Here is a 1,153,433-nt window from a genome sequence, read left to right as displayed (position 1 = left end):
AATCTTGGAAGAAAAATAGGCCATGGATCCACACCTCACTCTCCCAGGTTAGCTTAGGTGTTCCTGAAAGAAGCAATATTAAGTTTGTGGAGTCAGATTAATTCCTGACTATTCTGCGGCCCAGTTTCCCATTGAAGCTGGATAAACAGTCACTCCCAGTAAGGGAATCACTACTCCAGCTAGCAAAGCAGCATGGTGAGTTGGGTTCTTTCCATGGCTGACGTTTTGCCTTGTTGGAGAAAGTCTTGGGATTATAGAGGGTCAGAATTGGAGGAATCCTTAGAGATCATCTTAATCAACTCTCTATTTTACAGATGAAGGGGCTGGAGGTCCTGAAAGAGGAAGTTCCCTTCCCAGGGCTACTGAATGAGTGGCAGAGCTGTGGCCAGCCGCTTCCTGACTTTCAATCCGCCCCTTTGGTCTAGTGCCAGGCTGAAAGGGAAGGAGAAAGTTTTTTTCCATGGAAGCAGAGCATAGTGAGTATGTCTATGTTTGTGGTTTAAGCAGCACATGAACGTTGCCTTCAACAATTCTCTTATAATCCTTCTGAGAGCATTTAAGAAAAAAAAATCTCCTATTATAGTAGTAAGGTAAATTCTTTGTTTCTCCTCCCTTTCTAATAGAGAAACAGGCCTCAGGCTAAGTTTTCAACTGGAAACAAATGTGGATAGGATTTTTAAACATTGAATGACATTCATTATATTTGTTTTTACTCCTGTTTATTAAGTGAAATGTGTTACAATTTCATTTTCTAAGTATTATTTGAACTACATTAGTACATACATATTGAGTAAATTATATTTATATATCACTGACAATGAGTGGGTATTGCAATAATTGTCAAGGGAGGAAGTGAATGACTTAACTTGGGGAACTTGCTCTGGCTGCAGCCTCTCAGGTCCGTGTTGATGTGTGAGACCCACCCCAGCACCTCCACCTCTGGGATCTGTGTGACTTTACTGCTTTGAGGTAAAATGTTCCTCAAAATGGCAAAAAACACTTAGGCGTATAGGATTCCCATCTGCATTGCCAGATGGGAAACTTCTGAGATTGTCCCTTTGTCTCCAAGGTGGAACCTGCTTCACCAGTAGAGCTGGTGATCCCTTCATGCACTCCTGCTAAGCTAACAAAAACATTAATTCTCAAATCCAGTAGAACATTATCTATCAAGCAGTTGACTTGGGCCCCAGGGAGCCCTCCTCTCACTTCTCTCTCTCTCTCTCTCACTCTCTTCCTCTTCCCCTTCTGCAGCAATGGCTCCATTGGAGCAAGTTGGCCCCAGGCTCTGAAGATGGCTCCATGGCCTCACCTCAGGTGCTAAGAAGAGCTTGGTTGCTGAGCAAAGGAGCAACACCCCATGATGGGCAGAGCTTCACATCCTAGTAGGCTTGCTGGGTGGATCCCAGTAGGGGTGCATGCGGGAGTCTATCTCTGCCTCCCCTCCTCTCACTGAATTAAAAAAAAAGTGTTAAATAGTCTCTGGTTAGCTACTTACTTTGTCAGACCATACAGTAATAGTATAAAATACAATTATAAGAATATATATATTTTAAAGATTTTATTTATTTATTTATTTATTTATTTATTTATTTATTTATTTATTTACAGAGACAGAGGGACAGATAGGGACAGATAGACAGGAACAGGGAGAGATGAGAAGCATCAATCATCAGTTTTTTGTTGCAACACCTTAGTTGTTCATTGATTGCTTTCTCATATGTGCCTTGACTGCGGGCCTTCAACAAACGTAGTAACCCCTTGCTTGAGCCGGCGACCTTGGGTCCAAGCTGGTGAGCTTTGCTCAAACCAGATGAGTTCACGCTCAAGCTGGCGACTCGGGGTCTCGAACCTGGGTCCTCCGCTCTATCCACTGTGCCACCGCCTGGTCAGGCATAAGAATATATCTTTATCTCCAGGAAGTCTTCTTTTTTCAGATCCTCAGCTGAGCTTCTCCCATTGTAATGGAAGGGTTTACCTAGTCGTTATTCATTAATAGTTGCACACCTGAGTTTTGGAGCGACAGGGTAGGGATGACAGTAGGAGTCAAGGCTGGCAGAAACATTTTGTGATGACCAAGATGATTGACCACAGATTTTGCAAGCTGTGAATCCAATTAAGTTGCAAAACTCAAGTAGATGTTGACCCTGCAGCTAACCAGCCCCACTCAAAGGGGCCTGGGGAAGGAGTTCCTCTGATGTGTATTTGATTCTAATCATTCATCACAAGTCTTTTTTCAACTGCCACAGTCTTAGGCCTGTTTCATGGATGTTAAGCACTAGAGGCTCTCAGTGCCTAGGGTCTGGGAAGTTTTCAGGGGTCTACAATATTTGGGACTGAGGGGAAAAAATCTTGGCTCCAATACTTGAAAAGGCAACTGAAAAATCAAATTTAACATATTTACTTTACCACAGTAACATAAAGTAGATTTATTTATTTATTTATTTATTTATTTATTTATTTATTTATTTATGGGCTACCTTGTGAATTTGCATGTCTTCCTTGCTGGGGACCATGCTAATCTTCTCTGTATCGTTCTGATTTTGTACATGTCCTGCTGAAGTGAGGAAGATTTTATTTAGTTTGAAATCTGGCACGTATGAGAAATTTATTACTTTGCAAAACAATCTTAGGTTAAATTTTCTTATTTTACAGGAATTCCCATGTACCACAATTGCAGAAGGAACAGTGTCAATCATAAATTTCTCTAGTCAAATCACTTCAGAAGACTTATTGAAATAATTTCAGATACATTTCTGTGAAAATAATATTGAGTAAAAAATATTTATTTTATATATTCAGTGTGGTAATGTTAGTCAATTTGATGAAAGATTAAAGTGCCTAGTATGGTCTGGTGGTATCAAACATAGCCCTAGACATAATGTACTCCACACTACTTAAGGGTAAGGTTAACACAGGGCTCTGCAACAGCAACAGAAGGAAAAGAATAGTACTGACTACCATTTATGAACATATAATATGTGCTTGGCACAGTGCTAGTTAATAGCTACCATTTAAAAAAAGTGCTTATTGTATGCCAAGGCATTATACTTTATATACAATTTGATATACAAAACAATATTATGTGTTCCATGTCATTATCCCCATTTTACAGAAAAAGAATATGAGGCTTAGAGAGGTTAAGGTCACAGATTTAGTAAGCGGCAGGGACAGGACTGAAAATGAGGTAGGTCTGACTCCAAAATTATATTATCCTCTTTGCCACACTGCTTTCCTGTTTATTAACAGTTATCTTATAGGCTGGGAATTACCTTCTGACCAAATTCTATGCTAATGTACATGTTTTGCTCACTTCAACTTTAGTTCTGTTTTTTTTCCTCTTCCCTGAGAGCCCTCCCTCAAATACTATCTATCCTTCAGAGCTCAGCTGTACCATATTATCTTAATCATATGTATGAGCCTTCCTGTACAACTTGACCTCAGGCTAATAATCCCTCTGGAACATTATTAACTCTTGGTGCCACTCATTTGGGTACCTTGTTTTGTTATTTTACTCTTTTTTTTTTTTCAGAGACAGAGACAGAGAGTCAGAGAGAGGGATAGACAGGGACAGACAGACAGGAACGGAGAGATGAGAAGCATCAATCATTACTTTTTTGTTGCGTGTTGCAACACCTTAATTGTTCATTGATTGCTTTCTCATATGTGCCTTGACTGTGGGCCTTCAGCAGACTGAGTAACCCCTTGCTCGAGCCAGCGACCTTGGGCTCAAGCTGGTGAGCTTTTGCTCAAACCAGATGAGCCCTTGCTCAAGCTGGCGACCTCGGGGTCTCGAACCTGGGTCTTCCGCAACCCAGTCCAACGCTCTATCCACTGCACCACCGCCCTGTCAGGCTGTTATTTTACTCTTACATGAGTATCCAGCCTTCTCATCTAGATAAGAAATTTATGGTTCAGGAGTCTGATTTATCGCCATAGTGCTAGCACACTATAGCTCACAGGGACTCTCAGTGACCATGTGTTAAACTCAATTGCCACTCTAGCCTTCTCAGTCATCACATCATTAACACAAAGAACTTCAGTGTGATAATGTCTAAAATGCCTCCTGGTTTTAACTCTCTATGAAACAAGAAGAAACATCAAAGTGCTGGTAGCCAGATTAGAATGTCAAAAGAGGTCCTATAGGAAGACCCTGAAGGTAGCTCAAAAGAAGGGCAGTATATAATAGGCAATGATCCCTAAAGACCAATTTTTTTTAGGAGGGGTGGGTGAGGGTACACAGAATTCTGTCTGGGCTGCTGGCCTGAAGGTACAGAAGCACCACGAGGTAGTCTTTGAACTACAAGTGCCTCCCCTGAGGTAGTCTTTGAACTACAAGTGCCTCCCCTAGTATGGTTGTCAGGCTTCATCCACCCTGCGTACGGGCTCCCGGTGGTGAGAGACACTGTTTAGGAAAGGGGATTGATTCTGCAGGTGCGGGGCTGCTGCAGGAGGGGCGCAGGCCACTACAAATGACCAGAAGTGGCTAAGGGGAAGATGAGGTGTACATTTTTTTAAACCTCAGCTTGGATCCTGGATAAGATTGTCCAGCATGGTTTCTGGCCCCTCAGTAGAGGGCAGAGTTTTTGTTGGAGGACAGGTTCAGCTGTGGCCGCTGAGCTGAAAGCTACGCTGCTCTGATAAGGTACTCATGACAGGGTGTGAGAAGAACTGTTACTGGTGCTGTTTTCTGTAGGCGCCAAGGCTGAGCCAAGCTGGGATGTGAAAGCCTTGAAGTAAAATTCACCCAGAGAAAGACAGAATGAAGGTACAACATTGGCTTCAGGAGACAGGTGGCTGCTGATAGTATTGTTTCTTTGGCCATAACATGGAAGATTTTCTGCTAACTTTCTGCCAAATGGCTCACATCTCCATGATGGACCACGTGGGGCCAGGACAGGTGACCTGAAGGAGCACTTACTCCTAACAATGGATTACCCTGACATCCCTGTGTTTGACTAGCTCTGGCTGTGAAACATTATTGCAATGCTAATTCAAAAATGAGACCAAGTTTGTGAATACTTAGCTCCCCAGTTAACTCTGTGAGTATATAGAGCAATATCCCCGTGAGAGAGAGAGGAGGTGAATAAAGAGAATAGTGCAAACAGAATAAAAGTCCCATAGGAAGCTGGGTAGACGAGCTTAGGCTGGCAAGGCCCAGAGGGGAAAACGGATGAGAGGACTGCAGGGCAATGTCCTGATCTTGGGTAGCTCTGGAGAACCGTAATGCTACCTTGTCCTAGTTTCTCTGAATGTCCTCCTTGGTCTGTTTGTTGGGATCCTGGGTCTTGGAAATGAGGCAACATCTACGTCAGAAGAGCTGTCTTGGTCTCGGATTGAGGTAGGAGCTTTGTCAGAAGCTTCCACAGGAAATCTCTCCAAGAGCGATTCTCCCCCAGGAGGGGTGCCTGGCTCTGAAGGCCCACGGCTAGGAGATATCCTGGAATCTGATTGCTGAATTCTGAGCCTCAGAGCTCTATCACTTCAGTTACCATACTCCTTCTGGGAAGTTTCATTCTGTTGCCAGGTCCATTTTTCTTTATGGTGTAGTGCTTTGAAGCCTTCTCAGGGAGCCCAGTCCCACTGTGATCTCGCCTCAATGGGTGGACTATCTCCCCTTATTCTTAAATGTAGGATCTGTCCTCAAGGAAAAGATGTAATCTTTACCCCGACCAGAGGTGAGGCATATGACTCTCCTCACATAGGTTTTATGGGCTTTAACTCATTACAAGCCTGCATGCAACATTCAGACTTCCCAGGAATGACAACAACCATAATAAAAACAATCATAGCTAACATTTATTAAGGTTCTATGTTTTAGTTGCTATTCCAAGTGCTCTATGTGTATTTTCTCATTTTTTTAAAGTATGTGAAGGACTTTCTTACTGCCCTGGCCCCATGATAATCTTATTTTCTTCACCCAATTTTTGAAGAGAAATACTGGTCAGAGACGTACCCATAGAGAGAAAGTCAAGAGAAACCTTATTAGGGTCTGATCAGGTGGTGGCGCAGTGGATAGAGCATCAGACTGGGATGTGGAGGACCCAGGTTCGAGACTCCGAGGTCGCTAGCTTGAACATGGGCTCATCTGCTTTTGGACCCAAGTCGCTGGCTTGAGCAAAGGGTTACTCGGTCTGCTGTAGCCCCATGGTCAAGGCACATGTGAGAGGGCAGTCAATGAACAACTAAGGTGTCGCAACGAAAAACTGATGATTGATGCTTCTCATCTCTCTCCATTCCTGTCTGTCTTATCCCTCTCTCTGACTCTCTCTGTCTCTGTTAAAAAAAAAAAAAAAAGCCTGACCAGGCGGTGGTGCAGTGGATAGAGCTCAGACTGGGATGTGGAGGACCCAGGTTCGAGACTCCGAGGTTGCCAGCTTGAGCGCGGGCTCATTTGCTTTTGAGCAAAGCTCACCAGCTTGGACCTAAGATCGCAGGCTCGAGCAAGGGGTCACTCGGTCTGCTGAAGGCCCGTGGTCAAGGCACATATAAGAAAGGAATCAGTGAACAACTAAGGTGTCACATTGCGCAGTGAAAAACTAATGATTGATGCTTCTCATCTCTCCGTTCCTGTCTGTTTGTCCCGCTCTCTGACTCTCTGTCTTTGTAAAAAAAAAAAAAAAAAAAAAAAGAAAAACCTCATTAGGGCTGGTATACTCCTGCTCTAGGCTGCTGAAGACAGATGTGTGCTCAGAGGACATAAAGCCACAAGATAAATTCCTCTTAATTTTACTAAAAGTGTTTTTGAGGGAGAAGGAGTAAAGCATTATTTTTATGTAAAATAAGACTGTGTGATGGAATATTTTGAAAAATTCAAGTTGCATTTTTTTTTCTTTTTTTACAATTTAAAATGTTTTTGTCTTTTTGTCTGACCTTGCCTTACTTTATCTACTCTTGGCTAGGAACTTTTTTGGCAAGGGAAGTGAGGAAGAGTTTGGTTTTCTTAAATTTTTTGTTCTCCTGTCACAGAAGTCAGGCCTACTTCATCCATCACAGGTTTGGCCACTTAACATTTGACACTGGAGTAATAAATATAAATGATAACACCTCTCAACTTTTCCTACATGCCAGCCATTGTACTAAGTGCTTCTTCTTCTTCTTCTTCTTCTTTTTTTTGTATTTTTCCTAAGTTAGAAGTGGGGAGGCAGTCAGACAGACTCCTGCATGTGCCGGACAAGGATCCACTCGACATACCCACCAGGGGGCAATGCTCTGCCCATCTGGGGCATTGTTCCATTGTGGCTGGTCCCCAAACATTTTACACAGGGGGCCAGTTCACTGTCCCTCAGACAGTTGGAGGGCCGCCACATACAGTGCTCCTCTCACTGACCACCAATAAAAGAGGTGCCCCTTCTGGAAGTGTGGCGGGGGGGGCGGATAAATGGCTTCAGAGGGCTGCATGCGGCCTGCGGGCCGTAGTTTGAGGATGCCTAAGAGCCATTCTAGTGCCTGAGGCAGAGGCCATGGAGCCGTCCTCAGCGCCAGGGCCAACTTAGCTCCTATGGAGCCTTGGCTGCGGAAGAGGAAGAGAGAGATAGAGAGGAAGGAGAGGGGGAAGGGTGGAGAAGCAAATGGGCGCTTCTCCTGCATGTCCTGACCAGGAATTGAACCCAGGACTTCCACACGCCAGGCCGACACTCTACCGCTGGGCCAACCGGCCAGGACCTAAATGCTTTATAATTATTGTCACATTTAATTTACATAATATTCCTATGAAGTAGGTTACCTTTATATACAAGAGGAAATTCCCATCTCCCTAAGTCAAAAGGACTTTCCATCATGGTGTGTATTTTCATTATGGGCAGAAATCTTTCCTTACCTCTCCTCTTGTGAACTGTGGACTTCCTACGCAGCCTCATTAGCAATACTTTCACATGCCACTGTGGCCTCAAAGACTGCACAGGTAAACACCCTGGTAAGAGCTATTACGGCTCTTTCTAGCTCTTCATGGTGAAATAGGGGTAGGAGGAATGCTTTAAAAGACTGAGGGTCTGGCCTGACTGGTGGTTTAGTGAACAGAGTGTCAAACTGGGACCCAGGAGGGTCGCCAGCTTGAGCACGGGTTCACCAGCTTGAAATCAGGGTTGCTGGCTTAAGCGTGGGATCGTAGACATGACCCTATGGTCACTGGCTTGAGCCCAAAGGTGGCTAGTTTGAAGGCCAAGGTTGCTAGCTTGAGCAAGGGGTTACTCACTCTGCAGTAGCCTCCCCATCAAGGCACATATGAGAAAGTAATCAATGAACAAGCAATCAACGAACAACTAAGATGCTGCAATGAAGAATTGATGCTTTTCATCTCTCTCCCTTCCAGTTTGACTGTCCCTATCTGTCCCTCTCTCTTTCTCTGTCTCTGTCAAAAAAAAAAGAAAAGCCTGACCGGGTGGTGGCGCAGTGGATAGAGTGTTGGACTGGGACGCGGAGGACCCAGGTTCGAGACCCCCGAGGTTGCCAGCTTGAGCACGGGCTCATCTGGTTTGAGCAAAGCTCACTAGCTTGGACCCAAGGTCTCTGGCTTGAGCAAGAGGTTGTTCGGTCTGCTGAAGGCCCACGGTCAAGGCACATATGAGAAAGCAATCAATGAACAACTAAGGTGTCGCAATAAAAAAACTGATGATTGATGCTTCTCATCTCTCTCTGTTCCTGTCTGTCTATCCCTCTCTCTGACTCTGTAAAAAAAAAAAAAAAGTACTGAGGATCTGAAGTCTTTGAAGCTCTACTGGAGGCCCATGTGTGCGAGAACATAGGAGAAATGTGATGAAATGGGCCAAGTCTCTTGCAGGGAGAAGGCATCCTGGATGTTGCTGCTACTGGTATGTTTTTTGCTGCCATAGCTCTAGGGTTACCCCCTAGAACCATAGAAACCATGAAGAGGGCCAACAATCAAAGTGAGGAGAAGGATCTTGTATCTCAAGGGCATTTCCTCTTCCTATATCCTGCCCTTAAGATTAGGACCCTTCCCACACTGTCTCAGTTGGCCCCCTTCATAGTGTCTATGGTTCATTTACTTCAAAGTGTGGAGACATTGGGAAACCAGTGTCAAGTAGAAAAGTCTCCTGCCTAATCTACTTCAGTCTCACTCCTAGGAAAACAAAGTCATTCTAGCCCTAGTTCTTAGGTTAATTTCTTTACTGGATTTCATTTCTGCTCCTTAGGGCCAGGTGAAATAATTCTTCAAAGTTTCTACAGAAGGTTGGGCAATTCTTCCTTAGACACCATCTTTCCCTCTTCAAGCTCCCATCTTCAGAAACAGAAATGTCTTATAACTAATTGGTCTTCTCTTCCTATTTTTCAGTTTTCAAGTAGTAATGCATCATGTTCAGCCAACCTTAGTGTTTGGCTCAAACCTGTTATTCATTTTGGACCTCAGCTTTGACCTTTGTAAGACTGAATACCCAAATACCTATTTCAACATTATTCCTGGCATCCCTAAACTTGGCTGTGATCAGGATCATGTGAAGGAATGAGTGACTGTCAAACCTAATCAGTTAAAGCACTGGTGGTGAGAACAAAGCAGGTCATTTCAATTTATTATTAATATCTAAACAGTAATTTTCAAATAGTGGTAAATATTCTGGATGAAAGTTGGAGTGAGATTTTCCTTATAAACTTTTTGAATGTTGAAATTCTATCACTCAGTTTAAGTAAAAAAATATATATTATTTTAAGGAAAATACTGTAGGCCTGACCTCTGGTGGCGCAGTGGGTCAAGCATCAATCTGGAACTCTGAGATTGCCTGTTCAAAACCCTGGGCTTTCCTGGTCAAGGCACATATGGGAGTTGATGCTTCCTGTTCCTCCCCTCATCTCCTCTCTCTCTCTCTCTCTCTCTCTCTCTGTTCTCTAAAATGAATAAATAAATAAAAATAATTAAAGAAGAAAAAATGGCCCTGGCTGGTTAGCTCAGTGGTAGAGCGACAACCTGGCATGTGGAAGTCCCAGGTTCGATTCTCAGTCAGGGCACACAGAAGTGCCCATCTGCTTCTCCACCCTTCCCCCTCCTTTCCTCTCTATCTCTCTCTTACCCTCTCACAGCCAAGGGTCCATTGGAGCAAAGTTGGCCCCGGCGCTGAGGATGGCTCTATGGCCTCTGCCTCAGGAGCTAGAATGGCTCCAGCTGCAATGGAGCAACGGTCCTGATGGGCAGAGCATCGCCCTCTGGTGGGCATGCCGGGTGGATTTTGGTTGGTCGGGCACATGTGAGAGTCTGTCTGACTGCCTCCCCGCTACTAACTTCAGGGGGGGGGGGGAAGAAAAGAAAAATACTATAATAAATTAATGGTTATGAAAAGTATACATAAAACAAAATTTTTCACATAGTTAAAAATTAGAAAAATTAGTTGAAATATAAATAATAAGAGAGAGAATATTAGCTGGATAAATTATTGAAGAATCTTATGTGCTTTTTGAGCCAAAGTATTTATAACAACTTAATAAATAGTATAAGTACTTTTTTTAAAAAACTTTTTTATTTATTCATTTCAGAGAGGCGGGGGTGGGTGGGTTCATGGAGAGAGAGAGAAGGGGCAGGAGAAGGAAGCATCCACTCCCATATGTGCCTTGACCAGGCAAGCCCAGGGTTTCAAACCAGCAACCTCAGTGTTCCAGGTTGACACTTTATCCACTGTGCCACCACAGGTCAGGCCTAGTACAAGTACTTTTTTTTTTTTTTTTTAAATTATTTTTATTTATTTATTCATTTGAGAGAGAGAGAGAGAGAGAGAGAGAGAGAGAGAGAGAAGGGGGGAGGAGCAGGAAGCAGCTTTGACTCCCATATGTGCCTTGACCGGGCAAGCCCAAGGTTTTGAACCGGCAACCTCAGCATTCCAGGTCGATGCTTTATCCACTGTGCCACCACAGGTCAGGCCCAGTACAAGTACTTTTTAATTTAACTAACAGTGTAAGGCAGAACAATAAAAATTAGATTATATCATAATTCTATATATAATTTCACTTTCATTATATTATAATCTTTGTAGAATTGATTGCTACATTAACATTTATCATGTTAAATAAAATAATCATTAAAACTATACATTTTATGAGGATTTTTTTTATTGAGGTATAATTTACATACAGTGAGTACACAAATCTTAAGTGTATAGCTTAATGCATGTTCACAAAGTAAACCTATCCAGACCAGGGAAGAACCTCTCCAGCTTACCTCTTACACTTTCCCAGTGGTTACCCTCCAAGGTGATTTTTACCTCTGTCACCACAGATTACTTTTTAATTATGTTTAATTTTTAGTTATTTAATACTGTTTGGATCAGAAGCCTTTTTTTGTGACAGAGACACAGAGAGAGACAGAGAGAGGGACTGATAGGGACAGATAGGAACAGAGAGACAGGAAGAGAGATGAGAAACATCAATGTTTTGTGACACCTTAGTTGTTCATTGATTGCTTTCCCATATGTGCCTTGACTGAGGGGCTCCAGCAACACAAGTAACCCCTTGCTCAAGCCAGCGACCTTGAGCTCAAGCCAGCAACCTTGGCTCAAGCCAGTGACCTTGAGGTCATGTCTATGATCACATGCTCAAGCCAGCGAATCTGCTCTCAAGCCGGTGACCTCAAGGTTTCAAACCTGGGTCCTCTGCGTCCCAGTCCTATACTGTAGCCACTGTGCCACCGCCTGGCTAGGCGGATCAGGAGTCTTTGAAGAAAAAACTTACTTGGGAATTCTCATTTTGTGAGGATGCATTAAAGATATGTGTGTGTGTGTGTGTGTGTGTGTGTGTGTGTGTGTGTGTGTGTATTTAGCAAGTGAGAGAGAGGGGACAGACAGGAAGGGAGAGAGATAAGAAGCATCAACTCATAGTTGAAACAACTTAGTTGTTCATTGATTGATTTCTCATATGTGCCTTGACTGGGAGTCTACAGCAGAGCAAGTGACCCCTTGCTCAAGCCAGAAAACTTGGGCTCAAGCCAGAGACCTTTAGGCTTAAGCCAGCCACCATGGGGTTATATCTATGATCCCATGCTCAAACCAGCAACCTCGTGCTCAAGGTGGTGAGCCTGTGCTCAAGCCCAGTGACCTCGAGGTTTTGAATCTGGGTCCTCAGTGTTCCAGGTCAACACTTTATCTACGCACCACCACCTGGTCAGGCTAAAGGTATAATTTTAACAAATTTAATATTTTGTGAGCAGGATGTCTTCAAAACCATCATATCCATAGAGAAAATTATCAATGAAAAGTATATAAAGAGATGTAAAAAAATAAGAAAGTGAAGAGAAAAATCAGCTACCCCCAACTATCTTGTACCTCAGCTGAAAAACTATTTGGAATGATAAATGCATAGTATAGTGACCACAGAATATATAGATTTTATACTCAGCCATTTGGCCACAATGTTTCTTTCATGTACTTCTTCTTTCAAGCCTCTGTGATGTATTTAGTCCATTTCTACTTTAAGACTTATCAACTTATTGGCCCTGTACTCTGCTTCAATTGTTTAAAGTTCTTTTCTTCTTTCTTTTGATCATCTCTTCCACCTTCTCTCCTCATCATCTCAAACCACCTAGCCCACCTAACAAGACTCTGCATATAGACTTGTCCTGTAGCTGACTCATGAACATTGTACCAGCAGAAGAAAGCACTGAAGGAGAACTGAGTGCAGTATTAATCTTGGTCTGCGTGTTTGCCAAAGGCAGATACAACTGAACAAGGATATTTCTATTACTATTACCACAGCTACCACTGGTTATCATTACTGAATGCATACCAGTGCCTGAGGCTGACTAAGGCTTCATAAATGTCATTTCTAAATATCCCTGTAATCCTGTTGGGTAGGTGATATTACTCCCATTTTGCTATGTGGAAACACAGCTACAGAGAGGTTCAGTAGTTGGCTCGAGGCCACACAGCCATGAATGGCTGAGCCAAGATTTATACCCAGTTGTATCTGGCTCCAAACCTTCCTCTAACTGGCAAGAAGTAAAGGAGCACTAGAATGGTTAGGAGGGATGATAGAGAGTAGACTCCCCAGCTGAGGAGGGAGGGAAGGTCTAACAACTTAGCTGGGTGTCAAAAGAGGACGGGCAGGACAGGTACGGCTGTGGTGCCATTTGTCTGGGATTGAGATAAAGGGAGAGAGAAGGGGCGGGTAATGGTCAGAACTGCAGGCAATGCCCGAGAGGCTATTAGGACCAGGCAACATAGGGCCATTGCTTCTCCAGCTCTGCTCACTAGAGAGGGAGAAATGGTGTCTGCAGCCCAGGGGGACAGGGAGGTGACATTTCCAGACCTCAACCCCAATGGCCTGGGCTGACAGCCAGAGTAGAGAGCCAGGGAAGCACCGAGGCAGGAGAGATGATTATCAGGAGGAAGGAAGCTCTGGCAGGTTCCACCAGCCTGATTGTGACAAGCAGGCTCTGGGCCACGGAAGTCGCTTGAGGTCAAGGGAAATGTGACTTGGAGCAGAGGGATGAAGCTGGGGTACTCCCCTTACCCTATGCCTTCAGGCCAAGGGGATCTAGCTAGACAGGCCCAGGGCCCAGGTTGGAAAAGCAGTGGGCTGGGGAAGGGGGAGGACAGTTAGAGAAGCAGAGAGAGAAAGAATAGAGCTCCCTGGAGCATCTCATAGTCTCTTGGCTCAAGAGGTAATGACCTTCATTGCAGTCAATGCAGAGTAACTGGCTCTTCACTGCTCTCAGGGTTCCGTTCTTCGTGGGTGAACTCTTACCTAGTCCACCTATTGTCCCTGTAGGAGTCTCTCTCTCTCTCTTTCTTTCTTCTCCACCCCCCCCCCCCCACGATGGTCAAGTAGAAAGTGTGCTGTATGTAGAGGAAGAAGACTTTGGTTCAAGTCCAGGTGCTGATACTAACCAATTTCTCAAGCTTTTCAATTAATTAAGCTTTCTGAAATCTCAATTTCCTCATCCCTGAAGAAGGCAAAGTCATCAAGTCTATCTCACAAGGGGCTCGTGTGGCTATACTATGAAAAGCATGAAATGCCATGAGTGGTACTTCTTTGTTTCCACTGAAGCCACCTCACTACCTGTCAGAGTAGGGGAAGATTTCTAGTGTAGGAACAGGAACAGCTCTGCCCCTAAACCTCATACCCCCCTCTCATCTTTCCTCCTCTTGTCACGCGGCCATGATAAGATGGGGCGCAGGGAAGATGTGCAAGGCACAGGCCCGGAACCTTCACCCTTGAACTGGCTCAGCCACTCTCTTGGGGATAAGTTTCTGGGAAAATAGCAACAACAACAACAACAAATAAAAGACCATCTCTTCTGGAGCTTAGCCCACTGAGGCATAGACCTCAACTGCCCCTCAGCCTCTCAGAAAAGCCTGAGCTAAGAAGTGCCCCAAGAAATGAAGGGAGGAGAACCCTCTAGGCATAGGAGAAGCAGCACAGGGGTCTGGCGAGGAAATGAAAGCACAGCCCAAGAGTGAGGAAGGCTGGAAACCTAAAGGACTTTGTCCAAGTGCACGGGAACCAGGTGGAATTTTCCAGAGTCCTCTTTCTGGGGAGGGTCACAGGCTATGATGTAAGAAGCGTGCAGTTTCTTCTCTTTGTACCTGCAGTCTGGGTACCTCCCTGAGGTGAGCTCACACGTGGTCAAGGACACAGGCCCTTTGCTCTGGTGGCAGTTTTCATGGCCGTTCTTGCAGGCTATGCTGGGGGCCTGGCAGGTGGTGGCCACGCTGGAGAAGGATTCATGCAGGAAGGTGTTGAGGCCTTTGCAGTGTTTTGTGTGCTGGTTGATGTGGCCCATTGTCCTTCTGCATCCCTGGGGGCTGGGCTGCACGTGCTGAGTTTCAAACCACTGAGCTGAGGTCATGTGTTTGGGCTTGGCACTGACTAGGTCCTCGGCCACCCACAGCCCCAGCAGCAGAGGCAGCAGCAGAGGGCAGAATCCTGCTCTGGCTGGTGCCATCTCTCTTGTGGGGAACAGTCAGAATGGAGGGTTGAGGTCGCTGGGGACAGAGAGCAGGTGGTATTTAGTTGAGAAATAAGCCTTCCTATCCCTGCTCCTTTTAGCTAATCACCATCTCCCTCCTCCTTCTCACTCTGGGTCTCATTCCTACTTCCGTCTTTGTGCCACACCTACTGTGAGCCAGCCCCGGACCCTATGCTCCCATCTCCTTCATCTTGTAACCCTTATCTCCCTTCATCTAGCCCTTCTCGCCTCCCAGTTTTTGTTCTATCTTCTCTCTCTCAAGTCCTGTCTTGTTTGGGTCCTTATATGCTTATCCCTTTCTGTCTCATCCTCTCCATCACCGCATCCCCACCTCCTCTGTATCCCCATTTTGTGCCTCTAGCCCCCAGCATCACTTTTCTCTGGCCCCCATGTGTGTCCCCATTCCCTCCACATTGAGTCCCTCTTTTGTCCATCTTATCGTTCACTCATGTGTACTTTACCCTTGTCAGGACCCATCCCCTTTCTATTCAATCTCTTCATCCCTGTCCCGTTGCCAGCCTCACCTGTTCACTGGGTCTTTGTTCTGTCGCTCCCGCTCTGTGGACTGAAGATGCACCTCCCACTGCTGGGCCTCAGCTGGCTCAGGGCCTCTGCTCACCGCCGGGCTCCTTAAGAGCTGGCCTGGGCTCTGTTGCTTCTATTTGGGGGCAGGCTGGGGAGCAGTCCTGCATCAGGAAGTGAATCAGGTGCATGCTTCTCTGCTTACTTGTCCCTAATAAGCCAATAGGTATGGAGCTAATGTACATGCCTTAACTTGTCTGACAGTGAGGAAGCTTGAATCCTCACTCAAAGGCTAGATTTGGCCCTTGGCCACATGATTTTAATGATTCTAATAAAGCACCTGACCCAAGTGTCAACCCAAAAAGAATTTCAGGGAGAGTTATCATTTATCTCCTCCTATATACACTGGTACATGATTCTGGGAACAACCAATCACTGTGGTGTTAAAAATTGCTTTTTCTGCCCTGGCCGGTTGGCTCAGTGGTAGAGCATCGGCCTGACGTGCAGGAGTCACGGGTTCGATTCCCGGCCAGGACACACAGGAGAAGCGCCCATCTGCTTCTCCACCCCTCCCCCTCTCCTTCCTCTCTGTCTCTCTCTTCCCCTCTCGCAGCCAGGGCTCCACTGGAGCAAAGTTGGCCCGGGCGCTGAGGATGGCTCTGTGGCCTCTGCCTCAGGTGCTAGAATGGCTCTGATTGTGGCAGAGCGACGTCCCAAGATAGGCAGAGCATCGCCCCCTGGTGGGCATGCCGGGTGGATCCCGGTCAGGCGCATGTGAGAGTCTGTCTGACTGCCTCCGCGTTTCCAGCTTTGGAAAAATACAAAAAACCCAAAAACCAAAACAAACAAACAAAAAAATTGCTTTTTCTCTGGCCTTAGATACAGATAGAATAGCCTAGAAAGTTGCTCTGTATGGGTTTCTGTCATCAGGATTTGCTGCTTGTGTTTCAGAGGAGATAGAGAACACAGGGAAGTGGATGAATCATCACAGACACGATGCCCAGCACCACCCCAACCCAGCTGTTCCACAATGACCCCATTCCTCTGGGTCCCTGTAGAGCCAATGGCCGCTGCCGTGGCCATGCAGGTTCTCATTGGATTGGGGCAGACAGTAAAGGAACTGTGGAGCCAGAAAATGGTGGACCATTCCGTTTATTAAAGTCTGCTTACAGCAGACAAGCAAACAGGCAGGGAAGACCACTTCCCTCTCACTCAGGGCTCCCAAAGCCCCAACTCATTCTCTGGACTCTCCCAGACTCACATACCCCACCAGCCTTAGCACCCTCTTTCTCTTTCTCTGCACCCTCTTGAGCAAAACAGGCTGGGGGTAAAAGCCCCTTCTCCAGCAAGCAATAGCAAACAGTGGCCCCTGCCAAGCAGGAAGGCAATTCGCAATGTGCAATCTGCCGCCCTGAGGGCAAGCACCTCAGCCTTCCACAGACTGTACACACAGGGCACTGCCTTAATACAAATGAGCAAACTTAAAAAACATTTGTTTACCCAACACAGCAGTCCCTCACTTCCAGGTGCTGAGCAAGGAAGGCCCTAGCTCTAAGTGAAGAAGGCATCCAACACCCCTCACCCTTCACTCTTCCTTTCCCTACTTTATTAAAATTCGTAAAATTTAAACTTGTCCTAATTTGAAAATGGTGGTGCCTTAAGCCTTCCTTTACTTTTTATGTCCCGTTGCTTGTGGTAGTGACATCTGTGTGGGAAACAGGTCAGCGCTGCTCTGGAGGCTCCGGTGAGCTTGGCGTGTGTCACGCAGGAGAACCGGGACACTGAGGCAGAGAACCGTCACCGCAGGTGGTGGGAAGACTCCGGTGAGCTTGGCGTGTGTCACGCAGGAGAACCGGGACACTGAGGCAGAGAACCGTCACCGCAGGTGGTGGGAAGACTCCGGTGAGCTTGGCGTGTGTCACGCAGGAGAACCGGGACACTGAGGCAGAGAACCGTCACCGCAGGTGGTGGGGAAGGCTCCAGTGAGCTTGGCGTGTGTCACGCAGGAGAACCGGGACACTGAGGCAGAGAACCGTCACCGCAGGTGGTGGGAAGACTCCAGTGAGCTTGGCGTGTGTCACGCAGGAGAACCGGGACACTGAGGCAGAGAACCGTCCCCGCAGGTGGTGGGGAAGGCTCCAGTGAGCTTGGCGTGTGTCACGCAGGAGAACCGGGACACTGAGGCAGAGAACCGTCCCCGCAGGTGGTGGGGAAAGCTCCAGTGAGCTTGGCGTGTGTCACGCAGGAGAACCGGGACACTGAGGCAGAGAACCGTCACCGCAGGTGGTGGGGAAGGCTTGGGAAACTGAGATGAACAGTATTTCTGCTTTTAGGAATGACCTGTAATGAGTAGGTGATCTCAGAATACTGGGTTCAGGTTCATTCATGTAGTCAACAGGTTTTTATTGAGCTCCTAGGATGTGCCATGTTGCTTGGAATTATATCAGCGAACAGGAGAGACAAAAATCTCTACCTTTGTGGAGCTTACATCTCATTCAGGGAAAGAACAGTAAAAAAAGATAGACTTTGCTCAAAATGGTAATTGCTAAGGAAAAAGAACAGGATGGAAGTTGGTAGGAGTGATTTTTATATAGGGTCACTGAAGCAGGTGACTCTGGGACAAAGACTTGAAGGTGAGAGGGTGACTTGCGCTTGCCTAGGGCAAAATGCTCCAAGTAGGGAGAACAGCACTGCAAAGGCCCAAAAGCAGCCAGATGTGTCCGGGTTGCTGGAGGGACAATCAGGAGTCCAGTGTGGCTGGAGTAGGTGAATGATGGCAGCAAACCTGAGAGACCCTTAGGACTGAGACTTCCGCTCTGTGCACTGTGAGGAGCCCTGGGAGGGTTCTAAGCAGAGGAGGAAAAGGCCTATCTGTTTCAAGATCCCCTGGCTACCGTAACCATAGAGAAGCCATGTAAAACATCTTGATGATAAGGGTTTGTATTCTGGTCCAGAAGTCAGGATTTCAAGTCAGTAAGATCTGGTGTTCCTTTTGGAAAGCGCCGCTGTGGGTGAGGAGGATCGATCTTCGGAAAGAAACGCGGTGTTAGAGATGGGAAACACCACTAGATGGCAACAGAGAGCCGGGAGCAAGTTCACACGGGCCTCTGGCTCCTTTGGTTCACCCTCAGAGAGGCCTTGGTTCTGGGCACAACATTCACTGCTTTGTCAGGGTGCCTGAATCTCTGTAGTTTGAACTTCTGGATAGAGAATTATGCCTCTGCTACTGTAGAAATGCAAATGTGTGGAGATAAAATCCATGATTTAAAGCAGACTGTGGCTAGAATGCAGATCAGCACAGGCTAGTCCAGCCCTCCCTGGAGGCTGGGGTTACAGGAAGGGATGCGAAGCCAAGAGCTCATTTGAATTCCTTGTCCAGACGCCTTCCCACTTCTCATTATTCTAGATTGAGATGTTTCCAAGCCATGGCTTGCACTGCCCTGTGTTCTTGTGTTTTTCTGTCATTTTAATTATCCTAGTTTGCTCTTCAACTCTATTATGCCGAGTTCTCCCGAAAGCTGAGTCTGTGTGAAAGTAAAATAAACACGCCGTACTGTCTCAGGTCAAAGGGGAGAGTAAAGGTTTAGGTTTGCGCACAAAATTTGAGGAGTTGAACCTACTACCAGCTGCACAATTCAAGCTAAAATCCTTACTTTGCCGCAATTATTTGAATAAGGCAGGTGATATTACTTATCCGCCTAAACCATTCAGCTTCCAAGAGCTGCTTCACTTTGCTCTTGGCAAAATAATTTTGCCATTTTTCCTTCTCTACATGTATGGGCCAAGAGGAAAAGATGGAGGAAGGGGGAGACAAGGTTAGGGAGAACAAAAGGAGTCAGGCATTAGGCCAACGGCTGGTCAGGGAGTCTGGCAGGAGGGTGAACAGAAAAATTTAGAGAAAGGCATGCAGAAGACAAAATGGTGGAGAGAAGATGGGAGGGAAGAAAGCTCCTCACACAGCAGCCTTTGTCCGAGATATGAGAGAGCCAGTCCCCCAGCCCTCTTCTCATTTGATCACCATAGTCACTGCTCTTGGCCTAACTTCTCCTCAGGTTGCTGGTATGTGTGTGCGTGTGTTGTGAAAACCCCAGCACTGCCAGGTGGACCTCTGCCTGTCTTCCCCACAGGACAACAGCTGCTGCTTCCTTTAGCCTGTGCTGAAAAGGGGTGAGGGGGGCTGGGAGAGAGGAAGGTTGGGCCTGGATAGGTGCCCGCCCTTCAGAGCTCAGCCTGTCTCTCTTCCGGGAATTCCACACACCCTCTGGATACCAACAGAAAGCTCGTAAGAGTTTCCCTTCGAACAGGAGCAGATCCGAGTTCTGTTATCTTAATTTTGTTGCTCTTAGCGTAAATAAAGGTAATGGGCTCAGTTGTGTAGGCAGGGAAAATGAAACAAACAGTAAGTTGGGGTCAGATGTGAAACTTGCCTTGGGTCTTTGAATTCGCATGACCTTTCCTGGAACAGCTGTGGGTCTGGAGGAGGCAGTACTGAAAGAAGGGTTGGAATCCTTGGCTCCCAGACCAGTGATTTTGTCAAGCCAGGATGTAAGAGAGGGGAACCCGACCTGGGCTTGAGATCTCCCTTATGAGAGGCCATTGTCTGCTCCCCATTTATCTACAGAATAAAATATAAATTCCTTAGCTCAGTATTCAACGTCTATCACAATGTGGTAAGCCTGTCTTTCCAACTTGATCTTTCTGACTTTTCTTTCTTCCACTGAGTGCCTCAACCCTAGCCAGGTTGGATTTCTCCTTTTTCAAATATATCTTTCATAGTTTTTTAAATCTCCACTTAACTAGTAATGGTTTTCTGAGACCCATCGCAAGGTTTCAGGATGACCCTTACCACTAAAAGTTGCTCTAATTTTCCCAATTCAGAGGGAGCTTTCTCATCTTTAAGTTCCTACAAATACTGTCTTTAAAGTGTATAATTTTCTGCATTGAATCTTTGGTTATTTCTTCATATGGATTTATTGTTTTCCTCCAATTTAGCCTGTCAGTTACCAGAAGACAAGGACCATCAGCTACACTTTTTTTGTGTCCTCCACAGGATACAGTATAAATATAATGCCTTCCAGACAAGTGACCTAAACTGATTCAGCTTCTGGGTTATCACTTTGCCCCTGAATGATCTCAGTCCCAGATGAGATCACGACGAATTCTTTTTTTTTTTTTTTTTTTGTACTTTTCTGAAGCTGGAAACGGGGAGAGACAGTCAGACAGACTCCCGCATGCGCCCGACAGAGATCCACCCTGCACGCCCACCAGGGCGACGCTCTGCCCACCAGGGGGCGATGCTCTGCCCCTCCAGGGCATCGCTCTGCCGCGACCAGAGCCACTCTAGCGCCTGGGGCAGAGGCCAAGGAGCCATCCCCAGCACCCGGGCTATCCTTGCTCCAATGGAGCCTTGGCTGCGGGAGGGGAAGAGAGAGACAGAGAGGAAGGAGGGGGGGGGGTGGAGAAGCAAATGGGCGCTTCTATGTGCCCTGGCCGGGAATCGAACCCGGGTCCCCCGCACGCCAGGCCGACGCTCTACCGCTGAGCCAACTGGCCAGGGCACGACGAATTTTTAATGTTGGGTAGCAGATTGAGCAACTGACAATGAAGCTCCTAAACACCAATCCTGAGGTTGAGGTGAAGCTACAACAGAAAGTTAAGATGACTGGAACAATCCTTTGGGTTCAAGAACAACCCAGGAACTGTCTATGACACAGTATACTGTTTGAGTTGGATGGGGCAAAAAGTGATGCCATTAAGATTGAGGTACACTCATTCTGGGAAAAGTCTTAGGAGTTCCCCTCAATCACAGGAAATTACCCTTGCACCTGTCACTCTAGCTAGTTGTCTAGAAATACTTACCCTTGGGGAGGGGAAGGGGGAGAGAAACGTGTAGGTAACTACATGCATAGGGTCACCTTTAAAAGAAAAAATAACTTAAAATTTGAAGTGGTGAACTATCAGTCCTCCATTTGCTGATAGAAAAACCAGTACCATTATAAGCAAAATCTAACAAATATATATTTAATATATATGGTGTAAGTCTGCACTTGTTAGGAAATCTGATTCTCTCATTGGACCAGATTTCTCAACCTCAGCACTATTTGTGTTTTAGTTTGGATGCTTCTCTGTTGTGGGAGCTGTCTTGTGCAATGTTGGCTTGTTAACAGCATCCCTGGTCTCTACTCACTAGACACCAGTAGTACCTCCCAGTTGTGAAAACCAAAAATGTCTCCAGACATGATCAAATTGTCCTCCACTGAGGACCACTGGATTAGACTTATGACCTTGAGCCAGCTGTTATCCCTCTCTAAAACTTAGTTTCTTCATCTCTAGGCCAAGTCCAGTGTAATATCTCAGGCTTAAGGAGCAAATGAAACCACAACAAAGATGTCAGAATAGAAGAAGCAATTCTATGGATCAACACCTCTAGGACAGGATTTTAAAGATCAGACCACTAGGATGGCAGTTTGAAAACCAAAGGCCCATCTCACACTCAGCACTTTTCCTGGCTCTGTGGCTCATACCTTTATGCTCATATGTATTTCTTATTGAATTATAAATTTAATCAACTGGAACTCTTACTTACCTTTATATTTCCCCTCAAATTTGTCACAGTGCTTTTCAGATGATATTTAATTATTATTTTAAAATATTTTAGAGTAGCTTGACCTGTGGTGGTGCAGTGGATAGGATGTAGATAGACCTGGGATGTTGAGGTTGCTGGTTTGAAGCCCTGAACTTGCCCAAAGTACAAATGAGAAGTAACTCCTATGAATTGATGCTTCCCACTCCAACCCCCATGACCCTCACCCCCACCATTTCTCTCTCTCTCTCTGTCCTCTAAAACAAAAATCAATAGCCTGACCAGGTGGTGGTGGAGTAGATAGAGTGTCAGCCTGGGACGTGGAGGACCATGGGCTCAAAACCCCTAGATCTCCAGCTTGAGTGCAGGCTCATCCAGCTTGAGTGTGGGAGCATAGATATGACCCCATAGCCACTGGCTTGAGCCCAAAGGTAGCTGGTTTGAGCAAGGGGGTCACTGGCTCGGTTGGACCCACCCCCCCTCGTCAGGGTACATATGAGAAAGCTATCAATGAACAACTAAGGTGCCACAACTATGAGTTGATGCTTCTCACCTTTCTCCCTTCCTGTCTGTCTGTTCCCCCCACCCCCACTTTTTCTCTCTCACTTGCTAAAAAAAATCAATAAGTAAAAATGTTTTAGAATAATCAACACAGGCTTTACTAATAATAGAAAGTTTTGTGAAGATGAATTTTAAGTCAGGCGTTAGACGGGGTTCTAGATTGGCAGACAGTTTTATCTGTCACTGGCAGAGCAGGGATTGGGGGCAGGTCATTTGGCTTATTTGGGGAATGAAAGAGGCTTTGCAGACATTCAGTCAACTGTAAGTTGGTGTAGAACCTAAGAGACCACCTCCAGTTTCCTATTTAAATACTGTTTAATGGTCAAAAGTCACCTCCGTGCTGAATATCTCATTCTATTCTTATAGCTTCATGAGGCAAGGAAGGTATTAATCCCATTGTATAAAAAAGGAAACGGTAACTCAGTAGGTTATCCAATATCAGCTCCTGAAGTCCTTCCTTTACGATGCGCTGTTCCATTTCTGTAATTGTGTGTGCAGAGGTGAGTAGTGGTGGTGGGTGGGTAGTGAATAAAGGAAAAGAAGACCAAGAGGCATGAGAGGCCCCTTTCTCTTCTCAAGGAAGTTGCAGACTTGAGCAAATAAAAAAGAGGTGGCATGCTTTGAGGTGGGGACCACACAGTATAACAAGCTTCCTCAAAACAAAGACTTGAGCCTGACCTGTGGTGGCGCAGTGTGGATAAAGCGTCAACCTGGAAACGCTGAGGTTGCCGGTTCAAAACCCTGGGCTTGCCTGGTCAAGGCACATGTGGGAGTTGATGCTTCCTGCTCCTCCCCCCTTCTCTCTCTCTCTCTCTCTCTCTCTCTCTTTCTCTCTCTCTCTCCCCTCTCTATAATGAATAAAATCTTAAAAAACAAAACAACAAAAAAAACCCCCAAAGACTTGAGTCAGCAGGCTCAGGTACCTCTGTTCATGGGCCGCGCCACTCAGTGTTGGCTTGTAGGCCAGCCTGAAGGGCACAGGTGAGCCACTTGCCTGTGTGGGCTACACCCTCACTTGCTTGGCTGTGCAAACTTCCCTAGAGAGGCCTTCCAAGCAGAGGCTTCTTACACGGGATCTCTGGCCTGAGGCTTCTTATGAGCTAGCTCAATGGAATTGACGGGGGCAAGAGCGTGAGGAGGAGACAACATGGACAAGGACTTGCAGGTGGGACGGGGGCCCAATGCGCAGGCAGGCACGGAGATGCTGTTGGAGACATGGAAAGTCTTACATCCTATGAGGGGTAGAGCCTTACTGGAGTTGGAGTACGAGGGGTAGAGCCTTACTGGAGTTGGAGTACGTGCGGTGTCCAGGAGGAGAAAGAGACTGAGAAGGAGAAGAAATAGGAATGGAAGAAACAGGCTTAGGAAAAGTTTAGATAAGATTTCCAGGGCTACGTGACTGAAGAACTCATGCTCTTTTTGAATGCTCAACATGTGCCAAGCACTGGGATAAAAGCTCTTGATATACATCTTAATGAATCTCAATGCTGCCATAGGTATAAAATATTATCCTCATTAACAGACAAAGAAACTAAAGTTTACAGTGTTTTAGTAAACTTAGATTGACAGTGCACAGCCTGTAAACAGCAAAATAGGATTCAATTTCTGGTCTGTTTTACTCAAAAGCCTTGCTACGTAGATTAGACACTGTCTCCCCATAGGTGGAGTGGAAGATCACTCTTTGATTTCTTGTATAGGCAACTGAGGAAGCTGAGAGAGGCAACACAGGAGAAGCAAGTTGTGGAAAGGACGGGTTCAATTTTAGACTGTAGTTTGTGCTGTCAGAAAAAGCAAGTTAGGGGTGCTATGAATGAGGAACAGCAGTTCTCTCTGCACCCCCCCCCCCAACTACGCATTGACCTTGGAGCACTCAGTGTTCTGCAGTCTGATTCCCTGAGCCCGCTCTCCAGGGAGACTAGGATAGGCTCTCTGGAGTGGAAGCCCACAACCTGGATCATATCCTGCAGGCAGACCAGGCTGAAGGGTCTGTGGAAGTCAAGGACTGTGTGGCTAGCAGGTTCTTTGCTTTTGATGAAGGAGCAGGTGTCCATGAAAAAGAGAATTAGGAGCCTGACCTTTCCTGAAATGACAATAGCAAGAATCTGACTCACTGGGCACACATGGCCCACCTCCTAAGTCCAAGCTATGCTGTCTAATCCAACCAGCAAGTTTGAGGCTTCAGGGTCAGCAAGAAAAAATTCCAGGTGTCCTTTGACTCCAAAAGGACCAGAGGTTACTGGTAAGGGAGTGGTGTGATTGTGTCATTGAGATTGTTGTTAAGTTGATGTGGGGATTGTGGGGGGCCCACACAGAGGTCTTTGATTCTAACTCTATCATGACTCTGAGGCTCTTGCATGTGTGTGGGCTCCCGTGGGTGGGGTGAGAGAGTGGCAGACACTCTGTGCTCAAAGCATCAACAATAAGCAGCACTGTGTTCCTCAGAAACATGACAGTACTTTTCTTCTCACCTTTCTGGAGGAGTTGGACCTATGGACATCAAAGAAAGCCCAAGAACTTAGGGACTTCTAGTAAGGAGGCTGGAACTCAGTGTTCTTATGACACCAGAAAGGAGAAAACCAGATCGCAATATTTCTTTCCTCCCACCCATCCAACCCCCTCAGCACAGGGTCTCCTCAAACTCAGGGGTCACTCCCTCCTGCCTGACTGGTCTTTATCCAGAAACCTTCCCAGCCTCTCTCACTTTTGGGCTGTCCTTGGCCTCAGTCAGTTAGAATCCCTGCCTGCTGTCCTATTCACCTTCCAGCTCCTGTTCTTCCTCCAGAGCCATTAAAGAATCATATCTCAGCCTGTTCCTTCTGTTGTTTCTGCATTTTTTAATTTTAATCTTTATTTTACCAGAAGTATTGACTGGGGCCAAGGATTGTCAAGAATAATTGCTCACCCAAGGACCAGCTGGACCTCTTATTCTGTAAGTGCTACAGGTAATGAACTGGGTAAGGCTGAGACAGTAGGTGGGAGGAATGGCTGAAGGTGGCTGACCAGCTGGGTGACCTTGGGTAAGTGTCTCCTCCCTCTGGGGCATGAGGTCTAAGGCTGAACGGTCTCTGACATACAGTTCAGGTCTTAGGGTATAGGGGAAGGCACACAGGGAGGCTGGGGGAATGCTGGTGACTCGGGGAAGGGGCAGAAGGCCTCCAACCTCCTTGACTCTACCAGCAGGAAGAATGGCACCAGCTGTGGCCTGGCTCCTGTTCCTCCAGCTTGTTCTAGGGCCAACTGTGGTGGTGGACACCATGCTGCAGGCTGCCATCAAGAACTTCCGCAACATACACATGGACTATCCCCAGGTTAACTACCCAGCTGGTTTTCAGGGCTACTGCAACGGTCTGGTGGCCTATGTACGGGCCAAAAAGAATAACTGGTATTGCCCAAAGAACCATTATGTGATACATGCCCCCTGGGAAGCCATTCTGAAGGCCTGCAAGACCTGTGAGAACTTCTGTGAGAATTACAATGAATACTGTACACTCACCCAGGACTCCTTTCCCATCACAACCTGCTCTCTGGTCACCAAAAAGCTGTCCACCAGCTGCCACTACAATGGCACCTTAACCAACCAAAGGCTTTACTTGCTCTGTTCCGGAAAGCGTGATGCTAAACCAATAGGTATCATTGACCTCTACTAAGGAAGGGAGGCTTTTCTTGTTAACCACCTCCTACTGCCACCACAGACCAGCCTGTTCCTGTTTCCAAAACCCTGATCCCTGAAGACTTTTTCCCTAATTTTGAAGGTAGGCAGGGTTCCCTCCCAAAAGAACAAGAAGGTAGAAAAAAATACCCAGAGCTCTGGTCATCCTTCAGAGTTCTACTGTCTTCTAGGTCCTTTCCAATTTGTTTACCTCTTCCTCTCCTACCACCCTCCCTCACCCACAGACAGTTTTACCCACCCAAGAAGATGACTGTGTCCAGTTGGCAGTGACTGTCCATCCACTGAGCCAGATACTCAATTCTGGATGAAGGGCCAGAGCCTCAACTTACACCATGGCAACAAGCACTCAGCTCAATGTTTCAACTCCCCCTCCCTACCACCCTTCTCTTTTCATTCTTCCCCATTTCCCTATGACTCTCTCCACTCCCTCACCCACACAATGGGTATCTCTAGCTATAGAAACCTCCCTGAGACCTTTAGGTTCATTTCAATCTCACTTCCTCAGAACCCACCTCAGTTCCCAGTCTGCTCCTCTCTATGAAATCATTTTCTTCATGTAACCTGTAACCTGTTCTTTCTTCCTTCCTTCTACCATGGAGCCCAGTGTCTCTTCCCCACACTCCCGGCCTCTTTTAGTCATCCTGTCTTTGCCAACCTCTTTTCCACAATTCTCACCTCGGCTCACAGGAGTTTCAAGTTATTTTCTCTGATTTATCCCCTCAAAGAGTTCTGCATCCTGTTACTTCCCAAAGTTCTTCCTGTTGTTCCCCAAACTCTAGAATCTGCTGCTGACAAGATGGGTGAGGTGGGTCTAGCTGAAGTCACAGAAGGTTTCAAAACCACATCTGAGTTATGTAAGATATAACCATTGATGAACCTAGTGCAGGGTACATGGAACCTCTCTGTACTATTCTTGCATCTTTCTGTGAACCTATAATCATTTAAAAATAAAAAAGATAAAAAACGTATCTGACTCAGTTCTGATTTCATTCCTTTTTCCTTAGTGCACTAGAACTCCTACTCTCAAAATCCCAGAGATCACCCACTTCCGGCCATCTTCCTGGGCTCCCCTTAGCTGTCAGTGGGATCTTCTGTGTCGTTTGAACCACGATGGAGGTGCGGTGGGGTAAAACTCACCTCCAGCTGAGTGTTGAAGCTGGATTCTCTCTTCCCTCAGCTCTAGAATAAACTTGTAATAAGAGTCAGGTAAGTAGGTCCTAGCTGGCTGCTATTTCTCTCCACAGCAGAACCTGGATTGCAGCAGATGAGCAAGGTGGAGGGATAGGGTCTGCTTGGTGGTATCTAGGTCATCCTATGTCAAATCAGGAATTGCTACTCCCCTTTGGCAGGTGGGCATGGTGAATACCAGTAGTGTGTGAATGCAAGAGCAAGTACTTTTGCCTCCACATCTGGTTCATCTCTTATCTCCAAATGTATTTCTCAACCCTGATCTCAGAAGCAGTTGTTGAGGAGAACGCTAACTCCTGGCTCAGAGGCATCAGACTAAATAGGGCAAAAGATGGAGAGCTGGAAATACTGACTCCTTGCGCTTTCTCTTATCTCCTCTTTCTCTACATCAATGGGTCCATCCATCCCTTACCCTGATTGAAGACAGATCTTCTTAGCTGCGGCACACACAGATGTTTATTGCTCCCTGAACTCCCTGGTGTTAAAGATGCAGGGACAAGGACTGGCAGGCTACTCCTGCCAGTTGAGGCTGGGAATGAGGCTACTCCCTAGTTGCCGTTCTTCTTATCATAGGTGCCAGCACCTTTGTAGCCACTCACATAGCCTGAGTTGTCGGTCATCTCTTCCCGTCCTGCAATGCCTTTGCCCTTGCCACTCTGGTCAAAGCGCTCCTTGTGGGTGCCAGTGTACTTGCTGGTGTCCGTCAGCCGACTCACCCCACCTACAGTTGTTGCTTTCTGCAAGCCAGAGGATGATGGGTGTGATCTCTCTCCTTTCCCCTCCACAGTTACACCCTCTTTCTAAAGATGGTCTTTGATTCTCCTAGGGCCCAGAGCTCCTGTTCTGCCCTGGAGTGGTGCTGCTTTCTCAGGGCCCAGATGTGGCTGTGAGCGGGAACTGTGGCAAGAGCCATCCACTTATATGGGAGGAGGAGTCTGGGTGTATGGGGATGAGTGGACTATGTGTGGAATTCTCTGCTTCTGGAGGAGTTATTTTGACAGACCTATAGCCACAAGACTTCAACCCCAGATCCAATAAACAGGGTTCTTCCTACTGGATAGCTCCTATTTGAAATGTAGAGTAGAAAGAGCTTTTAGTAGAGAGGGGAAAAATAGGGAACAGAGGGTGGGTAGAGGCAGAAAATCAAGGATTAGACCTTATAAAAGAGAAGGAAGAAGAATGGAGATCAGGTACCAAGTCTTCTGCACTCAATGTCCATTGGGCCCTAGTTGACTGGCTCAGATACTAAACATTTGAGAATGAGTCTAAATTTTGCTATTGAAATAGTTGTGTACCTTGGGCAGATCGTTTCCCTTCTCTTGGCCACAGTTTCCTCACCTCTGAAATGACCAGATGATCTCTGAAGTCTCTCCTAGTACCAACAGTGCCCCAGAGGCTGTCTGCCCTGTCTCCCTATAGCATCTCTAGTTGGCAGGCATTAGGGTCACTGGACGTAGAAAAGGAGATGGAGCAGCAGGGATTTAGAAAGTTATAAGGTCAAGTGTTAGGGATGAAGGATGTCACTCACAGTAACACCAGTGGTAGCTGGATCCTTGCCCTCCAGAAGTTTATAAACATTCTCCAGGGCTTCAACTGGGTTCTTCCCCTTGAATCGCTTCTGGCCCAGTTCCTTCATTGCTTCCTGGAACTGTTCAAATGTGATGGTTCGGGCATTCTTGGCCCTGGTCAGTCAGACAGAAATTCAGGAACTCTGCATTATGAACTCATCACGTGCAAAGGTCCAACTCTCCCCTTATTCAGGCTGGGCAACTGAGTGTCTTAAGGACAGATTACAGTAAGGTACCCAGTAAGTGCTCAGTAGACCCATTACAAATGTTCCATCACATAAACCCTTCCATCCATGTCTTACTATTTTGTTTGTTCTACTCATGACCCCTACTCCTATCTTTGGTCCCTTACTTGACTTTGCTGAACACGATGTCCACATCAGTGGATGTGACTGTCTTGCCATCCATGATGCCACAGTCTTTGCACAGCTTGGAGAAGTTCTTGTTGTTCATTTCAGTGCCACTGCTTGATGATTCTCCGAAAACGGCAAACAGATGGAATGTGTTTTCTGCTTCTGATGCCATGATCAACTAGAGGTAGGGGGAGGAGAGAGGGGAAGTGGAGATTGGGGGTTGGGAGTGAGGTTGATGGGGAAGGGAGGACTGAGGAGTATGAAAGATGGGGATTAAGATAAAATGTGAATCAACAACAAGAACAAACACCCTCCTTTCTGTTCCTGTCTCTCCTCTTTCCTACCTACTGTTCACAGCACCAGGGATACTAGTGTGGAGCCTACGTTCTGACACTCTTTGTACCTAAGAGTGCATAGATGGTGCCTGACCCTTCCCAGCCTTTGTGTGTGTGCATATGTGGGAGCCAGCTGGCAGGAGAGACTGTGTGGCAATGAGGAGACAGGGGAAGAGGGGAAAGCTTCTATGACCTCAGTAATTTTTATATGACATCACCTCCAGCCCCAGCAGTAGCCCTAGTCTTTGGGGGAGGGGTCTTTGGGTTTTCTTATCTTGGGCAATGCATTGAACAAGTTGCCAACCTTTTGATCTCTCCAGATGATCAAACTTTCCTCATCATTCCAGCACAACTTGACTCAGTCTTCTGGGTCCGGGTCAAATTGCCTTATACTCTACCCCTCAACAAAAGCCAAAGAGAGCCCAGGGAAGGGGTTAATAAAACAGATTGGCATTGTTGATAAAAACAATCCAGCCTGACCAGGTGGTGGCACAGTGGATAGAGCATCGGACTGGGATGCGGAGGACCTAGGTTCAAAACCCAGGGGTCGCCAGCTTGAGTGCGGGTTCATCTGGTTTGAGAAAAGCTCACCAGCTTGAGCCCAAGGTCGCTGGCTTGAGCAAGGGGTCACTTGATCTACTGTAGCCTCACAGTCAAGGCACATATGAGAAAGTGATCAATGAACAACTAAAGTGCTGCAACAAAGAATTGATGCTTCTCATCTCTCTTCCTTCCTGTATGTCTGTCCCTATCTATCCCTCTCTCTGACTCTGTCTTTGTCAAACAAACAAACAAACAAACAAACAAACAAAAACCAGTCCAACCTTGCCCTTCTTTCTAGTCTCCAGGCCCAGGCCAACATGGAGAATCTCATTGGGTTTAACAGACCAACCTCAGTAGGAACTTTGTGTCTTTGTTGGGCTCAATATTGTCTTGGAGTGTAACAGATCTGCGTGGGTCAGGGTGAAATAAGTCAATTTGAGGATGAATCTCAGACTTTGAAAATATTTTAGATAAATTTCTGTGCAAGTCAAAAATGTTTCTCAGGGATTTCTCTTTGGCCTTGTCTTTAGCCAGAAATCATATAAGTGGATAACTTTCAGGGATCTTAAAATAGAGAAACTAAGTTGGTGACTTCCCTCCCCTTCCTGTCTAATCAGTCACCAATTTCTATAAGTATTTTTGTTTTTATTTAAATATCCATTCCTTTTCATTCCTATTATTCCTGTACTTCTTGAAGTCCTTGTCATTTTCTATTTAGTAGATTCTCCTGGCTTTTAAATGATCACTATCCTAAATTGAATGTTTTATCCCAGGGGTCTCAAACTCGCGGCCCGCGGGCCGCATGCGGCCCGCCAAACAATTTTGTGCGGCCCGCAGACTAATCCACGAAGTTCAAAATATTTTGGGCCCTGACCGGTTGGCTCAGCAGTAGAGCGTCGGCCTGGTGTGCGGGGGATCCGGGTTCGATTCCCGGCCAGGGCACATAGGAGAAGCGCCCATTTGCTTCTCCACCCCCACCCCCTCCTTCCTCTCTGTCTCTCTCTTCCCCTCCCGCAGCCAAGGCTCCATTGGAGCAAGGATAGCCCGGGCGCTGGGGATGGCTCCTTGGCCTCTGCCCCAGGCGCTAGAGTGGCTCTGGTCTCAAAAAAAGTGACCCCGGCCCTGGCCGGTTGGCTCAGCGGTAGAGCGTTGGCCTGGTGTGCGGGGGACCCGGGTTCGATTCCCGGCCAGGGCACATAGGAGAAGCGCCCATTTGCTTCTCCACCCCTCCGCCACGCTTTCCTCTCTGTCTCTCTCTTCCCCTCCCGCTGCCAAGGCTCCATTGGAGCAAAGATGGCCCGGGCGCTGGGCATGGCTCTGTGGCCTCTGCCTCAGGCACTAGAGTGGCTCTGGTCGCAACATGGTGACGCCCAGGATGGGCAGAGCACCGCCCCCTGGTGGGCAGAGCGTCGCCCCTGGTGGGCGTGCCGGGTGGATCCCGGTCGGGCGCATGCGGGAGTCTGTCTGACTATCTCTCCCTGTTTCCAGCTTCAGAAAAATGAAAAAAAAAAAAAAAAAAAAAAAGAGTGACCCCCTGGAGGGGCGGAGCTTCGCCTCTGGTGGGCGTGCCGGGTGGATCCCGGTTGGGCGCATGCGGGAGTCTGTCTGACTGTCTCTCCTCATTTCCAGCTTTTATACAAAAAATATATATATATATTTTGGATAAAATTAAGTAAGCCTAGGGGCCTACTTGTATTTTTCATTTCTCTAGCATCCTAGCTAGATATTAGCTTAGTTAACAGCAGTTGTGATGCGAACTACAGTTTCTGGTCGTTTTGTGACACTGAGTAAACTGCATGTACGATTGTGCTTGTTGTACTGATTTTTTTTTTGTTTTCAACTGCAGTGAGAAAAGTGTTGCATAACAGTTGCCTTTTGTAGACCTAGTGCGGCCAGCCGAACGGCTGTGATCTTGCTCTGCGGCCCACATGCTGAGTTGAGTTTGAGACCCCTGTTTTATCCCAACTCACCCTATAATCTATCTCCCCCACAAAGCTATTTTTTATACTATACATTACTCCTACCCAAAGCATTCTATGGGTCTTTGGTGCCAAACTTTTCCCCCCTGTCATTCAAGGACTTTCACACTTGGCCTCAATCTACCTTACCAAACATCACTAACCTCTCATCATTATTCTTCATCTGAAGCCATAATGGCTTAATCACTACAGTATATGCTTGAGAGGGCTACCTCATAGTAGAAATAATATGGCTTTGGAATGGAATGAATCTGGGTGGGGACTAGAATCTTAGATATATTATTTACTAGCCGGTTGGCCTTGGGCAAGTCACTAAACATCTTTGAGCTTCAGTTTCCTCATCTGTACAGTGAGGACAATAATACTTACCCTATGGTATTGGGGGGATAATTTATGGAAAATACCTTGCACAAAGTAGCTATTATTCTATTCTTCAGAATAACTTGTGTGTTTCTGCCCTCAAACTTTCCCTTATGCTCTCTCTCTCTTACCCAAATACTCCACAGTTACAGTCTTCATAGAGTGCTTCACCCTAGGAATAAAACCCTTTTCCTTCTGGGTATTATACCAAGACAATGTTTCCTAGCTTGATGGGCTGCAGCCTCTTGGAATGAAGATTTCTAAATTATTGTAAGGGCCCCTGGAATCTATATGTACACAGAAGATTGTCAACTGAATAAATAATAAGCGTTGCACATGTAAGTATTACTATACACATAGATGTTGTGATTATCAGAATACTATATACAAACTTACTTGAAAGTATTGCTGAGTTCATGGTTCGTCTCCATCAGGGGATACTACAACCATCATGTAGGAATGGACATCTCTGATCTCCCATTTGAGAAGGATGGGACACAACTTGAACAATTAATCATATAGATATACACTTGAAAGATTTTATTTATTGATTTCTAGAGAGAGGGAAGGAAGAGAGAGAGAGACAGGGAGCAAGTGAGATTATAGTTGCTTCACTTTAGTTGTTCGTTGATTGCTTGTCGTATGTGCCTTTTTTTGAGATAGAGAGAGGGACTGAGAGGGACAGAAAGACAGGAAGGGAGAGAGATGAGAAGCATCAGTTCTTTGTTGTGACACCTTACTTCTTCATTGATTGCTTTCTCATATGTGCTGGGGGGCACAGCTCAAGCCAGTGACCTTGGGCTTCAAACTAGTGACCTCTGCACCATCACAGGTCAGGCTAATTTTACATATTTTTAAAACTTTTTCTGTCTATATACTGTCTGTCAACTATTCCATTATAAGCTTCTGGAGAGGGTATGCCTACACATTTCTTTGAATTCTATCTGCAGAGTTCTTGCACATAGCACACATACTTAAAGCTGTCACTTAGTTGAAGGTACAGTTTGAAAGCTGCTTCTGGTCCAAGAGAAGGAAGTTAGAGAGAGCGGTTATCCTTGTTGGGCCACCAGCACCAGGGCTGGGCTGGGACCTACTCTGACAGAGAGCAACCTTGTCTTAGGGCACAAGCAGCCTCATTTCTGTCTGTAGTCAAGTGAGACCCCTAGGCCTAGGAAGTAAACAGATCCCAGTGGAAATTTCCCACCTCCTGTCTGCCCCACGCCCCTGCGTAGGCCCCTTATCAGGTTCCCCCTGAGTCATCCTGACCCAGAGACTAATTTAGATGCTGGAACCTCCAGGTCTTTCCCTCCCCCACTCCAAGTAAGACTACTTTAGACACATAAGAGAAGGCAGCAAGCAAAAGTTCTCACTTTAGACTTTCTTTCTCCCCCAGTTCTAGGAGGGCTGGTGAGATCTCTCGTTTGTCCTATGCATCTTTCCCTACGATCCTAATTCCAGCAGGTTTTTCTTGTCCAGGGGAGTGTTAAACTGACATCCCGAGGGGAGAAGGAATAGGCGAGGAGCCAGGGTGCCCAGCTTCTGTGCCAGTTTCTGGGGAAATAGTTCTGAAGTAAGTGGGGGAAGGGAATAGAGGAAAACTTGGGTGCTTCAACTAGGGAATGTAGGGGGGTCCTTTAGACTTGGGCATGTTGAAAGCTGGGTTTTATTCTGACTAGTCCTCCTACTCTGGGTCACCTCCTCCCTCTTGGCCCCTCCTTTTTTCCAGTAGACCCTGCCAAGTGGGGATGAAAGGGGCATTGATGTTCCTTGGATGGAAGAGGGGTTGTGGGTGGTGAGGGGGGCTGTGGGGGGTGGTTCCAGGCAGGAGGGGGTAAGGCGATTTGGGGGTCTTGGGGGGGGGTAGTCTGTGCTGGTGTTGCACTTGGCAGCTTCAGTTCCATTGGCTATTGTTCCTAACTGGCCTGGCGCCCAGCCCCCTAAATGGCAACTCAGGAATCAGGCTGAAGGACAGGATGGGGTGGGGACCCTGGGAGGAGGGGAGCTAAAGAGGTGCAGGTGGGAAGAAATTCTATCAAGTTTCCTTTTGCCTAGGTAAACTTCGAATTCCCTTAACCACATAAGTATCTCATTCCAGGTGGTCTTCCTCTTAGGGGTACATACAGGGAGGGTGCATCTAAATGTAGGGAGGACTACCCGAGTGAGGAGTCTAGGACAGTTAACTCACCCAAACACTGAGAGAGATGCAGGAGACCCTGCGAAACAGTCGCCTGGCCATTGAGATTCAGCCGGCCCGAGCTCTGGGCCGGACTAGGAGGGGTTAGCGCCGAAGCCACAGGGTCTCTTGGGTCCCAGCCCGGGACACCGCGTCCTCCCCAAGCCCCCACTCCACCCCGCAGAGTTAACTCCACCCCCGTGCCTGTTTACCCAAGAGTCAGAGCGCCTGGGGGTCCCTTGCCCCTCCTCCGCCCCCCCTTGGGGCCTTGACCTGGGAGTCCCCGTTGGGCCACCCTCTTCCCCCCCTCTGGCGATCTCCCTCTATTTATAGCGGCCCCCCGCATTCCCCTCCCCCTCCGCCTTGTTTTCCAACTTCACAGGGAGCAGCGGGACAGCAGGCATCGGTACGCAGCAGGAAGAGGAGGTACCAGGACTCTGGGCGCCCTGGAGTTGGAACTCCAGCGCCCTCGACGCCCACCACCCTCAGGGCGCTGGCACACCTGCCTCTCCCAGCGGGCGAGACCCCCCGCCTCTTCAGCTGCGGTCCCCGCCCACCTCCTCCTTCCTCAACCAGGCTCTCTGTTTCCGGGCGGGCGGAGTCGGAATCGTGGGGTGTCAGCACCCTGGGTTCGTCTCCCCCTACCCGTCCCCACCACTGAGTCTGGGGGCGAAGGACAGAGCTACAGTGCAATAGGCAGATCCAGGTCACGGGTGAGGGCGGTGTTAAGGGCGGGAGTGGGGATCCCCCGCAGGACTAAGGGATTCCCGCACACCCCACAACCGCCCAGTTGCAGGGGGTTGTGTGGGGAGCTCAAGCGAAGCCCGGAAGCACCCACAGTTTGCTTTCCTTAGAGTTCCCCTACGGCCCCCAGCATTGCCCTTCCCGAGCCGCAAACAGCTTGGGGCGGGGTAAGGGAGGGTGTTTACTGGGGGTCTGGGGCGGATCTGCGGGGAGCTGTCGGCCCGTGGGCGGGCTGGGGCGGGCCGGGGGCGGGTCTGTGGGGAACCCGAGCCCAGGAGGGCTGGAGAGTCAAAGGCAAGTGAAGGTGGAAGCGGCCGCAGCGGCAGCAGGTAGGGGGAGGGGCAGGCGAGGGGCCGCAGGGCCTGGCTGGCATCTGCCGAGCCGGTGGGCGGCTTGATCTCTATTCCTGGGAGCCGACCGGTTGGGAGCACCGACGCACAAGGAGGGGGTGCTGGGCTGCTGCGCACAAAGGCGGAGGCTCGGCGAGCTGCAGGGCGTGTTTGGGACGTGCGCGAGGTTATGTCCAGGATCCAGGGCGCTCCGCGCCCGCCGTGCGAAGGTGTCGGTCCCCACGCGTACGGGCAGCGTAGGGACTCGAAGGGACAGGTCTCCGTGCTGGGCCGGGACAGTCCCATCCCTCCCATCCATCCTCCCAGCTGGCTCTCGGCTCTTTCGGGTTGTCCGTCGGGGGAGATTGGGAGGAGATTGTGGGGCTACCCTCCTCGCCTCTCTCCACTCCAGAACCCACATCGAGACTGGATGGAGGAGAGAAGCGAAGGCACGAAGCTTTTTAAGGGTTTATTATTATTATTATTAATGGCGGAGGGAAACAGTCACGCCCTGCTGTCACTTGACAGCTGTCAAAAATCTTGGGGATCCCCGAGTCCCCACTTCTAGTTTGCAAATAGGAAATTAAGGCCAGTAGTACTGATTGGGCCAAGGTCACACCGGTAGCGGCAGAATCGGGACTAGAATCCAGAGGTTCTGATACAAGAACCACACTCCTTCCTCCACATCAGCACTTCCTTCTCTCCTCCCCCTAGCCTGGACTGATACCTGCGCTCTCTGTTGCCCCACCGGCCTCTCCAGCCTGTATTGATTCTAGTTGAAACCTAGAGAAGACTTATTCACTGGACTCAGGGGTACAGATTGGGGAGGGTTAGTGACCTGGGGAGGGTTGGTGACCCAGGTAATCTAGGTCTTGGCTGAGGTTTTATATCCCTAAAAGACCCAGGGTCTGCCCGCCTCCCATGTCATTCACCTCATTGCCTTGTTTTCTCAGACCCAAAGCCAGGAGCAGTGAGAACCCTGACCCTTGACCCTACTGCATCCAGCCAATAGGAGCCCAGTAAGTGACCCCACCCCCAAGCTGCAGGCTCTTTACTGTGCTAGTCTGCAGGCTGCTTTGCTCCTCACCCACCCTACCAATATTGAATGTGTGTTCATTTATCCACAGTTGGGAGGAGGGAGAGGCTTGGGAGGAAGGGAGATATTGGGTCAGTTGGACACAGAAGTCCCTTGTCCCCCTTTTCTTTCCCTTTCCCCCTCTTTGCCATGTTACTTAGGTCATTTTTATCCCCCTTCCTTTTGAGCTGCTGACATTGGAGCTTTAGTTGAAGGTCACAGTCAGTTGTGAAGTTTCTCTACCTGTCCTCTAGTATCTGGTGTACCTAGTCTCCGAGCTACCAGTTTCACCCCTACCTAACGGGGAGTGTGGGGTGGCCCCTAAATATAGGCTGGGAAACCTGAGCTGTACTGCTGCCCCGCCCTGGTGTTCCCATCCAGGACAGGGGAGGGGGCCCGCAGGTACGGTGTTGAGGGGAGCAGTGGGGATGGCCTGTCAGAAGAGAAGTGCTGTCCTGGCTCCTCTTACACAGCCCTTCCCCTCAGTGGCCTAGACATAGGGCAGGAAAGGCTCTCTGAGTCCTGGAGCCCTTCTTCAGCCCTGTCCTGAGAGAGGGAGAAGGTGTTCCAGGAGCTGTGGGGGTATATAGAGGCAACCTCCCCAATCTCGCTGTTTCCTCACCCTGCCAGGCCACCATGGCGGAGCTGCAGGAGGTGCAGATCACGGAGGAGAAGCCGCTGTTGCCAGGGCAGATGCTCGAGGTGGCCAAGGTTATTAGCGACCCTCTGACGCCTAGGCCCAAATTCCAGACCTCCAAGCATCCCCTTCATCTGCTTTTCCAAATCCACAACCTCATCCTAATCCATGGATTCCTACTCTCTCCACCTCTCTCCATGTTCCTGTGCCCATACACCACAGTTGGGAGTCCAGGCCTCTGTCATGTCGCTATACTAATCTTAATCCTCTCCATGTTTCTCCTTGTCATCTCTTTCTGTCTTTGGTCTCTTCTCCTACTGCTCTTTATCTGTGTCTGTCTCTCCATCTATCCCTCCACTCTACATGGTTCTGTGTTTCTTTGTGGATCTGTCTGTCTGTGTCTTTCTCCAGGAGGCTGAGCTAGCTGCCCGAATCCTCCTGGACCAGGGACAGGTAACAGCTTGGGACAGTCCCAGGGTGGGAGGAGGGGCTCTCCTCTCCCCCAGGAGAGAGAGGCTGATCTACCTGGCTCTCCTCTCTGCTCCCTTTCCTTCTATTCTAGTCCTTGCCCATCCCCATCTCTCCCCTTCCCTTCCCTTCTCCTCCCCTCTCAGAGTTCCTTGATGCTCCCGTCTTTCATTATTCTTTTCTACCCTCAAAATCATCTCCACTGTCATATTTACCTAAATTAAATTCTTTCTGATCTTATTTCTAATACTTTGTTCGCTTCTCCTCTCTCTGCCCCTCCCCCATGTGAACTCCCTGACTTCTGTGGAGGCCTTTCTCCTGCCTCTTTTCCTCTCAGCTTAACTTTTACCTGATGGTGACCTGTTTTCCTGCAGACTCACTCTGTGGAGACACCTTATGGCTCTGTCAATTTTACTGTCTATGGCACCCCCAAACCCAAACGCCCAGCAATACTCACCTACCATGATGTGGGACTCAACTGTAAGGACCTTTACTTCTCCTCCCACTCCTTTCTGGAAAGAGGTTGGGGCAGCGAGGGAGGGTAAAACTCCAGTGTAAGGGGAAGGTCCTCATGGGTGGGAAGGGAGCCATGTGGTATGTCAAGAAGTTCTCTCCTACTCTGACTGTGGCATGAAAGTGGGTGGGGGTTCTGACTTGGGGACATTTTTCCCTGTCTGATTCTATTGTTGGGGTCATGGGGATTCTCTTTAGATAAATCTTGCTTCCAGCCACTGTTTCAGTTTGGGGACATGCAGGAAATTATTCAGAACTTCGTGCGAGTTCATGTGGATGCCCCCGGGATGGAAGAGGGGGCTCCTGTGTTCCCTTTGGGGTGAGAATTAGTTCCCTCCCTCCTCATCAGATTGTGAGGTACCAGGCAGGTGTAGGGATGCCTGGCCAGGGGAGGAGGAAAGGGAGGGCCGTGGTGATTCTGGGAGAGGATGACTAGGACACCCGAGGTGGGGGCAGTGGGGGCAGGTTGGTATTTTCCTTAGCATTCTTCTCTTCCCCAGATATCAGTACCCTTCTCTGGACCAGCTTGCGGACACGATCCCTTGCATCCTGCAGTACTTAAAGTGAGAGGCCTGGGGATCCCACCAAACCAGGTTTTCCTTTCCAGCACAAGGTGGCCCTTAGAACTCCTCTGTCCACCATGGTTCCTGGGCGCGTTTTGTTTTCTGGCCTAGATATAGTCTTCCTCCTCCGTGTTCTCAGCCTGATTTTTGAGAGGAAGAGGGATCGGTTTGAAAATTGATTTGAGTCAGCTGAGAAGACCTAATGGATGGAGGAAAGAAAAAGGAAGGGGCTATTTGAGGCTCTGCCTCGGGCTGAGGAAGGATCAGAAAGCTAGGCAGGAAGAGGAGGGGGGTGACATAATCCTTGAGGAACCAGATGGACCTGTCTCTGTTCCTCTGTTCCTCCCACTCCCCCTCCTGTACACACACACCTGGGAACGGGAAGCCCTGTGTGTAAGGGAGAGTGGGAGAAGGGTGAGAAAGCCAGGCGAGGCCTCCTTAGTATGCACTCTTGAGCTCTGTCCTTGGCTTGGCTTTTCCTGGATACCAGGGCCCTAGACAGCTCTGGTTCACATCTTTGTCTCTTTTTAACCGTATTCTTTCTGTTGTTCACTGAAGTTGTGTTTTGTTGTTATTGTTGTTTGTTTGTTTACATCTTGCTTCAAGTTCTCTCCTCAGTTCCTAGGTATTAAAATAGAACAAGTTGAACTAACTTCTGAAAATGGAAAATGGACAAAGAGCTACCTAAGAAAACAGTGTCTGGCTGGTTGGTGGATGGGTGTTTCTTTTCAAGACACTAGCTGTCCAAGAGGGAGCTGGAGAAAGACTTCAGGGACATAGCCTGTCAGTGTCAGTTTTTAGTTCCTTAGTAGGTCTTTTTCTGTCCATTGTGTCCATGACCTTAGGAAGGAGGGTAAGGAGTTTAGAGAGCCAAAGTTTGAACACCGTGTAGACATACATTTCACTTTCACAGTTTTTCCACAATAATTGGAGTTGGTGTTGGAGCTGGAGCCTACATCCTGTCGCGATATGCTGTAAGAATTAAAATCTCCCAGATGAGGGAAAGGCAGGTCCAAGGCCCATGGTTGGCTGTATAGTGTGTGTTTGGCAGGAGGATGTGATTCTGAGTGTGGGGAGGGAAGCCCCATGGAAGCCTGGGAGTGGGTAGAACTTAGTGGGGAGGGGATAGGCCATGCCCTGCCTCTGATTCTCCTTTCTTCTGCTGCCCTCAGCTTAACCACCAGGATACAGTTGAGGGTCTGGTCCTCATCAACATTGATCCCAATGCCAAGGGTTGGATGGACTGGGCAGCCCACAAGGTTTGGTGGGGTCTGTGTCCTGAGATCTAGGGTGGGGGTTCCCTTGCAGCCTGGATACTATTGAACTGTACTGGAACAGCTACAATAAGTGAGTGTGTGTTCGTGCATGTGTCTGTGCGTGTGTGCACGTGAGAGCAATTTAGAAGCAGTGACTGGGGCTGATAGGATAGGCTCTCCCAGTGTAACTGACTGGCCTGTGAAATACAAGGCGGCGGGGGGGGGGGGGCATAGAGCAGGAAAGAAGCTGCTCCTTGCTTGGCTCTCTTCTCCCCATAATATCTGCGCATTCTCACCTGCCCTTTCCTCATAGCTAACAGGCCTCACCTCTTCCATTCCGGAGATGATACTTGGACATCTTTTCAGCCAGGTAAGTGGCTGAAAAATGGAAGATGGAGGAAAAAGAGGGGACCAGCAGGGATTTGAATACTTGAGGTGATTCCCTTAGCTGGGACAGAATCTTGGAAGGGAAGAAGGCTTGTCTTTTTAAAAATTTTTATTGAATTGGTTAAGGTGACATTGATTAATAAAATTCCATAGGTTTCAGGTGTACAGCTCTATAATGTATCATCTGTATATTGTATTGTGTGTTCACCACCAAGAAGGTTTGCCTTTTATATCCAGTAACTCTTGGTTTTTCTTCCCAGCCCTAATTTTTCTCCCTCTTCTTTCCTTCAGGAAGAGCTGTCTGGAAATTCTGAGTTGGTACAAAAGTATAGAAATATCATTACACACGCACCCAACCTGGATAATATTGAACTGTACTGGAACAGCTACAACAAGTGAGTGTGTGTTTGTGTTTGCGTGTGTGTGCGCGCATGTGAGAGCAATTTAGAAGCAGTGCCTGGGGGCACCGGGGAGGCAAAGAGGAGAGGGAAGTCTGGAAAGCACACGGTGGGCAAGGAGGGCAGGATTTGGGGTGCAGCTGGGACAGCTGCAGAGTGGACCCAGTGGGAAGCCCTGTGAGGAGCTGTCTGTCCCCCTTCCTCCTGTTTACTTTCCTTGAAGATTTTTGTATGTCCAAAAGTAAGACGATGACCTGCCTTTCCCCTCCTCACTCCCCTCTGACCAGTGACCGGTGGTGGCGGGGGAGGGGAGGCACAGTGGCTCAAGGGGTCGTGCTGAGGCCTGCCTACCACCTTCTCCTTTGTTTCCTACTTTTAACCGCCAGTATTTGACTGTAGTGTTTGGGAGGAAGATAGCTTCCTTATGGGGAGATAGCTTCTATCTGGATGGATAGTATTGCCTGCCTAAAATTGCTACTCCTCTTTTAACCCCTCTCTAGCCGCCGAGACCTGAACTTTGAGCGTGGAGGTGATGTCACCCTCAAGTAAGACTTTAAGAGATACAGCTTTTTCTCTCTCCCTGGATCTTCCTTAGGTGCTTATATCCTTTAGAAGGGAGGGTCTTTTGCCAGGGGATTTTTTTGTTACCTCCCACCTCATCCCATTCAGCAAACTACCATCCACTAGGTCTTCTACCTTTGAATCCTCTTGGTGGGTCAGTGGGGTTCGGAAGGCTTTCTTTTTTGGAGCCAGACATTTCCCAGCTGCTCGTCCGGAAGAGTCGGGTGAGGGAGTGCCAGGGCCTCACCACCTCCTCCCTGACGCTGTGCCTCTAGGTGCCCCGTGATGCTGGTGGTAGGAGACCAAGCACCCCATGAAGATGCAGTGGTCAGTAGGCAATTTGGGGCTGGGTGAGGGAGGGTTGGAGTCCCAGGGGCATGGTTAGAGGAGTCTCTTGCTAAGAGGCAAGGTCCTTTTGGGACACAAAGAGCAACTTTGGTGCATAAGAGGTTGATTCCTTTTAAGAAGGAAATGGGTAGGGGCTGATAGGAAAGGAACTAGGACTGGGTCCTTGGGTCCCTTGGGTGGGAGGGGTCACAGGGAGTGTGACCTCACTCATTACTCCAGGTGGAATGCAATTCAAAACTGGACCCCACCCAGACTTCTTTCCTCAAGGTCAGTAACCCTACCCCACGCCCAGCCTGACTCCTGGCCCCCTGTCCGGAGCTGTATATCCTGAATCCTAGATTCAGCCTCTAGGCCTCCAGGGTCCTGCCTGGGAGCAAGTGGGGTGTGTGAAGTAAACAAACAATAAAACCCCTGAGGGCCTGGAGTGGGGAAGCAGGGAAGAGCCCCTTCTATCCCCGGCTGGCTCACTTTATTCATGGGCGCTTTGCTTTTTCTGCGTGGCTCTCTCCTGAATAGATGGCCGACTCGGGAGGTCAACCCCAGCTGACTCAGGTGAGTACCCCCTGCCACGTGGGGATGGGATATTAGTGTCACTGAACTATATACCCTTTGCCACACATCCTATCCCCCACCTGCCACAGCCCTGGGCTCCTGCTCAGCTCATAACCTTACCTCAGTGTCTCCCTCTCCTCATCTTACTTCCTCAGCCAGGCAAGCTGACCGAGGCCTTCAAGTACTTCCTGCAAGGCATGGGTTACAGTGAGTATGGGCTTGGAGGTTCTCATGAGGACAAGGGGTTGCTGCAAGGATGAGGATGGCCTCTGAGGGGAGGAACCATTCTAGGCTAATTCCTGGACTTACCACCATTTGCCAAATCAAACCCATTGACCCCCTGGCCCCATCTGTAACTTTCAGGCCCCACTCTGAGTTGCCAGCCTCTCTTCCCCACCTCCTCTCTGACCGCCTGCTTATCCTTCTGTCTCCACAGTGGCCTCATCCTGCATGACTCGCCTGTCTCGGTCCCGCACAGCCTCCCTGACCAGCGCAGCCTCCATTGATGGCAGCCGGTCCCGCTCTCGAACCCTGTCCCAGAGCAGCGAGTCTGGGACTCTGCCTTCAGGGCCCCCGGGGCACACTATGGAGGTCTCCTGTTGAGTGGCCCATGTTGCCCCGGTGTGGGACCCAGCCCTCACCTTCTGTAGCACTAACCTGGGAGGTGCACTGGGCACTGGGCCAGAGTGAGCAAGGGAAGATGGGCAGATCATGTGGGGAGATGACTTTGATCTTTGATTGCTATCCTAACCTTGACCTCTAACCTGTGATTCCCCTCAGCTCCTGGGAGAGCTGTCCTAGTATCTCTTAGGGACCCAGACCCCTAAATGATCCCTCTCCCTCATTCTGGTGTTAAGGCAGAGAGGGTACGTGTCCCCTCTCCCTAATCTAGGTGTCTATAGATGAGGGATAAGAGGTGGTTGTAGTTGTCCATGTGCCTCCCCTAGACTCTCCCTACACATCCCGTTGCAAGGGTAAGAGACTTGGTGCGGGGTCTCCATTCACCAAAGTGGGTATGGCTTCTCATTAACCCTTCAGATCTGTGAAGGATATGGGCCTAAAGGAATGTGTCAGGGGGGCTTGCGGTGAGTTAGTGGTCCTCAGGATGTGATGGAAATATCCAGTGTGTGAATGGAAGTCGGAGTGGGAGGTGGTAGGCGATGAACAAGTTTGAGGGAAGGTTGGAGCTGGGGCAACAGGAAGGGGCCTGGGGCCAGTGGCTGCACTAACTTTGGTAGCTGTCTAGACAGCGTGTGTCTAGAGTGGGAGGGGGAGGGGGCCAAGCTGGGACAGGGCTGCTTGGGTCTTAGGATAAGGGTGGGAAGGGCTACTTCGGGGCTCTGACCACAGCGTGTTACGTGTGGAGGGTGCTCTCCTGTCTCCTGCAACTTCTGCTGTAACAATAAACTGTAGAGGAATCTGAGCACCATTATTATTATTGTTGGTCTCAGTATGTCTGCATCCTGCCGTTTTCCTACCTTCTTCCTGCCCGACTCTCACATTCTCTTCTCCACATGACATAAACCATGGGAGGGGGCTTGTATAACAGACACTTCACAAATGTGACTTCATAGTCATTGGCTCCTATTCAATAGAATGGTATTGCCCTTGATACTGTTAGTCTCTTCACCTTTTGGGAGAGGGGCTACTTAGATCTTAGAAGAGTTCCTTATGACTTATTGAGAAATGCCATAGGATTTCAGAGATTTCACCAACATTATGCTCTTAAAAAACAAAGTACAGAAAGCCAACTGAAGTGTCCAAGGCCATCTCCATCCTGCAGGCCTCTGGGGGGGTCACCTAGATGCCAGTTTAGGTGGTTTGATACAATCAGCAGATCATACCTCATGCAGTTTCTGGAGGGGTTATTGGTTTACTCAGCTGATCCCAATCTGAAGACTCCTTCAGGGGAGTCAAAGCAACCAGGATTTCCTCTCAGGAATTCCTCCTCCCACATGAATCCAAAATTAGGAAGTTATGAGACTATATCTGTGGTTCTCTGAGAAGCTTCTCAGCAAGTATGAACAACCATCATTCAGACAATTTCAGATGTTTTGTGGGTGTTGCAGGCTGACTCTTGGGCTTTCGGGGCACTAACCATAGAAATGAGAAGGCACTCTATAGTATTGCTGGCCAGAGTACTGTGGATGGACTAGAGAAGGTCATTTGCTAGATTACTTCATGGAAGCCCACAGGCAGTTACACACCCTCCTCAGGACTGAGCTGAGGGCTGAGGCAGCTCACTGCCCCGTGCCCACACACCGGCACGGGAGTGGCGTGGGGCGTGCTCTTGATTCCTGGGCATCATCTCGTGGGACTGAGCCTGTTTTCCAGGGAGTAGGCCAGGACCAGAAGGTGAGGTGCTGGGTGACCACACACAGGGCAGGCAGCCGGTGCTTAAATGTCACACTGAAGGAAAGAAACTGCATAATTGGAATCATTGCCCCAACTAGCTCCCAGGTACACAAAACATGAGGAAAAGGCAAAGACTCCAATCAGCATCAGTCTTCTCTGGCAATAGCTGCTGCTGTGCGTTAGGGAGGGGGAGGCGGGTTTTCTCAGCATATTGAAGGCACAAATAACACTGTTGTGTTAGCAGGGTAATCTACAGGAGATAATCTCATTTCTGTGTAAAATGTGAGTGCATGTGTGTGCACCTCCCACGGGGCTGAGTGTGAAGTGGGTGATGACCGTGTGTGTCTCTCCTATAGACGTCCCTGCATAAGCCCAAGGGTTAGGAATAGGGAGAGATGCTCTCTGCTGGGGAGCAAGGGAGAGGGGTGTGCTGTCCTTGACTGACCTCTCTACGTGTTTGGTCCTACACATTCCAGGCAAGCCCATGGGGACGCAGTGCCCCCCTGTGGTTGTCATGGTTCTTTCTGACTTTCCCCAGTTCCCAGTTCCCGTCCTGAGCCTCCCATTGTTTGTGATTCTACACAGTAGATACAAAGGGAGGACCTGATACCAAGGCCAGGGGCTCCTGCCTATTCTCCATATCAGAGCTCCCAGGCTCACAGGAGCGATGGGTGACGTCATAGACGCTGAACCACAAATCCCTTAGCTTCTGTCTCTGCTTCAGCCTTAGGACTCCTGTTCTTCTCTTCCTCTCATTCTCAAGGAATGTGTTTCCCTGACTTTAGGGTCAGAAATCCAGGACAGCTAAGAGACAGTTCAATGGGAAGGAGCATAAAACTGAAGGATACAGTGATGAGAGCAGTGTGGTGTAAGCTTGAAAAGTGTGGAACTCATGAAGAGATATTAAAGGGTAATTCTCTGAAGGTACACAAACAGTGAAACTGTAGCAGGAGGGATGGATAAATATATGGCAAAAATAGAATGCATTATGTATTTGACATTTAACAAATCTAAAGATAGTAACTCAGGACAGAATTGAAATAAAAAGGAAATTATTGAAAACTGGTGTCTTTAAGCCTCCCCACAAATGGGCCTGGGGGAGTAATCAATGTCTTGACGCCTTTTGCTTCACCTTTGGTAGTGTTCCAAAGGTGAAGCAAATGTTCCTCCCTTGGGTCAGTGGGGGAGTGTGAAGGTATCTCGCTGGTTGGCACACTACATGTGCCAACCCCAGTGGTGGGATTCAAATAATGTAACAATTGGTTTTCTGCCCTAATGACCATTTTAAGTATAAAAAAATGATATACTGAAAGGTAGTATATTGTTTTATTTATTATTTGATACATTTAATACTTAAATAAGAATAAAAAAGGTATACAAAACTAGATTGTAAGAAAGAGTTTTAAATTATTAATAAAAAATATTAAATACCTGACAAAAAACAATAAAACTATTGTTTAAGATATTTCCATGTTGCTTCTTTTTCTTTTTCTTTTTTTTTAAATCTTTTTTTTTTTACAGAGGCAGAGATAGACAGGGACAGACAGACAGGAACGGAGAGAGATGAGAAGCATCAATCATCAGTTTCTCGTTGCGCGTTGCGACTTCTTAGTTGTTCATTGATTGCTTTCTCACATGTGCCTTGACCGTGGGCCTTCAGCAGACCAAGTAACCCCCTGCTGGAGCCAGCGACCTTGGGTCCAAGCTGGTGAGCTCTTTGCTCAAGCCAGATGAGCCGGCGCTCAAGCTGGCGACCTCGGGGTCTCGAACCTGGGTCCTTCCGCATCCCAGTCCGACGCTCTATCCACTGCACCACCACCTGGTCAGGCTCTTTTTTTTTTTTTCTTGTGGGAGAGACAGAGAGAGTCAAAGAGAGGGACAGATATGGACAGACAGAAAGGAAGAGAGATGAGAAACATCAATTCTTCATTGCGGTTCCTTAGTTGTTCATTGATTGATTTCTCATATGTGCCTTGACCTGGTGGGGGTGGGGGGCTACAGCAGACAGAGTGACCTCTTGCTCAAGCCAGCGACCTTGGGCTCAAGTTGGTGAGCTTTGCTCAAACCAGATGAGCCCGTGCTCAAGCTGGCGACCTCGGGGTCTCGAACCTGGGTCCTCCACATTCCAGTCCGAAGCTCTATCCACTGAGTCACTGCCTGCTCAGGCTCCATGTTGCTTCTTGATTGGTGTCCTCACTTGCAATTTTTTCACCTGTGGACGGAATGAACATTACTACTGATGCTTAGAATACGCTGTTGAGCAGATGAACATTAAAAAAGAGTAAGGAATGTAAAATTGTGATTTCCACATTGGGCAGCTGCCCTGGTGCCCACCTTAGAGAGAACCCTGATTACAAGTGCCATTTTAACAACCAGTTCATCAAATTCAACAAAAATTAGGTATTGGTTCTGCTGAACAGGTGCAAACCTGCTGAATCCCACCGCAGCATGTGTGGGGGTGGAGAATGAGGGGTGGGGAGGGGCATAAGGAGGAGATTTGAAAAGTGTTCTACATGATTTTCCTATGTATATTTCAATTAGCTTCTCCTCATTCTACATATCTTCCCTATGTTTATTAATTCTCATGATCCTAATTTTCTTCAGATTACAACGTACACAGGCTGAATCAAGCTGAATCAAGATTCACTTTTTTTTTTTTTTACAGAGACAGAGAGAGAGTCAGAGAGAGGGATAGATAGGGAGAGACAGACAGAAACGGAGAGAGATGAGAAGCATCAATCATCAGTTTTTTGTTGTTGTTGTTGTGGCACTTTAGTTGTTCATTGATTGCTTTCTCATATGTGCCTTCACGGTGGGGCTACAGCAGACCGAGTAACCCCTTGCTCAAGCCAGCAAGCTGCAACCTTGGGGTCTCGAACCTGGTTGTTCTACATCCCAGTCCAACGCTCTATCTACTGCGCCACCGCCTGGTCAGGCAAAGTTCACTCCTGATTCTGGCTTCTAGTCATTGGACCCCAGCTAACTCAGCTCTCCCTCCTATCCTGTGGTTCTCATGCCGGTTCTTATTCCATCCTTCCTTGTTTCCATCTCATTTAAAATCACATTCGTCTGATACCTTGTAGCTTTCTCTGGTTCCTTACTGGCAATTCATATCTTTTTTTTTCTTTTATATTTTTCTTAAGTTAGAAGCAGGGAGGCAGTCCGACAGACTCCTGCATGCACCCGACTGGAATCCACCTGGCATGCCCACCAGGAGGTGATGCTCTGTCCATCTGGGGTGTCACTCTGCTGTGGCTGGAGCCATTCTAGCACCTGAGGCAGAGGCCATGAAGCTGTCCTCAGCACCCGGGCCAACCTTGCTCCAGTGGAGCCTTGGCTGTGGGAGGGGAAGAGAGAGATAGAGAGAAGGGAGAGGGGGAGGGGTGGAGAAGCAGATGGGCACTTCTCCTGTGTGCCCTGGCCGGGAATTGAACCCAGGACTTCCACACGCAGGGCCCAATGCTCTACTGCTGAGCCAACTGCCGGCCAGGGCCAATTCATATCTTTTGAAAATAATCAAGGCCTTGGCCTGACCTGTGGTGGCGCAGTGGATAAAGCGGATAAAGTGTCAACCTGGAAATGCTGAGGGTGCTGGTTCAAAACCCTGGGCTTGCCTGGTCAAGGCACATATGGGAGTTGATGCTTCTTGCTCCTCCCCTTCCTCCCCCTCCCTCCCTCTCTCTTTCCCCTCTCTATAATAAATAAAATCTTTAAAAAAATTAAAAAAGAAAAGAAAAGAAAATAATCAAGGCCTTGGCAGTTGGCTCCCTGGATAGAATGCCAGCCCAGAGTATGGATGTCCCAAGTTCGATTCCTGGTCAGGGTATACAAGAGAAGTGACCATCTGTTTCCCTTTCCCTCTGTAAGGCAGTGGCTGCCGCCATGGCCATGCAGGTTCCCATTGGATTCCGGCAGACAGTAAAGGAACAGCGAAGCCAGAAAATGGTGGGTGTTGGATAAACAAGTTTGTTTAGGTTTGCTCAGAAAATGGTGGGTGTTGGATAAACAAGTTTGTTTAGGTTTGCTCGCTAGTATTTTGCATTGGCATTTTGCATTGGTGTGAGTCAGCACCATGCCATGTGTGTACAGTCTATGGAAGGCTGCAGGTGCTTGCCCTCAGGGCGGCAGATTGCAAATTGCTGATTGGGCCCCCTCACTGAGTCCAGAGAGAGAGAGAGGGAGAGAGAGAGAGAGAGAGAGAGAGAGAGAGAGAGAGAGAGAGAGAGAATATGGGAGTGCTGAGGGGCTTGGGAGCCCTGAGATTTCGCCAGTCTGTCTGGCTGGGGCGTGCTGAGGCTGGTGGGGGCCTGTGAGTCTGGGTGAGTCTGGAGAAAGAAAGGGAGGTGGTCTTCCCTGCCTGTTTGCTCATCTGCCCTTATGATATGAGACTTTAATAAGGGAATGGTCCGCTGTAAGGCCAGTGGCTGCCGCCATGGCCAGCAGGTTCAGACTGGATTTGGGCAGACGGTAAAGGAACTGTGGAGCTGGAAAATGGTGGGCAGAGGAGCAAACTGGCAGGAAAGACCACTTCCTTTTCTTTCTCCAGACTCTTCCGGACTCACAGCCCCCACCAGCCTCAGCAGGACTGCCAACCCCCTCAGCACTCCCCAGCGAAACAGGTCAGGTGGAAATATCCCTTCTCAGACAAACAATAGCAAACAATCTCTGCTTTCCACAGCAGCAGGCAGTCCACAATCTGCAATCTTCCGCTCTGAGGGGAAGGACGGCAGCCTTCTGTAGACCACACACATGGCGCTGCCCCGCACCAATGCAAAATACAAGCAAACAAACCTAAACACACTTGTTTCACACTTGAAACACATTGGTTTGCCCAACACCCTCCCTCTCCCCTTTGTCTATCTTCCTCTCCCTCTTCCTCTCCCACAGCCAGAGCTCAACTGATTGAGTGTTGCCCCAGGCCCTGAGGATAGCTCGGTTGGCTGATTTGAACATCAGCCCCAGACCAGGGTTGCCAGGTGGATCCCGGTCCCAGTTGGGGCGCATGCAGGAGTCTGTTTCACTATATTTCCTCCTCTCACTTATATATATAAAAAAGAAAAGAATCAAGATTGTTCCTCTTCCTGATCCTGATGCTGTCTTTATGGAGCCATTCTCTAGCTAGCTTTATTCCAGCTCTTGATATAACATTGTTTGAACTAAAGATGGTTCCTGTCCTGGTTGGTAAGGGTCTTGGGAAAGAGAAGTGGTTGTGGGAAGGAAAGAAAGCATTGATGGCTGAAAGTGAAGGGGGCTACAAGGGAATCTAAGGGCTCCCGGGTTGGGAGGAGGCAAAAGGTATGACTCACTCTGCTTGAATGCTCCTGACCTCTGCTCATTTACCTGAATGCTGATAGCATCAGTGACCCAGAAACACATGAAGAACCTGAAGCTAATGTACTTCTCCTCAAGTCGCCTTTCTATATAGTCTGTACCGGAAACAGCTCTCTATTGTCCATATAATTGTGTCCCCTCCAATTCATCCTTCTGAACGTCCACTTAAGTTGAAAGCTGCAGAGAATTGATGCTGGACATTTTCTGTGGCCCCTTCAGGTTTCTTTATGACCCGTGCTTCCCCAAGCTGATCTACAGGCAATGCACCAACAGACATTTCTGTCCTTTGGCTTTTGTTTGGGCATGGCCAGTACGATCCATGGCAGTGGACCCGTGAGTAGGAGAGTGAGAGTATTCCTCCGGCTTCCACCATGTGGAGTCCTGGCAGGGGGCTCGTGTTCCTCTACCAAAGGCCACAGCTCCTGGTGGTTGGCTCTCTCGAGTTTCTGACCACTGCTCCTTCTCTTCAGCCCAGGTACCAGCATTGCTGCCACTCAGCCCCAGGGAGTGGCACCATCATTTGCTGGTCTGTCTGTCCTAACACTGTGCACACCTTCTACACACTCCCTTTATTAAACTTGCCTCAATTATCCAATGTGCTCTCCGCTTTCTCCTGAGACCCTAATATAGAATACAGGAGATACAGGTAAGGTAAAGGTAGGGAAGGCAAGATAAAAAGAATAGAATTTATATAAGGTCTACCGGAAAGTTCTGTCCGTCTGTCCGTTCCTATCACAAGTTTTGACCCGTAAGCACGTTTATTTGGCGCATGTGTGCCTCTCTATTTTTATCACTTAATGTATACATACTGACGTAGCAAATTAACTAAAACAAAGTTGATTCACATTAGTCTTATGTGTGAAGCGATAGTGTACCCATGGCTACTGATAAAGTTCATTTACGCCACTGTAATTTTTATGAATTTCAATAAGGAAGAAATGCTACAGAAGCATGCCTGTCGCATCCACCATATTCCCTGGATTTAGCACCCTCCGACTATCACTTGTTTTTTGTCCTTACAACATTTTTTGAAGGGCAAAAAATTCAAAAATGAAAAAGATATGAAGCACTGGTTCAATTTTTCGCATCAAAAGATAAAACATTTTTCAAAAATGGGATATACAAATTGCACTCACACTGGCAAGAAATCATTAATAATAATGGCAATTATATTATTTAATAAAGTTTATTGACAGTAAGAAAAATTTATATTTTGTTTTATTCCAAAAACGGACAGAATTTTCCGGTAGACCTTATATATTCAGCTTTTCTTATCATCACAAAAACATGGGTTTGAAGCCCAGTTAGTTATGTGATCAAGTCATTTAACTTTGGAGCGCACTTCCCTGGACTTAGAAGGGGATAATATCTACCTGGCAGGGTTGGGAAGGTGCGATGGTGTATGTGGAAGCAACAGCACAGTGCCTGGCACATAGCAGATGCTCAGTGTGGAAACTCTATTATCCTGATCACATACGAGGCCCTGTTCCGAGTGTGTTACGTGCGTGTGCATTTAACACTGAATGGAAGCAGAATAGGACATGCTTCAGGGAAATTATTTCCTGTATCAGACATTTGTATTTAGCTTTGCCTTTAGCTTGGCTTCTCATGGATCCCTGGGTGTGTAAGTTGGGTTGGTGAGGGGGGTTATACATCGTAATTTGTGGGGAGGGGAATGGTAAGGACAGAAGATGGAAATGAAATGAGCCAAGAATGAAACTCAGAGGAGACCTTGCCCATGTTAGGGCCACTTGGGCTTCTACACTGACCGTATTCAGAGGGGCGAGCTGGTGAGGGTGCCTGAGCTTGCAGGGCACACCTTCTCTCTCCCTGTCTCGCCACCCAGTCTGACATATTCCTCCAGCTCACGGGTCAGGGCTGGGCAGCAGTCGTCCTGCTCCTCCTCCATTCCAGATAATCAGTTTTTGTACTTGTGCAGTTTTTAAGAGAAATTGTAGAGGTTACTCACCCGAAAGATGATGGTCCAGTGGGAGGCGGGGAGGGGCCAGAGGCATAGTGGCAGGCAGGGCAGGCAGAAGGAAAGCCAACGTGTCACAGCAGAGCCAAGTAATCACCCTTGGAATCTAGCTGGCATCTTTCTCTCTTTCCAAACACACTGCTTCTTAATCCCACAGCACGAGGCAGCTGGGAGGAGACAGAGGCTGTAAGAGCAATCCTGTCCCCAAGGCCACATGGGGCTCAGTGTGAAAAATAGAAACCAGATGGAAGTAGACTCCATTGAGCCTGATCTCAAGAGTCTGCTGGATGCCTGACCAGACGGTGGTGCAGTGGATAGGGCATTGGACTGGGATGCAGAGGACCCAGGTTCGAAACCCCGAGGTTTCTGGCTTGAGTGTGGGCTCATCTGATTTGAGCAAGGGTCAGCAGCTTGAGCCCAAGGTCGCTGGCTTGAGTAAGGGGTCACTTGTTCTGTTGTAGTCCCCCATCAAGGCACATATGAGAAAGCAATCAATGAACAACTAAGGTGCTGCAACGAAGAATTGATGCTTCTCATTTCCTTCCCTTTCTGTCTGTCTGTCTCTCTGTCACAAAAACAAAAAAAGAGTCTGTTGGACATGTAGGTGACCAATAATAGGTACTGGGAGTGGAGTGGGTGTGGTTAGTATAGGAAAAAAATCTAGATCCTCATGGTTTCCACTTATAAACCTCTTCTCTATATGCTGGAAACCGGCTCAGTACCTCAACACCTGGGGGTAAGGTGGAGTGTGTTGTTGGAATTTCAGCAATGCTCCCATGTCTGGGGAACGTGGCTGCAAATGACAAAACAGCTGGGGGCCCTGGTTCCAGAAGACTGCAGCCAGCACTCACCCTCCCACCCCTACTGCACTCGGCAGCTCTTAGGTAACCTGGGGAGATGAAGGGTAGATAACATGCCTGAAGAGGGAAGGTAAAATGGACGTTTTATTACCCACAGTAACAAAACTGGGACAAGGGTCCAATCTGGAGTGATGGTCTTCATATCAATTCCTAATGGAGGCACTCAATCTCAAACATCTTTTCTCAGTCCTGGATGAGCTGTGGGATCCCATGTAGGAAAAGTCAGGCTCTAGTTCATGAGGATGATGCCTAGTGAATCCCATGTAGTCTTGTGAAGAAATGTCTGAGGGCCAAAGCCATTTGGGAAGTGTCTCCTGGTGGTAGGGACATCATTCTAGATGGGTTCATCAGAAAAGTCATTAACCTCTCAGGCCCACAAGGCAATAAAGGCCATGAAGGCAAAACCAGCAGCTACACAGCCCCACTTGACCAGAGGGGCCTCAGGCCCAGCTAGCTCCCTGGGCAGAATTTCTAGGAAGGTGACATACAGGAAGGTGCCAGCTGCCACCCCCTCTAACACAGCCTGGGCTAAGCCTTGCCCCCCTGAAGAGGCTCCTCCAGCCACAGCCAGCCCGAGGGCTAGGCCCAGGGGGGACATAAGAGCTAATGACACTATGGAGAACACAGCCCATCGCGACCCAGTGCCTGTCTGCACCAGCCGCAGTCCTACACCAAACACGATGAGCCCCTTGTGAGCCAGGACAGCAAGACACAGCTGCACGGTGGCTGCTACTGTTGTCTGCAGCCCCACGGCCAGCCCTTCAAACACCGAGTGGAAGGAGAGCGAGAGCAAGAGGATGAGGGCTCGAAAGGGACTCGGCGAGGGAGAGGGTAGAGGTCCGTGGCTGTGGAGTCCAAGGGCGTGAGCCCCGCCCACTTCCTCCTCCTGCACTTTGGATCCTCCATCCGCTCCAGGGCAGCACTGCAGGGCCAACGACTCCAAGAGGAAGACAAGGAAGAAGCCCAGGGAGATGATGAGCTCTCCGTAGGGATAGTCTGTCTGGGAACAGAGAGAGGGGCTGTGGGACTGGAAAGGAAGGAGGAAGTGCAGAGGAGGCAGCAGGATGGGAGAATGGAGAGGATGTGGAATGTGGAACTAAAACGTTAAAAGGGGGAAGGGAAGAAGCCCGGGAGAGATGAGGACATGCAACACGAACACCAGAGGGACCAAGGGATGCAGTGTCAGTGGGGCTGAATATGGGAAAACGAAGAGCATGTCTGAGGGGCCAGCAGAAGAGGGAGAGAGTAGACAAGAGCTTTGCTGGGTTCCATAAACCCAAGGGATCGGTTGGCCCCCTCCTTTCCCTGTAGAGCCTGAGCTGAGGAGCACAGGGATTCTTGGGGTTCTTCACAGCATCTCCGCAAAGGGTCTGGCATGAGGAGTCTAGTCTCCTCATCCTGCAGATCAGGGAGGGAGATACTTACATGAGCTGAATTAGCAACACCAGAACAATTTCCCTCACTCGCTGTCCTATTCTAGGAAGAAAAAAGCAGAAATCAGATGGGAGATGGAGCAAGTCAGCTTCCTGTCCTGTCCCTTCAAATCCACTGCTCTCCTTAAAGCCCAGCATGACCTGCCATCCTTCCACACGAGCGTCATCTTTCCCATCGGCCCCCACGCGTCCTTGGCTCCATCACTTTCCCGCCTGTCTCCCCTTGGTTCTGCTCAGCATTCTGGCCCCAGCCCTGCAACCCAGCTGCTCACCTGCATCATGAACTTCTGGATCTCTGATTCGATTTCCTCCAGGGCTTCGGCAGTCATGTGCATGAACCCTGCTCCCAGGAAAACACCGGCAGAAACGCAGCCCAGAAGGCTGAGGACCCGGCGGTGGCGACCTACGAAAAGCAGGAGTTGCAATCCAGTGGGAAATGAGATTGACAAAGGTGACTAAAGAGCAACAGGCAGCACCCATCATCCAGGCTTGGGGTGGCAGGAGAATCAGAGCCGGTGTCAGGATAGGGTGACAGGTTGAAGTCACTCAGGTTATGGGACAAAGATGCGGAAGGGCAATACCTCCGGCCGCCTCGATCTGGAACCATTTGAAGCAGATGGGAATAAGGCCACACACCAGGGTGACGGCCAGCAGGGCAAACAGGCAGCCAATTTTTGCTCCTAGTAGTGGCTCCATCCGTGGGGTACAGGATAAGCAGAGGCCTCAGAACGGCAAATGGAGTTACAAGCTTTGGAGCAAGAGTGGAGCCTCAGGTGGTCAAAACTGCAGTCTCCACTCCCGAGCTTAAGGAGGCCGTTGGATCCTGTTTTGTGCTGCCTCTGCGCAGCCTTGCATAGCTAACTGGGGCCCGGCCCCAGCTTTCCACCTCCCCTGCATGGAGGCTCCTCCCCTGGCTCACACCGAAACCAGAAACTCCAGACTCCCTGCCAGGCACAGCCCTGTGCCGTCTTCTCCCTTCAGTTCCATGACTAATCCAAGGGCTGTGGATTTAGTTCATGCTTTGAAGGTCTAATCCCAAATGGGTCTCTGGTACATACTTCTCAGTTTTGTGTTGGGGACAATCTGGTCCTGCCTCACTCAAGACATGAGATCTAAGCCATCCATACCCTCTCCACCCCAACCCAAGTCTTATAGGTTGCTACCTGATACCTGAACTCACTTTCCCTTCCAGGGGATTTGGGGCCACGTAGGCGTAAGGAGGAGGGGGACGAGGGGCTGAGAAGCGAAGCTGCCACCACTCTGGGAACTAGTAGATGAGGGGATTCCCCTTTCCTGTAACCCCCCAAATAGCTCCAGGTATGGAAATGTCTACTGGGGCCTGAGATTTCTAGTATTCAACACTGATACTGCTGCCACTTCTGACGGTGCCTATTTTCTGATACGTATTGTGGGAGACTGAGAATTTCAATATAAAGAAAAATGCGCCCTGGCCAGTTGGCTCAGCAGTAGAGCGTCGGCCTGGCGTGCGGGGGACCCGGGTTCAATTCCCGGCCAGGGCACAGAGGAGAAGCGCCCATTTGCTTCTCCACCCTCCCCCCCTCCTTCCTCTCTGTCTCTCTCTTGCCCTCCCGCAGCCAAGGCTCCATTGGAGCCAAGTTGGCCCGGGCGCTGGGGATGGCTCCTTGGCCTCTGCCCCAGGCGCTAGAGTGGCTCTGGTCTCGGCAGAGCGACGCCCCGGAGGGGCAGAGCATCGCCCCCTGGTGGGCAGAGCATCGCCCCTGGTGGGCGTGCCGGGTGGATCCCAGTCGGGCGCATGCGGGAGTCTGATTGTCTCTCCCCGTTTCCAGCTTCAGAAAAATACAAAAAAAAAAAAAAAAAAAAAAGAAAAGAAAAATGCGCTAGCTCTGAAACAAAAACAGAAATGAACCAGGTGACCTGAAGGACCTACCTGGACATTTGGGGGTGGAGACGGAGAATTCAGTCCCAAAGGGATGAACTCTTCAGGGAAACTCATGAGACAAACTCTGGGGGAGCCGATGAGCCCTGAGCAAGATGAAAGGAAAGGAAGGAGGGAGAAGGAACACAGAGGCAGGCAGCTGCTGGTCCCCTGTTCAGGTGGCCTAACAACCCGGAGACCTGCCGAGCCAGTTCTCAGAGTGCTGAGGGCAGTTTCCCCACTACCCCAGATTACTTCCCTGGGACATCTGGTCTCTGGCAGAAGCAGCAGTACGCTCACAGGGGAGGGTGGCCGGGCTGGACGTCTGTGTGGGGCTCACTTTGTTACAGGATAAGCCGTGACAGCTGACCTCTATACCTTGTAAGAATCACAAGACCCATTCCCATTCTTTGAAAACTTTTAATTATTATTAAAAACTCTAACAAATGCAGATACACAGGGGTACCAGTGCTCCCATCCTGGATACCAGGTAGCTTTAGCCTTGGCAGGCACGATACAAGAAAACCCTTGTTACACATCCTTGTCAACTCTCAAGGGGGTCTTCAGCAGGGGATGGAGGAAGCTCAGATGGCGTGGTCACAGGTAAAAGATCTCCCCAGGAGCTGACACGGGCACAGCGATACAGATCCCTATGGAAAAGAGGTCAGTGTGGGCTGTAGGTTCTGCTCCTCCCACTAATTCTGGTCACCGCCTCTGTACCTGCCATGCCGGCGGGCTGTGATCACAGCATGCTGCGCACGCCCATCTGGACAGCACAGGTGACAATGCACATGGCGAGGCCGTTTAAGGACAGGCTGAGTGATCCGGGGCCAGCGATGAGCTTCCTCTGGAGACCCCCGGGCAAGGATCACCATCGAGAACTTTTCTTCCTTTGGCTTCTTGTTCTAAGATACAGACAAACTGTTTTTGGGAAAAGGATATGGGAAAAAATTTTGACCCCCATTCCTGCAGCCCTTTCATGTTCTACGTCAGGCACATTCAGGCCCTGCAATCTCCAGGCTACTCTGAATTTTCCAACTCCCCCCACCTCTGAGGCTTTTTCACCCTGCTTCCCCAAGCTCTCTCCTCCCTGCTGTGATATTCCCGGGTACATACCCAGCTGAAGGGGATGGGATGGTAAGCCTGGGAAAAGCTACAGGCCAGGGGCTTAGAGGCTGTCAACTGGGGACAGGGAAGTTCATGGGGACACTGTAAACACACATAAAAGGCATGAGGTAAGATAAAATAACAAAAGACCATAAAACTGTAAAACTGAGTGACAGGGTCAGGAAGACCTAGGGATAAGGGAGCATAGGGGCAGGGGGCTGGGAGAACAGGGGAATCACCACGAAATGGGATAGGGGCACAGAGCAGTGGAGGGTGGTTCAGCTTTGCCCTCTCACTTGTCCTGGCCACAGCTGAGCTCAGATCTCTGCATGCTGGGAAAAGGAGAATACTCACTGGGGCAAAGACAAAACCAGGTCGAGGATCTAGAGGTGACTTTTCCTTTCCCTGAAAGCAAAGAAAATTTAAAAAATTAAGTTGGTCCTGAAGCATCTATTCCCATAAGTCAATCTCTGCACTCACTCAATTGAGAACTCTTCTAACATTCGGTTCTGGTAATTATTAACTGTGTTTTTTGAGTTAAGCTGGCTGCTTCTCTAATACTACAAACAAAAAACTTTCTCTTTGCAGCGGGAAAAAGGCTGGAACTTGGCACATAGGATGGTGCTCTCCTTGTCAGCAACCTCCACTCTCAAAATATCCCACTCCAAGACCATTAAATTCGGGATTGTACACTGGCTTCTACAGTCCCAAAGAGAGACGGTTTTTGGCTCAGCCATGTCCGAGGTCAGGGGTTAGCAAACTCTTTTTTAAAGGCCCAGAGAGTAGGCAAAATCTGTTTTTGTCCCAACTACTCATCTCTGGCATTTTTAGTATGAAAGCAGCCATACACAACAGACACTCAGATAAGCCTGGCTCATACAAATACAGGTGGCAGGCCAGATTTGATCTGGAGGCCCTAGTTTGCCAGCCAGTTCCCTACATTACAATGGCTTTATATACCTACTAACCTGAGAGCCACCCTTACCTTTGCATGACTTTGTCTTTTCAGTTTTCAAGGGAGTACCAGTAACTGGTGACAGACAGATGGGGAGTGTAGGGGGCTGGTGAGAAAGAGAAAGAAACTTACCTTAAGGACCAGGTCCCTGGCTTCCATGAGAAGGCCGTGGCCAGCTTTTGTTCCATGCTCCACCAATATCTGGTGAGAAAAGGAAATGAGTGAGGGCCATGAATTATATAAAAGCACAAATGTCAGTAGCTCTGTAAAAGTATTCACAGATGGAATAGCAGTCTTAAAGGAAATGGCATTATATATAAGATGCAGATGGTGACCCTAAAAGAGGGACAAAAGAATCTATGCAGGAGAAAAAATGATTGAGAATGAAGACAAGCTCCAATGTAGAGAAGGAAAAGCATAAAAACCATGAAGCTGGGTTTGGTTTCTACACTATAAAGTGGGGCAGACCAGGAGCTTGCTCTCTCTTGGTTCCTGAGATTAGCATTAGAGAGGAGAGCAGAGAAAGGCCACATGGAGGAGGCCAGGAGAACTAACCAAGATGGTGGAGTGCTGAGAGAGAAGCCAGTTTGTGCAGTTTGTGCAGGGAGAAGGAAGGAGATGGGGAACAGAGGTGAATAAGTCTGGTGAGCTAGAAACCTTTGATTCTAGGAAACTCGGATAAGTCAGTAGCTTTGTGAGCACTGAATGAGTGGGTTTTAGAGCCCAGTGTGTGTTTTTACTTGCCCACCGGGTGCAAACTAGGATTAAAGATGATGGCCCACCACAAAAACACAAAACAAAAAACCATGAAGCTTCATTAAAACTTAAAAAAAGGGGGGGACTTCAACTCACCAGAAAATCACTTGTCTTGCGCCACAAGGTTTGGACTACTTCAGTGCGGTCAGCCTTGCTCGGCAGTTCACTTAGGGAAAAGGCTGATACCACCACATTGAACTGGACCTGAGGACCAAGACAGGGAACATGACAGACCTGCCATCTTCTCCTTTCAAGAGCACAATAAAGTTCTCTCTCCCTAAATTTCTTCTGCTGTCTTTCATCTTCTAACACTCAATGCTGGGTTGCAAAGCTGAGGCCAGGTTTTCCATCTTCCAAATTCCACATTTAGTAAATTCGGTACATTGCTACTTGCCTTGGGTGACACAGGTAGAAACTGTCTGATAAAGACACCTGGAATATATGGCTCCCCATTTTCTGAACCACCTGTAAAGGAAAGCAGAGGTGTGGCAACTGTGAGTGCATAGCAGCAATTTTCAACCAGTATGATGCAAAATTTCTTTTTTTTTTTAAAGTGAGAGGAGGGGAAATAGAGAGACAGACTCCTGCCTGTACCCCACCTGGGATCTACCCCGCAATCCCTGCCTGGGGCAGATGCTCAAATCAACTGAGCTATCCTCAGCACCCTGGGCCAACACATGGACCAATCGAGCTATCCTCAGCGCCCGGGGCAGATGCTCAAACCAATCAAGCCACCGGCTGTAAGAGAGAGAGAAAGAAGGGGGAGAGAAGCAGATGGTCGCTTCTCATGTGTGCCCTGACCAGGGATCGAACTCGGGATGCCCGTATGTCACACCCAATGTTCTATCCACTGAGCAAACCAGTCAGGGCCGATGCAAGAATTTTTTTTTTTTTACAGAGGCAGAGATAGACAGGGACAGAGAGAGATGAGAAGCATCAATCATTAGTTTTTCATTGCGCATTGCGACTTCTTAGTTGTTCATTGATTGCTTTCTCATATGTGCCTTGACTGTAGGCCTTCAGCAGACCGAGTAACCCCTTGCTGGAGCCAGCGACCTTGGGTCCAAGCTGGTGAGCTTTTTGCTCAAGCCAGATGAGCCCGCGCTCAAGCTGGTGACCTCGGGGTCTTGAATCTGGGTCCTTCTGCATCCCAGTCCGATGCTCTATCCACTGCGCCACCGCCTGGTCAGGCCCGATGCAAGAATTTTTAAACATGCAATATCTGACTATTTAGTCAGGGGCACTGACCTCTTTTACCTTAGAGTGTGAAATAAAAAATGGTAACAGCCAACACAAATATAGCTGTCTGGTGTAAATTAATCAAATTCATAACTTTTTTCTTTTGTTATATCAGCAAAAAATATATTTTTTAGTGTGCTGCAGAATTTTAGTAATTAGTTTATGTGTGTCATGAGATGAAAAAAGGTTGAAAATTGCTAGTGTATAGGTATACACTGAAGTGAAGTCCTGATAAGAAACATGGCCCTAAGCATAAAGAAAAATGCTAGGTGAGAGTGAGATGTACAGGGTAAACAAATGTTAAGAAGGACAGGGAGTACACTGAATAACCTGCCCTGTTAATCTTACTCAACCCATCCATGGTCTAGCAAAGGGCTCTACCACCCTCTGCTTGACTATAACATTGGAACAAGACCAGGGTCATCTTTAACTTTGTTTTTTTTTTTAATTTTATTTATTCATTTTTAGAGAGGAGAGAGAGAGGGAGAGAGAGAGAAGGGGGGAGGAGCTGGAAGCATCAACTCCCATATGTGCCTTGACCAGGCAAGACCAGGGTTTCAAACCAGCGACCTCAGCATTTCCAGGTCGATGCTTTATCCACTGAGCCACCACAGGTCAGGCCATCTTTAACTTTTAACTCTCCCCTTTGCTCTCAAATAAAACACCCTTTCTGGTATTCCTTTGCTTTCTTAACTCCTTCCACTGTGGAAAAGACCTTCCTTATACCTTGTCCTCACCTTTCAGTAGCTTTTCTGCCAAATTCAACATAGCAGCTGAACTGTCCACACACACATATTCACGTAGGCTCTGGCCCCAAATACTATGAGCAGCCCTAGGATGACAAAATATACCGATCTCATGACAAAGAATAATTTCTACAAGTGACCCCTCAATTCCAAACCCCACCCCTGGGAAAACAGGCTGTTATAGTAAAATGTTGGAAAAACAATGTTATTTTCTTATTTAATTTACAACTTATGCCTTACTAAATTTCTTTCCTTTTTATCTTTCTAAACATGGATCTTTTTAAAAATATTTATTTATTTTTATTGATTTTAGAGAGAGAGAAAGGAAGGGGAAGGGAGGGGGAGAGAAGGGGGGGAGAGAGAGAGAGAGAGAGAGAGAGAGAGAGAAATAGCGACTTGTTTTTCCATTTGTTTATACATTCGTTGGTTGATTCTTGTTATGTGCCTTGACCAGGGATCAAACTAGCCTTGGCGTATTAGGAGGACACTCTAACCAAGATACCTGGTCAGAACTAAACATGGGTCTTTTTTCATTTGACATTTAAATTCTGGCCCTAATTCATATGTTTTCTCATGCCTTGCCTATTCTGAGGAAAGAAACATTCTGATTCCCAACTTTCCCACTTTTCCTCTGGTTTTCCAGTGTCTTAACATTGGAGTGGTGTAAGCATGGCTCTCTAGAGCTAGAATGGTTAGAGAAAGATACTCACCAGGTGACAGAACCAGTACCTGAACCAAAGTCCATCAAGGTTTGTGGTTGGAACTCTGGAATTTGAGTCTGGATCTGAAAAAACACACAACGCCCCACAGTAGGGTAAGCAGACACGTATTTATGGTCTTGGTAAACATGAATAAGGAGACTGAGACAGAAGGTATGAGATGTGACTGTATTTTGAAATTCAAATATAAATATAATATGTTTTATATAACAGGAAGCTTCTAAAATAGTGATTCTAAACCTTTCCTGGGTCACAACATCCTTTCAAATGATAAAAAGAGCCTCTTAAAAAAATGCACATAAGGCCCTGGCCGGTTGGCTCAGCGGTAGAGCGTCGGCCTAGCGTGCGGAGGACCTGGGTTCGATTTCCGGCCAGGGCACACAGGAGAAGTGCCCATTTGCTTCTCCACCCCTCCGCCGCGCCTTCCTCTCTGTCTCTCTCTTCCCCTCCCGCAGCCAAGGCTCCATTGGAGCAAAAATGGCCCAGGCGCTGGGGATGGCTCTGTGGCCTCTGCCTCAGGCGCTAGAGTGGCTCTGGTCGCAACATGGCGACGCCCAGGATGGGCAGAGCATCGCCCCCTGGTGGGCAGAGCGTCGCCCCTGGTGGGCGTGCCGGGTGAATCCCGGTCGGGCGCATGCGGGAGTCTGTCTGACTATCTCTCCCTGTTTCCAGCTTCAGAAAAATGCAAAAAAAAAAAAAAAAAAATGCACATAAAACATCCCAAGAATTCTACTTCAGAAGAGTACTTGATGAATAAGGGAACTGAGGGGAAAGGGTTCAACTAAGAAGTTGTAGGACTTTCACCTCGTGGAATGCCCTGGAGACTGCTGCAAAGCCACCATCCAGTCTTGCTGCCATATACACCAGGCTCAGCCCCTCAGTGTAGCTGCCAGAAAAACCAGAGAGTCATTTCCACTGGGAAACAACCTCTATCCCATAGCTACCTCTAGATTTTTAGGAAATGAAATCTTTGGAAAGGGCTCTTCCAGGTCAGCACCTTCATTTCACAACACAGAAGACATCTGGGGAAGCCCTACAAACCAGGCTGCTTTTTAAAACATAAAATTGTGTAACTGTACTTGTCCAACTCTCCTTCAAAAGTCAAAGTTTCTTCTGCAGCCCCTCTAGTCTCTTACCTCAGTTGTTGCCAATGGTAGGTAGTTTTACGCAGGACACGCAGCACTGCTCCACGAAGTTTCTCCTCTGTCTGAGATAAGTCTGGGGTGAGAAAAAGGACTAGAAGTGAGAATCTAGGAAGAATAGCGCTCAAATTCAATGTCTGAATATACTGCTTGCCCACTCTTCCCCAGCTCCTACACGGGAAAAGCCTCAAAGCTTAAGAGAGAAGCCAAACTTAGAGATAAATTTCAGGTAAGAATAATAATGATCACCACTGCTAGAGGGTATCAGATAGTACTTTGTCTCTAACAGAAGTTTATTTAACTCAATCCATCCCATCCCACAGGTTTTGATCTGTATTAAAGGGAAGTGTAATATAGATTTAAAGGATAAGATAAGGACAGTATTTTGTGGATTTCCTCACTTCCTCAAAACTTAAGATTGTGATGTCTCCAATGTTCCTATAGGGATGAACAAGACTTGGAAATCTTAAGTCTCAGGACTGTGTTCAATTCACTACTATTCCATTTATTGAGTGTCTATTATAAGCCAGGTACTGTGCGAAACACAAGATGAATAAAAGGCATATCTGTAAAATGAAGGAGTTCACACTAACGAAAATAACGTGACAAAGTGTACTTATTCTTCTATCCCTGAAGAAGGTTTCAGCAATGCACAGGGAACCATACAAGGGCTTTCACTTGAATAAAAACTTAAATGGTCCTAATCCAATGGATTTGGAGGGAAAATACAAAGATCTAGATTTCAACAGGATACTAAAGCACTCACTGACCTTCACCAAAGCCCGGAGAGTAATCTTATTATTATTTTAATCTATCTTCTATTTCAATCTATCTTCTCTTAGTAAGGCTTCATTGTAAAAACTGCTCTGTTCAGAAAGTCAAATAAGAAATCGCGGTATCTACTTGAGAGACTAAAATTGTTTCTTGCTCTTTGTTTCTCACTGATAATTCGGCCTGATCTACTCTTTAATTATTCTTAAACCCTACCTGGGTTTTCCAGAAATTTTTTCTCAAGCTGTACAGCCCGTCTTTGCAGCTCCTCTGGCTCGATGGGTAAATGTCGGCTCCAGAGATAATTGGTCAATGCTTGCACCTGCTTCTCCACACTGGGCACTGAACTCTCTTTGGGCCAAAGATGAAAAACGGCATCAGTTGCATGCCGGCAGTTTCCGTTTCATCGAGAGCTTCCTTTTCCCACCGTTACTCACTGAGCAGCAGTAACTGCGCGGCGTCGGTCAGTGCTTGAGGCAGCCGCACGCGCGGCAGCCGCAGGATGCCGGGGTGCCGGCGATGGAGCCTCTTCCCCAGAAAGTCGGACTTGTTATCCACCTGGGACACGCCGGGCACAAGGGCAGCGAGAGCCTGCAAGCCGGGAAAGAAAAGCTACTTGCAGGCAGAAGGAAAGGTTGCGGGCGCGCGCTAAGGCACGGGCTGCGGAGAGCGCTCCCGTCGGGAGCGGAGCTGTTCCGGGGACCCCGAGTCTCTCCGAGAGCAGGGACGGTAGGCACTCACCCGGGACTGCGGTGCTACTCCAACGCCGCGGCGCCATCTGCCTAATGTCAACAGATACCTCTGGCCTCTGGTAGTCGCCATGACTCCGGCGGCGAACCGGAAACGGAAATGTAGGTGCCTATGACGCTCAGCCTTCCCGCAGCAAAATCTTGAGCCAAACAACGCAAGTGGCAGTATCAGCCAGTGAGGAGAACGAGAGCTTGCTAGTAGCCAATAAACAAATCTATATGTAAATTACCTTAGAAGGTAGGCGTATGTGGGTGGAACGTGGACCTCGGTTTCGACTAACCAGCCGGAAATGGATTGTCCTCGTTTGGGGTTTCCGGAATCCAGAGAACTGGCTCTAGGAACGTTTGGGGTCTCTAGGAAGGCGTGGTAGACTGACAGGCTGTTTTCTGCATATGTTAGCTGCCTGAGTTCTCTTGATTTTTTTTCTAGAGAACTCTGAACTCTTGGTCCCCAGCCCCCCATATTCCTGGGAGAATGTAGCAATGGGAAGATGAGATAGAAGCCAGATTTAGGCGACTAAAGAGAACAAAAATGAATAGTTAATAAATTTCATGGTTTTTTTTACATATTAGTTTCTTGTCATACTAGATCAGCCTCATTAGGTAAATAGCTAACACACAGATCATTATGTGCCAGACACTGTGGCAAGCACTTTTACATAATATTATCTTATTTAGTCCCCAGAATACTGTGAGATTCTGCTTTTAACCTCATTTGCAGCTGAGGAAACTCATACCCCACCCAAGATCACTTAGCTTGTGAGGTGACAACTATGTTTAAACCTAGGTAGTCTAAGTGTGAGCTTCATCTTTAAACATGCCCTACACATTGTTGGTGTTTGGAATTCAAGTTAACAAATTAAGGATGTAACCAAATAAGGTTCAAACTCTGGAGACAAAGTGCTGGTGCAAAAGAGAAGAGGTTTATTCGGGTGTCGTGGACTGGGAGAATGGTGAATGCCCATCTCAAAGACCATCCCAGTTTCCTGCTCAATCCTGTGGTTGTCATACGGATAGGGAGGGAAGAGTTCGTTTTTTTGGTGATGGTGGGTCTGTCCATTTATCTTTCTAGCTTTTAGCACACTGGACCCTGTTCATTGATCTTTCTAGCTTTTGACCCCCTTGTGCCACCTTGGCCAATAAGAAAGACTCTCCAGCAGTCCCTGACTGTCTACGGTAACTGAGTCAGCTTGGCTGTCATTGAAAATAATGATTTTATAAAATAGATAAAACTTCTGGAACAGTATATTTATTTTGTTTTATGCTTACCTTGAGAAAAGTTTTAGGACAATAAAATTTTGAGTAGGAAAGTCAAGCAAGCATAGAATAAGTCTGGGGTTGTTCTTGCTTCATCCTGTACTTTCAGTTTTTCATTTTTAAAATACCAACAGCCATTTAAGCTGGTCCAGGTATCCTTCAGTGAGTTAATAAATAAGGGTCTTTGGTTAGAGGAGCATGCATCTTTGTTTCAGCAACAGTGGTATATAGTTGTTAATATTTTGAATCGAAACAAAGAATAAGAATTTTCTTTATGGCCCACTGGATGTAAGCACAGGCTGCTCTTGGCTGGAGGCAACCAACCTGAGAGCTTGACCACCATGGGCCCTGGCCATCCTTGGAGGGCAGAGGGCATCAGAAACAACAAACAAGAAATGAGAACAAGTCCTCACCATGGTAACCACATGCACTTGAAACAGCTTAGCAGAAAAGGCCAACTCCACCGAGGACCTAATTTCAAACACAGTTTTCAGTTCTCAGTCTCTTATAGGGAAATACCAGAAATACTTAGCAATAAAAGAAAGGGTGATGGTGCATCTCTAAGATGGAAAACTATGCTGCCACTTTGTTACACTCTGGGAGAAAGTTTGTGGGAATGGGAAAACATTCCTTTATATTATCAAGCTGTATAACCAGTAAAAGTACTAGCAGAAAATTTGTAAATATGAAGAGACTTGATCTTTGGTTGCTCAGATTACAACTATTTTTTTTGTGAATTTTCTGGTTTTATAATATTATCATATTAAATATGTGTTACTTCTCTAATAAGAAAATAAATGAAAACGTTATTTAAAATGTTAACTCTTTGATTTAGACTTTCTGAGGTCCTTTCCAGACCCACAAGACCCCTATTCTTTGTAAAGTGGAGACCACACACTTGCCCAGAGTTTTGGATTCTTTCTCCAGGTAGGGGATACTGACAGAGAAATGTTTGGAACACTAGAGTTTGCTCAGAGATAATGCTTGAATGATTTATATAGGGTCAATCTACTTCTTTTTCTCAAGAACCTGTCAAAACAAATGCTTCACCTTATGTATGACAGAAATTTTCTCTTTGTTGTTTTTCAGAAGGCTGATTGGTAACCATACCATGCAAGGAACCTCTACTTTTGCTATAAGAATATTTTTCTCCAAAATGAATCATCATTGACTTCTCCCATATCTCCTGTTATTCTTTCTCATGAAGGTAAAGTTTGGTGTCAAAAAGAACATCTGAACTTAGTATGAGGACAGAGAGTATTAGTAAAAGCCTCAATTTTTAAGCTGTGGCAAAACATGAGGAAAAGGCAAAGAACTTCAACCAGCAGCAGCCTTGACTAACAATAGCTGCTGCTGTGCATTATGTAAGGGAAGGTGGGTCTTCTAAATACATTCATCTGTATAGATAACACTGTATGTGAAAAAGGTAAGCTTCAGAAAAGGGAGAGAAATATCATTTCTGGGTACATATGTCAATGTGTGTATGCACCTGCTATGGAGGTGATGACCATGTGTGTCTCTTTCTTATAAATGTCCCTACATAAGAAGCCCAAGAGTTAGGAAAAGGGAGAAATGCTCTCTTCTGGGAGCAAGGAACAGGGGTGTGCTGTTCTTGACTGACCTTTCTATTTTGTTGGTCCTAGACATTACAGGAAAACCCATGTTAATACAGTGGCCCCTGTGGTTGGCATGATTCTTCCTAACTTTCTCAAGTTTTCAGTTTCTTTCCTAAGACAATCACAGTCACCTTGCCCTAGCTAACTCAGCTCTCCCTCTTGTCCTGTGGTTCTCATGCCTGTTCTTATTTCATCCTTCTTTGTTTCCATCTCATTTAAAATCCAATTCGTCTTCCGCTCCCTTATGGCCCTTTCTTGCTTCTTACTGGGGATTCATATCCTTTGAAAATAATCAAGATCATTCCTCTTCCTGATTCTGATGATCTCTTTATGGGCCATTCTCTAGCTAGCTTTATTCCAGCTCTTGATATAACATTGTTTGAACTAAAGATGGTTCCTGTCCTGGTTGGTAAGGGTCTTGGGAAAGAGAAGTGGTTGTGGGAAGGAAAGAAAGCATTGATGGGTGAAAGTGAAGGGGGCTACAAGGGAATCTAAGGGCTCCCGGGTTGGGAGGAGGCAAAAGGTATGACTCACTCTGCTTGAATGCTCCTGACCTCTGCTCATTTACCTGAATGCTGATAGCATCAGTGACCCAGAAACACATGAAGAACCTGAAGCTAATGTACTTCTCCTCAAGTGGCCTTTCTATATAGTCTGTACCGGAAACAGCTCTCTATTGTCCATATAATTGTGTCCCCTCCAATTCATCCTTCTGAAGTCCTGGAAAAATCACTTAAGTTGAAAGCTGCAGAGAGTTGATGGTATGCTGGATGTTTTCTGTTTGAAAGAAGGGAAGCAGACAGTTTGTCCTAATGGCATTGCTGAAATTTAATTTTTTTGCATTCATTTCAGCAAAATCACTGTGTTGCTACAGTCTGTATTTTCACATAATTTATGTCCCCCAATAGCAATAAATGTCAAATTAGCCTGTTTTTCTTGTATCGCTGCAGTTATTAGTAGTTTTTTAAAAATGAATTTTAATTTGCTGATATTGCTGTTAAGGCCATAGCAACTAGTATTGTTAGTACAATTCTTAAAGTAATACAGGTATTTAGATTGGGAAATGAATTGTGACTTTTACATGTTATGTTCTAACACTATAATTGGGTTGAATATATTAAATTAAAATGATCACACTAAATAGTGTGTCTCATTCTAATTTTATCACATAAAGTGCTCTAACTTGTGTTGCAATTTTACCACTTTTTTGTGATAGAGACAGAGAGAGGGACAGACAGACAGGAAGTGAGAGAGATAAGCATCAGTTCTTTGTTGCAGCACCTTAATTGTTCATTGATTACTTTCTCATATGTGCTTTGACCAGGGGGCTACAGCAGAGTGAGTGACCCTTTGCTCAAGCTGGTGAGCCCAGGGTAGTGAGCCTGGGTCTTCTGCGTTCCACTTTGATGCTCTATTCACTGCGCCACCACCTGGTCAGGCCAGTTTCTGAAAGTAATATCTAGATACATAGAATATTATAGAAGATTAGTATTGAGCTTCACACATGTCTGAACCTACATTTATGCAAATTTAAGAGTAAAGAAATTGTTGCATATTGAAAAATGTGCTTCAGCTGCCATATACAACTTTGGGAATATTGTGTTAATTTGTGAGTATCTTCGTAACTATGCATTGGAACATGAAGGGAAAGAAGAAAATAGATGCTTGGCACCATGATACATCATAATATAAAAGTGCATTACAGTCATGTTTTCTGAGAGAAATAATTTGATAAGTTAGTCTTTTCTTTAACTATGTGCTTCTGCTGCCCAGATCCTTCTAATACTTGGAAGCAGTGTCTACCTGCTGGCCTGACAGAGGCGCCATCTACAAGCAGTTTTGTCACTTAGATGTAGTTATCTGTTAAGGATCTGGGCAAGAGATATGGAGACATGTTTCCCTTGATTTAGAGCCATGTCAGTCATGAAAGCTGCACTGGATCCCAAGTGATAGAGAATACTCTGTATTCTTTAATAAATATATTATTTTATATGTCTGTGTTAGTTACATGTGGGGATTTCTTAAATGTGAGGCCCAGAAAAGGGGCCCCTCTTTCCTGGGTCTGAGGGCAGTTCTGGCTGTATCTTCAGCACTTAGACAAAGTCAGGCAGTCATAGTAGTTCCTGCTAAGAATCTGATCAAATATATTTTGTGTGAATGGGACGAGTGCCTGAAAGAGCTATGGCTCTCTGGATGCTGTCTAGTTTGTGAAAATCTTTCAGGGCAGGAAAAGTTCAGAATTGTTGACCATGAAGAGACCAACATTTACAACTGTTCTTCAAACAAAACACAGATAAAATTTTAAGGTGTTTTTGTATGTACATAAGAAGGGTAGTTTCTCCTTAAGCCATGAAGGCTGGGTCTAGAGTTCAGATTGTAAAACCCTACTTCTTCAGACATCAAAGATAAATAGCTCTGGCCTAAAGGGGATTGGCAGTACATGTAGACTCTGAAATGAACTGCAGTACGCTTCAAAACCTGAGTAGTGAGTGAGACTGTGCCAAGCCAAATTATGTGGCATGAGATTATATCTATAAAATTTCCCAAATGTTATGTAGTATGTACTGTGAAAAGTCATTGTCACTGTGGTAAAACAATATGCATTCTTTACATAACTATACATCAGAGGAAATGAGGAAGCCCATACCAGAGAGGTAGTATAGGAATAGAGTAAGATTTCAGACCACCTTTCTTAGAGAAAAAAATTTTGTCCTTCAAATTTAAGTCACAACAACTTAACCAACTGACTGCAAAGCTGGCTACAAAGTTCTCAGTGTGGATGTGCTCCTGAACTATGCTTTGTATTCATTTGTATGCATTTGCCTCCTATTCCTGCTTTCCCTTTCTAGCTAAAGGTTTAAGGAAAGAAATTCTAGAGAACAGACTTGGAAAATTTCAAGAGATAAGAGAGAACGATCCTTTTTATAACCTTGCGCTTTTCCAGAAATTTTAGGAATCTGCTGAAACCTATCTGATATTTCTTATCTGTAGCTTCTACCAAGAATATATCATCTGTACTGTGGAGAATCTTAGGTGCCTTAAGCCTTGTAGCAAATTTAAGTTCTAAATTGCCTTCTGTGCTATATTGATATGGATTTACAGAATTTAGGGAAGAAATCTTCCATTTAACTACCTTCTTAGGGGGAGAAAGAAATTTGGCTGTAGTCTTGGCAAGCTGTCAGAAAATGATTACTGAGATATAAAGAGCCATGTCACAAGAGAGGGTTATAATTAGTGAAATGAACTGTGGGAGAATTACTTAACCTCACTGGTAAGAAAATACATGTTAAAATATTAAGACACAGTTTCTCCTAATAAAATAGCAACGGTACCTATACCCTATGCATAGCAGATGACATTGTAAGTAGATGCAAACTTTTTGGAGAGCAGTTTGCAATATGTCAAGAGCCAAAAGGATGTTTGTATCCTTTGACCCACTGTTCTCATTTTTTGTTATTCTATAAACATTTACAGAGTCCCTTCCATACGACAAGTAACATTCTAGGCAGAGACATCAGAGATTGATGTTATAAAATGTGCCCTTCAGGCCCTGGCCGGTTGGCTCAGTGATAGAGCATCAGCCTGGCGTGCAGGAGTCCCGGGTTCGATTCCAGGCCAGGGCACACAGGAGAAGCGCCCATCTGCTTCTCCACCCCTCCCCCTCTCCTTCCTCTCTGTTTCTCTCTTCCCCTCCCGCAGCCAAGGCTCCATTGGAGCAAAGTTGGCCCGGGCGCTGAGGATGGCTCTGTGGCCTCTGCCTCAGGCGCTAGAATGGCTCTGATTGCGGCAGAGCAACGCCACAAGATGGGCAGAGCATCGCCCCCTGGTGGGCATGCCGGGTGGATCCCAGTCGGGCGTATGCGGGAGTCTGTCTGACTGCCTCCCCGTTTCCAACTTCGGAAAAATACAAAAAAAAAAAAAATTAACAAAAAAATAAAATTGTGCCCTTCAGGAATTTACAGTCAGCTGGGGAAAAACATACCTATAATTAGATAATAATAATACAAAGTGAGAAAGACGTGAAATGGGGGGCTAACTGCAAGTCTAGGGAGTGTGTGGCAGGGGACAGGAAAGGTTTCCTCTAAGAGATGACACCAAATTGAATCTGAAGGGGTAAATAATAAATTTCCTAGAAGACCATGTGAGGACAGTGTCTTGAGCAGAGCCAGAACAAGACCTGGGGGTGACTGTCCATGGTTCACCAGGGCTAGATAATAGGCCTAGAGGGATTTCTGGGACTTATTTTACCATTCTACAGGATGATGTTAGAAAAATATTTCACACATTTAGTTTCTTTCCCTTGATTCTGGTTTTTATTTTCTGTCTAGAGGTAGAAGTCATCTCTTTTCTTTCCTGGGATAGACACTGGCAAATCAAGCTACCTTGGCCACACACTCTCATGTGGTAGCAACTGGCAGGCATGAGCTGTGTTCCCTGGGTTCCCTTATCACCATGCAGGAATCCATAACCCTGAGCCCCGAAGAAGAAGCAGAGCTCACTTCGTGGGTGGGGGAGACTGGCAGCTGGAGTCATAGGCACAGGACAGGCAGTCCCTGCACGATCCCTTCTCTTTCCCATGGCATCTTATCTCTTCATCCCCAGGGCACCTTGGTAGAGGGGAGAGTTAGATTATAGTACAGGAGGAAGTGCTAGGGGCATACTCTAATTGTCTCCGAGAGGACTTATTCCTGCTCACCAGCATTGCCAAGAGTGAAATGGGAGGATCCTTAGAAGAGTCAGATGAAATAAAAAAACATGACTGATAGTTTAGGAATTATAACCTACAGGAAAAGTTAAAAGAAAGGTCTTGAGAAAGGAAAAGTTTTGCAACACTAAGAAGAGTCAACATATAGTTGTTTTTTACATCCCATCTCTTCCAAAAGTAGAACAAACTGAATGGTTCACAACTGCATTGACCCCAATAGCACCAAAGGCATTCAGGTAAGAAGTGCATGTGAGAAAGCACTCTGAACCATGTAGACACTAGAGCAGGGTTCCGAGAGACTCCAGAGAGCTCTACAAATAGGAGAAACCCTATCACCACCCTGCCATGTTGCAAAGGGCTAGATGGATGCAAAGCCTACTTTAGGAACTTTCCCTTTACACGAGAAGCCCAATTTCACTCCATCAAGATTTACTTAGCATATGCTATGGACCCTGAATCATAAGCTAATATGTATCTTTTTACTTCAGATGACAGAAAATGATTCCTGTCTATGAGCTTGTGACAGATCAGAATGAGGTCAGAATCACAGAGGAAACCCTGAACCCAGGAGGGAAGAAGCTAGGTGGGCTGAGTAGTCAGGCTAAAAGAAAGACTGTGGTGAGCCCCAGGGGTGACTCAGGCTGTAGAGCATAAGGCTAGCGAGGCATTTGGAGAGTTGTTCCATAGTGTGGATTGTGGCAAGAAACCTTGAGACCAAAGCTCTAGTTCTGGTGGTGGAGGAGAAGAGTACTAGGGGGTCAGGGTGCTTCTCCATGGAAACTGGGAGGGCATGAGAGAGGCCATCCAAACAGCACCCATTCTTTCCCTCAGATCTCAGCTCTTGCTCTTCCTCTCCACTCCCCTACCCAAGACCACCTTAGCCCCTCTTTCCTTCCTTCCAGCCAACTTTCAGAAACCTCTTCCTCACTGGGAAACTGTGAATACTATTTCCCCCAGCCCTTTGATATAATGGCTTCAGGTTAGAGAACACCAGGGCTACTCATAGGAAGCAGGGCATGGGGAGAACAGTCAGGGTGGAGGCTGGGGTAGGACTTCTGCTTTCCACTTAGATTCTGTTCCTCTTTAGCTACTGCTCTTCTGGATAAAGGGAAACAACAGGGCTCTATCCCTATATGACCTGTAGCAAAATAGAGGTTTAGAGAGTGCAGACAATTATTTGGGGAGCCCAGGAGTTGAGGCTGCCTTCCATCTGCTTCTCTTCATCCTTCAGGCCATGCACGAGTCTAATTTCGCTAAGGGCCGGGTTCCTGCTTTGCAGTCTCTCCACACATTTCTTGAGGTCTATTTGAATGTCAACCCTCATCCCTCAGGCCCACCACATCCAGTTCTTCTCTACAGTTGGACACTATACTAGTGTACTCAAGGAGGAGGGACACTCAACACCTCTCCAACAGTGGAATCCCCAAGTTTAACTCTGTGGGATCCTCAGCCCAGGGCCCAGTAGAGGGGCCTCATGCATGGGATCGAGACTGTGAATGTGAGGAATCTCATTGGAGGGGTAGAGGTAGCTGTGGTGACTCTTCTGTGGTGCTGGGAGGAAGAGTGGGATGGCAAGAGAGGGTAAGGGCCCAAGTGAGGCCGTTATAAATTAGGTACAGTGAGTGGAAGGGGAAGATGGGGCTGATGGTTTCTTAGTGTAGAATAAAGCAAGTTTCTAGTGATGGGGGACTTTATTATTATTTTTATTTATTTATTTTAGTGTGTGTGTGAGAGAGAGAGAGACAGACAGACAGGGACAGCCAGACAGGAAGGGAGAGAGATGAGAAGTATCAACTTGTTGCAGCACCTGAGTTGTTCATCGATTGCTTTCTCACATGTGTCCTGACCAGGGAAGTGGGGCTCCAGCCAAGCCAGTGACCTCCTGCTTAAGCCAGCAACCTTGGGCTCAAGCCAGCAACCTTGGACTTCAGGCCAGCGAACTTTGGGCTCAAGCCAGCGACCATGGGGTCATGTCTATGATCTCGTGCTCAAACCGGCGAACTCAGGGTTTTGAACCTGTGTCCTTAGCCTCAGCCTCCCAGGTGGAGGCTCTATCCACTGAGCCACCCCGCCTGGTCAGGTGGTGGTGGGGACTTTATTTTTATGTAGAATTTGAAGGGCTTGCCATTATTCTAGGCTGCTTCTCACTTAGCTGTCTGACTTTGGGCAGGTTGTTGAAACTCTCTTAGAGTTATTTATCTTTTTATGAAATGGGATCGTAAAGACACTTGCCTTGCCTGACCAGGTGGTGGCGCAGAGGACAGAGCATCAGACTGGGATGCTGAGGACCCAGGTTCCAGACCCCAAGGTCACCAGCTTGAGCGTGGGCTCATCTGGTTTGAGCAAAGCTCACCAGCTTGGACCCAAGGTCGCCGGCTCGAGCAAGTGGTTACTTGGTCTGCTGAAGGCCCGCGGTCAGGGCACATATGAGAAAGCAATCAATGAACAACTAAGGTGTCGCAACAAAAAACTGATGATTGATGCTTCTCATCTCTCTCCGTTCCTGTCTGTCTGTCCCTATCTATCCCTCTCTCTGACACCCTCTCTCTGTCTCTTTACAAAAAAAAAAAAAAAAAAAAAGAGACACTTGCCTTAACTTACAATGCTGTGGTGAGAAAGAAAAAAAAGAGTTTTGTAATCCTTAAAGTACTTTACAAATGTATGTTATGGCATTTACTGAGGAGCAATCAAGTGATATCAAAGATCTTTTGCATAAGATGGAGTCTCCATACTAGACCTTAGAGGAGGTGGACGACAGGAGAGAGCCACTCTGTCTCCTCCATGCATAATTGCCCTTCCTGCCAGATGAGTGCAGGGCCCCTGCCAGCCACCTTGCCTGTTTTCCATCTTTTCCTTATTCCCTCTTTCACCTGGGGAATCTCTGCTAGGTGCGCAGAGCGTGGGATGGGAATAAGGGTAGCATCTACATCGGGGGACCCTGATTCCACACTACAGTGACGCTCTCTGGGTTTTGAAGCCAATTTGTTCACAAGCTGTTCTAATAAAGCTCCCGAATCCTGACCTGGCTGCAGCGACTTGGCCACTGCACCCACCTCTTCTCCCGCGGAGGCGCCGCCGCAGTAGACGGCAGAGGGCGCTATGCTGCTTGCTCCCGTGAGCTGAGAGGGCACCAGATCTTTCCTTCCCGGTTCTACTTAGCAAGGCTGACACGGGCTTTATCTTTAAAAAGCCTTTTTGAGCGCTAAGGAGAGCAAACTAGGAATAAGATCTAAATATCTCAAACAGATCACCTTCTAAAGCACAAGATTTTTATCCTTCGGCAGTGAACTGGTCCCTCAAGCTCTACCCTTAATCTCCCTGTTGCCTTAGGGATATTAACACTCTTTTCCAGTTTGTTCAAATCTTTTACTGCTGTAAACCAGCTGGAATGTATATCCTGGACCAAGATAGCAGCAATAGATTGGGCATATTGTGAAGCTCCTGCATGTGCGGAGCTGTGGGTTGGCAACACCAGATCTTCCGGACGCATATGTGTGTCACTGGCCCCAAGGAAGCCTGGGGGAGTATTATTTTTCAGAATACAACGTGACCAGCAGAATGTTTTCTTTGTAACATTTCCAGTACCATTTCTGCACATAGAAGTTAGCATTTGTTGGGCAGATAAAATGTATTATGCTCACTTTGTTAAAGATGATGCTGCCCACGTGGAGGTCGTTGCCCAGGTGATATTAATGTGTGTTGGGGATCGTTGTAGCCTGGGGCTTGGTTTTGGGATTAAGCCTTTCCCATCCTTTTTGATGTGGGATGGTACAATCCAATCATGCCTCAGAGAAGTGACTTAGAGACTTCCCTATTTTCTATATTGGATTAAAGGTTTGGATTTCTACACTATAAAATGGGGGCAGAACGAGAGCTTGCCCTCTTGGTTCCTGGGATGATTAGCATGAGAGAGCAGAGGGAGCAGAGCAGAGAGCAGATAGAGGCCATGTGGCCAGGAGAAGCAGCCAAGATGGTGGAGTGCTGAGTGAGATGCCAGTTTGTGCAGAGTTTGTATCTGGGATAAGGAAGGAGAAGGGGAACTGTTGGGCAGATAAAATGTATTATGCTCACTTTGTTAAAGAGGCCATCGCCCAGGTGATATTAATGTGTGTTGGAGATCGTTGTAACCTGGGGCTTGGTTTTGGGATTAAGCCTTTCCCACCCTTTTTGATGTAGGGCGGTACAATCCAATCATGCCTCAGAGAAGTGACTTTGTATTAGAGACTTCCCTGTTATGTATATTGGATTAAGGGTTTGGATTTCTACACTATAAAATGGGGGCAAAACGAGAGCTTGCCCTCTTGGTTCCTGAGATTAGCATGAGAGAGCAGAGAGAGTAGAGCCAGCAGCAGAAAAAGGCCACGTGGAGGAGGCCAGGAGAAGCAGCCAAGATGGTGGAGTGCTGAGTGAGATGCCAGTTTGTGTAGAGTTTGTATTTGGGATAAGGAAGGAGATGGGGAACTGAGGAGAATAAGTCTGGTGAGCTAGAAACCTTTGATTCTAGGAAACTCGGATAAGTCAGTGGCTTTGTGAGCACTGAGTGTGATTGGGTTTTGGAGCCCAGTGTGTATTTTTACTTGCCCGCCGGGTGCAAGGTAGGATTAAAGGCTATGGCCCATCAGTTTTTGGCTCCGCTGTTTCTTTACCGACTGTCCGAATCCAATGCGAACCTGCATGGGCTGGGCTGCTCTGATGGTGGCCCCGGCCCTGCCTGCTGGCTTTACATTTGGCGTAGTCGGCAGGATTCGATACAGATCGGCAAGGAGCCTTTGAGCGGTGGAGTAGAGGACTGGCTAGTGTTAGGGTTCCCCATGGCTGTCCTTTTGGGGATTGTAGGCTGGCTGACTTTTATAGCCATGTGTGAGGAAACTGAGAGCTCTGTGGAAGAGGTTGCCCGGGACCTGCAAACCGAGCAGTGGAAGGAGGTGGAGCAAACACAGGAGAAACCGATGCTGACCCTGGAGCTGGAGGAAATGCTGGAGGAGGAGGCCAACCAGGTGTTCGAGATTCGCCTGGAAATGGAGCAAATGCTGGAGGAGGATTCAGAGGTTCGTGAGTTGCAGCTTGCCCTGGATGTTGTGGAGAGCCAGCAGCGGCAGGAGGCCGCGGCTGAGGCTGAGGCTGAAGCTGAGGCCGGGTCCGGAGCTGCAAAGTCTGCGGAGCAGAAGGCGGTGGCAGCCTGGGGCTTGAGCCTGGCAGCAGGAGTTGGTGTTTTCAGTTCCTCTTTGGAGGATGAGAATTGGGCTGGAGTTGCAATTTGCAGTCTCCAGAAGATGGAAGCCCAGCTGGAAGGAGCACCTACTGCGGCCCCGGTAGGTCTGCGATTTTGGGACATAGGGCTGGACATGCTTTCCGGAGCAGAGATGGAAATGCTGACTGCCATTGCCACGTGCTCCTCTTTGGGACAGTGTAAGACCTGCGAGGACGGCAGGGATGAGGGGGGTGGCTGATGCCCTATGTGCGTGGACTGATTTCCTGGACTATGACCGGAGTGGGCATTGGCTCCTTTGTTGGATGGACTTACGGATTACGGATTTTGGACAATGTGAAATACCCCGATGGGGGTGGGGGGTGGCTTTGCTGGAAGCACTCCCCTGCCCCGGGAAGCTTTTCCCATGGCTAGAAAGAAGACCGAGGACATTTTGCGCTTTGGGCTAAGTGCTCAGAGACTGGTGAAATGTACCTTTGAAATTGTTGAAACTGTATGATTTTTGCTGTTGTAATCTGTGTAATGTTCTAATTTCCTTGCACAGGAATGCTGGTGATGTAAATTGTGGGTAGTAAAGTGAGCATAGGGGTGGATTGTTGGGCAGATAAAATGTATTATGCTCACTTTGTTAAAGAGGCCATCGCCCAGGTGATATTAATGTGTGTTGGAGATCATTGTAACCTGGGGCTTGGTTTTGGGATTAAGCCTTTCCCACCCTTTTTGATGTAGGGTGGTACAATCCAATCATGCCTCAGAGAAGTGACTTTGTATTAGAGACTTCCCTGTTATGTATATTGGATTAAGGGTTTGGATTTCTACACTATAAAATGGGGGCAAAACGAGAGCTTGCCCTCTTGGTTCCTGAGATTAGCATGAGAGAGCAGAGAGAGTAGAGCCAGCAGCAGAAAAAGGCCACGTGGAGGAGGCCAGGAGAAGCAGCCAAGATGGTGGAGTGCTGAGTGAGATGCCAGTTTGTGTAGAGTTTGTATTTGGGATAAGGAAGGAGATGGGGAACTGAGGAGAATAAGTCTGGTGAGCTAGAAACCTTTGATTCTAGGAAACTCGGATAAGTCAGTGACTTTGTGAGCACTGAGTGTGACTGGGCTTTGGAGCCCAGAGTGTATTTTTACTTGCCCGCCGGGTGCAAGCTAGATTAAAGGCTATGGCCCACCAGTTTTTGGCTCCGCTGTTTCTTTACCGACTGTCCGAATCCAATGTGAACCTGCATGGGCTGGGTTGCTGTGATAGTGGCCCCGGCCCTGCCTGCTGGCTTTTCAGGAACTGAGGAGAATAAGGCTGGTGAGCTAGAAACCTTTGATTCTAGGAAACTCGGATAAGTCAGTGGCTTTGTGAGCACTGAATGTGAGTGGGTTTTGGAGCCCAGTGTGTGTTTTTACTTGCCTGCCGGTTGCAAGCTAGAATTAAAGACTATGGCCCACCAGTTTGTGGCTCCGTCGTTTCTTTACCGACTGTCCGAATCCAATGCGAACCTGCATGGGCCAGGCTGCTGTGTTGGTGGCCATGGATACTGGCTTTACAGCATTATTGTTTCCAAATTCTGGTCTTTTACTACCGGAGAGAGTGAAAGTAATATCTGTTTATATGTGTTAGATCAGCGGTTCTCAACCTGTGGGCCGTGACCTGGCGGATTTCCGATGGCTTTAGGTGACCCCTGTGTTTTGGTCGTTTGACCCCCGCCGGGGTCGTGGCCCACAGGTTGAGACCGCTGTGTTAGATTGTTGTAAAGTACTGTACCTTACTTCCGCGGGTTTACGTAGAGACACCAAGTCTAGATGAATTTTGAAGGTTTTTTTTTTTTAATTAATTAATTAATTCATTTTTTAGAAAGGAGAGAGAGAGAAGGGGGGGGAGCAGGAAGCATCAACTCCCATATGTGCCTTGACCAGGCAAGCCCAGGGTTTCGAACAGGCGACCTCAGCATTTCCAGGTTGACGCTTTATCCACTGCGCCACCACAGGTCAGGCTGAAGGGTTTTATTAAAAGGAGATTTATTAATATGCTGGCTGCATATGACTAATATGGGGCATATCTGACCCAAATCATGCAGCCCCAAATGTATCTCAGAGGCTGGTAATATACTCTTTGACCACATACAGGTTGGTGGGGGCATGACAGCATGACACAATCATTAACAAGATTATAACATTTGTCTAGAGCAGGGGTCCCCAAACTACAGCCCACGGGCCACATGCGGCCCCCTGAGGTCATTTATCCGGCCCCCGCCACACTTCTGGAAGGGGCACCTCTTTCATTGGTGGTCAGCGTCCATATCCTGTGCTCCTGGAGTACTGTATGTAGCAGCATTGCTCACGAACAGTACTACTTCCGGTGACGCGGGATGCACGCGTCACGGCTCCGGAAGCGCGTCATATCACTTGTTACAGCTAGCAGTGACAAATATGGAACCGGACATTGACCATCTCATTAGCCAAAAGCAGGCCCATAGTTTCCATTGAAATACTGGTCAGTTTGTTGATTTAAATTTACTTGTTCTTTATTTTAAATATTGTATTTGTCCCCGTTTTGTTTTTTTACTTTAAAATAAGATATATGCAGTGTGCATAGGGATTTGTTCATAGTTTTTTTTTTTTTATAGTCTGGCCCTCCAACAGTCTTGAGGGACAGTGAACTGGCCCCCTGTGTAAAAAGTTTGGGGACCCCTGGTCTAGAGCAGGGGTAGTCAACCTTTTTATACCTACTGCCCACTTTTGTATCTCTGTTAGTAGTAAAATTTTCTAACCACCCACCAGTTCCACAGTAATGGTGATTTATAAAGTAGGGAAGTAACTTTACTTTATAAAATTTATAAAGCAGAGTTATAGCAAGTTAAAGCATATAATAATAAGCATTACTTACCAAGTACTTTATGTCGGATTTTCGCTAAGTTTGGCAGAATAAATCTTTATAAAACAACTCACTATAGTTAAATCTATCTTTTTATTTCTACTTTGGTTGCTCTGCTACCGCCCACCATGAAAACTGGAACACTCACGAGTGGGTGGTAGGGACCAGGTTGACTACCACTGATATAAAGAATTTAAAAAACGTTAAAACTTTCAAGGTAACACAGTGGGATGTCATTTTACATATCAAAATACATTCATCAACCTTTTAGTGTCTATCTCTCCTTCTTCGCCTAGAGATACACGTCAATCTCAGGATTGCAGGAAGGGACAGAGAGCTAAAATCAGTGTAGGGTGGTATGTAAATTTTGTCTATTATTGAAAGGGAAAGGAAGTTCTTCAGATAACCTTAATCCAGGGGTCCCCAAACTTTTTACACAGGGGGCCAGTTCACTGTCCCTCAGACCGTTGGAGGGCCGGACTATAAAAAAAACTATGAACAAATTCTTATGCACATTGCACATATCTTATTTTAAAGTAAAAAAACAAAACGGGAACAAATACAATATTTAAAATAAAGAACAAGTAAATTTAAATCAACAAACTGACCAATATTTCAATGGGAACTATGCTCCTCTCACTGACCACCAATGAAAGAGGTGCCCTTCCAGAAGTGCGGCGGGGGCCGGGTAAATGGCCTCAGGGGGCCGCATGTGGCCCGCGGGCCGTAGTTTGGGGACCCCTGCCTTAATCCTTTCAAAGAACTAAAACTGAATGACCCAGTTGTCCTTGTAAGTCAGGAGACTTTCATTATCCTTTTCCCTTCATTTTCCAAAGAAAGGACAAGACAGAAAGCCTGACTTTTCCTCTTTAAAATGGCATTGCCAATACTAAGTTTTACAGGTCTTTGGCACCTTACCACAAGATAAACTTGGATACAAGTAAGGACAGCTAATTTAGTTTAGAAAATTTTAGAACAAATTGTAAGCTCTCATTTTCAAGCAACTGGTATGGGGTAAGCACTTTAGCTAAATTGGCTCATTGACTCCTCACAACAGCTCACAAGGTAAATACTATTGTTTCCATTTTATAGATGAGCAAATGGAGGCCCACATAGTTAACAGATAAGAAATGTCTCCCTTAACAGCTGGATGTCTCCCTTATCCCCAGCTGCCCCTTAGAGGGAGCTGGGGTGCACAGGATGTTTAGGGTAAATCTTTTCCGTGTTGCCTCTTGTTTCTTCATCTCTAAAATAGGAACAATTGCCTGACCAGGCAGTGGTGCAGTGGATAGAGCGTCGGACTGGGATACGGAGAACCCAGGTTTGAGACCCCGAGCCCGCCAGCTTGAGCATGGGCTCATCTGGTTTGAGCAAAGCTCACCAGCTTGGACCCAAGGTCGCTGGTTTGAGCAAGGGGTCACTCGATCTGCTGTAGCCCCCCAATCAAGGCACATATGAGAAAGCAATCAATGAACAGCTAAGGTGTCCCAACGAAAAACTAATGATTGATGCTTCTCATCTGTCTCCATTCCTGTCTGTCTGTCCCTATCTATCCCTCTCTCTGACTGTCTCTGAAAATAAATAAATAAATAAAAAATAAAATAGGAACAATCATCCAGCATAACTTATCTGTATTATCAGGTTCATTTTCTAGGTATAATGTTATTTCCATAATAAAATATTGTAAATGTTGGAATTCATGGGAGTCCGAGAAGACCAGAGTAACAGACTTTATTGAAAGGAAGAAAGGAACCCTGCCGGGCACTTCTCCCGGGAAGAAGAGCACCAGTTACAGACTAGGGTGAATTATATAGTGTTTGGGAGAGCCTGAGGGGGTACTGAGGCAAAAGTCCTGGTATGTATGGAATGCTCCTCCTTGGGGGGCTTGCCAGCTTCTTGGAATTCCCCTCCCTCGGGGGCAATAGTTCAGTATGGGTGGGTGAGGTCTGACAGATAAGTGGAACATCAAGAGGGCAGTTTGGAATACACATAGCTATCATTTCTCAACTCTGTGGTTACATATAAAAGAAAGGCAGTTATTAATTTTATAATATACGGTGAGGGGTGATGAGGAAAAAGAGGAGAAAAAATTGGAAAATTATTGCTTTTTCTGGAGAGAACTCAAGAAAAGAACCTTGACAAGCCAAGTCCCTCATCCAGTTAAGGAGGTCGTCAATTTCCGTGCTGTAAGTTCTGAACCAGGCAATGTCCTTGAAAACCTGAGTGAGGAAGTAAAAAAATTTTGTGAGGTAATAATTGTGAATTTCTTGCTGCGAGTGCCCAGTGGACAGAGTGACATGGTGATACATGGTCTCTTGGATGAGCCTTATGAGACTTGCTGGTCTGGTTCCTCTCGAATGGGAGGACATGTGGAGAATTTTAGAGACAGGGAACCTGTTGGTGTAAGTCAGGGGTCCCCAAACTACAGCCCGCGGGCCACATGCGGCCCCCTGAGGCCATTTACCCGGCCCCCGCCGCACTTCTGGAAGGGCACCTCTTTCATTGGTGATCAGTGAGAGGAGCATAGTTCCCATTGAAATATTGGTCAGTTTGTTGATTTAAATTTACTTGTTCTTTATTTTAAATATTGTATTTGTTCCCGTTTTGTTTTTTTACTTTAAAATAAGATATGTGCAGTGTGCATAGGAATTTGTTCATAGTTTTTTTTATAGTCCGGCCATCCAACGGTCTGAGGGACAGTGAACTGGCCCCCTGTGTAAAAAGTTTGGGGACCCCTGGTGTAAGTTTTAGAAGGACTGAGTATGTATGGTTTAAAAAGAAGGGGGTTTGGAGAACATTCAGGAGGGAACTTCTCGGGCTGAGAGGCGGCTTCTTCCTGCTGTCATCCCTCCCTATTTGATATTTCCCTTGTGAAGTTCTCCTTGGAGTATTGGGGGATAGGAGTGTAGGAGCATTTGATTGTAGGTAATTCTAGATATTTCTCTCATCCGGGCCTGTATGAACTTGGTAAAGAAGGGGGCAAGTATTTGTAGATCAGGAATGCAGAGATAAGGAGGGTTGTATAGTGAGGGGTGAAAGCTCTTCCATGGTAAAGTTAGAAATATTCTTTCCTGGTAGCCCTGGAGAGAGCAGTTAGCTTGAGCTAAAAGAAATGTTTCATGTCTATTTGTAGGCTCTTCTTCAGCCAAGAAGACCCAGCGATCTTGTCCCCTTACTATGTGAAGGGTAAAAAGACTGAGAAGCATTAAGAGGTGAATGCTATTTATTCTCCTAGTTCTTCAGGGACATGGAAGAGCTTTAGGGTTAGGGGACCTGTAGGGGTTGAAAGATAGGATTTAGGAGGTTTGCTGATATAGGGTTTCACATTTTTCTGTTTTGCAAAGGCAGGTTTCAGAGTTGGTGTGTAGGGTTAGGTAGATTTTCCCGATTTTCTGATTGGTGAAGGTCTGCATGCAGTTCTGTAAGAAACTAGAGAACAAACATAAGAGGCAGGGTCTGAAAGTTAGAAAAATAAATAGGAGAGTGAGTGGACCAATGAAAGGCAATAGTCAAGACACCCAGTTTGTGTGAAACCACTGATTCCATGTTTACGAATTTGCTGGGCTTCAGAGAGAGAGAGAGAGAGAGAGAGAGAGAGAGAGAGTAGGAATAAGACAGGGCAGTGGCCAGTCCCTCTGCCCCTAGATCTACTTTTGTAGAGATTTCTAAAGCAACAAGAAGAGGGATTACCTGTACAGTTCGTTTGGTACATAGATTGATGGGTAGTGTACTGAGAACTGGAAGAGGCTCATGGGGTGGGATTAGGTTGATATTTGGGGTGAGATAGATTAAGGTACAGGTTTCTGTCCAATTAGTAGGGAGACACATATAAGTATTGGTCCCACACAAGTAGAAAGCCCCTGATTGGGTGAGGCAGATGGAGAGGTGAATAGAGAATAGAAGAACAAGGGCTCAGTTTTGTTTCTCTGTTTCTGAGCTCCAGATGGTCAGGGTGGAGGAAAGAGTCATCCTTAGCAACAGTGGGAGATGTCAGGATTACGGTGTGTGGACCTGTCCACGTGAAAGTCAGTTCTTGAGTGATGTAATGCTGGAAGCACCTCTTGGACAGTGTTTGAACAGTTTGCTGAGTGACCTGTAAATCCTGCAAGTACTTGGGGAAAGGGTGGTTATATTTCTATACTTTGCAGTTATAGTTTAAGTCCTAGTGACCACTGCTTCTAGCTGGAATTAGCAGCAAGTCCTAGCCTATAATAGGCATGGGGCATTGAGATAAGAGGAATAATGGAGATATTATACATTCAGTAAAGCAATAAAATCAGACTGTCAGTACCCACAGTAGAGATCTTTGAGGGATAAATAAAACTCAAATAAATATTCAAGCAAGGCATAGTAGATGGCCCTTGTGTTTACAAGAAATGAGATCAGCTTATCTGCTACTTGGAAGAAATAACTTAGGCTTGTGAACAATGTCCTTGGGTCTTCAGTGGCAATTACCAGAATGCTGGGCAAGGTCAGGTCACAGGTAGCTGGAGCAGGGCTAGAAGAGACTGAATCCTCCTTCTATGGAGCAAGGGGGTAGCTTACCTTCTCGTGTCCCTCTTTCCACAGCAATGATGTGTCCCTTGATGGGGCTGGGAAACCTGGCAGGCTTCAGTTCAATGACCTTTCTCTCCACTCTGGAGCAGGGCCCTGATGGAATCCTATGAAACCCGTTAGGGCGCTGGAGCCTTTAAGAGCGTATGCCAAAAGCTGGTATTTCCTGACTTCTTTTGGGCCTTATTTGCCTTTTCTGTTACTTCCTTGGCCATTATAGACCTTAAAAGCCATACTCAAAAGATCTCACTGAGGGGCTTGACTAAGAGCAAAATTGGAAATCCAGTGTTTAAAGAAGCCTATTATTTTTTTAATTATTTATTTATTATTTATTTATTCATCACAGAGATAGAGAGTGAGTCAGAGCGAGAGACAGACAGGGACAGACAGACAGGAACGGAGAGAGATGAGAAGCATCAATCACCAGTTTCTCATTGTGCTTGCAACACCTCAGTTTCCCATTGACCGCCCTCCCACACGTGCCCCGACCGTGGGCCTTCAGCAGACCGAGCAACCCCCTGCTGGACCCAGCAACCCTGGGCTCAAGCTGGTAGACTTTTGCTCAAACCAGATGAGCCCACGCTCAAGCTGGTGACCTCGGGGTCTTGAACCTGGGTCCTCTGCATCCCAGTCCGACGCTCCATCCACTGCACCACCACCTGGTCAGGCTAAAGAAGCCTATTAGACTGAGGAAAGAAAGGATATGATATGTGGTCTTAGGTGGTTGGAGACTGTGGAGGGTTTGAATTCAACTTAGGGTGAGATTTCAGGTGGTGGGGGTTAAGGAGATGCCTAGATAGACTAGGGACTGAGAATGAAGTTAAGCCTTAGCAGAGAAAACATGATATCCCTTTATGGTGAGGAAGTTAAGAAGGGTGGTGGTGTGTCTCCTTGAGGCAGGCAGGGAGGGGCTGCAGAGAAGTAGGTTATCTATATATTGTAAAAGAGTACTAGTTTTGAGATTGCATGCTGTTAAATCCTGAGCTAGTGTCTGCCCAAATAGGTGTGGGCCGTTTCTGATCCCCTGGGGTAAAATAGTCCATGTAAGTTGCTGGGCTGCATTAGTGTCTGGGTCAGTCTAAATAAAGGTAAATGCAAACAGAAAGTAAGAGTCAGGGTGTAAAGGAATGGTAAAGAAGGCATTTTTGAGGTTTAGGATTGTGAAGTGAGTGGTGTTTGAGGGAATGTGTGACAGTAACTTGTAGAGATTAGGGACTACTAGATGGAGGGAAATTATCGCCTCATTGATTAGATGTAAGTCTTGTACGAGGAGATAAACCCCTGAAGGTTTTCGAACAGGAAGGGTGGGGGTATTGCAGGGAGAGTCCATGGGGATGAGTAAACCTTGATTTAAGAGGTGGATAATTATTGGTTTAAAGCCTTAGAAACAGACACAGTTACACATTAAACAAAGACTTCAGATATACATTATGAATTAAGGAATTTAAATGAGCATGCTTTACTTGTTTTAATTCAAATTATACTAGAGATATTTTCTGACAAACAAAGAGACAAGATGGATTACTTACTCACATAGCTTAATATACAATTCTGCTTTTTAAATTTTTCGAGATGGCAGGGAGTTGCCAGCATAGAGGGGAGGAAGAGAGAAAGCAGACGGATGGACAGTGTGAGCAGCTGGATGGAAAGAAGGAAAGTCAGAATCTGCAGGAGGAGGAGGAGGAGGGTAAAGTACTGGTGTGGCACCACGTGGTCAGAGGAGTCAAAAAAGATTTAGAGCTTTGAGGAGAGGGGAGGGGACCAGGAGGAAAGAGGCACAGTCAGTTTGTAAGGAGTGAGGAGGGGTCGGAGAAGAGACAGGCACCGCAGCTGGAGCCACAGCTTCTAAGGAGGGGGGAGGGGATGAAGAACACAGTGGAGAAGGGAGGGGGCTCTTGGAGATAAGAGACTGGAGTGAAGAGATTTGCAGAGGGACCAGAGAGGGGTCCCGAGAAAGGGGTGCCCCCTGGGGTCAGGCAGGAGGGAGAGAGAGTTGGGAGTCTGTGGAGAAGGAGAGATTAGGAGCGAAGGTTTTAGGTGAGGTTTCTTTGGCCAAAAAATGGCCTGTGTGTAGAACAAGTGGCATAGAAATTAAGGACAGGAAAGAAGGTAGAAGAAAAGCCCGCACCTAAGGAATTTCTGATGCCCTCCCCGTCCAGTGGCAGAAATTGTCAAGATCTCTTAGGATATTGTAATCGAATGTCCCATTTTCAGGCCAATGGGAGTCATTGTCTAGTCTATATTGAGGCCATGCTGTGTTACAGAAGATTAATTTCTTCGGTTTGAGGTCTGAGAGACTGAGTTTGGTGAGGTTTTTTATGAGACATCCTAGAGGGGTCTGGGTGGAAGGCTTACCAGGCATCCCCAAACTACGGCCCATGGGCCGCATGTGGCCTCCTGAGGCCATTTATCCATGTCTCACTTCTGGAAGAGGCACCTCTTTCATTGGTGGTCAGTGAGAGGAGCACTGTATGTGGCGGCCCTCCAACGGTCTGAGGGACAGTGAACTGGCCCCCTGTGTAAAAATTTTGGGGACCCCTGGCTTAGACTCTTAAGAGCTATGGAGACAGGTGAGCAAGAGGGGGTGTCCCCACCTTTTGTTACTGTCCCAAGAGGAGAGAATCTCCATGTGGGGGAGTCATCCCTGATAGAGGTCGTCACTACCTGTCAGGGAGCTCCGAGGACAAGAAGTCTGAGAGAGAGGAGAGGTTTGGCTAGGCGCCTAGTCTTCCATGCAGTCCACTGAGACTGAAAGTCAAACCCCTCAAAATGTGAGGCATGTCAGTGGGTTTTTTAATTATTGTTTGTTTTAAAATAGTATTTAGAGTTGGTGATAAGCTTTCCTAATGGATTTTTACATAGAAATTTGGACTCCCACCTGACCAGCCAGCAGTGCAGTGGATAGAGCATTGACCCAAGAGGCTGAGGACCCAGATTCAAGACCCTGAAGTCGCTGGCTTGAGCTTGGGATCATAGACATGACCCCATGGTCGCTGGCTTGAAGTCCAAGGTCACTGGCTTGAGCAAGGGGTCACTGGCTCAAGGCACATACGAAAAGCAATCAGTGAACAACTAAAGTGCCACAACTATGAGTTGATGCTTCCCACTCTTACCTCTCTCCCTTTCTGTCTGTCTCTAAAAAAAAAAAGAAAAGAAATTTGGATTTCTGTCCTAAAGCCAGTAGCCACATTGAACTACCATTATCTCAATGTTAGAACTGAGCCTGAGGAGGTTTTCACTGACTCTATTCCTTCCTTCTGCCTCCTGCCTGTTTACCTGGTGATGCTACCAGCCTGACTCCTGTGGACATTTGTGTTATGACTCATCAAGCTTGTTAAGTGTCCTGAGGGAGGTCTAGATTATATCAATCCTTGACCATCCTTCTTCTTTAAATTGTGTTCAGAGTACATCCCCAAACACATTTTTTGATAGTTTCTACTATAGGTTCCATTTTCAAATTTTAAACTGCCCTTCATTATCTCCAAATTAAGTTCAAGTGACCCAATTGACAGGAGAAATCTTGCACTGAGGACCTCTTGATTTGAAACAGGAATCAATACAAATCCATGTTAATAAAATTACACTGAATTGTCAGCCTAATTTTGTCTTCAGTATCAAAAGACTGCATAATATGAACTGTTATTTTGTTAATTTAATTACCACATCAGCCACTGAATTATCAGCTAATTTCATTATGCCATTATTTGTAATCAAGGCACGTTGTTAGATATAGTCCCAGGGGAAGGTCTTCTGCATTGTGGTAAGAACAACTGTTGAGGACATTGGCCATAGGGTTGCATTTGCAATTTCTTTAGCCCCAGGGCACTCTTGCAGTATCTGCCCTTGACCTGTTAATAAGGCGATATTAACCGTCAATACCTTGCTTCACATGGATTTCCTAATACAGTAGCAATCTGTGGGAATGACATCACACACTGCTTGTTGGTACCAGTTAAATGATTGTTGTAACAACATGGTGCAGGTTAATTTACTTGAGATGAATGGAGGAAGCTACATAACCTGAGCTCAAATGACAATGGTATATTGGTCTCTCCCTAGTCTCTTAGGTCTGTCTTATTCTTGTATGGGGACTCCTAGATATCTCCTCTACAGGCCACTGAACAAGAGCAGATCTTTAATGCTTTGATCAAGTTTCTGGAATGAAATAAGGAAGTATAGGAAAGGCTGCAGTGATGCATTTGAGGTACTTGTTTTCTGAGGGATGCTCTGAACATATCACCCTGCCACTGGCACAGATGTGGAGGGTGGAGTGGGTCAGTGGTTGGGCCTCACTGAGGAGGGCTATTGCAGTGAGACTTTGCAGAGACTTCCTAGGGACCTCTTTTGCCAGCTTTTCATCATTCAAGAGGGAGTGGAAAGGAACTGCACTGTGTTACAGGCCTTTTTGTTTATGTTAGTCATTTTGGCCTCAAAAAGTTCCATGATCCCAATTTATTGTTGTGTATCACAAGTGCCTGTGAGCTTCCAGTCTTTGATTGGAGCTCAGGAGGACACAAATTGTCTTTATTCATAATTTTCATTTACAGTGCCTACAGGAGGGCCAGGCATATTATAAAACTTGGAATGTGTATATTGAATGAATGAATAGTTGAATATTGTTAGAGTCTCTTAAGAATAAACAAAGATGTATGAAATCAAATATACACAGCTAGAGTGTGAGGATCTGGTTAAAATGCATTCTGAGTTACTCCTATTTAATCATATAATGGCATAGGAAAAGCAATTTTAACAGTTTTTTTTATCATACCTTCAGACTTGTTATTTTCAGTCACTTTGTGGTTTCAAAATTTCTGGAGGTCTTTTTGGTTACTATGATTGAGGAGGGGCCTGTATTGTCATTTAGTGGGTAGGGGCCAGTTGCACTCAGTGTACAGCAACACTGTTAGGAAAATCCTGAATAAAGAAGGATTAGTGCATGTTCTACAACTTATGACTCTCCTCTTGGTTGTAGATGAGAAAATAGCTTATAATTGTTCTAGCCTTTAACTAATTCCTTTATATTTTTCATAATCTTAAAACAAAAACATTTGCTGGGAATGTAACTACCATGTGTATTGAGGAAAATTTTACTTCTTTCGAGGTCTTTGTAAGCTCGTTGATAGACTGGGGATGGACAGTGAGCTCAAGTTGCCAAACAGGGATTCGTCTGCTTCCTTTTCACCAAGTCCCACTTAGGTGGGCTTCAGAGGGGCCAGTCATTGGTCCCTATTTCTTAGGGACCCTTGCTAAAACTGAGACAGAAGGAATGAGATTTTTGTTTTAAAGATTTTATTTATTCACTTTAGAGAGGAAAGAGAGAGAGAGAGAGAGAGAGAGAGAGAGAGAGACAAGGAGAGAGGAGCCGGAAGTATCAACTCCAATATGTGCCTTGACCAGGCAAGCCCAGGGTTTTGAACTGGCAACTTTAGTGTTTCTAGGTTGACGCTTTATCCACTGCGCCACCATTGGTCAGGTTGAGCTTTTTAAATATTAAAAAACCTGGGCCCTGGCCAGTTGGTTCAGTGGTACAGTCTCAGCCCAGCATGTGGATGTTCCAGGTTCAATTCCTGGTGAAGGCACACAAGAGAAATGACCATCTGCTTCTTCATCTCTCCCCTTTCTCTCTCTCATACTCTCTCTCTTCCCCTCCTGCAGCCATGGCTAGTGTGAGTTGGCCCCAGGCACTGGGAATGGCTCCGTGGAGCCAGAGCATTGGCCCAGTCAGGTTGTGGGGTTGTGGGGTGGATACTGGTTGGGACGCATGCAGGAGTCTGTCTCTCTATCTCCCCTTCTCTCCTTGGAAAAAGAAGAAAAAAAATTTTTTTCAGTTACAGCTGACATATAGTATTATATTAGTTTCAGGTGTACAACATAGTAGAATCGGCTTTTTAACATAGTACTTTACTCATGGAATCAGAGCAAATGGAAATTAATGGTCACAGAATTCTTTCATCAACTCCATGAAAAATATGAGAAACTGTCCTAGCAAGCAATTAGAAACACTTCCACAATGATGAGAATACAGAGCTTGCTTGGTTTAGACTCTTTTGAACAGAATTAGATAATTATAACCAAATATTTGGCATTTAATTTTTCTACTATTCTTAGGTCTTTTATTCTTCTCTGAACACTTTTTCAAGTAGAATTTTTCAAGTTAAGGCTCAAGATAAATCTGTTTGCAAATGTATGAAATGTGTACAACTGTTGTGAGATGACTGATGTTAAGAAATACATGGATAAATATTAAAAGTGTTACTGTTATGTGTTTATTTTAATGTTAATGAATAATCAATGTAACAACTCTGTGGTTTCATGTGTATTATTGTTTAAAAAGCTATGTGAAAAAGTGAGTTGATAAAAAGGAAATATTAATAATGCAGATGGAATGGACCCATGGTGCAGGATGCCTGATGTCTGGGCAACCCTAAACAGTCAGGTTTACCAGGGTCTATACCTTACTTGTCTGGTTTCTCAATTTGAGCCGTTCCACTTATTTCCCAACAGCAGTTATTAGTGCTGATATTTTTAGTAGTTGGGGAATTTCCCTTTGATGCCTTTCTGAAGAATCTTTGACTTCTTAACTGTTAAGATATCTTCTGTGTCCAAAGCTAGAATGTTTTCCTGCATGGGGCATCATCCCTTACTCTATCACAGTTTCCTACTTGCCTCACATCCTTCCTTTAGCAGGGACAAGCTTGACTGTCCATTACAGTGTATGGGATTTAAAAAAAGACAGATAAAATTTTGACTCACAGTTCTGCTATTCACCATGTGACTTCAGGCAAATAGCTTGCCTTCTATTTCCTATCAGAAAAACAGCAAAATTCTTTACATTACACGGACAAGAAGTGTGATGGTGGGTCATGCCGAATCCTGAGCACAGGTGAAAAGGCTAAAAGTGCAGAGCATTACCAACTGGACGGCATTATCGTGAGGCTTAATCCAAAATGCCTTGTATGAAATAGGTGTACCAAAGAGGTGGTGAGTTCCTTGCTCATTTCCAACTCTTTGCATTTATTTCCCACGCTTCATAGGCGTAAAAGTTGTTAATTATGCTGAGATATTTTAGACTGAATAGCACCTATCAAAGCCTCCTCTTAGGTGTAATACTTTTTAGGCCTCTTGTATTTCTGTTCAACCAGAGGTCGGTGAACCTTATTGGAGATAACTAAGGACAGGGGATACTTCATTAATGTTTGCTGATTGATTGCTATTCCCTAGTGCATTAGCCAATTAATCAGTCTTCACTCCTAGATGGTCTCAGAGGCATAAGATCATCCATAGTAGTCTATGCTCATCTTTTCTCTCACTCAGTTGAAAAAACAGCTTTGAGGAATAAGGACTTGCATGTTACCTGCAATATGTTATATGTTTTTCTTGATAGTCTTGAAGTAACAACAGTAAGTATACATACTCTATTAGATTTCTCCAGAGAGAAACAATATATGTAAATAGATAAATAAATTTATTATAAGGAATTGGTTCATGCAATTTTGGAGGCTGGCAAATCCCAGGATTTCCATGGTAAGCTGGGGCCTCAGGAGAGCTAATGGTATAGTGCCAGTCTGAAGGCTAGCAGTTTTGAGACCCATGAAGAGTGGATACAGCGGATCCTCGGGTTACGACAGTCTCAACATATGACATTTCGAGTTTACGATGCTCTCTTCCATAAAAACTTTAGAAAATTGATATGTGAGTGTTAAAGTAGCTTTTGGAAGAGAAGTCATAAACCTTTCAAACTAGCCTGGAACAATTCTTTAAGAAGGTAGAGAGGCCTGCAACAGATCCTGTACCCTCTACATCAACTGCTTCAGAAGATAAAACACCTGCAGTACAGGTAGAATCATCCCCAGCATCTCCTGCATGCTCCTGAGGCAATCCTGATTCACCTGACCCAGTATCTCCAGCACCTTCTGCAGGTTCTCCTGCCTCTCCAGCTTCCTCCTCCCAATAGGTCACTCTCTTACATCTTGCAATGCCCCTTCCAGTGTGCAAGCCAGCCACAGAAATAAAGGTAAGGAATATTTTTTGTCACTTTTTGTTTCTATGGTACAGTGTACAGTACTGTATATTTACATCCTTTTCCTTTTTCTGTGGCTTAGTTGTTTTCCTTTTTCTGTGGCTTTTTATGTTCTGGATTATAATTTTATAACTGTGTTAGGATAGGTAAGTGACTTAGGCTAGGGAATGTTTTGACTTACACCAAAATTCGTGTTACATCATTGTCATAGGAATGGAACTGTGTTGTAACCTGGCCTAGGAGAAGACAGTCTTGTCTGGGAGAACTGAGAAAGAAGAAGGTCTGCATCTCAGTCATGATTTGTGTCCTGAAGGAGGGAATGAAGAGACAAAGAAAGGCATCTGTGTCTCACCTCCACTGATTTACTAGAGTCCTCCTCAGACCCCATGCCCTCAGTATGTTATATTCTTTCCCTTTTTCCATTGCTCCACATTCTGAAAGTACTCACCTGTTGAACTCTAGATTCTACCTGTACTGCAGGTGTTTTATCTTCTTAACCAATGATGAATAAAGTACTTCTTACCATTAATGTGACTTCTGGTGCTGCATGGTTTTGCTGATGGCTTTGTAGTCTGGTTGATACATGGTGAGGTTAAGCTTCATGCGGGCGTTGAGACTTCTATCCGTTAAACGTGATCGTAGGTTGGTCTTAACATTCTTTAGATGTGAGAAAGACTGCTCACATGCATACGTACAGCCAAACATTGTCAGTACAGCATTACTTACATGCTGCAGTATGTGGTATGTGACGGGAAGCGCATTCCAAGTTTTGACAATCAGCTGGTCCGCGGGTTGAAGTTTTTTCATTTCTCCCCACTTGTGTTTGCTCCCAACTCTGTTTGCTGTCGTGCAAGTCTTTCCAAATCTTCATTCAGTGACTTGAACTTATTCACCCACATGTCTGAGGACTTCAGGTCAGCAGCTTGCAACTCAAAATCTCTGACAGAGACACCGAGGATGTAACTCAGGTTGGCGCTGTCCACTGCACACTCGTGTGGATGCGTGATGAACTTAAAAAGATGAGTGCGCTCACGAAATTCTCCAAAGCGTGCTTTGAATGACTGCAAGAGATTGGATGTGAAGTTCGCTAGCTGCTGGAGATCAAGATGTTGAGCAGGGTCACTTGCTGTGCATGCATCTTTAAACTCTCCCAGTTTTTCGGCCTGACCTGTGGTGGTGCAGTGGATGAAGCATCGACCTGGAAATGCTGAGGTCGCCGGTTCGAAACCCTGGACTTGCCTGGTCAAGGCACATATGGGAGTTGATGCTTCCTGCTCCTCCCCCCTTCTCTCTCTCTCTCTCTCCTCTCTTTCCCTCTCTGTCTCTCTCTCTGTCCTCTCTAAAAATGACTAAAAAAAAAAAATTAAAGGCCTTGGCCGGTTGGCTCAGCGGTAGAGCCTTGGCCTGGCGTGCGGGGGACCCGGGTTTGATTCCCGGCCAGGGCACATGGGAGAGGTGCCCATTTGCTTCTCCACCCCCCCCTCCTTCCTCTCTGTCTCTCTCTTCCCCTCCCGCAGCCGAGGCTCCATTGGAGCAAGGATGGCCCGGGCGCTGGGGATGGCTCCTTGGCCTCTGCCCCAGGCGCTAGAGTGGCTCTGGTCTCGGCAGAGTGACGCCCTGGAGGGGCAGAGCATCGCCCCCTGGTGGGCGTGCCGGGTGGATCCAGGTCGGGCGCATGCGGGAGTCTGTCTGACTGTCTCCCCATTTCCAGCTTCGGAGAAATACAAAAAAATAAAAATAAAAAAAAAATTAAACTCTCCCAGTTTTTCAAAGTGTAGTAAACGACCTGTTTCAATGTCGCAAAGAAGAGTTGCAGCTTGTTTTCAAATGCAAACACTGCTTGTTGAAGGGATAAGACTGTATTTCCAATGCCTTGCATTTTCACATTGAGCTGGTTCAGATGTTCAGTCATGTCCACGAGATAGTAGAACTTCAGGAGCCACTCAGTGTTAGCTAACTCAGGATGCTCGACGTTTTTCATTTCAAGAAAAGTCCAGATTTCACTCAGACAAGCCGCGAAACAGGTGAGCACCTTCCCTCTTGACAACCAATACACATTGCTGTGCAGAAGCAGACCAGGACATTATTCCCAACTTCATCCAGCAGTGTTTTAAACTGGTGATCATTTAAAGCTTGGGCAACAATAAAGTTGACCACCCGAATGACCAGCGACATCACCTCTCCAAGCTGCTCGCCACACATCTGAGCACAAAGTGCTTCCTGATGTAGGATGCAGTGAAAACTTAGGATGGGTCTTTTTTCATGTTTACGAAGAAGCGCTATGAATCCTCTGTTTTTCCGCATCATGCACGGAGCACCATCAGTATACACTGAAATAAGTTTATCTATCGGTAAATTTTTTCCTTTAGGAACTCAGTGAAAGACTTGAATAAATCCTCCCTTCCTGTTGTCTCTTTTATAGGCAAAACAGCAAGACTTTCCTCACTAAGTGTGTCACCAACAGCATACCTTGCAATCACGCTGAACTGGGATAAATGGCTTACGTCTGTTGACTCATCCAAAGAGAGAGAAAAGAATAGTGCTGCATTTATGTCCTTCACTTGTGTTGCCTCAATTTGATTTGTCATCATGATGGTACGATCGTGAACAGTTCTTGCCAATAGAGGCATGTCTTTTATTTGTTTGATTATCTTGTCTTTATCCGAAAAGTCGTCAAAAAGTTCATTGGCAACATCAAACATGAATGTTTTGGCATACTCCCCATCTGTGAGTGGCTTTCCATTTCTCACAATTGCTAAAGCTAGCCGAATTCCAGTCACCTTGTTGGGTCCAAACACGGAGTTGCTGCTGACTAGCTTGCATAGTAGCTCTTGACATGCTTTCTTCCTGCTGTCCCCGCTGGATATTTCGATGCAAATGTAGTATGGAGTGTGTCAAAGTGCCACTTTATATTTGACCATTTCATTGATGCAATTTTATCATTGCATATTAGACACACTGCAGAACCTGCTCTCTCCACAAAGGTGAATTCCTCAGTCCATTCCTGCTGAAAAGTACGATACTCCTCATTTTTTTTTCTTTTAGCCATCTTCTTCGTCAAAAGGGTTTCTGCAATTAGCTAGCTGACTACTTGATTAAAAGGAGGAAAGTTGACCTCACAATGACCCATGCATGTTATGCATTATCCAATAAAAATTTGGTGTTGTCCTAGAGGACAGCTGTGATTGGCTCCAGCCACCCGCAACCATGAACATGAGCGGTAGGAAATGAATAGATTGTAATACATGAGAATGTTTTATATTTTTAACATTATTATTATTTTTTTATTAAAGATTTGTCTGCAAGCCAGATGCAGCCATCAAAAGAGCCACATCTGGCTCGTGAGCCATAGGTTCCTGACCCCTGTCCTAGGCCAAGCAGTTTGTAAATCTCCTTAATCAATTCCCCAGACTCCTCAGCTCCATTGGTAGGGATTATGGGTGTTCCTTGATTATGGAGCAGGATTTCCCCACCCTGATAGGGTTGATTCTCCATGCTCAGCAGCATTAGATACAGTTGATCACTCTCTCCTCCTCAATGAGGATGACTTGGGAATGATGTTTCTCATGACAGAACAAGGATAAAAGGCATCCTGAGATCAGTTCTGGTGCCCTCAAGGCAGATAGTCATGTCAAGCTGCATGTTGCTTTCCTCCCTCTTCCAGGATCACATAGGGCTCTTCTTCTCAGCTTCCTCCACAAGTTCTTCCTCTTCTCCTGGTATCTGGACTTTGGAGAATCCCATGGGTCAGTAACTTGTTTGTTTCTCTTAGTGATCTTACAGAGTCTCAAGGGTCTGCATGCCATTAATCTCTAATTCCCACATTTACCTCTTTAGCTCAGCTTTCTCTTCCAAACTTGAGACTTGTATAGACAACTGTTCACTTGACATCTTCACTAGATATCTAAAAGACACCTCAAATTTAACATGTCCCAAATGGAAATAATTACCTTCTCCCTTGCTCATCCCCTAAAACTGCTTCTTCATCAGCATTGCTCACTTCAGTTGAAGGTAATGTCATCCTTTTTGTTCTGAGATTAATAATGTTAGTGTTCTTAGTTCCTTTCTTTTTCTTTTGTCCCACTTTCTTTTCCTGTCTATTTTTTTTTTTGAGAGAGAGAGAGACAGGAAGGGAGAGATATGAGAAGCATCAACTCATAGTTGCATCACTCTAGTCACTTTAGTTGTTCATTGATTGCTTCTCATACATACCTTGATGGGCGTGGTGGGTGCTCAAGCTGAGTCAATGACCCCTTGCTCAAGCCAGCAGCCTTGGGCATAAGCCAGCAACATGATCCTGCATTCAAGGTAGCAACTTTGGAGTTTTAAACCCGAGACTTCAGCGTCCCACGTTGATGCTGTACCCACTGTGCCACCATCAGTCAAGCTTCTTTTTTTGTGTGTGACAGAGACAGAGAGAGTCAGTGAGAAGGACAGATTGGGACAGACAGACAGGAAGGGAGAGAGATGAGAAGCATCAATACTTTGTAGCGGCACCTTAGTTGTTCATTGATTGCTTTCTCATATGTGCCTTGACTGGGGGGCTACCGCAGAGCAAGTGACCCCTTGCTCGAGCCAGTGACTTTGGGCTCAAGCTGGTGAGCCTTGCTCAAACCAGATGAGCCGGTGCTCAAGTTGGCAACCTCGGGGTCTTGAATCTGGGTCCTCTGCATCCCAGTCGGACACTCTATCCACTGCGCCACCGCCACCGCCTGGTCAGGCTGTCAAGCTTCTTTTGTCCCACTTTCAACCTGTCAGTGAAGTCAGTTGTTTCTACCTTCAAAATACACCCAGCAGCCAGTTGTCTCACACTGCCTCCACTGCTACCACCTAGTTTGAAGGAGCATTCCTTCCTACCAGGATTACCATACAAGTCTTTGACCTGGACTCCCTACTTTTACCCTTGACCTCACACACAGCATGCTGAGGAATCCTTTCAAAATGTATCTCAGATCATATAATTCCACTTAGAACCCTCTAGTGCCTCTTCATTTCACTCTGAGTAAAAGTTAAAATCCTTACAAAAGACCTTATACACTTAAATCAGTGGTCCTCAACCTTTTTTGGGCCATGGACCGGTTTAATGTCAGAAAATATTTTCATGGACCGGACTTTAGGGTGGGATGGATAAATGTATCACGTGACCGAGACAAACATCAAGAGTGAGTCTTAGACGGATGTAACAGAGGGAATCTGGTCATTTAAAAAAAATAAAACATCATTCAGACTTAAATATAAATAAAACGGAAATAATGTAAGTTATTTATTCTTTCTCTGCGGACCAGTACCAAATGGCCCACGGACCGGTACCGGTCCACGGCCCGGGGGTTGGGGACCACTGACTTAAATGATCTGTCCTCTGATACTCTTATCTTTTGGAGCAAATTTTTTGCTATTTATTTTCCCTCTCACTCAGGCTTCTCTAGTATCCAGCCTTTTTGCTATTCCTGAAAGACACAGATGCATGCTTGCTTTAAGACCAGCCACCTAGCCTGACCAGGCAGTGGTGCAGTGGATAGAGTGTCAGACTGGGATGTGGAGGACCCAGGTTCGAGACCATGAGGTTGTCAGCTTGAGCACGGGTTCATCTGGTTTGAGCAAAGCTCACCAGCTTGAGCCCAAGGTTGCTGGCTTGACCAAGGGGTTACTCGGTCTGCTGTAGCCCCCTGGTCAAGGCACATATGAGATAGCAATCAATGAACAGCTAGGGAGCCACAACAAAGAATTGATGCTTCTCATCTCTCTCCTTTCCTGTCTGCCCCTATCTGTCCCTCTCTCTGACTCTCTCTGTCTCTGCCACACACACACACACAACCACACACACACACACACACACACACACACACACACACACATTTCCTCCTAGACATGCAAAGCTAACTACCATACCACCTTTAAGTCTTTGTTTAAATATCACCTTATCAAGGAGGCTTACTTGTTTACTTTAACTATCCTATTAAAAAATGCTACTGCCCTGGCCGGTTGGCTCAGCGGTAGAGCGTCGGCCTGGCGTGCGGGGGACCTGGGTTCGATTCCCGGCCAGGGCACATAGGAGAAGCGCCCATTTGCTTCTCCACCCCCACCCCCCTCCTTCCTCTCTGTCTCTCTCTTCCCCTCCCGCAGCCAAGGCTCCATTGGAGCAAAGATGGCCCGGGTGCTGGGGATGGCTCCTTGGCCTCTGCCCCAGGTGCTAGAGTGGCTCTGGTCGTGGCAGAGCGACGCCCCGGAGGGGCAGAGCATCGCCCCCTGGTGGGCAGAGCGTCGCCCCTGGTGGGCGTGCTGGGTGGATCCCGGTCGGGCACATGCGAGAGTCTGTCTGACTGTCTCTCCCCGTTTCCAGCTTCAGAAAAATACAAAAAAAAAAAAAAAAAAAATGCTACCTATAGTTTCACCCCATTCTCATCCTGCTCTATTTTTCCCATAGAACTTGTAAAGTCAATATACAAGGCCACCATCACAGCAGCCTGGCTCATGCAGGTTTGCATTGGATTTGGACAGTTGGTAAAGAAACAACGGAGCCAAAAACTGATGGGCCATCATCTTTAATCCTAGCTTGCACCCGGCGGGCAAGTAAAAACACACACTGGGCTCCAAAACCCACTCATTCAGTGCTCACAAAGTTACTGACTTATCCGAGTTTCCTAGAATCAAAGGTTTCTAGCTCACTAGACTTATTCATCTCTGTTCCCCATCTCCTTCCTTCTCCCTGCACAAACTCTGCACAAACTGGCTTCTCACTCAACATTCCGCCATCTTGGCTGCTTCTCCTGGCCTCCTCCACATGGCCTCTCTCTGCTCTCTGCTGTCTCCTCTAATGTTAATCTCAGGAACCAAGAGAGAGCAAGCTCCCAGTCTGCCCCCACTTTGTAGTGTAGAAACCAAAACCTTTAATCCAATATACAAAATAGGGAAGTCTCTAATACAAAGTCACTTATCTAGGGCATAATGGGATTGCACCACCCCACATCAAAAAGGGTGGGAAAGGCTTAATCCTAAAACCAAGCCCCAGGCTACAAGGATCCTGCTTGCCCACAGTCCACCCCCAACACACATTAAAATCACCTGGGCAACAAGCTTCCATGTGGGCAGTGCCATCTTTAACAAAGTGAGCATAATATATTTTATCTGCCCAACAGAGCTTATCACCAGAATGGTCTATAATTTGCATATTTATAATGTCTATTATCTGTTTGTTGCTCTTTCTCTTTTTTTTTTTCTCTGATGTCTCCCATATACCGTTAACAGTCCCTGGAACATAGATACTCAAGAAATGCTTGCTGAGTAAGTCTCCTCAAATCAAAGGCCTAATTGCCACTACACAAGATCCTGAGAAGTCAAGGTTACATTGATTTCAGCTCCAGGCCAGCCCTTAACAGCTGGTTGTTCTACTGACATCTCTACCCTGGTTTCCAGGGGGCCTAATAGGGGACTAGTATAGACTTCCCCTTATCCTGTATGGCAATGCTGGTGATCTAACCCTTCTTTATCTGTGGGAAATTTCAGTTCATTCTTCTAGTGCTTCCTTTCTGGAATCCGCACCCCTTGCTGACGCCAGTTAGCTACCTATCTCTCAGTCTCTCAGAGGGCCCTTTGGTGGCAAAGCAGAGCGGGAGTTAACCCCGTAAGTGACCCTAAATGGCCGCCATGTGTCAATGTTTCTTTCCGCCAGCAGAGGGCAGGAGCTGCCGCGGAATCCGTGCTGGGCTCTCGCTGGGCTTCTGCCTAGCCAGTTCCCCGTCCTCTCCAAACTCCTGCCTTCTTGTTGGCGGGGCGGGGGTGAGGATGGGGGTAGGGGGAAATAAGGGAAGAGTCGGTGCGAGCGTGCGCGCTGCTCCTGGGCTGGTGGGCCGCTATTCTGGAGAGCTGTGTTCCCACCTTGGGATATTAATCTCCGGAATTAGTGCTCACGGGCCGCTCTAATACAACTCCGGGGGCGCTGATCCTGAGCAGAGTGACCGGGCCCACAGTGGTATTTTTCCGTTCCGCAGGTCAAGGGCTCTGGGAGAGGGGTATGGAGGGCCTCCCGCTTTCTTCATTGCCACAATCCCCAGACTTGAGGGCACAGCCGAGAACGAGGTGGGGCACGGAGACGGGGCACAGGATCCGAGGCCATCCTGCTCTAGTTCTCAGCGGCCTGTAGGTGCCAGGGACCCCGCGGCCCGACAAAAACCAGAACTTGACTAGACTCCCGCATGCGCCCCGACTGGGATCCACCCGGAAAGCCCACTAGTGGGGATGTTCTGTCCATCTGGGTCTGCTCGGTTGCTCAGCAAGCAAGTTCTTAGCACCTGAGGTGGAGGCCATGGAGGCATGATTAGCACCGGATGGGGGGTGGGGAGCCACTTACTGCAATCAAGCCATGGCTGCAGAAGCTGAGTGGGGGAGGGGTGGAGAAGCAGATGTGTGCTTCTATGTGCCCTGACGGGGAATCAAATCCAAGACATCCACACCCAGGCTGACGCTCTACCACTGAGCCAACTCTCCAGGTCCGACCTCAATCTTTCAAAATCCTCTTTTAATCACCGAGGAAAACTGCAGGAAAATAAACAGGCTTCAAATAATGGACGCTTACTGTGTACTGTGAACTCTCATTAAGAAGAAGGGCAGGGGCCTGACCTGTGGAGGCGCAGTGGATAAAGCATCGACCTGGAAATGCTGAGGTCGCCGGTTCGAAACCCTGGGCTTGCCTGGTCAAGGCACATATGGGAGTTGATGCTTCCAGCTCCTCCCCACCTTCTCTCTCTGTCTCTCTGCTCTATCTCCTTCTCTCTCTCTCTCCCTTTCTCTCTCCTCTCTAAAATGAATAAAATAAATAAATAAATAAATGCCTGACTTCTGGTGGCGCAGTGGGATAAAGCATAAACCTGGAACACTGAGGTTGCCGGTTCGAAACCTTGGGCTTGCCTGGTCAAGGCACATATGGGAGTTGATGCTTCCTGCTCCTCCCCCTTCTCTCTCTCTCTCTCACTCCTCTCTCTCTAAAAATGAATAATAAATAAATAAATAAATAAATAAAATAAATAAAATAAGAAGGAGGGCAGGGCCAGGAAGGAGGTTATATCTGCAGCACTGCTTCTTGAAAGGCAGAAACCGCAGGCAGGGAGGTTAGTGTGTTCCAAAAGGAAGTTTATTTTAAAAACGCCTGGGTGCAGGCGGTCTGAGACCACAAAGGATGTCAGCCTCAATGGAGGGATGGGGCAGGGGTCATACGGATTTATCAAAGGGTCCTGGGCAAAGACAGCTGCAAGATAGCTTCTTCTGTTTGTGGTTGGGAGTGGTGCCACATTTCCTCAGAATTGCACCCTGATCCAATGGTCCCTATTAGCATCCAGCTGCAAGGGAGGTCTGAGGCAGATTATTGAGTAAGCAAATCCTTCTTCCTACTTCAGGCCTGCTTTGAGAAAGATGGCGGCTGAATACTCATTTTATTTATCACTTCTTAGCTGAGGTGTGAGGTTTTGAGATCAACTCTATGCCAAAACTCCAGGGTAGTTTTAAGTTTTATTTCATAACTTCATTGTTTGAACTTTCCATTACCAGGGACCCTTCCTTACTGTAAAGCCAGTAGCCACAGCCACCATCACAGCCGCCTGGCCCATGCAGGTTCGGATTTGATTTGGACAGACGATAATGAAACAACGGAGCCAAGAACTGGTGGGCCATTAGCTTTAATCCTAGCTTGCACCCGGTGGGCAAGTGTAAAGCCAGTAATCAGGGCCAGGGCCACTATCACAGCAGCCAGGCCCATGCAGGTTCGCATTGGATTCGGACAGTCGGTAGAGAAACAAAGGAGCCCAAATCTGATGGGCCATAGTCTTTAATCCTAGCTTGCACCCGGCGGGCAAGTAAAAATACACACTGGGCTCCAAAACCCACTCACATTCAGTGCTCACAAAGCCACTGACTTATCCGAGTTTCCTAGAATCAAAGGTTTCTAGCCCACCAGACTTATTCACCTCTGTTCCCCATCTCCTTCCTTATCCCAGATACAAACTCTACACAAACTGGCATCTCACTCAGTACTCCACCATCTTGGCTGCTTCTCCTGGCCTCCTCCACGTGGCCTTTCTCTGCTCTCCTCTGCTCTCTCTTCTAATCATCCCAGGAACCAAGAGGGCAAACGCCGGTTTTGCCCCCACTTTATACTGTAGCTTCACAACCTCTAATCCAATATACAAAGTAGGGAAGTCTCTAATACAAAGTCACCTCTGAGGCATGATTGGAATGTACCACCCTACATCAAAAAAGGGTGGGAAAGGCTTAATCCCCAAACCAAGCCCCAGGCTACAATTCTCAACAGCATTAATATCACCTGGGCGACGGCCTCTTTAACAAAGTGAGCATAATACATTTTATCTGCCCAACAGCAAGAAATACACACAGGGGGAAAACACCTCCCTTTCTATTCAGGGCTCCCAAAGCCACTGACTTATCCTAGTTTTCCTAGAATCAAAGGTTTGTACCTCACCAACCTTATTCACCTCTGTTCCCCATCTCCCAATCTCTGCACAAACTCTGCACAAACTGGCCTCTCTTTCAGCACTCCACCATCTTGGCTGCTTCTTCTCCTCTTCTCCATGGGCCTTTCCCTGTTCTCCTACAGCATCGGCTCCTTTGCCCATTTTATAGTGTAGAAATAAAAACCTTTAATCCAATATACAAACAAGGAAGTCACTGATACAAAGTCACTTAGGGTGGGAAAGGCTTAGTCTTAAAAACTAAGCCTTAGGCTATAACCACCCTGCCTGCTTACAGCCTGTCCCCACACCCAATGCAAACTATCAATATAAGCGAGCAAACATATACATTATATTTAAAAACTTATTTGACCAACACTTACTCAACTGAGAAAGGGTTACAGTGAGGTAGTCTAACTTCTTCCTTCATATGTATATACTCATGCTTTGTTCATGAAGATGGTAGACATAAATTCAGACATTAAGAGAGTAAGTCTAATAAAAAGGATCTCTTCCTCTGGTCCTTGCCTTTTAGACCCTGACTTTCTTTTCTAGGTGCAATAATTCAGTTGTTTTTTTTGTTTTTTTGTATTTTTCTGAAGCTGGAAACAGGGAGAGACAGTCAGACAGACTCCCGCATGCGCCCGACTGGGATCCACCGGACATGCCCACCAGGGGCGGATGCTCTGCCCACCAGGGGGCGATGCTCTGCCCCTCCGGGGCATTGCTCTGCCGCGACCAGAGCCACTCCAGCGCCTGGGGCAGAGGCCAAGGAGCCAACCCCAGCACCATGGCCATCTTTGCTCCAGTGGAGCCTTGGCTGCGGGAGGGGAAGAGAGAGACAGAGAGGAAGGAGGGGGGTGGGTGGAGAAGCAAATGGGCGCTTCTCCTATGTGCCCTGGCCGGGAATCGAACCCGGGTCCCCCGCACGCCAGGCTGACGCTCTACCGCTGAGCCAACCGGCCAGGGCCAATAATTCAGTTTTTTATATCATTTTATACTCTTTATATATCTGTATATTTTACACACATACAGTTATTGACACATATATAGATACATATGTTTATATCGTCTTCTTCCCTTTTCCCATCCCATCCCAATAGTAACATTTTATACACAATGTTCTACACTATTATCTACACCATTACCTCTTTCCCACTAACAATATATTTTGGACATATTCCACGCCAGTGGAAGAGTACCTCATTCTATTTAATAGCTGCATAGTTTTTGTTATAAGTACATCCCATCGTATTTTAACCAGTCCCGTATTCAGGATACTCTGTTTGTTTCCAAACTTTTACTGGTATACTGTTAGGCAGATAAATATATTATGCTCACTTTGTTAAAGATGGTGCTGCCCACGTAGAGACCCATCACCCAGGTGATATTAATGTGTGTTGGGGGTGGGCTGTGGGCAGGCAGAATCCTTGTAGCCTGGGGCTTGGTTTTGGGATTAAGCCTTTCCCACCCTTTTTGATGTGGGGTGGTACAATCCCATCATGTCTCTGATAAGTGACTTTGTATTAGAGACTTCCCTATATTGTATATTGGATTAAAGGTTTTGATTTCTACACTATAAAATGGGGGCAGAATGGGAGCTTGCTCTCTTGGTTCCTGAGATTAACATTAGAACAGAGAGAAGAGAGAGCAGAGAAAGGCCACGTGGAGGAGGCCAGGAGAAGCAGCCAAGATGGCGGAATGTTGAGTGAGAAGTCAGTTTGTGCAGAGTTTGTGCAGGGAGAAGGAAGGAGATGGGGAACAGAGGTGAATAAATCTGGTGAGCTAGAAACCTTTGATTCTAGGAAACTCGGTGTAAAGCCAGGAGCCATGGCCAGGGCTACCATCATGGCCGCCTTCTGGCCCATGCAGGTTCGCATTGGATTTGGACAGTTGGTAAAGAAACAGCGGAGCCACAAACTGGTGGGCCATAGTCTTTAATTCTAGCTTGCACCCGGCGGGCAAGTAAAAATACACACTAGGCTCCAAAACCCAGTCACATTCAGTGCTCACAAAGCTACTGACTTATCCGAGTTTCCTAGAATCAAAGGTTTCTAGCTCACCAGACTTATTCACCTCTGTTCCCCATCTCCTTCCTTATCCCAAATACAAACTCTACACAAACTGGCATCTCACTCAACACTCCACCATCTTGGCTGCTTCTCCTGGCCTCCTCCACGTGGCCTTTCTCTGCTCTCCTCTGCTCTCTCTTCTAATGATAATCTCAGGAACCAAGAGAGGGCAAGTCCCCGTTCTGCCCCTATTTTATAGTGTAGCTTCACAACCTCTAATCCAATATACAAAATAGGGAAGTCTCTAATACAAAGTCACGTTTCTGAGGCATGATTGGATTGTACCGCCCCACATCAAAAAGGGTGGGAAAGGCTTAATCCCAAAACCAAGCCCCAGGCTACAAGGATTCTCAACACACATTAATATCACCTGGGTGACGGCCTCCTCGTGGGCAACATAATCTTTTACAAAGTAAGCATAACACATTTTATCTGCCCAACACTCGGATAAGCCAGTAGCTTTGTGAGCACTGAATGTGAGTGGGTTTTGGAGCCCAGTGTGTGTTTTTACTTGCCCGCTGGGTGCAAGCTAGGATTAAAGATAATGATGGCCCATCAGTTTTTGACTCCATTGTTTCTTTACCGACTGTCCGAATTCAATGCGAACCTGCATGGGCCAGGCTGCTGTATTGGTAGCTACGGCCACTGGCTTTACATATATGTAAGGTATTTTTCCCCGCCAAGAAGGAAGGAAGGGGCCGAGCCACAAAGTGTGGAATAATAAAAGGCTTTATTGAGTACAGTGCACATCCTGCCCGACGAGGTTCCCTAGCCCCAGTTACAGAGGCTAGGCAAGTTGCAAGTGGTGACCCGTGTGGGAGATATTTAAAGGGTCCCTAGGGTGGTTGAGCTAATATGAGGTGGTGAAATCTCACTGGCTGGCAGACGGTTGCTTTTTTCCAAAGGGCTCTTGGGAAATTTCTTTTGGCGCTCGCTTGGTTATAGGCGGTCCTAGCCAAAGTTCCCGGGAGGGCCTGAGTTCCCTATTATCTACCAACCTTACAGTATAAACAAGCTGGAATTAATATACGGGAAGAAAGCAGCAACATCAAGCCCCGTGTATTTATCAGTAGTGTTTGTACCTTTGATAAGTCACTCCATGTACTTTCAGTCTTCCTAGGACCTGAGGTCTAAAGCTCTTGCAGGAGTGTGGGGTGGGAGGAGCTGTGGGTTGACAACAGAAAACTTTCTGGTCACCTGGTGTCACTGGACCTAATGAAGCCTGGGGAAAGTTTTCTTTGGCACTACTCATTTTCTTGTAATGAGAGCCTGGAATTCAGTATCAATTGGATCAAGCTTTATTCTTTTAATACTGGAGAGGGTTAAAATAATAACTTTTTATATATGGTGGAAAAACTAAGATGCCAGAATGGACAACTAACTTATTTTTATATTCATATTGAGCATGTTCTGGAGCAAATTAAAAATGTGTAAAACAATTTATTTAAATTGAATCATTTGACTCATACAGTAGTTTATCAGGCTAGTATGATTATCTGCATTTTATAGCTTATACTGAGGCCCAGATAGTGATGTAATAACAGGTAATAGCAGAACCTTGAGTGTTTTCCTCAAAGTTTGAGGGTCTCCTTCACTGTGTGCTGCTTCTCAGAGAGAGGCAGAATGCACAGTAGGTTTAAGGGAAGTTCTGTCAACCCAGGTTGCCTCTGATTCCCATCTCTAAGATGGGCATATCATCCAAGCTAAAATACCTACTTTATTGGTGTTGGGCAGATAAAATGTATTATGCTCACTTTGTTAAAGAGGCCATCGCCCAGGTGATATTAATGTGTGTTGGAGATCGTTGTAACCTGGGGTTTGGTTTTGGGATTAAGCCTTTCCCACCCTTTTTGCTGTAGGGCGGTACAATCCAATCATGCCTCAGAGAAGTGACTTTGTATTAGAGACTACCCTATTTTGTATATTGGATTAAAGGTTGTGAAGCTACACTATAAAATGGGGGCAGAACGGGACTTGACCTCTTGGTTCCTGAGGTTAGCATGAGAGAGCGGAGAGAGTAGAGCCAGCAGCTAAAGGAGGCCACGTGGAGGAGGCCAGGAGAAGCAGCCAAGATGGTGGAGTACTGAGTGAGATGCCAGTTTGTACAGAGTTTGTATCTGGGATAAGGAAGGAGATGGGGAACTGAGGGAAATAAGGCTGGTGAGCTAGAAACCTTTGATTCTAGGAAACTCGGATAAATCAGTAGCTTTGTGAGCACTGAATGTGACTGGGTTTTGGAGCCCAGTGTGTATTTTTACTTGCCCGCCGGGTGCAAGCTAGATTAAAGACTATGGCCCACCAGTTTTTGGCTCCATGGTTTCTTTACCGACTGTCCGAATCCAATGCGAACCTGCATGTGAATGGCCACGATGGCGGCTCCTGGCCTTACAATTGGGTGTTGGTCAAATAAGTTTGTAAATATGATATATATGTTCTCTTATAGTTTGCATTGAGTGTGGGGGACAGGCTGTAAGTGTAGCATCCACTGGGTATGAGAACAAACGTCGGAGACTTTCAGGAGTTAAGATGTTACTTTATTGGCCAGTTTAACCTGCACAGGGGTGAACTCCTGAGATGTCCGGAGACACCGTGCCCACAAGGAGCTGCAAACGGAAGCCGCGCCTGGAGCTTACAGCCAGGCCCTTATATATCCTAAGTGAGCAAGCATAGGACAGAAGCAGATGTGGCAGTTTAGCTATTGGCTAGGGAGGTCATATGCAATATAGCAACAGGGACCCGCATAGCAACAGGGGCCGGTTTTAGCTTAGTGGCGAATTTCAAACCTAAACTTCTGATAAGGGTCTCTGACCTTCTTTGTTCCCAGCCTCACAGGAGCCATATCAGCACTTACTGTTCCTGCAATAGTTACACTCTTTGGCAGCCCCAGTACTCCCTGAATCTAACATAAGCAGGCAGGGTACTTATAGCTTAAGGCCGCGATGGCGAAACATTTTATAAAAACCTCCGTTTGGTTGCTCCACTACCACCCACCATGAAAGCTGGAACGCCCACTAGTGGGTGGGAGGGACCAGGTTGACTAGCACTGCAAAAGTGGGCGGTTTTTATAAAAAGGTTTGCCATCATGGGCCTAAGGCTTAGTTTTTTTGTTTTTTGGGGTTTTTTTTGTATTTTTCTGAAGCTGGAAACGGGGAGAGACAGTCAGACAGACTCCCACATGCGCCCGACCGGGATCCACCCGGCACGCCCACCAGGGGCCACGCTCTGCCCAGCAGGGGGCGATGTGATGCCCCGGAGGGGCATCGCCCTGCCGTGACCAGAGCCACTCTAGCACCTGGGGCAGAGGCCAAGGAGCCATCCCCAGCACCCTGGCCATCTTTGCTCCAATGGAGCCTTGGCTGTGGGAGGGGAAGAGAGAGACAGAGAGGAAGGAGGGGGGGGTGGAGAAGCAAATGGGCGCTTCTCCTATGTGCCCTGGCCGGGAATCGAACCCGGGTCCCCCGCACGCCAGGCCGATGCTCTACCGCTGAGCCAACTGGCCAGGAGGCTTAGTTTTAAGACTAAGCCTTTCCCACCCTTTTAATACTAAGATCTTTTCAAAACTGAGCTTTTCCCCACCCTCTTGACTGTTGCATGATGTGGGGTGGTACACTCTTACTAGGAATCCCATTTATACCTCAGATAAGTGGCTTTGTATCAGATACTTCCTTATTTGTATATTGGATTAGAGGTTTTGATTTCTATACTATAAAATGGGGCAGAGGAGCCCATGCTGGAGGAGAGCAGAGAAAGGCCATGTGGAGGAGAGAAGAAGCAGCTAAAATGGCGGCATGCTGAAGGAGAAGCCAGTTTGTGCAGAGTTCTTGCAGAGAGAAGGAGATAGGGAACAGAGGTGAATAAGATTGGTAAGGTAGAAACCTTTGATTCTAGGAAACTTGGATACATCAGTGGCTTTGGGAGCCCTGAATGGAAAGGGAAGTGTTTTCCCACTGTGTGTACTTCTTGCCCATCAGGTGCAAGCTAGGATTAAAGCTAATGGCCTACCAATTCTTGGCTCCATTGTTTCATTACCGTCTGTCCAAATCAAATGCGAACCTGCATGGGCCAGGCGTCTGTGATGGTGGCCACAGCTATTGGCATTACATCGGGGTTTTTTATTCCCTAGGTAATAATGTTTCTTTAATAAAATGTATTTTTAGAATGTGAGGCCCTGGCTGATTGGCTCAGTGGTAGAGTGTTGGCCTGGCATATGTATGTCCTGGGTTTAATTCCCGGTCAGAGCACATAGGAGAAGCAACCACCTACTTCTCCACACTTCCCCCTCCCTCTTCTCTCTCTCTCTCTTCCGCTTTTGCAGCCATGGTTTGATTGGTTCAAACACATTAGCCCTGGGCACTGAGGATAGCTCCGTGGAGCCTCCCCATCTCAGGTACTAGAAATGGCTCTGTTGCAAGCAAGCAAACATGGCCTCAGATGGGTAGAGCATTGGCCCCAGCCGAGAGATTGCCAGGTGGATCCCAGTAGGGGCACATGTGATAGTCTGTCTTTCTCCCCTCCTCTCACTTGGAAAAAGAAAAAAAGAAAAGAAAAGAAAGAATGTGAGAGATGAACTAATCTCCATTCTAATGGTTCTCTACCTTTACATCCACAAGGATCCTTGTCATTCTCCCTTCATGTGGAAGCTGTTTATAAACACAAGTAATAAAATTATTTTCTGCCATTTTAATTGATTATATGATACTTCTGAGTACCTGAGTTTTACCATAGCACGAATGCTTGATGCTTGTTAACCTCCCCTTATTCTTTTTTTAAGAAAAATATTTATTTATTTATTTTTTCAGAGACAGAACGAGAGTCAGAGAGAGGGATAGATAGGGACAGACAGACAAGAATGAAGAGATATGAGAAGCATCAATCATCAGTTTTTCTTTGCGACACCTTAGTTGTTCATTGATTGCTTTCTCATATGTACCTTGACCGCGGGCCTTCAGCAGACCGAGTAACCCCTTGCTCAAGCCAGCAACCTTGGGTCCAAGCTGGTGAGCCTTGCTCAAACCAGATGAGCCCGTGCTCAAGCTGGCAACTTCCGGGTCTCGAACCTGGTTCTTCCACATCCCAGTCTGACACTCTATCCACTGCGCCACCACCTTCAGGCAATCATCTGTTTTTTGTTACAACACCTTAGTTGTTCATTGATTGCTTTTTCATATGTGCCTTGACCATGGGCCTTCAGCAGACCAAGTGACCCCTTGCTCAAGCCAACAACCTTGGATCCAAGCTGGTGAGCTTTTTGCTCACACCAGATGAGCCCATGCTCAAGCTGGTACTTTGGGGTCTTGAACCTGAGTCTTCCGCATCCCAGTCCAATGCTCTATGCACTGCGCCACCACCTGGTCAGGCAACCTCCCCTTATTCTTAATATATGTGTTCCTTTTGGATGTTTGCAATATTATGTAGTAGTAGACTACTTGTTCTCTAGTACAGCAGTTGTCAAAGTGTGGCCCAAGGACCCTGCTAGTCCCCAAAACCCTTTTGGTATGTCTGTGAGGTCTTAATCTATACAACTATATATCTATGAGAGGCTGAATTATCTTTATATAATTCAACAAAATAACATTATACAATAGATTGCATAGAAAAACAGCCATGAGAATCCAGCTATTTTTAAGCTAAGCTTTAAAGAAAATTTCAAAAATGTAAAACAATGCTATTCTTCATATTAATTTTTTATTTTGAGAAATTGGATTATTTTTTATAAAATATATCAATGCCAATATATGATGGGCTCATTATGTTATTTTTAATTTTTAAATCTATTAATGAGTAAATATTAAAAGTTTAGTGTTAAATTTATAATATAGTAAATATAAACAGATATAACCCCAAAAGCTCTTTGGAATTCTCATTAATTTTTTTTTTTTTCTTTTTGTATTCTTCTGAAGCAGGAAATGGGGATGCAGTCAGACGGACTCCCGCATGCGCCCGACCGGGATCCACCCAGCATGCCCACCAGGGGGCGATGCTCTGCCCATCTGGGGGGTCGCTCTTGTCGCGACCAGAGCCAATCTAGCGCCTGAGGCAGAGGCCATGGAGCCATCCCCAGTGCCCGGGCCATCTTTGCTCCAATGGAGCCTTGGCTGTGGGAGGGGAAGAGAGAGACAGCGAGGAAGGAGAGGGGAAAGGGTGGAGAAGCAGATGGGTGCTTCTCCTGTGTGCCCTGGCCGGGAATCGAACCCGGGACTTCCGCACGCCAGGCCGACACTCTACCACTGAGCCAACCGGCCAGGGCCTGGAATTCTCACTAATTTTTAAGATTGTTGTAAAGCTAGAAGCCAGGGCTACCATCACAGCAGCCTGGCCCATGCAGGTTCGCATTGGATTCGGACAGTCGGTAAAGAAACAACGGAGCCCAAAGCTGGTAGGCCATCATCTTTAATCCTAGCTTGCACCCGGCGGGCAAGTAAAAACACACACTAGGCTCCAAAACCCACTCACATTCAGTGCTCACAAAGCTACTGACTTATTCGAGTTTCCTAGAATCAAAGGTTTCTAGCTCACCAGACTTATTCACCTCTGTTCCCCATCTCCTTCCTTCTCCCTGCACAAACTCTGCACAAGCTGGCTTCTCACTCAACACTCCGCCATCTTGGCTGGTTCTCCAGGCCTCCTCCACGTGGCCTTTCTCTGCTCTCCTCTCTGCTCTGCTCTCTAATGCTAATCTCAGGAACCAAGAGCACAAGCTCCCGCTCTGCCCCCATTTTATAGTGTAGAAATCAAAACCTTTAATCCAATATACGAAATAGGGAAGTCTCTAATACAAAGTCACCCATCAGAGACATGATGGGATTGTACCACTCCACATCAAAAAGGGTAGGAAAGGCCCTGGCCGGTTGGCTCAGCGGTGGAGTGTCGGCCTGGTGTACGGGGGACCCGGGTTCGATTCCCGGCCAGGGCACATAGGAGAGGCGCCCATTTGCTTCTCCACCCCCCCTCCTTCCTCTCTGTCTCTCTCTTCCCCTCCCGCAGCCGAGGCTCCATTGGAGCGGGGATGGCCCGGGTGCTGGGGATGGCTCCTTGGCCTCTGCCCCAGGCGCTAGAGTGGCTCTGGTCATGGCAGGGCGACGCCCTGGAGGGGCAGAGCGTCGCCCCCTGGTGGGCAGAGCGTCGCCCCTGGTGGGCATGCCGGGTGGATCCCAGTCGGGCGCATGCGGGGGTCTGTCTGATTGTCTCCCCGTTTCCAGCTTCAGAATAAAAAAAAAAAAAAAAAAAAAAAGGGTGGGAAAGGCTTAATCCCAAAACCAAGCCCCAGGCTACAAGGATTCTGCCTGCCCACAGCCCACCCCCAACACACATTAATATCACCTGGGCAATGGCCTCCACGTGGGCAGGGTCATCTTTAACAAAGTGAGCATAATATATTTTATCTGCCCAACAATTGTCAAGGAGAATTAAGAGCAAAAAAGTTTGACTCCTCCTGCTCTAGACTATTGGGCATAAGCTTAGCGTGTTTGGAGGAGGTGAGGTACAGCTAGTGCTCAACTTACAACCACGATTGGTTCCGACAGACCGGTAGTAACACAATTTGGTCGTAAATTGAGTAGGCTATATGTACAGTACTGTGAAATGATGTTATAAAAATCTTTAAGTCATATTTTATCATAATTTTCTTTCATTATTGTACCGAGTCTGGGATCATGGTTGAAATGGTGCACGCGGAGATGGTAGCGCTGCCGGAAGCTGGTCCGCACGTCACATGCCCAGCTGGGCAACACTGTGCTTCCAAACACAGAGCAGTTGTGGCTAGAGATCGTGGTTGTAAAGTTGAATGGTCATAAATTGCATAGGTCATAAGTCAGTCAATACCTGTAGTCTCTCCCTCTATGCTACCTTGTTGTGAGAGGGATTATGGATAAGACTTTGTTGACAGACTTCAGTAGCTGAGTGTGGCTCCTTGCAGACAACCAGCAAGAGAATGGACCCTCAGTCATACAGCTGCAAGAAAATAAATTTTGCTGACAATGTGAATAAACTTGGTAATAAGCTCTTCCTTAATTGAGACTGTAAATGAGAAGATAGCCAGGCCAAAACCTTGACTGCAGCCTTGTGAGACCCCGAGCAAAGGACCCAGATGAGCTATCCCTGAATTCCTAGGCCACAAAAACTGTGAGGTGATAATTGTATGGAATTGTTGTTGTTGCAGATGGAACCATACAGACATTTATTTGCATTTGATATCACGGGTCTAGGGGTGTCCTCCTTGTGCTGACTCTGTAGTGCGCTGTCTGATGGAGCATGGCTATATGCTGTTTGAATTCCACCCTCCACCACCCAGAAGGCCACCCCTACTTGGACCCGGATCCACAGCAGACTCAGAAGGTCACAGGTACAGTCTCAGTGGCATCAGACATTGTTTGGCTGCTTTCCGAGGTGTCTCCTGGCCCTCGTGAGCAAGGGTCTGGATCTCTGTTAAGCAGCTACAGTCTCTGAACACTGGCTCAGGAGCACACGGCCTCAGCAGAAACACCTAGCCTCACCCATCTGGCTCCAGCCAGTTCCTCTGGGCCAACGTGACAAAGGGATCCCTGCCTTTTGTTTTTTCAAATTATCTACATCTAGTTTCAAAGGGTTCTAAAACTTCTTTGTGGCCCTGGCCGGTTGGCTCAGCAGTAGAGCGTTGGCCTGGCGTGCGGGGGATCTGGGTTCGATTCCCGGCCAGGGCACATAGGAGAAGCGCCCATTTGCTTCTCCACCCCCCCCCTCCTTCCTCTCTGTCTCTCTCTTCCCCTCCCGCAGCCAAGGCTCCACTGGAGCAAAGATGGCCCGGGCGCTGGGGATGGCTCCTTGGCCTCTGCCCCAGGTGCTAGAGTGGCTCTGGTCAAGGCAGAACAACGCCCCGGAGGGACAGAGCATCGCCCCCTGGTGGGCAGAGCATCGCCCCCTGGTGGGCGTGCCGGGTGGATCCTGGTCGGGCGCATGCGGGAGTCTGTCTGACTGTCTCTCCCTGTTTCCAGCTTCAGAAAAATACAAAAAAATAAAATAAAAATTAAAACTTCTTTGCTCCATCCAGACCTGAAAGCAAGAGCTGGTTTTTAAAAGTCAAATTCTTGTTGCATTTGGACAGAATGCATAAAGTGTCTGTGGGGCAAATAAGCTCGTAAAATTTGTAGGTTTTGAGTTTTCTCACTTTTATTGTTAAAAAATAGTGCTGGGCAGCCACAGGTGTGTGTTTTCCCTCAGAGCAGGGCAGTTGATTGCAAATTGCAGATTACATTCCTGCTTGGGAGGGGCCATTGTTTTACTGTTTTTTGGAGGAGGGATTCTTTGTGGGCCCAGGCAATTTTGCACCAGAGCAGAGAGAATGCAGAGTGCTGAAGAAGAAGCAAGTTTTTGCAGGAGAGAAGAAGGTGTGCAGGTGGGAAACTGGAGCTGCGGGGCTTTGCGAGCTCCACTGAAACTGGTGGGGCCTTGATTATAGGAGGAACGGAAGAAAATTCTCCTGGTTGTGGAACTAGAGAATGCATCAGGGCTTTGGGAGCCCTGAATGAAAGGGGAGTGTTTTCCCTATGTGTTTGCTCATTGGCTGGTGCAAGACTTTAATAAATGGAATGGTGTTGGTCAAATAAGTTTTTAAATATGATATATATGTTTGCTCGCTTATAGTTCTTATAGTTCGTATTGGGTGTGGTGGACAGGCTGTAAGCAGGCAGGGTCATTATAGCCTAAGGCTTAGTTTTAAGACTAAGCTTTTCCCTACACCAGGGGTCCCCAAACTTTTTACACAGGGGGCCAGTTCACTGTCCTTCAGACCGTTGGAAGGCCGGACTATAAAAAAAACTATGAACAAATCCCTGTGCACAATGCACATATCTTATTTTAAAGTAAAAAAACAAAACGGGAACAAATACAATATTTAAAATAAAGAACAAGTAAATTTAAATCAACAAACTGACCCGTATTTCAATGGGAACTATGCTCCTCTCACTGACCACCAATGAAAGAGGTACCCTTCCAGAAGTGCGGCAGGGGCCGTATAAATGGCCTCAGGGGGCCGCATGTGGCCCGCGGGCCGTAGTTTGGGGACCCCTGCCCTACACCCTTGACTGTTACATGATATAGGGTGGTGCACTCTCATGAGGAATCCCATTATGCCTCAGACAAGTGACTTTGTATCAGAGACTTCCTTGTTTGTATATTGGATTAAAAGTTTTGATTTCTACACTATAAAATGGGGGCAGACCGGGAGCTTGCTCTCTCTTGATTCCTGAGATTAGCATTAGGTTCCTGAGATTAGCATTAGAGGAGAGAGCAGAGAAAGGAGAGCAGATAAAGGCCACATGGAGGAGAGAAGTAGCCAAGATGGCAGAATGGTGAAAGAGAAGCCAGTTTGTGCAGAGTGTAAGGTATTTTTTCCTGCCAAGGAAGAAGGAAGGGGTGTAGCCACAAAGTGTGGAATAATAAAAGCTTTATTGAGTACAGAGCGCATCCCACCTGATGTTCCCTGGTTCCGGGGACAGAAGCCAGGGAAGTCGCATAGGGTGACCCGTGTGGGGATATTTAAAAGGTCTTGTCTAGGGTGGTTGAGTTGATTTGACGTGGTGAAATCTCACTGGCTAACGAACAGTTGCTCTTTTTCCAAGGACTCCTGGGAAATTTCTTTTGGCACGCATGGGTGTGGGCAGCTCTAGCCAAAGTTCCCAGGTCTGGGTTCCTCACATGATCTTCCTCCATTGCTGACCACCTTACATTCTGATCTTTTGTGTTAATTAGAGGCACCGCTTATTTGTCTGGCTACTCCCTGCTGATTAGGGGCATCATGGGGAGGGGAGATTGGAAGGTACTGGCTTTGAGGGGTATAAGGAGGAACATCTGTTCGGCCGTGAGTTGAGAAACTTCGCAGATGTGGTTCTGTAAGGATTTGAAAAAGAGGAGTAATAGGGGAATCTGCAGGGTCCAGCTTTTTGGTGAGCTAGAGATGGGTAGGACCCAGTAGTTCTGACTGTCAGTGGACCTGTATGAGGGCAAGCTTGAGGCAAAACTGCATGTCAGGAGTGGCATAAGAAGGGTGTAAGGTCGGTGGGCAATGGAGGAAGGTCACATGGGTTCCCTAGCTGGGAACTTTGGCTAGACCGCCCAAAGCCAAGCATGCCAAAAGAAACTTCCCAGGAGCCCTTTGGAAAAAAGCAACCATCTGCCAACCAGTGAGATTTCACCACGTCATATTAGCTCGACCACCCTAGGGACCCTTTAAATATCCCCCACACGGGTCACTACTTGCGACTTCCCTGGCCTCTGTCCCGGGGCTAGAAAACCTCGTCAGGTGGGAAGCGCTCTGTACTCAATAAAGCCTTTTATTATTCCGCACTTCATGGCTCTGACCCCCTTCCTTCTTTCTCGGCAGGGAAAAATACCTTACATTTTGGTGCCAAAACCTGGGAGGAGTTTGAAGTCTGCAAGGACTGCTCCTCTCCTCTTCCCCTCCGAGAAAAAACCAGGATCTCTGACCTTCCACCCACTTCAGCACACGGTGCGGTAAGTCCCCTGCCTCCAGCCACCCTTGAGTTCTTTCTGCCGAGACTCCCTGTTCAGAAGCCTTAGCTACATCAGGGAAGTCTTTTCCATTCCAAGTGCATGTACTCGTGGAGACTTCCCTAGCACATTCACTTTACCTTATCCATCCATGGCCAGAGCTTGAGTTTTGAGACACCGATACTCAATTCTGATCACTCTGAGGACTGAGGGCAGCCATGGGGGCACAGGAATCTCCCTCCCTAGAGCAGAAGCTGTTCTTCTCTGCTGTGGCCAGGCTACAGAACCCACTGAATTAGCCTCCTGAAGGGACTTTCAGTTTTAACACCCTCACCAATTTAATCCTGCCAAAAAAGCTGGGAGCTGGTTGGAGATCTCTTACATTCACGGCTTCTAATTATTCGCGCGCCCATCCTTAATCTCTGTGCCACCTGTTCCACCATGCAGGCCCTTTTTTTGGACAGAGAAACCTCACCTAAAACCTCCACTCCTGATCTTTCCTTTTCCGCAGACTCCCAACTCTCTCCCCCTCCTGCCTGACCCCCGGGGGCGCCCCTTTCTTGAGACTTCTCTCTGTCCCTCTGTGGACCTCTTTTGCTCGGGTCTCTTCCCTCCAAGAGCCCCCTCTACTCCCTTTGCAAAATCCTGTTTCTCATTCACCACTAACATTCTCTCTTTCTCCTCCCCTGCTGGCCAGGGGCCCCTCCCTCCCTCCCTCCTTCACAGTGTTCTTAAGTCCCTCCTCCATCAGGCCATTCTCTACCTACTATTGGCTCTTACACCGGTTTGCAGGACCCCAAGGCCCAACCCCAATTTTCTTGCAGGAAGTTCTGGCCCTGTCCTACCTTTGGCTCCAGCGTTTCTGGCAGGATCTGGGTGCTAGGCTCCCCAGGAGCCCCCCTCCTCTTATTTTCAACCCCCAAACCCCTATCCAGGACCTGTGAGCATGGCATTTCAAGTTTTTAATGGTCCCAACTAGTAGAAACAGGCCAAGGCTGTTCGCCAGGTCTGCATGCAGCAGAAGGTAATGCTCCAAACCCAGGCTCTGAGGTCAGCACAGCAACAGGGGCAAGGCACAGGAGGTTCCCCAACCCAAGTCCAAGCCGCAAAGAGAAATCCCACCAGCAGCTTGTTTTAAGTGTGGCAAGCAAGACCACTGGTCCCGGCAGGGCCCCTGCCCGCCCGTGGCTGCCCACTGAGCCCTGTCCTGACTGCAAGAAGTCCGGTCACAGGCAGAGCGATTGCCCCTTTGGGCAACAGGCTTTTCCTCAGCACCTCTATGTGGAGGACAAGCCGCCCAAATGGGAGGGCCAATCTAGCCAGGTGGGTACATCACTCAAACTCCTAGGACACGGCTTTGACTCGGAGAACCCAGGGTATGCTGCAACTAGTGGGTAAGTCCATCTCATTTCTTGTGGACACAGGAGCTGCCCTCTCTGTTTTGCCATCACACTCTGGACCTCTAGTTCCCTCACAGGTCTCGGTTATGGGAATGGATGGGATACCCCTTCTTTTCCTCTTTTTACGCCACTCCTGACATGCAGTTTTGCCTCAAGCTTGCCTCCATACAGGACCACTGGCAGTCAGAACCACTGGACTCCATCCATCTCCAGCTCACCAAAAGGTTGGACCCTACAAATCCCCCTATTACTCCTCTTTTTTTTTAATCCTTACAGGACCGCATCGCAAAGTTTCTCAACTCACAGCCACACAAATGTTCTTCCTGACACCCCTCAAAGCCACCACCGTCCGATCTCCCCCTCCACACGATGCTCCTAATTAGCAGGAAGTAGCCAGACGAGTAAATGGAGCCCCTATTCTATTTAACACAAAAGGTCAGAATGTAAGGTCAGTGGGCAATGGAGGAAGGTCACGTGGGTTCCCTAGCCGGAAACTTTGGTTAGGACCGCCCACAGCCAAGTGTGCCAAAAGAAACTTCCCAGGAGCCCTTTGGAAAAAAGTGACCATCTGCCAGCCAGTGAGATTTCACCACGTCATATTAGCTCGACCACCCTAGGGACCCTTTAAACATCCCCCACGTGGGTCACCACTTGCGACTTCCTTGGCCTCCATATTTCCTTGGGGCCAGGGAACCTCGGCGGGTGGGATGCACACTCTGTACTCAATAAAGCCTTTTATTATTCCACACTTTATGGCTCCGGCCCCTTCCTTCCTTCTCGTTGGGGAAAAATACCTTACAAAGGGGAAAGGCTAGGGGTCCCATCCACTCCCATAACCGAGACCTGTGAGGGAACTAGAGGTCCAGAGTGTGATGGCAAAATAGAGAAGACAGCTCCCATGTCCACAAGAAATGAGATGGACTTACCCATTCCTGCACCATTACCCATGGCTCAAATAGAGTGATGGGGGTCTCCAAGTCCGGGCCACATCAGCCATCATGAGGCCTAGGAGTTCGAACAATGGACCCACCTGGCTGGCTTGTCCTCCACGTAGAGGCACTGAGGATGAGCCTGCTGCCCAAAGAGGGCAATCACTCTGCCAGTGACCTGGCTGCTTGCAATTAGGGCAGGACTTAGTCGGTGGCCTCGGGCAGGATCACTGCTGGGACCAATGACCTTCCGTGTCACACTTAAAGCAAGCTGCTGGTGGTACTCCTCTTTGGTTTGGACTTGGGTTGGGCACTTCCTGTGCCTTGCCCTTCCTTGTTGCTCTGCTGGTCTCAGGGCTGCCACAAGAGTGCAATAAGTCCCCTGCCTCCAGCTTTGGAGTGTTACCTTCTGCTGCATGCGGGCCTGGTGAACAGCCTTGGCCTGTTTCTACTAATTGGGACCATTAAAAACTTTAAATGCCATGTTCACAGGTTTTGGATAGGGGTTTGGGGGTTGAGAATAAGAGGAGGGGGGCTCCTGGGGAGCCCAGCACCCAGATCCTGCCAGAAATACCGGAGCCAGAGGCAGGACAGAGCCAGGACTTCCTGTAAGAAGATTAGGGTTGGGTGTCCTGCAAACTGGTGTAAGGGCCAATGGCAGGCTGAGAATGGCCTGACAGGAGGGGCTTAAGAACACAGTGGAGAAAGAAGGGGCCCCTGGCCAGCAGGGGAGGAGAAAGAGAGACTGGTACTTTCAGGTGAATGAGAAACAGGATCCTGCAAAGGGAGGGGAGGGAGCTCTTGGAGGGAAGAGACCCAACAAAAGAGGTCCATAGAGGGACTAGAAAGGGGTCCTGAGAGAGAGCCACCCCCACGGGTCAGGCAGGAAGAGGAGAGAGTTAGGAGTCGGGTAAAAGGAAAGATAAAGAGTGGAGGGTTTAGGTGAGGTTTCTCTGGCCAAAAAGGACCTGCGTGGTAGAACAGGTGGCACAGAGATTTGGATGGGAGTGCGAATAACTAGAAGCCCTGAATGTAAGGGATCTCCAACCAGTTCCCAGTTCTTTCGGCGATAGTTAAATTGGTGAGGATGTTAAAACTGAAAGTCCCTTTAGGAGGCTACTTGGTTCGATTATCCAGTGGGCTCTGTGGCCTGGCCATAATGGAGAAGAAGAACAGTTTCTTCTTCTTTAGGGAAGGAGAGATTTTGGATAAGGCAACTCCAAGAGTGTTTTTGGATTAGGTTTAGATTCCTGTGCCCCCACAGCCATCCTCAGTTCTCGGAGTTGTCTGAGTTGAGAATTGGCATTCCACAACTCAAGCTCTGGCCACTGGATGGATAGGTAAAGTGGATGTGCTTGGGACATCTCTGTGGGCACACATATACTCAGAATGGAATGGAAAAGAGGTCCCTGGCACAGCTGCTGTTTCGGACAGGAAATCTTGGCAGAAAGAACTGAGGGGAGGCTGGAGGCAGGGGACTTACCGCACCACGCGCCAAAGTGGGTGGAAAGTCGGAAGTCCTGGTTCTTTCTTGGAGGGGACGGGGAGAGGAGCAGTCCTTGCAGACTTCAAACTCCTCCTGGGTTTCGGCACTAAATGGAAGGTACTTTTCCCCTCTGAGGAAGAAGGAAGGGGCGTAGCCACGGAGTGTGGAATAGTAAAAGCTTTATTGAGTACAGAGTGCATCCTGCCCAATGATGTTCCCTGGTCCCAGGGACAGAGGCCAGGGAAGTTGCATAGGGTGACCCATATGGGGGATATTTAAAGAGTCTCATCTAGGGTGGTTGAGTTGATTTGACGTGGTGAAATCTCACTGGCTGATGGACAGTCACTCTTTTTCCAAGTACTCCTGGGAAGTTTCTTTTGGCATGGGTGTGGGCAGCTCTAGCCAAAGTTCCTGGGTCTGGGTTCCTCACGTGACCTTCTCCCATTGCTGATCACCTTACAGAAAAAAATTAAAGCATTAAATTGTACAGATTACAAATCTGTTCTAAAATATACTTACATTAAATAAAACATGCATTTCTGTAAGAGATCTACAGTGAATAACAGCATTCTGGGAAGCTTCACAATGCTAAGGCAGGGCCACTGTTTGTGGGAGGAGCTTAGAGACAGCATCCAATCACAGTTTGTAGTGAGCTCTGACTCCCACCTGCCAAAGACACCCGTGGTCATTAGCATCCCTGTGTGGGGAGGTGACTTGGGGAAAGGGAAAAAGCAAGTTCTCCTTTAATTCTGAGTTCATTTTAACTTCTCAGGAACCTCCTCAGCCTATATACAGTACACATGTTACAGTACTCAGACAACTCAGAGCCCAAACACATTTTCTTGCTGTATTTATGTGGAACTCTTCATCTACTGTGATAAGGTGCCATAGAATTGTAAAACTTGGTATTGGTGATGCCATTTTGAAGAGGAAAAGTCAGGCTTTCTGTCCTGTCCTTTCTTTGGAAAATGGAAGGAAAAGGATATAGAAATCTTCTGACTTAGAAGGACAACTGGGTCATTTGGTTTTAGTTCTCTGAAAAGATTAAGGTTATCTGAAGAGCTTCCTTACCCTTTCAATAAGAGACAAAATTTATATATCCCCCTACACTGATTTTCGCTCTCCCTCCCTTCCTGGAATCCTAAAATTAATGTGTACCTCTAGGCAAAGGAGGAGAGATAGATACTAAAAGGTTTATGAATGTCTTTGATTGTATTACATTGAAAGTTTTAACGTTTTTTGTAAATTCCCTAGACCAGTGGTAGTCAACCTGGCCCCTAATGCCCACTAGTAGGTGTTCCAGTTTTCATGGTGGGCGGTAGCAGAGCAACCAAAGTAGAAATAAAAAGATAGATTTAACTATATGTAAAGCCAGAAGCCACAGACTGGGCCACCACAGCAGCCCGGCCCATGCAGGTTCGCATTGGATTCAGACAGTCGGTAAAGAAACAACGGAGCCACGAACTGGTGGGCCATAGTCTTTAATCCTAGCTTGCACCCGGCGGGCAAGTAAAAATACACACTGGGCTCCAAAACCCAATCACATTCAGTGCTCACAAAGCCACTGACTTATCCGAGTTTCCTAGAATCAAAGGTTTCTAGCTCACCAGCCTTATTCTCCTCAGTTCCCCATCTACCTCCTTATCCCAGATACAAACTCTGTACAAACTGGCATCTCACTCAGCACTCCGCCATCTTGGCTGCTTTTCCTGGCTTCCTCCACATGGCCTCCTTCCACTGCTGGCTCTACTCTCTCTGCTCTCTCATGCTAACGTCAGGAACCAAGAGCCAAGTCCCGTTCTGCCCCTATTTTATAGTGTAGCTTCACAACCTTTAATCCAATATACAAAATAGGGAAGTCTCTAATACAAAGTCACTTCTCTGAGGCATGATTGGATTGTACCGCCCCACATCAAAAAGGGTAGGAAAGGCTTAATCCCAAAACCAAGCCCCAGGCTACAAGGATTCTGCCTGCCTTTAGCCCACCCCAACACACATTAATATCACCTGGGCGACGGCCTCCTCGTGTTATCTTTAACAAAGTGAGCATAATACATTTTATCTGCCCAACACTATAGTACATTGTTTTATAAAGATTTATTCTGCCAAACTTAGCGAAAATCCGACATAAAGTACTTGGTAAGTAATTATTATTAAATGCTTTAACTTGCTGTAACTCTGCTTTATAAATTTTATAAAGTACAGTTACTTCCCTACTTTATAAATCACTATTACTGTGGAACTGGTGGGTGGTTAGAAAATTTACTACTAACAAAAGTGGGCAGTAGGTATAAAAAGGTTGACTACCCCTGCCCTAGACAAATGTTATAATCTTGTTAATGATTGTGTCATGATGTCATGCTCCCCACAACTTGTATGTGGTCAAAAGGTATATAACCAACTTCTGAGATGTATTTGGCATACAGAATTTGGGTCTGCAAAATGCCCCATGTCAGCCATATGTGGCCGGCATATTTAATAAATCTCCTCTTTCAATAAAACCCTTTAAAATTCATCTGGACTTGGTGTCTCTACGTAAACCCACTGAAATGAGGTACGGTACTTTACAGGATCTGGAGTACAGTACTTTACAACACTACAATGGGCAATTGTTGGGCGGATAAAATGTATTATGCTCACTTTGTTAAAGATGCCCTCGCCCAGGTGATATTAATGTGTGTTGGAGGCAGACAGGATCATTGTAGCCTGGGGCTCGGTTTTGGGATTAAGCCTCTCCCACCCATCTTGATGTTGGGTGGTACAATCCAATCATGCTTCAGAGAAGTGACTTTGTATTAGAGACTTCCCTATTTTGTATATTGGATTAAAGGTTGTGAAGCTACACTATAAAATGGGGGCAGAACGGGACTTGGTTGTTGGTTCCTGAGATTATCATTAGAGGAGAGAGTAGAGCCAGCAGCAGAAGGAGGCCACGTGGAGGAGGCCAGGAGAAGCAGCCAAGATGGCAGAGTGCTGAGTGAGATGCCAGTTTGTACAGAGTTTGTATCTGGGATAAGGAAGGAGATGGGGAACTGAGGAGAATAAGGCTGGTGAGCTAGAAACCTTTGATTCTAGGAAACTCGGATAAGTCAGTGGCTTTGTGAGCACTGAGTGTGACTGGGTTTTGGAGCCCAGTGTGTATTTTTACTTGCCCGCAGGGTGCAAGCTAGGATTAAAGGCTATGGCCCACCAGTTTTTGGCTCCATGGTTTCTTTACCGACTGTCCGAATCCAATGCGAACCTGCATGGGCCAGAAGGCTGCTTTGATGGTGGCCCTAGCCCTGCCTGCTGGCTTTACAGCAATCGTGAACAGGTTCCTTCACAGGACCTGTGACAGGACCTGGCAGAGCCAGTGTGCTGGTCAAATAAGTTTGTAAATATGATATATAAGTTTGCTGGCTTATAGCTTGCATTGAGTGTGGGGGACAGGCTGTAAACAGGCAGGGTGGTTATAGTCTAAGCCTTTCCCACCCTAAGTGACTTTGGATCAGAGACTTCCTTGTTTGTATATTGGATTAAAGGTTTTGATTTCTACACTATAAAATGGGGCAGCCTGACCAGGCGGTGGCACAGTGGTCATCGGACTGGGATGCAGAAGACCCAGGTTTGAGACCCCGAGGTTGCCACCTTGAGCGTGGGCTCATCTGGTTTGAGCAAAAGCTCACCAGCTTGGACCCAAGGTCACCCAAGGTCGCTGGCTCGAGCAAGGGGTTACTCGATCTGCTGAAGGTCCGCAGTCAAGGCACATATGAGAAAGCAAACAATGAACAACTAAGGTGTCACAACGAAAAACTGATGATTGATGCTTCTCATCTCTCTCCATTCCTGTCTATCTGTCCCTATCTATCCCTCTCTCTGACTCTCTCTCTGTCTCTGTAAAAAAAAAAAAAAAAAAAATTGGGGCAAAGGAGCCCATGCTAGAGAGCAGAGAAAAGGCCACGTGGAGGAGATGAGAAGCAACCAAGTAGGCAGAGTGCTGAAGAAGAAGCCAGTTTGTACAGAATTTGTGCAGAGAGAAGGAAATGGGGAACAGAGGTGAATAAGGCTGGTGAGGTAGGAGCCTTTGATTCTAGAAAACTTGGATGAGTCAGTGGCTTTGGGAGCCCTGAATGGAAAGGGAAGTGTTTTCCTACTGTGTGTATTTCTTGCCCACCGGGTGCAAGCTAGGATAAAGATGATGGCCCACCAGTTCTTGGCTTCGTTGTTTCATTACTGTTTGTCTGAATCAAATGTGAACCTGCATGGCCAGGTGGCTGTGATGGTGGCCATGGCTACTGGCCTTACACAGTGGCACTGAGGGAGCATGAGGACTGGAGTGGTGGCCCCCGGGGGCTGGAGATGACTCTCTAGTACAGTCCGTACCCACAGTCTCCCCTCCTATCACCGGCATACGGTAGCCTTCCACTTTATTTCAGAAATCCTCCTTGTCCCTCAAGCGAAGTTTTGCAGCCTCAGTAGTCAGTGGATTTTCAAAATTTTAAAATAAAGAGTTTAATCCCCAAACAACATCCTTTAATGCCCTCTCTACCGAGAGCCCAGCCAGAGCCCTGTATTGAATGTTCTCTCAGTAAACTCAGACATGCTATACTTCTCCCGTCTCTGTGATGTTGGAGTGTCAGATCCTGATCAAGCATTTCACTTTGGGAGGCACCATGTTTATGCATCAGGAACTTCCGTTTCGAACTGAAATTTTCCACCCTGGCAGTAACCCTCATCTGGAGTTACAGTTAGCTGAAAACAATGAGGCTTGTTTGGATCAGAAAAATACACTTTACATGTACAAGGTAAGTTAGCTTCAAGTTCAGCAGCCTGTCTGTCACAGACACCCACCGAGTGGAGTCAGAGGCTGTGGCCGACATCTGGGACCCTTTGAGACCGCTGTGCTGCTTCAGTTTGCTCGCCAGCATCAGCATTACTGCTACCTTTACCCATGCCATCTCTCAGGTGGGCACTGTGTAGAGGCGTGGATTGCAGCCGTTGAGCACGGATCTCAGGTTTACCCAGGGTGGGGCTCCCAATTCTGTTTATGAAGTAACTTCACAGGAAGGGGCAGTGGGAGTGGAAACAGTGAGGAACACCAGGGGGGCTGCAGCCCACAAGCTACCAGAGACAGCTATTGCTTAACCCCCACCTGGAATGATTGACAGAGTCAGAGAGAGAGAGACAGATAGGGACAGACAGGAAGGGAGAGAGATGAGAAACATCAATTTTTCATTGCGGTTCCTTAGTTGTTCATTGATTGATTTCTCACATGTGCCTTGATGGGGGGGGGGGGGCTATAGCAGACCGAGTAACCCCTTGCTCAAGCCAGTGACCTTGGACTCAAGCTGGTGAGCCTTGCTCAAACCAGATGAGCCCGTGCTCAAGCTGGCGACCTCACGTCCCAGTCCGACGCTCTATCCCCTGTGCCACCACCTGGTCAGGCCCAGTTACAGTTTTATTAACTTAAAATCATGTTTGTTTGATAACCAACTTATGGAAAAGAACATACATTTGCCATTTTTTAATGTTGCCTCACACATTTTTAAAATAAAAATTTTTGTATGATCATCCTCTGCATGGTCAGGATGCACGAGGACGTACATGAACATTTGTACTACTCAAAGGGTTAAGCAGATCCAGATCACAAAGCAGTGTTTGCTTTCCAGCCAAGTCCACTGCCACACACCCAGAATGAGCACATCAGTCCTGCCATATTGGCAGGGTCGCCTGATGACAGCTAAGATAAGTATCCATCACTTGGGGGTATAGCTGGAAGCACTTGGTATTTTTTTTTTTTTTGGTTTTGTTTTTTGTTTTTTGTTTTTGTATTTTTCTGAAGCTGGAAACGGGGAGAGACAGTCAGACAGACTCCCGCATGCACCCGACCGGGATCCACCCGGCACGCCCACCAGGGGGCGATGCTCTGCCCCTCCGGGGTGTCGCTCTGCCGCGAACAGAGCCACTCTAGCACCTGGGGCAGAGGCCAAGGAGCCATCCCCAGCGCCCGGGCCATCTTTGCTCCAATGGAGCCTTGGCTGTGGGAGGAGAAGAGAGAGACAGAGAGGAAGGAGGGGGTGGGGGGGTGGAGAAGCAAATGGGCGCTTCTCCTGTGTGCCCTGGCCGGGAATCGAACCCGGGTCCCCCGCACGCCAGGCCGACGCTCTACCGCTGAGCCAACCGGCCAAGGCCAGCACTTGGTGTTTATTGTCAAGCTAACTTGAGCACTTGGAGATAGGCAAGGTGAGCCAGCGGTGCCCAACACCATGGCCGGTGGGCTGGCAGCAGCAGGAGGGAGCCCCTCACAGAGGCACCGGGTCTGGGTGGCCTGTATATTGTTTTTTAAGCTAATAAGTTTGTGGTAATTTACTATGCAAAAATAAAAAGTTTAACACAATCTATGTCTCTTTATTCAAAAAAATGTATTCAGCATTTGCTTGGTGCCAGGTGTGTTCCTTTTTTATTTATTTTTTCTTCTTTTCCAAGTGAGAGGAGGGGAGATAGAGAGACAAACTCCCGCATGCACTTCGAGGCAGATCCACCCAGCAACCCAGCATCTGGGGCAGAAGCTCTGCCTATCTGGGGCCATGTTTCCAACCAAGCTATTCTCAACAGCTGACAGAGAGGCTCACAGAGCCATCCTCAGCACCAGGGCGAATGCACTGGAACTGAGTCATGGCTGTGGGAGAAGAGGGAGATAAGGCGGAGGAGGAGCGGTGGAGAAGCAGATGGTCACTTTTCCTGTGTGCCCTGACCTTGCCCTGACTGGGTTTCGAACCCCAGAACATCCATATGCCAGGGCAACACTCTACCACCGAGCCAACCTGCCAGGGCCACCAGGTGTGTTCTCGGCACAGGTGACATAGCAATGAAGCTGACACATTTACCCACATAGAGGGTCTTAGCCAAAACCTTCAACCATTTCTCCCTTCACTTAGGGGGAAAATATCTTAAGGACAGATAGGTCAGTTGTGTGCATTCAGGTGCTAATTAGGTGAAGTTAACCCAGGCCTATCCAAGGATATAGATGCTTGATTAGAAATCAGTGTAGCTGTAATTATCTATGGGCCCCAAAGCAAATGGTACCTCCATTTCCTCTCAGCTTGGAATAACCCCAGTACCTAGACATTACCAATTTTCATTATAGGTTTTTGAAGTCTGGGTCAGATAAAAGTAGGGTCCCAAGTACCACTCTGGGACAGGTTAGGTCAGAACCACCTGAAAAAATATTTGGAAATGCTGAATCCTGAGCTCCACATCCAGACATTCTGTGTCAGTATATCTGGAGTGGAGCCCATGAAAGCTGCTCAGGTGGCCCCGGCTGGGTGTCTCAGCGGATAGAATGTTGTCCTGGAGCACTGAGGTTGCAGGTTTGGTCCCTGGTCAGGGCACATACGAGAAGCAACCAATGAGTATAACACTAAATGTAACAACTAAGTGGAACAATGAGTTGATGCTTCTCTCTTTCTCCCTCCCTTCCCTCCTTTCCTCCCATCTTTCTCTCTCTCAAATCAATGAAAAAAAAATTTTTTAAAGCGCTTTTCAGGTGATTGTAATAGAAACTATTAAGTCATAGAAAGTTTTTCACATGTGGCATTCCACAAGCATGTTGTCAGAAAGGGCTATTCATGGGTTTCTTAATAATGTTTGAGCATATAACTTATTGTGAAAGAAGGTTTGGCTGTTGGTCCTCAGGGACTGTTCCGAAATATTCCAGTGAGACAGACTGAGTGACCTGAATGTGGGGGTCTATGTTTCACCACTCACCTATAACTTCTTTTTAAGATAAACAATGTTTGCCCTCTTGTCTTTCTACCAGAATAGATGCAGTTTAAAGAAAGAAGAAAAGGCTTTTCTGTTCCAGAGACATTTGATAAATTTGCACTTGAGTGACTGAGCTCTCCAGGTTCCCCACAAGTCCATTAACCTAGGTGGTCTCATCATCTCTGATTCCTTATTCTTAGGTATTCCTGAGATAATACTTAAGCTTTTTAAAAAGGTTTGTATTTATTGATTTTAGAGAGAGGAGAGAGAGAAAAAAGAGGGGAGCAAGTGGGAAGCATCAACTTGTAGTATGTGCCTTGACCAGGCAAGCCTGGAGTTTTAAACTGGCAACCATAGCATTCCAAGGCAATGCTTTATCCACTGTGCCACCACAGGTCAGGTAACACTGAAACTTTTGTACTAGTTTTTGATCTCACCCAAATGCAGCGTTAGTTATGAGAGTTAGCTCAAATAGCCTTCTACTGTAAAAGCATTTAAATTTACTGTGGAGTCTTAAAGCAATAATAACCTATGTATTTTCAATCGTTTAGTTTTAATTAATCATGTTTTTTCTTCTCTCAAACTCATGGATCTTATAAGAAAAAGCCAATTTAAATCATTGAACAGTTTACAAATATGTACTCAAACTTAACACACATATACACTTCTGTAATAACATAGACATCTACATAAAAAATTATTCCTTCCTTATATACTCAAAGAACTTTAAAGTATCTGGGCTGAAAGACCATTACAAGCCCATTATTTGTAGAAGAAGAACAGCATAGTGGGATGACCTTCCAAAATCCCATGGCCAAGTAGTAGAAAATCTGCACTTAATCTTACAGCTCCTTGTCCTGAGAATTCTATTTCTTTAGTTGAGGACAAGTCATAGCCCAATACCATAGTCATAAATATAGACATACACTGTGTTCTGTGAAATAATGTCATAAAATGATTCCTTGTAAGCAATTTGTCCAAGAAAATCAGTTTTTCATGTGTGTTCATTATGGCTCACTATCCAACTACTTGTGTAGGGTCTTTCTATAATGTCTGTTCTGCAAGATAAGAGAGGGAGATAAGAGACTCAGGTTTCACTTCTGCTGTGAGTATCCATAACTAAGGGAACAACCCTTTCAAAATGTTTGGGATTCTTAGTCATTGTTAGTTCTTCTGAAGCAGTAGGAGCCATCTTGACTTTATCTCTGCATTCCCAAGCCTCAGTGCTCTGAGGTTGTAATAGAAGCCTGATGTTTACAGAAGTGATGGTGTGATCTGTAGCTCTCTGTGAGTCTTAGTATATACAGTATTCCCTTCCTCCCTTTGGGCCACCAGTAAAACCACTGAGAAGCCAGATCAAGGCATAGAGATGAGAAACTTGTTGAACAGGCATTCGATTTAGGGCACTGTGCACCAGGAAATATGTATAATGATGGATTATTCTTATGGAAGAACTTGAAATATTTTTCTGGGTCCAACTTATAAAAGGTAAGATAAAATTTTACTCATTCAAACTCTAAATATTCATACTTTCAACTGTGGAGCTTTAAGTGATGATGTAAACATGAGAATAGAGAGGCTGGTTCAGTGGTAGAGCATTGGCCCAGCATGTGGAAGTCCTGGGTTTGATTTCCGTCAGGGCACACAGGAGAAGCAACCATCTGCTTCTCCACCCCTCCCCTCCCCCTCCCCCTTCTCTCTCTCTCTCTCTCTCTCTCTCTCTCTCTCTATCTCTCTCTCTTGCCCTCCTGCAACCATGGCTCAAATGGTTCAAGCAAGTTGGCCCTGGGAGCTGAGGATGGCTCCATGGCCTCGCCTCAGGTGCTAAAATAGTTTGGTTGCTGAGCAATGGAGCAGCAGCCCCAGATGGGTAGAGCATTCCCCAGTAGGGGCTTGCCAGGTAGATCCTGGTTCGGGTACATGTGGTAGTCTGTCTTACTACCTCCCCGCCTCTCACTTAATAAAAAACAAACAAAAAAACCCATGAGAATAGAGAACACACATACACAAAATAAGATATATGTATTAGTCAAGTCATCTTTTCCTTCCAGCTAGAAAAAGGAAGAGAGTTCTATGTCAAGGGATAAAAGGGAGTTTATGGTAGAGTTGAGAAGCACTTACAGAGAATACAGGAATCATACAGAAAAACAGTCACTAAAGGAGAGTGTAGAGCAGGGGTCCCCAAACTACAGCCCCCGGGCCACATGCGGCTCCCTGAGGCCATTTATCCAGCCCCTGCCATACTTCGGAAGGGGCACCTCTTTCATTGGTGGTCAGTGAGAGGAGCACATTGACCATCTCATTAGCCAAAAGCAGGCCCATAGTTCCTATTGAAATACAGGTCAGTTTGTTTATTTAAATTTACTTGTTCTTTATTTTAAATATTGTATTTGTTCCCATTTTGTTTTTTTAACTTTAAAATAAGATATGTGCAGTGTGCATAGGAATTTGTTCATAGTTTTTTTTTTATAGTCCAGCCCTCCAACGGTCTGAGGGACAGTGAACTGGCCCCTGTGTAAAAAGTTTGGGGACCCCTGGTGTAGAGCATCTTTCTTTAGGGAAATTTGGCTCCTTTTTTCCTCTATGGTTTCCACCACTATTTAGAGGATGTTGGTACTATTGATCTGTTAGGACTTTTAATAACCATGTTTCAATTCTTCTTAATCAAATGCAATATGATAAAAATGGAATTTAATAGGTATAGACAGAAAATTAATATATTTTAGGAATGTATATGCTATTAAAAGAATTAAATGAGGGTCAAGATCCTTTAGAGAAATCAGAAGGAGATAGAATCTGGATCAGAACTCCATCATAAGCTACATTCCATGTAAGGGGTGAGGAAACAATCATTTTTAGCACAGCAGCCAAATTCATCTCAGGTGACTCAATGTACTGTTTAAAAACACTTCATTTGATTCTCAATTAAAAAATCCTCTTTATCCAGGTCTCCTCAGCCTGGAAGGGTCTGAATCTCATCACCTCTTAATACTCAGAGTTATTAATGCTCTAATCCTACTAGACTTAACATTTATTTTTCCAACATGCAAAACCTGTGTCTGTCTTAAGGATTTTTATTTTTTATTTTTACAGAGTCAGAGAGAGAGGGATAGATAGGGACAGACAGATAGGAGTGGAGAGAGATGAGAAGCATCAATCATCAGTTTTTCATTGCGACACCTTAGTTGTTCATTGATTGCTTTCTCATATGTGCCTTGACTGCGGGCCTTCAGCAGACCGAGTGACCCCTTGCTCAAGCCTGAGACCTTAGGTCCAAGCTGGTGAGCTTTGCTCACACCAGATGAGCCCACGCTCAAGCTGGTGACCTCGGGGTCTCCAACCTGGGTCTTCTGCATCCCAGTCCGACGCTCTATCACTGCACCACCACCTGGTCAGGCTGTCTTAAGGATTTTGAATGTGCTTTTCTCTTTGCTGGGATGTTTCTCCTCCTAGTCACTGCATGACCAACTGCTTCTCATCTTCCTCAGATTTTGTTCCTTTTGACAGGTCTTGCCTGCCTATCTCTGCTGTCACTTCCATGACATATTCAAACAGTTTCCATCACATTGCTCTGTCTTATTTTTTTTCCTGACACTGTCACTATGAAAAATAACCTTATATTTTTAGTACTTAGCCCCAGGAAAATGTGACACCATGAGAGAAGAAACTGTCTTTGTTTACTTTGCATTATTAGCACCTATAATAGTGCCTGGAACACAAAACATGCTCAATAGATATGTCCTGGATGAATGTAGAAATGACTGGGAGAAGGGATGAAAATACAAAGTGAATGGAGCTTGAGAAAGGTGGGTAATTGATCACCCCTCTTCTGAGGTGTGAAAGATGCTGGTCCTAGACTGGAAAAAGTCATGTGAACCAGTGACTAAAGTGTCCGTATCCTTCATAGGATAATAATTCTATCATATCTTTGTTCTGTTCAATTACCTCCTTCTGTTGTTCTGTGTCTAAATGAAGAATGAACATACTTATGCCATGACTTATTTTACCTAAAGTCAATGGATTCTGTTGAGCATGGCAATTTTCCAAACCCAGGGTTCTTGTGCAATAGTTTTATTCAACAACACACCAGTAGGTACAAACCACCAATGGCTTCTTTGGAAAAATTCTCAAATGCTGTTGCCTATAGTATTAATAAGAGCAAGATGTAAGTCATTGTGGAGTCGTGCTTAGAATGGAAACACTATCTCTGAGGGGCTTGAAAAGGGAGATCAGGAATCCCAGTGACAAGAATAGAAGTACAGATTTGATGACATGCCTCCTCTGCTCTAGCCTGTTAGACATTCCAAAAACACCCCCCCGCAGCCCCCGTCACCCAAAGGATCACTTGAATGCTGATGCTGACAACAATATGCAAGGAACTTTTTCCTCATCCTTATTTATTTATTTATTTATTTATTTATTTATTTATTTATTTATTTATATTTTTCTGAAGTAAGAAACAGGGATGCAGAGAGATAGACTCCTGCATGCGCTTGACCGGGATCCACCTGGCATACCCACTAAGTGGCGATGCCCCATTGCAACCAGAGCCATTATAGTGCTTGAGGAGGAGGCCATGGAGCCATCCTCAGCACCCTGGTCAATTTTGCTCCAATGGAGCCTTGGCTGCGGGAGGGAAAGAGAGAGAAAGAAAGGAGAGGGGAAGGGTGGAGAAGCAGATGGGCGATTCTCCTGTGTACCCTGACCATGAATTGAACCTGGGACATCCCTTCCTCTTTCTCATTTATTCCTTGGTGCAGCCTTGTGATGGAAGCAGGGCAGAAAATCTCATTATCCAGCCTTTTTGTGTGTGGCTCTTTCCCCTAATCCTGGAGCTTGTGCCCCTTCCTGATCTCAGTGTGAATGAGACACTGATTCCCCATTGGGGACAGCAGTGAAGGCCAGAATGTACAAGAGTGATCTCCCTGTGATGATGAGACATCCTACCTTCATGCTTCCTCCCTGCCCTTCCATTACCACGTGACCAGCTGCCCCCTATTTCAGAACATATTGTAGAAACTGTCAGGAAAGACTCCACTTCTTATCCAAGCAGTACTAGAACCTGCCCACGTACAACAAGTGATTTCATTCCACACTAGACTCTCACCCTGGATCCACCACTAGTGTAACCATTAACACCAGTAGAACTGATACAATCATTTACAGAAAAATATCTCTGGGATTAAATTTTCTTTTTTGGTTTTATCACATATGGCACTTTTCTTTTGCTTCCTTTTCTTTTTTACAACAAAAAGTTTACACCTTTTATAACATTTATTATGCATTAGTCAGATAGAATCAGACTTCCCACTTACTCAACTGGGCCATTTACCTCTTGGGATAGAAATGTGTAGATCAGCCTGATGTACAGTGGATAAAGCATTGACCCAGGATGCTGAGGGCCTGGGTTTGAAGCCCCGAGGTTACTGGTGTGAGCACGGGCTCCGGCTTGAGCGCAGGCTCACAGGCATGAATGGGGGCGGAGGGGTTGCTGACTTGAGTGTGGGACTATTGACATCCATGTGGCCTCCTTGAGCCCAAGGTTGCTGGCTTGAGCAAGGGGGGTCACTGGCTGGGTGAGAGCCCCCCAGTCAAGGCACGTATGGGAAGCAATCGATGAGCAACTAAAGTGCCACCGCTATGAGTTGATGCTTCTTATCTCTCTCAAAAAAAATGTAAAGATCAGTTGAAGCTTTAGGTTTTCATCCTGAGGCAGAGAGAGAGAGAGAGAAAGAAAAAAGTCTGAGTCACTTTATTTCACAAGGAGCCCCTACACTCATGTTTCTCTATTTCCTTCAAACCTCATATTAGCGGCAGAAAAATATTATCTAGACCACATGCGTCAATATGACAGCGAAGGGGCACAAACAGACACACAGAGACTTGCAGGTGACTCTGCAAAGAAGTTTATTGTAGGTGCACAGAAGCTTCAGCTCAGTAGAGCTTCAAAGGGGGTTGTGGACTGGTGATGAGGATGGATGCTGACACCCAGGGTGGATGGTGGCATGAGACCATGGCTGTAACTGTGGGGCTTGAAGCAAAAGCTTGGCACAGAGTGCTAACCCAGAGCTTAGAGTCCATCAAAGTGAACCGGAACACCTGCGTCACAGGCAATAGTGTAGTTCCTCGGTACGAATACCTGCTGGTATTGGCACTGCATGTAAGGTAGTGAAGGTCCTGTGATGTTGCAGTAGGTGAGATTCACTGCAGCTGAGCTTCTATGACAATTTGTATCAATTCCATTCCTGCAGGTTATATTTGTGGTGTTACAAAGATTAGTTACAGCAGCTAACGAAGTTGTGTTGAGGAAAGTATTTTGGCGTTTGCACGGCTTCCGAAAATGGACATAATTGAGGCGGTTAATCACTCTCATTGCGATGGTGCATATATTGTTGGTCATATTCATGTGTTGAACTTCAAACCACTGAGCCCAATTTAGACCAGGAGGTGGGGCATGGACCGCAATCACTGTACCCAAGAGCCCGAGCAGCAGAAGGAGACAAAGCTGGGAATCCCGCTGTGTTGGAACCATGTGTCCTGTGAAAAGAGAAGAATCCTCTGCATCCCTGCCCGGTCGTGACACATCCCTCATTTCTCACCAGGCAGGGCTCCTTGCTGTAACTGAGGTTCTATTCCCTTTCCCGTTAGTCCCCCTCCGCCATTCTGTCTTGTGTCCTGGGGACTAACCTGAGCTCAGTCCTCCCACAGTTGCTGTCCCACCACTGAGACCTCCTGTCCCACCCCTAAGACCTCCTGTCCCACCCCTGAGACCTCCTGTCCCACCCCTGAGACCCTCCTGTCCCATCTCTGTGGCCCTCCTGTCCCACCCCTGAGACCTCCTGTCCCACCCCTGAGACCCTCCTGTCCCACCCCTGAGACCCTCCTGTCCCACCCCTGAGACCTCCTGTCCCACCCCTGAGACCCTCCTGTCCCATCCCTGAGACCCTCCTGTCCCATCTCTGTGGCCCTCCTGTCCCACCCCTGAGACCCTCCTGTCCCACCCCTGAGGCCCTCCTGTCCCACCCCTGAGACCCTCCTGTCCCACCCCTGAGACCCTCCTGTCCCATCTCTGTGGCCCTCCTGTCCCACCCCTGAGGCCCTCCTGTCCCACCCCTGAGACCTCCTGTCCCACCCCTGAGACCTCCTGTCCCACCCCTGAGACCCTCCTGTCCCATCTCTGTGGCCCTCCTGTCCCATCTCTGTGGCCCTCCTGTCCCACCCCTGAGACCCTCCTGTCCCACCCCTGAGACCTCCTGTCCCACCCCTGAGGCCCTCCTGTCCCACCCCTGAGACCCTCCTGTCCCATCTCTGTGGCCCTCCTGTCCCACCCCTGAGACCTCCTGTCCCACCCCTGAGGCCCTCCTGTCCCACCCCTGAGACCCTCCTGTCCCATCTCTGTGGCCCTCCTGTCCCACCCCTGAGGCCCTCCTGTCCCACCCCTGAGACCTCCTGTCCCACCCCTGAGACCCTCCTGTCCCATCTCTGTGGCCCTCCTGTCCCATCTCTGTGGCCCTCCTGTCCCACCCCTGAGACCTCCTGTCCCACCCCTGAGGCCCTCCTGTCCCACCCCTGAGACCCTCCTGTCCCATCTCTGTGGCCCTCCTGTCCCACCCCTGAGGCCCTCCTGTCCCACCCCTGAGACCTCCTGTCCCACCCCTGAGACCTCCTGTCCCACCCCTGAGACCCTCCTGTCCCATCTCTGTGGCCCTCCTGTCCCATCTCTGTGGCCCTCCTGTCCCACCCCTGAGACCTCCTGTCCCACCCCTGAGACCCTCCTGTCCCACCCCTGAGACCTCCTGTCCCACCCCTGAGGCCCTCCTGTCCCACCCCTGAGACCTCCTGTCCCACCCCTGAGACCCTCCTGTCCCACCCCTGAGACCTCCTGTCCCACCCCTGAGACCTCCTGTCCCATCTCTGTGGCCCTCCTGTCCCACCCCTGAGGCCCTCCTGTCCCACCCCTGAGACCCTCCTGTCCCACCCCTGAGACCTCCTGTCCCACCCCTGAGACCCTCCTGTCCCACCCCTGAGACCTCCTGTCCCACCCCTGAGACCTCCTGTCCCATCTCTGTGGCCCTCCTGTCCCACCCCTGAGACCCTCCTGTCCCACCCCTGAGACCTCCTGTCCCACCCCTGAGACCTCCTGTCCCATCTCTGTGGCCCTCTTGTCCCATCTCTGTGGCCTTCCTGTCCCACCCCTGAGACCCTCCTGTCCCATCTCTGTGGCCCTCCTGTCCCACCCCTGAGACCCTCCTGTCCCACCCCTGAGACTCTCCTGTCCCATCTCTGTGGCCCTCCTGTCCCACCCCTGAGGCCTTCCTGTCCCACCCCTGAGGCCCTCCTGTCCTATCCCTGGGGCCCTTCTGTCTTAGCCCAGGGGGCTCATAGTCTTACCCAGTCTCTGTCCTGTGGCCGCCATGAGAACAGATTCAGCTGGTCGTCCTGGGGTTCAGGCGCAGCTGGTCTCCCCTGGCTGGTGGACTGGATATATAGAGCAGCCCCTGTGGGTGGGGCCGGCAGTGAGAGGAGGGGTCTGAGTCAAAGACGTGAAGAAACCCAGAGTGGCACATGGCCCAGTTGTGCAATAATTCTCTTGTTTGATCCTTTGTCAATCTGCACATACCTCAGGACTGTTGGCTGCAGCTTCTATGGGACAACTCTAATTTCAGGTGTTCCTCTCAGGGCAGAACTCTGTTAGTAGATCTGGTGTCTGCTTATGAGAACCACCCACTGGTTGGAGAAGGGTCATAGATTTTATGACTGAACTTGGGCAGGCACTGAGGGACTGAGTACAGAAAGGAGGGTCTAGTTCTCAGAACAAATAGAGCTGATGTGGGGGTGCTGTCTGCGCAGGAGGAACCCAGGTCCTCTCAATGTGAGTGATCTCCCTGCTGTCTCTCAGCCAAACGTCTCCTTGCCTCCCTTCACTGCCTGAAGGCATATAGTAGCTTTTCACGTATCCTTGAGGTATTATTTCTTCTGTTTTCTTTGCATTGGATTCCCTTTCACTTGCTTTAACATTGGTTTGATATTTTTTGTTTTTGTTCATGTTCTATAAGTAGTATAACTTGAAAACCTCCAGGGGATATTCTTTCTGTAGATTCTGCCACAGAATAGACATGTGACTTTTTGTGTGTGTGATAGAGACAGGGAGAGGGACAGATGAAAGCAGACAGACAGGGAGAGAGATGAGAAGCATCAATTCTTTGTTGCGGCACCTTAGTTGTTCATTGATTGCTTTCTTTTTTTTTCAGAGACAGAGAGAGTCAGAGAGAGCAATAGATAGGGACAGACAGGAACGGAGAGAGATGAGAAGCATCAATTATTAGTTTTTCGTTGCGACACCTTAATTGTTCATTGATTGCTTTCTCATATGTGCCTTGACTGCAGGCCTTCAGCAGACTGAGTAACCCCTTGCTACAGGAGACCAAGTGACCCCTTGCTCAAGTCAGCGACTTTGGGTCCAAGTTGGTAAGCTTTTGCTCAAACCAGATGAGCCCACGCTCAAGCTGGTGACCTCGGGGTCTTGAACCTGGGTTTACCGCATCCCAGTCCAATGCTCTATCCACTGCGCCACCGCCTGGTCAGGCTGATTGCTTTCTCATATGTGCCTTGACCGGGGTCTACTGCAGACCTAGTGACCCCTTGCTCAAGCCAGTGACCTTGGGCTTCAAGCCAGTGATCATGGGGGTCATGTCTATAATCCCACGCTCAAGCTAGTGACCCCGTGCTCAAGCCGGTGACCTTGGGGTTTTGAACCTGGGTCCTCTGTGTCTCAGTCCGACACTCTAGCCACCGCCTGGTCAAGCGACATATGATGATGTTATTTAAAGATAACTGTGCAGAGAGGAATCAGATATCCCGGTGGGGCAGGCCTCATCCTAAGAGATGTTAAATTTCTGGTCCAACTTCTTGGATAGAAAACTAGGTTAGACCCGTAAATGGTATTATATAACCTTCCAACAAAAATAATTTACATCATTTATTACTACTTTTCTATATTCTTGTCATCTAGAAATGCAATAATTTTACTCTTGATGTCTTTATCTGAACATGAACACAGCAGTGACCTGGTCAGGACCCAGGGCAGAGTTAACAGCCCTGAGCCTTAAAATTCTCTTCTTGCTGAAATTCATTATCTTTTATCATGAAGCAATTTTTAAAAAATGTGTGCTTTGACCTGTGGTGGCACAGTGGATAAAGCGTCGACCTGGAATGCTGAGGTCGCCGGTTCGAAACCCTGGGCTTGCCCAGTCAAGGCACATATGGGAGTTGATGCTTCCTGCTCCTCCCCCACCCCTTCTCTAAAATGAATAAATAAAACCTTTTAAAAAAAAGAAAAGATAATTTTTTGCCTGACCAGGTGGTGGCGCAGTGGATAGAGCGTCGGACTGGGATGCGGAAGGACCCAGGTTTGAGACCCCAGGGTCGCCAGCTTGAGCGTGGGCTCATCTGGCTTGAGCAAAGAGCTCACCAGCTTAGACCCAAGGTCGCTGGCTCCAGCAGGGGGTTACTCGGTCTGCTGAAGGCCCGCGGTCAAGGCACATGTGAGAAAACAATCAATGAACAACTAAGAAGTCGCAATGCGCAACGAGAAACTGATAATTGATGCTTCTCATCTCTCTCCGTTCATGTCTGTCTGTCCCTGTCTATCTCTGCCTCTGTAAAAAAAAAAAAATGTGTGCTTTGTGGAAATCATTTTTATCAGTGATGAGGACATGAAACTGCATTAGATGTAGCAATACTTCTCTATGTTGCTGACAGCCACTTAGGGTAAAGACCTGTACTCCAGTGTCTATACTATAGGTAAAAGTATATACTGGCATCCATATTGGGAAAGAAGAAGTAAAGGTATCACTTTTTGAAGATGACATGATCCTGAATATAGAAATCTCCAAAGACTCCACCAAAAAACTTAGAAACAATAAACCAATATAGTGAAGTGACAGGATATAAAATCTATATACTAAAGTCTATTGCTTTCCTATATGCAAATGATGAAACTTCAGAAAATGAACTTAAAAAAACAATTTCTTTTACAATTGCAACAAAAAATAAATAAAATACTTAGGCATAGGCCCTGGCTGGTAGCTCAGTGGATAGAGCGTTGGCCAGGTATATGGACATCCTGGGTTCAATTCCCAGTCAGGACACACAGGAGAATAGGCCATCTATTCCTTCCCTCTGCTTCACCTCCTCTTCTTCCTCTTCCTCTCCCACAGCCAGTAGATTGAGTTGTTCAAGTCTGGCCCCAGGTGCTAAGAATGGCTCAGTTGGTCCAGGCCTCAACCTCAGGTGCTACAAATAGCTCGATACTTGAGCATAAGCCCCAGACAGAGATTGCTGAGTGGATCCTGGTCAGGGTGCATGCAGGAGTCTGCCTCACGATCTGCTCTCCTCTCACTTAAAAAAATATAAATATATATAGGAATAAATTTAAGAAAAGATGTGAAGGACTTATATACTAACAATTACAAAGCATTATTGAAAAAATTTAAAAAGACACAATTAAATAAAAAAATTCAATGTTCATGGATTGGAAGAATCAACATAGTTAAAATGGCCATATTACCCAACACAATATATAAATTTAATGCAATTCCCATCAAAATTCCAATGTCATTTTTTAATGGTTTGTATGGAACCATAAAAAAACCTGAATAGCCAAAGCAATCCTGAGAAAAAAGAATAAAGCTAGAGATATCTCACTATCTGACTTCAGAGCCATGATTATCAAAACAACATGGTATTGGCAGGAAAACAGACATACAGACCAATGGAACAGAATCTGAGAGCCCAGAAATAAAACTACATGTATATGGACAAATAATCTTTGACAAAGGAGCCAAAAACACACAATGCAGAAAAGACAGACTTCAATAAATGATGCTGGGGCCCTGGCTGGTTGACTCAGTGGTAGAGTGTTAGCCTGGTGTGTGGATGTCCTGGGTTCGATTCCTGGTCAGGGCACACAGGAGAAACATCTATTTGCTTCTCCACCTCTCCCCCTCTACTTCTCTCTCTCTCTCTAAAATGAATAAATAATATCTTTAAAAAAATAAAGTTAAAAACAAAATAAATAAATTATGCTGAGAAAATTTGAAAGCCACGTACAAAAGAATGAAACGACTACAGTTTGACCCTCTGCATAAAAATTAATTCAAAATGGATCAAAGACCTAGATATAAGATCTGAAACAATAAATTACATAGAAGGAAATACAGGTACTAGACTCATGAACCTTGGCCTAGAGAACAGTTTATGAATTTGACTCCAAAAGCAAGGGAGGTAAAGGCAAAAATAAATGAATGAGAATATATCAAACTAAAAAGCTTCTGCACAGCAAAAGAAACCTACAACAAAACAAAATGGCAGTCAACCAAATGGGAGATGACATTTGCAAACAACAGCTCTAATAAAGGGTTAATATCCAAAATGTATAAAGAATTTACAAAGCTCAGCAACAAACAAGTAAATACTCCAATTAAAAAATAGGGAGAGGACCTGACCTGTGGTGGCACAGTGGATAAAGCATCGACCTGCAATGCTGAGGTTGCTGGTTCAAAAACCCTGGGCTTGCCTGGTCAAGGCACATATGGGAGTTGATGCTTCCTGCTCCTCCCCCTTCTCTCTCTCTCTCTCTTCCTTTCCTAAAATGAATAAATAAAATCCTTTTAAAAAAATGGTAGAGGACCTGAACAGACGCTTCTCCCAAGAAGACATACAAATGGCCAACAGATACATGAAAAAATGCTCATCTTTACTAGCTATTAGAGAAATGCAAATCAAAACTACAATGAGATATCACCTCACACCTGTTAGATTGGCTGTTATCAACAAGACAGGTAATAACAAGTGTTGGAGAGGCTGTGGAGAAAAAGAAACCCTCATTTACTGCTGGTGGGAATGTAAACTAGTATAGCCATTTATGGAAGAAAGTATGGTGGTTCCTCAAAAAACTAAGAATAGAGCTACCATATGACCCAGCAATCTCTCTTCTGGGTATCTACCCAAAAAACTTTAAAACATTGGTTCATAAAGACATATGCATGCCCGTGTTCATTGCAGCATTGTTCACAGTGGCCAAGACATGGAAACGACCAAAGTGTCCTTCGATAGAGGTGCATATATACAATGGAATACTACTCAGCCATAAGAAATAATATATTGCCATTTACGACAACATAGATGGACCTTGAGAACTTTACATTGAGTGAAATAAGTAAATCAAACTATATAAAAAGAACTACATGATTTCACACATAAGTGGGATATAAAACAGACTCATGGACATAGATAAAATTGAAGTAGTTACCAGGAGAAAGGGGCTGTGGGGGAGGCAGGCAAAAGGGACATGTATATGGTGACGGAAAGTGATTTGACTTTGGGTGATGGGTACACCACACAATCATCGGTTCAAATGCTATAGCAGGGGTCCCCAAACTTTTTACACAGGGGGCCAGTTCACTGGCCCTCAGACCGTTGGAGGGCTGGACTAAAAAAACTATGAAAATCTCTATGCACACCACACACATCTTATTTTAAAGTAAAAAAACAAAACAGGAACAAATACAATATTTAAAATAAAGAACAAGTAAATTTTAATCAACAAACGTACCAACATTTCAATGGGAACTATGGGCTTGCTTTTGGCTAATCAGATAGTCAATGTCCAGTTCCATATTTGTCACTGCTAGCCGCAACAAATGATGCAAGTGTTCATCGGTTAGTCTAGATCGGGTTGGACATTTTAAATTTTTCATCCTAGAAAATGTCTGTTCGCAGACATAAGTGCTGCCAAAAATTGTTGACATTTTAAGAGCATGGTTCCTGATATTAGGATATGTCTCTGATGAGAGAGAGGCATAGAAATTAGGCAAGTTGTTTGACTTGAATGCGTCTTTCAGAGAGTCACGATTCTGCAGTTCAGCCAGTTCCATTTGGTAAATTAAATCCACATTTTCAATGTCAATAGAAAATGGGTTACGGAAAAGCTGAATGTCCTGTTCATGGAGATGAAGCTCTTTAAATCTAAATTGGAACTCCTTTTGCAACTTTTCCAGTGAATCCACACATACTTCTTTTGGGAATGCAATCAAGGCTTTTTCCGCTAACAGATTTTGAGTTAAGGGGAGATGGCAGAAATTTTCCTCCTTCACTTGTTTAATAAGAAGGCCTAATTTTACTTCAAATGCTTTTACAAGTGATTGCATATCACAGATGAGCTTCCCTTTTCCTTGAAGTTGCACATTGAAACTGTTGAGTAGCTCTGTTACATCTGTCAGAAAGGCAAGGTGCCATTTCCATTCTGCATCATTGAGCTCTGGTACTTCTTTGTTTTTTGAAAGCATAAAAGCTGTAATCTGTGGAAGTAAGTCTAGAAATGTCTCAAAACTCTCCCTCGACTCAGCCAATGGACTTCAGTGTAATACAGAACATCTTCATAGGCCACATTTAGCTCAGACAGAAATTCCTGAAATTGCCTGTGGTTTAGTGCATTAGTTCTAATGAAGTTAACACAACGTACCACAATTTTCATAACAGAGTCCCACTTCAGTGATTTACTACATAACGCTTGTTGGTGGATGAGGCAGTGTATGGCTATTGGATGAGAATGGTTAAGTTTGTCCATCTCTAGGTTAATGTGAGCAATTACTCCTTTCTTAGGCCCCACCATACTAGGCGCACCATCAGTTGTCACACTGGGTAGTTTAGCCCAGTCCAGCTCCAAATCCTTCACAGTTTGGGAAACCTTTTCATAGATATCCTCTCCCGTAGTTGTTCCTTTGATGCTTTGCAGTGCAGCAAGCTCTTCTGTGACTTCGAAATTGTCATTCATCCCACGAATAAAAATTAGAAGTTGTGCAGAATCACGAACATCATTGCTCTCGTCGAGTGCCAAGGAAAAATAAGAAAGTTTTCTTGTGGAGTTTTGCAAATGCTGATGCAAATTGTCCCCCATTTCTTCAATCCTTCGTGTTATTGTAGATCCTGAAAGACTAACTGTACTAAATAAGTCTGCCTTTTCTGGACACATCTCTTTGGCAACAGAAAGAAGGCACTCTTTAACAAATTCTCCCTCCACGAATGGTCTGCCAGCGCACGCTATTAGCTTGGCAACTTGAAAACTTGCTCGCAGTGATGAAATATTTAGCTGCTTCTGCTTCACAAAAGTATTTTGCTGAGTTGACAATGAATTTTTCAGTTTTAATACTTTATCTTTTCTCACATCTCCAACCAAACAATCATATTTATCTTTATGTTGAGTTTGATAGTGTCGACGCAAATTATACTCTTTGAACACAGACACTATATTCTGACATAGCAAACACACAGCTCTTTCCTTGTACTGCATGAAAAAGTAATCATAAGTCCACTGTTCTTTGAATATCCACTCTGATTCAATTTTTCTCTTTCTTGACGTCATTGTTTCCTAGGGATTCCAAATTGATAATAGTTAAATACCAATATATATATGCTCTCTGCCCCTCCATATATGTTCCATGCTCTCTGCCCTTCATGTAGGTCCAGGCCTCTGCCTCCCATGTAGGTCCAGGTTTCTGCCCACAATGTAGGTCCATGCCCTCTGCCCCCCCCCCATGTAGGTCTATGCCCTCTGCCCCCCATGTAGGTCCAGGTTTCTGCCCTCATGTAGATCCAGGTCTCTGCTTCCCATGTAGGTCCATGCCCTCTGCCCCTCATGTAGGTCCATGCCCTCTGCCCCCTATGTAGGTCCATGCCCTCTGTCCCCATATAGGTCCAGGTCTCTGCCCCCCCCATGTAGATCTAGGTCTCTGCCCCTCATGTAGGTCCAGTTCTCTGCCTCCCATGTAGGTCCAGGTCTCTGCCTCCCATGTAGGTCCAGGTCTCTGCCCCCCATGTAGATCCAGGTCTCTGCCTCCCATGTAGGTTCAGGTCTCTGCCCACAATGTAGGTCCATTTTTAAAATCCAATTAAAAAATAAATTAAAAATATACTTACCTAGCGCGGCAGCCGCCGCGCTGTGGACCCGTCGCCTCGGTCTTCAGTCTGTCAGGCCTAGATATGCACGTCGCGCTACAACGTTGCATCGTGATCATCTAGGTAGGACAATGAGCGCCCAGCGCAATACAGGAAAGAGAGTTTCTGTATAGCCGCGGGCGCATTATTTCAATTGTAAGCGTTGAAATGAATCAGGGAACCAGCTGAATCCCCGTAAGTGTGACGGGGGCCAGGTAAAAGGCCATCGCGGGCTGTCCCGCGGGCTGTCGCGGGCCGTAGTTTGGGGACCCCTGTGCTAGAGCAATGTTTACCTGAAACCTATGTACTCTTTTTTTTTTTTTTTTCATTTTTCTGAAGCTGGAAACAGGGAGAGACAGTCAGACAGACTCCCGCATGCACCCGACCAGGATCCACCCGGCACGCCCACCAGGGGCGAAGCTCTGCCCACCAGGGGGGGGATGCTCTGCCCATCCTGGGCGTCGCCATGTTGCAACCAGAGCCACTCTAGCGCCTGAGGCGGAGGCCACAGAGCCATCCCCAGCGCTCGGGCCATCTTTGCTCCAATGGAGCCTTGGCTGCGGGAGGGGAAGAGAGAGACAGAGAGGAAGGCGCGGCAGAGGGGTGGAGAAGCAAATGGGCGCTTCTCCTGTGTGCCCTGGCCGGGAATCGAACCCGGGTCCTCCGCACGCTAGGCCGACGCTCTACCGCTGAGCCAACCGGCCAGGGCCAACCTATGTACTCTTATTGATCAATATAACCCCATGAAATTTAATTATATAAATTAAAATTAAGTTAATAATTACAGAGGGGAAAAGCAAACTGTGGTCACAACAGGTTTCTCTGGTCAAAAACCTGTTCTGATCAGCATACTCAGTGTTATTTACAATACTGGATTTTAGATGTTAACTTTTCAAATTGGAATATCTCACATAGAAATTTGCATTTTAATCTTATTTTTTAAAATCAAGAAATGTTCATTGGTGCACTGAGTTTCCACTAACATGAAGGATCAATTAAAGCCGATTCAGCCTCTGCCTCTGTTGAAGGGGGCAATCGCTTAGGAGTCTCCACTGACCCTACTGGTCCATGGGTTTACGTCCTGTCTGTTCACTCGGTGGAGCCAGCCTGGCTTCCATAGACTATGTGTTTATGGCCTATCAGCCTTGTTACAAGTGTTCTGAGAAGCAAGCAACTCATACAACATCCTGTCCAGTTTCCAATCATGCTTTCCCTTAAAACTGTATTCAGAGCATGCCTTCTAAGATTTTTCTGAATGTTTCCTCTATAGCTTTCCTCTATACATTTTCAGCTGTTCTTTTTTGCCTTCAAGACTAATACAAATGATTTAGTTTGTTATTTAAGATCTTTCGAAGAGAGCTTCTTATTATAAAGCAGAAAAAAAATAAGCCCACGTTAATTAAAATACACTATACTTTCGGTGTTATTTGTCTTGAATAGACATAAGTAACTTTTCATAAACTCTGTTTTCTTTCTTGCTTGCTTGCTTTTTTGTATTAGCACAACCTCTCTTCTAGACCAATTTAGTGCACATTTCTGGACCTGATCCATATTTCTATTAATACTTAGAGGAATAGCTAGAATTACGCTCCAGTATTATTAAGTTACTTTTTGAGGTCTAGGATCAGTTTAAGATATTGTTCCAGGAAAAGACTTCTGCTTTTTTTGGTGAAAACCAGTGTTGAGAATATTGGCATGAGCGTTAATCAATATCTCTTTTAACAGGGGCCCATATACAAAAATGTGATGTTCGTTGCTTGCAGTTTCTTCAGCTTGGGGTACTCTTGCAATGCCTTCTTTTAACCTGCTGTTAGGGAGATGCTAATTGTTATCACCTTCCTGCACATGTCTTTCCTAATGCAGGAACTGTATGTGGAAATAATTCATATGCATTTTGGTACCGCTTGAAATACTCTCCTAATAACATGGTGCAGGTTAGTTGAATTGTAGTAAACAGAGTGAGATTTTTCTAAATCTAAGATCATAAGACATCTGATGTGATGTGCTGTGCCTGGTTTTTTGGAGTCAGCAAGGTGGCCCCAGCCCTATTTTCTTTTGCATGGGTCTTCTCTGAAGACCAGTGAACAAAAGCAGAACTTGACCTCTTTGATCAAGTTTCTGAAATGGCGTAGAAAAAGAATGAGCCTTTCTTCTTTTCCTTAATTATAAGATGTTTTCTCCTTCCCTGTAGAGAAAAAACTCAGGGAAAGAGAACTCAGATAGAATTTTGGACATTTTTATCTGGAGGAGGATGATACAAAATGTTTTCCACATTTGATCTTAGCCAAAAGGCTGAGAAGTGATGTGTTTTCCAAAAAAATTGGGAGGTTGCCTTCAATTGAAATTGACCTGATGCATATTAAGTACATGGAGGTATTAACTAAGATCTCAGGGCTCACAGGAAGTTAATTAATTACAGGTATGGGTTGGCATGTTTGTAAATACAATGGTTATATAAGTTTTGTAGTACAATGATGAAAAAATACAGATTTTGAATAGTCTTGTCCAATTTTAGTCCTGACCTTTGCTATAAGTTACTATTCCTCTCTGTGACTGTCTTCTAATCTGTAAAACTTTGATAACAATAATATAGACATAACAGTTTTGTAGGGGAAATTTAATATGGAATACAGGCACACATGTAAAATATGTTGCATAGAGCATTGTACAGGCTAAAAAACTGTCTTACTAAGGAATATTGATCCTATTCATCAAGTTGTCAGTATGATATTTAGTACTCTTCTATCCACTCTGTGGTGTTTGTGATGAGCTAGAAGATGCTTGTTTTCCTTACTCCCCAAGGTGAAGGCATTAAGCTAGAACTCAGGGTATCATCCTTATTTGACCAAGTCTGCTTAGATGGACAGCAAATTTTATTGGCAACTCCATATTTTTTAGAGAGCCTTACCCAAAATGAAAGAGAAGAGATCACCCTTTAACATCTTGCTTTACTCATGAAATCAGAGCAAATAGAAACATTATCACAAGAATTATATCTTTCATCAATCCAGTGGTAAATCTGAAGAAATGTCTTAGCAAACAATTAGAGCACTTTTGATATTTTGTCTCTCTTTTGTGTAGAATTTCATAAATATGGCCAAATCACTGACTTTGGGGTTCATTTTTTTCTACTGTCCTTGGGTCCTTTATTTTTTGTTAAAAACCATTTTTCTTTTTCTTTCCTTTTTTTTTTTTTTTTTTTCTTTTTCATTTTTCTGAAGCTGGAAACAGGGAGAGACAGTCAGACAGACTCCCGCATGCACCCAACCGGGATCCACCCGGCATGCCCACCATGGGGCGACGCTCTGCCCACCAGGGGGCGATGCTCTGCCCATCCTGGGCGTCGCCATGTTGTGACCAGAGCCACTCTAGCGCCTGGGGCAGAGGCCACAGAGCCATCCCCAGCGCCCGGGCCATCTTTGCTCCAATGGAGCCTTGGCTGCGGGAGGGGAAGAGAGAGACAGAGAGGAAAGTGCGGCGGAGGGGTGGAGAAGCAAATGGACGCTTCTCCTATGTGCCCTGGCCGGGAATCGAACCCGGGTCCTCCGCACGCTAGGCCGACGCTCTACCGCTGAGCCAACCGGCCAGGGCTAAAAACCATTTTTCAAAGTAATATTTTCAAGTTACAGCTCTAGATATAGCTATGAATAAATCATGAAATATATACAGTAGTTGGGACATGAGATGTTAGAGGGCACACAGATAAATATTTAAAAGAGTTCATTTTCTTGTGTTGTGTAATTTACACATTGGTCCATAATTTCATGTATATTTTTGCTTAGTACTAAGCTGCGTTAAAGCATGAATTGACAAAAATTGATGCTACTAATCAATAGTATAGGTGAAATGGAGCTGTGATCAAGGATGCCTGATGTCTAGAAAATTTTGAGATAAACATTTGGGTTGGCCTAGGTCTACATTTTATTTTTCTGAATTTATCAGTGTGCTAATCCACTTATTTCCCAATGCAGTTATTACTGCTGATGTTCTTAGTAAATTGTGCCTTTCCTTTGAAGGGATCCTTGGCCTCTTACATTGTGAACGTATGTTATTCCTTCAAAACTAGGATATTTTCTTGCATGGAGCATCATCCCTTACTCCATTTCAGTCTCCTAGTTGCTTCACACTTTCTCTTGAGAAGATCAAGTTTGGTCTCCTGTTAAAGTGCATGGGCTTCATAAAAAGAGACAAATCATAGTTTGACTCACTGTTCTGTTCTACTACTCGTCAACCACATGACCTCAAGCAAGGAACTTGCCTTTTTTTTTTTCTAGCAGGGAAACAGTAAAATTCTTTATGGTACAGACATAATACATCTGATGGTGGGTCACTCTGGATCTTGAGCACAGATATAATCTATATCATCTCTAGAAAAGTGGAGGAGAGGGTTACCTACAGGATCACATTGTTATAAGGCATAATATATATAAATGTCTAGAATGCAATATGTACAGCCATGTGGCATTGAGTTCCTTCATTTCCAGTGCTTAATGGAAAATTATAATGTAGAATATAAATAAAGAGCAAAGCCAAGGCATCTTGTGATATATAGCATCTATCAAACAAAGTTTTCTTTTGGGTATAGTAAGTGATAGGACTCCTGATTGACCAAAGGAAGGTGAAAAGAACAGACCTTATCAGAGATAGCCAAGAAGGAAACTATACACTGCATTGATGTTTGCTGATTCAGAGGTGTCTCTTAGTATACTTATTGTACTTGTCCTATAATCCAGATAGTTTCAGAGCCTTGAAATCTTCCAATAGTCTTCTGTGCTGACCTTTTCTCTTGCTCAATTGAATAACAATTCTGAGTGACAGGAATTATCATCTTCCTCACAGTAAAACCAGTTTAAAAATGGTTTGCATAGTCTTTAATTAATGATGCAATCTTTATATAAAAACAGTTTTGCCTGGCTTGTGGCGGTGCAGTGGATAGAGCACCAACCTGAAACACTTAGGTTGCTGGTTCAAAACCCTGGGCTTGCCAGGGTTTCTCTAGTTGAGAAATAGTCTAGGAAATGTGATATATCAAGCTCATTTTAAAAATTAATGATAACAGTGGGTGTTAAAAACACGTGTTCTTGGCCCTGGCCAGTTGGCTCAGCAGTAGAGCATTCTCCTGGCATGTGGAAGTCCTGGGTTTGATTCCCAGTCAGGGCACACAAAAGTGACCATCTGCTTCTCTTCCCTCCTTCTCTTTCTTTCTTCTCCTCCCACAGTCCTGGCTTGAATGTTGTGAGCAAGCTGGCTTCAGGTGCTGAGGATGGCTCCATGGCCTTGCCTCAGGCACTGAAATAGCTCAGTTGCTGAACAGTGGAACAAGCAGCTCCAGATGGGCAGAGCACCACCCTGTAGGAGACTTGCTGAGTGGATCCCCATCAGGGCACATGCAAGAGTCTGTCTCTCTGCCTCCCTACCTCCTCACCTGTCACTTAATTAAAAACAAAAACAAAAACATGTGTTCTTGCTCTGAGGGTTCTGTTAGTACTATGTGGTAATCCAAAAATAAGATGGATCAATCTGTAATCTATATAGATCTCTAAGAGAACTGTTGGGTTCTGGCAGTAAAATAGAAGGGAGGAAAAGAGGGGGAATAGGGATGGATGTGAAGAAGAAAAGAAGATGTGATGGTAGATGTAATGCAGTAAGTTGCTCAGATGAATACTTAGAGCATGAAGAGAGATGAATAAATGCAGAGAATGTAAAGTACTAAGATTTCTGGGGAATGACTAAGGGGAGAACACGATGTCAGCAAAAATAAATGCAGATGCTTACTCACTGGGTCTTCGTTTTCTCCTCTAGAATAGCGACAACTCAGGTATGGACCGTCTTCCTACTCATCACCCAGAGAAGACTGTCTTTTTAGACCCAAAAATTTGGACATCATTTCAATCAATTCCCCAAACTTCTCAGCTCTATCAATAGGAGTCATGGGGGTGGTCCTTGCTCTTGGAGTAAGATCCCCTACATCCTGACAGGATTAATTTTCCGTGCTCAACAGCATTTGGCAGAATTAATCACTCCATGATGCTTGATGAGAGTGATCTGGGATAAGCTGTTTTTGTGACAGAAACAGGGATGAAAAGCATCATGAGATCAGTCCCGGTGTCCTTAAAAGAGATAGTTGCGTCAAGGATATGTGTTGGCTCACAGCACACCACCATTCCCTGATTTTCCCCACTACATTACTGGTCTTTTAGTCTTCATCAGGTTTTCACCTTCTCCCTGGCCTCTTGATGTTAGAGATTTGCAAAGTTATTCTTTTACATCCAGTTTGTCAGTGAAGTCTGTTGTTTCTTCCTTTAAAATACATGCTCTATGCAAGAGCAGCCAGGGTAATCCTTTTAAAACTTAACTCGGATCATGCAACTCTACTCAACCTCCTCCAGAGTTTCTTCATTCTATTTTGAATAAAAGTTGAAATCTTTACAACAGCTCATGTGCTAGATCAGCTTCACAACAGGATCTTGCTTCCCAAACCCATGCTTAGAATAAATCCTCTACTATTCTCCCTTTAGGTGGTCTTCTCTAGTTCCCTGGCCTCTTTGCCATTCCTTGAAGACACCAGGCATATCCCCATTTTAGGGTCACCCCAGCCTCACCCCACCCATCTATGTGTATGCTAACGGCCTCACTCCCTCTAAGTCTTTGCTAACAAGTCATTTTTTAAGGATACCTATGTTGATTATTTTACTTAAAAATGTTACCCTTGCAAGAAAAAAATAAATTTCACTGCATGGATTTCTAAGAAAAAAATGTATAATCTTCTTTCTGCTACTTAAAGCCACTCAAACCCCCTTCACTCCAAGTACCTGGTCTTTCTGATGTCATAAGAACCTGAATATACAGTTAACCTGTGGTAAGCAATAAAAGATAGTTATGGCTTAATGAGCAGCTTATCTGAACTTGGATTATAAAAACAGAACCAGTTTTATATGCTTTTTTTTTTTTAATGCTCTTTTCTCTTTATCATAGCTCCACCATCAGACAGACATTCTTCATATATTTGTATTATGGCTATAGCAACTTTAGACCTGACATTTTTTTCAGGATTAAGTCCAGCAGAAAATACTACCTGCCTTCACCCCCTAATAGTCCTAGTAAATGTTTCTAATTGGGTCAAATGTTAATCTCAAAAGCAACCAATGTGTTCAGAGAAATGAGACACAAGCACTGCTCAGCTCATCATTGGAGCTGTGGCAGAGCCAGTCCGCTCAAACCACAGACTGGGGCAAAGAGAAAGGTTAGTTTTCCAAAGAAAACTGGAATATAGTTGAAGACTGACCCATCCCCGAACAATGAATATTCCCCACCCTGCTGTTTGTATTTGGACTCTTCTTCAGTGGGTCACAGCTCTCTGCACCACTTTACCCACTTTACACCTGCTATCCTTACCTTCTGTTACCAGCACTACTAGAGTGAATGTTCCTGAGAGTAAGGGGCTATTTCTTGGTTATCTTTTTGTCCCAATTCCAAGTTAAGAATAGAGCAGGCCCGGTGAGAATACAGACTGGCACAGCCACTGTGAAAAACAGTATGGAGATTCCTCAAAAAATTAAAAATGGATCTGCCTTTTGACCCAGCTATCCCATTTCTGGGAATATATCCTAAGAGTCCCAAGACACTGATTTGAAAGAAGAAATGCACCCCAATGTTTATTGCAGTGTTACTTACAATAGCCAAGATCTGGAAACAGCCCAAGTGTCCATCAGTGGATGAGTGGTTAAAAGGCTGTGGTGGCCCTGGCCAGTTGGCTCAGTGGTAGAGCATGGGCCTGGCGTGAGGAAGGCCTGGGTTTGATTCCTGGCCAGGGCACACAGGAGAAACGCCCATCTGCTTCTCCACCCCTCCCCCTCTCCTTCCTCTCTGTCTCTCTCTTCCCCTCCCGCAGCCAAGGCTCCATTGGAGCAAAGATGGCCTGGGCGCTGGGGATGGCTCCATGGCCTCTGCCTCAGGCACTAGACTGGCTCCGGTCTCAATAGAGCGATGCCCCGGATGGGCAGAGCATCGCCCCCTGGTGGGCGTGCCGGGTGGATCCCGGTCGGGCACATGCAGAGTCTGTCTGACTGCCTCCCCATTTCCAGCTTCGGAAAAATACAAAAAAAAGAAAAAAAAGGCTGTGGTAAATTCACACAACAGAATGCTATTCAGCTATAAAAAAGAAGGAAACTACCTTTTACAACAGCATGGATGGACCTGCATGGATGGACCTAAAGATTATTATGCTAAGTGAAATAAGTCACACAGAGAAAGACAAATATCGTATAATCTCACTTGCATGTAGAATCTAATGAACACAATAAGCTGAGGAACAAAATAGAAACAGAGGATAGCTGTCAGAGGGCAGGGGAAGAAGGTCCTGGAGGTAGAAAGAGACTTTGCATGGGGCATGGAGGGGCATGATGCAGTCAGTGTGTAGGGTGTCGTACTGCGTGGGACACTTGAAACCATGTTAACACAATAAACTAAAAAAAGAAAAAAAAGAACAAAACTGGCTCCCATAATGTGTGTTCTTGTGGTATTTTACAGTGTCCTCCAGAACAGATGTTCTTCTAGCGCTCAGCAGTCTTTGGTGAGCAGCCAAGACCCAATTAATATAGGTTTCCTAAGATGCATTCCTGAGAATATATCTTAAAGTTACACTTCTTTAGTCTATATTTCTAAATACAATATTAGGGTACTTTAAAAAAAAATAATGTTATTGTTATTTTTCAACGAGAAAATAAACTTTTAAGTATAATTATGTGGTTGACTATTTTTTCTCCTTGTAAAGGTACTGACACCAGTGTCAATCATTGATAAGGGCTAGTAAATTTTCCTGGGTTTAATTGATCCCATTTGAAAGGTTTTTGCTAGATCTCTCTTTCACTGTACTTTTCTATCTTTACTGCATCTATCCTTCTTCTGTCTGTGACAAAAATGAAAATCTATTCTTCTTCTGTCTGTGACAAAAATGAAAGTCAACAACACCACAGATATTTTCTACCTTCATGTTGAGTCACCATCTTTCTGTAAAAACATTATTGTGTTAAATTTGTGAAAATATATTTTAAGATAAACAAACATTTTATTTGATTTTATTTTTTACAGAGACAGAGAAAGTCAGAGAGAGGGATAGATAGGGACAGACAGACAGGAACAGAGAGAGATGAGAAGCATCAATCATCAGTTTTTTGTTGCGACACCTTAGCTGTTCATTGATTGCTTTCTCATATGTGCCCTGACCATGGGCCTTCAGCAGACCGAGTGACCCCTTGCTCGAGCCAGCGACCCTGGGTCCACACTGGTGAGCTTTTACTCAAACCAGATGAGCCTGCGCTCAAACTGGCGACCTCGGGGTCTCGAACCTGGGTCTTTCCTCATCCCAGTCCGATGCTCTATCCACTGCGCCACCACCTAGTCAGACGATAAGCAAACATTTTATATTAAACTAAATTTCTTCATGTAAAGTTTTATTGGTTAAGCCATGTATTGTCCAGTAACTGCCACCAATTACAACTGCCAATTTCTGGTAAGTGCTTTTTTCTCTTGGTCCTCCTCAGTGCACTAAGCTAGTCTCACACTAGAAATGTGCCTTTCTCGTTAATGTAAAGACAAAATTTTTTTTATGAAGAATAAATTTCTAAATCTCTTCTTGTCCTGAAAAGAAAATATTCCTGCCACATACCCTTTTCAGAAAATTAAGGTCAAATAAAAGATATTGGCCAGTATCAGAGCTCTGCTACTTGTGAGTAAAGAGATCCCATACATACAGCTTGGCCAAGTGGAACCCCAGAGGATTGGACACTTTAACCTGAATGGTCAGTTATAGAGGGTCATGAATACATGAAATTGTGAGATCTGTAAATATATATTAGCATATACTTGTCAGAACTGTTGTATGAATTAAACAAAAATAACGGAGCATAACCAAGTTCAAAGAGAGGTAGTTCTTCTTATCTTTGTCAATCATAAAGCAGCTAAAAGTTAAAAGATATGGATATCTAGGTGTTAGATCTTAACTCTAGTCAGCTTTTACTCTGTGGTCTAGTTAGACAAAAGGCCTATCTGCCCAGGAGACATAGCAAAACATATAGAGTCTACTCACTTTACAACTTGTTGATTGATATGTATACCACCCACCACCTTCATTAGCAGGTTCCCTCACCTAGTTGATTTTTGAGTTCTGGAAACTCACATGTACCAATTTCTTTCCTTGCCTTACTTTATTTAAATGGAGATACAAGTCTCAGGCAACGTTTCTTATAATGAGAACACTCTATTTTAATTGTGGAAACAAAACCAACGTGATCTTTACACAAAGGTGATTACTTTTTTCCTAAAGTCACTAAATACTGCTTTTAAGGAAAATTAGACTTCATAGGAATAACAATTTTCAAATGAAAACCCTATCTGCAAACAAAATATTTCTCCTTACCTGTACATATATAGACCAGTATGCACACACACATGTGCACATACAAAATCACACACGGACTCATCATACATATTGTAGCATGTACTTAGGCAGTGAAAGCCAGAGAATGACAGTTGAAAGTGATCTTTAATCTATACCCTTCACTTTAGAGATAAGGAAGAGAAGGAGGTGGTTTGGAAACTCTCAATAGCAAGCTGGGACAGGCACCAAACTGTAGAATTTTTTCTTCATATTTGTAATGATGTTGTAGCCGCTTTGTGATACTGATAAACAGTCTAGATGTGAAATGGTAAATATTAACTTAATTCTATTAGGTACTATGTTTAAGATCATAGACAGGCCTAAGAGTTTTCCATATGGCTTCTACCCAAAGGTCTGGGAAGAAAATAGCCATATTGTAATTTCCACAGGATTAGAGAAAGAAAGAAAACAGGTTCCATTTGTGCTAGGAATATCCACCAATGAGAGGGACACATCTGTCTTTGTGGATGTCATCTGCTCTGCAAATAATTTTCCCTGGGACTCCTAGGTAGTCCAAAAATGAGAATATTAGACCAAGAGGCAGAAACCTGACACCTTGTCATTACTCAGAAACCCTGAGTAGCAGATGGGAAGTTTCCTGGTGACAGGCCCTATATATGGAAGAGTTGGCAATCTTTATTGTGAGTGTGAGAAATAGGAGGAAACATGAATTCTACCCCCTTAGAATCGAAATGCTCGCTTCTCCCCCCACTTCTTCCTAGCATTTAAAATAAGTATGTATATTTAAGGAAGTGGAAACATTTTATAAGATGCAAGGCCTATAGAGCTGTTCATTCTTTTCCAAGCTAGCGCCTAATAGAAAAGGGTTGGCAATGACACCCACCTCCCTCACAGGCTGTGGTATCAGGTGCCTGGTAGATGCAAACACTTTAGAGCTGGAAGGTCTTAGGTGAACTGTTGTGTTCCAGTAAGAAGAAAGAATCAATTTGTGTTTGAAATAACCTTGTATGATTGAAGGGCGAGTGAGTAGAAGGTATCTCCTTTACTGACCAGTGCTTCTCTCTTCTCACCTCTTACCAAAGAAGGGGTGTGAGCTGGCAGGAGGATGTAGAAACAGTAGTTGCTCCAGTACAAGGAGAATAACTGTAGACAGGGGCAAGAGGGGATAGTTTGCGACATTAAGCATTTGGGCCAACAGTTCTTAGAAATGAATATCTTGCTGAAAGGGACCATAACCTGCTCTCTGAGACTGCCTTTCCTTGACCTGCTTTCACAGAAAACATGAATCTTATGTGACCCTCTTTCTCCTCTTCCTCGTCCTAAAGCAAACTGTCTTTACTCCAGGCCAGCCCTTCTCAACATGCCATATAGACAATGCCAGGTCATGGGACCCTAGAGGACACCCTTGATTGAAACGGTGATGTGATGATGAGGTGACCCTGGCTGATCTCAGGTTTCAACGTAGACAGAGCAAAACTTTTATTCAGGTTTTCCCACCATGACAGACTTCTATAGAATTCTACTTGTGCCCTGCACCAGCAGTCACTCCATTCACAAATGCTACAACAGTACTCACAATGTCAGAGTCACTGACTGCTTTGCCAGTGCAGGAACTCGACACCCTCACTGCCACTACCATACCAAGAACTCCGCCAGACTGATTTTTGTGGTCTGTGAAGAGGGGACATCTGTTCACCTGGGTGGCTAGGCCCCCTCCAGACCTGCCATAGGAGGCTGAGCTGCTTGCAATCTGTACCTTCTAATCTTTGATGTCTTGCCCATCTTCTTTGTAGATGCTTCTTTGCATAGGGATCCCTCGTTGTTCCCAGTCACTAGCTCCTGCTTCTCTCTCTCAGCCTCTTCTTCCAAGCTCAACTCTGCTGTCCACCCACACTGTTGTCACTGTGACCAGGTTTTATGGTTCAGGACATGATGTGAGTGGGGAAGTAAGGGTGGAGGGAGCCCACCTTAAGTCATCTACTCTGGAAAAGCCCTGCACCTACCGAGAGGCTACACAAGCCCGGGCTAGATGAGGAGATTTTCCCAGGAGTTGCTCTAATAATAGTTCCAGGTGGCACTGGCCCTGTGCAACCTCGAGTGTCCGGGTCCTTCGCTGCCAAAACTTTAGTTTCCTTCTCCCCAGTGGAATATTGTGGAGGGAATTAGGGACCACGGCAACAGAAAGGGAAATCTGCTTTCTTTATAGAAACAAACCCTGATTGCGGGGCAAAGCCCAGGAAAGAACCACTACTTGGAAGAGAGGTGTCCAATCTAGTAACTTCACATGGGCAGAGCCGTGAGTCTCCCTCTGTTCCCAGTGGCCACCGCATTGGCCCGCAGGGGGCGCTGTGCCACTTGAAACCCACAGACCAAGTGTAGACCAGAATTTCTTACCTTAAAATAGATGGAGATGAATGGAAGTTTCTTGGTTACTGACTGAGGGCTGTAGGGTAACAGGAGAATAAACAGAAAATTCAGCCAGCATTAATAGAGCCTTTCAGAGAATAGATTTCTGAGTTTACCCTAACCTTCATTCTCCTCTGCTCTTCAGTATTAACTTGCGTCCTTCAGATTTACACTCTAGAACTGCATTTTTTGGGGGGGGCCATCAGTGAGGGATGTCTTTAACCCTCTAAACTAAAACAAAGAACAAGTCCTCACCCAGGAATCACATGTTCTTGAAATAGCACTTCAAGAAAGGCCGCCAGTGAGGGCAAAATTTTAAACAGTTATATCTCTGAAATACTCAACAATGACTACACCATCTGGGATGCAAAACTCTGTTGCCAGTAGTATAAATTACACTTCAGGAGAAAGTTTCTGTGAATGGGAAAACACCTATTTTATATCACTAAGCAGAACATAAAACAATATGTATTATATTTTTTAGTTTTAAATATAATCAGAGAAAAACACAGGTTAGAAATTAGTAAATAAGAAGAGTGCTCGTCTAGTTGGTGAGAGTATAGCTACTTTTTTTAGATTTGTCATTTTTTCTAAATATCATGTTTCTGTATTGAATATATGTTCCTTATTTAGAAAATTTTTAAAAATTTTATTTAAAACATTGTCTTCTTAAAGCAGACATTCTGAGGTCCTTTCCAGCCCCACAAGATCCCCCTTCTTTTTTTTTGTTTTTTTGTTTTTTTTGTTTTTTTTGTTTTTACAGAGACAGAGAGTGAGTCAGAGAGAGGGATAGACAGAGACAGACAGACAGGAATGGATAGAGATGAGAAGCATCAATCATTAGTTTTTCATTGCGTGTTGCAACACCTTAGTTGTTCATTGATTGCTTTCTCATATGTGCCTTGACCGTGGGACTTCAGCAGACCGAGTAACCCCTTGCTGGAGCCAGCGACCTTGGGTTCAAGCTGGTGGGCTTTTGCTCAAACCAGATGAGCCCGCACTCAAACTGGTGACCTCGGGGTCTCGAACCTGGGTCTTCCACATCCCAGTCCGACGCTCTATCCACTGCGCCACTGCCTGGTCAGGCAAGACCCCTCCCCCCCCCCCTTCTTGACTAGAATTTTGGACTCCTCTTCCAGATACTAATAAATGAATATTTGGAATCCAAGGGTTTATTCAGAGAATTCTTGACTAATTTTATGGGGGTGTTAACCTAAAAATAAAAGGTTAAAATGAGAGGCAACATGCATTTATTTGAGATCCAAAAAATAGCTATTTTTATTTGTCCTGGATAGTACTTTTGTGATCTTTGTCTGTGTAAGTGAATCACCTAAGCCAGAAAAATCCTAAAAGCCATCAGATCTAATGACTTCTGAACCTCTTTTGCTGAAGAATACTCCTTTAGTAACAAAAGAAGACCTGGAAGACACTTTACTTGTCCTTTTAATATGACCTGTCATTCAAATGTCAATGCTTTTGGACATCTATGAACATCTATGACAAAAACCTAAAATTCAGAAAATAAGATAGAGTCATAAATTTAAAGGTTAAATACAATAGTAATTGATTTTTTAAAAATATTTCTTATTTATGTCTTATGTGAAAATAAATGCCCAGTTTATTGTATTTTTATTCCTCTGGGTTTAAATATCAAATCTATTACTTTCTAGCCTTTACTGTGCCAAGTTATTTAACTTCTCTGAGTTTGCTCATCCATAAAATAGGTATGGTAGGAGCATCTGTATCTTAGAGTTGTTACAAGTATTAAATAAAAAACTAAATTAGCCCTGGCCAGTTGGCTCAGCGGTAGAGCGTTAGCCCGGTGTGTGGAAGTCCTGGGTTCAATTCCTGGTAAGGGCACGCAGGAGAAGTGCCCATCTGCTTCTCCACCCTTCCCCTCTCCTTCCTCTCTGTCTCTCTCTTCCCCTCCCGCAGCCAAGGCTTCATTGGAGCAAAGTTGGCCCGGGTGCTGAGGACAGCTTCATGGCCATCCTCAGGCACTAGAATGGCTCTGGCGCAACTGAGCAACACCCCAGATGGGCAGAGCATCGCCCCCTGGTGGGCATACTGGGTGGATCCCAGTAGAGAGCATGCGGGAGTCTGTCTGACTGCCTCCCCGCTTCTAACTTCGGGGGGGGGGGGGAAGATAAATAAAAATAAAATAAAAAACTAAATTGCTACAGAGAACAATATAAATTTTGGTGTTCTATTTGATGTCTTCTTTTCTCTCATTGCCCTAAAACAATCAATCATCAAGTTCTGTAAATTTTATCTCTTTCATATCTTGAATTGTCTACTGCTTTGCTTTCTTACTACTTATTTCAGAGCACAATCATCTCCCTTAGGTTATTTACTGTAATTGCTTCTTTTCCTTCGCTGCTGTCTTTTCCAGTTCCACTAGCCTCAGACTCTAGCCGTGCAAGCCCTCCAGGGCTTTCAAGGCCCAATGAACCATGCCCTCCCTCATCTATAGATCTTAGAATTGCTGCTACATTTGCATGGAAAACTCTTCCCCTAAACATTATTTTACTCCTTCTCATTTTTTTGGCCCACACTCAGCTGTGACCCTGGTAAACATTTCTGCATCCCACAGTAACAGAGTAAAGCAAAGCACTCCCATTATATGTTCTTTAGCACAAGTAGTCTTTGACATGTAGCATTTTAATTGCTTGTTGACTTTTTATATCTCCCACTAGACAGCAAGGTCACAGAGGGCAGAAACGCTGTCTGATTCACTTCTGTATCTGAAGTGTCTAGCCCACCCCTACACTGAGCAATCATACTGTTATAAAGTAGTGTACCTTAATTCCACGGGTTACGTAGAGACACCAAGGCAGGATATGAAAGAATTTTTAGGAGGAGATTTATTAATAAGCTGGCTACATATGACTTACATGGGGGTATAGCTAACCCAAATTGTGTGTGTCCAAAATAGCCCTCCAAACTAGTTATATAGTCTTGATCACATATAGGTTGGGGGAAAAGGAGGGGGAGCATGATATAATAATCAATCATTAACAAGCTTACAACATTCGTCTATAGGATCTATAAAAAATATTCCTACATATTAAAACTTACAAGGTAACACAATAACGAAAAATATCATTTTACATATCAACACAGTACCGATAAATGTCGTTTTACATATCAAAATACATCCCCAAATCTTCTACTGTCTACCCCCCATCCCTTTGTCTAGAGGTACATACATCAATCACATGACTTCAGGATGGGAGGGGGCTCACATGATGTCAGAGGATAAGCATTTGTAAATTGCCCATTAAGGAGAAAGAAAGGGGAGGAAAGGGCTACTCAAATCTCTCTTCCCTCTCCCACATTTCTGGCTGGCTGTTTACCTTCTTCCTCACAGGCGTGGGGAAGGGAGGGGGTCCAAGTCTCCTTCCTCCTTCCATTCAAAACCTAGTACAAAAACCTCTCTATTTACAATATAACAGCCCTTCCTAAGCATGAATGCGATTGGCCATCTTGAGCTGGTGTAAAGCACACACAAGTATAAAAATCATATTTACAAAATCTCTCTGAACGCTTGGCCTAAATCACAAAATGCCTTTTAAGCCTCTTAGTAAAAGGGGGTTTCTTATTTCAGTACATAGTATGTCCTTGTCAGCCAGGAAGCTCCCACTTCCTTCTCCCTCCATTCTCCACAGAAAGGAGGTGGCAAGAAGCCCGATTCTTCCTTCTAAAATACTAGTTAATTTTTGCAATTCTTCTGCACTTTATCACAACACAGTTAATATAGCATGAGCAAAGTTACTTCTCATGAGATACTCACTATAATTCTAGCTCCATCTAATACTTATGCACTTGATTTTTTGCTCCCAAGGGCAAAAAGTTCATACCTGTGAAATTTTGTCTTTTTTTCCTTGTGGATGTAATCTACTGCTTCAGCCTGACAAGAGGTTTTTAAATCTTAATTCTATTAGCCATGCTATTTTCTCTCTCTGGCATCTGTCTGGCATGCTGTCTATTGTGATGAAAATTTGCATGTTCATCATTTGTAAATATGATGAACAGGACAAACCTGAGGAGGCAACTGCTGTCACAGTATTACAAAATCTGGTTTAACCAGTTTGTAAGGCAGTCATGTATTGAGATTTTATCAAATGCTTTGCTGACGTAAAGATGCAAAATATTCCCTGCATTTCTTTCTTTTTTATTTTACTTTCTTTTTCTGACTATTTTTACTTTTTTATTTATTTTTAATTTTTTAAAAGATTTTTATTTATTCCTTTCTAGAGAGAGAGAAAGAGGGAAGGAGCAGGAAGCATCAACTCTCATATGTGCCTTAACCAGACAAGCCCAGGGTTTCGAACCGGTGACCTCAATGTTCTAGGTCGATGCTTTATCAATTACATCACCACAGGTCAGGTTGACTATTTTTATTTTTAAATTGCAGATGACATACAATATTATATTAGTTTCAGGTGTACAACCCTGTAATTAGATGTTTATATAACTTAGGAAGTGATCATTTGATAAATTTAGTGCCCATGTCACACCATATATAATTAAAAATGTATTGACTATATTCCCTACACTATACTTTATATTCCCATGACTACTCTATAACTACCAACTTGTAGTTCTTTTTTTAGCAAGAGAGACAGTGACAGAGAGAAAGAGAGAGAGAGAGAGGCACATCAGAAGGGAGAGAGATAAGAAGCATCAACCTGTAATTTTATCACTTTAGTTGTTCATTGATTGCTTTCTCATATGTGCCTTCACCCAGGGGGCTCCAAATGAGCCAATGACTTCTTGCTCACACCAGCAACCCTGGGCTCAAACCAATGACCATGGGATCATGTTTATGATCCCACACTCAAGCCAGCAACTCGCGCTCAAACTGGTGAACTTGCAATAAAGTCAGCGACCTCTGGGTTTTTTATTTTATTTATTCATTTTAGAGAGGAGAGAGAGAGAACGGGGAAGGAGCTGGAAGCATCAACTCCCATATGTGCCTTGACCAGGCAAGCCCAGGGTTTCGAACCGGCGACCTCAGCATTTCCAGGTCGACGCTTTATCCACTGCGCCACCACAGGTCAGGACCTCTGGGTTTTGAGCCTGATTTCTCAGTGTCATCCCAGATTGATACTCTATCTACTGTGCCAATTTGTAGTTCTTAATCTCTTTATCTTTTTCACCCATCCTCCAGTACTCCTCTCATCTGCCAACCGTCAAAATGTTCTATGTCGCCTGACCAGCTGGAAAGCGGAATCATAGATATGATCCCAGGGTCACTAGCTTGAGGCCAAAGGTTGCTGGCTTGAGTAAGTCACTAGCTGGGCTTGAGCCCCCTGGCCAAGGCATGTAGGAAAAGCAATCAATGAGCAACTAAAGTGATGAAACTACAAGTTGATGCTTCTCAATTCTCTCTCCCTTTTTCTCTCTTTCTCTCTCTTTTGCTAAAAAAAGAAAGTTCTCTGTGTTAATGAATCTGTTTTTATTCTGCTTGTTCATTTATTTTGTTTTTTAGATTCCCTTAAAGTGAAATCATCTTGCATTTGTCTTTCTCTGACTTATTTCACTCAGCATAATATTCTCTAGGTCCATCTATGTTGTTGCAGATGGCAAGATTTTATTCTCTTTTTTTATGGCTGAATCATATTCTGTTGTATATATGCACCACTTCTTTATTCATTCATCTATTGATGGATACTTAGGTTGCTGCTGTATCATGACTATTGTAAATAATGCTGTGATAAACATGGATATATATGTTTTTTTCAATTTAGTGTTTTGGATTTCTTCAGACAAATACCCAAAAGTGGAATTGCTGGGTTATTCTTTGTCTCTTGTTATAGCTTTTGTTTTAAAGTCTATTTTGTCTGGTATAAGTATTGCTACCCAGCTTTTTTTTTTTTCTTCCATTTTTGTATTCATAAAGCATTTATTTCCGTTCCTTACTTATGTTCTGTGAGTGTATCTTTCAAACTGAAATGGGTCTCTTGTAGACAGTATACGTAAGGGCTCTGTTTTGTTATCCATTCAGTCACTGCATGTCTTTCAACTGAAGCATTTAATTTATTTGTATTTAAAGTAATTTTTGATAAATATGTATATATATTGCCATTTTATTATTCATATATATATATATATATTTTGTATTTTTCTGAAGCTAGAAACGGGGAGAGACAGTCAGACAGACTCCTGCATGCGCCTGACGGGGATCCACCCGGCACTCCCACCAGGGGGCGATGCTCTACCCCTCCAGGGCGTCGCTCTGCGGCGACCAGAGCCACTCTAGCGCCTGGGGCAGAGGCTAAGGAGCCATCCTCAGCGCCCGGGCCATCTTTGCTCCAATGGAGCCTCTGCTGCGGGAGGGGAAGAGAGAGACAGAGTGGAAGGAGAAGGGGAGGGGTGGAGAAGCAGATGGCCGTTTCTCCTGTGTGCCCTGGCCGGGAATCGAACCCGGGACCCCTGCACGCCAGGCCGACGCTCTACCACTGAGCCAACCGGCCAGGGCTTATTCATATATTTTTTAATCTTTTTTCTTCTTCTTAAAGAAGACCTTTTAACATTTTTTTGTAATACTGGTTTGGTGATGATAAACTCCTTTAACTTTTTCTTGTCTGAGAAACTTTTTTGTCTTTTGATTCTAAATGATAACTTTGCAGAGTAGAGTAATCTTAACTGTACTTCTTTGTTTTTTTATCACTTTGAATATTTTGTGCCAATACCTTCTAGTGTGCAAAGTTTCTGCTGAAAAATCAGCTGACAGTATTATGGGAGATCCCTTGTAGGTACCTAACTGCTATTCTCTTGCTGCTTTTAAGATTCTCTCTTAGTCTGTAATCTTTTGCATTTTAATTATGATGTATCTTATTGTGGGCCTCTTTGGATTCTTCTTGTTTGGGACCCTTTGTGCTTCCTGGACTTGTATGTCTATTTCCTTCATCAAGTTAAGGAAGTTTTTCATTATTATTTTTTCAAATAGCTTTTCAATTCCTTGCTTTTTCTTTTTTTTCCCTGGCATCCCCATGATGCGAATGTTGTTATTCTTAAAGATGTCCCGCCCTGGCCGGTTGGCTCAGCGGTAGAGCGTCGGCCTAGCGTGCGGAGGACCCGGGTTTGATTCCCAGCCAGGGCACATAGGAGAAGCGCCCATTTGCTTCTCCACCCCTCCGCCGCGCTTTCCTCTCTGTCTCTCTCTTCCCCTCCCGCAGCCAAGGCTCCATTGGAGCAAAGATGGCCCGGGCGTTGGGCATGGCTCTGTGGCCTCTGCCTCAGGCGCTAGAGTGGCTCTGGTCGCAATATGGCGAAGCCCAGGATGGGCAGAGCATCGCCCCCTGGTGGGCAGAGCACCGCCCCTGGTGGGCGTGCCGGGTGGATCCCGGTCGGGCGCATGCGGGAGTCTGTCTGACTGTCTCTCCCTGTTTCCAGCTTCAGAAAAATGGAAAAAAAAAAAAAAAAAAAAGTAAAGATGTCCCAAAGGCTTCTTATACTATCCTCATTTTTTTGGATTCTTTTTTCCTTTTGCTGTCTGATTGGGTGTTTTCTGCCTATCTTCTAAATTCCTGATTTGATCCTTTGCTTGATCAAATCTTTTGATTCTCCATATGTATTCTTCACTTCAGTTACTGTATTCTTCATCTCTGACTGGTTTCTTATTATGTTTTCTATGTCCATTTTATGTTTCCTATCTCCTGCTAAAATTCTTATTAAGTTTATTACACTTTCCCTAAGTCCATTGAGCATCCTTATAACCAGTGTTTTGAACTCTACATCTATTTTATTTAGTTCTTTTTTTTTTTTTTTTTTTTTCATTTTTCTGAAGCTGGAAACAGGGAGAGACAGTCAGACAGACTCCCGCATGCGCCCGACCGGGATCCACCCGGCACGCCCACCATGGGGCGACGCTCTGCCCACCAGGGGGTGATGCTCTGCCCATCCTGGGCGTCACCATGTTGCGACCAGAGCCACTCTAGCGCCTGAGGCAGAGGCCACAGAGCCATCCCCAGCGCCCGGGCCATCTTTGCTCCAGTGGAGCCTTGGCTGCGGGAGGGGAAGAGAGAGACAGAGAGGAAAGCACGGCGGAGGTGTGGAGAAGCAAATGGGCGCTTCTCCTGTGTGCCCTGGCCGGGAATCAAACCCGGGTCCTCCGCACGCTAGGCCGACGCTCTACCGCTGAGCCAACCGGCCAGGGCCTATTTAGTTCTTTTTATGGAATTTTTTTTTCATTTAGAACATGTTTCCTCCTCTGTATATTTCTATTATTAGATAGAGCTGCTACATCTCCTGGTCTTGGTAGAGTGGCTTATGTAATAGATGTTCGGTAGGGCCCAGTGGTGCAGCCTCCCCAGTCACTCAACTGGTTGCTTCAGGAACACTTCCCATGTTGTTGAGCCTTTATTGCTGTTGGCATGTCAATAGGAAGGATTTAGCCCTTGGCCAATCAGCTGTGAGGACTGGCCATGACCACTGCTGGCAAGGTGGTGACAGACAGCTTTTAGTCAAGTTTCTATCAGGGAATTGCACACCGTGGCCTACAACAATCTCTCTTAAAGTAAAGCCTTCTCCCCTCCTGCCCCGTCCTTGTCCCCAGCAGTCCATATCTAATGAATAGACAAAGAGGGGAGGGTATAAAGCCCTGGCCCCTTTACCTCAATTCAGTACAATTCTGAAAGGTCATTCTAACTTTAAAACTTCCTGTGAGATTGGCCTAGACCTTCATTGTGAATGCATCAAAATTTAGCTCCTCTTTTGTAGGAAAAGACCCTGCACAAATATAAATGGCAGTTAACTTCAGAGCAGGGGTTACTTGGAGACAAGAGATCTTGGAGTGTGTTAGCCATAACAGGAGACTGGCCTGGGGTTACTTGAATGCAAGTACGCAGGATTCTTGGAGGAATGCCTCCAAGAACCCGATGTCCTTTATGATTGATGAGCTCCGAGACTCTGACTCTTCTCGTGTCCTGTTCATGAAAGAAACAATAGACTTGCAGGGTTGGAGATGAAACGGATGGGAAAAAAGGCTTTTGTAGCTTTCTAGTTTTATCTGCTGAGCTGTGGCTTTTGGAACTCAATAAATATGCAGAGGCGCAGTTTCTCGGGGCTGATTCCGCCTAAGAGTCTCAGCCCTCTGCTACACTACTTTCATCTGATGTGTCATATTCCTTGTGAGTCCCGTAACACTCTTTTTGCTCAGTCATGCTTCCTTCACTCTCTATTATAGGTTTTTGTTTTCTGGTTGTTGTTTTTTTAGGGAGAAATTTTTATTTATTGTCAAGGACCAAGAAACAAGTCTGGAGATGCTCTATACAAGTGGTGATGAGCTAATAAGGAGTGAGGTGGAGAGAAGGCACAGTAGTGTGCAGCATTATTCTAAATGAGCTCTAGCTCTTCATTCTAACATTTGGACCAAGGAGAGACAGTCACCCTTTTTCACTAAGGCTGCAAAATAATAAAAATCTCACTCAATTTATCAGTTCCTATAGAGCAGGCTGAGCAAGAAGCTATTGTTTTAAGCTGATGCAAGAGGCCACTAATGGTCTGTGGGGAGCCCCCCATCGCAAGCACAGAATGAGCTTGTCACTCAAGTACAGTTGACCAATGTGGACCTATCCACAAATCATTCCCAAGACTCTTTGGCTTTATTCACTAGTCTGAATTTCTATAGCACTTTTTCTACATTCTTATTTTCTCTGAAGGCATCCTTTATCTTCCTTCCTGAAGGTATCAGTTCTCAATGGTATTTGTGGGCACTGAAATGTTTGCTGTCTCTCAGTATCACCCAGTACACACCTATTACTTGGGTATGGCTGGAGGCTGCCAGTTTGGAAAAAAAAAATAAATGGGTTGTCTTCACAGAGGTCCTGAGTTTAACCAAACCGCACAATTTCAGCCTATGCAAAAACCACAAATGAAATAAATGCAGTAGGGTTTGGTGTCAGTATCAGGCCAGGACCTCAGCTTAAGTGAGCACCTGCCTGCACTTCAGGTCACTGTGGACCAATCTACAGGTATTGATCCTAAGAGCACTTCTCAGTAAACTTCCTGAAAGCAAACCTTTATCTCGATCTCTTTGCCAGGGAACCTGACTTATGACACAAGCATACAAATGCAAATGTAGGTGAGTTTTTATTTCATTTTATAATTTTTTAAATAAATTTTAAATAGATTTTTATTTTAGAATGAGTACATGTAAAAAGTTGTAAATGCAGGGGTACTTGGGTTACGACAGTCTTGACATACAACATTTCGAGTTTATGATGCTCACCTTCATAAAAACTTAAAAATATTGAAACATGAGTGTTTTAGCTTATGCCATTAGTGTCATATTACCAACCATGTGGGTGAACTAGTTTGGTTGTGTGTGGTGGAAGATATTCAGTGTTCTTTCTCTGTGGCTTAATTGTGTTTTTATGTTCTAGATTATGATCTTACAGTTGTGTTATGATAGGTAAGTGACTTAGGCTAGGTTGTGTTTCAACTTACACCAAAATTTGGTTTACAGCACTGTCATAGGAACAGAGCTGTGTCGTAACTCGGGGACCCCTCGCCCCTGTGTTATGAATGTCTAACAATAGGGAATTTGTTGAGTGAATCATGCTACATCTATCAACGTAAAAAAACCTTCCAAACCTGTGAGGATTTTTGTGAGTTTATTTGAGCCAAACTGTCGACAATTGGCTGGGAAGCAAAGCCTCAACGAACTGAGAAAGTGCTCCAGAAAATGACAGTTTCATAACTTATTTTATACATCAGAATCAAAGGGGAAGATGTAAGGGGTGTTACATAAAATTGATTGGTGACAGATTAGGGAGGCGGGAGAAGGCAAAGCAGGGGAGTCTCTGGGAGTGGGTAAAAAGTAAAAGTGTATATGCTGAAACTTCTTTTACATGGACAGGAACAAGACAGTTAACAGTTAATGGTTCACAGAACAACAGTGAGGGATCTATTGGCTTCTGCTTTGGTAGAATGTCTGGCCGGATGGAAAAAAGAAGACAACCCTTACATTCCAAAGGGCATGTTATCTGGTTAATTATCATAGATGCAAAAGACAGCAGACAGGCTTGAGTAAAAGCAAGCATTGACCTTTGTTTAGAGAAAGTTCTTCCTTAGGACATGACTACCACTATGAACTGCTTTTAGTTAGAAAGGTTTGATTTAGATCATCCTTTGTTTACCTTAGTTCCCTGAATTCACAAGGCCAATTGTGTAGGCTTTCCCTGCTTGTCAGTTTCAGTTCATGGCCACAGCTTGATTTACTAAAACAATTTTTTTATTTTTGTCCACACATGTTATGGATCATAACATGAAATACTATAGAGCCATTCGAAATAATGTAGATATTTGTTGACTTGAAATAACTATTTAGGATGCATTCTTTGAATAAATTACTTTTGTTGAAATATAACATATATGCAGAAAAATAAATTTTAGTATATGACAATATACTCTGCCTGACCTGTGGTGGCGCAATGGATAAAGCGTCAACCTGGAACGCTGAGGTTGCCGGTTCAAAACCCTGGGCTTGCCTAGTCAAGGCACATATGGGAGTTGATGCTTCCTGCTCCTCCCTCCCCCTTCTCTCTCTCTCTCTCTCTCTCTCCTCTCTAAAAAATTAATAAAAGAAAAATTGAAAAAAAAGATTAAAAATAATAATAATAAAAGAAGAAAACTCTGGCTTGACCATGTGGTGGTGTAGTGGATAGAGCATCTATCCTGGGTTGCTGAGGACTCAGATTAGAAACCTCGAGGTCGCTGGCTTGAAGCCCAAGGTTGCTAGCTTGAGCAAGGGCTTGCTGGCTCAGCTGGAGGCCCCCTACCCTACCTCATCAAGGCACATATCATCAATGAGTTGATGCTTCTCATCTGTTGGGCAAATGACTTTGTAAAATTTGTATTTTTTGAGTTTGCTCACTTTTATTATTAAAAAATGGAGCTGGGCAGCCACATGTATGCTTGCCCTCATAGCAGGGCAGTTGATTGCAAGTTGCAATTACATTCCTGCTTGGGAGGGGCTATTGTTTTGCTAATGCTTGCTGGAGGAGGGGTCTTTGTAGGCCCAGCCAGTTTTGCAGTGAGAGAGGAGAGAATGCAGAGTGCTGATGAAGAAGCCAGTTGTGCAGAGAGAGAAGAAAGAGTGCAGATGGGGAACCAGAGCTGAGGAACTTTGTGAGCTCCGCTGAGACTAGTGGGGCCTTTGATTCTAGGAGGAACTGGAGAAGATTCTCCTGGTTGTGGAACCGGAGATTGTGTCAGGGCTTTGGGAGCCCTGAATGAAAGGCAAGTGTTTTTCCTGCCCATTTGTTCATTGGCCAGTGTGAGACTTTAAAAGGAATGGCCCATCATTTTTTGGCTGCACTGTTTCTTTACCATCTGTCCGAATTCAGTGAGAACCTACCTGCATGGCCACGATAGCGGTGGCCTCTGGCCTACATCATCTCTCTCCCTTTCTGCCTGTCTGTCTGTCTGTCTCTCCTGCTAAAAAAAAAAAAGGAAGGAACACTGGCAAAAATGTTTTAACTGAGCGTGACCTTAGACTTCATCTTTCTTCACTTTTTCATTTGGCAGAAAACAATAGTAAGGCTCAGAGAGCTCACATGGTTTGGCACAGTCACTGCATGATCTGCTGACCTTGGCCTTGTGGCCCAGCTGGTGGAGGGGGCTGGGTTGCCTGGCACTCACGCTTGTCCTCACATATGTGCATACAGACAGTAGGATACTCTCCTGCTTATATAAAATAACCGTAGCATTGCTAAGGTCTGCTTTTGTAGCTCCTCTATCAGAGTTAAAATGGTTAAAAATAAAGTAGAATTGAATTTAGGGCAAAACCAGAAAAGCCAAGAGGGATTAAGGATTAGCCTTTCTGAAGAAGTGAGACCTATATTCAGGGAGAGAAAACTTCTGCCAGATCAGAATCCAGTGAGAGAAGGCATTAGGACCGTTTAATCCAAAATTCAAAGCAGGTAAACCAGTGGGTCAGGAGATTAGACTTAGTGACTCAATAAAAGGTTCCACTTAAGTGATATGAGACTTCTCCTCTGAGCTGGAGAAGGCTGAACTGTCTTCACTCAGTATGTCTGCATAGAGTTCCCCATCCATGTGGTTCAATCTTGACAATATCTTCCAGCTTTGGGAAAAGAAGAAATGTTGTGCTCTGTGTAACAATCGTGATGATTAACACAAAGAGGAAAGCAGGAGATGGAAGATGTGAGACCCGAAAAATTTCTACACAAATAACTATTCTCAAGACCTTGCTTCCTTGGTGGACTCTAGGAAGGGAGGTGTTGGAATCCATGGGAGTCCGAAAAAGACCAGAGTAACAGGCTTTATTGAAAGGAAGAAAGGAAGAAAGGAACCCTGCCAGGCACTTCTCCGAGGAGAAGAGGGCCAGTTACAGACTAGGGGCGAATTATATAGTGTTTGGGAGAGCCTGAGGGGGTACAGAGTCAAAAGACCTGGTATGTTCCCTTTTACGGTTTTAGGATTTCAGCTTTCTGGAATGCTCCTTCTTGGGGCAGGTTGATCAGCTTTCTGAAATTCCTCTGTCTCAGGGGGATAGTCCAGTAAGGGCGAGGTCTGACAGATAAGCGGAACATCAAGAGAGCAGTTTGGAATTCCTGTATCTATCAGGAGGAAGAGTTAAAATCAGTGTAGGATATGTAAATATTGCCTCTTATTGAAAAGGAAAGGAAGTTCTTCAGATAACCTTTATTCTTTCAGAGAACTATAGTTAAACTAAATGACCCAGTTGTCCATGAAACCCATGAAGCGCCCACATCCATCTCCCTCCATTCTCTAAAGAAAGGAGGGGGCAAAAAAACACTGATTTTTTTCTCTTTAAAATGGCGTTGCCAATACTAAGTTTTACAGTTCTTTGGCACCTTATCACACTCCCAGTCACATTGAGGAACTTGCTATTTTTTTGATAGATAAAATGTCTACTCAGCCACCATCTTTCTTAAGAACAATGCAGGCCTGAAGGAGGAAGAAGGACTTGCTTACTCAGTAATCCAGCCCAGACTTCCCTTGCAGCTGGATGCAAATAAGGGACATTTGGATAAGAGTGCAATTTTGAGGAACTGAGGCACCACTCCCAACCACAAATAGAAGAAGTTATCTTGCAGCCGCTTTTGCCCGAGGCCCTTTGACGAATCCATATAAGGCCTGCCCCATCCCTCCCTCGGGGCTGACACCCTCTGCTGGTCTTGAAGCAGGAATCAGAGGACAAAAGAAGGCTCAGACAAGGAGGAAGTAGAATTTATTTAGCTGGCCGAGCAGCTTGACCCCAAAAGAGGCAACAAAACACGTGTTCCCCAAAGTTAGATTTCTTACATTTTATATACCTTTACAGCTTTAGCTTTCACGTGACAAATGCCTGATTTCTATGACTTCTTTTTGTTTGCAAGCCTATGTGACTTTTGTGTCTTAGGGAGGGGGAGGGGAGAGGAGGCGGAGGGGGGGGGGTCTGCCCTTGATAGTCATATTACTCATTCTTTTTTTTTTTTAAATGTTAATTCATTTTAATTTAGTTTTATATATGGTTTTTTTAAAAATTTTTTTATTTATTCATTTTAGAAAGGAGAGAGAGAGATGAGAGAGAGACAGAGAGAAGGGGGAGGAGCAGGAAACATCAACTCCCATATGTGCCTTGACCAGGCAAGCCCAGGGTTTTGAACCCGCGACCTCAGCATTTCCAGGTCGACACTTTATCCACTGCGCCAACACAGGTCGGGCATATTACTCATTCTTCTTGCTGGAGTTGCAAGTTCATTTCAAGGAACTGATAACAAGCAGGTCCACAGCAGTGGTTTGTTATTTTTCAAACTTTTCTATCTGCCCTTGCTCCCTCAGTCCTGAACACTGAGGTCAAAGCTAGAGTGTAAGACCCCAGACATTGCAGGCCCCTCTCTTCTTCATTCTTCTGGTTTCTCCTCCTTCAATCTCAGCCCACCTGCATCCAGGCCCTTTTGAAATAAGTTCTCCTTTTGGAACACACAAGATTCATGTTTTTAGTTCAGTCCACAGTTTCTGTTTTTCATTTTTAAACACACAGTTCTCTACCATGTGTGTCTACTTCTCTTTCTGGCCTTTTATTTATTTATTTTTGGTCTGAATTGCCCTTCCCCATTCCTAATTTTAAAAAACTATTTATCCTTGAAAGCCCTCCTCAAGGTAATCTTTGCTCTGAAACTTCTGATTTTTCCTACCCCACCCCTTTTCTCCCATTGTTTTCTGAAAACTCTGTCCTTGCCTGTACTGAGCTTTTATCAAAGTCTGGTTTATATTACAAATCTAGGGGCTGCTTCTGTTGAGAGAATTCTCAGACCTTGAATTAATTGCTTAGTTTTTCTCAGAAGAAGACAAAGCTGTGGCTCTGGTGGAGACTGCGAGTTCTAGGCCCCCAGATCCCCTCGGGTGTCCTGCCTTCCTCTCTTATTAGCTGTTTTCTTTCACACAGGATTCAATAATTGATGCCACTGTGATAAGCTATCAGAAGAGCTGGCACAAGTGGGTTACACTTAAATAAAGAAGGAAGTCATTGGTGCTTGCCCTACATGGGAAGGGCGGGGGACACTCTCTTAAAATGGGTGAAACCAAGGAGACCACTGAACAACCTAGGCTGAAAGATAATTAAGTCTTCTTATGTCAGACTCCTTGAGCAATAGCTGAATTCCTTTTAGGAAGACCCAGGGCTGGTACTTGGGGTGGGAGAGGACATAGGGAGAATGTACTCTGTCCTTGAGGCTGAGGAAAACTGATAGTGTTGGGAGGCTGGGGGGGGGGGGGAGATGGGGACTTCTCTGTGTGTTCTAGAGACCAGGTTATTGACTGCACCTGGTGGGTTCACACACAAGTCTGGGAAAGTGCAACCTGTACCTAGTTAGCCTCAAACAAGGGCTCATATGTTGGAACCCATTTCTTTCCCAGTTCACATCGCTGGATGTATAGGAGTGAAATAGGCTTGAAAAGAGAAATAAGAAGTCTTAAAAAATGGGAATCATCAACAGGAATGATAACACTGGGGAACAATTTTTTTTCTTTTTCTGTTACATGAGGTTTTAGAACTGTTTCTATATATTTCTGCATCGCTGATTCCAAATCTGAAATTCATTTTTTGGTGCATGCTCTAGTCTTTATGCAATTTTAATTTCTTTTTGTTACAGTTAATGGCATGTGTAAAGCCAGCAGGCAAGGCCAGGGCCACCATCACAGCCGCCCGGCCCATGCAGGTTCGCATTGGATTCGGACAGTCGGTAAAGAAACAGCGGAGCCAAAAACTGATGGGCCATAGCCTTTAATCCTACCTTGCACCCGGCGGGCAAGTAAAAACACACACTGGGCTCCAAAACCCAGTCACATTCAGTGCTCATAAAGCCACTGACTTATCCGAGTTTCCTAGAATCAAAGGTTTCTAGCTCACCAGCCTTCTTCTCCTCAGTTCCCCATCTGCTTCCTTATCCCAGATACAAACTCTACACAAACTGGCATCTCACTCAGCACTCCGCCATCTTGGCTGCTTTTCCTGGCCTCCTCCATGTGGCCGCCTTCCGCTGCTGGCTCTACTTTCTCTGCTCTCTCATGCTAATCTCAGGAACCAAGAGCCAAGTCCCATTCTGCCTCCATTTTATAGTGTAGAAATCCAAACCCTTAATCCAATATACATAATAGGGAAGTCTCTAATACAAAGTCACCCTCTGAGGCATGATAGGATCGTACTGCCCTACATCAAAAAGGGTAGGAAAGGCTTAATCCCAAAACCAAGCCCCAACACACATTAATATCACCTGAGCGACGGCCTCCTCCTGTTATCTTTAACAAAGTGAGCATAATACATTTTATCTGCCCAACAGCATGCATTGGTTTTTAAATTGAAGTTAAAAGGCAACGACTCTTGGATTGAACATAACCACAAGGCAATTAATGTTTTACAAACATCACTTTTACATAATTGTAGTTGTTTTTTGTTGGAATCCATGGGAGTCCGAAAAGACCAGAGTAACAGACTTTATTGAAAGGAAGAAAGGAACCCTGCTGGGCACTTCTCTGGGGAGAAGGGCACCAGTTACAGGCTAGGGGCAAATTTTATAGGGCTTGAAAGAGCCTGAGGGGGTACTGAGTCAAAAGTTCTGGTATGTTCCCTTTTACGGTTTTAGGATTTCAGCTTTCTGCAATGCTTCTTCTTGGGGCGGTTGACCAGCTTCCTGGAACTCTTCTGCCTCAGGGGTGATTATCCAGTAAGTAAGGGTGAGGTCAGGCAGCCAGGTGGGACAACAAAAGGGCAGTTGAAGTTTCTGGTAAATTCATATATCTATCATTTTTAAATGTAAAAAATTATTATCTGATAAAAACACTCTCTTATTTTGTTTTAAGATTGAATCATGGCTTCTTAGAGTAGGTGTAAATGTAAGAATAGTCCTGACACCTTCTGTTATATATGTGGCTGTTACACACTTCAACGTCAAAGGCACAATATTTCATCATTTGTGACACATGCATATATTGCCTATTTTCAAGTTCCCCTTGGCGATCAAGACAAGAATTGGGCTTCTCATATTGTGTGTCATAGTTGTGAGGAAATGCTTTGTGACTGGACAAAAGGAAAATGCAAAGAAATGCCTTTTGGTGTTCCCATGGTTTGGCGTGAACCTAAGGACCACAGCAGTGACTGTTATTTCTATCTGATCCATACAAAGGGCATCGGCAAGAAAAAATGGCATATGATCACATATCCTAATATTCCTTCAGCAATGCGACCTATCCCACACTCTGAGACACTCCCGGTTTCAGTTTTCAATGGTTTTATTTCTTCTAAGGACGAAGAAAGTGAACATGGTGATAAAATGTATTTTGATAAGATGCATGAAGAAATGGCTGTAGAATCTGAAGGGTCTTCTTCTGATGCCAAGCAGTCATTAACCCCTCAGCAGTTTAGCCAACCCAAATTGAATGACTTAGTAAGAATGACATAAAAATTGTTCTCAACTTTCTGAAGTATGAGGAGCATAACTGGATCAATCGCGTGGATCTTAAAATGGTAACTTTCCTGCTAGGACAACAGAGAGGTTTCATGAAGTATTCTTGCTTTCTGTGTTTGTGGGACAGCCGACCTCGGGAGAAACACTGGACACAGAAGGAGTGGCTGAAATGTGAAGCTCTGGAAGAAGGGATGCAAAATATTGTGAATGAACCTGTAGTTAATCGAGACAGGATCATTTTTCCCTCACTTCACATCAAACTTGGCTTAATGAAGCAGTTTGTTCAGGCTTTGAATAGAGAAAGTGAATGCTTTCAACATATTATTTCTGCTTTTCCTGTCTTTTCTTTTGAGAAGAGAAAACAGGTGTATTCGATAAACCTCAAATTTGAACCCTCATACGTGATGAAGAATTTGCCAGGAAGATGATTAGGGAAGAGAAAGCAGCATGGCAGTCTTTTGTGGCAGTTACAAAGAACTTCCTTGGCAACAAAAAAGCAGAAAACTAGGAACTTCTGGTTCAAAGGATGCTGTTGGCTTTCTGCGACATTGGATGTAACATGAGCGTGAGAGTGAAGAGTCAGGAAAATTGTGCATAACTTGGGAGAAGAGCAGATATGCTTCTTGAAAGAAAAGCAGGGGAGGCATCCTCCCCACCTCCCTTCTCCATGCACCCACCCTCCGCTCCCCACATAGCCTGTCTTTAAGAAGGCACTCTGAGACACACAGCCCACAGATACCCTGTAGTTCTAATCTTCCTGGGCTGCCTTTGACTCTAGGAGGATTTCAGAGATTAATTTCCAGGTATCTGTCAAGGGAAGAAAAATGTACTTCCCTTCACTTTCCCACCTGCACCTGGAATCAGGCCAGTCACTGATGTGACTTCATGGTGTCCTGTGGTCTAGGGAGACTGACTTGAACACTCAAGTTTATCCTCTTTCTACCCTCTTGTGCCTTTTCATCTGTACATGAATAATAAGCTTTATCTAGTGTCTCCTGTAAATCTGGCTTTCATCAGTTAATTCGCAGACCCCTAACAAGAACCTAAATGAGTAGGAAAAAATATCCTCTCAACACTACTCAAAATGATAAGAGTACTATCTAAGGACTAAGAGACAAACAAAATGTGAGTGGAGGGTGAGGTGGCGGGTGAAACAGAAACATAAAACTAAAAGCTCATGCCCTGCTATGGCTTCCGTAGCCCCACTTCTACTTTCAAATTCATACACATTAGCAAATAATGTTGACCTGACTAAAGATTTCTTGGGTATCAAGAGACAGAACAATTTTAAAATTTTATTTTAAGAAGTTCTGTTCTTCCTATCAAGTTCCCATTTTTTTCTTCTCTGCTCTTTTGCTTCCTTCCCCAGAATTTCAAAACTGCTTGCTATTTTAAAACTCAGATTTTTAGCAAAACCAAGGCCTGGCTGTTACTTGACTCCACTCCCTGTAAAAAGCAATTCAGAGGTCACCCACTGTTATTTAAACAGTTTCCTTTGGCAGGGATGGGGGTGGGGTGGGTGGGAGGGAGTGGGGGGTATGTGAGGAGTTGCAGAGAATCTGAACACCACTCCCTGTGAACTATCACTGATGTACCATTTATAAATGCCTTCTAAATATGACTTTAAGTGCTTTACATACCTTACCTTATTTTGTTCTCATAACAAATCTAAGAGGTACATATTATTATCCCCATTTTAGAAACCAGGAAACTGAGGAACAGGAAAATAAATCAAGTTCTGTAACTTGCCCAGCTCTTAAGGTCCTAAACTAGAATTTGGACTGAGACATCTAAATCCAGAGCATGGACAGCCTCGTCTTAAAGCCAAACAATTCGTTCCTCCAGTATGTCCCTGGTGCTTGGAGCTGCTGCCCCAGCATTGAAGTTAAGAGCCAGTGAGTCCATTAGCAAATTTAGGAAAATTATATTCAAGGGGAAGTAACTTAATGTTTTTGATGTTAAGGCAGTTACTGAAGAGACAGCTGAAACAGAAACAGACCCTTCACTTTGTGATGTGGGGTTTGCTAAACCTTTTCAGAATGATTTGAAAGGGATGATCCAGTGGACACAATAGGGGAGACTGTGGGAGTTCCAATTAACAATAAAACAGGTTTTGATGATGATGGTTCAGAATTTCATGAACATATGTTTCTGGATAAATATCTGGAGGTTTTTCCAAAATAAAGACCAGTCTGCCACTTCATGGAGCTGGTGACCTGTGGCTTTTCCAAAAACCTGTATCTGATTGTCAAACGGAAAGTGGAACAAACAGGACATTCTAAAACAAAGTGACATACAGGTCAATTTAAGACCATGGAAATGTTTATCTCAAGCTGTTGGAGACTGATATTATAACGAAACAAAATATTTTTGCTAGAAAAAATAAGAAATCTAGAACATGGAGGGAATTTTGATAGTTCTCACTTAAGCAATATCAAAATTTTTCACCCAGCAAAAGATCTCTTCTTAGGAGGGAATTCAGCTGATAAGACATATGATGTTCTCTATTGTTTCTCCAAAAAGGATTTGGGATTTGGTTTATCGTTAGTTTCTATTCTCAACTCTGATCTATAGGATGAGTGGTCACTGTAGATAAAAACTGTCACATACTCATCTCCGGAGTATTGAAATGACCAGAACTGGATGAGGTGATGTAGAGGCTTCCTTCTTATCTGTTCAGGCATCTCCCCCTCCTTCTCCAGAGCTGGGAAGCCTTCCAGCTAGAGACAGCTAGATACCTGGGGGAGGTAGAGGGAATCTCGGCCAAAGCCATTTCAGGACTTCTGGGGAGAGAGAGGACCTCCCTTTCTTCCCATCTCCCTTGATTACATGTTATGTGGCCTTTGCTAACCTCCAAGGGAAATGGCCTCCAGAGAGATAACAAAGACATGGTTGGAGGTTGAGCACCAGTGCCCTAGTGGTTTTCTCTGCTGCTTCTGTGAACCAGCAGACAGATGAGATTCACAGAGCAAGAAAATTTCCTACAGGCAAAGACTCTCTCTCCCCAGGAACTCTGAAAAGAGAGGAGACTGGGCAATTCCTCACTCCTTCCTCACAATGTCCTTGTTTTCCTCTGGTCTGAAACCAACATGCTCCTCCTACCTTTCTCATTGTAGAAACCAAGCCCCTTTGTAATCTACATAAGGTCCACTCCCCAGGGATTCAGTGACTGCAGACACAGTCTTCCACTTGCTCTCACCTGGAATCCAACCTAGCGACCAAGGTAAGCAGCCCAAGAGGTGGTCTCAGGAACTGCTTCTGCTCAAGGGTTGGAGAAGAGGGAGCTAGAGTGAGCAAGGCTAACACGGAGAAAGCTTGGACTAGCAAACATAGCTGGGGGCAGAGCTGGGATGGGGAGGGAGCACTTGAGCTTCAGAGAACCCATGGAACTGGAGAAAGAGCAGCCAAAGGTGGGGCGAGGCAAGCATCTGCCTTGGGAATACAATGGCATCTCTTTACGAGGCCAGTGTCAGGCGCTGGGTTCTTTCACTTGCATTGGAGGACAACAGGGCTCTGTCCACCATAATCCCTGATGTCATGGTAGTATCAGGGATACAATCTGGCCCTTGGTTTATTCAAAAAGATCTTCTGTTGAGCTACGAGAGCACTGAGTACAAACGTATTTTAGATTTAAAAAAAATCCAGTATTCAAAAATAGGACTGCAGGATTTTAGGTCACTTCAGAGAACACAACCCAGAGGGGAGGACTTCGTCTTTTTGACAAGTAGGGATCCAATGCTTTTGGAGAAGAGTATATTCAAATGTCTCATTACTTGGAAAATCTTGCAGGAAGAGGGATATCTTTCTGGCTGACCTGAATGGACATTGTAAGCCAGGGAGACCACAGGTGGGAGCTGGGGTCATCTTTCTAAAGATGCTTTTCCTCTTCTTTTCCTGGCTAGGTTCCTCCAGGGCACTGAGGCCACCATGGCTCAGGAGAAGTCCCTCATCCTGTTCCCACTGCTAGTCCTGGTGCTGTTGGTGCTGGGGTGGGTCCAGCCTTCCCTGGGTAAGGAATCACGGACCAAGAAGTTCCAGCGGCAGCACATGGACCCAGGTGGAAACGCCAGCGGCAACTCCATCTACTGCAACCAAATGATGAGGCGCCGGAAAATGACAGAGGGAAGGTGCAAGCCAGTGAACACCTTTGTGCATGAGCCTCTGGTAGATGTCCAGGCCATCTGTCTCCAGGGAAACATCACCTGCAAGAATGGGCAGCCCAACTGCCACAAAAGCAACTCGAGCATGAATATCACGGACTGTCGCCTGACGAATGGTTCCAAGTACCCCAATTGTCAATACAAGACCAGCTCGAAAGAGAGGCAGATCATTGTGGCCTGTGAGGGAAACCCGTATGTGCCGGTCCACTTCGATGGTTCCGTAGAAGTCTCCAATGAGACTAGAGCCACTAGTGAGAAGAGAAGTCCCACCTGATTGTGTCACCTGCCTCTCCCCTCAACTCAAGTTAAGGCTCCTATCCAACACAAACATGCTTCTCTGGCCTGACGCTTGCCCCTAAGTGGTATGGTGTGTGTGTGTGTGTGTGTGTGTGTGTGTGTGTGTGTGTGTGTGTGTGTGTGTGTGTGTATGTGTGTGTGTGTGTAAGTGGTATGGTGTGTGTGTGTGTAAGTAGTGGGTTGTGAGGTGGCCCCATGTTAACCACTTTACTGCTTCTTTAAATAAAACTCAGCTGCAACTACCTGGATATTCCTGAAGCTGTTTCCATTCAGGCTATTTGTTAATGTGCTAATTTCCCTGCCAGAGGGTGAGAACTGTAGATCTATTTAACTTTGGTGAACAGTGAATAGAATCATTAAATGCCTCCTCTTCTGACTCTTGGTTTTTAGAGATAATTCTTTTTCTAGTAGATTCCTTGATGCCAAGCATAACATTTTAAGTGTTGTGGAGGAAAGATTGTTGCATGCTGTGACCTGTGTCTCACTTGTGAGCTGGACTTAGACCAGAACAGAGATTGCTTCCCACAAACCCTGCGTAGAGACTCTCTGATCATAACTGATGTTCATTCAGACATAAATCAGGATGCTTCCCTTGCTTCCAGTGACTTGTTGTTTCCTGAAATGGGCCATTGTCCTGACCTTGTCAAACATGTGTAATAATTTCTATACCTGGTAGTATTCAGGTAACTGGTACCCCTGATTACCCTCCCACCCCACCCCGGTTACCCTATATAATTCTTTGGCACCTGTCAGGTGCCACGGGGATTCATTCTGTGTTGCAGGTACCCAAGGTGTGCCCTTAATGAATTCTGTTAATTACCAGACTGGAGTAACCAGACTCTTTCATTGGTCTTTCCCTGCCCTCTTCTTAGGAAGTAGGAGAAATGTCACTCTCAGGACATTTCCCTCGTCCACATGTACTAACAAGTGTGGGCTATTTTAGATAAAAGAGAACACAGGGGACTGGGTAGACTGACAGAAAGAGAATCTCAAACACTAAAATCTCTGACACAGAAAGAAGGACAGTATGACCTCAGGAAGACTGCTCAGCCTCAGGGCGGTGAGGAAGAGTATATAAAATTATGATCCTAAATTTTCTTTTCTTTTTGAGTGAGCTATTACTAGATCAGAAAAAAGGTCACCTCTTAAGTTGAAAAATTGGATCCTTCCATTTAGGAGCTAGAAGGCACTTTAGAAGGAAAATAAGTATATTTCAACATGTTTACAAACTTTAATTGCAAGTGTCTGCTTAGACTGCTGTAGAAGAACTAAACGGCGATGTAGTTGAACTGTAGCCTCTGGAAGGCGTCAGAGAAGAAAGAGTGCACATGCCACTCATTTGCCACCCCTGACCGAATGTAACCCCTGCTTTCTATAGAAGAGCAACCGGAATTTCAGAAAGGTGAAGCGGCTTGTTCGTGGCTGCTGCTGGTTTGTGGCACAGCTGGAAGTAGACCCCAGGTCTCCTGGCTTCCCAGTCATCCCTTCTGCCACTATAGTCTACTCGAGAAACAAACCCTCCAGTTTTCCTGCTTCCCTACATGCTGTGGAGCTGTGGCTCTCTCTTCCTCAGCTCACTGGTAGCTTTCACAGATTCCCAGAGTATCTAGCCTGTGAGTCTGTTCAGAGATTGGCAAACCTTCCTCACAGCCATTGAAAAGACTGGTTTCAACTTCCATCATCACTTAATCATTTCATTTGTCCCCCTGTTTACAGCAGCACCTGGCTCTAGACAAGGTCATAGGAAGAGAAAGACCCTACTGTTTTACCAGTTCTATCATTGTCTTTATATACTATATACATTCATAAATGTTGGAAGTAACTATTTTTCTTATGTAAAAAGCATTCATAACCTTGGAGCTTCTGTATGAGAGGAACGGCCTGCAGGTGAGAGCGACTAGATATCCCCGCATTTCTGGGGTAATGAGGATCTCATTCCTTAACAGCACTGAGGGTGCAGGAGGAAGGGGAAAAAAGAAAACTAAAGTCTCATTATGTTTCCTGAAGAGAGAATCTTTCCTAGGTTTATCTCACCTTTGTTCTCAATCTTGGATCTCATTTTTCCTCCTGCTAGCACTAACACTTCAGTGGAGCTTCTAAGAATGCTCACTTGTTTTTTTGTTTGTTTGTTTGTTTTCCAGTTTTTAGAGAGGAGAGAGAGAGAGGGAGAGAGAAAGGGAGGAGGAGCAGGAAGCATCAAGTCCCATATGTGCCTTGACCAGGCAAGTGCAGGGTTTTGAATGGGTGACCTCAGTGCTCCAGGTCGACGTTTTATCTACTGTGCCACCACAGGTTGGGCTAAAGGCATTTTGTGCTCATTTGGTGTTTTGCTGCATGTGTGTGTGCACATTCACCAGCTCTGGCTTCCTGCTCCTTGCTCTTTCTGGGCGTTAACCAGTGGTGGGACTCAAATAATTTAACAACCAGTTCTCTGCCCTCATGACAGTTTTAAGTATAAAAAAACGTTATGCTGAAAAGTAGTTTATTATTTCATGCATTTAATACTTAAATAAGAACAATAAAAGAAGTACATAAAAGTAGATTATGTTATAAGAGTTTTAAAATATTAGTAAAAATATTAGATAATACCTGACAAAAAACACAATAACACTGTTATTTAAGGTATTTCCATATTGCTTCTTTTTTTAAATTTTTTTCTTTTATTAATTTTTTTTTTTAGAGAGGAGAGAGAGAGAGAGAGAGAGAGAGAGAGAAGGGGGAGGGAGGAGTAGGAAGCATCAACTCCCATATATGCCTTGACCAGGCAAGCCCAGGGTTTTGAACGGGCGACCTCAGTGTTCCAGGTCGATGCTTTATCCACTGCGCCACCACAGGTCAGGCCATATTGCTTCTTGATTGGCATCCTCACTTGCAATATTGTTCATCTATGGACAGAATGAACATTACTATGGGCATTTAAAATATGCTGTTGCACAGATGAACGTTAAAAAAGTAAGGAATGTAAATTTGTGATTTCCACATTGGGCAGGTTGCCCACCTTAGAGAGAACCTTGCTTACAAGTGCCATTTTAACAACCAGTTTGCCAGACTCAACAAAAAATTAAGTATTGGTTCTACCAAATCAGTGCAAACCTGCTGAATTCCACCACTGGTGTTAACCTAAAAAATAAAAAGCATAACTGAGAAGCAATAAACATTTATTTAGGATCCAAAAGGATTGCAGTTCAGGGAAACTAATTAAAGCAGAAGCTCTGGCGGTTGGCTCAGCGGAGGAGTGTTGCCCCCTGTGGACGTCCTGGGCTTGATTCACAGTCCAGGCACACAGGAGAAGCGACCACCTGCTTCTCCACCCCTTCCCCTTTCGCTTCTCTCTCTTTCTCTCTTTCTTCCCCTCCTGCAGTCCTGACTCAATTGGAGCAAGTTGGCCCTGGGCACTGAGGATGGCTCAGGTGCTAAGAAGAGCTCAGTGAAGCAATGATCCAAATGGGCAGAGCATCACCCCATAGGGGGCTTGCCAGATGGATCCTGATGGGGACACATGCAGGAGTCTGTCTCTCCACCTCCCTTACCTTACTCTCACTTAATTAAAAAAAAATCAAGTAGAAACCCAAACAGTGTTCCCCCAATACAAGAGAGGGACTCAGGATTTTTATGAGAAAAATGAAGAAAGATGAGGTAAGTTGTATTAAAGAAGAGTTCAGCCTGACCAGGCGGTGGCGCAGTGGATAGAGCGTCAGGCTGGGATGAGGAAGGACCGAGGTTCGAGACCCCAAGGTCACCAGCCTGAGTGTGGGTTCAGCTGGTTTGAGCAAAGCTCACCAGCTTGGACCCAAGGTTGCTGGCTCAAGTAAAGGGTTACTCGGTCTGCTGTAGTCCCACAGTCAAGGCACAGATAAGAAAGCAATCAATGAACAACTAAGGTGTCACAACAAAAAACTGATGATTGATGCTTCTCATCTCTCTCCGTTCCTGTCTGTCTGTCCCTATCTATCCCTCTCTCTGACTCTCTCTCTGTCTCTGTAAAAAAAAAGAAGAGTTCAGTGGTGTTAGATGAGGTAGTGTTAGATTTGTACTTCATGCATTGGCTTGAGATTCAGCTAGAATTGTATTTAATTGATTGGTTAGCAATTTGATCATTGGCAAAGTCAAATTTCATCAGTCATGTAAATGGAATATTCTTGTTATTACTACCTTCTTCAAATGATGGTGGTTTGGTTCGATTTGTAAGATAAAGAAAAATAAGAGGTGCAAGGCAGTTACCCTGAAATGGCTACTTTGACTCTATTTTAATATGGCTCCACTCATGTTATCTTTCAAGTGGGTCATGGGATTTCTTGTGCCTCTGTCTGTGAAATTAAGTAATAAGTGACAACAGATGGTCCAGGTTCAGACTTGCACAGCCAGTGAACAGTGGGAATGAAAGTGGTTTGAATAGGAGGAGACTGGGAGAGGAAAGACAGTCCTGTCCTGGAGGGGTCAGGAACAGTCAACAAGAGAAACGGCCATATGGAGACAAATTAGAGGTCTCTGTTCTGTAGGGGAGACAATTGCTACCCCACAAACAAAGGAGTACTAGTCTCTCCTGATGTTAAGGGCAGAGTTAGACCTTGATCCTTGAGTTTGGCTAAGAAAGAATTCAGAGCCTAGAAGTCAAATAGAAGTGAAAGTTTATTTAGAAAGTCACAGAGGTAAAAGACCTGAGCCGGCTGGGCTACATGGACTCAGGAAATAAGTTACAGAGGTAAAAGAAGGGCTCTTGGAACTTAGGAGAAAGACCACAAAGACAACATGCGGAGGGAAGAAGAGGAGAGAGGGAAAAGTATGAATGTGATACAGAAAGAATTCCCCTGAAGCAGCGGTTCTCAAACTTTTTGAAGTTGAGGTGCATTTAAAATCCTACAAATGTCTGACCAGGCGGTGGTGCAGTGGATGGAGTGTTGGACTGGGATGTGGAAGGACCCAGGTTCAAGACCCCGAGGTCGCCCGATTGAGCGCAGGCTCATCTGGCTTGAGCAAAAGCTCACCAGCTTGGACCCAGGAATGCTGGCTCCTGCAAGGGGTTACTCAGTCTGCTGAAGGCCCGCGGTCAAGGCACATATGAGAAAGCAATCAATGAACAACTAAAAAGTCGCAACACGCAACGAAAAACTAATGATTGATGCTTCTCATCTGTCTCCATTTCCTGTCTGTCTGTCCCTGTCTACCCCTCTAACTCTCTCTGTCTCTGTAAAAAAATAATAATAATAAAATCCTACAAATAATTGTAGGCACACTATATACACATTTCTGAGAAATATGTTATAATAATTAAGTCAAATATTAAAGAAAAATATATAAAGTCCAAGCATGCTTTATGGTAATTAAATGAAATAAAATAAATATGACAAAACTAAATTTATTCTGACATTAAAAAACATTTTTATGTTACATTTTTTGAGCTATGCTTTTTAGAATTTGTAAAAAAGAGGGGTTAAAAAAATTTAAAAATGACAAAAAAGTTATCTTTTTATATATACAGATACATTCTTAGTAAGATGTATCTTCTTAGTAAGACCTCAGAAGGTCCTGGTGCAAATGTGTTAAGTTTTTCCATTCTTGTGTTTATGAGAAACATGAGCCTGATGTGTCCTAGTGATTTCTTCAGTGTTTGGGCATATATTTGAAAGGCAAACTCTCACTTCCTCATCAATACATTGAATACATTGAAGAATTCTTGTCTTTTTACTCTTTTTTTGTTGTTGTGGCAGAGAGAGTCAAAGAGAGGGACAGATAGGGAGAGACAGACCAGAAGGGAGAGAGATGAGAAACATCAATTCTTTGTTGTGGCTCCTTAGTTGTTAATTGATTGATTTCTCATATGTGCCTTGACTGGGGAGCTACAGCAGACTGAGTGACTCCTTGCTTGAGCCAGCAACCTTGGGCTCAAGCTGGTGAGCCTTGCGCAAACTAGATGAGCCCATGCTGAAACTGGCAACCTTGAGGTCTTGAACCTGGGTCCTCCACATCCCAGTCCGATGCTGTATCCACTGTGCCACTGCCTGGTCAGGCTTTTTTTACTCTTAATTGTACTGAGGGTAGAAAATCCTAATTCACATAAATAGGATGTTGAAAATTGTAGTAAAATGTTCAAAGCTTTTTAAGATATTGCCACATATTCTTCTTTTATAGAAATCTAGAAGGCTTCAAGAGACAATTCCTTATGTTTAATCATCAATCTATGATCAGTAGATATAGCTGCCAGTTCTTCTTCCTCTGTTAATGTTAAACCAAAATCACTTGAAGCTTCCATGAATAGGTTTCTAATCCAATCGTATTGTTCAGTGTTAAGTGATGGAAAATAGGACCCAATTTTTTTTCTAAACTTATTAAATGTTCAACTACTATTGGAAGTGTTTCATTTATGCAAGTGTTATTTACCAATGGAAACATTTCCAAATTACCTTCAACAGCTTTTCTTTTCCAAATCTGTAGTTTTCTCTGAAACGTTTTTATTTTGTCAGTGGATGTGAGAATATTTTCTTCTTTCCCTTGTGTGCTAGTATTCAAAATATTGAGCTGCTAAAATATATCAGCCAAATATTGTAACCTGGCAACCCAAAATTTGCATCAAAGGCGGTTACAAAAATGTAACTGTTTCATCTCTTCAAAAAATGCAAGAAGTTCTTGTTGTACCTTGTGTACACAGGTAAGTACTATACCCCTTGACAACCACCTCATCTCAGTGTGTACAAGCAGCTGTCTGTGTTGTGAATCCATATCGATAAAAAGCTTTTAGAATAAAAGCAATTTGACAGGTCTTGTTTTAATAAAGTTTACCATCTGAACAACGTGATCTAAAACTTCTCTTAATTTTTCTCCCAATGTTTTTGCCTTCAAGGCCTTCCTATGAAGAAAGCAGTGAGTTATGATAACCTCATTTTGTTTTTTTACAAAAGATGTAAGACCCTTAACACAGCCTACTATGGAAGGGGCGCCATCTGTACAAATGCTTACACATGACTTCTATGTTAACTGCTATTTATCAAGATAGTTATTCAAAATGTTAAAAAACAACTTCATCTTTTGTAGACACACCTAACTCTTTGCAAAAAAGAAACTAATTTACTCTTTGATCTTCATTAATAAAACAGACAAATGCTAGGAGTTGCGCTGTGTCGGTAATGTCTATTGACTCATCAACTTGCAATGCAAACTTTGAATACTGAAGCTTATTAGTGCATACATTTTTTGCAATATCAGAAGACATTTCTATAATATGCCTGTGAACTGTATCATTGGACAGAGGAATATTTTCATTGCTGCTTCATTTCCTAGCATTGTCATGGCCATTTTTTTGCATGCAGGCAAAATAAGTGACACACTTGAAGTATGAGCTTTCATATTTTTTGCTATTAGTTCTGATACTTGATAAGAAGCAATTTGAGCTTTATTAGAAATAGTCATTTATCTTTTAAAAGAATTTGCTGCTTTTGTTTGCTTTTCAAACAATCCCTTGAAAAAACTTACAGATTTATCTTGTAAATTAGAGTGTATAGTTTTAAAATGTTGACTCAATTCACTAGGAAGCAATGATTCATTTGCTATTTTACATCCACATACTAAACATAGTGGTAAAGGGTGATCTTCACTTCCGGTCCAAATAAAACCAAAGCTTAAATAACTTTCATTATATTTGTGAGTAGGCTGCGATTTTGCTTTCTTACTTGCACTTAATTTTTGCTCACTTCCACAATCGGATTTTTCAATATCATGCTTCTTTTTGAGAAATCTATCCATTTTATTTGGGTGTATTTATTTAAACATAATATAATGATGTGTTAATAATAAATATAATAATGATATGTTAACAAAAAGAGCAGCATTTCTGTAATGAAATGGTACAATAGAGTAACTATATTTATTTTTATATCTGGGCACATGCCGCAAACCAGTGCAGTTAGTAATTCCAGGTCGGGAGTGGAAACGGTGTGGAATTAAGAAAATATGCAGAATTAAGGAAATACGGGTCGGGAGGGACCTGTAATTGCTGCTGGCAAGAACAAAGCACGCTCAAAAATTGCATCTTGCTTTATTTATACAGTAGGGCAAAGTGAGGGCATTAGCAAATCTTAACTCTACACCAAACAAAGGATAGAAGAAACTTGCCTCCAGTCTTTCCGGAACATGGAGGGTAGTGTAAACAATCCAGCACCACAGCCTAACAGCCTTTTGCAACCTAATCCAGGCAAATGAGGTGGGGGGTTGGGCAGACTGTCAGATTAGAGCCAATTCCCCACATCTCTGTCCCCCAAAAATCTAAAGTCCAAAAACCCTGTTGGTTTTTTGGTCCCCAACAGGCACATATTTCCCTGGAATACAATAGAGTGCACCTGGAAATCTTACAGGGTGCACCAGTGCGCCCTGGCGGACACTTTGAGAACCACTGCCTTAAAGTAACAAGGAGTAGGGGGAGGCATGGGTATGCTCAAGAGAGGGAGAGCATGTGCTAAGTCTTTCATCTTAAAAGGTTATATTATGGTTCTGGCCAGGTGTTGGGCAAATAAGTTTGTAAAATCTGTATTTTCTGGTTTTGCTCACTTTTATTGTTAAAAATGGTGCTGCCCACGTGCGTGGCTGATTACCTTCATGCAAAAGGGGCTTGGTTATGCTAATGTGTGCTGGAGGGGGGACTTTTATGCTGAAAAGTTTTAAAAGGAGGAGCTAGGAGGCCATTTTGCAGAGGAGAGAGGCTACGCGGTTGTAGAGAGGCAGGGAGCAAGATGGCAGGGAGCTGAAGGGAAACAGAAGTGAATAAGGCTGGTGAGGCCTTTGATTCTAAGAAACACTGGAGAAAGTCAGTGGCTTTGGGAGCCCTGAATGGAAAGGGAAGTGTTTTCCCACTGTGTGTATTTTCTCACCCGCCAGTTGCGAGCTAGAATAAAGGATGGCCCACCAGTTCATGACTCCATTGTTTCATTACCGTCTATCTGAATCAAATGCAAACCTGCACGAGCCAGGCGGCTGTGAAGGCGGCCACGACTGCTAGACTTACACCAAGTAGCTCAGTTTGTTAGAATCTCATCTCAATATGCCAAAGTTGTAGGTTTGATCCCTAGTCAGGGCACATACAAGAAGCAATCAATAAAAGCATAAATAAGCGGCCTGACCAGGTGGTGGCATAGTAGATAGAGCATCAGACTGGGATGCGAAGGACTCAGGTTCAAGACCCCGAGGTCGCCAGCTTCTTGAGCGCAGCTTATCTGGTTTGAGCAAAGCTTACCAGCTTGAGCCCAAGGTCGCTGACTCGAGCAAGAGGTCACTCACTCTGCTGTAGCTCCCCAGTCAAGGCACACATGAGAGATTAATCAGTGAACAACTAAGGTGTTGCAACAAAGAATTGATGCTTCTCATCTCTCTCCCTTCCTGTCGGTCTGTACCTATCTGTCCCTCTCTCTGACGCTGTCTCTGTCACAAAAAAAAAAAAAAAAAGCATAAATAAGTGGAACAACAAATCCATGTTTATTTTATTTCTTCTCTCTCTCTCTCTGAAATCAATCAATCAATCAATAAATGAGTATATCTGTTTAAAAAAAAAACCTTTTTATTTGTTTTCTAAAGTTGGGGATTTTAGAGGAAGTCCCACATGAAGATTTAAATAGAATATTCAACAGCTTTCCAGGTGTGTTCTTTCAGGGTTATGTTGTCCACTGATTGGTCAGTGCTAGGGTAGGGGATTGTCAGTCATTTTATCTGGTACTGATGTCAGCCATGGTGTCACTTCATATGGTTTTTGTTTTATTTTTGCTTTTCTAGGCCTGGAGCTACAACACAACTGCAGCCTAGATATTATCTCTAGTTTCACCAGAACTCTTCTCTTGTCTCTGTGGTCAATAGACCCAAAGCTTTGTTCTCAAGATTATTTAATGTTAATCAGAACCTTATTATCCTGGGGGTTTAATGCTTAAGAGAGTGTTGTGCAAGAGCTTGTATGAAAGTCATATGAGACTATTCTCCAGTTCCCGTATTTCTCTTCTAAGGGGATCTAAATCATATGACTAATGATATAAAAGATTATAGGGTCTAAACCACATGACTAGTGACAAGCTAGGAGAGGAAAGGTCACTCTGGGGTAAGGTTCTAGCCTACAATCTTGTTTTCTCTACTTTTGCCCATTGCTAGGCACCTGGGACATTCTGTCCTGGTGACATTCTGTACCAGGCCTATCTTTCCTGGTATGCTCATGCCTGTATAACTGCCTACTCCATCACCAAGAGACTAACTATGCAGATTAACTTTAAAATGGAGGTACTAATATGTTAAGATGGTTATCTGCTTGAAGGCAAAAAAGACCATATCCAATAAAGAATAATGTTAATCTTCAGAAGATTCTTTAAATCAAACAAACTTCAATAATTTTGCTTTCTCAGTGGACAGATAAATGCATCTTAGTGTCCCAGTTAAGTGCCCTAACCAGAAATCGAGCCCAGGGCATCTGTGAGATGGAAGGGCATGAAAGGCTAAGTCAGTTTAAAAAGTAACAAAGTACAGTCATGCAGTTCCTTTATCAGCTTTCTGAAACAACTGGCAACAGAAGCAAGGAAAACAGGATATATAAGTAGTCAGGACAACCCGTCTGAACCTCTTCTTCACGCCCCCCCCCCCCCCTGTAAAACATGAGGTACAATTAGGTCTGCAGACAAAGGGATCAGGCACCTTTCATGTGAAAGCTGTGAAAGGTATATAAGACTCAAGAAAGCTAACTTTGGGGAGCTAGCGTCTTGGTGCCTATTTGGCCACACTGCTTCGCCGGCAAATAAATGCCCTTCCTCCAGCAAGTTGTCTGAGCATGTTTGTCCTCCGTGAGTCACTTCTTTTGTTCCTGAAACAGCTGTACACCACACCAGAGCTCTATCCACAGAGCCAACTGGCCAGGGCTAGATAAAACTTTTTAGTAATAATGTGTACATATTTAGACATAGTGTTCTAGATATCTTAGGTAATTTGAAACTTTAAAATTTTCTTGGCCAGATTGAATAATAGATGGTCATCAAATGTCTAGATTATTTATTGTTGACATGAAATACTGAAACATGGATTGCTAGATGTAGGGTCAATGCTGGACATGGCCTTTCCCCCTCCCCAGTCCCCAGTGCCATGGTCACAGATTCTGGCTTAAGTTATGGAAGAGAGGGTAACAAAACTGCAACCGAGGTTTTTAAGGAAAAAGTAACTGAGTCACCAGATATTGTCAAGGAGAAACAGCACAGAATGATGTATACACTTTCCCTTACCCCTGTGTCCCTGCTTGCTTACATGCCTACTTGCTTGCCTGTAGACAAAGAATTTTGCTTTAGCAATTGCTCAGGGCTTACAGCCTCCCTTAACAGGGTGCAGAGCTTTTGCTGACCTGCTACCATTGGTGTTGCCCCTGTAGGTAAGTAATAAAGGTTATGCCACTTCATTTGGTCCTCCTTGTGGTTTCTTTGGGATCTTGCAACAACATCAAATTGATTTTCTGGGTCTGGATCTCCTGTGTTACACTTGATAAATCTTTTTTTTTTTTTTTAATTTTTTAAGATTTTATTTATTCACTTTTAGAGAGAGAAGAGAGAGAGAGAAGGAAGAAGGAGCAGTAAGCATCAACTCCCATATGTGCCTTGACCAGGCAGGCCCAGGGTATTGAACCAGCAACCTCAGCGTTCCAGGTCAATGTTTTATCCACTGTGCCACCACAGGTCAGGCCACTTGATAAATCTTAAGTTGACCTATTTTGATTTCTTATTACAGAGAAACAAAAAGGTAAATTTGGAACTGTTAACTAATATGTTTTGCATTTTATTTTATTTTTATTATTTTGTGAGAGAGGGATAGACAGGAATAGAGAGATAGGAAGAGAGAGAGATGAGAAGCATCAATTCTTCATTGTGGCACCTTAGTTGTTCATTGATTCCTTTCTCATATGTGCCTTGATGAGATGGGGTGGGAGGGGGATCCAGCAGAATGAATGACCCCTTACTCAAACCAATGACCTTGGACTCAAGCCAGTGACCTTGGGTTTCAAGCCAGCAACCTTTGGGCTAAGCCAGCGACCATGGGGTCATGTCTATGATCCCACGCTCAAGCCGGCAACCCCATGCTCAAGCTGGTGAGCCTGTGCTCAATCTCGATGTGCCTGCACTCAAGCCAGCGACCTCAGGGTTTTGAACCTGGGTCCTCAGTATCCTGGGATGATGTTCTATCCACTGTTCCACTGCTTGGTCGGGCTGTTTTGTATTTTATTAAACAATTGTAAATGTATTTGTCAAAGAAGCTTATCTTCTAGAAGTTATAAAAGGTATTCATAAATTTGCCAATCTGGAGAATACTAATTACTTACTTTTTAGTTGTCACGAGAAATTGAAGTTTCTGGGGGTTAAGAACTCTAATTAAGATGTAAAGAACTGTATGTTTTTGGTTAAAAAAAAGCATAAAATATGGAGATATATTTGAAGAAAGGGGAAAAAATAGTTTTGTCTTAAGTTGGTTATTTTTGAATAAGAAAAGGTAAAGTAAAAGGGGCAAGGGGAGTTGTAGAATGTATTTATACATGAAAAGAAATCTTGGTTGTAAATTTTATGTATGATTAAGCAAAATAAAATTAAGTAAGTTGATTTAAATAGCAAAAGTAAGCTAATGCAGAATTAGAGTTTGATTTTTTCCCACTCTGTTAAATGAACAAAATTTTCCTGTATTTATTGTTCTTCTCCAGGTAAGACATAAAAATTTTTCTATCTACAAAGCAAAGATTCTATGTATTACAAAAATAGTTCTGTGTCATCTTTTCTTAATCAGGTCCTTGATTACTTAAGAAAAGAATCTTTTCAATCCTAAGAACTAAAGTTTTGCTAGCCTATATTTGATATTTTTTATTGTCACTTTGGGTAAATGAATAATTTAACATTGTTTTAGTGAAATATGATCTTTTTTGTCAAGTATGTTTGATAACCTTCTGAGAGTTTGAATTTTAGAAGGAGAGTTTTTATTTTTATTTTTGTTTTTATTTACAGAGACAGAGAGAGAGTCAGAGAGAGGGATAGATAGGGAGAGTCAAGAATGAAGAGAGATAAGAAGCATCAATCATCAGTTTTTCGTTGATTGCTTTCTCATATGTGCCTTGACCGTGGGCCTTCAGCAGACCGAGTAACCCCTTGCTTGAGCCAGCAACCCTGGGTCCAAGCTGGTGAGCTTTGCTCAAACCAGATGAGCCTGCGCTCAAGCTGGCGACCTTGGGTCTCTAACCTGGGTCCTCCGCATCCCAGACCAACACTCTATCCACTGCGCCACTGCCTGGTCAGGCAGAAGGAGACTTTTTGTTAATCTGGAAATGGCTTTGGGTTGTTCCAATGGACCCATGAAATACCTCAAGGATTTGTTTTCTCTCTCCTTAAGAAAAAATTTAAACTACTTAGGCCTATTTAATATGATTAAATTACTTGAGAAGCTTTGTCAAATAAAGAAATAATAACAATGTTTTATTTGTATACATGTATTCTTATTATTAAAATGGATGTTGAAGAGACATAAAAATCTCCAAAAGTCTACAATATTCTAATATAATTTTATTTGTAATTCTAATTGTTATTTTGCAATGTTATGTTACAGACAAGCAAAGTTCTTTGTCAATTACTACATTATAGTCAGATCTATATTCATTTTTGTCATTCATAGACAGTTGTGGGAGACGGCAAGTGGCAAAGCCCTTTGCAGTTTGAGGCTTAGCAAAAGACTAAGTTCTCCCCTCCCACCACCTCCATATTGGCTAAGAAGTTGAGTATTTGCACTCATCCCATCTCCCCACTTCACTTGCTTACTTAAGTTGCTAGAAGCAATTTACATGCCCTTTCTTTCACCCTTTGTTTGTTCTGATGTTGGTTGATTTCAGTTATGCAGGGAGGAGGGTTTATTCACTTGGGAGAATTCTTGGGTTGCCTTGGAGACGTGTGACTTTGTATTGGAGACTTCCTTATTTGCATATAGCTATATAATAAAGCAGGCTGGGGGCTCTTTGCTCTTTGCAAGCTATCTTCTGCATTGCAGGGAGTCCTCCGGAGCCCATCTTTTTTTTTTCTTAAGCCTATTTTCTTAATTTTACGCCATTCCCACTCAGGACCTGGAATTACTAGCCTCGCTGATTCGCCACAGACAGTTACTGTTTTACTCTAATGATTTCTCAAGTATTATATGCTTCATCTTGAGAAAGATCCATAAAAAGAACTCTGATTTATTTTAAAATAGACTTTCTGAGAAGAAATTTTCATATCATACTTTTAAGCTAGAGGAAGTTCCATGGAACTCTAAGTAATAACTGAATTCATAAAACGCTGGCAGAAGATCAGGATAAATAATTGATTATAGAATGAAAAGAACTGAGAAGGATTATAATTTTTATAACTTTTTATTTGAAATATTGCTAAACTTTATTTTTTATTTATTTTTATTTTTTGTATTTTTCTGAAGCTGGAAACAGGGAGGCAGTCAGACAGACTCCTGCATGCGCCCGACCGGGATCCACCCAGCACGCCCACCAGGGGGCGTTGCTCTGCCCATCCGGGGCGTTGCTATGTCGCGACCAGAGCCACTCTAGCACCTGGGGTAGAGGCCAAGGAGCCATCCCCAGCACCCGGGCCATCTTTTGCTCCAATGGAGCCTCGGCTACAGGAGGGGAAGAGAGAGACAGAGAGGAAGGAGAGGGGGAGGAGTGGAGAAGCAGATGGGTGCTTCTCCTGTGTGCCCTGGCCAGGAATCAAACTCGGGACCTCCGCACGCCTGGCTGACGCTCTACCACTGAGCAAACTGGCCAGGGCTTGAAATATTGCTAAACTTTAAACCATTTTTTTAAATTTTATTTTCCAGATATAAGGAAACTTGTTTTTCTTAGGGCAATTTGATAAAGTATACTTTTGTAAACAATATTGAAGCATTTACATATTTTTTCCCTATCTGATCCCTCTAGAATTTGAAAACTCTTAATGAACATTATTTTTATGGCAATATGATTATTTGCATAAATTCAATAAGAATCTTTTTATAAGATAATTCAACTAGAAACTGGTTTGATTAATTAAAACTTTGACTGGAATATCATATTTGAGAGAGACATACACAGAGTTGGATGTCACTCTAAAGCTTTAAGGAATTAAGGTTGACTTTGGAAGCCAATAAAATTCCATGCAAAACAGCCTGGTACCTTGCTTATATGATTCATGGTAGTCTTTCCAGGTTAGGAACAAAGGTTGCTTTCCTGGAAGATGGCAAAGAAAGAACCTCAACATTTTTGGGAACCTTGAACCTGAGGAATTGACCTAAATTTATAGATATTGCAGGCAAAGCTGGCAACTATGTGACTTACTTCTTAGCCCTGGGAGGCGAATCAAAGTCAATCTGGATATTCCTTATGAAATTCTAGCAAAGCAGATTTAAGACAGCATATATGTCAATTATTATTTTTGTGTTTAAGCAAACAATTTGACCAAATCTTTTAAAACTAGACTTATGTAGCCTGACCTGTGTGTGGTGGCTCAGTGGATAAAGTGTCAATCTGGAAATGCTGAGGTCACCAGTTTGAAACCCTGGGCTTGCCTGGTTAAGGCACATATGGGAGTTGATGCTTCCTGCTCCTCCTCCACTTCTCTCTCTCACCCCTCTATGAAATGAATAAAAATAAATAAATAAAACTCAACTTATGTAGTAAATATTCTTAATTTGACTATCTGAGAAAAATAAAGATGTTTCTGAGGAGAAAGATTATGTTTCAATAGGAACTATAATATAGTTATAAATATTAGATTCTAGTTGTTTTTAAAGTTTTATTTTACACTTGTGAACTGGATCCTGAATTTTTCTAGTTTTCTTAAATATTTGGTACAACCCTTCAAATTAATGTTTTATTTTTCTTTTTTCTTTTGGCATGGAATTATTGAGAAGTTAAACTTTTTTTTTAAACTAAGCCTTGGAAAATTTCAGCTAGACATTATATAAACTTGAGAAATCACCACAACAGCTCACACTTAAACAATCTCAGTGACTGGTGCTGTGTGTGTAAACTGTGCAGAATTTAGTTGACATCACTAGAGACATTCAAATTGCAGATCAGGATAATCTATCAGATAGTCACTGCTTGCCTTCATTTTAGCAAAATAAACTTTGAGCCTTACATCTAGAAATCTTTTTTTTTTTTTTTACAGAGGCAGAGATAGACAGGGACAGACAGACAGGAACGGAGAGAGAAGCATCAATCATTAGTTTTTCATTGCGCATTTTGACTTCTTAGTTGTTCATTGATTGCTTTCTCATATGTGCCTTGACCACAGGCCTTCAGCAGACCGAGCCAGCGACCTTGGGTCCAAGCTGGTGAGCTTTTTGCTCAACTCAGATGAGCTTGTGCTCAAGCTGGCGAGTGCGGGGTCTCAAACCTGGGTCTTCAGCATCCCAGTCCTACGCTCTATCCACTGCGCCACCACCTGGTCAGGCTAGAAATCTTCTTGACTGATAGCCTTACAGACCCAGAAACTGGTTAATAATTTGCTCTTATTAGCTTTCTTTTCTTGTTATATATCTAATTGCTTGCTTACACAATATAGGTCTCACTCTCAAAGCTCATCTGCCTCACTGTCTCCAGAAATGAGACTCAACAATTTAACTAAACAGACTTATTCTCAGGACTAAAGTAATCAAAATATGGTGCAACTTACCAATTTAGCTTCTAGAATATAAAACTTTATTATTTAAAATTTCAAAGATGTAAAAAATAATAATAAAAAAATAATAAAATTTCAAAGATGTGACCGAAGGGACCAACATTCTGCCATCCTGAAGCTTTCTTTTGGGATATTAACTTTAAGCTGTTTATTAAAAATAAGGTGAGCCCTGGCCAGTTGGCTCAGCGGTAGAGCGTTGGCCTGGCGTGCGGGGGACCCGGGTTCGATTCCTGGCCAGGGCACATAGGAGAAGTGCCCATTTGCTTCTCCACCTCCCACCCCCTCCTTCCTCTCTGTCTCTCTCTTCCCCTCCCGCAGCCAAGGCTCCATTGGAGCAAAAAAAAGATGGCCCAGGCGCTGGGGATGGCTCCTTGGCCTCTGCCCCAGGCATTAGAGTGGCTCTGGTTGCGGCAGAGCAACGCCCCGGAGGGGCAGAGCATCACCCCCTGGTGGGCAGAGCATTGCCCCTGGTGGGCATGCCGGGTGGATCCCGGTCGGGCGCATGCGGGAGTCTGTCTGACTGTCTCTCCCCTAATAAATGTTTCCAGCTAATAAAAAAAAAAATTTAAAAAAAAATAAGGTGACCAATCATCTTCTTTTAGGGAGGACAGTCCTTCTTTTGTAAATTCTGTCCTCCTTTGAAAAGTGTCCTCTTACATGTCTTCCTTTTTGATATTAAAAGACTAATCTGTAAATGTCCATATTCGATCGATGCAGAGTCAATCCATTGCGTGTGATGTGACGTATTTGTATTTGGCATGATGATTCGTCAAGAATCAGTACAGTGCAGCGAGATGCAATTATGAGACACATGCGCTCAGCACGGGAGATCTCGAGAGAGCACGTGATATACCGAGCATGCAAATGGCTTGGTGTACTTCTTACTAAAACACAACACTGCACATACGACATTGTAGACTCACGATTATTTTTTTCTCAGTGAATATTCAATCATAGACAGGTGAGCACAATTCATGTTTTATTAATTCATTATCTATTTAATAATTTCCAAATATGTATTATTTTATTTATAAGTATTTTCCCAAAATTCGAGTTTTAAAGTGGAAATCTAACCTCAAACCATATCTCTTAATAACACATTTTGATTAAATAGTTTCATAAAACAGACGTTTTTTAATTATAAAAATGATAAATACACCTGAATATCACTCCAAATTAGTGGTTTTGTTTGATATTTAGTTTTGTTAATTTAGCTTCTGGACAATTCGCCTACCATGATGTAATGTTTTCAGTTCCTAATGTGCTTGCATCGTTCATGTAGCTCTATATTTTATTTTTAATTTTAAACTTCATTTAAGGGATGGAAAAATAAAAAATAAAAAGAAAATGCCATTTCAATAATAAATTGAAAAAGGAATTTCCATTCCTCATATCAAAGAAAGATACCATTGTTTTCTGCAATATTTGCAGTAGATAATTTTGTATTGCAGTTGGGGGCAGCAATGAAAAAGAGTTGGCAGCAACGGAGGGAACATTTGCATTTCATACTATAATTCACAGTCAAAGGTTTTGTAGTATGGATTGTACAACTAACTGAACTATTGAGAAAGTTTCATAATGCAAAATTTTCATGTGCCAGGACAAAATTTGAGGCTATTTTGAAATCAGTATTTAAAAATTACTGTGACAAAATACTTACAGAGGACTTGGAAACTGCAGCATTTGTAACCATTTTATCTGATGCATCAAATCATAATGAAATTAAATTGTATCCAATAATAGTAAGATATTTTAATGTTACCAAGAACATCCAAGTAAAAATTTTAAATTTAGAATGCATTGAGAGCCAGACTTCTGAAATTTTGTCAAACCATCTATACCAGGGGTCAGGAACCTATGGCTCGTGAGCCAGATGTGACTCTTTTGATGGCTGCATCTGGCTCACAGACAAATCTTTAATTAAAAAAAAATAACATTAAAAATATAAAACATTCTCATGTATTACAATCCATTCATTTCCTACCGCTCATGTTCATGGTTGTGGGTGGCTAGAGCCAATCATAGCTGTCTTCCAGGGCAACACCAAATTTTTATTGGATAATGTGTAACGTACATGGGTCACTGTATGGCTCTCATGGAATTACATTTTAAAATATGTGGTGTTCATAGCTCTCTCAGCCAAAAAAGTTCCCGACCCCTGATCTATACAGAGTAATAAATGAAAACAATTTGAAATCCAAAGTTGTTGCACTAATGACTGATAATACAAATACAAATTTTGGTGGGCAAAGATGCAAAAGGGTGAATAATATGTATATAAAATTAGGAGAGTTATTCCAAAAGAAAATACTAGAAATAGGTTGTAATGCACATATTTTGTCAAATGCAATCAACACAGCATCATGTGCCATGCCAATTGATGTAGAAGTAATAATAACTACAATTTATTTGCATTTTAGTCATTTTACCATTCATGTTGTTACTTTAAAACAATTTTGTGAAGAAGCAAATGTTGAACACAAAAAACTTTTAGGATATTCTAAAGTTAGATGGCTTGCTCTAACACCTGCAATAGAGTATGTTCTACAATTATTTGAGCCTCTCCATTCATATTTTTTAAGTTTAGACAAATGTCCTAAAATCCTGGAATCATTTTTCAATAATAAAATATCTCAGATATTAATGTATTTTGTACATAATCAAGCATCTATTTTTCACAAAACGATTCAAAAGATTGAAGGTGAACACATTTCAGCTACAGAAGTTAGTCTTATTTTGAATGACTTTATCCTTCAATATAAATCTCGTTTTGAAGAAAATGTTCTTTCTTTAATTATAAAAAAAAATTGTCAGACTTAAAGGAATCAAATCCAGGCATAACAGAAAAGTTTATCAAAGAAGTGCAGAATTTTTACCAGACATATTTTCAATATATCGAAGAATGGTCTGAAACAAATGTTGTAAGGTAACAAAGGTTACAGAATTAATATTAATATTTTAGGGAGCTTAAAGAGCATTTTATTGATTTGGGCTGGGTGTACAGAGAGATTTTGTGGATGATCTCTGTACTTGTGTGATTAGCATAAAAGATGGCCAATGACATTGTGATATATATGCAAAGGGAAAGGAGGCTTGTATTCTCTGACACCTGTGGGGAAATGGGTCAATAGCTATCCAGGTGTAGGGAGAAAAAGATTAAATTAAACCTTTTTTTATACTAATTGACCATTTACAGGCATTTGTCCCCATGGAAACTACCTCTCCCCTCCTGAAAGCATGTAGTTAATGTATATACTTCTGGACAAAGAAATAGCAAATTAACACTAGAAATTATGGGAATATCTTTTAGTATGTAAAGTGACATTTTTGCCATTGTGTTGTCTTGTAAGTTTTAATGTAAAAGAGTCTTTTTATGAATCCTATAGACAGATGTTATAAACTTGCTAATGAATTGTGTCCCATCCCCCTCACTTCATCCTTTCTCCACACCTGTATAGGAGAAAACAAAAGGTATAGGCTTACACTGTGATATTAGGTTTTTTCCCTGCCCATGTATAATTAATGGTATATAACCAACCCCTAGAATATTAATGACACACGATTTGGAATTGGGGCCCCGTGTAAGATATATGCGGCTGGCATATTTAATAAACTTCCTCCTTTAATAAAACTTTTCAAAGCCTGATCTGTGGTGGCACAGTGGATAAAGCGTTGACCTGGAAATGCTGAGGTCACCGGTTTGAAACCCTGGGCTTGCCTGGTCAAGGCACATATGGGAGTTGATGCTTCCAGCTCCTCCCCCCTTCTGTCTCTCCCTTTCCTCTCTAAAATGAATTAAAAAAAAAACTTTTCAAAAACTTATTTGTACTATGTACCTCTACAAAAACCCACGGAACTATGGATTGGGTACTTTACAACACAAACACCACGAGAAATAACAGTTTTCAGTGGTGTTTTTTTTCTTCTTCACAAGCTTATTGGCCCTGGCCGGTTGGCTCAGCGGTAGAGCGTCGGCCTAGAGTGCGGAGGACCTGGGTTCGATTCCCGGCCAGGGCACACAGGAGAAGCACCCATTTGCTTCTCCACCCCTCCGCCGCGCCTTCCTCTCTGTCTCTCTCTTCCCCTCCCGCAGCCAAGGCTCCATTGGAGCAAAGATGGCCCGGGCGCTGGGGATGGCTCTGTGGCCTCTGCCTCAGGTGCTAGAGTGGCTCTGGTCGCAACATGGCGATGCCCAGGATGGGCAGAGCATCGCCCCTGGTGGGCGTGCCGGGTGGATCCCGGTCGGGTGCATGCGGGAGTCTGTCTGACTGTCTCTCCCTGTTTCTAGCTTCAGAAAAATGCAAAAAAAAAAAAAAAAAAAAAAAAAAAATTGTAAAAAAAAAACAAGCATATTGGACAGATATTGAATCTTGTCTTGACTTTTTTTTTGTCTTGACTTTTTATCTAAAGAAATGCCAGACATCAAAATAGACAATTGTCTCTTTGAAGAAATTAGAAGACTGAATGTATATTTTAATTCTGAATAATTAATACAATGGAAAAATGAACACATCGAAATTGATAAATGAGTGGAAGTATTCGGCCTTTTCAAAAATGAACATATTCCATGTGAAAATTTATTTATTCTTGTCCAATATACATTGTGCTGCCCTGGAACTAATGCAGCAGTTGAAAGAGTTTTTTCAATTGCAAATGACTTTTGAACACGTGAGAAATTGAGATTGAATGTTGATACTCTAGCTGCAGCACGTGCTGTAAAATTCAATATTAAAGATATTTCTTGTTCAGATATTTCCAATATATTGTTACAAGATGATACATTGACAAAAATATTCATTCATTTCTTACAGTTATTATTAAAAGTTAATAGGCATGTAAGCATAATTACAATATAAAATATTACAAATGTTTTTACTATGCATTTATCATATTATAGTGTATTATTGTTGCAATGAATAAAATGTTTCTTTTATTTATGATATTGTTTTCTTCAATTTACTTTTGTCCTCCTTTTCATTGTAAAAAAGTTGGTCACCTTATTAAAAAGCAAAAGACTCAGAAGGAGGCTTTGATTCTCCCACCCTTCCTGCCCAAGAGATTCATAAAGAGAAACCTGCTTCAGGAAGGGGATCTTACTATTTTTCTTAGCCTATTGGAACTAAGTGTGGTAAATAAGAGGGCTTAAGGCAGATGTTCTTTTTTTTTTTTTTTTTTTTTTTTTTTTACAGAGACAGAGAGTCAGAGAGAGGGATAGACAGGGACAGACACACAGGAACGGAGAGATGAGAAGCATCAATCATTAGTTTTTCGTTGCACATTGTGATACCTTAGTTGTTCATTGATTGCTTTCTCATATGTGCCTTGACCGCGAGCCTTCAGCAGACCAAGTAACCCCTTGCTCAAGCCAGCGACCTTGGGTCCAAGCTGGTAAGCTTTTGCTCAAATCAGATGAGCCCGCACTCAAGCTGGCGACCTCAGGGTCTCAAACCTGGGTCCTTGGCATCCCAGTCCGACGCTCTATCCACTGCGCCACCGCCTGGTCAGGCAAGGCAGATGATGTTCTTATCACTTAGGAATTTATAAGGCTTCCAGAAGCTTGTGCCAGAAATAGAGGTGAGGGACACAAACCAATATATAGATTTTCTTTTATCGCACAGGGATATAGTAATATTTTTCTAAAATGTCACAGGTGAATTTAATTTTAACTCTGAAACCAGAGTTGAGAACTACTGGAACATTAGCTGAATTTATGCGATGCTTTGCCTACTTTTTGGTTTAGTCTATAATGTCTGTCAGGTTATTTAAGCTGATTTAGGGACATAGTGCCTGACCAGGCAGTGGTGCAGTGGGTAGAGCATCGGCCTGGGATGCTAAGGACCAGGTTTAAAAGCATGAGCATGGGCTCATAACTTGAGTACAGGGTCATTGGCTTGAGTCTGGGATCATAGACATAACCCAAAAGTTGAGCAAGGGGTCAATGAGTTGGCTGGAGCCCTCTGGTCAAGGGACGTATCATATGAGACAGCAATCAATGAACAACTAAAGTGCCGCAACTATGAGTTGATGCTTCTCATGTCTCCTTTCCTGTCTGTTTGTCTCTTGCTTAAAAAAAAGATAAAAGAAAAAAAGAACAGGTTACTTGCTAGCTTCAGTTCCAAAGAATCAAGCTGATCTGGGAGATTTGCTGACTTTCAATCAGCTATCTGAACACGCTGAGCTGGCTTGCATGTGGCTCCCCTTAGCAAAAAACTCTCAACACCCTTCTTTCAATTCCTTTTTTCTATGTTTTGTTTATTACCCCTCTTTTTTCTTCCCCTGCGTGCACCAAAAAAGTAAGATGGGTGTTTGAGGACAGGAGACCCCCTGTTCTCCCGCTACTGACTCTTGAATAAACCTCTTTTTTCCTCATTAGCACTTATCTCTTGCTGTTGGTTTTTATGGTGACAGGCAGCCAGACATGTAGGTCATGTTTCAGTTTCATTATCAACATGGCAGGGCAAACTTTGTTTACCAAACATTTACTCTTTTCATTTTCCTCTGAATTACCTCCCACCCCTTTGAAGTTCCAGACCCCTATTCATTTCCTTAGCTCAGGATGGTATATAAGGCTCAATCCTCTGCCACATTTTAAGTCCTGTATTATTGTGAGGCTTCCATATGTATATATGTAATTAAAATTGTTTTCTCTTATTAATTTTTTTTTATTACAGAGGATTCTCAGCCAAGAACCTAGAGGAATAGAGAAAAAAATATTTTCCTTTCCTACACTTAGGGCCAAAATAGTTCTTGGGAAATGGGCAAATACAAGCTTAGATCTCTCTAGGCTGGCAGTGGTGTAAAAATGTTAGATCAGGCAGTTAGATAGTTAACAAAAGAGGAGAGAATGAATGGAACAGTCACTTTGAGAAGTGATCAGCATCATTTTGCAAAATGGAGCAAAATATGCTGCCTTGTTGAATAGGCAGAAAAGACAGCCATTACAGCCACCCTTGGGGGTGACTGGCATTGTTCTGCTGGATTAACGTGGTGGTGGTGGTGGGGGGGGGATGGTGGAGGGGAATTCCTTTTACTAAGTGCATGGGCAGTAGAAACCAAATGACAAAGCAGAACTATGAGGCAAGTACAGTAAGAGCGAAAATGGTGACCGTACAAGGTGAAGGGCACTAACCTGGCAAAGTCCGGGAAAGGATCGGATTGAGGAAAGGCACAGGCCCTGGAGACTTTGGATAGGGGAAGAGCACAAGCACAAGCCTGAGAAAAGTCAGGAAAGAGATTGGGTATTTGTTGGTCAAATAAGTTTGTAAATATGATATATATGTTTGCTCTCTTATAGTGTGCATTGGGTATGGGGGACAGGCTGTAAGCAGGCAGGGTAGTTTTAAGACTAAGCCTTCCCCACACCCTTGACTGTTGCATAATAGGAGGTGGTGCACTCTTATGAGGAATCCCATTATGCCTCAGATAAGTGACTTTGTATCAGAGACTTCCTTGTTTGTATATTGGATTAAAGATTTTGATTCCTACACTATCAAATGGGGCAGAGGAGCCCATACTGGAGAAGAGCAGAGAAAGGCCACGTGGAGGAGAGGAGAAGCAGTCAAGATGACGGAGTGCCTAAGGAGAAGCCAGTTTGTGCAGAATTTGTGCAGAGAGAAGGAGATGGGGAACAGAGATGAATAAGGCTGGTGAGGTAGAATCCTTTGATCCTAGGAAAACTTGGATAAGTCAGTGGCTTTGGGAACCCTGAATGGAAAGGGAAGTGTTTTCCCACTGTGTGTATTTCTTGCCCACCTGGTGCAAGCTAGGATTAAAGCTAATGGCCCACTAGTTCTTGGTTTCGTTGTTTCATTACCATCTGTCCAAATCAAATGCAAACCTGCATGGGCCAGGCGGCATGGCCGTGGCTACTGGCTTTACAGTATTCTGAAAGAAAGCCTGCTTTTTCCTCGAACTCATGGAAATATATGGAAACTAGACGAAGAACCTTGTGCATGTCCCCCGTTGGAGCACGCCCACGCCCCTCCTTCTCTTGGGCATGCACTTTCTGCCTTCTTTTCTCCTACACTCTAAGGGTCTCCATGAGACTTGCAACCAAAGGAGCAATGAGCAGCGGCAGAGGACTCTCCTTTTGCCTCTGTAACTTCCTTTTCTGAGTTTGCACAGCTGCTATCCTGTAGTCTGCCTGCTTTCTCTGCCTCTCTGAGAGTGTACTGTCACTTGTTAGTTTTTGCTGTAATAAATTTGCCACTATCACTAAACTCCTACATGAGTGTCCCAGAAATTCTTTTCCCATAACACTATAGAAGTGCCTATTTTCAGATTGTGCCTGGGCAGATCCACTTCAGTCCTGGTCTTCCTCTGGTAACAAAAAGTTTCTCAGACACTCATTAGAATGCAGTAGAAAGTGGTTTTATTGCTGTTAATGCAGTGCAACAAAGCTTGGCAGAAGTTCCAAAGTTAAAAATATGGAAGCAGGGACCTTTCTTTGCCCTCTTCCTTATTGCCTTCCTTTGAAATACACAGAGCTCCAAAGCAGAGAAAAATCTTATTTCTTTTTGTCCCAACTCTGGTCTGGTGTCTTTGGCACTCTAATTCTCCCAATGCCTTTTTTTATGGGAACTAGGGAAATCAACAAAAGAAAAGGCAGAAGATATTATAAGAGAGCCTGTACCAAGTGAGAGGAAAAGTGATGAAAACTTTAAACAATCTTATCGAAGTGTACGGGAACCAACGGATAGGGGGGGTCACCTCTCTGAGGAGGGTCACAGGCAATAATGAAGAGCTTGTACTGGGCAGCATCTTTGTAGGCACAGCGAGGATACGTCCCTCCAGTGCTATTGCAATGAGTCATTTTAATAGGCTTTGGGCTCTGATGGCAATTGTTCCAGCCATTCTTGCAGCGAATCGCAGGCGTCGTACAGGTAGTAGCCACGTTCTGAAAGGAGTCGTGCAGAAAGGTGTTTTGATCCTTACACTGCTGATTATAACTATTGACTCTACGCATTGCTATGTCGCACTGGAGAGGACTTATCTGTAAATGCTGAATTTTAAACCATTGAGCCTTGGTGAGACCCGGAGGCACAGCATAAAGTGGACACACTGGCCCCCATAGTCCCAGCACTAATAGGAAAAGAGAAAAGCGTTCCAGGAGATCCAGCACCATCTTTTTCTGTGTAGGAAGAGGGAAGACAAAGGTAAGTAGTAGAAACAATAAGAGCAAAATTATTATTTATAACCATTTAGATTTTTATTGTGCCTTTTACGTCTTTTCTTTCTTTCCTTTTGTTATTTTATTTTTTCCAGATTTTACTTAAGGATTTTACAGAGAAGAGCAGGGGAGCAAGAAGTATCAACTCATAGCTGCCTCACTTTAGCAGCTCATTGCTTGCTTGCCATATGTGCCTTGGCCAGGCAAGCCCAGGGTTTCGCACCAACAAACTCAGCCACCTCTGCCCTCCAGGTTGACCCTGTAACCACTGTGCCACCACAGGTCAGGTGCCTTTTAAGATTTCATAGCTCTTTATTCCTAATCATTTTCTCTCTCACTTGAGTCTTTTTATGATTATTAATTTATTGTGTTTACATAGATTCTAATGTCACCCGTGTTCCCCAGTACATTCCCCCTGTCTCCCTCCCCATAATGCCCCCCTACTCTCCAGGGTTTGCTTTTCTGCTCTCATCCCATCTGTAAATCCAGTAGCCAGGGCCACTATCAGAGCAGCCTGGCCCATGCAGGTTCGCATTGGATTCGGACAGTCGGTAAAGAAACAACAGAGCCAAGAACTGGTGGGCCATCATCTTTAATCCTAGCTTGCACCCGGCGGGCAAGTAAAAATACACACTGGGCTCCAAAACCCACTCACATTCAGTGCTCACAAAGCTACTGACTTATCCGAGTTTCCTAGAATCAAAGGTTTTCTGACCTGTGGTGGTGCAGTGGATAAAACGTCGACCTGGAAATGCTGAGGTCGCCGATTGAAACCCTGGGCTTTCCTGGTCAAGGCACATATGGGAGTTGATGCTCCCAGTTCTTCCTCCCGTGTCTCTTTCCTCTCTCTCCCTCTCTGTCTCTCTCTCTTCTCTAAAAAATGAATAAATAAAATAAATAAATAAATGTTAAAAAAAATGGTTTCTAGCTCACCAGATTTATTCACCTCTGTTCCCCATCTCCTTCCTTCTCCCTGCACAAACTCTGCACAAACTGGCTTCTCACTCAGTACTCCGCCATCTTGGCTGTTTCTCCTGGCCTCCTCCACATGGCCTCTTTCTGCTCTGCTCTCTAATGCTAATCTCAGGAACCGAGAGAGCAGGCTCCCGGTCTTCCCCACTTTATAGTGCAAAAATCAAAACCTTTAATTCAATATACAAAATAGGGAAGTCTCTGATACAAAGTCCACCTCACATCAAAAAGGGTGGGAAAGGCTTAGTCCTAACACCAAGCCCAGGCTACAAAAATCCTGCCTGCCCACAGCCCGCCCCCAACACACATTAATATCACTTGGGCGACGGGCTTCCACGTGGGCAGCACCATCTTTAACAAAGTGAGCATAATATATTTTATCTGCCCAACACCATCCTATCACCCTATCATCCCGCCTCTGTCTCTATTCTTTGTCTTGTACTCATATTTGATGGCCCCCATGCCAGAAACCTTGTCTCTACCCTCCATCTATTTGACTTGGACCTCCCAACCATCTTTACTGTTCTAGTCTCCCCAACCCTGAGGCTTCTCTTACCAGGTTTCCACACTGGGACTGCTGCTGAGAACAGAAGCCGTAGTTAGTCCCAGGCTCAGAGGCTTTGGGTAGTCTGTTTCTTCCTCAGGCACGCCAGAACTGCCTGCCTGTGGCAAGGGAAGCGTTCTGAGCCCTTAGGAAAGAGGAACAGTAGAGCTTGGAGGATAAACTTCTTGTGCAGTGTAGGTGAGATGCTTAGACCTTCAAAATTGCTGTTTAAAATAGTATCAATATCACTATTAGAGACAGGAAGAGTAAGCTTAAACAGTGTGACTCAATCTCACAGTTTTGGGGAACTGATCACTTCCTGATAAGGGTGGAGTGCTTTATCCTGATTTGACGCTTCAGTGTTTTTTTAAGTTATATGATTTCAGTTTTAAAGAGAAAATATACCAAAAATCTGATCTAATAGCTGCTACCTACTTGGTAATGCTGTGAATTCCAACAACAGACTTTAATAAATTATTCATTTGTTAGACTAGATACTGGGATACTCAAATTCAGAAGCTCATAATCTAATGAAAGATACAGGTAAACAGACAAATACCAATACATTTTACATTAATAAACATAAATAGCACTTACAGCACTGATGAAGGAAACAAGGAGGGAGTGTGAGGAGACAGTCAGAAGGGAGGTTCATGGGAAGGCACAATGCCTGAACTGAGTTTTGAGAATTAATTAAAAGTTGGGTGAAGAGGATGGTAAGGGCATCCCCAGGAGGAAACTCTGTGTAAAGAGACCCATACACATAAAGGAGAAGGAGAAGTTTAGGGTATTTGCCTGTAAGGCCGGTGCCATGGCCATGCAGGTTCACATGGGATTCGGGCAGACGGTAAAGGAGCTGTGGAGCCAGAAAGCTTTGGGCCATTCCTGTTTATTACAGTCTCGCAACTGCATACAAGCAAGCAGGCAGGGAAAACCGCTTTTCTCTCTCAGGGCTGACGAGCAAACAGGCTTGGGGAGGGGAACCCCTTCTCCAGCAAACAGTAGCAAAAAATGGCCCCTCTCAAAGGCAGCAGGCAATCTGCAACCTACAATCTGCCACCCTGAGGGCAAGCACCTGCAGCCTTACATAGACTGTACACTCATGGCGCTGCCCCGTGCGGAGTACAAGCAAGCAAACCTAACACACTTGTTTGCCCAACATTGCCTATTTGACTCTGTTCTTACCATTCCATTGGTGCTATAATATCCTTATTCAGAACCTCATTGTCTCATGGAGGTCTCACAGGACAGCCCCTACATGGACTCCCTACCCCTATCCTCTTTTCCTTCCAACCCATTTTACGTGTTACTTGAAGATTAGTATCCCTTAAGCATAAATATAATAGTGGAACACTCTTGCCTAATGCTTTTAATGGCTCCAATTATCTACAGGATAAAAAATGATATTTGTTTATAATAAAGTTGCAAGAGACAATGATAATTTACCAAAATCAATTGCTTTGTTATATGCAGTGAACAACTAGAATTTGAAATAATAATAAAAAGCGTTTACATTAGCACCAAATAAAAATAAAATTCTAAGGCATAAATCTAATAAAATATGTACAAGATGACTATGAGAAAAGCTATAAAATTCTGATAGAAGAAATCAAAATATATTGAAATAAATGAAGAGATGATTGTAAAATACTGTACTTTAATCTGTGGGTTACAAAGAGACACCAAGGCAGGTTACAGAAGAACTTTTTGAGGAGTTTATTAATTAGCTGGCTAGCTACATGGGGCACAATCCCAAATCATGTAGGGCCTCATACAGTTCTGAGCCTACTTATATACAAAATCAAGTACTGGTTGGGGTAGGTAAGGAGGGGCTGTGATCCCTTTGTCCAGAGTTATAAGTCACTCTTATGACTTTAGGATGAAAGGCTGAGTCAAGTATAGGAATTCTTGATTAAGGTACATAAACTGTTGTAAGGTACCAAAAAACTGCAAATTAAAATTGATATTCTAAGAAGAAAAGGTCAGGCTTTCCTGTCCTTTCCTTGGAAAATGGAGGAAAAGAAATGTAAAAGTTTCCTGACTTACAAGGACGACTAGGGTCATTTGGTCTTAAATTCTCTGAAAGGATTAAGGTTAACTAAGAAACTTCTTCCCTTTCAATAGGAGGCAGAATTTACATACCACCTTGCTTTGATTGTAGTTCCTCCCTTTCCTGGAATCTTTTTTTTTTTTTAATTTTTTTTAATTCATTTTAGAGAGGAGAGAGAAAGGGAGAGAGAGAGAGACAGAGAGGGAGAGAGAGAGAGAGACAGAGAGGGAGAGAGAGAGAGAGAGAGAGAGGAGAGAGAGACAGAGAGAGAAGGTGGGGAGGAGCTAGAAGCATCAACTCCCATATGTGCCTTGACCAGGCAAGCCCAGAGTTTTGAACCAGCAACCTCAGCATTTCCAGGTCGATGCTTTATCCACTGCGCCACTATAGGTCAGGCCCTTCCCTGGAATCTTGAGAGTAAAATACCTCTAGGATAGTGAGGGAAGAGGAACCCTGAAAGATTTGTAAATATCTTTGATTGTGTTACCTTGAAAGTCTTAATGTTTCTGTGTATCCCCTAGGGCAGGGGTAGTCAACCTTTTTATAGCTACCGCCCACTTTTGTATCTCTGTTAGTAGTAAAATTTTCTAACCGCCCACTGGTTCCACAGTAATGGTGATTTATAAAGTAGGGAAGTAACTTTACTTTATAAAATTTATAAAGCAGAGTTACAGCAAGTTAAAGCATATAATAATAATTACTTACCAAGTACTTTTTTTTTTTTTTTTTTTTTACAGAGACAGAGAGAGAGTCAGAGAGAGGGATAGACAGGGACAGACAGACAGGAATGAAGAGATAAGAAGCATCGGTCATTAGTTTTTCATTGCGCATTACAACACCTTAATTGTTCATTGATTGCTTTCTCATACGTGCCTTGACCATGGGCCTTCAGCAGACCGAGTAACCCCTTGCTAGAACCAGCGACCTTGGGCTCAAGCTGGTGAGATTTTGCTCAAACCAGATGAGCCCTTGCTCAAGCTGGAGACCTCGGGGTCTCGAACCCAGGTCTTCCACGTCCCAGTCTGATACTCTATCCACTGCGCCACCACCTGGTCAGGCACCTAGTACTTTATGTCGGATTTTTGCTAAGTTTGGCGGAATAAATCTTTATAAAACAACTTACTATAGTTAAATCTATCTTTTTATTTCTACTTTGGTTGCTCCACTACTGCCCACCATGAATGCTAGAACGCCCACTATTGGGCAGTAGGGACCAGGTTGAATACCAATGTTCTATTTTCTTTGCTCTGTAGGCAAGTGGCCCCATGCACCCTTTCAGAGAATTCTAGTAATTAGCTAAACTATGACTAGGTGACCTAGTTGTCCTTGTAAGCCAGGAAGCTCCTGCATCTTCTCTTTCCATTCTCTACAGAAAGGAGTAGTAAGGAGGCCTGACTTTTCCTTTTTAAAATACTAATTTTAACAATTTTTGCAATTTCTTGGCACCTTATCACAGGATATTTTATGTCTTTGCTGAAGGAAACTGGAATATGTCACCCTAAAATGTGGCTCTTTGACATAAAACTATTTTGTACTGAAGGCAATTAAGAATCAGTAAATGTAGAAAATTCCCCCCTCTACCTTCTTTTCAACTTAAGGACAGGAAATAATTATTTTACTGAAGACAGACTCTTTATTAGGCCAGAGAAGGCACCAGAGAAATCTGCAAACTAACCATTACTGTTACCATTTACTACCCATATACCTAACCCCTTTGTTTTGTCATTTCTTCACAAATTTATTGTTGTTTTTTGTTTATGTTTTTTTCTAAAAGGCATAAAAGTTTCTTGCTCATGTCACTTCTTTGGACTTTCATTAAGGGTCCCACATACATGTAAAATCTAAGAAATTTATACTTTTTTTCTATTGATTTTGTTGGGCAGATAAAATGTATTATGCTCACTTTGTTGAAGATGGCCCTGCCCACGTGGAGGCCGTTGCCCAGGTGATATTAATGTGTGTCTCTGTGGGCTGTGGGCAGGCAGAATTCTTGTAGCCTGGGGCTTGGTTTTGGGATTAGGCCTTTCCCACCCTTCTCGATGTGGGGTGGTACAATCCCATCATGTCTCTGATAAGTGACTTTGTATTAGAGACTTCCCTATTTTGTATATTGGATTAAAGGTTTTGATTTCTACACTATAAAATGGGGTCAGAACTGGAGCTTGTGCTCTTGGTTCCTGAGATTAGCATTAGAGAGCAGAGCAGAGAGAGGCCATGTGGAGTAGGCCAGGAGAAGCAGCCAAGATGGCGGAGTGTTGAGTGAGAAGCCAGTTTGTGCAGAGTTTGTGCAGGGAGAAGGAAGGAGATGGGGAACAGAGGTGAATAAGTCTGGTGAGCTAGAAACCTTTGATTCTAGGAAACTCGGATAAGTCAGTAGCTTTGTGAGCACTGAATGTGAGTGGGTTTTGGAGCCCAGTGTGTGTTTTTACTTGCCCGGTGGGTGCAAGCTAGGATTAAAGAAGATGGTCCATCAGTTTTTGGCTCCGTTGTTTCTTTACCGACTGTCCAAATCCAATGCGAACCTGCATGGGCCAGGCTGCTGTGATAGTGGCCCTGGCTACTGGCTTTACAGATTTGTTTTTGTCAGTTAAATTTTTAGAAACAGCCTGTGACCTAAAGAAAGTAAAAAAACACAAAAACAACATTCTTCTTATACAATTCATAAGAAGAATCTAAGTTTGATAGCATATAGGCTTTTAGCATAAATGATGCCATTTTGGGCCTTAAAAAAGAAATTGAACATAGGTTTAATACCTGATCAATTTGCAATTTTAACTTTTCCTATAAACATGATCCTAATCAACTCATATAGAATTTTCTGGTCAAGCCCCAGTAAGTTAGTCTGTCCAGCAGGTTCTCTATATCCCTCATAGAAAGAAGAGGCAATCTACATAATAAAACCCTTTCCCTTTTCTTCCCCCAAAGAAAAGATGTTCCAGCTCCAAATAATCCTTTCTTTTCTTTTTTAATAGCTTTCTTGCCCCACCTGTGTCCTATAAAACCTTCCATTTTATACAACCCCTCAGAGTACCCTTCTAGTTGTTAAATGGGTTGTTCCTCAATTCATGGATCACTTAATAAAGCCGATTAGGTTTTCAAATTTATTCAGTTGCATTTCACTTTTTAATAAATGGGAGGGATCATTATAAATTGGAGTGTACAAGCTTCTCAGTGGTCATGGAACTAAACTAGGATATAAACATAAGACAATAGCAACAAATGAAAATAAGTGTCATGTGGCTGAAATGTGTATGGTATATTCCTGGACTGTTAAGTGGCTAGGTAACACTGCTGTTGAAAGAAAAGTGAAGTGAATGATAGGAGATGAGGCTAGAGAGGTGGGCAGAAGTCAGATTATGGAGGAGATTATGTGCTGTACTAAAGAAAATTGATATTTCTTGTCAGAGGTGTATTTAAAGGCAGGCGCACCAGGCGCATGCCCTGGGCCCTGACTTCTGAAGGGATCCACAAAACCCCAACTTTACACACTTTTCTAATGTAAGGGGCCCAATATTTTATTCTGTGCCGAGGCCTCAACCGACCTTAATTTGTCTTTGTTTCTTGTAGGATATACATACAGTTTATATGGCAAAATCCATAATTTGGATGGCATAATCATGCTGGTGATCATGAAGATCATAAATGTTGCAGGTAGAGTTTATTCATTAGAGCTTTTGGTTGCAGGCAACCCAAACCAGTTTGAGCTAATGTAAGGGGGAAAATTGCAAATGGTGGTGGGAGTAGGGTGGTGTTGGTCAAATAAATTTGTGAATATGATGTATATGTTTTCTGGCTTGTAGTTTTCATTGGGGGTTGGGCGACGCCAAATATAGTGGTCTGTTGTTGGAAGCCGATCAACGGCTGCTGGTTGACAAAGTCACAGCAGAGAAGATCAGTGGCTGCTGGTTGACAAAGTCATAGCAAAGAAAAGGCGCAACAATACTTCCCCCTTTAACTTTTTGAATTAATTTGGCCTTTTATCCCCCCTTTTCTGAGTGTGTGTGCTATCATTTATGGCACATGTATAATAGTACCATGCTTTCCCTGTAGATTAATACTAATTTCTTTGGAAATGAGACAGAGGGTGTGAGTTCCATAGAAAAGCCTGTAAGCTCCTTGAACTGGGCTCATGGACATAAGAGGCTGGCTATGATATCCCTTGAAAAGGGTTAAGTTTGTAGGAGAATTCCTTCTTATTAATTATGTTAGAAAAAATAGATTGTGACTTATGAATAGGTAGGAAACAGTAACTATACACAGAAGCACCTTTCAGCCTTCACTTATTCCATTACTTTACCTCCCTAACCTTTTCATGTGGTACAGTAGAGAAACTTTCCTTTCTTCTTGCATACCTGACCTGCAGGTGGTGGAACACTCTGAGAAAAATAAAGTTAGAACTTAACTAGTGTATGAATATAGTAGACAAATAAAATTTGACTAGACAATAGACCCTTAGATAAAATAGAGTTATTAATCAGTACTGACTGTAAGGTCAGTGGATAATGGGGGATGGTCACATGGGGAACTCAGACCCGCGAACTTTGGCTAGGACTGCCCACAACCAAGCGCGCCAAAGGAGGCTTCACAGGAACCATTTAGAAAAAAGCGACTGTCTACCAGCCAGTGAGATTTCACCACGTCATGTTAGCTCGACTTCCCTAGAGGGAGCCCTTTAAATATCTCCCATGTGGTTTAATCCATGCAACTTCCCTGGCCTCCATCTTACCTCGGGGCCAGGGAACCTTGCCAGCGGGATGCGCGCTCTATACTCAATAAAGCCTTTTACTATACCTTATTTGGTGGCTCCCAGCCCTGTTACTTCCTTCTCGGTGGGGAAAAATACCTTACATTTTGGTGCCGAAACCCGGGATGAGTAGAAGTCCGCAAGGACTGCTCCTCTTCCTCATCCCCTCCGAGAAAGAACCAGGAGAAAGAACCAGGATCTCCGACCTTCCACCCACCCATTTCGGCGCACGGTGTAGTAAGTCCCCTGCCTCCAGCCTTCCTCTCAGTTTTTTCCTCCAAGACTACCTGTCCAAAACCGTAGCTATGTCAGGGAAGTCTTTTCCGTCCATCCGAGTGCGTGTGCTTGTCCCCAAGCACATCCACTTTACCTTTTCCGTCCATGGCCAGACCTTGAGTTTTTAGGATGCTAATACTCAATACTGACCACTCCGAGGACTGAGGGCGGCTGTGGGGGCACAAGAATCTCCCTCCCTAAAGAAGAAGAAAGGGAAAAATACCTTACACTGACCTTTTAGAAATTTGTGCCTGTTAAGCCTAATCCGGAGAGACTCGAAACATTGAAGACACGAACAAAATCCATCAATTCCACACCAAAGCTTTATTGTCTAGCTTGGCCAAGCTGCGGCAACTCTGACAGAAATCTGAGGGAGAGCGCGCCGGCCCTTTGTTCTACTTAGTTTTTATAGTTTTGCAAGCAGGAAGTATAGAAGCAAAAATTGCAATTAGGTGCCCTTTACCACTATTGGTTATAGTCATATGCCCTTTATCATGATAGGACCATGTTCAATTTGCAAGCCATACATCATTTTGGAGAAAACAAAATTTACAAGTCAACACAATGATAGAAAGATGTCTCTTTACATACTAAAAATCATTCCTATATTTTCTAATGTTTATCCGCCATCTCTTTGTCCAGAGTCACACACATTAACTATATGCATTCATATGGGAGAGGTAGTTTCCTTGGGGACAAATGCCCACAAACAGCTCATTACTATAAGAAAAGGTTTATTTTGGCTTTTCTCTTCCTGCACCTGGCTACCCATTCACCCCTTTCCCCACAGGTGTGGTGGAATGTCAGGGAATCCATGTTTTCCCTCCCTTTGCATTTACTATACAATGCCCAGGGTCATCCTGGTTTTATGCCAATCACACAGTACAGAGACTATTCTCACAATTTTTCTGCACACTTTAACTCAAATTAATAAAATGTTCTTTAAGCCTCTTAAAATATTAATATCGCCCTGGCCGGTTGGCTCAGCGGTAGAGCGTCGGCCTGGCGTGTGGGGGACCCGGGTTCGATTCCCGGCCAGGGCACATAGGAGAAGCACCCATTTGCTTCTCCACCCCCCACCCCCTCCTTCCTCTCTGTCTCTCTCTTCCCCTCCCGCAGCCAAGGCTCCATTGGAGCAAAGATGGCCCGGGTGCTGGGGATGGCTCCTTGGCCTCTGCCCCAGGCGCTAGAGTGGCTCTGGTCGCGGCAAAGCGACGCCCTGGAGGGGCAGAGCATCGCCCCCTGGTGGGCAGAGCATCGCCCCTGGTGGGCGTGCCGGGTGGATCCCGGTTGGGCGCATGCGGGAGTCTGTCTGACTGTCTCTCCCGTTTCCAGCTTCAGAAAAGAAGAAGAAGAAAAAAAAAATTAATATCGATTCTGTAGCTTTTGGTACTTTACAACACCTGCGGGTGAGGTGGTGCAATGGTTCCTCAGGGCTCCTCAGTACCAATATTGTTATTGCTGTTCAAGTTATTGTATAACTATACTTAGAATGACTTACCACCTGATTTATAGCTTATAGAAATGAATTAACTGTTGCCTAAAATATGTAACCATAGTGAAACAAAAACAATTATCAATCAATGTATTCTGAATACCATGTGATTGTAACTTAGTGTGTGTGTATAAAAATAAAGCTAGACTAGCCATTGGCAGAGATGCCTGGCAGTGAATGCTAAAAAAGAATTCGGCTCTCGCTCAATTAGCGCAGACGCTGTCTCTTCCTGTGGGACCCTGGATTCCACCCGGGACTGGACCCTAGCAATCTGTGAGGTTGCAGGCCGCCTTCCTGATTGGGAGGAGCCATTGTCTTGCTAATGTTTACTGGAAGGGAGATTCTGCCCCCTCCACGGAGAGGTGCGGGAGGATTTCTTTTTTCTCTCCTCCCCGATCCCTTGCCCTCCATGGGAAAAGCAGGTTTTCTGCTTTTCCCTTGGCTTTTCTTGTGGCTTGCCTGTCTTGGTGAGACACCAATAAACAGAATGACCCCCCCATCCTCTGATTCTTCAATTTCTTTACCATCTGCCCGAATTTAATGAGAACCTGCATGTGAATGGCCACGATGGTGGCGGCGGCCCTTGGCCTTACAGGTGGGGATTTATTGAAAGAATCGGGGAGAGATTACAATATGAAAAAATATAGCAGAAGGACTATCCTTTGTAAATAGCTGAACTCGATAAGCTGAGGTGAGCTGGAGATCAGGGCCAAATGGGCACAAATCCACTTCAAAAATTTTTTTTCTAAATACTGCATCACTACAGGTACTTGAAATTCAGGCTGTGAGATCAGTATAGGGGAGGAAAAGATCTTTATTGTCTGTCCTTCTAGGTTCTTAGCAAAGGCCTCTGTAACAAGAGGTAGATTAACAAGAAAAAAACAAACAGAAGTTATTAGCATGAATATCTCATACACACATAAGAAAAATTCAGAGATGAGTAACTTAGAAAAGAGGCTAGAATCTGGACTTACATATTATCTTCAGCTAAAACAAAGGAAGAGTGTAGGACAGGGTCGGGAAACTTTTTGGCTGAGAGAGCCATGAACACCACATTTTAAAATGTAATTCTGTGAGAGCCATACAACAACCTATGTACGTTATGCATTATCCAATAAAAATTTGGTATTGTCCCGGAGGACAGCTGTGATTGGCTCCAGCCACCTACAACCATGAACATGAGCAGTAGGAAATAAATGGATTGTAATACATGAGAATGTTTTATATTTTTAATGTTATTATTATTATTATTATTACTATTATTTTACAGAGACAGAGAGTCAGAGAGAGGGATAGACAGAGACAGACAGACAGGAATGGAGAGATGAGAAGCATCAATTATTAGTTTTTTGTGTGCATTGTGACACCTTAGTTGTTCATTGATTGCTTTCTCATGTGTCTTGACTGCGGGCCTTCAGCAGGCTGAGTAACCCCTTTCTTGAGCCAGCGACCTTGGGTCCAAGCTGGTGAGCTTTGCTCAAACCAGATGAGCCCATGCTCAAGCTGGCGAACTGGGGGTGTCAAACTTGGGTCCTCAGCATCCCAGTCTGATGCTCTATCCACTGCGCCACCACCTGGTCAGGCTATTTATTTATTTATTTATTTTTATTAAAGATTTGTCTGCAAGCCAGATGCAGCCATCAAAAGAGCCACATCTGGGGGGGGGGGGAAGAGCCATATCTGGCTCGCGAGCCATAGGTTCCCGACCCCTGCTTTATGCATTTAAAAACAAGGCCCTGGATGGTTGGCTCAGTGGTAGAGCGTTGGCCTGGCTTGTGGATGTTCCGGGTTCAATTCTCAGTCAGGGCACACAGGAAAAGTGCCTATCTGCTTCTCCACCCTTCCCTCTCTCACTTCTCTCTCTGTTCTCCTCCTCTCCTGCAACCATGGCTCAATTAGAGCGAGTTGGCCCCAGGTACTGAGGATAGCGCCATCGCCTCCATTTCAGGTGCTAAAAAATGACTATAGTTGCAACAGGACAAGGGCCCCAGATGGGCAGAACATTGTCTCCTAATGGGCTTGTTGGGTGGATCCCAGTCGAGGTTCATGCAGTAGTCTGTCTCTGCCTCCCCTCTTCTCACTAAAATAAAAAGAAAAAAATTAAGGAAGAGGTGGAAGAAAACAAGGCAGGCATTGGATTATAATGTGCCCTCTTGAGGGTGGTTAATGCTTATTTCAAAGGTAAATTTTTAAAAAAAAAGAAAGAGAAAAAGAACAGACAGGGCTTACTTAAGTGACTTTTTACTAAAATATTAATGCCTGCCTGACCTGTGGTGGCGCCGTGGATAAAGCGTCAACCTGGAAATGCTGAGGTTGCCGGTTCAAAATCCTGGACTTGCCTGGTCAAGGCACATATGAGAGTTGATGCTTCCAGCTCCTCCCCCCTTCTCTCTCTGTCTCTCCCTCTCCTCTCTAAAGATGAATAAAAAAAATAAATAAATAAAAACAACTAAAATATTAATGCCTGGGGGCCGACTGACCACTGTGACCTGCCCAGTTAGGAATTTATGATCAGATCACCCTATAAAGTTACATTACATAAACCCTTTTTTTCATCCACAAAAGCGTAATTTATATTCTGCTTTCAGAGTTTTTTCATTGTCTGCTGTTTCTTAAAATAATTCTTAGGCCAAGAGGCATACTTTAGGATGGTATATTTGGGTCTCCTACAAGAGTGTCCAGTTAGCTTAATTTGACTGTCATGACCATTACTTATCTTTGTAAAAGAGATTGGGAACCTTGATAGACAGCTTCACCAAACTGTACATGAAAAGGGGAAGGATAGTTCCCAAGAAAAGCAAATATGCAGCTATCCAAATGGGGCAAGTGGATATGAGAAAGCTCAAGCAACAACACAGGCTATTTATATTAAATACACTTACATCCATTTTCCTTCTATACTGTTTTGAGCCATTATCTTTTAATCCATAAATAAAAGGAACATTTAAAAGTTGGGTTTGTTTGTTTGTTTGTTTGTTTGTTTTTTAGTAAGGGAGAGCTAGGGAGAGACCAACAGATAGGAAGGGAGAGAGATAAGAAGCATCAACTTATAGTTGTGTCACTTTAGTTGCTCATTGATGGTTTCTGATATGTGCCTTGACTGGGGGCCTCCAGCAGAGTCATCAACCCCCTTGCTCAAGCCAGTGACTTTGGGATCATGTCTATGATCCCATGCTCAAGCTGGTGACTTTGTGCTCAAGCTGGTGAGCCTGCACTCAAGTTGGTGACCTTGGGGTTTTGAACCTGAGAGTCATCAGCATCCCTGGTTGATGCTCTATCTACTGTGCCACTAAGGGTCAGGAATTTTTTTTTTTTTTAGAGAGATACAGGAAGAAAGAAATAGAGGGGAAGGAAAGAGATGAGAAACATGAACTTGTAGTTGCTTCACTTTAGTTGTTTATTGATTGCATCTCATATGTGCCTTGATGGGGAGGGGGGGGCTCAAGCTAAGCTAGTGACTGCTTGCTTAAGCCAGCAACTTTGGGCTCAAGCCAGTGACCTTGGGCTTTGTGGGAGAAAACAGCTGTGTTAGGCTTGCTCACTGGTTTAGAGGCTGCAAGCACCTTGCATGATGAGTGCATCTATGTAAGGCTACAGGTGCTTCCCTTTGGGGGCGATTCTCTCAGATTGCTCTCCTGCCACTGCAAGGTTTGTGTTTCTTGATCCCTTGCCCTTCACTGCAAAAAGCAAATTTTCCTTTGTTTATTCACTTGCCTGCCTTTGTGAGCCTTCAATAAACGAGTAACGGCCCGACGTTGTCAGGCTCCACAGTTCCTCCACTGTCTGTCTGAATTCATTGTGAACCTGCATGGCTTCAACCACCAGCATTACATCTGGCACAGGGGGCAGGATTTGGAGCAGATCCGTATGGAGGCACTAACACCCTTCAAGGTTGCGGTAGAGGGGTGGTCATTGTTCTCCAGCATATGGCTCCCCATGGCTGTCTTTTTGGGGGCCATGGACTGAATGTTTTTTACAGCCCTGAGAAAAGAAACCAAGATCTCTGTGCAAGAGGCTTCTCAAGGTCAAAAGTTCTAGGATGAGCTACAGACCAATTGCCCACAATGACAGGAGTTGGAATGGTCATTGGAGAAAGAGTTGCAGATTTTAGAACTGCAGGTCAGGCTACAGGCCGAGAACCAGCAGCAGTGTGAACTGGAATGAGTGCTGGAGAAGGAGGCTGACTGGGTCTGAGAGCTGCAGTGTGAGATGCAGGCTGAGCACCAATGGTGCCTGGAACTGGAATGGTCTCTGGAGAAGGAATTACATGTTCCTGAGCTGCAGTTTTCTCTAGAAGCTAAACATTGGTAGCAATAGTTGTTGGAGAAACAACTGTGGGTTCAAGAGCTCGAGTTTCAACTTCAGGCTGAGAGCCAGCAGCCACAGGAGCCGAAATGGTCGCCAAGGAAGGAGCAACATCCATGTTGATGGAATGGTTCTGAGTTGGTGGGAGCAAGCATTTTCAACTCCTCTGAGGAGAAGGCTTGGGCTAAAACTGCCGTCTGCAGACTCAGAACCTGGTTGGTGGTCATCCAGGTGAAAACCCAGCAGCCAAGAGTGTCTCAAGGGCAGGTACTGTGAACCAGCACAGCTAGTGATTCTAGGTCCTGAGAGGGAGCAGCGTGGAATAAAGAAATAAACTTAGAAAAATGATGGTATTGGGAGGTCTCTTTGCAGCACAAAGGTAGCTTGAGAAAAGCATCTCCACCTCCATACCTGCTTTATTTATAAGGCAGAGTAAAGTCATTAGCAAATCAAAGAGATCATTAAAACAAGGCCACATTTCCAAGGCAACCCAAGAATTCTCCCAAGTGCAGAAAACCCTCCACCCTGCATAACATTTTTTTTTTGTATTTTTCCAAAGTTAGAAGTGAGGAAGCAGTCAGACAGACTCCCACAGCGTGCCCACCAGGGGATGATGCTCTGCCCATCTAGGGCGTTGCTTATTATGGCCAGAGCCATTCTAGCGCCTGAGGTGGAGGCCATGGAGCCATCATCTGCACCTGGGCCAACTTTGCTCCAATGGAGCCTTGGCTGCAGGAGGAACAGAGTGACAGAAAAGAAGGAGAGGGGGAAGGGTGGAGAAGCAGATGGGCTCTTCTCCTGAGTGCCCTGACCAGGAATCGAACCTGGGACTTCCACATGCTGAGCCAACATTCTACCACTGAGGCAACTGGCCAAGGCCTCTGCATAACATCTTAACTTTACAAAACAAAGGATAAAAAGAAAACTGCCTCCAGTCTCTCCAAGGGACATGGGGGATAGAATGAATAGAAACAATCCAACATCACAACATGGAGGTGTGGAGAAAAACCTAGCCTTTAGCAACTTAACCAAGCAGGTGAGGTGGGGAGCTGGGATGAGTGTAAATACTCAGCTTCATAGCCAATATGGAGGTGTGGGGGAAGTACTTAGCCTTTGGCTAAGCCTTAAACTGCAAGGCTTTGCCAACTTGCAGTCTCCCACAGACAGGCACAACCCTCACAGCAGGTAGTGGAGCACTCTGTGGTCTGGTGCCACAAACCAGCGCGGCTAGTAATTTTAGGTCCTGAGTCAGTATGCGTGGAATTAGAAAATAGGTTTAGAGATAAAGGATGGGCTTGGGAGGCCTCTGCAATGCTGATGGCAAGAACAGAGAGCGCTCCACACCTGCTTCTTACTTTATTTATAGGACAAAGTGGGTCATTAGCAAATCAAAGAGGTTTCTGATCACATTTTCAAGGCAAACCAAGAATTTTACCAAGTGCAGAAAACCCCCACCATACATAACATCTTAACTTCACAAAACAAAGGATAAAAGAAACTTGCTTCCAGTCTTTCTGGGGGGCATGGGAGGTAGGATGAGTATAAACAATCCAGCACCACAGCTTAACAGCCTTTAGCAGCTTCACAGAACAAGTGAGGTGGGGTGTTGGGCAGACTGTCAGCTTACTGCCAGTTCCCCACACCTCTGTCCCCAGAAATCTAAACTGCAAAGACCATATTGGCTTTCGGTCCCCAACAGTCTAGCCCTACACCCAGGCAGAGCTGATGGAGTTGGGGATGACATTTAGGCAGAAACCCGCTGAACCCCTGGCAGCCCATTTGCTGCAGTTGTGGGACATAGAGGTGGATGGCATCATATTCTATGCAACAGAGATCGAGAAATTGGCTGCCATTGCCACACACTCTTCCTTGAGGCAGCGTCTTCAGAACTGCCATGACAACCCAGGGAAGCATACCCTATTAGAATGGGTGATGGCTGGCATTCATACTGTCTGGCAGAATGCTGGGGACTTGCCAGGGTCAGTGAGTCAGTTGAAGTCTTATAGTGAGCTGCCCCAGGCCCTTCTGGAACTAGGTATGAAGAATGCTGCTTTCAACCCGAGGTCCTGTGGGCCAGATGAGGAAGTGTTTATGGCAGGGGTGAGGGACCTCATTCTCTGTAGCACCTCGTCAGCCCTTTTTAGGTTACTCGTGGCTATAGTAAGCCCCTATGTGGGGCAGTCCATCAACACAGTTACACAGATGGTAGCAGATTTGATGGAGCTGGAGGGAGCACGGAATCATAAAGCTGTGTGGGCTGCTGTCCATGCTGCTCCCCCAACTAACAAGAGAAACGGGCTTGTAAAGTTTACTCGAACACAGATGTGGGTAGATTTGATTGCGGCTGGGGCGCATAGGAAGAAATTAGATGGCAAGCCTAATAAAGTTCTTTTGGAGCTTTGGTGGCAGCTTAAACCAGAACAGAGGTTCCAGCCGCTGAGACAAAAGGCCCCAGCAGCTACCAATAAAACTTTTGGTGTGTGGGTAGCATGGTTACAAGATTATATGATGGAGAGAGCTGAAGGGTAAGAGGATCCCCAAGACCTGCTGTCCCAGTTTGAATAGGGAGAAGGCCGAGGGACCTGTCTAACAGGGATGGGTGGGGACTGGAGGCCTCAGGTGGAACTTTCAATCCACCAGTCCCCTTCTAATGTACAACAGGTGATGGCCTTGGTGGATACAGGTGCAGAATGTTCCCTTCTCTATGGGAACCTAGAGCGTTTGCCAGGACCTCAGTGGCCATCGACAGTTATGGAGGCCAAACTGTTTGAGTGAAGCCAATAACTATTCCATTGGGGATAGGAAGACTGCCTCCTAAGCCATACAAGGTATTATTTCTGAATATAGTTTGAGAGTAGTTGTCTTACAAGGACTGTGGTTGGAAACTACAGCTGGGGAATTCCACCTGCGGGTCCGGGTTGTGAAGGCAGTGTTGTGGGGACACACAACACACCCCTTGCAGTTACCCATTCCCCCTTGCAAGGGGGAATTACCTGATCCCTGGCATGTGACTAGCACAAAACAGTACTGCCTTCCAGGCAGTTATGAAGAAATTACAGGGATTCTTGACCTAGAAAAGGTGGGGATCATCCAGCCGGTGCATAGGCCTTACAACTCCCCAGTATGGCCTGTGTGCAAACCATATGGAAATGGAACCTGGCAAATGCCAGTAGATTACAGAGAATTTAATAAAGTTGTTCCCCCTTTGCATGCTGCTGTTCCCTTGATAGCTAATCTGATGGATTGGCTAAGCCATGAGTTAGGGACATACCACTTTGTGGCAGAATTGGCTAATGCATTTTTCTCTGTTGATATACCTGCAGAGAATTAAGACCAATTTGCCTTCACTTGGGAAGGGTGACAATAGAGCTTTACAGTATTATCACAGGGATATTTGCATAGCCCCACCTTGTGTCATGGGCTGGTAGCTGCTGACTTGGCTAACTGGAAACAACCAGAGGTGGTTTGTATGTACCATTATATCAGTGATGTAATGTTAACCAGTGACTCTATTCCAGAATTGGAACAAGCAGTCTCTACCCTGCTATCCTATTTGAAAGTGTGTGGGTGGGCAGTCAATGAGGCCAAATTACAAGGACCTGGGTTATCTGTTAAGTTCCTGGGGCTTGTCTGGTCGGGTAAGACAAAAGTTATCCAAGTGTTCCCCGTGCCCCCTACAGTAAAGCAGTTATAGGAATTCCTAGGTCTGTTGGGGCATTGGAGAGTATTTATACCCCATTTGGATCAGTTACTGTGCCCCTTATATAACCTTATTTGGAAGGAGGTTCTCTGGGATTGGACTGAGCAGGCATAAGGTGCATTTGCAGCAGCTAAGAGAGCTGTGAAGGTGGCACAGGCTTTGAGTGTGTTTGATCCTGCCAGGCCTGTGAGCTTGATGTCCATGTAACCTCTGAGGGGTTTGGGTGGGGCTTGTGGTAATGGACAGAGTTCCTACGGCAACATATTGGGTTTTGGTCCCAATTATGGAAAGATGCTGAAGTCTGTTACTCATCAGTGGAAAAACAGTTGGCAATGTGTATGCTGCCCTCCCAGCCACTGAGAGTATTATGACCACAACTCCAGTTATGGTCAAGACAATGTGCCCATTGCAGGATGGGTGAGAGGCTGGGCAACCAAACCACATAGTGGTACGGCCCAAACCTCCACCCTGGCCAAGTGGAGTGCCTACCTGCAACAATGCCGTGCTCTTAGCATCAGCCCATTGGCAGAGCTGCAGGAAGTCCTGGGTCTAGTCACCTATGTGACCTTAGAATCAGGTATAGCTGGGGTTCAGGAGGCAGAACCTGAAGTCAATCTTTACCAGAAGAAGTGGACCACCATCCCTGAGGATGAACCATAGGCCAACCTGCCAAGTGGATGGCCATAGCCTTCTATCTGGCTGTTGAGACTATTTGGATGGCAATATGCTCCTGCCTGCCCCAACAGCCCTCCTTAAAGGCCAATGGTTTCTTTTTGTTTTTTATTATTTTATTTATTGATTTTTAGAGAGAGGGGAGAGAGAGAGAGAGAAAGGGGAGGAGCAGGAAGCATCAACTCCCATATGTGCCTTGACCAGGCAAGCCCAGGGTTTCGAACCGGCAACCTCAGTATTCCAGGTCGATGCTTTATCCCACTGCGCCACCACAGGTCAGGCCAAGGCCAATGGTTTCAATGGACATGGCCTTGTACTGTGTAGGCCCCCTACCTATGTTGGGTGGCCTTGTTGGCACCATGGGGTAAGGGACTAAAAGTGGACCTCCAGTTAACTCCCTGGGCAACAGGTACCTGGCTGCATAAGATAGAAGTGATTTATTCCTTGAGTGCTCAGGGAGACAACATTACAAAAGGCACCTTTGCCTGACCAGGTGGTGGCGCAGTGGATAGAGCGTTGGACTGGGATGCGGAAGACCCAGGTTCGAGTCCCCGAGGTCGCCAGCTTGAGCGCGGGCTCATCTGGCTTGAGCAAAGAGCTCACCAGCTTGGACCCAAGGTCGCTGGCTCCAGCAGGGGGTTACTCGGTCTGCTGAGGGCCCACGGTCAAGGCACATGTGAGAAAGCAATCAATGAACAACTAAGAAGTCACAACGCGCAACGAGAAACTGATGATTGATGCTTCTCATCTCTCTCCGTTCCTATCTGTCTGTCCCTATCTATCTCTGCCTCTATAAAAAAACAACAACAAACAAACAGAAAAAACAAAGGGCACCTTTATAATTTCTTTATGCCAAGTAATGAGTTCTCCTATCTTATTACACATAGAACCAGCAGATCCTGGTGTATAGGCCAATAAGGTTTGGTATGCCCACCCAGGGTGGCCTTTGGTACCAGCTACTGTCCTGTCTGTGGACAAAACTCTGGCTTGTATTCTGCCAGAAGGGAAAGATTTGCCACTCCTGGTGCTGCTAACCACTCTCTTGTTTCACCCATAATTTGTATTTTGTAATTCTGTCGCAGTAGTCTGTACTGTTTATGTTTATGTAATGTACCTCACTTCTCACACAGATACTTGTTATGTGGATTGTGAGGTGAACCACCCTAAAGGGGTGGGATGTGGGGAAAACAGCTTCTGTTAGGCTTGCTCGCTGTTTTACCGGCTGCGAGCACTTTACCTGACGAGTGAGTCTATGTAAGGTTACGGGTGATTTCCCTCCGTGGTGATTCTCCCAGATCACTCTTCCGCCACTGCATGGTGTGGTTTTCCTGATCCCTTGCCCTTCACTGCAAAAGGCAGGTTTTCCTTTGTTTATTTGCTTACCTGTCTTTGTGAGCCTCCAATAAATGGATAATGGCCTGATGCTGTCCTGCTCCACAGTTCCTCTACTATCTGCCTGAATTCAATGTGAACTAGCATGGCCTCAACCACCAGCATTACAGGCGTCAAGCAAGTGACCTAGGGATCACGTCAATGGTCTTGCGCTCAAGCCAATGAGCCTGCGCTCTAGCTGGTGACCTCAGGGTTTTGAACATGGACCCTCAGTGTCCTTGGTGGATGCTCTATCCACTGTGCCACCACTTGTCAGGCAAAGCAATTTTAAAGAGTTTTTGAAATTTATGAAAACATACTGAAAGAGACCAGCATAGACCGTGCTAAATATAACTAACTGTAAGAGAGCAGAATGTCACCCCAATATGTGCTACATATTTTGAAGCAGCACTTATCAAGTAAGAAAAACAATCGTACTCACAATATATAAATTGATCATTGACAAAGAACTACTGGGTTAACACTAATCTCTTTTTATTATTTTTCTTAAGTGAAAAAGAGGAGGCAGAGAGACAGACTCCTGCATGTGCCCCAACTGGGATTCACCCAGCAAGCCCCCTACTGGGGGATGTTCTGCCCATCTGAGGCTGTTACTCTGTTGCTGGGCAACCAAGCTATTTTAGCACCTGAGGTGAGGTCCTGGAGCCATCCTCAGTGCCTGGGGCCAACTTTCTCCAAATGAGCCACAGCTGTGGTTGAGGGAAAGAGAGAGATAGAGAGAAGGGGGAGGGGTGGAAAAGCAGATGGTAGTTTCTCCTGTGTGCCCTGACTGGGAATTGAACCTGAGACATCCACACACAGGACCAGTGCTCTACCACTAAACCAACTGGCCAGGGCAGGTTAACACTAATCTCTTGTGAGTTTGATTGGTATAAGTCATCATTTCCCAGGTGTTTGCTTATCTCCAGGTACACTAAAAAAATGGAGAGCTGAGGAGCTAGCTGCCCTTGGAACATGGTGATCATGCTACATTCATTGGCTACTCATTAAGGCCTGAGTTCTAGGAAGGTGTTCAGTCACCTAATTGATAATGTGAATACTATGGCCTTTTCTCTAATTATTTCAATGCAGGATGCTGAAGACCACAAGGTATTGTACTTTAATGTTTGGTATTTCTACTCCCTATACCTGCCTTAGGCAAAATTATATGAAGTGAATATCTCTCTTACTCTGTATCTCTCTCCCTTATTTAGCAGACAGAATTCTAGTGAACTTGCTTGTGTCCTCAACACTTTCTTCTCCAATTTACTTCCTTTTTTCTCCAACAAAATTTAAGTCTCGGGTCTCATTTTTGAAAAGAGTTGCATTTTCAAGTTCTCCAACCCCATCCTATTTCTCTGCCAAGTGAAAATGATTATTATCAGATAAACTTAATTGTGCTAATATCTACAACATAATGTATTATTCCTCAGGAAATATAATGCCATGACCCAACTAAAATGCATTAGCCTCCTTAGATATATTCTCAACAAATGAGTTCAGCAAGAAACTGTAATTCTAAAGCTGATGGAGAAGGTTCTTTATAATCCTGAGAACTGATAGCTTTCATACAGATGACAGCCTATTGTATTTTTATATTAGAAATATTTATCTTCTGAAACCAGGAAGAAGAGATGATGTGATGTTGGTTTTATCAAAGTCAAAATTAAAGTAACAAGCCAAAGGATGGGAAAGGAAGAAAAGCAATGTTGACTGAGCACATACTATGGGCCAGGACCATACTACATGTTATACTCAATCAGCTTGCCCACACTCCCCAATCTGAGTAACATTCAGCATTCAACACAATCAATACCTCGGTCACAACTTTTCCCCAGCTTAGCACATAAACATTTACATTCTCACCATACACATAAGCATATTACACACATATAACACTCATCTTAAACCTACACACAGTACAAATCACATTCAAGCACACACACCTCTAAACTTATACCAATCACAACATGTACTCTGCACATATAAAGTAAAAATGTCACACACATTGGAATGATATAATTTACTTAGAAACAGAAAGATCATTCAGCTTGGGTAAGTATAAGGAGTCAATATCAGAAAAATTCTTATATTAGTCAAAAAGAGATGCCATGTGAGCTGAATCATATAAAAAACATGTAAGGCCAGTAGCCACGGCCACCATCACAGCTGCCTGGCCCATTGTAAAGGCAGTATCCACAGCCAGGGCCACCATCACAGCAGCCGCCTGGCCCATGCAGGTTCGCATTGGATTCGGACAGTCGGTAAAGAAACAACGGATCCAAGAAGTGATGGGCCTTCATCTTTAATCCTAGCTTGCACCCAGCGGGCAAGTAAAAACACACACTGGGCTCCAAAACCCAATCATATTCAGTGCTCACAAAGCTACTGATTTATCCAAGTTTCCTAGAATCAAAGGTTTCTAGCTCACCAGACTTATTCTCCCCAGTTCCCCATCTCCTTCCTTCTCCAGCGTCAAACTGCACAAACTGGCATCTCACTCAGCACTCCGCCATCTTGGCTGCTTCTCCTGGCCACATGGCCTCTTTCTGCTCTCTGTTCTGCTCTCTCCTCTAATGTCAGGAACCAAGAGGGCAAGCTCCCACTCCGTCCCCATTTTATAGTGTAGAAATCCAAACCCTTAATCCAATATACAAAATAGGGAAGTCTCTAATACAAAGTCACTTTCTGAGGCAAGATAGGATTGTACCATCCTACATCAAAAAGGGTGGGAAAGGCTTAATCCCAAAACCAAGCTCCAGGCTACAAGGATTCTGCCTGCCTTTAGCCCGCCCCCAACACATTAATATCACCTGGGCAATGGCCTCCACGTGGGCAGCGGAGCCATCTTTAACAAAGTGAGCATAATATATTTTATCTGCCCAACACCCATGCAGGCTCACATTGGATTCAGACAATCGGTAATGAAACAATGGAGCCAAGAACTGATGGGCCATCATCTTTAATCCTAGCTTGCACCCACCTGGCAAGTAAAACACACACTGGGCTCCAAAACCCAGTCATTCAGTGCTTGCAAAGCTACTGACTTATCCGAGTTTCCTAGAATCAAAGTTTCTAGCTCACCAGCCTTATTCACCTCTGTTCCCCATCTCCTTCCTTCTTCCTGCACAAACTCTGCACAAACTGGCTTCTCACTCATCACTCCACCATCTTGGCTGCTTCTCCTGGCCTCCTCCACATGGCCTTCTCTTCTCTCCTCTCTAATGTTAATCTCAGGAACCAAGAGAGAGCAAGCTCCCAATCTGCCCCACTTTATAGTGTAGAAATCAAAACCTTTAATCCAATATACAAATAAAGAAGTCTCTGATACAAAGTCACTTATCTGAGGCATAATGGGTGTAAAGCCAGAAGCCACGGCCAGGGCCACCATCAAAGCAGCCTTCTGGCCCATGCAGGTTCGCATTGGATTCGGACAGTCGGTAAAGAAACAATGGAGCCAAAAACTGGTGGGCCATAGTCTTTAATCCTAGCTTGCCCCTGGCGGGCAAGTAAAAACACACACTGGGCTCCAAAACCCACTCACATTCAGTGCTCACAAAGCTACTGATTTATCCGAGTTTCCTAGAATCAAAGGTTTCTAGCTCACCAGCCTTATTCTCCTCAGTTCCCCATCTCCTTCCTTCTCCAGCGTCAAACTGCACAAACTGGCATCTCACTCAGCACTCCGCCATCTTGGCTGCTTCTCCTGGCCACATGGCTTCTTTCTGCTCTCTCTGCTCTGCTCCCTCTGCTCTCTCATGCTAATCATCCCAGGAACCAAGAGCGCAAACTCTCATTCTGCCCCCATTTTATATTGTAGCTTCAGAACCTCTAATCAAATATACAAAACAGGGAAGTCTCTAATACAAAGTCACTTCTCTGAGGCATGATTGTATTGTACCACCCCACATCAAAAAGGGCGGGAAAGGCTTAATCCCAAAATCAAGCCCCAGGCTACATTGATCCTGTCTGCCCTCAACACACATTAATATCACCTGGGCAATGGCCTCCATGTGGGCAGCGCCGTCTTTAACAAAGTGAGCATAATATATTTTATCTGCCCAACAATGGGATTCCTCATGAGAGTGCACCACCCCACATCATGCAATCAGTCAAGGGAGTGGGGAAAAGCTTAGTCTTAAAACTAAGCCTTAGGCCATAACCACCCTGCCTGCTTATAGCCTGTCCCCACACCCAGTGCAAACTATAAGCGAGCAAACATATATATCATATTTACACTTATTTGACCAACAAAATAATATAGGAGAAAGCAGGTAAATGAGGACTGAAGGGTATTACGGGCAGAGAACCACATAAGCGAAGTTATGATATCAAGAAAACATGTGATACATAACCCTAAGTAGTAGGAAAATATTGACACAGACATGGAAAGCAGGGATTAGCTAGGTCTATTGATGTAGGCAGAGCCCACCACTTGGGGAACACTGTTATAAAGTACTGTACCCCAGATTCTGAAAGGCACCATACCTCACTTCATCAAGTCCACATAGAGACACCCAGTCCAGATAAATTTTGAAGAGTTTTATTAAAGGAGGAGATTTTAATATGCCAGCCACATATGGCTGACACGGGGCATCTGCAGGCCTAAATTGTGCAGCCCCCCAAATAGTTCAGATGCTGCTCATATACCATTGATCACATGTGGGCAGGGGAGAGCATGACATTATGGCACAACCATTAACAAGATTATAACATTTGTCTAGGGGATACACAGAAATATTAAGACTTTCAAGGTAACACAATCAAAGATATTTACAAATCTTTCAGGGTTCCTCTTCCCTCACTAGCCTAGAGGTATTTTACTCTCAAGATTCCAGGAAGGGAAGGAACTACAATCAATGCAAGGTGGTATGTAAATTCTGTCTCCTATTGAATGGGAAAAAGTTTCTTAGTTAACCTTAATCTTTCAGAGAACTTAAGACCAAATGACCCTAGTTGTCCTTGTAAGTCAGGAGACTTCTACATTCCTTTTCCTCCATTTTCCAAGGAAAGGACAGGAAAGCCTGACCTTTTCTTCCTAGAATATCAATATTAATTTGCAGCTTTTTGGTACCTTACAACATAACCACTTTACTAGAACCCGGAGATATAAGTAAACTTTCTAGTTGTTGATAACCTTTAACAATCGGATGTCTTCTATGCTATCAACAAACCCATTCGTGCCACAATGGAATTCAATGTAGCTGTAGCTCCTGTGCTCTTTGTAGTGCTTTTTGTTATTCCCTGGGTAGCACCTGAGTATTTTGAAAGGATAGTAGGCCCATATATATACATTTCTGTAGTGATCTCTCCAGTTCCTGATGCATATATGCTCAATTTTCTGCCATAAGGTATAGATGAAGATGTGGTAGTTCTTGTCTTTTGGAGCTTCTCTTTCCCTTATGAGATCATTGCATCTGTATTCACTGAATTCCAAGTTTGTGCTCAGGTGGTGCTGTTTCATAAATTCCCTCCAGGAAAGATTCCGGCTGTGGACAAGAAGCCCACATAAGGGGAACATCAGGAACAAGAGAGGACATAGGATCTTTAGAGAAGATGACATTTCAGTTACCAGGTTCACCTGTGGGTCCACGTGGAAAAGAGAGGAAAGCATTATTGCAGCAATGTCATAAGAGTTGAGCTCCACCTTAAATTTCCTTTGCTGCCATTGTGGACATTTAAGCCCAATTTTACCATTTGTTTTCAGACTATAAGATAATAAGTTTCATTAAACAATAAAATTTATAATAACTGATAATATGTTAGAGTCAGAGTGAGACAAGTACAAAATTGTAAAATAATAGATGATGTTTATTTTGAGAATTCCAAACAGTTCCTTTCTACCCTCTCTTCCACCCAAACCAGGTAGTACTCTACCTAGCAGTTTTACAGTCCAGATTGGTTCTCGTAAGAGAATGTGTCTGAAAGAGAATGATATTTTAAGTTTTATGTCTGTGAAGTAGAAAGGGTTATCACCTTTTAAGATGAGTTAAGACTTGGGAGACATTTTCTTTTTTTTTTTTTTCCTCCTGAAGCTGGAAACGGGGAGAGACAGTCAGACAGACTCCCGCATGCGCCCCACCGGGATCCACCCGGCACGATGCTCTGCCCACCAGGGGGCGATGCTCTGCCCCTCCGGGGGGTCGCTCTGCCGTGACCAGAGCCACTCTAGCGCCTGGGGCAGAGGCCAAGGAGCCATCCCCAGCGCCCGGGCCATCTTTGCTCCAATGGAGCCTGCGGAAGGGGAAGAGAGAGACAGAGAGGAAGGAGAGGGGGAGGAGTGGAGAAGCAGATGGGCGCTTCTCCTGTGTGCCCTGGCTGGGAATCGAACCCGGGTCCCCCGCATGCCAGGCCGACGCTCTACCGCTGAGCCAACTGGCCAGGGCCGGGAGACATTTTCCAAGTAGGGTGACTTTGTTGTTTGTTCCCTGAAATCCCAGGCTACAATTAAACCGATTCTGCAGATGGTGCTTATCTAATCTTGACTTCCTTATAACACTTCCTCAAAACCTGTTTGCCACATGTCATCACTCCTGACTTCCCACTTCCCTTCTCAGAGTCCATTTCCCTAATTATTATCATAATGTATGATCTTGATTTATCATTAAGAATATCATCATAAAGGAACATCAGTTTTGAAATATTGTTCTAACCAACCAAGTACAAAGTAGTCTTCACAAGAGCTATTCTGATCAAAATCAGGGCCTAGAGATATTTTAAAAAGCCTCCCTGGCTCTGTCCTCAGTTACCATGAGGAGTTACATGAAACTCTAACCTGATTCACAACTCTCTCAGAATTGGTGTCCTCAAATGAGCCTAGTAATAGCTCTCTTACAGACCTGGGAGATTTGTGTGAGAGCACTTTTGAGGGTCTCAAGTGCTTTTCAGGCACAGAGCAAGGAATAGGCACATTCTCATTTGTGGCACCCTATCTCTAACTCGCATAGCCTAAACAGGACGAGAAGACCAAGATTCAAGCTGCTTCAATATATTATTTTCGAAAAGATCAGGGAAGAAGAGGAGGGTGTATCAGTGAGATTAATGCTGAGTTGAATTCAGGTTTTTGCTTCTTATAACTTGGATCACTTTGCATTCTCAACTCTACCATCCAGAAGTTCAATCAAGCTCCTTCTGGTGTTCCTGGGCCTTTCTCCCTGTTGGTCAAATAAGTTTGCAAATATGTATATGTTTGCTCGTTTATAGTTTGCATTGGGTGTGAGGGACAGGCTGTAAGCAGGCAGGTCATTATAGCCTAAGGCTTAGTTTTAAGCCTAAACTTTTCCCCACACCCTTGACTGTTGCATGATAGGGAGTGGTGCACTCTCATGAGGAATCCCATTATGCCTCAGATAAGTGACTTTGTATCAGAGACTTCCTTGTTTGTATATTGGATTAAAGGTTTGGATTTCTACACTATAAAATGGGGCAGAGGAGCCCATGCTGGAGGAGAACAGAGAAAGGCCACATGGGGGAGAGGAGAAGCAGCCAAGATGGCAGAGTGCTGAAGGAGAAGTGAGTTTGTACAGAGAGAAGGAGATGGGGAACAGAGGTGAATAAGGCTGGTGAGGTACAAACCATTGATCCTAGGAAAACTCTAATAAGTCAGTGGCTTTGGGAGCCCTGAATGGAAAGGGAAGTGTTTTCCCACTGTGTGTATTTCTTGCCCGCCGGGTGCAAGCTAGGATTAAAGCTAATGGCCCACCAGTTCTTGGCTCCATTGTTTCATTACCGTCTGTCCAAATCAAATGCAAACCTGCACAGCCAGGCGGCTATGATGGTAGCCGTGGCTACTGGCTTTACACCACCCAACCATCTTCAGTACCAACTGAAAAGAAAACACAACCCTTCGAATTATAACTTATCCTATTCAGATTCAATACTCACGTCACTGGTCGTAGCGGGGATCAGTATGTGAATCTAAAGAGTGTGGAGTCTGTGCCTTTTCCTTTTTCTTAGAGCCAAGGTCTTCTAGCCCTGAAGAAAAAAAATAGATGTGGGAGGTGTGGTGTTCCAACTGACTGGCAGTGGTGGTGGTGAGGGAGTGGACAGCCTTACTCTGTGAATCTGTTTCTCTATCTTCTTATCTAGAACACTTGGGTTCACTCTGAGCATAGCCTAGAGCAAAGGTGTCATACATCAAAAGCAATCTTCTGGGTACAAAGGAATGGCTAGGCCCTGAGGGTAAGTGTTAGGAACAAAATTCAACCAAGTAAATTTGAAGATCCAATTGGCTTTTTTAAGCAATTCAGCAATTGAGCAGGAGCCATCATCTAGCAACTAGAAAGGCGCTTTGATGAGTTCTACAAAATGGAAGGTTTTTATAGACTGAAAAAAAGTGGGACTAAAAAGTTAAAAGTGTAGATTATTTTAAGCAAAGACACCTTCATTTAGGGGAAGGCAGGGGGGTTTATCAGGCAGATTAGTGCCGTACAGGAAATTCTGGATTGATTAGTTTAAAATTCCACCTCTGGAAGAGAATGAAACTGAAATTTGCTGAGTTATTAGGTTTTAGTTTGGTGACATAACTTAGCAAAAGTGACTCACAATTTTACTTATGATATTTCATGCTTATGATTTTTTTACTTTACAATGTTGTTAAAGCAATGTGCTTTCAGTAGACACTGGCTGGGCTAAGCTATAATGTTCAGTAGTGTTAGTTCAAAACAGTCCAAAATAGAGTCACTTTTGGTGACCATGTGAGATAATAAATGTATAAATTTGCTTGATTATGGTGATTATTTAACAATGCATATGTATATTGAATCAGGTTGCACACCTTAAATACAAACAATATATATCTGCCGTAATTCAAATGTTTTCAGTTTAGTTCTTTCTCTTACACACACACACTTCTCTTCTTTAGCGCTGGCATCTTCAAACATCTCTGTTGTAAAGCCAGTAGCCACAGACACCATCACTGCCACCTGGCCCATGCAGGTTCACATTGGATTCGGACAGTCGATAAAGAAACAATGGAGCCAAAAACTGGTGGGCCATTAGCTTTAATCCTAGCTTGCACCAGGTGGGCAAGAAATACACACAGTGGGAAAACACTTCCCTTTCCATTTAGGGTTCCCAAAGCCAGACTTATCCGAGTTTCCTAGAATCAAAGGTTTCTAGCTCACCAGCCTTATTCACCTCTGTTCCCCATCTCCTTCCTTCTTCCTGCACAAACTCTGCACAAACTGGCTTCTCACTCAACACTCCACCATCTTGGCTGCTTCTCCTGGCCTGCTCCACATGGCCTCTCTCTGCTCTGCTCTCTAATGCTAATCTCAGGAACCGAGAGAGCAAGCTCCCGGTCTGCCCCACTTTATAGTGCAAAAATCAAAACCTTTAATCCAATATACAAAATAGGGAAGTCTCTGATACAAAGTCCACCCCACATCAAAAAGAGTGGGAAAGGCTTAGTCCTAACACCAAGCCCCAGGCTACAAAAATCCTGCCTGCCCACAGCCCGCCCCCAACACACATTAATATCACCTGGGCGACAGGCTTCCACGTGGGCAACGCCATCTTTAACAAAGTGAGCATAATATATTTTATCTGCCCAACATCTGTTCCCCAATTTGTTTTGAAATATTCAAAGGAGAAGGGAGGGGTGTGAGAATGAACTTTATTGTGGTCATTGATCCAATAGGCTTTAGTCATGGACCAGAATTTATGAGGATTTTAAGGTGTTGCATATTTAGAAACCAGAGAAGAATTAAAAGAAGATAATGTAACCAGAAAACAAAGCTGGACTCAGGGTTACCCATCACCTCTTTTGCCAATTTAAAGAAAGAGAGCACTGAGTAGGTACAAGGTGTGTCTTTTGTCAGAGAAACCGGTAGCCCTGAGAAGGCAGGGAATTCTGTCCACAAAGCTGCCTTCACATTCTCCTGGGGCTGTAGGTTTTTATAGGGTTTGAGGGAAAAAGAAAAAAAGGTAAAAGTCCATGCAGTTAGTCATGTAACAATGTGCAAGAGATGGAGGTTCAATTGCAGGAACATCTCTTCTGCAAGTTCTTCTGATGTAGCACAGGCCTAATCAGTATAGTCCTAGCTGGTGTCCTTGGTAAATCTTTAAGGCAGAAGGGGCAGGAGTCTCCCAGGAACAGCTGGGACCTGGAGCCTCTGAACTGTCTGTAAAAAGACTCCCTGTTTTCTTAGGATACAAAGCAAAGATTTAAGATTGGTGAACTAAGTTTCTAATTAATTTATAGGCCTTGACTTTTCACAGTAAAGCCCGTGGCTAGGCTTTTATAAACAACTATTGTGATTTGAACTCCCTAATTGTCAAGTCCTTCCCCAATGTAAGCTTTTCCCAACATTCCTGCAAAGGTAAACTTTTTGCTACATTTCAAAGTAAAAACCAGAGAGCCATTAAGAGAGAATAGTGAGTAAATTAACTATTTATTAACCTTTACATAGCTCCTATTCATCACAACTAAAAGCTACTATTTTTTTTTTAATTCAGTGAGAGGAGGGGCAGCAGAGAGACAGACTCTGGCATGTGCCCTGACCGGGACCCACCTGGCAACCCCACTAAGGGGTGATGCCTTGCCCATCTAGGGCACTGCTCCATCGCTCAGCAACCAAGCTCTTCTTAGCACCTGAAGCATAAGCCATGAAGCCATCCTCAGTGCCTGGGGCCAACTTGCTCCAATTGAGCCATGGTTGTGGGGGTTGGGGGGAGGTGAGGAGTGGAGAAGCAGATAGTTGCTTCTCTTGTGTGCCTTGTCAGGGAATCAACTGGGACATCCACACACTGGGCTGACACTCTACCACTGAGTCAACTGGCCAGGGCCAAAAGCTACTATTACTAAAGCCAAATTTCTCACTTTTGGGCTCCCCTATCAATAGGAATAGGAGAAAGAAAATCACACACATAAGAACCATAACACAGTCTTCACAGATAACTGCAGTTTGAGTTTTTTTATTACAAGGAAAACATGAAAAATCTTTCAGTCAGGAAGAGTAAATGAGTCTTAATGATCTAGTTTATTGTTAATACTCTGACTTATTACAGTGATTCAAAAGTTTGGAAAGAGAGGAAGAAAATTCCTTGTATCATTTCTTGATCTTAGCAGACCCAAACATAACAAGGTTGCCAAATTATACTGCTAGAGCTCTCATTTTGTCAGTACGTATTTCCAAATTTTTAATGCTTCCCCTAACAACTGACTTTTGGAAATATCAAAAATGCAGTACTTTCAAAATACTTTTGTGATGAAATAGAAAAAAACCCTGGATCAGTTGCCAGCTGAAATGGATTTTTTGCTTCAGTTAACTTCACGTTCTTCAGCAAATCCCTTAACTCTGGGCTCCTACATATAACACGAGCCTCAGAGAGGTGCTGTGGTGTTAAAATGACATAACTGAGATAAAAGTACCTTGAAATACTTGAAATGCTATATGAAAACATATAATGATGAAATTCCAGCAGATAAGATCTGAGAGAGCTAAGCTGACCAGTATTATAAAAGGAAGAAGAGTTTACCAAAAAGTTTGTTACAAAAAAGCCCAGTCCCAATACAGGTTTATGCCTTCATTTCTCTTTGATGCATTTAATAGCATGGACTATATGGAGAAAAAGAAGTAGACATAAGCAGAGGGGACAGAGCCTGGGACAGCTCAAATGCATTACTCATTGCTGTTCAAGCAGTAAGTTAGATGTCAACCACAGGGCCACAAGACCCACAGGGTAGCAACTATCTGTCAAAGTGCACAGGCACTGGTGGGTTACCATCACAGGCAATGACAATAAGCCTAGTGCTGGCCATGGGCTGATATCTGCAGCTGGGGAACATGGAACTTCCTGTCTCCTTGCAGTCTGTGACACTCACTAAACCCTCATGGCAGTTCATCTGGCCATTCTTGCACCGGATAGTGGGGGCGCTGCAGATACTGCGAATGTTCCAGATGTTTTCATGGATGAAGGTGTTGAAGTACTTGCAATGATTTGCAGTCATCCTTCGTCTTTGCATCATCACATTGCAGTAGCTATTGCTGTTAACTGTCTTTATGGGGTCCACATGTTGCCGCAGGAATCGTTGGTACATGTGAGGCTGGCCATAGGAGGGCTGCACCAGCTCCAGACTCAGCAGGGTCAGCAGCAAGAGCCATGCAAGGGTCTTCTGGAGAGCCATCACTACCCCGGAGTTGCCTGGAGAAAAACCAAGGATCAGGAGAAAGGAAGGTAACAAATGGGAACCAGATTGAGAATGGTAAACTGATAGCTCCTCAACTCTATAGTCTACTCTTTCCTCCCCCCTCTTCTCTGCTCACAACTTTTCTCACTATTGCTTTCCCCACAGGGAAAAGTCAGCAAACACGATCTTCTCTGAAAGCAAGAGACTTTCTCTTTTATAGCGAGAAGAGCTGTTAGGCAGGGTAGACAGTTGTTAGGGCAGGAAAAAGGGAAGAGGGGGAAGTGGGGAAAATTGGGGGTTTATTTCACCCATTGAACGAGGAAGTCAGCTGTCCCGACACTGGACAAAACAAGATAACCAGATGTCCCAACAGTTACAAAAAAAACTACAAAGAGGAACCTTGAAACCCTGTCTTTTAGCCCTGATAACAGAGAAATAAAGCCTTGAAATTTACAGCAAAAAGTATATGTCCCCTAAGACAGTGGTCCCCAACCTTTTTTGGGCCACGGACCGGTTTAATGTCAGAAAATATTTTCACGGACCGGCCTTTAGGGTGGGATGGATAAATGCACAAAATAAAATTATGCGACTGGCGTAAAAACTGTGGTATTTTAAAATACAATTGTTGAACTTACGAGACAAGCATCAAGAGTGAGTCTTAGATGGATGTAACAGAGGGAATCTGGTCATTTAAAAAAAATAAAACATTGTTCAGACTTAAATATAAATAAAACAGAAATAATGTAAGTTATTTATTCTTTCTCTGCAGACCGTACCAAATGGCCCATGGACTGGTACCGGTCCACGGCCCAGGGGCTTGGGGACCACTGTCCTAAGACAGAGGTGGGATTTAGTCAGTTTGCACCAGTTCAGCAAAACTAATACCTAATTTTTGTTGAGTTCGGTAAACCAGTTGTTAAAATGGCACATGTAATCAGGGTTTTCTCTAAGGTGGGTGCCTGGGCAGCTGCCCGATGTGGAAATCACAAATTTCTATTCTTTACTCTTTTTTTTTTTTTTTTTTTTGTATTTTTCTGAAGCTGGAAACGGGGAGAGACAGTCAGACAGACTCCCGCATGCGCCTGACTGGGATCCACCACGCCCACCAGGGGCGACGCTCTGCCCCTCCGGGGCGTCGCTCTGTCGCGACCAGAGCCACTCCAGCGCCTGGGGCAGAGGCCAAGGAGCAAGGAGCCATCCCCAGCGCCTGGGCCATCCTTGCTCCAATGGAGCCTCGGCTGTGGGAGGGGAAGAGAGAGACAGAGAGGAAGGAGAGGGGGAGGGCTGGAGAAGCAGATGGGCACCTCTCCTGTGTGCCCTGGCCGGGAATCGAACCCGGGACCTCTGCACGCCAGGCCGACGCTCCACCACTGAGCCAACCGGCCAGGGTCTTTACTCTTTTTTTTAACGTTTATCTGTGCATCAGCGGATTCAAAGTGCCAGTAGTAATGTTCATTCTGTCCATAGGTAAAAAAATTTGACAGAACTATGCTTGTAATACTTATTTATTCATTTCATAAAAGTCATTATATTGTACTTTGATAAAATATTACATTTTAATTCCCTCATGTTTGTTACTTCAGTAAACTGAAATGTAAAAAAGAAAGGCTCTTAGCATAAGTAACTTTTAGCAGAACTTACTTTCTCTAAAACAAAGAGAAGAAACTTTCAGCAGAACTTACTTTTTCCTAAAAGACTCCCTAGAGGCTGATTTCCCAGGCTGTAGCCCTGGGATAGTTCCACAAGATTGCAGATGTTCTCAGAATGTTTCTCCCTGAATTAATCTTATAGATATATATTGGAAAAAAACTTGTTTCACTGCTTTGTTTTACTGCAATGCTTCCCCTCCTTCCTATTCCCCAACCAGTGAGTAATTTTTTCTTTCTTTCTTTCTTTCTTTCTTTCTTTCTTTCTTTCTTTCTTTCTTTCTTTCTTTCTTTCTTTCTTTCTTTCTTTCTTTCTTTTTTTACAGAGACAGAGAGAATCAGAGAGAGGGATAGACAGGAACAGACAGACAGAAACGGAGAGATGAGAAGCATCAATCATTAGTTTATCGTTGCGCATTGCGACACCTTAGTTGTTCATTGATTGCTTTCTCATATGTGCCTTGACCGTGGGCCTTCAGCAGACCAAGTAACCCCTTGCTCAAGCCAGCGACCTTGGGTCAAAGCTGGTGAGCTTTTGCTCAAACCAGATGAGCTCACGCCTGGCCAGACGTAATTTTGTCTTTAAAAGCTGACTTCAGATCAGGCGGTGGCGCAGTGGATAGAGCGTCAGACTGGGATGCGGAGGACCCAGGTTCAAGACTCCGAGGTTGCCAGCTTGAGCGCGGGGCTCATCTGGGTTGAGCAAAGCTCACCAGCTTGAGCCCAAGGTTGCTGGCTCCAGCAAGGGGTCACTTGGTCTGCTGAAGGCCCGTGGTTAAGGCACATATGAAAAAGCAATCAATAAACAAGTAAGGTGTCCCAACGAAAAACTAATGATTGATGCTTCTCATCTCTCTCTGTTCCCATCTGTCTGTCCCTAACTGACTCTTTCTCTGTCTCTGAAGAAAAAAAAAAAAAAAAAAAAAGCTGGCCTGACCTGTGGTGGCACAGTGGATCAAGCGTCGACCTGGAATGCTGAGGTCGCTGGTTCAAAACCCTGGGCTTGCCCTGTCAAGTCATATATGGGAGTTGATGCTTCCTGCTGCCCCCTTCTCTCTCTCTCTGTCTCTCTTCTCTAAAATTAATTAATTAATTAATTAATTAATTAAAAAAAAAAAAAAGCTGACTTCAAACTGCATTCAGGGCAACCATGACTTGAATGACTAGGTCTCCGTGCAGTTGCTGGCTTTGAATAAAAGACTCCTTTAAATTTGAACTTTGGTGCGAAGAATGTCTTATACTCTTGCTGGTTTCACTACAACAAAACAAACATATATAAGTAAAGAGGAAAAGTGCCAAACAACCAGGGGGTGAGATGTCATTTGTTTCAGCTTTGTGTTACACCCAAAATTCCCCCGAGATATTATGAATGTGCTGGTGTTCCCTAAATGGTGAAACCAGTAAGAATCTAGGACACAATGAACCAACAGAAGTATAGATTTCAAGGGTTATCTTCTGAAGCTGTGAAAGTATTGTATGCATGAAATAATAGACTTAATATCATTTTTTTATACTAAACAGTCATTAGGGCAGAGAACCAGTTGTTACATTATTTTAATGCCACCAATGGTCAGTGGGTGGCACAGGTTGTAAAAGACTTCACAACGAGTGGAATTTATTACTTTACAAGAGAGGAAGGGGGCCAGCACCTGGCCCTAGTGAGGTGGAAGGTTGGCTTTTATTGTATTTGTCTGTTTTGCAGTTTTCAAGCAAAGCAAGCAGTTTATGAAGCAAAGCTATACACTTGGCACAAGGCACAAGTGGGAAAATTGAGCTAGTCTGAGTGTCCCTCCTACTGAGGCTTTAGGAGTTATATACACTTAGCTTAAAGGTTTTGCTTTCCTATTAACAAGGCTAATAGACAGGGTTTCAAGTTTCCCTTCCCTGATATTGGGACTAACATACAGGATATCAAGGCTGTTTGAATATCTGGTGATTTTGTTTTGGTAGATAGATCTTAAAACTACAGACTTCCTCATTCAGTGGATGAGATGCCCCCCCCCCCATCCTTGTTCTGTTTTTCCTTCCTGATAACTAACTGTCCATCCTACCTAACATCCTCATTGTCATGCATCTATCCTTGATGCATCAACCAATAGTTCTTGGTAGTTGTCTGTCTTCTCTAGTTGCAGAAATCATTTTGTTGATACTTTTGGCAGTGAAAATGAAATATATGCTTTACAGAGTTAAAAAAATAAACAAAAACCTTCAGAGCCGCAACAAAGAAAGCCCTGCCCTATAGTTTCAGAACATTGCTTTGGTTGACAGTAAAGAAAGGAATCTAGATCTATCTCCCTCTAAAAATCTCTGCTTTTCCACATCTTTGGCCTCTCATTCCACTTCCAAAATATTCAGGATATTAAAGACATTTATGTTCAGAGTTGTTTCTCTCTGGCAAGAGTTTAATCAGGGGTGGAACAGAGTGAGAGTGGGAATCACTCACCAACACTAACTAGCTAGATGGCTGCCATCTGGCTGTCACTCTGGGATTGGCATGACTTCATGGACTGAAACTATTTGACCCTGGCAATGAGGGAGGAGGGCTGACTCACTGGAGCAGCAATTTTTAACCTTTTTCGTCTCATGGGACACATAAATTAATTACTAAAATTCTGCTGCACACACACATATATATATTTTTTTTCTTTTCTGATATGAACAAAAAAATAGGTATAACTTTGATTCATTCCCACTGGATGGCTATTGTGTTGGCTGTTGTCATTTTTTAAATTTGACAATCAAAGGCAAAAGAAGTCAGTGCCCCTGAATAAATAGTCAGGTATTGCATGTTTTTATTTATTTATTTATTTATTTATTTATTTATTTATTTATTTATTTATTTTTTGTACCCCTCTGAAGCTGGAACCGGGGAGAGACAGTCAGACAGACTCCCGCATGCGCCCGACCGGGATCCACCCGGCACGCCCACCAGGGGGTGATGCTCTGCCCCTCCAGGGCGTCGCTCCGCCGGGACCAGAGCCACTCCAGCGCCTGGGGCAGAGGCCAAGGAGCCATCCCCAGCGCCCGGGCCATCTCTGCTCCAATGGAGCCCTGGCTGCGGGAGGGGAAGAGAGAGACAGAGAGGAAGGAGAGGGGGAGGGGTGGAGAAGCAAATGGGCGCCTCTCCTATGTGCCCTGGCCGAAAATCGAACCCGGGTCCCCCGCACGCCAGGCCAACGCTCCACCGCTGAGCCAACCGGCAAGGGCCTATTGCATGTTTTTAAAATTCTTGCAGCGCCTGACCAGGTGGTGGCGCAGTGGATAGAGCATCGGACTGGGATGCAGAGGACGCAGGTTCGAGACCCCGAGGTCGCCAGCTTGAGGAAGGGCTCATCTGGTTTGAGCAAAATCCCACCAGCTTGAACCCAAGGTCGCTGGCTCCAGGAAGGGGTTATTCGGTCTGCTGAAGGCCCCTGGTCAAGGCACATATGAGAAAGCAATCGAACAACTAAGGTGTTGCAACGTGCAATGAAAAACTAAGATTGATGCTTCTCATCTCTCTCCGTTCCAGTCTGTCTGTCCCTGTCTATCCCTCTCTCTGATTCATTCCCTGTCTCTGTAAAAAAAAAAAAAAAAAAATTCTTGCAGCACACTGGTTGATAATTGCTTCACTAGAGCAAAGAAAAATCTCTGATTCAACAGGAATTGAGCAACAATTTCTTGAGAGTCGTACAGGCCCATTTTTACATATGCAGTCCACAGGCTGCCTCAGCTGAACTCCTAGTTTGATGTATATGGGTACTACTTAGTTTTCAAAGGTGCTGCTTCATAATGGCAGGTCACACTGAGTGACTAAAATGGCTGGTGAGAGACCTGCATAATAGCATTAAACATAACTTAATTCTTTTAAATGCTATCTCCTACATTCACAGCCACCTTTTGCTTGTGCATAGAAAGTTAGAAAGCTCCATGTCACATTCCAGTACCTACCGCTGAGATACGAGAAATAGAATTAGGAAGAGAGAGAAGTGAATGGTTGTGGGGGAAATAAGTAACAGGGAGAAATAATGCTTGATTTACTCCTCACCCGAAGGCTAACAGATAGAACTTCTGAAGGTGCACTTAGCACTTGGGTGCTGCATCACAGCAATATACTTTGGATTGTTTTCCTTATTTTTTTTCTCATCTTCCTTCTTTGTTTCCAAGATACGATTTAGAAAGATAACAAGACCTCAAGTATTCATAAAAGAGCAAACCCACGGCCTCAGCCACACTAGCCAAGTGATCTAACACGACATGCACAAATGTTTGTGAACAGAAGTCTAATGTAGACATCAACAGGTGTATCTCAAGATTCTAGCTACAACAGAAAATAAAATGGCACCCAAATCATCCCAACAAATACTTTTTAGTTAAAGCTTGCCCCAAAAGCTTTCTCCACTATGCCACATTGATTCTCCATAAGAACTTCTTTTACTACAGTGGTCCCAAAGACCTAGTTCTGCCACATCAACTGTATGATCTTGGGGAAATTACTTGACCTCTCTCAGCATATTTCCTCATAAGTAGGTGAGTATAATAATACCTACTTCTTAGGGATGCTATGAAGAATAAATGATAAAATCAATGTTAAGTGCTTATCACAATGCCTAGTACATGGTAAGTGCTCAGTAAATGTTGGCAATTATTTTATAATTTCCATTTTTTCCTGGTTCCCTTTGCTTCCTTCGATCTAGATAAAATAATGAATGATTACACCTTGTTGTGTATATTATTGCTCCCCTCCTCTTTATTTTGTAGAGTACCCGTACTTTTCAAAATTAGAAGGCTCTTTTTAAGTTGAAATATCTCAGCTGCTAGAATTTATGCTGTGTCCCTACAGAAAATTCTCCTCTTCATATTGAGTGGACTTTTCTTCCTTACATGTCACTATTCTTCAAAGGACTTGGCATGTTTCTTCTCTTTTCCTTGCAAAGTCAACAAGGCATAGCTGCCTGACCAGGCAGTGGAGCATTGGATAGAGTGTTGGCCTGGGACACTGAGGACCCAGGTTCAAAACCCCAAGGTTGCCAGTTGAGCCCAGGCTTGTCTAGGCTTGAGTGTGGGCTCACCAGCTTGAGGGTGGGGTTGCCGGCTTGAGCATGGGATCGTAGACATGACCCTATGGTCGCTGGTTTGAGCCCAAGGTTGCTGACTTGGGCAAGGTGTCACTGGCTCACCTGGAACTCCCAGGTCAAGGCACATATGAGAAGGCAATCAATGAACAACTAAGGTGCCACAAGAATGAGTTGATGCTTCTCATCTCCCTTCCTGTCTGTCTGTTTCTCTTTCTAAAAAAAAAAAACAAACAAAAATAAAGCATAGCTGACTAGGACTTAAATTCCTCAAGAGAGGTTTGAAAACCTTTTCCCCCTACTTTCTTAGAAATAATAGTGATTTCAATTTTGAAATAGGTTAACTCAAGGTGAACGATTCATGGCTGAGTGTGCACCAGTAACCTACTTCTTCATCTCTTCCTCCATAAATTTAAACCCTTTCAGTGAGGCTGAGCTCTCCCAGGTGGCACCTGGACACTGACCTATAACCTGGGAATTGAGGAAGCAGGGCTTTTGGCCCATTTTAGGGCATATAGGCAGAGAAGAGGCCATTGGGAATACTGTGACCACTAGTCATGTATTAACAGACAGCAAAACTAATGATTTGTAACTGTAATTTATTAACATTTACTTTCAAAATAAAATATCCAGGCACCTGTTGATAGAAATTAGGTAACAGGAAGTTAACCACTAAATCTGTGGCTTGATCAGTATATTTTATAAAGAGTGCTTGTTTACCTAAGTTTTTGTGTACTTAGAAACAAATCTAGTTGAAGAAGAATAAGGGATGAGCTTGGAATCCTTCCATAAATTCCAAAGACCTCACATCAGTTGATAAAGTAAAAGATTAAAGAGAAAATAATGTAAAGTAATTATATGTTTTATATTTATATAAAATAACCACAAGAATACCCTGGGAGCAGTCTATTCAAAGTGACTTAAAGTTACTGACTGCATAAGACAAGAAGTAGCTACCAGGAATAAATTTTAGTATTCATGCAGGAGTGTGTGTGTGTGTGTGTGTGTGTGTGTGTGTGTGTGTGAGAGAGAGAGAGAGAGAGAGAGAGAGAGAGAGAGAGAAAGTTTAATCTGTTGGCATTTAGTCCTAAACTTCATTCTTTGAAGTTTAATATTGTAAAAGTAATATTGGTTTATTTGACAGCAAGAAACAATTTGCCTTTCCTGAAAATTCTGCTTAGCAGCCATGAACCCTGGAATTTTACCAGCCCTTTCTGTAAGATGAATTTAACATCCTTACTTTCACAGAAAGGTAAAGTCCACCTCCCCACTGACTGAGAAGGAACTGATAGGGAAAAAGGCATTTGTATCCCATCAATCCTCTCAGGGGACTGTTGAGTAGAGAAAATGGGGAAAAATCAATAGGCCAAACATTGTTGAGAAGCCTTTGATTCCTAATAATTTCAGAGACATTTCTATTTATTAACATACTGTAAAACAGAAAACAAAAGACCCTGACAGCTCCTTTTCTGGGTGCCTGGCAATGAATGTTGCCACCATTGTTCTGGAATGTGTAGGGGAAATGCAAGGAATAGAGAGCAGAGCCAACGCTTGGCCAGTGGCCTGCTAGATATGGATGATGAAGGGATCCATTAAAGTGGACAGGCAAGCTATGTTCACCGGCAACACTGTCTCTGAACCCTGGTTTGGCTCTGTACCAGCAGGGAGACTGGCGGGACCCTCCTGTATGTTTGCAAGTGGTGACTTGGAAAGGAGAATTGCTTATTCTGAAAGTTTCTGTAAGGCTTTCCATTCTTTTCTTTACAAATGGCCTTGATTTCTTGGTGTCATGAATAAAGGTATTGATATCTTTGCAGGGTGAAGTCAGTCCTTGTCTTGCCATCATGGTTTCACAGTATCTGTTATCCTGGCCACTGGTTTGGCATTATAGAGCTGGGTCAGGAAGTGTCTGTACCTGTAGTCATTCTGAGCCAGGGTCTCAATAGGTTTGACCCAGCACGAAGACCAGAAATAGAGGACCCAAGCTCAACATTATTTCTTCCAACAAAGGCTCCTTGCCAAGGGCAAAAAGCAGTGTGGTGGGCAAATTAGGCTAAAAGGACAGGGACTTTTCTCTCTAACTGGGCATCCCTGAATCAGTTATTCTCAGTCACCTAATTATATCTTTTCTTTTCTCTTCCTCATTAAACTCACATTTCTTGTCAATCATTCCTTTGGAAAATCAATATAAGTTTCCTGAACACAACTCCCAGCCCCAACCATTCTTTCTTATTCTTATCCTTTTTTTTTTTTTAACAGAGACAGAGAGAGAGTCAGAGAGAGGGATAGTCAGGGACAGACAGACAGGAACGGAGAGAGATGAGAAGCATCAATCATTAGCTTTTTGTTGCGCTTTGCAACACCTTAGTTGTTCATTGATTGCTTTCTCATATGTGCCTTGACCACGGGCCTTCAGCAGACCGAGTAACCCCTTTTGCTCGAGCCAGCGACCTTGGGTCCAAGCTGGTGAGCTTCTGCTCAAACCAAATGAGCCCGCGCTCAAGCTGGCGAGCTCGGGGTCTCGAACCTGGGTCCTTCTGCATCCCAGTCCAATGCTCTATCTACTGCGCCACTGCCTAGTCAGGCTCTTTTTTTTTTTTTTTTTCCAGGCTCTTTCTTATCCTTTAAGACACATTGAGTCATAGCATTGCAATATTCATTCACGCTCTTTAATTCATTTATTAATTATTTTTGTTTGTTTGTTTGTTTTTTGGGGGGTTTTTTTTGGTGGCCCGTACAGGGATTTATTAATTAATTTAATGACAAAATTACATAAGTTCCTACTGGGTACCAGGCACTGTACTAGGTCCTGGGACACACAGACCATTAAGACTTGACTTGGTGGTGAGGAGTGTGAACACACAATATGGTGTATAGAAGATATGTTGTAGATTTGTGCACCTGAAACCTGTATAATTTTGTTAGCCACTGATTGCGGCAGAACGACGCCCCAAGATGGGCAGAGCATCGCCCCCTGGTGGGCATGCCGGGTGGATCCCGGTTGGGCGCATGCGGGAGTCTGTCTGACTGCCTCCCCGTTTCCAACTTCGGAAAAAAAATACAAAAACAAAACCAAAAAATTTTGTTAGCCAGTGTCACCCTATTAAATTCCATTAAAAAAAAAAAAGACACACCAAATGCTGACCTAAAAAGAGATGTAACATCCATGGGGAAAGAATAGGAACTCCAGTTAACTAAGATGAAACAGTAAGATAGGAAGAGAGAGCTATGAAGAAGAGTGACTCTTAAGGAACCCTGCGCCTAGGGAGACAGACCCAATTCCCCAAGAATTAGGTGGCTTGTGGCCGAGGGTGGAATTATGTACTACTTAGAAAAAACAGAGAGGAGCATGTTAGAATCGCTGTAATGCTTGGAAGTGGGTCTGGGGTCTTTTATAGAGGACTGGAGGAATAAGAATCCAAGCTTATATTTATGAGCTTCTCATATTGGGAACGATGTGGACTATTCTCAGAGAGAATTTTCTAGTTTCCCCTACGCAGGCTGTGACACAACCGGCAAATGCTGTTACTATGTGACAGAAAACAAACAGGCTAGACCAGGGGTGGGAACTTATGGCTCACGAGCCAGATGTGGCAGCTCTTTTGATGGCTGCATCTGGCTTGCAGACAAATCTTTAATAAAAAAAATAATAATGTTAAAAATATAAAACATTCTCATGTATTACAATCCATTCATTTCCTACCACTCATGTTCCTGGTTGTGGGTGGCTGGAGCCAATCACAGCTGTCCTCCGGGACAACACCCAATTTTTATTGGATATTGTGTAATGTACACAGGTCGTTGTATGGCTTTCACGGAATTATGTTTTAAAATATGTGGCGTTCATGGCTCTCTTGGCCAAAAAGGTTCCTGACCCCTGGCTAGACCTTTGGCCATTGTCGCTCAATGCAGCTCTAGGCATGGGGTGTCAGGCTGAGGGTGGGGGATGGGGCAGGGAGATAGCGCAAAGGAGAACCCTAGCTCAAGGGGGCAGCGCCTGCTGTGCCTTTCTGCGGGACCCACTGAAGAGACCGTGGACCTGCTCAAACATGCCAAAGGCCAGGATTTGTTTGATCAGCTCGTGTACCCCTGGGACCTCGTGGAAACAGATTACTTTGGCGTCCAGTTCCTTGACTCTGCCCAGGTCGCACAACGGCTGGATCATTCCAAACCCATAAAAAAGCAGATGAAAATTAGACCTGCTTATGCTTTGCACTTTCAAATTAAATACACTGTCACAAAAATTAGGGGATCAGGGAACACGCAGATATTCCAGTACTTTTCCAGCCTTTTCTATAGTGTATTTTCACCAATGAAATAAAAGTTGGTTTTGCATCTCATTCGCATAATCGAACAACCTTCTTTAGCTTGTCATTTGCTTGTTTAATAAAAAAAATCAAATGCTTTTTTTTGGTGCTTCATATTCATTTTGAAATATCCCTTAATTTTTATGAGCAGTGTATTATTCCTCAGAACTGAACAACCTTCTTGGAGGGTTTATAAGGTACCTGCTTTACAGCTCAGGCATGACATTCAGAAAACCTGAAATGCCCATATGAAATGGCTGTGGAATTGGTTACTCTCTGTCCACAAGTGAAGCTTGGGGAATGTCAGCTTCCAGAACACACGCCAGAGCTTATGTCTGAGTTTCAGTTCACTCTCAGACAGAAGCAATGGAATTTGATATTTTCCAGAAATGAAGAGTGTAGGGAAGAGCCCTGCCCAAGTAGGACTCTCCTGTCTGAGTGAAGCAGAGTGACTGGAAGTGTATGGTAGACATGCATGTTGTCAGGGGAAGAGATTGCTGTGAACATTCTCCTGGGCCCACCCAGACAGGCATATTAATCTTTGAAGGAGCTAATAAAATAGGCTTAGTCTTTTGGCCTAGAGCAGAGGTAGTCAACCTTTTTATACCTACCGCCCACTTTTGTATCTCTATTAGTAGTAAAATTTTCTAACCGCCCACCGGTTCCACAGTAATGGTGATTTATAAAGTAGGGAAGTAACTTTACTTTATAAAATTTATAAAGCAGAGTTACAGCAAGTAAAAGCATATAATAATAATTACTTACCAAGTACTTTATGTCGGATTTTCACTAAGTTTGGCAGAATAAATCTTGTAAAAAAACTTACTATAGTTAAATCTATCTTTTTATTTATACTTTGGTTGCTCCGCTACCACCCACCATGAAAGCTGGAACGCCCACTGGTGGGCTGTAGGGACCAAGTTGACTACCACTGGCCTAGAGTTACCAAAATGGATTTTAAAAAGCAAATTGACACAGGTGGTGGTGGAGGAGGATGTTCAGGGGCAGGAGCAGAAGCGCGCGTTTTATTCAGCTTGGACAGCACCAGGCAGGACCTGCAAGCACCTCTGGAAATTCGCAGTGTAGTGTCACGCAATCTTCCGACTGCAGACTCCAGGAAATAGCAAATCGAATAGATCAGACTTTATCAGGCTGGGGTTTCGCTTCAAATTCAGTAGGCAGACAGAATATCAAGCTACACATGGGGCCCTGTTGCCAAAAACCGGCACCTTTGAGAGGAAGCCTAGTAAACGCTATCCATACCAAGGACATTCAACATTCAAACCAAGCAAATCGGTGATAGCTCAGCTCTGCTCTAAAACAAATCCTGAAGTCCATAATTACCAGCCTCGGTATCATCCTAATATCCACTCTCTCCAGCCTGGGTGGCACCCTCATTCTCCGAATGTATGGCCATCCTTCCAGGATGACAGGCTATGTCGGAAAGCATCAGCTAGTGGAGATGACAACTATTTCGATTATGTCTACAACCCAAACCAGAAGAACTTAGGAGGAATGCAGAGTGTGATGTGTGGAGAAAAACTCATGACTGTGCTTTGAAAGATTAAAGACCTCACTTCCATTCACCACAGCTGCATTACATTCCATGAAAAGTGTCTTGGCATAGCCCTGGCTGGTTGGCTCAGTGGTAGAGCGTCGGCCTGGCGTGCAGGAGTCCCGGGTTCGATTCCCGGCCAGGGCACACAGAAGAAGCGCCCATCTGCTTCTCCACCCCTCCCCCTCTCCCCCCTCTCCTTCCTCTCTGTCTCTCTCTTCCCCTCCTGCAGCCAAGGCTCCATTGGAGCAAAGTTGGCCCGGGCGCCTCAGGCGCTAGAATGGCTCTGGGTGCGACAGAGCAACGCCCCAGATGGGCAGAGCATCGCCCCCTGGTGGGCATGCCGGGTGGATCCCGGTCGGGCACATGCGGGAGTCTGTCTGACTGCCTCCCCGTTTCCAACTTCAGAAAAATACAAAAAAAAAAAAAGTGTCTTGGCATTAGATAGACGTTTGTGAAAGTGTCTTTAAGGAGCAGTTCCAAAAGGAGTCTTCAGTGTCCGTGTAAATATTGGAAAATAGTCATGCTCACTAGTCACAACTTACTGTTGACTAAATTCTCAATAAAATGAAGGTAGGTAAAGGCTTAGGAATCACTTTGATATTCTGATTTTAAAAGTGGAGTAAATAATCTATGTTATTGTATTGCTCTGTACCCGGTATTTCTTTGTTATATAATAAAGGAGACCAAATAAAACCAGAGAAATGTGGGAAGATGGCTCTGCAGAGAGTACCAGTAATATGGTGGGGATGAAGATGGCTCTGCCATTGTGTGACTTTAGACAAGCCATCTCCCCTTCACTGGCTTCATTTTACTCATCTGAAAAGACTTGGTAGGACTGATTGTCAAGGTCCTTTCCAAATTTAAAATTCTATGTTTTATTAAAATTTAATATTTTAGGCTGAGGCTATAACATTCACGCTATCTCATAAGAAAACTGCAATATCCCCTTGTCTAACAGAGGTTACCCCATCCAGAAGCTAGATAATAACATATATAACTTGTTAGATGTTGTATGATGCAGAGAGCCTTTGAATTTCAGATCTTAAGACAGTTTAGCCACTTTGAATTTTAGAGATTTTACTAGTCATAAATTGCATAGCATCCATTTTAATAGGATTTGCTGCTCAAGTAAAAGAATAATTTTCTAATATCTTAATGATTGGTGCTGTTTTCAGAAGATATGATTATGGATACAAACTGTCAGAATTTGTAGACTTTGAGGGTTGGCTTTTACCCTAGATTTCACTCTTTTAAAAAGCAATATGTCATCTCAAATGCCTATGACTTAAATTAAAGCATATAAAGTTTTAAGAAAGTTGTGCTAAAGCATTCTGTAGACTAAGATAAGGTGGGTGTTGCATAGTCTTCTTGTAGAACCCAAAATTAATAGGTTGTCTTTTAGGGTAGAACTCACACAAAATTTTTATTTCCCCTCATTTCAAGCCAAGCATCAAACCTTGTTTCTTTCTCTCTCTCTCTCTCTCTCTCTCTTTTTAAATTTATTTATTTTTTTATTTTTCTGAAGTGAGAAGCAGAGAGGCAGAGAGACAGACTCCCACATGCTCCCGACTGGGATCCACCCAGCATGCCCACTAGGGGTCCATGCTCTGCCCAGCTGGGGCGTTGAAATCGGAGCCATTCTTGTGCCTTAGGCCATCCTCAGCGCCTGGGCCAACTTTGATCAAATGGAGCCTTAGTTGCCAGAGAGGAAGAGAGAGAGCGAAAGGAGAGGGAAAAGGGTGGAGAAGCAGATGGGCGCTTCTCCTGTGTGCCCTGGCCAGAAATCAAGCCCGGGACTTCCACACACCCAGGCCGACGCTCTACCAGTGAGCCATCCAGTCAGGGCACCTCATTTCTCTTAATAGATAAGCCCAAGATATTTTTCATTAGCTATGATATTTTTTGTTAGTATTTTTGTGAAATCAATTCCCATGCCATTTTTCTGTATGTAATTGTAATTTGGCCCATTTCAAGCTTTAAAAAATGTACTGACATTTCTTGACTTTTTTTTTTGCTAAAATTAGATTTTTTTAGTTTCTGCAGAAATCCAGAACAAGGAGGTCAGCTGCACGCCCTGCACAGTGGCGTTTATATCATGCACAACATTCCCCTAAGATATTTGTTTAATGGTATATTTCATTTTAGCAGATATGCTGATGCTCATTGTATGTGCTGTGTACAAATAAATGTGTTCCAAACTTTTTAAAAACAAACAAAATAGGCCTGACCTGTGGTAGCGCAGTGGATAAAGTGTCGACCTGAAAATGCTGAGGTCACTGGTTCGAAACCCTGGGCTTGCCTGGTCAAGGCACATATGGGAGTTGATGCTTCTAGCTCCTCCCCCTCCTCTCTCTCTGTCTCTCTCTCTCCCCCTCTCTCTCCTCTCTAAAAATGAATAAATAAATTTTTTTTTAAATTAAAAAAAAAAAATCTCCTTAGAACTTTTCATTGTCAAAGTCCTTATAATTTGCTGTAATGATTTCTTAACATCATCCTTAACAGAAGAAGAAGAAAAGGAAGAAGAGGATTGCTGCCATCATCTCAAGAACTTTTAGTCTAAACTGTAGAACTCACGCTTCCCAGTGGTAGTGTGTCAGACACTCAAACACACCCATAAAGTAAATATAATGCTTCTTCCTGGAGTATGATTTTAACTCAATGAAAGCTAATTAAAAATAGAATTAAGTATAGATAACAAAATAAAAAAAACACATTTCTTATGAACTTTAAAACTTTATGTCTTAAGAAATTTAAAGGTTTGAGAACTGAGAAATATTTGGCGCTTGCAGCAGATAGTTTCTGACTATACTTTTAGTTCTTTGGAGAAAATTTGAAAGAACATTAAGAGCCTTTAAATACTATCACATTATATATATTATATCAAATATATGTGAATGCTCCCACACCCAATGATAAAAATGACTTCACTCTAAATTTGAAACTGATTTTTATAATATTGTTTTTCAGTTTGTTTGTCTGTAAGTAAATAATTTACTTTATGTTTGGCTATGATTTTTTAGCAATCATCGCATATATTGAGAAGTTCTTAAAATGGCAGATACATTAGACCTGCAAGTTGACTGACTGGTGGTGGCACAGGAGATAAAATGTTGGAGGCTGAGGTCCCAGGTTTGAAACCCTGAGGTCGCTGGCTTGAGCATAGGATCATTGAAATGATCCCGTAGTCACTGGTTTGAGCCCAACGATTGCTGGCTTGAGCAAGAAGTCACTAGCTCAGCTTGAGCCCCCCAGTCAAGTCACATATGATAAGCAATCACTGAACAACTAAAACGACACAACTACTTCTCATCTCTCCCCCTTCTTCTCTCTCTTTCTCTCTTAAAAAAATTTTTTTTGACCTGCAAGTTATTCTTAAGTGTAATGTATTTTATATAAATCCTAAATTTAAAAACAAATGGTATATTTTCATAGATATTAAATTAACTATTAATTTTTAGTTTGTGTTTTTCTTGTTTGTAAGTCAATAAACTTTATTTTCATGTCAAATACTTGTATAGCCATTAAAGACACCACAGGTTCCTGCAATGAGCCTGTAGTATTACTGAACAGCCCCAGGATTATGACTGTGAATCTAAAAAGACCAGGAAATTCAGAGTTCTGATGGTTACATGGGAAGGCATGTGACAGAGTGAACAAAGTGAGCACTCTTTCTCATGACCATCTAGCATTGATCCATCTTGTCTGTTTCAAATTTGACATGCTGCTAAAGAATACCAAATCACACACTAAGAAAATTTTTGGTCATTCTACAATTCTGAGATAAATAACAGCTGAAAAAATTTTCCAATAAGAACATGCATTTTAATTTATAATAGGATCCAGTGAAAGCATGTTCTTGAGAGTTTAGCAAGAAAGTGGTACATGACCACAGAGGGAAGAGTCACTCCTACAAGAAAAGCACGTACTGTATTCATACATGGCCATGTACATGGAGCTGTTGGCCTGCCAAGCTTCCATTTGCCAAGCTCTTTACATTTATATTGTGCTTTTTAGTCTTCAGGATGTTTTCTCTTTCTAGTTTTTTAAAAGACCTCATCAAAGTTTTATTGATTTGGATTCAATTAGGTCTCTTGCTCTTCTTCAATGGACAAATATTGCCTTCTAATGTCAAAGGCAATTATAAAATCACAGGCTCCCAAGACAAAACAGGACCGTAGAGGTTACCATCATAGAGTCAACACCTCTCTGAGACCAGGATCTCAAAAGTTCAAAATCAGGAAGTAGACTCAGAGGCAGGAGTTGCCAAAAGAGCCATTAGGTGGCAGTGGTGGATAGAAATGTTGTCAAGGTCTTCCATGCTGTAGGAGACCCTGAGTCCATATAGGAGATACCAGTGCTGTACAGGTTGTGGGGATACTGTTGTTCACAGAAAAGAGTCTGGCTGGCAGGCCTGCCTACAGTCTATGCTTTAGATATTAAGACCAAAGACACCCCACTAGATACAAGCATCAGAACAAAAGTCATGAAGTTCAGGATATTGCACAAAAGTATATTGCAAAATAAAGTAATACCTCTTGTCAGTTTTTATGGGTGCCATTTTCAAGCCTTTATCCACGTACTCTTGGGCAAACAATTACCTGTTTACTTGTCAGTGTTTCCTGCTGGTGTATAAGCTGTAGGAGGGCAGAGCCCATATTATTCACCCTGAATCACAGTGCCTGCCTCACATTACACCAGGGGTCGGGAACCTTTTGGGCTGAGAGAGCCATGAATGCCACATATTTTAAAATGTAATTCCTTGAGAGCCATACAACAACCCATGTACATTACGCATTATCCAATAAAAATTTGGTGTTGTCCCGGAGGACAGCTGTGATTGGCTCCAGTCACCTGCAACCATGAACATGAGCGGTAGGAAATGAATGGATTGTAATACATGAGAATGTTTTATATTTTTTACGTTATTATTTTTTTATTAAAGATTTGTCTGCGAGCCAGATGCAGCCATCAAAAGAGCCACATCTGGCTCGCGAGCCATAGGTTCCCATGCATTAGACCCTTAATATTTTATTCATTCATTCATTTATTTTTTAGTGATAGACTTCATTTTCTTCTGTAGGTATAATTTGTTCATCTATAAAATGAGAGAGTTGCTAACTCTAACATCTGAAATTCCATGGTTCTCAATTAAGCATAAGAAAATCTCTTCCAGTTTTACTAGCAAAAGTCAAGTGTGATTACGGAGACAAGTTTGTATAAGTTTAGTTGGTGGCAGAAGGCATTGCATAAAAGAAATAGATGATAAGAAGACCTGTGACCCAGTTTCACAGATGTATATCGTTTCTTAAGGCTCAGTGTATGCCTGACCAAGCGGTGGCGCAGTGGCTGGGGCATCTAACTGGGATGCAGAGGACCCAGGTTCGAGACCCCGAGCTCGCCAGCTTGAGCGCGGGTTCATCTGGTTTGAGCAAAAAGCCCACCAGCTTGAACCCAAGGTCACTGGCCCCAGCAAAGGGTTACTCAGTCTGAAGGCCCACGGTCAAGGCACATATGAGAAAGCAATCAATGAACAACTAAGGTGTTGCAACACGCAATGAAAAACTAATGATTGATGCTTCTCATCTCTCCGTTCCTGTCTGTCCCTGTCTCTGACTCACTGTCTCTGTAAAAAAAAAAAAAAAAAAAGGCTCAGTGTATAAGCCAAACCCCACCTCTAGTTAAAGCACTGAACCGATGCTACACAGGGTCTTCACATCCTACAAATCCATTTGCTGGTTGGAGGTTGAAAGCCTCCCATCCCAGCCTGTAAAGGTAAAGGAGAATCTTTGTTTTTAATTTGCACATTCATTCTGTAACAACCCCTTTTAATTTTGCTCAGGTTTATTGTAATCTTGATCAAAGACATCCAGAATCCAAATCCCAGCCAGTATACACTGTGACCACCAGTATCTAACAACTGCTTCCCACTCACAACTTCCTCACTCAACTATTGAATCCTAAATTTCCCAAAAAGAGATAAATTAAATTTGGGAGAAAACAAGTATAAGAGATTATTAGTGGTACAGAAGTGAATCTGCCTAGACCAGGGATGCAGAGTATGACCTCCTGTGATCAAACTCATTCACACATACCCTTCCATATTCAAGCACATAACTGTCAGCCAGCTTTTTGTCACTGTAAAATTTGTTCTTATTATCTGTCTCAAAACAATCCTTTAGTCTTCACAAGAATTAATATTCTCTTCCTCTTTCCACAAGACAATGTTTTGTATTCAAGAGATCCACCTAATTTTATACAACAGGGAGTTAACTTGATAGTCTTTGATGAGTAATGATGGTTATAATTTCCATAAATGCAGTTTCATGCTTTTATATGTTTCAGGGCACTATCCCTCAAAGCAAAAGCATGACAGCCAATGCACAGTCCTCCCTTTATCTCTTTTCCTTCTTTCCTCCCTTCAATTTGCCAGTGTAACTTTTTTTGATTTTAGGATGTGTTACACTTGACTCTTAAAGAGCAATCAAACATTTTCAAGGAAAAAAATTAGTAGAGACGGTTAGAGGAAAACAGAGCTAAAAGCATGCCTTTGTTTCTTTCTTTGTTCTGCCACATTTAATGTCTGTGCTCAGATGCCCTTCAGCAAATGGCTTCCCCAAGTGTTTGGAGATTTTATCACCATTCAGGAATCCCTCCTGAACCTTCACTTGCTCCAGCTTTCACTAATTCCCCTTCATCCACATACAGGCTACCCCCAAATAAATGTTTTTATTTTACACTTTAGAATCTGATTCACTTCCCCGCCCTCCCCCCTTAATTCATTAGCTTGGGCACAGAGGCTTTAAAGGGGAAATAATGGTTTCATTAAAATGGCTAGATGGCTAGAAATAGTGTGTGTGTGTGTGTGTGTGTGTGTGTGTGTGTGTGTGTGTGTGTGTGTATAGATATAAACAAATAGAGCAATAGATTACCAGGGGTAAGAATCTTACAAAAATCTGGAAGTTTCCCTCCAACTGAAGATGACTTCCGCTGTTTGTTCCTGGAGATGGCTTCCAGCTGTGTGAACCCAGAGATCCTCTCTGGTTCTGATTATATAGTTTTCAAATGAACTGGGTAGGGAGACTAGTTCCAAAGATCCCTAACCCTGGCAGACACATGGAAAGCAAGGACACTGCTCTTAGACAAATAAAGAAGAGTCATTCACCTTTTCCCTGGGCACTACTGGGTTAAATATTAACCCACTGGGATGCATTAGAGATTTATTCTGGGAGGCAAAGTTTGATATTGATCAGCATGGCCCTTGGTCCCAAAGTTGCCCTTTTTCTGATGTCCGTGGTTCTTACTCTTGCCCATGACAGGACTGAAGTTTCATTGTTCACATCGTATGATCTGACTCTAGAAGGCATTGTTTCTGACCTGTGGGCCAACTCCAAGAACTGCTTTGAAAGAATCCTGCAGAGTAAGTGTGGTCTGTCAGCAGGATATCTTCCCCTGTACCTTCTTTTTACCCACAGAATTTGGTTTCATGAAAGGACACCATGCCAATAAGTAGGTTATTCCTTACATTTCCCAGAACCAGGAAAGAACTTCTAGAGATAGTTATGTGAGAGGTATTGGTATCCTGATCTCGACCTCCCAGCCTCTAACCTTCAGAAGTACCCTTGCATTATTTGCTGGGCTTCCCCTTACTTTATCCTCAGGTGCTCATAAGAGACTAACCCTGAACACTCAATTTTCTGTTCCTTGTAGCACCATTGTAAAACTGATTGTCTCCACTATCATTGCAACTCTCATAACTCTCATTGCATCACTCCTTTGATAGTTAATTGATCTCATTATCAAATTATAAACCCCTTGAGAAAAGAATAATTGTCTTGTTAATCTTTACAGTCTTAGTTTCTAAGACAGTGACTGACACTTAGGTCCCAAATTTTCTAGGAATGCATTGATCTCACTTTGGAGACCCCATGCAAACTTTCCTGGCTTCTTTGTTTGTTTTTTCCTTGTGACAAAGACAGCAAAGACAGAGAGAGAGAGAGAGATACAGATAGGAAGGGAGAGAGATGAGAAGCATCAATTATTCATTGCAGCACCTTAGCTGTTCATTGATTGCTTTCTTATATGTGCTTTGACTGGGGGACTACAGCGGACTGAGTGACCCTTTGAGCCTCTGCTCAAGCCAGAGGCCTTGAGCCCACGAGTGACCCTTTGCTAGAGGCTTTGAGCCCACTCTCAACCCAGCAAGTTCAGGGTTTCGAACCTGGGTCCTCTGTCCCAGTCCAATGCTCTACCCACTGCGCCACTGCCTATGCAGGCTCTTGGCTCCTCTTAAGGCTCACCAAAATATTTGGGTTTGGTAGTGGTTATCAAACAGGCAGGTAGAGTAGAAAGCTTTCTAAGGTTCCCAGGGAAGCTCTGCTTCTAGTGTATTGATAAGCCTTAAAACCCCACTGTTAGGCCCTGGCCGGTTGGCTCAGCGGTAGAGCGTCGGCCCCGCGTGCGGGGGACCCGGGTTCGATTCCCGGCCAGGGCACATAGGAGAGGCGCCCATTTGCTTCTTCCCCTCCCGCAGCCAAGGCTCCATTGGAGCAAAGATGGCCCGGACGCTGGGGATGGCTCCTTGGCCTCTGCCCCAGGCGCTAGAGTGGATCTGGTCTCGGCAGAGCGACGCCCCGGAGGGGTAGAGCACCCCCCCCCCGTGGGCGTGCCAGGTGGATCCTGGTCGGGCGCATGCGGGAGTCTGTCTGACTGTCCCTCCCCGTTTCTAGCTTCAGAAAAATACAAAACAAAAAAAACCCCACTGATAATACCTTCAATTTTGAGGTCTTGGTCCCCATTGCAATGCAATCTCTCCTAGAAAAGATTGACTCTTTAAACAGCTGTCAGTGAGTTACAAGTGCTTGGGCATGTGCTCTAGAGCCTTAAGGTTTTGGTTGGGCCTGAGGATTTAAGGAAGAAGAAAAATGGGTGAGGCAGGTTAGTAAAAAGCTAGAAAAATTCCCTGGCAAGTAAAATGAGGAAAACTGAGACAAAATAATTAAACAAAGGACTGAGCAATTAGTTGTTAACAGCCAGCTACAAAATCACAAGACCCTATTTCTAACCAAAGACAGTTAGGAACAGATGATTTACATCACTCCTCCCCAACCAGAGTGACTAGCTTAAACCACCCTAGTCAGGGAGATAGGTGATGGAGACCCAGCCAAACCCAAGAACAGATAAAGTCAAGGTAATAAATAACTAAAAACCCAATTAGAGCCAGACAAATCCAAGATAGGTATAAAGATGACCAGAGAATGATACCCAACCCCATTTTATACTCATTTTGCTACATCAGCATGTTAAAAACAACAACAAAAACCTAAAAAGCTGATGAAATTCTGACTGAGACCCCTAAAATTCCTGCCTACAGAAAACAGATAAACTCTTAGAACAAAGGAACCAGTGCCGACTCTCCCTGGAGCACAACCCTGCTACCCTTCCTCAGGCATGTGATTTTACTTTCTTTCTCCTAAACTCCTCGGGCCCTCTTCTTGCCTAATTTTTCAGTGAGCCAAAAGCAGCCTGGCCTTTGCTCATTTCTGTCACTGTGACTTTTACTTCTACGTTAATCTAGCAGCCCGCCTAGGGTCACTTCTATTGCTGCGACTTGTTCCTGGGCCTAGGCAGCCCAGCCGAGGCTGACTTCTGTTACTGTGATTTTGCTTCTTCTATTCCAAGCTTTAATAAACAAACTCTCATAATCACCTGGACTTGTATCTTGAATTCTTTCCTGCATGAAGTCAAGAACCCACACACCCCAGACTGTGCTGGGGCAGACCTGCCTTGGCCCAGTTCTAGTCCCTTTCTGGGGATATAGGCAGCAAGAAGAATTCAGAAAAGGACTAACTTGGCCCTGGCCAGTTGGCTCAGTGGTGGGGCGTCGGCCTGGCATGCGGGAGTCCCGAGTTCGATTCCTGGCCAGGGCACACAGGAGAAGCACCCATCTGCTTCTCCACCCCTCCCCTTCTCCTTCCTCTGTCTCTCTCTTCCCCTCCCGCAGCCAGGGCTCCATTGGAGCAGGGTTGGTCCGGGTGCTGGGGATGGCTCCATGGCCTCTGCCTCAGGCGCTAGAGTGGCCCTGGAGGGCAGAGCAACGCCCCAGATGGGCAGAGCATCGCCCCCTGGTGGGCATGCTGGGTGGATCCCGGTCAGGCACATGCGGAAGTCTGGCTGCCTCCCTGTTTCCAACTTCAGAGAGGTGCAAAAAAAAAGAAAGAGAAAAAAAAAAAGAAAAAAAAAACCAGAAGAGGACTAACTTTACTTGCTTTTCAGTTATATTGGGACACAGTCCTACCTGAGTTTTACTTTTCCCCATCTTCTCCTTTCTTCTCTGCATTTCCAACCAAATCCTATGCTAAAAGGAATAAAGTTGAGGGTAGTGAGATGAGGATCAAGAAAACTGCCTTTCCCTCAGTACCTGGTGCCTCAGGGTTACTGAACTCTCTGGAAAGGAAAGGAAAGGCATGTTTCAGTGCATTTGTTCTGCTGAACACCAAAATTCAATGTTTTTTTAGGAGCAAAGAGAAATAACAGGACATGGGGTCCATAGAGTGGGACCTCTACTGGAATCTAGCGGAGTAGCGTAATGCTCACTCACTTTTCTTTCTTGGGCAGATAGCTATTTGAGAGTGGTGCCTATTTTAAGTTAATAATATATACCCCTCCCCCTTTTTTTAATGAGAGGAAGGGAGATCGAGAGACAAGACTCCTGCATGTGCCTCAACTGGGATCCACCAGGCAACCCCTGTCTGGGCATGCTTGAATCAACTGAGGTATCCTCAGCCCCCGAGGCTGATGCTCCAACCATCTGAGCTATCCTCAGCAGCACAGCAAGGGGCCAGGACCAACGCTTGAACAATGGAGCCACTGGCTGCCAGAGGAGAAGAAAGAGAAGAGGGGAGGGAGGAAAAGAGAAGCAGGTTGTCGCTTCTTATGTGTGCACTGACCTGGGATTGAACCCGCGATAACGCTCTATCCACTGAGCCAACTGGCCGGGCATATAACTTTTTACAGAGATACTGAAGAAATGAGTTCTAAAAGCTATCAAACAGTCATTTATTAGGGAAGATGGTTGCCAGGCCTTGATAGACTCAGCAGTCTGGGAAGACTGAAGCAGCAGTCAATTCCCACAGCCTTTGGGAATCAAGACCACTTGATCAGTATGACCCTTCTCTGATAAATCACCTAACAACAGCGATAAGGTACTCCATTCCAATGTCATATACATATCTGAAACACCAGTTCAAACACCAACTCACACACAACAGATCAGCCTCTGATTTTAGAGTTATGCAGTGATTCTGGGGAGCAGCCTCCAGCCTCTGAACACAGCCACATTCCTTCTCTGCCTCTAGGACTTCACTGAACAACCTTGGGAGAATTCACAACCTGCCTACATGGTTGATGTAAGGCCAGTAGCCGCGGCCACCATCACAGCCGCCTGGCCCATTCAGGTTTGCATTAGATTCAAACAGACAGTAATGAAACAATGGGAGCCAAGAACTGGTGGGCCATTAGCTTTAATCCTAGCTTGCTCCCAGCGGGCAAGTAAAAACACACACTGGGCTCCAAAACCCACTCATTCAGTGCTCACAAAGCTACTGACTTATCCGAGTTTCCTAGAATCAAAGGTTTCTAGCTCACTAGACATATTCATCTCTGTTCCTCAATCTCCTTCCTTCTCCCTGCACAAACTCTGCACAAACTGGCTTTTTCCTCAGCACTCCACCATCTTGGCTGCTTCTCCTGGCCTCCTTCACATGGCCTTTCTCTGCTCTCCTCTCTAATGCTAATCTCAGGAACCGAGAGAGCAAGCTCCTGGTCTGCCCCACTTTATAGTGTAGAAATCCAAACCTTTAATCCAATATACGAACAAGGAAATCTCTGATACAAAGTCACTTATCTGAGGCATAATGGGATTCCTCATGAGAGTGCACCACCCCACATCATGCAGTCAAGGGTGTGGGGAAAAGCTTAGTCTTAAAACTAAGCCTTAGGCTATAATGACCTGACCTGCTTACAGCCTGTCCCCCACACCCAATACAAACCATAAGTGAGCAAACATATACATCATATTTACAAACTTAGTTGACCAACAGTTGACAATGCAAAGAGTCAGGTGATTTCATTCTAACTGTTTTTATTTTCAGTTTGGCACAATAAAGCTAAGATGAAACAGAAAATAAAGTTTTGGAGAAAGAAAAGTTTACAATTTTCTTAAAATAAATCTAAGTGCTTACCCATTTGAGTTTCAAAATACAAGAAATTAGTCTATGATTAATGATCATTATATTTTTGTCAGTAATTTAATAAGTGTGAAGCAATTGCCAATTGAAAAATATTCTTTTTTTTTTTTTCCAGAGAGAGAGAGAGGGATAGACAGGGACAGACAGACAGGAACGGAGAGAGATCAGAAGCATCAATCATTAGTTTTTCATTGCACGTTGCAACACCTTAGTTGTTCATTGATTGCTTTCTCATATGTGCCTTGACCGCGGGCCTTCAGCAGACTGAGTAACCCCTTGCTGGAGCCAGCAACCTTGGGTTCAAACTGGTGGGCTTTTTGCTCAAACCAGATGAGCCCGCGCTCAATCTGGCGACCTCAGGGTCTCAAACCTGGGTCCTCTGCATCCCAGTCCAATGGTCTATCCACTACGCCACCGCCTGTTCAGGCTGAAAAATATTCATATATTTAAATTTTTTATGACAGCTTGAACTTGAAAGTTACTCCCTTTTTTCTAAAATGTTTTTCTATGTCTCCTCTTCAAGTTAATAGTTTCCCTGCACATCGTAATGGGAAACTTGGATTCTCCTAAGGACTCTAGTGCTAGTGTACTTTCTCCTTTATACAGAGTACATATGTTTAATTCTGTCTTTAAGATTAATTATAGCCTGACCTGTGGTGGCACAGTGGAATGCTGAGGTGACCTGGAATGCTGAGGTCGCCAGTTCAAAACCCAGGGTTTGCCTAGTCAGGCATATGCAGAAAACAACTACTATGAGTTGATGCTTCCTGCTTCTCCCCTCCCCCTTCTCTCTCTCTCTCTCTTCTCTAAAAAAAAAAAAAGACTAATTATAAAATTGTGTGATAAAGGAAAGAAATTAATTTCTTTATAACAAAAATTTCTTTTGTTATAATTTCTTTATAACAAAACTTCTTACATAGTTTTGTTCTAGAGGCACAAGACTTATTTAGTAATAGAAATAATGGTTAAAAGAAGATGAAGCTCATGTGAAAAGAAGGATCATGTCTTCACTTCCAGGAAGGGGACACGGTATTGATAGAGGAAGAACGGGGACAAAGGTCTGCTGACACAGCTCAATTTCCAAAAAGGCAAAAATTAATCATTCACTTTTCAACAAACTCTCGGCTTTGAGCCCATTCTCTCTTTCCAAGGTATTTTCCAGGCATTTCTTCTGAGAATAACCGTTTAGAGATTGCTTTTTGCTCTAATACAGTAATATAACAAAAACTCCTAGAGAGGAGTTTTGCCAGCCTGCTTTGCTCTACTTTCTTAGCCATCTACTTTAATTTATGAATCACAATGGTAAATTCTTCCAACAATACTTAACAAACATCTCCCCTTTGCCTGCTTATAATCCGACATTTGCACTTTTGACAAGAGACAAATTGGCTAAATAGGCAGTGGCATGGTGGATAGAGCCTTGGACTGGGATGCAGAGGACCCAGATTCAAAACCCCAAGGTTGCTGGCTTGAGCACAGGCTCACCAGCTTGAGTGTGGGGTTACTGGCTTGAGCGTGGGATCATAGACATGACACCACTGGTCTCTGGCCTCTGGCTTGAGCCTAAGATTGCTGGCTTGAGCAAGGGGTCACTCATGCTGCTGTAGCCCCTTCAGCCCCCAGGGTCAAGGCACGTAAGAGAAAGCAGTCAATGAGTAACTAAGGCAGTGTTTCTCAAAGTGTGCACCAAGGCACACTGGTGTGTCCTAGAAGATTTCAAGGTTATTCCAGAGAAATATGTGCCTGTTGGGGACCAAAAAACCAACAGGGTTTTTGGAGTTTAGATTTTTGTGGGACAGAGGTGTGGGGAATTGGCTGTAAGCTGACAGTCTGCCCTACCCCCACCTCACTTGCCTGATTAGGTTGCCAAAGGCTGTTAAGCTGTGGTGCTGGATTATTTATACTACCCCCCATGTTCCCTGGAAAGACTGGAGGCAAGTTTCTTCTATCCTTTGTTTGGTGTAAAGTTAAGATGATATGTATGGTGGGGGTTTTCTGCACTCAACACAATTAAGAGTAAAAAGAGAGGAATTCTTCAATGTATTGATGAGGAAATGAGAGTTTGCCTTTCAAATATATGACCAAACATTGAAGAAATCGCTAGGACACATCAGGTTCATGTTTCTCATAAACACAAGAATGAAAAAACACATTTGTGCCAGGGCCTGCCGAATTTACTAAGTCTTACTAAGAATGTATTTATGTATATAAAAAAATAATTTTTTTGTTGTTTTTTAATTTTTCAACCCCTTTTTTACAAATTCAGAAAAGCATAACTCAAAAAATGTAACATAAAAATGTTTTTTATGTCAGAATAAATTTAATTTTGTTGTATTTATTTCATTTAATTACCATAAAAGCATGCTTGGACTTTATATTTTTTCTTTAATATTTGACTTAATTATTATAACATATTTCTCAGAAATTTGTATATAGTGCACCTATAATTATTTGTAGGATTTTAAATGCACCCCGACTTCAAAAAGTTTGAGAACCACTGAACTAAGGTAATGCAACAAAGAACTGATGCTCCACATCTCTCTCCCTCCCTGTCTTTCCCTAGCTGTCTCTCTGCTCTGTCACCAAAGCTATCCTGGAATTCCTATCCTCTTCGCCAAATGATAATTCTCCTCTTTCCTGGAGTACCTTCTTTTTTTATGAGTCCTGTTACAATACCTGGCCACTCCATGCAGTTGTAGAATAAGAAAAAGAGGGAACTCAGAGGCCATCTGTTCACTCCTCAATTACAGATGAGGAAACTGAAGAACAGAAAAAGAGAGCATTTGTGGCCCAAGGAATATATCTAGCATTCATAGGACTAGAAACTTTCCAATGCATCACAAAGCTTTCATATTCTGCACTAGTAATTTATAGAAAATCAAAGCTAATTTTAAAGGTGCCTGGGAAGTTACAGTGTAAGTAACTTGAATATTTTGAATACATTTTGAATATTTTCAAGATTTCCCAAAATAGGTTACCCCCTTTTACCTATAAAAAAAAAAGTTGCTTGAAATAAAGTGTAACATGCTTAGACAGCCAAGATGGTGATGGAGTAGGTGGACGCTACACTCACCCTCTCTGAAGACCAAACTGGAATTCTAACTAAATTATTAAGCAATCATCCTGATTAACTAACTGAGGACTAGCTGAGGAGGTTTTATAACCAAGGATTTACAGAAGAAGTCACATTGAAACTGGTAGGAAGGGTGGAGACACAAAAGGGCTGCCCCACTCCCATAGGCAGCGGCCAAAGTTCCGGAGAAATATCTCAGCTGCTGGTGTTCCCCCTGAGAAGTGTGGAGTCTAAACACCAAGCAGGGCTCCCCAGCCCAAAGCACCAGAGCTAGGAAGAGGTGTCCACACATCTGGCTGTGAAAAGCAACCGGGTTTCTATCCACCAGGTAGAGAGGGGAGTCTGCTAGAAACACAGGCATCCTCTTACAGGGCCAACACACAAAATTTCCTTCACATCCCCTCCCCACCTGGGTCCTATTTTTGATGGAGGGAAAGCAAAGCAGACTAGAGTTGTGTGAAGGTGAATTCACTAAAAAGGAAAAAAAAAGAAACAAAGTAACATAATTATCATTCTGCACTAACTAGTGAATAGCAGTGTAGTTAAGTAGTTCTTTGAATAACTGAGGCTGCTTCTGGGAAGTTGGCCACCTGTTGTTCAAATAATTATATCACTTGGGTTTCTAGAGATGACACTATGACTGGATTATTAAGAGAGGATCTTGGCTAATTTAAGATATCCACTATGTGCTGAAACTGTTTTTACTATCCTCAGGAAGCAAAGATGTCCTGTTATACCCATGTGTTGTTATCCTTTGATGTGTTGTTTCTGAGTAAGAAAGCTGAGGATTCCAGTGTTCCAGGAAGAAGGCTTAAAGAAGAGGCTGTTGGCAGTGTCTCCATGAATTTCAGAGCACTGGATCAGGGTGGGTTAAGGGTGAGGAGAGGGAGGTAAGCAAACAGAAAATGAAAACAACAGTTTCCAAATGTTGTTCCCACTTGCAAAAACTGAAAAAGGCCTGCTCCATGAATCTGGCGATAACCCAAGCAAAGAATTCTTAGTTTGAGAAGGCGCGGACCTCCCTTGAATTCTACGCCTTTGAATTCTTTTGCCCACTCTGTGACTCCCTTGAATTCTAGGCAATAGACATTCATGCTGCCATTGCTGTCCAGTCGCGGAAGATAAATATGGGGTGGGAATGTAGAGTCGCTGTGGGTCAAATAAGTTTGCAAATATGGTGTATATGTTTGCTTGCTTATAGTTTGCATTGGGTGTGAGGGACAGGCTGTAAGGAGGCAGGGTCCTTATAGCGTAAAGCTTAGTTTTAAAACTAAGCCTTTCCCACCCTCTTAAATCCTAAAATCTTCTCAACACTAAGCTTTTCCCCACACCCTTGATTGTTGCATGATGTGGGGTAGTACACTCTTATGAGGAATCCCATTTTTGCCTCAGATAAGTAACTTTGTATCAAAGACTTCCTTATTTGTATCTTGGCTTAAAGGTTTTGATTTCTACACTATAAAAAGAGACAGACCAGGGGCTTTCTCTCTCTTGGTTTCTGAAATTAGCATTGCAAGGAGAAGCAGCCAAGATGGCAGAATGCTGAAGGAGAAGCCAGTTTGTGCAGAGTTTGTGCAGAGAGAAGGAGATGGGGAACAGAGGTGAATAAGGCTGGTGAGGTAGAAACCTTTATTCTAGGCAACTCGGATGAATCAGTGGCTTTGGGAGCCCTGAATGGAAAGGGAAGTGTTTTCCCACTGTGTGTATTTCTTGCCCACCAGGTGTAAGCTTTACACCTTTAATAAAGGTAATGGCCCACCAGTTCTTGGCTTCCTTGTTTCATTACCTTCTGAACGAATCAAATGCAAACTTGCAAGGACCAGGCCTCTGTGATGGTGGTCATGGCTACTAGCCTTACAGCCGCTATTTTTACAAAAACTGCATTTTAATCTTCCTTCCCATTCCTCAATTTGGTCCTGCGAACTACTCCTGAAGGAGCCCCAGGTACACTGCCTCTGCGAAGCAGGGACTCCCCGGCCAAAGCGCCCCTGGTAACTGTGAGGACACCGAGGAAGAGAAGTGTGAACTTATCTTGGCCTTGGAACAAAGCTGTAGAAAAGGGCAGGAAAGTGGAAAGAGAAGTTTTTGTTTCTTACCGCTTCTTCTTCCTTTTTATGATGTTGAGGAGCTGGTAGAAAACGCAAGATGTTGTTTTGACTGCTGTTTTGGATCAGAGTCGGGTCAGAGTGATGAGGTTGTAGCGAGTAGGGGAGAGTCAGTGCGCGAGCCCTTGGGTACTTGGGACCGCACCCTGTTTCCCGGAGGCGGACCGACTCGGGAACAGGCGTCACATCAGAGCCCACCCCAGGCGGAGCGGGAGAGTCCCTGCCTCGCCCCGGAGCGACTCTAGAGATCTCAGTTCAAGACACAGCTTCAGCGAGGGTGCGGTCTGCTGGGACAGCTGAACACCGGGTACCCGCCCCTGCTCCCCAAAGCAAAGCAGGCCGCATGCCGCTGGCCGCTGCTCCCAGGAGCAAGGGAACCCTAGAGTCCAGAAAGGCAGGCAATTTTGTCCCTCACAGGTCATCAGCCCATATCGGCCTCGCGTTCCTTCATTGAACCTCTCTTTTGCAGAACAGTTTGGAACACGAGAAAAATCTGTATGGAATAGAACTTTTTTCAATAGTTCCTAAAGGAGAGAAAACAAATTATCAAAAGCTTTGGGCTCGTCCGGGATTTGAACCCGGGACCTCTCGCACCCAAAGCGAGAATCATACCCCTAGACCAACGAGCCACACAAATGTAGGTATGTCACTGTTTGTTCTGAGTTCATTTCTCCGCCAGGCTGCTCCAGAGTTCTGTTCCTAGTTGTGACTATTACGTTTTGCCTGGCTTAACCCCGCCCCCCCATCTCCATGAAGTCTCCTGTCTGACTCTGGAACTAGCCTCGCTTCTTCTCCCCAATCCACGTTCTGGACCCTTCCAGATGCCAGGTGGGGTGAGAGGCTTCAGACTTCAGGCCACATTTCCTAGTTCCTCCGAGTTTGGCCTGAAGGGGTGTAACCGCGAGCTGGAGTCTGGAGGAGCGCGGGTTGGAGCCCGTGAGCCCGGGCAGAACTCGATTGCAAGGGTGTAGGGTTCTCAGCCCCAGGACAGACGCGCGGGAACTGTATCTGTCGCGCTGTCCGCTTCGCGGGACCATAAAATCCTAGGACAGAACAGGCGCGTATCAAAATACCGGGAGCCGGAGCCGGTTGGTGGTGAGCCAGTCTGGAGAATGTTGGGACATTCCAGATCCCTCGCAGTTTCCCAGAATGAGAGTCAAGTTCTCCCCACCTTTGCTTAAATTGTTTTCTCGCTTTGGAACTCTCTCCTAGTTTCATCCTGATTCACGTCAAATCCTATTCCTCCTTCCTTCTCCGGCTCTAAATATGTATATAAACAGTTAAATAAATTCAAAGGTCCTCTTTCTGCATGGATGTGTGTATGTGGTGGAGTCATACACTCGGGCTGAAGGTCACATTTACGGGGATTGTTCTGCAAATTAATGCCCCGAAGGTCGCAGAGCACTTCCGTACATTATACAATATTCTATATCAACGAGTGGTCTTGAGTCTCTGACATTTAGTCCTCAAGCAGCAATCTAGGACACCCAGGAGCCGAAAGAAAGCACATCTAAAAGATAACTCAGAATCTTTCTAGTTGGCCAGTTTAATTAGTATATACTCTTTTTCTCACTACTTAACAATCACACCAGACAAGATACATTTTCTCAAGACCAATTTTTTCTTGGGAGCAGGGGAAGGTCCTCAGAAAACGACTTCAGAGCAGAGGCTAGCCCAAAATGGCAGCTTCTCCTTCGAGCCGGAATCGAACCAGCGACCTAAGGATAACTAGGTAGGAAGTTACTACAGTCCTCCGCTCTACCAGCTGAGCTATCGAAGGAAGCACAGAGATGTGTTTTCTAGAATTCCCTATTCAAGAAAGAGAGAAGCAGAGGAGGTACAAAATGGTCGTTTGGTTACCGGCAAGTGCACCTCGCAGAGTAACCACCTTATGCAAACGTCTTGCATCTACATGCAGTTTTGGGGACCCTTCTATAGCTGGATTCTCTTCGCTGAGGGGCTTCTAAACAGGGCCAACCCGTGCTCTTAACAGGGGCCGCTCGAACCCGTGCATCCCAAGGGTTGGGGGGGCCTGCTCGCCCCAGGGGCTGTTGTTTTCACCCAGCGCGCCGGCCGCAGGCGGCATGATGTGCGTCTAGAGTGGGCGCGGCCACCCGGGCATCGGAGTACTAGGGACTGAGGTGCTTGGACACAGAATTTTTAGCGTCTAACTCCGAGCCAGGGAGAGAGGCGCGGCCCTCCTCCTTTCCTTACGCCCTGCGCTCGCCTCCGACCCCCGGCGCGTGGGCACAGGCCAGTTGCTGCTCTTTTCTGCTCACACGTCCGCAGGCTCGGGGACGGAGAAGGTGTGGAATAGAGAATATATGGGTAAGCCCAGTGTTTCTGTGAGAACTGACTTTTGGTGAAGCGATTTTGAGGTTTTCCAAGCCACAATCTCTTTGAGTCAATAACAAATTTGGTGATCCAAGTCTGGACTTGAATTTCCCCAGCTGAGGTACTGAAGTGTTCGAAAACCCACTGAAACGTGAAATCTTGCCCAGCTGCCTGCCGAACGCTGACGGCTCCGGTCAGCGGGAGGACCTGGTTCTGGGCTCCAAGCCTGCCTGAGGCGGGTGTTGAGGGCTCGATCCCAATCTTTCTCCACGGCCGTCATCCCTGCTCGGGTTGGGCTACTCTCCAGGTTCTGGCCGCGCGTCCGCCCGGGCCGCAGCACTTCCCGCAGCTTGCCACAGACTCCGCCACAATCCAGGAAGCAAAGCGGCACTTGCGCACTGGCTCAGAAATCCGAGGGAGCACTTCGGTTCGGCGTTGTTCATTCCGGAGGTCTGGGCTGTGGCGAGAAGATACAAAGTGTGGAGTGTCTGAAGAAGGTAAAGTTATCGAAGGGAGGGTGTGGGGTGAATGGCGAGAAGAATTAAAAACAGTGGGATAGCCACTTGGAAGGCCCCAGCGAGATTTGAACTCGCGACCCCTGGTTTACAAGACCAGTGCTCTAACCCCTGAGCTATAGGGCCTCACGCTGCAAAAGTGTTGTTCTTTGTAGTAAAGAAAATTTTTAGACTGTACTTTTATTACAGTATCTGAGTGTTGGAAGTAAACAAATCCTGAACGGCATTTCAATGTTTCCCAATTATTGGAATGCAATCTGCAGACTCTTGATGGGAATGGCGCAATATGGGGGTCAGTGATAGAGACCGCCGCTATTTCAAGACTAGAAAAATATGCTCAACTCAACTGTAACAAAGCGCCTTTTTTTTTTTTTGTCTCCAGCGGCAGACTGTCAAAATTAAGAAGTAAAACCCCGCATAGAGGAAATCCTCCCACAGGTCTGTCAACTAAAACTGGGAAATCTGCACCGGTTTTCTATTTGACTCAGGACATCTACCGACCTGCAACCGCCCGACTTGAAGTTCCTCAGGTGTGGGGAACATTCTCGCAGTCGAGTCTCAGCACCAGAGCGGGCATTCGTTAACTCGCTACTTAATTCGTTCTTTTATTCAACAAATACCGAATCCCAATTTTGGGCTCGCCTCTGGACTAGGAGCAAGGCATCCAGATATGGTCTTTACGTTGAAATCACTGTCATAATTTTGTGGAATAAAGAAACTTTAGCCTTCATGAAAGAGTACAATAAAAAATATGTAGCTGTGCTAGATGTGAAGGGGTGGTGGAGACTGCCACGGTTGGCAAATTTACAGAGAGAGCCATCACAGATACAAGCCTACTGGAGGGGATGGGCTTGAGCAGCACTTTGAAGGGAAGTAAAGATACAAGTTTTCAGGCGTGATGATCTCTGGTAGAAGAAAAGTGAGGAGCAAAGTCTGAGATAAAGACTGAGATGTACAAGCAGTCAAGGCAGACCACTGCTGGGACAGATATCCAGTCTCCTGAAAGTGAGGAAAGGTAAGAAAACAGATTAGTAGAGACAGAGATATTTCTGGAATGAAGTTATGCCCTTTGAAATTTTAAAAATGAAAACTCACCAGGCATAGATATGCAGAATGAATGGAAGGGAAGAGAAACCAGAGTCAAGGGAACACTAGAGATTGGCCCTTATGCAAATGCTCAAAGCTACAAGAGAATAACAGTTATGGATTAGAAAGCGGAAAAAATGACTGAAAGAGATACAGGGAAGACATATTCTGCTGAAGTTAGATGTGAATAAAGAGGAAATAAGAGCAGAGGCAGATTAAGGTCGGTTGAGGCCCCAGGCGCAGAAGAAAATACTGGGCCCTTTAAAAAAAAAGAGACAGGGAAAATAAAAATACATGTTAATCATATTTTTAAATAAATAAAGAATATTATGTACTATTAATGTTAAAATTGCACATATGAAACCAAACTTAGTGTCATTAGAAAAAAGTGTAAAGTTGGGGTTTTGTGGGGGGCCCTTAAGAAGTCGAGGCTCAGGGCACGTGCACCTTGTACGCCAGGCCGGTAAATCCACCTCTGAATAAGAGACTATATAGAGGAAAGAGTCAGGGAAAACTCTCAAATATACCTTAAAGAAGGAAGATGATAGCTGCAGGAAAAAAATGTCTATAGGAGACAGCTATCTGGAAAGGGCAGAGGGGTGCTAGGATTCAGGTGGGCTGAATTTGAGGCGAGGATGGAGGAGTTTGTGGGAATTGTACAATATCTAGAATACAATGTATTATATTTTTTGCCGATCTGACAAAAAATAGGTATAATTTTTATTTATTCACACTGGACAGCTATTGTGTGTTGGAGCAAAGCCAAAGCACCAAGTGACTTTCTTTTCCCATCCCGAGGAAGTGAAGGTCAAGGCCAAGCACTCGTGACTGAAAGCACTCGCATTCAGGGAAGTCCGGAGGATGTGGGTGCTTGGCCCAACTGGACCTTTCTGCAGGTCAGGAATCAGACAGCAGATAGTGTGGTGTTATGTCTCAGAAAGGGCAAGAGAAATTTAATCAGTTTTGCAAAACTAAATAATAAAATTGTACACTGTATTCTGCTTGTTAGTTTCTTATGCAAGATGACATATTTCTGCTTGATAAATTGGATAACTGATCTCTCCAAGGCACCTCAATCCTGATGAGATTGGGGTCTTCCACTTGCAGTATTGTTGTTGCTGCCTCATTCCTTTGTGGCTCCTCTTCATGAAACCCTGAACATTAACAATTGTGTTGGCTGTTGTTTTTTTTATTTGACAATCTACGGGAAAAGAAGTCAGTGTCCCTTACTAAATAGTCAGGTATTACATATTTTAAAAATTCTTGCAACACTGGGTTTGAAAACCCCTGACATAGATCATCCATTGAATTAGAGGTGTTTTGTGCTCTTCTTTCTTTTTAATTGATTGATTTTAGAGAGAGAGAAAGGAGAGAGAGAGAGACAGAGAAGCATTCTATTTGTTGTTCCACTTAGGGGGTGTTCATTGGTGGTTTCCCCTCTGTGCCCTGATCTGCATCCAACTAGCAACCTTGGTGTTTCCAGACACTCTGATTGAGCTAACTGGCCAGGAACAAAAGTTATGTGGTTTTGCAGGAAGAACATTCAAAGGGAGAACAGCAGAGGCCTGGCATTTTGAATAACCCAGCTGCCCACAATTGTCATATGAATAGGTATCTAACATTTTAAAAATATTCTCCTTACATTTGGTAATTTCATATATTATAAGTAAGTCTCTTCTGGAAAATTTGCTTTCCCAACTGGTACCTGGGAGTAGGCATGTGATCTAAGTTCCACCAATCAAATGCATCCAGGGAAGATTTCAATTTAGAACTGCAAAAAAAAGGAGTAAATGGTCTTAAGGGAAATATCATGTTTTTCCAATGGTTAAGTGTTAGATTCTTGGGTATGGGATTTCTTAAATCTGTAAATTGTTGTCTTTCTTTAGTTTTGAAAAATTCTCAGCTATTATCTTTTCAAATATTGTTTTTACTCTACTTTTTTCTCCATTTATAAAACTATAATTAAACATATTAGACATTCACCATCTCTTCTCTATTTATAACCTCTCCTATATTTTCTGTCTTTTTGTCTTTCCATGTTGCATTCTGAATTACATGTTCTTACTCATAATCCATTAGTCAGATGTTAAATCTACCCACTGAGCCAACTGTAATTATAAATCGTAATTATTTTATTTAGAAAGTTAAATTTAACAGGATGACATTTATCAACAAGAATACATACATTTCAGGTAAACATCTCCATGGCATTTGCACAGTCAATTATGTTGTATACCCATCACCCAAAGTCAAATCATTTTCTGTCACCTTATATTTGTCCCTCTTTATGCCCTTCCCCCAGTCCCTTCTCCCTCCCCTCTCTCCACCTCTGTGGACAAGGACTGCCGAGGGTGAGGACAACGGAGACGCAAAGACCTGACTCCAGGGACCAGGTTCAGTGACGCAGATCCAATTTATTCAGGAAGTAAGCTAGCTTATATACACAGGTTCAGCCTATAGGGTGTTACAGCATGTCCTTCACAGCCAATGGCTGAAAAGGTCAGGGAGCTGCCTGGTTGGTGCCGAGTTACTTCCTTACAGCGGGCGAGCTCTGTCCTGGGTGTGCCTAGGAGGGTTTCAGGTGCTGGAGTGTTCTCACAGCATTGCATCAGCCACAGCTGCTAGGAATGCGCTCTGCACTCTACCTACATTTCCCCCTTCTCTTTTATTTATTTATTTATTTTAATTTTTTATTTTTTTTTTTTTAATTTTTCTGAAGTTGGAAACGGGGAGGCAGTCAGACAGACTCCTGCATGTGCCCGACTGGGATCCATCCAGCATGTCCACCAGGGGGCAATGCTCTGCCTATCTGGGGTGTTGCTCTGTTGCAACCAGGGCCATTCTAGCACCTGAGGTAGAGGCCATGGAGCCATCCTCAGCGCCCAGGCCAACTTTGCTCCAATGGAGCCTCGGCTGCTGGAGGGGAAGAGAGAGACAGAGAGGAAGGAGAGGGGGAGGGGTGGAGAAGCAGATGGGCGCTTCTCCTGTGTGCCCTGGCCGGGAATCAAACCCGGGACTCCTGCACACCAGGTCGATGCTCTACCACTGAGTCAACCGGCCAGGGCAATCCCCCTTCTCTTTTAATTAGGGCCAGTTGGACTTGATGAATGATAGTTTGCTGTTGTTGTCTCTACGGGCAGGATAATGCCAGGGTAGGGAAAAGCAACCCAGACGTGGGGGGTCTGCCCACGTCTGGGAGTTAGTGGTTATTATAGCACACATAAGCAGGAAGAGTACCAAGGCTTGGGGGCCCATCAGTGGCCATTCTCTGGTGTTGCTCCACTAAAGCCTTCATATCCCCTCCAGGTGATGGGGTGCACACATTGGCTGTGAGGTTTTCTTCTGGAGACTCTCCATCTCCTGGGTTGGGAGATTCATTGGAGGGGTCATCTTGGGACACCCGGACTGGCCTTCTGTTTTGTCCTGGGATTCAAACTGGCCAAGGGCTGTTCTCTGGAAAGACATAAGCATAACCTCTCCCTTGCGTTAGAAGGGAGTGTGGACCCTGCCACTGTGCCGTGGCTGGGTCCTTCCAGCATACCAACGGTAAAAGGGTTCGGGAGTGGCAACTTCTGCTTCTTCGGCTGGCAGAGCCGATGGTGCAGTTAGCAATTCGATTGGTTCCGTTTTTGCATGCTCAGCCGTGAGAGTGTTAAACTTGGAGGCTAAGCCATTTTCCTCCTCAGTGGAGAGGAGCGAATAGGGAGGTAGGGCCTCCTCAGGGAGAGGGGTAGCCTCGGCGGGAGATGGCTAGTAGGGCAGGAGTGAGACCGAGGGGGAAGGTTTGCCCTTTGTGTACTTCACTGAACAGATGCAAAGGAGAGCTCGGGCCCAAGTATCGGGGTCCCAAGGAGGTGTGTCCCGAAGCCAAGAGTTGAAACCTGAGAGGATTTCCCAGTAGGTACAAAGATCCTTTTCATTAATTTTAACTTGCCTACTCTGCAATAGGGCATGGAGGGCTCGAGCTTGCGGGGCTTGGGAGTGAGGGAGAAGGTTTCCTATTGCAGAGGGTCACTCACCCATCCCTTGGATGCCGGTTGGGTCCCTGTCCAGGTGCCAGTTGTGGACAAGGCCCACCCGGGGGTGACAACAACGGAGATGCAGAGACCCAACTCCAGAGACCAGGTTCAGTGACGCAGATCTGATTTATTCAGGAAGTAAGTTAGCTTATATACACAGGTTCAGCCTATAGGGTGTTACAGCATGTCCTTCACAGCCAATGGCTGAAAAGGTCAGGGAGCTGCCTGGTTGGTGCCGAGTTACTTCCTTACAGCGGGCGAGCTCCGTCCTGGGTGTGCCTAGGAGGGTTTCAGGTGCTGGAGTCTTCTCACAGCATTGCGTCAGCCACAACTGCTAGGAATGCGCTCTGTGCTCTACCTACACGCCTCCTCCCCATAACCACTGCACTTTTATCTATGTCCATGAGTCACAGTTTTATATTTCACCTATGTGTGAAATTATATAGTTTTTAGCTTTTTCTGATTTACTTATTTCACTCAGTATTATGTTCTCAAGATCCATTCATGTTGTCGTAAATGATACTATGTCATCATTTCTTTTTTCTTTTCTTTTTTTATTAATTTTTTACATTTATTGTGTTAACATGGATTCAAGTGTCCCACTCAATATAACACCCTCACCCCCAACCACATGCCCCCATTATACCCCATTTGTCCCTATTCCCCAACTCCCACCCCCCTTCCTTCTGGGATTTACTGTCCTGTTATCTGTATCTATGTGTTATGTATATATAGTTTCACTAATCCCTTCACCTTCTCTGATCCCAGCCCTCATCCCCCTTTCCTCTGATAGCTGTCCCTCTGCTCCCTGTGACCCCGCCTCAGCCTCTATTCCATTCCTCAGTTCACCTTGTTCATTTGATTTCACATATAAGGGAGATCATTGAAAGGTAAAAACCACGAGATGAACCAAAATAAAACATGAGGCTAGTGTGCTCCAAAAAGAAAATTTGTTTAAAAATCCTGGATGCAGGTGACCAGACAAACCAAGCTGTGTCAAGGACTAGGGAGGAAGGGAGCAGGATATATACTGGTTAGTTGGGGTCTTGGAAAAAGTGGCTGATGTCATTGCCCCTGTAAGTACAAGGTCATATTTTTCATACATGGATTGGAGTGGTGCCACAGCTTCTCCAAATTGTTTATCTTCTGGCTTGACTATCTAAAGCAGTGTTTCCCAACCTTTTTTGTGCCATGCCCCACCTTAACCTTTCTAAAATTTTTATGTCTCCCCCTATGTAACATACATAATTTTTAGCATTAAAAAATTGATTTGTTCACTTAATAAACATAAATGATAGGTTCTAGGAAGAAATCACTATGAAATTGTTAACAAAACACAGTAAGTAAAATTTCAAAACATATAATGAAAAACAGAAATTTAAATTCCAAATAATTTTAATACAGATTTTTCTATATTAATTTATTTTAATTTAGTGTGATCCTTGTGCTTGATGCTTGCTGCACAGAGATTTTATATTAGGTTCCAATTTGGTTAGCTTTAGTCTCAAGTCTCCACGTTGTGTTATATCCAGCCGATTTCTTTTTTTTTTACCAGTAAATCATTTACAGCACTAAATCCACATTCAGCTAAAAATGAAGATGGAAACGGTAGCAATAGTTTTCTTGCACATTTGGTTGAATTTGGGTATTTGATTTCTGTTTCCTCACAAAGCCATGCCATCGCTCCTTTGATATTAAATAAAGCTTTAACTGACTCATCATTTTGCAATTCTGCGAGTTCTTCTTGATACTGCATATTTGATATATCAGACAAATCCACTAACATTGGCTGCATTATCCATGTTGGGAAATCAATTTGTTTTAAATCAGAAAATCTTTCTTTTAAATCAGCCGATAGAATATTCAAATGATTGACAATAACAAGTAAAGCGGTATCAGTTACTTCACATTTTTGGAGCCAATGAAACTGTTTAAAGTTTTTGTTGTTAATGTTTCTGACATAACTCAATATTGGTAATGAAACCAAATATCTTTGCTTTTGCATCAACAAGAGTTTTATTTGTTCCTTGAAGTTGCTTATTTAATATATTTAGTTTTTCAAAGATATTGGCTAAATAACTCACAAATGCTTTACCATCTATTGTTAACAGATACTTCATTTCAGGTTTGTTGCTTAAAAAATCACTAAGAGTATCAAACAGTTCCATAAATCTTTTCAAACAGTTTCCTTTAGATAGCCATCTTACTTCAGTATGAAGTAAAAGTCTCACATGGTCTTCATTTTGTTCTTCACAAAATAGCTTGAAAAGACGCTCACATTTGGCACTAGCTTTAATAGCATTAACACACTTTATTACTGTATGTAATACTTCATTCAGAACAGGAGAGATGTTTTTAGCTACCAAGTTTTCCCTATGAATAACACAATGCACAAGAATCATTTCTGGATTCGCATCTTTCATCAATTTTAAGCAGCCATTTTTCTTGCCCATCATATTGGGAGCACCATCTGCAGCACAAGATGTTATATTTTTCATTGGTATATCATTGACATCTAAGTAGTTTTTTAGCTTATTATATATATCTTTGGAGGTAGTGGTGCTTTCTAATCTTTTACAGAACAACATTTCTTCAGCAAAATGTCCTTTATCAATATATCTTATGTAAGTTATCAATACTGCCTCACTGTCTCTCAAAGTTGATTCATCCATTTGCAAGGAGAATTTTCTTGTTTTCAGCTTTTCAATAAGTTGTTTTTCAATATCCTCACTCATTTCGTCTATTCTTCTGCTAACAGTATTGTCACTGAGTGGCATAGCTTTTACATCTTTGTCATCTTTTTCAAGAACCGTTTTAAGAAATGCTGATATTGACGGTTTTATTAAATTCTCTCCTATAGTGTGATTTTCTCCAGTTTTAGCGATGAATAAAGAAATTTGAAAAAAAAAAAGAAATTTGATAACTAGCCTCAAGAACACGATTATTAGTTGAAGTATGAGCAGTAAATAGAGACTTTAATGTTGTTCTTTTTTCAAAATTTTTCTTTAAAGTTTTAAAGTAACTCAAATCTGAATTAATATGAGCACTATGTTTCGCCTTCAAATGCGCCTCAAGACGACCTCGTTTCATTGATTCGTTGGTCAAGCATTGCTGGCATAAAAGACAAAAAGGAATCTACTCATCGTGAACAGCGGGTATGAACCCAAATTTTAAATATTCCTCCGAACTTTGACGAGTTTTTTTCTTGCTTGCACCACTCATTTTACTATGGGCTATAATAAAAATAAGATCAATTAAAAACTAATATTAAAATATGTGTTAAAATATATTCAATGTGACATAGAGTAAACGTATACTAAAAATTCATATTTATTTAAATGTATATAACACATTTACTACACTACCACTGCAAATCAAAAGGTATCTATATTTTTTCCACTTGACAAAATTTTCTGGAAAGTTATGCTTCTAAAATTAAAATTGTCGTGCATGCACTATTATAGCCCCAATAATATTTATAAAATATTATTGCTTTCTAGCCCCAGTGCAAGAAGTACTTAATAAAGAGTTTAATATTGACAAAAATAAAATCAAATACTTACCAATGATCTCTATACAATATATATATGTATATTTATTAAATCAACGAGCTTTTACAACAGTTTTGACTGACACTTATTTCAAATTAACACCAACTGAATGATGTGAAACACTACAGAAGTTGCGATGGGCCAATTAGGTGAGAATAACTGCGTTGTTTAGCGAGTTTTTAAAACATCCAGGGTTCCCCACGGCAGATGGCACGCTCCGCGGTGAACACAGGACGAACTTTACTTGACGACGCCAATCATCCAGTTGATATTTTGGTCTCATCAAATGAAATTATACTTAATAATTATTTACCGCAATTATTTAAGAATTGCATTTTTTGTTAAATTTGGCACCGATATCTAGCATTGCATTTAAATGGCCCGGGGCAAAAGAGTTAAAGTCATGTCGAGTCCATTTTCAAATTGTCCCCCTTAACTATCGAATTGCCCCCCTGTGGGGCATGGGCCCCACGTTGGGAAACACCGATCCTGGGTTAGTTTAAAACAGGAGTAGGCAACCTTTTTATACCTACTGCCCACTTTTGTATCTCTGTTAGTAGTAAAATTTTATAACCATCCACCGGTTCCACAGTAATGGTGATTTATAAAGTAGGGAAGTAACTTTTTTTCTTTTCTTTTTTTTTACAGAGACAGAGTCAGAGAGAGGGACAGACAGACAGGAATGGAGAGAGATGAGAAGTATCAATCTTCAGTTTTTCGTTGTGACACCTTAGTTGTTCATTGATTGCTTTCTCATATGTGCCTTGACCGTGGGGTTACAGCAGACCGAGTAACCCCTTGCTTGAGCTAGCGACCTCGGGTCCAAGCTGGTGAGCTTTTGCTCAAACCAGATGAGCCCGCGCTCAAACTGGCAACCTCAGGGTCTCGAACCTGGGTCCTCGGCATCCCAGTCTGATGCTCTATCCACTGTGCCACCACCTGGTCAGGTGGGATGTAACTTTACTTTATAAAATTTATAAAGCAGAGTTATAGCAAGTTAAAGCATATAATAATAATTACTTACCAAGTACTTTATGTCGGATTTTTGCTAAGTTTGGCAGAATAAATCTTTATAAAACAACTTACTATAGTTAAATCTATCTTTTTATTTATACTTTGGTTGCTCCACTACCACTAACCATGAAAGCTGGAACACCCACTAGTGGGCGGTAGGGACCAGGTTGACTACCACTAGTTTCAAAGGTTCCAGGCCTTCAGTCAAGCCAGTCCCCCCTCCTCCCACGTGCTGATCTATCAGAAGACAGCATCTTTGGGCCCATGGCTAGGCTTTTACAAACGACAATTGTGATTTAAACTCCTCTAATTGTCAGGTCCTTTCCCAATGTAAGCTTTCCCTGACATTCCTGCAAAGATAAACTTTTTGATATATTTCAAAGTGAAGGCCAGGAAGCCATTAAGTGAGAGAATAACAAGCCAATCAACTACAGCCTCACAGTGGGGGATGAGAATGTTCTATTTTGAGCCCAGATGAGAAGTTGGGTGAGGGGAATTTGAGTTTTAAAGGGGGGCTTCTGGATTTGAAGGCATCCTGAACCCAAACCTTATAATCATATGCTATTTTTCTTACTCTTCCTGGTTTATTTCACTTAGCATAATAATCTCCAGGTGCATCCATGCCATCACAAAAGGTAAGATTTCCTTCTTTTTCATGGCCAGATAGTATTCCATTGTGTATATGTATCACAGCTTTTTTGCTTAGTTTGTTTTTTAAAGATTAGAGAAGGGGGAAGAGCAGGAAGCATCAATTCCCATAAGTGCCTTGACCAGGCAAGCCCAGGGATTTGAACCAGCAACCTCAGCGTTCCAGGTCAATGCTTTACCCACTGCTCCACCACAGATCATGTATCACAGCTTTTTTATCTGCTCGTCAACATGCTGATGGACACTTGGGCTGTTTCCAGATCTTGGCTATTGTAAACAATGATGCAATAAACATGGAGGTGCATATCTTCTTTTGAATCAGTGTTTTGGGATTCTTAGGATATATTCCTAGGAGTAAGATAGCTGGGTTATAAAGCAGTTCCATTTTTAATTTTTTGAGGAAATGCCACATGATTTTCCACAGTGGCTGCACAAATCTGCATTCCTACCAGCAGTGCCTAAGGGTTCCCTTTTCTCCAGTACTTGTTTGTTGATTTGTTAATAAAAGCCATTCTGGCAGATGTGAGGTGATATCTCATTGTGGTTTTAATTTAGACTTCTCTAACAATTAGTGACATTGAGCATTTTTTCATATGCTTATTGGCCATGTGCATGTCCTCTTTGGAGAATTGTCTATTTAGTTCCTTTACCCATTTTTTTTCATTTTTTAATTGGATTGTTTACCTTCCTGGTGTTGAGTTTTAGAAGTTCTTTATAAATTTCGCTTATCTACCCCTTATTGGATATATCAGCAAATATGTTCTCCCATAGAGTAGGTTGTCTTTTTATTTTGTTAATAGTGTCTTTTACTGTGCAAAACCTTTTTAGTTTTATATAGTCTCTTTATTTTGTCCTTTATTTCAGTTGCCTGAGGAGATATATCAACAAAAATATTGCTATGAGAGATGTCTAGGAGTTGACCCTTATACACAAGCTCACAGGAACAGAAAATGCATACATAAACAGTGAACAGAGTGGTAGCTCTAGACAGCCCACTGCTGGTTGCAAATAACATCTGACATCAACCAGTACCTACCCTGCCCAAGAGAACCAGCATACACAGTAGTGAGTTGCAGACCACAACTAGACCCAGCTAGCAAGTGGCATGCCCAAAGGGGGAGCCCAGCAGGCACCAGAACCTACTGTAAATAACTATGCCCCAAGTGACAGCCACTACACAATGTCTAATACATGTGATCAAGGTTAACCCTTAGAGCCAGCCAGCCTGAAGGATTAAATCTACCCACAAAAAGACCAACAGCATTCAAGACTCACAGACAACAAGAGAATACATATAACCCTCAAGAAACATTCCTAGAGCAAGGAGCTCAGGTGGCCTTGAGGTTTGTACCACTAAGCTAACCTTCCTACTAAAGACATCACAACAAATTTAGGAGTTAGAACAGAGCTACCTAGTACACAGAATAAAATGGGCAGACAAAGAAATATACTCCAAATGAATCAACAAAAGAAATCCCCTGAAAAATAATTAAAAGAAAAGGAAGCAACAAAATTCTCAGACACAGTGTTTAAAACAATGGATATTAGGATACTCAAGGATCTTAGAGTAAGAATGGATAATATCAGTGAGAACTTAAACAAATAACTAGTAAGCATTAAAAAGTACATTGAAACCATAACAAAGAACCAGTCAGAAATTGTGAGTGTAATATCAAAAACGAAGACTGTACTAGAAGGAATCAACAGCAGGTTGGGTGAAACAGAGGATCAAATCAGCGATTTAGGGGACAAGATAATAGTGAGCACAGCAGCAGAGCATCAAAGAGAAAAGAGACTCAAGAAGGATGAGGAAACTCTAAGAGACCTCTGCAACATCAAGCAAAACCTCATGTGCATATCATAGGGGTTCCTGAAGGAGAAGAGAATGAACAAGGGATAGAGAGCCTGTTTAAAGAAATCATACCTGAAAACTTCCCTAATCTGGTGAAGGAAAAAGTCACACAAGTTCAAGAAGCACAGAGAGTCCCATTCAAGATAAACCCAAAGAGGCCTACACCAAGACACATTGTAATTAAAATGCCAAAGATAAAGACAAAGAAAGAATCCTAAAAGGTGCAAGAGAAAAGCAATTAATTACCTACAAAGGAGCCCCGATAAGGCTGTCATCTGACTTCTCATCAGAAACACTTCAGGACAGGCAAGAAATATTCAAAGTGATGCAAAATAAGAACCTACAACTAAGACTACTCTACCCAGCAAAGTGTTCATTTAAAATTGAAGGAGAAATAAAGAGCTACCCAGACAAACAAAGGCTCAAGGAGTTCATTACCACCAAACCAGTATTGCAAGAAATGTTAAAGAGCCTGCTATAAAAAGAAAAAAGAATTTTAAAAATCAAGAGAAAGAGGATTATAAGTTTAAAAAATAAAATGGCAATAAATAACTACATATCAATAGTAACCTTAAATGTAAGTGTAGCTGAATAGATAAGAAAACATGAACTGTATATATGCTGTCTACAAGAGACCTACCTCCGAACAAAAAATACACACAGACCAAAATTGAAGGGATGGAAATAGTATTCCATACAAATAGAAATTTAAAAAGGGTAGGGGGTAGGCCCTGGCCGGTTGGCTCAGCGGTAGAGCGTCGGCCTGGCGTGCGGGGGATGCGGGTTCAATTCCCGGCCAGGGCACAAAGGAGAAGCGCCCATTTGCTTCTCCACCCCCCCTTCTTCCTCTCTCTCTCTTCCCCTCCCGCAGCCAAGGCTCCATTGGAGCAAAGATGGCCCGGGCGCTGGGGATAGCTCCTTGGCCTTTGCCCCAGGCGCTAGAGTGGCTCTGGTCGCAGCATAGCGACGCCCCGGAGGGGCAGAGCATCGCCCCCTGGTGGGCAGAGCGTCGCCCCTGGTGGGTGTGCCGGGTGGATCACGGTCGGGTGCATGCGGGAGTCTGTCTGACTGTCTCTCCCCGTTTCCAGCTTCAGAAAAAAAAAATACAAAAAAAAAAGGGTAGGGGGTAGCAATACTTATATCTATCAAATAGTCTTTAAAATAAAGGATATAATAAGGAACAAAGAAGGTCACTACATAATGATAAAGGAAGCAATCCAACAAGAGGATATAATCATTGTAAATATTTATGCACCCAATATAAGATTACCTAAATATATAAAGCAGATTTTGATGAACATATAAAGAGAGAGATTGACATCAATACAATAATAGTAGGGGATTTTAACACCCCACTGACAATCATGGATAGATCCTTCAGACAAAAAAATCAACAAAGAAACAGCAGCCTTAAATGACACACCAGATCAACTTCCTTCTGCTTATAGCTGAAGGCAGCTTTATAAAAGGGCATAAGCTCCTTAAGATTTGCCTCCACTTTTCAGATAGTCCACCTCCTCTTGCAGCTACCAGGTCTTCCCAAGAGTCTTCTGTAGAAAGACTATATAGAATGGGCTCAGACTGTACTCATCCTACCAACCCCTCCATAGGTTGCAAGGTTGATAGGTTAGGGCAACTGAGGTTGAGAGGACAACATTACTGGGACCCCCTACTGAGAGGTTCTCTTGGTCAGGAAGAATTAATATTATTAAAAGTCCTTACTACTCAAAGTAATATACAGATTCCATACTATCCCTTCCAAAATTCCAATGTCATTTTTTACAAAAATAGAATAAAGAATTCTAAAATTTAAATGAAAGCACAAAAGACCCTGAATAGTTAAAGCAATTTTAAGAAATAAAAACAAATCAGGAGGAATCACACTCCCTGATTTTAAACTATGCTGCAAAACTATAATAATTAAGACAGTATGGCGTTGAAATACAGACAGACACAAATACCAAAAGAGCAGAATTAAGAGCCCAGAAATAAATTTTAAAAATATATACATGTAAGGAAGTAATTTATGACAAAGAAGCCAAGAATATATAATGGAGAAAGAACAATCTTTTGAATAAATGGTATTGGGAAAACTGGACAGCCACATGCAAAAGAATAAAAGTGGACCACACACAAAAATTAACTCAAAATGGATTAAAAACTTGAAGAACTAAAACCATAAAACTCCTAAAAAAAAAACAAACAACTAGGTGGTAAGCTTCTTGACATAAGTCCTGGTGATAATTTTTGAATCTGACACCAAAACAAAAGCTACAAAAACAACAAAAGCAAAAATCAACAAATGGGACTATATCAAACTAAAAAGCTTTTGCATAACAAAGAAAACTATCAACAAGATGAAAAGGCAACTGATTGAATGGGAGAATATATTTTCAAGTCATATACCTAATAAGGGGTTAATGTCCAAAAATATATAAAGAAAAAAACAAAACAAACAAACAACAACAAAAAAACAAAAATATAGGCCCTGGCCGGTTGGCTCAGTGGTAGAGCATCGGCCTGGCGTGTGGGAGTCCCAGGTTCGATTCCCGGCCAGGGTACACAGGAGAAGTGCCCATCTGCTTCTCCACCCTTCCCCCTCTTTTTCTTTCCTCTCTGTTTCTCTCTTCCCCTCCTGCAGCCAAGACTCCATTGGAGCAAAGTTGGCCCGGGCGCTGAGGATGGTTCCATAGCCTCTGCCTCAGGTGCTAGAATGGCTCTGGTTGCAACAGAACGACATCCCCAGATGGGCAGAGCATCGCCCCCTGGTGGGCGTGCCGGGTGGATCCCGGTTGGGCGCATGTGGGAGTCTGTCTGACTGCCTCCCCATTTCCAACTTCAGAAAAATACAAAAAAAATAAAAAAAATAAAAAAATATATACATATAAAGATAAAGAACTCAATAACAAACAGACTAACCATGAAATTAAAAATGGAACCCTGGCCAGTTTGCTCAGTGGATAGAGCGTCAGCCTGGTGTATGGATGTTCTGAGTTTGATTCTTGGTCAGGGCACACAGGAGAGGCAAAAATCTGCTTCTCTCCCATCTCTCTTCCCTTTCTCTCTCTCTACCTCTCCCACAGTCAGTGACTCAATTGGTTTGAGTGTTGGCCCCAGGCACTGAAGATGGCTTGGTTGGTCCAAGTACATCAGCCTTAGGTACTAAAAATAGCTTGGTTGATTTGAGCATCAGCCCCAGACAGGAGTTGATGGGTGGATCCCAGTTGGGGTGCATGTGGGAGTTTGCCTCACTATCTCCTCTCCTCTCATTTTAAAAAAAATGGGCAAAATCTGAACATTTGCCAATAGAAGACATACAGATGACAACATGTACATGAAAAGATAATCTATATCATTAATCACCTGGGAAATGCAAATGGAAATCCAAATGAGATATCACCTTATACCTGTTAGAATGACTGTTTTATTTTAAAAAGAGAGAGAGAACTAGCAAGTGTTGGTGAGGGTTTGGAGAAAGAGAACCCTTATGCACTGTTGTTGGGAGTTAAACTGGTGTGGCCACTGTGAAAAACAGTATGGGGATTTCTCAAAAATTTAAAACGAGAACTACTGTATGAGCTAGCAATTCTACTTCTGGCTACTTTCCTGAAGAAAACGAAAACGTAACTAAAATATATATACATCTATTTTTTATTGCAGAATTATTTAAATTGACCAAGATATAGAAACAATGTAAGTGTCCCTCAATGGATGAATGCATAAAGATGTGGCATATATATACACTGGAATATTATTCGGCCATAAAATCTTTCCATTTGTGACAATAAGAATAAAACTTAAGGGGTTTATGTTAAGTGAAATAAGTTAGAAATAGAAAGACGGCTAAAAAGATATTCTTTCTAATATGTAAAATCTAAAATAAAAAAACAAATAAATAAATAGTCTATCTCATAGATAAACAACAGATTACTGGTTACCAAAAGCAGGGGTTGGGGAGTGTGGGGAAAAATGGGTAAAGTGCTTTTGTTTATAGTTCAAATTTTTGAAAATAAAAATATTTTTTAAAAGTTTAATTGAGGCCTGACCAAGCAGTGGCACAGTAGATAGAGCATCAGATTGAGACACGGAGGACCCAGGTTTGAGACCCTAAGGTCGCCAGCTTGAGCCTGGACTCATCTGGTTTGAGCAAGGCTCACCAGTTTGAACCCAACGTCACTGGCTTGAGCAAAGGGTTACTTGGTCTGCTGTCAAGGCACATATAAGAAAGAAATCAATGAACAACTAAAGTGCCACAACAAAGAATTTATGCTTCTCATTTCTCTCCATTCCTGTCTGTCTGTCCCTATCTGTACCTCTCTGTGTCTCTGTCACAAAAAATAAATAAAAATAAATAAAATAAAAAACTTGCCTTAAAAAAATTTTAATTGAGGCCCTGGCTGGTTTCCTTAGTGGATAAAGTGTGGGCCCAGTGTATGGACATTCTGGGTTTGATTCCCAGTCAGGGCACACAAGAGAAATGACCATCTGCTTCTCTCCCCCTTCCTCTATCTCTTTTCTTCCTCTTCCCCTTCTATAGCCAGTGGCTCAATTGATTTGAGCATTGCCTGGGAACTGAGGATGGCTCGGTTGGTCCAAAGCATCAGCCTCAGGTGCTAAAAATAGCTCAGTTGATTGACCATCGGTCCCAGACAGTTGTTGCCTGGTGGATCTCAGTCAGAGTGCATGTGGGGGTTTGTCTCACTATTTTCCCTCCCCTCACTTAAAAAAAATCTTTTAATTGAAATATAAGGATTAAGGCTGTCCAGAAATAGATGAGATCAAAGTCAGGTGATTTTTAAAAATTACATAGCTATTTGTTCAACTGACATTAATTTGGAGGGGGGATGTGAGTTTATAATACATTCTAATAGATTTGATAATAAGAATACTCTAATTTTTGTATAAAAGAGAGCATATTAGAAGAAAATATTAATTTTCAAAATATAAAACATATTCACATGGCTCAAAAATAAAAATATAACAAGTTATAGATTTAAAGTCCTAGTCCTCTGTTCCATCCATTCTACAACCCTTTCCTAATTAACCATTTTTATTATTTCATTGTGAATCTTCCCAGTGATTTTTTAGTGTGTATATAGGTAAATGGCAAAATACTTATTTTCCCATGACTTTCTTATGACGTTGTGTGCCTTGTTTCTTGTTTTCAGGATAGCCTAGAAAACTTTCCTTTCTGTACATAGAGAGCAGAAGAAAAGTATTTAAAATAAGGAAAATAAGATTTGCTTGAAAAATCTGTTGAATGAATTGTAACATACTTGAATTATACTTTTGATTTAATCATTGTTTGATATCTCTTTAACTTCAGTATTCATCATTAATAAAAATTCTATTGTGGTAGAAATCACATCAAATATTTAATTATTGATTTGTAATTAAAACAAATTATAGGAAAATGTGGTATCTGGGAGTTGCTTCAAAGTAAGTGAGTGGGGTTACAGATCAAATTAGCTTGGTTATAAATTGGTAATTTATCAAACTATGCATTGATTATGCTGTGATTCATTATACTATTCTATTTTTATTCTATTTGAATTTTTTATAATAAAAAAGCCTCAGAAATATGTGGTGACAATAAGGTACCTATTAAAAGACTCGGAGGTTTTAGAAATACATGACTGCTTTAGTAAAATTGAATAAATTATCAGAATACATCCCTAAGGATGGCAATTCTAATTCCATAAAATTAACTAACCAGCCACTGGGGAATGACAAATATCATGTGGGCTACTCAGAGGCAAGAAATGTAAAACTATAATAAACTATTGACTCCAAGAGGAATCCAACCCGCTCAGCATAACCTGCTTTCTGATCCTGTAGAAGTGGTGGTAATACAGAAACACATACAAACACACAGAATCACAGTTCAAAATAAGGAAATGGGATTAAACTAATGCAGAGTGCAAAAGCCTTTTTCATTATGATAAATTCCTCAAAATGATCATTTTTTTTCTCATCCTTTTTATCCTTTTAATATTTTAAAAGGTTAAGTATATAACAGCATAGGAAAACAAGACAGGATGCCATTACCAAATCTTCATATAAAGGGGATTTCTAGGAGAAAAAATACCAGATAGAATTGAATTGAAAAAATCAGAAATACAGTGAAAATCGAAAATTCAAATAAGAGTTATCTACTCCATAATCCTTAATTAATACATTTTAACTGACATAATTTTGTACACTTTGAAAATATCTTACTGAATGACACAATTTGTTTCAAATACAGCTCTTACAATTACAAAATTACCAAATACGTGTTGGTTTTTTGCAACATGTATGTTTTGAAGGTAAATTTTATTTATTTATTTATTTATTTATTTATTTATTTATTTATTTATTTATTTATTTGAATTTTAGGGGAGTGACATTTGCTCATAAAACCATACAGGTTTCAAGTATACAACTCAACAAAACATTATCTTCGCACTGCATCATGCATTGTTGTCCGAAGCAAAGTCTCTTTCCCTCTCCATCTTCCCGCCTCCATCTAGCATCCACCAATGTAAACCCTGTACTTGAGTTTGCTACGTAGACACTCAATTATGAGTCAAACTTGATATATGCATAAAAATCTCATTTTTAACTGAATTTTTTGTCACTGCCATTTATACTTGTTAAACCAAATAATGTTATACTATTTACACATGTAAGAAGTTGATAAGTACAACAAAATATTGATGAATTTTCTCTATAAATGAGAAATTGAGAACTGTCTTAGGGGCAGATCAATAAATTTTGTCTTGTGTGGACAATAAGACAGTAGCTCTAAGTTCAATTCTTAGAGTGAATAGAAAATTCAAAGAAAGGCTCCCTCATTCAAACACTTGATTAAAACAGGAAAAAAGACTGTTGAATTTTTCCTGGAGTTCATCCAGATCAGGGGTAGTCAACATTTTTATACCTACCGCCCACTTTTGTATCTCTGTTAGTAGTAAAATTTTCTAACAGCCCACTGGTTCCACAGTAATGGTGATTTATAAAGTAGGGAAGTAACTTTACTTTATAAAATTTATAAAGCAGAGTTACAGCAAGTTAAAGCATATAATATAATTACTTACCAAGTACTTTATGTCGAATTTTCGCTAAGTTTGGCAGAATAAATCTTTATAAAACAACTTACTATAGTTAAATCTATCTTTTTATTTATACTTTGGTTGCTCCACTACCACCCACCATGAAAGCTGGAATGCCCACTAGTGGGCAGTAGGGACCAGGTTGACTACCACTGCTCCAGATGGTTTCCAATAAATGATGATATTCTTACTCAATCTCAAGACCAAGCAGCAGTGGAAACATTTAAAGATGTCCTCTTAGGCCCTGGCCGGTTGGCTCAGTGGTAGAGCGGTAGAGCGTCGGCCTGGCGTGCGGGGGACCTGGGTTCGATTCCTGGCCAGGGCACACAGGAGAAGCGCCCATTTGCTTCTCCACCCCCACCCCTCCTTCCTCTCTGTCTCTCTCTTCCCCTCCCGCAGCCAAGGCTCCATTGGAGCAAAGATGGCCCGGGCGCTGGGGATGGCTCCTTGGCCTTTGCCCCAGGCGCTAGAGTGGCTCTGGTCGCAGCAGAGCGACGCCCCGGAGGGGCAGAGCATCGCCCCTGGTGGGCATGCCGGGTGGATCTCGGTCGGGCGCATGCGAGAGTCTGTCTGACTGTCTCTCCCCGTTTCCAGCTTCAGAAAAATACAAAAAAAATAAAATAAAGATGTCCTCTTAAACGTGATTTTTCGAAGAATTTAATTTCCTTTTAAATTCAAGAATTTTATTATATGAATTAACACATTTTCTTTAAGGTATTCCAGAGTTGTCCCACTAATTCATTAGATAAAAAATTATCTGCTATATAGGGTTTTGCTTCTTTTTCTTTCTTTTCTGCATCTGTCTTCATTAGCCAATCACACGGCAAATTCTGACAGTATTTTCTGGAACTCGCTATCACAATTCATTTTTTTGTTCAAATGTTAAGACTTCACTAAACTACAAGATTTACATATGACAAGACATTTACATGCTCTTCATCCAGGTTTTTACACAATTTAAATTTTTTTCTCAAGTGTACTGATTTTTGGTAACGTTAACCAATTCTTAGCATTATCCAGAATTTTCTACATTTCTTCCTTCCAGCTTCTGACCCTAGAACCTCTCTAGAAGAAAACAGTATGTTCTAAAATGTTAGGTTTTTAAAGTATATATATATTTTAATATATATATATATAAAATATAAAATATATATATATTTTAAAAACTAACATATCATATAAGAGACCAAGCCTTACCTGAGGACACACTGGAAAGGACACCATCATTACAGATACCAAGAAATTTGCCTCAAGATGGACTTTTTTATTCCAAATATGAAGACAAAATATATCTTTTTTTTTTTTGTATTTTTCTGAAGTTGGAAACAGGGAGGCAGTCAGACAGACTCCCGCATGCGCCCGACTGGGATCCACCTGGCATGCCCACTCTGCCCATCTGGGGTGTTGCTCTGTTGTGTGTCCTCAGCGCCCGGGCCTACTTTGCTCCAATGGAGCATCAGCTGCGGGAGGGGAAGAAAGAGACAGAGAGGAAGGAGAGGAAGGAGAGGGGGAGGGGTGGAGAAGCAGATGGCCGCTTCTCCTGTGTGCCCTGGCCAGGAATCAAACCCGGGACTCCTGCATGCCAGGCTGACACTCTACCACTGAGCCAACCAGCCAGGGCCAATATTTCATTTTGATACATAAAGCTTTCATTTATTTTTAAAGTTCTGATTTTATTATCCAAAGTTATTTTTTTCTCTAAATATGAATTATCTTCCTAATTAGTTAAGAAGATATGATGACAGAAGATATCTTGGGTGATAGAGCACTCAATACATGTAGAAATCTGTTTCATCACAGTGATAGGGATTTGCTTCACCTCTTTCATATAGTGGAATGTACTATCCCTTTGTTTCCTTTCTCTTTCTTTGTTTAGATTATCTAATAATTTCATGAGGATGTGTAGAAAGTAAATTAAAATTTTTTTAGTTTATTGATTTTAGAGAGAGACAGACAGGAAGGGAGAGAAAGGAGGAGGAGAGAAATGAGAAGCATCAACTTGTAGTTACTACACTTGAGTTGTTTTTCTTTTTGTTTTTTTCTGTATGTTTCTGAAGTTAGAAGCAGGGAGGCAGTCAGACAGACTCCTGCATGTGCCTGACCAGGATTCACCCTGCTTGGCCACTACGGGGCAATGCTCCGCCCATCTGGAGCATCGCTCCGCTGCAGCCAGAGCCATTCTAGGGCCTGAGGCAGAGGCCATGGAGCCATTCTCAGTGCCCGGGCCAACCCTGCTCCAGTGGAGCCCTGGCTGTGAGAGGGGAAGAGAGAGACAGAGAAGGAGAGGGGAAGGGTGGAAAAGCAGATGGGTACCTCCCCTGTGTGCCCTGACCGGAAATTGAACCCAGGACTTCCACACGCCGGCTGATGTTCCACTGCTGAGCCAACCGGCCGGGGCCTACACTTAAGTTGTTTTTATTGATTGCTTCTCATGTGTGCCTTGACAGTGGGGCTCAAGCTAAGCCAGTGACCCCTTGCTCAAGTCAGTGACCTCGGGCCCTGTTAGGACAAACTTGTAAGTCCCTGCTATGTTAAATATCTTTTGTCAGTGTTTTTCCATACAGTTGCCTTAACTTCTATAGATGCATTATTCCTTTACTGTTGACATATATGATATCTCTGGGGCATGATCCTGTGGCTGGGGCCACAAATTGCCACTGCTAACAGGTATACTGTTGCTCAACCAGAGGCAATAAACCAACTGTAGAGAACAGACTATCCCACCCTGGGTGTGTGACAAACTAACTCACTATACCAGACTGGACCTGACCACCGACCCCATAAAAGATATCCCCACCCCTTGCTTGCTGCTGACACTTTTCTGGTCTCAGCCCATCTGCTGGCAGATGCTTTAATCAACTCTTTACTTAAAAATCTCTCTGACCTGACCAGGTGGTGGCACAGTGGATAGAGCGTCGGACCGGGAGGCAGAGGACCCAGATTCAAGACCCCAAGGTCGCCAGCCTGAGTGCGGGCTCATCTGGTTTGAGCAAAGCTCACCAGCTTGGACCCAAGGTCGCTGGCTCGAGCAAGGGGTTACTTGTTCTGCTGAAGGCCCGCAGTCAAGGCACATATGAGAAAGCAATCAATGAACAACTAAGGTCTTACAATGTAAAACTGATGATTGATGCTTCTCATCTCTCTCTGTTCCTGTCTGTCTATCCCTGTCTATCCCTCTCTCTGACTCTCTCTCTCTCTGTCCCTGTAAAAAAAAAAAAAAAATCTCTCCAGCCTGGTTCCTCTTGGCACCCGACCTAAAAGGCCCAAGACAGCAACCTTGGGCTTCAAGCCAGAGACCTTGGGATCATGTCCTTGATCCTGTGTTCAAGCCGGTGACCCTGTGCTCAATCTGTCAAGCCCACTAGCCCACACTGTAGCCTGTGACCTCGGGGTTTCCAACCAGGATCTCAATGTCCTGGGTCGATGCTCTATCTACTGTACCCTGCCGGTCAAGCAACTTAATAACATTTTCCTCAGTGCAATGGCAGGTAACTTTCCCACTCACCCACTCATGTCTTCCCTAATCCAGTTGCTGGCTTTGGCTCTCAACTACATTCATCATCTTTGACCTCAGCAATTGGTAAGAAGAAAACTTTAGCTGTGCTGGGATTTGAACCCATGCCCCCAAGGAGACTGGAGTTTTAATCTATCACCTTGGACATCTGGGCCATGCTAATGATCCCAGATATCTGTATGCATTTTTCCTTGCCTCTTTTTTCTGATGGTAACTACCTTCCTTTACATTTCCATTCTGTTCTATAGATTGTGCTCTAGAAGCCCTAACTTCAAACATCATCTAAATAGAAGTGGAGGAATAAGTGCAACAACAAGTTGATGTCTCTCTCTCTCTCAAAAAAATAACTAAATAAAAAATAAAGTCAGTTACTATCAGTAAAAATCCTATTGTATTGTGGTAGAAATCACATCCAATATTTATCAAAATATGTAAATAAAACAAGTTATAGAAAAGGATGATATCTGAAATTTAATTTAAAATAGAATGAGTAGAGGTATAGAACAAATTGGCTTTGGTATGAATTGTTAATTCATCAAACTATGATTTCATTATACTATGTTATTTTTAGTATATTTGAAATTTTTCATAATAAAGCCTCAGTATGTGGTGGTAATTAGGTATCTATTTAGACTCTAAGGTTTGAGGAATACATGATTGCTTCAGTAAAATTTAATGAATATCAGAATACTTCCCTAAAGATGGCAACTCCAGTTCACAAAAGTAACTAACCAGCCACTGGGGAATGACAAATACCATGTGGGCTACTCAGAGGCAGGAAATGTAAAACTATTATGAACTACTGACTCCAAGAGGAATTCAACCTGCTCAACAACAACCTGCTCTCTGATCCCAAAGGGGTTGGAGCAATACAGAAACACAGAGAAACACACAGGAGGATAAGTATATAACAACACAGGAAAACAAAACAGAGTGCCATTACCAAATATTTATATAAAAAAGAGCTTTTATTTACATAAAAGGAACTTCAAGGAGCATAAAATAGCAGATAGCTAATTTTTTGTTGAGTTTGATAAACCAGTTGTTAAAATGGCACTTATAATCAGGATTCTCTCTAAGGTGGGCGCCTGGAGAGCTGCCCAATGTGGAAATCACAAGTTTACATTCCTTACTCTTTTTTAACGTTCATCTGCGCAACAGCGTATTCTAAGTGCCCATAGTAATGTTCATTCCTCCGTTGGTGAAAAATATTTGACGGAACTATACATGTAATATTTACTTATTCATTTCATAAAACTCATTATACCTTTGATGAAATACTACATTTTAATTCCCTCACATTTGTTACTTCAGTAAACAAACATATAAGCAGTGGTTCTCAAAGTGTGTGCCAGGGTGCACTGGTGCACCCTAGAAGATTTCCAGGTGCGCCCTATGGTATTCCAGAGAAATATGTGCCTGTTAGGGACCAAATAACCAATAGGGTTTTTGGAGTTTAGATTTTTGGGGGACAGAGGTGTGGGGAATTGGCTGTAAGCTGACAGTTTGCCCAACCCCCCACTTCACTTGCCTGATTAGGTTGCAAAAGGCTGTTAAGCTGTGGTGCTGGATTGTTTACGCTACCCCCCATGTTCCTGGTAAAGACTGGAGGCAAGTTTCTTCTATCCTTTGTTTGGTGTAAAGTTAAGATGATATGTATGGTGGGGGTTTTGGATTGATGATTAAACATAAGGAATTGTCTCTTGAAGCCTTCTGGATTTCTATAAAAGAAGAATATGTGGCAATATCTAAAAAAGCTTTAAATATTTTACTACAATTTTTAAAATCCTATTTATGTGAATTAAGATTTTCTACCCTCAATACAATTAAGAGTAAAAAGAGAGGAATTCTTCAATGTATTGATGAGGAAATGAGAGTTTGCCTTTTAAATATATGCCCAAATATTGAAGAACTCTCTAGGACACATCAGGTTTATATTCCTCATAAACACAAGAATGAAAAAACTTAACACATTTGTGCCAAGATCTGCTGAATTTACTAAATCTTACTAAGAATGTATCTCTATATATAAAAAGACAGATATTTTTTGTCATTTTTTAAATTTTTAACCCTTCTTTTATGAATTCTAAAAAGTATAACTCAAAACATATAACATAAAAATGTTTTTAATGTCAGAGTAAATTTAATTTTGTAGTATTTATTTTGTTTAATTACCATATAAGCATGCTTGGACTTTATATATTTTTTCTTTAATATCTGACTTAATTATTATAACATTTTTCAGAAATTTGTATATAGTGCACCTACAATTATTTGTAGGATTTTAATTGTGCCCCGACTTCAAAATGTTTGATAACCACTGATATAATGTACAGAGAAAAAGTGCCCAACAACAAGGGGATGACAAGCTGTCCTTAGAAATATCTTAAATAACAGTTTTACTGTTTTTTTGTCAGATATTATTTAATATTTTTCGCTAATATTTTAAAACTTTCTTATAGTTTAATTTTGTGTACCTCTTTTATTGTTCTTATTTAAGTATCAAATGCATGAAATAATGAACTACTTTTTGGTATATCTTTTTTTTTATACTTAAAACAGTCATTAGGGCAGAGAACTGGTTGTTGTTTTTTTGTTTGTTTTTTTTGTTTGTTTGTTTCTGAAGCTGGAAACGGGAAGAGACAGTCAGACAGACTCCCGCATGAGCCCAACCGGGATCCATCTGGCACGCCCACCAGGGGCGATGCTCTGCCCACCAGGGGGTGATGCTCTGACCCTCTGGGGCGTTTCTCTGCCGCGACCAGAGCCACTCCAGCACCTGGGGCAGAGGCCAAGGAGCCATCCCCAGCGCCTGGGCCATCTTTGCTCCAATGGAGCCTTGGCTGCGGGAGGGGAAGAGAGAGACAGAGAGGAAGGAGGGGGGGGGAGAAGCAAAATGGGCGCTTCTCCTATGTGCCCTGGCCGGGAATCGAACCCGGGTCCCCCGCACGCCAGGCCGACGCTCTACCGCTGAACCAACTGGCCAGGGCCAAGAACTGGTTGTTCAATTATTTGAATCCCACCACTGCTGGTAACTTATTAGAAATGCAGGTCTGTTGAATTAAATCTTAACAAGGTCTTCCAATCCTCTGTGCTCAATTAGAGTATTGGAAAGTTCCTATCAGAATCTTACTGGATCAACAGAAGACTTGTACTGTATTGCAATGTAAACCTCTGTTCCTGGCTCCAGTAGGCAGCCATCAAGGTTTTGACCAAAGGCCCCTTTCTACATGTGTTATAAAAATTTGATTGAAAATTAAATACTAGTAAGTAATGCATTCCTTCTGATGGATGTATCAGATAGTCCTTTCAGCATTTATTGAGCCCCCACTTAAAAATTTGGCTCCCATATTATCTCATATGTTTTTGTCATTGATCATCACAGTAATTCAAAGTATTGTGATCTATTAATACTTAAAAATTTTCTAAAGGAAATATTCAATGAACATTTCCTGGTTCAATTCTTGGTCAGCTTCTCAATGAACACACAAAAATGTTTATAATGGATTTAGGCATTAAGTTTAGGTTAGTGGGGAACATCTGTCAAGAGACCTTTTGAGACTACAAAATAGAATCTTCTTTTGCCTCTACAAGATAACACACAACCAACTTTGCATCCACCAATTAAATGTGCATTCACCATTTGGTCATGCTTGGGGAGAAAATAAACAAGGTTGTTATCCCTGCTCATCGGGAGCTTGCAGTTGAGTAAAAGAAAATAATCTCCTTTTGTAATACACACAATATACAATAAGCCCAGAAGAATGAACACACACCCGTAAACATGCACAATATGGTTAAGGGGTAACACAAGTAGCAAATGATCAATACCAGAGTAAGTAAAACCTTATATCCCAAAGGTGGGAAATCTGTAGAAACTGAAGAAACTCAATTTGAGAAGGCACAAATTAGGCAAGTACAACATTTTTTTTTGGCTAAAGTTTTGCAAAACTATATTTCTTGATATTCTAAGTGAATAATTCATGTAACTTAGAAACTAGTCTGACTATCCATAGGTGTCTTTGAATATTGTTAAAACAAACAATTGATTGAACTCTGGAAATTGTGCCTACTCTTCTGAGATATAAATCCCTGACCTTTTAAGTTACTTTATAGTCAATGAAATTGAAAATTATGAGGTCTCCACCAAAGGAGATTAGGAAAGTCTCCTCTGTGAATAAAAGCTCCTTGAATAGTAAATAGTGTTCTTTCATGCAAATAGATAGAAGACCCTTATGAACTTCATACTTTCTTCTTGGGTTATTAGAAATTCAATCTTACCAGAAGCCTAGACAATCTATCCTGGAAAATTATTAGATTCCTCACACTATGAAAAATATTTAAGCTGAAAATAACCAAATGAATCTAATATGAGGAAACAAATTTAGAATGTGAGACTTCTTTTTTTGTTTGTTTGTTTTTGTTTTTGTTTTTTACAGAGACAGAGAGTGAGTCAGAGAGAGGGATGGATAGACAGGGACAGAGAGAGATGAGAAGCATCAATCATTAGTTTTTCATTGCGCGTTGCAACACCTCAGTTGTTCATTGATTGCTTTCTCATATGTGCCTTGACCGTGGGCCTTCAGCAGACCAGCAGACCGAGTAACCCCTTGCTGGAGCCAGCGACCTTGGGTTCAAGCTGGTGGGCTTTTGCTCAAACCAAATGAATTCGTGCTCAAGCTGGCGACCTCGGGGTCTCGAACCTGGGTCTTCTGTATCCAAGTCCGACGCTCTATCCATTGTGCCACTGCCTGGTCAGGCAGAATGTGAGACTTCTTATAAAGACAACTTCCATGAAAAAAGAAGGGCTAAGAAGAGGGAAATTTCCAGATTAAAAGAGACTTAAAAGACATTTTAAAAAATGCAATGAGAAACATTGTTTGAGGACTTCCGGTCAAGATGCTGCCATAGGTAAATGCAGTACTGAAATCCTCCCACAACCACAGCAAAATTACAACTAAACTACAGAACAACCATCATTTAGAGCAGGGGTCCCCAAACTTTTTACACAGGGGGCCAGTTCACTGTCCCTCAGACCGTTGGAGGGCTGGACTATAAAAAAAAACTATGAACAAATCCCTATGCACACTGCACATATCTTATTTTAAAGTAAAAAAACAAAACAGGAACAAATACAATATTTAAAATGAAGAACAAGTAAATTTAAATCAACAAACTGACCAGTATTTCAATGGGAACTATGGGCCTGCTTTTGGCTAATGAGATGGTCAATGTACTCCTCTCACTGACCACCAATGAAAGAGGTGCCCTTTCCGGAAGTGCGGCTGGGGCCGGATAAATGGCCTCAGGGGGCCGCATGTGGCCCGCGGGCCGTAGTTTGGGGACCCCTGATTTAGAGCCACCTGAAGTCTGGCTGAATGGAAGTCCTACAACTAAGGAATTAAAGAGAGAGTAATGGCGGGGTAGGAAGCGATACCGATAAATCTCCCCCAAAACTCAACAAGATCTTCAACCAGAAACAGAAAAACCTATACTTGGAGCCTCCAGATGCTTCGCAATACACCCAAAGGTATGGTCGAGTGAAAAATTGGCTAAATATATAACCAAACCCCGAAGGAAATACGGAGTAAAAATGCTCCGCCTTCCTCACTAACCTAAACAGGGCGGCTTTCTCTGGTAACTGTGAATATAGAAACTGAGGCGGGCAAAGGGGGTGAATAGATCCAGGCCGCGGCACAAACGGCCGAACCAGGCTGTGGCACGGAGATCCAAGCCGAGGAAAAACTGATCCTGTGGCAACCCGGGCAATACAAGCTAACACTCACACCAAACCCAAAGAAAGACAGACAAGCGGGGCGGCCATTTTACCCGGTCTCCTGGTCGGCGTGCGCGCAGTTAGTGGGTGAGAGATTTCTTCCTAGGCCCCGGGAGTGGATGCCCGTGTTGCCCCACGGAGAGGCAGGGTCAGAGGCCTTTCTGTGGGCCGAGGGCAGAGTCTCTGGGCAGCCCCAGCGCCCTGGGAAAGCCACGCACGGGAGGGAGTGAGAACTAATTCCAACGGTGGAGATTTTCCGTGCTGGAGGGGGTTTCACTCAGAGGGAAACACGGCCGGCCTCATATCCTGGTTTGCGCGCGCAGATAGTGAATGAGAGATTCCTCCGAGTACCTCGGCAGTGCGCGCCCGTGTTATCGCACAGAGGGGCAGAGTCAGGGGCCTTTGTGTGGGCCAAAGCGTAATCTCGGGCCGCCCCAGCACCTAGCAAAAGCCGCGCACGGGGACGGAGCGAGACTCAATTCCAAAGCTGCAACTTTTCCCTGCGGTTGGGGGTTTCACTCAGAGCGTGAGACTGCTGGCCGGATATCCTGGTCTGCGCGCGCAGCCAGTGAGTGAGAGTTTCCTCCAAGCGCCCCGGAAGTGGGCACCCGCCTGTGTTACCGGACAGAGTGGCAGACAGAGCCAGAGGTCTTTGAGTGGGCGGAAAGCCCGCCTGATTATGCTAGCAGCTCTGACTGACTGAGCCTTACCCAGAGCCCTGTGCTGAGTGGAAATAGAGTGGGGAGTTGCCAGCTCTTTGAGCCTCTTACTATCCAGGCAGAGGCAGCAGCAACCCCATAGCTGGATTATCAGGCTACTAATTGAGGAAGGAAAGACTAGGAGAAAGGCTCCAGGAACAGGGACTCTCTCACTGTCGGAGCCTATAAATGCTAATGAGCCTCGACTGCCAACGAGACTAAAGCACAATACATGACATTGCCATAGAGACTTATCAACTGCAAACCTCTACCTGAGCGTGCCAAAGGGGCAGAACCCGGGGTACAGAGTCACCGACCAGGAAGAGGGAGAGAAAAGAAAAAGCAAGAAGATAACCTCTCAAAATCAAGAATAATCTGCAGACTTTATAACCTATCCCATTTTATTATATTTGTTCATTTGTTTCTCTTATCTTCATTCTTGATACTTTTTTTCCTTCTCCAATTTGGCCGATTAACTCTCTGCCAGTCTTACTCTCTCCTCTCCTTGAACTACACTACCCATAAGTGTTACATCTCCCATTATCTTTTCTCTTCTCTTCCTTTCTCTCTATGAGGGTTGCACTCCAAAACCCTTAACTCTCTCTCTCTCTCTCTCTCTCCTTTCTTTTTTCTTCTTTTAGTGGTTCCCTCTTTTTTTTCTCTCTGTCTCTTTCTTTTCTCCCTCTATATTAGTTTCTTCCTTTCTCCTTTATATCTCCTCTCATTCAAACCTCAATAACAAACAAATTATCTTATCTGGGACTCAAACTTATGTTTGTGGCATTTTGGGGGATTTTTACTTCACCTTTTTAACTCATTAGCAGTGCTCCCATCCCTGGCTCTCCATTTTATCTAGTTCTTGTTCCACTAAATACAATAGTAATTTTTTAATTTGTCCCCCCATTTTTCCATTTTCCTCTTATTCCTCTAATCATAACTCTTAGACAACCAACACCTAAAAGCAAATCATTTTATTCTTGACCCAAATTTTTTTCCTTATTTGCTTTTTGTGGGTCCATACGCTCTTTTTCTTTCTTTTTCTTTTTCTTTTTTTTTTCATTTTTCTTTTTTCTTTCTTTCTTTTTTTTTTTTTTTGCCCCTTTATTACTTTTCCCCAATTCAGGCCCTCCATCACAGGCATTGTTTGTTATAATTCACAGTTCACCACAAGATTTTCTCAAGAAAGAGGGGAGGGGAGAGGAGAAGAAAAAAGGAGGGGGGGAATAATTTCCTTTTTTAAAAATTTTTATTTTATTTTATTTTTCTTTATTTCATTATTAATTTTTTTAAAAAAAATAATTCTTTTCGATTTTTTATTTTTTTATTATTTTTTTAACTTTTTATTCTTTATTAAATCTCATTAATACTATCAACAAAACCACCCTCAGATGCCATTAAGGAAGAGAAAATCGAATATCATGGATACAAAAGAAAGAGAGGTAACACAGCTAGATGAGGAAAAATCTATGGAGAAAAAATTTAATATATTGGAAACCTTGGAGCTAAATGACAGAGAATTCAAGATAGAAATCCTAAAAATCCTCCAAGATATACAAGAAAACACAGAAAGGCAATTTAGGGAGCTCAGAAAACAACTCAATGAACACAAAGAATATATGTCCAAGGAAATTGAAACTATAAAAACAAATCAAACAGAGATGAAAAACTCAATTCATGAGCTGAAAAACGAAGTAACAAGCTTAGCTAGTAGAACAGGTCAGATAGAAGAGAGGATTAGTGAAATAGAAGACAAGCAACTTGAGGCACAACAGAAAGAAGAGACTCAAAAATTAAAAAAAATGAGATAGCCCTACAAGAATTATCTGACTCCATCAAAAAGAATAACATAAGAATAATAGGTATATCAGAGGGAGAAGAGAGAGAAAATGGAATGGAGAACATACTCAAACAAATAATAGATGAGAACTTCCCAAGCCTGTGGAAAGAACTAAAGCCTCAAGTTCAAGAAGCAAACAGAACTCCGAGTTTTCTTAACCCCAACAAACCTACTCCAAGGCATATCATAATGAAATTGACACAAACCAACAGCAAAGAAAAAATTCTCAAGGCAGCCAGGGAAAAGAAGAATACAACATATAAAGGAAGGCCCATTAGATTATCAACAGATTTCTCAGCAGAAACTCTACAAGCTAGAAGAGAGTGGACCCCAATATTTAAAGTCCTGAAAGAGAGGAACTTTCAGCCATGAATACTATACCTATCAAAGCTATCCTTCAAATATGAAGGAGAAATAAAAACATTCACAGATTCAGAAAAGATGAGGGAATTTATCATCAGAAAACCCCCACTCCAGGAATTACTAAAGGGGGTTCTCCAATCAGATACAAAGAACAAAAAAAACAGAGCCACAAGTAAAAGCTCCAAGAAGAACACAATAAAACCAAATTTAAACTGTGACAACAACAAAAAGAAAGAGGGGGAGAAGATGGAGATTAACAGTAGCAAAGGACAATGGAGTGCAAAAGTATTCACAAAATAGTTCGCTACAATGAACAGGGTAGGGACCCTTTTCATTACTCAAAGGTAACCACCATTGAAAAAACCACCACAGAAGCACATGAGATAAAAAAGATAGCAACAGAGGAAAGATGTATGGAATACAACCAAATAAAAACAAAAGATAGAAAAACGAAAGAGAAGGATCAAACAAGACACAAAACTAACAGAAAGCAAGATATAAAATGGAAATAGGGAACTCACAAGTATCAATAATTACACTAAATGTAAACGGATTAAACTCACCAATAAAAAGGCACAGAGTAGCAGAATGGATTAAAAAAGAAAATCCAACTGTATGCTGCCTACAGGAAACTCATCTAAGTAACAAGGATAAAAACAAATTCAAAGTGAAAGGCTGGAAAACAATACTCCAAGCAAATAACATCCAAAAAAAGGCAGTGTAGCAATACTCATATCGGATAATGCTGACTACAAGACAGGAAAAGTGCTCAGAGACAAAAATGGCCATTTCATAATGGCCAAGGGGACACTGAATCAAGAAGACATAACAATTCTTAATATATATGCACCAAACCAAGGAGCACCAAAATATATAAGACAGCTACTTATTGACCTTAAAACAAAAACTGACAAAAACACAATCATACTTGGAGACCTCAATACACCGCTGATGGCTCTAGATCGGTCATCCAAACAGAGAATCAACAAAGACATAGTGGCCTTAAACAAAACACTAGAGCACCTGGATATGATAGACATCTACAGGACATTTCATCCCAAAGTGACTGAGTATACATTTTTCTCCAGTGTACATGGATCATTCTCAAGAATTGACCATATGTTGGGCCACAAAAACAACATCAGCAAATTCAGAAAAATCGAAGTTGTACCAAGCATATTTTCTGATCATAAAGCATTGAAACTAGAATTCAACTGCAAAAAAGAGGAAAAAAATCCCACAAAAATGTGGAAACTAAACAACATACTTTTAAAAAATGAATGGGTCAAAGAAGAAATAAGTGCAGAGATCAAAAGATATATACAGACTAATGAAAATGACAATACAACATATCAGAATCTATGGGATGCAGCAAAAGCAGTGATAAGAGGGAAGTTCATATCACTTCAGGCATATATGAACAAACAAGAGAGAGCCCAAATGAACCACTTAACTTCCCACCTTAAGGAACTAGAAGAAGAAGAACAAAGACAACCCAGAACCAGCTGAAGAAAGGAGATAATAAAAATCAGAGCAGAAATAAATGAATTAGAGAACAGAAAAACTATAGAAAAAATTAATAGAACAAGGAGCTGGTTCTTTGAAAAGATCAACAAAATTGACAAACCCTTGGCAAGACTTACCAAGGAAAAAAGAGAAAGAACTCATATAAATAAAATCCAAAATGAAAGAGGAGAAATCACCACGGACACTGTAGATATACAAAGAATTATTGTAGAATACTATGAAAAACTTTATGCCACTAAATTCAACAACCTAGAAGAAATGGATAAATTCCTAGAACAATACAACCTTCCTAGACTGAGTCAAGAAGAAGCAGAAAGCCTAAACAGACCTATCAGTAGAGAAGAAATAGAAAAAACCATCAAAAACCTCCCCCAAAATAAAAGTTCAGGCCCTGACGGCTATACAAGCGAATTTTATCAAACATTCAAAGAAGACTTGGTTCCTATTCTACTCAAAGTCTTCCAAAAAATTGAAGAAGAATCAATACTTCCAAACACATTTTATGAGGCCAACATAACCCTCATACCAAAACCAGGCAAGGATGGCACAAAAAAAGAAAACTACAGACCAATATCTCTAATGAATACAGATGCTAAAATACTAAACAAAATACTAGCAAATTGAATACAACAACATATTAAAAAAATAATACATCATGATCAAGTGGGATTCATCCCAGAATCTCAAGGATGGTTCAACATATGTAAAACGGTTAACGTAATACACCATATCAACAAAACAAAGAACAAAAACCACATGATCTTATCAATAGACGCAGAAAAGGCTTTCGATAAAATACAACACAATTTTATGTTTAAGACTCTCAACAAAATGGGTATAGAAGGAAAATATCTCAACATGATAAAGGCCATATATGATAAACCATCAGCTAACATCATATTAAATGGCACTAAACTGAAGGCTTTCCCCCTTAAATCAGGAACAAGACAGGGTTGTCCACTCTCTCCACTCTTATTTAATGTGGTACTAGAGGTTCTAGCCAGAGCAATCAGACAAGACAAAGAAATAAAAGGCATCCATATCGGAAAAGAAGAAGTAAAGGTATCACTTTTTGCAGATGATATGATCCTATACATCGAAAACCCCAAAGAATCCACAAAAAGACTACTAGAAACAATAAGCCAATACAGTAAGGTCGCAGGATACAAAATTAACATACAGAAGTCAATAGCCTTTCTATATGCCAACAATGAAACAACTGAGAAGGAACTCAAAAAAATAATCCCCTTCACGATTGCAACAAAAAAAATAAAATACTTAGGAATAAACATAACAAAGAATGTAAAGGACTTATATAATGAAAACTATAAACCATTGTTAAGGGAAATCGAAAAAGATATAATGAGATGGAAGAATATACCTTGTTCTTGGCTAGGAAGAATAAATATAATCAAGATGGCTATATTACCCAAAGCAATATACAAATTTAATGCAATTCCCATCAAACTTCCAATGACGTTTTTTAAAGAAATAGAGCAAAAAATCATCAGATTTATATGGAACTATAAAAAACCCCGAATAGCCAAAGCAATCCTAAAGAAAAAGAATGAAGCTGGGGGCATTACAATACCTGACTTCAAACTATATTATAGGGCCACGACAATCAAAACAGCATGGTATTGGCAGAAAAATAGACAATCAGACCAATGGAACAGAATAGAAAGTCCAGAAATAAAACCACATATATATAGTCAAATAATTTTTGATAAAGGGGCCAACAACACACAATGGAGAAAAGAAAGCCTCTTCAATAAATGGTGCTGGGAAAACTGGAAAGCTACATGCAAAAGAATGAAACTGGACTACAGTCTCTCCCCCTGTACAAAAATTAACTCAAAATGGATCAAAGATCTAAACATAAGACCTGAAACAATTAAGTACATAGAAGAAGACATAGGTACTCAACTCATGGACCTGGGTTTTAAAGAGCATTTTATGAATTTGCCTCCAAATGCAAGAGAAGTGAAGGCAAAAATTAATGAATGGGACTACATCAGACTAAGAAGTTTTTGCTCAGCAAGAGAAACTGATAACAAAATAAACAGAAAGCCAACTAAATGGGAAATGATATATTCAAACAACAGCTTAGATAAGGGCCTAATATCCAAAATATACAAAGAACTCATAAAACTCAACAACAAACAAACAAACAATCCAATAAAAAAATGGGAAGAGGATATGAATAGACACTTCTCCCAGGAAGAAATACAAATGGCCAACAGATATATGAAAAGATGCTCATCTTCTTTAGCTATTAGAGAAATGCAAATCAAAACGCCAATGAGATACCACCTCACACCTGTTCGATTAGCTGTTATTAGCAAGACAGGTAATAGCAAATGTTGGAGAGGCTGTGGAGAAAAAGGAACCCTCATACACTGTTGGTGGGAATGTAAAGTAGTACAACCATTATGGAAGAAAGTATGGTGGTTCCTCAAAAAACTGAAAATAGAACTACCTTATGACCCAGCAATCCCTCTACTGGGTATATATCCCCAAAACTCAGAAACATTGATACGTAAAGACACATGCAGCCCCATGTTTATTGCAGCATTGTTCACAGTGGCCAGGACATGGAAACAATCAAAAAGCCCATCAATAGATGACTGGATAAAGAAGATGTGGCACATATACACTATGGAATACTACTCAGCCATAAGAAATGATGACATCGGAACATTTACAGCAAAATGGTGGGATCTTGATAACATGATACGAAGCGAAATAAGTAAATCAGAAAAAACCAGAAACTGTATTATTCCATACGTAGGTGGGACATAATAGTGAAACTAAGAGACATTGATAAGAGTGTGGTGGTTACGGGGGGGAGGGGGGAATGGGAGAGGGAAAGGGGGTGGGGAGGGGCACAAAGAAAACAAGATAGAAGGTGACAGAGGACAATCTGACTTTGGGTGGTGGGTATGCAACGTAACTGAACGACAAGATAACCTGGACTTGTTATCTTTGAATATATGTATCCTGATTTATTGATGTCACCCCATTAAAAAATAAAATTATTAAAAAAAAAAAAAAAAGAAGCCACATTGAGACTGGTAGTAGGGATGAAAATGTAGAAAAGGCTTGTCCCACTCCCACATGTGGCATTTAAAATTGAGAGAGATATCTTGGCTGCGGAGATCCCCCTGAGGAGCAAGGAGTTCCAGCCCCACAGCAGGCTGCCGAGCCCAGGGTTCCAGTGCCAGGAAGAGAAGTCCAACTTTAGCAACCACCCCCACGTGACCAGTACTTGATTAGTAAATATTTCCTACTTAGAGCCAACCAAAGAAAGTCAAATATCCATCCCTAACCGATGACATAGGCTGCCTAGTTTCTTATTTGCCCTCTTATAGCTTCCTTAAGCCAATGGTCTCCAATTAGTTGAAGATTTTCCTTTTTTCCCACTCTAAAGCTATTCCACTCTTCTGTCTGCCTATGACTGGTTACCAAAAGTCAAGTGATCATGACCAACTCCCTTGTTATAGCAAGCTCTAAATAAATAACCATTTCCTATTCTCCTTTAGTTTGTATTAATTTATTTCCACATTACATGAAAATTTTGCAAAATAAAAAGTTGAGGGAAAATGACAGAATACAGACAAATATAAAAGCAATTGAAAATATTCCTAAGATCCCTTCTAGGGGTCAAGTTGTTCAAGAGAAGAGCTTCAAAAGGGTCATACCACACTGGAACATGCCTGTTTTTAATGTTGCTTACTGGGTCTAATAAATTTCAATTGACCTTTGAGCCACAAAGATTTGAACTGTGCTAGTCCACTTATACATAAAATTTTTTTCCAATAAATATTGTAAATGTATTTTTCCTTCCTTATGATTTTCTTAACAACTTTTTCTTTCCTCTAGCTTATTTTATTGTAAGAATACAGTATATAAATCATGCAGCATAAACTGTGTGTTAAATGACTGTTTATGTTATTTGGTAAGTTTTCTAGTGAATAGTAGGCTATCCGTAGTTAAGTTTTGTGGGAGTCAAAAGTTACACATGAATTTTTGACTGCATGGAGGTCTGCACCCTTAACCTCTGTGCTGTTCAAGGGTCTACTGTAGTGAAAAAGGGCTTTTGGAACTTCCAGGAGGCAGAGGTCAACCAAAGTGCCCTGTGGTAGTTTGTGGCTGGGACAATGAGAAAGATTGACATAACATCCTGGGATACGGGTCTGACAGAGGTGGAATGTCGGTAAGGTTTATTAGACTAAGGTTTATTTGACATAATAGAGGAGTAATGACGCAGCCTCAGAAGTCCAATCTTTGTCTCTGAGAGAAGAGACAAAAAATATTATACCCAGGATTTTTGCCCTGGCTTCAATTCTTAGAATTTTTCTTTTCAGCATTTAACAAGCTGTCTATGGTTAAAATAGAATAAATCAGTCCATATAGGGAATAGAAGTGGGCTTGCTGAATTGTGAAAGAGTAAGAGTAAGGATAAGGAAACAGATTCTAGAAAAAGGTAAGAGGAGCTAAGAATATAACCAGGGAATAACAAGAGAATAAGATAAACACCAAGGGAAGAGGGGATGAGAAAGCTGCTGGAGAGACAGTTTTTTACCACGTAGCAATTTTGCCTAAACCTGTCTCCCTGAAAGTAATAACAATAATAAAGATTATAATAATAATGATAATAACAAACCCTAATTTGCCAAACTAAGTCACTGCGACTCTGCAAGGTTAAATAACTGACTCAAGTATTCTAGCCACTACACTACATATTCAATGTCTACACACACCAACATAACATCACCTATGATTCAAAGTGATTCCACCTATAATTTGTTTTGATTAAATTTTCCTGTCCCAGAAAAAAAGCCAGGCAACTTGACACTTCCTCAAGAATTATGGTACCTGTCTGTAGGTCCAAAGAGATTACCAAGCTGATCACCTTGAAGATTTCCTCCAGTGAAATGCTTTGTGTAAACAAACGGGGTACAGAGATCCAATTCTACTGGCATGCAAGAGCAGTCAGTTAAAACAAAGTCTTATAGTTTTTTTTGGAGCTTGGAGGGTATTGCCTGGTATACAAAGAATGAAGAGTGAATACCAAGGGAGTATTGGGAAAGGCGGCTCTTGTCAAGCCATAAAAAATCCTGTTACATTCATTGCCCTGGGCACTTAGTTGTACATTTTCATCTCCCCTTATGACAACATTGTAAGGCTTCTCCATAGCCATGGCTTCTTTTGGCTCTTCTTCTAAACCAAAAATATCTGCTATGAGTGATTTACTTTGCTTATCAAAATAGAAAATTTCTCTTGCTTAAAACTATATAAGGTCAGTGGTCACATTTTATATTTATACAATATAAAAGTATTTGAAAATCTTGAGTGCAAGAGCAGGGGTGTGATCAGAGTGTCTGAATCTACTCAGCAGAATTGGTTCACTTTTTGGAGTTTCATGGATCTACTTTTTCCCAATGTTTTCATCTGTGGCTATATTTGCATTAAGAAACAGTTATAAGCCTGACCTGTGGTGGCACAGTGGATAAAGCGTCAACCTGGAAATGCTGAGGTCGCCGGTTCAAAACCCTGGGCTTGCCTGGTCAAGGCACATATGGGAGTTGATGCTTCCAGCTCCTCCCCACCTTCTCTCTCTGTCTCTCTCTCTCCCTCTCTCTCTCCTCTCTAAAATGAATAAATAAAATTAAAAAAAAAAAGAAATCTTAAGAAACAGTTATAAGATCTTCCTTATTTAAATAATTTTTTAGTTTTTGTTTATTACCTTATATAAACAAGATTTCTAAAAAGTAAAAACAAATCATTTTTAAAAAAATCAATATCTCAGACCAAAGATATATGTAAATATATATCTTAAGGAAGGATTAAACTCTTCCTCCCAAATACAACTTTTTCCTGCTTGTTACTATCCCTGGACCTTTGAGAGAGATGCATTAATTCCAAAAAAGCAAACTCATGGGTTTGGGCTCTGAATTTAGAAAGGACAAAATCATAGCAAATCTCTCCTCACCTCTTCCCCAGATTTTACCACCATATATTTTTTTAATTTCTCACGTGTCCATACCTTTGCACACTGTTCCCTCCATGGAACCGCCTCCCCACCTTCCAAAACAGTTCATGGAGGGGGTAGGATGGGGTGGGGTACTGGAGCACAGAAAGAGTTATATCTTGATTGAGGTGATATTTACATGAATGTATGCATTTGTCAAAATCCACTAAACTACATCACAATTTTTTCAGTTCAGTTAAATTTTTTATAATGGTAAGTAACAAGAAAAAGTCAATTCAGAAGAAAGACAACATGAGAAAGCCCTTTGGTCTCTCCACTTGAAGTTTCAATTTAAACAGCTATGACTCAACAAAGGATCCCCTACTCAATTCAAAGCATGTCTGAGAGATCCATGCATTGAAACCTCTAAAGGTGGGTAAGTGAAAACAAAATGGGGAGGCAAGAAGGGAGAAAGGCTCAGAGGAGCCACTGACACAGCCCTGCAGTCAGGAGCTCATGGTGGGGTTCAGCTCAGAGAGGGGAGAAATCCAGTTGTGGATGATGCTCCCTTCACTTAGGAAGAACAAGGAGATTTGGTGGGCATTCCTGCAGCAGTGAGCAGTATGAGCTGCAGCTGAGTTCAAAGACCTGGGAAAGACACAGCAAGGGGGCTCAGCTATGGTTGTCAGTTGTCGAATCATTGGCATTCCAAGCAGAGAAACAAAGCCATGGAGCCTCCCAGAACTTGCTTCCCTTTGCCCTTGGTGCCAGGTTTCAGAGCACATTATCTGAAAACTGGTACTACAGAATCACTTTTTCCCCTGAACAAAGGTTTTACTCTAAGACTTGGTCCCAGGGTCTGGTTGCAGGGGGAACCCTGTGAAGGTCTGAGGTTACCGTTACCAAAAAGGCAAAACAACAAAGAAGCTGGCCAGTTCCCCCTGTCCACCCCACCCCCACATATCTTGGTAGCAGTCTGCAGGGAAATAGCATTGGGATTTCACAGAGCTATAAAAACTTGTGATTCAGCACCATCCACTAAAAAATGAAAGGCCACTTGTTAATCTGCTAGAGAAGTGTCACTTATACATAGATGCCTAGACAGAGAAGGAATCCACCAAGTACCATGAATAACCAACTAGCAAGCCAGCTCAGAAAAAAATATCTAGAAAAGGAAGTTAAAGACATGGAAACTATGTGATATAAAGGACAGAGAAGTCAAGATTGTTGTTCTGAAAATAGTCAATAAGATGTGAGAAACTACAGACAGGCAATTTAATGCACTCAGAAAACAAATCAACAAATGAAACAAATACTTTACCAAAGATATTAAAACTTTAAAGTAGAACCAAACAGAAATTCTGGAGATGAAGAACTCAATAGAACAGATCAAGAATAAACTAGCAAGCATAGGACATAGAGCTGACATGATCAAGGAAAGGGTTAGTGTTATCTAAGATAGAAATCTAGAAATAATGCAGAGGAAAGAAGAGAGAGACTTGAGCATAAAACGATATGAAATAATTCTACAAGAACTATCTGACCCCATCAGAAAGAGCAATATAAGAATAATAAGCATACCGGAAGAAGAGGAGAAGGGAATGGAGACCACATTCATCAATAATTGATGAGAGCTGCCCAAACCTATGGAAGGAGCTAAAATATTGAATCCAAAAAGCAAACAGAACACCTAGTTACCCCAATCCAAAGAGGCCTTATCCAAGACACATTGTATTAAAATGTCAAGAATTAATGACAAAGAAAGAACTCTCAATGTAGCCATGGAAAAGGAGAAAGTAAACTATATAAGAAAGCCCATTAGGGTATCATGGACTTCTCAGTAGAAACTCTACCAGCCAAAAGAGAGTGGAACCAAATATTCAAACTACTGAGAGAGAGAAATTACCATCCAAGAATAATATATACTACAAAGTTATCCTTAAAATACGAAGGAGAAATAAAAACTTTTCAAGACATACAGAAGCTGAGGGAATTTATCACCAAAAGAGCTCCATTACAGGAATTACTCAAGGGGTTATTCTACCTGAAACAAAGAACAAAAATTCACAGAACTATGAGTAAGATCACTAACAAACTTACAATATAAACAGGGATAAATTGTGCCAATAAAAACATAAAAGGGGCCTGACCTGACGTGGCGCAGTGGATAAAGCGTTGACCTGGAAATGCTGAGGTCGCTGGTTGGAAACCCTGGGCTTGCCTGGTCAAGGCACATATGGGAGTTGATGCTTCCAGCTCCTCCCCCACTTCTCTCTCTCTCTGTTTCTTCTCTCCGTCTCTCCCTCTCCTCTCTAAAACATGAATAAAAAATAAAACAGAACAAAAAAACAAACAAAAACCCCCATTAAATCTCAATGGCATAAAAACATAAAAGGGTGCCTGAGCAGGTGGTGGCACAGTGGATAGAGCATCGGACTGGGATGCGGAAGGACCCAGGTTCGAGACCCAGAGGTTGCCAGGTTGAGCGCAGGCTCATCTGGTTTGAGCAAAAGCTCACCAGCTTGAACCCAAGGTTGCTGGCTTGAGCAAGGGGTTACTCAGTCTACTGAAGGCCCACGGTCAAGGCACATATGAGAGAGCAATCAATAAACAACTAAGGTGTCATAACAAAAAATTGATGATTGATGCTTCTCATCTCTCTCTGTTCCTGTCTGTCTGTCCCTATCTATCCCTCTCTCTGACTCTGTAATAAATAAATAAATAAGTAAAGAAATAAAATCTTAAAAAAGACATAGTAATTATAAAACAAACAAACAACAAAAAAACATAAAAGGGGAGAAGGTAATGACCTGAAGTTGCAAAGGACAATGGTGGTCAGATACATTCAAAAGAAAAAGGACCATTATATATGTGAAACTTTTTCTTCATATAAACCACAAAGAAACCTCAAACTAAAATATGTTTCTTGAAAAAAGAGGAAACAGAAGAAAGAAGTATAGAATACCACCAAACAAAAACAAGTGACAGAAACACAAAGAAAAAAATCAATGAAAACATAGAGCTACCAGAAAAAAAAAGATAAAATGACTATAAAAAATCCTCATACATCAAGAGTTACCCAAAATGTAAGTGAATTCACCAATAGAGAGGCACAGAGTTAATTTTTGGATCAAAAAATAAAACCCAATCATATGCTGCCTTCAGGAAACACAACTATGTTGTAAAGACAAGGTTAGATCCAAAGTGAAAGGTGGAAAATGATTCTACAGACAAATAACACCCACAGAAAAGCAGATGTAGCCATACTTACGTCTGGTAAAACACACTTAAAGATAACAAAGATATCAAGAGACAAAGATAGACATTTTAGGCCCTGGCCAGTTGGCTCAGCGGTAGAGCGTTGGCTTAGTGTGCGGAGGACCCGGGTTCGATTCCTGGCCAGGGCACACAGGAGAAGCGCCCACTCCCATTTGCTTCTCCACCCCTCCACCAAGCCTTCCTCTCTGTCTCTCTCTTCCCCTCCCGCAGCCAAGGCTCCATTGGAGCAAGGATGGCCCGGGTGCTGGGGATGGCCCTGTGCCCTCTGCCTCAGGCGCTAGAGTGGCTCTGGTCGCAAGATGGCGATGACCAGGATGGGCAGAGCATCGCCCCATGGTGGGCAGAGCCTCACCCCATGGTGGGCGTGCCGGGTGGATCCCGGTTGGGCGCATGCGGGAGTCTGTCTGACTGTCTCTCCCTGTTTCCAGCTTCAGAAAAATGCAAAAAAAAATAATAATAATAAATAAATAAAAAAACCCCACTGACTTGACCTTTAAAAAAAAAAAGATAGACATTTTATAGGGATAAAGGGAACACTATATTGAGAATACATAACACTTCTCAATATATGTGCACCCAATCAGAGAGCACCTAACTATATAAAGCAACTACTAACAGAACTAAAGGGAGAAACAGACAAAAACACAATCATAGTAGGGGTCATTAATACTCCAGTGACAGGCTAGCTAGATCATCCAAACAGAAAATCAATTAAAAAATATATAAATATATACGCCTTAAATAACACGTAAGACCAAATGGACATAATTGACATTTACAGAGCCTTTCATCCCAGAACATCAGATTATACATTCTTCTCCAAGGCACATGCAACATTCTCAAGGATAAGCTATATGATGAGTCATAAAACAATCTCAACAAATTCAAGAAAATTAAAATTATACCAAACATATTTTCTGACCACAATGCTTTGAAATTAGAAATCAATTGCAAAAAGAAAGTAAAGAAACCCACAAATATGTGCAGATTAAACAATATACTACTAAAAAATGTCTAGGTCAAAGAAGAAATAAAAGGAGAGATCAAAAGATATATAGAGACAAATGAGACTGACAATACAAAATATCAAAATTTCAGTATGCAGTGAAAGCAGAAATAAGAGAGAACTTTATATCATTACAGGCCTATTTCAAGAAACAAGAGAAATCCCAAGTGAATAACCTAACATTACATCTTACAGAACTAAAAAAATAAAAACAAAAGTAACCCAAATTCAAGGCAACAGAAGAAAAATAATAATTAACAGAGCAAAGCTGAATGAAATAGAAAACAAAAAAAAAACTATAGAAAAAGTTAACACAACAAAGATTGTGTTAACAATCTTTGTCACAATAAAATTGACAAACCCCTGGCTAGGCTCACTAAGGCAAAAAACAGAAAATATTCATACAAACAAAATTAGAAATGAAAGAGCAGAAGCTACCATAGACACCACAGAAATATAAAAGATCTACTAAAATACTATGAAAGATTATATGCTACCAAATTCAATAACTTAGAAAAAATAAGTAACTTTCTAGAAATATATAACCTTCTTAGAATGAATCATGAAGAATTGGAATATCTAAATAGACCAATAAACAGTGAGGAAATTGAAATAACTATCAAAAATCTCCCGAAAAATAAAAGTCTAAGACCAGATGGCTTTGCTAGTGAAGACTATCAAACATTCAAACATTCAAAGAATATTTTATATCAATCCTTCTCAAGCTTTTCCAAAAATTTGAAGAAGAGGCAATACTTTCTAACAAATTTTATGAGGCCCACAAAACCTGGTAAGTATAACACACACAAAAAAGAAAACTACAAACTAATATCTCTAATGAATACAGATGCAAAAATCCTAAGTAAAATACTAACAAATTAAATACAATAATACATTAAAAAAATAATGCATCACGATCAAGTGGGATTCATTCCAGGGGCACAAGGATGGTTCAACATATCCATATAGGTCAGTGTAATACACCACATCAACAAAACAAAGAATAAAACTTATATGATCTTATTAGTAGATGTAGAAAAAACATTTGCTAATATACAACATCCATTTATGATTAAAACACTCAATAAAATTGGTATAGAAAGAAAGTACCTCAATATAATAAAGGCCATATATGACAAACCCTCAGCCAATATATACTCAATGGTGAAAAACTGAAAACTTTTTTTCTAAAATCAGGAACAAGACAAGGATGCCCAATCTCTCCACCCTTATTTAACATAGTACGAGAAGTTCCAGCCGGAGCAATCAGGCAAGAGAAAGAAATAAAAAGCATCTATAATTGGAAAGGAAGAAGTAAAAGTATCACCTTTTGCAGATGACATGATTCTGTATATAGAAAAATGCCAAAGTTTCCACCAAAACATTATTAGAAACAATAAACAAATAAAGTTGGAAGAGATAAATCAATGTACAAAAACTCAGTGCTTTCTTATACACAAACAATGAAACAAACAAAAAAATTCCTTTTGCAATTGCAAACAAAAAAATAAAATACCTGGAAATAAACTTAACAAAGTATGTGAAGGGCCTATATACTGAAAACTACAAAGCATTATTGAAAGGTATTGAAAAAGACACAATGAAATGGAAAGATATTTGTGTTAATGGATTGGCAGAATCAACATAATTAAAATGGCCATATTACACAAAGCAATATGTGTATTTAAATGCAATCCCAATGAAAATCCCAGTGTCATTTTTTAAAGAAATAGAACAAAAAAAATCACCAGATTTGTATGGAATCACAAAAGACCCCGAATAGCCAAAGCAATTCTGAGAACAAAGAACAAAGCCAGAGGTATAACACTACCTGACTTCAGATTATACTATAGAACCACAATAATCAAAACAACATGGTATTGGCAAAAAAAACAGACATACAGACCAAAGGAACAGAATTGAGAGCCCAGAAATAAAATCACATGTATATGGGCAAATAATTTTTGACAAAGGAGCCAAAAATACACAATGGAGAAATGAAAGACTCTTCAATAAATGGTGCTGGGGAAATTGGAAAACCACATGCAAAGGAATAAAACTAGAGTACAGTTTGTCCCCATGTACAAATATTAATTCAAAATTGATCCTAGACCTAAATATAAGATCTGAAACAATAAATCACATAGAAGAAAACATAGGTACTAAATTTATGAATCATGGCCGTAGAGAACATTTTATAAATTTGATCCCAAAGGCAAGGGAAGTAAAGGCAAAAATAAATGAATGAGACTATATTAAACTAAAAAGCTTCTACACAGCAAAAGGAACCCACAGCAAAACAATAAGGCAACCAGCTGAATGGGAGATGATGTTGGCAAACAGTTCTAACAAGGTGTTAATATCCAAATATATAAATAACTCATACAACTTAACACAAAACAAACAACAATTCGATTAAAAAATTGGCAAAGGACCTGAACAGACACCTATCCTAAGATCACATACAAATGTTCAACAGATATATGAAAAATGTTCAACCTCACTAGCTATTAAGGAAACGCAAGTCAAAACAACAATGAAATACTACCTAATACCTGTTAGAATGACTATTATCAGCAAAACAGGTAATAACAAGTGTTGGAGAGGCTGCAGAGAAAGAGAAATCCTCATTCACTGGTGGTGGGAATGTAAATTAGCACAACCATTATGGAAGAAAGTATGGTGGTTCCTCAAAAAATTAAAAGTAGAGTTAGCATACAACCCAACAATCCCTCTTTTCGGTATCTACCCCAAAATTTGAAAACATTCATTTGCAAAGATATATACACCCTTATGATCATTGCAGAATTATTCACAGTGGCCAAGATGTGTAGACAACCAAGTGTCCATTGATAAAGGATTGGATAAAGAAGATGTGGTACTTATATACATACAGTGGAGTATTACTCAGCCATAAGAAATGATGAAATGTTGCTATTTGTGACAACATGGATGGACCTTGAGAATATTATGATAAGCAAAATAAGTCAGTCAGAAAAAGCTAAGAAACATGATTTCAGTCATATGTGAGATATAAAATTGAAACTTACAGCCAACAATATGGTCATTACCAGAGGGAAGAGGATAGAAAAGAGAGTCAAATATATGATGATGGAAGATAATTTGACTTTGGATGGTAGACACTTAAGAAAAGGAGAAAAAAAACCCTCACAATGGCAGAGACTCTGGCTGGAAATATATACATGACATGGAAGTAGCAAAGAGAAAGCAGACTCTGAAGCTACAATCAGACAAGTTAGATAAGCTAGAAGGGAATTCAGAAGAGGTAGTTATTCTAAAGTCCCCTTTAAGATATTAGGACTCCTTAATTTTATTATATAACTCCTGCAGGATGATTTTAAAGTCATCCTCTTCACTATTTTCCACTCTCAGCAGCGATTCCCATCTTCAAATGTAATTGAGAATCACAGAGCTATTAATAGAACTAATAAATTATATATTTATGAAGTACTTTATACTTTTTCTCATTCTAAACCCACATTTTTGTGAGATGTGTAAGATTTGTTTATGGTTGAGTGTGAAGTTGGAAAACCAGCAATTTGCCAAGGCCACAAGCCAGTAAACTGATTCTTCTTGGCTCCTGAATGTTTTGCTTGGGAGCGAGGTAAACAGAATATAAAGGACTATCCTGGGGACCCCTTTCTATGAAGCCAGTTTTCCTCACCCTCCATCAAGCTGTCGTAACAATATCTTCACCTAGGAATAGATTCAACTCATAACTTGAGAGGAAATCCTCACAATTTGAGTTCTAGTCTGTTCTTTCTGGGCCAATAGCTTCTTCCATCCCATAGTGCTCCTCCACATCTTCTGTCTCTACTAGTGTCAAGGTGCTGGGCTCACTGAAGGGTGCGATTTGGGAGGAGCACATGGGAAAATAGTGCATCCTTATCAGAGAATGCAATGATGACAATATCAAGTCTTATTAATGGCACTCTTTGCCCCACATATGGCAAGTTTCATACGTGCATTGTTTAATTTTTTTCCTTCCTTTAGTATAATAAATTAGATACTTGTATTCCTATTAAGCTGATGAAAGATTTCATTTTAAGGGAGGTTAAGTTCCTTGGCCACAGTCTTGAAGTTGGTATGGGTGTAGTAAGGTAATCCAAGGCTGACTTGCACTTAAATACTGTGTGTGTTGCACCAGGGTCTTCCCAATCTCAGCTGTTTCCCCTGGTGGCACCAGAATGTTCATCTCAATTCTATTCCCAGCTAACTCTTACTTCCTTATTAACGTTCCCTAGATCAAGAAAGCCTTGAAAGAGAAAAGAGAAAAGATTTTTATTTAAGTAACAAAGAAATCAAAGTGAAGGAGCTATATTCCCAGTAGTTACAGTGTCAGAAACTGGATCCAAAGCTTTGAGGGATGGGGTTTAACGCCTGTAGACTGTGAGAGAACCTCTACTGCCTTCTAATATTACTTCAGCGACTCAGACCTTCATATCATTGTGCAGTGTGATCAACCCCTGTGGTTCTCAACAGCCCCAGACTGAGGCAGATGTGGAACATGGGCTCCAAGCAGCGTTGCGCTCATCATCACCTTCCCCATATGCTCTGAAGTGGGCAGCTTAAGGGGTGTGATCAACTGGGTGGGTAGACAGGTAGACGGGCTTTCTTTGGAGTAAGAGTATTTGGGAGCAGACTAGCCAGAAGGATGTCAGGACTGGTGGCTGTGTGGTGGCAGAGCCCCCACTTGGTTTTGCACACTACAGAAGGAATTCTGGTAGCTCTTGGATTCTGGTAGCTTGTTCCTCACTGCTCCCTGGCCTCTAGCGATGGAGCAGGAAGCACTGTGGGGAGGATCAGTTTAGGGGACTTGACTGCTGTGTTTGCTATGGTGAGCAGACCTTGGCTGTATTCCTTCTGTGTCTGGCTCCACTGGCTTCATCAGGAACCCGCCTCAGGAAAGTTTCCAGTTTACCTAATATACCAAACATGCCTGGGATGACACCTAGAATTGGGTTGTGAAAAAGTCTTCATATCTTTACAAATCTGGGACCCTTAATGTAGTCCTCAGAGTCTATTGTTTTCACTCCCTTGCACCCTTAAATGGCCCTATGACCCAATTTTTCTTCTCTGAATTTGGGAGTTTTCGACTGTTTCTGGAAGAAATGGGCCATTTATTTTCTAGGTGATCCTCTTCATTGCTGTGTTATGTGAGAGTTAGTTACTCTAAGCTTTCCCACAAAGTCTCAGAAATCTGATATGCCAATGGCACCATTTTCTAGCACTGCCATTCATTTAACATTATTTAATATATATATTTGATTTTAGTTGGCCACAACATGTGTCATGGAGAAGCAATACTTTAGAGCTGTAGTGTCCAGTTTGGTAGCCACTTAGCTACACCACATGTGGCTATGGGGCACTTGAGCAAGACTGGTTAAAATTGGGGTGTGTTGTATGTGTAGTACAATATATACAATGGATTTTAAAGACAATAGATGAACAATATGTATCATTAATATATTTTAACATTGATTATGTGTTGAAATGATGGTATCTTGTATATATTGGCTTAAATAAAATGTGTATTTAAGATTTTTTAAAAGTCTATTCAAAGCATTATTTTCTATAACTTTTTCCTGATCACCACTTCTAACACAAACTGGCTTAGATACTCCTCCTCTGTACCCCCAAAACACTCTACAAATATTTCTGTCACAGAACTTAAGTTATTCCACTGTACATACACAACTATCGAATTTATTTGTCCGCTTCACCAGACTAGAAGCTAGAGGGCAAAGACCATAGCTTAGCCTTATTTCCTTAGCATCTACTGCACCTTTGGGGCACCTCCCGCACCACAAAAAGCGCCGCCATATTAAGTGAAAAAAGTGCAGTATAATCTTGCCCATCAAACACCCTCTATTATGTGCCTCTTATTTCTCAGGTGGGTCTTCATGTACCCAAATATCTGGAATTCTTATATCTGCATCATTTCTGGGAGCTAGGAGATACAGGAGGCAATGTCTAAGCATAGTATCAAGGTTAGGGATGAGAATAGAGTCTTGTATCAGCTTTGTTCAAAGCAGTCTTTTGAAGTATTGAGAAGACATGAAAGTATTTCTATTTTGTAAGAATATCATGGATCTGTGCTGGCATCAAGATTCCATTCGCAAAAAAAAAGAAAAAAAAAAAGATTCCATTCGCTTTATCAGGCTACTACTGAATGTATCTATAAGAGAAGATATAGAGATCCCTACTCAGGCAACGGCTCCATAGCTCAGGGGTTAGAGCACTGGTCTTGTAAACCAGGGGTCGCGAGTTCAAATCTCGCTGGGGCCTGTAGGTCCTGCTTTTTTTCCCTCCCCCTCGCTTGGATTCGCAGCTGTGCTCGGCAGATCTGTGTCCTGTATCTCACCGTCTGAAAAAATGTTCCCGCAGTGCGGACGTCCTTCCCCGCTGCTCTGAGGAGCCATCCGAGCCGCTGAGAAAAGACTTCCGGTTTGAAGCTGGTGTTTGCTGAGCAAAGAAGTACGCATTCCTACCAATAGGAGGCACTTCAGAAAACGCCTAGTGACGTGAATGAGCCTTGAGGCACAATTTAAATCCCTAAAAGCGGTGGCTCGTTGGTCTAGGGGTATGATTCTCGCTTAGGGTGCGAGAGGTCCCGGGTTCAAATCCCGGACGAGCCCTCCTTTTATGGCCTCTGATTTAAATTTTTTTGTTACTGTATTTTGTTCTTTCTACTCTGCTTGGAAAAGTTGCAACCAAAAGCTCCCCAGGGATGTGAAATAGCAAAGTATAGACAGCCACAAGTATCTTTAGAATTCTGCCTGACACTTTCACCCTGCGCCGCGCGGGCCGGCCGGCGGGGCAGGTCCGGGAGCAGACCGCTCAGTGCGTCCCGCTGTGAGATGGAGGCGGTGACAGCTCATCCCCTTCCCTGCCTTCCTCCACAGATCTGGATCAGCCAGATAAAACCGTGTACGGGAAGTTGCTTGGAAACTAATAGTACTAACCATAAGAAGCTGTTTTCTTTTCTAGGACGGAACTGGAAGCAGATGCATACTAACAATATCACCATTTTGAAAGTGTGTGATGTGTTGTTCTTCCTGTATGTGCTTGATGTCTTACAGTGCTCCAGACCGTTTTGTAATTGTACAGCTTACATCTCCAGGTTGGCCTGTGAGCTTCCCTTGTGGGCAGGCATTATGTTGTATTCATCTTTCTGAAAATCACAACAGAACAGTGCCAATAGCAAGTGCTCAAAACATGCTCTTTGGCTGAATGAAGAATAGCAAAGCAAATCTTACAGCTTTGCGATATTAAAGTCCTAGCACTTTTTTTTCCTCTGGAAAACCATGGGTTCGAAGGCATCATTGAGATCTTGCGATATGGGCATATTTAATTGAGAAAAACTTTGAATTATGAATTGCTCAAAAATATGAGAAGTCTCAAAAGAGCGCGTACCCCAGATTCTAATAGTTAGAGACAAAAGGTTAGGTGCGAAAAGAAGGGGTGGAGACTCAGTGCCTTGATGTGGCAGACCAAGTATGACCATCGCTGTGTTAAAAAGAGAGGAAAAAAGGAAAGTATGGCAGCGGTGGGATTCGAACCCACGCCCCCGAAGAGACTGGAGCCTTAATCCAGCGCCTTAGACCGCTCGGCCACGCTACCCGTCTTGCTGGATTGTTGGAGACAGACCCTGTACCACTTACACTCTTCATACATTTGTAGTTTTATCGGACTCATCGTTATTTCTTATTCCTGGTTTGTTTTTATCTTTTTATCGTTCAAGCCACAATGCTTGAAATCGGTGGAAAGCTGATACCGATTGCGTGGCCTCCCGAGACTGGGTAACCTTGCGGGCCCGGCACAAGCCTGTCGCTGGGAAGAGTCGGGGCCCTCTCCTGCTGCGGGCGGCCCCCTCGCAGGAAGCCACGCTACCAGTGCTTTTGGTACGCGAAGAATGCGGAGTCTGGGGTAGTCCCGGAAGAGAAGGGTAAAATTTCCAGGAGGTGACAATCTAAGACAGGGCCAGGAGGAGCCCCCAAACCCGTCAGTCTCGCGCAGAGGTTGGGAGAAGCCTCCGTACCCGGCCCCCGCTCTCCCGCCCGGCAAGGGCAAAGCCTTCGAGGAGACGCCCTCCCGGGAAGGCGCACCTGCTCCCCTCCCTACCGCCAAGGATCACCCCGCAGCTCGTGACTGTCTCTGATTCGATTTCCTCCCACCATTCCGGCAGAATCTTTGGCCCACTTGGAAGCGCAAAGGCGCAGAGAAATTATTCTTGTGGATCCTGAAATTTTTTCCCATAAATGATACGTAGTGTGGAGATATCGCTTTTCGGAATTTGGGTAAAGGAAAGTGCAGTGATTTATTCGTCCACAAGGCGGCACTCCGTGCCCATAGTTTTTTTAAAAAGCCCGTAACCAATTGTAGACGTGGCGAAAACTTTTTTACTGAAGTCTCAAACTTCAAGTTGTACTATATTTGGCTCGTTGGTCTAGGGGTATGATTCTCGCTTAGGGTGCGAGAGGTCCCGGGTTCAAATCCCGGACGAGCCCCACTTTTGCCTTCCAGGGAGTTGTCTTCCCACTCCTAATAAAACCATGTTTATTGGTGCTAAACACCATCACATTACCCACTCCCAATAAAATCACACTTATTTGTGTTAAAGACCATCACACTAAGCAAACACCTTTTTGTACCTAATACTGCTGTATGAACATCATTTTATAATCTACCATTTCAGATTTATACACTTAATCCTTAGACAAATGCTCTTTGTGTTATTAAATCAAGGATAAATATGCAGACGTTATTGCACATAATTTACATAGTATTTCTTCTACGAAATCATTATTTCTCAAATCAACCATCATTTCTCTTTTGCATTTTTTATTATCCAGGAACTGTTTATTCAGGACCTAGGGAGACGTATTTTATATCAATAGTTTCACATAATCTTCAGTTTTCCTCCACTGTAAGCATGGGAGTTGGGGGGTTGTGTGCCGGGACCTTCCTGATCAGCAAATGTGGCAGGTGTCTTGTCACATAAAGCCTGGACTTCCTCCCTCATTCAAGCCTAACATTCCAGGGCCCTAGCATGTGGGGGTGGGGGAGCGTATCAATTTGCTGTTCCACTCATCCATGCATTCACTGCTTGAGTCTTGTATGTGCCCTGACCAGGAATTGAATCCACAACAACCCTGGTGTGTCCAGAGGATGTTCCAACCAACCTTGCTGCCCAGCCAGGGCGTTTTGGTTATTTTATTTTATTGAAAAAGAGAACATTTCTAGGTGTAATTAGGTTTGGCCTGGGAGCTGCAGATGCTACCCAGTTTCTCCACAGGCCACAGCTGGAGACCATGTTTGTGTCCCAGTAACTATAGGCATCCTGTATCCTCAGAATCATCCCTTTCCAGCTGCTACTTCATCTTCCCTTGTTTGGTTCTGGGTCAAATCATGTGCCAAACTTTGTCTCTCCCAGTGAGCCTCCTTAGTTCTGCAAGCCACAGAAAATTCCAAAATAAAAGAGACAGCCCAGTGGTTCAGCCTGCTTTAATGAGAGGTGTGTGTAGATACCTGCACGGGAAGAGGTGCTTTCATTTGGGTCACACTCTTCACTCTTCCTCCCTCCCTGACTGTTGAGGGTATTCAGTGCTCACTCACATCCTGCTATTTCATTCAGATGTGCTCTGACTCACCTGATGAAGAAGGGCTAGAAACCACAGGTTTTTTTTTTCCCCCACCACATTCTTAGCACCTGATACTCATTAAAGAATTGTGTGAATTGCTTTTTTGTGTGTGACAGAGACAGAGAGATAGAGAGAGGAAGAGAGATGAGAAGCATCAATTCTTCCTTGGGGCACCTTAGTTGTTTCATTGATTGTTTTGTTGCCTATGCCTTAAGGGTGAGGGGGGTTATAGCAGAGCTAGTGATCCCTTGCTCACATCAGATCTTGGGTTCAAGCCAGCAACCTTTGGGCTCAAGCCAGCAACAATGGGGTCATGTCTATGATCCCACGCTTAAGCCAGTGACCCAGTGCTCAAGCCGGCAACCTCAGGGTTTTGAACTTCGGTCCTCTGCTGTTCCATTCCGATGCTTTATCCACTGTGCCACCGCCTGATCAGGTGGTTGTTTTAAATAAAAAATGTTATACAGGCTTTTTAGGAATATGTGACCCTGTGATAGTGGGGGAGATAGGGAGGATGAAGGTATTCTGGGTTTGAATAGAGGGCCCTTGCAATGTGGGGACTGTGTCATTCTCTGGGAAAGGCTGCGGGGGGGGGGGGGTCATGCCTTAAAAATATTCTGTGGCAACTCTCCCTTTGGACCACAGTATATTCCTATAAATGCTGTAAGAAAGCATTGAAAGGTTCTTCCAATTGGACATAAAGCAAGACACCATTAAACACTCAGGAGCTTTAAATTGGGCATCACTTGCTTGAGCACAGCTGCTTAAGTGCCAAACTGCTTCAGGCTTTTATGGCTTTGAGCAAATTCTGGTGTTTTGGGGTTACATTCTAGGGTTGCATATAATAGCCATCCTGTAAGAGTCTGTAAACTGATTTAATAAGCTGATGAGCAAAAGTCCACACTAGGGAGACAAGAGAGGAAAAGGAAAACTAAGGTTAAGGAAGGAAACTTCATAACCTCACTTGACCAGGTTTTGTGACTGAGGGATCATTGTGAACATAAGCCCTGAGAAAACATTGTTGATGGGTGGGGAGTATGCCTGGAGGATGATATGGAACGGGGTGAGAACCTCTGCTGGCCATACACATGCACGAATAGGCAAGCAGCTCTGCTCCCAGGAGCTGTGAGTGCACACTGCCCCCTTGTGGAAAAATAGGGAACTGTCATAGGGCTTATGTTTAAGGTTTTAACTGAGGGATTGCAGATTTAAAATAAATTTCTAGGGACCCTCCTTATTTTTTGCTGATATGTCTGTGCAAATGATATAGATGTGGAACTTATATAGATCGAGCTGATGGTGTTCATGGGATAGGCTGATTTAAGGACTTAAATAATAATTAGGTAATTCAATGTTTTTCTTTCCTTTCATTGATCTTTCTGATTTCATGTCCACAGAGTGTTATAGGGTCCCACAAAGTAACCCTTAAAAATAACTTTGGAGTTTTACAAAGAATAGCTCTTTGGTAATATGGTTAAAGAGCAATCTTTTAGGCCATTCACTTATGTATTATTCCATTCAATCCATATTTACTGAAAAAGTTATTGAGCAAACATTGGTTGAGCATTTATTACAACCCAGGGCCTGTGCTTAGAACAGATCTGGAGATCCAGACATGTGGTTTCTACCTTTTTTTTTTTTTTTTAACAGAGACAGAGAGAGTTAGAGAGAGGGACAGACAGACAGGAACAGAGAGAGATGAGAAGCATCAATCATCAGGTTTTCATTGCGACACCTTAGTTGTTCATTGATTGCTTTCTCATATGTGCCTTGACTGGGGGGTCACAGCAGACCGAGTAACCCCTTGCTCGAGCCAGCGATCTTGGGTCCAAGCTGGTGAGCTTTGCTCAAACCAGATGAGCCTGTGCTCAAGCTAGCGACCTCGGAGTCTCGAGCCTGGGTCCTCCGCATCCCAGTCTGACGTTCTATCCACTGCGCCACCACCTGGTCAGGCTCTACCCTTTTTTTGACAGAGAGAGAGAGAGTCAGAGAGAGGGACAGATAGGGACAAACAGACAGGAAGGGAGAGAGAAATGAGAAGCAGCAGTTCTTCACTGCGGCATCTTAGTTGTTCATTGATTGCTTTCTTATATGTGCCTTGACCTGGGGTCTACAGCAGAGTGACCCCTTGCTCAAACCAGCAACCTTGGGGTTTCTGACCTGGGTCCTCCGTGTTCCTGTCCAACGCTCCATTCACTGCGCCACTGCCTGGTCAGGCCAGATAGTTTTTTTAATCAAGAAATATATTAAATTTATGATGCTAGTGATAAGGGCCTCAAAGGAAAAGTTATGCAAACAAAACTCCCTCTGGGGGTTCTGGGAAGGCTTTCCTAAGGAAAGAAGTAACACTCAGAATTGTGCCAGGAAGAATGAGGAGAGGTGACTGGAGTAAGAAATATTTCCTAATGAGAGAAATAAATTTTAAAACCCTTCAGTTAGAAAGGAGCCTGATGAGGAGTGTACAGGGTGGGGTAAAAGTAGTTGTTTGTGTGGAAAAAAAAGACATGCAGGTTATGATTATTACAATAGCTTCATTAACTCTTGTGTTTTGCGTATTCACAACAGTAACTTACTTTTCCCACACCCTATGTATGGAGGGAGAGAAGGAGAGTGGTTTGAGGCTCTCTACGCAAGGCCTGGTAGGCAGAGGTAAGGACTATGGTCATTATTTTAAAACTTTTTATGAAAAGCTGCCTGACCAGGCGGTGGCACAGTGGATAGAGCATCGGACCGGGAAACGGAGAACCCAGGTTTGAAACCCCAAGGTTGCCAATTGCCTGCTTGAGCACGGGGTCTCTTGCTCTACTATATTCCCCACACACACACACACACACAATCAGGGCACACATGAGAAAGCAATCAATGAGCAACTAAGATGCTGCAACGAAGAGTTGATGTTTCTAATCTCTTGGCATTCATTCTAGTCTGTGACTCTCTCTGTCAAAAAAAAAAAATCTTACGAAAAGCCAACTACTAGGCCACTGTTCACTCTGTCCTTGCTGGGTACTTCTAAGAAAAAGGAGGGTATTGTTTTATTTTTAATGTATCTGGGTTCTTTAGGGCCTCTGTGATAATTTGGGGCTGGGGACAATCATTTATTCTCTTTCATGAGATTTTAGCTGTTTATCAGGGAAGCTGAAAGTGGCCCAGATGAACAGAGCCTGGGAGTGACACCAAAGATCTGAGTGTCCTTGGAGGTGCTGTAGGGGAAGGCTGGGTTAATGGTCCTTTTGAAAGGGGTCCAAAGGAAACTGGCCTGGGGACACATTTAAGAAGCCAGGTATGCTATGAGCAAAGCATTCTCAGAAGTGTAAATCTGAAGAGACAGTGAGTGGCCTCCCAAGTAGTTATTAAAAAGATATGCTTAGGGCAACCTCCCTTTAACCTGGCCTCCCCTGGGGTATTAGCAGGTGGCAGTCATTTCAGGGATACAAGTAAAGTTGCACACACTAAAAGAAATGGCTTGTTCTGCCTCCAAGGGAGAACAGGACTGCCTCTGTTCTCAGCCTGGGGCTGTAACTGCAAGACTGAGATTGATAGCCTCTGATCTGACTCTGAACCTGTTCTGCCCAAATCAGGGACAGCTTGTTCTTGGACATACACAGCTCTAGTCTGTCCGCCTCACCTGGACATAGAGAGAGGTGACATCATGGGAGGGCAGTGGGAAGAGTGCCCAGAAGCTTGTGAAGGTATTGCATGAATCTTGCTGTTAATATCTTGTCTAGTAAAAACTCTGCTGTTGCCACAAGTAGCCAACAAACCTTCCAGAGTAGGGGTTCTTCATGTCCCCTTTTCACCCCAATAGTAAGTGTTCTTGATTTAGGGAGCTGTTCTTTTGACCAGAATGCCAATTCCCTAGGCTACTTCACAGGGCTACTCCTCCACACTCCCAAACTGGAGCTCCAGCTCCCACCTTGCGCCCAGGACTCATTTTCCCATTTCTCACCCTGACCAGGCAGGAGGTGGAGGGGTGGCCCTCGTCTGCCCATGTGTCTGGGTGGGTGGGGGGAATAGGAGAGGCAGCCAGAGAACGTCATCTTAAGGGTCTAGCCATTGGGGCCACTTTAATTTAGCTCGGAACCTTAGTTTGGTGGCGTAGTGGATAGAGCATCAGACTGAGATGCAGAGGACCCAGGCTCACAAGGCCTGAGGTCGCTGGCTTGGGCACGGGCTCATCTGGTTTAAGCAAAGCTCACCAGCTTGGACCCAAGCTCACTGGCTTGAGCAAGGGGTCACTTGGTCCGCTGTAGCCTTACCCCCCCCCCCACATCAAGGCACATATCAGAAAGCAATCAATGAACAAGTAAGGCACCCCAGCTTAGAATTGATGCTTCTCATCTCTCTCTGTCACACACACAAATTAAGAACCTTAGTTTGTGACAGCAAAAAGTCCCATTCTTCCTTTCTCCTTCTCTGCCACCTCCATTTTAGAGATGAAGAAACTGAGCAGTGACACAGCTTTGTAAGGTCATACACTATGTGAAAATAGTTTGGAAGGGCTCTCTAGAGAAAAGGAGTAGGGAGGAAAAAACAGATTCCAACTCAGAAGTGCTTCCAACCTTTTGGTCTTAAGAGGGGGCTAAAAGTTGGCATCTGGGCAACAGAGAAGAAGGAAGAAACGGTTCGAGAATGGTGGAGGAGGAGAGCGCCTTCTGAGTTCAATGACCTTCCTGAATCCAAGGGATCCCAACTGCTGCACTGCCGATCATCCCTGCCTGGCCCCGCTCCAGCCCACAGATCTTCACTTCTCGTTCTTCCCCTGTAGGACCTGGAACCTCTCTCCCGGTGGAACCCAGATCACTCTGCTCATCTGAACAAAGTTTTTCAAGCTTTTGATTATGAAATGTTTTCCTTGAAGCCCACTCATGAACGTTTTCTAGAACACTGTTTGTCTGAAGGCCAGCAGGAAAAGTGCTGCTACTTGTCCTCCACTGTTTATTCTCCCTTTTTTTTGTTTGTAATTGGAAACCAGAATTTTAGCTAAGCACCTACCCATCAAAATAAACATTATATTTCTCAGTGTCCCTTGCAGTTGGTTGTGACTATGTGGCCAAATTACTGCCAGTGAGATGTAAGTGGAAATGATGTGTGAAACTTTAGGAGGTGTCCTTGCAGGGTAGTGTCTCGCGCTTTTTGCGCCTTTTTTCTCCCAGCTGGCTGGAGTGCAGATGAGGTGGCTGGCGCTAGCACGGCCTCTGGATTGTGACGTGGCTGTCACACGCTGAGATGGAAGTCAGACCCTTGAAGGGCCTGGCCAGTCCTGGACTGACTACCTCAGGCTTTCTTCTATGTGAGAAATAAAATTTCACCTTCTTTAGACTACTGTTATTTTGAGTTTTCTGCCTTTAGCTGCCATTTAGGAAATGCGTAACAAGTATTTTTTTAGACGTTTCTCTTTATACAATGAAAATGTTTATGCAGGATGGTTTGCAAATAGAAATTTATTAATTGGAAAACTCATCAACAATTAATTATGTTCTTATATTTTTGTGGCATTGTGCAACAGATATCCAAAACAGGGCAGTTTGAATTCTAAAAGGATATCCAGGATGAAAGTTTTTAGAAAATAAATAAAAATGTTTTGGTTGTTTATTTTCATGGTCTGGAATTATGGTTTTGTTGTATAGAGACACCTTTTTTTAAGCCTTTCCCAGAATTCTCTGCCCTTTCTAAACCATTTCACCCCAAAATGCTTTTCTTCTTATCAACTAGAAAGACATGGTTATAGAGAGAAGAGACTGTGTATCTGTCTCTCCAAAAGATAAATCATTTCAGGGTAAGAAGTGGTAAAAATGAAGTCTGTTTTCCCATTCTTATATCAAAGGACAAGGAGATAATAGAAACAAAAATGATTCCATTTTCTCAATACTTCAATCTTTCACTAAGCTCTCATCCACTAATTTCCCATGTAGATTTCCAATGTATACCATAGTTCAGCAGTTCCCAAATTTGGATGCATATTAGAATCACTGGAAGAACTTTAAATAATCCAAAACCCAGGTGACCCCCAATAGCAATGTCTCAAAGTGACATTTAAAAATGCCCAGGTGATTCTAATATTCAGCAGAGTTTGGGAACCATTGCCATGTTTTCCAGGGCTTTACCAAGACTAATGATAATGTCAGGGATTGTTCTGCCCTGTCCTGAACACCAGGGAGGAATAGATCTTACTGAAACTGGAGTTCAGGAGTTAAGCTTTGAGATGGTAAGACTCTTTTAAAATTTTTCCCCCTTGATTTGACAGAGAGAAAAACATCAACTCATTGTTTTACTTAGCTGTGCACTCATTGACTGCTTCTCATATGTGACCTTCACACCCCAGCAGAAGGCTCTATCCACTGAGCCACCCAGTAAGGACTGAGGAGGTGAGACTCTTGTTTGCTCTTGTCATCACCCATCTTCACCTGAACTGTTCTGCAGTTCATTTATTTATTAATGAAATGAAGATAATAGTTACTCCATAGGTTTGAGTGAGGACTGGCTGAAATTTTGGAAAATAGACAATGCTGCGTCTGGCACACATCAGGACTTTACTAAATGTCTTGTAAAGTTTACGCTTGTTTAATAAGGATATTTTCAGGATCTGTATTATCCAACTCTCCCTTTGAAGGTAACTTCTCTTCCTTCCCAATGGCACCCAAGTACATGCCTCTGCAGGCCCCTCCCTTTCTGCTCTTTCTGCTCCGGCCCTTCCCACACTCAACTGGCTCCCTACCAGTTATTGTCAGAGAACAGTGAGACACAAAGGATTTTCTCAGATCCATGATCCATATGCTACTTGTGAAAGCTACAGCGAAAACGAAAGGTAAGCGGAGCTCGCACCGAGCCAATTTGGATTGACAGGAGGATAATCGGGAAGAACAAATCAGAAGGCAGTGCTAAAAGCATGTGGAATTGGGTGAAATTAGAGTTGAGAAAACTATAGAGAGGAAGTCATCCTGCAGTAGGAATAAAACAATCAGGCGTGGGTACTTTTAAGCACCTCTGTCTGTTTAGCTCTGTATTAAGCACTCTGATGGGTTCAGGAGAACTAGGAGATTGGATCCCTGCTATCAGGGAGCTGGTGGAAGTAAAACAAGTGGGAATATTAGATAACAGTTCAATGCCTAACTCTGAGAGCTGAAATGATCAGAAATGGCTTTCTTGGAGAGCTGTACCTCCCGGTGGATCTTGCAGGGTATGCATGATTTTATGTAGCAGAGAGAAGGAAATAAAATATCCTCAAGGTGGGGGAGCAAAGTCGGGGGATGGCGCTGGATCTGGTTAGCCTCTACCATCCTCTGTCTCCTCTTACTCTATAGGAGTTCAAGCAAAAGATGTAAAGGGACTCTTACCCCTGATGATATTAATGGTGATAATTTTCCTGATGATTCTGTTCTGGGAAAACGAGCTGTATGAAGAAGTAGCGTCGTCAACCATAGAGCACTTGCATGTGGACTACCCTCAGAGTAACATTTCGGTAAGGTACTGCAACCACATGATCTTACAAAGAATGATCAAGGAACCTGACAACACCTGCAAAAAGGAGCATGTCTTCATCCATGAGAGGCCTCGAAAAATCAATAGTGTTTGCACTTCTCCCAAGAAGAAGGCTTGCCGAAACCATTCGAGCGTTCTGTGCTTCCAGAGTGAGACAAGGTTCAAAATGACAGTCTGTAAGCTCATTGGAGGTCTAAGGTATCCCACCTGCAGGTACCACATTTCCCCCACAGAGGGGTTTATTCTTGTCACTTGCAGTGACATAGGGCCAGTTACTATCCAGAGATATGTTGAATAGCTTGTGCCCAGAACCCGGGTCTGCGATCCTCTCTCCTCCCTCAGTGGCGCGGGTACCAGTTCTCCCAATGTACACCTGAACCGTGCACATGGGGTACAGCCTTGATGGGTAGCCACCAGTAGTTCACTTATTTTTCCAGTATTGCTGAGCTGGAATCTTCTTATTCTGCTTCAATAAAAAAACTCTACTGAATTAAACCATAAACTATGCGTGTGTTTTAATTTCTTATCCCTTTTCTTTGGGTCATTTGATGAGAGTGAAGAGTGAATCCTCTGCAGGAATGGGATTAGGATAAGGTGAGTGAGGCACTCACTTCACATGCAGATTTTAAGGGACACCTTCAAGTAATCTAGGTAAATTATATATATTATATATTATATATATATAATATATATATTTAATCTAAATTAATGCAAAAATCCCTGATAAACAAAATACTTAATCAAGACCCAATCTGACTGGGTTGAATTTAAGGGCAGGTGAGGTATGTGAGTTGTGCTGGTGCATGGTTGGAGCCTGTTATTTAAATTTTTGATATTTATTCATCAATGATTGTTCTGAATTAAACTTATTTTAAAATGTTGACTTAAAATATTACCTTGATTACTGGGATATTTTGTGTCTCCTTAAATTTTGTACCCAGAGTGAACGCCTCATTCATTTCACCTTAATACCAAATGTGGCCCTAATAGTAGGGGCATTGGAAATTGGAGTCATGTTTTAGGATTTTCTCTAACGATGGCACATATAACTTAAGCTACATCTGCTCCTGTTCAGCAGCCCTCCCTGGGGCTTGAAAGAAAGGAAAACAGAAATCAGGATCCTCACTGGTCAGAAACCATCTCCTTGAAGGACTGGAGAGAAATGGAGAGGGATTTCCTAGGGAGAAATTGAGACTCAAAGCTCAGCACATCTGTTTGCATCCCCAGAGGATACAGAAAGGACTTTGACTCAGACTACTAACTCTTTTCCTCTTTTAGTTCTTACAATTGAACTGGTTGTTTAGTTCTTTCATGTTTAGCTGTGGGCAGAGTTATCTTCAGAGTTAGAGGGCAAAGGAAGAGTTTCCTAATAATGGGAATTTGATGAAGTTCTGTTCCTCTGTGAGCCTTAGTTGTCTCCTCTGTAAAGTGAGAAGGTTGGAACTAGATAATCTTTGAGGTTCTTTGCAGGCCTATTACACCACTATTATACTCACTCGTAGTATGGAAACTAACCTTGTTGTAGGGGAGAGTTAGTACTGGGGAGTAGAAAAAATAAAGGGTATTTGGCAAGAAAGAGCCAGAGTATGGGAAAAACTAATTCTGAACCATGACATTTCAAAGCTGTGAGAGCCAGAAACTTACAGTGAGCTAGAGCAGGCTCCAACAATGCATAAGCTTCTGTTCTGATCTTCTCAGTTGAGAGACTTCAATTATTAGATTATTTATTTGTACTTCATTCAAGGTCAGATCAAAAGAGGAGGTACTCTTTTTTTTTAAATTTTTATTTATTTATTTTTTACAGAGACAGAGAGTGAGTCAGAGAGAGGGATAGATAGGGACATCTAGACAGCAATGGAGAGAGATGAGAAGCATCAATCATCAGTTTTTCATTGCACGTTGCAACATCTTAGTTGTTCATTGATTGCCCTCTCAAACGTGCCTTGACTGCAGGCCTTCAGCAGACTGAGTGACCCCTTGCTGGAGCCAGCAACCTTGGGTCCAAGCTGGTGAGCTTTGCTCAAACCAGATGAGCCCACGCTCAAGCTGGCGACCTTGGGGTCTCAAACCTGGGTCCTCCGCATCCCAGTCCGACGCTCCATCCACTGCGCCACCGCCTGGCCAGGCAAGGAGGGGGTACTCTTATGCCAGTTGTTAACCCTGTCTTTTGTAAGCACCATATTCTAACTCATTGATTAGATTATGGAGGAGGCAGGTGACAAGGGTAAGTAAAAGACACTTTACAACCTTGTAAGTGGGCAGGGCTTACTCCTCTGGGGACCCTCTCACAGCTGAGTTTCATTACCCATTTCTTGGTGGGAACCTCACTATCACAGTTTTCTTCATGGAAGTTTGGATGCTACCAAGGGAGCAGAGCCCTCGGCATCTGAAGATGCTGAGCGGGAACAGGTGGTTCCTTGGGTCCTAGTATATGACTTGTTGGGTCCTGGTAGCAGCTTCATTTCCTGGGCAAATCTTTCAAGTAGCTGAAATGTGTCCTTGAAGGCCCCCGTTTCTATGTTCTGAATTCTGATTCCATTTCCTCCTCCCCTCCCTAGACTTTATTGTTTCTTCCTTCCCAATGATTTTTCTTCCTTTCCTTATCTAACCTCCCTCTTACTAATTAAAAACAAAATCTTGCAGATAAATGCATTCCCACTGAACTATCAGTAAGTAATTGAGACTCTCCACTGGAAATTATCCTCAGAGTATTTTTATTCAACAGGGATCAAAGCCCAATTCAAGCGAATTGTGACACTTCAGACATTCGCAGTTTGGGTTTTTGTTGTTTTTTTTGTTTGTTTGTTTGTTTTTTAATGGGCACCTAGCAGTCCAAATCAAATCTAGGTAGCTGCAAATTCTTCCCAGTTCAGAAATATGTTACAGGAAAACTGAATCTCTGCATTGCTCTTTTTAATATTTTTCTCATTATTTTTCTGTTTTCCTATATCACCTCACTATTGATGTTGTTGATAGTTGATGTTTAGAGAACAGTCTAAATCCTTCTTCCCTCCTCCCTTTAACCTGCACCAAGTCTATGCTCAAGGTTCAAACATGACCACATCCATTTAATTCTTAATAATCTATTAATAATCAATCAACCCAATTATTAGGGCTTATATATTCTTTTTTTTTTTTTTTTTGTATTTTTCTGAAGCTGGAAATGGGGAGGGACAGTCAGACAGACTCCTGCATGCGCCCAACAGGGATCCATCCAGCATGCCCACCAGGGGGCGACGCTCTGCCCACCAGGGGGCGATGCTCTGCCCCTCCGGGGGGTCGCTCTGTTGCGACCAGAGCCACTCTAGCGCCTGGGGCAGAGGCCAAGGAGCCATCCCCAGCGCTCGGGCCATCTTTGCTCCAATGGAGCCTCCGCTGCAGGAGGGGAAGCGAGAGACAGAGAGGAAGGAGAGGGGGAGGGGTGGAGAAGCAGATGGGTGCTTCTCCTGTGTGCCCTGGCCGGGAATCGAACCAGGGACTTCTGCACGCCAGGCCGACGCTCTACCACTGAGCCAACCGGCCAGGGCCAGGGCTTATATATTCTTGGTACTGGACTTTGCCCTCATTTCACACACAAGACACTTTAAAATTAAATGTAATGGCCCTGGCCAGTTTGCTCAGAGGTAGAACATCAGCCTTGTATGTGGATGTCCTGGGTTCCATTCCCAGTCAGGGCACACATGAGAAGCAACCATCTGTTTCTCTACTCCTCTTTCCCCTCTTGTAGCCATGGTTCAATTGACTCGAGCACATAGGCCCTGGGAGCTGAGGATGGCTCTGTCCAGACTCTGCCTCAGATGCTAAAAGTAGCTCGGTTGCAAGCATGACCCCAAATAGGCAGATCATTGGCCCCAGACGGGGGTTGTTGGGTGGATCCCTGTTGGGATGCATGCGGGAGTCTGTCTCTCTATCTATACTCTTCTTCTCACTTGGAAAAGAAGAAAAAAAAATTAAATTAAATATAATAAAAAATACAAGTCCATGTGTACTAATGTCAATTGAGTAGTATAAGAAGTAGTGGTATGTAGCTCAGAGGAATGAGAAATAGATTGGTAAACTAAAGGAGTAAGAAAATATGTCAAAGAAAGAACGTGATCTGAAATGGGCTTTGAAGGATTTCAAGAGGCAGGCAAGAGTAGGCATTCAAGAAAGGAGCAAAAATAAAGAGACGAAATAGAGTGCATTCAAAAAGAATGTGTCACACTGATTTTATGAGAGCCAGTTTACATACCAGAATAATGGGAGATGAGCCTGTAGAAGCAGGCTGGGTTTAGATCAAGTAAAGCCTTGACTAAGTGGCCACACAGGATTTGATTACCTTGTATAGGCAATGAGGACTACTTGAAGGTTTCTGTAGCAGTGTCACTGCAAGTGGTATTTTAGAAAAGTAGTGTATTGAAGAAATTGGAAGGGCAAAGAGTGGTGATTAAGAAGTAAGTGAGTGTGAAAATGCAGGAGATACAAGTATAAGGGAAGGAGGCTCATAGAGGTGAGAGAAAAAGGAGAAAAAATGAGATCTTTCTAGAGCAAGAGAAAGAATTATCACCCTAAATAACCATTCTTTCTGGGATTCTCCCATCCAAGTACTAACCAGGCCCGACCCTGCTTAGCTTCCGAGATCAGACGAGATCGGTGGGATTCTCATTATGAATTTTCCAGTATTGGTCTCAAGTAAAGAATTTTCTACACTGGTCAAGCCATATTATGTTGTTAACAAACATTACTAAGAAATTAACGTATATACAGTTCTGTGTTTGATTCTGTATAGAATAAAAAGAAGCAGGAATTATGTTGCAGAATCAAGGAATTTTTAGCCTCAATAAGAGAGATAAGACTAACATCTATCAACTGACTTGAAAAATAAAAAAAGACCATATAAAATAAAGTGCAATATAATCTATGCTGTAGGGTTTCAAAGAAGGGGGGATCACCTTGGGTTAAAATATAAATAAATAGACTGGGAACATCTCACAGAAGAGGAAGTAGTTGGTGCTGCGCATGTCACTGGGAGTCTGAGAACCACATGGACACTTTGTTTAGTCCTCTGAGCATTCTTGGTTCCACATTGTCTCCTCCTTCCATCTCATACAATTCTACCTACCCTCTTTTTATCCCCTCCTTCCCTCAGTTAGGCTCAGTAGCAGAAACTCCCAGGAAACAAATACAATTTCACATCTTGCCTTGCAACAAGCTGAAAGCTTTCTCTACAGGAGCAACTTTGCTAAAGGAACTGGTAAAGACAGAGATCTCATGACTGAGAATTGGGGGGAAAAGAAATGGGAGAGGGTTGAAATAATATTGTGGGGGGGTTTTCAATATCTCACTACCATGCGCCAGGTATTGTGTGGGGCTGTAGGAGATATAGCAGTAGTGAGAGATGTGTTGAGTGAGATTCTTGTGGCCCATTTTGAAGATTATAGACCCTACCAATAAAATTACAGACAAGGAGAAAAGGAAGAGAAATACTGTAACTACTTGGTTCTGGATACTTTAAACATATTATGTAATTCTCACATTTTTTTTGTTTTTCATATGGGGAAACTGAGGTTAGTTAAATGAGGTACATTTTTGTTAGTGGATAAGCAGAAATTTGAATCTAGGTCTTCAGGCTCCACAACTGATGGTCTTTTCACATCATCACACTTCCCTTAACAGATGTAGGAGTCTTAAATTACATGGAGGGGTCAATCCTGAGGATAACTATCTTTAGGAAAATAGAGCTATCTCATTAATATTTTCTTTATTTTCAATCTTTTACTTTATTTTTATTTTTACTGCAGAAGAGATTAACCTGTATCCCAGATGGCGACCTTTCTGCTGCTACTTGGCCTGAGGTTGATTCTTGCAGGATCTTCAGGAAACAAAATGGAGACAATTAAAGAAGAATTTTCAGAGGAAAAGATGCAATATGATATGACAAAAACTGACCAAGAAAAACAGACCATTGAGGTATTAATAAACTTGACTCTGTTATGTAAAAATACCAGCCTTAGTATGTCCAAGGATGTTATGTCTACGTTATTGACATTCAGAAGATTACATTATAGTTTCCCCAAAGGAAACAGTCCAGGTAATGACAAAGAGAATTTCAATGACATGGTGATCTGGAGCAAAGTTTCAGAAGCTAATAGGTCATGCAAGTTGAGCCATAACTTCATTCTTGCCTCCACGGAAGTGATCCACAGGGTCCCCAAGGCTCCCAGCTGCCAGCATGGACAAAATCTTAGCATAAGTTGCTCCGAGAGCCCAGAACTGGAGACCACTATGGGCCAGCTCACTACAAGCAAACAATTTTCCAGGTGCCAATACCACAGTGTTGCCTCATTAAAGAAAATATTGGCAGTGCTAACAGGTCATTCTCTGATGAGCTGGTTAGTTAGTGGCTCTAAATTGTAAATCCCACAGAGCTGTGAGACTATAGTCTATCTGAAGAACATATTTATTATCATTATTGTTTATTGCCTTCTGTTATCCACTTCTACCCTTTTAGCACTATAGTAAACTCCTGATTATTTATACTAATTGTAAGAATAAAAAAATCCAAAATTGTAGGCCCTGACCTGTTTGCTCAGTGGTAGAGCATCAGCCCAGCATGTGGATGTTCCGGGTTCGATTCCAGGTCAGGATGCACAGGAGAGGCGCCCATCTGCTTCTCCAACCCTCCCTCTCTCGCTTCTCTCTCTTCTCCTCTCTCTCTTCTCTTCCCCTCCTGCAGCCAAGGCTCGATTAGAGAGAGTTGGCCCTGGGCACTGAGGATGGCTCTCTGAGCAGAAGTGGTACGTGCTACTTCTAGGTCAAGGTCTTATGACACTGTACTGGCCTCCTCTGTGATTTTTTTTTCTTCTCAACAGCTAGATTCCAAAAAATGGACACAAGTGTGACTCATCCTTATTAATGTAGATGATAATAATGTCCTAGGAAGAGCCTGAATAGCAAAAGGGAAGGATGCCACATGCTGCCTAACTGCGTGAAGCAGAGTTATCAAGCCAACCTGGACTGCTCATCTTGGGGCTGTTATATGGGAGAGAAATAAAGATGTCTATTTCAAATCAACTATACTTTGAGATTTAGTTCCATCAGGTTAGCTTTTCCATAACAACTGTAATAACTATAGGAGATATTATTAAATACAAATTCCTGGGCACTAATCCAGAAGATTTGGGTTCTACAGAAAAGAGAAGGGACTACAGTATGTGGGATGTTTAGAAGAGTGTTAAGTTTGCTGATGTGCACCGAAGTTTGAACATCACTAGATTAGGTGAACTAAAAGCTTTCTAGTTAGAGAACGTCCTGATTCTAATCCCAGTTAGGGGAGAAAGGGTGACTGCCAGTGTATTCAGAACTTTCAAAGATAGCATGAGAGAAAAATAAACCATTTTAACTCAAAGAACATCCACCTCTACACAGTGTCCCAAACTGCAAAGCAGAGTACCCCCAAACTCCCTAGCTACGAATAGATACATCTTGGAAGAAACACAGGGCATGTAAGCAGGAGTCAGGTTTCTTTTTAAAATAGTGGGTGAGAAGTTGGCAGTGTGTCACACATGAAATGCATCCTTTGTACTCCAGCAACCAGAGAACTGTCAGGTTTGGGATAAGATCACTATTTAAAATCTTTAAACCTTCATGATGAAGAAATGAAGCACAAAGACTTTAGGTAATGTACAAAGTCACACAAATGGTCCCCAGGAAGAAACAAGGACACTCTGATTCCATACGTAGTGGTCGGCGAACTCATTAGTCAACAGAGCCAAATATCAACAGTACAATGATTGAAACTTCTTTTGAGAGCCAAATTTTTAAAACTTAAACTGTATAGGTAGGTACATTCCTTATCAAGGTAGTGCCCGTACATGGTATTTTGTGGAAGAGCCACACTCAAGGGGCCAAAGAGCCACGTGTGGCTCACGAGCCACAGTTTGCCGTCCAGGGCATAGGCCATGCTTTTAGCCATTCATCTTTATTTGATAGGAAAAAGCAAACTGGCCCATATCTACACAGAAAGGTAATGGTGGAACACTCCTGAATAAACTCCATTGCCGGGGTCCAGCCCTGGGGGGGGGGATCCAGGGGTCCCCCAGGAAGAGACGGCGTCGGCGAAATCGAGTGAGAGAGCCAAATTCTTTTCTTTCTCTTTATCCTGTAGTTAGCATTTACTGCCAGGCATCTCCCCCCATGGCTGGTCTAACATTACTTTTTATGCATACACACTAAGTTACAATCACATGGTATTTTGAATACATCATTGTTTTAGTTTCACTATGGTTACATATTTCTAGATAACAGTTAATTCATATCTATAAGCTACAAGTCAGGTGGTAAGTTTTTCAAAGTACAGTTATACAATAACTTGAATAGTAATAACAATATCGGTACAATCTTCTAAAAGATTAGTACTAATTAATAACTCTGTTTTACTGTTGTTGTGAAGTCAAGGGCGCAGAAAGAGATAGCAGACAAAATCATCAAGGACTAGCAAAGGACCACCGCTTGTTCAGGCAAATAGCCTTGAGTTCATGTAGTGTCCTAATTCTATTTTTACAAGACTACAAAAGGCTTGCTATTTAAGAAACTAACATAGTATTAAGAGTAACTTTTACTTAAAGATACATAGAGTGCACCTGCAAGATAGCTAGTAGCAACATAATATCAGAAGGCATTGATTGCTATTGCTGCTATGAATCCCACCACATTCCTCTCCTTATTCCTGGAAAATACAAAACTCTCATGAGAATGTTTTACTGAGAAAAGCCCAGCAATTGCCTTCCGTGACAAAACAAGTCTTTTAACAAAACATTCTTTACTTGCCAGCTGCACTCCTATCCAAGGCCACGTAACAGGCCACTCCACTGCACTTTACCTAAGATTCTAATGTCTAGTTAAACTTTATTCATGTACTATATTCATACACTAGTTAAGTTCTAACTTTATTCTTTCTAACATGATTAATAAGAAGAAATTCTCCTACAAACTTAACCCTTTATGAGGGATATCATGGCTAGCCTCTTATGTTTTTGAGCCCAGTTCAAGGGGCTTACAGGCTTTTCTGTGGAACTTACACCTTCTGTCTCATTTCCAAAGAAATTACTACAAATCTACAGGGAAAGCACGGTACTATTATCCCTGTGCCATAAATAATAGCACACACCCAGAAAAGGGGGGAATATAAGGCCAGATTAATTCAAAAGATTAAAGGGGGAAGTATCGTTGTGCCTTTCCTTTGCGGTGACTTTGTCAACCCGCAGCTGTTGGTCTTCACTGCGGTGACTCTATCAACCAGTAGCCATCGATCTTCTTTTGCTGTGACTTTGTCAATCAGCAGCTGTGGATCTTCTCCTGCTGTGACCTAGTTAGCCAGCATTAGTGGATCGGCTCCCGACACTCCATCCCACAGCACTCTTCTGAGAATTGAATGGTAGCTGCCATTATTACTTTTATTATGATTAGATCAGTGCACTCTCTTAAGCACACAACTGGAGAGAAACATTTGCAGTATGTATGACTGACAAATGGTTGGCATCTTCAATATATAAAGAGATCTGTCAATTTACTAAGATAAAATGAACATACCTACAGAAAAGCAAGCAAGGAACTCAAACAGAAAATTAAAAGAAAAAATGGTCATTAAACATTTGGAAATTGTTTTCTTTTACTAAAGGTAATATAAATAAAAACAATGCAATGTCATTTTTTGCATGCTCAATTGGCAGAAATAAGATTAAAAAATAATAACATAGTGCTGGCAAAGGTCCAGGAAAGTAGACATTCTCATGCACTGCTCCTGGGAAAACAAACTGGTGAATTTGCTGTCTTTCTAGGGAACAGTTTGAACTAAGCCCCACTCTAGTTTTTAGATCCCTGCACATTTGGTTTCTTGACTTCACTGATGACTCTCTTCCCTCCTTTCATCCAGCCTTCAGATAAACTCAACTTCTTCAGTTTCAGCCCTGCTAGGTCTCTGAATTCAGGACCTCATAGGAAGACTTGAATAGGCCCTGGCACGTGTCTTTCACAGGGTCAAAGAGAAGGGCTGCAGGAGCTGGCAGAGCCCTGGGCAGGTGAGAGCTGCAGGCCATGTTGCTTGCCTGTGCTCTCAGTGCTGTCCCAGCTTAGGTTGTTCCAAGAACTCCATGTTCTTCATTATGGAAATGTGGCTGAGCTCTTGGACCCATCACAAGAAATACCCCTTCTGAGAGCTCTCCTGGGCACAGGAGTTAGGGGCAGTTAGAGGAGGAATTGGCAAGGGGGAGCAAAGTTGGGAGGATGGGCTCTCGGAACATGCCCACACAAGGAGTGACACCTGGTCCCTTCTATCACTATTTATTCCTTCTTCATCCAACTTCCATGTTCTCTTCTCTTGACCAGATTGTGCCCTCAATACACAGCCCCCTTCCGCACCTTGCATGGCTTCTGCTTTCTAACTTCCTTCCAGGTTTTGCACCATTTAACCTTATGTGTTCTTCTCTGTGTGTCTTGCATTTGAACTGACTGTTCAGGGATAAGGTGACAAGTTGGACAGATTTCTGGAGCCAAGCCACCCACGTAACTTTCACTGAAAGCTCAGTATTCCATCTGCCTTGGTTTCAGTCCTTGTGGGGCAACTTGTTTGTCCAGCACTAATGGAACACATGACACTGAGTTGCTCAGGTGGAAAGGACAAGAACGGCACGAATTGCTGGACTCACCCTGCATGCACATCAAGCCTTGTTGGGGGTTGCCTCTGAGCAGCTCCCTAGCCTACCAAATTCCTCCTTGTCTTCCTTTAGAAAATTCTGGATCTGCTCAGTTGTCTTTATGAAAATCATATTCATTGTAACCATTTTTAAGAAAAGGCAAAAATAATACCCTTTCTTACTATACAAGGTATTATATATACAGAACAATAATATAATATATTAGGAGAGAAAGATACCTCTGCCTGTGAAAGAACTAAAATCTCAAACTTGATAGGTGATCCATTAAAATAGCTAAAATTTGAATAGAAAAAGAAAAGAGAACTAAGAATGGGAAGAAACACATGAATAGGAGGAGTGAGTGGAAATATGGTTGATACCGCTATAATCACTCCAGCTTTCTTTTGACTAGCATTAGCATAGTATATAATTTCACATCCTTCACAGTTAGTTAAGCACTTTATGTCTTCATAAAAAGTGCATTTCTTGTAGACAGTGTGTTGCTGAGTTTTGTGTTCTTTAAATCCAGTCTGACTGTCACTAGCTTTTATTTGGTATGCTTAAACCGTTTACATTTAATGAAATTATCAATATGGTTAGTTTGGATCTAACATCGTTTTGTTTTGTTTTGTTTTGTTTTCTCTTATTCTTTGTTCTCTTTTTCTTATTTTTGGGGGACTTCATTTAGATTTATCAAAAAATTTTCATGATTCCATTTATCTCCTTTGTTGACTTTTTTTTTGAGAAAGAGAGAGAGAGAAAGAGAGAGAGGAACAGACAGGGATAGATAAAAAGGGAGAGAAGTGAGAAGCATTAACTCATAGCTGTGGCACTTAAGTTATTCATTGTTTGCTTTCTCATATGTGCCTTGACCGGGGTGCTCCAGCTGAGCCAGAGATCCTTTGCTCAAGCCAGCGACCTTGGGTTCAAGCCAGCAACCTTTGGGCTCAAGCTAGTGATCTTGAGGTCATGTCTATGATCCCACATTCAAGCCAGTGACCCTGCACTCAAGCTGGCAACCTCGGAGTTTCGAACATGAATCTTAAGCATCCCAGTCCAACGCTTTATTCACTGCACCAGTGCCTGGTCAAGCCTTTGTTGACTTTTTACTTGGATCTCCTTGTTTTGTTAATTCAGTAGTTGCATTGAATTTTTACTATATATCTTTAATTTAGCATATGTTCAACTGATGTATTGTTTCATTTATTAAGACCCTATGGTAATACACTTCCATTTCTCTCTTTTCAAATTTTATTTTATTGTTGCATTTTACTTTGAAATATGATATATATTCCATTATACATTGCTACTGTTTTTTAAATTTTAAATAAGTTAAATGGTAAGAAAAAAAAGAACATTTATTTGCCCATGTAGTTACTGTTTATAGTGTTCTTTGTTCCCTGATGTAGATCCAGATTTCCAACTCTTTAATTTTCCCCTTGCCTGTTTGATTTTTTGTACTGTAGGTTTGCTGGTGATTAATAATTTTATTTTATTTTTTTATTTTTATTTTTTAGTGAGAGGAGGGGAGATAGAGATACAGACACCCACATGTACCCTGACCAGAATTCACCCAGCAACCCCTGTCTGGGGCCAATACTTGAATCAATCGAGCTAACCTCAGCACCTGGGGCCGATGGAACCAGTCAAGCCACTGGTTGTGGGAAGAGAAGGGCGAGGGGGAGGGGGAAAGAAGCAGATGGTCACTTCTCATGTATGCCCTGACTGGGAATCAAACCTGGGATGTCCACATGCCAGGCCAATGTTCTATCCACTAAGTCAACCAGCCAGGGCCAGGTGATGAATACTTTAAACTTCATAATCTGAGAAAATTTATATTTTTCCTTAGTGTTTTAAAGACATTTTTGCCAGGTACAGAATTTCTACATTGACAGTTTTCTTACTTTGAGTATTTTAATGTTGTTTTCCCACTGTATTCTTACTTAAATTGTTTCAGATGAGAAATCTAATGTCACCCTTATCTTTGTTTCTCTGACCATAGCATGTCATTTTTCTAAGGCTGTATTACTGAACTGAAGGGGTCCATTTGGCCATGCACAGAAAAGCCCAATAAAACACAAATAGGAGTTTGCAGCCAAAAAAGTAAGGATTTATTAAGGAGATGTCACTATACCCAAAGTCACAGGTATCTCATGTGCAAAGACCTGACACCCTCATCCCCAGGGGATGGAGTATATAGGGAAAAATCATTAGTTATAGTGACTAATGGAGTTAGGGGTTATGGCCTCTACTGATTGGTTGGCATTAGGGTAGGGGGTAGGTGATTATTACATCTGATCCTAATGTCAGCCAGAGCATTGCCTCTACTGGTTGTACAAGGATGCAGTCAGTGAGGTCATTCAGGAGCTGAAACACAACTTAGGCATAGATGTTATTTTTAGTTTGACCAAAACTTTGTCTCTGTGGTCAACAGACCTGAGGCTTTGTTTCTAAGACTACTGGATACTGACCAGAACCTTATTGTCCTGAAAGCTTAATGATTAAGCAACAAAGAGGGAGGTGGGTGAGTCAGGGCACCAGGTGAGGTCAGTTTGATTCAAAGGGAAAAAAATCAAAATAAAAGTCCAAATTAAAGAAAATAAGGTTTCTGCAGTTATAGCTGCTTCTATGATTTTCTCTTCATTGTTATTTTTTTTCTTCCCAGTTTGATTATGATGTGTCTTGGTATAGTTTTCTTCATGTTTTTTTGTGTTTGGGATTTGTTGAATTTTTTTTGGATTTGTGAATTTATACTTTTCATCAGGTTTTGAAAGTTTTTGGTCATTATTACTTCCAATTTTTTCTTCATCCCCCTGCTTCTCTTCTTCAGAGACTCAAATTTGAGGTCACTTGAATTCATTCTACTGCTTACTGATGCTCTTTTCACATTTGTTTTCTTTTTATGTGTTTCATTCCTATTGTTTTCTATTTACTAATCTTTCTTCTGCAATATCTTATCTGCCATTAACCCCATTCAGTGTATTTTTCATCTCACACATTGTAGTTTTATCTTTAAAAGTTTGATTTAGTCTTTTTTTTCCTGTCGTCCATTAATCCACTTAACTTTTTGCACATAAAGAATACTGTCATAATAGTGGTATTAATGTCCTGCCTCCTTGCCTGTTCTGGGTCATTATTTTTTCTGGTAAATTTTAATTAGTTGGTTATTTTCTTCATTATACTTTGTGTTTTCCTGCTTCCTTTTATGCTTAGTAATTTTTGATTGGATGCCAAACATTGTGAATTTTACCTTGTTGCTTTACTTATTTATGGATATTTTTGCATTCCTATAAATCTTCTTGAAGTTTTTTCTAGAATACACATAAACTATTTGGAATCACATGGATCCTTAGGCAGGTTCAGAGCAGGAACAGTCTAGGACTAACTATTCCCCATTACTGAGGCAAGATCTTCCTAGTACTCTAACTGATGTCCATGAGTTTTTACTTTTTTCATCTGGCTTGAGGGAGGGGGTAGGCACTACTCCTTCTGTTCCTTTTAGATGGTTCTTCCTCTGCCTCAGGTGACTTTCTCCCACACATGTGATAAATGGTACTTTGCTGAATGCATGAGGGGAAACTCTTGCAGGTCTAGCTTTGCCTCAAGGTAGCTCTTTTCTTTCTGATACCTTTTCCTATGGACTCAAGTTTTCTTGGCCTCTTTATTTCCTCAATTTCAACTCCTCAACTCAGGAAGTTTCCAGGCTCTTCCTAAATTTGCTCTTCCTTCACTTTTGCTGAAATTTCTCTCAAGATAGCAAGCTGGGTGAATTGTAGGGCTCAGCTTGTTTGTTTACTATCTCTAAGAATCACTGTGTTTTGTTGCCTGATGATCTGTATCTTGAAAATAATTTTTCTAGCATTTTGTCACATGTTTTTTTTCTTCATTGTTTCATGTGGGAGGGTAAATCAGGTCCATGTTACCCATTCTTGACTGGAAAGTAGTATTAGTACTTTTATTTTCTCATTTTAAAATCAAGTCTAAAGTATTTTTATCTAAACAGGCTTTCTACAAATTTTTAGAGCTAAATGACCTCTTCTTACTTTTCTAGTGGGAAAGTAGATATATCACCTAGAGTCACACTCATGATAGCATATACAGTAAGTGATGCAAAAGCTAAAAAACAGAGGATGAGTGGAGATTTCATAGGAAATAGGAATACTTTGTTAAGTCATAAATTGGCAATTTGTTTTTATTGCTGTAGAATATTGGGAAAAAAGACAAGAATTTTTTATTTCTATAACACAAGAAATTGTCATACTTCTGGGTCTTGATAGCTCAAAAAGATGTTAATGGCTTTGTGTCAAATTTAAACATTTTCAGCTATCTGAAATATGAGGAAAAACGATACTCTGTTTGATATTAAGACAATTTATAACAGAAAGAGAAACTGTTGATGCCAAACAACACTCACATACAAGGAATTAAACTTTCTGTTTTAGTAGGATAAATTTAGATACTTTGATCTTTCTAATTGTGTCAGAAAGGTGGAACACACCTAAAATAACAAGTAAATTTTGCTGCCTCTCTTGACAGTTGTGATTTGGGCACATATGTTGGATTCAGAAAAAAATTTCACTATTTTTACTCCTGAGTTTGAGAAGCTATTTCACACTGCACACATCTTGAAATTATTTTTTTCAGAAAGTTGCTGGGTTTTGCAATTTATTTTTGTTGTCTCTTGCCATTAGAGATTATTGTGTTATTTTGTGTGTGTGTGTGTGTGTTGTTTTCTATGTATTTGTGTAATGAGTATGTAATTCAATCTATATGTGTAATCAAGTCTTTAAATAATTTCCTTTATGCCTGTGCTCTTGTTATGTTTAATAAAGACATCCCTTACTAACTACAAAATTATGAAAATATTCTAGCATATATATTTGTATCAATATTCTTAATGATGTTTTTAAAATATTACTTTGATCTCTAGTTTATTATACATTGAGGTGTGTGTGTGTGTGTGTGTGTGTGTGTGTGTGTGTGTGTTATGAACACTGAGATCTTTGTTATTTTTTTTCTTGAGATAAAGCCCGTTGTCTCACTGGATTTATTCTCTTTTTTCCAAGCAAAGTCTCCCCTAATGTGCTTCATACTTTTATATTCTTGCTATTCTTGATGTCTCAGAAGGACTAAATGTGAAATCAAACCAAACCAGTGGCCATATCCTGGTCTATATCTTCCAAACTCATATTGGCATTATAGGAAAAAAATATCAGGTATCAATATAACAAATCCTTTAAAAATTGTGTAGGATCATACAATAAAAAAGTAACACAGGGCATGAGTAAATATAAATTTGTCAAAAATATAATCAATTGTGAAGAGATTTCTGTAATCCAAGAGCTGGCTTGCTTGACTCTATTTTTGCAAAGTAATATGTTGAAATTACTCTACATTTGTGCTCTGAAGGTTGATTTTTCATTTATTGAGTAACATGTAGTTTGTATATACCTATTCTGTGTGCCTCTGTAAACTCAGATACTCCAGTCTGTACCATGGCCCTAAGGAGAAGAAATGTCTTTAATTGAGCAAAATATGTGAATTTCAAAGAACCCATTGATCCTCTTATGATCCACAAGGATCACATTTTTCCCAGATTTTCTCAATATGACACAAGTTTCAGTTTGGTTATGGGTATAAAGACCTGAAGCATAACTGTTGCTTTAAAATGTTTGTGAGAAGTATACATGAATCTGGTTAAAGTCTACATTTTTCTTGTACAATTTAACTAAGGGTTACTCTGAGACTTACTTACAAAGTAAGTCCAATTTTAAGACTGAGCTTTTTAACTTATCTGTACTCAACCACTCAAACTAAGAAACGGGCTGGTATAAAAATGTGGCATTGTAAGAAATCGATACTTAACATTGAAGACCATGTACGATCAGATCTTAAAAACCCATTTTAGGCCCTGCTGGCTCAGTAGATGGAGCGTTGGCCAGGCGTGTGGACATCTTGGGTTCCTTCCCAGATCAGGGCACACATGAGAAAGGACCATCTGCTTCTCTTCCCCTCCGTCTCCCCCTTCTCTCTCTTTCTCTCCTCCTTTAGCTAGTGGCTCTAGTGATTCAAGCATCACCGTGGGCACTAAGAATAGCTCAGCTGGTCCAAGTGTTGGCCTCAGACACTGAAGACAGCTTGGTTGATTCGAGCATTGGCCCCAGATGGGGTTGCCAGGTGGATCCTGGTGAGGGTGCATGCGGAAGTCTGTCTCCCTATCTCCCCTCCTCTCACTTAAAAAAAGAAAATTCTACTTTAAGTGATACTTCTTTAGAGCTACTTACTTTAAATTTTAAAAAAATGGGCACCTGGCCCTGGCCGATTGACACTCGGTAGTAGAGCATCAGCCTGGCTTGTGGATGTCTCGGGTTTAATTCTCAGTCAGGGCACACCGGAGAAGCGACCACTGCTTTGCCACCCCTCCCCTCGCCCTTCTCTCTCTCTCTCTCCCACTCTTCACTTCCCACAGCCATGGCTCAATTGGTTTGAGCACATCGGCCCAGGCATTGAGGATGGCTCCTGGAGCCTCCACCTCAGGTCTTAAAAATAGTTCTGTTGGAAGCATGGCCCCAGATGGGCAGATCACTGGCCCCAGATGGGGGTTGCAGGGTGGATTCCAGTCAGGGTGCATGCAGGAGTCTGTCTCTCTAGCTACCCTCCTCTCACTTGGAAAAGAAGACAAAGGAAGAAACAAAAGTAAGCACCTTCATAGATAACAATCAAAAAATAACCATTCAGAAATAACAATTTATTAAGCTTTGTGTTGGTACCCCTTCTCCTACCATGTTTTCTGCATTTCCATTAATTGGGTTCAAATTGTAGATATAGCTCAGTGTTTTGATTTTTCATTAGCCATTTGTAACGGACATTTGTTACTTTGTATTTGTTCTCCATTCCCTTTTTGTATTGTAGGAAACAACCCTTCAGTCAGCAACTGGAATTCTGCTGGGGTTTTAATTGTTTGATTTTGCCTTTACTTCACAAAGCTTAAGGTCAGCCAATCAGAGGATCCCACATGCTTAGATTTATTCATGTGATAGAAACAAGGCCAATCAGAAAAATTATTTCTCTTGGGTGAAAGTGGGGGAAGAAAGCACTTTCTATAAAGGTGAAAATGATTTTTTCTGCCACTGCATGAAGAGTCCCTGCATGAGAATGAGATAGTCTAGGAAGCAGAATAGAATAAAAGAGAAACAAAACAAGAGTCTAGTGAACGATTTAATTTCTTCACTTTTCTGTGCCTGTTGGACTTCTGCATTCTGTAAGTTAAATAGTTCTTCCTGCGTTTAGTGAATTTGTTTGATACTTTTGCCACTTGTAACCAGAGAGTCTTACCACTATAATATTTAAAACATTTCATATCTCTAAAATTTAATTCATTATATGTAAATTCTGGAAAATAATCTATTTTAAGAATATACAATTCTGTGAATATAGAATACTATCTTAAATATTAGCTCTTGTTGCAATGTAGTGTTTTTGTCATTTCTAGAAACTGATACCAGATTCAATTTACACTTTCCCATAATTTTTTGATATTTATATTTTCAAATTTTTGTCTCTATTAAGTAAAACTTGCTATCCATATTTGCATGCTTAGAATTCTAGTAATTAAAACTGGTGCTAAAAGTTTCAGTTATTTTATTTTATTTTATTTTATTTTATTTATTTATTTATTTTGTATTTTTCTGAAGCTGGAAACGGGGAGGCAGACAGACTCCCGCATGCGCCTGACCGGGATCCACCCGGCATGCCCACCAGGGGGCGATGCTCTGCCCATCCGGGGTGTCGCTCTGTTGTGACTAAAAGTTTCAGTTTTTTTAAAGCATTTTATTATTTTTGCCAAATGTTTTATTCTAATCAGAAATGCATGGTCGCCAGCACTGAAATTGTAAGGTTTTATAATTATTGCAAATTTGGGCCTTGGCCAGTTGGCTCAGTGGTAGAGCGTCGGCCTGGCGTGCAGGAGTCCTGGGTTCGATTCCCAGCCAGGGCACACAGGAGAAGCGCCCATCTGCTTCTCCACCCCTCCCCCTCTCCCCCCTCCCCCCTCCTTCCTCTCTGTCTCTCTCTTCCCCTCCCGCAGCCGAGGCTCCATTGGAGCAAAGATGGGCACTGGGGATGGCTCCTTGGCCGCCTCTGCCCCAGGCGCTAGAGTGGCTCTGGATGCAACAGAGCGATGCCCCAGAGGGGCAGAGCATCACCCCCTGGTGGGCATGCCGGGTGGATCCCGGTCGGGTGCATGCGCGAGTCTGTCTGACTGCCTTCCCGTTTCTAGCTTCGGAAAAAATGAAAAAATAAATAAAACATAATAATTACTGCGAATTTGAAAGATATAATTTTAGTTTTTTCCTTTTGTGATTGAGGCTATGTAATTATTATATATGATCATTGTTTATTAATGCTTCATTTTAAGATCTGTTAAAAATCCTGCTTTTGCTTTTTTATTTTTTTAGATTTTTAAAATTTATTTATTGATTTTACAGAGAGAAGTAGAGGAGTGAAAAGTATCAGCTCATAGTTGTTTCACTTTAGTTGTTCATTGTCTGCTTGTTGTATGTGTCTTCTCCAGGCAAACCCAGAGTTTTGAACCGACAACCTCAGTGTACCAGGTTGACGTTCTATACACTGTGCCACCACAGGCCAGGCACTTATTTTTTATTTTTTTATTTTTTTATTTTTTTTTGTATTTTTCTGAAGTTGGAAACAGGGAGGCAGTCTGACAGACTCCCACATGTGCTCGACCGGGACCCACCCGGCATGCCCACCAGGGGGCGATGCTCTGCCCATCTGGGGCATCGCTCTGTTGCAACCAGAGCCATTCTAGTGCCTGAGGCAGAGGCCACAGAGCCATCCCCAGCGCCCGGGCCATCTTTGCTCCAATGGAGCCTTGGCTGCGGGAGGGGAAGAGAGAGACAGAGAGGAAGGAGAGGGGGAGGGGGTGGAGAAGCAGATGGGCGCTTCTCCTGTGTGCCCTGGCCGGGAATTGAACCCAGGACTCCTGCATGCCAGGCCAACACTCTACCACTGAGCTAACCGGCCAGGGCCCACTTTTTCTTTTTAAAATGCAATTTACTTTAAAAACACCACTTAATAATCCCTCAGAAATACATATACATTCATGTACCTAAGGGGCCTATGGCTCATCTGATCTTTATCTTTTTTAATTGTAGTTAAATAAAGTACTGAGCTGGGACTCAGGATCTGCATCTTAGGAGGAGAGGCCCTCCCAGACTATGAAGTCTAAGCTGCTCTAACACTCCCAATCAAGTTAAAAAGCAGAGAGAAAAAATAGGATTTGAACAGGTATTTGTACATTCATATTCAAAACAGCATTATTCACAAAAGCCAGAAAGTGAGAATGACTCATCTCAATCTTTTACCAAAATCACTTACTGGAAGCATTTCTTTCCCCACTGTTTTGGGATTTTTTTAAATCAAAAAGCATATTTTTATGTACAGGGTGGAGCAAAAAATAGGTTTGCTGTTGTGAGTACAAGAAACACAGAGTTTATTCATGTATTATTATTTATTAATTATTGGATTACTTTTCATATGATTAACTGTAAACCCACTTTTGCCCCACCCTGGTAAACTAAGAAAGTGCTTTGCAAACTTTAGTGGGCTAAAAATCACCTTGTGAATTTGTTTGAAGTGCAAATTTCTGAACCCATTCACAGAGACTGTGATTAATGAGGTCTGAGGAAAAACCAAGGAGCCTGGATAAAGTACCAGCAAAAACTTAAGAAACATGGCATGAGCATGTTGCAACACTATCTTCTCAGTGTTCTCTGTCTTCCACTTCTCTATCCATCTATTTCACTAATCACCATTCCTAGACTCTGCCTCTGTGTTCTCAGTACTAAACTTTTGAACAGAGGAACAAATATAATTCTTCATTAGTTATCATGCTTTATAAAATGACCATAAGAAAAATATTATTAGTGCTTGAATAGATAAATCTATTCTAAAAACTAAATAGATCATTCAGAAACAGAATTATTTAATATATAAGGTAATTTTTAAATTAAAGGTGAGAGAATGAATTTTTTTTTTTTTTGTATTTTTCTGAAGTTAGAAATGGGGAGGCAGTCAGACAGACTCCTACATGCGCCTGACTGGGATCCACCCGGCACGCCCACCAGGGGGCAATGCTCTGCCCATCTGGGGGCGTCGCTCTGTTGCAACCAGAGCCATTCTAGCGCCTGAGGCAGAGGCCAAGAGCCATCTTTAGCGCCCGGGCCAACTTTGCTCCAATGGAGCCTTGGCTGTGGGAGGGGAAGAGAGAGACAGAGAGGAAGGAGAGGGGGAGGGGTGGAGAAGCAGATGGGCACTTCTCCTGTGTGCCCTGGCTGGGAATCGAACCAGGGACTCCTGCACACCAGGCCAACGCTCTACCAGGGCGAGAGAATGAATTTTATTCCCCCAAATAATTTGTAGTGGAATTATGTATAAACCACATAAAAAAAATCCACCTCTCACTATACTTCAAAATCAATTTCAGATGGATTAAAGATATATTTAAAAATCCATAAAAGGGATAAAATAGAGTGTAAGTGAAAATGCATATACTTTGGGGATGAAAAAATATTTTGAGAGACCTGAAATCACAACTTGAATTCATAAAGCATTAGGAAGTTGAGAATATACAAAATGAAGAGATGTCCTGGTAAGCCCAGGTGCATGTCCTCAATAGGTTACAGGACCACGAGGGCCTGAACTCTGCTGTCCTGTTCTCTCCAACCCAGATGTCACAAGGCTCCCGGTTCTACTAATAGAAATGTGTACTGAGCTCCCTGGACCATCATAATGGAATCACTCTTCTGAAGAGATTCCTTGGAGGAGACTAGTAAGATGTGAGGGCAGGGATGGAAGGGTCAGTGCCCCTTTTCACAGCACCATTTTTTTTTTTTTTTAAGATTTTATTTATTCATTATAGAGAGGGGAGAGAGAGAGAGAGAGAAGAGGGGAGGAGCAGAAAGCATCAACTCCCATATGTGCCTTGACCAGGCAAGCCCAGGGTTTTGAACCGGCAACCTCAGCGTTTCCAGGTTGACACTTCATCCACTGCGCCACCACAGGTCAGGCACAGCACCATTTTTTAAACCATTTTTTTTCCTGTCCCATCTTCAGATCTCCTATCTTCAATTTTCCTAGTCTTTCCACTTTCTTTTTTTTTTTTTGTATTTTTCTGAAGCTGGAAATGGGGAAAGACAGTCAGACAGACTCCCGCATGCGCCCGACTGGGATCCACCCAGCACGCCCACCAGGGGCTACGCTCTGCCCACCAGGGGGCAATGCTCTGCCCCTCCGGGGCGTCGCTCTGCCGCGACTAGAGCCACTCTAGCACCTGGGGCAGAGGCCAAGGAGCCATCCCCAGTGCCCGGGCCATCTTTGCTCCAATGGAGCCTTGGCTGCGGGAGGGGAAGAGAGAGACAGAGAGGAAGGAGGAGGTGGGGGTGGAGAAGCAAATGGGCGCTTCTCCTATGTGCCCTGCCCGGGAATCGAACCCGGGTCCCCCGCACTCCAGGCCGACGCTCTACTGCTGAGCCAACTGGCCAGGGCCTCTTTCCACTTTCTGATGTGTGCTCCCAACAACCTTTTTTTTAATTTTTAAAATATTTTATTTATTGATTTCAGAGAGAGGAGAGAGAGAGAGAAAGTAGGGGAGGAGTGGAAAGCATCAACTCATAGTTGCTTCTTGTCTGTGCCTTTCCTGGCAGGCCAACGCCGCGACCACAGTGACCCAGGAGCATGTTTCATCCACTGCACCATCACAGCTCAGGCCGATCTTCCTTTAATTCCACCATTCTCTGAGTTTTTCTACCCACTTATATACAGACTTGGCTCTATCCTGGAACCAGAGGCTCTTTGTCTTCATCTCCATGTAGGTTGGGGTCTCTGGGTTACCGGTATTGGAGAGTCACTCAGATTGCCTTAAGGGAGGACTTCTTTGTACCAAGTGCACAGTGGAATAAGAAACCCCAGGAAACTCCTACAACCACACAGCAAGGCTTCATGGCATGTGGGCCAGTTTATCACAGCACTCTAGTGGTATTAGCTACTTTGGTGGTCTCTCTGCTTCTGTTAGTCTCTTCTCATAGAGTTACAAAGACACCCTAGAAAAGGATGTACAGCCTGACCTGTGGTGGCACAGAGGATAAAGACTCAACCTGGAACGCTGAGGTCCCCGGTTTGAAGCCCTAGCCTTGTCTGGTCACAGGCACATACGAGAAGTAACTAAGAGGCAATGCTTCCCACCACTCCCCTCCTCCTCCCCCATCCCCAGGCCTATCGCTCTCTCTTTCTCTCTCCTCTCTCTAAACCTCAAAACAAAAATCTTTAAAGAAAAATGAAAATGGTATACAGTCTAGCTCAGGAAGGGAAACTAGACTGATGAAGAACAGCATTAAGAAAAAAAATGTTAAAATCAGACAGACTTGTGATCTGGGCCTGAACCAGGATTCTGCCAGGTCTAACATTCGATTTTTAAGCAAGCAACCACCCTTCACAAAGTGATGCTAATTATAGTAAAAAGAAAAATGCAATACTATATCATATTTATCATGAGGTTGTTTGGATGATGATGATGATGATGATACTGTGTGTATAGTTCTTAGCATAGTGCTTGGCACATACTAGCTAATTATGCTTGCCATTATTGTTTATTATTTTATTTTAGGGTGACCCCCAAAATTTATTTATCTCAGCTACTCACACTTGTTCTTCTCTCTTTCTATTTCAAGCTCCTGTTCTCTTAGGAAAGGTCAATATCCCGTGTCAGGTTCTCTCCAGCCCAGCTCTTGAAACATCCATTCTCGAAGTATAGACAATACAAGGACTGAAAGAGGTAAGGAGGTCACAAGCAAAGATGGGCTGGGAAGCCTGCTCTTCAGTACACTTGAGGTGCTTGCTTTACTCTGGGAAGAACGATTCCTTGGAGAATTAACAGTCTAATTTAGAATAGGAATGGAAAATGATTGCTAGGCCTAGGACTCCTCTATGAAAGATGACACTTTCCACTAAAAAGTAGACTGAGATCTGTGGTAGCGCAGTGGATAAAGTGTCGACCTGGAAATGCTGAGGTTGCTGGTTCGAAACCCTGGGCTTGCCTGGTCAAGGCACATATGGGAGTTGATGCTTCCAGGTCCTCCCCCTTCTCTCTCTTCTCTCTCCCTCTCTGTCTCTGTCTCTCTCTCCTCTCTAAAAATGAATAAATAAAATTAAAAAAACCAAACAAACGAACAAACAAAAAAGTAGACTGTGCCCTGATGTCTAGCAATTAGGCACGATTCCTAGGACACATGGTACTTCTTCTGTTTAGGCTCTTTTAAGGCAAATTTAAAATATATATATATATGTTAACATTTAATGTAATTATCAGGAAGCATAATAATAATGTGCCTCATCAATGTATACTAAATTAAATATTTTCATTTCTTTTTTAAGGAATATAATATTTTTAGAAAATGTAAGTCATCTACCTAGTTTCACATATTTGTGTAGCAAAGACACTTGCTCATACACATTTAAAGTATTGGGGAAATATGAGTGCAGCCTACTGTGATATGAATAGATTTAGAAATACACAGTGATGTAATGATTGAAATCTCTGATGATGGGGTTACCATAATTGCAAACAGGAAATAGGTACACAAGAATGAAGAGAGTTAAGGGATGCAGAAAACTGATCAGAGCAGAAACCATGGAGTCCACCTACGAGAAAAATAAGGGAGAAAGTAACAAAGGTATATGGTGTACCCCAGTGGAGAAGTTACTCTGAGTGGTAAGAGGAAACAGAGGAGACTGCAAAATGGACAGATCCATTCCAAGAGATGCGGTAGTGGTAAAGACAGGTCAGCACATGGGGTTCTCTGACTCTATGGACCTTGTTTGATCCCTTCTCCAAGGGCATCATCTGTAGTCAGAGGGGAGCAAGAGGAGAAGGTCCCAAGATGAAGAATTTGTTTTTGTAACAGTAAGATGTTAATAAGGGGAGGGTGAATCATTTATCTTTCTTTTCAGTGCAAGTTCTTAACTCCTAAAAAGGAAACTGATGCACATGTTCCCAGTGGAGGGAGCACGTGAGCCTTCTTTTTGCCTCTCTTCCTCTCTCCCTACTGCTGTCTTGATTTCCTTTTTTCTTCCTTCCCACCTTTTGTCTCTCTTTTGCTCTCTTCCTCATTCTTTTCTTATTTCCTTCTCTCCCTCCTTACTTTTATCTCTCTCCCTTTCTCCTTTTCTCAGAGGTGGATTTAGGTTGATTGAGGTCCCAGGCGCAGAAGAAAATATTGGGCCCCCTGTCATTAGAAAATAGTGTAAAGTTGGGGGGTTTGCAGGGCCCTTCAGAAGTCCGGGCCCACGGTGCGCGCCCAGCGCGCCCGCCATTAAATCCACCTCTGCCTTTTCTCTCCTTCCTTTCTCAGTCTAGACTGAACATAGGTCTAGTAAGATCAGTTTTTAGTCAATATTTCAGAAGTACTTAGATTCTGAGTCGTCAATTTGAAAATGACCCAAAGTCTTAGAGCTCACAAAAGCAATCGGTGGTGAAAACGGAGCCTGCACAGGAATAGAAGGGGCACAGTGTCACAGCAGAACATACCTCCATGTCTCTTGTATTCCCACAGGAACTATGCGAGCACTGCTCACCACACAGTCCCTGCCTCTGCTCCTCCTGCTGCTGCAGCCACTTCCATTGCAGATTCTAATGTTAGATGGATATTTTGGTTCAAGAGTTAATCTGTCAAAAGACTTTTTAGATTATTTGGATCTTTTGTATGGTACAGGGCCTACCAAACCACCTACGGAAAATACTTTCCTACAGAATGTCGTAGTTGATAAGGACATACCATTAAATTATTACGATTACTGTAATATACAAATGAAGTATAAAAAGATTCACAGCAGGTTTTTTAAGTGTAAGAAAGAACATTTTTTCCTCCGAGCACAATATTGGGATTTGAAAAGGACCTGTAACAGCGTGCTTGTGCCATGTAAGAACGGAGTTAAGAACTGTCATAAGGGCATGAAGTTAATGGAAGGAGTGTACTGTAATTTAACAAGTGGAGTTAGGATGCCAGAATGTGAGTATGATTCTTTTTACAAGGTAGGATATATCCTTCTCATTTGTAAATGGGAAGGTTTCATAGAACATTTTCCTCTTCAGTTAGAAGATATTTTGGATAAACCTGACAGGCGGTACGGTGGCCGTCATTAAGAAGATATCTTTTAACCACTCTTTTAGAAGAGTATTCTCTGAAAGGTTAGAGTGGGAGGATACACCCCTCTCCATGATGATTCTTATAGGTCAAAATTAAGAATGATAATTTTGATCCATTCATTTTAATCACGCAACTCCCTCTCTTTTTCTTCTAACACCATGCACAGGCACAGGGGCTAGGTTCAAAGACAGTGATCTGAGATGTAGTTTTAAACAGGACATGTGATTGAGCACATTTTGAATGTGTTATGAGGATGGATGCTTGTAGTAAAAGGATGATCACCATCAAGAGAAACAGAAAATGGTTGCCTGAAGTGTGCTTCAAAGTTGTACTCATGTGAATCTCTGCTTCAGTAGAAACAATAAAGTGCATTGACCTAGCAAGTGTCTCTGGTGTGGTTATGTGGAATTTCTGAGTTTGGAATTATATTTCTCTGTGACACAAGCTCTTAAAACCCCTTGAGAAATTGTGCAATTTGTCTTTCTAGCACTGTATTTGTAGATATTTTACTTGTTCTCTTCTTTCCATACAACACAATATTCATGAAGGTGTAGATTCTAATTGGAGACATCTCAGGATAAATACATAAATATTCAGAATAGAAAACTCCTCAAAATGCTTTTCAATTATTCAACTCTACTTTTGTGAATTCCCATAGCACTGATTGAGCTTAAACATCACTGTTCACAAAACTACAAACAATTCATCATCGTCTGACATAATCACATTTATTCACAATTCCTAGCTTTAGTTTCTGTAGGTTTGGCTTTATCCACTTCCAAAAAAAGGCTGGAGAGTCAGTATGATAAAAGAAATCTATCTGTCCAGTTTAGTAATAATGTCTCCTTTTGTCTATAAAACTTCTTGATGTCATTTTATAATTATTCCCGATAACTAACATACAACAAAATGGGATAAGGAGTAGTGATGGGGGGTGGTAGGGAGAGTATCCATTTCTCTTGTACATTTCTCTGCAATTCAATCTGCTCATCTTTTTACCATTTCCTATCCTTGCCTTCAGACTTAGAGCTGAAGTAAATAGGGGTCTAGGATTCATTCATTTATCAATAAGGATTTATTTAATGTTTATGTATGCCAGTCATTTTGGCAGCTATTGGACCCACAAATTGAAGCCTAGGTATCTGGTTATAGGTTAAGTTGTTACTAAAACCAGAATTCAAACAGATTCAGACATACATAGTTAACTGGTGAAGTTGTATTTGATAGGATTCTAGTTACATGAGGAGGATTGCTGAAGAGGAAGGTTTCTGCATGATAGAAAATGAAAACTGAGCAAAGAAGCAAGAATGGTGTTTTATTTCTATCTCTCCACCCCATACTCCACATACATATAACATGCACCTGGCCTTTTTGAACAGTGTTTAAACACTATGGAGAGAAAAGCTTTAAGTAGAATATTATTAAAGCTCTTTTGATGAGAGACTGAAGAACAAATAACATTGTGTTTGTGCTTAGGGGAATGAAGAGTAATACTGAGTGATAAATCTTTTTCTTTTCCAAAGAAAAACCACACAACTCTAAATCCTCCAACTACATGGTTTTGATGCTGTTAGAAGAAAGCTCATCTTGATATAGAAACCAAGTGTCATGGAGGCACTGGCAGCTATAACATCAATCAAGTTCCCTTAAGTGTCTCTGAGGGCAAAAGATACCATCAAGAAAGACTGGAATTGGCCTTGGCCAATGGCTCAGTGAATAGGGTATCAGCTCAGCATATGAATATCCTGGGTTCAATTCTCGGTCAGAACCCACAGGAAAAGTGACCATCTGCTTCTCTCTTCCTCTCTCTCCCCCTTCTCACCCTCTTCCCCTCCAGCAGCCAGTGGCTTGATTTGTTTGAGTGTCAGCCCCAGAACCTGTTGATAGCTCAGTTGTTTTGAGCATTGGCCCCAGAAGGTGTTGCCAGGTGGATCCTGGTCAGAGTGCATGCTGAAGTCTACCTTACTATCTCCCCTCCTCTCACAAAAAAAAAAAAAAAAAAAGACTGGAGTAGAAGAAAAACAAGACACTACTTGATACACATGACCTCCTATCCGAGAGTGTCTTGAGATTTCCCCTGGAGAATCCTTGATATGATAGATATGACATGAGTGAGATTTTAAAGCATCTGGAGGGTTACTGTGGTGCAGACACTACCTGTTGTCCCTCAATAAGTGTAATCCTTTTCTTTATCTGCAAGTTGCAATAAGAACCTGAAATTTTACCTGAGCACACAGCTACCCAAAATAAAAGAAATATATCCTAGGCTTTTGGTGTGGGTTTTTTTTCTTGTTGTTTTTTTAAATTAAAATTGACCGTGTGAATAATTTCTAGACAATGGGATGCCTATGGAAAATAAGTGAAATGAGTAAAACTTCTGGACATATTCTAGAAAGGAAGAGGAATCCCCTAACTTTTCCTTCTTTGGTTCCTAATGACTGGCATACAGACATGATGAAACTAAATCAGCTATCTTGGATCCTGTCATGGAAGCCATGTGCTAAGTTTGGCAGAGCAACAAATTAGAAAGAGCCCATATATCTAACCCCATGGAATACCCTACCAAACCTGAACTGATTATTTCTGAACTTTAGAAAAATAAATGTGGTGCACTCTCATGTTTATCACAGCATTATTCACAGTGACTAAGACATAGAAACAACCAAAATGTCCCTTGATAGAAAACTGGATAAAGAAGAAGTGGTACATATATACAATGGAATACTACTCAGTCATAAGAAATGGTGACATATTGCCATTTATGCAACATAGATGGACCTTGAGAACACTATACTAAGTGAAACAAGTAAATCAGAAAAAGCTAAAAACTATATAATTTCACACATAAGTAGGATATAAATCTGAGATTCATGGACATATATAAAATTGAAGTGGTTACCAGGGGGAGGTGGTTGGAGGAGAGGAGTAAAGAAGGACAAATACACAGTGATGGAAAATTATTTGACTTTGGATGATGAACATACAATGCAATCAACAGTTCAAATGCTGTAGAGGTGTTCATCTGAAACCTGTGTACTCTTATTGATCAACGTCACCCCATTAAATTTAATTTCTAAATAAAGAAAAGAAAAAGAAATGTAGGATAACCTCAAAGTAATGGCTCCATGTGAGATACCCTTGACCTCTCCCCTTGAAATTTCAACAAATTAAACAGCTATAATACAGTAAAGCAATCCCATCTGGGTTTGCAGGCTTACCTGAGAAGATCTATGCATCAAATGGACTAAGGATGGAAAGGGTGAAGGAGGGGGCAGAAGATCTGACACATTCCCAGTGGGGCTCCAGATAGGAGAGAAACCCAGATTGCCTAGGTTTTTATCTGTTGGGGCTGGAAAGAGAGGGGAAAACCCAAAGTGACTAGATTTTCTTCTGTCAGGTGGAGAGGAGAGATTGGTGAACAGTTGGAGAGGTACTGAATCAAAGTAGCAGCAGAGTGAGAGATCATTGCCAGTGTTCCCACAGTATTACAACAGCCCACACTCAATGCAGAGAAAGAAAAATATAAAGAGCAGCCCCCCAAACTCCCAGATCCTCCCTCCTCCCCTCATAGGGTACAGAGTGTGACAGAGACCTACCCCACAACTAATTCTACAGGATCACTCTTTCCACTAAGGAACAGAGGTTCTCTGTGTCTAGTTCCCTGATCTTTTGTGACATGGGAAGGAGCCCCTAGAGGCTTGAGATCACCATTGCTAAGGCCATAAAGCCCTCACAACACACTCCATGCATCATTGCAACTGCAGCCCCACCTCCATTATTGCAACAGCAACATCTCAATGGAGGTCAGCCCAGGGATTTCACATAGCTAAAAATTGTAATCCAGAACCACCTATTTGGAAAAAACAAACAAACCCATAAAAACTTCTCCCAAATTCAACATATTTTTTAAATGTTATTTTTAATTTTTTTATTTTTTTTGTGGGTGTTTTGTTTGTTTTTGATTATTGTTTTATCATTTTTGTTCTTTGGGTTTTTTTGGTGGTTTCTCTCATTTACTTTTTATTATTTTTATTTTTTGTAGTTGTTTTTTGTTTGATTTCTTAACAATACCACTTTCAAATACCATCAATCCAGAAAAAAAAATACCATAGAGCCTGACTGGTGGTGGCACAGTGGATAGAGTGTTGACCTAGGACAGTGAGGTACCAGGTTCAAAACCCCAAGATCCCTGGTTTGAGTACAGGCTCATTGGCTTGAGTACAGGCTCACTAGCTTGAGCACAGGGCCACCAGCTTGAGCATGGGATCATCAACATGATTCCACTGTCGCTGGCTTGAGCCCCACATTGCTGACTTGAGCCCAAGGTTGCTGGCTTGAGCAGGGGTCACTGGCTCAGCTAGAACTCCCCCCCCCCATTTTAGGCATATATGAGAAGTGAACAGTGAACAACTAAAAATGGCGCAACTACAGGTTGATGCTTCTCATCTCTCTCCCTTCCTGTTGCCCTCTCTCTCTCACTAAAAAACAAACAAACAACAAAACTAATTCCATGGCTACCCAAGGAAGAGACACAGTTCAGAAAGAAAATGAAAAAACTCCAGAAAGCAATCTCAATCACAGGGAAGGCTTTGAGTTAAATGACAGAGAATTCAAAATTGAAGTTCTGAAAATACTCAATGAGATGCAAGAAAATACTGATAGGCAAGTTAATAAGCTTAGAAAACAAATTAATGAATAAAACATGCACTTCACCAAAGAGATTAAAACTTTAAAAACAGAGATGAAGAATTTAATACATATTTAAAAAATAAGCTAGCAAGTTTAGCTAATAGAACAGGCCAGATAGAGGAGAGAATCAGTGTCATCAAAGACAAGCTACTAGAGATATTACAGAGAGAAGAAGAGAGAGACATTTTTTTAAAAAAAGGTAGAGCTCTATGATATTTGTCAGGCTCCATCAGAAAGAGCAATATAAGAGTAATGGATATATTTTAAAAAGGAGAGAAGGAGAGAGAATGGAGAGCCTATTCAAACAAACAATTGATGAGAACTTTCAAACCTATGGAAAGACTTAGACATTAAAATCCAAGAAGCAAACAGAACCTTTAGTTACCTCAACCCAAACAGGTCTTCTCCAAGACACATTGTAATAAAACTGTCAAAAATTAATGGCTAAAAATTGATCCTCAGGACAGTTAGGGGAAAGAAGAACATAAAATATAAAGGAAGGCCCATCAAGTCATCATCAAACTTCTCAGTAGAAACTCTACAAGCCAAAAGAGAGTGGACCCAAACATTCAAAGTACTGAAGGAGGGGAATTACCAGCCAAGAATACTATATGCATCAAAGTTATTCTTCAAATATGAAGTAGAGATAAAAACTTTTCCAGACATACAGAAACTTGGAGAATTTATCACCAGAAAACCTTCACTTCAGGAAATACTCAAGGGGGTTATTCTATCAGATACAAGGAACAAAACAAAACAAAAGTACAAGTAAAAACTCTAACAAGGTTACAATAAAAACAAGGATAACACTGGGAAACAAAATTTTCATTACATCCACAAAAACACTTGTTCTTACCTAATTTGAGTGTGCTGATCTCAAATCTGACATTAGTTTTTCTCTGTAAGCTACAATTTTTTTGCAATTCAAGATTTTAGGTTTTCATCTTATTGTAAAATTTTCAACATTTAGTTTAACATAATGAAGTAGAATGTCTTCTTGGGCATCATCTTTGTGAAAATATAATAATTTATATAATGCAGTAAATACACTAATACATTAAAAGATATGATTGCATCAGAATTTGTCTACAATTTCAAAATAGAACATATTAAAACACTTACTTTAATCATAAAATTTGCACAAAACTTATTTAAATTCTATTCAGGCAAAAATTTGTGTTTGTAGCTCTTGCATTTGTGTACTTTTTTTTTTTTACAGAGACAGAGAGAGGGATAGATAGGGATGGACATACAGACAGGAACAGAGAGATGAGAAGCATCAATCATTAGGGGTTTTTTTGTTGCGATACCTTAGTTGTTCATTGATTGCTTTCTCATATGTGCCTTGACTATGGGCTACAGCAGACCGAGTAACCCCTTGCTCAAACCAGTGACCTTGGGTCCAAGCTGGTGAGCTTTTGCTCAAACCAGGTGAGACCATGCTCAAGCTGGTGACCTCGGGGTCTTGAACTTGGGTCCTCCACATCCCAGTTCAATGCTCTATCCACTGCACCACTGCCTGGTCAGGCAGCATTTGTGTACTTGTTGAGGACAATCTCATTTGATGCTCCAGCAGTAGTCTGCTCGTCACTAACAGCTCCAAGATTTTCAGGAAACTAATCAAGGTGACTGTTCAGGAAGTGAATCTTAATGCTCATATAACATTTAATGTCACGGAAAGCCAACAGCATCCTTTGAACCAAAAATTCATAGTTTTCTGCTTTTTTGTTGCCAAGGATTTCTTTGTAACTGCCACAAAAGACTGCCATGCTGCTTTCTCCTCCTTATTCATCTTCCTGGCAAATTCTTCATCACGTATGAGGGTTCAAATTTGAGGTCCGTCAAATACACCTGCTTTTATCTTCTCGAAAGACAAGGCAGGAAAAGCAGAAATAATATGTTGAAAGCATTCACTTTCTCTATTCAAAGCCTGGACAAACTGCTTCATTAAGCCAAGTTTGATGTGAAGTGGAGGAAAAATGATCCTGTATCGATTAACTACAGGTCATTCACAATATTTTGCATCCCTACTTCCAGAGCTTCACGTTTCAGCCACTCCTTCTGTGTCCAGTGTTTCTCCCGAGTTTGGCTGTCCCACAAACACAGAAAGCAAGGATACTTCATGAAACCTCTCTGTTGTCCTAGCAGAAAATTTACCATTTTAAGATTCACAAAATTATCCAGCTATGCTTCTCATACTTCAGAAAGTCGAGGACAGTTTTTATGTCATTATAATTTTCTCATAGATGAGTTGAATAACCAATTAGAACCACTGAAAATAGGCAATATATGCATGTGTCACAAATGATGAAATATTGTGCCTTTGACATTGAAGTGTGTTACAGCCACATATATAACAGAAGATGTCAGGACTGTTCTTACATTTATGCCTACTCGAAGAAGCCATGATTCAATCTGAAAACAAAATAAGAGGGTGTTTTTATCAGATAATAATTTTTTACATTTAAAAACAACTACAATTATGTAAAAGTGATGTTTGTAAAACATTAATTGCCTTATGGTTATGTTCAATCCAAGAGTCATTGCCTTTTAACTCCAATTTAAAAACCAATGCATGCTATTAACTGTAACAAAAAGAAATTAAAATTGCATAAAAACTAGAGCATGCACCAAAAAACAGATTTCAGATTTGGAATCAGTGATGCAGAAATATATAGAAACAGTTCTAAAACCTCATGCAACAGAAAATGAAAAAAAATTGTTCCCCAGTAAATCAGTGACAACAGTACATTAATATAAAGAGTGAGACAATAAAGATTTACAGTAGCAAAGAGGATGCAGGGCAGAAGCACTCATAACACAAAGGACCTTTATATATATGAAAAGTTTTTTCTTAATAACCTAATGGTAACCAACCACAAAAGACCTGATATTGAAACACATAGTTTAAAAAAAGGAAACAGGAGGGAAAAGTATGGAACACCATCAAACAAAAACAACTGATAGAAACACAGAAGAGACGAATCAAACAAGACACAGAGCTACCAGAAGACAAAACATAAAATGGCTATAAGAAATCCTCAAGCATCAATAATTACCTTAAATGTAAATGAACAGAACTCATCAATAGGGAGGCACAGAGTAGCAAATTAGATTAAAAAGCAAAACACAACCATATGCTGCATTCAGGAGACACATCTAAACTGCACGGGCAAAAGTAGACCCAAAGTAAAAAGCTGATAAACAATTCTTTAAGAAAATAGTACCCAAAGAAAAGCAGGTATAGCCATACTAATATCTGACAATGTTGACCTCGAGACAACAAAGGTAACAAGAGGTAAAAATGGACATTTTATAATGATAAAAGGGACACTATATTAAGAAGACATAACACTTCTAGCCTGACCGGTGGTGATGCAGTAGATAAAGCATTGACCTGGAATGTTGAGGTCGCCAGTTCAAAACCCTGGGCTTGCCTGGTCAAGGCACATATAGGAGTTGATGCATCTTGCTCCTCCCCCTTCTCTCTCTCTAAAATGAATGCCTTAAAGCAGAAGAAAATGAAGAAGAAGAAGAAGAAGAAAAAGAAGAAGAAGAAGAAGAAGAAGAAGAAGAAGAAGAAGAAGAAGAAGAAGAAGAAGAAGAAGAAGAAGAAGACATAACACTTCTTAATGTATATGCACCAAATCAAGGAGCACTAAAATATATAAGACATTTTCTAACAGGAAAAAAAAAAAAGAAACAGACTAAAACACAATCATACTTAGAGATCTCAACACACCATTGATGGTTTTAGGTAGCTTATCCAAACAGAAAATCAATAAAGAAATATAGGCCATAAACCTTAGCTGGTTGGCTCAGTGGTAGAACATCAGCCCAGTGTGTGAGTGGCCTAGGTTAGATTCCTAGTCAGGGCACACAGGAGAAATACCCATCTTCTTCACCATCCCTCCCCCTCTTGCTTCTCTCTATATATCTATCTAAGCTATCCCTCTCTCTCTTCTCCTCCCCTCTTGCAGCTATAGCTCAATTGAGTGAGTTGGCCCTGGGTGCTGAGGATGGTACCATGGCCTCTGCCTCACGTACTAAGGGAAAAAAAGCTCCAGTTACAATGGAGCAAGGGCCCCAGATGGGCAGAGCATCACCCCTAGTGGGCTTGCCAGATGGGTCCTTGTTGGGGTGCATGCAGGAGTCTGTCTCTACCTCCCCTCCTCTCACTAAATATATATATTAAAAAAAGAAAAGGAATATAGGCCTTAAATGACACACTAGATCAAATGGACATAATAGACATTTATAAAACCTTTCATCCCAGAACATCAGATTATACATTTTTTTTCCAGTGTGTATAAAACATTCTCAAGGATAGACCACCTGTTTGTCACAAAATTAACTTCAACAAATTCAAGAAGACTGAAATTATACCAAGCATAGTCTATGACCATAAGGCTTTAAAATTAGATTACAACTGCAAAAAGGAAGTAAAGACACACACAAAAGTGTGGAATATTTTTAAAAATATTTTATTTATTGATTTTTACAGAGAGAGGATGTGGGGAGTGAGGAGCAAAAAGTAATTGTTTCACTCTAGCTGTTCACTGGTTGTTTGTCATATGTGCCTTTACTAGGCAAGTCCAGAACTTTGAACCACTACCTCAGAGTTCCAGGTCCACACTCTATCGAATGTATCTTCAAAGGCCAGGCATTATGTGGAAATTAAACAACATATTTCTGAAAAGTGACCGGGTCAAAGAAAAAATTATTTTTTTTAAAGAAGAAATTAGAGATCAAAAGATATGTACAGGCCCTGGCTAGTTGGCTCAGTGGTAGAGCATCGGCCTGGCGTAGAGGAGTCCCGGGTTCAATTCCTGGCCAGGGCACACAGGAGAAGTGCCCATCTGCTTCTCCACCCTCCCCCTCTCCTTCCTCTCTGTCTCTCTCTTCCCCTCCCGCAGCCGAGGCTCCATTGGAGCAAAGATGGCCCGGGTGCTGAGGATGGCTCTGTGGCCTCTGCCTCAGGCACTAGAATGGCTCTGGATGCAACAGAGTGATGCCCCAGAGGGGCAGAGCATCGCCCCCTGGTGGGCATGCCGGGTGGATCCTGGTCGGGCTCATGTGGGAGTCTGTCTGACTGCCTCCCCGTTTCCAGCTTCGGAAAAATGCAAAAAAGAAAAAAAAAAAGATATGTACAGACAAATAAGAATGACAACATGACATATTAAAACTTCTGAGATGCAGTGAAAGCAGTAATAAAAGGGAAGTTTATATTATTACAAGCTTATATCGAGAAACAGGAGAGATCCCAGGTAGAGATCCTAACATTAAATCTGAAAGAATTAGAAAAGAAGAACAAAGGCATCCCAAACCCCCCAGAAGATAGGGAATAGTAAAAATTAGAAAAGAACTAAATGAAATCGAGAACAAAAAAAAAAAAAAAGAAGAAGAAAAAGAAAAAACTATAGAAAAATTAATACAACAAAGAGTTGGTTGTTTGAAAAGATTAATAAAATTGACAAACTCCTGGCTAGTCTCACTAAGGAAAAAGGAGAAATGACTCATTTAAACAAAATCTGAAATGAAAGAGGAGAAATTACCACAGATATAGATATACAAAGAATCATACTAAAATACTATGAAAGATTATATACCACCAAATTTAACAATCTAGAAGAAATGTATAAATTCCTAGAACTATACAATTTTCCTAGTCTGAGTCACAAAGAAGTGGAAAATCTAAACAAACCTATAAGCAAAAAGGAAATAAAAACAACTACCAAAAACATCCCCCAAAATAAAAGTCCAGGACCAGATGGCTACACTAGTGAATTCTAACAAACATTCAAAAAAGATCTGGTACCTATCCTTCTCAAAGTCTTCCAAAAAATAAAAGAAGCAGCAATAGTCCCTAACACATTATATAAGGCCAACATAACCTTGATATCAAAGCCTGGCAAGAACAATACAAAAAAAGAAAACTACAGACCAATATATCTAATGAATACAGATGCAGAAACCCTAAACAAAATACTAGCAAATTGAATACAACAACACGTTAAAAAAATAATACATCACAATCAAGTGGGATTCCTTCCAGGAGCACAAAGATGGCTCAACATAACACAAATCAATCTGTGTATTATACCACATCATCAAAATAAAGGACAAAAATCATAGGATTCTTCAACAGATGCAGAAAAGGCATTTGCTAAGATACAAAATCCATCTGTTTCAAACATTCAATAAAATGAGTATAGAAGGAAAGTACCTGAACAAAATAAAGGCCATATATGACAAACTATCAGCCAATATATACTAAATGGTGAAAAAATGAAGGCTTTTCCTCTAAAATCAGGAACAAGACAAGGCCGCCCACTCTCGCCACTCTATTAGAAACAATAAGCAAATATAGTAAAGTTGCAGGGTATAAAATCAATATACAGAAGTCTACTGCTTTCCTATATACCAACAATGAAACTTCGGAAAATGAACTAAAAAAAGCAAAAACAAAAAAAAAACAAAAAAAAAACCCCAGTTACTTTTACAAATGCAACCAAAAAATTTAAATATCTAGGAATAAATTTAACAAAGGCTGTGAAGGACCAATATAGTGAAAACCACAAAGCATTATTGAAAAAAATCAAAAAGACACAATGAAATGGAAAAACATTCCATGTTCATGGACTGAAAGAATCAACATAGTTAAAATGGCCATATTACCCAAAGCAATATACAAATTTAATGCAATCTCTATTAAAACCCCAATGTCATTTTTTAAACAAATAGGACAAAAAAAAAATCACAAGTTCTATATGGAATCATAAAAAAATTCCAAAGAACCAAAGCAATCCTGATTAAAAAAAGAATGAAGTCAGAGGTATCACACTAACTAACTTCAAATTATACTACAGAGCCACAATAATCAAAACATCATGGTAGTGGTAGAAAATCAGACTTACAGACCAATGGGACAGAATTAAGAGCCCAGAAATAAAAGCATATATACATGGACAAATAATCTTTGATAAGAGAGCCAAAATCACATGATGAAGAAAAGAAAGCCTCTTAATAAATGGTGCTGGGTAAACTAGAAGGCCATATGCAAAATAATAAAGTTTGACTACACCTTGTCCCCACACAAAAAAATTAATTAAAAATAAATCAAAGACCTAAATATAAGATCTGAAACAATAAATTACATAGATGAAAACATAAGTACTAAACTTATGGACTCTGACTTCAGAAAATTTTTTATGAATTTGACCCCAAAGGTAAGGGAAGTAAAGGCAAAAATAAATAAATGGAAATATATTAAACTAAAAAGCTTCTACACAGCAAAAGAAACCAACAACAAAACAAAAGGCAGCCAACCAAGTGGGAGATATTATTCACAAACAGCAGCTCTGATAAGGCATTAATATCTAAAATACAGTGGTACCTCGACACACGAGTTTAATTCATTTCATAGCCAAGCTCATGACTCAATTTGCTCATGTATCAAATCAAATTTCCCCATTTAAATTAATGAGAATGCAATTAATCTGTTACGGCCCCCAAAAACCACACAAATTTTTTGTTTTATATGCTTTTGAATAAGAAAATGTACTTTATAAATAACAAATACATATATATATACATACACACACATAATAAGAGAGAATGTAAAGAAACTGGTTTATGAAGTGTATTTACCTTTAAGTTCAGTTCAAGATGCTGGCAGAGGGGGAGGAGATTGGCAAAGGAGGTTTTCATTTTGTGCACTATTGCTTAACATAACTTACTCTCTACATTTAATTTTAAATTTTAACTTACACACTATGTATAATATGTAACTTTATTGCTAAACTTAATTGCTATTTTTTTACTTTGCTTAATCATCATCATTTTCGACACTGACTTTTGGCCTTTTCACCACACTTGCCTCGCTTTCACTTAGAGGCCGGAAGTTTGTTTTTTCCTCCTTTTCAGAACGTTTGGCAGGCTATCTAGTGGAGGGTGGTGGAAGCTCGTGATTCAAATATCCGCTGGTGATTTAAAGCAAAAAATTCCGTGAGTGACTGCTCATCTCTCACATTGCTCGTGATTTAAAGTGCTTGTGTGTCAAGGCACCACTGTATATAAAGAACTCACACAGCTCATCAACAAACAAGCAAACAATCCAATAAAAAATGGGGAGAGGACCTGAACAGACACTTTTTGCATGAAGACATGCAAACAACAAATAGATATATGAAAACATGCTCATCTTCCCTAGAAATGTAAATCAAAACTACAGTGAGAATTCACCTCACATGTGTTAGATTGGCTGTTATCAACAAGACAGGTAATAACAAGTGTTGGAGAGGCTGTGGAGAAAAAGGTACCCTCATTTATTTACTGCTAGTAGGAATGTAAACTGGTACAGCCATTATGGAAGATAGTAATGTGGTTTCTCAAAAAATTAAGAATAGAATTACCATCTGACCCAGAAATCCCTTTACTGGGTACCTACCCAAAACTCGAAAACATTGGTACGCAAGGACACATGCACTCCCATGTTCATCACAGCATTATTCACGGTGGCCAAGACATGGAAACAACCAAAGTATCCCTCGATAGAGGACTGGATAAAGAAGTGGTATACTGTATATATACAATAGAATACTATTCAGCTATAAAAAATGAAGACATATTGCCATTTATGAGAACATGAATGAAACGTGAGAACATTATACTAAGTAAAATAAGTAAATCAGAAAAAGCTTAGACCTATGTGATTTTACACAAATGTGGGATATAAAACTGAGCCTCATTGACATAGATAAAAGTGAAGTGGTTACCAGGAGGAGGTGCACAGGAGGAGAGGAGTAAGGGGAGACAAGTATAAGGTGATGGAAAATGAGTAGACGTAGACTTTGGGTGGGCACACAACGCAACTAACAGTTCAAATGGTACAGAAATGTTCACCTGAAACCTATGTACTCTTATTGATCAACGTCACTCCATTAAATTTAATTTCTAAATTAAGAGAAAAATAAATGTGAGAGAAAAACAAGTACCTTTCTTGTTTCAGCCACTGAAGTTTCACTGTCAACCCAATTCTAATTAATACATACAGGAACGAGGGAAGAGAGCAAAATCATGTGAGGTGTAAGTTGTTACAATTAAAATGAGGCCATCAATAACCCCAAAATGATGAGGCTTGCGGAGATTTAGGTTGCCCAAGCATAGGCCAAGTGTAAATTTTAAGAATTACATGTAAAGATATAATTATAAAAACAGAAGCATCACAGCTAACACTGTTAGACAAATGGCTAACCTCTTCTAACTAACTACTGTCTTACCCCACTTTACCTCAAATGTTCTGGCAAAGGAGAACAACAAAAGAAAATGCTGGGATTAATAAAAACAACTCTTAGTGGGGAATTATAAATTGCGATGCATCACTGATTATTTATAAGCCTGGAGGACCACAGAAATTCTTTGGGCTTCATTAGTCTCAGATGATTCTTATCAATCTTGAGACTATTACAAGCAGAGGTGAGCCTCTTTGGCCAGTCATTAGGCTTTCTTAGCCCCAATCCAAGACCCAAACTGACATTCCTAATGCTCTGCATCCTCCTAGCCACCTCAAAATTGACTGTCACAAGTCACAAGACAGCTTTGTGAGGTACCCAAAGTGCAGTTAGTTAGTTATCTACTGCATTTATGAATTTAATAATAAAATATGCATCTGACCAGGCAGTGGATAGAGTGTCGGCCTGGGACACTGAAGACTCAGGTTCAAAAACCCCAAGGTTGGCCCTGGCCAGTTGGCTCAGTGGCAGAGCATCGGCCTGGTGTGTGGGAGTCCCGGGTTCGATTCCTGGCCAGGGCACACAGGAGAAGGGCCCATCTGCTTCTACACCCTTCCCCCTCTCCTTCCTCTCTCTCTTCCCCTCCCACAGCCGAGGCTCCATTGGAGCAAAGTTTGCCCGGCGCTGAGGATGGCTCTGGCCTCTGCCTCAGGCGCTAGAATGGCTCTGATTGCGGCAGAGCGATGCCCCAGATGGGCAGAGCATCGCTCCCTGGTGGGCATGCCGGGTAGATCCCGGTCGGGCGCATGGAGGAGTCTGTCTGACTGCCTCCCCATTTCCAACTTAAGAAAAATACAAAAAACAAACAAACAAAAAAAAAACCCCAAGGTTGCTAGCTTGAGAGTAGGCTCATCTGACTTGAGTGTGGACTGACCAGCTTGAATGCAGGGTTGCTGGCTTGAGCGTGGGATCATAGACATGACCCCATGGTGGCTGGCTTGAGCCCAAAGGGCACTGGCTTGAGCAAGGGGTCACTGGCTCTTCTGGAGCTGCCCCCTCCCCCTCAAGGCACATATGAGAAAGCAATCAATGAACAACTAAGGTGTCATAATGAAGAACTGATGCTTCTCATTACTCTCTCTCTCTCTCTCTCTCTCTCTCTCTCTCACTCACACACACACAGAAAATTACTACTACTACTACTAATAATAAAATATGCAAGTTAAATTTAAAAGCCAAAGAAAGAACTATGAGCTTAAATTTTAACCCAATTAATTCCCATTGTTAAAACCAAAATAAACTTCTTAATAGGTGTTCTGAAAAACCACCTGTTTCGAGTATATCAGAAAACTTGAATCAACCCTCAAACCTTCTGTTCCTTAATAGCCTGACTCTGTTGGCATACCTTTGGTTGCTCTCAGTGCTTAGGATACAGAAATATCTTGCTGCTGGATGGCCTGGAGCCGGGTCTGGTCCTTCTGTTTCTGGCTGAGAAATAGAGGAATAGAGTGATAACCTTACTGGGAGACCCCGGGGACACAGCTTGGGCATGATCAAAAGACAGAGTTGAGCCTGACCAGGTGGTGGCGCAGTGGATAGAGCATCGGACTGGGATGTGGAAGGACCCAGGTTTGAGACCCCGAGGTCGCCAGCTTGAGCGCGGGCTCATCTGGCTTGAGCAAAAAAGCTCACTAGCTTGGACCCAAGGTTGCTGGCTCCAGCAAGGGGTTACTCGGTCTGCTGAAGGCCCGCAGTCAAGGCACATATGAGAAAGCAATCAATGAACAACTAAGAAGTCGCAACACGCAATGAAAAACTAATGATTGATGCTTCTCATCTCTCTCCGTTCCTGTCTGTCTGTCCCTGTCTATCTCTGCCTCTGTAAAAAATAAATAAATAATTAAAAAAAAAAAAAAGAATGTCGTGATAAAGAAATAAAATTATTAAAAAAAAAAAAAAGACAGAGTTGACAGGTTAAAAGATAATAATTAAACGATAAGGAACGTTCTGACATGAGTAGTATATGCACACATTGGCCTCATTATTCAGGATATATCAGAGGTCAACTGGGTTCCCTAAGTGGGAACAGGTTTGATTTCCTTCTTATTTCAAACAGTAATGATAAATATCATAAAAGTAACATGTCCAGGTTTTAGTAGCCTGTAAAATAAGGCTAGCTTCCATTAAAAAAACAAATTTTAAAGACTTCAAATGCCCATGTCCCAAATCAGGAATGCAATTTCCCTTTAATGTTTTGGGTAACTTCTCAATTTACTGGGAATGTTGACTTTATGTCATCTCACTGGTATTTCACATCCTTCCCATTGCTCTCTCTGTCCAGGGGTCATGTCTACTGTCCTGTCAGAGGCACTGGTGATGCTGCTTCCAACATTGCCTCAGCTTCAGGGAAGAGAGCTCTGTTTCCCCTTTACTGTTAGATCCCAAGATACAGTATTCTTTGCTGAACTAGGCAGGTAAAAGCTGCAATTAGGTGAAAATGTCTTTGGAATTAAATTTTAAGAAAATTGGAATTTAAAAAATTCAAACAGTAATAAAATATGCAAAATTTAACATAGTTGTATAAACCCTTTTGTTTGTATTTGAGGATATTTCTGAAGGATAGAGTCCTACCAGGAAACTTCATGGATTACACGCATATTTGATTCATGACTGTCATAGAGATGTACATTTATATTTTGTAAGTTATAACTATTTTATACTTCGATTTTAATATATCTAAATTTTTTCTGGATCAAAGCAAAATTACATTTTAAAACCCAAGGTACACTGAAAATGTTTTCCCCCAAAGCTATATCAATATATACTCTCGCAGAGTTTCTCTAAGCTCTTCTAACATTGATATCAAATATATCATAGACTATTCTAATATTTAAAAAATCTAATTTTGTTTGTCGGGTTAGTAATGGGGGTTAAGCATCACAAATGTTTACTGGCTATTTATTCTTTTCTTCTGTGAATTTTCTATTCACATCTTCTGTCTATTTTTCCACTTGGTTGTTTATGTTTATTGATCTTAAGAGCACTTTTTTATATAATGAATATTAATCTTTCTTTTAGTCTATGCTGCAAATAGTTTTTTTTATTTAGATGTTTCTTTATAATTTTGTGTATCTTTCGTCTTAAAATTTATGCACTGAATTACAGCTGGAGGTTTGTACATCCTTTAACATTATAAATACCTTTTCCTATATTGTGATTTTTAAATCTCTTACATTTAAAATATTTAGGATGGGATAAACCTGAAGGGAAGGGGGGAGGGTGCTGTAGGGAGGGGGCAAGGGAAATGTTGAGGGGAATAGGGGGGAGGGAGGATGCATTCACGGTGACCCTAGAATCTATGTAAACATAATTAAATAAAAAAGTATATTTTCATGAAAAAAATATTTAATTAATGTGAAATATTTTTTGAAGATATAATGTAAAGTAGAAATCCAACTTCATTGACTTTTTTTCTTTTTTTTTTTTACAGGGACAGAGAGAGAGAGTCAGAGAGAGGGATAGATAGGGACAGACCGACAGGAACGGAGACAGATGAGAAACATCAATCATCAGTTTTTCGTTGCGACACCTTAGTTGTTCATTGATTACTTTCTCATATGTGCCTTGACCGCGGGCCTTCAGCAGACGGAGTAACCCCTTGCTCGAGCCAGCGACCTTGAGTCCAAGCTGGCAAGCTTTTTTGTTCAAACCATGCTCAAGCTGGAGACCTCAGGGTCTCAAACCTGGGTCCCTCCGCATCCCAGTCTGATGCTCTATCTACTGCGCCACCGCCTGGTCAGGCTCCACTGACTTTTAAAGCATAGTCCAATGTGTCTCTATGAGTTTGCAACTCCACTGTCTCAGATTCTGGCATGGTAGAATAGGTGGTTTCACAGCAATCTCTTGGTAAAATAATTGGAAGAGTTGAACAAAAAATGTTAGATTTATTTTTGTAGGTATCAGAGAATTTCAAGTTCGTGATGAATTGTGGGGCCAAGTTTCAAGAAAGGAGATACTGAGCTTGGTTTTTGGGATCACTGCCCCCCCAAAGGCAATGCCAATTTCAGAAGTGCCATATGGGAAGCTGAGATGAGCACCACTCAGATTCACAGGCCTGAGTACACAAAAACTAAAGTGTAAGACCCCAGAATGAGGAGACATCTGATAATATTTAAGACTTTCAGTTAGAATGCTCAGATATTCTAGAAGTAAGAATGAACCAAAACTAGACCTACCTTCACCTGGATTAAATGCCAGCCTCAAAGTGGATGAATAAGTTTAACTAGGATTGATAATGGTCCAAGCCCTATTTCTTGAAAAAAACAATATTTTTTTTCCTCAGAAAGGAAAATAACATCTTCCAGAGCCTCAAATAATCTTTACAATTTTTTATATATTATATTCAACATACAATGAAAAATAACCAATATACAAGAAGGCAAGTCATGATAGCAAACCCAAGAACAAGAGACTGAGAAAACGGATAATATCCACATAATTAAGAAAACTGAGTTAGTAGACATGGATTTTTATATTACTAATATGTCTAAATACCTAAAAATATGTCCCTACACAAATACAGTGTGGTAGTCTAGTTCTAGTACTATAAGATGGCCTCCAAGATGCCCCCTCTTGTTATATGTGCCCAACATTATGTCCTTGAATGTGGCAGGACTTGTAAATATGATGAGATAGTCACTTCATCATGTTATGGTTTATGGAACAGTTGACTTGAAGAAAGGGAGATTATGCCTGACTAGTGGTAGCGTAGTAGATAAACCCAGAATGCTGAGTTTGCTGATTTGAAGCCCTGAGGTAACTGGCTCTGAGCATGGGCTTGTCAGCTTGAGGTCACTGGCTTGATTAAGAAAATTGTCCACACGATCTAAAAGGTCACTGGCTTGAAAAGCCCAAGGTCACTGGCTTGAACAAAGGGACAGTGGCTCGACCCTGGTCAAGACACGTATGAGAAGCAATCAGCACAACTAAAGTGAATGCAACTATGAGTTGATGTTTCTCATCTCTCTCCCTTCCTCTCTCTCTCTCTAAAAAAAAGGTATAAGTGACGTCACGGAAATGGCGCCGTGAGCAGCGCGTCCGACAGATCTCCCCAAAATCTCAACAAATTTATCAACTAGAAACAGAAAAATTTATCCTCGGAGCATTCCGGAGTTCCACACACACACTGAAAGCGAAAGGACTGTTGCCGAGGAGGGATTACGCCTGTGGTGAGTCAACCCACATGTGCAGCTGCCCACCCACACTCGGGGAGCAGCAGCCTGGGCACTGGCGGCAGTTGGCGTGCCCTGAGAAACCGCGCGGGTGCGCCCCATGCCACGGTCCGGAGAGTCCCGGCCACCGGCGTGCACTGGGAAACCGCGTGCGCGCCCCATGACGCGGTCCGGAACCGCGCGGGCCCTGTGCCGCAGTCCGGGAGGGGCGCCAAGCCTGTCTTTCCTAGTCGGGAGATTCTCTCCGTGGGCGGGGCACCTCACCCAGCCATTCAAGCTAACAATCAAGCATTGGGGGAGGGGCGCGCAGGCAGCCTGAAATACTTTCTGGAGCACAGCTGCGGATCCAATCACTGAAATTAGCTTAACCCACAAAATCTGTGCACCCACGGGGCTCTAATTGATAAGATCTTTCCCAGTTCAGCGATCCAAGACAAGAGGCGTGATATTTTTCAGTGCCTTTCGCTAAAGGGGCGGGGGCAACTTCTGATTGACAGAGCCTCCATATTCAGGGATATACCTAACAAGAGGGACTTGGCAGATATTAAGATCTATACAGCAAGCAGCGAATAGTGCATCTTCTTCCCAGCCAAAACAGGCTACAAAGTGTGGAAAGCCTGGGTTGAGTGGCCCAACTGAATGGTAGGCGCTGAACAGTCACCTTGACAACAATTGACTCCCAGCCCCACCTGATTACACTGGAGGCTCTGACTGCCAGAGCCTTACCCAGAGCCTTGCGCTGAGTGAGGATAGAGTGGGGATTTCCCAGCTCTTTGAGCCTCTTACTCCCCAGACAGAAGCAGTGGCAGCCTCATAGCTGGATCACCAGGCTGCTAATTCAGGAAGGGGAGACTAGGAGAGAGACTCCAGGAAAGCAAACTCTCTCATTGTTGGACTCTGCAAACGCCAACAAGCCTTGACTACCAGCGAGACTAAAGCCAATTATATGACATTGCCATAGAATCCCATCAACTGCAAATCCCTACCTAAGTGTGACACAGGGGCAGAACCTGGGGTACAGAGTCACCGACCAAGAAGAGGGAGAGAAAAGAAAAAGGAAGAAGTTAACCTCTCAAAATCAAGAAAAATCCACAGACTTTATAACTTGTTCCACTAATTCTTTGTTGTTGTTGTTTCTTTCTTCTTTCTTATTGCCTTTATTATTATTTGTATTTCCTCCACCTCGGTCCTTTTATTCTCTGCCCATCTTATGCTACCCTTTTTTTGAACTACACTACCCATGAGTGTTACATTTTATTTCTTTTCTTCATCCTAACTCTCCTTTAGGGTTACACTCCAAAACCCTTAACTCTCACTCTCTCCCCTTTTGTTTTTGTTTTTGTTTTTTTTCCTTTCCTTTTTTTCTTCTTTCGTTTCTCTCTTTTTCTTATTTTTCCTTTCTATTCGTTTCTTCTTTTCTCCTTTTAGTTTTCCTCCCATTCAATCCTCATTCACGAACAAATTATTTAATTTGGGACTCAAGTTTTTTTGTGGTTTTTTTTTGTTCTTTTTTTTTCTGCTTTTGTTCTTGGTTTTCCTTTATTTGTTTGTTTTTGTGGCATTTGGGGTACTTTTTACGTTGCTTTTTAACTCACTAGCATTCCTCCCAACCCAAAGTCTCCATTGTATTTAGTCTTCGCTCCACTTAATACAACAGATTTTTACTTATTATTTTTTTTCTCCTTTTTTCTGTTTCCCTCTTATCCCTCTCATTATATCTCTTAGTCGACCATCACTTACAAGCAAATCATTTTATGCTTGTCTAAGATTTTCTCCTTTTTTTTTGCATTTAGTAGGTCCCTACTCCCTTTTTTGCCCCTTGAACTCTTCACCCCAAATTAGGCCCTCCATTATAGGCAGTTTTTGTTCCATTTAGCATAATATAATTCACAGGTCATCACGAGATTTCTCTAAGGAGGAGAGAGGAGGGGAAGAGAAGAAAAAAAAAAGGAGGAAATAATAAATTATTACTGTTTTCTTTTTGTGGGGTGTTTTCCTTTTTTTTTTTTTTTTAATTTTTATTCTTTATTAATTCTAATTAGTGCTATCAACAAGACCACCCTCAGATGCCAATAAGAAAAACGAAATCAAATATTATGGATACAAAAGATAGAGAGGTAACACAAATAGATGTGGAAAAATCTATGGAGAAAAGATTGAACATATTGGAAACCTTGGAGCTAAATGACAGAGAATTTAAAATAGAAATCTTAAAAATACTCAGAGATATACAAGAAAACACAGAAAGGCAATTTAGGGAGATCAGAAAACAACTCAACGATCACAAAGAATATATTACCAAGGAAATTGAAACTATAAAAACAAATCAAACAGAAATGAAAAACTTAATTCACGAGCTGAAAAACGAGGTAACAAGCTTAGCTAATAGAACAGCCCAGATAGAAGATAGGATTAGTGAAATAGAAGACAAGCAACTTGAGGCACAACAGAGAGAAGAAGAAAGAGACTCAAAAATAATAAAAAACAAGAAAGCCCTACAGGAATTGTCTGACTCCATCAGAAAGAATAACATAAGAATAATAGGTATATCAGAGGGAGAAGAGAAAGAAAATGGAATTGAGAATATACTCAAACAAATAATAGACAAGAACTTCCCAAGCCTGTGGAAAGAACTGAAGCCTCAAATTCAAGAAGCAAACAGAACACCGAGTTTTCTTAACCCCAACAAACCCACTCCAAGGCACATCATAATGAAGATGACACAAACCAATGACAAAGAAAAAATTCTCAAGGCAGCCAGGGAAAAGAAGAATACAACATATAAAGGAAGACCTATTAGATTATCATCAGATTTCTCAGCAGAAACTCTACAAGCTAGAAGAGAGTGGACCCCAATATTTAAAGCCCTGAAAGAGAGGAACTTTCAGCCAAGAATACTATACCCATCAAAACTATCCTTCAAGTACGAAGGAGATATAAAAACATTCACAAATACAGAAAAGATGAGAGAATTTATCATCAGAAAGCCCCCACTCCAGGAAATACTAAAGGGGGTTTTCCAACCAGATCCAAAGAACAAAAGAAAACAAAACCACAAGTAACAGCTCCACCAAGAAAACAATAAAACCAAATTTAACTGTGACAACAAAAGAAAAAAAAGGGGAGAAAAGATGAAGATTAACAGTAGCAAAGGACGATGAAGCACAGAAATACTCATAAGAAAGGGTACTACAATGAATATGGTAAGTACCCTTTTCATTACTTAATGGTAACCACCCTTGAAAAAACCACCACAAAAACACTTGACTTAAAAAAGGTAGCAACAGAGGAAAGAAGTATGGAATACAAACAAACAAAAACAAACGATAGAAAAACAAAAGACAAGAATCAAACAAGATACAAAACTAACAGAAAGCAATTTATAAAATGGCAATAAGGAACCCACAAGTGTCAATAATTACACTAAATGTAAATGGATTAAACTTACCAATAAAAAGACACAGAGTAGCAGAATGGATTAAAAAAGAAAATCCAACTGTATGCTGCCTACAAGAAACTCATCTAAGCAACAAGGATAAAAACAAATTCAAAGTGAAAGGCTGGAAAACAATACTCCAAGCAAACAACACCCCAAAAAAAGCAGGTGTAGCAATACTCATATCTGATAATGCTGACTACAAGACAGAAAAAGTACTCAGAGACAAAAATGGTCATTTCATAATGATTAAGGGGACACTGAATCAAGAAGACATAACAATCCTTAATATATATGCACCAAACCAAGGAGCACCAAAATATATAAGACAGCTACTTATTGACCTTAAAACAAAAACTGACAAAAATACAATCATACTTGGAGACCTCAATACACCGCTGACAGTTCTAGATCGGTCATCCAAACAGAGAATCAATAAAGATATAGTGGCCTTAAACGAAATACTAGAACAACTGGATATGATAGACATCTACAGAACACTTCATCCCAAAGCGACAGAGTATACATTTTTCTCTAGTGTACATGGAACATTCTCAAGAATTGACCATATGTTGGGCCACAAAGACAATATCAGCAAATTTAGAAAAATTGAAATTGTACCAAGCATATTCTCTGATCATAAAGCCTTGAAACTAGAATTCAACTGTAAAAAAGAGGGGGGAAAACCCACAAAATTTTGGAAACTAAACAACATACTTCTAAAAAATGAAGGGGTCAAAGAAGAAATAAGCGCAGAGATCAAAAGATATATACAGACAAATGAAAATGAAATTACGACATATCAGAATCTCTGGGATGCAGCAAAAGCAGTAATAAGAGGAAAGTTCATATCACTTCAGGCCTATATGAACAAACAAGAGAGAGCCGAAGTAAACCAATTAACTTCACACCTTAAGGAACTAGAAAAAGAAGAACAAAGACAACCCAAAACCAGCCGAAGAAAGGAGATAATAAAAATCAGAGCAGAAATAAACAAAATAGAGAACAGAAAAACTATAGAAAAAATCAATAAAACAAGGAGCTGGTTCTTTGAAAAGATCAACAAAATCGACAAACCCTTGGCAAGACTCACCAAGGAAAAAAGACACAAGGCTCAAATAAATAAAATCCAAAATGAAAGAGGAGAGATCACCACAGACATCATAGATATACAAAGAATTATTGTAGAATACCATGAAAAACTATATGCCACCAAATACAACAATCTAGAAGAAATGGATAAATTCCTAGAACAATACAACCTTCCTAAACTGAGTCATGAAGAAGCAGAAAGCCTAAACAGACCAATCAGCAGGGAGGAAATAGAAAAAACTATTAAAAACCTCCCCAAAAATAAAAGTCCAGGCCCAGACGGTTATACTAGTGAATTCTATCAAACATTCAAAGAAGACTTGGTTCCTATTCTACTCAAAGTCTTCCAAAAAATTGAAGAAGAAGCAATACTTCCAAACACATTTTATGAGGCCAACATAACCCTCATACCAAAACCTGGCAAGGATGGCACAAAGAAAGAAAACTACAGATCAATATCTCTAATGAATACAGATGCTAAAATACTAAACAAAATACTGGCAAATCGAATACAACAACATATTAAAAAAATAATACATCATGATCAAGTGGGATTCATCCCAGAATCTCAAGGATGGTTCAACATACGTAAAACGATTAACGTAATACACCATATCAACAAAACAAAGAACAAAAACCACATGATCTTATCAATAGACGCAGAAAAGGCTTTCGATAAAATACAACACAATTTTATGTTTAAGACTCTCAACAAAATGGGTATAGAAGGAAAATATCTCAACATGATAAAGGCCATATATGATAAACCATCAGCCAACATCATATTAAATGGCGTAAAACTGAGGACTTTCCACCTTAAATCAGGAACACGACAGGGTTGTCCACTCTCTCCACTCTTATTTAACGTGGTGCTAGAAGTTTTGGCCAGAGCAATCATACAAGACAAAGAAATAAAAGGCATCCATATCGGAAAAGAAGAAGTAAAGGTATCACTTTTTGCTGATGATATGATCCTATACATCGAAAACCCAAAGGACTCCACAAAAAGATTACTAGAAACAATAAACCAATACAATAAGGTCGCAGGGTACAAAATTAACATACAAAAGTCCATAGCCTTTCTATATGCCAACAATGAAATATTAGAAAACGAACTCAAAAAAATAATCCCCTTCACGATTGCAACAAAAAAAATAAAATACCTAGGAATAAACATAACAAAGAATGTAAAGGACCTATATAAAGAAAACTACAAGGCATTGCTAAGAGAAATAGAAAAAGACACAATGAGATGGAAAAATATTCCTTGTTCTTGGGTAGGAAGAATAAATATAATTAAAATGGCCATATTACCCAAAGTAATATATAAATTTAATGCAATTCCCATCAAAATTCCTATGCCATTTTTTAAAGAAATGGAACAAAAAATCATAAGATTTATATGGAACTATAAAAAACCCCGAATAGCCAAAGCAATCCTAAGGAAAAAGAATGAAGCTGGGGGCATTACAATACCTGACTTTAAACTATATTATAGGGCCACAATAATCAAAACTGCATGGTATTGGCAGAAAAATAGACACTCAGACCAATGGAACAGAATAGAAAGCCCAGAAATAAAACCACATATATATGGTCAAATAATCTTTGATAAAGGGGCCAACAACACAAAATGGAGAAAAGAAAACCTCTTCAACAAATGGTGTTGGGAAAACTGGAAAGCCACATGCAAAAGAATGAAACTCGACTACAGCCTGTCCCCGTGTACTAAAATTAATTCAAAATGGATCAAAGACCTAAATATAAGATCTGAAACAATAAAGTACATAGAAGAAGACATGGGTACTAAACTCATGGACCTGGATTTTAAAGAACATTTTATGAACTTGACTCCAATGGCAAGAGAAGTGAAGGCAAAGATAAATGAATGGGACTACATCAGAATAAAAAGTTTTTGCTCAGCAAGAGAAACTGATATCAAAATAAACAGACAGCCAACTAAATGGGAAATGATATTTTCAAACAACAGCTCAGATAAGGGCCTAATATCCAAAATTTACAAAGAACTCATAAAACTCAACAACAAACAAACAAACAATCCAATAAAAAAATGGGAAGAGGACATGAACAGACACTTCTCCCAGGAAGAAATACAAATGGCCAACAGATATATGAAAAGATGCTCAGCTTCATTAGTTATTAGAGAAATGCAAATCAAAACTACAATGAGATACCACCTCACCCCTGTTAGATTAGCTATTATCAACAAGACAGGTAATAGCAAATGTTGGAGAGGCTGTGGAGAAAAAGGAACCCTCATTCACTGTTAGTGGGAATGTAAAGTAGTACAACCATTATGGAGGAAAGTATGGTGGTTCCTCAAAAAACTGCAAATAGAACTACCTTATGACCCAGCAATCCCTCTACTGGGTATATACCCCAAAACCTCAGAATCATTGATACGTAAAGACACATGTAGCCCCATGTTCATTGCAGCACTGTTCACAGTGGCCAAGACATGGAAACAACCAAAAAGCCCTTCAATAGAAGACTGGATAAAGAAGATGTGGCACATATACACTATGGAATACTACTCAGCCATAAGAAATGATGACATCAGATCATTTACAGCAAAATGGTGGGATCTTGATAACATTATACGGAGTGAAATAAGTAAATCAGAAAAAAACAAGAACTACATGATTCCATACATTGGTGGAACATAAAAACGAGACTAAGAGACATGGACAAGAGAGCGGTGGTTACTAGGGGTGGGGGGAGGGAGGACGCAGGAGGGAAGGAGGGAGAGAGTTGGGGGGGGGGCACAGAGAAAACTAGATAGAGGGTGACGGAGGACAATCTGACTCTGGGTGAGGGGTATGCAACATAATTTAATGACAAGATAACCTAGACATGTTTTCTTTGAATATATGTACCCTGAATTATTAATGTCATCCCATTAACATTAATAAAAATTTATAAAAAAAAAAAAGGTATAAAGAAGTTTTTTTACCAATTTTCTCTAAGTCTGATATAAACTGGTATTTCTCAAAAGTGGCAGAAGCAGTAATGTGACTAGTCATTAAGCACTTGAAAAAATTTTCAATCTCACTGGTGATACAAGAATGTAAACTATTATGACAATGAGATATAACTACATATGCATCATAATTTGGAATTCTTCTTTCAGGAATTTACTCTAGAGAAACACACTAGAGGTGTGAAGGTGAAGGAAGATGCACAAAAAAGTTCATTAAAGCGTTATTTATGTGACTAATATTTGAAAACTTCAATGCCAATTTATAAAGGAAAAAACCTACTATACTTATAGACTACAAGAGTAAAAATCTACACATATTAGTGTCGATCATATCAATAACAATGTTGATTGTTAATTGCAAGCTGCCAAAAGATATGCATAGCATGAGATAACTTATGTACATTAAAAACAGAAATATTGCCTGACCAGGCGGTGGCGCAGTGGATAGAGCGTCGGACTGGGATGCAGAGGACCTAGGTTCGAGACCCTGTGGTCGCCAGCTTGAGAGCAGGCTCATTTGGTTTGAGCAAAAAGCCCACCAGCTTGAACCCAAGGTCGCTGGCTCCAGCAAGGGGTTACTCGGTCTGCTGAAGGCCCGCCCATGGTCAAGGCACATATAAGAAAGCAATCAATGAACAACTAAGGTGTTGCAACACGCAATGAAAAACTAATGATTGATGCTTCTCATCTCTCTCTGTCCCTGTCTATCCCTCTCTCTGACTCACTCTCTGTCTCTGTAAAAAAAACAAAAACAAAACCCAGAAATATTACACTATATGTATATATTGTTAATGATATATGCAGAGTTAATAAAAGCATGAAAGCATCCACAAGGAGAATAATCATCAACATCCCTTTAGGAGTTACTTCTGGGGAATGAGGAGAAAAAATATGGGGGAGTAACAACTATATCTGCATCCTCTTCTTTTTAAAAATAAATAAATAAAAAGATATAAACCAACTATGACTAAACATTAACATTTAAAATATTGATGGAGCCTGACCAGGCGGTGGCACAGTGGATAGAGCGTCAGATTGGGATGAGGAAGACCCAGGTTCGAGACCCCAAGGTCACCAGCTTGAGTACAGGCTCATTCTGCTTGAGCAAAAAGTTCACCAGCTTGGACCCAAGGTCGCTGCCTTGAGCAAGGAATTACTCGATCTGCTGAAGGCCTGTGGGTTACTCGGTCTGAGAAAGCAATCAATGAACAACTAAGGTGTTGCAACAAAAAACTGATGACTGATGCTTCTCATCTCTCTCCGTTCCTGTCTGTCTGTCTGTCCCTATCTATCCCTCTCTCTGACTCTCTCTGTTTCTGTAAAAAATAAATAAAAAAAAAATATTGATGGAAGTGTCTGGTTGTGTTTGACTTATTATTTAAAAATAAAGAAACTAAAAAGGCCTAATGATAGGGTTCTAAAATGTGGATGCTCTGGCCAGTGGCACAGTGAATAAAATGTTGGTCACTGGCTGGATCTTGGGGTCACCCGCTCCATCCCTTTCATCCTGAGGTCCCATACTGTTACAGCCCCAAGCCCCATAAGCCTCTGTGCTTAGGGCCTGGTCAAGAGATTGCTGGTTTGAACCCAGGTCAGGGCACGTATAGGAAGCAATCAATGGCACGACTAAGAGGAACAGTTCATGCTGCTTTTTCTCTCTCACACACTCTCTCTCTCTCTCCCCCCCCCCATCCCTGTTCCTCTCTCTCAAAACAATAAATTGTGGAGATGGTAATTTTTTGAAAGGAATTAAATGAAAAAAAGTTCTGATAACTTTGTTTATGAGATGAGCTTTGGAATAATTTAAAATAGTAACAGGAAAATAATTATGAGTCACCAACTTGTACCTATATGTTAATTTCTTTCCCTCTCAAAAGTTAATGGAAATATATTGTAACATCTGATGTTGGAATTCAACTGTTCCACAGAGATACATCATTTTTATTTTTATCACTTGAATAATGCATATTGTTGAAGAGTGAGAGTACTACTCAAAAATTAATCATTCCATTATCCAGGTGAATTATGGTTAACTTACTAGTATATAACTTTCCATATTTTATTCAGTAATATAGGTGCTGAAATACATACTTAAATGTATTAGGAAAGATTGAAAGGTGAGAAAGGGAAACACCTGGTTTACTGTTCTGATCACGAGACTAGTGCAGTGGTGCCATCTGGTGGCTTGCCTCACACATATTGTAAATTCTACATGGGGGGGGGTATTTTTGAGAAGTAAACACGTAAGAGGAAAAATCAGAACGATTATAAATTCAGCACCTTCCATTTGCCTAATATTATACACAAACACACATACACACATGCACAGTGTATACACACACACACATATATCTTTTAACAACACTGAATGATCTTTATTATAAAGAGAAACTTATTTGCCCAAGACTTTGAAATTAGTTCTATTTACAAAGTCCATTCAACTTGACATACTGAATTGTCCCCACATCTCTTTGAAGATTGCACTTACAAAACATGAAATGGAAGCAAACATCACAAAACAGATACTAGAGGATATCTTAATATCTAATAATTAGAGGTTAAGACCTTAAATTAGTAATTCTGAGTTATTTGCAGAGGTATTCCTTTAATGAAACAAAAGCCAGGATGCTCTGAAAAGTAACAATAAAAAGGAATAAACATTCGAAACTAAATATATAAATGTTATTGCAGGAATCGAAGGACAAAAGCGCCCAGACAACTTGATGAAGAAAGTAGGATTTATTTAGCTGGTGGAGCAGCGTGACCCCAAAAGAAGCAACCAACTTGTATTCCCCGAAGTTAGATTTTTTACATTTTATATACCTTTTATAGAATACAGGTTTTCATGCAAGGGGCTAGTGATCCAGGTATATGTCAGTCTCTTGACTCCATGAGGGGAGGGTAAGTTTCAAAGGGGGAAGGGGTTTCTGGACCACTGGTCTCAGCTAAGTACAAGTCCTGTGTCCCAGTAGAGGCCAAGCTCTATGTCATCAGGCATCCCTGATTCAACTTCCCCGTGCAGTGGGACACTCCTGTTTATCAGCAGGGCTGGCAGCCTCTTCGAGATTACTCTTGAGGTGGCTATGAGGATGCTACTGTTAAATGCCACTGGAGGAAAAACACGACCGACACACAAATTAGTTGCAATAATCACACAGGCAATTTATTACTCACAAATTCTTTTGGTATGCCTGGGTACAGCTTAAGGGGCCCCGTCGGCGTGCTCCTCTCAGCTGGCTTTGGTCAGAGCTCAGAGTGGAGTGGAGACCGTCCACATCAACGTTAGAATCTGGGCGACTACTGCAGCAGGGGGCCCCTCAGCTTTAGTACCCTTTCTGGACAACGCCTTCTAACAGGTGTCAATCTACAGGATTATCACCTCAAACCACCCTTTTGGGAGTTCCTCGCAGGGAACCCCCTTTATGTCAATCTACTGAAATGTTTACATTAAATCACTTTTTAAGATGTTCTTATTTTCATTAATTTACAGAGTTAATGTAAATAACACCAAGACACTTCTTATCTATGTATAACTTCACACACATACTAACTGGGTTCTGCTTGAAAGTCAGAGTCTGTTTATCACATTACAGAGTTATGGCACCAAGTTACTCCTTATCTATGTATAACTTCACACACATACTAACTGGGCTCTGCTTGTAAGTCAGAGTCTGTTTATCACATTACAGAGTTATGGCACTAAGCCACTATATTAATTCCTATCCAATTGGCATAACTTTACTTAATTTTAATAATTATTTTTAATATCCTTTTAATTACTTTTATATATCATCCATATCTTTATATTTCTATATATTTAATTACTATAACCTTATATTACTACAACATTCTACCCGCTTATAGCTTATAGCTTGCTGGGATCATTACAAAACTATTTTTTATTTCTTTTTAAACATATATTGCAAATAAAATTACACACCTTCAATCCAAATACAATCACAACAAACAGGCATATAAGTATTATTATTTCCTTAATTCCAGTCCATATAGATATAAAGGTATGAATACCTTGTTCAATATAATATACTGGATTTAATAAATTTCATGTTGGATAACAACTCAGGGTTGAAAATATAGATCCTATAGTCTCTATAAAAGTACATGGTTTACCCAGTCTTTTTGCATCATGGTCTAAGATGATGCTCCTACTGTCAGGTATCAGTCTCAGTTCCTTTATAATAATGTTCTGTTCTTGTCCAGCTTTTGAGATAAGTTTTTTGGTCTCATTATGGAGTACTTCAAGTTTTTTTAAGGTTTCTCCATAATCTTTTTTCCCGTTCATATGTTCTTCCTGTAGTTCACTGAACGTGGTTGTTGATAAATATTTCAATGTGCCGTGAATTGAATATGATGAGTATATGGTTTTTCCGTTAATTGTTACATTCATGGTGTCAGTGATTAGTTTGCAGGTGTCCATTGAGTTGTCTGCGATGTTATCCGTTGTCCAATTCCCTGAGTTCACAGTGTGGTCCCAGTAGGTCAGGTTGGTGTTGCAGTGTACAAAAGTGAAGTTTCCTAAATTATAAAATGTTTCCCTCGGGGTGGTTTCCACCACGGGTCAATCACAAAAGTTTATGTCTAGCTGCTGTGTGGTTAGTGCATTAGGAAATTTAAAAGTAGTCACAATAGCAGTAGCAGTAACAGCATTGTTATGATTGTTAGTATTATTAGAATTACACCCTAATATTACATTGACAACCAGGATGAACAAACTCATGATCATATTGGGTGATTTCATTCTGGTTTGGCCAGTTTCTAGGTTGTCTCCTATGCACTCTATATAGGTGTTCTACTATTTTGCTTTCCTACTGTTTTCTCCAGAATGTTTCATGGTCTAAAATGCAGAGAGTATTATTATTAATTTGAGAACAGCGGAATATCTATGTTTCATTGCTCAGGAAATTTCTATTGGCACACCAGGTTATATGTAGAATTATAATCGTATATGCTCATAAGAAGTACCAGGATCCAGATTAAGAATTTTACTAAATTACACATTCTCAGTCATTTGATGTAAGGTTATTTACTTTGATCTGTTGTTTTGTCCCTGTTTATTTACTGTCCACACAGTGTTGTATCCTGCGTTGCAGATTATTTCCTGTTGGGAAAGAGATGCATCTTTAGGGGACTTTACTATTATTATTTTATACGGTGGATTTTTCTTAATTTTAGGTATACTTCCCATTTTAATTTCTGCTTGTTCTAAATGGGGTTCAATCAGTTCTTCCAGGGGAGAACTTCTGTTTACTCTTGGTCTACTATTTAGGGAAAAGCATGCTTCGTAAAGAAGTGCTTGTACTGTTCACAGTGGCCAAGACATGGAAACAACCAAAAAGCCCTTCAATAGAAGACTGGATAAAGAAGATGTGGCACATATACACTATGGAATACTACTCAGCCATAAGAAATGATGACATCAGATCATTTACAGCAAAATGGTGGGATCTTGATAACATTATAAGGAGTGAAATAAGTAAATCAGAAAAAAACAAGAACTACATGATTCCATACATTGGTGGAACATAAAAATGAGACTAAGAGACATGGACAAGAGTGTGGTGGTTACCAGGGGTGGGGGGAGGGAGGACAGGGGGAGAGTTAGGGGGAGGGGGAGGGGCACAGAGAACTAGATAGAGGATGGCGAAGGACAATCTGACTTTGGGCGAGGGGTATGCAACATAATCTAATGACAAAATAACCTAGACATGTTTTCTTTGAATATATGTACCCTGATTTATTAATGTCATCCCATTACCATTAATAAAAATTTTAAAAATTTAAAAAAAAAAAAAAAAAAAAAAGAAGTGCTTGTAAATTGTTAAATTTTCTATCTATTAATAATGTATGACATTTGGCTTTTAATAATTCATTATGTCTCTCTATTATTCCTGATGCTGTTGGGTTATATGGCATATGAAAATTCTAATCTATATTATTTATAGCAGCAAAAGATTGTACTTGGCTGGCTATAAAATGGGTTCCTTGATCTGAATCTATAATTTTAAGAGTTCCAAAGAATGTTTTCCACATATTTAATGTCTTAATTGTAGTGGCTGCTGATGGGTGTTTTGCTGCCAAAGCGAACATTATTCCCGTATGTACATCAACCATCGTACATGCATACTTTTGTTGGAAAGGCCATGACTAGGGTCCAATAAAATCAATTTGGGCTTAAAAATTTGGTATCTGGGGTCTATTTAACCCTGGTGGCTCTGTTGTCTGGAATGTATATACATTTTTACAGGCTATGCATCTATTAATGCCTCTCTTTATGTCTTCTATTTTCGCCTTTAAATTTCCGGTTCTAAACCATTCTATCATTGCTATTTGTCCTGGATGTCCTACTTGGATATGAATTTCCTTTATAAACTCTGGTGAGAAATCTAAGTATTCCTCTTGTATTTTATATTTATCCCCTTCCCTTTTTAACTTTATTGTAGGTATTGGGGGTATTTTATATTCTCCTGTATCTTCATCTTTTTGTAACCTTAATTTTATCCCATATGTTTTTGTTGTATCCCTAATATTAATTTCTTCATTTACCTTAATTCCTCTTGCTAGCTTATCTACTATTTGGTTCCCTAGTGTGGTTTGAGAATTATCTATGGCATGAGCTGATATATGGGTTACATAGAGCTTAATGTGTGATGTCAATTCATCTAGTTTTTCCCAGTGTTCTCTGGACCAGAGGTCCCTTCCATTAATTTGCCAATTATTTTGTTTCCATTTTCCTGATCATTCTGTTATTCACTTATATACTGCCATTGAATCAGTAAAAACATATATTGTGGGTAGCCCCCTCTCCATAGCATATTCCACTGCCAGAGGACTCCTATTAGCTCTGCATGTTGAGCTGAGTCAGTCTTTCCTTCCCTCTTGAGCGCTGTATTTGTTGCCGGATTGAAAGCTGCTGCTCTCCATTTGGCCGAGTCACCGGCTACAGAGGCTGATCCGTCTGTAAACCAGGCATTTTTCAGTGAGGGGCTATATTTAGGCCCCACTGCCCCTAGATTCTCGGGCACCCTTTGGTTCTCGACAATCTGTCTTGGGGGATCTATCTCCAGTTTGGAGACCTCCTCTGTGAGAAGGGCTGGTTTGCCAGTGCTCGTTATTTCTCTAGAGTTTATGTACCATTTCCATGCCAGCACTTTCTCCTCAATTTGAGTATATGCCAATTCTTCGGCAGACATTTTAAGCCTTGCTTTGAGGAGTAGTAAGGATCTGGCTATTATTGGGTTTTGTCCTGTCCGTGGCTCTGTATGGAGGAGCGCTGCATATAATACCCATATATGTTTTTCATAGGGTGAATATTTATTGTGGCAGTATGAGAATCTTTGGGACCAGAAACCTACTGGTATTCTTTGTTTATCACATGGTCCTTTTTTATACAGGCCCCAACATCCATGAGTTCCAGTGAATATTTTATCTAATGTGATTGTGTCTCCTGGTTTTGGTGCTGCTAATTTTTGATGGTGCTCTAAATATTCTTTTAATTGTTCTAAGGCTTCTTGTTGCTCTTTCCCCCATGTAAAACTTATTGCTTTCCTAGTTACTTTATATATTGGCTCTGCTAATGCTGATAAATATGGGATATGATTTCTTCAGTATGCAAATAATCCCATTAATTGTTGGGCTTCCTTTTTATTGCTGGGGGCCTTAATGCTAAGTATTTTGTTTACTACCTTTTCTGGTATTTTCCTACCATCTGAGCTCCATTGAATTCCTAAAAATTTTACTTCTGTCCTTGGGTGTTGTATTTTTTCTGGATTTATTGTCCATCCTCCTCCTTTCAATTATTTTACTAATTTGTCTAAATCTTTCTGAAGATTTTCTTTGTTTTCACTATATATTATTATATCATCAATATATGTAATAATTTTGGATTGGTAATCCTTTGGATTTATGCTAGATGCCAATAAATTATGTGCAATTGCTGGTGAATTTTTGTATCCCTGTGGTAGTCTTTTACATTGATACTGCTTTCCTTGCACGTGAAGGTTGTAATTGGTCTAGAATTCTCATGAATGGGTATTGCAAAAAACATATCCGAGAGATCAATTGCTGCCATAAATTTTGGATTATCCTTTTGTAAAATGTTAATTACTTCTTGTGTATCAGGTAAGGTTCCATCTATACTAGGAGAATTTGTGTTGATATTTCTAGAGTCTATGGTAATTCCATTTGGCTTTTTTACTGGCCACACTGGACTATTATATATATGTGATCTTCCTGCCTCAATTATGCCTTCATCTATTAATTTATTTATGGCCTCTGTCACCTCTTGATGTCCACCTTTTAATGGGTATTGTGGGGTAAAAGAGGCTTTTAAAGGTTCTGGTAAAAATATGGGTTTTATTTGCAACTGTGCTAAATTTATTAGAAATTTATGTAATCTTGGTGTATATATTTTTAATTCTAATAAATATGGTAATATATTCATTCCTATAATATTTTGAAATTTTGGGTTTACATAAAAAGTTACTTCCTTTGTTAATCCTTTATAATATATAATTCCATCTCTTGCTGCTGCTATTAATGAATCTCCTGTTATTCCTTCAACTCCAATTAATCTTTTTGAATTATATATTCCCTTTAATGAGGAGACTTGGGAACCTGTATCTATGAGGAATTGTGTTTGAAATTTTTTACCACTATCTGGAAATTTTACTTCAAAGGTAATATAAGGTCTGTTATTTCCTGGTTTGTGTATAATTGTACTGCTAATTTCTTTGCCATTGCTTGTATTTGCCCCCTTGTTGTTCCTTGGGGGGCCATTCCAGTTTTTTGACTGTTTTTGCTGGAATGGGTTATTTATATTTTCATTTTGATCGGAGAAAGGATTATTCTTATTGTTTCTCCCATTTTGGTTTTGATTTCCCTGTTGTTCCCTAAATTTGAAAGGGTTATTTTGATTTTGTTGATTAAATGGATTATTTCTTTTCCAATAAGGGCCTTGATTTTTTAAATAGTTGGGGTTTCCCTGTTTTATAGGGCCCCTGTATGATGATTTAAAGTTATTATTTTTATTATTAATTCTCTTATATTGGAACCTATTTGTGGTTCTTCTCCCTAGGTTTGGCATGGTTGTGTAATATGTAAATTGATTTTTTCCATTTAAGTCCCCATGTAATTGTATCCTCTCTCTAATGTCCTCTGCTGTGGATGCTCCTTGTAACAAGTTTTGTAAAGGTATTTTATAATTTTCGGGGGCTCCATGTATAAGTGCTCTGATAATCCCTGATGTATTTTTATTTTCCCATGGGTTCTCTAAATCATCCTCATATATGCTTAGTAAATGTACTAGCTTTCTTAACTGTATCTTTAAATCTTCTATTTCTGTCCATCTAGCTGTTTTTGCTCCTGGTGTTAGGTCTATTGTAGGGTATGATGTTTTCCATGCTTCCCTAATTCAGTTCCATAATGATGTTATTCTATCCTTATTTTTGTCTATTAGTAATCCAAGTTGGTGTTTAATCTTTGGGTTTTCAATTGCATCTATAACTGCTTTTAATTCTTTTGTAGATAGGAGGGTTGTATGTCTTCCTTGTTCATAAATTTTTATCAGTCAATATACATTTGTATTATTTCCTTGAATTTATGTTTTTCTTAAATCTGCTAGCTCTGTTCTGGTGTATGGATTAAATTCAATAGTTTTCTCATTATTAGCATCTTCTTGTTTAATAGTTTTCTTTGTTGTTATTACTGGGTCTGCTTTGACTCTTGCTAATACTTTCCCTGGTAATTCCTTGCCTTTGTGTCTATCTGTATCTATTTGTTCGATGGTTTGGAGGAGAATTCCTGTAATTTCCTTTCCTTCTGCCCTCTCTATAATAGGGTTTAAGTTGTTTGGGTTTTTAAGGTCGCATGAGATATTTTCTGCGACTGGAACCTTAAACCTTTTCCTTAGGGAGTCCTCAGTCATCCTCCAAGGACTTTCTGAAGAGGTGTTATAGGAGTTCTTTTGTTTCTTAAAGATTTTTCTAAAGAAAGTTCTAATCTTTTTCATTTTCCTTCTCAATGCTAATTCCTACTCCGTATCTTCCAAATGGGTAAAACTTTTTTGGATTAGTATGTGGATATTTGAAACTAGTTTCTACTCTATACTTCCTCCAGCACTTTCTTAGGCCTTTAGTTAGTTTTAGCTTTAAGCAATATAATACATATTCATGAATTTGCTCCGGAGCTTATTTTGTAGATCCTCTTTTTAATATTTTTATAATTTGTGGGCTTTAGAACAGTTTTCTCAGAGTTGTCTATATAAGAGTGACAACCATCTGCTGAGTCCACCTTGGAATATTCACTCTCCTTAGTATAGGCCGGTCAGTATACACCCTTGACTAGGTCAGACCTGGAGATGGAAGAGATTTCCCTCAGCTTCCAGTGGACGGCCACTAAACCATATGAAGTTTATGAATATCCCTTCACTTCTGCCCTCTGGTTTTAAGCCAGAAATTTCCAGTTGACACCGCCTTTTTTTTTTTTTTTTAAGGCTGAGTGCTGACTATGCCAGTTGTCCCAGTAGAGCTCAAGCTCTATGTCGATCAGGCATCCCTGATTCGACTTCCCCGTGCAGTGGGACACTTCTGCTTATTAGCAGGGCTGGCAGCCTCTTTGAGACCACTCTTGAGGTGGCTATGAGGATGCTACTGTTAAATGCCACCGGAGGAAAGATACGACCGACACACAAATTAGTTGCAATAATCACACAGACAATTTATTACTCAAAAATCCTTCTGGCATGCCTGGGTACAGTTTAAGGGGGCCCCATCAGCGTGTTCCTCTTGGCTGGCTTTGGTCAGAGCTCAGAGCAGCGTGGAGACAGTCCACATCAACGTTGGAGTCTAGGCGACTACTGCAGCAGGGGGCCCCTCAGCTTTAGTACCCTTTCTGGCCAACACCTTCTAACAGGTGTCAATCTATAGGATTATCACCTCAAACCACCATTTTGGGAGTGCCTCGCAAGGAACCCTCTTTATGTCAATCTACTGAAATGTTTACATTAAATCACTTTTTAAGATGTTCTTATTTTCATTAATTTATATAGTTAATGTAAATAACACCAAGCCACTTCTTATCTATGTATAACTTCACACATACATACTAACTGGGCTCTGCTTGAAAGTCAGAGTCTGTTTATCACATTACAGAGTTATGGCACTAAGCCACTATATTAATTCCTATCCAATTGGCATAACTAGTTATTTTTAATATCCTTTTAATTACTTTTATATATCATCCATATTTTTATATTTCTATATATTTAATTACTACTATAACCTTATATTACTACAACATCCTGTTCTTCTTGCTTTGTTTTACAACCGGCTCCAGGCAACCTTTCAGAGAACTGTAGTTAACCTATAACTGGCTGACTCAGTTAGCCCTCCAGGTTCCTTTCCCTTGCATTCTTCTCTTCCTTCTCAGGGAAGGAGAGGCCTGACCTTCCTTCCTCAATGTCAGGGGGATCAAAAGAATTAGTACTAGTCTCAAAAAATAAAGTCAAAGAAATTTCTAAGAATTTAATTCTGAAATATGAGAAAAACATAAAAGAAAGAATAAGAATTATAGCAGATCAATTCAAGAGACCTGCTATTTGACTTATGGAGTTCCAGAAAGAAAAGAGAGAGGAAAGGAAAATTAAAAGTTTAATGAAGTAAATTTCCCAGACCTGAAAATTTGAGTGTCCTGATGAAACCTTATCATCACCACCAGCACTTCTCCCTCAGTACAGGAAACAATGACCTATACAAGTGCACATCAATGGGAAAATTGAGAAAACACATATAACAAGATCCTAATGTTGTAAGGTACCAAAAAGTTGAACATTAATATTGATATTCTGGGAAGAAAGGTCAGGCTTTTCTATCAGGCTTTCCTGTCCTGTTTCTCTTTTGGGGAGGGGAGGGAGAAGAATGTAATAGAAGTTTCTGGCTTGCAAGAACAATGGGTTATTTAGTTTTAAATCTAAAATAAAGGTTAACTGAGAAACTTCTTCTCTTTCATAAGAGGCAGAATTTACATACCGTCTTACATTGATTGTAGTTCTTCCCCCTTCCTGGAATCTTGAAAGTAAAATACCCCTAGGCTAGTGAGGGAAGATAAACCCTAAAATATTTGTAAACATCTTTGATTGTGTTACCTTGAGAGTCTTAATGTTTCTGTGTATCCCCTAAACAAATGTTGTCAGTTTGTGCCATAATGTCATGCTTATATACCCATGATCACACACACCCGTGTGTGATCATAGGTATATAAGTGGCCCCTGAACTATTTTTGGGAACTGCACAATTTGGGTCTGATGCCCTTGTGTCAGCCATATGTGGCTGGCATATTTAATAAATCTCCTCCTTTAATAAGACTCTTCAAAATTCATCTGGACTAGGTGTCTCTATGTGAACTCAATGAAATGAGGTACAGTGCCTATCAGAATCTAGGGTGCGGTACATTATAACATATGGGGGCTTGTCCGGGATCCAGTATTTCGCATCACCGGATAGAGACACCTTGAATCAGACAGACTCTCTGCTGAGCTACCCGGCCCCACTTGAATCTTGAGGAGAGGCATGCCACCGGATACTTTTCAGGGCTCCCGGTCTTCCTGTGGGGTCCGGACAGTTCTCTGGTAGACACCTCCTGGTTCCCAAAATCGACAATTAGGATAATTCGGCAGAGAAATCGGGGAGGTAGGTAAAGCAGCTCTTTTTGCTTTACTGAATTTTCTGGCTTTCCTCTGAATTCTTGCTTTCACTTTTCTGTGTGGGACTAGAAGTAGATAGTGTGGATTTGAGAGCTTTGCTGAGTTGTGACTCCAGAGATGTGGAACTCTGATGGAGTAGGTAGGGCCTTCAAAACTACTTTGCTGTTGCCCTGGCCGGTTGGCTCAGCGGTAAAGCGTCGGCCTGGCGTGTGGGGGACCTGGGTTCGATTCCTGGCCAGGGCACATGGGAGAAGTGCCCGTCTGCTTCTCCACCCCCACCCCCTCCTTCCTCTCTGTCTCTCTCTTCCCCTCCCACAGCCAAGGCTCCATTGGAGCAAAGATGGCCAGGGCGCTGGGGATGGCTTCTTGGTCTCTGCCCCAGGTGCTGGAGTGGCTCTGGTCACGGCAGAGCGATGCCCCGGAGGGGCAGAGCATCGCCCCTGGTGGGTAGAGCCTCGCCCCTGGTGGGCGTGCTGGGTGGATCCCAGTCAGGCGCATGCGGGAGTCTGTCTGACTGTCTCTCCCCGTTTCCAGCTTCAGAAAAGAAAAAAAAAAAACTACTTTGCTGTTTGTAACTAGTCTATAGTCTTTCTGTTTTGGGGTGCTGCAAAATAAATCAGATGTGGTCAGCATGTTTGCAGTATGCTCTCCAAGACTGAGACGTCGGTGGAGAGTTTCAGTTGGTCCTGCCCGGGTTTTGCTAGGTTATACTTCTGGTTATACTCTGGAAGGATGACTGGTGGGATTGGGTCCTAATTGAGGCTCTAGGGGATATCTGTTTCTCTCTGAGAGGTACTAGTGGAGACTTCATCCTGCCCAGGACTTCCAGAGCTATCTAGATGAGGCTCTCAGTAAAATGTCATTTAGTGGAAACAATTGTTTCTGGTCTGAGAGGAATGGGGATGGAATCAGTCCAGGATTAGTCTGTCTTATGCCTTCAGAGATATCAGTTTCTCTGTGAGAGGTACTAGTGGGATTGGGTCCTGCTTGAGGCTCTCGGGGATATCTGTTCATACTTTAGAAGGACACCGGTAGAGGCTGAGCTAGCCTGGATTGATTAATCTCGCCTCGGACTGCCAGAAACTTCTCTGTGTTTGCTGAGATCTCATCCTTTCTTTTCCTCACTTTTGTCTAAAATTCCTGAGTTTAAATCTAAAGTCCTTGCAGGGATGTGGCTTGTGTACACTTGAGAGGCCATGAGGGAGAGCCCTTTCCCCATCTAGGAAAGCTCACGTGTGTGTGTGTGTGTGTGTGTGTGTGTGTGTGTGTGTGTGTGTATAAGTCCTTTGTTTAATGTCTAAATGTGTCTGTTTTAAGGCCTGGCTTGGGTCTTTTGTATCAAAATTGGAAGCTTCTGACTCAAAAGCAATCTTAAGTGGTGAACTATTATTCTCTTTGTTCTCAAATTCTAGCTTTGGGGTGCCCTGTTAGATTTCTCCCCTGAAGGAAATTATTCTCTTCGGTTGGCTTCTTCCCCTTGTCTTGTGTAATAATTAATATCTCTATAGTCAAATACTCTTATTCCGGGTGCTAGCTAGTTATCTGTTCTAATCTTTCTTGTTAGTGCACTAATTCTTAGATTTTCCTGAAACAAGTTTCAGTTTTGTAATAGGTAACAGCAACAGGGACTTTTAATCTCTGGCTATTAAGAGCAGTTTGGAACATCATAACTAGGAATCCAGGCTTTCCCGATCAGTTTCCATACATTGATCAATGGCTAAATTTAACAATAAATCCACTTCAGTGGCTAAAAGCTTGCTCAATACAAAAAGAGCTGGCAAAAAAAAATAAAAATAAAAATAAAAAATAAACAAAAAAAAACAAAAAGAGCTGGCAAGCAAGCGATTTAAATGAAAGAAAAGAAAAAAAACTGAGCAAGGACAAGTGGTGTGTGGACCAAGGGGGTGGGGCTGTGGCCGAGGAGAGGCAAATGTAGGCATGGTCCCTCCCCCTCCCGCCATTCTCCGGTCTTTGCCATTGCGTTACACCCAAGTGGAAGGCAAACAGTAAACAGCAAACCAAGCACTAAGTGGTGCCCCCCCCCCGCCACTGCCTCCAGGCACATGGTTAGGCTAGGATTCAGCATGCTGGGGTGACCGGGAAAGGCAATAAAGTAAGGGTGAAGTAACTAAAAATATGGAATGGAAACTAGTTTCAAATATCCGCCTACTGACCAAAAGAAGTTTTGCCCATTTGGAAAATACAGAGTAGGAATAGTATTAAAAATTAGAACTTTGCTTTAGAAAATCTTAAAGGAAAGAAAAAAGATTTAGAAATTAACAAACCGTAGGTGTGGACCTTGCTAGTTAATTGGCAGTTTCTTAAATTAAATTGCAGCTCCAGAAGGAGTAATAAAATCATGATTGATAGAATTGTAGGGAATAGAATTATTAGAAATAAGCCCTCTGTGGGTTTGGGGATAGTGGCTTGTTGCCCTCCACTCGTGTAAAAATGAGGAAAATGTTCCAACACTCTCCCGCAGGCCAAGGGGCTGTTGGGTCCTCTACAAGTCTCTCAGTTATGTAGAATGCATGAAGTTCATAAGGGAGACCCACTGCATTAGTCATAATAGTAAAATTGTAAAAAAGGAATTTTCAAGGAATTGAGGGAAAAATTGGAAACCTAATATAGGCTAAAGCAACTCACTATTGGGAAAGTAATTTTGTAAAATTTGTATTTCAATTAGCTGCTCAAAGCAAGGCAGTTAGTTTGCAGGTAGCAGATTGATTCAAGTCCTGCTTGGGAGAAGCCTCATTATCTTGCTAAGAAGCTTGGCTGCAGGACAAACAGCAGAAAAAAAAGGTAGGCTAAAAGCAGCAGACTCCCCTTCCAGTTCTTGGAGTCTGCTTCCCCCTCAGGCATCCATCCTGCCCCTCATGATTGATTTACTAGTGTAAATTACTGTGGGTCAAAAGAAAGTTAATATCTCTTTGCCAGGTGGGTAGTTTGTACCAAGAATCCCTTAGTGTATAAAAAGTATTCTCCATGTTAAAATGTATATATTGTTTCCAAGGTTTTTTGTTAATTCTTTTATTTGCTGTTTTATAGCCCTGTGATGTTGAAATCTTAGTTTAAATATTAGAAATTGTTAATAGTGTCTTCTTATGTAATGTTTAGTTTATTATCATTTTGAAACAATATTGTTCAATGCTAAGTAATACAAGAAAAGGAGTCATATCCTGGAATTCCTGCAAATCTATTTTTATCATGCTTTTGTTAAAATTTCTTTGAATGCTAATGTACTGGATTATTCAGCAGCGAAGAGAATCTGGAATCTTAAAGGACATACCAAAACCTGTTTTTCTTTATTTAATCCAGCTAATAACACTGCTCTTGTCTTTTTCCAAAAGTTTATATAAACAGATAAGGACCCCCAAGACCTTCAGTGAGATCTTCTGAGTATGGCTTTTAAGGTCTATAATGACCAGAATAGTAACAGAAAAGACAAATAGAGCCCAAAAGAGATCAGGAAAATACCAGTTTTTGGCATACACCCTTAAAGGCTCAAGTTCCCTGAAGGGGCTTCATAGCATTCTATCAGGGCCCTGCTTCAAGAGTGGAAAGAAAGGTCATTGAGCTAAAGCCTTCCAGGTTTCTCAGCCCCACCAGGGGATGTGCCTTTGCTGTGAGAAAAGGGGACATGAGAAGGTAAGCTGTCCCCTTGCTCCATGGAGGGAGGGTTCAGTCTCTTCCAGCCCTAATCCAGCTACCTGTGACCTGATGTTGCCCAACCTGCTGGAACTTGCCACTGAAGGCTAAAAGGTGCCCAAGGCCATTGACCTCATCTCACATCACCATGAATGAGCCTAGAGTACTTCTTCCAAGTAGCAGGTAAATTGATCTCATTTTTTGTAAACATAAGGGCCATTTACTATGCCTTGCTTAATATTTGAGTTTTATTTATCCCTTGAAGATCTCTACTGTGGGTGTTGATAGTCTGATTTTTATTGCTTTATTTAATGTATAGTGTTGCCTTTATTCCTCTTGTCTCAATGCCCCCATGCCTATTTTAGGCTGGGACCTGCTCCTAATTCCAACTAGAAGCAGTGGTCATTAGGACTTGGACTCTAACTACAGAGTGTGGAATGTAACCACAACTTCAGTGCCTTATGGACTTTTCCTGAATATTTGTGACTCCTGGTCTTTGGGACATTTCTCAGACTAAAGGGAAAAATTGGGTTACATTTGTAAATAATATAAAGCAGCAATAGTGTCAACATAGACTTAGTGAAATTATGTTAACATGTTAAGAACATTTGTGACTATAAGAATTTTATTTTGAATCCTGTTACATTGGTTAGAACTTTATTTTTGTTAAATAATCTAGTAGGCTTTAGTCATTTAATTGTATTAGAACACTTGTTATAGTATTCATTAACATTAGCTATTTGAATTTTATTATTAATTGTATGTTTTTCCAGTCTGCCTCAAAATCAGAACATAATAATTCAAATGAATAGATGCCACCCAAAACCAGTGGGGTCTTGGGACCCTTATTTCCAAAGGTTTATTCAAAACCAATTAGAAAAAGATTTTGCGGCCCTGGCCGGTTAGCTCAGCGGTAGAGCATCGGCCTGGCATGCGGGGGACCCGGGTTCGATTCCCGGCCAGGGCACGTAGGAGAAGCGCCCATTTGCTTCTCCACCTCCACCCCCTCCTTCCTCTCTGTCTCTCTCTTCCCCTCCCGCAGCCAAGGCTCCATTGGAGAAAAGATGGCCCGGGCGCTGGGGATGGCTCCTTGGCCTCTGCCCCAGGCGCTAGAGTGGCTCTGGTCGCGGCACAGCGACGCCCCGGAGGGGCAGAGCATCGCCCCCTGGTGGGCAGAGCGTCGCCCCCTGGTGGGCGTGCCGGGTGGATCCCGGTCGGGCGCATGCGGGAGTCTGTCTGACTGTCTCTCCCCGTTTCCAGCTTCAGAAAAAAAAAAAATACAAAAAAAAAAAAAAAAAAAAAAAGAAAAAGATTTTGCAAATCAGGAAAGGAATAATTAGAAAAGCCAAACTTAGAATCTATTACAGAAGGCCTAACATCTGAATGTTCAGTTTATGCCCAAGTGAATACTAAGCAAAATAAGGAAATTATAGAAAAAAAAACAGAAAAAAAGGAATTTTCCCAAGTAAACATTTAAAATAGACTTTAATAAAATAATTGATAATTGTTAGGAAATTGCTATATAGAATTCTTCCCAGGTTTAGCTGGCCCATTCTAATGTTGGACTTACATTAGTATCCACAATCTCAAAGCTAATAAGAAAGAAACCCAATATTAATTAGAAGCTAATTTGAAGTTACATTGTGCCCACAGGCACCCAAAAGTTTCAGGGAAAACAAAATGCATGAATCAAATAGTAAAAGAAACATATCCACCCCTTCCCTAAGTACTTGCAGAATTTACAGGTTACACAGCAAACTGTTCAAAAGACTGTCCAAGAGGCACTTCCAACATTACCAAGAGATCCAGTACAGCAACCAAGGAATGACTCTCACGTGGACAGGTCCACACACCGTGATCCTGACAAGTCCCACTGCTGCTAAGGTAGAAAAATGGTGTGCTCTACTCCAACCACAAACCGGATGCAGGTTGGTCTACATATGGTGAATGTATGAAGAAACTCACTAAGGACTCCCTTTTTAATCAGACTTTGGGAAAAGGGAAACTAGAATAAAAAGAAAGTCAACTTAATCGTTACTAAAGGTTAAAGGTAAAATTGTTACTAAAGGTTAAAGGTAAAATCTATTTTGTCAGATATAAGTATTGCTATCCCAGCCTTTTTTTATTTTCATTTGCATGAAATACTTTTTTCTATCCCTTCACTTTTAGTCTGTGTGCATCTTTTGTTTTGAGGTGTGTCTCTTGTAGACAGCATATGTACAGGTCCTGTTTTCTTATCCATTCAGCTACCCTATGTCTTTTGATTGGAGCATTTAATCCATTTACATTTAAGGTTATTATTGATATGTAGTTGTTTATTGCCATTTTATTCCTTAAATGTACAATCCTCTTTTTCTCAAAAAGTTTTTTATTTTGCTCTTTTTATAGCAGGCCCCTTGACATTTCTTGCAGTACTGGTTTCGTTGTAATAAATTCCTTGAGGGTTTTTTTGGGTTGTCTTTTTTTTTGTCTGGGAAACTTTTTATTTCTCCTTCAATTTTAAATGATAGCCTTGCTGGATAAAGAAGTCTTGGATGTAGGTTCTTACTTTGCATCACTTTAAATATTTCTTGCCAATCCCTTCTGGCCTCATGTGTTTCTGCTAAGCAGTTGGATGTCATCCTTATCGGGGCTCCTCTGTGGGTAATTAACTGCTTTTCTCTTGCAGGTTTTAGTATTCTTTGTCTCTTAACTTTGACACTTTAACTATGATGTGTCTTGCTGTAGTCCTCCTCATTCTCTCTTTTTTTTTTTTTTTTTTAATTTTTTTTTTTATTATTTATTCATTTTAGAGAGGAGAGAGAGAGAGTCAGAGAGAGAGAGAGGAGAGACAGGGGGGAGGAGCTGGAAGCATCAACTCCCATATGTGCCTTGACCAGGTAAGCCCAGGGTTTCGAATGGGCGACCTCAGCATTTCCAGGTCAACGCTTTATCCACTGCGCCACTACAGGTCAGGCTCATTCTCTTTTTATATATAATCATACCACTCACAAGAAAGATGGATTTAGATCTCCTGGCCCTTAAATCAATGTTATTATCACTATACCATATAAACTTTTTGCAACTTATATAAAACTAATTGGTCTTTATAACAATTTACTTTTAGTGAAATAAAGGACAGGATGAATAAATGAGACTATATCAAACTAAAAAGCTTTTGCACATCAAAAGACAGCATGAACAAAATAAAAAGACAACCCACACAATGGGAGTATGTATTCCCCAATATGTCTGATAAGGGGTTAATAACCAAAATTTATAAAGAACTTTTAAAACCAGGAAGGTAAACAATCCAATTAAAAAATGGGCAAAAAACTGAATAGACATTTCTCCAGAGAGGACATACAGATGGCCAATAGGCATATGAAAAAATGTTTAACGTCACTAATTATCAGAGAAATGCAAATTAAAACTACAATGAGATACCACCTCACACCTATCAGACTGGTGCTCATCAACAAAACAAGACACAATAAGTGCTGGAGAGAGTGTGGAGAAAAGGCAACCCTCCTGCACTGCTGGTGGGAATGCAGACTTATACAGCCACTGTGGAGAACTGTATGGGGTTTCCTCAAAAAATTAAAAATTGAACTGCCTTTTGACCCAGCTATCCCACTTTTAGGAATATAACCTAAGAATACCAAATCACTGATTCAAAAGGAGAAATGCACCTCCATGTTTAGTGCAGCATTGTTTACAATAGCCAAGGTCTGGAAACAGCCCAAGTGTCCATCAGTGGATGAATGGATTAAAACGCAGTGGTACAAATACACAATAGAATACTACACAGCTATGAGTAAGAAGGAAATCTTACCTTTTGTGACAGTATGGATGGACCTGGAGATTATTATACTAAGTGAAATAAGCAAGGCAGAGAAAGAAAAATATCATATGATTTCACATGTATGTGGAATCTAATGAACAAAGTGAACTGAGGAACAGAATGGAGGCAAAAGTGGGGTCACAGAGATCAGAGGGACAGCAGTCAGAGGGAAGAGGGATGAGGGGATGGGATCAGAGAAGGGATCCCATATACATAACACTATATACATAACACGGGATATAGATAACAGGACAATCCTGGCTGAATGGCTCGCTTGGCTGGAACATTGTCTTGCAATGCAGAAGTGGCTAGTTCAGTCCTTGGCCGGGGAACATACAGAAACTGATCGATAACAGGACAGCAAATCCTAGGGGGAAGCGAGTTAGGAGGAGGGGGTAAAGGGGGTATAAAAAGGCACACAGGGGTGGGGGGTGAGGGAGTTATATTCAGTGAGACACTTGAATCCATGTAAACACAATAAATTTAAAATTAATAATTTTTTTTAAAAGGATGAAGGCATGTTAGCCAACGTTTAATAATGAGCCATTACAAAATAACAGTTTGATACGTATACATTGAGCACCTAGAATGTATAAGACATTCTGCTAATTTTTGTTCAGGATATTCCCCACTTACTGATAAACAAGAACTGAGAGTTTATTTACCCATGATCAGCTAGTAGACGTTAGAACTGGGATCTGAACGTAGCGAAGTTCCAGAATTCATGTGTTTAACCATTATACCACACTAACATTTTTAGACTCTACCCTGCCTGCTTACCTGAATTGAACTTCAACCTGAGCCCTTGGCTTTCAGCTCCTTGAAGATCTTCAACTAACATGAATTTTCCTTCTCTTCTTTGGAATATGCACATCTTTAAGAACTAGCATTCATCAGGCCATACCCTTGGTAAAGGTATTAATCCAGGAGGCTTAAAAGCAGAGGCAAAGATGGAGACACTTGAGCTAGTGATGCATTGAGGAGAAAACTTTCAGGAAATAGGAGAAGCAAGATAGGGTAGAAGAAAAACCTAAACAAAGATGTAATTTTAGCTTCAAGTCTTGCCTCAAACCTGACCCCACAGGAAGCTCTAAAATATGACAGACATAAAATTAAGGCAAGAGGTCCAGGTTCTTGTATCTGTATCAGACAGTCATTGGCTGTGGGCCACCCTTGAGGGAAAAACATAACCTCTTAATCATCGCCATCGAGGAAGCCCTCTCCAGCTAGAGAAGGCTTTCCAGAGAAGAGTGCACTGTGAGTTCTCAGCACATGACCAGCAACTGAGGGATGCCTACACCTCCCAGTAAAGGATACTGTGTTTATGCCTAACTACTTAACCTTTGGATATCCTTTCTTTCACCTGGGAAGTACATTTGCCTAACCTTGGTTTCCTAATGTAGTTGCTAGCTGTCTGTTGGCCTAACTTAGCCAGAACAGTGCTGAATTCTGGATCTAAGTATATCACCTTCCCTTTTCCTATCATCATTATCCCGTGTGGGTCTCATTTTTAGTAGTTGTGCTATAAGGACAGATAGCCCTGGTTTGAGTTTTTTTATTTTTTTAATGAATGGATACCCAGTAATTACCACACTGCCAACCTCATGTAAAAACACTCCCAGAATAAGTGCTGTTTTGCTCATTGCTTTTCTCATTGTCACCTATAAAAGTACTGAAAATCTCACTTATTTTTTGAAATTTTATATCCTGCCTGAACAGGCAGTAGTGCAATGGATAGAGCGTCAGTCTGGGATGCAAAGGACCCAGGTTGAAACCCTAAGGTTGCCAGCCTGAGTGTGGGTTCATCCGGCTTGAGTGCAGGGTCACCAGTTCGAGTTAAATTGAGCACAGGCTTGCTGGCTTGCGCATAGGATTGCTGGTTTGAGCGTGGCATCATAGACATGACCCCATGGTCATTGGCTTGAACTCAAAGATCACTGGCTTGAAGCCCAAGGTTGCTGGCTTGAGCCCAAGATCGCTGGCTTGAGCACAAACTCACCAGCTTGAGCATGGGTTTGCCAGCTTGAGCGTGGGATCACCAGTTTGAGCATGGGATCATCAGTTTGAGCATGGGATCATAGACATAACCCCATGGTTGCTGGCTTGAGCCCAAAGGTTGCTGGCTTGAAGCCTAAAGTTGATGGCTTGAGCCCAAGGTCACTGGCTTGAGCAACAGGTTACTTGCTCTGCTGTAGTCCCTCCCCACCCTGTCAAGGCACATAAGAGAAAGCAATCAACAAACAACTAAGGTGCCACAGCAAAGAACTGATGCTTTTCATCTCTCTCCCTTCCTGTCTGTCTGTCCCTGAATGTCCCTCTCTCTGTCTCTCTCACTTAAAAAAAAATTATATCCTTGTGTACAGGGATACACAGTAAATTTATAAAGATATAATTCCAAACACCAGTTTTGTGCTACTACTGGAGAGCTGACATTTTCTAATCGTGGGGCATCCCAGTGCCTCCAGAAATCCTGTATGAATAGGTAAGGCTGTCAGGCCTCAACGCGAGCATTCACGTTTCCTTCATATTCCCTTCTGCTTATCCTTAAAACCACCACTTTTCTCTTCCCCTATATTCTTCCCCTAAATCCAACTTTTACCTGGTTTCTGAATCATAATTCTAATTAAGAGCTAGCTCAACTGCTCCTGGAGGTGACATCTCTGTGATTTGAATCACTTTCTGGAGATTAACTGAAGCCAGTTTGCAAATGTGAAGAGGAAAAGCAGGCTTGTGTGTAGAATACAGGTACAGGGGCAGAAACAGCAAGAAATGACATGCTAAATCAAAGTATTGCTAAAAATAGCAACAACTCCGTCCTGTGGAGTCCCTTTTCATCCCACCGGAAGTGAGTCTCTGTCCAATTACATGGCTTTATCACCGTGAGAAGAAGGGATGAAGAAGGCTCAGCTTAGTCTACGCCAACTTCCCATAGCCAGTACCTTGAGGGATTTGAAGAGAGTTTGTGTCAAGGACATGATACATGAGACAGTACCTTGGATTTGGCTATAAGCAAAGGTGCTTCTAGGGTGAGTGTGGTCCTGGCCACATTGGAGGAGATGAGGGAGAGGGGTGTAGGGCCCTATCTATATAAACAATTTGATTTTTAAATATATTATAAAATTTGTGGGCCCAAGTGAAGTATAATGAGTTATCAAAGAAAAATTAGAATTATGGATAGAGAAAAGATACACGTTTTGTTTTTTGTCTAATCAGAACGCATGAAGATTCTGTATAATGTCCAGGCACCATCTCTTCCTGTTAAATCTAGAAACTATTTCTTCATGTTCTTTTGTTCTTTATTATCCAATGTATCATTCCTGGATAATTTTGTATCTGTCACCATAAGAAAAAGGTAGTACATGTCATGGCTTTTCAAAACCTGTCTGAACTGCAACATAGATCTTGCCCCTGCAGCTTCCAATGCCATTTACTCACTGCTGATATTTCATGACTCATGACACTGAATCATCTCCTATCTGCCTGTGAATACCAGTTTACAGTGACTCTCTCAAAGGTTACTTTGACTCAAAAAAGTTTACTTTGTTACTGTACATTGTTGATAATGACCACAAACACAAGTCTTACTTAACACTGTTGTCTCTTTGGGCTGCTAGAACAAAATACCACAGACAGGCATCTTATAACAACAGAAATTTACATCTCACATTTTTGGAAGCTAGATGTCACCATGGTCAGGTAGGGCCCTCTTCTGGGTTTGCTGACTACTCATAGTATCTTCAGATGACAGAAAAAGCTAGGGAGTTGTGAGGTATCTCTTTTATTAAAGCATTAATCCCATTTAGGAAGGCTGCATGACCTAATCCCCTCCCAAAGGCCCCACTTTCTAACACCATCACATTGGGCATTAGGATTCTTACATATGAATTTGGAGGGCAGGGGAAGGACACTCATTCAGACCACAGCACCCAGAGTCTGCAGGAAAGTGAGAATGATCATTCATTTTGTGGTCATGAGGAATTTGGCATTTGGAATTTTAGAGTGTAAACATAAAACAACACATCTTCCAATCATATCTTCTCCTGAACTCTTTAGGCTATAATCACTGCATTCCTAGGGTCTGACCTCTTTCATAACTGACCACACAACATTTCTCCCTTCCATACATTGCCACCAGCCAGGAGGCTAGGCAAGGGACCCATGGCCAGAGTGAAAGAGCGGTCCTGTTTATGCAATTAATGACTATCCTGCATCTTGCTTAGGTTAAGACCAACCCAAGAGAATATACCTATCACCCATCAACAGAGCCAAGAAAGGATATTGATCGGACATGCCCCACTGGTACTGCAGAACGATGGTCTCACAAGTCCTTAGAGGAGACAGGAGGAGCCACCGCATAGTTCCATGTGGTGTGGAGCCTACAAAGGAGTGTGGTAACCATCCTGGGTACCAGCAGTTGGGGGTTCACAAGAACAGGAACATGTGCTGCTATCCCTGCCACCATCAAGTGCTATGGACCAGGAGTAGCAGTAGGAACCTGAATGGGTGAAAGCCTCCCACATATATGCTCAAGTCTAAAGACTAGTAGTGACCACTGGTGACCCAGAGTCCTAAATTATCCTGCATACAGGATGTGTTTGAGTCACTCAAAATCAACATGTCAGCACTGTTCTGGTGACCTACTGTCATGTGATCCTACAAAAAAATACCACACCATCCAGGAGAAGCCATTCACTTACCAGGCCACCCTCCTGGAACCAGGGTCTGGCTTCAGGTCCTTAAGGATGACCTCACAGGTGCAACTCCCAGAACTCTTTGGGGACAGCTAGTTGGGGGAAATGAGACTCAAGCCCACAGGGGCCAGTCTAAGTTTAGGGTACCTAGCTCAGATGGCACTGTTTGTCCTAGGCAGTCCCAGGCACTAGAGGGTGACTTTCTACATAAAAGACAGTTCAAAGTCTAATCCCTGAGAGGATAGGCTCAGGGCAGGGGCCTTGTTCACAGTTCAGCAAAGATTGCAAGAATTCTACAAACCCTACATATGCAAATAATAGCCAATGTGCCTAAAACTGAACCCCATGCTAACAGTACTGCACTCTGTACCATAGTACAACCAGAAAGATGCTATCAGAATGCTAATTGCCCTCTATGGGTAGTGAGCCCAGCAACATCACCACCAGATAGAGTTGCCAATTCACTGAGCCTACTATGAGTCATTTGATCGCATATAACCCTCACAAAATCCCTATAAAATAAGCACTATTGTTATTTTGTTTCACAAATAAGGAACTTGAAGTTCTGAGAACCAAGAGTCATTATCCGTCATCACGATTGTTTGTAAGTGGCAGACTTTAATTTTTCTCTCAGGTCTATCTGGTTCCCAAGAACTGGTTCTTTTCTCCTACAGCATACCACATGAGATTAGTTGGTAATCTGAGTATAGATTATTTCATAATGTCACCTATCACCTACATTTCAATCTTTAAAGCGGGGCCCATAATAACTCTATTAGATGCACAAAGCTTAGAAAAGTCCAGAACAACTTTTTTTAGAAACACTAGTGCTAGAAACTGTTCATTTAATGATTAAGGAGGAAAAGGAGGAATTTCAAGGTGAAATAAATTCAGAAATGCGGAATATGTTTTCTGCTTCTTAGAGATTCACAAGGCATGTTAATATTAAAGATTGTGAGATGTGCAAAAAAGAAATAGACTTAACTCTGTTAACCCAGCATCTCTGTTAACCCAGCATCTCTGTTTATAGTCTTTGAAACACCAATTTACAAAAAACTGCCACAGTAACAGAAGCTCCAAGATCCTTGGGTTCACCTGATGTCCAGGTTCCAACCCAGATTAATCAAATCAATCTCTCTAAAAAAAACCTGGGATTATACTTATGGTATTTTTTTTAAGCTCCTCAAAGTGACTCTAATGAGTGGCACTTCCTGCCCAACAACACTGTTCTTAAGAAGTCATTGCCAGAACAGAAGAGTCAGAGATATAAAGGGAAATGTTGAATCAGAGAAGTCTGAGAAGCTACTAGAGTCAACACACTTAGGTGGTTGCCTGCCTGCAAGAACAGAAAGGATAAAGGAAACTAGGAAATGAGTGAGGAAAGTATTATAAAAGCCAGGTCAGAGTAAGCCAAACCGTTCCTTCCCTCCAGTCTCCCATTTATGTGTGTCCCTGACTCTTAAGTATGTTACAGTCTAGGAGGGTGAAGCAGAGAAAAACCTAAAGTGAAGATCAAGTCACACAGCAAATCCTTATAGCCCTTTTCTCAGAATCCCTCCTGTACCCATGCATGTCTAACTATTGATACATCATTTCTGATTGATTTAAATTCAGAGGAAATAGACTGAGGTATCCACTCAAATCCTCTATTTACTGGACCCCATAGCTTCCCCTTGCCTTGAGTAGATGCAAACCCTCTCTACTGAAATTATTCTTTCATCAACTTTCATTTTTTGTGTGTGTGTGGCAGAGACAGAGAGTCAGAGAGAAGGGCAGACAGGAAGGGAGAGAGACGAGAAACATCAATTCTTTGTTGCCGCTCCCTAGCTGTTCATTGATTGATCTCTCATATGTGCCTTGACCAGGGGGCTACAACAGATTGAGTGACCCCTTGCTCGAGCCAGCGACCTTGGGCTCAAACTGGTGAGTTTTGCTCAAACCAGATGAGCCCGCACTCAAGCTAGCAACCTTGGGGTCTCGAACCTGGGTCCTCCACATCCCAGTCCTACGCTCCATCCACTGCGCCACTGCCTGGTCAGGCTCATCAATTTTCTTGTTCTTTTTTTTTTGTATTGATATTTTTCCGAAGCTGGAAACCTGGAAACGGGGAGGCAGTCACACAGACTCCCGCATGCGCCCAACTGGGATCCACCCGGCATGCCCACCAGGGGGCAATGCTCTGCCCATCTTGGGGTGTCGCTCTGCCGCAATCAGAGCCATTTTAGTGCCTGAGGCAGAGGCCACAGAGCCCGGGCAAACTCTGCTCCAGTGGAGCCTTGGCTGTAGGAGGGGAAGAGAGAGACAGAGAGGAAGGAGAGGGGGAGGGGTGGAGAGGCAGATGGGCGCCTCTCCTGTGTGCCCTGGCCAGGAATCGAACCCGGGACTTCCGCACGCCAGGCCAATGCTCTACCTCTGAGCAAACCGGCCAGGGCCTATTTTCTTGTTCTTAAGAGTGAAAAAGCAGAAGAGGTGCTGAGTGAGAATGAGAGTCTGTCTGAACCCATTCATTCTACATCAGTTGAGCACCCAATATGAACACTATTGTACTGTCTGGACCAAATTTGGAAAAATGGCTCTCTCTTTTTCTTTTTTTTTTGGGGGGGGTTTTTTTTTTTTTTTTTTTTGTATTTTTCTGAAGCTGGAAACGGGGAGGCAGTCAGACAGGCTCCCGCACACGCCGGACCGGGATCCACCCCGCATGCCCACCAGGGGGCGATGCTCTGCCCATCCGGGGCGTTGCTCTGTTGCGACCAGAGCCACTCTAGCGCCTGGGGCAGAGGCCAAGGAGCCATCCCCAGCGCCTGGGCAAACTTTTGCTCCAATGGAGCCTTGGCTGCAGGAGGGGAAGAGAGAGACAGAGAAGAGGGAGAGGGGGAGGGGTGGAGAGGCAGATGGGCGCCTCTCCTGTGTGCCCTGGCCGGGAATCGAACCTGGGACTTCTGCACGCCAGGCCGACGCTCTACCACTGAGCCAACCGGCCAGGGCCTCTCTCTCATTTTCTACTCATCACTCTCTTTATCCACCTTCCCCCCAACCCCCTATGCCAGACTCTGACTACAGGACCAATATCTTCTTACCTGGCATTGCATAAGCAATCAGTGTTAGCTGACTGAATTTCTAAAAGTATTTAGAGAAATAACAGAGAGGACTTAAAAGAAGAGGAAATGGAGAATAGAAGCAAGAGAGAAAAAAAAGGAGCAAAGGGGAAAAAAGAGAAAATAGAGGTGGAATAAGAAGCAAAGCATAGAGGCAGGTACTAAAAGGATAGAGAAGTATCAAGAAAAAGAGAGCGATCTTTGCCCCAACACAAGTTCTGTCTTGATCTGCAGACCATATCACCTTACCAGCAGAACCCTAGATCCCCAAATCTAGGTCCTATATTCAGATTCAGGAAAATAAACCTATTCCAAGTGGTGTTTCAGATGCAGTCAGAGATGCAATTACTTCAATCTGCAGATGCAGCAGAGAAGTGCTGTGTGGAACATCCAGAAGGTTTATTACCCAGGGTGAGTAGCAGGGAAGGACAGGGGTAAAGGATGCATTAAATTCTCATAGTCACACCCAAAGGCAAACAGACCAGGGAACAGGCTAATGACTAGGACCACAGGAGGGCCTAGAGCAGTTCCTCACTAATCTCTTTCCAGGACATGAGATAGGATCTGAGAGAGGAAGAACTTGGAGAATCGAGATATTATTAACCCATTCTGCCGCTTCTAATCTCAGGAACAAAATGCAAGTTAGGGGAACCCCCAGGCAATGACAAACTCTGTTTTCTTGGGGGAATTATAAAAATTGGCCAGCTTCTCTCCCCAGAATCTCTTTTTTGCAGAATACCTAAGAGGAGGAAAACGGCATGAGAAAGAGAAAGTGTAAAGAGGAAGAGGAGAAGGTGAATCAAAAGAAGAGGATAAGTTGCTTCATTATCCAGATGTCACCTGGACCTTCATGTCCTTACAGGATATAATAATGAACTTTTCAAAAATGAAAGTTAAGTAATTGCAGTGAGGAGTGACTTGGCCTGGTTTGGATAACTTGCAAAATGTCAAATCAAAAGGACGGGAGCTTTTGTGACATTTGCCTCCCTGGAGCTCACAGGCAACGACGGGGCCCTTACAGACAGCTCTGACTGTCTCAAGCTCCTCGTGGATGAATGTGTACTGGTTAATGCAGGTGTGGTTGTGCTGCTTCATCTTGTGTGCCATCAAGGCATTGCACTCTCGGGCCATCAGGTCAAGCCTGGGATAGTCTTTGTTGTCCTGAGACAGAGCCTCAGCTCTGAGCATCTTGTTTCCTCCGACTTCATCTTCATTGAGGATGGTCTCCTCTGGCCAGCCGGGTTGCACCACTCCTTTGTGGCTAAGCAGCAGGGCGTCTGTTGTTCGGGTGCCCTCTCCCTCCTTAGTGGCCTCTGCCTTGTCCTGTGAATCCCTGGACCAAAATTCATCCAGCGATTGATCGTTCTCTTCCAGGACTGCCGTGGCCATCTGAAGCCCCAACCCCAGACCCATCCCCAGGCCCAGCAACAGCAGCAACAGCATGAAAAAGATTTGCACCAGAGTCAGCTTCATGTTGCCTGGAGGGAGAAGGGGAAAGGAAGGATTGATTTTTTGAGATGAAACTGGGCTCCAGTAGAGACCCTGGACTCCTTTGAACCCTCGCAGCATAACTTTTGGGGTCTCCTCTCCTTTCCCTATATTACCCTCCCCCATCAAGGCACCTCCTGTCACTCCCCACCACATTCTCTATTGCTGTGCAATAATGTGTGGATCCTGCAGAGCAGGAAGAACCAGAGGAAGCAGTTCTGAAATTGGTCCACATGTGGGGAAGGTTACATTAACTGACTCTTAAGCAGAAATTAGTCCCAAGTAACCTGAGAAACTGGTTGGGAAGACAAATAAGTACAGTGTCACACTTCCCTTGAGAGAAGTTTTTGTGATAGCCCTATTCTCAATAAAGGGCCAAAATTACCATAGGATACCACCTCTCTTATTTTTATCCCAAACTTATTTTTGCTCATTTAAGTCATTATTACTCTTTTGGTTACCCACTCTTCCCCAAAAAAGATTAAAGGGAACAGAAAAAGTACTATAGTCCGCTCTTGCTCCTAAGCCGAGGCAATGCAGGGAGGTAGGAGGTGAGGGAAAGGGGAGATGCTCAACTCCACATCTCACCCTGCTGAAATTACCTTGTCACCCCAGATCCCTTCTACTACTAAAGCTCTCTTAGCACTTGCATATTTTCTACTGATTAGTCTTGTGATTTTAGGGAGAATTGGAATAAGAATGAAACCTAAGAAAACAAAACAACTGACTTGCTGGGGTTCCTCTACTGATCAAGATGCTAATGAGACTTGAAGTGGGGGGGCGGATGTCTTTTTCCTTCTGGGCCAATCTCAGCCCCTTTCAAAGAGAACTTCCCTAGCAGGAAAAATTGCTCTAGACTATTGAATAGGTAGGACAATTATATCATACAGTATTTGAAAATCGTACTGTGATTATTTAAGAGAATATTTTTGTTCTTAAAAAATGAACCCTGAAATATTAAGGGACAAAGGGGCATGTTGTATACAAACTATTCTCAAACTCCAAATGATTCAAAATATAGATAATATGTATGTGTGTACATGTGTGTTTAGAAAGCAAATGATTTAAAAAAAAGTGGGGAAAAGTTTTTTACATAATGTATCTGAATTAAAAGTATCCAGGAATTTCTTGTATTATAATTATAACTTTAAAGTTGAAATTGTTTCAAAAAAAAATTTTTTTTTAAAGAGAAAGAATAGTCCATGATGCTCCCTGAGGCACCCAACACCACTGTGACTTACCTACACACTTAAGTAGCTTCAAAAACTTTTGTTTCCTCTTGTTTAACAAGTTCTTCTCTCCCAGGTTTCCTTCTCTCTGAGAAGTGTCCTGAATGTTGGTATTCAGAAAAATGATTATCACCTTGTGGTGCATGGGCTCTTAAACCCAGACTTATTCCTAAACACATCCCCTCCCACTCCTCCACCCAGCATTGAATAAACACACTCAGCCAGCCAATTCTCCTTCTTGCTCCCACAAACACTTTGAAGTAAGGCTATTTAGACATTGAGACAGGCCCAGACATTCAAGACAGGAAATGTCTCAAGCCTGCGAAGCTGAAGCTGCCGTTTGATTATGTAAATAAAGTGCTCCACTTCTGAGTTACACCCAGTTTTCTGAGATTCATAGCACACTAATCTTGCCCATGAGTTTCAAACCAAGTCATTTCCTTATATTCTCCATATGTTCTTCCTTTAACCTCTAGCTGTAGTTTTGGAATATCAAGATCTTTGGGCCTTATTTGGGTCATCTCATCAAAATGGCTATTTTGCTTTTCACAGTTTACAGCAGTTGAACATTTGGAGTATTTGAGTCGTCATGAATTTTTACACATTTTTCCCATGAAGCCTCTCCAAAGAGAAGCCTTTCCATTCTCCACTCTCACTTTCCAGCCCTTAGCCAACAACCACATTCCCATAAGAATACCCTGATTTTTCAAACCTAATAATTTAGCTCCAGATAAGGGAATATCCAAAGCGATACCATCTCTATCCGTCTCTGTGGCCTGGGTGGGCAAAACCAGGAAGGTTACAACGAGATAATATTTCTAAAAGCACTCTGGAAATCATTAAAGCACCATACAAACCCTCTCTAGACATAAACAAGCCCCTTATAGGAAGATGTTTTACTTTGCATTTCAAGCAGGAGTTTTCAAATGCTGATCTGGAAGCCTCTTTGGTAATCTGCAAAGTCTGCCAAGCTGATCTTTTACAATCAGTGCTGATATTGATCATTTACAACAATAATAATCACAACAACTATCAATACTGAGTAGTCGCTTCATGCAAGGCATTATTTCATTTTGCCTTCATAATTTGCTTGTGCTATTTCTCTTTGGCGCCAATTTTGCCCATTCATTCTGCTGAGGTCTATTTGCAAAATGAAGAGGGAATAAGGAATCCTCTACCGAACCCAGCAGCTGCCTAGAGTTATCAGGGATCACATATTCAACTACACTCATCACCTGCCTCTTTATAATTGTGACAGTTTTGTTCTTGTTAGGGACTGTTTGAAAGTAAGCCTTGATTAAATATAAGTAAAGATCTATGTGTGTGGTCCAAGTATAACCTTTAGACTGTGCAGGTTTTTATTTTTGATTTTTCCTCTTATGGCTACAGTTTCCTCATTTTCCAAATTTGAACACTACCTCTCAGTGATGGTGTGAATATTATATAAGATGCTGCATGTAAAAGGATAAAGGTATTAGTTAGTGTTGTTATTGTTACTGCTATTACCAAGCAAATACCAACATACCCACATTACTCTATCAATGTCATTTTTCTATTTAGAAATAACTCATACTAAGGACTGCAGCTACCAGTATTGCTCACTGTTTCTAGAATAAATCAAACAACATCCTAGAATCTCAGAGTGAGATTAAGGCTGAAAAAGACTGACATTTTATTTTACAAATAAAGAAAGTAACTCAAAGAGGTTAATGTCTCAGATGCTATAGACAAGTAATGGCAATTTTAATAGTAGAACTACTGACTTCTAATTAAGCAAAATTTATGATGATAAATTATAGGTAGATAATAGGTATATCGAGATAAAACAAATGCTCTGATTAAAAAACTGACAATGAATCCATTTAAGACTTAGATTCTAAGCATAAACACTATTTCTCATTGTATATTCATCTAAACTATAAACTTCCACTTGCAGTCAAGATGGAATAACAGCAACTAGAATTTGCCTGAAACTCCTATAAAAATGAACAAATTAGCCCTGCTTGGTTGGCTTAGTGGATAGAGCATTGGCTCAGCAAGCAGATGTCCCAGGTTCAATGCCCAGTCAGGGCACACATGAGAAGTAACCATCTGCTTCTCTCCCCTTTTCTCTTCCCCATCTTTCCCTCTTCTTCTCCCACAGCCAGTGGTTCCATTGGTTCCAGCGTTGCCAGCCCCAGGGCTGAGGATAGTTTGGTTAGTTTGAGCATCAGTCCCAGACAGGGGTTTGCCAGGTGGATCCCGGTTGGGGCACATGTGGGAGTCTGTCTCTCTAGCTCTCCTCTTGTCACTTAAAAGAAAAAGAAAAACAATTTTAAAGAAAAAATTATATGATACAACAGAGTTTCAAAACAAACAATGAAGGACAGTGATCACCAAGAGATGGGAAACAAACAAGATAGGCTTACTCCCTGGAGTTTCCAGGGCACGTGGCAAGAGGAGGGGAGCCCAGGCAGATGCTACCTGTCTCCCTAAGCTGAGGAGATAGGCTGGGACTCCAAGGATGACAATGTAATTAGAGTTCACAGGACAGAGCACAAGCAGGAACAAGACGGCAGAGGAAGAACTCCAGAGATCTCCAATGGAGTGATATCATTAAACATTTATCAGAAAACTCACATAAAATAAAATAAAAACCAAACAAACAGATAATACCAAACACTGACAAAGATGCAGAGAAACTGGATCGCTCATACATTACTATTGGGAATGTAAAATGGTATAGTCATCCTTGAAAATAATGTGGCAGATTCTTAAAATACTAAATACACACTTACAGATTTACAAGCCAGCAATCACACTCCTGGGTATTTTCCCCAGAGAAACAAAAATATATTTCCACACAAAACCTTGTACACAGATATTTTTATTTTTATTTTTATTTATTTATTTATTTTTTACAGAGACAGAGAGTGAGTCAGAGAGAGGGATAGACAGGGACAGACAGACAGGAACGGAGAGAGATGAGAAGCATCAATCATTAGTTTTTCATTGCGCGTTGCAACACCTTAGTTGTTCATTGATTGCTTTCTCATATGTGCCTTGACCGCGGGCCTTCAGAAGACGGAATAACCCCTTGCTGGAGCCAGCGACCTTGGGTTCAAGCTGGTGGGCTTTTGCTCAAACCAGATGAGCCTGCGTTCAAGCTGGCGACCTCGGGGTCTTGAACCTGGGTCCTCAGCATCCCAGTCCGATGCTCTATCCACTGCGCCACCGCCTGGTCAGGCTTGTACACAGATCTTAACAGCAGTTTATTTGCATCAGCCAAAAACTGGAAACAGCCTAAATATCCTTCCATACGAGAAGAGCTAAACAAACAGTGGTACTGATATACCATGGAATATTACTCAGCAATAAAGAGGAATAAACTATTGACACCCACAACAACCTGGATGGATTCCAAAGGCATTACTCTGAATGAAAAAAAAATCAAATGGTCATATACTATATGTAATTACATGACATGGAGAACATAGTGGTTGCTAGGACTTACGATGGTGGGGACAGGGATATAGATGTGACTGTCAAGAGGCACCACAAAGAAGATTTTTGTGATGATGAAAAGAGTTCTGTATCTTGACTGAAGTGGTGGTTACATGAATACACACATGAAATAAAATGATATAGAACTACATATACACACACGTTATTCTTGTTTCAATTTCTTAGTTTGATATTATAGGAGTTAGGTAAGATGTAATCACTATGAGAAACTGGGTGAAGAATACATGGGACCTCTGTGTAGTATCTTTGAAACTTTCTCTGAATCAATAATTATTTCAAAATAAAAAGTTTTGTAAGTTTTAATAACCATTACAGGAGTTCTGCCTAATAGCACAGCAAAACACTCAAGACCTTCGATAAGACTGTTATTGACATTTTGGTGTGTATCTTTGCAGTTTTCTCCCACACCACCCAGCCCTGTGTCAATGTTAAGTTCAACAGATCTACCAAAACTACAAGTTAATATGTCAAACGGCAGTTGAATAGAATGAATATAGGAGTCTGGAGTTCAGAAGAATCTGAGCTGCAGATACAAATTTTGGAAACATCAGGGTATGAAAGTCATGAGACAAAATGAAAGTGTCAAGAGAAGGCTGGTTTTTTTACTTTGTTTTATTTTTATAAGTGGAAAAATAATGGCTTGTTTATTGATAATCAAGATCAAATAGAGAGGAAAAACTGATAAGACAAGAGAGAACTGTTGGAGCAATGCTTTTAAGTGTTCAGACTCTAAAGATGGATTGCCTTGGTTTATGTGTGTAAATGTGTTATTTTATCTATGAATTACAGTTCAGGATAGTAAAGAGGACATGCAACATGTTTGCTGTAAAAGGTTGGATTTGGTATACATCACTAGTTTAAAAGAATTAGCAGTGGTCAGGGGTCTTGCTACACTGTGCAGCCAGGAATTTTCCTTCATTTTATAATTGCAGCTACTTCTGCCTGGTTACAGTTGACTGGCTATCAGCCCCAGCTCAGCCTTATGGCTCTCCAGTTATGAAGAGTTGCTTGTCGGGAGCCCATCCAACCTTGCTGTCTGACACAGTCGCAGCAGGAAAGACGCATTTGCACAGCATTTGCTTTTTGGGTTGTATCTGGGCATTTCCTTTGGCAATTCTTTCCTTATTAGGGTTATGTGCATTCACTATTGGGATGGGCCCACGGTATGATTCCAACAATACTGTACTTTCCCAGGCTACTCGAGACCCTGAGGTCAACCAGTCTGTGAATATGTCTCTCCAGAATTACTCCAAAAGTAACCACACGAATATCCCTCAGAGCACTCGAACCCCCTGCGTTCCTTTTCAGAAAATTTACCAGCAACTCCAAAGACAAGAGTTAGAGGCAATTATCAAGGCAATTGTACTTCCTACTGTCAAAGTTGTTCCCCTCAGGAGTTCCCTGAAGAAACCCAGCTAAAGAATATAATCCCCTTACCTAAGCCCATAGACACAGGAGGCTGGCTATGGTATCCCCCGAAAAGGGCTAGGTTTGTAGGGAAACTCCCTCCTAAAAATCATAGTATGAGAAAATAAGTTGTGACTTATGAATAGGTGGGAAACAGAGGCTAAACACAAAAGCACCTTTCAGCCTTTACCTAATTGATTGCTTAGCCCCGCTAGCCTTTTCATACTATAAAAGAATAGAAAAACTTTCCGTTCCTCTCATAGACCTGACCTTCAGGTAGTGGAATGCTCTGAGAAAAATAAAGTTAGAACTTAACTAGTAGATGAAAATAGTAGACAAACATAATTTTACTAGACAGTAGGCCATTAGGTAAAGCAGAGTTATTAATCAATAATGACCTTTAGAAGCTTAAGGATGATGCCAATATTGTTGTTGCTCCTCAAGGTATTGTATAACTATACTTAGAATGGCTTACCACCTGATTTACAGCTTAAAGAAATGTACTAACCTCTTCCTGGAATATTTATCCACATTAAAGCAAAAATAACTATTAGTGTATTCTGCATAACATGTGATAACTTAGTGTATAAAAATAAAGCTATACTAGCAATTGGCAGAGATGCCTGGCAGATGAATTAAAGAGTTTGGCTCTCTCATTCATTTCTCGCTGATGCCATCCGTTCCTTTGGAGACCCCTGGACCAGGACTCCAGCATTGGCTAGCATGGGAGACATGGAAACAAAAGAAGAAAAAGAATGCTGAACAATGTTTTACTAATAAGGAATCCAACTCTGCTACAAGTCCCAAATAAACCAATAGCTTTTTTCCCAGGGTTTTTGTCACTCAAATATCTATCATATACACAAAATTTCAAGCAGGGTCGGCCAGGGGAGGCATTTTTTTCAAAGATAGACATGTTTTTAGAGTTGACCCAATATCCAAACACTGACCTCCATTAAGATCCCAGAGTGCTCAGTTGTATACAGGGAATAGCATCAGTTTACCTTAACCCATCAAACACAAAGGGATCTAGCCTATTAAAGATATCTGGCAAACATCTTGCTAGTGAATGCTTCCTTATAATATTACATAGTGTGAGTCTCTTATAGAAATAGTTCTGAAGGTAATGCTACACTCAAGCATGGCCATCCAAGGGCATAAGTAGAAACAAACCTAACCCATGCTCTACTCATTTAGTTATGTAAACTGGCCCAGAGAAGCAGGTTTTCTTCCAGTCCATACTAATACTGGATGTTGTTTAGGCTTTCTAGAGAACTAAATATATGGCTTGACATTTTAGCTCCTTTTTATATAAATGACCTCATGTAACCTTTTCAAGTCTCCCCCCCAGGAAAGAGTAACTAGAATTATTTCTTCTGTTTTACCATAAAATCAAGGCCCTGAGATGTTAAGTGACTGGCCACTTAAGTAGTGGGAGGCAAAACAGGAATGGGACCCTGATCTATTGACTCATTTCCTTTTCTTACACTCTCTGCCTTGCCCTTGATAGCCTGTTCAGTTGAGATGATTTCCTCAATGATCTAGAGAACACTTGGTTAGCATTGATGCCCAAAATTATCTTGCGTATCTAAGATGGATCTTTTCAGTTATTATTAAGAATCATAATAATTCACATTTGTAAATAACAGTACACAAACCTGCTACAACCCACAGAATCCAACCCTTCTGACCTCTGCCAGATCTTTTACTGTTGTAATCTTTTAGCCCCTCTCTAATCACTCTAGTTCCCCTGATTTGGGTTCCTACTTGTTCAGACCCTGCATAGCCCTGAGTCCATCTGTTAGATGACCCTCTGGGGGAGTTATTACACTAGGTCTTGTTCTTTCTAACTGAATGATTTTGGCAGCTTCTGTAAAGTTGGAAGAGTTTTGTTAATAACATATTATCAATAAAAAAGACCACAACCATCCCACTCTTCAGGAACTTTCAGAACCAACAAAGTCTATAGAGAGAGCTACCCCAAACCACATCAATTTATGAATCCCTTTGCCAAGTTTTCTGTCTTTTCATAGCCTACACTCTGCTAGGAAAGTTGGATTGCATTCTCTATAAAAGTTATGCTCATCCATTTTTATGAATCAGTGTAACATTCACTGACTTCTTTGAAATAGGTTTAATAATTATCTTTAGAGACATTTTGTCTAAATCTAGTTTTAAAATGACTTTAGTAGTTGGTTTTGCATGCCAAAGAAAGAGCCAAATTCCCCTGTAAGGTGCATTATTCTTCTTGTGACACTTCATAACCTTTAACATTTGAAACTGATAAGAGAGCATAAAAGTTAGAAATTAGACTTGTTGATTATACTCAATAGGGGGCTAAATAAAAAATATTAAGTTAAAGAAATATGGCTATAAGGTAGAATATAGAATTTAAATAAGAAAATCCTCTACTCTGTATCCTGTTTTTAGTTTTTAAGAAGCAAGCAACTTGATTTAAGAGTTTCTGCTTCATGAATTTTTGACCCCTAACCCATAAACCTTGTAATTTCTGCTTTGTGTCTCTCGAAGGAATGTAGGGAGTTATTTTACAGATGAGCTCCCAAGAAAACAGGATACCAGGCTGCCGAAGATAAGATTGAGGGCCCCCGGTCTACCATTCCACTGACAGAATATCCTGGAGGACATTCCTGCACACCAGACCTCCCTGCTTCCTGCTCCCTGCTGCTGACTAACCAAAATTTAGTAGCAGATTATAAACCTCCCTAAAATATATATAATAGCTGAGCAACTGAGATTGTTAAAACAGGTTTTCGGATGTTAGTCTACTGTCTTCTTGGATTGCCGCAATTTGAAATAAAGGACACTCTTACTCCCACTCAGTCTCCATCTCTCATGAAATTGGCTGAAGGGCAACAGGCAATGCAATCCTGTCTTGTTCCAGTAACAAAACTTATCAGATACAAATAGACTCTGGGGATTTTAAGGCTACATGTAGTCACCTGTATGTAGTTTTTGTTTTACTCTGTTTGTCTGAAGGCTCTGATATAAATTACAGGCCAGAATTTGAGCCTTCAACAAAGAGAGGCAATCCCACCATCTCATGTAAAAAGATTATATTGGATAATATAATCTTTTATATTATAATATAATCTATAATATATACTATTCATGCTTTGAAGCATAGATTCTTACTTAAGTACAGGCTTTGGGTTAACATCACTTAGACAACTTGTATACCAAACCAGTGGACTAAGTCTAGATTTTCAGAATTTAAAAAATATATATATATATTTTTTTTTTTTCAGAATTCTTTTTAATCAAAAAGCAGATGTTTTCATGAAATTGCTAACTCAAGATCCAACAGAACAAGAATTAACTACATAGGACTATGTGAACTGAAAAAAAATTGTGGTTATTTGTTTGAAATATTGTTTTTCTTTTGTTTGTTTGTTTTTTGTATTTTTCCGAAGTTAGAAGAAGGGAGGCAGTCCCACAGACTCCCGCATACGTCTGACCAGGATCCACCCAGCGTGCCCACCAGGGGACATTGCTCTGCTGCAGCTGGGAGCCATCCTAGCGCCTGAGGCAGAGGCCATTGAACTGTGCTTAGTGCCAGGGCCAACTTTGCGCCAATGGAGCCTTGGCTGTGGGAGGAAAAGAGAGAGAAAGAAAGGAGCGGGGGAAGGGTGGAGAAGCAGATGGACGCATCTCCTGTGTGCCCTGAGCAGGGATTGAACCTGGGACTTACACACGCCAGGCCGATGCTCTACTGCTGGAATACTGGTTTTTTTTTTGTTTTTGTTTTTGTTTTGTTTTTTGTATTTTCCTGAAGCTGGAAATGGGGAGAGACAGTCAGACAGACTCCCGCATGTGCCCGACAGGGATCCACCCGGCACGCCCACCAGGGGGCGACGCTCTGCCCACCAGGGGACGATGCTCTGCCCCTCCGGGGAGTCGCTCTGTTGCGACCACAGCCACTCTAGCGCCTGGGGCAGAGGCCAAGGAGCCATCCCCAGCGCCCGGGCCATCTTTGCTCCAATGGAGCCTTGCTGCAGGAGGGGAAGAGAGAGACAGAGAGGAAGGAGAGGGGGGAGGGGTGGAGAAGCAGATGGGCGCTTCTCCTGTGTGCCCTGGCCGGGAATCGAACCCGGGACTTCTGCACGCCAGGCCGATGCTCTACCACTGAGCCAACTGGCCAGGGCTTGAAATATTGTTTTAATGTTAATGTTGTTTTGGATATATAAAGAAGGATTTTTTTTTCTTAAACTCTCTGTAATTCATAACAAATTACCGGGCTCTACTGTATTTTTTTTTTACCTGAAATAAAGATTTTCAAATGATATCAGAGTCTCAGTGACCCACACACCCAATCCAAGATCTCAGGGACTTTTACCATTGCAATATAGTTATTTGCATGGGTTTGGTAAGAATTTGTCTTCCTTTTACCAGAATATAATGGAAAAATCAGTTACGTAACCAAGGTTCCATTGCAATATAGTTATTTGCATGGGTTTGGTAAGAATTTGTCTACCTTTTACCAGAATATAATGGAAAAATCAGTTATGTAACCAAGGTTTTGTACAGAATGTCATTTTTGAGAATGATGCTCATTTAATCCATTTTAGTGAACCAATTCCTACAAAGTCCTCTCAAAAAAACTCGCCTAGGACCTGGCTTATGGTGTCCCAGCTTTGCATCAGGTGAGAGAGATCACTTCCTGGCAGGCCAGAAACTTTAAGAAATTATGGGGATTTAGAGAAGAAAGAAATTTACCCAAATTTATAGGTATTATAGGTGAAATTGGGTAGAAAGGCTTTGTTGCCTTGGTTTCTCTGTACTCAATATAGCAAATATCAGAGACTTTTAAAAGGCCAACCTGAGATTCCTTAAGGAAACTTACAGAAAGAAGTTAATTCTGTGACCTTGTCAATGAATGATACGTGGCTTTGGATTCACAAAGCAAACTTAAGGAGGCCTATATGGCAAATTAACTCTTGCTGCAACTATATAAATAATCAGGCCATGCCAACAGTATTGCTTTTTGATTTTTTTTTCTTTCCAGTTTCTGGCATAAAGTATATAATCAACATTATTTATTAGAAGAATAAATATCAGGCTATGAAATTGTATTTACACCTCGTTCTGACTGTGAAGCAGCGATTGGGAGCTAGGGAGGCAGGGTCAGGGGCTGAACACACTATCCTTGGTTTCCTCTGTTCAACTCCCAGCTTTGACTTTGGGGAGAGGCAGAATCCATTAAAAATAAACTCATAATTAGCTTTAAAAAATATTTTAGGCATAAGTGAATACATAAATAAAAATAATAAAATAGGGAGGAGATATAAACCAAAATGAGCAAAGTGTTGATTATAGTTGAAATCGGTGGGCACTTAAGAATTAATTATATGCTTTTCTACTTCAGTGTATGTTTGCAATTTTTCGTAAAAAAAGTTTTTTTAAATCTCCTTGAAAGGGAAGGAAATTACAAAAAGGAAGTTTGAGGGCTTTGGGGGAAGGATTTGAAGGATGAGTGAGTTCTGGTGGTTTTTCTATTTTTGAGGTTTTGCACCCAGGAGTTCAAACCACATTCTCACCTCCGTCTGCTTTCTTCTTCTGACTACCCAGTTCTGGAAAAGTTTTGCAAAACAGCAGATGTTTCAAGCAAGAGTGAGCCTAGTGAGAGAAGTGCACAAGTGGCACTGTTTCAGCCCTGGGTGATGGCTAGCCACACACTTGTCCTGATGCTGAGCGCACGTGGTCTGAGACTGGGCAGCAGCTAGCTAGCTATTGCTGCCGACCAAGGGGATGTGTATCGGGAGGATTCAACTAGACATAACTAATAAAGATTTATTCAAGGGTCTTGCAAACCAGAAACACAACTAGGAAAAATACCCAGAGTACTCTGAAGAAGAAAGAAAAGTTGAGGGTCTTCATAGTAAAAAGTACATTCTAGAAAAGAATCAACCCTGCATTCTTAGCCTCTGGGTTAGTCCAAGATTATAATCTTCCAGATGTCTAATGGTCTGGATATTAAATGTCAGGCAGTCTGGACATAAGAACATTCTTTTTTAAGTCTATCATGGGGTAATCCGAAAGCTATCTACAAGATATATATATAAATATAACTGGAGAATGCAAAAGTTTAAGTTCCCAGGCTAGTAAGAACAAGAGTAGAATTGTATTTTCATGCCTCAGCCTACTTAATTTTAGTAATTTAGTACCTTGGCTATAGTGACTCATTTTGTTTCTTCACTCTTTTCTGCCAGGAGTAGAATGGGAATGCAATTCTTTAAGGGCTGAGGAAGAGGCAGGAGAGGTATGTATGTATGTGGGGGGATCAGTGCTGGAGGCCAGGGGAGAGACACCAGGAAGGTGGGAAGCATTGCGTCCTCTATTTGTCATTCTCCACCCCCAACAGTGACTCGGGAATCCCAGAGCAAGTGGAGTCAGCCTGGCCCTGAAAGAGAGAAAGCAAAAGAGAGTGAATATTGCTCATTTGCATTAGACTACAAATAGGCATTCAGATTCTCTTCAGGGCCCCATGGCTGCACACAAGGCTAGTCTTATTGGTAAACAGGAGAAAAAATCACCTAAGGACTTGATTCTTGAGGGCTCTTTTCATTACGGTCCCCTCAAAAATCCCTCTTACTAGCTGTTCATACTGTGTATGTATGATTCCACCACTTGAAATACATTCCTTTAACATTTATTTTCTTTCCCTGACTTTTTTTTTTTTTAATGAAATTACCCCGTAAAGTGGTCTGGTTGTTTATTATTGGAGCAGCTCTTCACTTTGCTCAGTGACTGCGGCTCCTCCTTGGGTAACAGAAGCAAAGGGGGAGGAAGTGGCCTATATCTTCAGCATTGTGTGAAAGAAAACAGCCCAAATCAAGCAGACTGCTTGCAAATCCACCGATGGGAAAGCACCCTGCAAACAGCTGGCCACTAAAGCTGCCAGGAAAAGCTCACCCTCTACCGGCAGCGTGAAAAAAACCCAACTGCTACAGGCTGGGGACTATGCTCCAAGTCGTTACCGGAAGTTGACCAGCTTCTGATCCGGAAGCTGCCTTTCCTGATGTTGGTGAGGGAGATCACCCAGGATTTCAAGACTGAACTGAAGCTTCAGAGTGTCGCCATTGGTGTGCTGCATGCAGGAGGCTAGCGAAGCACACCTGGTGGGTTTATATGAAGATGCTAATCCATGTGTCATCCACGTTAAGAGAGTCACCATCATACCCAAAGACATTCAGTTGGCTCTCTGGATACAGAGAGAGCACTTAAGTGAAGGCAGTTTTTATGGTGTTTTGTAGTAAATTCTGTTAAATACATTGGTTTAATTTGTGACCTTTTTTGCAAGAAATTGTTTATAGTATGTTGCATTTACACTTAAGTCATTCTATCTTTCACTCAGAATGAATGCAAAAAGTGACTTCACAGACCTCAGTGATATGAGCACTGTTGTTCAGGAGTAACAGGTTGCTAATCTATAGAAGAGAAAGTTAAAGTTCTTGCTTCTCAGGTTTCTGTATGTTAATGACTTGTTAGGTAACTATTAAGGTACTAGAATTGATAAATGTGTACAGGAGCTTTTTGCAATAAAACTGGTTATGACTTTTTTTTTTTTTTGACAAAGACAGAGAGAGGGACAGACAGGAAGGGAGAGAGATGAGAAGCATCAATTCTTCATTGCAGCTCCTTAGTTGTTCATTGAGTGCTTTCTCACATGTGCCTTATGGGGAGGGGAGAAGCTCTGCAGAGCAAATGACCCCTTGTTCAAGCCAGCGACCTTGGGCTTCAAGCCAGCAACCATGGGGTCATGTCCATGATCCCACACTGAAGCCAGCATGACCACCACTCAAGCTGGTGAGCCCATGCTGAAGTTGACAACCTTGGGGTCTTGAACCTGGGTCCTCTATGTCCCAGTCTGATGCTCTGTCCACTGTACCACTGCCTGGTCAGGCAAAACTGGTTATGGCTTGATCCAAATGTTTAATACTTGGGGCTGTTAAGTCTGAACCATGCATCACTGTGATAGAATGTGGGCTTTTTTTTTTTAAGGGTGAAGATACTAGTCTTAACCACAGTGCAACCTAGTTTCCTAAAAAAAAAAAAAAAAAAAAAAAAAGAGGAAGAAGTAAACCTGAAAGTTATAGAATACACCCTGTGCCTTTATAAAAGCTATTTTATATATTGTTGTGTCAACATTTTCAAACTAAATGTTCTGTATTTACATGGGGGGAATCTTATTGTTAAGGTATATGTAATTTTGGGGTCCAGTTGCTTTTCTCCTAACTAGACTGCACTTGTTTTCATAGTAGCAAAATGCTGTATGAATTATACCTTGCATAAGTCCTCATTCTACCACACGTTAAGGGGATTTTATTTATAAGAACTCTAGAATATAATACAAGTTATTTACATCAGCATCATCTGATACTAATATTCTTAACTAGTTAGTGCAGCTTTTCTTGTGTTGTGGTTAGTTTCATGACTAGGTTGTTTTTCTTCCGTAAGAGAAAACAATAACCAAGTTCATTTCCTTGTGGAGTTTATTTACAGTAACCCTTAGAGTAGACTTGCTGTAGGGAAGGACACATAGCTCTAGCTTATTGAACCTCTGCCAGTTAAGATAGCCTCTAGTTAGGTTACATTTGGTACATGGTCTTGGGAAAATCACATTATAGAGATGGTCTTCCAAGTGGTTTTTTAATTTATCTTTCTATTGAAGTTTTTAGATCACTTATATATGTTCAAAATATATAATTAAATTTATAAATTAACTTGTTTAACCAAAAGAAAAAAAAAGAAAGAAAAAAGGAAATTACCCCCAAAAGCATTGACTCATTTAATTGGGCTTGTAATCATATCAACTTAGCATGATTTTCTATAGGCAAATCATTGCCTCTGGGAGATGAAAAGAAATTAAAAACTAACACTTAGTAAGTGCCAAGGAATTGTGTTAGGCATGGTATTTATATTATCTCATCTCACACTGTGAGGTAACTGATACTATATCCCCATCTTAGAAACATGGGAACAAAGTGGTAGCAACAGTCAGTAAAATATCCATAATCATACAGCTAGTAAATGACAGAGGCAGCATTTGAACTCGATCTGTCTGACTAAAACTGTGGTCTCGGAAGTTGCAGTGTAAACAGAAAAAACTATAAAGATAAGGAGATAGACTGTCAGGGGAGCCCGGGTTGGGGATTCCTGGCAAGCTTTGAGGTTCAGGATAGTACTAGACACGAGGAGTAAGAAGGAAAGAACACTGGCAAAGAAATGCCTCTGTGTGTGTGGGGGGGGGGGGGGTGCGGGGGAGTGTCTGCTGGAGTAAAGATGACCATTTGTGAAATGGCTGACAGATAACAAATAGTATTGTAATACAACTCTTTTAGAATGGCCATAACATACTGAAAGAGTGAACTTCATAGAGAAAAGACCAAACTTGCAAATAGTTGTAACTGTATGACATTTCAATATCATCAGGTAGTCCACAAACAACTGTTAGTGAAGCCACACACTTAATTCAATTATCAGACGCCTCTGAAGTAAAAAAAGAAAAATATGTACCAGAAAAACTGGTGGCTTTAATCTTGAATCACCAAGGACACTTCTTATTATTGAGTCTCTAAAAGCTACATTTTTAAAATACGGTGATTTCTCTTGCTTAGACTGAGACGAGGTAACGAAGACATTCAGAAAGGGTGTCAGGAGGTGGAGGCAGCACCATTACCCAAGCCACACTGGGTACGTCCTGTTCTCAACTCACAGGTCCACATATAATTTTGTCTGTCCATCTTGAATTCCAAGTTAAACTATAAACTTTCAATAAAGAGCTAGCTACATTAAAAAAATATGCAATTATAAATTAACTTGCCCTGTGCATTCTCTTCCTGACCTAACTGGGAAACCAAATGATGAAGAGATGTTTGCTTAGTGAGCAGGGCTGGTGAGTCATAGTCATTCAGGACAGGGTGTCAGTGGGGAAACACTTTTGACTCAGAATTAAGGACTGAGCCAGCATCTTACCCCTGAACAGTGGTGGTTTACAAGGAAGCAATTTTCAAAATTAGAATTTTCCTTTCTAATTTCTAAGCTTTTCAGTCTTTTTCTTAAAATATATTAGTATGCTTATTGGTTTATATTCTTTCATACTCCACCTGTTCCAAGATAGGATTAAAGAGAGCTTGTAAAACTATCTATGATAAATGATAACACAAATCACATTAAAGTAAGAGAAAACAGTCAGGGTACCATTGATTGATCGCATTTTAGTTGTGAGGATGTTAAAATCGCTGTACTTCCCTATGCCTGCATTTTGGTCCTCACTGCTAGAATCTGTGGGTTCTTACTGCCACCTTCACATACTCTGGTGAGAGATTAAGAGTTTGGGTGACTTGATTTTTACAAATGGTAGCTACTATTTATCAAATGCTGACCTGACCTGATTTAATTCTCAATACCAGAAATTTCAAGATTTTGAGAAAATTTTGTTATTATACTCATAAATCACCACAGTTTAATTTTCCCATTTGTATTAAGAATTAGACAACCAGGGTTGCCAAAATGGGTTAATATAATTCAAATAAATTTAGTTTTAGTTAGCATATTGTAATCTTAAGAGTAAATTTGTGGTTTTCCTTAAGATTTCTGAAACATTAAAATTATTCACACACCTCCATGTTCTCATTCTTACATCTAGGAACATTCTTGAAAGAATAGCCAACACTTGCCTCACACATAGATAGATAGGTAGGTAGATAGATAGATAGATAGATAGATAGATAGATAGATAGATAGATAGATAGAGCTTATGTAGAGAAAGTAGACATGGGTGCCCCTAAATATGCAAGTCATATATTTTCCTGAACAAAAATCATCCCATGGGAGAGGAAAGAGGCTTCCTTTCTCTTCATGAAACTGTGTCTGATGCTCTGGTCAGGTAATGCTAATAACAGTCAAGGCATCTAGCAGTCCAAGGAGAAGTATTTTTGTTTGTTTGTTTGTTTTGTTTTGTTCCCATGAGAAGCCCTTACAACCTGGAAGAGTCACCAGATGGACAAGCCAGTCCTATGGGCATGATGCTCCTAAAGGCAGGTTACAGAGCCCAGAAAAGGAACCACTCACCCAGGAGAAACTCTGCCTTTTCTGTACTTTGTTGAGATAAGAGACCAGGTTCCCTTGGGGCAGCAGACCCTAGTGCAGAAGTTAGCTTTTGGTGAAACACAAATAAGATGTATTAGCACACAGTAAGATTTGGTGAAGGAGTGAGGAAAGGAAGGAAGGAGAGCAAGAAGAAGGGAGGGTGGGATTCCCCAAAGCTCTAGCCGAGAGCCTGGAAGACAGCAGTTGAGATGAGCTCAGGGGAAAGGAAGAACCCTGAACTCTGAGAGATGCCCTTCTGACAGGCCTCCAGGTTCCCATGCTCTTGGCCAGTCCCTTATCCCTCTTCCCCTCTCGCAGCTAGTGGCTCTATTGGTTTGAGCGTTAGCCCTCGATACTGAGGATAGCTGGGTTGATCCAAGTGTTGGCCTTAGGCGCTTAGGATGGCTCAGTTGATTTGAGCATCGGCACCAGATGGGTGTTACTATATGGATCCAGGTTGGGGCACAGTGAGGAGATAAAAGAGCTTTTTATTTCTTCTTTATATTGTCCAGTTGGTCTATTTCAATATGTGTTGTTTTATAATCACATAAAGTTTTTCTTGTTATTGTTGTCCTGTTGTTTGTGTTTTTGTTTTGGGGTTGCTTTTTTTTTTTTTGCAAGAGGGGGAGAGAAAGAAAGAGAGAGGAAGAGAGATGAGAAGCATCAACCTATAGTTATGGCACTTTAACTGTTCATTGATTGCTACTCATATGTGTCTTGTGCCTTGACCCTGGGGCTCCAGCAGAGCCAGTGACCCCTTGCTCAAGCCAGCAACCTCTGAGTTTCAACATAGGACCTCAGAATCCTAGGTTGACGCTCTGCACTGTGCCACCACCAATCAGGCTAATCACATACGATTTAATCTAGTTTTAAGTGTGTGTGTGTGTGTGTGTGTGTGTGTGTGTGTGTGTGTGTGTGTGTGAAGTTTTAAATATATATATCGATTTAAAGGCTACAGCTGGGACACTTCTTTCTGCCCCTGTAGCCTCTCTCAGTGCAGCAAGCACAGCCCCAGCAAAGTAAGCTCCCCACAAACCACATTCTCAAGTGCTGTAATGTTATGTCACCAGCCCCATAACCCTCTCCCTGAAGAACACATAAACTACTGCACACACACAAAACATCTTCCCTCTAAACTGCCTCCCTGAACTAATGGCTTCTTTCACAATGACTGAACCTCTCTCTGTGCAAGGCTTCTTCCCACAAACCACTCCTGCCCCAAAGTTCCTGCATAACCCTTCCACCTTCCATCCTCTCTGCAGCACTGCCTCAGTCCCCTCCCCGGTGAATTCCTCCTGGTGTGCTGCTGCGGAGTTTTCAATTGCTGAACTACGCATTTCCTTCCTTGTCTGATAAAGTGCTGAATGTTTTCAATGTTGTCTGGGGTTAGTCACAGTTCCCTACTCTTCCTAATTTAGCCACCACCTCCCCATTCTCCACTCCTACTCCAAACTCCTCCCCTCTCAGCCTGCAGCTGGGCTGCAGAAATGGACATATTTAGATAGGTAAATATTGAAACATGGAAGTACAGTAAAGCATCCTACCTTCCTTCGTATAACTAAAGTGTTGGGGAACTGTACTACTGTTATTTGGGCTTTTTCAAACAAATTCAAATATTTCAAGAGACTTGATTTGAACAAAATTTTAGAGGTTGTAAGGTCAAAGATTTACCTTTATAACTTTGCCAAATATTCATCTAACCCTGCTTCAACACTTCAAGAACATAACTCAACAATTTCTTTCTTTGAGGAGCCCTTCAAATATTGAATGGCATCTGTCTTCCTGTTCTAGTCCTGACTCTCAAAGCTGCATAGCATAAATTTGGTTCTCCTTTTACATCAACAATTCTTTTAAAGTGTTAGAAGACAGTTCTTCACTACCTAGTACATCTTCAATGTGCCACCAACCTTAACAACCCCCAGACCTTTCATATTCAGCCTAAACATGTAATGTGTTTTGACACATTATCTACCCACATCATTTTCTGTAGAGTCAAAGATACGAAGACAAAAGTCCTGAATCTGAGTCCCAGCTTAGCCATTCCTTTGTTTTGTGTGATAGGGGAAAAATCACGTAATCATTCCCTATGCCTTTCCTTTTTATCTAAAAAATAAAAATGAGAATAATATTAATGATGCTCATTCAATAGTCTCTGTAAGTATCAAAACTAAAAAAGACAAAGAATGTAAATCTTTTGTAAACTGTCATACTTTATGTACATGTTACATGCTGTGGTTATTCACATGAAAGGTCCAGTGTCTTCCTCCCTCTCATCACAAATTAGGTCCTTCTCCACTTGGCTTTTTTGGTAAAATTTGGCCACCCACTTTACTAGTCAGCATCAATGGCTCTTTTGAAATGACAATGCCAGTGATTACTCCCAAGGGAATCAGTCTATTTATAATACAGCTTTTTTTCTTTTTTGCTTCAACATAATAGCTACAACTTTTCTCTGTACAAGCCATTCCTCCACACTGAATCAGCTTCATAATTGCTCAGAACTCCAAAGCATGGCCTGGAGACATATACAAGAATGTCTCAACGTGTGTAGCCTTTGGGGTCTCTAAGCTAGATTTGGCACTGAGGTTATGGAAAGAAAGAACTGTGTTCCCTCTAATATCTTTGAAGAGTATAGAACAGAGTCATTACCCCCTGCAGGGATCACCTTGCAGAGCAATTTCTCTATTTCCTCACACTGCTGCTTTCTTATGGACCAGTACCTAGTCAAAGCTAAACTCCCAATGTGGACTCATTTCCTTTTATTATCAAGGATCCATATCACATAGCACAGTTGTAACTGTACTATGAGCAAGTCATGGGGTAGTCTATCAATATCAATTAAATTTGTCCCATTTAACTTCCATCTTCTCTTCTCCCTCATATCATACCCAAATCCTAGTTTGTTCCTCACCATTTCAAAATATTTTCCATCAAAAAAATAAAAAGATGCCTGACCAGGCAGTGGTGCAGTGGATAGAGCATCGGACTGGGATGTGGAAGACCCAGGTTCGAGACCCCGAGGTCGCCAGCTTGAGCGAGGGCTCATCTGGTTTGAGCAAAAGCTCACCAGCTTGAGCCCAAGGTCGCTGGCTCGAGCAAGGGGTTAATTGGTCTGCTGTAGCCCCGTGGTCAAGGCACATATGAGAAAGCAATCAATGAACAACTAAGGAGTTGCAATACGCAACGAAAAACTAATTATTGATGCTTCTCATCTATCCGTTCCTGTCTGTCTGTCCCTGTCTATCCCTCTCTCTGACTCTCTCTCTGTCTCTGTAAAATAAATAAATAAAAATAAAAAGAGTCCCTTCCATTGAGCCCACACCTTAAATAGCAAAATTTCTCAAGGGGTTGTTTATACATGCTGTCTCTATCTCCTTATCTCTCATTTTCCTGGTGTTCGCTCCAATCAAAGTATAATCGCTGTTGTTCCACTGAAACTACTTGTCAAGGTCAACAGTGACCTTGACTACTCTTTTCACTTGCCCTCTAAGATATCCTACTTCTTGGTTTTTCTCTTAACCCATTAATGGATCATTCTCAAACCACTTTGCTGGATCCTTCTCTTCATCTTCATTTCTGTCCCTGGATGATATCATCCATATCAGTTGCTTTAATGCTATCAATAAACTACTGACCTCCAAATTTACATATCTAACTTATATCTCTTCTTTTTGATTCCAGACTCATTTTCCAACTGCATACTCCACACATCCACCTGAAGGTCTAGACTTTCCAAACTGAACAGCTGTACAAATAAAATTGGTTCTCCCTTAAGGGTCTCATCTCAGGAAATGCTAACTCCATTCACCTGATAGATCATCCCCAAAACTTTAAGAGATATTTTTGATTTATCTCTTTTTCTCATTCCTAACTTCTAAGTCATGTCTGCTGTACCTTCAAAATATCTCCAGCGGCCCTGGCCGGTTTGCTCAGTGGTAGAGCGTTGGCCTAGTGCTCAGGAGTCCCGGGTTCGATTCCCAGCCAGGGCACACAGGAGAAGCGCCCATCTGCTTCTCCACCCCTCCCCCTCTCTGTCTCTCTCTTCCCCTCCCGCAGCTAAGGCTCCATTGGAGCAAAGTTGGCCCAGGTGCTGAGAATGGCTCCTTGGCCTCTGCCTCAGGCACTAGAATGGCTCTGGTTGCAACAGAGCAACACCCCAGATGGGCAGAGCATCGACCCCTGATGGGCATGCCGGGTGGATCCCGGTCGGGCGCATGCGGGAGTCTGTCTGACTGCCTCCTCGTTTCCAGCTTCAGAAAAATACAAAAAAAAAAAAAAAAAAATCTCCAGCATCTGACCTCTTCGTACTACCTCCATCACCATCTCTGGTCCAAGCCAAAACCAACCTTCAGCCTGGTCTTCAGTGGTCTCCTCTTTTATCTCCCTACTTCCATTGTTGCCTCATACTGTTGATTTTCTACAAAGCACCAGTGAAGCTTGTTTTAAAGGTCAATCAGTTAAAAAAATTATTTCAATAGCCTCCTTTCATGCTCCAAATAAAAACCAAACTTCTACCATGACCTACAATACCTGACTACATCTCCAACCTTATCTCCCACCACTATTTCTGCTGTTCACTCTCCTCTGAGAATACGGTCTGCTTGTTCTTGCTAAGTTGCTAAGTTCCTTCTGAACCTGTATGCTAGCAGCAGTACCTTCTGCTTGAACACTCCTCCCTAATCACTGCATTGCTTACTTCCTTATTAATTCAGGCCTCTGTTCAAATACCAGCTCCTCAGGAGGGACTTCCCTGAGCCACCTTATATGAAATCATTCGTCCTTTATTACTTTCTTTTTAATAGCCTTACTGAGATATATTTTACATATCATAAAATTCACCTGTCTCCAGTATTCAGTTCAATATTTTTTAATACAGTAACTCTATTCGTGACCTGAACAGGTGGTAGCGCAGTGAATAGAGCATTGGCCTGGGATGCTGAGGACACAGGTTTGAAACCCCAAGGTTGCCGGCTTGAGCATGGGCTCATCTGGCTAGAGTGTGGGGTCGCCAGCTTGAGTGTGGGATCATAGACATGACCTCATTGTCTCACTGGTCTGAGCCCAAAGGTCATTGACTTGAAGCCCAAGGTTGCTGGCTTGAGCAAGGGGTCACTGGCTCAGCTGGAGCCCACTGGTGAAAGCACATATGAGAAAGTAATCAATGAACAACTAAAGCGCCGCAACAAAGAATAGATGCTTCTCATCTTTCTCCCTTTCTTTTTGTCTGTCCATCTCTCTCTCGCTAATAATAAAAAAGATAACCCTACTTACGGTTGCCACCATTACCATAAATCAATTTGGGAACATTTTTACCTCCAAATAAGATCCCTTTAATTAATGTAATATCCATTTACATTAATCTCCATTTCTACTCTGAGCCCCAGGAAACAACTACTCTGCTTTCTATCTCTGTAAGCTTGCCTTTTCTGGACATTTTGTACAAATAGACTATATGTTCTTTTGTGTTTTTTTATTATTTTATTTAGCATATTTTGGGAGTTCATCCATGACATAGTATATCTCAGTAGTGTTACCCTTTTCTGTTGACTAGTATTCCACTGTATGAATATACATTTGTCTAGTTGTTCACTACTTGTTTTGGGTTGGGCTATTATGAAGTGTTGCTGTGAAGATTTGTGTGTTAGTTTTTTGTGGATGTTTTTATTTCTCTTAGGTAACTACCTCGAAATAGAACTACTATTAATAATGTAGTAGTTTTATGCTTAACTCTTTGAGAAAGTGCTAAACTGTTTTCCAAAGTGGCTACATCATTTTACATTCCCACCAGCAATGTATGAGTGTTCTTGCTCCTCTGTGTCCTTGCCAACATTTTTAATGTCTGCCTTATCTATTATAGACATCCCAGTGAGTGTGAATCTCATTGTAGTTAACTTGCCTTTTCTTCCTCTATTACTTTCCATACCTTTATTTTTTCTTAACATTTATCATTATCTTACTATTTTAAGTGTCAATACTGGATACAGATTGATGACAGAATCTGACACAGAAACCACTTGAATAAATCAAACAGGCTTATCAAAAAAAAGCACAAAATAAACTCAGTTGACTCAGAGAGATGAACAAATTTTCCAATTCAGACAGAAGTACAAAACATCTTGACTCCAATACCTTCACCAGAGTGTACATCGTTATTGAAAACTCTAAATAAATGGGAGTCATATTAGCTTATGAAAATGTAACAATGTCTCTCAGTCCAGCCTAGTTGTACTCATAGCAAATATAAACATGCCCAGAATCCTTCCTCAGACAGAGGCACCCCATGTGTCTAAGGGTTACTCAATGCTCACTATCACTGGGTACAGTTAGCGACATTTCTAAGTCATCTCTTTCAGACTCTCCAGGTTAGTATATTCCAGTCTGAGAACATTTCTAAACCCAGTATTGTGGAAATAAAGACCAGTTTCATAGATCTTTGGGAGTCCTGCTGACAGGTCCTCAGGTCAGCCATAAAGCTATCCTGAAGTGAACAGTCAGTAGGTAGAAAATATTTTAGAAGGTGGGCAGCCATAAAGAATGGAAATTTTAGATAAAAGAAGACAAGAAACAAAGGAAAATTGGTAGCAAATATCCAGAATCACTCTGACCGTAATTCCAACTTTGTTTTTTTTTCCTTTTTAAATGAGTGGTTTCTATTCATTTGTGAGGGAGAAGGGAGAGTTGGCAGAGTAATAATCCAAGGAAACCTGATAACTTTCTCCTGTCCCCCCAAAATCAGACACACACATATTTTGCATTTCAGGGGCTTCACAAGATTCCTAATGTCCTATCTATGATGTCCAAAGTGAGAACCTTCCCACTTCCAAAACAAGCATATCAAAAACCACTACTGTACCAAATATCAACTTTATCCCCTAATGGAAATAAATTATTTTCATACTTTGACAGAGTTGATGGAATGCTAACAGTGGTGGTAGCTATATATTGTTATTTAAGGAGTGCACTGGGGATTAACATAATGAACTAGAATTAACCTTAGACAATCTTTGATGGTAAAAAAGAACATTTCATCGAACTAGAACAGCTCAGGCTACACATAAAGTAGTATTATATTCCTAATAATCCTTTACTATAAAATTGTAGCAGGAGCTCAGGTAGAAACAATTCAAAATAAAATAGGAAAAGGAAAGACTGAGGTTAAAATCAAATAGCTGACAAGCAAAATGGCCTAAAAAACACTAATAACAGGAGAAAAGTGAACAAGAAAAAAGAAAGACTGACAAGTGAGATAAAATAAGCTTCCTAAAATGGACAAACTCAGAATGAAAGTGAAAACCTGATGGAAGAATTAGGGTTCTTTGACCTAAATACAAAAGAACAAAGGCAGCAGACTAATCCCAAACAACATCAAATCTAATTTAGGCCAAAATTTAAAATCTGACAAAAAGATTAAAGACTGGAAATTTTTAATTTTTATTAAAATTCAAATTCACAATGACAGAAGCAGGCAGATAGTCGGTGTTTGTTCAAAGGGTGTCCCTTAAAAACAAAAAGTAATTATGAAGAGCAGAGGCCTATTTACAAAGAAAAGGGCCTATTTACTAAGCTAAGCCAATTTAAGCAGAAGGCTCAGCACAGAATGAATGGTTCCAGACTCCTCTTCTTGCTTTAAAGGGGCAGCAAGTAACATTATCTTTGTCTGTATTCCTATGAGTAATCAACAAACCAAGTGGGAAATGGCTAAAAAAAATTAAGAACATGTTCTTCCTTTGCTTCTATAAAATTTGAGATGACAAGACATGCATCCTTGAGAGCATGACTTAACTCATCAAAAGTCACACTAATTTATTGATGTGAAAAGATCTCCAGGATATATTGATAAAATAAAACAGCAAGTGCAAAACAGTACATATAACATACTAACTGCTGTGTATAATAATAACAGGAGAAAATAAGAATATGTATTTTATTTGTTCATATTTTTATAAATCTTGAAATAACACAAACTAATAAAAGTGGTTACCAGTGGAGGGGGGCAGAAAGGGCAGATGGAGGCCAAGATGAAGGTAAACCTTTTCACTGTGTACTTTTAACATTACTTAATCTTTTTTAACTAGGTAACTATATCATCTATTCCAAATTTTAATCTAAAAAATAGAAAGCTACTCTTTTGGCCTAAATGTATATTTTCATTTCTAAATTTCTCACTTTGCCTTTACACTTTATAATAGCATCTTTTAAATACTACAAAAGACCTCAACCCGATTAAAAACTAATTACTTGCCTGCCTGGTGGTGACACAGTGGATAGAGAGCATCAACCTGGGACACTGAGGTCCAAACCCCGAGATGGTGAGCTTGAGCACAGGCTCACCACTTTGAGGGCAGGGTCATCAACATGAGCACATGGTCACTGGCTTAAGCAAGGGGTCACTGGCTTGGCTGGAGCTCCCCTGTGGTCAAGGCACATATGAGAAAGCAATCAATGAACAACTAAAGTGCTACAACTAAAAGTTGATGCTTCTCATCTTTCCCTCTCTCTCTCTCTCTCATTTTGGGTGAAAGTAATTCTACCATCAAAATAAACCTTCCTGCTTCCAGGTAAGCTTCAATTCATGAAAATATTAGTGTGATTTTCATCTGTCAGTTCTAAGTTTAAAAGATTTCAGTGACTAGCCATCTTGCCTCAAGATGTAAGTTCTTCTCAGCCTGGAATCAGAACCCTAAACAATGTTATCCCTCTCTACCTTATCTCCCACTGCTCCCATTAATGATTCTTCAATTTAATCATTTTAATCTGTTAAATGATTAAACATTCCAGAATTCACCTACATGCAGTGCCTTCTGCCGATCCTCTTCACCTCTCTTTGCTGTAAGACCTAACTCAAGTCTCACCAATTTTTCCCTACTCCTTAACCCCACTGTTGGTTCTCCCCTCTGAATTCCTGTAGCACAAGCCATCATTGACACTTAACATGTGCTACTTTTCACATATTATTTAGCATTTCTTTTTCAAAAAGTTAGTCCTTCTTACCCATAGTTCAGTAGAGGAAGCCAACTCTAAACAATGACAATATAACATGAAAAGACAACAAGGCATAGAGGGCACAACGAATTCAAGCTTGGTTTTCCTTTTTTACATATCTATCCTGTTTCCTATCTAGATTGCAAGCACTTTGTCTTATTACCAATTCATAGGTTTTTAGGACAATGTTCTGTTCAAAGTATATGATTAATAAACACTGTTGTTGTTGATAAAGATGACCATGATAGGGTCAGGTCATCTTGATGACCCAACTTGATGGAGAGTGTCTGTTTTGACATCTGTCATGAGATGCAGGAAAAACAACCTATACTGCTCACAAAAATTAGGGGATATTTTATAGCTTCATATTCATTTTGAAATATCCCCTAACTTTTGTGAGCAGTATATTTTGTAGGCATCCTGCAGGGCCCTCTGGAGAATAGTCTGATTGCCAGTTTTTTCCAAGAACAATCCTTTAGTGACTCTCCAAGACCTCTCTCCCTTGACTTTGTGCTTTTATTCTCTTGCTCACCTAAACTGATACACTCAATTTGGGCTGGATTACTTGGCACTTTGAAATTGAAGACATTTAATAAAATGTGTAGCCATACTATGGAATATTATTTGGTTATAAAAAGGAAGTACTGATATTAATACATGCTACCACTTTGGATGAATTTTGAAAATGTTATGCTTAATGAAAGAGGCCAGTCATAAAAGTCTGTAAGATTCCATATATTATTCTATTCACATGAAAGTTCAAAATAGCTCAATCTATAAAAATAAGTAGATTAGTGGTTGCTTGGGCTACTGCAGTGGTTGGCAAACTGTGGCTCACGAGCCACATGCAGCTCTTTGGCCCCTTGAGTGTGGCTGTTCCACAAAATACCACGTGTGGCCACTACCTCGATAAGAAATGTACCTACCTATATAGTTTAAGGAAAAAATCTGGCTCTCAAAAGAAATTTCAGTCGTTGTACTGTTGATATCTGGCTCTGTTGACTAATGAGTTTGCCGACCACTGGGCTAGGGAGCTGGGGGTGCAGAATAATAGCTAAAAGGTACAAGATTTCCTTCAGAGGTGATAAAAGTTTTAAAATTGACTGTGATGGTAATTGCACTTATCTGTGAACATACTAAAAATCATTGCTCTATATACTTTAAAACGGTGAATTTTATTATATACGAATCCTCTCAGTAAAGCTGTTTTAAAATAGAAATTGAAGACACTTTGTGTTCATGTTCTTTCTCCTCAATACATATGCCCTCAAACCTAAAATTCTAGTGAATTAATTTTCAATGAATACTCATCACCTACAGCTACTTTCCTTGTCATACCTCTTAGCTTGTATTACAAAAAATGCACAATTTGGTTTCTGTTGTTTTGGGGTATATTTAATGCCCTAACCTAAATATAGTCTATACATTTAATGTATGTATATACACATAAAATAAGTCAGTCCTAGTTTTTGTACTGTTAGAACTAAGAAATTAGACTTTTTTAAAATTTTTTTTTAAATTTATTCATTTTAGAGAGGAGAGGGAGAGAGAGAGAGGAGAGACAGAGAGAGAGAAGGGGGGAGGAGCTGAAAGCACCAACTCCCATATGTGCCTTGACCAGGCAAGCCCAGGGTTTCGAACCGGTAACCTCAGCATTTCCAGGTCAATGCTTTATCCACTGCGCCACCACAGGTCAGGCCTAGACTTTTGAATTAGGACATTAAATGCATAATTTTCTTCTTGAGTCTAGTATTCTATCATGAAATACAACACCCTCTACTAAACCTAAAAATCTAGAAACACCCTTAAGTAGTCCACTCATTTCTTATATTTTTCAGGTGGCACCATTCTGGTTCCTGATGCATCTCACCAAGAGGAGGATCAGGAGTAAGAAAGTCAAGCATCAAATGCAGCTCTGACCTCCAAATACCTGTCTGCCCACGTCTCACTAGAATCCCTCATGTCCTTTGTTCTAGTCACACCTGTTTTGACAATGATCCACAAACATGCCTAGTACTTTTCCACTGCATATAATCTGTCTGTCCTTTGGGCTCTTACCATGTGACTTATACCTTTTCTATACATCTTATATTAACAGTTAATGATTTTACAAATGTATCTCTTAAGATTGCAGGGCACCCTTGAGGATGCTATGTTAAATGAAGTAAGTCAGAGGAAGACAAATACCATGATTTCACTTTTATGTGGAATCTAAAGAACAAAATTAATGAACAAACAAAACGGATATAGACTCATAAATACAGAGAACTACTGGTGCCAGAGAGGTGGAGTTGAGGGACTGGGTAAAAAAGGTAATGGAACTAAGAAGTACAAATTGGTAGATACAAAATAGTCACAAGACTGTAGAGTACAGCACAGGAAATATAACCAATAATATTGTAATAACTATGTATGGTTCCAGACAGATACTTGAATTATTGGGGGGACCACTTCGTCAACTCCATGGTTGTATGGCCACTGTGCAGTACACCTGAAACTAATATAAAATAGTGTTGGATGTCAACTGCACTTGAATAAAATTAAAAAAAAAAAAGATTGTCAGACACTTGAAGGCCATTTTAATATTAATTTAACATTATCTTATCTGAGGGTTAAATGGTGATACTCAATAACTTATTAAAAATAAATATCATGCCTGACCAGGTGGTGGCGCAGTGGATAGAGCCTCGGCCTGGGATGCAGAGGACCCAGGTTCAAGACCCCGAGGTCACCAGCTTGAGCGCGGGCTCATCTGGTTTGAGCAAAGCTCACCAGCTTGGACCCAAGGTTGCTGGCTTGGGCAAGGGGTTACTCGGTCTGCTGAAGGCCCGTGGTCATGGCACATATGAGAAAGCAATCAATGAACAACTAAGGTGTTGCAATGAAAAACTGATGATTGATGCTTCTCATCTCTCTTCATTCCTGCCTGTCTGTCCCTATCTGACTCTGTCTCTGTAAAAAATAATAATAATAATAATTATAAAAATAAATATCATATATCTTATTAGATGAACAAGTTATGGTTGTGTATATATCTCAAGGTCCTACAGTGCTTCCTCTACACCAGCTCTCTCAGAGACAAATAACAGATGCTAGCAGACTGCCTGAAGTTTCAGGTAGGATTTTAGAGCTGGGTGGAAGTTCAAGAACCATTGAAGAAAGAGTGAAAACAGGGCCACTCCAGAAACCTTTTTTTTTAAGTGACAGGAGGGGCAATAGTGACAGACTCCCATATGCACCCCAGCTGAGCTCTACTCTAACTAAATCCTGAATCAAAGGAGCTCTTTTTAGCACCTGAGGCTGATGCTTTGACAAACCGAGCCATCCTCAGAGCCTGGGGCCCATGCTGGAACCAATTAAGCCATTGGCTGTGGGAGGGGAAGAGGGAGAGGGGAATGGGAGGGAGAGAGAAGCAGATGGTTGCTTCTCCTGTGTACCCTGAACGAAAATTGAACCCAGGACATCTATACACTGGGCTGATGCTCTATCCACTGAGTCAACCAGAAAGCTTTTGATTTGTGCTGCGCTCAGCTAAGTGGATCAAAAAATCTAAAAAAATTATTTGGTAGTTTTCAAAAGCTTTTCATCCAAAATACTTCTTCCATATTAGACAACTAGTAATTGAAATGTCACCATCAGAGGTTCATCCAGCACTATCTTTTATCAAAAGGCACATAGGCCTGGGAGGGTAGTGTGGTTTTCAAACATGCCAGCCAGCTGAATGCAAGTTGATAAGCACAAACAGAGCAGTGAGCCAACAAAGGGCCATGCCTCCACGTTGCATCACAGGGAGATTCTGACAAAGCAAAAATCAAGAGAAAGACTAGAGTCCAGAATGGAAGCAATAGGGGGAAAGAAAGTACTCAAAGAGAAGAAGCTGCGTATGAGGCAACCTCATAGGTTGCCTGGGGCTGACAGAACTCTAATCAGCAGTGAAGTGGCTGGCAGCAGATAAAGGAGTATTTGCCACTGCATTGTCAGAATGCAGAAAAGAGTACAGTTGCTATTAATTATGAAAGAGCAGCAGTGGAGAGCAGGAAATCAAGAGGAAATATGATTAGGGTTTAACAAGGAACTGGCAACACTGTTAGAGAAGCAGAAATCAGTAAACTAATTCGGATATTTTTGAGTGTAGACAGGAAAACAATCAAAAGGCAAGAGAAAGAGGCAAAACTGGTCTGAGGGAAGTGGCCAATATCTGCCATAAGTTAGTCCTTATTTTCTAACATCTACTCTATTTTCATCATCTTGCATTTTTTCGTCCTTTCCTGAATTTTCATATCACATCATCTCAGTTCTTAGCTACTTGTCTGTGAAGTAGATAGTCACACAAGAGATGTGGTCTCACAACCTTTTATGCCAATCTTGGCCAGTGCCCTAGCTTTATCCTAAATTGCACAAAAATAAATTATCACATCTTTACCTTTATTCTCAAAGTATAATAATGAAAGTCCAAGAAGTATTAGGCTGGTCCTTCTGTGGTCTCCAGTACTTTGGGGAGGCAGAACTGAGTCCCCAGGAATGTGAGAGCTTCATCTTAAAAAGCTAGCAGTAGCTATTACTGTATCAAGTTCAGTGGCCCAAGTCAAATCCTGGGAACATTGATGGATATGTAGTAGGGTTTGACCTGGGCTTCAGTTCTTGGGAAATAATTGGAATAGAAACTGTTTTGAGAAGACAGTTGAGTAAAAGAAGATTAGGCACCAGAAGAATCTGGTAGGAGAATTAGGGAAAGTGAAGGATATGGATCTTCCTCTTTTTTCTGCTACTGCCTAAGGCCAGAGGCATGTCACCCCAGCAAGGGTCTAAAGTAGGTAGCAGCGACGAGGGTCTCGTAACAGAGAGGACAGACCACTCCAGGGCCGGTTAACTGGCATGGTCAGGTGGTGGAATGCTAGCCATAAGAATGGAGACAAACTGTTCCAATTTCTGCGCAGCTTGTTTCCCGGTGTTTATTACTTCCTCGTGGTTGGCCTTCTCAAGGCTTTCATAATCCAGGATGACCTTGTTAGTGATGAGGGAGAACCCAAAGACTCGAAGTCCACAGTGCCTTGCAACTATAACTTCTGGTACTGTGCTCATGCCTGATGGAGAGCAAGGAAAACCAAGTGTCAGGATCCTCAAGTGACTCTTCCTCACCCTTTAACTCATCTCTATTCATTAGCTCATTGATAATTTAACATCTCAAAAAACAACCAAAGAAGCAGCTAAATTAGTGTTGAGCTTAGGTTATACTGTATGGCTAAAAACAGTAGGGCTTCAGATGGCCTCACACATTTCTCATAAATATTACCACTGCAAAGCTTTATTTCTGTAACTATCTGTGGTAATTTTGAAGTCAGTCCTAATGATGCAGCTCCATCTTCCAGTTAAAGGTACAGTGGGTGGCTAAGACATTAGTTAGACTAATCTTCAGAAACAGTTGTCAAATCAAGGTAGGTCATTAGCACTACAGCTGTTAAAGCCCTTGATGCTGAGAGGGGAGGTCTGATGCTACAACACACCAAGCCTCACCACCTTAATATCTTTCTAGAAATCACTTTCTAGAAATTCAAACTTCCATAAGTCAGATCTTCTCTCAATCCACCATCACAGGTCTATAATCTTTTACTCCTTCCCATCTCTTCACGTCTATAGCCAAGTATCCCTTCTCACCAACAGCATCAGCACCCAGCTTCTGCAGCATACGACACTCTGCTACCGTCTCAAAGCTGGGGCCCAACACCATGACGTAGGTGCCTTCCTGGAGCTCTCTCTGCTCCCCCATCTGTTTCCAGGTACTGTGAGCTTTCTGCCTCATCTCCCGGTCATAGGCATCAGACATGGCAGGAAAGCGAACTCCAAACCTAAGGCACAGGTTGGATTATCTCAGATTAATGGAATATAATGAGCTCTCTCTTCACTTCTAGACAAGTCCTTAAAAACTCCCATCCATAAACAGAAGGAAAATAAGTACCTTTCATCATTGGGCCCGATGAGAGGGTTCTGACCACAGAGACCAGGTAGGTTGATGTGATCACGGATCAGCATGATATCTCCAACCTCAAACTTGGGGTTAAGCCCTCCGGCTGCATTGGTGACCACTAGAGTGTCCACACCCAGAAGTTGGAAAACCCTTATTGGTAACGTTACCTTAGAAACAAAAGATAAAAGATTAGAAACTTAAAATTTCACTAATACACTATGCAGATACACATGTATGAAAGGAGGGAACCAAAAATCCACCGGGCCCAGGTAGTTAGGCAATAAAGTGGGACAGAGAGCTCTCCCGCTTCTTCCAGACTGAACCAAACTTAGGCCTCCAGCTTACCTTCCAGAGTGGGTAGCCTTCATACATGTGGAACCTGCCCTGCATCATCACGCAGGCTCTGCCATTCAGGCTCCCAAACAACAGTCGACCAGCATGACCTGGCACTGAGTATAAAGAAAGGGAAATGAATGGGATGATGTTTTCATATAACATATATCCATTGGTCACTTGCTATAAGTCAACTCACTATGGTCAACATGTGAGGGAGGATATAATTAAGCAGAAGAAAATGTTATTATCTTCACTTTCAGGAACTTTGGTCTGATAGAGACAGAGATTAATCATAAACTTACAAAACTACGCATGAGTACATTCTAAGATTAGAGCTATAAAGGTAAGTATGTTCAATATGAACATATATCAAAGGAAGAATTTTTTTTTTAATTTCAAAAAATGAGAAAGTCATACTATCAGAAAATAAAAGTGATAAAAACAAAAAAGAATAAGTGGGTAATAATGAATGCAGTAATTATAGACTACTTTTCCAAAATTTCCAAAATTCTCAAAATATGTATTCCTATTTATTACCCTAACTAAACTATATGCAACCTCACCCCTGAAAGGAACTTCATGGTATATTCTGCTTCCTAAACTGAACAGGAGTAAGGGGCTGAGTTTGAACTCATACAAGTCTTCTCAATTAGGACCCACAAAACAGTCCTATGAGAATACATCACAGGAGCACACAGGGGCATGAGAGATAACACCTCACACAGATTATTACTATTTTCTTCATCTAGCATTTCTCTTCTAATGGACATTGCCAACTTTTCCTTTAAGGAATGGATGGTCTGGGAGAGAAAACAAAAGCAAGGGGAAGAGTTGAGAGATACTCAGAAACAGAAGTGTGTTTATTTGTTTTGAGAGGAGGGGAGATAGTGAGACAGACTCCCACATGCACCCTGACTAGGATCTACTTAGCAACCCCTATCTGGGGCTGATGCTCAAATCAACTGAGTTATTTTTAGTGCTTGAGGCCAACGTGCTGGGACCAATGGAGCTATCCTTAGCACCTAGGACAATGCTAGAACCAATTGAGCCACGGGCTGTGGAAGGGAAAGAGGGAGAAAAGAGGGAGAGGGAGAGGGAAAGAAGCAGATGGTCACTTCTCCAGTGTGCCCTGAACAGAAATCAAACCTAGGATGTCCATATGACAAGCCAACACTCTATCCACTGAGCCAACTGGCCAGGGCCTGAGAAGTTTATTTTTTATTGATTTTTTTAAAGTTCTTTTTGAGTTCTTTTTGTTGTTATTTTTTAGTGTGAGAGAATAGACAGAGACTGGAAGGGAGAAAGATGACAAGCATCAACTCATAGTTGTGGCACTTCAGTTGTTCATTGATTACTTTTCATATGTGCTCCAGCTGAGCCAGTGACCCCTTGCTCAAGTCAGCGACTTTGGGGTTTCAAACCTGGAACCTCAGCATTCCAGGTCAACACTCTATTCACTGAGCCACCACTAGTCATGTTTCTTTTTTTGTTTGTTTGTTTTTTATTGTTATTAGAGAGAGGAAGGGAGAGGAAGGGAAAGGAAGAGAGGGGGGAGGGAGAGGGCAAGAGAAAGAAACATCAATTTGTTGTTCCACTCACTTATGCATTATTAGTTGATTATTGAATGCTCCCTGGCTGGAGACTGAACTCCACAACCTTGTCACATCAGGACGATGTTCTAACCAACTGACTTACCCAGCCAGAGTGAGAAGTCTATTTTTTTAATCACCAGTAATAGAACAGAGGTGATAATTAGGAAAGCTCAAGTGGAATATAAATAATGTTTTAAAAAATTAACCCACTTATCACTTAGTGTTGTGCCCTTCTCATTGGTGGTAGGAGTGGCAGGTGGAGCCAATGTCAGTCACTGTTATCCCCCTTACAAAATTTTGCTCTTCTCAGTATTTCCTTCTCCAACCTCCATTTCCACCTCACTGCTCTGGTCTCCCACTCTTGCTAAAGGGCTTGAGAAATAACTGAAACATCTATTAAGTCATAACTCTCCAGGGAAAATACGAAGGAAAGTAGAAATCCGAAGAAGTATTAAATTAACCAAGTTAGTTATGTGAGAAATAAATAAACCAAACAAACTAATTTTTTCCTTTACTTGAAACTTGCCCCTATTTCACCGCGCCTTTTCTAAGCCTTACTTGTAGCTTTCCAGCTACTAGGATGCTGTCCTCAGGTCCCTCACAGCTCTGCTGTGCATAGGGGACATCTTCCTTTTTCCCCTTGCAAAGGGTCAGTGTGTTCCGAATTATTTGTAAATATGTTTGCAAGAGTATGGTATAGTCTGTGTGTTCATTTGTTGCTGTGCACTAGTATGTGCCTTATCCTAGAACTAAAGCTACAGGTGGGGAGACTAGAAATAGCAGGAGGGCAGTCCTGGCCGGTTGGTTCAGTGGTAGAACGTTGGCCTGGCATATGGAAGTCCCGGGTTTGATTCTAGGCCAGGGCACACAGGAGAAGCGGTCATCTGCTCCTCTCTCTTCCCCTCCTGCAGCCAAGGCTCCAGTGGAGCAAAAGTTGGCCCAGGTGCTGAGGATGGGGGCCTCGGCCTCAGGTGCTAGAGTGGCTCTGGTTGCAACGGAGCAACGCCCCAGATGGGCAGGGTACCGTCCCCTTGTGGGTTTGACGAGTAGATCCCGGTCAGGCACATGTGGGAGTCTGTCTCTCTGCCTCTCCGCTTCTCACTTCAGAAAATACAAAAAAAAAAAAAAAAAAAAAAGAAAAGAAAAAGAAAAAAAAAGAAATAGCAGGAGGGCATAGGACAGGGGAGGCTTGACTTTGTCATGGGAGATTACAGGTTTTTTCCATTTAAGCTGCAGAGTGATAGATATGAGCTAAGCATGTGAGTATGTGGTGACCATGGTGTATTTGGGAGAGGTGTTGTAGAGCTTTAAGAAACTCTGAGTCATTAAAAGATAAGAAATGTGTCATTATATATTACCACTGACCCACACATGGGAATTTCCTTCTAAAGTCATTCTGTTTCATGGTTTACTTTCCTCTCTTGCAACAGTTGTCTTTATAGTTCAGTGCTAGAGGAAACCAGGTCTGAGCACAGAAGCATTGCTCTCCCATCAGTATCCCTCAGTCCCATCCCTCTCTCCCCCTCGCCCATACCTGTACTTTGGGGAAAATTTGGTATATCACTGTAGTTAAAGATCTGGGTCTCAGTTAATTTATCAGCCAGACCTCCTAAGCCAGAACCACAGATCACTGCCACTTGGGGTCGGTGCTTGATTTGGGACAGAAGCCATTCTGCAGTGGTCCGATAATCTTCATATGTAAATCTAGGAAAAAGAAAAATCAAAGTGAGTTTTGCTCCTATAATGAGGGCATAAGCTGATTACCTTTACTGCAGAAAGGCTGGCAGGTATGTGGAGGTGACAGGGGACAGAGAAGCCAGCCAAAGAGCTGCCCAGAGCAGCAACTCCTCCCTTTCATGAAAGGCTACATTAACTCACCCACCTGTCTGCTCCCCTGAAAGTCTGATATGAAATTCAATTCATCCGGAGCCTGACAAAAGTTAATGTTTAAAAATAAAAGTTAATGTTTCCACCACCAGCACAACTCCAGTTTTACTACCTCTGTTAGTTTTAATAGCTCTCCTATGACAATGATTTAGAGGGGAAGGAACCACAGAGTCCACAGAAGTACAACTGAAATAATCAAATCAAGGAGGGTAAAGGGTTCCACCTATCTCATAGGCTTAGATTGAAAATTAATTAAAACTTTGTTACTAATAAGCTCCAAAGACCCATGACTCCATAAAGCATGGTTCAGCTTCACACTTTGTCATTCTCCCACTTTCCCCCCTGCTGTGTTCTCCTCCCTCCCCTCTCTTCACCAAGGTTCTTTGTCATTCAGAGACCTAAAGACACACACTTACCCAGAACCTGTACATTCCCCACCACCATTAAAAAAAAAAATCAACCTAGAAATTTTCTCAGAAATCCAGTCTAATTCTCACACCTATCTGGAAAGACCAAAGATTAAAGAAAAAAAAAGTCAAACTGAAGTGCAACAGAGCTGAACACAACTAACTGAGCCCTCTAGAGAACATTCTGTCCTTCCAAAGCAGAGCCTTTGAAAAAACCAAGATGACTACAATATAACAGGCTACCCTCAGGAAAGTAGCTGGGTAAGAGACAGGGGTGAGGGCAATAAAGCTGGGGCCACAGGATGATTGAGAAGAGAAGCAATAAAATGGTAAAAAGCTAATCAAATAGCATCCCCAAGAGATACAAAGGAAATGACCAAAGTAGAGAGAAGGGTTTTCAAAGGTATTAGGTGGAGGCAGCGGGCAGGGTCTGCTGCTCAGATCACTAAATAAGGATTTCCTTCTCTCTTTGGAGACTCCATTCTCAACTTAATTGAATTTCCAATTCGGAGGGAATGGATATGTTGCCGAGGGATATGAGCAATAGCTCTTCTGAAGGAGGAACTCCAGGTATGGACACAAAAAGTACCTTAGGGCTTTAGCTAGACTCTAGAACGGGAATCTGTGAAGAGCACATGAGGTAAAAGGACCTTTCCCATGCGTGGCGGCGGGGAGGGGGGGGGCAGTGCACGCCTTCCTCTACACTTACACCCCACATGCACACACACGCGCACATATACCGGCTTCCTTTCCTAGTAAACTACCCTGTACTAACCCGTCCCTTTCCTGCTGCGATGGCGCCACCACACCTCGATTTCCATGTGCGCCCTTGCCGGCGCCGGCTGCCCCGCTGCTGCCGCCTTGTTCCTGGCACCGGGCTTCGTGCCAGGCCCCTGCATCTCCGCGGCAGTCGCTCCCTCTCCCGGCCACTTCGGGGCACAGAGTCCCAGGTTTCCAGGTCTCAGTGACAGCCATTTCCCCTCCCCAGGGGCCTCCGGGGTTCACCGGGCCTGGTTCCCGCCTCACCGGCTCTCCATGTTCCGCCGACAGTCTCTCGAAGAGTCTATTCTTCGCCGGGTTCTGCTCCGCTGGACCGAACTGCTGTAGGCGGGTCAATCGCACAGTTAGTGCTCTGTAAGCCGGGAGCTGGCTTATATCCCCAGCTCCGGAGGACCCAGCCAATGGCAGCCAAGCACGAGGGCCGGCCCATCTCCATGGCTACACACCCTGATTCAATAGCCCAAGGCTGGGTTGTAAACCTCTTCCCAGTCCTGGACCCTTCTCTCGCGCCCCGCCCATCTCCAGCATTTCATCCCTGCACTTATTCCTGTCCGCAGAGCCTAGCTTTCCCGCAAGAAGGGAACCTGTGCGGGAAGAAGGCTAGAAGCCAGGAGGGGGAGCCCTACACTCTCCCACCCCCACCCATGTATCTGCAATCCCATTCCATATTGTGTGTGCAGCACACCGAGAGATTTAAAAAGAGAAAAATTTAAATCTTAGATCTTGCAACCCCAGAAGAAAATTAAGTGAGCCTGTGTCCGAGTGGCTTCCTGCACCAAGAAAGCTGGGTCAATCCTAGCAACATTGCTGACCTGGAGGTTACAGAATTTGGGAAAACATATTAGGGGTCTAAATCTAGGTCCAGATGGGGAGAATATAAAAGTTCTAGGAAGAATTCCTGGATCATGGACACAGACAAAGGCTAGGATGAGATAGGAAAACAGGCAATCCCTTGATTTACACAATACTGGATCCCAGCAATACACAATCCTAGAGAAGGACGACCCGTGTACATGTAACAAAACTACACAATATGACATCTTTGTAAGAATTCAGCTATTTTCTCTCTCCACTTTTACAGTTTTAACCAGTCTCACACAAAATCACAAACCAATGGCCCTTGCTTAGCTATTGAAATCTTCCACCTGCTTCCACTTACCTAAACTCTAATTGTTCCTGCTTGCCATTTTACCCATCACAATGGCCCAAGCCACAGTTTCCCAACCCTATTTCTATCTCATTCATGTAAGAAATATTATTGAGCATCAACTATGTGCCAGAACTGTTCTAGTGTTAGGGACATAAGTGTAAAGACAATATGTATAAAGAAAAAGGTAATATATCATATATGAGAACAGAGCCCAGTGCCAAATGAATACTTTTATTCTATCATTATTGCTATTATTTGTTTATTGTTATAATTACTATATTTATTCATTCAGTAATTTAAGCAACGATAACAGGCTGATCTAAAGTAAATCTTAGTGATCTTAGTAATAAGACTATGAACAATTGAAACATCAAAAACGTGATATTAAATGATGGATAAGATCAGTCATAAGTAAAAATCAGCCCAAGGAAATATTTATATAATTTGATTACTGAAAAGATTTTTTTAACACCCCATCCCCAAATCCAATCCAGACAAGATTAGAATGTAATTATATCTAAGAAAGTACAAACTTAATCGGTTCATTTTAATGGACTTTCTAAAGTTAATGTGTGTAAGCAAAAGGAGATGATCTATAATGTATCAATAAAAGGAAAATTTGAGAACAAGTCTCAATTTTCTGTAGTGTTTCAACAGCACCATATGGGGAAGAGTCTGCAGTATATATGATATAAACATTCTAGTCACCAAAAAAATGTACTGCTATTTGACAGGCAAGGACAGTTTACCAGACCCCACCTTAGCCAGGTGGCATAACCTTCAGAACTACACAACATACTTTATTCTAAATTCAAGTTCAGCAAATAACATTCTGCATGATCACTTGAACCCCCAATCTCTTTAATCTGAGATTTATCAATGGCCCAGCCTATGAGGGCCAGCCTATGAGGTTCCTCAAACCACATCTTTATCTTGGTCTATTCAACAAGAAGATCTAAGCTCTAGGTTGCATCAAACCCTACATTGGATCCTCTCTTGCCCTTAACCTTGGTTTGTTTACATTTCTTACTGCTTTCCTTGCAGGTTTTGACTTTTACATGCACAAATTTGGGTGGTGTGTGTTTGTGTACATCTGCTGCACTATGAACACTGGTATATATTAGATGCTTAATGATCAAAAATATAAAATGTCTATTATATCTTTTTAGGCTATGTTAACTTAAAAATAATAGGCCAGCCTGGCCTGTGTTGGCACAGTGGATCAAGCGTTGACCTGGAACGCTGAGGTCGCCGGTTCAAAACCCTGGGCTTGCCTGGTTAAGGCACATATGGGAGTTGACGCTTCCTGCTCCTCCCCCCTTCTCTCTCTCTCTTTCTCCTCCTCTCTCTCTTCTCTAAAATGAATAAATAAAAAAAATAATAATAGGCCAGAGTGAGAGGCAAGCAGGCACTTGAGATCCTAAGAATAGCTTTTCAGGAAGCACTGATTCAGTCAGAAACCCAAAAGGGGTATTTATGAGAAAGGGAAGGGGAACAAATAGGTAAACAGAAGGAACTTCTATAGGTTCAGATAAGCTAATACTATGATGTTATTTCTAAAGAGTGTTTTTTAGTCCTGTAGTCATACTATCTGCTCTCTTTTCATCTACAGAAACAGTTGTTTTGGATACAACAATGCTTTAGGTCCAGTCCAAAGGTTATTTTGCCCATTTTACAATTTCAAGGGTTTGAGGAGAAAGACATGCAAGGCAGTTGCTCTGTGCTGGCATTTCTGATTCATATGTGAAGTGGCTCCTTTTATATTATTTTTTACAACTATCTCAAGTGAAGATCCCATACTCTATTCCAGTGATTTTCAGCCTTTTTCATGGCACATATAAACTACTCAAATTCTGCAGCACACCAAAAAATATGTTATATTTTTTTGTCTCTGAAAAAAAAATTGTTATCATTTTGATTGATTCACACTGTGAATCAATCAATGACTAATGTTGTGTTGGCTGTTGTCATTTTTTAATTTAACAATCTAAGGGAAAAGAAGTCAGTGCACCCAACTAAATAGGTATTCCACGTTTTAAATTTTTTTGTGGCCCACCAGTGTGCCTCTTGCAGCACAGCAGTTGAAAATCGCTGTTCTATTCTTTTATGATCATCTCGATCTATTTTCAGCACCCCGGTCAGAGGTTCCCAAGTTTCTTAGTTTATAGCAATCTTAGTATCTCGGCAATATTTTTTATAGCACCCTTAGGTCAAAAGAAATAGCTAACAGTTTTGCTTTTTAAGTATTTGGTTCATAACAATTTAGTGACAACTAAAAATAAAAATATATACAGTTGAAAGAAAAATTTTTTTTCTCACATAGCCACAATTAATTTTTTTAAAGGAATTCAATTGCCTATTGGACACTGCAACATCTCAAACCTTGAAATCTTACCCTCATTTCCTGTTTTGTGCTGATTTTCACCAGTACTTTTTTTTTTATCAGAGGGATCTCCTAAAACCCAGTTTCGCAAAGATATTTTGAAATCAAAAGGAATGTAGCCCAATCTGATGTTCAAATTGTGTATTACCTCAAGCTGGTAGTGGCATGGTATACAAGAAATGTTGACTCTTGCTGTGTTTCCTGTAAAAAAATTTTAATATCCCATGGTGACTCTGTGAATTTGCACATTGCCACAGAGTTTGGGAAATTTGGCTTTAAATATTCCATGTCACCTCATTATCTTGAATCTGTTATAAATGAGTGAACTCTGTAAGTAAATAAACTGTGTATAAATTCTATATCCACCCCTTACTTTTCAGTGTGTAATCCAAGGCAAGTAAAAGTCTCACTATGCTTCAGTTTTCTTCCTGTGTAAAATGGGATAATAATACAGTATTTACTGGTGTTGCAAGGATTATATAAAATGCTTGTTACATGTTTAGATAATGTCTGGAAATACCATAAGCGCATAATAAATATTGGCCGTTACTCTTAGTCCCTATTATCTCTTTTTCTATTTGAGACCTACCTAATCATGAATTCAGGGGGAAAAAACAAAAACGAAACTAGAGGTACATCCAGCCCACAAACAGCAAATCTTTTTTTTTTTTTTTTTTTTTTACTTATTGATTTCAGCGAGAGAGGAAGGGAGAGGAAAAGAGGCAGGAACATCAAGCTATTCCTGTATGTGCCCTGACTAGGGATCAAACTGGTAACCTCTGCACCTCAGAACGATGCTCTAACCAACCAAGCTATCTGGCCAAGGCACTAACAGCAATACTAATCCTGCACTGTTTAAAACAGTAGATACTAGCCACATGTAACAATTTAAACTTAATAAAATAAATATGAAATAAAAATTAAAATTCAGCCTGACCAGTGGTGGGTGGTGCAGTGGATAGAGCTTCATCCTGGGATGCTGAGCACTCAGGTTTGAAACCTTGAAGTTATGGGCTTGAGCATGGACTCATCTGGCTTGAGTGTCAGCTAAGCAGCTTGAGTGCGGGGTCGCCAGCTTGAGCATAAGATCAAAGACATGATCCCATGGTTGCTGGTTTGAGCCCAAAGGTTGCTGACTTGAAGCCTAAGGTCACTGCCTTGAGCAAGGGGTCAGTGGCTCAGCTAGGGTCCCCAGTCAAGGCACTTATGAGAAGCAATCAATAAACAGTTAAAGTGACACAATTATGAGTTGATACTTCTCATCTCTCTCCCTTCCTGTCTGTCTCTCTCTCACTAAAAAATAATAATAAATAATAAAAAATAATAATTAAAATTTAGTCCTTAGTTATACTAACAACATTTTAACTGCTCCATAGCCACATGTGGCTAGTGGCTACCATATTGCATAGCATAGAAACATTTCTATCATCACAGAAAGGTCTACTGCTTAACCCTGCTCTTCTCTTTTCTAGTCACCCTACGCTGTATCCACATAAGTTTTCTTCTATACTTTCAGGGCTCCTGTAGTCAGGAATGAAACAAATCATCAAGGGGTAATTATAGCCCATTACTGCTTGATTACCCTTTCTTCTACTTATCACTCCTTTTAACTTCTGAGGAACTCCCATATCCAGACATATACTCAGTAACACACCCATCACCCACACTCAAGAGTAAGGAAACAAGAACAGAAGTGACATGTTCTAAAAAGAATGAAGAAAAAAAAAAAAGAAAAAGAAAAGAGAAAAGAAAGGGAAAAAAAAGAAAAAAGAAAAAAAAGAAGTGACATGTTCTAAGTCACTCAGCATTGCCCTATGGAGTGAAGAGATGTTTATAAGATAGTGATTCCCAATATCAACATTTACAGAAGCAGACTCGGCCATTCAGGATTCTCCAGGCAAAAAATCTTTTTTATTCCTGCTCTCCACTGAGATTTCTTATTTTTTTCTAGACAAGATAAATGTTCTCCTCTTTAAATTCCTACCGCACTACCACCAGGAATCTTTGACCCTCTATTTTCTCCAATTCCTAGAATTAAAATGTTATTTTATTTTAGAAACTTTTCCTGTTAAAGGATAACTTTTATTTCTCTTCTCTAAGAGTGTATTCTCTACCTTGCCTCACTCAGTGACAGGAACAGAATGGAGATAAAAAAAAAAAAGCTAACTTATCCTCAGTTACAAAGACATGGGCTCTCAGATAGGGAGGCCCAAAGGAAAGGGCAAAGCACGTGGCACAAGAAGTGCATGGGACACAAGGGAGCAAAGGCTCAGTGTAATAAACAGAAATTAACTCCTTGAAACTAGACCACACCCTACCCCACCCCATCCAACCCTTCCATACTATCCCTCATCTTAACTCAGTCTGTGTATTACCAAAAACATTTTTTGTCCTAGAAATGGAGTAAGGGACTGTATTGTTTTTACACAGGTGGTAAACTACCAATTTAGGAAAAGGAAAGAAGAAATAAGATATGTGGAAAAGAGAAATCAAATTGGGACACTGTGGGTCACATAAACCAGGCAGATGTTTCCTATCCCATTGTCTATCTATCCACAGTGTGGTGGTTACCATCTGGTTAAAAGCCTGGAGAGCCTGACCAGGCAGTGGCACAGTGAATAGAGCATAGGCCTGGGCTGCTGTGGACCCAGGTTCAAAACCCCAAGGTCGCTGGCTTGAGTGTTAGATCATAGACATGACCCCATGGTCACTGGCTTGAGCTCAAAAGGTCACTGACTTGAAGTCAAAGGTCACTGACTTGAGCAAGAGGTCACTGGCTTGGCTGGATCCCCCTGCCCCCTGCACCTTGGTCAAGGCACAGCTGAGAAAGCAATCAATGAGCAACTAAGGTGCCACAACTATGAGTTGATGCCTCTCATCTCTTTCCCTTCCTGTCTGGAATGCTGAGGTCACCAGTTCAAAATCCTGGGCTTGCCCTGCCCCTCCTCCAACACCATTCTCTCTCCCCCCACCCTCTAAAAATAAAAAATAAAAAATCAATCAATCAAATCTAAAAAAAAGGTAATTAAAGTTAAATGAGGTCATAAAGGGTCTTATCCAATATGACTGGCATCTTCAAAGACAACAGGGATGTGAGCACACTGAAAAGGTCATGTGAGGACAGAGGAGAAGGCAGCTAGAAGGCAACTATCTACATGCCAAGGAAAGATGCCTGTTGACCTTAACTTTAGGTTGCCAGAAGTGTGAGAAATATATTTCTGTTGTTTAAGACACCCAATCTGTGGTATTTTATTATGACATCCCTAGCAAACTAATACACTTCCATAGCCTGATTTTTCTCAATCTAAGTGAAATGACCCCATCTCATAACTAACATACCTAGTACCATGGGTAATATTGAAATAATTTACCTATATAATACAGGCACCAACCAATCAAAACCAATGCCAGCCATTAACTGATGCTAGCCACACTAGACAACCCAGACTGAATATTCACCCTACTTAGTACTACAGCTGACATGTAATTTACATCTTAAATTTACTTTAAAATGAGGATTGAGTTAATTAATGGAATGATAGTCATTTATCAAGAAAATTCTACATGCCAGGCATTAAGTATTAAAAGGGCTCCAGTCTAAATACCATGTGTTCACCACCTCTGTGCTTCTGTCCTTTTCAATCTGCCTAGCAAATGATGTGAACGCTAAAGCATTAAACATTATTCAGGAAACCTGGGCTTTTAGTTCTATTTCAATCTCTCTCTTAGCTTAAATGACTCTAGCTCATAGAGTCTCAGTTTCCATGTTTATAAAATAAAGATAGTCTTGCCTTCCCTGTCCACTTCATGGAACTCGAAATAAATAAATATGGATATGCAGTAAAAGTGTTTTATTAACTGTGAGCACATTACAGATATCATTACTTTTTTCATTTCTCTGCTAACTGACCTACTCAAGACAAAGCTCAAATCCAAGCCTGACCAGGCAGTGGCGCAGTAGATAGAGCATCAGACTGGGATGAGGAAGACACAGGTTCGAGACCCCGAGGTCGCCAGCTTGGGTGTGGGCTCATCTGGTTTGAGCAAAAGCTCACTGGCTTGAGCCCAAGGTCGCTGGCTCAAGCAAGGGGTTACTCAGTCTACTAAAGGCCCACAGCCAAGGCATATATGAGATAGCAATCAATGAAAAACTAAGGTGTTGCAACGTGCAACGAAAAACTAATGATTGATGCTTCTCATCTCTCCGTTCCTGTCTGGCCTCTTTCTGACTCTCTCTCTGTCTCTGTAAAAAAAAAAAACCAAACTCAAATCCAAGTTATTTATGCACAACGATATAATAAATTTTCATTGTATTTTTCAAAGGTATCTCTGGCTGCTCTGACTAGAAGTGATTTTCTTTAGCCCTAGACAGGTAGCTCAGTTGGTTAGAGCATTGTCCTGGTCAGGGTACATTTAAGACTCACCAATGAATGCATAAATAAGTAGAACAACAAATTGATGTTTCTTCCTTTATCTCTCTCTCTCTCTCCCTTTCTCTCTGTCTAAAATCAATTAATAAATTAAAACAAAAAATCACATCTAAGAAGTGATTTCTTCTTTCCCTGAATTTATATTATACTATTTAATTTATTTGTTATGAAGCACGTGTAACATCATGAATTTCTAGTATTGATTTTTTTCACGTAATAAAAGGTTAATTTTATATAGATAGATAGATAGATAGATATAGATAAAGATATTTTAGAGAGAGAGGAGAGACAGAGTGAGAGAAAGTGGGGTGGGGGGAAGCATCAACTTATAGTAGTTCTTTCTTGTATGTGCCTTGACGAGGCAAGTCCAGGGTTTTGAACTGGAGACCTCAGCATCCAGGTTGATGCTTTATCTACTGTGCAGCACAGGTCAGGCCAGTGTTTATATTTTATACTGTAAATTTTTATATACATTATTATGTCACCCTACCCAAAGTGCAAGTTTTTTAAAAATATTTTATTGATTTTAGAGAAAGGAAGAGGACGAGAGACGGAGAAGGAGAGAGAGAGAGAGAGAGAGAGAGGAATATAGATCTGTTCCTTTATGTGCCCTGACCAGGAATCAAACTGGCAACCTCTGCACTTCAGGACAATGCTCTAACCCAGGGGTAATCAACCTTTTTATACCTACCGCCCACTTTTGTATCTCTGTTAGTAGCAAAATTTTCTAACCACTCACCGGTTCCACAGTAATGGTGATTTATAAAGTAGGGAAGTAACTTTACTTTATAAAATTTATAAAGTAGAGTTACAGCAAGTTAAAGCATATAATAATAATTACTTACCAAGTACTTTATGTCGGATTTTCGCTAAGTTCGGCAGAATAAATCTTTATAAAACAACTTACTATAGTTAAATCTATCTTTTTATTTATACTTTGGTTGCTCCGCTATCACCCACCATGAAAACTGGAACACCCACCTGACCTGTGGTGGCGCAGTGGATAAAGTGTTGACCTGGAACACTGAGGTCGCCGGTTCAAAACCCTGGGCTTGCCTGGTCAAGGCACATATGGGAGTTGATGCTTCCTGCTCCTCCCTCCCCCTTCTCTCTCTCTCTCTCTCTCTCTCTCTCTCTCTCTCTCTCTCTCTCACTCTCTCTCTCACTCTCTCTCCTCTCTAAAAAATTCAGAAAAAAAGAAAAAAAAAACCAGAACACCCACTAGTGGGCGGTAGGGACCAGGTTGACTACCACTGCTCTAACCAACCAAACTATCCAGCTGGAGATGAGAATGCATATTTTTAAAGGAGTGCCTTTCACAAAAAGTAGATATTTAACAAATATTTGTCAATGTGTTGATTGCTGAAATTCTACCATTTATAGTAGGTTGAAAAACATAACCACAATATTTTGCGCTCCTCCTGCCAAGATTTGAAGTTCCTTTCCCCATAGCTTGAATCTGTGCTGACCTTGTGACATAGCATGACCACTAGAATGTGGTAGGAATAAAGGTCTAAAGATGCCTTTCATCTTCTCCTTTCATCCTCTTGGACCATTGTTCTAAGTACTATCGTGTTATAAAGAAGCCCAGACAAGGCAGCATGTAGAACTGACAGACATGTGAGTGAGGCCATCTTGGACCATTCAGTTTTTTCTGGTTACCTCTGACTGCATGATCATGAATGAGCCCAAGGGAGACCAGTAAAAGAACCATCCAGCCAACTTTCAGAATCATGAGGAAAAAAACACAGAGCTTTGTTTGGGTGTTGTTCAATTTGAAGAAAAAGATAATTGAGGGCATATTCCTCTTTCTTGCTGATAGGGGTTTTTTTCTACTTCTTTTATGGCCCTTCTCACAAATTATCTTGCTTTCCGGGCATGTATCTTCTGACTACTACCAGATTGTTATGGCCCTGGTGGTGAGACAGAATTTATTTATTTATTTATTTATTTATTTATTTATTTATTTATGACAGAAAGAGACAGAGAGAGGGACAGATAGGGACACACAGACAGAAAGAGAGAGAGATGAGAAGCATCAATTCTTTGTTGCAGCACCTTAGTTGTTCATTGATTGCTTTCTCATATGTGCTTTGATGGGGAGTTGGGGGGCTACAGCAGAGCAAATGAGCCCTTGCTCAAGCCAGTGACCTTGGGCTCAAGCCAGCGACCATGGAGTCATGTCTGTTATCTCATGCTCAAGCCAGTGACCCCGTGCTCAAGCTGGTGAGCCCACACTCAAGCTGGATGACCCTGCACTTAAGCTAGCAACCTTGGGGTTTTGTGCATGGGTCCTTTGCATCCCAGTCCGATGCTCTATCCACTGCGCCATCACCTGGTCAGGTGAGACAGAATTTATTGATCTTATATCTCTCATAAAGTACTGTACCCAGAACTGTAGGTAGTGAGTGATGAGTACATATTCAGAATAAGAAATGGCTCCTTTCAAGGGAATACTGCAACTCAAGTCCCAAAAGAATTCATTATATTATATAAATAAATATATTTTTTATTATAAGTCAGTTTCATCATGAGTGCACTTAGAGAGCCACTGAACTTCCCTTAACCTTGTCCCACACCTAAATGGGCAGAGGTGAGACTGACATTAAAAGAGATATGGCGTACAGGAGTCCCGGGTTCGATTCCCGGCCAGGGCACACAGGAGAAGCGCCCATCTGCTTCTCCACCCCTCCCCCTCTCCTTCCTCTCTGTCTCTCTCTTCCCCTCCTGCAGCCAAGGCTCCATTGGAGCAAAGATGGCCCGGGCACTGAGGATGGCTCTGTGGCCTCTGCCTCAGGAGCTAGATGGCTCTGGTTGTAACAGAGCAATGCCCCAGATGGGCAGAGCATCACCCCCTGGTGGGCGTGCCGGGTGGATCCCGGTCGGGCGCAAGCGGGAGTCTGTCTGACTGCCTCCCCGTTTCCAACTTCAGAAAAATACAAAAAAAAAAAAAAAAAAAAGAGAGAGAGAAAGAGATATAACAGGACATGTTCAGAGATATCTATCACCTTTCCTTCAGTGCCTCACCCATGTGTCAAAGAGAATACTATTTCTATTTGTTAACACTTATTTCTCCAGCCACATCCCTATATATCACCTATAAGAACTCAAACTACTTAAAAAGCTAAAATAAAATCATATTTTAATTTTGAGCATTGGAGAAAATGGAGAGTCAAAGATTCCTGTGTGCCAGAAACAGCAGAAAGAGCAGACTGGCCTGTTCCCTATATAGCTACAACTCCTTCCCCATTTTGTATCCTGAGGTCCCATAGTTCTTTAAGTCTCTGTAGAAACTCACTGGTAGATAGATACTTACTTCTAAGCAGAAGCTGATCTGGAGAAGCTGTGTCTAAAAATTAGAACCCAAATGAAATCTCCAGTCCCTATAATGGCAGCCATAATGGCTAGGACACCAACAGTACCTTTATTATTAAATATCTGGTGAGGGCTGCACTTTCCTCAATGTTAGGCTCAGTGGAAAGGCTTCTAGTTAAACTGATCATGGTCTTTAAAGTTGTTTTTCTCAATCCCTTGTTGCCTCTCAGGTTTAAGCCAGTCACAATTTGGGCTATGACACAGGAGCAGTGATGGGATTCAAGTAATTTAATCAATTCTCTACCCTAATGACCGTTTTAAGTATAAAAAAACAATATACCAAAAGGAAGTTTGTTATTTCATATATATTTTTTTTAGACAGAGAGAGAATCAGAGAGAGGGATACATAGGGACAGACAGACAGAAACGGAACGGAGAGAGATGAAAAGCATCAATCATCAGTTTTTCGCTGCGACACCTCAGTTGCTCATTGATTGCTTTTTCATATGTGCCTTGACCGCGGGCCTTCAGCAGACTGAGTAACCCCTTGCTTGAGCCAGCGACCTTGGGTCCAAGCTGGTGAGCTTTGCTCAAACCAGATGAGCCCGTGCTCAAGCTGGTGACCTCGGGGTCTTGAACCTGGGTCCTCCGCATCCCAGTCCAACACTCTATCCACTGCACCACCCCTGGTCAGGCTGTTATTTCATATATTTAATACTTAAATAAGACCAAAAGAGGTACACTAAACTAGATTATGAGTCTTAAAATATTAATGAAAATATTAAATAATACCTGAAAAAAACAATAAAACTGTTACTTAAGATATTTCCATATTGCTTCTTGACTGGTGTCCTTGCTTGCAATTTTTTTCACCTGTGGACAGAATGAATATTACTATGGGCACTTAGAATATTCTGTTGTGCAAATGAATGTTAAAAAAGAGTAAGGAATGTAAATTTTTTACTTCCACATTGGGTGGCTTGCCCAGGTGCCCACCTTAGAGAGGACTCTGATTACAAGTGCCATTTTAACAGCTGGTTTGCCAAACTCAACAAAAAATTAGGTATCAGTTCTGCCGACCCGGTGTGAACAGGCTGAATCCCACCACTGCATGAGGAGAAACCCATGTGTGGTTCAAGCTTCCATAAAATCCACACAAGGTTAGGAAAAAAGGCTGCTGGGACACTATCCCCAGAATTTGGTTCCAGAGGTTACTGATAGACTTTCAGAGTTCTGCTTTGGTTTCAAGAAAAAGCAGCCATTTCAGCATTATTCTCAGTCAAGGAAACCCTATATTTAATAGATCTGAGCTAAAATATTCTCTCATTCATAGTAATCAGTTGTTTCTCAAGCGCAGGGGCTGAAACTGTCTCCCTTTGACTTCCTGGTACTATCTTCTGCTGTGACAATGGGGCCCTTCCTATCCTTTACTAGTTTAACTAAAGGAAAATATTTGGCCTTGGTAAAGCATCGGCGGGGGTGTGTGGACATCCCCAGTTCAATTCCCAGTCAGGGCACACAGGAGAAGCGACCCTCTACTTCTCCACCCCTCCCCTCCCCTTCTCTCTCTCTCTCTCTCTCTCTCTCTGTTTCTCTCTCTCTCTTCCTCTCCCACAGCCATGGCTCAATAGGTTATAGGGTTGAGAGTATGGCCCCACATGGGCAGAGCATTGGCCCCAGACAGGGGTTGCTGGGTGATTCCTGGTTGTCGCACGTGCAGGAGTCTGTCTCTCTATCTCCCCTCCTCTCACTTGGAAAAAGAAGAAAACTAAATAAGTAAAATAAAGAAAATTACTTTAACACTATAAAAAAAGTTTCTCACTTTTGAATTCCAGAATAGAGTACTCACTTTGAACTGACATATAATACACTGCTCATAAAAATTAGGGTATCAGGGAATGTGCAGACACTCCAGTACTTTCAGCCTTTTGTCTCTAGTGCATTTTCACCAATGAAATAAAAGTTGGTTTTGCATTTCACTTGCATAATCAAACAACTTTCTTTGACTTGTCGTTTACTGATGTTCTTGTTTAATAAAAAAATGAAATCCTTTTTTATCGCTTCATATTCATTTTGAAATACCCCCTAATTTTTGTGAGCAGTATAAATAGGAAATCCTCCTAACTTAGAGGTTTAATTCACATTGATTGACTGCCCTGCTCCTCTCTGAAACACCCAACAAAGTTGAAACAACAAAGGAAAAAACAGTTCCCTTCCAGCTAAGGGGTGGGGTGGGAGGAGGAACCTACACATTCATCTCTGCATGGGTACCCATTTAGTAGGGTCTGAAAACTAGTCTTAGCTGCTGTTCAAGTTGAGTATGGACAGGAGATTGGGTAAGTGGCTTGGCTTTATGTTTAAATATCTGAGCTGCTTAAGATGTTATCCAATACTTGTGAGAGCAACCTCCTTTGCAGTCTTATAATTAGAGGCAAGATCGAGTTTTTGGAAACTCTCAAAACTGTCTCATTTGTTAAACAAGGTGATAAAAATATCCTTGGCTTGATAGGTGAATTCAATCACTTGTTCTTCCGTTTTTAGGATGGGTGTGGGTGTGTGTGTAACAAAAGTGAGTAAAACTTTGGGATTTCCTTGAAGTGGTAGAGATAGACTCATAAAAAGATAATCTCACAATTTAATTAGGGGTGGGGTAAGGGTGGGAGTCTGCAGACCAGCTTCCTGGAGAAGCCAGTCTTGTGTCCTGTTCCAAAAGTGACTCCAGCAAGAACGGCTGGTGTGATCATCTTAACGTTTTGTTCCATTTCTTCTTCTTTCCTTCTTTATTTATTTTAGAGAGAGGTGAGAGAGAGAGAGAGAGAGAGAAATGGGAAGCATCAAGTAGTAGTTGCTTCCTATATGTGCCTTGACCCGGCAAACCCAGGGTTTCCAACCCACGACATTAGTGTTCTAGGTGACGCTTTATCCACTGGGACACCACAGGTCAAGCTATTCCATTTCTCCTTGATACAGCTTTTCGCTGACTTTTTTACAGGTATGTATTTGGGTACAGTGTCTTAAATATCGTCTATCAATACTCCTTCAGCTACTCAGAACATCTCAAGTTCCTGCACTCTTACACCTCCAGTTCCCTGAGACACGCCCTCGGGTTCTGGCGCTAAATTCGGGCCAATAAAGTTGCGCCCCAAGGACCACAGGGGGGCGGGGGAGCCTCTAGCCAATGGGATGCCAATTATAACCTCAAAAAAAGGGGCAGAAAACTTTTTAATGGTGTCTTTGGACCAATGAAGAGCAAGAATTACACGCCCACTCTGGGCGCGTAACAGAGGACTCGCGACTTCCTGACACGTGACCAGTGAGCCAGCGCTGCGGGCCCCCCACCGTCTGGTCTGGAGGTAGCGCGATGGGCCATGCTTCCAATGGCTCGCAGAACCTCTCGTCACGTGCAGGTTTTGCAAGCCCAGCGGCCTTTCGGAAAGTCATGTGACAGATGACGTTATTGCGAGCTCCCCAATGGTAAAGAAGAGCTGCCTTCACAGGCCCAGGAATTGATTTCTCTCCACGAATGATAACATGGCGGAGGCGGGGATACCCTATGACGTGCTGCGGAGACAGACCAGGGCGGGGCAGGCCACTGGTTGCGGGGCGAGCAGGCGTGCGGCGCGCAGGCGCTCTGGGGACCCGGTAGCGGCGGTGACTGTGGTTGCGGCGGCGGGAGCCGGATCCTTGACCGAAGCTGAAGGCGGTGGTCGCGGCCATGGCGGCCGATGGAGAGCGATCCCCGCTGCTCTCCGAGCCCATCGACGGTGGCGCCGGCGGCAACGGATTAGCGGGGCCAGGCGGGAGTGGGGCTGGACCCGGAGGAGGCCTGACCCCCTCCGCACCACCGTACGGAGCCGGTAAACATGCCCCGCCCCAGGGTAAGCCCGGGCGGGCCCGAGGTGCTCCCGGGGGTACTCTGAGAGGTGGGAGGGGCGGGGCCGCGGGCGGAGGCGGGGCCCAAGCTCCAGGTGCGGAGCTGTTGTACCTGTGACAGGGTGAGGCTTCCTTTCCTCTTCAATTGCGACATGAGCCTGGAAGGAGGAAGCTGGTTGAAGCACGGATTGTAAGAAGCCATCCGAGTTTGGTCAGAAGAGTTGACGACCAGAAAGAGATCCCTGACCCGATGGAGCATCAGTGGGGGAGTCTGCAAGTGATGCCAGCCCTTTTTACCTTCCTTCCCAGCATTTCCCCCGTTCCCCGAAGGACACCCAGCCGTGTTGCCCGGGGAGGACCCACCCCCCTACTCACCCCTGACCAGCCCGGACAGTGGGAATGCCCCCATGATCACCTGCCGAGTCTGCCAGTCTCTCATCAACGTGGAAGGAAAGATGCATCAGCATGTAGTCAAATGTGGCGTCTGCAATGAAGCCACTGTGAGTTATACATATTTGTAAACGGACCCAATTTTCCTGGATCCTCTCTCTCCTTGATTCTACACCCTGACTTTCAGCCAAGTTCTCTCATAAAATCCAGGTTTCATTTCCAGGAGTCTCATACAACCATTTCCCCAGAAGCCACACACCAAAACTGTTTACCATCCTCCATCTTCATACCTATTGCCGATACTCAAGTCCAGTTTTCATTTGACAGTCTCATGTTCTATGCTTTTCTTTCATTTCTCTGACCTGGTTAAGACTTGTATCTGATCTCTCAGGAGGTGTTTTTGGAGGAAATGAAAGGGATTGGGATTAGAGGTTTGTTTACCATATCCCCATTATTCTCTAGCCAATCAAGAATGCACCCCCAGGGAAAAAATATGTTCGATGCCCCTGCAACTGTCTTCTTATCTGCAAAGTGACTTCCCAGCGGATTGCCTGCCCTCGACCCTACTGGTAAGAGGCAGAAGGTGGGGAAAATTGGAAAGCCCAGAACAGGTGAATGTTTGTAGAGAATGTCAAGGTGATAGAGCCTGCTGTTTTTTGTTTTTGTTTTTGTTTTGTTTTTACTGGGACAGAGAGAGAGTCAGAGAGAAGGATAGATAGGGACAGACAGACAGGAACGGAGAGAGATGAGAAGCATCAATCATCAGTTTTTCGTTGCGACACCTTAGTTGTTCATTGATTGCTTTCTCATATGTGCCTTGACCACAGGCCTTCAGACTGAGTAATCCCTTGCTCGAGCCAGCGACCTTGAGTCCAAGCTGGTGTGCTTTTGCTCAAACCAGATGAAGCTGCGCTCAAGTTGGCGACCTCGGGGTCTCAAACCTGGGTCCTTCCACATCTCAGTCCGACGCTCTATTCACTGTGCCACCGCCTGGTCAGGCGAGCCTGCTGTTTATTTAGAAAGAGAAAAGGCTAAGAACTATTGTGCTTCTAGAATGATATAGTCATCTTTCTCATCTCTCAATACAAAGATTGGAATGAAACAGTGTACTTTAAGAAGATGGAGAGTTTCAAGGACTGGGTCAGTTATCCTGAGATAAAAGGGAAATTAAAGCAGTGCTCTTCCTCAAGGATTCTCTGGGGTAGTGTTGGGAAGCAGAGTATGTTAAATGAACAGAGAAGTAGAGAAACTTAATGAGGCAGGGAGTAGGGGGCATGAAGGAGGGGTAGTGTAGGAGTCCTTAGAATTAAAAACTTTTTAAATATAGTCTTTTCCTTATACAGCAAAAGAATTATTAATCTGGGGCCTGTGCACCCAGGACCTCTGAGTCCAGAACCACAACCCATGGGTGTCAGGGTCATCTGTGGACATTGCAAGAATACTTTTCTGGTGAGGAGGGGTAGTGGGAAGGCTTGGGGGGGGGGGGGGACGGGAGGAATCATGACCCTATTTCTGATTTATGATAATGAATCCCAAACAGGCCTATACCAAAACAACCCATTATTACCCAACCTCCCCAGCCCCAGACTCTCACTGAAGATGACCCTCCTTGTACTATTAATTGGTTTCTACCTTTTTCTTTTTCCATAGTGGACAGAGTTCACAGACCGAACCTTGGCCCGTTGCCCTCACTGCAGGAAAGTGTAAGTGATTAGAAAGTGGCATCACTGAGCTGGTAATTGGGTGTGTAGAGTAAAAATTTCCAGGTCAGTCCGAGCATCCATTTCTCTTTGCCTCCCCAGATCATCTATTGGGCGCAGATATCCACGAAAGAGATGTATCTGCTGCTTTTTGCTTGGCTTACTCTTGGCAGTCACTGCCACTGGCCTTGCTGTGAGTAACTGTGATCCAACCCTTTTCAGTCTCCAGCCTCATTTCTATAGGCTAAGATTTGGGAGTGGCTAACCTAAGAAATAGGGGGAGAAACCAAGGACATTTTATTTTGATAACTGATAAAATCTTTATTGTTATTATAAGAGATAAAGAACAGCCATCTTCTTTATGCAGATAGGACAATGGAAAAGTGGCTTAAAGTAGGAGTTGCTGTTTAGGAAACCTGGTATAATTTTAAGACATTGTGAAAAACTGACAGATGTATGAGTCTGTTCTTGCCTGGGGGAAGAAACTGAACAGCCTTCAAGTAGGTCCTTGAAGGTGGCTGTAATGGACAGAGACTGAAGCTTGAGTTGTGTTACTGTTACTAGGGCTCTTAAGTGGAGAGAGATCATAGTAACCCTATCTTTCTTTTTTCTTTGTCAGTTTGGGACATGGAAACATGCACAGCGATATGGAGGCATCTATGCAGCCTGGGCGTTTATCATCCTGTTGGCTGTGCTGTGTTTGGGGCGGGCCCTCTATTGGGCCTGTATGAAGGTCAGCCACCCTATCCAGAACTTCTCTTGAGCCGCACGATGACCCACAGACTGTGCCTGGCCCCTCCCTTGGTGGGGACAGTGACACTACAAAGGGAGGCATGACCAAAGGCTCCCTGGGCTTCTAAGGAGCCAAGCAGCTGCCTTCCTTTTCCCTGGAAGGAACCAGGCCGTTAACCTCAGTTTGGAGGGGTAGGTAAGACCACTGCTGGCCATCTGCTTTCCTCCAAGGGTTGCTGTGTTTAGGGTGAAGTAGGTGAAATGTCCCTAAACCTGGGTCTTAAAAGACGGTTCTAACCTTGTCCTTCCTATATGCTCTCGGAGAGCCATTCCTGTCCCTTACACATTCCGGGGCAGGGTTGGGGTGGGTAGCCCTGGGGGTTCCCCTCCCTCTTGTGCACCATTAGGACCTTGCTGCTGTTATTGCACTTCACCAGGGACTGGCTCTGGCCTCAGTACCCTCAGTCTCCTCTCCCCCCCATTCCGTGTCCTATGGGGGTGGGGTCAGCCGCTGCTCTGTACAGAACCACAGGAACTGGTGTGTATATAACTATTTAATAGGGGATGTGTTCCCCTAGTCCTGTTTCCCTTAATTCTTCCTTACAACCTTACCCCCCAGTTGGTAGTATTTCACTGGGCTAAGTAGGGTTGCTGTGCTGGGGGAGCTTAGGGACTCATCCTGTGCTTGTAAATAAATAAGGTTATGACTGCTCTTTTCTAGTTGTTAATCTATGTATGAAAAAACGAGGAGGGGAACTTGTAGCTCCAGAGGGGCAGAATACAAAGACAGGCTGAAACTATGGCTCTTTATTTTCACATAGACAGTTCAAAGAAGTCATTAGTAGCTTTTGTTTAATGTGTAAAAAAGAGGAAGAAAAAAAACCCCACACACAAAAGAAGAAAAACAAAGCCCATCTGTCACTGGGAACCTGGTTGATGGATTTATATTTTTAGAAGGAAAATACAGTGCAGAATTCTCTAGAAAGCAAAGAAGTTTTAAAGCTAGTTTAGGGGGCGTATTTCCCAAGCTCAAAATGAGTGGGGGAGGTATCACAGTGCTAGGTAGAGGGTGATGGGACAGTGGTCACTGCCCAGGGCCTTGGAACGGATCTTGCTGTCACACAACGCAGGTAACAGAGACTGAGACACCAAAAAGTAATCAAGGCGCCAACCAACGTTTTTGGAACGAGCATTCATCATGTAGGTCCAAAAGGTGTAGGCATAGGCCGTATTGGGGTAAAGGTGCCGGAAACTGTCAGCCAGTGGCACAGCCTTCAGCAATTCCCCAAAGCCTTGCCGCTCTTGTGGTGTAAATCCAGCATTCTTTTTGTTTCCCTTGGGGTTGCGCAGGTCAATTTCTTCATGAGCCACATTGAGGTCTCCACATAGCACAAGGGGCTTGCGGGAAGCCAAGTCCTTCAGGAACTTGCGAAAGGCTTCATCCCAGCGCTGTCGGTATTCCAGGCGCACCAGACCTCGGCCTGCGTTAGGTACATAGGCTGTTACTAGCACAAATGCATCAAATTCAGCCACAATCACTCGGCCTTCCTGATCATGTTCTTCCTCACCTGCAGAAATGATGAAACAGCATAAATATTTATATAAGAGAAAGTAGAGAATAAAGGAATCAACAGCATAAATATTTATATAAGAAAAGAGAACGGCCCTGGCCGGTTGGCTCAGTGGTAGAGCGTCGGCCTGGTGTGCGGAAGTCCCGGGTTCGATTTTCGGCCAGGGCACACAGGAGAGGCACCCATCTGCTTCTCCACCCCTCCCCCTCTCCTTCCTCTCTGTCTCTCTCTTCCCCTCCCGCAGCCCAGGCTCCATTGGAGCAAAACATGGCCCGGGCGCTGGGGATGGCATCTTGGCCTCTGCCCCAGGCGCTAGAGTGGCTCTGGTCGCGATAGAGCAACGCCCCCTGGTGGACACATGCGGGAGTCTGTCTGACTGCCTCCCCGTTTCCAGCTTCAGAAAAATACAAAAAAAAAAAAAAAAAGTGAAAAGAGAAAGTAGAGAATAAAGGAATCAAGAATTAGGGCTGGAATGGGGTATTAGCAATTGGTTTGGAAGAGCTCCAGCATTAGGAATCAGGAGGGTCTCACCAATGCCATAGGAGACTTTGAGGGGGCACTGGCGAGAGAGTAGGCCCACGCCACTGTACCCTTCCTTGTCTGAAGGAGCGGACCAGTATTGATGGGATAGACCAGGCAGCTCTTGAAGTTCAGCTGGTAGTTTATTCTCTGAACACTTGGTCTCTTGCAAGCACAGGATATCTGGGGCTTCTTCCTTTACCCACTGAATGAAATGAAAGGTATAAAAAGTTAAGACCAATTCAGCAGACATGAAGAACCTATGCTAAATAATAGAGATACACAGAGCAACACAGTATTTTAACAATTGGGTAACTGTTAACTATTGGAAGGAAATAAGACCTGCAACCCTGAGGAGAATGTGTTTTTTCCTATAGGCAGTAGACAACTAAGATTCCCCCACCCCCACCCCCACAGGGACAGAGAGAGAGAGGGATACACAGGGACAGACAGGAACAGAGAGATGAGAAGCATCAATCATCAGTTTTTCGTTGCGACATCTTAGTTGTTCATTGATTGCTTTCTCATATGTGCCTTGACCGCGGGCTTTCAGCAGACTGAGTAACCCCTTGCTTGAGCCAGCGACCTTGGGTCCAAGCTGGTGAGCTTTTTGCTCAAGCAAGCCAGATGAGCCCGCCCTCAAGCTGGCAACCTCGGGGTCTTGAACCTGGGTCCTTCCGCATCCCAGTCCGATGCTCTATCCACTGTGCCACCGCCTGGTGAGGCCACAACTAAGATTTTTAAGCACTACTTTTTCTTAAACTACTGAATTAAATTTATTGGAGTGACATCTGTCAATAAGATGTTTCAAGTATACAATTTTATAATACATCATCTGCATATTACATTGCGTAAGCACTATTCAGAAATAGTATGCTGGAGATAAAAATGGAGTAAGTCCAGTAACAAGATCTTTTTCAACATGCTGGGGAAGAGATGAGGACATTAAACGTTCAAGACTGGCAATGGAATGGAAGGAATGGATATGCAGGAAAGTTTATATGACTTTCTGAAGCCCTTCCTTGTACCTCTCCCATAGGAAAACTATAAATAAGGGAAAAATAAAACCTGTGTTGGGGACTTAAGTAGGAAAAGGTGATTAAACCCCAAGATCATTCAATACTAAAGAATGTCTCTTCCCCTCCTTGAATTCGACTCACATCTAAACCTTTCTTCTTAATCCAGGCTCGAAGCCCATCCACATTCCAGGAGGAGATCTTGAGGGTGGCTGGTTTGCCACTGGATGAGGTTTTCTTATCTGGGGGGTCCTCATACAGGACAGAGCCCTCTCCTGTTGCCTCTTTTTCATTTTTCTTTGCTCCTGCTCCCGCTTTACTCTTCTTGGCCTCTGGTTCTATAAAATAATACAGAATGTTAAAAGTTGGTTGTATCCAAGTCTCATCCGGATTTAACTAGAGGCCCACTGAGAGCCTGCAGTTGCCGCGACTTCACAAACTGCAAAAATGTGTACAGTACTTCCCGTTTACCGAGGAAATTAGAAGAAACACCATCACAGCCTCTGGGGAGAAGGGCTCATTTCATTTTCTTACCAATCTTGGGCTCTTCCCCGTCTTCTGCCACCGCTCCCTTTTTCCCACGCTTCGGCATCACTATAAGGAACGCCCTCCTGCACCACGTTGCCGAGTGAACCAGTATTTTTACCGCGTTGCCTAGTGACGTAAATAAGTGGTGAAACCAGCTAAAGCTGGGGGAAAAAGAATCCTCTATTGTGCAGATCGTTATTATCTCTGAACCCCTTCCCGGCCTCCATGCGCCATAGGCCCTTTAGCCCGTCACCCACAACACTAGATCATTTCATAATGATCTATGTACCCTCCTCGCGAGATCTTCTCTCAGGCCGATCGGGGGCTTTAATTGAGGGTCCCGGCTTACGGTAGTGGATCAGACGTGCAGAGAAGGTCCTCTGATGGGCAGAAGAACAGCCACCTGGTATATGACCTGCTAGAGTCGCGGCCGGTTCCTCCTTACCCCAGCACAAAGGATGGAGCACGCTGCGCTCCCACGTGGGTAACTGGTGTCACGTGATTGAGGTCTCACCACTAGCGGAGGAGCGCGGATGATAAGTCATTCTGATACCACGTGACAGAGAAGCTTGGCTTTCCTTCCTCCGAAGTATCCAGGTGACTCAAGGCCCCAACCCTCCATTGTCGGACTGTTTGTTGTATGCCAGTTGCACGACTCCTTCTGCCACCGTGACTGAAGAGCCCAGCGCTGTTGAAAAGAGAAAAAAACCGGTGGGGAAGGCTGGGCTGGATCACCGGAGAGAGGCAAAGGAACGGATAGGAGTAGAAGGAGCGGATGCCCGCTCCGCGTCCCTGGCAGTTAGGAGGACAGGTTCTTAAAGGGGCCTTGACGGTTACCGTGACGACGGGGGTGGGCCGACGCGGGAGCGCCGGCCAGAGTTTTTGTTGCCTGTCAGGTTGCACTTGGCCACCTCGCACCTCTAAGCAAGTCTTCTTCCTCTGCACCTGGTAATCTCCGCTCAGCACAGACTGGTGAGGAATCCACAGCTGCAGTGGTAGCTAGGAGCCCTGCCCGCGTTTTCACCCAGCTTCGACCATGCCAGCGGTACTGGGTTTTGAAGGCAGCGCCAACAAGATCGGCGTGGGAGTGGTGCGGGATGGGAAGGTGCTGGCAAACCCGCGGCGGACTTACGTCACGCCCCCAGGCACTGGTGAGTAGGAAATTTAGTTTGCAGTGTGCTTCGCCGCCCCACGTTATCTTCTATCTTACTAAAACACAGCGAAGTGGGGCGTAGAGCGCATTGCCCCCTCAGAAAGTTTTTCATCAGAGTCTCAGATTATGTGACGTTTATTAACGTCACAAAGGTGATGAATAAGAGTCACAGACACCTAGACCTGGATCTTCAGGATTTGTTGAGCTTTTATTGAGCTTTCAGTCTTTTGTGTGCTAATCGTCAAGTCAGATTGCAGTTGGATACAAAAGTAGTTGCATACAAAAGTGGATGTGATGAGGACGTAAGCAGAACTTGACGGTATGATAAATAGTATAACATATAGTTGCAGTCAGCATATTCTAGAATGGGTGTAAAGACTCCCAGTTTAGCTGTCAGACTTGGTTGGCTTTGCAATATTAATATTCAATATATTTTTTGGACTTTAAATAGGAGTAATACCTGCATCTTGAATCTTGAGAATTAAAGTACCAATTATATTGCAGCTTTTTTTACAACTTTTTTTATATTACAACTTTTGATAAATGTTATTTGTAAGTTATGATGTTATATCAATACCTACCCTCCCCGAAAACACCTGAATGTGTGTGTGTGTGTGTGTGTGTGTGTGTGTGTGTATGCAGCTGACTTGCATATACCTGAAAAACCTCCCTGAACAGGTGATATTGTAACAGATTACTCAGAAATATATGTCTGTTTAGCACTCACTCTTCTAGGCATTTTGGTACCAGGAATGCAAAGATGAATAAAATAGCCAACGTTTTAGGATATTCTCCGTTAAACTGGGGAAACTACAGGTAATTATAAATGCTATAATTGTAACATATTAAATATGGTTCTAGATATTTTTGCCACAAACGTTTTCAATGTACAACTAATTAACCATAAGGCAGTTTCACCATAAAAGGTAAAATGGTTGACAGTTTGGTTTACATTTGGCAGACTTAATATATTTAAAGCTAGTTAATGGTTTGGTTTCAGTTCTTCAGTGAGAAAGTTGTCACAGGTACTTGCATTTTTGTAGTGAATAAGTCATATTCCTTATAATGGTCTCTACAGTAATGAGTAGATGTGGTAGTCTTAAAACAGTGGATGATAACAACCATGTATAAGCCAGATTGAATAGCTATGTGAAAACCAGATTGCAAATATATTAGAAAATATTTTTTATTTTATTTATTTTTTTAGTGAGAGAGAGACTGAGAGGCAGACAGGAAGGGAAAGAGAAGTATCAACTCATGGTTGTGACACTTTATTTATTGATTGCTTCTCATATGTGCCTTGGGGGGGTGTTGAAGGGATGGGGTGGGGATGGGGTCTCTGTGACCCCTTGCTCAAGCCACGGACCATGGGCCTAAGCCAGCCACCTTGGGCTTCAAGCCAGTGACCTTTTGGGCTCAAGCCAGTGACCATGGGGTCATGTCTATGATCCCATGCTTAAGCCAGTGACCCCACGCTCATTCAAACTAGTGACCTCAGTGGTTCAAACCTGGGACTTCAGTGTCCCCGGTGGACACTCTATCCACTGCACCACCACCTGGTCAGGCACTAAAAAATGGTAATATATCAGTTTGCAAATCCTTTGTGAGCAATCTTCACTCCCACCTATCAAAACTAAGTTTACAAGCAGTGGCTAATATAAAAGAGGCAGTTACTAATTCACAGCAGTCTTAACATAATTATTAATAATTACTGATTTCTTTAGTTGAAACTGATACCTTTCAAGGAACAATTATAGGATAAAAGAAAAACTGTGATGCCAAACAAGGAGATGAATGAAATCAACAAGCAAAAAATAAATTATAATACTATGAACAAAAGACTTAAAAACAATGCATTTTCTTTTTCACAATAAAGTTTTTAAATTTTTGTTATTTATGTTTCAATGGCCGTCTTTTATTTTTCATTTTTTTATCTTTTACTGTAAAAGATATTGCCTTAAGGCCAATTAGTTGTGCTGTGAAAATGCTTCTGGAAGAAATGTAGCAAAGATGTTATAGCAAACAGGCTCATGGTGAAATACTGGCCATACATAGCCCTGTCCTGGCAGCTCAGTTGGTTAGAGTGTCCTACTGATACACCAGGGTTGTGGGTTTAATCCCTGGTCAGGGCACTCGTAAGAATCAACCAATGAATGCATAAATAAGTGGCACAACAAATTAGCGTTTCTCTGTCTCTCTCTCTCTCTCTCTTCCTCCCCCCTTCCTCTTTCTAAAATATGTAAAAGAAAAAAAAAAGAAATTACTGTACATAGTTCAATACAGTATGTTAATTACATTGATGTAGCCTGACCAGGCGGTGGCGCAGTGGATAGAGCGTCAGACTGGAATGCAGAGGACCCAGGTTCGAGACCTCGAGGTTGCCAGCTTGAGCACGGGCTCATCTTGAGCAAAAAGCTTGAGCAAAAAGCTCACCCGCTTAGACCCAAGGTCTCTGGCTTGAGAGAGGAATTACTAGGTCTGCTGAAGGCCCACGGTCAAGGCACATATGAGAAAGCAATCAATGAACAACTAAGGTGTCGCAATGTGCAACAAAAAACTAATGATTGATGCTTCTCATCTCTCCGTTCCTGTCTGTCCCTGTCTATCCTCTCTGACTGTCTCTCTGTCTCTGTTAAAAAAAATAAATTAATTAAAAAAAAATTACATTGATGTAATCATGTACAGGTTTATAGATCTTCACAGAGAAGATCACCAAAGAGTGTAAAGTACATATTACTTGAATTGAGTCCTAAAGGCTGAGTAGAAGGTGGGTGTAAAGAAGGCCGTTTCTGAGAGGCGGTTCAGCCTAGCTGAACAGGCTGGAAGTAGTATAGAATAGGCTGAAAGACAGGATGCTTGAGAGTGAAAGGGACTCCTCCTACTACTAATTTGGATTTTCATCTACCTTTGTTACAGAAAAACCCTATGATCTCCGACTTGTGTTCCTCTCCTAGGATTTCTTCCAGGTGATACTGCCAGGCACCACCGAGCTGTTATCCTTGACCTGCTGCAAGAGGCACTAACAGAGGCTGGATTAACCTCCCAGGATATTGACTGCATTGCCTATACCAAAGGTATGGCTGGGTGAGTAGTGGCCAATGGAAGAATATACCTGGAGCTTAGCTATGTCAAAATGGCCTGCAGCTCACCTCTGCTACCATCACTACTCTGAACTTACCTCTCACATCCCCTGCCTCCTCCAGTCTGCTTTTCCCAGTCTCTAAAGGATTCTAACTCCTATTTCCATCTCCCTAGGCCCTGGCATGGGTGCCCCACTGGTTTCTGTGGCTGTTGTGGCTCGGACTTTGGCCCAGCTGTGGAATAAGCCATTGCTAGGCGTGAACCACTGTATCGGCCACATTGAGATGGGCCGCCTCATCACTGGAGCCACCAGCCCAACTGTGCTGTATGTCAGTGGAGGAAATACACAGGTATTTAGAATACTCCAGCATTTCTTCTTAATTTCTAAGGCACTGTGTAGCACCTTTCATACTCTACCTCAGAAGCAGGAACTGCAAGAACAAAGCTGGGCTCATTTGAACCTAAAATGTGACACATTAGAAAATCCATAACAAAGTTTGTAACATTGCAGATTTGGATAGGATAATCAGAACATGAAATGACTTTTATATATATGGTTATAAAAATAAGAATTTCCTTAGAAAAGGAATAAATGGTAAGGACTGAAGCCCTTAAGATAATTAAAGGATTTTCACTGTCATTATTTTAAAACTTATTTTTTATACGGATCTTAGCAATTAAAACTAGGCCTGACCAGGTAGTGGTGCAATGGATAGAGTGTTGGCCTGGAATGCTGAGGACCCAGGTTCAAAACCCCAAGGTTTCCTTGAGCACAGGCTCCTCTGGCTTGAGTGCGGGCTCACCAGCTTGAGTACGGGCTCACCAGCTTGAGCACAGGGTTGTCAACATGAGCGTGAGATCACAGACATGACCCCATGGTTGTTGGCTTGAGCCCAAAGGTCGCAGGCTTGAAGCTCAAGGTTGCTGGCTTGAGCAAGGGGTCATTAGTTCCACTGGAGCTCCCCCCCCATCAAGGCACATATGAGAATGCAATCAGTGAACAACTAAGGTGCAACTATGAGTTGATGCTTCTCATCTCCCTTCCTTCCTTCCTGTCTGTCTGTCTGTCTCTCTCTCTCTTTCTTTTTTTGTATTTTTCTTAAGTGAGAAGCGGGGAGGCAGAGAGACAGACTCCCACATGCACCCGACTAGGATCCACCCAGCAAGCCCACTAGGGGGCAATACTCTGCTCTTCTGGGGCTGTTGCTCTGTTGCAACCAGAGCCATTTTAGTGCCTGAGGCAAGGCCGTGGAGCCATCCTCAGCATCTGGGCCAACTTGCTCCAGTAGAGCCTTGGCTGTGGGAAGGGAAGAGAGAGATGGAAAGAAGGGAGAGGGGAGAGGATAGAGAAGCAGATGGTCGCTTCTCCTGTGTGCCCTGGCGGGGAATCAAACCTGGGTCATCTATAAGCTGGGCTTACGCTCTGCCACAGAGCCAACTGGACAGGGCCTGTCTCTCTCTTGCTAAAACAAACAAAAAAGACTTAAGGGGTACTACTACCCAATTTGTTTCTTTACACTGTTTACATGTTTTGTTTTGCGTTACTGGTAATAAAGCTATAGAAACTGTTACTCTAAGGGTATGAAAATATAAATTATTTTTAAAACATTTTATAAATGATAGGTGATATTTAAGTTTTAGGGGAAGCCACAGTTTAGGGTACCTTACAACTGGTTTTCAACTGCCAGTGCTGGTCCACCAGGAATTTTGTGCCATTCCACAAAAGTTAACCGCCCTGATATTGTATGAAGATTAATCATATGGACCAGCAGTTGAAAAACACTGACTTAACAATACCTTTTTAGATAACGATTAGAGAACTCTAGGCTTTTTTCCCATAGAACACTTGATGTAGTTACTGTCAGAAATAGTCATTGTTCCCAGCCTATGAAAGGGTTATGTTCTAAAACTTCATTGTGTGAAATAGTTATTAAAGATGAAGCACACATTCCCATGAAAACGATGTGGGAACTTTTACAGGTAGAGGGCATGCAGCTGGTTGAGGCCTGAAAGATGACATGCAAGGGTAGGGACTCGGGGTGTGGAGAGCAGCAATGGAGGATTACAAGAGTTGTGAGGAGCAGGAGCTGCAATCGAGGCTTCTCTTTTCCTCTTCCCTGCTTTGTTGTAAAAGATAGGGAAGTTGACTGGGTGGAGAGAAGTTGATGATCAAAGAAGAAAGGCAGGAATTTTTTCTCCCTTTTTGTCACCAGCCTTTTGACAGCAGAGTAAGATCTACATCGGAACAGAAAGAAATCCTGAGCAGCTCCCAGGGCAAAGGACTTCTGTGTTCCCTAGGAAACATTCACTGCCAGAAACATGGAACGTGTGTGTCAGTGGGTGATAAGTATTTTCTGTGCTTGAAGTTGGTCACGTAGGAAGAATGGACATAAGTTAATCATCAGGGCTGAATTGGGTTGGCCACTAGTCTGACCCAATGTGGAATTTTGAGTTTTTTACCTCTCTTTTCTCATATTTATAAGTAGTATTTCCTCTAAGCAGTAGTATTTCCTCTAAGGTCCTGGGAGCTGCTCAGGACCAGTATTCCCTGGTCCACACTGTCAAGACTGCTTTTAAGGGATGTGTCAGGAGCTTCCAAGCTAGACAAATGACAGTTTGCTTCTGCCCTCACCTAGACTGTCTTCTCTGTATTAGCAATCTGCTATGAGAATACTGAAGGCATAGCTGAGCTTCTTAGATAAGAGCTGTAAAAAATACCCACTCAGGGTTTGGCAAAGTACTTTTTCTCCATTTCTTGTTGGACACTCTAGTGGCCATGTTGATCCTCTGCTATATTCTTCTGCAAAGCCAAATACTCCTCTTTACAGACTTGAGGTTTCATGGACATCCTCATCACCCTTAGGTGATTGCATATGCAGAACATCGTTACCGCATCTTTGGGGAAACCATCGATATTGCTGTGGGTAATTGTCTGGATCGTTTTGCTCGAGTGCTGAAGGTAAGCCATTGGGCTGCAGAGAACATATGATTGGATGAGTTTTGGGGGAGCTGTGGAAATGGAGGGAGAAAGTAGTAAATTAGCTTCTTATGCTTCCTCAGTAGCTGACTTCATCTTTCTATCTGCTAGATTTCCAATGACCCGAGTCCAGGCTACAACATTGAACAGATGGCAAAGCAGTAAGGGGACATTAGGTGGAAGGAGGCTGATTGGTGGGGCTTCAGGGATTTTCCTTTATATGTATTAATGAGGTTTGGGAGGGGCTTTGGAGGGTGAGCAGCCAGTTGACTCCAAGCTGAGTGCTTCATATACTCACTTTGACCTAGAGGCAAGAAGCTAGTTGAGCTTCCGTACACTGTGAAGGGCATGGACGTCTCATTCTCAGGGATCCTGTCTTTCATTGAGGTGAGTGTGGGAGAGGTGAGGAGATGGGCACTTGAATACTTTCTAATGAAGCATGTCTGTTTTGCTCACCAGTGTATTACCTGCTATACAATACTGTATAGCACAGTACTGGCCTAGATTAGATGCTGAATGAATTAATTTAGCAAATATTTATTGACTATCTTCTGTGTATCAGGCATTGCTCTAGGCCAGCGGTTCTCAACCTGTGGGTCGTGACCCCGGCGGGGGTCCAACGACCAAAACACAGGGGTCGCCTAAAGCCATCGGAAAATACATATTTATTATACAATACATTTTTAAATAAAATATATATTTCCGATGGCTTTAGGCGACCCCTGTGTTTTGGTCGTTGGACCCCCGCCAAGGTCGCGACCCACAGGTTGAGAACCGCTGCTCTAGGCAGTAACAATATAGTATGGAGCAAAACAAAAATCCCTGCCTACTTGGAGCTTGCATCCTAACAAGGGGAGACAGATAAAGAAAATTTTTAAAAGAAAAAAGAAGAGAAAGTAAAATATAGAGTTAGATCATGGTAAGTGTAATGGAGAACAATTCAGCAGGGTAAGGGAGGGGCAGGGGGAGATGCCATGGCAGGTGTTCTTAATTACTGCATCTTGAAGGAATGTTCCACCTTCTATAATTTGGTGCCAGTGAAAGGCAAAGTGTGGTATGGGACATACTGGTCAGTTGAATTGTGGTGAAACATGGCGATTTTCTAAGTGCATTAATATTTGCTCTCATGGCATCTCCCAAACCACTATTTATTGTATTTTCTGTTTGTTTTCTACTTTAATTACAGGATGTAGCTCAACGGATGCTGGCCACAGGCGAATGTACTCCTGAGGATCTGTGTTTCTCCCTGCAGGTAATGGAGTAAAAAGCTGGGACAGAAAGTTGGGGCTGGAGTGCCATGAACCAGTGCAGCTAGTAATTCAGGTCCTGAATAGGAACGGCAAGGAATTAAGAAAATAGGCTTAGAGAAAAAGGATGGGCTCAGGAGGTCTCTTTGCTATGCAAGAGATAGCTTGCCAAAAGCAAAGCTCCATCCCCCAACCTGCTTTATTGATAGGGCAAAGTAAGGCCATTAGCAAATCAAAGAGATCAGTAAAGCAAAGTAACATTTCCAAGGCATCCCAAGAATTCTCCCAAGTGCAGAAAACCCCCACCATACATAACATCTTAATTTCACAAAACAAAGGATAGAAGACACTTGCCTCCAGTCTTTCTGAGGGACATGGGGGGTAGGATGAGTATAAACAATCCAGCAGCACAGCTTAACATGAAGGTGTGAAAAAGTAGCCTTTAGCAACTTCACAGAACAAGTGAGGTGAGGGGTTGGGCAGACTGTCAGCTCACTGCCAGTTCCCCACACCTCTGTCCCCCAAAAATCTAAACTGGAAGGACCCTGTTGGCTTTCAGTCCCCAACACTTCAGGAACTTTTATATAGTAGAACCAACTTGGGATTCCCTCTGATGTTTTCACCTTGTCTGTCCCACACAGGAAACTGTGTTTGCAATGCTGGTAGAGATCACAGAGCGAGCCATGGCACATTGTGGCTCCCAGGAGGCCCTTGTCGTGGGAGGTGTAGGGTGTATGTATCATTAGACTGTGCTCCTCTTTCCTATTCTTGGGCATGTGGGTCTTCCTCCTGATGGTTTAAATCAGTAAGGGTTTGGGGAAATTACAAGTTTCGTTTCTTATCCCATGCTTCCCAATCCTTGCCCCCTGGGACTGCTATTTCATTTTCCTAAGTAAATGCACACACAGTATACAGCTAGACTGGCGAAATGGCTAAACTAAGTTAACCCTACCCGCTCCCTGTGTAGGTAACATGCGGCTACAGGAAATGATGGAGACCATGTGCCAGGAACGTGGAGCCCGGCTTTTTGCCACAGATGAGAGGTAAAGGTCCTTTTCCTTTCTTGATTTTTTTTTTCCCAATTACTGTAGTTTTCTACCTTTAGATACCAAATTTCTTATCTCTTTTCCTTCCCAGATTCTGCATTGACAATGGAGCCATGATAGCCCAGGCTGGCTGGGAGATGTTTCGGGCTGGACACAGGACCCCCCTCAGTGATTCTGGGATCACACAGAGGTGAGTGCCCTTCGGGGTAGGTGTTGATAGGATTATATGGGGGTTAGGCAGAAATCAGCAGAGCAGAGCGTCCAGAATCATGAGGTTAGAGAAGAGTGGAAGAAGCTAAGAACAGCCATCCACAAAGTTTCTTCTATTTTTTCACAGGTATCGGACAGATGAAGTAGAAGTGACCTGGAGGGACTGACAAAGTTAACAGGATCAGAACAGATTGTGCCCTAAGTGGAATTCATTACCCCTGTCCTGACATGGGAGCCCTGGCCAGGCGATAAACGCCCCTTCCCAGCATTTGAACCTCAAGATGACTCAGCAATAAAATATTTTTGGTTTTGTACATTGGTATTGTTGTTCAGGAATAATAATAGAGACAGCACTGAATAAATTCCTGTTGGTAGGGTGAATGGATAAGGAGGCAGGGATCAGAGCAGCATCCTGGCTGACTGTGCAGGTAGTCTTGGGGGTTGCTGCTCTGGAGCTAAGGTTGAGGGAATATCTTAGGTACTTTTCTGGTATTTATTTTCCTCTTCTTTGACAAGTGAGAGGAGGGGAGATAGAGAGACAGACTCCCACATGTGCCCTGACGGATCCACCTGGCAACCCCCACCTGGGGATGATGTCTGCCCATTTGGGGCCATGCTCACAACCGAGCTATTTTCAACACCTGAGGTAGAGGCTCCACAGAGCCATCCTCAGCACAACACACTCAAACCAATCAAGCCATGGCTGCAGGAAGGAGAGAGAGAGAGAGAGAAGTGGGGAGGGGTGGAGAAGCAGATGGTTGCTGCTTCTGTGTACCCTGACCGAGAAACGAACCTGGCAGATTCACATGCCGGACTGATGCTCTGCCACTAAGTCAACCAGCCAGGGCTCTAATGTCCCCTTAATGATGGTGTTATTATAACTAATATTTTAGTATCAGGCCTTGTGCTAACTGCTTTACATTCATCATCTCATTTAAATTCTTGGAAGTAGGTGCTCAGTACTTCCTTCAAAGTAGTCTGGAGCCAGGTCTAATACATACTAATTTGTAACTAAGATAAAACTGTCACCCCTCCATGCACTTACTCCTACATGTACTTCTCTTGGCAGGCGGAAGGGGGGCCCTAGGTACACATTCCTCCCTACGACACCCACCAGAATTAATGTCATCCTGCCTTTTATCTTGTTTATGTCAATTACAGAGAAACCCCAAACTACCAAGTCACCTCTCATCTATTAGACTCTACAATAACCATTACTTTTACCCCCTTTTTTATCCCCATCTACCTTCCTCTTCCAACTCCTGGAATCCTAGTGCTCTTTTAATGTAATGGCAAGTCATTAGCAAAATTCCCTACATCCTCAACCTCTTCTCTGAATGTTCCCTTTACATTCCTGCTCTGGCCCTGGTTTGTCCTGAGGACTCCACTTTTCTTACCACCTCTAATGGTGGTGTTTCTTGGATCTGTTGTGCCACTGGGCCTAGAGGCAGTGCAGCTTCCCTCGTTTTCCCTTATGCCCTTTTTAGATCCTTCTCTCATCCCTAACACACTTCAGCTTTGAAACACAGGTCATTAGACTATATCATGCCAATACCACTCCTGTCATGAATCTTGATGATTTCGGTATCCATATGGAGTAACTTTCTTCTTTAAAAAAAAAATGTTTATTTTATTGATTTGAGAGAGAAACAGGAACATTGATCTATTCTTGTATGTGCCCTGACCAGGGATCAAACTGGCAACCTCTGCACTTTGGGATGATTGCTGTAACCAACAGGTATCTGGCCAGGGCATGTGGATTACTGTATTTCCCATGTATAAGACGCACTTTAATTTTTGGGGGCCCGAAATTTGAAAAAAAAAATGTACTACATAAAGTTATTGAACTCAAGTTTTATTCATCGTAAAATTCATACAACTACTCATCAGTGTCAAAACTCCCTTCCATTAGCTTGTCCTCATCTGTGTCTGAGGACAAATCACTAAACAATGAGAGCAAAAACAAGCGTGAAAAAGTAGGAGATGCAAGTAAAAATCTACAACCACTGTATAAAAAGGACCCAGTTTTTATATTTATTTATTATGTTTTTGACAGAGGGATAGATAGGGACAGACAGGAATGGAGAGAGATGAGAAGCATCAATCATTAGTTTTTTCGTTGCGCCACCTTAGTTGTTCAATGATTGCTTTCTCGTATGTGCCTTGACCATGCATGGGCCTTCAGCAGACCAAGTAACTCCTTGCTCGAGCCAGTGACCTTGGTACAAGCTGGTGAGCTTTTGCTCAAACCAGATGAGCCCGTGCTCAAGTTGGTGACCTTGGGGTCTCGAACCTGGGTCCTCTGCATCCCAGTTTGATGCTCTATCCACTGCGCCACCACCTGGTCAGGCAGGACCCAATTTTTAGACCCCAAGTTTTTAAAAAAATGGTGCGTCGCCCTGGCCGGTTGGCTCAGCGGTAGAGCGTCGGCCTAGCGAGCGGAGGACCCGGGTTCGATTCCCGGCCAGGGCACACAGGAGAAGCGCCCATTTGCTTCTCCACCCCTCCGCCGCACTTTCCTCTCTGTCTCTCTCTTCCCCTCCCGCAGCCAAGGCTCCATTGGAGCAAAGATGGCCCGGGCGCTGGGGATGGCTCTGTGGCCTCTGCCCCAGGCGCTAGAGTGGCTCTGGTCGCAATATGGCGATGCCCAGGATGGGCAGAGCATCGCCCCCTGGTGGGCAGAGCGTCGCCCCATGGTGGGCGTGCCGGGTGGATCCCGGTCGGGCGCATGCGGGAGTCTGTCTGACTGTCTCTCCCCATTTCCAGCTTCAGAAAAATGAAAAAAAACAAACAAACAAAAAAACAAAACAAAAAAAAAATGGTGCGTCATACATGGGGAAACACGGTAACTTTCTAATGCTTTGGTCTCTCAGTTCTTTGCTCCTTTGGTGATCTTGTCCTCCACTCTCACTTCTAGCTCTCTTCCTTGTTTTATTTCTCTGCAAAGCACTTACTACCTTCTAATCTAATAGTTTTACCTAGGATCATTATTTGTCTCCTTCCATTAGAATATAAAGTCTCAGGATGATCAGTTCATAAGGTAAATGTCTAATCACTATGTTGTACACCTGAAACTAATATTGTATGTCAACTGGAATTGAAAAATAACTTTTTAAAAAGAATATGAGGGCCTGACCTGTGGTGGCGCAGTGGACAAAGCGTCGACCTGGAAATGCTGAGGTTGCCGGTTCGAAACCCTGGGCTTGCCTGGTCAAAGCACACATGGGAGTTGATGCTTCCAGCTCCTCCCCCCCTGTCTCTCTCTCTCTCTCTCTCTCTCTCTCCCTCTCCTAAAATGAATAAATAAATAAATAAAAAAATTAAAAAAAAAAAAAAAAAAAAAGAATATGAGGCCCTGGCCGGTTAGCTCAGTGGTAGAGCGTCGGCCTGGCGTGCAGAAGTCCCGGGTTTGATTCCTGGCCAGGGCACACAGGAGAAGCGCCCATCTGCTTCTCCACCCCTCCCCCTCTCCTTCCTCTCTGTCTCTCTCTTCCCCTCCTGCAGGGAGGCTCCATTGGAGCAAAGATGGCCCCAGCGCTGGGGATGGCTCCTTGGCCTCTGCCCCAGGCGCTGGAGTGGCTCTAGTCGCAACAGAGCAGAGCGTCGCCCCCTGGTGGGCGTGCTGGGTGGATCCCGGTCAGGCACATGCGGGAGTCTGTCGGACTGTCTCTCCCCGTTTCCAGCTTCAGAAAAATACAAAAAAAAAAAAAAAAAAGAATATGAACTCCGTGAGAGGAGGGGATTTTTATTTTATTCATTGCCATGTTATCTCCCAGTACTTAGAGTGGCCATTCAATCAATATTTGCTGAGTGATGAATAGTTGATGGGGAAATAAACCAAAGAGATAATCAAAGGACTATAAAGTAAGATTTGGACCCAAAAATAAAAAATAAAAAAAAGTAATTGGGACTATATGAACTTTGGAAAATAGTAAGTTTTTTATTACAGGGGGTCCTCAGTTTACAACATAGTTCCATTTCTATGACAGTGACGTAACCAAATTTTGGTGTAAGTCAAAACACACCCTAGCCTAAATCATTTTGCTATCTAACACAGTTGTAAAATCATAATCTAGAACATAAAAACACAAGCCACAGAAAAAGGATAAGGACATAAATATACTGTATTGTACACTGTACTCTAGTAACAGAAAAAATGACCAAAAACTGAGTGTAAAAGAAATTCCTTACCTTTATTCCTGTGGTTGAGTTGCACACTGGAAGGGTCATTGCAAGGTGGGAGAGTGTGACCTATTGGGAGGAGGAAGCTGGAGAGGCAGGAGAACCTGCAGAAGGTGCTGGAGATACTGGGTCAGGTGAATCAGGATTGCCTAAGGAGCATGCAGGAGATGCTGGACATGATTCTACCTGTACTGCAGGTGTTTCATCTTGAGAAGTGGCTGATGTAGAGGGCACAGGATCTGTTGCAGGCCTCTCTACCTTCTTAAACGATTGTTCCAGGCTAGTCTAGAAGGTTAATGACTTCTAACCATACTAGTTTGCCCATGTAGTCCATAAGTACGATGCTAATAGTGTAGCTGAAACACTCATGTCTCAATTTTTTAAAATTTTTATGGGAGTGAGCATTGTAAACTTGAAATGTTGTATGCTGAAACTGTCATAACCCAAGGGTCCCTTGTACTTTCTAAATAGAAAGTAGTGATAAATACTCTTTCACTTATGAAGAATAGATTCATTGAAAATGCACCAAGACAGTGAGTTTTAAAATCATAAACTTTGGACTGGATGATAGAGTGGGATACAAATAGAAGATAAAGTTCTCTCCTTGAATGTAATTCAGAACAGGAATGACCTCTGCCTCTCTAGTGTTGGACAGTAAATTTTATAATTGGGAATCAAGTGTGTTATATTAATATTATGAGTAATATTATGAGGTGGAATGGATCTTGAAGGAACGACCTTTGGCATTGTAGTTGGGGTATTTTTACCTTGGCAAGCTTTGGGCTCTTGCTTGAGGCTTTCCAAGAATAGCCTCAAAGTTTCTGGAGCCAAGAGACTAAAATCGTGGCTTTGCGAGTCCTAAATTATAGGCTCCTCCTAGCTCACTCTTCTGAGTCTTTTACATGTCCTGCTGATTTACACAAATGAAGGCAGTAGGGGATGTCAGGCTCAGAGTGAGCAGCATCTCCAGCCTGGTCAGGGACAGGGCCCCAGGGCAGGCTGAGGGATTGCAGGTAGGCCCTTGTTATGGAAGGCAGTGTAAGGAATGGAACTGTTCCTCGGTTAATCTAGCCATTGGACTAGCCTACCCCTGGCATCTCTGCCCTGCAGTTTGTAATTTTCCCAAACTCACGTGACTGAGGGCAGCATCTTGAGGGAACACTGCCCTAGGACTTTGCGAAGACACATGTGCCACTTAGACTACATGGCTAGGAAGAACAAGCAGATGACAAAGTAAGTGCCATTGGCAGCCCCTACTCTGAGACATTTGCCCCACTTGCTGGCCCTGTTCCTATACACCTGCTTTTGGTCTGTCTACAGGTCCTGCTCCGAGATATGGCCTAAAGGAATAGGAGCATTGAGAAAAGTAGATCCAGGTCCAGCTTTGGTGGTGGCTTCTGCAACCGGTGTAAGGCCACCAAGTCTTCAAAAGCCTTCTGGCTGCAAAGGAAGGAAACCCCAGATTTAGCAAGGAGCAGAGAGTACATGTTGTCCCCTGAAATTTCTGTCCTTGGCATTTAGGGAACATAGGGCTTCTTCTGTTCAGTTTTCCTGAACTAAACTTACATTTCTACCAAACTGGAAACTGGAAACCCATTCAGATGTCAGTAGAGACCACAGCTGCTGTTTCCCCACAGCCAGTACTCCCACTACAGTCGTGTTTCATCAGGTTCTGGCTCCTCCTCCCTCTATCTCCCTTTATTGGCCAGAATAGTCATGAAAGTATAGCTTGTATGACATTTGCTCCTTTAGGTACTTAGTTATGAAGGAGGAAGGAAGACAGGAAGAGAACTGTGTGGGGGAGGGGGATTGGTTCTGACCACATCTCTTGAGGCTTGCCTTGTGAGCTCAGGTAGTAGTCACATGTTGGAAGCTAAACCTGAACCTTATGAGGAAGAAACATGACCTATGGCAAGACAAGAGAGGAACTGGACATTCTGCCTATATTTCCCAGTACCTTTTCCTATCCGTCCACCTGCAACAAGTGGTACTGGTACCCCCCGCCTCCCACACCTCCCCTTCCTGTCTCTTCTGCATTTTAGGCCAAGCCTTGGGTTTTCATGTCCTGCTTACTCCTCGTGTTTCTCAGGGGGACTACTCACTGCTGCTCAGGGGGACTACTCACAGGACATCAAACCCATTTTTTCTTGTGTGCCAGTAAAAGGAGATAGCACAGTCTTCCCTCTGATGATAGCAGATGGGAAGCCTCCTTGCCTGCCTTCTCTTGGATACAAGGGGCAAACTGTTACAGTCTCTGAGGTGGGAGGAGGGTATTGGATGTTTTGTACATGAAGAGTTTGTTCTCAAGTCCTCCCTTATCTTTATATCCCTATCCTCCCTTTCCTGTTCTTCCCTGGAACTTGCAGAAGAGTTGGGGGTTTTTAAGAAGCCATAGAGTCCCTACCTTCATCATTACTGAGCCAGTACGTGTCCTCTGTCCACCAGCCCTTCTTAGACTAGAATAGGGTTTGAGGCTGCATACAATCACCTCCAACTCCGTATCAGACTTTCTCTCTCCCAAAACAGAATGTTGCTATCCCGAAGAAATGTCATGTGACTTCTCTCATTCCCTGTGTTTACTTCACTGGTGCCTTGCTTTCCTCTTCCCCACTCCCCAACTCTTTCCCCCTAAATCAGGATATGTTGTAGAATTGGCCTCTTTCCCTTCTGAGAATCTATTCCTGTGGTTATCCAGAAACCTTGGATTTATTGGAAAAGGTAGAAGTATAACACAAAAGAATGTTATTTTGTGGCATCCTTCTCACCACACTCCAGCTCACCCTCACCTGCTATTTTGTATCCACATTCCTGCCACCAGAATTTAGAAGATAACTTGAAAGATTCCCCCCATGCCATAAGGTTTCAGAAGAACTCACCATAACAGGATCTTCAAAGCTAAGTTCATTTTTCTCACATTGTGCTGATTCTATTCAGTCTCAAGCTTTGGTAACTAAATAAGTACACCTACCTCCTTTGACAGCCAATTTCTATGCCTTTACACCTTATCCTTCTCTTAGGCCTATCCCTTTTTAACACACTTTGAGATTGATGTTAGATAACCAGGCTTAACCCCAGTGATGTCTTTAAGAAGCAGACATTTGAGTTGTAGTCAAAGTCTTTTACTGGGAAAAAAGAAGATTAAGAGCAAGAGCCAAGGAGAGGGGAGCTCCCCTACCTGAGGACACAGGTACTGCTGGGCAGCTGGAAGGAACAGGGATTCACCATTATTATATTTCCTCTTCCCCTGGTTCCTGACCATTACTAAGCCCACCTTCACGTCCCTACCCTTCCAACCTCCACTTACTATAAAATGCCAGCATAGCCCTCCACAGCATATGTCCGCACCTCCTGCTAATTTTGCTTATATTCCAAGACCCGCACTGGGCTTTAGCTGGCCAAACCTGTGACCTGAAAGGAGAGGCAATGAGAAAAGAAAGATATAGTATATTGGGCACAAGATGACAAGAAGTGACAGTTTGGCACGCTGACCTGCATGAGGCTCTGGGCCCCAGAATATAGCCAGGAATTAGGTATGACTGTATAGAATGAATGAATCTTCCAGACATTTAGCCAGTTGACATTATTCTCAGGACCTTCAATGGCTTGGGGCTCCAATGAGGGGGAGGCAGAAATGTAGTCTGTGACCATCCCTTGAAGCATCTTTCTACCTGACCCTCACTGTTCTCCAAGTCCTCTGAGCTCACTCGCTGACCTGTTGATCCCCTCACCGTTTTTCTTCCCTGTACTCAGTCCCCTCCCACTGAGAGTCCATTCCCCCTTTTCTTAGCAAGACACTTTTGTCCAGCCCCGGGGGGAATCCAGGGGTCCCACAGGAAGCGACGGCGTCAGCACAAAATGAGTGAGAGAGCCGAATTCTTTAGCATTCACTGCCAGGCATCTCCGCCAATGGCTAGTATAGCTTTATTTTTATACACACACACTAAGTTACAATCACATGGTATTCAGAATACATTGATTAATAATTGTTTTTGTTTCACTATGGTTACATATTCCTAGGTAATGGTTAGTACATTTCTATAAGCTATAAATCAGGTGGTAAGTCATTCTAAGTACCGTTATACAATAACTTGATTAGCAATAACAATATTGGCGCAAGCTTCTAAAAGGTCAGTATTGATTAATAACTCTATCTTACCTAAGGGTCTATTGTCCAGTCAAATTTTATTTGTCTACTATATTCATATACTAGTTAAGTTCTAACTTTATTCTTCTCAGAGTATTCCACCACCTGCAGGTCAGGTATGCAAGAAGAAAGGAAAGTTTCTCTACTGTACCACATGAAAAGGTTAGGAAGGTAAAGTAATGGATTAAGTGAAGGCTGAAAGGTGCTTTTGTGTATAGTTACTGTTTCCTATCTATTCATAAGTCACAATCTATTTTTTCTAACATGATTTATAGGAGGGAATTTTCCTACAGACTTAACCCTTTCCAGGAGATATCATAGCCAGTCTCCTATGTCTATGAGCCCAGGTAAAGGGGCTTTATAGGCTTTTCTGTGGAATTCACACCCTCTGTCTCATTTCCAGAGAAATTACTATAAATCTGCAGGGAAAGCACGGTACTATTATCCCTGTGCCATAAATGATAGCACACACACCCAGAAAAGGGAGGATAAAAAACCAAAGTAATTCAAAAAGTTAAAGGGGGAAGTATTGTTGCGCCTCTTCTTTCTGTGACTGTGTCAACCAGCAGTTGTTGATCTTCTTTGCTGTGACTGTGTCAACCAGCAGTTGTTGATCTTCTTTGCTGCGACTATGTCAACCAGCAGCTGTTGATCGGCTTCTGACACACATTCCCGCACATTATGAGACTCAAGTTCTTGGTGAAGGTCCCCACAAAATCCACCAGGGCTGGATGCTGACTAGGGGAGCCAGTTAGCACCAGGCACTATGGCCTGTGGAGAGAGAATGTTCAAAGCAGTGGTGAGCTCTTTCCCACCCACTGGAGAATTTTAGAGAAGATTCTAGAAAGAAAGCAAGAGTATTAGGCTTCTCCATGTCACAGAATGATGAAAGAAGTGGTTCCTGGGGCATCTCTTCTGCCATGGAGCACCCCTTCTGCAGAGGACCCTGCTTTCTCTACCCCACTAGAATTCTGTTCCTTTTCCTCCATTGCCCCTCCAAGATTTTAGAAAGCTAGTTTCCTTTTATATCTACAGTAGGGACTGAAAAACTAAAGTCTGAAAGAACCTGTCATATAATATAAAAAAAAAATAAAGTGGACCAGGTGGGAACTGACACAGTGGAGAGAACACCTGTTCATCCATGGGACAGCAGTGCCTTGGCTCCAGCTAAGTGCATCATGTGGGATGGAGGCCCAGGACTATCAGATATATATTGAATGTTGGCAATTAATTTATTTTTCATTGTAAATGCTGTACAATTTGAACAAAACTCATTTGCAGGCATGATCCAATTCAGAGGCTCAGTTTTCAACCTCTGCTCTAGAGACTTTCTCACTGGACATTCTTGACATGGTTACACATGTTGATGAGGTTCACTGAGTAGGACAGTGCCTGTGGTAGGTTCCTAAATGGACCACCCATCCTAGTTTACATCTGTGCAGAGGAAGGGGTAGCGCAGAGTGATCAGAAGTGCAGCCTCACTTGCCAGATAGGAGAGGAAATGAACATTTGTTGTTGGTAGTTCTGGGTCTCTTATGAGGGTCAGCCTCTTGTATCTTACTCTTTTACCCACCTGCCCACTCACTCACCAGGTTTCTTGTAGAATGGATAGAGCAGCAACAGAAGGATAAGCAACAGAGCAATGAGCACTGCCCACCAAGTAAGGACGAACATGATGAGCAGGCAGAGCAGACAGCCAGGCAGCAGAGCCAGGGACTGTACCAGGACAAGGAAGGGCGCCAGCCTGCAGAAGAGAGTGAATGCAGCCCTTCCTTTGGCCTCAGTACCACCCACTCATGAACCCCAAGGATGCTCCCCCAATTTTCCCAGGTCCTCCCAGCCCCGGACCTTACCCTAACACCTGCCCATACTAGCCAGATGACTGCCCAAGGGAGGCATGAAAATAGCCCAAGTTGACAAGGGCATAGGAACATAGGAAAAAATTGGAGATGATGGAAGCAGTGGTGTTCAGACCAGCTTTGGGAGAGGTGAAAGTTCAGGGGGTCATTTTCTGAACTCAAGTCATGAGATCGATGTTTGGAGAGTCAAGGGCACCATCTGGCTTTCTTCCCTATACTCGCTATTTCCTACTCCCCGCTCCACCTTCCACACACAACACCACCACCTCCACCACTGAGTTAGCAGATATTTCATCAACTTTTAATACTAGAGAGAGAAATGCTCTATCTGTTCTACAAGAAACAACTCAGAAGTAGGGCAGTGGGAGACATGGAGGGATGCTGATTAATGAAGCCCAGTGTGGGAGCTGGAGGTGGAGCACTCTCCAATAAGGATGAAACCGGCGGCAATGAGGATGGTGACAGATAGCCTTGCAGAGACTCGGTGGTCTGGCCATGGCCTTTCCCTAAAAAACCAACGACTGGGTCCAGTTTATCCTGGCACAGTCTCTATTCAGGAGGCATGGTGATCATCAGGGGAGGGTCCCAAGAAGAGGGAGAATGATAAGCTTCTTCCTCCTAAAGAGGCAGGAGTGGGTGGGGAGTACAGAGGGGGAGTTGAAGGAGCTTAGGGACCTTAACAGGAAGAAAGGATAGAAGGCATAGAATCTGGTGAGACCTCTGGGAATGTGCAATGGGAAAAACAGAAGATGATGGAAGAGCAATGCCTTCCCCATACTTTGCCTTGATTTATGAGCAGACTTTGAATTTTGCAATGTGAGCTTGAATCGTCTCTTAAACACCAGCCAGCCACGGTCTAATACCATCTAACTCCTGGTTGCTGAGGCTGAGCCCTCTTTTGCTCTTCCTTAAAATACTAGACTCTTGAGACGGCCCTGACTTACATTATCTTCTTTCTCCCACAAGCCTCTTGCTAAGGTACCACCTAACCTGGAAGGGCTGAAGCAAAGCAGGAAAGGGCAGAGGACAGGGTAGCCCCAAAGATGCCTGCAGTGCTAAATCAGGGAACTGGATGCACACACAATGCTCACGGCCTAAGAAGGGAAGGCAGAGGTAGAAATCAATGGATTTCAGAAGCAATGCATTCCATTCATATTTTCACCTAACTTTCCCAGAAGTTGTAGGACATAATACATTTTATCCCATCTTTAAAGATTTTACCTACCCACATGCATCCGCTGGATTAATTACTGGTTTCCCGCATCTATGCTATGCCCAGCAGTGAGCTAGGTAAGATACATCTTTCAAATCGTACCCTCTGATTCACTCACCTGGTGGTGATTTGAAAGCTCAGAGTCAGGACCCTTGCTTTCTACAACTGCTAAGACCTCAGTCATACTGGCACTCTGGGCCCAGGCAGCTCCCATTCTGCACATACATGTTAGTCCTACCTCGAGGCATACAGGAGCCTGGAAATGAAGTTGAGGACACACACTCCTTCATGGGGATGGAATCCCAGTCCATAGCAGGGATTAGGTAGCAGTGCTCTTTGGTACTGGTCTAGGTATCACCAGTGCGAAAAGGGTAAATGGAAGTGTGAATGCATGGGGGCAGGAAGGGAGGACCTTATTTGATAAACAGAGAACACCATACAATTAATTAATGAAATGAGTGAGGGGCAGAAATGATGAAGGAAGGTGGGGGGGCTACCTGCATCTAAACTACTCTGAATATGTTAATGAATGCTCTTCCTCTTTTCTTTTCTTTTTTATCTTTCTTTTTAAAGATTTTATTTATTGATTTTTTAGAGAGAGGTGAGAGAGAGAAGTGGGAGAGAAGCAGAAAGCATCAACTTCATAGTACCGTGTTTCCTCAAAAATAAGACAGTGTCTGCCTGACCAGGTGGTGGCGCAGTGGATAGAACGTCGGACTGGGATGTGGAAGGACCCAGGTTCGAGACCCCGAGGTCGCCAGCTTGAGCTCAGGCTCATCTGGTTTGAGCAAAAGCTCACCAGCTTGGACCCAAGGTTGCTGGCTCAAGCAAGGGGTTACTCAGTCTGCTGAAGACCCACGGTCAAGGCACATATGAGAAAGCAATCAATGAACAACTAAGGTGTCGCAACGAAAAACTGATGATTGATGCTTCTCATCTCTCCTCGTTCTGTCTATCCCTCTCTCTGACTCTCTCTCTGTCCCTGTAAAAAAAATAAAATAAGATAGTGTCTTATATTAATTTTTGCTCCTAAAGATGCACCAGGTCTTATTTTCAGGGGCTGTCTTATTTTTCCACGAACAAGAATTCACATTTACTGTTGAACAAAAAAATCAACATTTATTAATATACTGTAGTCATGTCATCACAAACATCAGCATAACCAGCCAAACTCTGAATTCTATCAAGAATTTCTTGTGACTCTATTTCTATGAACAACAATCTACCCTGTTTTCCTGAAAATAAGACAGTGTCTTATATTAATTTTTGCTCCTAAAGACAGGCTAGGTCTTATTTTCAAGGGAGGCCTTATATTTCTAAGCTTGAAAAGAAATTGCACTAGGTCTTATTTTCAGGGAAACAGGGTAGTTGTTTCCTGTATGTGCTTTGACCAGGCAAGCCCAGGGTTTCAAACCAGTGACCTCAGCGCTCCAGGTCCACACTTTATCTGCTGTGCCACCACAGGTCAGGCTGCTCTTTCTCTTTTCATGAGTTATGCCCTGGCAGCTCAGAGAGGCAGAAACGGGGGCACTGGGTTATTCTGCTTAGAAAGCAGGAGTGGAGAGCATACTAATGGTGGCAGAGATGCCCAGGTAGGAAAGTGTGGTCCACATGATGGCTGTAGCAGGGATAGCTGTAGCAGGGTCCTGGGAACAAAAGTTGAACAATTAGTAGATAGAAAGAGTGCTTCATGCCTAGACATTCTTCTCACCTTGAGGTCCCCAGAGATATTGGTCCCGGTGAATACCCCGTGACTGAAGAAAAGAGGAATATACCAAGGAAACTGCCTTCTGGACCATGGCACTATTTTCCAAGAAAATGCTTCCTACATAAAAGTACAGAGAGAAAAGATGGAGTTTTGAAGAGCATCTCCTGGTTTCCCTTCATTCAGCCAAAATTAGTGTCAGTAACTTAAGTGAGACTGGGAAAAATAAGGGAATTTTGCAAACTAGCTAGCCCGGGAACAGGCTAGCCCTAGGACTATGAGTGGTCTGATAGTCAATTTGCAAATGACATACAGAATCAGAAGTCAAAGGATCTTTTCTGAGGAGGTTTGGGCTAATGAGGTCCCCTGCTCTAAGGGTAGCTGATATTTTGAGGCATTCATTCCCTTTCATGAATTTCTCGTTTCTCAGTCATCTTCCCACTGTCTCACCTAGGTACCCGAAGAAACCAGTGGATTGTCTGCTGGGGTTTGTGGAGAGGAATATTTCAAACTTGTAGCTCATAAAAGAGAGAAGGGTCAGGAAGAAGATAATTTGGACCTGGAATACCATGGGTGACAAAAAAAACTAATAAAATAAAAAGAGAGAGAGAGAGAGAAATGAGAGTGGAAGGTAAAGAGTAATTACTACTCCACCTCCTCTCTCACTTTGTCTCATCTTCACTCTCCACTCCAATCCTCTAGTTTCTTTCCCACCAGCCTTTTCCATAAAACTGTGGCTAAATGGGACTCATTTCCTTCTTGTCTCAAATTACAAAGTGTCCCATTCTAGAGTGGTGAATCTCAAGACTGTAAATAGCTGGGAGCAAGAAACAGAATTTCTCATCTCATAGTTTTATCTAGGGCTCATCCCATCAGATCCTCAGAATGAGTCCTCTTTACTTTCTCCTAAAACAGTGGTTCTCAACCTTTCTAATGCCATGACCCCGCAATACAGTTCCTCATGTTGCGGTGACCCCAAACCAAAAAATAATTTTGGTGGCTACTTCATAACTGTAATTTTGCTACAGTTATGATTCGAAATGTAAATACCTGATATGCCTTATGTATTTTCCGATGGCTTTAGGCGACCCCGCTGGGGTCGCGACCCACAGGTTGAGAACCGCTGTCCTAGAAGAACTGACATTTGAATTTCTCCCAGCAAAACCATCTAGTTTCAGGTTTGGGTCCCTGGAAATCTGCTTTGTCAGCTACACAAACACACATCTTCCCATATTGGCCCCTCCCAGATTTGTCCAGCTCTCAGTCATCCCCTCGGCCTTCTCACCCCAACCTCAATTCCTGGCGCCTGCCTTAGACTCCCATTCCAGTTACCACATCCACCACTCACAACTCATTTTTGTAATCCACATTCTGCAGCTGCACCTCCATACTCCTTGAAGGGCAGAATACAAATATAAGGGGTTATGGAGACTTAACTGACCCATTTGATGCCTTCATCTGATTCTTTTGTTTGTTTTTAAGTAAGAGGTAGGGAGGCAGAGACAGATTCCCACATGCACCCCAACTGGGATCCTCCTGGCACACCCCTTATGGGGAGATGCTCTGCCCATCTGGGGCCATGGCTCTGTTGCTCAAAACTGAGCTATTTTAGCACCTGAGGATGGCCATGGAGCCATCCTCAGTGCTTGGGGCCAACTTGCTCAAATTGAGTCATGGCTGCAGGAGGGGAAGAGAGAAAGAGAAGGGGGAGGGGCGGAAAAACAGATGGTTGCTTCTGAGCGCCCTGACTGGGAATCGAACCCAGGGCATCCACACGCTGGGCCAACACTCTACCAGTGAGCAAACCGGCCAGGGCCCATCTGATTCTTGAAAGGAATCACCCAGAGTCACAAGTGTAAGCTGCGTGGTCAACTGGCTTAAGAAAAGGATCCACGAGGAGGGGGTGATGGGCAGTAGACAGAGCAGGTCCAAAGGGTGTACACAAGGCCCACTATGTGCAGAGCCATGGCTACATTGTTGATAACAAAGATGATCCTGACCCGGATGATGATCAGGTCCGGAACTCAAGATGTATGAGATAAGAAAGTATGTGCCACCTGATCAGGGGTCAGTCTGTCTCAGCAATTCCTTACAGGACTGGGGACCCTGAGAAAACTGAGTGGTAACAGACTCATTAGCCTTGACTTTGCCATTGGTGGAGATGGCTGAAATAGGCAGGTGATAATGACTGAAGCTGAGAGCAGGATAATGAACCATGTGAGCCCTGGGGTGGGAATAGGAATGGGACCCCTTTAGTTCACTCAGGTTGAGCCCTGGAATCCTTTCCTGCTGCCCAGCTGGGCACTGAGCTCACACCTGAGCAGTGATCCAAGGCAGCAACTAAGTAATGGTGCCCCGGATGCTCAGCATGCAGCAGATCTGGTGGAACAGCATGGTAAGGGAGGAACTGAGGTCACCCTCAGCTCCCATCTTCTTCTCACAGAGGTACCCTCGGAACTTTGGAGCAAAGTTCTCTCTCCCCTGCCTAGATCCTCAACCTTTGGGAATTCTGAGCTACCATGACTCCCATGATCTAGTGCAGTGGTCGTCAAACCTCAGCTCACAGGCCACAGGCGGCTCTTTTGGCAGCTTAGGAGTACCCTAATTAAGTTAATAACAATATACCTACCTATATAGTTTAAGTTTTAAAAAATTGGCTCTCAAAAGAAATTTCAATCGTTGTACTGTTGGTATTGGCTCTGATGACTAATGAGTTTGCCAACCACTGACCTAGTGGAAGTGCACTAGGGCCTTGCCAGGCTTGGCTTCTGAAATCTCCCATCATCTTGGGAGTGTGGCATGGTGTGGAGCTCCTCTACAGAGGGGGAAGCCAGACTAGCCCCTGACTGAGATAGCACAGATGAGGCTGAGATGCCTAGGCCCCTCCCCAGCCAGCACATCAGCATCCAGGAGGAAGGCTAGTGGTCCTGGAGGGTGCTGTGGGGGTGGGGGTGGGACATGTCAATCCCAAGGCTTTAATGGAGGATGATGGTCCAGAACAGAGGTTTTGTCCAGTTTTTCATCATTCACTGGGGGGTGGGGGGGTTGTCTCACAGTGGCAGAGCCATGCAGTCTCCGGGTCGCCACATTCCCAGAACCAGGGAGTTGGCATAGAACTCAGAATGGGGTCCAGTGTCTTTGTTCTTGGGGAGGTGGGGAAGTAGCAGAGACCAACCTTGGGTATGTTTTCACCAGCAGGTAGGGGCTCAAGGTGCTAGCTTCTTCTTGCTGGGAGGAGGTCATGAGATGTCTGAACTGGGGAAAGGGTTCAGAGGCTGGTCACAATTGCCCCTTTCTCCAGCCAGGACAACCACTGGCTGCCTTTTTCTGTTGAACCATTTTGGGGAGTACAGCCCCTGGTCGGTGGAGGCACCCAAGCATAAGTGGGCAGCAGGAACAGCTCTGAAAGCCAGAGAGGGTGCTGTGTGGAGCAACTCACCTTCCCACCTCTCGTCAGGTGACTCCAGGCAGCCTAAACCAGCATTTACCTTGGCCAGGGAGGCCAGCCCCAGGAGCCCTTGGCCTGTCCTACCTCCCCGGTAGAGGGGAGGGAAGAGTGATTGCTGCCCCCGTCTCTAAATTCCTTCTCCATAGGTTACCTGCCACTGCATGGATTTAGAGGCCCCAGCATGAGAAAGGGGTGTTGTCTTGGGCAGAGGGAGTAGCTGTTGATGCCCTGCCCCAAACGGCATTCTACGGAGTCCCTACCCCATCCAGGCTAGGGCTCTGTTCTCCCTAGCAGCAGCGATCAACCCCAGTTCCACACTCTCTGGTTGTGATCCCAACCATTAAGGTAAGAGTTAGGGTCCTTGATACTCTGAAGACACAGATTGGGTTTCCTCCTCTGACCACCTGCCCTTCCTCAGAAAGTGGAGGAAACCCTCTGCTAGGAATGGGTCACCTAGGGTAGTATCCCTGACACGGGCCCCTTCAACCTTCTCCACCCTCAACCGACCCAGCCAGGTTACATTTGCGTTTCAGATCAGTACCGGTGGCTCCAGGCCCCCAGCTTTATCGTGCACGGAAAAATCAAGAATCAAAGCCCAGGAATGACCCAAAATACGCCTCAATCCTCTCGCCCCACGTTTCCGCGGGTCTACGCAGTCCAGACTCTTGCCCGGCCCCTCCATCCCCGTCGGATGAAGGCGGCCTTTCCGTCTTGGCTCACTCCATGCGATCCCCGCATCCTCCTTGGCATCCGAATTTGCCTCGCTCAGCAGCAGGACATGACCTACAGGTGGCAGGGGGTGGGAGGACAGCTCGGGACGGGGCTCAGGGGGATTGGATGTCGGAGTTCGGGCACCGGGGCCCAGCCTGCCGGAGACCGCTATAATTAGCCGGTGCGGCTGTTGACGGGGATGCGGGGTGAGCTCCCTCTGCACCGGGCCCGGAGCAGAGCAAGCGCCAGTGAGAGGGCAAGCGGAACGCTGGTGTCTCAGGAGGGCGACGATCGGGACGGGGGCGAGAAGGGCGGGGTACGGTCCCGGGTACTCGATCCTGACACCGCTTTTGCTCTCTTCGCTGCCCGCGGGAACTCCTGGCTGCGCGGTGTTGCCCGGTAGCCTGAGCCTCGGCGCGCAGCGCAGGGCGCGGGGTGGGGGGCGGGGGAGGGCGGGGGAGGGGAGGGAAGGGGCGGCCGTTTGAGTGGTTTGAAGGTGGAATAGAGACTGATAGGTCGCCAGGCTGGAGGCAGGGGCTCCTCTGGCCTCTCAGGGCTCAGCGCTGACCTCTCCTCTGCGCCCTCTGCTTATCCGCAGCATGCCAGCGCGCTTGGGCCATGAGCGTCTCGGACTCCCGACATTGCCCCTCAGACCCGAGGCGCGTCTCCCTTCCCATCCAGAAGGACGACCTTGACTTGCCTTCGCCCGGCCTGAGAAACCCCTCCTGGCCTCGGACCCCGGACGACGATCCCGGTTTGCCCCCTTTTCCTCTGGAAGAGCCTGGCCCCAGGTCCATGGCCCCAGGGGACCTTCCTTCTCCAGCCGTGTCCCCAGAGGAAGGGGAAGATGACGACGAAGACGCGGCCGAGCCGGAGGCGCTGTGCTGCGAGGAGCACCCGAGCCAGTTTTTCGCGGAGGCACGGCGGCTGCGGGCGCAGAAGCTGTTGCTGGATGAAGAGGTGGCAGTCGGGGGGCGAGTGTATGGGGTGCATCGGGTGATCTTGTCCGCAGTTAGCAGCCTCTTTCGAGACAGGCTGCTGGGCGGCACTGGTTCACAACCCCCCTTCAGCCTCGACGTGGCCCCCGGGGCCTGGGAGGCCGTGCTGACCTTTGCCTATGAGGGAGTGCTGAGCCCCGCTCCGCTGGGGGATGTGCTTGTGGCCGCAGAGGCCCTGGGAGCGCCCCGGGTGAAGGCCGCGGCCCAGTGGAAACTCGAGAGGGCTGGAAGCGCCCAGGACGAAGAAAAACAGCCCAGCCAGGAAGAGGAGTTGAGAGAGAATTTGCGCAGCATTGAGCTCTTATACCAAGAGGGCGTCGGGTGTGACCTGGAGCTGGAAGCAGGCGGCTGCCGGCTGCGGGGTGAGGGTCTGTGGGGCATTCTTTACTGCAGGTGCAAATGCTAAAGGAATGGTGTGTGCAAGCAGCAGGTGGTTCGATCCCTACCATAGCGGTTTTGATCCCTGCTGCAGCCAAATTATCCCTGGGGGACCTTTGTGGCCTCTCCTGATTCACTGAGTGTGGGGCATGCGCAATTGAGTTGTTTTCCTAGGAGCGCTGACAAATTTAAACTGACTCTCCCGCTGTGGCTTTTTCTGGGCCCAGTGACAAGGAATTAGCAGTCAGCTGGCTGGAGCTAAGGTGCAGCCCATGGCATTAGTACAGCAGAAAGTGATTGACTCGAACAGGGATTAACCAAAGGCTCTCTTTAGCATCTTCTATTTAGAACACAAGAAAAGACAGAGGAACATGGAGGAAAAACTCAGTATGTCCTTCCACTTAAGTGTACTTGACAACATGGTTGACATGGTCCTACAGCTAATGCGCAAGGCCTGGTACTGTTTTGCCAGAATCTTAAGGCTACCAGGCCCTGGCACTTTGAAATTAACTCTGCTCATCACCAGGAAAGCTATAGAGGGTTGAGTAAATTGAGTTCAGATTCTACTAATGAGGTACTGGGTACCATGACTTGTTACATATGCCATTTCTTATCATTCTTATTGAAAACTAGTGAAGTAGGCACCATTATTCCTAGATGCAGGTAAAAAAACATTAAACTAAGAAATGTTAACTGGTGAAAACCAGGATACAAGCCTACATCACTAACCCTGTCTACTCTCATTAGCGCAAACATTATCTCTGCAGTTAAAGCAAAGGGCATATAGGAATTGGAAAATGAAGCTGGAATATTCATAAATATTTAAAATTAAAAGGGATTAGTTTAGAGATTATCTAGTTCAGTTCTTTTTTTTTTTTTTTTTTAATTTTATTTATTTATTTTTCTGTATTTTTCTGAAGCCGGAAACGGGGAGAGACAGTCAGACAGACTCCTGCATGCTCCCGACCGGGATCCACCCGGCACGCCCACCAGGGGGCGATGCTCTGCCCCTCTGGGGCGTCGCTCCTCCATGACCAGAGCCACTCTAGCGCCCGGGGCAGAGGCCAAGGAGCTATCCCCAGCGCCCGGGCCATCTTTGCCCCAGTGGAGCCTCGGCTGCGGGAGGGGAAGAGAGAGACAGAGAGGAAGGAGAGGGGGAGGGGTGGAGAAGCAGATGGGCGCCCCTCCTGTGTGCCCTGGCCTGGAATCGAACCCGGGACTTCCGCACGCCAGGCCGACGCTCCACCACTGAGCCAACCGGCCAGGGCTCTAGTTCAGTTCTTATACTTTACTGATAAAGAAATCAGACTTCAAGACATGTCCAAAGTCACATAGCTACTGCTCATTAGAGGAATGACTGGGACCCAAAGTGCTTCTGGGATTCCAGAAGGAAAACCATCCTGTCTCAGTCATTTTGTGGTACTATAACAAAAACAACAACAACAAAACACATAGGCTGGGTGGCTTAACAACATAAATTTATTTTCACAGTTCTGGAGGCTAGAATTCCAAGAATAGGATTCTAGTATGATCAGGTTCTGGTTAGGACCCTTTTCCTGGTTTGCAAAGAGCCACCTTCTCACTGTATTTTCACATGGCAGAGAGAGATGGAGAGGGAGAGAGGAGTTGCACTCTCCTATCTAATTACTTCCCAAAGGCCCCAGCTACAAATATCACATTGGTGATTAGGGCTTCAACATATGAATCTTTTGGGGGACACAAACATTCAGACCATAGCAGAACTCAAATGTGTTTATTATCATTTCTGATAATACTAAATGGAATAGAAGGAGGAGGAATATAAAATTTTATAGTTAGAACCTGACGCAGTGGTGACCCTAAAGTCCCAGGTTCAAAAGCCTGAAGTCCCTGTTTTGAGCATGGCTCATCTGGCTTGAGGGCAGGCTCACCAGCTTGAGCACGAGGTTGCTAGCTAACTTGAGCCCTTTGAACCCAAAGATTGCTGGCTTGAAGTTTAAGGTTACTGGCTTAAGGCCAAGGTCTCTGGCTTGAGCAAGGAAGGGTTCACTGGCTTGGCTGGAGCCCCCCCCCCCCGGCCCCATCAAGGCACATATGAAAAAGCAATCAATGAGCAACTAAAGTAACACAGCTACGAGTTGATGCTTCTCATCTCTCTTCTTGTAGCCTTCTCATTCTCCTTCTTTCTCTCTCTCTAAAAAAATTAAAATAAGGTCCTGGCCGGTTGGCTTAGTGGTAGAGCGTCGGCCTGGCATGCAGGAGTCCCGGGGTTTGATTCCCCGCAAGGGCACACAGGAGAAGCGCCCATCTGCTTCTCCACCCCTCCCCTTCTCCTTCCTCTCTGTCTCTCTCTTCCCCTCCTGCAGCCAAGGCTCCATTGGAGCAAAGTTGGCCCGGGCGCTGAGAATGGCTCTATGGCCTCTGCCTCAGGCGCTAGAATGGCTCTGGTTGCAACAGAGCAACGGCCCAGATGGGTGAAGCATTGCCCCCTGGTGGGCATGCCGGGTGGATCCTGGTCGGGCGCATGCGGGAGTCTGACTGCCTCCCCGTTTCCAACTTCAGAAGAATACAAAAAATAAATAAATAAAAATTAAATTAAATTAAATTAAATTTCATAGTTATACAATTTCCACTAGGGTTTGGAATTTAAACACTGTTTTCATTTCCCTAAAAGACATTCCAACTTAATGGTGGGAACCTATCACTTAACAGTCTAGAAACTAATGAGGAGTAAGAAGAGGAATACCAATGGTGGCTCAGAGCCACAGTTGGCTCTGAGCTAGAGGTTGATTGATGATGTGGAAGATGAGATGGTTTACCTGCTTTGAGGAAGGCAGATTTTCTCGAGCAATATATTCTTTTGAAAGCTGTATCTGATGTTTACCACTTGGGAAGCACAGAGCCACTACCTACTGCTTGAAAAGGCAACTGAAACCATATCACTATCATCTCTCTTTTGAGAGAGGTGAAGTTACCACACATGGTCAAAGCAGCCTGAGATTCACAAGCCTCACAGGGAGCTTGGCTATGTGTCGCCTCCCTAAGAGAACTTCTAGCAGCATTTCCCCCCTTTCGTTATGAAGCATTTCAAACACATAGCAAAGTAAAAAGAATATTAAGACAAACACCTAAACACCCATCACTCACAATTAACAATTAACATTTTAAATTTGAACATTTATAAATCTGTGACATTTTACTCATAAATACTTGGGTATGTTTCTTTCTTTTTTTTTTTTTTAGAGACAGAGAGTCAGGGAGAAGGATAGATAGGGACAGACAGGCAGGAATGGAGAGAGATGAGAAACATCAATCATTAGTTTTTCATTGCGACACCTTAGTTGTTCATTGATTGCTTTCTCATATTTGCCTTGACCGTGGGGCTACAGCAGACTGAGTAACCCCTTGCTCAAGCCAGCGACCTTGGGTCCAAGTTGGTGAGCTTTGCTCAAACCAGATGAGGCCACACTCAAGCTGGCGACCTCAGGGTCTCGAACCTGGGTCCTCCACATCCCAGTCTGATGCTCTATCCACTGCGCCACCTCCTGGTCAGGCTGGGTGTGTTTCTTTAAAAGAGAACATTTCCTCATACAACCATAATATTTTTATTAAATCTAACAGAATTGACAGTGATTCCTTAATATCTCCTAGTCCACATTGAAATTTTTTTCTTGTCCAAAATATGTCTTTAGAACTTGTCTGATCACCCCAGGAGCCAATCAAGCACACTGCTGCACTCAGATGTACATCTCTTAAGCTTCCTTTACTCTTGTTCAGTCCTTTTCTCCTCGTCCCCCTCTTTTTTATGACTTAACTAGTTGAAGAAAAAAGATGTTACCCTACAGAATGCTCCCTTTTCTAGGTTTAAAAGCTCTTTTTTTTTCCTTTTATTTTTATTGTGACAGAGACAGAGAGAGTCAGAGAGAGAGACAGATAGGGACAGACAGACAGGAATGGAGAAAGATGAGAAGCATCAATTCTTCCTTGTGGCACCTTAGTTATTCATTGATTACTTTCTCATATGTGCCTTGATGGGTGGGAGGGGGGCTACAGCAGACCAAGTGACGCCTTGCTCTATGCAGATGAGCCTGTGCTCAAGCTGGTGACCGCGGGGTCTCGAACCTGGGTCCTCGGCATCCCAGTCCGATGCTCTATCCACTGTGCCACCGCCTGGTCAGGCCCTTTTCTAGGTTTGTGTGCATTTTTCCCTCACAGTTTTGTTTAACTTGTTCCTTTTAGCTTTTCAATTTCCTGTACACTTGAATTTAGAGCTAAAGTCTTGATTAGTTCTGTTAGCTAAATATTTTGGTCAGCATTCTCTACAGGTGATGCTAAGCACCTCAAGTTGAGTTATGTTAGGAAGCAGATGAGATCTAGTTGTTTAACAGCATTTGTTAACACACTTCCAGCGTCATGAGGGCCATGTAGATAAGCAGGGAATCAATACACAAGTATGCTTATAGCAACCTGACATCAGTGGCAGTAGGTGGTGAAGATCTGCCCAGAGAGCCACTGCATGGAAATAAAAATAAATCACTTCTTTTCTCTAGAATTCAGTTTTCTTATCTAAAAGGGAGCAATTGAACTAGATGATTTTGAAGGTTTCTAGTTTAAAATCTCATGATTTTAAAAACTATACAAAGATGTGGAGTCGAGTGTGCAGAGGAAAGCTAGAACACATGGGAAATCTTAAACACTAAATTTTGGGCAAGAGGAGATAGCAGTCCCAGTAAGTTGGCTCATAACCATTCCTGAGTGTCATATCACTTTCTAAGTAAAATATGACTAACAGAATGGCTTATGTCAGTGGCTCTTAACATTGTAAAGGAAACAAATTATTCTGTGCACAGTATAGAGAGACCTATATAAGTTGCACACTGGTCTTTCAGTTTATTTTGTGCTCTCTTTTAGCAAATGCTGTCTATAGCATCTTCTCAATTTGATCCATCAAGACTATTTTTCTAACTGACCTGGATCAAAAAGACTAAAACAATGTTTATCAAAGTGTCTCCATGCCACTAACATGAGAGTCATGCAGAGTTCTTGTGAATGTTAAAATACAAAATCCAAGGAACTCCATTCAGACCTACTGACTCAGCATCTCCAGGGTCCCTGAAACCTACATATGAACAACCACCCCATGGCATTTTGATGCATACCACCACAGTTTGGCCTGTGGCCTTGGGTGGTTGGTCCAAAGTTGGGTCTGTGAGGTTGGGATAGTGTGTAGCAGTTTACAAAACTCTGGATACCCCTCTGCTTCTTCTCCCTCTTGCAGTGCACCGAGCAGCCCTGGCCTGTGGCAGTGAGTTCTTTGGGGCCATGCTACTGAGTGGGATGAAGGAATCCCAGGGCACAGAGGTGTCTCTGCACACCATCTCTGCCCAGGACCTGCAACTCCTCGTCTCTTTTGCCTACTCCGGGGTTGTGCGGGCAAGATGGCCAGGACTGCTGAGAGCTGCCCAGGCTGCCCTGCAGTACCAGAGCTCTTCCTGCCTGGATCTATGCCAGAGAGCCTTGGCAAGGGGCCTCAGCCCGGCCCGATGCCTGGCTCTCTTTCCCGTGGCTGAAGCCCCTGGACTGGAGAGGCTCTGGCGCAAAGCCCGTCACTACCTCCTCACCCACCTGCCCGCTGTGACTTTGTGCCCCACTTTCTCTTCTTTACCGGCTGCCTGCCTGGCTGAACTCCTGAATAGTGATGATCTACACATGCAGGAGGAGTTTGAGGCCTTTGTGGCTGCACGATGTTGGCTAGCTGCCAACCCTGAGACGCAGGAGTCAGAGGCCAAGGCCCTCCTTCAATGTGTCCGCTTTGGCCGCATGTCCACCCGGGAGCTTCGGAAAGTACAGGCAGTTGGGTTGCCTCCGCCCTTACCCCCAGAGTTGCTGCGTCAGTTGATAGTGGAGTCTGAGATTCCCGGTCGAGAGAGGCGGAGGGAGCCTGACCAGGCTTTGGTAGTGATTGGAGGGGACGGGCTCAGATCAGACATGGCCGCAAGACAGCCATCTCGAGGAGTGTGGTGGGCCCGGGCTTTCCGCTGCGGAATGGGACTGGTTCGAACTGTGGAGTGGGGGAGGCTGCCTGCCCTGCCTGCCCCGGGGCGCTTCCTGCACGGGGCTGCCAGCCTAACAGGAAGTGAACTCTACGTGTGTGGGGGACAGGATTACTACTGCCACGCCAATACCCTGGCTTCAACTCTCAGGTATGCACGCCCACCCCATTGAGAGTGGCAGACCCCAAGGTGGGCAGCTGAGGGGAATCGCTGGCCCAGCCAACCGTAGACTCCCAGAGTCACTCTTCCCATCTCTTGTCACACTGTGTCCAGGTGGGACCCCAGTCAAGAGGACTGGGAGGAGATGGCACCTTTGTTCCAGGCTCGGAGTTTTTTCCCTCTGGTGGCACTGGATGGACTACTTTATGCTTTGGGTGGACGAGCCAATGGTGTTGCTCTAAACTCTGTGGAGACCTATAACCCCCAGCTCAATGTCTGGAGGTGAGCAGGGAAAAGGGGGTTTCTAGGCATCAGGGAGAGACTAGGAGGCTTGGAGGAGAAGGAGAGTTGAGGATGATTGTTGCCTGATTATGTGCTCTGTTCTCCCATAGGCCAGCACCTGTACTTCCGGCACCACGCTTTGCCCACGCAGCTGCTATCTTGGAGGGTCGATTGTACATGAGTGGTGGCTACAATGGGACTGACGGATTCCTGGCCTCATTGCTGCACTATGACCCCAAACTTGAGAAGCCAGGGACATTTCTGAGCCCTATGAGGGTACCTCGAGCTGGGCATGTTATGGCTGCTCTGGGTGGGCGATTATATGTAGCAGGTGGGCTAGGTGAGACTGGGGACTTGCTGAGCTTTGAGGCCTATGAACCGAAGACTGATAGCTGGACTTACCTGGCACCCCTGCCCTCCCCTCACGTGGGAGCTGCAGGTGCTGTGCTCCAGGGAGAGTTCCTGGTGCTGGGGGGCTATAGCCATCTTACTTACGCCCTTTCCCACCTTATCCATTCTTACTGTCCGGGCCTGGGCCGATGGCTCTGCCTGGGAACTCTTCCAAGGCCTCGGGCTGAGATGCCTGCCTGCATCCTGACACTGCCCACTGTGCAGCATGTAGCTTCAGGTCCCACACAGCACCGAACCAAACCTGCTGGGTGAGGGGGAAGCAGCAGCGGTGGATGGGGGAGGAAGAGATAAGATGCATCATGAGAGAAGGACAGATGACGGAGGGAGAAAGAGAAGGCTTTATTCATGAGAGTATTTTATTCTAGTACAGTACTTTACAACTCATAAACTGCTTTTGAATACGTATATGATCTTCATGGAAGAAAAGGTAGCCCCAGAGTTCCTGGAGAAAGGGCGCTGAGGAAGGGGAGCTGCTGAATACCTAGGTAAGGAGAAGAGGCCCAGGAAGAACAATACAAAGTTCAGGGACCCTGAGACGATTCTTAGTGGGGAAAGTACATCCAAGCTGGAAGACAGTCAAGAAACTCCAGAAGCCAAGGTGTAGGGGCCATGAGAGAACAGCTGGAAAAACGATGACTCTGGCCCATGAAGTAAGGAGAAAAACAGGGACAGGCAATCCATGAATGAATCTGAGGAGTTGCGATGACAACTGTGATTTTGAAGCCCTTCCCTTTCCCAGGCTTTGCTCCTCTCTACTCCCCAAGCCCTGGGACACCTGAACCCTCTTGACAATATTCTTCCTCAGGTAACTGTAGGCCCAGTCTAGCGTTTCCTCAGCCCAGACACCACAGGCTGTCTCAAGAGCCTCTTGGTTTTCAGTCTGAGGCAGAAGTTCCCGTCTGGAGGGCACAGCACAGGGCCCGGAGGCCAGGGTGATAAGGTAGGAGTGTTGCGTGTGGGGAAGATGAGGAGGGCAAGGGCAAAGTGGGGAGGCGCATGGTGGAAAGGGGATGATGTGAGGTTTGAGGGAATGGGGTTCAAGAAGTCAGAAGCCTGACTGGCTTCTTTCCTTCCCTTTGGGGTGAATTGAGAGGTTAGGAGTGAAAAGAGAATAGGTGTGGTATGAGTTTTTGGGAGGACGTGCTAGGGAGAAGTCTGAGAGGCAGAGAAGACCCAGAAAATAGATTTTCCTCCTCTCTGTGCCTTTCCTCCAGAGTTTTTTGTTTTTTTTAAAAAATCCACTTCTCTTTTCCTTGGCCAGGGAACTTTGAATCAGATGCTTTCTCTTTCACTTCCTCCACCCTGCTCTTCCTTTCCCCTTTCTTTCTTTTCTCTCCTCCTTTCTCTCTTACAGTTATTAATTCCTTACTGTGTGCCAAGCACTATATGAGACGCCAAGGATACAAAGGTCAGAGAGCTCCTGACCAGCAGACAGACTTGGAAACAAATACAAGTTTCTCAGTAGACTTAGAAGTGTGAACACTATAGAGCGTCGGACTGGGATGCAGAGGACCCAGGTTCGAGACCCCGAGGTCACCAGCTCGAGCGTGGGCTCATCTGGTTTGAATCTGGTTTGAGCAAAAGTTCACCAGCTTGAGCCCAAGGTCACTGGCTCGGGCACAGGGTCACTCGGTCTGCTGAAGGCCCACAGTCAAGGCACATATGAGAAAGCAATCAGTGAACAACTAAGGTGTCGCACGTGCAACGAAAAACTGATGATTGATGCTTCTCATCTCTCTGTTCCTGTCTCTGTCCCTGTCTATCCCTCTCTCTAACTCTCTCTGTCCCTGTAAAAAATAAAAAATAAAAAAAAAAATAGAAGAAGTGTGAACACTGCCTCATACCTCTCATACATACTTAGCAGTATGAGAGCCCAGAGGATGGAGAAGTGAACTCTGCCCAGCGGAGGCCTCTTTGACAGAAGGCATCATCATCAGATGGATGCAGCTTGAACTGGTTCTTGAAGGCTGGTTCACCAGTCAGAGGAGGAAGGCATTCCTGTCAGAGAAGGAAGCAAGTGGGGAAGTCAGCAGTTTTGCAGGGGTTCTTCAGAGAATTCTGCTGCTGTGACCAGCCTACTCTTCTCTGGAGCCTGTCTGAAGACGATGGCTTTCACTTAATGATTGTATATTCCCTCCCTCCTCCACAACTTCCTTAAATCTTTTCTGTATGGTATTTCCATTTCTGACCTCTGAGCAGCTTGGCAAAGGAGGGCAAGGTTTTTGGGGTTTTTTCATAGATTAATCTTCTATTACCATTGTTTATTAAGATTCTCACACTCTTAAGGGTGAGATGAAGGAATCTCCCTTGTACCTTTCTTCATCCTGGCTGCAGAAGTACTTGAAAATGTTTTTTATTACATTTCATTATTTTATTATGTTTATATATAGATATATTTCTGTTTAGGAACATAGTTGAAAATGAGGAGGGGTACGTAAAGTATATAAAAGAAAAGAGAAGATAGACTGAAGAAGACAGGGAAGGAGGAAATTGAAAGAATTGACAAACTAATTTTTAAGCATTGAGTGTTAAAAAAAAGAATTAAGCCAACCTGGAATGTTGAGGTTGCCAATTTGAAACCCTGGGCTTGCCTGGTCAAGGCACATATGAGGAGTAGCTACTACAACAACTGGATGTTTCCTGCTCCTACCCCCTTCTCTCTCTCTCCCTCCCCTCTCTAAATAAATAAATAAATAAATAATAAAGAAAGAAAGAAGAAATTAATTAATTAATTGAGTCTTTAGGGTAAACTGTGAACACATTTTATTTTTTTATCATTTGTATGTAAAGACAGACTTAAATAAATGTTTCTCCATGGTTGAATTCTTGTGTGAGTTTTTTTATTATAAAAAGCATTTAAAATTCCCTGCAATTTTACTTTTATCCCTATCACACTACTGATAGCATCTTTACTCATTGTGACTGTGAGCTGCTTCTCACCAAATCGAGTGATCTAAGGCCAGTCTCATTCTCCTTCATCTTTTTGCAGAAATTGACTGGGTTGAAAATTGGCTTTTATTCTAAAACTTTCTTCTCCCCTGGCTCTCCTGATATAGCACACTCTCCTGAGCCTTCTCTTTTTTTCTCCAGCTGAAAGAGGTGATAGAAAGCCAAATCATAGTGTTAGAGAGGGCATGGATACGTCCCAGGTAGAGCTGACAGCCAAGGGTCCAAATGTATAGAGATGGGAGCAGTTAGTTGTAGAGATCTCTGGTTTTCATTATTTAAATTTTTTTTAATTTAATTAATTAATTTATTTATTTATTTTTACAGAAACAGAGAGAGAGAGAGTCAGAGAGAGGGATAGACAGGGACAGACAGACAGGAACGGAGAGAGATGAGAAGCATCAATCATTAGTTTTTCATTGCATGTTGTGATACCTTAGTTGTTCATTGATTGCTTTCTCATATGTGCCTTGACCGTGGGCCTTCAGCAGACTGAGTAACCCCTTGTTGGACCCAGCGACCTTGGGTTCAAGCTGGTAGGCTTTTGCTCAAACCAGTTGAGCCTGTGCTCAAGCTGGCGACCTCGGGGTCTTGAACCTGGGTCCTCTGCATCCCAGTCCGATGCTCTATCCACTGCGCCACCGCCTGGTCAGGCTGGTTTTCATTATTTAATTTTAAAAATGAGGGTGGCCCTGGCTGGGTCACTTAGTTGGTAGAGCTCCATTCCCAGATGCCAAGGTTGCAGGTTTGATCCCCACTCTGGGGACATCGAAGAATCAACCAATGAATGCATAATAAGTGGAACAGCCTGAACAGGCAGTGGCGCAGTGGATAGAGTGTTGGACTGGGATGCAGAAGACCCAGGTTCGAGACCCCGAGGTCGCCAGCTTGAGCACAGGCTCATCTGGTTTGGGCAAAGCCCACCAGCTTGGACCCAAGGTTGCTGGCTCAAGCAAGGGGTCACTTGGTCTGCTGAAGGCCTGCAGTCAAGGCACATATGAGAAAGCACTCAATGAACAACTAAGGTGTCACAACGAAAAACTGATGATTGATGCTTCTCATCTCACTCCGTTCCTGTCTGTCTGTCCCTATCTGTCCCTCTTTCTGACTCTCTCTCTCTGTCTCTGTAAAATAAATAAATAAATAAATAAAAAATAAGTGGGACAATAACTTTTTCTTTCTTTCTTTTTTTTTTTTTTTTTGTATTTTTCCGAAGTTGGAAACAGGGAGCCAGACAGACTCCTGCATGCGCCCGACCGGGATCCACCCGGCAGGCCCACCAGGGGGCGATGCTCTGCCCATCTGGGGCGTTGCTCTGTTGCAACCAGAGCCATTCTAGCGCCTGAGGCAGAGGCCACAGTGCCATCCCCAGCGCCCGGGCCATCTTTGCTCCAATGGAGCCTCGGCTGTGGGAGGGGAAGAGAGAGACAGAGAGGAAGGAGAGGGGGAGGGGTGGAGAAGCAGATGGGCGCTTCACCTGTGTGCCCTGGCCAGGAATCGAACCCGGGACTCCTGCACACCAGGCCGATGCTCTACCACTGAGCCAACCGGCCAGGGCCTCTCTCTCTTTCTTGTTCCCTCCCTTCCTTTCTCTATAAAATCAATAAAATAAAATAAATTTTTAATAAATAAAATTGAGGGTGGAGTGAGAAGAGAAGAGAAGAAGGTCTCTGATTTGAAAAAAAGACCCTGGTCAAGGGTCTACTCTTAAGTGAGAGGGACCTGATATAGGCCAGGTAACAGTTGGGACCCTAGCAAAGCAGACTAAGATTCAGGGTAGTATTTTGTTTTTATTTATTTACTTTATTTATTGATTTTTAGAGAGAAAGAGGAAGGGAGAGAGAAAAATATCAATTTGTTGTTCCATTTATTTATGCATTCATTAGTTGATTCTTGTATGTGCCACAACTGAGGATCAAACTCACAACCCTAGCACATTGGGATGATGCTCCAAACAGGTGAGCCACCTGGCCAGTGTAGTGTAGTATTTTGAACCCAGAAGGGAAGTACAGTGAGAATCAGGAATTGGGACAGAAACCATGCACACAGACTGGGAATTATGGTAATCCAGGGATTAGCCTACAGTTTTGGTGAGAATGTAGAGGCCCAGGATTCTTACCTTTGATAATTCAGATAATGAGCCAAGGTGTTTCAGATACTTCTCTTTTGGCCCCCTCACACTCTTCTTTTAACTTCTTCTGCAGGTAAAGGTAGACTTTCTGTTATTGCTCCTATCTTTCCAAGATTGTCCTAAGAACTAAATAGACTGGGTATGTAGGCTTATGTTTAGTACCAGTAAGTGTGTTGGACTATACGGATCCTCTGTCTCCTATGCCTAATTCTGGGTTTCCCAAGTTCTTCTTTTACCTTGCTTTATGTTCCTCTTCAGAAAGCTCACCTCTTCACTATCTCAAGCCTTAATGATTCATCTGGGGTCTAAGTCTGATTTTTTTCCGGTGGCCCTCACCTCCACCGTGAGTACCACTATCATCAGTTCAAATTCATCATGTTTGTTGGCACTATCATTTTTCTTTTTTTCCTAGACAGGAATCTTTGTAATCATCTTGAGTTTGTTCCCCCTTTATCTTTTTTCTTCCTTTGACTCATGTAATTCTGAACTACTGAAATAGAAATGTAACTTGTCTCTTCTCTGATTATTTTCCCTGTCAAATTCACTATATATTATGTCCTGAACACCTGAAAAATTCATAGCAGAAAAGGTGACTTTAAAAAGTCACATGAAAATCCTACTAACTGCAAAAACCAACCACCATTATTTACCTGGACAGACAGTCTGGGCTGTAGAAGCAATAATGTCCTATCAGAAGAGTGAAAAACTGCACAGAAAGATTGTTTAATAGAATCATGAACTGAAGAGATTTTGGAGATCATGTAATGTGAACCCTTCCTTACACAATGTAGGAAGCCAAGGCATGTGGCAGAGTCTGAAAAATGAAGAGGAAGGCTTTTCATGAGAGCAGTCTCCAGATGACATACCTGTAAATAAGGATCAAGAGACTGACGGGACAAACATCACAGTTTAGATCTACAGGCAGAACACTCATAATTACTCTTGCAGGACCACAGACTACATTCCAAATCCTGACAAACCCTTGAAATCAAAGAATCATAGATGCAAAAGTGTGAATTTGTCAAAACTCCTGGTAATACAACTATACAAAATATATATACATATATATACATATGCATATGTATGCATGAATACATGTATATGTCATTACTGGTGAGATTATAGAGTTCTTTTTCCTCTGAGAGCTAGATGTTCATATTATTATTATAACTTATTACTCAAGATATAATAATCTGTTTATCTGATTTGAATAATGAAAAGAAGTCAATATAGCTTGAAAGTGTGTACTGAATTAGAATCAATAAGTTGGATCCAGTCCCCAAACAATTGCTGTTTTGGTAATGGTGAATAAGTTTCTTAATTATTTTGAATACCAGTATATTAATCCATAAAATAGAGATAATACCTGTACTATAAACATCATGGTGTTATTATAGTCATAAGCCTCCCAGAGCTTGGGATAGTCCTGAGCACCTTTAGACACATTTGGAAAAGTGTGCTCCGGAAGTTCCTGGGCCACATCCTTCAGATCAGCAAGCTAGATGATGCCAAACAAGGTGCCTAGTGTGCTGTAGTGACAGGCTCCTGAGACCATGAGGGCCATGCAGAAGATTACAGGGTTTATCTCCAGCTACTCCAGCCTCACATTGCTCCTGCGATAGGGATGTGGGTTTGTCCAAATTCCAGCTGTCGCAGAAGCATTTAGGGAGCTAGAGGTCTTCTATCATATGTAGGAAAATGGCTGAAGATTAGATGCTGCCCTGAGACAAGTCTTTGGTGCAGACTTTGGAACAACAGGTTCTGTGGGGGCAGAACGCTGCCCCAGCAAGCACCGATAAGATTGTTTAAAGGAAACAGCTGATTCCTACATACCTGGAGGGTATTAATCATCCTTCTCTGCACCTGAACCCATTCCCTGCTAATTTAACCCAGGCTCTGTTAATTTGCTTGATGATTAAAGAAACGAATAAAAACGATGAGGCTGCAGAGATCTGAGCTCTCAGTCCTAAAGGCTGGGAGTCCCCTGTACCCATCTTTTCTCTATGTTGTGCCTTGTGTGCTTTTTCTTAGGTCTTGCAGCGCCTTCCTTTCATGCACACCCATTGCAGAGCTTGTCTCGGCATAATGATATAGCAGTTTGATTCATCACCATGGGCATCCAAGCCCTAATATATACTTTCTGAGCAAACTGTCACTAATGAAAGCCAATTCTCTCATAACAAAGTAAGAACTGCTTGTTTTAGGTTATAGCTAACGTTGTTGTTATTGTTGTTGTTTTAACCATATCCCTCCCTTTTTGTTTTTCATTTTATTTAGTTTTAAACCTTTTATTAAATTTATTGGGGTGATACTGGTTAATTAAATTATATAGGTTTCAGGAGTACAGTTTTTTAATATATCATCTGTATATTATGTTGATGTTCACCACCCTAAATAGAGCCTCCCTCCATCACCATTCATCCCTCCTTTATCCTCTTCTACCTCCCTTCACCTCTCAAGCTAACATTGTTTAAGTGCTTGCTGTGTGACAGTACGCTAAGTGCTTTATCTATATTATCTCATTTAAATGCCAGTACAACCTATAAAAATGGATGATATTATAGTCCCCATTTTACAGAAAAGAAAACTGAAGCTTAGAGAAATAAATTTAGTCACCCAAGGTCACACAATTTGTAAATGTTGCATGTATTTAAATTCAGTTAGAAGGACTTCAGAACCTCCTTTTCTTTTCTTTTCTTTTTTTTTTTTTCATGTTGCCACCTCTTCAGTATAGATCCAACTCCATGGAGTGGCAGCCTTAATTCATGAAATTCATACTTGGAAACTCATACAAGTAGGAGGAATTAAATACTATAAAGGGCTCTGGAGGGTTAGAGACATGTTCTTGAGGAGTCTTAACATCCAACTGCTATAACATTCCAGCTGTGAATTTCAGCGAAGCTCAGCAAGAGCAAGGGGTTCTTCCTTCCAATCGTTTGGTTTCTTTATTAGAATGTGTTGAGCCAGGGATTGTTATGAATATGATATATGAAGTGAAACTTTTCAAATGAAGGATCTTGACTGACCCCTTTACTATATCAGCATCATCTGATCTTTCTGCAGACTCACGACCAGTCTCTTGCTCCCTTCAGGGTTTATGAGATTATCTACCATATTTTCTTTTGCAGCCTAGCATTGCACAGCTCATCAATAGCAGAGCAGGATTTGAACACAGATCTATTAAACTCCAGAGTACATGCTTAACTGTATTATACCATCTCCACCCCCTTCTTAGATTACTCTAACATGGTGGCCAAGTTCCAGTCCTCCAGAGACTGTCCTAGTCCACATATTTTGTTTCATTATACTAGTCATTAGAATATTCCTCCAATCCACTATTTTGACAAACATAGTTTACTTTGAAATACCCTGTCTGCCCACAAGGCAACACTCAAAACCTATGTTATATCAGGTGTCCTGATTATATATTTTTAAAAAGATTTTATTTATTGATTTTACAGAGAGAGAGAGAGAGGACAGGGAATGAGAAGTATCAACTCATAGTTGCTTCACTTTAGTTGTTCATTGATTGATTGCTTCTCATATATGCCTTGACCAGGAAAGTCCAGGGCTTCAAACTGGAGATCTCAGCATTTCAGGTCAACACTCTATCCACTGTGCCACCACAGGCCAGGTCTGATCATATTTTTAGTATGATTACTTTTGTAACATAAACCTGTACTCCTCAGGCAGGACTTTTTTTCTAAGTCTTGTGAACCGTGGACATACTCTTTTAATGTGTTCATGAGAAAGGCCTCCAGGGCAATAGCTTATTTTAACAGCAGTCTTCTGTAGGCAATAATGCTAAAAAAAAAAAAAGTCAAAAGGAGCAGGTGCTACTGTGGCCAAGCTCCAGACTGGGAACCAAGAGACTTGTGTTCTAATCCTAGCTCTGTCTCTGACCAGCTGTTCAACCTGGGCAAGTCATTTGATCCTTTGGACTAACTTTCCAGTAAGAAATGAATGATCAACTAGTAAAGTGATAACACTATTTATTTCCAACTGCTAAAATGTGGCTAGTAAGCTATGGGCAGGATTCTTCAGGCTCTGGTTAGAGACTCTAGGATCACTAGATCACAGCACGGAACTCCTCTTCTCAGGCCCTCACAAGAGGCAGTGCCAAGAGATTTGATTGTAATATGAGTTCTAGTCCCTCCTCTATAAACCAGATAGTTTTACTTTCTCTTTATGAATTTGTCAAAAGCTAAAGTAACAATGCCAGCCCCCCATCACCTAGATGACTGCATAGGTCCTGCAGGTCCCTCAACAACCTCCAGAGTGTTCCTAAGAAAGGGAGTTTAGAGGGTAGGACTGGGTCCTGGACAGGTAGCTCAGCTGGTTAGAACATTATCCCAATACACCAAGATTGCAATCACTGGTCAGAGCACATACAAGAATCAACCAATGAATGCATAAATAAGTGGAACAACAAATTGATGTTTCATTCTTTTTCCCTTCCTCTCACTCTCTAAAATCAATAAATTTAGAAAAGAGAGAGAGAGAGAAAGGGTAGGGCTCTAATAATAAGGTTGGCTAGAGTGCCTGGCCAAAGTAACTTTTGCAGTTAATTTGGGTAATTTTGTATTGTGGCTACAAATCTAGAATGTTGCCACCGCAAATGGCCTCTGACCACTTTGTCTGTTCAAACACATGTTTGCTAATGTTCAAGGAGCAGGTTGCTGAAGTTACCTGTTGACTGAGTTTTAGACAGCAGGGGTTATTAAATGCAAATACTCTTCTGCAAATGTCCCAAAAGGGCATGGATGTTGAATTTAAATTTGTATGCAAAAGACAAAAGAATATATGGGAATAATATATTAAATGTGTTCATTGTCTTGTTTCAAGACCTTTTCCTAATACCTCTGAGACCAGATACTAGAACACAAAGGTGGGAGGGAGTACTGAACTTTATATATTACCGCAGGGTATCTTTGTACTTGTTGACCCTAGCCTGGGGCTGTACAACTATTTGGGAAATATGACTTCACTGCATATATTCTAGGGGATGGTTTGGTTGTTTATTAATTTGACAACACCAATTAATAAATATTTGTTGGATGAATGGTGAGGGAGTGTAACCAAGTCCATGGATACAAGTCTCCTTGTCTAGATATATTTGCCATATAGGTTGGCATCTATCTCGGCTAACCCACCTCCCAAAATGAGCAGTTCCACTACATGGAACCATTGCACAGGAACAATGTGTTAGGAATTAGGCCATTGAAAAGGTTTAACCCTTTGAGTAGTACGAATGTTTATGTACGTAGAGTATGATTGATTTTTTTAAAAAATGTGTAAGGCAACATTAAAAAAAGGCAAATGTATGTTCTTCTTGTTTCCATAATTTGGTTATCAAACAAACATGATTTTAAGTTAATAAACTGGAACTGGAACTAATTTCATTTTTTGAAAAAAAAACTCACTCTGGGGATCAGCAAGCACGAAAAAAAAACAACTCATTACTCAAAGGGTTAAGGAGAGTAGAATGACAACAATGTAATCTGATATAAACTAGCATTAAAGTTGCTGGTCTGGTGTGCCAATTATCTAATGCTGCATAACAAACTGCCCCAAAATTTAGTGACTTAAAATAACAACCATTTTACTATACATATTTCTCATGATCTTATGTGTCATTGGTTTCACTAAAATTTAGTCAGGGGTCAGCTAGATGATTCTTTCATTCAATGTTCATTGTTGGAAATTACTTGGTTATACTGAACAGGTGGATGGGCAGGTCTGAAGGGCCCAAGGCAGCTTTGTTCATGTGTCTGGTGCTCTGATGGGGATGGTTGGGAAGTTGAGCTCAGGCGAGACTGTTAACTGAAGCACCTGTACATGGTCTCTTCAGCATGGCAATCTAAGGGTAGTTGGACTTACTTGGTAGCTCCGGGCTCCCAGAGGGAGTATTTCAGAGTCCTGGATAACAGGTCTAAGATTTCTTTGATCTAGCCGCAGAAGTCCCAAGTTCTGCCACATATATTGCTGAAGCAAGTCACAAGAAATAAAATGTCAGATCCCCCCGCCTTTTTTTAAAGGTTGTTTCTTGATTTTAGAGAGACAGGGAGGGAGAGAGACAGAGAGACAGAAACATTGATTTGTTTCTGTATGTGTCCTGACTGGAGACTGAATCCACAACGTATAGGGATGATATTCCCACCAACGGAGCCACCTGGCCAAGATGACTTCACTTTTCAATACCTGGTAAAGGGATACTAGTCAGGATGGCTCACAGTGAGTGAACCGTACACCTTGAAGAAAGGTGAAGAGAGATGTTAGTAAATGGCAACAGAGACCAAGCACAGGGTTGCTTTGAGTCAGAGGAATCAGAAGGGAGAAGGTATTGAAGTTCATATAACCTGCTGATTGGCTTCTGGGGTTTTTAGATGGCCCAGAAGATGTCAAGTACAATGGAGTAAGTCCTTATTCATGTATCACAACTTGCACAATGCTTTGAAGTTAGCAGTGTTTAGACTGAACAAAAACATAACCTGTGAATTTAAAGGTAATTATTCACAAAGGATTAAAAAAACTCTGGTGGAACCAAAGGACTTTATATTCCCCAGACTCTCACTCTCCTCTCCACTTATCAGAAGTCCTGCCCTTCCCAGTTCAAAGTCTATCCCACCAGGAAGTTGCTCAAGGTCCTTCCTTCACATAACCCTGTAGTTTTTTTCCTTAGAGGAATACAGTACTTCTCATAACCCATTTTTTGTGACTTGTGCATATGTCTGTTTCCATGAGACCATGAAGACTCCAGAAGGAGGCATGTTTTATATATATATATATATATATATATATATATATATATACACACACACACACACACACACACACACACATTTAGTGCATGCACGCAAGAGAGAGAGAGAGAATGACAGGAAGGGAGGGATGAGAAACATCAGCTTATAGTTGCATTGCTTTAGTTGTTCATTGATTACTTCTCATAGGTGCTTGAGTGGGGGGTGGTCCAACTGAACCAGTGACCCCTTGCTCAAACCAGTGACCTTTAGGCTCAAGCCAGTGACTTTGGGATCATGCCGGAGCAGGATGAGCCCGCACTCAGGCCTGCCACCTCCACTGCACCCCCAATGGTCAGTTTCGCCTCCTTTTATTTCTATGTTCACTGTAAAGCCAATAGCCAGCTGGCCCGTGCAGGTTTGCATTTGATCTGGACAGACGGTAATGAAACAACAGAGCCAAGAACTGGTAGGCCATTATCTTTAATCCTAGCTCGCATCCGGCAAGCGAGTAAATACATACAGCAGGAAAACACTTCTCTTTCCATTCAGGGCTCCCAAAGCCACTGACTCATCCGAGTTTTCCTAGAATCAAAGGCCCCACCAGCCTTATTCACCTCTGTTCTCCATCTCCTTCTCTTTGCACAAATTGGCTTCTCCTTCAGCACTCTGCCATCTTGGCTACCTCTCCTCTGCAATGCTGATGGCACGAACCGAAAAAGAGAGGGCCCCTGGTCTGCTTTATTTATAGCAGGCATCCCCAAACTATGGCCCGCGGGCCGCATGCGGCCCCCTGAGGCCATTTATCCAGCCCGCGCTGTACTTCCGGAAGGGGCACTTCTTTCATTGGTGGTCAGTGAGAGGAACATAGTTCCCATTGAAATACTGGTCAGTTTGTTGATTTAAATTTAGTTGTTTATTTTAAATATTGTATTTGTTCCCGTTTTGTTTTTTTACTTTAAAATAAGATATGTGCAGTGTGCATAGGGATTTGTTCATAGTTTTTTTTATAGTCTGGCCCTCCAATGGTCTGAGGGACAGTGAACTGGCCCCCTGTGTAAAAAGTTTGGGGACCCCTGATTTATAGTGTAGAAAATTAAAGCCTTTAAGCCAATATACAAATAAAGAAGTCTCTGATACAAAGCCATTTATCTGAGGCATAAATGGGATTCCTCATAAGAGTGCACCACCCCCTATCATGCAACAGTCAAAGGTGTGGGGAAAAGCTTAGCTTTGAGGAAACCTTAGTATTAGAAGGAGGTTGAAAAGATTGAAGTGTAGAAAAGAAAGGCTCTTAACATGAATAATTTTTGGCAAAACTTACTTTCTCTAAAACAAAGAGACTTTTAGCAGAACGTACTTTTTCTGAAGAGTCCCTGTTCCTGGCCTTGAGGCTGGTTTCCCAGACTGTAGCCTTGGGCTAGCTTTGCAAAGTTGCAGACTGTTGGTCAAATAAGTTTTTAAATATGATGTATTCACAAAGTAACTTTTGGGTGACATGGGGGTGGGGGGGAAGTGTTGAGACAGGCAGCAAACGTGCCAACATCTTTTCAAGAAACAGTGGTCAAGATATAACAAGAGAAAGGTGAGGATATTTAGAAAAAGAGGGGGAGCTTGGTAGAGGGTGAAGCCTGAAGGACAGGAGAAAGGAGGGCCAGGAAGGGAAAAAAGGTGGAGGTTGACGGGAGGGACCAGATTTAGGTCCCAGAGCAGGCTCCCACCGCCAGCGAAAATCTGCCCTCCAGGCGGCTGCGCCGGGCTTTCGGCTCCGGCTCGCATCCGTCTCCGTGCAGCCCAGCCTATGCGCAGTTCCCTCTCCGGTCCCGCCCGGCACCTCCCCCACCCTATTCCTCCCACCCGCGGGGCGGAGAACCGGTCTCCTGCTTCCTGTTGCCGAGAACCGAGAAGCCCCGCGTCGCGCAGCCAGCTGCTCGGGTCGCGGGTGGCTGGCTCCGGGGAGGGTCCGAGCGCAGGTAGAAGCCGTCCTGGCCCGGGGTCTGGGGCGCTGGGCTGGACATCTAAAGCCGGTGGAGAGGGTTGAGCACGGCCCAGGCTCGCTTGGGGTGGACGCCGGTGGGGTGCGAATGCCGGGCAGCTCCGGGAAGACGTGGATGGGGGTGGAGGAGGAGTGTGTGTGTGTGAAGGGTGAGGCCAGCCAGGAAGGGGCAGGTCGTAGAATCAGAAGAGAAGAGGGAGGAAAAGATCAAGTGAGAATCAGTCTGTCACCTTATTACCCTGCTCTTTGCTCCTTGGAAGGAGAGAGTGGCTGCCACAAACAAGTTGGTACGTTTGTATTGATAGTAACAGGAACTGAGCTGTGCTCAGACAGGATAGAATATCATAGAGCCTATGTAAAAGTGAGATGGGCATTAATCAACAACGTCAACGAGACATACTGAGTGCAGGATAGTGTCTGAAGTATGACCCCCTTTGTGTAAAGCAAAGAAAAAAAGGTGGGTGGAGGAAGCATATACATATATTTGTATATGCCTAGAAAGTGTCTGAAACTATTCACATAAAATTTAGCAGTGGTTATGTATTGAATAGAATGAAACTAGAGATGGGGTGGGAGGCCGGGGACTTTTTCTTTTCATTTTGTAGTTTACAGCTGACTCTCGCTTTATAGACTCCAGGGTGCAAAAAATATTTAACTATTTTTCTGTTAATTCTTGTTTGGAGACTTCTAAAAACAGCTTGAGTTAATTCTGAGATTTCTCAATTCCTTGCCCTGGTGGCTTACATAGTGCAAAGATATGAGGGAATATACAAGCCATCAAGGCCATCATTCTTGATGTAATTTGCCCACACTGATGTCCAGTGAGCTATCCATTGCCCTTTCTGAGGCAGGATAGTAAGAAGCTAAGAAAATTCCTTGGGGAATGGAATGGGGCAGCTGAGACAAATAGCTGAACAAACTGCCCAAGCAATTTACAGCCAATACTGAAGTTCACTTTCCTAAAGATAACATACCAGTGCTTTTCAACCGCTAGTCCTCAGACCGGAGCTAGTCTGCCAGAAATTTTGTTCAGGTCCGGGTAGGCCTCAGTTGAATTTTAGCTCCAGGCTCGGAAAAGCAGCAAAACCAGGTGGGTGACAGCCAGGACTAGCTACAGTGACTAATGATCCCCTGCCTTGGGACTGACCAGTTAGTAAAGACCACAACCCTGCAAGGGCACACCTGGAAAAGCTGTTGAATATTTTATTGAAATCCTCCTCTTAACTCCCAGTCTTTAAAAACTCGCTAAACAAAGGACCCAGTGAGTTTTCTGTGAGCATGCCTGTGCCTTTCCCTTCTCCCTGCCCCTCTTCCTCTTCCTTTCCCTCTTCCTCCCCCAAAGGTGTGTATCCTCAAAACTCTGAAGGGTTCCCACTGAACCCTTCAGAGGTTTTGCAAACAGGGGAGCAGTGGGCTAATCCCCTGAACTTGTCTCCAAGGCCCCCTTTTCTCCATCTTCCCAGTGCAAGCTCATTTCCTTCCCATAAGGTTTCTAGTGAGCAAAGGCCGCCCACCTGTGCTCTCCTGTTGTTTCTTCTATCCTAAACCCTTCTTTGTTTCACTGCCCCCAGCTTTAATGAACTTACTCTCAAAATCACCTATAGACTTTTGTTGAGAAATTTTTCCTGCACAAAGTCAAGAACCCATAGACTACCAACTGGCCCTAGGCAAACCTGAAGGGCCAGGTCTCCTTTACAATAACACTTTCTGTCTTGGATTCAGTCCACTCAAATCTTGGTCGTATTTTAGATTCCTGTCTGTAAGCTCTAGCATTTAAGGATTAAGTGACTGACTTAACATATACCTAAAATACTAGGAGATAAACATTTTACATTCTGTCAAACAGAGGTGCTTAATTTGCAGTTCATGTGGATTCTAAGAGATCCATGGATGGGCTTCCTGAAAATTGAATATAAAATAATATATACTCATGAGTTTTTCTGAGCAAAAGCTCCATAGCTTTTACCAGATTGTCAAAAGTCTCTGAATCCCACTGACGATGGCATTGTAGAAACAGTGGTGAACAAGGCTAAAAGGGCCTTTGTTCTCAGGAACTTAAAATCTGATGGGATGAAAGATGAACAGGCAATTATAACAGAGGATGCATTCTATGATGGAGGAAGTACGGTGTTGTGAGAACTTAGGGCCACCTAAATTGAACTGGGGCTAGGTGTCAGCAAAGGTTTCTCAGAGGAACTGACTATTCAGTTGAGGCCTGAAGAGTGAGAGGAAAGTACAGTTTGACCTGGTAAAAAAAATAAAGGGGGTTGGGGAATGGGTTGGTCTTAGCAGAAGGAAGAGTGTTCCAGGCATCTGCCTGTGCAAAGATCTAGAGCAGGGGTCCCCAAACTACAGGCTGCATGCGGCCCCCTGAGGCCATTTATCCAGCCCCCCCCCCCCCGCCGCACTTCCGGAAGGGGCACCTCTTTCATTGGTGGTCAGTGAGAGGAGCACTGTATGTGAGGGTGCCGCAAAGTGCAGCGTCGCTCACGTACAGTACTACTTCTGGTGACGCGAGATGTACGCCTCATGGCTCCAGAAGCGCGTCATATCACTTGTTACGCCTAGCAGTGACAAATATGGAACCGGACACTGACCATCTCATTAGCCAAAAGCAGGCCCATAGTTCCCATTGAAATACTGTAAGCTCTTGAATTTAAGGTTTAAGTGACTGACTTAACATATACCTAAAATACTAGGAGATAAACATTGAAATACTTACTGGTCAGTTTGTTGATTTAAATTTACTTGTTCTTTATTTTAAATATTGTATTTGTTCCCATTTTGTTTTTTTACTTTAAAATAAGATATGTGCAGTGTGCATAGGGATTTGTTCATAGTTTTTTTTTATAGTCCGGCCCTCCAACGGTTTGAGGGACAGTGAACTGGCCCCCTGTGTAAAAAGTTTGGGAACCCCTGATCTAGAGCCAAGAGATACCTCGGTGATTGCATAAACTAAAAAGAGTTTGTATGGTAAGAACCTAGAGTTAGAAGGGAGTAGTGGTAAGAGATGAGGCTGGGAGATGATGTGTGTGATGTGGGGCATACAGAGGCGAACAAGACAAGAACCCTCAGGGAGTTCTATTCTAGTAAGGAGAAATGGTGAACAAGTAGGCAAATAAGCAAACAAGATAATTTTTTACCATGATAAAATAAACAAGGTGATGAAGTATACAGTGCCTGGGGTATGTATTGGGGAGCTCCTTTAGAAGATCTGCATACTGTGTGCCCCGTGGATTGCAGGGTTTCAACAAAGGTGGTGGCAGCAGGTAGAGTAGCAAGAACTGGATAGATTTGAGAAGCACTGAGGGAGTAGGATCAATAGGATTTGGTAGTTTACTGGGTGAAAATAACAGTAGATTCCATTTGTTCAACACTAAGAATTGTTCTCTAAGTGCTTAATTTTGTATATATTTTTTTCACTAATTCCTATAGCAACTCGGGGGTGAAGGAGACATTTATCTCAGTTTTGTAGATAAGGAAACTAAGGTACAGAGAGTGTTAGTAAGCCCAAGGTCCCCAAGTGGATTCATGATCCCATAAGGATTTAAACTCAAGTCTGTTCCACTCCAATCCCCTGTAAGCAGGGGTTGCAAAGGAGGGGGGATAAATTTGGAAAAGAGGTAGGAGTGGGAGAAAGATGATACATTTGGAATCTGTAGAGGGTTGTGTACCTTTCAGTCACCCAGGTGGAGATGTCCAACAGGCAAATGGGTAAATGAATGTGAAACTCAGATGAGCTCTATGTCAAGAAATAAATGTATGAATTTCCAGCATAGAAATGTTATTTGGAGCCACAGAGTAGGTGAGACCATGTTGGGAAAGCTTACAGAATGATTAGAATTCTAAGAAGTGTTAACATTCAAGGAATTACAGAGAAGCAGCCCCCAAGAAGGTGTGTCCACAGTTGTAAGAGGAGAGTAGCATCATGGAAACCAAAGGAAAAGAGTTTCAATGAGAGAGCGATCAACAGTGTACTGTACTTGAGAGATGAAGTAGGATAAGTTCCCAGGTGTGTCTGTTCTGTGTAAGAATTAGTTACCTAAGAGGACAGCTTTGCGGGAATAGTGGGGACAGAATCCCATTTAGTTGGTTAAAGAGTGAGTCGGAGGCAAGGAAGTTGGGGTGGTGAATGTAGACAGCTGAATCAAATTGTTTGTTTCTCTGGAGCTAAGAATCCGGAGTCTAGGTTACAAGTGTGATCCTTATACTAAGTAGGGATCACACCTAGAGCCCTGTGGGGCTCCTTTATCCCTTTCTGAGAAGATAGGTCCTTTATTTAAACAACAACAACAACAACACTTCTCTGCCTTTAAGCTTCTGCCTTACCTGTTTCTACTCTTCTCTCTTAGAATAATCCCTGGATACATCCTTATAATGAACCCAGACCTGGAAAAATAAATATTGGTCCTCTGCCTGCAGGTCACTGGCATTACCAGGAAGGCTATAGGAAAGATACACTCCCATGCAGCCAGGTGCCCATCACCTATCATTCTCTCTTTCTAGGGCATGCTGGTTGGGCTCCAGCCATGGAGAAACTTTATGGGCATGGGTCTGCCCACCCGGACATCCTCTCCTTGGAGATCCAGTGCCTAGCCACACTTCCTGACCTGAAGACCATGGAGAAACCACATGAACATGTGTCTTCCCACCTAGACATTCTGTCCTTGGAGAACCGGTGCCTGACCACACTTCCTGACCTGAAGACTATGGAGAAACCACTTGGGCATGTGTCTTCCCACCCAGACATTCTGTCCTTGGAGAACCGGTGCCTCACCACACTTCCTGACCTGAAGACCATGGAGAAACCACTTGGGCATGTGTCTTCCCACCCAGACATTCTGTCCTTGGAGAACCGGTGCCTGATCACACTTCCTGACCTGAAGACCATGGAGAAACCACATGGGCATGTGTCTTCCCACCCAGACATTCTCTCCTTGGAGAATAAATGCCTGGCTACACTTCCTGTTCTAAAGAGCACTATGTGTGTCAGCCCCTTGCTCCAGTGTATCCAGAAATCTCAGCCGGTGCAAGCTGACCTTTGCAGCGTGAACATCAGCAACCACCTGCTCTCTGAGCCTCCAACCTGGAGGGCTCAGTGTCTCTCTGAGGGACTAAGCCTTTTGACCTGCCCCAGGGCCCTGAAGTCCATCCCTGCTACCGAGAGACCTCAGGAAGCAGCTTTGGTAATAGCCCCAGGCACTTGTCTTGACAATTGCCATGTCTTTTGGATGCTCTAGTCCCTAGCGTTCAGTGCCACTGTGTCTTTCTGTGCTGCTCCGCGTCTGTGTACCTTATCTCCTCAAAGCCTCTTCCTGAGGCGCCCTTTACCCCAGGTGCTGTCTTCATCAGCATCATTACTCTAATTATATGCCTAGTTTAGACATTCTGGACAATAGGGCAAAAATAGGCTCTGTCCTTAGAAAACTTCTGCTCAGGAGCAGGGGGTCATCATGATGTTGCAGTAGCATAGTCCAAGTGCTTTTGAGATCTTATATCAGGCATGAGACGTATCTGCTATAACCTGGCCCAGGCCCCTGTATATGTATGTCCAAGCACATGTCCACTTGTACACATATATATGGTCACATTTAGTATTTCAGGTCAGTATCACTATACAAACACATTCCTCCATATAGCCTTGGGATTTGGATGGAGGGAAAGATTAATCTGAGCCCTATACTGTCTCTGCCAATTATAGGCCTGACCTTGGGCAAGACTTAACCTTTTGAAGCTTTAATTTTCTCACCTTTAAAATAAAGTCTATGAAAATCTACCTCACAGGGTCACTGTCAGGATTACAACTACTGCCATCTTACATTTATTTAGGGCTTTACAATTTATCAAGAGCCATACATTTGTTATCTCATTTAATCTTTATTTTTTTAAGTGAGAGAAAGGGAGATAAACTCCCCCATGTGTCCCAGTTGTGATCCACCCAGCAACCTCTATCTCGGACCGATGCTCAAATCAACCAAACTAGTCTCAGCACCTGAGGCTGATGCTCAGACCAACTGAGCTGTCCTCAGTGCCTGGGGCTGATGCTCAAGCCATTGGTTGTGAAAAGGGAAGAGAGAAAGAAGGGGTAGAGGGAAAGAAGAGAAGAAGATGGTCACTTCTCATGTGTGCCCTGGCCAGGGATTGATCCTGGGACGTCTGCACACTGTGCTGACGCTTTATCCACTGAGCCAACCGGCCAAGACCTCATTTGATCGTCTAACGGCCCCTTCAAGTAGGTGATAGGGAATGAGGAAGCTGAGGCTCAGAGGTTCAGCAGCCCAAGGTTGCTGGGTGATTGACCTGGAATGTGTCCTTTTTTCTGATTCTAAAATACTTTAATAACATCATAGAAGGTGTGTTGTAGGGGGTGTCCCAGGCTTCTAGGCTGTGACATCAATAAGGAGATGAAAACAGGGTGATCACGAAGCAACTGAGCAAAGGCTTTGAAGGTTGAGTCAGGAAAGGTGGTATGTGTGACAGAGAAATCTCTGTGTCACACAGGACAGATAGGTTCTGGCTGTGAAGAGAAAGTTTAGATGTGAAGGTAGATGTAGATACTTCCTATCCCTGGGAGTCGTCTTCAGATGTCTGTGTTTGAGGGACTGTGATTATTAACTGCCACTATTCCTAGGGTTGTTGGTCCTCTTTGGAAGAGAAAAAGCCAGAAGACAAGAAACGCACAGAGGCTCAAATGCCTTTTTATAGTCTAAGCTTGGCCGAGGAGGAGGAAATGGAGGAGCTGGCCTTGAAGCTCACTTCTGGGAACTCTGAGTCTTGGTCTGAGCCCACTGACAAGGTCCTTAAGGAAAAGAAGGTAAGAGTTCCGGAGTGGGGGAGAGAATGATGGTGATGGAGGGAAGGGTGTGAGGTGGGTGGCAGGAGTGGTGCCCAAAGGTTGAACCCGATGCTCTCCATAGATGGAAAGGGAGGGATGGGGCATCACCCAGTTCTTATTTCTCACTTCCTAATCCCCCTTTCTGACCTCTTGGTTGAACAAATGTCTTCCTGAATTTGGGGTCCATGCTCTTTGTCCTTGATTTTATGTTGGCCTGAGGGATACTTAAGTTGGTCCTTATTACCTCTTTCCTTCTTCCTTCCCTCTCTCATTCCCAGATGACTCTCATGAGCTTGTTGTGCTCCACTGTGGCATCAGATATAAGCAAGGAAGATGCAGCTCACTTTACCAATACCCTCCTGGAAGTCTGTAGTGAGCTTGCTCCCTTGGAGCCTGAGTTTATCTTCAAGGTATTGGTGTGTGAGAGAGTGGGAAGCTGGGAGCTGGAGAAAGTGCTTATGGTGTGTGAGGGAGATGGTGACCAGCTTGTGCTGTGGGTAGAAGAAGCTTCATCTAGGAGAGGAATATGATCCCTGGGTGAGTCTGTGGCCTAGTCCTGAGAGTTCTCTGAGGAGTGGGGACAGTGGGATTGGGAAGGAGAATACTAGGGTTCATTTGATTAGCAAGTACACAGTGTCTTGAGGGTCATACCAATAGAATGAAACATGATCTGGCTCTTAAGGAATTTATGGTATTGTTAGGTCAGCAAAACACTCCCTAATGTTATGTAAACGCAAATGGTGTAGTACAGGGGTCCCCAAACTACGGCCTGCGGGCCGCATGCGGCCCCCTGAGGCCATTTATCTGGCCCCGCTGCACTTCTTGAAGGAGCACCTCTTTTCATTGGTGGTCAGTGAGAGGAGCATAGTTCCCATTGAAATACTGGTCAGTTTGCTGATTTAAATTTACTTGTTCTTTATTTTAAACATTGTATAATATTTGTTCCTATTTTGTTTTTTTACTTTAAGATATGTGCAGTGTGCATAGGGATTTGTTCATAGTTTTTTTTAATAGTCCGGCCCTCCAATGGTCTGAGGGACAGTGAACTGGCCCCCTGTTTAAAAAGTTTGGGGACCCCTGGTGTAGTTGATAATGAAGGTTTCAGAAGCTGAAAAGAGGCGAGGAAATGTTTTCAATGAGACTTTAGAAAATGTTAATCAGCACTTTGAACCTGATTCCCTAGGGGTAAGTCTTTGATAGACATTGGTGGTGGTAGGTCTTCCAAAGAAGGAAAGAGCTTGGTTGACATGGGAGGTGATCAGAGGTCCAGGAGAAGGCCTGAGCTAAGGTGGGCATGGACTAGATTATGAAGGACTTATAATGCAAAGAGTCTTGAACTTTATATTTTATAGAAAATATGGAGGGCTCAGGAAAAGGTTTTATGCAGGTAGATTAGATACACAAATTAGTTTAGGGCATGAAGCTCTGGGAGAAGTGGCTGAGATGCTAATCTTGCTTACCCTTTGCTCTAGGCATCTCTGTATGCCAGGCAGCAGCTGAACGTCCGGAATATGGCCAACAAAGTCTTGGCAATTGGAGCCTTCTTGCCAGTCTGCCGCCCCCACCTGCGACGATATTTCTGTGCCATTATCCAGCTGCCATCTGATTGGATCCAAGTAGCTGAATTCTATCAGGTATGACACTCACTTCCCTGAACTTTGGCCTTGAATTGGGTCCCCCTCTTTTTGCTCATTGCATCTCTGGAGAAAGTTCTCAGACAGTTTGGACTCCCCTCTGAATCTTCAACCTTGGTTCCCAGGTAGGACAGTGTTTCCCTGTACCAGGCTGAGAACATGATTAAGAAGGGCTGGAGACTTCCAGTCAAGATCGCAACATAAGCACCAATGAACGGGATATTTGCCTCCTCCCTTGACCACATAAGAATTACAACTGAACTGCAGAACAACTATCATTTAGAACCTCTTGAAATCTGGCTGAGTGGCAGTCCTACAACTAGGGTATTAAAGTAGAAGCCACAGGCCCACGCCGGTTGGCTCAGCGGTAGAGCGTCGGCCTAGCGTGCGGAGGACCCGGGTTCGATTCCCGGCCAGGGCACACAGGAGAAGCGCCCATTTGCTTTTCCACCCCTCCGCCGCGCTTTCCTCTCTGTCTCTCTTCCCCTCCCGCAGCCAGGGCTCCATTGGAGCAAAGATGGCCCGGGCGCTGGGGATGGCTCTGTGGCCTCTGCCTCAGGCGCTAGAGTGGCTCTGGTCGCAACATGGCGACGCCCCGGAGGGGCAGAGCATCGCCCCCTGGTGGGCAGAGCATTGCCCCACGGTGGGCGTGCCGGGTGGATCCCGGCCGGGCGCATGCGGGAGTCTGTCTGACTGTCTCTCCCCGTTTCCAGCTTCAGAAAAATGAAAAAAAAAAAAATAAATAAAAAATAAAAAATGAAGTAGAAGCCACAGGGAGACTGGTAGGACTGGTGGAGACATGAAACAGGCTGGTCTCGCACTTAAATGTGTGGTGGATATCTTGGCTTTGGCGATCCCCCTGAGGAGCGAGCCCCACACCAGGCCCCAGGCCCCTCATTCCAGGGTTCCAGTGCCAGGCAGAGAAGTCCCCATAACCTCTGGCTGTAAAAACAAGCGGGGATTGAGGCTGAGGGAAACAGAGGGCTGCTGGAGTCCTAGGCAGCTCCTCTTAAAGGGCCTGCACATGGACTAACTCAGACTCACTTGCTCTAAGCTCCAACTCTGGGGAAGAAGCTCAAAATGCACAGGATTATATGGGGAGGAACTGAATTGCCTGGCATCAGAGCAAGAGCTGGGGGGCAGCTTTCTCCCAGGCAGAAGTGCTGGCAGATGTCATTGTTCCTTTGATGAGCCCTTCCCCTACAGAACCAGCAGGTGGGCGCTATATCTGAGACTCCATTAACCTGGCGAACAGTTTGCTCTGCCCTGGCGATTCCGTGAGTCCCCTCATAACCCAAATTTTAGGCCCACCAAAGCTGTTTCCAGTGGCTTTTCCATACAAATAGCCTTTCTTGGCTTATACTCCAGACTTTCCTAAAGGCTCTCAAACAAGCAGCACTTGGCCTCAGAGTGCCCCATACCACTAAGTGGCCCCGGCACTACCAGCAGCCAGCCTTAGTTTGCACTTGGCCTCACCTGGGCATCTTCAAGCCCAGCACAAATATCATAGTAGCCATTCGCAGATTGCTTTGTAGCTTGTGCTGGGAGGACCCAGGCAGAACACGGGGCAGCTGACCTTGGCCTGCACCTCCCAGGAGGCTTCAGAGCCAACACACCTAGTGGACAGCTTCAGACTACGTGGAAGCACCACCACCCAACCACCTCCATAAGCGACACACTCAGGGGTGGGCTCAGTGGGCTCTAAAGCCTCACTGAAGAAATTCCTGCTCTGTAGAATTTGGCCCTGCCTAGCTGATCTTCCACAGTGGTCAGAGGTCAATGGTTGGTGGTCATAATCAGTCCTAGTAGCTAATTGGCCTAGGGGTAAATTACTCAAGGTTCAACTACATGAGGAGGGTGTACACAACCCACATGGAGAGCACACCTCACATTTCCAGCTTGGGTGATAGGGGAGTCTGTGCCACTGGACCCTACAGAACACCTACTACATTAGGCCATTCTACCAAGCCTGGGAGATGTGGCAGCTCCACCCAATACATAGAAACAAATACAGAGAAGCTGCCAAAATGAGGAGACAAAGAGACATGTCCCAAATGAATAAAACAACAGAAGAAAACAAAACAAAATGGAGGCAAGCAATCTTCTAGATGCAGAGTTCAAAATGCTAGTTATAAGGGTGCTCAATAAACTTAGTGAGAACCTCAACAGTTTAAAAAAGGACCAGTCAAAAATGAAAGATACACGAACTGAAATGATGGATTTACAGGGAATCAACAGTAGAGTAGAAGAAGCTGAGAATCAAAACAGCAATTTGGAATATAGGGAAGCAAAAATGACCCAATCTGAACAGCAAAAGGAAAAAAGAATCCAAAAAAATAAGGATAGTGGAAGGAGCCCTTGGGACAGCTTGAGGCCTACCAACATTCGCATCATGGGGGTGGTAGAAGAAGAGAGAGCAAGAAACTGAAAATCAAAAAAAAAAAAAAAAAAAAAAGAAACTGAAAATCTATTTGAGAAAATAATGATGAAAAACTTACCTAACTTGTACAGGAAATAGACATACAAGCACAGGAAATGCAGAGAGTCCCAAACAAGATGAACCCGAAGAGGCCCATACCAAGACATTATAATTAAAAGGCCAACTATTAAAGACAAAGAGAATCTTAAGAGTAGCAAGAGAAAAGCAGTTAGTTACCTACAAGGAGGCTTCCGTAAGACTGTCTGCTGATTTCTCACAGACCCTTTGCAGGCCAGAAGAGATTAGCAAGAAATATTCAAAGTAATGAAAAATAAAGACTGACAGCCAAGATTACCCAGCAAAGCTGTCATTCAGAATCAAAGGACAGATAAGAACTACCTAGATAAGCCCTGGCCGGTTGGCTCAGTGGTAGAGCGTTGGCCTGGCGTGCTGAAGTCCCGGGTTCAATTCCTGGCCAGGGCACACAGGAGAGGCGCCCATCTGCTTCTCCACCCCTCCCCCTCTCCTTCCTCTCTGTCTCTCTCTTCCCCTCCCGCAGCCAAGGCTCCATTGGAGCAAAGGATGGCCCGGGCGCTGGGGATGGCTCCTTGGCCTCTGCCCCAGGTGCTAGAGTGGCTCTGGTCGTGACAGAGCTGACAGAGCGACGCCCCCTGGTGGGCGTGCCGGGTGGATCCCGGTCGGGCGCATGCGGGAATCTGTCTGACTGCCTCCCCGTTTCCAGCTTCAGGAAAAAAAAAAAAAAAAGAACTACCTAGATAAGGAAAAGCTAAAGGAGGCCCTAGTCAGGTGGTTGAGTGGATAAAGGATCATCCTAGCATGCCAAGGCTGTGGATTTGATCCCGGTCAGGGCCCGTGCAAGAAGCAATCAGGGAGTACACAACTAAGTGGAACAACAAAGTGGAATGCAAATTGATGCTTTTCACTGTCTCTCTCTTCCTTTCCTTCTCTCTCTGTCTCTCTCTCCCTCTTTTCCTCTCTCTCTGTCTCAAATCAATGGAAAAATAGCAAAAATAAATGAAAGAGCCTGACCTGTGGTGATGCAGTGGATAAAGCGTCGACCTTGAATGCTGATATTGCCAGTTTGGGACCCTGGGTTTGCCTGGTCAAGGCACATGGGAGTTGATGCTTCCTGCTCCTCCCTCCCTTCTCTCTCTCTCCTCTCTAAAATGAATAAAAGAAGTTTAAAAAAGAAAAAACTAAAGGATTTCATCACCACCAAACCAGTGTTATATGAAGTGTTAAAGAGTCTTCTTAAGAAAAAAGATAAAAAATATGAACAATAAAATGGCAATAGCCCAACCAGCCGGTGGCGCAGTGGATAGAGCGTCGGACTGGGATGTGGAAGGTCCCAGGTTTGAGACCCCGAGGTCCCCAGCTTGAGTGCGGACTCATATGGTTTAAGCAAAGCTCACCAGCTTGGACCCAAGGTCGCTGGCCCGAGCAAGGGGTTACTCGGTCTGCTGAAGGCCCATGGTTAAGGCACATATGAGAAAGCAATCAATGAACAACTAAGGTGTCACAGTGAAAAACTAATGATTGATGCTTCTCATCTCTCTCTGTTCCTGCCTGTCTGTCCCTACCTATCCCTCTCTCTGACTCTCTCTCTGTCTCTGTTTAAAAAAAAGGCAATAAATACGTATCTATCAATAATTGAATCTAAAAAAAACCCAGGTAGAATAGAAACAGACTCATAGATGAAGAGAACATTTTGACGGTTGCCAGATGGGAAGGGGGTTGGGGAGATGGGTAAAAAAGGTGAAGGGATTAAGAAGTACAAATTGGTTGTTAAAGAATAGTCATGGGGCCTGACCTGTAGTGGCGCAGTGGATAAAGCGTCGACCTGGAAATGCTGAAGTCGCCGGTTTGAAACCCTGGGCTTGCCTGGTCAAGGCACATATGGGAGTTGATGCTTCCAGCTCCTACCCCCTTCTCTCTCTCTGTCTCTCTCTCTCTCTGTCTCTTCCTCTCCTCTCTAATATGAATAAAAATTAAAAAAAAAAAAAAAAAAAAGAATAGTCATGGGGATGTAAAGTACAGCATAGGGAATATAATCAATACTATTCTAATAAGTACATATGGTATCAGATGGGTGCGATTTATCAGGATGATCTCTTAGTAAGTTATGTAATGTCTAATCAATGGGGTGTACACCTGAAACTAATACAGTAGTGTATGTAAACTATAATTGAAAATTTTTAAAATACCCTGTCGGAGTGGCTCAGCGGAAAAGTGTTGACCCAGCAGGCCAGAGGTTGTAGGTTCGACTCCTGGTCAGGACATGTACAAGAAGCAATCAGTGAGTCTATAACTAAATGGAACAAGTAAGTGAAACAATGAGCTGATGTTTAAAAAAAAATGATTTAAAATTTTTTAAAAAAGAGAGAAAAGGGCTAGACCACAGTTTGAGAAAAATTGGTCTTATTCTGGACCTTGTATTTATAGCGATGAAATCCAGACTCATAAAAGTCTGCTGACTGACCCAGCACCTCAGGAACTATAATTTTAAAGCTGGGGCTGAGAATTCGCTTCCTAGTCTCATTTAACTTTGCAAGGTGTCTTGTTTTGTTTTGGGGGTTTTGTTTGGGTCTCACTTCTGATAGTCACTTACCTCTCTGACAGAGCCTGGCTGAAGGAGAAGGGAACAAGCTGGTGCCACTGCCTGCCTGCCTGCGTGCTGCTATGACCGACAAGTTCACCCAGTTCGATGAGTACCAGCTGGCCAAGTACAACCCTCGGAAGCACCGAGCCAAGAGACGCCCCAATCGACCCCACCACCCTCTGGTCAGTCTCTGTCTCAACCCTGATTATTCACAGCCCAGGTCCTTTTTCTCTGGAAGGACAGAGGCATGCTGACTGTGGGGAAATCCCCCACTAAATAAGCATCTGGCATCTTTCTACCACCAGGAACAAAAAAAGTCAGAAAAATACAGAGTTGCTGGGTAGACCTCAAGAGAAGGCAGGGCTTGCCACGTTCCTGGCGGGCTTCCTAATTAATTGGTAGAGATGGGCCTTGGGGGCTATTGGAATGGACCTCTCCTGGGACAACCTACATTTCTCTTTTTAAAACTGCTTCTCCTGTCACTATAGAAGACAGAGCATCCATTTTCTGAGACGCAGCAATTTTTGCCAAGGTACCTTGAACCTCTTGAAAGGGAACAAAAGAAGGTGAGTGCCTTAGTCAGGAGTTCTATATGTGCGTGTGCAGTCTTTTCTCAAATGATATTTAGAAATGGAATTCCATTTGGTGTAGAAATATTAATAGTGGGTGTGATAGGCACATGCCAGTTTTCTGCCTGGGGGATTCTCAGCCGTGATTATGGGGTGAGGTTTTGAGAGCACCCCCACTTCATTCTTTTTGTTATTATACTATACTGATAGGTGGCATGTCCAGCTGGATAACTGAGTTAAAGACATGAAATATCTATCTTCTATAAGAAGTTTTAAAAGCAAACCCAACAATTTTTTTGCCTTAATAAGTCATTGCATTTAGTGGTTAAGAGCATAAAATCTGGATTCTGACCTGGGTTTGAATTCCACCACCACCAGCTCTTGTGGACTACCTGACTTTTGCTAGATGACTTACTGTCTCTTGCCTCAGTTTCCTCAGATATAAAATGGGAATAATAGTAGTACCTATTTCATTGGGTTTTTGTGAGGATTAAATCAGTTATTATGTTTCCAGTTCTTCTGACAACACCTGGCACTCAATGAGTGTGAGCTATCACTATCATCATCATTAAAATAGATTATTAGGGAAATGTAACCATTATAAGAAAACATAGTCTCGCCTGACCAGGCGGTGGCGCAGTGGATAGAGCGTCGGACTGGGATGCAGAGGACCCAGGTTCAAGACCCCAAGGTCGCCAGCTTAAGCACGGGCTCATCAGGTTTGAGCAAAAGCTCACCAGCTTGGACCCAAGGTCGCTGGCTTAGCAAGGGGTTACTGCGTCTGCTGAAGGCCCATGGTCAAGACACATATGAGAAAGCAATCAATGAACAACTAAGTTGTCACAACAAAAAACTGATGATTGATGTTTCTCATCTCTCTCCGTCCCTGTCTATCCCTCTCTTTGACTCTCTCTCTGTCTCTGTAAAAAAAAAAAGAAAAGAAAAGAGTCTCAGTTGGTCAGCTGATCTTTTCTCTTCATCTTATTACTGCATCCCAAATTTACCGTATTTCCCCATGTATAAGACACTCCATGTATAAGACACACCTTAATTTTGGGGCCTGAAATTTGAAAAAAAAATGTATTACATAAAGCTATTGAACTCAAGTTTTATTCATCATAAAAGTCATGCAACTCCATATCACTGTCAAAACTCCCATCCATTAGCTTGTCCTCATCTATATCTGATGCCGAATCTGTGTCTTCATATATTGCCTCGTCCTCAGTTCCATTTATGGCATTTGAAATGCCACAACCACTGTATAAGACGCATCGTTTTTAGACCCCAAATTTTTTGAAAAAGGGTGCATCTTATACATGGGGAAATACAGTAGATCTTTTATAAGAGAAGATTCTGAAAAGCAGCTTCTTTCTGTTTTTAACTCCTCACAGCAAGTATTGTTCTGATGCCTCCATTTTCCTGCTCCAAGTCTCAGTGATTTAAACAAGAACTGCTTTTCTCTTTCCTCCCTCTGAGAACAAAGGGTTGTCTGTTTATTCTATCCCGTCTTGCTTTTCACAAGCCATTCGCTCCATTTTACCATTGATAGTTCAGTCTTGTGTAAATAAAACATGGTAACCCCAAAATGCCACTCTCTTACACTCACTACAAGAGTTCTTGTTGCTAGATATTTTTACCCCCTATTCCTACTCTTTGCTTAAATCGACTCTGGAGAAAGAAATGATCTCATGGGTGTAGCATGGTTTTAGGTTCTGCTTCCTAAAGAAAGTGACCGTGGTCATAGATTAAATGACTCCTGGGGGGTTTGGGGATATTTCCACAGTTTGAGGCGACCTACAATGCAGTGCCAGAGAAAAAGGATCCACCAAGATTCACCCTGAAGAAGTTGGTACAGCGACTGCATATTCAGGAGCCTGTCCAGCATGTGCGTGCCCTGCTGGGCTGTAGGTGAGAATGTACATTCTATCGGGACAACCCCATAGCTTTTCAACATTCATGGCCCCATCCCTGTAGTTCTGACCCCAGCAACATCAGTTTGGGCAGCCATGGCCTGTAAACATGACTGACTAGCTTTGATTGGCTCACCTTTCCTTTCTCGAATTATTTTCAGCTGCTTTGAAATGATAAACTTTTTCTCCTCTGTTCCAGATACCCTTCTAACTTACAGGCCTTTTCTCGAAGTCGCCTCCCTGGGCCATGGGATTCTAGCAGAGCTGGGAAGCGGATGAAGCTGTCTCAGCCAGAGACCTGGGAGCGGGAGCTGAGCCTGCGGGGGAACAAAGCTTCCGTTTGGGAGCAACTCATCGGTACAGTGACCTTGACCCTCACACCCCCTACTGCTCTTCCCCATTTATGCCTCTCTGTATTGGACTAGATCAGGAGTAGTCAACCTTTTTATACCTACCGCCCACTTTTGTATCTCTGTTAGTAGTAAAATTTCCTAACTGCCCACCGGTTCCACAGTAATGGTGATTTATGAAGTAGGGAAGTAACTTTATAAAATTTACAAAGCAGAGTTATAACAAGTTAAAGCATATAATAATAATTACTTACCAAGTACTTTATGTTAGATTTTTGCTAAGTTTGGCAGAAAAAAACCTTTATAGAACAACTTACTATAGTTAAATCTATCTTTTTATTTATACTTTGGTTGCTCCGCTACCGCCCACCATGAAAGCTGGAACGCCCACTAGTGGGCTGTAGGGACCAGGTTGACTACCACTGGACTAGAGGATTTCCATGGCATGATGCAGTTATTCTGTTGCTTGGTAGTTGCATCATTGAAAATGATTGGACTTATAAGGCCTGCCAGTGACTACACCCGAGTGCATAATTGTTCCTGCTTTGAGTAACATTGACATCATTGGTAGAGCATTCATTATTCTAGATGTGGTTAGGTGATACACAGGTCTTTCAACATATGACAAAAGTGGAACCTTCCCTCTGATTTCACTTGTATCAATATCTGTGTAACTCATCCAAATAAGGTAGAACTTTCTGGCACATGGCATAGTGGACTCTCCATAGAAATTCATATTTAGGACATGAATGTTTTAGGTAACTTATCCATATTGATTTGAAAACTTCAAATCAGGAATGACCAAGTTAATCTCACTCTCTCTTTCTCTCTCTTTTTTAGTTCATTTTTAACTACAGAAGATTTTTTTCTATTCCATTTTGTTTTCTTTTACTTCTTTTATTTTTAAAATTTAAAATCAACTTCTTTTGAGAACTACCTATCTAGACTTTTTGTCTGCTTGAGTTTTGTAGATTTCACATTTTAGAGCTTTAGAAGCCCGAGTTGGCTTTACCTATTTCTCTGTGAACTGATGTTTGTTAGATTATACTCAGGGCAGCTTGAATTGCTCAGCTACTTAGTACTCCTTAGTACAACCATCTTTGTGGTTGTCACTGGTGGTGTACACATCAGAATCATGTGGGAATTAAAACACATGCACACATATGCCTGACAGCCTCTTCCCTCTTCATTAATATATATGTTAGCGAGAGAGAGAGGGAAAGAGACAGAGACAGGCAGGAAGGGAGAGAGATGAGAAGCGTCAGGGGCTCCAGCTGAGCCAGTGACCATGGGGTCATGTCTATGACCCAATGCTCAAGCCTGCAACCCCACACTCAAGCCGGATGAGCCTATCCTCAAGCAAGAGACCTCAGGATTTTTGGGTCCTCAGCATCCCACGTTGATGCTCTATTCACTGCGCCATTGCTTGGTCAGGTACCTCTTCTTCCATATTGATTCAGTTTTGGGTGGTGTAGAAAAAAGAGGCCTCGATCACAGCCAGTTTCTGTAGGTGTTTCCGGTATGCATCATCTCTACTTCCTCCCTCTGTCCCTGAAGATGAAAACTGTGTCATTATTCTTAGTTGAAACAAATGCCCATAGTCTAATCCACTGGTCTACAGAGACTTTTTTACTTTTGTCATGTATTGCAAAAAATATATGTTGTTATACATAGAACACATGCATATCTGTAAGGTGGGGCAAAAGTAGATTTATAGTTGTGAGTATATGAAAACAAAGTCCCTTATTTTTTATTTTTTTTAAGATTTTTATTTGTTGCTTTTACAGAAGGGGGGGGAATGAGAAGTGGTTGCTTCACTATAACTGTTCATTGGTTGCTTGTCATATGTGCCTTGACTAGGCAAGCCCAAAGTTTCAAAATGGCAACCTCGGCATTCCAGGTTGGCACTGTATTACTGCACTACCACAGGCCAGGCCAGATTTTATTCTTTTCTTTATTCTTTTTTTTTTCTTAAGTGAGAGGTGGGGAGGCAGAGACAGACTCCCGCATGCACCACGACCAGGATCCACCCGCCAGGCCCTCTACTGCGGTGATGCTCTACCCATTTGGAGCCACTGCTCCATTGCTCAGCAACCAGGCTATTTTAGCACTTGAGGTGAGGCCATGGAGCCATCCTCAGTGCCTGGGGCCAACTTTTGTTTGAACCATTCAAGCCCTGGCTGTGGGGCTAGGGGCAGTAGGGAGAGGGGTGGAGAAGCAGATGGGCGCTTCTCCTGTGTGCCCTGACCAGGAATTGAACCCAGGACTTCCACATGCTGGGCCAACACTCTACTGCTGAGCCAACCAGCCAGGGCCCAGAGTTTATTCTTTTATTATTATTTATTAATTTTTGTATTCCATACAAACAACTGTAAATCTACTTTTGCCCCTCCCTGTTTATAAAAATTTTGTACATATACTAGTAAATTAATATACTTTAAGAAATAAATAGCCCTGGCCGGGCACATAGGAGAAGCGCCCATTTGCTTCTCCACCCCCCCTCCCTCCTTCCTCTCTGTCTCTCTCTTCCCCTCCCGCAGCCAAGGCTCCATTGGAGCAAAGATGGCCCGGGCGCTGGGGATGGCTCCTTGGCCTTTGCCCCAGGCGCTAGAGTGGCTCTGGTCACGGCAGAGCGAGGTCCCGGAAGGGCAGAGCATCGCCCCCTCGTGGGCAGAGCGTGGCCCCTGGTGGGCGTGCCGGGTGGATCCCGGTCGGGCGCATGCGGGAGTCTGTCTGACTGTCTCTCCCCGTTTCCAGCTTCAGAAAAATACAAAAATAAAAAAAAATAAAAAAAAAATAAATATAACTATTTTAAATATAGGTATGAAAATAAAAAAAAATAAAAAATATATATAAACATAAAGTAATAGATAAGATATATATATATATCCCTCTCTTTGGAGACCACAGATTCATTTACTTATTAACAATTTTTTGGCCTGACCAGGTGGTAGTGCAGTGGATAGAGTGTCAGACTAGGATGTGGGGATACGGAGGACCCAGGTTAAAGACCCCAAGGTTGCCAGCTTGAGCGCCGGCTCATCTGGTTTGAGCAAGGCTCACCAGCTTGAGCCCAAGGTCGCTGGCTCGAGCAAGGGGTCATTCAGTCTGCTGTAGCCCCCCGGTCAAGGCACGTATAAGAAATCAATCAATGAACTACTAAGGAACCACAATGAAGAATTGATGTTTCTCATCTCTCTCCCCTCCTGTCTGTTTGTCCCTCTCTTTGACTCTCTCTGTCTCTGCCACAAACACAAAACAAAACAATTTTTTGGAATGAAATCAATGAATTTCTCAATCTATAGGTTAAATACTCAATTTTTTTCTAGTATTATAAATATGATATTGTACTTAAGTTCTTATCAAAATAATCTAGGCCCTGGCCGGTTGGCTCAGTGGTAGAGCATCGGCCTGGCGTGCAGGAGTCCCGGGTTCGATTCCAGGCCAGGGCACACAGGAGAGGCGCCCATCTGCTTCTCTACCCCTCTCCCTCTCCTTCCTCTCTGTCTCTCTCTTCCCCTCCCGCAGCCAAGGCTCCATTGGAGCAAAGTAGGCCCGGGTGCTGAGGATGGCTCTATAGCCTCTGCCTCAGGCGCTAGAATGGCTCTGGTTGCAACAGAGCAATGCCCCCAATGGGCAGAGCATCGCCCCCTGGTGGGCGTGCCGGGTGGATCCCGGTCGGGCGCATGCGGGAGTCTGTCTGACTGCCTCCCTGTTTCCAACTTCAGGAAAAAAAAACAAAAAAACAAAAAAAATAAAAACAAAATGATCTAGAAAACCATTTTCTTTAATAAAAAAGATTTAGTGATTTTAGAGAGAGAGAGAAAGAGAGAAGGAGAGAAGCAACAACTAGTAGTTGCTTCACTTTAGTTGTTCATTGATTGCTCTCATACATGCCTTGACTGGGCAAACCTGGGGTTTCAAACCATTGACCTCAGCATTCCAGGTTGATGCTCTATCCACTGCACCACCACAGATGAGACTAGAAAACCTTTCATACATAGCAACAGTTGCAAAAACTTATGCCCTTACAAAGGATACAATAGTTCCTTAGTCATCACACATCACTTAATCTGTGTATACAACCTCATTTTTCTATTCTGATAAAAGCTGTTGGTAAGTGCAGGCTTGTGCATGGGATGTGGATTTGGAGGCTGCCAGGCCTGGTCTCTAAAGTGGGAAAAATAGCACACCTCCCACTTATGTTAACCTTTATCTGAAAAACAGAAGGAATTTTCTTAACATTTACTGTGCTAGTCACTTAGTCCACATGGTATATGGTTATGTTACATGTGATAGTTGAGGTTTATTTAGGAAGAGCTGGAGTTCCCCAATATGAAGGCATTGTTGTTGCCCCTCACTCTTTTGGTTTCTGCATGTGATACCGCAGCTTACCTTTGAATCATACATGAGTTTAGAATTATTATTCATTATTAACCAAACTAACCCTCTAAAATTGACATATGTCCTAAAAAGGTTATTAAGAAACTAACTATAACTTGAAGATAATATTAACATCACAGGGACAAGTGAACAGTAAGAAAGTGACAAAGGTGGAATTCTTCTTCATTGCAAGTCTTTTTTACCTAAACATAAATGAAAAATAATGACTATTTAATTAGATCTTATAAGAAGTCTGCCAGAAAACTTAAAAAGTAATAAGAAGACTATTTGAACGAGGGATTTACACTATTATTAAAGATGACCCTTAAGTGTATATTGCACTACATGTATACAATTTATAAAGAACCAAATTTAGACTAAGAGGTTTTTCTTTTAGCCATCTAAAAAGTTTGGAAATCATTACTCTACATTAGAGAATATATGTTGCCAGTTGAGCCCAGTCCCAGGGTTGGAACCAACAGACAAAGTGATAACATAAGTTGCTTATTGAAACAGCCATCCTACAAACAGTGTTTTGTATAAATTTTGCTCCAAACTTCAGGCCAACCATGTGTTTTTTTTTCTTCCTGTGCAGACCTTTAAAATATTTTGGGTAGGATAGATCATATGTTAATATCTTATTTCCTCCATCCTGAATTTTCTACATGGTCTCTGAACTTCTGCTCTGGTCTCTGACCTCCCCCACTCACCCTTTGTTTGCTTTTCTCACCCTATGCCTGACCTTCTGCAGACAACGGGAAGCTTCCCTTCATGGCCATGCTTCGGAATCTGTGCAACTTGCTGCGGGTTGGAATCAGTGCCCACCACCATGAGCTTGTACTGCAGAGACTCCAGCAGGCGGTATTTGTGAGGGGCAGGGACTGGGTGGCCCAGCCGCTAGAGGTGGGTGTGGAGAAGCCACTACAACTTTGCAAACCAGGCTTTTCCTAGTGGCTGGGGGAGGTTGTGGCCACCAAGCCATTTCCATGTGAGCTGAAAACAGATACAGAGATACAGATAGATTGGGAGAGATAGGTCTAAGGGTTCATCAACCCTTTGAGATATAAGAGCTTTCCTTTTCATTTTCTGAGTCAATCAGTGATTTCAGAAATCACTGAAAGGAGGGGCTACTTCTGTGATTTAAGTGACTTTAGAGGAAGTCGGATATAAAACAACCTTCCTTTCTTTGTTTTTAAAACCTAATCTCATATTCTCACATAATGACTTTCTTCTTTTCTTTTAATCTTCTCTCCTTTTTTCTTTATCTCTTTTCTAATATTCATCTTGTCTTTCCTTACCTTCCCACAAATTTAGAGCGGTTATCTCAAGTTCCTGATCACTAAGGTTCCTAATGTCCACCCCTCCCACGTACTCACACCCCTCCCACATACACCCCTCTCATGTACTCACACCCCTCCCACATATACCCCTCTCATGTAATCACACCCCTCCCACATACACCCCTCTCATGTAATCACACCCCTCCCACATACACCCCTCTCATGTACTCACACCTCTCCCACGTACTCACACCCCTCCCACATACACCCCTCTCATGTACTCAGACCTCTCCCACGTACTCACACCCCTCCCACATATACCCCTCTCATGTACTCACACCCCTCCCACATACTCACACCCCTCCCACATACTCACACCTCTCCCACATACTCACACCTTTCCCATGTACTCACACGCCTCCCACATACACCCCTCCCATGTACTCACAACCCTCCCACATACACCCCTCCCACGTACATCCCTCTCATGTATTCACACCCCTCCCACGTACTCACACCCCTCCCACGTACTCACCCCTCCCACATACTCACACCTGTCCCACATACTCACACCCCTCCCACATACACCCCTCTCATGTACTCACACCCCTCCCACATACTACTCACACCCCTCCCACGTACTCACCCCTCCCACATACTCACACCTGTCCCACATACTCACACCCCTCCCACATACACCCCTCTCATGTACTCACACCCCTCCCACATACTCACACCTGTCCCACATACTCACACCCCTCCCACATACACCCCTCCCACATACACCCCTCTCATGTACTCACACCTGTCCCACGTACTCACACCCCTCCCACATACACCCCTCTCATGTACTCACACCCCTCCCACGTACTCACACCCCTCCCACATACATCCCTCTCATGTATTCACACCCCTCCCATGTACTCACACCTGTCCCACGTACTCACACCCCTCCCACATACATCCCTCTCATGTATTCACACCCCTCCCACGTACTCACACCTGTCCCACGTACTCATACCCCTCCCACATACACCCCTCATGTACTCACACCCCTCCCACATACACCCCTCATGTACTCACACCCCTCCCACGTATTCACCCCTCCCACGTACTCACACCTGTCCCATGTACTCACACCCCTCCCTTGCCTTTCAGAAGTCTGTGATTCACAGTCGGCAGTTCCCATTCAGATTCCTTAATGCCCATGATTCCATCAATGACCTTGAGGCTCAACTAAAAAATAAAGGTATTGTCTTTCTTCTTCCAACTCCTGTTTGTCTCTCGTGTCTGAGAATAGGTGAGGCAGCAGCACTGGTATTTTTCAGCCGCCTGCCTTCCAGTCACAGGGTGGGGAGAGGTCAGATGCTTGCCAGTCCCAAGGGCTGGGGCGCAGTACAGGTATTGATGGGAAGACAAGGTGAGAGAATAGAGACTGCCTGACTCAGATATTTACTTGTTGCCACACAGCATTGCCATTTCCTTCCAACACACAACTGATGAAGCGGATAATAATTAGATACTACTCAAAAAATGTCAGGAGGCATTACTATAAGACGCAACTTTGCAACCTAAATCGCCGGCAACTTCGGGCAGCAATGATGATGCCTGTATTGTATGAGCAGCTCAAGCGGGAGAAGCTGAAGATACACAGGACCAGGTGCGTGCGTGCGTGCGTGTGTGTGTGTGTGTGTATGTGTGTGTGTCTGGAAGCAAAGGGAGGGCAACTAAAGGTACCCTGACAAGGCTTGGAAGTCATCTGGAAATCCCAACTTTTATTCTGTAAAGATATGCTTGTCAGCCATCCCAATTCCTTAGACTTGCCTGTTTCCAATCTTTTGCACAGCAAACCTTGTCTTTACCATTGTCCTTTAGAGAGATCATGAAACAGAATTTATGTTTGGGCATCTGCTCTGTTCTTTGTGATTGTTTCATGGTTTCCATGGATTGCTCGAGTTCATGAAGCATTTCTTTTTCTCCTTGTGCATTCTAATGTCTTCTCTGCTTCTGTTCTGGTTCACGGTTTTCTTTCTTTTTATACCCTGTGATATCTCTTTGTTTTTCTTTTGTTTCTCTATCTGTCTCTGTATTTTCTGACCCATTCACTTTCATTTTCTTTTGACACATACATAGTTATCATCAAACAGGCTCAAGCATGGACATGAAACCTGTCCTTCCAGATGCTTCAACATCCTGTTCCAGCAACCTGTCCTTTGAGATGCTTCAACAGCATCTTCATTTGTTTTCATTCAAGGCAAAGGCAGGGATCATCTAACCTTCTGATAGAACTCAGTGGCCAGGAGTATCCTGAATCAGTGACCAGTGGAACTGATGCACACAGCTCATTAAGAATCAGCCTAGGGCCTGACCAGGCAGTGGTGCAGTGGATAGAGCGTCGGACTGGGATGCTGTGGACCCAGGTTCGAGAACCCGATGTCGCCAGCTTGAGTGCGGCCTCATCTGGTTTGAGCAAAGCTCACCAGCTTGGACCCAAGGTTGCTGGCTTGAGCAAGGGGTCACTTGGTCTGCTATAGTTCCCTGGTCAAGGCACATATGAGAAAGCAATCAATGAACAATTAAGGTGTCGCAATGAAAAACTAATGATTGATGCTTCTCATCTCTCTCCATTACTGTCTGTCTGCCCCTATCTATCCCTCTCTCTGACTCTCTCTGTCTCTGTAAAAAAAAAAAGAATCAGCCAAAGAATATATATAGAGTATATATGCCTTTGCTGGCCATTAGGTAGACACTAGCTACTTGTGGCTTTTAAGCACTTGAAATGTGGCTTGTTTGAACTAAGATGTGAGAACTGTATGAAAAAGGATGTAAAATATCTCATTCATAATTTTTGTATTAATTGCATGTTGAAATGAAAATATTTTTATATATTTGGTTAAATATAATATTAATTTCTTGTTTCTTTTTATGTTTTTAATGTGGTTACTAAAAATTTTAAATTACATGTGTAATTTTAACTTAACTTTATTAATTGTAACTTAACTTTATTGGCCAGTACTGGTAGAAACTATTGAATTCTATAGATTAAAATTTATTATGAAAATATTTAAACATGCACACAAGTAATGAGAATAGTATAATGGACTCCTACAACACTGATAGCCATATCCAATGATTATCTATGTTTTACCACACTGCCTTTCCTGATTCTTTCCCTTTTCTCTCTCCCATCCAAGTGCTAACCAGGCCCAACCCTGCCTGTCTTCCGAGATCAGACGATATCAGGGTGGTATGGCCATAGACCCTTTTCCTTTTCTTTGAAGATGTTTTCAAAAACAAATGTCAAATAATATGACATTTTATTCACCCCTCCATACTTCTCTTGTGTCTCCTAAAGCAGACATTTTCTTTTGTGTATGTGTTTTTTAAAGATTTTATTTATTGATTTTAGAAGAGAGAGAGGAAAGGGCAAGGAGTGGGAAGCATCAACTCGCATTAGCTGCTTCTCCTTTGTGCCTTGACCAGGCAAGTGCAGGGTTTTGAACCGGTGACCTTAGTGCTCCAGGTTGATGCTTTATCTACTGCGCCACCACAGGTTAGACCAGACATTTTCTTATATAAGTAGAATATCATTAATATACCTAACAAAACTGAAAAAAATTCCTTGGTATAATTATATTTGACCTAGTCCATATTAATGTTTTTCATTTGTCTCAAAAATATTATTTCACAGTTATATTCAAATCAGGAACCAAACGAGGCATACACATTACATTTGGCTATTAAGTCTCCGTGTGTGTGTGTGTGTGTGTGTGTGTGTGTGTGTGTGTGTGTCTTAAACAATAGAAATGTATTTCTTCACAGTTCTACAGGTTGGAAGTCCTGGCAGATTTGGTTTCTCCCAAGGCCTCTCTCCTTGGCTTGCAGGTGGCTGCCCTCTCCCTGTGTCCTCACATGGTCTTTTTTCTGTGCAAGGAAATTTCTGGTCTAAGTCTCTTAAATCTCTTTTAATCTTTTCAATGTTTTTATGCCATTGACTTGCTGTAGAAACTAGGTACAGGGGCCCCACAGAATGTCCCACATTCTAGATTTGTCTACTTCCTTATGATGTCATCTGACTTGTTCCTGTACTCTATGTACCTTGGCCATTCCCTCCAAAGGCTTGAATAATTCAGAATTCACTCTTTTTTCTTACAAGAATATTTCACAGGTGATCCTTTATCCACAGTGAGAAAGACCATCAGACTTTTTTTTACCTTCTAATAGGAGACGGGATCTGGGGGCACAAAACCTCTGGTGGACCTCAGTCATAGTGATACTAAGATTGATCCGTGCTTTTATATGATGATAGCCTGATTTCTTCACCATAAAGTTAATCTTTCATTAATTGATGATCTTTACCTGAACCACTTATTTCATTGTCAGTTGCAGATGGAGGTTTCTGTCATCACGCATATTTATTAGTTGGGATTCTAAAAAGAATTGCTCATCAATTAAATGTATTTAGTTACCCTGTAATATAGATTGTATTGGAAAGATAGAATGAATGCTCAGTTCTTTCCTCTTTAACTTCCAGTTTTCAGAGTAAGGAATATTTATTTGGGTTTTTTTGTTTGTTATTTTAGGGACAGATAGACAGGAAGGGGAGAGAGATGAGAAGCATCAATTCTTTTTATTTATTTATTTTTATTTTTTTCCTTTATTATTAATTTTAATGGGATGACATTGATTAATTAGGGTACATAGATTCAGAGAAAACATCTCCAGGTTATTTTGACATTTGATTATGTTGTATACCCATCACCCAAAGTCAAATTGTCTTCCGTCACCTTCTATCTGGTTTTCTTTATGCCCCTCCCCCTTCTCCCTTGTCCATGTCCCTGGGTCTCATTTTTATGTTCTACCTATGTATAGAATCATGTAGTTCTTAGTTTTTTCTGATTTACTTATTTCACTCAGTATAATGTTATCAAGGTCCATCCATGTTGTTGTAAATGATCCGATGTCATCATTTCTTATGGCTGAGTAATATTCCATAGTGTATATGTGCCACATCTTCTTTATCCAGTCATCTATTGACGAGCTTTTTGGTTGTTTCCATGTCCTGGCCACTGTGAACAATGCTGCAATGAATGTGCGGCTGCATGTGTCTTTACGTACCAATGTTTTTGAGTTTTGGGGGTATATACCCAGTAGAGGTATTGCTGGGTCATATGGTAGCTCTATTTTTAATTTTTTGAGAAACTACCATACTGTCTTCCATAATGGTTGTACTACTTTACATTCCCACCAACAGTGTATGAGGGTTCCTTTTTCTCCACAGCCTCTCCAACACTTGCTATATTACCTGTCTTGTTGATAATAGCTAATCTAACAGGTGTGAGGTGGTATCTCATTGTAGTTTTGATTTGTATGAGAAGCATCAATTCGTCATTGAAGCTCCTTAGTTGTTCATTAATTGCTTTCTCATATGTGCCTTGATGGGGAGGCGAGGAGCTACAGCAGAGTGAGTGACCCCTTGCTCAAGCCAGTGACCTTGAGCTCAAGCCAGCAACCTTGGGCTTCAAGTCAGTGACCTTTGGGCTCAAGGCAGCGACCATGGGGTCATGTCTGTGATCCTACGCTCAATCCTTTATTGAGCCCATGCTCAAGATGGTTAGCCCATGCTCAAGTTGACGACCTTTGGGTTTTGAACCTGGGTCCTCTGCGTCCCAGTCCAATGCTCTTTCCACTGCGCCACTGCCTGGTCAGGCTTTAAAATATAATTTAAAAATATGTAGCAGTGAAGGCTTGCCTCATGAAGCAAGTATAGATTGATGTGTTATGTGTAGCAAGTGATTTCAGAGAGTGGATCTACAGGTGACTTCTCTCCTGCCATGAGAGTGGATTAGGAGAGTCCTGTGGAATGCCAGCAAAGGGATGCTCTGTCCCAGTCTTCTCTACTGGCAGTGGAGGGGGGCTATGGAAGGTGGGGGGTGGGGAAGGCTCAGTACCTGAGTGGCAAGTTCCCATCCTCCCATGTGCCTTAAAGTGGCAAATAGAGAAGCCCCTGAGTCCTTCTGTCTGTGCCTTTCCTGCCTACAGACAGTGGAAATATGATGGTGAGATACTGGCTCGATATCGACAGGCCCTGGAGACAGCCGTGAACCTCTCCGTGAAGCACAGCCTGCCCCCGCTGCCAGGCCGCACCCTCTTGGTCTATCAGACAGATGCCCATGCAGACAAATTCTGTCCCAAGAGCAACCCACAAGGGGTAAAAAAAAAATGTAAAAAGTGGGTGGTTTATAGGAAGCTAGAGCTCGTAAGATACTCTGTTCGCAGACCTTGTTTTTGTAAGCAAGTGTGCAAAGCAAACAAGCAACTAAAATAAAAGACTGTACATATTTGCTTCCCAGTGTCAGACTTTGTCCCTAGAGACAATTACTAGAATGTGGTCTCAAGCCTGTTCGTGGATTATAACACTAACATTTCACATTTGACTGGTACATAATCTTCTCTAAATGTCTTCGACCAAAATATTCACTTTTACCTCCCTCCATCCACATGCAAAATCTGCAGGGGGATCCTGGCCTTTCTCCACCTCCCTCTCAGTAAGCATTTTCTGAGGGCTACTGAAGTGGACCCCTCCTACCTGGGCATATTGTCCCTTTCACCACGCAGTGGAGGTGTTTAGTCTTCAAGGCTGGATAGACAGGAGTGGATTTGAAAGTAGGGGAGCTTTATTTTCCCCTGATGCTTGTCCACTCAGCCTCCCCTGAATTATGTGTTGCTGTTGATCGGAATGATGATGGCGCGGGCGGAGCACGCGGACCTCTTGCCGTGTGGAAGAGGCGCTCTGAAGACTGCAGTGGTCAAGGCAGAAGATGGTATTCTGAAGACTGCAGTCGAGCTTCAGGCTCAGGTCCAGGTGAGTCACCCACCCCCACTGTGCAAAAATACAGCAGTGGACACAAGCCTGGGAACAGCCTGCGTAGTCAGGAAAAGCTTAGAAACGCACAGTTTTGAAGATTTCCCAAGCGAACTGTGGTGTTTGTTGTTTACTGATTATCTCCCAGGCAACAGCATTTTGTGATCCTTTTTCCTTCAGGAATTAGATGGAGAGTATGAATGGTCCCAGCGTACTTTTGGGAAGCACCTACTATCTCTGGCTGCCCAGAGAATTCCTGTGAGTACTGCCCAGTCCCTGAGAAACTCTCTCCTCCCCAACATTTTTCTCTACAACTGATGTATCTCATTCCTCAAAGCTGACTTTTCAAACTATATACAGTACCCAGATCAGCTCCTGGCTGGCTGCAACCCCCTAACCAGTGGTTTGCTGGTAAATGTTTAACAATCAGCAATTTGGGAAAATAAGTCTTGGTTAGTAGCATTTGCTAATTTCCGTGGTGTAAAGACTCCTTCCATGGCTGATTTCAAGCTGATTTCATGATGTCAGTGAACTCAGAGTTGGGGAGAGATACTAAGTATTACACTATTGTGTTCTCTTCCCACAATACAGATAAAGTACATGTTAGTAAGCTCAAGACTAGATAATGGTAAGATGTAGTAAAATAATTAGAAAGTGATAGTTTATTATTATTTTTAAAGATTTTACTTATTTTTTTTTATTTTTACTTTTTTTCTACTTATTGATTTTAGAGAGAGGAGATAGAGAAGGGGAGCTGGAGGAGCGGGAGGCTTCAACTTTATAGGAGTTGCTTCCCATATGTGCCTTGACGGGGCAAGCCCAGGGTTTCAAACTGGTGACCTCAGCATTCAGGTTGAGACTTTACTGTGTCAACCACAGGTCAGGTTACTTATTAGTTTTGTTTTTAATATAATTTATTTAATTGCAAATTTATATAATTTAATATTTAATAGTGACCATGTTTAACAACTGACTCACAAAATTCCAAAGTATCTGGCAGTCAGCTCTTAGCCTGAACAAGGCAGCTGCTGCACACCACTGGCCCCCACCCAACCTCCGCTTTCATGGCCCTCTAAGTCAGCATGTAATGGCTGCCTGGCGCGAAGGAGAGGCAGTTTCCTTCCTGCTCAGACTATTCCTAATTTCCCTAGTCCTCCAAGATCCCTTGATGTCCTGACCTCTGTAGCCTGTCCTCTGTTCCTTTGTTCCCTGGTCTCAGTCCCTTCTCTTTTATCTTGCAGGTAGACAGGGTCATCATCTTTGGTGAAGAGATGAATGAGCGACAGATAAATAAGGCCAAACAGCTTTTCTGGCAGCATGTGAATCCCAAGTGCCTCTTTGTTGGTGTTCTTCTAAGAGGAACATGTTACACGTAAGGAGTTCACATTCACTGCCCAGTGCCAGAAGGTAGTGATCCATATTTCATGTCTATCCTACTAAAGTTTGGTACCCTCCCACTCACCAGGCACCACCCCAGTTCTGCCTCTTATGTCTGTTGCACATCAGGCGCGAGAATCTTCTCTGAAGTTTTAAACCTAGTTCAAACCTTTTTTTTTTTTGTATTTTTCTGAAGCTGGAAATGGGGAGTGACAGTCAGACAGACTCCCGCATGCACCCGACTGGGATCCACCCGGCATGCCCACCAGGGGGCGACGCTCTGCCCACCAGGGGGCGATGCTCTGCCCCTCCAGGGCGTCGCTCTGTTGCGACCAGAGCCACTCCAGTGCCTGGGGCAGAGGCCAAGGAGCCATCCCCAGTGCCCGGGCCATCCTTGCTCCAGTGGAGCCTCGCTGTGGGAGGGGAAGAGAGAGACAGAGAGGAAGGAGAGGGGGAGGGGTGGAGAAGCAGATGGGTGCTTCTCCTGTGTGTCCTGGCCAGGAATCGAACCCGGGACCTCTGCACGCCAGGCCGACGCTCTACCACTGAGCCAACCGGCCAGGGCTCCTAGTTCAAACCCTTTGTGAGGGCCATGCTATGCCCAGCCTAGCACATAACCCTATTAAAAGTGCAGAGGTGAGGTATCTATCCAGTGACTGTGTTCCTGGTACTGTTTCTGATAGGTAATGGCTTCTTCTTCCTTTGCCAGATTACAAGACTCGAATCCCAATGATGTGACACTCTTGGGCTGTACTGACGGGATACTGAAGTGAGTACTGCATTGACATTGAAAGGATTGGGGGCTTGTTAGAGCATTTTCAAGAGAGAGCTGTAGTCTCTACTCCATTTACTTTTTTAAAAGAAGATAGTATTGTATTTCTGTTTTACAGCTATCTAGGCATAGCAGCACCACAGTGTTACAGAGACTCAGGCACCTTCTGTCTTATCGTTCCACCATTATCAAATACTCTGCATCCATCTCATGGTGCAAAATTACTGCTCCGGCTCCAGCCATCATTTTTGTATTACATTTAGTAGGAAAGAAGAATAAGGGACATGAGAGAGCACACTACGTGAACAATTCAAGAATTGGTCACATCACTTCTATTTGTTTCATTCTTTTTTTTTTTTTCTTCCTAGCAAGAAAGAAAGGGGGGCAGTGATAGACAAGGAAGGGAGAGAGATGAGAAGCATCAACTCATCTTGCAGCACCTTAGTTGTTCATTGATTGCTTTCCCATACATGCCTTGACTGGGTGGCTCCAGCCAAGACAGAGACCCCTTGCTCAAGCCAGAGAAGCTAGCAACCTTGAGCTTCAAGCTGGTGACCATGGGGTCATGTCTGTGATCCCGTGCTCAAGCTGGCAATGTTGGGTTTGAACCTGGCTCCTCAGTGTCCCAGGCTAACACTCTATCCACTGCGCCACTGCCTTGTCAGGCTCATTCTTGATCCACAGGAAATCCCATGCTTAAGTTATTTATTGATGCTAACTTTATAGAAATCTTTTTACTTTCTTTTTTCCTCCATGCTTAGCTTTCTCATTTTCATGTTTTCTTCCCTGCCTTTTCCTTTGGATGCTGCCCATTGCCCCAGTTGCTATTAGGAAGCCTCATGCACATTCCTCCTTCTTCAGGGAGCTTTCAAAGCTGGTATAGAGCTGATCTAGCCCCGACTGGGATGGCCTTCATTTTTATACCTTCGCCCAGCCCAGTTTCCCCTGGCCCAACAGAAAGCCTATGATAACCATGCATAACAAGAGCGTCTGGGACTTGGTTATTCTCTTTTCTTTCATTCTCGTGGTTCTGCACCCTTATTTATTTTGTTACATTCATTGCTTTTGGTTCTCTTCTTAAGGAGCTCCAGTTAACTGGGGGACTTAACCTCATAATATCTTTGCCCCTGGCCCCTGTAGAAGATCTTACTGATTCTGACTGGGGTATCCTGCTCTCATTTTTTTGGTCATTATTTATTTCAGGTTCATTGCAGAGCGTGGGGCCTCCCGTCTTCTAGAACATGTAGACCAAATGGACAAAATATTCAAGATTCCACCTCCTTCAGGAAAGACAGAGGCCCTGTCTCTCCGGCCACTGGAAGAGAATACACCCAGCCCCTTGTCTCCCATTTCCCAGGCTGGGTCAGTCTATGTTTCTCTGCCTTTGTGAATTGGGAGGGGCTGCCTTCAAAACCCGAAGAAACTCTGGTGACTGAAATTCTGGCTGTTGAGATGCTGCTTGCTCTGTTCTCTGAGGTCTGCTTCTGCTTTTCCAGGCAGGGGTTTCTCTAACAGGAAATTGTCAGACTGTGAGCATGCCCCTTTTTCTGTTGGGGAAACGGGGTCACAACGTGAGGCGGGCAGCATACAGCCAGGGTTCAGGAAGAGGGCTTGGGAGCATGGGCTCTGGTTTTCTCACCCTGGCTTTGCCAAATAGTAGCTTGAATCTTGGACTAGTTGCTTAATTTTTTAAGCTGTAGTTTCTTGACCAGTAAACTGGAGATAATGATTGTGCTTACCTCACAGTGTTGTCATGAGCCCTCCCTGGGCAGATAGTAAGTACATAACAATTATTATCTGATAAAGGAGAGGTGCATGAGAAATGGCAAGTAGGGTTTAATTTCGAGGGCTCTGCAGCTGGGACTAAGAGCAGCTTATTCTCTGGAGAGCTGCTGGACACCCCCTGCTGTCTATTGTTTCTGGCTCAAGCTCTGTGCTGAAGGGTGATCACAGCTGTGTCTGTGGAATTGAGTTGTGGGGCTGATCCCTAGACTGAGCCCAGACCTCTGTTTACCTCCAGTTGGCGCAGCATCCGGCTTTTTATTTCCTCCACTTTTCGGGACATGCACGGGGAGCGGGACCTGTTGCTCAGGTCTGTGCTACCAGCATTGCAGGCCCGAGCAGCCCCCCACCGGATTAACCTTCATGCCATCGACCTGCGCTGGGGCATCACTGAGGAGGAGACGCGTAGAAACAGGTGTGGGGACTACAGAGAAGAGCGGCGGGGAGAGGGCCTTGAGCCATGGAACAGAGGTGGGCAGCCTTGGGGCTGCAGGGATGCCTGAGGGCTGAGTGCTCCTTGGATGCTAACAAGAGCAGCCCTGCCTTCATGCTGTTCAGTTGTGGCCCAGGGCCCAGGCTCCCCATTTGTGCCTGGGCTCCCTAATGTGATACCCCATAACCATGCCTGCAGACAACTGGAAGTGTGCCTCGGGGAGGTGGAGAATTCGCAGCTGTTTGTGGGGATTCTGGGCTCCCGCTATGGCTATGTTCCCCCCACCTACAACCTTCCTGACCATCCTCACTTCCGCTGGGTAAGGCAGACACGGTGGAGCAGGGTCTGGGGAGGAAGCAAAGGCTGGGGCAGGAGTAGGAGAAGCCCTGGCTTGTCAAGATCCCTGGGATTATGCACAGACAGGTCCTTGAGACTTGAAGTGAAACATCAGAGGTTCTGTGAGTGGCCACGTCCTAGATGAGGGAATTCCTTTAAGAATTACCTCTGGCCTGGCCTGTGGTGGTGCAGTGGGTAAAGCACCTGGAATGCTGAGGTTGCCAGTTTGAAACCCTGGGCTTGCCCGGTCAAGGCACGTACAACAAGGAAGCAGTGAACAGCTAGAATGAAGCAACTACTTGTCACCCCCCTTCTCTCTGTAAAATCAATAAATAAAATCTTTAGGAAAAAAAAAAAGAATTACCTCTGGGTTGACCAAGGGCAGTGAAGTTAAGAGAGCAGGTCTGCTGACCAGGCAGTGGCACAGTGGATAGAGCATCGGACTGGGATGTGGAGGACCCAGGTTCGAGACCCCGAGGTCGCCAGCTTGAGTGCGGGCTCAACTGGTTTGAGCAAAGCTCACCGGCTTGGACCCAAGGTCGCTGGCTTGAGCAAGGGGTCACTCGGTCTGCTGAAGGCCCACAGCCAAGGCACATGTGAGAAAGCAATCAATGAACAACTAAGGTGTTGCAACAAAAAACTGATGATTGATGCTTCTCATCTCTCTGTTTCTGTCTGTTTGTCCCTATCTATCCCTCTCTCTGACTCTGTATCTGTAAAAGAAAAAAAATTTTCTTTCAATTAAAAAAATAAAAAGAGAGCAGGTCTGTTTAGGTTTTGCTATCAGACGGATCTGGGTTCTGATCACCGTTCAGTTATTGTGGGGCTTTGTGGGAAATAGCTTATCCTGATCTGGCCTAGTTCTTCCCTATCCTAAAGAGAAACAGTGACATCTACATTGCAGGGTTATTATGAGAATTAAAAATCTATTAAAAAAATACTCAATACATGACGGGCATTTAGTAAATGTTAAATGTTAGCTTATTTAGTGGGTGTGTGTCTGGAGGGAGGGAGAAACATGCCTGAGGGAAGGAGCTCCGGGGTCTTGGCGGGTGTCCAGGGAGGGGTTGGTGATGTAAAACTGAACTCGCCTGTGCTCTGCCCTCGCCCTCAGGCCCAGCAGTACCCTTTAGGCCGCTCTGTGACAGAGATGGAGGTGATGCAGTTCCTGAATCGGGGCCTGCGCCTGCAGCCCTCTGCCGGAGCACTCATCTACTTCCGGGAGTCTAGCTTCCTCAGGTACCTGCTTTGGCCTCCAGGCCTTGCTGACCTAGCAGAGGGGAACAGGGCCGAGAGGGCTTGCCTTTGCAGTACCAGATCAGCCTTGGAGCTGGAGTCGGGAGATCTCCACTAAAGGAGTTTCAGGGGACACGGCCAGGGCTGATGGTTGAGGGCGGGAAGGGGCTGGGGTCTGAGTCCAGCAGCACTCTTGGGGTTTCTTTGGTTATCAGCTCTGTACCAGATACCTGGAAACCTGACTTTATTCCTGAATCTGAAGAGGCTGTACATCGGATCTCAGAGCTGAAGAGCTACCTGAACAAGCAGGAAGGGATTTCCTGTCGCAGGTGAGCTGGAGGAGGAGAGAGCCCCTGCACAGAGAGATGTGAGGGGCCCAGGCCTCTAACTCTGCTTGTACTTTCTTTGCCCATAGATACACCTGTGAGTGGGGGGGTGTGGCAGCCGGCCAGCCCTATGTTGGGGGGCTGGAGGAGTTTGGGCAGTTGGTTCTGCAGGATGTGTGGAGTATGATCCAGAAGCTTTACCTACAGGTCAGCAGGAGAGCTGGTGGCCAGGGGAGTGGAGGGGGGGTAGGGAGGTCTGGACGTTCCTGGGTGGGAAGTAACTTTGTAGGAGCTTTGTGAGTCTTAGTGTTGGAGTCCTGTGGAGCTTGGAAACATAATCATGGCCCCATGTACCCTCAGCCTGGGGCCCAGCTGGAGCAGCCAGTGTCCATCCCAGATGACGACTTGGTCCAGGCCACCTTTCAGCAGCTGCAGGACCCACCGAATCCTGCCCGGCCTCGCCTGCTTCAGGACACAGTGAAGCAGCTTCTGCTGCACCGAGGGAGGCTGAGCCTGGTGACCGGGCAGTCGGGACAGGGCAAGACTGCTTTCCTGGTACAGAGTCTCAGGGGCTTGGGCAGGAGGGCGGGGTGGCTGTGTGGGCTAGGTGGGCTGAGGAGGTGGGGCCAGGAAGCGTGTGCATGGAAAATGTGACAGTTTTCTTTTCCCCTTCCCATACAGGCATCCCTTGTGTCAGCTTTGCAGGTTCCTGATGGGGCCAAATTACCCCCCTTAGTCTTTTTCCACTTCTCAGGGGCTCGGCCTGACCAGGGTCTCGCCCTCACCCTGCTTAGACGCCTCTGTGCCTATCTGCATAGGCACCTGCAAGAGCCAAGTGCCCTCCCCAGAACCTACCGGTGTGTATCTTCCCGTTCGTCCTTCATTGTGGGTGCCGCACGCTGCCATCCCCGTGTCTGCCTCTCTGGCTGACCCTGGTCCTTCTCCTCCACATACAGGGGCCTGGTGTGGGAGCTGCAGCAGAGGCTGCTGCCCAAGTCCACTCAGTCCTTACAGTCTGGCCAGACCCTGGTGCTGATCGTCGATGGGGCTGACAGATTGGTGGACCAGCATGGGCAGCTGATCTCAGACTGGATCCCAAAGAGCCTTCCCCCGGTGAGTGAGAAGGAGGTGGGGAGGATGCAGCAGAGAGGAAAGGGGCCTTCCCAACCTGTTCCCCTTTTTTTCCTTCTCCCTCCACAGCGGGTGCACCTGGTGCTGAGTGTGTCCAGTGACACGAGCCTGGGGGAGACCCTTGAGCAGAGCCAAGGTGCCCGTGTGGTGGCGCTAGGGCCTCTGGAGCCATCTGCCCGGGCCCAGCTGGTGAGAGAGGAGCTGGCTCGCTACGGGAAGCGACTGGAGGAGTCACCTTTTAACAACCAGGTTGGACTGAGGCCAGGGTTGGAGGGTGTGCGGTGAGCCTGGGAGCTGTGAGGACCAGGGTGCTGAGGCAGCCCGCTGGCCTGCACAGACCGGCTGCTTCATTTTCCCAGGAACTCTGTGCCAGGGGACGTTGTTAGTAAGATAACTGATTCCCCAGGCTTTTTGCCCAGCCGGGTGAGGGGAAGAGTGAAGTTGTGGTTATCCGGTTGGGCAGACTGAGCCTCAGGGGGTTCCCAGAAAAGAGGCTGGTTGTGCAAGAGAGAGCAGCACAGGGAGGGGATGGCTGTGCCCCCAGTGATGCTGTGGATCTGTCCACTGCTGGGGATTCTCAGGAAGAGCTACCTTGCAGAGGGCTTTGTGCTGACCTGGAGAGCAGGGGCGGGGGGCTGGCTGTGGGCAGTCTCTCTGGTACCCATGCTGAGTCCTCTGGGTCTCCGCAGATGCAGCTGCTGCTGGTGAAGCGAGGGTCAGCCCTGCCGCTGTACCTGCGCTTGGTCACCGATCACTTGAGGCTCTTCACGCTCTATGAGCAGGTTGGTTGAGGATGTAAACCCCAATCCTCATCTTCTAAGTCCTAATCCCACTTCCCATCTCCCGTCCCTTGGCTTCTCCCACCCTCATCTTGCCACATCTGTGATCACCCTTTCTCTAGCCTCACCTCACCCCCAACCCTGCTTTTCTCCCACTTGTAGTTTTTTTCCTTTTCATCCCTTCCCACAGTTTCTTCTGCTGCCCCGTCCCCTCCTCACAATCAAAGCTACCTTTCCGTCTCCCCCCACGTACTGAAGCCTGTCTCTCTCTCCTCCCAGGTGTCCGAGAGGCTCCGGACCCTGCCTGCCACTGTCCCCTTGCTGCTGCAGCACATCCTGGGCACCCTGGAGCAAGAGCATGGCCCCAATGTTGTTCCCCAAGCCTTGGCCACCCTTGAGGTCACACGTAGTGGTCAGTGCTTGGGGTGGATTGGGAGGCTGAGGACTCAGAGTTTGGATGACCTTGGTTCAGCTGGGGTCTCTGCAAGTAGTGCAGGAAGGGACTAGGTGTCCCGGGGATGGGTACTCTGAGGTTGGGTTAGGGCCTCAGAGAGCTTGCATTTTCAGGTCTGGCTGTGGACCAGCTGCATGGAGTGCTGAGTGCATGGCAGGTTCTCCCCAGAGGGACCAAGTCCTGGGAAGAAGCAGTGGCTGCTGGTAACAGTGGGGACCCCTACCCCATGGGCCTGTTTGCCTACCTCGTCCAGAGCTTGCGCAGGTATAGGCACCCCCAGATAACCTCCTGTGTCTTCCCATCTTTGAGCCAAGGCCCCATATGATCTTTTCATCACCTCACCCATGCTACACCAGGATGCTTACTCTCCTCTCTTCTCCTTCCTTCTCTCCCTCACACGATGACAGTTTGCTAGGGGAGGGCCCCCTGGAGCGGCCTGGTGCCCGGCTCTGCCTCCCTGACGGGCCCCTGAGGACAGCAGCTAAATGTCGATATAGGAAGAGGCTGGAGCTGGAGAGCACAGCACACGTCCTCATAGTAGGTAACTACAGCTTAAATTAGCCCGGGGCACTGAGTGTGGGGCCTGCATCTGAGGGCCAGGACCACCCATGGTGCTCCCTATGGGCTGGCTTCCTCACCTACCACTTTGGTGGGCAGACGGCTTTCTGCAGCCTGAGGGATGTAATCGTTGGGAGTGCTTCAGGGCTGAACTCATCTCAGGTCCTTTCCTCTGATCCATACCTGCAGCTCAGCTCTGGAAGACCTGTGACCCTGATGCCTCAGGCACCTTCCGAAGTTGCACTCCCGAGGCTCTGGAGGACCTGCCTTACCACCTGGTTAGTCCCCACATCCCACAGGGACCTTCTCCCAGGCAACTATTTTGACTGTTTTGTGACCCCTCTCTCCTCTGACCACCCCTGTCCCCACTGCTCTTGCTGCTCTCAGACTCCCTCCACTTTCCCCTTTTGGTTTTCCTGTCCTCCTCTTTCAGGTCCTTTGTCCCAGCTCCTAGACCTAGGTCCCAGCTGCACAGGCAGGTATCAGACTAGATTGCTCCTCCTCACCAGCCTCTTCACATCCCTAACGAAACCGCTCTGGCCCTCTCAGCTCCAGAGCGGGAACCGTGGCCTCCTTGCAAAGTTCCTCACCAGTCTCCATGTGGTAGCCGCACACCTGGAACTAGGTCTTATGTCTCGGCTTCTGGAAGCCCATACCCTCTATGGTGAGATGAGTCACTGGGTGGCTTCTTCTTTGGGTGTGTTTGTTGGGGCCTGCTCAGAGGAAGGTATAATGGAAAGAACAACCCAATTTCCATTCCAAGTGGGAAATGCCAAAAGGCTAAGCAAGTGAGTCTCAGGATGCCTTTTGCCTAGATCTCTTTGATTAGAGGTTCTCTAAGTTTATTTAGTGGACATAAGATTACCTGGAAAACTTGTTCACGTTGAAGAACTCTGGGTCCACAGATTCTGGGTGCCTAGGCCTGGAGTGGGGCCGAGATTTGTGCTTTTAACAGATGTTCCTGATGTGGGGCCAGAGAGAGAGTTACCATTGAGACTTACCATTTTAGATACACGTGTGATTGTATTTGGTGCTGGAGTTCATGGGGGCCCGCCCAGGCTGGCTCCCCAGTGACTATGCATCTCTTCCATAGCTTCCTCAGTCCCTGAAGAGGAACCAAAGCTTCCTGAGGCTGATGTTGCTGTATTTCACACCTTCCTGAAGCAGCAGGCGCCGGTCCTCAGTCAGTTTCCCCTGCTCCTGCCTCAGCAGGCAGCCAACCAGCCTCTGGACTCACCTGTTTGCCGCCAGGCCCCCCAGCTCTCCCAGCGATGGCACCTCCAGAGCATGTTACGATGGCTTAATAAACCCCACACCCTGGGGAGCCAGCAAAGGTATTAATCCCAGGCTCTGACCCTGGTAAGCCCACCAAAGAGCAAGCTGCAGCAACTTTCTGAAATGAAGATAAAGGAGAGATCAGATGGAGTCACTGTGCAGAGGGGGAATTCAGGCATAAAAATGCAGAAATGAATTCCTGTTTGCTTCCTTCCCCTCTTTCCTCATTTTCTCTCTTTCTTCCTGCTCTTTCTCTAGCTCCAGCGTGTCCCTGACAGTTTCCTCATCCCCCACAGCCGTGGCCTTCTCCCCCAGTGGGCAAAGAGCTGCTGTGGGCACTGCCAACGGGATGGTTTACCTGTTGGATCTGAAAACCTGGCAGGTATGACACTCAAGCTGGGGCAGTTCACCTTCAGAAAAGCCCTGCACTCCCAGCCTACCTGCTTTCACCCTGTTTGAGTCAGTAACTTTACTTTTCTCACATCAGATCGAAAGGGCTTGGTCAAACATCTGTCACAGCAAATACTTGCCACAGACTTTCCATGCAAGGCACTATTTTAAGCATTGCAAGGAACACAGGGCTGAGGACATTGTCTTTTCCTACTTAGTGGTTAGTTTTGTTGAAAGATAAGACATAGCAGTAAAAATGAACCAAAACATAGCCTTGTCTCATAGATCGGAGCTGACTGAGTTGAACAGTGACATGGGATTTAGGGCAGAAAGGCAGGGTTGAGGGAGGAGGAGCCCGAGCAAAGACATGAGGAAAGAAGGTTTCCTGTAAATTGCTGGGGACGACGCAGGAGAGGGTGCTTAAAGGTCGGAGAGGTGGTGTCTCATCTTTCTACCCATAGCATGCCTCCCATATATATGTGTGCATGTAACCCCATTCCCTACTCAGACCCATCAAAGTTTCCTGTGGTTTGGGGATACGTGTTGGATTTGGGAGGGGAAGACTGTGTGGCCGTACTTTGAGACTTACGTAGAACATGTAGACAGCCAGGGATTCCAGCCCTGCTTGCCAAGGCCTCCTTTTTGGTTGGGCCTTGGAGTGGCCAGACATGGGTGGGGGGCAAGGGAGTGTTCTGAGTGTGCTTCCCCACCCACTGTTTCAGGAGGAGAAGTCTGTGGTGAGTGGCTGTGATGGCGTCTCTTCCTGTTCGTTCCTCTCGGAAAGTGCCCTCTTTCTTTCTGCCTTTGATGGGCTCCTGGAGCTCTGGGACCTGCAGCATGGTTGTCGGTAAGGGGTCTCCCATGCCTCAGAGTGAGGGCCCTCCCTGTTTGAGGGAAGCCCAGGGGGCAGGGAATGAGGGAAAGCCTGTGGCCAGAGGGCCCTGGGGCCTGACTCTGTCTCTCTCGGCTAGGGTGCTCCAGACCAAGGCTCACCAGTACCAAATCACCGGCTGCTGCCTGAGCCCAGACCGCCGGCTGCTGGCCACTGTGTGCCTAGGGGGATGCCTAAAGGTAATGGCTGGGGCCTGTGCTGGTCAAAGCTGCCCAAAGTGCCAAGTCAGCCTGGGAGGTTGTTCCGTCAGCGTGGCAGAGATTGCTGACTGCTTGGCCCGGGGGGACTTTCCCTGCTGAGGCCAGGGGGCTGGACAGGGTGGTTCCTGGAGCTGTGGGACCGAGAAGCTCAGGTATCTGTCGTCAGCACCTGATTCCTCCCCTCTTACCCTCCAGCTGTGGGACACAGTCCGTGGGCAGCTGGCCTTCCAGCACACCTCTCCCCAGCCCGTGAATTGTGTTGCTTTTCACCCAGAGGGGCAGGTAATAGCTATAGGCAGCTGGGCAGGCAGCTTCAGCTTCTTCCAGGTGGACGGACTCCAAGTCACCAAGGTGAGAAGGTCCCATGTTGCCTGGGGGAGGAGCACAAAAGGGTGGGCGTGGAAGGGGGGAGTGATGGGTGTCCACGTTTTGTGGCACTTTGGGCTTTGTGGAGAGCAGGCCCTGACATTTCCATTCCTATCTCCTCGTGTAGGAGCTGGGAGGCCCAGGAGCCTCTGTCCGTACCTTGGCCTTCAATGTGCCTGGGCGGGTTGTGGCTGTAGGTCGGCTGGACAGGATGGTGGAGCTGTGGGCTTGGCAGGAGGGGGCACGGCTGGCTGCCTTCCCTGCCCACCATGGCTTCTTGACTGCTGCCCTTTTCCTGCATGCTGGGCAGCAGTTAGTGACAACCGGAGAGGATGGCAAGGTCAGGTTGCGAGGGCTGGTGGTGGGTTATGGGGTGGGGTGGCAAAGGCATGGAATATTTGGATGAGGGTGGGCATTTGCTGAGGGGATTGTGGAGGTAGTTTGGTTGGTGTTGAGTTTCAGGGATAAGGGTGTGGGTGTGTGTATAGGTTGCTCTGAGGAGAGGAACGCCCAGAAGGAGGACTTTAACAGGGTGGCTATAAGTCTAGGGTAGAAGTAGGGTATCTTTAAGCTCTTTATTGGCCCTCAGGTTCAGGTGTGGTCCGGGTCTCTGGGCCGGCCCCATGGGTGCCTAGGTTCCCTTTCTCTCTCGCCTGCCCTCTCCGTGGCTCTCAGCCCAGACGGTAATTGGGTGGCTGTTGGGTACCGAGCTGATGGCATCAGGATCTACAAAATATCTTCAGGTACAAAGGGAGAAATGATGGGGTGTTTGACCTTTGAAAGGAAGCCCCCTCTTCTCCCTGTTACAAGTGTCTTCTCCTGTTTTCTCTCACTCTCTAGGTTCCCAGGGGGCTCTGTGTCAAGCACTAGATGTGGCAGTGTCTGCACTGGCCTGGCTAAGCCCTAAGGTGTTGGTGAGCGGTGCAGAAGAGGGGTCCCTCCAGGGCTGGGCACTCAAGGAAAGCTCCCTTCAGTCCCTCTGGCTCCTGTCCAGATATCAGAAGCCCATACTGGGACTGGCCACCTCTCAGGAACTCTTGGCTTCTGCCTCAGGTACTGCTGGGTGGTGGCATGGTTGTGAATCATTGAAAATATACACAAAAAGGCTTTGGCCAGTGGCTTGGTGGTAGAGTGTCAGCCCGGTATATGGATGTTGGGGTTTGATTCCTGGTCATGGCACCCAGAGGAAGTGACCATCTGTTTCTCTCCACCTCCCTCTCTGCCTTTTCTCCCTCTTCCCCTCCCACAGCCCATGGTCTCAACTGGTTGAGCATGGCCCCAGGTGCTGATAGTTTGGTTGGTCTGAGTACCTCAGCCTCAGGTGTTAAAAATAGCTTGCTATTGGTCCCAGATGGGGTTGCCAGTTGGGGGTGCATGTGGGGGCGTCTGCCTATCTGCCTTTCTCTCACCTCTCACCTAAATATAAATAAATTAAAAAAAATAAGTACACGCAAAAAATGTTGATTATTCTTACAACTTTCAAAGTCTTTTAAATGCATTCATCTTGCACAGTCTAGACCAGGGGTCTCAAACTCGCGGGCCGCATGCGGCCCACCGAACAATTTTGTGCGGCCCGCAGACTAATCCACGAAGTTCAAATTATTTTGGATAAAATTAAGTAAGCCTAGGGGCCTACTTGTATTTTTCATTTCTCTAGCATCCTAGCTAGATATTAGCTTAGTTAACAGCAGTTGTGATGCGAACTACAGTTTCTGGTTGTTTTGTGACACTGAGTAAACTGCATGTACGATTGTGCTTGTTGTACTGATTTTTTTTTGTTTTCAACTGCAGTGAGAAAAGTGTTGCGTAACAGTTGCCTTTTATAGACCTAGTGCGGCCCGCCGAAGGGCTGTGATCTTGCTTTGCGGCCCACATGCTGAGTTGAGTTTGAGACCCCTGGTCTAGACTGTTTCTTTCTTGTTCTCTCCCTGATTCTGGGACCTCTTTGCAATTCCTATGATTCCTTGAGTTTCTTCCCAATGGGAGTCTTTGCTGTGTAAAGGGATAGGTTTCCCTCAGGAGGTGAGAGAGATGAGGTAAAAATGCAGTAGCCTCAGTCCTCTCGAGGTAGGAGGCTTGGTCCAGGTGACACTGGGCCCTGGGAAGAGGGCCTGGAGGTGAGGTAGGAGAGAAGCTGCCGAGCCAGTGCTGGCCTTGCCTGGTACCCTGTTCTGTGGACTCAAATGGTGACGACCCTTGTCCAGGGTCTCTCCCCAGCCTGTGACTCCCTGCTCCCCTCCCTTGGAGCTGGGCTCCCAGATGTCTCCCTCAGCCTCCAGGATTGCCTTTGTCTTTGGCCTCTGGGCCTGTCTCGCTTCCTCTTTCAGGGAATCTTCCTCTTTCCCTGTTTCCAATGCAGAGGACTTCACAGTGCGGCTCTGGCCAAGGCGGTTGCTGACACTGCCACAAAAGGCAGAAGACTTTCCCTGTGGCACTGAACTCCGGGGGCATAAGGGCCCTGTAAACTGCTGTAGCTTCAGCGCTGATGGAGGCAGCCTGGCCACGGGGGGCAGGGATCGGGTGAGCTGCAGAAGAATGCAACCCCTGGGTCCCCAGCTCCTCCAGTTTCTGGGTTCCTGTTGCTTCCTCGGGCCTTTTGCTTTGCCAAACCTATGCTGGATCGGCCCTCCCTTCCTTGATACTCACTCTTTCCTTGAAGTTTCTTGCCTGTAATGGCCCTGGTGTTCCTCCCTCCCCCCCATGGTCCTAACTCCTCCATCTTTGGGACCTATCTAGAATCTCCTCTGCTGGGATGTGAGGACACCCGCAGCCCCTGTCCTGACTTGCTCTTTCTCTGCTTGTCACCGTGACTGGGTCACTGGCTGTGCCTGGACCAAAGACAACCTACTGGTGAGTGAAGAATAGGAGTGGTACGAGCTCAGCAGGACTCCTGGGGGAGGGCAGTCCCCCCATCTGATCCTTTTCTGACACCCGTTTATAATTGCAATAGCTAACATTTATTGAGCAGTTAATATTAGACTAAGCTCTTTGCATCATTTAATCTTTACAATGCCTTCTAAAGTACTGTGGATATTAGTCTTACCTCTATTTCACAGACAAGGACTTTCAGCTCAGATAGATTAAGTAACATTTACAAGTTCTTGGAATGTAAGTAATAAAGCTGAGCCAGTGAACTTTCTGATTAGAAAGCTTATGCTCTTGACAAGAACACAAAACTGCCAAGGGCTTGTGAAGCCCCATCCCTGCATAAAGGGTACTACTATTATTTCTTTGTTCTAAGTTAAAAATTACGCACTTAAAGTATTACTAAGGTAATACTAGGCCTAGTATTCCAATGGAGTCTCCACGTTGTTCTCAAAAAGAGATGAAAAAAGAGTGAGAGCCTAACCAGGTGGTGGCACAGTGGGTAGAATGTCGAACTGGGATGCAGAGGACCCAGGTTCGAGACCCCAAGGTCACCAGCTTGAGCGCGGACTCATCTGGTTTGAGCAAAAGCCCACCAACTTGAACCCAAGGTCGCTGGCTCGAGCAAGGGGTTACTCGGTCTGCTGAAGGCCCGCCCATGGTCAAGGCACATGTGAGAAGGCAGTCAATGAACAACTAAGGTGTTGCAACACGCAATGAAAAACTAATGATTGATGCTTCTCATCTCTCTCCATTCCTGTCTGTCTGTCCCTGTCTATCCCTCTCTCTGACTCACTCTCTGTATTTGTAAAAAATAAATAAAATTTTTAAAAAAATGAGAGTAAGTTGACTAGACTTGTCATAGTTTGTCCTTCTGCCTTCTAGGCAGCCAGATCTTCCTTTGGCACTGTAGACAGTTGAATGATATATATGAGATATATATGTTTATATTTATCTATCTATCTATATATATATATATATATATTTTTTTTTTTTTTTTTTTTTTTTTTTTTACAGGGACAGAAAGAGAGTCAGAGAGAGGGATAGATAGGGACAGACAGGAACAGAGAGAAATGAGAAGCATCAATCATTAGTTTTTCGTTGTGGCACTTTATTGTACCAGTTTTTAGTTGTTCATTGATTGCTTTCTCATATATGCCTTGACCATAGGGCTACAGCAGACCGAGTAACCCCTTGCTCAAGCCAGCAACCTTGGGTCCAAGCTGGTGAGCTTTGCTCAAACCAGATGAGCCAGTGCTCAAGCTGGCGACCTCGGGGTCTTGAACCTGGGTCCTCCGCATCCCAGTCCAATGCTCTGTCCACTGTGCCACCGCCTGGTCAGGTTGGTATATTAATAGCAAGGACCCTAGCTACTATTTACTCAGTGCTCATTGTATACCAGGCAACTGTGCTAAATCTGTAGATATATTAGCCCTACGACAACCATGTTGGATAGGCACACTATCATTATCCTGGTTGAATGGATGAGAAACCTAAAGCTCAGAGAGATGAACTTGCCCCAGGTCACAACGTAATGAATGGTGGAGCTAGGATGTGAACCCAGGACAGCCCATGCTCTTAGGCAGAAGACATACTGCCCTTCCTTATAAGCATACAAAAATGCTGGAGGCATGCTGGAAATTTCACTGCTCTGACTTCTGACTCTGCAGATCTCCTGCTCCAGTGATGGCTCTGTAGGGCTGTGGGACCCAGTGTTGGGACGGCAGCTTGGTCAGTTCCTGGGTCATCAGAGTGCCGTGAGCGCCATTGTGGCCATGGTAAGAAGGCAATACAGAGTTCACCGGGGTCTCTTGGAAGGCCAAGGGTGCTTTGGGAGACTGGATGCACTGGGTATCTAATCCCAAAGGCAAAGAAATATAAGGAATGAGGTGCTTGGGCCTGGATTCGAGCAGGAGTAGGATGTTGAGGCTGAGGGTTGGTGTGCCAAGAGGGCAAGCATGAACACATAGCATCTTAGATTTCTTACCTCGTGGGAGGATTGCAGCCCTGAGGCTCCCAACTTTATGTCCCCAGTTCATTCTCCTCACTCTGTAACATTTTCTGAGCCCCTAATGCTCAGTGCACATCTCTGTAGTGGGAGTCCTACTTCCCATGTGTTGCTTAGTGTGACTCTGCTCTGGGGCAGGAGGAGCACGTGGTGTCTGTGGGCCGGGATGGAACCTTGAAAGTCTGGGACCATCAGGGCGTGGAGCTGACCAGCATCCGTGCTCACTCAGGACCAATCAGCCATTGTGCAGCTGCCCTGGAGCCCCGTGCAGGTGACGAGATGCCAGCTGCCTTCCCTTCCCTGCTGCCTCTTCCCTCTCCCCTGCTTCCCGCCTTCTTCTCACTCATTCTCTGTGACTTCTCAGCTGGCCAGCCTGGGTCAGAGCTTCTGGTAGTGACTGTTGGACTGGATGGGGTCACACGGCTGTGGCATCCACTCTTGGTGAGTCTGCTGAAAGGACCGGGGTGGGGGAGGTGGGAAAGGTATGGCGGGATAGCCCTCCCTGTGTCGGCCTTCTGTTGCTCCATCTCCATCCTTCATAGGTGTTTCAAACACACACCCTCCTGGGACACAGTGGCCCCGTCAATGCAGCCGCTGTTTCAGAGGCCTCAGGCCTCCTGCTGACCACCTCAGAGGATGGTTCTGTATGGCTCTGGCAGGTTCCAAAGGAAGCAGGTGAGTGGGGTGTGGAGAGAGGCAAAGGTATGAAAGAGGATTTTGTAACTGGGATCAGGAAGGTCAAGGGCAGCCTGATCGTCACCTTTTGTATCCCAGCAGTGGTCCAGCTCCTGGAAGGTTGGGGTGGCGAATTAGACTGAAGAGATAAAGTGGAGCCTGGCTGTAGAGGGCACAGTGCTAAAAATTTTGAGCAGAATAATTATCTGTATTTTAGAAAAAGAACTCAGGGGGTGGTATGGAGAGTGGATCATAGTAGAGAGATACTAAAGGTAGGAGACCACTTTTACAGCTGTTTCTGTAGTCAGGCCAGACACAGTGTGGGTCCTGACCTGGACAGCGGGCATGAGAAGGACACACACAGATTTAGGCATGTGTTATGTGTTGCAATCACTTCTCTCTTCTCCAGATGAGACAAATATGCCTAGGAGTCCTGCAGCCATCACTGCTGTGGCCTGGGCCCCAGATGGTTTTGTGGCAGTGTCTGGGAACCAGGCTGGGGAACTGACCCTATGGCGGGAAGCTGAGGCAGTGGCCACAGCACAGGTGAGTTAGGGCAACCTCGGATCCTTGTCTGTGTGAATTCTGCCCCGGCTGTGTACGTGCCCTGGCTGTGTATGTGCCCCGGCTGTGTATGTGCCCGGGTTGGAGGTTGCATAGATGCCTGCAGAGGAAAGAGGGTTACCCTGGTTTCTCAGAAATACTGAAATGAACTTGTTGTGTACGCCAGGCTCCGGGCTGCATCAGTGCTCTAATCTGGTACTTGGCAAACACTTTGGTGGTTGTCAGTGGTGATGAAAAAGTCAGCGAGTGGCAAGTGGAAGTGCAGAATGGTTCAACACCCGGAAACTGCAGGTGAAACGAAGCAGCTGGGTTAATGTGATAGGAACGGTAGTCTCCTTACGCCCAGGATTTTACTCTCATCACTGCACCTCTACTTCTGGGCTTGGTCAATAGGATGTTAGTTGTTAGGCAGAAAAAAATCCCTGGAAACTGTTTTCTGCTCCTTATCATCTTAATTTAAATAATAATTATCCAGTGCCGACTTTATGCTAAGCTCTGGGCCAGGCAGTGTGGACTTAATTTGTTAATTAAGAAAGCTTGGCCTGACCTGTGGTGGCGCAGTGGATAAAGCGTCGACCTGGAATGCTGAGGTCGCCAGTTCAAAACCCTGGGCTTGCCTGGTCAAGGCACATATGGGAGTTGATGCTTCCTGCTCCTCCCCCTGTTCTCTCTCTATCTCTCCCTCCCTCTCTCTCTCTCTCCCCCCTCTCTCTAATAAAAATGAATAAATAAAATCTAAAAAAAATAAATAAATAAAAAAAAGAAAGCTCACAGTAGCGGAGTGTGCATATAGATAAACTGTCAGCAATATTCAGAGTGATTAGTGCTACAATACAGATACATTTATAAAATTCGTAGGGCTGCAGAATTTGAGAAATGTATAGCTTATGAAAGAGTAGCTGTGTGAAGTTGGGCTTAAAGGATGAGTAGGGGTTTTCTGGACCAGTCAGGGAAGGGAATGGAGGTGCAGGACAAGGAAGTAGCCTTAGCAGAAGGCATGGGGGCTTGAGAGTGCATGGTGTGTTCTGAGTACATATAGCCAAGTCATTGGGCTCTTGGTGGAAGGTTGGGGTGGCGAATTAGACTGAAGAGATAAACTGGAGCCTGGCTGTAGAGGGCACAGTGCTAAAAATTTTGAGCAAAATAATTACCTGTATTTTAGAAAAAGAACTCGGGTGGTGGTATGGAGGGTGGATCGTAGTAGAGAGATACTAAAGGTAGGAGACCACTTTTACAGCTGTTGCTGTAGTCAGGCCAGACACAGTGTGGGTCCTGACCTGGACAGCGGGCATGAGAAGGACACACACAGATTTAGGCATGTGTTATGTGTTGCAAGTTAGATCCATGGTGCTTATCGATCAGATGGAGGTCAGGAGGAAATGAAAAGATAATAATGTTAGAGATTCCTAGTTTAAGCAAGTAAGGGGATACTGATAAAAGAAAAACAGAAGGAGGAATAGAATTTGTAGGGAAGATAATACATTTTGTTTTCTACTTGTGAGGGATTCATGGGGGACTGAGGAGCCTGAAGGAGGTGGACTAAAGTAGGAGCTTTCTCTGTCTACATGTCTTTTTTGAGCTACAGCCTCCGCCTGAACCGAGTTCTGCAGGAGGACTCGGGGTTCCTGACGGGTGTGAGCCTGGCCCCTGATGGTCACTCCCTCATTTTGGCCAAAGCGGATTTGGAGTTACTGCACTTGAAGCCGGGGGATGCTCCCTCTGTAATCTGGTAAGAGCTGGAATGCGGCTTCCTCGCAGGCTGGAGGAAGAGGGAAAGTGGGTTAGTGGTTTCCCTGAGTTTGGGTCTGACTAAGGACAAGCACTGGGGTCTAAGAGGTGTTCAGCCTCTTTCTTTCTTATAAACCAGGAAAAGCTATGGAGAACAACCTATAATGCTGTCCACCCACCAGGACTATGGTGTGTTTGCCCTGCAGCCAGTGGCCCCTGGACGTCTTTATGTCTTAGTAAGTCCTGTTTGGGTGCGTGTGAAAATAAAGATTTGTCCAGAATATTTTAAACCTTGGAGCCTTGATGGAGGATGTTTGAAAAGGAAAGACAATTAGTGTTCCAAAACCCCCTTCTCTTCCTTCGACTGGAGGAGTAGTACTTAAGAGCATTGTATATTGGGTTTCCCTCTAAGGTTTTATTGATACAAAAAAGGATTCTATTGTCTAAGAAAATCATGGGAGCCTGACTTGTGTAGTGGATGGAGCATCAACCTGGAATGCTGAGGTTGTCAGTTTGAAACCCCAGGCTTGCCCGGTCAGCACACATGGGAAGCAGCTGCTGCAAGTCGGTGCTTCATGCTCCTCCCCCTTTCTCTCTCTTGCCTCTAAAATCCGTAAACAAAATCATAAAAATATCCCGGGAAACCATAATCTGGGTGTTTTCTTAATTGCATCTTTTCGTCTCCCTTGTCTTCCCACCGTATTAGTGTCTGGAACGGTTGCAGACATGTCTCATAGGCATTATGCTGGGCGAAAGAAGCCAGACACAAAAGAGTACATATTACATGATTTCACTTAAGTTTAAGAACAAGCAAAACAAATTTATAGTGACTAAAGTCAGAATACTGTTAGCTCTGGGGATGGAAGTCTCTGGGAAGGGGCATAGGCAACTTTCCAGGGTGATGAAATGTTTTCCATCTTATCTGGGCGATGATTGTATGGATGTATACATGTGTAAAAATTTATCGAGATGCACATTTAAGATTTATGCATTTTACTGTATCTGGGTTACAATTAAAAAAGAAAAATCCTGCCTGACCAGGTAGTGGCACAGTGGATAGAGCATCAACCTGAGACACTGAGGACCTAGGTTCAAAACCCTGGGGTTGAGCCTGCTTGAGTGTGGGCTCATCCAGCTTGAGTGCGAGCTTACCATCTTGACCGCAGGGTTGCCAGTTTGAGCATGGGATCATCGACGTGACCCCATAGTCACTGGCTTGAATCCCAAGGTCTCTGGCTTGAGCCCAAGATTGCTGGCTTGAGCCCAGGGTCACTGGCTTGAGCAAGGGGTCACTGGCTCAGCTGGAGCCCCCTAGTCAAGGCACATATGTGAAAACAATCAATGAACAACTAAAAGTGCCACAACTACGAGTTGATGCTTCTCATCTCTCCCTTTTCTGTCTGTCCTTGTCGCTCTCTCATTTAAAAAAAAAAAAAAAAAAAAAGGAAAGCAGAATCCTGATCAGTCCAGAAGAGAAAGAGAAAACAGTTGCTTTAGTCAGGCAAGGTTGAGTGATACGAGCAGGCTAAACAAAATCTTATCTTTTCACAGAGGCAGAAGGAATCTGGAGTATTTGAAGAGTGCTTGGAATTTGATCTGAACTTAGAGAATCCTAGTGGGACTGTAATATCCATAACTCAGGCCACACCTGAATCTGGTGAGTGGTGATGGGAGAACCCAGAGGTCGCCCAGGGGAGGGTGGCGGATCCTACAAAGCCTGAGACCTAGTCTAACTCTGCCCTTGAAATTGCAGAGTCCTCCTTTCTGTGTGCCAGCTCTGATGGGATGCTGTGGAACCTAGCCAGCTGTACCCCTGAGGGAGAGTGGGCCACAGGTGACATCTGGCAGAAAACAGTAAAAACGCCTGAAACCCAAACTCCAGAAACAGATCCATCTACTGATAGTGATGTGTATATCTGGCCAACAAACCCACATCTAAAGTCACAGCAGCGTAGAAAGGTGAGTTTGAGGGAAGGTCACAATTGTAGGGGAAGAGGCTCTAGGTGTGACCCTGGTGCTTTCTCAGCTAAGGAAGGCCCACTGAGAACTCACTGTATACTTCCCCTTTCTCTCAGATCCACTCGGGCTCTGTCACAGCCCTCCACGTGCTGCAGGAACTGCTGGTGACAGCGTCAAAGGACAGAGATGTGAAGCTGTGGGAGAGACCCAGTATGCAACTGGTGAGTATGTACAAGGAGGACTGAAGGGCTGTCACGAGCGCAGACTTGAGATAAGGAAGTTCAAAAGATCAAAATTCTGTTTTCTACTGTCCTAACAATAATGTGTGACTAACCTGTTCTACATAGAAGGCATTAATGTGAGAGATAAACAAGTTGGTAAGGATGCCCTAGGCTTGTAGCCTTCATCTCCCTCGTTTTGTTCCCCTTGTAGCTGGGCCTGTTCCGGTGCGAAGGGGCCGTGACCTGCCTGGAACCTTGGCTGGGGCCTGACTCTGCCCTGCAGCTCGCAGTGGGAGACACACATGGCAACGTATACTTTCTGTCCTGGGAATGAAGACGCACTGCTCAGGGCAAAAATACCAACTGTGCTAGAGATGCAAGCCTGAAGAAACAGTGGCGACTTTCTTTTTATTTTCTTCTTTTTTTGAAACAATAAACATTTATTAAGCACTTTACTGTGTAGCAGGTACCTTCTGAATGTTTGGACTTAGCTGGGTTCAGATTTCTTCTCTGTCATTTAATAACTGTGACCTTGAGCAACTTACCTCACCTTTTTGTGCCAATGGCAACTTTCTTGATAAAATATAAAGTGTCAGGAAATCTCAAGTGCAGTCCTGTGTTCTTGTGTGGATTTGGACCAAGAGGAAAGAAAATGGATGTTTTGATGTTTCTTTTCTTATTTAACATTAATTTTTACTAGATCTGTAAGAAAGTGAACAAGATCTTTAGTAGATATTCTTTGATACCAGGCTTTAAAATTTTTGTGTCATTTGCTGGGCCCAGGATGCCACGGCTGCCTGGAGGAAGAGTGAAAGTGATGTTGGCCAGCACTTAGTTTAAATAGAGAACTGGAGACCTCTTACTTTGTCAAGAATGAGTAAGGGAACCCTGACTGTAGAGTGTGGTCTGGAAAAGCGACGGTTGCGGGTTTGATCCCCGGTCAGGGCACATAAATGTTTCTGTCTTTCTCTCTTTCCCCCTTCTCTCTCAAATAAATAAATAAAAATTAAAACGAATGAATAAGGAAAGGAAGAGTGAGTCAATAGTGCCCCCAGATAGGGCCCTTAGAGAGAATTGGGACAGAAAGGAAGACACTAGGTTCCTCTTAGAGAAGCAGCCCCATCTACTCAGAACTAACTGCCCAGATGAGCACTGAGCGCAGACGAGCTTTCACAACCTCTGACAGCCCCAGCAGCCACTGGCTTGCAAGCCTAAGTCATAGTAATTTGAATTCTTGGGCTAGATCACAAAACTGTACCTCTTTCAAATTAAAGTTCACAAAGGTTAAAACAAGTTGAAAGGTAGAAGGCTTTTACTTATGGACTTAACATGGACTGTGATCCTCTTAAGTGAAAGTTCAAGAACCTTCTTATTTTCCTGTAATTCTATCTTATGAGAGAGGAAATTACCTGAGGCCCTTTCTTTGTAAGGGTTAAAGAAAGGTTAAGTGTGTTCCGTGTCCAAAAATTCAAGTATTTGTGTGATAAGCCAGGGGTATTACAGGATGTTTTCCTATGTTGGTAGGGTTCTCAGAGAAATACCACTGCCCTCTGGTCTAGAAATGAGTTTTGAGGATTTGGGGAGCTGAGGGGATGAGTGTTCTTACTTTATCCTAATTCCAGATTTAAATGGAGAAGTCACTGAGGGACTTTACCTTATTTCTACCAATGCCTGATGATCTCCCCCATCCAGAGGATAAAGACATAAAGAACATCCTCAGCTGATGTCTTAATCATAGATGATGCTTCCATCCTTTCTCATGTACTTCATGCTAGGGCTCTAAATATACCTTCTAAAATACCTCCTTCACATATACCTTGTGACTAGGAGTCCAGGGTAAAGTCATTCGAAATTTGTAATTCATAATCTTACCCAGAAATGCCACAGAGAACCATGGCATGGCATCATCCTAAAAGTTGCTGTTTGGGTCTTTGGTTTTCTGCTCCCCTGAAAGCATGGGCCAAAGACAGGAAGAAGCCCTAGATGTCTGTCTTCCATGCTCTAAAAATTCTACAAGAACACCCCAGCTAGGGCTGGAGGAATGGGGATGGAGAAAATTAAGCCAAGGTTGACTTACTCAGTAGTCTCAGCCTTGTTGGCCATTTCACTTGAAGGGTTTTTTCTGCCTTATCATGGTGATAAAAAGTGAGGTCATAGTATAGTTGCTTGAGTGAAGATAAGAAAAGACTTGAATAAAATAAAAAGATTCTAGGTACAATTAAATGTGTACACAGGGAGATGAAGGGAAAATCAATTTGAGGTTTACATTAAATATCTTTTATTTATTGCCTGACCTGTGGTGGCGCAGTGGATAAAGCCTCGACCTGGAAATGCTGAGGTCGCCGGTTCAAAACCCTGGGCTTGCCCGGTTAAGGCACATATGGGAGTTGAAGCTTCCTGCTCCTCCCCCCTTCTCTCTCTCTCTCTCTCTCTCTCTCCTCTAAAAATGAATAAATAAAAAATAATAATAATTAAAAAAAATAAAAATCTCATTAATTAAAAAAAATATCTTTTATTTATTTATTTATTTATTCATTTATTCATTTATTTATTTTAGAGAGAGAAGGGAGAGAGAGACACACAGGAACATAGATCTGCACCTGTTCAATCCCTGACCAGGGATTGAACCAGCAACCTCTGCACTTCTGGGACAAAACTCTAACCAGCCAAGCTGTCTGGTCAGGGAACCATTAAATATCTTATGAGTTCTTATCATCAAACAGAATATCAGTATCTCCCAGTGCCTGGATGAGTTCCACAATTATAGCCTCTGGATTGTGGGATCATAGGACATTGGAATACTCTTGTTTCCCTAACCCATCCACAAAGCCATTTTTTACATGTGCCAATTTTTTTTTTTTTTTAGTATTTTATTTTTATTGATTATACAGGGTGGGGGGCGGAGAGTGAGAAGTGTCAACTCACAGTTGCCCCACTTCAGTTGTTCATTGCTTGCTTGTTGTACGTGCCTTCACCAGACAAGATCAGGGTTTCAAACTGGCAACCTCAGCATTCCAGGTTGATGCTTTATCCACTGTGCCACTACACGCCAGATGCCAAATTTTTATACATATGTATTTCTACATCTAGGTGCAATCTAGTTTTGAAATCTAGAACAAATCTATCCAAAGTTTGGTTTAGTGCCAGTCCACAAATTTTTAATCATTCATGATAAGAAAGTATAGAAGTTGAAAATAGCTATTTAAAAACTTGTAGGAATTTGAAAAGTAATCTTATATCTGACAAATTTAATTTTTAAAGGGATGTTTGTTTATTTTTTTTTCAGGGAGAGAGAGAAAGTCAGAGAGAGGGATAGATAGGGACAGACAGAAACAGAGAGAGATAAGAAGCATCAATCATCAGTTTTTTGTTGTGACACCTTAGTTGTTTACTGATTGCTCTCCCATATGTGCCTTGACCGTGGGCCTTCAGCAGACCAAGTAACCCCCTCTCGAGCCAGCGACCTTGGGTCCAAGCTGGTGAGTTTTTTGCTCAAGCCAGATGAACCTGTGCTCAAGCCGGCAACCTCAGGGTCTCGAACCTGGGTCCCCTGCATCCCAGTTCGATGCTCTATCCACTGCGCCACCACCTGGTCAGGCTGACAAATTTAATTTTTAAAAATGAGGCTTGGCCCTGGCCGGTTGGCTCAGTGGTAGCGTGTCGGCCTAGTGTGCAGGAGTCCCGGGTTTGATTCCCAGCCAGGGCACACAGGAGAGGCGCCCATCTGCTTCTCCACCCCTCCCCCTCTCCTTCCTCTCTGTCTCTCTCTTCTTCTCCCACAGCCAAGGCTCCATTGGAGCAAAAGATGGCCCGGGCGCTGGGGATGGCTCCTTGGCCTCTGCCCCAGGAGCTAGAGTGGCTCTGGTCGCGACAGAGCGACGACCTGGATGGGCAGAGCATCGCCCCCTGGTGGGCATGCCGGGTGGATCCTGGTCGGGCGCATGCGGGAGTCTGACTGACTGCCTCCCGGTTTCCAGCTTCAGGAAAAAAAAAAAAAATGAGGCTTGCCTGACTTGTGGTGGTGCAGTGGATAAAGCATCGACCTGGAATACTGAGGTCACAGGTTAGAAACCCTGGGCTTGCCCGGTCAAGGCTCCTACAAGAAGCAGCTGCTGCGAGTTGATGCTTCCTGCTCTTTCCTCTTCCCTTCCCGTCCTCTTTCTCTCTCTAAAATCAATCAATAAAATCTTTTTTAAAAATTGGGACTCATATATTGTATGATTTTTGTTTCATTTTCCTAGTGACTCGTTTTAATTATATTTTACAAAAGTACTGGTTGCTAACATCAGAAATAAAAACAAAACAACTGGTCTTTCAACACAGGTTTGAGAAGCAGTCCTCTAGAGATACTGGGTAACCAAGTGGCTGAAAGTATGGACTTGAGACAAAATGCCTGAATTTATGCTTCCCCTCCCCATCTGTAAAACAGGTATAATGATGGCACCTGTCGTGTGGATGGTGTGAGGATTGAATGAGTCAGATGTGTAAAACACTTAGAACAGAAGCTGACACACATGGTACATGTTCAGTAAGTGCTAGTCTGTTGTTTATCCAATAGTGCGTGTATCACCTTGTTATTCTCCCTCAAAAATGTGTTGGTTATTGGTATATATTTTTTTGGTCAGATGAATTCTAGATTCAATTATTCAGTTTTTAAAAGTTATATGTATATATACGTGTGTGTGTGTGTGTGTGTGTGTGTGTGTGTGTGTATGCATGCACATGTGCCCGGCCAAGGCACGCACAACTAAGTGGAACATGGAACAATGAGTCAATGCTTCTCTCTCTTTCTCTTCCTCCTCCTCACTTCCCCCCCCTTCCTCTCTCTCTCATTCAATGGAAAAATTATGTATATATGAAAGTGATATTCTTTCAGATACCTAATCAATCTTTGCCGGACAATAACCTCACTAGGATATGCTACGGTAACAATCCCAGAATCTTAAAATAGCAAAGTGACTTATTTTTCACTCATGCCATATTCCTAGTGAGGGTCAGGGGGCTGTGCTGCACTTTGCTTACAAGAGATCTGTGCTTCAATGACTGTAAAGACAAGAAAAAGGAAACGTGGCACCTACTCACACATACACATAAACACACACACACACACACACACATACACACACACATACACATACACAAAACCCCAAAAACTGACTCCAACTCTTCTATCTGGAAATAGTAAAGCATATCACATGGCCTTACTTGTGTCAAAGGGAAGTATCATACTACCTTGTATCCGGGAGAAGAATCAGAAACCAGATACAGTTGTACTCCCAAAGAGCCATGTTGATGCTTTTTCAGTAAAGTGGCTTTTATTTTTTTATTTTTCTTTTTATTTATTTATTTTTTGTGTGTGTATTTTTCCGAAGTTGGAAACAGGGAGGCAGTCAGACAGACTCCCGCATGCGCCCGACCAGGATCCACCCGGCATGCCCACCAGGGGGCAAGGCTCTGCCTATCTGCGGCGTTGCTCTGCCGCAATCAGAGCCATTCTAGTGCCTGAGGCAGAGGCCACAGAGCCATACTCAGCGCCCAGGCAAACTTTTGCTCCAATGGAGCCTTGGCTGTGGGAGGGGAAGAGAGAGACAGAGAGGAAGGAGAGGGGGAGGGGTGGAGAAGCAGATGGGAGCTTCTCCTGTGTGCCCTGGCCGGGAATCGAACCCGGGACTCCTGCACACCAGGCCGACACTCTACCACTGAGCCAACCGGCCAGGGCCTTTTTTTTTTTAATATTTTATTTACTCATTATAGAGAGGGGAGAGAGAGAGAGAGAGAGAGAGAGAGAGAGAGAGAGAGAGAGAAGGGGGAGAAGCAGGAAGCATCAACTCCCATATGTGCCCTGACCATGCAAGCCCAGGGTTTTGAACTGGCAACCTCAGTGTTTCCAGGTTGACGCTTTATCCACTGCGCCACCACAGGTGAGGCAATTTTTTTTTAATTATTTGATTTTTTTAGGGAGGGAGAGAGAAAGAGAGAAGCATCAACTTGTTCCAGGTAGTTGTGCACCCATTGATTGCTTCTCATACATGCCGTGACCCTCAGGGTAGAGCTGGCGACCTTGGTGCTCTGAGAAAAGGCTCTATCTACTGTGCCACCAGCTAGGGATAATCACTTAAGATTTTAAAAAGAGTTGCAAAGACAGTACAGAGTATTGTATACCCTACGCCCAGGTTCCTCAAATGTTAACATCTTACATAACCATGCTATCTTTATCAAAACTAAGAAATTAACATTGGTACTGTATTATTAACTACATACATGATTTGGATTTTCCATTTTCCCACTGTCTTTATTTTGTTCTAGGGCCCAATCTAGAATACCATATTGCATTTAATCAATATATCTCCCTAGTTTCCTCTGACAATTTTTAGTCTTTTAATAACCTTGACATTATTTTTTTGTGACAGAGACAGAGAGAGGGACAGATAGGGACAAACTGGAAGGAAGAGAGATGAAAAGCATCAATTCTTCATTGAGGCTCCTTAGTTGTTCATTGTTTGGTTTCTCATATGTGCCTTGACTGGGGGGCTACAGCAGAGCGAGTGACCCCTTGCTCATGCCAGTGACCTTGGACTCAACCAGCAACCTTGGGCTTCAAGTCAACGACTATGGGGGTCATGTCTATGATCCAATGCTCAAGCCAGCGACCGTGCTCAAGCCTGTGAGCCTGTGCTCAAGCCGGCAACCTCAGGATTTCAAACCTGGGTCTCTGTGTCCCAGGCCGATGCTCTATCCACTGCACCACCGCCTGATCAGGCTCTTGACACTTTTGAAGAGTGCTGGCCAGCTGTTTTGTAGAATGTCCCTCAGTTTGGCTTTGTATATTGTTTTCTCAATTCTGACTGAGAATATGGATTTAAGAGAAGAATACAAGAGATGTTGTGCTCTTCTTGTTACATCATACCAGAAGCACATGATATCAAAATGACTTGATATTAAACTTCATCACTTTTAAGTTTAAATTGATGTTTACCAGGTTTTTTTCCTTGTACATTTTCCATACTCTGTCAGTTAGAAGCAAATCACAAACTCCAGCCCACACTCAAGGGGAGAGGGACTAAACCTCCAGGAAGAAGAGGTATCAAATAATCTGTGGTCCTATGTTAAAATCACCACAGTAATCCATCAATTTTGAGGTAGGGTTTTTTGAGATTATGCAAACATCCTATTCCACTGACTAATTTTGGCATTTGTCCATCAAGCTTGACTGCAGCAATTATTGCTGTAGTTTTCTAATGATTTCCTATTTCTCTCAGTTTTTCTACATTAATCGAAATTCTTCTGAAAGGAATATTTACCTATTCCCTATTTTTAATTCTGTTGTCATTTGCTTATATTAATATAGACCCATAGATATTTACTTCACTCTTTGGGAGTCTCTTGAATTTTAATACTCAAACTTCATAGTATATATATTTCAATGCAACAGTTTTGGCCAATATATATACAGGCAGTCCCCAGTATACGAATAAAATCAGTTCTGTAGTTTTGTTCTTAAGTTGAACTTGTATGTAAGTTAGAACAGGTAAATTTACCTATTAAATGCAACTTAGATGCTTGTTTTAACATAGTACTTATTTTTACCTTTCTGTGCATATAACTACTTAAACATTTTCAAATCTAGGGAACCAATCTCGACCATAACCTGGGGACTGCCTGTATAGGAAAAAGATATATTTACATTACAAAAATTCAGTATAATTTTAGTACAGTATCATTCATTTATACCCCTTTAAGGTATACAATTCAGTGGTTTTTAGTATATTCCAATGTTATGCAACTATTACCGTTACTTCCAGAACATTTTCATCACCCCAACAAGGAACATTGCACCCATTAGCAGTTACTCCCCCTCATCCCTTCTGCAGCCACTAGCAATCACTAATCTACTTTTTGCCTCTGAATTTGCCTATTTTAGATCTTTTGTATAAATAGTCATACAGTATGTGGCCTTTGTGTGGTTTCTTTCATTTAGTATGTTTTCAAGGTTTATCCATGCTATAGCATATATTATTACTTGATTCCATCTTATGGCTGAATAATATTCTATTGAATAGATATACCACATATTTTCAATTCTTTTTTTAATTGAATTAATTGGGGTATACCACATTTTATTTATCCATTCGTTAATCTGGTTGTTTCCACTTTTTGGCTATTTTAAATAATATTGCTATCAACACTCATGTACAAACTTTTGTGTAGACATTTTTCAGTTCTCTTGGTTATGTACCTAGGAGTGGAATTGGTATGTCACTTGGTATTTAACTGTTTGAGGAACTGCCAAACTGTTCTCCAAAGCAGCTACACCATTTTACATTCTCATGTAATATGAAGGTTCTAGTTTCATTTACATCGTCACCAATACAATATTGTTGTTCTTTATTATCATAGTCCTGCTAGTTGGTGTCAAGTAGTATCTTATTGTGGTTTTTCTTTTTGAGAGAAAGAAAGAGAGAGAGGGACAGAGAGAGAGAGAGAGAGAGAGAGAGAGAGAGAAAGGAGGGAAGTGAGATGAGAAGCATCAACTCATAGTTGTGTCACCTCAGTTGTTCATTGATTGCTTTCTCATATATGCCTTGACTCGGGGCTCCAGCAGAGCCAGTGACCCTTTGCTCAAGCCAGTGACCTTGGGCTCTAGCCAGTGACCTTGAGGCTCAAGCCATTGAGCTTGAGTCTAAAACCAGCGACCTTGGGATCATGTTGATGATCCTGCACTCAAGCCAGTGACCCTGTACTCAACCTGGCAAGCCTGTGCTCAAGCCAGATGAGCCTACGCTCAAGCCCTTGATCTCACAGTCGGAACTAGGGACCTCAGTGTCCCAGGTCAATGCTCTATCCACTGTGCCACCATTAGTCAGGCCCATTGTGGTGTTTATTTGTTTTCCTAATGTCTAATGATGTTGAGCATCTTTTCATGTGCGTATTGGCATTTGTATTTCTTCTTTGGGGAAATGTCTATTCAAATACTTCACTTGGTTTTTATTTGTAATATTTGTCTTTATTATTGAAGTGTAAGAATTCTTTCTATAGTCTGGATCCTTATCAAATTATGATTTGCAGTATTTTCTCCCATTCTTAGGTCGTCTCTTCACTTTCTTGATAGTGTCCTGTGATGTACAAAAGTTTTAAATTATTATTTTTTTAATGTATTTCTTTTTTATTTTTTTATTTTTCTGAAGCTGGAAATGGGGAGAGACAGTCAGACAGACTCCCGCATGCACCCGACCGGGATCCACCTGGCACGCCCACCAGGGGCGACGCTCTGCCCACCAGGGGGCGATGCTCTGCCCCTCCGGGGGTCGCTCTGCCGCGACCGGAGCCACTCTAGCGCCTGGGGCAGAGGCCAAGGAGCCATCCCCAGCGCCCGGGCCATCTTTGCTCCAATGGAGCCTCGGCTGCGGGAGGGGAAGAGAGAGACAGAGAGGAGGGAGGGGGTGGGGGTGGAGAAGCAAATGGGCGCTTCTCCTATGTGCCCTGGCCGGGAAACGAACCCGGGTCCCCCGCACGCCAGGCCGACGCTCTACCGCTGAGCCAACCGGCCAGGGCCACAAAAGTTTTAAATTATGATGAAGACTAATTTGTCTATTATTTTCTCTGGTTGCTTGTGGTATTTGTATTGTTATCTCAGAGACTACTGCCTAATCCAAGGTAACAAAGATTTCCTTGTGTTTTCTATGATTTTATAGTTTTAGCTATTATATTTAGGTCTTTGATACATTTTTGGGCTAATTTTTGCATAGAATGTGAGGTACTATTCCATCCGATTACTTTGCCTGAGGATATCCAAGCACCATTTACTGAAAAGATTATTATTTTCTCTATTAATAGTCCTAGCATCCTTATTGAAAATCATTTAACCATAGATGCATGGGTATATCTCTGGACTTTCAATTTTATTGATCTATATGTCATTGGTAGTAAGATTGAAATCAGGAATGGTGAGTCCTCCAACCTTTTTTTTTTTGAGAGGAGAGGAGATAGAGACACAGACACAGATTACCACATGCACCCTGACCAAGATCCATCCAGCAACCCCTGTTGGAGGCCGATGCTAGAATCAACCAAGCTATCCTCAGCTCCTGGGGCCAACCCTCAAACCAACTGAGCCACTGGCTACAAGAGGGGAAGAGAGAGAAAAGAAAGAGAGGGTGGGGGAGAGAAGCAGATAGTCACTTCTCATGTGTTCTCTGACCAGGGATCGAACCTGTGATGTCTGAATGCCAAGCTATCACTTTATCCACTGAGCAAACCCAGGGCTACTTTGTTCTTTTTTTTTTTTTTTTTTTTTTTCTGAAGCTGGAAACGGGGAGAGACAGTCAGACAGACTCCCGCATGCGCCCGACCGGGATCCACCCGGCACGCCCACCAGGGGGCGATGCTCTGCCCCTCCAGGGCGTCACTCTGCCGCGACCAGAGCCACTCTAGCGCCTGGGGCAGAGGCCAAGGAGCCATCCCCAGCGCCCAGGCCATCTTTGCTCCAATGGAGCCTTGGCTGCGGGAGGGGAAGAGAGAGACAGAGAGGAAGGAGGGGGGGTGGAGAAGCAAATGGGCGCTTCTCCTATGTGCCCTGGCCGGGAATTGAACCCGGCTCCCCTGCACGCCAGGCCGACGCTCTACTGCTGAGCCAACTGGCCAGGGCCTTTGTTCTTTTTTAAGAGAAGATGTGAATTGGGAAAAAGGAACCAATTCAGCTTTTGCTGCCTCTACCATTCCTGTAATAATTCCAATTTGCAGAAAAACTGACTTACGTGGCAAAAAGAAATAACCTCAATTACTATTGCTTAATGTGCAGAGGCTATTCTTCTGTGAAAGAATGGGATCCCGTAGGGATTTGACAATATAAGGAATATAGTCAATAGTATTCTGTACAGTGTACACTTTGTACAGTGACAGATGGTTACTAGATTTATTATGGTGATAACTTTGTAAGGTATATAAATGTTGAATGACTATGTTGTACACCTGAAACTCATAATATATTGTATGTATATCAACTATACTTTAATTAAAAAAAAAGAAAAACAAACAACAAAAGAAACAAAAAAAACCCAGGATCCCGAGTAACCTGCATCTATCTAGCTGTAGGATACAAAGACCAATTATACTTTCTGTCTTGGAAATATCAATAGATATACAGTACTAACATCAGAAGAAATACTAGCTTGCAGAAGTAAAGCTCCAAGAAGCCAGTGGTAGACTTGTACTATTTTTATTACGTAAAATATGCAAAACTTCAAAGTACAACATTGCCTATTATCTTTCTTTCCTTTGTAGAAATCAGAGGTAGAATGAGTGGTAGAAGAAATAAACTCAGGAAACAAGTTACAGAGGTAAAAGAAGGGTCCTCAGAGCTTAGAGAAAGAGAGAGGCAAGGAGAAATGCGCCTTGTGGAGAAGAATGGGGGAGGTGTAGGGAAAAGGAGAGAGCATGCTCCCAGGAGGGAAGTGTGCCAACATTGCCTATTTTCTTGCTTGAAGATATCTCCTCTGGTTTGTTGAAGATTAACATTACCACAGTTGCAGAAAATTAAATCGAACCTTAAGAAGGTATCGCATACGGACCTGGTTGGGGTTATACACAATAAATTCATTGTAGTTGAGGGTATAACCCTCTGGATTCAGAATTCCTGTGTCATGTGCTGGTCCTAAGGGCACTACACTCCCATTCCTGCCAAAGAGAGGAAAGTTAGTCAACATCTGCCTCTGCTTCAGAAGTTGGAATAGAGGAAGTAGAATCCTATCTAGCCAAATGGAGTTTTCTGGACCTCCAAGCTCTGAGTACTTACAGGGTGATGAAGCTTGCAGGATTGGGAGCCATCTTGCCCAGCCCTTTGGTGCTGTGCTTGCCCTGAAGTAATGCTTCTGCCTCTGGATTGGCCTCTAGTAGCTCATTACACTGACCTAGAGCTACCTGCAAAGCGAAAGACCTTTGAATGCCCACATCCTACGAGAACCGACAGAAAACCCCATCAGTATTTTTTCCCCTCCAGCAGAAGAATCTAATGCAATGAAAATTGTATTTGGTTCCCCTCTCAAGTTCTCTGGTGGTCAAACTTTTCTTTGGAAAAATAGGAATAATAAACTAGAGATCATAGATGTGTTCCTGCCTTACCTCTGATAAGAGCAGTAGTCCAGTATCCTTTAGGCGAGAGGCAAAGCAGTAATTGGCACTCTTGGAAGACATGTCAGCAAAGTAGATTCCTTTTCCAAACTTAAATATATAGACAGCAAGGTCAGCTGCTTAACCAACTGTGTTAAAAGGGAGGCTCATACCACTGACCCTATGTTTCTATAATCATAATAGAGACCTTTTTCCATTCCCTCCCTCAGTTATTTTCCAGAGAAGCTAGAAGCATTGGTGAATCTCTGCTTTCTGGGGGGAAAGGATGGATACATTTAGGAATTTAAATAAGGAGGGATATAGTAAAAAGTGAGTTGGTTTAATACTTGGGAAGGGCACCACTAATCATAATCTAGGGAAAAGAAAAGAAAAAAAAGGACAGAAAAAATATTGTATCCTTTTCCCTTGTGTCTCCTTCTAGGGTTAAATTTCTACTCACCATGTAACCTGTGATGGGAGCTTCAGGTGGGGCAATTTGAAGCCCATGGCTCAGGATTCCTACCCAGTTACTCAGCCTGGAACCATGCCATAGCAGCATCCTAAGGAAAAGCCATCATTATTGTAGGCTCTGTCACTCTCCTGCTATTGGCTATAAGCATAAAACCAAGAGCTGTCTCTGCCATCCTTCTTTTGAGTTCCATAACTGTACTTCAGGCAAGAGAAAGTCTTCCCAAACCCGAAGCTAATCTGAGACCTGTTAGGAAGGTCCTCTCTGAAGGCTTCTTTCTCACCCTCCTTCTCTACTTCAAAAACATCCAGCAAGGTCATGGTATAGTCACTGTGTGTGGGAGCATGGGTAGACTGCAGATACTGGGAAATCACCTGTGAAAAAGAATAAAAGAAATGGCTAATGTGGACTTTATAAAAGACCAGGCTATGCTGACAAACTTTAGGGCCTCTGGTATAAACTGGCAGACCTTTCTGCTCCAAATGGTCTCACAAGGCAGTTAGAAAGAGCTCTATCTTACCAAATTTCTAATAAATAGAAATTCTGCCCTATATGAAAGTTTGCTCTTAACCAGAAACAGCCAGAGAACAGTGGTGGGGAAGGGTAGGTCTTAAAGGTATGAAAATAAATTATCCCTTTTCTTACTTTGAACTCATAACTGTTACAGTCTAAAGGACGCAAGGCACAATGTAGTTTTCTATAGTGCTGGTCCAGTGGATGTTCTGGGCTTTGCAGCTCAGTCTTCACCAGCTTAATGGCGATTTCAATGTCTCCCAAAGCCTGAAAAGATAAGATACAGAATCCATATGAGAAGAATTTGGGACAAGAGTTTTAATACTTCCCAATCCACACATCTCTCACCTCTAGTAGTTGTACTTTTTCTGACAGTTCTTTCTCTGTCCGGATTAATGGAGGAGTACAGAGTCTAAGGAAAGACATATACTCTATAATAAGTTTCTGATGTATGGCACATGACTAAAAATAACAAACTAAAGATAAGTCCTTTAGAAAAAATGTGTAAGAAACTGAGGTTTTGCCTGGCCTGTCGTGGTGCAGTGGATAAAGTGTCCACCTGGAATGCTGAGGTTACCAGTTCGAAACCTTGGTAACACTCTACCACTGAGCTTGCCCCAGTTAAGGCACATACAACAAACAATCAATGAACAACTAAAGTGAAACAACTATGAGTTGATACATCTCACTCTACCTACCCCTACCCTCCTCTGTCTGTAAAATCAATAAATAAAAATAAAAAAATAAAAAAACAACAACTAGGGTTTTCCTTCTGAGAGAGACAAGAGACAGAGAGAAGGTGAGAGGGAGAAAGAGACCTGTAAAGAGATTTCAACTTTCAAATATATGTAGAGAGATATGATGTATATGATGTATATTCTCTGAGTAGCATAAAACAAACTATACAGATTTTGACATTTGAGACTAGAGTTGAAATTATCTTTTATGGAATGCTTTTTTAATTTTCTTAAGTGAGGAGCAGGGAGGCAGAGTGACAGACTCCCACATGTGCCCCAAACAGGACCAGCAAGCCTCTTACTGAGGCGATGATCTGCTTATCTGGGCTGTTGCTCTGTGGCTCAGCAACTGAGCTATTTTAGTGCTGAAGAGAGGCCATGGAGCCATCCTCAATGCCTGGGGCCAATTTGCTCTAACTGAGCCATGGCTGTGGGAGGAGAATAGAGATAGAGATAGAGATAGATAGAGATAGATAGAGAGGAGGGAGAGGGGGAGGGTGGAGAAGCAGATGGTTGCTTTTCCTGTGTGCCAGGAATTGAACTGGGATAATCATATGCTGGGTCAACACTCTACCACTGAGCAAACCAGCCAGGGCTGGGATGCTTTTTAAAAAATAAGATATATTGCCATCAATAAGAAATAGTTTGGGTATAGTCCTGTCTAAAAGCAGAAGTAGGCCACTCAGGGCTATTTCTGGTTCACAGAGCTCTATTAAACAATAGAAGAAATAAACACAAAAATACAGAATCAATGAAGATAAATGAATTTACAAACCTAATATTTGAGTTCACTGAAATGGTGTTCGTGTGGTTATACTCACCTTAAAGAATAGGAAATAGGAGGTGATATACCTGAAGGTGTTTTACCTGTTGTAACCCAAGGACCCCCTGTAATGGCAGAGGCCTTACCCGAAGTCATGTGGGATCCTGGTGTAGAATTCATTGCATGCTTCTATGAGAGCTCGTCCTTGTTGGCCAGCCCGAATACAATCCTCAATCTTCTTAAGAGACTGGTAACCTGCCTTGATTTGTGCCACTGTCAGCTTCCCTACAGATCCAGCAAGAGATCAGACTCCATAACTAAAGTCCCATCCTGTAAACTGTATTTATGTCCTGGCCAACACAGACTCTCACCTTTTGACTTTCAAAATAGTCCCTCCTCCCTTTACATAAACCCTTACCCCAATCTCTTTTTCTTTATTAATATGAGCAAGCTTTTAATCATGATGGTGATGAACAATACCGTTAAAGGGACTAGGATTTATGAAGGCAGAATGTGAAACAGAATCTGAAGTCCTACCAAGTGGGGCTTTCTTGGTATCATATTTCATTTCTATCATCATCTCTTCCATGGCCTGAACATTGCAGATCAACTTTATCAGCTCCTGTACATGAAGATCTAGCTGTGACTCTGGTTTTAAGGAGGATTTAAGAGAGTCCTCTTTTTTTGTTTCCTCTTCACTCTATAGCCAAAAAATAAATAATACAATTTAAAAGAATCTATTTTAAGCTCCTCTACAATATTCTTGGCAGGTGAACATCATCAGCCTCTGCTTAAACACAGGCCTATGCATTATTACCCTAGTTAGAGTACTCAGTATGATTTCTACCTTCTCATCCTACTCTGCCTCCCACAGTTAAACACTCAGAATAAGCCTAACAGGTCTTTCTGATATAATATCAAGTATGTAAAGATAGCTACTATGTCCTAAATCTTCTCATCTTTAAAAGATTTCTCCAGAACAGTTTTCAACACCTTGGTTGTACTTTAGTTTGTCTAACTGTTTGTACTGTGGTATACTATAACCAGAAGTGAAGATAACTTTAAATATTGTTTTATCTACTTGACTATTTTTATTCTTCTCTTGATTTATAACATTAAACTTCTAGAAACAGGACCCAAGAGTTGATAAGAACTCAATAAATAACACAGACTAGAAAAACACATTCATCCTTATTCTACAGTCCCTTACAAATTACAAGGATGAGTGAAGGTTACTTCTGAGCAGAGGCAGATTTAACGGCGGGTGCACCAGGTGCACGCCCTGGGCCCTGACTTCTGAATGGCCCCACAAAACCCCAACTTAACTCTTTTTTCTAATGACACCAAGTTTGGTTTCATATGTGCAATTTTAACATTAATAGTACATAATATTTTTTACTTATTTAAAAATATGGTTACCATGTCTTTTTATTTTCCCTGTCTCTCTCTCTCTCTTTTTTTTAAGGGGCCCAATACTATTTTCTTCTGCACCCAGGGCCTCAACTGACCTTAATCTACCTCTGCTCCTGAGAGAACTGTAATCTTTTCTTAGGTAGGAAACAGTAAGACTTAAGAAACTCTGGCCTGGCATTCTGCTAGACTTCACCCTAGTTAAAAGGAAACAGTTTTTTCCCTAACTGTAGTCAGAGTTTACCTGAGTATTGGTTGTATAGTCCATTTGTAGCATATCATATTTTCCAGGCACCTTCTCAAACTTCTCACGATCCTCCCAATTGTTTTTTGTTTTATCAAGAAATCTGTAGAGTCCAAGATGGTGAGAAAATCTTACAAATAAGGTTCTACTGCTACAGATGGGCATACTATTATTTCCTTAGAACATCTCCAAACTTTATTTCCCACAACAGAGCTCTTTTACACATCTACTTTCTATAAATCCTGGATCCTAAATTAGGACCCTGAATAACAGTAAAGCTCTGGAGATAAAGAGAACAAACAAACAAACAAAGAATAGGAATAAAGGATACTTGGGCTTCCCAAGGCCCCAGAACACTAAAAAAGTCATTGGAGACTTAAGACAAAAGATCCGTATTCAATCCCTTTCTCTGAAAGAAATGTTTCTAGAGACTCCAGAAAGTTCTTAATCTATCCACAGTAAAAGTATTTTTTAAAGTCTAGCTGAATATTCTTATCCCACTTTCCCAAATTTCTTAAATTGTTGGTCATGTGCTAAATATATTAGATCTTCTGTTTCTGGTCAATTTCAAGGTTCCAGGTAATGTCATTACTACCTACGGATGCAGTTTGGTTTTCTAGTCACAGCATGTCATAGTGGAAAGACATTAACATTTAAGCCAAATTACATTTATAAAATTCTTAAAGAAGATACATCCAAAAAAAAAGAAGGGATATATATATATATATATAAACTTCTTAGCACTCACTTCTTCTGAAAGATTTCCTTGGCCTTGTTGAGGTCCCCTGAACAAGCCACCAAGCTGTGCTGCCCCATTTTCCCAACTGCAAAGTAAATGCCACATGTAAGATTGGTCCCTTAACCCAAGAAGAGTTCTCTAATAGTAACAAGCCAGCTCTTAAGGTCTCTGCTTAGCATCTAACAAATGGGCAGGAAAGGGAGAAGGATAAGGTAAAAAGACTTAGGGAATCTGTCTTGTTGCTATTGGTTACCTGCTAATTGCCATAGTCCATGAGCAGCACTAACAGACCAATCACAGAGAGAGTTATGTCAACAGGCTGCTCATAGTTTTTTCTAATAGAAAATTTCTATTGAAAATGCCTGCCATTCCCCAATTACAAAAAGCACAATTTGACTTTTAACCCTGTCCCAGGTTACAAAGTCTCCATTCCAGCTATTTAAACCCAGAGTATTGCTGGCCATTTACTAAGCTGCTTCTAGCTTTCTGAATGACAGCTCAGAAAATCCATAATAAAAGTTGTTACCTCGGCCCCATCTCATCCAAACACTGAAGTTCCTCTGGGCATCATCTTCTAAGAGCTGAATCAGATAGTACTTGTTGTTGTTGAACTGAAGATTGGTCTATGATGAGAGAGGCAAATATAAACATAGAAGAACAGAGGTTTGCAAATAGAAGCTGCATAAACCAATGACTCTTTTCTGTTCAGAAGTGCCTGTAACTGCCATAAGAAAAGAGCACAGGGCAAGGCAATCATTTTCCTATAAGAGTAAAGATTTATGGAAGTATTAGGGTTTCTACATTAAACTTTGGATTTCTAGGAATTAAAACTGGAGCCTGGAAGCTTCCTAAAACTTTCTACCCAACCTCAAATATCTTATATTGATCTACTCCGTTTTTCTGTTTCAGTTCCCTTCATAGGTGCTTCCTACACCATATGTGTTTCCAGCTCCCAATCCATTCCCAATAATTATTTATCAAATAAAAACCTTTTTTTTTTTTGAGAGACAAGAAGGGTGGCAGATGAGAAGCATCAACTCATAGTTGTGTCACTTTAGTTGTTCATTGATTGCTTCTCATACGTGCCTTGGCCAGGGTTCCTTGCTCAAGCCAGCAACCTTAGGATCATGTCAATGATCCCTCGCTCAAGCCAGTGAATTTGGGGTTTTGAACTTAGGACCTCAGTGTCCCAGGTCAACACACTATCCACTGTGGCACCACCAGTCAGGCCAAATGAAAACAATTTTGAAAGAGAGGAAGGGGAAGAGAATGAGGGGGAGGGGAAGTGGGAGAAGGAAGCGTCAACTTCTTCCATTTAGTTGTGCACTCATTGATTGCCTCTCCTACATGCCCTAACCAGGGCTCAAACTGGCAACCTTGGGGTGGAGCCGGCATCCTTGGGATCGAGGTATACTAGGTAGCTGTTAAAATTATACATGATGGTGTGATCTGTGATGATAAGTGGATAGTGTCAACCTGGCATGCTGATGGCCCCAGTTTAAGGTCGCCAGCCAGAGCATGTCTCATGGACGTTTGGTCCTGGCTTCACTGTGGGTGTGCCCGCTTGAGCCGGAGGTCACCAACTTGAGTGTAGGATCATTGACATGATACCAAGGTTTCTAGTTTGAGCCCAAAGGTCGCTGTCCTGGCAAGGGGTCACTGGCTTGGCTTGAGCTCCGCCCTTCTAATCAAGGCATGTATGAGAAGCAATCAATGAACAACTAAGGTGACACAACTATGAGTTGATGCTTTTCATCTCTCTCTCCTGCCCCTCTCCCTCCCTTCCTGTCTCTCTCTCTCTCTGCCTGTCTCTCTCACTCTCTAAAAAAAATTAAGAATGATGGATCAGTAAATTCCAATATGAAGATATATATTCAGGAGATATAGTTTAACCAAGCAAATATGTTATCCATTCAAAACAGCAAAATTAAACAAAGAGAAAAAATTAATTAACAAGAAAAAACTCATAAATTTAACATAAAAATTTAAAACTTCAATAAAGGCAAATAAAGAAAATCAAAAGGCAAATGAAATTTGTAAAACATATAAGAAATTTACATCATAGACCAGCGATTTTCAACCAGTGTGCTACAAGCATTTTTTTTTGTGTGTGTGTTTTTCTGAAGCTAGAAACGGGGAGAGACAGTCAGACAGACTCCCGCATGCGCCCGACCGGGATCTACCCGGCACGCCCACCAGGGAGCAACGCTCTGCCCACCAGGGGGCGATGCTCTGACCCTCCGGGGCTTCGCTCTGCAGCGACCAGAGCCACTCTAGCGCCTGGGGCAGAGGCCAAGGAGCCATCCCCAGCGCCCGGGGCCATCTTTGCTCCAATGGAGCCTTGGCTGCTGGAGGGGAAGAGAGAGACAGAGAGGAAGGAGAGGGGGAGGGGTGGAGAAGCAGATGGGCGCGTCTCCTGTGTGCCCTGGCCGGGAATCAACCCAGGACTTCTACACCCCAAGCCGACACTCTACCACTGAGCAACCGGCCACGGCCGCAAACTTTTTTTAAAACATGCAATACTGACTATTTAGTCAGAACTGATCTCTTTTCCCTTAGATTGTCTAATAAAAAAATAACAACCATCACAACAATAGCTGTCTGGTCTGAATGAATCAAAATTATACCCATTTATTTTGTCAGATTGGCAAAAAATACAGTTTTTGCTGTGTCACAGGATCTTAGTAATTAGATGAAAAAGGTTGAAAATAACTATTATAGATGAAAGTCTTATTCTCCATATTATATAAAGTTCTTGAAGCCAGTAAGAAAAAGTCTAGCAACCTGTCAAAAATGTGTAAAATTATATGAACAGAGACTTACATAGGTTCATTAAAAGACAAGAAATCTGCAAAAAGATCTGCTTCTTATTGAGGACTATCAGGTAGACTGTGGCTAGGGAGAATGTGGCTAATATAAGGGACTTCAGAATTAAAGATCTAGGTGGGCATTGGATACTGTCCTCAATAATTATCAAGAAGAGCCCTGGCCAGTTAGCTTAGTTGGTTATAGCACCATCCCAATATGCCAAGGTTGCAGTTTAATCCCCAGTCAGGGCATATATAAAAATCAACTAGTGAATGTGTAGATAAGTAGAACAACAAACCAATTTTTTCTCTCTCTTTCCCCCAACTTCCCCTCTCTCAAATCAGTAAATAAATTTTTTTTAAAGAATTAAGAAATTTCCGCCTGACCAAGCGGTGGCGCAGTAGATGGAGCATAGGACTGGGATGCGGAAGGACCCAGGTTTGAGACCCTGAGATCGCCAGCTTGAGCGTGGGCTCATCTGGTTTGAGCAAAAAGCTCATCAGCTTGGACCCAAGGTCACTGGCTAGAGCAAGGGGTTACTCGGTCTGCTGAAGGTCCACGGTCAAGGCACATATGAGAAAGAAATCAATGAACAACTAAGGTGTCGAAATGCGCAACGAAAAACTAATGATTGATGCTTCTCATCTCTCCGTTCCTGTCTATCTGTCCCTGTCTATCCTTCTCTCTGACTCTCTCTCTGTCTCTGTAAAAAAAAAAAAAAAGAATTAAGAAATTCCCATAAAAAGAATGGATTCTCCCCTTACCTGATTTAGCATGACATCATACACATCATTCCCTTCACAGTAGATATGGGCCTAGAGAGAAAAGAAAAAACTGACATTTGTATAGTCTTGAGATTTGTATAGTATGAGATTTTAAGTGAGGTTCTAAATTTTCTTATGCCTCAAGGCAGGCGTCCCCAAACTATGGCCCGTGGGCTGCATGCGGCCCCCTGAGGCCATTTATCCAGCCCCCGCTGCACTTCTGGAAGGGGCACCTCTTTCATTGGTGGTCAGTGAGAGGAGCATAGTTTTCATTGAAATACTGGTCAGTTTGTTGATTTAAATTTACTTGTTCTTTATTTTAAATATTGTATTTGTTCCCATTTTGTTTTTTTTACTTTAAAATAAGATATGTACAGTGTGCATAGGGATTTGTTCATAGTTTTTTTTATAGTCCGGCCCTCCAACGGTCTGAGGGAAAGTGAACTGGCCTCCTGTGTAAAAAGTTTGGGGACCCCTGCCTCAAGGGGTCATTCTCCAGCACTACCAATATCCATCTTTCAGTAAAAGAAATGAAAAGTATGTTTTATCACATCTAAAATGTTACCCCTATAATAAAACATGTTGCCTTTTGGGAATTATAGAAATACAAATGATTTAACTCACTTAACGAAAACCTGCTCTTTTGTATTCTTTAAATCCTTTTCCTATTCATCAGTACCTCATGCCATACCAGGGCATTTCTCATTTCTTCCTTGATAATGATATAATGATCTAATTGAGAAAGAGAATGAGGTATGGAAAGCTGATGATGACTCCAGAGTTAACCAAGTTAAAAACACCCCCATTATTGATCCCTAACCCCCCCACTCCCATCTCCTAGCCTTGCAAGAAATTATTCACTAGTAATACTTTGGCAAAGATTTGTAAAATAAACACTAGCAATGTTCCAGATGAGAATCTCAATTAACAACAGAACTGCTCTCAGAGAAATCAATGGATTCAGGAATCTCTCACCTTCCCCACCTTGGGAGTGCATTCCGGGTCCACAGGAGCTTTCCCCTTTAATAGCAAGGTCTTCACAGACTCTGAGGAAAGACATGTACTATGTCTACTTGTATGGGAGTCAAGCAGGTTAGAAAGAAACTTGTCATAATTAACTTTGCTCTTTCCAAGCAATCCTAATCGGACTAGACTTCACTGTTTCAAATCATGAAACTGAAGGTCCCAAGAAAATGGCATGCGGAAAAGATAGAAAGTTATTGTGCTTTCAAGAAAGGAAGAAATAAGAGTTGAAAGAACAAGATATCCTCTATCCTTACCCCTCCCAGAGACCTTCTTGCTGGCCCCTGTACTCTCTGGCCTACCACAATAGGCTGACCTTGTTTGTTTTCTGTTCCATCCTTATCAGTCTTTCCTCCAGTCACAGGCTCCTTTTTCACCACCTTCCTCTGGCATCTTCTAGTTTTCTTTGCAGGAGGAGGGTCTTCTGTAACTGTATTGTCAGTGTCATTTGATGCTATAGGAACTAAGGGCAAGAATGGGCAGACAAAAAAGCAAAACAAAAAATGAGGACACAGTGAATATAATCCTACTTTGAAAAAACACCTTTTCTTTAAAGAAATGGCTTAGGATGATTTTGTAAGTTTACAAAGAATTAATAACTCTTGATAACAGTTTAAGTAATTGCTTCCTAAATTGCTATTCTACCAAAAAATAAAAAAGTAAAAGGGAGCCACAGGGCTCTTGCCAGTTCACAGCCTGAGGCATGCGTCTCACAGCTTGCTTATCTATTGTTTACTTTTGTCCCCAAATCCCCAAATACCTAACATTAAACTACTTATGGTAGTAAGAGATAATAGTAGAGTGCTCTAGAGTCTGTGCAGAACTTAGAGCCCCACTCTGTATCTTTTAGCTGTGGAACCTAGCAGAAGTTTCATCTCAGTACCTCAGTTGCCCCAACTGTAAAATCCGCAGGATGACAATAATACCGAATCTGGCTCTGGCCGAGAAGTTCAGTTATTTAAAGCGTGGTCCCATACACGGAATGAATCAACCAATAAATACACGAATAAGTGAGACAACAAATTGATGTTTCTCTCTCTCTCCCTTCCTCTCTCTCAAGTCAATGAATAAAAATACCTGTAGGATGGACCTATGCATTTAAGAACATGTAACACAGTGAATGGAGACCTCATCGACTCTAGGACTTGTATTTTACTGTCTCTGAGACCCAGATGAATCTTACAATGGATGACATAGAAGCAATGTATCATGTTTAAACTGGAAAAGTTTTTTCTTTCCTAGTGACACATAAAATAATGATTAACCTTACAATTAAATTCTTTTAACTGGATGACATCAGATAGGTACAATAGGGCTGGCACTATGTTAGTTGTTACAGGTCCACAATTCTGTATTCAAAAAAGTTCTGAAAATCCAATTTCCAAAACTAGTTTGGCAGACCTGCAAGGGAGTGACCGAAGGGGTAGGGGCTAGAGTAGAGGGCCCCTTTCCTTTCCCGCCCCGCAGCGTTCCGCCCCCTAACAGCGAGCCCCCAACCTCGTGCCCGGGTGCTGCTAGTCCCCCGCCGCCGAGCCGCCATGGAGTCCGAACGTTGACGCTATCAACCCGTCATCAACCCTCGCCTAGGATTTGCTAGCAAGGTCCAAGAACGGCACGCCTCTTAATTTACATGTCGCTATGTCTTGTGGGAAGTCATCCTAAGTGTGAAAAGTCTATACTTATGGGAGCCTTATATACCAGCTAGAAAAGCGCTTTCCGCGTAGGGCGGAGGGAAGCTCAACGGTGGGGCTACGAGCTGAGTGTCTCATCACTCTACCCCTTGTCCCCTGGGAAGGTCTGAGACATGGGCCAATAGCGGCCCTAACAGGGCCCTCCCTGAGCTCGGGGAGGTGAGTTCCCAGAGAACGGGTCTCCGTGCGAGGGTAGACTAGGCAGGAGATGCCACGGACCTCTCCCTCCGGGGAGTGGCCTGGCGGATGCCTCCCTAGCCGGAGCTTGGAACAGACTCACGGCCGGCTAAGTGAGTTCAATGGCTGAGGTGAGGCACCCATCGTGGGGCCTCACAACCCAATTCAGACTACTCTCCCCCCGTCCTCCTTTTGCTGGACAGTGGTAGTTAAAGTGACTAAACTGACTACGAGTGAAGTTTGGGAAAAGCTATGAAACTAGGAAAAAGTATGCAAGGGGCAGGAAGCTAGAATGAATGGAATCAATTTGGGAACTCTTAAAGACAAAGAAACCTGTTCATCTGGATTTTAGAAAAGTACTTGGTGACATTAGGTCAGGGGTTCTTAAATGTTTGGGTGCCGCCGTGGAGGGTTGGGGCAGCGCACTTAACAACCATATTTCCGATTACCCATCATAGACTCTCTGAATCAAAAACAGACTGTTTTTAAACAAGAACACCAGAAAACGTTGATATTGGTGATTTTCAATATAAATAAATAGATGTAGCTGTGTATGTATGTTCATTACTTCAACAAACAATTATTGGACACCTTTCTGGGTCCTGAGGATAGAATAAGTCGAGTTAAGGACAGGGATTAATCAGGTAATTACACAAACGAAAGTAAAGCTGCACGCATCAAGTGCTATTAGGAGAAGCATAGATTAAGGGCAGTTTTAATGGGAGAGCAAATTGGGGAACTCATCGTTAAAGACATGACAGGGCTTGAGCTGTGTCAAAAGAATCAGTAAATGAAGAAGGGAGACAAGGGTGACTGGAACAATAAGAGCAGCAGAAAGTGTGTGTGTGAGGTGACCTGGGGAAGCAGCCAGTGCCCACAGTAGCCCATGCTTTCCAAGTCAAGGCTAGAAATTGTGCTCTCTCCTAGTATGGATGTGTGTGTGTGGACATGTGGTGGATTGACTAACATGCAAAAATAAAACCTGAAAACTCTTAGGCAGAAGATACACATAAATATCTTTTAGATCTTTTAGACCTTGAGGCAGAGAACAGGGAGAGAGGCAGAGAGAGGGATAGATAGGGACAAACAGGAAGGGATAGAGATGAGAAGCATCAATCATCGGTTTTTCGTTGTGACACCTTAGTTGTTCATTGATTGCTTTCTCATCTGTGCCTTGACTGAGGGCCTACAGCAGACCAAGTAAACCCTTGCTCGAGCCAGCAACCTTGGGTCCAAGCTGGTGAGCAGCATATCCTGATCTTTTTTTAATATATAAGGACACTGGCAATGTTGGAATAGGGTCCTCTTATTTGACTTATTGTACCTTAATTACTTCTTTAAAGGTACTACCTCCAAATACAGTCATATTGTGAGGTACATATGCATTTGTTGGGGGTCATAAATCAGGCCATAACACAGTTCCTAAGAGGCAGGGTCAAATTTGGGTAACTCCAAATTTTATTCTTACTAGGCCAAGGTATTCTTCAGTTTCACAACAGTAGTTACCATCACGCACACATTTAAAAAATTTTATTTTTTGTCTGGTCTGTGGTGCCGCAGTGGATAAAGCACCGACCTGGAATGCTGAGGTCGTCAGTTGGAAACCCTGAGCTTGCCTGGTCAAGACACATACTCGAGCAAGCAACAAGCGACTAAAGTGAGCAAATATGAGTTAATATTTCTCACTCTATCCCCTGACCCCTTCCTCTCTTTGTAAAATCAATAAATAAAATCTTTAAAAAAATAAAATAAAAATTTATTTTTAAGCCTGCTTACCCTCCCAGGAGCACACCACACCTTTCCCTGCCCCCTCCTCTTCCCCCATAGGCATCTCCTAAACTCTGAGGGTGCCCAGGAGACTTGTCATGAGGGGAACAATGGGCAGTGGCAACTCAACCCCGGCCAAGCCCTGAACCTGTCTCCAAGTCTCCCTATTCTCTGACTTGCCAGTGAGCCAGAACAGCCCTGCTTAGGCTCTTAGGCTCTCCTGTTGTTTTCCTCTATCCTAAACCCTTCCTTGTTTCACTGTGCCCAGTTTTAATGAACTTACTCTTTTTTTTTTTTATTATTATTTTTTTTTTACAGAGACAGAGAGTGAGTCAGAGAGAGGGATAGACAGGGACAGACAGGAATGGAGAGAGATGAGAAGCATCAATCATTAGTTTTTCATTGCACGTTGCAACACCTTAGTTGTTCATTGATTGCTTTCTCATATGTGCCTTAACCGCGGGCCTTCAGCAGACCGAGTAACCCCTTGCTTGAACCAGCGACCTTGGGTCCAAGCTGGTGAGCTTTTGCTCAAACCAGATGAGTCTGCACTCAAGCTGGCGACCTCGGGGTTTCGAACCTGGGTCCTTCTGCATCCCAGTCCGACGCTCCATCCACTGCGCCACCTCCTGGTCAGGCAATGAACTTACTCTTAAAATAAAAAATAAATAAGAAAGTTATTTTTTAGTTTTTTCTTTTTAATTATTTATTTTTCATGGTGATCAGAGTAAAAATTAGCAAAAAAAAAATTTTTTTTCTTGTGGAACAGAGAGAGTCAGAGAGAGGGACAGATAGGGACAGACAGACAGGAAGGGAGAGAGATGAGAAACATCAATTTTTCCTTGCAGCTCCTTAGTTGATCATTGATTGATTTCTATTATGTGCCTTGGCCGGGGGGCGGGGGAGGGGGCCACAGCAGACCGAGTGACCCCTTGCTCAAGCCAGCGACCTTGGGCTCAAGCTGTGAGCCTTGCTCAAACCAGATGAGCTTGCGCTCAAGCTGGCGACCCTGGGGTTTCGAACCTGGGTCCTCCACATCCCAGTTCGATGCTCTATCCACTGTGCCACCGCCTGGTAAGGCACAAAAAAAATATTTTTATTGATTTTTTTTGAGAGAGATTGATCTGTTGTTCCACTTATTTATGCATTCATTTACTCATTCTTCTTTTCTTTTTAGATTTTGTATTTATTGATTTTACAGAGGGGGAAGAGAGAGAGAGGAAGGCAGGGAAAGAGCAGGAAGCAACAACTCATAGTTGCTTCTTGTATATGCCTTGACCGGGTAAACTCACGGTTTCAAACCAATGACCTCAGCATTCCAGGTGGATGCTTTGTCCACTGTGCCACCACAGGTCAGGCTGCGTTCATTCCCATATGTGCCCTGACCAGAGATCGAACCCATAATCTTGGCATATTGAGTTGAAGCTCTAACCAACTGAACTACCTCGCCAGGGTGATATGACTTTTTTCATAGTCAGCTACAAAGTTAAGTATAACTGGAATAGTATTAAAACATATTATCGCCTGACCAGGCGGTGGCGCAATGAATAGAGCGTCGGGCTGGGATGCCGAAGGACCCAGGTTCGAGACCCCGAGGTTGCCAGCTTGAGCAAAGGTTCATCTGGTTTGAGCACTCACCAGCTTGGACCCAAGGTGGCTGGCTTGAGCAAGGGGTCACTCGGTCTCCTGAAGGCCTGGGGTCAAGACACATGAAAAATCAATCAATGAACAACTAAGGTGTTGCAATGCGCAATGAGAAACTAATGATTGATGCTTCTCATCTCTCTGTTCCTGTCTGTCCCTGTTTATCCTTCTCTCTGACTCTCTCTCTGTCTTTGTAAAAAAACCCCAAAAAACCTCAAAACATATTATCAGTTTCCAGAAGGAACTATTTAACAAATGTGTACTGATCGATAATTTTCTTAGGTTTTATTTCAACAAAGCAAGAAAACAAAATAACACATTTGACTATTCTTTAAAAAGAAAATGAAGGAATTTGAGACAAGGCCCAAAGGAAAGCTGCAGAGTGTTTAAAATTTGAATTAAATGTGCTTAACTTATAAAAAGATGTTTCAAAGTCATAAGAAAAGTCAAAACCTCTGTAGATAAGTGGACAAAAGATATGAATAAACAATTTGCATTTTGATAAGCAAGTACATGAAAAAAATGTTCAGGCGCACAGGGTGTAAAAATGCAAATTCACATTCCACAGGAAAACTGGCCTAATCTCTTTAATAAGTTATTGTTATAAGAAAAAAAAAAGGTTGGCACTGTTTTAGATGAAAAAAGCCTTCTGAGTCCTGGCTGGATAGCTTTGTTGGTTAGAGCATCGTCCCGAAGCGCAGAGGTTGCCGGTTCCATCCCAGTCTGGGCACATACAGGGACAGCTCAATGTTTCTGTCTGTCTCTCTTTCCCTGCCTCTCTCATTAAAAATAATAAATAAATAAATAAATAAATAAATAAGACTTTTGAGGCATAACAATAAAATGTGCTATTTGATATTTTAATACTGGTTTTTTAAACAAGCCAGAATAAAAGACATTTTGGGAGCAGCTGGGCATACATAGATATAGACTTAGTATTAGATGGTTTTTAAAAGTGATAATGGTATTGTAGTTAGAATTTTTTTAAAAATGTACTCTTGGCATGGCTGGGTAGTTCAGGTGGTTAGAACACTATCCTGATAAGCCAAGGTTGTAGGTTCGATTTCACCCATGAGGGTACATACAAGAATGAGCTGGTGAGTGCATGAATAAGTGGAAGAATAAATTTATATTAATCTCTCTTTGTCTCTGTCTGTCTGTCTCTCAAATCAATAAATTAAAAATAAATGTACTCCTAAAAATTGCATTCTATAGCCCTGGCGGGGTAGTTCATTTGGTTAGAGTGTCATCCCAGTGTCATCCCAAATACACCGAAGTTACAGGTTTGATCCCCAATGAGAGCACACACAAGAATCAACCAATAACTAAGTGGAACAACAAATCAACATCTGTCTGTCTGTCTGTCTCTCTCTCTTTCCCCTTCCTCTCTCAAATCAAATCCCTCTAGTATTTAAGGGTAAAATGTCAGTACAGTTGTCCCTCACCATATCATGGTTCACTTTTTGCAGTCTCACTGTGTCATGGATTTTTAAATGGTATATATCTAATTTTGTATCACAGATTTTTTACTATATCATGGAATTTTGCAGTATATAGGCATTTTTATGTATTTATTACTTTAATTATTTTTGCAGTAAAATACACAAAATAAGTGTTAATAACAGTGTGGGAAAGGTTTACAAGAATGTGGGGAGGGTTTATAAAGCCTTAAAATATATAAATAATAAAATAAACATAACTTCGCTACTTTGCGGATTTTCGCCTATCGCTGGAAGTTCTGGAACATAAACCCCCGTGATAGAGGAGGGATCACTGGGAATTTTCTTTTAAATGTCAGCCAAAATAATTGGATGAAACAATTATGGCAAAATATAGACAATTTTATAAAAAATGATTGATTTTAGAGAAAAAGGGGGAGAGAGAGATGTCGATCTGTTCCTGTATGTGCCCTGACTGAGGACCAAACCCTCCACCTTTGCCTTTTGGGTAACACTCAAACTAATTGAGTTATCCAGCCAGGGATAAACAGCCGTTAAATCTAGCTAATAGGCATATAAATATTCATTATATACTGGCTGAAACAACAAATAAATAGATATGAGTTATTTTCTTTATGTGGGTTCCACAAAGGCATAAAAATATTTTCTAGTAAAATTTCTGAAATCCTATAATACATAAAATAAAATGAGGAAGAATAGCAAGAGCAGAAGAAAAATAAGGAAGAGAGAGGAGGAAGAAGACAAAGGGGGTTAAGAAGAGATAAAAATTTAAACAATAGTATTTTGTTGACATAAGAAACAGCCAAACCTGTAGAGAATTTTTATGAGTTTATTGGAGGAAAACTGATGTCATGCCAGGGAGCAAAATCTCAGATGCTCTGGAAAATGACAGTTTTGCATCTTATTTTATACATTAGAATCAAAGGAGAAGACTTAAATAAGACGCATGCAATCCATTGGTGGCACATTAAGGGCATGGGGAAAAGTATAACAAGGACATGTCTAGGACTGGATAAAAGGCAAAATGGAGAAGCACATACTTCCTTTACATTAATGGGCACAGAATAGCTAATAATTAATATTTGCTGTACATAGAGATGATATGCAGGTAACAAGATAATGAGAAGTGCTGTGGCCCCGTGCTCTGGTGGTCTTGTGTCTGATGCCTGCAGTTGTGACTCTGAGGAGTAGGAAAAGAAAACTACTCTGATATTTCGAAGGTATGTTGTTCTAGACGCGCAATAACCATGGACGGAGCTCAAGGTAAAGACTGACCTTTGCTAAAGAAGCTATAAGTCTAGGATGTGACTACCTGCTATGACCTGCTCAGTTGAGAAACTCATCAGACTATCCTGTGTGGTTACTTTTGATCATTGAGCTCGTCAGTCCTGCCTGTGCTCCCCCCCCCCCCATTGAGTTTATCAGGTTTATTGTATAGCCCCTTTTTCTTTCACTATTTGTTGAGTGAAATGTAATTTTAATGTTGGCCTCATAATCATTATATTTGTATGTTTTTTAAGGAGCTTAAATCATTAGAAAAAAATCTGACAGTGGGTAGAGCATCAGACTGGGATGCAGAGGACCTAGTTTGGAACTCTGAGGTTGTTGGCTTGAGTGGAGGCTCGCGAGCTTGAGTAAGGGATCGCTGGCTTGAGCATAGGATCATAGACATGACCCCATGGTTGTTGGCTTGAGCCCAAAGGTTGCTGGTTTGAGCAAGGGGTCACTCACTCTGCTGTAGCCCCCCATCAAGGCACATATCAGAAAGCAAACGATGAACAACTGAGGTGCTGCAACAAAGAAATGTTGCTTATCTCTCTCCCTTCCTGTCTGTCTGTCTCTCTCTCTCGGTCTCTGTCACACACACACACACCCCTGATATTTTAAATTTGTGACTGTAATTAAATACTTAAAAATTTTGAGTATTTATAATTTATAAAGCACATTAAAACAAGGTAGCATTCCTATGAATATACCAGCATTACTCGTATTGCAGTGGCATCATAGATTTGTTCTACTTTTGGAAAGCAAAATAGCAGCCAAGTTTCAGGAGATCCCCACTGCCTGAAGAATGGGGAAGAAAGAAGAGAAGAAATATCAGCCTAGGTACTGATAGAATAAGGTGGGAAGGGGAAGAAATTATAGGTCCAGAGAAATAGGAAGGAGTTAGCCAAAAAGCTTGGTGAAGAAGGATTGTGATGAAAGCAAAGGGACCTAAAACTGATCCCAGGCACCACAAGGTCAGGGACTGTATGCAATGAGCTAAGCCCAAGGAAGAATGGAAGTGGGATAGAGATGAAGAGAAATATAAGTGCAGGACTGACATAGATGAACAGAGTCGATGTCACAGTAAAGTGATTAGAGAGAGGGATGAGAAGGGATTTCTGAAAGGGTGTTTTGAGAGGGGTAGTTTTGCTTTCTTTTTTTTGTTGTCATTGTTGACAATGGCACCATCAAGAATTAGGGATAATGATCTAAATCTGTGATATTCTATGATCTGTATGTCATTTGGACCTATAGATATACAATCAAAATGAATTCTTCCACAAATTCAGGATGTGTGTGAAGGGTGGGGAGATTGTTGTTTTCCAATACCTTACTAAGAACAGCCCTCTAATATCCCGTGAATTGTCCAAAAATATTTAGGCCTGTGGTTGAGGGAGAGGCAGCATGATTCCTGAATATATCCCAAAACACAGAATCTGTTTCACTCACTATCACATGGTGTGAATGACTGCATTAACTTATGGTGCTGGAACGGTTATTTGTTCAAGTAGATCATTGCATAGCTCAGCAAGGTTCTTTGAGGACAGATGATCCCACTTGTTTAGTGCTAAGCATGGCCAAAATTGTTTCATATAGAGCCACTCAAGGCTCCACATTTTTAATACCCCCTATAGCGGTGGTCTCCAACCTCCGGGCCCCGGACCGGTATCAGTCCGTGTGTCATTTGGTACCGGTCCGCAGAGAAAGAATAAATAACTTACATTATTTTTGTTTTATTTATATGTAAGTCTGAACGATGTTTTATTTTTTAAAAATGACCAGATTCCCTCTGTTACATCTGTCTAAGACTCACTCTTGACACTTGTCTCGTAAGTTCAACAATTATATTTAAAAATACCACAGTTTTTACGCCGGTCGCATAATTTCATTTCGTGCATTTATCCGTCCCACCCTAAAGGCCAGTCTGTGAAAATATTTTCTGACATTAAACCGGTCCGTGGCCCAAAAAAGGTTGGGACCACTGCCCTATAGGACTGTAGAGTCAGCTAATTTCAGCATTTGCAATCCAATCTTTCCTCCTTCTCCTCTCCAGGAATCCACTTTAAAGATTGAGCAACTTTTCCTTTTCAACCCTTAAAATACATAGCACCTGTGAATTTCAGCCTATATGTGTTATCTTGTTATTTTAAAGCTCTTTACTAAAGTAGTTTTTCCACAGTAATTTCAGAAAGCCCTACAATTATCCTTCTGGGATTCTAAAATGATCCACTGGCACCTCTCTCTGGAGAGAGAATTTTCTCTCTCCAGAAAGAAAAAAGTAGAAAATTATGGATGAGTATAAGTCTGTAACCACATGGAATTGAGGAACAAAAACTGATTTCCGTTGCTTTATTTGTATCCAGAAATAATTGTATGGTGCACAGATAAATAGAATAGTATTAGTAAACTCATGCAAACATTTATTTACTTTTTCATCTTCTCTAATCACAAGAATGGATAATGAACAAGACAGAAAGGATATGAATCGAGCACGTACTATGGGCTAGTAATTATTGATAGGCTCTTTTTATATATTTGTATATATGTTAGGGAAATAGTATAAATAAAAATCTGGAGATACATTTTTATGATCTCTCTTTTTTTTTTAATTTAATTTTTTTTTATTTATTCATTTTTAGAGAGGAGAGGGAGAGACAGAGAGAGAGAGAGAGAGAGAGAGAGGAGAGACAGAGAAAGAGAAGGGGGGGAGGAGCTGGAAGCATCAACTCCCATATGTGCCTTGACCAGGCAAGCCCAGGGTTTCAAACCGGCGACCTCAGCATTTCCAGGTCGACACTTTATCCACTGCGCCACCACAGGTCAGGCTGGAGATACATTTTTAAAGAAATATAAAGAGAGTTTATTCAGGCAACACTTTGCAAACTAGGAGATGTAGTCCTCAGTATGAACTAAACATACGTTCTAAAATGAAGGGGATAGGGCAGAGTTTATAAAGGCAAAGGTTGGAAGGAGCTGTTGATAAAAAAAAAAATGGGTTGCTAGGAAAAATGAGAACATAAACTTACATCATTTGTTTTCTGATTGGTGGAGGTAACTAGACTTTCAATGGTTGGCTGACTCAGTGATCATGCAAGTGGGATTGTGAGGTAAGAACAATGGGTAATACATAATTAAGCATTTATCAAGTCCTAGTTTCATCCAAGTCCTGTAGAATGAAAAGGCTGTGTTTCGTCACACAGTTCTAGTACAGGGAGTATTATTTAACAACGATGCAAGGAGTACAATTTATCAAAGAGTGCAATCAGCACAGGGGGTACTGCTGGCTCTGAAGGCAGTTCTGCAGCCCAGAAGGACAAAGTTATGCTCTGCAAGCAACTTCAGAGCTCAAGCTGCAAAAATCCAAATTTGGGCCACAATTTATGATATTAAAGTTCAATAGGCATGACTATCACCATGATACAGAGCAGAAATATGGGTTTCAGAGAGTTTAATACATTTCTTCCAGATTGTGCAGCCAGAAAGTATCCTGGAAATAATACAATTTATGTGAAACATATCCCAGAATATCCTTGTGCAGCACCTTGAAATAGAGATTTTCATTTGCTACTGAAAGGGAGAAAAATGTTTTCCTCAACCCCTGTAGGGTCCCTGGCTGAGCTTAAAAATTAAACTGACAAAGACAGATTAGCAGGAGAAAAGCACATTTTATTGATTTTTTTTTTACATGGACGTGGGGTATTTCACAAGAGAGTGAGACCCAAAGAAGTGACTAGAGCAGGAAGCTTTTATATCTTTTAGACAACAATAAATTTGTAAAGAATTGACAAGCCAAAGGGGTGTAAACTAGGGGTAGAAAGTAGTGAAAAAGTAAATAAAAATAAAAGTGCTAGTTTAACAAGGTTTGTTTATACATCTAAATTGTACTTCAAAGCCTCAGCCTTAAACCACCATCTTTTATACAATAAGCCTGTTAACTTGAATGGTACCCTCAAGATAAGTTTAATTTGAATAGATTTAGGTGTTTTAATGAAACCTTGCATAAATGAACTATGTTGAGGTCACAAAGGGTAGGAAATTATCCTGTAGGAATGAAAATTGTTTGCAGAAGGCCCATCTAAACAAGAATGTATTGAATTAACCTGTGTTTGTGCTAGATACATTGATTCAAAAGGAAACTGTTTAAAAAGTTCAATCTAAAACAGTGCAGGTAACACCATTGGTTCATTAAGAGATAAATTGGTGAAGGAGGGCCTTATGTTATTTCAGTACCTTTTAAGGTAGAGGAGGAGGGAATCTGCTTTTAATTCATTAGCCAATCGGGTTCTGAGGCCACTTCTTAAGGCCACTTCCTGTCTCTCCACATTCTCTCTCTTCAGTTGGTGGTGGGCTGGTAAGTGTGCACTTAATTTTGTCTCCGAATTGTTTTGAATTTCTCTTCCATTTGAGCCATGTATCCTGTTGGCAGGCCTTTATTTCAAGTCAGCATTAGATTGTGTGTGTGAGTCATAAGGCAATTAAGTTTGAATAATGGGAATTGGAGAAAGGCAGTGAAATTCACTGCCTGGTTTGTTTCCATGTGGGCTAATGCAGCACTGGGTCTGCCTTCCTTCCCCTGACCTGGTGACTTATGAACAATAAACTCTGCTTTCTACATGTGTTCCTGGAAAACATCTGGACTCATTTTACTTGATGGGAAAGGTATTGTTATTGGCCTAGTGCTATTTTGAATTAAATCTCCGGGTGAGAAGGTAAATCTTAGGAGGAGTTCAGACCAGTACATTTTAATTCTTCTGTGACTGCAGGTCCCAGGCCCTTACTGGGTTTGTGGGAGCTGCAGCAGATGTCTTTGCCCTGGTCTTTGCTCAGAGCCGTTCAGCTTTCTTAGACTACTAAACCGCAAACTGAAGTCAGATGATTTTAGTAAGCCCTAAGAGGGGCTCCCAATTTTAATGTTACTGTGGTGAGGGTGTATTTAAAGCTTAATATATAGGTAAAAAGATCAGTGGCCTTAGTTTAGTGCAAGCATAAGGCAAATTCCAGTGCCACAGCTTACTACTCCAGTGACCTTTGGTAGGTCAGTGAACTGTTTTGAGGCTTAGCTTTTGGGGATCAAAATATATGAGGGCCAGGCCTATTATATGGTGTATAATAAATGTTAGGTAGCTTTTATAAGTAAGAAATACATTCACTTGGTATATCATATTTTTTCTCATAGAAAGTTTTGCTTAGTGACCTTGAATGTAATTTCACCTGATTCCTATTTTTCTTTAATATAAATTAGTTTGAATAAAATATTTGTTTGTTATCCTTATGGGCATAAACTAGTATATGAAATGTAGTAATAGCTGGTTGTAGACATCCCATAATTTTTATCATTCTCAGGCTTTTAAAAATTAATGTTTTTGAATAAGTAATACATTCATGTGGTTCAAAATTCAAAAGGGATCAAAGTATATACAATGAAGTCTCCTAAGCCACCTGATTCCCCTTCCCAAGAGCAGTGTTAGCAGTTTCCTGTCTGTCTTTCCTGAGATATTTTATGCAGATATTAACTAATATATGTACTTAACCTCCTCTCTTCTATATGTATACTCTACCATGTTACCTTACCCCCCCCCCAAGATTTCTAAATGAGTATATAAAGAGCGACCATGTTCTTTACATTGGTTACATCATAATCTAATGTATGTACATAACCATAATTTATTTAATCTTTATTGTTGGACATTTAAGTAGTTTACAATCTTGTTATTTCCTCCAAAATTAATGATCTGTACATAAGTCAGCTGTCATGACATTTCAGTTGGGTTTTGATATATACTTGTTTATTAGGGCTCTCAAAATGCACTGCTTCCTGTTACTTATATTTATTCTGTGCATAGTCATTACTAGAAACCAACCAACATCATAGGTATCTCAATAAAGAATTTTCTGTTAAAAGCAACTCCATATTGATGGCTTTTATGTGACTACATCTTTGCCCACTTCAGTTTAGATCCTAATTTTGAGACAAAATGACAGCATTAACCAGAGAAACCACAGGGTCTTTGTATTCAGAAGGGCAGAAGGAGAATGCTTGCAGTGTTTACTTAGCAAAATGTATGCTGGATAGCTTTCTGAAATGCTCATTTTAGCATTAAGTTAGGAAAAACAAATGTTTTTTTTTCGGCTGTAAACATGCAAAATTAAAAGGAAGCCTATGGGGATTATTCCAAAGCTACTTTTAAAATCTTAGAAGGCTAAGATTCTTGTGAAATATTTAGTTTTCCAGTTAGAAAACTTTGCTGACTGGGAGAAAAATTAGTTTCTTTCCAATGGAAATATGCTTTTGTTGAGTAACTTAAAATAGAATACATTGGAGCCTTCACTATTAAGTAGGGAATGAAGGAAGGGGGAAAGTAAATTTATTTTCTTTTCTTTAATTTTTTTTTTAAGTGAAAGGAGGGGAAATATTGAGACAGACTCCTGCATGTGGCCCAACTGGGATCCACCCTGCAACCTCTGTCTGGGTCTAATGCTCAGATCAATGGAACCATTCTCAGCACAGGGGCTGTGGCTTGAACCAGTCGAGCCACTGGCTATGGGTGGGGAAGAAGAAGAGAAGGGGGAGACGGAGGAGAGAGAAGCAGATGGTCACTTCTCTTGTGTGCCCTGACCGTTGTGATGTCCATAGGCTGGGCCAATGCTCTATTCACTGAGCCAACTGGCCAGGGCCATAAATTCTTTCTTAAGAGATGCCAGGTTAATGAATGACTTTCCTGGCTTCAAGATTGTTATGGAAAGTGAAATTTTTAAGCAGAATATCTGCATTTATACTCATTCTACTGTTGAGCTTTGACTTAATAGAAACAAAATTAAACATTAAAGTATTATATTTTATCATTTAATCTTCACAACGATTATATGGGGTAGGCAGTATTTGTTCTCATTTTGCAGAAGGGAATCTGAGGCTTAGAGATGTTGCATAACTTGTCCAAGGTCACAACAAATATGTAGAGGACCCAGGATTTAAATCCAGTTCTGTCCAAGCAACTTAAATTCATTATCTTCACTACTAAGCAAAGTTGCCACCATTTAGTCTCTAAACCTGCTTGCATTATTTGTAAAATGGAGATGACATAGTACTTATAAAATGAGGTAATATATGAAAAGTGTTTTATATATTCTAAATAAGCAAAGCACGAAATAGATAAAATATCAAGTTAACAGAGTAGAAGGCTTTACTTCCTCTTGCAGCCTGATTTCAAGTTATTCCTTCATGCATTTTGATCCGAAGCCCTCAGGTTCTGTATTTTCATTTGCTCCAGCAGCAATAGGACTGGGTGAAACGGTGGTCTCTTGGGATGAACTACATGGTTAAGTCATGTTTCTGATCTCACCACTTTTATTTCATATATAGTCTGAGTGGATTCCTCTTGCACTGAGAGGTTAAAACAATCAATGTTGTTGGCTAAAATAGCTGATGGTAGGGAACAAAACTTGGGAGTCTGTTCTAACAGTAGCACCCTATGGAGCTATCTCTAAAAGAGAACTATGCCAATTAACCGATTTAGCATGTATTTCCTCTACAAAGTTTTGTATTTTCCTTTGCTTCAGGTTAAAGATGGAATCCAGTGAAGAAGAAAGACCTGGGTCTTCTGCACCCTGGGTGTCAGCCCAGAAGTGACACTGAAAGCCTCTATAACATCTGCTGCAGAACCCCCAAATAAAGAGGGCTTGGATTTGGACATTCTCAGTAAGAATGGTTACAGGCTGATGGGACAATCAAGGCTAGCACTTCAACTCCAGCCAAAATATGATGCCTTAAAGTTTTTTCTGTCACATGTAACTGTCTGTTCTATCTAGAAGAGATAGGAGGTCCTCTGAGTTGCTATTGTGTCCAAAATTGCTAGATACACTGGAGGCACTGAGTAAAATTGAATGGTAGTATAATAAAACAGAAGCATCAGTTGACTTTATTATTACTAATTTTTAGTTTGTATCAGCCCTTCATAAAGCATCTGTTCATATATATGAAATGAACCCTTTGGCCATAAGCACCAGTACTTTGAAGCACTTACTTCCCGTAGGGAGCAAAATGAGTAGGTCACTTATTGATTATGGGATATTCAGAAAATACTTTATACTAAGTACTCAGTAAATATGAAGTGGCCTTCACATGGTAGAATGACACTTGCTGAAGCATGACTAGAATCCTGCATGGCGCATCACAGTTTGGGAAAGCCATCTCATATTTAACATCAGGATTTATGTGCTAGGCTTTGTGCTAAGACCAAAGACCAGGCCCTTTGCAATCTGGGTTTTGTTTGTGAGATGAGACAAACAGAAATTGCACCTTTAAATTTATAAGTTTTTCCTGTAAGGTGTATTTGGATTACGGAGTTTTGAGTTAGACATTAAAACTCTAGGAACCTCTGACTTCATGTGTTGCTTCCTGTCTGCGTTCCCTAGTTAATCTCAAATGCTGCTGATCTGAAAACATTTTGCATAATTAAAGCATTCAAGTATAGGCCACAAAAGGAGTAAAATAACACTGATGATATCTCTGAGGTACCTAAAACACTGCAGTTTCTTTCCAGCCTACTGTATGCTGTTCTCATTACATTCTAATGCAAACCATCTTCTGAAGCTCTGCTTATTTCATGTAGGTAGTGGCATGATGAAGTGAAAATAGGGAGTTTTGACAGAACTGGATTTAAATTCTAGCTCTTAATGGCTAGTTGATGTTAAGAAATTTACTCTCCGAGACTCAAATTTTCATTTAAAACTATGTTGTAAAGTTTGAGTAAAACAATTTCTATTGTTTTATCAGCTTATTTTAATCATACATACCCTTAGCTTTTTCTTCATGGTCTTCCTTGTTCAATGATTCTTTACTTACATTACTTACTCTCTCTGCCTCTTATTTGGTACTTACCCTGGACATTGATTTTTGTGAGTTCCATGAACATTACTTTTCACAAGTCTTTTCAGCTAGATTGTATTTGAGGTTATGAATCTCCACATTGCTGCATGAAAAAGAACAGGATAAAAATATAGTTGTAATATATATTTTTAGTTAATAAGTTTTAAATGATCATTAAATGTAAGAAAAAAATTTTTTTAGAGAGCAATTAGATGAAGAATAGGGAAGAGTCTGCAAGTTGCCTTCAGTAATGAACTTTGTGTCCAGTCTGTTTCACCTGAAAGTTCAGGTTACAGTCAAGCTTTCGGAGAGAAAATGAAAGTTTCTTGTATTGCCATCTTGTGGCCAACTTGGGCTCCAAGTGATGCGAATTCAATTTTGCTATGTCAAGGGAAGGTTTTATTTATTTATTGGTTTTATTGATTTTTATTTATTTATTTATTATTATTATTTTTTACAGAGACAGAGAGAGATAGACAGGGACAGACAGGAACAAAGAGATGAGAAGCATCAATCATTAGTTTTTCGTTGTGCCTTGCGACACCTTAGTTCATTGATTGCTTTCTTATATGTGCCTTGACCGCGGGCCTTCAGCAGACCGAGTAACCCCTTGCTTGAGCCAGCGACCTTGGGTCCAAGCTGGTGAGCTTTGCTTAAACCAGATGAGCCTGCGCTCAAGCTGGCGCCCTCTGGGTCTCGAACCTGGGTCCTTCCGCATCCCAGTTCGACACTATCCACTGCGCCATCACCTGGTCAGGCGGTTTTTATTGATTTTTAGAGAAAGAATGAGAAAAGGAGAAAAAGCTGGGAGAAGTGGGAAGCATCAACTCATAGTAGTTGCTTCCTGTATGTACTTTGACCAAGCAAGCCAGGGATTTGAACTGGTGACCTCAGCATTCCAGGTCAGTGTTTCATCCACTGCACCACCATAGGTCAGGTAAGGGGAAGGTTTTTTTTTAGTTTATTGTGATAAAGTTTACCAGACTACCATTAGTAAAAGTTCAATATAATTAGTATTGGCTCAAATGAAATTGAAGCAAGCTTTGAAAAAACTTTTGGATTGCCTTCTTATTTATCTGAATCTTGGCTTCTCTCTTTCTCTCTCTCTCTTTCTGTTTTCTATTTTGTTTATGGGTTTTTGTGAATTTTGTGACAGTTTGCATGTGTTCTGCAGTCACACATACCTGTAAAGTTGAGGCTGGCAGTAACCCATGCCATTTTTGTCTCATCTCCCTGAATTTGTTCCTGTGGTTGCCAAGCTCTGCAGCCAACATGTGGCTCTTTTCTTTTGCATACCTGCATATTGTGAGACTGTTGACTGTTATATCTTTCAGAGGCTGGTTAGACTTATTGTACAGTTTTACTCAAACTTAAAAATTTATATAAAAAGCTGAGCTTGTGTAGAGGTTTTGTCCTAATAGGATACTGAGTTTGGGCATTTGATGATATTCCGCAAATAGATGGGTCTATTTATATTCCTGAATGGAGATTCAAATAAAGAATGAGCAGTTTTCTTTGATGTTAACTTTCCTTGAGGTTATATGGATGTGACTTGGTGTAGAGTAGGCTGGTATGCGTTCAAATCTTGCAACTGTAACCTGTGTATATTTATTAATTTTCCAGAGGTGATGCTAGGTAATTGATCCTATAGTTCAACTTCGTTCCTAGATAGAAGCTAGATTCATCTGCTATCAGAGGTAAGTGTGAAATAAAACCTTAATTTTTACCTTATTTGAATTTCCAATCATTAGCAAGTTTTGTGACTCAGTGTTCTTAGTGGCTGACATTTGGTAGTTGAAGAAGCCTTAGTTCTAACCTTAATTTGGTTTTCCTGGTTTAGGGACAAGGAGTGATGTGGTTTGCCCTTCACCAGTCATGTAGTTTGCCATGATGAAGTACATGTTAAGTCCGTGTTTCAGCTGATAATCCTGATTAAACACATGCTCTGAGCAGACTAAAGCTAGGGTAAACACCTAGAATTGAATCTGCTTCTTGGAATACTTTCTGGGATCTATCCTGTGATCCCAAGTAATTACTAAATCTTTTTTTTTTCTTCTTTTCCAAGTGAGAAGAGGGGAAGTAGAGAGACAGACTCCCACATGTACCCTGATGGGGCCCCACCTGGTATCCCCTGTCTGGGGTAGATGCTCTGCCCATCTGGGGCCTTGTTTGTAACAGATATTTTTAGCACCTGTGGTAGAGACTCCATGGAGCCATCCTTAGTGCCTAGGCTGATGTGCTCGAACCAATCAAGCCATGGCTGTGGGAGTGAAAGAGAGAGAGAGAGAGAGAGAGAGAGAGAGATAGGGGAAGGGGAGAGGTAGAAAAGCAGGTGGAGAAGCAGATGGTGGAGAAGCAGATGGTGTGCCCTGACTAGTAATTGAACCCAGGACATCTACATGCTTGGCTGATGCTCTACCACTGAGCCAACCGGCCAGGGCCGTAATTACTAAATCTTTACGAACTTGGTACTATAACATTATTATACTTTGATTTTTTGACCAAAAGACCTCTTTGAGAGAGAAACTATGGTCAAGAATCTTTGATTCAAATAGTACAGAAAAAGCATTGGCTACCTGGTATAATTCTATCAACCACTTGGCAGTTTTAAACTAATCACTATTTTACTAGTGTATTAAGGTTAAATCACTTTTGTCAAGATCACATCATGGAACACTATACAGTTACTTAAAAGTTATGATACAGGTTTACCTTTCTTGAAATGGATGGGTATTTATATTACATTAAGTTAAAAAGGAAGTTATAGAGCAACGCATATAATCCCTTTTCTGCTTAAACGTTTGAATATACTTATTTACTTGAGAAATCATCTGAAAGGATATATCCAAATACTAGGGATTATTGTCTTTAGAATTGGGTTCTTTGCGTGATCTTGTCAACTTGTATTTTCTGACTTTATTATGTTCATGTATATATAATTTTAAAAGTTTATTTTTAAGCAATCTGTATGGGACAGGCTTGTATTTTTTTACCTGTACCTGCATGTTTCAGCAGAGAATGGGGTAGAGATGAAGATGAAGAAATAAAAATAATTCAAAGTAACATCAGCATTTGCAGCATGTCCTTAGCTTTTGTCTATGTCTTTAGCAGAAATGAAATTTCAGGAGACCAAAACTAGATCTGAGTTTTTTTCTTAAAAACTTCTTGCCTGATCTGTGGTGGTGCAGTAGATGGAGCATCGACCTAGTAAGGTTGCCAGTTCAAAACCCCTGGCTTACCTGGTCAAGGTATGTATGGGTGTTGATGCTTCCTGCTTCTTCCTCCCTCCCTCTCTCTCTTTCCCCTCTCTAAAATGAATATAAAAAAATACAAAAAAAAAAAAAAAAAAAAAGAGAGAGAGAGAGAAAGAAACTGCTTTCCCAGCCTTGAAACTTTCAGATGCTATTAAATCCTGGATATGCAATAGATGATGACAACATTTTTCTTTTATGATAAGGCTTATGTTGAAATTGAGAGGCTTTGACATACATATAAATTTTTTTAAACTTTTTTTTTTTTTTACGGAGACAGAATGAGAGAGGGATAGATAGGGACAGACAGACAGGAATGGAGAGAGATGAGAAGCATCAATCATCAGTTTTTTGTTGTGACACCTTAGTTGTTCATTGATTGCTTTTTCATATGTGCCTTGACCGTGGGCCTTCAGCAGACCGGGTAACCCCTTGCTCGAGTCAGCGACCTTGGGTCCAAGCTGGTGAGCTTTGCTCAAACCAGATGAGTTTGCACTCAAGCTGGCGACCTCGGGGTGTCCAACCTGGGTCCTCCAACCTGGGTCCTCCGCATCCCAGTCCAACTCTCTATCCACTGCGCCACCGCCTGGTCAGGCATACATATAAATTTTTGAAAATTCAGCCTTGTGACATGGCTAATTCTGATAAGGTGCTACAAATTTAATTTTTTAAAAAGTCTATTAAAGATGTTGAGGTAGCATAGTACAGTAATATGGGTTTTGGAGCCAGACAGGGCTCAAACCCTTCCTGTGTCACTTAACCAGCTGTGTAATCTTGGCAAGTTTCTTAACATCTCAGAATCCTATGGTCTTTGCATCTTAGAAAATACTACTAGTATTTGACTCAAAGGAATAGTGCTTGACTTTGAAAATTACATTTGATAATAAATGTACGGGGCTTAGAACATTGTTAAACATATGGTAAATGCTCAATAGATGCTAGCTCTTTTATCAGTATCTATGTGTATTTTTATCATAGACTTTGCACTACCTGACAATCTCTTATATCTGCATAATAGGTTGTCAGAGAGTCATTTTATTGCTTATGTGCATCTTTCTTCCAATTGGCCTATCCCTCATTATCTTTTATCCTAAAGCCTAATTTAATTCTAGAGAATTCTAGAGTTAGGCAAAATATGGTAATAAGGACTATTGTGTATATCCCTACATAATTGGCCCAATAACATTTTCTTTAGTTCATTGTTTTGCCACTAATTTATTTATCATTTAATTTTGCATTTTGTCTAGCTGGACCAGTAGATATTTAATGGTTCTTTTAGTTCTTGACTGACTTTTTAAAAATTTAGATGTAATCATTTCTATAAAAGTTTCTTGATGTCTTTAATAAATATTTCTTAGACCATTTATTCAAATCTTGCTAAAATTGTTAGAGATGAACTTTGATGACTGTTCCTCTCACTGCTTGGAGCTTTAGGTAGTGAGATTTTAGTCCATCATATATCTAAGCTGACTTGTCTTCACTCAGAGCACCATGGGGATGGGTTGGCTGTCCATTGGTGCCTTCTGATTTTTGCGGAGTCAAACAATTACAAAGCAGGTTGTAATGTTAGATTAATAAAATTTACCTGTGGTTAAAAAAATCCTAAATTTTAAAACATGAGAATATAGTTTATAGAGAATCCTTTCATTGCAAAAGTGTTTGAATAGCACTGATCTAGGGCTGTGTAAGAAAGAGGTCTAGTGAATTACTGAAACATTCTATTTTGAAGTCATTCATGTTTAAATTTTAAATGGTTTACTCAGTTTTCTACTGATTGTTCACATATTCAGAGCTATGTTAAAAATACTCTTTCTTTGCAGTATGAAGGTATAGATGATTCTTCAAATTAAAGATGGAAGCTGACTTTGCTCAACAGATACGGTTTATAGAATCAATTTGAAAAATATAAGGCAGCAAACAAAGGAAAGAGTAAAATGCTTTCGTTTATCATTCTTAGATTCTTTGTGAGATTATAAGCCCCACAAAAGCTGGATAACTTCCTTATCTTTAACACTTGGTCTACAATAAATAGTCAAAAAATATTTGAAGTGAATTAAAACCTCCATTGATTTTATTATTTTTTTAACCCTTGGAAAATGGCATCTGTTTTAATGGAATTTCAGCAAAACATTTACATGGAATAACTGGAACTTAAATTTTGACGCTGATGTAAAACGTATATATAGGTGCATTAAACTATCTGGGCTTAATTAACCTACTTAAAACTCTTAATATCTGATTACAATGTTTTATTCTTTAGGAGGCAATAAAGAACGGCTATAAGACCTTAGCCAGTTGGCTCGGTGATAAAGTGTCAGCCCAGCATGTGGAAGTCCTGGTTTGATTCCCCGTCAAGGCACACAGGAGAGGTGACCATCTGCTTCTCGCCCTCCTCCTTTTTTTTCTTTCTTTCTCTCTTCTCCTCCTGCAGCCATGGCTGAATTGATTTGAGTGTGTAGGCCCAGGGTGCTGAGGATGGCTCAGTGAAGCCTCCACCCCAGGTGCTAAAAATAGCTCAGTTGCGAGTATGGCCCCAGATGGGGTTGCCACGTGGATTCCAGTCGGGGTGTATGTGGGAGTCTGTCTCTAAAAAGCTTTAAAAAGATAATAAATAAAAAGATGAGTCTCTATCTCGACCTTGATTGATTTTGGTGGTCTCAATCTTCAGGATCACTCTAGAGACAAGCCAGTGAAGAGTTTATGCTATGAGAGAACAGAACATGCACCATCAAGAAGCAGGTTAGTTCCTGGTATCCAAGACTACTACTGCAATGTTAAGACTTTGTAGTTCTCTCAGAGAGAGAGACCTAGTAACTCCTACAGGCTTTTAGCCAAATGGGTTGGAAATTGGAAACAAAAGGGTTTGGGGAACACTAGGTTTTGGGAATCTGGGATGATCCTAATGAAGTAGGAAGGGATACTTCAGAACAAAGGTAACTTGGTTAGGATCACAAAGTTAGCTACTTATGCCTGTGGAGTTCGAATGCTTTGTGTTTTGTAACTTTGAATGACATTGTATCCATTCATACTTGAATATTTCTACATTTGGCATAGTCAAATCCAGAAAAATGCACAAAAGGCTCAGAGAGCCAAAATAGATGTTAAAGATTACATGTTTTACACATGAACCTTCAATTTTTTTAAATCCAATTTGTACTGCTAGAATTAAGTTACCTCTCTAAATTCTCAGAAGATGGATATATTAGGAAATGTAGTCAAAGGCCAAAATTAACCTTTCTAATTACTCTGAACAAGTTGCAAATAGACAAAACAACAAAAAACCAACGAGTTAGAAAGTTAATTAGGATAGGTTTTTGTTCAAAGGAAGAAGGTTTAGTATTACAGAGTCACAACCCATAGAGGGTTTGCAGGGTTGGGATCCATTATGTTGCTGGTTCATTGGATTGTGTCTTACATACTGGAGTCACAGCATCTTGAAAGGTGGGTACACGAGACAGCATTGTCTTACATCTGAAGGACCCCTCAAGCCCTCCTCAGCTTAATTTCTAATATGAATGAATGACTCATTGAGCAAAAAAATCATAGTACATTAAAGAAAGTAACAGGTAACAACATTAGGGTTAAGTGGGCACGAACATTTAAACAATCACAAGCAGGTCCAGGAGAGAACACAAACACCTCAAAAAAGTTGTGGAGCCTGATCGTATTGTTTCATTTCAAGTGCTGTAATGAATGTTCATAGTGCGCTCTGGATCAAGGAGAGTTCTATTTTCTTTATATAGAGGATGTCTAAAAGCTGTTAAGATGTCCATTTCAAGGTGTATAAAAAATAAAATGGCAGAATCTACCTCAACACAAAGGTGATAGCTGTCCAGTTTACGGTATCAACATTTTTGTAATTTTTTAAAGTAAAAACGCCTGTGCTGCCCAGTCAGTACTCCCCAAGGTAAATAAACACCTGCGTGTACACAGGATGTTTTGTTGCTGTCCCAACTGGCCCCTCTGCTCTTATCCACAGGAGACATCACATGTTATCTCCATGTAAGCTAGGACGGTACTCTTGTGCCGGTGAGGGCAGTAAAGGGCACTCAGTGACAGTATCCGCGGGGCTCACAAGCAGGAAAAGTAGACCTGGCTCAATCGGATGCGTTTCCTTATAGGGCCTGAAACACGCCTGGTGAGTGCGGCTGCCCAAGTCTGGGGGCCACAGCACGCAAGTCCCAGCATCCTGAGCGGCTGGAACTCCCGCGCCCACCTCCCGGCATGCTCCGGGCAACTCTGCGCATGCGCGCTGACGTAGCGACGAGACGCAGCTAATCCTGGTGGGGCGGAGGCAACCGCGTTTTCCCGCGCTTTGCGCCTCAGATTAGGTACCTAATTAGAATTATTTTCTCTTTCTAACCCGCAGAAAGCAGACGGGGAATTTCAGAGTCATGTTTCTGTGAGTCTAAGTTTCAAGAATGTGCAACTTTTGATAACTTCTACAGCTCACTAAATTGGCTGTTTACCCCGTCTTGTGGAAAATTTGGAATTGGCTGCACTCTCGCTCTTCCTGAGAGAGCGGTGTCAGCTTCAAAACTGTTCCTTGCTCCCGTTTCCTTTTTGCCCATTATCCTGCTGGAGGTACAGTAGACCTCGTAGTCCTGGCTGCAAGTGCCACATATCTGTGGAGACGCACTCTGCGGGGACATTTGGGGTAAAGACTGGTGGGGTTCAGCTGGTCTGCACCAGTTCGGCAGAACCGACGCCTAATTTTTTGTTGAGATCGGCGAACCGGTTGTTAACATGGCACTTGTAGTCAGGGTTCTCTCTACGGTGGGCGCCTGGGCAGCCGCCCAATGTGGAAATCACAAATTGACATTCCTTACTCTTAATGTTCATCTGCGCAACAGCGTGTTTGTTCTAAGTGTCTGTAGGAATGCTCATTCCGTCCATAGGTGGACAAATTTGACAGAACTATGCTTGTAATATTTATTTCTTCATTTCATAAAACTTAGTATACCTTTGATGAAATATTACATTTTAATTCCCTCGTATCTTTTACTTCAGTAAACATAATGTAAAGAGGAAAAGTGCCCAACAACCAGGGGCTGACAAGCTATCATTGGAAGTTTCTTAAGTTTTGTTTTTTATCAAGTATTACTCAATATTTTTTGTTAATATTTTAAATTTTTTTCTTTTAACAATCTAGTTTTGTGTACTGTACCTCTTATTGTTCTTAGTTATTAAATGCATGAAATAATAAACTACCTTTCGATATATCTTTTTTTATACTTAAAACGGTCATTAGGGCAGAGAACTGGTTGTTAAATTACAATATTTGAATCCGACTACTGGGTAAAGATATCAGAGCATCCTTATGGGGCCCTATGACCAAGGCAACATTCTTTTTCCTTTTTTTAAAGTTCATTTTAATCATTCTTTCCATTTTATTAAATCTTTTTAAAATTTATTGATGTTAGGAATGAAGAGAGGAATATAGATCTGTTCCACTACAACATTCTTGACAGAATTTGTCAGTTAAGAAATGTGAACTTTTTTTTTGATGTCTATCTAATTGGTGTGTCACTATTATTTTTTACAATATGTTACTTATGTTTTTAAATTTTATTTTAGGCTCTAGTGAGTTTGCTCAGTGGATAGAGCATCTGCCCAGTGTGCAGACATCCCAGGTTCGATTCCTGGTCAGGGCACACAAGAGAACTACCATCTGCTTCTCTCCCCCTCCTTTTCCCCCTTCTCTCCCTCTTCTCCCGCAGCCAGTGGCTCCATTGGTCTGAGCGTCGACCCCAGATGGAGGTTGCCGGGTGGATCCTGGTTGAGGCATGTGGGAGTCAGTTTCTCTATCTCCCCGCTTCTCACTTAAAAAATTTTATTTTGAGAGTATGTTAATTAAAGTTGGGGACAGTGACAAGGAAGGGTTTAGGGTAGAAGGGTAGGTGGGGCTGCTTTGGCTCACTGGACAGTTAGAGGAAAGGGGGCCTTGGAGACAGGTGCAGAGGGTGAGGTGCCTGAGGTGCCACTGCCCATTGCTTCCTGGTTGCAAGTCTGTGGGGTCCCTTAGAGTTTAGGAGATGCACACCTGAGCGGGAAGAAGAGGGAAGGGAAAGGTGTGTGTCTGCTCCTGGGAGGGGCGTGCCCATGGCTTGTTTTAGTGTATCTAGGAGAATGCTGAGGTTTAAGTTAGTAAAATTTTTAAAAAATTGACTTTAATGAGAGGAAGGGAGAGAGAGAGAGAGAGAGAGAGGAACATAGATTGGTTCCTGTATGTGCTCTGACCAGGAATCAAACCAGCAACCTCTGCACTTTGGGATGATGCTCTACCCAACAGAGATATCCAGCCAGGGCAAGTTAGTAAAATTCCAATGCAAGTAGACACTATACGTACTGAAAAGTAACTGTCAAGAGTATATTTAGTTTTACAAATGTTTTAAATAGATGCATAGCATTAAATAGTGTTGATATTAGCAGGTGAATAGTTGATCTCGTGATAGAAAAAATCTGCTTTTTACAGATTCTCATGCTGCATAATGGTCAATTACTTGGATGTGTTAGGTTAGTTTCCATTTAACATTATTAGGTTACTACTACTCTGTAGATAAAGAATCTGAGAAATCAGCATATATGAAAAACCTTAAAATACTTTGCACTAAACAGCTTCAATTATCCCTGGCCAGGTAGCTCGATTGATACACCAAGGTTGTGGGTTTCTTTCTCGTTCAGGGCACATATAAGAATCATACAAGAATCAACCAATGAATGCACAAATAAGTGGAACAAATCTATGTTTTTCTCCCTCTCTGTTTCTCTCTCCCTTTCTTTCTCTAAAGCCAATTAAAAAAAAAAGAACAGCTGAAATCAGCTCTTGGACTTTTTATATCTACTAAGTGTGAGAAGTAATACTGAAATATTCTAGCAAACTGAATGGGTTAATAAATTTGGATTTGTGTTTAGGTATTGAGGAATGACAAAAAGTAGTAATTTAACTTTTTGTTTGTACTTTCCTAAACTTTTTCCCCCCATATATGTATTATTTTTGATTTTACTAAGATTTGGAACCACCTGTCTCTAACTTTTTTTTAATTATTATTTCAGAATCTGGGACCGCACTATATATTATGTCTTTGTGTGAAGACATGCTGCTTTGTAATTATAGGAAGTGTCGCATCAAGCTTTCCGGTTATGCGTGGGTCACTGCCTGCTCTCACATCTTCTGTGATCAGCATGGCAGCGGTGAGTTTAGTCGTTCACCAGCTATCTGCCCTGCCTGCAACAGTACCCTCTCTGGAAAGCTAGATATTGTTCGCACAGAACTCAGTCCATCAGAGGAATATAAAGCCATGGTACTAGCAGGACTTCGACCAGAGATTGTGTTGGACATTAGCTCCCGGGCACTGGCTTTCTGGACATACCAGGTTAGTGCTTCTGGTAGGTTCTTTGAAGAGTATGATTTGAGGCATATGGGGAAGTTTCTAATATTTTTTATTTACTTATGTTTGTATTTATTTTTATGAATGTATGGAAAACTTTATTTTTAATAAACTTTTTTTCAAAAGTAATGTTTATTGTTGAAAATACAAAAGAAAGAAAATTTAAAAACACTAATTTTATCACTCAGAAAAACAAACGTTAATATTTTGTGTATTACTCCTTTTTCTGTGTATAAATATATATTTTATATATAAATACATTTTTTCGCTTTTATAAAAATAGGATAATATGCCTGACCAGGCGGTGGCGCAGTGGGTAGAGCGTCGGACTGGGATGTGGATGACCCAGGTTTGAGACCCCAAGGTCGCCAGCTTGAGCGCAGGCTCATCTGGTTTGAGCAAAGCTCACCAGCTTGGACCCAAGGTCGCTGGCTCGAGCAAGGGGTTACTCAGTCTGCTGAAGGCCGGTGGTCAAGGCACATATGAGAAAGCAATCAATGAACAACTAAGGTCTCACAACGAAAAACTGATGATTGATGCTTCTCATCCTCTCCGTTCCTGTCTGTCCCTGTCTATCCCTCTTTCTGACTCTCTCTCTCTGCCTCTGTAAAAAAAAAGAAAAAAAAAAGGATTAATACCACATACACTGTTTTGTGGCTAATTGAAGTTGACAATTTATTATGCCTGTTATGAATATTTTATTAAATATTTAAAAGTAAATATTCTATAATCATAATTTTAATGGTTGTGTTGTCTCATAATTTATTTCCATGTTATCAGAAATGCTGTGATAAGCATTATTATATTTTTCTCATTGATTTGAGAGAGAAGAAGGGAAGGGGGAAGGGTGAGAGGGAGAAACATCAACTCATTGTTCCACTTAGTTATGCACCCATTGATCGCTTCTCACAGGTGCCTTGACCAGGGCTTAAACTGGTGACCTCAGGGTCAAGCCAGTCCCCTCAGGATCAAACCAGTGACCCTGGGCTCCAGTCAGGGACCTCAGCCTACTGGGAGGACACTTTACCCACTGCACCACTGGCTAGGGCTGTGATGAGCATTCTTAACATCAAATTCATGTCCTTAAAAATTTACTAAGACAATTCATTTTTTTTTTTTTTTTGTGACAGAGACAGAGAGAGGGACAGACAGACAGGAAGGGAGAGAGATGAGAAGCATCAATTCTTTGTTGCAGCTCCTTAGTCTCCTTGTAGTTCATTGATTGCTTTGTCATATGTGCCTTGATTGGGGCTGGGGGCTGCAGCAGAGCAAGTGACCCCCTGCTCAAGCCCGCAACCTTGGGCTTCAAGCCAGCGACCTTTGGGCTCCAGCCAGCGACCATAGGGTCATGTCTATGATTCCATGCTCAAGCCAGCATCCCTGCACTCAAGCTAGTGAGCGAGCGCCGGTGACCTTGGAGTTTTGAACCTGGGTCCTCTGCATCCCAGTCTGACGCTCTATCACTGTGCCACTGCCTGGTCAGGCTTAAGACTAAATTCTTGAAGGTGCATAAATACATTTCATAATTATTTTAATTGCAATATTTTAAAATGGCCCTCAAGGTAGGTCACATCAATTTATGTTCCCTTAAGATAAATACGAGGGTGCATGGTTCTCTACACTTTCTACTTATAAATTAGGTGTGGGTTAAATAGAATCTCCTGGTTCTTTAAATATGCATTTCTTGTATGACTTTTAGGTGGACACATTTTCTTGTATTTTCTCATTTATAAATTATCTTTCAGTTTGCTTATTTCAATTGCTAGATTTTTTCCTACTTTTGGTAAATATTCTCTTGATATATACGTATATTTAAGCATATATATTTATGAAATATATATGTTAATTCAGATGTTGCAAGAAATTTTGTTTTTTCACTTATCTTTTATTGATCTTCATTGATTTTTTTTGATATGCCGAAGTTGAAAATTTTTGTGTATTCTATGTAATCATAATTTTAATGATTGCATTGTATCATCATTCTTTGCATATTTTTTGAGTACCAGGAAATATTTATATTTCATGTACCTTTTTAGGTTCTGGGTATAAAATAATGAACAAAAAACATGAGCTTCAGTATGCTCAGTTTCATGGTGTTAAATATTTAAAAATAAGACACCAGACATTTATAATACATTTCCAATGCCTGCAATAATAAGGGAAGTACAAAATGCTGTGAGACCACATAGTGGGACAGATAAATTCAAAATGGTGAAAAATAAAAAAGAGTTCTCATATTTCACTTTCTGTCAATATTTAAAGGATAGTGAATCTAAAGATACGTAAAAATTGTTTTCTGTGTGTAGTATGTTACCTTTGTGTAATGAACTTAATGGCTTAAACAAATTTAGTAGCTTAAAACAACACACATTTATTAACCTAGTTTCTGTGGATCAAGAATTCAGGCTTGGACTTTGCTCAATATCTCACAAGCCTGCAATCAAGGTGTTGAGAGGCGATACAGTCTCTAAACCTTGATTCAGGAAGGATCTGTTCCAAGCTCATATGGTTGTTGGCAAGTTACTTCCTGGTGTACTATTAGAGGGCCTTGGTTATTCTTTTTATTTAGTGGTCTTTATTTTAAAAACAATTTTAGGTTCATATTAAAATTGAGAAGGTTCAGAGATTTCCTGGCCTACATGGACATATCACTATCATCCAAAGTTCATAGGTTACATTAGGGTTCTCTCTTTGTGTTATATATTCCATGAGTTTGGACAGTGTCGGGAGCCGATCCACTAATGCTGGCTAACTAGGTCACAGCAGAAGAAGATCCACAACTGCTGGCTGACAAAGTCACAGCAAAAGAAGATAGAGTCACCGCAGTAAGACCAACAGCTGCGGGTTGACAAAGTCACCGCAAGGAAAGGCACGATACTTCCCCCTTTAATCTTTTGAATTAATCTGGCCTTATATCCCCCCTTTTTCTGGGTGTGTGCTATTATTTGTGGCACAGGGATAATAGTACCGTACTTTCCCTGTAGATTTGTAGTAATTTCTTTGGAAATGAGACAGAAGGTGTAAGTTCCACAGAAAAGCCTGTAAGCCCCTTGATCTGGGCTCATAAACATAAGAGGCTAGCCATGATATCCCTCATAAAGGGTTAAGTTTGTAGGAGAATTTCTTATTAATCATGTTAGAAAGAATATAGTTAGAACTTAGCTAGTATATGAATATAGTAAATAAATAAAGTTTAACTAGACATTAGAATCTTAGGTAAAGAGTAGTGGAGTGGCCTGTTGCATGGCCTTGGATAGGAGTGCAGCTGGCTAGTAAAGAATGTTTTGTTAAAAGACTTGTTTTATCACTGAAGGCAGTTACTAGGTTTTCTCAGTAAAACATTCTCATGAGATTTTTGTATTTTCCAAGAATAGGAGAGGTATGTAGTGGGATTCATAGCAGCAATAGCAGCTAATGCCTTCTGATATTATGTTGCTACTAGCTATCTTGCAGGTGCACTCTATGTATCGTTAAGTAAAAATTACTCTTTATACTATGTCAGTTTCTTAATAGCAAGCCTTTTGTAGTCTTGTGAGAAAAGAATTAGGACACTACATGAACTCAAGGCTATTTGCCTGAGCAAGCGGTGGTCCTCTGCTGGTCCTTGATGATTTCGTCTGCTATCTCTTTCTGTGCCCTTGACTCACAACAAGAGTAAAATAGAGTTATTAATTAGTACTAATCTTTTAGAAGTTTGTACCAATATTACTATTGTATAACTGTACTTTAAATAACTTACCACCTGACTTGTAGCTTAGATATGAATTAACTGTTATCTAAAAATATGTAACCATAGTGAAACTAAAACAATAATGTATTCAAAAATACCATGTGATTGTAACTTAGTGTGTGTGCATAAAAAGTAATGTTAGACCAGACATTGAGAGAGATGCCTGGCAGTAAATGCTAACTAGAGAATAAAGAGAAAGAAAAGAATTCGGCTCTCTCACTCCATTTTCGCCGACGCCGTCTCCTCCTGTGGGACCCCTGGATCCCTCCCGGGGCTAGACCCCGGCAGGACAGATGTGTAATGACATGTATCTTACTATGATGGTACCATGTGGAGTAGTTTTACCACCCTAAAAATCCTCTGTGTACTACCTTTTCTTTCGTTATTACCCTCAACCACTATTCTATTTACTGTTTCTATAGTTTTGCCTTTTCCAAACTGCCATTATAATTGGAATCATATAGTTTGTAGCCTTTTCAAATTGGTTTCTTTCAGTTAGTAATATGCTTTTAAGTTTCCTATATGTTTTTTCATGGCATGATAGTTCAGTTCTTTTTAGTGTTAAATAACTTTCCATTACACCACCGTTTATTTATCCATTCATCTACATAAGGATACTTTGGTTGATTCTAAGTTTTGGTAATAGTGAATAAAGCTCTTATAAATATCTGTGTGCAGGACATGTTTTCTATTCCTTTGGATATAATAACAAGGAACATGATTACTGGATTGTATGGTAAGAGTAGGTTTAGTTTTATAAGAAACTGCCAAATTGTCTTCCAAAGTGGCTGTAGCATTTTGCATTTTTACCAGCAATGAAGGAGAATTCCTTGGGCTTCACATCCTTATCAGCATTTGGTGTTGTCAGTGTTCTGGATTTTGTCCATTCTAATAGGTGTGTAGTGGAATCTCACTGTTGTTTTAATTTGCATTTCCCTGATGACATATGATGTGTAGCATGTTTTCATTTTCTTATTTGCCATCTGTGCATCTTAATTGGGTTGTTTGTTTTCTTATTGTTTAGGTTTAAGAATTCTTTGGATAACAGGTTTTTGTTTTTTTTTTAACCTGATATATCTTTTGCAAATATTTTCTAATACTCTGTGGCTTGTCTTTTCATTCTTCTTAACATAGTCTTTCACAAAGTAAAAAATTTTTATTTTAATAAAGTCTAGCTTTTCAGTTCTTTCATAAATCGTGCCTTTGGTGTTATATATAAAAAGTCACTACTGAACCCAAGGTTATTTAAATTTTCTCTATGTTATCTTAGAGGAATTTTTTAGTTCTATGTTTTATATTCAGCTCTGTGATCCATTTTTTTCCTGTTTTTTTTTTCCAAATATTTTTTCTTTTTATTTTTTTCTGTATTTATTTATTGTGTGTGTGTGTGTGTGTGTGTGTGTGTGTGATCCATTTTGAGTTTATTTTGTGAAGGATGTAAAGTCTATAAGTAGTTTTATTGTGACCTCAGTATTTTGCTGGCTATCGCCCAGAGGCTGCTCTCAGTTGCTTGCCTTGTTGGCCTTCCAATCATGGCTGCATGCTTCCACAAAGCCAGCAAGAGAGAATGTGCTAGTAAGACAGGCCTTATATTCTAATGTACAGTACTCATGGTGGGACATCTTGTCATTCTTTTTTTCTATGTTTTAGTCCCGGGCTCCCCCATGCTCAAGGTAGTAATAAAAGTACCAAGAGGCAGGAATAATTGGGGGCTATCTTATCATTTGTTCTCTATACCATAGTTTACTTGAAACATAGGGTTATATTCCTTAAAAACTTTCAGACTACTACATATCACTTAAGGTTTGACAAATACTTTCTTCTTTTATTCGTGAAATTGCAGTGGTTTGAGAGTATTCCTCCAGATCTTTTTCTATGCATTTAGTGACATAATGTATTATTTTTTATAATAGTCATCCTATTGTACATCCTGATTGCTTAACTTGCTTTTAAATGTTAATAATACCCCAGGATAAGTATCTCTGTTTTCTTTTTGCATTTGTAGTAAGTTTTATAATACATAACTTTTGTATTCATTATCTTAAAAAATTTCTTTTTCCCTCTTTTATGACAGGTACATCAGGAACGTCTCTATCAAGAATACAAATTCAGCAAGGCTGAGGGTCATCTAAAACAGATGGAGAAGATACATACTCAGCAAATACAGAGCAAGGATGTAGAACTGACCTCTATGAAAGGGGAAGTCAACTCCATGAAGAAAGTGCTAGAAGAATACAAGAAAAAGTTTAGTGACATCTCTGAGAAACTTATGGAGCGAAATCGTCAGTATCAAAAGCTCCAAGGCCTCTATGATAGCCTTAGGTTACGAAACATCACTATTGCTAACCAAGAAGGTACTCTTGAGCCATCTATGATTTCACAAACTGGTATTTTTGGCTTCCCATTAGGTAAGGAAGGACATGTAATTATATAATAGCTGTTCTTCTTTTTTTTTAATTCATTTTTATTAGAGAGGGGAGAGAGAGAGAGAGGGAGAGATAGAGAGAGAACAGGGGGAGGAGCAGGAAGCATCAACTCCCATATGTGCCTTGACCAGGCAAGCCCAGGGTTTTGAACCAGCGACCTCAGCATTCCAGGTCAACGCTTTATCCACTGCGTCACCACAGGTCAGGACAATAGCTGTTCTTGAAATCAGTGATTTTTCACTTTGTGTTCTGCATGATTACAAGTAGTCAATGCAGACTCCAAAAGCTGAGTGGTGGTAGGCTCTGGATTCATCATCCATGTCTCAGTCTCTACATCATTGCTTTTATCCATTGTATTTGCTTATGTTTAAGGTACAGCTTCAATTTGAAAACAGTAAATCTTTTCAAAATAAAATTTTGCAAATTGCTACTTTATATGGAAATCTATTTAGTTGCAGTAATATTAGCTGCCATTTACTGAATCCTTGTGAAATGTTAGGCATTGTTATAATTCTCTATGTATTCATGTTATTTTAAAAACTTTATAAGGTAGGTATTATTATTATCCTTACTTTACAGATGGAAAAACTGAGGCACAGAAACTTTAAGTAAATTGGTCAGTCACAGAGCCCATATTCTTTTTTTTTTTTTCATTTTTCTGAAGCTGGAAACAGGGAGAGACAGTCAGACAGACTCCCGCATGCGCCCGACCGGGATCCACCCGGCACGCCCACCAGGGGGCGATGCTCTGCCCATCCTGGGCGTCGCCATGTTGCGACCAGAGCCACTCTAGCGCCTGGGGCAGAGGCCAAGGAGCCATCCCCAGCGCCCGGGCCATCTTTGCTCCAATGGAGCCTTGGCTGCGGGAGGGGAAGAGAGAGACAGAGAGGAAAGCGCGGCGGAGGGGTGGAGAAGCAAATGGGTGCTTCTCCTGTGTGCCCTGGCCGGGAATCGAACCCAGGTCCTCCGCACGCTAGGCCGACGCTCTACGGCTGAGCCAACCGGCCAGGGCCCGAGCCCATATTCTTAATCATTTGCTATATACACCAAGAAGGCCATGTTTCACCTTCTTTCACATGGTAATGCTGATTGTATAGTCCTTATGGGTTTTTGAGTTTTCTTTTGTTTAGTCATCCATTCATCAAATATTTATCAAACATGTTTCATGTGCCAGATTGCAAATAATCAGTCCTAGGCAATGAGGATATGAAGACTGCAGATAGGATTGGTGCCCCCTGGAAGTGCAGTCTAGAATGATACTAGCCCTTTTCTGCTTAAGTGCCTTGGCAGAGGCAGCGAATCAAATGTTAGTGTACATGGGCATTGTAGATGTTTTTAGTTTTTCCTTGTCTCTGTCCACATTTATTTTGATTTTTTTCATATTCACCAGTTCTTTCCTGTTCCTCTTTTTGTGCACACTTACCTTTTAATTTTTACCTCTTACTATCATTTTTGACTTGAATCACATATAGTCAGCATTCTCCTTTAGTTACATGGTCCCTTTAAAACTTATAGAAGTCCAGGGAGGATCCAGTGGAAGTTGTTAAATGCTTATTTAATCCGATCTATTGTCTGATTTTTCTTAAGGCTATTCCAATTGATCTCAGGTCATGAACATGTGCCTGTTTTTCATGGTTGTCATATTTTCTGGACTGTTTATGGCAATCTTTTAAAGAAATTTATTCCTAAAGGAGCTGGAACAAAATTTTTTTTTTATGTATGCACACACTTATATACTGCTCACAAGTATTAGGGGATATTCCAAAATGAATATGAAGCGATAAAATATCCCCTAATTTTTGTGAGCAGTATATCTATTCCTTTGGAGTAGATTATATAACCAATAAATAAAATTATGATATTGTAAATTCTAGCTCTACTGAAAACATTTCATTGTGTCAAATTACTTTTGGTGATGAGATCATGGCTATAGTTGGCAACTGCATTACAGAAGAAGGTACAGTCCATATGGTGGTCAGGGGACAGGGTTGGGGGCGATCATGGTCCTTTATCCAATAATAGGTTTACAGTCTATCCATCTTGTATGAGTTGAGTTCTATTAAATTATTTAGTGAATGGCCTTTGTCTTTTTGGTACTTAACAGAAGTAATTAGATGTTTACGGTTTTCCCTTTTTTTTCCTTCTAGGAAACAAATCCAAGTTCCCTTTGGACAGTCCACCAGTTCAAAATCGGGGTGGTGGAGATGGAGATGGAGATTTTCAGTTCAGACCATTTTTTGTGGGTTCTCCCACAGCACCGGAACCCAGCAACAACTTCTTTAACTTTGCATCTCCAAGTCGCGAATTAGAACAGCAGCAAGTCTCTAGCAGGGCCTTTAAAGTAAAAAGAATTTAATTCACATTTCAGAATGTTTCTGTTTACTTTTAATGTTTCCATTTAGCAAATAATCTTTTTTCTAGTTAGAGGTCACCAACTTTCCTGTGCTATCAAGTCTTTGAAGTTGTCTTCACATTTTCAGTTATAAGAAACTCAGTGGCAGTGAGGAGTGGTTTTAAGGGTCTGGCTTCTTTTTCTATTTCCATTATATAAAGCATGAGCATTTTATTGAACTCAATTTCATTGTGAACTATGGAGTTTTTTACAAATAGTGTTTTACACAATATTATTGTTTTGTAGATCACAATTTGTTTCTGTCTGGGTTATTTCTGACTGAGCTATGTGATTATACGTATGTATACAAGCACCTGACTTATGTCTACATTTTGCTTTGGGTTTTGATATTTATGCATATATGTATATGTGTGTTCCTTCATATTGATATTTTACTATATTTGTCACTATATTATATGAAGATTTTGGTCTCAGGAAATAAGGTGTGTCTGTAGTTTGTTATTTGGGTGTGTACATTTATTTCTATATAGATATTTGTTTATTTGCCCTTGTATTAACGTGTTTGGAGTGTTTGTGCTTATGTCAGTGAATGAGAGTACATCTTGATGTACATATGATCAGTCTTTATTTCTATTTAAGAATAGTTTACATTGATAAAGTTATTTTGTAAAGTTGATTTTTTGCTATTTATTTTAAAATAAAATTACTATTTTTACTGTTTTGCTGCTGTTTTCTTGAGTTTATTTCTATGCATGTACTTCTACTATATAAAACATGATTATATTATATTTATTTTGAGGTTATATTAATTAAAATACTTTTAAGGATTTATTCCATTTTCCTTTATTAAATAGTGAGCATTTAAAAAAATTCTTTTTTTTTCTGAAGAGAAATAGGGAGGCAGAGAAACAGACTCCCGCATGCACCCGACTGGGATCCACCCAGCATGCCCATTAGGGGGCGGTGCTCTGCCCATCTGGGACCTAGCTCCGTTGCAACCACAGCCATTCTAGTGCCAGAGGGGGAGGCCATAGAGCAGGGGTCCCCAAACTTTTTACACAGGGGGCCAGTTCACTGTCCCTCAGACCGTTGGAGGGCCGGACTATAAAAAAAACTATGAACAAATTCCTATGCACACTGCACATATCTTATTTTAAAGTAAAAAAACAAAATGGGAACAAATACAATATTTAAAATAAAGAACAAGTAAATTTAAATCAACAAACTGACCAATATTTCAATGGGAACTATGCTCCTCTCACCACCAATGAAAGAGGTACCCTTCCAGAAGTGCGGCAGGGGCCGGATAAATGGCCTCAGGGGGCCGCATGTGGCCCGCGGGCCGTAGTTTGGGGACCCCTGCCATAGAGCCATCCTCAGCACTGGGGCCAACTTTGCTCCAATGGAGCCTTGACTGCAGGAGGAGATGAGAGGTATGAGGGGGAAGAGTGGAGAAGCAGATGGGCATTTCTCCTGTGTACCCTGACCGGGAGTCGAACCTGGGACTTCCACATGTCAGGCTGACACTCTACCACTGAGCCAACCGATCAGGGCCAATAGTAAGCATTTTTGACATAACTTATTTAAAGTATAAATCCAGAAAAGAAATTTAAAGGACACTTTAAGTTTATGTCCTATTAGCAGTAAGACTTGAAATCATACTGATTGGGAGATAGACTGTGTTCTAATTATGGTATTTTTGGTCATGCAAGTTTGAGTTTGGTCATTTGGGATTTTGGTGCATTTGAGATCCTGTTCCCAGCATATGTTGTCAGTTTGGCTCAAATAAACTCTTATAAAAATTTAAAAAGGCCCTTGCCAGTTGGCTTAGCAGTAGAGCATCAGCCTGGTGTGTGGAAGTCCCGGGTTGAATTACTACTGGTCAGGGCACACAGGAGAAATGCCCATCTGCTTCTCCACCCTTACCCCTCCTCTCTATCTCTCTTCTGCAGCCAAGGCTCCATTGCAGCAAAGTTGCAAAGGCACTAAGGATAGCTCCAAGGCCTCTGCCTCAGGCACTAGAACGGCTCCAGCCACAACAGAGCAATGCCCCAGATGGGCAGAGCGCTGCCCCCTGGTGGGTATGTGCCAGGTGGATCCCAGTAGAGCATATGGTGGGAGTCTGCCTCCCTGCTTCTAACTTCATAAAAATACAAAAAAAAAAAAACCCACCAAAATAAAATAAAAAACCTTTCTAGGCTTTTGTTTTTATATCTGTAAAATGGGGATTGAATTAAATTATCCAGGAAAATTTGTAACATTTTTTTTTTTAAACAGAGAGAGAGAGGGACAGATAGGAACAGACAGGAAGGGAAAGAGATGAGAATCATCAGTTCTTTGTTGCAGCTCCTTAGTTGTTCATTGATTGCTTTCTGTAACTCAGGTTTTATGAGTGATTCTTATTAGTTTGGGAGGAATTACAATGGAGTTATCCCAAATGTTAAATCCCATTTTTTTAAGTAAAGTTACACTGAAATAAATTGAGAATATTTTATATTAGTCTTTGTAGAAGTGCATGTGAATACCCTTGCTTTACATAATTGAGTAGCAAGCAAGTAGTGTTTCCTTTAGGACTATAGCTTATACTATTTTCAAAGATATTTCATTTTATTTTTTATTTTATTAAATTTTAGTTGACATTGTTATAAAGTACCGCACCCCAGATTCTGAAAGGCACTGTACCTCATTTCATCAAGTTCACATAGAGACACCCAGTCCAGATGAATTTTGAAGAGTTTGAGAAAGATTTATTAAATATGCCGGCACATATGGCTGACATGGGGCATCTGCAGGCCCAAATTGTGCAGTCCCAAAAGTAGTTCAGGGGCTGTTTATATACCCTTGCTCACCCACGGGTGGGAGAGAGCATGACATCAAGGTACAAGCTGGCAACATTTGTTTAGGGGATACACAGAAACATTAAGACTTTCAAGGTAACACAATCAAAGATGTTTACAAATCTTTCAGGGTTCATCTTCCCTTACTAGCCTAGAGGTATTTTACCCTCAAGATTCCAGGAAGAGGAACTACAATCAATGCAAGGTGGTATGTAAATTCTGCCTCCCATTGAAAGAGAAGAAGTTTCTAGGTTAACCTTCATTTTAGATTTGAAACTGAATGACCCATTCTTGCAAGCCAGAAACTTCTACATTCTTCTCCTTCCCCTCCCTAAAGGAAGGACTAGACAGGAAAGCCTGATAGGAAAGCCTGACCTTTCCTCCCCGAATATCAATATCAATTTCCAGGTTTTTTTGGTACCTTACAACAGCATAAAATATTATATTAGTTTCAGATGTACCAATAGTGATTTGACACATATCTTACAATGTGCTTGTCATACCTAGTCTGGTAACTATCTGTTACCATGAAAAGTTATGACAGTATTATTATTGACTATATTCTCCTTCACCTTTTTACTTATCCCTCCAATCTCCTATCCCCAAATTAAAATTTTATCTGTGGACCCTGAAAAAGAAGATACCTACTAAGAAGAGCTCCTGGTGGCTAACTGGGTTCAAATTTAAAAAGACAGAGCTTATGTAGTGGAATAACCCATTGCATGGCCTTGGATGGGAACACAGCCAACAAGAAAAGAATGTTTTGCCAAGAAAATTGTTTTGTGACTTGAAGGCAGGTCACTGAAACAGGTCTATGTGATGGAAGGCAGTTGCTGGGCTTTTCTCAGTAAAACATTCTCATAAGATTTCTGTATTTTCCAAGGTTATCCCTTGAGATAAGGAGAGAAATGTTGTGGGAACCATAGAAGCAATAGCAATTAATGCCTTCTTTTTTTTTTTTGTATTTTTCTGAAGCTGGAAGTGGGGAGAGACAGTCAGACAGACTCCCGCATGCGCCCGACCGGGATCCACCTGGCACGCCCACCAGGAGGCGACGCTCTGCCCACCAGGGGGCGATGCTCTGCCCCTCCGGGGCGTCGCTCTGTTGCGACCAGAACCACTCTAGTGCCTGGGGCAGAGGCCAAAGAGCCATCCCCAGCACCCGGGCCATCTTTGCTCCAATGGAGCCTCGCTGCGGGAGAGGAAGAGAGAGACAGAGAGGAAAGAGAGGGGAAGGGGTGGAGAAGCAGATGGGCGCTTCTCCTGTGTGCCCTGGCCGGGAATCAAACCCGGGACTTCTGCACGCCAGGCCGACGCTCTACTACTGAGCCAACCGGCCAGGACAATTAATGCCTTCTGATATTATGTTGTTACTAAGCTATCTTGCAGGTGTACTCCATGTATCTTTAAGTAAAAGTTACACTTGGTGTTATGCCAATTTCTCAGTAAACAAGCTTTTTGAAATCTTGTGAATAAAATGAGGACACAGCATGAACTCCGGGCCATTTGCCTGAGCCAGCGGTGGTCCTTTGCTAGTTCTTGATGATTTCGTCTGCTGATGACTCTCTCTGCACCCCTGACTCACAACAACAAGCTTAACAGTTATTTCTACACAAGCTCCTCTCACTTCAGACAGAAGCCTGCACTGAAATACTAGCCTCCTCACTGAACTAGCTGCTTTCACTGTGTTTCTGCCAGATGGCCAGCCCTTATAAAGGAGTTCCTGAAATTTTATTTTAACCAATAGGACTCAGGATTTCCCCATTCTATTGGAGCTGTACAGCTATACCTATAAACTTCTTTACTGACTAATCAGAGTGGCTCCATTCTGACCAATCAGGACAGTGCCTTTTGGACCAATCAAACAGCAAGGATTTGGAATTGTTATTTGCATGAGGACAGACCAATTAGGGGCCAGAGACGGGACTTGCATCTATAAATCAGCTCCCCTTTGGCTCTAAAGCCTACTTTTCCTATCCAGGCCAGACTGAAGACTTCAGCTCTGGAAAATAGTTTGAGGAAATAATTTTATGTATAGTCATGATTTCTGCCTTGAACTTTTATTTCTTCCTTTAAGGTCACAGAGGCAGTCTGGAGTACAAGTAAGCTGTAATTAAAGCTAAAAAGTAAAGAGAAACTTTATTAGATGATTACATGCTGCTTTTTAAAAAGTTACTTATTATTGAAAAGTTTAATATATATTCACTTGGTACAAATTCTAAAGGAACAGAAAGGGCACCTGTCTTCCAGCCACTCAATTCCCCTTTCTGGAAATAGTTACTGCTGCCAGTGTCTTGTGTCTCTTTCAAAAACAGTGTACGTGGAAGTGATTTTTAAAAATTTACAAGGATGCTTCTTTTTGAGTAGCTAATACATGTACATGATAAAAGATTAAAAAAATGTACACAGTGAAAATTTTCTTTGCCCCCCAACACATCTCAGTTTCTCTCTGGAAACATTCATTGTTTCTTATGTATCCTGGATATATATAGTCTGTCAATAAGCATTATTAATGTATAATATACTATTAGTGTGTTAGTTATGGCTTTTATAATACCATCCTAAATGTAGTAGATTTATTAGGATGGTGTGTTCAAAATGATAAAATTCCTCATATATAAACAATAACAGTAAAGTTTGGAAAATATTCAGACAAGTTCCTTTACAGTTGTACTACATTTCCTTCAAATTTTAAACTTGTAACACAGGCATCCTTTTATTTGGGTGTTATAATCTTGGCATAATAAATAAGTAAGAAAATATGAGACAAAAATATACATGCAATTGATCTGAGAACACTTTATGTGCAGGATTTGGTAAATAGCAAATTTGTGAACTCAAAAGTGATTATAGAGCCTCTTTTTTGATCTTTAGGCATTGGGTTAAGTTGGTCTGGAGCTGTATACCCTTCCTTGAAAAATCAGCTCCTCCACTTAAGTTCAGGTAAGCCTCCAGTACCCTAGATGTCGCTGTGGTTCCATGATAAGGATAGTAGCTCTGAGTCTCTCGGGTTATGCAGTTGAGGGCGGAGTAGCCGAGCGAGTGGCCGGAAAACGATGGCTGATGAAGAAGAAGAAGTCCAACAGATCTTGGAGAAATTGCAGGTGAGGTCACTGGTTAAAGCCCGTAATGTGCTTTTGTTATCGGGAAGAAGCAGGGGGCCCAGTTTATGCGTATCTGCGAATTCCTTGGTGCCTGTTCTACCCTGCAGGTGTCCGTGTGGTTACTATAACAACTTCGGAAGGTGCAGCCGAAGCTTGCCAGGGAGCCTTCCGGCGTGGGAGAGGCGCAACCCCTGTGTGTTGAGCCCTCCTGCTGCTGACCTGACTTAATTTCAGCCTTCTATGGAAGAGGATTTGTTGCTCCTAACTTTATTAATGCACATTGTTATGAAGTTTCTTTCACCCCTCAATTCATCCATAACGAATAGTATACACATGTTTATGGCAGATCTTGAAGAGCTGTTACTACATGTTGTTTTGATCCCCATAAAGGTCGTTTCTTCCTTGCTTTGAAACTGGCAACAGTCTCAGTAATGATTTGCTCCACATGAATCCTGGTTTTCCCTTTAGGACTTAACATGTTTTTCCACCCCACACTGCACAATCCAGTTTGGGGTCTGATGCAGATTGGATAGACTCCACTCAGTCCCACAGATAGCTGCAGTTTTGATTAGGACTAATCTTTTGTACTCGGTAGGTAGGAGCTAACTCTTAGGCTTGGCTCTTTAACTTTCGTTTAATGACCTAAGATTTTTCCTAAATCTCAGACACTCAGTTCTTTGTGTTCTAAGACAGCCTGGAATTTAAACATTAGACCTGTGACAGGCTTGAAACTTGCTTAAAGGCTTCTAATGCAAAAGTTTGAATATTGGTGAGATTTTGGTTTTTTTGAGCAGATTAAAATAACACTTTTTAGAGTGTGAATTTTATTTCATTTCCAGTAGATTTGGATTAACTATTTCCTAGAGTGACTGGAGGAAACAAATTTTGTTAATGTGTATATGTACGTGTGTATGGTGTATAAATACACCATACACACGTACATATATATATGAAAACCTGAAATATATATACCAAATAGTGGTTATTTCAGAGGTTGTTGGGGGGTGATGAGCAATTTTTATTTTTAAAAGGATTTTAAATTAAGTGAGAGGGGGGATGCAGAGACAGACTTCCGTATGTGCCCCCTACCAGGTGATGCTCTGCCTATCTGGGCTGCTGCTCTGCTACCGAGCTATTTTAGCACCTGAGGCAAGGCCATGGAACCATCCTCACCTTGCTCGACCCATTTGAGCCATGGCTGTGGAAGAAGAAAGAGAGAGAGAGAGGGAGAGAGAAGGGGGAGAGGGGTAGAGAAGCAAATGGTTGCTTACCCTGTGTGCCCTGACTAGGAATCGAACCCGGGACTTCCACATGCCTGGCCAATGCTCTACCGCTGAGCCAACCAGCCTGGGACAAGGAATTTTTTATTTTGTATTTTATACATGTATGTATTTAAATTTAACAACATTATCTCTCTCTATATATATATTATATTTATATATATAGATATATATTATATAATATTATATGTAATATATGTAATACTATATGTAATACATATATATATATATGTCATGGAGATACAATATATATATCTCCATGAGAAAAAAGATTATTAAAAATCTCACCCCAGCAAAACACCAAAACCAAACAATGTCTTGCACGTTTACTTTAAAAACTAAAAATAAACAATAAGACCCTCTCTAAAATTACTAATTTGCAGTCATGCTGTTTGTAGGGAAAAAGGATATTGATTATGATTTTTGCTGAGAATGGTCTTTTCCTGGGCTCATTTTTGGTAGATGCAGTAGGCATCTAGGAAAGGATGCTTAGGTATCTTGGAATGAGTAGGGAAGGTGCAGGAATGGAACAGGGGAATGGAATAGAGGAGAGGAAAAGGATAGTGATGTCGCTATCCATGGGAATGGTGGCATGCTTTGATTTCATTCTTATATATATATATATTTTTTTACAGAGACAGAGTGAGTCAGAGAGAGGGATAGACAGGGACAGACAGACAGGAACAGAGAGATGAGAAGCATCAATGATCAATTTTTCGTTGCACATTGCGACACCTCAGCTGTTCATTGATTGCTTTCTCATATGTGCCTTGACCGCGAGCCTTCAGCAGACTGAGTAACCCCTTGCTCGAGCCAGCGACCTTGGGTTCTAGCTGGTGAGCTTTTGCTCACACCAGATGAGCCCTCACTCAAGCTGACGACCTCGGGGTCTCGAACGTGGGTCCTCGGCATCCCAGTCCGACGCTCTATCCACTGCGCCACCACCTGGTAGGCTCTTTTAGACATCTTGGTTCAGGAGTCTAATTAAGTGTATTTCTCAAAGTGCTTTTTACGTACTGTTTTTATTACAGTCATCTAGAGCAGTGGTCCCCAACCTTTTTTGGGCCACATACTGGTTTAAAGTCAGAAAATATTTTCACGGACTGGCCTTTAGGGTGGGACGGATAAATGTATCATGTGATTGAGACAAGCGTCAAGAGTGAGTCTTAGATGGATGTAACAGAAGGAATCTGGTCATTTTTAAAAAATAAAACATTCTTCAGACTTAAATATAAATAAAATGGAAATGTAAGTTATTTATTCTTTCTCTGTGGACCGGTACCAAATAGCCCACAGACCGGTACCAGTCCGCTGTCCAGGGGTTGAGGACCACTGATCTAGAGTGCTTGTTAAAATGCAGAATTTTGAGTTTTGCTAAAATAACCAAAATCAGAATACACAGGCCAGGTCCTAAAAATAATGCACACAGTAAAATTTGAAAAGGACTGCTGGAGTCTACTCTCTTTGTTCTGGGTAGGATTTTAAGTAAAGGATATAAGTATTTGTTAGTGACAGGGATGGTTTATTAATTCTCTCAATTAACATATTTAGTGAAAGCCTGTCACATCCTAAGCCCTTCTGCAGTGCTCAGGAATGGCTCTAAACTAAACACATTAAGCCTCTCCCACCATGGAGTTTTCATTACAATGGTGGTGACAACAGATAGTAAATTGGCCACATAATTTCAAATGATAAGCACTATGAAGGAACATAAGAGTATGATTTAATGGTGGATAGAAGAAGAAGGGGTCATTTAGTTTGGGTGGACAGGGAGAGCCTCTCTGAGATACTGGTATTTGAACTGAGATCTAAATGAAGATAGCAAATGAACCCTGCAAAGATCTAGGGAAGGAGTGTTCAGGCAGAGTGAGCAGCATGTGTAAAGACCCCAAAACGGGATTGAACTTGGTGAATTTGAGGACATGAATAAAAGCTAGTGTGTCTTGAGTTTTGTAGGAGGGAGAGTGGTAAGAGTGAAGCTTGTGGCAGGGTGAGTAGTGGAAGGTCAGGTCAATCTTCCAGTCTGTGGTGGGAGTTAGATTTTATTCTATCTACAATGGGCAACTATCTGTAAGTGTGTGATGTGCTGTACATTTTTGTGATATTATTCACTACAGTGAGGAGAATGGGAGAGAGCAGAAGCAAGATGACCAGATAAGTTACTGCAATAGTCCAGCCATGTAATGTTGCTGATTTAGTCCAGGATGGTCACATTAGGATGGAAACAGGTAGATGGATTTAGGATGTGCTTAACTAACTACTTAGTTAAGACTTGATGGAATGGTATTATGTATTTCTGGAGAGAACATTATTTAGAATGCAAGAGAGCCAAAGGTGATTTGACAAAAACAAAACTAAACAAATGAAAAACACAAGTATTTAACAAAACCAAAGCCTGCAAACATACCAGGGTTCTCAAGCTTAAATTGGTCTGTTTGTCATTGGAAAACAACTACTCTCACATGTTTATCAAGTTCATAGAGGTTATGGATTTTCAGATACTAACATAGAAAATATCAGGGATAAGAATGTGTTTGTTAGAAGTCCAGTTTTAAGGGTAAATTTCAAAGTTTTATACTTTGGGAACCAGTACCAGATAAGATTATCATAGTAACTTTTGTTTTGTCTCAAGTTGCAAAGTGTTTCTCCCCTTTTGACTGTGGTATGTGACATGCTTAGTCATATGGGAAACCCTGCTGGGAGAGAGAGCACTGTCATGGTACAGAGACTGGCACAGGACAACATGAGAGTGGACCTGGGACACTAGGCGTTTCTTACAATCTGTGGCATTTTGATAGGCCTGGCTGTCTGCCTCTCGTATTATTCCTAGGTGAGATAGAGAATCAGTATTTCTAGGCAAAGCGTAGGTGTGGCTAGTCATTGTCAACTTTTCTTTTCTGGTGTTCTCTCCACTTAATGATATCATCCTTACAATTTCTAGGAATTGGTGGATCAACTCTATTCATTTCGAGAGTGCTATTTCGAGACACATAGTATTGAGGATGCTGGGAGGAAGCAACAGGATGTGCAGGAGGAGATGGAGAAGACCCTGCAGCAGATGAAGGAAGTAGTGGGTATGAGTTCCAAAAGAGCATGCAAACTCCTGCCATCACTGACACGTGATAGAGCTTTCCTTGCTCTGTATATTCTTTGTATCCTACTGTATTTGTGGCTGCTACAGCATGCTACAACAGAGTATTTCTTCTAAGGGTCCTTTTTCAGGATGACAACTTTTCAGTACTCCGAACTAATTTTCCTCAAGTTCAGTTATAACAAATGCCATGAAATAAAAGACCATACTTGTTGCTTGAACTATTACAGTGATCTTCTTAACTGAATTTTCTGTCTCTAATATCTTTTTCTTCCAAATCAACTTATTTAATGACTGTGGCCATTATCTTTCTGAATCATTACTTCATGCAATTAATCGTATCCTTTTGTCTGCCTCTTCGCTCAAGAATCTTCAAAGATTGCTACTCTTGAGTGGTTGAAGCCTAAACCCCGTAATCTGGTATTACAGGCTCCACTTTTGGACTCTCTGTTTTTATACTTCTCTCTGACTGCATACTCATAGAGGAAGTTTTTGTTTCATTCATTGGGATCATGCATTCATTCTCTCACAAACGTGCCACATGTGTTCTGCTCCTGTCTGTTTACATCATTTCCTTACCTAGACGGTCTTGTGGGGTTTTTTTCTATTCACCCTTTAAGATCCACTCATTGTCCGTATATGCTCCTTTTCATTGTTTTAATTTTCCATTGATATGCTTTGTCCTCTCTTCTAGATTGTAAGCCAATCAAAGGTACGGATAATGCTTTCTTTGTTACCCCATTACATTACATAATAATATGGTTCTCTGCCTGTGGTAGGCTTTCAATAAGTGGTTTGTTCAAAAAGATTTTCCTCAAATATTTTATATCTAGAGCTGACAAGGGTTATTCCTTGAGAGATAGTGTCCTGATCTTATCTGGAAGACTGTTTGGGTTTTTCCACTTTCCTGCATGTATCTTTTCCTCTTTTCTCCTAGGTTCTGTCCAGGGCAAGGCACAGGTTCTGATGCTAACTGGGAAGGCTCTGAATGTGACTCCTGATTATAGCCCTAAGGCTGAGGAGCTTTTGTCAAAGGCTGTAAAGCTGGAGCCCAAGCTGGTGGAAGCCTGGAACCAGCTGGGGGAGGTGTACTGGAAGAAAGGAGATGTTGCAGCTGCCCACACCTGCTTCTCAGGAGCCCTCACCCATGTGAGCTGACCACTGTCCCCTCAGAAAACACAGATGGGAAAGATGGGATGCTTTGGTTCTGTGAATTTCCGTCGGATATGAATACCAGAACAGAACTGTATTGGAACTAGGAGAAGAATCAGAAGGGAGGATGGGTGGGGGAACAGACCTGGATGAGGAACAGGGACAGGGGACTGAGAACGGAAGATGATGATGGGATCAGGTTCAGGGGTAGATGAACAGTAAAGAAAAGTTAGCAACCAAGTTGATCTTTGTAGATGTGAGTCTAAGGTATACATGGCAGTAAGAATTAAGATGACAAATTAGATTTAGAAGAAGATGGGGACAGAATAGATCTGGAAAGGGGAGCTAGAATTAGGAAGGTTGAGTATACGCCTTCTCCCTTTGCAGTGCAAGAACAAAGTCTCTCTTCAAAACCTGTCAATGGTGCTTCGCCAGCTGCGGACTGACTCTGGGGATGTGCATTCTCGTCATGTCATGGACAGTGTCCGGCAGGCTAAATTGGCTGTGCAGATGGATGTCCATGATGGCCGCTCCTGGTGTGAGTGCTCTCAAAAGATCCCCAGCTACTTTCTAGAGCAGTGGTTCTCAACCATAGTTGCCCACCATAATCATCTGGAGCCTACTTGTTGAGTCCGCCTCTAACTGTGAAGCCAGGACATCTGTGTTTTGAAGAAGCCTGTGAGGTGTTATGTTGAACCACTATTTTAGGAACTCCTGGGTTTTTCACTTATGAAAGGAGGCTTCTGTTTCCACACAAGCAAGGCAGGGCTCTTGCGTAGTCTGTTCAGCTTTCTCTTCAGGTCCCTGTCTGCTTCTAGCCCAGTGGAATGGGGGGTATACTAAATACAGTGTTGTCACTAGTTTGCATCAGGCCTTCCAGTAGGTTTTTCAGGGGGACCAAAACAGGTCATATCTTGAACTTGGGCTCTGAAATGATCCATCACTGCATCAGTTTCTTCTCTTCCCTTAGATAGGACAGGATGGCTGGAGTGGGGTGGAGTTGGGAGTTCCCTTCTTCAGGTCAGCTAGGTTCTGGTTAACTAGTTTTTCCCGAGTGCAGACCTCGTTCACTTTTGTTAAGAACAGAGTGCTCTAGCACAGTGGTTTTCAGCATTGGTTCGCAGATTGGTTCCGGTCCACCAGAAATTCCGTGCTAGTTGCACCCCGACTCTATATTCTTCATATGACATCAAGGTGGTTAACTCTTTCGTACACCGGTATGAAATTTTAGTGGACAGGCGTTTGTTTGCGGACTGGCGGTTGAAAAACACTCACTGCCTAGCATAATTCAGAATGTTCCTTTTTCCACTCCCTCTGCTGGAAGCACCAGAGATTTATTTTCTCTGATATTTGCTGTGGGAATCTGGTTGAGCTCCTGGAGGTTGATCTCACAACATTGTGGGGGCCTCGTTATAACTGGGACCTCTGTATTTTTAACTCCCTGACTTGTCCATGCTGAGTCTCCAATAAATTATTATTATCAACTACAGTTCAGGTTTTCCTACCCCAGCTTTGTTCCCCATGGCAGCTTGTGAGTTTCTGTTCCAATAGCCGTAACTCCCTGTATGCACCCGTCTCTCCATTTGGGACAGTGGTCTGCCCAGTGGTGTTCCCTCTGTAATGGATCCAAGAAGAGTTGTGAAGTAAAAGTCTCTTCAGCTTTTTACTTACTAGGATGAGTGGCAACCTCCAGAATCCTTACATGCACAATGTAAACCCTGTATTTATCTTTCAGATATTCTGGGAAATGCGTACCTTTCTCTTTACTTCAATACTGGCCAGAACCCTAAGATCTCTCAGCAAGCCCTCAGTGCCTATGCCCAAGCCGTAAGTATTTATGGTCATCCTAGCCAGATGCATAGAGGCAGCAACGGAAGCAAGGGTGTCGTTCAGTCTTCCTTGTGGCTCTTTAGCAAGCAGGATGGCCAGTGTTTGCTGGCATCCAGTGTATGTGCTTTTGCAAAGCCATGTCTCTAGAAGTAACTTGTTTCTTCTTATCACTTCAGTATCAGCAAACACTCGCAGTGTGGGACCTCAGTGCTAAATAGCTCCTTGGGCTGTCTAGATTTTTTATTCATCTTTTTAGATGAGAATAAATTCTATATTAAGATATACTTATTTGTGTGTATATTTTAAGAAAAATGAAAACTAATACTTGGTATAGATTAAACGCTATTCCCAGATTAACCATTATATACCATGGCTCTGAATTTCTCATAGGCTGAAATAGAAAACAGCATATAACCCATTCTGCATCACTTCCTAGGAATTATTTCACCGGAGCGAATGCTTTGCTTTGGCTTTCAGGCCATTTTTACATCCTAGCCACTTGCATGGGGGTTCCTGAGTGCCCAGTTACTCGATAGTAAAAGGTTCACATTGGCCTCCTGAGCACTTTATTTAGGCCTTATATTCATCTTTCTTCATTTGTTTTCTTGTTTCTCTTGATGCAGAATTACTTTTGAATTTACCATTACTTAATTTGCTTCGTCTGGTGGAATAAAGAATACAGCTACCTTATATTCATATCTGCAGAATAGGGACTGTCCTTTTTTCCAGGGAACTTTTAAGTAGAAGAATTATATTTTACTCTAATTTCTTAATTTGATTAATGTTTATATTTTAAAGAATAATATAGTGTACTCCTTTACAATTTTGTATTTGGCTTCTGCCGAGTAGTTGCTTTTAATTCTTAATGTCTCAGACTTGCATTTAAAACATATTTGAACCAACCATTTGAATAATTTTTTTAAGATTTTATTTATTCATTTTAGAGAGATGAGAGAGAGAACGAGACGAGGTGTGTGTGGGGGGGAGGTGGGGAACAGGAAGCATCAACTCCCATATGTGCCTTGACCAGGCAAGCCCAGGGTTTTGAACCAGGGACCTTAGCATTCCAGGTCAATGCTGTGCCACCCCAGGTCAGGCCACTTGAATAATTTTAATTCATGTTGTTAGTCCTTTTGCAGTGTGCCAGGTAATGGATAGAGTTTAAAAAAATAAAATGAACGTAGCCATAAACATCATCAGTAGTTTCTTCACAGCACATTTGCCTGTACTGTCATGTGGTTTCTGGCCCTTTAGTTAAATTAGAAAATCAGAATTTGACTTTCGGCCCTGTTGGGTTGGCTCAGTGGTAGAGCATTGGCCAGTTCTGTGGAGGTCATGGGTTCAATTTCCAGTCAGGGCACACAGGAGAGGTGACCATCTGCTTTTCCTCCCATCTACCCCTCCCCCCTCTCTCTCTTCCCCTCCCTCAGCCATGGCTCGAATGGTTTGAGCAAAATTGGCGCTGGACGCTGAGGATGGCTCCATGGCCTCTGCCTCAGGTGCTAAAGTAGGTCTGTTGCCTGAGCAACGGAGCAGTGGCCCTAGATGGGCAGAGCATTGCCCCCATAGGGGGCTTGCCGGGTCGATCCCAGTTGGAGGCGCATGTGGGAGTCTGTCTCTGTCTCCCTGCCTCGTAATAAAAAATAAAAAAAAAGATGTTGACTTTCTTTTTTTTTCTTTTTCTTTTTTTCCATTTTTCTGAAGCTGGAAACAGGGAGAGACAGTCAGACAGACTCCCGCATGCGCCCGACCGGGATTCACCCGGCACGCCCACCAGGGGGTGACGCTCTTCCCACCAGGGGGCGATGCTCTGCCCATCCTGGGCGTTGCCATGTTGCGACCAGAGCCACTCGAACGCCTGAGGTAGAGGCCACAGAGCCATCCCCAGCGCCTGGGCCATCTTTGCTCCAATGGAGCCTTGGCTGCGGGAGGGGAAGAGAGAGACAGAGAGGAAAGCGCGGCGGAGGGGTGGAGAAGCAAATGGGCGCTTCTCCTGTGTGCCCTGGCCGGGAATCGAATCCGGGTCCTCCGCACGCTAGGCCGACGCTCTACCGCTGAGCCAACCGGCCAGGGCAAGATGTTGACTTTCAATGTGTGTTTTAAGGGGGCTTGGACATACAAACATGATTCTGCCTGGGTCTGGAGCGGGGCTCATGGACAGAATAAAGCATTAAATTCCCATAATTTCTTTCCTAGGCTTTTCTTGTTCATACCATCATCTCACTGTTAAATTTTTTTTTTTTAAGATTTTATTTATTGATTTTAGAGAGAGGAGGGGGGGGGAGGAACAGGAAGCATCAACTCATTGTAGTTGCTTCTCCTATGTGCCTTGACCCGACAAGCCCAGGGTTTTGAACTGGCAATCTCAGCATTCCAAGTCGACACTTCATCCACTGCGCCACCACAGGTCAGGCGTTAAATTTCTTTTTTTATCACAATACTTTCACATATTTTTCCTTTCTTTTTTTTATTTTTTTATTTTTTTATTTATTTATTTTTAGAGAGGAGAGAGAGAGGGAGAGAGAGAGGAGGGGGGAGGAGCAGGAAGCATCAACTCCCATATGTGCCTTGACCAGGCAAGTACAGGGTTTTGAACCAGCGACCTCAGTGTTCCCAGGTTGATGCTTTATCCACTGCGCCACCACAGGTCAGGCTATTTTTCCTTTCTTAATACAATGGCATGGATAAACTATTATCATATTTTAAAGTTTCATGCTTGTGCAAAACCCTTTGCATCCTTGAGGTTTTTGGGACTGTGTAATGTACCACACAATTACTGTGTATCAGTGTGGGTACAGGTCACATTTTGTTTGTTTGTTTTATTTTTTTTTAATTTATTTTAGAAAGGAGAGAGAGAGGGAGAGAGACAGAGAGAGAGAAGGGGGGAGGAGCAGGAAGCATCAACTCCCATATGTGCCTTGACCAGGCTAGCCCAGGGTTTCGAACCGGTGACCTCAGCATTTCCAGGTCGATGCTTTATCCACTGCGCCACCACAGGTCAGGCTACAGGTCACATTTTGACAAGGAAGAAACTTGAATTTTTTCAGGGAGAGGAAGTTTAGCACATGTTGGGCATGGCCATCCTTAAGACTGAGACAGGATCCACTGATGATCTTTTTGTCTCATTACAGGAGAAGGTTGACCGGACAGCTTCCAGCAATCCTGATCTTCATCTGAACAGGGCAACAGTAAGACCTGTGGAGTGGTGGTCATTTGAAGTTAAATAAATTTAGAACTTATCCTGTGAGGATAGCTATGTATTCATAGGGACAAGATACAGACTGTAAGAAAAAAGTAGAATTATATCTAGGAAGAACTGGCTCAGTTGAACTTTAGGGTCTGGTGGGGTCACTGGAGGGAAAGGAGAAGGGGTTGAGGGTGTGGGAGGGTGCATAGGGAATGAGGGGGACAGTTTAAAAGACTCTTCTTTTTTTCTTTGTATATTTCCAAAGTGAGGGGCGGGGGGCTGGGGGAGATAAGACAGACAGACTCCCGCATGCGCCTGAACGGGACCCACCTGACATGCCCACTAGGTAGTGATGCTTGGTCCCTCTGGGGCGTTGCTCCACTGCAATTGGAGCCATTCTAGTGCCTGAGACAGAGGCCATGGAGCCTCCTCAGCACTCTGGCCAAGTTGGCTCCAGTGGAGCCTTGGCTGTGGGAAGGGAAGAGAGAGATAGAGAGAAAGGAGAGGGGGAGGGATGGAGAAGCAGATGTGTGCTTCTCCTGTGTGTCTTGACCGGGAATCAAACCCGGGACTTCCATACGCCAGGCCAACGCTCTACTGCTGAGCCAACCAGCCAGGGCTAGAAGACTCTTCTGAAATGCTTATTATAAATATAATAATAGAATGACCCAATATATGCAACTTAACTAGTTTAGGGTTTGGAAATTAGCTTCCTTGAAATTATTCCATCTTTGGGTTTGTGACCACCATGGCCAGGAAGAAGGATGTTAAGGTGTTACCATCTCTTCAGAGTGTTCACTGTAGGACAGGAAGACAACTGGGGAGGAGGACAGCCCGTTTCTCAGGATTTCTAACCCGCTGTGCCATTACTCCCCTGGCATAGTTGGTGTTAAATATAACTAACTGGGAGGTTTTTGGTTACTTTTTGTGCAGTTACATAAATATGAAGAGAATTATGCGGACGCCCTGGAGGGCTTTTCCCGGGCTGCAGCCCTGGACCCTGCCTGGCCAGAGCCCTGTCAGCGAGAGCAACAACTCCTGGAATTCCTGAATAGATTAACCAGCCTCCTTGAGAGCAAGGTAAAGATGTCTAAAGGCTGGACCCTACTTTTTAATTCTGCTATACATCAATAAAATAAGACTAGAATAGGCTTTGGTAGTAGTGACCTATAGAAAAGTAGGTAGGTGGGAGGCAAGGACTAGACTCTCAAAGGGAATGATGGTTCCCACCTTCTTATCAATTCCCCTTTGCAGGGAAAAGTGAAGGCCAAAAAGTTGCAGAGCATGCTGGGAAGCTTGCGTCCAGCCCATCTAGGTCCTTGTGGTGATGGGCGCTATCAGTCGGCCTCTGGGCAGAAGGTGACCCTGGAGCTCAAGCCGCTGAGTGCACTGCGGCCTGGTGTGAACAGTGGTGCTGTGATCCTGGGGAAGGTGGTGTTCAGCCTTACCACAGAGGAGAAAGTCCCCTTGTGAGTTTCACTTGCCTCTCCTTTTTTTTTTTTTTAATCTTTTTGAACTAATCCTCTCACTTCCTGGACTTTTTCTGACAATTGAGGATATAATTAGTGATCACAGATCAGTGAGTTCTGCTTCCCTTCTGTGACTGTCCCATGAACAGGTGTCATCTAGGTGGTGTAGATTCGGTTACCACTGTTTTTTCCACAAATATTTATCGAGCATCTGCTATATGTGTTGTAGGAAGTTAAAAAAAAAAAAGAAAGAAATGTAAAAGCCTCAAAAGAAGGTGCTTAAAGTCTACCAGAAGAAGTGAGTGAAGAATATTCATTTAGGCCCTGGCCAGGTGGCTCAATAGACAAAGTGTTGACCCGACCACTAGATGTTGTGAGTTCAGCTGCCCATAGGGCACACAGGAAAAGCAGTCAATGAGCACACAACTGAATGGAGCAACTAAGTGAAACAATGAGTTGATGTTTCTCTCTTTCTCTCTCAAATCAATGGAAAAATGTAAAAAATAAATTTATTTAGAAAATGTTTAATTCTTGAGATATTAGGGTTTTATCAGTGCTGTCACTCCTTGATCCCTCACCACTTCCAGGAAGTTCCCTAGTGTTCCTTCCCAGTTAGTCCCCGTCCTGGTCCCCCCACTGAGAATGTTTTCCTGTTTGGACACAGCTATTTTTCATTCCTTTAAGATTTAGTATTTTCAAGGAAACCTTTCCTGCTTTTTGATTTAGACATTTCTCCTCTGGATGTTCCTGCCGAGCCTTTGGTTTTACTGAATTCAGCACAAGGGAAAAGTTGTTCTGGCACCTCTCACAGTCGTACTGGAAGCGACGGTGCAACTGTCTGACTCCTGCTAAACTGTTAGCTCATTCATAGCTGGGTTGGTGTCTTCTAAGCACAATGCTTGAAACACTATATTCAGTAAAAGTTTGTGGAATTAAACTAAATTAACAATTATGGTTAGAGTTTGATGAAGGTTGTGATAGTTAAATTGATAGACCAGGAATAATATTTCAGCTGCAACCTTTAAGGTAGTTTGGTATTAATAATTGTTCAGTGGTCTCAGTGTGCATGTGTCCTACTTCTTGGCAAAGTAACAGAGTCCTGTGTGTGTTCTCTAAAGGTATTGCATGTCTAAGACAAATGACCCAGATGTCTGTAGTGACTGATGGTACCCTGCCATAGGTTTTTTAAATAAGTTACTAAGAAAGCACTTGTTTATTTTACTGGTATTTTAAAACCACCGTTTCTTTTCTTTTCCCCCACCATTTTTTCCCCTCCTGTCTCAACGTATTTTAACCTGGCAGTACATTTGGCCTGGTAGATTCAGATGGACCATGCTATGCAGTGATGGTGTATAATATTGTGCAGAGTTGGGGAGTGCTCATTGGGGACTCTGTAGCCATCCCAGAGCCCACCCTGCGGCTTCACCGAATTCAGCACAAAGGAAAGGTGAGTGATGGCTAGTATGTTTCTCAATTTATAGGCTCTGAAAGTAGGACCAAGTTTATCTCTCTTAAAAATTATGTAAAAGAATACATTTATGTGTGTGTGTGTATGATAGCATGTATATAAACACACACACACACACACACACACACACATATATAATATAATTTTTACTAAAAAGGGAAACTACTGGTAAACAGAAAGAATGAAAAAATGAACCAAACAGATAAAGAAATACTGCATGGCCTGACCAGGCGGTGGCACATGGACAGAGTGTTGGACTGGGATGCAGAGGACCCAGGTTTGAAACCCCAAGGTCGCTGGCTTGAGCGCGGGCTCATCTGGTTTGAGCAAAGCTCACCATCTTGAGCATGGGCTCACTGGCTTGAGTGTGGGGTCACCAGCTTGAGCATGGGCTTGCTGGCTTGAGCCCAAGGTCGTGGGCTTGAGCAAGGGATCACTTGCTCTGCTGTAGCCCCCCCCCCCCCATCAAGGCACATATGAGAAAGCAGTCAATGAACAAATAAATAAGATGCTGCAACGAAGAATTGATGCTTCTCATCTCTCTCCTTTCCTGTCTGCCTGTCCCTGTCTGTCCCTCTCTCTCTCTGTTTCTGCCCCCGCCACACAGGAAATACTACATGATATCATTTATATGTGGAATCTAAAAAAGCTGAACTTGTAGAAAGCAGAAAATAGAATGGTTTCTGGGGGTTAGGGGAATTGTGGAGATGTTGTTTAAAGGTACAAACTTGCAAATAGTAGATAAATAAGTCCTGGAGAGCTAATGCACAGCAGAGTGACTATATACAAAAATGGTCTTTTTAACTTCAAAGTTGCTAAGAGAGTAGGTCTAATTGTTTCCACCACAAAATAGAACTGATAATTATGTGATGTGGTAGAGGTGTTAGCTAACACCAGGGTGGTAATCACATTACTGTATATGAATTATCAAATTAACATGTTGTATACCTAAACTTATACAATACTATAAGCCAATTATCTCAATAAAAATAAATTTTAAAAAGTGAACTGAAATATTGTCACTGAGATGTTATTACTATTAACAGTTTGATACGTATACCTCTCTAGTCTTTTTCCTTTTCATAAATATATACACACATTTATATGTATAGTTTTAATCATGAATAGAATATTATATGCAAATGTTTGTGAACATTTTCTGTTTTTAAAATTATTTATTTATTTATTTATTTACAGAGACAGAATAAGTCAGAGAGGGATAGACAGGGACAGACAGACAGGAACGGAGAGAGATGAGAAGCATCAATCATCAGTCTTTCATTGCGCCTTGCAACACCTTAGTTGTTCATTGATTGCTCTCTCACATGTGCCTTGACCGTGGGCCTTCAGCAGACTGAGTAACCCCTTGCTAGAGCCAGTGACCTTGGGTTCAAGCTGGTGGGCTCTTGCTCAAACCAGATGAGCCCACACTCAAGCTGGCGAGCTCAGGGTCTCAAACCTGGGTCCTCTGCATCCCAGTCCGACGCTCTATCCACTGCACCACCGCCTGGTCAGGCAACATTTTCTGTTTTTAAATATCCTACAACTTTTGTCTGAATTGACACATAGAGGTATCAGAAGGTGATGATGATAATTAAAATTACCTGAAGACTTAACTGACTTCTGGACACTGTACTAAGTTTTACTTTCTGCCCTGGCTCATTCAGTCCTCATAAAATCTCTCTGAGCATAGGTATTTACCGTATTTTTTGTTCCGTAAGATGCGCCTGACTGTAAGACACACCTAGGGTTTTAAGGAGGAAAATAAGAAAAAAAATATTCTGAACCAAATATTAAATATTGTTAAAACATTTAATAGAATATCGTATTTTTCACTCCTTAAGACACATGAGCATTTTCCCTTCCACTTTTATGGGAAGAAAAGTGCATCTTATAGAGTGAAAAGTACGGTAACTACTTTAGATCAGGTATGGACAAACTATAGCCCATTAACCATATCTGACTCACTGCCTGTTTTTGTATGGCCTGTAAGTTAAAAATGTCTTCTATATTTTATTTTATTTAGAAATTAAGTTTAATGGGGTGACATTGATCAATAAGTACATAGATTTCAGGTAAACATCTCTGTAGCATTTGAACTGTTGATTGTGTTGTGTGCCCATTTGTAGTATGTGAAAATTACAGAAAATTCAAATGTCAGTGTTCATAAGTTGTTTTGAAACAAGATCACATTCATTTGTTTACTATTGTCTGTGGCTGCTTTGCACTATAGTGTCACAGTTGGAAGTCTTTGCTTATTTATCCCTTTTCAGAAACAATTTGCTGACTGGATTTAGATAATTTAAAAATTTTTTTACTGTTATAAAAGTAGTAAATATTTTTATATCTGCCATGTCCATGATTATTCTCTTAAATGAATTTCTAGTGTACAATCCTGACTCTAAAGGGTATGCAGAATTCTAAGAGTTTTTGATACACATTGCCAGATAATGTTGCAGAAGGTTGTACCAGATATTACCAAAAGTGGGTGCAATTGTTTCCCTGTAGTTTCTTTTCAACTTAGTTTAGAAACCTTTGAAAAATTATTTGCTGATCTTATGTGAAAAATACGGCATCACTATTGTTTGACTTTGGTTTCTTGATTATTGGAGAGGTTGAACATTTTATTATATGTTTAGTGACTATATTCCTTTTGTAAGTTGCCATTTTTTTTTTTTTTTGGTTACTGTTAGGATATTGAAAAAAGTTGAATTTATGAGAACACTTTAATTTACCTCTTTACTTTGATTTAAAAGAGGCTCCTTCACTCTGCCAGTGAAACAATATTTTTTTAGATGAAGATCTTTTAAAAACATGTTTAACAACTAAAAGTACATTTGAACTGATGAAATGAGATGCTCTTTTCTGTCATTAGGAGAATGTCTGATCCACACATTCTGTTTCTGCCTCTTGATGTAAAGGGAGAAATAACTTTAATTTCTATCTGGCAGGTTAATTTATGGCCTTACAAATTCTGGACTAAGAGTTTCACAGAATTTCCACCTGGCTGGCCGCTATATGTGCCTAGTTACAGTTGTCAACAAACACTGTGGGAGGGCAGTTTCCGGGAGCGCCATGGGTACCCTTTTATTAGTGCCAGAAACCTCTTTTTTGAATCAGAATTGTCTCATTGTTGTGACACTACTGGCACCCTGCCTGCCCCAGATTTTCCTTCTAAATATTGACAACTTTGGGAAAATTATATCCTCTTTGATAGCTCAGCTTTGTTGAATGTGAGTTGGAGGTAAGAGGCTTATATACTGAGTGGGGAGAGAGGAGGAGAAAGTCACAGGTGTGGTGTCCCCCCATGTTGGAGTTTGTTCCATTTCAGTATCTATAACAGACCTCTGTATGTTTGTCTTTTCTAGGACTATTCCTTCTCCAGTGTTCGTGTAGAGACTCCCCTCTTGCTAGTGGTGAATGGGAAGCCCCAGGGCTCCAGCAGCCAGGCTGCTGCCATTGTGGCATCACGGCCGCAGTGTGAATGACACCTTACTGAAACCTGCATGCTAAAGAGGAGCTGGAGGCCCGCAATACGTCCAAGGGCCATCGTCAGCGGGACCAGCCGCATCCAGTGACTCAAGTGGAATGGGGGGATGTTTTAGATGACAACTTTTCCTTCCCCTGCCCTTTAAGACACTTTGTATCCTTTCTTTCCCTCCTGTTTATTTGTTCTGGTTCTCTGGGGCCACACGCTCTTGTGTCTTTCATTGCTCTTCTATTTTTTCAGCAAAGAGCTTGGAATTGGTAGAAGTGTTGGGATCTTGCAATGGGACTGAGTCGCCAAGGTTCCTCTTGCCTCCTTCCTGAGCCTCGTGTATATATTCTTTCAGTATTTATTGCTAAGGGAGGGGGCTTAACTTTATAATGGCTTTGTGTTTAGTAATTTTTATTTTATTTTAAAAAATTTAGGTTTATTCCCTTTTTGGGGGCTGGAACAGAATTAAATATGTTTGGAAAAAAATAATACTGTGTTGTTTGGCTTGCTTTATTCTCTTTAGGCTTGGATTCTTGGTTTTTAGGATCACTTCAATCCATTAGAAAAATACCCACTACCTTTTCCCCCGTTATACAAAATAGTTTATTTCTCTTTCAATTAAGAGTTCTGGCGGTAGGCAATCCGGGGCAGGAGTGGCAGCTCCACAAAGTCGCTGGGAGCCATCCTTCCATTTCCCCATTCTGTCATCCCTGGGGGGTTGTCGTCATAGTCCAAGATGACACTTTTCTAATACTATTACTAGACTGAAAGACAGACCTAGATATTCAGTTTTTTTAGATGCTAGTGATAGATTTTATATAGGTTCTCTCTCTCTTTTTTTTTGTGTTCTCTTAATATCCTTATGGGAAAATGTGAGGGAGAATTAATAGCCAACTAGGTGATACATTATTGGATCCAGATTAACTTGGAAGGAAGACTTCTAGAGATATGTGGCTCAGGTCTTTGTCCTTGGTCTAGTCCTGTTCAACTTTATTTCTTAAATTTTTTATTTTATTCCTGTTCAACTCTTGACTAGTGACTTGTATATCATTGATGACTCATTCAATTTATAAAGAATGTAAAATACAGAAGACTCTTCATAAGCACCTATCTATCTAAAGAAGGTATAAAGACTGGATCTAGGATAAAATTTTGAAGTCCATTCTTTTGGTCCAAAAGGCTAACTTTATGAGGTACATCTTTAACATCATGTATAAAAAAATACTAGTAGTATCCTGACCAGGTGGTGGCTCTGGATAAAGCATCATCCTGGCATGCTGAGAACTCAGGTTCAAGACCCCAAGGTTGCCAGCTTGAGCATGGGCTCACCAGCTTAAGCATGGGGTTGCTGACTTGAGCATTGGACCATAGACATGACCCCATGGTTGCTGGCTTGAAACCGAAGGTTACTGGCTTGAGCAAGGGGTCACTGGCTTAGCTGGAGCCCCCTGGTCAATGCACATATAAGAAAGCAATCAGTGAACAAGGTACTGCAACTACGAGTTGATGCATCTCATCTCTCCCTTCCTGTCTTTCTGTCTCTTTCTCTTGCTAAAGAGTTTTAGTAGGTAAGATAAAGTCAGTATGATTAACCAGTATAAAACCGTGCTTCAGAAACACTCCTTTTATACTACACTATGAATTGGGTGGCTGGAGTTTAATACACTGTCAGGTCACAGGTGGAGACATTCAGTTATTGTTGATTTTTGAGGCAGTTATAGAAGAGAGATGAACTTGAGAGGGTGTAAAATACTTATAAGAAGTGGTTGCAAGCAACTGGTGGTGGTAGAGGGGGTGATGTATGCCATTAGGATAAGTAGAGAGATGAGCTCCAATACTATTATTCAAGTCCTAAGATGATTTGAGATATTCATTGGTGGGCCAGACAATAGAAAAATGGCCAGTAGGTGGTAGAAGCACAACTTAAATGATTTTATGATGAAATATATGAACAAATGAGTATGCAAAATTCGTATACACAATTTAAAGAATAATTAGAATACCTGTGAAAATGTCCACCTGGTTTAAAAACTAGAGCATCACTGGTATCTTAGAAGCCCTGTGTGCCTCTTCATGATCTCATTTGTTTTCATAGCTGTATAATACCACATTGTATAATTATGCTAGTTTATTCATCCAACTGTTAAAGGATATTTGGGTTATGTTTTTCATTTTTTCTGTTGATGTAGTACTGTAGCATCCACCGGGTACAAGAACAAACGTCGGAGACTTTCAGGAGTATAGATGTAACTTTACTGGCCAGTTTTACCTGCGCAGGGGCAAATTCCTGAGGTGTCCAGAGACACCGTGCTCACAAGGAGCTACAGATGGGAATCGCACCTAGCACTCACAGCTAAATCTTTTTATAAGCTAAGCAAGCAAGCCTAATACAGAAGCAGATGTGGCGGTAACCTATTTGCTAAGGGGGCTGCACATAGCATAGCAACAGGGGCTGGGGTTTAGCTCATTGGCGAATTCCAAACCTAAACTTCTGATAAGAGTCTTTTAACCAATAGAATGCAAACGTTTGTCTCTTTTTCTTTTTCTTTTTTCTTCTCTCTCAGCTTCCCAGAGTCCCTATCTGTCTCTGCTTCTTGAACGACCTTGGGCATGTTACTCCTAACAGAACAGGAGCAGGACCTGCCTGTAACCCTTAAGTTCCCTGTTCCATTAGTGCCCTGCTTATTTTCTGATCTCTTGGTCCTTACAGTTCATTGTTAATATTCTGTATATGTCCTGATGTACAAGAGTTCTTTTTATAGCAATGGTTCTTAGAACTTCAGCTCTACCTGGGACATCTTAGAAATGCCACTAACAGTGTCAGTACCACCTGGAACTTCTTAGAAATGCAAATTTTTAGATCCCAATTGTTGTGGACCGTAAAAGCCATTGTAGATTCGAGGCTTAGCAAAAGGCTAAGTTCTCCCCCATCCACCTCCATATTGGCAACGAAGCTGAGTATTTGCACCCACTTCACTTGCTTCCTTAAGTGGCTGGAAGCAATATACATGCCCTTCCTCTGACTGTTTGTTTTTGGATGTTGGTAGATTTCACTAATGCATCCTGTTTTATGCCTTGGGAGAGTTCCTGTCTTAGCCTTGGATGTGCAACTTTGTATCAAGGTCCTTGATTTGCATATGGCTATATAATAAAGCAAACTGGGGCTATGGGGCACTTGGATACTGCCAGGCATTTTGAAGAGTCATCCCTGTCCCATCATTTTTGTTTTGGTAAGTGTGTTTCCTTAATTCCGCACCGTTATTAGGAGCTGCGCTGCTCTGCGCGGCTCCCAATCCCTGAATTAGAAATTCTCTAAGGAGGAGTTCAGCAATCTTTTTGATTAACAAACCCTCCTGGTGATTTCTGATGCACACTAATATATAAGAACCATTGTTTCAGAATGTTGGCATAAGTATAGAATTGCAGGGTATAGAGTATCACATGCTCAACCTTTTTAAGAAATGCCAAATATTTCCAAAGTGCTTCCAATTTATGTCTCTATTATCTGTGAGTCTTCCCAATGCTACCATCATCTTCTGTTTGGTGTTGTCTTACTTTTAAGGGATTGCGAATAAAGGAGGTTAGAATGATACCTCCTGTGACCTTAATCTGCATTTCTCTCACTATTAATGGGCTTAAGCGACTTTTTATATATTTACAAGCCACTGATATTTTCTTATGGTAAAAATGACTGCCCACTCTGTATTAGAATTCAAATTGATTTGTAGGATTTACTTATATCCTTTGTGTTACTCTTTTGCCATTTTATGTGCTACAAACATCTACTAGTTTTTAACTTGTCTTACTACTCTCTAAACTAGATCTTTTGTTGAACAGAGCTCTTAATTTCAGTGTTACTGAATTTGCGATGTTTTATTTATGGTTAGTGCTATTTTTATTTTAAGAAGTCTTTCTCGGCCCTGGCCGGTTGGCTCAGCGGTAGAGCGTTGGCCTGGTGTGTGGGGGACCCGGGTTCGATTCCCGGCCAGGGCACATAGGAGAAGCGCCCATTTGCTTCTCCACCCCCCCTCCTTCCTCTCTCTCTCTTCCCCTCCCGCAGCCGAGGCTCCATTGGAGCAAAGATGGCCCGGGCGCTGGGGATGGCTTCTTGGCCTCTGCCCCAGGCGCTAGAGTGGCTCTGGTCGCGGCAGAGGGATGCCCCGGATGGGCAGAGCATTGCCCCCTGGTGGGCAGAGCGTCGCCCCTGGTGGGCGTGCTGGGTGGATCCCGGTCGGGCGCATGCGGGAGTCTGACTGTCTCTCCCCGTTTCCAGCTTCAGAAAAATACAAAAAAAAAAAAAAAGGAAAAAAAGAAAAAAAAAAGAAGTCTTTCTCTATCCTGAAGTCATAAAGACATTTCCCCTCTAGTATTATGATTTTTTAATCATTTTGTTCTTTTCTTAAATTTCTTTTTTATTTTTTTTAACTTCTTTCTTCTTTTTCCAAGTGAGAGGAGGGGAGATAGACCTCTGTATCCACCCCCACTGGGATCTACCCATCAACTCCTGACTGGGGCCAATGCTCTGCCCATCTTGGGTGGTGCTTGCAACCAAGCTATTTTTAGCGCCTGAGGTGTAGGCTCCATGGAGCCATCCTCAGCACCCTGGCTGTGGGACCATTTGAACCATGGCTGCAAGAGGGAAAGAAAAAGAGAAGGGGTAAGGGATGGGGTAGAGAAGCAGATGGTTGCTCCTCCTGTGTGCCCTGGCCAGGAGTTGAACCCAGTACATCCACATGCTGGGTTGATGCTCTACCACTGAGCCCACCAGCCAGGGCCATTTTGTTCTTTCATTATGACTTTTCTTTATGTTACAGTATAGATAAAAATTCTTTTCTTAATGAATAATTAATTGACCCAGCACCTTTTATTAAAATATCCATTCTTTAACCACTGATCTTTAAAGCCCAATGTGTCTTAGACCATCTTTTCATATCTGTGTAGAGCCGTTTCTGAGTTCTCTATTCTTATCTACTCTGGTCTATTTATTTCTATGCTAGTACCACATTGTCTTAGCGTTTTATAAAAAGTCAGCATCTGACCAGAGAAGTTCTTTCATGTTCCTCACAAGTAACCTATTTAAATTTTAAAATAAGCTTGCAAATATTTATGAAAAACTCCTCTAGGAATTTGATTGGTATTACATTCAATTTATAAGTCAATTTAGGAAGAATGGACATATTTATAACTTTGAATTTTTATTCATGATTTCCTTTCATTTATTTAGGCTTTTCCTCAGTGTATTTTAATACAATTATATTCTTTTTCAAAAAGTCTTATATACTTTTATTAGATTTATTTCCAGATATTTTATAATGTTTGATGCTATTGGAAGTAATACAATATTAAAATTACATTTGATAACTGTACTTGGGTATAAATACAGTTGGTTATTTTATGTATATTTTTATTTCTGTGACCTTTTTAGAACTCTCTCATTCTAATAATTTGTTTATTTCTTTGGGTTTTCTGTATACAAAATGACTTGTATCTTCCTTTACAATCTTTTTATGTTTTATTTTGTTTTCTGTACTAGTTAGGACCTCTGCTATGCTGAATACAAGTGATAATAGCAAGTATCCTTTGTCTTGTTCCTTTACTTATTGGAAATATTTTCAATATTTCAATATTAAATAAGATTATTATATGATTTTTACAGACATATGCTCTTACATTTCAAGGCTGTTTTGAGTTTTTATTATGAAATGGTATTACATTTTATATAATGCTATTTCTTCTGTATTGATTGAGATGGCAAATGATTTTTCTTCCTTAATTTGGTAATGGGGTGAATTAAGTATACTCAACTTTTTAAAAGAAATTATTTATTTATTTTTTGGAGAGAAATAACAATTTGTGGTTCCACTTATTTGAACATTCATTGGTTTATTCTTATATGTGCTCTGACTGGGGATCAAACCCACAATCTTAGTGTATTGAGAGGCCAGGGTTTCAACTTTCAATTAATAAACCAAACTCGTGTTATTGGTACAAACCTACCTTGGTCAGGATATGTATTTTTATAATACATTGCCTGATTCACTTGTATAATATTTAGGATTTTGTATCTGTGGGTCATAAGTAATATTAGTTTATGAGTCTATACTTTTTATTTCTTAATCTATTCTAGTCTTGGTTTGCTATTAAAGTTACACTACCCTCATATAATGAGTAAATAGTATTTTATGTGCTTATTTGAAAAGTTTATATAAAATTGGCCTATTTTTTCCTTGGTAGAACTTGCCTATAAAGTCATCAACACTTGTCATTTCTTTATGGAAAGCTTAACTATAAATTTAAATTCTTCAATGTTTATTGGATTGAATTTTGCAAGCTTTCACTTGATTTAGTTTTGATATAGTTTGTATGTTTAGTAATTTATTCATTTAAGTTTTCAAGTTTACTAAATTACTTGTAATATGTTCCTTATTTGTTTATTCTCTGTGGTAGCAGTCATTTTGTTCCCCTTTTCTCTACTGATTATAGTTTATTTGTACCTTAGTTTGTCTCTTAAGTCTTCAAAGAACTTGACTTTGTCCCTTTTGTATATTTTTTTCTGTTTCATTAATTTTTATCCTTAGCTTCATAATCTTTTTCTCCTTCCCAGTTGTTGTAAGGACTGACTATTCATGATCTGGGATATAGTTTTATGTCGGGAGCCGATCAATGACTGCTGGTAGACAAAGTCACAGCGGAGAAGACCAGCGGCTGCTGGTTGACAAAGTCACCACAGTGAAGACCAATGGCTGCGAGTTGACAAAGTCACCTCAGAGGAAAGGCACAACGATACTTCCCCCTTTGACCTTTTGAATTAGTCTGGCCTTATATCCCCCCTTTCCTGGGTGTGTGCTATTATTTATGGCACAGGGATAATAGTACCGTGCTTTCCCTGTAGATTCGTAGTAATTTCTCTGGAAATGAGACAGAGGGTGTGAGTTCCACAGAAAAGTCTGTAAGCCCCTTGAACTGGGCTCATAAACATAAGAGGCTGGCTATTATATCCCTTGTAAAGGGCTAAGTTTGTAGGAGAATTTCTTCTTATTAATCATGTTAGAAAGAATAGATTGTGACTTATGAATAGGTAGGAAACAGTAACTATACACAGAGCACCTTTCAGCCTTCACTTAATTCATCATTTTTCCTCCCTAGCCTTTTCGTGTGATAGAGTAGAGAAACTTTCCTTTCTTCTTGCATACTTGACCTGCAGGTGGTTGAACACTCTGAGAAAAATAAAGTTAGAACTTAACTAGTGTATAAATATAGTATATAAATAGAATTTGACTAGACAATAGAATCTTAGGTAAGGTGTAGTGGAGTGGCCCGTTGCGTGGCCTTGGATGGGAGCGCAGCCGGCAAGAAAAGAATGTTTTGTTAAGAGACTTGTTTTGTGACTGAAGGCAGTTGCTGGGCTTTTCTCAGTAAAACATTCTCATGAGATTTTTGTATTTTCCAAGAATAAGGAGAGGAATGTGGTGGGATCCATAGCAGCAATAGCAATTAATGCCTTCTGATATTATGTTGCTACTAAGCTATCTTGCAGGTGCACTCTATGTATCTTTAAGCAAAAGTTACTCTTGATGCTATGCCAATTTCTTAATAAGCCTTTTGAAGTCTTGTGAGAAAAATTAGGACACTGCATGAACTCGGCCATTTACCTGAGCAAGCGGTGGTCCTTTGCTAGTCCTTGATGATTTCGTCTGCTAATCTCTCTCTCTGCGCCCTTGACTCACAACAACAGTAAGGTAGAGTTATTAATTAGTACTAATCTTTTAGAAGTTTGTACCAATATTGTTATTGCTATTCTAGGTATTGTATAACTGTACTTTGAATGATTTACCACCTGATTTGTAGCTTATAGATTTGAATTGTTATCTAGAAATATGTAACCATAGTGAAACTAAAACAATAATGTATTCAAAATACCATGTGATTGTAACTTAGTGTGTGTGCATAAAAAGAAAGCTAGACTAGCATTTGACAGATGCCTGGCAGTAAATGCTAACGAGAGAATAAAGAGAAAATAAAGAATTCGGCTCTCTCACTTGATTCACCGACACCGTCTCTCCCTGTGGGACCCCTGGATTCCCCCCGGGGCTGGACCCCGGCAGTTTTATATCTGATGCACAACTTGACTTTTTATTATTTTAAATTTATAGTCTTTTATTTGTGATGTGAAGCATTTTAAAATAAAATACTTGTTAGCTACTTATGAATTTTATGTGAGATGTGAAAGAGGGCATCAAGACTGAGGAAACTGACTTAAGAAAAAAAAATTTAGGGAGACTTGTTTGGACATGATATAGCACTCGTGTTATATATAACACGTTTTACTATAATAACTTGATTGTATGGTTTGAACTCTAAGGACAGATACTAATTTATACTCATCTTTCAGTTCTAGACATTAGCACATACACCTATGAGTGTCAGACATTGTCTGACTCACTAACAAATGGCTAACTGGCTTGTTAGATAGTGGGTTAGGGAAATAAGATATGTTAGTTTAATGTAGGGGGTCTTGACACCTTGTATGCAGAATAATAATGATTTGGACTGTATTCTATTTGCTCAAAGAGCCTGTAGAAGAGTGCTTCTGCTCTGGTAGTTGCTCCTCATGTAGGTCAACATGGTTTCTAGCCTTCCAGAGAAACATTGGAAATTGTACTATTTTTTATCATAATATGAGGAATGGAGGTTGAATTAGGGGACAAGATGTAATATACCAGTCATGGTTCAATCAGGGGAGCAGAATCTTTATGAGTTATGGGATAAGGGATTTATTATACAAATTAGACTTAATGCAATTATCAGAGGAGCTGAGGGAGTGAAGATCTAGGAGGAAGTATGGAGTCATTAGCCAGTCAATCAGAAGCCAAGCATATCCAACCACTGAATGGGACTGCAGAGGGCGAGCTTGTAGGAGCTCTGGGACCCTATGCCCCTGTGTAAACACGTCATCTGTGGGTCTGCTGCCAAGTGTCTGGTGGGCCTGCATCCACTGTTGTCAGACAGATGAGCGGTAAAAAAGAGCAGGACAGAGCGGAGGAGAGTAAGGACAAGCTGAAACTTTTTGGCACTTCTGTCTGTCACCACCTCTCACCACAATGACCTTAAGATTAATGGCAACTGATTCATTTCCACCTTCCAGGTCTTGTAAAAATCCTTTTTTTGGGCAGCTCTAGACTAGACTCTACAGGGAAGAGGATTATTGGAAATGTAGTTCCAGTAGCAAGTTGACAAAGTAAAAACCCAACACTTTTAGAGACTTTTACAAGACTACTCCAAGAGTAAAAAAGAAGTTGAGGATTATAACTAGGTTGTACAGGGACAGGAAAAGAGGCCTAATTACAATGATTAGGGGAAGAACTGAAGGGAGAAAAGCTAGAGTGTTGAATCTGATAGGGTAACCATGAACATAGTAAACCCAGGTAAGTACCAAAGCATAAACTTTCTGATCTGTGGATCTGATGAATATAGCGCTAGTGAGGAAGTCAGAATCTTGAGTCCTACTTTCTTTTTCTTTTAAGTCAGAGGAGGGGGATAGAGAGACAGACTCCCGTGTGTGCCCTGAGATTCACCTGGCAACCCCCACCTGGGGACCATGCTCAATTACCAAACTAAGTACCAGTTTCCTAAATCTGTATTTTCAGATCTTTTTCCTTAACACTAATAATAAATTAATACCAGTATACTAGGCTGTATGTACCACAGACTATTTAAACTCAACATGTCTAAAATAGAACTCAGTTATCTCTAGCAACCATCGCTGTTGTCTCCATATTAACAGCTATATCAATCAACATGTTTTCAGTTTTCCAAGCCAGAAACCTTGGAATTCACCTCTGACAGTTCTTTATTTTCAGTATCCAGGCTGTCATTGGATATATTGAGCATATCTCCTACATATCTCTTTATTTATTTTCTTTCCATTCATGTTGCCTTAGTTTAGTAGTTTAGCATTTCTTGCCTGACTGTTAGAATGTTATTCTTTTTATTTTTTCCTTTCTTCATTATTTTCATTTTTTAATAATAAAGATTGTAATATTAGTATTGTCTAAGTTTATAAGCTAGTAAGTAGCAAAGCCAGAATTTGAAATTTTTTTTTGTGTGTGTGTGTATGTGACAGAGAGACAGAGAGAGGGACAGACATGAGAGAAATGAGAAGCATCAATTCTTCTTTGCAGCACTTTAGTTAATCATTGATTGCTTTCTCATATGTGCCTTGACTGGAGGGCTACAGCAGACCGAGTGACCTCTTGCTCAAGCCAGTGACCTTGGGTCCAAGCTGGTGAGCTTTGCTCAAACCAGATGAGCCCGCGCCCAAGTTGGCGACCTTGGGGTTTTGAACTTGTGTCCTCTGTGTCCCAGTTCGATGCTCTATCCACTGTGCCACCACCTGGCCAGGCAGGATTTGAAATCTTAAATGTTACTCTGCTTCAAAGGCTCTGGGAACGTTACTTACTTCTGAAATTCTGTGTTTTCATCTATAAAATGGAGTTAATAGTACTACTTAGTTTGTAGGATTGTTGTGAGGATTAAATGAACTAACATATATCCTACTTGTGGTAAAGGACAAGCAGATAACCAGGACAACACTCAATTATGCTCAAATTACAATATTAGAGCTAGAATTGGAACCCAATAGTCTCAACTCTAGAGCCTATACTCTTTTTTTTTTTTTTTTTCATTTTTCTGAAGCTGGAAATGGGGAGAGACAGTCAGACAGACTCCCGCATGCGCCCGACTGGGATCCACCCGGCACGCCCACCAGGGGCTACGCTCTGCCCACCAGGGGGCGATAATCTGCCCATCCTGGGCGTCGCCATGTTGCGACCAGAGCCACTCTAGCGCCTGAGGCAGAGGCCACAGAGCCATCCCCAGCGCCCGGGCCATCTTTGCTCCAATGGAGCCTTGGCTGCGGGAGGGGAAGAGAGAGACAGAGAGGAAAGCGTGGCGGAGGGGTGGAGAAGCAAATGGGCGCTTCTCCTGTGTGCCCTGGCCGGGAATCGAACCCGGGTCCTCTGCACGCTAGGCCGACGCTCTACCGCTGAGCCAACCGGCCAGGGCCTAGAGCCTATACTCTTATCCATTATGCTAATATGCTCTTCTGCTGTTTCGGAAGTGGGAAATGCTCCCAACATTTTCACCTTTCCCAGACTCAAATATGATCATATTATTTCCTTGTTCAAAAACACTTGGCAATTCTATAATTCTAGCAGGATACTCCTTCATATGGGCTATAGCTTTCCTGTGTTGGTCTGCTTATCGATAGTACCTTATTTATGCCTTCTCTTGTAATCCTAATGCATGGCAACTCCAACATAATTTTAATATCTGGAAAGTTCCATGCTTTTTTCTGCACATGTGATTCCTTCTGCTTGAAATGTCCTCACTCCTGGAGAGTGTCTAATTGTCCTTTGAAATTCAGCTCAAATGTTGCCTCTTGTGAAAACTTCCTGACCATCCTTGAGGTAGATTTTGATATGTCTGTGTTTGAGTGCCTATGACACTGTCCTTTAATTATTTGCCAGTTTCCTTAGGCATTGAGCTTATTGGAACCGCTCATTTAAAAAAAATTTTTTTTACAGAGACTTTTTTACAGAGACAGAGGGATAGATAGGGACAGACAGACAGGAACTGAGAGAGATGAGAAGCATCAATCATCAGTTTTTCGTTTTAGCACTTTAGTTGTTCATTGATTGCTTTCTCATATGTGCCTTGACCGTGGGCCTTCAGCAGATCGAGTAACCCCTTGCTCAAGCCAAGCTGGTGACCTTGGGGTCTCGAACCTGGGTCCTCTGTATCCCAGTCCGACGCTCTATCCACTACGCCACTGCCTGGTCAGGTGGACCTCCTCATCTTTTGCAGTCTTAGATCCTAGCTTGGTACCAGACACACGTACACTATAAATTTAAATGGAATTAATGAATGAACTTTAAAAGAATATTTATGCTGCTCCCATTGTAGTCCCCTTTTTCAGTCCTCACTAATGACTGCCCTTTGGTGTCACTATTCTGTTAGCTTTTTATTTACTGATCTACTTACATCTATGATTTGTAGTCATAGAGTGTCAGTGTTGAAAGTGACCTGAGCCTGACCAGGGGGTGGTGCAGTGGATAGAATGTTGGCTTGGAATGCAGAGGACGCAGGTTCAAAACCCTGAGGTTGCTGGCTTTGAGCACGGGCTCATCTGGTTTGATTGTGGGCTCACCAACTTGAGCATAGGGTCACTGGCTTGAGCATGGGATCATAGACATGACCCCATGGTTGCTGGCTTGAGCCCAAAGGTCGTTGGATTGAAGCCCAAGGTCGCTGGCTTGAGCCCAAGATTGCTGGCTTGAGCAAGGGATCAGTCTCAGCTGGAGCCCCTCCTGCTCCCTCAACCCTCGTTACGAATTATTCACAGTTCGGACTTGCGAGGCAAAAGACACACCAGATTTAAATAACTGGGCAGAGGGCTGAAACTCTTAGGCGGAATCAGCCCCGAGAAACTGCGCCACTGCATATTTATTGAGTTCCAAAAGCCATAGCTCAGCAGATAAAACTAGAAAGTTACACAAGCCTTTTTTCCCATCCGTTTCATCACTAACCCTGCACGTCTACTGTTTCTTTCATGAACAGGAGACAAGAAGAGTCAGATTCTCAGAGCTTATCAATCATAAAGGACATCTGATTTTTGGAGGCATTCCTCCAAAAATCCCGTGTACTTGCATTCAAGTAACCCAGGCCAATATCTCTCCATGGCTAATATACTCCCAAGATCTCTTGTCTCCAAGTAACCCTTGCTCCAGAGTTAACTGCCGTTTATATTGGTGCAGGGTCGTCTCCTATACACCCCCCCTTCTCCGTCAAGGCACATATGAAAAAGCAATCAAGGAATAATTTAAGTGCCGCAACAAAGAATTGATGCTTCTCATCTTCCTCCCTTCTTGCCTCTCTCGCTTGCTAAAATAAAAATTTAAAAAAAAAAGTGACCTGAGAGGCAATTTCTTTTAGTACTCTATCAATTTAATTATATATATCCATATTTTATTGATTGATTTTAGAGAGAGAGGAAGTGAGAGAGACAGAGACATTGATCTGTTCCTGTACGTACCCTGACCAGGGATCAAACCTCTACTTTGTGTATCAGAACAATGCTCTAACCAACTGAGCTATCCGGATAGGGCTAATTTTTTATGTTTTATCTCTAGAGGTATGTAGCTGCATTTCCCATCATGTCATATATCTTCTGACCTTTCTTTTTGTGGGAGCTTGTCTCTGTTTCAGGCCACGAAATCTGCCTCGAGATCTAGGAAAGGAATATTTTCCCCTTCTGTCAATGACTTCCATCCTGTTGAGTATTGGGAAACCACAGCCCCGTGGTACTGGAGGTTTTGTGCCTTTTCTTTCTAATCCTAACCCTTTATGCTGTAGTGTTAGCTTCATTTTCTATTCTCTTAAAATGTTTGAACAAAAATGCTTTTGTTTTCCATGTGAAGTTTACTAAGATAAATGTATAAAAATCAGAGTATGTATAAATCAGAATCACATTTTCAATTTTTCTATTACTTGGTTGGTTTTCAGCACATTTTTAGCTTGTGGCAGATTTGCACAGAGCAAGCAGTCATGGGAAAATTCTCATAAAACGTGCATATGTGGATGGGGATGACGGGATGGAGAATAAGTGGGAAGATACAGGAGAGAGAAAACTGTTCTGGCCTCTTTTCCAACATTATACGTTGGGAAGGAGAACTGGATTGTGGTTTTCTGCTTCCTAATTGTAACTTCCTTTTTCATATAATTTCAATAAGTTGTATATACAATTGTGTAAAATCAAAAAGTTACAAATAAGAACAATGAAAAGAAAGCTTCATTTCCACTCCTGACCCCTTATTCCCTTGTAGTTAGTGTCTACTCTATTTTTTTTCTCCAGAAATATTCTGTATATATACAGTGTGTCTGTAAAGTCATGGTGCACTTTTTTTTTTTGTATTTTTCTGAAGTTGGAAACGGGGAGGCAGTCAGACAGAATCCCGCATGTGCCCGACCGGGATCCACCCAGCATGCCCACCAGGGGGCGATGCTCTGCCCATCTGGGGTGTTGCTCTGCTGCAACCAGAGCTATTCTAGCGCCTGAGGCAGAGGCCATGGAGCCATCCTCAGCGCCCAGGCCAACTTTTTGCTCCAATGGAGCCTTGGCTGCGGGAGGGGAAGAGAGAAACAGAGAGGAAGGAGAGGGGGAGGGGTGGAGAAGCAGATGGGTGCTTCTCCTGTGTGCCCTGGCCGGGAATCAAATCCGGGACTCCTGCACGCCAGGCTGACGCTTTACCACTGAGCCAACCAGCCAGGGCAGTCATGGTGCACTTTTGACCGGTCACAGGAAAGGAACAAAAGATGAGAGAAATGTGAAATCTGCACCAAATAAAAGGAAAACCATCCCAGTTTCTGTAGGATGATGTGGCAGCATGTGCTAATGCGCAGATGATGATGTAACATTGTGTATACAGCGGAGCAGCCCATGGCCATGCCAGTCGAGATGTGGATGGTACAGAGGAAAGTTCAGTGTGTTCTGTGGCTCACTAAATTCGAATCCGTGACCAAAGTGCAATGTGAATATCGGCGCGTTTATAACGAAGCACCACCACATAGGAATAACATTATTCGGTGGGATAAGCAATTGAAGGAAACCAGCAATTTGGTGGAGAAACCCGCTCTGGTAGGCCATCAGTCATTGACAAGTCTGTAGAGGCTATACGGGATAGCTACCTAAGGAGCCCTAAAAAAATCTGTGCGTGAGCCCACATTGAACTGCACTGAATAGGTATGAAACTGAAAGAGTTTTCCTTTTATTTGGTGCAGATTTCACATTTCTATCGTCTTTTGTTGCTTTCCTATGACCAGTCAAATGTGCACCATGACTTTACGGACACACTGCATAGTGGCATATCACTAAAAAATAAACAAGTAATACTGCCTGTGTGATCTTAAGCATATCTCTTGAACTTTAGCATTAACTTATTTGAAATCCTAGATGGAAATAATACATACCTGACTAAACACACAGGGATTTTGTGACAACCATTGAAATTGTGCTTGTGAACATTGAAGATCAGCAGATCTTTTACAAGTACAGAATGGAGGGAAGAGTAGTCATGGAAGTAGAATTGTTCTCAAAGGACAATGGGTGATGTGTGATCTGATTTACAAGAGCAATTCTGAATTGGTAGCAGTACTGTTGTGTCAGTAGCCTACTGGGTGTGTTTCCCAGCCTACAGGTCCTACCTCTCATGGCTTGTCTTTGGGGTTTTCTAAATGACTAATGAAGAGATACCACTTGCACCTTAATTGTTAGGTGCGTATACACTATGGATAAGAAGTGGAAGCTTGCCAGAATGTGGGACCTCTGTCTCCCTCCCTCACCCTTTTCTTGGCTGCCTCTTCATATTCAGGGGATTGGAATTGGAGCTTGGCTGATGCAACAGTTTGAGTCACCGTCCCTTGGTGCTGTAGGATCCATTCACTTTTAATTGGTAGTTGGTGGAATCATTTCTCCCTCCCTCATCCTGACTTTGTCTTCTAATTTGATCTCAGGGGCCTCTAACACTTGCTTTAATCAACCAAGGCAGAGCTGGCATCTGGGGACCCCAGGTTCTCCCGCTGCAACTCTGCTTCTTCAACTTTCTTTTCTGATCTGTTAAAACAACTTTGCCTTTGGATTAGGCCTGGGGGATAGGGATCCTTCGGGATTCGCTTTAACATGGCCAACTTCCAGGCTTTGCCAACTACTGTTTGGTCTGAAACATTTTGTTCCTGCTAGCAGAGAGGGGTGAAGAAGATATCTGGTCGAAGTGTCCAAAATGGGCCTAGTAAATGATGAGAAGTGTGTAGTTAAAAATCTTATTATTTGAGGAATGTGAGCCTCAATATTTTGGTACATAGACTGCTTCTCAATTAGCAAAGAGCCTTGTGGTAAACTTACTTTGCTTTTATTTGTCACTGCCCAAAGAAGAGTAAATACTAATTGTGCAGCTTTGGCCAATAATCATTATTAGGTTATATTAATGAGATATTCCTTAAATAGACTTTTTTTTCAGAGCAGTTTTAGGTTCACTGCAAAACTGAATGGAAAGTATAAAGAGTTCCTATATACACATTCCGCCTTCACACAAGTACTCCTCCCTTACTGTCAACATCCTGCATTAGTTGTGCATTTGTTATAATCAGCGCACTTACAGCGACACATCATCACCCAAAGTCCATAGTTTACATTAGGGTTCACTTTTGATGTTGTACATTCTGTGGGTTTTGACAAACATAAAAGTTAGAATCCACAATTATACTTTTGTACAGAGTTTTGTCACTGCCCTAAAAATCCTCTGTGCTTCACCTATTAATCCTCCCCTTTTCCTCCAGCCCCTGGCAACCTGACGTTTTTATTATTTATTCATTCATTATATTCATCTGTAGATTCTTTTTAAAAAAATTTTATTTTTCAATTACAGTTTACAATCAATATTACATATTTTATGTTAGTTTCAGGTGTACAGCATAGTGGTTAAACAATCATAAACTTTACAAAGTGATTCCTCTGATATTTCAACTACCTACTTGGCACCATAGTTATTACAATATTATCGATTATATCCCCTATGCTATACTTTATACCCCTGTGCTTATTCTGTAACTTCTGATTTGTAGTTATTAATTCCTTCACATTTTCCACCCTGCCCCTTAACCCCCTTCCTCTGGCTATTATCAGGTTATTCTCTGTATCTATGAGTCTCTTTGTTCTTTTATTTTGTTCTTTAGTTTCCACATATAAGTGAAATCGTATGTTATCTGTCTTTCTCTGACTGACTTATTTCACTGAGCATAATACCCTCTAGGTCCATCTCTGTTGTTGCAAATTAACTACTGATGTTTTTATTGTCTCCATGGTTTTTCCTTTTCCAGAATGTTCTATAGTTGGCATCAAATAGTATGTGGTCTTTTCAGGTTGGCTTCTTGGGTCTCATTTTTAAATGACTTTCAGAAATAATTTTTAGTATGATTTTAAAGCTACAATAGAGAGTAAATATACCTCCTTCTAGCATACAAAAGCACACTTGCATGACTTATTTTTGGGCATATGAATACTGCTAAAGGCTATTGCCCTGGTACTGTTCAGCCTTGGAGAAGCAATGTGGTATGCTTGATTGAGTGCCTTCTGAACAGCACTCTTTGGCCAGGCCCTGTCAAGGACAGAAAACACTTGTTTGAGGATTGAATTGTTACCTTTTTACTAAATGAGAAGATAGTCATTAGCCTATAGATAAACTTGCTTACAGGACTTTGTTTTGGGCCAAGACCAAGACAGAAAAATCTCTGCTTTCTATGTTCACTGAGAACTGCATTCTAGATAAAGCAACCATATATTATTATTATTATTATTATTATTATGTGACATATAATTGATTTGTTAATTATTACAAATATCCCTCAAAAGATCATGATCTCTTGTAGGTAGGAAATATATCTTTCTAAAATGTGTCCTAACTCTAGCATGGGATCTATTTATAGTACACAATAAATGTTGAATGAATAAACATTATTCTGTTGTTGATTACAATTCTTAGAACATGTGTTTTTTTATTTGCTTAATGTAGATTTAGAAGCTCAGGCTTTCACATTTTTATTTTTTTATTTATTTTTATTTTTATTTTTTTTACAGAGGCAGAGATAGACAGGGACAGACAGACAGGAACGGAGAGAGATGAGAAGCATCAATCATCAGTTTCTCGTTGCGCGTTGCGACTTCTTAGTTGTTCATTGATTGCTTTCTCACATGTGCCTTGACCGTGGGCCTTCAGCAGACTGAGTAACCCCTTGCTGGAGCCAGCGACCTTGGGTCTAAGCTGGTGAGCTCTTTGCTCAAGCCAGATGAGCTCGCGCTCAATCTGGCGACCTTGGGGTCTCGAACCTGGGTCCTTCCGCATCCCAGTCCGACGCTCTATCCACTGCGCCACCACCTGGTCAGGCTCACATTTTTTTCATGTGTTTTACATGTTTATATTGATAGAGAAAGTAAATAAAACAGTTACATGGTCCTTTTTATCTTTGCTCAGAGCAGGATGTTTGTCAAAAAGATTATATCAGAATCCCACAGATGAATGTATAAGTAGATCCAAGGTATTGGGATTTTAGGGCATGGCCCCACTAGGTGGGAGTGTGTATGGGTTACTAGTGTGGTCAGGAAAAACTATGCTTTTCTGGAAAGAAGGTATCCCAGTGAGGGCCTAAAGCGTACCAGTCTTTTAACCCTGTCTAGCCTTGTATTTCTTTGGGCTCTTTCGTGTCCCTCACATTTCCACTTTATCTGCCAGGTGGTTCAATAATTGGGAGGGAGGACTATATCCTTTTTCAAAAATTTACTTACCTGTTGCTATAGCCCAATTCATAAGATGACAAGCAAAGAGGAGATCTCTCTCATTTTTTCACTGGTTCTTCCAAGATTCGGTTCCTGACAAAATTTATAAATGTTGATTAAGTACCTACTTTAGTATTAGATATAGCAGTGTAAGAGTTTTAAGATGAATAAGTAATACAGCTAGTTAGTGTTAAGTTTGGACTTCAATCTGGGTCTCCAACTATAGTGCTTTTGACATTTAGACTGAGCTGTTTTGTGGCGTTCTTATGTCAAAGTAAGAAAGTGAAAGAAATTACGTGTTGTTGGGCAGATAGAATATATTATGCTCATTTTGTTAAAGATGGCGCTACCCACGTGGAAGACCATTGCCCAGGTGATAATATTAATTGCCCTTCTTGCTTGGGATGGGCGTGATTATGTTAATATGTGTTGGGGGAGGGCTTTTGTGCCAAAAGATTTTATTTTTTTAAAATTTTTTTTCTTTTTTTTATTAGAGACAGAGAGAGGGACAGACAGGGACAGACAGACAGGAACAGAGAGAGATGAGAAGCATCAATCATCAATTTCTCATTGTGGCACCTTAGTTGTTGATTGCTTTCTCATATGTGCCTTGACCATTGGCATTCAGCAGACTGAGTAACCCCTTGCTCGAGCCAGCGACCTTGGGTCCAAGCTGGTGAGCTTTACTCAAACCAGATGAGCCCGCGCTCAAGCTGGCGACCTCGGGTCTCGAACTAGGGTCCTCTGCATCCCAGTCCGACGCTCTATCCACTGGTCAGGCATGCCAAAAGGTTTTAAAAGGAAGAGAGATCACGTTCTGGGAGAAGAGCGATTACATTCTAGGAGGAGCCCATGCTGTGGGAGAGCAGAGAAAGGCCACGTGGAGGAGGCCAGGAGAAGCAGCCAAGATGTTCAGGGAGAAGGAAGGAGATGGGAACAGAGGTGAATAAGTCTGGTGAGCTAGAAACCTTTGATTCTAGGAAACTCGGAAAAGTCAGTAGCTTTGTGAGCACTGAATGAGTGGGTTTTGGAGCCCAGTGTGTGTTTTTACTTGCCCACCGGGTGCAAGCTAGGATTAAAGCTAATGGCCTACCAGTTCTTGGCTTTATTGTTTCATTACCCACTGTCCAAATCAAATGCGAACCTGCATGGGCCAGGTGGCTGTGATGGTGGCCGTGGCTACTGGCTTTACACATAGCCATTGAAACCCGCAGAAGAGATAATGCAGGAAGGACTAAAATTCTAATAGTTAAGATTAGTATGTACAGTGCCCAATTCTCCTTAGATATTTAAATTTAATTTTTAAATGTAGTTTTTAAAATATATTTAATGTTTAGACTTGCCTGTTTTAGAGAAAACTGTATAATTGAAGTTGAAATCACGTTAATCCAGCCTGTCAATCTGTTGGGTGTCTGGTTGCTCATATACAAGGACATAACCAGTGTGACAGTATATCTTAATATTAATTTTCTTCTAAGCGTCTAGGAAGAAATAAGCAGCCAAAGTCAAACCTCAAAATGCTAGCAAATGTTATTTAAAAAAATATGAGACGAACAGCTTATTAAATCAAACAAACACTTCAATTAAGGCAGTGGTTCTCAACCTTTCTAATGCCGTGACCCCACAATACAGTTCCTCATGTTGTGGTGACCCCAAACCAAAAAATAATTTTGGTGGCTACTTCATAACTGTAATTTTGCTACAGTTATGATTTGGAATGTAAATACCTGATATGCATTATGTATTTTCCGATGGCTTTAGGCGACCCCGCTGGGGTCGCGACCCACAGGTTGAGAACCGCTGAATTAAGGCATTAGTTACCTATACAAATGTGTATGTATTATTTGGCATCAAAGTTTTGCATGAGCACAGTGAAAATGCAGTAGAATAACAGGATAACTGACAAGTATCCATGGTCTGATTTGAAGGAGACAGGAAAAAATATGCTGAGAACTTCCTATGTCTCTTTTACTGTGCATTAATTCTTGCATAAATGATTTCATTTAATCCTTTGACATTGTTACGAGATACAAATTATATACTCATTTTACAAAATAAGGCCCTGAGAAACTAAGTGTTAATTATCTTTCTCAAGTTGCATAGCAATAGAGGAAGTGAGGTGCTCTCCAGGTTTAAGGAGCAGTCTAAGCAAAAGTGGGGAGATGATAGAGTGGGGTACTAAGATACTGGCCTGACGAGAGTAGAGAGTTCATATTGGGAAGTGATAAAAAACAGAGTAGGTTTAATAGGGCCATTTAATGAAGGGTGTTGAATGCCAGACAAATTTACATACGGTGACTCTCAGGAGCAGAGTGAATGATTGGTAGGAATGTGAGTGCAGATGGGAAATACATCATCTTTTTAAAAAATTTTTTTAGAAAGAGAGAGAGATAAGAGATGAGAAACATCAACTCATATTTGTGTCACTTTAGTTCATTGATTGCTTCTTGTATGTACCTTGACTGGGGGGCTCAAGCTGAGCTAGTGACCCCTTGCTGAAACCAGTGACCTTGGCTTTAAGCCAGAGACCTTTGAGATCAAGCCAGTGACCATGATCATGTCAATGATCCCATGCTCAAGCTGGCAACCTCAGAGTTTCAAACCTGGTATCTCCCCAGGTTGATGCTCTATCTACTGTACCACCACTGGTCAGGCCAGGAAATTTATTATCTTTATACACTTCTTTTTTTTTTTTTTTGTATTTTTCTGAAGCTAGGAACGAGGAGAGACAGTCAGACAGACTCCCGCATGCGCCCGACCGGGATCCACCCGGCACGCCCATCAGGGGGCGACGCTCTGCCCACCAGGGGGCGATGCTCTGCCCTTCCCGGGCGTCGCTCTGTTGTGACCAGAGCCACTCTAGCTCCTGGGGCAGAGGCCAAGGAGCCATCCCCAGCGCCCGGGCCATCTTTGCTCCAATGGCGCCTCGGCTGCGGGAGGGGAAGAGAGAGAGAGGAAGGAGAGGGGGAGAGGTGGAGAAGCAGATGGGCACTTCTCCTATGTGCCCTGGCCGGGAATTGGACCCGGGACCTCTGTATGCCAGGCCGATGCTCTACCACTGAGCCAACCGGCCAGGGCCATCTTTATACACTTCTTAATTATTTGACTTAGTTACAACAAATGCACATTATTTTTGTATGTAAAAGAATTAAGATAAAAGTATTTAACAAACATATTGAGATCTCACTATATACTAAGTATGCTACTACTGTTGATTCCTAATCATGCAAAGACTATCAGGAACACATCCATAGTTGGATTAAGATGGGTTTATTGACTTCTTACAGTAAGGGAGTACATATACCAGACAAACATGGGACAACTCAATAAGAAGATGTTAGAAAAGATTTATTACATGACTTGAGCTTGTGTTAGTTGACTCTGGGGAGAATTAAAAATTTTTTATTGATTGATTTTACAGAGAGAGGAAGGAAGAGAAACAGAGACAAAAACATCAATCTGTTCCTGTGTGTGCCCTGACTGGGGATTGAACCTGCAACCTCTGTGCATTGGGACGAACGATGCTCTAACACAGGGGGCCCCAACCTTTTTTGGGCCACAGACTGGTTTAATATCAGAGAATATTTTCATGGACTGGCCTTTAGGGTGGGAGGGATAAATGTATCACGTGACCGAGACAAGCGTCAAGAGTGAGTCTTAGAGGGATGTACAATAACAGAGGGAAATCAATCAATGTGATTCATCACATAAACAAAAGAAAGGAGAAAAACCACATGATAATTTCAATAGATGCAGAAAAGGCATTTGATAAAGTCCAGCACCCATTCATGATCAAAACTCTCAGCAAAGTGGGAATACAGGGAACATACCTCAACATGATAAAGGCCATCTATGACAAACCCACAGCCAACATCATACTCAATGGGCAAAAATTAAAAGCAATCCCCTTAAGATCAGGAACAAGGCAGGGGTGCCCCCTTTCACCACTCTTATTCAACATAGTTCTGGAAGTCCTCGCCACAGCAATCAGACAAGAAAAAGAAATAAAAGGCATCCAAATTGGAAAAGAAGAAGTAAAACTATCATTATTTGCAGATGACATGATATTGTATATAGAAAACCCTAAAGTCTCAGTAAAAAAACTACTAGACCTGATCAAAGAATTTGGCAAGGTGGCAGGATATAAAATTAACACTCAGAAATCAGAGGCATTTTTATACACTAATAATGAACTGTCAGAAAGAGAAATCAGGGAATCAATCCCCTTTACCATTGCAACCAAAAAAATAAAGTACCTAGGAATAAATCTAACTAAGGAGATTAAAGACTTGTACTCGGAAAATTATAAAACATTGATAAAAGAAATCAGGGAAGATACGAATAAGTGGAGGCATATACCGTGCTCATGGTTAGGAAGAATAAACATCATTAAAATGTCTATATTACCCAAAGCAATTTATAAATTCAAGGCAATACCAATGAAAATACCAATGACTTACTTCAAAGACATAGAACACATATTCCAAAAATTTATACGGAACCAAAAAAGAACACGAATAGCCTCAGCAATCCTGAAAAGGAAGAAAAAAGCGGAAGGTATCACACTTCCAGATATCAAGTTATATTATAAGGCCATTGTACTCAAAACAGCATGGTACTGGCATAAGAACAGGCACATAGATCAATGGAACAGAACAGAGAACTCAGAAATAAACCCACAGCTCTATGGACAACTGATATTTGACAAAGGAGGTAAGACAATACAATGGAGTAAAGACAGCTTCTTCAACAAATGGTGTTGGGAAAACTGGACAGCTACCTGCATAAAAATGAAACTAGACCACCAACTTACACCACTCACAAAAATAAACTCAAAATGGATAAAAGACTTGAATGTAAGCCGTGAAACCATAAGCATCTTAGAAGAAAACATAGGCAGTAAGCTCTCTGACATCTCTCGCAGCAATATATTTACTGATTTGTCTCCACAGGCAAGTGAAATAAAAGACAGGATAAACAAATGGGACTTTATCAAACTAAAAAGCTTCTGCACAGCTAAAGACAATAAGAACAGAATAAAAAGACAAACTACACAATGGGAGAATATATTTGACATAGCGTCTGACAAGGGGTTAATAACCAAAATTTATAAAGAACTTGTAAAACTTAATACCAGGAAGACAAACAATCCAATCCAAAAATGGGAAAAGAAATGAATAGACACTTCTCCAAAGAGGACACACAGATGACCAATAGGCATATGAAAAAATGTTCAACATCACTAATGATTAGAGAAATGCAAATTAAAACCACAATGAGATATCACCTCACACCAGTCAGAATGGCGCTCATCAATAAAACAACACAGAATAAGTGCTGGCGAGGATGTGGAGAAAAGGGAACCCTCCTGCACTGCTGGTGGGAATGCAGACTGGTGCAGCCACTGTGGAAAACAGTATGGAGATTCCTCAAGAAATTAAAAATCGAACTGCCTTTTGACCCAGCTATACCACTGTTAGGAATATACCCCAAGAACACCATAGCACTGTTTCAAAAGAAGAAATGCACCCCCATGTTTATGGCAGCATTGTTCACAATAGCAAAGATTTGGAAACAGCCCAAGTGTCCATCAGAGGACGAGTGGATTAAAAAGCTTTGGTATATATATACTATGGAATACTATTCAGCCATAAGAAATGATGACATAGGATCTTTTACAACAACATGGATGGGCCTTGATAACATTATACTGAGTGAAAGAAGTAAATCAGAAAAAACTAAGAACTATATGTTTCCATACATAGGTGGGACATAAAGATGAGACTCAGAGACATGAACAACAGTGTTGGGGTTACAGGGTGGGGGGAGGAGAGGGAGAGGGTTGGGGGAGGGGAGGGTCACAAAGACCATGACTTTTCAGCATTTGCCATATTCCCCCCTTAATCTATAGACAGACAGCAAATATTTACGTATGGTGTTCCCACTACAAAGACTGCTGTCTTAGGGACAAATGCTGATAAACTACTTCAGCAGTTCCTCCTTCTTCAAAGACTTATATGTAAACATAGACCTCCATGTTTCATAGGACATACTCAAGCTCACTCCATGCTCCCTGGAGCTTTAGCACAAGGGAATGCCCCCTCCCTTTTTTTTTTTTATTATTATTATTTTTTTATTTTTTATTTTTAGTATTTTTTCTTTTATTTATTTATTTTTTGTATATTTCTGAGGATGGGGAGGCAGTCAGACAGACTCCTGCATGCGCCTGACTGGGATCCACCTGGCATGCCTACCGGGGGAAATGCTCTGCCCATCTGGGATGTTGCTCTGTTACAACCCGAGCCATTCTAGCAACTGGGGCGGAGGCCGTGGGGCCATCCTTAGTGCCCAGGGTGGATTTGCTCCGGTGGAGCCTTGGCTGCAGGCGGGAGGAGAGAAACGAAGAGGAAGGAGAGAGGGAGGAGTGGAGAGGTAGATGGGCACTCCTCCTGTATGCTCTGGCCAGGAATTGAACCCCTGGAATCCTGCACACCAGGCCAATGACTCCGACGGGTCTACCATATCATGCTTTTTACTTAAAAAAAAAAATAAATTTACATTTCTTTTGAATGCTGATGAACAGGAGACACCAAATCTTTTTCGCCTGCAAACTACTACCTTCTTTATTAGATCTAGCTAATAACACTGTTCTGTCTTTTTTCCAAACAGCTCCAGATATATGGAAAAGATTTATATAGGCAGATGGGGATCCTCAAACCCCTCAGCGAGGTCTTCTGAGAATGGCTTTTAAGATACCTAGAGGCAGAAAAAGCCCAATAGAGATCAGGGGAACTACCAGCTTTTAGGATACACCCTTAAAGGCTCCAACACCCCAAAGGGGTCTCATAGGATGCCATCTGGGTCCTGCTTCAATAGTGGAAAGGAAGATCATTGAGCTAAAGCCTGCCAGGCTTACACGCTCTGCTGTGAGGAAACAGGGACACTGGAAGGTGGGCTTCCCCCTCGCTCCTCTAAGGGAGGGTTCAGTCTCTTCCAGTCCTGCTCCAGCCACCTATGACCTAACCTTGCCCAGAAAGCTGGGGTTTGCCACTGAAGGCTGAAGGTGCCCAGGGCCGTCGGCCCCATCTACGACACTGTGGACGAGCCTAGGGTATTTCTTCCAAGAAGCAGGTAAACTGATCTCATGCGCACAAGGGCCACTTAACTATGTTTTGCCTGAATAGTCAGGTTTTTTATTCTTCCCTCAAAGATCTCTGTTGTGGGTGTTGATAGTCCTATTATCTGCTGCTTTGCTTAATATATAGTGTTTCCTTTATCCCTCCTACCTCAATGCCCCACTCATATTTCAGGCTGGGACCTACTCCTAATTTAGAGCTCTCTTTCCTCCTTTTGCCAACTTGTATTATGAATTTACCTTTGCCACCCAGCTTAGTGTATCCCAAGGTTCTCTTTACCAGGCCACAGTCACAGAGCTCCAGGAAAAAGCAACCTGGTCTCAACTCTCCAGGCAGAGGAGAACAGAAGCTTCATATCCACGCATGCTGCAAATGGCTTTTTCCAGTCTACCCGAATCATTACCAGCTAGAAGCAGCGGTCATTGGGACTTGGACATGAGCTGCAAAGTATAGAATGGTGACAACAATTCCAGTGCCATGCGGACTTTTCCTGTGGGGAACTTTCCTGGACTCCTGCTCCCTGTGACAGATTCTAACAGACTGAACTGTGGTTGGGTTGCATTTTTCAGGGATTTGGCATGGTGATGGGGCCAACTTGGACTTGGGGAACATGTTAAGGACACTACTCTTTTAGGGATTCTTGCTGTATTGGCCAAGAGTTTGCTTAAAGGCTTTTAATCACTGTAAAAAAAATAGAGGACTGGATGAAGAAGATGGGGCACATATACACCATGGTATATTATTCAGCTAGGAGAAATGGTGACATCGGATCACTTATAGAGGAATGGTGGAGTCTTGGTAGCATTGTGCGGGGTGAAATAAGCGAATCAGAAAAAAACAGGAACTGCAGGATTCCATACATTGGTGGGACATAAAAGCGAGACTAAGAGGCATGGACAGGAGTGTGGTGGCTGTGGGGGGTGGGGGGAGGGAAGGAGGGAGAGGGGGAGGGGGAGGGGAGGGGTACAGAGAGAACTGGATGGAGGGTGGCGGAGGACGATCTCTCTTTGGGTGATGGGTATGCAACAGAACTAAATGACAAGATAACCTGGAAATGTTTTCTTTGAATGTATGTACCCTGATTTATTGATGTCACCCCATTAAAATAAAAATTTATTTAAAAAAAAATGTCATTGGAATTTTGATGGGAATTGCATTAAATTTGTATATTGCTTTGGGTAATATGGCCATGTTGATTATATTTATTCTTCCTATCCAAGAACAAGGAATATTCTTCCATCTCATTGTATCTTTTTCGATTTCCCTTAACAATGGTTTGTAGTTTTCATTATATAAGTCCTTTACATTCTTTGTTATGTTTATTCCTAGGTATTTTATTTTTTTTTGTTGCAATCGTGAAGGGGATTATTTTTTTGAGTTTGTTCTCAAATGTTTCATTGTTGGCATATAGAAAGGCTATGGACTTTTGTATGTTAATTTTGCATCCTGTGACTTTACTGTATTGGCTTATTGTTTCTAGTAGTCTTTTTGTGGATTCTTTGGGGTTTTCAATGTATAGGATCATATCATCTGCAAAAAGTGATACCTTTACTTCTTCTTTTCTGATATGGATGCCTTTTATTTCTTTGTCTTGTCTGATTGCTCTGGCTAGAACCTCTAGTACCACATTAAATAAGAGTGGAGACAGTGGACAAAAAAAAAAATAAATAACAGAGGGAATCTGGTCATTTTTTAAAAATAAAACATCGTTCAGACTTAAATATAAATAAAACGGAAATAATGTAAGTTATTTATTCTTTCTCTGCTGACCAGTAGTACCAAATGGCCCACGAACCGGTACCGGTCCGTGGCCCGGGTGTTGGGGACCACTGCTCTAACCAACAAAGCTATGGCAAGGGAGAATAATTTAAAGAAGTATAGATTTTCTCTTGATGCTGTCAGAAAGTGGAGGAAAGTTCTATGTTTGAGTATTTTAATTTTTATGTAGGAGGCAGTTGGGCGAAAGCTATACTTGGTAAAGAGCCTGAAGAGGGAGAAGTTTGGTCATTTTTTGTGGTTGAGATATTGTTCTTGATTTTATCTTTACTCAGACATGATGATAGAGTGGTCTTACTTTGTCTTGACCCATCGTGGTCACAGAGTGACCTTGTCTGATGTGAGCATTCTGTGAAATTGTTGATGTTCAATAGGATTACACCATGGCCTGGCTGTGAGTGCCAGGAGCTGCTGGGCAACACCCAGACCAGGTAATGTCAGGTCGGTTCCCAGCTGCCAGGCCTGTTCTCCTCTCTTTCACGGTTGTGTTGGGATCTAGAACTGAAAAAGGCAATTTCCTCTCTGGGGAAGTACATGTAAATAAGTAAATTATACTCCAATGTGGTACCTGTAATAATAGAAGTGTTAAAAACAACTTGGACAAATTATTATTTAGCAGGTATTCAAGTTTTCTTTCTTTCTTTCTTTTTTATTTTACTGAGAGCAGGGGAGGCAGGGAAACAGACTTCTGCATGTGCCCAGATCGGTATCCACCCAGCAACCCACTAGGGGGCGATGCTCTGCCCATCTGGGGCTGCTGCTCCATTGCTCAGCAACAGAGCCATTTTAGTGCCTGAGGCAGGCCATGGAGCCATCCTCAGTGCTCAGGGCCAACTTATTTGAACCAATCAAGCCATGGTTGTGGGAGGGGAAGAACAGAGAGAGAGAGAGAGAGAGAAGAAGGAAGGGTGGAGAAGCAGATAGTCGCTTCTCCTGTGTGCCCTGACCAGGAATTGAATCTGGCACAATCACATGCCAGGCCGATGCTTTACCACTGAGCCAAATAGTGAGGGCCCAAGTTTTATTTTAAACTTACCACAAAGGAACTATGTCTCTAAGAAAATTTGTTGAAAGAGTTCCTTTTGGTCAAAAGAATGTTTTTGTTTTTTGATCTCTCTCTCTTAATAGAAAGTGTGTTTAGATAAGATTGCTAGACAAGGTATAAGAAAGGAGTGTCTGTTAAAGATTATAGAAAGTTTTCATGGCTAGTTAAAAGTCATTTCATCTTCAATATACATTAAACATGTACCATCTTTTTGTATATCAATTATACCTAAATAAAACTGTTTTTAAAAAGTCACCACACCGCCTGACCTGTGGTGGTGCAGTGGATAAAGTGTCGACCTGGAAATGCTGAGGTCGCCGGTTCGAAACCCTGGGCTTGCCTGGTCAAGGCACATATGGGAGTTGATGCTTCCAGCTTCTCTCTCTCTGTCTCTCCTCTCTCTCTCTCTGTCTCTGTCTCTCCCTCTCCTCTCTAAAATGAATAAATAAAAAAAAAATTAAAAAGTCACCACACCTTCAACCACAGGTATCCTTCACTTTTTGGAAGTTTGTATTATGCCACTGCTTTTATGAAAGACCTACATTAGTACCTGTTTTTGCCAACTAAAAGAAATCCAAAGAATATTTTTACTTTTAAATTAATGCTAATTGCTTCTCCCCTTTATAATATCATACCACCTGAATAAAGGTTTCATAGGACCGCTCTACTTTTATATAGTCAGGGATACCTGCACTTGGTGAAGGTCATTAGACTTGTCCTAAAACTGATGATTCATCTTTCAGGTGAGTCTAGGATCCCTCATATAAGAATCCCACTTTATCATGCCAATAATGATAGCCTTTAAAAATATTTTACTGCATGTCACAGTCCAATGAATTAAGACTGTTGTAGTCAGTACAGGAATTTAAGCTGGGTAGAGTTCCAGGAAAATATATGTGGTCTTCAATATACATTAAACATGTACCATCTTTTTGTATATCAATTATACCTAAATAAAACTGTTTTACTCAGAGTGAGGACGGAAAGACCATTGAAAGGACTTATACATCTCCACCTTATTATTTACTAGAACTTGGAAGTATAGCACATTTTTGGCTCATGAATTTTGACTAATTCTCATTCCGGACAAGACATTTCTCAGAGCAAGTTTCATGTCCTTATTACGAAGACTATAGACCAGAGGATTAAAGAGAGGAGTCATTACTGAATATACCAGTGTGAGGATTTTCTGCATCAAAGTTGGGATGCCATATTTAGGGCTAACATACATTACAATGACTGTCCCATAGAAAAGAGACACCACAACTAAATGAGAACTACAGGTGGAAAAGGCCTTTCTCCGGCCAGCTGCAGAAGGGACCTGAAAAACAGCTCTGAGCAACAGAGTATAGGATCGAAAAATATACATACTAGTTAAAAAGAGGACAAGGGAGTTCTGAATATAGAAAAGAAATTTGATAATGGGGGCTGGAGCACAGGACAGAGCCATCAATGGGTCCATGTCACATAAGAAGTGATCAATGATATTGGATGCACAGAAGGGAAGTTGAGACATCAAGAAAATGGGGATTGAGTACCCAAGGAATCCAAGGAGCCAGCATAAAGACACCAGCATTCCACAGAACCTTCCAGTCATGATGGTGGGGTAGTGCAGTGGGTGGCAAATGGCCAGGTACCGATCGTAAGCCATTATTGCTAGGAAGAGACATTCTGTTGTGCCAAGGGAAAAGAAGAAATAGAACTGGAGGAAGCAGCCAGAAAATGAGATGACCTTGGTTTTGGAAAGAATGTTAGTTAGCATGTTGGGAACACTGGAGGAAGCATACCAGATCTCAAGAAAGGCAAAGTTTCCCAGCAAAAAGTACATGGGGGTGTGTAGTCGTGGGTCCCATCTCACTGCGCAGATAATAGCTCCATTTCCCAGCAGAGTCAAGACATAAATCACCAAAAACAGTGAGAATAGGAAAATCTGTATCTCCCAGCTACCAGAGAATCCGAGGAGAACAAACTCAGTCACAATGTGTGTTGCTGATCTGTTCATGGATCTTAAATCTACAAAGAAAAAAGATATGAGTGTAAAAAACCTAAGTTGCTTTGCTTCCTACATGTCTCAATGACTTTATTGAGAAGAGAACTTAAACTCTACAGGTAATTATAAGAGATATTTTGAGTCCAGGTGGGAATAAATCCCACCTTATTTTGAATTGACTGTGGTACTAAATCTCAGTATTATTTTGCTAGAATGCAAATGCTGCAAGAATTTTCCACACCAGTGGTATAACCAAACAAATTTGTTTTTTTGCTTTGATCCTTAAGAAGACTTTTCTGATTTTTTTCCCTTAGAATTTATTAAGGGTCTTTATGCACAAACATTTACTTTCTCTAATTCAGCTTATATTGTTAAAAAAAAGGCGACAACATATATTTTGAGGCCATATGGTATAATATTGGGTTAAACCTTTGGCAACCAGAGTTAGTTAAATTACACATGAATATAAAACTTACTCCAGGACACTGGCTCCTACTTATTTATTTTCTTACTGTTATTTTATTGATGTTAGAGAGAGGAAGGGAGAGAGACGAAGAGGCAAGAACATCAATCTGTTCCTGTATGTGCTTTGACTGGGGATCGAACTGGCAACCTCTGTGCTTCAGGATGGAGTTCTAACCAACCAAGCTATCTGGCCAGGGTGACACTGGCTTTCAGAATTGTCTAATCAACCAAATTAATTGTCACAGATGTCCTCATACTCAGGACTCAAGGCTGTTCTTAAATTTTTCCTTAAAGACTTTTTTTAAATTACTCTAACAGGTTGAGTGACATCTAAAAAAATATACAAAAAACACAGCATATTGAATATCTTTGCTCCAAAGGATAAGAGAGAACATTATTTTTTAATATCTATTTGCAAGTGTTTATCTTCATGTTTTTTACACACACTATGAAAAACAAACTCTTACTAACCATGGTCAGATCTAGGTAAAATAAAGAAAATGATGTTTTTAATACAAAGGTATTGCTCATTTAAAAAATATTATTATTTTTTTTAAGGTTGGACTGTCCTGAAGAAGACAAAGTAGCCTACCCCCATGGGGCTTTAGAAGTATCAGAACTTACATTTATTTATTTATTTATTTATTTATTTATTTATTTATTTATTTATTTATCAAGGGGGAGATAGAGATAGAGAGAGAAGAAGCAAGAAAGAGGGAAAAGAGATGATTTACTTTAGTTCTTCATTGATTGCTTCTCAATATGTGCTTTGACGGGGGGGGGGGGGGGGGAAGCTCAAATCAAGCCAGTGACCCTGTGCAACCTTGGGCTTCTAGCCAGAGACTTTTAGGCTCAAGCTTGAGACTTCATGCTCAGGTTGGCAATTCTGTGCTCAAGCTGGTGAGCCAGGTTCAGGGTCAATGCTCTATTCACTGCACCATCACTGGTTAGGCATGGTTTAGCTCATTTAGTAATTATTTTAGGTGATAAAAATAAAGGGATCTGATATCAAATGAGGTTTTATCTTATAAACTTAATTTTGTTATCTGAAAGAAAAAAGAGGACATTTTCAAATATTTGAACAAACAGGTACTTTTCATCAGTGTTTAATAATTTATATTTAAGAATGGAACAAAAATATACAAATATTTGTGTTTAAACAACAGAGTAACCTTGCAATCATTTAATTAAAAAAAAACATAAAAGCAGCCCAAGTGCCCATCTGCCCATCAATAGATGAGTGAATAAAAAAACTGTGGTAAAAAAAACAAAAACAACAACAACAACAAAAAAACTGTGGTACATTTATTCAATTGGTTACTACTTGGCCATAAAAAAGAGCATCTTACATTTTGCCACAGCATGGATGGACCTGGAAATTATTATGCTAAGTGAAATAAGCCAGACAGACAAATACCATATGATTTCACTTATAAGTGGATTCTAATGAACAAAATAAACTGATGAACAAAATAAAAACAGAGGCATGGATACATGGAAGAGACTGACAGCTGTCAGAGGGCAGGAGAATTGGGAGCTGGATGAAAGAAGGTGAAAGAATTAAGCAATAAAACATATACACACACATACATACACACACACACAAGTCCACACACAGAGTAACCTGTGTGTATATATACACACAGACATGTATGTGATACAGACACCGCAGCAGTGTGATGATAGCCAGAAGGAAAGGTAGTGGGGATAGGTGGAGGTTGGCGAAGGGGGGAAATGGGGATGGAAAAAGACTTTGGGATGATGGGTACATGATACAATGTATAGATGATGTTTTTCTGAGTTGTACACTTGAAACCTGTATGGTTCTGCAGTCAGCCCAATAGGTTCAATTAAAAGAATCTTAACGGGTTCGATTCCCGGCCAGGGCACACAGGAGAAGCGCCCATTTGCTTCTCCACCCCTCCGCCGCGCTTTCCTCTCTGTCTCTCTCTTCCCCTCCCGCAGCCAAGGCTCCATTGGAGCAGAGATGGCCCGGGCGCTGGGGATGGCTCCTTGGCCTCTGCCTCAGGCGCTAGAGTGGCTCTGGTCGCAACATGGCGACGCCCAGGATGGGCAGAGCATCGCCCCCTGGTGGGCAGAGCATCGCCCCCTGGTGGGCAGAGCATTGCCCCCTGGTGGGCAGAGCGTCGCCCCTGGTGGGCGTGCCGGGTGGATCCCGGTCGGGCGCATGCGGGAGTCTGTCTGACTGTCTCTCCCTGTTTCCAGCTTCAGAAAAATGAAAAAAAAAAAAAAAAAAAAAAAAAGAATCTTAAAACATTCTTATAAAAAACTCTAAAAACTGAATTGACCTTAACCAAATGATCCAACTTAACATCACCTATCATGAGGGACAGTGACATAGTGGACCCTCTGGTGTGATCATCAGTGTAGCTTTCCTGCTTAATATTAACCTGATTCAAACAAGTAAGAATTAGACAAATCCCAACTGAGGAGTGGTCTGCAGAGTTGAAGTGGAATTCGCAGAAATGCCAATGTCAGGAAAGATGAGAAAATCTGAGAATAGATTTAGAATAGAATCATTAGAATAAAGGAGACAAAGAGACAAGACGCCTGACCAAGCAGTGGTGCAGTGAATAGAGCGTTGGACTGGGATGCAGAAGACCCAGGTTCGAAACTTCAAGGTCGCCGGCTTGAGTGTGGGCTTGTCAGGTTTGAGCAAAGCTCACCAGCTTGAGCTCAATGTCGCTGGCTGGCTTGAGCAAGGGGTCACTCGGTCTGCTGTAGCCCCTCCCCCCATCAAGGTACATATGAGAAAGCAATCAATGAACAACTAAGATGCCGCAACAAGGAATTGATGCTTCTTATCTCTCTCCCTTTCTGTCTGTCTGTCCCTTTCTCTGTCTCTGTCACAAACAAAAAAACAAAAAAAACAAACAAAAAAGAGACATGACAACTAAACATAGTACATGCCCCTTGATTTGATTATTGACTGGGGTGGTGAAGCTGTTGTAAATTAAAAATATTATTAAGAAAATAAAGCATTGATTAAAAGTCTTAAAAAATGGTATATTGAGATTCTTGTTGAATTCAGATTCTTACCTTCAATTTTGGAGTTTACCGGTCATACTTTGTCAGGAATTAAAGATGAAATTTGAAAGGCAAAGAAGAACAGAGAAAAAATCAGAATAAAACTAGTCCCCTCCTGGTGGTTTCTAAAGAAGCATAAAAAGAGGAGGTTTGAGCATTCAAATTCTAAAAGTACAGTTTTCCAATTAACATTGAATTCAAAAGACATTTATTTTTAGCACCATCACTGAATAAGGTGCTCAATAAATGATTCAAAGACTGTTATTTATGAAGTATAAATAAATCACTTTCCTTGATATGGGTCAGGAACTATGTCCAGGAAGCAGATTCATGAGAGCTGTACTACCCTTCTCCTTTCTGAAAAAATGGACCATGCCTGCCTAATGGGAATAACAGTTCAAAACACTCTCCATTATACACTGGCAACTTCATACTTTATTTTATTTTTTTCTACCACCTAACCTGTGAGATTTATTAGCAATATTATTTTTTCCTGTATCCTTTGGTAAAAGTATAAACAATGAGATGATAAAAGGGTGAGGAGCTTAATGAAAAAGCCAGAATAATCAATATTTATTTTAACCATGGATAGAATCAACTGACTTCAAGTTTTGCATAACTTCACCCTCTAAAGCTTTCAAAATTACTTGCTGGGAATAGCTAGGAATAATAGAATGGAAATACCCACAATTTTATGCCATAAGCATATGGTTTCTTATGCATTTCAGATTCATAAATTATCATATGAGCTACAATTTCATACATTCCTTTCCAATATAAGAAACCAACCAACCAATCAATCAACCAACCAATTCACCAATCTGTCCACTTCAAGAAGAATAGCTTGATTAAATAGTTTTTTTTCCCAAGTATCCCTCACTTGATACACTGTCTTCTCAGGTAGTCTGAGAGAAAAGAATACCACTTGATTACTCTTGGAAAGTGAGTTTGCTTTCAGAACGATAGTCTCTCTGATAATCAAAATAATAGAATTTGGGGGAAAATGGTGAAGATGATCTATTTTAACTATTCATTTCATAGACAGGTTTTGCAGAGTGTGTGCAACTTTTCACCCAATGAACATTAAGTGTCTTATATTTACATATGAAATGTTTACACTTACTGCAGAGAAACAACAACTAATTAGATTTATCAAGTAAAAGGAACTTCAGTATAGCACAGCAGTGGTTGTAATGTGGACAAGTAGTCCTTTTTCTCTTACATACAATGATGAATTTCTTGGCTCAGCTTGGAGAGAAGGATGGGCACGGTGGTGTGAACATAAGGCATCTCCTGCTCATTGGCTTTAATGAGAAAACTCGAGGTGAAGGCACTCTATGTGGTTCTTTGGACTTCCTTCATTTCTAGAGGCTCCAGGTATTTGTTTTCTAGGAGTTTGCTCAGACATTTAACATGTGAAGCAGCATTTAATTTATGTTTCCTCTAAAGGATTACTCTAAAACTCCATGTCTCCCAGTGGCTTCTTTAAGGGTCCCTGGAGTGCATTCTTTTTCCAACTTTTAGGGCTCTTTTAGTTCCTAGGGGGGTGGCCAAAGTTAAGAAAACAAAATCCAAGGGAAATGCTGGGTAAATTTTGATAGGCTTTTTATCACAGAGATTGCATTACATGGAGGAATCATCTTCCGTGGGGATCAGTACAATAAATGAAAACTTCACATTCTAATTCTGAGACTGAAATATGTTTGTGAACATTTCCTCTCTAACTTAAATGAAATGATACAATAGAGAGAAACAGGAAACTATATTCTGTCAATCACTCTAAAATTAAATTCGCTAATTTTTCCTAGAGTCTTTCACTGTAATGACCATGTGGTTAGTACTAGGTAGGAACTGCTTTGTGTGATCTTATCATGATGTACAATGACATTAATTGATGTGGAAAGAAATCCAAGATGGCAGAAGCCATTTAATTGCCTTTGCTAGTCAAATTGTTTCCATTCTGATTTCACTTTCAATGAGTGAGGAATTTGAAACCAGTACAATGTGAGAAGAAATTTTTTATCATTGGTCTTTTGTTTTAATTCTAAAAAAATTAGAGTTGCTTCCTAGGGTCTTTTAAAAAAATATGACTCCTAGTTTTCCCTAGGAGTAAGGTGACAGTCAGGATCAATAAGAAAATCTTCATTGGTGCTTATTAGTCCAGCTTGTAAGTGAACTTGCAATTCAGTGACACTCTATGCTATTTTCCCATTGGCTTTCTTGTCAAATATTAGTTGACTATATATGGGAGGATTTATTTCTGGGCCCTCAATTCTATTTCATTCATTTATGCATTTATTTTTTTGCTATGCTAGTACCGTACTGTTTTGATGACTATAGTTTGTAATATAGTTTACAACCAGGAAGTGTAATGCCTCCAGCTTTGTTCTTTCTCAGGATTGGTTTGGCTAGTTGAGGCCTTTTGTAGTTTCATACAAATTTTAAGTTGTTGTTTATATTTCTGTAAAAAATACCATTTGAATGTTGATAAGAATTGCATTGAACCTATCGATGGCTTTGGGTAGTATGAACAGTTTTTGCAATATTAGTTCTGCCAATCCATGAATATAAACTATCTTTCCATTTATTAGTGTCTTCTTCAATTTCTTTCATTAAAATCGTATAGTTTCATCTCCTTGGTTAAATTTATTCTTAAGTATTTTTTTTTTTTTTTTTAGTGCTATTGTGAATGGGTTGTTTTCTTAATTTCTTTTTCAGGTATTTTATACTGTATATAAATGCAAATGATTTATGCATATTGATTTTATATCCTGAAACTACTGAATTTGTTGAAATTTCTAACAGTTTTTTGGTGACCTCTTTAAGATTTCCTATATAAAAGATCATGTCACCTGCAAACAAAGACCATTTATCTTCTCTTTTTCTAATTTGATGCTTTTAACTAATTTTTTTGATTGATTGCGGTGACTAAGACTTCCAATACTACGCTGAACAGAATGGTGAGTGTCGACACCCTTGTTTTGTTTCTGATCTTAGAGGAAAAGCTTTTGACATTTGAGCATTGAGTATGATTTCAACTATGGGCTTGCCATATTTGACCTTTATTATGTTGAGGTGTGTTTCTTCTAATTCAATTTAAGAGTTATACAGTACATCAAGTAGTATAACATTATTTGAAGTTAGACTCTGATTAAATAAATATTATAAACCCTAGGACAACCATTTAAAATAATAAAAAAGGAGATACAAATAATAAGGCAATAATAGAGAAAAAATGGATTAATAAAAAAATAACCCAAAAGAAGAGAGAAAAAGAGGAAAAAAGAACTGAATAGATAGGAAAATAGGATGCAGTTAACAAAATGGTAGATTTTAATTCAGTCATATAAAAAATTAGATTAAATGGTCTAAAGAAACCAGTTAGAAGACTGAGATTGTAAACACTGCCATTTGCAACAACATGGATAGATCTGAGTGAAATAAGTCAGATGGAAGAAGTCAAGAACCATAAAATTTCACTCATATGTGAGATATAAAACTGAAAACAACAAATGAACAAATAAACAAAGAAACAAAAACTCATAGATACAGATAACAATATGGTGGTTGCCAGAGGAAAAGTGGGGTTTAGGGGTAGCAGTAAAGGATAAAGGGGGTCAAATATAAGGTGACAAAAGAAGATTTGACTTTGGGTGGTAAAAAAATAATGCAATATACAAATGATGTATTATAGAATTGTACACTTGAAACCTATAAAAGTTTATTAACCAATGTCACCCCAATAAATTTAATTTAAAAAATTAAAAAGACCAGAAATAAACCCATGCCTATATGGTCAATTAATATTTGATAAAAGAGGCATAAACATACAATGGGGTAAAAACAGCCTACTCGATAAATAGTGTTGGGACAATTGTACAAATACATGCAAAACAAGCAAGCAAGCAAACAGAAACTAGACCACCTTTTTATATCAGACACAAGGATAAACTCAAAATGGATTAAAGACTTAAATATTAGGCTTGAAACCATAAGAATCCTAGAAGAAAACATGGGAAGTAAAACCTTGGACATTTCTCATAGCAATATTTTTTCTGCTATATCTCCTTGGGCAAGGGAAATGAAAGAAAAAATAAATTAATGGGACTACCTCTAACTAAAGAGGTTTTACTCAGCAAAAGAAACCATCAACAAAATGAGAAGATAACCCACTGAATGGGAGAACTTATTTGCTGATACATCTGATAAGGGATTAATATCTAAAATTTATAAATAACTTATAAAACTCAACACCAATGAAATTAAAATCACAATAAGGTAACACCTCACACCTGTCAGAATGGCTATCATCAATAAATCAACAAATAAGTGCTGGCAGGGGTGTGGAGAAATGGAAACCCTGTATACTCTTTGTGGGAATGCAGATTGGTATAGCAACCATGGAAAGCAGTATGGAGTTAGCTCAAAAACTTGAAAATGGAACTGTCTTTTGACCCAACAATCCCACTTCTGGTAATAGACCCTAAGCAGAAGTGGATTTAATAGCAGGCACACTAGGTGTGTGCCCTGGGCCCTGACTTCCGAAGGGCCCTGACTTCTGAAGGGCCCCGCAAAACCCCAATTTCACACTTTTTTCTAATGACACCAAGTTTGGTTTCATATGTGTAATTTTAATTATGTACAAATTTACAATTGGTGGTAAAACCCGATTGTTTATATTCGCTTATTTTTATTATTTCTTTACTATGCTACATACTATACACATACTATGCTGCATAGGCCCCACGTGGCTGTGCTACCACTCATTACAGCAGACTTACAATATACGCAAATACACAGGGATGTAAATTAGTTTGTGGATATGTACAGTGGTACCTTGACACACGAGTTTAATTCGTTTCACGGCCGAGCTCGTCACTCAGTTTGCTTGTGTGTCAAATCGAATTTGCCCATTTAAATTAATGGGAATGTAATTAACCCATTCTGGCTCCAAAACCACATGAGTTTTTTGTTTTATATAGTACTTGTTTCATTTATGATTTAAAAAATAGTTTTCTGTGCATATAAATAAATATTCAGGTAAGTTGAAATTATATTAAAATATAATTAATTCCTATTGTTGAAATTATATTGATAAAATTAATTCCTGTTGTTACATCGGCACCTAGATTTTCATAGTTCGTGAATAATTTTTGGATTTTAATTAATCATTAATTTATTGCATTATAACAAACAATCTCTGGCCTGACCTGTAGTGGCGCAGTGGATAAAGCGTCGACCTGAAAATGCTGAGGTTGCTGGTTTGAAACCCTGGGCTTGCCTGGTCAAGGCACATATGGGAGTTGATGCTTCCAGCTCCTCCCCCCTTCTCTCTCTCTCTGTCCTCTCTCTCTCTTTCTCTGTCTCTCTCTCCTCTCTAAAAATGAATAAATAAAATAAAATAATTAAAAAAAATAACAAACAATCTCTTCTCTAGTATTCTAATCATTCAGACTATTAAATTTATATTTTTCTTTTCATTGGTAGCTAGAAAAATGAAACGACATCTATTAGGGGCTGAAAAAAGTCAAATTAAAAAAAGATGGGATCAACTTGACAACCAACAGAAAGGAGCATTGGACAAATTTATAACTGGCCCTGGCCATTCAGGCCACCATAATTTGAGCAGCAATGAAGATGAAGAACAAGAAGCTTCCAGTCCTGGCCAGTTGGCTCAGTGGTAGAGGGTAGGCCCAGCGTGTGGTAGTCCCCGTTCGATTCCCAGCCAAGGTATAGTACACAGGAGAAGTGCCCATCTGCTTCTCCCACCCTTCCCCCTCTCCTTTCTTCCCTTCCCACAGCCAAGGCTCCATTGGAGCAAAGTTGGCCTGGGTACTGAGGATGGCTCCATAGCCTCACCTCAGGCACTAGAATGGCTTCTGTTGCAACTGAGCAATGTCCCAGATGGGCAGAGTATGACCCCTTAGTGGGCATGCTAGGTGGATCCTGGTTGGGCGCATGCAGGATCTGTCTCTCTGTCTCCCTGCTTCTTACTTCAGAAAACTACAAAAATAAGTAAGTAAATAAATAAATAAAAAGAACAAGGAGCTTTCCATCAGTCCACAAAAAGAGTTAGTTGAAGTTGAAAACCAAGGTATAGAAGAAAGCAACAATGATGAAAAAGATGAAGAACCAGTCAACAGTAAACCAGGTGAAAAACCAATAGGAAAAAATATAGAAGAAAGTCCATTAAAAAATGTTGAAATGCAAATGGAAAATATTTCATTGCAAATTACACTAAAAGATACTGCTCTCTGGCCTAATGTTTTATCTAGTAAAATTGTTGAAATTCTAATTTCAAGTAAACCAAAAAACATAGGCGATATAACTACACTTAAATCAGTCTATAAACACCGTGATAGCATTTACTACAGAGGCTTGTGTAAAGACCATTTTTACAGAAAAATTTTGAATGGTAAAAAAGAAGAAAGAATGTGTTTAATTTTTTCCAAAACATCCAAATTAATTTATTGTTACCCATGCAAAATATTTTTGGGCTCAAAGTCTAAGTTGACTGTAGGGTTCCAAAACTGGAAAAATATTGGAATAATGTCAAAAGAACATGGTGTTTCAGTGTGTACATTATACAAGCGCTCCTCTACGTTAAATCACATCTGTGTTCAAAATCTGCAAATTATATTGCAAAAAGAAAATTATTGGAGAGAGATTCTGCGAAGAAGTGTATCCACAATAAAATTCTTTACAAGTTTGGGCATTGTTTTTAGAGGTCATAATGAGAGTGCAACATCTTCGAGAGAAGGCAATTATTTGACTATAAGTTTAGAGTATTTGAACGAATATGACGATTTTTTAAAGTTGCACTTACAAAAGTATGGAAATCAAGGTAGCAGACATGTAAATTACTTATGGCAGCATCAGACGTGAGATGAACTTTTGCAAGTAATTGCCGGTTCTCTTATGGTACATATTGTGGGGGAAATAAAATGTGCATAATATTATACTATTATTTTATTTTATTTTATTTTTTGTATTTTTCTGAAGCTGGAAACGGGGAGAGATAGTCAGACAGACTCCCGCATGCACCCGACTGGGATCCACCTGGCACGCCCACCAGGGGGCGACGCTCTGCCCACCAGGGGGCGATGCTCTGCCCCTCCGGGGCGTCGCTCTGTTGCGACCAGAGCCACTCCAGCGCCTGGGGCAGGGGCCAAGGAGCCATCCCCAGCGCCCAGGCTATCTTTGCTCCAATGGAGCCTCACTGGGGGAGGGGAAGAGAGAGACAGAGAGGAAGGAGAGGGGGTGGGGTGGAGAAGCAGATGGGCGCTTCTCCTATGTGCCCTGGCTGGGAACCGAACCCAGGACTTCTGCATGCCAGGCCGATGCTCTACCACTGAGCCAACCTGCCAGGGCCTACACTATTATTTTAGATTCTACACCCGATGTGTATGTGGATCAACTTACTTTTGTAGTGCACTATTTATCAGCAAATGGGGATGTTAAAGAAAGATTTTTAAAGTTCTTCACTATAAAAAGGACATGATGTGGAGAATCTAGAAGAGACAGTTTTATCTACCTTGCAAATTTGCCCATAGTATAAAATATTGCCGTGGACAATCGTATGATAATGCAGCAAACATGTCGGGTAAGTACAATGGTCTGCAAGCAAGAATAAGACAACATGCTCCATCAGCAATGTTTATTCTGTGCTCTAGTCATTCACTTAATTTAGTTGGTAATGTTGCTGCAGAGAGTTGTAGTAATGCTTCTAGGTATTTTTAAAATTGATTTTAATTTATTGTGTTTACATAGATTCTAGTGTCCCGCTGAATGCATCACACCCTCCCCCGTGTTCCCCACAACATTCCCTTTACCCTCTTCTCCACAATAGCCCCCCCCCCCTTTTCTCCAGGTTTATTCCATCCTATCGTCCTCTTTCCCTCTGTCTGCTTTCCCTCTGGTTCTTTTGATCCCACCTCTGTCTCTATTCCGTTCCTCAGTTCACATTGTTCATTGAATTCCTAAAATGAGTGAGGTCATATGATATTGTTCTTTCTCTGCCTGGCTTATTTCACATAACATAATAGTTTCCAGGTCCATCCATGTTGTTGAAAAAGGTAAGATTTCCTTCTTTTTCATGGCCCCATAGTATTCCATTGTGTATATGTACCATGGCTTTTTAATCCACTGACAGACTTTTGGGGCTGTTTCCAGATCTTGGCTATTGTAAACAATGCTGCCATAAACATGGGGGTGCATTTCTTCTTTTGAATCAGTGATGTGGTGTACTTGGGATATATTCCTAAAAGTGGGATGGCTGGATCAAAAGGCAGTTTCATTTTTAATTTTTTGAGGAATCTCCATACTGTTTTCCACAGTGGCTGCATGAGTCTGCATTCCCACCAGCAGTGCAGGAGGGTTCCCTTTCTCCACATCCTCGCCAGCACTTATTCTGTGTTGCTTTGTTAATGAGCGCCATTCTGACTGGTGTGAGGTGGTATCTCATTGTGGTTTTAATTTGCATTTCTCTAATGATTAGTGATATTGAGCATTTTTTCATCTGCCTATTGGCCATCTGTATGTCCTCTTTGGAGAAATGTTTATTCATTTCTTTTGCCTATTTTTAAAATTAATTTTAATGGGGTGACATTGATAAATCAGGGTACATATGTTCAGAGAAAACATCTCCAGTTATTTTGACATTTGGTTATGTTGCATACCCTTCACCCGAAGTCAAATTGTCTTCTGTCACCTTCTATCTGGTTTTCTTTGTGCCCTCCCCTTGGTAACCATCACACTCTTGTCCATGTCTCTGAGTCTCGTTTTTATGTCCCATATATGTATGGAATCATATAGTTCTTACTTTTCTGATTTACTTATTTCACTCAGTATAATGTTATCAAGATTCATCCATGTTATTGTAAATGATCTGATGTCATCATTTTTTATAGCTGAGTAGTATTCCATAGTACATATGTACCAAAGCTTTTTAATCCACTCGTCCACTGATAGACACTTGGGCTGTTTCCAGATCTTTACTATTGTGAACAATGCTGCCATAAATATGGGGGTGCATTTCCCCTTTTGGAACAGTGCTATGCTAACAGTGGGATAGCTGGGTCAAAAGGCAGTTTGGTTTTTAATTTTTTGAGGAATCTCCATACTGTTTTCCACAGTGGCTGCACCAGTCTGCATTCCCACCAGCAGTGCAGGAGGGTTTCCTTTTCTCCACATCCTTGCCAGCACTTATTCTGTGTTGTTTTGTTGATGAGCTCCATTCTGACTGGTGTGAGGTGATATCTCATTGTGGTTTTAATTTGCATTTCTCTAATGATTAGTGATGTTGAGCGTTTTTTCATCTGCCTATTGGCCATCTGTATGTCCTCTTTGGAAAAGTGTCTATTCATTTCTTTTGCCCATTTTTGGATTGGATTGTTTGTCTTCCTGGTGTTGAGTTTTACAAATTCTTTATAAATTTTGGTTATTAACCCCTTATCAGACGTATTGTCGAATATGTTCTCCCATTGTGTAGTTTGTCTTTTTATTCTGTTCTTATTGTCTTTAGCTGTGCAAAAGCCTTTCAGTTTGATATAGTACCATTTGTTTATCCTGTCTTTTATTTCACTTGTGCATGGAGATAAGTCGGCAAATATATTGCTGTGAGAGATGTCGGAGAGCTTATTGCCTATGTTTTCTTCTAAGATGCTTATGGTTTCACGACTTACATTTAAGTTTTTATCCATTTTGAGTTTATTTTTGTGAATAGTGTAAGTTGGTGGTCTAGTTTCATTTTTCTGCAGGTAGCTGTCCAATTTTTCCAACACCATTTGTTAAAGAGACTGTCTTTACTCCATTGTATACTCTAACCTTTTTTGTCAAATATCAATGTCCATATAGGTGTGGGTTTATTTCTGGGTTCTCTGTTCTGTTCCATTGATCTGTATGCCTGTTCTTATGCCAGTACCAAGCTGTTTTGAGTACAATGGCCTTGTAGTATAACTTGATATCAGGAAGTGTGATACCACCTACTTTATTCTTCTTTTTCAAGATTGCTGAGTCTATTCGTGTTCTTTTATGGTTCCATATTAATTTTTGAAATATTTGTTCTATATCTTTGAAATATGTCATTAGTATTTTAATAGGAATTACATTGAATTTATAAATTGCTTTGGGTAATATAGACATTTTAATAATGTTTATTCTTTCTATCCATGAATATGGTATATGCTTCCACTTATTTGTATCTTCCTTGACTTCTTTTATCAATGTTTTATAATTTTCCAAGTACAAGTTGTAGTGGAATAATCCATTGCATGACCTTGAATGGGAACACAACTAACAAGAAAAGGCTGTTTTGCCAAGAGAATTGTTTTGTGACTCGAAGATGAGTCACTGGAACAATTCTATGTGACCGAAGGCGGTTGCTGGACTCTCTTCTCAGTAAAACATTCTCATAAGATTTTACTGCTCCCTTCAAGGCTATTCCCTGAGATAAGGAAAGGAATGTTGTGAGAACCATAGAAGCAATAACAGTTAATGCCTTTTGATATTGTATTGTTATTAAGCTATCATGCAGATGTATTCCATGTATCTTTAAGTAAAGATTATGTTTGATGCTATGCCAATTTCTAAGTAAACAAGCTTTCTAAAATCTTGTGAATAAAAATAGGACACAGCACGAACTCAGCGCCATTTGCCTGAGCGAGCTGTGGTCCTTTCTAGTTCACAGACATTTCATCTGCTGATTTCTCTCTGCACCCTTGACTCACAACAACAAGAAGTCTTTAATCTCCTTAGTTAAATTTACTCTTAGGTACTTTATTTATTTATTTATTTTTGCAATAGTGAAGGGGATTGTTTTATTAATTTCTCTTTCAGACAATTCATTGTTGGTATATAAAAATACCTCTGATTTCTGAATATTAATTTTATATCCAGCCACCTTGCTGAATTCATTTATCAGATCCAGTAGTTTTACACTGATACTTTAGGGTTTTCTATGTACAGTATCATATCAGCAAATAATGATAGTTTTACTCTTCTTTTCCAATTTGGATTCCTTTTATTTCCTCTTCTTGTCTGATTGCTGTGGCTAGGACTTCCAGACCATATTGAATAAGAGTTGTAAACAAGGCACCCCTGCCTTGTTTCTGATCTTAAGGGGATTGCTTTTAATTTTTGCCCGTTGAGTATGATGTTGGCTGTAGGTTTGTCATAGATGGCCTTTATCATGTTGAGGTATGTTCCCTGTATTTCCACTTTGCTGAGAGTTGTGATCATAAATGGGTGCTGGATTTTATCAAATGCTTTTTCTGCATCTATTGATATTATCATGTGGTTTTTCTCCTTCCTTTTGTTTATGTGATGAATCATGTTGATTGATTTGCAAATATTGTACCAGCCTTGCCTCCTCAAAATAAATCCCACTTGATCATGATGTATGATTTTTTTTCATGTATTGCTGAATCCGGGTTTGTTAATATTTTGTTGAGAATTTTAGCATCTAAATTCATCAGGAACATTGGCCTATAGTTTTCTTTCTTTGTAGTGTCTTTGCCTGTTTTGGAATCAAAATAATGCTTGCCTCATAAAAGGAGCTTAGAAATCTTCCCTCCTCTTGAATATTTTGAAATAGCTTGAGAACGATAGGAGTTAGTTCTTCTTTGAATATTTGTTAGAATTTTCCTGTGAAGCCATCTGGCTCAAGGCTTTTGTTCGTTGGCAGTTTTTTGATAATTGTTTCTATTTCATTCGTTGTAATTGGTCTGTTTAGAATCTTTGATTCTTCCAGATTGATTTTTGAGAGATTATATATTTCAAGGAGTTTGTCCATTTCATCTAGGTTGCCTAATTTTTTGGCATACAGTTCTTCATAGTATTTTCTTACAATCCTTTGTATTTGTGCTGTGTCAGTTGTTACTTCTCCACTCTCATTTTTAATTTTATTTATTTGACTCCTCTCTCTCTCTCTCTCTTTTTTTTGGTGAGTCTGGTTAAATGTTCATCTACCTTGTTTACCTTTTCAAAGAACCAGGTCTTGGTTTCATTGATCCTCTGTATTTTGTTTTAGCCTTTACGTCATTTATTTCCATTCTGATCCTTAGTATTTCCTTCCTTCTACTTCTTCTGGGCTTTACTTGCTGTTCTTTTTCTAGTTCTTTTAGATGCAGGGTTAAATTGTTTATTTGAGCTTTTTCTATCCTCTTAAGGTATGCCTATAATGCTATGAACTTCCCTCTCAGGACTGCTTTTGCTGTGTCCCATAAATTTTGAGTTGTTGTATGCTCATTTTCATCTGTTTCAAGAAAATTTTTGAATTCTTCCTTGAGCTCATTCTTAACCCATTCATTATTTAATAACATGATATTTAATTTCTGTGTGTTTGAGTGTTTTTTAGTTTTTCTATTGTAGTTGATTTCTAGTTTCATGCCATTGTGATCAGAGAAGATGATTGATATTATTTCAATCTTTTAAAATTTATTGAGATTCCTTTTGTGCCCTTACATGTGGTCTATCCTAGAGAATGTACCATGAGACCTTGAAAAGAATCTATATTCTTCTGCTTTAGGGTGAAAGTTTCTGGAAATATCTATTAAATTGAGTTGATCTAGTGTGTCCTTTAAGTCTGCTGTTTCTTTGTTAATTTTCTTTCTTGAGTATCTATTCAGTGATGTTAGTGGGTTATTGAAATCTCCTACTATTATAGTATTGCTGTTGATCTTGCCCTTTATATCCATCAAAGTCTGATTTAGATATTTAGGTGCTCCTATATTAGGTACATAGATATTTATAGTGGTATCTATTCCTGTTGGATTGCTCCTTTAATCATTATGTAGTGACCTTCTTTATCTTTTACTATAGCCTTTGTTTTAAAGTCTATTTTGTCATATGTAAGTATTGCTGCCCCAGCATTTTTTTTCATTTCCCTTTGCATAAAACGTTTTTTTCCAACCTTTTACTTTTAGTCTATGTGTATCTTTTGTTTGGAGGTGGGTCTCTTGTAAACAGCATATGTATGGGTCCTATTTTCTTATCCACACAACTACCTTATGTCTTTTGATTGGAGTATTTAATTTATTTACCTTTAAGGTTATTATTGATATGTAGTTGTTTATTGCCATTTTATTCTTTAAATCTACATTTCTCTTTTACTAGATTCCCCCCCCTTTGTTCTGTTTACAACAGGCCCCTTAACATTTCTTGCAGCACTGGTTTGGTTGTAATTGCTGGGGTCCAGCCCCGGGGGGAATCCAGGGGTCCCACAGGAAGAGACGGTGTTGGCACGAATCGAGTGAGAGAGCCGAATTCTTTTCTTTCTCTTTATCCTCTAGTTAGCATTTACTGCCAGGCATCTCCGCCAATGGCTGGTCTAACTTTACTTTTCATGCACACACACTAAGTTACAATCACATGGTATTTTGAATACATCATTGTTTTAGTTTCATTATGGTTACATATTTCCAGATAACAGTTAATTCATATCTATAAGCTACAAATCAGGTGGTTGTTAGATTCAGGGAGTACTGGAGCTGCCAAAGAGTGTAACTATTGCAGGAACAGTAAGTGCTGATATGGCTCCTGTGAGGCTGGGAACAAAGAAGGTCAGAGACCCTTATCAGAAGTTTAGGTTTGAAATTCGCCACTAAGCTAAAACCGGCCCCTGTTGCTATGCCGGCCCCTGTTGCTATGCTGCGTGTGACCTCCCTAGCCAATAGCTAAACTGCCACATCTGCTTCTGTCTATGCTTGCTCACTTAGGATATATAAGGGCCTGGCTTTAAGCTCCAGGCGCGGCTCCCATTTGCAGCTCCTTGTGGGCAAGGTGTCTCCGGACATCTCGGGAGTTCGCCCCTGCGCAGGTTAAACTGGCCAATAAAGTAACATCTTAACTCCTGAAAGTCTCCAACATTTGTTCTCGTACCCGGTGGATGCTACATTTTGGGGGCTCGCCCGGGATTCTCCCTTGGTGGAGTTTTGGGTTGGAGACCGGAAGGACAGCTCGAGCTGAGTAAGTATTCATGGAGGATCCTCATTTGGTTTGGTTTTGGGCTCCGGAGCATATAAACCTGAGGTAGTAGGTGGGACGCCGCTGGTAACCTACCCAGGGCTTTCAGAAGCGGGACGCCGCTCTCTGAAATTTGGATATTTGGATTTGTTAACTTTGGAGTGACCGGTCACATTAGAATCCGTTTTGCGCTGCGCTGCGCTGCGTTTTGTCTGAGCTCAAATGACTGAGTTGAGTGTGAGAGAGACAAGTGTGTTCCTTGTGTTAATAGTGTGTGTTGCCTGTATCCTACCCTTTCTCATTATTCCTGATTCATCTAGGATGGGACAACAGGAGTCTGTGCCAGGATCCCTGCTCGAGTGCCTGTTGAAGAATTTTTCTGATTTCCAGAAGAGGGCTCAGGGGTACGGAGGTCTGCAGCCAAGTCCAGGTTTCCTCCCGACCTTGAGCCAGCTGGAATAGCCTGCATTTAATGTAGGACGGCCCACAGAGGGCACTTTTGACCTTCCAATTTTGTTTGCTGTCAGAGCCACGGTCTATAGGGCTCCCCACCCAGACCAATACCTGTATATGGATGTGTGGGTAGATACAGCCATTTTGTCTCCTCCTCCGGGAGGGCAGCCATTTTGTCTCCTCCTCCGGGAGGGCAGCCATTTTGCCTCCTCCTCCAGGAGGCGCAGCTATTTTGCCTCTCTGGGAGGCACTGCTGGCACCAGATGCTGGCCCACGGGCACCTCCTCGCCTCATCTATGGGCCTTTTTCCACTAGTGATTTATACAATTAGAAACATCAGAATCCCCCATTTTCCGAGAAACCTCAGGGACTAATATTTCTCCTTGAGACCATTTTTTTGGACCCATCAGCCCACATGGGACGATTGTCAGCAGATTTTACAAACCCTCTTCACTTCTGAAGAAAGGGACAGAATAATGAGAGAAGCTGCTAAGGCGGTATTAGGAGAAGAAAGGGAAACTTAGGAGAAGAAAGGGAAACTTAGGAGGGACGAAGGGAAATAGAAGACGTTCTCCCGTCTCAACCTCCTACCTGGGACCCTAATACCACTGGGGGAAGGGACGTGCTCCTCCAGTATCGCTGGGCTCTGTTGGGGGGGCTCAAGGCAGCAGCTAGAAAGTCAATCAACTTTAGCAAGGTAAGTGAAGTCATCCAGGGAAGAGAGGAATCCCCAGCAGCCTTTCTAGAGAGACTCATAGGGGCTTATAGAGTATATACCCTTCTAGATCCTGAGGCAGAGGTCAGCATAGAAGTAATTGTCCTACTGTCTGAAGAACACTTACTTGCCACCGTCCTAGAAGGTAAGGAGGCTGAGGAAAGGGTTCCAGACGCCCTGCGTGCCCGGGTACCTGAGGTTTGGGCGGAAACCAACCCCCCAGGTTTGGCTGCTCACCAACCGCCTGTCCTGGTGCAACTGCTTAGCACTGCTAGACCGGTTAAGATCAGGCAGTACCCGGTCCCAGCCCGAGCTAAACAGGGAATCACCCGGCACTTGCAACGCCTGCTGGAGGCAGGCATCCTTCGAAGGTGCCAATCAGCCTGGAACACCCCACTGCTTCCTGTCCAGAAATCGGGGAGCCAAGACTATCGTCCGGTCCAGGACTTGCGGGAGGTGAATGCACAGGTAGAGACTATTCATCCCACGGTGCCCAACCCGTATACCTTACTGAGCTCATTGCCTCCAACTCATACCTATTATTCTGCCCTGGATTTAAAGGATGCCTTCTTTTGTATTCCCCTGGCACCTCAGAGCCAAGGGATCTTTGCCTTTGAATAGAATGACCCAGATAATAGACTGGTAGGGCAGTTCACTTGGACCAGACTACCACAAGGGTTTAAGAATTCCCCCACCATTTTTAATGAAGCCCTCAGCAAAGATCTGCAGGCTTTCTGCTTCTCCCATCCGTCAATTGTACTGCTCCAGTATGTGGATGACATCCTCATAGCTGCCAAGGATAAAGGAGAGTGTGAGGAAGCTACCTTGGACCTGCTACAAGATCTCGGGCGAATGGAGTATCGAGGCTCCGCCAAGAAGGCCGAGATTGTGACGCAAACTGTAAGTTATTTGGGTTATAACTTACAGGGAGGGCAAAGGACATTATCCAGCCAGTGAATTCAGATGGTCTTGCAGATCCCCGAGGCTACTAACAAGAGACAGGTACGAGAATTCCTGGGTGCAGTAGGATACTGTCGATTGTGGATATTAGGCTTTGCAGAACTAGCTGAACCCCTGCACGAACTGACCAGGGGTAAGGAAGAGCAGTTCACATGGACAGATAAGAAGAAGCAAGCGTTCCAAGTGCTGAAAAAGGCCCTGGCGGCTGCCCCGGCTTTGGCCCTGCCAGATCTGGCCAAACCCTTTCAGCTATTTATAGCAGAAAAAGGAGGGGTAGCCTTAGGAGTACTGAGCCAGGAACTTGGGCTGTAGAAGAGGCCTGTTGCCTATCTGTCCAAGAGACTTGATCCTGTAGCCTCGGGATGGCCAACATGTCTGAGGGCACTTGCTGCCACCTCCATACTAGTCAAGGAGGCTGGTAAATTAACTTTAGGGCAGGACATCAAAGTCATTGAGGAGCACTACGTAGAGCAAGTGCTGCGAGCACCTCCTGACTGGTGGCTATCTAATGTGCGGCTAATGCAGTATCAGGCTCAGCTGCTGAACCCTCCATCTGTTCAGTTCCTCAAAACTGCTGCCCTGAACCCAGCGACTCCACTTTGGTCCACAGTTGCAAACAAATCCTTGACACAGTGACTGGCTCCCGCCCGGAATTAAGGATCAAGTATATGGGAAGGCAGACCTGACCCTCTTTACTGACAGGAGCAGTTTTATTAAGGATGGACAGCGACATGCAGGGGCAGCAGTGGCCATGGAAAATAAGGCCACTTATTTTCCTGTGGCAGAAAGCACTGCCCGCAGGAACATCTGCACAAAGGGCAGAGCTAATAGGACTAACCTGAGCCTTACAGATAGCAGAGGGAAAAGTTGCCAACATCTATACTGACAGCTGGTATGCATTCGCCACTGCCCATGTCCATGGAGCCATATACAAGGAGAGAGGCTTACAGACAGCAGGGGGAAAGACATTAAAAATCGCAATGAAATTCTTGCCCTCCTAAACGCCATTTGGCTACCTACCAAAGTTGCAATCATCCACTGCAAAGGACACCAGAGAGGGGCAGCCACTAGGCCACAAGAAAGCCTTCTGCCATTGCTGCCTAAGCCAACGCTACCTCCGGATCCTAGATATTCCCCAGAAGAAGAGCAGGAAGGGATGCAGTTGAAAGGGAAGAAAAATCAACAGGGAGAGATAGAGCTTCCAGACTCCTGGCTCTATTTACCCCAGGGAATAGTAAGAGAAATAGTAGGAAGTATTCATACTAGTACCCATCTAGGACAAAACAAGCTAGAACAACTTATCAGGAAGTATTATGTAGGGCCCAACATCAGAGATATTGTCCACTCCATTGTCTCGAGGTGCAGCATCTGTGCCAGAGTAAATGCACAGAATAAGAAGCTACCCCCCTTTATGAGGTATCGGGGGAAAGCTCCGGGAGAACTGTAGGAAATAGATTTCACAGATATAACCCCTAGGAAGTCAGGTTATAAGTATCTACTAGTATTATTAGACACCTCAGGATAGGTGGAAGCATTCCCCACGTGAGGAGAGGCTGCTTCCACAGTCTGCAAAGTCTTATTAAGGGAAATCATACCTAGACATGGCATTCCCCTAGCCCTAGGATCAGACAATGGACCTGCATTCATATCCAGGATATCTCAAGAATTAGCCACGAAGTTAGGTATTAATTAGAAATTGCATTGCATTTATAGGCCCCAAAGTTCAGCACAGGTAGAAAGAATGAACAGGATTCTGAAGGAAACTATAATTAAGCTGAGAGGGGAGACCAGCGAAAACTAGGTTGAGCTCCTCCCTTTCGCCCTTTTTAGAACCAGATGTACCCCCTATCTCAATAAATAGACCCCTTATGAAATCTTACTTGGGCAACCTATGCCCCTTGTACCTCGATTGACCAGAGGGGAACTAGAGATTTCTAATCATAATTTCCTCAAGTCCTTGCAGGCCCTGCTTCAGAGTAGAAAGAAAGGTCATTGAACTGAAAGCCTGCCAGGCTTCCCGGCCCCATCAAGAGATACGTCTGTGCTGTAGAAAGTAGGACATAAGAAGGTTTTACAGGTTACTCAGCAAACTGTTCAAAGACTGTCCAAGAGGAACTTCTAGAAGTACACCACCCAAGGACTGACTCCCACGTAGACGGGTCCACACACCATGATCCTGAGCACCCCCACTATTGCCAAGGTAGAAGGCATACCTGCCTGGGTCCACCGCAGCCAGCTGAAGCTTGCAGTCCCAGCAGAGACACCTTTGTGGACAGTGAAGACTGACCCCGCCAACCCTTGTAAGCTGACCCTGAGAAGGACAGCATGCCCTGCTTCAGCCACAAACCAGAAGTTAACTGGTCCACGCATGGCTAATGCCTAGAGGAACTAACTAAGGACTCTTTTAATCAGGCTTTAGGAAAAGAGAAACTAGGATAAAAAGAAAGTCAACTTAATTGTTACTAAAGGTTAAAGATTTTTAAATCAAAAGTTTTGACTAGAAAGGAATTGTATAGTTTTGATAATAGAAAGTATAAAGTATAGAGGTACTTTTGAAAAGAAAAGGGAAAAGCAAGTTGTTATGAAGGCCAGTTATTTCTAGATAAGAAAGTGCATAAAAGTTAAAGGTTTATGTAAGTTGCAGAAGGTTTGTGTAAGTTATAAGAAGTTAGTACAAAGAAGAAAAATACAAGGCAGGACACGTTCCTTGTGTATCAGCCCTGCAGATATTGCAGGAAAGCAGTTTATTATCTTAAAACAGTGTGTGCTTGTGTACTTTTGCAAAGATATTGTACAAATGTGCTGAAAACATTGTAACCTTGTAGGTTTCGCCTATAAATACCCCTCTCCCCCTGAGCTCATCGCTGACCATTGTGAGAGGCGTAGTAGGCTAATCACTAGCCAGTGTATAAGACCCAATTAGCTTATAGCTACAGCTAAAGTAGAAAATTCTCATGAGCCCCAGCCTTATACCATTCTCCCCAATGATGAAGAATCAAGGGTTTGATTTATGCCCAAAAGAGATGGGGGAATGTTAGATTCAGGGAGTACTGGAGCTGCCAAAGAGTGTAACTATTGCAGGAACAGTAAGTGCTGATATGGCTCCTGTGAGGCTGGGAACAAAGAAGGTCAGAGACCCTTATCAGAAGTTTAGGTTTGAAATTCGCCACTAAGCTAAAACCGGCCCCTGTTGCTATGCCGGCCCCTGTTGCTATGCTGCGCGTGACCTCCCTAGCCAATAGCTAAACTGCCACATCTGCTTCTGTCTATGCTTGCTCACTTAGGATATATAAGGGCCTGGCTGTAAGCTCCAGGCGCGGCTCCCATTTGCAGCTCCTTGTGGGCAAGGTGTCTCCGGACATCTCGGGAGTTCGCCCCTGCGCAGGTTAAACTGGCCAATAAAGTAACATCTTAACTCCTGAAAGTCTCCAACATTTGTTCTCGTACCCGGTGGATGCTACAGTGGTAAGTCATTCAAAGTACAGTTATACAATAACTTGAATAGTAATAACAATATCGGTACAAACTTCTAAAAGATTAGTACTAATTAATAACTCTATTTTACTGTTGTTGTGAGTCAAGGGCACAGAGAGAGATAGCAGATGAAATTATCAAGGACTAGCAAAGGACCACCGCTTGCTCAGGCAAATAGCCTTGAGTTCATGTAGTGTCCTAATTCTTTTTTCACAAGACTACAAAAGGCTTGCTATTTAAGAAACTGACATAGCATTAAGAGTAACTTTTACTTAAAGATACATAGAGTGCACCTGCAAGATAGCTAGTAGCAACATAATATCAGAAGGCATTAATTGCTATCGCTGCTATGAATCCCACTACATTCCTCTCCTTATTCTTGGAAAATACAAAAATCTCATGAGAATGTTTTACTGAGAAAAGCCCAGCAACTGCCTTCAGTCACAAAACAAGTCTTTTAACAAAACATTCTTTACTTGCCAGCTGCGCTCCCATCCAAGGCCACGCAACGGGCCACTCCACTACACCTTACATAAGATTCTAATGTCTAGTTAAACTTTATTTATTTACTATATTCATACACTAGTTAAGTTCTAACTTTATTCTTTCTAACATGATTAATAAGAAGAAATTCTCCTACAAACTTAACCCTTTATGAGGGATATCATGGCCAGCCTCTTATGTTTATGAGCCCAGTTCAAGAGGCTTACAGGCTTTTCTGTGGAACTCACACCCTCTGTCTTATTTCCAAAGAAATTACTACGAATCTACAGGGAAAGCATGGTACTATTATCCCTGTGCCATAAAGAATAGCACACACCCAGGAAAGGGGGGATATAAGGCCAGATTAAGTCAAAAGGCCAAAGGGGGAAGTATCGTTGTGCCTTTCCTTTGCGGTGACTTTGTCACCCCGCAGCCATTGGTCTTCACTGCGATGACTTTGTCAACCAGCAGCCGTTGGTCTTCTCTGCTGTGACTTTGTCAATCAGCAGTTTTTGATCTTCTTCTGCTGTGACCTTGTCAGCCAGCAGTTGTGGGTCTTCTCCTGCTGTGACCTTGTCAGCCAGCAGTTGTGGATCTTCTCTGCTGTGACCTTGTCAGCCAGCAGTTGTTGATCGGCTCCCGACATGTAATGAATTCCTTTAGTATTTTTTTTGTCTGGGAAGCTTTTTATTTCTCCTTCAATTTTAAATGATAACCTTGTTGGATAGAGAAGTCTTGGTTGTAGGCTCTTGTTTTGCATTACTTTCAATATTTCTTGCCACTCCTTTCTGGCCTCTAATGTTTCTGTTGAGAAGTCAGATGTCATCCTTACGGGGGCTTTTCTGTAAGTAATTGACTTTTCTCTTACAGCTTTTAGTATTCTTCTTTATCTCTTAATTTTTGTATTTTTATTATGATGTGTCTTGGTGTGGGCCTCTTTGGGTACATCCTACTGGGACTCTCTGTGCTTCTTAAACTTGTGTGACTTTTTCCTTCATTAATTTAGGGTAGTTTTCAGCTATGATTTTTTTTTTTTATCAGATTCTCTATCTGTTGATCTTTCTCTTCTCCTTCAGGAACTCCTTTGAAGCTGATGTTGTTTCTCTTCATGTTGTCATAGAACTCTCTTAGAGTTTCCTCAGTGTTTTTGAGCCTCTTTTCTTTTTCCTGCTCTGCTTTTATGTTTCTGTTTATCTTGTCTTCTAAATCACTGATTCGATCCTCAGCTTTATTCATTCTGCTTTTAATTCCTTCTAGTGTGGTCTTCATTTCTGATATTGTATTTGTTATTTCTGACTGGTTCTTTTTTTATTATTTCAGTGTCTTATTTTATACTTGCTATATCTTTATTTAGGTGCTCATTATGCCCATCCAGTGTTGATATAAGATCTTTGAGCATCCTAAAAAATATTATTTTAAACTCTGCATTCGGTAATTTGGTTATTTTCATCTCATTCAGATCTTTTTCTGGAAATTTTTCTTGTTGATTTATTTGGGTTACATATCTCTGCCTTTCCATTTTGTCTGTGTATAAGAAGGGTGTGCCACAGGAGGTCAATGGGTGTGGCCTCTGTGTTCCCTAGGTATGGCTTGTCTTTAGGCCGACCACTCTCTCCACCGCTGCCTTTGGTGTTTGGGCCAGGTGTTGCTGGTGCTGGCCCACCGCCATGGTCGCTGCAGCTTCTGCCTTGCCTCCACAGGTGGGACTGCATTTGCGTGCCCAGGCTGCAAGCCTTGGCCAGCTCCCAACCTCCGAACCACCTCTGTGGGTGGGACTGTGCTTGCGCTCCTGAGCTGCAAGCCCTGGCTGGTCCCAGGCCTCCACCCTGTACCTATGGGCAGGACTGCACTCCCACGTCCTGGTTGCAAGTCTTGGCTGCCCTCGGCTTCTGCCCTGTCCCACCCCCATGAGCTGGACTGTATTCATGCACCAGGGCCACAAACCTCAGCCCTAAGGGCTGGGGCTGTACTCTTGCACCCAGCTGCAAGCCTCAGTTTCCTGGCTTCTGCCTTGCCCCTGCAGGTGGGACTGCAGGTGGGATCGCTCTTGTGTGCTTGGCCTGCAGCCACAGGTCAGACTGCTTTCGTGTGCCCTGTCTACAGCTGCAGCCAGACCCCGGCTTTTGAGCTCCTGTGTCCTGCTGTTGCCTGTCCTCTAGCGAGCACTCAGCAGTGTGGGGGTGGTGATGTATTTCTTACCTCAGCACTCAACATTGTATCCCTGATGTCTCCCTGCTTCTAAGCGATTCTTTGCTCTGACTGTAGCAGGAGAGCTTCTGTTTGGCTGGTGACCTGCTTCCCTTTGCTGGTATTTCTGGTTCCAGGAAAAATATTCACTTTAGATTTGAGGAGTGACTCAGCCCAAGGGTTAGGGTGGCTGTGTTTCTTCCTGTGCCTTCTAGATTACATTCTTTTCCTGCTACTCTGGTCCTCTCATCTCTCCCCATCCCCTGGAGCCCCAGGTGAGTGGTTGTGAAAGAGGTTTTCTGCGTGGTCCCTTTAAGACCAATACTGGGTTTGAAAAATCTGTTTCTTTCTTGCCAACAGTATCCTGGCTTGTTTCACAGCTAAATCCTGTTCATACTATGCCTCTGCTAGGCTCTGGGTCTGTAGGCTGGGGCTTCGGTCCTAGGGCTTAGGATTCTCCCTTCTCCGGGAAACTCCCCTCCCACCACATGAGTCCTTCCAGGCTGCCATTTACTCCTGGGAGCTGGACAGCCCTCTCTGTGTTTCTGCTTTTCTTACCAGTCTCAGTGTGGCTTCTTCAGTGATACTTGGTTATAGATTCCTCTTGGTTTAGCCCAAAGTTGGTTTTTCCAGATGATTGTTCTTAAAATTAATTTGTAATTCACTTTGGTCCTGGGAGGTGAAAGTTGGAATATCTGCCTGCTCCATTGTCATCTTGTCACCCCTCTACCAATTCTTCTTTGAATGTTTGATAGAATTCACTAGTGTAGCCCTCTGGTCCTATACTTTTATTTTTGGGAAGGTTTTTGATAGTTGCTTCTATTTCCTCTCTGCTTATAGGTCTATTTAGGTTTTCCATTTCTTTGTGACTTAGTCTAGGAAGATTGTATAGTTCCAGAAACTTATCCATTTCCTCTAGGTTGTTGAATTTACATAGCATATAATCTTTCATATTTTTCTAGTATAATCCTTTGTATATCTATGATGTTTGTGGTAATTTCTCCTCTTCATTTCGGATTTTATTTACATGAGTACTCTTTCTTTCTTTCTTTCTTTTTTTTTTTACTGAGGCTAGCCAGGGGTTTGTCAGGTTTATTAATCTTTTCAAATAACCAGTTCTTTGTTATATTAATTTTTTTTTGTATTTTTCTGAAGCTAGAAATGGGGAGAGACAGTCAGACAGACTCCCGCATGCACCCGACCGGGATCCACCCGGCACGCCCACCAGGGGGTGACTCTCTGCCCACCAGGGAGCGATGCTCTGCCCATCCGGGGCGTCGCTCTGTTGCGACCAGAGCCACTCCAGCGCCTGGGGCAGAGGCCAAGGAGCCATCCCCAGTGCCCAGGCCATCTTTGCTCCAATGGAGCCTCGGCTGTGGGAGGGGAAGAGAGAGACAGAGAGGAAGGAGAGGGGGAGGGGTGGAGAAGCAGATGGGCGTTTCTCCTGTGTGCCCTGGCTGGGAATCGAACTCGGGACTTCTGCACGCCAGGCTGACGCTCTACCACTGAGCCAACTGGCCAGAGCCTGTTATATTAATTTTTATAGTGATTTTGTTCCATTTCACTTAGTTCAGCTCTAATTTTTACTATTTTCTTTCTTCTGCTGACTTTTGGTTGCCTTGGTTCTTCTTTTTCTAGTTTGTTCAAATGTCGTGTTAGGTTGTTTACTTGGGGTCTCTCTTGTTCCTTGATATAAGCCTGTAATTATATAAAATTCCCTCTTATTACTTCTTTTGCTGTATCCCAAATGTTTTGATGTGTCATGTTGTCATTCTCATTTGTATGTATATATCTTTTTAGCTATGCTTTATCCTTTTTTGACTCATTCATTTTTTAGAAGTATATTGTTCTATTTCCACATTTAGGTCAGTTTCCTTACTTCTGTTTTGCAGTTGAATTCTTTTTTTGTTTGTTTGTTTGTTTTGTGTGTGTGTGGCAGAGACAGAGAGTCAGAGAAAGGGACAGACAGGAAGGGAGGGAGATGAGAAACATCAGTTCTTCATTGTGGTTCCTAAGTTGTTCATTAATTGCTTTCTCATATGTGCCTCGAGTGGGGGGCTACAGCAGACCGAGTGACCCCTTGCTCAAGCCAGAGATCTTGGGCTCAGGCTGGTGAGCTTGCTCAAACCTGATGAGCCTGCGCTCAAGCTGGTGACCTCAGGATCTCGAACCTGGGTCTTCCACATCTCAGTCCGATGCTCTATCCACTGCGCCACCACTTGGTCAGGCTGCAGTTGAGTTCTAATTTCAAAGCCTTATGGTTGGAGAATATGCTTGGTATAATTTTAATCTTCTTAAATTTGTTGAGGTTAGTTTTTTGGGCCAACATCTGGTCTATCCTTGAGAATGTTCCATGCACACTGGAAAGGAATATATAACTTGATGTTCTGGCAGAAAATGTTCTGTAAATTTCTAGTGTGTCCATTTGGACTAGTGTGTCATTTAAGGTCAATATTTCTTTATTAATTTTCTCCTTGGACGATCAATCTGAACTGTCAGTGGTATGTTTCAATGCCAACTATGATTGCATTTTTGTCTGTCTCTATTTTTAAATCTGTTAGTAGATGCCTTATATATATATTTTGGTGCTTCCTGAATCATTGCATATATATTAAGAAATCTTGATATAGTGTCTTCTTTATCATTATGAAATGTTCATCTTTGTCTCTTGTTACCTTTTTTTTTTTTTTTTAAATAATTTTATTTTTTTTAATGGGGTGACATCAATAAATCAGGATACATATATTCAAAGATAACAAGTCCAGGTTATCTTGTCGTTCAACTTTGTTGCATACCAACCACCCAAAGTCAGATTGTCCTCTGTCACCTTCTATCTTGTTTTCTTTGTGCCCCTCCCCACCCCCTATCCCTCTCCCATTCCCCCCTCCCCCCCGTAACCACCACACTCTTATAAATGTCTCTTAGTTTCACTATTATGTCCCACCTACGTATGGAATAATACAGTTCCTGTTTTTTTCTGATTTACTTATTTCGCTTCGTATCATGTTATCAAGATCCCACCATTTTGCTGTAAATGTTCCGATGTCATCATTTCTTATGGCTGAGTAGTATTCCATAGTGTATATGTGCCACATCTTCTTTATCCAGTCATCTATTGATGGGCTTTTTGGTTGTTTCCATGTCCTGGCCACTGTGAACAATGCTGCAATAAACATGGGGCTGCATGTGTCTTTACGTATCAATGTTTCTGAGTTTTTGGGATATATACCCAGTAGAGGGATTGCTGGGTCATAAGGTAGTTCTATTTTCAGTTTTTTGAGGAACCACCATACTTTCTTCCATAATGGTTGTACTACTTTACATTCCCACCAACAGTGTATGAGGGTTCCTTTTTCTCCACAGCCTCTCCAACATTTGCTGTTACCTGACTTGCTAATAACAGCTAATCGAACAGGTGTGAGGTGGTATCTCATTGCCGTTTTGATTTGCATTTCTCTAATAGCTAAAGAAGATGAGCATCTTTTCATATATCTGTTGGCCATTTGTATTTCTTCCTGGGAGAAGTGTCTATTCATATCCTCTTCCCATTTTTTTATTGGATTGTTTGTTTGTTTGTTGTTGAGTTTTATGAGTTCTTTGTATATTTTGGATATTAGGCCCTTATCTGAACTGTCATTTGAAAAAATCATTTCCCATTTAGTTGGCTTTCTGTTTATTTTGTTATCAGTTTCTCTTGCTGAGCAAAAACTTCTTAGTCTGATGTAGTCCCATTCATTAATTTTTGCCTTCACTTCTCTTGCCATTGGAGTCAAATTCATAAAATGCTCTTTAAAACCCAGGTCCCTGAGTTGAGTACCTATGTCTTCTTCTATGTACTTAATTGTTTCAGGTCTTATGTTTAGATCTTTGATCCATTTTGAGTTAATTTTTGTACAGGGGGAGAGACTGTAGTCCAGTTTCATTCTTTTGCATGTGGCTTTCCAGTTTTCCCAGCACCATTTATTGAAGAGGCTTTCTTTTCTCCATTGTGTGTTGTTGGCCCCTTTATCAAAAATTATTTGACTATATATATGTGGTTTTATTTCTGGACTTTCTATTCTGTTCCATTGGTCTGAGTGTCTATTTTTCTGCCAATACCATGCTGTTTTGATTGTCGTGGCCCTATAATAGAGTTTGAAGTCAGGTATTGAAATGCCCCCAGCTTCATTCTTTTTCTTTAGGATTGCTTTGGCTATTCGGGGTTTTTTATAGTTCCATATAAATCTGATGATTTTTTGCTCTATTTCTTTAAAAAATGTCATTGGAAGTTTGATGGGAATTGCATTAAATTTGTATATTGCTTTGGGTAATATAGCCATCTTGATTATATTTATTCTTCCTAGCCAAGAACAAGGTATATTCTTCCATCTCATTATATCTTTTTCGATTTCCCTTAACAATGGTTTATAGTTTTCATTATATAAGTCCTTTACATTCTTTGTTATGTTTATTCCTAAGTATTTTATTTTTTTTGTTGCAATCGTGAAGGGGATTATTCTTTTGAGTTCCTTCTCAGTTGTTTCATTGTTGGCATATAGAAAGGCTATTGACTTCTGTATGTTAATTTTGTATCCTGCGACCTTACTGTATTGGCTTATTGTTTCTAGTAGTCTTTTTGTGGATTCTTTGGGGTTTTTGATATATAGTATCATATCATCTGCAAAAAGTGATACCTTTACTTCTTCTTTTCTGATATGGATGCCTTTTATTTCTTTGTCTTGTCTGATTGCTCTGGCTAGAACCTCTAGTACCACATTAAATAAGAGTGGAGAGAGTGGACAACCCTGTCTTGTTCCTGATTTAAGGGGGAAAGCCTTCAGTTTAGTGCCATTTAATATGATGTTAGCTGATGGTTTATCATATATGGCCTTTATCATGTTGAGATATTTTCCTTCTATACCCATTTTGTTGAGAGTCTTAAACATAAAATTGTGTTGTATTTTATTGAAAGCCTTTTCTGCGTCTATTGATAAGATCATGTGGTTTTTGTTCTTTGTTTTGTTGATATGGTGTATTACATTAACCGTTTTACGTATGTTGAACCATCCTTGAGATTCTGGGATGAATCCCACTTGATCATGATGTATTATTTTTTTAATATGTTGTTGTATTCGATTTGCTAGTATTTTGTTTAGTATTTTAGCATCTGTATTCATTAGAGATATTGGTCTGTAGTTTTCTTTTTTTGTGCCATCCTTGCCTGGTTTTGGTATGAGGGTTATGTTGGCCTCATAAAATGTGTTTGGAAGTATTGCTTCTTCTTCAATTTTTTGGAAGACTTTCAGTAGAATAGGAACCAAGTCTTCTTTGAATGTTTGATAAAATTCGCTGGTATAGCCGTCAGGGCCTAGACTTTTATTTTTGGGGAGGTTTTTAATGGTTTTTTCTATTTCTTCTCTACTGATAGGTCTGTTTAGGCTTTCTGCTTCTTCTTGACTCAGTCTAGGAAGGTTGTATTTTTCTAGGAATTTATCCATTTCTTCTAGGTTGTTGAATTTAGTGGCATAAAGTTTTTCATAGTATTCTACAATAATTCTTTGTATATCTACGGTGTCCGTGGTGATTTCTCCTCTTTCATTTTGGATTTTGTTTATATGAGTTCTTTCTCTTTTTTCCTTGGTAAGTCTTGCCAAGGGTTTGTCAATTTTGTTGATCTTTTCAAAGAACCAGCTCCTTGTTCTATTAATTTTTTCTATAGTTTTTCTGTTCTCTAATTCATTTATTTCTGCTCTGATTTTTATTATCTCCTTTCTTCGGCTGGTTTTGGGTTGTCTTTATTCTTCTTTTTCTAGTTCCTTAAGGTGTGAAGTTAAGTGGTTCACTTGGGCTCTCTCTTGTTTGTTCATATATGCCTGAAGTGATATGAACTTCCCTCTTATCACTGCTTTTGCTGCATCCCATAGATTCTGATATGTCGTATTGTCATTTTCATTAGTCTGTATATATCTTTTGATCTCTGCACTTATTTCTTCTTTGACCCATTCATTTTTTAAAAGTATGTTGTTTAGTTTCCACATTTTTGTGGGATTTTTTTCCTCTTTTTTTGCAGTTGAATTCTAGTTTCAAGGCTTTATGATCAGAAAATATGCTTGGTACAACTTCAATTTTTCTGAATTTGCTGATGTTGTTTTTGTGGCCCAACATATGGTCAATTCTTGAGAATGATCCATGTACACTGGAGAAAAATGTATACTCAGTCACTTTGGGATGAAATGTCCTGTAGATGTCTATCATATCCAGGTGCTCTAGTGTTTTGTTTAAGGCCACTATGTCTTTGTTGATTCTCTGTTTGGATGACCGATCTAGAGCCGTCAGCGGTGTATTGAGGTCTCCAAGTATGATTGTATTTTTGTCAGGTTTTGTTTTAAGATCAATAAGTAGCTGTCTTATATATTTTGGTGCTCCTTGGTTTGGTGCATATATATTAAGAATTGTTATGTCTTCTTGATTCAGTGTCCCCTTAGCCATTATGAAATGGCCATTTTTGTCTCTGAGTACTTTTCCTGTCTTGTAGTCAGCATTATCCGATATGAGTATTGCTACACCTGCTTTTTTTTTTATGTTATTTGCTTGGAGTATTGTTTTCCAGCCTTTCACTTTGAATTTGTTTTTATCCTTGTTACTTAGATGAGTTTCCTGTAGGCAGCATACAGTTGGATTTTCTTTTTTAATCCATTCTGCTACTCTGTGCCTTTTTATTGGTGAGTTTAATCCGTTTACATTTAGTGTAATTATTGATACTTGTGAGTTCCCTATTGCCATTTTATATCTTGCTTTCTGTTAGTTTTGTGTCTTGTTTGATCCTTCTCTTTTGTTTTTCTATCTTTTGTTTTTATTTGGTTGTATTCCATACATCTTTCCACTGTTGCTATCTTTTTTATCTCATGTGCTTCTGTGGTGGTTTTTTCAATGGTGGTTACCTTTGAATAATGAAAAGGGTCCCTACCCTGTTCATTGTAGCGAACTATTTTGTGAGTACTTTTGCACTCCATCGTCCTTTGCTACTGTTAATCTCCATCTTCTCCCCCTCTTTCTTTTTGTTGTTGTCACAGTTTAAATTTGGTTTTATTGTGTTCTTCTTGGAGCTTTTACTTGTGGCTCTGTTTTTTTTTATTCTTTGTATCTGACTGGAGAACCCCCTTTAGTAATTCCTGGAGTGGGGGTTTTCTGATGATAAATTCCCTCATCTTTTCTGTATCTGTGAATGTTTTTATTTCTCCTTCATATTTGAAGGATAGCTTTGATGGGTATAGTATTCGTGGCTGAAAGTTCCTCTCTTTCAGGACTTTAAATATTGGGGTCCACTCTCTTCTAGCTTGTAGAGTTTCTGCTGAGAAATCTGATGATAATCTAATGGGCCTTCCTTTATATGTTGTATTCTTCTTTTCCCTGGCTGCCTTGAGAATTTTTTCTTTGCTGTTGGTTTGTGTCAATTTCATTATGATATGCCTTGGAGTAGGTTTGTTGGGGTTAAGAAAACTCGGAGTTCTGTTTGCTTCTTGAACTTGAGGCTTTAGTTCTTTCCACAGGCTTGGGAAGTTCTCATCTATTATTTGTTTGAGTATGTTCTCCATTCCATTTTCTCTCTCTTCTCCCTCTGATATACCTATTATTCTTATGTTATTCTTTTTGATGGAGTCAGATAATTCTTGTAGGGCTATCTCATTTTTTTTAATTTTTGAGTCTCTTTCTTCTTCTCTCTGTTGTGCCTCAAGTTGCTTGTCTTCTATTTCACTAATCCTCTCTTCTATCTGACCTGTTCTATTAGCTAAGCTTGTTACTTCGTTTTTCAGCTCGTGAATTGAGTTTTTCATCTGTTTGATTTGTTTTTATAGTTTCAATTTCCTTGGACATATATTCTTTGTGTTCATTGAGTGGTTTTCTGAGCTCCCTAAATTGCCTTTCTGTGTTTTCTTGTATATCTCTGAGTATTTTTAGGATTTCTATCTTGAATTCTCTGTCATTTAGCTCCAAGGTTTCCAATATATTAAATTTTTTCTCCATAGATTTTTCCTCATCTAGCTGTGTTACCTCTCTTTCTTTTGTATCCATGATATTCGATTTTCTCTTCCTTAATGGCATCTGAGGGTGGTTTTGTTGATAGTATTAATGAGATTTAATAAAGAATAAAAAGTTTAAAAAAATAATACAAAAAAAATCGAAAAGAGTTGTTTTTTTTAAAAAAAATTAATAATGAAATAAAGAAAAATAAAATAAAATAAAAATTAAAAAAAAAAAAAAAAAAAAAAAGGAAATTATTCCCCCCCTCCTTTTTTCCTCTCCTCTCCTCTCCCCTCTTTCTTGATAAAATCTTGTGGTGGACTGTGAATTATAACAAACAATGCCTGTGATGGAGGGCCTGAATTGGGGAAAAGTAATAAAGGGGCAAAAAAAAAAAAAAAAGAAAAGAAAGAAAAAAGAAAAAAAAAAAGAGCGTATGGACCCACAAAAAGCAAATAAGGAAAAAATTTGGGTCAAGAATAAAATGATTTGCTTTTAGGTGTTGGTTGTCTAAGAGTTATGATGAGAGGATTAAGAGGAAAACGGAAAAATGGGGGGACAAATTAAAAAATTACTATTGTATTTAGTGGAACAAGAACTAGATAATATGGAGAGCCAGGGATGGGAGCACTGCTAGTGAGTTAAAAAGGTGAAGTAAAAACCCCCCAAAATGCCACAAACATAAGTTTGAGTCCCAGATAAGATAATTTGTTTGTTATTGAGGTTTGAATGAGAGGAGATGTAAAGGAGAAAGGAAGAAACTAATATAGAGGGAGAAAAGAAAGAGAGAGAGAGAGAAAAAAAGAGGGAACCACTAAAAGAAGAAAAAAGAAAGGAGAGAGAGAGAGAGAGAGAGTTAAGGGTTTTGGATTGCAACCCTCATAGAGAGAAAGGAAGAGAAGAGAAAAGATAATGGGAGATGTAACACTTATGGGTAGTGTAGTTCAAGGAGAGGAGAGAGTAAGACCGGTAGAGAGTTAATCGGCCAAATTGGAGGAGGAAAAAAAAAGTATCAAGAATGAAGATAAGAGAAACAAACGAACAAATATAATAAAATGGGATAGGTTATAAAGTCTGCAGATTATTCTTGATTTTGAGAGGTTATCTTCTTGCTTTTTCTTTTCTCTCCCTCTTCCTGGTCGGTGACTCTGTACCCCGGGTTTTGCCCCTTTGCCACGCTCAGGTGGAGGTTTGCAGTTGATAAGTCTCTATGTCAATGTCATGTATTGTGCTTTAGTCTCGTTGGCAGTCGAGGCTATTAGCATTTATAGGCTCCGACAGTGAGAGAGTCCGTGTTCCTGGAGCCTTTCTCCTAGTCTTTCCTTCCTCAATTAGTAGCCTGATAATCCAGCTATGGGGTTGCTGCTGCCTCTGCCTGGATAGTAAGAGGCTCAAAGAGCTGGCAACTCCCCACTCTATTTCCACTCAGCACAGGGCTCTGGGTAAGGCTCAGTCAGTCAGAGCTGCTAGCATAATCAGGCGGGCTTTCCGGCCATTCAAAGACCTCTGGCTCTGCCACTCTGTCCGGTAACACAAGCGGGCGCCCACTTCCGGGGCGCTTGGAGGAAACTCTCACTCACTGGCTGCGCGCGCAGACCAGGATATCCGGCCAGCAGTCTCACGCTCTGAGTGAAACCCTCAACCGCAGTGAAAAGTTGCAGCGTTGGAATTGAGTCTCGCTCCGTCCCCGTGCGCGGCTTTTGCAAGGCGCTGGGGCGGCCTGAGATTCCGCTTTGGCCCACACAAAGGCCCCTGACTCTGCCCCTCTGTGCGATAACTCGGGCGCGCACTGCCGAGGCACTCGGAGGAATCGCTCACTCCTTATCTGCGCACGCAAACCCGGATATGAGGCCGGCCGCGTTTCCCTCTGAGTGAAACCCCTCCAGTATGGAAAATCTCCACCGTTGGAATTAGTTCTCACTCCCTCCCATGCATGGCTTTCCCAGGGTGCTGGGGCTGCCCAGAGACTCTGCCCTCGGCCCACAGAAAGGCCTCTGACCCTGCCTCTCCGTGGGGCAACACGGGCACCCACTTCCGGGGCTTAGGAAGAAATCTCTCGCCCACTAACTGCGCACCAACCAGGAGACCGGGTAAAATGTCCGCGCCGCTTGTCTTTCTTTGTTTGGGTTTGGCGCGAGTGTTAGCTTGTATTGCCCGGGTTGCCACAGGATCAGATTTTCCTTGGCTTGGATCTCCGTGCCACAGCCTGGTTCGGCCGTTTGTGTCGCAGCCTGGATGTATTCACCCCCTTTGCCCGCCTCAGTTTCTATATTCACAGTTACCAGAGAAAGCCGCCCTGTTTAGGTTAGTGAGGAAGGCGGAGCATTTCTTACTCCCTATTTCCTTCGGGGTTTGGTTATATATTTAGCCAATTTTTCACTCAATCATACCTTTGGGTGTATTGCGAAGCATCTGGAAGCTCCAAGTATAGGTTTTTCTGTTTCTGGTTGAAGATCTTGTTGAGTTTTGGGGGAGATTTATCGGTATCGCTTCCTACCCCGCCATTACTCTGACGTCATCTCTCCTCTTGTTACCTTTGTTGTCTTGAAGTCGGTATTGTCAGATATTAGTATGGCTACACTTGCTTTTCTTTGGGTATTATTTATTTGGAGAATCATTTTTCAACATTTTACTTTGAATCTACTTTTATCCCTGCAGCTTAGATGTGTCTCTTGAAGGCAATATATGGTTGGGTTTGCTTTTTGATCCAATCTGCAACTCTGTGCCTCTTTATTGGTGAGTTCAGTCCATTTACATTTAGGATAATTATTGACATATGATGATTTTCTATAGCTATTTTGTGTTTTGTTTTCTGGTAGATCCGTGTCTCCTTTGGTTCTTTTCCTTTGTGTGTCTGTCAGGTTTGTCTGTGTGTGTGTGTGTGTGTGTGTGTGTGTGTGTGTGTGTGTGTGTGTGATATTCCATACTTCTTTCTTCTATTTCTTCTTTTTTAAAGCTATGTATTTTAGGTTTTTTTCATGTGTGGTTACTGTTAGGTTGTTGAGAAACAAATATTTCATATATCTCAGAATCCTTTGTTTTGTGAGTGTTTCTGTACTCTCCTCTTTGCTACTTCAGACCTTTATCCTCTTCCTTTTTATGTTTGTCACAGATTATCTTTGTTTATATTGTGACCTTGTTGGAACTTTTACTTGTAGTTTTGTTCTTTGTATTCAGTGGAATAACCCCCTTGAGTATTTCCTGCTGTGGGGTTTTCTGATGATAAATTCCTTCAGTTTTTGTGTGTCTGGAAAAGTTTTTATTTCTATTTCATATTTGAAGGACAACTTTGATGGATATAGTATTCTTGGCTGGTAATTCCTCTCTTTTAGTACTTTGAATATTTGGGTCCACTCTCTTCTGGCTTGTAAAATTTCTGCTGAAAAGTCTGATGATAACCTGGTGGGCCTTTCTTTATATGTTATGTTCTTCTTTTCCCTAGTTGCCTTGAGGATTTTTTTTTTCATTGATTTTTGACATTTTTATTATGACATTCCTTGGAGAAGGCCTGTTTGGGTTGAAGTAACTCTGTATTCTGTTTGCGTCTTAGATTCAAGGATCTAACTTTTTTTATTGGCTTAGGAAGTACTCATCAACTATTTGTTTGAACAGGCTCTCCATTCTCTTCCCCCTCTCCTCTTTTTCTGAAATTACTTTCTCTTACATTGTTTTTTTCTAATGGAGTCAGACAATTCTTGTAAAGCTCTCTCATTTTTTATAATTCTTGAATCTCTCTCTTCTTCCTTCTGTATCATCTCTATCTTTGATGTCACTGATTCTCTCCTTTATCTGGCCTGTTCTATTAGCTAAACTTGCTAGCTCTTTTTTCAATTCATGTATTGAGTTTTTCATCTCTTTGTTTACAGTTTCAATCACTTTGGTGAGGTATTTGCTTTGTTTTCTGAGCTCATTATGTTGTCTATCAGTGTTTTCTTACATCTCATTGAATATTTTCAGAACTTCAATTTTGAATTCTTTATCATTTAACTCCAAGTTTACTATGTGATTGAGATTGCTTTTGGAGATTTTTCATTTTCTTTTTGAACTGTGTGTCATTCTTGGGTAATCATGGTATTCTCTTTTATTCTGCCTTGATACCATTTTAAAGTGGTATTGTTTAAAAATCAAGCAAAACAACAACAACAAATAAAAGTAAGAATAAATTAAAAAATAAAAAATCAAGGAAGCCCTGGCCAGTTGGCTCAATGGTATAGTGTCAGCTGGGTGTGTGGATGTCCCAGGTTCGATTCCCAGTGAAGGCATACAGATGAAGTGACCCTCTGCTTCTCCACCCCTACCAACCTTCTTTCTTTCTTTCTTTCTTTCTTTCTTTCTTTCTTTCTTTCTTTCTTTCTTTCTTTCTCTCTCTCTCTCTCTCTCTCTCTCTCTCTCTCTCTCTCTTTCTCTCTCTCTCTCTCTTCCCCTCCTGCAGCCATGGCTTTATTGACTCAAGTGCATTGGCCCCAGGCACTGAGGATGCCTCTGTGGAGCCTTCACCTCAGTTGCTAAAAATAGCTCATTATGAGCATGGCTCCAGATGGGCAGAACATTGGCCCTAGATGGGGTTTGCTAAGTGGATCCCGGTTGGGATAAATTTTCAAAGAGAAAAATTACAAAAAACAAAAACAAACAAAATAAAAAAGAATTAACAAAAAATTAGATGAAAAAAATTTTGAGGAGATTTCTATCTTTTACACATAGGTGGTACTGTATTATAAGATTTAGCTCTGTAAAATCCCAGGCTAAACTCTGATGAGAATCTGCTCTCACAAAGGTGGATGTGGGGCTGCATAGTGGTGATGGGTTTGACTTGTGAGGGATTTATGGCTTTAGTAGTGGTGATCTCAGGCCTCCAGGTATTTCTCCCTGCATCTGAACAGAGCAGGGGACCAGACACAGAGCAACTTTGTTCTTCAACTGTGGGATATATCTCTGCCACTCTCTGTACCTGTGGAGAGAGGGAGGCAATATCTGGGAGGCAGGGATCCCACACTTTGTATTTTTATGTCTCTGTCCAAGTGTGGGCTACAAGCTGACCATGGAAACACTGGCAATGACCCCACACTCCAGAGGGCCAGCAGATAAAAGCTCACACAGTCTGCACCTCTCCCTTTTTCCCAGCTACTGTGAGTGCTTCTTATTTTCCACTCCAGTTTTTACCCTTCCCACCTTTAGTTGATTGGGTGTGTGGATCTTTCAGGCAAGACTGGGAGCCCAGCTGGGGTTCCTTCATTGAATTATAACTGTTTAATTTGTTGAAATTTCAAGGGGAGAGATTAAGGATATCTCTATGCTGTCATTACTCTGATGTTATCTTCCTTTTTTTTCCAAAAATATTTTATTTTTTAGCAGTTTTAGGTTTATAACAAAATTGAGAAGAAGGCACAGAGATTTCCAAAATACCATCCTCTCCCAGCGGGCCCCTCCCTCCCATAGCTTTCCTCATTATGGAGGTTACTTACCAGAAGGGTACATTTTTTTTTCAGATCATAATGGTATCACAATTTATTGCCTACATTTACACAATTAAACCTTTTGAAAGATCATAATTGTATCTATTTTTTTGGTTTTTTTTTTTTTTTGCATTTTTCTGAAGCTGGAAACGGGGAGGCAGTCAGACAGACTCCCGCATGCGCCCGACCGGGATCCACCTGGCATCCCCACCAGGGGGCGATGCTCTGCTCCTCTGGAGCGTCACTCTGTTGCATCCAGAGCCATTCTAGCACCTGAGGCAGAGGCCACAGAGCCATCCTCAGTGCCCGGGCCATCTTCGCTCCAGTGGAGCCTTGGCTGCAGGAGGGGAAGAGAGAGACAGAGAGGAAGGAGAGTGGGAAGGGTGGAGAAGCAGATGGGTGCTTCTCCTGTGTGCCCTGGCCGGGAATCGAACCCGGGACTCCTGCATGCCAGGTCGACGCTCTACCACTGAGCCAATCGGCCAGGGCCTTATATCTATTTTTAATTTGAAATTATGATAACTTTTCAAGTAACTTTCTTAAAAATAAAAAGTATAGTCATAAAGAATATTTATTTATTTATTTATTTTTTACAGAGACAGAGAGTCGGAGAGAGGGACATAGAATGGGACAGACAGGACAAGAGAGAGATGAGAAGCATCAATTTTTTGTTGCAGTTTCTTGGTTTCTTTAGTTGCTCATTGATTGCTTTCTCATATGTGCCTTGACTGGGGGGCTACAGCAGAGTGAGTGAACCCTTGCTCAAGCCAGTGACCTTGGACTCAAGCCAGTGATTATGGGGTCATGTCTATGATCCCACAGTCAAGCCAGCAACCCTGTGCTCAAGCTGTTGAGCCCACACTCAAACTGGCAATCTCGGGGTTTCAAATCTGAGTTTCTATGTCTCAGTCGAATGTTCTACTGTTCTATCTCCTACGCCACTGCCTGGTCAGGCTTCATTTCCATTCTTAAAATATTTTTTTAAAAGCATAGGCTAGAAGGTATTGATTAGGTATTAATTTCAAGAATAGTTTTTGCGTAGGCAAAACTGACAATATTATGAAAAGCACAAAGTGATTTTTCCATACAAATTACAAGCTCCTATAAAGTACAGCAGTGCATTCTTAAGATGTTAAGGCATCTGGGGATAAGAGATGTTATCTTTTTTTCTAGTTTGTGCTTTGACCAGGTATCCAAGTGGCAACCTGTGAGCTCTGGGATGACCCTCTAACCAGCCCACCATCCGGCCAGGGTGGGATTACTTTTTACTGTACGAAAAAATTCTTCCCTTCAGGGTAATCAATCACAATGCAAATGCAGCAAACAAGGAAGCAGTGCAGCTGTTTGGCAGCCTCCTCAGACCCAAGTACAGCCCTGCAAGATCCATTGCTCCCGCGCTCCTGTGCCAACACCCACACTCCCCAGCAGAGCTCAAGACATCACTGCGCCCAAGCTGGACTACTGCATTACTTGCACAAGATCGCACCAAGACACTTCCGGTTGCAGAACCAGGTTAAGCTGCATTTGTGTGAGAGCAGATGTACTTTCGTGAGAGACACAGATGTGCCTGAAGTGTGAGTAGGACCACCCACATAACTTAGTGTTTCCATTTTTGATATGTAGCTTGAGAACTTTTAACATTTCCTTCTCTCTCTGCCTCTAATGTTGTCCTGAGGGTGATGTGGCAAACCCTGCCTGGGTGGAAAAGCTTGAATATTTGAAAACCTTGTGGAAATGCCCCTGCTCTGGTGGCTCTGTGTCTTTCCTTCATTTATTTGGGGGACAAGGAGCTCCCTAAACTGCAGTTCTTTCATGTGGGCATTGATTGCTTCATTGGTTGAATACTTATGAATTCTTTCATCCCTGATTCTGGTGATTTACTCCATATAGACTCACTTTTGGGGTGATCTTAATTCACCAAGAAGTATTTTTGGGTGGAATCCCTTTCAAGATGGTCCAAATTGAGTATATTCCTTGAGCTCTAACTAGGCCAAAAGCGGGTATTTTATATTTGCTTCAATTCTGGTGAGAATTTAGTTTTCTCCTGTTATAGTCCATTTCTTTTTTCTCTGCTTTCAAGGCTAGCTCTTTTATAGTAGTCACATGATTTTTTCAGGTATGAATCAAGGACAATGCAAGTGTCCTTCAAACTCCAGGGGACACAGTTATGCCTTCTGAGTGACTCGTTTGATGCAATACTCATTTACATTATGGGTATTACAAACTGACAACTCACCAAAGACATTTTTACTCATGGCTTCCCCTTGTACACTGCTGATGAAGATGATGAGCTAAGGATTGTAAAACTGGTTTCATAAGCTCTGACTGTATCCAACAATGATGTGTGGGGGTTTTGCTGAAAATTCAGGTCAAAGGACATTTTATGTGTTATGTGTTAGATAGCCATGTAAGCAGATAAGCAATTTGATTTATATCTCCTAACAAAGTTGTGTAGACATATGTTGAACATTGAAAAAGTCAAAACCTTTCTGGAAATAAATATTGAGATTAAAAATAATTATTTTTATCATGTGCGTGGTGGCAATCTTTTCCAATGGAAATACATTTATGAAACTAAAAGCATATCAGAATGATTAAAAACATTATGAATTTTGCTTTGCAGAAAAGAACTGTGATGATTATAAATAAAGCTAAGTCAATTGAGGTAGAAGAAGAGGATTATTCTTCCACTTGCAGAAAGAGAGTCATTGGGTTTCACGAAACCTATTCATGAAGTTTGGATAATTCTCATTCCACAAAGGATCTGATAGAGGGCGAATTTCATGTCCCTGTTGCGTAGGCTGTAGATGAAAGGGTTTAAGACTGGTGTCACTACCGAGTACATCAGTGTGATGATCTTATGCATAACAACTGAGTTGCCAGATGTGGGACTTACATACATCACCATTACAGTTCCATAGAACAGAGAAACCACAATCAAGTGGGATCCACAGGTAGAGAAGGCCTTTTGCCGCCCACCTGAAGAAGGAACCTGAAGCACAGTTTTGAGCACCAAGATGTAAGATCCTAGGGTATACAACATACTGGAAATGATGATAAAAGAGCTCACAGAATGTAGTACACGCTCTATGATGTGTGTAGGGGCACAAGATAATGCCATCAGTGGGTCCAGATCGCAGAAAAAGTGATCAATGATGTTGGAGCCACAAAAGGGTAGTTGGGAAAAGAAGAAAATAGGAATTGAATGTACTAGAAAACCAATGAGCCAACAAAGAGACACTAGAATGGCACAGAGCTGTCCAGTCATGAGGGAGGAATAGTGCAATGGATGGCAGATGGCCAAGTACCGATCATAAGCCATGATACTGAGGAAGAAGCATTCTGTTGTACCCAGGGAAAAGAAGAAGTAAAATTGAATGAAGCAACCAGAGAAGGATATGGTGTTGGTTTTGGAAATAGAATTGATCAGCATGTTGGGGACTGTAGAGGTCACATACCAGATTTCTAGGAAGGAGAAATTGGCCAAGAGCACATACATAGGGGTATGGAGTCTGCTGTTCCACCTCACTGCACAAATGATGGCTATATTCCCAGTCAGAGTTAAGATGTAGATCAACATAATTGTTGAGTAGAAGATGATTTGCATTTTCCAAGGGCCAGGAAAGCCCAACAAGACAAAGTGTGTCACGGTAGATATCTCTGATTTATTCATTGTCCCCAGACTGTGGAGAGAAGACATATAGATAATGCCAAGTCAATTTGCTGCTGAGACAATGGAAAGTTTGATTTATGAAAGCAAATGTATTAAATAAATCTTTTTTTAAATTTTATTTATTCATTTTAGAGAGGAGAGAGAAAAGGAGAGAGAGAGACAGAGAAGGAGAGAGAGAGGAGAGAGAGACAGAGAGAGAAGGTGGGTAGGAGCTGGAAGCATCAACTCCCATATGTGCCTTGACCAGGCAAGCCCAGGGTTTCGAACCGGCGACCTCAGCATTTCCAGGTCGACGCTTTTCCACTGCGCCACCACAGGTCAGGCGATTATTAAATAAATCTTGAATAAATCTTGCCCTATTCTGAATGAGCTCTTTGATCCTGATTCTTTGTTATTATATAATTTAAGGCTGCTTAAACTATTTTTGTTAGTGAACATCAGTTAAATTTCATCTTTATTTATTTATTTATTTATTTATTTTTTGTATTTTTCTGAAGCTGGAAACGGGGAGAGACAGTCTGACAGACTCCCGCATGTGCCCGACCGGGATCCACCTGGCACGCCCACCAGGGGCCACGCTCTGCCCACCGGGGGCGATGCTCTGCCCCTCCGGGGCATTGCTCTGCTGCGACCAGAGCCACTCTAGTGCCTGGGGCAGCGGCCAAGGAGCCATCCCCAGCGCCCGGGCCATCTTTGCTCCAATGGAGCCTTGGCTGCGGGAGGGGAAGAGAGAGACAGAGAGGAAGGAGGGGGGGGGGAGAAGCAAATGGGTGCCTCTCCTATGTGCTTTGGCTGGGAATTGAACCCGGGTCCCCCGCATGCCAGGCCGATGCTCTACCGCTGAGCCAACCGGCCAGGGCCTCATCTTATTTTTATATAAGGAAATCTTGGAGTGATATCAGAGGAATGTGGGTATGAGAAATCTCACTTTGGTCTCTTCCCTTGAAGTTTCAACAATTTGAACAGCTATAATTCAACAAAGGATTCCCTGATCAAAACACAAACATGTCTAAGACATCATGCATTGAAATATCTAAAGGCAGGCAAGTGGGAGAAAACCAGGGAGGCAAGAAGAGATCAAAGAGGCCATGGATACAGCCCTGCAGCTTGAAGCTCACTGTGGGGCTCAGCCTGGAGAAGACAGGAACGAGGAATGGATGGCACTTCCTTCAGCTGGGGGGAGCAAAGAGATTTAGTGAGCATTCCTGCAGAAGTGGGCAGTATGAGCTGCTAATGAGCCCAGAGACCTGGGCAGGGATGAAGCACAGAGGTGCAGCCATGGATGTCTGGAAATTGGCATTCAGAAAAGAGAAACAAAGCAATGGATCCTGGCTGCCTTCCCTTAACCTCCAAGAACTTGCCTCCCCTCACTCTTACTGTTGGGTTGCAGAGCACATTGTTTGTAAACTGGAAAACTGGTACTGTAGAAACACTTTTTCCCCAAGTGAAGGTTACTCTTTGTGACTAATCCCAGGGTGGGGTAAAGGTGCAGGGTGTACACTGTAAAGGTCTGCTGGTTGCCATTGCTGGGAGGGCAAAGCAATAGAAGAGGTGGCCGGGTTCCCCCAGCTCACCTTAACCCCACACATCGAGGCTGAACTGCTGGAAGATTTTGGCTGTGGAGGACAGCACTGGGATTTCACCAGTTGGGAGCCCCTTTGCTTACCATGTTCCCCTGTGGGGTTGGTCCCTTGGAATTGGAACAACTGAATCACAGGGGAGGTGCATACCTTACAAGGGAACACAGGCCATTTTCCACCACCACACAGGAATCTGAAAAGCCAGCGATATGTGAGAGAGCTAAAACAACAACAAAAAAAAATCCCTTATGATTCAGTGCCACCTATTGGAAAATAATAGAAAGACTTCCATCAATCTACTAGAAAAGTACTTACCATCAATAACCAAGGTAAAAAGCTCAGAAAGAAAATAAAAAATCTCTAGAAAATAAACTTAAATATGTGAATATATTTGATTTAAATTACCAAGAATTCAAGATGGCAATTTTGAAAATACTCATTGAGATTCAAGAAAACTCAGGCAGTTTAATAAACTCAGAAACAAAGCAACCAACAAAATACGTACTTTACCAAAAAGATTGAAACTTTAAAAAGATCAAAATAAAAATTCTGGAGATAAATAACAATAAAAGAGATCAAGAATGAACTAGTGAGCAGAGGAAATAGAGCTGATCAGATTGAGGAAAGAGTAGTGATTCAAAGATAGAAATCTAGCCTGACCTGTGGTGGCGCAGTGGATAAAGTGTCAACCTGGAAACGCTGAGGTTGCTGGTTCAAAACCCTGGGCTTGCCTGGTCAAGTCACATACGGGGAGTTGATGCTTCCTGCTCCTCCCCCCTTCTCTCTCTCTCTATAATGAATAAATAAAAAAATCTTAAAAAAAAAAATCTGGCAACCAAAGATAGAAATCTAGAAATAATGGAAAGGGAAGAAGAGGAGACTTGGACATAAGAAAATGAAAGACTCTGTGAGAACTATATGACTCCATCATAGAAAGCAATATGAGAATAATAGGCATACCAGAAAGAAGGGAGGGAGAAAGGAATGGAAAGTCTTTTCAATTAATTAGTTTATGAGAACTTCCCAAATCTATAGAAAGAGATAGATCCTCAAATCCAAGAAGCAAACAGAATACCTAATCACCTTAACTCAAAAAAGATTTTTCCAAGGCATATTATATTAAAACTGCAAATAATTAATGACAAAGAAAGAATTCTCAAGGCAGTCAGGGAAAAGAAGCAAGGAACCTACAAAAGAAAGCCCATTAAGTTGTTATTGGTTTGATCTCAGAGCTGCACTGATTAATGACCCCTTACCCTGGCACTGACCAATCAGTGGAGAGCACAACACTGAAAGGACATACCTGGAAATCTTACTCTATTGAGATAATTCGCTGGTACCTTTCCCAAAATTTATTCCTAAAAAGTTACCATAAAAATGGGAATCAGAATTGACAGTGGGGAGTTGTATTGAGGAATTGATATGCCACTTATATTAGTCTGACTAGCCAAAGAATAAACTAAAATAAGCATGTACTAACAAAGTAACCTAATAAGAGTATTTATATAAAGCTACCCATGTTACATCTTCATAAATGCTAAACCCAGCTTGTCACTCTTATTAACTATGATTTGACATTACTAACATAATGATCAAAGTTATGTATTTTGTAGCAAATCAAAGTACATAATCAACCCTGCTAGTTCACTTCACTTCTGGCCAAGTTTTCATTACAGTTGAACAGCCTGTTCCAGGAATAAGAAACAATGATGCTGGCAACAAAACCACAGATGTCTGGATGAAGCAGAGTGAAAGATAACATCAGAATGAAAGAAGGAACTTGAGCAGGAACGGCACATTGCCAGAAATTCCACATTTCCCTTTTCCCTATGATCCCCCTGTATAATCTTGCCAAGGTATCTAAGATGTTAAGATGGGTTTTGAGGACAAGAGTCCCCCATCTTTTCAAGTAACTGACACTTGAATAAACATTTCCCATATCGCACACACACACACACACACACACACACACACACACACACCGCCTAAAAAATAAAAGTCCAGGACCAGATGGCTTCATGAATAAATTCCACCAAACATTCAAAGAAGATTTGATACCTATTCTTCTCAAACTCTTCCAAAAGATTAAGTAAGAGGCAATACTTCCTAACACATTTTATGAGGCCAACATAACCCTAATACAAAAACCTGGTAAAGATATCACACAAAAAAGAAAACTACAAACCAATATCTCTGATGAATACAAATGCAAAAATTTTTAACAAAATACTAGCAAATTGAATACAACAATACTTTAAAAATATAATCCATCATGATCAAGTGGGATTCATTCCAGGGGTACAAGGATGGTTTCACATATGCAAATCATCAATGTAATATAATACATTAACAAAAAAGGATAAGAATCATATCATCTTATCAATAGATGCAGAAAAAAACATTTGATAAGACACAACATCCATTTATGGTTCAAACACTAGATATAGAAAGAAAGTATCTCAACATAATATAGGACATATATGGCAAACTTTCAGCTAATATCATACTTAGTGATGAAAAACTGAAAGTTTCCTTTAAAATCAGGAACAAACAAGGTTTTCCACTCTCACCACTTATTCAGCATAGTACTGGAAGTACTTGCCAGACAATTAGGAAAGAGAAACAAATGATTAAGGCATCTAAATGGGAAATGAAGAAGTAAAAGTATCAATTTTTGCAGATGATATGATTTTTTATATAGAAACCCTAAAGACTCTATCAAAAAACTATTAAAAATGAGAAACAGCCTGACCAGGCGGTGGTGCATTGGATAGAGTGTTGGACTGGGATGCAGAGGACCCAGGTTCGAGACCCCGAGTTCGCCAGCTTGTGCGCGGGCTCATCTGGTTTGAGCAAAAGCCCACCAGCTTGAACCCAAGGTCAAGCTGGCTCCAGCAAAGGGTTGCTCGGTCTGCTGAAGGCCTGCGGTCAAGGCACATATAAGAAAGCAATCAGGCCCTGGCCGGTTGGCTCAGTGGTAGAGCGTCGGCCTGGAGTGCAGAAGTCCCGGGTTCGATTCCCGGCCAGGGCACACAGGAGAAGCGCCCATCTGCTTCTCCACCCCTCCCCATTTCCTTCCTCTCTGTCTCTCTCTTCCCCTCCCTCAGCGAGGCTCCATTGGAGCAAAGATGGCCCGGGCGCTGGGGATGGCTCCTTGGCCTCTGCCCCAGGCGCTAGAGTGGCTCTGGTCGCAACAGAGCAATGCCCTGGAGGGGCAGAGCATCGCCCCCTGGTGGGCAGAGCGTCGCCCCCTGGTGGGCGTGCCGGGTGGATCCCGGTCCGGCGCATGCGGGAGTCTGTCTGACTGTCTCTCCCCGTTTCCAGCTTCAGAAAAAAAAAGAAAAAAAAAAAAAGGAAAGAAAGCAATCAATGAACAGCTAAGGTGTTGCAATGCGCAATGAAAAACTAATGATTGATGCTTCTCATCTCTCTCCGTTCCTGTCTATCCCTCTCTCTGACTCACTCTCTGTCTCTGTCTCTGTAAAAAAAAAAAAAAAAAAAAAAAAGAGAGAAACAAATACAGTCAAGTTGCAGGATACAAAATCAATGTACAAAAATTTACTGTATTCTTATATACTTACAATAAAATTTCAGAAAAAAATGAAGAAAAATTTATTTTGCAATTGCAACAAAAAGAATAAAATACCTAGGAATAAACTTAACAAAGGATATGAAGGATGCATTTACTGAAAACTACAAAGCATTATCAAAAGACATTGAAAAAGACACAATAAAATGGGAAGATAAACTGTGTTCATGGATTAGAAGAATCAACATAGTTAAAATGTCCATAATACCCAAAGCAATATACAGATTTAATGCAATATCCATTAAAATGTCAATGACAATACATATTTTAAAGAAATAGCACAAAAAATTATCAGATTTGTATGGAACCACAAAAGATCCCAAATAACGAAAGCAATCCTGAGAAAAAAGAATGAAGCTGGAGTAATCTCAATACCTGACTTCAAATTACTTCAGAGCACCAAGTTATAAAAACAGCGTGGTATTGGCAGAAAAACAGACACACAGACCAATAGAACAGAATCGAGAGCCCAGAAATAAAACTACATGTATATGGGCGAATAATTTTTGACAAAGGAGCCAAAAACATGCAATGGAGAAAATGAAAGCCTCTTTAATAAACGGTGCTGGGAAAACAAGGATTAAAACGAAAAAAAAAACAAAACCCCAAAAATAAAAAAATAAAAAAGAATAAATGGTGCTGGGAAAATGAAAATGCCATATGCAAAAGAATAAAACTAAAGTACAATTTGTCCTTATGCACAAAAATTAATTCAAAATGGATCAAAGACCTAAATATAATATCCCAAACAGTAAATTACATAGAAGAAAACATAGGTAGGATCACTAAATTATAGTGCATAAAGCGAACTGTGAACCTACTCATCTAGAAGCAAATACAACCTTCCTATTGAGCTGGTTATATCAAAGCAGGTTGTGGTCTTTTGAATAAGAAACCAATAAGAGGAAGAAACTGAAAGATGAGGATAAGTTCTGTGAATTTTAAAAACTGGGTTGGTTATGAAACCTCAACTAACCTGCATTATGATCATTTTGGTGAGATGTAATAAAAAAATGATTCCTTACTGTGGGGACTCTGTGCTTTGAAAACAAGAGATTTCTTTTTTTTTTAAAAAAAAGATTTTATTTATTCATTTTAGAGAGAAGAGAGAGAGAGAGAGAGAGAGAGAGAGAGAGAGAGAGAGAGAGAGAGGAGAGAAGGGAGGAGGAGCAGGAAGCATCAACTCCCATATGTGCCTTGAGCAGGCAAGCCCAGGGTTTTGAACTGGCAATCTCAGTGTTCCAGATCGACACTTTATCCACTGCGCCACCATGCAACCAGAGAGTTCTTGTCAAGAAGACAAGAAGGCAGTGATGCTGAGAGTAGCCACTTACCCCTGGGACACCAGCAACAATGACTTGAACTCAGATTCACAGACTTTGACTCAATATCAAAATGCACAAGACTTAACTTTATGCATTTGAGCTGTAGACTACTTGACAGTAAAAAACGAACAAAATACCTCAGAGAAAAACTACTAGTCAGCTAATAGTGGAAGCATGCTAAATGAATTTCACAGATAATTTTCAACATAATTACAAGAAACACTTCCTAAAATACTCACCACTAAACCTATGTGAATCTTAGTTCTCATACACATGATTTCATCCTTAATTTTTAAAATTCTGTATCTCCCGAGGGTGTGAATGAGTAATGGAATGGACAAGAGGAGGCCAAAAAAAAAAAATCCTTATTTTCTTCTGGTTTCAGTCCCAGTGGACAGAGCTAGTTCCATACTGCTTTATTCAAAATATCTTTAAAAGCCATACCATTCCTGGTGCCCCAGCCACTTTCTGAGAAGGGGAAGGCCTGTTGATGACTTTAGTACCAATTAGTGCACTTGTATTGGACAGCATGAGTTCCACGGTAATCTAAATACCCTGAGAGATTTTTGTTGTTGTTGTTCCTGAGCTGAAAGAGAAACCAAATTTTTGATACTGAATCTCTTGAACAGACTAAATGAACAAAGGTATAGGGGAACAAACCCACCTGTGATGTATAATAGCAGTCATGCCCACCAGAGAAGATGCCTCCTATCTACCATGAAGCTTTATAGGGTGGCCATGACGATTCTCTTTCACTGTGGAAACCCTGTATGAGAGAGCTTCATGCACGGCTTCTTTTGCTTCTCTTGCATTACAAGATTCTAGTGACCTATTTCCTGTAGGGTGTGTTGAAATTATGTGCTAGTCCTTATATATATGTCATTTTAGCCTCTGTTGAGAAGTCTCAGATATCTCTTCATGTGATCCTATAACTTTCTATGCTTTCCCTAGGTACCTTCTTACTTTTGCCTGGGGATTTCATTAATGTTTATGATAAGTTGTCCCACAGGGGTTATTAAAAATAATGTGCTACATTCAGTATGGAGGGATGGCCTCATCTCCTTAAGTCTGTGTTTCTCAAACAGGATATGTGATTGTGTGACTCCTATTACACAAAACTCTTAATTAAATGCCTTCCTGAAGGACTGGTTTTACTGAGAGAATTATCTTCAAATATCATACAAATAGGTGTGTATTATGGAAAAGAAACTACAATTCACAATAACTTTCAAGATAAAACTGATTTTCTAAAGAAATATTGTCCCCACATGCCCCATGTTTTTGACCACCATTATCAAACATGCTTTAGTATTGGAACGCTTTGAAATATGCTGTATTTTATCATCTACCACCAGCAGGCCTATCTTCCTGGCACACCTAATTTCATTCTCAGTATGGCCATAATTAAAAGGGTCTACTCTCATTTTAAGTAGATTATTCTCTCACCTGATGGTTTTTCTGTTTCAGCATGGGGTTTGGTCACAAAAAATGGAATTTGTTCTTGAGATAATTCTCTCAAAATAATTTTCTCAGACTTTGCCCTACAGCTTTCCGAGAGACATAAAAATATGTTTAGGGCATTGTCATTCCATATTACAAGTAGTATTGGGGTTGTCACAGTTGATTTGGTGAGAAAGCAGTATGAGTTAAGGTACCTAATTGGGAGAGAATGTATTTAAAGTAACATAACAAGATTGATCATTGTGAAGTGCAAGGTGGAAGCAGTGGATCAGCAGGAAAGAAGACTGCATGGAACAGTCTATGCAGTGAAGGCTTTGAATGCCAGGAAGAAATGTTTGTACTTTATCTCAAGATGACAGAGATGTGAAACATACTCTATTTTTGTTGTGAAAGACTCAAACAATAAAAAATGCATTTAAAGATTCTAAGGTCCATTATGGGGTGCTTTGTTTTGTTTGGTGGCCCCTTGACCCACTTTTTTTCCTTTCTTTGAATGTATATATTGAGGTGACACTGGTTAACAAAATTATACAGGTTTCAGGTGCACAATTCTATAACACATCTCCTATACATGGTATTGTGCATGTTCACCCCCCCAAGTCAAGTCTCTGCTCATCATTTATTCCCCCTATGCCCTACTCCACCTCCCCAAACCCTAAGAATATTTATTTTTTGAATTTAAAAGATTACATTCTCTCTTGAAGGGTTCTAGGTACACCTGAATTTCCTTCCACAAGCTAGGATTAAACCAGAAAAGATACATCACAAGAAAAGATCACACACACACACACACACACACACACACACACACACACACACACACTAGCACCATATAATTACTCAGTGAGGTCATGCATGTTTAAAATGTTTTATTGAATATTTATCATCAATAAACTGAACTTGAACTGCCAAAGTACTGTGAAAAATAAATATCTTCCTTTACTTAAATGTGAACCAGAACACAACTTTCTGAAGCCATTCTCTATTTTTGTTATAAATAACTAAGGTCAGAAGTGACAAATTCTCCTTCTCTTTCAAAGATGTCTCAGGTTTTGTTAATCCCAGGACTTGCTTTAGGGCATGTATCATTTATGTCTTTGTTTTGGAGACTATAGATAAAGAGATTTTAAGAGGAGAGTTACATGATAATTCTATTCTTAATATTTTGAGAAGCCTCCATACTGTTCTCCAGAGTGGCTATACCAGAATATACAGATCATGTATCATAGAAACGTATACTTGAAACCTACATAATATTATTGACCAATGCCACCCCAATAAATTACAAAAAAAGAGTGGAGTCACTGATGAGTATACCAAAGTGATGAACTTCTGCATTTTTGCTGGGTGTTGTGAACCAGGTTCAGTCCTGAGTGAGAACAGTGGGAGATTAAGAAATAAAGATAGAGAGAAAAAGGATGGGATTGGCAGGCCTCCTGTAGGCTGATGGCATGCAGGAACAAGGGAAAAACCCTTGACCAGCTTTATTATATGGTGCAGAGAACAAAAGCCATTTGTAAAACAAGGAAATTTCTGGTACAAAGTCACATTTCAAAAGTATAAATGGGAATCCTTTTACGAGTGAACCCCCCCCCCCCCCCATGAAAAAGCCAAGGGAGTGGGAAAGAGCTTAGTTTTAAAAGGGTGTGGGGAAGAACTTAGTTTTAAGAGGGTGTGGGGAAGAGCTTAGTTTTAGGCTAAGCCCTAGACTGTAAGAACTTTGTCAGCTTACAGCCTGTCTTCCACAGTTCCCCCTTTTTTACTTATTTATTTATTTTTGTATTTTTCTGAAGTGAGAAGAGAGACAGACTCCCATATGCACCCGACTGGATCCATCCAGCATGCCCACTAGGGGGCGATGCTCTGCTCATCTGTAACCAGAGCCATTCTAGTGCTTGAGGCAGAGGCCATGTAGCCATCCTCATTGCCCGGGTTAACTTTGCTCCAATGGAGCCTTGGCTGCGGGAGGAGAAGAGAGAGATAAAAAAAGGAGAGGGGGAATGGTGGAGAAGCAGGTGGGTGCTTCTCCTGTGTATCCTTACTGGGAATCGAATCTGGGACATTCACATGCAGGGCCAACAACTCTACCACTGAGCCAACCGGCCTGGGCATTCCCCCCTTTTTTATTTTTCAATTTTAACTCATGTGCTGAGATTTGTATTTGTCTGATTTCTGGGATTCCAATTCAGAGGCAGACTGGAAAAAATACAGAATAAACACAAAATTAATACAGCCAATGCTAACAGATACCAAACGAGTGTCTTAATACGTTGAAGGGATTAAAGACTTTCAGATCATCAAGCAAATTCTTAGCCAATACAGCAGAATCTATAATAGAGTCTTTGCTGTTCTGAATGTCCTGAGTATGTTGATGTAATTTCACCAAGTCCATGCTGACACTATTATTGTTCCATACTTTTTGCAGATGCAGTTTAACTTCATTCCAGTCTCACTGAGAACTGTTATAAGGAGGAGGAGTCACACATATCTGGGAAAAGTCCTCATGGCACTGGAGCTGCTGTCGCACTTTCATACTCTGTAGCTGGGTTCCAAGCCCTATGACCACTGCTTCCAGTGAATTAAGTTTTTTCCTCAAGCTTAATGTCAGTGGCTTCTTGATCTCTGGAACTGGGTTGCTTTCTAGAGGCTGATGCCAAAACATGATGAGGCTTCATATTTTTTGTTCCTCGCTGGCATTGAAAGAGGACCCATTGATGACAAAATTGAAACATACCCTCATCCCCAAGTTAGAAATTTGATTGAATTTGGCAACTCAGGGCTAGCCAATATATCCCAGTACCACATGAGAGGCTTAGGCTGTTGCTCAGCTGGTATAAAATACCTCTTGGCTATAGTAAGTCCTGAGGAAAAAATGTTCAAAAATAAAAATTAAGAGTAAAAAAGTCTTATACAATTGCTCTTGTGGGATGAGTCTCTCCTCCTGACTCATGGTGTCTCACCAGATGTTCAGAAACCCACCGAGGAGCCTCAGCAGACCTAAGAAAAACACACACATGTCCTCGGCCCCATAGGAGAACAGGGTCTGGCCCTTGCCAGATTCCTGTGAGTCCTTCCAATGCACTTCAGGGAAGGCTTTCCTTGCCCTGTACATCAGTATTCAAAAAATTTAAAGTAAAAAGAGTGTGATAAAGAAGATTTGCAGAAGTTCAGGGGCATAACCCCCCCCCCCCTTTTTTTTATAATTTTTAAATCTTTTTATTTATTTATTTATTTTTATTTATTTTTAATTTTATTTATTCATTTTTAGAGAGGAGAGAGACACAGAGGGGGGGGGGGGAGCGGAGAGACAGAGAGAGAGAAGGGGGGAGGAGCCGGAAGCATCAACTCCTATATGTGCCTTGACCAGGCAAGCCCAGGGTTTTGAACCGGCGACCTCAGAATTTCCAGGTCGATGCTTTATCCACTGCGCCACCACAAGTCAGGCTCCCCCCCTTTTTAAATTGACCTCTAAGTATTTGATGGGCATGCTCTACAATGTCTTGGCCCTGAGGATTCTAAGGAATACCTGTCCTCAGAGAGATTCCAAAAGACTAACAAAAAGTAATAAATGCTTCTCCTACATACGCAGGAACACTGTCAGTTTTAATCATCTTAAGAAATCCTAAAATAGAAAACATATACAAACAGTGAGCTATGACATGCTTATCAGCCTCACCTGTTCTGGCAGAGGCTACCATACATCCAGAATAAGTATCTACTGTAACATGGACAAAGGCTTGTTTGCCAAATGAGGTTATATGAGTGACATTCATTTCCCAAAGTTGTCCTGGGAGGAGTGCTTGAAGGTTAATTCCAAATGAAGGGACAGACTGTAGCATAGGACACTCTGGGTAGGATTTAACAATCTGCCATGCTGCCTCCTGAGAGAGCTGAAACTGTTTATACAGGGCTGCAGCATTCTGGTGATGAATAGAATGAGACTGAACTGCTTGATCTACCATGGTTGCTCTAATAATCTTCTTTTGGGTGGCTTGATCAGCAAGGGCATTCCCTTGTGCTAAAGCTCCAGGGAGCATAGAATGAGCTTGAGTATGTCTTACAAAACATGGAGCTTTATGCTGACATACAAGTTTTCGAAGAAGGAGAAATTGTTGAAATAGGTCCTCATCTGAAATTGTCCCCAAGACAGCAGTCTTTATAGTGGAAACACCCATAAGCATATACTTGCTGTCTATATACAGATTAAAGGAGGAATGTGGCAAATGCTGAAAAGCCGTGATAATGGCATGTAATTCTATCCTTTGAGCTGATTTTAAGGTGACTGTTTTAGTATAAGTTTGTCCATTAATTACTAATCCTGCTATTCCTGAGCTGGACCAATCAGTAAAGACTGTAGGTGCTTCAGGAATGAGTCCATTAACAATTGTTTTAGGAAAAACAAATGTAGTAACTAATGAAAATTGAACTACTTTATCAGCTGGATAATGGGAATCAATTTGATCTGTAAAATTTGCAAAAGCAACTTGCCATTTTGTAGAAGTTTTTCAGAGCCACTGTTGTTAGTCTTTTGAAAAAGGAACAATAATGAGTTGAGGTTCAAAACCTATAAGCTGTAAAAGTTGTGGAGGCCCTTGACAATGAATGAGGGGACAAATTCAAAATATGGAGATAAGACTTTCTTAAGAGTAGTAGCTAAATGAATCCATTCAATAGGACCGGAGGCTTGCCATAATAGTCCCATTGAAGTGTAGCTCAAGGGACAAATACGTAAAGCAAAGCGATTGATTCTTTAGGATTTATGCACTTTACTTGTGCCTTCTGTAAAGCCTGTTCTACAAGCTTTAAAGCTTGCTGCCCTGCAACTGTAAACTGCCTAGGGGAAGTTGGTTCAGGGTTCTAAGGATGTCAAAAAGTAGTTTCAGTTCTCTTGTTGTTAATTTTAAGGAAGGTCTTAGCCAGTTAATGTCTCCTAACAATTTCTGGAAGTCATTTAAAATCTGCAAGTGATCTGTCCTGATTTCTAATTCTGTGGACGAATTTGCCATCCCTCAATGATTTGTCCTAGATAAGAAAAAGGCAAGGACTGTTATACTTTCTCAGGGGCTATACAAAGTCCTGATTCCTTCAGAGAATGTTCTAATTGTGCAAAATGGTCAGCACAATGTCTTTATCTGAATGAGCAATAAGAATATCATCCATATAATAAATTATGTATGGCTTAGGGTGCTGCTGCCTTTGTACCAGAAAAATGGCTTGAGCAACATATTTCTAGCACAAGGTAGGACTATTAGCCATAACTTGAGGTAAAAGTCTCCACTGATATCTCTCCAGGAGAACCTGAAAATTAAATGAAAGAACACTGAATGTGAAATGTTTGCAATCATGCGGGTCTAAAGGAATAGTAAAAAAGCAATCCTTCAGATCAATAATAATAAGGTAAAAATCCTATGGAATGGCAGTAGGAGAGGGGAATTCTGGCTGGAGAGGACCCATGATTTCCATAGTCTTATTTATTGCTCTTTAATCTTGTAATAGCCTCCAGTTTCCTGATTTCTTTTTAATGACAAATATAAGTGTATTTCATGGGCTATTAGAAGGTTCCATGTGCCCAAGCTGTAACTGCTCTTGTACCAACTGAGCAGCTTCCTCAAGTTTCTCCTGAGAGAGGGACCATTGGTCTACCCAAACAGGATCATTTGATTTCCAAGTAATTGAGTCTGCACAATGCATTATTGGGGTAGCAGGATCTACCAAGACTCCTATGTTAAATTTTGATACCCTAATCCATTTGGATGTCACTTTTTTTTTTTTTTTTTACAGAGACAGAGAGAGAGTCAGAGAGAGGGATAAATAGGGACAGACAGACAGGAATGGAGAGAGATGAGAAGCATCAATCATCAGTTTTTTGTTGCAACACCTTAGTTGTTCATTGATTGCTTTCTCATATGTGCCTTGACCGTGGGGCTACAGCAGACCGAGTAACCCCTTGCTCGAGCCAGCGACCTTGGGTCCAAGCTAGTGAGCTTTGCTCAAACCAGGTGAGCCTGCGCTCAAGCTGGCGACCTTGGGGTCTTGAACCTGGATCCTCCGCATCCCAGTCCGATGCTCTATCCACTGCGCCCCTGCCTGGTCAGGTGGGTGTCACTTCTATGGGGGTGCAAATCCCCTGCTATTCTTTCCCTAATCCCTTAGTTGGCAAAAATCCCTGATCAATCATTTGAATACTGAGTCATTAGGACTGACAAGTAAAACTTTCATATCTTTCAAAACATCCCTATCCCACAGATTAATGGGTAATTCAGGGTGCACATAAGGCTGAAAAAGTCCAGTATGACCTTCCTTATCTTCCCATTGTAAAAACTAGAGCTTTATTGGGGGATTTGCTTTGCCCTATGCCTGGCAGCTCAATGACTTCTTCATAAGTGGGCCAGAAAGAAGGCCAATGTTGCTCAGCAATAACAGATATATCAGCTCCTGTATCTAAGAGTCTATTGAATTTATGCCCTTATATTGTTAACTTCATTTCAGAATATTTTTGACCTATCACTTGAATCCAGTAGGCAATATGAGAGGAGCCAAATCCCCAGTCTCCTTGGGGCCCCCTCTGCAGGGTGTGGCCTTGTCTTAAAAGAGGTAAAAGGAGGATTAATTGAGCAATCTTCATGTCAGGTAAGATAGTGACTATATTCCTTGGAGTGTGAGCCATGACTTTAATTTCCCCTGTGTAATCAGAATCTATTACTCCAGGGAGAAAAAAAATTCTTTTATAGTTAAACTGCTTCTGCCTAATAAGAGTCCTACTGTATTGCTGGGAAGTGGTCCAAAAATTCCTGTGGGTATAGCTTGAGCTCCCATCTCTGGAGTTAATACAAATCAGGAGGTAGGACTGAGGTCCAGTCCTGCGCTGCCTGCTGTTGCTTGGGATAATTGGGTGATGTTTGGCCTGCTGGAATCAGAATTTGCTGAGGGCCTGACCTGTGGTGGCGCAGTGGATAAAGCGTTGACCTGGAAATGCTGAGGTCGCCGGTTCAAAACCCTGGGCTTGCCTGGTCAAGGCACATATGGGAGTTGATGCTTCCAGCTCCCCCCCCCCCCCCCGTCTCTCTCTCTCTCCCTCTCTCTCTCCTCTCTAAAAAATTGAATAAATAAAAAAAAAAAAAAAGAATTTGCTGAGGAAACATGGACATTTCCCTGAAATACCTGCCCTTTGGCAGTGTTCTTAGATTTACATTCATTCTCCCAATGTTTTCCTTTCCTACAGCATGGACAGAGGCTGGGAGCTTTAGGAGTTGGCTGCCCCTCAGGGGGAGGTTGAGGTCGATTTCCAGAGGAAGTAGGGAAATTTATAGCAAAATGTCCTGAACTCCCACATTGGAAACAAGATCCGCTGGCAGAAGTACTTCTCTGGCCTCCCTTCCTTTGTTTTTTTCTGCATTTATCAAAATGCTGTCCTGGAGGTCTCCCTGAAGCACTTCGGCAATAGCCAGACCTTGCATGTATGAAGGCCCAATATCAGTGCATATTCTGATGTAATTCTCTATAGCTCCCTTCTTGTGGTGAGGTCAGAGTGCAGCCTGACAAACAGAATTAGCATTTTCATATGCTAGCTTTTTTACTAAAATTGTTCCTGCTTCTCCATCCACCACTATTCTTTCAACTGCCTGAAGCAACCGTGAGACATATTCCTGAAATGGCTCATCAGGGCCCTGCCTAATTTGGCTCAATTCTTTTGTTTCACGGACCTGAGTACAGTTTTCACATAAACAAAACAATTTACAGTAAAAAAGCACAAATATAACACAGAAATCTGATTAATCCTAATACTGAAGTTGCTATGTGGCTCCCAGCTCCAGAGACAAAGAACACAGAACACACCTCACAAAGCACCAACTAAATTAGCAAGTCTTTAGGATCCAAAATTCCACTTTATTTAATTTTAATGAGTGCTTCTTATATGTTTTAATTTTAAAACAAAAATGCAGGGATGAAACTATTTTATTTAGTTCAATATTAGAAACGGCGTTTCCAATTTTTGCATGCAAGAACTTAATTCAGGCCTTACTCAAGTCACATTTTGGACAACATCAGACATAACCTAAATAGAAACTAGAATCAGACAAATCAGAGAGAAACCGGGATTTCAGTGAGCAACCAGACCAGAAAGATGCCTGTCTGATCTCAGTCAGGGCATTTTCTGACAGGAGCACTGAAGAAGGGAACTAGTAGAATCTCCCCAAGAAAATAAACTCATGGCAGCTGCTTGGGAAATTTCATAGTCAGATCCTCCAGGAGTCCCCTCACCTGGGACTAATTTCAAGGCAAAGAATAGGAAAGAAACAAAATGATAGTTCAGATGATTGTAGCTGAAACATTAAAAAGAATCAGACTGTTGGGCAGATAAAATATGTTATGCTCACTTTGTTAAAGATGGCGCTGCCCACGTGGAAGCCCGTTGCCCAGTTGATAATATTAGTTGCCCTTCTTGCTTGGGATGGGCATGATTATGTTAATATGTGTTGGGGGAGGGCTTTCACGCCAAAAGGTTTTAAAAGGAAGAGAGATCATGTTGTTCCGGGGGAAGAGTGATTATGTTCTAGGAAGAGCCCATGCTAGAGGAGAGCAGAGAAAGGCCATGTGGAGGAGAGGAGAAGCAGCCAAGATGGCAGAGTGCTGAAGGAGAAGCCAGTTTGTGCAGAGTTTGTGCAGAGACAAGGAAATAGGGAACAGAGGCGAATAAGGCTGGTGAGCTAGAAACCTTTGATTCTAGGAAACTTGGATAAGTCAGTGGCTTTGGGAGCCCTGAATGAAAAGGGAAATGTTTTCCCACTGTGTGTATTTCTTGCCCACTGGGTGCAAGATAGAATTAAAGCTAATGGCCCACAAATTCTTGGCTCTGTTGTTTCATTACCGTCTGTCCAAATAAAATGTGAAAAGATCATGGATGCAGGACAGTGTGAACAATGGGCCTGGGTTACACAAGAACTTATCAAGGATGTTGGGTTCACAGAGGGAGCTTGAGAAACAAGGAAAATGGGGACTGGATAGCAGAGAAATCAACTCCCTCAACAAAAAGCAGGATCACAGAACTTCCCAGTAATTAATAAGGGGTAATGTAGTGGGTGAATGATACATGGCCAGTTACTGATTATAACTATTTTGTTCCTCAGTTTATTGTGTTCATTAAGTGAGATCATATGGTATTTGTCTTTCTCTGCTGTCACTTAACATAATAATCTACAGGTCCAACCATGCCATTGCAAAAGGTAAGATTTTCTTCTTTTTCATGGCTGCATAGTTATTCCACTGTGTAAATGTACCACAGCTTTTTTATTCACTCTTCCACTGCTGGACACTTGGGCTGTTTCAAGCTACTGGCTAATGTAAACAATGCTGCAATGAACATAGGGGTACATGTCTTCTTTTGAATTAGTGTTTTGAGATTCTTAGGATATATTCCTAGAAGTGGGATAGCTGGGTCAAAAGGCAGTTCCATTAAAAAAAATTTTTTTTTTAAATTTTTATTTATTTATTTATTTATTTTTTACAGAGACAGAGAGTGAGTCAGAGAGGGATAGACAGAGACAGACAGACAGGAACAGAGAGAGATGAGAAGCATCAATCATTAGTTTTTCATTGCCCATTGCAATGCCTTAGTTGTTCATTGATTGCTCTCTCATATGTGCCTTGACCGCGGGCCTTCAGCAGACCGAGTAACCCCTTGCTGGAGCCAGCGACCTTGAGTTCAAGCTGGTGGGCTTTTCCTCAAACCAGATGAGCCCGCACTCAAGCTGGCGACCTTGGGGTCTTGAACCCGGGTCCTCTGCATCCCAGTCTGATGCTCCATCCAGTGCGCCACGCCTGGTCAGGCTAAAAATTTTTTATTAATTTTAATTTATTGTGTTAACATGGATTCAAGTGTCCCACTTAATATAACTACCTCACCCCACTCCCTTGTCCCCCATTTTACCCCCTTTTCCCCCTCCCCCTAACTCCCTTCTCCCTTCCCTTTGGGATTTGCTGTCCTGTTATCTGAGTTATGTATATATAATTTTACTAATCCCTTCACCTTCTCTGATCCCATTTCCTCATCCCCCTTCCCTCTGATAGCTGTCTCTCTGCTCCCTGTGACCATGCCTTTGCCTCTATTCCATTCCTCAGTTTACTTTGTTCATTAGATTCCATATACAAATGAGATCATATGATATTTGTCTTTCTCTGCCTAGTTTATTTCACTTACATAATAATTTCCAGGTCCATCCATTGCCATCGCAGAAGGTAAGATTTCCTTCTTTTTCATGGCCATATAGTATTCTATTGTGTATATGTACCACTGCTTTTTAATCCAATCACCTACTGATGGACGGTTAGGCTGTTTCCAGATTTTGACTGTTGTAAACAATGCTGCAACAAACATGGGAATGCATATCTTCTTTTGAATCAGTGATTTGGTATTAGGATATATTCATAAAAGTGGAATAGCTGGGTCAAAAGGCAATTCCATTTTTAATTTTTTGAGGAAACTCCATACTATTTTCCACAGTGGCTGCACAAGTCTGCATTCCCACCAGCAGTGCTGAAGGATTCCTTTTTCTCCACATCCTCACCAGCACTTATTGTGTGTTGATTTGTTAATGAGAGCCATTCTGACTGGTGTGAGGTGGTAGCACATTGTAGTTTTAATTTGCATTTCTCTGATGACTAGTGATGTTGAACATTTTTTCATATGCCTATTGGCCATCTGTATGTCCTGTTTGGAAGACAGTGTCTATTCAGTTTCTTTGCCTATATTTTAATTAGATTGTTTACTTTCCTGGTGTTGAGTTTTAGAAGTTCTTTATAAATTTTGGTAATCAACCCCTTATTAGATGTATTGGTGAATATGTTCCCCCATTGTGTGGGTTGTCTTATATTGTTAATGGTGTCTTTTGCTGTGCAAAGGCATTTTAGTTTGATATAATTTTATTTGTTTATCTTGTCCTTTATTTCTCTTTCTGTGGAGATAAATCGGCAAAAATATTGCTATGAGATATTGGAGAATTTACTGCCTATGTTTTCTTCCAAGATATTTATGATTTTGTGACTTACATTTAAGTCTTTTATCCATTTTGAGTTTACTTTTGTGAATGCTGTAAGTTTGTGGTCTAGTATTTTTTTTTGCACATACCTGTCCAATTTTCCCAACACCATTTATTAAAGAGACTGTCTTTACTCCATTGTATGTTCTTACCTCCTTTGTCAATTATGAATTGATCATAAAGGTGTAGGTTTATTTCTGGGTTCCGCTCAGTTCCATTGATCTATATGCCTGTTTTTATGCCAGTAGCAAGCTGTTTTGATTACAATGGACTTGTAGTGTAACTTGATATCAGAAAGTGTGATACCTCCTACTTTATTCTTTATTTTCAAGATTGCTGAGGCTATTAGTGTTCTTTTTTGGTTCCATATACATTTTTGGAATATATGTTCTATATTTTTGAAGTATAAAATTGGTATTTTAATAGGAATTGCATTGAATTTATAGATTGCTTTGGGTAGTTTAGACAGTTTTATAATGTTTATTCTTCCTATCCATAAACACAGTATATGCATCCACTTGTTTGTATCTTCCTTGATTTCCTTTTTCAATGTCTTATAATTTTCTGAGTACAAGTCTTTAACTTCCTTGGTTAAATTTAATCCTAGGTACTTTACTCTTTTTGTTGCAATAGTAAAAGGGATTATTGGTGGATAAAAAAACCCACTGATTTCTGAATATTAGTTTTATATCCTGCCTTGCCGAATTTATCAGGTCTAGTAGTTTTTTGTCTGAGACTTTAGGGTTTTCTATGTACAGTATCATGTCATCAGCAAATAATGATTCTTTGATTTCTTCTTTTCTAATTTAGATGCTTTTTATTTCTTATTCTTATCTGATTGCTGTGGCTAGGACTTACAGAACTATGTTGAATAAGGGTGGTGAAAGGAAGCAGCCCCGTCTTGTTCCTGATCTTAATGGAATTGCCTTTAAGTTTTGCCCATTGAGTATGATGTTGGCTGTGGATTTGTCATAGATGGCTTTTATCATGTTGAGATATGTTCCCTGTATTCCCACTTTGCCGAGAGTTTTGATCACAAATGGGTGCTGGATTTTATCAAATGTTTTTTCTGCATCTATTGATATAATCATGTGATTTTTATCCTTCCTTTTGTTCTTGTGATGAATCACATTTACGAATTAGTGAATGTTGTACTTGCCTTGCCTCTCCAGAATAAATCCCACTAGATCACAATGTATAATCTTTTGGATGTATTGCTAAATCTGGTTTGCCAATATTTTGTTGAGAATTTTAGCATCTATGTTCATCAGAGATATTGGTCTATAGTTTTTTTTTGTAGTGTCTTTACCTAGTTTTGGAATAAGGATAGTGCTTGCCTCAGAAAAGGAGTTTGGAAGTTTTCCCTCCTCTTGAATTTTTTGAAATAGCTTGAGAAAGATATGTGTTAGTTCTTCTTTAAATGGTTAGTAAAATTTAGCTGTGAAGCCATCCAGTCCAGGACTTTTGTTTGCTGGGAGTTTTTTGATAACTATTTCAATTTCATTTGTTGTAATCAGTCTGTTTAGGTTTTCTGATTCTTTCTAGATTGAGTTTTGGAAGATTGTATGTTTCTAGGAATTTATCCACTTCACCTAGGTTGTCCAATTTTTTGGCATATAGAGCATCATAGTATTTTCTTACAATCCTTTCTATTTCTGCAATGTCAGTTGTTACCTGTCCACTTTCATGTCTAATTTTATTTATTTGAGCCCTCTCTTTTTTTGATGAGTCTAGTTAAAGGTTCTGTACTCTTGTTTACCTTTTCAAAGAACCAGCTCTTGATTTCATTGATCTTTTGTATTATTTTTATTTAGCCTCTATGTCATTTATTTCTGCTCTGATCTTTATTATTTCCTTCCTTCTACTTCCTCTGTGCTTTATTTGTTGTTCTTTTTCTTGTTCTTTTAGATGCCAGGTTAAGTTGTTTATTTGAGATTTTTCTTGCTTTTTAAGGTATGCCTGTAATGCTATGAACTTCCCTTTCAGGACTATTTTTGCTGTCCCATAAATTTTGAGTTGTTGTATGTCATTATTATTTATTTCAAGAAAATTTTTGATTTCTTCCTTGATCTCATTATTAACCCATTTGTTATTTAATAGCATGCTATTTAGCCTCCAAGTGTTTGAATGTATTTCAGTTTTTTTTATTGTAGTTGATTTCTAGTTTCATGCCATTTTGATCAGAGAAAATGCTGGATATGATTTTAATCTTAAAGTTATTGATATTTGTTTTGTGTTTTAACATGTGGTCTATTTTGGAGAATGTGCTATGAAAACTTGAAAAAAATGTATATCTGCTGTTTTGATGTGAAAGGTTCTGAAGATATCAATTAAATTCAGTTGATCTAATGTATCATTTAAGGTCACTCTTTCTTTATTAATATTCTGTCTGGAGGATCTGTCCAATTTTGTTAGTGGGGTATTAAATTACCCTAATATTATAGTATTGCTGTCATTCTCATCCTTTATCTTCATCAACATCTGCTTTATATATTTAGGTGCTTCTCTATTAGGTGCATAAAATAAATATTTACAATGTTTATATCCTCCTGTTGGATTACTCCCTTTATCATTACATAGTTATCTTCTCTATCCTTTACAAAATAGTCTTTGTTTTAAAGGCTATTTTCACAGATAGAAGTATTGCTACCTCAGCTCTTTTTTTGTTTTCATTTGCATGAAATACTTTTTCATCCCTTTACTTTTAGTCTATGTGTATCTTTTGTTCTGAGGTGGATTTCTTGTAAACAACATATGTATGGGTTCTGTTTTCTTATCCATGCAGCTACCATATGTTATTTGATTGGAGCATTTAATTCATTTACATTTAAAATTGTTAATGATATGTAATTATTTATTGCCATTTTATTCTTTAAATCTACAATTATTTTCTCAATTTCTTTTTTCTTTGTTCTTTTTACAGCAGGCACCTGAATATTTTTTGCAGAACTTGTTGGTTATAATAAATTCCTTGAGGCATTTTTTTTTTGTCTGGGAAGCTTTTTATTTCTCTTTCAATTTTAAATGATAGCCTTGCTGGATAAAGTAATCTTGGTTGTAGATTCTTGTTTTGCATCACTTTGAATATTTCTTGCCAATCTCTTCTGGCCTCAAGTGTTTCTGTTGAGAAGTCAGATGTCATCCTTATGGGGGCTCCTCTGTAGGTAATTAACTGCCTTTCTCCTGCAGCTTATAGTATTCTCTCTTTTTAACTTTGGAATTATAATTATGATGTGTCTTGGTTTAGGCCTCCTTGAGTTCCTATTTAATGGGACTCTGTGCTTCTTGAAATTGTATGACATTTTCTTCATCATTTTAGAGTTTTCAGCTATGATTTCTACAAACAGGTTCTCTATCCCTTGTTCATTATCTTCTCCTTCAGAAACCCCTGTGATGCGGATGTTGTTTCTCTTCATGTTGTTGCAGAGCTCTCTTAGCGTTTCATCAGTCTTTTTGAACCTCTTTTTGTTTTGCTGCTCTGCTTCTGTGGTTTTGTTTCTCTTGTCTTCTAAACTGCTGATTCTATCCTCTAACTCATCCAGCCTGCTGTTGATTCCTCTAGTTCCGTCTTCATTTCTGATATTGTATTTGTCATTTCTGATTGATTCTTTTTTATGATTTCAATTTTCTTTTTGATGCTTGCTGTCTCTTTATTGAGGTTCTCATTATGACCATCCATTGTTGCTCTAAGATCATTGAGCTTCCTAAAAATCATTATTTTAAACTTTGTATCTGGTAGTTTGGTTACTTCCATTTCATTTAGTTATTTTTCTGGGGGTTTGTCTTGTTGATTCATTTAGGTTGCATTTCTTTGACTGCCCATTTTGTCCTGTATTAGGTAGTGCTGTCTGACTTTGAAACTTTGGTTGTGTTATTATGAGGAAGATGAGCTCACTGGTACTGACCTCCAGGTCACCTGTTTTTCTTGTTCTAGGAATGCTTCTTGAGGATACACTTTTCCCTTCTATTGTATGTGAGTATTGAATGCAGTTGGTCCTTTCATGGGTATGGTTATTCCTTAGGCTGGCTGGCTCTAAGGGTCAACATTGATTATGTGTATTACACACTGTGCAATGTCTGTCCTGTTGGGTGTATTTATTCTCTACAGTGTCTGGTGCTTGTTAGATTCCTCCTTTGGTCATGCTGCTTATGTAGCTAGCTAAGTTTAAGGTTGGTGCTCTCTGCCACCTATTACCAGTTGTGCTTGTTCTAGATCTTTTTGGGCTGGCATCAGCCATTGTTTGTAACCTGCTGTGGGCTACCTGTCTGCAGCTACTGTTTTGGTTTTTTTTTTTTGCTATTTGTATCTGCAGTTTTGTGCCTGTGTAGTGTGGCAGGTGCTAACTTGTTTATGAGGATTTGCTTCCTCCTGCTTAGAGATGATAGTGGCTTTATGAGAGCCCCAAGCTTTGTAAGATTTTCCTTCACTTTTCAGCTGCTCTACATCCTTTTGGAGCTACCTTGTCTGTGCACAAGAGTCTTCTGTAGAAAGACTGTAGTGTGGGCTTGACTGACCTCACCTAGCCAACCCCTGTACTGGTTGAAAACTTGTTGAATTAGGGCAGCTGAGGTTGGGAATACATTAGTAGTACCCCCTACTTCAGGGGGTTTTTGATCAGGATCTCAGCATGGGGATTATGGCTCCTAATCCAGGGCTTAATTCCTTGGCCACTGCTGGATATTCAAATTTTACTTCTCCCCAACAAGGTGAGCAGCAGATTCAGATCAAGTGGGCTCACCGTCCATTCTATAGAAGTTCTTACAGATGGTGAGATCCTGGTCTCAGGGAGGAAGACTTGGGGCTTATTGTGCTCCCCAAGAAAGTGGCCAAGCCCTTCAACCTGACCCAACAATAGGCTCACATGACCCACACTTTAAATGCCCATGCACCAAGCTTCTCTCCTATAAAGCCAGTAGCCACGGCCACCATCACACCTGGCCCACGCAGGTTCGCATTTGATTCGAACAGGTGGTAATGAAACAAAGGAGCCAAGAACTAGTGGGCCATTGCCTTTAATCCTAGCTTATACCTGGCAGGCAAGAAATACACACAATGGGAAAACACTTCCCTTTATATTCAGGGCTCCCAAAGCCGCTGACTCATCCGAGTTTTCCTAGAATCAAAGGTTTCTACTTCACCAGCCTTATACACCTCTGTTCCCCATGTCCTTCTCTCTGCACACACTGGCTTTTCCTTCAGCACTCTGCCATTCTGGCTGCTTCTCCTCTCCAATGCTAATTTCAGGAACCAAGAGAGTGATCCCCCAGTCTGCCCCATTTTATAGTGTAGAAATCAAAACCTTTAAGCCAATATAAAAAAGAAGTCTCTGATATAAAGTCACTTATCTGAGATATAAATGGGATTCCTTATAAGAGTGCACTACTCCACATCATGTAACTAGCAAGTGTGTGGGGAAAAGCTTAGTTTTGAAAAGATCTTAGTGTTAAAAGGGTGAGAAAGGCTTAGTCTTAAAACTAAGCCTTAGACTATAGTGACTTTGCCGGCTTACAGCCTGTCCCCCACACCCAATGCAAACTATAAGCGAGAAAACATATACATCATATTTACAAACTTATTCGACCGACATCTTCCTTCCCCCTGTGGAATCTAGCCCTGCGGGGAAGTATATCTAGCACCCAGGTTGGCTGACACTGAAGCTCCACCTTATCCAATGCAAAAGAGCTACCATGTCGGTGCTGGTCACAGAGAGTGTAACTCACCTCAGCTGGCCAGGTGTGAGGAGCCCTTCTTTAGGATACCACTTGTATGGCCAGTGGCCACGGCCACCATCACAGCCACCCCGACCAATGCAGGTTTATATTGGATTCGGACAGACGGTAATGAAACAATGGAGCTCGGCATTAGCTTTAATCCTAGCTTGCATCTGGCGGGAAGTAAAAACACACACTGGGCTCCAAAATTCATTCATTCAGTGCTCACAAAGCTACTGACTTATCCGAGTTTCCTAGAATCAAAGGTTTCTAGCTCATCAGACTTATTCACCTCTGTTCCCCATCTCCTTCTCTCTGCACAAACTGGCTTCTTCTTCAACACTCTGTCATCTTGGCTGCTTCTTCTGGCCTCCTCCACATGGCCCCTCTCTGCTCTCTCCTCTAATGCTAATCTCAGGAACCGAAGGAGTGTAAAGCCAGTAGCAATGGTCACCATCACAGCAGCCTGGCCCATGCAGGTTTCCATTGGATTCAGACAGGCGGTAATAAAACAACGGAGCCAAGAACCAGTGGGCCATTACTTTTAATCCTAGCTTGCACCCGGCGGGTGTAAAGCCAGAAGCCATGGCCACTATCACAGCCGCCTGGCCCATGCAGGTTCACACTGGATTCGGACAGTTGGCAAAGAAACAGCAGAGCCAAAAGCTGGTGGGCCATCATCTTTAATCCTAGCTTGCACCTGGTGGGCAAGTAAAAACACACACTGGGCTCCAAAACCCACTCACATTCAGTGCTCACAAAGCTACTGACTTATCCGAGTTTCCTAGAATCAAAGGTTTCTAGCTCACCAGACTTATTCACCTCTGTTCCCTATCTCCTTCCTTCACTCTGCACAAACTCTGCACTAACTGGCTTCTCACTCAACACTCCTCCATCTTGGCTGCTTCTCCTGGCCTCCTCCACGTGGCCTTTCTCTGCTCTCTGCTCTCTGCTCTCTCTGCTCTAATGATAATCTCAGGAACCAAGAGAGCAAGCTCCCGTTCTGCCCTCATTTTATAGTGTAGAAATCAAAACCTTTAATCCAATATACAAAATAGGGAAGTCTCTAATACAAAGTCACTTATCAGAGACATGATGGGATTGTACCACCGCACATCAAAAAGGGTGGGAAAGGCTTAATCCCAAAACCAAGCCCCAGACTACAAGGATTCTGCCTGCCCACAGCCCTGCCCCAATACACATTAATATCACCTGGGTGATGGCCTCCACATGGGCAGCGCCATCTTTAACAAAGTGAGCATAATATATTTTATCTGCCCAACAATCCACCTCTATGCTCACTTTACTACCCACTATTTACATCACTGGCATCCCTGTGCAAGGAAATTAGACACATTACACAAATTACAACAGCACAAATCATACAGTTTCAACAATCACAAAGGTACACTTCACCAGTCTCTGAGCACTTAGCCCAAAACGCAAAATGTCCTCGGCCTTCTTTCTAGCCATGGGAAAAGCTTCCCGGGGCAGGGGAGTGCTTCCAGCAAAGCCGCCCCCCACCCCCATCAGGGTTTTCACATTGTCCAAAATCCATAAGTCCATCAAACAAAGGAGCCAGTGCCCACTCCGGTCGTAGTCCAGGAAGTCAGTCCTTGCACATGGGTTGTCAGCCACCCCCCTCATCCCTGCCATCCTGGCAGGTCTTACACTGTCCCAAAGAGGAGCACGTGGCAATGGCAGTCAGCATTTCCATCTCTGCTCCGGAGAGCATGTCCAACCCTATGTCCCAAAATCGCAGACCTACGGGGGCCGTAGTAGGTGCTCCTTCCAGCTGGGCTCTCTTCTTATGGAGACTGCAGATTGCAACTCCAGCCTGATTTTCCTCATCCTCCAAAGAGGAACTGAAAACACCAGCTCCCACTGCCGGGCTCGAGCCCCGGGCTGCCTCAGCCTTCTGCTCTGCAGACCTTGCATCTCCGGACCCGGCCTCAGCCTCAGCCTCAGCCTCAGCCTCAGCCTCAGCCCCAGCCTCCTGCCGCTGCTGGCTCTCCACAACGTTCAGAGCAATCTGCAGCTCACGAACCTGTGAATCCTCTTCCAGCAGGTGCTCCATTTCCAGGTGAATCTCGCAAACTTGGTCAGCCTCCTCCTCCAGCACTTCCTCCAGCTCCAGGGTCAGCATCGGTTTCTCCCACGTTTGCTCCAGCTCCTTCCACTGCTCAGTTTGCAGGTCCTGGGCAGCCTCTTCCACAGAGCTCTCCGTTTCCTCACGCATGGCTATAAAAGTCAGCCAGCCTATGGCCCCCAAAAGGAGAGCCATGGGGAACCATAACAGCAGCCTGTCTTCACTGCTCAAAGGTGGTGATGGCTCCTTGCCGAGCTGTATCGAATCCTTCCAGCTATGCCAAATGTAAAGCCAGAAGCCACGGCCACTATCACAGCCGCCTGGCCCATGCAGGTTTGCACTGGATTCGGACAGTCGGCAAAGAAACAGCAGAGCCAAAAGCTGGTGGGCCATCATCTTTAATTCTAGCTTGCACCCGGTGGGCAAGTAAAAACACACACTGGGATCCAAAACCCACTCACATTCAGTGCTCACAAAGCTACTGACTTATCCGAGTTTCCTAGAATCAAAGGTTTCTAGCTCATCAGACTTATTCACCTCTGTTCCCCATCTCCTTCCTTCTCCCTGCACAAACTGCACAAACTGACTTCTCACTGAACACTCCTCCATCTTGGCTGCTTCTCCTGGCCTCCTCCACGTGGCCTTTCTCTGCTCTCTGCTCTCTCTGCTCTAATGATAATCTCAGGAACCAAGAGAGCAAGCTCCCGTTCTGCCCTCATTTTATAGTGTGGAAATCAAAACCTTTAATCCAATATACAAAATAGGGAAGTCTCTAATACAAAGTCACTTATCAGAGACATGATGGGATTGTACCACCGCACATCAAAAAGGGTGGGAAAGGCTTAATCCCAAAACCAAGCCCCAGACTACAAGGATTCTGCCTGCCCACACCCCTGCCCCAATACACATTAATATCACCTGGGTGATGGCCTCCACATGGGCAGTGCCATCTTTAACAAAGTGAGGATAATATATTTTACCTGCCCAACAATGGGCAAGTAAAAATACACACTGGGCTCCAAAACCCACTCATTTAGTGCTCACAAAGCTACTGACTTATCCGAGTTTCCTAGAATCAAAGGTTTCTAGCTCACTAGCCTTATTCACCTCTGTTCCCCATCTCCTTCTCTCTGCACAAACTCTGCAAAAACTGGCTTCTCCTTCACCATCCTGCCATCTTGGCTACCTCTCCTCTCCTCCACGTGGCCTTTCTCTGCTCTTCTTTCTCTGCTCTCTCCTCTAATGCTAATCTCAGAAACAGAGAGTGCAGGCTCCCGGTCTGCCCCACTTTATAGTGTAGAAATCAAAACCTTTAATCCAGGGGTCCCCAAAATTTTTACACAGGGGGCCAGTTCACTGTCCCTCAGACTGTTGGAGGGCTGGACTATAAAAAAAACTATGGCCCTGGCCGGTTAGCTCAGCAGTAGAGCGTCAGCCTAGCGTGCGGAGGACCCAGGTTCGATTCCCGGCCAGGGCACACAGGAGAAGTGCCCATCTGCTTCTCCACCCCTCCGCCGCGCTTTCCTCTCTGTCTCTCTCTTCCCCTCCCGCAGCCAAGGCTCCATTGGAGCAAACATGGCCTGGGCGCTGGGGATGGCTCTGTGGCCTCTGCCTCAGGCGCTAGAGTGGCTCTGGTCGCAACATGGCGACGCCCAGGATGGGCAGAGCATCGCCCCCTGGTGGGCAGAGCGTCGCCCCATGGTGGGCGTGCCGGGTGGATCCCGGTCGGGCGCATGCGGGAGTCTGTCTGACTGTCTCTCCCTGTTTCCAGCTTCAGAAAAATGAAAAAAAAAAAACACACAAAAAAACTATGAACAAATCCCTATGCACACTGCACATATTTTAAAGTAAAAAAACAAAATGGGAACAAATAACAATATTTAAAATAAAGAACAAATAAATTTAAATAAACAAACTGACCAGTATTTCAATGGGAACTATGCTCCTCTCGCTGACCACCAATGAAAGAGGTGCCCCTTCCGGAAGTGCAGCAGGGGCCAGATAAATAGCCTCGGGGCCACATGCAGCCCACGGCCCTCTGTAGTCTGGGGATCCCTGCTTTAATCCAATATACAAAATAAGGAAGTCTCTAATACAAAGTCACTTATCTGAAGCATGATGGGATTGTACCACCCCACATCAAAAGGGTGGGAAAGGCTTAGTCCTAAAACCAAGCCCCAGGCTACAAGGATCCTGCCTGCCCACAGCCCGCCCCCAGCACGTATTAATATAAGCATGCCCATTCCAAGCATAAGGGCAACTAATATCATCACCTGGGAGATGGGTCTCCACGTGGGCAGCACCATCTTTAACAAAGTGAGCATAATATATTTTATCTGCCCAACACCACTCTAGCAAGAGTTGTCAGGTTCTGAACCGATGCTCTCTGCAGCTGACCACTGGATATGCCAGCCCTGGCCCTCGCTGTCAGGAACTCAGTGCTGACCAGTGGGAGACACTGCCCATGACTGGATCTCAGTGACCTTCTTGAAGATACAAGCAATCTAGAGTTTGTGGCTGTCTCTGCTGGGCCCAGGTGCACATGGAAATTCCAAGCTGCACACCTAGGCTGATTTTTATCCACACTGGGCCTGGGGGAAGGTTCACTTAAAAGTCCAAGTTTCCCTGAGTCCTGCCTCCTGCAGTGTCTGTCTGCTTGTTGGGCTCAGCCACTGAAAAAAACCTCTGGTAGATTCTAGAGCCTGCAGCAATTCAAGGATTAGGAAGGATGGTGGGTGTGGCTCCCTTCCTTGGCCCCAGGTGTCAGTCTGTCTAGACTTTATTCACAGTCTCCTGTAGAGTGTGGATCCAGGAATCCAGTGGGTGTGGCCTCTGAGACCCAGAAGTGTGGTCTTCCCACATCCAGTTTCTACTGAGTCTTCTGTGGGGCTGAAGCACCACTCTTAAGACTCAGGAGTATGTAGGAAAAAGCTCTGGCCTCAACACCAGAGAACTGAGTTACTGACATGGCTCTATTTCCTAGCTTCTTAGCATGATGCAGTCTCCATGACTGGGGTAGGAGAGGCTCCTGAGAGTGGAGCAGTTGCTTTCTCCCAGGCTGATGCAGCTCAGAGGGGACTGCTCCACCCAAGAAAAATGACTACTGCAGTATAGGAGAATGACTCAGGGCTTCTGGTGGCTGTCCCTCACAGTGTCTCTCCCTGGACCTCCAACTTTACACTTTGTTCCTGCAACTCGAGTCATCTCAGCTCTACTGCACCACTGCCCCAGATAACTGGCTGTGAGATTTTCTGCGCTGGCCCTTTAAGATGGAGCCTGTGTCTCTGGCTGCTTTGTCTCTTTCTAGTGGACAGAAACTGGCTCCTTTAACCACCAAATCCTGTCTGGGTGCCTCTTCTAGGCTGTGGGGCTCAAGGTTGGGGCTCCAGGCCTGGGGCTGAGGACTCACACCTCTCAAGGCGACCCTGCCCACAGTGAGAGTCCCTTTGGACCCTCAGCCGATGCTTGCTCCTGGGAATGGGGCAGCCCTTTCTGCATCTCTGCACTTCCTACCCATCTCAGTGTGGATTCTTCTGTGATATTTGGTTGTAGACTCCTCTTCATCTAGTCCAAAATTGTTTTTTGAAGATGATTGTTCTTCAATTAAGTTGTAATCCAATTTGGTCCTCAGAGGTGGCAGTTGGAACGTCCACCTACTCTGTTGATATCTAGGACTCAACCCCTTTGCCAATTTTACAATTGGATTGCTTACCTTCCTGGCGTTGAGTTTTAGAAGTTCTTTATAAATTTTGGTTATTAATCTCTTATCAGATGTATTGGCAAATATGTTCTCCCATTGAGTGGATTGTCTTTTTGTTTTGTTGATGGTGTTTTTTGCAGTGCAAAACCTTTTTAGTTTGATATAGTCCCATTTGTTTATTTTGTCCTTCCTCACTTGCCCAAGGAGATATACAGGCAAAAATATTGCTGCAAGAGATGTCTGAGATCTACTGCCTATGTTTTCTTCCAAGAGTTTTATGGTTTCACAACTTACATTTAAGTCTTTTATCCATTCTGAGTTTATTTTTGTGAATGGTGTAAGGCAGGGGTCAGGAACCTATGGCTCACGAGCCAGATATGGCTCTTTTATGGCTGCATCTGGCTCGCAGACAAATCTTCAATAAAAAAAATGTTAAAAATATAAAACATTCTCATGTATTACAATCCATTTATTTCCTACCTCTCATGTTCATGGTTACAGATGGCTGGAGCCAATCACAGCTGTCCTCTGGGACAACACCAAATTTTTATTGGATAATGCGCAACGTACATGGGTCATTGTATGGATTTCATGAAATTACATTTTAAAATATGTGGCGTTCATGGCTCTCTCAGACAAAAAGTTTCCCAACCCCTGCCTTACGCAATGAAACACTGTATGGACCGAGGGCAATTCGTGGGCTTGAAGTAATTGTGAATCTGAACTTGATCCTCAGAATTCCAAATACCCATCAGAAGTACATCAAAATAAAATGCTGAATTTGGAGGGATCAAATCCACTGAAAATAAACTTGCAATCAACGGGTATGTCCCCACATAATGGGAATCTGGAAGTCTCTGCTGTGCAAGGTGAGCGGGCACTCATCACACACGAAGCGCCATTAGATCTGCAGGTCCACGTGGGATCCTAGGCCCAGGCAGGCTATGGGCACCCCCGCCGGGTCACTCTGAGCAGCAGCAGGAGAAGCAGCAACCAGACAGAAGCCCTGAAGGCCATCAGGGGCTGCAAGAAGACGAGCACAGGGATGGGAGTGAAGCCTGCGAGGGCGCCTGGAGCTCCAGCTCCAGCAGCTCACGCCTGAGGCCTGGGAGCAGCAGTATTTGCAAATGGAAAAGCATAATACTGTACCATTTTAATTTAAGAGATAGGTCTGGAAAGATATTTACCAAACTCCTTATAGCAATTATATCTCTGGTTGGTGACATAGTAGGAAATTCTTGTTGTCTTCTGTGTGCTTACCTATATTCTTTACTTTAAAACTGTTCATGTAATAAAAACTTACTTTTGAATTAAATTTCATAAAAACATAAATATTGACCATAAATGCAAACCTCAATTCTTATTCCCAAATTCAGTTCAAGAAAGTAGAAAGGAGGTAGTGTAATTATTAAGAAAAAATTATCACAAGAACATGCACGGGACAAATGATGACCAGTGCTTGTTGAATGCCAACACTCATGATAGAACAAGCAAAAATTCAGTTGTTCAAGTTTTTTGGGTGGGGTAACCTAATAATATTTTTGAAAAGTTTTGTGTCATTAAGGTCATCAATTTTTATTATAAAATTATGTAAGCAGAAGTTATATTCCCTTATAAATATAAATCAGTGGAGAAAGCCTTGGAAGTCTTTAAAATAAAGAACACCTGGGTTCAAATACTGACTCAATCTTTTATACTTCTGTGAACTTGGACAAACCACTTAACATCACCTCTCCAAACTGTGAAATGAGGAAAATGGGGTCAAGGCATGCCTGAACACACCAGTACACAATGCATGGCAGCTGTTACTGTTTTTTTCTGATTACTCTTGGACTTCACGGAGTGGGAACAGCAATGTTCCACATTAAAGCAGAAAGACACATGGATAAACACATTAAATGGTGCAAGAGACAGCCTTTAAGTATAACCTGCCATATTTGTATTAAATGGAAACGGATTCTTTCAGTCACTTAGTACATATCACCAGATCAAGGCTCCATGTGGGCTCCTCAGAAATTTTCACACCTGACTGCTGAAGGCTGGCAGCTGGCGCGGCCATGGAGAAAGTGTACCTGACTTCAAGCCTCACAGAGAAGCCAAGGAGGCCCAGAGGACGGCGGCCACATATAAGCAGGGTCGGGGTGGCTCCGCCACAGGCTTTGAGCAGTCACTGGCCTCGTGCAGCGCAGGGAAGGCTCCAAAGTGCCCGCTGAGCTGGCAGCCAGACAGAGTGAGGTCTGGCGGAAGAGGCCAGGACAGTCTGAAACAGATCCGCGGGAGGGCCATTAGGCACCAAACATCTGCTCCCCACCCCTGGAGGTCCCAGGTGCTAAGAGGTCATGAAGGGGTTGCAAAGTGGTGAGGCCCCGCCCCTTGCCCTTTGATCAGTCTGTTCCCCATTGCTAGACTTGGGCACGCACCGCTCACCGCGCGCTAGACTTGGGCACGCACCATTCACCGCGCGCTAGACTTGGGTACGCACTGTTTACCGCGCGCTAGACTTGGGCACGCACCACTCACCACGCGCTAGACTTGGGCACGCACCACTCACCACGCGCTAGACTTGGGCACGCACCATTCACCGCGCGCTAGACTTGGGCACGCACCATTCACCGCGCGCTAGACTTGGGTACGCACTGTTTACCGCGCGCTAGACTTGGGCACGCACCTTTCACCGTTGTCGTTTCCAGGGAGACATCAGAAGCTCCTGGCTGATGTAGTTCAGTGCGTGCTAGAGCTCCAGAGGAGTAGGAAGGAAAGGAGAATCTCTCCCAGCTTCCTCTCTATTTGTGGGTTCGCTTGGCGCACAACTGGTTCGAGATGGGCCTTTGGCTTTCGAAGGTTTTCCTGTCCTTCCGCCGCGGCCGCCGCCGCCGTCCCTTGCGTCCCTTGCCTGGTGGCCATCGCCCAGTGGCTTTCCACGGCCACAGTGATGATGCTCCACCTGGCCGGGTCCACCCTGCTGTTCCTGCACACGCCGTGAGCCCTCGTCCCAGGCTCTTCCACCAGCGTCGTGCACCTCTACCATGTGGCTTTTACATCAAGCCTAGAAGACACTATCCTCTCTCGCAGACTTCGCGCTTCCCTCTGGGGGTCCTCCCCTTGGTGAACTGGGAAGACCCTTCAAAGAAGCCTGTGAGGCCTCCTCGCATTACCCTGAAGTTTCCACAGTCAACAACCGTCTTTATCGCTCCTCCAGCGCGGGCATGTTCTCTGCCGAGTCTACCACTTCAGCCGGTAGTCAAGGATGTAAAGCTGGTCCCATCCGGGCCCACCTCACAGCCTTGCCCAAAGCAGATGGAAGTGAAGGTCCCAGAAGAGCTCCCCAAAGTGATGGCAAAGAATGAAGAGGATCCGGAAGAGAATAACAGACATCAGGATCAGAACAGCCTGCCTAGCAGTGATCTGCCACGGACATCGAAGACCGAGGGAGTCGTCTCCTCCCCCAAGGGCAGCCCTGGGCCTCTGGACCTGAACCACCCACAAGACAGCTTGAGTGGGAACGCCCAGCTGTCTCCCGTGTGCTCCTCGCCCGAAGGCCAGGCCGGCACAAGCTCATACAGCCCTTCGGGAGACGTCCTGCCTCCGCTGATGCCGGCTTCAGAAGCAGCGGTGCCCCCAGCCCCAGCCCCTTGCTGCTCGCAGCTGCCGGAGAAATCCACGCAAGAAGTGCTGCGTGAAGACCAGCCGCCCAGCTCTCCAAGCTCACTAACGTTGTCTAAGGAGATGGATGCTGAAAAGCCGTCTGGGAGCAATGAGGTCCTGGCCTCTGCCTGCAAACGCAAGACGCCCAGGCCACCACTGCCGGGGGATCGAGGTGAGCAACCCCCGCCTCCTAAGCGGCCTTTGCTTGCTGATAACAAAAACCTGGGCACCTTAGAGGACACAGGGGTTCAGAGCAATAAGACCCAGGAAGACAAAGCAGAGGCCCTGGCTGCCTGCACTGCCGCTCAGCCAGCCCTTTCTTTCTCTCCACCTGCCTGGGCGAGGGCAGATGCGCTGCCCCTGGCATCTCAAACTGGGCGGGGCCCTGATCCCATTACAGCCACGGTAGCTAAACACTTGAGTTCTCAGCCTACTTTAGACACTGAGGATGCTGAGATGGACACTACTCCCCCTTGCTATGCTATCAAAATCCAGTATTTTCCAGACTCTGATGCAAGATTCCTGCCAGTTTACCAAATCCAATACAGTGTGCAGCACAGGAGCCCTGCGGCCCCCCCATGGGACCAGCAGCATTGAAGGACCACTGCCCTACCTCAAACCTCTCCTCAGCAGTCCTTAGGGACTGCTCCCTGATGGTCAGCAGAAGGGAACCTCTCTTCCCAGTGCTCCTGTTAGCACCTAACACCGGGGACAATAGCTCACTCGTGGTTATGAGCCTTGCAGCTTCCATGGATGGTGGGAGCTATGGGGTCAGTATGTCCACCTCAGACCCCACTCATTCATAGGAATCCAGAGCATCAACTTTAGAGGTGGACGTTGGAAGACACACAGAGCTGCTTCTATATCTCACTTTGGCCGTATGGCTGGGGATCTATCTGGCTGCGGCCTAGCTGCTGCAGGAGGAGAAGCATGCGCCCCCAGTGCTTGGATACACTGCTGGTTCCATCCTAAGTCTTATCACCTGGAGCCCTCCTGTCCATAGTACACGTGTGTGGTGATGGGAGAGTATAACACCATTCCCATGATTGGAGGTGCTAGCGCTTACACCTGTCATCAGTATACCTGCAACCCACCTGGACCTGAACCTTCTACACTTCGAACAGCCACCACCATGGAGAATAACGGTATGTCACAAGACATGTCTGTCTCCCTCTTTTGTCACCACCGGTGGCTCTCCTGGCTACAGCACATTAGTGATAGATGCAAGTCCCAGCACCATCACGATTTCCTTTTCCTGAGAATTTATATAATTAGTGTTTGATCTTGTCTGTCCTGCCTCATACTATATTCATTATTTGGATATTTTTAAAAAGCAATTAACTATAACTAAATATTAAGAAAATAAATACTAGCTCTTTTATATAAAAGTTTAAAATTATATATAATCCTTAAGAAACACTGTCTAAGTGCTTTTTCTTGAGACTATCTTTTTAAAAAACATGCAAAATATAATACCATAAAAATTCCAGTAAATGATAAATAGGCAAAATAGTTTTTAAAAATGAGCACCTTTCCTTTTCTAATATATTTTTTAAAAAATTGTCAAGAATTTAGGTAAAAACAAATATACTCATGTGGAAAATATCATAATAATATCATAATAATAGCTATGTTGAGGTGGTTTATTACTAGTGAATTATTTTCTGTATATTCCATATCATGGTAATATAATTATTTCAATGTAGCAATTTCATCTTAAATCTCATTAGGGTGAGTTTTTTGTTTCTACATTAGTCCCTAAGACATAGTAAATAATAAATATGTGTTGAATGAAAAATTAAGAAAATTATTATGGTATAATGTATTATTAATTATATGCATACAAGTGTATTGTCCCAAATCCTGCATTTCAGCAGCAGCTCTGAAGGCTGTTACACGTCAGGGAGGCCTGTCATCTCCGCTGCATGGTCTCAGTGGGTGCAGGTGGCTCTCAGTCTGCAGAGACTCCCTTTGAGCTCACTGCTGGCTGTTAGCGTGCAGGGTGAGACCTTGGGCAGGTAACTCTATGGGCCTGTTCCCTTATCTGTAAAATAAGAATAGTAACAATGTCTTCTTCCTAGGATTGTGTGAGGATCAAATGTTTAATACCTCAAATTACTTAGTGTGATGCATGTCTCATTTTAGATGATGAGTGAATGTTGACCACTATTGTTGTTTTTATTTTTATTATTCATGAAAGTTTATATCACCAGTTGTCTGGCCTGTATTGGATTCAGTCCCTAGTTCCAACACTGGTTGCTGCCTCGTGGAACAAAAACTATTTAATTCTTATTGAGAGACATTAAAATCTTGTATTAGACTCTCAACAGAATTGCTAACCTCCAGACGACTTTTAAAATACTGTCAGATAGTATCTCAAATTAGGAGAATTTAAGATTCTGAAAGCTGTCACTCAGGGTTCAAACATGAGATGGCTAAAACCCCTAGAATACAGTGGGTTTTCACTTTCCTTGCCACAGCCGGGACAGAGGCTGTGGAGCTCGCTGAAGCCTGGTTGACACGTATGGGGATGAGGAGGTGGGACAACAGCCTCAGTCTGTGATCGAGTACAACTGAGCTGAAAATGAGAAGGTGGGGAGCACTCCCAAGAGAAGACTTTTCTTCTCTCCCCTCTCTGCTCCTTCTCCCTTCACTCTGTCCCTTCGCTATCCGCATGTGCTTTAGGGAAGCAGAGCCTTGTGGCAACGGCCATCCCAGGACACCAAACAAACAGCGCAGGTGGCCAGCCAGGCTGTCTTCTGCTGTAAGGTCCCACAGTGCTTGGGGTCTCAGGGTTAGTTTACATCTGTGGCAGCAAGATTACATTAAGTACATGGTGCAGTTACAAGTTCTGCGTCCAATATGTCAACTTATTTTTTGAAATTTATCAAATAAATGATTTTCTTAGTGTACATTTAATAAAAGAAAATTTAGTTAAAATTTGTAATTGTGACTTTTAGAAACTTAGCTACAATTGATTATGTGTGTGTGTTTATAATGGAGATTAATTTCACTAGTCAATACCTTCTCATTGGAGGAGTTGCAGAAATGGTGTTCAAAGCAAGCAAGAGAATGCTTCGCTGGAGGAAATGCAGTCTGCCACCTGATGGATCAGAATGCACTTCACAAGGACAAAGAACAAAGTTTCCACTTGAGATAAGTCACTGGTTTCCTTGGTTACTACCTCACTGTATAAATATTGAGATTGTTTTTAGCGTATGATTTTATTAATTTCTTATCAAATTTCATAATTTATACAGTTACATTTTATTTACTTTATTAATGTCTGTCTTTCTCACTAGTCTAAGGTCAATAACACCCAAATGTGATTTTCCTCTTCCTGGTCAGCCAGACCGCCACACTAGTGACGGTCCACACACGCTGATGAGAAAATGAGCCAATGAGACTCTTTCCATATCCTAGTTGAAAAAAGGGAAAAATTATATCAATATACTAGAGAATCAAGAAATACAAAATAAAATGAGAAAAAAGTTCAACTTGAAAAATTTCAAAATAAATATAACTATAATAAATAATAAGTGTGAGGTGAAATGAACACTCTCATACGTGTCTGGAGAGAGTATAAATTGGTAGATTTTCTGCGAAGTAGTTTGCTTGTTTTTATCAAGAACTTTAAGTATTTCATTTTCAATTCCCATTCTTTTCATTTGTAGCAATTTAGTCTAGAGAATAATTAAAGACATGCTCAAAAATGTAGGATTTATTTACAATAATACGAAGTTGAAACAAAAGGAAATGATTAAATACATTATGGTGGAATATTATATATCTTGTAAAAATCATGTTTTTGAATAATTTACATAAAACTTTCATCATCAGGTAGTCATGACTTTTACTTTGTAAATGTTATTAATGCTTTTAAAAATGATTTAAATAGTATATGTGGTATTATTATTTCAACTTTATAAGACATGAAAATGAGTTAGTGACTGAGAGTTCAGAGTCTGAGTCATATGGACGAGGCCTGACGGCTGGTTCTGCCCCATATCCTGCTAGTCACTAAACTATGACATTGGAAAAATTACTTACCACCCGGAAACATCAGTCTGTTCAGCTGTTTAATATGCTACCTGCACTTAAAGAAGGAGTATAGTGATCAAGACAATTCATAAGGGGATATTGCTTTGTAACATATATGGAAAAATGAAAAATCACATATTATCGTTTCTGTGTCTAACCTGCTATGCATAGAATGTACTAACCCCTGTTATACAACCTCTAAATAATATCTTGATGGTGGCATCAGTTTGTATTTCAGCTCTACCACTTATGTCCTGTTTTGTGATCTTGAACAAGTTATTCAATGATATTGATTGTTCAGCCATCTAATGACACACTTATGGTTCATGATGGACCTAAGGATTTTTAAAGTTAATATGGACAAAATTTAGTATAGCAGTTTTCACAGGTATTATCATATTTTTATTTCTAGATGTTTCCTACATGGTTTGTCTCTTCAGTTTATGTCCACAGGACCCTGAGAAGCTGTAGGGATGTGCAGACACCGACTCAAGGCCTGCCTCCCTCTCCAACGTTGTGGGCAGGGACTCTACATCCCCAGGCAGAGCCCTGTGCTCCCCTGCGTCACCTGGACAGAACGTGGGGAGATGGACTTCCCAGGGTATCTACATTGGTCAGGTAGTATCATATTTAAATACATTCATAATGGTCTCCAACTGTAACAATTTGTAATATATTTGTGTTGTTTCTCACTATGCCCATAAAAAAATTGGTGCATTGTCTTATATGTGTATCAAAACTGTGCTGTGCTTATTTTTATTCAGCAGCAGTAAGCATTTATCATCCAGCCATTCAAAGTGTTTCTCTTACTATATAGTAAAAGAAGACTAGTCCCTGCACATGAGTTTGATTTAAAGGCACAATGCCCTTTTATTTATATATATATATATATATATATATATATATATATATATATATATTTTTTTTTTTTAATAAGTGTGTTGAATAATCCAATGGGGAAGGGATTTTCCTTGACAGATATTTATCATAGTAAAAAAAATGCTGAGACTGAACTCTCTTGAACTGATACCACATGACCATTATTTCAGTGCATCTATTTCCGTGTAATGGCATTTGCCATCTGGTACTCTAACAAAGATGAATTTCTTTCACACTATGCAATTTCACTTGTCTTTCTCAGTTTGTGTCTAGTGATAATTAATCTCTAGATTCACATAGTAGGCCTCTCCTGTATGTTCTGATAGCTAAGGAAGCAAGTACTAAAAAGAGCAACATCACGGGGAGGGAACAAAGGAGCCACATACCACTTTCTGTGTTAGAGAGCACTGATGCGATGGAGTCTCAGGAGCCACACTGCCTTGCAATGAAACGAAGGATTTGGGGCAGAAGATGCACAGTGTAGTATGTAGATGGTGTTATATTGAGTTGTACACTTAAAACCTAGCCCTGGTCAGGTGGTTCAGCAGTAGAGCATTGGCCCTGCTTGTGGAAGTCCTGGGTTTGATTCCCCGTCGGGTTCACAAGAAAAGCGACCATCTGCTTCTCCACCCTTCTCCCTCTCTTTCTTCTCTATCTCTCTCTTCTCTTCCCACAGCCAAGGCTCCACTGGAGCAAAGTTGGCCCGTGTGCTGAGGACGGCTCCATGGCCTCCACCCTGGGTACTAGAATGACTCAGGCAAAAACAGAGCAAGGGCCCAGATGGCCAGAGCATTGCCCCCTGGGGGGCTTGCTGGGTGGATCCCTGTCGGGTGAATGCGGGAGTTTGTCTGAATGCCTCCCCACTTCTAACTTCGGTAAAATACAAAAAACAAAAACAAAAAATAAAACCTGTATGGATTACGAAACCATGTCAGTGCAATAAATTAAAAAAGAATTAATTAGTTTAAGAATTATAAAAGAGATAAAGCATAACATGAGGCAGTTGTTACACTCTATACATTCCTTAACCTCCCTCCTGGGACATGATGTTTGTCTTTGAGTGGCAGCCTCAGCTTTGGAGCAGTCAGCCCAGCAGAGCTGCAGAGTCAGCACTTCCCAGACGCCTCTGTGGCTGGAGCCATAGTGCACCTCTAGGGTGAGTCCCCTACACTATTCTTCTGTATTTATTTTTGCTTCTTACACTCAGTGAGTTGTATTTTTAAGGAATAGTCAGAGCAGCTACATGAAGAAGGCTTAGAAATGTTTCTAAACATTTATTTGAGGCATTTATTCTAGGTTTTAGAAATTGAATGAGAAAAAAACAAAGTACTGATAAGGAATCCCAAATGTTAGTAATTTGTCTTCAGTAATATTAGCTTCTAGTTATAATCAATAAGAGATTATGTAAGGGGTTCAATTACAATAATGTTTTGTAAGGTCTCAGTCACTTAATTTCCTATAAGGAGTTAAGGCACCGTAGATAAATAGAAGCTTAGTTTATAAACCTTAACCTCTATTCTGTTGTCTAAGAAATACAGGGAGTTTTCCTGCAGAAAGTTCCCGGAGTCACAGATGCCTCCAGAGGCACCATACCCCAGCCATCCCAAAGGATCATCAAGGACGCCAGATAGACCTGTGCCAGCATCAGAAGGACATTCCAGGATGACACTTCAGCAAACTGGACCCCCATCTCCTGCACACAGCTTTGTGACTAACTGCATGCACTAGCCCACTACTAACAACTCCCCTCACCCTAAAAACCACAGACAGATCTGAGACTGTAAGGCAGTTTTGTGGAAGGATGTCCCCTGTCATCTCAGGCTGCTGGCTTTTCTGATTAAAGACACTCTTACACCACTCAGTCCCTGGTCTGTGTTGGATTGGCTAAGTGCGACAGGCTTCCCTGTACCCGGCTAGTTCTGGTATCAGAACCTTGTCCTTTGAACATTTCAGGACATTATCTGTGTTGTATTTATTGTTATATTCAAGTGTGAACTAATGTTTCCTCTTCTTGTCTGTTTCCTCTTTCAGTCTGCTGATAATTGAGTCTCTCTAGTTAGTCATCTGAAAAATATCATCCTTTTTCATTCCCAGACCTCTTCTGAGACTGTGAAACAAGGTCCTCCTGAAACCTTGGAGAGAGAAGGCTGCTTCCTAGGAAAATCCAGATTCCTCTCAAGAAAAGGAAACAGATCCTAAGGGCCCTGTAGGCCAGCAGTTGTGGCCATCACAGCCATGCACATGCAGGTTCACACTGAACTTGGACCGACGGTAAAGAAACAGTGGAGTGAAAAAATGGTGGGCCATTCCTTTATTCAAGTCTCACACTCGCTGATGAGCAACAGACAGGGTGATACTTCCTTTTCACTCACTCAGAGCTCACAATGCCCTGACACATTCCCTGGTTGCACAACGAGGAGAATCTTCTCCGGTTTCTCCTAAAATCAAAGGCCTCACCAGTCTCAGGAGAGCTCGCAAAGCTTCTCACCTCTTGTTCCCCATCTGCACACCTTCTCTTTTCCTGCCAACATGGCTTCTCTGCATAAACTGGCTGCTTCTTCAGCACTCTGCATTCTCTCTCTCTCTCTCTCTCTCACTCTGCAAACATGGCTTCTTTCTCCTTTTCCTTCTGCTTTTTCAAAACTTTCTGGTACAAAAACCTCTCCTCCAGCAAACTTCAGCAAAAACAATAGCCCCTTCTAAGCAGGAAGGCAATTTTCAATTTCACAGACCACATAGACCTGGTGGTGCCCAGCCCCCAATGCAAACTATAAGCGAGCAAACATAAAAATCAAATTTTACTAACTTATTTGACCAACAAGTCCCCTAAGGACTCTAAGCTTAACACATATAAACATAACGTCAATGTAAGAAATGTCCAAACCTGTAAGAATTTTTATGAGTTTATTGGAGCAGACTGGTGACAATTTCCAGGAAGCCAAGTCTCAACAGATTGAGACATTGCTCCGGAAAATCGCAGCTTTGTCACCTATTTTATAATAAGAATTAAAGGAGAAGACATCAAGGGTTTACATGCAATTAATTGGTGATAGATTGGGAGGTGAAGAAAGGAAAGTTAGGAAATCAGTGGTATTGGATAAAAAGTAAAAATGTACAGATGAACACATCTTTTACACATAGGCAGGCATAAGATAGTTAATTAAAAATAACAATGAGGGGATGGATTTCTTGGTTTCTACTCTAGTGGGATACCTGCCCTGAGAGGAGAGGAAATAATTACACTGACATTTCAAAGGCATGTTATCAGGTATGTTATTGTAGATGGAAAAGACAATAGACAGGCTAAATTAAGGTAAGTGTGGGTCAAATAAGTTTGCAAATAATGTATATGTTTGCTTGGTTATAGTTTGCATTGGGTGTGGGTGACAGGCTGTCAGCAGGCAGGGTCATTATAGCCTAAGGCTTAGTTTTAAGACTAGACCTTTCCCACCCTTTTAATCCTAAAATCTTCTCAATACTAAACTTTTCCCCACACCCTTGACTGTTGCATGATGTGGGGTGGTACACCCTTATGAGGAATCCCATTTCTGCCTCAGATAAGTGACTTTGTATCAGAGACTTCCTTATTTGTATACTGGCATAAAGGCTTTGATTTCTACACTATAAAATAGGGGCAGACTGGGGGCTCACTCTCTCTAGGTTCCTATAATTAGTATTGCAAGGAGAAGCAGCCAAGATGGCAGAGTGCTGAAGAAGAAGCCAGTTTGTGCAGAGTTTGTGCAGGGAGAAGGAGATGGGGAACAGAGGTTGTTGGGCAGATAAAATATATTATGCTCACTTTGTTAAAGACGGCGCTGCCCACGTGGAAACCCGTTGCCCAGGTGATTGCTTGGGATGGGCGTGATTATGTTAATATGTGTTGGGGGAGGGCTTTCACACCAAAAGGTTTTAAAAGGGAGAAGAGTGATTTTGTTCTAGGAGAAGCCCATGCTGTAGGAGAGCAGATAAAGGCCATGTGGAGGAGAGGAGAGGCAGCCAGGATGGCGGAGTGCTGAAGGAGAAGCCAGTTTGTGCAGAGAGAAGGAGATGGGGAACAGAGATGAATAAGGCTGGTGAGGTAGCAACCTTTGATTCTAGGAAAACTTGAATGAGTCAGTAGCTTTGGGAGCCCTGAATGAAAAGGGAAGTGTTTTCCCACTATGGGTATATCTCACCTGCCAGGTGCAAGCTAGATTTAAAAAGGTAATGGCCCACCAGTTCTTGGCTCTATTGTTTCATTACCATCTGTCTGAATCAAATGAAAACCAGCACAGGCTTAGTGGCTGTAATGGTGGCCGCAGCTACTGGCTTTAAAGTAAGCATTGATCTTTGTTAGAGAAAGATGAAAAATACCTCCCTAGGATTTGACTACTTACCATGAACTTTGTTAGTTAGACAATTTTAATTTCAGACCATCCTTTGTTGGTCAAATGAGTTTTTAAATATGACATATATGTTTGCTCGCTTTTGGTGTAGGGGACAGACTTACAAACTGGCAAAGTTGTTATAGCCTCAGGCTTAGTTTTAAGACTAATCCTTTCCCACCCTGGGTTGGTCCACTCTCATAAGGAATCTCATAATGCCTCAGATAAGTGACTTTGTATCAGAGACTTCCTTGTTTGTATATTGGATTAAAGGTTTTGATTTCTACACTATCAAGTGGTCAGACCAGGAGCTTGCTCTCTCTCAGTTCCTGAGGTTAGCATTAGAGAGAACAGATAAAGGCCACGTGGAGGAGAGGAGAAGCAGCCAAGATGGCAGAATGCTGAAGGAGAAGCCAGTTTTTGCAGAGTTTGTGCAGAGAGAAGGAGATGGGGAACAGAGGTGAATAAGGCTAGTGAGCTAGAAACCTTTGATTCTAGGAAACTTGAATAAGTCAGTAGCTTTGTGAGCACTGAATGAGTGCGTTTTGGAGCCCAGTGTGTGTTTTTGCTCTCTCTCAGTTTCGGGTGCAAGCTAGGATGAAAGCTAATGGCCCACCAGTTCCTGGCTCTGTTGTTTCATTACCATCTGTCTGAATCCAATGCGAACGTGCACTGGCCTCGCGGCTGTGATGGTGGCTGTTGCTACTGGCTTTACATCCTTCATGATTAGTTTAGATCTCTGAGTTTTCAGGGTCACCATGCAGGCCTCCCTGAGCTTGTCAGATTCAGCATGTGGCCCCTTTATTGTCTACATACACATCATATAATTTATCTTTAAGAATAACATGTACTGCCTGACCTGTGGTGGTTGTTGGGCAGATAAAATATATTATGCTCAGTTTGTTAAAGATGATGCTGCCCATGTGGAGGCCGTTGCCCAGGTGATATTAATGTGTGTTGGGGGCTGGCTGTGGGCAGGCAGGATCCTTGTAGCCTGGGGCTTGGTTTTGGGATTAAGCCTTACCCACCCTTTTTGATGTGGGATGGTACAATCCTATCATGCCTCAGAAAGTGACTTTGTATTAGAGATTTCCCTATTTTGTATATGGATTAAAGGTTTTGGTTTCTACACTATAAAGTGGGGCAGACCGGGAGCTTGCGCTCTTGGTTCCTGAGATTAATATTAGCATGAGAGAGCAGAGAACACAGGAGAAAGCAGAAAGAGGCCATGTGGAGTAGGCCAGGAGAAGCAGCCAAGATGGTGGAGTATTGAGTGAGAGGCCAATTTGTGCAGTTTGATGCTGGCGAAGGAAGGAGATGGGGAACAGAGGTGAATAAGTCTGGTGAGCTAGGAACCTTTGATTCTAGGAAACTCAGATAAGTCAGTAGCTTTGTGAGCACTGAATGTGAGTGGGTTTTGGAGCCCAGTGTGTGTTTTTATTTGCCCGCTGGGTGCAAGCTAGAATTAAAGACTATGGCCCACCAGTTTTTGGCTCTGTTGTTTCTTTACTGACTGTCCGAATCCAATGTGAACCTGCATGGGCCAGGCGGCTGTGATGGTAGCCCTGGCTGCTGGCTTTACAGTGGCGCAGTGATTAAAGCGTGGACCTGGAACACTGAGGTTGCCAGTTTGAAACCCCAGGCTTCCCTGGTCAAGGCACATATGGGATGTGATGCTTTTTGCTCCTCCCCTCTTCTCTGTCTCTGTCTCTCTTTTACGCTTTCTGTCCCTTCTCTCTAAAATGAATAAATAAATTTAAAAAATAACATGTTGTAAGGCCAATAGCCGCAGCCACCATCACAGCCGCCTGGCCCATGCAGATTCGAATTAGATTCGGACAGACAGTAATGAAACAACAGAGCCAAAAACTAGTGGGCCATTACCTTTAATCTTAGCTTGCACCCAGCGGGCAAGAAATACACACAGTGGGAAAACACTTCCCTTTTCATTCAGGGCTCTCCAAGCCACTGACTCATCCAAGTATTCCTAAAATCAAAGGTTTCTATCTCACCAACCTTATTCACCTTTGTTCCCCATCTCCTTCTTTCTGCACAAACTAGCTTCTTCTTCAGCACTTTGCCATCTTGGCTGCTTCTCCTTGCAATGCGAATTTCAGGAACAGAGAGAGAGTGAGCCCTTAATCTGCCCCCATTTTATAGTGTAGAATCAAATCCTTTAAGCCAGTATACAAATAGGGAAGTCTCTGATACAAAGCCACTTATCTGAGGCATAAATGGGATTCCTCATAAGAGTGCACCACACCACATCATGAAACAGTCAAGGGTGTGGGGTAAAGCTTAGAATTCAGAAGATATTAGGATTAAAAGGGTGAGAAAGCCTTAGTCTTAAAACTAAGCCTTAGGCTACAATGACTTTGCCAGTTTACAGCCTGTCTCCCACACCGAATGCAAACTCTAAGTGATCAAACATATATATTACATTTACAAATTTATTTGACTGAGACATGTACTGAAGCTAAATTATATTTTTTCCATTGTCCATAAAACCACTAAAATTATTTTTTAACTCTTAGCAAAGTGTTTAATAAATGTAAACAAAACATGGTTTTTATCTTGGCAAAAAACACAAACAAAGAACTTGTATAGCCAGCAGCCAGGGCTAAGGCCACCATCAGAGCAACCCAGCCAAGGCAGGTTCGCATTGGATTCGGACAGTCGGTAAAGAAACAAAGGAGCCAAAAGCAGATGGGCTGTCATCTTTAATTCTAGCTTGCACCCGGCAGGCAAGTAAAAATACACACTGGGCTCCAAAACCCAGTCACATTCAGTGCTCACAAAGCCACTGACTTATCCGAGTTTCCTAGAATCAAAGGTTTCTAGCTCACCAGACTTATTCACCTCTGTTCCCCATCTCCTTCCTTATCCCAGATACAAACTCTACACAAACTGGCATCTCACTCAGTACTCCGCCATCTTGGCTGCTTCTCCTGGCCTCCTCCACGTGGCCTTTCTCTGCTCTCCTCTGCTCTCTCTTCTAATGATAATCTCAGGAACCAAGAGCCAGCTCCCACTCCGTCCCCATTTTATAGTGTAGCTATCCAAACCCTTAATCCAATATACAAAATAGGGAAGTCTCTAATACAAAGTCACTTTCTGAGGCATGATTGGATTGTACCACCCCACATCAAAAAGGGTGGGAAAGGCTTAATCCCCAAACCAAGCCCCAGGCTACAAGGATTCTGCCTGCCCAGAGACACACATTAATATCACCTGGGTGACAGCCTCCATGTGGGCGGCGTCATCTTTAACAAAGTGAGCATAATACAGTTTATCTGCCCAACAGAACTCCACGAGTGTGGGTCAAATTAGTTTGCAAATATGATGTATATGTTTGCTTGGTTATAGTTTTCATTGGGTGTAGGGACAGGCTGTAAGCAAGCAGGGCCCTTATAGCCTAAGACTTAGTTTTACGACTAAGCCTTTCCCACCCTTTTGATACTAAGATCTTATCAACACTACACTTTTCCCCACACCCTTGACTGTTGCATGATGTGGGGTGGTGCGCTCTTATGAGGAAATTCATTTATGCCTCAGATAAGAAGCTTTGTATCAGAGACTTTCTTATTTCTATACTGCCTTAAAGTCTTTAATTTCTACACTATAAAATAAGGGAGACCAGGGGTGCAGTCTCTCTCTCTCTGTTCCTGAAATTAGCATTGCAGAGGAGAAGCAGCCAAGATGGTAGAGTATGAAGGAGAAGCCAGATTGTGCAGAGTTTGTGCAGAGAGAAGGAGATGGGAAACAGAGGTGAATAAGGCTGGTGAGGTAGAATCCCTTGGTTCTAGAAATACTCGGATAAGTCAGTGGCTTTGAGAGCCTGTAAAGCCAGATGCCACGGCCAGGGCCACTATCACAGCAGCCCGGCCCATGCAGGTTCGCATTGGATTCGGACAGTCGGTAAAGGAACAGCGGAGCCAAAAACTGGTGGGCCATAGCCTTTAATCCTACCTTGCACCCGGCGGGCAAGTAAAAATACACACTGGGCTCCAAAACCCAGTCACACTCAGTGCTCACAAAGCCACTGACTTATCCGAGTTTCCTAGAATCAAAGGTTTCTAGCTCACCAGCCTTCTTCTCCTCAGTTCCCCATCTCCTTCCTTATCCCAGATACAAACTCTACACAAACTGGCATCTCATTCAGCACTCCGCCATCTTGGCTGCTTCTCCTGGCCTCCTCCACGTGGCCTTTCTCTGCTCTCCTCTGCTCTCTCTTCTAATGATAATCTCAGGAACCAAGAGCCAGCTCCCACTCCGTCCCCATTTTATAGTGTAGCTATCCAAACCCTTAATCCAATATACAAAATAGGGAAGTCTCTAATACAAAGTCACTTTCTGAGGCATGATTGGATTGTACCACCCCACATCAAAAAGGGTGGGAAAGGCTTAATCCCCAAACCAAGCCCCAGGCTACAAGGATTCTGCCTGCCCAGAGACACACATTAATATCACCTGGGTGACGGCCTCTATGTGGGCGGCGTCATCTTTAACAAAGTGAGCATAATACATTTTATCTGCCCAACAGAACTCCACGAGTGTGGGTCAAATAAGTTTGCAAATATGATGTATATGTTTGCTTGGTTATAGTTTTCATTGGGTGTAGGGACAGGCTGTAAGCAAGCAGGGTCCTTATAGCCTAAGACTTAGTTTTACGACTAAGCCTTTCCCACCCTTTTGATACTAAGATCTTATCAACACTACACTTTTCCCCACACCCTTGACTGTTGCATGATGTGGAGTGGTGGGCTCTTATGAGGAATTTCATTTATGCCTCAGATAAGAAGCTTTGTATCAGAGACTTTCTTATTTCTATACTGCCTTAAAGTCTTTAATTTCTACACTATAAAATAAGGGAGACCAGGGGTGCAGTCTCTCTCTCTCTGTTCCTGAAATTAGCATTGCAGAGGAGAAGCAGCCAAGATGGTAGAGTATGAAGGAGAAGCCAGATTGTGCAGAGTTTGTGCAGAGAGAAGGAGATGGGAAACAGAGATGAATAAGGCTGGTGAGGTAGAATCCTTTGGTTCTAGAAATACTCGGATAAGTCAGTGGCTTTGGGAGCCTGTAAAGCCAGATGCCACGGCCAGGGCCACTATCACAGCAGCCCGGCCCATGCAGGTTCGCATTGGATTCGGACAGTCGGTAAAGGAACAGCGGAGCCAAAAACTGGTGGGCCATAGCCTTTAATCCTACCTTGCACCCGGCGGGCAAGTAAAAATACACACTGGGCTCCAAAACCCAGTCACACTCAGTGCTCACAAAGCCACTGACTTATCCGAGTTTCCTAGAATCAAAGGTTTCTAGCTCACCAGCCTTCTTCTCCTCAGTTCCCCATCTCCTTCCTTATCCCAGATACAAACTCTACACAAACTGGCATCTCATTCAGCACTCCGCCATCTTGGCTGCTTCTCCTGGCCTCCTCCACGTGGCCTCCTTTAGCTGCTGGCTCTACTCTCTCCGCTCTCTCATGCTAACCTCAGGAACCAAGAGCCAAGCTCTCGTTCAGTCCCCATTTTATAGTGTAGAAATCCAAACCCTTAATCCAATATACAAAACAGGGAAGTCTCTAATACAAAGTCACTTCTCTGAGGCATGATTGGATTGTACCGCCCTACATCAAAAAGGGTAGGAAAGGCTTAATCCCAAAACCAAGCCCCAGGTTACAAGGATTCTAACTGCCCACAACACACATTAATATCACCTGGGTGATGGCATCTTCAACAAAGTGAGCATAATACATTTTATCCGCCCAACAGAGCCCCGAATGAAAAGGGAAGTTTTTTCCCCCCGTGTGTATTTCTCACCCATTGGGTGCGACCTAGAATTAAAGGTAATGACCCACCAGTTCTTGGCTTCATTATTTTATTACCATCTGTCCAAAACAATTGCGAAGCTGCACGGGCCAGGTGGCTGTCATGGTGGCCGTGGCTACTGGCTTTATAATGAGCAAATTAGTTTATTGTGTAAGAATGGGATGTTGGCCCTGGCTAGTTGGCTCAGCAGTAGAGCATCGACCTAGTACGTGTGTTGGGCAGTTAAAATATATTATGCTCATTTTTTTTTTTCATTTTTCTGAAGCTGGAAACGGGGAGGCAGTCAGACAGACTCCTGCTTGCGCCCAACCAGGATCCACCCGGCATGCCCACCAGGGGGCGATGCTTTGCCCCTCTGGGGCGTTGCTCTGTTGCGTCCAGAGCCATTCTAGCGCCTGAGGCAGAGGCCACAGAGCCATCCCCAGCGCCTGGGCCATCGCCATCTTTGCTCCAATGGAGCCTCGCTGCGGGAGGGGAAGAGAGAGACAAAGAGGAAGGAGAGGGGGAGGGGTGGAGAAGCAAATGGGTGCCTCTCCTGTGTGCCCTGGCCGGAAATCAAACCCGGGACTTCTGCACGCCAGGCCGACGCTCTACAGCTGAGCCAACCGGCCAGGACCTATGCTCATTTTGTTAAAGATGGTGCTGCCCATGTGGAATCACATCACCCAGGTAATATTAGTTGACCTTCTGGCTTGGAATGGGCATGATTATATATTTTATGGAGACAGAGAGAGAGTCAGAGAGAGGGATAGACAGGGACAGACAGACAGGAACGGAGAGATGAGAAGCACCAATCATTAGTTTTTCGTTGCATGTGGCAACACCTTAGTTGTTCATTGATTGCTTTCTCATATGTGCCTTGACCGCGGGCCTTCAGCAGACTGAGTAACCCCTTGCTCGAGCCAGTGACCTTGGGTCCAAGCTGGTGAGCTTTTGCTCAAACCAGATGAGCTCACGCTCAAGCCGGCACTCTCGGGGTCCTGAACCCGGGTCCTCGGCATCTCAGTCCGATGATCTATCCACTGCACCACCACCCAGTCAGGCTGGGCATGATTATGTTAATGTGTGTTGGGGGTTGGCTGTGGGCAGGCAGGATCCTTGTAGCCAGGGGCTTGGTTTTAGGACTAAGCCTTTCCCACCCTTTTTGATGTAGGGTGGTGCACTCTCATGAGGAATCCCATTATGCCTCAGATAAGTGACTTTGTATCAGAGACCTTCTTATTTGTATATTGGATTAAAGGTTATGATTTCTACACTATAAAATGGGGGCAGACTGAGAGCTTGCTCTCTCTCAGTTCCTGAGATTAACATTTTAGAGAGAGAAGACAGACAGAGAGAGAGAGAGAGATAGCAGGTTGGAGAGCAGAGAAGGGCCACATGGAGGAATCCAGGAGAAGCAGCCATGATAGTGGAGTGCTGAGTGAGAAGCCAGTTTGTTCAAAGTTTGTGCAGGGAACGGGAAGGACATGGGGAACAGAGGTGAATAAGGCTGATGGGCTAGAAACCTTTGAGTCTAGGAAACTCAGATAAGACAGTAGCTTTGTGAGTACTGAATGAGTGTGTTTTTGAGCCCAGTGTGGGTTTTTAGTTGCCTGGCAGGTGCAAGCTAGGATTAACGACAATGGCCCACCAGTTCTTGGCTCCGTTGTTTCATTACCGTCTGTCCAAATCCAATGCTAACCTGCATGGGCCAGGCGGCTGTGATGGTGGCCGTGGCCACTGGCTTTACAATGTGGAAGTCCCTGGTTCGATTCCCAGCTAGGGCACACAGGAGAAGCACCCATCTGCTTCTCCACCCTTCCCCCTCTTCTTTCTCTATCTCTCTTCCCCCTCCTGCAGCCAAGGCACCATGGGAACAAAGTTGGCCCTGGTGCTAAAGATGGCTCCATGGTCTTCACCTCAGGCACTAGAATGGCTTCAGTTGCAGCAGAGCAATGCCTCAGATATACCGACTATCACTCCCCCCCCCCCTTGTGGGCATGCCAGGTGAATCCCAGTTGGGTGCATATGGCAGTCTGTCTGTCTGCCACCCCCACTTCTCACTTGGGGAAAAAAAAGGGTGGAATGTCGAGTTTATTTGTGCAAAATGACAATAATTATTGGGAAGCAATATCTCAGCTGATTGAGAAAAATGGCCCAGAAAATGGTAGTTTTACTACTTACTTTATACATCAGAATCAAAGGGGAAGATATAAGGAGGTTACATGAAATTCATTGGTAATAGGTTAAGAAAGGGGAAGAAAGCAAAGTGGGGAAATCTCTGGGATTAGATTACAAGTAAAATGAATAGATAGGCCCTGGCCAGTTGGCTCAGTGGTAGAGCATCACCCAGCATGTGGAAGTCCTGGGTTTGATTCCTGGTCAAGGCATACAGGAGAAGCGACTGTCTGCTTCACCGACCTCCCCTCAACTCTCTCTCTCCCTTCCCATTGCCAAGGCTCAAATGGCTCCAGCAACAGTGGCCCTAGGCACTGAGGATGACTGCATGGCCTAGGCCTCAGGTGCTAAAATAGCTTGGTTCCCAAGCAACAGAGCTACAGCCCCAGAGGGGCAGAGCATCGCCTGGTAGGAGCTTGTCGGGTGGATTCCAGTCAGGGCACATGCAGGAGTCAGTCTTTGCCTCCCTACCTCATGCTTAATAATAATAATAATAATAATAATAATAATTAGACACCATTGGGCAAACAAGTGTTTTTTAAGTTTGCTCACTTGCACTGGGGCAGCACCATGTATGTATAGTCTAAGGAAGGCTGTGGGTGCTTGTCCCCCGGGTGGCAGATTGCAAATTGTGAATTGCCTTCCTGCTTGGGAGGGGCAATAGTTTGCTATTGTTTGCTAGAGAAGGGGATTTTTCCCACAGCCAGTTTTGGCTGGAGAGTCTAGAGAGGGAGACCGAATTCTGAGGGGCTTGGGAGCCCTGTCACCAGGTCTGTTGGCTGGGAGCCCTGTGGAGGCTGGTGGTGGTGGTGGGGGGGGGTGTCTCTGTGTCCAGGTGAGTCTGGAGAGAGAAAGGTGAGAGTCTTCCCTGCCTGTTTGCTCGTCCACCATTAGGAGACTTGAATTAATGGAATGGCTCACCATTTTCTGGTTCCACTGTTCCTTTACCATCTGCCCGAATCCAGTGAGAACCTGCATGGCCACAGTGATCCCCACTGGCTTTACAGACACATACTTCTTTACATTTGTGGGTGTAGGACACTTAAGAGTCAGCAATTAATAGGATAACAATAACAATGTGGGGATTTATGGTCTCTACTCTGGTGTGGTAGTTGTGCCCTGAATGGTCTGAAGGAAAAAAATTACCCTGACATTCCAACACTTTGTTATCCTAGATGCAAAAAGACAATAGAATGGCTCAGTTAAGGTAAAGATTGACCCTTGTCAGGAAAAACACCATACTGGCCTAAGACATCACTACCTACCGTGACCTGCTTTTAGTTAGAAAGTTTTAATTTCAGAACATTCTATTGTTACTAGTCAGCTAGTTATTAATAAAAGGATAAGAGAGAGTCAGATGAAGTTGTTAAATATTAAGGTTTAAGAAAGCTGAAAGGACTGCTTTGGTAGGAAGTAGCAGCATTACATTGAGTTGAATTTGCAGGAGGCTGTGGCATTCAGAGGCTTGTTCGCACATTCCATGAGAGTACTGCTTCCTCAGGGATTTCATCCCCAATCCAGGGAAAGGAGTCCCCTCAAGGCACCGCTGGCCCCAGTGCCAGTGCCAGACTGTGGGATTGTAAGGACGGGGAAGCAAGGGGGAAATTCTACTAGATATATGTGCAGTAGAAACTAGATGATGTAGCAGAACTTTTGGATATGCACTATAGAAGTCAACATGACACAGGGGGTGGAGTTTATACTTTGAGACAGGCACAGTAAAAGCCAAAATGGTGACATGAAGGGGTAGAATTTAGCCTGGGAAAAGAATCAGATTTGACAGGGTATGTGAAACCCGGGAAAGTTTAGAAACAAGATTGGTTAAGGGCAAGGTCCAACTCAGGCCCAGGATGAACCAAAGAGTAGGTTGGGGATTTTGTATGGCAGCTTGATTGTTACTGAGAACCAAGAAAATATATGGCATCTCAAGGCACTTGGTGCTAGAGCCAGCCCCACCCTCTTTGTCTCCAAAGGTGTATTAAGTTCCCCTAATAAAATCTTGCCACTACATTTGAACTTAACCACATGTTGTGATAAGGTGCTAAGGAATTGCTAAAATGTTAACATTAGTATTTTAAAAGGAAGAATCAGACCCCTTTATCCCTCCTTTCTGAAGAGATAAAAACCCAGAGAAAGAGATTAAAGGGGCAAAAGTTAGTACCTAATCATAGTTTTACTATAGTTCTCTGGAAGGACTAAGGCACTTGCTAGACAGCAAAGAAGAAAAAAAGTTATCTGAAAACTTCCTCTTCCCCTTCCTTAAGATCTTTTAGGAGACAATGTTTGCATATCTTAATTAAGAATTCCTACACTGATTCTTACTCTTCCTCCCTTCCTGGAGTCCTGAGAGTGACAATGAATACCTCTAGACCATGGGTCCCCAAACTACGGCCTGCCGGCTGCGTGTGGCCACCTGAGGCCATTTATCCGGCCCCTGCCGCACTTCTGGAAGGGGTACCTCTTTCATTGGTGGTCAGTAAGAGAAGCATAGTTCCTATGCTCCTCTGAAATACTGGTCAGTTTGTTGATTTAAATTTACTTGTTCTTTATTTTAAATATTGTATTTGTTCCTGTTTTGTTTTTTTACATTAAAATAAGATATGTGCAGTGTGCATAGGGATTTGTTCATAGTTTTTTTATAGTCCGTCCCTCCAATGGTCTGAGGGACAGTGAACTTGCCCCCGGTGTAAAAAGTTTGGGGACCCCTGCTACTCTAGACAAAGGGATCACAAGCCCACTCCCCTTGCTTGAAAAACCTGCATTCTTTAACATTTTATATGCTTTCTAATATTCACCCCTTAAGAAAGTCTTTATGATTGAATATTCATTGAGAAAGAAATAATTGTGAGTCAAAATGTCGTATGTGCTGTGTCATGTTTCAGTAAGAAGTACATACAAAGAGCCATTTGCATATTTGGTATATTGCATGCTCTCTCAAGGTTTCCCATGCAGAGTGCATGCGTCTCATAAGTGCGTCTCACTGCACTGTACTGATCCTTGAGAAATCATCATATCAAATACAAACATGTCACATCACACGCAATGGATTGACTCTGCATCGATTGTATACGGATATTTAAAGATTAGTCTTCCAATGTCAAAAAGGAGAACATGTAGGAGGACACTTTTTGAGGGAGGACGGAATTTACAAAAGAACTGTTCTCCCTAAAGCCTCCTTATTGGGATGTCACCTTATTGGAATGTTTACTTGACTACTCTGGTTTTTTCCAGGATTATCTCTAGTTACCCACAATGGTAGCTGGCTGACAATGCACCCCATGTTGAAAGACTTTGCTTCCTTGTTCCATTGTTCTTTATCAATGTTCCATTATTACTCAAATAAACTACTTGCACTGGTGTCAGAATTTACCTCCATGGAGACCAACAGAGACACATAGTCAAGTACATTATGGCCTAACCACCATTTGTAACACTGTTGAGATGAGCAAATTTTTTTCAAGTTTTAAACAACTAGTTAAATTTTTTTCAGTAAATCTTTTAGACCAGTAGTCCCCAAACTTTTTTGGGCCATGGACAGGTTTAATGTCAGAAAATATTTTCACAGACCAGCCTTTAGGGTGGGATGGATAAATGTATCACGTGACCGAGACAAGTGTCAAGAGTGAGTCTTAGATGGATGTAACAGAGGGAATCTGGTCATTTTTTAAAAATAAAACATCAGGCCCTGGCCGGTTGGCTCAGCGGTAGAGCGTCAGCCTGGCGTGTGGGGGACCCGGGTTCGATTCCTGGCCAGGGCACATAGGAGAGGCGCTCATTTGCTTCTCCACCCCCCTCCTTCCTCTCTGTCTCTCTCTTCCCGTCCTGCAGCCAGGGCTCCATTGGAGCAGAGATGGCCCGGGCGCTGGGGATGGCTCCTTGGCCTCTGCCCCAGGCACTAGAGTGGCTCTGGTTGCGGCGGAGCGACGCCCCGGAGGGGCAGAGCATCGCCCCCTGGTGGGCAGAGCTTCACCCCTGGTGGGCGTGCCGGGTGGATCCCGGTCGGGCGCATGCGGGAGTCTGTCTGACTGTCTCTCCCCGTTTCCAGCTTCAGAAAAATACAGAAAAAAAAAATAAAAAAAATAAAACATCGTTCAGGCTTAAATATAAATATAATGGAAATAATGTAAGTTATTTATTCTTTCTCTGCAGACCAGTACCAAATGGCCCACGGACCAGTACTGGTCCGTGGCCTGGGGGTTGGGGACCACTGTTTTAGACAACTTAAACATTCATTTTGTAAAACACTGTATTTGTAACTTTGTTATCATATAAAAGCCTATTTGGCATCAAAAGCAGTCAATAGCCTGACCTGTGGTGGCAAAATGGATAAAGCATCAACCTGGAACACTGACGTTGCCGTTTTGAAGCCCGAGTTGTCCTTAGTCAAGCACATATGAGAAGCAACTATTACCAATTGATGCTTCCCACTCCTCTCCACCCTTTCTTTCTCACTTTCCCCTCTCTTTAAAATCAATAAATAAAATCTCTAAAAAAACTCAGTCAATAAATTAAAAATAAATGTAAAAAAATAAAAAGATGTCAGATTACTTATATTTATTAAGAGGTTAATAGCTTTCATTTTTAATGCCTCAAGATCACTTTTAGAATCAGTTCTTATACCACAGTAGATCTTTTGTGGTTTGTGCCCAACTGAGCATACAACTTTTGGAAATCTATTAACGACTAGTTAATCAATATTTACTGTGTATCTACCACTCTTCCGGATTGTGAACAAATATGAGAATTGAAAAAGTAAAGAAATGCAAAGAACTGCAAAAGACTGTCCTCACACACAAAGCATTTATCATGGGGATGTTAACATGAATATTCCAGGAGGAAAACATTCCATGGATTAATTATTTTATAAAATTATTTACTGCCTGACCAGGCGGTGGCATAGTAGATAGAGCATTGGACAGGGATGCAGAGAACCCAGGTTCAAGGCCCCAAGGTCGCCAGCTTGAGCATGGGCTCTTCTGGTTTGAGCATAGTTCACCAGCTTGAACCCAAGGCCACTGGCCTGAGCAACGGGTCACTCAGTCTGCTGTAGTTCCCTGGTCAAGGCACATATGAGAAGGCAATCAATGAACAACTAAGGTGCTACAACAAAGAATTGATGCTTCTCATCTCTCTCCCTTCCCGTCTGTCTGTCTGTATCTGCGTCTTCCTCTCTCTCTGTCTCTGTCACACACAAATAATTATTTACTAAGTAAGAAATTTGGACCTCTATAGGGCATTTACTGTAGGATAGGAGAAGAGGTATACTTTGCAATCTATATATAAAGGAGCAATAAAGCAACATCCCAGATGGGCAGAGCATTGCCCTTAGTGGGCGTGCTGGGTGGATCCCAGTTGGTGCACATGCAGGAGTTTGTCTCTATCTCCCTCCTCTCACTTAAAAAAAAGAGAAGAAAACTTTAGATTTTTTTCTAGGGTTATAATCTTGTGTAATTTCTAAGGGTAAATACAATTATAGAATAAGATCCGTAATTATGTCTGTTGAAATTAAGGGAAGCAACTTTCCTTTCTCCCCCTTTTTTAGAACATTTATTTAAAATATTGTAATTAAGTTCATTCATGTCTTTGAAATGCATGTAAATCTTTCTAAAAGCTAAATAAGCCTCTTTCCAGCCTAATGACTCAGGAATGTCTTTGTCAGAGACCTGGAAAAAATCTCTTTGAAATATAATCATCAAGGTGAATAGCATACTAATCTTCCAGTTTCCGTGGGAGTGTAATAGCCAAACTTTGGTGGCCAAACTTCCAAGTTGCAAAACTACTTTCCATATGTACAGATGTGTTTGTTTTTCCTTGGATGAGCCAAGTAGAAAACACAGATGGCCATTTCAGTTACCAGTTGAATCTAGGATGAACTATGTGTGATAAATGATGCTGTCAAGTCTTTTTGAAGACCAGTTATTGTTTATCTCGAGACAATCTATGTAATGAATTGTATTTGCTTGGCAATATAAAAAGACTAGATTTCCTTCTGTCTTTGCCATCTCTTCATGGATTTCCTGTGATGTACATATTCCATTGCTTTAATTCTTTTTTTTTTAATTTTTTAAAATTTATTTATTCATTTTTTTAGAGAGGAGAGAGAGAGGGAGAGAGAGACAGAGAGAGAGAAGGGGGGAGGAGCTGGAAGCATCAACTCCCATATGTGCCTTGACCAGGCAAGCCCAGGGTTTTGAACCGGCGACCTCAGCATTTCCAGGTCGACGCTTTATCCACTGCGCCACCACAGGTCAGGCCCATTGCTTTAATTCTTAATAATAAAACTATTTTATTCTTTTCCACCTCTAGTAGAGAGGTTTTGGAATGGCAAGAGATTTGTTTTTAATTATATTTTTTACATAAAAAGTTCAGTTTTTTAATCTATGGTTCTATCATTTGTAAAATTAGGGAGATGGAATACATCTTTGGAATCCCTTATAATCCTATAAATTCTAGGAAATAAAATAAACACTGTGGTGTATAAAGTTCAAAAACTACATAAACATTTTTTTAAAAAATTTCCTTCTAAATTTCAATTTATTTTATTTTTAATTGAATTTATTAGGGTGACATTGGTTTACAACACCATACAAGTTTCAAGTGTACAACTCAACAAAATGTCATCTTCACACTGCATTGTGTGCCAATAACCCAAAGCAATGAACAACTTAAAAATTTTTTTTATTGATTTAAATTTATTGTGCTTACATAGATTCAAGCGTCCCATTGAATATATCTCCCTCCTCCTCACCCCCATGTTCGCCTTGATACTCCCTTTGTCCCCTCCCCCCAACACCCTCCCCACTTCCCTCCAGGATTAGCTTTCTTGCTCTCTATAACTCTGTGTTATGTGTATATAATTTCACTAATCTCTTTCCCTTCTCTGATCCCACCCTATCATCCCCTTTCACTCTGATCACTTTTCCTCCAAACCCTTTGTTTCCACCTCTACCTCAATTTCATTACTCAGTTCACATTGTTCATTAGATTCCTCATATGAGTGAGGTCATATGATATTTTTCTTTCTCTGCCTGGTTTATTTCACTAGCATAATAGTCCTAGGCCCATCCGTGTTGTTGCAAAAGTTAAGATTTCCTTCTTTTTCATGATCGCATAGTATTCCATTGTGTATATGTACCACAGTTTTTTTAATTCACTCATCTACTGATAGACACTTGGGCTGTTTCCAGATCTTGACTATTGTGAACAATGCTGCAATAAACATGGAGGTGCATTTCCTTTTTTGAATCAGTGATTTGGTATTCTTAGGATATATTCCTAAAAGTGGGGTAGCTGGGTCAAAAGATAGTTTCATTTTTAAGTTTTTGAGAAATCTCCATACTGTTTTCCACAGTGGCTGCACCAGTCTGCATTTCCACCAGCACTGAAGAAGGGTTCTCCTTTCTCCACAACCTCGTCAATACTTATTATATGTTGTTTTGTTAATGAGCACCATTCTGACAGGTGTGAGGTGGTATCTCATTGTGGTTTTAACTTGCATTTCTCTAATAATTAGTGATGTTGAACATTTTTTCATATGCCTATTGGCTATCTGTATGTCCTCTTTGGAAAAGTGTCTATTCATTTCTTTTGCCCATTTTTTTGATTGGATTGTTTGTCTTCCTGGTGTTGAGTTTTACAAGTTCTTTATAAATTTTGGTTATTAACCCCTTATCAGACGTAATGTTGAATATGTTCTCCCATTGTGTGGTTTGTCTTTTTATTTTGTTCATATTGTCTTTAGCTGGGCAAAAACTTTTTAGTTTGATATAGGTCCATTTGTTCATCCTGTCCATTATTTAATTTCCCTGTGGAGATAAATCAACAAATATATTGCTGCAAGAGATGTTGGAGAGCTTACTGCCTATGTTCTCTTCCAAGATGATTATGATCTCACAACTTACATTTAAGTCTTTATCCATTTTGAGTTTATTTTTGTCTATGGTGTAAGTTAGTGGTCTAGTTTCATTTTTTTTTTTGCAAGTACCTGTCTAATTTCCTCAACACCATTTGTTAAAGAGACTGTCTTTACTCCATTGTATACTTTTACCTCCTTTGTCAAATATCAATTGTCCATAAAGGTGTGGGTTCATTTCTGGGTTCTCTGTTCTGGTCCATTGATCTATATGCCTGTTCTTTTGCCAGTACCATGCTGTTTTGAGTACAATGGCCTTGAAGTATAACTTAATATCAAGGAAATGTGATACCACCCACTTTCTTCTTCTTTTTCAAGATTCCTGAGGCTATTCTTGTTCTTTTATGGTTTCATATAAATTTTTGAAATATTTGTTTTATATCTCTATAGTATGCCATTGGCATTTTAGTAAGAATTGCATTGAATTTATAGATTGCTTTGGGTAATATAGACATTTTAATGATGCTTATTCTTTCTATCCATGAACACAATATGCTTCCACTTGTTTGTATCTTCCTTGATTTCTTTTATCAATATTTTATAATTTTCCAAGTACAAGTCTTTAACCTCCTTGGTTAAATTTACTCCTAGGTACTTTATTATTTTTTTGTTGCAATAGTGAAGGGAATTGTTTCCTTAATTTCTCTTTCAGACAGTTCATTGTTGCTGTATAAAAATGCCATTGATTTCTGAACATTAATTTTATATCCTGCAATCTTGCTGGATTTATTATCAGGTCCAGTAGTTTTTGTTTTGTTTTTTAATTTTTTTTTTTAGATTTTATTTATTCATTTTAGAGAGAAGGTACACAGGGAGAGAGAGAGAGAGAGGCAGAGAGAGAGAAGGGGGGAGGAGCAGAAAGCATCAACTCCGACATGTGCCTTGACCAGGCAAGCCAGGGGTTTTGAACCAGCGACCTCAGCATTCCAGGTTGATGCTTTACCCACTGTGCCACCACAGGTCAGGCAGGTCCAGTAGTTTTTTGATTATGACTTTAGGGTTTTCTATGTACAGTATCATGACATCAGCAAATAATCACAATTTTACTTCTTCTTTTCCAATTTGGATGCCTTTTATTTCTATTTCTTGTCTGATTGCTGTGGCTAGAACTTCTAGAACTATGTTTAATAAGAGTGGTAAAAGGGGGCACCCCTGCCTTGTTTCTGATCTTACAGAAATTGCTTTTAATTTTTGCCCATTGAATATGATATTGGATGTGGGTTTTTTATAGATAGTCTTTATCATCTTGAGGTATATTTCCTGTATTCCCACTTTTCTGAGAGTTTTAATCATAAATGGGTGCTGGATTTTATCAAATGCTTTTTCTGCATCTATTGATATCACCATGTAATTTTTCATTTTTCTTTTGTTTATATGATGAAACATATTGATTGATTTGTGAATATTGTACCAGGCTTGCCTCCCCAGAATAAATCCCACTTGATCGTATTGTATGATTTTTTTCATCTGTTGCTAGATCCGGTTTGCTAATATATTTTGTTGAGAATTTTAGCATCTAAATTCATCAGGGATATTTTTCTTTTTTTGTAGTATTTTTGCCTGGTTTTGGAATGAAGATTATGCTTGCCTTATAAAAGGAGCTTGGAAGTTTTTCCTCCTCTTGATTTTTTGAAATAGCTTGAGAAAAATAGAAGTTAGTTCTTCTTTGAATATTTGGTAAAATTCGCCTGTGATGCCATCTAGCCCAGGACTTTTGTTTGTTGGGTGTTTTTTGATAACTGTTTCGATCTCATTTGTTATAATTAGTCTGTTTAGGTTTTCTGATTCTTCCAGATTGATTTTTGGAAGACTATATGTTTTAAGAAATTTGTCCATTTCACCTAGGTTGTCTAATTTTTTGGCATACAGTTCTTCATAATATTTTTTTACAATCCTTTGTGTTTCTGCTGTGTCAGTTGTGACTTCTCCACTCTTATTTCTAGTTTTATTTATTTGAGTCCTTTTTTTTTTTTTTCCCTTTTTTTTTTTTTTTTTTTCATTTTTCTGAAGCTGGAAACGGGGATAGACAGTCAGACAGACTCCCGAATGCGCCCGACCGGGATCCACCCGGCACGCCCACCAGGGGCGGTGCTCTGCCCCCCAGGGGGCGATGCTCTGCCCATCCTGGGCGTCGCCATATTGCGACCAGAGCCACTCTAGCGCCTGAGGCAGAGGCCACAGAGCCATGCCCAGCGCCCGGGCCATCTTTGCTCCAATGGAGCCTTGGCTGCGGGAGGGGAAGAGAGAGACAGAGAGGAAAGCGCGGCGGAGGGGTGGAGAAGCAAATGGGCGCTTCTCCTATGTGCCCTGGCCGGGAATCGAACCCGGGTCCTCCGCACGCTAGGCCGACGCTCTACCGCTGAGCCAACCGGCCAGGGCCTGAGTCCTCTTTTTTTATGAGTCTGGTTAAAGGTTCATTTATCTTGTTTACCTTTTCAAAGAACCAGATTTTTGTTTCATTGATCTTCAGTATTGCTTTTTAAGTCTCTATGTCATTTATTTCTGCTCTGATTTTTATTATTTTCTTCCTTCTATTTCCTCTGGGCTTTACTTGCTGTTCTTTCTCTAGTTCTTTTAGATGCCAAGTTAAATTGTTTATTTGAGTTCTTTCTTGCTTCTTAAGGTATGCCTGTAATACTATGAACTTTTCTCTCAGGACTGCTTTTGTTGTGTTCAATAAATTTTGAGTTGTTTTATGTTCATTTTCATTTGTTTTAGGGAAATTTTTGATTTCTTCCTTAATCTCATTGTTAACCCATTCATTATTTAATACTATGCTATTTAGTTTCCAAGTGTTTGAGTGTTTTTCAGTTTTTATATTGTAGTTGATTTCTAGTTTTAAGCCATTGTGATCAGAGAAGATGCTTGATATGATTTCAATCTTCTTAAATTTATTGAGACTCATTTTGTGTCCTAAGATGTAGTCTATTCTAGAGATTGTACCATGAGTACTTGAAAAGAATGTATATTCTGCTGCTTTATGGTGAAAGGTTCTGAAGATATTTATTAAATCAAGTTGATATAGTGTATCCTTTAAGGCTGCTGTTTCTTTGTTAATTTTCTTTTTTGAGGATCTATCCATTAATGTTAGTGGGCTATTAAAATAGTAAAAAAATATTATTCTATTATAGTATTGCTGTTGATCTTGCCCTACATCCATCAAAATCTGCTTTATATATTTAGGTGCTCTTATATTAGGTGCATAGATATTTATAATGGTCATATTCTTTCTGTTGGATTGCTCCCTTTATCATTTTGTAGTGACTCACTTTATCCCTTACAAAAGCCTTTATTTTAAAGTATATTTTGTCCGATATAAGTATTGCTACTGAAGCTTGTTTTTCCTTTTTGTTTGCATGAAATACTTTTTTCATCCCTTAACTCTCACTTTATGTGAATCTTTTGTTCTGAGGTGAGTTGCTTGTAGGCAGTATATAAATGGGTCCTGTTTTCTTATCCACTCAGCTACCCATGTCTTTTGATTGGAGCATTTAATCCATTTACATTTAAGGTTATTATTGACATGTAGTTGTTTATTGCCATTTTATTCTTTAAATCTATAACCTTCTTTTTGTAGATTTCTTTTTTTTTTTTGCTCTGTTTATAGCAGGTCTCTTAACATTTCTTGCAGTATTGGTTTAGTTATAATGAATTTTTAAAATTTTTTTTTAGTTTGTGATGCTTTTTACTTTTTCTTCAACTTTAAACAATAACCTTGCTGGATAAAGAAGTCTTGGTTGTGGCTCTTGTTTTGCATTACTTTAAATATTTTTTGCCATTTCCTTCTGATCTCAAGTGATCCTGTTGAAAAATCAAATGTCATCCTTATGGGGGCTCCTCTGTAGGTAATTAACTTCTTTTCTTTTGCAGCTTTTAGTATTGTTTCTTTATCTCTTAACTTTGGTATTTTAGTTATGATGAGTCTTGGTGTAGGCCTCCTTGAGTTCCTCTAATGGGACTCTGTGCTTCTTGAACTTGAGTGACTTTTTCCTTTATCAATTTAAGGAAGTTTTCAGCTATGATTTTTTCAATCAGGTTCTCTATCCATTGTTCTTTCTCTTTTCCTTCAGGAACCCCTAAGATACAGATGCTGATTTTCTTCATGTTGTCAAAGAATTCTTTTAGAGTTTCCTTAGATTTTTTGAGCCTTTTTTTCTTTTTGGTGCTCTGCTTCCGTGCTTTTATTCATCTTGTCCTCTAAATCGTTGATTTGATCCTCTGCTTCATCCAGCCTACTGTTAATTCCTTGTAGTGTATTCTTCATTTCTGATATTTTATTTATCATTTCTGACCAATTTTTCTTTATGATTTCAATGTCTTTTGTGATGCTTGCTATCTCTTTATTTAGATGCTCATTATGGCCATCCATTGTTGCTCTAAGCTCCTTGTGCATCCTAACAATTATTATTTTAAACTCTGCATTTGGTAATTTGGTTATTTCCATCTCATTCAGTTCTTTTTCTGGGAATTTCTGTTGTTGATTTATTTGAATTGTATTTCTCTGTTTTTCCATTTTTTTCTGTGTATAGACTCCTTTTTTGGGTGTGCTGTTTGAATAGGTAGCTGGGTCTAGGGTTTAAGTTGTCTGCCTTCAGCTATCAGTTGTGTTGGTTCTATATCTTTTTGGACTGGTATATCTGTTGTTTGTAATCTCCTGTAGGCTATTTTTCAGCAGCTATTACTCTTTTTGCTGTTTGTGTTGGTGATTTCTGTGCCTGGATAGTGTGGGAGGGGCAAACCTGTCTATAAGGATCAGCTTCCTCCTGCTTAGGGCTGTCAGCAGCTCCTTAAAAGCTGCAAGCTCTGAAAGATTTGCCTACATTTTTCAGTTTTTCCATGTTCTTTTGCAGCTGCCTCATCTTTTCAGAGTCTTCTGTTGAATGCCTGTAGTGTGGGCCCGACTGGCCTCACCTAATTAACCCCTGTACAGATTGTAAGTTTGTTGGGTTAGGGCAGCTGAGGTTGGGAATACAACATTAGTGGAACCCCCTACTTCAGGGGTCTCTTGGGTAGTAGCTCAGTACAAGGACTTTGGCCCCTATTCCAGGGCCAAATCCTTCAGTCTCTGCTGGAAATTCGAATTTTATTTCTCCCCAACAAGGTGAGTCACAGAAAAGTCTGAATTTCCTTGAATTTCTCTTTCTACTACTTCTTACTGCTGGGCCCAGCAGGGATCCATGGGTTAGAACAGGTAGTGGGCATGGTCTGCTTCTTGGCCCTAGTTGTCACTCTATTCAGACTTTATTTTAATAAACCTCCATAGGGTGTGGCTACAGGAGTGAGGTGGGTGTGGACTCTGAGAATCAGAGGTGGGGTCTGCCCGCTGGCTCTCTGGGGGGTGGGGTGCATTCTCAATGGTCACTGGTGGAGGTGTAGCTTGAGTCTCATGGGAAATTTGAGTCACTGGCCCACCCCTGCTTTCTTGTCTTTCAAACAACTCTTTCCCCTGGCTGAAGCTGGAGAGATTTCTGGGGTTGGGGCAGATGCCTTTCCCCTGGCTGGTGTGGGACAAAGGGAGTGCCCATCCTTTGAAAATGTTCACCTCAGTATTGAAGAATGACTCAGCCCAGGTGTTCTTGTCACCATCACTGTGTCTCTCCCTGTGCCTCCAACTTTACACTTTTCTCATGTAACTCCAGTCCTTTCACCTCTCTTTCCCCAGAACCCTGGGTAAGTGGCTATGAACAAGGTTTTCTGCATGGGCTCTTTAAAACTGAATCTGGTTCTGAGAGCTCTGTCTCTTTCTTGCAGACAGAAACCTGGCTCTTTTTACATCTAAATGCTGTCTGGTCGCCTCTTCTAGGCTCTGGGGTTCTATGCTGGTGCTCTGGCTGGGGCTGAGGACCCACACTTCTAAGGTCAACCTATCTTGCCATGAGAGTCCCTCCAGGCTGCTGCTTGCTCCTGGGAGTGGGGCAGTTCTTTCCATATCTCCGCACTTCCTACCAGACTTGGTGTGGCTTCTTCTGTGAGTCTTGGTTATAGAGTCCACTTCATTTAGTCCAAAGTTGGTTTTTCACGATGATTGTTCTTAATTTGAGTTGTAATCCAATTTGGTTTTGGGAAGTGGCAGTTGGAACATCTGCCTACTCTGTTGCCATCTTGGAAGCTGATGTGAACAATTTTTTGAGTGATGTCAGTTAGTGTTTTTTAAACAAGAAATTAAAAACAGATTATGTCCCCCCAAATATTTTAAATAAATACTTTTACTTGCATGTCCCCAATAATTTGGTTATATCATGTTTCATATCTTTGTTCTTCAGACTATATATTACAGTGTTAATGAATGGAGTAACCACAGCCAAATGGGACCCACAGGTGGAGAAAGCTTTTCTTTGTCTAGTTGCTGAAGGAACCCTCAACACAGCTTGTAGAATCAGAAAATAAAGTACCATGATACAAAGAAAGAGGATAAATAAGAGTGAAGAACTTAATATGGAGCTAGTTAACTCTATTACAGGGGTTCTGGTACACCTGAGGGCCAACAGAGGATCTGGGTCACACAAGAAGTGGTCAGTGATCCTGGAACCACAGAAGGACATTTGGGAAATAACAATGATAGGAATCAGGAACCAGAAGAAACCAAGTACTCAGCAGCTGACCACAAGATTGGTGCAGAGATGTCCAGTCATAATGGTTGGATAGTGTAGAGGTCAGCAGATGGCAAGGTATCGGTCAAATGCCATTATAGCCAAGGTAAAACATTCTGTACAACCCAAGGAGAAGAACAAGTAAAACTGGAGAAAGCACCAAGTGAAGGATATGACCTTGGTGTCAGAAAGAAAGTTAAGCAACATTTTGGGGACAATGGAAGTGACGTTCCAGATCTCCAGGAAGGAGAAGCTGGCAAGGAGAATGTACATGGGGGTGTGGAGTCTCTGATCCCAGCACATGCACAGATAATAGAATTATTGCCCATGAGGGTCAGGAAGTAGACAACAGAGAAGACCGTGAAGGGGAGAACTTGTCCCTTCTTGAGGCCAGAGAAGCCCAAGAGGATGAAGCCATTGGTGGTGCTGGAGTTGTTGAAGATTTTCTTGGGTCTGTGAGCTGTAAAAAGATCATCAATTTATTGAATAACTGTGTATAGATAGATGAGGACAGAGGTTTGAATTGAAGTCACCATGGGGGATACAATAAACACTTATATATCAATAATTAATATTTTTGTTTAAACCTGAAATACTGTCTTGGCTTAGTTGTTGGAGTGCTAAAACACTAGAAGTCAGTGAATATCAGTAAACAGAGGTGTTTCCTTATTGTAAAATGTATGGAAACATGCTTAATACATAGTGCTTAGTATGTATAAACATGCTTAGTACATAGCTATACAGATTTAAGGAGCTGTAAATTTATCTTTTATTTTTTCAGAGACAGAGACTGAGTCAGAGAGAGGGACAGACAGACAGGAATGGAGAAAGATGAGAAGCATCAATCATTAGTTTTTCATTGCGCCTTGCAACACCTTAGTTGTTCATTGATTGCTTTCTCATATGTGTCTTGACCACGGGCCTTCAGCAGACCAAGTAACCCCTTGCTGGAGCCAGCGGTCTTGGGTTCAAGCTGGTGGGTTTTCTGCTCAAACCAGATGAGCCCGTGCTCAAGCTGGCGACCTCAGGGTCTCGAACCTGGGTTCTCTGCATCCCAGTCCAATGCTCTATCCACTGTGCCACTGCCTGGTCAGGCAAATGTATCATTTTATTATAAATAAAGTTCTATAGTAATTACCACTGAGGTCAAGAAGTAGATCTCCCCTCAAGCTTCATTCCAATCACTGTTAATATTCTCCTTTCCATTTGGCAACTACTTCCTTGTGTTTTTTTATTTTAATAACTAAGTGTACATTTCTAAACAAAAGTATTTAGTTTTGCTTGTTTTTTTACTTTACATAAATGAATTATGTTATATGTAGTGCTTTTGGTTAGCTTCTTTTGTGCAACAGTAAGTGAAATTTATGTTGTATCTGTAGTTTGTCCATTTTTACTGCTCTATACTTTTGCTTTCTATGAATAAACCACCCCTTATTTAAACACTCTACTATAGGTATATATTTTGGTTATTTCCAGTGATTTTGGTTATTTTAACATTTGAAGGAATTTTACTACAAACATATAGTTTATTTTCCCTGGTTCATATGTTTGTAGGCTAAAATGTGAGGTGTGTGCATCTTTAATTTTAGTAGATTAAGCTAAAGCATTTCATCATCACTACTTTATTTTTCACTGCCACTGACAGTATATGAGAACTCTAATTGTCAACATCCTTTTCTTCTGTTTACAGTGATTATTTACTTTAAAATATTATTTTCTATTAGTTTCAACAGCATCCTTTTCTTTTTACTTTAATTTTATTTAGACAATTAATTTTAATGGGGTAACTTTGATCAATTAGAGTACATAGATTAAGAGAAATCATCTTTAGATCATTTTGACATTTAATTTTGTTGTATACCCATCACCTAAAGTCAAATTGTCTTCTGTCACCTTCTATTTGGTTTTCTTTATGATCCTTCCCTCACCCACTCTCTATCTCTCCTCCATTCTCCTCCCCCTGATAACCACCACACTCTTGTCCATGTCCATGAGTCTCAATTTTGTGTCTCACCTATGTATAAAATCATACAGTTCTTAGTTTTTTCTGATTTATTTATTTCACTCAGTATAATGTTATCAAGGTCCATTCATGTTGTTGTAAATGATCCTATGTCATCATTTATTATGGCTGAGTAGTATTCCATAGTATATATGTACCACATCTTCTTTATTCAATCATCTATTGAAGGGCTTTTTGGTTGTTTCCATGTCTTGGGCACCATGAACAATGCTGCAATGAACACGGGGCTGCATGTGTCTTTATGTATCAATGCTTTTTAGTTTTGGGGGTATATACCTAGTAGAGGGATTTCTGGATTATATAGTAATTCTATTCTTAATTTTTTGAGGAACCACCATACTTCCATAATGGTGTACTACTTTACATTCCCACCAACAGCGAATGAGGGTTCCTTTTTCTCCACAGCCTCTACAACACTTGTTATTAACTGTTTTGTTGATAATAGCTAATCTAACAAGCATGAGGTGGTATCTCATTGTAGTTTTGATTTGCATTTCTGTAATAGCTAATGAGGATGAGCATCTTTTCATATATCCGTTGGCCGTTTGTATTTCTTCCTGGGAGAAGTGTCTGTTCATGTCCTCTTTCCATTTTCTTATTGGATTGTTTGCTTGTTTGTTGTTGAATTTTGTGAGTTCTTTGTATATTTTGGATATTAGGCCCTTACCCGTGCTGTTATTTGAAAATATCATCTCCCATTTAGTTGGCTGTCTGTTTGTTTTGTTGTCAGTTTCTCTTGCTGTGCAAAAGCTTCTTAGTCTGATGTAGTCCCATTCATTAATTTTTGCCTTCACTTCCCTTGCCTTTGGAGTCAAATTCATAAAATGCTCTTTATGACCAAGGTCCATGAGTTTAGTACCTATGTTTTTTTCTATGTAATTTATTGTTTCAGGTCTTATATTTAGGTCTTTGATTCATTTGAATTAATTTTGACACAAGGGGACAAACTGTACTCAAGTTTTATTTTTTTGCATGTGGCTCTCCAGTTTTCCCAGCATCATTTATTGAAGAGGTTTTTTTTTTCTTCATTGTGTATTTTTGGCTCCTTGATCAAAGATGATTTGACCATATATATATATGGTTTTATTTCTGGGCTCTCTCTTCTGTTCCATTGTCTATTTTTCTGCCAATACCATTCTGTTTTGATTATCATGTCTCTAAAATATAATTTGAAGTCAGGTATTATAATGCCCCCAGCTTTGTTCTTTTACCTTAGGATTACTTTGGCTATTTGGGTTTTTTTATAGTTCCATATAAACCTGATGATTTTTTGTTCCATTTCTTTAAAACTGACATTGGAATTTTGATAGGAATTGCATTAAGTTTGTATATTGCTTTGGGTAATATGGTCATTTTGACTATAGTTATTCTTTCTATCCAAGAACAAGGAATATTTTTCCATTTCATTGTATCTTTTTCAACTTCCCTTAACAATGTTTTGTAGTTTTTATTATATAGGTCCTTTACATTCTTTGTTATGTTTATTCTTAGGTATTTTTTTGTTGTTGCAATCGTGAAGGAAATTATTTTTTTGAGTTCGTTTTCTGATGTTTCATTGTTGGCATTTAGAAAAGCAATAGACTTCTGTATATTAATTTTGTATCCTGTGACCTTATTGTATTGTTCTTATTCCGTTTTATTGTTTCTAATAGTCTTTTTGTTGAATCTTTAGAGTTTTTGATGTACAGGATCATATCATCTGCAAAAAGTGAAACTTTTACTTCTTCTTTCCCAATATGAATGCCTTTTATTTCTTTCTCTTGTCTGATTTCTCTGGCTAGAACTTTCAGCATTATGTTGAATAAGAGTAGAGTGAGTAGGCAATCTTGTCTTGTTCCTGATTTTAGGGGAAAAGTCCTCAGTTTTATGTCATTTAATATGATGTTAGCTGATGGTTTGTCATAAATGACCTTTATTATCTTGAGATATTTTCCTTCTATACCCATTTTGTTGAGTGTTTTAAACATAAAATGATGTATTTTATTGAATGCCTTTTCTGCATCTATTGATAGGATCAAATGATTTCTGTTTTTTGTTTTGTTGATATGATGTATCATGTTAACTGTTTTATGTATGCTGAACCATCCTTGTGATTCCAGTATGAATCCCACTTAATAATGATTATTTTTTTAATGTGTTGTAGTATTCAATATGCTAGTACATTTTGTTTAGGATTTTAGCATCTGTTCATTAGAGATATTGGTCTGTAGTTTTCTTTTTTTGTGTTGTTTTGCCAGGTTTTGGTATGAGAGTTATACTGGCCTCATAAAATGTGTTTGGAAGTATTGCTTCTTCCTCAGTTTTTTGGAAGACTTTGAGAAGAATAGGAATCAAGTCTTCTTTGAGTGTTTGATAGAATTCACTAATATAACCATCTGGCCCTGGACTTTCACTTTTGGGGAGGTTTTGATAGTTGTTTCTATTTCCTCCTTGTTTATGGGTCTGTTTAGGCTATCTACTTTTTCATGACTCAGTCTATGAACATTGTATTGTTCTAGGAATTTATCCATTTCTTCTAGATTGTTACATTTGGTGACATATAGTTTTTCATAGTATTCGACAATAATTCTTTGTATATCTATGATATCTGTAGTGATTTCTCCTCTTTCATTTAGGATTTTGTTTATATGAGTCCTTTCTCTTTTTTCCTTAGTGGGTCTTGCCAAGGGTTTGCCAATTTTGTTGATCTTTTCAAAGAACCAGTTCCTTGTTTTATCATTTTTTTCTATAGTTTTTCTGTTCTCTATTTCATTTATTTCTGCTTTGATTTTTATTATTCCCTCTTTTCTGCTTGTTTTTGGGTTGCCTTTGTTCTTTTTTTCTAGTTCCTTAAGATGTGATGTTAAGTTGTTTACTGGGCTCTCTCTTGTTTGTTTATATAGGCTTGTAGTAATATGAACTTCCCTCTTATTACTGCTTTTGCTGCATCCCAGAGATTTTGATAATATTGTATTATCATTTTTATTTGTTTGTATGTATCTTTTGATTTTTGCTTTTATTTATTCTTTGATCCACTCTTTTTTTAAAAGTATGTTGTTTAGTTTCCACATTTTTGTGGGTTTACTTCTTTTTTACAATTGAATTCTAGTTTCAAAGCTTTATGGTCAGAGAGTAATGCTTGGTATAATTCGATCTTTCTGAATTTGTTGATGTTAGTTTTGTGGCCCAACATATGGCAAATTCTTGAAAATGTTCCATGTACACTGAAGAAAAATGTATACTCTGGCGCTTTGGGATGAAATGTCCTGTAGATGTCTATCATGTCCGATTGTTCTAGTGTTTTGTTTAAGGCCAATATTTCTTTACTGATTTTCTGTTTGGATGAATGATTAGAGCCATCAGCAGTGTATTGAGGTCTCCAAGTATAATTGTATTTTTGTTGGTTTTTATTTTTAGATCAGTTAGTTGATGTCTTATATACTTTGGTGCTCCATGGTTTGGTGCATATACATTGAGAACTGTTATGTCTTCTTGTGTCAATGTTCCCTTTATCATTATGAAATGACACTTTGTCTCTGATTACCTTTGCTGTCTTATATTCAGCATTGATGATTACACTTGCTGTTCTTTGTTTGGAGAATTATTTTTCAACCTTTCACTTTAAATTTGTTTTTATCCTTGTAGCTTAGATGTGTTTCTTGAAGGCAGCATATAGTTGAATTTTCTTTTTTGTTCCATTCTGCTACTCTGTGTCTTTTTATTGGTGAGTTCAATCCATTTACATTTTGTGTAATTATTAACACTTGAGGGTTTCCTATTGTCATTTTGTATATGCTTTGTGATAGCTCTGTATCTTGTTTGGTACTTTTCTTTTGTTCTTCCGTCATTTTTTTGTTGTTTGGTTGTATTCCACACTTCTTTCCTCTGTTTCTTCTTTTGTTGAGTCATGTGTTCCTGTAGTGGTTTTTTCAGGGGTGGTTACCATTGAGTAATAAAAAGGATACATATCATGTTTATTGTAGTACATTATATCATGAGTGCTTCTGCACTCCATCTTCCTTTGCTACTGTTAATCTTTGTCCTCTCCCCTTTTTTTTTGTTTTTGTCATCACAGATTAATCTTGTTTTTATTGTAATCTTGATGGAACTTTTACTTGTAATTTTGTTTTGTTCTTTGTATCTGGTTGGATAATCCCCTTTAGTATTTCCTGAAGTGGGGGTTTTCTGGTGATAATTTCCCTCATCTTTTCTATATCTGTGAATGTTTTTATTTCTCCTTTGTATTTGAAGGATAGTTTTGATGGATATAGTATTTTTGGCTGTAAGTTCTTCTCTTTCAGTACTTTAAATATTGGGGTACACTCTCTTCTGGCTTGTAGAGTTTCTGCTGAGAAATCTGATGATAACCTAATGGGCCTTTCTTTATATGTTATATTCTTCCTTTCTCTGGCTGCCTTGAGGATTTTTTTTGGTCACTGCTTTGTGATAATTTCATTACAATTTGTCTTGGAATAGGTTTGTTTGGGTTAAGATAACTTGGTGTTCTGTTTGCTTCTTGGATTTGAGGCTCTAATTCTTTTCACAGGCTTGGGAAGTTCTCATCTATTATTTGTTTGAATATGTTCTCCATTCCATTTCTCTCTCTCCTCCTTCTGACATACCCATTATTCTTATGTTGCTCTTTCTGATGGAGTCAGACAATTCCTGTAAGGCTTTCTCATTTTTCTTTAATTTGTGAGTCTCTCTCCTCTTGTCTCTGTAGTGTCTCTAGTTGCCTTTCTTCTATGTCACTAATTATCTCCTTTATCTGGCCTGTTCTATTAGCTAAGCTTGTTACCTCGTTTTTTCAGTTCATGTATTGTTTTTCATCTCTGTTTAATCCTCTTTATAGTTTCAATTTCTGTGGTGATGTATTCTTTTTGTTCATTGAATTGTTTTTTGAGCTCTCTAAATTACCTTTCTGTGCTTTCTCATATTTCCCTGAGTATTTTTAGAACTTCAATTTTTAATTCTTTGTCATTTAACTCCAAGGTTTCCAGGCAATTGAAATTATTTTTTATAGATTTTTCCTCATCTATCTGAGCTACATCTCTGTCTTTTGTACCCATGATATTTGATTTTCCCCCCTTAATGGCATTTGGGAGTGGTATTGTTAATAACATTAATAAGAGATGATTAAAAAAATAAAATAAAAATTCATAAAATACAGTTAAAAAATGAAAATTCTATTATGATAAGTTGAACAAAAATTATATAGAATGGGGAGCCAGAGCTGGGGGAAAATGACAAAGAGCTAAAAAATAAAGTAAAAAATATACAAAATGCCACAAAAAATATGAATCCAGAATAAAATAATTTGTTGATAAATGACTATTGAATGAAAGAAAAAGGAAAAGAAAAAAAGAAGAGAAAAAAAGAAGAAAGAAAAAAGTTTAAGGTTTTAAAAATGTAATTCATAAAAAAAAACAAAAAAAAATATAACACCTCTGGATAATGAAGTTCAAAAGGAAAAGAATAAGATGGAAGGAAGATAAAATGACCAAAGTAAAAAATAAAGATAGAAAAACAGTGCACTTGGAGGTCTGCTCTGTAGGAATGTGCTTTGTGACCTGTATCGGCTTGTGGAGGTACCCTGCCCAGACAGGTCCAGGCCTAGGGATCTTGGCCCTTGTGCACTTCCCATGCTATTGATCAGGGAGCCAGTACCACATAGAAATGCTGGCTACAGCCCACGCAGAAGTGTACTGCTGACAATCTTGGGCCTAGCCCCTGTGCCCGTGAATGCATGCGCCCACGCCAGAGGCACCAGGTGAAGCCACTCGCACACTACCTGTGATCGCAGACTGGGAGCGCACCAAGCCCAAAGCCATTCTGGCTCTGGCCTTCATGGGCAACCCACTCTGGCAACCTCCATCGGAATCTGCCACCCACATTAGCCCCGCAATTGTGATCTCAGGCCGATCCAGCACATTCTTTCCTCTGCTTGATCATCCGCCCTAGCCCAGCTTTTTCCCTCTGGCCCAAATCCTCTGTTTCTCTCTGTTCCAGGTGAAAGCAATTCTTCCTCATATTAGTGAGAAAAGTGAAATACTCCATTCTCCATCTTATTTCCTTCAGAGTGGATTACATATTCAGCCACCTTTTTGCCCAATCATACCTATGTCTGGTGTGTGTATATTTCAGATGTTTCTGAGATTGTTTCTCTGTCTCTAGTTGTTGAATTTATTGAAATTTCAGAGGGAAATATCGAGAGCACCCCTCACAGCGCCACTTCTCTCTGGATCAGATCAGCATCCTTTTCTAATGTTAAGTTTTATATTCACCAGAGCCTGGGGAATGACACAGAGACTGTATTTTACCAACTTCACTCTCTCTATTTTTTTTTTTTTTTTGGTAATATCAGACTGGGTAACTATCTTCTTGGCAGAACTTTTGAGACTTTAAAAGAAATATAGGTGGTTATATCAGAATTTTTCTGCTCTCAAGAGAAGTACAGTAGTATGGAATTGATAAAGAAAACTGCTCCTAAATCTGTTTTATGAGAATATTTTAATCCATGATGCAATTTACAGCCATTTCTGGGAAATTCATTGTCCATCTTTTATGATGAGCTTCAAGTCAGTGATCAGACTTAAGATTTAAAAGAGGCATTTCTTTATTGTACCTCCTACTTTTACTATATGCTTCTCCCAAAAGAGAATTCTTTGAAGTGGCTCACTCAGGAGTATTTTCCTGAATAGAACTTTGTCATAAAGCTCATAATCCCTTTGTCTGAGAAGTAACTTTACCAGAAGTGACTGGTAATTAGTTTAATGTTTTGCACTTGGACAGCTTTTAATAAATACTTATAAAAAGAATGAACTTTTTCTGTTCTCAGAAAGAGATTACACAGACATTTCTCCTTGTAGATTAAGATGACTTAGATTGTGTGTCCAGGGAACAGAAAACCCTTGGGACTATTGGAATCATTTTTCTCTTTTGAGGTAATTAACCAGCTTATTGATTTTATGTGGTAATGCAATCTAAACTTCAGGAGTAAAACATTCAAATTAATTGTAAGAAAACTGCTACTCACTTCTGTTAATATAGTTCCCCAGCCATCTGGGGTAGGTACAGCTGAAGGATAGGATGAACATTAATATGGTCTTGTTGAAATAGGTCTCTGATTGTCTGGGTGGGAATATAATGCTGGAAAATCCATATATAATGTGAAACCTGATGTTATAGATCTAATATTAACGTACATGTAGCAGAATATGTAAAGAAAACTTTAAATTTTTGCTCTCTCTCCCAATCACTTTTTGGGAGCACCTCAAGGCAGAATGACTTTGGGTGATTATATATTTGCATAATGGCTTTTTGTTTTTTTGAGTTTTAAGAAAACCCAAACTTTGGTAGATAGTCTGCATACAAACCTTGGTTTTGGTTATTATAGCCTCTGTAAATAGGGCATGCATAGAAACATGAAAAATAATATATTTCCCATTATCTGGAATATAGTATTAATTAATCAATAACAAATATTTCAAGAGTTGGCATAGTTATCCAATAAATCTGCTTTTGTTTTTTTTTGAAATATTCCAAATGAGATATTGACATACTGACTAGAATATTCCAAATTGGATAAATGACAGAAGATGTCAGGAGAAAGCTAATTGATTATAATGAGGTTCTTGTTTGGTTTTGGAGAGTAAGAAAATTTGTGACAGGGGACTGAGAAGCTGTTTAATATTTTGGAACTTATAAAATATGTACAAAAACTTTCCTCTCTGAGCCAGATCTAGTCTGTATTTTATAGTTCTGTAACTTGAGGGATTCATGTGTCCAATAAATGTTTTCAAACTCCTGCCAGTTTATGTCTTAACTTATATTACCTCAGGTCTTTTTGTGCCTGAGCTGTGAGATGAACAGGTTCTGGTTCTTGTACCATAAATGTACACTCTTTAAAATGCCATTTCCTGTTTGATTTTAAGGATATGTGAAAAGGGACTAAATTAATTTCAGATACCAAATATTCATCAGTTTAGAAAGGGTACTTAAAATATCTAATATATATTTTCATTATTTTATACCATTCTCATTCAGGATGAAAATAGTATTCAGAATGTGGTCTTTTCTGAATACTTAGCTCCCCTGAAGAGAAAGAACTATGTATGATACTCATGTGAGGGTTATCAAAGAAAAAAAATCTGGGTTATACTGCATTGGCTGCAGAGGGCACTGTGCACACCTGAACAATGGTATCTGTGTTTAGGTACCAAAATCATCAATTTGGAAGACAAGGTATCAAAAACATCCAATCAGAACAATAAAAAGGAAAAAGAATTTAAAAAATGAGGATAGCTTAAGAGACCTCTGGGTCAACATCAAACATATCAACATTCATACTATATAGGGGTACCAGAAGGAGAAAAGAGAGAGAGAAAGGGACAGAAAACTTCCATACAGAAATAATAGATAAAAACTCACCCAACTTTTTAAAAGAAACAGACATCCAGATCCTTGAAGTGCAGAGTCCCAAATAAGATGAAGCCAAAAGGGTTTACACCAAGACACATTATAAATAAAATGCCAAACGTTAAATGAACAAGGTATTTTAAACTTTAAAATTGAAAACAAACAAACAAACCTAACTATATGCCAAATACTGTAGGTAAAAACATATTAAAGACGAGTGGAAAAGAAAGAGTCCAAGTACATTTTAGCTACAGTACTTAAATCCTTTTTGGTCTGAAGACAAAAGAACTAAAAGAAATGCAAAGAAAACAAATTTAACTTAATAACTTAGTAGGTTTATTGTTAATAGTGTGAATGTAGCAATTCTCGAAAAAGTTTATGTGTATTGTAGACTTGAGCAAAAAAGTAAATACATTGATTTTGTTAGAAGCCAGGCTCCTATGGTGAGAGAAAGAAAAATGGTGAAAGGCAAAAAATAATATAAAATGGTTATTTTCCCCAGTCTGTCAATTGAAAAGACATGAACAGTGACATCTCAGTGGCTATGAACACATTTAGCTTCCAGATCTCAGGTTCAACTATCATTTCCCACTGAAAAGAAACAGGGGTCCTCAGCAAAATGGCTGAGTCCAGGGGTGGGGCTAGGAGAGTAAGCCTGGACCATATTGTGCCAGAAGTAATAATTTACTCAAAGAATAATAATGATGGCATAAAAGATAATCCTGAACTCTCCCTTGAAATTTGAACATATTGAACAAATACAATGCAGCGAAGCAACCCCAGGTAGGCAGGCTTGCTTGCTTGAAAGATCTGCACACCAAATGGACTAAAGGAGGAAAGGGTAGAGAAGAAGGAGTGGAAAATAAAATGCACTTGTAGTCAGCTCTGGAGAGAGGAGAGGATGTACTGTTTATGACTTTATCTGCTGAGGCTCTGGAGAGGGGAGAAGTCCAGAGTTTCTAGGTTTTATTTACTTTTTCCTGCCCTACTATGGAGAGGAGAGAAGCCCATAGAGACTGGGTTTTTTCTCTGTCAAGGCTAGGAGAGGGGAGACGCCCGGAGTGACTGAGTTTTTCTTTGCTAGGACTATAGAAAGGGGAGAAGCCCAGAATGACTGAATTTTTTGTTGCCAGGGTTGTGGAGAGAGAAGGAACTGGGAGTGACTGGGTCTTCTGCAGGAAAGAATGGTGAGATTAAGGAGCAGAAGGGGAGATACTAAACCAAAAGTTCTGCCCGCAGCCTGCTCTTGACAGAGAGCCATAGAAAACCAATGTGTGGCCCCCCAGCCTCCTAGATCCTGCCTCCCTCATCTAGTGGGGTATGAAGAGTGGCAGAGACAGACTCCACAGCTAACTCTTCAGAATCACTCTCTCCCTGAAGAACAAAGGTGCTCCATGTTTGGTCCCCTGATCTGTTGAGACATGAAGAGGAGAACCTGGACAACTGAGATCGCTTTTGCTAAAGTTGTAAAGCTATAAAGCCATCACAACACAATTTATCTGCCAACATAAAAGAGCCCTGTCTACATCACTGCAACAGTAACATCTCAGTAGTGGTCAGCCCAGGAATTTTTTTTTTTTTTTTTTAATCTTTTTTTTTTTTTTTTTTTTTTTTTTTTTTTCATTTTTCTGAAGCTGGAAACAGGGAGAGACAGTCAGACAGACTCCCGCATGCGCCCGACCGGGATCCACCCGGCACGCCCACCAGGGGCGGCGCTCTGCCCCCCAGGGGGCGATGCTCTGCCCATCCTGGGCGTCGCCATATTGCGACCAGAGCCACTCTAGCGCCTGAGGCAGAGGCCACAGAGCCATGCCCAGCGCCCGGGCCATCTTTGCTCCAGTGGAGCCTTGGCTGCGGGAGGGGAAGAGAGAGACAGAGAGGAAAGTGCGGCGGAGGGGTGGAGAAGCAAATGGGCGCTTCTCCTATGTGCCCTGGCCGGGAATCGAACCCGGGTCCTCCGCACGCTAGGCCGACGCTCTACCGCTGAGCCAACCGGCCAGCAGCCCAGGAATTTTACAGAGGTAAAACTTGTAATATAGTACCACCTATTGAAAGAACACAGAACAACCTCTCAAAACTGAAATATATTTTCCTTTTCTCTTTTTTTTCTGTTGAATTTCATTTCCTTTAACATTTATATATATTATTATTTTTTTGTGTGTATTATGTTTGTTTTTGATTATTTAAGTTTTTCTCTGTTTTTCTTTATGACTTATTTTAATTTTTAAAATATTTTTTATTGATATTTTTGTTTAAATATTATTTTAGGATGTATTTTATTAAAGTTCTTAAAAATACCACTCTAAAAATACATCAAAGAAGAAGATATTGAACATCATGACTATACAAGATAGAGATATAGTTCATAATAAAAATGAAAAATCTACAGAAAGAAATCACAATTACAATTTTATTTACTTTGTAGTTAAATGACAGAAAATTCAAAACTGAGGTTCTGAAATACTCTATGAAATGCAAAAAAATACTGATAGGCAACTTAATGAAATCTAAAAACTAAACAAATACCTCATCAAGGAGACTGAAACTTTAAAAACAGAGGTGAAGAAGTTAATACATGAATTGAAAAATGAGATAGCAAGTTTAGTTAATAGAACAGGCCAGATAGAGAATAGAATAAGCAACATTGAGGACAGGCAACTAGAGATGATTCAGGTTAGGGAAGAAGAGAGAGACTCAAGAATTTTTAGAAATGAGAAAGTGTTATGAGAATTATCTGACTCCATCAGAAATAGCAATATAAAAACAATGTGTATTTCAGAGAAGAAGAGAGGGAGAAGGGAATGAAGAACCTATTCAAACAAATAGTCATTTCTTAAGCCTATAGAAAGAGTTAGCTCCTCGAATCCAAGAAGGAAAAAGAACACTGAGTAACCTCAACCCAAATAGGTTTTCTCCAAGGCACAATGTATAATTGTCAAAAATCAATGACAAAGAAAGAACCCTCAAAACTACAAGTGTAAAGAAGAACATAACATTTAAAGAAATGTCCATTAGGCTATTATCAAACTCCTCAGCAGACACTATAAGCCAGAATAGTGTGGATCCAAATATCTAAATCACTGAAATAGAAGAATTACCAGCTAAGAATACTATTTCAATCAAATTTATCCTTCAAATATGAAAAAGAAATAAAAACTTTTATAGACATAGAGTAGCTGAGGGTATTTACCACCAAAAAACCCCCAATGCAGGAAATACTCAAGGAGGTTATTTGACCAAATACAATGAATAAAACAAATCAAATCTACAAGTAAAAGCTCCAACAATGTTACAATAAAAACAAGGGTAATCTGTGACAACAATAACAGAAAAGTGGAGAGGACAAAGATATGCCGTAGCAAAGGAGGATGGACTGCAGAAGGATTTAAAAGACAAAGGACTTATATATACATATGACAATTGTTCTCTTCAGAACCTAGTAGTAACCACCCATGAAAAAGCCACTGCTAAAACACATAGCTTAAAAAAAGAAGAAACAGGGGAAAGAAGTATGGAATACCACCTCCCCAAAATAGTTAACAGAAACAGAAGAGAAGAACCAAATGAGACAGAGAGCTACCAGAAACAAAACACAAGGTGTCATTAGGATATCCTCAAGTGGGAATAATTACTCTAAATGTAAAAGGACTAACCTCACCAATAAAGAGGGACAGAATAGCAGATGTAATAAAAAAGCAAAACCCAACCATATTCAGCCTTCCAGAGACACATCTTAGCTGCAAGGACAAAAGTATACTCAAAGTGAAAGGTTGAAAAACAATTTTTTAAGCAAATAATACTCAAAGAAAAGGAGATGCATTCATACTAATATCTGACAATGCTGACCTCAAGGCAACAAGAGAAAAGATAGATATTTCAAAATGATAAAGGAGGTATTATATCAAGAAGACATAACACTTCTTAATATATAGGCACTGAATCAGGAAGCACCAAAATATATGAATAATTGATATACTAACTGATCTAAAAATCAAAACAAAAAAAAACCCCAATCATATTTAAATGTCCAAAACCCCATTGATGGATTTGTATTGATCATCTAAACAGAAAAATCAATAATGAAATATCAGCCTTGACCAAAACTCTAGACAAAATGGACATAATAGACATTTACAGGACATTTCATTCCAGAATATCAGTGTATACATTCTTCTCCAGTGTGTTTGGAATGTTATCAAGGATAGACTGTATATTAGGCCACAAAACTAACATCAACAAATTCAAGAAGATTGAGATTATACCAAGCATATTTTCAGACCATAGGCTTTGAAATTAGAATTCAACTGCAAAAAGGAAGAAAAGAAACCCACAAAAATGTGCAAATTAAACACAGACTTCTAAAAAATGAATGAGTCAAAAAAGAAAGAAAGCAGAGATAAAAAGATATATACATACAAATGAGAATGACAACACACCATATAAAAAACTTCTAGGATTTAATGAAAATAGTAACAAGAGGGAAGTTTATATCATTACAGGCTTATATCGAGAAACAAGAGAGATCCTAAGTAAACAACCTAACATCACATCTTAAGGAACTAGAAAAAGAGGAACAAAGGCAACCCAAAGTCAGCAGAAGAAAAAAAATAGTATAATTTAGAACAGAACTAAATGAAATAAAGAACAAAAAAATATAGAAAAGATTAATACAGGAAAGAGCTGGTTCTTTGAAAAGATCAATAAAACTGACAAATCTCTGGCTAGACTCACTAAAGAAAAAAGATAAAAAAAACGCATAAAACAAAATCCAGAATGAAAGAGGAAAAATTACTGCAGACATCATAGATATACAAAGGATTATAGTAGAATACTATGGAGGATGATATGCCACCAAATTCAACAATCCAGAGAAAAAGCATAAATTCCTAGAACTATATAATCTTCCTAGACTGAGTCACAGAGAAGTGGAAAACCGAAATAGACCTATAAGCAGAGAGGAAATAGAAGTAACTATCAAAAACTTTCCCAAAAATAAAATTCTAGGACAAGAGGGCTACACTAGTGAATTCTATCAGACTTTCAAAGAAGATTTGGCACCTTTCCTTCTCAAAGTCTTCCAAAAAATAGAAGCAGCAATACATCCTAACACATGTTATGAGGCCACATAACCCTGATACCATATTTTGGCATAAAAATGGAAATCTATAAATCAATATCTCTAATGAATATGATGCAAAAATCCTAAACAAAATACTAGCAAATCAAACACAACCACACATCAAAAAAATAATACATTATGATCAAGTGAGATTCATTCCAGGAGCACAAGGATGGTTCAACATACAGAAATCGGTCAACATAATACACCACATCAACAAAACCAAGAACAAAAACAACCATATGACACTATCAATAGAGGCAAAAAAAGGCATTTGATAAGATACACCATCTCTTTATGTTTAAACACTCAATGAAATGGGTATAGAAGGAAAGTACCTCAACATAATAAAGGCAATTTATGACAAACTATCAGCTAATATAATAAATGGTGAAAAAATGAAGGCTTTCTTTCTAAAATCAGGGACAAGACAAGGCTGCCTACTCTTTCCACTTTTATTCAACATAGTTCTGGAAGTTTTAGTCAGTGCAATCAGGCAAGAGAAAAATATAAAAGGCATCCATATTGGGAAAGAAGATGTAAAGATATCATTTTTTGCAGATGACATCATACTGTATATAGAAAACACTGAAGAATCCACTGAAAAACTATTAGAAACAATAAACCAATACAGTAAAGTCACAGGATACAAAATCAATATACAGAAGTCTATTGCTTTCCTATATGCCAACAATAAAATTTCAGATAATAAACTCAAGAAAAATTTCTTTTATAATTGCCACAACAAAAAAATTTAGGAATAAACTTAACAAAGTGTATGAAGGACCTATATGCTAAAAACTGTAAAGAACTGTTGAAATTGAAAAAGACACAAAGAAATGGAAAAATATTTCATTCATGGAATTAGAAGAATCAACATAGTTAAAATGGTTATATTACCCAAAGCAATACACAAATTTAATGCAATCCCCATGAAAATCCCAATGTGATTTTTTAAAAAATTGAACAATATTACTAGTTTGTATGGGACCACAAAAACCCCAAATCACCAAAGCAATCCTGAGAGAAAAGAATGAAGCCAGAGGTATCACACTACCTGACTTCAAAGTATACTAAAGAGGCACAATAACAAAAACAGCATGGTATTGGCAGAAAAACAGACATACAGACCAATAGAACAAAACCAGGAGCCCAGAAATAACACCACCAATATATGGACAAATAATCTTTGATAAAGGAGCCAAATACACACAATAGCGAAAAGACTCTTTAATAAATGGTGCTGGGAAAATTGAAAAGCCACATGCAAAAGAATGAAACTTGACTATAGTTTGTCCCCTTGCACAAAAATTAATTCAAAATGGATCAAAGACCTAAATATAAGATCTGAAACAATAAATGACATAGAAGAAAACATAGGTACTAAACTCATGGACCTTGGTTGTAGGGAACAATTTATGACCCTGACCCCAAAGGCAAGGGAAGCAAAAGCAAAAATAAATGAATGGGACTATATCAAACTAAAAAGCTTCTGCACAGTGCCTGACCAGGTGGTGGCGCAGTGGATAGAGTGTTGGACTGGGATGTGGAAGACCCAGGTTCGAGACCTCAAGGTCACCAGCTTGAGCATGGGCTCATCTGGTTTGAGCAAAGCTCACCAGCTTGGACCCAAGATTGCTGGTTACTCAGTCTGCTGAAGGCCCGCGGTTAAGGCACATATGAGAAAGCAATCAATGAACAACTAAGGTGTTGCCACATGCAACGAAAAACTAATGATTGGTGCTTCTCATCTCTCCGTTCCTGTCTGTCTGTCCCTATCTATCCCTCTCTCTACTCTCTCTGTTTCTGTAAAAAAACAAAACAAACAAACAAAAAAAGGATGCTTTATGCCTGACCTGTGGTGGCTCAGTGGATAAAGCGTCGACCTGGAAATGCTGAGGTTGCCAGTTTGAAACCCTGGGCTTACCTGGTCAAGGCACATATGGGAGTTGATGCTTCCAGCTCCTCCCCCCTGTCTCTCTCTCCTCTCTAAAATGAATAAATAATAAATAAATAAATAAATAAACCAAAACAAACTTATTAAAAAAAAAAAAGCTTCTGCACAGCAACAGAAACTGACAACAAAACAAATAGGCAGCCAACCAAATGGGAGATGATTTTTGTAAACAACAGCTCCAATAGGGGTTAATAGTTAATATCCAAAATATATAAAGAACTCACAAAGCTCAGCAACAAACAAGCAAACAATCCAATTATAAAATGAGGACCTGAACAGATACTTCTTCCAAGAAAACATACAAATGGCCAACAGATATATGAAAAGATGTTATCTTCACTAGCTATTCAAGAAAATACAAATCAAAACTATAGTGAGATACCATTTCACACCTGTTAGATTGTCTATTATCAACAAGATAGATAATAAGAAATGTTGGAGAGGCTCTGGAAAAAAGAAACCCTCATTCACTGCTCATGGGAATGTAAAGTGGTATAGCCATTATGGAAGAAAATACAGTCATTCCTCAAAAATCTAAGAATAAAACTACCATGTGACACAGCAATTCTTCTACTGGGTACTACCCCCCAAATTTGAAAACATTAGTTCATAGAGACACATGCACCCTTATGTTCATTGCAGTACTATTCACAGTGGCCAAGAGATGGAAACAACCAAAGTGTCCTTCGATAGAAGATTGGATAAAGAAGATATGGTACATATATACAATGGACTACTACTCAGCCATAAGAAATGATGACATATTGCCTTTTACGACAACATGGATGGACCTTGAGAATATTATACTGAACAAAATAAGTAAATAAAAAAACCCTAAGAACTCTCTGATTTCACACATAGGCAGGATATAAACCTTAGACTCATAGATACAGATAAACAGTGAAGTGATTAACAGGGGGAGGCGATTGTGGAGGAGGGGCACAGGGGAGTAAAAAGGGACAAGTATGGATTAACTTTGGGTAATGGGTACACAACTTTGTCAACAGTTCAAATGCTATAGAGTTGTTTACCTGAAACTTATGTACTCTTACTGATCAATGTCACCCCATTAAATTTAATTTTCTAAAAAAAGATTAAAAAAAGAATGACAGGTATAGAAGCCAGTTTAAAGGAGCTCCCACTGCCAAATCTGAGGCAGTCTGTGTATCGTAATGATAGTACTATATTATAACTCATTGAATACAATCAGAATCCATGAATCTGTATTAACTAAAGTAAATAAATAAGGAAAAAGGAAAGACTCTTACTCAGATGTTAACTAATAAATGCAGAAGGAATGATAATTTAAAAATTACTATCTGGTTATCATTCTAGTAATTTGATTCAGGAAATTCAGGCAAGAGCTACCAATATAGTATAAGGATAGTCACAGAACTTCAAATAATCTCCCTACAGGTTAGTTGTAAATTACAAAGGGGAAATTAATGACTTTACATCAGAGAATCTTATAGGACATGTCCAGGACCTGGTGATTGAAGTTATTATCAATATGGGAACAAGTTACAATCACTTGCCACCTGATAAGATCAATGACAACAACACAGTATCACTTCTGGGGTATTCCTGCCGTTTATGCATAACCTGAATCTAATAAAGTGTCAGATGAACCTAAATTGAGGGACATTCTACAAAATAACTGGCCCCATTTATTCAAAATGTTAAGGTTGAGAGGACAAAGAAAGACAGAGTGATTCAGATAAAGTAAGACTAAAGAGAAATGACACCTGAAATGCAACAGGTGATCTTGGATTGGATGATATCCCTGAAAAATTCATACTACAGAAGATAAGTAAGACCATAAATGAAATCTGAATAGAGTCTGCATGGTGGATAACAATAAATAAATAAGTAAATAAAATTAGCTTGATAATATTTTATTCTTTTTTCACAGTTGAGTAATATTTCATTGCATATATATTCTACAACTTCTTTATTCATTATTTCATTGATGGACACTTAGGTTGTTTCCATGTCTTGGCTATTGTAAATAATACTTTACATTCCTACTAGCATATGTTATCTCTCTTCTTCTTTTCTTTTCTCTTCTTTTTCTTTTTTCTTTCTTTTTTTTTTTTTTTTACAAAAGCCATTCTATCATGTGCGAGGTAATATCTCATTGTGGTTTTGATTTGCATTTTCCTGTTGATTAGTGATGTTGAGCACTTTTCCCTGTATTTGTTAGTCATTCACATATCTTCTTTGGAAAAATGCTTTTTCAGGTCCTTTGCCCATTTTTAATAAGATTACTTATTTTTGTTATTGGATTATAGGGGTTCTTTATACATTTTGGATATGAAACTCTTTTTTGATAGATGTTTGCAAATATTCTCCCATTGCATAGGTTGCTTTTCATTTTGTTTATTGTTTCCTTTGCTCTACTGAAACTTTTTAGTTTGATGTAGTTTCCCCATCCCAGCTTTTTTTGCTTTTGTTGCTTGGGTTTTTGGTATTGTATCCAAAAAATCATTGCTAAATCAATGTCAGGGATCTTTTCCCCTATGTTTTCTTCTAGGAGTTGCATAGTTTCAGGTCTTGCATCAATATAACTTTATTTATTTTTTAAGCCTTTAATTCATTTCGAGTTAAGTTTAATGTAAGATATTATTCCAAGTTTATTCTTTTTGCATGTGAATATTTAGGGTTCTTTTTCAACCCTTTATTGAAGAGACCATACTTTCTTCACTGTGTATTCTTTATGTCTTTGTCAAAATTAGTTTATTATATATGTATGTGTTTTCACCTAGACTTTCAATTCTATTACATTGGTCTACATTTCTGTTGTTTGTTTTGCTAGTGCCACATTCTTTTGATTGACACATTTTTGCAGTAGAGTTTGATATAAGAATGTGTGATGCTTCCAGCTTTGTTCTTTTTTCTCAAGATTGTTTTGGCTGTTCAGGATCTTTTGCTGTTTTATACAAAGTTTAAAATTATTTTTTCTATTTTAGTATAAAATGCCACTGGAATTTTGATAGACATTGTATGAATCTATAGATTGCTTTGGGTGCTGTAAACATTTTAATAATATTAATTCTTTTAATCCACAAAAACAGGATATGTTTACATTTATTTGCCTCTTATTCAGTTTCTTTCTTCAAGGTCTCATTGTTATCAGTGTACAGATTTCTCACCTTCTTTGTTAAATTTACTCATATATTTTATTTTTAAAATTTTTATTTATTGATTTTTCAGAGAGAAGAGAGAGCAACGGTGGAGCGCAAGAAGCATCAACTCATAGTTGCTTCAGTTTGGCTGTTCATTGATTTCCTATCGTATGTGCCTTGACCAGGCAAGCCCAGGGCCTTGAACTGGCTACCTCAGCATTCCAGATGGATGCTATCCACTGCACGACCACAGGCCAGCCATATTATACTTTTTTGATGCTATTGCAAATGGAATCTTTTTGTAATTTCTTTTTTGGGGGATAGTTTGTTGTTATTGTATAAAAAAATAACTGATTTTTGTATATTGATTTTATACCCTGCAACTTTACTAAAATAGTTTTTTAGTACTAACAGGTTTGGGGTTTTTTTGGTAGAGTATTCAGGTTTTTTTTTTTTTTTTTTTTAAATAAGATCACATCATCTGCAATCAATACAACTTTATTTTTTAAAAATTTGGATGCTTTTTCTTTCTTTTTCTTGTCTAATTGCTCTTAAGAGTTCTGATAGCTGGCACCATTGTCTTGCTCCTGATCTTAGAGGAAAGCTCTCAGCTTTTACTTTTGAGTATGATGTTAACTGTAGGCTTGCTTGTCTCATATGGCTTTCATTATGTTGAAGTATGTTTCTGCTATACCTAATTTTGTTGAAAGTTTTTAAAATTTTTATCATGAATGAATGTTAAGTTGTCAAATACTTTTCCTGCATTTATTGAAATGACTGTATAATTTTTATTCTTCATTTTGTTAAGATGATGTATTATAATTACTGACTTGCATATGTTGAGCCTTCCTTGTATCCCAGAGATAGATCTCACTTGATCATGGTGTGTGATCCTTCTAATGTGCTACTGAATTTCATCGGTTAATGTTTTGTTGAGGAGTTTTATTTTTGTATTCATCAAAGATATTGGCCTATAATTTTCTAGTCATTTAAATATCATATGTTTAAGTATACATGCTAGTGTGTGTTTGTGTGTTGTGTTTGTTATGCATTTTGTTCTTTAGGCTTCTTGGATCTGTAATTTGGCAACTGTTATTAATTTGGGAAAATTCTTGGTCATTATTTTAAATAGTTCTCTTCCCTGAGCAAACAGGGTGAGACATTACACATGGAATAATAACATAATAATCAGAAATAAATGGTTAGATAAGTAGTAATGTCTCATTTCATATTTATTTTCAGATTTGAATAGTGATTATATCACTTTTCTCTCTGAAACAAGGGGAAGAATAAAATTGTTTTGAGTCTAAGTCTCTTTTCACTATCTTCTTCTTCTTCTTCTACTTCTTCCTTTCTTTTTTTCAGTGAGAGAAGGAGAGATAGAGTGACAAACTCTCACACACGCCCCAACTGGGATCCACCTGGCTACCCCACCTGGAGCTGATGCTCAAATCAACCAAGCTATCCTCAGCACCTAAGGCCAATGCTTGGACCAAATTATCTATTCTCAGTGCCTAGGGCCTACATTTGAACCAATTGATTCCCTAAGTCAACAGGCTAGGGCCTCCTTTTACTATCTCCTGTATCACATTCTAAAAAATATTATTCAGAAATAAGAAGATGCAGTGTAGTTCATTCTGTGATAAACAGACTATGACTTTCCACTTTTTCTCTTAGGAAATCAATTTGTAGTTGAGAAGGAGACAGCCTTAGAGCAATTGTTCTTCCACTTGGCACTTGCCCCCTCAGGAAACTTGATCTTAAGAAATGTTCCCAGGAAGCAAGTAATCTAAGGTAAGTTCTCTTTTTTCTCAGTGCCTCCATTTTTTAATCTATGAGATGATAATAATGTTATTTACTTTTAATATATACAAAGTAAGCATTTTCTAATATTATTGAGAAAGAGAATAATATAGTCCAGAGAACCTATGCTTAGCATCTATGCAATGGTGTACCTGCTAAGCCTAAATATTTGCATAGAGTATCAGAATCAGACAAGGTACTGCATGATGATTAAGAAAAACCAAGACTATTCTGTATTCAAGTATTGAGAGATAAGAGCAAAGATGCTCTACAACCACAAAAATAATTGAACATCACCTTTCCCTCATTAAGGTGGGTAACTATTGGTAATTTACTATTGACTAGTCTTGCTTTATTCTTCACAGTTACTAGATAAAAATGACTAAGATGCCCATCACTGAATTGCCCATTTTGTGACAGACTCTTCTAAAACAGACTCATGTTTTCTTGAACTTTCCCTCAAATCCAATAACACCAAGTCCAAATCTTATTTTTTAAAAAAACAAAACTCCTTCAAGCTCTTATTGAGTTTTCCTATGGGTCATTTGAGATATTTTCCCTTGCTGCAGCAAACTAGTAAATATAATTACTACCACTACTGCTGTTATTATTAATATCATCTTAAGATAAACTCATTATCTTTACTGTAACCTTCAAAACCTCATATTATAGATTCTGGTTACTTTAATTATCTCATTCTCATTCACTCAAAGTTAGTCATATAAAAGATATATCTTGAATATGCTGGTTATGCACCAACTTTAGGGCCTTTGTTTATTCTTTCAGCCTGAAATATTCTTGTTTCAGGTATTTATACATCTCACTTTCTAGCTTAATTCAATTCTAATCTTTGTTCTCTCTTTAGAAGAACACTTCTTTGACCTCTTTGTTAGAAATATACATCTCACTCCTTCTTTTCCCTTACTCTGTATTTGTTTCTCTCAGTTAACAGCATACGGGAATATATATCTCTCTATCGTCACTCTCTTATACTCTCCTGGGGTAATTTATATATGAGAAAGAAGTCTTTATCTTGTTCACTTCTATGTTACCAGAAGCTGAAGCAATTTCTGGCAGAAATGGATAATGTAATAAAAAGTTGTTGAAGTGGTGAAATAATGAATGTTTTACGTCCTGAGGTAAGAATTAAAAGAAAGCATAAAATCTGTCCTAAGTAATGTTATTATGTAAACTGTAGGTGAAATAAGATAAAGTGTGGGGAAATTAAAGGGATCCTCCAAATTAAAGAGATCAAGAGAAGAGAATTATAATCTTCTGGTCAGTTAGTCAATGTTCTGTTCCATTATATTGTAAAACTCCAAATGCTCTAAACTTATTTTCTTCTTATATGATTATGAGATTAACTTTATTATTTTTTTTATGACTTTGTATTGGTTGTTCTCCTAGTATCTATGTCTACATATCTCTTACTCATCTTTCAAAGGATCAACTCAAAGGACATTCTCTTTGTATTACTTTTTATATCTCATCCTTCCAGGCAGAATTGACTATGACTCTGTTTTTATAACATTGTTCACACAATTCCACTATATGACATTCAAGTTACTAACTCATATTGTTGTATTGTAAGAGGTTAAAAGTTTAGGGAGGGACTTACAGAATGAAAGAATGAAGGCTTCCAAAACCAACTCCTCCTAAAAAAACAATTGAGAAACCTGGCAGAACTGATAAAAATTAGCTTCTCTTAGGCTTGCAACAATTCAAGAAGCATTTATTCAATAAAATAGCTAAACTTGGGTAAGAAATGTGAGCTTTAGGGCATCCTAACTGGTCTTATTCCCATCCCCTTATTTTCAGCTTCACATTAGCCTTGACAACCAGCAGCCTTGCAACCATGGTTTCTGTGGGAACCAACAGATTAGCTGCTATTGGAGGTCTCTTCAAAAAGTCTCATCCCCTGAGAACTTTCACTATTTGATCTGTTTTACAACTCTCTAGAAGAGCCTTATATGCAGGACTTGTTACATGGCCTGAATCAGTGCTTGTTCACTGGGAAAAGCCTTGTCACTAAGATATTGTTGCAAACAGTCAATGGCAGTTGTTTGACATTGCAGCTGCATGAAGTAGTGATGTCAGCTGGGAAAAATGGGGAGCTGGACAGAAAACTTAAAAAGAAGCTCTGGGGAATGAGATAGTCATAGTGATCTTTGAAATTTGCCAACATATTCCTGGGGATTTAGAAGGCCACATACATGTGCAGGGCTGTGCACATTTCCAAAGAGTTAGAAATGTCATAATGTTTATCTGTGGCTGTATCGGAGGCCCTGCAAAAGTAGTAAATGAAGACTAAGGTAGAGTTATAAACTGATGTGGCACTGAAGCTATATCCTAACACAGAACCCCTCAGCAAAGAGCGAATAATCTATTAGTTAAAGAAAATCTCTGTGCAATTATGATCTGATCACTAAGCTAACCAAGCAGAAATTTAAGTAACCACACATAACATTTGATACAGACTTCACAAAATTTCTAAAAAATATAATTAAAGAAATAAACAGCAGTATCAGCCACAACAATAGCAATCACAAGAAACAGAAATAGCAACAAAATCTGGAGAAGTGGGGGAAGTTTGATTTTCAAATTTGTCATATTATATTATTTATCACATCCAGGTTTAAGTGAAAAAAGGATAAATGCTAAAGAACAGAGAGTATGGCTTATATACTGAAAAAACAAACAAACACCCAGCAGTCAATAGAAATGTCCATAACTAACGAATGTATGAACAAAATGCTGTCTATCCACACAATGAAATATTATTTGAAAATTTAAGGAACAAATTACTCACGCATGCTACAACATAGCTGAATTTTTCATGGATGAACATTATGCTAAGTAAAATAAGCCAGCCACAAAGGGCTACACATTACATAAAGTGTTCAGAAAAAGAAAATACACAGTGACAGAAAATAGATAAGTGGTTGGCAGAGGCTGAGGGAGAGGGGAATAAGAAGTGACTGCTAATGGCATGGGATTGAAATTTCTTTTTGAAGTGATAAAAATATTCTAAAATTTGTTAGTGGTGATGATTGTATAATTATGGCAATAAATTAAACCTCATGAAATTTCTCACTTTAAAAAGATAAATTTTATGGTATGCAAACTATTTTTCAATCAAGTTGTTACAAAACAAACAAACAAACACACAAAACAAACAGGTTAAAAAATTTGTTTCCATCACTGGGTTGTTGTCCTTCTGAAGGCAGAAAAGAAATATTGATAATCTAGGTAACTCAAAAGGCTACTATAATGCCAAGATAGCTTTTCATATTTTCTTTTTACTATAGTTTTTAAAAATTTACTATGCATAATCTCCCAAAAAATAAGAATGTGAAAACTTGTGAAAGAGACTTACCGATCTTGCATATAAATTTTATTATTTTTTGGCAAAGCAATTATTATTATACTTGTGTCATAACATGTCTTATTGTTATCTAATAATGTTTGGTTGATTTATACCAAGATGGTTTTTGAAAAGAAAAGGAATGTGGTTGTAGTCTAATTCTGTGTTATTGCAGAGTTTAGACATTCCTAAAGGTGAATGTTGTGGTTTCCAACCCTCTCTGTGTATTACAATTTCCTTGAGAACATTTCAAAACACCTGTGCTTATGCCCCACCCCTAATTCTGAGTCAGTTAATTGAGAACCACTGCTCAGGTAGAGGTGGTGTCAATAGAATATTATATATGTGAATGCCACCATTGACGTTGTTTAGTTTCTTTGGGCTCATGTACAGCATTCACCTGACACATACTTTGCTGTCATAAGTCGCCATCATGCTGAGGGTTGCAAAGGCTGGTAAAAAGGTGAACCCAAGAAAATGAGTCCTCCTCCAAAGGAGGTAGAAGAAAATAGAGAAGATAAGAAGATATGAGATGATGAAAACAGTGGAGAAGAAGTTATTATTTCTTAGAACAAAAGCAAGAAGGCTTTACTGGAGAGAAGAGTCAAATTCAAGACTATAGAGGTGCATATAGGTGGGATACAAAGCTGAGACTCATGGACATAGATAAGAGTTTTGGTGGTTATGAGAGGGAGGGATTGTGGGGGAGGGAAAAAGGAATGTAGGAGAGAAAGAGGGGAAAGGGTAGGCATTGGGAGGAAGTGTGTAAAGAGGGACAAATATAAGGTGAGGAAAAATAATTTGACTTTGGGTGATGCGTATACAACATAATCAACTGCTCAAATGCTGTAGAAATGTTTACCTAAAATCTATGTACTCTTGTTGATCAATGTTACCCTGCTAAATTTAATGTTCTAAAAAAAAAAGGAAAAGACTATAGAAATGGAAAGAATAGTATTTGGGCTTGACCAGGTGGTGGTGCAGTGGATAGAGTGTCCGACTTGGATGCAGAAGACCCAGGTTAGAAACCCAGAGGTTGCTGGCTTGAGCGTGGGATCATAGATATGACCCCATGGTCGCTGGCTGGAACCCAAAGGTTGCTGGCTTGAAGTCATGGGTTGCTGGTTTGAGCAAGGGGTCACTTGCTCTGCTTCAGCCTCCCAGTCAAGACACATATGAGAAATCAATGAACAACTAAGGAGACTAAGGAGATGCGGTGAAGAATTGATACTTCTCATCTCTCTTCCTTCCTGCCTATCTGTCTCTATCTGCCCCCCACCCCGTATCTGTCACAAAAAAAAAGAACAGCATTTGGAATGGTGAATTTGAAACTCTGATTTTCAGCAAAATCTCCTAAAGTACATTGTTTTTAGGGAGGAGAGAGAGAGAGAGAGAGAGGAGAGAGAAAGGGTTGAAAGGAAAAGCAGAAAGCATTCTTATAGTTGCTTCTTTCTTCTATGTGCCTTGACCAGGCCAGCCCAGGGTTTTGAACCAGCGACCTCAGCATTCTAGGTCAATGTTTTATTCATTGATCCACAACAAATCAGGCAACAGAAGAAAATAAAGGAATTATCTGAGAAAGCAACTTTTACCAAAGTGCTCTGGAAACAAAGTGGCAAATGTAAAGGGCATGCATTTATAGAATATGTTTCATTTGAAGATGCTAAAGAAGATATGTATTCCTGTGATAAAACAGAAATAGAGGCCAGAGCAATCAGGCTGGAATTGCAAGGACACATGTGATCACCTAATGCAAGAGGCCAGCCATCCAAAACTCTGTCAAAGGTCTGTTTGTCTGAGGAGACTACAGAAGAGAAATTAAAGAAGTCATTTGATGGCTATGTTCAGGCAAAGATAATCACCTCTAGTGAGACTGGCTCTTTCAAAGGGTGTGGTCTTATAGACTTCAATAGTGAGGAAGATGCCTAAAGCTGCCAAAGAGGTCATGAAAAATGGTGAAATTGATGGAAATAAAGTTAGTTTGGAGTGGGCCAAGCCTAAGGGTAAAGGTGGCTTTGGGAGTATCATCAGAAGCTGAGGTGTCTTCAGAGGCAAAGGTGGTGGCAAGAGGATCCAAGGGGGATTTGGTGGCAGAGGCCAGGGAGGTTTTGGACATTGAGGATGCTTCCAAGGACACAGAGGAGAAGGAGACTACAAGCCACAGTGAAAAGACGAAGTTTGAATTGTCTCTTCTATCCTTGTCTTTCCCTCTTCCATTTGAAAGAAAGGACTCTGGGTTTTATATTCTGTTACTTGCTCAATGACAGAGCCTTCTAAGGACATTCCAAGACAGTCTGCAATCCTGTGGTCTTCTTGGAAATATATATAGATAACATTTCAAAGGAAATACCTTGTTGATTTTGACTGGATATTCATACAAACTTTTTAAAGAGGAGTGATAGAGCTAACATTTTTCTGTAAGTTTTGAATTTGTTATTTTTTTCCCATGCAGAAAATATTTTTTTTCTTACAAATTCTGTGTGTGTGTGTGTGTGTGTGTGTGTGTGTGTGTGTGTGTGTATGTGTTGGGGGGTATAAAGAAAAGCAGAATATTTTATCATGATTTTGCTTCAGCAACTTGAGACAAATTAAAAGTCTTAAACCTGGTGTCAAAAAAATAATAAAAAAAGGGAAGAAAGAAGAAAGAAAGAAAGAAACTCTTACATGTGGTTGTGATTGTTTACTGTGAGTCTTTTAGAGAATCTGTTGCAGATCAGTGGTTTTCCAACTTTAATTTGCATCCTAATGACTGAAGATAAATGTAGATTCTGTATCAATAAGCCCGAGATGGAGCCCTGACATCCTGCCTTCTAAAAGCTCTCTAGTGGCATCATTTTGCAAAATACATGATTGTCTAACCACCATGCTGTACAGATTAAATTAACACAAAATTAACACTAAATAATTTTGAATGTAGATTGTAATTGAAAAATAAAATTAAAAAAATAAAGATATTTTTTCAATAAAGGAGTAAATAAACGTTCCCTAGTGATGATATGCCCAGCTGATGACCCCCAAACCACATTCTCAGTAGTGGAAGCAAAGAGAAAGTAAAATAATTACATTATTTGATAAAAGGATTGATGAGGGGTAGAAAGCAGGTAATTTCTTAGACATTAACTTTTATCTGATGAGACTTTTCCATTGATTTGATTATTATTTAATGATTAGTCTAGTGCAGGTAGGTCTCACATTTTTCTGGGAAAGTTCTATTCATTTTATCTATAGGACATATAAAATATAAATTTTTACAGTTTGCCAACTTTCTTTATATATTGTTCTGAATGTCCGTAATTATAGAATCTAAAGAGAAAAAATGAGGAATATATATATATATATTTATTTAAATTGACATTGACATTTTTGTAATAGGTACTGTGCAGGGTTTTGGAATTACAGAAATAAAACATAATCCTTGCTCTTAAAAAACTCAGTATCTAGTAAAGATGGGGAGGTATGTAGAGATGGATTTGTGAACAGCTAACTATAATACAAGAAAGAAGGAAGGATATTTTAAAGAGAAGTACAATGATGTGCTAAGGAAGAGGTGATTAATTCTGCCTAGAGAAAGAATTCATTAATGTCCTGGCATTTAGGGTGTTAAAATGACTTTCAAGAATTTCATATCTACTTTCTAGTTTCCTAACTATGCACTGACAAGAGGCCCATAGCCTGAACTCATCCGGAAATAACTCACCAAATCACAGACCAATTTTAGGAACCTCTTAGAACTTTCTTTAAGGCATCCTTCATTTCTTTATTCCGAAGGCTGTAAATCATGGGGTTGAAAAAAGGGGTCAAAACTGAGTAGAACAAAGTTGTGAACTTCTGCATGCTCTCTGCTTGTCCTTTCCCTGGGCTTACATATGTCATCATGACAGAACCGTAGAATAAAAACACAACGGCCAGGTGTGAGGAGCAGGTAGAGAAAGCCTTCTTCCGTCCAGCAACCGAGGGCATCTGCATTACTGCCCTCAGCACCAGTGTATAGGAGCCAACAATGTAGAAAAATGTGGCAAAAATTAAGAGGGAGCTCATGGTGCCACACATGAGAACAGTCCTTGGAATTGGGACACAAGCTGAAGCCAGGGCCAGCAGAGGACCCAGGTCACACAGAAAGTCATCAATCACATTTGGGCCACAAAATGAGAGCTGGGTAACGAATATCACCGGAATCAGAAACCAGAGGAAACCATACACCCAGCAAAAGATGACCAGGTTGCAGCAGAATTTAATAGTCATGACAGTGTGGTAGTGCAGGGGGCGGCAGATTGCCAGAAACCGGTCATAGGCCATGATGGAGAGGAATAAGCATTCAGTTGTGCCCAGTGAGAAGAAGAAGTACAATTGGAGGAGGCACTGAGCAAAAGAGATGGTATTGGTCTGGGAGAGGAAGTTGGCCAGCATGTTGGGCACATCAGAGTTGACATAGCAGATCTCCAGGAAGGAGAAGTTAGCAAGCAGGATGTACATCGGGGTGTGGAGCCGGTGGTCCCAGCGCACTGCACACACGATGGCCATGTTTCCAAGGAGGGTCAGCATGTAAGTCAGAAAGAATATGGAAAAGAAGAAGATCTGTATTTCCCAGCGGCTAGGGAAGCCCAAGAGGATAAACTCACTCACAGTGTGAGAAATATTACTGCTCTCTGAGGTCATTTTCTTTCATCCTGTGAGAAGTGAAGCAGAAATTATATGTACAAAGGAATTTTTGTTTCCTGATTCCTCCCCAGGAGAGTGAGTATATTTTTCTGCTCATAGGGCAAATTTATTTTTAATGGGGCATCCCAACAATTCAGTTGCTGGGTATACCCTCTTATATATGACTGTTTACTTTTAAACTGTATACAAACCACTGTGAAGCAATATTGTAAATACTGGTAAAGATTTTGAAAAGACCTTTCTTAGAATTAAAATGAAAATAATAGTTCAGATATTTCCTTTCTGTACCTTTCATTGGGTTGCCTGGTACACCCAAATTTGGAGGATGTTGGTCTAGAGAATATGAATAGGTGGCTGGCTAAAGCTAAATTGAGATGTAAACTTTGACACGAACAATTCAATTCTAAAACAATTAGAATTGACAAATGTACTGAACAAAACAGTAGTATTTGCTAAGTGATATATGAAAATATTCACAGTGGCCAAAACATGGAACAATCAAAGTATCCTTCGATAGAAGATTAGATAAAGAAAAAGTGGTACATATATACTATGGAATACTACTCAGTCATAAGAAGTGATGACATATTGCCATTTACAACAACATGAATGGACCTTGAGAACATTATATTGAGTGAAATAAATAAAGCAGGAAAATCTAATAAATGTATGATTTCACACATAGATGGGATATAAAACTGAGACTCATGGACATAGATGAAAGTGAAGTGGTTACCAGGGGGAGGGGGAAGGGAAGAAAGGGAGTAAAGAGGGACAGACATAAGGTGACGGTAAATAATTTGACTTTGAGTGATGGGTATACAACATAATCAACAATTTAAATGCTATAGAAATGTTTACCTGAAACCTGTATACTCTTATTGATCAACATCACCCTGTTAAATATAATTTTCTAAATAAAAATTTTTAAAAGTGCCAGACAATGTTTTTGTTTGTGGAATTTTAGCAATGTGACAGGCTAAGCACATGTATATATCTGTGTGTGTGTGCCATGTGCATGTATGAATAGGAGAGTGCTCCTCAGTCCTTTTAGACCACACCAGATACAACTCCCTAATATTCTTTCTTTTAAGACAATTTTTTTGTCCATCAAACACATCAAAGCACTCATTTTCTTTATAACCATCATCTTTGTAGAGACACCAGTACAGTTTTTAAACAACCATTATTCTTGGTGGCGTGATGTGGAAATAACAGAAGTGTCCTTCGATAGATAATTGGATAAAGAATTGGTATATATGTACAATGGAATACTACTCAGCCATAAGAAAAGATGAAATACTGCCACGAGACCATATAGATGAACCTTGAGAATATCTTGCTAAATGAAATAAGTCAGACAAAAAAAGTTAAGAACCATAAGATTTCACTCATATGTGAGATATAAAGTTGAAAACAACAAATGAACAAACAATAAAAACAAACAAACAGTATGGTGGTTACCAGAAGGAAGAAGGTGGGAGACAGTAAAGGGTAAACGGGGTCAAATGTATTATAACAGAAGATGATTTGACTTTGAGTGGTGGGCACACAATGTGATATACAGATCATTATCATAGAAATGCACATTTGAAACCTATATAATCTTATTAACCAATGTTACCTCAATAAATTTAATAAAAAATAAATGACAGGATCACTTCAACGACTGTAGTTTGTATGAAGGTCACCTAGTTGAATCTGCCAAGCCTCCTGAGCGATAATCTCTTCCCACACTTCAGCCCCTCCCCCACACACATCTGGTTTACCTGTGGGATTTCCTGGGAAATGAGGATCAGACTGTACTCAAATGATCATAACACAGAAGCACCAACAAATAATATTTCAACACAGGCAGCCTTATGGAAATCAGGTTTTAGTGTAGCCTTTTTTCTTCCCAGTATTGTTTGATTTTGTGGTTTATTCAGCCCCGGAGAAAGCTTGATTATTCTTTTGAACACAGAGGATAGAAAGAAATGTTTTGGAATTTTAGGCTTTGACCTAGGCCAAAGTTTAACCTAGAAGTTTGGGATATAGGTCTATTATCTCCGTTTCACCTATTTTTTTTCCTATTTCCCCATATTAGAAACCCAGAGCTCACATTCTCTGTTCATGTGTTCTTAACAACACCAGTTCTCTAGAGGGAAATATCCAATAAATGCATTCAGCAATTTAAACCTAACATCTGTAAAGATTTGAACAGTTTTTCTTTCTCATGTTATGTACACAAGGGCTCATGACCAGATGGCACACTCACCACATGTATTGGAGTGACATTACTGGAGAAAACATGTAGACCTGCGTCAGTCACAGACGTGCAGGACGTTTTGCTTGTTACAAGTACAATGGCAAACAGAGATCTAGGATATTCCATTCCAAGAGCACACCCCAATTTTGAACTGTGAGTTTTCTTTTAACTCACAGTTAAAAAGGGCAGTGCTAACTCCTCCCTTAATACAATTAGAGCTGGGTTATAATGTCAAGATGAAGAAAACTTGGCTCTAGTCCTATTTCCAGGCTCAGAGTTTATGGCTGGAAGAAAGAGGCACCAGCTCTTCTCCTGGTGTGACTGGGGGCTGCGATTTAACTTTGCAGCAGCAGTTGTAGGAAATGACAAGCTAATAGCAGGATTCTTTACATCAGCCAGGAGACAGAGAAAGTAATTGCCTTAAGCACTGGGCAACAGATGCTTCATTTCCATGGAGATAAGAAGGAGGCAACTTCCTCTTTGGGAGGGCAGTTTGAAAGAGATCCGTTTTGAACAAGTTAAACCCTTATGTCTAATTTTTGGTGCGTGTGTGGGGGGGGTACTTCTTAATTACTCTGTAGGGGAACCATAGCAAGGATTATGGCTTCTATTTCATATATGAGGTGATAAAGGCTAAAAGAGGTTAAATCACAAACTAGTAAGTGACAGGGACAGGATAAGATTCCATGCTTTTTGGCTCTTATTTTACTGTCTCCCCACCACCACCATTTTAGAGGACCTCCAGCATAAATGTGCCAAAGTGTCACCCATTCCAAAGAAAAAGTTAATCAGATTAATAAAATGAGTAACTTTAGCTATTGTTATAGACATCACCCCATTGTCTGAAGGGAAGAAGGTGGGGTTTTCCTAGCACCCCTCAATCATACCACTTAAGAAGAATTATGTTTTTAATTTTGTTATTTTTATATGGCTATCTTATTTTTGTAATAAAAATAGTTACATATACATACTTCAAGAGCTGAACTTAATGTATTCTCAAATGTGGTCATAAAATGGCATCAACTGGCCACTGAAAATGAGATGTTTTCAGGTGTTATTTCATGATAGTAGTTAAAAAAAGAGGTGATCCCTCTTAAATAAACTGAAGTGAGAAGGGTAAAGCTGGTAGTAATTTGCAGAGCGATTTTATTCCTACTTGACTTTGTGATCTGCAATATTTAGTTCCCTATTCTCCATAATCTGAGGCCAATAACCCCTATGCATTTATACAAAATCAAGATAAATGAAGTAAATTAATAAGAAATTTAAAAAATAAGGTAGATACTAAGAATCAATGATAGACACTGAGGAGACATGTGAAACGAATAGGCAATCATTTCCTGGTATTTTGGGATGCTACAATTCTACTTGTTGGGCCCTTTATCATTACTTTCATCATTTAAAACATTTTCATCATCACTTTGAAAGCTTTTGGCTAAGATCAAGTATAAAAATTTTTCATCATTTAGATGTTATTTCATTTTTACCACTACTTAAAATTTTCTTTTCCAGTTGTTTTTGTAGCATAAAGGATGACTGATTCAATGTGTTATTTCCTAGGGACTCAAGGGAATAGTTGAATTCTGTTCCATGTTCACCTGTTTCCTTCTATACTCTGGAGGAAATAAAAAAGATTGTCAAGTCTAGCCCTCAATTTCTTGTGATAATATATTGTTCATATTCACTGGCTTCATAGATATCATGGATTAGAATGGGATCTACAAAATCACATTTTCTTATTGATCTAAACTCACTGAATCTTGGAATGGGAAGAGATTTATGGGGTTCTCTAGCCTCTCCTTCGACCAGCAACCTTCTTGCTAGTTGGTTATCTAGCTTCTGCTGAAATAATCCATGACAAAGACCTCACTGAAAAGCAGACAGCTTTCGGTTATAGCTGTTGTAATAAACTTCCTTTTTCTCCATTATATTCCTGGGTCACTTTGACATCTTAACTTATCCTCTTGGTCTTCTGCCTCAGGGAAGAGATGAACACAAATTATGTGCCCATCATATGTACACACTCTGTTAAGATTTTGTTCATGAGTTACCTTCTTATTCTCCCAACAATTACAAAAGTAGAAATTAACCACATGAAAGCAGTAAGTGGCAGTGCTGGGGAGATTTGTGTTCTTTCAACTACAATAAGCCAATGGCTCAGAATAGGTCTACTACACAACAGCACTTAACAAATATTTGAGGAAGGTATTTGTGTTCTTTGAGTCTTCTCTTTTTACCCTAAGCACTCCTGGTTTCTTCAACTGAATATGGCATAATTTCCAGGGTGCTCACCATCCTGGTTGCTTCCTTTTGATTGCTCATACCTTTCTGAAGATGTGATCTTACTAAAACTGAACACAATACTCCTTACGCTGTGTGACTAACACGATATACAGTGGTGTTAGAATAATCTCTTTTGCTCTAGAAATTCATTGACTTAATTGACATTAGTTTTTTTGGGGGGGGGCAGTAACTTTATACTTTTACTTTTATTGAATTTTTACTTTATTGAAGCTCTTAGAGTTTGTTCACAAGAACTTCTTTAAAATCAGATTGGCCCCATCTGATGCTTGTGTCATTCAAATTTTAAAGTGCAGGAAGTTAATGACTCATTTTACTAATTGTTTCAGTCTATTAATATCTTAAGACTTTCAGATATTAGCTTTCTTTTCTATTTTTATTGTCTGTAAATTTGATACAATTTCTTGTGTGTTTCATCTGTGTCTTTGATTAAAATATTATGTAGAACATGTGAAAATGTTTTCCAGATCACTTAAAACTTTTTCTATGTCAACATCTGTTATTATCAACAATTATAGCCTGACCAGGTGGTGGCGCAGTGGAGAGAGCATCAGACTGGATGCAGAAGACCCAGGTTGGAAATCCAAAGGTCTCTGGCTGGAGCGCTGGCTCATCCAGCTTGAGCCGGCTCACCAGCTTGAGTGTGGGGTCCCTGGCTTGAATGTGGGATCATAGACATGATCCTATGGTCGTTGGCTTGAGTTTAAGGTCACTGACTAGAGCAAGGGATCACTCGCTCTGTGGTAGCCCTCCAGTCAAGGCACTTATGAGAAAGCAATCAATGAACAACTAAGAAGCCACAATAAAGAATTGATGTTTCTTATCTCTCTCCCTTCCTGTTTGTCTGTCCCTGTTTCTCTCTCTGGCTCTCTGTCAAAAGAAAAGAAATAAAAAAGAAAAGGAAAAAAAACAACTGTAGGTGGATGCTAAACTAAAGACAGATAAAAATACAAAGGTGATGAAAATGATCTTGTATCTTTGGAAAACATTCTGGCAAAATATGTTAAACAGATAGTTTATGAAAAGTTTTTAGAAACCATTTTTGAACTTAGAATTGGTACCCTTGTTCAATTTCAGCTTTTAAAAACTATTTTTTCATTCTTCAGAATTCTTTAAAAACACCATTATTGTCTGAAAGCATTTCAGTAAATTCCATCTTTACCCTTGGATATAATTTACCTATGTTTAAAAATTTTAGCTTATTTAAGATAATTGAGTGCTTTATCTTCATGTCAATCTTTCTTTTATTCAGGTGAAATTATTTTAATAATATATATTGTTTAACTCAGTGTATCCAAAATAATGTCATTTCAACATGAAATGAATTTTTAAAGTTACTAAAGTGTTATTTTACAGTTTTAAATCTTGGTGTACAATATCTGGTCTGTTTTATACTTACAGCACATATTAATTCAGACTATGCAAATTTTAACTCCTTTTCCTTTTGGTAGGGAGATTTTCTTTTGGAGCTGTCTATACTCAGTGTAAATTGATGGGTCATATCTCTTTCTCTTTCCAGAGGACAGGTGATAGCCTAGTCTTTTCTATTCATCTCACAAACTTTACAAGGAAGAAGACTCTCTCCCACTGTGCTATCAGCTGGTGTTGGAAAGACCTTCTTTGAGTATTAATCCAGGGAAAAGCTTACTAAATTCCTTAAAGAAACTCATTCTTTCTTTATAATCACTTTATTTCAATTGTCTCCTTGTATGTTTGTTTATTTCTTTCTCTTTCCTCTCTTCATTTATTTTTTTCCTTAAAATTACTTCTAAGATAACAATATGACTTGGGATTTCTGACCTTAGAAAATTTAAGAACTGGCTATAATACCGCCAATCTTATATAGTTTCAGTACTTGTATAATTAAAGAACAATGTTTCATAAAATATTCAGTAAAATGTTTTTAAATAGCAGCATTAACTTTTTGATTGCTGTCTATCATAAACTTTAGTTCATTTTCTATTAACTATCACTTTGCTACTATTTATGGAACATATGTCATAGGAACAATCTTTTCAAACTTATCTTCTAAATTTCATTTCACTTTATAGCTGGCCTAAATCATTTCAAAAACTCAAAGGTTTATGGAATTCCTACTGTATTCTTTTATACTTTTCAATGCAAAGAACGTTTTAGAATGCATATTTATATTCCTGCATAGTGAACTGTCTTAACAATTAGATATAGTCTTCTCAGCCTTGGCCAGTGGCTCAGTGGATAGAGCATCAGCTCAGCATATGGACATCCTGGGTTCAATTCCCAGTTAGGGCCCACAGGAGAAGCATCCATCTGCTTCTCCCCCCTTCCTCTACCCCTTCTCTTCTTCTTCCCCTCCCATAGCCAGTGGCTTTATTGGTTTGAGGTGGCCCCAGCACAGAGGTGCATCAGCCCCAAGTGTTAACAATAACTCAGTACTACAGTATCGACCCCAGACGGGGTTGCAGGGTGAATCCCAGGTGCATGCTGAAGTCTATCTCACTATCTCCACTTCTCTCACTTAGCTATATTCTTCTCAGTAAAATTAAGGGGCATTTTAAGAAGTGATATGAAATTTCAGTGTAAATTGTGGAGCTAAGTCTATAACTTTCACATTTTTTAGATGAAGGTTGTTAATTTAAATACAAAAAATATAATTTTTTTGTTACTTTTCAAATTATCATAGGTGAATAATCTTAGTGGCAGTGTTGTGAAGGTGCAATGAAATGACATTCAGAAGAACTGTTGGAGGGAATAAAAACTTGGAAACTTGTTTTTGGCAGGCAGTTTGGGAATAACTGGGACTTTAAAACATTTAAACCCATTACATAACAATCAGAGGTGTAGAAAAAATTAATAATAAGCAAGTTTATAACAGTGATTAGGATCTTCTGGATCATGTTAAATTACAGGTTCTGACTCAAAAGAAATGTATAGGGCTTGGGATTCTAAATTTCTGATAAGTAATAGATATTGCTAATTCTTTGAGTAATAAAGCTTTATAAAGTTCTTTATGTTTAATAGAGTTCTTTGTGTAGCCATGGTTTATTTAGTTCTTTATATACATTTTTGTAGAAAAAGTAAATAACACAAGGAAATAAATAATTCTTGGAAAGAAATAAAACAAAATTAATAGTGGTGAGTTTTTCAAGGTCAGATCATAGGTTATATAATTTTCTTCTTTATATTTGCCTATATTTCCCAAAATTTCAATGAGCAACATCTATTACTTTTATAATGTGATAAAATAATTTTTATAAAATATTGTTTTTGGAGGTACTTACCCTTCTGGATCTTCCATCTTCCCTAAGCTCTTTTTGTTACCTTTACTATTCCTGGAATGTTCCAAGGTACTAGGAAGCCCACTACTTGTGTTATGTTTAACTTACCATGCAGGGTATTATCTCCCCTTTACTTGATACTTGGATTCAAGACAATAAGGCCAGCTTCTGTGCCAGGGTTGAGGAGAAAGGGAAAATTTCCAGCAGGGCATCCTGAAGGCTGTATTTTACTTTTGGGCCACTAATGCCATTTCATAAACCTAGGGCAAGGATGAGAAGGTAAGTTTAAAAATTCAAATGCAATGTTATGAGACATACTAGTCATCACTTTCTGGAGAAAATTTGTGTTATTACTTCTTTCCCACTGGAAAAAGTCATATCTCATCCTCAGCTTACTTTTCTTCCCTAAAAGAAACAACAACAAAAAAAACGATATTAGTTTCCAGTCTGTGTTTTACTTTTCTTCAGAAAATTTTATTTTAAGGAGAACCCTGTAGTTTAGATAAAGTCACAAAAACCCATGGCAATAGTAGAAAGAATGAGATGAAGGCAATATGATAATAATTATTATTGCTTGCCTTTTCAGTTGACAAAATTTGAAAGTAATGGTTTCTTTTTCAACTAGAGAGGTAGAAAGCTACTTTCTCAAACTTACATTTCCATGCTGAAAATGTAACACATATTGTCTCCATCCCACATTTGTGAAATATGCGCATCCACCCTTTGTTGAAGCAGTTGATTCAGGCACTGATTAGGAAAAGGGAATGGTGTCTGCAGATAAGCCTTCCCCTGCTCTTCCTCTGGAACTCAGAGGTCTGTCTCTGGTGCTTTCACTGTTAGTGCACTTGGGAAATTTTTCTTTTTAAGTTGGAAAAGATGTGTTTCCTCCCCCTGCAGCAGTGATGAGAGTGAAATCTTGGATTTTCCCAAAAGCTTGGATTGTCCCCAGTGAAACTATTGCTGGACCACAGCCAGCTTACCTAAGGGGACTCTTTGTTGAGATTCCCTCAGCTAGATGGACATTACCCTAGGGTCCCATCCTTGGATGAGTTTATTTCAAACATAATCCTTTTCTCACATTGGACCAATAAGTCTCCATCTGTTCATACTGTCCATTTGGCATACAATTCTGAGTCTCTTTCTCTTAGTTTGTTTACTCATTTTTGAGTTCATCACATGCAAGTACCTGCCCTTTAACTTGCCAGACATATATTAACAGTTAATATTTTCTGAAAGCATGAGTTAAGTGAGGCAGTAAGATAAGTAACTTTTATGAATAAGCTCATTTAATTCAGTATGATAGCTATTACCATGCTTTTTATTTTATAGGTAAAATTATTGATGCTTAGATAAATTAGTTTGTTCAAGGTGTTACATCTTATAATTGGGAAAGCCAATATTCAAATTAAATTGTCTTTAAGAGCAAGCCCGAGTTCTTAAATACTAAAACTAATTACCCTGAATCTTTACTTGGCAGGAAAGGGAAACAATCCTTATAGATAACTAACTCATTTTATGTCAGTTACCGTGGCAAATTCTTACATATAAATAATTTCTTTTAATTCTTGCAACACCCTGAGGGCCAATATCATGGCTGTAACTAAAAAAAAGAATTCTGATTATCAAAGTAATATATTTAAACAAAATTTGGAAGATTCAGAAGAATTAAGGGAGCTAAGAAATTAGTAATAATTTTATCAAGCAGATAGCCATTCAGGTAAAAACTTGGCATATTTCCTGTGGTCTTTATTGTTCTAACAATTTTTTAAAAAACATATGAGTTCAGATCAAATTTACAACTTAGTCTCCTGGTTTTCTAAGCATATTGTTTTTATAATTTAAATTCTTCTAGAAAGTATAGTAGTTCTACAAGAAATTAAGAATAGAATAACCATGTGGCCTAGAAATCCCTCTACTGGGTATCTTCCCCGAAATACTTGAAAACATTGGTGTGTAAAGACACATGCTCCCCCATGTTCATCACAACATTATTCACAGTGGCCAAGACATGGAAACAACCAAAATGCCTCTCGATAGAAGACTGGATAAAGAAGATGTGGTACATATATACAATGGAATACTACTCATCCATAAGAAATAGTAACCTATTGCCATCTATGACAACATGGTTGGACCTTAAGAGCATTATACTGAGTGAAATAAGTAAATCAGAAAAAGCTAAGAACTATATGATTTCACATATAAATGGGGTATAAAACTGTTTTTTTTTCTTTTTAAATTGAATTTATTGGTATGAAAATGGTTAACAAGATTATACAGGTTTCAGGTGCACAATTCTATAACACATCTTCTGTACACTGTATTGTGTTCACCCCCACCCCAAGTCAAGTCTCTGTCCATCACCATTTACACTGCCTATGCCCTTCTCCACTTCCCCAGCAATCACCACCTCGTTGTCTGTGTCATGATTTTTTCTCTCTCTTTTTTTGTCTTTTTTTGCTCAATCCCTCCATGTGCAAGCATTCAGATGACAAGCATTCAGAGAAGCTGCCTGACATGCAGTATAAATAATTCTATTCACTGGCTTTCAAGCTTATCCACGGTGGTGGGCATTGATATGAAGCATGAGGATTTTCACATTTTGTGTCCATTCCCACAGATCCATCCACATGTCTTCTTCCTACCTTTAATTTTCCAAACTTGTTTCTTCTAGATCCCTGACTGATTAGGAAAGTCATTTATTACAACCCAAGAGCCTAGTTACGTTCTTACTTCAGGGTCATCCCATCCCCTCACATCATACACCTGAACACCTAAGTTTACTTTTATGTGTGTATTGGAAGAACTTGCCATCACCATTATCATATAGAGTCAGGCTCTGAGTTAGGCTGAATGCAGCAGCCATCTATTGTTGGTTCACCTGAATATATGGAGTCAACTCATACGTAAGCTAAGACAGAGCTTTTCCCATTAATTACTGGTTGTTGGAAACTCTTGATGAAGCCACAGGTGTAAACTAAGGACAAGGTGTTGTTACAGCAGAGATAGGTGATGTGTCCTCTGAACGTTCTTGACAAGTTCACTAATGTATCATTTCTAATGCATCATGACTTGCTGCTATTAATAACTGAATGTATGACTTGTGTATGTGACAATATCCAGCTCATTCTGGGAAGCTCTCTTTGCATAGCAACTTGATTTGTCATGGTAAGATGTTTAGTCTTTTTCAGTCAATGGAAATCAGTATATTCTTTGCTAATAATTGGTAGTTCTATGCAATAAAAAGCATAACCTTATTCTGGGACTCTAAGGAAATGCTCTACAAGTCTAATGATGCTTATCATCATATTTGTATTTGTATAGACTGAGTAGGGCAACACAAAGAGCAGCCTTAGCTGATTGTACAGATTTTTTTTGCACCAAACCCCACTCAAAATCAGCAGTCTTACAAGTCAATCACTTGATTAATGTGTCAGAATAGTATTAAACAAAATGTGTCAGAGCCCTATTTAACCAATTTGGTTTTATCTGCTTCCTAAATATCATGAGCCCTACAAATTCCTTTGCCTCTTAATAGCAGGGGTTGCAAAATATAAAAACTTATCTTTTATTTTAGAAGAGATGTGCCCTGACTTGATAATTCGTTGCTCTGAGTTTGTTATCCTTTTTAAATATGTCAAGGAGATAAAAAGTCACCAAATTTTATGACTCTTATAATTACCATTGTCATCCATTCAAGTGCTGGAACCATTCCATAGACAGTGCTTTCCCTTCACCTGTGCCTCCTCCAAATTAAAAGTCTTAGCGAGTGCAATGCTCTTTTATACTAGTGGTTATCACCACCTGACTTATTCACTGTGCTGGGGTCTTTGCTGCTATTCTTCCAGGATCTTATATTGAAGGTTTAATTTCTAGGGCCACTTATATAATCACTGTATTAATATCAGCTCTGTTAGAAGAAGACGTGAGACAGATTTTACATATGTGAAGTGACCTTAGAAAGAAAGAAGGAGCAGGGAGAGTAAGAGGGGAGGAAGAAAAGTCACTGTAGAAGAAGACTTGATTCCAGGGTCTCTGAAAAGCATAGGAAATGTCTCCCAAAAGGAAAAATGTTTGATGCGTTTGTTCTGATCCCATAATACTTCAGGGCTGCCTCTACACATAGCTGTAGAAGCCCTGGTAGCTTCTGAGAACCTCTGAGTCAGGAATTTAAAAGATAACATGGTGCTTTTCATGTGGGACACTGCCAGTATGAGTCAAAATTCACAGAACTGTTCAATATAGCTGTAGCTGAAAAGAGAAGCTCGCTAAAAGCATTGCTACAATAATCTTCTGGTTTCATTATAATTTACTATTTATGTGACATTAGAGAAATTGCTAAACCTCATTAAAACTGTTAGCTTTCTAATTTATTAACATGGCATTAATAATAATAGAACAGCCTGCTCAAGAGGGCTGTTGTATATAATAAATGCAGTGACTGTTCCTAAAACAGTCAATGGAATAATAGTGCAACGAGGCAATTTGAGGGAAAAGGAAGCTCTCCTGTCAGAAGTGGATAATGGCCCATTCTGATATATCTATTTTGGAGATTCACAATGCTTATGATATTCTTGAAGGATTCATGAATTTGGTATACCCCATTACTTGCTTTACTTAAATATAATTTTTTTAATTGAGCATAATTATTTTTCCTTTCTTATTAACCCCACATGGATTATTCCTAGAAAAACATGTTGAAACACTGGGAGATAGGTTACATAAGTGATTTATCTCAGTGACTAGCAGGTGATAAATGCTCAAAAAGTAGTGCATGTATTAAAATAAATGAAGAAGGCTGAAAGGCTGTCCTCTATGTGTGGAAGTAAGAATTTATTACATGGTATGAAAAGATTTTAGTTTCAAAAAATTTGTTTTATTTATTGATTTTAGAGAGAGAAGAGGAGGGAGAGAATGAGAGAGACAGGATGTCAATCTGTTCCTGTATGTGCCCTGACTGTGAATAGAACCAACAACCTTTGGGCTCAGAACAACACTCAAACCAACTGAGCTATCCAGCCAAGGCAAGATTGTAGCTTTTTGATAGTGGCGAGGGCAGTGTGTGAGGGAAATTATGAAGATAAGAAATCATCTATTAAGTAAGAAAAAAATACTTTTCTTCATATTCTTATAGTTTATCTTGATATGAATTAGACAAATTTAAAGTTCAAATTTTGTCATCACTATATTCTTAATTTATAAAGTCCTGAATTAAGCCAAAGTTATTAAATTAAGTTGGATTTCATCCCATTAAGTGTCAGCAACATGAAATATGAGGTGAACATCTTTCTGGGACATGAAAACTCTGAGATGTAAAGAGCTTAGTTAATTATTATCTCAAAGTTGGCTACAGATGCAGAAACTGCACACTATTAGAAGCAATCAACAGTATATTTTACTAATTATCACACATTTTCATCTCTTTTCCAAATCTGCTAAGAAAGATAGATCACTTCAGAATGAATGAACAACAAGCTCTCAAAGGGAAACCATAATTAAAACAATCAGGAAGAGAACATCTTACTCTTATATTAAACATACTTTGGATGAAGTTTTGCTTATAAAAATAATTTGTCCAGGCAACTGTTTGTCTATTTAGTTCACTTTACTTCTGTGAAAGAGAACAAACTTCCCTGTTGTCATGAAACTCCCAGAAAGCTAGTCCTTTCAAGTCCAGACAAACTAAAATCTTTGATTTTTTCCTAAAGGAAGTTTAAAATTTTAAAATTTATTTATTGATTTTACAGAGAGAAGGAGGGGAGAAACGAGCAGTATCAATTCATAGTTGCTTCATTTTTGTTGTTCATTGATTACTTGTATGAGCCTTGACTGGGCGACCCCAGGATTCCGAACTATTGACTTCAGCACTCCAGGTCAGCACTCCATCCACTGTGCCACCACAGGTCAGGCAAGACTCTTTGTTTTTTTTATTGACTTTTAGAAAGATAAGAAGGGAGAGAAAGAGAGAGAAACACCAACTTGTTTTCCACTTATTCATGTCATCATTGGTGGTTACTTATTTGTGCCCTGACTGGGGATAGAACTCGCAACCTGGGCATGTTGGGACAATGCTCTAACCAACTGAGCATCCTGGACCCTAAAAGAAGTTTAATTACATTTGTACCTCACTTTGTGGAATCAATGACTTTTCTAAGGCTGTATAGGTAGCTCTGTAAATTGTATCTTGTTTCCCTATTGCCTTTTTTTTTGCATTTTAGAGAATTATCCTTAAAAAAGTAGATGGCAAATGGTGAAAATAAAATGTATAATCAAACAAACAATTGTGATTCTATATTTTAAAGAAGATAAGATCTTTATCGACATTTTGGATAATATGTTACACTGCAAAAATACTGAAACAAAGTATGGTCCTAAAATCTGTCAATTAACACTGAATTTGTAGCAATGGGAGTTCAGTCCTGACCAATGCCTGACCCTTTTCATTTAGCATCTTTTTTAACTCTGTTGAAGATAAACAATAGCCACTAGATTCCTAATATTTATTTTGGGTGCTTTCTAACCTACTAAAGTTAGCCCTCCATACTCTCAGGTTTAGCACTGTAGATTCAATCAACTGTGGATTGATGGCTGCATCTGTACTGAACATGTAAAGATTGTTTTTCTTTTTATTATTTCCTAAACAATATAGTATAACAAATATTTACATAGCATTTACATTGTGTTAGGTATTACAGCTATGCACCACTTCAGGACAGGATACACTTTGAGAAATAAGCCATTAGGCAATTCTGTTTATGTGTAAACATCATAGAGTACACTCACACAAACCTAGATGACCTAGCTTACTGCATATCTACGCTGTACAGTATAACCTATTGCTCCTTGACTACACGCCTGTACAGCATGTTACTATACAAAACAACACAAGATTAAATAAATCACAAGCGAAAATGGTCCAATCAAGACTTAGTAAACAGATATATGAGACTGATGGCAGAATACAACCTACTGTTTTACAGCTAAAGTTTTTATAAGTAGAAACTACACTCCAAAGTAATGGTAAAAAGTATAGTATAGCAAATACACAAACCAGTATACAGTCATTTAATTTTTTTCTCTTTTTTTCCAAGTGAGAGGAGGGGAGATAGAGAGACAGAATCCTGCATTTGCCTTGACGGAGATCCACCCAGCAACCTCCGTCTGGAGCTGATGCTCTGCTCATTTGGGGACCATGCTTGCAACTGAGCTACTTTTAGTGCCTGAGGCAGAGCCTCCACAAAGCCATCCTCAACACCTGGGCTGGTACACTCGAACCAGTTGAGCCATGGCTGCGGGGTGGAGGTGGGGAGAGAGGGAAGGGGAAGGGGTGGAGAAGCAGATGGTGGCTTCTCCAGTGTGCTCTGACCAGAATCAAACCTGGGACATCCACATGCTGGACTGTTGCTCTACCACTGAGCAAACTGGCCAGGGCTTATTTAATATCTTTATCAAGTATTATATAATGTACATAATTGTATGTGGTGTACCTTTTTATGACTGACAGGGCAGTAGGCTTGTTTATACTAGCATCACCAAAACATATGAGTAGTAAATTTTGTTTTGGCATTGCAATAGCTACAATATCACTAAATAATAGTTATTTTTTAAAGCTCATTATAGTCTTATGGGACCACCATTTTATGTACAGTCCATTATTGACAAAAATGTTTTCATGCAGCACATGGCTATATAGATAATCTAGAGACTGCCTGTTGAGGACTGGTCTGCCAGAAACTTGTGCTGGTCTGTGAAAGAGTTTACCACCCTGATGTTGTATGAAGATTATAGACCCAATGATTTCAGTCAAATTTGCTTATGCTCACGTGATTTCTGTGTTAGTTGTGCCCAAACTAATTCTCCTATTTTCACTGGCCCCCAGGTGTAAAAATGTTGGAAACCACTGATTTAAAGTATATGTTAAGATGTGTGCAGGTTATATGCAAATAGCACACAATTTCACATAGGGACTTGAACAATTTGCATAGACTTTGGTATCTGCAGGGGTTGGGGTGAGGAAGGTGGGTGCTAGAATCAATTCCTCTTTGATACTGAGGGATGACTTATTTAATATCCATCTGGATCTATTAGTTTATTTTTAAACCCTTAGATTGAAAATTATCATTCTTTGGAGGTTACTGATAAGGTCATATCTGCAAAGTTAGACTTATTTAATATAGAAATCTTTCCTTTTAGTCAGTAACTCTCACTGAAGAAAAATTTGTTTACAATGTTAATCCCAAAACAAAGTTATAACCTAGGTTACATCCTTTTATGTAGCTTCAGTTTTGAAATACAAAGTTTATTTATACTTTTAAAAACTCAGTTATATAAAGGAGTTCAATTTTATTTCTCAAGACTAACCCATCATGTAGTGAGTGACAGTTAAGGTGACAACAGGTTTTATTGTTTCCTATCCAAAACTATTAAATTTTCTAGAAAACGATATTGCTTATATTTTATTAAGATAAGCTGTGATGGAACTTGATTTACTATTACTTCTGATTTATGTTTTATAAATGGGTATTTCTGTGCCAAAGACATTTTTTTAGGGCAGCCTTCATCTCTTTGTTCCTGAAGCTATAAATTAGAGGATTGCAGAGGGGTGTTATCACAGAATAAAATAAGGTCACAATTTTCTGCACTTCCACTGGGTGTTCAGATGTAGGACCAACATACATCACCATAACAGATCCAAAAAACAAGATCACCACAGCCAGATGAGAAGCACATGTGGAGAAAGCCCTGTGCTTGCTTGCTGCTGTGGGCATTCGTAACACAGCCCAAATCACCAGAGCATAGGAGCAAAGAATAAAGAGAAATGTCCCAGTTATAAAAACAGAATTGAAAGTAGAGTAAATGAACTGTGTCGTGGTATCTTCTGCACAGGACAGCATCATCAATGGGACAGGATCACAAAAAAAATGGTTGATGATATTTGGGCCACAATAGGGCAACCGTGAAATGAGAACAACTGGGGTTAGGAAGAGGATGAATCCACACGACCATCCAAAGATGAGGAGGCTAGTGTATAGCTGTTTAGTCATGATGCGTGGGTAATGGAGAGGACGGCAGATGGCAAGGTACCTGTCAAAAGCCATGATGCAAAGGAAGAAGCCCTCATCACACCCTAAAGAGAAGAAGAAGTAGAACTGTACAAAACAACTCACAAAGGAGATGGACTTGCTTGTGGAAAGAAAGTTGACCAACATGTTAGGAATGGTTGTGGTAACATAACATATTTCCAGGAAAGAGAAATTACCTAAGAAGATGTACATGGGGGTGTGAAGGCGTCGGTCCCACCTCACAGCACAAGCAATGGCTGAGTTCCCCATCAGGGTCAAGGTATAGGCTACTGAGAAGAGCCCAAAGTAGAGGAGCTGCATTTCTGGGCTTGAGGGAAAGCCCATGAGGATAAAGTGACTCACAGAATTGGTTTCTCTGCTGGATACATTCATTAGTCTGGAAGACATGGAGATGACATTGGTTAGTGTACTTTTTTTTTTTTAATTTTTAAATTTTATTTAGAAAATTAACTTTAACAGGGTGACATTGCTCAATAAAAGTACATAGGTTTTAGGTAAACGTTTCTATAGCATTTGAACTGTTGATTATGTTGTATCACCCACCTTCCCTCTCCTCCCTTCCCCTCCCCCTGATAACCACCACACTCTTGTCCATGTGTCTCATTTTCTTTTTTTTTAATTTATTTTTTATTTTTATTTATTCATTTTAGAGAGGAGAGGGAGAGAGAGAGAGAGAGAGAGAGAGAGGAGAGATAGAGAGAGAGAAGGGGGGAGGAGCTGGAAGCATCAACTCCCATATGTGCCTTGACCAGGCAAGCCCAGGGTTTTGAACCGGCGACCTCAGTGTCTCATTTTCTTGTCTCATCTATGTATGGAATCATATAGTTCTTGTTTTTTCTGATTTACTTATTTCACTCAGTGTAATTTTTTTTTTTTTTTTTTTTTTTTTTTACAGAGACAGAGAGAGTCAGAGAGAGGGATAGACAGACGGGAACAGAGAGAGATGAGAACCATCAATCATCAGTTTTTCGTTGCGACACCTTAGTTGTTCATTGATTGCTTTCTCATATGTGCCTTAACCGCAGGCCTTCAGCAGACTGAGTAACCCCTTGCTCAAGCCAGCGACCTTGGGTCCAAGCTGGTGAGCTTTGCTCAAACCAGATGAGCCCGCGCTCAAACTGGCGACCTCGGGGTCTCGAACCTGGGTCTTCTGCATATCCACTCCGACGCTCTACCCATTGCACCACTGTCTGGTCAGGCCACTCAGTATAATGTTATCAAGATCCATAAATGTCCCTCTCTACACCCTTTAGCCACCCCTTTCCCTGGTTATTGCACTTTAGTAGAGCATGGTTCTTGAAAATACCAAATTTCTTTATAATTTTTGAAATAAACAATGAGGTTTCTCTTTTTCTTTCTTTTTTTAAATTGTGTTTATTGGGTGACACTGGTTAACATAATTATACAGGTTTCAGGTGCCTAATTTTACATCACATCTCTGTGCACCATATTGTGTGTCACCACCACTCATCTCTGCTGAGTCCAGTCTTCCTCCATCACTATTTATTCCCCCATACCCTTCTCCACCTCCCCCCAGCATAGTGAGGTTTCTGTTAAAGCAACAAAATTTTGATCATTATAATCTGTTCCCCAAGAGTATGATTTTATTTTGATAAAATACAAATAAGTAAAAAAAATGCATTGGGGCATTCATTAAACCAGGTCAGGATACTGGATTATGTGATAATACAAAATTTGTAATTTTGAGTATGTCACTGAACTTTTGTCTACTTCATCTGTTCACTATATAGATTATCATATATTTAAATCTGTATATGTAAAATTTCTTTCTAAAGCAGTATGCAAAAGTAATTTATTATAGTTAGTAATATTGATAATACCAAATGAAATACTAGTTACATTAAGACACTTCAAAAGGTTATGTCTCACTGAGATACAGCAAAAGGACACAATGAATACTCCCTTTTGTGCTTGTTATTGGCATTGTTAAAGTGATGACCCAAAGGGCTTTTCTGGGTCCAACATAAATGGTATAATATCTGATCATACTCAACACATGTTTGGTATAAAAGACAGGTTTTCTCTATATCCAGCTGTTGGATTCAGCTTCACATGTGGGAAAGATCCTTACATTTTGACACCCAAAATTAGAGGTTGAAAATTTTGATGCAGTCTCTTGTGAATGTGAGAACTAAATGTGCCACTGAAGGCATCTGATTTAGAGAGAACACTGCTCTGACTGGATTACTGAATGTGATCAGGATTGGCCAGTGTTGCTCCAAAAAATGTTGTGAAGGAGAGAAAAATTTTTAGATTTATGTGCATGGCATTTCCATATTACTTTCATAGTGGCTTTCTATGTTTGGTCTTTTTTTTCTCTTTTTACACATACCTCCGATACATTTTTACACCCATTCTAGGCATTTTTTTGAGACAACCTTGAAACATGGAATGCCTTGCTTCACTCATTCCTGCTTTCCCCTGGTTCCCAGTTTATTGTTACTCAATTAAATATTTTATACATCTTGGTTTCTTAGAGCCTATTCTTGGCTAGTATGTTTGCATCTAAAGTGGAAGAACTGCCATTTATGTATCCTCATTGCTCTTGGGCCAAGGTAGATCGCATCAAGTCTTAATGCAATGTGGTAATTCGATCTATTTGTTTCTCACAGTAATCACATCATATAGGTGACAATGGAAGGCAGGCACCAGAATTTCTCAAATTATAAGAGGATGTGTGTGTGTGTGTGTGTGTGTGTGTGTGTGTGTTGTCCTGGAAGACATTGATTCCCTTTGATCTGTTGTGATTGCAGAGTAAGATTAAAAAAATTATTTAGGATTTATTTTATGCAGAATAATTGTTTGATTTTTCTTAGCTGAGGTTGTCATATAGTATCTGAAAAACAATAAATGTCATCTTGTCCAGAGACAGCAAACTACAGAGCTAATGAATCTTGGCCATTTGCTAGAACATTTAAAATATACTTAAATACATATAGTGAGATTCTATATATAGTACATATACAGAAGCAAAGAGAGAGAAAGCATAATATTAATGTTAATGTAAGAGGCAATTGATAGAAATGTTTCAAACATTCCTTAACCGATGAGATGTCCGCAAATTATTCTGCTGCTTTCATTGAGAAAAAAACTCACTTAGCTGCACAGAGGTCTTAGTTGCTATCTTCATAACTCATTTGACTTAATTTTTTAAACTCATTTAATTGTTGTCTTTCACACTGACCTGTCTTCTGATACCTTGCTGTGCCCTACTCTGTGCAATCTTAGTCATTTTCAATTAAAAAATTATTTTATTTATTGATTTTTTAGATAGGAGAGAAAGAGGGGGGAGAAGCAGAAAGCATTAACTCATAGTAGCTGCTTCTCGTACATGCCTTGATCAGGCAAGCCCAGGGTTTTGAACCAGCAACCTCCCCATTTCAGGTGGATGCTTTATCCACTGCGCCACCACAAGTCAGGCAATCTTAGTCATTTTCACTGATAATTGTTATATGAAATTAGGGTCAATACTCACCCTATTTTGGTTTCCTGTTACAGTACTTCTTGGAAATACAAACTTTATAAGGTCATAATTCAAAGAAGAGCCTATAAATGCAAGAAACAGCACACAGATACTGAATGGTTTTGCCATTTAAGGAAGAGTTATTTCACATTAAAACAAGACACATTACAGTAGTGCTATATTTAATTAAGAGAAATATATATGTCAGAGAGTTATGAGTGGTATCAGAGATTTGTCATATTTTCTCTATTGAACTAGTAACAAAATTGATTCTAATATTGATAAGTCTACCTCCAGAAATTTATCAGTTACACATTTCACACAAAATTCCTAAGCCTCTTTGTAAACAATACTCATTAATATTTAAAGGGATAAGAAAATTACATAATTGTATTTCCCAAGATTTGGAGAAGTGACAAAAATTAATATTTTCAAACTTTTCTTTCTGAACTTTATTTTAACCAGATATTTACATTTTCAGAGCAAGAAGTGCTTTCCAGTAAATCCATTTATGCAGAAAAGTCATCACTCGTAATAACACATGCAAAGTTTTAACTCACTCTTTGGATACATGCTGAGAGGAAAAGTCAGAGAGGACGGATAAAATATTACCCCACAGAGTTTAAAGCATGTGAAGGACTTCTGGAGAACTGGATGATCCAGTTTGTAACCTTCCATGAATTGTAAAGAATAAATTTAAAAAATGTTTTTCTCCCCAGATTGAAACTCATATTTATGGTGAAGATGAAAGCCCAGATGAAGGTATTATCTAAATGTATTTCCTTGCATCATGACCTTTTGAGATTCAGGACCCTCTCCCCTGATAATTTAAGTATTTGTTCAACAAATGGGATCGTCTTTGGATTTTATTAATCTATAATGAAATCCCATGTTTTGCCCTTCCCTGAGGAACAATGCACTTAACAGAACTAGTTTCTTATCTTCTCTTGTGCTTCTACTAACCAGACATTGCAAAAGGTTCCTGGGGAATCATTAAATAGTAATAGAGTTTGTTGTAATAGCTGCAATAAGAAGATGAACCATTAGATTCCCTGTTTTTATCTTGAAGAAAGAGAAACAATTCTTTACCAACTGATATTCTCAAATTTTTGATTTTGAGACATTTCTGTTGCAATTTTATGATAGCCATTAGAAAAATTATATTTTAAGTGCTAAGATTGGTTGTTCAATAATGTTTATAGAGTACTTAATGGATACTAGGATTATAGCAGAATAATCAAACTTGAAAAAAAATTCTACTTACCTAGAACAATTCAATTGGGGGTGAAGAACAACAGAAAAATAAACAGTTAGTGAACAAGTGAATTAATCTTTATTTGAAATAAGTGAAGCATAGAAGTAGGATGGATTGGAAATGGGCAAGACTTGGACTTTTATAAATAATGTTTTAAGAAAAGTCTAACAGAGACAGTAGCATTTGAGGAGAAGCTTAAAAAAATGAGGGGACAAACCAAGAAGACAAAAGGGATTTTAGGCAGAAGAAACAGCTAGCGCTAGGACCAAGAGGTGGCAGTGTGTTTGTCACAGCAGGAGAGCAGGGAGGCTGGTGCGCTGGAGCAGTGTACACTGGGGAGAATGGCCAGCTGGCACCCAGCCCATGTCTCCAGTTCTTCTTTGTATAACATCTGTACTTCACTGTACTCTTCTTTTTTAATTTAAGAAATTTTTTCTAGATTTATTCAGATATTAATGACATATAACAGTGTCTGTGTTTAAGATATACAGTGTATTTGACACACATATATAAATTGCAAATTAATCACCACCATAGCATCAGCTAACACCTCCATCACCTCACATTTCACTTTTGTGGTGAGATATTGAAGATGTACTCTTTTTGCAACTTTATATAAAACAATGTTGTTGACAACAATCACCATGATGTATATTAGATCCCCCAAATTTATTCATTTTGTAACTGAAAGTTTGTAAATTTTTTTTTATTTTTTTATTTTTATTATTAAATTTAATTCAGTGACATTGATAAATCAGGGTACATATGTTGAGAGAAAACATCTTTAGATTATTTTGACATTTGATTGTGCTGTATACCCCTCCCCAAAAGTTAAATTGTCTTCTGTCAACTTCTATCTGGTTTTCTTTGTGCCCCTCCCCTCCCCCACGCCCTCTCTCCTTCCTCGCCCCTTCCTCCCCCCACCCCCCCACCCCCATTGCCATCACATTCTTGTTCATGTCTCTGAGTCTCATTTTTATGTCCCATCTATGTATGGATTCATATAGTTCTTAGTTTTTTCTGATTTACTTATTTCACTCCATATAATGTTATCAAGGTCCATTCATGTTATTGTAAATGACTCGATGTCATCATTTCTTATGGCTGAGTAGTATTCCATAGTATATATGTACCAAAGCTTTTTAATCCACTCGTTCTCTGATGGACACTTGGGCTGTTTCCAGATCTTCGCTATTGTGAACAATGCTGCCACAAACATGGGGGTGCATTTCTCCTTTTGGAGCCATTCTATGGTGTTCTTGGGGTATATTCCTAAAAGTGGGATAGCTGGGTCAAAAGGCAGTTCGATTTTCAGTTTTTTGAGGAATCTTCATACTGTTTTCCACAGTGGCTGCACCAGTCTGCATTCCCACCAGCAGTGCAGGAGGGTTCCCTTTTCTCCACATCCTTGGCAGCACTTATTCTGTGTTGTTTTGTTGATGAGCGCCATTCTGGCTGGTGTGAGGTGATATCTCATTGTGGTTTTAATTTGCATTTCTCTAATGATTAGTGATGTTGAGCATTTTTTCATATGCCTATTGGCCATCTGTAGATCCTCTTTGGAGAAGTGTCTATTCATTTCTTTTCCCATTTTTGATTGGATTGTTTGTCTTCCTGGTGTTGAGATTTACAAGTTCTTTATAAATTTTGGTTATTAACCCCTTATCAGATGTATTGTTAAATATGTTCTCCCATTGTGTAGTTTGTCTTTTTATTCTGTTCTTATTGTCTTTAGCTGTGCAAAAGCTTTTTAGTTTGATATAGTCCCATTTGTTTATCCTGTCTTTTATTTCACTTGCCTGTGGAGACAAATCAGCAAATATATTGCTCCGAGAGATGTAGGAGAGCTTACTGCCTATGTTTTCTTCTAAGATGCTTATGGTTTCACGGCCTACATTTAAAAGTCTTTTATCCATTTTGAGTTTATTTTTGTGAGTGGTGTAAACTGGTGATCTAGTTTCATTTTTTTGCAGGTAGCTGTCCAATTTTCTCAACACCATTTGTTAAAGAGGCTGTCTTTACTCCATTGTATTTCCTTACCTCCTTTGTCAAACATCAGTTGTCCATAGAGCTGTGGGTTTATTTCTGGGTTCTCTGTTCTGTTCCATTGATCTATATGCCTGTTCTTATGCCAGTACTAGGCTGTTTTGAGTACAATGGCCTTGTAGTATAACTTGATATCAGGAAGTGTGATACCTCCCACTTTATTCTTCTTTTTGAAGATTGCTGAGGCTATTCTTGTTCTTTTTTGGTTCCATATAAATTTTTGGAATATGTGATCTATATCTTTGAAGGATGTCATTGGTATTTTAATTAGTATTGCATTGAATTTATAGATTGCTTTGGGTAATATAGACATTTTAATGATGTTTATTCTTCCTAACCATGAGCCCGGTATATGCTTCCACTTGTTTGTATCTTCCTTGATTTCTTTTATCAATGCTTTGTAATTTTCCGAGTACAAGTCTTTAGTCTCCTTTGTTAAGTTTACTCCTAGGTACTTTATTTTTTTGGTTGTAATAGTGAAGGGGATTGTTTCCTTAACTTCTCTTTCTGACTGTTCATTGTTGGCATATAAAAATGCCTCTGATTTCTGAGTATTGATTTTATATCCTGCCACTTTGCTGAATTCATTTATCAGGTCCAGTAGTTTTTTGACTGAGACTTTAGGGTTTTCTATATACAATATCATATCATCTTCAAATAATGATAGTTTTACTTCTTCTTTTCCAACTTGTATGCCTTTTATTTCTTCTTCTTGTCTGATTGCTGTGGCTAGGACTTCCAGGACTATGTTAAATAAGAGTGTTGAAAGGGGGCACCCCTGCCTTGTTCCTGATCTTAAGGGGATTGCTTTTAATTTTTGCTCATTGAGTATGATGTTGGCTGTGGGTTTTTCATAGATGGCTTTTATCATGTTGAGGTATGTTCCCTGTATTTCCACTTTGCTGAGAGTTTTGATCATGAATGGGTGCTGGATTTTATCAAATACTTTTTCTGCATCTATTGAAATTATCATATGGTTTTTCTCCTTCTTTTTGTTTATGTGATGAATCACATTGATTGATTTACAAATATTGTAACAGCCTTGCCTCCCCAGAATAAATCCCACTTGATCATGGTGTATGATTTTTCCATATATTGTTGGATCTGGTTTGCTAATATTTTGTTGAGGATTTTAGCATCTATATTCATCAGATATATTGGCCTATAATTTTCTTTCTTTGTGTTGTCTTTGCCCGGTTTTGTAATTAGAATTATGCTCGCCTCATAAAAGGAGTTTGGAAGTCTTCTTTCCTCTTGAATTTTTTGAAATAGTTTGAGAAGGATAGGAGTTAGTTCTTCTTTGAATATTTGGTAGAATTCAGTTGTGAAGCCACCAGGCCCTAGACTTTACTTTGTTGGGAGTTTTTTGATAACTGTTTCGATCTCATTTGGTGTAATCCGTCTGTTTAGGTTTTCTGATTCTTTCAGATTGATTTTTGGAAGATTATATGTTTCAAGGAATTTGTCCATTTCATCTAGGTTGTCTAGTTTTTTGGCATACAGTTCTTCATAGTATTTTCTAACAATATTTTGTATTTCTGTTGTGTCAGGTGTTATTTCTCCATTTTCATTTCTAATTTTATTTATTTAGTCCTTGCTCTCTTTTTCTTGCTGATTCTAGTTAAAGGTTCATCAATCTTGTTTACCTTTTCAAAGAACCCGCTCCTAGTTTCATTGATCCTCTGTATTGTTTCTTTAGCCTCTATGGCATTTATTTCTGTTCTGATCTTTATTATTTCCTTCCTTCTACTACACTTGGGCTTTACTTGCTGTTCTTTTTCTAGTTCTTTTAGATGCAGGGTTAAGTGGTTTATTTGAGCTTTTTCTAGCTTCTTAACATGTGCCTGCAGTGCTATGAACTTCCCTCTCAGTACTGCTTTTGCTGTGTCCCATAAATTTTGAGTTGTTGTATTCTCATTGTCATTCGTTTCTAGGAATTTTTTTATTTCTTCTTTGATCTCATTCTTAATCCATTCGTTATTTAACAACCTGCTCTTTAGTTTCAATGTGTTTGAGAATTTTTGAGCTTTTCTGTTGTAGGTCATTTCTAATTTCATGCCGTTCTGATCGGAGAAAGTGCTTGATATGATTTCAATCTTCTTAACTTTGTTGAGACCACTTTTGTGCCCTAATATGTGGTCTATCCTATAGAATGTACCATGAGCACTTGAAAAGAATGAATATTCTGCTGCTTTAGGGTGAAAGATTCTGAAGATATCTATTAAATCGAGTTGATCTAGTGTGTCCAATAAGTCTTCTGTTTCTCTGTTAATTTTCTTTCTTGAGGATCTATCTAGTGATGTTAGTAGGGTATTGAAATCCCCTACTATTATAGTATTGCTGTTGATCTCACCCTTTAAATCCATGAAAGTCTGCTTTATATATTTAGGTGCTCCTATATTAGGTGCATAGATATTTATAATAGTTATATCTTCCTGTTGGATTGCTCCCTTTATCATTATGTAGTGGCCTTCTTTATCTCTTACTATATCCTTTGTTTTAAAGTCCAATTTGTCTGATATAAGTATTGCTACCACAGCTTTTTTTTTCATTTCCATTTGCATGAAATGTTTTTTTCCATCCTTTTACCTTCAATTTATGTGTATCTTTTGTTCTAAGGTGTGTCTCTTGTAGACAGTATATGTCTGGGTCCTGTTTTCTTATCCATGCAGCTACCTTTGTCTTTTGTTTGGGTCATTTAATCCATTTACATTTAAGGTTATTATTGATATGTAGTTGTTTATTACCATTTTATTTTTTTATTTATTCATTTTAGAGAGGAGAGAGAGAGAGAGAGAGAGAGAGAGAGACGGGGAGGAGCAGGAAGCATCAACTCCCATATGTGCCTTGACCAGGCAAACCCAGGGTTTCGAACCGGCGACCTCAGCATTTCCAGGTCGACACTTTATCCACTGTGCCACCACAGGTCAGGCCCATTTTATTCTTTAAAGCTGTATTCCTTTTTTGCTATATTCTTTTCCCACTTTGATCTGTTTACAACGGGCCCTTTAACATTTCCTGCAGCAGTGGTTTAGTTGTAATGAATTCCTTGAGTTGTTTTTTGTCTGCGAAGCTTTTTATTTCACCTTTGATTTTAAATGATAGCCTTGCTGGATAAAGTAGTCTTGGTTGTAGGTTCTTGTTCTGCATTACTTTGAATATTTCTTGCCATTCCCTTCTGGCCTCAAGTGTTTCTGTTGAGAAATCGGATGTCATCCTTATGGGGGCTCCTTTGTAGGTGATAGTTTTTTTTTCTCTTGCAGCTTTTAATATTTTCTCTTTATCGCTTAGTTTTGGTATTTTAATTATGATGTGTCTTGGTGTAGGTTTTTTTGAGTTTCTCTTCAATGGAGTCCTCTGTGCTTCTTGAACTTGTGAGAGTTTCTCCTGCATTAATTTAGGGAAGTTTTCAGCTATGATATGATTGAACAAAGTCTCTATCCCTTGTTCTTTTTCTTCTTCTTCAGGAACCTCTATGATGCGGATGTTATTTCTCTTCATGTTGTCACAGAGCTCTCTAAGAGTTTCCTCAGACTTTTTGAGTCTCTTTTCTTTTTTCTTCTCTGCTTTTATGCCTTCATTCCAGTTGTCCTCCAACTCGCTGATTCAATCCTAGGCTCTATGTGTCCTGTTTTTAATTCCTTCCATTGTGGTCTTTATTTCTGATATTGTATTTGTCATCTCCGACTGATTCTTTTTTATACTTGCTATTTCTTTATTTAGGGGTTCATAATGACCATCCATTGTTGTTCTAAGATCCCTAAGCATCCTTACAATCATTATTTTGAACTCCGCATCTGGAAGTTTGATTATTTCCATATCACTCAGTTCATTTCCTGAAGGTGTCTTTTGTGGTTTCATTTGGATTGCATTTTTTTGTCTTCTCATTATGTCTGTGTTTGGGTGTTTTGCTTATAGGCGTGGTTGAGTCTAGGCTTGGTGTTGTCTGCCTCCAGTTTTCAGTTGTGTTATTTCTAGGTCTTCTTGGGTTGGTATCAGCTATTATTTGTAATCCACTTTCGGATTTGGGAAGCTTTGAAGTCTTGATTTGTTTGTTTTCTTAACAGGTGATAGTCTTGTTTACTGATCTCAGCAGGGTTCTTCCTTGAAACTGTATCCAGGAATGAGATGGGTGTAACTTGAGACTCTGAAGGCCTCTTCCACCAACTAATCTCTCTGGGGGCAGGGTGTTTTCTCAGCTTCAGTAGGGGGAGGTGTATCTCAGATCTCCATGGAGACCTGAGTTACTGCCCCTCCTCCCCACTTTTTGTTTTCAGCTGTGTCTTGTTGCGCTGATTGGAAAGATATCTGGAGAGCTCTGATCCAGAAGCAATTCAGTACTGTTTTGTGGGGAAGGATCAGTCCCTCCCCCAACTATCGCCGCCTCCAGCACAAATGAGTCAGCTTTTTTTTTTAGGTCGTCTCCTGCATTCTTTATCCCCTCACAGTCTGTCCTTCTCTCTTTCCTTCCCACTTGGGAGATAAGCTGGTCTTTTCAACACACCTCGCTCCCTGGTTGCCAGGCAAGTGGCTGTGAGCAGTATTTTCTGCTCCTTTTCTCTGGAGTGAGATCCCCTCTGGGCTCTCAGTCTAATCCCCCCCCCCCCTTCGTTCCTATAAGCAGGGTAGATTCAGGTGCTCCCTACCAAGTTTGTTTTGGCTTCTTCTTTGCTCCTTGGTTTTTGAGAGCTGTTCTTGTAGTCCAGAGTTGGTTTTTCATGCTGATTTTTCCTAAATTGATTTGTATTCCAGTTTGGTGGTGAAAGCTGGGTGTCTGTCCATCCGCTTATTCTGCTGCCATCTTCTGTCTCCTCCTTTGTTAACCTCCAAAGCTCTTCTACAGCATGGCGGCAGGAAAAGTGGTGAAACACACAGGAAAAGAATTACAAGAACTGACGCTGGCACATCAGTGAGGAAAAAACAAAACAAAACCGGTGAGAACCAAACTCATGGAGCCGTCGCAGGCAGGCCAAAGTTTGTAATTTTTGACAAACATTTTTCTACTTCCCATATCTCACACTTCTGGGCAATCACAAATCTGTTCTTTTTTTCTGTGAGTTCAACTTCTTTAGAATTTACAAATAAGCGATATACAATATTTTTCTTTCTCTGTCTGACTTACTTCACTTAGCATAGTAACCTCAAGATCCATCTGTATTGTCACAAATGGCAAGATTTCTTTGTAATGGCTGAATAATATTCTTTTGTATATATATACAGCATCTTCTTTATCCATTCATCTGTAGGTGGACACTTAGGTTGTTTCTAGTATTGTGAGTAATGCTTCAGAGAACATGGGGTGCATATATATTTTTTGGCTCTATTTTGTTTATTTCTGCTCTGATTTTATTATTTCCTTCTTTCAACTCACTTTGGACTTAGTTTGTTGTTCCTTTTCTAGTTCCTTTAGGTGTAGGTAAGATTATTCATTTTTAATTTTTTAATTTATTGTGTTGACATGGTTTCAAGTGCCCCACTCAAAATAACACTCTCTACACCCTGCATTTTGCTGCCTCATGTCCAATGCAAACTATTTCCAACTGCATTACCCCTCTTTGCCCCCCTCCCCTACTTCCACCCCCCTTTCCCTCTGGCTATTGCTACTCTGCTCTCTCTATATGTGTTATATATACATGTTTTTGGCTAATCCCTTCACTTTCTTTGATCCAGTCCTCTTTCCCTTCCCTCTGACAGCTGTCCATCTGTTCCCTGTAACCCTGCCTCTGTTTCTATTTTGTTCCTCAGTTCATTGTGTTCATTAGATTTCACATATAAATGAGATCATATGGAATTTGTCTTTCTTTGCTTGGCTTATTTCCCTTGCAAAATAAACTCCAGGTCTATCCATGCTGCTGCAAAAGGTAAGATTTCCTTCTTTTTCACAGCTGCATAGTATTCCATTGCGTAAATGTACCAAGCTTTTTTATCCACTCATCCACTGATGAACACTTGAAATATTTTCAGATCCTAGAGCTTGTAAACAATGCTGCAATAAACATGGGGGTGCATATCTTCTTTCGAATTAGTGTTTTGAGATTCTTAGGATATATTCCTAGAAGTGGGATAGCTAGGTCATAAGGCAATTCCATTTTTAATTTGTTGAAGAAATGTTATACTGTTTTCCACAGAGGCTGCACTATTACAGGCAGTGCAGGAGGGTTCCCTTTTTTCACACTCTTGGCAACATTTGCTGTTTGTTGATTTGTTAATGAAACCCATGTTGGCAGGTTGTGAGTTGATATCTCATTGTGGTTTTAATTTGCATTTCTCTAATGATTAGTGATGCTGAGCATTTTTTCATATACATTTTGGCCATCTGTATGTCCTTTTTGGAGTAGTGTCTATTCAGGTCCTTTGTCCGTTTTTTAATTGGATGGTTTGTCTTCCTGGTATTGAGTTTTGTGGAGTTTTTTTTGTTTGTTTGTTTTTTTACAGAGACAGAAAGACAGAGAGAGGGACAGTTAAGGACAGACACACAGGAAAGGAGAGAGATGAGAAGCATTAATTCTTTGTTGGAGTACCTTAGCTGCTCATTGATTGCTTTCTTATACATGTTTTGACCAGGTGGCTACAGCAAAGCAAGTGACTCCTTGCTCAAGCCAGTGACCTTGGGCTCAAGCTAGTGAGCGACTATGGGGTTATGTCTATGATCCCACGCTCAAGTCAGTGACCCCATGCTCAAGCCAGATGAGCCCACCCTCAGGCCACCAACCTCAGGATTTCGAACCTGGGTCTTCTGTGTCCCAGTCTGATTGTGCCACCACCTGTTCAGGCCCTGATGTTGAGTTTTATAAGTCCTTTATAAATTTTGGTTTCTAACTTCTTATGAGACCTACCCATGAATATGTTCTCTCATAGAGTGGGTTGTCCTTTTATTTTGTTAATGGTGCCTCTTGCTGTGCAGAAGCTTTTTAGTGTGATATAATCCCATTTGTTTATTTTGTCAATTATTTCACTTGCCTGAGGAAGTATATTGGCAAAAAATATTGCTATGAGAGATGTCTGAAAGTCTATAGCCTATGTTATCTTCTAGGATTTTTATGGTTTTGTGACTTATATTTAAATCTTTCATTCATTTTGAGTTTATTTTAGTGAATGGTGTAACTTGGTGGTATGGTTTCATTTTTTTACATGTACCTGTTCAATTTTCTCAACACAATTTATTAAAGAGACTGTCTTTACTCCATTGTATACTCTTGCCTCTTTTGCCAAATATTAATTGTCCATAAAGACATGAGTTTATTTTTGGGTCTTCTGTTCTGTTCCATTGATCTGTATGCCTGTTTTTATGCCAGTATCAGGGTGTTTCAATTACAATAGTCTTGTAGTATAACTAGACATCAGAAAGTGTGATACATCCCACTTCATTCTTCATATTCAAGATTGCTGAGGCTATTTGAGTTCTTTTTTTGTTTCATATAAATTTTTGGAATACTTGTTCTAGATCTGTAAAGTATGCCATTGGTATTTTAATAGGAACTACATTGAATCTATAGATTGCTTTGGATAGTATAGATATCTTAATGATGTTTATTCTTCCTATCCATGAACGCAATATATGTTTCCACTTGTCTCTATCTTCCTCAATTTCTTTTTTCAATGTCTTATAATTTTCTGAGTACAAGTCTTTTACCTCCTTGGTTAAATTTATTCCTAGGTACTTTTTTGTTGTTGTTGTTGCAATAGCGAAGGGGATTGTTTCCTTAATTTCACTTTCTGACAGTTCATTATTGGTGTATAAAAATGCCACTAATTTCTGAATATTAATTTTATACCCTGCCTCTTTGCCGAATTTTTTTATCATGTCTAGTAGTTTTTTGGCTGAGATTTTAGACTTTTCTGTGTACAGTTTTATGTCATCAGCAAATAATGGCAGTTTTACTTCTTCTGTTCAAATTTGGATGCCTTTTATTTCTTCTTCTTGTCTGATTGCTGTGGCTAGGAGTTCTAGCACTATGTTGAATAAGAGTGGTAAAAGGGACTGCTCTATCTTGTACCTGATCTGAAGGGGATTGCTTTTAGTTTTTGCCCATTGAATATGATGTTGGCTGTCGGTTTGCCATATATGGTCTTTATTATGTTGAAGCATGTTCCCTTTATCTCACTGAGAGTTTTGATCATAAATGGGTGTTGGATTTTATCAAATGCTTTTCTGCATCTATTGATATGATCATGGGATTTTTATTCTTCATTTTGTTTGATGAATCACGATTATTGATTTGTCAATATTGTACCAGCCTTCCCTCCCGCCCTGGAATAAATCCTACATGACCATGGTGTATGATTTTTTTGGTGTATTGCTGGATTCGTTTTGTTAATATTCTGTTGGAAATTTTAGTGTCTATGTTCATCAGGGATATTGGCTTATAGTTTTCTTTCTTAGTAGTGTCTTCACCTGGTTTTGGGATTAGGATAATGCATGTCTTGTAAAATGATCTTGGAAGTCTCCCCTGTTCTTGAATTTTTTGGAATAGCTTGAGACCATAGGTGTTCTTCTTTGAATGGTTAGTAAAATTAGCCTGTGAAGCCATCTGATCCAGGACTTTTGTTTGCTGGGAGGTTTTTTTGTTTTTTTGTTTCAACTTCATTTGTTGTAATCGGTCTATTTAGGTTTTCTGATTCTTCCAGATTCAGTTTTGAAAGATTGTATATTTCCATAAATTTATCCCTCTTTGCCTAGGTTGTCCAATTTTTTGACGTATAGATCTTCGTAGTATTTTATTACAGTCCTTTGTATTTCTGTGATATCAGTTGCTCTTCTCCTCTTTCATTTGTAATGTTATTTATTTGGGTCCTTTTTTTCTTCATGAGTCTGCTTAAAGTTTCATTAATCTGATTTACTTTTCAAAAATCCAGCTCTTGGTTTTATCAAACTTTTGTGCTGTTTTTTAGTCTCTATTTCATTTATTTCTGCTCTATCTTAATTATTTTCTTCCTTCTATTTATTCTGGAATTTGTATGTTCTTCTTTTTCTAGTTTTTTTAGGTGCAGGTTTAGATTGTTTATTTCAGGTTTTTGTTTTTTTTTTTTTTTTTTTGCTTTGTGGTAGGCTTCTTTTTTTTTAATAATTTTATTTATTTATTTATTTTTAATGGGGTGACATCAGTAAATCAAGATACATATATTCAAAGATAACATGTCCAGGTTATCTTATTGTTCAATTATGTTGCATACCCATCACCCAAAGTCAGGTTGTCCTCTGTCACCTTCTATCTAGTTCTCTTTGTGCCCATCCCCCTTTCCCCTTCCCTCTCCCTCTCCCCCCTCCCCCCATAGCCACCACACTCTTATCAATGTCTCTTGGTCTCACTTTTATGTCTCATCTACATATGGAATAATGCAGTTCCTGTTTTTTTCTGATTTACTTATTTCACTCCATATAATGTTATCAAGATCCCACCATTTTGCTGTAAATGATCCGATGTCATCATTTCTTATGGCTGAGTAGTATTCCATAGTGTATATGTGCCACATCTTCTTTATCCAGTCATCTATTGACGGTATTTTTTGTTGTTTCCATGTCCTGGCCACTGTGAACAATGCTGCAATGAACATGGGGCTGCATGTGTCTTGATGTATCAATGTTCCTGAGTTTTGGGGGTATATACCCAGTAGAGGGATTGCTGTGGCCATAAGGTAGTTCTATTTTCAGTTTTTTGAGGAACCACCATAGTTTCTTCCATAATGGTTGTACTACTTTACATTCCCACCAACAGTGTATGAGGGTTCCTTTTTCTCCACAGCCTCTCCAACATTTGCTATTACCTGTCTTGTTAATAATAGCTAATCTAACAGGTGTGAGGTGGTATCTCATTGCAGTTTTGATTTGCATTTCTCTAATAACTAAAGAAGATGAGCATCTTTTTTTAAAAAATATTTTATTTATTGATTTTTTAGAGAGAGAGGAGTGAGAGAGAGAGACAGAGAGAGAGAGAAGGGGGAGGAGCAGGAAGCATCAACTCCCATATGTGCCTTGACCAGGCAAGCCCAAGGTTTCAAACCGGCGACCTCAGTGTTCCAGGTCAATGCTTTATCCCACTGCGCTACCAAAGGTCAGGCCAAGAAGATGAGCATCTTTTCATATATCTGTTGGCCATTTGTATTTCTTCCTGGGAGAAGTGTCTGTTCATATCCTCTTCCTATTTTTTATTGGATTGTTTGTTTGTTTGTTGTTGAGTTTTAGGAGTTCTTTGTATATTTTGGATATTAGGCCCTTATCTGAGCAGGTGTTTAAAAATATCATTTCCCAATTAGTTGGCTGTCTGTTTATCTTGTTATCAGTTCAAGTACTACTATCTGATGTAGTCCCAATTCATTAATTTTTGCCTTCACTTCTCTTGCATTTGGAGTCAAATTCATAAAATGCTCTTTAAAGCCCAGGTCCATGAGTTTAGTACCTATGTCTTCTTCTATGTACTTAATTGTTTCAGGTCTTATGTTTAGATCTTTGATCCATTTTGAGTTAATTTTAGTACAGGGGGACAAACTGTAGTCCAGTTTCATTCTTTTGCATGTGGCTTTCCAGTTTCCCCAGCACCATTTGTTGAAGAGGTTATCTTTTCTCCATTGTGTGTTGTTGGCCCCTTTATCAAAAATTATTTGACTATATATATGTGGTTTTATTTCGGGGCTTTCTATTCTGTTCCATTGGTCTGAGTGTCTGTCTTTCTGCCAATACCATGCTATTTTGATTGTCGTGGCCCTATAATATAGTTTGAAGTCAGGTATTGTAATGCCCCCAGCTTCATTCTTTTTCTTTAGGATTGCTTTGGCTATTCGGGGTTTTTTATAGTTCCATATAAATCTGATTATTTTCTGCTCCATTTCTTTAAAAAATGACATTGGAATTTTGATGGGAATTGCATTAAATTTGTATATTGCTTTGGGTAATATGGCCATCTTGATTATCTTTATTCTACCTAACCAAGAACAAGGTATATTCTTCCATCTAATTATATCTTTTTCGATTTTCCTTAACAATGGTTTATAGTTTTCATTGTATAAGTCCTTTACATTCTTTATTATGTTTATTCCTAGGTATTTTATTTTTTTTTGTTGCAATCGTGAAGGGGATTATTCTTTTGAGTTCATTCTCAAATGTTTCATTGTTGGCATATAGAAAGGCTATTGACTTCTGTATGTTAATTTTGTATCCTGCGACCTTACTGTATTGGCTTATTGTTTCTAGTAGTCTTTTTGTGGATTCTTTGGGGTTTTCAATGTATAGGATCATATCATCTGCAAAAAGTGATACCTTTATTTCTTCCTTTTTGATATGGATGCCTTTTATTTCTTTGTCTTGTCTGATTGCTCTGGCTAGAACCTCTAGTACCACATTAAATAGGAGTGGAGAGAGTGGACAACCCTGTCTTGTTCCTGATTTAAGGGGGAAAGCCTTCAGTTTTGTGCCATTTAGTATGATGTTTGCTGATGGTTTATCATATATGGCCTTTATCATGTTGAGATATTTTCCTTCTATAACCATTTTGTTGAGAGTCTTAAACATAAAATTGTGTTGTATTTTATCAAAAGCCTTTTCTGCATCTATTGATAAGATCATGTGGTTCTTGTTCTTTGTTTTGTTGATATGGTGTATTACGTTAACCGTTTTATGTATGTTGAACCATCCTTGAGATTCTGGGATGAATCCCACTTGATCATGATGTATTATTTTTTTAATATGTTGTTGTATTCGATTTGCTAGTATTTTGCTTAGTATTTTATCATCTGTATTCATTAGAGATATTGGTCTGTAGTTTTCTTTTTTTGTGCCATCCTTACCTGGTTTTGGTATAAAGGTTATGTTTGCCTCATAAAATGTGTTTGGAAGTATTGCTTCTTCTTCAATTTTTTGGAAGACTTTCAGTAGAATAGGAACCAAGTCTTCTTTGAAGGTTTGATAAAATTCACTGGTATAGCCGTCTGGGCCTGGACTTTTATTTTTGGGGAGGTTTTTAATGTTTTTTTCTATTTCTTCTCTACTAATAGGTCTGTTTAGGTTTTCTGCTTCTTATTGACTCAGTCTAGGAAGGTTGTATTGTTCTAGAAATTTATCCATTTCTTCTAGGTTGTTGAATTTAGTGGCATAGAGTTTTTCATAGTATTCTACAATAATTCTTTGTATATCTACGATGTCTTCGGTGATTTCTCCTCTTTCATTTTGGATTTTGTTTATATAAGTTCTTTCTCTTTTTTCCTTGGTAAGTCTAGTCAAGGGTTTGTCAATTTTGTTGATCTTTACAAAGAACAGCTCTTTTTTCTATTAATTTTTTCTATAGTTTTTCTGTTCTCTATTTCATTTATTTCTGCTCTGATTTTTATTATCTCCTTTCTTTGGCTGGTTTTGGGTTGTCTTTGTTCTTTTTTTTTTTAGTTCCTTAAGGTATGAAGTTAAGTGGTTCACTTGGGCTCTCTCTTGTTTGCTCATATATGCCTGAAGTGATATGATCTTCCCTTTTATCACTGCTTTTGCTACATCCCATAGATTCTGATATGTCGTATTGTCATTTTCATTTGTCTGTATTCTTCCTTGACTCATTCATTCTTTAAAAGTATGTTGTTTAGTTTCCACATTTTTGTGGGATTTTTTTCCCTCTTTTTTGCAGTTGAATTCTAGTTTCAAGGCTTTATGATCAGAAAATATGCTTGGTACAACTTCGATTTTTCTGAATTTGTTGATGTTGTTTTTGTGGCCCAACATGTGGTCAATTCTTGAGAATGATTCATGTACATTGGAGAAAAATGTATACTCAGTCACTTCGGGATGAAATGTCCTGTAGATGTCTATCATATCCAGGTGCTCTAGTGTTTTGTTAAGGGCCACTATATCTTTGTTGATTCTCTGTTTGGATGACTGATCTTGAGCCATCAGCGGTGTATTGAGGTCTCCAAGTATGATTGTATTTTTGTCAGTTTTTGTTTTAAGGTCAATAAGTAGCTGTCTTATATATTTTGGTGCTCCTTGGTTTAGTGCATATATATTAAGAATTGTTATGTCTTCTTGATTCAGTGTCCCCTTAGCCATTATGAAATGGCCATTTTTGTCTCTGAGTACTTTTGTTGTCTTGTAGTCAGCATTATCAGATTTGAGTATTGCTACGTCTGCTTTTTTTTTTTTTTGGATGTTATTTGCTTGGAGTATTGTTTTCCAGCCTTTCCCTTTGAATTTGTTTTTATCCTTGTTACTTAAATGAGTTTCTTGTAGGCACCATACAGTTGGATTTTTTTTTGATCCATTCTGCTACTCTATGCCTTTTTATTGGTGAGTTTAATCCATTTACATTTAGTGTAATTATTGACACTTGTGAGTTTCCTATTGCCATTTTATAGATTGCTTTCTGTTAGTTTTGTGTCTTGTTTGATCCTTCTCTTTCGTTTCTCCATCTTTTGTTTTTATTTGGTTGTGTTCCATACATCTTTCCTCTGTTGCTATCTTTTTAAAATCATGTACTCCTGTGTTGGTTTTTCAATGGTGGTTACCATTCAGTAATGAAAAGTGTTCCTACCCTGTTCATTGTAGTGCACTATTTTCTGAGTACTTTTGCACTCCATCTCCCTTTGTTACTGTTAATCTCCATCCTCTCCCCCCCCCCTTTCTTTTTGTTGTCACAGTTGAAATTTGGTATTATTGTGTTCTTCTTGAAGCTTTTACTTGTGGCTTTGTTGTTTTTTTTTTTTTGTTCCTTGTATCTGATTGGAGAACCCCCTTTAGTATTTCCTGGAGTGGGGGTTTTCTGGTGATAAATTCCCTCATCTTTTCTGTATCTGTGAATGTTTTTATTTCTCCTTCATATTTGAAGGATAGCTTTGATGGGTATAGTATTCGTGGCTGAAAGTTCCTCTCTTTCAAGACTTTAAATATTTGGGTCCATTCTCTTCTAGCTTGTAGAGTTTCTGTTGAGAAATCTGATGATAATCTAATGAGCCTTCCTTTATATGTTGTATTCTTCTTTTCCCTGGCTGCCTTGAGAATTTTTTCTTTGCAGTTGGTGTTTGCCAATTTCATTATGATGTGCCTTGAAGTAGGTTTGTTGGGGTTAAGAAAACTTGGAGTTCTGTTTGCTTCTAGAATTTGAGGCTTTAGTTCTTTCCACAGGCTTGGGAAATTCTCATCTATTATTTGTTTGAGTATGTTCTCCATTCTATTTTCTCTCTCTTCTCCGTCTGATATACCTATTATTCTTATGTTAGTCTTTTTGATGGAGTCAGATAATTCCTGTAGGGCTATCTCATTTTTTAAAATTTTTGAGTCTCTTTCTTCTTCTCTCTGTTGTGCCTTAAGTTGCTTGTCTTCTATTTCACTAATCCTCTCTTCTATCTGGCCTGTTTTATTAGCTAAGCTTGTTACCTTCTTTTCCAGCTCGTGAATTGAGTTTTTCATCTCTGTTTGATTTGTTTTTATAGTTTCAGTTTCGTTGGAGATATACTCTTTGTGTTCATCGAGTTGTTTTCTGAGCTCCCTAAGTTGCCTTTCTGTGTTTTCTTGTATATCTCTGAGTATTTTTAGGATTTCTATTTTAAATTCTCTGTCGTTTAACTCCAAGGTTTCCGATATCTTAAATTTTTTCTCCTTAGATTTTTCCTCATCTATCTGTGTTACCTCTCTTTCTTTTGTATCCATGATATTCGATTTTCTCTTCTTTAATGGCATCTGAGGGTGGTTTTGTTGATAGTATTAATGAGATTTAATAAAGAATAAAAAGTTAAAAAAATAAATAAAAATAAAAAATTGAGGTTTTTTTAAAATTAATCATTAAATAAAAAAAATAAAATAAAAATTTGAGAAAAATGGGAATTATTCCTTCTCCTTTTTTCCTCTCCTCTCCTCTCCCCTCTTTCTTGAGAAAATCTTGTGGTGAACTGTGAATTATATTGTACTAAATAGACCAAACAATACCTGTAATGGAGGGCCTGAATTGAGGAGAAGTAATAAAGGGGTAAAGGAAAAAGAAAAAAAGAAAAAGAAATATATATATATATATATATATATATATATATATATATATATATATATATATATATATAAAGGGGGGGCGGTATAGACCCACAAAAAGCAAATAAGGAAAAAATTTGGGTCAAGAATAAAATGATTTGCTTTTAGGTGTTGGCTGACTAAGAGTTATGATGAGAGGAATAAGAGGGAAACAAGAAAAGGGGGGGGGGGAAGTTAAAAAAATTACTATTGTATTTAGTGGAACAAGAACTAGATAAAATGGAAAGCCAGGGATGGGAGCACTGCTAGTGAGTTAAAAAGGTGAAGTAAAAACCCCACAAAATGCCATAAACATAAATTTGAGTCCCAGATAAGATATTTTGTTCATTATTGAGGTTTGAATGAGAGGAGATGTAAAGGAGAAAGGAAGAGACTAATATAGAGGGAGAAAAGAGAGAGACAGAGAGAGAAAAGACGGAACCAATAAAAGAAGAAAAAAGAAAAAGGAGGAGAGAGAGAAAGAGTTAAGGGTTTTGGAGTGCAACCCTCATAGAGAGAAAGGAAGAGGAAAGAAAAGATAATGGGAGATGTAACACGTTTGGGTAGTGTAGTTCAAAGAGAGGAGAGAGTAAGACTGGCAGAGAATTAAACAACCAAATTGGAAGAGGGGAAAAAAAAATTAAGAATGAAGATAAGAGACACAGACGAACAAATATAATAAAATGGGATAGGTTATAAAGTCTGCAGATTATTCTTGATTTTGAGAGGTTATCATCTTGTTTTTTCTTTTCTGTCTCTCTTCCTGGTCGGTGACTTTGTACTCCAGGTTCTGCCCCTGTGGCATGCTCTGGTAGAGGTTTGCAGTTGATAATTCTCTATGGCAATGTCATGTATTGGGCTTCAGTCTCGTTGGCAGTTGAGGCTCATTAGCATTTATAGGCTCCGACAGTGAGAGGGTCCGTGTTCCTGGAGCCCCTCTCCTAGTCTTTCCTTCCACAATTAGAAGCCTGATAATCCAGCTATGGGGTTGCTGCTGCCTCTGCCTGGATAGTAAGAGGCTCAAAGAGTTGGCAACTCCCCACTCTATTCCCACTCAGCATAGGGCTCTGAGTAAGGCTCAGTCAGTCAGGGCTGCTAGCATAATCAGCTGGGGCTTCCGCCCACACAGAGACTTCTAATTCCGTCCCTCTGTGGGATAACACGGGTGCCCACTCCTGAGGTGTTCAGAGGAATCTCTTGCCCACTCTCCGTGTGCACCGACCAGGATATCAGACCAGTCGTGTCACACTTTGAGTGAAACCCCTGCCTGCACGGAAAAGTTCCAGCGTTGGAATTGGCTCTCGCTCTCTCCCCGTGCGCGGCCCCCTCAGGGTGGTGGGGTGGTTCAGAGATTCTGCTCCTGGCCTGCTCATAGGCCTCTGACTCTGCCCCTCTGTGGGAAAACATGGGTGCCCACCCCTGAGGTGTTCGGAGGAATCTCTTGCCTGTTCTCCGTGCGCGCCGACCTGGATATCATGCCAGCCGTCTCTCACTCCGAGAAAGCCCTCCGCCCGCACAGAAAAGTTCCAGCATTGGAATTGGCTCTAGCTCCCTCCCCATGCGCGGCCCCCTCAGGGCACTGGGGCTCTTCGGAGATTCCGCTTTTGGCCCACACAAAGGCCTCTGACTCTGCCTCTCTGTGGGTTAGCACTGGCGGTGCCCACCCCTAAGGTGGTCGTAGGAATCTCTCGCCCACTATCCATGTGTGCTGACCAGGAGATGGGGAAAATGGCTGCCCCACTTGTCTTTCTTTGTCTGGGTTTGGTGCGCATGTTAGCTTGAATTGCCCGGGTTTTTCTTTGGTTTGGATCTCCGTGCCACAGCCTGGTTTGGCCGTTTGTACCGCGGCCTGGATCTATTCACTCCCTTTGCCCGCCTTAGTTTTTATATTCTCAGTTCCCAGTGAAAGTCGCCCTGTTTAGGTTAGCGAGGAAGGCAGAGCATTTCTTACTCCCTATTTCCCCCGGGGTTTGAACATATATCTAGCCAATCTTTCGCTCGACCATACCTTCGGGTGTGTTGTGAAACGTTTGAAGGCTCCAAGGATAGGTTTTTCTGTTTCTGGTTGAAGATCTTGTTGAGTTTTTGGGGAGGTTTATCGGTATCGCTTCCTACCCCGCCATTACTCTGACGTCATTCTGTGGTAGGCTTCTAATGCTATGAACTTTAATCTTAGGACTGCCTTTTCTGTGTCCTATAGATTTTGAGTTGTTGTATGTTCATTTTTTTTTTTTTTTGTATTTTTCCGAAGCTGGAAACGGGGAGAAACAGTCAGACAGACTCCCGCATGCGCCCGACTGGGATCCACCCAGCATGCCCACCAGGGGCGACACTCTGCCCAACAGGGGGCGATGCTCTGCCCCTCTGGGGCATCGCTCTGCCGCGACCAGAGCCACTCTAGTGCCTGGGGCAGAGGCCAAGGAGCCATCCCCAGCTCCCGGGCCATCTTTGCTCCAATGGAGCCTTGGCTGCGGGAGGGGAAGAGAGAGACAGAGAGGAATGAGGGGGTGGGGGTGGAGAAGCAAATGGGCACTTCTCCTATGTGCCCTGACCGGGAATCGAACCCAGGTCCCCCGCATGCCAGGCCGATGCTCTACCGCTGAGCCAACCGGCCAGGGCTGTATGTTCATTTTTATTTGTTTCAAAATTTTTTTATTTCTTTCTTATCTCATTGTTAACCAATTTGTTATTTAATAATATGTTATTTAGTCCTCAAGTGTTTGAATGTTTTTCAGTTTTTCTACTGGAGTTGACTTCTAGTTTCATGCCATTGAGATGAGAAGAGATGCTTGGTATGATTTCAAACTTCTTAAATTTATTGAGACTTGTTTTGTATCCTAACATGTGTTCTATCCTAGAGAATGTACCATGAGCTCTTGTGAAGAATGTATATGTATATTCTGTTGCTATGGGGCTAAAATATTCTGAAGCTATCAATTAAAGCCAGTTGACCTGCTATAGCATTTAAGGCCACAGTTTGTTGATTTTCTGTCTGGAGGATCTAATCATTGATGTCAATGGGGTGTTAAAATCTCCTACTATTACTGTATTGCTGTTATTCTCTTCTTTTATGTCCATCAAAATCTGCTTTATATATTTAGGTGCATATATATATATATTTATAATAGCTATACCCTCTTGTTGGATTGTTCCCTTTATCATTATGTAGTGACCTTCTGTGTCTCTTACTTTCAGTCTGTGTACATCTTTTCTTCTGAGGTAGGTCTCTTGTAGATAGCATATTATGGGTCATGTTTTCTTACCCATGCAACTAACCTATGTCTTTTGATTGGAGCATTTATTCCATTTACACTTAAATTTAAGCCTTTGTTTCAAAGACTACTTTATTAGAAATAAGTATTGCTATCCCAGCTTTTTTAAAATTTCCATTTACATGGAATACTATTTTCCATCCCTTTACTTTCAGTCTGTGTACATCTTTTGTTCTGAGGTAGGTCTCTTGTAGATAGCATATTATGGGTCATGTTTTCTTACCCATGCAGCTAACCTATGTCTTTTGATTGGAGCATTTATTCCATTTACACTTAAGGTTATAATTGATGTGTACTTATTTATTGCCATTTTATACATTAAACCTATAATCCTCTTTCTCTTGATTTCTTTTTTTTCTTTCTTCTTCTCTAGCAGGCCCTTTAACATTTCTTCCAATACTGGTTGGTGGTATTGAACTCTTTTAGCTTGGGGTGTGTGTGTGTGTGTGTGTGTGTGTGTGTGTGTCTGGGAAGCTTTTAGTTTTTCTTAAATTTTATATGATGGCTTTGCCAGATAGAGTAGTTTTGGTTGTAGGTTCTTGTTTTGCATCACTTTGAATATTTCTTGCCAATCTCTTTTGGCTTATTGTGTTTCTGTTGAGAAGTCAGAAGACAGCCTTATGGGGTTATTTTTGTAGGTAATTAATTGGTTTTCTCTTGCAGCTTTTAGGATTCTTTCTTTGTCTTTTATATTTGATATTTTAATTATGATGTGTCTTGTTATGGGGTCCTTTGGGTTCATCTTTAATAGAACTCTCTGCACTTCATAACTTTTGTGTGACTTTTTTCTTCACCAGGTAAAGAAAGTTTTCAGGGATGATTTCTTCATACAAGTTTTCTATATGTTGTTTATTCTCTCCTCTTTCGGTAACCTCTATGATGCAGATGTTTTGCTTGATGTTGTCACAGAGGTCTCTTAGAGTTTCCTCAGTCTTTTTGAACCTCTTTTCTTTTTGCTGCTCTGCTTCTGTGCTTATATTTATCTTGTCTTATAAATCACTGATTCAGTCTTTTACTTCCCCAAGCCTGCTGTTGATTCCTTCTAGTGCAGTCTTCATTTCTGATATTATAGTTGCCATGTCTGACTGGTTCTTTTTTATGGTTTCAGTGTCCTTTTTAATGCTTATTATCTCTTTAAGTGCTCACTGAGTTCATCCTTTCTTACTTTAAAATCTTTGATTATCCTAATAATCATTATTTTAAACTCTATGTCTGGGTTTGGTTTCTTCGATTTCACTTAATTCTTTTACTGGGTATTTCTTTTTTTTTTTTAAATTTTTTATTAATTTTAATGGAGTGACATCAATAAATCAGGGTACATATGTTCAAAGAAAACATGTCCAGGTTATCTTGTCATTCAATTATGTTGCATACCCATCACCCAAAGTCAGATTGTCCTCCATCACCTTCTATCTAGTTTTCTTTGTGCCCCTTCCCCTCTCTCTCCCTCTCCCTTCCTCCCCCACCCCCGTAACCACCACACTCTTGTCCATGTCTCTTAGTCTTGTTTTTATGTCCCACCTGTGTATGGAATCATGCAGTTCTTAGTTTTTTCTGATTTACTTATTTCACTCTGTATAATGTTATCACGATCCAACCATTTTGGTGTAAGTGATCCAATGTCATCATTTCTTATGGCTGAGTAGTATTCCATAGTGTATATGTACCACATCTTCTTTATCCAGTCATCTATTGAAGGGCTTTTTGGTTGTTTCCATGTCTTGGCCACTGTGAACAATGCTGCAATGAACATGGGGCTACATGTATCTTTACGTATCAATGTTTCTGAGTTTTGGGGCTATATACCCTTACTGCAGGGGTCTCAAACTCAACTCAGCATGTGGGCCGCAGAGCAAGATCACAGCCGTTCGGCGGGCCGCACTAGGTCTACAAAAGGCAACTGTTACACAACACTTTTCTCACTGCAGTTGAAAACAAAAAAAAATCAGTACAACAAGCACAATCGTACATGCAGTTTACTCAGTGTCACAAAACGACCAGAAACTGTAGTTCACATCACAACTGCTGTTAACTAAGCTAATATCTAGCTAGGATGCTAGAGAAATGAAAAATACAAGTAGGCCCCTAGGCTTACTTAATTTTATCCAAAATATTTTGAACTTTGTGGATTAGTCTGCGGGCCGCACAAAATTATTCGGCGGGCCACATGCGGCCCGTGGGCCGCGAGTTTGAGACCCCTGCCTTACTGGGTATTTCTCTTGTTGATTCATTTGGGTCATATTTCTTTGTCTGCCTATTTTGTTTGTGTATTAGGTAATTCTGCTCTGACTCCTAAATTTGTTTTGATGTCTTTATTAGGAATATGGGCTCAGTGGTACTGAACTCCAGGCCACTTGAATTCCTTGCTGTAGAAATGCTACCTGAGGTTTATATTTATCCCTTGAATTTTGAATGCTGTTGGCCCTTTTGTGGATGAAGTTAACTTTTCAGGCTTGCTGACTGTAAGGGTCAAACTTGATCATGTGTATCAGACAGTATATAGTATTTGTCCTATGGGACATAGTTATTCTCAGTAGGTCTGGTGCCCGCTGCATGCCTCATTTGGGCGTGCATATTATGTGTCTAGTTGAGTCTAGCATTAGTGCTGTCTGCAACTCACCACTGTTTGTATTGATTCTGTGTGCTGGTGGGTGGGGTTTGGGTATGGCTTTATGGCAAACATTGTTTGTAACCCAACATGGGCTACCTGTCTGGAGCTACACTTGTTCATTGTTTGTGTCTGTGTTTTCATTGTTTGTGTCTGTGTTTTCTGTTCCAGGCTATGTGTGAGAGGGGTCAACCTGCATATAAGGATCAACTTCTTCCTGCTTAGAGCTGACTGAAGCTCCATTAAATGGCCCAAACTCCTTCAGATTTGCCTCTGCTTTTCAACTGCTCCACCTCCTCTAGCAGCTCCCTGGTCTTCCCACAGAATCTTCTGTGGAAAGACTGTAGAGTAGGCTCAGGTTTTCCTCATTCCACCAACCTCTCCACAGGTTGCAAACTTGGTGGATTAGGGGAACTGAGGTTGGGAGAGCAACATTAGTGGGTCCCCCTACTGAAAGGATCTCTTGGTCAGGTGCTTGGTATGGGGAAAAGGGCCCTTACTCAAGAGCTTAATACCTCAGACACTGCTGGATACTTCAATCCCATTTCTCCCTAGAGAGGTGAACAGCAAGTTCAAGTTGGTTGGGCTGACAGTCTCCTCTGTAAAAGTTCTTTCAGTTGAGGAGCCCTTGGTCTTAAAAAGAAAGATTGAGAGAGTCTTCTACTGGGTCTGAATGTGACCTTTATCCCAGGAGGTAGCTAAGACCTTGGACCAGTGGGCTGCAAGGAACTCACATGTTGAATGTCTGAGCTCTAAGCTTCTCACCCTTCTGCATGTGGAAGAACCTAACAGGACAGAGTATCTGGGACTTGGGATGGCTGACTGTGAGGCTGTATCTCATCCACTATGTGCAAACTGCTTTGCAGTTGCTGACCACAGAATGTAGAATTTACCTTAGCTGAATTTGGTTCCTTTTGCATATGCTGCTAGTAATGCTCTGATGTTGTCTATAGCTGGCCACTGGATGCGTTGGTTCTGGGCCTCTTAGAAAAATAACCTGGTGCAGACCAGTGTAAGACACTGTCTGTGACTGGCCCTTGGTAAACTTTACGGAGCTATAAGCAATCCAGATTTAATGGCTGCCTCTGCTGGGTTTACATGCACATGGAAGAACTAAGCTGCACACCTAGACTGGCTTTTACCAGCACTGGGGCTAAGGGTAAGTCAGTAAAAGAACCAAGGTTCCCTGAGTCCGCCTCTTGCTGCCTCTGTCTGCTGGCTGATTGTTAGCCTTGGCCTCTGATAAAACCTCTGGTACTGTATAAAGAATGAGGCTAGTCAGGCATCAGGAAAGAGGTAGGTGTGGCTCCCACTACAGGGCCCCAGGTATTGGTCTGTCTTGAATTTTTTCTTAAACCTCAATAGGTTGTGGCCACTAGGGATCTGGCAGGTGTGGCCTCTACAACCAGAGATTTGGTTTGCCAACAGTTTGGAAAGGTTTTACTGAATCTCCCATGAGGCAGAAATACCAGTCGTATTCTTAGGAAAGTGAGGGAAATAGCTCCGGCTTCAATGCCAGACAACTGAGTCACTGTCGTACCGAGTCTTTTCAGGTTCCTGCTTTTTGGCCAACGCTGTTTCCTTCTCAACAGAGCTCAATCTCTATAGGGTGGGGCAAGAGAGATTTTCAAGGGTGGGACAGTTACTTTCTCCCAGGTTGATGCCATCTGGAGGGGACTGCTCCACTCAAAAAAAAATGGTGACTGTGATATTAGAGAATGATTCAGCACAGGAGTCTTGGTGACTGTTCCTCCATCATGTGTCTCCCCAGGTCACCAATATCACACTCTCCTTTCCTGACTCTAGTCTGCTTAGGCCTCCCTCTGCCAAAGCCCAGGGCAAATGACTGAGAGTGAGATTTTCTGCGTTGGCCCTTTAAGAGGGTGCCTGCTTCTCCAAGAACTCCCAATTCTTTCAGGCAGACAGAAACCTTGCCTCTTTTTACCACTAAATGCTATGTGGGCCCCTCTTCTAGTCTCTGATGCTCTATGCTGTGGCACCTGGCCTGGGGCTTAGGACCCACACCTCTCAGGCCTAACATCCCCTGTCGCTGAGATGTCCCTCCTTAACCCCAGCTACTGTTCATGGGAGCAGGGGCAGTACTTTTTCCATCTCTGCCCTTCCTACCAGTCTCAATGTGGCTTCTTTTATGAATCCTTCATTATAAGACTCCTCGCCATTTAGTTCTGAGTTGGTTTTTTGGGATGATTATTCTTAAATTTAGTTATAACTTCAGTTTGGTTTTGGGATGCGGCAAGTGGAACATTTGCCTACTCCATTGCGATCTTGGACCCTTGCGACAATTTCACTACTAAATGAATCTGTGCCCTCTCAGAGTAAGATTTAGTTACTAAGATACAGTATGATCACTAGACCATTTAAAAAATTAAATGGAGAGCAATATACCTCATTTTAGACATTGACCATACTATTTTATTTCCATCCTTAGACTCACAAACACTATCCCTCTTTGCAGGGTTAGTGTTCATTTAATACATACAGGGAGAAAAACACTTTAAAAATCATAAAGCACTTAATATATGAATATTGTGTCATTAAGTATTTTTTCAGGTAATCTTGTTTTCAGCTCTCAACTCTATTCTGTTCCAGTACATTTATTTATTTTTTTTGCATTGAGTGGTGGTATTAAGATAAAAAAGAGGCCCTGGCCGGTTGGCTCAGCGGTAGAGCCTCGGCCTGGAGTGCGGGGGACCTGGGTTCGATTCCCGGCCAGGGCACATAGGAGAAGCGCCCATTTGCTTCTCCACCCCCCTCCCCTCCTTCCTCTCTGTCTCTCTCTTCCCCTCCCGCAGCCAAGGCTCCATTGGAGCAGAGATGGCCCAGGCGCTGGGGATGGCTCCTTGGCCTCTGCCCCAGGCACTAGAGTGGCTCTGGTTGCGGCAGAGCGTTGCCCCGGAGGGGCAGAGCATCGCCCCTTGGTGGGCAGAGCTTCGCCCCTGGTGGGCGTGCCAGGTGGATCCCGGTCGGGCGCAAGCGGGAGTCTGTCTGACTGTCTCTCCCCGTTTCCAGCTTCAGAAAAATACACACACACACACAAAAAAAAATAGATAAAAAAGAAATACACCAAATTATAAGAACCAAAAAAAGTAATCATTGGAGAAAACTATATTCACAAGTTTCTGCTTTTGTTGAGAAGAAATTTTTTGACAAGTTCATTTGAGGAAGTATTGCAAACTCCAAAGGGTATACATATAAACAAAATTATTTTGAATAAGAAAGGGCAAAATGTCTGGCAACACTGTGGGTAGTGAGAAGAAGATGAAAAAGGTAGAAAAAAAGGCAACACCAGGTAAAATATGAGATATGAGAGATTGATTGGGTGTTCAGCATGGTGACCCTTCCTCCGCCTTTCCCTAATAACAACCTGTAGTCAGGTTAATAAACCCAAACAAGGTTGGAATAAGGTTGGTTTTATTTATTTATTTGTTTATTTATTTTAATTTTTATTGATTTTATTGAGGTAACACTGGTTAACAAAATTATATGGGTTTCAGGTGACCAGTTCCATGACACATCCTCTGTACACTGTATTGTGTGTTCACCACCCTAGGTCAAGCCTCCTTCCATCACCATTTATCCCCTCACATCATCCTCCCCTTCTCCCTCCCCCTCCCACTGCTGGCAAGCACCACACTGTTGTCCATGTTCTTTTTCATTTTTTTCTCAATCCTTCCACCCATCCCGATCCCCCAGTTCTCCCCAACCCTGACCACCGTCAGCCTGTTCTCTATGAGTCTGTCTTTATTTTTCTTGTTAATTCATTTTGTTTATTAGATTCCACATATAAGTGAAGTCTTATGGTACTTGTCTTTCACTAAATGGCTTATTTCACTCAGCATAATGCTCTCCAGGCCCATCCATGCTGTTGCAAAGAGTAAGATTTTTTTTCCTATGGCTGAATATTATTCCAGTGTAAATGTACCACAGCTTTTTTATTCACTCATCTACTTATGGCATTTTGGCTGCTTCCAAATCTTGTAAATAATGTTGCAATGAACATTGGAGTGCATACAATTTTTCAAATTAGTGTTTTGAGTTTCTTTGGATAAATTTCCGGAAGTGGGACTGCTGGGTTGCCGAGACCAGCACGGCAATGGGTGTGCATAAAAGGCAGCACTGCAGGACTTAATAAAAACACACAAGGCACAACATATAGAAAAGATGGGTACAGGGGACTCTCAGCCTCTAGGACTGAAAGCCCAGATCTCTGCAGCATCATCGTATTTATTGGTCTCTTTGCTCATCAAGCAAATTAGCAAAGCCTAGGTTCAGGTGCAGAGAGGGTGATTAACTAATACCTTTCAGGTATGTAGGGAAAAGGCTATAGGGATCAGCCGTTTCCTTTAAACAATCTTTTCAGTGCTTGCCGGGCAGCGCTCTACTCCACAGGACTTGACGTTTCAAAGTCCGCACTAAAGACTTGTCTCAGGACAACAGTCTAATTTCTGGCCATTTTCCTACACTGCATCATCAGGCAGTTTCATTTTTAATTCTTTAAAATAATTTTATTTAGAAAATTAAATTTAACAAAGTGCATTGATCAATCAAGCTACATAGATTTCACATAAACCTTTCTATAGCATTTGAACTGTTGGTTATGTTGTATGCCAATCACCCAAAGTCAAATCATTTTCCATCACAGTATATTTGTCCCTCTTTACTCCCTTCCTGCATCCTTCCCCTACACCCCCCTCTCCGTGGTAACCACTTCACTTTTATCTATGTCCATGAGTCTCAGTTTTATATCCCACCTATGTGTGAAATTATACAGCTCATAGCTTTTTCTGATGTACTTATTTTACCCAGTGTAATGTTCTCCAGGTATATCCATGTTGTTGTGAATGGTAATAGGTCATCATTTCTTATGGCTGAGTAGTATTCCATTGTATAGATGTACCACATCTTCTTTATCCAATCCTCTATCGAAGGGAACTTTGAGTTGTTTCCATGTCTTGGCCACTGTGAATAATGCTGCAGTGAACATAGGGATGCATGTGTCTTTACGTACCAATGTCTTCAAGTTTTAGGGGTTTTGAGTTAAATCCATACTACTTTCCACAATGCAAGTGGCTGCACCAATTGCATTCCCACCAACAGTACATGAGGGTTCCCTTTTCTTCACACTCCCACCAACACTTGCTGTTTTTTCATGTGTTGATGATAGCCATTCTAACAGGTGATATCTCATTGTGGTTTTAATTTTCATTTCTCTGATAATTAGTGATGTTGAGGACCTTTTTATATGCCTATGGGGAGTTTGGTTTTAGATCAAATGTTGAAGGGGATGAGTTTTGCATTCAGACTGATGTGATAGAAACAAGACCACAGATGGTTTCAGGAATGGGAGGAGAAGCACGCATAAAAGTGTTTGTATTTGTGTGTATATCAATGGATAGTGATGTAGACTCTAGACATTTATGAAAAACTTTTTTTTATTGATTTCAGAGATAGGAGAGAGAAGGGAAGAGAAGAGGGGAAGCATCAACTCATAGTAGTTGCTTCTTATATGTGCCTTGACTGGGGAGACCTGGGATTTTGAACCAGTGATTTTGGCATTCCAGAGTGACTCTTTATCCACTGCACCACCACAGGTCAGGCAATGGGGCCTCTAGACATTTAATCACTATGAAACTGAGTGCTGGAGACAAATTTACCTAAATCTACAAACGATAGAAACTGACCAGTTAGCCTCTGGGTTACATTTGTTTTTGTTTTTTTCTTTAAAACTGCCTGAAAATGTCTGGCATTTTCCATGTGATACACACAGAAATATTAATACAATAAACCCTAGTATAAATACGTGGTTTATGTAAGTTTTGTAAGATCTACTTTGTTATATGCTTCATTGAAACACATCGCTAAAATATATTCTAGCACATATAGGAAACATATTTGTCTCTCAATTTACCCAGGACCTCTTATAATTTTATATCATTATATATCTTATACATATATGTATTCTAGTTCTTGAGAGGCTGTCTTTGACCAAATCTCACAATCCTCAGAAGTTTTCTCAGGGCCTTTTTCATCTCCTTATTCCGAAGGCTATAGATCATGGGATTAAGAAATGGAGTTAACACAGAATAAAATAAAGTCACAATTTTCTGAATCCTTGCTGGATTGCCTGCTGTTGGACTCACATACATCACCATGATAGAGCCATAGAACAGGGACACCACAGCCAGATGGGAGCCACATGTGGAAAAGGCCTTATGTCGGCCTTCTGCTGAGGGCACTTTCAGCACAGCTCTGATCACCAGGGTGTAGGAGCTGGTAATGAAGAAGAAGGTGGAGAAAATGAGGACTGAATTAAAGATGGCACAGGTGATCTCAGTGGCAGGAGCTGGCACACAGGACAACTTTATAAGGGGTCCTGGGTCACATAAAAAATGATCAATAGTATTGGGGCCACAAAAAGGAAGCTGGGAGATGAGATAAACTGGGAGGAGAAAACAAGAGAAGCCACACACCCAGCAGCAGGCTCCAATTCTGAGGCAGCGTTGAACTGTCATGACAGTGGGGTAGTGCAGGGGCCTGCAGATAGCAAGGTACCTGTCCAAGGCCATGGCAGACAAAAAGAAGGTCTCAGTGGTGCCCATGGAGAAGAAGAAGTAGAACTGGAGGAAGCAGCCAGAGAAGGAGATGGTATTGATCTTAGAGAGAAAGTTGGCTAACATATTGGGGACAGTAGAAGTGACATACCAGATCTCCAGGAAAGAAAAATTGGCCAGCAGGATGTACATGGGTGTGTGGAGATGTTGGTCACACCACACTGAACAGATAATGCAAAGGTTTCCGATTAGTGTCAGGACATAGGTCACAGAAAAGAGGGAGAAGAGGAGGATCTGAATCTCCCAGGAGCAGGGGAATCCAAGAAGAATAAATACATTCACTGGGTCAGACTGGTTATTGCTTGCTGGGTTTTCCATCTTTTTTTCTTTTAAAACTGCAATAACAAGACATTACCATGTTACAAATGACTACAGAAAATTTCTCATTAAGATGTTCTCTGAATTTCTTTACAAATTACTTAAATTAAATTTAAGTTTTAAATTACTTAAAGATTTTCAGCATTCTTTTCCCCAATGTGGTAATGGAAAAAAAGAAAAAACTTGGGAGTGTGTGGGTGCTTATTACAGCCTTGCCATTGTGATCGTCATGCTCCTCATGGTCCATTAAACACCTGTCTCTGTTTAGTGTCCTCAACACTACATAAAACAAGGTAGATGCTCTGTTGCCATTCAGAGGGTTTTAACCTAATTCAGACATCAACCTGGGTCAAACATATGGAGGTTTAGACAACTGAACTGTTCAAGCTCTGTGTAAATAGAAGAAAGCATTTCAAGAATGAATAGCCGCAAAGCAAAAGTTTGTTTACAATTGTAATCTTTAATGCTATGCTTCATATGGTGTTTCTCTCTAGGTAGTATTAGGGATGTTGAAAATGATATAAGGGCTTTTGATCAATGATTGCTTATAGCAAGGTCAGTTCTGGACATTTGTGTGCCCTCTTATTTTGAAAGATCTCTGTGAAAGAAATTCCACGATTTGCACTGGTAATTTCTCTCAGTGTCTAGTGACATATAGACATATACACAATTCTCTAAAGTACTTTTCATTTTTACCTTGGTTCTTTTTGAAGTTAAAAATTTGTTGCTGAAGAAAAGTAAGCTTCATGCATTGTCACCTTGAATAAACATTTTACATTAAATTGGTATAAATAAATGAAGTTTAGACTACAAACTAACATGGATCTCTTAACTGAAATTTACTCTAACTACAGTACACAATCTTCAGTCTTTAGTTTAAATTTATCAGATGCCATACCCCTTGATGGTACTTTATACACATTTTGCCATGTAGAGAAAAAAAAATCCAAATCCAAAACAAAACAACACAGAACAAGACAAATCTACAGTGTTATATCATTAAAAACACTCTGAGATTTAAATAACATCACTATTTAAATCCATGGACTATTTATTCTCATTACTCTCTGTATATATATTATCTGAGGCTTCTATATTAGATTCCTCTTGGTTGACTGGATCTAAATATGTTTTTTTAGGACCTAATCCTTGATATTTTTTCTTCTCCTACTATATTCTCTCTGTAAGTGACCTGTTATTCAGGCCCTTGACATAAAAATCATTTATGTGAAATGAAGCCAAATTTTCTCTCCCTATATGTAGTCTGTTCTACAACCTGGATTTATCCACTAATTTCTTACTCAACCTCTCTGCTTGATATCTAACATAACTAAACATAATATGCCCATTTTTAAGCTTTTGATTCTTTCAACCTCAAATTGGCAGTGTTTTACTTCTTTGCCACATCACTAAGTGTCACCTCCATTTACTGAGCTGCTCAGGCCACAGACCCTGGCTACAACCTTACCAACTCTCCCAATACTTTACATCCAAACCACCAACAAAGCCACTAGGCTTTATAATCAAAACAATCAGAAGCTGAACAATTTTTAGCAGTCTCATCAGTTTCATCCTGGTTCACACTACCGTGAAATCCTCAAACTATTACCAAAGCCTCTTAACTTACCTATTTCCATATTTATATACTTAGAAACTATTACCTGCATAATCCCTAGACTGATGGTTTTAAAAATCTGATGATGTCAACTACTTGCTTTTAATCCTTTTTCTTTTTTTAAACACAATAAAAATAAATCCCCGATTCCTTACCGCAGCCTCTAAGGACAACGAGGCCTTCCTCCGTGTTCATTTCTACCACTCTTTCTTCCCTCACCCCACTCCAGCCGGCTGATACTCGACTATGTCAAAAGGAGCCCTTATCAAAGCCTGGAATGTCCCTCTTTCAACCACACTAATATTCATGTACCTTAATTTACTTCGTTTCAATTTCTGGTAAAAATCAGAAACTCAAAGAGGCTTTCAGTAATTCAGCTCACCTTGCCCTATGCTGTACTTTATATCCCATGACTGTTTTTGTAACAAGCAATTTGTACTTCTTGATTTCTTTCCCCTTTTTAATCCTAATTTATATGTTATGTGGAGAAAAGACAACACTTTTAGAAGAAGGTGAAAAAAACATTACAAAAGAACATCTAAGCTGTGCCTTACTTGAAGCTGTTGTATGAGAATTGAGGAATCCAGTAAAGGGCAGACGTCCAAATATGGGTTTCTGTCTCCTGGAATGTGCAGTCAGCCTCAGTCTCTTTGTTCTTTCATTTTAGCAGGAAAAAGTACGCAGCAAAACCAACACAGTGGTGCTTGTGCCCAAGTTTCTTAGACTCTCAAAAGCGGTGAGTGTTGGAAGGTAGTATCAAGTCTAGCAATTATTTGATGCTTACAGAAGGACCATATTGCTAAAACAGCTTGAAAAGGTGGTTACATGCAGTTGTAAAAGGCACTGTGGTCTCTCCTGATGTGGGAAGGGCCAACTGCACCCCTGCCTCTAAAAGAGAGTCTGTAGCAAACATATCCTGAGCTGTGGCTGTTGGGTCTTCGGCAGCCCATCGTGGAGCGGTGGTGCTTCAGAGCGCTCTGAGCACTTCAGCCTTCCTGAGCTCTAGGCCCCGTGCTCTTTTTAATAAATGTGTCAAGGTTTGTTTCTGACCCTCCTGGATTACCCAACTTTTCCCAGTGGCCTCAGCTAGGGATAACAATGAGAAAGTTTTGGCCAGATCTCAAAATGTATTTCTTTAACTGAAGTCTAAATTGGTCCAACCTCCAGGAGCAAAGGGAAAGATGATGAGGCCTGGGACTAAGCTGAAGCATGAGTTGGCCTTAAGCCTTGGAGCAGTCTGTGAACCAGAAAAGAGACCTATTGGAATATATTTATAGTAAGGTAGCTGTGCTTTCTCACAGAAAGGATGATACTAGATTTAAAAATGAAAATGTAAGAGCAAAGGGTTCTACAAAGCCCAAGACTAGAAAGACAGAGGTTAGTTAATTGCAAAGAATTTGCAAAACACTTCAAAGTCTCACTTCATCTATTCCCCCCTTTCCCCTAATTTTATCTATATATACCTGCCCCAGCTGTGCTGTGGTGATGTTTGGATCTTTGCATTAAAAACAACTCTTCCATTAGTACTTGACTGTAAACTGTTGCCTCACTTGGTTTGCGAATTTATCTTTTTAATCTCATTTCAGCCAGAAAAAGCAAATCAAACATTTAAATCAACATTTTTGCCACAACTAATAATGTGACTTCAGAATGCATAAATGGAGGAAATGTTGTAATCCTGTTTAATTCTGTAGAGGTCAGATATACAGCCCTTCTTAAGTTCTGGGTCTCACAGTGTAAGCAGCGCATGGGAAAACTGTCGTGCATTTGGAGGAAAGCAATTTAGAGGCATTGAGAAGCATAAAAAATGTGTAACAGTGGTAGGAACTGGGATATTTAAATTGGTGAAAGAAAGACTCTGTCAGAAAAAAGGAGGGAGAATCACTTAAGAGCAATAAAATTTGCCCCATTTAATCCTCAACATTCAATATTAAAAGTAATAGTTAAAAGTTATAGAGAAACACGTGGTAATTCAATATGGAGAACAACTTTCTTACAGAGAAACTTATCCTGGAATGGAACAAGCTGCTTTAGAAGACTACTGTATATTGCGTATTTTTTCAAGTATGGGCTGGGAAAGTGGTAGAAGGAATTTAAGTATCAGAAATGAATTTCAATCCTGAAATTTGATGATATACATCTAAGATGCGTCAAGAAAAGAAAGAACTATCCAGCTAACCTCGCTGGAAAAAAAAAGTGTATTGGGAAATAGTAAGGTTAATAAAAACTTGAAGTTTTCATCACAGTTGACAAAAATGAATCATTTTTTCCCCAAGGTCATTAGTTGGCAACAAAGAAAGGGGGTGGGGGGGAAAATTCTGGATTGTGACTTGGTCAGCAAAATCCCAGAGTTATGCCATGGGGCTATAAATAGTTTGACTCTATTAACTGAAGAAATTGGAATTTTTTCCTGAAAAAAATGTATAAAATGTTTTCATTCACTGAGTCAAAATGTGAGTGGCTCCTTAGCTTGACCAAAGACTGCTTAAGGGATTTTCCGGGGATTTCCCAGCTGAACAAGGAAAAAAGGTATGACCACGAGGTGGCAGTAGCACACACAAGTTTTATTTGGACATTGCTTTGATGTGCATGCAGAGGAAGATGTTTCTCAAACATTTGTCTGTTTTAACTTTGTTGCAAGGTAAGTTGTCATTGGTTAGAGATGACTGAAAGACAAAGTGGAGACCATAGAGTACTGGATTGGGACTCAGAGGAGCTGGGGCCAAATTCAAACTTTATGATATAACAGTTGTAGGAGGGTTGTAAGTCACTTTTATGTGATTTACACGTGTAATATGAAATCAAAACTATCGTTTTCCCCCATGTAATACTGTTATTGTGAGAGCCTCGTGAGTTAGGAAAGCTCTTCGAATTTTTGTACCTTTGGTGAATTGCAAGCATGGTTTTGATTTAGCTTCAACACTGTGACAAATACTACCTCATTGATTCTTGCCCCGTTCCACTAAAATAAAGTAATATGTGTATTTTTTTTATAATCAAACAAGCAAACACATTATGTTCATTGGGAAGAATGAATTTATTATTGGAAATGTAGATGTGATTCTAGAAAAAAAATTTTGTGTACTTTTTTTAGGGGATGCCTTGTGTTCCGAGGACTAGCGGGAATCAGAATTGGTTTTTGAATGAACGTCTTGTTTCCAAGTGCTTTCTAGTATGTTATCCCATCGAGATTTGGTTTCTTCGGGTATCACTCTTAGTATGAAAAGCAGCCTTGAACCGAGCACTGCCCGCAGGGCACTGCTTTCTGCCTGCCCTCCAGTGCTGTGACGGCATCCACGCCCCTGAGGGGAGCCGTTCTGCCTTGCCCGAAACTCTATTTCATAGCTCCTGATCCTCTCTCTCTTGCCCAGCTTCCCTTAGCCTTTTCCGGAGTTGATCACAGAAGGCATCCCACTCCACTCTCCCCTGGGACAAGTCGAAGTAGTCCTCCTTCTGCAGCCACCGGCCAAGACGGGGGTAGCTGTGCAGCTGCCGCCGATCGATAGGTTCCAGAAACAGCAGAAGGCAAGCAGTCCTAGGCTTGGCCACCAAGTTGTAGGTGGCAAGTCTTAACTCCAGATTGCACCAGGGACTTCTAGGGCCTGGCAGCTGAGCACACAGAGGGTGGCTCTGCTGCTTTCCATGCTGGTGGCTGTAACATCAGTCCTGTCCTGCCCAGCCCCAAAGTCCCTCTCAGGCAGGCATAGTCTCAAACCCTCGCCATCTGGAAGAGGCTTCTCCAGGGCAGGAACCAGTTCTTCCAGCACCCAGGTTTGGTCTTGCTCACAATAAGGTACAAAGACATCATGGTGAAATTGATTTCTGGGGTGCTGCCCACCCAATTTCTACCACCACCAGGCATGAAATACGGTCCTGAGGTGGTAAAGCAATTTAGGGTAGCCAAACAATGCAAGAAAGGTCAGCAGGATCACCAGGGTGAAGCTAATTAGAAAGCCTCGAAACTCAGGATCATGTGGGCAGTGACCAGAAAGGAAGGAGAGCAACGGCTTCTTGAGTAATCAGAGGCACTGGCCTTGCAGATGGATTTCTCCAGCCCATACACAAAGGTATTTGGGGCCCGTGTTGCCCAAGCCCCACCCAAGAGCTTTCACCCTGGCAGGTGAAGGTGATATTTGAGAAATAAACATATTGGGGCATCTGAGGAATTAGTTCCTGGAGGCTGCTGTCCAGTCCTAGGGCCCATTCAGAGCTGAGCAGCAGCAGCCGAAGTAGACCCACACCCGTGAAACTGGAGACAGAGAGGGTCCTGAGGTTCAAGATGCTCAGCACCAGCACCTGTAACTGAGGCAGCTCGTTCAGTAGCATCTCCAGCTGCACTGGTCTTGTGTTATAGAAGGACCCCAGGTCCCCCAGCTCCAGCACTCACAGCCTGGGCTTTCCAAATAGGTGCAGGTTGTCTGCATCATCATGATCAGACCAGAAGTGCAAGTGCCCTTGGAGAGGAAGCTGTGTGAAGACTCCCTGGTGTTTAAGGCTGGAGAAAAAGGAGGGGTTGCATCCTCGCAGAATAAGGTGACGCAAGGAAGGAAAATGGACTGTGGTATTGTCCGGATATAGCAACACAGAGCTAGTTTGTAAGGCAAGGTTCTCCAAGAACAAAAAGGGTTCTCCACTGGGGACCCTAAACTGTATGGGACCCCCTGCCCATACCTTCAAGCTAAGCAGTGCTGGAGGCCAGGGCGGATAGATGTCCAGCATCTCAGAAGAACCCAGCTGCAGATGGCTCAGGCTCTGGGGACCCTGGAGCTGTGTGCCAAAGGCATACTCTAAATGGGTGCCCAAGAGGTTCAGTGAAGTAAGGGCGGGAAGAGAGGAGAGCCAGCCTGGCTTCAACATCTTAATTTGGTTCCAACTCAGGTCTAAGGTCTTCAGTCACCTTAGTCCTTCCAGGCTCTCACTAGATAAGTTGGAAATGTTGTTACCACTCAGCCAGAGCTCCTGGAGTTGAGGAAGAAAGGAAAAGGCCTTGCAGGGCAGAGCACAGAGCTCATTGTGGGACAGATCCAGCACTCTCAGATTTGAACTGACCAGCCCTTCTGGGAGCACCAAATTTGGGCCCAGCTTATTCATTGACAGGTTGAGCCTCTGAAGCTGGGGCCGGGCACTCAGGAAACTGGAGGGAAGTAACTGAAGACCATTGTCATGAAGGCTGAGGAGTTCTAGAGAGTGACAGCTTAGGGGATCCCCACCTTCTAGGTTCTGAATTTGGTTCCTTCCAAGGTCAAGTACACAAAGTGCAAAGTAACTTGTCACATTCCCAGGCAGTTTTTGTGCACCTGTCCCTGCAAGATAGAGGGAATCCAAGTGGAGCAGCAACCACTTTCCAAAGCCTGTGTCTTCCATACGCAGATTCAGAAGGAAGGCTTTCCCAGCTATTTGCATCAACTCTGCATCACCTTTTATATAACTGCTCCCATAGACCAGGTTTCTGGGAAGAGCCTAATCTCTCATCCGAAAGGTCCATGGCCTTACCTCTCAGTTCTCTGGATTGCCAGGAAATTTAGGGCCTTTATGATTTTCCAGATTCTTTCCTCAAATCCAAGCTGACTTGGCCTACTTGTGGTCCCCTTCATATTGTAATATTCAGATATGTTTCTTTCCACTTAGAGGAGACCCATGTGCAAGCCTCCTCAGTATTTGTCTCTTTACCGTTTCCAAAAGCAGTGGTCGGGGGTCTGGAACTGTGGGCTCCTGTCCTCACTCTGACACTAGCTGTCTGGGGGTTTTGGACAATTTATATATTCTTTCTGGTCCTCTATTCCTAACCAGAACAAGCTACCTCTCAAGACCTTCAAGTTTTTTGTTTTTGTTTATAATTTTAAAGTTTTATTTGTACTATATTGTGTTGACATGATTTCAAATGTCCCACTCAATATAACACCCTCTACACACTGTACCATGTCCCCCCACATCCAATACAAAATCTCTTTTCACCCACATTTCATCCCCTTTGCTTCCCCCTCCCCCGACCTTAACCCCCCTTCCCTCTGGCTATTGCTACCCTGTTGTCTGTATTATGTGTTATGCATATATCATATAATTTGACTAATGCCTTCACCTTCTCTGATCCTGTCCCCTCATCCCCCTTCTCTCTGACAGCTGTCCCTCTGCTCCCTGTGAACCTGCCTTTGTTTCTATTTTTTTTCTTCAGTTTATTGTACTCAATAGATTCCACATATAAGGGAGATCATATGGTGTGTCTTTCTCTGCCTGGCTTATTTCATTTAGCATACTAATCTCCAGGTCCACCCATGCCATTGCAAAAGGTAAGATTTCCTTCTTTGTTATGGCCAAGTAGTATTCCAATATGTATATGTACCACAGCTTTTTTATCCATTTGTCCATTGATGGACACTTAGGCTGTTTCCAGATCTTGGCTATTGTAAACAATGCCACAATGAACATGGGGGTGCATATCTTCTTTTAAATTAGTGTTTTGGGATTCTTAGGATATATTTTTAAAAGTGGGATAGCTGGGTCATAAGGCAGTTCTATTTTTAATTTTTTGAGGAAACACCATGCTGTTTTCCACAGTGGCTGCACAAGTCTGCATTCCTACCAGCAGCGCAGGAGGGTTCCCTTTTCTCCACACTCTTGTTAGCACATTTGTTGTTTTGTTAATGAAAGCCATTCTGGCAGGTGTGAGGTGATATCTCATTATGGTTTTAATTTGCATTTCTCTGATGATTAGTGACATTGAGCCTTTCTTTATTGGCCATCTGCATGTCCTCTTTAGAGAATTGTCTTTTCAGGTCCTTTACTCATTTTTTAATTAGATTATTTATCTTCCTGATGTTGAGTTTTAAAAATTCTTTATAAATTTAGGTTATTAACCCCTTATCAGATGAATTGGCAAATATGTTTTCCCACTGAGTGGGTTTTTTTTTTTAAATTTTGTTAATGATGTCTTTTGATGTGCAAAAGCTTTTTAGTTTGATAGCATCCCATTTGTTTCTTTAAATTTTATTTCATTTGCCCATGGAAATATATTGGCAAAAATATTGCTACAAGCAATGTCTGAGAGTCAACTGCCTATGTTTTTTTCTAGAATTTTTATGGTTTTGTGACTTACATTTAAGTCGTTTATCCATTTTGAGTTTATTTTTTTGAATGATTTAAGTTGGTAGTCGGTAGTCTAGTTTCATTTTTTGGCATGTATCTGTCCAATTTTCCCAGCTCCGTTTATTAAAGAAACGAACTTTACTCCATTGTATACTCTTCCCTACTTTGTCAAATATAAATTGCCCATAAAGGCATGGATTTATTTCTGTGTTCTCTGTTCTGTTCCATTGCTCTGTATGCCTGTTCATATGCCAGTGCCAGGCTGTTTTGAGTACAATGGCCTTGTAGTATAACTTGATATCAGGAAGTGTGATACCTCCCACATTGTTCTTCATTTTCAATATTGCTGAGGCTATTTGGGTTCTTTTTGGTTCCATATAAATTTTTGGAATATTTGTTCTATATCTGTGAAATATGTCATTGGTATTTTAATTGGTATTGCATTGAATCTATAGATAGCTTTAGGTAATATGGATATTTTAATGGTGTTAGTTCTTTCTACCCACAAACACAGTATATGCTTACACTTGTTTATATCTTCCTCAATTTCTTTTTTCAATGTTTTATAATTTTCTGAGTACAGGCCTTTTACCTCCTTGGTTAAATTTATTTCTAGGTACTTTATTTATTTATTTTTTTTAATTTTAATTTTTGTAATTTTCTGAAGTTGGAAACGGGGAGGCAGTCAGACAGAGTCCCGCATGTGCCCGACCAGGATCCACTGGGCATGCCCACCAGGGGGCGATGCTCTCCCCATCTGGGGCGTTGCTCTGTTGCAACCAGAACCATTCTAGCACCTGAGACAGAGGCTATAGAGCCATCCCCAGAACCCGGGCCAACTTTGCTCCAATGGAGCCTTGGCTGCGGGAGGGGAAGAGAGAGACAGAGAGGAAGGAGAGGGGGAGGGGTGGAGAAGCAGATGGGCACTTCTCCTGTGTGCCCTGGCCGGGAATCAAACCCGGGACTCCTGCACGCCAGGCTGACGCTCTACCACTGAGCCAACTGGCCAGGGCCCCTCTAGGTACTTTATTATTTTTTATTTTTCCAAAGTATATGGGATTGTTTCCTTAATTTCTCTTTCTAACAGTTCATTATTAGTGTACAAAAATGCCACTGATTTCTGAATATTTATTACATATATTGCCACTTTGCCAAATTCACTTATCAGGTCTAGTAGTTTTTTGACAGAGACTCTAGGGTTTTCTACATACAGTTTCATGCCATCAGTATATAATGATAGTTTTATTTCTTTTTTTTTTTTTTTCAATTTGAATGCCTTTTTTCCCTTCTTATCTGATTGCTGTGGCTAGGACTTCCAGGACTTTGTTGAAAAAGAGTATGAAAGGAGATATACTCTTGTCTTGTTCCTGATCTTAAGTGGGTTGCTTTTAATTTTTTTTCCCATTGAGTACAATGTTGGCTGTTTGTTTGTCATGCATGGTTTTTATTTGGCTGAGGTATGTTCCCTGTATTCCCACTTTACTAAGAGTTTTGATCATGAATGTATGCTGGATTTTATCAAATGCTTTTTCTGCATCTATTGATATTATCATCTGATTTTTATCCTTCATTTTATTTATGTGATAATCACGTTTACTGATTTGTGAATATTGTACCAGCCTTGCCTCCCTGGAATAAATCCCACTTGATTATGGTATATGATCTTTTTAATGTATTGCTGGATGGATGCAGTTTGCTGATATTTGTTGAGAATTTTAGCATCTATATTCATTAGCGATATTGGCCTATAGTTTTCTTTCTTTGTAGTGTCTTTCTCTGATTTTGGAATTAGGATAATGCTGGCCTTGTAAAATGAGCTTGGAACTCTTCCCTCTCCTTGAATTTTTTAGACCAGCTTGAGAAAGATAGGTGTTAGTTCTTCTTTCAATGTTTGGTAACATTCGCCTGTGAAGCCATCCATTTTAGAGCTTCTGTTTGCCGTGTGTTTATTTTTTACTACTCTTTCAATTTTATTTGTTATAATTGGTCTGTTCAAGTTTTCTGATTCTTCCAGATTCAGTTTTGGAAGATTGCACTTCTAGTAATTTATCCATTTCACCCTGGTTGTCCAATTTTTTGGCATCTAGTTCTTCATAGTATTTTCATACAATCTTCTGTGTTTCTGTGATGTCAGCTGTGATTTCTCTTATTTTGTTTATAATTTTATTTATTTGGGTCCTCTCTCTTTTTTGTCTTGATGAGTTTGGTTAAACATTTATCAATCCTTTCTACCTACTCAAAGAATCAGCTCTTGGTTTCATTGACCTTCTGTATTTTTTTTTTAGCCTTTATTTCATTTATTTCCACTCTGATCTTTATTATTTCCTTCCTTCTACTCCTCCTGGACTTTGTTTGTTGTTCTTTTTCTAGTTATTTTAGGTGCAGAGTTATATTGTTTATTTGAGATTTTTCTTGCTTCTGTTTTTAAAGATTTTTTAAATTTAGAAATTAAATTTAATGAGGTGACATTGATCAATAAGAGTCCATAGGTTTCAGGTGAACATCTCTATAGTATTTGAACTGTTGATTGTGTTGTGTGCCCATCACCCAAAGTCAAATCATTTTTCATCACCATATATTTGTCTCTCTTTACTCCCCTCCCTAACCCTCTTTCCTCCACCCCCTCTCCCTGGTAACCACTTCACTTTTATCTATGTCCATGAGTCTCAGTTTTATATCCCACCTATGTGTGAAATCATATAGTTCTTAGCTCTTTCTGATTTACTTATTTCACTTAGTATAATGTTCTCAAGGTCCATCCATGTTATTGAATGGCAATATATCATCATTCCCTATGGTTAAGAAGTATTCCATTGTATATATGTACCACATTTTCTTTATCCAATCCTCTATTGAGGGACACTTTGGTTGTTTCCATGTCTTGACCACTGTGAATAACACTGCAATGAACATGATAGTATATGTGTTTTTGTATACCAGTTTTTGAGTTTTTTGGGTAGGTACCCAGAAAAGGGATTCCTGGTTCATATGGTAGTTCTATTCTTAATTTTCTGAGGCACCATCATACTTTCTTCCATAATGGCTGTACCAGTTTACATTCCCACCAGTAGCGAATGAGGTTCCTTTTTCTCCACAGCCTCTCCAACACTTGTTATTACTTGTCTTGTTGATAATAGCCAATTTACCAAGTTTAAGACGGTATCTAATTGTAGTTTTAATTTATATTTCTCTAATAGCCATTGAAGATAAATAGCTTTTCATATATCTGTTGGCCATTTGTATGTCTTCATGGGAGAAGTATCTGTTAAGGTCCTCTCCCCATTTTTTAAATTTTTATTTATTTATTTATTTTACAGAGACAGAGAGTGAGAGAGAGGGATAGACAGACAGGAACAGAGAGAGATGAGAAGCATCAATCATTAGTTTTTCATTGCGCATTGCAACACCTTAGTTGTTCATTGATTGCTTTCTCATACGTGCCTTGACCATGGGCCTTCAGCAGACTGAGTAACCCCTTGCTGGAGTCTCGAACCTGGGTCCTCTGCATCCCAGTCTGATGCTCTATCCACTGCGCCACCACCTGGTCAGGCCTCTCCCCATTTTTTAATTGAATTGTTTGCTTGATTGTTGCTGAGCTTTGTGAGTTTTTCATATATTTTGGATATTAATTAACTCCTTAGCAGAGCTGTTGTTTGTGAATACCATCTCCCATTTGATTGGTTTCCTTTTTGTTTTGTTGTTGGTTTCTTTTGCTGTGCAGAAGCTTTTTGGTGTGATATAGTCCCATTCATTTATTTTTCATTAACTTCCTTTGCATTTGGGATCAAATTTATAAAATGTTCTCTATGGTCAATGTCCACAAGTTTAGTACCTATATTTTCTTCTTTGTAATTTATTGTTTCAAATCTTATACTTAGGTCTTTGATCCATTTTGAATTAATTTTTGTGCAAGGAGACAAAGTGTAATTAAGTTTCATTCTTTTGCATGTGGCTTTCCAATTTTCCAAGCACCATTTATTGAAGAGGCTTTCTTTTCTCCATTGTGTGATTTTGGTTCCTTTGTCAAAGAATATTTATCCGTATATAATATATTTAGTTTTATTTCTGGGATCTCTCTGTTCCATCAATCTATATGCCTGATTTTCTGTCATTACCATGCTGTTTTGAATATCATGGCTCTGTAGTATAATTTGAACCAGATAACTCTTTCTGGTTTCATTTTTTTCCTCTGGATTGCTTTTGCTATTCGGGTTTCTTTATGGTTCCATACAAACCAGGTGATTCTTTTGTTCCATTACTTTAAAAAATGATATTAGGATTTTGATAAGGATTGCATTAAATTTATATATTGCTTTGGGTAATATGGTCATTTTAACTATGTTGATTTTTCCAATCCATGAACATGAAATACTTTTCTGTTTCATTGTGTCTTTTTCATTTTCTTTTAATAATATTTTGTAGTGTTCAGAATATAGGCCCTTCACATCCTTTGGTAAGTTTATTTCTAAGTATTTTATTTTATTATTTTTGCAATCATAAAAGGATTTTTTTCCTGCAGTTCATTGGAATATAGGAAAGCAGTAGACTTCTGTATATTGACAGAGATAGTATGAAAGCATTAGGATCCAACTTAAATATTAGCAAACTGAAATAAAAAATTTAATAAATATTTTAGGCTTTGGTTGATTGGCTCAATGGATAGAGTGTTGGCCTGGTGTACAGACATCCTGAGTTCGATTCCACACAAGAGAAGTGACTATCTGCTTCTCTCCCTTCCCTCTCCTTCTTCTTTTCCTCTTCCCTTCCACAGCCGGTGGCTCTAGGTGCTGATGATAGCTCCATTGATTCAAGCATCAGCTCAGACAGGTTGCCAGGTGGATCCAGGTCCCGGCACATGTGGCAATCTGTCTCATTTAAAAGAAAAAAAAGGAAGGATATGAGATAGTTCAGAAAAAAAAATGAATGGATAAAGATGTTCTTAAACTTAGAAATGACGTCTTCCAGAAATACTGGAAACATCATACTTCGTATTGAGAAACATTAAGTGTTCTCAGTATAGTACGAAACAGGCAGTATCTTTTCTTAAGGTTGTACAGGAGGTGTTACTCAAGATCATGAAGCCAGAAATATGCAAATATTGAAAATGAAGGGACAAACTTTGCTTTTTAGGGTATATTACTATTCATGATGAAAAGCCAAACACTGATGAACGAACTATTAAAATGCATCAAAGAATTTCTATCTAAGTGGCTGGGTAGAGTTCCTAATTACAAATTAGAATATATAGAAGAAATAACTAATACCATCTATGGCTTTCAATATGACAGGTTCTGTGTCATGAACTTTTTAATGTAATTTCTAATTTAATCTCAGAACAAGTCTATAAAGTGGGTTTATTGATGTCCTTGGGTTGCCGGTGAAGAACTCAAGGGATCAAATTGAGTAACTTATGTACACAAGTACAAGTGGTGGAAACAAGAATTGAACTAGGTATTTAATTCTTGAGTTTCTTCTTCTTTCCATAATAATTTAATTCACAATGGCAACAAAGAAATTTAAGATATTGGTGCCAAGAGTAACTTAACATCCCCCCCAGAACCCGACTCTTTCTTTTATTGGTATAGAGTTGCAGCTGATAAGTGGCTGCCCAGCCAGGGAATGTCTCAGATCCCTTTACATCTAGGTGGGACTATGGGACTAATTTTACCAGTGATATCCAGCAAAAACTGATGTGTGTCACTTCTTGGTCAAGGTGGTTACGTCAGGCCATCTCTTCCACCTCTTGTAATCTTTGCACTGGCTGGTTGTCAATGTCCAGGGCAGTCTTAGAAACTTAGTGTTGCAGGTGACAATGCCTTTCTTAACTGTGGGCCTTGAATGATTGAAATACAGTTTGTTATATAAGATGAAACCCCCAAACTTCATTGTGCTAAACCACTACAATTTGGAGTTACTTGTTACAGCAGCTAATTGTATCCTAACTAATTAATCTCAGAACAATGCTAACACATTAACAAGAAATTTTCAATATTTGCGTGAAGAAACTTTTAAAAGTGTTTAGAAGACTGTATAAAATCTGAATAAACGGCTACCATACTTATGGATGAGACAACTGATTCCTGCTAAGATGTAAATTCCCTGCTAAATATCTCTAATTTTAATATAATACTTTAAAATAATATAATTTTATCTGGAAAATTGCACAAAGAAGATAAAATGTTTTGAAAGAGAATAATAAATGGTAGGGACTTCCCCTATCAGACATCAGATACAAAAGCTTATTATAAGCGTATGATTAAGTCAGAAGTGACAGTGACATATAAGTTAACCAGTAGGTCAGTGAGACAGGTCAGATAGACCAGAAACAGACCCTACAGCTGTGAATATTTTGCACGTGACTAAGATAGCATTTCAAATCAGGGAAAAATGTACAAATTCAAAAATGTTAGTGGGACAATTAGCCACCTATTTTGAAAAATAATTATGCTAAAAAATTTCAACCTCACATTATTTTCAAAAATCAACAACAAAACAAACTATAAAAGATTATAAGAAAATCTATTTATATCCTTGGGGTTAGGGAAAATCATAAAGGAAAAATTTTTTAAAATACCTAAGGAAAATATTCACAAACTTGATAACATTAATATTAATATTAATGTATCATGTATGCCAAGACAGCATAAACAAACAAACAAACAGAAAAACGCTTGCTACATATATAGTAGGCAAATAGTTAATACTCAGAACACATGAAAACTCTTACAAATTTATAAGAAAATGACAAATAACCAGCTGAAGAATAGGCAAAAGAAATAAACTTGGTATTTCACACATAAACATATAAAAAAAGATGCTCAGCCTCATTGTTAATTAGAAACATGCAAATTAAAAAATAAAGGGATATATCATTGACCATTAGGTTGGAAAAATTTGAAAAGTTTGTTAATATAAAATATTGGCCAGAGAGTATAAAAATAGCTGCAATTGTATTTGTGATGGTACAGGGCATTTGGGCAATTCTTTAAAAAATTTAAAAGCATATACCCTTTGACACAACAATTTCACTTCTTAGACAATATCCTTTGGGAATTAATTCACTTATATATACAAAGAACTTTATGGAAAGGGTTTCAATGTAGCAGTATTGGTAATTAGAAAACTTGACACTTTAAATGCTCACTCAAAAGTGAACTATAAGCACCCTGAATTGATAAATAGAATTGAATGCCTCACCTGACCAGGCGGTGGTGCAGTGGATAGAACGTCGGACTGGGACACGAGGACCCAGGCTTGAAACTTGAGGTCGCCAGGCTCATCTGGTTTGAGCAAGGCTCACGAGCTTGAGCCCAAGGTCGCTGGCTTGAGCAAGGGGTCTTGTACTACTCTGAGCTACTACTCTTAAGCTACTCTGTCTGCTGTAGCCCCCTGGTCAAGGCACATATGAGAAAGCAATCAATGAACAATTAAGGTGCCACAACAAAGAGATGCTTCTCATCTCTCTCCCTCCTTGTCTGTCTGTCCCTATCTGCCTCTCTCTCTGTGTCTCTCTCTGTCCCTGTCACAAAAAAAAAAGAATGCCTCAACAGGGATGGATGTGGAAATAGGTGCCAGACTTAGAGATGAGACACAACATTAAGTTAGAAAGACAATCCATACAATGCGGTTTGTGAAGTGTGAAAAGAAAGAAAACCCACATAACAAATATTTACTTCTGTATGTACTTGTATGTGTATGTAGATACTGAGATAAAGTTAGGAAGCATCAAGGCCACACTAAGGCTGTGTGAGCCTATGGTGGGTGAGGAAATGGGACTGTGGCGGCATCAGGGACACCCTATACAATGAGAATGTACTTGTGTATTTATAGTTAATTTAATTAACTAAATTAGAAAACTATGTAAATGCTGAGACTTTAACCCCAGAAATTTTTATTTGGATGGTTTTGGTAGAAATTGATGTTTTTCATCATCTTCCTGGCTGATTCTGAGACCACTGGCTTGAAGATAAAATTATTGGTTATTGTAGATCCCATATTATAGTCTTTAATTCAGCTTCTTATGTATTTTCTACACTATGTAATTCTTTATTAAAATACTGGCATAGTGCCTGCTTCAGCAACATATATACTAAAACTGAAATCATCTAGAGATTAGCTTAGGCCCTGTGCAAGGGTGACGTACAACTTTATGAAACATTCCATATATTTGTTAATGTGGGAAATTGTCGGTCATGTGCATTTTACTCAATTAAAAAAATAACAGTATAAGTTATTTAATAAAAACCATAGAGAAAGATCTTAACTAACCTGATCCTTTGTCACTAACTCAAATGTCATCAATTTCTACATGAAAATTGGTTTTTCCTTTTGTCTTCAGAAAAAAAAACTCTAATTTTCCTCATGTGTAGCATTTTTAGTGTGATTCCCAGTACACCGAGTTTACATGTCCCCTGTGCAATTTAATGCATATCACTTCCGGACTGCATCACTCGGCCCCAAGAGTCTAGGCAGGATGTATTCCGAAGGACATTCCTCACTGATCTTGGGAACATCCACTTACCCTCCGGTTCCCTGTTCTACTTTCTGTCCTGTTGGGAGCCAGGGAATAGGGAGAAAGAGCTCAGGTCCATGAGTAAAACGAACAAGAAAAACATCCTTGTGAACAGGAAGCAGCTCAAAAGTTGTTTCAGAAATATGGTTTTTTAAAAATTACTTTTTATCAAGGGGTGCTGCCCTGGAGCCTGTTACAGAAATTATAACATCCTGCAAATTCTGATTTCCAGCACACATTTGACCCCAGGTGGTTCAGATGAGAGGGCATTCAAATTGTGGATCTGTACCAAAGGAAATGTAGAATAGTTCCTGGCATGTTACACACACACACTCTCTCTCTCTCTCTCTCTCTCTCTCTCTCTCTACTATGATTATCTCACATTTAGCTTGGCCCAGTGTGGTTGTTTCACTCATAACCCAGAAACCTTTGCCACATTCAAGGCACATCCCCTTGCAACCAAGAGGGTGATGCCCTAATTCAAAATTCAAATCTTTCTCTCTATTGATCATCATTGTCTGTTTTGGTTTTCCAACCCCTAGCTAGCAAGACAAGATCTCAATGTTGTGCTCATCAGCTGAACACTGGAAAAACTACAGGCTATTGCTGTGGAGATTGGTGAGTGACCCGAGGAATATGGGCGAGGTCTGTGGAGCCCAGTAGCTAAGACTGCTCTGGTTCTGCCTGTAGATGCACCGTCAGCATCCCTGTGTCTGTTCTTGGCAGCGTAGGGCACTGGTCCTTCTGCAGGAGCTCAGTTCACAGAGTTCAGCGCACGCTGTAAGTGGGGGCTTTAGTTCACCAATGAGTCTTTGGGGTGCCTGGAGCAGGGTCAAACTCACGCACAGTAGGTCTCCTTCTTTTTTTGGTCTGGTGTCTTCATCTCTAGACTTAGACCTCTTCATCCAAAGGTGCCAGCTTCCTGATTGCTTTTGCCACTCCCTTCGAAATCAGGATCTGCATTTGAGACTTCACTTCCCTGTGTCTGTGCTCTGCTCCTAGCAGGAGGGTGAGGGGCAAGGCTTAGTGATGGCTTTCAGATTTTTTTTTTCTATAGTCATCTTTTTTTTTATTATTGTGTTTATGTAGATTCTAGTGTCCCCCCGAATATATCCTCGCCTCCCCCATGTTCCCCAGTACATTCCCCCTGTTCCTCTTCCCGTAATGCCCCCCCCTTCCCTCCAAGATTTGCTTTTCTGCTCTCATCCCATCTTATTACCCTATCATCCCCTTTCCCTCTGTCTGCTTTCCTTCTGGATCCTTTGATCCCGCCTCTGTCTCTGTTCCGCTTCTCAGTTCATATTGTTCATCAGATTCCTCATATGAGTGAGGTCATATGATATTTTTCTTTCTCTGCCTGGGTTATTTCATTTAACATAATAGTTTCCAGGTCCATCCATGTTGTTGCAAAAAGTATTATTTCCTTCTTTTGCATGGCCCCATTGTGTATATGTACCACTGCTTTTAAATCAACTAGTCCACTGTCGGACACTTGGGCTGTTTCCAGATCTTTGCTATTGTGAACAATGCTGCCATAAACATGGGGATGCATTTCTTCTTTTCAATTGTTGATGTGGTGTTCTTGGGATATATTCCTAAAAGTGGGATGGCTGGGTCAAAAGGCAGTTTGATTTTTAATTTTTTTGAGGAATCTCCATACTGTTTTCCACAGTGGCTGCACCAGTCTGCATTCCCACCAGCAGTGTAGGAGGGTTCCCTTTTCTCCACATCCTCGCCAGTACTTATTCTGTGTTGTTTTGTTGATGAGCGCCATTCTGACTGGTGTGAGGTGACATCTCATTGTGGTTTTAATTTACATTTCTCTAATGATTAGTGATGTCAAGCATTTTTTCATATGCCTATTGGCTATCTGTAGGTCCTCTTTGGAGAAGTGTCTATTCATTTCTTTTGCCCATTTTTTGATTGGATCGTTTATCTTCTTGGTGTTGATTTTTACAAGTTCTTTATAAATTTTGGTTATTAACCCTTTATCAGACGTATTGTCAAATATGTTCTCCTATTGTGTGATTTGCCTTTTTATTTTGTTCATATTGTCTTTAGCTGTGCAAAAGCTTTTTAGTTTGATATAGTCTCATTTGGTTATTCTGTCCTTTATTTCTCTTGGGCATGGAGGTAAATCAGCAAATACATTGCTGCGAGAGATGTCTCAGAGCTTATTGCCTATGTTCTCCTCTAGGATGCTTATGGTTTCACGGCTTACATTTAAGTCTTTTATCCATTTTGATTTATTTTTGTGAATGGTGTAAGTTGCTGGTCTAGTTTCATTTTTTTTGCAAGTAACTGTCCAATTTTCCCAACACCATTTGTTAAAGAGACTCACTGTCTTTACTCCATTGTATTACCACCCTTGTCAAGTATCAATAGTTCATAAAAGTGCAGGTTCATGTCTGGGTTCTCTGGTCTGTTCCATTGATCTATATGCCTGTTCTTATGCCAGTACCAAGCTGTTTTGAGTACAGTGGCCTTGTAGTATAACTTGGTATCAGGAAGTGTGATACTACCCACTTTATTCCTCTTTTTCAAGATTGCTGAGGCTATTCATGTTCTTTTTTGGTTTCATAGGAGTTTTTGGAATGTTTGTTCTATATCTTTGAAGAATGTCCTTGGTATTTTCATAGGAATTGCATTGAATTTATAAATTGCTGTGGGTAATATGGACATTTTAATGATGTTTATTCTTCCTAGCCATTAACACAGTATATGCTTCCACTTGTTTGAATCTTCTTTGATTTCTTTAATCAATGTTTTATAATTTTCCAAGTACAAGTCTTTAATCTCCTTGGTTAAATGTACTCCTAGGTACTTTATTTATTTATTTATTGCAATAGTGAAGGAGATTGTTTTTTTAGTTTCTCTTTCAGCCATATCATTGTTGGTGTATAAAAATGCCTCTGATTTCCAAGTAGTAATTTTATATCCTACCACATTGCTGAATTCATTTATAAGGTCCAGTAGTTTTTTGACTGCTACTTTAGGGTTTTCTATGTACAGTATCATATCATTAGCAAATAATCATAGTTTTACTTGTTCTTTTCCAATTTGGATGCCTTTTATTTCTTCTTCTTCTTGTCTAATTGCTGTGGCTAGGACTTCCAGAACTATATTGAATAAGAGTGGTGAAAGGGGGCACCCCTGCCTTGTTCCTGATCTTAAGGGGATTGCTTTTAACTTTTGTCCATTGAGTATGATGTTGGCTGTGGGCCTGTAATAAATGGCCTTTATCATGTTGAGTTATGTTCCCTGTAATCCCACTTTGCTGAGAGTTTTGATCATAAATGGGTGCTGGGTTTTATCAAATGCTTTTTCTGCATCTATTGATATTATCAAGTGGTTTTTGTCCTTCCTTTTGTTTATGTGATGAATCACATTGATTGATTGCAAACATTGTACCAGCCTTGCCTTTTTGGAATAAATCTCACTTGATCATAATGTATGATTTTTTTTCATATATTGCTGGATCCGGTTTGCTAATATTTTGTTGAGAATTTTAGCATCTAAATTCATCAGGGATATTGGCCTATAGTTTTCTTTCTTTGTGTTGTCTTTGCCTGGTTTTGGAATCAGAATTATGTTTGCCTCATAAAAGGAACTTGGAAATTTTCCCTCCTCTTGAAGTTTTTGAAATAGCTTGAGAAGGATAGGAGTTTGTTCTTCTTTGAATGTTTGGTAGAATTTGCCTGTGAAGACATCTGGTCCAGGGCTTTTGTTTGTTGGAAGTTTTTTGGTAACTGTTTCGATCTCATTTGTTGTAATTGGTCTATTTAGGTTTTCTGGTTCTTCCAGACTGATTTTTGAAAGATTGTATTTTTCAAGGAATTTTCCCATTTCACCTAGGTTGACTAATTTTTTGGCATACAGTTCTTCATAGTATTTTCTTACAATCCTTTGTATTTCTGTTGTGTCCATTGTTACTTCTCCACCCTCATTTCTAATTTTATTTATTTAAGTCTTTCTCTTTTTTTCTTGGTGAGCCTGGCTAAGGGTTCATCAATCTTGTTTACTTTTTCAAAGAACCATCTCTTGGTTTTATTGATCCTCTGTATTGTTTTTTTAGTCTCTATGTTATTTATTTTTGCTCTAATCTTTATTATTTTCTTCCTTCTACTTCCTCTAGGCTTTACTTGCTATTCTTTTTCTAACTTTTTAGTTGCAGTATTAAATTGTTTATTTGAGCTTTTTCTAGCTTCTTAAGGTTTGCCTGTAATTCTATGAACTTTCCTCTCAGAAATGCTTTTTCTGTGTCCCACAAATTTTGAGTTGTTGTATGATCATTTTCATTTGTTTCAAGAAAATTTTTGATTTCTTTCTTGATCTCAGTGTTGATCCATTTGTTATATAATAACATGCTGTTTAGTTTCCTAGTGTTCGATTGTTTTTCAGTTTTTTTATTGTAGTTTGTTTCTAGTTTCATGCTATTGTGGTCAGAGAAGATGCTTGATATGGTTACAATCTTCTTAAATTTGTTGAGACTCATTTTATGTTCTTATGTGGTCTATCCTAGAGAATGTACCATGCACACTTGAAAAGAATGTATATTCTGCTGCTTTAGGATGAAAGGTTCTGAAGATATTTATTAAATTCAGTTGATCTGGTGTGTCCCTTAATTCTGCTGTTTCTTTGTTCATTTTCTCTCTTGAGGATCTATCCATTGATGTTAGTGGGGTATTGAAATCCCCGACTATTATACAGTGTGTCCATAAAGTCATGGTGCACTTTTGACCAGTCACAGGAAAGCAACAAAAGACGATAGAAATGTGAAATCTGCACCAAATAAAAGGAAAATTCTCCTAGTCTCATACCTATTCAGTGCAGTTTGATGTGGGCTCAGACACAGATTTTTTTAGGGCTCCTTAGGTAGCTATCCTGTATAGCCTCTACACACTCGTCACTGACTGATGGCCTACCAGAACGGGGTTTCTCCACCAAACCGCCGGTTTCCTTCAACTGCTTATCCCATTGAGTAATGTTATTCCTATGTGGTGGCGCTTCGGTATAAATGCACCGATATTCACGTTGCACTTTGGTCACGAATTCGAATTTAGCGAGCCACAGAACACACTAAACTTTCCTCTGTACCATCCACATCTTGACTGGCATGGCCGTGGGCTGCTCCGCTGTATACACAGTGTTACATCATCATCAGGCATGCACACATACTGCCACGTCATCCTACAGAAACTGGGAGGGTTTTCCTTTTATTTGGTGCAGACTTCACATTTCTATCGTCTTTTGTTGCTTTCCTGTGACCCGTCAAAAGTGCACCTTGACTTTACAGACACACTGTAGTATTGCTGTTGATCTCTCCCTTTATGTCCATAAAAATCTGCTTTATATATTTAGGTGCTTCTATATTAGGGTCATAGATATTTATAATGGTTATCTCTTCCTGTTGAATTGCTTCCTTTATCATTATATAGTGACTTTTTTATCCCTTACTATAGTCTTTGTTTTAAAGTCTATTTTGTCAGATATAAGTTTTGCTACCCCAGCTTTTTTTTTTTCATTTCCATTTGCATGAAATATTTTTTTCCATCATTTTACTTTCAGTCTGTGTATATCTTTTGTTTTAAGGTGGGTCTCCTATAGACAGCATATGTACAGGTCTTGTTTTCTTATCCATTCAGCTATGCTATGTCTTTTGATTAGAGCATTTAATCTATTTACATTTAGGGTTATTGTTGATATGTAGTTGTTCATTGCTATTTTTTTCTTTAAATCTATATTCCTCTCTCTCTCTCTCTCTCTCTCTCCATATATATATATATATATATATATATATATATATATATATATATATATATATATATATTTCCTGCTTTGTTCTGTCTACAGCAGGTCTCTTTACACTTCTTGCAGCATTGGTTTGGTTGGGATGAATTCATTGATTTTTTTTTTTTTTTGTCTGGGAAGATTTTTATTTCTCCTTCAATTTTAAATGATAGTTTTGCTGGAAAAGAAGTCTTGGTTGTAGGTTCTTGTTTTGCATTACTTTAAATATTTCTTGCCAATCCTTCTGGCCCCAAGTGTTTCTGTTGAGAAGTTGGATGTCATCCTTATGAGTGTTCCTTTGTAAGTGATGGACTTTTTTGCTCTTACAGCTTTTAATATTCTTTATTTATCTCTTAGCTTTGGTATTTTTTTTAAGATTTTTTTATTTATTCATTATAGAGAGGGGAGATAGAGAGAGAGAGAAGGGGGGAGGAGCAGGAAGCATGAACTCCCATATGTACCTTGACCAGGCAAGCCCAGGGTTTTGAATCAGCAACCTCAGCGTTTCCGGATTGATGCTTTATCCACTGCGCTGCCGCAGGTCAGGCCTGGTATTTTGATTATGATATGTCTTGTTGTGGGTCTCTTTGAGTTCTTTTTAATGGGGTTCTCTCTGCTTCTTGGACTTGTGTGACTCTTTTCTGCATCAATTTAGGGAAATTTTCAGCTATAACTTCTTCAAAGAGCTTCTCTATCCCTTGTTCTTTCTCTTCTCCTTCAGGAACCCCTATGATGCGGATGTTATTTCTCTTCATGTTGTCACAGAGCTCTCTTAGAGTTTCCTCAGACTTTTTAATCCTCTTTTCTTTATGCTTTTCTGCTTCCGTGCTTTCACTTATCTTGCCTTCTAAGTTGCTGATTCGATCCTTTGCTTCATCCAGCTTGCTTTTTATTCCTTCAAGTGTAGTCTTCATTTCTGATATTGTGTTTGTCATTTCTGTCTGGTTCTTTTTTATTATTTCTGTGTCCTTTTTGATGCTTACAATTTCTTTCTTTTTTTTTTTTTTTTTTTTTGTATTTTTATGAAACTGGAAATGGGGAGAGACAGTCAGACAGACTCCCACATGCACCCAACCAGGATCCGACCGGGAACCACCCGGCACGCCCACCAGGGGCGATGCTCTGCCCACCAGGGGGCGATGCTCTGCCCCTCCGGGGTGTCGCTCTGCCGCGACCAGAGCCACTCTAGCGCCTGGGGCAGAGGCCAAGGAGCCAACCCCAGCACCCAGGCCATCTTTGCTCCAATGGAGCCTTGGCTGCGGGAGGGGAAGAGAGAGACAGAGAGGAAGGAGGGGGGGTGGAGAAGCAAATGGGCGCTTCTCCTATGTGCCCTGGCCGGGAATCAAACCCGGGTCCCCCACATGCCAGGCCGACGCTCTACTGCTGAGCCAACCGGCCAGGGCCACAATTTCTTTATTGAGTTGTTCATTAAGTCCATCCATTCTAGCTTTGAGATCCTTAAGCATCCTAACAATCATTATTTTATACTCTGCATCTGGTAATTTAATTACTTCTGATTCATCCAGGACTTTTTCTGAGGATTTATCCTGTTGAAGCATATGACTTATGCTTCTCTGCCTTCCCATTTTTCTCTGTTTCCAGTTGTGGTCTTCATGCCTAGTAGAGCCAGTTTGAAGTCTTGATTTGTTTGTTTTTTTCTCAGTTTTCTTAACTCGGTGGTAATCTTGTTTACTGATCTCAGCAGGGGGCTTATTTGAAAGTGTATCCAGGAATGCTGTGGTGTAACCTCTGAGACTCTGCCAGCTACTCTCTGGGAGTGGAATGCTTTCTCAGCTTCAGTAGGGGGAGGTGACCAGAGTTACTTCCCCTCCTCCCCACTTCTTGTTTTCAGCTGTGTCTTTTTGTGCTGATTGTAACTGGAGAGCTTTCTGGAGGTGGGTCACCCAGAACCACTTTAGGCTTTTGCTGTGTGGAGGGATCAATCCCTCCCCCAGCTATGGCTGCCAGTGCACTAATGAGTCAGCTTCTCAGGTCATCCCATGCATTCCTCTGCCCCTCACTGTTTGTTTCCCTCTTACCCCTTTCCTTTTGGAAGACAAGCCAGTCCTCTCAGGCCACCTTGTTCCCAGGTCTCCAAGCAAGTGGCTGTGAGTGATATTTTCTGCTCTTCTCCTTGTAATGAGTGTCCTTCTGGGCTCTCAGCCTCACCCTCCCTTCGCTCCTGGAAGCAGGGGAACCCTCATCATGCCTCTGCACTCCCTACCAGGCTCAGTGTGGTTTCTTCATTGCTCTTTGATTTTTGAGACCTGTTTTTTTAAGTCTAAAGTTGGTTTTCTATGCTGATTGTTATTAAATTAATTTGTAATCCAGTTTGGTAGTGTGAGCTGGGAGTCTGTGCATCTGCCTACTCTGCTGCCATCTTGGTATCTCCTGGCTTTAAGATTTTTTTAAAAAAGATATGATTCTGGGCTGCTGTGTATGGTTGTGAAGATTGTGCACAGTATAATCCTAAGAGTAGCATTGATATGACAATGTTTTACTGAAGTCTTATTACTTAATAATGATCATAATATCCCTTTTTGGGTATTGGCATTTTAATGATTAATTATTAATTTAGTAATTAATAAACTCCTTAACTCAAAGGAATAAGTTGTGAGTTATAAAGACTCATGAAGACCATGCATGTTTATGTCTCTGGGAGAGACTGGGGTGAGGGGACATATGTGGGAGGCATGAAGCTGAGCAGTCATACAATGGAGGCTCAGTGCTCTTGGACCAAAGAATTCTGCTTTGTTTTGTGTCTGGATATCAGAAATAACTTTGACCAGGATTAGGACATTTTTCAGTGTTCCTTTCACAATGTTAAAATGTGCTTTTTATCATGTTCCTACAGTGTCTTTAGTCTGAAAGCACTCCCCCACCCCCAAACTATGCCTCAACATCACTTGCCCTAGAAATACTGGGTTTGACTCCAATGCTGAACAGGCAGCAGCTGGTGAAGTCTGTCCATTGCTTTCATATCTGCCTGAATGCTCCTGCACAAGGCAAATTCATGTGCAAAAGCAAGATGAGCCTTGGCTGTGAGGGGAGCAGAGTGTGGGTGCCCTTGGGCAGGGTGGTTAGCATCTGTTAGCCTAGTTTTTTCCTTGGGAAAATGGGAGTGATACCTACTTTACAAGGTTGCAGATAGGCTTAAAATAAGATATTGTATAAGTAAATTCTTTATGAATGCTGAAGTATTGGCCAAATACAGGGAGTTATGTCTATGCAGAGAGTGGAGGGGTAGACCTGACATAGCACAGTCAGCCTCATACTTTGCTTTTACAGGTTTTAATCCAGGAGTCTCAAACATGAGCGTGCAATAGCATCAGCAGCAGCCTGTGTGCAAACACATCTCTGGGCCTACTCCCGGTGTTTCCTGGTCCCCAAAGTCTGGGGTGGAGCTTGAGATTTTGTGTTTCTAACAAGTTGCCAGTAACTCTGGTATTATGATCTGTGGACCCCACTCTGAGAAGCAGTGCTTAAATCTGTTTTAAGCATATATGTGTTACTGTAGTAACTCTTAGACTCATACAGAAACCACATTCACTGATCTTCCAGCACAGCCCAGCATTTACCCTGGGCTATTTTTTGTTTCTAATGGGGTGATGGGTTTGTCTGAAATGTCTGCTCAGGCTGTATGGGAGTGTGGGGAAGGGGGGAGGAACTCCACGGGCAAGTGGAGGATGTGACTCCTGCTGATTAAAGAATAACTATTGTTTCTAATGCAGAGCGCACTACAGGGAGTAAGGTGAAAACTATACAAGCAGATTTTTACCAAGGACAACATCTATGAGTATATTAAAGAAGAACTTAAAGGCTTAGACATTGGAATTTTAGGTATGTAAATTGCAAAATTCAGAGCTTGTTGTAATATGTTAGTGAAATAATAACCTTAGTGACACATGACTATTGCATGGTAACTTAAACTTAACCCATTACTATATTTTAAGCTGTAAAATTAAATAAATATTAAAACTCAATTCTTCAAGAGAGGTTACTGGATTAACAGATTTATGTATTGCTTTAGGATATATCCAACATACGTATTTCAACCTTCCCAACCATGTTTCTTAATATTAAAAGGAATTTTCTTTTGTTGAACTAATATTGACTTTTGTCAGGAAGAGGGACTCTCAGAAACTTTGGCCTAAAGGAACTCATTTAGCAAACATTGTTGTCATTGGTCCATGAAAATAGCAAGTTAGTGTAGTTATTGGAGAACTGACTCTGTTATTTAGGAAACAAGATAGTATTCTTTCTGTGATGATTTATAAACAAGCTATTTTATAATTACATATACAGTACAGTGTTTGTATTGTACATGGAAGATTTGATTTCTAAACTTCCTGCTGATTTAAAAAATAACTAATTACTCATTTTTACTAATAAAAATGTAAAATGTAAAACATATCACTGCAAAAAAAGAAAACACCTGGAAAGAGTATAGAAGCACATAGAAGAATTATGGATTTTTTAAAATCCCGACTGTGAGAAAACATTTGGGTGCATATCCATTCAGATATATATATTTACATGTATTTTACACATATTTTCAAAACTGGGCTTAAATTTATATACTATTTTGCAACATTTTGAAAAACCATATCACAAATGTTTTTCCATGTCTTTAAAACAATAAGCAACTATAGTTTTGAGTGGCTGCATTGCATTTCACCATATGGCTGTACCATTGTCCACTTAATGTGCCTCTTATTATTGGATCGCCATTTTTTCCCTGTCAAATTGCCACACTGTTATCAAATCATGTTGCAACGATCAACCTTGTACATACATGTCTTGGTACAAATTTCCTTAAAAAAACTTTCCAAGAATTTTTGGGTTGAATATGATTATTATTTTTCTTCTTTTCCAAGAGAGAGGAAGGGAGATAGACTCCCGTATGCACCCCAATCTGGATCCACCCAGCAACCCTGATCTGGGGCTGATGCTCTGCTCATCTAGGGCCATGCTAACTACCAAGCTATTTTTAGTGCCTGAGGTAGAAGCTCCATGGAGCCATCCTAAGTGCCTGGGGTCAATGCGCTTGAACCAGTTGAGCTGTGGCTGCAGGAAGAGAAGAGAGAGAGAGAGAAAAAGAAAGAGAAGAGAGAGGGGTATGGTCGGAGAAGGAGTGGTCGCTTCTCTTGTGTGTCCTGACCTAGAATCGAACCCAGAACATCCACACACTGGGCCAACACTCTACCACTGAGCCAGCCATCCCGGGCTGAATATGACTGTTTTCAAGGCTCTCACTACACATCTGCCACCAGCTCTTCTGATATCTTTCTGTCTTGTCTCTCCCTGTCAGTCAACAATGTTGGAATGCTTCCAAGTCTTCTCCCAAGCTATTTCCTTTTTTTTTAAACCAAATTTATTTATGTTTAAAGACTTCATTTATTCATTTTAGAGAGGAGAGAGAGAGAGACAGAGAGAGAAGGGGGAAGGAGCAGGAAGCATCAACTTCCAAATGTGCCTTGACCAGACAAGCTCGGGGTTTCGAACCGGCGACCTCAGCATTCCAGGTTGATGGTTTATCCTCTGTGCCACCATAAGTCAGGCCCCCAAGATATTTCCTTAACATACCAGATGTCATCCAGGTATGTCTGTGCTTTCTGTGGATGAAGTCCTCTCACCAGGTTCTAGGTTCCCTGGCTGGATCCTAACTGGGGCCTGGGAAGGGTGTCTGGACAAAATTCTGTATTCCTGGTCAATGGCTGGAGGCTTCCCTGTTTTTCATCTTAGCACTTGACATGCAGAGAAGGGTACCAGTGTTCATGGCCATCTAGGATACAGTCATCTTTCCCCTTCTCTACGCATCAAAACTTGCCTCCCTACTGGCCCAGTCTTTTGGGGCCCTGTGCTCTGCTTTATAAGGGGTAATACTGCCTGAAAAATTTACAGTTGTGAGTGCAAGAAAGACAGGTCTGCGGTTGGGGTATTGGAAGTTCAGCAAGCTTGGCTCAGACCCATGGCTACCATTGGTCATGAGTACATTTGTTATGCATTGAGCAGACCTTGAAGGTACTATTTGTTATGTCTTTGAAAGCCCTGATCTTTGAAGTCATGGGGTTCTGCTACTTCTGAGCAGGCTGTCACATTTCCTTTCTCTGATTCTGCAGAGATTGCTATGGTCTCATGTCAGCTTTGAGTCTACTGCATGGGAATAGAATTCCAGATTGCTTAGACATCACTGCACATCCTTGCCAAACCCCTTCTTGTCTAGATCTGTGGTCTTTGCTTCCGGCAGAAATATGTGTACCTCCATCAAGCAGATTCCATTCCTGCTTCTCTTTCTCTAATTATGTCTGTATTTGTGCCTGTTTCTGTGTCTGTCATTCTGTTCCTCTCTGTCTATCTTGGATAATTCTAGTAGTTTCTTTATCTGACCTCTGTAGCCCAGAACCTCTCTGTTATATTGTACTACCATGCATCTTTCTATTCTCTATGTTGTTGTCATCTTTTTTGTTGTTTTTTTCTTAAGTGAGAAGTGGGGCAGCAGAGAGATAGACTCCCACATGTACCCCAGCCATTATGAACCTGGCAAGTCCCTTATGGGGTGATGCTCTGCCCATCTGGGGCTGCTGCTCTGTTGCTCAGCAACCAAGCCACTTCAGCACCTGAGGCAGAGGCCATGGGGCCATCCTCAGCACCCAGGGCCAACTAGTTCCCACTGAGCCATGGCTGCAGGAGGGAAAGATAGAGATAGAGAAAATAGAGAGGGGATGTGGTAGAGTAGCAGATGGTCACCTTTCCTGTGTTCTCTGACCAGGAATTGAACCCAGGACATCCACATGCCAGGCCAAAGCTCCACTGCTGAACCAACTGGCCAGGGCTTATGTTGTCATCTTCTAGACCCATACATGCTGACCTCTCTTCCTCCAGCTGGAAATTAACTCTCTCCCTTTGAAAAACTGTGTCCATATGGCTCTTTAAGTTGTTGAGGAAACTCTCAATTGACTTCTATTCAACACCACACATAGAGAACTGTAGCATGGATGTCAGATGTCTCCCAGTTCCAGTGCACACTTGCTGAACATCAATTAGGAGCCTAATCTGCAGGCTAAGTGAGTGAGGGAACTTCTCAGACGTGCACTTTGTCCACTGTGTGATTTTTTAGCAATGACTGCATTTCAAGAGAATTTTTCAAGTGATCTGGCTGATCTGTGATTATGGTTATTTATTACAGAACCTCATCCATTGTAACATCACCTCAGTAGTGAAGGTATGTGATCAACGTATGTACTAAATACATTAAAATGCAGCAGCTATTGAAATGTGGCAACACAGGAGAATTGGCCCTTTCCCTGTGGAAGTAGAATTCTCTGAAATTGAACTACATTTAATTGGGAGGTCATGCAGCAACCTTTTAATTGTCTTGTTCTGTTTTCATCAAGTACAGTGATAGACTCATTCTCCCTAGTGTCTGAATCCTATTTCTGCATTCAGTGTTGTCATATGTCAGAACACATTAGACCTGACAACACTGAAACCCATTCTGGATTCCAAGGTGACTTTTATTTAATACTTTCTTTTGATCCTGTTCTTTTGCATAGAAAAAAACTCACTCTGTGTGAAAAAAAAAGACAGAGGGCACAGTGTGGGTCTTGTGGACTCTTGTTCAATAAATATTTGTTGAAGTTCATGTTCATAGGTATTTCTGATCCCAATTCAGTTACAGTTAGCTGGGCAGCATTGAGCATGCTATTTAACTCCCTCGAATTTCAGATTCTTCATCTGCTAATAAAAGTGTTGGACTAAGTGTTGTATTAGGTGCCATTCCGCACAAGCACTTAGACTGCACTACCACAAAGCTGTCCTACTCTGTGTCTGGGAGTGAATAAGAAAAAAGGCGCCCACTGGTGGACAGAATATTTGGGAAAAAGTGATGTTTAAGAGTGGCCACAACCCGCTGTTTGGTGAGTAGATGGTAATGATGTGTGAACACAGTGTTTTCCTTTCTTCTGAATGGCAAGAGCCCTCTAAATCAGTGGTCCCCAACCTTTTTAGGGACACAGACCGTTTTAATGTCAGAAAACATTTTCATGGACCGGCCTTTAGGGTGGGATGGATAAATGTATCACGTGACCGAGACAAGAGTCAAGAGTGATTCTTAGACAGATGTAACAGAGGGAAGGAATCTGGTCATTTTTAAAAAATAAGACATTGTTCAGACTTAACTATATATAAATAAAATGGAAATAATGTAAGTTATTTATTTTTTTTTATGCGGACCAGTACCAAATGGCCCCGGACCGGTACCGGTCCACGGCCTGGGGGCTGGGGACCACTGCTCTAAATGGCTTGTGAGCTAACCCTGGGCTCTCACCCCCATTTACCCAACATCTGGCTTAGTACACAAAATTCACAATGCACATGGCAGCCCCTGCGACCCTTCAGTTAGGCCCAGGGAACTGCAGCAGAGAATCAGGCATGATTCCTGATTTCATGGATCTGGGACCCTGGTTGGGGAGCAGCAGAAGTCTCGGTCTCACCTTGAAGTCATGGACTGGCAGTGGAGGACTGCTTTCCCAAAGGAAAATCCATTGCTCTCAACCTAGGGAGAGGGGATGAATGCTGAGAAGACCCCCACCCCCATTTTTTTCAGGTAGATAAGTTGGGTTGAAAAAAATTATTTTTACTGTTGGTTGTTTTTCTGTAAGAATCTTGGTATTTTGTAGTTTCCCGCTCAGTGTTTATTGGTATACACATTCTCTTATGTGGAGCAATCAATGGCTTTTTGAAACTCCTAGCTGATGTAATTGTAAGTTCTACATGTCCAACTGTTGCTGGCAGACTTAACACTAAGATCTTTCACTGTATTTTACACATTGATCTTTCAGACTTAGTCTATTTGATCACAGGTCTTCCCAAATGTATTCAATAATCCTCTGATTCCTTTAGCAGAGAAATGCTTTGGTTTGCTAAAAAGTTATTTTATATACTGCTAGACACTAAATTCCTTAAATAACAGAGAAAACACACCGGAGATTAGCTTGTAAATATGCCATCCACAGTTGTCCATGCTGGTTGGAGGCATGGCAAGTATCAACTATTCCAAAGGAGTCATCTGGAAATAGCGATCTCTGTCAAGGCAGAGGAGAGATGAGTTCAGAGCAAAGGGGAGGTGAGATCTGAAGCTAAATACTGGGAGCTTAGTGTCAGAGACTCACAAAGTCTGATGTCACCTCTGTAATTGGGATTGTTCGTCCAGTGAAGCTAATGAATCCATCTGGGAAATTTTGAGCACATGCTGGTGGGCTCCAGTGACCATCTCAGTGATGTTGGAGAAAGCAAGTAGGGGTGATGGCACAATCTAGCCCTTATCCTTCTCTGTCTCCCTTAAAGTCCAGGGTTTCAGGAGGCAGTACCGTGGGTTCTAGGGAGCACCCCCACCACACCTGGTCCTGCTGCTGACCCAGAGAAGTGACAATTTTGCTCTGGAGACTCCTGAATGGGCTTATGGGCCTGGCTGATGAACTGGGAGTGGGGGCAGGGACACAGCCTACTAAAGCTCCCGCAGGGCTCCCGGACAATGTGAGGAAATAAGCAAGACTTGTCTTCTGGGCCCTGGTCTGATTATTTTTCTGCCTCTCCCCTTCCATCTGGTTCTTCTCTGTCCCCAGCCTGCTCCCTGGACACGGCCTGATTCCACTCAAATGTACTTTGAGAACATTTTAGTCCACACAGTTGCCTCCTCCATAGTTCTTAAAATATGTGCCTTATAGTTATTATGTGAAACGCTCTTTTAATGGGATGTTTAAGCTCCAAAAACTGCAGAGAAGACCTCTTTGGGAGCAGAAGGTTGGGAGGAGGAAGGGACTTCTCAATACTGTAGTAATTTCAACAGACAGACAATTCTGTCTAGAGAACTGTTTCACAGACCACCTACAAGTTGCTTATGCAGCTGCTTGCTGTTGAGTGGACAGATGTCCTTATCCATCTCAACCGTTGTACTTGAGATGCCTATGGACACTTATGTGGTTTCCTGAAGGTCCCCAATCCTAGCTCAGGGCCAGGGTTTATGACGAGCAGCCCACTGTTGCCTGTCTCCCAGAGTGAGCATGCTGGGAGCCTCAGTGCTGATCCCACGGGCAGAAGCCCATTTCCACAGGTTTTCACTGCCCTCATGTTGCAGGAAGACCTAAGCTTTATGCAGGAGAAACCAGAGGCTTCTGAGCACTTTGTCCAGGCTGCCTCCTGTGGGTTCCAGCCAGACCCAGTGCTGCCAGAATCACCTCCAACAGGTGTCAGCGGGTCCCAGGGCCGACTGAGCGGCTACAGCCGTTCTCCGCTTCCTCCCGCACCCACTTCCCCATCACACTGCCCATCGCTGTCCGGTTCTTTTGTCGAGACTTAACTCTGCCCTTCTCTTACAGATGACACAGCTAATTCTGCAACACATGGAATCATGGCAAAGCCTTTCTTTGAAAACGCATGGAGCCATGTGGTTTCCCTGGCCGGGCAGTCAGTGGACTTGGAGACAGGGGTGCCCAGGGCTCAGCTGGCTGCTGCTTTAACAAATGATAAAACTGGGATGAAAGGACATGGAGGTTCCAGGAGAAAAACAACATGCTGGGCCCCACCAGCTTTGCAAACTGAGAAGCATATTTGAAGGTCAAATGTAGTGTGCACTTCAGGGAGGAGAGAACAGCAGACTCAGCACACATTGTATTACAAATACTACCTTCTGTTGAGCATAAAAGAAATGTCAGAAGTTGGCCTGAGACCAATACCATCTCTTTGTTATAGTGAGTTTCACCTCTTGTCGGCACGAATACTCCAATATCTGGTGAAAATCACCACCGAGAGCGCCTCCATTTATTCCATGTCTGTATCACCCTATTACAACACCCATTTTGGAGCTGTTTTCTTTCAGATGCTGTTCATTAAAAGCAAATGCCTGCCTGACCACGCGGTAGAGCAGTGGATAGAGCACCGAACTGGGATGTGGACAACCCTGGTTCAAACCCCCGAGGTCGCCAGTTTGAGTGCGGGCTCATCTGGTTTGAGCTAAAGCTCACCAGCTTGGACCCAAGGTCACTGGCTCTAGCAAGGGGTTACTCGGTCTGCTGAAGGCCCGTGGTGGTCAAGGCACATATGAGAAAGCAATCAATGAACAACTAAGGTGTTGCAACGAAAAACTGATGATTGAGGCTTCTCATCTCTCTGCTCTTGTCTGTCTGTCCCTATCCATCCCTCTCTCTGACTCTATCTCTGCCCCTGCATAAAAAAAAATTAAATAAATAAAATAAAATAAAATAAAAGCAAATGCCCGATACTTTTATCTTTCCTAGAGAAAGAGGGGCTTGGTCTTGTATTCTAACATGTAGTTTCTTGGTTTTCCTGAAGTAAAGGGACTCACAGGAATGGATTAAAGAGATTAAATTTCAAAAGCATAATAAGGGCCATAGAGGCTTGTGTGGGGTGTCCATGTGAGCAGATGATGGGTTGTGGGATTCCACTCAGGACACACATCTGTCTGGTGGGTCATCTTTAAGAGTCAGAGGGGACTTGGCGCTCCTGTGGCCACAGCTGAGAGAGCAGGATCTCTTCCCCGTCTTGTCTGAGCTCAGCTGGTTTCCTGCATTCTGTGGGGGAACCTTCGCTGCCGCAGAACTGGTTTCCAGTCTCAGGACTCGGAGCACGCGGGGCCGAGGGAGGATGGGGTTTCCGCGGTCACGGGAGCCCCTTGTCCTCTTCCTTCTCAAGGTGCGGTCAGGTGGCAAAGCAACTGACAACTTTGTGCTTCTTTGTCTTTTAGGTGGAAAGGGCTCATCTTGAACATTTCCTCTGGGGTGGCCCTCTGTCCTGGCCTCTGTACTCCCTGTACTCGGCTTCCAAGGTGAGTGACAGCATGTGGCTCGAGTCTCCCTCTCCCTCTTCTTTCTCCCAGTTGGCATTTTCCTTTGGTCATCTGGCCAATCAGTGGACAAGCTGCCAGGGGGCACTCTTCTATGGACGGGTCAGAGCCAGTCGGCAGGTGTCTGGGTGCCAGTTAGACAAAGGTGCTACCCCCACACCCCCCTGGATGATGGGGTCCTGCAGCAGCACCCCAGGGCAGGCACAGCCCCAGCCTCCAGCCCTCACTCACCTCCCCGCCTGGGCGCCCTGCTGCCTTCCTGCCAGCAAGTAACACACGGTTTCCTTCCTGCCCTGGAGGCCCCACAGGTGTCCCCAGGCCCTGGTCTTCACAACAAACTCTCGGGGTAGAGATGCTATACACATGGGAAGGGACCCACTGTGTCGGGTCATTTATGTGCAGTGGCCCGAGGTGTATTTATCCCAAACTGTATGTTCCCACTGATTGAAGGGGATCTTCTAGTCCAAGAAATGAAGTCCTACCTCCCATCAAGACAAGCCGCCGCATTTTAAGATGAAGCGGTAGCCCCTTCGTGGTGCCCGTTGCAATCAGAGTGGTTGGCTCTGCTGGAGAAGCCAGCGCTGGGTCCTGAGGTGTTTGTTCTCCTTCCTGTCCAGGCTTTCGTGTGCACGTTCTCCAAGGCTCTGCACGCGGAATACCAAGTGAGAGGGATCATCATCCAGGTGAGGTGAACAGTTCTGAGCCCCCAGAATAGGAACCCCAGATCCGCACGGAGCTGGGGCCACTGCCCCCTGCAGGACTGGCGGCTGTGTGCGGACCGGGGCAGGTGGTCTGGATGACACTGGGAATTCCTGCGGCCAGTGTGGTGGCAGCTGTGCCATCACGGTTCTGTCTGCTGCCACCCTGGCCCAGGCCCTGGATGCGCGGGCAGGAAATGTGGGAGGGGGTGAGTGTCCAGGAATGCTGTCGACCCTCTTGCTACCTGATGCTGCATCACGACAGAGATTGGGGTCTTGTTGATCGTCCTTGACTCTCCGATGCAGGTACAGGGGGAGGCTCAGAAAGGGGTTATGGTGGAGAGGGAGCAAGACAGCACTGGGCTCTCGTCTCTGCTGGGGCAGTGGGAGTGCTGTCCTTGGAGCTGCTCCTCTGTGAGGGGCCACAGAGACCCTCACACCCTGGTTCCTGAGCAGTTGGAGGGAGGGGGTCTGCTTTCCCTTTCACCAACCGCGGCAGAACCGCCGTGGAGGCCACCTTGTCCTAACAGTAATCAGATCAGGTTGTCACTGCATCTGTAGGCTGTGCAATGAGACACCCTGAGATGTCAGCGATATGCACATGGTTGGCTCAGCAGCAGTTAAGTGGTTTCTAGAACCTGGAATTAAAAGTTTACAGGAATTTTTCTTGTTGATGTTGTTTGGAAAGAGGTTGTACGACATACTATTAGAAATGGAAAAGGCACGCTCACAGTGATATCTTTAAAATTGTGTGCATTCTGATTTTCAATTAAAATACTCAGGTAAGACCATTGCAGGTAACTGTTCTTATCAATTAAGCAGCTATAGGATAAAGCTTATGCAAAGGCAGATGTGAGTTATTGGTGAGACCTTTGTAAATAACATTGACTTCCCCCCACGCGAGTAACTGTAATAGCCATGCTGCTAGACCACAGTGCTGTTCTTTGCCCCCCGAACTAAAATCTCACCTACTAGATATTTTTCCTTCCTATCCACCTTCCAACTCCCAGCCGAAGACAGATTCCTTTTGCAGAGGTGCTACCCTATATGAGCTGTTCGCTGCAGTAAAAAATAACCCCTAAAATTTCACTGACGTAACACCATGGAGATTTATTTCTCACTCATGATGCATGTTCACTATGAGCTGCCAGAGGGGACTCGCTCACTGTAGTGACGCAGGGACCCAGGCTGATGGAGCAGCTGCCATCTCGGATACTGTCAGGTGATGTACCAGAGAAAAAGTGGTAGGAGATCTAGAGGATCTTGCTTTGCTAATTAAGGGCTCTGGCTCAGAAAAGACACATCGCTCCTTTGCTCATGGTCACTGGCCAGATCTGGTCACATGGTCCCACCCAAACACAAGGGTCCAGGAAGTGGGATTCTGTCATATGTCTGGAGGAAACAGAAACTAGAAATATTTGGTGGGCAACACTAATGATTACCAGAGCTACTTGGTTACTTACCATGTGACAGTCTCAGCATCATCTTGATCTTGGTACTTGTGCTCCAGAGATGCCGTGGCTGCCAAGTTAGTGGCTGCGAGGGGCAGCAGGGTTGGGAGGAGGTGGATGGGGAGGTGAATTCTTCCTGATGTCAAAGTCATAGAGCTGCTCTCCCAGAAACTTTGAGAAGATTCCGTGACCTTTCAACAATGCTGCCCTCTCCCAACACTTATGTAATTGGTGCTCAATAAGTATCTGTTAAATGGACAAGGACGTATGTCCTATATACTTGAGTTTCATTGTCAGATCCCAGCTCTGCCACTTACCACCTGTGTGATCCTGGAAAACCTGTTTAAACTCTGTGAGCCCCAGTTCCCGTGTCTGTAGAAAGGGGTTTATAGTACCTGCTCACTTCTCTAGGTTATTATAAAGGTCTACGAATAAACAAGTATGCAAGTTTCACCACTATTTATTGAGTTTCTGTGTTTTACAATGAGGTGTTTTGTTAACCAAATTTCACTGTAGAAATGAAAATACTTATTTCCCAACTTGAAAACTGGGGTTGGAAATAGATGTGCCTATATCTCTCTATGAGTATCACTTTGAGATCTTTGTAGTAAAGTGTTACACAAATTAATGACAGCATTCAATTGGATAATTACACTCAGTCATGATAAACATCATTTCAAATGTTATGTGAAGGAAATATGATATGACAAAAATTGCAAATGTGATGTGAAGAAAAATAAAACCAAGAAAACAAGCGTGGACCTTTTTCCTCTCTGAAGATGCCAGGGTCTCTGTGTCTGGGAATCAAGTAAGGAGCCCCATCGTGGAGCCTCATGCCAGGCCCCCAGCTGGTGATGCCATGAGTGGGAACATGGTGTGGGACTAGGGGGTACAATGAGTGGTTGTTTATTTTCTTACCACAACAGGACAGATCATGAGCTTTGTGCCACTCCTGGATCCTAGCTGAAGTGTGAAAGTGGGGACCCAGGTGTGTTAAATTGCCCCAACTTTGGCTATATATGTTAGAAAGAAATTTCTGAGATAGGGTTGCCAGATAAAATACAGCATTTCCAATTAAATTTGCCTTTCAAATAAATAACAAATACATTTTTCAATGTGTGTATATCCTGTGGACTACTTGGGACATAATTATAATGAATTTGTAGGTGTTGTTTTTCTGGATTCAATTTAACTGAGTTACCTGCATTTTTATTTTCAAAGGTTGGCAGCCATGTTCTGAGAGATGGCTCATGTCCTCATCACCCTGTGTGCACTTGGCCCACCTGGTGGCATGTGGCTAAGGCCTCATCCTGAGTCAGTGGCAAAATGAAATGCAGAGCCTGGTCCCGGCTCTGGGCCAGTTCGCCACCTTGTCAGCGCCCCCTTATCATTGTGGACCCTGAAGCTTTCCACAGGAAGAACAGAGCTGGGGAATAAAGGGGTGCTAAGGTGGGGCTCACTTCTCAGGCTGGGCGGACTTGCTGTGTTACGCCTTTATCTCCCATTGTAGGTGCTGACCCCATATGCGGTCTCCACCCCAGTGACAAAGCGTTTCAGTTCCAGCCTGATAACCAAGACTACAGATGAGTTTGCGAAAGAGTCTCTATGTTATGTCAGGATTGGGGAGAAATCCTGTGGCTGCCTTCTCCATGAAATCTGGATAATTGATAACTTCACCTTTCTGGGAGCAAGTGAGGACAGGGTTGCAGGCTGTTGGTAGCCTGGGTGCTCGGCCTATAGGCAACCCCCAGGTGGCAAATCTCAACTTGATTGGCAACATTAGCTGACTCCCATTATTTAAGTCCTCCCCCATGATTGGTTTTAAGCTTCTTGCATGTTGTCACAAAGTGTAAACCTAGATGTGCGCATAGGTGGCTCTTATGAGCAGTGCAAGCTGGATCCTGTTCACCACGGACTCCATCAAATATGGAAGTAAGGTTCAATGGCACCAGGAGTTCTTACCATGCCCAGGCTGCTTTTGGACACAAAAAGAAACATGACAAGGTCAGAGTAATGGCGGGGTAGGAAGCGATACCGATAAATCTCCCCCAAAACTCAACAAGATCTTCAACCAGAAACAGAAAAACCTATACTTGGAGCCTCCAGAAGCTTCGCAATACACCCAACGATGCCATTAAGGAAGAGAAAATCGAATATCATGGATACAAAAGAAAGAGAGGTAACACAGCTAGATGAGGACAAATCTATGGAGAAAAAATTTTATATATTGGAAACCTTGGAGCTAAATGACAGAGAATTCAAGATAGAAATCCTAAAAATCCTCCGAGATATACAAGAAAACACAGAAACGCAATTTAGGGAGCTCAGAAACAACTCAATGAACACAAAGAATATATGTCCAAGGAAATTGAAACTATAAAAACAAATCAAACAGAGATGAAAAACTCAATTCACGAGCTGAAAAACAAAGTAACAAGCTTAGCTAATAGAACAGGTCAGATAGAAGAGAGGATTAGTGAAATAGAAGACAATCAACTTGAGGCACAACAGAGAGAAGAAAGAGACTCAAAAATTTTAAAAAATGAGATAGCCCTACAAGAATTATCTGACTCCATCAAAAAGAATAACATAAGAATAATAGGTATATCAGAGGGAGAAGAGAGAGAAAATGGAATGGAGAACATACTCAAACAAATAATAGATGAGAACTTCCCAAGCCTGTGGAAAGAACTAAAGCCTCAAGTTCAAGAAGCAAACAGAACTCCGAATTTTCTTAACCCCAACAAACCTACTCCAAGGCATATCATAATGAAATTGACACAAACCAACAGCAAAGAAAAAATTCTCAAGGCAGCCAGGGAAAAGAAGAATACAACATATAAAGGAAGGCCCATTAGATTATCATCAGATTTCTCAGCAGAAACTCTACAAGCTAGAAGAGAGTGGACCCCAATATTTAAAGTCCTGAAAGAGAGGAACTTTCAGCCACGAATACTATACCCATCAAAGCTATCCTTCAAATATGAAGGAGAAATAAAAACATTCACAGATACAGAAAAGATGAGGGAATTTATCATCAGAAAACCCCCACTCCAGGAATTACTAAAGGGGGTTCTCCAATCAGATACAAAGAACAAAAAAAAAAACAGAGCCACAAGTAAAAGCTCCAAGAAGAACACAATAAAACCAAATTTAAACTGTGACAACAACAAAAAGAAAGAGGAGGAGAAGATGGAGATTAACAGTAGCAAAGGACGATGGAGTGCAAAAGTACTCACAAAATAGTTCGCTACAATGAACAGGGTAGGGACCCTTTTCATTACTCAAAGGTAACCACCATTGAAAAAACCACCACAGAAGCACATGAGATAAAAAAGATAGCAACAGAGGAAAGATGTATGGAATATAACCAAATAAAAACAAAAGATAGAAAAACGAAAGAGAAGGATCAAACAAGACACAAAACTAACAGAAAGCAAGATATAAAATGGCAATAGGGAACTCACAAGTATCAACAATTACACTAAATGTAAATGGATTAAACTCACCAATAAAAAGGCACAGAGTAGCAGAATGGATTAAAAAAGAAAATCCAACTGTATGCTGCCTACAGGAAACTCATCTAAGTAACAAGGATAAAAACAAATTCAAAGTGAAAGGCTGGAAAACAATACTCCAAGCAAATAACATCCAAAAAAAAAAGCAGGTGTAGCAATACTCATATCGGATAATGTTGACTACAAGACAGGAAAAGTACTCAGAGACAAAAATGGCCATTTCATAATGGCTAAGGGGACACTGAATCAAGAAGACATAACAATTCTTAATATATATGCACCAAACCAAGGAGCACCAAAATATATAAGACAGCTACGTATTGATCTTAAAACAAAAACTGACAAAAACACAATCATACTTGGAGACCTCAATACACCGCTGATGGCTCTAGATCGGTCATCCAAACAGAGAATCAACAAAGACATAGTGGCCTTAAACAAAACACTAGAGCACCTGGATATGATAGACATCTACAGGACATTTCATCCCAAAGTGACTGAGTATACATTTTTCTCCAGTGTACATGGATCATTCTCAAGAATTGACCATATGTTGGGACACAAAAACAACATCAGCAAATTCAGAAAAATTGAAGTTGTACCAAGCATATTTTCTGATCATAAAGCCTTGAAACTAGAATTCAACTGCAAAAAAGAGGGAAATAATCCCACAAAAATGTGGAAACTAAACAACATACTTTTAAAAAATGAATGGGTCAAAGAAGAAATAAGTGCAGAGATCAAAAGATATATACAGACTAATGAAAATGACAATACGACATATCAGAATCTATGGGATGCAGCAAAAGCAGTAATAAGAGGGAAGTTCATATCACTTCAGGCATATATGAACAAACAAGAGATAGCCCAAGTGAACCACTTAACTTCACACCTTAAGGAACTAGAAAAAGAAGAACAAAGACAACCCAAAACCAGCCGAAGAAAGGAGATAATAAAAATCAGAGCAGAAATAAATGAATTAGAGAACAGAAAAACTATAGAAAAAATTAATAGAACAAGGATCTGGTTCTTTGAAAAGATCAACAAAATTGACAATCCCTTGGCAAGACTTACCAAGGAAAAAAGAGAAAGAACTCATATAAACAAAATCCAAAATGAAAGAGGAGAAATCATCACGGACACCACAGATATACAAAGAATTATTGTAGAATCTATGAAAAACTTTATGCCACTAAATTCAACAACCTAGAAGAAATGGATAAATTCCTAGAACAATACAACCTTCCTAGACTGAGTCAAGAAGAAGCAGAAAGCCTAAACAGACCTATCAGTAGAGAAGAAATAGAAAAAACCATTAAAAACCTCCCCAAAAATAAAAGTCCAGGCCCTGACGGCTATACCAGCGAATTTTATCAAACATTCAAAGAAGACTTGGTTCCTATTCTACTCAAAGTCTTCCAAAAAATTGAAGAAGAATCAATACTTCCAAACACATTTTATGAGGCCAACATAACCCTCATACCAAAACCAGGCAAGGATGGCACAAAAAAAGAAAACTACAGACCAATATCTCTAATGAATACAGATGCTAAAATACTAAACAAAATACTAGCAAATCGAATACAACAACATATTAAAAAAATAATACATCATGATCAAGTGGGATTCATCCCAGAATCTCAAGGATGGTTCAACATACATAAAACGGTTAACGTAATACACCATATCAACAAAACAAAGAACAAAAACCACATGATCTTATCAATAGATGCAGAAAAGGCTTTCGATAAAATACAACACAATTTTATGTTTAAGACTCTCAACAAAATGGGTATAGAAGGAAAATATCTCAACATGATAAAGGCCATATATGATAAACCATCAGCTAACATCATATTAAATGGCACTAAACTGAAGGCTTTCCCCCTTAAATCAGGAACAAGACAGGGTTGTCCACTCTCTCCACTCTTATTTAATGTGGTACTAGAAGTTCTAGCTGAGCAATCAGACAAGACAAAGAAACAAAAGGCATCCATATCGGAAAAGAAGAAGTAAAGGTATCACTTTTTGCAGATGATATGATCCTATACATCGAAAACCCCAAAGAATCCACAAAAAGACTACTAGAAACAATAAGCCAATACAGTAAGGTCGCAGGATACAAAATTAACATACAGAAGTCAATAGCCTTTCTATATGCCAACAATGAAACAACTGAGAAGGAACTCAAAAGAATAATCCCCTTCACGATTGCAACAAAAAAAATAAAATACTTAGGAATAAACATAACAAAGAATGTAAAGGACTTATATAATGAAAACTATAAACCATTGTTAAGGGAAATCGAAAAAGATATAATGAGATGGAAGAATATACCTTGTTCTTGGCTAGGAAGAATAAATATAATCAAGATGGCTATATTACCTAAAACAATATACAAATTTAATGCAATTCCCATCAAACTTCCAATGATGTTTTTTAAAGAAATAGAGCAAAAAATCATCAGATTTATATGGAACTATAAAAAACCCCGAATAGCCAAAGCAATCCTAAAGAAAAAGAATGAAGCTGGGGGCATTACAATACCTGACTTCAAACTATATTATAGGGCCACGACAATCAAAACAGCATGGTATTGGCAGAAAAATAGACAATCAGACCAATGGAACAGAATAGAAAGTCCAGAAATAAAACCACATATATATAGTCAAGTAATTTTTGATAAAGGGGCCAACAACACACAATGGAGAAAAGAAAGCCTCTTCAATAAATGGTGCTGGGAAAACTGGAAAGCCACATGCAAAAGAATGAAACTGGACTACAGTCTCTCCCCCTGTACAAAAATTAACTCAAAATGGATCAAAGATCTAAACATAAGACCTGAAACAATTAAGTACATAGAAGAAGACATAGGTACTCAACTCATGGACCTGGGTTTTAAAGAGCATTTTATGAATTTGACTCCACAGGCAAGAGAAGTGAAGGCAAAAATTAATGAATGGGACTACATCAGACTAAGAAGTTTTTGCTCAGCAAGAGAAACTGATAACAAAATAAACAGACAGCCAACTAAATGGGAAATGATATTTTCAAACAACAGCTCAGATAAGGGCCTAATAACCAAAATATACAAAGAACTCATAAAACTCAACAACAAACAAACAATCCAATAAAAAAATGGGAAGAGGATATGAATAGACACTTCTCCCAGGAAGAAATACAAATGGCCAACAGATATATGAAAAGATGCTCATCTTCTTTAGCTATTAGAGAAATGCAAATCAAAATGGCAATGAGATACCACCTCACACCTGTTCGATTAGCTGTTATTAGCAAGACAGGTAATAGCAAATGTTGGAGAGGCTGTGGAGAAAAAGGAACCCTCATACACTGTTGGTGGGAATGTAAAGTAGTACAACCATTATGGAAGAAAGTATGGTGGTTCCTCAAAAAACTGAAAATAGAACTACCTTATGACCCAGCAATCCCTCTACTGGGTATATATCCCAAAAACTCAGAAACATTGATACGTAAAGACACATGCAGCCCCATGTTTATTGCAGCATTGTTCACAGTGGCCAGGACATGGAAACAACCAAAAAGCCCATCAATAGATGACTGGATAAAGAAGATGTGGCACATATACACTATGGAATACTACTCAGCCATAAGAAATGATGACATCGGAACATTTACAGCAAAATGGTGGGATCTTGATAACATGATACGAAGCGAAATAATAAATCAGAAAAAAACAGGAACTGTATTATTCCATACGTAGGTGGGACATAATAGTGAAACTAAGAGACATTGATAAGAGTGTGGTGGTTACGGGGGGGAGGGGGGAATGGGAGAGGGAAAGGGGGTGGGGAGGGGCACAAAGAAAACAAGATAGAAGGTGACAGAGGACAATCTGACTTTGGGTGGTGGGTATGCAACATAATTGAACGACAAGATAACCTGGACTTGTTATCTTTGAATATATGTATCCTGATTTATTGATGTCACCCCATTAAAAAAATAAAATTATTAAAAAAAAAAAAAGAAACATGACACAATGAAACTGTCGCAGGAGCTGACCACATGGTGCCTGTTATTGTCCTTGAAGACCTTCCACAAGGACACGAGTTGGAGTGCAGACAGTGATATTAGTGATCCTGACCCTATGAATGCTTAGGGGAATGTGTGTATTTGTGTCTTAGATTTTAACAAACAAGTTTAAAAAGTAAAAAATTAAAAAAAGAGGAAAAAGTTTATAGAATAAGAATAGAAAGAAAATATTTTTGTACAACTATAATGTTTGTTTTAAATTGTTGTTACAAAAAAATTAAAAGTTAAAATACTAAAAAGTTTACAAAGTAAAGTTATAGTAACTTGTTCAATTTATTATTGAAAAATAAAATATTTTAAAATAAATTTAGTGTTGCTTTAGAATACTGTATTTATACCTGGCCCATGGTGTCACAGTGGATAAAGCGTTGAACTGGAATGCTGATGTTGCCAGTTCAAAACCCTGGGCTTGCCTGGTCAAGGCATATATGGGAGTTGATGCTTTCTGCTCCTCCTTTCTCCCTTCTTTCTCTCCTGCTCTCTCTCTCTCCTCTCTAAAATAAATAAATAAAGTCTTAAAAAAAAAAAGAATACCATGTTTATAAAGATGACAGTAGCATCCATCATTGTCTTAGGCTGACTATTCCCCACCCTCTCTCTCACTGACTCACCCAGAGCAACTTCTAGTCTTGCAAGCTCCATTCATGGTAAATGCACTACACACATGTACCATTTTTTATCTTTTATATCATACTGTACCATCTTTAAATTAAAATTTTTTCTGCAATGATTTGAGAAAGAGAGAATGGGAGAGGAGACAGGAACAAGGAGGGAGGGAGAGAGAGAGAGAGAGAAGCATTAACTTGCTGTTCAACTTAGTTGTTCCCTCCAGTAGTGCACTCACCAATTGCCTTTTGTATGTGCCCTGACCAGGGCTTGAACTTGTGACCTTGGCACACCAGGACAAAGTTTTATCCACTGAGCTACTGGGCCAGGGCTTTAAAATTTTTAAATGTACTTTTACTATATTCAGATATATTTAGATACACAAATACTTACCACTGTGTTTAAAAGCCTACAGTGTTCAGTGCAGTAACATGCTGTGTAGGCTTGTTGGCTAGGAGCAACAGGCTGTCCCACACAGCCTAGGGCAGGGGTCCTCAAACTTTTTACACAGGGGGCCAGTTCACTGTTCCTCAGACCGTTGGAGGGCCAGACTATAAAAAAACCTATGAACAAATCCCTATGCATACTGCACATATCTTATTTTAAATTAAAAAACAAAACGGGAACAAATACAATATTTAAAATAAAGAACAAGTAAATTTAAATCAACAAACTGACCAGTATTTCAATGGGAACTATGAGCCTACTTTTGGCTAATGGGATGGTCAATGTCCGGTTCCATATTTGTCACTGATAGCCATAACATTGATATGACGCGCTTCCAGAGCCGTGATGTGTGTGTCCCGTGTCACCGGAAGTAGTACTGTATGTGAGCGACACTGCGCTTTGCGGCGCTGCCACATACAGTACTCCAGGAATACAGCACATCCGCATCCTGTGCTCCTCTCACTGACCACCAATGAAAGAGGTGCCCCTTCCAGAAGTGCGGCAGGGGCTGGATAAATGGCCTCAGGTGGCCACATGCGGCCCGCGGGCCTTAGTTTGGGGACCCCTGGCCTAGGGTGTAGCGGGAGACACCATCTAGATGTGTGTAAGTGTACTCTAGGATGTACACACAATGACAAAGTCATCTAATGATGCATTTCTTAGAAAGTATCCTCCTCGTTAAGTGACACATAACTGTGCTAAAAATTTTGGGACTTCAGTAGTCAGAAAAAATATTGAACACGTTGTTTTCTATTTAAGGCGAGCTTTCTGAGCCTGATTCCATCGTGCATCTTCTACAGTGATGCATTGAAGAAGCTACTCCTGACTCATTACATCAACTACTTCAAGCAGAACACCAACGTCAGATAGTCTGGGTGGCCGAGGGGCTGTCCAGCATCATTCCAGTCACCAAGTTCTGCACGAGCCACAGAGGAACAAGGAGCAGACTATCACCCATCACCCCTGAAGCTGGAGGGCCATGACACAGATACAGCACCCAGAATACAACTTTTGTGCTATTTTGCTCATCTTAAAATCAAGGACAGGAGACTGGCATTAAAAATTCCCGGAGCAGACAAAGCCAGTTTACTCATACAAAACTCAATTTAGCTTATTCTATAAGGCTAAAGATGTGATGCAGGACAGGCTGCCCCAAAATATGTCACTTTGGCATATTGCTTATTTTGACTCTTGTTGTGTTCCCTATGTAATAGAAAATGCTGTTGTGACCATCTTTGGAAAACACAATGAGCTACACTAATTAATCTTATTATAAATGTTTGTCTTAGCATATATTAATTAAAGGGAATTACTTAGCATTTCAACTATTGATGGAACAACTTGCAAAAAAGTAGACATTGTTTGTAAATCTTCACATCAAATCCTGGTGAATTTGCCTTTGGGGAAGAACTTCTGCAACCAGCAGCTAATATGAGAAAAGAAATATACCTTATCTTATACAGCCTGGAGCAGATTTTAGAAATAACTTTCAGCTGTGTGATATAGGGGTTTTCACAATGTATTAATCCTGGCATGACTTTTTGAGGGGCTTTAAATGAAGAATTTCCTCAAAATAAAGGTCTGCAGATGTTAGATTGGCTCATGAAACAGGGTAGAAAGCTTTGGTTTTTAAGATTTTTATACTCATCGCCACTAGCACTGGATAATAGCTAACATTTATTGAGCAGTAATAATGGGTCAGGGGATATGTAAATGTGTCAGGGGATATGTGTCAGGGGATATGTCCTGAGGTTGGTAAATCCTCATAACAACTTAGGAAGTAGACACTGTTTGATAGATCTATGAATTTACCAGAACTTCCAACTGCCCCTTTGTTGTCCCACCTGGCTGCCTGACCTTACTCACCCTTACTTACTGGATAATTGCACCTAAGGCAGAAGAGTTCCAAGAAGCTGGTCAACCGCCTCAACCAGAAATGTTCCAGAAAGCTGAAACTGTAATACCGTAAAAGGGAACATACCAGAACTTCTGACTCAGTACCCCCTCAGGCTCTCCCAAACCCTATAAATTCACCCTAATCTATAACCGGTGCCCTTCTCCCTGGAGAAGTGCTCAGCAGGGTTTCTTTCTTCCTTTCAATAATGCCTGTTACTCTGGTCTTTTTGGACTCCCATGGATTCCAACATTTGGTGCTGAAATGCGGGACAGGGTACCAGTTGCCTGGACAATACCTCTTTGCTGTCCAAATGAAGCCTGGAGAAGCAATTGTAGGTCAGTTGGCCAGCAATCTGTTCCTGTCCAGAACCCCTGCCAGACCAGAAAGGTAGGGAGTTTTCTCCCTTCCCCTACCCCTGTCAGGTTCTCTTTTCCAAAAAATTTTCTCTGGTTGGACGGTTTTCTCTGACATGCCTCAGCTTTTGAGGAGTTTGACTTTCAGTCTCAATAGACTGCATAGAAGACTAGGTGCCTAGCCAAACCTCTCCACACTCTCTCAGACTTCTTGTCGTTGGAGCTCCCTGACAGGTGGTAACAAACTCTATCAGGGACGATTCCCCCAAATGGAGATTTTCTCCTCTTGGGACAGTGACAAAAGTTGGGGACGCCCCCTCTTGCTCATCTGTCTCCACTATGGGCTCTTCAGAGTCTAAGCCCTCCAACCAGACCCCTCTAGGTTGTCTCATAAAAAACCTCATTAAGTTGGGCCTCTCTGACCTTAAGCCAAAAAAACTCATTTTTTTTTGTAACACGGTGTGGCCCCAATACAAATTAGACAATGACTCCCATTGGCCTGAAATTGGGACATTCGATTACAATATTCTGAGGTACCTAGATAATTTTTGCCACCAGACTGGGAAAGTCTCAAAAATTCCTTACGTGCAGGTTTCCTTTTACTTTCACTCCTGTCCTTAATTTCTGTGCTGCCGTTCCACATGCAGTTCATTTTTTGGCCAGAGAAACCTCACCTAAAACCTTCGCTCTTAATATTTCCTTCATGGACTCCCAACACTCTCCCCCTCCTGCCTGACCCCCGGGGGCACCCCTCTCTTGGGACCCCTCTCTGGTACCTCTGCAAATCTCTTCCACTTGAGTTTCTTCCCTCCAGAAAACCCCCTCCCCTCTCTTTGCAGAATCCTGTTTCTCATTCACCTGCAAATACCATTCTCTCTTTCCCTTCACCTGCTGGCCAGGGCCCCTCCCTTCTCCACTGTGTTCTTAAATCCCTCCTCCCTCCTTAGAAGCTGCGGTTCTGGCTGCGGTGCCTGCCTCTCTTCTTCAATCCCTCCCCGCCAGCTTCAGCTGTATCTTACACATCCTCCCACCCCACTGGCTTTGGCTACATATATGCCCTTCTCTCCCTCGTCCTCTCCCCTCACTTCAGAGCTCAAAATCTTTTTTTTTAATTTTTATTAATTTTAATGGGGTGACATCAATAAATCAGGGCACATATATTCAAAGAAAACATGTCCAGGTTATCTTGTCATTCAATTATGTTGCATACTCATCACTCAAAGTCAGATTGTCCTCCGTCACCTTCTATCTAGTTTTCTTTGTGCCCCTCCCCCTCCCCTTCTCCCTCTTTTCCTCTCCCTGACCCCCATAACCACCACACTCTTGTCCATGTCTCTTAGTCTCATTTTTATGTCCCACCAATGTGTGGAATCCTGCAGTTCTTGTTTTTCTCTGATTTACATATTTCACTTCGTATAATGTTATCAAGATCCCACCATTTTGTTGTAAGTGATCTGATGTCATCATTTCTAATGGCTGAATAGTATACCATGGTGTATATGTGCCACATCTTCTTTATCCAGTCTTCTATTTTTTTTTACAGTGATTAAAGCCTTTAAGCAAACTCTTGGCCAATACAGCAAGAATCCATAAAAGAGTAGTGTCCTTAACAAGTTCACCAAGTCCACGTTGGCCCCAACACCATGCCAAGTCCCTGATAAATGCAACCCAACCCCAGTTCAGTCTGTTAGGAGCTGTCCCAAGGAGCAGGAGTCTGGGAGAAGTCCACATCCAGGAAAAGTTCGCATGACACTGGAATTGTCACAATTCTATACTTTGCAGCTCACGTCCAAGTCCCAATGACCGCTGCTTCTAGCTGGTAATGATTGAGGTAGACTGGAAAAGCCATCTGCAGCATGTGTGGAGATGGAGCTTCTGTTCTCCTCTGCCTGGAGAGATGAGACCAGGTTGCTTTTCCCTGGAGCTCTGTGATTGTGGCTTGGTAAAGAGAGCCTTGGGATACACTAAGCTGGGTAGCAAAGGTAGATTCATAATAGAAGCTGGCAAAGGAGGGAAAGAGAGCTATAAATTAGGAGTAGGTCCCAGCCTGAAATATGACTGGGGCATTGAGGTAGTAGGAATAAAGGAAACACTATATATTGAACAAAGCAGCAGAAAATAGGACTATCAACACCCACAACAGGGATCTTCGAGGGAAAAATAAAAAACCTGACTATTCAGGCAAGACATAGTTAAGTGGCCCTTGTGCAAATGAGATCAATTTACCTGCTTCTTGGAAGAAATACCCTAGGCTCGTCCACAGTGTCGTAGATGGGACCAACGGCCCTGGGCACCTTCAACTTTCAGTGGCAAACCCCAGCATTCTGGGCAAGGTTAGGTAATAGGTGGCTGGAGCAGGGCTGGAAGAGACTAAACCCTCTCTTAGAGGAGCAAGGGGGAAGCCTACCTTCCAGTGTCCCTTTTCCTCACAGCAAAGGCATGTAAGCCTGGCAGGCTTTAGCTCAATGACCTTCTTTTTCACTATTGAAGCAGGACCCAGATGGATTCCTATGGGACTTCTTTGGGGCATTGGAGCCTTTAAGGGCATATCCTAAAAGCTGGTAATTCACCTGATCTCTATTGGGCTTTTTCTGCCTCTTGGTGTCTTAAAAGCCATGTTCAGAAGATCTCGCTGAGGGGTTTGAGGATCCCCATCTGCCTATATAAATCTTTTCCATATATCTGGGGCTATTTGGAAAAAGACAAAACAGTGTTATTAGCTGGATCAAATAAAGAAGGTAGTAGTTTGCAGGAGAAAAAGATTTGGGGTTTCCTGTTCATCAGCATTTAAAAGAAATTTAAAAATTTTAAAGTAAAAAGCATGGTATGGTAGACCCATAGGAGTTTCAGAATATGACTTTCCACTTTTCAATTTTTTAAAATTCACCTTAAAATATTTTCTGGGTACACTTTAATAATACCTTGACTTTAAAGATTGTAAGAAATACACATAATTCGAAAGGTTTGACAAAATACAGTAAATGCTTTTGCTCCATATGCAGGAGCATTGTCAGTTTAACCAGTTTAGGAAATCCAATAATAGAACAATGAATACAGACAATGAGCTATAACATGCTTAGCAGCCTCTCCTGTTCTGACAGAGGTTACTATAAATCCAGAATAGGTATCCACTGTAACGTGAACATAGGACTGTTTGCCAAATGAAGGTATATGAGTAACATCCATTTACCAAAGTTGTCCTGGTAGGGGTCCTTGAGGGTTAACTCCAAATTAAGGGACAGATTGTAGTATAGGACCCCTTGGATAGGATTTCCCAATCTGCCATGCTGCTTCCCAAGAAATTTGAAAACTGTTTATACAGGGCTGCTGCGTTCTGGTGATGAATAGCATGAGACTGAATTGCTCAATCTGTCATGGTTGCTCCAAATAATTTTCTTTTGGGTAGCTTGATCAACAAAGGCATTCCCGTGTGCTAAATCTCCAGGGAGCATGGAGTGAGCTCGAGTATGTCCTATGAAACATGGAGCTCTATGTTGACATACAAGTCTTTGAAGAAGGAGGAAGTGCTGAAATAGTTCATCAGCATTTGTCCCTAAGACCGCAGTCTTTATAGAGGAAACACCATAAGTAAATATTTGTTGTCTGTATATAGATTAAAGGGGGAATATGGCAAATGCTGAAAAGCCGTGATAATGGCATATAATTCTAGTCTTTGAGCTGATTTTAAGTTGACAGTTTCAGTAAAAAGTTGTCCATTGATTTGCAAGAGTGATTTGCCATTTAGTGGAAGTTTCCCAGAGCCATTGTTGATCCTTTGAAAAAAGGAACAACAATAATTTTGAGGCTCAAAACCTATAAACTGTAAGGGTCACCTATGCCCTTTGATAAATATGGAAGTGTATTCCATGGGCTATTAGATGGTTCAATGAGCCTAAGCTGTAGCTGCTCTTGTACCAATTGAGCAGCTGCCCTAAGTTTCTCCTGAGAAAGGGGCCATTAGTCTACCCATACAGGATTATCTGATTTCCAAGTAATTGGGTCTGCACAATGCATTATTGAGGTAGCAGGAGCTACCAAGGCCCCTATGCTAAATTTTGATATCCTAATCCACACCTTCTGGTATTGAGTGCCACTTCTATGGGGGTGAGAATTCCTCGCTGTTCTTTCCCTAGTCCCTTGGTGGGCAAAAATCCTCGATCAAGCATCTGAATACTGACTAAACCATTAGGACTGACAAGCAATGCTTCCATATTTTTCAAAACATCTCTATCCCAAAAATTAACTGGCCATCCAGGGAGCACATAAAGCTTTAAAAATCCAGAATGACCTTCTTAATCTTCCCATTTTAGAAAACTAGAACTTTGTTGAGGGGATTTACTCTGCCCTATACCTTGTAATTCTGTGGCTGCTGCATGAGTGGGCCAGGGAGGAGGCCAATGTAGCTTAGCAATAACAGACACATCAGCTCCAGTATCTAAAAGTCCTTTAAATTTATGCCCATATATTGTTAGTTCCATTTCAGGGTGTTCCTGACCTATTTTTTTTAAAATCCAATTGGCAAAATCAGAGGAGCCAAATCACCAATTTGCTTGGGGCCCCTTTTGCAGGATGTGGCCTGAGAAGCAGAATTAGCATCCTTATACTATTCTTCTAACTGCCTGAATTAGCCGTGACACAAATTCTTCTTTTTTTTTTTTTTAATAATTCTAATGGGGTGACATTGATAAAATTGCCTTCCGTCACCTTCTAACTGGTTTTCTTTGTGCCCCTCCCCTCCCCCAACCCCCAACCTCTCCTCCCCCCCATCCTGTAACCCCAACACTGTTGTCCATGTCTCTGAGTCTCATTTTTATATCCCACCTATGTATGGAATCATATAGTTCTTAGTTTTTTCTGATTTACTTATTTCATTCAGTATAATGTTATCAAGGTCCATCCATGTTGTTGTAAAAGATCCGGTGTCATCATTTCTTATGGCTGAGTAGTATTCCATAATATATATGTACCAAAGCTTTTTAATCCACTCGTCCTCTGATGGACACTTGGGCTGTTTCCAGATCTTTGCTATTGTGAGCAATGCTGCCATAAACACGGGGGTGCATTTCTTCTTTTCAATCAGTGCTATGGTGTTCTTGGGATATATTCCTAACAGTGGTATAGCTGGGTCAAAAGGCAGTTCGATTTTTAATTTCTTGAGGAATCTCCATACAGTTTTTCCACAGTGACTGCACCAGTCTACATTCCCACCAGCAGTGCAGGAAGGTTCCCTTTTCTCCACGTCCTCGCCAGTACTTATTCTGTGTTGTTTTATTGATGAGCGCCATTCTGACTGGTGTGAGGTAATATCTCATTGTGGTTTTAATTTGCATTTCTCTAATGATTAGTGATGTTGAGCATTTTTTCATATGCCTATTGGCCATCTGTATATCCTCTTTGGAGAAGTGTCTATTCATTTCTTTTGTTGATTTTTGGATTGGATTGTTTGTCTTTCTGGTATTAAGTTTTACTAGTTCTTTTTAAATTTTGGTTATTAACCCCTTATCAGACGCATTGTCAAATATATTCTCCCATTGTGTAGTCTGTCTTTTTATTCTGTTCTTATTGTCTTTAGCTGTGCAGAAGCTTTTTAGTTTGATAAAGTCCCATTTGTTTATCCTGTCTTTTATTTCACTTGCCTGTGGAGACAAATCGGCAAATATGTTGCTGCGACAGATGTCAGAGAGCTTACTGCCTATGTTTTCTTCTAAGATGCTTATGGTTTTACGGCTTACATTTAAGTCTTTTATCCATTTTGAGTTTATTTTTGTGAATGGTGTAAGTTGGTGGTCTAGTTTCATTTTTTTGCAGGTAGCTGTCCAATTTTCCCAACACCATTTGTTGCAGAGGCTGTCTTTACTCCAGTGTATGCTCTTATCTCTTTTGTCAAATATCAGTTGTCCATAAAAGTACAGGTTTATTTCTGGGTTCTCAGTTCTGTTCCATTGATCTATATGCCTGTTCTTATGCCAGTACCAGGCTGGCTGTTTTGAGTACAAATCTTTAAACTCTCTGGTTAAATTTATTTCTAGGTACTTTATTTTTTTGGTTGTAATGGTGAAGGGGATTGCTTCCTTAATTTCTCTTTCTGACAGTTTATTGTTAGTGTATAAAAATGCCTCTGATTTCTGAGTATTAATTTTATATCTTGCTACCTTGCTGAATTCATTTATCAGGTCTAGTAGTTTTTTGACTGTGACTTTAGAATTTTCTATATACAATATCATATCATCTGCAAATAATGATAGTTTTACTTCTTCTTTTCCAATTTGGATGCCTTTTATTTCTTTTTCTTGTCTGATTGCTGTGGCTAGGACTTCCAGAACTATGTTGAATAAGAGTGGTGAAAGGGGGCACCCCTGCCTTGTTCCTGATCTTAAGGGGATTGCTTTTAATTTTTGCCCATTGAGTATGATATTGGCTGTGGGTTTCTCATAGATGGCCTTTATCATGTTGAGGTATGTTCCCTGTATTCCCACTTTGCTGAGAGTTTTGATCATGAATGGGTGCTGGATTTTATCAAATGCTTTCTCTGCATCTATTGAAATTATCATGTGGTTTTTCTTCTTCCTTTTGTTTATGTGATGAATGACATTGATTGATTTGCAAATATTGTACCAGCCTTGCCTCCCGAGAATAAATCCCACTTGATCATGGTGTATGATTTTTTCCATATATTGCTGGATCCGGTTTGCTAATATTTTGTTGAGGATTTTTGCATCTAAATTCATCAGGGATATTGGCCTATAATTTTCTTTCTTTGTGTTGTCTTTGCCTGGTTTTGGAATCAAAATTATGCTCGCCTCATAAAAGGAGCTTGGAAGTCTTCCTTCCTCTTGAATTTTTTGAAATAGTTTGAGAAGGATAGGAGTTAGTTCTTCTTTTAATATTTGGTAGAATTCACTTGTGAAGCCATCAGGCCCAGGACTTTTTTTTTTTTGGGGGGGGGCAGTTTTTTGATAACTGTTTCAATCTCATTTGTTGTAATTGGTCTGTTTAGGTTTTCTGATTCTTCCAAATTAATTTTAGGAAGATTATATGTTTCAAGGAATTTGTCCATTTCATCTAGGTTGTCTAGTTTTTTGGCATACAGTTCTTCATAGTATTTTCTTACAATATTTTGTGTTTCTGTTGTGTCAGTTGTTATTTCTCCACTCCCATTTTTAATTTTATTTATTTGAGTCCTCTTTCCTTTTTTCTTGGTGAGTCTGGTTAAAGGTCCATTGATCTTGTTTATCTTTTCAAAGAACCAGCTCATGGTTTCATTGATCCTCTGTATTGTCTTTTTAGCCTCTATGTCATTTATTTCTGCTCTGATCTTTATTATTTCCTTCCTTCTACTAGCTCTGGGCTTTGCTTGCTGTTCCTTTTTTAGCTCTTTTAGATGTAGCATCAAGTTGTTTATTTGAGCTTTTTCTAGCTTCCTGAGGTATGCCTGTAATGCTATAAACTTTCCTCTCAGGACTGCTTTTGCTGTGTCCCATAAATTTTGAGTTGTTATATGCTCATTATCGTTTCTTTCTAGGAATTTTTTAATTTTTTTTATCTCATTGTTTACCCATTCATTATTTAATAACATGCTATTTAGTTTCCAAGTGTTTGAGTATTTTTCAGTTTTTCTGTTGTGGTTGATTTCTAGTTTAATGCCATTGTGATCAGAGAAAGTGCTTGATATGATTTCAATTTTCTTGAATTTGTTGAGACCGCTTTTGTGCCCTAACAGGTAGTCTATTCTAGAGAATGTACCATGAGCACTTGAAAAGAATGTATATTCTGCTGTTTTAGGGAGGAAGGTTCTGAAGATATTTATTAAATTGAGTTGCTCTAATATGTCCTGTAAGTCTGCTGTTTCTTTGTTAATTTTCTTTCTTGAGGATCTATCTAATGATGTTAATGGGGTATTGAAATCCCTTACTATTATAGTATTGCTGTTGATCTCGCCCTTTAAATCCATCAATGTCTGCTTTATATATTTAGGTGCTCCTATATTAGGTGTGTAGATATTTATAAAGGTATGTCTTCCTTTTGGATTGCTTCCTTTATCATTATGTAGTGACTTTCTTTATCTCTAACTATAGTCTTTGTTTTAAAGTCCATTTTGTCTGATATAAGTATTGCTACCCCAGTTTTTTTTTCACTTCCATTTGCCTGAAAAATTTTTTCCATCCCTTCATCTTCAGTCTATGTGCATCTTTTGATTTAAGGTGTGTCTCTTGCAGAAAGCATATGTATGGGTCCTGTTTTCTTATCCATGCAGCTACCCCATTTCTTTTGATCAGATCATTTAATCCATTTACATTTAAGGTTATTATTGATATGTAATTGTTTATTGCCATTTTATTCTTTAAAACTGTATTCCTCTTTTGCTATATTCTTTTTCTCCTTTGGCCTGTTTACAACAGTTCCCTTAGCATTTCTTGCAGTCTTGGTTTGGTTGTAGTGAATTCCTTGAGTTTTTTTTTGTCTGGGAAGCTTTTTATTTCTCCTTCAATTTTAAATGATAGCCTTGCTGAATTAAGTAGTCTTGGTTGTAGGCTCTTGTTCTGCATTACTTTGAATATTTCTTGCCATTCCCTTCTGACCTTAAATGTTTCTGTTGAGAAGTCAGAAGTCATTTTTATGGGGGCTCCTTTGTAGGTGACAGTCTTTTTTTCTCTCACAGCTTTTAATATTTTCTCTTTATCACTTAGCTTTGGTATTTTAATTATGATGTGTCTTGGTGTTGATTTCTTTGGGTTTCTCCTTAATGGAGTTCTCTGTGCTTCCTGAACATGTGAGATGTTTACCTGCCTTAATTGAGGGAAGTTTTCAGTTATGATATGCTTGAACCAAGTCTCTATCCCTTGTTCTTTCTCTTCTTCTTCAGGAACCCCTATGATGCAGATGTTATTTCTCTTCATGTTGTCACAGAGCTCTCTTAGAGTTTCCTCAGACTTTTTGGGTCTCTTTTCTTTTTTCTGCTCTGCTTCCGTGCCTTTATTTATCGTGTCCTCTAACTCGCTGATTCGATTCTCCACTTTATCCATCCTGCTTTTCATTCCTTCCACTGTGTTCTTTATTTCAGATACTGTATTTGTCATTTCTGACTGATTCTTTTTTATTATTTAATGTCTTTTTTTATATTTGCTATCTTTTTATTTAGGTGTTTTTAATGACCCTCTATTGTTGTTCTAATATCTTTGAGAAGTCTAAAAATTGTTATTTTAAACTCTGCATCTGGTAATTTGGTTATATCCTACTCATTTTAGTTCTTTTCTGGGGATTTCTCTTGGTTTATTTGTGTTGCATTTCTCTGCTTTCTAATTTTGTCTGTGTAAAAGAAGGTTTTGGCCACTGGAGTCCACTGGGTGTGTCCTCTGTGTTCCCTAGGTGTGGTCTGTCTGTAGGCCCACCACCCCCTCTGCTGTTGCTGCCTAGGGCATTCAGGTATGGGCATTTCCGGTACCTGCCCACTCCTTCATGGGAGTGGTTGTGATCACATGCTTGGGTGCACAAGCCTCGGTGACCTTGGCCTTCACCCCGCCCCAGTGGGTGGCATTATGCTCAGCCCTGAGGGCACTGGTGAGCACCTTTGCTCAGCTGCAGGTCTCTGCCTATTTTTGGGCTTTCTCCCCACCCTTGCAGGAGGAGCCCACTAGAGGAATGACTGCTAGCCTTGGCTCTACCAGCCAGGCAGGACTGCATGGCCACACTCAGGTCAGTAGCGGAACTCCGCCTGTTCTAGGCTTTTGGCTCCTTCCCCCAGAAGGAGCTTGCTCTCAAGTCAGGCCACAAGCTTCAGTTCCACGGGCAGGGTAAGGCTGTGCTCCTGCACCCTTGCTCAATGGCTGGTCTCCATCCCTTCTGGGGTTCCCGTCCTTCTCCCACAGGCTGGATTACAGGCTGCCGGCAGCTGGGCTTGACTACTTTTGCACGCCTACTCTTCCACAGCCAGGCAACACTGAGCTCACACATGAGGCCAGTGGTGGCCAGCAGGCTTTCGCCCCTGCTGACAGAACCACACCTCCACGGCCCGCTACCGCCTTCCCTCCAGTGAGCCCTCAGCCGTGTGGGGTGCAGGTGGGCGCTGAAACTCAAACCTAGCACTCACTACTGTAGATTCGAAAGCTCCCTCCTTCTAAGCAACTCTGCTCTGAGTGCCGTGGGAGAGCTTGTTTGGCTGGTGTTCTGCTTCCCTTTGCTGGTATTGCTGTTTCCGGGGGAAATATTCACTTCAAATTTTGGGAGTGACTTGTCCCAGGGGTTAGGGTGGCTGTCTCCCAAAGTGTTTCTCCCTGTGCCTCCTAGATTACACTCTCTTCCTGCTGCTCCTGTCCTCTCCTCTCTCCCTGTTCCCCGAAGCCCTGGGTGGGTGGTTGTGAAATAGGTTTTCTGCGTGGTCCCTTTAAGACGAATCTTGTGTTTGAGAAATCAGACTCTTTCTCACAAACAGTATCCTGACTTGTTTCCAGCTAAATACTGTCCTTATGCCTCTTCTAAGCTCTGGGGCTGCAGGCTGGGGCTTTGTTCCTGGGACTCAAGACCCTCCCCTCTCTGCTAAACTCACTTCCCGCCACGCGAGTCTTTCCTGGCTGCTGTTCACTCCGGGAAGCTGGGAAGCCCTCTCAGCATTTCCGCTTTTCCTACCAGTCTTGGTGTGGCTTTTTCAGTGTTCCTTGGTTGAAGACTCCTCTTAGTTTAGTCCAAAGTTGTTTTTTCCAGATGATAGTTCTTAAAATTATTTTGTAATCCATTTTGGTTCTGGGAGGTGGATGTTGGTGTCCATCTTACTCCAGCACCATCTTGTCTTCAGAGCTCTAAATCTTTTTGACTCCTCTAACCACGTGGCACCACCACCAGCACTTCAACCTCCTCCTTCTCCTACAGATACTGACCATCCTTCTTTCCATCCAACTGTTCACACTGTCCATAGTCTGCTTACTCTCTTCCTCCCCTCTATGCTGACAACTCCCTGCCATCTCAAGAAGCTTAAAAAAATAGAGTTGTCTATTAAACTGTATGAGTGAGTAATCCATTTTGTCTCTTTGTCAGAAAAATACCTCTAGTATAATTTTAATTGAAACAAAGCATGCTCATTTAAATTCCTTAATTCAAATTTGTATGTGAAGTCTTTGTTTAATGTGTAACTGTTTCTGTTTCTAAGGCCTTAAACCAATAATTACCTGCCTCTTAAATCAAGGCTGACTCATCCCCATGGACTCTTCCTGCAATACCCCTATCCTTCCTGATTGAAAACCTTCAGGGGTTTATCACCTCATACAAGAATTACACCTAATCAATGAGGCAGTAATTCCCCTCTATCCAGTAATCCCTAATCTCTAAAGGTTACCATCACATATTCCCTTAAAAACCACTCACTTCACAGTCTTAGATCTCAAGAATGCCTTCTTCACTATTCCTCTACACCCTGACTCTTACTTTCTGTTTACCTTTATTTGAACTGACCTGGACACTAATGCAGCCCAGCAACTTACATGGACTGTCTTACCCCAGGGGTTCAGAAACAGCCCACACCTGTTTGGGCAGGCACTAGCCCAGGATTTAGCAGCATGCAATTTCAAGACTAGTACTCACTTACAATATGTAAATAACCTACTCCTCTGCAGCCCCTCCCTGCCTGCCTCAAGGAGACACACTGCCACCCTTCTTAACTTCCTTGCTGTAAAGGGATATTGTGTCTTCTCTGCTAAGGCTCAACTTCACTCTTAGTCCATAGTCTATCTGGGCATCATTTTAACCCTAATCACCTGAAATCTCACCCTAGATCGAACTCAGACCCTCCACAGTCTCCAACCACCTATTACTGCAGATAAAATCATTTCTTTACTCAGTCTAATAGACTTCTTTAGACACTGGATTCTCAATTTGGCTCTCTTAGTAAAGACCCTCAATGAGATCTTCTGAGCATAGCTTTTAAGGTCTATAACGGCCAAGGAAATAACATAGAAGGCAAATAAGGCACAAAAGAAGTCAGGGAATACCAGCTTTTGGCATATGCTCTTAAAGACTCCAGCGCCCTAAAGGACTTCATAGGATTCCATCAGGGCCCTGCTTCAAGAGTGGAAAGAAAGGTCATTGACCTGAATCCTGCCAGGCTTCCCAGCCCCATCAAGGGACACACTTTTGCTGTGGATAGAGGGACATGAGAAGGTAAGCTACCCCCTTGCTCCATGGAGGGAGGGTTCAGTCTCTTCTGGCCCTGCTCCGGCTACCTGTCACCTGACCTTGCCCAGCATGCTGGAAATTGCCACTGAAGGCCCAAGGACATCATTCACGAGCCTAAGGTATTTCTTCCAAGTAGAAGATAAGCTGATCTCATTTCTTGTAAACACAAGTGCCATCTACTATGCCTTGCCTAAATATTTTAGTTTTATTTATCCCTCAAAGATCTCTACTGTGGGTATTGACAGTCTAATTTTGTTACTTTATTTAATGTATACTATCTCCTTTATTTCTCTTGTCTCAATGCCCCATGCTTCAGTTCCTAGTACCCTACCCATCAATCTAAAGACCAAACGAGCTGTACAGGTAATCCCTCTACTTGTTGCTTTAGGAATCTCTACAGAAGTAGGTCTAGGGGCAGGGAGACTGGCCACTTCCCTGTCTTATTCCTACTCTATCTCTGAAGCCCAGCAGATTCATAAACATAGAATCAGTGGTTTTGTACAAACTGAATGTCTTGACTTTTGCCTTTCATTGGTCCACTCACTCTCCTATTTATTTTTCTAACTTTTGGACCCTGCCTCTTACATTTGTTCACTAGTTTCTTACAAAACCACATACAGACCTTTGCTATTCAGAAAATTGGAACAAACCCTTTTTCTCAATTCTAGCACCAATTATAATCCTAATTTTGTGCTTAATATTAATACTTGCCTCTTTCTTTCTCAAGTTCCTGCAGGCTCGAATGAGAAAAATCTCCAGGATTTACAATGAAATGCTTTTACAACCCCTACTCCAACTACCCCAGGGAGGGGTTCACAAAGGAGGCCACCTATAGGCATAACAGCAGGAAGTAGCTCAACAAGATGGCTGATCCAAGACAAACCTCCTTCCTGAACCTCATATCCTTTCCTTCCTCCCACCTCTTTTCCTTTTTATCAGACCACAGAGTTGAGAAATGGTAGATCTATGAATTTACCAGAACTTCCAACTGCCCTTTTGTTGTCCCACTTGGCTACTTGACCTCACCCTTACTTACTGGATAATCACCCCTGAGGCAGAAGAGTTCAAAGAATCTGGTCAACTGCCTCAAGGAGAAATGTTCCAGAAAGCTGAAACTGTAAAACTGTAAAAGGGAACATACCAGAACTTTTGACTCAGTACCCCCTCAGGCTCTCCCAAACCCTATAAATTTGCCCCTAATCTGTAGCCAGTGCCCTTCTCCCCGGAGAAGTGCCTAGCAGGGTTCCTTTCTTCCTTTTAATAAAGGCTGTTACTTTGGTCTTTTCAGATTCCCATGGATTCCAGCACTATTATTATTATTATTTTCATCTTACACATGAGGAAATTGAGTAACTGAACAGTTCACCTGACCAGTGAGTGGCAGAGCTGGATTTGAGTATGGGATTTCTGGCATACATAGACCAAAGCACTGCAGTATCCTGTCTGGGATAAGGGACTTTAATTGGACTTGATGGAAGTGGGTGAATCCTATTTCCCTCCAACTCCATGTATTTCACTTTCACACGTTGTAAAGAGAGAAATTAGGCTTTGCAGCCAAGACCACCTGTCTCCACTCAACACTGACTACTTTCCCGATTAACGCTGACAATTTCCCAATTAACACTGACCACTTTCCTGATTGACACTGACCACTTTCCCAATTTACCATTGTCTGAGAATCATTTGAGAACAGGGAGGCTTTCCAGATTTCATTGAATTCTTGTTTCTGCTGAGGAGTACCAGGCTCTTGTACCTTCCAGAAGTCTCTTCTTTCTGTTCAGAGGGTATTGGACTCCAAGGATCAGCATTGGAAGCCCATCATTTTGGTAGAAGCATTCACTTTGTGTTCTTTCAGCATTCCATCTCTGCCACCTCCCAGCATGGTGAAGGCCAGAAGGTCCCTCTGACAACACTTGGAAAGGGAAATAAAGTGATTATGGACTGCTGCCCTGAGCATTGTTGGGAGCTAGTGCTGGTGCTTATTTCTTGGTGAGTTATTTATATATGTATGTGTGCATTTGTTTATTTATTTATTTATTTTAAGTGAGAGGAGGTGAGCTAGTGAAATAGACTGCTGTATGCCTAAATCCATCTGACAATCCCTGTCTGAAACCAATGATTGAATCTACTGAGCTATACTCAGTACCTGAGGCCAACGCTTGAACCCATTGAGCCACTGGCTGTGAGAGTAGAAGAGAGAGGGAAGGAGAAGAGGGAAGGAAAAAGAAGCAGTTGGTCATGTCTCTTGTGTGCGCTGACTGGGAATCAAACATGGGATGTCTGCATGCCGGGCTGATGCTCTATCCACTGAGCCACTGGTCAGGGCCAGACTAAGACTTTTAAAAGAGGCTCGCAGTGGCAATTTTGGAAGCACTGTGTGTGCTCATTCTGAGTGCACTCCACAATCAGCCTGCAGCATGTGCTTTGACAATTTGAAACACATGTCTTAAAGGACTCAGCAGACAAGAAGTAGCATAAGACAAGTACCATGTAGGTGGCAGGGACCTAATTTGATGTTGACAAGTGACTGCAGCACCAGCACCAGACTCTGTAGTGCTTACTTCCAAAGAGAAATCAGGAGTCAGAGGCCCTCTTATGAAAGCTGACCAACAGCTCTAAGCCCTGTCATGGATGCTTATCTAGGGGATCTTGGAGGTGGGTATTATATTAGAGGACAGAAAAATTCCTGGCCATTTCTATGTGGACAAAAAAGGACCCCATTCTAAACCTGACAAGCTCACGCAGGCCTACACAGAGGGCCTTACAAACCCAGAGACTGAATGTAACCCCATAGTGTTGCTGGTAAAACAAATTCTTTTCCAATGTTGACAGAAAGTAACTTCAAAGGCACACATTGTTATATAGTATGTTATTTTAATCTGTGGGTTACATAGAGACACCAAGGCAGGATACAGAAGAAATTTTAGGAGGAGATTTATTAAGCCGGCTATATGCGACTTACATGGGGTATAGCTAACCCAAATTGTGCAGACTTGACTATAGTCCTGAGGTTGGTTATATAGACATGATCACATCTTGGTTAGGGGAAAAGAACGGGGAGCATGATACAAAAGTCATTTACTGATAAGCTTACAACATTTATCTATAGGATCTATTAAAAGGAAAAACATTCCTACACATTAAGACTACAAGATAACACAGTAGTGATAAATTAAAGACATTCCCAAATCTTCCAAGGTTTACACTTATCCTTGTTGCCACCACAGTGGGAAATGAATAGTTTTAGCTTAGGATAAGGAGAGAAGCTAACTGAAATTACCTTTGCTAAAAGTCTTGGGGATAGCTTTAATTTATAAGTTTTATATATATATAAAGAATTTCAAAAGGAATGATTATTAGAAAGCATATAAAACGTTACAGAATGCAGGTTTTTCAAGCAAGGGGAGTGGGCTTGTGGTCCCTTTGTCTAGAGGTATTCGTCGTCACTCTCAGGACTCCAGGAGGGAAGAAGTGTTAGAATCAGTGTAGGAATTCTTCTTTCTTCTTTTAAAATGTTTATTTATTGATTTTAGAGAGAGAGGAAGGAAGAGAGACAGAGAGAGAGAGAGAGAGAGAGAGAGAGAGAGAGAGAGGAACATCAATCTGTTCCTCTTTGTGCCCAGACCAGGGATCGAACTGGCAACATCTGTGCTTCGGGATGATGTTCTAACCAACTGAGCTATCTGGCCAGGACCAGTGTAGGAATTCTTAATTAAGATATATAAACATTGTCTCCTAAAGAATCTTAAAGAAGGGAAAGATGAAGTTTTCAGATAACTTTATCTTCTTTGCTGTCTAGCAAGTGGCCTTAGTCCTTCCAGAGAACTATAGTTAAACTATGATTAGTTACTAACATTTGCCCCTTTAATCTCTTTCTCTGGGTTTTTTCCTCTGCAGAAAGGAGGGGTAAGGGGGCCTGACTGTTCTTTTTAAAATACTAATGTTAACAATTTTTTGTAATTCTTCAGCACCTTATCACAACATGTGGTTAAGTTCAAATGTAGTGGCAAGATTTTATTAGGGGAAATTAATACACCTTTGGAGACAAAGAGGGTGAGGCTGGCTCTAGCACCAAGTGCCTTGAGATGGCATATACATGTATTTTCTTGGTTCTCAGTAACAATCAAGCTGCCACTCAAAATCCTCCAACCTACTCTTTGGTTCATCCTGGGCCTGAGTTGGACCTTGCCCTTAACCAATCTTGTTTCTGGACTTCTCCGGGTCTCACATACCCTGTCGAATCTGATTCTTTTCCCAGGCTAGATTCTACCCCTTCATGTCACCATTTTGGCTTTTACTATGCCTGTCTCAAAGTATAAACTCCTACACCTGTCATGTTGACTTCTATAGTGCATGTCCAAAAGTTCTGCTACATCATCTAGTTTCTACTGCACATATATCTAGTAGAATTTCCCCCTTGCTTCCCCGTCCTTACAATCCCACAGTCTGGCACTGGCACTGGGGCCAGCAGTGCCTTGAGGGGACTCCTTTCCCTGGATTGGGGATGAAATCCCTGAGGAAGCAGTACTCCCCTGGAATGTGCGAACAAGCCTCTGAATGCCACAGCCTCCTGGCACATTCAACTCAATGTAATGCTGCTACTTCCTACTAAAGCAGTCCTTTCAGCTTTCTTAAACCTTAATATTTAACACCTTCATCTGACTCTCTCTTATCCCTTTATTAATAACTAGCTGACTAGTAACAATAGGATATTCTGAAATTAAAACTTTCTAACTAAAAGCAGGTCACTGTAGGTAGTGATGTCTTAGGCCAGTATGGTGTTTTTCCTGACAAAGGTCAATATATACCTTAACTGAGCCATTCTATTGTCTTTTTGCATCTAGGATAACAAAGTGTTGGAATGTCAGGGTAACTTTTTTCCTCCAGACCCTTTAGGGCACAACCACCACACCAGAGTAGAATCCATAAATCCCCACATTGTTATTGTTATCCTGTTAATTGCTGACTCTTAAGTGTCCTACACCCACAAATGTAAAGAAGTATGTGTCTGTAAAGCCAGTGGCCATCACTGTGGCCATGCAGGTTCTCACTGGATTTGGGCAGATGGTAAATTGACAGTGGAACCAGAAAATGGTGAGCCATTCCATTAATTCAAGTTTCATAATGGCAGATGAGCAAATAGGCAGGGAAGACTCTCCCCTTTCTCTCTCCAGACTCACCTGGACACAGAGGCCCCCCACCAGCCTCCACAGGGCTCCCAGCCAAGAGATTGGGCCGACGGGGCTCCCAGACTCTCCAGCCAAAACTGGCTGGGGGTGGGGGGAAATCCCCTTCTCCAGCAAATAATAGCAAACTATTGCCCCTCCTAAGCAGGAAGGCAATTTGCAATTTGCAATCTGCCACCCTGAGGGCAAGCACGCACAGCCTTCCTTAGACTATACACACATGGTGCTGCCCCAAATCAAGTGAGCAAACTTAAAAAACACTTGTTTGCCCAATAGTGTCTATTTATTATTATTATTATTAAGAATGAGGTAGAGAGGCAAAGACTGACTCCTGCATGTGCCCTGACTGGATCCACCCAGCAAGTTCCTACCAGGCGATGCTCTGCCCCTCTGGGGCTGTAGCTCTGTTGCTCGGGAACCGAGCTAATTTAGCACCTGAGGCCTAGCCATGGAGCCATCCTCAGTGCCTAGGGCCAACTTTTCTGGAGCCATTTCAGCCATGGCTATGGGCGGGGAAAGAGATTGAGGGGAGGGGTGAAGAAGCAGATGGGCACTTCTCCTGTGTGCCTTGACCAGGAATCTAACCCGGGACTTCCACATGCTGAGTGATGCTCTACCGCTGAGCAAACTAGCCAGGGCCTCTCTATTCATTTTACTTTTAATCTAAGCCCAGAGATTTTCCCACTTTGCCTTATTAATCTATCACCAATGAATTTCATATAACCTCCTTATATCTTCTGCTTTGATTCTGATGTATAAAGTAAGTAGTAAAACTACCATTTTCTGGGCCATTTTTCTCAATCAGCTGAGATATTGCTTCCCAATAATTATTGTCAGTTTGTCACAAATAAACTCGACATCCCACTCTTTTTTTTCCCCAAGTAAGAACTGGGGTGCGGCAGACAGACAGACTCCCATATGCACCTGACTGGGATCCACCTGGCATGCCCACCAGATGGGGTGATGCTCAGTCAATCTGGGGCTTTGCTCAGCTGCAACTGGAGCCATTCTAGTGCCTGAGGTGAAGGCCATGGAGCCATCCTCAGTACCAGGGCCAACTTTGCTCCCATGGAGCCTTGGCTGCAGGAGGGAGAAGAGAGATAGAGAGAGAAAGGTGATGGGAAAGGGTGGAGAAGCAGATGGGTGCTTCTCCTGTGTGCCCTGGCTGGGAATTGAACCAGGGACTTCCACATTGTAAAGGCAGTGACCACGGCCTCCATCACAGCTGCCTGGCCCATGCAGGTACACATTGGGTTCGGAGAGATGATAATGAAACAACGGAGTCAAGAACCGGTGGCCATCATCTTTAATCCTAGCTTGCACCTGGCGGGCAAGTAAAACACACACACTAGGCTCCAAAACCCACTCATTCAGCACTCAAAAAGCTACTGACTTATCTGAGTTTCCTAGAATCAAAGGTTTTTAGCTCACCAGCCTTATTCACCTCTGTTCCCCATCTCCTTCTTTCTCCCTGCACATACTCGGCCAAACTGGCTTCTCACTCATCGCTCCACCATCTTGACTGCTTCTTCTGGCCTCCTCCACTTGGCCCTTCTCTGCTCTTCACTCTTCTCTCTCTCTCTCTCTCTCTCTCTCTCTCTCTCTCTCTGTCTCCTCTCTCTAAAATGCTAATGTCAGGAACCGAGAGAGAGCAAGCTCTCAGTCTGCCCCCATTTTATAGTATAGAAATCAAAACCTTTAATACAATATACAAATAAGTAAGTCTCTGATACAAAGTCACCTATCTGAGGCATAATGGGATTCCTCATGAGAGTACACCAACCTACATCAAAAAGGATGGTAAAGGCTTAGTCCTAAAACCAAGCCCCAGACTACAAGGATCCTGCCTGCCCACAGCCCGCCCCTAACACATGCTTATTCCAAGCAAGAAGGGCAACTAATATTACCTGGACAACAGGTTTCCACGTGGGCAGTGCCATCTTTAACAAACTGAGCATAATATATTTTATCTGCCCAACATATCAACATACATGCTAGGCTGACACTCTACTGCTGAGCCAACCGGCCAGGGCCGACATCTCATTCTTACACAATAAAGTAATTTTCTCATTGTAAAGCCAGTAGCCATGGCCACCATCACAGCTGCCTAGCCCACGCAAGTTTGCATTTGATTTGGACAGATGGTAATGAAGCAACAGAGCCAAGAATTGGTGGGCAATTACCATTAATTCTAGCTCGCGACGGGCGGGCGAGAAATACACACAGTGGGAAAACACTTCCCTTTCCATTCAGGGCTCCCAAAGCCACTGACTTATCCGAGTATTCCTAGAATCAAAGGTTTCTACCTCACCAGCCTTATTCACCTCTGTTCTTCATCTCCTTCTCTCTGCACAAACTCTGCACAAACTGACTTATCCTTCACACTCTGCCATCTTGGCTGCTTCTCCTCTGCAATGCTAATTTTAGAAACAGAGGGAGAGATAGGGGGAGAGAGAGAGAGAGAGAGAGAGAGAGAGAGCGCCCCTGGTCTCCCTTATTTTGTAGTATAGAAATTAAAGCCTTTCCACCAGTATACAAATAAGAAAGTTTCTGATACAAAGCTGCTTATCTGAGGCATAAATAAAATTCCTCATAAGAGTGTACCACCCCACATCACGCAACAGTAACGGTGTGGGGAAAAGCTTAGTGTTGAGAAGATCTTAGTATCAAAAGGGTGGGAAAGGCTTAGTCTTAAAACTAAGCCTTAGTCTATAAGGATCCTGCCCGCTTACAGCCTGTCCCCACACCCAATGCAAACTATAAGCGAGCAAACATATACATCATATTTGCAAACTTATTTGACACATACTCATGGAGTTCTTTCTTTGTGTTTTTTGCCAAGATAAAAACCATGTTTTATTTACATTTATTAAATACTTGGTTAAGATTTAAAAAAATAATTTTAGTGGTTTCATGGACAATGGAAAAAATATAATTTATCTTCAGTACAAATAAATTTTTTTTATAATTTTTTTTAACAGAGAGACAGAGAGTCAGAGAGAGGGATAGATATGGATAGACAGACAGAAACAAAGAGAACTGAGAAGCACCAATCATCAGTTTCTCATTGTGACACCGTAGTTGTTCATTGAATGCTTTCTCATATGTGCCGTGACTGTGGAGCTGCAGCAGACCGAGTAACCCCTTGCTCGAGCCAGCGACCTTGGGTCCAAGCTGATGAGCTTTGCTCAAACCAGATGAGCCTGTGCTCAAGCTGGCTACCTCGAGGTCTTGAACCTGGGTCTTCTGCATCCCAGTCCAACACTCTATCCACTGTGCCACCACCTAGTCAGGCTCTTCAGTACAAATAAATTCAGTTCAAATTCAGTAGGTGTAAAACCAGTATACAAGGCCACCATCACAGCTGCCTGGCCCAAGCAGGTTCTCATTGGATTCGGACAGTCCATAAAGAAACAACGGAGCCAAAAACTGGTGGGCCATCATCTTTAATCCTAGTTTGCACCTGGCGGGAATGTAAAAACACACACTGGGCTCCAAAACCCACTCACATTCAGTGCTCACAAAGCTACTGACTTATCCGAGTTTCCTAGAATCAAAGGTTTCTAGCTCACCAGACTTATTCACCTCTGTTCCCCATCACTTTCTTTCTCCCTGCACAAACTCTGCACAAACTGGCTTCTCACTCAACACTCCGCCATCTTGGCTGCTTCTCCTGGCCTCCTCCACATGGCCTTTCTCTGCTTTCTGCTGTCTCTTCTAATGTTAATCTCAGGAACCAAGAGAGTAAGCTCTGGGTCTGTCCCCATTTTATAGTGTAGTAATCCAAACCTTTAATCCAATATACAAAATAGGGAAGTCTCTAATACAAAGTCACTTATCTGAGGCATAATGGGATTGTACCACCTCACATCAAAAAGGGTGGAAAAGGCTTAGTCCTAAAACCAAGCCCCAGGCTACAATGATCCAGCCTGCCCACAGCCCGCCCCCAACACGCATTAATATCACCTGGGCGTCGGATTCCACGTGGGCAGCGCCATCTTTAACAAAGTGAGCATATTATATTTTATCTGCCCAACAGTCAGTCAAATAAATTTTGTAAATATAATATATAGGTTTGCTCACTTATAGTTTGCATTGGGTGTGGGAGACAAGCTGTAAGCTGGCAAAGTCATTATAGCCTAATGCTTAGTTTTAAGACTAAGCCTTTTCTGCCCTCTTGTCCTAATATCTTCTAAAAACTAAGATTTTCCCCATACCCTTTTCTGTTGCATGATGTTCTTATGAGGAATCTCATTTATGCCTCAGATAAGTGGCTTTGTATCAGAGACTTCCTAATTTGTATACTGGCTTAAAGGTTTTGATTCTACACTATAAAATGTGGTCAGAGCGGGGGCTCACTCTCTCTGTTCCTGAAATTAGCATTGCAAGGAGAAGCAGCCAAGATGGCAAAGTGCTGAAGGAGAAGCCAGTTTGTGCAGAGTTTGTGCAGAGAGAAGGAGATGGGGAACAGAGGTGAATAAGCCTGGTGAGGTAGAAACCTTTGATTCTAAGAATCTCAGATGAGTCAGTGGCTTTGGGAGCGCTGAATGGAAAGGGAAGTGTCTTCCCACTGTGCGTATTTTTTGACCACTGGGTGCAAGCTAGGATTAAAGTAATGGCCCACTAGTTCTTGGCTCTGTTGTTTTATTACTGTTTGTTCGAATCTAATGCGAACCTTCATGGGCCAGGCAGCTATAATGGTGACCACGGCTATCGGCCTTACAACATTTTTTTAAATTTATTTATTCATTTTAGAGAGAAGAAACAGAGAGAGAGAGAGAGAGAGAGAGAGAGAGAGAGAGAGAGAGAGCAAGCTCCTGGTCTGCCCCACTTTATAGTGTAGAAACCAAATCCTTTAATCCAATATACAAACAAGGAAGTCTCTGATACAAAGTCACTTATCTGAGGCATATTGGGATTCCTTATGAGAGTGTATCAACCCAGGGTGGTAAAGGATTAGTTTTAAAACTAAGCCTTAGGATATAACAACTTTGCCAGTTTATAGCCTATCCCCTACACCAAAAGCGAGCAAACATTTATGTCATATTTAAAAACTCATTTGACCAATAAAGGATGGTCTGAACTTAAAATTGTCTAACTAAAAAAAGTTCATGGTAAATAGCCTAATCCTAGGGAGGTATTGTTCATCTTTCTCTAACAAAGATCAGTGCTTACTGTAAAGCCAGTAGCTGAGGCCACCATCACAGCCACCTGTCCGTTGCAGGTTTGCATTTGATTCGGACAGACAGTAATGAAACAATGGAGCCAAGAACTGGTGGGCCATTACCTTTTTATATCTAGCTCGCACCTGGCAGGTGAGATATACACATAGTGGGAAAACACTTCCCTTTCCATTCAGAGCTCCAAAGCCACTGACTCACCTGAGTTTTCCTAGAATCAAAGGTTTCTACCTCACCAGCCTTATTCATCTCTGTTCCTCATCTTCTTCTCTCTGAACAAACTCTGTACAAATTGGCTTCTCCTTCAGAACTCCGCCATCCTGGCTGGCTCTCCTCTCCTCCACATGGCCATTATCTGCTCTCCTATAGCATGGGCTTCTCCTAGAACGTAATCACTCTTTTCCCTTTTAAAATCTTGTTGGTCAAATAAGTTTGTAAATATGATATATATGTTTGCTCGCTTGTGATTTATATTGGGTGTGGGGGACGGGCTGTGGGCAGGCGGGGTCGTTGTGGCCTGGGGTTTGGTTTTGGGACTAAGCTTTTCCCCACACCCTTGACTGATTGTATGATCTGAGTGGTGCACTCTCATGAGGAATCCAATTATGCCTCAGATAGGTGGCTTTGTATCGGAGACTTCCTTATTTGTATATTGGATTAAGGGGTTTTGGTTTTCTACACTATAAAGTGGGACAAGACCAGAAGCTGGCTCACACAGTTCCTGCTATCACGATTGCAGGGGATTCCTTGATCCCTTGCCTTTCATGGGAAAAGCTGGTTTTCTGCTTTTCCCTTGTCTTCTTTTGTGGTTTGCCTGTCTTGGTGAGACACCAATAAATAGGATGGCCCACTATCCTCCGACTCCGCCATTTCTTTACCGTCTGCCCGAATCCAATGGGAACCTGCATGTGAATGGCCATGGTGCCGGCTCCTGGCCCTACAAATCTTTTGGCGTGAAAGCCTTCCTCCAACACATATGAACATAATCATGCCCATCCCAAGCAATCACCTGGGCGATGGGCTTCCACGTGGGCAGTGCTATCTTTAACAAAGTGAGCATAATATATTTTATCTGCCCAACAACCTCTGTTCCCCATCTCCTTCTCTCTGCAGAAACTGGCTTCTTCTTCAGCACTCTGACATCTTGGTTGCTTCTCTTTGCAATGCTACTTTCAGAAATAGAGAGAGAGTGAGCCCCCAGTCTGTCCTTATTTTATAGTGTAGAAATCAACCTTCTGGCCCTGGCTGGTTGGCTCAGTGGTAGAGCGTTGGGCTGGCGTGCAGGAGTCCCAGGTTCGATTCCCGGCCAGGGCATACAGGAGAAGCTCCCATCAGCTTCTCCACCCCTCCCCCTCTCCTTCCTCTCTGTCTCTCTCTTCCCCTCCTGCAGCCAAGGCCCCATTGGAGCAAAGTTGGCCCAGGCACTGAGGATGGCTCTGTGGCCTCTGCCTCAGGCGCTAGAGTGTCTCTGGATGCAACAGAGCGATGCCCCAGATGGGTAGAGCATTGCGCCCTGGTGGGCATGCTGGGTGGATCCCGGTCGGGCGCATGCAGGAGTCTGTCTGCCTGCCTACCCGTTTCTGGCTTCGGAAAAATACAAAAAAAAAAAAAAGACAAAACCTTTATGCCAGTATACAAATAAGGAAGTCTCTGATACAAAGCCACTTATCTGAGGCATAAATGGGATTCCTCATAAGGGTGCACCACTCCACATAATGCAACAGTCAAGGGTATGGGGAAAAGCTTAGTGTTGAGAAGATTTTAAGATTAAAAGGGTGGGAAAGGCTTAGTCTTTTTTTTTTTAAACATATTATTTTATTTTATTTATTTTTATTTTTATTTTTTTTAATTTTTATTAATGTTAATGGGATGACATTAATAATTCAGGGTACATATATTCAAAGAAAACATGTCTAGGTTATCTTGTCATTAAATTATGTTGCATACCCCTCACCCAGAGTCAGATTGTCCTCCGTCACCCTCTATCTAGTTTTCTCTGTGCCCCTCCCCCTCCCCCTAACTATCTCCCTCCTTCCCTCCTGCGTCCTCCCTCCCCCCACCCCTGGTAACCACCGCTCTCTTGTCCATGTCTCTTAGTCTCGTTTTTATGTTCCACCAATGTATGGAATCATGTAGTTCTTGTTTTTTTCTGATTTACTTATTTCACTCCGTATAATGTTATCAAGATCCCACCATTTTGCTGTAAATGATCTGATGTCATCATTTCTTATGGCTGAGTAGTATTCCATAGTGTATATGTGCCACATCTTCTTTATCCAGTCTTCTATTGAAGGGCTTTTTGGTTGTTTCCATGTCTTGGCCACTGTGAACAGTGCTGCAATGAACATGGGGCTACATGTGTCTTTACGTATCAATGATTCTGAGGTTTTGGGGTATATACCCAGTAGAGGGATTGCTGGGTCATAAGGTAGTTCTATTTGCAGTTTTTTGAGGAACCACCATACTTTCCTCCATAATGGTTGTACTACTTTACATTCCCACCAACAGTGTATGAGGGTTGTTTTTTCTACACAGCCTCTCCAACATTTGCTATTACCCGTCTTGTTGATAATAGCTAATCTAACAGGGGTGAGGTGGTATCTCATTGTAGTTTTGATTTGCATTTCTCTAATAACTAATGAAGCTGAGCATCTTTTCATATATCTGTTGGCCATTTGTATTTCTTCCTGGGAGAAGTGTCTGTTCATGTCCTCTTCCCATTTTTTATTGGATTGTTTGTTTGTTTGTTGTTGAGTTTTATGAGTTCTTTGTAAATTTTGGATATTAGGCCCTTATCTGAGCTGTTGTTTGAAAATATCATTTCCCATTTAGTTGGCTGTCTGTTTATTTTGATATCAGTTTCTCTTGCTGAGCAAAAACTTTTTATTCTGATGTAGTCCCATTCATTTATCTTTGCCTTCACTTCTCTTGCCATTGGAGTCTAGTTCATAAAATGTTCTTTAAAACCCAGGTCCATGAGTTTAGTACCTATGTCTTCTTCTATGTACTTTATTGTTTCAGATCTTATATTTAGGTCTTTGATCCATTTTGAATTAATTTTAGTACACGGGGACAGGCTGTAGTCGAGTTTCATTCTTTTGCATGTGGCTTTCCAGTTTTCCCAACACCATTTGTTGAAGAGGCTTTCTTTTCTCCACTTTGTGTGGTTGGCCCCTTTATCAAAGATTATTTGACCATATATATGTGGTTTTATTTCTGGGCTTTCTATTCTGTTCCATTGGTCTGAGTGTCTATTTTTCTGCCAATACCATGCAGTTTTGATTATTGTGGCCCTATAATATAGTTTAAAGTCAGGTATTGTAATGTCCCCAGCTTCATTCTTTTTCCTTAGGATTGCTTTGGCTATTCGGGGTTTTTTATAGTTCCATATAAATCTTATGATTTTTTTATTCCATTTCTTTAAAAAATGGCATAGGAATTTTGATGGGAATTGCATTAAATCTATATATTACTTTGGGTAATATGGCCATTTTAATTATATTTATTCTTCCTATACAAGAACAAGGAATATTTTTCCATCTCATTGTGTCTTTTTCTATTTCTCTTAGCAATGCCTTGTAGTTTTCTTTATATAGGTCCTTTACATTCTTTGTTATGTTTATTCCTAAGTATTTTATTTTTTTTGTTGCAATCGTGAAGGGGATTATTTTTTTGAGTTCGTTTTCTAATATTTCATTGTTGGCATATAGAAAGGCTATGGACTTTTGTATGTTAATTTTGTATCCTGCGACCTTACTGTATTGGTTTATTGTTTCTAGTAATCTTTTTGTGGAGTCCTTTGGGTTTTCAATGTATAGGATCATACCATCAGCAAAAAGTAATACCTTTACTTCTTCTTTTCCAATATGGATGCCTTTTATTTCTTTGTCTTGTCTGATTGCTCTGGCCAGAACTTCTAGCACCACGTTAAATAAGAGTGGAGAGAGTGGACAACCCTGTCGTGTTCCTGATTTAAGGTGGAAAGTCCTCAGTTTTACGCCATTTAATATGATGTTGTCTGATGGTTTATCATATATGGCCTTTATCAGGTTGAGATATTTTCCTTCTATACCCATTTTGTTGAGAGTCTTAAACATAAAATTGTGTTGTATTTTATCGAAAGCCTTTTCTGCATCTATTGATAAGATCATATGGTTTTTGTTCTTTGTTTTGTTGATATGGTGTATTACGGTAACCGTTTTACGTATGTTGAACTATCCTTGAGATTCTGGGATGAATCCCACTTGATCATGATGTATTATTTTTTTTATATGTTGTTGTATTCGATTTGCCAGTATTTTGTTTAGTATTTTAGCATCTGTATTCATTAGAAATATTTGTCTGTAGTTTTCTTTCTTTGTGCCATCCTTGCCAGGTTTTGGTATGAGGGTTATGTTGGCCTCATAAAATGTGTTTGGAAGTATTGCTTCTTCTTCAATTTTTTGGAAGACTTTGAGTAGAATAGGAACCAAGTCTTCTTTGAATGTTTGATAGAATTCACTATTATAACCGTCTGGGCCTGGACTTTTATTTTTGGGGAAGTTTTTAATAGTTTTTTCTATTTCCTCCCTGCTGATTGGTCTGTGTAGGCTTTCTGCTTCTTCATGACTCAGTTTAGGAAGGTTGTATTGTTCTAGGAATTTATCCATTTCTTCTAGATTGTTGTATTTGGTGGCATATATAGTTTTTCATAGTATTCTACAATAATTCTTTGTATATCTATGATGTCTGTGGTGATCTCTCTTCTTTCATTTTGGATTTTATTTATTTGAGTCCTGTGTCTTTTTTCCTTGGTGAGTCTTGCCAAGGGTTTGTCGATTTTGTTGATCTTTTCAAAGAACCAGCTCCTTGTTTTATTGATTTTTTCTATAGTTTTTCTGTTCTCTATTTCATTTATTTCTGCTCTGATTTTTATTATCTCCTTTCTTCGGCTGGTTTTGGGTTGTCTTTGTTCTTCTTTTTCTAGTTCCTTAAGGTGTGAAGTTAAGTGGTTTACTTCGGCTCTCTCTTGTTTGTTCATATAGGCCTGAAGTGATATGAACTTTCCTCTTATTACTGCTTTTGCTGCATCCCAGAGATTCTGATATGTCGTATTTTCATTTTCATTTGTCTGTATATATCTTTTGATCTCTGCGCTTATTTCTTCTTTGACCCATTCATTTTTTAGAAGTATGTTGTTTAGTTTCCACAATTTTGTGGGTTTTTCCCCCTCTTTTTTACAGTTGAATTCTAGTTTCAAGGCTTTATGATCAGAGAATATGCTTGGTACAATTTCAATTTTTCTAAATTTGCTGATATTGTCTTTGTGGCCCAACATATGGTCAATTCTTGAGAATGTTCCATGTACACTAGAGAAAAATGTATACTCTGTCGCTTTGGGATGAAGTGTCCTGTAGATGTCTATCATATCCAGGTGTTCTAGTATTTCGTTGAAGGCCACTATATCTTTATTGATTCTCTGTTTGGATGACCGATCTAGAACCGTCAGCGGTGTATTGAGGTCTCCAAGTATGATTGTATTTTTGTCAGTTTTTGTTTTAAGGTCAATAAATAGCTGTCTTATATATTTTGGTGCTCCTTGGTTTGGTGCATATATATTAAGGATTGTTATGTCTTCTTGATTCAGTGTCCCCTTAATCATTATGAAATGACCATTTTTGTCTCTGAGTACTTTTTCTGTCTTGTAGTCAGCATTATCAGATATGAGTATTGCTACACCTGCTTTTTTTTGGGTGTTGTTTGCTTGGAGTATTGTTTTCCAGCCTTTCACTTTGAATTTTTTTTTATCCTTGTTGCTTAGATGAGTTTCTTGTAGGCAGCATACAGTTGGATTTTCTTTTTTAATCCATTCTGCTACTCTGTGTCTTCTTATTGGTAAGTTTAATCCATTTACATTTAGTGTAATTATTGACACTTGTGGGTTTCCTATTGCCATTTTATAAATTGCTTTCTGTTAGTTTTGTATCTTGTTTGATTCTTCTCTTTTGTTTTTCTATCGTTTGTTTTTGTTTGTTTGTATTCCCTAGTTCTTTCCTCTGTTGCTACCTTTTTTAAGTCAAGTGTTTTTGTGGTGGTTTTTTCAAGGGTGGTTACCATTAAGTAATGAAAAGGGTACCTACCATATTCATTGTAGTACCCTTTCTTATGAGTATTTCTGCGCTTCATCATCCTTTGCTACTGTTAATCTTCATCTTTTCTCCCCTTTTTTTTCTTTTGTTGTCACAGTTTAAGTTTGGTTTTATTGTTTTCTTGGTGGAGCTGTTACTTGTGGTTTTGTTTTCTTTTGTTCTTTGGATCTGGTTGGAAAACCCCCTTTAGTATTTCCTGGAGTGAGGGCTTTCTGATGATAAATTCTCTCATCTTTTCTGTATTTGTGAATGTTTTTATATCTCCTTTATACTTGAAGGATAGCTTTGATGGGTATAGTATTCTTGGCTGAAAGTTCCTCTCTTTCAGGGCTTTAAATATTGGGGTCCACTCTCTTCTTGCTTGTAGAGTTTCTGATGAGAAATCTGATGATAATCTAATAGGCCTTCCTTTATATGTTGTATTCTTCTTTTCCCTGGCTGCTTTGAGAATTTTTTCTTTGTCATTGGTTTGTGTCATCTTCATTATGATGTGCCTTGGAGTGGGTTTGTTGAGGTTAAGAAAACTCGGTGTTTTGTTTGCTTCTTGAATTTGAGGCTTTAGTTCTTTCCACAGGCTTGGGAAGTTCTCATCTATTATTTGTTTGAGTATATTCTCCATTCCATTTTCTTTCTCTTCTCCCTCTGTATACCTATTATTCTTATGTTATTCTTTCTGATGGAGTCAGACAATTCCTGTAGGGCTTTCTCGTTTTTTATTATTTTTGAGTCTCTTTCCTCTTCTCTCCATTGTGCCTCAATTTGCTTGTCTTCTATTTCACTAATCCTATCTTCAATCTGGGCTGTTCTATTAGCTAAGCTTGTTACCTCGTTTTTCAGCTCGTGAATTGAGTTTTTCATTTCTGTTTGATTTGTTTTTATAGTTTCAATTTCCTTGGTAATATATTCTTTGTGATCGTTGAGTTGTTTTCTGATCTCCCTAAATTGCCTTTCTGTGTTTTCTTGTATATCTCTGAGTATTTTTAAGATTTCTATTTTAAATTCTCTGTCATTTGGCTCCAAGGCTTCCAATATGTTAAATCTTTTCTCCATAGATTTTTCCACATCTATTTGTGTTACCTCTCTATCTTTTGTATCCATAATATTCGATTTCCTGTTTCTTATTGGCATCTGAAGGTGGTCTTGTTGATAGTGTTAATTAGAATTAATAAAGAATAAAAAGGAAAAAAAAAAGGAAAACACTCCACACACAAAATAAGTAATAATTTATTATTTCCCCCTTTTTTCTTTCTTCTCTTTCCCTCCTCTCACCTCCTTAGGGAAATATCGTGATGACCTGTGAATTATATTATGCTAAATGGAACAAAAACTGCCTATAACGGAGGGCCTGATTTGGGGTGAAGAGTTCAAGGGGCAAAAAAGGGAGTAGTAACCTACTAAATGCAAAAAAAAAAAGGAGAAAATCTTAGACAAGCATAAAATCATTTGCTTGTAAGTGATGGTCGACTAAGAGATATAATGAGAGGGATAACAGGAAAACAGAAAAAAGGAGAGAAAAATAATAATATTTAAAGAAGAACAAAATAAAAATAAAAATAATAAATAAAAATCTGTTGTAATAAGTAGGACAAAGACTAAATACAATGGAGACTTTGGGTTGGGAGGAATGCTAGTGAGTTAAAAAGCAATGTAAAAAGTACCCAAAATGCCACAAAAACAAACAAATAAAGGAAAACCAAGAACAAAAGCAGGAAAAAAAAGAACAAAAAAACACACAAAAAAACTTCAGTCCCAAATTAAATAATTTGTTCGTGATTGAGGATTGAATGGGAGGAAAAGTAAAAGGAGAAAAGAAGAAACAAATAGAAAGGAAAAAATAAGAAAAAGAGAGAAACGAAGGAAGAAAAAAAGGAAAGGCAAAAAAACAAAAACAAAACAAAACAAAACAAATGGGGAGAGAGTGAGAGTTAAGGGTTTTGGAGTGTAACCCTAAAGGAGAGTAAGGATGAAGAAAAGAAATAAAATGTAACACTCATGGGTAGTGTAGTTCAAGAAAAGGGTAGCATAAGATGGGCAGAGAATAGAAGGACCGAGGTGGAGGAAATACAAATAATAATAAAGGCAATAAGAAAGAAGAAGAAACAACAACAACAAAGAATTAGTGGAACAAGTTATAAAGTCTGTGGATTTTTCTTGATTTTGAGAGGTTAACTTCTTCCTTTTTCTTTTCTCTCCCTCTTCCTGGTCGGTGACTCTGTACCCCAGGTTCTGCCCCTGTGTCACGCTTAGGTAGGGATTTGCAGTTGATGGGATTCTATGGCAATGTCATATAATTGGCTTTAGTCTCGCTGGTAGTCAAGGCTTGTTGGCGTTTGCAGAGTCCAACAATGAGAGAGTTTGCTTTCCTGGAGTCTCTCTCCTAGTCTCCCCTTCCTGAATTAGCAGCCTGGTGATCCAGCTATGAGGCTGCCACTGCTTCTGTCTGGGGAGTAAGAGGCTCAAAGAGCTGGGAAATCCCCACTCTATCCTCACTCAGCGCAAGGCTCTGGGTAAGGCTCTGGCAGTCAGAGCCTCCAGCATAATCAGGTGGGGCTGGGAGTCAATTGTTGTCAAGGTGACTGTTCAGTGCCTACCATTCAGTTGGACCACTCAACCCAGGCTTTCCACACTTTGTAGCCTGTTTTGGCTGGGAAGAAGATGCACTATTTGCTGCTTGCTGTATAGATCTTAATATCTGCCAAGTCCCTCTTGTTAGGTATATCCCTGAATATGGAGGCTCTGTCAATCAGAAGTTGCCCCCGCCCCTTTAGCGAAAGGCACTGAAAAATATCACGCCTCTTGTCTTGGATCACTGAACTGGGAGAGATCTTATCAATTAGAGCCCCGTGGGTGCGCAGATTTCATGGGTTAAGCTAATTTCAGTGATTGGATCCGCAGCTGTGCTCCAGAAAGTATTTCAGGCTGCCTGCACGCCCATCCCCCAACGCTTGATTGTTAGCTTGAATGGCTGGGTGAGGTGCCCTGCCCATGGAGAGAATCTCCCGACTAGGAAAGACAGGCTTGGCGCCCTTCCCGGACCAGTGGCACGGGGCGCGCGCGCGGTTTTTCAGTGCACGCCGGTGGCCGGGACTCTCCGGACCGTGGTACGGGGCACGCGCACGGTTTCCCAGTGCACGCCGGTGGCCGGGACTCTCCGGATCACGGCACGGGGAGCACGAGCGCGGTTTCTCAGGGCACGCCAGCTGCCGCTCCCTGAGTGTGGGTGGGCAGCTGCACATGTGGGTTGACTCACCACAGGCGTACTCCCTCCTCGGCAACAGTCCTTTCGCTTTCAGTGTGTGTGTGGAACTCCAGAATGCTACGAGGATAAATTTTTCTGTTTCTAGTTGACAAATTTGTTGAGATTTTGGGGAGATCTGTTGGACGCGCTGCTCATGGCGCTATTTCCGTGATGTCACTCAAGGCTTAGTCTTAATACTAAGCCTTAGGCTATAAGGACCCTTCTTACTTACAGCCTGTCCCCCACACCCAATGCAAACTATAAGCGAGCAAACATATACATCATATTTGCAAACTTCTTTGACCCACACTTACCTTAATCTAGCCTGTCTGTTGTCTTTTGCATCTACAATAACATACCTGATAACATGCCTTTGAAATGTCAGGGTAATTATTTTCTCTCCTCTGAGGGCAGGTATCCCACCAGAGTAGAAACGAAGAAATCTATCCCCTCATTGTTATTTTTTGTTTTGTTTCTTTTCTTTTTTTTTTGAGACAGAGAGAGTCAGAAAGAGGGATAGATAGGGACAGACAGACAGGAACACAGAGAGATGAGAAGCATCAATCATCAGTTTTTCGTTGCGACACCTTAGTTGTTCATAGATTGCTTTCTCATATGTGCCTTGATCGCGGGCTTTCAGTAGACCGAGTAACCCCTTGCTCAAGCCAGTGACCTTGGGTGCAAGCTGGTGAGCCTTGCTCAAGCCAGATGAGCCTGTACTCAAGCTGGCGACCTCGGAGTCTCGAACCTGGGTCCTTTGCATCCCATTCTGACACTCTATCCACTGCGCCACCCCTTAGTTAGGCCCCTCATTGTTATTTTTATCATGTTAGTTAACTGTTAAATATCTTATGCCTGCCTATGTGTAAAAGATGTGTCAGTGTGTACATTTTTACTTTTTATCCAATACCAGTGATTTCCTCACTTTCCTTTCCCTGCCTCCCAATCTATCACCAATTAATTGCATGTAAACCCCTGGTGTCTTCTCCGTTAATTCTTATGTATAAAATAGGTGACAAAGCTGCCATTTTCTGGAGCACTGTCTCAATCTGTTGAGACTTGACTTCCTGAAAATTGTCAACAGTTTGCTCCAATAAACTCATAAAAATTCTTACAGGTTTGAACATTTCTTACATTGACATTATGTTTATATGTGTTAAGCTTATAGTCCTTAGGGGACTTGTTGGTCAAATAAGTTAGTAAAATATGATTTTTATGTTTGCTCACTTATAGTTTGCATTGGGGGCTGGGCACCACCAGGTATATGTGGTCTGTGAAATTGCAAATTGCCTTTCTGCTTAGAAGGGGCTATTGTTTTGCTAAAGTTTGCTGGAGGGGAGGTTTTCATACCAGAAACTTTTGAGAGAGCATAAGGAGAAAGAAGCCATGTTTGCAGAGTGAGAGAGAGAGAGAGAGAGAGAGAGAGAGAATGCAGAGTGCTGAACAAGCAGTCAGTTTGTGCAGAGAAGCCATGTTGGCAGGGAAAGAGAAGGAGTGCAGATGGGGAACAAGAGGTGAGAAGCTTTGCGAGCTCCGCTGAGACTGGTGAGGCCTTTGATTTTAGGAGAAACTGGAGAAGATTCTCCTGGTTGTGGAATCAGAAAATGTGTCAGGGCATTGTGAGCTCTGAGTGAGTGAAAAGGAAGTATCACCCTGTCTGTTGCTCATCAGCAAGTGTGAGACTTGAATAAAGGAATGGCCCACCATTTTTTCACTCCACTGTTTCTTTACCGTCTGTCCAAGTTCAGTGTGAACCTGCATGTGCATGGCTGTGATGGCCACAACTGCTGGCCTACAGGGCCCTTAGGATCTGTTTTCTTTTCTTGAGAGGAATCTGGATTTTCCTAGGAAGCAGCCTTCACTCTCCATGGTTTCGGGAGGACCTTGTTTCACAGTCTTCAGAAAGGTCAGAGAATGAAAAAGGATGATATTTTTCAGATGACTAACTAGAGAAACCTCAATTATCAGCAGACTGAAAGAGGAAACAGACAAGAAGAGGAAACATTTGTTCACACTTGAATATAACTGAGGAGCCACTAAGCCACTTCACCCGCAGGTGTTGTAAAGTACCAAAAGCTACAGAATTAATATTAATATTTTAAGAGGCTTGGAGAACATTTTATTAATTTGGGTTAAGGTGTGCAGAGAAATTGTGAGAATAGTCTCTGTACTGTGTGATTGGCATTGTATTGTAAATGCAAACGGGAGCAAAACATGGATCCCCAGACATTCCACCACGCCTGTGGGGGAAGGGGTGAATGGCTAGCCAGGTAAGGGCGAGAAAAGCCAAAATAAACCTTTTCTTATAGCAATGAGCCATTTGCGGGCATTTGTCCCCACAGAAACTACCTCTCCTATGTAAATGCGTGTGGTTAACACGTGTGACTCTGGACAGAGAGATAGCAGATAAACACTAGATAATATAGGAATGCCTTTTAATATGCAAAGAGACATCTTTCTACCATTGTGTTGATTTGTAAATTTTGTTTTCTCCAAAATAATGTATGGCTTGCAAATTGAACATGGTCCTATCATGTTAAAGGACATATGACTATAACCAATAGTGATAAGGGGCTCCTAATTACAATTATTGCTTCTGTACTTCCCACTTACAAAACTATAAAAACTAAGTAGAACAAAGGGCTGGCGCGCTCTCCCTCAGACGGAGTTCCCGCCGCTTGGCCAAGCTAGACAATAAAGCTTTGGTGTATAATCGACGGACCTTGTTCATGTCTTCAATGTTTTGGGTCCCTCCGGATTAGGATGAACATTTTGGGGGCTGGTCCCTCAGGACCGCTGTAGGTCTGCACACCGGAGCTTTATTGTTCAAACCTGGGTAAGTAGAACAAGGTCGTGATCATTTGTTTGCCATGCAAGCCCTGGCTGACGGGCTGGGAAAGGGCCGCTGGCCGTCTCCCTTCGGACACTGGGTTGGGAGATTTGGGAGGGCACCCCACTTTTAGGGAACTCCGTTTAAATTTAGATATTCCCAGCTCAAGGGAAGGTGGTGCCTGTTTGTTTATCTGTTTTTGCTGTTTGTCTGGTTTTTTTTTTTTGCTGTTTGTCCATCTGTTTTTGTCAATACATTCGTCAAAGCTTTTAGAGAGTGAAGCTTTTAAGTACAGTGTAGGGAAAGGGAGCGGGCAGCGGCTTCCCCTCATGCCAGACGCATGGGCGCTGGCTAGGTCCGGCCGCCCCTCCCAGCACCCACCGGCACTGCCTGCTGCCTCCCCTCCGTAAGCAAATAAGTTGTTTAATTAGAATGAGGTAGAAACAGAGGAATGTAAATATAAAAGGCTTGGAGTCTGAGAGTAACTCAGGAGATGGAAGTGTCACGGCTGTGGTCATTTTAAACTTTGAGGCACTGCAGCCCTCTGCTCCCAGGGCCTTTGTCTCAGGCCCTTGGAGGTCTCGGCTCTGGGGGCAGCGGGCTGGCCTCCTCCCGGCAGGGGCGATGGGCCGAGGGCCGGTGGAGCTGTGGGGACAGGGCCACCGTGGACTGGGTTTTGTGCTGGCCTTGCGGCTTGCCCTGCCCCGTGCCTCCGAGGTGGGGCAGGAGAGGGCTCTGGCTGGTGCTCAGAGTCCACATGCAGAAGGTGTGCGGCGGGGAGGGTGCGACCCAGGTACAAGACTCCGGACACCACCTCGGGTCCCAGCGGCCACCCGTGCAGCCCGGCCACTTGCGTGGGTGGTGAAGAACGCAGGTGCATACGGGTGGCAGACAGGATGTGTCTCACGGGCAGAGAAAGGTCTCCAAGGCCTGGGACCCGGGTCCCTGTGGCCACGGGGGTAGCAGCTCTACTGCGGGCTGACCTTTGTGCGAGCGAAGTTTGGCTCTGCTGGGGCCCCGGCCCCAGGGGAGGAGCGGGGAGAGTGTTCCCCTCCCAAATGGGCTGGACCTGCCTTTCAGCGAGGGTTGAGATGGATTTTGGCTGCTGGTTGTTGCAGCTCTTGGAATTTGTGAGTGATTGGAAGACTGAGATGCTTTTTGAAGTTGTGTTATTGTCTGATTCTCTTTGGTAAATGGAAATACTTAAGAGTTCAGGAAAGTTGCAGATTTTCCCGGTTATTCTCTTTCTCTAAAATCATTTTATTTCTTTACTGTTTTATGCCTGAAATGAGAGCGAAGGGAACGCCTGTTTGGATGTAGCTAAACAGAGTCTCATAAACGGCCGTTCTCAAACCTTTTCGAGAGAGAGTTCTGTTTAGTTTCTATCCTTTTGTTCCTATCATAATAACCCTGCATAAAGATCAAGCAGGCCACGTTCTAATCTATAAAATCCCGGGTTTCTCTCTACCTTGTCTGATCCTCGTTTATGTTTGGTCTTTGCATGCAAGAATTGGAAATGCCGGCTTTAATATTGAAAAATAAGATGATATCATCCCTACAAATTTCTAATTTTAATTGGAGTAAATATAGCACGCTCATTTAAATTTAAATAGGATAGAAATGTTTTAATAAGTATGGAAATGTTACTTGAAAATACATTTACTATGTTTTGTTAAGTTAACATAAAGACAAGTATTTCTTACAATTTTGAAGTAAAGGTATTATAGAGTGTACTCAACAAATGCTTAAAAGTCTATGTGGTGACAAGGGGGAAAAAGAGCCACCCCAAGCAAGGCTCTGATTCCATTGGTAAATATAGGAGAGAGTTAAGATTCTGTTAAAATCTAAACTTGTTTCAGGAGTTAAGCTGTCTGACATGACTACATACTACCTCTTTCTCTTTAAAGACCAGTTTAAATTCTGTTTCCTCTATAAAGTAAGTGACATATAACCAGTCGAAATTAATCTTTCATGGCACTGAGCTACTGTACCAATTTATAATACCTCTCTAATAGTATTAATACATTGAATACTTTGTTATTGTTATATGGGTATCTTACTTAACATATTAGACTATAAATTACTTAAATAGATTCATTTTGTATTCCTGATAGTATCTCACCACTGCAAGCGTGCATTGTGCAAGTATGTGCTAAAATTTGTTTTAATCTGTTGGATGAATATTTTAGATGAGTCAGAACAGCTTATTCTTTAAATATTTATTGTGAATGGAAGGTCTATGTAATTTTGACATTCAGGTTTTTATGTTAAGTTTATTACAATAAATCTGTTTATTTCCTTTAGTGTAAAAAAACCCTCTCATTCTTGAAAAGGTGCAAATGTAAAATTTAGAAAAAATAACTAGCACCATGAGAAGAATGTACCAACAGGTTTGCTAATTATTTTGGAATTGGGACTTTTTTTTTTTTTAATAGTGATCAGAATGGTGCGGTACTAAGAAAGTTCTGGGAAATGTCAGTTTTACTTTAAAATGAGAATCTGCTGTTTCTGTATTTTATTGTTTTCAATAAAACTTTGTGTTTTCGACTTTTTTTAAAAAAATTTTTTCTCTTAAATCCTAATGTACAGGTTTATTCAGCAACTGAGAGACTCTGAAATCCTACAAGAGATGCCAAACTTCTTTTCCTGCAAACTTCTACCCTCTTTTATTTAATCCAGCTGATAATGCTGTTTTGTCTTTATCCAGTCAGCTCTAGGTATATGGAAAAAGTTTATATAGGCAGATGGGGACCCTCAAACCCCTCAACAAGATATTCTGAGCATGGCATTTAAGCTCTATAATGACCAAGAGAGGAACAGAAAAGGCAGACAGAGCCCAAAAAGAGATCAGGCATAATACCAGCTCTTGGCAACACCCATAAAGGCTCCAACGCCCTGAGAGACTTCATAGGACTTCCATCAGGGCCCTTGCTTCAAGAGTGGAAAGGAAGGTCATTGAGCTAAAGCCTGCCAGGCTTCTCGGCCCCCACCAGGGATATGCCTTTACTATGGGAAAAAGGGACACTGGAAGGTAAGGTACTCCCTCACTCCTCCAAGGGAGGGTTCAGTCTCTTCTAGCCCTGCTCCGGCCCTGACCTGACCTTGCCAGCCTACTGAGGCTTGCCACTGAAGACTAAAGGTGCCCAGGGCCATCGGCCTCATCTCATGTCGCTGTGGACGAGCCTAGGGTATTTCTTCCAAGTAGCAGGTAAACTGATCTCCTTTCTTATGGATACAAGGGCCACTTACTATGCCTTGCCTGAATATTCAGTTTATTTTTATTCATCCCTCGAAGATCTCTGTTGTGGATGTTGATAGTCTTATTTTCTGCTGCTTTGTTTAATATTTATTGTTCCCTTTATTCCTCTTACCTCAATGCCCCATGCCTATTTTAGGCTGGGACTTACTCCTAATTTAGACAAATTTACCTCTGCTACCCAGGATAGTGTATCCAGAGGTTCTCTTCACCATGCCATGGTTGCAGAGCTCCAGAGAAAGGCACCCTGGGTTCACCTCTCCAGTTTAAATAAAACAGAAGCTCCATCTCCATACGTCCTGCAGACGGCTTTTCCAGTCTACCTAAATTGTTACCAGCTAGAAACAGTGGTCATTGGGACTTGGACTCTAGCTGCAAAGCATGGAAATGTGACCACAACTCCAGTGCCTTGTGAACTTTTCCTGAATGTGTGTGACTCCTGCCCCTTGGGACACTTCTCAAACTGAAGTGGGGTTAGGTTTCATTTACAAATAATATGAAGTGGTAATGGTGTCAATATAAACTTGGTGAAATTACATTAACATGTTAAGGACATTTAAGACTAAAAATTTTATTTTAAATCCTGTTGTATTAGTTAAGACTTTGCTTAGTAATCTAATAGGTTTTAATCACTTAATTGTATTAGGACACTTGTTATAATATCTGTTAGCATTGGCTGTTTTATTGTTGTTTATTTTATATTTTTCCAGTCTGCCTCCAAATCTGAACATGGGAATTCAGATGAGTAAGAATCACAACACACAAATTTGAAATTTTAATATCTGTTGGAAACCAAAATATAAACAGGGTTTTTTTATATCCAGGGGACAGGTGCTGGGCCTAACCACCCATCTCACCTGCCCAGTTAACAAAGAGCAATACCTGATTATTGCTTATCCCACCATGGTCAAACGCCAGCTAGGGGCTGTCAACCTCCTGGTCCGTCGACCTACGTACGTTTCAGTCTACCTACCAGCCTCTCCCCTTGGTAGATACCGCATCTTATCCTCCCATTCAGAGGGGGGAATGAGGAGCCACTGAGCCACTTCACCCGCAGGTGTTGTAAAGTACCAAAAGCTACAGAATTAATATTAATATTTTAAGAGGCGTGAAGAACATTTTATTAATTTGGGTTAAGGTGTGCAGAGAAATTGAGAGAATAGTCTCTGTACTGTGTGATTGGCATTGTATTGTAAATGAAAACAGGAGGAAAACATGGATCCCCAGACATTCCACCACACCTGTGGGGAAAGTAGTGAATGGCTAGCCAGGTGCAGGGAGACAAAAGCCAAAAATAAACCTTTTCTTATAGCAATGAACCATTTGCAGGCATTTGTCCCCACAGAAACTACCTCTTCTATGTAAATGTGTGTGGGTAACATGTGTGACTCTGGACAGAGAGATGGCAGATAAACACTAGATAATATAGGAATGCCTTTTAATATGTAAAAAGACATCTTTCTACCATTGTGTTGACCTGTAAATTTTGTTTTCTCCAGAATAATGTATGGCTTGCAAATTGAACGTGGACCTATCATGTTAAAGGACATATGACTATAACCAATAGTGGTAAGGGGCTCCTAATTACAATTATTGCGTCTGTACTTCCCACTTACAAAACTATAAAAACTAAGTAGAACAAAGGGCTGGTGTGCTCTCCCTCAGACGGAGTTCCCGCCGCTTGGCCAAGCTAGACATTAAAGCTTTAGTGTGTAATCGACGAATACAACACAGATAATGTCCTAAAATGTTCAAAGAACAAGGTTCTGCTACCAGAACTAGCCGGGTACAGGGATGCCTGTCGCACTTAGCCAATCCAACATGGACCAGGGACTGTGTGGTATAAGAGTGTCTTTAATCAGAAAAGCCAGCAGCCTGAGATGACAGGGGACATCCATCCACAAAACTGCCTTACAGTCTCAGATCTGTCTGTGGTTTTTAGGGTGAGGGGAGTTTGTTAGTAGTGGGCTAGTGCGTGCAGTTAGTCACAAAGCTGTGTGCAGGAGATGGGAGTCCGGTTTGCTGAAGTGTCATCCTGGAATGTCCTTCTGATGCTGGCACAGGTCTATCTGGCATTCTTGATGTAGCTTTGGGATGGCTGGGGTATGGTGCCTCTGGAGGTGTCTGTGTCTCTGGGAACTTTCTGCAGAAAAACTCCCTGTATTTCTTAGACAACAGAATAGAGGTTAAGGTTTGTAAACTAAGCTTCAAGTTATCTATGGTGCCTTAATACCTTATAGGAAATTCAGTGACTGAGACCTTACAAGACATTATTGTAATTTAACCCCTTACATAATCTCTTATTGATTATAACTAAAAGCTAATATTACTGAAGATAAATTACTAACATTTGGGATTCCTTATCAGTATTTTGTTTTTTTCTCATTCAATTTCTAAAACCTAGAAAAAAATGCCTCAAATCAATGTTTAGAAACATTTCTATGCCTGACCTGTGGTGGCGCAGTGGATAAAGCGTCGACCTGGAAATGCTGAGGTCGCCGGTTCGAAACCCTGGGCTTGCCTGGTCAAGGCACATATGGGAGTTGATTCTTCCAGCTCCCCCCCTTCTTTCTCTCTCCTCTCTCCTCTCTCTCTCTCTCTCTCTCTCTCTCCCTCTCCTCTCTAAAAAAATGAATAAATAAAAAAATAGAAAAGAAACTTGAGTTTAAAAAAAAAAAGAAACATTTCTATGCCTTCTTCATGTAGCTGCTCTAACTAGTCCTTAAAAATACAACTCACTGAGTGTAAGAAGCAAAAATAAATACAGAAGAATAGTGTAGGGGACTCACCCTAGAGGTGCACTATGGCTCCAGCCACAGAGGCGTCTGGGAAGTGCTGACTCTGCAGCTCTGCTGGGCTGACTGCTCCAAAGCTGAAGGTGCCACCCAAAGACAAACATCATGTCCCAGGAGGGAGGTTAAGGAATGTATAGAGTGTAACAACTGCCTCTTGTTATGCTTTATCTATTTTATAATTAAACTAATTAATTATTTTTAATTTATTGCAATGACATGGTTTGGTAATCCATACAGATTTTGTTTTTTGTTTTTGTTTTTTGTATTTTTCGGAAGTTAGAAGTAGGGAGGCAGTCAGACAAACTCCCGCATGCGCCCGACTGGGATCCACCCGGCAAGCCCACCAGGGCGATGCTCTGGCCATCTGGGCCCTTGCTCCGTTTTGGCCTGAGCCATTCTAGTGCCCGGGGCGGAGGCCATGGAGCCATCCTCAGCACATTGGCCAACTTTGCTCCATTGGAGCCTTGGCTGTGGGAAAAGAAGAGAGAGATAGAGAGGAAAGAGAGAGGGATGGGTGGAGAAGCAGATGGTCGCTTTTCCTGTGTACCCTGATGGGGAATAGAACCCAGGACTTCCACACGCAGGGCCAATGCTCTACTGCTGAGCCAACTGGCCAGGGCCAGGTTTTAAGTGTATAACTCAATATAACACCATCTACATACTACACTGTACACCTTCTGCCCCAAATCCTTCGTTTCATTGCAAGGTAGTGTGGCTCCTGAGAATGCATCGCATCAGTGCTCTCTAACACAGAAAGTGGTATGTGGCTCCTTTGTTCCCTCCCCGTGATGTTGCTCTTTTTAGTACTTGCTTCCTTAGCTATCAGAACATACAGGAGAGGCCTACTATGTGAATCTAGGGATTAATTATGACTAGACACAAACTGAGAAAGACAAGGGAAATTGCATAGTGTGAAAGAAATTCATCTTTGTTAGAGTACCAGATGGCAAATGCCATTACACGGAAATAGATGCACTGAAATAATGGTCATGTGGTATCAGTTCAAGAGAGTTCAGTCTCAGCATTTTTTTACTATGATAAATATCTTTCAAGGAAAATGCCTTCCCCATTGGATTATTCAACACACTTATTAAAAGTAAAATATATATATATATAAATAAAAGGGCATTGTGCCTTTAAATCAAACTTATGTGCAGGGACTAGTCTTCTTTTACTATATAGTAAGAGAAACACTTTGAATGACTGGATGATAAATGCTTACTGCTGCTGAACAAAAATAAGCACAGCACAGTTTTGATACACATATAAGACAATGCACCAATTTTTTATGGGCATAGTGAGAAACAACACAAATATATTACAAATTTTTACAGTTGGAGACCATTATGAACATATTTAAATACGATACTACCTGACCAATGTAGATACCCTGGGAGGTCCCTTTCCCCACGTTCTGTCCAGGTGACGTAGGGGAGCACAGGGCTCTGCCTGGGGATGTAGAGTCCCTGCCCACAACGTTGGAGAGGGAGGCAGGCCTTGGGTCGGTGTCTGCACATCCCTACAGCTTCTCGGGTCCTGTGGACAAAGACTGAGGAGACAACCCATGTAGGAAACATCTAGAAATAAAAATATGATAACCTGTGAATACTGCTATACTAAATTTTGTCCATATTAAATTAAATATACTAAATTATGTCCATATTAAATTATGTCCATATTAAATTAAATATACTAAATTATGGTCCATGATGGACCATAAGTGTGTCATTAGATGGCTGAACAATCAAAATCATTGAATAAACTATTTAAGATCACAAAACAGGACATAAGTGGTAGAGCTGAAATACAAACTGATGCCACCATAAAAATATTATTTAGAGGTAGTATAACAGGGGTTAGTACATTCTATGCATAGCAGGTTAGACACAGAAATGATAATATGTGATTTTTCATTTTTCCATATGTGTTACAAAGCAATATTCCCTTATGAATTATCTTGATCATTATACCCCTTCGTTAAGTGCAGGTAGCATATTACACAGCTGAAAAGACTGATGTTCCCGGGTGATAAATGATTTTTCCAATGTCATAGTTTAGTGACTAGCAGGATATGGGGCAGAACCAGCCGTCAGGCCTCGTCCATAGGACTCAGACTCTGAACTCTCAGTCACTAACTGGTTTTCATGTCTTATAAAGTTGAAATATTAATACCACATATACTATTTAAATCATTTTTAAAAGCATTAATAACATTTAAAAAGTAAAAGTCATGACTATCTGATGATGAACTTTTTATGTAAATTATTCAAAAACATGATTTTTACAAGATATATAATATTCCATCATAGTGTAATTAATCATTTTCTTTTGTTTCAACTTTGTATTATTTTTTTTAATTTTTTTTTTTTTTTTTGTATTTTTTGTGAAGCTGGAAACAGGGAGAGACAGTCAGACAGATTCCCGCATGCGCCCGACCGGGATCCACCCGGCACGCCCACCAGGGGCGACGCTCTGCCCACCAGGGGGCAATGTTCTGCCCCTCCGGGGCGTCGCTCTGCCTCAACCAGAGCCACTCTAGCGCCTGGGGCAGAGGCCAAGGAGCCATCCCCAGCGCCCAGGCCATACTTGCTCCAATGGAGCCTTGGCTGTGGGAGGGGAAGAGAGAAACAGAGAGGAAGGAGGGGGGGGTGGAGAAGCAAATGGGCGCTTCTCCTATGTGCCCTGGCTAGGAATCGAACCCGGGTCCCCCACACGCCAGGCCGACGCTCTACCGCTGAGCCAACCGGCCAGGGCCTCAACTTTGTATTATTGCAAATAAATCCTACATTTTTTGAGCATGACTTTAATTATTGTCTATACTAAATTGCTACAAATGAAAAGGATGGGAATTGAAAATGAAATACTTAAAGTTCTTGATAAAAACAAGCAAACTGCTTCACAGAAAGTCTACCAACTTATACTCTCTCCAGACATGTATGAGAGTGTTCATTTCGCCTCACACTCATAATTATATTTATTTTGAAAATTTTCAAGTTGAAATTTTTTCTCATTTTATTTTGTATTTCTTTGATTTTCTAGTATATGAATATAATTTTCCCCTTTTTTTCAACTGGGATATGGAAAGATTCTCATTGGCTCATTTTCTCATCAGCGTGTGTGGACTGTCACTAGTGCGGCGGTCTGGCTGACCAGGAAGAGGAAAATCACATTTGGGGGTTATTGAGCTTAGTCTAGAGCAGTGGTTCTCAACCTTTCTAATGCCGTGACTCTGCAATACAGTTCCTCATGTTGCGGTGACCCCAAACCAAAAAGTAATTTTGGTGGCTACTTCATAAATGTAATTTTGCTACAGTTATGATTCAGAATGTAAATACCTGATATGTATTATGTATTTTCTGATGGCTTTAGGCGACCCCACTGGGGTCGCAACCCACAGGTTAAGAACCGCTGGTCTAGTGAGAAAGACAGATACTAATAAAGTAAATAAAATGTAACTGTATAAATTATGAACTTTGATAAGAAATTAATAAAATCATATGCTAAAAACAATCTCAATGATTTATACAGTGATGTAGTAACCAAGGGAACCAGTGACTTATCTCAAGTGGAAACTTTGTCCTTTGTCCTTGTGAAGTGCGTTCTGATCCATCAGGTGGCAGACTGCATTTCCTCCAGCAAAGCGTTCTCTTGCTTGCTTTGAACACCACTTCTGCAACTCCTCCAATGAGAAGGTATTGACTAGTGAAATTAATCTCCATTATAAACACACACACATAATCAATTGTAGCTAAGTTTCTAAAAGTAAGAATTACAAATTTTAACTAAATTTTCTTTTATTAAATGTACACTAAAAAATCATTTATTTGATAAATTAAAAAAAATAAGATGACATATTGGACGCAGAACTTGTAACTGCACCATGCACTTAATGTAATCTTGCTGCCACAGATGTAAACTAACCCTGAGACCCCAAGCACTGTGGGACCTTACAGCAGAAGACAGCCTGGCTGGCCACCTGCGCTGTTTGTTTGGTGTCCTGGGATGGCCGTTGCCACAAAGCTCTGCTTCCCTAAAGCACATGTGGATAGCGAAGGGACAGAGTGAAGGGAGAAGGAGCAGAGAGGGGAGAGAAGAAAAGTCTTCTCTTGGGAGTTCTTCCCACCCTCTCATTTTCAGCTCAATTCTACTCGATCTCAGACTGAGGCTGTTGTCCCACCTCCTCATCCCCACACGTGTCAACCAGGCTTCAGCGAGCTCCACGGCCTCTGTCCCGGCTGTGGCAAGGAAGGTGAAAACCCACTGCATTCAAGGGGTTTTAGCCATCTCATGTTTGAACCCTGAGTGACAGCTTTCAGAATCTTAAATTCTCCTAATTTGAGCTACTATCTGACAGCATTTTAAAAGTCTTCTGGAGGTTAGCGATTCTGTTGAGAGTCTAATACAAGATTTTAATGTCTCTCAATAAGAATTAAGTAGTTTTTGTTTCATGAGGCAGAAACCATTGTTGGAACTAGGGACTGAATCCAACATACAGGCCAGATAACTGGTGATATAAACTTTCATGAATAATAAAAATAAAAACAACAATAGTGGTCAACATTCATTCATCACTTAAAATGAGCCATGCATCACACTAAGTAATTTGAGGTATTAAACATTTGATCCTCACACAATCCTAAGAAGAAGACATTATTATTATTCTTATTTTACAGATAAGGCAACCTGCCCAAGGTCTCACCCTGCACGCTAACAGCCAGCAGTGAGCTCAAAGGGAGTCTCTGCAGACTGAGAGCCACCTGCACCCACTGAGACCATGCAGCAGAGATGACAGGCCTCCCTGCCGTGTAACAGCCTTCAGAGCTGCTGCTGAAATGCAAGAGCTCTGCATATAATTATGCATATAATTAATAATACATTATATGCAGATAATTAATAATACATTATACCATAATAATTTTCTTAATTTTTTATTCAATACATATTTATTATTTACTATGTCTTAGGCACTGATGTAGAAACAAAAAACTCACCCTAATGAGATTTTAGATGATATTGCTACATTGAAATAATTATACATATTACCAAAATATGGAATATACAGAAAATATTTCACTAGTAATAAACCACCTCAACATAGCTATTATTATGATATTATTATGATCTTTTCCCCATGAATATATTTGTTTTTACCTAACTTCTTGACAATTTAAAAATATAGATATTAGAAAAGGAAAGATGCTCATTTTTAAAAACTATTTTGCCTATTTATCATTTACTGGAATTTTTATGGTATTATATTTTGCATGTTTTTTAAAAAGATAGTCTCAAGAAAAAGCACTTAGAAGTGTTTCTTAAGGATTATATATCATTTTAAACTTTTATATAAAAGAGCTAGTATTTCTTTCTTAAAATTTAGTTATAGTTAATTGCTTTTTAAAAATATCCAAATATTGAATATAGTATGAGGCAGGACAGACAAGATCAAACACTAATTATATAAATTCTCAGGAAAAGGAAATCGTGATGGTGCTGGGACTTGCATCTATCACTAATGTGCTGTAGCCAGGAGCGCCCCCAGTGGTGACAAAAGAGGGAGACAGACATGTCTCGTGACATACCGTTATTCTCCATGGTGGTGGCTGTTCGAAGTGTAGAAGGTTCAGGTCCAGGTGGGTTGCAGGTATACTGATGACAGGTGTGAGCGCTAGCACCTCCAATCATGGGAATGGTGTTATACTCTCCCATCACCACACACGTGTACTATGGACAGGAGGGCTCCAGGTGATAAGACTTAGGATGGAACCAGCGGTGTATCCAAGCACTGGGGGAGCATGCTTCTCCTCCTGCAGCAGCTGGGCCGCAGACAGATAGATCCCCGGCCATACAGCCAAAGTGAGATATAGAAGCAGCTCTGTGTGTCTTCCAACGTCCATCTCTAAAGTTGATGCTCTGGATTCCTATGAATGAGTGGGGTCTGAGGTGGACATACTGACCCCATAGCTCCCACCATCCATGGAAGCTGCAAGGCTCATAACCACGAGTGAGCTATTGTCCCCGGTGTTAGGTGCTAACAGGAGCACTGGGAAGAGAGGTTCCCTTCTGCTGGCCATCCGGGAGCGCTCCCTAAGGTAAGCTGAGGAGAGGTTTGAGGTAGGGCAGTGGTCCTTCAATGCTGCTGGTCCCATGGGGGGACCGCAAGGCTCCTGTGCTGCACACTATTGGATTTGGTAAACTGGCAGGAGTCTTACATCAGAGTCTGGAGAAGACATTATTTTATAGCAGAGCAAGGGGGAGTAGTGTCCATTTCAACATCTTCAGTGTCTAAAGTAGGCTGAGTGATAGCATAGCAAGGGGGAGTAGTGTCCATTTCAACATCTTCAGTGTCTAAAGTAGGCTGAGTGATAGCATAGCAAGGGGGAGTAGTGTCCATTTCAACATCTTCAGTGTCTAAAGTAGGCTGAGTGATAGCATAGAAAGGGTCAGTAGTGTCCATTTCAACATCTTCAGTGTCTACCATGGCTGTAATGGGAGCAGGGCCCCGCCCAGTTTGAGAGGCCGGGGGCAGCGCATCTGCCCTCGCCCCGCCAGGTGGAGAGAAAGAAAGGGCAGGCTGAGTGGCAGTGCAGGCAGCCAGGGCCTCTGCTTTGTCTTCCTGGGTCTTTTTGCTCTGAACCCCTGTGTCCTCTAAGGTGCCCAGGTTTTTGTCATCAGCTGGCAAAGACCGCTGAGGAGGTGGGGGCTGCTCACCTCGATCCCCCGGCAGTGGTGGCCTGGGCGTCTTGAGTTTGCAGGCAGAGGCCAGGGCATTATTGTTCCCAGATGGCTTTTCAGCATCCATCTCCTTGGACAACGTTAGTGAGCCTGGAGAGCTGGGCGGTTGGACTTCACGCAGCACTTCTTGCGTGAGTTTCTCCGGCAGCTGCGAGCAGCAAGGGGCTCCTTCGGTCTTCGATGTCCGTGGCAGATCACTGCTAGGCAGGGTGCTCTGATCCAGATGTCTGTTATTCTCTTCCGGATCCTCTTCATTCTTTGCCATCACTTTGGGGAGCTCTTCTGGGACCTTCACTTCCATCTGCTTTGGGCAAGGCTGTGAGGTGGGCCCGGATGGGACCAGCTTTACATCCTTGACTACCGGCTTAAGTGGTAGACTCGGCAGAGAAAATGCCCGCGCTGGAGGAGGGATAAAGACGGTTGTTGACTGTCGAAACTTCAGGGTAATGCGAGGAGGCCTCACAGGCTTCTTTGAAGGGTCTTCCCAGTTCACCAAGGGGAGGACCCCCAGAGGGAAGCGCGAAGTCTGCGAGAGAGGATAGTGTCTTCTAGGCTTGATGTAAAAGCCACATGGTAGAGGTGCACGACGCTGGTGGAAGAGCCTGGGACGAGGGCTCACAGCGTGTGCAGGAACAGCAGGGTGGACCTGGCCAGGTGGAGCATCATCACTGTGGCGGCGGAAAGCCACTGGGCGATGGCCACCAGGCAAGGGACGCAAGGGACGGCGGCGGAAGGACAGAAAAACCTTCGAAAGCCAAAGGCCCATCTCGAACCAGTTGTGCGCCAAGCGAACCCACAAATAGAGAGGAAGCTGGGAGAGATTCTCCTTTCCTTCCTACTCCTCTGGAGCTCTAGCACGCACTGAACTACATCAGCCAGGAGCTTCTGATGTCTCCCTGGAAACGACAACGGTGAAAGGTGCGTGCCCAAGTCAAGCGCGCGGTGAACAGTGCGTGCCCAAGTCTAGCGCGGTGAAAGGCGCGTGCCCAAGTCAAGCGCGCGGTGAACAGTGCGTGCCCAAGTCTAGCGCGGTGAAAGGCGCGTGCCCAAGTCTAGCCATGGGGAACAGAGTGATCAAAGAGCAAGGAGCGGGGCCTCACCACTGGGCAACCCCTTCTTGACCTCTTAGCACCTGGGACCTCCAGCGGTGGGGAGCAGATGTTTGCTGCCTAATGGCCCTCCCGCGGATCTGTTTCAGACTGTCCTGGCCTCTTCCGCCAGACCTCACTCTGTCTGACTGCCAGCTCAGCGGGCACTTTGGAGCCTTCCCTGCGCTGCAGGAGGCCAGTGACTGCTCAAAGCCTGTGTCGGAGCCACCCCGACCCTGCTTATATGTGGCCGCCGTCCTCTGGGCCTCCTTGGCTTCTCTGTGAGGCTTGAAGTCAGGTACACTTTCTCCATGGCCGCGCTAGCTGCCAGCCTTCAGCAGTCAGGTGTGAAAATTTCTGAGGAGCCCTCATGGAGCCTTGACCTGATCTGGTGATATTTACTAAGTGACTGAACGAATCCGTTTCCATTTAATACAAATGTGGCAGGTTATACTTAAAGGCTGTCTCTTGCAGCATTTAATGTGTTTATCCATATGCCTTTCTGCTTTAATGTGGAACATTGCTATTCCCACAGTTAGGTGAAGTCCAAAAGTAATCAGAAAAACAGTAACAGCTGCCATGCATTGTGTACTGGTGTGTTCAGGCATGCATTGACCCCATTTTCCTCATTTCACAGTTTGGAGTGGTGATGTTAAGTGGTTTGTCCAAGTTCACAGAAGAATAAAAGATTGAGTCAGTATTTGAACCCAGGTCTTCTTTATTTTAAAGACTTCCAAGGCTTTCTCCACTGTGCTTTATATATATTTATAAGGGAATATAACTTCTGCTTACATAATTTTAAAATAAAAACTGATGACCTTAATGACACAAGACTTTTCAAAAATATTATTAGGTTCTCCTATCCAAAAAAGTTGAACAACTGAATTTTTGCTTGTTCTATCATGAGTGTTGGCATTCAACAAGCACTGGTCATCATTTGTCCCGTGCATGTTCTTGTGATAATTTTTTCTTAATAAATAATTACACTACCTCCTTTCTACTTTCTTGAACTGAATTTGGGAATAAGAATTGAGGTTTGCATTTATGGTCAATATTTATGTTTTGATGAAATTTAATTCAAAAGTAAGTTTTTATTACATGAACAGTTTTAAAGTAAAGAATATAGATAAGCACACAGAAGACAATATAAATCTCCTATAATGTCACCAACCAGAGATATAATTGCTATAAGGAGTTTGGTAAATATCTTTCCAGACCTATCTCTTAAATTAAAATGGTACAGTATTACGCTTTTCCATTTGCAAATGCTGCTGCTCCCAGGCCCCAGGCGTGAGCTGCTGGAGCTGGAGCTCCAGGCGCCCTCGCAGGCTTCACTCCCATCCCTGTGCTCCTCTTCTTGCAGCCCCTGATGGCCTTCAGGGCTTCAGACTGGCTGCTGCAGCTCCTGCTGCTGCTCAGGGTGACCTGGCGGGGGTGTCCATAGCTGGCCTGGGCCTAGGAGCCCATGTGGACCTGCAAATCTAATGGCGCTTCGTGTTGATGAGTGCCCGCTCACCTTGCCCAGTGGGACTTCCAGACTACCATTATGTGGGGACATACCTGTTGATTGCAAGTTCGTTTTCAGTGGATTTGATCCCTCCAAATTCAGCATTTCATTTTGATGTATTGATGGGTATTTGGAATTCTGAGGATCAAGTTCAGATTCACAATTACTTCAAGCCCCCGAATTGCCCTTGAACCATACAGTGTTTTATTGCGTAAGGTATCAGGACAACAGGACATTCTTGGACTGGGCTCAGCTGCATTCGAGTCAGAATAGCATCAATACATGACAGCCATGTGGGAATTGGCTGGCTGACTCCCGGAATGGATGAAGGGCTGCTGGGGGTGTGTGTAGAGGGGGATGCGTCATCGCCATTCCTCCTTTTCTGGCCCACGGAGAACACAGACCCGGGAAGAACATTCCTGGACAGGCATTTCTGAAGTGCGATGCAGCATTACTGAGCCTTCACCACCACAAGGATGGCATTTCAATTAAGATTAAGGTAGTACCTGAAAACTGTGAGCGACAAAATCAAGCACGGACTTTCTCAGTCATCGGTACCATGGCACACTACTGGGCGGCACCTTCTCTGACTCCAGCTACTCTCGGAACTGCACCTTTGACACGAGCATTGGGCAGGGCTACATGATCATAATTGCTAAGATGGATGAGGGTTGACTTGGTGTTTGTATCAAACAGAATCATTGCACTGTGGTCTGCCCTCACCTGGAGTAGAAGCAGGAAGAGAGAGGGGTTATTCCTGGCTGTGCTGTGCTGGCATTTGAGGTCCATGTGATCGACTTCCACAGCCCTACCCCTCCATCAGCATCACCTCCCACTACAGTTCCCTGACTGCTCAGTGCTGAGTAAGAAGGGTGGTTGTTACCTCAAGTATCACCACAGCGCCTCGCTTCTGCATGAGACCTCGCTGGATTCCATGTGGGATTTAGGCTAAATGTATAACATAACATTGTTTTGGGATCTGGACAAGTTGTGCTGGGAATGGATATGGGTCTCCAAGAGATGTGTGTTGGAGAGAAACACAGTGGTCATTCCGTCCCACCTGGGCTATGGGGAGGTTGGTGCGGGTGGAGAAGTATCCGACTGTGCCGTGTTGCTGTTTGACGTTGAGCTGCTGGAGCTGGTGGCCGGCCTGCCTGAGGGGTACATGTTCATATGGAGTAGGGAGGTATTATCCAACTTCTTTGAAGAATCCGACAAGGATGGCAATGGAGGAATCCTCTTGGAAGAGTCCTCAGAGTATATTCATGCCCAGGTGGCCTCGGGCAAAGGGAAACTCGCTCCTGCTTTTGATGCTGAGGTGATTGTAAGAATCTGTTCACCAGCCAGGACCGAATGGGCCTGGTGGGGTCACAGCATTGTGACAGAGCATGCCATGAGGCATGAGGGTCTCTCAGAAGGCAAACTGTCAGCAAGTGGTGGTGGGTCCTCATCCAGGCTGGGTGGATACACATGATGAGAGTGCCAATGATGTTAGACAACCTCAGTGTGAGGTGCTTTAGTGTGGGCTGTGTAGGATATTGAAGAGGCCACACAGCCAACCATTGTTCTGTGGATCTCTGGATACTTTTGTTATTAAAGGAAAATGGTGTCATACACAAGTTATAACCAACTTGGAGGGAACAGAAGAAAATGTGTCCAGGTTATCTACTTAAAGAAGATTAAGAAAATAAAATTTAACTTGCTTGTGTTTTACAGATAGGCTGAAAAAAGGGAGGGCATATTCCAGTGGTATTCCCAGAAAGTGTTGGAGAACTTTGCAGCAGCCTGTACAGTTCGTCCTGGTGTTGTCCAGCCCCCATCAGTGCCTTTTGATGTGTCCAGCATGCTGTGCACACACACACACACACACACACACACTCACATGCGCTTGTGCTTTTCTTTTTTCTTTTACTTAGAGGTGGGGAGGCAAAGAGAAAGACTCCTGCATGTACCCTGGATCCACCTGGCAAGATCCCTACAGGGTGATGCTCTGTCCATCTGGGGTGTTGCTCCATTGCTCGCAACCGAGCTATATCAGTGCCTAATTCGAGGCCATGGAGCCATTCTGAGCACCCAGGGCCAACGTGCTTGAATCAAGCCATGCCTGAGGAAGGAGAAGAGAGAGAGGAGAAAGAGAAAGAGGGAGAGAAGAGAGAGGGGTGGAGAAGCAGATGGTTGTTCTCCTGTGTGCCCTGACTGGAATTGAACCTGGGACATCCCCACGCTGGGCCAACGCTCTACTGCTGAACCAATTGGCCAGGGTCCACACATGCTTTTCTAGTTATGCATGTCCCATGCTTTTGTGGTCCCCTGATTGTCTGGGTACTTGGAGGTTGAAAAGGAAATCAGTGGACCAAACAAAAGCCATCTAGAACCATGGATAGGGGCTCTGATTCTGTGTTTGCCACGTGACTTTATTGTGGGTAGAGCACAGAGCGCATTCCTAGCAGCTGTGGCTGATGCAATGCTGTGAGAAGACTCCAGCAAGGTTAAACCCTCCTAGGCACACCCAGGAGGGAGCTCGCCCACTGTAGGGAAGTCACTTAGCGCCAACCAGGCAGCTCCCTGATCTTGATAGCCATTGGCTTTGAAGAACATGCTGTAACACCCTATAGGCTGAACCTGTGTATATAAGCTAGCTTACTTCCTGAATAAAGCGGATCTGCGTCACTGAACCTGGTCCCTGGAGTTGGGTCTCTGCGTCTCCATCGTCCTCACCCCCGTGGGCCTTGTCCACATACTGGAGCCTCGAACAGGGACCCAACCGGCATCCAAGGGATGGGTGAGTGACCTTTTGCAATGGGAAACCTTCTCCCTGACTCCCGAGTCCCACAGGCTCGAGCCCTCTATGCTCTATTGCAGAGTAGGCGAGTTAAAGTTAGTGAAAAGGATCTTTGTACCTACTGGGAAATCCTCTCAGGTTTCAACCCTTGGCTCCAGGACGTGCCTGTTTAGGACCCCAATATTTGGGCCTGAGTTTTCTGGTGCGTCCATTCGGCCAAAGTACATGAAGAACAAACCTTCCCTCTTGGCCTCATTCCTGCCCTGTTAGCGATACACACCTGTCTGACCAGTGCTCCTGCTGAGGACCCTCTGCAGGTTCCTAAGGTCCTACAGGCTACTCCTCTTTCAGAGGAACCCCTGCCTCCATATTCACCTCCCTTGTAGAGGAAGAAAAGGGTTGGGCCACTGAGTTTGATGGAATTGCAGCCAAGCGTGCAGAAATGAAACTAGGTACATTAGAAACCGCACCATCAGCTCTGCTACCCAAGAAAGTGAAAGTCGCTACTTCCGCATTCCCTGCCGGGGTTCAAGGCCCCACCCCAGCCTCTCAGACACCATTTTTTACCCCAGCTTTAACCCCAACATGTGTTCCTGCTGCAGACCCATGGGCTAGCCTCTATGCCCCCATGTGTCTTTTTTATTTTCTGTCTGTCTGACTTGTCTATTTTTCTGTATCTCTCGCTCTCTCTTTCCCCACCCCTCTCTCTGAAATGATGCTGGAAGGACCCAGCCACGGCACAGTGATGGTGATCACACCCTCTTCTAACACAAGGGAGAGGTTATGCTTGTGTTTTTTCAGCCAATTTGGATCCCCGGAACCCCCCAACCTGCTTGACAGGATTTCTTGGGCACCCACTAAGTGGTTCAGTCTTCACCTGTCCAAAGCCACAGCCCTGGCCTTCTCCACACTGACTGTGCCTGAGGGGAGGAGGTCCTCAGCGCTCCAGAAGAAGACCTCGTGGCCAGTGTGCACACCCCATCACCTGGGGGGATGTGGAGGCTTTGGCAGGGTGGGCCCAGAGAATGGCCCCTGATGGACTCCCGGGGCCTGGTGCTCTGTTCTTGCTTGTGTGTGCTATAGTGACCGCTGACTCCCAGAGGCGGGTAGACCCCCACATCTGGGCTGCTTTTCCCCACCCTGGCATAATTATGCCATTGAAGTTAATAGCCCACAGTTTCCAGCAGTATATTCCAGTGGCTGCTCCCTTAGTCTCCCTTGTGACAATAGTGGCTGGGAATCCCAACAGTGTAACGGCACTATATGGGGTAACTTCAGTGATCCAATGCTACTTAAGTTTACTCTGAATAATAACACCATCCCCTTGGAGGGGTGGGTCCTCCTTCGAAATCATACTACGGAGGACTTTGCTGAAAACGCTACTACCAACTGAGGCCCAGTACTTGGCCTACAAGCCCTACTCCTCCTAGCTACCAACACCTGGGCCCGCCCCGCTAACCTTGCCTTCCCAGGGTCTCCTCTTTGCCCATTCTTGTATGACGAACATCTAAGAACACTCCCGAGAGAAGGAATTCCCTGGAGAGACTGCCACATTGCCTCTGGCCTGGATGCGCAGACCATCAACCTCGGAGTTTGGACGCAGCCCACAGCAAGCCATCCTCTCCGTGTTTGGATGCTGGGACCTTTGTGGGAAGGCGGCATGCATGAACCTACGTCTATTTTTTACAATCAAAATGGAACTGTGTTTAATGGCACCTAGAAGATCTCTGTAACACAATGGAAGGGAAATGACATCCTGACCCCTAGAAGGAATCCCCTGTTTAAGACCCCCATTCTATTTCCTAACTAGTCAAACATTACAGAAGCCTGCCTCATTGTTTAATCCAGCTAATCTATTAGCATATAGTATATAGGTATTATAGTTGTTTTAGTTCTACTAGGGTTCCGTTGCATAATGCATAGCATTCAGAAGCTACAACAACAGCAAGCTGTCATTCATCAAGTCCAATTGGCCCTAATTAAAATAGAAGGGGAAAATGTAGGTAGAGTGCAGAGTGCATTCCTAGCAGCTATGGCTGATGAAATGCTGTGAGAACACTCCAGCAATGTTAAACCCTCCTAGGCACACCGAGGAGGGAGCTCGCCTGCTGTAGGGAAGTGACTCAGTGCCAATCAGGCAGCTAACTGATCTTGTTAGCCATTGGCTTTGAAGAACATGCTATAACACCCTATAGGCTGAACCTGTGTATATAAGCTAGCTTACTTCCTGAATAAATCAGATCTGCATCACTGAACCTGGTCCCTGGAGTCAGGTCTCTGTGTCTCCATCATCCTCACCCCTGGCAGGACTTGTCCACATTTTATCTGCTTCACTCTTTCTTACTCCCATAGTGCACTGGAGCCTTGGATCAGAAACATACATACAGGAATGATGGACTAGCCGAGTGCCAGAGTATCTCATGGTGCCTACGTGGCTATGTCATCCCAACAAGTGAGCATAAGTAACATGATCTATTTCTGCTTCCCATCTCTTTCCTGGAGAAAGATGTGCCCTACAGCCTGAGGACTCACTCTGCATAGGGAAACAAGGACACTGCCCCCATGTTATGCAATAACCACCTTGCTGCCTTCTGCCCTCTGTGCCCAACTGGGGTGGCACTCACCCTGAAGTAATCCATGAGTTTCCTTCTGAAACTGTTGTATTTTACTAATTTAAACTGTTTTATATTGATGTATCTCTGAGGCAGTCCATGAAAATGCCATGTACTCAATTAAATGTTGGAAAACTGGTATTTCCATATATAACATGTTAAATTCTAAAAAAAATATGCATATATACATATATATATTTCTTGCAAAAATAAAACTATACTATATATTTGTTTATTGATTTTGTATTACTTGATAATATAAATATATTATTAATACACTATTCTTTATGTAGTATTTTATTTTATAGTCACAACTTATTAAACCAACTCTCAGGTTTAGACATTTGAGTTACATTTATATATTTTATTACTGTAAATATCTAACATCCTCATTTTGACCAAAAGGGATGTAAGTGTTGACATAAATATGGTCAAAATTGTACTCTTAGTACACTCATTGCAGAAAAATATATTTTGCAAAACTACCCTGCAAATAATTGCCAAAAGCATGTGAGGTCTATATACCCATGCAGACTCCTTGAGAGTAGCTCTCAAGTTTTATTCACTTTTGCCTTCAATGCAAAACTCAGTAAGTGCTTGTGCATACATATACATTTTACCAGAACTTTAGTCCTCAATTTTTGCATTTTTTATGTGGAGCTATCACTTATTAAAAAGGCATGCATTTTGGGCATCGTCAAATGCACAGTGGGTCTTGAAGGACTTAGTAGAAGCTGTATTTTAGGTCATGAGATATCTGTGTGAATAACCACACAGACACATAGTGAGTGGGAAGTAGGTGAAGTTCTGTGTCTCATGCCTTCCCAGCGCCAGACGCTGCCTCGTCGTCCAGTATCAGGACTCTCCCACTAAGAAGCAGGGGTCCTTGAAGCACTGTGGGAAAAGTCATATACTTTTGGTTTCAAATCTCAGTGTCAATACTTACTAGTTATACAAAAATTGTCAGTTTACTTAATTTATCACAACTTCTGTTCCTTTACCTATAAAATCAGAGTAAAAAATGCCACCCTTTAGGGTTGTTGTGGGGTTTAAATTAACTCAAGTTTGCAAAGCAGAGCAGTCCTTTGAACATAATGTGCTCCAGAGTTATAGCTACGATCACGGTAATGTGTGTGTTTACATACACATGAATATATATGCATGTGATGCATATATATGTCTATATATGGGGGGCAAGCTACCACAGCAAGTATGGGGTGCTAGTCATATTTTCTGAGTTTAAGGCTTTTGTTTTTGAATAGAATTATAAATGCACTTCAAATCTTATTTCCCAGCATTGTAATATATTTAATGCAAACTTTTAAAAACTAAATATATTATATATAATCTATAATAAAATTATAAAAATTCCTCATTGCTCAAATATATTAGGGTATAAAGACAAAAGACACCTCTTTTATGCTGCCCTGCCTTGATAAACGTTTTTTATATATATAGAATATATGACATTTTTCTGAAAAATTTCACAATGAATTATACAATAGCAGACTCACTTTTTTGAAGGTCAGTCGTAAATAACATCATTTATGTCATTTGTACATTAACACTATGCTCTGAATATATACATGAAGTGACATGAAGATTATTTACTTATTAGAAGATTTATATATTAGAAAGTTACTATTGACAAAGTTATGGTGTACCCCTAGAGAACATTGGCTGAGTTAGGTAGAATTTGAAAGATTTATTTTGTCTATCTCAAGTGAATGATGTAATCATTTGGAGATATAAACCAGTGACAGATCACTTCTAGTTACTATTTTTAATAGTTGTGGCAATGTTTACATTAGTTTTCCTAAGACCTGCTACTCCCATTAGGTAAATCACAACTTTAATATTGATTGTCTTCTGAGTCTGTAAATCTTTAAGCTCCTCTCACAATAGTTGTGAAAGAGCTTATCTCAATATTTTTCTTTAATTTTTATTTTTAATTTATTGTATTGACATGGATTCAAGTGTCCCACTCAATATAACACCCTCAACCCCCATGTTGTGCCCCCATGCCTCATGCAAAGTCTCTTTTCACCCCTATTTTACCCCATTTACCCACTCCACTTCCCTCCCCCCTTTCTCTCTGGGAATTGCTACTGTTATCTGTATCTATATGTTAAGTGTATATAATTTGGCTAATCCTTTCACCTTATTTGATCCTGTCCCCTCTTCCACCTTCTCTTTGACAGCTGTCCATCTGTTCCCTGAGACCCCACTTCTGTTTCTATTTTGTTCCTCAGTTTATTGTGTTCATTAGATTCCATGTATAAGTGAGATCATATGGTATGTGTCTTTCTCTGCCTGGCTTATATTACTTAGCATAATAATCCCCAGGTTCAGGCATGCCAATGCAAAAGTTAAGATTTTTTTCTTTTTCACAGCTGCATAGTATTCCATTGTATAAATATACCATAGGTTTTTATCCATTTGTTCACTGATGGACACTTGGACTGTTTCCAGATCTTGGCTATTGTACACAATGCTGCAATCATCATGGGGATGCATATCTTTTTTTTTTTTTTTTTTTGAATTAATGTTTTGGGTTTCTTAGGATATATTCTTAGAAGTGGAATAGCTGGGTCTCAAGGAAGTTCCATTTTTAATTTTTTGAGGACACCATACTGTTTTCCACAGTGGCAGCACAAGTCTTCATTCCCGCCAGCAGTGCAAGAGAGTTCCTTTTTCTCCACACCTTCACCAGTACTTTTCGTTTGTTGATTTCTTAATGAAAGCCATTCTAGCAGATGTGAGTTGATATCTCATTGTGAAAATATTAATTTGCATTTCTGTCATGATAAGTGATGTTTAGCACTCTTGTTTTGCATTACTTTGAATATCTCTATTGGCTTTAAGTGTTTCTGTTGATAAGTCAGATGTCAGTCTTATGGGGGCTCCTTTGTAGGTAATTCATTGCTTTCTCTTGCAGCTTTTAGTATTCTTTCTGTGTATCTTCACATTGGCATTTTAATATAATGTGTCTTGGTGTGGACCTCTTTAGGATCATCTTTAATGAAGCTCTCTGTTCTTGAACTTGTGTGACTTTGCTGCTCTGCTTCTGTGTTTATGTTTATCTTGTCCTCTAAGTTGCTGATTCAATCCTCCTTTGTGCTCCAAGTCTTTTCATTTTCTTTGTCCACTTTTCCTGTTTCCTTGTGACACCGAGTACTTTTGTACTTGCTTCCCAAGTCATGTGCATCCCTACGCATAAGGTATGCAAACTTCATATAATTTTTATTATATGTGGCTTAAGTGTCTGTTTGTCGCCAATAGCTTATTGGTTGCTTGCGTAACTGTACTAGCCAATGGGGTGAAGTTGCCAAGGCTGAACGCAAATTGAGCGGGTCAGGGGGAAGGTGAACATTTGTTTGCATTGGCAATCATCTGTTTTACATAAAAAGTACATCTTAACGTAATTTCTTTTAAGAATGCCTCCTAGAAAATACAGCACTGAAGAGGAGAGAAAAGGAGTTAAAGCTGCACAAAAACGGCTTTCTTGACAAAAAGAAACCACTGAGCAGAGAAAGACAAGGCTTGCTTCAGTCGCAGAGCAAATGCGTCTTTCTCGGCAAAATGAGACTGATGAGCATAGAGAAACAAGGCTTGCCTCAGATGCAAGACAAAAAAGCCTGTCTCGACAAAATGAGTCCCTTGAACAAAGGCAGGAGAGAAATGCAAAAAAAACGACAGAGTAATGCTGACCGAAACGCAAAAAGGATTAAAACAGTTTCAAACGGAGAAACTTTAATTTTTGAGCATTCCTCTGGTGACATGAATATTAAATGTGAACACTGTCAGTCTTTAAACTTCAAGTTAGAAACTAATTGATTTGACCGTGGCAAGAAAGAATTTTCTCAATGTTGCAAGTATGGAAACATTGTAGTTCCACTAATTGAGAATTATCCACCACTCTTGAATAAATTATTGACTAATCAGCATCCAAATAGCAAACAGTACATGGATAGCATTCAATCTATTAATAGTTCGTTTGCTTTTGCGTCCATGGAAAACAAACCAATTGACTTGCCTGGACCAGGACTTTATTGCTTTCGACTTCATGGTCAAGTTTACCATCAAACTGGAACTTTGTATCCTTCTGACGGGAAAAGAAAGTTTGCTCAATTATATATACTTGATCCCTCAGAAGCTAGTTGGCACATTTAGAATGGAATAAAAGAGTTCCTGAGACCTGTTCAAGAGTTCGTGAAAGAACGGATGTAAAATTAAAAATAATTGATGCTCCTCTGCAAGGTGAGCTTAAAAATGATGGAAAGATCTACACAAGAAATGTTGTGTACAAAGAGATCTTTGACATGTGAATTAACATTTTATTATTTAAATCACCTTTATTTATTGAGCTAGCGGTGGCTCTTAAGAAATGTACCGCCAGTGATTTCCTTCATTGCACTCTACTTTAAGCATTTAAGCAAGTAGAAGGGGGAAACCCTGTGGGGCACTAAGCAAAGGGGCGTCCTCACCGCCTGCCCTGGGTAATTCAGTTTGAATTAGCAGACACCTTTGCACAAATCATTTTAATTACAATTTATAATATCTAGAACAGCGGTCATTTCGTATGACCGCCAGGCTTTCTAGTTTTATATAAATGATTAGAGGATAAATAATTTTCTGTCAGCTAAAAGTTCATAAAGCTCTTAAAACTTTTGGTGAGGAAAAGATGTTGTTTTGAAAACCACAACTTAATTTGGTCTATTTGGAACACATTTTACAAGTTTATTTTTATTCCTCTAAAGATGAAGTTTAGGATTTAGATACTAAATATACATCCATTATATTTTACAGCTTACTAGATATAAGTGTTAGAGAGTATCACAGGAATGAGCTTCCTAGAGGCAGGGACAACAACACCTATATTTGTATGCCAAAAGAGCCTGCAGTCAAGTGGAAGTGGATGAGAATTGAATGTTAAAAGTAAGTTTTTAAGTGAGAAAATTTATTGCACCCTGAAAAAGGAGAATACACACTCATTCTTTTATGTGAGGATCCTTTGCATGTGTACCCAAAGCACTTACTTGTATTCTATGTGACTTGCCATGGACCACAGACTTGTCATAATCTGGCTCATGGTCCAGGACTTGCAGAGACTGGCTTTTCATTCTTGGCTATCATTCCTTAAAGAATCAGTAACTATGACCCATTGCCACCCACAAACTGGAGCAGCAGTGTGTTCACCACTGAACACAGGAAATGAGCTCAGTCAAGACAAATTGAAATTTCTCAGGAAGAATTCTTTCTCATCTTCTCCGGAAGGAAAGATGTAAAAGCCTTTTTTTCCCGTGATTCTTCCCTCTTTAATGGCCTCTGCCCTCTCTCACACATGACTGTGACACCCTTGTTAAACTGGGACCAGCCAGAGCAAAAAAGAGAGTATTAATTAAGCTCTTAGCTTCTCCCCAAAACGGCACTGTTTTTTCTTTCTTTTTCCTGTTAAGAACTTCTTCTATTTTATGATTTCCTCTTTTTCAGTCTGGTTTGGGGATTTCAGTTCTCACTATTATATTATATCCCCTTGATGTCTGAAAGGCAAAATTTCTTCTCCATTTTTTTCCTTGAGCAACTTATTTATTTAAATCTTTCTAAAATTTTTCAATTACAATTAATATACTTGTATTATTTTAGATATACACACACCAGTGATTAAACATTATATAACTTACTAAGTGATCATTCCAATAAATCTCACACCCATCTGAAGTCATATAGAGTTATTACAGTATAATTAACTGCTTTCTGTATGTGGTACTTTACATTCCCATGACTATTCTGTAAACCAATTTGTACTTCTTACTCTTTTCACTTTTTCACCCAGTTCCCTAACCCTCTCCCATCTGGTGACCATCAAAATGCTCTCTGTATCTGTAAGTCTGTTTCTGCTTGTTCTGCTTGTTTATTTATTTTGGTTTGTTTTTTAGATTCAATTGTTGATAGATATGTATTTATTGCCATTTTACTGCTCATATTTTTAAAAATATTTTTCCCTCTCTTCTTCTTAAAGAAGACCCTTTAACATTTTATATAATACTGGTTTGGTGGTGATGCACTCTTTTAGTTTAATGTCAGGGAAGCTTTTTATCTATTTTTTTATTCTAAATGATAGCTTTGCTGGGTAGAGTACTCTTGGTTGTAGGTCCCTGCTTTATAACACTGAATGTTTCCTGCCAAATCCCTCTGGCCTGCAAAGTTTCGTGGGTTTTTTTTGAGAAATCAGCTGGCTGTCTTACAGTCTATGGGACCTCCTTTGTAAGTACTAACTGCATTTCTGTTGCTGCTGTTTTTTTTTTTTCAAGTGAGAGGAGGGGAAGTAGAGAGACAGACACCCACATGTCCCAACCAGGATCCACCTGGCAACCCTGTGTGGGGCAGATGCTCTGCACATCTGGAGCTATGCTCATAACAGAGCTATTTTTAGCACCTGAGGCAGAGGCTCCACAGAGCCCTCCTCAGTGCCCAGGGCCATCTCTTGCTGCTTTTATAATTCTTTGTCATTAATCTTTGGCATTTTAATTATGATGTGCCTTGGTGTGAGCCTCTTTAGGTTCATCCTTTTTGATTCCTGGACTTTTATGTCTATTTCTTTCACCAAGTTAGAGAAGTTTTATGTCATTATTTTCTCAAATAGGTTTTCAATTCCTTTTTCTCTCTCTCCTCCTTCTGGCACCCCTATAATGTAAATGTTGGTACACTTGAAGTTGTCCCAGAGGTTCCTTACACTATCCTTATTTATTTATTTTTGGATTTATTTTTCATTTTGTTGCTCTGATTGGGTATTTTTAGTTCCTTATATTCCAAATTTCTGACTTGATTCTCAGCTTCATCTACTCTACTGTTAAGCCCTATAAATTATCCTTCATTTCAGTTAGTGTATCCTTCATTCCTGACTGAACCATTTTTATGCTGTTGTGGTTCTCATTAAGTTCCCTGAGCATCCTCTTAACCAGTGTTTTGAACTTTGCCTCTAGTAGACCACTGGTCTCCATTTTGTTTAATTCTTTTTCTGGAGCTTTCTTCTGTTTTTTCATTTGGGACTTTCTTTTGTCTTTGCATTTTGGCAGCCTCCTGTGTTTGTTTCTGTGCATTAGGTAAAGCTGCTCTGTGTACCGGGCTTGGTAGAGTGGCTTAATGTAGTATGTGTTCTATAGGGTCCAGTGACACAGACTCCCCTATCACCCAGGCTGGGCACTTGAGGTGCACCCCCCCATTGAGGATTGACTGCTGTTGGCACATCAGTGGGAGGGATTTATCCCCAAGCTGATAAGCTGTAAGAACTGGCTGTGACCACTGACCTCCAACCACAGTGCAGAATCAGCTATGCAGGGGCCCACCCCACAAAGCAGGACTTACTTCAGAGGGGTTCTGTTGTCAGCTGAGTCCACCCCTTATGAGTATCATTCATGGAGGTGGTTGAGTGGTGGTGCCTTAATGTGGTCTGAGCTGTCTACTGAATACACTGGCTCTGGGGTCTCCTATGAGATGTAGGCTAAGGTCAACCACCACCTATATTTTGCCCATGGACACCCAGCATGAGCTATAAAGCAATCTGTAAATGGTTGTTACTTATGCTGGTGTGGAGGTGCCAAGTGAGGCCAAGCTGCAAACCAATGCTGGCTGCTGCTAGTGCCCAGACTAGGGCCACTTAGTGAGAGGTATGGGGTACACTGAGGCCAAATGCTGCTTGTTTGAGAGATTTCAGGAAAATTTGAAACATGAGCCAAGGCAAGCCTTTCACATGGAAAAGCCACGGGAAACCATTTGGGTGGGCCTGAAGTTGCATGGGGCCTCAGGGAATTTCCACGGTGATGCAAACAATGGGAACCAAGTTGATGGAGTCTCAGATATGGCAACCACCTGCTGACTCTGTGGGGGGAGGGGTCATCAAAGTAAGACGGTCTCTACTCAGCACTTCCACGTAGGACAAAGCTGTCACCAGCTCTTGCCATGATGTCAAATAATTCAGTTTCTCCTTGTGCCTTTCAAGCTGCTACCACAGTGCTGGAGCTCAGACAGAGTGAGTCCAAGTAATTCCATGCATGAGCCCTTAAGAGAAACTGCCTGGGACTTCAGCATCCCTCCATCTCTCTCAACCTCAATCTCTGCTGGCTTTTACCACCAGAAGTTATAGGACCTTCTCTTCCTGGCACTGGCACCTTGGGATGGGTGACCTGGTGTGGTCCTCAGGGTGTGGGGACCTCTACAGCTGAGATATCCTTCTCAATATTTTTAATTGCATTAATTAGGATGACACTGGTTAACAAAATTACAAATCTAAGTACATCTCTGTACACCATATTGTGTATTTACTCCCCATTCCCAAGTCAATTCTCCATCAATTGCCATTTAGCCCTCCATATCCTTCTCCACTACCTCCACTCCAACAACTGTCAGCCTGCTCTCCATCTAGAGTCTGTTTCTATTTTCTTAGTTAATTTTATTCATTATTGCCCAGAGATTTCACTTCTGGAAATTTATTTGAAGAAACCCAAAACACTAATTCTAAAGAATATATGCACCCTCATGTTCAATGTAGCATTATTTACAATAGCTAAGATTTGGAAGCAGCCCAAGTGCCCATTAGATGAGTGGAGAAAAAAGCTGTGGTACATTTACATTTGGCAATAAAAAAAAAACCTTACCTTTTGTGACAGCATGGATGGACCTGGACAACATTGTGCTAAGTGAACTATGCCAATCAGAGAAAGACAGTATCATATAATTTCACTCATGTGTGGAATCTAATATCCTCCCAATTTTTAATCTGCCACACATGGCTATGAGTCCAGCCTGTTTTTCATCTCTAACCCTCCTATGAGTCTTTATGTGGCTTTTTCTTTAATTTCCTAGTTGTAGGATTTTTATTCAGCCAGATTTCAGGCAGTTCTGAATGGTAGTAGTTCTGTAGTTCAGTTGTAATTTTAATGTGGTATAGGAGGAGGTGAGTACCATGTTTACTTAGGCACCATCTTGACTGGAATCTCTTCTTCATTTTCCAGGAGAGTTTTCTTCTTTTTCAGATATGAGTGACCCATTATTTACACCATTTTTACCTCTCTTCTCTTAGTCCTTTTAATAATCTTAAAAATTAAGCTACTTCATTGCAGGAAGATTGAAGAGGTACTCATAATCTTACTGGAGGGAACTGGACCTTCAAATTTTAGACTAGGAGTACAAAGAATGAGGAATAAGAAAGGGAAAGGTTGACTTCTGTCTAAATGGGTAGACCTTCTTTTCTAGAGGATATGAGCCATTGAGAAATGTCTGGGAAGAAGTTATAAAATTAGAACCAAGCCTGAGTTTGGTAATTTAGCATCACAAAAAAGAATAGGCTCTCCCACACTAATTCATATCATGCTTGACTTGACTGAAACTTCTTTTAAATGCATATTTTTCTACTTTTGTTTTTAAAGTAACAATTACATAAGCTTGATCATGGCAATATTTATTTTTATCTTTTATTTATTTATTTATTTATTTATTTATTTATTTATTTATTTTTAAGTGAAAGGAGGGGAGACAGAAAGACAGACTCTCTCATGTGCCCTGACTGGGATCCACCTGGCAACCCCCATCTGGGGTTGATGCTCTGCCCATCTGGGGCCATGCTCACAACCAAGCTATTTTTAGCCACCTGGTGGTGGCTCCATGGAGCAATCCTCAGCACCTGGCCAATGAGCTTGAACCAGTTGAGCCATGGTTGTGGAGGGAAAGACAGAGAGAGATAGAAGGGGCAAGGAGAAGAGAGAAGAAGCAGATGGTTGCCTCAACTGTGTGCCCTGACCAGAAATTGAACCAGGGGCTTCTATACGCTGGTTTGATGCTCTAGCACTGAGCCACCTGGCCATGGCCCGATTATGGCAATATTGAAATACTTCTCTTGTCAGTTACCCCAAGCATTAATTTTTAAGAAAGTATCATGAGTTGCTATTGTTTGTTGAGGATTGGGAAAACAAATTTATCTTTATTTTTTTCATGAACATTCATAGGTTCTAGTTAAAATCTTAGGCTTCAAAGCACCCCATTTTTTTGTTTTTATTTTTATATCTTTCATTTTTATTTTTCAAAGCTATCCTATCTACTAAATATGTCTGTCTTTATATTTATTTGGATATAAAGTTTTGTTTCAATATCAACATCCTAAAGTAGCATTGAGAAAAGGGGCTATTTATAAAATTTTATCACTATATTAATATTTTTATTTTATGGGAAATACATGTGTGGTAGAGTATGTTAAGCTGCATACTTAATATTTATTTTTCTTATATCTTGATTAATACAACTTCAAGTCTGTTCTGGTGTGTCAATGTGCCCAGCTTGAAAAATTAAATGGTATAGCTTCTCTGGTATGTTGGAATCTGTGACATACTTCTGTGAGAATGAAAATATGTACTAAAAATGGTTTATCAAAAAGCCAGGAGAGCCTGACCTGTGGTGGCGCAGTGGATAAAGTGTCAACCTGGAAATGCTGAGGTTCGAAACCCTGGGCTTGCCTGGTCAAGGCACATATGGGAGTTGATGCTTACAGCTCCTCTTCCCTTCTCTCTCTCTGTCTCTCTCTCCTCTCTCTCCCTCTCTGTCTCTCTCTCTCCTCTATAAAAATGAAAAAAAAGAAAAAAAGCCAGGAGAGCCTGAGTCATTGATGGCATGTTAAAACTGCCTACCTCTGGACTTTCTGTCTCTACAAGTTTACATGTGAGAAACAAACTAAATATTTTGCATAAGCTGCTGTCATTTAGGTTTCTATTACAGAAAGCTAAATCTGAGTCTAATGTGTACACTTCTGGATCCCAGGATAGATCTTGAGTTTCCTTTTTGTTTTCATCACTCAAGTGAGTAAAATGTGGACTAACTGAATTATTTAATACAAAATATTATTCTTTCTTTCATTTCTGGATTCTTTGCTTCTTTTGAGGTAGTTGAATGATCTTTTTAAAAAATGACTGTTTTTATTAAGATGATTTAAAGTATATATCTTGAGAGATAAATGGCTTATATTCTTAGAGAGAGATAAAATTTGAAATAGGTGGTTTAAAAGAAACAGAAGTAAATAAAAAAGTGTTCAAGGCATAATAACTCATACTCTCTTTTAGCAAAAGTTTGGCATTGTTCTAGTGGTAAGCAGGAGGTTTGAGTGTGAGATAGAAATGTATAGATAGGAGCTCCCTGAGAAATTTTTCTTGTTTGGGGAGATTCATTAGAAACTTATTTTCCTGCATAATATGCCCTCTATTTTCTCTCTTTCCATTCCAAGCATCTAGAACAAAAACTGTAAAGCCAGAGTTTGCTGCCAAGAACCCCTCTTTCTCTTAGAGAAAGAACTAATTCTGAGTGAAATAAAAGTGTAAGGAGTCAAATTTATTCCTTTCCATGAAGTGACCCCTGTGGAAAGTCTTTTGAGAATCTCTAGAAAAACATATGGTATAAGGCTTTCCAAAGACAGTAGCATTATTTTTTCCTAATGCATAAAATAGAGGGAAAGCTTAGAAAAATAATATGTCTAAGCATTGCTCTAATATATCCCTTTCTAAACATTAATTTTTAAACTTTTCATCCTTCATACATTAGATGAAGTATACATGGTTATCATGAAAAAAATGAGGAAATAAACACATATCAACATAAAAAAGTAAAAAAAGGAATCTAAATTACCTATAACATCATCATTCAAGATTTAAGTAAGTTTATATAATAGTGTTTCATGATATGCCTTTTTCCCTCAGTAACATATTTTACCCATTAAATATTTTTTACATAAGTCTTTATGCAATTTGTGTAGTTATTGTCTTAAAAAACTGAAAGTATATCCCTTACTTGCATTTCTCCTCTACAATATTCATTTCTGAGATTAATTCAGCTTTTAGGCTTGCACTGTGATGGGACATGGCATTGTTTCCAGGAGAGAAAGCATGGCATGGCAGAATTCTTAGTGATATTGAAGTCAGCAGAACTGGTTCCTTATTTTCTGACACCGGACAACTTGGTTGGTTCCTTTCGGTCTCATATATGAAATGAATATGAGAAAATCTACCCTAACTATGTCACAGAATTTGTGAGAAGGAACTGAAAAAGTATGTCAAAATCTTTTGTAAATGATAGAATTTTACAGAAGAAATATATTCATAATACTTTTATATTTATTTTTTTATTTAGAAAAATAAAAAGTAAGAGGGTGACATTGCTCAACAAGAGTACATAGATTTTGGGCAGACATCTCCACATCATTTAGTAAGTCGATTATGTTGTATACCCATGACTCAAAGTCAAATCATCCTCTGTCATCTTATATTTGTCCCTCTTTATACCCTTCCTCCAATCCCCTTCCCTACCCCCACTCCCTGGTAACTACTGCACTCATTACCTAAAATCAATTATAAACACACTATGCACAACATATCACTCAGAATCATCTCATTTATTCATTACAGCAAGAAAAGTATTATTATTAGCTCTATTTTATAGATTTAAAAAATCAAGAAATAAAGGACAAATAATTTTCTTCAACTCACACAATTAGTGATAGTACTTAGGTTTGAAACCAATCTATCTGACTCCAGAATGTTGGCCCTTCCTCTCTATGGCAGTAGTTAGTCTGTCTAGGATCAAATACCATCTCCAGCTAAGTTACTCTTTGTGCTTGTTTCATCCTTAGTAAATTAAAGATACAATACTTCTGACCTGAATTCTTTGGGTTGTCATGATTAGCACATAAAATAACATATGTAAAGGACTTAGAATGGTGCAAAACAAGTGGCCCAAAATGTTATTATTTCTTTTATTTTCAATAAGAGCAAACAAACCCAGTAGAGATAAAATTGCATATCTAAGCTTGATAAACTAATAAATTCACCTCTTTTTTTTGTAATATTGTTTTTATATCCTTATTTCCCTGAAATCTTGAACATATATAATGTTTATTTTATAAATAAATATTACTTTGTGAGAAAATCAGTTGCAATTGAGAGAAATTCAATGTTTGGTCAGATTAACAAGGGTTTGAAGGCAGCTAGTAAACACCATGACTCATATTTGTAAGTAAAAAATACTTTCTGCTTTTATTTCCTCTGAGGAAACCATTAACCAGTACAATTATTTTAAAATATCACCTTGCTATGTCCTTTTGAAAGCTTAATTGCTCAGAACCAAAAAAAGGAACACTTATTTTCTTACAATTCCTAATGCTCTTTCTCTCTCCCTCTCTAGTTGGCTTGGAAAAAATATTGTATATAGGTTGCTGACGTATGTCAAATAAATTAATGTGGAAAGGGCTGTAAACCAATCAAGTGTTTGTAGTTACTAGAAAAGGGGCCTTGAAAAATCAGTGGCTGCACAAACATATTAATATAGTAACCCAAGGCTGTGAATACTGATATTATGAGCCCTTTGCTTATCTACTCTCAGGAAACTTAAAAGACATGTGCTCTGGCCTGACCAGGCAGTGATGCAATGGATAGAGCATGGAACTGGGACACAGAGGACCCAGGTTCAAAACCTTGAGGTCGCTGGCTTGAGCGCAGGCTTATCAGCTTGAGCATGGGGTTGCTGGCTTGAGCGTGGGATAATAGACATGATCCCATGGTTACTGGCTTGAGCCCAAAGGTTGCTGGCTTGAAGCCCAAGGTCTGCGGTGGTCCCCCCCTCATTAGGGCATATATGAGGAAGCAATCAATGAACAACTAAGATGCCACAACAAAATATAGATGCATATCTCTCTCTTTTCCTGTCTGTCTGTCCCTCTCTCTGTCTCTGTCAAAAAAAATATAAAAAGACTTGTACTCCGAGAAAGGGTGTGAAGTTAGAAAGCATCCTCAGTGGACTAGATAACTGAGAGATATACAGCAGAATTCTGATTAGATTAAAAAAGAGCTTGGAAAATTCTCACATCAAAGCCTTTAAAAACTGAAAAAGAGAAGGATGTGAACTGTCCTCAGAGGAGTGCACCCTGTCTATAACTTGATTTTTAGCCCAGTGAGAACTTGTCAAACTTCCAACCTACAGAACTGTAAGATGATACATTTGTTTAAACCACCAATTTGTGGTAATTTGTTACATTACCATGGCAACAGAAAATCAGTACTGTTATTTTTGGCTTTGTCTGCTCATTGTCCTTGAAAAGTTATTTGTGGGATTCTCTAAGACTTAGGTGGAAAATGCCTTCTCTACAGAGGATTGGGTTTGTGACTGTCAGGTACTTGACAAAATTTGTTAGGGACTTGCTTAAGCAAAAGCGAAGTCTAAGATTCCCACTATATATGTAAGGCTGCAACATTTATGAGGGTTTCTCTTGGCCTTAATTTCTCAAGGATTATTTTATGTCCTTTTTTTTTCTTCCCCTGTACTGATCGAGGCAACCTTCTCTAGAATTCACTACAATTGGAGTGTGTTGGGCAAACAGGTGTGTTAGGCTCCTTCTCCTGTACTTTGCCAGATTGATGCATGGGTGTTGGGTAAACAAACGTTTGTTAGGTTTGCTTATGGGTATTGGGGCTATGTAAGGCTGTAGGTGCTTGCCCTCAGGGTGGCAGATTGCAAACTGTGGGTTGTTTCCCTGCTGGAGAGGGGCCATTGTTTGCTATTGTTTCCTGAAGAAGGTTTTTGTTTGTTTGTTTTCCCCCAGCCTGTTTTGCTAGAGTGCAGAGAAAGAGTTTGAATAGTGAGTCCTGAGAATGAGTCGGGGTGTGGAACCAGAGACTGAGTTGGGGCTTGGGAGCCCTGAGAGAAAGGAAAGTGGTATTCCCTGCCTGTTTGTTCATCCACTGTTACGAGACTTTAATAAATGAAATGGCCCATCATCTTCTGGTTCCACTGTTTCTTAACTGTCTGTCCAAATCCAATGAGAACCTGCATGGCCATGGTGACAGTCCCTGGCACTACAATGGGCATGAGGCAGCACCCTGTGTGTACAGTCTATGTAAGGCTGCAGGTGCTCGCCCTCAGGGTGGTGGAATGTAGATTGCAGATTGCCTGCTGCCAATACGGGGTGCCATTTTTTGCTAATGTTTGCTGGTAAAGCAAACACCCCACACACCTATTTTGCTTGTGACTCTGGAGAGAGAGAGAGAAGCAGTTTTCCCTGCCTGTTTGCTCGTCTGCCATTGGGAAACTCTAATAAAGAGAATGGCCCACTGTCCTTTACAGCCCCACAGTTCCTTTACCATCCACCTGAATCCAATGTGAACCTGCATGGTCATGGCCACTGGACTTACATAGTGGAAAAGATGCTTAGTTCTGACTTCCACTTATCCTGAAGATGTAGCTCTTTGTATCCAAGTTTAAGATATAGATGCAGAATATATCATAAGGCTCCACATCTAGGGTACACCCTGCACCATAACTTCAGTCTTTCTTTGCAAAGCTTCTAAAATAAATTCCAAATTTGCTATGATAGGGAATACTCTCAGAAAAAACAAGGGTTTGATGTTCCAGTGTCAAGCACATCTCTTTGGTTCTTAATTACCTTAAGGTAACCACCCTAGAAAAAACCACCACAAAAACACATGACTTAAAAAAGGTAGCAACAGAGGAAAGAAGTATGGAACACAAACAAACAGAAACAAATGATAGAAAAACAAAAGAGAAGAATCAAACTAGATACAAAACTAACAGAAAGCAATTTATAAAATGGCAGTAGGGAACCCACAAGTGTCAATAATTACACTAAATGTAAATGGATTAAACTTACCAATAAAAAGACAGAGTAGCAGAATGGATTAAAAAAGAAAATCCAACTATATGCTGCCTACAAGAAACACATCTAAGCAACAAGGATAAAAACAAATTCAAAGTGAAAGGCTGGAAAACAATACTCCAAGCAAACAACACCCAAAAAAAGCAGGCGTAGCAATACTCATATCTGATAATGCTGACTACAAGACAGAAAAAGTACTCAGAGACAAAAATGGTCACTTCATAATGATTAAGGGGACACTGAATCAAGAAGACATAACAATCCTTAATATATATGCACCAAACCAAGGAGCACCAAAATATATAAGACAGCTACTTATTGACCTTAAAACAAAAACTAACAAAAATACAATCATACTTGGAGACCTCAATACTCCGCTGACGGCTCTAGATCGGTCATCCAAACAGAGAATCAATAAAGATATAGTGGCCTTAAACGAAATACTAGAACACCTGGATATGATAGACATCTACAGGACACTTCATCCCAAAGCGACAGAGTATACATTTTTCTCTAGTGTACATGGAACATTCTCAAGAATTGACCATATGTTGGGCCACAAAGACAATATCAGCAAATTTAGAAAAATTGAAATTGTACCAAGCATATTTTCTGATCATAAAGCCTTGAAACTAGAATTCAACTGCATAAAAGAGGGGGAAAAACCCACAAAAATGTGGAAACTAAACAACATACTTCTAAAAAATGAATGGGTCAAAGAAGAAATAAGCGCAGAGATCAAAAGATACATACAGACAAATGAAAATGAAAATACGACATATCAGAATCTCTGGGATGCAGCAAAAGCAGTAATAAGAGGAAAGTTCATATCACTTCAGGCCTATATGAACAAACAAGAGAGAGCCGAAGTAAACCACTTAACTTCACACCTTAAGGAACTAGAAAAAGAAGAACAAAGACAACCCAAAACCAGCCGAAGAAAAAAGATAATAAAAATCAGAGCAGAAATAAATGAAATAGAGAACAGAAAAACTATAGAAAAAATCAATAAAACAAGGAGCTGGTTCTTTGAAAAGATCAACAAAATTGACAAACCCTTGGCAAGACTCACCAAGGAAAAAAGGCACAGGACTCAAATAAATAAAATCCAAAATGAAAGAGGAGAGATCACCACAGACATCATAGATATACAAAGAATTATTGTAGAATACTATGAAAAATTATATGCCACCAAATACAACAATCTAGAAGAAGTGGATAAATTCCTAGAACAATACAACCTTCCTAGACTGAGTCATGAAGAAGCAGAAAGCCTAAACAGACCAATCAGCAGGGAGGAAATAGAAAAAACTATTAAAAACCTCCCCAAAAATAAAAGTCCAGGCCCAGACGGTTATACTAGTGAATTCTATCAAACATTCAAAGAAGACTTGGTTCCTATTCTACTCAAAGTCTTCCAAAAAATTGAAGAAGAAGCAATACTTCCAAACACATTTTATGAGGCCAACATAACCCTCATACCAAAACCTGGCAAGGATGGCACAAAGAAAGAAAACTACAGACCAATATCTCTAATGAATACAGATGCTAAAATTCTAAACAAAATACTGGCAAACCGAATACAACAACATATTAAAAAAATAATACATCATGATCAAGTGGGATTCATCCCAGAATCTCAAGGATGGTTCAACATACGCAAAACAATTAACGTAATACACCATATCAACAAAACAAAGAACAAAAACCACATGATCTTATCAATAGATGCAGAAAAGGCTTTTGATAAAATACAACACAATTTTATGTTTAAGACTCTCAACAAAATGGGTATAGAAGGAAAATATCTCAACATGATAAAGGCCATATATGATAAACCATCAGCCAACATCATTTTAAACGGCATAAAACTGAGGACTTTCTACCTTAAATCAGGAACAAGACAGGGTTGTCCACTCTCTCCACTCTTATTTAACGTGGTGCTAGAAGTTCTGGCCAGAGCAATCAGACAAGACAAAGAAATAAAAGGCATCCATATTGGAAAAGAAGAAGTAAAGGTATCACTTTTTGCTGGTGATATGATCCTATACATCGAAAACCCGAAGTACTCCACAAAAAGATTATTAGAAACAATAAACCAATACAGTAAGGTCGCAGGATACAAAATTAACATACAGAAGTCCATAGCCTTTCTCTATGCCAACAATGAAATATTAGAAAACGAACTCAAAAAAATAATCCCCTTCACGATTGCAACAAAAAAAATAGAATACCTAGGAATAAACATAACAAAGAATGTAAAGGACCTATATAATGAAAATTACAAAGCATTGTTAAGGGAAATCGAAAAAGATACAATGAGATGGAAAAATATTCCTTGTTCTTGGATAGGAAGAATAAATATAATCAAAATGGCCATATTACCCAAAGCAATATACAAATTTAATGCAATTCCCATCAAAATCCCTATGAGATTTTTTAAAGAAATGGAACAAAAAATCATCAGATTTATATGGAACTATAAAAAACCCGAATAGCCAAAACAATCCTAAGGAAAAAGAATGAAGCTGGGGGCATTACAATACCTGACTTTAAACTATATTATAGGGCCACAATAATCAAAACAGCATGGTATTGGCAGAAAAATAGACACTCAGACCAATGGAACAGAATAGAAAGCCCAGAAATAAAACCACATATATATGGTCAAATAATCTTTGATAAAGGGGCCAACAACACACAATGGAGAAAAGAAAGCCTCTTCAACAAATGGTGTTGGGAAAACTGGAAAGCCACATGCAAAAGAATGAAACTCGACTACAGCCTGTCCCCGTGTACTAAAATTAATTCAAAATGGATCAAAGACCTAAATATAAGACCTGAAACAATAAAGTACATAGAAGAAGACATAGGTACTCAACTCATGGACCTGGGTTTTAAAGAACATTTTATGAACTTGACTCCAATGGCAAGAGAAGTGAAGGCAAAGATAAATGAATGGGACTACATCAGAATAAAAAGTTTTTGCTCAGCAAGAGAAACTGATATAAAAATAAACAGACAGCCAACTAAATGGGAAATGATATTTTCAAACAACAGCTCAGATAAGGGCCTAATATCCAAAATTTACAAAGAACTCATAAAACTCAACAACAAACAAACAAACAATCCAATAAAAAAATGGGAAGAGGACATGAATAGACACTTCTCCCAGGAAGAGATACAAATGGCCAACAGATATATGAAAAGATGCTCAGCTTCATTAGTTATTAGGGAAATGCAAATCAAAACTACAATGAGATACCACCTCACCCCTGTTAGATTAGCTATTATCAACAAGACGGGTAATAGCAAATGTTGGAGAGGCTGTGTAGAAAAAACAACCCTCATACACTGTTGGTGGGAATGTAAAGTAGTACAACCATTATGGAGGAAAGTATGGTGGTTCCTCAAAAAACTGCAAATAGAACTACCTTATGACCCAGCAATCCCTCTACTGGGTATATACCCCAAAACCTCAGAAACATTGATACGTGAAGACACATGTAGCCCCATGTTCATTGCAGCACTGTTCACAGTGGCCAAGACATGGAAACAACCAAAAAGCCCTTCAATAGAAGACTGGATAAAGAAGATGTGGCACATATACACTATGGAATACTACTCAGCCATAAGAAATGATGACATCAGATCATTTACAGCAAAATGGTGGGATCTTGATAACATTATAAGGAGTGAAATAAGTAAATCAGAAAAAAACAAGAAATACATGATTCCATACATTGGTGGAACATAAAAATGAGACTAAGAGACATGGACAAGTGTGTGGTGGTTACCAGGGGTGGGGGGAGGGAGGACAGGGGGAGAGTTAGGGGAAGGGGGAGGGGCACAGAGAACTAGATAGAGGGTGGCGAAGGACAATCTGACTTTGGGCGAGGGGTATGCAACATAATTTAATGACAAGGTAACCTAGACATGTTTTCTTTGAATATATGTACCCTGATTTATTAATGTCATCTCATTACCATTAATAAAAATTTATTTAATTACCTTAAGAGTTCAACATTGACATTCCTTTCTATCTTGTTAGCTTGGTGATGCATTGTGAAGAAAACAGCTGTGTTAGGCTTGCTCACAGGTTTACGGGCTGCAAGCACTTTGTGCAATTAGTGGAGGAGCACTGGGCAGCACTATTGTAACAGTATAAGTGCTTCTCCTCTGGGCGAAGGGATGAGATGGCCTCCACCACTGAGAGGTGTGGTTGGTTTCCTGATCCCTTGCCCTCCGCTATGGAAAGCGTTTCTTTTTCCTTTTGTATTTTTTTCTTTTTCTTTCTTCTTTTAGCTTGCCTGTCTTTGTGAACCTCCAATAAATTGGAATGGCCCACCATTTTCTGGCTCCATAGTTCCTTTACCGTTTGCCCAAATTCATTGTAAATCTGCACGACCATGGCACCCAGCCTTACATGCATTTTATTAGTCTTTTCTTTCTGTTGGTAGTTGGTCTAAACAATTTAGTTTTTTATTACTAGTAATTAAGACAACTCCTGTTGTTTATGCTCCTAAAAAAGAAATCTTAGTTTGTCAATTTCTCTTCGTGTCTACTGTTTTCTCATTACTCCATTCCTAAAAACATCTCTTTAAAATTTCTAATCTCTCTATTTGTGCCTGTTTCCTTTGCCAGTAACCTAATATAAGTTATTACTGATTCTTTTTTTGAAAGGCAGTTACATGCTTGTTGGGTTGCCAAAGGAGGGATGCACAAGGCCTGGTGAATTTTATAAGAAGTTTATTTATGCATCTGCAAACAGATAACTGAGACCCTAGGGCCGTGATGGTGAACCTTTTTATAAAAACTGCCCACTTTTGCCTGACCAGGTGGTGGCGCAGTGGATTGGGCATCAGACTGGGATGCGGAGGACCCAAGTTCGAGACCCTGAGGTCGCCAGCTTGAGCGTGGTCTCATCTTGGACCCAAGGTTGCTGGCTCGAACAAGGGGTTACTTGGTCTGCTGAAGGCCCACGGTCAAGGCACAGATGAGAAAGCAATCAATGAACAACTAAGATGTCACAATGCGCAATGAAAAACTAATGATTGATGCTTCTCATCTCCGTTCCTGTCTGTCTATCCCTCTCTCTGACTCTCTCTCTGTCTCTGTAAAAAAAAAAAATCCAACAAAAGACAAAAAACCCCACCCACTTTTGCAGTGCTGGTCAACCTGGTCCCTCCTGCCCACTAGTGGGCAGTCCAGCTTTCATGGTGGGTGTAGAGGAGCAACCAAATGGCACCAGCATTGGCCCACCATGAAAGGTGGAATGCCCACTAGTGGGCGGGAGGGACCAGGTTGACCAGCTCTGCAAAAGTGGGTGGTTTTTATAAAAAGGTTCCCCATCACAGCCCTAGTGGCACTGGCAGTGAGAGGGTGAAAAGCCTCCTCCTATATAGGGCTGAGTTTGGGTGCATTTCTTGCTGCAGGGGGGAAGCTTCTGTTACCTGTGGTGGTTTAAACAATGGGGGAGGGAGGGTGATGCTGACTTAGTAAAGAATATTCAGACAAGTGATGGAGGGATGAGTATCTGCCAGGATGCCTCAGGGTTGGGTGGAGTTAAGATATCAATCAGGATTGTTCAGGTGGAAAGTCAAGGAACTGCCCTGGCCTTGGGTCACCTAAAGCTCACCCTGGCTAGTTAAGGCTATTTGTGAGGGGGCCTGGACTCAGCCTAACACTACTTTTCCGTTTTTTCCTGTCTGATCCTTCCGATGATATTATAAAAAATATTTATGAAATAATTTCAGTTACCTTTTAAAAATGCTTTCAAAAATTTCCAACTCTTCTTAAAATAAAGCCCAAACTCCTCACTATGACCTATATATAAGCCTCTGCAGGTTCTGATGTCTAACTTTCCAAACTCATTTTATAATCCCTTCTGTTCACTGTATTTCAGTCACTTACTATTTAAAGATGCTCCCTCTCACTTTCTTCCTATCAAATTCATTCAGAGTAGTTATCAAAATCTAATTATTTTGTGTATTCATTGCCTGTCTTTCGTATTAGAATTCTTACTCTGCAAGTACTGTACCTCTTCTATCCTATTTAAAACCATAATCACTTCAGACATTAGTACAGTGCCTGGTGTATATTTACAGCTTAGTATTTGTTGAATAAAAATATTTTTTCATTTGAACCAGTTTCCATGAGATAGTAACAGGCATTAATTAAAGGGGTTTGATGTTAAAATAAATGTGGGAAATACTAGTTTAAATAAACAAAATAGGTCTGGTGTTCTCTGGGGTATCTCAGAGCCTTTGCTATGTGTTGGGTAAACAACTGTTTCTTAAGCTTGTATGGGAGTAGTGTCTTGTGTGAATAGTCTCAGGTGTTTCCTTCAGGTGGCAGATTGCAAATTGTGGATTGCCTTCCAGCTTGGGAGGGGTGATTGTTTGCTATTCTTTGCTGGAGAAGGATTTTTTTCCCCCTAAACCTGTTTTTGCTAGAAAGAGTCCAGAGGGTAAATCGGAGAATGAATCTGGGTTGTGGAACTGGAGAGTGAGTCAGGGTTTGGGAGCCCTGATTTCCATCCGACCTCTTTGGCTGGGGAGTGCTGAGACTGGTGGTGTTATAAAGTACTGTACCCCAGATGCTGAAAAGTACTGTACCTCACTTCTGCAGGTTTTATGTAGAGACACCAAGTCCAGATGAGTTTGAAGGGTTTTATTAAAGGAGGAGATTCATTAAATATGCTGGCCGCATATGGCTGACACGGGGAATTTGCAGACCCAAATCACGTGTGCCAAATACATCTCAAGGGCTGGTTATATACCCTTGATCACACACAGGCTGGGCCAGGGGAGCATGATATCATGGCACAAGCTTACAATATTTGTTTAGGGGATACACAAAAACATTAAGACTTTCAAGGTAACACAATCAAGATATTTACAATCAGGGTTCATTTTCCCTCCTTTGCCTAGAGGTATGTTACTCTCAGGATTCCAGGAAGGAGGGAGGAACTACAATCAATGCGGGGTGGTATGTAAATTCTGTCTCCTATTGAAAGAGAAATTTCTCGGTTAACCCTTATTTTAGTTTTAAAACTAAATGACCCATTGTTCTTGCAAGCCAGAAATTTCTACATTCTTCTCCCTCCCCTCCCCAAAGGAAGGACAGGACAGGAAAGCCTGACCTTTTCTTCTAGACTATCAATATCAATTTTGCAGCTTTTTGGTACCTTACTACAGTTGAGGGTCCTGAGATGGGAGAAAAGGAAGTGGTCTTCCCTGCCTGTTTGCTCATCCACTATTACGAGACTTGAATACACGGAATGACCCACCATCCTCTGGCTCCACAGTTCCTTTACTATCTGCCCAAATCCAGTGAGAACCTGCACTACGACAGCCACAGCCACTGCCATTGGCCTTACACCATGTTAAAACACATGGTAAATCTCCTAAATGAAACAGTGTGATGAAGTGCTTCCCAAACTTATATAAACCCAGAGGCTTTGTTTCATTTTCAAATTTTTTTTTTTTTTCAGAACAATTCTCAGGATTGGTGTTGTATGGTATTTGGGAAATGATTATCCATACCTTCACTTAACATGCTACAAAATTGCCTTCTATTGTTTCCTATAAAATTTTTATATGTATATATCCTGTCTTAGTTGCAATTAGGGAGTGTGTATTGTAACTTTTTACATTTCACATGTAGAGTTTGCTCATAAACTATTTCCTGCTGATAACAACTGTCATTGTGAAACAACTTCCAAACCTGTGAGAATTTTTTTATGAGTTTATTTGAGCCAAACTCTTGACAATTGCCTGGAAACAAGGTCTAGATGGATTGAAAAAGTTCTCCAGACAGTTTCATAACTTATTTTACACATAAGAATTAAAAGGGAAGACATAAGGGGGTTACATGAAATTGATTGGTGATAGGTTAAAACGGTGGGAGAAGACAGAGCGGGGGGAATCTCTGGGATTGAATAAAAATAAAACTGTATATGCTGAAACTTCTTTTACATAGGCAGAAACAAGAAAATTAACAGTTAATGGTTCAAAGAACAATAACAATGAGGGGGTCTGTTAGTTCCTTCTCTGGTGGGGTGTCTGAACTGGTAGAAAAAAAAGATGACCCTTACATTCCAAAGGCATGTTATCAGGTACATTATAGTATTTGCAAGGCAATAGACAGGCTTGAGTAAAAGCAAGCATTGACCTTTGTTGAGAGAGAACACTTCCCTAGGACATGACTACCCACCACAAACTGCTTTTAGCTAGAAAGGTTTAATTTAGATCATCCTGAGTGTTTACTTTAGGTCTGAGTTTTCAAGGCGATTGTGCAGGGCTCATCTGAGCATATCAGGTTTAGTTTGTGGCCTCATCTTTTGTTGTTGTTTTTTTATCCATACAATAAATTTACAAATATAATTAGATATTACCATATTGGAAATATTTTTAAAAACTTGATAATATTGTAACGAAGCCAGTGAGAGTATACAAATGCTCTCCACACCAAAGTGCAAATTTAAAGGAGTCTTTATTCAAAGCAGGCAACCACACAGAGACCTAAGTCAGTCAGATCATGTGGCCCCAAACACAGTTTGAGGTTAGCTTTTAAAGACAAAATTACATACTGATTGGGGTATGGGATGGGGAGGGGGAGCCCAGCGAAGTATGGTGCAAAAGCAATAAAACACATTCATTAATCTTTCTAACAAGCTCATTAAATCTTACTGACTTGTTACAATGTTTATCTATGCAAGAGTTCCCAAACTTTTTACACAGGGGCCAGTTCACTGTCCCTCAGACCATTGGAGGGCCGCCACATACAGTGCTCCTCTCACTGACCACCAATGAAAGAGGTGCCCCTTCCGGAAGTGTGGCAGGGGGGCCAGATAAATGGCCTCAGGTGGCTGCATGCGGCCCGCAGGCCATAGTTCGGGGATGCCTGATCTATAGGATCAATTTAAGGAAAAACATGTCTATACACTAAGACCATAAATTTTGATGATAACACAGTAGTGATAAATTTTTCATATGCCTAACAAAAACATTTCTAAACATCTGCCACCTCTGCAATCTTGCAAACCTAGCTCCAAGGCCAGGGATAGTGAGTTTCAGAAAAAGTAAGTTCTGGGGTCATTTAGAGTTCAGGGTAGGAGAAGCTAAAATAAAGGTTTTTAAGGTTACATATGCTAAGAACCTTTCTTTTCTACACTTCAATAACTAAACAAAAAAGATGAGAATGCCATGTTACAGGATGATATGAGAAGCTCACTTTGTGACAATGTCAAGATCTGCTTGTCTGAAAAATATGTACTGGATCCAAGAGCAGTCTTTGGATCTAGAAACATCACCAAAGTATGTCTTTAGGATTCTTTGTGTCTCTTTGACTGGCCTGACACTGGAATGCTTATAAACAGATAAGACAGATGAAGTTCATGTTTAGATTTCTCATGGGTCAAAGATCGCTGGCTATTTATCTGTTTAAAATGTCTTCATCTTTCAAAAGTTAGTGTAAGGTCGGTGGATAGAGGGCTGGTCACGTGGGAACTTAGGCTCTGGGAACTTTGGCTAGGACCGCCCACAGTCAAGCATGCCAAAAAGAAACTTCCTAGGACTCCTTGGAAACAAAGGCGATTGTCAGCCAGTAAGATTTCTCTACGTCATATTAGCCCCACTGCCCTAGAGGGACCCTTTTTTAAATATACCCGCGCGGTCTGTCCATGTGCGATTTTTTTCCTGACCCTCCATCTTGCACGCCAGTGAGTCTCATCTGGGGAATGCTTTGTACTGAATAAAGCCTTTTGAACTTACCACACTTGGTGGCTCCGAGACCTGTTCCTTCCTTCTCGGCGGGGAAAAATACCTTACAGTTAGAAACGGAAAGATCTGTATCTATAAATCAAAACTGGCTGCTACTTGCAGACTGATAAGGCCTTATTATCCTGGGTGTATATATTTCAGAAAAGAATCTGAAAAATCTGGCCTATTTTGGTGAGAAAAGACATGGCAACAGTCTTGTCATCAGGACAAACCTCTGGCTGCCATATGCCTTTCTGATTAGAGACTGGGGGTCCTGTCTGTGTGCTTCGTGTTTGCATCTGAAAGTCTGTGCAAGCTTTAAAAGTGAAATAGAGCAGTGGACTTGCAGCTGTCTCTTCTCTTACACTGAGGCTCTGAATTCCAGAGTGAATGGCAAATAGTAGAAAGGACCAGAGCCATCTTGTCTATACATATTATGTCTGAATATTGGGGCACAAGGTCAGCTTTTAAAAATTAAATGAATATGCACTTTCAGGAGCGTGCCTCCCTGCACTGTTTAATTTTTATTATTTTCTTTGTCTCTGTAGGAGTGTTCACATATGATTTGTGTTCATATTTATTTTTCATCTATGGCTGAATTTATAAGCTGAAGCTGAAAGTCCTCTGCGTCTGTAAGTGTTAAATGTTATCCTCTTGTTTGGGTATCATATATACTTTTACTTCCAGAAAAACACTCATAAATTAGATTATAAAGCTTCTTTAATCTAATGGAGCTCTAGTTCCAATTGGTTATAGAAAATAATATTGATAAATGCTTTCATAAATTTAAAATAAGGGAAAATATTTTTCCAGAGGAAAAAGGTTGAATTTTTAATAATTTACATGTCTTAAGCTTTTTAAGAAAAAAACTAACTTTGAACTGAAATGGCTAGCTCATAAGCATTTATATATAATAATCTAAGTTCAGGTATTCATAATGAACCTTTGGATAAATCAGGTTGGTTTGGTCATTTTTATTTAGAAAGAGCTGGATGTTTTTCTCCATCATTTTATAACAGATTGGAGTATAACAAACATGGATTTATATATTTTTTGTAAGATATTGCTTTGTTTTCACATAGAAAAACTGGTTAATCTGAATTTTAATAAACTTCCTCTACTGGTTTTACTGATTAGATGAGCCAGCATTACTTCTACCTAACATTATCGAGAATATGAAATTATCTGTTCAACTGAATAAAATTTAAAAAATACTTTTAACTTACTATATTAACATGGTTTCAAGTGTCACTCAATATAACATCCTCAACCCCCTGCATCATGCCCTACATATTCATACAAAGTCTCTTTCCATCCCAATTTCTCCCCCTTTCTCCCCTCCTCCTGCCTCTATTCCCCCTTTCCCTCCGGGATTTTCAGTCCTGTTGTCTGTATCCATGTGTTAAGTATATATAATTTGGCTGATCCCTTCACCTTTTTGGATCCCCTCCCTTCATCTACCTTTACTCTGTCAGCTTTTCTTTTGTTTTTTTGTGACCCTCCTCAGTTACTATTTTGTTCCTCAGTTTATTGAGTTTGTTAGATTCCACATATAAGTGAGGTCATAGAATATTTTTTTTCTCTGCCTGGCTTATTTCACTTAGCAAGGTCCATCCATGCCATTGCAAAAGGTAAGATTTCCTTCTTTTTCATGGCCGTGTAATATTCCACTGTGTATATGTACCACTACTTTTTTATTTACTTGTCCACTGATGAACACTTGGGCTGCTTCCAGATCTTGGCTATTGTAAACAATGCTGCAATAAACAAGGGGGTACATATCTTCTTTTGAATCAGTGTTTTGGGATATTTAGGATATATTTCTAAAAGTAGGATAGCTGGGTCAAAAGGCAGTTTCATTTTTAATTTTTTAAAGGAAATATCATACTGTTTTTTACAGTGGTTGTACAAGTCTGCATTCCCACCAGCAGTGCAGAAGGGTTCCATTTTCTACACATCCTCACCAGCACTTGTTGTGTGTTGATTTGTTAATGAGAGTTATTCTGGCAGGTGTGAGGTGGTATCTTATTGTGGATATAATTTGCATTTCTCTGATAATTAGTGGTGTTGAGCATTTTTCCATATGCCTATTGGCCATCTGTATGTCCTCTTTGGAGAAGTGTCTATTCAGGTTCTTTGCCCATTTTTTAATTGGATTGTTTACCTTGCTGGTGTTGAATTTTGGAAGTTCTTTATAAATTTTGGTTATTAACCTTTTATCAGATGTATTGGCAAATACGTTCTCTCATTGTCTGGGTTATCTTTTTATTTTGTTAATGGTGTCTTTTGCTGTGCAAAACCTTTTTAGTTTGATACAGTCCCATTTGTTCATCCTGTCCTTTATTTCCCTTGCCCATAGAGATATATTGGCAAAAATATTGCTACGAGAGGTATAAGAGAGTGTAGTGCCTATGTTTTCTTCCAAGATTTTTATGGATTAGTGACTTACATTTAAGTCTTTTATCAATTTTGAGTTTATTTTTGTGAATGATGTAATTTGATGGTCTAGTTTTATTTTTTTTGCATGTACCAGTCCTGTTTTCCCAACACCATTTATTAAAGAGACTATCTTTACTCCATTGTATACTCTTGTCTCCTTTGTCAAATATCAATTGACCATAAGGTGTGGGTTTATTTCTGGGTTGCCTGTTCTATTCTAGTGATCTGTATGCTGTTCTTACACCAATACCAAGCTGTTTTGACTACAATGGCCTTGTACATATAACTTGATATCAGGAAGTGTGTTATCTGCCATGTTTTTATTTTTATTTTTAATATTGCTGAGGCTATTTGGATTCTTTTTTGGTATGTATAATATTTGAAATATTTGTTCTGGATTTGTGAAGTATGCAATTGCTATTTTATTAGGAATTGCATTGAATCTATAGATTGCTTTGCATAGTATAGACATTTTAATGATGTTTATTTTTTCTCTCCATGAACACAGTATATGCTTCCACTTGTTTGTATCTTCCTTGTTTTCATTTTTCAGTGTCTTATAATTTTCTGAGTACAAGTCTTTTACCTCTTTGGTTAAATTTACTTTTAGATACTTTATTTATTTTTTGTTGCAATAGTGAAGGGGATTGTTTCCTTAGTATATCTTGCTGACAGTTTATTATTGATGTATAAAAGTGAAACTGATTTGTGAATATTGATTTTATATCTTGCCATCTTGCTGAATTCATATATCAGGTCTTGTAGTATTTTGTCTGAGATTTTAGGGTTTCCTATGTTCAGTTTCCTATGCTTCTTCTTTTCTAATTTGGATGCCTTTTGTTTCTTCTTATCCAATTGTTGTGGCTAAGACTTCTAGAACTATGTTAAATAAGGGTGGTGAGAGGGGGCACCCTGTCCTGTTCCTCATATCAAGGAGATTACTTTAAATTTTTGTCCATTGAGTATGATGTTGACTGTCAGTTCATCATAGATGGCCTTTATCATGTTGATGTATGTTCCTTGCTTTCCCACTTTGCTGAGAGTTTTGATGATAATTGGGTGCTGTATTTTATCAAATGCTTTTTCTGCATCTATTGATATAACCATGTGGTTCTTGACCTTCATTTTGTTTATGTGATGAATCACATTTTTGATTTGTGAATATCATTCCAGCCTTGCCTCCCTAGAATAAATCTCACTTGATCATGATGTATGATCTTGTTAATGCATTACTGGATCCAGTTTGCTAATATTTTGTTGAGAATTTTAGCATCTAATGCTCATCAGGGATATTGGCCTATACTACAGAGTTCTTTCTTTGTAGTGTCTTTACCTGGTTTTGAAATGAGAATAATGCTTACCTCATAATATGAGTTTGGAAGTATTCCCTCCTGTTGAATTTTTTGGAATAGCTTTAGAAGTATAGGTGTTATTTCTTCTTTGAATGTTTGGTAAAATTCACCTGTGAAACCATCCAGTCCAGGACTTTTGTTTGCTGGGATTGTTTGATGACTGTCTTAATTTTATTACTTGTAATCAGTCTAAATTTTCTGATTCTTCCAGATTGAGTTTTGGAAGATGGTTTGTTTCTAAGAATTTATCCATTTCACCTCGGTTGTCCAATTTTTGGTACATAGATCTTCATAGTATTGTCTTACAATTCTTTATATTTCTGCCACATCAGTTGTTACTTCTCCACTTTAATTTCTAATTTTATTTATTTGGGTCCTCTTTCTTTTTATCTTGATGAGTCTGGTTAAAGGTTCATCATTCTTATTTACCTTTTCAAAAAATCAGCTCTTGGTTTCATTGATCTCTTGTAGTGTTTTTATGGCCTCTATGTCATTTATTTTCATTCTCATCTTTATTATTTCCTTCCTTCTACTTCCTTTGGGCTTTATTTGTTATTCTTTTTCTGGTTCTTTTAGGTGTAGGGTTAGGTTGCTCATTTGGGCTTTTTCTTGCTTCTTAGGGCATGCCTGGAATGCTATGAACTTCCCTCTCAGGACAGCTTTTGCTGTGTCCCACAGATTTTGAGTTGTTGTATGTTCATTTTCATTAGTTTCAAGGAAATTTTTTATTTTTTCCTTGATCACATTGTTAACCCATTTATTATTTAATAACATGCTATTTAGTCTTCAAGTGTTGGAATGTTTTTCTGTTTTGCTATTGTAGTTGATTTCTAGTTTCATGCCATTGTGATTAGAGGAGATATTTGATATAATTTCAATCTTCTTAAATTTATTGAGACTCATTTTGTGTGCTAACATGTGGTCTATCCTAAAAATGTACCATGAGCACTTGAAAAGAATGTATATTCTGCTGCTTTGGGATGAAATGTTTTGAAGATATCAATGAAATCTGGTTGATCTAGTGTGTCATTTAAGGCTACTGATTTTTTGTTAATTTTCTATCTGGAGGATCTATCCATTGATGATAATGGGATATTAAACTCTCCTACTATTATTGTATGGCTGTTGATCTCGCCTTTTATGTCCATCAATATCTAATTTACATATTTAGATGCTCCTACATTAAGTGCATAAATATTTACAATGGTTATATCCTCTTGTTGGATTACTCCTTTTATCATTATGTAGTGACCTTCTTTATTCCCTACTATAACCTTTGTTTTAAAGGTTATTTTGTTAGGTATAAGTATTGCTACCCCATCTTTTTTTTTTTTTTCATTTTCATTTGCATGAATTACTTTTCATATCCCTTCACTTTCAGTCTATGTGTATTTTTTGTGCTGAGGTGTGTCTCTTGTAGACAGAATATATACAGGACCTGTTTTCTTATTCATGTAGCTACCTTATGTCTTTTGATTGGAGCATTTAATCTATTTACATTTAAGGTTATTATTGATATGTAGTCATTTATTGCTATTTTTTCTTTAAATCTATAATTCTCCTTCTCTTGATTTCTCTTTTTTTTCCTTTTTTTTTATAACAACACTTCAACATTGCTTATAGTACTGATTTTGTGGTAATAAATTTCTTGAGCCCTTTTTGTCTAGAAAGCTCTTTAATTTTAAATGGTAGCTTTGCTGGATAGAGTAGTCTTGTTTGTAAGTTCCTGTTTTGCATCACTTTGAACATTTCTTGCCAATCCCTTCTGGCTTAAACTGTTTCTGTTGAGAAGTCAAGTGTCATCCTCTGTAGGAACTAACTGCTTTTCTCTTGTGGTTTTTAATATTGTTTCTTTGTCTTTTAACTTGGGATTTTTAATTATGATGTATCTTGCTGTAGGCCTCCTTGGGTTTGTCTTTTTTTTTTTTTTTTTGTATTTTTCTGAAGCTGGAAACGGGGAGAGACAGTCAGAGACTCCCGCATGTGCCCGACCGGGATCCACCCGGCACGCCCACCAGGGGCGACGCTCTGCCCACCAGGGGGCGATGCTCTGCCCCTCCGGGGCGTCGCTCTGCTGCGACCAGAGCCACTCTAATGCCTGGGGCAGAGGCCAAGGAGCCATCCCCAGCGCCCGGGCCATCTTTGCTCCAATGGAGCCTTGGCTGCGGGACGGGAAGAAAGAAACAGAGAGGAAGGAGGTGGGGGTGGAGAAGAAAATGGGCGCTTCTCCTATGTGCCCTGGCCGGGAATCGAACCCGGGTCCCTCGCACGCCAGGCCTACGCTCTACCGCTGAGCCAACCGGCCAGAGCCATTGGGTTTATCTTTAATGGGACTCTGTGCTTCTTGGAGTTGTGTGACTTTTTCCTTCATCAATTTAAGGAAATTTCCAGCTATGATTTCTTCAAACAGGTTCTCTATCTCTTGTTCATTCTTTTTTTCTTCAGGAACCCCTATGATGTGGATGTTGTTTCTCTTCATGTTGTTACATAAGTCTCTTAGATTTTCCTCATTCATTTAGAGCAGTGGTCCCCAACTGCCAGGCCATGGACCAGTACCAGTCTGTGGGCCATTTGGTACCAGTCTGTAGAGAAAGAATAAATAACTTACATTATTTCCGTTTTATTTATATTTAAGTCTGAACGATGTTTTATTTTTTAAAAATGACCAGATTCCCTCTGTTACATCTGTCTAAGACTCACTCTTGACACTTGTCTTGGTCACATGATACATTTATCCATCCCACCCTAAAAAGGCTGGTCCGTGAAAATATTTTCTGACATTAAACTGGTCCGTGGCCCCAAAATGGTTGGGGACCACTGGTTTAGAGCCTCTTTTTTCTTTTCTTTTTTTTTCTTTTCTTTATTTTTCTTTTTGCTATTTTGCTTCTGTGCTTACATATATCTTGTCCTTTAAATTGCTGATTTGATTCTCTGTTTTATCTAGGATGCTGTTGATTTTTTTCTAGTGCAGTCTTCATTTCTGATATTGTATTTGTCATTTCTGACTGGTATTTTTTTTATAATTTCAATGTCCCCTTTGATCCTTGTTATCTCTTTGTTTAAGTTCTCATTGTGATCATCTGTTGTTGTTGCTAAGATCCTTGAGCATCCTGAAAATCATTATTTTAAACTCTGTGTCTGGTAGTTTGGTTACCTCCATTTCATTTGGTTTTATTTCTGGGTGTTTCTCTTGATTCATTTGGGTCATATTTCTTTGTCTGCCCATTTTGTATGTGTATTTGATAGTGCTGTCTGACTTTGAAATTTGTTATGGTGTCTTTATGAGGAAGATGCGCTCAGTTGTACTGCCCTCCAGACCACCTGACTCCTTTGCTTTAGGAATGCTTCTTGAGGGTAGTATTTACGTTCCTGTTGTATGTGAGTCTTGAATGCAATTGGTCCTTTTGTGGGTGCAGTTATCCCTTCAGGCTGGCTGGCTGGCTCTAAGGGTCAACCTTAATCATATGTATTAGACTAAGTGCAGTGTCTGTCCTGTTGGGTATATTTATTGCCTGTAGTGTCTGGTGCCTGCTGGACTCCTCCTTTGGTCCTAATGCTTGTGTATCAAACTTAGTCTATCATTGGTGCTGTCTGCCACCCATTAGTGGTTGTGTTGGTTATGGGACTAATGGGGTGGGGTTCAGGTAAGGGTTGGCTTCAGCAGTTATTTTTAACTCACCATGAGCTAACTGTCTGGAGCTACTGCTCTGTTTGCTGTTTGTGACTACATTTTCTGTGCCTGGGTAGTTCAGGAGAGCCAACCTGCGTATAAGGATCAGCTTCCTCCTGCTTAGAGATGACAGGAGCGCTATAAAAGCTCCAATTCTGTAATACTTTTCTTCACTTTTCTGCTCTTTACCTCCTCTTGCAGCTGTCTGGTCTTCCCACAGAGTCTTCTGTAGAAAGACTATAGTTTGGGCTCAGACTGGTCTCACCCCACTAACCCCTCTATAGGTTGCAAGCTTGTTGGATTAGGGCAGCTGAAGTTGGGAATACAACATTAGTGGGACTCCCTACTTCAGGGGTCTCTTGGTCAAAAACTCAGTACAGGGGAAGTTTCCCCTACTCCAGAGCCTAATCCCCCAGACACTGCTGGATACTCCAATCCTATTTCTCTCCAGTGAGGTGAACAGTAGGTTCATATTGGGTGGCACCAACAGTCCCCTCTCCAGAAGGTCTTTCTGCTGGGGAGCCCCAGGTCTCAGGGAAGAAAAACAAGAGAGTCCTCCCCTGGGGCTGACTGTGCTACCCCAGAAAATGTCTAAGCTCCTTGATTGGTCCCAACAATAGGTTCCAGAAAACCTACACTTTGAATGTTCATGCTCCAAGCCTTTCTCACTTCCCCCTGTGGAACCTAGCCTAGTGGGGCAGGATATAGATACTGGGGTTGGCTGACTATAAAGCTTCACTGTGTCTAATGCACATGTGAGCTGCTGTGCAGATGCTGACCCCAGAAAGTAGAACTTCTCTCCGCTGAGCCTGGTATTCAACAAGCTGTCCCTTTGGACATACTGCCAGGAAGGGTCATTAGGTCCTGAACTGATGCTCTCCACAGCTGGCAACTGGATGTTTTAGCTCCGGTCCTCCCTGGAAGGAACTTGGTGCAATTCAGTGTAGGACATTACCCATGACTGGTGTTCAGCAACCTTGTTGGAGCTACAAGCAAATCAGAGTTTGTGACTGCCTCCACTGGGCCCAGGTACACATGGAAATACCACGCTGCTCACCCTGGCTGGCTTTTACCCATATTGGACCTGGGGGCAAGTCAACAAAAGTCCCAAGGTTCACTGAGAGCTGCCTTTTGCTACCTCTGTCTGCTGGCTGCTTGTGGGGCTCTGCCACTGAAAAAACCTCTGGTAGAGTCTAGAGCCTGAGGCAATTTAGGGATTAGGAAGGGTGATGGGTATGGCTCACACCTATTGGTCCCTGGTATCAGCCTGTCCTGTCATTTTTCACAGACCTCAGAAGGGTGTGTCTACTAGGAGTCCAGTGAGTGTGGCCTTTGACACCCAGAGATATGGTCTTCCCAGTCTAGACAGTTTCCATTGAATCTCCTGTGTGTAGGGAGGACATCAATCATATTCTAAGGAGAGTGTGAGGAAAAGCTCCAGTCTCAATGCCAGAAAATTGAGTCACTGATGCACCCCCTGCTTCCTGTCTTACTTCTCAGGATGATCAACTTTCCATAAGGTGGGGCAAAAGAGATTCCTGAGAGTGGCAGTTGCTTTCCACAGGCTGTCACTGCCCAGAGGGGACTGACTGTTCCACCCAATAAAGATGGTGACTGTGGTATTGGAGAATGACTCAGCACAGGGGTTCTGGTGGCTGTCCCCCACCATGTCTCTCCCTGAGCCACCAACTTTACACCCTCCTCATGCATCTCTAGTCCTTTCAACACTCCCTCTGCCAGAGTCCCGGGTAAGTGTCTGTGAAGGAGATTTTCTGCCTGGGCCCTTTATGATGGTGCCTGTGTCTCTGAGAGCTCCTGTCTCTTTCCTGCAGACAGAAGTCTGACCTTTTTTCACCACCAAATGCTATGTGGGTACCTCTTCTAGGCTCTGGTGCTCTAGGATGGGGGACCTGGCCTGGGGCTTAGAATCCCCACCTCTCAGAAAAAACCTCCCTGTAGTGAGAGTCCCTCCAGACTCTCTGCCATCACTCACTCCTGAAAGTGGGGCAGCCCTTTTCCCTTCTCTGCCCTTTCTACTTGGTCTTGCTATGTCTTCTGTGATTCCTTTTTATTTAGTCCTAAATTGGTTTTTCAAGATGATTTTTCTTAAATTTAGTTGTAATCCAGTTTGGCCTTGGGAGGTGGCAGTTGAAACATCTGCCTACTCCATTGTCATCTTAAAATCCAAATTTCAACTAAATTAAATTTTATTTTGATAAATATTTTTATCAACAGTAATTATGTTGATCTGTAATGTATTATCTGATACATAATTTCTAATATTTTTTGTTAACTTAAAGACCTTGAATTAATACAAAATTGATAATTAATGAAACAAATCTTTGGATACTTAAGATAGATTTTAATAAGATAAAATGCAAAGACATTATCAGACATAGTTTAAATTTGCTTCTTATATTTATACATTATAGAATAGCTACCAGATAACAGTTTGATAGGGTGTTTAGCTATCTTTAGAGCATGTTAAAGCTCATTTATTTTATTTTTTTACAAAAACATAAAAAGGCATGTGTGTGACTATAGGCATTTATAATCTATGTGCTTATTATTGATCTGCTGAGATGCTTGTGTGTGACAGAAATTTTCAAGTATTAACTTCTACTTTTTTCTATGCTAGTGAGGAAATAAAAGTTATTTATTGTGTTAGTTTGTTTGAGCTGCTATAACAAAAATGTCATAGATGGGGTTGTTGTTGTATTTAGGGTCTCATGAAAAGAAGCCACAAAGGAATGAGGCAGCAACAATACTTCAAGTGGAGGACTCCAATCTCTCCAGGATTGAGGTGCCTTAGAGAGATCAGTTATCCAATTTATTAAGCAGAAACATGACATCATGTGTGAGAAACTAACAAGCAGAATACAGTATACAATTTTATCATTTAGTTTTGCAAAACTGATTAGATTGTTCTTGTCCTTTCTGAGACATAACACCAAACCATCTGCTGTCTGATTCCTCACCTGTAGAAAGCTCCAGCAGGGCCAAACATTGCACCCTTGAGCCTTCTCTGGGCACAACTGCCTTCAGTCATGTATGCTTGGTCTCAACCTTCACTTCCTCAAAATGGGAAAAGAGAGTCACTCAGTGCTTTGGCTTTCCTCCAAAATGGGGTAGCATATAAACAACAGATATTTAGTTTCCATAGTTCTGGAAGCTGGGAAGTCCAAGATCATGATATTTGTATATTGTCTGGTGAAAACCTGCTTTCTCATTTATAGATGTGTCCTCACAGAGAACAAGAGGTGAGGGAGCTCTTTTGAGACTCTTTTTAAAATGGCACTAATCCCATTTATAAGGGCTCCACCAGTGACCTGATCACCTCCCAAATGCTTCGTTTCCAAATACCGTCACACTGGGAATTAAGGTTTCAATACATGAATTTTGGAGAAAGACAACATTCAATCTATAGCAATTTTGGTTAAAAGTTGTAATTAATGTGAGTGGTTGAAACTCTACTAAGTATTTAGTGGCAAGAAAATACAAATGTATATGCAAATTAATGAATATGTTTATGTTTTAAGTGCAAATTAATGTTTATGTTTTAAGAGCAAAGAAGAATCATTTGTTTTATTTATTTATTTATTTATTTATTTATTTATTTATTTATTTATTTATTTTTGTATTTTTCTGAAGCCGGAAACGGGGAGGCAGTCAGACAGACTCCCGCATGCGCCCCGCCGGGATCCACCCGGCACGCCCACTGGGGGGCGATGCTCTGCCCATCCGGGTCGTCGCTATGTCACGACCAGAGCCACTCTAGCACCTGGGGCAGAGGCCAAGGAGCCATCCCCAGCGCCCGGGCCATCTTTTGCTCCAATGGAGCCTCAGCTGCGGGAGGGGAAGAGAGAGACAGAGAGGAAGGAGAGGGGAAGGGGTGGAGAAGCAGATGGGCACTTCTCCTGTGTGCCCTGGCCGGGAATCAAACCTGGGACTTCCACACGCCAGGCCGACGCTCTACCACTGAGCCAACCGGCCAGGGCCGAAGAATCATTTATTTTATGTGTGTCTGGTTGTGCCTGGACGTGAAATAAAGTGATAAAAAATAAAACTTGACAGGACACAGAAAATTATAGAAGTTTGAAGAAAATTAAATTTTATTTACCTTAAAGTACCTGCAAAGAATATTTTCTTAGAACAAATCTTATCTCATGTTACTTTTCTAGCTCTATTTATTGGAAACTTAATAGTGGTAGAATGTCAACTATTCTACTAGAAAATATTTTTTAGGTAAAAATTAATTTATTGATAAATTTTTTTCTGGAATAAGATGATGAAAGACCTATTAATTCTTGATGAAAAGTCCAAGATTTGAGCTTTCCTGAGAGCACTGATTCCAGTGACTGCACATGTCTCTTTCAGGGATTTCAGAAGCTAATCGGATAGAGAGTTGTAACAGCAACTCTATCTATTGACTCCTATAGGGCCCGAATTTTCTAAACCAAGGTGGATCCTACACACTCACCTGCATATATCTCATCTTTTCCCCTCTGAGCTATCACTTTGCAGTAAAAGGAGAAAGTCTAACAACTGGACTGCCATAAAAACTCCTGCAAAAGAGAAATGTCTGATACTATTTTGTCTTTATCCTAAGTGAAATCCAAGTATAAATGTGACCTTTTTAATATCATGTTAAAATACTGTTTAACAAGCTCACTTAAGAGTTATCTAACTCTAGGGGGAAGTAATTTTGTTTAAATTAGTACTTATTTATGGGATCTTCAACATCATACAATTACACAGTTAGATGTAATAGAAAACTGCTACATTGTGTTAACTTTCTTTTTAGTATAGCAGAAAAGATAATCCCCCAAATTAAGGACGTATTACCCTTTAAGACAGTGGTTCTCAAACTTTTTGAAGTTGGGGCACATTTAAAATCCTACAAATAATTGTAGGCACACTATATACAAATTTCTGAGAAATATGTTATAATAATTGTCAAATATTAAAGTAAAAAATATAAAGTCCAAGCGTGTTTTTATGGTAATTAAATGAAATAAATACAACAAAATTAAATTTATCCTGACATTAAAAAACATTTTTATGTTACATTTTTTGAGTTATGTTTTTTAGAATTTGTAAAAAAGTGGGGTTAAAAATAAAAAAAGACAAAATAGTTATCTTTTTATATATAAATAGATACATTCTTATTAAGATTTAGTAAATACAACAGGTCCCGTGTGAACGTGTTAAGTTTTTCATTCCTGTGTTTATGAGAAACATGAGCCTGATGTGTCCTAGCAATTTCTTCAATGTTTGTGCATATATTTAAAAGGCAAATTTTCATTTTCCCATAAATACATTGAAGAATTTCTCTCTTTTTACTCTTAATTGAGTTGAGTACAGAAAACCCCCACCATCCATATCATCTTAACTTTACACCAAAGGATAGAAGAAACTTGCCTCCAGTTTTTCCAGGGAACATGGGGGGTAGTGTCAACATCTAGCACCACAGCTTAACAGCTTTTTGCAACCTAATCAGGCAAGTGAGGTTGGAGGTTGGGCAGACTGTCAGTTTACAGCCAATTCCCCACACCTCTGTCCCCCCAAAAATCTAAACTCCAAACACCCTCTTGGTTTTTTGGTCCCCAACAGCCACACATTTCTCTGGAATACCATCGGGCGCACATGGAAATCTCATAGGGCACACCAGTGCACCCTGGCGCACACTTTGAGAACCACTGCTTTAGGACATTAACTGGTTTATTTATAACTTAGACATTTTACTTTGGACATTTTATTTTTTCTTTTTTTGATAGAGACAGAGAGAGGGACAGATAGGGACAGAAAGACAGGAAGGGAGAAAGATGAGAGACAAGTCTTTGTTGTGGCATCCTAGTTGTTCATTGATAGCTTTCTTATATGTGACTTGACCAAGGGCATTACAGCAGAACTCTTATTCAAGCCAGCGACATTGGGCTCAAGCCAGTGCCCATGGGGCCATGTCTCTGATGCCACACTCAAGCCAGTGACCCTGCGCTCAAGCTGGCAACCTCAGGATTTCAAACCTGTGTCCTTCATGTCCCAGTTTGATGCTCTATCCACTATGCCACTGCCTGGTCAGGCTTCAGTTTTCTTTTTTTAATACTCTGATCAAATAAAAATCACACAAGTCTTTTGAATTGGCTTTCTCATCCTACCATCCCTCATTACAGAGTTAAGTGCAGTTTTTGACATGTGTTTATCATTTATTTGTTTGAGAATTATGTTTTATAATATTTAAAAAGTATACTTTGACAGCAGCAATTTATAAAAATATTCAATTACTAATGACAACAACTGTGTTTTCTGTATAAGATCTATTCACAGGCACAAAATTAGGTAAGCTAATGAGGTATTGCCAAGAGCCTCAGGTGCTGCATTAAGGCTCTATACTCCTTGAAGGATCTGTCTGCTTCAACAGCTTTCAGTGATAACTTGGTGTTTATCATTTAGCTGAGCCCACTCCAGGATGCATGGTTGAAATAGAAACCAGAGAGAATTGTTTTATTGAGGTACAAACTGACACGTGGAAAACTGGTAGCATATGTAGTGTCAGATTAATCAATCCAAAGTAGGGTTGTGTTATGCGATAAAGTCTGACTGTTTCGATAACACCATTGCCTGACCAGGCGGTAGTGCAGTGGATAGAACGTTGGACTGAGATGCGGAGGACCCAGGTTCGAGACCCCGAGGTCTCCAGTTTGAGTGCGGGCTCATCTGGCTTGAGCAAAAGCTCACCAGCTTGGACTCAAGGTCGCTGGCTCGAGCAAGGGGTTACTCAGTCTGCTGAAGGCCTGTGGTCAAGGCACATATGAGAAAGCAATCAATGAACAACTAAGGTGTCAGAAACGAAAAACTGATGATTGATGCTTCTCATCTCTCCGTTCTTGTCTGTCTGTCCCTATCTATCCCTCTCTCTGACTCTGTCTCTGTCCTTGTATTTAAAAAAAAAAGTCTGACTGTTTCAGAGCCTGCAGCATCTAAGCTCAACTTTTTAATGAAAGCTGAGATTTATTTATTTATTTATTTAAGTGAAAGAATGAAAGGCAGAGAGATAGACTTCTGCATGCACCCTGACCAGGATCCACCCTGCAAGCCCCCTACCAGGCGGTGCTCTGCCCATCTGGGGCCTCTACTCCATTGCTTGGCAACCAAGCTATTTTGGTGCCTGGAGGCCAGGCCATGGTTCCATCCTCAGTGCCTGGTGCCAACTTGCTGGAACCATTTGAGCCATAGCTACAGGAGCGGAAGAGAGAAAGAGAGAGAGAGAGAGTGAGGGGGGGTAAGGCGGGAGAAACAAATGGTTGCTTCTCATATGTGCCATGACAGGGAATCAAACCCTGGACTCTCACACACTCTACCACTGAGCTAACTGGCCAGGGCTAAGAACTGAGATTTAGACAGTTGAAACAAGAGCACCTTGGGAATCCCAGGGCTCATTAAGTTGAGCAGTGAGTTAAGGACTGTAAAACCCTCAGACACAGCCAAAACTCTAGGGATGAGAGATATTTTCAATCTGTACAGCCAGTCCTCAATTAGGGCTTGACCTATAAGAAGCAATTAGGCACAGACTGGGTAACTGTGATGGTCATCTGAGAATTTCTCATTTTGCTGACCTGAAACTGTAAAGAAGGGGCTGGGGGGTGAATGACAGGGCAACATATCCCTTCCTTAAACCCACATAGCTCCTGACACGCAATGAGGTAAGTTTCTCAGATATATTTATTCAAAGATCTTGTCACTAGCTTTGCTCCTCTTTCTATCTCTGGAGCCATTTTTATACATCCTGTTGTCTGTATATTTTTCTGTATATACTCTGTCATTCATTATTTTTAAATTTAAGAAATCATTGGAGTTTTGTTGTTCTAAATTTATACACTTAGAAGCATTCACAGAACAATGAAATTCCTGTAGCATCAGGTAATTCTAGAGCTGGTGGTACCTTAGAAGATGGTTATAAGGTTTGAATAAGAAAGGATCAACTTTATATAACAGAAGGTATTGGATTCATGCAATATTGTCTTAAGACTACTTGATTCTACAACAGTTCCTCCATTTCTTGAATTATTTCAGCTGCTTTTTGTTAAATCTCCTTAATTTCCCCTACATGCAATTTGAAATGCAGAATTCAAACAAAGCCAAAAATGCTTAGAGCAGATAGATTATGCCCTTCTGAATGGAAAATACCATGACAAGTACCATCTCCAATGAATGATGTCTATTTCTTGGTGTTTCAAAAGAAATTAGAAAACACATTAGATATCTTCAAAAGGAGTTCACGTGGCACTTAAACTTTAACAGAAAATCACTTTCCATTATTATTTTAAAGTGTTTTTGTGTGTGTGTGTGTCTGAAAATGCTTTCAGTTCAAACAGGCAAAAATTAACAGGCAAACTATTGACATATACTCTATTTGAAAAAAAAAACAAACTCAACAACTTCTATGAGGAAAACTTCACTTCCATTCTTAGTATTTTCTGCATAGATATTTGTTTCCCTGTTTATAAAAACTGGAGAATAGCTGCTCAGTTATCCACAAATAGTCCTTGATTAGGTAAAGAGCTTGATTTGTTCTATCCCCTTCATGCTGCATTTGGGTCTTTCCACAAGGCTTTCATTTCCTCACTCAACAGGCAGGTTAAGAGGATGGTCACATACGTGGTGTGAAAGAGATAGCCAAAACTCCTCTGGGCCCCAAATCTCTCTTCTGCTAGTTTATTTTGAAATAATGCATACAGGGAAATTTTTTAGTATTAAAAATTTTTCTTTTTCAAGTACTTAAAATTTAAATACTTTTCTGCATTGTCTATATAAATCCTTGACACTTAGTTTGTATAACTATCAGGTACCTTTTCCTGAGTGATTTCAAAGAATCAAGTGTAATGTGAAATAGGTAACTGGGATTGAGGGCAGAAAAATACAAATTTTATCTCATTTAATGTTTTGCCTAGAGCTAGTTGTAGATTGAAAATAACCTAATCTGAACAGACAGCATCTGCTATTTTTTCTTAAGCATTTCAATTAAAAAAAAAATGTACCAATGTTTCATAATACTTTATTTGAAATCCAGGATATTCCCGCTCCACCTTGTGGGTGAGTGTAGGTAAAGAGCAGGAATAATGAATAAATAATGTCTTAGTATGATTTTATTTTTTTAATGTATTTATGGTTGTTGAAAAGTCCGAAAGCAGTATCATTTTCATTTCCCTTATTATCCTTTCCTTCAAAATGAGTCATGGTGAGCCTCCTTTGTACATGCCTCAATGAGGTGGATCATCACCCTTGTTCTCTTATTAATTTTTGTAATTAGTGTGTTCCAGCAACTGTCTTACTCATCCTGAGTTTAATGCTTCCCTAAACTTTAAAAGTAAAGATTTTATTGTTTTTTAAAGATTTTTTTTTTCTTTTGACCCAATCTCTACAAACTTTCTGACCTTTGGCACTTGGGATAATAAATAACCACAAAAAACATGAACTTCTTTTCAATTCTTCCTAAATAACTTGTTTCTTCACATGAATACTTATAATTACTAACATTTGTACAATATAGCAATTCATGGCACAAAATATTCTTTTTTCATTTTGACAGATTATTATGCAATAAGCATTGTGGTGTGAGTACAAAGATGAATAAGAAGTATTTCCTCACTTTGAGGGACTTGGTCCTTTTTGGGGTAATTTTACATTGGTCAAAAACAGATCACATTTGATTCTTATAAAGATTTTATTTATTCATTATAGAGAGGGGAGAGAGAGAGAGAGAGAGAAGGGGGGAGGAGCAGAAAGCATCAACTCCCATATGTGCCTTGACCAGGCAAGCCCAGGGTTTTGAACCGGCAACTTCAGTGTTTCCAGGTTGACACTTTATCCACTGTGCCACCACAGGTCAGGCAGATCACATTTGATTCTTAAAGCAACTTTGGGAGATAGTATTATCCCTATGTTAGATTGAATAAACAAAGAATAAAACTCAGGGTTAATAGGTTGTTTGAAGTCACTTCATTGGAGAGTTAGAGCTGAGCATTGGATCCAGATACTTCATTCCAGAACTATTGTCATTAAAGAATATAATTCTGTCTACTAAAAAAAAATGATTTTCATACTCTCATCAACTCATACCCAGGTCATTATCTCTCTTTCTAGTGTGCTGTCAATGCAACTTAAAAACATTACAGGAATAAAGAGTTGGAAAAGATGCAAAATATTTCGTGTTCTATTAATACAGAAATGTCCATTTCCTACCTCACAGAACTTGCTTAGGTTTTTTTAAATCTTGGAATATGACTTATAAACACCACACTCAAAATCTAATGACTTTTCCTTTTTTCTCCTTTTGTCTAACTTAAATATCTCTTTTCCAATTTAATTCTTTTTCTAGGTCACGTGGTATTCTTGACTTAATGAAAAAAGAAAATGATTCAAAGGTGACAGAATTTGTTCTTCTGGGCCTATCATCCTCTTGGGAGCTGCAGCTATTTCTCTTCTTAATGTTTTTGTTGTTTTACATGGCTACTGTCCTGGGAAACCTCTTGATAGTGGTAATAGTGCGAGCTGATACTCACCTACTCCAGTCACCTATGTACTATTTTTTGGGCCATCTGTCTTTCATTGACCTGTGCCTGAGCTGTGTTACTGTGACCAAGATGTTAGGGGATTTCCTATGGCAGTGCAAAATTATCTCTTTTTCAGGATGCCTGGCTCAGATCTACTTTCTGCACTTTCTGGGAGCCAGTGAAATGCTTCTGCTGACAGTAATGGCTTACGATAGGTATGTTGCCATCTGTAATCCTTTGCGCTACCTTATAGTCATGAACCGCCAGCTGTGCTTCCAGATGGTTCTTGCCTGCTGGTGTGGAGGTTTCATCCACTCTATCACACAGATCATACTGGTCATCCAGCTGCCCTTCTGTGGCCCCAATGTACTGGACAACTTTTACTGTGATATCCCACAGGTCATCAAGCTAGCCTGTATGGACACATATGTGATAGAGGTACTTATGGTTTCGAATAGTGGTCTGCTGTCTCTTGTCTGCTTTTTGATCTTGCTCTTCTCTTATGCTGTCATCCTCATCACCCTGAGAACTCACTTCCACCAGGGACAAAGCAAAGCACTCTCTACCTGTGCCTCCCACTTAACAGTGGTCAGCCTAATCTTTGTGCCTTGTATATTCATCTACCTGAGGCCTTTCTGTAGCTTCTCTGTGGATAAGGTGTTCTCCATATTTTACACAGTGATCTCACCTATGTTGAACCCCCTCATCTACACGCTCAGAAATGCTGATATGAAGATAGCCATAAAGAAGCTGAGAAAAAAGCGTGTGGCATCCTGCTGCCATGTTAAAGGATGAGCAGGAAGAGGTGATTTAGAAGCATACTCTTTCTTGGGACATCCTTAATTCATTCTGTACCTGAGTATGTGCATGAAAACCAATTTGGTGATTTGGTACAAAAGAGAAACCAACACAAAAATTGTTGCTCTTGATTATAGTTGGAGGTATAGGTGACTGTCTCAGGTGTTAAACATTAAGCAGGGAATATGGGAGAGCTTTCTGCTCTGCAAATAATAACAGTAATTAATCCAATAATAGAGTCAAGAGGATGCCTTGAAAAATCAACTTTTATCATTTTTCCTTTAGTAGTCTTTTTTTATTTAATTCATTTTACTTTTAAACTCTATTCAAATGAAAGAAGATACCACATCTTCTTTTGTGTCTTGCTTCTCCAGGGTTTAAAAATTACTGATGTCAGGAAATTCCTTCTGATGTCTTATCAAAGTCTTTTCAGGAGTAATGTGATCCCATTTTGCCCTGTCTCTAACGAAGCCTGAAAACATCACTAACCCTCCTGTAGAGTAGTGTTCACTCAGGAATTGTGCTCTGTATTATGCCAAATTTTACAAATGTAGTCGAACAACTCACAAACTTTATGTGTGAAGAAAAGAGAGTTTGGGAGTATTAGGTGGTATAAGCTTTTTAATATTCTGCTGTTGAGTCTGCTCTGAAGATGCATCCCATTTCACCTTGAGGTATTCTTTGAATGGAATTACAGTGAAGAGAAGTTGATAAGCTTGCTCTTCAAATGATTATAATATTTAAGAGCTACAAACTCTAAAGAAAAATAAAAGAAAGAAATGAGCTGTGTTTTGAAGCATTCTTCTACCTGGTCCCTGACCTTGAGGTTCTCATAGTTATTACCTTTGACTCTCACAAGTGCTTTGAGTTATTACCTCTGAGTCTAAAAGTGCTTTGAAGAGTAAATAATATTATTCAACTTCATTTTTACAAATGAACTCATATTTTTTGTGACTTGCCCCCAAAAGTGTAATTAACCAAGAAAACTAGAAACTTTAGATAATTAAGAGTAAGCTAATATTTTTTTCTTCCTAGAAAAAGTATTTATTTCAGGTACATAGGCTACTTTCTTAGTTTCGACTATATCTGTATAGGAGCTTCAGACCTAGGATGTCCCTAAAAACATTTCCTTAAACATTTATATTTAACACTATCTATTTCTGATGTAAGACTCTTTGTAACTTTATGGCTATGAAAATTTATGTATTAAGTAATAATATAATGATGTACTTTTAGGAATATTTTTACATTTGTTTGCATTATCTCCTCATTAATAGCTGTGGTAAGACTTTTCTGATTATTCAGCTGAAAAACATACCTCAGGAAAAAAAAAATCTAATATTCCACCCAGATTTCCAAGATGGCTGCAGAATAGGGAAAGATATAACCACCTGATCCTGGCCCCAAACTGGATTTACAGCTAAATTATAGTGCTTCTTGTAAGAAGGACAGAGACGCAGAAAAGACTGCATCCCAGGTGCAGCAGCTGTGACAGCAGCACTCCCTCCACAGCAGCAGGGATTCTCAACCTCAAGTAGGGATCCTTGGCTGAATGGCAGAGGCAGGAAGAGGAGCCCGCAAAGCAATTGGTGATGAAAATCAGCAGAGAAGTCAGCCTAGGTCACCCAGACACCACCTACACAGACACAAGCCCTCTGATTCTTACAGTACCAGCAGGGGAGTATACTTCCCACCATCTTGATCCTGCACAGGGATCTGCAGGCTGCAGCTAGAAGTAACTTTTGGGATGCTCCTTCTCAGGGGAGGCTTGTGGGAGAGATACAAACAGTGACTTGGCAGGAAGTCCTTGGTAAGAAGACCCATCTTCTCCATCATGAGTGCATAGCTGGCACCCTCCCCGCCTGACCCCCACCTGAAGGGATGCTCAGCCCATCTGTGTAGCTGAGTTCATTGTGCATAAGGAGGCTGAAGAGCTGCACACAGCTGGTACTTTTCTAGGGACTGAGAGGGGAGCCACTCCCTACTACACCAAGTGCACAACTGGCGCCCTCCTCTGCCCCAACCTGTTGGGATGCTTGGTGCATTGGTGTGGCTGAATTCACATGTGCAGAGAGACAGAAGAATGGCATAGAGCTGGAACTTTCTGTGGTTTGGAAGGAGAGCCACTCAACTAAAGGCACTTGGGGAGACTCTGAGGTTTGCCATTCTGGAGAAAGACAGGGTAGGGAAGGCCACTTAGATTCTTTTATGAAGTCATTCTCCAGTTCCATAGTTGCCATCTCTCTCCCTATAGCACCAGCCAGGGGGAAACCAATTTCTCCACCCTCTAGACTTCCTTTTAACCAACTCTTCCCAAATTAGGCCCTGTTAAGGAGTCAGCATCCTGGGACAGGGAGTAGGGGTCTGAATAGACTCTTGGGGTGACAGTGACTCAGTTATACAACATAAAGGAGGGAGGATATTTCCTCTACTTTCCCCTAAATATGACTAGTATTTCCTTCTTATGGGAAAGTCAATAGAACCACTTGGTATTTCGTTCTCATGGGAGAGTCAATAGAACCACTATCCTTGTTGTAAAGGCACAGACTAAGACCAGTGGCTCTGAGGTGGATACTGTACTCACCACCTTTCCTGGATCCTGACAGACAATTCTCCCTCAGGAGAAAGCCACTAGCCCCATCCTCCCAACTCCATCAGAGACTCTTAATGACTGAGCCTAACAGGCAGCCAGCAAACAGAGGCAGCTGGAGGCAGATCTAGGGCTCCTAGGTTCTTTTGCTGACCTGCTTCTGGACTGGCTGCTGGTAAAAGCCAACCTCAGTGTGCAACCAGGTATTTTCTGCACACACATAAGCCCAGCAGAGACAGCCACAAACTATTGATCACCTGTAGCTCCAAACAAGTTTTAGAGGGCCTGTCACAGGCCGTCTTCTACTGGCTTGCACCAGGGTTCCTCCCAAGAGGCCCAGAACCATTACACTCTGGCCGGCCAGATTCAGAAACCATCAGAGCAAGATGTAATTAACTTCAAAAGCAAAGGGAGATCTTGTCAGGCACCAAATCAAGATGAGAAGAATTCTGTTTCTTATGGTCAGCACCTGTACTGTGCTCACATGTTTTGGTCAAAGTAGAGCTTCACAGTCAGCCAGCTGGAGGATTGATGTGATACACCATGGGCCAATAGCATTCAAGACTCAATTACAACATAAGGGCTCCCACAACCCACACAAGGGTCACCCCTGAACACCTAGTTCAGGTGATCAAGGAGACTGTACCACTGAACCCAACAGAACACTTACAATATAAGGCCACTCCATAAATACTGATAATCATAGCAGATCTATTTAAAACATAGAAACAAACATAAAGAGAAAGCTAAAGTGAGGAGGGGGTAGCAATAGGCCCCCAAAACTCCAGAAAAGAGCTAAATAAAATGGAGATACACAATTTATCAGAGATAGAGATCAAAATAATGGTTGTACAAATGCTAAACAGAGTGAGAACATCAACAAAGAGACAGGAAACATAAAAGATGTAGAAACCATAAAAAGGAACCAGTCAGAAATGAAGAACACTATATCTGACATCAAAAAATATGCTGGAAGCAGTAAACAGTTGGTTGGAGGAAGTACAGGATCAAATCAGCAATTTGTAGGACAGGGTAGAATAAAACATTCAGAGCAACAACAACAACAGAAAAATGAATTAAAAAAAAATAAGGAGTTTTGGTCAGATCACTCAGTTGGTTAAAGAGTTGTCCTGAGGCACAGTGGTTGTAATTTTGATCCATGATCAGGACACATACAAGAACATATTGATGTTCCTTTCTCTCTCTCTCTGTCTCTCTCTCTCTCTCTCTCTCTCTGTCTCACTCTCTGTCTCTCTCTCTCTCTCCCTCCTTTCCTCTCTTGCTAGAATCAGTGAAAAAAAATAGAAAAAAAATAAAAAGTAAGGAGAAGCCTGACCTACGGTGTCACAGTGAACAAATAAAGCATTAACCTGGAATGCTGAGAATTCCAGTTTGAAACCCTGGGCTTGCCTGGTCAAAGCACATATGCTTCATGCTGCTCCCCTTCTCTTTCTCTTTCTCTATGAAAATGAATAAATAAAATCTAAAAAAAAAAGTAAAGGGAGTTTAAGTGACACTTGCGACAACAAGAAGCATAACAACATCTGTATCACAGGGATACCAGAAGGATAAGAGACAGAACAAGGGATTGAGGACCTATTTGAAGATATAATAAGCAAAAATTTCCCTAATCTCATGAAGAAAAAGAAACACACAAGTCCAGGAAGTACAGAGCTCCAAACAAGATAAACCCAAAGTAGCCCACATCAAAGAATATTACAATTAAAATAACAAGGGTTAAAGACAGAGACAATTTTAACAGTAGAAAGAGAAAAGCAGGTAGTTAATTACAAGACAGCATCTATAACCCCACCAACTGATTTCTAAACAGAAACATTTCAGACCAGAAGTAACTGGCATGAAATATTCAAAGTGATGAAAAGCAAGGACCTACAACCAAGACTACTTTACCCAGCAGGGCTATCATTTAAAATTGGAGGACAACAAAATACAAGGGAAGACATTACATAATGATAAAGAGAACAATTCAATAATATGATATAATTCTTATAAATGTTTAGCAACCAATGTAAGAGAACCTAAATATGTAAAGCAATTCTTGATAGACATAAAGGGATAGATTGACAGCAATACAGTCATAGTAGGGAATTATTTTTTTGTTTTTTTTTTATTTTATTTTGTTAATGGGGTGACATCAATAAATCAGGGTACATATATTCAAAAAAAACATGTCCAGGTTATCTTGTCATTCAATTACGTTGCATACCCATCACCCAAAGTCAGATTGTCCTCTGTCACCTTCTATCTTGTTTTCTTTGTGCCCCTCCCCCTCCCCCTTTCCCTCTCCCTCTCCCCCTACCCCCAGTAACCACCACACTCTTATCAGTGTCTCTTAGTCTCACTTCTATATCCCACCTACGTATGGCATAATGAAGTTCCTGGTTTTTTTCTGATTTACTTATTTCACTTCGTATAATGTTATCAAGATCCCACCATTTTGCTGTAAATGATCCGAAGTCATCATTTCTTATGGCTGAATAGTATTCCATAGTGTATATGTGCCACATCTTCTTTATCCAGTCATCTATTGACGGGCTTTTTGGTTGTTTCCATGTCCTGGCCACTGTGAACAGTGCTGCAATGAACATGGGGCTGCATGTGTCTTTACGTATCAATATTATTGAGTTTTGGGGGTATATACCCAGTAGAGGGATTGCTGGGTCATAAGGTAGTTCTATTTTCAGTTTTTTGAGGAATCACCATATTTTCTTCCATAATGGTTATACTAATTTACATTCCCACCAACAGTGAATGAGGGTTCCTTTTTCTCCACAGCCTCTCCAACATTTGCTATTACCTGTCTTATTAATAATAGCTAATCTAACAGGTGTGAGGTGTTATCTCGTTGCAGTTTTGATTTGCATATCTCTAATAACTAAAGAAGATGAGCATCTTTTCTTTTTTTTTTTTTTTTTTTTTTAAATAACCATTCACCTTTGGTCTTGGGTTTGTTTTTTTTTCTTAATTTTTTATTTATTCATTTTAGAGAGGAGAGGGAGAGAAAGAGAGAGAGAGAGAGAGAGAGAGAGAGAGAAAGAGAGAGAAGGGGGGAGGAGCTGGAAGCATCAACTCCCATATGTGCCTTGACCAGGCAAGCCCAGGGTTTCGAACCGGCGACCTCAGCATTTCCAGGTAGATGCTTTATCCACTGCGCCACCACAGGTCAGGCGAGCATCTTTTCATATATCTGTTGGCCATTTGTATATCTTCCTGGGAGAAGTGTCTGTTCATGTCTTCTTCCCATTTTTTTATTGGATTGTTTGTTTGTTTGTTGTTGAGTTTAATGAGTTCTTTTTATATTTTGGATATTAGGCCCTTATCTGAGCAGTTTTTTGAAAATATCATTTCCCATTTAGTTGGCTGTCTGTTTATTTTGTTATCAGTTTCTCTTGCTGAGCAAAAACTTCTTAGTCTGATGTAGTCCCATTCATTAATTTTTGCCTTCACTTCTCTTGCATTTGGAGTCAAATTCATAAAATGCTCTTTAAAACCCAGGCCCATGAGTTTATTACCTATGTCTTCTTCTATGTACTTAATTGTTTCAGGTCTTATGTTTAGATCTTTGATCCATTTTGAGTTAATTTTAGTACAGGGGGACAAACTGTAGTCCAGTTTCATTCTTTTGCATGTGGCTTTCCAGTTTTCCCAGCACCATTTATTGAAGAGGCTTTCTTTTCTCCATTGTGTGTTGTTGGCCCCTTTATCAAAAATTATTTGACTATATATATGTGGTTTTATTTCTGGGCTTTTTATTCTGTTCAATCGGTTTGAGTGTCTCTTTTTCTGCCAATACCATGCTGTTTTGATTGTCGTGGCCCTATAATATAGTTTGAAAGCAGGTATTGTAATGCGCCCAGCTTCATTCTTTTTCTTTAGGATTGCTTTGGCTATTCAGGGTTTCTTACAGTTCCATATAAATCTGATGATTTTTTGCTCCATTTCTTTAAAAACTGTCATTGGAATTTTGATGGGAATTGCATTAAATTTGTATATTGCTTTTGGTAATATGGCCATCTTGATTATATTTATTCTTCCTAACCAAGAACAAGAAATATTCTTCCATCTAATTATATCTTTTTCAATTTCCCTTAACAATGGTTTGTAGTTTTCATTATATAAGTCCTTTAATTCTTTGTTATGTTTATTCCTAGGTATTTTTTTGTTGTTGTTGCAATCGTGAAGGAGATTATTTTTTTGAGTTCGTTCTCAAATGTTTCATTGTTGGCATATCGAAACGCTATGGACTTCTGTATGTTAATTTTGTATCCTGCGACCTTACTGTATTGGTTTATTGTTTCTAGTAGTCTTTTTGTGGATTCTTTGGGGTTTTCGATGTATAGGATCATATCATCTGCAAAAAGTGATACCTTTACTTCTTCTTTTCCGATATGGATGCCTTTTATTTCTTTGTCTTGTCTGATTGCTCTGGCTAGAACCTCTAGTACCACATTAAATAAGAGTGGAGAGAGTGGACAACCCTGTCTTGTTCCTGATTTAAGGGGGAAAGCCTTCAGTTTTGTGCCATTTAATATGATGTTAGCTGATGGTTTATCATATATGGCCTTTATCACGTTGAGATATTTTCCTTCTATACCCATTTTGTTGAGAGTCTTAAACATAAAATTGTGTTGTATTTTATTGAAAGCCTTTTCTGCGTCTATTGATAAGATCATGTGGTTTTTGTTCTTTGTTTTGTTGATATGGTGTATTACGTTAACCGTTTTACGTATGTTGAATCATCCTTAAGATTCTGGGATGAATCCCACTTGATCATGATGTATTATTTTTTAATATGTTGTTGTATTCGATTTGCTAGTATTTTGTTTAGTATTTTAGCATCTGTATTCATTAGAGATATTTGTCTGTAGTTTCCTTTTTTTGTGCCATCCTTACCTGGTTTTGGTAAGAGGGTTATGTTGGTCTCATAAAATGTGTCTGGAAGTATTGCTTCTTCTTCAATTTTTTGGAAGACTTTCAGTAGAATAGGAACCAAGTCTTCTTTGAATGTTTGATAAAATTTGCTGGTATAGCCGTCTGGGACTGGATTTTATTTTTGGGGAGGTTTTAAAGGTTTTTTCTATTTCTTCTCTACTAATAGGTCTGTTTAGGCTTTCTGCTTCTTCATGACTCAGTCTAGGAAGGTTGTATTGTTCTAGAAATTAATCCATTTCTTCTAGATTGTTGAATTTAGTTCCATAAAGTTTTTCATAGTATTCTACAATAATTCTTTGTATATCTATGATATCTTTGGTGATTTCTCCTCTTTCATTTTGGATTTTGTTTATATGAGTTCTTTCTCTTTTTTCGTTGGTAAGTCTTGCCAAGGGTTTGTCAATTTTGTTGATCTTTTCAAAGAACCAGCTCCTTGTTCTATTAATTTTTTCTATAGTTTTTCTGTTCTCTATTTCATTTATTTCTGCTCTTATTTTTATTTTCTCCTTTCTTCGGCTGGTTTTGTGTTGTCTTTGTTCTTCTTTTTCCAGTTCCTTAAGGTGTGAAGTTAAGTGGTTCACTTGGGCTCTCTCTTGTTTGTTCATATATGCCTGAAGTGATATGAACTTCCTTCTTATCACTACTTTTGCTGCATCCCATAAATTCTGATATGTCGTATTGTCATTTTCATTTGTCTGTATATATCTTTTGATCTCTGCACTTATTTCTTCTTTGACCCATTCATTTTTTAAAAGTATGTTGTTTAGTTTCCACATTTTTGTGGGATTTTTTTCCTCTTTTTTGCAGTTGAATTCTAGTTTTAAGGCTTTATGATCAGAAAATATGCTTGGTACAACTTTGATTTTTCTGAATTTGCTGATGTTGTTTTTGTGGCCCAACATATGGTCAATTCTTGAGAATGATTCATGTACACTGGAGAAAAATGTATACTCAGTCACTTTGGGATGAACTGTCCTGTAGATGTCTATCATATCCAGGTGCTCTAGTGTTTTGTTTAAGGCCACTATATCTTTGTTGATTCTCTGTTTGGATGACCGATCTAGAGCCGTCAGCGTTGTATTGAGGTTTCCAAGTATGATTGTATTTTTGTCAGTTTTTGTTTTAAGGTCAATAAGTAGCTGTCTTATATATTTTGGTGCTCCTTGGTTTGGTGCATATATATTAAGAATTGTTATGTCTTCTTGATTCAGTGTCCCCTTAGCCATTATGAAATGGCCATTTTTGTCTCTGAGTACTTTTGCTGTCTTGTAATCAGCATTATCAGATATGAGTATTGCTACGCCTGCTTTTTTTTTGGATGTTATTTGCTTGGACTATTGTTTTCCAGCCTTTCACTTTGAATTTGTTTTTATCTTTGTTGCTTAGATGAGTTTCTTGTAGGCAGCATACAGTTGGATTTTCTTTTTTAATCCATTCTGCTACTCTGTGCCTTTTTATTGGTGAGTTTAATCCGTTTACATTTAGTGTAATTATTGACACTTGTGAGTTCCCTATTGCCATTTTATACATTGCTTTCTGTTAGTTTTGTGTCTTGTTTGTTTCTTCTCTTTCATTTTTCTATATTTTGTTTTTATTTGGTTGTATTCTATACATCTTTCCTCTGTTGCTATCTTTTTTAAATCGTGCTTCTGTGGTGGTTTTTTGAATGATGGTTACCATTAAGTAATGAAAAGGGTTACTACTCTGTTTATTGTAATGCATTATCTTGTGAGTACTTTTGCACTTCATCATCCTTTGGTACTGTTAATCTCCATCCCCTCCCCCTCTTTTTTTTGTTGGTGTCACAGTTTAAATTTGGTTTTATTGTGTTCTTCTTGGAGCTTTTATTTGTGGCTTTGTTTTTCTTTGTTCTTTGTATCTGATTGGAGAATCCCCTTTAGTAATTCCTGGAGTGGGGGTTTTCTGATGATAAATTCCCTCGTCTTTTCTGTATCTGTGAATGTTTTTATTTCTCCTTCGTATTTGAAGGATAGCTTTGAGGGGTATAGTATTCGTGGCTGAAAGTTTCTCTCTTTCAGGACTTTAAATATTGGGGTCCACTCTCTTCTAGTTTGTAGAGTTTCTGTTGAGAAATCGGATGATAATCTAATGGGCCTTCCTTTATATGTTGTATTCTTCTTTTCCCTGACTGCTTTGAGAATTTTTTCTTTGCCGTTGGTTTGTGCCAATTTCATTATGATGTACTTTGGAGTAGGTTTGTTGGGGTTAAGAAAACTCAGAATTTTGTTTGCTTCTTGAATTTGAGTCTTTAGTTCTTTCCACAGGCTTGGGAAGTTCTCATCTATTATTTGCTTGAGTATGTTCTCCATTCCATTTTTTCTCTCTTCTCCCTCTAATATACCTATTGTTCTTATGTTATTCTTTTTGATGGAGTCAGATAATTCCTGTAGGTCTGTCTCATTTTTTAAAATTTTTGAGTCTCTTTCTTCTTCTCTCTGTTGTGCCTCAAGTTGCTTGTCTTCTATTTCACTAATCCTACCTTCTATCTGGTCTGTTCTATTAGCTAAGCTTGTTACCTCATTTTTCAGCTCATGAATTGAGTTTTTCATCTCTGTTTGATTTGTTTTTATAGTTTCAATTTCCTTGGTAATATATTCTTTGTGTTCATTGAGTTGTTTTCTGAGCTCCCTAAATTGCCTTTCTGTGTTTTCTTGTATATCTCTGAGTATTTTTAAAATTTCTATTTTAAATTCTCTGTCATTTAACTCCTCCTAGGTTTCCAATATATTAATTTTTTTCTCCATAGATTTTTCCTCATCTATCTGTGTTAACTGTCTTTCTTTTATATCCAGGATATTCAATTTTCTCTTCCTTAATGGCATCTGAGGGTGGTTTTGTTGATAGTATTAATGAGATTTAATAAAGAATAAAAAGTTAAAAAAAAATAAGAATAAAAAATAGAAGAGTATTTTTTTAAATTAAGAATTAAAAAAAAGAAGAATGAAAATTATTTCTCTCTCTCCTTTTTTCCTCTCCTCTCCTCTCCCTTCTTTCTTGAGAAAATCTTGTGGTAAACTGTGAATTATATTGTACTAAATAGAACAAACAATGCCTATATTGGAGGGCCTTAGTTGGGGAGAAGTAATAAAGGGGCAAAAGAAGGGGGTATGGACCCACAAAATGCAAATAAGGAAAAATTTGAGTCAAGAATAAAATGATTTGCTTTTAGGTGTTGGTTGACTGAGTAATATGATGAGAGGAATAAGAGGGAAACAGGAAAAGGGGGGGGGAATTAAAAAATTACTATTGTATTTAGTGGAACAAGAACTAGATAAAATGGAGAGCCAGGGTTGGAAGCCCTGCTAGTGAGTTCAAACAATGAAATATACAACCCCCAAAATGCCACAAACATAAGTTTGAGTCCCAGATAAGATAATTTGTTCATTATTGAGGATTGAATGAGAGGAGACATAAAGATAAAGGAAGAAACTAATATAGAGGGAGAAAATAAAGAGAGAGAGAGAGAAAAAAGAGGGAACCATTAAAAGAAGAAAAAAGAAAAAAAAGGAAAGAGAGAGAGAGAGAGAGAGAGTTAAGGGTTTTGGAGTGTAACCCTCATAGAGAGAAAGGAAGAGGAAAGAAAAGATAATGGGAGATGTAACACTTATGGGTAGTGTAATTCAAGGAGAGGAGGGAGTAAGACCGGCAGAGAATTAAATGACCAAATTAGAAGAAGAAGAAAAAAAAATCAAGACATGAAGAGAAACAAAAGAACAAATATAATAAAATGGGATAGGTTATAAAGTCTGTGAATTATTCTTGATTTTGAGAGGTTATCTTCTTGCTTTTTCTTTTCTCTCCCTCTTCCTGGTTGGTGACTCTGTACCCCGGGTTCTGCCCCTGTGGCATGCTAAGGTAGTGGTTTGCAGTTGATAAGTCTCTAAGGCAATGTCATGTATTGGGCTTCAGTCTCGTTGGCAGTCGAGGCTCATTAGCATTTGTAGGCTCTGACAGAGAGAGAGTTCATGTTCCCGGAGCCACTCTAGCGCCTGGGGCAGAGGCCAAGGAGCCATCCCCAGCGCCGGGCCATCCTTGCTCCAATGGAGCCTTGGCTGCGGGAGGGGAAAAGAGAGACAGAGAGGAAGGAGGGGGGGGTGGGGGGTGGAGAAGCAAATGGGCGCTTCTCCTATGTGCCCTGGCCAGAAATCGAACCCGAGTCCCCTGCACGCCAGGCCGACGCTCTACTGCTGAGCCAACCGGCCAGGGCCAGAAAAGGTATTTTTAAAAGAGGATTCCAGGAAATAAAATTAGGAATCATGAAGCAGAGTCAGAAAACATCAAATTAATTATAAGACAGATTTGAATTTGATCATTTTTCCTACAAAATCAATGTTTTCATTTACTTGAAAATCCATTTTATTATTCATTCATGCATTCATTCATTCAATAAACACATACTAAAGATCTCAGTATACTAGGAGCTATTTTAGACACTAGATATACATATACATGAGACATGCTTCATGACCTCAAAGGGCTTAGAGTTTCTGCTATATTTTGGCTTAAATATAAACTGAAAAATTACAATGCAATTAGTAGTTTTTATTGGTGATGTGAAAATAGTACTACTATGGGATTCCAGATTTCTATAGTGTTCATTAGAAATTACTCATACAAAATTTCAGGCATTTTAGGTAATGTCCTCCTGAAAACAGCTGGAGGATTTAATAATAGTGATTTATCAACACTCAGGACTATAGTCTAGAAAAAACAAAAGGAGATAGTAGTGTTTAGAAGTATATGTTCTTGTCCTCTTTTTTAAGTTATTTCTTCAGATCTGTTCTTACTTATCCAGATCCAACTTAATTTTGGGGAATAGAGTTAAGATAAACAGATATAAAAAAGTAATATTTTGGAAATCATATTAGAATATTTTCTATCCTAAACTTGTTTCTTTACAGAGAATTACAACAACAATAATGATAATAGTAATAATAGTAATAATTTAAGTAAGTGTAAAGTATGTATCGGGTATTTTTATAAGCTTTACATCAGGGGTTGGAAACCTATGGCTCGTGAGCCAGATGTGTCTCTTTTGATGGCTGCATCTGGCTCACAGACAAATCTTTAATAAAAAAATAATGTTAAAAATATAAAACATTCTCATGTGTTATAATCCATTCATTTCTTATCGCTCATGTTCATGGTTGTGGGTGGCTGGAGTCAATTACAGCTGTCCTCCAGGACAACACCAAATTTTTATTGGATAATGTGTAACGTACACAGGTCGTTGTATGGCTCTCATGGAATTACATTTTAAAATATGTGGCATTCATGGCTTTCTCAGCCAAAAAGGTTCCCAACCCCTGCTTTACATGCATTAACTAATTAATCCTTATAATAATACCTATGAGGTAAATGCTATTATTATCTCCATTGCACTGATGGGCACATTTAGGTAGAGAAAAGTAAATGAGTTGCTCAAGATCAGATAGCTAATAGGTGGTTAGCTGTGTTAGTACTGTCACTCATGCTACATATGTGAGCCCCTTATAAGAGAAATGCTCAACCAGCAAATGATGCTCAAAACTCTCATTTTGAGATCAGACCTTCTCTAATCTTAATACTTTCTTTTTATTTTGCCTAGTTTACTGTGTATGACTAAATATATAGCAAATCAAGGTAATGACTACATCTTAGTATTTTCTGCTACTGATTTACTTATGAGACTTAAGGTTTCTAGTCTTCATATAACCCTTTATATGGTAAAGATCTTTCTGTATATCATCTCTTCACCATTTTACAGGATAAGATAGGTGAGTTTGAAATATTAAGAATATAGCCCTGACCAGTGGCTCAGTGGATAGTGCATTGGCCTGGTGTATGGATGTCTCTAGTTCAATTCTCAGTCAGGGCATACAAGAGAAGCGACCATCTACTTTTCCACTCCTCCCTCTCCCCTTTCTTTCCCTCTTCCCCTCCTGCAGCCAGTGGTTCAATTGGTGTTGAGGATAGTTTCATTGGAGCATGTCAGCCTTAGGCACTAGAAATAGCTCAGCACTTGAGCAATGGCTCCAGATGGGGTTGCTGGATAAATTCTGGCTGGGGTGCATGTGGAAATCTGCCTCACTATCTCCCTTCCTCTCACCTAAAAAAAAAAAAGGACAACAGAAATGAAAGAAAAAAACAAATATTATTAATAAAAAATATCAATTCAAGTTATTTTTTATGTGTTGTATAGATTCACAATAGTGATTATATTATTGTCTCTTCATATCATCACCCAAATTATTTTTAATTTTCCTTTCTGGGACCTCTACTCCCAATCCACTTTTATTTTCATAGACTCTTAGTATTATAGAGCTAGAATATTCCTTAAAATACTAGAAAAATTCCTTACATTGTTAGGAAGAAACTGCTATAGAGGAAAGTTGAGTGACCTTTCCAACAGAACACAGACTTTGGTGGCTGAGCTATGATGAGAATACAAGTCTCTCAATTCTTTGTTTACCCTTTTTATTGAATTTATTGGGGTGACACCATGGATTACTACTGGATTGTATAAAAGAAGGAAGTCTTACCCTTTGTAACATAATGGATGGATCTGGAGAGCATCATGCGAAGTGAAATAAACCAGTCAGAGCAAGTCTTTCAATTCTTGCTTAATGTTCTTTATAGCTGTTCTCACTCTGGAATATAAGCCAGATAAGTACATTATACTTCCTACAATTCAATCCTTTGTAAAGATTTGGAGAAATTTTAAAAAAATATTATGTTTGTGTATATGCATTTATAGAGTTGTAAAGATAAAACAAGACCTCAAATGCTTATGTGATTCATTATCCACTGTTAAAAAATACTTTTGAATAATTTTCCCTAACATGGATCTTACTGAAGTATAATATTCTCTAAAAATAAAATTCACATCACTATTTTCTAAAAACTTGATGCTTTCTTGTACTTACCCTCACACTCCCTCCCTCACCTGACCTCACTCCCATTCCTCAGTGTTTCTTTGACTCTTTCCCATAGCTCAGGACAGTTAATGCTCTATTGCTTTCAGCACATTTCCATGATCAGCAGGTTTAAAAGGCTAAAGTACCTTCTCTGGGGAAGGATTTTCAATACATCATCACTTGAATCTTTATAAATATTTTCCTTTTTAATTTTATAAATCTACTTTTTACTTTTTCATTTAAATAATTCCTCACTGGTGGCAATGTAACCCATAAAGGCAGGCTGTTTTCATCATCAAAAGAAAAATAGGACTAATAACTTCCTTTTTCTCTTACAGCATTCTCCCTCTTCATCAGTACAACTTTTTCTTTTCTTCCCTTTCCCTGGTGTTTCAGTTTTAGCTTAATTCTTCTACCTGAAGTTATTGAACTAATATCTAAAGGTGTTTCTTTCAGTTGTGAAAGCTGTGCCTTTTTTTAATTTAATTTTTTGGGAGAGAGGGTGTTTCAAGAAAGGCTAGAATGAGTGACTTTTACTCTGGAAATACAGGCTTCTTCATTCATATATTCCCAGGAAAGAGAATGAACAGTGGTTATGAATGATAGCTATTTTTTAAAAAAAGTTTCTGTATACATGTAACCCTGTATCTCTTGAGTAATATATCTTTTATTCTTTCAAGATTAATGTTATAGCCTCCCTAAATTTCTCAAATTAGGAAGGTAACTATTCTCCATGTGATTACCAAGAGCTTAGCTAGATACATAGGTGAACATTGCATTGTTAGTAAGAAAGATTTTCTGCACAGATTTTTGTTTTCCCTTCAAGCTTTTGTTCCCTTGAGGAGATTTTGTAGTTTATCCACCCGTGGGAAGGGCCTCTGTACTCCTATGTATCTCCATAGTCATCCTCTAGATATTACACCCCTGCAGATTAAGTTCAGAATGGGAATTCTCTAAGTGTTGTTTAAAGAGCAGCAGGCTTTCTCAGATTCCACATATAAGTAAGATCATGCAGTTTAGATTTGTTTTATATTACTTAACATAATATCCAGGTTCAGCCAGGTTGTTGCAAATAGCAGCATCTCCTTTTCTAAAGGGTAAATTTATCTATCTATCTATCTATCTATCTATCATCTCACAATCTCTAATTTCTTTATCCATTTAAGAGTAGAATGGGCCTGACCGGGCGGTGGCACAGAGGATAGAGCATCTGACTGGGATACAGGGGACCCAGGTTCAAAACCCCAAGGTTGCTGGCTTGAGCATGGGCTCACCAGCTTGAGCGCAGGGCCACCAGCTTGAGTGCAGGATCATAGACATGACCCCATGGTTGCTGGCTTGAGCCCAAAGGTTGCTGGCTTGAAGCCCAAGGTTGCTGGCTTAATCGACCCCCCCACCCCGGTCAAGGCACATATGAGAAAGCAATCAATGAACACCTAAGATGTTGCAACAAAGACTTAATGCTCTCTCTTCCTTTCTGTCTGTCCCTCCCTATGTATCCCTCTTTCTGTCTCTGTCACAAAAAAAGAAAAAAGAGTAGAATGATATTTACTGACTTGAGGAGGTAAAGAAAATAGAGATATGCTGGTTAAACAGTACAAATTATATTTATGTAGAATAAATAAATCTAGAGATCTAATGTACAGAATTATGACTAAATTAATAATACCATATTAAAAACTGGAATTTTGCTATGAAAAAATATTTCAGGTGCTCTCAAAACAGAAAAACTGATATGTATATAATAAATCATCATGTGGTACACCTGAGACACATACACACCTACATACATACATACATACATACATAGTTGGTTTTTTTTTTAAAGAACAAAAAAAGTAATAAAGAGAATAATAGGCTTATATCACTTATAGATGGGTGAATGTAGGATGAAATAAGTCCTCTTGACTAACTGACAGAAATGCTTCCAGAGTGAGCACTTGTTTGAAATAACTCTCTCTTTTTAAATGGCAGTCGGGAAAGAAACGGCCTAACTCAGTCTCCATGGAAGGCTTATCTTCCCAAGAATATCCCAAAAATGTAATTCCTTGCTCTGGATTTTATTTGCACAATTTCAAGCTTTTCTTAGAGTGTGATAGAGCATTCCTAAATATTTATGGCAAATTCAGTTAAATTTTCTTGAGAATCTGGAATGTGCTGAATAAACCTTATTTTAGATACAAAATTTAAAGATAAATTCCTTAAAAGTTTGCCCTTGTAGTGCTCAAATTCCAGCTGACTTTGGTAGCATGAAAATAACAACATACAACTGACTTAAATCCTGCCAATTGCATTTCCTCTAAACAAAGAGTTCACTTCTCCAAAGAGCTGTTGCTCTATCTTTAGTTTAAGCCACATCATCCCCAACCCCCACCCTTGCTGCGATCCCACTTTCTTTGTTTAGCAAACAGAGTGACATTTCTAAATTGCAAATCTTGTTAAGCTATTCTCTAGATTTTTTAAAAGTATATTGGAAGTTGTTAAAATCCAGTTTTCTTATTGTAGACTACGTTCCTGGGTCTTTGACTATCTCTATGTCTGTTCTTGTGCCTCAGTCAGTCCCAGGTCTTCTCCAATCCCTGGAAACTTCCCTACCACAATGCCTTTGCATTTGCTATTCTCTTTTACCAAAATGCTTCTCTCTTACTTTGAAGTTAGTTGAGTAATCACCAGTTCAGAGAAGCCTTTTTTAAAAAGCCTTTACCATGCCTTACTACCACATGCCACCACCATCTATTCTTTGTTATCATAATTCCTTTTTATTTCTTTCTTGCGTCTTAATTTTACTGGAGATCATTTATTTTACTTATTTATATTTCATTCATTCATATTTTGTTTGTTTACTAATTTATTTTCTGTCTATGTTTCTAAAATGGAAGTTCAGGAAGTAGACATTGAGTCTTTCTGATTCATTATTGTATTCTCATCAGTTGGCACACAGTTGGTAATCCCTAAATATTTATCGAGTAAATAAATAACTTATAGAAATGACACAGAAGCTATATATTTTGGGATAGAGCTTTCAAAGCCATGTGTGAAGTTTTGTTCTGACATGCCTTAAGTAACAAATGCAAGCTAAGGGCAAAATTGTTGTGGGTATTATAATATTTCATACCATGATCATGTTAGGACATATATGTGTTGGATAGTCCTTGACTGAAGAAGTAACATGTCGGCTTATCAGACATAAAGTGGGCTACCAAAACATATCCTAAGACAATCTATCTTTTTAAAATTTTTTTTAAGACTTTGTTTATTCATTTTTAGAGACGAGAGAGAAATAGAGAGAAGGGGGGAGGAGCAGGAAGCATCAATTCCCATATGTGCCTTGATCGGGCAAACCCAGGGTTTCAAACCGATGACCTCAGTGTTCCAGGTTGATGTTTTATCCATTGCGCCACCACAGGTCAGGCAGACAATCTCTTCTTTTTTTCTTTTTCTTTTTTTTTTTTTTACAAGGGCAGAGAGAGGGATAGATAGGGACAGACAGACAGGAACAGAGAGAGATGAGAAGCATCAATCATCAGTTTTTCGTTGCAACACCTTAGTTGTTCATTGATTGCTTTCTCATATGTGCCTTGACTGCAGGCTTTCAGCAGACTGAGTAACCCCTTGTTTGAGCCAGCGATCTTGGGTCCAAGCTGGTGAGCTTTTTGCTCAAGCCAGATGAGCCCACTCTCAAGTTGGCGACCTCGAGGTCTCAAACCTGGGTCCTCGGCATCCCAGTCCAATGCTCTATCCACTGAGCCACCACCTGGTCAGGCAGGCAATCTCTTAATGAAAAAAATGTGTAATAATTTTGGAAACAGTACTATAATTAAAGTAAAATGCCACTTGGAGTAATTATACTTTATTTTTCATAGCCATATTATGAAAAAAAAGTGAAGAAATGGAACCTGCAAATTACACCAGGGTGACAGAATTTGTTCTCACTGGTCTATCGCAGACTTGGGAGGTACAACTAGTTCTATTTGCTATATTTCTATTCTATTTGTTCATTCTTCCAGGAAATATTCTTATTATTTGCACCATCAGGCTTGATCCCCATCTGACTTCACCCATGTATTTCTTGTTGGCTAACCTGGCCTTCCTTGATATTTGTTATTCTTCCATCACAGCCCCTAAAATGCTCATAGACTTTTTTGTGGAAAGGAAGATTATTTGCTTTGGAGGATGCATTGCACAGCTCTTTTTCTTGCACTTTGTTGGGGCCTCAGAGATGTTCCTGCTCACAGTAATGGCCTTTGACCGCTATGCTGCTATCTGCCGCCCCCTCCACTATGCTACCATCATGAATCAACGTCTCTGCTGTATTCTGGTTGCTCTCTCCTGGATGGGAGGCTTCATTCATTCTATAATACAGGTGGCTCTCATTGTTCGAATTCCCTTCTGTGGGCCCAATGAGTTAGACAGTTACTTCTGTGACATCACACAGGTTGTTCGGATTGCCTGTGCCAATACCTTTCCAGAGGAGTTAGCGATGATCTTTAGCAGTGGTCTGATCTCTGTGGTATGTTTCATTGCTCTCCTAATGTCCTATGCCTTCCTCCTGGCCACACTCAAGAAACACTCAGGCACAGGTGAGAGTACCAGTTGGGCCATGTCCACATGCTATTCCCACATCACCATTGTGGTGCTAATATTTGGGCCATCCATCTACATTTACGCTCGCCCATTTGACTCTTTCTCCCTAGATAAAGTAGTGTCTGTGTTCCACACTGTGATATTCCCTTTACTTAATCCTATCATCTACACATTGCGAAACAAGGAAGTAAAGACAGCCATGAAGAAGTTGGTCAACAGATATATTTTATGTAAAGAAAAGTGAAAGATAAACGGCATATTCTATAGTCTTTTAGTGGGTCATTGTCCTAAAGTAGGAAGCAGTGGTAATGTTGCTTTTACTACCTCCTTTCACCTGAGTTCTTAAAATCCCACTAGATATATTTTTTTTCTATTTGGTGAAAAAACAAAGAAATTAAGATGGAAGTAAATTTACACACACCCTCCCTGAAACTGCTGCCAGATCATTATTATAACTTACAATATAATAACAGTCCACTGAAATACACATTTTTTACAAATTGTTTATTGAGTGAATAGTCTGGAGTGGCTTTGACTGTGAGGAGAATGTGTGTTGAGAAATAGTAAGATACATAAAACCTGGGAGACATGTCCATTATGAATATAAGGAAGTAGCCGGGATATGAATATGAGTAGCTTTAAGTGACCAAATTAAATATTGTTGTCATGTTTCAACCTTATTCCAGTGTGACGGTGTTTGGTAAACCATATTCCTGGGACTGTAAAAAAATAGGTTATTTTTATCCTTTATCTTTCTCTTGCCAGAGCTAATCACTAAAACTGAGGATTGAGTTACATAAATTATTTCAACTATTTCAGGTGGCAGCCATACAGTATTGGTGACAGAACTCAAGATTTTGTCACATCCAAAAGGCAAATTTTTTGAATTCAGAGCAGAGTGTAGTTTGGTTACTACAAGAGATCATTCTCTTTCCAGAGGAAAGCTCTAGTCAGCTAGTGGTTTTTATAGCCAGTCTCCACTTACATCCTCAAGAGTGAAAACAAACTTGGAGCAAAGGGATTCTAGGTTGATTGGAATTGATAGACATCTAGCTGTGTAATTTTTAAAAGACTGCTATCATCTTTGCAATTTTTGTGTGTTTTCTATATATTAGCTAATTTTATCCCTTGTGTTGAAATTAAATTAGTAAATTGCTGCTTTTGTTAGCATTATACTTTGGAGTTTTTTCTCATCAAACTATTTTTAGTGCCTATGGGGGAGACCTAGATACATTGATTTCCATAATCCACTAGTGAATTATTTATTAGTTTGTTATTCCCTGACACTAAGACCTCATACCTCATCTACTGACTGTGTTTCAGAATGTAGAAGAGAGATTAGAATATTTGAGTTCATACAAATTTATTTACTTAAATTAACTTTTCAGTTTCAAAACATAGGGTCTCTCCATCAAAGGGCGAGAACATTGTGTGTGCTTTAAGCTTTAGTCATACATTTTATTTGATAACATAACATGACTAGACTTTGAAGGAAGTAAATTCCTGTCAGCATCAGGAATAAAATATATGTGAGTGAATGCTGAAAACCATTCCAAGATACTCTTTATTTATATTCTATTTATTAGTTGAGGAGGTAATTTATGCTCCTGGAATACACAGAAATGGAATGATCGTGCATGAAGTTTATTTTTTGCTTTGAGAATTTTTCTTTACAATGACACTCTTGTATCTTCAATGTTACAGTGACTTCCTTTTAAAGAACCCAAAGAAATTGATTAAAATTATGATTCCAGAATTTTGAGTTGACTTCTCATTGCTTGGAAATGAATAGAGCAAAAGACTTCTTTAACATTTTACGACAAAGTATACATCTTAAAAATACACATACATAATAAAAATGATGAGTTATATTTTTAGATTTTATGTTACCTTATTGTAATTTCTGTATCTGAACCAGCCAGACTTCTATTCATTTTGTCACTTATCCTTCATTTAGCTAAGATTAATATTCTTGGGAAAGAGACTACTGACTTAATATGCTTTTCAAACACCAGTATATTGCTTCAGAGTATATATGTGGAATATATTGAAGCTAGAAGTAATAAGAAAGAGGCACCAAAAGTAGTGTAATGAAGAATTGCTTAATTGGAAATACTATCTGGAATTAAACTGGTAGAGAAGTGAGAACTTTTATTTATTTACTTACTTATTTTTATATTTAGAGAGAGAGAAAGGGGAGAGGAGCAGAAAGCACCAAGTCATAATAGTAGTTGCTTCTCATATGTGCCCTGACCAAGCAAGCCCAGGGTTTTGAACCAGTGACCTCAGCATTTCAGGTTGATGCCTTTCCCATTGCACTATCACCAGTCAGGTGAAAAGTAGAAACTTTTGACATACTGGGGATCAGTGACCTAGCTTGATTCATGGAGGACATAATTGAAGTAGATATATCAGTGGTTCTCAACTGGGGCAATTTCAGCCCCTGGGGGACATTTGGTAATGTCTGGAGACATTTTGGCAGTTACAACGGGGAAATGCAATTGGCATCTTGTATACAAAAGCCAGAGATACTGCTAAATATGCCCCAGTCACTTCCCAGAAATATCTAGCCCCCTCCCCCAAATATCAATAGTGCCAAGATTTTAAAATATTGCCTTTGACAATGAACAGGGATATAAGACAAGCTACTGTTGGATAAATAGGTATTAACCTCATATATAGTCTCTTCATACCTCTAAATAACCCCATACTCTCAATTATGTGAGTAGACTCTTCCCTGTGTAACTGTTTCTTCTCCATTACTTCTAAATGTCTTTTAATCTTTTTTTTTGTCTTTCAATTTCTTCTGTTTTTCCTTCCTTCCAAAAATGCTGTTGAGCTTTTATTTTCTTTCCTTTTAATTTAATTTATTGGGATAACATTAGTTAACAAAATTATACAGGTTTCAACTGCCAAATCCTAGAACATATATATCTTTTTACACCATATTGCGTGTTCATCCCCACAAACCACTTCTTTGTCCAGAGCTTCTATTTTCAACATCAGCATTATCAGAATTAAATTAGTATCTTTAGCTTCAGAGAATGATTATATTTCATTATTTTTATTTATTCATTTTAGAGAAGAGAGAGAGAGAGAGAAGGGGGAGAAACAGAAAGTGTCAACTCCCATATGTGCCTTGACTGGGTAAGCCCAGGGTTTAGAACCAGTGACCTCAGCATTCCAGGTTGATGCTTGATCCACTGTGCCACCACAGGTCAGACAAGAGAATGATTATATTTCAATTATTCACTGACTTACCTGAGGTTTTAGAACTCAAGTTCCACTCATCTAATAGCTTTTTGCTAATCTTAATATTAACAAGAGGGACTTTACTATTACCTCTGGAAAAAATATTTATTATTCAAACAAAATAAAGTCATTTTGTAATTTTTAATTATTAAAATAGTAAATGTTTATTAAAAATTAAAAATATATGAATTATATGAAAAAATTGTTACTGGCAATTTCTTTCTTCCCAGGGATTGGGGTTTTCCTTTATTAAAGTTTATCAAGTCTTGCTCACCCACCTCAATTGGAAGCAGGACAGTTTGCCTGTCTTGCATTGTTATGCAGTATCATTATCTATCCTTAAGTAAATGGAGATGAAGTGGTACAAAAGGTAGAAAATTCTTTAGCCAAGTAAGTGTAACTCTCAGATTTTGTATCTAGCAAAACTGACATTTAACTTAAAAGTCTACAAACAATTTTAAACATTAAACAAAAATTTGAGAATGTTTCCAAGAGCCCTTTTGAAGAAACTATCAGAATAAACTTTAATTATGTGAAGATAGAGAAAGTAGGGTAAAAGAAGGACATTGAATATTATATTAAACATATCTAAGACTGAAACTAATGTGGGGACTTGCATGACTGAATATTATGCAATGCTAGCTACCTACTTTGCCAATGCCAAAACCATATAGTTGCACTCCATTACCATCTACTAGCACATTAGATAGCTTTACTGAACATCTCACTAAAAACAATCCACATGTTGGATAAACATCTTTTGAAATACACTGATAATCTGGTCAATAAAAAAAGATGGTGTGAAATATTGAGAATCTAAAAATCAAATGAAATTGGTAACACAGAGAAATATATGGTGAATAGAAATCAGCTATCACTATGAGGACTTGTGTTCTGTTTTCAACCTCAAATATTGCTGCGTAGGAGAGATGCAATGGAGAAAAAGCTCAGCTCATCCAGCTTACACAGTGATCTGAGGTCTCAAAACATATATTCTCATGGTAATTGTAAAATTGATTTTAAAAAACTCGCCACCCAAAAAGCTAAAAAGGGAAAAAGAATTATGAACCACAAGTGGGCTTATACATAGTTAATAAGTTCTAATTTATGCTATTGAGTATTCTGAATTACTGCAGCTGATCATTTTGTTCACATTTTCTGATTCCAGAGTTGTAATGCCACAGATATCCTTTATTCAAGGACTCAAAGTATTCTACAGATAAATTTTGAATAAATAAGAACTTACAGTCAAACATCAATGAACACCAAGAAAGTAAGACTCTGTAAGAGCCAGAAAACAACAGAAAAAAATCAAAACCACAAAAGAAGTATAGAATATAAGTTAAGTATATTTAGTATTTTTGGATAAATAAAAAATAGCTGGACATATAAATAAATTGGACACTATAAAAATGATCTAGAAAATTACAAGAAAACCAGAGAATTTCAGATTAAGGATGAAAATTCAATGTTTACATTTAAATTCAAATTAGACAAAGCCAGAGCAAAATAGTAACCTAGAATATAGAGCTGAGGAAATTATCAACACTACAGAGACAAAATGTAATAGAAAAAATGAAAGAGGTTAAAAGTCATTGAAAATGAAATTCTAACAATATTTTATCAGAGTTTTAAAAGTAGAAAATAGAGTCCCTGGCTGGTTGGTTCAGTGGTAGAGCATCGGCCTGGCATATGGAAGTCCTGGGTTTGATTCCTGGCCAGGGCACACAGGAGAAGTGCCCATCTGTTTCTCCATCCTTCCCCTTCTTCTTTCTCTCTATTTCTCTCTTCCCCTCCCACAGCCAAGGCTCCATTGGAGCAAAGTTGGCCTGTAAGCTGAAGTTAGCTCCACGGCCTCTGCCTCAGGCACTAGAATGGCTCAGGTTGCAATGGAGCAGTGCCCCAGATGGGCAAAGCATTGCCCCTTAGTGGACGTGCAGGGTGAATCCCAGTTGGGCACATGTGGGAGTCTGTCTTTCTGCCTCCCTGCTTCTCACTTTAGAAAATACAAAAAAAGGTAGAAAATAGAAAAATTTGACAGAGGCAATATTTTTATTTTTTTATAATTTTATTTAGAAAATTAAATTTAACAGGATGACATTTATCAATAAGAGTACATAGGTTTCAGGTAAACATTTCTATAGCATTTGAACTGTTGACTGTGTGTATACCCATCACCCAAAGTCATATCATTTTCCATCATTGTATATTTGTCTCTCTTTACTCTCCTTCCCCTGGTCACCACTGCACTCTTATCTATGTCCATGAATCTCATTTTTATATCCCACTTATATGAGAAATCATATGGTTCTTAGCTTTTTAAAATTACTTATTTCACTCAGTAATGTTTTCAAACTACATCTATGTTGTCATAAATGTCAATATGTCATCATTTCTATGGCTGAATAGTATTGCACTGTATATATGTACCACATCTTCTTTATCAATCCTCTAATGAAGGACACATTGGTTGTTTACATATCTTGGCCACTGTGAATAGTGCTGCGATGAACATGGGGATGCATGTATCTTTGCATATCAATGTTTTCGCTTTTTTTTGGGTAGATACCCAGTAGGAAGATTGCTGGGTCAGAAGGTAGTTCTATTCTTAACTTTCTGAGGAAGCACTGTACTTTCTTCCATAATGGCTGTACCAATTTACATTCCCACCAGCAGTGAATGAGAGTTCTTTTTTCCTCCACAGCCGACAGAAGCAATATTTGAAGTGATGCTGTTGAAATTTTTTTCCAAACTAATTAAAGACACCAACCTCCATATACAGAAATCCCACCAAAATATTAATGGGGTGATTTTTCAAAAATGCACATCGAGACCCATCATAATGGAACTGCAGATCAATAAAGACAACCAAGCAGATTTTGGTGGCAACTGGAAAAGAAAAGCTGAGATTACACTTCAGGGAAAGGCAGTTAGGAAAACAGCTGGTTTTAACAGCAAAACTGTAAATCAATGAAGAGTTACAATCAATGTTCAGAGAAAATCATCAACTTTGTAAAAATAGAATGAAAAGATGCTTAGAAAAACAAAACAAAGTTTGCTACTAGCAGACAATTAACTAAGATTTTTCAAAGAATATACTTGAAATAAGAAAATACTTCCAGCTGGGAGGTTTGAAATAACGGAGAAAAATTATGACAAGTATGTGGGCAAAACTAAATAAATAACTAGCAACAACAAATAAAGTTCTGAAATTTAGAAATAGTTAATTACAGTACATGAAAACATTTACAAAGGTCAAGAGTTAGTATGATTGGAGTTAAATGTATCAAGTCTTCATGCTTTTCAAAAAGATGGTGAGGATATTGATTTACTTTTAACTTAGATGGGTATTACTTTTTATTGGTTATGCCACAGTTATAACACCAAAATTTCATTATTTTTAAATTTTTTAAATATTTATTTTTTATAGATGAGGATTTTTAAAATTAGAAAATAGAGTTTTGAAATATTTAATGTTAAAGAAGCATGATATGTCCATTTTTTAAAATTTATTTTTAATTTATTGAGATGACATGGTTTGCCAAACCATACCGGTTTCAAGTATACAACTCAATATAACACCCTCTACACACCACATTGTGAATTCTCCACTTTTTATAATTAAATTTATTGAGGTGACATTAGTTAATAAAATTATATAGGTTTTTGCCTGACCAGGTGGTGATAAAGTGAGTAAAGCATCAGACTGGGACGCAGAGGACCCAGGTTCAAAACCCTGAGGTCGCCAGCTTGAGCACAGGCTCATTTGGCTTCAGTGGGGGCTCATCAGCTTGAAGCGCAGGGTCACTGGCTTGAGCATGGGATTATAGACATGACCCCATGGTCGCTGGCCTGAAGCCCAAGGTCGCTGGCTTGAGCCCAAGGTTGCTGGCTTGAGCAAAGGGTCACTTGCTCTGCTGTGGACAAGGCACATATGAGAAAGCAATCAATGAACAACCAAGGAGACTAAGGAGCTGCAATGAAGAATTAATGCTTCTCATCTCTCTCCCTTTCTGTCTGTCTGTCTCTATCTGTCCCTCTCTCTGTCTCTGACACAAAAATAAAAATTATATAGATTTTAAGTGTACATTTCTATAATACAAGAGCTGTATAATGCATTATGTGCTCATCAACCAATGTCAACTCATCTTTTGTCACCGTATATTTGGCCCCCTTTATCCTTTACTACCCCCAAACCCTTGCCTCTGGTAGCCACCATCTGTTGTCTGTGTCTATGAGTTTCAGTTTAATATCCTACATATGAGTGAAACCAGATGGTTCTTAGCTTTTTCTGACTGACTTAATTTACTTAGCATAATATTCTCAGGTCCATCTATGTTATCATAAATGGAAGTATTTCATCTTTTCTTATGGCTGAGTAATTTCCATTGTACTAATGTACCACATCTTCTCTACCCAATCATCTATCAAAGGACACTTTTGTTGTTACTATATCTTGGCCACTGTAAATAATACTTCAATGAACATAAGGATGCATGTATCTCTGCAAATAAATGTTTTCAAATTTTTCTGGTAGATACCCAGAAGAGAGGTTGCTGGGTCATATAATAACGCTATTCTTTTTTTTTTTTTTTTTTTTCATTTTTCCGAAGCCAGAAACAGGGAGGCAGTCAGGTAGACTCCTGCATGTGCCCGACCAGGATCCACCCGGCATGCCCACCGGGGGGCGATGCTCTGCCCCTCTGGGGTGTCACTCTGTTGCATCCAGAGCCATCCTAGCACCTGAGGCAGAGGCCACAGAGCCATCCTCAGCGCCCGGACCATCTTTGCTTCAATGGAGCCTCTGGCTGAGGGAAGGGAAGAGAGAGACAGAGAGGAAGGAGAGGGGGAGGGGTGGAGAAGCAGATGGGCACTTCTCCTGAGTGCCCTGGCTGGAAATCGAACCCGGGACTCCTGCACGCCAGGCCGACGCTCTACCACTGAGCCAACCGGCCAGGGCCAATAACTATTCTTAATGTTTTGAGTAACCTCCATACTGTTTTCCATAGTGTTTGTACCATTTTACATTTTCACCAGCAGTGAATGAGAGTTCCTTTTTCCTCCACAACCTAACACTTGTTGTTACTTGTCTTGTTCATAATATTCCAATAGGTGTGAGGTGGTATCTCGTTGTAGTTTTGATTTGTATTTTTCTAATAGTTAGTGAAATGCAGCATCTCTTCATATATCTGTCAGCCATTTTTGTATGTCTTTTTGGGTGAAGTGTCTGTTCAGGTCCTTTGCCCATTTTCTAATTGGACTGTTTGGTGTTGAATTGTGTGCGTTCTTTATATATTTTGGATATTAACCCCTTGTCAGAGCTGTTGTTTGCAAATATTTTTCATCAATTGGTTGCCTTTTTGTTTTGTTGTTTCTTTTACTGTGCAGAAACTTTTCAGTTTGACAGAGTCCCTTTTATTTATTTCTTTTTTTTACTTTCCTTGTTTTTGGGGTCAAATTCTTCAATCCTCTCTAAGACCTAGGTCCATAAGTTTAGTACCTATGTTTTTTTTAATGTAATTTATTGTTTCAGGTCCTATATTTAGGTCTTTGATCCATTTTGACTTAATTTTTGTAGATGAGGACAAATAGTAGTCTAGTTTCATTCTTTTGCATGTAGCTTTCCAATTTTCTTAGTACCATTTATTGAAAAAGCTTTCTTTTTTCCATTGCATGTTTTTTGGCTCCTTCGTCAAAAATGATCTGCCCATATACATATAGGTTTTTTTGTAGGTATATGCATGTAGGCTCTCAGTTCTGTCCCATTTGTCTGTGTGTCTGTCTTTCTGCCAACATCATACTGTTTTGATTATTGTTACTTTGTACAATAATTTGAAGTCAAGAATTATGATACTTCCAAATTTTTTCTTTTCTTTAAGAATTGCTTTGGTGGTCCTGGCCAGTTTGCTCAGTGGTAGAGCGTTGGCCTGGCGTGCAGGAGTCCCGGGTTCGATTTCTGGTCAGGGCACACAGGAGAAGCGCCCACCTGCTTCTCCACACCCCCCTCTCCTTTTTCTCTGTCTCTCTCTTCCCCTCCCGCAGCCGAGGCTCCACTGGAGCAAAGTTGGCCCAGGCGCTGAGAATGGCTCTGTGGCCTCTGCCTCAGGCGCGAGAGTGGCTCTCGTCGCAACAGAGCGACGCCCCAGATGGGCAGAGCATCGCCCCCTGGTGGGCGTGCTGGGTGGATCCCGGTTGGGTGCATGCGGGAGTCTGTCTGACTGCCTCCCCGTTTCTGGCTTCGGAAAAATACAAAAAAAAGAAATTAAAAAAAAAAAAAAGAATTGCTTTGGCTATTCGTAATGTTTTGTACTTACCTGCAAATCTGATGATTTTTTTAAAATAATTTTTGATGATGATTTTTAAGAATGCCATTGGGATTTTGACAGGGATTGTATTAAACTTGAATATTGCTTTGGGTAATATAACCATTTTAACTATGTTGATTTTTTCAATCCGTGAAATTTATTGATTTTATACATCAAAAATTTATTTCTCTCTTTTGCAAAATTTGTTGTTGGTTTGGGTGACTATCCAGAACAAGTTAAAAAAAAAAAGGTTAACATGAGAACTAGGAAATAAATTAGAAACGTTATAAAGTTAAATGAGCAAACAGTCTTATTATTCTAGAGATGTGCTATACAATACAGAAGCTACATGTAACTTTTTAAGTTAATTAATTAATAGAATTTAAAATTTATTTCCTCCGTTCATAGCCATAGTCAAGTCATCAATAGTTACATATGGCTGGTGGCTACCACATTAGAAAGCACATTTCTAGGGTTTTTATTTATATCTTATATTATAAAATAACTTCTGGAATTTTTAGGTAAATCTATTTTGTCCATAATATGAGCAATGATAAAATTAATATTTACCTTTATTTTCTCTTCAACCCAGATTATAGTGATTAAAATTATCATCTTAATTTTACCTTTATACTGTTTCTACTGCTTACACTTTATTTAATTACAGCCTTAATATCATGTCCTCTTACACATTAAACAGGAAAAGCTGATGAATAGGAGTATTTTTGCTAGTGCACATTTAAAACTGACTTGAGACGACAGCTTGGCTTAATATGAAACCCTTGTAGTATATATTTTTTAAGTTCTTTGAAAACATTGCTCTACTTTTTTTTTATCTTTCTATGTTGCTACTCAAAGCAGCCTAATATTAACCTGCAAAGAAAAAAAACCCTTGTAAGTAATTTTTTTTATATGGAGGTTCATAGGAATATTTTTGCATTTAAAGTCCTATAGTTTTATTATGTCATATTTCAGAGTTTACAATTTTCTGCCAATTATTTCTCAATATTTAGTTTATTTCAGGAAATACAACACATACAGTTTTAAATATTTGTCTTTTCATAACTATAAAACTGCTTTCATCTGATATAGAATAGCAAAAGAAGATGGAGAGTTAGAGGACTTCTACTACCTGGTTTCAAGGCTTATTATAAAGCTACAGTAACCAGGAGATTGTGGTATTGATCTAAAGATAGACAAATAGATTGATAGTACAAATTAGAGTGTGCAGAAACAGACTCATGTAAATGGTAAATTGATTTTTGTCAAAGATAAATACAATTCAATGAGAAACAAAAGTTTTAAACAAATGACAAGTATAGCAACTGAATACTCATATGGAAAATAATGACCTTTATATTTCTGCACACAGAAAATTAATTTGAGTTGGATCATAGGACCTAAATGCAGTAATTAGAAATATAAGGCTTCTAGAAGAAAACATAGAAGAATATGCCTTTTTACATGTTTGGGATAAGCAATGATTTGTCTGTACAAAAGAAACTGTAATCATAAATAGTGATAAATTAACCTTAATAGATTAAAGGTTACCTCTCATCAAAATATACCTTTATGAAACTAATAAATCACACAGTGGGAAGGAAATTTGGAATCTCTTAATCTTTTTCTCTCTTCAGGTCAAAAATAGACAAAAAATTTGAAAATACACTTCAGAAAAGAAGATATACAAGTCACTGGTAAGCTCATGGAAAGATGTACTACATCATTAGTCATCTGGGAAATGGCTCATAACATATGGTCCTGTCTTTAGGCAGAGCACTCTGCCACTACTCTGCAGAAGAAGCACAAATTGGCCTTAGCACAGCTCAGAGGGAAAGAGAATGGGGTTTATCCAGTGCTCCCAGGAGCATGTAACATTCTAGATACTAGACACTTTCATGTAATGACTCAGTTACCCCACCACTTGTCAGTGCTCTCCAGTCAGTGGATCAGAACTGTGAGGACTTGATAAAGGATGTGATTGGAATGTGGGCTCTTGATTGGTTGGTTTGCATATGAAAGGTAGATAAGAATCAGCTAGCTCTGAGAGGAGCAGTCTGTCCAAATTGGCAGGGCCCCATAAGGTCAAAGCCTCAGAAATACAGAAAATAAAAAGGCATGATTAATACACACACCAAATGTTGGTGAGTTGGTAGAGTAACTTGAAGTATCACATATTGCTGTTTGGAATTTAAAGTAGTTCAATGACTTTGGGAAACTGAATGGTAATTTCAGGTAGATGTAATCATGCATCTATTTTATAATCCAGTAATTCTACTCATAAGTATTTAGCTAAGAGAAACAGAAATACATAGTCACAAAATGATTTATATTAGCATGCTCATAGAAATCTTATTTATAGCCTAAGATTTGAAACAACCAAAAATCCCATAAAAAGTAAAAATAAATAAAACATTTGGATTATATACATATAATGAAACATTATTCACTAATAAAAAGGAATAGCTTCAGATAATGCAACAATATGCATGCACCTTAAAATCATAATGCTGAGTTAAAAAGCCAGATAAAATAAAATACTTGTTATATGATTCTATTTTTATAAAATCCAAGGAAAAGCAAAAACAATTCTATGGTGTTGTAAATTAGAAAGTGGTTGCTTACTATAGCATTGGTTATGGGGGAGGATGATAAAGATACAAATCAACTTTTAGAGTGATGGAAAGAATAGACATCTTTGTAATAGTGGTTCCTTGAGAGCATGTGTTTGATAGAAGTTATCAAGTCCAACTTTATTTGTGCATTTCAATGTATATACATTACATTTTTAAGAAATATAACCAAGAATTATTTTCATGTTTGCTTGTAAATACGTATAATTTTTAGAAGGACATAAAAGAAATTAATAGCAAGTTTCTGTTGTGAGATGCGGTGAGAAACAGACATACGGCAGACTGAGAGGGAGAGGAAAATTCTCATTATACAAATTATTTTTTACTTTTAAAACATTATTGTTTACTCAGAATAAATACATTTAAAAAAATAAATCTAAAGCAGAATGTCTAACTTCTAATCTTAACATTTTCTAGTTATCTCCATCTTTGTAAACTGTACAGCCATTCATACAGTTACACTGTTCAAACTCTCAGGTATTCTTGCATTCTCATGTCTCGCATCTAGTCCTTCAGTAAGTCCCCCTGACAACTTTTCTATAGTAATATCTTTGATATAAAAATTTCCCTCCTTCTTCTGTTCTACTTCCTAGCCTAACCTACCATCATCTCTTGTCCACAATACTTCAAATATTTCCTAAATGGCCTCCTTCCTTTCATTCTTTGCCATCTATAACCCAGTCTTTACTAGTAACCAGAATAATATTTTTAAAATGTAAAGCAGATAATGGCATTACTCTACTTGTAATGTTGTAGAAAATATCACCTGATAGAAAGACCAAGCGGCACTCGGGTGGAGGAGAGAACCAGTTTATTATGCTAGCGGGACCAGACAGGTCTGGACCCTGAGCTTACAGAGTTTGGATTTTTTTTTTGTTTTCTTTAATTATTTTTATTTATTTATTCAGTTTAAAGAAGAGAGGCAGAGAGAGAGAGATACAAACCAACCAGGAAGTGAGAGAGAGAGAGAGAGAGAGAGAGAAAGAAAGAGAGAGAGAGAGAGAAAGAGAGAGAGAGAGAAGGTGGGGAGGAGCAGAAAGCATCAACTCCCATATGTGCCTTGACCAGGCAAACCCAGGGTTCTAAACTGGCGACCTCAGCGTTCCAGGTTGATGCCTGATCCTCTGTGCCACCACAGGTCAGGCCCAGAGTTTGGGGTTTTTATAGATTCTTTGCAGGGTGCTGAGTAAACAGGGTAATGGTCATAAATTGTGGAGACCCTCTGGTCCGCAAGCAGGAAGCAGGGGTACAGAAGCTAAAAACAGGCAGTTAGCAGGAAACAGGCGTGGGGGTACAGAAGCTGAGAAACAGAAGGAAACAAGGAGAATAGAAACCGATTGCCAAGCAGTTATTAAGCCTGCTGTCAGTGAGGAGTTAAAATTTGCCTCTGATGCCCTGTTATAGTATCTATAGGGCATCATTATAAAGGTCTGGTATAGAGGGCCTTAGTGGCAGATAGCCCCTCAGTGCCAGGATTTGCACATTAATCTTCTTGATTACAGTATTTTCAATTAAACATCTATTGGCACTGAAAATGCAAGGACTAAAGGTGGCAATTAAGACAATCATGAGGAGGGGGCCAGCTAAAGGCAATAGCCAGGAGGTCCAGTTTTCCAGGTTAAAGAATTTTCCAGAGTTCTCTAATTCTGCCCTCCTTCAGTGTATGCAATCCCTGAGTTCTTTTACCTTTCCTGTTACTACTTCAGACTGGTTGACATAGTAAACCGCATTCTTCTAGGAACAGGCGGGTTCCTCCCTTTTCAGCCGTGATAAGGTCTAAAGCCCACCTATTCTGTAAGGCTACTGCTTGCTGCAAGGGAGTTGAGCTGGTTTTGTAGTTTCACAAGCAAATCAGCTACTCGTTCCATGTCATCATTTAACTTTTGGGAGAGTTTATAATAGAAATGTGTGGCTGTACTTACACCTCCTACCCCAGTTTCTATGCCTACAATAATTCCTGCTCCAGTTAGTATAGGGGCAATGGCTGTCCTCTTCCTTCTGGCTGGATAATCTTTATGTTGGGGAAAGGTTTTTTCCACCTGACTTTCAGTCAAAATAGAGATTACTGGGGTGAGGAAAGCTGGTACACAGAGCCCTGTCCTGTTTACTGTTAAGCAGTTATATGCAGAATTCCCACATATAAAGAATATTCCAGAGACGCCACATTGGGTAAAGTTGTTGAGCAAGGGTTTAGTATGGTTGTAATATTAAAGATACACTTCCTATTGTTTCATTACCTTCTGCACTGACTAGGCAGGTAAAATTGGGTGCAGATATAAGAGTTATTTGGGTTGCTTCTGGTCCTAAGAGGGCAGTCCTGTTAGGGGTTAAGGTAGAGTTATTACATAGCCATTCATTAGGTAGTGGGGTAGCAATATATGTCCCTTGGCAGGTGGGAGACAGAGCCAACAATTCTGAGCAATTGTGGGGTATGTTTGGTTCAAGAACTGGTATGTGATATTAAGTAGGTACAAAAGTTGGGCGTTAGTGTCAATAGGTTGGATAAGCTTTCTTAAGCCAGATAAATCTATGCCTTGAAACAGCTCTGGCGTGGCTCGGGCTTAAGGCTTTTAATTGGGCTACAACCTTACACTGGTGCTCCTGTCAGGCTGTATCTTGTCCTCCCCCGTCACTCGTGCCTGTGTGAGTAAGGTAGGTCCAACAGACTGTCTTCCTCTTTTGGCCACAATTTGGGCTTCTTTGGCTTGTTCGGGTAATTTGCCCTGCCCAGTGTTCTTTTTTTATCTGGCCCCTGACACATACTTCAGCTATTTTATAACAGGAGCTATGCATGTACATTCTGGCAATGAAACTGACCTTTCAGTAACAGGCACTGGGACATGGGGGAGGAGCTGAACCTGTGGTTGTCCCTAGAGTTAGAGTTAGCAAGAAACCTATTGTGAGCCAGGCATAGGGGCTAATGGAAAATTTCCAAAGCACATTATAAAGCCAGAACATCCTGTTATGAACAGACAAAAGAGAAGAGTAAAAGTCTTTCGATAAGAGTCCAGTTTTCTGGGGCTACCCCTGTTAGTCCGAGTCCAGCTATTAGGGTGACTATCCAATGATCAGTAGGATGGGCATGGGTCCATTAGTCGAAATTCAGAGTGGAGGGCGTGCTGGTATGTCCTCCTTGGAGCCGGATCTTCAGGGGTGTCTGTGGATCAGAATGGACTGTCCAGGTGTCCTTTGCAGAGACATCTGGATGAGCTTTCTTGACTCTTGAATGATGGACCCATGGGACGATTCCTGTAACTTTAAGAGCAGTTGGGGTGACAAGGATCACTGTATGGGGCCCAGTCCAAATGGGTTGTAGAGGTTCATTTTTCCAGTCTTTGACCCACACCTGTTCACCTGGTTGATAGGGGTTTGCTGGACTCCCTAGTGGCTTGGTCAGCAAACCACCGCTCGCAAGCCACATGTGGCTCCTTGGCCCCTTGAGTGTTTAGCAAAGGCCAGTTTGGGAATATCCTAATTAAGTTAATAACACTGTACTTACCTATATAGTTTAAGTTTAAAAAATTTGGCTCTCAAAAGAAATTTCAATTGTTGTACTGTTGATACTTGGCTCTGTTGACTAATGAGTTTGCCGACCACTGCCTTAGTGGGATGGGAGCTCCACTAACACAGACTGGCTAATTTGGACTAAAGTTTTCCCTTGAGCCTATAATTGTGTTGCTAGATCTGTTTCTCCTAACAGCCTGATGTACTCCCCTGAACTTGCTGATAATGAGTGGAGGCCTTCCAAAAAGTATTTCGACAGGCAAATATCCAGTGGGTCCTGGAGTGCAATGCACCCAGAGTAGAGCCAAGGAAAGTAGGTCTACCCAGGAGGCTGTGTCTCCTGGCAGAGTTTGGCTAAGGTGGTTTTGAGGGTCCAGTTCATGCATTCTACTTTCCTGAGCTTTAAGGCCTGTATGCCTTATGGAGTTTCCATTTTATTTGTAGTATGTTTACTAGTTTGCACTATTTCAGCAATGAAGGCTGGTCCATTGTCACTATGCATGGTGAGGGGAAGCCGAACTGAGGAATGATTTCTCAAAGGAAGAGTCAGACTACTTCACGGGCTTTTTCAGTCTTAGTGGGGGCAGCCTCTACCCACCCCAAATATGTGCATATTATGACTAATAGATATTTGTAGCCTTTGCTCTGCTTTACCTCAATAAAGTCTCCGGGTGCCGGAATGGGCTTTTGTGGAGGGTTGTTCTTGGTGCAGGTGACACATCAGTTGCTTATAATTCTGCAGACTCCTGGTAATTGTGTTATATAGTAATGTCTTTCTAGGAGTGTCTTTAATACTGTCTGGCCTAGGTGGGTCAACTGGTGGTATCGGTCTGCAACCAAGAATGCTAGTTTTCTTGGTATAAAAAGTCTTTGGTCCGCAAGCTGCTATCATCCCTCGGGAGTTTGATGGGCATCCTCCTCTTGCACCCATATGTTTTCTTCTGGGGTATACCCGGGTTTATTTGGCCACGGTGTTCTGGCTAGGCATATAACCAATGGCTGGGATCTTGGGTCTCCTGGTAGTGCAGCTGCTTTGGTATTTTTGTCCACTGATTTCCTTTTGTTATGGGGTCTATCCCCCTCCGGTGGCCAAGACAGTGAATTACAGCAACCCCCTTTTTTTTGGTCCCAAACTGCTTCCACAGCTAGCTGAAGGATTTCTTCTTCTTCTTTTTCTTCTTTTTCTTCTTCTTCTTCTTCTTCTTCTTCTTCTTCTTCTTCTTCTTCTTCTTCTTCTTCTTCTTCTTCTTCTTCTTCTTCCTCTTCCTCTTCCTCTTCCTCTTCCTCTTCTCCTTCTCCTTCTCCTTGTCCTTCCTCTTCCTCTTCCTCTTCCTCTTCCTCTTCCTCTTCCTCTTCCTCTTCCTCTCCTCCTCCTCCTCCTCCTCCTCCTCCTTCTCCTCCTTCTTCTCCTTCTTCTCCTTCTTTCTCCTTTTCCTTCTCCTTCTTTCTTCTTCTTCCTTTTTAACTCCTTGCCCTCAGTGGTTAGTAGCCCTCGTTGCCTCATGAATGTGGATGGTTGCAAATGCACATCTCGAGTCAGTGTAGATATTGGCTGTTTTATCCTTTGCTTAACAGAGAGCCTGGAGGAGGGCATGAAGTTCAGCCTGTTGGGTTGACCAGTCTTTTGGAAGGGTTGCTGTTTCTATTATTTCTGTGGATGTGGTGACCATATATCCTACATGCCTCTCTCCTTCCCGAGGTAGCTGTTTCCATCTGTGAAGAGGGTCAGTTCCATGCCCGAACGTGGTATCTCTGAGGTTGGACCAACTGGCGAACACCTCTTCAATGATTTCTTCACAAACATGATCCGGGGCCCATTCTTGCATGGGTAAGAATGTAGCTGGGTTAAGGCTGCATACTGTCTTGACCGTGATTTATGGATTCTCACAGAGCAGTCCTTGATAGTGAGTGTGGGGGAAGTTAGACAGCTATTGATGTCTTTGGCTGTTCCTGAGTGCCGAAACCAAAGGCGGGACCTTGACATGAAGGTTTGGACCTAATGTCACCTTGTTGGCTTCTTTAATCAGGATTACTGTGGCAGCCAGCGCTCAGAGACCATCCCACCGCTACCGAGTCTAATTGCTTGGACAAGTACGCTACTGGTCTCTGCCATGGCCCAACAGTCTGAATTAGGACCTCTAGTGCAGTTTTCCCTTTTTCATGGACAAATAGGTTAAAGTCCCACAAGACATCTGGGAGCCCTAAAGCTGGGGCTCTGCTAAGTAATGTCTTTATTTCCTGGAAAGCTTTTCCTTGTTTTTCTCCCCAGACTAGAGGCTTTTCTTCTGGCCCCGTTAGCACCTCACAGAGAGACCAGGCTTTTTATCAAGAATCTTGGTATCCAGATGCGACAGAACCCTGCAGCTCTGAGGAATTATCAGAATTTTCTCTTGGTGTCAGGTGTGGGTATTGAACAGATAACTTTTTTCCTCTCTGCTTTGAGGGAACAATGTCCCTCCATGATGGTAAATCCTAGGTACTGGACCTGTTGATGGCAAATTTGGGCGTTTTCCCAGGACACCTTGTATCCAGCAAGAGTTTCAATGTTTACTTCCCCTTGTTTTACTGTCAAGTAGAATGTCATGGACATGTTGTGTTAGGGTGCAGTTCTATTCTTCCCGTGGGAAGTTTGCCAGGTCTGTTGCCAACGCTTCCCTGAACAGGGTGGGAGAGTTTTTGAACCCTTGGAGTAAGTGGGCCCAGGTTATTTGAATTTTCCTCCCAGTTTGGGGGTCTTACCACTCCAAGACAAAAAGGGGCTGGCTTTTTGGGGCCAGTCAGAGGCAAAGAAAGCATCCTTTAGATCAAGGCAGATGAACCACTAGGCCTCAGGAGAGAGCTGACCCATGACAGTGTAGGGCTTCGGGACAGCTGGGTGGAGGGTCCATAGTGGCGTTGTTAATGGCCCGTAAGTCTTGTACTGGTCGATAGCCACCTCTGTTCGGCTCCTTTACAGGTAACAAGGGAGTGTTCCATGGAGACTGACACTCTGTTAAGATTCTCTCTTCTTTAAGCCACGTGGTGTGCTCCTGGATTCCCAGCTGCACTTCTCGTGGTGTTGGGTATTGTCTCTGCCAGACTGGGAGAGCTCCCAGTTTTAATTCTGTTATGAGTGGAGCATGCTTTTTGGCCATTCCTGGAGAATTTCCTTCAGCCTACATGGACGAGACTGTTTCCTAGAATTCTGCTGGATTGTTTTTGGCTCTTTCTTTTGCATGCAGTTTCCATTTCATCTTCTCGCGATAGTATGACTGAGGATTAAACTTTCTTTCGGGCCTTTCAATGTCAGGCAGGCTGGCTGACCCTCCTTTGGCAAAAGTTATTTGAGCTTCTAGTTTGGTTAAAAGGTCTTTCCCTAGAAGGGGAATGGGGCGTTCTGGTAGACAGAAGAATTCACGAATGACCTGGTGGCCCCCTAATTGGCAGGTTTGTGATTGACAAAATGATCAAGGCTCGGCTTATTCTCTTGTAGCTCCAATGATGGTAGTTTTTTTTCTTGCTGAAAGGGGCCACCGGGGTTTTAACTACTGAATATTCTGCTCTGGTGTCTACCATGAAAGTCATTGACCCCCCACTTCCATCTTGATTGTGGGCTTTTGGAAGCCAAGCTGTAAGGAGCCCGGTCTTTCCTATTCTCAATCTATTTCTGTTAATCTGACAAAATGATTTGCCTTTGGTACTTGCTGATTTTTTCCCTGACCCTGATGGCTTTGCTGAGTGCCCAAGCTTTGGGCATTCGTTTTTCCAGTGTCCCGATTCCTTGCAATAGGTGCATTGGTCAGGTTGGAGAGGGGTCACTGTTGTTTTTTCCCTTTCTGAGGTGGTCCTTGTAACTGGGTAGGGACGGGCCATCCCAATGCAGCAGCAAGGAGGGTGACCTTCTGTTTCATCTGTTTTTCAGCATCCTGTGCTTGGAGGTTGCGATTCAGGAAGACCTTCGTGGGAACTTCTTGTAGCTGGGTGGCATTCATCCCAGCGAATCCCTCTAATTTTTGGAGCTTTCTGTGAATGTCCAGGGCAGATTGGACAACAAATGCTTCATATACCATTCACAGAATCTCCGGAGCCTCGGGATCAAAGGGGATGTAGAGGCAAAATGCCTTGCAGAGTCGCTCTTAGAAGTCGCTTGGTGATTCGTCGGACTTCTGACTGACTGTGGAGGTTTTTGACATGTTGATGGGTTTCTTAGCTCCTTCACGCACCCCTCTCGATAGGGCTTCTCGGTATTTCTGAAGGGAAGCTCTGTGGTGTCAGTATTAAAGTCCCAGTCCAGTCTTGAGTCCGGAGTAGCCTTTCTTGCCCATCCTGCTGCATCCATCGCTCCAGCGGGGCCTTGGTCCTCCAGCCATTTTCGGGCTTCAGTGATGATTCGCCACTTTTCTTCTGTATTGAAAAGCATCAGGAGGAGTTGGTGGCAGTCGTTCCAGGTGGGCTGGTGTGACTGGAAGATTGACTAGAGGAGATCAATGATGGCTTGTGGTTTTTCTGAATAGGCTAATGTGTGGTGTTTCCAGTTCAGGAGATCAGTGGTACTGAAAGTCTGGTAATAGAGGATAGCCCTGCAGGGCTGAACTATCTGTCCTTATAGACTTGGGGAGGGCCCCTTGTTTCTCTCAGGGGCATCTGGAGAGCAGGTTGTGCTGAACGGAGGCATCTTGATAAGGAAATTTCTGATGATTTGGCGGACTACTGGGGCTCTGGTGCCTCAACAGGCTGCTCAGACAAATCAGAGAGTGGTGGAGAAATAGACAGAGGAGGTCTGTCTGGCAGGTGCAAAGTCTGGGATGCTGCTGCTGGGGTGGTCGGCAGTTGTGAAACATATGGTAGGAGGAGCACCTCTTCTTCAGGATCACCCTGATGGATGGGTTTCTTGAGTCTTTTGGTGGTTTAGGCAACAAAGATCCTACTCTGTCCCTTCTTCCCTACACAGAACTGGACCCAGAGTGGCAAGGTTTGGGCAACTTCTAACAGGACTCTATGTAAGGGAATTGGTCAGGGTGACCTGGGTTGCTAGTCACAACTTTCCAAGCTGCTCTGATGGTCAAAACATCAATTGTCCCTTCACTAGGCCACCTTGCATTGAAGGCTGGCCGTTCTAATTCACAGAGGGCCCTTAACCTTCTGACATTCATTTTAACCCTGTAGTCACCACTGAATCCCTTATTGAAATTCTTAGTCATGTATTCTAAGATGTTAGGTTTGGACTGACTAAAACCCATTCTAGTTGTGTCTGTTATGCCCGGTGTCACAGGACAGACAAGGGGAGGGAGCCTCTTTTCAGGGACCAATCAGATGTGTCTTCCTGGCTGTGTCCCTTATGGGAGCTTAGGCACCTCTTGACATTGGCAGGTTGGTATAAACCCCCGACAGGGATCAAGCATTGCTTGATACTGCCCTAAGCCTTATTATGAGGTTGCCACAGAACTACAGGTTAGGGCCCACTCGGACTCCGTCGCTTTTCACAGTGAAGGCGCAGACTGGAAGCTCAGGTGCAAGCCCCTGAGCTCTACATGCACACACACACACTCACACACACACACACACACACACACACACACACACACACACACGGGCTATTACATTTTTTCCCTATCCCAGAGATTCCTACCAGGGTCTCTATTGCTAAAGACCTCGAGAGGTGATCAGTCTCCTCTTCCATCCATAGACAGGCCTGACTCTGGGCTGGGTCCTGGGACCTTACCTTTCCAAAGCAATTCCAATGGGTTCAGCTCACCCCCCACCCTTTCGAGTCCGGTGGAGTCAGCAGTGCGCAGGCAGCGGCAGGTCTTCCGAGAAGAGGTCCTGTCTAAATGGGCAGGAGGCACATTATCTCGTTCTCCCGGGATGGTCCGCTTTCCGCTTTCCCTCGGCCCCTAACCCGTGGCGCAATGGGCCAGCATCGTTAGTTTCCAGGTCAGGGAACCAAGCTGTAGAAAATATCACCTGACGGAAAGACCAAGTAGCACTCCGGGTGGAGGAGAGAACCAGTTTATTATGCTAATGGGACGTGACAGGTTAACACCCAAAGGTCTGGACCCTGAGCTTAGAGTTTGGGGTTTTTGTAGATTCTTTGCAGGGTGCTGAGTAAACAGGTTAATAGTTGTAAATTATGGAGACCCTCTGGTCTGCAAGCAGAAAGCAGGGTTACAGAAGCTAAAAACAGGCAGTTAGCAGGGAACAGGGAGTAGGGGTACAGAAGCTGAAAAACAGCAGTAAACAAGGAGAATAGGAACAGATTGCAGAAACAGTTATTAAGCCTGCTGTCAAGTGAGGAGTTAAAATTTTCCATAGCAGTAACATCTCAACAAGAATGAAAGCTAATTGTCATTTAATCTGTATCTGACCCTTCCTCTCAATCTTGCCTCAAATATGTTTTCCTCCCTGGTTTGCCCAGCACTATCTTGCCATACTGGGCTGTTGGCTTTTTCTCCTCTTTTCCACTTCTCAGTGCACCATCACCATTCTGCTTTGTGGCCTTTTACCAACTCCTTCTTCTGATCTCCACACAGTGGGCTTATTCTAGACATTCAGATCTCAGTAGAAATGCCATCTCTTCAGAAAAGCTCTCCTCGCCCAGCTCACCTAGAACAGCAGTCTCTCCCCCCATCTCTTTCCAGCATATTACTGTTACCAATATCTATGTGTTATGTATACCATATTTCCCCATGTATAATATGCTCCCCTATACAAGACACACATTAATTTTGGGGCCCAAAATTTGAAAAAAAAAAAGATGTATTACATAAAGTTATTGAACTCAATTTTATTCATCATTAAATTCATACAAGTTCTCATCACAGTGAAAACTGCCATCCATTATCTTGTCCTCATCTGTGTCTGATGACGAATCAGTCTTCAACAATGAGCACAAAACCAAGCGTAAAAAAGCAGAAAATGTAAGTGAAATAATCTATAACCACTGTATAAGACACACCCAGTTTTTAGACTCCAACTTTTTTGAAGAAAGGTGCATCTCATATATAAGGAAATACAGCAGGGATAGTCAACCTTTTTATACCTACCGCCCACTTTTCTATCTCTGTTAGTAGTAAAATTTTCTAACTGCTCACCAGTTCCACAGTAATGGTGATTTATAAAGTAGAGAAGTAACTTTACTTTATAAAATTTATAAAGCAGAGTTATAGCAAGTTAAAGCATATAATAATAATTACTTACCAAGTACTTTATGTCAGACTTTCACTAAGTTTGGCAGAATAAATCTTTATAAAACAACTTACTATAGTTAAATCTACCTTTTTATTTATACTTTGGTTGCTCCACTACAGCCCACCATGAAAGCTGGAACGCCCACTAATGGGCGGTAGGGACCAGGTTGACTACCACTGAAATACAGCATATAATTTGACTAATTCCTTCACCTTTTTTTATCCTGTCTCCTCATCCCCTTTCCCTCTGACAGCTGTCCTTCTGTTCCTTGTGACCCTGCCTTTGTTTCTATTTTTTTCCTCAGTTTATTATTGATTAGATTCCCATTAAAAGTGAGATCATATAATATTTGTCTTTCTTTGTTTGGCTTATTTCATATATCAAAGTAAACTTCAGGTCCATCCATGCCATTGCAAAAGGTAAGATTTCCTTCTTTTTTATCGCTACATAGCATTCCATTGTATAAATGTACCACAGCTTTTTTTACTCATTTGTCCACTGACAGGCACTTGTGCTGTTTTCAGATCTTGTTATTATAAACAATGCTACAGTAAACATGGGGGTGCATATTTTCTTTTGAATTAGTGTTTTGGGATTCTTAGGATATATTCCTAGAAGTGGGGTAGCTCGGTCATAAGGCAGTTCCATTTTTAATTTTGAGGAATCTCCATACTGTTTTCCACAGTAGCTGCACAAGTCTGCATTCCCACCAGCAGTGCAGGAGTGTTCCCTTTTCTTCACACCCTCACCAGCACTTGTTGTTTGTTGATTTGTTAATGAGAGCCATTCTGACAGGTGTTATGTAGTATCACATTGTGGTTTTAATTTGCATTTCTTTGATGGTTAGTAACATTGAAGATTTTTTCATATGTCTATTGGCCATCTGTATGTCCTCTTTGAAAAACTGTCTATTCAAGTTCTTTGCCCATTTTTTAACTGGATTGTTTACCCTCCTGGTGTTGAGTTTTACAAGTTCTTTATAAATTTTGGTTATTAACCCCTTATCAGCTGTATTGGCAAATACGTTCTCCCATTATTTGGCTTGTCTTTTTATTTTGTTAATGGTATCTTTTGCTGTGAAAAACCTTTTTAGTTTGATGTAGTCCCATTTGTTCATCCTGTCCATTATTTCCCTTGCCCGTGGAGATAAATCGGTAAAAACATTGCTACGAGAGATATAAGAGAGTGTACTGCCTAGATTTTATGGATTAATGACTTACATTTTTAAGTCTTTTATCCATTTGAGTTTATTTTGTGAATGGTGTAAGTTGGTGGTCTAGTTTCATTTTTTTTGCATGTACCAGTCCAATTTTCCCAATACTATTTATTAAAGAGACTATCTTTACTCCATTGTATGCTCTTGTCTCCTTTGTCAAATGTTGATTGACCATAAAGTCATGGGTTTATTTCTGGGTTCTCTGCTCTGTTCCATTGATCTGTATGCTTGTTCTTATGCCAATACCAAGCTGTTTTGATTACAATGGCCTTGTAATATAACTTGATATCAGGAAATGTGATACCTCCCACTTTTTTCTTTATTTTTAAGATTGCTGAGGCTATTCGGGTTCTATTTGGTTCCAGATAAAATTTTGGAATATTTTCTCTAGATCTGTGAAATATAGCAATGGTATTTTAATAGGAATTGAATTGAATCTACTATGTGGGAACATGCTGTAAAAACATGCTGAGTTAGGATAACAATCAAAGACAGTGAGGTGCCCTTGGGGAAAAGCCCTGAGCAGAGTAGAGTCCAGGAGCCTCTCTGATCCTGTACTGGAGACAGGATGTACTGGAAACAGTAAAACAGCAGGATAAGATTTAGCAACAGCCTGATCAGGTGGTGGCACAGTGGATAGAACGTCGAAGTGGAACACAGAGGACCCAGGTTTGAAACCTTGAGGTCACAAGCTTGAACATGGGCTCATCTGGTTTGAGCAAGGCTCACCAGCTTGAGCCCAAGGTCACTGGCTTGAGCAAGGCGTCACTTGGTCTGCTATAGCCCCCCCCCCCCCGTCAAGGCACATATGAGAAAGCAATCAGTGAATAACTAAGCTGCCACAACGAAGAATTGATGCTTCTCATCTTTCTCCTTTCCTTTCTGTCTGTCCCTATCTGTCCCTCTCTCTGTCTCTCTCTGTCTCTGTCACAAAAAAAAGAATTTAGGCTCTCAGAACAGAGATTAGGAGGCAGCATGTTCCTTGCCCTTCACTTCACTCCATGAAAACTTCTTTCTGCTTCCTTGTGTTTTTTGTACTTGCTAATAAACATCTGAATAAGGCTGAGGATGGGTCTTTAGTCCTTCAATCTGCTGACCAGGACTGTTGCCTCCTCTTGACCCCTCAGTGTATTTCATCTCGTCACTGAGTAGTTTTTGTCATTGTGACAAATCTATAGATTGCTTTCAGTAATATGGCCATTTTAATTATGTTAATTCTTTCTATCCATGAACACAGCATATGCTCCCAGTTGTTTGTATCTTCCTCAATTTCTTTTTTCAGTGGAAGATACTTTTTTAAAATTTTTAAAAATTTAAAAATTTTTAAAAATTTTCCAACTACAAGTGTTTTACTTCTTGGTTAAATTTATTTCTAGATGCTTTATTTTTTGTTGTTATTGCAATAGTGAAGGGGATTGTTTCCTTAATTTCTCTGAGAATTTATTGTTGGTATATAAAAATGCCACTAATTTCTGAATATTAATTTTATAACCTGCCACCTTCCTGAATTCATTTATCAGGTCTACTAGTTTTTTGTCTGAGACTTTAGGGTTTTCTATGTACAGTATCATGTCAAATAATCAGCAAATAATAATCAGAAAATAACTACAGTTTTACTTCTTCTTTTCCAATTTGGATGTCTTTTACTTCTTCTTTTTGTCTGACTGCTATGGCTAGGACATCTAGTATTATGTTGAATCAGTAAGAGTGGTAAAAGGGGCACCCATCTTATCCTGATCTTAAAGGGATTGCTTTTAATTTTTTCCCATTGAGTATGATGTCAGTTGGTTTGTCATCTATGGCCTTTATTATGTTAAGGTATGTTTCCTGTATTCCCACTGTGCTGAGAGTTTTGATCATAAATAAGTGCTAGATTTTATGAAATGTTTTTTCTGCACCTATTAATTCATGTGATTTTTACCCTTCATTTTGTTTATGTGATGAATCACATTTATTAATTTGTGAATATTGTCCCAGCCTTGCCTCCCTAGAATAAATCTCACTTGATCATAATGTATAATCTTGTTAATATATTGCCAGATCCAGTTTGCTAATATTTGGTTTAGAATTTTAACATCTATATTCATCAGGGATATTGACCTATCATTTTCTTTCTTTACCTCATTTTGGAATTAGGATAATTCTTGTCCCGTAAAATGAGCTGGAAGTCTTTCTTCTTCTTGAATGTTTTTGGAAAAGCTTGAAAAGGATAGGTGTTAGTTCTTCATTAAATGTTTGATAAAATCCACCTGTGAAGCCATCTGGTCTAGGACTTTAGTTTGCTGGGAGTTTTTGATAACTGTTTTAATTCTATTACTCATAATCGGTCTGCTTAGATTTTCTGAGTCTTTCAGATTCAGTTTGGAAGATTGTATATTTCTAAGAATTTATCCATTTTGCCTAGGTTGTCCAATGTTTTGGCATATACATCTTCATAGTATTTTCTTTCAATCCTTTGTGTTTCTGTGATGTCATTTGTTACTTCTCTTTCATTTCTAATTTTATTTTATTTTTTGATGGTCTCTCTTTATTTCTTCAGGAGTCTAGTTAAAGGTTTATCAACCTTGTTTACCTTTTCAAAGAACCAGCTTTTGGTTTCATTGATCTTTTGGATTTTTTTAACCTCTATGTCATATAGTTCTACTCTGATCTTTATTATTTCCTTTCTTCTACTTCCTCTTAATTTTATTTGTTCTTTTTTCCAGTTCTTTTAGATGCAGGATTAGATTGTTTATTTAATTTTTTTTCTTACTTCTTAAGGTATGCCTGTAATGCAATGAATTTCTCAATCAGGACTGCTTTCACTGTGTCCCATAGATTTTAGGTTGTTGTATGTTCATTTTCATTTGTGTCAAGGAAATCTTTTATTTCTTCCTTGATCTCATTGTTACCCTATTCGTTATTTAATAACATGCTATTTAGCCTCCTACTGTTTGAATATCTTTCAGTTTTTCTATTGAAGTTGATTTCTAGTTTCATACTGTTCTGATCAGAAAAGATGCTTAATATGATTTCAATCTTCTTAAATTTATTGAGACTTGTTTTGTGTCCTAACATGTGGTCTATCCTAGAAAATATACTATGAGCATTTAAAAAGAATGTATATTCTGCTCTTTTGGGGTGAAATTTTCTGAAGCTTTCAATTGAATTCAGTTGATCTAGTGTGTCATTTAAGGTTGCTGATTTTTTGTTATTTTTTTCTGAAGGATCTATCCATTGAATTAATGGGGTATTAAAATCCCTTACTATTATAGCATTGCTGTTGATTTTGCTCTTTATGTTCATCAAACTTTGCTTTATATATTTATGTGCTCCTATATTGAATGCATAAATATTTACAATGGTTATATTCTCATGTGAATTTCTCCCTTTATCATTATGTAGTGAGCTTCTTTGTTTCTTACTATAGCCTTTGTTTTAAATGTTATTTTGTAAGATGTAAATATTGCTACCCCAGTGTTTTTTTTTTTCACTTCCATTTGCATTAAATATTTTTCCATTCCTTCACTTTCAGTCTGTGTATCTTTTGTCCGAGGTGGGTCTCTTATGACAGCATATATAGGAATTTTACTTCCTTATCCATGCAGCTACCCTATGTCTTTTGACTGGAGCATTTAATTCATTTACATTTAAGGTTATTATTGATGTGCACTTATTTATTATTATTTTATTCTTTAAATCTACATTCCTCTTTCTCTTGATTTGTTTATTTTTCCTGTCCTCTTCATCTAGTAGAACCTTGATCATAGTACTAGTTTTCTGGTAATTAACTTCTTGAACCTATTATTTTTCTGGAAGGTTCTTTATTCTTTAATTTTAAATAATAGCTTTGCTGGATAGAGTAGTCTGGGTTATAGGTTCTTGTTTTGCATCACTTTGAATATTTCTTGCCAGTCCCTCTGGCCTAAACTATTGTATTTCCATTGAGAAGTCAGATATCATTCTTATGGGGCTCCTTTGTAGGTAATTGATTTTCTCTTGTAGCTTTTAGAATTCTTTCTTTGTCTCTTCCTTTAGCATTTTAATTATGATGTGTCTTAGTGTGAGCATCCTTATATTCATCTTTAATTGGAACCCCTGTGTTTCTTGAACTTGTGTGACCTTTTTCTTCATCAATTTAGGGAAGTTTTTGGCTATGATTTTTTCAAACAAGTTTTCTACACCTTGTTCATGCTCTTTTCCTTCAGGAACCCCTATGATGCAGTTGTTGTTTCTCGTCATGCTGTCACAGAGGTCTCTTAGAATTTTCTTGGGTTTTTTTGAGCCTCTTTTTTTTTTCTTCTTTTTTTTGCTGCTTTAATTCTGTGCTTATGTTTATCTTGTCCTCTAAATTACTGATTCAGTCCTCTGCTTTATCCAGCCTGCTGTTTATTTCTTCTAGTGCAGTCTTCATTTCTGATATCGTATTTGTCATTTCTGACTGGTTTCTTCTTATGATTTTAATGTCCTTTTTAATGTTTACTATATCTTTGTTTAAGTTCTTATTGTGATCATCCATTCTTGCTCTATGATTCTTGAGCATTGTAATAATCAATATTTTAAACTCGCATCTGGTAGATTGGTTACTTTTATTTCATTTAGTTATTTTTCTGGGGATTTCTTTTGTTGATTTATTTGAATCATATATCTTTGTCTTCCCATTTTGTCTGTGTATTAGATAGTTCTCTGACTTTCAAATTTGTTGTGACATCTTTATAAAGAAGATGGGCTCAGTGGGACTGACCACCTGGCTATGTGAGTTCCTTGCTTTAGGAATGCTTTGTGAGGGTTATATTTACCCTCCTATTGTATGTGAGCTTTGAATGCAGTTGGCCCTTTCATGGACTGTGTTTTCCTTTCAGTCTGGCTTGCTCTAAGGATCAACCTTGATCACATGTATTAGATGCTGTGCAGTGTCTGTCCTGTTGGGTATATTTATTCTCTAAAGTGTTTAATAACTCCAAAACTCCTCCTTGGGGCATGCCACTTGTGTAGTCAGTTAAGTCTAGTATTGGTGTGGTCTGCCACCTACTACTGGTTGTGTTGGTTCTGGGTCCTCTCAGGTGGGTTCAGAAATGTTTTGGTGTCAGCAGTTGTTTATAACCTGTTACCTGTATGGAGCTACTGCTCTGTTCACTGTTTGTATCTGCATTTTCTGTGCATGAGAAGTGTGAGAGGGGCCAATCTGTGTATAAGAATAAATTTCCTTCTGCTTAGAGCTGACAGCAGCTCTATTAAAGAGCCCAAGCTCCCTAAGACTTGCTTCCACTTTTCAGCTACTCTACCTCCTCTTGCAACTGCCTAGTCTTCCCCTAGAGTCTTCTTTTTTTTTTGTTTTGTTTTGTTTTGTTTTGTTTTGTTTTTTATTCATCTTAGAGAGCAGAGGGAGAGACAGAGGGATAGAGAGATAGGAGAGACAGAGAGAGAGAAGGGGGAAAGGAACTGGAAGCATCAACTCCCATATGTGCCTTGACCAGGCAAGCCCAGGGTTTCGAACAGGCAACCTCAGCATTTCCAGGTTGATGCTTTATCCACTGCACCACCACAGGTCAGGCTAGAGTCTTCTTTAGAAAGACTGTAGGGTGGGCTTAGACTGGCCTCACTCCACCAACCTCTCTACAGGTTGCAAGTTCAGTTGGTTAGGATAGTTGAGGTAGGGGATACAACATTAGAGGGACCTCCTAGTTCAAGGGTCTCTTGGTCAGCAGCTCAGTATGGGAAAAGTGGCCCCTAATCCAGATTTTAATCCCTCAAACACTGCTTTATACTCCAAATCTATTTCTCCATAACGAGGTGAGTAGTAGGTTCAGATTGGGTGGGGCCGGCAGTCACCTCTGCAGAAATTCTTCCAGTGGGGAGTCCTTGGTCTCAGGGAAGAAGATTGAGAGAATCTCCAACTGGGGCTGATTATTCTCCTCCATATAGTGGCTAAACTCTTCAACCAGTCCCAACAATAGTCTCCAGGGAATCCACACTTAGAATGTTTGTGCTCGAAGCCTTTTTCCCTTCCCCCTGTGGAACCTAGCCCAGTGTGGCAGGATATCCAGGACCTAGGCTGGCCAACTGTGAAGCTTCACTCTGTCCAATGCATGTGCGAGCTGCTGTGTAGGTGTTAACCACAGAAAGTTGAACTTGCCTCAGCTGAACCTGGTGTCCATGTAGCCTTCCCTTAGGACACATCACCAGCAAGGTTTGTTAGGTCTTAAACCGATGTTTTCTTCAGCTAACAACTGGTTGTGCCAGCCCTGGGCTTCCCTGGAGGGAAACTGGTATAGATCATTGCAGGACACTGCCTATGATTGGCCCTCAGCAACCTTCTTGGAGCTACAAGCAAACCAGAGTATTTGGCTGCCTCTGCTGGGCCCAGGTGCACATGGAAATACTAAGCCACATACCTAGGTTGGTTTTTATCCACACTGAACCTGGGGGCAAGTCAGCAAAGGGCCCAAGGTTTCCTGAGAGTTGCCTTCTGTTGCCTCTGTCTGCTGGCTGCTTGATGTCTCAGCTGCTTAAATAGTTTCTCTGGTAGAGTCTAGAACCTGGTGCACTTCAGGGATTAGGATGAGTAATGGGTGTGGCTTCCACCCCTTGGCCCCTTGTGTCAATCTGTCCTGAATTTTTTCACAGATGTCAGTATGGTGTGGCTACTAAGAGTCCAGTGGGTGTGGCCTCTGAGACCCAGAATTTGGTCTACCAACAGTCCAGACAGTTTCTACTAAATTTCCTGTGAGACGAAAACACCAGTCATAGTCTCGGGAGATTGAGCGAGAAAGCTCTGACCTTAATGCCAAAAAACGGTCACTGACACAACCCTTGCTTCCTGGCTTACTTCTCAGAATGACCCAAATTCCATAGAATGGGGCAGGAGAAATTCTTTAGAGAGCTAGTTACTTTCCCCAGGCTGTTGCTGACAGAAGGGACTACTCTGCCCTAAAAAGATGATGACTGCTGTATTGGAGAATGACTCAGCACAAGGGTCTGGTGGTCATCTCCCACAGTGTCTCTCCCTGGGCCACCAACTTCACACTCTTCTCACACAACTCTAGTCCTCTCAGCCTTCCTGTAAGGAAAACAATTGTGTTAGGCTTGCTCAGTTGCACTTTGCATGATTAGTGTATAAACACATGGAAGGGCCATGTGTGTATAGTCTATATAAGGCTACGGCTACTTTCCCTCAGGGAAGATTGCAGATTGCCTGTCCACCACTGTGAGGGGCCATTTTGCTGTTTGTTCACCTGCTACTGTGAGAAGCAGTTTTCCCCTGCCTGTTTCCTCATCTGCCTTTGTGACACTCTAATAAACTGTAATGGCCCAACATTTTCTGTCTTCTAATTTCCTCTACCATTTGCCCAAATCCAATGTGAACCTGCCTGGTCTCAGCCACTGGCATTATGCCTCCCTCTGCCAGAGCCCTGGGTATGTGGCTTTGAATGAGATTTTTCTCCATGGGCCCTTTAAGATGGAACCTGCATCTCTGAGAGCTCCCATCCCTTTCTTGCATCCAGAAACTGCACCTCTTTTCACTGCCAAATGCTATGTGGGCACTCTTCTAGGCTCTGGTGCTCTACGCTGGGCACCCAGCCTGGGGCTTAGGACCCGCACCTCTCAGGGCAAACCTCCCCATAGCCAAGAGGCCCTCTGGACCCTTCACCACCCCTCACTCCTAGGAGTGGGTCAGTCTTTTTTGCATCTCTACCCTTCTTTCCAGTCTTGATGTGGCTTTTTTTGTGAATCCTTGGTTATGGACTCCTCTTCATTTAGTCTGAAGTTGGTTTTTCAAGATGATTGTTTTTGGGAAAACAGCTGTGTTGGGCTTGCTCATTTTACTTTGCCTGATTAGTGTGTGAGCACGTGGCAGGGCCACCTGAGTATTAAGGGTGCTTTCCCTCAGGGCAGATCACCTGCCCACCACTTTGAGGGGCCATTTTTGCTGTTCTCATGCCTGCTGCCATGAGAAGCAGTTTTCCTTTGCTTGCTTGCTCATCCACTGTTGTGAGAATCTAATAAATGGAAATGGCCTTATGTTTTCCAGTTCTGCAGTCCCTCTACCATCTGATTGAATGCAGTGTGAACCTGCCTGGCCTCAACCACTGGCATTACAATTGTTCTTAATTTAGTTGTAATCCAATTTGGTCCTGGGAGGTGGCAGTTGGAATGTCCACCTACTCCGTTGCCATCTTGGAATCCCCCTGAGTATATTTTTATATGTATTTTCTAGTCCCATTTCTCTTTCTCTGATAGACATAAATTAGAACAAAATATGTTTGAATATGCATTGTACATATTTTAATAATTCTATGTAAAGCATTTAACTTTTTAAATACTTAAAATAGTTTTAAAACAAAATTAAATCTACTAAAATTTAAATTGTTTTTTACCATGATTCTTAATTATTTTTCTTTTGTTTAAAATAATTTAATTTAAGAATAAATAGTTTCTCATTATTGCTTTAGTAAAGCAAAGGATGCAACTATTCCTAAAATGAAAAACAACAAATACCAAGACCGAAATAGAGTCTGTTTAGGAGGACATATCCTATGGAAGAATTGTCAGTCTTATAATATGCAGTTCTTTTTTACTGAGAAGGATTATGTAAAGGAATGTTTGTGAGCATCATTTATTTTCTTTTTGCCTATTTCTTTATCACCAGAAATATGTTGAATCTAACATATTTACCATCTATTTAACCACTTTATTTTCCTTCCTGAGATATCAATGATTTCCTATCAAATTTTAATACTATTTTTCTCTTTTTGAATTGCAGTGTAAAATGTAAAATAACAGCCCTTGGCTTCCCACTCACTTGTGCCTAATAAACATGCTTGACATTTTCAATTATCTCTGGAATGTTGATTTTAGAACACTTAAGTGACAAGGTGGGTTTTTTTAACTGATAGATATTGGTATATTTGTACCTAACAGATTGCTAACCTAATTTTTTTTACTATATATATATTTGTTTAGTTTTCTAATAATTCCCATTGAAACTGTTCTATAGCTTTGTTAGCCTTCAAATCCCCAAAGCACATTCTCTGTTGCGTCACAAATTGGCTCTGTATTACAAAATGTAAGAGGCCCTTTCATGAGAAGAGATATTTAAAAACAAAGGCAGGAATAACGAGTACTTGTGCCTTTCATGAGTAGATGATGTCTTTGTGTGAGAGTAGTGTTAGATTGCTAGAGAAATAAATGCTTTTGTCATTCTACATGTTTATAAGAAACAGAAAGAAGAAATAAATGGAAACATATTACAACTCTTCAGGTGGGACATCTGCTTTTTTGTAATGAAATTGTCAGAATTACAGTAGAACTAAACTAATATATCAGATCTGAATTCAACAACACAGGAAAACCTTTTATCTATTTTTAGTAAAATAGCTCTAGTTCCTCCTGATAGTTAGAATTACTATATTGGGGATATAGAAAGCCTTTATTAAAATACCAATTGTCTTGAGGATGTTAATACTTAGTCCTAAGTTTACATATTATAAATTAACTGAAAGAAGTGAGGGATGTTAAATGGTAATGAATCCTTTCTTTTAAAGAGTCAATACAAGAGAAATGCATGACAGGAAACAAAACACAAGGCTCAGTGGAAGATCCTGCCTCTTTTAACCATATAGGTACTTGAAGATTTCTTCTATGTCCTAAAGACAGCCTCAATATTTGAAAGAGTGTGAAATAACCAATGGTATAATAGTGTACAAGATGCACACTACTCAGGAGTAAGTAGAGAGGAATTCTTGACTTACTTGTCTAACAGTATGTTTTATGTACAGAAGAAATGATAAATATTGAAGCCAATAAATGCCTCAGTAAAGGAAGGAAGAAAAGAAGGAAGGAAGGAAGGAAGGAAGGAAGGAAGGAAGGAAGGAAGGAAGGAAGGAAGGAAGGAAGGAAGGAAGGAGGGAAGGAAAGAAGGAAGGAAGGAAGAAGGAAGGAAGGAAGGAAGGAAGGAAGGAAGGAAGGAAGGAAGACAGAGAGAGAGAGAGAGAGAGAGAAAGGGAATGTAAAAGCCAATTTGGATTGTTTCATTTGTAAATTTTCATGCTTCAGTTTTATGCGAATGTTTGGTGCATGTGTTATGTGTAGACACTTGTACTTACATGTATGTGTCTTTGTGGTATACTTTTTTAATAATTCCTAATTTTGACTACATGAGAAACTCTGTTATTAATATGTTGCAGTTTAGACATACAAAAAGCAGATGTTTCCATGTTTTGAAAAAAAATTTTTTTTATTTGAGACTTAATTGTTTTTCTCTTTCTTCTTTGCATCTCTTTTCATTCTGTCTCCCCTTATAGTCAGAGTGAGTAGATTCTTTTCCCCCTCCTCTCTACATTCCATGTTCCACAAAATGTAACTGAAAGCAAGTAAAATATTATTTTATATTTTGTTCTATTTCAATATTAAAGCTTTTTAAATTTTCATCTCAACAATAAGCCATTTTGAGCATGCATGAGCAACATATATATTTTATTTGTACATTTTGTATTCAATCATATTGATTCTATAAATAATATAGAACTTTCTAGAAAGTAAACTTCAAATAATGGGATATAACAATATATGTATAAAAATTTTATTATTGTTATTCTCATATCAATAAATTATAATGTTTGCTGGTTGAGCACATCCCAGTTTGGAGACCACTATACAGATCAGTCTCAGATCTAATTTCTCCAGAATGATCAGTATTCATTTTATTTAGACTAGCTTGATAGGCTTATATTATGTAGCAAAAAAATAATATATTTTAATAAACACAGTTTTCTTTTTCAGCTCTTCGGTTTGCATTCCTAAGGTATAATTTGTATTTAGTAAATGTTCAATCTATGTATAGTTTAATGGTTCAATACATTTTGAAAAATAAGTAGTTACTTTTATCATTATAATTAAGTTATTTAATTATAAATATCACTTTAAAAAGCTCTGACATTTCTCTTTTCTCTCAGTTCTCACTTTACCTCCATTCAAAAAAAAAACACCTGAAGAAGTTGAGAACTATGGTTAAGTTTTTTCTTAATCAGAAATATTCTCATATGCATAATACAAGTTATAAATCCAGGACAGAGGTATTCCAGACTCTTACCTGAGGAAACATAAATGGAAGCACAGGTGTGAAGCAGAAAAAGAGTATGGCTTCAAGACCAGGGTGTTTGACAATTACATAATGTAGAGAAATAAAGGGAAAAAAAGATTTCTTAGGTTATGGGAGAGTGAGGATATAATATAGATGTGGCATACACTGGTTTTAGATATAGAAGAATTGTGATCTAGATGAATGAAATGGGAATATATTCTCTACATCTTGATTTTCTGTAAGCAGAGGAGATGAAGATAGAAAATAGCACAGTGGTGAAAGAATTCATACTTCTTGGCCTGACCCAGTCTCGAAATATTCAGTTCCTCGTCTTTGTGCTCATCTTAATTTTCTACCTCACCATCCTACCTGGGAATTTTCTCGTCATTCTCACCATCAGATCAGACCCAGGTCTCACAGCCCCCCTCTACTTCTTTCTGAGCAACATGGCCTTCCTGGATGCATCCTACTCCTTCATTGTGGCACCCAGAATGCTGGTGGACTTCCTCTCTGAGAAGAAGGTAATCTCCTACAGGGGCTGCATCACTCAGCTCTTTTTCTTGCACTTCCTTGGAGGAGGGGAGGGGTTACTCCTTGTTGTGATGGCCTTTGACCGCTACATTGCCATCTGCCGTCCTTTACACTATTCAACTGTCATGAACCCTAGAGCTTGCTATGCCTTGTTACTGGCTCTGTGGCTTGGTGGCTTTGTGCATTCCATTATCCAAGTGGCCCTCATCCTCCACTTGCCCTTCTGTGGCCCTAACCAATTGGATAACTTCTTCTGTGATGTGCCACAGGTCATCAAGCTGGCCTGCACGGACACCTTTGTGGTGGAGCTCCTGATGGTTTTCAACAGTGGTCTGATGACCCTCTTGTGCTTCCTGGGGCTTCTGGCTTCCTATGCAGTCATCCTCTGTCGTATACGTGGGTCATCCTCTGAGGGGAAGAACAAGGCACTATCCACATGTACCACTCATGTCATTATTATACTTATCATGTTTGGACCTGCCATCTTTATCTACACTCGCCCCTTCAGGACCTTACCAGTGGACAAGGTGGTTTCCTTTTTCCATACAGTAATCATTCCTTTGTTGAATCCTGTGATTTATACTCTTCGCAACCAGAAAGTGAAATCTGCCATGAGGAGATTATTGCATAGGCATGTGGTCTGCTGAATGAATTTTATAACAATAAAGGAATTAGGCTGCAAATCATTCATTCATATGACAAATACTGTTTTTCATTGATTTTCTCCCATTTGTTGGGTATTATTGAAGACAATGAGGGGGAGTAATGTATAATGAGATAAAAAAAACCTTGATATGTTTAAAGAATATAAAAGAAACACTAAAGTGTTTAATGTATAATGAGTGATTTGGCAGTTAAATTTTATCTGACTATAAGGGTCAAATCACTAAGGTCTTTTAGGCTGAGATAATAAGTTTTATTCTATTCTAATTGCAGTAAGAGTTCATCTTAACATTTTAGTCAAGAAAGTCACTCATTCACCAATGTATTTTTTTATGATTTAGATTTAGAGCAACATCAGATTCTGGGCAGAGATCAATAAGCTGCAAAATATCAGTAAAAGCAAATGTTATATTGTAGACCTATACATGTTTCTCTATGTATATATTTCTCCCTTGCCCATATCTGGTAGATAAATACAAATGGAAGATTATTGATTTTATGGAAAAATATGATGAAATTATTTTATTGATTTTCTTTCCTCAGAGCCTCATGATTATTACTAATCAGTTCTTACAAATCCTCCCTGGTTGTTTAAACTTGCCTTTTATTGACTTCACTCTGATTATGATAGTGATAATTAGTACTACAGATTCTATTAGAGATTACATAAATCAATCTAGTTGTTTTTAATACAGGGGGGTTTAATGCAAGAAATTAGGTACTTATAAAATTTTTTAAGGGGTAGAAAATTATTCTCTATGCTGGGTGTCCAAACATAAATGCCAACAAAACACATAATTACCAATAAACTTAGCTGCCTAGTGATCTGTACCTGCAATACAGGGGGTCCTCATGTTACAGCAGTCTCAACCTATGATATTTTGAGTTTACAACACTCACTCGCATAAGAACTTTAAAAAATTGAGATTGTGAGTATTTTGGCTTATGCCATTAACATGTATTTATGGACTACGTGGGCAAACTGGTTCCAGAGTAGCCTGGAACAATTCTTTGGAAGGTAGAGAGGCCTGCAGCAGATCTTGTACCCTCTGCATCAACTGCTTTTCAAGATGAAATACCTGTAGGACAGGTAGAATCATCTCCAGTGTCTCCTGAATGTTCCTTAGGCAGTCCTGATTCACCTGACCCAGTATCTCCAGCACCTTCTGCAGGTTCTCCTGCCTCTCCAGCTTCCTCCTCCCAATAGGTCACTCTCTCCCACCTTGCAATGCCCCTTCCAGTGTGCAAGCCAACCACAGGAATAAAGGTAAGGAATTTTTTTACACTCATTTTTTTGGTCATTTTTTTATTACTATAGCACAGTGTATAGTACAGTCCTTTTCCTTTTTCTGTGGCTTAGTTGTATTTTTATAGAGTATGATTTAACAACTATGTCAAGACAGGTAAGTGACTTAGGCTAGGGTGGGTTTGGACTTACACCAATATTTGGGTTCTGTCATTGTCATAGGAACAGAATTGTGTTGTAAACCAAGGACCCCCTGTAATCACGAGACTGGGAAAACAAAAAGCCACTTTTCCAGCTCTTGACTTGAAGGAACACATCACTTAGCCATGGTCTAGGATTAGGAGAATGATATACCTTATATGTTACTGCCTCTTTCCAATTATTCCTTTTTCCAAATACAAATTTTACATGAGTACATTTAATATGAGCCCTAGATACAAAGATCCTTAAAGAATATGTTTATATGTTAATAGCTTCTTTCAAAAACAAAACAATGCAAAAAATGGTGATAAAAATAGGGTTAAAGTTTTACAATCTTATAGAAAAAGTGAAGCATAACATAAAAATAGAAAATTAAAAAATAGTTATATTTGACATGTTAAAAAATGATAAAAATTTGCCTACCACATGTAGATGTGCAGATTATTTTCTGTACAATTATAGAAGTTTGCATGAAAATTGAATTGAATGTTCCTTTCCTACCACAGGATGGTATAAGGGAGCATTCATGCATAAAAATTAAAATAAAAAAGCTGTTAACTAAGGAAATAATATAAATAAAAGGTTAATTCACTTATGCTTTACAAATTTTAAAAATGAATATGAAACAGATACATACTCAGAAGGAAATATTGGCAATCAAAACCAATAATCAACAAAGGAGAAAATGGAAAGGCTTATTAACATAAAAATAATTTTATTCTCAAAAATCAACTATGAGAATAAAGACCACTTGATTCTTATTAGTTTGTAGAAGAATGTTGCTTATGTATTATCAACAATAGGAAGAGTACAAAATAAAAATTATACTTTTCTATAAGGCTATGAAAGGGTGAATGAATCGAGGAAGCCTTACTGTTTTGAGCTCCAGAGAGAGACGAGGCTTGTGTAGGTGAGCAGGAATCTATGGCAGTTTCTGTATCTGTGAGCAAGTATCTAGTCTGGAGGTAGGCAGATGGAAAAACGATCCTGCCATAAATTGAGATGTTTTGTAGGAATGAGAAAAAATAAGCTGAACTTTTAATGACACATGCAATGTAGAGAGATTAAAATTTTACAAAGCTCCAAACACAAAAATAAATAGCTCACTTATACATTCTCCCCCACCACTAACATCTACATCAGTCATTTGCTTAGAAAAAGGGTAGTGCAGGAAGAAATAAAAATCAGAGGGAATACACACATTCTCAGACATTATTGTAATGCTTGAATGTTAATCTCTATAGAGTTGAATCTTAAGGGAAACAATATTATCTAAATTGTGACTCAAAACCCTCCCACCTACAAATACTGACAAAATTAAAGGTATCAGTTTCTTGGTGACAATTGCCTGATGTTGGTGGTGAAACTAATTCAAATTTAATTAAATATAATGATTCCAATCCCCAGCGCACCTAGACTTTGAAGGAATTCAAATGATTAGATTCTAATTTTAATTTCAGGACAGAGGAAAAGGATTTAACTCTCTGAAAAACTAAGCAAAATAATATCAAATATAATTCTTCATCTTCCACTAAATTTAATATTGTCAAGAATATAATTTGAAAAATTAGAAGCTATGCCAATAAAACAGGGAAGAGTATCTCATAATTAATAGAAAAATATTGATAGACAATCAGTTGAACTATTTGATGGAATTATCAGACAAAGATTTTAGCAAACTATTAGAAATATATTTAATATGATAGACAAAAAGATGAGGATTTCAGGAGAAGTGCAAACCCAAAATATAAATGAATATGCTAGAACTGAAAAGAACAATATTTGAAATCAAAAGAAGTTCCTTAGATAAACTGAACAGCATATTGGACACTGCAGGTAAAATGAATATGGTTGTGAAGATAGGTTTTTAGAAATAACCCAAAGTGAAGGACAGAGAGAAAAGATTCAAAATCATGAATAGTGTTAATATACTTTGGAGCAATAGCAAATAATTATATAAAAGGAGGAAAGAATGGAACAAAGAAAAGAAAGATATAACTGCCAAGAATTTCCCAAATTTCATAAAAGCATTAGCCCAGATATCCAGGAAATTCAGGACAATGCAAACAGTACAAATACACACAAGACCATGCTGTCACAGGTGTGACTGATTAAGGAGAAAAAGAATTCTTAAAAGTAGCCATGACAGGGGACGGGGGGACAATTCAGAACAATGACAATAAGACTGATGGTTGATCTTTAAAAATCAGAAACAACAAAAACCATGTCAGTGAAATAATATTTTTCAAGTTCTTAAAGAAAAACAAACAAACAAAGTCAAACTAGAATTCTATATCCAGTGAAAATAAACTTTAAAAAAGATGCAAAAGGCAGTTTAATATTGATAAAAGCTGAGAGAAAGTTTGTTGCCAGTGGGCTTACACAAAAGTTGTGCTAAAGGAAATGCTTTGTGCTGATGGAAAAATATACCAGATGAAAATTTGAATTTATAGGGAGAAAAGAAAAATATGGAAGTGATAACTAAGTGAGTAAATATGGAAAAAGTTTAAAATTTTTTTATTTCCTTTAGAAGATAACTGCTTAAATTAAAAATAATAAAGCTTATAACTATGTAGATATTAATACTATGGAGCTTATAACTTATGTAGAAGTTAAACATATGACAACAATAACACAAAGAACTAAAAGGAGGATAAAAATTTGTTTTTTTGCAAACTATATTTTTCATGAAGTATGGTTGGATAATAATTAAAGTGACTGTGGTAAGTTAAAGATGAGTATTGTAATCACTAGAGCAGTGGTCCCCAATCCCCGGGCAGCGGACCGGTACCAGTCTGTGGGCCATTTGGTACCGATCCGCAGAAAAAGAATAAATAACTTACATTATTTCTGTTTTATTTATATTTAAGTCTGAACGATGTTTTATTTTTTAAAAATGACCAGATTCCCTCTGTTACATCCGTCTAAGACTCACTCTTGAAGCTTGTCTTAGTGACATGATACATTTATCCGTCCCACCCTAAAGGCCAGTCCGTGAAAATATTTTCTGACATTAAACCGGTCTGTGGCCCAAAAAAGGTTGGGGACCACTGCACTAGAGCATCCACAAAAAATACAAGGAGGTTTAAGCTAGACAATCTTTACAGAGAAAATAACCATTTGGTGTAGGATAGATCATTTCCTCAAGGCACAGTTACCTCTTATAGAATGCGAAAGTTACACCAGGATGTCAGTATTTGTTGTTTATTTACTTTTACTCTGCTCAGTTAAAACATGGATGAAGAACTTCCTGTATTTGTTGTTGTTATTGATATTTTAATGAAGATTATTAAAGTAAAAGTTATTTAAGGATCAGAGCAATTAAATACAACTCAATTTTGTTTATGCTATCTGGTTGTAACTTAAAATACTTAAAATCAGGGGAGCTGATGGCATACACTCTAAGCAAGAGCCAAAGAAAGATGAAATAAAATGTCCCAGATCAATCAGTGAACCAAGAATGAAAGGACAAATTTCTCCTTCCTCTGCCGTTTGTTCTGTTCAGGCCCTTAATGGATTCAGGGGTCCCCAAACTTTTTACACAGGGGGCCAGTTTACTGTCCCTCAGACCATTGGAGGGCCACCACATACAGTGCTCCTCTCACTGACCACCAATAAAAGAGGTGCCCCTTCCGGAAGTGCTGTGGGTTGCCGGATAAATGGCCTCAGGGAGCCGCATGCAGCCCGCATGCCATAGTTTGGGGATGCCTGGGGGCAATCTACTTTAAAGTTCATAAATTCAAATATTAATATTATACTTACACTCTCACAAACACATCAAAAGTAATGTGTAATATGGGGACCCGATGACCAGTCAAGTCAACACAAAATTAACCACCACACGTGTTATATCTTTCTCTACCCTGATACTGTGTCTTTATATTTAAAATTGATATTTTTTAAACAGCGTATACTTAAATCTTGCTTTTTTATACAATATTAAAAAATCTCTGTATTTTAATGGCATGTAAGGTCCATTTACATTTAACATACTTGCTCATATTTGAGTTTATGTACACCATTGATATTTTTTCTGTTTGTTTCATCTCTTCTTTTTTCCTTTACATTTCTTTTCCTTCTTTCAAATAATTGAGTATTTTTAAATATTCCATTTTCTCTGAGAAGATTTTTGCCTTGAAAATCTTCATGAACATTATTTATAGTTTTTCTGCTTATGTCTTAATCACCAGCATATGCTGACTCTTATATACTCATTATTGACTGGGTCACATTTCTTGTTTTTGAGGCCAGAATGGTGGGGAAGCTAGAGAGGTAAGTAAGGTATTTGCCTAGAGTGCAAAACTTAAGGGGCCGACTAAAAAAGTTAGAACGTAAGAGATGAATCAATATTTAATATTAAAATCAATTAAAATTCATGATGAACAAAATAAATAACCAAATTTTAAATAAAAGCAGGATCAGTAATAGTGCAATGCTCAGCCATATAGGAACCTGAGGCAAAAGGAAAAATCTGTCATGTAGATGTCCTTATTTTAAATTTTTTATATTAACTTTGATATTTTAAATATTGCATTAAAATTTTTAATTTTAAAAATTTTTCCCCGCCGAGGAAGAAGGAAGGGGCCAGAGCCACGAAGTGTGAAATAATAAAAGGCTTTTTTGAGTACAGAGTGCATCCCGCCCAACTATGTTCCCTGGTCCCGGGGACACAGAGGCCAGGGAAGTCGCATAGGGTGACCTGTGTGGGGGATATTTAAAGGGTCTCTAGGGTGGTTGAGTTAATATGACGTGGCAAAATCTCACTGGCTGACGGACAGTCGCTTTTTGCCAAAGGGCTTCCGGGAAGTTTCTTTTGGTGCGCCTGGATGTGAGTGGTTCTAGCCAAGTTCCTGGGCCTGAGTTTCTCACGTGACTGTCCCCCCATTGCTGACCACCCCACATTCCGATCTCTTTGTGTTAATTAGGGGAACCGCTTATTTGTCTGGCTACTTCCTGCTAATTAGGGACATTGTGGGGAGGGGGAGATCAGAAGGTGGTGGTTTTGAGGGGTGTCAGGAGGAACATCTGTCTGGCTGTGACTGGAGAAACTTCGCGGATGCGGTAATGTAAGGATTTTTAAAAAAGAGGAGTAATAGGGGGATCTGCAGGGTGAGCCGGAGATGGGTAGAGAGTCCAGTGGTTCCGACTGCCAGTGGTCCTGCATGGAGGCAAGCTTGAGGCAAAACTGCATGTTAGGAGTGGCGTAAGAAGGGGAAAGGAAGGGGTCCCATTCACTTTTATAACCGAGACCTGTGAGGGAACTAGAGGTCCTGAGTGTGATGGCAAAACAGAGAAGGCAGCTCCTGTGTCCATAAGAAGTGAGATGGATTTACCCATTTTTGCAGCATACCCTGGGTTTGGTGAAGATGATGGGGTGTCTCCGAGTCCAGGCCATGTCAGTCTCCATGATGCCTAGGAGTTCGAGCAGAGGACCCATCTGGCTGGCTTGTCCTCCATGTAGAGACGCTGAGGAAAAGCCTGTTGCCCAAAGGGGCAATAGCTTCACCACTGACCAGGCTGCTTGCAGTCAGGACAGGGCTTAGTGGGTGGCCTTGGGCAGGGGCACTGCTGGGGCCAGTGACCCTGCTTACCACACTTAAAGCAAGCTGCTGGTGGGATTTCTCTTTGCAGCTTGGACTTGGGTCGAGCACTTCCTGTGCCTTGCCCCTGTTGCTCTGCCAGCCTCAGGGCTGCCACAAGAGTCTGGGTTTGGAGAGTTACCTTCTGTTGCATGCGGGCCTGTTTCTACTATTTGGGACCATTAAAAACTTTAAATGCTATGTTCACAGGTTTCAAATAGGGGTTTGGGGGTTAGGAATAAAAGGAGGGGGGATCCTGGGGATCCCAGCACCCAGATCCATCCGGAAACACTGGATCCAGAGGCAGGACAGGGCCAATGGCTGGCGGAGGGTGACTTGACAGAGGAGGGGCTAAATAAGAACACAGTGGAGAAGGGAGGAGCCCCTGGCCAGCAGGGGAGGAGAAAGAGAGACTGGTATTTGCAGGTGAATGAAGAGACCCGAGCAAAAGAGGTTGCAGAGGGACCAGAGAGGGGTCCTGAATGAGGGGCACCCCCGGGGGTCAGGCAGGAGGGGGAGAGAGTTGCGGTCAAGCAAAGGAGAAAAGATTAGGAGCAGAGGGTTTAGGTGAGGTTCCTCTGGCCAGAAAGGGCCTGCGTGGTAAAACAGATGGCACAGAGATTAGGACGGGAGCACAAATAACTAGAAGCCCTGAATGTAAGGGATCTCCAACCAGTTCCCAGCTTTTTTGGCGATAGTTAAATTGGTGAGGGTGTTAAAACTGAAAGTCCCTTCAGGAGGCTACCTGGTTCTATTATCCAGTGGGTTTTGTGGCCTGGCCACAATGGAGAAGAGGAACAGTTTCTTCTTCTTTAGGGAGGGAGAGATTTCACAACTCCAGGAGTGTTTTTGGATTAGGTTTAGATTCCTGTGCCCCCACGGCCATCCTCAGTTCTCGGAGTGGTCAGAGTTGAGCATTGCCGTCCCACAACTCAATCTCTGGCCACCGGATAGTTAAGTCAAGTGGATGTGCTCAGGACGTCTCCACGGACACACACGTACTCAGAACAGAATGGAAAGAGGTCCCTGACACAGCTGCGTTTTCGGACAGGGAGTCTCGGTGGAAAGAACTGAGGGGAGGCTGGAGGCAGGGGACTTACCGCACCATGTGCCAAAGTGGGTGGAAGGTCGGAGGTTCTGGTTCTTTATTGGAGGGAAAGGGGAGAGGAGCGGTCCTTGCAGACTTCTGACTCTTCCCGGGTTTCGGGCATCAAAATGTAAGGTATTTTTCCCCACTGAGGAAGAAGGACGGGGCCAGAGCCACGAAGTGTGGAATAATAAAAGACTTTATTGAGTACAGAGTGCATCCCACCTGATGATGTTCCCTGGTCCCAGGGACACAAAGGCCAGGGACATCGCATAGGGTGACCTGTATTGGGGGTATTTAAAGGGTCTCTAGGGTGGTCGAGTTAATATGATATGGTGAAATTTCACTGGCTGACAGACAGTCGCTTTTTTCCAAAGGGCTTCTGGGAAGTTTCTTTTGGCGCACCCAAGTGTGGGTGGTTCTAGCCAAAGTTCCTGGGCCTGAGTTCCTCACGTGACCATCCATCAATGCTGACCACACCACAAAAATATTATTTATTTTGATGATTAAGGTTTCTGGTACTCTGGTAAATTTTGTGCTTGAGTCAAATATCTCACTTGCCTCACCCTCATCCTAGCCTTGCTTGATATATATTAATATATATCATTATTTAGCTACATTTTTTCTCTTTTTGAATTTTATTATAAAATATAAACTTTTTATTAATATTGCTTACTTTTGACCAAGTAAATATGCTTCCAAGTAGTGTTCTATTGTCTCATTCATTGATAACATTATGGTATTAGAATTCAGAATTAGCCCAATTGGCACTATGTGACACGTTTTAAAATATTCATCCCTTACAAAGTCCTGGTATTTTTGCTTGTTTAATTTAGCTGACATTCTAATAACTCCCTTTGGAAATATTCATTATGGTAGTTGTAGTCTCAAAGCTCCAAAGGACTTTCTCCTCTGCATTATAAAGAGTTAAAGATTTCAAAATCTAAGTTTCACTATATGAGAATAAATAATTATAAATAATGACAAGAATGCTTAGTTAATGTTTCATCAGGATGGGAGGATGGCTACTTTGTGAGAGTTAAATAAAACCTCCAGAAACTCAAACTTCTGAAGACACTCATATTTACAAGAAACAAGAAGGAGAAGACAGTAGAAAAATATTGCAATTTTTCTACTGGTTTATCAGCTGCTTTGGAATTCAATGGAATTGAGGTCAGAGTTTCAGGTATAACCAGAGGCTAAGTTCTAAATTTAGTAGTGTGGCATTCTGTACTGTCTCCCTCAATAGATCTCCATCTGTTTCTGATGCTTAGAATTACCTTTAATGGTGGACAGAAACTTGCATTTTATTATGATAATTAGGTAAAATTGGCAATAGCCTTCAGAGAGATGAGGTCTGGTGTTAAAACCAAGGAGCATGCAAATACTGATATGTTTTATTTTCCTTATAAAGCACAGATGAAAGGGGAAAGGTACAGACAAAATAGGCTAAAGGTTCCAAAGGAAACTCAACAGATTTTGTAATTATGCAGATTAACCCAGATATCTTAATATTCATACTCAGAATGTTTGAGTTTCTTCTGTTGCCTAAGCTTTTATTATTTATCAACATAGGGCTTTGACAGTTAAAAAATTGTGAAACTAAGAAAAGTTTGATATGCAAACAACTGACTGAACTGGCAATTTTACATCAAGGCTTGCTTTAATGCACCTCCACAATTTTTTCTCTCTATTAATTGCTTAGATTTATGTATCTACCATTACCAAAGGTTTATCCTGAAAACATTGACAAAGGATCTAGTGGCAACTTTATTTAAAATAACAAAAGTGTTTTTAAAATAATATTAAAATAAGTTACCATATTATATTAATTTTATGTATTCAGCATAATGATTAGACATTTATATACCTTAGAAAGTGGTCACTTGATAAGTCTATTACCCATCTGACACCACACATAATTATTACAATGCTATTGACTATATTCTCTATGCTGTAACTTTACATCTCCATGACTATTTTTGTAACTGGCAAGTTGTACTTATTCCTTTCAGGTTTTTTACACATACCCTCAAACCTCCTCTCACCTAGTAACAATCAGTTTGGTCTCTGTATCTATGATCTTATTTCTGCTTTGTTTACTTATTTTGTCTTTTATATTTAACATATAATTGAAATCCATAGCATAGGTCTTTTTTTATTTGACTTATTTTACTTAGCATAATACCCTCTAAGTTTATCCATGTTGCAAAAGGCAAGATTTTAGTTTTTTTAATACATAACTAAGAATATACTATTGTATGTATGTATCACTTTTCTATTCATTTATCTATCCAAAGGCACTTAAGTTGCTTCCATATCTTGTCAATAATGCTGCAATGCACATAGGGATGCATATATCTCTTCAAATTAGTGTTCTGGAATTTTTTAGATGATTTCCTAGAAGTGTAATTTCTGGGTCATATGGTAGTTCTGTTTTTAATTTTTTGAGCAACCTCCATACTGATCTCCATAGTGGCTATATCAATTTATAATTTCGTTAACAGTGTACAAGGGTTCACTTTTCTTTACATCCTCAACACTTATTTCTTGTTTGATAGTAGCCATTCTGACAGGTAAGGGGTGATATCTCACTGTGGTTTTGATTCACATTTTCTTGATGGTCAGTAATGTTGAGCATCTTTTCATATTTTTATTTGCCATCTGTATGTCTTCTTTGGAGAAATGTGTAGTTATGCCTAACAGACCTACTTCTTAACATCTAAATATTTTCAGATTTAGTTTGGTTTAAACATACTTGAATGAGTTGCTTACTATACCATGATCATCTCATTTGATCCTCATCTATCACCCCTACAAAATAGAAAAATTCCATAAATTAATTATTTGATATATGAAAACACACTTTCCCAGGGTCATACAGTTAATAAATTCCTGACCCAAGGCATTAGAATTAGATAAAATATTCCAAATCAAGGATATTTCTAACTTTTCTTAAAAAGATAGCATGTGAAGGGAATTCAGAGGTCATTTAACAATCCCATTTTATTGATGAAGAAATTTCTTGGCTGAAGACCTATACATTTGCTTAATGCTGTATATATCTATCATCAAAATCTTTCAATTAAGTTTTTGATCATTTTATTCAGGCTAATACACAATTTCAATTAAATTTTTGATCATTTTATTCAGGCTAATACACACTTTTCAGTATATATAAAACTTAATTCATATTTAAATAATTTACAAGCTTCATACTGATAAATATTACAGTCACATTTATATAAAATTTGTTACATATATTCATTTCATTAGAATGATACTGAGATTTATTTTTTCTGTGAAAATGCTAAATTATTAAATTGTACTTCACATATGTGAAGGCTATGGTATATGGATTATACTCAATAAAGATGCTGCCAAAAAAAATAATAAACTAGACTCTAAATACTGTAGTGAAGTAATAAGTAAATAAATAGGAAAATTATCTTATTTTGTCAGGTTTACTTACATGCCGAAAAAATATATGAGGAAATGAGAAGTAATTGAGGAGTGCTTTAGATTTGGTAAACTGCAAGAAGGGTACAATTCAAGAGAAAATGGTTAGTATTAAAGCATGAATTATGAATTTTTATTTTGTAGACCAAATGTTTAGAAAAGAAGACAATGGGTAGTACATACATTGCTTATTCTTGTTTGAAAGCAAGCAACTATGAGGGTTTTTTTTTTAAATATTGTTTCTGTTTTTAGATATAATGGCAAGACAGGCATATGATATAATTGAGTAGCAATGAACATGAGAACAAATGAAAAGAGTGAAAATATTCCAGAGTGGAAGAACATGAATAAATGAGGAGAGGAAGAGAAAATGATAAAGGGTAAGATTTAATAAAAGCAAAGCAAAGAGGGAAAGAAAATTAGAGAAATATGAGAGACAAAAAATTAACAGAAGAAATATAACCAATAAAACAGAAAAATAAATTAGTAAAATACAGGCTTATGGTGAATGAAAGGGAGAAGAGAAAAGAGGAAAAATAAGGAAGGAAGCATGAGGAAATGTTTCAAAGAAATGGAGAAATATACTCCTTGGGTCTCTAAACATCTGGCTCTGGGAGCTGATCTGACCAAAAGCACGCACAGTATTGCCTGTAAATGTTTGTGTCTCCATCCTCAGAATGAGGAGAGTCATCTCCCTCACCTTCTCTATTCCTTTCCTGTATCATTACTGCCAGAGTCAAATGAATCTCTGAATTAGCTTAAATGTCAAGGAAGGTTAGAGCTGTAGTGGTGAGGATTTAAATTTCTCTTTCAGCCCCTTCTGACACTTTTCCCACTAATTTGGAAAAAATAGAATATTTCATTCTGAAGAGGGCCATAATTTGTAGATTTTTTTCAGAAACATTTATTTTACCTACAGAAATGCTCTCTATGCCAACCACCACTTCAGAATCACAGGTACAGATGGTAGATAGATGAAAATGGGATCAGGCATGTCAGGTAAGATGGAATCCCAATGGTTAGATAAGAGTGAAAAAACAGTGGTAAAAGATAGCGAATATTTTTTTTTATAATAGTTTTATTTTTTTAATGGGGTGACATCAATAAATCAGGATACATATATTCAAAGATAACAAGTCCAGGTTATCTTGTCGTTCAATTATGTTGCATACCCATCACCCAAAGTCAGATTGTCCTCTGTCACCTTCTATCTTGTTTTCTTTGTGCCCCTCCCCCTCCCCCTTTCCCTCTCCCATTCCCCCCTCCCCCCTGTAACCACCACACTCTTATCAATGTCTCTTAGTTTCACTTTTATGTCCCACCTACGTATGGAATAATGCAGTTCCTGGTTTTTTCTGATTTACTTATTTCGCTTCGTATCATATTATCAAGATCTCACCATTTTGCTGTAAATGTTCTGATGTCATCATTTCTTATGGCTGACTAGTATTCCATAGTGTATATGTGCCACATCTTCTTTATCCAGTCATCTATTGACGGGCTTTTTGGTTGTTTCCATGTCCTGGCCACTGTGAACAATGCTGCAATGAACATGGGGCTGCATGTGTCTTTACGTATCAATGTTTCTGAGTTTTTGGGGTATATACCCAGTAGCGGGATTGCTGGGTCATAAGGTAGTTCTATTTTCAGTTTTTTGAGGAACCACCATACTTTCTTCCATAATGGTTGTACTACTTTACATTCCCAAATAGGCAGAGTGTACGAGTCTATAACCTTCAATCTCAAAGGCCTTCAAAAATTCTCTGATGCCTTAGAACACCAACACATCATGAAATAACCCCACTCTGAGTAGGTTTATGGAACTCAAAAAACCTAAAAGTAGAAGAGGGCTCTTTTTTTTTTTTTTTTTTGTATTTTTCCGAAGTTGGAAACGGCGAGGCAATCAGACAGACTCCCACATGTGCCCGACCAGGATTGACCCCGCATGCCCACCAGGGGCGATGCTCTGCCCATCTTGGGGCGTCGCTCTGCCACAATCAGAGCCATTCTAGCGCCTGAGGCAGAGGCCACAGAGCCATCCTCAGCGCCCGGGCCATCTTTGCTCCAGTGGAGCCTTGGCTGCAGGAGGGGAAGAGAGAGACAGAGAGGAAGGAGAGGGGGAGGGGTGAAGAAGCAGATGGGCGCTTCTCCTGTGTGCCCTGGCTGGGAATCGAACCTGGGACTCCTGCACTCCAGGCCGACCCTCTACCACTGAGCTAACCGGCCAGGGCCAGAAGAGGGTTCTTGACTTACATTTCTGCGTATATTTTCATAGGAAGATAATGCAATGAATGTTGAGACAAATGGCTGCCAGAGTGGTGAAAAGTGAGCAGAAAAGCTAATTGGAAAGCCTACAACATGTTTTTTTTTCTATAAAATTTTTGTGTAGGGCTCACTTTGCCTCTCTCTGTCTCTCTCTCATATGTATGTGTGCACGGTGTTTATATTCTTATCACAGATATGTTGAGGTATGACTTTCAAAAATTCCTTCTGTGGTTGCTAGTAGTAGCACATGGAAATGTATATTGACCACTCTATTCATCACTAGGTATATTTAAAGTAGATATTTTTAATGTCTCCTAATATATGTACCCTTAACAATGTACTGTAGAGACTTACTGGTTTTTTTCCTTTTCTATTCTATTATTTATTTTCTTTCTTTCTCTCATCCTTATCTTTTTCTGTATTTCTTTCCTAAGAACTGACTTGCTAACATTCTTTGTCAAAGATTTTCCTCTTCTTGCACCCCTTGTTCCACAGAACTTACTGAAACAACTGTGCTATTTAGTTAAATAGTATGGGGAACTCTGGTGTATATTACATTGTATTTTTCTGTAGATTATCAATTTTCAAACTTTAAAAACATTGCATAGCCATAACAAAACATATTTTGAACATGTACCTTAAATATTGATATATGCACATTTATTTGTAAAGCAGATATATACCATTATACTAATATATAAGTATTAAAAAGAAAAGAATATAATTTAAATGCAGTGATATGCACATATGTAATTAATTATATACATGTAATAAATATTTATAAAATACTATTTTATTTTCACATGTCAATAAATCATCATGTGCCCCTTCTGGAATTAGCTCACATCAATAAACAGACTCAGCCTTAATTGGGAATTTTCTCCACAATAACTAGTGTTCTATTTTTTAGACAAGCTTCAACTTCTAATTCTAAGCTCTGTAAAAGAGTGACCTCAGACTAGAAATATTATTTTTAGTTATACAAGTACACACAAAAAAGCATCCATTAATAAAACTGTGTAAATAATTTCTTTATGTGTTTAAACTAAACAGTACACACCTGAATTATTTTACTACTTTTCGATCAGAATGAAAAAATAATCTCATCCTAAACTTAAGTAATATAATACAATTATCTTAGTTTTCTTATCTTTGAAAGGAATGGATTAGACCATAGGATCTTTAACTTCCACCTCTATGTTGTGATTTTATGAGTTGAAATAATTAAAAAATTTTATACTGGCAAATTTTGTATTATAGCATATTGTTTGTTTAAAAGCTCTCCCTTGGGTGTCATACTAGGATCAGAGAAAGAAGGAATCTAAGAGTATACAGAATAACTGAGATTCAGATAGTGTCCACTAAGTTGCAATGAACAAGTTATGAAGGGACTACACAGTGATACTTAACCAGGGATACAACTAGGTTACTACCTTGAAATTGGGTGAAAAGTAGCATTATTATTGGGATCCTGATCAGTTTGGAGTCAGGGTAATACAGTGAGACTAAACCAGAGGAAGGGCAATAAGAGAATTAATAAAAACTCAGAGTTAGCTGACAGAAACTGGGAATCCAAAGGAACTGGAAAAAAAAATACTTAGTAAAAATTTTGGGTTAGTGAATGAGGAGAAAACGGGTGTCATTCCAGGAAACTAACTAAGCCTCAAGCAGTATAACCACAAAGTTCAAAGATCTTGATAACTGGGGTTATGTTGTATCATAATCAAAACTTCTCATATGATTAAAAAAGATAGGAATCCCAAGGTTTAGAATGCCAGACCCTTAAAGTGCAAAGCAGTTCTAAAGAAGCACATAGTTGAATGGGAATAAGAGTCTGGCTTTGATGACAGCATTTTTTTTTTTTTGATAGGAGGGGAGGCAGAGTGACAGACTCCTCTTGCATGCTCCCCAACCCACTGGGATCTACCCAGAAAGTTCCTTACTGGGCGATGCTCTGCCCATGTGAGGCCTTGCTGCATTGCTTTGCAACTGAACTATTTTTAGTGCCTAAGGTGGAGGCCATGGAGCCATCCTCAGTAACTGAGTCAGCTCTCTGAAACCAATTGAGCCATGGCTGCAGGAAGGGAAGAGAGAGGGAGAGAAAAAAAGGGAAGGCGGAAGGGTGGAGAAGAAGATGGTTGCTTCTCCTGTGTGGGTCAGGGACTCCAATCTGGTACATTTATATGCCAGGCAGACACTCTACCAATAAGCCAACCTGCCAGGGCAATGATGACTGCATTTTTGTTTGCTTGTTTGCTTGCTTTAAATATGAAAGAAAGAAAGGTTCAGAGCTTAACGCAGGTTATTGGAGAGGGTTGAGACATGTTATTTTTAGTTGAAGTGATAGATATGTAAAATATTTTACTGGAGAAAAACTAGGGTCTAGATGAAAGAAATAGTAATAATCAATTCTGCTTCTTAAAAAATTTTTTAATTTATTGATTTTTTTAGAGAGAGAGAGAGACAAGAACATAGATCTGTTCCTGTATGTGCCTGACAGGGGATTGAACCAGCAACTTCTGCACTCTGGGACAATGCTCTAACCAACCAAAGTATCCAGTCAGGGCTAAACTCTGCCTGTTGATGTACTGTGGGCAGAGGAGATGGTGACTGAGAACAGCACTGTGGTAACAGAATTCATCCTCCTTGGACTGACCCAGTCTCAAAATATTCAGTTCCTGGTCTTTGTGCTCATCTTAATTTTCTACCTCATCATTCTACCTGGGAATTTCCTCATTATTCTCACAATCAGATCAGACCCAGGTCTCACAGCCCCCCTCTACTTCTTTCTGGGTAACTTAGCCTTCCTGGATGCATCCTACTCCTTCATTGTGGTACCCAGAATGCTGGTGGACTTCCTCTCTGAGAAGAAGGTAATCTCCTACAGGGGCTGCATCACTCAGCTCTTTTTCTTGCACTTCCTTGGAGGAGGGGAGGGGTTACTTCTTGTTGTGATGGCCTTTGACCGCTACATTGCCATCTGCCGTCCTTTACACTATTCAACTGTCATGAACCCTAGAGCTTGCTATGCCTTGTTACTGGCTCTGTGGCTTGGGGGCTTTGTGCATTCCATTATCCAAGTGGCCCTCATCCTCCACTTGCCCTTCTGTGGCCCTAACCAATTGGATAACTTCTTCTGTGATGTGCCACAGGTCATCAAGCTGGCCTGCACGGACACCTTTGTGGTGGAGCTCCTGATGGTCTTCAACAGTGGTCTGATGACCCTCTTGTGCTTCCTGGGGCTTCTGGCTTCCTATGCGGTCATCCTCTGTCGTATACGTGGGTCATCCTCTGAGGGGAAGAACAAGGCGCTATCCACATGTACCACTCATGTCATTATTATACTTATCATGTTTGGACCTGCCATCTTTATCTACACTCGCCCCTTCAGGACCTTACCAGTGGACAAGGTGGTTTCCTTTTTCCATACAGTGATCTTTCCTGTGTTGAATCCTGTGATTTATACCCTTCGCAACCAGGAAGTGAAAGCTTCCATGAGGAAGTTGTTTAATCAGCATCTATCCTGATAAAAGAGGAGAGGAGAAGTAAAGAAAATCAATACTGGAGAATTTTATCTGAAATTAATTTATGCATTCCCAAAACATGTCGTATATTGAGCATCTCCCATTTGTCAGGACTGTTCTAGGCACTGGGAGAGAGTTATTAATGGTACAGGTAAAGTCACTGCTCTTCTGAAGTTACATTTAGTGAAAATAAACAGCCATTAAGATAGAAAATAAATAGCATGGTTTCAGGAAGATATACTTTTCTGAAAAAAAATTTTTAGAAAGAAAAATGAAAGATAAAGATGATGGGGGATTAGGGGATAGGTAATCAGTTTACTTTCAGTTTTCAAGACAGGCCTTCTTGAGGAGGTAACATATATTTTGGCTGATACATAGTTAAACTCAAAGAGCCAACCATGCAAACATCTGCGAGCAGAGCACTCTAAGCAGAGGAAACAGGGAGTGCAGCAATCTGAAGATAGTAATGAACTAGGTGTATTTGAGAAACACAACAAAGTTCAAATTGACTGAGATAAGTGAATGTGAAAAGGATTAGAGGTAAAGTTGGAGATACTGGTAGAGTATAACAAATACATGGATTTATTAAGTGAATATAAAGTTTGATTTTTTATAATAATAATAAGTAAATCTAAGGTTTGAAGCAACAGAGTGATTTCTTTACTACAGTTTTATAATGACTTAGGGCTGTAAATCCAAGATTCTGTGAAAATATCAGAGATTTGAAAAATACAGGGTAGGGTAAAAATAGATTTACAGTTGTGTATATGGAAAACAATACAATAATTAATAAATAATAATACAAGAATAAATTGTGTTTTGCATGCTCACAACTATAAACCTACTAAGAGGGAAATATTATCTTTACATGTATATTTTGAAAGAAATTAAACTGCCATTATTTTCTATAATTAGATAAAGGAAGGCAAAAGAAAGTTGGTTATTTTCATGTGAAAAGTCATAGAAACATTTCACTTTCTTTTCTCCAGAATTTCATGATTATTCCTAGCTGATTTTTATGATTCGTAGCTGTTGGTTGATCTCATCCCTGATTGATTTCACTGAGTATAATGATGATAGTTCTTTGATGGACCAGTCAGGTACCTGTTGCATGCCAGTTATATTAAACACAATATGATTTAATATAGACAATTACATGCTTAAAAAGTAGTTGGAAAGCCCAGAAGAGCATACTATAGGGTGGGCATGCAGAGATGACACCCAGAACAATACAAGAGACGTAGGTGGTCCAGAAAGTTGTTTTGGCTACAACCTTTGCCATTTGTGGTCAGAAAAATATCACCATGTTAGCCACAGAACTAGGATCAAGATGATGATCCGGAGCCACTGTGTGACTACCAGGTCTCCCCTAGCCAAACAGAAGCCTCTTCTGCTACTGCCTGTCTGTCTAATTAACTTACCCAAATTCAAGCCACTTAGGAATATAGTCAATGGACAATATCCAAAGCAAATCTCTTACCAAAAATGCAAGGAATTAATTTTTATATTTTATTTTAAGAAACAATCAAAATTAAAGTATTTCTGAATATAAATCATGTACATGGTAAAAATATTCAAAGTATAGAAACTGTTCTCATATCTCAAATATCTCCTTTCCCATCCTCACTCCCAACTTATCATCGTGCTTTCCATTTCACTGAGAAAAGGAGTAAAAGAAAATTCCTCAAGCCCCTACCACTACACCTGCACTATACCTGCATCTGGGACCATGTTCCCTTTTATCTCTTCTGAGAATGGGTGACCTGATACTGCTCCAGTAAAAGTCAGCTCCCCAGGCTGAGCATCAGAATTCATCCCCTCTTTACTACTATGGAAAATTACTCAAGTAGTTCTCCTTTATCTTTTCTGCACCATTAATTTTTTTCTCCCTATTGAATTTTTCCCTTAGCATATAACCACATTTCTTTCTTCTTAAATAAAACCATTTGTCACCTTTCTCTCTCCAAATATTACCTCATTTTTCTCCTTTCCTTTACAGCAAAGCTCCTTAAAAGTTGTTTATACTTAAAAAAATTAATAGACTTTTTAAAATAAATTTTTATTAATTTTAATGGGGTGACATCAATAAATCAGGGTACATATGTTCAAAGAAAACATCTCCCAGTTATCTTGTCATTCAATTATGTTGCATACCCATCACCCAAAGTCAGATTGTCCTCCGTCACCTTCTATCTGGTTTTCTTTGTGCCCCTCCTCCTCCCCATCTCCCTCCCTTTCCCCCCCTATAACCACCACACTCATGTCCATGTCACTTTGTTTCATTTTAAGTCTGGCCTGTGGTGGCACAGTGGATAAAGTGTCGACCTGGAATGCTGAGGTTGCCAATTTAAAACACCATGCTTGCTCAATCAAGGCAGATACAAGCTCATGCTTCCTGCTTCTCCTCTTTCTTCTCTCTAAAATCAATAAATAAATTTAAAACAAAAGAAAGTTAAGCAGAAAATAGTTTTCATATAATATTCACCCCACTACACATATATGTTTTCCCCTTATAATATCTTGCATTAGTATGGGACATTTGCTACAACTGATGAACCAGTATTGAATATGTTATTTAAAAATAAAGTCCACAATTTACATTTGTGTATATTTCTATGGATTTTGACAAATGCATGGAATATATTACTATTACATATCATACGGAATAGGGTTTTGGTTTTTTTTTTGTATTTTTCTGAAGTTGGAAACGGGGAGGCAGTCAGACAGACTCCCGCATGCGCCCGACCGGGATCCACCCAGCACGCCCACCAGGGGCAATGCTCTGCCCGTCTGGGGTGTCGCTCTGTTGCAACCAGAGCCATGCTAGCACCTGAGGCAGAGGCCACAGAGCCATCCTCAGCGCCCGGGCCAACTTTGCTGCAATGGAGCCTTGGCTGCAGGAGGGGAAGAGAGAGACAGAGAGGAAGGAGAGGGGGAGGGGTGGAAAAGCAGATGGGCGCTTCTCCTGTGTGCCCTGGCCGGGAATCGAACCCGGGACTCCTGCATGCCAGGCTGACGCTCTACCACTGAGCCAACCAACCAGGGCCCGGAATAGTTTTACTATCCTAAAAATCCCCTGTGCTCTGCCTGTTCATCTCTCCTTCCCCTCCTCCCCTCAAACCTCTGGCGACCACTGACCTTTTCATTGTCTTTACAGTTTTACCTTCTCCAGAATGTCATACAGTTGGAATATACAGTATGTAACTTTTTCAGACTAGCGTGTTTATACTCTCTGCTTCTAATTTCTTTCCTTTTCAACTCACCCAATAATGCCCATGAAACATGTCTTGTCATGATCATCAGTAACATTAATGATCCTTATGCAGGTTTCATTGTATTCGATCTCTGCACAGCATCTGACAGTGGATCACTGCCTTCCTAAGACTCTGCTTTCATAGTCTCTCCTCCACCAAACCAACTGTTATCTCACTTTTCTTTAAGAGTTTCTCCTTAGCTACCCAGCTTTAAATTCCAAAAATATGGTGATGACCGCTATACACATCTTTCTCATGAATTCTAGGCTGCTATGCCACACCTGGCATCCTATGCCACTGCCACCGCTCTACTTAAATGTCTTGATCACCTCAAACACAGCATTCCAGATTGACTCTTTATTGTCACCACCCCCTCTCCCCACCCTACAACCAATCTCTGAATTATAACTTCATCCTCCCGGTCTCTGGTACAAAACCCCAGATTCATAACATTTTGGAATTTGGGAAACATTTTCTCTCATATTTCACATCCAATCTGTTAACAAATCTGGATTAACTCTGCCATCATAAAATTGCTAGATTAGATAATCTCTCCTTCAACATCTACCACCCAGGCCCGAATCACCATCTTTTGTTTATGCTATGACTCTAGTCTCTTTACTAGTCTCAGTTCTGTTCTTGTCCCATTTTAATTGATTTTCAACTGATTATCCAGAATTGTCTGGTTAAAATACAGTCATCATTACCCTCCTCTTCTCATAACCCTCAATAACTTCCATTTTACTTAAAATAATAGCTATAGTTTTTCCTTGTTATCTATAAAGATCCACACAACCATCTCTATATACCCCAACTCCTCCCCTCTTCTCCCTCTGATCTCTTATCCTGTTACCTCCCATCTCACTAAGTCTGTCCTACTGGCCCCTTGACCTTAGAATATGTCAAGTTGCCCCACCCCTCCCAGGACCTTTGACTTGCTGTTTCCTCTGTCTGGAATGTGCTTTTCCAAGATATTGATTGGCATGACTCACTTTATAATTTGTTTCAGTCCTTTCTTCAAATGTCGCCTTCTATGTGAGACCTTTTCTAACCACACTACTAAAATTTGCAACCCACTCCCACAATACTCCATATCACCCTTCCCTACATTACTTTTGTCCATTTCCTTATCACCTATTAACATGATGTGTATTCCACATATTTATTTATTGCCTTTTCCACTATGGAATATAGTATTCATGAAAGCAGGGAGTAGTTTGTTTTGTCTGCTCTCTGGCACAAAGCAGGTGCTCATAACTACTTATTAAATAAATGAATTAAAGAGTACTGTGAGGCCCTGGCAGGCTGGTTCAGTGGTAGAGCATTGGCCCAGTGTGTGGAAGTCCCGGATTCAATTCCCAGCCAGGGCACACAGGAGAAGCACTCATCTGTTTCTCTACCCTTCCCCCTCTCCTTCCTGTCTATCTCTCTCTTCCCATCCTGCAGCTGTATAATTTTCTAAACTTTGAGCTCTGCATTGTTGATGCAACTCCTGCCAGGTCCGTGTCCTTTCTTTTGGTGCTGAAACCTGGGAGACCTGCGGTAGTGGATTGGGTGGCGATTACAGGCCCCCAGACTCCGTCCAGGTCTCCTTTGAACTGGGCAAGAAGACCTTCAATCGCTGGATACTGGGACTTTAGTCTCTCCCTCTTGTCTGCCTGCATCCCATCAACAGTGGTCACTAATTCAGAAGGTGAGTCTCTCTCTTCCCAACACCCTCCATTTGGGCAGCTCTGCCTTTTCAGGACCAGGTCCCCTATCACTTTCCATGACTCCAAAAATCCAGCCCTGGTCAGAGCAAGCCCTCCAGAAGCCAGGCTCCCTCAACACATTCTGCATTTGGGGACTCCTGGTGCAGATGAATTGCCCCACCCTTTGCACCTACTTTAGGAACAAAGACGCTCTTTGAGCAAGGTGCTCTGTTCAAGGAGGGGAAGAAGCTTAGACTCTCCTCACCATGGGGAATGGTTCATCTGCTATTCCCCAAACTACACCCTTGGGCTGTCTCCTTAAAAACTTATAAACCCTTGGGTTGGCCCAAGACCTCCAGTCTAAATGCCTAATTTTTTATTGCAGTACAGCTTGGCTGCAACATAAATTAGATAGTGGGTCCCAGTGGCCAGAGAATGGGACTTTTGATTTAAACATTCTAATTGACCTTGACAACTTTTGTGGATGAGAATAAAAATGATCTGAGGTCCCCTACATCCAGGTCTTTTTTACACTCAGATCACAACTCACCTCCTTTGTTTCTTCCTTTGATCCAGCAGACCACCCACCACTCACAGCCCCTCCTCCTGCCTCTTCTGGAGGGCCACCACCATACTCTCTTTCTCCTCCTCCTCCTCCTCCTCTTCCTCCTCCTCCTTTCTTCTTCCTCCTCCTCCTCCTTCTTCTTCTACTTCTTCCACCATACTCCCTTTCTTCTCTTCCTCCTCCTCCTCCTCCTTCCTCTTTTCCTCTCCCAGTCTCCACCCCAGGCCACTCCCTCACACACTAGGTTAGGAACCATTTTTGGTCCCTATCCCTCTTCCACTTCTGCCCCAGTCCTAGAGTGCCCTCTTAGGAAAGTAGCCAGAGTAGAAGGGATTGTACGAGTACATGTCCCCTTCTCCTTATCTGATCTATCTCAAATAAACAAAAGGCTAGATTCCTTCATGGAAGACCCACCACCCATATCAAGGAATCTGAATACTTCACCCAGTCATAGGAGCTAACCTGGAATGACTTACATGTAATCCTATCCTCAACCCTACAGCCAGAGGAAAAGAATCATGTCTGGAGATATGCTCAGGCTCATGCCAATGCCATGTGTTGACATGCTCCTAATAACCCAGTCAGCGACAAAACTGTTCCCATTAGGATTGCCCAGTGGAATTATCAGGATGACAGCATTGGTTGCCAAGGAAGGGATCACATGATCCCTGTCTCACTGAGGGCCTTAAGTAGTCCTTGCATAAAATGATCAATTGTGAAAGCTCTCAGAAATAATCTAGGAATGCCACAAAAACCCAATCGCTTTCCCTTCCCACCTAACGGGGGTCATGAGAAAATACACTAACCTTGATCCTTCTAGCCCAGAGGATTCAGTAATTCTAAATCTTAGATTCATCACTCAGTCTTCCCCTGACATCAGGCAAAAGTTACAAAAGTTAGAAGACAGCCCTCAAACTCCACAACAGGAACTCCTTAACCTGGCCTTCAAGGTCTTTAATAACTGGGATGAGGAAGTCAAACAGCTGTGCATAGCTGAATACCAAATGCTTGCCTCTGCCATCCTGGGTCCTCATAAAGGCTCACAGAGCTCTTGAAAGGGGCAGAAGAAGGGCATGCAACAAAAAAACACCAGTGGGACCACCCAGTCCCAGCTTCAAGTGTAATCAGCCTGGCCACTGAGCAAATAGCGTCCTAACCCTTGACCTCCACCTAAGCCATGCCCCCAACGTGGGGGCCATATTGGAAATTAGACTGCGGACAGGTCACACAGGGCCAGTCCTCATCCCTTGCACAGGTTGGTAAAGGAGAGAACCTTGGCCTTGACCTCATCGGTCTAGCAGCTGAAGATTGAAGATGCCCAGGAACAGACACCCCAACCATTATCACTATTTCCAAACCACAGGTAACCCTGATAGTGGCAGGTAGGCCATTTTCGGTCCTTACTGACAAATGGGCAACCTACTCTTTCCTCTCCAAATATTGGGGTCCGCTCCCGTTGTCAGGGATCTCAGTTGTGGGGACTGATGGCTGCAGTTCCCAACCCCAGGTCACCCATCCCCTGGCTTGAACACTCAGTGCTCACACTTTTCTACATGCCTTTTTAGTGCTTCCTACTTGCCCAACCTCCCTACTAGGTCATGATATCTTGTCCAAGGTATGAACCACCTTATCTTTCACCCTGTCAATTAATTCCAATTCATTGACAGCTCCTCTCACCTACTCTGCCAGTCATGAGGAGGAGTCCCTCCCAGTATCCCCTGAACTTGTGAATCCCCTCGTATAGGACACCATCTCCCTCTCCCTTGCCGCTCATCACAAACTCATCCAAAAACAGCTTAAGAACCCTTCCCAATATCTTGACCCAAAGCAGTATTCAATCCATATAGAGGCCCAGCATGGTCTACAGCCTGTGATTTCTCACCTTATGCAGAAAGGGTTACTGTGCCCTACTAATTTCTCTTACAATAAATCCATTCTCCCTGTCTGTAAGTCAGATGAAACCTACAATTAGTGCAAGACCTTTGCGTCATTAATCAGGCTGTAAGGCCCATTCACCAAGTTGTTCCTAACCCTTATATTATGTTATCCCAAATCCCCCCAAACACTACTCATTTCACAGTACTAGACCTCAAGGATGCATTCTTCACTATCACTCTGCATCCCAGTTTCTAAGACCTCTGTCAGTTCATCTACTCAGGCATACAAGCAGTACTACCAAAGCTCACTTGGCTTTTACCCTTTATTGAACCCATGTTCTGTGCCTTCCTACTCCTCTTCTTAGGGCACTGCATCCTACAATTACTTACAGGGTTCCTACAGGATAGTGTAGGAGCCCTAATCAATCAAACTGTAGGCCAGTTTGTCCTCATGCAGACTCAAGGAGGATATCAGCCAAAGCCACAACAGGTTTAGAGTTCTGTCCAGGTTGTCCGCAAGACCTGATGTCCTGCAGGAAGTAGCAAAAGAGAAACTCTGCCCCCCCCCCTTTTTTTTATTATAACCAACAAAACAGGAATGTTAGGGCAAGATGTAGCCTCAGGGCTCAAAACTGCTTCCTCCCAACCCTTCCTCAGTCAGAATGTGATAAATTGTACTGAGCCTTGAAGTTGACCAAACAGGAGCCCTTTACCAATGGAGACAGGAGGCAAAAGAGCAGAAGGAGCCTATTACCAATGGAGGCGGGAACCAAAATAGAAAATGACCGCAAGCCCAGGCTGTTGCCTGGTAACGAGCATCCACAGAAACTGCCAGAAAGAGGCAGCAGGGTATAAAATTCACCCTCTCACCCCTGCTTGGGGCTGATTCCCTTACTGAAGTCAGTCCACCTGCACCCAAGTGCTTACAATAATATCTCTTTTCTACACTTTGGGCTCTGCGTTATTGATGCACTTCCTGCCAGGTCTGGGATCTTTCAGGTTTTACTTGCTAATTTTATAACTAGCCACTGTACTGAATTACCTGGTTTTGCTGTTTAAAACTCTACCTTATAAATTATCTTAAAGTAAAATTAATTGGGCTTTTTTTTTTTTGGTATGCAGTTCTATAAATTTTTGCACATGTATAAATTCATGTAAGCACCACCACAACCAAGTTTAGAACATTTTCATAATATCCCAAAACTCCTTCTGCTCTTTCTTTCTGAATCATCTTTTATTTCTATTATTTTTCTGTTAATTTGCTTGCCTTTACCATAACTCCAGTAATATCAAAATTATATACACTTCTTTTGTTTTAAACCAGGAAAAATACTTTAGAATTTTAGATTTACCAAATCTTTGTGTGTGTTGATTGGCTTTTCTATTTTTATTTTTATTTTTGTCATACCTTTCTGTTCAATAGATGAGATTTTTTTTTTTTTTAAATCTTAAAAAAACAAAGTTGCTTATTTTCTTATTTCAAAGCTGTAAAGGAGTGCAATCAGCTGGGGGAGAATTTCTTGGGCTCCATTGCTAGTCCTGTGGGGAATACAGAGTAGGTACGGTAGATGTAAAGAGTTTAAATCTCTGAGCTATTTGGGAAGAACGCTAGGTTTGGAGAGCAAGCCAGAGATAAAAGATTGGCCTTCAAGTAAATATGGCAAGATTCTCAGTTATGGTCTTAGGTGTAGAATCCACATCTAATATATTCCTGGATAATGTGTCATGGATATTTTTTAAAATAATGTTAATAATTATAATCACCTCTCCTCGTGCTTCTACTATATTTTATTCAGCAGTTTCTCTGTGCCAGGCATTGTGTTGAATGCTTTACATTTATTTATATAATTTAATTCTTATACCATTCCTCTAGGGCAGTGGTCCCCAACCTTTTTTGGGCCACGGACCAGTTTAATGTCAGAAAATATTTTCATGGACCAGCCTTTAGGGTGGGACGGATAAATGTATCACGTGACCAAGACAAGCGTCCAGAGTGAGTCTTAGACGGATGTAACAGAGGGAATCTGGTCATTTTTTAAAAATAAAACATCGCTCAGACTTAAATATAAATAAAACAGAAATAATGTAAGTTATTTATTCTTTCTCTGTGGACCAGTACCAAATGGTCCACGGACCGGTACCGTTCCGCGGCCCGGGGGTTGGGGACCACTGCTCTAGGGTACTTGAATAGTAACGGTCTTCACTTCTTCCAGTTACTTTGGGCTTTTCAACTTCCCCTTCCCTAGATTTCATCTACCTGTGGCAGCAGCTATCATTATACCTATTAGCCTAATTTTTAGTGTCCTGTAAGACAGTTTAATGCATGATTCTTCCTTTATGTGATTCTTTCAGCAAGCAAGAATTTGCTGGTGCCAAAGTATCTTAACCTAAGTGAGTACTTTTCCAACTTTGGAACATAGAACACTGGGATATAAAGTTCCATATTCAAAGGAACAATTTTCTTTGCATCCTATATAACTTCTCAAAGTTCTCCTTCTCCTAGGCCATTCCCAGTTGTGCTCTTTCTGTAATAAACACTGTTTCTTCCTTTAAAAAAAATCTTAAAGATGTTATTTATTGATTTTAGAGAAGGGAAAAGTAGCAAGTAGCATCAACTTGTAGTAGTTGCATCTCGTATGTGCCTTGACCAGGCAAGCCTCAGCAAGGTGATTTGATGGCAACCTCAGCATTCTAGGTCAACACGTATCCACTGCACCACGATAGGTTAGGCAACACTGTTTCAACGTAAATGTGCATCCTTATTTTATTAAACACTTATTTTAATTTATTAATTTTAGAGAGAGAAAAATCATCAATTTATTATTCACTTATTTATGCATTCACTGGTTGATTCTTGTGTGTGCCCTGATGAGAACAGAACTCACAACTTTTATGCATCTGGATTATGTCCCAACCAATTAAGCCACCCTGCTGGGACGTATCCTCACTTTATATAGCAAAGGCACACCTCAGTATTCTTCTTGAAACTTTGGGAAAAGTAGCCCAATATTTTAATAACTCCCACTGCAAATAGACTGTAGTGTCTAATCCCTGATCTAAATGCCTCTGTCTTTGAGAGGTTTTTATACCAAGATGAGGGAAAATATTTATATATATACAAACTCCACACTTGTACTGCTAGCTAAGGTCTGTGGTGATTTCAGTAGGTTTGTGAATCTTGAAGGATATGGTGTTTTTGATTCCCGACAAGTAACTGGTAGGTTAACACCTGGAAATAATACTGAAGATATTGAGAAGCAATTGTAGTGTGTTTTCTTCAGGTAGCAAAAATTTTATCAAATAATTATATAAAACAAAAATAATAAAAGAGTAGTAAAAAATATGTATATGTAAATTAAAGACATAAGGATGAGTAATTCAACTAAATAGGTATTAGAGATGCCCTTCTGGAAATAAAAGGAGTAAAAAACCTGACAGCTGTTTATGCACTGAAAATGAATACATAATATATTAATTATATATATGTAAATTAGGTATAGTAATAGTTTCATTAATGACTATATTATTAAGTCAGGAAAATAGAAGAAATATTCAAATATATAAGGCTTAGAATTTTTAATGCATTTCAGCATATTAATATTTAATATATTAAGGTACTTATATAATTTTCATATGATAAGTAATTTAACTTCAAAGAGGTAAAATAATTTTGTAGCATTTGTCTGTTTCTAAACCCTGAATTGAAACTGTTAGAATATTTTTACTGCAACTAATATTATTACTACTACTATTAATAAAATAAAAGTTATTTTTGAAGAGTATTCTTAAATTTGTATTGTGAAACCTAGAGAGTTCTTAAATGTTATCCAGAAAATATTTTTAGTGCTGTATATAGACCATCTATATGCAGGCAAAGAGGTCAAATCTTAGAGAGATTATTGAGCAATGATCAAGGTCACACAGTAAGACAAGAACACTTTAACCTCTTAACCATTTTGCCACAGTTCAGTTTTGTTTTTAAAGATTTGATTTATTCATTTTTAGAGAGGGGAGACAGAGAGAGAGAGAAAAGGTGGGAGGAGGTGAAAGGAAGCATCAACTCCCACATGTGCCTTGACCAGGCAAGCCCAAGATTTTCATACAGGCAACTTCAACATTCCAGGTCAACGCCTTATCCACTGTGCCACCACAGGTCAGGTCCACAGTTCAGTTTTAAGATTTCTAGAATATTGTTCTTTGACAAATTTTAAAAATATTTATCAATGTTGACAAGAACAATTTGTATAAGTAAATGAGAGTGGAGTCATATTTTTTTCCAAATGGAAAAACAGGAGGTCACTTAGAGGAAAAACATCATAGGAGATATTTTCAGAACTTTAAATGTGCTATAAATTGAAAAATCAATATTTACAGAACTTGAAATGTGCTATAAATTGAAAAATCAATATTGAAAAATTGGTCCTCAAATTATCTTCAGTTGGCTCTGGGTGTCACTTTGACATACCATCAACAATGTGGGTTTTTTGTTTGCTTTATTTTGTTTTGAGCATCTTATACTCTGTACTGCAAAATACCCAGCACCCACTTTGTATATTTCCTGGACCAGTCTTAAAATCTTTTTTTCCCCTAGTCAATAAAAATAGATGTGTTTGAGTAATGAGGAGAGATAAAAGAGGGATTTTCTCTCTTTTCTAAATGTTTCTATGAGATTATAAAATAACAAGGTTGAGAATAACTCTCATATGTTACAGATATATCATTTGATCATCAATATTCTTATGAAACTAAGAAAATTAATTTATCATTTATATATTAATAGTTAAAATAGTACTTATCAATACTGACAAAACAATTTGAAAGTATGCAAGTAAAATGAGGATGAAACTGGCCTTTTCTATAGCTGAAAATGTTGGGAGTTCACTTAAATGAAATATTATTTATCACCCTTATAAGGTACTAAGTGGATGTTCTGAAATTATGTTAAAATGTTAGTTAAATTTAGTGTTCAACAATAGTGGATTCAACATAATTGTATTTATTTTTGGTTTAACAGAAACCTTTAAGATTTCAACCCTTATTTAATTTTTTTTATTTACCTGACTTATTAAGTAGAACACATTAAGTTAGTGTAATCTTCCTTTCTATAAAGATGAATTATGTAACTCCTTAGCATTCAGAACAAGAACATTACTTTATATGATGTGATGGGTATTGCATGTGATTGTACATGATGAATATAGCCAAACATGTACTGATTCAGGTCAAAACCAACAAGTGGTTCATTTAAGTGATATCGCATAGTAATTGTTAAGTGATTCCAAAAAGAAAAATTGTTACTGAGATAGTTATTATTTGGATTTTAGGTAATCAATGTTATAGTAATTTATTAACTGATATTATAAGTCCTTCATATATACTTTCTAGCTCTATCATTCTGCTCCATTTTGTCATTATAGAACAAAGTCTGCAGCCCAATGGAGGGGTTCAATCATTCCAGAGTGTTTGAATTTGTGTTACTTGGACTTACTGATTCTCCTGAGCTCCAAATTTTCTTCTTTGTTATTTTTTTCATTTTATATTTAATGACCATGTTGGGCAACTGCCTGATTTTTCTCACAGTCCTGTCCACTCCACACCTTTACTCCCCCATGTACTTCCTGCTCAGCAATCTGTCTCTCATTGACATGTGCCTGTCCTCCTTTGCCACTCCAAAGATGATCATGGACTTCTTTGTTCGGCGCAAGACCATCTCCTTCGAGGGCTGCATTTCTCAGATCTTCTTATTGCACCTCTTCACTGGGACTGAGATTGTGCTGCTGATCTCCATGTCTTTTGACAGGTACATTGCCATATGCAAGCCTCTCCATTATTCAACAATTTTAAGCCAATGAGTATGTATTGGGCTTGTGGTAATTTCTTGGACAGTGGGCTTCCTGCATACAATGAGTCAGTTAACTTTTACACTTTATTTACCCTTCTGTGGTCCCAATGTTATAGACAGTTTCTTCTGTGACCTTCCTTTGGTCAACCAGCTGGCTTGTAAAAATATATATGTTCTTGGAATCTTTATGACATCAATCAGTGGTGTGATTGTTCTTATAAGTTTTCTGCTTTTGCTTACCTCCTATATCATTGTCCTTGTTACTATCAAGGACTACTCTTCTACAAGATCATCCAAGGCTTTTTCTACCTGCACTGCACATTTCATTGTTGTGTTAAGGTTCTTTGGGCCCTGTATTTTCATCTATGTGTGGCCTTTCACTGACTTCCTGGTGGACAAAGTTCTCTCTGTTTTCTATACCATCTTCACACCCCCCCCCTTTTTTTTTGTATTTTTCTGAAGCTGGAAAGGGGGAGCGACAGTCAGACAGACTCCCGCATGCGCCCGACCGGGATCCACCCGGCACGCCCACCAGGGGGCGACGCTCTGCCCACCAGGGGGCGTCACTCTTTTGCGACCAGAGCCACTCTAGCGCCTGGGGAAGAGGACAAGGAGCCATCCCCAGCGCCCGGGACATCTTTGCTCCAATGGAGCCTCGCTGCAGGAGGGGAAGAGAGAGACAGAGAGAAAGGAGAGGGGGAGAGGTGTAGAAGCAGATGGGCGCTTCTCCTGTGTGCCCTGGCCGGGAATCGAACCTGGGACTTCCACACGCCAGGCCGACGCTCTACCACTGAGCCAACCGGCCAGGGCCCACCCCCTTTTTGAATCCACTTATTTATTATACTTTGAGAAATCATAAAATGAAAACAGCTGTGATGAAGAAACTAAGTAATCAGTATTTAAATCTTGAGAAAACTACTCCAAGATATTCAATGCACTGAACAGAGACCTCCTGTCTGAGATTTAGTATCATCAGTTTTGTTCTTAGTGCAATAGAAAATTAAACTTAGTAGCTGCCTTTCAAATCATTTAGTCTAAATTCATGAAAATAAAAAGCCATCATTGAGAGATATGAAATATCTTTCCTAAAAGTCAGTGCAGTGTTTACAATCCTTTTGAGATTATTAATCCATTTAAAAATCTGTGGAAATCTGTACGTTATTTTCACAGAAAAAAAAATATATCATCCAATTTGTAAACATAAACTAAGGACTTTATAGATCAAATCTTATAAACATACCTTAGATTAAGATTACTTGGAGATCCTGTGATAAAATATTGTTCACTTGTCTTCTAACCCAGAACATATCACTCAGCTGCACAACCTTGTGGTACTCTGATGGTATCCACATGTAGAACTTCAATTTAGTGTTGGGCATAACAGTTTTTTTTCCATAGCAATAACATATTTTTATGGAAAAATATATTGTGAAAAGATTCTTCTGAATATTGTTGAAGAACTTTTATTCAATAGGTCTAATAGTTTGAGTTCTGAGTCAACTTTAGAACAGTTTGGAGGATCTAAAATTTAACAATATGATTTTTTAATAGGTATGCAGATCTCTATTATACTTGCTTATACAGCAGATAATCAAATGGAAAATATTAAAGTTTAAACCATCAAAACCTAGCTGAATATCATAGTTATGATGAATTCAGTTATTTCTAAGAAAAACATTTGGAAAATTATTGACTATTAAATTTATGACAAGTTTTTCATTTCTAAATAAAATATTCAAAGGTATTATTAGTCTTTAGTATGAGTTTGCAGTCTCATTTTCAAAATAATATAACCTGTGGGAAGAAAAGATGAAAATAGCTTAACAAATATATAGGAGAACTTGATTTCTTACTGATTATGTTAAATATATTTTTTAGTACAAGATAGTCTTTAGAAATCAATTGGCCAAATTCATTTTTCTAACACCTGAAGAACCTAATGTCCAGAGAATTTAAAGACCTAGCTCAAGGCTGAATCACTGTAAGAGACAAAGATCATTGCTCCAAACATACATGGGCCTCAAAATTAAATCTCAGATATGTCATTTCCTAGTTGCGTTATCCTGGGAGATTCACTTTACCACATTATCCCTTTTTAATATCTAATATGATGATAATAAAAGTGGATTAATTGTTTCTTGTGACTATTTTATGTAAAGTAGACAGAATGAATTCTAAAAATGTCATTTCCTTATTCCTTTATATCCCTAAAGACTTCTATATAAAGTGCATGCAAAAATCAGGTATACATCTGATTTTTAAGTAGTATACCCTTGAGAATAATTGCATTCAGGCCAAACTACTAGTACATAAAATTTGATATTTTAGTTTTAGGATATCTTTAAAACTGAGGCTTGTTAAGACATAGGGCAGAAAAATAAATACAACCCCTTCCAATTTTCCATTGCTAACATGAGGAAGGGGAATTATATTAAATTGCCTGATACTTTGAGATTTATATGAATAACAATGCTGATAAATTATATCTCTGTGAATTGACTGAAATATATGAAAAGAATGTATGTCATCATGTATTCAGACACTTTGTGAGTTCTTTGAGAAAAACACAGCCTCTGTCTTACAAAGACAGAAATGGCATTAAAACTTTCTTACATTTATCTTTGAACTTTAAGATCTCTACATGTTTTAGCTCAAACGACCTCCAAACCAAATATTTAATATCAAAGTTAAATAATGTGTGAAAGTTTATGAAGAAATGCAATGTTGGGGCTATGTATAAAACCAGTTTTAATTTGAAATACTAGTTCATTTTTAAGCAAATCATGAACTATTCCTTCTTGCTTCAAAGTCAGTTAGATCGGTGGTCCCCAACCTTTTTTGGGCCATGGACTGGTTTAATGTCAGAAAATATTTTCATGAACTGGCCTTTAGGGTAGGATGGATAAATGTATTATGTGACTGAGACAAGCTTCAAGAGTGAGTCTTAGACGGATGTAACAGAGGGAATCTGATCATTTTTTAAAAATAAAACATCATTCAGACTTAAATATAAATAAAATGGAAATAATGTAAGTTATTTATTCTTTCTCTGCGGACCAGTACCAAATGGTCCACAGACCGATACCGGTCCGTGGCCCGGGGGTTGGGGACCACTGAGTTAGATGAATGAAAAAGGTTTAGGTAAAAATGTACTTTTGCCATATTTCCATTATTCAACAATATAAAACCAGTAGCTGCAGCCACCATCACAGCCACCTGACTCATGCAGGTTCACATTTAATTCAGACAGACGGTAATGAAACAACGGGACCAAGAACTGGTGGGCCATTCTTTATTCCTGCTCGCAACCAGAGGGTGAGAAAATACACACAGGCACCAAAACCCATTCACATGTCCTCTCATTCCACAACCAGGAGAATCTTTCCGGGTTTTTCCTAGAATCAATGGCCCACTAGTCTCATTCAATCCCCTCTGCACACCTCCATCTTGCTCCCTGCCTCCTCTGCAACCACGTGGCCTCTCTCTCTTGCAACAACGTGGTCTCCTCTCCCAAAATGGCCTCCTAGCTCCACCTTTTAAAACATTTAGGGGCAAAAGCCCTCCTCCAGCACACATTAGCATAACCAGGCCCCTTCCCAAGCAGAAAGGTAATTAGCTGTATCACCTGGCAGTGGCCATTTATGTGGGCACCGCCATTTTTAACAATAAAAGTGAACAAAACCAGAAAATACAGATTTTACAAACTCATTTACCCAACAAACAAAAATTATCATCTTTGTTTTAAATACAAACCTTACTTCTAAAATTTCAATATTTACTTCAATAATTATTTATTGAGCATCTCCTTTGTTTAAGCCCTTGGTGGGTGTTGCAGATTCATTAAAGTACAGTTACCAGATCTGCTTCTCTGTCCTGAGGGGCATACATTTAGCAATTAGATACGTTCAGTCTGGTGCAGATTAAATTGCAGTCCCACCATTTTCTGGTTGTGCAGCCTTGAGCAAGCATTTTTAATATTTCTAAGACTCAGTTTTTTGTTTTAGTAGTTCTTAATTAATTACTTAATTTTGGGGGTGACAGAGACAGAGAAAGGGATAGACAGGGACAGACAGACAGGAAGGGAGATGAGAAGCATTAATTCTTCATTGCGACACCTTAGTCTTCTTAGTTGTTCATTGATTGCTTTCTCATATGTGCCTTGACCAGGGGGCTACAGCAGAGCGAATGACCCCTTGCTCAAGCCAGCGACCTGGGTCCCCTGGATCCCAGTTTGATTCTCTATCCATTTTGCCATCACCTGCTCAGGCTAAGACTCAGTTTTTTTTGTTTGTTTGTTTGTTTTTTATAAATTTTTTATTAATTTTAATGAGGTGACATCAATAAATCATCAAAGTACATATGTTCAAAGAAAACATGTCCAGGTTATCTTGTCATTCAATTATGTTGCATACTCATTACCCAAATTCAGATTGTCCTCCGTCACCTTCTATCTAGTTTTTTTGTGCCCCTCCCCCTTTCCCTCTCCCCCCCCCCCCCCGTAACCACCACACTCTTGTCCATGTCTCTTAGTTTCGTTTTTATATCACACCTATGTATGGAATCATGCAGTTCTTGGTTTTTTCTGATTTGCTTATTTCACTCTGTATAATGTTATCAAGATCCCACCAATTTGTTGTAAATGATCTGCTGTCATCATTTCTTATGGCTGAGTAGTATTCCATAGTGTATATGTGCCACATCTTCTTTATCCAGTCATCTATTGATGGGCTTTTTTGTTGTTTCCATGTCTTGGCCACTGTGAACAATGCTGCAATGAACATGGAGATACATGTGTCTTTACGTATCAAAGTTTCAGAGTTTTGGGGGTATATACCCAGTAGAGGGATTTCTGGGTCATAAGGTAGTTCTATTTTCAGTTTTTTGAGGAACCACCATACTTGCTTCCATAATGGTTGTACTACTTTACATTCCCACCAACAGTGAATGAGGGTTCCTTTTTCTCCACAGCCTCTCCAACATTTGCTATTACCTGTCTTGTTGATTATAGCTAATCTAACAGGTGTGAGGTGGTATCTCATTGTAGTTTTGATTTGCATTTCTCTGACAACTAATGAAGATGAGCATCTTTTCATATATCTGTTGGCCATTTGTATTTCTTCCTGGGAGAAGTGTCTGTTCATGTACTCTTCCCATTTTTTTATTGAATTGTTTGTTTGTTTGTTGTTGAGTTTTATGAGTTCTTTGTATATTTTGGATATTAGGTCCTTATCTGAGCAGTTGTTTGAAAATATCATTTCCTATTTAGTTGGCTGTCTGTTTATTTTGTTATCAGTTTCTCTTGCTGAGCAAAAACTTCTTAGTCTGATGTAGACCCATTCATTTATCTTTGTCTTCACTTCTCTTGCCTTTGGAGTCAAATTCATAAAATGTTCTTTAAAACCAAGGTCCATGAGTTTAGTACCTATGTCTTCTTCTATGTATTTTATTGTTTCACGTCTTATATTTAGGTCTTTGATACATTTTGAATTAATTTTAGTACAGAGGGACAAATATAGTCAAGTTTCATTCTTTTGCATGTGGCTTTCCAGTTTTCCCAGCACCATTTGTTGAAGAGGTTTCTTTTCTCCATTGTGTGTTGTTGGCCCCTTTATCAAAAATTATTTGACCATATATATGTGGTTTTATTTCTGAACTTTCTATTCTATTCCATTGGTCTGAGTGTCTATTTTTCTGCCAATACCATGCTGTTTTGATTGTCGTGGCTCTATAATATAGTTTGAAGTCAGGTATTGTAATGCCCCCAGCTTCATTCTTTTTCCTTAGGATTGCTTTGGCTATTCGAGGGTTTTTATAGTTCCATATAAATCTGATGATTTTTTGTTCCATTTCTTTAAAAAATGTCATTGGAATTTTGATGGGAATTGCATTAAATTTGTATATTGCTTTGGGTAATATAGTCATTTTGATTATATTTATTCTTCCTATCCACGAACAAGAAATAGTTTTCCATCTCATTGTATCTTTTTTCGATTTCCCTTAACAATGCTTTATAGTTTTCATTATATAGGTCCTTTACATTCTTTGTTATGTTTATTCCTAGGTATTTTCTTGTTGTTGTTGCAATTGTGAAGGGGATTATTTTTTTGAGTTTGTTTTCTAATGTTTCATTGTTGGCATATAAAAAGGCTAAGGACTTTTGTGATATATTAATTTTGTATCCTGTAACCTTACTGTATTGGTTTATTGTTTCTAGTAATCTTTTTGTGAAGTCTTTGGGGTTTTCGATGTATAGGATCATATCATCTGCAAAAAGTGATACTTTTATTTCTTCTTTTCCAATATGCATGCCTTTTATTTCTTTATCTTCTCTGATTTCTCTGGCTAGAACTTCTAGCACCATATTAAATAAAAGTGGAGAGAGTAGATAACCCTGTCTTGTTCCTGATTTAAGGGTGAGAGTCCTCAATTTTATGCCATTTAATATGATGTTGGCTGATGGTTTATCATATATGGCCTTTATCACGTTGAGATATTTTCCTTCTATACCCATTTTGTTGAGTGTCTTAAAAATAAAGTTGTATTGTATTTTATCAAATGCCTTTTCTGCATCTATTGATAAAATCATGTGGTTTTTGTTCTTTGTTTTGTTGATATGGTGTATTATGTTAACCGTTTTTACATATGTTGAACCATCCTTGAGATTCTTGGATGAATCCCACTTGATAATGACGTATTATTTTTTTAATATGTTGTTGTATTTGATTTGCTAGTATTTTGTTTAGTATTTTAATATCTGTATTCATTAAAGATACTGGTCTGTAGTTTTCTTTTTTTGTGCCATTTTTGCCAGGGTTCAGTATGAGGGTTATGTTGGCCTCATAAAATGCATTTGGAAGTATTGCTTCTTCAATTTTTTGGAAGACTTTGAGTAGAATAGGAACCAAGTCTTCTTTGAATGTTTTATAGAACTCACTAGTGTAACCATCTGACCTGACTTTTAATTTTGGGAAGGTTTTTATTAGTTTTTTCTATTTCCTTTCTGCTAATTGGTCTGTTTAGGCTTTCTCCCTCTTCATGACTCAGTTTAGGAAGGTTGTATTATTCTAGGAATTTATCCATTTCTTCTAGATTGTTAAATTTGGTGGCATATAGTTTTTTGTAGTATTATACAATAATTCTTTGTATATCTATGATGTCTGTGGTGATTTCTCCTCTTTCATTTTGGATTTTGTTTATATGAGTCCTTTCTCTTTTTTCCTTGGTGAGTCTTGCCAAGCGTTTGTCAATTTTGTTGATCTTTTCAAAGAACCAGCTCCTTGTTCTATTAATTTTTCCTATAGTTTTTCTGTTCTCTATTTCATTTATTTCTGCTCTGATTTTTATTATCTCCTTTCTTCGGCTGGTTTTGGGTTGTCTTTGTTCTTCTTTTTCTAGTTCCTAAGGTGTGAAGTTAAGTGGTTCACTTGGGCTCTCTCTTGATTGTTCATATAGGCCTGAAGTGATATGAACTTCCCTCTTATTACTGCTTTTGCTGTATCCCAGAGATTCTGATATGTTGTATTGTCATTTTCATTTGTCTGAATATATCTTTTGATCTCTGCGCTTATTTCTTCTTTGACCCATTCAACTTAAAAAAGTATGTTGTTTAGTTTTCACATTTTTGTGGGTTTTTTTCCCTTTTTTTGCAGTTGAATTCTAGTTTCAAGGCTTTATGATCAGAAAATATGCTTGGTACAATTTTAATTTTTCTGAATTTGCTGATGTTACTTTTGTGGCCCAACATATGGTCAATTCTTGAGAATGTTCCATGTACACTAGAGGAAAATGTATACTCAATCACTTTGGGATGAAATGTCCTGTAAATGTCTATCATATCCAGGTGCTCTAGTGCAGTGATTTTCAACCTTTTTTTATGGCACAAACACACACTAATTACTAAGGTCAGTGCCCCTGACTAAATACAACCATTTTCATCTCATGGCACAAATAAATTAGTTACTAAGGAAGAAGAGGTCAGGACCCCTTTTTCTTTAGTAATTAATTTATGAGTGTGTGAGAAACAAAGGTTGAAAATCACTGCTCTAGTGTTTTGTTTAAGGCCAATATATCTTTATTGATTTTCTATTTGGATGAGTGATCTAGAGCCATCAGTGGTGTATTGAGGACTCCAAGTATGATTGTATTTTTGTCAGTTTTTGTTTTTAGTTCAATAAGTAGCTGTCTTATATATTTTGGTGCTCCTTGGTTTGATGCATATATATTAAGAATTGTTATGTCTTCTTGATTCAGTGTCCCCTTAGTCATTATGAAATGACCATTTTTGTCTCTGAGTACTTTTGCTGTTGTAGTCAGCATTATTAGATATGAGTATTGTTATACCTGCTTTCTTTTGGATGTTATTTGCTTGGAGTATTGTTTTTCATCCTTTCACTTTGAATTTGTTTTTATCCTTGTTGCTTAGATGTGTAGGCAGCATACAGTTGGAGTTTCTTTTTTAATCCATTCTGTTACTCTGTGTCTTTTTATTGGTGAGTTTAATCCATTTACATTTAGTGTAATTATTGACACTTGTGGGTTCCCTATTGCCATTTTATAAATTGCTTTCTGTTAGATTTGTATCTTGTTTGATTCTTCTCTTTTGTTTTTATATCATTTGTTTTTGTTTGTTTGTATTCCATACTTCTTTCCTCTATTGTTACCTTTTTTAAATCATGTGCTTCTGTGGTGGTTTTTTCAAGTGTGGTTACCATTAAGTAATGAAAAGGGTTCCTACCATGTTCATTGCAGTACACTATCTTATGAGTGCTTCTGCACTCCATCATCCTTTGCTACTGTTAATCTCCATCCTCTCCCCTCTCTTTTTTTTGTTGTCACAGTTTAAATTTGGTTTTATTGTGTTCTTGGTGGATCTTTCACATGTGGTATTGTTTAGTTTTGTTCTTTGTATCTGGTTAGAAAACTCCCTTTAGTATTTCCTGGAGTGGGGGTTTTCTGATGATAAATTCTCTCATCTTTTCTGTATCTGTGAATGTTTTTATTTCTCCTTAGTATTTGAAGGATATTTTGATGGGTATAGTATTCTTAGCTGAAAGTTTCTCTCTTTCAGGACTTTAAATATTGGGATCCACTCTCTTCTAGTTTGTAGAGTTTCTGCTGAGAAATCCGATGATAATCTAATAAGTCTTCCTTTATATATTGTATTCTTTTTTTTCCCTGGCTGCCTTGAGAATTTTTTCTTTGTCGTTGGTTTGTGCTAATTTCATTATGATATGCCTTGGAGTAGGCTTTTTGTGGTTAAGAAAACTCGTTGTTCTGTTTGCTTCTTGAATTTGAGGCTTTAGTTCTTTCCACAGGCTTGGTAAGTTCTCGTCTATTATTTGTTTGAATATGTTCTCCATTCCATTTTCTCTCTCTTTTCCCTCTGATATACCTATTATTCTTATGTTAGTCTTTTTGATGGAGTCAGACAATTCCTGTAGGGCTTTATAATTTTTTTTAATTTTTGAGTCTCTCTCTTCTTCTCTCTGTTGTGCCTCAAGTTGCTTGTCTTCTATGTCACTAATCCTACCTTCTATCTGGCTTGTTCTATTAGCTAAGCTTGTTACCTCGTTTTTCAGTTCATGAATTGAGTTTTTCATCTCTGTTTGATTTGTTTTTATAGTTTCAATTTCCTTGGGAATATATTCTTTGTGTTTGTTGAGTTGTTTTCTGAACTCCCTAAATTGCCTTTTTGTGTTTTCTTGTATATCTCTGAGTATTTCTAAGATTTCTATTTTAAATTCTCTGCCATTTAGCTCCAAGGTTTCCAATATATTAAATTTTTTCTCCATAGATATTTCATCATCTATCTGTGCTACTTCTTTATCTTTTTATCCATGATATTCAATTTCCTTTTCCTTCATGGCATCTGAGGGTGGTTTTGTTAATAGCACTAATGAGAATTAATAAAGAATAAAAGATAAAAAAGAAAGAAAAAAATAGAATAAAAGAAAAAAATTTATTATTTCCCCTTTTTTTCCCTCTCCTCTCCTCTCCCCTCCTCCTTAAGAAAATATCGTGATGAACTGTGAATTATACTGTGCTAAATGGAACAAAAACTACCTATAATGGAGGGCCTGAGTTGGGGGGAAGTGATAAAGGGGAAAAAGAGGTAGGGACCTACAAAATGAAAAAAGGAAAAAATTTTGGTCGAGAATAAAATGATTTGCTTGTAAGTGATGGTCGACTAAAATATAATGATAGAGATAAGAGGGAAACAGGAAAAGGGAAAAAAATTACTATTGTATTAAGTGGAGCCAAAACTAGATAGAATGGAGAGCCGGGGTTGGGAGGAATGCTAATGAGTTAAAAAGCAAAGTAAAAAGCACCCAAAATGCCACAAAGAAAATGTTTGAGTACCAAATAAAATAATTTGTTCATGATTGAGGATTGAATGAGAGGAAAAGTAGAAGGAGAAAAGAAGAAACAAATAGAGAGGGAGAAAAAAGAAAAAGAGGAAAAGGAAAAGAAGAAAAGAGAAAAAGAACAAAAAGAGAGAGAGAGATAGTTAAGGGTTTTGGAGTGTAACCCTCATAGAGAGAAAGGAAGAAGAAGAAAAAAGAAAATGGGAAATGTAACATTTATGGGTAGTGTAGTTCACGAAGAGGAAAGAATATGACAGGCAGAGAATAAGAGGACCAACGTGGAAGAAAAAAAAAGAAAAAAAGTAATAATAATAAAGACAGGAAGATGAAAGAAACAAACAAACATAAAAAAGTGGAAAAAGTTATAAAGTCTGTGGATTTTTCTTGATTTTGAGATGTTATCTTCTTCCTTTTTTTTTCCTCTCCCTGTTCCTGGTTGGTGGCTCTGTACCCTAGGCTCTGCCCCTGTGCCATGCTTAGGTAGAGATTTGCAGTTGATAAGTCTCTATGGCAATGTCATATATTAGGCTTCAGTCTCGTTGGTAGTTGAGGCTTGTTAGCATTTGCAGGCTCCGACAATGAGTCTGTTTTCCTGAAGCCTCTCTCCTAGGCTATCCTTCCTGAATTAGCAGCCTGATGATCCAGCTATGAGGTTGCCGCTGCCTCTGCCTTGTTTTTCAGTGTGTGAGACTCCCAGATGCTCCAAGGATAGATTTTTCTGTCTCTGGTTGAATAACTAGTTGAAAATTTGGGGAGATTTATCAGTAGTGCTCCTCACGGCGCCATTTCTTTGACCTCACTCAAGACTCAGTTTTTTAACCTATAAAAAGTACACATAATATTTAACCACTAGAGATTTTGTGAAAATTTAAGTGTAAGCCCAGGGACCGCTGCCATGGCCATGCAGGTTCTCATTAGATTTGGGCAGGTGGTAAAAAAACAGTGGAGCCAGAAAGTGGTGGGCCATTCTGTTTATTAGAGTCTCATAATGGCAGACAAGCAAACAGGCAGGAAAGACCACTACCGCTTCCCTCTCACTCAGGACTCCCAAAACCCTGACTCATTCTCCAGCTTTACCAGAGTCATAGGTCCTCACAAGCCTCAGCAGGACTCAGCCAAACAGACCTGGCCAAAGCACCCCCTTCCTTCCATAGACTGTACATACATGGCACTGCCCCAATACAAGCAAGCAAACCTAAAAAACATTTGTTTACCCAACATTAGGCAAAACACATGTAACATAACTAGCAGTACTTGGCACTCATTAAAGGTTTAATAAATACTAATAATGTTATTGTTATTATTGCTGTTATGGTAAATTTTATGTAAAAATCATAGGGTTACTGGAATGGAAATAGATGTGCTTACTTAAGCTTAAAGGCCATGTTTTTAAAACTGTAAGAGGATGTGTCAATTAATATTAAGTAATGTTGAAATATTGGATCTATGCCAATTATTAATCTTTTGTGCATTTCTATAGTTAATATTGTCCTTTGTATGCCTGTTTTTCAAAAGAAGTATTATAATTTTAAGGTTTCTTATTCACTTTAAGTTAAAATATATTCCAAGATTGCACAAAAGGGGAAAATAATAAATCACAATGTTTAATAGTCAATGTCTTGTTTTATTACAATACCATTTTAAAATAAGTTTACGTAATTAAAAAGTGATAAAATATTATTTACATATTTTGTGTCTTTTACCTATTCAAAATATAGTAATGAAATGTTTCAAATTCTTATAAACTAAATTTATTAAAAATATAAACTGGGAAATGAATGATGACAATTATCTATTCAATTTATATATAACATATTAATAAATAAGTTTCAGCTGTAAGCAGAAAAACTTCATTCACTAAGATATATGAAAAGATTAAAAAATTATTTATTGGAGCCATGATAAAGGTATTGTCCAGGAAATTGTTAGAATTGGAACCATGAAATTGTAGCATCAGACATTTTATCTGGCTAAGCTATTACTGAGCTCTGGATAAACATATCATCTCTACCCGGGCACTTCTGGTGGTAGAGTCCATTCCTATGTCCTCGTAGCACAGCTTGGTAACTATATTTCAGTATTATAGGTTTTCTTTGAGCTCTTATGTACTTTATTTTGTGTTTTTTAAATATTATTTTAATGAGAAAACAATAGGCTTCACTGAACTTCCAAAGGGGTCGAAGGTACATTGTGTGTGTGTGTGTGTGTGTGTGTGTGTGTGTGTGTGTACACGTGCGCAGGTGCACATACAACTCAGACCTCCTGGAGTGAGGACTGTGAATAACACCATTAAAGACAGACTGCCTAATCTGAATTCAGCTGTGTGTTACTTACTAAGTTTGAGGTTTGGAGCAAGTTAATTAACACCTTTTCTAGTTTTCTTATCATTCTTAAGGAGGCTGAGTTTTCAGGTCGACAGGCTGCAACTACCTGCATTCCCAACACATTTTGTCTTCCTTCAAAGGTTTATAAAGAAATTAAACTAATTAATTAAGTTATATAGTGGGAGTTCTCACAAAAAATATAGCTTAATGGATTTTCTTTAAAAACCAAACAAACACAAACTCTCCAGCATTGGGCCACAGCTCTAAGCTATAGCTGAATTTTTAGATCAGGTGAGGCCCAGAGATCGCATCTCTGCTTTGTTTTGCACCAGGCCGCTCCATCCATGTGTGTTACCCCAGCAGTTGGTCATCCTTAATAAAGAACTTAAATGTTTAAAATGCCTTGTCCAACTCTAACCCTCACTTTGAGATAATCCATTCTTGCCTCCAACTTTTGAAGGCTCAATCTTAAGAAACAGCATTTATTGAATCACTTGGGAACATTGATATTCCTACAGATTATTCTTATCTGAGGATTTAAGCCAAATTGGAGTATAAAATATCTGTTATACTTCAATTTTCTACTGCCTTTCTCCTGCTGTGTCCTGATTCTCTTTCCTTGCGTACACTCTAGTAGAAATCTATTTTAAATTATTTGCATTTCATTAAATATTGTAAAGCAATGTTAGCTCTTCCAAGCATATCTTTAATTGCAGCGGGATAGGATTGGCCTCTTGTTGAAGTGGTTCAGCATTAGTCAGTAGAGAGATGAATTATCATAAGAAGGATTTTCTACCTTTGTCAAACAGGTGGCACCTTATTCTCCTCTCTCAGTAAACAACCCAAGAAAAGTTTTTCCCCCTTTTTACATATCAGGACTTTCTCTGTCCTTTCTAAACAGAAAGAATAAAACATTTTACCTTTAAAGAGGTTGTAAGAGGTTATATGTTAAAAAAAACCCATAGCTAATCAAAATGCAGTGTTATAACTAACATGATGTAAGTTTGCAGTAATATGAAGACTTAGGAAAAAGCATGTCCAGATGTCCCCTGGAGAGTCAGGGAAGGTTTCTCCAAGTGCTGAATGGGAGACTTGAAAGGCCAGGTTGGGGGAAAGGATGCCAGAGGGCAGAAAGAACATGGGCAAAAGCAGAGAATGATAGAAGTGCCTGGTGAGTTCAGTAGTTTTTTGTCCTTTACTATTTCTAGAGAACAAGATGTAAAATTTGTAGTTGTGGAGAGATTGCGTTGAAAGAAAGTGGCCAGAGTGTTGGATGCTAGATATATATTGTAGCGATAATGGGGAAGCACTGAGGCAGACTGTAAGCAACAGGGCAGCTGTTGTGAGAACTTTTTTACAGCCTTTCTCAGATAATTTAATGAAAGTTTTATTTTGTTTATTTTTTCTATGGTGGGTTAAAGTGTGCTAAAATATAATCTATAACAGTGGTCCCCAACCCTCGGGCTGTGGACCAGTACCGGTCTGCAGGCCATTTGGTACCGGTCCGCAGAGAAAGAATAAATAACTTACATTGTTTCCATTTTATTTATATTTAAGTCTGCACGATGTTTTATTTTTAAAAAATGACCAGATTCCCTCTGTTACATCCGTCTAAGATTCGCTCTTGATGCTTGCCTCGTAAGTTTGACAATTATATTTAAAAATACCACAGTTTTTATGCTGGTCGCATAATTTTATTTTGTGCATTTATCTGTCCCACCCTAAAGGCCAGTCCGTGAAAATATTTTCTGACATTAAACCAGTCCGTGGCCCAAAAAAGGTTGGGGACCACTGATCTACACCTTATACAGGAGCCACTGAAGAAAACTTATACTATTAGTTCTTCTTATCTCTTTCCAATCTCTCTTATATAACCTTGAATTTGCTTACTTGATTAGCATACTGAAACTTAGTGAGCCAACTTGCAACTGTTAGCCCAGCAGTTTCCAGAAATAGAACTCTCTTTTGCCTCTTCTTTTTTTCTCCCATTATCTTGTACATTGAAGCTATTTCTCAGAATCCCTTTTCCTCTCATGGTCTGAAATGACTGTATTGGCCTATTGATGCCTGTTCCCCTGAATGGCATGTGGATTAACTATTATTGGGGGATGATATGGAAGTTGGTGGAAGCCTTTACATTAAGGTGACCAAGAATACTTGGTGGTTAGAGGAAAGAGCAAGAAGACTACAGAAGAGACCTAGACATCCCTGGTGAGGCACATATTGCTTAGGAGACTTGTCTCTCCATAAATGACGTATTCTGATTTGATACAAGTTTTAGCATTGCTGTTGGTAAAGATCATATATTTATTACTAACCTTATCATGTGCCATGCCTCATTTCTATAGACCCCAAAATAGAATACCAATGTGGTTGGGGAATATACAAAAACAAATTATTACAATGTATAGTAGGACATGAATCATCTGGACCTTGCTTACCTCCTCGGCCCCATTTTACACTTCTCTCCCCTTTTACAGCGATTTTTTTCCCCTACAATGTGCTAAGCTTAATTCTGTAGGGGCCTTTGCACATGCTATTTTATCAGCTTAAATTTTTTAAAATTTCATTTAGAAAATTAAACTTAATGGCGTGCTCTACAGTGTGTGTCTGTGAGAGTAAAAATGTAGGGTTTTTGTATGCAATGAAGTTAAGTTGTTATCAGTTGTAATGATCAAGATACTGCATCTTGCTGCTCATCTGTCTACCCATCTATCTGTTTATCCATCTATCTTTTTTCAATTTATTAATTTTAATGCAGTGACATTGATAAATCAGGATACATGTGTTTAGAGAAAACATCTCCAGATTATTTTGACATTTGATTATGTTGCATACCCCTCACCCAAAGTCAAATTGTCTTCCGTCACCTTCTATCTAGTTTACTTTATGCCCCTCCCCTCCCATTATCATCACATTCTTGTCTATGTCTCTGAGTCTCATTTTTATTTACCATCTATGTATGGATTCATGTAGTTCTTAGTTTTTTCTGATTTACTTATTTTACTCAGTATAATGTTATCAAGGTCCTACTCAGCCATAAGAAATGATGATATCCATCTATCTTTTCATTCATTTGCCTAATGATGAATTTATCTTTTCAACTCTTTATAATCGGTTTATCCATCAGTCATATATATAAATCTGTCTTTATCTAAACCCAGACTAGCACAATGTTAAACACAATATTATGCAAACTTTGATAATGCCAGAAAATTGTATAATTATTTTTGGTTACAATAATGGTTAAAGTTCATTTTTATGAATTACTCATTTCTCTTATGTGTGCTCTCAGAATGACAAAACGCTCTTGAAGAGAATCTATGCCTTATTCAGTGGAGAGAGGGAGAGAGGAAGGAGGCATCTTTTAGGCTATTAGGTTAGATTCTATCATTATATAGTTATATGGACCTGGGAAAGTCACTATATATATATTGCATTTCTTCTATCCCAATTGAATTATTTCACATTTCTCATTTTTCTTTTATCTTGCTTGGTGTTCTCTGAGCTTTTTGAATTTGTCATTTGGTATTTGACATTAATTTGGGGAAAACAGTCATTGTGGCTTCAAATAGTTCTATTTCTTTCTTTTGGTGTCTTCATTACTTCATTATATGTATATTATACCTTTCTTAGTTGTCCCACAGTTCTTGAATATACTCTTTCTGGTTTTTTTTTCATTCTTTGTTCTTTTTTCTGTTCAATTTTGAAGGTTTCTATTGAGATATCTGCAAGCTCAGATGTCTTTTTTCAGCCACATCCAGTCTATCAATAAACCCATGTAGGGAAAATGGTTACAGTTGGGCTTGCTCACTTTATTGACTGTGTAGCCAAAATGCCTGATGTAACTAAGGACACATTGAATAAAGCAAGTCATTTTCCAAGGCTTTGGTAAATAAAGTGGGAGTTATACTTCTCCCACAGCAAGGGAGGGTCCCTGAAGAGATGGTCCAGGTAGAATAAGATGGCCAATTGTTTAATAAATAAACTATTCATAATGCCTGAGTTAGTTGGAATTCTATTTTTTTCCATTTTATTAATTTTAATGGGGTGACATTGATCAATCAGGATATCATGTTCATTGTAGTACATTATCTCATGAGTGCTTCTGCACTCCATCCTCCTTTGCTACTGTTAATCTTTGTCCTCTCCCCTTTTTTGTTTCTTTGTCACAGATTAATCTTGTTTTTACTGCGATCTTGATGGAGATTTTACTTATAGTTTTGTTTTGTTTTGTTCTTTGTGTCTGGTCCGAAAACATTCTTTAGTATTTCCTGAAATGGAGGTTTTCTGGTGATAAATTCCCTCATCTTTTCTGTATCTGTGAATGTTTTTATTTATCCTTTGTATTTGAAGGATAGCTTTAATGGGTATATTATTCTTGGCTGGAAGTTCCTCTCTTTCAAAACTTTAAATATTGGGGACCACTCTCTTCTAGCTTGTAGAGTTTCTGCTGAGAAATCTTTTGATAATCTAATAGGCCTTCCTTTATATGTTGTATTCTTCTTTTCCCTGGCTGCCTTGAGAATTTTTTCTTTGTCATTGGTTTGTACCAATTTTATTATGATGTGCCTTGGAATAGGTTTGTTAGGGTTAAGATAACTCAGCATTCTGTTTGCTTCTTGAATTTGAGGCTTTAATTCTTTCCACAGGTTTGGGAAGTTCTCATCTATTATTTGTTTGAATATGTTCTCCATTCCATTTTCTCTCTCTTCTCCTTCTGATATACCCATTATTCTTATGTTGCTCTTTCTGATGTCAGACAATTCCTATAGGGCTTTCTCATTGTTTTTTAATTTGTGAGTCTCTTTCCTCTTCTCTCTGTAGTACCTCTAGTTGCCTGTCTTCTATGTCACTAATTCTCTCCTCTATCTGGCCTGTTCTATTGGCTAAGCTTGTTACCTCGTTTTTCAGTTCATGAATTGAGTTTTTCATCTCTGTTTGACTCATTTTCATAGTTTCAATTTCCTTGGTGAAGTATTCTTTTTGTTCATTGAATTGTTTTCTGAGCTCCTGAAATTGCCTTTCTGTGTTTTCTTGTATATCCCTGAGTATTTTTAGGACTTCAATTTTAAATTCTCTGTCATTTAACTGCAAGGTTTCTAAGCTATTAAAATTTTTTCTATATATTTTTCCTCATCTATCTGAGCTACATCTCTGTCTTTTGTATGCATGATATTTGATTTCTTTTTCTTTAATGGCATTTGAGAGTGGTATTGTTAATAACACTAATAAGAGTTGATAAAAAAAATTTTGAGAAAATACAGTGAAACACTGAAAATTCTATTGTGCTAAGTGAAACAAAAATACGTAGAATGGAGGGCCTGGGTTGGGGTGGATCGCAAAGAGGCAAAAAACAAGGCAAGAACCCACAAAATGCCACAAGCAAAAAATATAAATCAAGAATAAAATAATCTGTAAATGATGGTCAAATGAGAGAAAGAGTGTAAGAGAAAAGAAAAAAAATGAAAATTCTATTGTATTAAGTGGCAGAAAAACTATAGAATAGAGATCCAGAGTTGGGGGAAATGCTAAAGAGATTAAAAAAAAAAGCCAAGTAAAAAGCACACATGATGCCACAAAGAAAAAATTTGAATTCAGAATAAGATAATTTGTTTGTGGGTGAGATTCGAATGAGAGAAAAATTGAAAGAGAAAAGAAGAAATAAAAATAGAGAGAAAGAAAAAAATTGAGTTAAGTTTTTTGGAATGTAACACTCATAGAAAAGAAAAGAAAATATAACACCTATGGGTGTTCAAAATGAAAAGAAAAGAATAAAATGAAAAGAGGATAAAATGAACAAGGTAGAAGGGAAAAAAGGATAAAAAATACAAGAAAAAATAGAAAAAGTTATAAAGACTGTGGATTTTTCCTAATTTTGAGAAGTTATCTTCTTTCTTTTTCTTTCTCCTCTCTCTTTTTGGCTGGTGGTGCTGTACCCCAGGTTCTGCCCCTTTGGCACTCTTAGGCAGAGATTTGCTGTTGTGTACTATGGTAATGACATAAACTAGGCCTGTCCTGTTGGTAGGCAGGGCTTGTTAGCATTTGCAGGCTCCAACAATGGGAGAGTTCATTTTCCTGGAGCCTCTCCCCAAATCTCTCCTTCCTGAACCAACAGCCTGGGGACCCAGTTGTGAAGTTGCCCCAGCCACTGCCTGGAGAGCAAGAGGCTCTCAGAGCTGCCAAATCCCCTTCTATCCCTATGCAACACAGGGTTCTGGGTAAGGCTTTGCCAACCAGAGCCATCAGTGTAATCAGGCAGGGGAGCTGATCACCTTTCAGGTGTCTTTCTATGAGCCTCCAGGTATGTCTAGTATGCCTCAGCACTCCGCAGGTCTGCTCTCCAGAGGCTGTCTGCTAACTGCCTATGCACCTTCCCCCCCACCACTTTTGCAGTTCTCTTCCCCAGGAGTGTGCTTTGTTAGACTGTATGGCTGGCGGAAGCACTGCACCCAGACAGGTCCAGGTGTAGGGAAGCCGACTTTCGTGCACTTCCCACACACTATTGTTTGGGAAGCCTGGATTATTTAGAAACTCTGGTCACAGCCCACACAGAGGGCCACTACTGACAGTCTCTGAACCAGCCCCTCCATCTGGGAATGTGGGCACTCATGCCTGAAGTGGCAGGTGGATCCACTCTCACACTGCCTGCACTCACCAACCAGGATACCAGGAGTAAACAAGGCAACTGCTGCCAGGGTCTGCCACTGGCATTAGCTCCACATGGGCTGAGTCACGGGCACACTCTCTCCTCGGCTTGAATGTCTCTGCCCTAGCCCAGCTCTTTCCACAGCCCCAGCCCTCCCTTCCTCTCAGTTCCAAGTGAAAGCAGCCCTTCCTCAGATCAGTGAGGAAAGTAGAATACTTTGTTCTCTGTCTTATTTCCTTCAGAGTGGATTATATACTCAGCCACCTTTTCACCCAATTGTAGCTTTGTTTGATGTATGTGTATTTCAGATGCTCCTGAGATTGTTTTTCTGTTTCTAGGTGTTGAAGTTGTTGGAGTTTCAGGGAGAGATATCGGGAGCACTCCTCACAGCACCATTTCTCTGACGTTCCTCTAAATTCTAATTTTATTAATCACATTCACATCGTTAATACCTAAAGAGTCAAAATGATATCTTTATACTTTTTTTTTATTCAGTGAAAGGAGGGGAGGGAGTTATAGACTTCCACATGTGCCTGGGCCAGGATCTACCCATCAAGCCCACTAGGAGGTGATGTTTTACCTATCTGGAACATTGCTCCATAGCTCAGCAATGGAACTCTTCTTAGTGCATGAGGCAGAGGCCATGGAGCCATCCTCAGTGCCCGAGGGCCATCTCGCTTCAATCAAGCCATGGCTACAGGATGGAAAGAGAGAGAGAGAGAAGTGAAGGGGGTGGGGTAGTGAAGCCAATGGGTACTTCTCTTGTGTGCCCTGACCAGAATCGAACCTGAGACATCCACATACCAGACTGATGCTCTACCACTGAGCTAACTAGCCAGGACATTAATACCTATTTTAAAAAATAATCTTCAGCCTTAAGTTTTTCTTTTTTCCAAGCCATCTATATCCTCACAAAATAAATTCTGACTTCACATCATCATAACCCTGCTTACAGTCTTACATAGGACTTTTGCTGTCTTTCACATCAAGTTACGTTTTAGAGTGACATTCTTGTTCTTCTAACCTGCTAACTGAATAGCTTACTCCTGCAAAAAGTTCAATTTTATTACCTACATACTTTGTTTCCTGCCAATAAATTTTTAATTTTTATAGGTCAAGTTCATGACATTTCTCTTGCAAGAACACTTTCTTGATTAATTAAGCATATTATACATTTTTCTCTATCTAAAATCCAGTTCACTCATTATTTCTGAGAATTGATTGAATACTTAATGGATTTGGCTGTATTCTTTTTAACAATTGTTCAATGTCTCTTAAGAAACTATAAATTAGTTGAAGCAGAAGTGAATGTTTTTGGATTTTATTCTCCACTGCCTCTAGAACAGGGTTAGATTACCAAGAATGCTTATTAAAATTTATTGACTTTATATTTCATTCTACTTCTTAAGTGATGGCTTTCCTAACTTCTGTTTTCTGATTCTCTCAGATCCAGGTGAAAACAATCATTATAAATTACCATAAAACTTTAAATGTCTTCCTGTTGTGAACCAAATAATACCATCTTTATTGCTTAATAAATCCCATAGCAAGATTATTTCTAAGTCAATTCCCAAGTCCCTACCACATCCATTTTATCTACAGCTGCTAAACAACTAATGATTCAAGTAGGTCATTTATTTATACTTAAAATTGTCTCTTATATGTGCTCTGTCAGAGTCCACTTGACATTCTGAATAATCTAAATCCCTGATTCTGCTATAGATCTGGTAAGCAAAAATATTTTACCAGTGATTTCTATAAATAGAAATTGAGGAGAAGTTAAGTGACATTCCTTGAACCATATGGCTGGCTATCTTGTAGTAAACTTGAAAATAAGTTAGTTTATCTGCTAGATAAATATCAGCAATACTAATTTTTTTCTGTGTTTCTGATGGGTTTCAGCCAGATAACTTCTGTTCATGAATATGTTAACAATTTTTCTCTAGAAATTTACAAATTTTGCAACTGTTCACTGAAGTTTTCCTATGATGTTGCTCAAGAGCCCATGTCACTTATATGTGACATAATTTTTATGTCCTTTCAGTAAGGATATTGTTATGAATAAACTCTAATTAACTAAATGTGTGTGTTTAACCACTGTCAGCCCAGAGTAAGTGTTTGCTTGATGTTAGTATTATCTTTAGGATTATATAAACAAATGTATGAACAGATATGTAGATAAGTAGATCTGTTCAGGATGATATAATTTTAATTTGTTTGCTCATTAGTACCAGAAAGGAAAATGTTATTTTCAACATCTATGACTTAAGTGTTACTTCACTATGATCCCTAATGTCCTATAATTATCTTTCAAACCAATATATCAAGTAAGGTTGGAAAGAATAGTATAAAGAAGTTTCATAGAGGAAACAAAGCTGTGACAGTGAATTCTTGAAAATGAAACTTTTGTTTCAATAGAATTATACTTTCTCTTAATTTTTCTTTTTTTCGACGCAGGCTTCTACCTATTACTGAGGACAATGTATATGGCCAATAAGTCTACAGTTTCTGAATTTGTTTTGTTGGGACTCTCTGATTCTTGGGAACTACAGATATTTTTCCTCACCATGTTTTCATTGTTTTATGTGGCAACAATGGTGGGTAATAGCCTCATAGTCATCACAGTTATATCAGACTCTCACCTACACTCTCCTATGTATGTCCTGCTTACCAATCTTTCCATCATTGATATGTCTCTTGCTTCCTTTGCCACCCCTAAGATGATTACAGATTACCTTACTGGGCACAAAACCATCTCTTTTGATGGTTGCATCACTCAGATATTTTTTCTACACCTTTTTACTGGTACAGAAATAATTTTACTTATGGCTATGTCCTTTGATAGATATATTGCAATATGTAAGCCTCTCCGCTATGCTTCAATTATAAGACCCCAAGTGTGTGTTGCCCTTGTGGTGGCTTCCTGGGTTGTAGGAGTCATGCATTCAGTGAGCCAGGTCATATTTGCTCTCACTTTACCGTTCTGTGGTCCCAATGAGGTAGACAGCTTTTTCTGTGACCTTCCTGTGGTGTTTCAGTTGTCTTGTGTGGATACTTACATCCTGGGCCTCTTTATGATCTCAACAAGTGGCATAATTGCCTTGTCCTGCTTTATTCTTTTATTTAATTCTTATGTTATTGTTCTTATTACCATTAAGAATCATTCTTCACGAGGGTCATCTAAGGCTCTCTCTACCTGCACAGCTCATTTCATTGTTGTCTTTATGTTCTTTGGGCCCTGCATCTTCATCTATATGTGGCCACTAAGCAGTATTTTAGTAGACAAGATCTTGTCTGTGTTTTATACCATCTTTACACCCATCCTGAATCCAATAATCTATACTTTGAGAAATCAAGAAGTGAAGCTAGCCATGAGAAAATTAAAACATAGGCTCCTAAACTCCAACAAGGCAACTCCTTTGCATTATTTTTAGTAAATTCTAGTTTTAGTTAACTTCTAGTTTTAACATTCTACTCATTAAGTACCACAGTTTTTGTGTACACAGCATGTGTAAGGCTCTTATTTTTATCAAACTGTGACAAAATTTGTGAACATACAAGGTAAGTTCATTTTTAAACCTATTTCAAACATATGTTTAAAATATGTTTTAAATTTTAGTAAAGCAAGTTGCAAAAGCAATTTCTTCCAGAAGCAAAAAATATCTATAAAAATGCCAAGAGTGACTGTTCTAGTTAGAAAATCCAAGATTAATTTCCTGTTCATTGAAAAAAAGGAGAAAAATGAAACAAAAAGAGATGAGGAAGTGTAGATTAATGCCCTGGCTGGGGAACTCAATTGATTAGAGCATCATCTGATACACTAAGGTTTTGGATTCAATTCCCAGTCAGGACATATACAAGAATTAACCAATGAATGTATGGATTAGTGGGACAACAAACTGATCTCTCTTTCTCCCCTCTTTCTTTTCTCTTTAAAATCAATAAATAAAAAATAAACCAGGAGACATTATTTATGTAACACTAGGAATTGAGTTACTCAAAGAGTTGCCCCTAAAGTATGACAAATTAGTAAGATTTCTGTATCAATAAGCCTTAGAAATTTAATACTGCTATAAGAGGAGCCTCTGACAAATTGGTAAGGATTTTCTACATATATCTCTGAGTTGTTACTACTTAACATTTATATTAATTTGTGGTGTCTTTTGTTTAAGAAAATTCTGGATATGTTTCATTACAAATGTTGATAAGCTCCAAAGAAAATGCTATGAGTAGATACATTTCCACCATTCACTCTTAGCTAGTAAGGAAAAAAATATTTTGATAATTAAGAATGAATAAAAAACCTGGGGAATTAAGCAAATCAGAAAATATTATGAAATGAATTTTAAAGCAGTACAGTTTGTTTCATACAAAAACTATGGCAGCTAAATGTCTTGGAAGTTAAAATTAGAATTAAATTAAGAGATACCATTTATGATAAGTGAATTTATGGAGAGCCTATGCTTTCATTTAAAAGTGTTATATATTGCTTTACACTTAGGTTAAGTTACATTTGCCTTTTAATATTTGATGAAAAATAAGAATTTTGTGCTTAGTAATACACTGTCAATATAGTAAGAATGTTTTTGTATACACATAAGTGTTTTGTTTGTTTTAGTTTTAGTTTTACTGTTTTAAGTAAGAATACTAGGTTCAAGATTAGTTTTAAGGTACACAAGATACTAGTACCACCTGCTGTTCAGTATTGGAATTGCAAACATTGAAAGTCAAGAGAAATTTGGATGTCTTGCTTCACAAATCATCTTTAAATGACAGTTACCATCGAAGAATTTACTGTTATTTAGAATTTACTAAATTATATTTATAAAATATAAGGTCCAGTATATTATCCAACTATTGTATTCCACAAGAGTAAAGATCTGTTGCAACTACAGTATTTGATAAATATCAAATTGTTATTCTTTTCTGGCATTATTGAGCAAAAAAAAAAAAAATCAAGAAGTGTATATGCACTAATTGTCATTGATGAGAAAGAAGTTAAGGAAAGAAAATTCCTGACTTTTAATTTTAAACCAAATGATAAAAATGGTTTTTTTCTTTATCAGAGTGTGTTTTCTTCATTAATGTGTTAATCAAAGGAACAACTTTACAATTTAAAGTTTGTGATATTGTATGTCAAAGCCAGGCATGTTTGAAATAATTGGATAAAATGTCTACAGTATTAATTCAAGAATAAAATGTGTTTATATCTTCAAAATAAGAGCATAATTCTATTTGAAATAGTGAAATAAGTGGACTAATTTAGGTTGTGTGTGTGAATTTTCCTTCAGTTTTAGTTACATGTGCAAATATGTTCAGGATCAAGGAACTCATTTATGAATAAAATGTTGAGCTGTTTTGTTATAAATGCCCCAGGTAATTTTTTAAAATAACATACTTATTTGAAAAGGAATTCCTTTTAAAAAATGTTTAATTTATTACTTTTTTAGAGAGAGAGAGAGAAGGGGAGGAAAGGAGGAAGGGAGGGAGAAAGAGACATCAATTTGTTATTTCACTCATCCATACATTCATTGATTGATTCTTGTATGCACCCTGACCAGGGATCAAACCCACCACCTCAGCATGTCCAAAGGATACTCTAACCTAGTAACCTATCTGGCCAGGGCCAAAAAGGATATATATTTTTTTAATTACTTGGAGTTTTTTTGTAAAATAAAACTGGAGTATTTTTAAAGGGATGTCATCAATCTTCAATGCTTATGTAGAGAATTCTAAAAGTCAAGGACTTGTTTGCCAAAACCCTCAAAGGTGTAACTAATGCAAACAATGAGGTAAAGCAAGTCAACAATGAGATTGAGTAGCTAGATTCATAACAAGGTTCTGTAGATGAGAATGAAAAGCACCATAGATAACCTGTGGAGGATTTCCATTTATAAAGCAAACTACCTACCAACTTCACCAATGGCTCAGGATAGAGAGTCAATATACAAGATAGAACTACATATTAAATAAACACCTATTATTAATTAGAAGTCACAGGTGGATACTTTGATTGCTGTGTCATCTCAACATTTTTACCAAGGATAAATTCAGTGATATACTCATAGGCTACTTAAGCAGTAGTAAAGATGGTACCATGTGCTACCAGGATATCCAAAAGTAGAATAATTTTTTGCAAGCATGCTGGATGAATATAAGCTAGCTAATCTAAACATACTAGGTCGAAGAAAGCTTTAAGTGGTCTACATTTCTATTAAAAATCATGTATAGGTAAAAATAGATAAAAATATAAATTGTAGCATGTAAAGGAATTGTGTAAATGCATATTGCAATAAAAACTATAAATGATGTATACTTCCAAAAATGTCTGAGAAAAGTTTTAAAATACTATACAGTGTAATGATGGTAGAATTATGTTGAAGCCTAGGTTTTGTACCTGCTCCTTTGCAAGGGTTTTCCCCAAGGCTGTGGAATGAGCCCTCACAACCTTTTATTCATTATTTTTATTCTTTTTTTTTTCTTACAGAAGTTACCTAAGAATTTATAAATTTTAGGCTCTATGGAACCTCCACCCACCCTCAGTATAGGAATAGAGCCTTAGACCCATGTATCTTTTCAACAGTGTTTAATGTGAATCCTAAAGTTTGTTAGTGGTATAAACTTGATCAAGATACTTAATGTCTCATAGTCTCAGTTTCTACACCTGGAAAGGAAGAAAGAAAATAATGGTACTGACACCACAGAATTGTTTGAGGAATAAAATCATTTATATAAAGGCCATAATATATGTTTAATAAATGTTAATTATTTTAATATCATTCTGACTAACTTTGGATATCTTTGTTTAAGGGGCGTGGTATTTTTGTGAGCTAACAATTGACATGTTAACTTTGAAAAGTAAATTTTTATTTTATAAATCTAAAATATTTGTATCTATATATATTTGCATAACATAATGTGCATTGAGATTAACTTAGACAATTAAAAATAATTTCCACTAGAAAACTACACTGGCTCTTATATTAATTCAAGCTTCTAGAAACTTGTTTTTTCCCACTGCTCATAATTTTTATAAATCAAGAGAAATCTCAAATTATTGTTTAATCAGTATGTGATCACATCTTTACAATGAGCAATTATTATATTGATTTATTGATTTTGGAATGGATTTTCAGTACAATTTTGGTCAGAATAAGAATGATGATGTTTGGCCTGACCAGGTGGTGGCGCAGTGGATAGAGCGTCGGACTGGGATGTGGAAGGACCCAGGTTCGAAACCCCGAGGTCGCCAGCTTGAGCGCGGGCTCATCTGGCTTGAGCAAAGAGCTCACCAGCTTAGACCCAAGGTCGCTGGCTCCAGCAGGGGGTTACTCGGTCTGCTGAAGGCCCGCGGTCAAGGCACATGTGAGAAAGCAATCAATGAACAACTAAGAAGTCGCAACGCGCAACGAGAAACTGGTGATTAATGCTTCTCACCTCTCTCCGTTCCTGTCTGTCTGTCCCTGTCTATCTCTGCCTCTGTAGAAATTTAAAAAAAAAAAAGAATGATGATGTTTGACCCTCCACATTATTAAGCAAAGACATAGGTAGACACATAGATAAATTAATAGTTACCAAGATAGAGAAATAAAATTTTGTATGCTATAAACTGATTTAAATAAACTGTTTTTATATATTGATAAGGTCCCCAAATAACGTGATTACTCTGTTGCCAAAGAAAGACATTCTTGGTAGATGCTATCATTTGAAAATATTCAGACTTTTTATAGAAGGGTTTTCAAAACCTTGCTTTTCAAATGAGCTTTTAGAAAAGACAAAGTTGACAAGAGAGCTAAAATAGCCCTCTTCTTCCCCTGTGTGTTTTCTTGGTATTATGCATGGTAACTTTTGGATGAATGTGTCTATATTGAAAAACCAGTGTGGGAAACAGCCATGGAAATCTAATTCATGTGAACTTCTTGTGTATATTCTGACTCTAATAAAAGCCATTGAGCAATTTGATAGACTTTTAGTTTATATACTTCTGTCATGATGATTAATTTTATAATACACTGGGGAACAAAATTTTTGTTGCATCCACAAAAACACTTGTTCTTACCTAATTCAAGTGTGTTGATCTCAAATCTGACATTAGTTTTTCTCTGTAAGCTACAATTATTTTGCAATTCAAGATTTTAGGTTTTCATCTTATTTTAAATTTTTTTTTTTTTTTTTTTTTGTATTTTTCTGAAGCTGGAAATGGGGAGAGACAGTCAGACAGACTCCCGCATGCGCCGGACCGGGATCCACCCGGCACACCCACCAGGGGCGACGCTCTGCCCACCAGGGGGCGATGCTCTGCCCCTCCGGGGCGTCGCTCTGCCGCGACCAGAGCCACTCTAGCGCCTGGGGCAGAGGCCAAGGAGCCATCCCCAGCGTCCAGGCCATCTTTGCTTGAATGGAGCCTTGGCTGCAGGAGGGGAAGAGAGAGACAGAGAGGAAGGAGGGGGTGGGGGTGGAGAAGCAAATGGGTGCTTCTCCTATGTGCCCTGGCCGGGAATCGAACCCAGGTCCCCCGCATGCCAGGCCGACGCTCTACCGCTGAGCCAACTGGCCAGGGCCTATTTTAAAATTTTTAACATTTAGTTTAACATAATGAAGTAAAATGTCTTCTTGGTCATCATCTTTGTAAGACTATAATTTATATAATGCAGTAAATACACTAATACACTAAAAAGATATGATTGCATCAAAATTTGTCTACAATTTCCAAATAGAACATATTAAAACACTTATTTTAATCATAAAATTTGTGCAAAACTTATTTAAATTCTATTCAGGCAAAAATTTGCGTTTGTAGCTCTTGTTTGTGTACTTGTTGAGGACAATCTCATTTGATGCTCCAGCAGTAGTCTGTTTATCACTAACAACTCCAAGATTTTGGGGAAACTTATCAAGGTGACTGTTCAGGAAGTGAATCTTAATGCTCATGTTACAGACAATGTCATGGAAAGCCAACAGCATCCTTTGAACCAGAAGTTCATAGTTTTCTGCTGTTTTGTTGCCAAGGAAGATCTTGGTAACTGCCACAAAAAACTGCCATGCTGCTTTCTCCTCCTTATTCATCTTCCTGGAAAGTTCTTCATCACGTATGAGGGTTTGAATTTGAGGTCCATCGAATACACCTGCTTTTATCTTCTCGAAAGACAAGGCAGGAAAAGCAGAAATAATATGTTGAAAGCATTCACTTTCTCTATTCAAAGCCTGCTTCATTAAGCCAAGTTTGATGTGAAATGGGGGAAAATGATCCTGTCTCGATTAACTACAGGTTCATTCACAATATTTTGTATCCCTACTTCCAGAGCTTCACATTTTGGCCACTCCTTCTGTGTCCAGTGTTTCTCCCGAGCCAGGCTGTCCCACAAACACAGAAAGCAAGGATACTTCATGAAACCTCTCTGTTGTCCTAGCAGGAAATTTACCATTTTAAGATCCACACAAATGATCCAGTTATGCTCCTCATACTTCAGAAAGTCGAGGACAATTTTTATGTCATTCTTGCTAAGTCATTCAATTCGGATTGGCTAAACTGCTGAGGGGCTAATGACTGCTTGGCATCAGAAGAAGACCCTTCAGATTCTACAACCACTTCCTCATGCATCTTATAAAAATACACTTACTTGATCACCATGTTCACATTTTTCATCCTTAGAAGAAATAAAACCATTGAAACCTGGAACCAGAGTGTCTCAGAGTGTGGGATAGGCCGTATTGCTGAAGGAATATTAAGATATGTGATAATATGCCACTTTTTCTTGCCAATGCCCTTTGTATGGATCAGATAGAAATAACAGTCACTGCTATGGTCCTTGAGTTCACGCCAAACCATGGGAATACCAAAAGGCATTCCTTTGTGTTTTCCTTTTGTCCAGTCATGAAGCATTTCCTCACAATTATGACATACAATATGAGGAGCCCAATTCTTGTCTTGATCGCCAAGGGGAACTTGAAAATAGGCAATATATTCACATGTCACAAATGATGAAATATTGCGCCTTTGACATTGAAGTCTGTAACAGCCACATATATAACAGAGGGTGTCAGGACTATTCTTACATTTATGCCTACTCAAAGAAGGCATGATTCTATCTTAAAACAAAATAAGAGGGTGTTTTTATCAGATAATAATTTTTTACATTTAAAAACAACTACAATTATGTAAAAGTGATGTTTGTAAAACATTAATTTCCTTGTGGTTATGTTCAATCCAAGAGTCATTGCCCTTTAACTCCAATTTAAAAACCAATGCATGCCATTAACTGTAACAAAAAGAAATTAAAATTGCATAAAAACTAGAGCATGCACCGAAAAATGGATTTTATATTTGGAATCAGTGATGCAGAAATATATAGAAACAGTTATAAAACCTCATGCAATAGAAAATTAAAAAAAATTGTTCCCCAGTGATCAGAATATGTTTCTTGTTTTTTTAAGTGAGAGGAGGAGAAACAGACAGATTCCCATATACTCCTCAGCTGGAATCCACACAGCAACCCCTGTGTAGGGCCAATGCTTGAATCAAGCAAGCTACTCTCAGTGCCTCAGGACGATGCTCAGGCCAACCAAGCTATCATCAGTGCCTTGGGGCCAACACTTAAAACAATCTAGCCACTACTGTAAGAGGGAGAGAGGGAAAGGAAGAGAAGGAGAGGGTCACTTCTCCTGTGTACCTTGACTGCAGATCAAGCCTGGGACTTCCATCTGCTAGGCTGACACTCTATCCATTGAGCCAACTGGAGAGGGCCTATTTCTTTCAATCATATGCCATTGGCATATAATATACATACACATAAATAGAAAATCTTATTTTCAATTTCCTCTTTTAAAGATGACCATTTGAAAATTACATCTACATTACAACCTTTGGAAATCTAGAAAACTTATATAAAATACAGTTGAAAAGACTGTTGATATATGTTGGAGGGAAAACAGAAGATTTGTTATGGAGAAGAAATGAGAGCATCTTTAAATATCTGAGAAATCATTATGTTAACATAGAAATAAATTTATTCTATTAAACTACAGATAGTAGAACCAGTTGAGCACTCTAGATTAAGCTGTTTGTGAAGTAGTGGGTTCCTTAAGATTAGAAGTACCCTGAAGTTTTGATTATTTTGTAAGATTGTGCAATTAACACAAAGATTGTTTTATTAACACAAATTTGGGAGTCATAAAATTACTTTGCTGACTGGGAATCAATAAAAATCAAATAATCTTTTGCTATCAAATTGATAAAAACAAAACAAAAGAAAACCCCAACTTTTTCTTGTCCATTTTCTGAAGAATTCTTTTGTAAAATATAATTACTGTCACTTCAGGTGACCTTGAGTCTCCAAAGGGTGATTTCTCACTTCCCCAATGAAATCATTTTCCTGGAATGAAGATAGAAGGCTTTATATCTCCTCACCTTAGGATATTGTAATTGCATGATCACAGTCACCAGGACCAGAGCCCTCACTACCTCAGGGCAGAACCTGACAGGCTTGCCTCTGCACAGCTTAGTGCGGAGACCAAGTTAAAAATGCATCAAGTCAAGAGTATATTGCAAACATTTTTGGTATGAAGACTCATAGCAGAAAACAGAAAGCTTAGAAACAAACCGAGAGACATCAAATTTGGAGAAAATAAGGAAAAACTAAAGGACTAGGAGAAATTACTGAAAGTGTAAGTATTATATATGCATTTGAACATATTGTTTGGACTAGACAAATAATTGGTAAATTGCCTTCTAGATGCAAAATCAGAAACTGGAAGATAGTAAAGGGAAAATTATTCTGGTTTCAGTCAAATTGGAAACTCCAGCTGGAAGAGGCAAATCCCTGTTCTATACTTTTCTGTCTATATGACTCTCTTACTGCATTGGCTTAGGGCAGGCAGCCCTGGTAATAATATCAGTATCTGATGAAAAAAGGAAAATATGCTATAGCCATTATCTGTTCCCTTTCTTCCCCTTTTATTTATGCTTCTATTCAGAGAATACTTAGCCATCTATTAAATACTCATTTACTATCAAAATTTCTTGGGAATACAGGAGTAGCTACACAAAGTAGTGTCATGGTCAATAAGGATATACTTTATTGCTTTTTGCTGCTAGTCTTATTATAAGCCAAAATAATAAAAAGAAAAAGTATGTTTGTTGATGGTTTTGGAGTTCTATTGACATGCTTTAAAGATGGCTATTAATGTAATATCAACTTCTAAGTGTCAAAGTTGGTCTTATACAAAGAATAGGGAAATTTTTTAGGTGTATTTTACAATTTGAAAACACTTCTAAACCGAGGTATACTGATCATAAAATAAAGAGTAAATGATTTATTAATAAAGAAGCTTCTGGCTGCTCTGTGTATAATCCAAGGAATTCTGAGTGAGTTTTATAAACTTCATATATTTCTGTAACATAACTGCCTCTCTACTTAGAAGTTTACAGATAAAAAATAGCTTTGCAGATAATCTAGTTCTATGTTCTAAGGTCAGTCACACAGCTAGTAAGTGGCAAATGTTATTTACATTTACCAATGGGTACCTACTTTATTAAGAAGAAAATGAGATATAACATTGAAACTAGTCTACCTGGATTAAGAAATCATAAAGAATTAGTGTGGAAAGGATTTTCTAGTTGTTTCCTATATTTTGAAAAATGAAGATGGACAAACCTTAACATTTACTAAGTATTAGAAAGGTGGAATTAGTAGGAAGTTTGGTTCAGAAAATCATTTTTCAAAGATAAGATGACCTTTGCCTGACCAGGCAGTGGTGGTGGATAGAGCATCAGTCTGGGACATGTAGGACCCTGGTTTGAAACCCTGAAGTTGCCAGCTTGAGTGCGGGCTCATCCAGCTTGAGTGCAAGCTCACCAGTGACTGTGGTGTCGCTGGCTTGAGCGTGGAATCATAGACATGACCCCAAGTTTGCTGGCTTGAGCCCAAGGTCACTGGCTTGAACAAAGGGTCACTCACTCTGCTGTAGCCTGCCCAGCCAAGGCACATATGAGAAAGCAATCAACGAACAAACAATCAACAAACAACTAAGATGCTGCAAGGAAGAATTGATGCTTCTCATCTCTCTTCCTTCCTTTCTGTCCCTATCTGTCTCTCTCTCTCTCTCTCTCTCTCTCTGTCTGTGTCAAAAAAAAAAAAAGATGATCTTTAAGAAATGTATAATACCACTAACTTTAACATGCTGTTAACCATTAATTTTCTTCTCCTCATCCTCCACCTTCTCCTCTTCCTCTCCCTTCCTCTCCTCTTTCTTCTTCATTTCCTCTCTCTTCCTCCCCATATTCTTTCCCCTCTCTCTCTGCATATCTCTTTAATGTTATCCTATAATGAATTATCTTAATATTTGGTAGGCTTTACACAATGGATTAAATGCTATAAAAAGTCCTTCATAAAGTCAAGTTTTGCCTTTTTTTACTTTTTTATTGAATTAATGGGGTGAGATTGGTTAACAAAATTATACAGGTTTCAGGTGCAGAACTCTACAACACATTATCTGTACATTGTATTGATAAATGGAAAACTTTTTATCTTTTTAAAATTAATAAATGTAACTCTTTAGGATCTTTTGTAGTCTTAGGAATGAGAATCCTTTTCCCTTCCAATGTTTATTTGCCTTCTTTTCTCCCCTGCACATGATAATACATGATCAGACATGTCAGCATTGGCCTAAATCTTCCACATAAAGATGAGAATCCCGTGATGAATGACTATCCTAAGGTCACTTCATACCTCTTGGATCTTTTTAAATTCTTGAGTAACTTAAACTTCTGCATTCTTCTTAAAACTAAAAATCACAATTCGAATGCAGAGAGGGAAGCTCTTAAAAGGGTAGGATTTAGTGTTTCAACAACCACATTAAAATCATGTAATAAAAGCTTGTGAATAGTTTAAACATTTTAAACACTTTTTGCTTTTAAATTTTAAAAATTTATTATGTTAGTTATATCTAAATAATCTGGTCCTAACAGGTTATTGATGAACATAGGATGTACAACTTTAATCAGTATAAGAACAAATAAATAATTATTTTACACTGTTGGGTGCTCAGGAATAAAGTTTAAAATGTTTCCTAACCCACTGAGGGTTTTATAGACTTTTTTTTCTGGGAGCAAATAGTCACATGGTATCTAATGTGTTAAGCAAAATCTCAAAAAAACATTCAAGAGGTGATTTACACACTAATTTTTCCTTTTGAAAAGTTATTATGTATTTAAAATGCAATATATAGGGCTGTTTCCAAAAAGTGTTGAAGATTTTGATAAATCCAGGTGTGTCAGGCATGTTTAGAAAGACAAGAGGTAGAGTCAGAAGAGACTGAGAACACATTGGTAGTTCATTCATAATTGGTCTTTACATAATGGAAGGTAAACTCTGATAAACTGATTGATTGTTAGAGGATGAAAGAAATGTTCTTGATCTTCACAGAAATTTTCAGAGTATCACCATTGCCTCTTATTTCTAAACAAATTATTTCTATTAAGCTTCATAAAACACTACCAAGTAGTTAATGATTTGCAATTTCTTTTTTTTTTTATAATAAATTTTTATTAATGGTAATGGGATGACATTAATAAATCAGGGTACATATATTCAAAGAAAACATGTCTAGGTTATTTTGTCATTAAATTATGTTGCAAACCCCTCACCCAAAGTCAGACTGTCCTCTGCCACCCTCTATCTAGTTCTCTGTGCCCCTCCCCCTCCCCCTAACTCTCTCCCTCCCTCCCTCCCATGTCCTCCCTCCCCCTGTGACATTCGAATAAAAATTATAAAATACATTAATAGGCTTGGGAAAATAACTTAAAAAGAACTGGTCCAGTAAGTACAGCACATTCCCGGAATAGATGAGACCAGACACCCAGGATGAATAAGACAGATGAGTCCTAGAGATAGGGAAGTCGATAGACTCCCAGGATGACTAGGAGCTGATGAGTCCTTGAGATACGGAAGTCGTAAAAACTCCTAAGATAGTTAATGTGACCACATCCTAAGGGATAGATAGGGACATTTCCAGCTGGGGGCTTTCAACTGTATGACTGGTTACTAAGGCACATGACTAAAATTTGATTTGGAGGAGCCAATTGCTAAATGCCAAATTCGCTTCTGTATGAACTGCTTGCTTGCTACGCTATAAAAACCCCTAGATTGTAGGCGCTCGGTGTGGCTCTTGTGACTACCACTCGAGTCCACCCCTGCGCAGGTTTATTTTTCTTTGTTTTGTTCTCTTTTTCTTGGCCATAAAACTTTGTCTGAAACTCTCCAAACGTCTCCAGTGTCTGTTTTACCCGGCGAGTGTAACATTTTATGGGGGCTCGTCCGGGATTGCCCATTACGGGAATCTTGACTGGGGACAGGCGGAACAGCTGTTTGTGTTTGAGCTGGTGAGTATTTTGTTGTAGAATTTCTTGTTTTTGCAATCTGGCTCCGGAGCACTTACAGTCTGTGGTGGCAGACAGGACGCTGTCAGTGACCCGCCCAGACACTCGGGCCAAAGGGCAGGACGCTGCCGGCCGAGGTTTCTGTTTCTGTCTGAAATCGATCGATCGTTTCGAAGTAGTGAGCTCACTCGCGCCGCGCCGCGCTGCTGTCTGGTTGTTTGTTTAGCCTGAATGACTGTGTGGGAAATTTTGTGTATTGCATTGTTGTGTTTGGTGTTAATTTGTTTGCCAGTACAGTGTGATCAATGCTCATCCATCTAGATCACCCTGCTTATAGGGTGGGGAATCCTGTGTGTTGTCTTTGTAGGACTAGAAGCATACCTGGCTGAGAAGAACAAGCACCGCGAGATGGGACAGCAAGAATCTACTCTTAAATCCCCTCTTGATTGCATTTTAAGTAACTTCTCTGATTTTCAGAAGAGAGCTCAGGGTTATGGGGGACCTCCACCCGATCGAGAAACTCTCCGGACCTTAAGCCAAGTAGAGTGGCCATCTCTTAAGGTTGGATGGCCATCTGAAGGAACCTTTGATCTACCCATAGTTTTTGCAGTAAGAGCCATTATATATCAGGTGCCTCACCCAGACCAATATGTGTATATAGATGTTTGGATAGATATAGCTACAGACAAACCTGGGTACATTAAGAGGTGCATAAAAGCAAATCAAAAGATTAAGAGAGCTATTTGTGTGAGCGCTGCGGACATTAAGCCTCGCCCTCCCTCCGCTCCACCTGCACCTGAAAAAGAGCCTCCCAAATCGTATCCGGTCCTTTCTGATGTTACTGAGGATATAGCAGACCCTGTAAATTATCCTCCCCCTTATCAGAAGCCTAGGGAGCCAGATTCAACTGTGCCCGAGAATGTCCAGAGTCCTCCCCACACCCGGGGGGGAACCCCTTATGCTCAACCTTCCTTTGCCGGAGGTGCCCCAATGTTACCTCTTAGGGAGGTGTTGCCCCCACTAGATGAAGGATCACATGCACCATCCCGAATGATTTATATTCCTTTTTCTACTAGTGACATTTATAATTGGAAACATCAGACCCCGTCATTTTCAGAGAAACCTCAGGGGTTAATTTCTTTGCTTGAGACTGTTTTCAGGACCCATCAACCAACTTGGGATGATTGCCAGCAGCTTTTGCACTCTTTGTTCACAACGGAAGAAAGAACCCGCATCAGCCAAGAAGCTGAAAGAGTATTTAGGGAAGAGGGGGGCACTGAAAGGGAACTAGAGAGGACGCTCCCCAGGAGCCCCCCCAGTTGGGATCCAAACAATGACAGGGATAGGGAATCGCTTACCCAATATCGCCAGGCTCTATTAAGGGGAATAAGGGCAGCTGCTAAGAAACCAACCAACTTTAGTAAGGTAGGTGAGGTAACTCAGGGGAAGGATGAGTCCCCTGCTGCATATTTAGAGCGGCTAATGGAGGCCTACCGGGTTTATACCCCTATTGATCCTGAGGCAGAGGAAAATCGCAAGCTAATAAACATAACCTTTGTCACTCAGGCAGCCCCAGACATTAGAAAGAAGCTCCAGAAAATAGAAGGATTTGAGGGAAAGAATAGGAGTGAATTATTAGAAATAGCACAGAGAGTCTTTGTCAATCGTGATGACCCTGAGTTAGGGAGAACAGCTGTAAAACTACTCTTGGCACAGCAATCAAAAGGACAAAAAGGGAAACAGCAGCCCTTTAAGGGAAAGAAGGGAACTTTCCCGCAGAAGCAACTAGATAGAGACCAGTGTGCTTATTGCAAAGAGAAAGGTCATTGGAAGAAGGATTGCCCTAAGCTACAGGCCGTAAATCAGGAACAAGGCTCACAAGTTTTGCTCCAATTAGATTGACGGGGCCAAGGCTCCATTTCTGTTGGCCCCCAGGAGCCTATGGTCACACTGTCAATTGAGGGGAAACCAACTACCTTCCTAGTTGACACGGGGGCCACTTATTCCGTCCTAAAGAGACCACTTGGGACATTACAAAAGGAATCCACAAAGGTAATAGGGGTCACTGGCAAAGCTGTCTCATATCCTCGAGCCACTGCACGGATTACAGACCTGGCGCGAGGGACTATTACTCATTCATTCCTGATTATTCCAGACTGCCCTTACCCGCTGTTGGGACGAGATTTGTTGCAAAAATTTCAAGCAACAGTAACCTTCAACCAGGAGAAGAATGCAGAAGGCAAGGTATTAGTGACTGTGCCAATATCAGAAGAATACCTGATTGCCTCCCTCCCGGAAGGTAAGAGCGGGTTTACGGGCATCCCCGAGGAAGTAAAGCAGCAGGTTCCTGGAGTTTGGGCAGAAAACAATCCTCCGGGATTGGCAATACATCAGCCGCCTGTAGTAGTGCTGTTGCGGAGCGATGCCAGCCCAGTACGCATCAGACAGTATCCTGTGCCTGCTCGGGCTAAACAGGGTATAGCACAGCACTTGAGGCGCTTATTAGAAGCTGGGATTCTCCGGGAATGCCAATCTGCCTGGAACACTCCTCTGCTGCCAGTACAAAAGCCTGGAACTCAGGACTATCGCCCAGTGCAGGACCTGCGTGAAGTGAATGCTCGGGTAGAGACCATACATCCTACTGTGCCAAACCCCTATACCCTATTAAGTTCATTGCCACCGACTCATGTTTTCTATTCAGTATTGGATTTGAAAGATGCCTTCTTTTGCATTCCATTAGCAAAGCAAAGTCAGGAAATGTTTGCCTTTGAGTGGAATGATCCTGAGAATGGACTTTCAGGCCAATACACTTGGACCAGGCTCCCTCAGGGTTTTAAGAATTCCCCAACCATATTTAATGAGGCTTTGTGCAAAGACTTACAGGAGTTTCGAGCCGGCCACTCTTCAATTGTACTGCTGCAGTATGTGGACGATCTCCTTATCGCAGCCCCAAACCAGGAGAGTTGCCAAGAAGCTACGTTAGAACTACTCCAAGAATTGCAACGGATGGGCTATCGAGTATCTGCTAAGAAGGCCCAGATTGTCACCCAAACCGTGAGTTACTTGGGGTATGACTTGAGGGGAGGACAACGTAGTTTGTCTAGCCAAAGAATTCAGACTATATTACAGATTCCTGAGCCTGTAAGTAAAAGACAAGTACGAGAATTTTTAGGTGCTGTGGGATATTGCAGACTTTGGATACTGGGATTTGCAGAGCTGGCCAAACCTTTGCATGAGTTAACACGGGGAAAAGAGGAACAATTTGTATGGACAGAGGAGGCACGAGAGTCTTTTCAAAAACTTAAGGAGGCCCTAGTTGCAGCCCCGGCATTAACCCTGCCAGACTTGTCTAAGTCTTTTCAACTATTTGTGACTGAGAAGAAGGGCATTGCTCTAGGGGTCCTCTGTCAAGAACTGGGACCTTGGAAAAGACCAGTAGCCTATCTGTCCAGAAGACTAGATCCTGTGTCATCAGGATGGCCCAATTGTTTGAGAGCACTTGCTGCTACCTCCATCCTTGTTAAGGAGGCCAGTAAACTGACTCTGGGTCAAGACATTCAGGTCATTGGAGAGCACTATTTAGAACAAGTGCTGCGGGCTCCCCCGGATAGGTGGATCTCGAATGCCCGACTAACACAGTATCAGGCACAGTTGTTGAACCCCCCCGCAATACAATTTTTGAAAACAACGGCCTTGAATCCTGCTACATTGCTCCCGTTGCCAGACTCATCGGTGATCCATGACTGTAGACAAGTATTAGATACCATTACAGGAGCCAGACCAGATCTACGGGATCAGGCCTATGAGAAGGCAGATTTAACCCTGTTCACAGATGGAAGTAGCTATGTTCGGGATGGGCAAAGGTATGCTGGAACTGCGGTGACCACTCAAGATACTGTGTTATGGAAAAAGGCACTGCCTAAAGGCACATCTGCACAACGGGCTGAGCTTATTGGACTCACACAGGCCCTTAGAATTGCTGAAGGGAAAAGTGCCAACATCTATACAGACAGTAGATATGCCTTTGCCACTGCCCATGTACATGGCGCCATCTACCGGGAGCGTGGGTTGTTGACAACTGCAGGAAAAGAAATTAAAAATAAGGATGAAATTTTAGCTCTATTAGAAGCCATTTGGTTGCCTAAAAAGGTGGCAATAATACATTGCAAAGGACATCAAAAGGGGGATTCCCCTATAGTAAAAGGAAACCACTTTGCTGATCGAGCGGCACGGAATGCAGCAGAAGAGGAGGAACACACTAACCAACTGCTACTCATCCCACCCCCTACTTTACAAATAGAACCGAGGTATGAGCCAAAAGAAGAAGAGAAAGGTAAGCAACTAGGGGGTAAGAAAAGTAAACAGGGATGGATAGAATTACCAGACAGCAGAATATACCTACCACAAGGAGTGTTAAGACAAATAATTCAAGAAATACATAGCAGCTCCCACTTAGGACAACAAAAACTAGAACATCTAGTAAGAAAATATTATGAGGGAGCGGAAATCAGAGATATCATACACTCTGTTGTGTCTAGGTGTCAGGCCTGCGCCAAAGTAAATGCTGTCAATAAGAAATTACTTCCTCTCATCAGGCACCGAGGAAAAGCTCCTGGGGAACTATGGGAAGTAGACTTTACCGAAATGACTCCAGGGAAATTAGGCTACAAATATTTGCTTGTTCTAATAGACACCTTTACTAGATGGACTGAGGCTTTTCCTACAAAAGGAGAAACTGCTTCAACAGTTTGTAAAATACTTTTAAGAGAAATCATTCCACGATATGGCATTCCCATTGCTGTAGGGTCAGATAATAGACCTGCTTTTGTGTCCAAGATATCACAGGAATTAGCAAAAAGATTAGGGATCAATTGGAAATTACACTGCATTTATCGGCCTCAAAGTTCAGGGCAAGTCGAGAGGATGAATAGGACCCTTAAAGAGACTATAATTAAGTTAAGAGAGGAGACTGGCGAAAATTGGGTAGAGCTACTCCCTTTTGCATTATATAGGGTTCGAAATATACCTTATACAGGAAAATAGACTCCTTATGAGTTAATGTATGGGCAACCAACTCCTTTGGTTCCACAAATAACAAGGGAAGAAATTAAGGGTTCTAATCAAAGTTTTCTAAAGTCCTTACAGGCATTACAACTAATACGTGCAGAAGTACGGGCGCTTAGAGACCAGCAGAAGGACCAACTCAAAGGACTTCCACTGCCAACTCCACCGGAGCCAGGACAATGGTATCCCAAATAAGACTGTCCAAGAGGCACTTCTAGCAGTACATCACCCAAGGACTGACTCCCACATAGACGGGTCCACACACCATGATCCTGAGCACCCCCACTACTGCCAAGGTAGAAGGCATACCCGCCTGGGTCCACTGCAGCCGGCTGAAGCTTGCAGTCCCAGCAGAGACACCTTTGTGGACAGCGAAGACTGACCCTGCCAACCCTTGTAAGCTGACCCTGAGAAGGACAGCATGCCCTGCTTCAGCCACAAACCAGAAGTTAACTGGTCCACGCATGGAGACTTTAGGGAGGGAGGGAAACTAAGGTAAAGGAAAGCCAAGTAAGTCATCTTAAGGTTTGATGCATGTACTGCTATGAGGTATACAGAAAGGGGGTGTAAGTCCCTTGGCTGAGAGAGAAGCTATAAGGTAAATGAAAATTATATATATGCTCATAGCTACCACTATAGAATAACCTATGAATATTAGTCATGTGTCCAATAGGCTACTTATGAAAAGGACACCTCCAAAAAGCAATCTTTAAAAGAGGATTACTTAGTACTAACTTAGTCTTTGCTGAAGGTTAAGGTTTTTAAAAAATCAAGAATTTTGACTAGAAAGGAATTGTATGGTTTTGATAATAGAAGGTATAAGGTATAGAGGTACTTTTGAAAAGAAAAGGAAAAGCAAGTTGTTATGAAGGCCAGTTATTTCTGGATAAGAAAGTGCATAAAAGTTGAAGGTTTATGTAAGTTGCAGAAGATTTGTGTAAGTTGCAGAAGGTTTGTGCAAGTTGTAAGAAGTTAGTACAGAGAAGAAAAATGCAAGGCAGAAAGAATAGAAACAGTTAAAATAATAGTTTTATCTCAGCCATACCAACGCCGAAGAATCTTCGTTATAGTTAAGGATTTAACTAGGACAAAGAAGAGGAGGAAATGTGACATTTGAATAAAAACTATAAAATACATTAATAGGCTTGGGAAAATAACTTAAAAAGAACTGGTCCAGTAAGTACAGCACATTCCCGGAATAGATGAGACCAGACACCCAGGATGAATAAGACAGATGAGTCCTAGAGATAGGGAAGTCGATAGACTCCCAGGATGACTAGGAGCTGATGAGTCCTTGAGATACGGAAGTCGTAAAAACTCCTAAGATAGTTAATGTGACCACATCCTAAGGGATAGATAGGGACATTTCCAGCTGGGGGCTTTCAACTGTATGACTGGTTACTAAGGCACATGACTAAAATTTGATTTGGAGGAGCCAATTGCTAAATGCCAAATTCGCTTCTGTATGAACTGCTTGCTTGCTATGCTATAAAAACCCCTAGATTGTAGGCGCTCGGTGTGGCTCTTGTGACTACCACTCGAGTCCACCCCTGCGCAGGTTTATTTTTCTTTGTTTTGTTCTCTTTTTCTTGGCCATAAAACTTTGTCTGAAACTCTCCAAACGTCTCCAGTGTCTGTTTTACCCGGCGAGTGTAACACCCCCCACCCTTGGTAACCACCGCACTCTTGTCCATGTCTCTTAGTCTCATTTTTATGTTCCACCAATGTATGGAATCATGTAGTTCTTGTTTTTTTCTGATTTACTTATTTCACTCCTTATAATGTTATCAAGATCCCACCATTTTGCTGTAAATGATCTGATGTCATCATTTCTTATGGCTGAGTAGTATTCCATAGTGTATATGTGCCACATCTTCTTTATCCAGTCTTCTATTGAAGGGATTTTTGGTTGTTTCCATGTCTTGGCCACTGTGAACAGTGCTGCAATGAACATGGGGCTACATGTGTCTTCACGTATCAATGTTTCTGAGGTTTTGGGGTATATACCCAGTAGAGGGATTGCTGGGTCATAAGGTAGTTCTATTTGCAGTTTTTTGAGGAACCACCATACTTTCCTCCATAATGGTTGTACTACTTTACAGTCCCACCAACAGTGAATGAGGGTTCCTTTTTCTCCACAGCCTCTCCAACATTTGCTATTACCCGTCTTGTTGATAATAGCTAATCTAACAGGAGTGAGGTGGTATCTCATTGTAGTTTTGATTTGCATTTCTCTAATAACTAATGAAGCTGAGCATCTTTTCATATATCTGTTGGCCATTTGTATTTCTTCCTGGGAGAAGTGTCTGTTCATGTCCTCTTCCCATTTTTTTATTGGATTGTTTGTTTGTTTGTTGTTGAGTTTTATGAGTTCTTTGTACATTTTGGAAATTAGGCCCTTATCTGAGCTGTTGTTTGAAAATATCATTTCCCATTTAGTTGGCTGTCTGTTTATTTTGATATCAGTTTCTCTTGCTGAGCAGAAACTTTTTATTCTGATGTAGTCCCATTCATTTATCTTTGCCTTCACTTCTCTTGCCATTGGAGTCAAGTTCATAAAATGTTCTTTAAAACCCAGGTCCATGAGTTTAGTACCTATGTCTTCTTCTATGTACTTTATTGTTTCAGGACTTATATTTAGGTCTTTGATCCATTTTGAATTAATTTTAGTACACGGGGACAGGCTGTAGTCGAGTTTCATTCTTTTGCATGTGGCTTTCCAGTTTTCCCAACACCATTTGTTGAAGAGGCTTTCTTTTCTCCATTGTGTGTTGTTGGCCCCTTTATCAAAGATTATTTGACCATATATATGTGGTTTTATTTCTGGGCTTTCTATTCTGTTCCATTGGTCTGAGTGTCTATTTTTCTGCCAATACCATGCTGTTTTGATTATCGTGGCCCTATAATATAGTTTAAAGTCAGGTATTGTAATGCCCCCAGCTTCATTCTTTTTCCTTAGGATTGTTTTGGCTATTCGGGGTTTTTTATAGTTCCATATAAATCTGATGATTTTTTGTTCCATTTCTTTAAAAAATCTCATAGGGATTTTGATGGGAATTGCATTAAATTTGTATATTGCTTTGGGTAATATGGCCATTTTGATTATATTTATTCTTCCTATCCAAGAACAAGGAATATTTTTCCATCTCATTGTATCTTTTTCGATTTCTCTTAACAATGCTTTGTAATTTTCATTATATAGGTCCTTTACGTTCTTTGTTATGTTTATTCCTAGGTATTTTATTTTTTTTGTTGCAATCGTGAAGGGGATTATTTTTTTGAGTTCGTTTTCTAGTATTTCATTGTTGGCATATAGAAAGGCTATGGACTTTTGTATGTTAATTTTGTATCCTGCGACCTTACTGTATTGGTTTATTGTTTCTAATAATCTTTTTGTGGAGTCCTTCGGGTTTTCGATGTATAGGATCATATCATCAGCAAAAAGTGATACCTTTACTTTTTCTTTTCCGATATGGATGCCTTTTATTTCTTTGTCTTGTCTGATTGCTCTGGCCAGAACTTAAGAACATTAATCTAGTCAACTTAGCCTTGTGTTCAAAGCTAATTGCATCCACAAGTTGCTTCTGATCTACCTTCTCAACTTTATTTTTATTACTCCTTAACAAACCCTCTTCCTCAGGCCACTCAACTCAGTTCCCTGAGGACGGTTTTCATATTTTCACCTTTATATCTTTATTCTTGTTATTCTCCTGCCTGGAATAACCTTTCCTTTAGTTTTAGCTACCAAATTCCAAACTTTTAAAAAAGTTTTAGCTTAAAATAATACCTACACAATGATACCTTACTTTAACACTTTGGTATAATTTCTTTCATCTTGGTAATATTTATGATATTAATGCACCACTTATATTTGCTCATTTCTGATTTCATATTTTTATTTTTTAAGATGTGTATCATGTTTCTAGTTATGATAAGATCCTTTTTTAACACTTCTCTCTCTCTCTCGGGTGTTAAATATTAGTCAATTTTTATATTATTCCATTAAGTTGACTTTTAATTGAAAGCTAGTGATAGTTCTTTTGCATGTATACTAATATAATGCCAGTTATTGTGAGCCATGTTTCCTGATTTTTTATTTTATTTTTTTATTTAGGTAACTGCAGATCGGATACATGGCCCACACAAATGAATCAGTGGTGTCTGAGTTTGTGCTTCTGGGACTCTCTAATTCTTGGGATCTTCAGCTTTTCTTTTTTGCCATCTTCTCTGTGGTGTATGTGGCATCAATGCTGGGCAACATCATGATTATTTTTCTCATTTCCTCTAACTCCCATTTGAATTCTTCTATGTACTTCCTACTTGGTAACCTTTCTTTCATTGATATCTGCCAATCTAACTTTGCCACCCCCAAGATGCTTGTGGACTTCTTTGTTGAATACAAGTCTATCTCCTTTGAGGGTTGCATGGCACAGATATTCCTTCTTCATAGTTTTGTTGGGAGTGAGATGATGTTGCTTGTAGCTATGGCATACGACAGATTTATAGCCATCTGTAAGCCCCTGCACTATAACACAATTATGACTCGGAGACTATGTATAATCTTTGTGGTTATATCCTGGGCTGTGGGCATTCTTCATTCTGTGAGCCACTTGGCTTTTACAGTGGATCTGCCATTCTGTGGCCCCAATGAGGTAGACAGCTTTTTTTGTGACCTTCCCCTAGTGATAGAGCTGGCTTGCATGAATACTTATGATCTGGAAATTACGATACTAACCAACAGTGGCCTGATATCCTTGAGCTGTTTTCTGACTTTAATTATTTCTTATACCATCATTTTGGTCACTGTCTGGCGCCAATCCTCCAGTAAGTCATCCAAGGCACTTTCTACATTAACTGCCCATATCACAGTGGTAATTCTTTTCTTTGGGCCTTGTATTTATTTTTATATATGGCCTTTTAGCAGACTTTCTGTGGATAAGTTCCTTTCTGTGTTGTACATTGTTTGCACACCCATGTTGAACCCCATTATATACTCTCTGAGGAATGAAGATGTTAAATCAGCCTTGCGAAAGTTGAGAAATCATCATGTGAAGTCCTGAAAAAACTAGGGATCACCATGAATGAATGAAATTCTGAATGAAAATGAAGAGCCTCCAATGGACCACAGAATTACACCAATTATTTTTGTTAATGACATGGATTATTGAGTTATAGAATTGAAATTTTGTCCTAACTACAAGGAATTGAAAAAAATCAATTTCTGGTTTAATATTTAAAGATAATTTGAACCAATTTTTCCTTACTTATAATTCTAAAATACAAATTCTTTTAAAATATTTTACAATCCTTTATATTTTAAAACTTTAGAGATTCTAATCTATATAAATGCTACTTATGTTACTAACCTTGTGATTCTCTTCAATTGAAGTGATATTTTATACTTTGCAATCAAAATGTTTAGGCAAATTGAGTTTGTGATATCTTCATTCAACTTATTCATAACATTATTTTCAAATGTTGACACAGTAGAAAAAATATAGTTTGTTATAACATGGATTTCATCTCATGATGTTTATTTCCTAGCTTATTGTTTCCTTGTGTAGTGAATACTTGGTTATTTATAATTTGGTTATTATACATTTTTTATATATAATTTTCCCTCCTACTGTTATGTCCCAATACAATTTTCTGTTTTCTTTTAGATTATTTTATATTGATTTGTACTCATTATAAAACTTGTTCTGTATATTTGGTGCTATCAACAACATATGTATTTTCCAGGTCTACTTGGAAAGGATAAATTGGTAATAATAATAAATTCTATGTTATTCATAGAAAATTAGAAATATCTTTGAAATTGATTGAAAATATGGCAATATTAAATATTTATTAAGAATAAAAGTTTATTTTACACATACTTAAAACATACAAATGCACAAAGTGACAAAAAATATATGCAACTGAAGCTCAAGTCCGAAATTTATATTTTCATAATTCTTGGAAAATGGAAGAGGGAAATTAAAATTTACGTATCTCTTATAATAAAGGTTTAAAATCTATTAATTATTGTCTCATTTGCTAGTCAAAATTTATATTAAGTACTTCTCTCTGGATTTACATTATGAAAAAAGCCTTGCAACAGAGAGACTAAATATATTCAAATGATGAAAAAGTGAATTGCTTAACAGAAAAAAGAAAGCCTGCATTCAGTACTCTGAATTCCATATTTTAAGCATACTATTAAACATAAGTTAGTGGCAACATGCATAGATATTAACTCCACATATTAAGTCTGAGTGCAAGCTGAGTTTTAGATACATACAGTCTTTTTGAACCACGATCCTACTTAGTTTTCTTGAAGCTTAGTCTTTTGGTCAATTTCATCAGTACAAAGTCAAACATAATAATGATCTTTTAAAATTGACTCCCTTTTATATAATTTTTTATACAGTGCCAAAAACATTTAAATATACAATAAAAATTAAAGTAATAATGATATTATT

General features: G+C 41.4%; 37 protein-coding genes, 2 long non-coding RNA genes, 15 other non-coding genes and 6 pseudogenes across 90 annotated transcripts in view; 33 read left to right on the top strand and 27 right to left on the bottom strand.

Moving 5' to 3' along the window:
• The window catches only part of LOC136376810 (uncharacterized), a 4,276-nt gene extending 2,842 nt beyond the window's left edge, over positions 1 to 1,434 (top strand). The window contains exons 2-3 of the long non-coding RNA XR_010746245.1: positions 315 to 476; positions 1,252 to 1,434. This is a non-coding gene — a long non-coding RNA (uncharacterized lncRNA). The remainder of the gene's footprint in view (positions 1 to 314; positions 477 to 1,251) is intronic.
• A 1,028-nt stretch (positions 1,435 to 2,462) lies between these two features.
• On the bottom strand, positions 2,463 to 2,566 carry LOC136377846 (U6 spliceosomal RNA). The gene has a single exon (XR_010746468.1). It is a non-coding gene; the product is annotated as a U6 spliceosomal RNA (small nuclear RNA).
• Positions 2,567 to 12,249: 9,683 nt separating this feature from the next.
• Positions 12,250 to 15,520, bottom strand: RNASE7 (ribonuclease A family member 7). The gene is made up of 2 exons (XM_066341658.1): positions 15,427 to 15,520; positions 12,250 to 14,918 (listed from the first exon to the last, which is right to left on the bottom strand). The coding sequence occupies exon 2, from the start codon at positions 14,876 to 14,878 to the stop codon at positions 14,408 to 14,410; it is 471 nt and encodes a 156-aa protein (XP_066197755.1). The 5' UTR covers positions 14,879 to 14,918; positions 15,427 to 15,520; the 3' UTR covers positions 12,250 to 14,407.
• A 10,233-nt stretch (positions 15,521 to 25,753) lies between these two features.
• Positions 25,754 to 26,267, top strand: RNASE13 (ribonuclease A family member 13 (inactive)). The gene has a single exon (XM_066343953.1). The coding sequence runs from the start codon at positions 25,754 to 25,756 to the stop codon at positions 26,213 to 26,215; it is 462 nt and encodes a 153-aa protein (XP_066200050.1). The 3' UTR covers positions 26,216 to 26,267.
• A 1,597-nt stretch (positions 26,268 to 27,864) lies between these two features.
• On the bottom strand, positions 27,865 to 34,985 carry TPPP2 (tubulin polymerization promoting protein family member 2). Of its 2 annotated transcripts, none has more exons than XM_066344134.1 (4): positions 34,750 to 34,985; positions 29,347 to 29,525; positions 28,955 to 29,108; positions 27,865 to 28,163 (listed from the first exon to the last, which is right to left on the bottom strand). In XM_066344134.1, the coding sequence occupies exons 1-4, from the start codon at positions 34,798 to 34,800 to the stop codon at positions 27,975 to 27,977; spliced, it is 573 nt and encodes a 190-aa protein (XP_066200231.1). In that variant the 5' UTR covers positions 34,801 to 34,985; the 3' UTR covers positions 27,865 to 27,974. The 2 variants fall into 2 exon arrangements, with proteins under 2 accessions (XP_066200231.1, XP_066200233.1); XM_066344136.1 differs by having other exon boundaries at positions 29,347 to 29,597; positions 34,750 to 34,820.
• A 68-nt stretch (positions 34,986 to 35,053) lies between these two features.
• On the top strand, positions 35,054 to 44,000 carry NDRG2 (NDRG family member 2). Of its 9 annotated transcripts, none has more exons than XM_066344129.1 (17): positions 35,054 to 35,143; positions 36,764 to 36,829; positions 37,516 to 37,596; positions 37,934 to 37,975; positions 38,365 to 38,470; positions 38,702 to 38,822; positions 39,004 to 39,066; positions 39,980 to 40,040; positions 40,239 to 40,325; positions 40,636 to 40,692; positions 41,001 to 41,104; positions 41,608 to 41,652; positions 41,944 to 41,995; positions 42,236 to 42,283; positions 42,533 to 42,568; positions 42,724 to 42,775; positions 43,005 to 44,000. In XM_066344129.1, exons 3-17 carry the CDS (start codon positions 37,522 to 37,524, stop codon positions 43,169 to 43,171), a joined length of 1,116 nt encoding a protein of 371 aa, XP_066200226.1. In that variant the 5' UTR covers positions 35,054 to 35,143; positions 36,764 to 36,829; positions 37,516 to 37,521; the 3' UTR covers positions 43,172 to 44,000. The 9 variants fall into 9 exon arrangements, with proteins under 9 accessions (XP_066200226.1, XP_066200224.1, XP_066200223.1 ...); XM_066344127.1 differs by having other exon boundaries at positions 35,079 to 35,163; XM_066344126.1 differs by lacking the exon at positions 35,054 to 35,143 and adding an exon at positions 35,170 to 35,366.
• Positions 44,001 to 52,930: 8,930 nt separating this feature from the next.
• SLC39A2 (solute carrier family 39 member 2) lies at positions 52,931 to 55,623 on the bottom strand. 2 transcript variants are annotated; one of them, XM_066341978.1, is made up of 4 exons: positions 55,107 to 55,623; positions 54,798 to 54,928; positions 54,518 to 54,568; positions 52,931 to 54,092 (listed from the first exon to the last, which is right to left on the bottom strand). In XM_066341978.1, the coding sequence occupies exons 1-4, from the start codon at positions 55,219 to 55,221 to the stop codon at positions 53,460 to 53,462; spliced, it is 930 nt and encodes a 309-aa protein (XP_066198075.1). In that variant the 5' UTR covers positions 55,222 to 55,623; the 3' UTR covers positions 52,931 to 53,459. The 2 variants fall into 2 exon arrangements, with proteins under 2 accessions (XP_066198075.1, XP_066198076.1); XM_066341979.1 differs by having other exon boundaries at positions 53,991 to 54,092; positions 54,518 to 54,563; positions 55,107 to 55,579.
• A 1,199-nt stretch (positions 55,624 to 56,822) lies between these two features.
• On the bottom strand, positions 56,823 to 64,721 carry METTL17 (methyltransferase like 17). The gene is made up of 14 exons (XM_066343246.1): positions 64,599 to 64,721; positions 64,295 to 64,448; positions 64,074 to 64,208; positions 63,081 to 63,162; positions 62,749 to 62,830; positions 61,936 to 62,009; positions 61,217 to 61,311; positions 59,635 to 59,705; positions 59,337 to 59,444; positions 58,617 to 58,685; positions 57,884 to 57,934; positions 57,539 to 57,631; positions 57,143 to 57,327; positions 56,823 to 57,072 (listed from the first exon to the last, which is right to left on the bottom strand). The coding sequence occupies exons 1-14, from the start codon at positions 64,677 to 64,679 to the stop codon at positions 56,967 to 56,969; spliced, it is 1,386 nt and encodes a 461-aa protein (XP_066199343.1). The 5' UTR covers positions 64,680 to 64,721; the 3' UTR covers positions 56,823 to 56,966.
• Positions 64,722 to 124,885: 60,164 nt separating this feature from the next.
• Positions 124,886 to 125,573, bottom strand: LOC136377116 (NEDD8-conjugating enzyme UBE2F-like; annotated as a pseudogene).
• Positions 125,574 to 134,304: 8,731 nt separating this feature from the next.
• On the bottom strand, positions 134,305 to 136,862 carry LOC136376698 (non-secretory ribonuclease-like). The gene is made up of 2 exons (XM_066342976.1): positions 136,795 to 136,862; positions 134,305 to 134,940 (listed from the first exon to the last, which is right to left on the bottom strand). The coding sequence occupies exons 1-2, from the start codon at positions 136,817 to 136,819 to the stop codon at positions 134,474 to 134,476; spliced, it is 492 nt and encodes a 163-aa protein (XP_066199073.1). The 5' UTR covers positions 136,820 to 136,862; the 3' UTR covers positions 134,305 to 134,473.
• Positions 136,863 to 178,250: 41,388 nt separating this feature from the next.
• RNASE1 (ribonuclease A family member 1, pancreatic) lies at positions 178,251 to 179,848 on the top strand. 3 transcript variants are annotated; one of them, XM_066342830.1, is made up of 3 exons: positions 178,251 to 178,372; positions 179,052 to 179,722; positions 179,780 to 179,848. In XM_066342830.1, the coding sequence occupies exon 2, from the start codon at positions 179,077 to 179,079 to the stop codon at positions 179,581 to 179,583; it is 507 nt and encodes a 168-aa protein (XP_066198927.1). In that variant the 5' UTR covers positions 178,251 to 178,372; positions 179,052 to 179,076; the 3' UTR covers positions 179,584 to 179,722; positions 179,780 to 179,848. The 3 variants fall into 3 exon arrangements, with proteins under 3 accessions (XP_066198927.1, XP_066198926.1, XP_066198925.1); XM_066342829.1 differs by having other exon boundaries at positions 179,052 to 179,738; positions 179,794 to 179,848; XM_066342828.1 differs by having other exon boundaries at positions 179,052 to 179,746; positions 179,794 to 179,848.
• Positions 179,849 to 200,223: 20,375 nt separating this feature from the next.
• TRNAS-AGA (transfer RNA serine (anticodon AGA)) lies at positions 200,224 to 200,299 on the top strand. Its single transcript has one exon. It is a non-coding gene; the product is annotated as a tRNA-Ser (tRNA).
• Positions 200,300 to 204,636: 4,337 nt separating this feature from the next.
• RNASE6 (ribonuclease A family member 6) lies at positions 204,637 to 681,209 on the bottom strand. 2 transcript variants are annotated; one of them, XM_066343156.1, is made up of 2 exons: positions 681,122 to 681,209; positions 204,637 to 205,412 (listed from the first exon to the last, which is right to left on the bottom strand). In XM_066343156.1, exon 2 carries the CDS (start codon positions 205,404 to 205,406, stop codon positions 204,942 to 204,944), a length of 465 nt encoding a protein of 154 aa, XP_066199253.1. In that variant the 5' UTR covers positions 205,407 to 205,412; positions 681,122 to 681,209; the 3' UTR covers positions 204,637 to 204,941. The 2 variants fall into 2 exon arrangements, with proteins under 2 accessions (XP_066199253.1, XP_066199254.1); XM_066343157.1 differs by lacking the exon at positions 681,122 to 681,209 and adding an exon at positions 533,545 to 533,650.
• Positions 230,140 to 233,555, bottom strand: EDDM3B (epididymal protein 3B). Its single transcript, XM_066342726.1, has 2 exons — positions 233,465 to 233,555; positions 230,140 to 231,161 (listed from the first exon to the last, which is right to left on the bottom strand). The coding sequence occupies exon 2, from the start codon at positions 231,141 to 231,143 to the stop codon at positions 230,703 to 230,705; it is 441 nt and encodes a 146-aa protein (XP_066198823.1). The 5' UTR covers positions 231,144 to 231,161; positions 233,465 to 233,555; the 3' UTR covers positions 230,140 to 230,702.
• On the bottom strand, positions 236,470 to 268,282 carry RNASE4 (ribonuclease A family member 4). 4 transcript variants are annotated; one of them, XM_066342825.1, is made up of 2 exons: positions 267,693 to 268,282; positions 236,470 to 237,727 (listed from the first exon to the last, which is right to left on the bottom strand). In XM_066342825.1, exon 2 carries the CDS (start codon positions 237,708 to 237,710, stop codon positions 237,273 to 237,275), a length of 438 nt encoding a protein of 145 aa, XP_066198922.1. In that variant the 5' UTR covers positions 237,711 to 237,727; positions 267,693 to 268,282; the 3' UTR covers positions 236,470 to 237,272. The 4 variants fall into 4 exon arrangements, with proteins under 4 accessions (XP_066198922.1, XP_066198921.1, XP_066198923.1 ...); XM_066342824.1 differs by lacking the exon at positions 267,693 to 268,282 and adding an exon at positions 257,226 to 257,372; XM_066342826.1 differs by lacking the exon at positions 267,693 to 268,282 and adding an exon at positions 257,208 to 257,339.
• ANG (angiogenin) lies at positions 244,798 to 246,406 on the bottom strand. Its single transcript, XM_066341693.1, is given in 6 exon segments — positions 244,798 to 244,884; positions 245,873 to 246,152; positions 246,154 to 246,193; positions 246,196 to 246,288; positions 246,291 to 246,355; positions 246,357 to 246,406. Coding segments are annotated over 6 exon segments (615 nt in total).
• LOC136376630 (band 4.1-like protein 4B) lies at positions 248,321 to 250,280 on the top strand (annotated as a pseudogene).
• Positions 258,694 to 258,769, top strand: TRNAA-CGC (transfer RNA alanine (anticodon CGC)). Its single transcript has one exon. It is a non-coding gene; the product is annotated as a tRNA-Ala (tRNA).
• Positions 268,259 to 268,330, bottom strand: TRNAP-UGG (transfer RNA proline (anticodon UGG)). The gene has a single exon. It is a non-coding gene; the product is annotated as a tRNA-Pro (tRNA).
• On the bottom strand, positions 269,392 to 269,481 carry TRNAY-GUA (transfer RNA tyrosine (anticodon GUA)). The gene is given in 2 exon segments: positions 269,392 to 269,427; positions 269,445 to 269,481. It is a non-coding gene; the product is annotated as a tRNA-Tyr (tRNA).
• LOC136376784 (uncharacterized) lies at positions 269,738 to 272,806 on the top strand. Its single transcript, XR_010746241.1, has 3 exons — positions 269,738 to 270,532; positions 270,933 to 271,565; positions 272,378 to 272,806. It is a non-coding gene; the product is annotated as an uncharacterized lncRNA (long non-coding RNA).
• On the bottom strand, positions 270,604 to 270,676 carry TRNAT-UGU (transfer RNA threonine (anticodon UGU)). The gene has a single exon. It is a non-coding gene; the product is annotated as a tRNA-Thr (tRNA).
• On the top strand, positions 320,025 to 320,097 carry TRNAT-UGU (transfer RNA threonine (anticodon UGU)). The gene has a single exon. It is a non-coding gene; the product is annotated as a tRNA-Thr (tRNA).
• On the top strand, positions 320,376 to 320,447 carry TRNAP-AGG (transfer RNA proline (anticodon AGG)). The gene has a single exon. It is a non-coding gene; the product is annotated as a tRNA-Pro (tRNA).
• Positions 321,351 to 321,432, bottom strand: TRNAL-AAG (transfer RNA leucine (anticodon AAG)). The gene has a single exon. It is a non-coding gene; the product is annotated as a tRNA-Leu (tRNA).
• TRNAP-AGG (transfer RNA proline (anticodon AGG)) lies at positions 322,248 to 322,319 on the top strand. Its single transcript has one exon. It is a non-coding gene; the product is annotated as a tRNA-Pro (tRNA).
• On the top strand, positions 330,172 to 331,362 carry RNASE12 (ribonuclease A family member 12 (inactive)). The gene is made up of 2 exons (XM_066343043.1): positions 330,172 to 330,258; positions 330,755 to 331,362. Exons 1-2 carry the CDS (start codon positions 330,216 to 330,218, stop codon positions 331,228 to 331,230), a joined length of 519 nt encoding a protein of 172 aa, XP_066199140.1. The 5' UTR covers positions 330,172 to 330,215; the 3' UTR covers positions 331,231 to 331,362.
• On the top strand, positions 336,735 to 337,328 carry RNASE11 (ribonuclease A family member 11 (inactive)). Its single transcript, XM_066344434.1, has one exon. The coding sequence runs from the start codon at positions 336,735 to 336,737 to the stop codon at positions 337,326 to 337,328; it is 594 nt and encodes a 197-aa protein (XP_066200531.1).
• RNASE9 (ribonuclease A family member 9 (inactive)) lies at positions 356,238 to 356,822 on the top strand. The gene has a single exon (XM_066343647.1). The coding sequence runs from the start codon at positions 356,238 to 356,240 to the stop codon at positions 356,820 to 356,822; it is 585 nt and encodes a 194-aa protein (XP_066199744.1).
• On the bottom strand, positions 411,216 to 414,300 carry RNASE10 (ribonuclease A family member 10 (inactive)). Its single transcript, XM_066343731.1, has 2 exons — positions 414,213 to 414,300; positions 411,216 to 412,961 (listed from the first exon to the last, which is right to left on the bottom strand). The coding sequence occupies exon 2, from the start codon at positions 412,954 to 412,956 to the stop codon at positions 412,309 to 412,311; it is 648 nt and encodes a 215-aa protein (XP_066199828.1). The 5' UTR covers positions 412,957 to 412,961; positions 414,213 to 414,300; the 3' UTR covers positions 411,216 to 412,308.
• PNP (purine nucleoside phosphorylase) lies at positions 438,717 to 450,538 on the bottom strand. 2 transcript variants are annotated; one of them, XM_066344756.1, is made up of 6 exons: positions 450,416 to 450,538; positions 448,630 to 448,799; positions 445,513 to 445,616; positions 445,159 to 445,334; positions 444,858 to 445,048; positions 438,717 to 444,286 (listed from the first exon to the last, which is right to left on the bottom strand). In XM_066344756.1, the coding sequence occupies exons 1-6, from the start codon at positions 450,424 to 450,426 to the stop codon at positions 444,069 to 444,071; spliced, it is 870 nt and encodes a 289-aa protein (XP_066200853.1). In that variant the 5' UTR covers positions 450,427 to 450,538; the 3' UTR covers positions 438,717 to 444,068. The 2 variants fall into 2 exon arrangements, with proteins under 2 accessions (XP_066200853.1, XP_066200852.1); XM_066344755.1 differs by lacking the exon at positions 450,416 to 450,538 and adding an exon at positions 450,165 to 450,379.
• Positions 465,036 to 469,163, top strand: PIP4P1 (phosphatidylinositol-4,5-bisphosphate 4-phosphatase 1). 2 transcript variants are annotated; one of them, XM_066388196.1, is made up of 7 exons: positions 465,036 to 465,304; positions 465,630 to 465,820; positions 466,173 to 466,279; positions 467,054 to 467,159; positions 467,361 to 467,413; positions 467,513 to 467,603; positions 468,030 to 469,163. In XM_066388196.1, the coding sequence occupies exons 1-7, from the start codon at positions 465,163 to 465,165 to the stop codon at positions 468,171 to 468,173; spliced, it is 834 nt and encodes a 277-aa protein (XP_066244293.1). In that variant the 5' UTR covers positions 465,036 to 465,162; the 3' UTR covers positions 468,174 to 469,163. The 2 variants fall into 2 exon arrangements, with proteins under 2 accessions (XP_066244293.1, XP_066244292.1); XM_066388195.1 differs by having other exon boundaries at positions 465,036 to 465,325.
• Positions 468,931 to 472,311, bottom strand: APEX1 (apurinic/apyrimidinic endodeoxyribonuclease 1). Of its 2 annotated transcripts, none has more exons than XM_066388194.1 (5): positions 472,180 to 472,311; positions 471,783 to 471,902; positions 471,393 to 471,586; positions 470,245 to 470,437; positions 468,931 to 469,710 (listed from the first exon to the last, which is right to left on the bottom strand). In XM_066388194.1, exons 2-5 carry the CDS (start codon positions 471,838 to 471,840, stop codon positions 469,193 to 469,195), a joined length of 963 nt encoding a protein of 320 aa, XP_066244291.1. In that variant the 5' UTR covers positions 471,841 to 471,902; positions 472,180 to 472,311; the 3' UTR covers positions 468,931 to 469,192. The 2 variants fall into 2 exon arrangements, with proteins under 2 accessions (XP_066244291.1, XP_066244290.1); XM_066388193.1 differs by having other exon boundaries at positions 472,126 to 472,269.
• OSGEP (O-sialoglycoprotein endopeptidase) lies at positions 472,388 to 481,804 on the top strand. Its single transcript, XM_066388192.1, has 11 exons — positions 472,388 to 472,927; positions 475,884 to 476,003; positions 476,185 to 476,360; positions 478,874 to 478,969; positions 479,099 to 479,148; positions 479,296 to 479,374; positions 480,174 to 480,239; positions 480,876 to 480,966; positions 481,202 to 481,277; positions 481,372 to 481,470; positions 481,618 to 481,804. Exons 1-11 carry the CDS (start codon positions 472,813 to 472,815, stop codon positions 481,655 to 481,657), a joined length of 1,008 nt encoding a protein of 335 aa, XP_066244289.1. The 5' UTR covers positions 472,388 to 472,812; the 3' UTR covers positions 481,658 to 481,804.
• On the top strand, positions 498,345 to 508,238 carry KLHL33 (kelch like family member 33). Of its 5 annotated transcripts, none has more exons than XM_066341994.1 (5): positions 498,345 to 498,958; positions 499,351 to 500,112; positions 505,386 to 506,310; positions 506,434 to 506,601; positions 506,712 to 508,238. In XM_066341994.1, exons 1-5 carry the CDS (start codon positions 498,952 to 498,954, stop codon positions 507,262 to 507,264), a joined length of 2,415 nt encoding a protein of 804 aa, XP_066198091.1. In that variant the 5' UTR covers positions 498,345 to 498,951; the 3' UTR covers positions 507,265 to 508,238. The 5 variants fall into 5 exon arrangements, with proteins under 5 accessions (XP_066198091.1, XP_066198090.1, XP_066198089.1 ...); XM_066341993.1 differs by having other exon boundaries at positions 498,345 to 499,000; XM_066341992.1 differs by having other exon boundaries at positions 498,345 to 499,054.
• TEP1 (telomerase associated protein 1) lies at positions 520,682 to 573,346 on the top strand. The gene is made up of 55 exons (XM_066343144.1): positions 520,682 to 520,802; positions 525,332 to 526,011; positions 527,457 to 527,639; positions 527,939 to 528,070; positions 529,133 to 529,294; positions 534,354 to 534,515; positions 534,822 to 534,899; positions 536,686 to 536,810; positions 537,012 to 537,169; positions 542,297 to 542,406; positions 543,984 to 544,074; positions 544,296 to 544,485; positions 548,868 to 549,036; positions 549,532 to 549,690; positions 549,871 to 549,948; positions 550,932 to 551,062; positions 551,777 to 551,836; positions 553,043 to 553,201; positions 553,860 to 554,036; positions 554,253 to 554,373; positions 555,505 to 555,629; positions 555,842 to 555,955; positions 556,042 to 556,159; positions 556,313 to 556,507; positions 556,634 to 556,809; positions 556,909 to 557,065; positions 557,153 to 557,332; positions 557,773 to 557,865; positions 558,142 to 558,274; positions 558,430 to 558,580; positions 558,724 to 558,857; positions 559,064 to 559,152; positions 559,424 to 559,538; positions 559,968 to 560,208; positions 560,408 to 560,531; positions 561,262 to 561,386; positions 561,511 to 561,610; positions 561,827 to 561,982; positions 562,125 to 562,337; positions 562,587 to 562,740; positions 562,838 to 563,050; positions 564,357 to 564,517; positions 564,734 to 564,847; positions 566,533 to 566,640; positions 567,009 to 567,141; positions 567,235 to 567,311; positions 567,413 to 567,545; positions 567,955 to 568,091; positions 568,276 to 568,400; positions 569,695 to 569,838; positions 569,977 to 570,073; positions 571,389 to 571,494; positions 571,591 to 571,796; positions 571,913 to 572,017; positions 572,229 to 573,346. Exons 2-55 carry the CDS (start codon positions 525,355 to 525,357, stop codon positions 572,349 to 572,351), a joined length of 7,977 nt encoding a protein of 2,658 aa, XP_066199241.1. The 5' UTR covers positions 520,682 to 520,802; positions 525,332 to 525,354; the 3' UTR covers positions 572,352 to 573,346.
• PARP2 (poly(ADP-ribose) polymerase 2) lies at positions 583,217 to 595,161 on the bottom strand. Of its 3 annotated transcripts, XM_066343139.1 has the most exons (16): positions 595,090 to 595,161; positions 593,909 to 594,055; positions 593,545 to 593,615; positions 592,570 to 592,620; positions 589,524 to 589,620; positions 589,007 to 589,082; positions 588,259 to 588,361; positions 587,142 to 587,304; positions 586,751 to 586,889; positions 585,453 to 585,516; positions 585,237 to 585,371; positions 584,838 to 584,965; positions 584,583 to 584,682; positions 584,135 to 584,233; positions 583,809 to 583,933; positions 583,217 to 583,690 (listed from the first exon to the last, which is right to left on the bottom strand). In XM_066343139.1, the coding sequence occupies exons 1-16, from the start codon at positions 595,130 to 595,132 to the stop codon at positions 583,531 to 583,533; spliced, it is 1,701 nt and encodes a 566-aa protein (XP_066199236.1). In that variant the 5' UTR covers positions 595,133 to 595,161; the 3' UTR covers positions 583,217 to 583,530. The 3 variants fall into 3 exon arrangements, with proteins under 3 accessions (XP_066199236.1, XP_066199238.1, XP_066199239.1); XM_066343141.1 differs by lacking the exon at positions 593,545 to 593,615 and having other exon boundaries at positions 593,850 to 594,055; XM_066343142.1 differs by lacking the exons at positions 593,545 to 593,615; positions 595,090 to 595,161 and having other exon boundaries at positions 593,909 to 594,051.
• CCNB1IP1 (cyclin B1 interacting protein 1) lies at positions 605,846 to 630,291 on the top strand. Of its 9 annotated transcripts, XM_066343153.1 has the most exons (11): positions 605,846 to 605,948; positions 609,155 to 609,293; positions 612,087 to 612,160; positions 613,575 to 613,711; positions 615,975 to 616,083; positions 616,383 to 616,453; positions 617,585 to 617,716; positions 617,836 to 618,045; positions 620,771 to 621,090; positions 626,910 to 627,243; positions 629,409 to 630,291. In XM_066343153.1, the coding sequence occupies exons 9-11, from the start codon at positions 620,794 to 620,796 to the stop codon at positions 629,615 to 629,617; spliced, it is 840 nt and encodes a 279-aa protein (XP_066199250.1). In that variant the 5' UTR covers positions 605,846 to 605,948; positions 609,155 to 609,293; positions 612,087 to 612,160; positions 613,575 to 613,711; positions 615,975 to 616,083; positions 616,383 to 616,453; positions 617,585 to 617,716; positions 617,836 to 618,045; positions 620,771 to 620,793; the 3' UTR covers positions 629,618 to 630,291. The 9 variants fall into 9 exon arrangements, with proteins under 9 accessions (XP_066199250.1, XP_066199251.1, XP_066199252.1 ...); XM_066343154.1 differs by lacking the exon at positions 617,585 to 617,716; XM_066343155.1 differs by lacking the exons at positions 616,383 to 616,453; positions 617,585 to 617,716.
• Positions 612,343 to 612,419, top strand: LOC136377986 (small nucleolar RNA SNORD126). Its single transcript, XR_010746578.1, has one exon. It is a non-coding gene; the product is annotated as a small nucleolar RNA SNORD126 (small nucleolar RNA).
• LOC136377977 (small nucleolar RNA SNORA79) lies at positions 615,115 to 615,262 on the top strand. Its single transcript, XR_010746571.1, has one exon. It is a non-coding gene; the product is annotated as a small nucleolar RNA SNORA79 (small nucleolar RNA).
• TTC5 (tetratricopeptide repeat domain 5) lies at positions 635,459 to 652,980 on the top strand. The gene is made up of 10 exons (XM_066343145.1): positions 635,459 to 635,555; positions 639,777 to 639,909; positions 640,864 to 641,075; positions 641,466 to 641,616; positions 642,814 to 642,905; positions 646,040 to 646,096; positions 647,029 to 647,175; positions 647,350 to 647,564; positions 648,867 to 649,011; positions 652,401 to 652,980. Exons 1-10 carry the CDS (start codon positions 635,508 to 635,510, stop codon positions 652,518 to 652,520), a joined length of 1,320 nt encoding a protein of 439 aa, XP_066199242.1. The 5' UTR covers positions 635,459 to 635,507; the 3' UTR covers positions 652,521 to 652,980.
• A 700-nt stretch (positions 681,210 to 681,909) lies between the features above and the next one.
• On the bottom strand, positions 681,910 to 682,878 carry LOC136376176 (olfactory receptor 11H4). The gene has a single exon (XM_066342009.1). The coding sequence runs from the start codon at positions 682,852 to 682,854 to the stop codon at positions 681,910 to 681,912; it is 945 nt and encodes a 314-aa protein (XP_066198106.1). The 5' UTR covers positions 682,855 to 682,878.
• Positions 682,879 to 724,771: 41,893 nt separating this feature from the next.
• LOC136376164 (olfactory receptor 11H7-like) lies at positions 724,772 to 732,736 on the bottom strand. The gene is made up of 2 exons (XM_066341988.1): positions 732,655 to 732,736; positions 724,772 to 725,726 (listed from the first exon to the last, which is right to left on the bottom strand). The coding sequence occupies exon 2, from the start codon at positions 725,714 to 725,716 to the stop codon at positions 724,772 to 724,774; it is 945 nt and encodes a 314-aa protein (XP_066198085.1). The 5' UTR covers positions 725,717 to 725,726; positions 732,655 to 732,736.
• On the top strand, positions 730,252 to 730,327 carry TRNAS-GGA (transfer RNA serine (anticodon GGA)). Its single transcript has one exon. It is a non-coding gene; the product is annotated as a tRNA-Ser (tRNA).
• Positions 732,737 to 764,304: 31,568 nt separating the features above from the next.
• Positions 764,305 to 764,508, bottom strand: LOC136377863 (small nucleolar RNA SNORA73 family). The gene has a single exon (XR_010746479.1). It is a non-coding gene; the product is annotated as a small nucleolar RNA SNORA73 family (small nucleolar RNA).
• Positions 764,509 to 791,240: 26,732 nt separating this feature from the next.
• Positions 791,241 to 799,520, bottom strand: LOC136377113 (olfactory receptor 11G2-like; annotated as a pseudogene).
• Positions 799,521 to 821,012: 21,492 nt separating this feature from the next.
• Positions 821,013 to 830,061, bottom strand: LOC136376089 (olfactory receptor 11H6-like). Its single transcript, XM_066341850.1, has 2 exons — positions 829,986 to 830,061; positions 821,013 to 822,079 (listed from the first exon to the last, which is right to left on the bottom strand). Exon 2 carries the CDS (start codon positions 822,066 to 822,068, stop codon positions 821,127 to 821,129), a length of 942 nt encoding a protein of 313 aa, XP_066197947.1. The 5' UTR covers positions 822,069 to 822,079; positions 829,986 to 830,061; the 3' UTR covers positions 821,013 to 821,126.
• Positions 830,062 to 838,387: 8,326 nt separating this feature from the next.
• Positions 838,388 to 842,511, bottom strand: LOC136377112 (olfactory receptor 11G2-like). The gene is made up of 2 exons (XM_066343645.1): positions 842,457 to 842,511; positions 838,388 to 839,336 (listed from the first exon to the last, which is right to left on the bottom strand). The coding sequence occupies exon 2, from the start codon at positions 839,330 to 839,332 to the stop codon at positions 838,388 to 838,390; it is 945 nt and encodes a 314-aa protein (XP_066199742.1). The 5' UTR covers positions 839,333 to 839,336; positions 842,457 to 842,511.
• A 29,653-nt stretch (positions 842,512 to 872,164) lies between these two features.
• On the bottom strand, positions 872,165 to 876,110 carry LOC136375900 (olfactory receptor 11H6-like). 3 transcript variants are annotated; one of them, XM_066341666.1, is made up of 4 exons: positions 875,716 to 876,110; positions 874,243 to 874,304; positions 873,320 to 873,563; positions 872,165 to 872,887 (listed from the first exon to the last, which is right to left on the bottom strand). In XM_066341666.1, the coding sequence occupies exons 2-4, from the start codon at positions 874,292 to 874,294 to the stop codon at positions 872,578 to 872,580; spliced, it is 606 nt and encodes a 201-aa protein (XP_066197763.1). In that variant the 5' UTR covers positions 874,295 to 874,304; positions 875,716 to 876,110; the 3' UTR covers positions 872,165 to 872,577. The 3 variants fall into 3 exon arrangements, with proteins under 3 accessions (XP_066197763.1, XP_066197759.1, XP_066197760.1); XM_066341662.1 differs by having other exon boundaries at positions 872,165 to 873,563; XM_066341663.1 differs by lacking the exon at positions 874,243 to 874,304 and having other exon boundaries at positions 872,165 to 873,563.
• Positions 876,111 to 878,500: 2,390 nt separating this feature from the next.
• On the bottom strand, positions 878,501 to 880,525 carry LOC136377111 (toll-like receptor 11). Its single transcript, XM_066343644.1, is given in 4 exon segments — positions 878,501 to 878,760; positions 878,763 to 879,170; positions 879,173 to 879,253; positions 879,256 to 880,525. Coding segments are annotated over 4 exon segments (2,019 nt in total).
• Positions 880,526 to 881,433: 908 nt separating this feature from the next.
• On the top strand, positions 881,434 to 920,070 carry LOC136377110 (17-beta-hydroxysteroid dehydrogenase type 3-like; annotated as a pseudogene).
• LOC136377854 (U6 spliceosomal RNA) lies at positions 890,314 to 890,413 on the top strand (annotated as a pseudogene).
• A 43,531-nt stretch (positions 920,071 to 963,601) lies between the features above and the next one.
• On the top strand, positions 963,602 to 963,804 carry LOC136377862 (small nucleolar RNA SNORA73 family). Its single transcript, XR_010746478.1, has one exon. It is a non-coding gene; the product is annotated as a small nucleolar RNA SNORA73 family (small nucleolar RNA).
• Positions 963,805 to 971,545: 7,741 nt separating this feature from the next.
• LOC136377109 (peptidyl-prolyl cis-trans isomerase FKBP9 pseudogene) lies at positions 971,546 to 972,956 on the top strand (annotated as a pseudogene).
• Positions 972,957 to 1,017,490: 44,534 nt separating this feature from the next.
• On the top strand, positions 1,017,491 to 1,021,926 carry LOC136376332 (olfactory receptor 4Q3-like). The gene is made up of 2 exons (XM_066342279.1): positions 1,017,491 to 1,017,577; positions 1,020,253 to 1,021,926. The coding sequence occupies exons 1-2, from the start codon at positions 1,017,573 to 1,017,575 to the stop codon at positions 1,021,220 to 1,021,222; spliced, it is 975 nt and encodes a 324-aa protein (XP_066198376.1). The 5' UTR covers positions 1,017,491 to 1,017,572; the 3' UTR covers positions 1,021,223 to 1,021,926.
• A 17,648-nt stretch (positions 1,021,927 to 1,039,574) lies between these two features.
• On the top strand, positions 1,039,575 to 1,040,513 carry LOC136376426 (olfactory receptor 4M1). The gene has a single exon (XM_066342449.1). The coding sequence runs from the start codon at positions 1,039,575 to 1,039,577 to the stop codon at positions 1,040,511 to 1,040,513; it is 939 nt and encodes a 312-aa protein (XP_066198546.1).
• A 32,647-nt stretch (positions 1,040,514 to 1,073,160) lies between these two features.
• LOC136376418 (olfactory receptor 4N2-like) lies at positions 1,073,161 to 1,076,586 on the top strand. Of its 2 annotated transcripts, none has more exons than XM_066342430.1 (2): positions 1,073,161 to 1,073,201; positions 1,075,655 to 1,076,586. In XM_066342430.1, exon 2 carries the CDS (start codon positions 1,075,660 to 1,075,662, stop codon positions 1,076,584 to 1,076,586), a length of 927 nt encoding a protein of 308 aa, XP_066198527.1. In that variant the 5' UTR covers positions 1,073,161 to 1,073,201; positions 1,075,655 to 1,075,659. The 2 variants fall into 2 exon arrangements, with proteins under 2 accessions (XP_066198527.1, XP_066198526.1); XM_066342429.1 differs by lacking the exon at positions 1,073,161 to 1,073,201 and adding an exon at positions 1,073,517 to 1,073,587.
• Positions 1,076,587 to 1,085,798: 9,212 nt separating this feature from the next.
• On the top strand, positions 1,085,799 to 1,094,757 carry LOC136376210 (olfactory receptor 4N2). The gene is made up of 2 exons (XM_066342050.1): positions 1,085,799 to 1,085,888; positions 1,092,891 to 1,094,757. The coding sequence occupies exon 2, from the start codon at positions 1,093,043 to 1,093,045 to the stop codon at positions 1,093,964 to 1,093,966; it is 924 nt and encodes a 307-aa protein (XP_066198147.1). The 5' UTR covers positions 1,085,799 to 1,085,888; positions 1,092,891 to 1,093,042; the 3' UTR covers positions 1,093,967 to 1,094,757.
• A 12,028-nt stretch (positions 1,094,758 to 1,106,785) lies between these two features.
• On the top strand, positions 1,106,786 to 1,108,133 carry LOC136377108 (olfactory receptor 4K2-like). Its single transcript, XM_066343643.1, is given in 2 exon segments — positions 1,106,786 to 1,107,626; positions 1,108,012 to 1,108,133. Coding segments are annotated over 2 exon segments (963 nt in total).
• Positions 1,108,134 to 1,128,199: 20,066 nt separating this feature from the next.
• Positions 1,128,200 to 1,129,963, top strand: LOC136376569 (olfactory receptor 4K2). Its single transcript, XM_066342707.1, has 2 exons — positions 1,128,200 to 1,128,256; positions 1,128,987 to 1,129,963. The coding sequence occupies exon 2, from the start codon at positions 1,129,010 to 1,129,012 to the stop codon at positions 1,129,961 to 1,129,963; it is 954 nt and encodes a 317-aa protein (XP_066198804.1). The 5' UTR covers positions 1,128,200 to 1,128,256; positions 1,128,987 to 1,129,009.
• Positions 1,129,964 to 1,153,433: the final 23,470 nt, after the last annotated feature.

This window comes from Saccopteryx leptura, chromosome 6 (assembly GCF_036850995.1).
Source record: "Saccopteryx leptura isolate mSacLep1 chromosome 6, mSacLep1_pri_phased_curated, whole genome shotgun sequence".
NCBI lineage: Eukaryota > Metazoa > Chordata > Mammalia > Chiroptera > Emballonuridae > Saccopteryx > Saccopteryx leptura.
Note: the sequence above shows the minus strand (reverse complement) of the source record. Positions and strands in the feature narration are given on the sequence as shown.

Bases quoted from the DNA above. Each gene is read 5' to 3' on its own strand.
- SLC39A2 (XM_066341978.1), bottom strand. From the start codon at position 55,221: ATGGAGCCACTACTAGGAGCAAAAATTGGCTGCCTGTTTGCCCTGCTG. The intron at 54,569-54,797 runs GTGAGCAGCTGG...TTTTCTTCCTAG, and splicing joins TCCAGAAGTTCATGATGCAG to AATAGGACAGCGAGTGAGGG. The intron at 54,093-54,517 runs GTAAGTATCTCC...CTCTGTTCCCAG, and splicing joins GTGTTGCTAATTCAGCTCAT to ACAGACTATCCCTACGGAGA.
- TPPP2 (XM_066344134.1), bottom strand. From the start codon at position 34,800: ATGGCCAGGCGACTGTTTCGCAGGGTCTCCTGCATCTCTCTCAGTGTT. The intron at 29,526-34,749 runs GTGAGTTAACTG...CCCTACCTCTAG, and splicing joins GCATCTCTCTCAGTGTTTGG to TTGATCATGGCATCAGAAGC. The intron at 29,109-29,346 runs GTAAGGGACCAA...CTGACTGACCAG, and splicing joins ATCGTGTTCAGCAAAGTCAA to GGCCAAGAATGCCCGAACCA.
- CCNB1IP1 (XM_066343151.1), top strand. From the start codon at position 616,420: ATGAGAGAACAGAACATGCACCATCAAGAAGCAG. The intron at 621,091-626,909 runs GTTAGTGCTTCT...CTTTTATGACAG, and splicing joins TGGCTTTCTGGACATACCAG to GTACATCAGGAACGTCTCTA. The intron at 627,244-629,408 runs GTAAGGAAGGAC...TTTTCCTTCTAG, and splicing joins TATTTTTGGCTTCCCATTAG to GAAACAAATCCAAGTTCCCT.
- LOC136375900 (XM_066341662.1), bottom strand. From the start codon at position 874,294: ATGAAGCTTACTTTTCTTCAGCAACAAATTTTTAACTTCAAAAAGAAC. The intron at 873,564-874,242 runs GTAAAAATGAAA...TTGTTATTGCAG, and splicing joins TAACTTCAAAAAGAACCAAG to TTTTAAAAGAAAAAAAGATG.
- OSGEP (XM_066388192.1), top strand. From the start codon at position 472,813: ATGCCAGCGGTACTGGGTTTTGAAGGCAGCGCCAACAAGATCGGCGTG. The intron at 479,149-479,295 runs GTAAGGGGACAT...ACTTTGACCTAG, and splicing joins ATTGAACAGATGGCAAAGCA to AGGCAAGAAGCTAGTTGAGC. The intron at 481,278-481,371 runs GTAAAGGTCCTT...TTTCCTTCCCAG, and splicing joins CTTTTTGCCACAGATGAGAG to ATTCTGCATTGACAATGGAG.
- LOC136376698 (XM_066342976.1), bottom strand. From the start codon at position 136,819: ATGGCGGCCACAGGACAGAGACTGG. The intron at 134,941-136,794 runs GTAAGACTATGA...CTCTTTTCACAG, and splicing joins GGCCACAGGACAGAGACTGG to GACACATGGTTCCAACACAG.
- NDRG2 (XM_066344129.1), top strand. From the start codon at position 37,522: ATGGCGGAGCTGCAGGAGGTGCAGATCACGGAGGAGAAGCCGCTGTTG. The intron at 41,996-42,235 runs GTCAGTAGGCAA...TCATTACTCCAG, and splicing joins CACCCCATGAAGATGCAGTG to GTGGAATGCAATTCAAAACT. The intron at 42,284-42,532 runs GTCAGTAACCCT...TCTCCTGAATAG, and splicing joins CCCAGACTTCTTTCCTCAAG to ATGGCCGACTCGGGAGGTCA.
- TEP1 (XM_066343144.1), top strand. From the start codon at position 525,355: ATGGAGAAACTTTATGGGCATGGGTCTGCCCACCCGGACATCCTCTCC. The intron at 542,407-543,983 runs GTATTTGTGAGG...CTTGCCTTTCAG, and splicing joins TGCAGAGACTCCAGCAGGCG to AAGTCTGTGATTCACAGTCG. The intron at 557,333-557,772 runs GTTGGACTGAGG...GGGTCTCCGCAG, and splicing joins AGTCACCTTTTAACAACCAG to ATGCAGCTGCTGCTGGTGAA.
- RNASE13 (XM_066343953.1), top strand. From the start codon at position 25,754: ATGGCACCAGCTGTGGCCTGGCTCCTGTTCCTCCAGCTTGTTCTAGGG.
- LOC136377112 (XM_066343645.1), bottom strand. From the start codon at position 839,332: ATGAATGTATCCAGCAGAGAAACCAATTCTGTGAGTCACTTTATCCTC.
- RNASE4 (XM_066342825.1), bottom strand. From the start codon at position 237,710: ATGGCTCTCCAGAAGACCCTTGCATGGCTCTTGCTGCTGACCCTGCTG.
- KLHL33 (XM_066341992.1), top strand. From the start codon at position 498,952: ATGCGGGGTGAGCTCCCTCTGCACCGGGCCCGGAGCAGAGCAAGCGCC. The intron at 499,055-499,350 runs GCGAGAAGGGCG...GCTTATCCGCAG, and splicing joins GGGCGACGATCGGGACGGGG to CATGCCAGCGCGCTTGGGCC. The intron at 506,311-506,433 runs GTATGCACGCCC...CACTGTGTCCAG, and splicing joins ACCCTGGCTTCAACTCTCAG to GTGGGACCCCAGTCAAGAGG.
- LOC136376418 (XM_066342429.1), top strand. From the start codon at position 1,073,563: ATGGAAACATATTACAACTCTTCAG. The intron at 1,073,588-1,075,654 runs GTGGGACATCTG...TTCTGTAAGCAG, and splicing joins AACATATTACAACTCTTCAG to AGGAGATGAAGATAGAAAAT.
- METTL17 (XM_066343246.1), bottom strand. From the start codon at position 64,679: ATGGCGACTACCAGAGGCCAGAGGTATCTGTTGACATTAGGCAGATGG. The intron at 61,312-61,935 runs GTGAGTATCTTT...TTGTCATCCTAG, and splicing joins GGTACTGGTTCTGTCACCTG to GGCTGCTCATAGTATTTGGG. The intron at 59,445-59,634 runs GCAAGTAGCAAT...CTTGGTCCTCAG, and splicing joins TTCTACCTGTGTCACCCAAG to GTCCAGTTCAATGTGGTGGT.
- TTC5 (XM_066343145.1), top strand. From the start codon at position 635,508: ATGGCTGATGAAGAAGAAGAAGTCCAACAGATCTTGGAGAAATTGCAG. The intron at 646,097-647,028 runs GTAAGACCTGTG...CTTTTTGTGCAG, and splicing joins TTCATCTGAACAGGGCAACA to TTACATAAATATGAAGAGAA. The intron at 647,565-648,866 runs GTGAGTTTCACT...TTAACCTGGCAG, and splicing joins ACAGAGGAGAAAGTCCCCTT to TACATTTGGCCTGGTAGATT.
- RNASE10 (XM_066343731.1), bottom strand. From the start codon at position 412,956: ATGAAGCTGACTCTGGTGCAAATCTTTTTCATGCTGTTGCTGCTGTTG.
- LOC136376426 (XM_066342449.1), top strand. From the start codon at position 1,039,575: ATGGAACCTGCAAATTACACCAGGGTGACAGAATTTGTTCTCACTGGT.
- LOC136376164 (XM_066341988.1), bottom strand. From the start codon at position 725,716: ATGAATAAATCAGAGATATCTACCGTGACACACTTTGTCTTGTTGGGC.
- RNASE11 (XM_066344434.1), top strand. From the start codon at position 336,735: ATGGCGACCTTTCTGCTGCTACTTGGCCTGAGGTTGATTCTTGCAGGA.
- RNASE6 (XM_066343156.1), bottom strand. From the start codon at position 205,406: ATGGTGCTGGATCTCCTGGAACGCTTTTCTCTTTTCCTATTAGTGCTG.
- PARP2 (XM_066343139.1), bottom strand. From the start codon at position 595,132: ATGGCGGCTCGGCGGCGGGGGACTAGCAGCACCCGGGCACGAG. The intron at 585,372-585,452 runs GTGAGAGATGTG...TTATCTTTTCAG, and splicing joins AAAAAGTACAACTACTAGAG to GCTTTGGGAGACATTGAAAT. The intron at 583,691-583,808 runs GTAAGTACTCAG...TCTCTTTGGCAG, and splicing joins CCTGCAAGCTTCATCACCCT to GAATGGGAGTGTAGTGCCCT.
- RNASE7 (XM_066341658.1), bottom strand. From the start codon at position 14,878: ATGGCACCAGCCAGAGCAGGATTCTGCCCTCTGCTGCTGCCTCTGCTG.
- LOC136376569 (XM_066342707.1), top strand. From the start codon at position 1,129,010: ATGTATATGGCCAATAAGTCTACAGTTTCTGAATTTGTTTTGTTGGGA.
- LOC136376089 (XM_066341850.1), bottom strand. From the start codon at position 822,068: ATGACCTCAGAGAGCAGTAATATTTCTCACACTGTGAGTGAGTTTATC.
- EDDM3B (XM_066342726.1), bottom strand. From the start codon at position 231,143: ATGTCATCTTCTCTAAAGATCCTATGTCCTCTCTTGTTCCTGATGTTC.
- LOC136376176 (XM_066342009.1), bottom strand. From the start codon at position 682,854: ATGAACAGATCAGCAACACACATTGTGACTGAGTTTGTTCTCCTCGGA.
- PNP (XM_066344755.1), bottom strand. From the start codon at position 450,364: ATGGCTGTCACTGAGACCTGGAAACCTGGGACTCTGTGCCCCGAAGTG. The intron at 448,800-450,164 runs GTTAGTACAGGG...TCTTTTTCCTAG, and splicing joins TCGCAGCAGGAAAGGGACGG to ATTTACATATGAAGATTATC. The intron at 445,049-445,158 runs GTACTTATTTTC...CCTGTGCCTTAG, and splicing joins ATCGGGCCCAATGATGAAAG to GTTTGGAGTTCGCTTTCCTG.
- PIP4P1 (XM_066388195.1), top strand. From the start codon at position 465,163: ATGGCGGCCGATGGAGAGCGATCCCCGCTGCTCTCCGAGCCCATCGAC. The intron at 465,821-466,172 runs GTGAGTTATACA...ATTATTCTCTAG, and splicing joins GCGTCTGCAATGAAGCCACT to CCAATCAAGAATGCACCCCC. The intron at 467,414-467,512 runs GTAAGTGATTAG...TTGCCTCCCCAG, and splicing joins TGCCCTCACTGCAGGAAAGT to ATCATCTATTGGGCGCAGAT.
- APEX1 (XM_066388194.1), bottom strand. From the start codon at position 471,840: ATGCCGAAGCGTGGGAAAAAGGGAGCGGTGGCAGAAGACGGGGAAGAG. The intron at 471,587-471,782 runs GTAAGAAAATGA...ATTATTTTATAG, and splicing joins CGGGGAAGAGCCCAAGATTG to AACCAGAGGCCAAGAAGAGT. The intron at 469,711-470,244 runs GTGAGACCCTCC...TCATTTCTGCAG, and splicing joins CAAAGTCTCCTATGGCATTG to GTGAGGAAGAACATGATCAG.
- RNASE12 (XM_066343043.1), top strand. From the start codon at position 330,216: ATGATCCATATGCTACTTGTGAAAGCTACAGCGAAAACGAAAG. The intron at 330,259-330,754 runs GTAAGCGGAGCT...CTTACTCTATAG, and splicing joins AGCTACAGCGAAAACGAAAG to GAGTTCAAGCAAAAGATGTA.
- LOC136376210 (XM_066342050.1), top strand. From the start codon at position 1,093,043: ATGGTGACTGAGAACAGCACTGTGGTAACAGAATTCATCCTCCTTGGA.
- RNASE1 (XM_066342830.1), top strand. From the start codon at position 179,077: ATGGCTCAGGAGAAGTCCCTCATCCTGTTCCCACTGCTAGTCCTGGTG.
- RNASE9 (XM_066343647.1), top strand. From the start codon at position 356,238: ATGCGAGCACTGCTCACCACACAGTCCCTGCCTCTGCTCCTCCTGCTG.